A 1,153,433-nucleotide genomic window follows, 5' to 3' on the forward strand; every position below is an offset into this window, starting at 1 on the left:
TGGTTTGAGTTATAACTTCAAACGTCAGTAATTTCTCTGTTAAGCCACCTGCTTGAGTACAATTTTTAAAAATATAGTAAATTACCTTAAAAACAATATAATAATTATTTGTATATTACTTATGGTATTTAACCCCTTGCCACCCAGGCCAATTCTGACACTTCTCTCCTACATGTAATAATCATCATTTTTATGCTAGAAAATTACTCAGAACCCCCAAACATTATCTATATTGTTTTAGCAGACACCCTAGGGAATAAAATGGTAGTCATTGTAACTTTTTATGTAACAAGGTATTTGCGCAGCAGTTTTTCAAACACACTTAAAAAAACAAAAAACTTTCATGAATATAAAAGAAACACTAAAGATAACCCAATTTTTTTGAATAATGTGAAAGATGATGTTACGACAAGTAAATAGATACCTAACATGTCACGCTTTAAAATTGCGCACACTCGTGGAATAGCGCCAAACTTCAGTACTTAAAAATCTCCATAGGGGACGCTTTAATTTTTTTTTTTTTTTTTACAGATTTCATGTTTAGAATTACAGAGGAGGTCTAGAGCTAGAATTATTGCTCTCGCTCTAATGAACGTGGCGTATGTAATCTGTGTGTATCTGGCTCTGATACTAGCCAGTGCCTTACCAGCCACTGACCTCACCGCACGTCCCTAGTGTGAACTGCCTGCAAGTTGTATGCGATGGATCCGCACTGGATTCGCAAGGCTCCCGAATCGCTGCAGTGTGAACTGGCCCTTAATCAAGACCTAGAAAGAAAACATTAAACTGCGGCCCATGGAATTGGGAGTCTGTCCCACTCAGAGCTCTATCAGACTCCCAGTAAAACCAGCCCCGGGATGAACTTTACTAAAGGAGGGTAAAGAACTATCCTTCTTTATCATGAAGTCTTTGCGGGATTTTACCTTAGATTGTAAATCTAAGAATCCGTGGAGGAACATGTATCCCATCAATAACTTTTCCTGTCATTTTAAACTGTTTCACAGACACCCCACTACAGTACGCATGTGTAGTATCACACAATCATCCGAAGTAGGTGAATTTATTTTGTGGGTGTTTTTGGTGGTGGGTAATGGTAATGGCATAAAAATATATAGCTAAAGTTTAACCATTTTTTTCTTTGCTATTTTTGGCCAGTTTAGTTTAATAATAAAACAACACCAGGAGATATCCCATACCATTTACCATGAAATGAAAGCCCAATGTGACCTGAAAAAAACAAGATATACTCCACCTGGATATGCAAAGTAGTTTTGATGGTATGTGCAGTTTTACTAACACTAAAGCTGCAAAATTGGCTTTGGGCGTTAAAGTGGAACTAAACTTACCTTCGCTCCAACGGTCCTGTCCATCATTGGCGCAGGCATACTTACATAGTTAATCTGGCTGAAAAAAGACACTAGTCCACTGAGTTCAACCAACATAGAAAAAAAAAAAAAAACACACAAGTTGAAAACTTCCATATACACTATCCTATACCCACAGTTGATCCAGAGGAAGGCAACCCCCCCTCCCAAGAAACCATGAATCAATTTGCTCCAATCGGGGGGAGGGGATCTTTTCTGCTCCCAAAAGAAGCAATTGGCTATTCTTTGGATCGACTTTACCTATAAATATTAGTATCCAGTTATATTTTGTGCATTTAGGAAAGAATCCAGGCCTTTTTTAAAACAATCTACTGAGCTAGCCAGAACCAGGCTCTTAAGGGAGTCTATGCCCCATTTTCACAATTCTTACTGTCAAGAAACCTTTCTGTATTTGGAGCTTAAATCTCTTCCTCTAGACATTTATATTAGATATTTGGACGTTACATTTCTTTTCCTTTAGAGGATAGAGTCCCCTCTTGTGCTTTGTGATGACCTTAAAGCATATACCACTACCCCAGGTTCACTATATGGATGAGTTATGTATTTATGCACGGTGATCATATTCCCCCTTAGCCACTTGCCCACTGCGCTATAGCCGAATGACAGCTACGGCTACAAGTGGTCGCCCAATTGTGGGAGGGCGTCTATTGATGTCCTCCCAGAACCACGCCCCCTAAGCATCTGTAGCGGTGTGCATCCAGCGTGCTCTGTGATCGGGGGTAAAGGGCCAATCACAGCTGTATCCAATCACAGCTGATCACAATGTAAACACACTTGCCGATTATTGGCATTCCTCTCCTCGCACTATCACAGCGTGAAAAGAGAGCCAGTAACCGGTCAGTGTGAAAGGGAACATCCACGCTGATAATCAGGGCACTGATCTACAGTGCCAGCCATTAATACCCATCAGTGGTGCCTATCAGTGCCGCCTTATCAGTTCAGCCTATCAGTGCAGTCTCATTAGCGCACATCAATAAAGGAGAAAAATTACCTGTTTGCAAAAATTTTTTACATCAAACTACCAGGATGAGAGCCAAGAATGTTGTGTACTGTAGACAGAAGGGATTGCACTACAAGCAGAACTAACACACAAAGAGAAAGCAAGCATGGATTCCATTCAGTCACAGCTAATTTACAGTCCATCAGTTGGAAATATGAGGAAACTTCCTCTAGAAGATCCCACATCCATGGCTGAACGAGCTCTTATACAGGGAGGTTGCTGGGATTGTGAAAGACCTGGGGCATTCTTTTGCTACATTGCTCTGACAGAGAGAGGTCTTCTCAATTGACATGGCCCTGCAGACATATGGATCGCTCTGTATTATAATTTAAAATAATAAAAAAAAAAAAAACCCTTCATCTTCACTTTTTGGTTTTCAGCACAATAAATATAAACAGGTAGCCAGCAATTTGTTTGAACCTACCCTAAATTGAGAAACTTCATGAGATGCAGACTTATTGGCAAACAGCAAATGTTAAAACAATGCAGACGTTTGTCACGCGATTTAACAGTTTAAAATTGCACGCTATTTGTGCCTATGGGACCATTCAAATTGGTGCAAGTCTGACTTGCACTGATTTGAAAAGGGTTCATGCACTATTTTTAGAGATTTCATTTGTGACTTGAAGTTGCACAGATGTCGGCAAGCTGCACATGAATTCGTGCTCAAGTAGCGCAATTTCAAATCCGCATTCAGTGTGAATGGGGCCTTAGTGTACAATTGTCAAGGAAATGAGTCCGCCCCCCCACTAAGGGGCAGACTGTCTAACCAGGATTTGGTATTGGGTTGACTGACTAAAATAACTCATGTGGTATTTTTCCCAGGAGCAGGCAATTCACTAAAAAATATGCATTAAATATAATTAATAGTTTTTAAATTTTGCAGCAGCATGTAACACATTTTCTACACCTTGTTTTACCAGACCGGATCTCCGGGTGGAGCAGCTAGTCAATTAATTAGCAGTGGTATTCCTACTACTGCTAAATGTGGCAATTCCAGCTCAGAAATTCTGGTTTTCATGGAGATGTAACATGCTGGCATCCTAACAACCAGTGACTCATCTCTGCCCTGCGCATTCAGCTGTTAGCAAAGAATTCCCAGCTGACAGGCGAACATAAACAAAGAAGTCTGGACAGTGTTTAAAATAAAAATGACATGGTGGTTCCTCCACGATCCATATCAGGCCCTTTGGGTTTGGTATGAATTTTAGGAGGGACTAAAATAAATTTAAAAAATGGCATGGGGCTCCCTCCTCCCAAATTCCATACCAGACTTGTTTCCGAACATGCAACCTGGCAGGCCAGTAAAGGGTAGGGTGAGCTTGAGCGCACCCCCACCCCCTTTCCCAAATAAGATCAGACTCCATTCCCTTAACATGAGGGGTACCTTTCAAGGGGAGACAAAACCCCAAAGAAGCACCTTGTCTGCAGGCCAGGGGACAGGTTTGTGGGGGTTAGCAGGCGGGGGGCTTATTGAAATGAATGGTAGGAATACTGCTACTAAATTTTTCAACTCTTTAATTATTACATACAGTGCCTTGAAAAAGTATTCATACCCCTTGAAATTTTCCACATTTAGTCATGTTACAACCAAAAAGGTAAATTTATTTTATTGGGATTTTATGTGACAGATCAACACAAAGTGGCACATAATTGTGAAGTGGAAGGAAAATGATAAATGGTTTTCAAATTTTTTTTTACAAATAAATATGTGAAAAGTGTAGTGTGCATTTTTAATCAGCCCCCCTGTGTCAATACTTTGTAGAACCACTTTTCGCTGCACTAAGGTGCTCTAACAAAACCTCTGAGGGCTTCACAGAAAAGCTGTATTTATACTGAAAAATAAATTACATACAGGTCGACTCCATTTACTTATTAGGTGACTTTTGAAGGCAATGGGTTTCACTATATTAGTTAGGGGTATCAGAGTAAAGGGAGTTGAATACAAATGCACACCACACTTTTCACATATTTACAGTATTTGTAAACAATTCTGAAAACCATTTATCCTTTTCCTTCCACTTCACAATTATGTACTACTTTGTGTTGATCTATCATATAAAATCCCAATAAAATACATTTATGTTTTTGAATGTAACATTAAAAAATATGGAAAATCTCAAGGGGTATGAATACTTTTTCAAGGCACTATAAATAGCAAATGGCTAGACCACAACATAATTATTTTTTTCTTTAGTGAATTTACTTTAATGTAAAATTGAATTTTTTACTACAGTATATTTACACAAATAATTGCTGCAAATGTGGTATTTACCAGTAGTTAGTTGGCACTTTAGATATTGCATGGGATATTTTGTACAAAACACAAATATCCCATGCAATAAGTGAATTGATCCCATAGAGAGCACAGCAAGCCTGCTCCTTCAGCAAAGGTAAGAGGTCTTAAAAAGGTTAAAGCGGAGTTCCACCCAAAAGTGGAACTTCCACTTATCTGTTTCCTCCCCCCCTCCGGTGCCACAATTGGCACCTTTCAGGGGAGAGGGGGGTGCAGATACCTGTCTTCTACAGGTATTTGCACCCACTTCCTGGAATAGACTCCCGCGGGAGTCACGCCCCTTCCCGCACCCCCCCTGCTGTCTCCTGGGAAACACACCAGGAGATAGCTGGGACCACTTAGGAAGCGCAGAGCGACTCACATATGCGCAGTAGGGAACCAGGAAGTGAAGCCAATGCTTCACTTCTTGATTCCCTCACAGAGAATGGCGGCGGCAGCAGCCAAGAGCCAAGCGATTGATCCGCTTCGGCTGCCGACATCGCTGGACTCCAGGACAGGTAAGTGTCCAATCATTAATAGTCAGCAGCTGCAGTATTTGTAGCTGCTGGCTTTTAATATTTTTTTTTTTAGGTGGACTCCCTCTTTAAGTTTAATGAGGTGACTGGTCTTCACTAGAGCGTCTGATGGTGGAGATGGACTTTGTTGCTGATAGCTCTCAGGTTGAGGCCATCTGACTTATCGTAGCAGGCATTTATTTAGGACAGGTTAGGTATGCAGAAGTCTCGAAGTGTTGAGATGCTGGGATCACAGGTCAATAGAGAGTACAATCCAAGTGAATAGGGATGCACAGAATTACACAAAGACACTGGGAGCTGGTAGGTATGCACAGGGTCACAGGGGGTTACTGTGACCAGGTTGAAGCGCACAGGTAGACAGAGCATGAAGCTGGCTGGGAATGCACTAGGAAACACTAAGACCCCTTTCACACTGGATCGTTTTGCAGGCCCTATAGCTCTAAAAATAGCGCCTGCAAACCACCCTAAAACAGCTGCTCCATTCACTCCAGTGTGAAAGCCCGAGGGCTTTCACACTGGAGCGGTGCGTTGGCAGGGCGTCAGAAAAAGTCCTGCCAGCAGCTTCTTTGGAGTGGTGAACGCACCGCTCCTCCACCGCTGCTCCCCATTGAAATCAATGGGGCAGCGCTGTGATACCGGCGGTGTTTTGCGGGTGGATTTAACCCCTTTTCGGCCGCTAGTGGGGGGTTAAAACCGCCCCGCTATCGGCCGAATAGCACAGCTAAAACGACGGTAAAGCAGCGCTAAAAATAGCGCCGGTGGCGGCACAGTGTGAAAGGGGTCTAAAGTAGGTTGCAGACTTGGAGTGAGCAGGTGCTGGAAACAAGTTGCTGGCTGGAAGACCAAGGGAAACACACAGGTGCTTCCGTGCTTGAATGCAGATTGCAGGCTGGAATACAAATACAAAGGAAGTCACTGAGGTGAAGGAAAACTGGATGCTGGCTGAGGTATATGAGGAAGTCACAGGTACAGGTAAGCTGGAGTGCTCAGAAGATAAGATTGGTACTGGAATTTGGGCTGCAGGCAAGAACACACAGAGTCATTGGAATAGCTGAGAGAGGAACATTATAGATCACATGAGCAGGATGAACACACTTTATATACACTTTAGGTACCAGAGCAGATTTTTTGTTTCACAGATGCATCAGATCCTAACCTTTTAACTTTTGTATTTTAACATAACAAATTACACATCTTCATTCTCAGTACATACAAGGTTTCAAATTTGCTTTGGTTAGTAAGAAAAACAAAATTGTGACCAAATTGAAAATTCAGGGGGAATGACTTCAATACTGGGCACTTTCACCCCTTCCTTCCCAGACCAATTTTCAGCTTTCCATGCTCTCGCAATTTGAATGACTATTACTCAGTCATGCTACACTGTACCCAAATTAAATTTTTAATCATTTTGTTCACACAAATAGAGCTTTCTTTTGGTGTTATTTATTCACCACTGGGTTTTTTATTTTTTGCGATATAAGCGAAAAAAGAACGAACATTTTGAAAATAAAAACAATATTTTATACTTTCTGTTTTAAAAGAAATCCAATAAAAACGAATTTCATCATAAATTTAGGCCAGAATGTATTCTGCTATATATCTTTGGTAAAAAAAATTCTGATAAGTGTATGGTAATTAGTTTGTGTGAAAGTTATTGTGTCTACAAGCTATGCTACATATCACTGAAAATTGATCAATCCTGATGTACTGACTGCTTATCTCATTTCTTGAGGCCCTAAAATGTCAGGACAGTACAAATACCCCCAAATGACCCCTTTTTGTAAAGATCACAGTCCAAGGTATTTAGTAAGAGACATAATGAGTTTTTTGAGGTTGAAATTTTTTGCGATACCACGTGTGAGACTTTTCCACAGCCTCTGCCACATACAGAGGCCCAACATGCAGGGAGCACCGTCAGGTGTTCTAAAAGCATAAATTACACATTTAGTTTCCTGAGTACCTATCACATTTTTGAAGGCCCTGGAGCACCAGGACAATAGAAACACCCACAAAATAACCCCATTTTGCAAAACAAACACCCCAATGTATATTCTATGAATGTCATTTTTTTCCACTAGTTTTTGGAAAATTAAAAGCAAATGAAAACATATGTACAAAGCAAAATAAAAAAATACTAAATACATTCTGCTACTCCTCCTGAGTATGGCAATACCACATGTGTGAGACTTTTCCACAACCTGGCCACATACAGAGGCCCAACATTCAAGTAGCACCATCAGGCATTCTAAAGGCATAAATTACACATTTCATTTCCTATCGATCAAATTTTTGAAGGCTCCTGAGCCTCTTTGTTAGGATTCTGTCCTCCTCGATTTCCATTTCAGAGCCACTGCTTTCTACTGGCTCATACCCGCTATCTGAGTCTGATGGAGAGAACTCCCCGCTACTCTTGTCTGACATACTCTGGAGTATATGGAAAGCCTCCTCGCTGTTGAGTCATTTTTTAGCCATGTTGACAGATTACTGGGACAGATGTGGCAGATAACCACGGACAGATGATCACTGACAGATGTGCGCCAGATGATAACTGGGAAAGATGTGACACGTGTTTTTACTGTGTGGGGACAATGAGACGGGACACTGTTTTGGGGACACTAGCTGGGTGATCAGTGTGTAAAAAGCTGTAAAAAACAGCTCATACACACCGATCCCCAACTCGCAGCACAGATCCGCTCTCCTCCTCACTGCCAGGCTCCGTGTGAGGAGAAGGAGAGCCGATCACCTGGCAATGGCTCTCTATTTACATTATATGATGGCTGTGATTGGACACAGCCATCATGTGATCAGGAGGGCCAATTACAGAGCCCTCCTGCCAAACCGAGATGTGGCATGCCCGGGGGACACAAGTGCATCACACAATCCCACTCCTTCTGAGGGACGTTCAAGAACATCCACTCAGAAGAACAAAAAGCCCACAAATCCTCCCCCCGATCCCCCTGCGTATCACAAATGCTCCCACCCCCCAACCACTCTTCTAGCACAGCCTCCCCCGTACCCAAATTCTAGCACAAAATATCTCTGCCACAAGCCCCCTCCTAGCACAAATCCTCCCCCCGCCAAATCCTCTAACCCCCAGTATCAATTTTTGTACCCCCTCCCTCTAGGTCATTATGTCTCCCCTGAACTTATGAACCTCTGACACAGTGTAGCATTTGAAATTTTCTTCCCCCCAGGATCCTTCTCCTGTTCAGTCATGTGACACTTCAGAACTGAGGAGGAACCTAGGGGAAGCTTCCCTCATCTCTGAAGTTTGTGACAGGCAGTCAGCGGTCAAGATGCTGCAGTGTCTGGGGCTTGTCAAGGATGAGGGGCACGTCCTGGGTGCCCAGCATTAGCGACAGCACAGTTGTCTTCTAGATTAGGAGAGCTTTTTCCTTCTTTTAGGCTTCATTCACACTGAAGCGCTTTATAGATTCTAAAAATAGCACCTGCAAAGTGCCTCCACTCCAGTGTGAAAGCCCTCTCACACTGGTCCTGCAAGCAGCATCTTTGAGGAGCTTTAGGAGCGGTGTATACACCGCTCCTAAAACGCCCCTGCCCATTGACATCATTGGGCAGCGCTGCATTTTGCGGGCGCTTTTAACCCTTTTCGGCCGCTAGCGGGGGTTAAAAGCGCCCTGCTAGTGGCCAAAATAACGGCGCTTTACTGCCAACACCCAAGCGCCTCAGTGTAAAAGTGCCCTTAAAGTTAAATGGTGACATATACAAGAAAAAAATATGTTTGCATAAATTGTTAGTGACATTAACACATAAGATCAAATTTGGTTTTCATGGACAGAAATTCAGAGAACACAGGTTTGTGATTGCAAAAAATCTGAATGACATTGCATATGCTTTCCTTTTTTAATACATTTGTATTTTCTTTGAGCTTCATCAGATTAGCCCTCCCTATGTAACATATCACTTGAAGTGGAACTAAACCCCTCAATTTAAGTTACATTCAATACATGCCATGAATAACTGTCACAGTTGCTTTTGCTCTCAACTGAACTGTCAAGCCATCAAATGGCTGGGGTCTTTACTGAAGACGTGTGCAGCACCATGGCAACTGCAGATCAAACAGAGGATACAAGGGCATCTTCCTTGCTTGTAAAGAATAGGATGGTTTAGTTCTGCTTGCAATAAAATACAACTGTATTGAACAATTGCTGCAGGAGAATTAAGTGTAGAGCTTGATCAACTATTTCCTTCTTTAAAGTGCTTGTAAAGGCTGGACATTAAAGTGGTCTTAGGGTTTTTTTACCTTAATGCATTCTATACATTAAGGTAAAAACCCTTCTCTGCTACATGTATTTCCCCAGCCCCCCTTATACTTCTCTGAGCCTGATCCAGCAATATGCACGAGAGGAGCAGCTTTCCTGGCTCTGTTCAGCCTCACTGCCATTGGTGTCCGCTGCCGTCAATAAAATTCTGTGGCGAGCAAGCGTGGGGTGTGGCCGCCCTGTCTGTGTCAATGGATGCAGACAACGCAGCTCAAGAATGAGCCCGCATGCGTGCACCCATGGGAAGTGGCTTCTCATGGAGGCTCTCACCGAAAAGGAGGAGCATAGAGAGCCATTGGGGGACCCCAGAAGAGGAGGATTGGGGCTGCTCTGTGCAATACAATTGCACAGAGCAGGTAAGTATAACATGTTTGTTATTTTAAACAAAAAAATGTATAAGTTTAATGTCGCTTTAAGGTAAAAATAGGATTTTTATAACAACTTACCTGTAAAATCCTTTTCTTGGAGTACATCATGGGACACAGAGCCTTAAAGGGGTTGTAAAGGTAAAAATTTTTTCACCTTAATGCATTCTATGCATTAAGGTGAAAAAACTTTTGACAGTACCGCCGCCCCCAGCCCCCCCGTTTTACTTACCTGACGCCTCGAATCTTCGCTGCTCGTCCTCGTCATCTTCATTGCAGCTCAGCCTGGTCGCTGATTGGCTGCAGTGGATGGATTGAAAGCAGCGCAGCCATTGGCTCGCGCTGCTGTCAATCACATCCGATGACGCGGCGCGCCGGGGGGCGGGGCCGAGTGATGCAGCGAGCGGCTATAGCCGCCGGCTGTATCACGGGAGCGCGCCCGGAAGCACTCACCACCATGCGAGGGAGCTCGCATTAAGGTGGTAAATGCTTGCGGGGAGGAGCTGAAACAGCCGCCGAGGGACCCCAGAAGACCAGGTTCGGGGCCACTCTGTGCAGAACGAGCTGCACAGTGAAGGTAAGTATAACATGTTTGTTATTTAAAAAAAAAAAAAAAAATACCTTTACAACCCCTTTAAGTAATTACTTAATGGGTTTTAGCCCACTGTCAGGTGTTGACACTGGTAAACCCTAATTAAGGAAGTTTACTCCCCTATATAACCCCTCCTCCTTCCAGGAGCACATCAGTTTTTGTAACAAAGCAATATACTTGTATCCCAAAAAAGAAGGGAGGGACCCCTGTGTCCCATGATGTATTCCAAGAACCGGTAAGCTGTTATAAAAAATCCTATTTTCTCTATCGTACATCATAGGACACAGATCCTTAAGTAATTACTTAATGGGAGGTCCCATAGCAATACCACATGAGGGGTGGGAGAAAACAACCACTACAACCAGATCTGGCCATAGTGGGGGGGACCATGGGCCCTTCACTGCCATCTTTACGATTTCTGCATACGATGACCTTCTGGGTCATGCTGGTGCTACCAGAATTGTCGGCTTTCTTTCCAGCTTGATCCTGCAAATAAGTCAATGCAGCAACTGAATAGGGGGTAATGCATAGATCAGTGGAAACTGATCCCATGGGGTCACTAATGCATCCGTTCCGCATGCGAAAGGATCTCTTGTTCTAGCTACAAAGTTTACCAACTTTATGTTGAACCTAGATGCTAGAAGATCCACTTCCGGAGTCCCCCATCTTTGGCAAACAGCCCGAAATATGTCGGGGTGAAGAGACCATTCCCCTGGGAATAACTGCTGGCAACTTAAGTAGTCCGCCTGCCAATTCTCTACTCCCGGAATGAAGATTGCAGAAAGGCATGAAACATTCCTTTCTGCCCAAGTTAGAATATGGTTCACCTCTCTGAGCTGAGAGACTTTTGGTGCCCCCTTGGTGATTGATATAGGCCACAGCTGTGGCATTGTCGGATTGAATCCTAACAGGACAATCCTGTAACCTGAAAGTCCAGGCCTTTAGAGCCAGGCGTATTGCCCGAATCTCTAGGATATTGATGGGCAAGCTTCTTTCGGTTCTTGACCACTGCCATTCGACAGTTGTCTTTTCTAGTACTGCTCCCCAGCCTGAAAGGCTGGCATCCATCGTTACCACTTTCCAGATGACTGGTCTGAAGGACCTTCCCTTCAGCAGATTCTGGGTTAATAACCACCAAGTGAGGCTTTGGGACACTCTTGGGGACAGCCGCATTGGAAAGTCTAAAGCTTGAATTGCTTTGTTCCAAGCAGACAGAATACTGTTTTGCAACAGTCTTGAATGGAACTGGGCATAGGGAACTGCTTCGAATGAAGCTACCATGGTTCCTAGCAACCTCATGCAGAGGCGAATGGAGGGATTGCCATTTGACCTGACCCTCCACACCAGTTCTCCACACCAGTTCAACGGTGGAGGCCATCGCCACTGCCGGGAGAAAGAGTCAGTTTAAATGCAGGGTGTTTATATTTTTTTTTGACTGGTTAAAAGGTACTTTTCCCAGCAGAAATTGTCTTGATATATTTATCCAAGTCTTCTCCAAATAGTCGCTCTGCCTGAAAGGGGAACTCAGTTAGGAGGTTTTTACATGGTGTTTTCAACCACAGCATTCTGCGCATATGTACAAGAATTAGCCTGAGGCGGGATGCCTGGTGAATAGAGTCTTTGATGGCATCTATGGCAAAACATAATGCCTTAGGTAGTTCAGCCAAATCTTGAGCTTGTTGTGTAGGAAGCTCTCCAAGGGCCTGTTTGAATTGGTCCTTTAGGGATTGGCAGACGCCTATCGTGGTGACTGCGGGCTGGGTGATGGCACCTGCTATGGAAAAAGCAGACTTTAGCAGGGATTCCAACTTCTTATTTGTTGGATCTTTAAGCATCTGTCCATTGTCTACAGGACAAGTTAAGTCATTATTCACATTGGAAATCGCAGCATCAATTGCTGGTACTTTCCATTTTTTGGAGAATTTCTCCTCCAGAGGGTACGTATGCAGGTGCTGAGATGTGAGAGGCAGCTGCACCAACAATTTGCTCTAATGGCTCACTCTGAGTTGCCATGATTGGTAATTCGGGCGAGGAAGACAGCTTGGAAATACAGCTTGAAATCCCAATGCCTGGGGTGGAACCTTTACTCTTTAGGCTTTTGTGGTGTCTTTTTGGCAGGCATAGTCCAAAGTACAAAAACAGAGGCACGTACATCGGGACTATAAAAAGGGCAGTAGCCAATAGCTTTCGTTTCTTAATTTATTCTGAGCATGCGTGGCACTTTGTGCGTCGGATTTGTGTACACACGAACGGAATTTAACCGATCGGATTTTGTTGTCGGAAAATTTTATAGCCTGCTCTCAAACTTTGTGTGTCAGAAATTCCAACGGATCGCTCTTTTTCCTTTGGAAAATCCAACCGTGTGTACAGGGCATAAGAGAGGCATTACAGGCACAACCTCGTGCTTTGGATACGAGGTCCCAGGTATCATCCATTTTAGGCCTCAGTGGCACTTCTGGATGGATCTGGTTTGTTTTTATGGAGGAATTTAAATCCAGCATGGATCCCTCCTGGAGCTCCTCAGAGCACTTCTTCACTGACCAACACCTTAGACAGTGGCGAAAAAACTGATGTGCTCCTGGAAGGAGAAGGGGTTATATAGGGGAGAAAACTTCCTTAATTAGGGTTTACCAGTGTCAACACCTGACGGTAGGCTATAACCCATTAAGCAATTACTTAAGGCTCTGTGTCCCATGATGTATGAAAGAAAAAAATGTATTTCTATTGCTCCCTCCCCCAGATACTTTCCTGAGTCCTCACTCGATCCAGGGCTGTGCCTGTCTTTCGGGGAGCTCTCCTCTCTCCCTGCATTCACAGGAGAGAGGGGCAGCAGTGGGAGTCATTGGCTCCTGCTGCTGTCAATTAAATCCTGAGAGGAGGGAGTGGGGGGTGGGGCCAAGCTGCACTCTGTGTATCTATGGACACAGAGAGCCTGGGTTGAGAAGCGGCCCCACATATGTACCACCATAGGAGTCAGCTTCCTATGGGATTTGTTATGGGATTTCCTGCTAAGCCACAATGCAGGAGCAAGAAAATATTCAGCAAATTATGGGTGTGGCCAGATTGTGCCCAACAGTGGTATTGGCTTAAGGTGGTTGTAAACCCTTACAGACCACTTTTTACTACAGGTAAGCCTATAATAAGGTGACATCATCAGCATATGTGTACTGAAGCAATGGCACGTTCCTGCCGTTGATTCAGTTAGTAGACGTCATCTAGTGTGACGTCATGGTGTCATCTTGTGTGGCGTAATCGCGGCTCTGGCCAATCACAGCACTGGTGCCCGCGATACCCGGAAGTAACTTCGGGAGCGATGTCGCCGGCCAGAGCTGAGTACTGGGACCGCTGCGGGGGCTTCGATCCAAGGTGAGTATTTCATTATGGCTTTGTTTTTTTTTGTGGGTTTACAACCACTTTAAATAGAAACTAAGCCTTTTTGCTGTAAACTGCGCATACAGTATCTCACAGAAGTGAGTACACCCCTCACATTTTTGTAAACATTTTATTACACCTTTTCATGTGACAACACTGAAGAAATTATACTTTGCTACAATGTAAAGTAGTGAGTGTACAGCTTGTATAACAGTGTAAATTTGCTGTCCCCTCAAAATAACTCAACACACAGCCATTAATGTCTAAACCGCTGGCAACAAAAGTGAGTACACCCCTAAGTGAAACAGTCCAAATTGGGCCAAAAGTGTCAATATTTTGTGTGACCACCATTATTTTCAAATTGGGAAAATGCCCAAGTTGGGCCCAATTAGCCATTCTCCCTCCCCGGTGTTATGTGATTAGTTAGTGTTACAGGGTCTCAGGTGTGAATGGGGAGCAGGTGTGTAAAATTTGGTGTTATCACTCTCACTCTCTCATACTGGTCACTGGAAGTTCAACATGGCACCTCATGGCAAAGAACTCTCTGAGGATCTGAAAAAAAGAATTGTTGCTCTACATAAAGATGGCCTAGACTATAAAAAGACTGCCAAGACCATGAAACTGAGCTGCAACCCAGTGGCCAATACAGCGGTTTAACAGAACAGGTTGAAGGGGTTGGGGGTCAGCTTGTCAGTGCTCAGACCATACGCCACACAATGCAATACGGAGGAGAGATGGGTTTGCTTTAGGAGCATATTAAATAAGGGCATTAGCCAATGTATCCCATTGGGTAATACATTTAAAAAAGCTAACAAAAATCCTGGATGGCTTAACTCCAATGTAAAAATGCATATAAAAGCAAAGGAGAAGGCCTTCAAAAAATACAAGGTTGAGGGATCATCCTCAGCATTCAGACTTTATAAAGAATGCAATAAGAAATGTAAGGGTGCAATTAGGACGGCTAAGATAGAACATGAAAGACACATAGCGGAGGAGAGCAAAAAAAATCCCAAGAAATTCTTTAAGTATGTAAACAGTAAAAAAGGGAGGACAGACCATATTGGCCCCATAAAGAACGAGGAAGGACATCTGGTTACAAAGGATGGGGAGATGGCAAAGGTATTGAATTTATTCTTCTCCTCAGTCTTCACGAGTGAATCGGGGGGCTTCAGTAAACAAAACTGCAGTGTTTATCCTCATGACACAACACAGGAAGCACCTCCATGGTTAACAGAGGACGGAATTAAAATTAGACTTGAGAAACTTAACGTTAATAAATCACCGGGACCAGATGGCTTGCATCCGAGGGTACTTAGGGAACTCAGTCAGGTGATTGCCAGACCATTGTTCCTAATTTTTACAGACAGTCTATTGACTGGAATGGTACCAGCTGATTGGAGAAAAGCCAATGTAGCACCAATATTTAAAAAGGGCCCAAAAAACATCCCTGGGAATTACAGACCAGTTAGCCTAACATCAATAGTATGTAAAATCTTGGAGGGGATGATAAGGGACTATATACAAGATTTTAGTAATAAGAACGATATCATTAGCAGTAATCAGCATGGATTCATGAAGAATCGTTCTTGCCAAACCAATCTATTAACCTTCTATGAGGAGGTGAGTTGCCATCTAGATAAAGGAAGGCCCGTAGATGTAGTGTATCTGGATTTTGCAAAGGCATTTGACACAGTTCCCCATAAACGTTTACTGTACAAAATAGGGTCCGTTGGCATGGACCATAGGGTGAGTACCTGGATTGAAAACTGGCTACAAGGGCGTGTTCAGAGGGTGGTGATAAATGGGGAGTACTCAGAATGGTCAGGTGTGGGTAGTGGGGTTCCCCAGGGTTCTGTGCTGGGACCAATCCTATTTAATTTGTTTATAAACGATCTGGAGGATGGGATAAACAGTTCAATCTCTGTATTTGCAGACGATACTAAGCTAAGCAGGGCAATAACTTCTCCGCAGGATGTGGAAACCTTGCAAAAAGACCTGAACAAATTAATGGGGTGGGCGACTACATGGCAAATGAGGTTCAATGTAGAAAAATGTAAAATAATGCATTTGGGTGGCAAAAATATGAATGCAATCTATACACTGGGGGGAGAACCTTGGGGGAATCTAGGATGGAAAAGGACCTGGGGGTCCTAGTAGATGTTAGGCTCAGCAATGGCATGCAATGCCAAGCTGCTGCTAATAAGGCAAACAGAATATTGGCATGTATAAAAAGGGGGATCAACTCCAGAGATAAAACGATAATTCTCCCGCTCTACAAGACTCTGGTCCGGCCGCACCTGGAGTATGCTGTCCAGTTCTGGGCACCAGTCCTCAGGAAGGATGTACTGGAAATGGAGCGAGTACAAAGAAGGGCAACAAAGCTAATAAAGGGTCTGGAGGATCTTAGTTATGAGGAAAGGTTGCGAGCGTTGAACTTATTCTCTCTGGAGAAGAGACGCTTGAGAGGGGATATGATTTCAATTTACAAATACTGTACTGGTGACCCCACAATAGGGATAAAACTTTTTCGCAGAAGAGAGTTTAATAAGACTCGGGGCCACTCATTACAATTAGAAGAAAAGAGGTTTAACCTTAAACTACGTAGAGGGTTCTTTACTGTAAGAGCGGTAAGGATGTGGAATTCCCTTCCACAGGCGGTGGTTTCAGCGGGGAGCATTGATAGCTTCAAGAAACTATTAGATAATCACCTGAATGACCGCAACATACAGGGATATGTAAGGTAATACTGACACATAATCACACACATAGGTTGGACTTGATGGACGTGTGTCTTTTTTCAACCTCACCTACTATGTAACTATGTATCAAATTGGTCTGCATGGCTGTTGTCCCAGAAGGAAGCCTCTTCTAAAGATGGTGCACAAGAAAGCCAGCAAACAGTTTGCTGAAGACAAGCAGACTAAGGACATGGATTACTGGAACCATGTCCTGTGGTTTGATGAGGCCAAGATAAACTTATTTGGTTCAGATGGGGTCAAGCATGTGTGGCGGTAACCAGGTGAGGAGTACAAAGACAAGTCTGTCTTGCCTACAGTCAAGCATGGTGGTGGGAGTGTCATGGTCTGGGGCTGCCTGAGTGCTGCTGGCACTGGGGAGCTACAATTCATTGAGGGAACCATGAATGCCAACATGTACTGTGACAAACTGAAGCAGAGCATGATCCCCTCCCTTCAGAATCTGGGCCGCAGGGAAGTATTCCAACATGATAATGACCCCAAACACAAGTCCAAGACGACCACTACCTTGCTAAAGAAGCTGAGGGTAAAGGTGATGGACTGGCCAAGCATGTCTCCAGACCTAAACCCTATTGAGCATCTGTGGGGCATCCTCAAATAGAATTTGGAGGAGCGCAAGGTCTCTAACATTCACCAGCTCCGTTATGTCATCATGGAGGAGTGGAAGAGGACTCCAGTGGCAACCTGTGAAGCTCTGGTCAACTCCATGCCCAAGAGGGTTAAGGCAGTGCTGGAAAATAATGGTGGCCACACAAAATATTGACACTTTGGGTCCAATTTGGACATTTTCACTTAGGGGTGTACTCACTTTTGTTGCCAGCAGTTTAAACATTAATGGCTGTGTGTTGGGGACAGCAAATTTACACTGCTATCTGAAACTCATTGAGGATGTGGAGCCTTCAGCCAAAACAATGCCAAGCCGATGTAAAGGCTAAACAGTTTATTGAGAAACTCGGTACAGTACATACGATACCAGGCTGGTGTGGATGGATAAAGATGGGCTAATGTCCGCTGGGTCAGGTGGGCAGAAGAAAGGAAATAATCTGCCGTTACCATACAGCACACTGATGGTGTAAAGCCATGGATGCTGGGAGCCAAGCCCGAGGCCACCGGTGCACCTGTGTGATGTCACTGCGACATCAGGGCGAAAGGGCCATACACAAGGGACACTCTGCTCAGCACGGTTTCTTTGGGGCAATGTAACAAAAGTAACTTTTGACAGCAGTGACGTGGACACTCAAAGAAGGACCTTCTGCCTCTGTCCCTTTACTTGGATCAGAAATGGATGACGAGACTTATGTCTGTCCTCTCTGTAGCCTTTGATGATAAGGTTCTCTATGTGTCGACATCTTAGATGCAGCACCTACATGGTGTAAGTTGACCATAAAGAAGGGAAACAATTAGCACTTGATTGAACCAGTTCAATCAGGTGCCAATTGCTTCCCTTCTTTATGGACAACTTACACTATGTAGGTGCTGCACCTAAGATGTCGACACAAAGAATCCTATCTTTAAAAGCTACAGAGAGGCCAGACATAAGTCTCGCCATCCATTTCTGATCCAAGTAAGGGGACAGAGAAGGAAGGTCCTTCTTTGAGTGTCCACCTCACTGCTGACAAAAGTGACTTGCGTTGCCCCAAAGTAACAGTGCTAAGCAGAGTGTCCCTTGTGTCTGGCCCTTCCGCTCCGACTTCACATGGGAGTGCTGGCGGCCTCTGGCTTGGCTCTCAGCATCCACAGCTTTACACCATCAGTGGGCTGTATGGTAATGGCGGATTATTTACTTCATTTCGGCTTGGCATTGTTTTTACAGGAGGCTTCACATCCTCATTGAGTTTCGGATAATGCTGTCTGCATCTCTCTTACACTATTTATCCACTCCATGTGTTTTCATAACGGGCTGTATCAGACAGGTTCTGGGGCAGTGGACAGTGGGTTTTCTCAAAGGATCAGCGCCTGGAAGATTGTGTTGTTTTTGACTTATACAAGATGTACTTTACATTGTAGCAAAGTGTAATTTCTTCAATATTGTCACATGAATAGATATAATAAAATATCTACAAAAATATGAGGGGTGTACTCACTTTTGTGATATACTGTATATGCTGCAACAGGGCCGCAACTAGTGTGGGGCATGCGGGGCACGTGGACTGCACCTAGTGCTGGGTGCCATGGGTCCCAAAAATACTTTCACAATCCTAGTTACGCTCCTGTGCTACAGTCCTTGTACACACAAAATATTCCCTAATTGCAGTACCACAAGCAACACTTTGACAGACACAGAAGAAACGCTTCAATTACATGTGCTCTTCTGCACACAAAATATAAGCAGAAAACAAACTTACTGACTAATGCTTCGTACACACGATCGGACTTCTCGTCGGAAAAAGATATGACGGCTTTTCCGCTCAAGTTTACTTTGCATATACACGGTCACGCAAAAGTTCGCTGAAATTACGACCATCAAGAACGTGGTGACGTACAACACTATGATGAGCCGAGAAAATGAAGTTCAATGCTTCCGAGCATGCATCAAATTGTTTCCGAGCATGTGTAAGGATTTTGCTCATCGGAATTGCCACAGGCGATCGCATTTCCGGATAGGAACTTTTCAAGACCGAAAAATTGAGTACATGCTCTCAATCTTTTGCTGGCTGGAATTCGGCCAGCAAAAGTCAGATGGAGCATACACACGGTCGCATTGTCCGACGAAAAACTCTCATCGGTCTTTTGCGGGCCAAAATTCCGATCGTGTGTACACGGTATTACAGTCTGAACTTACTTTGACTATTTTGCATCCAGAGCAATTTTTTAATTTATGGGGCATCTTAAAATCTGCATTTGTTGGTAAAAAATGACTTGAGACCCGCCAAACAAGTATATATTTTATGAAAGCAGAGGCCTTGCAGAATAAAATAGTACAATATCTATGCAGACAAGGAAAGCCTTAAAGTTGTGTACTTCCTGAAAAGGCAAAAATCTATTGCTAACATTTTTATCACTTTTTAAAATGTTTTTTTCTTTTATCTTTATCGCTATCACAAGGGGGTTAGCAAATGGTTTAGCGTGGCAGGGCTGGCGCACCTTCACAGTCCTATAACAGTGATCCAGTGGCTCTGAGCTTGTTTTAACCTCTTGAGTTTATAAACAAAATTAAACCAATAGACTCAAAATGGACTATTTATTATACAAAAGAGTAAGGATTAAAAGAACAAAGTGAAGGTATAAAATTCCTAGCATCGAGGGCTAGTACAACTAACACATAAACATCAACATAACCATTCATAGTCTGAACTGTGACTTGACATAAGGTTTATACAGATGTGGTTATCAATGTAGTGATAGGCATGGTATAGGTTGATGTGAAGGGTTGAATACCTCGAAGCTCTACATGTTTCGCGTTGGCACGCGCTTCTTCATGAGCCTGAAGTACATATTCTATGTAAGGTAAGAAATCATAAATAAATACAATGCAATATATATAGTAGTTACATAAAAGTGTAGTTATTCTACCCTTCACATTAACCTATACCGGGCCTATCGCAATATTGAAGATCACATCTGTACAAACCTTATGTCAAGTCATAGTTCGGCCTATGAATGGTTATGGTGATGTTTATGTGGTAGTTGTACTAGCCCCCGATGCTAGGAATTCTTAACTTCACTTTGTTTTTTTAATCCTTATTCTTTTGTATATATAATAAAAATACATACTTTTAGATGACTGTGTGTGTTGTGGTGCCTATAAAGTCCATTTTGAGTCTATTGGTTCAATTTTGTCTATAATTTTGGATGTGGCACCCTTTTATTATATCAGCACCCACAGTACCACCCTGTGGGGATGCTTTCTTTTCTCACTGACTTTATAAACAGCTGTGGCTGTCAAATAGTAAAAAATCAACTGCATTTAAACAGTTGGAAATTATTTAGAAACCAACAAGAGATGAGACAATGAACACTTTGATCATGACTTTGTAACTTACAACATAGCAAACAAACTGCATTGGTCAGGGCATGGTTATAAATAGAGGGAGGTGGTAAGGGCAATTTAGTGTTGGGAATGAAGTGGTCAGGAGACTAGTGTATAGTGTGCAGTAATCAGGACTATGTGGTGTATAGAGCCAGCAGGACTATGTTATGTACAATTTAGCATATAGGTTGCAGTGGTCATTTCCGGGGTGATCTCCCTAAGGAGAGGATATTTTGTGTTATTTTATTGTGAATATCTTTATGAAATGATAATGGATATTATATATCTTAATAAAACATACAAAAAAATATATTAATATGATATTTAAATTTTTGAAGTCATGAGTAAATATAAGCACCTTAAAAGTCCCACAAAGCCATATGAATTTGTGAGACTGATCCCTATGTACAGTGCCTTGAAAAGGTATTCATACCCCTTGAAATGTTCCATATTTTGTCATGTTACAACCAAAAACATAAATGTGTTTTATTGGGATTTTATGTGACAGACCAACACAAAGTGGCACATAATTGTGAAGTGGAAGGAAATTGATAAATTGTTTTCAATTTTTTTTACAAATAAATATCTGAAAAGCGTGGTGTGCATTTGTATTAAACTCACTTTACTCTGATACCCCTAACTAAAATCTTGTGGAACCAATTGCCTTCAGAAGTCACCTAATTAGTAAATGAGTCCACCTGTGTGTAATTTAATGTCAGTACAAATACTGGCTGTTCTGTGAAGCCCTCAGAGAACCTTAGTGAGCAAACAGCATCATGAAGGAACACACCAGACAGGTCAGGGATAAACCTGAGACGTTTAAAGGGTAACTGCACTTTTGTGGGGAAAAGAAATAGCAAAGAAAGAAAACATAATATAGCATATATTATTGCAACACAAGTCATATTGTAATTGAATGTTATTAAAAATTACCTTTCCTTTTCAATCTGCAGCCACTGTAATTTTCTGTAAATGCAGTGCAATATGGCTACATGGAGTTGTTCTGTACACAGATTGTGTACTGACCACACCCTAAAAACAATTTCCTGCTTGTGTGATTGGCTCACCAATTTTCCCAGAAGTCTGCCTAAAATACAAGCCAGATTTCAGGCATCCTCTGCAACAAAAATGCAATTTTTGGTGAGATACTCCCTGTAGGGACACTTCTAAAGGGATGCAGGCCCAGCAGATTTTCCTCATTAGTGCTGTGCAAGTGCAGAGCTGATAAATAATTATGATAGCAGTATAGTCAGCAGTGGCATCGCTAGGGGTGGCTTTTGGGTCTCTAGCCCCGAATCTGGGGCCCATAGCCCCGAGTCTCTGCAGGGGTCCCCAAGGGGAGGGGAGGCACTATGGGGACCCTGATGTAAGTGGGGGGCTCTCTGGGGACCCTGATGCAAGGGGGAGGCTCTCTGGGGACTCTGATGTAAGGAGGAGGCTCTCTGGGGACCCTGATGTAATGGGGGGCTCTCTGGGGACCCTGATGTAAGGGGGAGCTCTCTGGGGACCCTGATGTAAGTGGGGGGCTCTCTAGGGATCTATACACACACACGTATATTACTGTATATACATGTGTATGCCCGCCCAAGCGTACAACTTTCTTTACTACGCTGCTATGGGCTCTAGCCCCAGATCTTTTGTAGATCTAGCAATGCCCCTGATAGTCAGTGTTTATCTGACACTCCAGATGGAGTAATCCTTAGGGGTATAGTCTGTGGCTGTAATAGCTAGATGTTGATGTATCCATAGAAAGGGGTATTAAGGGTTAAAAAGGAAGGCAGCCATCCTTCAGAGTGTGTACAGAACTCTGCAAGACATGTAAGGAAAAAACAGGGAGGGGGAGGCGCCGACCTGAGTGTAGTATTAAAATGATGACTTTAATAGGATAAGATTAAAAACACTTACAAGATGATAGAAGATGCATGCTCGTCAAAGTAAAGTGCAGTCCTGGCATTCCACATGGTTCTGTAGGTCCCACCACTGTTCAGGATAGCTGGAAAGGATTGCAGTGTTTCTCCAGGAGCAAAGGAACCAAGAAGCTCCACACTGACCAGTATGGACCGTGGAACAGTAAGTGATGTCACCGGCATCTGATTGGACCTAGGCAGGGCTGGAATCTTGTCAATCAGGACTGCAGTGGTGAAAGGCAACACGCTTGGAGCAGGCTGCTCCGAGCGTGTAGTATGGATACCAAGTGGGGTGCACGTAATGATGAACCATGCAATATGTATATATGTCTGTATATACACACACATATATGAAAATAATATATTTACTATACCACTCCCGACTGGTAGAGCAGAGACAGACCTATTTGTGGGGGGGGAGAGACAGGGGTAAATGGAAGGGAGGAAGGAGGGGGGAGAAACAAACCAGAAATGGGTGTGTGATCTGTTATAATAAGGTGTATGCGTCTAACTCCACATTGAGTCCCCCTGGCGAGAGGGAATTGAGGGAATATATCCAGAAAGTCTCCCACTGGCAGAGTCATTTGAAACGCTCCGCAGCAGGCAAACCTCCGAAGATGGCCTCTATGACCCACACCTTCAGGCCTTCGGTGGACTTTTGATGTTCAGTCAAAAAATGTCTTGGCATACTGTGTTCATCACATCACCCCCCAGCTCTCGTAGATGATGCTTTCCATCAGTATCAGGCCAAACTGACACCTAAACCAAACACGCCAGAAGGGCTCCAGCCAACAAGATTTACCACCCAGTTCCATGACCGCTACAGACAAATGGAAAAAATCTTCATCAAGAACTGGCCCATCCTGCTGGAAGATCCTTTTCTGGGTTCCACCTTAACATCCAAACCCAAAGTTTCCTACCGCAAGGCCAAAAATATCAAGAGCCGAATTGCGCCAAGTAAGATCCACAAACCTAAGCCAGATCCTACCACTCACACCCCCCTGGATCCCACTAGTGGGCATGTTTCAATGTAAGAAAAAATTATGCATGATGTGTAAATTTGTCCAGTATGGACAAAAAAAAACTTCTCTAAAAAGGAAAAACTTACCCTATAAAAGAGTTTCACAATTGCTCCAGTGATCATGTAGTATACTGTCTGACCTGTCCTCGTGGCCTCCTATATGTTGGCAGAACCATCCGTCCCCTCCGTCAATGGTTTGGCAAGCACAGGCGGTTCATCGAACAGGGATGTAATGAGCACAGTGTGCCAAGACATTGTTTGACTGAACATCAAAAGTCCACCAAAGGCCTGAAGGTGTGGGTCATAGAGGTCATCTCCGGAGGTTTGCCTGCTGTGGAGCGTTTCAAATGACTCTGCCAGTGGAGACTTTCTGGATATATTCCCTCAATTCCCTCTCACCAGGGGGACTCAATGAGGAGTTAGACGCATACACCTTATTATAACAGATCACACGCCCATTTCTGGTTTGTTTCTCCCCCCTCCTTCCTCCCTTCCCCTTACCCCTGTCTCCCTCCCACAAATAGGTATGTCTCTGCTCTACCGGTCGGGAGTGGTATAGTAAATATATTATTTTGATATTATATGATATTATCTATATATATATATATATATATATATATATATATATATATGTGTGTGTATGTATATATGTATATACAGACATATAAACATATTGCATGATCCATCATTAGGTGCACCCCACTTGGTATCCACACCATGAGGGGACACACACATATACATCCCTTGTATACCAATTAGGGGGAACACAGCACCAACTTTATCATTACCGTTCATTATTATTATTAATTCTTTACACTACAGCCTGTTCCCCCTCCATCACCTCTTCATGTTTACATGCATACTAAACCCCCTTTTTTCTGTTTTACTTGCCTGGCCCTTCATACATCGTTAACCTCTTCAATAGGCTTCTATACATAGAGAAGAGAATTATGCTTCAAATATTTCCATGTGTATCAGTTTTAAAAAAAAAATTTTTGCCCCTTGCTATAATTTATTTTTCCATAAATTGTTTACTGATTGGTCTGCTGGAAGCTCTAGTTCCACGGCCACACCCACATGCTCTCCATTGTGTATATAAAGCTGTCCTCTTCTAGAGGGCAGCAGGCCAATAGAAGGAGCAGCCTGCTCTATGCGCGTAGCCTTTCAGCACTGCAGCCCTGATTGACAAGATTCCAGCCCTGCCTAGGTCCAATCAGACACCGGTGACATCACTTTCTGTTCCACAGTCCATGCTGGTCAGTGTGGAGCTTCTTGGTTCCTTTGCTCCTAGAGAAGCACTGTAATCCATTCCAGCCAGCTGCTCAATCCTTTCCAGCTATCCGGAACAGCGGTGGGACCCAGAGCCATGTGGAATGCCAGGACTGCACTTTACTTTTACTTTGACGAGCATGACTCTTCTATCATTTTGTAAGTGTTTTTAATCTTATCCTATTAAAGTCATCATTTTAATACTACACTCAGGTCGGCGCCTCCCCTTCCCTGTTTTTTCCGATAGATAATTATGAAACCACTCCCATTAGACCCACTCGGCACAGAGGAACATACAGGGATTTCTTCAGAATAACAAAAGGTAGGAATCAGCAACAAAGGTTGTTATAATCCTTGCAATGTACATAGATAACCTAGAGAGGATTGTTTTTTTCTCAACAAAAGTGGAGTTACGCTTTAAAACAGGGTTAAGCTTTAAAAAAAATATTCTAAGCTTTGAACATCTCATGGAGCACTGTTCAATCCATCATCTGAAAATAAAAGAGTATGGCACAACTGCATACCTACCAAGACATGTCCATCCACCTAAACTGACAGGCCAAGCAAAGAGAGTATTAATCAGGGAAGCAGCCAACATCCACAGCTCGGGTGGGAGAATCTGTCCACAGGACAACTATTAGTTGTGCACTCCACAAATCTGGCCTTTATGGAAGAGTGGCAAAAGAAAGCCATAAGAAGTCCCGTTTGCAGTTTGCGAGAAGCCATGTGGGAGACACAGCAAAAAGTAAAAAGCTACGTGTGGCGGAAAACTAACACTGCACATCACCGTGAACACACTATTCCCACTGTGGAACATGGTGGTGGGAACATCATGTTGTGGGGATGCTTTTCTTCACTGTTGACAGAGAAGCTGGTCAGAGTTGATGGGAAGATGGATGGAGCCAAAAACAGGGCAATCTTAAAAGAAAACCTGATCTACAAAACACATGAGACTGGGGCTGAGGTTCACCTTCCAGCAGGACAACAATCCTAAACATACAGCCGGAGCTACAATGGAATGGTTTATCAAAGCATATTCATGTGTTTGAATGGCCCAGTCAAAATCCAGACCTACAGCAAAACCAATTGAGAATCTGTGGCAAGACTTGAAAATTGCTGTTCACAGACACTCTCCATCCAAACTGACAGAGCTTGAGCTATATTGCAGATAAGAAAGGGCAAAAAAATCACTCCTTAGATGTGCAAAGCTGGTAGAGACATACCCAAAAAAAACTTGCAGCTGTAATTGCAGCGAATGGTGGTTCTATTGACTCAGGGGGGCAGAATACAAATGCACGCCACACTTTTCACATATTTGTAAGAAAGAATTAAAACCATTTATCATTTTCTTTCCACTTCATAATTATGTGTCACTTTGTGATGGTCTATCACATAAAATACCATTAAAATACATTCACGTTTTTTGGTTGTAACATGACAAAATGTGGAAAATTTCTAGGGGTAGGAATACTTTTTCAAGGCACTGTAAAATTTTCAGCATCAAATTTAACCAATGCAATAGATTTCACTTTAAAACCATTTTATTTAAAATAGAATGTTTAACCAACCCACTTTAAAAATTCAGAATTACATGCCAAAATATGTATAATTTATTTTAGCCAGCCTTGTGATTATTTGCCCATCTGCCTGCCCATTAGGCTATGAATAAGTATCATCACATTTTCCTTTCCTTCCTTCACTCCATTTTTTTCTGTATTTTGACCAAACACTTCCCATTCCAGCTCCTAGTGCCTGAAAACATGACAGATCACTGCACTGTGCAACACAGTACAGCCTAAATGATTTTCGATGCATAACCTGTGATACTCAGACTGATTTCTGTTGAACAGGGGATTATGGGAACATGACAATGGTAGATTTTATGCAGCTGTACTTCCAATATGTTAAAATACATTTAATCATACTTTAATGGGCGCATAACTAGGCCAAAATATTAACCCATCAATGGATACTTTACAAGTTGAGTAATATAGAGCAGATTTAAATAAATTATTTCTGCTTACAACATTGAAAACCCAGTAGCAATTACTATTGAAAGTATAAAACATTTGCTGGAAATTTCAGTATGGCATTGTTTATACAGTATAAGATAGAGGGTTTAGTAATAAAGTTTTTACATTGATATATGTGCACACATTTCATAAACTTGCAGAAATATAAGAAATATATCATATGTATAAGGTTGGTCTACAGAAAGCAACAATTTATAACATACAGCTGTTTCCTGTCCTGTTATGCTATAACAGTATACAGACACCTAGTAATTTTAGGGTTAAGGAAACTTAAGCTGGCCATACACTAATAGATTTTTGAATGAAAACTTGTACCAAAAATTCTCAGTACATTCAATGACCTGACAAATGTCATTCAAAAGTACTTCAAAATTTTGTTTGCTTTCAACATTGAAACGAATAAACTTTCCCCGAAGAGACCCACATACACTGTTAGAAATTTGTTGGTTCAACAAATATTTTCCATCCTGCTCCTGAATTAAATTTTCTCATCACTGCGGTTGAAAACAAATGTCAAATTGACCTCATTAGCAATTAGAAAGTGTTCCTTGGAATGAAAAATTTCTAATGAAAGTCCACTAGTATATGACCAGCTATATACAAAAGTTAAACATTATGACTCAACCTAGGACATAAAAAACAGACATTAAGAATTGCCCACGAACTCCAATTTCAGTGTTTAGAGTTGAAATTTGCACATTGAGAGCCCTAAACAGAAAGGTTTCTGTGGTGCTGCAGAAGGTGAGTGAGGTATGTGCCAGCATCTTTCTGCTTGTCAGGGTCAGGTTTTAACATTTAACTTTAGTTACTATATTTACCCCCCCCCCCTTTTTTTTTTGCTGTAAAACCGCTTTGCAAAATTAAACAATGGGCTGAATACTATAGATACATGAATTTCCAATAATTCTCTGTGAACATATGTTATATCATTTATTTAATCCAAAACTCTGCAGCAGACATTGCTGCACTAGATTTCTTACTCCTGCTGACCTCTGCAGTGATGTCTCACTCATACACTATCAAATAAAAAACCATAACAGGCAAAGCACTACTTCCTTTTAATGACTGCGGCACCAATCGTGGACCTACAATACCCAAAGCATTTGGGAACAGAGTGAATGGTTCAAACTGACAGTAGCTACCCACAACTTGGAATAAGTGAAGGCCAGTAAATTCAACATAAAAAGTTACATGAAATGTTGGGACATATCTTTTTTTTTTTCTATCTATTCAAGTTCCTTTCTGAGTAGCCAACGTGATACAGGGATACCAGTGCAGGATTAGTGGGCTGGAACTGGGAGAGACAGGTAAAAACATCTAGGTGACTACTTTTAAACTATGACGTCAGGTTTACTATCTGTCAGATATAAAAGATTTGCCTTTAGTGTCCAATTATTTTGGCTAACCGTTAGAGGGAATGTGCACCTAAACTGCAAGGTCTGCTTACTTAGTGTGCCCTCTCTCATCTGGGGGAAAAAGTTAGTTATCTAATATACTTATTTTACCTCCGTTTTCACCCACTGTGCCTACGCGAGGCTGATGTCATGCAGTTCTTCCAGTGAGATCTTAGGGAATGCTGAGTAGTGCAAATCTCACAAGAAGAGGCTCTTCCATTGTGTCAGAGCATCATATTGCCAAATTTGGATTACTTAGTATTTCGGGATCTCAATATTACTTAACTTTTTTTACCCAGTTTTTTTTTTCTTCTTTTTCAAGTGGTTTAAAATGGGGTAGAGGGGCCATACTAAATAAGCAGACCTTTTATGGAGTGCTTTAGCACATCACATCTGGGATTAACAAAAGTTCCATAAACAAGAAAACAAATGCATATACCAGCAATTTAGAAACCAGGTAATTAAACACAGAAGAGAAAATATTAAGTCTTTATCATACCTTATATAACATACAACAAAGGAAACAGATTTTAATATTTTTTAAATAATGTTCAAGGATTTAATTCATCTTGTTTCAATATCATTACAGAAAATGTTATGGTACAGAGTTCTTCAATAATTCTTTGCTTCTTTATCTCCACATGAATGCTGGTACACTGTAATCTGTACAAGATCAGTTTTTGATTTTTTTTTTTCTGTACATTTTTTTTTAAATGTATTGGTTAAAAAGGCTGTCAGCACTTAAGGAAGCAATTTTTATTCAAATAAAAGGTATTCAGTTACTGCCCAATAGTACTGAGCGGAGTGATTGCCAGGACGTCCGTCCTCCTTGTTAAGAAGATGGGAGTCTTCATCCACACGCAACCACTTTGCTTTTGGCACTGTGCACATCAACACGTTATACAAGATAAAGAACAAGCAGAGCTCTCTTGTGAAGCAGTTATGAAGCATACTGATAAGGGAAACAGCAGTGTCATCTAAGCTAGTATAAAGTAAGCAGACAGCCTTGTTTAAGAGCTTAAGTATTTGTACTTTAGGGATGAGAGAAACACAACTTTTGCAGGCATCTACTGCTGTCTACTAAAAGCTACTGCTATTAGACCTAGCATTTTAACACACAAAGCAATTGCAATGAAGGAAAAGTTGCCTTGATATAATCAGAATAAGGTTTTATATGTTTTTTTTTTTTATTTTTTTGGAAAAAATGTTTTTTTTTTTCAGGGTTTTTTCCTCAAAGTCATTTTTCGAAATTTAGTTCAAGATGTTGACTACACTGATCAACTTTATCCAAATCATAAAAACTAACTGTGCCATTGCATATTACAGGATACAGTCAATGATATGTGGACATGCATCAAAGCTTTTCTCTTGCGGCTGTCATCATAGCCTTCCAATGACCATGACGTCCACCACTTCTCCCTTGTGAAGCTCCACATACTGCTCTGTCTTTGGAGGTAGCATCAACAGTCCATTGGCACTTCGCATACTCATGAGGCGACTGCTCATTTGATTACCTGTGTGGGAAGACAATGACAGTGTAAATACCAATTACTGTTTATGACAATGTACAGCGCTGTCAATCTAACCTCTATGACTAAGTTCAATCTGGGTAAGGGATTGTCCAGGGGTTGTGGCTAATGGGCAGGGACTGTAACTGAAGCCTTTACTTTCACTATGTGTCAAGATTGACACAGAGAGTGCAGCCTGAGTTTTATTTATTGTGGATGAATGGAGAGGGACATGCTTTTTGAGGGACCAGCACCTAGAATGGTGGGAGAGCCAACAAGACAACATACAGGAGGCTTTGAGTGGCTCTAGTTGCCTACATACTGTGTGTTTAATGTAAATGTTCTGAATGGAAGTTTCTCCCAAAAGAGATATTCAAATTAAAGTTGAAGTATAAAGAGCGCAGAAACCCACTAGCTTCTTTAATCTCCTGAAAACTCCTTTCAAGAGATTTCCCAGCTATAGTTACCAGCTCTGTTCCCACTCGCTTTGAAGCCCCATTTTTTTTAGTAAACCGCGGCAGTTAAAAAACACAAAAAACCTTTAAGGCAATATGCATCACATACTAGCACATTATGAAATTCTTACCTTAGAACAAAGCCCTCCAGCGGCATGCTGTCAGTGCTGAGAGGGCTGATATCTTCCCCCTGGTCTTTCTTCCGGGTTTGCGGTCTCAGGCAGTGTGAGTGGCCAGAGCCACGATGACATCACTCCCGCACATGCACATGGGAGCCCTTGGTTACTGCACGAAGCTCTGAAGGTCTGGCACGGTATGCTGGAACTTCAGAGTGCATGCGTTGGTGACGTCACCGGCTGCATCCAGAGTAAATATCTCCTAAACGGTGCACGTTTAGGAGATATTCATTTTACCTACAGTTAAGCCTTATTATAGGCTTACCTGTAGGTCAAAATCACAAAGCGGACTTTACTAACGCTTTAAACAGAGGTGTCCCTGATAGGTGTGCACAGCCCATTGCATTAGGGTGTGCACCCCAAAGCTCAAACACATATGCATGTGTGTGCATGTGTGTGCATGTGTATATATACTGACAGTGTCAGTAGAGCAATAGACGGTGTCAGTAGGGCAGTGGACGGAGTCAGTAGTTTTTATTTTTATTATTTTATTTATTATTTTTTACAGTTTTATTATTTTTATTTTACTATTTTTTTAGAAGCCCCATTAGGGGGCCTTAGTGAAATGTCAGGGGTCTAAATGGGGAATCTGCGCCACATGGGGTGATTAGGGTGTGCCCAGGCACACCTGGCACACCCTGTGTGCACGCCTATGGTCCCTGGATATTCCCACTCTGCATTTTCCTTAAAATTACATTTAAAAACTAGCAACTATGGCTAGTTGTATTAGAAAAATTATAATATATATAGATTTTAAAAGGCCATCTAGCATTAGGTTAGCTTTTTCCTTGTACCCCAATATATGAGTTTGGCAGAGCCTGGACCCGAATACAGGACCTTTGTGTATCTGGCAGTAATCCTTCTTGCTGAAACATCTTAAATGCTGGACAGCTACTTGCCTGATTGCTCAGACAACCTTGCCTTATGTCTTGCTTCTCGTGAACATTGAACTTTTCCCATGAACTTCCTGATTTAAGCCATGTCCCTATACTTCCTGTTTGCCAGATTATTATGCTCTCTCCAACCAATATCTTGCTCTTGTCACTCCTGCTGCTGTCCATATCTTCTCTACCACTTGTTATCAACCTTTGGCTTGTTCCTTGAGTGTACTTCTGCTTGATCCCAACCTGCAACCACTCGTTACCAACTTTTGGCTTGTTTACTGACTACATTCATGCTTGATCACTACCTGCTATATCTGCGACTGGACCCTGGCTTTCTCATCTCCTGGTGGGATGATCTGATGACTGCGGCCTGGTACTAACATGCATCAAGATCTGCACCATTAGGAGCTCTGGTGAACACAGCTTAGTACTTAGCCTTGGTGAGCCTGCGTCATCTGCCAGGGTGACCTGCTTTGTTCACTTATCCAGTTGGTTGTTGGGAGCCTCTCTAATGCTATAGCTACTGGCCTCAGAGCCTGACCGTGTTTTGCTGTATACCTATCTATTATTGAAAGTCACCTATGTTATTTATTATTTCTTACTAGTACTGTTTTTTATATTGTATATCACCTGATCCCACTCAACCCTATTGATTCCATTCAAACATTACCATCGCTCCCATATGTTGGATATAGACCCCTGCGTAGATCTCAGGGGGTACTCTTATTGTAAATAAATATTCTGAGCTATATCTTTAATTAATACCATCGTACATCCATCCGACTTTAACAAACAGTAACGCATTAAAGCCCTGTATGTATACTACTGATTATACACCATTTTGATAATTACCTAGGATTAGCGCAGCACTACTTATTTTCTAGATCTATTCACGAGGTCAGGTGCCTACCTTTTAACAGTGCATGCAGCTTTTCTATTTCTAGCCTATTCCATATATGATAGCGCGGGAATAATCCATCTCTTTTATTTGCTGTATGGCTTGCATGATTGGCTCGTTGCACTGGTAAGCTCAGAATAACACTTTTTCTCTTTAATAAAATATACATTTTCACTACGGTATTACACATTCTATACAGCGCAGCAAACTTGATGTGTTCATTGAGTTATAGAGAAACTACTTGGTAATTTCAGCTAGCATTATTTATTCCTTTTTTGCACAGTAATTTTTACATTTTCTTTTATTCATGCAGCATCACATTTTTATGATCAAGTTACATACGCACATGCTTGCTCTTAATTTCAGAAAATACAATTGGTATTTTTAATTCTTTAACCTGCTAAGAAACCAACCTACTTATGTACTGTCTGCAGCTATAATATTATTTGTCAAACCTACGTAAGCACATACGTAAGCATGGTTATAAAAAAAACTTACAATACAAAAATTAAACTGAACAGTTACTTGAAAAGATGCTCAGTGTATCTTTTTGTGTCTGTTCCCTACTGCAGTAGTTATTAATTTGGAACCACTGATCAATATTAGGATAGAAGTTGCCTATCTATAAAATTTCCAAGGCACCCAGTAAATGCACACTAGAGGTGGAAGTTCAGCCACCACTTCTGTGAAAAAAAATTAGCTATGGTGTGTAATTATATCCATGGGGATACAGGAGACTGATAATTAATGGGATTAGTCTTTAAATTGATGACTACTTTGATGTGAGGCCATCTGAAGTCCACGTACTTTTTTACATGGTGTGGCTAAAGATGCACAATACCCTTTTTGTATACTGGGCACCAAGGCGATCACCTAAAAGGCACTTACCAGGAGAGAAATATGGCAGCTGCTGATGTAAACCTGTTTTTAAAACTTCTTCAATAATCTTTTTTTAATCAGTGGGTACTTATCTTGATCCAGTATGCAGCCATTAAAGTAAGGACTCCTGACCTGCATACTTGCTTCCTCACTTGGCTATCCACAAAGCAGAGATGCAGGATCAAGCATTGTTGGAAGTCTTTTAAAGGAGAAGTCCAGCCTGAGCTTGTTTGGCTGGGCTTCTCCTATGGGTCACAGGAGTGCAATTCGTGTTGCACTCCTGTGACCCGTTTTCAGCAGAGAGCAGTCTGAAGTCCACTCTCTGCCGATGTCACTGGAATCAGTCCAGGCACTGCGTCATCACGACAATGAAGTCTGGATCCGCCAGGTGCCTGGACTGATGCCTGTTTCAGCCTCTCTGCGAGCCGCTGAGATGGCCGCTCCACACCCCTCCGCAGCTCAGCGCTCCAATGAGCGTGAAGGAGCAAAGAGGAGAGCTGCTGACTGACAGGCAGCAGCTCTCCACTCAGGGAGCTGAGAGAACCGACCCATTGGCGGTGTTTGGTGGCTCGGTTCTCAGTGCAGAGGCGGCGGGGGACAGTTGCAGCATCAGTCTGATGCTGCATCCACCTAGGTAAGTATAACGGGCAAATAAAAAACTAAAAACATACTTCTCTTTTAAGTATTTTCCAACCTTTCTGTAAACTATTACTCCCTAATATTAGTTGTGGACTTTCCCCTGTATACATGATCTTTGCCTCATAAGTACAGCTCTCTTCAACCATTTTTACATGCTTAATTTAGTTAAAGGTTTCAGTGAATGCCCCCCTTTCCCTCCTTTTCTCGTTGTACATTTAAATTTCAACAGTCTGTCCTGATATATTTTATCCCTAGACCTTAAAGCATGGATAGGTAACCTTAAAGCGGATTTCCATCCCACCCTCCTAAAATATAAATACTGTAGCTGCTGACTTTTAATATTAGGACACGTACCTGTCCAGGGATCCCGCGATATCGGCACCCCAGCCGATTCATCAGTCGGAACTCGGGTGCTGCTGCCGCAATTCCTCTTGAGGGAAACCGTCAGTGAAGCTTTGCGGCTTCACTGCCGGTTTCCTACTGTATAAGCGCGCTGTGCTTTCTGAATGGCAGTGGAAGGAGGAGGGGGGCCGAACTTCTGTGAGACCTTCCCATGACAGGGAAGGAGGAGGGAAGCCGCCGAGGAGGAAGCTGCTCGGAAGCCCCAGATGCAAAGGAGGAGATGCAGGAAGGAGCCGAAGCCGCCCGTGATCTAGATGGGGTAAGTGCGGGGCTGACCGACCAACCAACAAAGGTCTAAGTGCAGGGCCGACTGACCGATCCACCTGGGGGGGTTGGCGGCGGGATGTCTTGTTTGCCGCCTCCCCCAAAATATATAGCACCGGTCACCACTGCTGACAACCCAGCTTGTTGTTCAGTGAAATCGCAATGTTGTCAACTGTGGAGTAATTTCAGCTGCACATGTAGTTTTAAGTGGACTTTACATATGAGACAAACCAATTAGAGCACAACTCCAGTTAACACTTTTCAATCAATTACATGAAAAAATATTTAAAATATATACTATATTACCAAAAGTATTGGGTCACCTGTCTTTACACACACATGAACTTTAATGGCATCCCAATCTTAGTCCGTAGGGTTCAATATCGAGTTGGCTCACCCTTTGCAGCTATAACAGCTTCAACTCTTCTGGGAAATGTTTGACCATTCTTTCAGAAGCACATTTGTGAGGTCAGGCACTGATGTGGATGAAAAGACCTGGCTCGCGGTCTCCGCTCTAATTCATCCCAAAGGTGTTCTATCAGGTTGAGCTCAGGACTCTGTGCAGGCCAGTCAAGTTCCTCCACCCCAAATTAGCTCATCCATGTGTTTATGGACCTTGCTTTGTACACTGATGCAAATCATTTGGTGGGGGGGATTATGGTGTGGAGTTGTTTTTTAGGGGTTGGACTTGGCCCCTTAGTTCCAGTGAAGGGAACTCTTACGTTCAAAAATGTTTTATTGAACATTATATATTATTTCAAAGAGAGTAATACATCCAATAAGCCAATATCTGTATCATATCATATCATATAGCTGTCATGGTGCACGTTGGCACCAATGACAAAGTCAGAGGCAGATGGAGTGTCCTAAAGAACGATTTTAGGGACTTATTAGCTAAATTGAGGAAAAGGACCTCCAAGGTAGTATTCTCAGGAATACTACCGGTACATCGAGCCACACTAGAAAGGCAGAGGGAGATTAGGGAAGTAAACAAGTGGCTGAAGAGCTGGTGTATTAAGGAGGGGTTTGGGTTCCTGGAAAACTGGGCCGACTTCAATAACCAGTACTATAGAAGGGACGGACTGCACCTAAATGAGGAGGGTGCAGATCAGCTGGGAATGAAGATGGCCAAAAAGTTAGAGGGGTTTTTAAACTAGGTGATGGGGGGAGAGTCCAGAGGTAGAGATAGTCAGCGCAGAACATATTCCAGAGGGTAGTATTGGGGACATTAGTGGTAGGTTGACCAAAGCACATAAACCCAAGGTAAGTATAGTAGCAAGTCCTAGTTGCAATCTCGGAACACCCAATAAGAGGATAATATGCGACCGGTCTAAACTACATGGCATGTTCATCAATGCCAGGAGCTTTGCGGACAAGATGGGTGAACTAGAGATACTGTTGTACGAGGAGGATTTGGATTTTGTGGGAATTTCAGAGACCTGGTTCAACAGTTCTCATGATTGGCTGGCAAACATTCAAGGGTATATCCTTTATCGCAAGGATAGAGAGGGTAAAAAAGGGGGAGGGGTATGCCTATATATCAAGAATAATGTACAAGTGAATGTAAGAAATGACATCACTAAGGGAGCTAGGGAAGAGGTGGAATCCTTATGGGTAGAGCTCCAAAGGGATGAATTAAAGGGGAAAATAATACTGGGAGTATGCTATAGGCCCCCTAACCTGAGGGAGGAAGTGGAGACGGATCTCCTATCACAATTTGGATTACAGCAAGGATGGGAAGTGTTATCACAATGGGGGATTTTAATTATCCAGACATATACTTGGCGGAGGGAACCGCGCATTCATCTAAGGCTCGCCAGTTCCTAAATGTCTTACAGGACAATTTTATGGGTCAGATGGTAGACGCACTAACTAGAAATAAAGCGTTACTGGATCTACTGATTACCAACAATACAGACCTGATCATGGATGTGGAAATACGGGGCAATTTAGGTAACAGCGATCACAGGTCAATTGGCTTCAGTATAAATCACACAAATAGCAAACATAAGGGGAATAAAAAGACACTGAATTTCAAAAGAGCCAACTTCCCTAAACTATGAACCTTGCTAGAAGGCATAAATTGGGATAAAATCTTAGGAACAAAGAACACGGAGGAGAGATGGGTTTGCTTTAAGAGCATATAAAATAAGGGCATTAGCCAATACATCCCATTGGGTAATAAATTTAAAAGAGCGAACAAAAGTCCTGGATGGCTTAACTCCAATGTAAAAATGCATATAAAAGCAAAGGAGAAGGCCTTCAAAAAAATACAAGGTTGAGGGATCATCATCAGCATTCGGACTTTATAAAGAATGCAACAAGAAATGTAAGGGTGCAATAAGGACGGCTAAGACAGAACATGAAAGACACATAGCGGAGGAGAGTAAAAAAAATCCCAAGAAATTCTTTAAGTATGTAAACAGTAAAAAAGGGAGGACAGACCATATTGGCCCCATAAAGAATGAGGAAGGACATCTAGTTAAAAGGATGGGGAGATGGCGAAGGTATTGAGTTTATTCTTCTCCTCAGTCTTCACGAGGGAATCAGGGGGCTTCAGTAACCAAAACTGCAGTGTTTATCCTCATGACACATTACAGGAAGCACCTCCATGGTTAACAGAGGACAGAATTAAAATTAGACTTGAGAAACTTAACATTAATAAATCACCGGGACCAGATGGCTTGCACCCGAGGGTACTCAGGGAACTCAGTCAAGCAATTTCCGGACCATTGTTCCTAATTTTTACTGACATTCTACTGACTGGAATGGTACCAGCTGATTGGAGAAAAGCCAATGTAGCACCAATATTTAAAAAGGGCTAAAAATACATCCCTGGGAATTACAGACCAGTTAGCCTAACATCAATAGTATGTAAACTTTTGGAGGGGATGATAAGGGACTTTATACAAGATTTTAGTAAAGAGAATGGTATCATAAGCAGTAATCAGCATGGATTCATGAAGAACCATTCTTGCCAAACCAATCTACTAACCTTCTATGAGGAGGTGAGTTGCCAGCTAGATAAAGGAAGGCCCGTAGACGTGGTGTATCTGGATTTTGCAAAAGCATTTGACACAGTTCCGCATAAACGTTAACTGTACAAAATAAGGTCCGTTGGCATGGACCATAGGGTGAGTACGTGGATTGAAAACTGGCTACAAGGGCGCGTTCAGAGGGTGGTGATAAATGGTGAGTACTCAGAATGGTCAGGGGTGGGCAGTGGGGTCCCCCAGGGTTCTGTGCTGGGACCAATCCTATTTAATTTGTTCATAAACGACCTGGAGGATGGGGTAAACAGTTCAATCTCTGTATTTGCGGATGATACTAAGCTAAGCAGGGCAATAACTTCTCTGCAGGATATGGAAACCTTGCAAAAAGATCTGAACAAATTAATGGGGTCGGCAACTACATGGCAAATGAGGTTCAATGTAGAAAAATGTAAAATAATGCATTTAGGTGGCAAAAATATGAATGCAATCTATACACTGGGGGGGAGAACCTCTGGGGGAATCTAGGATGGAAAAGCACCTGGGGGACCTAGTAGATGATAGGCTCAGCAATGGCATGCGATGCCAAGCTGCTACTAACAAAGCAAACAGAATATTGGCATGCATTACAAAGGGGATCAACTCCAGAGATAAAACGATAATTCTCCCGCTCTACAAGACTCTGGTCCGGCTGCACCTAAATTATGCTGTCCAGTTCTGGGCACCTGTCCTCAGGAAGGATGTACTGGAAATGGAGCGAGTACAAAGAAGGGCAACAAAGCTAATAAAGGGTCTGGAGGATATTAGTTATGAGGAAAGGTGACCCCACAATAGGGATAAAACTTTTTCGCAGACGGGAGTTTAACAAGACTCGTGGCCACTCATTAAAATTAGAAGAAAAGAGGTTTAACCTTAAACTACATAGAGGGTCCTTTATGTAAGAACGACAAGGATGTGGAATTCCCTTCCACAGGCGGTGGTCTCAGTGGAGGGCAATGATAGTTTCAAGAAACTATTAGATAAGCACCTGAACGATTTCAATATACAGGGATATACAATGTAATACTGGTAATTTTAGCCGCAAACAGCATAAAATAAATTAATCTTTTCATAGGATGTGGTGTGCCCTCTGGAAGATCGTTCAGCAGAGCCACAGAAGGATTTTGATATACAGAGTATATAGTGTAGTGGTTAGCACTTTCACCAAGCAGCAAAAAGAGTCGCTGGTTCGAATCCCAACCACAACACTATCTGCCTGGAGTTTGCATGTTCTCCCTGTGCCTGCGTGGGTTTCCTCCGGGTACTCCGGTTTCCTCCCACACTCTAAAGACATGCTGGTAGGTTAATCGGATCCTGTCTAAAAATTGGCCCTAGTATATATATGAATGTGTGTTAGGGACCTTAGGTTGTAAGCTCCTTGAGGGTAGGGACTGATGTGAATGTACAATGTATATGTAAAGCGTTGTGTAAATCGACGGCGCTATATAAGTACACAAATTAACCCTGTGACCTTGTAAATCATAGAACATACTACGCCAGTAGCCCCTAATATGTGGGCATTCCCACCATATGTGAAGCATTGTACCTAGTAAGGTATATCCTCTAAAGCAGTCCACTGAAGTCGATGGGTACAATCTGGCAAGGTGAGCAGTTAGAACATTGATGTTTGCTTCAATTAAAGAGATGTGCAGTATACCCCTGAATGTGATCCTAAGCCTGGAACACCATATCTCAGGATCGAGTGAGAAATCCGGGTCCCTCTCCCAAGCCAGCATGTACGGGTGTTTCTTAGGAGCTGCAAGGAGTGATGTATAAGCTCAGGGCTCTAGAGGCGGCATCACCGTGGCTTATACATCACTCATTGCAGCTCCTAAAAACACCCATACATGCTGGCTTGAGAGAGGGACATGAAACATCAATTTTCATAAGCTGTTAACACAGGAGGTTCTGGTGACACATGGACAAAAAGTGAGCAATTTGGAGCGAAGGGAACTCTTAAAGGTTAAGTTCACCTTTGTTCACCTTTTATTTCATTAATTCCAGCTCCTCTATGTACCAATATAGTAATGTACTAAGCTCTCCATTTATTCTACACACCTCAATGTCCTCATGGCTGTTTGAAAACACTGCTCCATTACTTCTGCCTTACTTCCTGGACAAACTTTAGGTTATGACACAAGAAGGAGTTGACCAGCTGAGGGTAGATGATGTAGGGTTTGTGCTGAGGTCAGCTGGTCAACTTCCTGTGTCATGACTTAAAGTCTGTCCAGGAAGTAAGGCAGAAGTAATGGAGCAGTGTTTTCAAACAGCCATGAGGACAGTGAGGTGATGTGTGTAGAATAACACCTAAATTATAAATGCCACATTTATGGGACAGTTTGCCATGTTTCAGGACCAATAAATACAACAAATCTACTGCCAGGATCAACAGGTAATAAAATGTTGATTCTGGTGGCACAAGCTTTAACTCAATGTTTACTGGAAAGAGAATGTCTGTGACTTCCACCCACCTGTACTTTGTGCCCAAGGCAGTGGCTCTTGGTGATGCCATGTCAGTATGCAGCGATGGTACTCAGGGCGAGGATCCAACTTTACATCACATGATAACTGTAAAGGATATAGAAGAACAAAGAACAGTGTAAAGACAATAAATAGAAATAGTTACAACATTTTCACATTGGAGGAGGATCCTTATTAGCTTTCATTTGGATTCACAGAACATTATCAAGTAAACAGTGGTATTTTTTATTTAGCATTAAACCATTTCAGGAATCCCCTGAGAAACAAAGGAGTTCTAAAGCTGAACATTGGGGGAAAAAAACCCTTCTTTGCAGTAGGGCTCTCCCACTGCAAGTTTAACATTTTTGGTTTAGGTCTAGGGTACTGGAAGAAGCAATTTTACTTATCCAATTCTCAACCCCTGCAGGCTCCTCTCCACATTAGTAGACTGCTCCCTGCAGTCTCTTATCTCCTATGTTCTGGTGGTTGCAGGTCACCTGAGGTCATCAAGTACAATGCTGGGCATGAGGATGCCTAGGGACAGTCAATGCCGGAGTGGAGGAGAGCACAGGCTGTCTGGGGAGCAGATGATCACGTAAATAAGACTGCTTTTTCCGGTACCTAGATGGAAAGGACCAATTAACCTTTGGAGTGCAGAAGCAGCCACACCATAAAGGAGGAGTTTTCCTTTACTCGCAGAAAGTATAACCCAAACATTTAATGTCCCAATGTCCTACAGGAGGCTGGGACATTGGCAAGCCAAATACTGTATGCTAGCCCTGGGTATAACCCCTCCTACTTATCTTTGGGGTTATTAAAGGAAGGAGCGTCGTCCATTGATAGTGGTTGCCTAGTTAGGGTGGGAAATGGCCAGAATCACTGTGGGAACTAATTGCTTCGTGATAAGCTCCTCAGTAAGTAGCTACAGAGATATAAGTCATTTGGAAAGAACACAAACCATATTAGCGTGCTTCTGGTCTTCTCACAGAAACTGAAATAGTGGGTAATCTTTGAGACTTTAGGGGCCCTGTAAGACCCAAGTCCCAATACAGCACTGAAAGATGCAACAGGCTGATCCTCTAGCTCCAGAGTGCTGTGCATCAATCACAGGTGCTGAAACAGTCTCCTTTAACCTACCAGTGACAGATGACTGTGACTGTACAGAAAAAAACACACCAGTTAAAAGACTTGAGAGACTCAGTATCAAAAGAGTTCTCATTGCTAAAGTCTATGAAGTAGCTAAGGCTGCAGGCAGGTCAGACTCCAAGTGTCCTGGGGATGTGCAGTAGTAAATTTGTGGCCTATGAGATCAGTTCACCATGAGTCAGAAACCAGCTGGGTAATCTGGGACATAAAGTCTTGCATAGCCATAGTAAAGACCTTTTCTAAGAAGGAGGACTCAAAGGAGTGGATACATTCAATAGAAGAGGGACATCAGGATGCCTGCTTATACGTGTTACCACTCCTAGGGGCGCATTGCAAGAAGTCCCTGACCCTTTAATGAACATGGTGCAGGGGGAATCTGATATAGTGGGACTGTCTTCCCATCTAGAATTGCACATGTTTCAGCTGCTTTGTAGTAAGCAACATACAGGCTTATGTTAGTGGATAAGACATCCAGTAGTCATTGAGCCTGAGCAGTGGGTAGCTGGCAGAAATGCTCAAAACTAGAAGGTAAAGCTAGTTGGGGATAACCAAGATTCACTTCTGGCTAGCAGCAGGAACATGTCAAGAAACAAAGTTCCATGTGGCTCTTGGTTACTCCTGCTATCTTTGCAGGAAAGAGGGTGAAGTCTGCACACAGAACACTCCACCAAGCACAATGACATCATCGCTCTGTCCCACGGTGTTAACCCCCTCTGTAGAAAGTTGGTAGGAAAAATGGGGAATAAAGTTTGGAACCCAGCAACTAATAAAAGTCTGAGAGCTCCAAATGCCCATCCTGAATGGCCTACTCACAATAGTAAGTATTCAGAGACAGAGCAAGGCAATGCCAGTGGCTCTGGACCTGATAAGTGCTCCACAGCTAGCTAACCAGAACCAATCTAGAAAAGGCTCAACCCAAGGCCTGAGGGTCACTTCCAGGCTCACCCTGCAATGCCCAGTCCAGTGAGGTCCGGTCACAGTGAAGTGCAGAAGGAAAGGCTGGGGAAAACTGCAATGGATAGCTACAAAGGAGATCACCGGCAGCAAAAGGGTGTAGATTTTTTATTAAAAAAAAAAAGTTACTAGAAGAAATGACTGGTTAAGTCGTAACTTCAGCGGAACTGACTGGCAGTGGTAGGGGTTATACCAAAGGATGGTCTACATTTTTCTGTTTACAATTGTCCAAACCTTCTCTAAGCAACAGTGAAAAGTTTAAAGCCTGGTACACACTAGCAGTTTTTTTTGTTCAACCCAGTGGGCTGAACAAAAAAAAAAACATGAAGAGCTCAGGAGAGTTGCTGTACCAACTATTCGATTTTAGTACAGGGATCTCCCCCGCTAAGCTATTGTGTTCTGACAGGGGGACGCCCCCCGCCAGAAGACACCGGACAGCTCTCTCCATCATTGTCTGAGAGCACTGATCAGATGCCGATCGGCAGACCTATTTCGGTCATGCCCCTTCGACAGAAGCTGGCTTCTGTTGGACCGGCTGCAGTACACACGGGCTGAAATGTTCTTTTACAGGGCTGGTGTTTTTGTAAGTGACCCTGTTGATACAAGGTCACTTTATTATAACGCAACTCTTTTTTCATATTCTTATTTTCTTTGCTCATTATAACACCAAGGTTGGCTTTACATCTATACACTGTTAAAATTTTACTGCAATGCACAGTATCACAAAATCTGTGGTGCAGAGCATTGTGATACTATTCATTTCGAATGGCACCCTAATGTACATTGCAAACATGACTACAGTATTGTACATGCATTTTAGCTTACAACCACGCACAGATCGGGAACATCTTAGTAGTTACATAGTAGGCGAGGTTGAAAAAAGACATGTCCTTCAAGTCCAACCTATGTGTATGATTTTATGTTAGTATTACATTGTATATCCCTGTATGTTATAGTCGTTCAGGTGCTTATCTAATATGGTGTAACATCTGTATGTGGTGGTGCTCTGCTTTGAAATATAAAAACGTTGCGGTTCTAATTTTTTGTGCTTTGTTGTGTGTCAGCCCACTCAAAATCTTATTGCTACACAGCGTAGCATGTGAAATAACACTTGGTAATGTTCATGAGGTAACGCACTGCAATGCATCAGACAGTTGCGAATAGGGCTATATATATATATATATATATATATATATATATATATATATATATATATATATATATATATATATATATATATATATATACATATATATACATATATATACATATATCTCTTTTTGTATTCTTTCATGTATGTTTAAAGTAGAATTCCAGGCTGACTAACCTGTGCATAAAAGGTGACACATGATGGGACCGAAGCGGGCTGAAAATATGTAAGTACATGCATCTTTTTTACACAGATGAGTCAGTATAGGTATTTGGGTGGAGTTTTAGACTAGTACGTTTAGGCTGGAATTCTACTTTAATCCTATAATGTTTAACATCACATTTTTGCTTACATGAGAAATGCATGCGTGTTCTGCTCAGTATAACAACACAGAAACAATAAAAAACAAAAAAGGGACAAAACTAATACTTCTCTACAGCACATCAGTGACTAAGTACCCTGGCTTTGATGATTGTAGGTCTTGGATCCAGGATTCCCTGCATCTTTCTTAGTGCTGGTACAACAAAAAGGTTACAGGTAACTACTGCTGACACAGGGTTGCCTACAAGGAAACAAAAAAAAAACCCAAAACAGTTAATCAGTATTTATTGTTATTAATATTACTATTATTGAGAATCTATATAAAACCAACAATTTCCACAGCACTTTAAATACAAAGGAGACATCCTTTCTTCCATCCCCTTACATGTAAGCATTTTCGCAAACACATATTGGTCAATTATTAATCTACAATAGACATATCAATTATTGTCCACTTTTAAACAAGACACAGGTTTTAGGTTAACATTAACAAATCTGTAGAAACAGTTGACAATAAAATATCAGAACCCAATTTGCAAAATATTTTTCTTGCAGGCCATTCCTCCACTTTTTGCAGGCTGCTTTTGCAATGTATTTGGCAGTTTGGTATTCAGAAGTCACTACACTGGGATTGGGACATGCCAATATATTGGGTCTGGTAGAATAGAAATCATGTTGATGAAATGTCACATGTGGCATATTGTCAGGCAGGTGGGTGTAATAAGAGATATACAGGCACATCTTAGGGTGATCGTAGCCACCCTAGGACAAGCAGTGTGTTAGTAATAGGATCACCAGGTAAAAAGAAAAAAGCCAAAAAAAACCCCAAATACTGCACCACTACATCTAAGGACTGGTAAGCTACAATATATTTATATTTTTGTTTTGGGGTTTACCTACCCTTTAGGGTCATCATACACGTTACAATCTGACTGTAAAATGAACTTTAGATCTACCAAATATGAGTACCTACCTAAACTGTCCAATCAATGTACATCTTATTAGATAGGCCCTTGCACTACATACTGTAGTTGTTGGTACATCTAAAGAACATTGTACAATCAGACTGTAACGTGTGGTGAGCTTTAAAGTCAGCATTTCCATCCTTCCTAATCCAAAGAAAGACCCTTTGCTCTAATATTTACGGACCAATGTCACTTTAAAATGCTGCACTAAGGTTTGCCCATAACACCTTTAATCCTCCCAATTCATGCAGAAGCAGCAAGATTTTTTTCCTGGTCTCGAGGTCAGTTAAAATAATAACCCTATCCTCTTATATACAAAAGCATAAAGTTCCAACATGTCTATAATTGATTTAGGCAGAAAAGGCCTTCAATTGGGCCAGTTGGAACTTTCTGAAGATATCCTTAGAACGGCATGGGGCCCAACATAATCTCCACAAACATGATCATATATACCTCCCCTTCTTCCAAAATAACCACCAATGGTACCCTGGTGGAGGCAGTTTTATAAGCAAAAAAGGGTGCCCCATGTCCCTGTTAATCTACTTTATAGTCATCAAACATCTGACTGTCAGAATCAGGGTCAAATTATTTATTTATGGAATCTACACCTCCTTTTTCCATCAAAGTATTTTCACTTATACCGATGGCTTACGCTAGTATGTCAGCTAACCAGTTCTTTCTTTTAACTTTCTGTCATGAAAAAAGGTAAAGAAACTTAGTAACAAACAAAATGGTTTGGAAGGATTACCATCCTTAAGACACTCTCTCCAAACTACTATATATATTATAAATGATTCTAATAAATATCCTAAGTCTTTATCAACATTTTAAACAGTCAGCCATTTCAGTTTTAAGACTTGCAGATGAAAATGCTGAGGTGGCATGGGACTCCCTAACTTTCAATTGAATAACCTCTAACAATCTCCATAGGTTAGGTCACTTTAGTTATTCCACCAGGAAACCAGCCTCACCACCAGAACTATATATTTCCAAGTTTAAAATCATGTGCTCTAAAAGAATTCACAATAAAAAAGGTTCCAATAATTCTTCGTTAACCACTGGCACAACGTAGATCTGGGATTCAGCAAGGAAAACATTGAATTTCCTGAATCCCTGGACCCCTGGTTGCTCTGTGCAGTCCAACCTGTCTTCCAGTAGGGGTACACACCATCTGATTTGCAGACTTTGATAGGGAAACTTGGCCAGACAATCCGTAAATCCTATAAACGGCTCTTTTATTACTTATAGTTCCAGCCACCAGAAATTTAAGATTAACTGGTTAAAAAAAAGATGTAAATTGATAGATTCCTCCCAAACCTCCAGTCCTCTCCCCAAACGTGTAGAACTCTGTCTGATTTTAAACAACTGGATGTGCTCTGTTCCAGAACCATTATAATATCCACTCTTTTTTTACATACAGAGTGCTGTTGGCAAAATAAGACGACACTTTAAGTAATAAAAAAATGGAATGAATATTGAACAGAAGATCAGGAAAAAACTTTATTTTTACCCACAAAGTTTCAATTTTCAGTTATGCGGAGTAAGGGAATTTGAAAATCTCATTGAGCTGGTAAAAAGAGCTAGTCTCATTGCACAAAATGATTCCTGAAGCATCAAACATTTGCTGGGGGTGTGGCCTGGAGAAGGGAATGTATACCCACATATGGTGGGAATACTCTTTCCAACATCTACAACATTTATGTAAAACCTATTTCTCTATCTATGTACGTGGCCCTGCTATTTATTTTTTGTGGTTCAATATCCGGTCAGAAGAATACACTTCACTTTAATTTCTTTCCCAGTGGTATAACCCTTATTTTTCTCTAGGATGAACCCCCACTTGAGAAAAACAACTGTTTTTGGACCACTCAGAAAAAAGGAAGAAGCCTCAAACATGTAAGTAGTGGCATCTGTAGTAGCAGTCTTCTGAAGCTGCTTGGTTTGCTACTCTGTGGCCATACTCTAGCTATCATGAAGAGGTACCTTGGTAGTACTTTGAAACTCTGGGCAGTGCATTCTTTTAGAAGATGATTTTTAATAAAAGTTTCTATTATGAGGGATTTACTGGTCCTGTGCTATTTGTGTAATTTTTACATGCCTGCTGTTCATTTTGGTAAATGCTTATACAGTGAGGGAAAAAAGTATTTGATCCACTGCTGATTTTGTACGTTTGCCTACTGACAAAGAAATGATCAATCTATAATTTTAATATTGTATACTTTAACAGTGAGAGACAGAATAACAACAAAAATATCCAGAAAAATGCATTTCAAAAAAGTTTTAAATTGATTTGCCTTCTAATCAGTTAAATATGTATTTGATCCCCTATCAATCAGCAAGATTTATGGCTCCCGGGTGTCTTCTATACAGGTAACGAGCTGAGATTAGGAGCACTCTCTTAGGCTGCATTCACACCTAAGCATTTTCAGTTCATAAAACGCTCGTAAAACATCCAAAAAAACCCTGAAATATGCCCAACAAGCAAAATCCCATATATTTCAATGGCACCTGCTCATATCTAAATGTTTTGTCACCTGAAGCAAAATGTCTGAAAAATGTCTTAAGCTCAAAAAAGAACACAAGCTTCTTTGGGGCAGATTACAGGCATTTTCTCCTTTTTACATTGGTGACCTGTACAAAATCACGACAAAATCTGCAGTAAAAATCGTGGTAAAAACGCACGACTTTGAAATACGAAATAGGTGTGAATGCAGCCTTTAAGGGAGTGCTCCTAATCTCAGCTTGTCATCTGTATAAAAGACACCTGTCCACAGAAGCAATCAATCAGATTCCAATCTCTCCACCATGGCCGAGACCAAAGAGCTGTCCAAGGATGTTTGGGACAAGATTGTAGACCTACACAGGGCTGGAATAGGCTACAAGACCATCGCCAAGCAGCTTGGTGAGGGGGTAACAACAGTTGGTGTGATTATTCACAAATGGAAGAAACAAAAGCTGTCAAAATAATTTCCTCGGTCTGGGGCTCCATGCAGGATCTCACCTCGTGGAGTTTCAATGATCATGAGAATGGTGAGGAATCAGCCCAGAACTACACATGAGTATCTTTTCAATGATCTCAAGGCAGCTTGGACCATAGTCACCAAGAAAACAATTGGTAACACACTACGCCGTGAAGGACAGTTTCACCGCATCAAAGGGACGATGGACGGGGCCATGTAGCATCACATCTTGGGTGAGAACCTCCTTCCCTCAGCCAGGGCTCTGAAAATTGGTCGTGGATGGGTATTCCAGCATGACAATGTCCCAAAACACATGGCCAAGGCAACAAAGGAGTGGCTCAAGAAGAAGCACATTAAGGTCCTGGAGCAGCCTAGCCAGTCTCCAGACCATAATGCCATAGAAAATATGTGGAGGGAGCTGAAGGTTCCATTTACCAAACGTCAGTCTCAAACCTTAATGACTTAGAGAGGCTATGCAAAGAGGACTGGGACAAAATCCCTCCTGAGATGTGTGCAAACCTGGTGGCCAACTACAAGAAACATCTCACCTCTGTGATTTCCACCAAGTACCAAGTCATGTTTTGCAAAGGGGTTAAATACTTATTTCACTCTTTAACCGCTTAAGGACCAGCCACCACAGTTATACTGCGGCAATGTGGCTCAATGCTGCAAATCGCTGTAGGTATACGTTGGCTCAGACACGACCATTTGTGGTGCGCCCACTGGCTAGCTGGGGAGCCAATCAGCGGATGGGGCGGACTCCATGTCCACCGGCCACCCCGATCCTTCCCCGCAGAGATAGGACGGGGATCTGCCTGTGTAAACAAGGCAAATCTCCGTTCTGACACACAGATCCTGTCTTTCTGCTATGCAGGACAGATGTGTGTGTTTCACCAGTCACACAGTCCCCCATACAGTTAGAACACACAGTGAGGGAACACATCCAACCTCTTGATCTCCTGTGATGTTAACCCCTTCCCTGTCAGTGTCATTAGTACAATAATGCCGGTCGGATTTTCCGACAGAAAAAGTGTGATCGGATTGTGTTGTTGGAAATTACGATCGTGTGTGGGCTCCATCGGACTTTTTCCGTCTGAATTTCTGACACACAAAGTTTGAGAGTAGGCTATAACATTTTCCGACAACAAAATCCGATCTTTTAAATTTCGATCGTGTGTACACAAATCCGACACACAAAGTGCCACGCATGCTCAGAATAAATTAAGAGACAAAAGCAATTGGCTACTGCCCCGTTTATAGTCCCGACGTACGTGTTTTACGTCACCGCGTTCAGAACAATCTGATTTTCCGACAACTTTTGCGACCGTGTGTATGCAAGACAAGTTTGAGCCAACATCCGTCGGAAAAAATCCATGGATTTTGTTGTCAGAATGTCCAGTCAATGTCTGATCGTGTGTACAGGGCATAACAGTGCATATTTTTAGCACCGATTACTGTAATAATGTCACTGGTTCCCAAAAAAGCGTCAAAAATGTCAGGTGTCCGATCTGTCCGCCGCAATCCCGCTAAAAATTACTGATCACTGCCAATACTAGTAAAAAAAAATGCCATAAGTCTATCTCCTATTTTGTAGATGCTATAACTTTTGCGCAAACCAATCAATATATTTTTTTACCAAAAATATGTAAAAGAATACATATGGGCCTAAACTAATTTTATTTATAATTACATTTTTTTTTTTTTTTTACGTTTTTGTTGGATATTTATTATAGCAAAAATTAAAACATATTGTTTTTTCTTTCAAAATTGTGGCTCTTTTTTTGTTTATAGCGCAAAAAATAAAAACCGCAAAGGCGATCAAAAGAAAGCTCTATTTGTGGGAAAAAAAGGAAGTCGATTTTGTTTGGGTACAGTGTTGCACGACCGTGCAATTGTCAGTTAAAGCAAGGCAGTGCCATATCGAAAAAAAAAATGGCCTGGTCATTAAGGGGGATAATCTTCCCGGGCTGAAGTGATTAAAAAGCAAATCAATTTATATCTCTTTTTAAATGCGTTTTTCTGGATTTTTTTGTTGTTATTCTGTCTCTTTCTGTCAAAATAAATCTACCATTAAAATTATAGACTGATCATTTATTTGTCAGTGGGCAAACGTAAAAAATCAGCAGGGGATCAAATACTTTTTCCCCTCACTGTAGTGTATATCTTTTTCATCAACTCTTAGTAAATAGTTAAATCTTAACCACCTTCTGTGCTATGAGTTTATGTTTACATCATTCTTGAGTGCATGACTGTGGAACCCTAGACCAGTGTTTCTCAACTCCAGTCCTCAAGGTGTCCCAACAGGTAAAGTTTTCAGGCTCTCCCCTCAGATGTAATGGCTGTGGTAATTACTAAGGCAGTGAAACTGATCAAATCACCTGTGCAAAATAATGGTAAGCCTGAAAACATGACTTGTTGGGGCGCCTTGAGGACTGGAGTTGAGAAACACTGCCCTAGACTGAGACAATGTATGTCTACTTTTCCAACCAGTTTCTTTTTTGTCATTCTTTACTTTTTTCTGCTATGCAACAACTCCTGCTTCAAATAACACAAGAACGTTAGTTCAAAATTCGCACCATTAGTGGGCCGCAGCAACGGCCGATTTTCGTGCGGCCATTGATTTTGTGTGATCGGGCATGTTGGAAATTTTTTGTAAAACAAATGATTTTCTAATCAGTGATGGGAGAATCGTGTAAGAAATACAATCGAAAAAGAAATGTGCATTAGCACAAGAAAAGAAAATTCCCAGAAAGAAAAGAAAATTCCCAGAAAGAAAAGAAAATTCCCAGCCACGAAAATTATTTTCTGTAGCAAAATCTAATGAAATTGAAGGTTTGTTTGGTCGAATTTCGAAATCAACGGTGGCACCATTGGATCACAAAATTTCTGATTTTCGAATGAAAATTTGTTCAGAATTCGACCCATGTATGGCCTTGCAATGTCTAAGCTTCCCCCCAAGCATTTTATTTAGAGTATACATACCTGCATATTGCTAATAGATGATACAAATGTACATGATACAAATGTAATTAAGTGTTCTTGCATAGCAAGACCACTTACTGTTATCTCACATATATATTATTCTTATTATATATTATAGCCAAATTTACCACCCTAACTCCTCCCACAGTTTTTACACTACATAGACAAGTAATATACCGAAACGTGCGGATTGTTCCCGAATGGTGTGCTATTACTTTGTGGAACGTTTCGCCGAATGGTTCACGAAATATCGTAGTTTTTGCGGCGAAATTGGTCCCATAGGAATGAATGGGGAAACTAGAGTGGGAGATGGCAAAAGCTGGAAAATCAGAACATGATTTCTAAACTGCCGCCACTCCCTCATTTTCAAGCCCACCTACACAAATCTTATATCAAAACGTTCAGCTATCCCTGCTGCCACTAAACATGTCCACGGCTAAGCCATAGTCCTGATAGTTTTCACAATATGACCATTTGTTTGCAACTCACGCCGTCCATTGACATTCATTGAAACTACACTCTAGCCCCTTCAAATTTGAAGGGCAATTTCTAAACTGCGTCCGTGCCTTCATTTTTAATATTTCAGAGACATACTATGTATCAAAATCTAGGTCTGGGTCTTGTGATTCTCACAATATAAAGATCTTCGCTGTAGGATGTATAGTTTTTAAAATACAGCCATTTGTCTAGAGGTCATTTCAGGAAATTTTAGCCATTAATCAGCGTGTACTGTTAGTGTTTGTTTTGTTGCCATGGTTACCAAAGCTTCTGTTATACACGGGGGGGAGGTGGCTGGAGCATCTCAGCTCTGATTACAGAGCCCGGGGGAGGGGACAGACACACCATGTACTGATTTATAATAGAGGAATATGATGGGGCAGTTTTGATGGGGTAATTCTGATGGGGCAGTTTTGATGAAGTAGTATTTGGGAAGCATAAACAGGGCATGAGCGTTGCTAGGAAACAGTGGTTGTAAACACAAGATGCTGAGACACCCCAAATGCATGTGACTTCATCTGCTAGACTTGATAATGCTTGTAGACTCCTCCCACAGTTTTTACACTACAGAGACAAGTAATATACCGAAACGAGCGGATTGTTCCCGATTGGTGTGTTATTACTTTGTGGAATGTTTCGCCGAATGGTCCACGAAATGAAGTTTTTGCGGCGAAATTGGTCCCATAGGAATGAATGGCGAAATGTTCAAAACTAGAGTGGGAGGTGACAAAAGCTGACAACCCCATGATCAGCCAAAACATTATGACCACCCCATGATCAGCCAAAACATTATGACCGCCCCATGTAAAAAAAAAAATATTTTTGAAAAAAAAAAATAATTTTTGAAAAAAATAAAAAAATAATTTTTGAAAAAAAAAAAAAATCATTTTTAAAAAAAAAAATATTTTTGAAAAAAAAAAAAATTATTTTTGAAAAAAAAAAAATATTTTTGAAAAAAAAAAATTATTTTTGAAAAAAAAATTACTTTTAAAAAAAAATTATTTTTGAAAAAAAAAATATATTTGAAAAAAAAAAATATTTTTGAAAAAAAAAATTATTTTTGAAATAAAAAAATTCATTTTTGAAAAAAAAAATTACCTTTGAAAAAAAAAATTACTTTTGAAAAAAAAAATTCATTTTTGAAGAAAAAAAAATTCATTTTTGAAGAAAAAAAAATCATTTTTGAATAAAAAAAATTCATTTTTGAAAAAAAAAATTACTTTTGAAAAAAATGTTCAGCTCTTTCAGCGAATGATGGAACTTTTTTACTACTATTTATACTTTTTAAAATATTAAGCTTTTTAACACTTTTCACAGTTACTCAAGCCACTCCACCCCACCCAGTTACTCCGCCCACTCCAGTTGTAGAGGCAAGAACACTTTCACAATTTCCCCAGAAATTGTACCTTTTCTAGTTTAAAATGTATTTAAACATATTTATGGAAGCCAGTCAACGCTCATGCCTGTCAATCTGTACCTGTATACGTTTGTTACCTAATAAAAACAGACTTACCTAAAAAAGGAATCATGGAACTTATACAACCCAGTTGCTCTCCTTAGATATAAGAAAGTAAATACAATATGTTGGAAGTATTTACCTTAGCCCCTTACTTAAATAGGGCTTTGGTACCAATTTCTTCCCCTGGTACAAGCACTTTAAAAAAAAACAATTATTTATTTAAAACTAGGGCTTAAAGTGTCGTTAAACCCACATGTCAGTTTATGCTGTATTACATTCTGTTCATACTCAATCACTATGGGATTTGTTTTCTGTATTCTGCAATTAACCTGGTTGACTCTGCTGTTCACTATCCCTCCCTCCTTGTCTGTGTCCCTTCTTCAGGGTAGGATTGTGTACACCAGCCATTTCAACATCTACGGAGCATGGTCCAGTTTCAGTTACCTTCTAAGCTGTTAATTTCCTTCTTTTTCTCATCTTTGCAGCCCACATGACCATAGAGTCACACATGTGGGCATATATACAGTGATAAGTGACAGCCCACTCCCGACTCCTCCACACCCACTAAACAGCGAACACAATGGGGGCAGGATATTACATGTTGATTGATGGAGGCTTCACCTCTTCTAAGCACATACAAACAACAGACACAGGCAGCAGGGCAGGAAACAGGTCGTGTTTGTCAGAACATCCCCCTAGATAGCCCACACCCAGTTTTTACACAAAAACAATAAAGATTTGAGTTCAAATACATATTTGTATGATGGTTTAATACATTTGATATTAATTATGTATTTTTCACCTGTTTTCCAAAGCCTGTTTTTTTTTTTTTTTTAACATCTGACGGACAGCAGAAGACCAGAAGCTCCTCCTGCTGATGTTTCCCTGTAGATGGGCTGGAAAAAAGCTGGGTGACAGGATGTAGATCGATAAAAAAAAAAGGTGCTTAGATTTTTTATTTTTTTATTAAAATAAATACAGCACCATCATCCATAGACTTAACTACTTCCTGCCCAGGCCAATTCTGATATTTTTCCCCTACATGTAAAAATCATAATTCTTTTTGCTAGGAAATGACTTAGAACCCCCAACCATTATATATATATATTTTTGCAGAGGCCCTAGAGAATAAAACGGTGGGTTTTGCAATTTTATATGTCACACGGTATTTTTGCAGCGGTTTTTCAAATGCAAATTTTTGGGAAAAAAATTCAATTGAATGAATTTTGGTGCACACAAACACAATATAATACCTATTTTTTTGTAAAATATAAAAGATGATGTTACGTCAAGTAAATAGGTACCGAACATGTCATGGATTAAAATTGCGTAAAATGGTGCAAAACTACAGTACCTAAAAATCTCCACAGGTAAAAATGTATTTATTTTTTTTTCATTTTTACACACTCTCTATTTTTTTTTTGGATCACTTTTATTGCTATTAAAAGAAATGTAAACATCTATTGTGATCATAATAAGCAGTGACAGGTGCTCTTTACCCCAGATCTCTCCTCTGCCCTTAAAAGCACCTGATCACAAGATGGGTCTAATCAGATCCTTTTCTAAGCCAAAAATGGCTTTGTTTACATCTGTCAAAACCGGAAGTGACAACATACTCGTCACATACAGTTTCTAATACCATAGAGATGATCAGGGACGTTCTGGTCCCCATTCAGCTCTATGGTAAACCAGCAATAACGCCAGCTTTAGTCTGAGGCTTCCCATTTGGACGGTAAGGCACAGGAGAGTGGAGGGGTGGCACCACTCCTGCTGCTTGTAAAAGAGATCTGATGGCTAATTAGCTGCTAAGATTGCTTTTACATTACATAGCATCGCTGGCTTAAAAAATGCCTGCAGCTGCAGGCATTATCCTGGTATCTCCACTCAAAGTCCAAGACATCATATGACCTCCTAAGGGCGGGAAGTGGATAAAGAGAAGGGATAAATTAAATAGTGTGTGTTTAGTATTACTTTAAGATCCCATTTTTTCCAAATGCTTAAGAGGCACCTGCCAGAGCTACTCTCTATCTATCCTTTTATACTGATGATCTAGCCCCCAAGCTTACTGATCAAGAACAACCTACATATTACTGGCTTAGATACTGCAGGACATCACTACAAATACTGCCTGTTCACTAACAATATAATCTTATTTGTTACCAACCTGTCATCCTTTTCCTGAATCCTATTCTTTCTGCTCCGAAAATTCACCACTATATCAGAACTTAATTTTAACAGTCACAAATCCAAAGCTCTAGATATCTTTTTTCAACTCATGTCACCTGAAATATTAAATCATCATTTAGATTTTCAATGGATGTCCATCTAATAATCCTACTTGGGGATTTAGCTAACAAAATCCTTCGATACACTGTATCAGGCAAAACATTCAGCTATCTTTAGCTAAAACACTAAGCTTTCCAGTATTACGAAATATGGACTTGCAGTCAATGCTCAAAAAATAATTGGGTTTTAAAGCTTACCAGGCAGGAGTAGCAAGACGTTTAGATGGCTACATCTAGATTTTCAGCTAATGCCTCTGCAGTAGAGACAAATTATAACTTACTAACGAGCTGGTACTATGTTCCAGACCAGATCTCTACTTCATTTCCCTTCAAATGTTTACAGGGCAGCAACGCAGCAGCCACATTTTTACACATAGATTGTGATTGCTCCAAGATGAAAACATTTTGGACCCGTTCTTACCAAATTATTTATACTGTACTAGGCTGGCCAAAAAAACAAGAAACCACGAACCTACATCACTAACGGATACCGATTGCTTATACACATTTTCACTGCAACCAAACTAGTTATTGTGAAAGCTTTACAATGACCTACATTTTCTTTCAAAGCCCTAAAAACTAAAATAAACCCCTATATATGTTATATTTAAACAACAAACTGCCAACAAATTTTAATTTTCCAAAAGGCTCATGGAAAATGAAGATCTGCCGATCACCTTCCCCCTATATTTGTTCCCTTATCCCTTTTTCATTTTCTACTTTTTCCACCCCATACCTCCTCCTCAACCACACCACCATTGCCATATTCCCTCACCTAGGCACATCCCCCTACTCTCAAATGATTATGATAGAACATATCAACACCTATCTCTCACTCCTTCCCTTTCAACACATACTGTCTATCAACCTCTAGATAATCTCAGAACTTGACCTATATATTCTTCAGTTTTCTTCAAAGTTTATGTCAAGCAACAAACCGTTTTTTATGCTATTGGGGCTCTGTTAGAGAGATTTACTCTCAATTCCTGTACTATTTACAATGGTTTTACCAAACAGGAAGTAGGAGAAAATGTGCAACCATGCCACAGGGGTTCTAGCTTTTCCCTACTCTACTAAACAACAGTATTTTTTTCTGTCTCTGTTATCCTCACTTCCTGTCTGGTAAACATTGTCAGCAAGACAAGATGTGAGCATAAATCTCTCTAACAGGCCCCCTGATAACAGTAAAAAAAAAAACATCAGGGCTTCTAATTCTTTGCAACTCTATCCAAAAGTAAGAAAAAAAGTTTGGTTAGACATACACTTTAATGTCTTTTTGTGCATGTAAACTTTCTTGTACTGAACTGTTTGTTATAGTGTACACTTCAGATACAAAGCAAATTATACATTTTTGTTTTGAAAGAAAGGAATGCATTTAACAAGTTAAATGTTTATATTTTGCTAAATTTTTTTCAGTTTTTCTGCATCTTATAAAAAATACTATTTATTTATTTATTAGAATACTATACAAAAATAAAAACTTGACATGTCCTCTAAGAAATAGTGTGAATATAATTTTGGTATATCCAAATGGCCGTGGCTTTTGTAAAGTAAACTGACACATAGCAAAACTGATACATTTTGTCTAGTTATAAATATTTCAATTAACCTTGGACACAAGTTAATGACTCAGCGAATAATATATTATATGGAGAGTTAATATTTTTAGGCTGGCTTTAAAGACAATGTCTCCCTGGGAATAAAGGACAACCACTTACTTTGAAACACTTGCATGTCATTTACTGTTATGTTCATAGTGGTATTCTTCCCAATTTAAGATTCAAGATTAAAGAATGTGGAGTAATTGCAATAAAAGGTTCAAAGAAAAAAAGTAAGAGTTAGCTTTTGTTTGTTTAAAAATCACTTTGTGTGGTAACAGCAAAGGTGATGAAGTACTCTTTACTACATCTTTACAAAGTTGATCGCTGCAAGCGATGCCAGTTATTGATGACTAGGTTGTGTACAGCAAGCATTAAAGAGGCACAGATTGCATGCCCATGCAGGACAAAGTGTCTACAAAGAGTAACCCAACCCTCTCTTACTCACCTTGCCTACTCCCTCAGTCCTCCTCTGCAGCCAGTGTACATGACCCAGTGCTCTTGGGTATGGGTGGGCATGTGACCAAATTCCTTGTGATAGTTCTTGGACCTAGCAGCCAATCACTAGGCCCGGGCACTGTCACATGACCTGGGAACTAATGAAACCAATCCCTCGGGTCACTGACACTGATAATTTCAGCACCAGCTCAGACAAAGGAAAGAGGGAAGGACGCATTTTATCCTGCATGGGCAGTGGGCATGTGTGAATTTAGATTGTTAGCTTTAGAAGGTCATTTGCTAAATCTACAATTACAATAGATAAAACATCTGTCTATCCTCAGCTACACTGCGTCCATGATCCACTGTGATTTGCTCCATCTCTGACAAAGGGTGATTGTAGCACATGTACAGTGACAGTACTGAAAAAGGCAATGACTGGTACTCACTGACAGATCCTTAAGCAACTCAAAACAATTATGTATAATAACAGGCAATCCAATGAATAGAGGACCTCCCTATTACCATCTAGAGAATTCTTACATGGCCTAATTGTCAAGTTTACTTGAATTTATGGCATTAGACAAAATAAAAGCAAAGACACTGCTAAGGAGGCATTTCCAGACAGAAAACCTCACCTAAAGAAAATGTGCTTTATATGCTTCTTACCTGGGAGTGCAAATATAATTTTCCTAACGCCATCAATATCCAAGGTTGCAAAGGTGGTTGGCAGGCTGTAAGACAAAATGTGGCTTTTCTTTATTCTTATACTATACTGGGTCAGACTGTAAATAAGGAGAAATAAACATATTTGGGTAAAAGAAATACAAAGGTCCTTTAACCCCTTCCCCTTTTCCTGCATTTTTATAGCACTGATCGATGTATAAATGTGAATGGTCCCAAAATAGTCAAAAGTGTCAAAAGCAATGTCACAGTAATGATAAAAATCGCAGATTGCCGCCATTACTAGTAAAAAAAAATAAATAAATAAAAAGTGCCATAAATCTATCCCCTATTTTGTAGGCGCTATAACTTTTGCGCAAACCAATCAATATACGTTTATTGCATTTTTTTTTTACCAAAAATATGTAGAAGAATACATATCGGCCTAAACTGAAGACAATTTTTTTGGGATATTTATTACAGCAAAAAGTAAAAAATAATGTGTTTTTTCAAACTTGTCGCTCTTCTTTTGTTTATAGCGCAAAAAATAAAAACCACAGAGGTGATCAAATACCACCAAAAGAAAGCTCTATTTGTGGGGAAAAAATGATACAAATTTAATTTGGGTACAGTGTTGCATGACTGCGCAATTGTCATTCAAAATGTTACAGCGCTGAAAACTGAAAATTGGCCTGGGCAGGAAGGGGCTGAAAATGCCCTGTATTGAAGTGGTTAAAACAAAGCTGAACTCTTTGTGGAATTTCAACCATGTATAGTCCTTAAAGTGTTTGTTAACTCAAACATATAAATCACTGGCAGCCCCTCTATTAGAACTAGGCATACCACACTGTCTTATCAAAATGACACCTTTTTAGAACGAACTTCAGGCCTATTTATAGTAGAGGGGCTGGCAGTGACCATTTATAATTTTTACATTTTTTTTTAATAATAGCGGCGGGGAGGTGTTTGGAGACACCTCCTCTTAAAGTATATGTGAGCCCGTACATTGTAAAAAAACCCATTCAGTTCCAAATAGAAATGATGGCAAAACATTTGTGTCAGTGGTCAGTTTGAAATAGGAAAGCAGGGAACTGGTAGAATCACTTGGCATTTCACACAAACAAAGCAATACAAAGAGAACCAGATATTTTTTTTAACACAAATATATGGTACATATCCGGAATATGAAATATTGTTCTTTAACCCCTATCCTAAATGACAATGGTAAATGTGACATGAAGTCAGAGGAAATCACTTTTACTTGACAAAGGTTTAAACCCTTCTACACTCTGAAGTTTTACTTAGAACTTTTTATATAATGTAAAATGTTTTAATATATAGACTTTTTGTATTTTCTGCCTGTCACGTACAATGTATTTGCAGTGAACTATTTAAGTATTAATTTATAATATTGAACCCATATAGAAGGAAAAATGTGAATGAATAAGTAAGCATTCTATAAAGCACACTGACACGAAGTGTGCTGAACTGAATAATCAAAAAATGGACCTACTCAAAGAAGATTTTGCTTTGACCGTGGTTGAACAAACAGAATTAAGGCTTAGTGACCTCCTCAGAGAGAGCTCCGGCAGTGAAGGACTGTCAAATTACCCTTTTGACATAGAATCTTGTAACCCAAGGTGTCCCAATATTACTGGTTCAAGGCTCTCTTTAAAGAATATGTGATTGGCAAAAAAAGAAGCAATCTTGTATTGGATCTCAGCTTAACACCAATCTTTGGACATAGGACACGGGGGGGGGTTATTTACTAAAAGCAAATCCACTTTGCACTACAAGTGCACTGCAAATGCAGTTGCTCTAGATCTAAGGGGAAGATTGAAATGAGGGGAAGCTCTGCTGATTTCTATCATCCAATTATGTGCAAGTAAAAATGCTGTTTTTTATTTCCCTTGCATGTCCCTCTCAGATCTACAGCGATTGCATTTCCAAGTGCACTTGTAGCGCAAAGTGGATTTGCATTTAGTAAATAAACCCCAGAGTCCCAAATAGGATTTTTTAGAACTGACTGTGAATTTGCAAAGCCATGTGTCCAGTGAAAGTGCATGTACATTCATTCTGTGTGAAAAGGGCAAAAAAGTGGCCAAGCGAGGTATTTTCTGTTTAAAATCAATCACTTACATTTGAACAACACACGATATAATCTATTTATATATTTTTTGCCTTATTCACACAGAACAAATGTACACACTCTCACTATGTGAATAGCTGTGTAAATTAACACCTTAGTGAAAGTTAAAAAGAGTGTCCAATTCTCAATTCTGTGATCTACCTTGATCCCATACTTGAGCATTAACCTTACATTTTCTTACCACTCATTACAGGATGCCAGCTAACCTCCTCCCCTCCTTATTAGATCTCTTAACTGCTTAGTAGACATTTGGGACAAGTCTCACCTTTCCTGGATCAGTCGCATACACGAGATCAAATTTTTTTTTTCTTCTGAAGCTTTTGTATCCATTTAGAGTCCTATTAATCCATGTTCCACACCACATTCTGCTCTTTTACGTCGCCCCACAACATCTCACTCCTAAGTTCATCTGGAGCTCTACTAGGCCTAGGCTGAACAGACAATCGTTGTACAAGCCTATGAGCAAGGAAGGGTTTGGGGGTCCCCAACGTCTCTTGCTACAACAAAGCATCCCAGATAGCCCCCAAGTCTAACTATGCATCGGTAAAGGTGCACCTATATGGACTTTCCTTGATGTGTTCAATACCGACTTCATTCCACTCTCTTCTATGCTCTGGACACCCCCCCCTCACCGCTATGATCTAAACCTCTTAATCTAGTACTGACCCATGCCCCAACAGTCTGGGAAGTACTCAGCTCGTCTGCTGTCTCCACACTTCCCACTCTTATGCCCTGTACACACGGTCGGACATTGATCGGACATTCCGACAACAAAATCCATGGATTTTTTCTGACGGATGTTGGCTCAAACTTGTCTTGCAAACACATGGTCACACAAAGTTGTTGGAAAATCCGATCGTTCTAAACGCGGTGACGTAAAACACGTACGTCGGGACTATAAATGGGGCAGTAGCCAATAGCTTTCGTCTCTTAATTTATTCTGAGCATGCGTGGCACTTTGTGTGTCGGATTTGTGTACACGCGATCGGAATTTCCGACAACGGATTTTGTTGTCGGAAAATTTTATAGCAAGCTTTCAAACTTTGTGTGTTGGAAATTCCGATGGAAAATGTGTGATGGAGCCCACACACGGTCGTAATTTCCGACAACAAGGTCCTATCACACATTTTCCGTCAGAAAATCCGACCGTGTGTACAGGGCATTACAGATATTTAACTGTTCCCCTCAGAGCTACCGTTGGTGGTGCAATAAGGACCTCACAACAGTTCGTTACCTATTGACCACACAGGTCATTCACTCCTTCCAACAGCTAAGGGACTCCAATGACGTATCAGACTCTGAAAGATATCATTATCTTCAAATTTGCCACCTAGTGGAATCATTAACGTTAAGGACCGTACATATATCAGGCGGCTGCTGGGTTGAAGGAAAAAATACTTCTAGTGTGTACCAGGCTTCTACTGTATATTGGGCAACACTAATACACAAACCCCAACCTACTGTTTGAAATGTAAGTGCAATTTTGACACCACTTTACCACCCGAGGATTGGAATAATATGTGGAAAGCTCTGTGTAAGTCGGTTCGCAACATAAGTGTGCTGGAAAACTCATTCACAGTTATGTCTCCGTAGTGTATCACGCCTGCTAGGAGTGCAAAGTGCCTCCCCACTTACCACTCTTCATGTTTTCGGGGCTGCTCAGACCTGGAGACATGAAACATGTATGGTGGACGTGCCCCAGGGTCAAGAGGGTGTGGATATATACACTATGGTCAATATGGTCCTCCATGTCAACTTGCGTAAAGATCCCTGGGAAACGCTTCTACACAAACCAAAATTTACATCACTCGATGGGTGCATACGCTTATTATTCACATTTTTATGACCACAAAGTAGACAATACCAAGGGCATGGGGGTCACTGACCCTCAGCTTTGATGAGGTTAAAAGCGGTGTACATGGCACACTTATAAATGAAAAAATGAAAAACTCACAGTGATTCTTAACAACACATATATCAAATTTCTGTGCGTCTGGCAGCCTTGGCTTAATAATTTTCCATCTTCTCAGCTAACTGTAGCTTAAGTGCCGTTATGTCTGTTTTGGTTAATGTGAGCTTCTGGGTTAACCTCCTCTTCCCTTCTTCAGTACTCTTTTTCTACCCTTCCTTCTCTTTTTGCCAGCTCTTCACCCTCTTTCTTTTAACCCTCATGTTTCTCTTTTTTTTTATGCTGTCTCCCCTCCACTATGGGTAACCGTGAAAGGGAAGTTGTGGTATTTTTATGTTTGTGAACTAACCACCTCAAAGACAACTCAATTTGCTCAACTGAGATCTTCTTTTAATGAGTCTCTTTGTGACATAACTTTGAATATTGCTCTAGCTTATATTTTCCACATTGATAATGCTACAAATCCTGTAAAAGGCAACATAGTCTCTAAATGTTAAGATCCATCATCATAACAAAACCACAGGTAAAGCTATCCTACATATAGGAAGAAGGAACATGTGCTCTATGAATAGGAAGCAATCCTGTTCCCCTTGCAACCACATAACCTGCCATACAAAAGATGATAGCATGAATGATAATTAAAGTGGTATTAAACCCCAAATAAAAAATGTAATATATTGCAGCTTACCAATGATTAAATGTAGTGGCTGCAATTGTTTTCTTTTTTTAGGCTTTTCCCCCCTGTTTTCATCTGGAGATCTGGCCAGTAACATACCTCCTGTATTAGAGTGCCCCCAATCTGGATCATAGAGCACAGGGGGCACATTTGAACAGCAGCAGGGTCAGTCTTGGGGGAGGGGAGTGTCAGATGCACTAGCAGATTTAAATACAGTAACACATTGAGGTAAACTCCAGCTAATAGTTTATAAGCAGTTAAAGCGAAGTGATTTCTTTTCTGATGGGATAAAGGTTTTACATAAATAAAAGCTGATCATTGTAAGCACTCTCTGCCAGTGTTAAATTGTTTGTCTCATCCCTGTAACTAAAACATTTGCACGAAAGCTTGTTCTTTTAAAAGCAAAAGACTTACTGGTGAAAACAGCAGAAAGCAAGCTTAAAAAAGAAGACAAATGCAGCCACCACATATAAGAATTGGTAAGCTGCAAGGTAATAAAAGGGTTTGATTTTGGATTTAATAGGGCAATAAGTGACAGAAAACATGCAATCCATGAACAGGATGGCGCAGGTTCAAAAATTGAGCATTTGATTAAAGGAAACTTACAGTACAATGAAAAATGTGGAGGCTGAACATGTGGAGGCTGAACTGTTCTGAAAATGCTAGTTGCCTGGCAGATAGAACAGCTTTATTACGTTGTAAGGCAATGCAGACCAGCAATGAAGCTGGAAACATCCAAACAATTGGGATTTTTTGAAGGCGGTAACCAGCGAAAGCATATTAGACGTTTCACTTAAGAAAGTATTATTGTCTTAGTGGTGCCGATTATCTAGATGCAGACTATAAAGGCTATGCTGACTTACAAAAATGATGACCGATGATTACTGTGTAATGAAAGATGCAGTACACATATAGTTGCATCTACCATTGCATCAGTCCAACAAACATTCAAATCCCTGAAATGGGAAGAATTATCAGTTCATTGGAGCTAAATTTGCCTAATCCATCTTAATAATTGGCACATTTATGGGAATGCTTAGCCTCAAAACTACCTGTATTACATTACCTTGTAACATTATTTTTCTTTCATTAAGGTGATAATAAAGTCAAGCTTTTTTTTCTTTAAAAATATCAAAACATGTCGCACTTACCTGCTCTGTGCAGCGGTTTTGTACAGAGCCGCTCCAATCCTCCTCTTCTCGGGTCCCCCGTCGGCGCTCCTGGCTCCACCCTCCTGCTATTTGTTGAGCCACTGCTCTGTGTGTCCATTCACTCGCCCCTACCCTCTCTCTCTTCTCATTGGCTCATTGGAGTGTTTGACAGCAGTGGGAGCCAATAGCTCCTGCTGCAGTCTTAGCCATTGAGGAGCGAGAGTCCCTGGAGAGCCAAGACTTTCGTGCACATCGCTGGATCGCGATGGGACTTAGGTAAGTAATTAGGGGGCTTGGTGGGCTGCTGCATACAGAAGATTTTTTTACCTTCATACATAGAATGCATGAAGGTAAAAAACCTTGAGCCTTTAGAACCACTTTAAAGTGTGATTGTTGTACAATTCTGTTTTTGATTGTGTAGGGAAGAGTTAGAACCTCTGTTCTAGGAAATAACATAAGGGCAAATCTCACTAATGGAGCCTTGGATAGCAGAAAAAACACAACAGGGGTTTTGATCCTTCCCCACTCTATCCAGAACTAAGCAAAACATTTTTGGCTTGACATACACCTAAAAGATAATGTAAACTCTTAAAATGCACTTCTTATATTTGGTCTCTTTTGGTCTGCTGAGTATACCATTGAAAGTGTTTAGTCATAGTTAGTCTATAAGCGCAAAAACATTTGCTGATCCTTCCAGAAATCTTGTTAACTGCCAGCTATATCTTCGAACCACAGAGCCCCTTCTCTCTTTGTTATACAGAGGAATAGAGGGGGGGTGGGGGGGGGGGGGGGTAATGTTGTTCTGTTCTAGGGTGGCACAGCTACAATAAGTAATTGCTTTCACCCTAGGAGAAGAAATGTGTTACTGGCAGACTCACCAGGTGAAAATAAAGGGGAAAGAGCCAGAAAAATAAGTTATCAAGCACACTGACACTTAGCAGCTCTATTATTCTGAGGCATAACATTTCAGATCCTTTCTGGCATCCAGGAAGCTGCCAATACAAGTGAATTGCTGTATGTGGCCATGTTAAGATAAACACCAATGAGTTCTGCATCAGTGTTTGCCCTGGCATGTGTGTACATTGCTTCTCCTCAAACATGCCACTTTGACATTTGGGGAGAAGATCGATGCAGCGTTTAGCCAAGCATGGAAGTGTACTGCCCCTTACTTGAAATGGAGACTATACATAGTATGTCACATCTAAGCAATGGTAAGCTGAAAAGTATTACAGCTTTTTTTGGGTTTAGATATGCTTTATGGCAAAAATTTAAACATGAAAGACTTACCCTGGCTTCATAAAAACTCGACCAAAATGGATTTGTGCATGAAGATCTATATCCAGCACTTGCTTAAGATAGTCCTGTTATAAGAGAAAAATGATAAGAAAAACACTTCTCAAATCTGCTACCTTGGATTCTCTAATTTGCTATAAAATACACCACAATACAACTAGAAAGTTGATGAAATGCCAAGAGACTGGCTAAAAGTATATCAATTTCTTACATTAATTTTCTAACCTGCACTGCAAAAGAGACAGCTGGATATTCACTGGCCTCTACTGGGGATTCCCCTGCCACTATCCAGAAAGCTGCAGAGATGTATTTATGTAAGCACAAGACAAACTGAAAAGAAACCTTTTATTAAAAAATCTAAGGCGCATTGACTTGATCTGAAAAAAATAATCAACATATGACTAGCTATAAAGGTTATATGCCACTCCCATCTAAAGATGAGACAATGGAAAACCAAATGTAATTCTATTTATTTTATTTTAATTTCCTTCAATGCTCTTGAATCTGTACAAACAGCTTAAACTAATTATTTAATGCTTCCATTGCACACTTTATTTTGTTGTTTTCTAGAATGTTTTCTAGAATGGTGACAGGTAGTGAGACATTGTTATAAATGTGATAGGAAAGGAGGGAGCTCCAAATATCCTATGAAATGCAAAAAGTGTATAAGTTGTAATTGTTTATTGAAAGTAGAAAAAGATGGTTAAACCAATGCGTTTCGGGGGGAAAGACTCCCCCTTCCTCAGGGCTGCTACCGTTTGTAGATGTAAACAGAGAAAATCCCACACGGGTGTGTCTGTAGAATCAGAATTGCTCAATGAGCGCTGTGTTTGTAGCGGCAGCATTCATTAATATAAATGTGATATTAAACCCCTAGTTACTGGAACCTACATTCTAAAGACACAACAGTAGATAACAATATAGAGCAGTGATCTCCAAACTGCGGCCCATTGACCAGATGTGACCCTTGGTTTGTCTTTACCCAGCTGGTACAATTCCTTTTACTGACACCAATGATGTGGCATAATTCCTCCTACTGACACCAACAATGGGACATAATTCCTTCCAATGACACCAAGAATGGGGCATTATTCCTAACGCTGATACCAACAATGGGCCACTATTCCCCTTACTAATACCAATGATGGAGTACTCTTCTGCCTTTTACTGACCACAGGTCACTCCTACTGACCACCAAGCCCGAGGTATTGTTTACTACCCCCTACTGCCCCCATTTAAGGCTGAAGGATGGTAAAATAGCCATTTGTTTAGAAAACCTGGAGACCCCTTCTATAGAGTGTATGGATAGGTGACGAACTTGAAGTATTTGTAAGGTCAGGGGTCTCCAAACTTTTCAGTAGGAAGGCCACATCCTATATTTTACAAATATTTGCAGGCTGAAACAACTCAGATTCATTAATGAATGACCCCCTTACCCCCCCCTTACGTCAGATTTCCCTTTACTTCAGGGTCCTCCATCAGTGTCCCTGTTACATTAGGGTCCCCCCATCAGAGCCCCCCATACATCAGGGTCCCCATCAGAGCCCCCCATACATCAGAGTGCCCATCAGAGACCCCCTTACATCAGGGCCCCATCATAGTCACCCCTTACATCACAGTCTTCCTTCCCACTGTAAGGTAAGGAAGGCAGAGGTCTGGAAAGAGGAAAACTTGTCCTCCTGTGAATGCTGGGGCTAACACGTCATTGGATACAGAGCAACAAGTTGAAACAGGAGGGGCAGTTTATTGTAGGGAGTGGAGATCACAGGAAGCCTCTGCTGACCTGAATCCTCAGTCACACTTTGAGGGTACACCACTGACCAAGCTGTGGGCTGCTTAAAAACAGACCAGAGTTTGGAGATCTCTGTGTTAGATGAAAAATACAAGTATTTTAAATATATTACTGCTACATAATACACAGTCATGGCTGTATCCTAACTGGCTGCTTAAGGCAACAGCAACACTTTTGGTTTCTATATTATAAATAACCCTCATTGTAAGGGCATTAAATAAACCAGATCTTACATGAAATTCTTTATTTGACTTAGCATAAAATTGGTTGCTATGGGCTAATGCACTTTGTACACAGGTACTGCCCTTTGTATTGCAAATTATAATCACTTATAAATAATTGTATAAGCTGTATAGTTTTACCTTCTCTCCCATGGACACACCACCTGACGTGATGATAACATCAGCACGGCTGATACCTTCATTTAAGGCATTTAATAAGTCATCTGGGCTGTGAAGAGATTCAACCAAAAATGAAAATAGTTTTGCCTAAAATATCACTTTTCAAGCTAATTCATGTCTATTAAAGTCAAATAAATCATAAGCAGAAGTTCTGTTTAAAGTAGAACAATGAATCAACAACGAAACAATGAATCACCAACTAAGAGATAATATAACAAAACCGGCTTTTGCCACAATACAGTAAAACCTTGGTTTGAGAGTAACTTGGTTTGAGAGCATTTTGCAAGATAAGCAAAATGTTTTAATACATTTTGACTTGATATACAAGTAGCGTCAAGTCACAACTGAGTATAAAAGAGAAGAGAGGCGCCTCTAAGTGTGGCAATATGGTTACATTTAATGAAGGTACAACATTTAGCAACTCACATCCTCCCAACTCATCATCCTCCGCACCGCCATTGACGTCATCCCTTCCACGTTGCGCTCCACGAGCTCTTTAAGCCTCGCTTTCAGATTGCTCTACTGCAGGGTAGTCTTCCCGGTCACGATGGCTGATTAACAGTGGTGAGAGCCGGCGGTGTGGAGGATAGTCTATGTGGACAGCTTTACCCCAGATGCCTGCATACTTAGATGTGCCTGTTTTAATCATCAACCATGTGAGTGGCTAAATGTGGTACCTTTATTAAATGTGACACAGTGACATAGTAGGTGAGGTTGAAAAAAGACACAAGTCCAACCTATGTGTGATTACGTGTCAGTATTACATTGTATATCCCTGTATGTTGCGGTCATTCAGGTGCTTATCTAATAGTTTCTTGAAGCTATCGATGCTCCCCGCTGAGACCACCGCCTGTGGAAGGAAATTCCACATCCTTGCCACTCTTACAGTAAAGAACCCTCTACGTAGTTTAAGGTTAAACCTCTTTTCTTCTAAATGTAACCAAATTGCTACACTTAAAGGTGCCTCTCTTCTCTTTTATACTCTGTAGCGCCTGCTGGATTTTGCTTCTAATCCTCTTGTGGAGGCTGCCATTTGTAAATGGACATTTTATGGTTACACAACCTATCACATTGCTATGATCTTTTTATACGGACTATAAACTGAAAGACCTATGCATAAATGGTTGTGGAACTAATCATCTGAGTTTCCATTATTTCTTACGGGGAAATTCTCTTTGATATACAAGTGCTTTGGATTACAAGCATGTTTCCGGAACGAATTATGCTCGCAATTCAAGGTTTTACTGTGATAACCTTTGATTCTTGCAGTACTTTTTTTTGCTACTAGATGTTCGTAGGCAGATGGCCAGCATCATTCAACCCACTGCCTCTGACTCCAGGCCATCCTGGACCCTCCTAAGCCTGTGCCTGACAAGTCAAAGTAGAAGCAGCACAGTGACAAGCTCTGTTTCCAGTCATTCTGCTTTCTCTTCTTATCAGTATGCTTCATGTCAGCACATGAACCAATTGCTGCCTTGTATCGCATCTTCCTTTCACACTCCAGTGCTGCTATACTACAGGGACTGCTAGCAGAAGCTAGGGCTGGTTGATTTGGGGATATGACACTACCACAATTCCCATGAAACTTCAAATACAACTTAGGCCCTATTCAAACCTTAGCTCAAAGCTTCAAAATTCTCAACATAAAGCCTGAAGCTCCATGCCTGAAGCTCCAAAAGCTACATGAGCTACCTACTGATACAGTTTTGGGCATTTCTGGCCCACAGACTTCAAAGGGAACAACTGTAAACACATGTATCGATGATTTTTAAGAGTTGTTTTCAGGTGTATTTTACGCTTTCTTTTTTTTTTTTTACCTAGTACGTGATCCTGGACTTCTGGGTCTGGGGCATGCGTGCCGCCCGGGGGCCAGCTCCCGCTAGGATTATATATGGTGAGAGCTGATCAGCAGGTGCCGGCGAACATTGAGTCCTTCGGTACTGAGGGAGAACGGCGGTCTGCCTATGTAAACAAGACAGATCTCCGTTCTGTTAGTACAGAAAGCATGGATCCTGTGTTCCTGAAAAGCAGAGATCCACGTCTCCCCCTAGTGAAAGCACCTCCCATAGTACACAGAAACACAGGCTAGGCACACATTTAACCTTTTGATTGGCCCTGATGTTAACCCCTTCCCAGCCAGTGTGCTGCAATATTGCAGTGCCGCTATAAGTCACTGATCGCCACCATTACTAGTAAAAAAAAATAATATATATATATATCTCATAGTTTGTAGACGCTATAAGTTTTGCGCAAACCAATCAATATAGGCTTACTGGGATGTTTTTTTTAACAAAAATATGTAGCAGAATACATATTGGCCTAAACTGATGGAGAAATTTGATCTTTAAAATTTTTTTATTGGATGTGTTTTATAGCAGAAAGTAATATATATATATATATATATACACACACTGTATATATATATATATATTTTTTTTTTTTTTTCAAAATTGTCGTTCTTTTTTTGTCTATAGCGCAAAACATAAAAGCCGCAGAGGTGATCAAATACCACCAAAAGAAAGCTCTATTTGTGGGGAAAAAAGGACATAAATGTTTTTTTATTTGGGTACAGCTTCGCATGACCGTGCAACTGTCAGTAAAAGTAATGCAGTGCTGTATAGCAAAAAATGGCCTGGTCAGGAAGGAGGGTAAATCTGGAGAGCAAGTGGTAATGAACTGGCCTCTTCCCCCTAGAGATTTCCATTGGTTAAGGCTGAATTCATATACACGTTGTGTGAATGCATGTTTTTTGCAGGTTTTCAGACTACATGCATAGGGCAGCCCATTCATTTGAATGGGCTGCCCTATGTGTGACAAACATGCTCAAAAAACTCCTGCACCTCTTTGAGCGTTGACCTTTGCACGTTTTGACACGTGTGAAAACATGCGCCTGCTGGCCTCATTTGAGGTGTCATTGCCAATGAATGGCGCTGCAAGTGTGATCTGTGTTGTGCAAACCAATGCTGCAGCATGGGGGTGAGTATGTATGCGCATTTTTATCAACCCCATCCATCTCCTTTAAGGAAGAAAATTCATTTTAAAGAGGGAGTGGTGTAAATAATATTTATCTACTATCACAAATATTTAAATTTAAGATTCAACAGATATAATCCCGTTATGTTTTCATTAAAGGCTACGTTTTTTTTTTTTTTCAAAGGTGTACCATGGTGCATGGTCGCCTCCAGCCCTCACAGGATTATGGCGTTCTTCTTCCAATTGGCTCCTATGACTTTTTAAATTTACACAGATGTGCATGGCTCTGCCTGCAGAGCCAACATCACTCATTCAGGCCTGATTCAAACCTATGCATTTTTTGTGCTTTTTGCATTTTGCACTCAGTCCATTTAACATGGTTTCCAATGGAACATGTTTTGTAGTGAAAATGTGCAGGATGCAAAAAGCAGTAAAATGCATAGGTGTGAATCAGGCCTCAAAGAGGATGAATAAACTACAATTCAATGCGTCAGAGGCCCTAGTTACGAATGGAACTGCACTCGTAGTTTTATTGATACTTCCTCCAGCTCTGTAACTGTAACTAAGGACCTCAGTACGAACATGGAATGGGGGGGGGGGGGGGGGGGAGTCTGTAAGAGCCTGTGCATTGCACCCAGGATCCACTAATCTGTGATTGCAAAGCAAAGCATCTAATTCTCTCTTTATGTCCTACTCCAGATACAGTTATGTCCAAGCCAGAGTGGGAGAGGGAGTGGTAGTACTATCACCCGGCTGTAGGGCTGTACCTACCATTACGTATTACTGTCTATGTAATACAAATAGCTTGCTTATAGGAGAAGACAACACAGGGATGACCTTATCCGTGAGCGGTCATTCCTTTACTATCCTATTACTAGCTTGGGAAGGTCCCTGACTAAGTTGTACTGATTTAATCAGAGGGCAGCTTTAAAGAATTACTAAGCCTTTGGCAAGTATTATAGTTAAATCCCAATTTTAGACAAAATTTGTTATTTTGTTTCAAATAGTGTGGGGTAGAGCTAGGGCCTTTATCAAGTTTTTATGTCTGTTTTCCTGACAGGAAGTGATAGAAAATCTTTCCATTGGCGACAGACATGAACACATTTTTAGTGGAGTGAGAAAGGTTTATTGCTTCTGACAATGTTTTTATTGCTGTCTGTGCCTTCTTGTCGAGGAATATCTCTTAATATACAGCAATCATCTCATTTCTTTGAGCACCTTCATAATCTCAGTATTTTCCTCTTGTATTTCATACATGACATATAAAAGTAAAACGTGTCAGTGAAATATCTCAGTTAAGTGGAACTATAACTGAAATGACATATAGTAAGTCACAACTGCAGCACTGACCGTGAATGCAGAAATAATGTTCCTAAAATTATATATGCATTTAAAAAGTGACACTTACTTATCTCCTACAATACCCAAATTAATGGTAGGATAGCCATGTTCCTGAATTGTTGCAAGAAGAGTTGAGCGATTGCTATCACGTATTTTCCCTGGCATAAGATCGTCTTCGGGGTTTAAAAGCTGCAAAAGAATGTAGATATACATGGTAGGAAATCATTCTATGTATACAAAAAATAACTTGTTTTGAAAGCTCTTGCGTTTCTATATTCATCAATGTAAAAGAATAAATTCTTTGCTAAATTTACAAAATTGCTTTAAAATGGTTGTAAAGGCAGAAGGTTTTGTATCTTAATGCATTCTATGCATTAAAATAAAAAGCCTTCTGTATGCAGCAGCCCCCCTAATACTTACCTGAGCCCGATCTTCCTCCAGCGATGTCAACGAGTGCCTCGGCCATCCGGGACTCTCCCTCTAGATTGGCTCCTGCTGCTGTCAATCAAAGTCAGTTAGCCGATCAGGAAAGAAAGGGGGCAGGGCTGAACCGGGGCTTCATGTCTGAATGGACACAGGGAGCTGCAGCTCGACTCCGGTGCTCCCATAGAAAGCTGCTTGCTGTGGGGGCACCCGACAGGAGGGAGGGGCGAGGAGAGCCGAAGAGGGACTCGAGAAGAGGAGGATCTGGGCTGCCCTTTGCAAAACCACTGCACAGAGCAGGTAAGTATAACATGTTTGTTATTTCTATAGAAAAAAAACTTTACAATCACTATAAGTTCATTTCCAGATTCTCCTCTATTATTCACAGTCCCCCAGCAGAGTCCTTTAGGTGCTGTGAGTCTAGGTACTCTTGTCTGAGGCCCCTTAACATCCCTCCAATTTCCGTTCCACTGATAGGTAATTCATTATTGCATATGCAAGGATAAAAAGTAATAACAAAAAAAAGTGCAAGCATTATACAGTGACTCCCCCTATAGCTGGCTGTTGGCATATATTACGATTATACAGTAAATTAATTTAAAGAGTATTTAACCTAAACAAATATTATATTGCTGGCTATCAGTACTCGAGTGGTTTGTAGCTGAAGTTGCCCAAGCTGTTTTTAAAGGGCTCTTCCCCAGAGTTCAAAAAGAGGTGGATTTAAACATTTTCTTTTAAATCTCTACAGGCAGGCATAATTACCCAAGGGAAGTTTTAAGAGTTTCTTAAAGAGTGATGTCTGAATAATTCAGTCTGGGTCACAGATAATTTTTTACAATCAGGATATTTACCTAGTCTGATAAGTTTATACTGAGGTAAATTCTAAACAATGTCATGGTTCTGGGAGCTCTTCTGGCTATATGGCATTAGCAGAACTCCTTATATGAATACCTAGCTTTGAACATCTAGGACAAACAAATTAAGTTCAAAGTTCTTCGCATTGATACACCTTAAGTTGACTTTAGAGGGGTTACAGTGCTTTGAAAAAGTATTCATACCCCATTTAAATGGTGTGTTCCTTGGCCTTCATGATGCTGTTTGTTCACTGTGGTTCTCTATAACAAACCTCTGAGGGCTTCGCAGAACAGCTGCCATTATACTGAGATTAAATTACATGCAGAGGCAATCCATTTACTAATTAGGTGACTTCTAAAGGCAACTGGTTGCACTAGATTTTAGTTAGGGGTGTCAAAGTAAAGGGGGCTGAATAAAAATGAACAAAACACTTTTTAGATATTTATTTGTAAAAAAAAAATGCAAACCATTTATTATTGTTTTTCCACTTCACAATTATGTGCCACTTTGTGTTGGTCTATCACATAAAATCCCAGTAAAATACATTTAGGTTTTCGGTTGTAACATTATAAAAAGTGGAAAATTTTAAGGGGCATGAATACTTTTTCAAGGCACTGTATGTTTCCACTATCAGCATTTTGTAGTGGCTGTTTTCTTTGGAATGCAAAGTCCTTTTTGGCAACTTTAAAGAGGCCTGACACTCTCTAGGACATCTTATTTAAGGGCTCAGTAATCCAAGACCTCCCATTTAATGCATCCTAGACTAATTTTCTAAAGGTTGAAAATCTCCCCCCCAAATTATCCCCCACCAAAGCAACAAGAGATTCTTTTTCTGTGCAGTATTTCCCTGTACCTTTATCTATGCTTGTGACATCTATTATTCTATTCTATTCTATCAGACTAATACAGTACTTGGTGATGTTGTCCTCATTTTTCACCGTGGATACTTATCTTGTTCCTGCAATGCTTTTACATTTTTAACATTAGTAATTATGACACATTAGTTTTGCAGTCTCAGCCTTGGCAGGACGGTACCTACAGCCTGAGCATACACAGTTAAGTTAAATGGTTATCTCCCATGGCAACATAACTATACACCAGCTCATCTATTATAGGAAACTCTTGCAAGCATTTTTGACTAAGGCTGGCAAGTAGCACCAAAGTCTTGCATACTGTAGAAGAAACCCTTTTGGTAACACTGTTGTATGGAATGGCTTTAAACACTACTGCTTCCAAAGTTCAGTCCAGCATTCTTCTAAGTTGCCTTCCATACATCAAATCAACCACAATAATCCAGCCATGTGTCATGTGAGAACTTGTTTATTCTATTTACAAAGAGTGTTCCAAATGGTTTTGCATCTTTGCTCACAGCAAACAACATATTTTTAAAATCAGGAGCCTGTGGTTCTTCATATAACCCATGCACCCATATACTTTAGAGCGAGCCATTTTGCCAATTTTGGAAAGTTGTCTTGATAATCTCGAGATCTGGCACTCTGGGACCCTCAGAGGACTTCAGAAAAACCTTTGTTTCATCTGGTACCACTGCTAGAGGGAAACATACACTTCCTTCACATCACACAAGTTTACAGCAAAAGGTTTTTTTCATTAACAAAGCAGCATCATTTTCAAATTCACTATAAATTAAAAAATTACTATGCTGCGCTATCTCCTGATGTTATTCCCAACAATAAATCTAAAGTGCTAACATTGAAGCAAAAAATAAAAAAGTGATAAAAAAATAAATAAATATATATATATAGATCTATATATAGATATATATATAGATCTATATATATATCTATATATATATCAAAAAAAAATTTGTATATAAAGTCCTTTGTTGCTGTGATAATATAATCTGTGATGTGCGTTACACTCCACAGACAAAATGAAATAAGAATAATAAAACAAACTCTTTAAAGAATACATATATGGTGCCACAAATGTGAATCTTAAAGTGTTATAGTGCATAAACCATTGACATCTTGATCAAACAAAGGTCAGTCCAGCATAATAAATATATAGTCCTTGTTAGGTATATAATGGTGACTTCATAAAAACGTAGGAAGCAGCTAGTCTGCCTCACAGAGAACGGACATACGACCTCAACCTAAACCCAGTGTTTTAGACACATTACAGAGTGGTGCACTACAAGCACCTAAACCCATGTGAGTACCCTGTACTGGGGCTTTTTGTTTGTACAATAAACTGTGTTAAAACAGTATCACGCTATGGAGTTTCTTTTTAGTGTTTGTATATGAGGAAACAGCACCAGTGAGTGGTTTGGGACCATACAGCTAACTTAGAATCCCTAAGGTGATTCACATGCGTGGTTGACCGAACTTAATTGTGAGGTCACACGCTCTGAGGGGAGCACCTGAGTGTGGACACCACAACACGTTATTTTCACGTTTTTATGAAGTCACCATTTTATATCTAACAAGGATTATATATCTATCAATGTTGGACTGACCTTTGTTTGATCAAGATGTCAATGGTTTATGCACTATAGCACTTTATGATTCACATTTGTGGCACCATATATGTATTCTTTAAAGAGTTTGTTTTATTATTCTTATTTCATTTTGTCTGTGGAGTGTAACGCACATCACAGATTATATTATCACAGCAACAAAGGACTTTATGTACAATTTTTTTTGTTTATATATATATATATATATATATATATATATATTATCACGTTTTTATTTTTTGCTTCGATGTTGGCACTTTAGATTTATTGTTGGGAAGATCATCTGGAGAGAGCGCAGCATAGTAATTTTTTAATTTATATTGTCTTCACATGCCTTTATGATCAGTGCTAGCAGCTGTAGATTATCACCAAAGCACTAAATACATTTATTTATATATTTATAATAGGTAACTTGCAAGATCTTCACAGTTTATTCTCAAATTCACTTGCTATGAAGATCATTTCCTTTTATCGGCATACAGAGTTTCAGTCTTTCCAAGGACCAGCAAAACTCTTGAACCTGGGATTACTGGGGTTGCACTGACCTGCCAATCCACCCATGCACCCAGGCAGGCCCGGACTGGGATGAAAAGTAGGCCCGGGCATTTTAGACTAAGCAGTGGATTTCCACCCATTTAAGAGTCAGCAGCTACAAAAAGTGTAGCTGCTGACTTTTAATAATTGGACACTCGCCTGTCCCTCAGTCCAGCAATGCGGGTGCAGGAAGCCTCGCTCCTCTCCCCCTCCTCTCTGTGGCGCTGGCTTTCCAACTGTGGGAGCCCGACTGTGGGTTCACAGCTGGGCATGCACTACGCATGCGCAAGTCGTGCTGCATGGTGTGAATGGCTGGGCAATCTTCTGGGACCTGTGACGTGTTCCAGAAGATTGCAGGGAGGGGGGGGTGATCCTCCCTCCGGCGCCGCTGCACCAGGCGAGGACGTGGGAGCTGGGTGCTTGTAAAAATAGGGTACCCACTCCTCCCCCAAAAAAATTATATGCCAAATGTGGCATGTCAGGGGGTCACCAGCACTTAACGCAGAAGTTCCATTTTTGGGTGGAACTCCGCTTTAATGTGACAGATTGGGGCCAAAGCCAGATATAATGGAGTACTCACAAAGCCAGTTATTAAGAAAAACTCCTTTATAACAGGCTTTGTAATGTTTTATAACTGGCTCTGTGATTAATACATTACAACTGGCTTTGTTAGTACTGCAATGCCAGCTATAAAGCATTACTTATAGAGCCAATTATAAAGGAGTATTGCTTTATAACTGGCTTTTTGAGTATTACTTTTAGTAGTGCTTACAAAGCATGTTAAATATTTCATCCACAGTCAACTTTTCTGGGTAGAACGGTCTACCCTTCAACCTCAGCCAGGCATATCACTGCTGAGGGAGAGGAGTGCCCAGAGACAGTGGCATAGCATAGGTTGTCAGCTTCCGGGGTAAGGCAGGTAATTTGCGCCCCATCCGTGGACTTACCTATTCTTATCTTGCACCCAGAGAAATCTGCCGCGCTCCCGCTGCCATGGAACCTGACATGACATCAAGGGCAGCACACTCTGGACAGCGCCCCTCTAAATTTTGCTCCGGGGGCCATAGCCCGGCACCCTCCTCTCCCCCCCCCCCCCCACGCTATGCCACTGCCCAGACAGCAGGTGCACACTGATTAAAAAAGCCTGGCCATGCTCTGGCTGGTTAGAAGACTGCAGTCACATAAGAGGAAAAAAGAGCATAACTACCATTATCAAAGGAGCACTCTCTGGCCCTGGAGCATCAGATCCAAATCCCTTGACCATGAGGAAAAGAAGTGGGTGAGAAGAGAGGTGGGTGTACACCAGCTGCACTGCTTTCCCTATAAGCGGCGGCAGCTCCTAGCCAGCTTTCATGTGCAGGAAGCGGGTATGAGATCCTGCAGCTGCATATACAGAAGGTGGTGGTGTGGCAGTCCTCAGCCTCTTCGTCCCTCCTTCTCTCCTGGTTGCAGGTGACCGGCGGCTGCGAGGCGCATGCGCGAACTGGGACCTTCGCTTCAGCAGTGGCCTAGGTTGCTATGGAGCAGCTTGGTGGGCGGGGGAATGGTGAGACTCCTTCCACTCCTTCCGCATATGCAGCACATCGCCCGCAGCCGGCTCTGCATCCATACATCCACCCGCGGCCGGCCCTGCAATCCACCCATACACCCGCAGCCCGACCTGCATGTCATAGTCTTCCTAAGACATGTGGCCTGGCTGCCCCGGCCCACCAGGAAAATGCCCAGTGTGCCCTATGGCAAGTCCAGGCCTGCACCCAGGGTTCATTGCAAAACCATTCATATAAGAGACCAGGTGGGTTATATTCTGCTGTGTTCTGGGACAGTGGACATTTGGCAACTACATAGCCCTATTCACTGCACCTCAAACATTGCACTTGCCAAATGTGAAGCCCAAACAGGAATTCAAGGTATCGTTCTGATTGCCGAGGTCAGTCAAAATCTTTCTGTGACCTCTTTCTGTGAACTAGTCTCTTGGAGCATTTCAACAAACCAAGCTTACCTGTTGCAAAAAACAGGAGAGAAAGAGTTCTCTAAAGGGGGTCAACAAAGAACACTGATGTTAATACAAAACCAGCTTTATTATTTACCCAAATTATAAACCAAATTGAAATACAAAAAAGTGAAAAAGGCAGCAATAGAGACTGATGGTTACCACAAACCAATTAAAAAATGGACAACGTTGTCACAGGGGGTGATTAAAAACATATGTCACTTTTTTAGAGGAACCTCAGGGCAACATATCAGCAGATTGCCCCAAACAATCAGTGGACAAAAGTCATTTCAGGGAAACAGGAAACGTAAACGTAGAAGGAAGAGGAAGGGACCGAAACACAGTTCAGAATCGGCGCAGTGGGAGACTAAGGAGTCAGAAAAGACGCTAAGTGGAATCTCTAGCTCAGCCTTTACTGATATGAGCATTGTTAATTTATCTGATTTTCAATTGGATTCTAATCATATTAAACTTCTCCAAAAAGGACTATCTTTTTCCCCCACTGCGCCCATGAATGAATTTGAAGTGTTTAAAGACATACATTTATTCCTTAGAAAGGTCCTCTTCAAACTTTGGCATCATAATAATCCCGATAATAGATCTACCCCCGATCCTAATTTTGACAAGGAGGAAAATGAGGCCATTAACAACTTAATATCTTTATTAGGAGGAAAACGCTAATAGCGATTCTGAAACTGAAAGCAGCTACCCAATCAGAAGGAAATCTAATTTGAGAATCAAGTCCACCAAGATGCCAGCCCTATCAAAGCACAAATGGCTTCAATTATTCCTAGATCAGGTAAAACTTGATCTTGGGAGGATTAATTGGGAATGGTTGGGATCAAATAACTTAACCAGCTCTGAGAGAAAAGCATTAAAAGAACTACAGGAAGCTCCTAACTTGGTGATAAAAAGAAGTGATAAGGGCGGCAATGTGGTCCTACTCAGTGAAAAAATCTATGAGGACGAAGCTCTTAGATTACTAAATGATACCTCTACTTATCAAAAACTGACTGGTACCCCATTCCCAGCCCTAGACACTCTGAATACCAAGTTAAAATTAGCTATGGAAGCGGGTTTGCTTACTAAAAAGGAATATCTATACCTCAGAGCTGAAAATATTACTATCCCAACCTTCTACATAATCCCTAAATTACATAAATCACTAACCAACCCCCCAGGGAGACCGATTGTTTCAGCTATCAAGGGTCCCCTTGAGAGAGCCGGTAAATTTGTGGACTCGATGATCAAAGACATGGTAACCAAACTACGGTCCTTCGTCCGCGATAGCAGAGACATACTCTCTAAACTATCCCACTTTTCTTTGTCACCAAATGCCCTACTGGTGGGAATTGATGTTGAAAGTTTATATACATCGATTCCCCACCACTGGGGTATCCCAGCGACAAAAACCTTCCTTGACATCCACTACCCACTACTGGGAGCCCATAACGTATTCATTATCGATATACTTGAATTCATGTTGGGCAACAATTTCTTTCAATTCCTTGGGAGATTCTATCAACAGGTGAGAGGCACCAGTATGGGTGCCCCCTGGGCCCCTTCATACGCTTGTCTCCACCTCGGCCTCTGGGAGGAGGAGGTGGTATATAAGCTCTCGATGTACATCCTGCCTTGCTGGAATCGGGACATGGTTTGATTTGCAACTTGTTTAACAGCTGTTATATACACAACGTTAGTGTAAAGTTATCTCTTTAGGAGATTGATCCATCTGTGTGGAACATATTACATCTAACCTATAGCCAGATCATTCATCCACCCACATCCCAGATATATTGGTATAAGATCTGCCCTTGCTATACTGGACACTCCATTTCAGGTTAACTGTTACCTACAACTGCTACTCCAACTGGGCTGAACTTCCTTCCTGTTCATTATACCTTATCAATATACCAGAGGTGTGAATGATGTGTATGGGTGGATGTGTAACCGCGGCTCCCATATGTTTTTAATCACCCCCTGTGACAACGTTGTCCATTTTTTAATTGGTTTGTGGTAACCGTCAGTCTCTATTGCTGCCTTTTTCACTTTTTTGTATTTCAATTTGGTTTATAATTTGGGTAAATAATAAAGCTGGTTTTGTATTAACATCAGTGTTCTTTGTTGACCCCCTTTAGAGAACTCTTTCTCTCCTGTTTTTTGCTACTAGAAATTTAGGGCAACTGGAACTGCATGCAGGCTTAGCCTACATGATTGTTTTATACTCACCCGCTAAAATGGCCATTTACTTAATTAATTAATTGGTTGATCCAGGCAATACCTCTGTTTTTTTTTTTTTCAAGCTTACCTGTTGTTTGGGATATAGTCTTTCCTTAACTGAGCTGAAGTTAAAGTGATTGTAAGGTCTCAGTTTTTTTTTTAGTTAAAAATAACAAACATGGGGGGGCGTGGCCTAACGAGGCATGTGAACAGACCTGTTCCACGGAGCGCCCGCTAGCGATCCTGGAAACGATCCTTCCCTCGCCGCCGTAGACGCCCAAAAGTGAATGGTACCAGCACCTTCTGATCCACTGACACCCCAGGACCCTGTGGAGGCCGAAAAGACGGGCATGATGACCCGTGGGAACCGGGGAGAAGCCGCGGTCACAGCCTCTCAGGAATTCCAAGATGGCGCCGGCAGTCTTAGCCTCAGAGGACACCACGAGGCCCAGACAAGAAACCGGAGCCAGGGGGGTAAGTCTACAAAACCCTCTAAGGATAAAGACCAGCCCAGAGACATGTTATACTATACGCAGAAGCTGACAGGCCCTGCAGAACCCTCACAGGCTAATGCACAGCAACATGCAGTGTCCACAGCACAGGCAGACAGAGCGCAGACAGACAGGCTAGATGACACTGAACTTATGGAGTCTGTCCCTGATCCCATGCCTCATCTGTTTAAAATACAATCGGAGGATAGCCCCCAACACACACTAAGTGAAATATTACATGCTTTACACAGATGCACTGCCTCAGTGGATGATTTGAAAGAGAAATTTGGGGGGCTGAAGGAGACGGTGTCTCTCCTTCGTCAAGACATTCAGAAAATCAGAGAGAGGACCACTGCTGTGGAGGGTAGAGTGAGTGACATAGAGGACCAGATGCCCCATTTGAACCGGGGTGTGAGGGTGGCTACTTAGCAAGCGTGCCAGGGCTTTGATAAAACTGATGACATCCAGAACCGCCTGAGAAGCAACAATGTCCACATCGTGGGGCTCCCAGAGAAGGTGGAACCTAGGGACCCCACTGCATTCATTGAAGGATGGCTGCAGGAGGTGTTCGGTAAGGAGGCCTTTTCTCCTCTATATGCGGTGGAACGGGCATATAAGGTGCCACCACGTCCTCTACCACCCGGCAACCCCCCAAGATCGATGCTAGCAAGACTCCTCAACTATAGGGATCGTGAGATTGTGCTGCGACTGGCCAGAGAAAAAGGTGCTGTGCTGTACAACGGCACCAGAATATCCTTCTACCCCGACTTTTCGGCAGAAGTGCAACGCAGAAGGTCCAAATTTGCAGACGTCAAAAAGCAGCTATAAAGGCTACAGCTACACTACTCCATGTTGTTCCCAGCCAAGTTACGAATAACAGCCAGAGATCAGAATCACTTTTTTGAAAATGCACAGGATGCCGCAACAATTGGATGCCCCGATTATACTAGAGGAGCTGCAGGCGGTGGCCGGCTCTTTCCCCACCTGTAAGGCGCCTGGAGAGGACGGCCTCCCCATGGAGGTGTACACTCAATTCGGTGAGCAAACACTGCCAGAACTGTTAAAGGTTTTCAATGCATGTTTCGATGAAGGTAATCTCCCTGATTCTATGGCCAAAGCAAATGTAATTCTGTTACTTAAGCCGGGGAAGGATCCAGTTGCCCGGGCTCATACAGGCCTATCTCATTGCTCCAGCGATATAAAAATACTGGCTAAGGTTTTGGCACTCCTGGTCAATGGGATAGTAACCTCAATTATTCACCAGGGCCAGGCTGGCTTTATGCCACAAAAGTCCACGGCTACAAACCTAAGGAGGTTATTCCTAAACATGCAACTGCAAGCAGATAACGGGGGTCACATGGCTCTCCTGTCCCTAGACGCCAACAAGGCATTTGGCAGTATCGGCTGGAGGTACCTATGGGCAGTACTAGAAAAGTTTGGATTCGGGGATTGTATATATATATATATATATATATATATATATATATATATTATATTCTGTCCAAAGATATGAATAGAGTTGAACAAACAACACTGCTTTGCATTAGTACTCAATTATAATATCAATATAGACAATGACAGATTCCAAATACTCTATTATTAGTATCAATCTGCATTTAAGCAGCTTTCTACTTCACATATGTATAGCCACCCATTCTTTGCGGCCCAGGAAAACTTGTGGAATAATAAATTAATAAAAACAAAAGTTTCATAATATCCTAGCTGCACAAACCTCATTTCCTGTTGACATAACTGCAACTACTGGGAATTTGTGTACTTCAACTTCTGTGACACCAACAGTTGCCAGTAGACCAATTTCTGATGGTCCCATGTGCGTTCCCTTTGCCAATACACACTCGCCTCTTTTAATATCATGGCCAATTGGTCTGCAAAAAAAAAGGATAGAAAATATTTAAACAGCACAAAACACTGACATACAATGTTTACGACTGTAAAAAACACATTTTGTCTCTGCAACTGTGATGACTCTTTCATGCATAATTATGTATGCCCTGAATCACTAACAATTATTTAATTATAATAAATATCCTACCTCCCCTCCAAAGAACCTCCCCAAAGTTTCACCTGCCAGATATGCCAGATATGCAGCATGTGCAAAAGAATCTTCATTCATATTTGTTAAGATATGCTCTCCATAGAATTATATGGAGATTATTGCATGCATGCTCAAAAGAAGAAAAGCCCGGGTAGGAGTACTATGCATTGGCGGCTGTGCGGCTCTCAGTAGGCTGCAGGAAGAAACTTTCAGTGGAGTAAGCCTGGTGAGTATAAAGCCGTGTACACACGAGCGGAATGTCTGACAGAAAAAGTCAGATGGAAGCTTTTCATCGTCTATTCCGATCGTGTGTAGGCCTCATCGGACTTTTTTTTTTTCGAAAATTCTGACAGACCTAGAAATAGAACATGTTCTAAATATTTCCGACGGAACCAATTCCTATCAGGAAACCCGCTCGTCTGTATGCTGTTCTGACGGACCAAAAAATGATGCATGCTCTGAAGCAAGTACGAGACGGAAGCTATTGGCTACTGGCTATTGAACTTCCTTTTGCTAGTCCCGTCGTAAGTGTTGTACATCACCGCGTTCTTGACAGTCGGACTTTGGGTTGACCATGTGTAGACAAGACCACTTGAATGGAATTCCGTCAGAGAAACCTTCGGAGTTTATTCCGACGGCAAAACCGGTCGTGTGTACAGGGCATAAGACTTTAGGAAGGTTGCTGAGGAAAGGGTCAAGGGATAGGAAGCCATGGGAATTATATTTGTAAAATAATTAATATTTCAAGATCACCTTATATCTTGCCCTGGACGAGCCTGCACCAATATACGAACTTCCAGTTCTTCTGTTCCCTGTAAAATAAGATGTTTTTACTACAAGATAAGCAATGCAGACAAGCTGCAAGTGATGGCATGTACAGAATGGGTAGTTTTCGAAAAAAAAGATGAAAAAAATTTAGGCCAACTTGAACAAAAGAAATAATCAATCCTATCTCTTGACATGACCAAAATATGCTTGATATGTGGTATGATTTGTGTGGTGCTGTAAATGTGTCTATTGCACCAAAGACAAAATAATTTTGAGGAAAAGAATGAGATACACATTTACTTACGTCATCTGATTCTCTAATGAGCTCAGTATCCTCCACTTGTACTACTGCATCAGCACCACATGGAATTGGAGCACCAGTTGTTACTCTCATTACTTGACCTGGCATCACTGTTTGAGTTGGCTGAAGGAAAAATGAGAACACATCACCTTGTCATTAAGGTACAGCATACAAAAAAGAGCCAACAAAACTAGCATGTCATTTTCAGGTCATTTTGAATAAATCAGGCACGCACAACATCCCTGTTCAAAGATCTTTCCAAATAACATTTATAATGTTGGTATATTTGATAACAGTTTAACTCTATTTTTCAAATCAAAGTGTATCGATTAATGCCATAAAGGAAAAAATAGTCACTTGCTTAGTAAAGATTTCAAAGTAGATTGTATTTTTGCCCCAGTAGCAGGTTCAAGAGTTTAAGCACAAAAACACAGTATCTATTTGCTAGCTTCTGTTGCAACTGTGTTGAGGCCAGTGACTCAATGTAATAGCGTGATGGCTGTCATACCAGGCCTCCTTCTGAAAATGCTAGATGTCTGACGTAAGGGTTTAGTAACACTGTAAACATACTGAACAGTAAATTCTGTCTGTATATGCATTAAAACATGCCACTGTCCCCAATGCATCTCCTGATAGTACAGAGCCTTGGAGTCATTCTGCACGTGCTCAGTTTGGTGTGTATTGCTAGATATTTTTTTTTTTTTCTTGGGAGGGTACATGTGATTGGCACAGGGGCCAATCAGCACTCTCCAGACAGAGGTTTAGGGGTCCTGCAGCTTCATAGGACAGTCAGAGTAGAATGAAAACTCATCCTACAAGCTTTAACCTGACACTGATAGAAGTCATAAGACTGCTATATACTGCTGATGAGAAAAGGTGTTTAGCAGTTTATAGTTACTAAAATAATTATATTTCCATGTTCTGTGTACTGTGGGAGACCAGACATAGTGAATCAAACAAGCATGCTGTAAATGTTTGTCAGAAAATTGTAAGAACTATTTGTTTCTTTCTTTCTTCCTTTCTTCTAGGACAATGACTCAGACAGCATTGAAAGCAATGACAGCCTGGGAATTAGCATGTTCAAATAGTAGCTCAGTAATGCAGCTTTCCATAACCACTTGACATCTGGCCTTAGCCGAATGACGGCTACAGCGCGCGAATGACGGCTACAGCGCGAATCTCCATTCCCGGGAGGCCGTCATATGACGGCCTCCCCCTTTCCTCACTCCCCGTGCGTGAATCGGGAAATTCTGTGTTGGCCGTGTTCCTTGGACACAGCCAATCACAGATCACTGTAAATGGCCAATCACAGCGGCCATTTACAGCGCGATCGCCATGGCCAATGAGTGATGATCTCAAATGTAAACATATGAGATCATCTCATTGCCGGTGCTCTCTCCTCACACATATGACGGCCTCCCCCTTTCCTCGCTCCCCGTGCGCGAATCGGGGAAATTCTGTGTTGGCCGTGTCCCTTGGATACAGCCAATCACAGATCACTGTAAATGGCCAATCACAGCGGCCATTTACAGCGCGATCGCAATGGCCAATGAGTGATGATCTCAAATGTAAACATATGAGATCATCTCATTGCCGGCGCTCTCTCCTCACACAGAGACAGCGTGTTAGGAGAGAGAGAATCTGTCAGCGATCTGTGAGTTTTTGTCAGTTAAAAAAAAATGTTTACAGTGCCTACAGTGCCCATCAGTACAGTGCCCCATCAGTACAGTGCCCCCCTGTGCAAATTGGTGCCCACCTGTGCCAATTGGTGCCCACCTGTGCCAATCGGTGCCCACCTGTCTGCCCAGCGGTGATCAGTGTCCATCTGCACATCTTCACAATCAGTGCCCACCTGTGCCACCTCATCAGTGCCCACCTGTGCCAATCAGTGCCCATCTGTGCTGCCTCAGTGCACATCTGTGCCATCAGTGCACATCTGTGCCGCCTCATCAGTGCCCATATGTGCCGCTCCATCTGTGCCGCCCCATCTGTGCCGCCTCATCAGTGCCCAGCTGTGCCACCTCATCAGTGCCCATTTGTGCCACCTCATCAGTGCACAAATTTGGTGGCAGACTTAAAAATCAAACAATTTATTCCCATTAAACGGGCCCGCTATGGGGTGAAGGTATACAAATTAACAGGGTACATATATGCCTTCAAAGTGTACAAAGAGAAGGACACCCAGCTGCAACCCCCTAACTGCCCAGATTACTTGGGATCAAGTGGGAAAATTGTTTGGGACCTCATATACCCCCTACTGGAGAAAGGCTACAATTTATACGTAGACTTCTACACATCTCTGCCCCTGTTCCACAACCTTCACCAGAAGAAGACGCCAGCATGTGGTACCGTAAAAAAGAACCGGAAAGGCTTTCAAAGTCTTGTCAATAAGAAATTGAGAAAAGGAGAAATGGCAAGTCTACGAAACAAGGAGATTTTGGCAGTGAAGTGGAGGGACAAAAGGGATGTCTACATGTTGTCTTCAATCCACAATGATACCTTCGTGGAAATCCCCAGAAGGAATGGCCCCATACAAAAACCTAAATGTATCTATGATTATAATTTGTTTATGGGGGGTCGACTTCAATGACTAGATGCTGGAACCATACCTTGCCACAAGACGGACATACCATTGGTATAAAAAAGTCGCAATTTATTTTCTTGGCCATATACACTTCATATGTAATTTACCGCAACTCCACCCAAAACCCCAAACCTTTCCTTGGCTACCAGGAGGAAGTTTTCACTGCCCTTATATTCCAGAACGGCCCACCAGAAAATATCCGATCAGATGTTCTTAGTCGATTCTCCGAACGCCACTTTCCCGATAAAATCCCTCCCAAACCAACAGGCCAACAACGTCAAAAAAAATGTAAGGTGTGTACCAGAGCAGGATTCAGAAGAGACATCTTTTTATTGTGCACAATGTCCTTCCGAACCAGCCCTCTGCGTAGGTGAATGTTTTCGGCGTTATAATACTTCAGTAAATTATTAGTGAAGTATGGTAAACGCAAGCCTCAGTTCCAGCAATCTACCCTCACACCCCTTATGCTACTGCCTGCTCTGTAACTGACCCTGGCTTGTTATTAGACCACGCTTCTGTCTGCCGATTCTGTACACATCTCTGCCTGATCTGGAACTGACCCTGGACTGTTATTCGACCATGCTTCTGCCTAACGATTCTGTACATACATCTGCCTGATCTGGAACTGACCTTGGACTGTTTGACCATGTTTTTTGCCTGCCTCATGGACTGATCTTGTACCCTGCTACTGGACTAGTGAGATTCAACACAGGGGTCTAACATATGTGAGGGGCTCCAGAATTGTTTTTCTGGATGAAGAAAACAATTTTGTTTGTTTTCTCAATCCTAGATTAGGGTCTGGAGACTCGGAGGCTTCAAAGAGATTTGGGTGGGAGAAGCCTCTACCCCTGTCCCCATTCTGTCCTGAACGAGGCCCTACTTCTGCCTGTAGGACTTCCTGCCGTCATGCCTCTGCATGTCACACTGACCACACCACATGTGCCTGCCTACTACCAGGACCAATATTTTTGGCACTGCTGACAATATCTCTGCCTGCACTGACCCTGGACTTTATATGGACAGTAACCCTGCCTGCTGCCTGGACAATTGTGTTCGCCGTTGCTGACCAAGTCCCTGCCTGCTGCCTGGACCAGTGCTATCCTCCTGTGTACAACTGCGCTACTACAACCACAGGTAATCTTTTGTTTATGCTTTGCTCAGCATAATGTATTTTGGGGTGTAATTCTTGGTATGTGCATGCTATGTGTCCCTGATACACCTGACGGTGTTCCTTGCATGTTGGATCTCTGTATGTGGCCAGGCTGTGTAGAAGTCTCACACATGTGGTATCGCCATACTCAGGAGGAATAGCAGAATGTATTTTGTGGTGTCATTTTTGCTATCTAAATGCTATGTTTTGAAAAAAATGAACTGTTCAAAAGCCTCATTATGCCTCATAGATTATATGTTAGGGTATTAGCTTTCCAAAATGGGGTCATTTTGTGGGTGTTTCCATTGTCCTGGTGCTCCGGGGCCTTCAAAAGTGTAATAGGTGGTTGAGAAATGTGATGTGTAATTTATGCTCCTAGGACACCTGATGGTGCTCCCTGCATGTTGGGCCTCTGTATGTGGCCAGGCAGTGAAAAAGTCCCACACACATGGTATCGCTTTACTCAGGAGGAGTAGCAGAAAGTATTTTGAGGTGTTATTTGTGGTATACACATGCCATGTGAGAGAAATAAGCTATTACAATGACAATTTTGTGGGGGGAAAAAAAATCTCAATTTTGCAAAGAATTGTGGGAAAAAACTACAACTTCAAATAACTCATCATGCCTCTAACTAAATACCTTGAAATGTCTACTTTCCAAAAAGGGGTTATTTGGGGGGCATTTGTACTTTCCTGGCTTGTTAGGGTCTCAGGAAATGAGATAGGCCACCAGTACATCAGATGTGATCATTTTTTTATGATTTGCACCATAGCTTGTAGACTCTAAAACTTTCACACAGACCAAATAATTTCCACAAATTTTTGGATATTTTTACCAAAGATATGTAGCAGTATAAATTGTGGTCAAAATTTATGAAGAAATATTACTAATTTGCAAAATTTTATCACAGAAATTAAGAAAAATTCTTTTTTTTTTTCAAAATTTTCGGTCTTTTTTCATTTATAGCGCAAAAAATAAAAAACCCAGAGGTGATCAAGAACCACCAAAAGAAAGCTCTATTTGTATGAAAAAAGGACAAAAAAATAATTTGGGTACAGTGTTGCATGACTGAGTAATTGTCATTCAAAGTGTGAGAGCACTGAAAGCTGAAAATTGGTCTGGATAGGAGGGGGGTTTAAATTCCCAGTAAGCAAGTGGTTAATCTCCAATGGCACTGCCCCATAAAACAAAAGCAATGACTTTGCAGTTTTGAAAAAACTGCAACCCTTTGCTACTCTGCTAATTATAGGGCTCTTATACCTCTATATGTCAAAAAAGCATGCTAAAAATGAAATACAGCGGGTAAAATAAGTATTGAACACGTCACCATTTTTCTAGGTAAATATATTTCTAAAGGTGCTATTGACATGACATTTTCACCACTTGTCGGTAACAATTCATGCAATCCATACATGAAACTAAAACAAGTAATTTCAGAAATTAAGTTATGTGTAAAAAAAATGTAATGACACAATGAAAAGTATTGAACATGCTAACTAAAATTTATTTAACTAGTTAACCACTTGCCACCCGCCATATAGCAATATGACGGTGGCAAAGTGGTTTAGTTATCCTGATCAGACATGATCAGGATAGCAAGCGGGGGCGCGCAGCATGGCGATCGGAGGTGCGGTGTGTCATTCTGACACACCGCAACTCCGATCGTGGTATGGAGCCTCTGACAGAGGCTTCTTACCACGTGATCAGCTGTGAACAATCACAGCTGATCATCGCATGAACCAGGAAGTGCCGGTAAACAGCTTTCCTCGGTTCATGCTGACAGGGAGAGCCAATTGATGGCTCTCCCTGTCAGAGGGGGGTCTGTGTTGATAATCGGCACATTGATTATCAGTGCAGCCCACATCAGATGTGCCCATCCAGCTGCCAATAAGTGCCAATCACCTGCCAGCCTGTGCCCCATAATAAACACCTGCCAGTGCCCATAAAAGTGTCAAACAGTGCCCACAACAGTGCCCATGAAAGTGCCAATCAGTGCCCCATCAGTAATGCCTGTCAGTGCCCTTCAGATGCCACTCAGTAATGCCTGTCAGTAGCTCCTCATCAGTGCTGCCTATCCAGTGCCACCTATCTGTGGCCATCAGTGCCGCCTATCAGTGCCCATCGTTTTTTTTTTCAAAACTGTCGTTTTTTTTTTTGTTTATAGCGCAAAAAATAAAAACCGCAGAGGTGATCAAATAACACCAAAAAGAAAGCTCTATTTGTGGGAAAAAAAATGATAACAATTTTGTTTGGGTACAGTGTTGCATGACCGTGCAATTGTCATTCAAAGTGCGACAGCACTGAAAGCTTTTGTCCTGGGCAGGAAGGAGCGAACGTGCCTGGTATTGAAGTAGTTAAGGACCGAGCCTATTTTTCAGACTTGGTGTTTACAAGTTAAAAACGTTTTTTTTTTTGCTAGAAAATTACTTAGAACCCCCCAAACATTTTATATATATATATATATATATATATATATATATATATATATATATATATATATATATATATATATACTTTTCAGACACCCTAGAGAATAAAATGGCGGTCGTTGCAATACTTTCTGTCACACCGTATTTGCGCAGCGGTCTTACAAGCGCAATTTTTTTTGAAAAAAATAGGATTTTTTAAAACAGCTTACCTGTAAAATCCTTTTCTTTCGAAGGACATCACGGGACACAGAGCCACAGTAATTACTGATGGGTTATATAGGTATCACTGGTGATTGGACACTGGCACACCCTATCAGGAAGTTCAACCCCTTATATAATCACTCCCCCTTGCAGGGATACCTCAGTTTTGTAGCCAAGCAATATAGTGTATTAGAAGAGGGGCGGGACCTCTGTGTCCCGTGATGTCCTTCGAAAGAAAAGGATTTTACAGGTAAGCTGTTTTAAAAAATCCTATTTTCTTTCTCGAACATCACGGGACACAGAGCCACAGTAATTACTGATGGGATATCCCAGAGCAATGCTACCTGAGGGGGGGGAACCACGACCAAGTAGGGTGCAAACAGACCTGAGGACCCTGTACCGCTGCCTGCAGCACACTACGCCCAAAGGCGATATCCTCATGCCTTCTCACATCCACCTGATAGAATCTGGTGAATGTATGAACTGAAGACCAGGTTGCGGCCTTGCAGATTTGAGCCATAGAGGCCCGGTGATGCACTGCCCAAGAAGCACCAATAGCCCTTGTGGAATGTGCCTTGATCTGAAACGGAGGAATCTTCTGTTTCAAACCGTAAGCTTGAATGATCAACTATTGAATCCATTTAGAAATGGTAGCTTTTGACGCTGCCTGTCCTCTTTTGGGACCCTCTGGCAGCACAAACAAAACATCCGTCTTGCGGATCTGAGCAGTTGTCCCTAGATAGGCCTTAACTGCTCTTGCTACATCCAACGAATGTAGAGATCTCTCTTCCGGAGAACAGGGATCTGGAAAAAAGGAAGGCAGAACAATGTCTTGGTTTAAATGAAAATCAGAAACCACCTTCGGTAAAAAACTAGGATAAGGGCGCAGTACCACTCTATCCTTGTGTATAATCAAATAAGGCTCCTTACAGAAAAGAGCTGCTAATTCTGATACTCTTCTAGCAGAAGAGATGGCCACCAGAAAAATTAACTTCCTTGTCAACAAGACCAAAGGAATCTGACTTATTGGTTCAAAAGGCTGTTTTTGTAACACAGCCAGGACCAAGTTCAAGTCCCAGGGGTTTAGGAGCGCTTTAACCGGAGGATTAAGACGCATCACCCCCTGCATAAAATTTCGGACCAAAGAATGCGAAGCAAGTGGCCGCTGAAATAATACTGATAAAGCAGAGACCTGGCCCTTGATGGTACTCAAGGCCGGCTTCATCTCTAATCCTAATTGTAGAAAATCAAGAATTCTACCTATGACATATTTCCTGGGATGCCAACCTCTGGATTCACACCAGGTTATATAAGCTTTCCAGACTCTATGATAAATCATCCTGGAAGCTGGCTTCCTTGCATTAATCAAGGTAGATATGACAGGACCTGAGAGCCCACGACTCTTCAGAACGTGGGTCTCAATAGCCAAACCGTCAAATTTAGCGTTTGTAAGGCAGGATGGAACACCGGACCTTGGGATAACAGGTCTGGGCGTACCGGTAGGGTCCACGGGGAACCCACCGTCCTCCTTACTATTTCTGCATACCAAGTCCTTCTGGGCCAAGCGGGGGCCACCAGAAGTACCGACTTCCTTTCCTGCCTGATCCTGCGAAGGAGTCGTGGTAATAGCAGAATAGGCGGGAATGCGTAAATCAGTGAGAACCGATGCCACGGAATCACCAACGCATCCGTCCCGCATGCAAGAGGATCTTTTGTCCTTGCCACAAATCTGTCTATCTTTGTGTAGAACCGGGATGCAAAGAGATCTACATCTGGAACCCCCCATCTTTGGCATATGGCCCAAAAGACGTCGGGATGCAGAGACCATTCCCCTGGAAGTAACTGCTGGCGGCTTAGATAGTTCGCCTGCCCATTCTCTATTCCCGGGATGAAAACTGCCGATATGCATGGCACATGCATCTCTGCCCAGACTAAGATCTGGTTCACCTCCTTTTGAGCAGCTCGGCTCTGGGTGCCTCCCTGATGATTGACATAAGCCACTGCTGTGGCATTGTCGGACTGGATCCTGACCGGACAACCCTGTAGCCTGATAGTCCAGGCTTTTAGAGCTAAATGTATCGCCCGGATCTCCAGAATGTTGATGGGTAAAGTCCTCTCTGTCTTGGACCATACCCCTTGGACCGCAGCTTGTTCCAGAACTGCTCCCCAACCTGACAGACTGGCATCTGTTGTTACTACCGTCCAGGTAACCGGTAGAAAGGATTTCCCCTTCTGCAGGTTCTTGGGTTTGAGTCACCAATTGAGGCTCTGACGCACCGCATGCGACAGGTGCATCGGAAAGTCTAATGCCTGAACCTTCTTGTTCCAGGTCAACAGAATACTGTGTTGCAGCATTCTTGAGTGAAACTAAGCATAGGGAACTGCTTCGAATGAAGACACCATCTTCCCTAGTAGCCTCATACAAAGGCGGACTGAGGGACCCCTCTTGGTCCTTACTGTCAGAATCAGCTCTCTCAAAGCAGTGATCTTTGCCTGGGGTAGAAATATTTTCTCCTGGCTTGTATCTATAATCAGACCTAAATACTCCAGTCTTCTTACTGGTTTTAGGAAAGACTTTTCTAAGTTGAGGATCCAACCCAGGTGTTCTAGATACCTGACTGTGGTCCTCAAGTTTCCATTCAAAGAGGCTACCGACCAGTCTATCAAGAGCAGGTCGTCTAGGTATGCTATGACAGCTATACCCTGAGCCCTTAATCTGGCCAGAGGAGGAGCCAAGATCTTTGTGAACACTCGAGATGCAGTGGCTATCCCGAAAGGCAGAGCCACAAACTGGAAATGGCGCCCTCCTACCTCGAAGCGCAGAAACTTCTGATGAGCAGGAAAAATGGGCACATGCAGATATGCATCTCTGATGTCTATTGATGCCAGAAATTCTCCTCCCTGCAGGGTGGGAACTACTGTTCAAATTGATTCCATGCGGAAGGATTGAATCCTTAGGAATCGGTTCAGATCCCTTAAGTCCAGAATGGGCCTGACATCCCCATTTGGCTTCTGGACCATAAAAGGGTTGGAATAGAAGCCCAATCCCTGGTCCTTTGCGGGAACTATCATAATGACCTCCTGCGACAAAAGTAGCCCTAACGCTAGAAGGAGCGACTGGTACTTCTCTGGGTCTCTGGGAACACCTGATCTGAGGAACCGAGGAGAGGGGAATTCCTGAAACTCCAGCTTGTACCCTAAGGTTACCGTGGAGATTACCCATCTGTCCTGGAAGTCCTCCTGCCAGAGCTCTGAGAACTGTCGCAGTCTTCCCCCACTCAAGTGAGCGGGGGCGCCCCCTCATGCAGAGGTCTTAGTGTTTTGCCTAGTAGGCTTCTTTCCCCAGGACCTCTTTTGTCCCTGGGGTTGACTCTTGTCTCTGGACCCCGATGGAGGCGGCCGTCGAGACTGCCTGGAGGCTGAAGCCCCCGGCGCTGGGGAAAGAGTCCGTTTGAAAGAGGGACGCTTACTCTTCTTCTTGACAGGTAAGAGAGTGCTTTTCCCACAAGAGATTCTCTTGATATAGTTATCCAAGTCCTCTCCAAACAACCTTGCACCACGAAATGGAAACCCAGCCAGTAACTTCTTACATGGTGCTTCGGCTGACCAATTTTTCAACCATAGGATTCTACGTATATGCACCAACCCCAGTGAAAGACGGGAGGTTTGCACGATAGAATCTCTAATGGCGTCAACCACAAAGCATAAGGCCGCTGGAAGGTTAGCAAACCCCTGGGCCTGCTGTTCAGGTAATACTTTGATGACCTGCTTAACATGGTCTCTTAAGTATTGACAGACTCCAATCGCTGCTACTGCAGGTTGGGCCACTGATCTTGCTAAGGAGAAAACATCCTTCAATAGGGATTCCATCCTTTTATCTACAGGATACCTGAGCATCTGAGCATTGTCTACAGGACAAGTCAGGCTATTATTTACGGAGGAAATGGCGGCATCAATAACCGGTATTCCCCACATTTTAATAAACTTTTCTTCCATCGGATAAAGTGTTGAAAACTTTCTCGGTGAAAAAAAACGTTTGTCTGGGTGATCCCACTCAGAATAAATGAGCTTTTCAAGTAAAGTATGAACAGGAAAAGCATGTGCTGCTTGGAAAGGTTTCAGTGACCCCAAAACAGAAGAGGATTCTTTAGCAGTTTCAGGTATGGGCAACTTAAATGTGGAGCGGACCAATCCAGTGAGGATCTGCACTAAGACTTTCTCCTCTTGGGAAGTCACAGAGGGTCCCTCTCCACCTGAATCCTCCGAAGAGGAATCATCCATCCCATCCCGATCCTCTGAAAGGGATTCATCTCCTTTATCCCAGAGCTCCTCTGTCTGAGGGTCTTGGGGAACAGAGGAAAGCCTAGTGCGTTTTCTTCCACTGAGTGAAGACGTAATCACGGCCACTAATCTTTCCTCTAGACCATTAATGGTTGAGGAAAAAACCTCTTGTGTAATATGTACAGGGGCTGAAGTGCCAGAAGCAGGTGTAGCCCCTGACCCCGATGGCTCTCCCTGGCTAGCCGTCCCTGGCCCATCTTTTAGGGGGGAGGATGCTGCCGACAGGGGGCCCTCAGAACTCTTCTACCCATAGTGCAAAGCAACAAGGTGTGAGGTATACAAATGAACACTGCCCGCTGAGCGATGTAGTCTGGCTAAAAGCCTTGCTACCCAATGCTCAGTCTGGTGCTACTTCAGTAAATGCTGCCTAGGAGAATGCCTGTGTCCCGCCCCTCCCCCTCTACCACCCCCCCCCCCTCGAGTTTTGAAAAAAAAACAAGCGCTTCCCACGCTGGCCGACTCTCCTGTCATGCTTCTGGAGGAAGGCTGGGAGCGGGGGGGGGGGGAGGCTGGTACAAGATCTGCCTGAACGGCTATCTTCAGAGATGGTGGCCATTAGGCCGCAGAGTCCGGGTGGTATAACCACTTTCTAGACCCCTGTGGTCCCTCTAGCCTGGGGGGAACATTCAAACATGAGAAATCCCTCCTACATCTTACCTTCTTTGCAGCCAGCTTGAGACGCTGTGAGGAAAAAACACCAACGATGAACACTGAGACAGACAGTCAGCATGTGCAGGTTGTGCTCTTGGCAGCCCCCGGTGGTCACAATAGGCATAGCATGCATTTACCTTAAAGGAGAAAAGCCACTAGAACTCAAAAATTCTGTGGAATCTCCTCTTACCTTATCCAGCCGCAGGGTGCAGTTTACACAGACCCAATCTTCACCTCTCACGGTGGGCTCCGTTTGAAAAAACCATCAGAGACTGGGGCCCCCATCAGTAGGGGGATCCAACAGTTTTGGGACCGTAAAGCACCTCGCCAGAAATTAGGAAGTTTAAAGCCATTTTCTGATCTGCGGGGTCCAGCTCTCTAAAAAGAGAAGCGTTACGGGTAAAACCTCGTTTCTTCGGACACGAGGCCCGGGTACCATTCAATTCGGCCATGAAAAGACACTTTGAATGGATCCGGTTCGCCTGGCTTGCCCCAGTATAGGATATAGGATATTCCCTTTGGAGCTCAGCACAGGACATCTTTACACGTCCATCACCTAAGACACTGGCGTAAAAACTGAGGTATCCCTGCAAGGGGGAGGGATTATATAGGGGGTTGAACTTCCTGATAGGGCGTGCCAGTGTCCAATCACCAGTGATACCTATATAACCCATCAGTAATTACTGTGGCTCTGTGTCCCGTGATGTTCGAGAAAGAAATACACTTTGTTGAAATAAGCTACACGGTTTAGAAGCTATTTAACATATACGTTTGCGCCAATGTCATCCATGCTGTCTTCACTAGCAAATCCTGCGACTGATGGCTCCGACGTGCATGCGCGGGAGTGACATCACGTGACTCTGGCCAGTCACAGAGCCAGAGTCCGCAGCTCCAGAAGGAAGAGGGGCGAAGATGGATGCGGCCACCAGCAGGGACGGCGTGGGCTTCCATTGCAGGTAAGTAGCACATAATGGACTAGTATGCGATGCATACTAACCCATTATGCTTTTACTTTGCAGGGGAAAAAAAAAAAGAAGTAAAACCCATCAGGGATTACTTCCTCTTTAAATGTGAGATCTGGGGTCAAAAAGACCCCAGATCTCACATTTACACTTAAAGGAGAAGTCCAACCTGAGCTTTTTCGGCTAGGCTTCTAATGCTGCATACACACGATCAGAAATTTCATCAGAAAAAACTTGGATGTTTTTTCCAACGGAATTCCGCTCAAGCTTGCCTTGCATACACACGGTCACACAAAAGTTCTCTGAACTTTCGACCGTCAAGAACGCGGTGACGTACAACACTGCGACGAGTCGAGAAAATTAAGTTCAATGCTTCCTAGCATGCGTGATTTTTTGCGCGTCCGAGCTGCATACAGTCAAACACATTTTTGGATAGGAACTTTTCTGTCCGAAAAATAGAGAAGCTGCTCTGAATCTTTTGCTGGCTGGAATTCTGCCAGCAAAAGTCCGATGCAGCATACACACGGTCGGAATTTCTGACCAAAAGCTCACATCTGACTTTTGCTGGCATAATTTCTGATCGCGTGTATGGGGCATAAGGGTCACAGGAGTGCAATTAGTTTTGCACTCCTGTGAACCGTCACTACAATCAGTTGAGGTAGCGCATCATCCCGACTTAGGAAGTCTGGAACCGCCAGCTTCCTTGACTGATGGCAGTCTCAGAGAGCCACTGAGACGGCCGCTCCCTGCCCCTTCACAGCTCAGGGCTCCAGTGAGCGTGGAGGAGCTGTCCACTGGTCTCTCTGCACTGAGAACCGAGCCACCGAACACCGTCGATGGCTCAGTTCTCTCACCTCCCCGAGCAGAGAACTGCTGACTGTCAGCATCTCTCCTGCTCTGCTGTCCCCCTGTCAGTAGAGCAGGAGAGCTGCTGACTGACAGTCAGCAGCTCTCCGCTCGGGGAGGTGAGAGAACTGAGCCGTCAACGGTGTTCAGTGGCTCAGCTCTCAGTGCAGAGACACCAGGGGACAGCTGCAGCATCGGTCTGATGCTGCATCCACCTAGGTAAGTATGAATCTCAAAAAAAAAATCCATAATTTTCTTTTAACCCGTTGCCGACCGCCGCACGCCGATGTACGTTGGCAGAATAGCACGGGTGGGCAAATGAGCATACCTGTGTGTCCCTCTCTCCCTGGGTGGGGGCGCGTTCGAATTCGTTAGAGGACGATCAGTTCTCAGGTCCCGGCCAATGTTTTCTGGCCTGGACCTGCTGATCGATTTTAACGAATGGAAACCTTCCCCTGTCTGTGTAAGTGTAAACATGGACAGGAGGAAGTGATGTCTTCTCTCCTTGTGGAGTCTTTTTGATTCCAGTGAGAGGAAAGAAGACATCTAACAGTGAGTTGCACAACACTACACTAACACTAGTACATATAGGTACACTTGCCACCCCCCCCCAGTTAACCCCTTCACTCCCTGTCACTGTGTCATCAATTGCAGTTTTCAGATTTTTCACTGATCACTGCATTGGTGTAATTTGTGACTGAAATAAGTAAATAAGCATTAGGGCAGTTAGTAGTAGACCCCGTTAGGTCTAGGGTACCTCCCTAAACCCCCCTAATAAAGGTTTAACCCCTTGATCACCCCCAGTTAACCCTTTCACCCCCTGTCGCCAGTGTCACTAATCGATCGCCATATTTGCATCACGGATGACGCCAGTTACTTGATTCGTTTCACCGTCAGGTTTTTATAGCGTCAGGACCCCCATATATTACTTAATTAAGGTTTTAACCCCCTGATTGCCCCCTAGTTAACCCTTTCCCCCCCGTCACCAGTGATCACCATATTAGTGTTACGGGTGACGCTGGTTAGATTGTTTTTTTATAGCATCAGGGCACCCACCGTACATTACGCAATAAAGGTTTAACCCCCTGATCGCCTGGCGGGTGATATCAGTTAGGTTTTTAGCGCCAGTCAGGGTCTGCGTCGCCCCAGGCAGTGTCAGATTAGTGCCAGTAGCGCTAACACCCAGGCACGCACCATACACCTCCCTTAATAGTATAGTGTCTGAACGGATCGATATCTTTGATCTGATCAAAACTATATTAGCATCCCTAATAGTTTAGGGTTCCCAAAAATGCAGCGTTAGCGGAATCAGCCACAGATACCTATTAGCACCTGCGTTTAGCCCCTCCGTCCAGCCCACCTAAGTGCAGTATCAATCAATCACTGTCACTTACAAAAACACACATAACTGCAGCGTTCGCGGAGTCAGGCCTGATCTCTGTGAACACTAACAGTTTTTTTGGTAGCGTTTGAGTCAGTCGCTGACAGTCAGGAGCTCTTTTCCTGTCAGTCTCACTAGTGTACCAGTAAATTTAGAGACCAAAATGTCAAATCAAAGGTATACTAGTGAAGAGGCCTACATGTTTCTGAGCATGACAGATAATGAAGAGGAAGTCACTCATTTGTCAGATTCAGGCTCAGAATACTATCCTGTAGACAGCAGCGGCACCCAGACATATAGCTCTGATGACGGACTTGTAGCCCCTGCCAAGGTCAGGCATACCCGACTCCGTTCTTCTGCTGTTGTTGAGGTGCAAGAACCGCAGCGCTCTCGTATGGAGCAGAGAGCCAGTACTAGTGCCGCTCATCCTGGCCGCTTGTCTTTCAAACAGTATCTTCCTAGCAAACGTGCCAGATATAGGGTCAAGATGTATAAGCTCTGTGACAGGGCAACAGGCTATACATACAGTGGGGACGGATCAGAGCTGTTAGAACGGTCTGGCATGGGAGCTGAGGTAGAGACACGTGGACAAGAAGGGAGCACTGTGGATTCCCCAAGGTCAATGTGCAATATAGGTGACAGTGAGCCAACACTTCTGTGGATTGAGAACAGTAGGATACAGTGGGGACGGAAAGAATTCAGAACCCCTTAAATTTTTCACTCTTTGTTATATTGCAGCCATTTGCTAAAATCATTTAGGTTCATTTTTTTTCCTCATTAATGTACACACAGCACCCCATATTGACAGAAAAACACAGAATTGTTGACATTTTTGCAGATTTATTAAAAAAGAAAAACTGAAATATCACATGGTCCTAAGTATTCAGACCCTTTGCTCAGTTTTTAGTAGAAGCACCCTTTTAATCTAATACAGCCATGAGTCTTTTTGGGAAAGATGCAACAAGTTTTTCACACCTGGATTTGGGGATCCTCTGCCATTCCTTTTTGCAGATCCTCTCCAGTTCTGTCAGGTTGGATGGTAAATGTTGGTGGACAGCCATTTTTAGGTCTCTCCAGAGATGCTCAATTGAATTTAAGTCAGGGCTCTGGCTGGGCCATTCAACAGTCACGGAGTTGTTGTGAAGCCACTCCTTTGTTATTTTAGCTGTGTGCTTAGGGTCATTGTCTTGTTGGAAGGTAAACCTTAGGCCCAGTCTGAGGTCCTGAGCACTCTGGAGAAGGTTTTTGTCCAGGATATCCCTGTACTTGGCCGCATTCATCTTTTCCTCGATTGCAACCAGTCGTCCTGTCCCTGCAGCTGAAAAACACCCCCACAGCATGATGCTGCCACCACCATGCTTCACTGTTGGGACTGTATTGGACAGGTGATGAGCAGTGCCTGCTTTTCTCCACACATACCGCTTAGAATTAAGGCCAAAAAGTTCTATCTTGGTCTCATCAGACCAGAGAATCTTATTTCTCACCATCTTGGAGTCCTTTAGGTGTTTTTTTTAGCAAACTCCATGCAGGCTTTCATGTGTCTTGCACTGAGGAGAGGCTTCCGTCGGGCCACTCTGCCATAAAGCCCTGACTGGTGGAGGGCTGCAGTGATGGTTGACTTTCTACAACTTTCTCCCATCTCCCAACTGCATCTCTGGAGCTCAGCCACAGTGATCTTTGGGTGGTTCTTTACCTCTCTCACCAAGGCTCTTCTCCCCCGATAGCTCAGTTTGGCCGGACGGCCAGCTCTAGGAAGGGTTCTGGTCGTCCCAAACGTCTTCCATTTAAGGATTATGGAGGCCACTATGCTCTTAGGAACCTTAAGTGCAGGAGAATTTTTTTTGTAACCTTGGCCAGATCTGTGCCTTGCCACAATTCTGTCTCTGAGCTCTTCAGGTAGTTCCTTTGACCTCATGATTCTCATTTGCTCTGACATGCACTGTGAGCTGTAAGGTCTTATATAGACAGGTGTGTGGCTTTCCTAATCAAGTCCAATCAGTATAATCAAACACAGCTGGAAGCAAAGGAAGGTGTAGAACCATCTCAAGGGTGATCAGAAGAAATGGACAGCACCTGAGTTAAATATATGAGTGTCACAGCAAATGGTCTGAATACCATGTGATATTTCAGTTTTTCTTTTTTAATAAATCTGCAAAAATGTCAACAATTCTGTGTTTTTCTGTCAATATGGGGTGCTGTGTGTACATTAATGAGGAAAAAAAATGAACTTAAATGATTTTAGCAAATGGCTGCAAAATAACAAAGAGTGAAAAATTTAAGGGGGTCTGAATACTTTCCGTCCCCACTGTATAGTTTTATGGTTTACGAGGGAAGAGATAGTCACGTAGAGCCAGAGAACTGGCAAGATTACATAGGGAGCGCTGGTAAGATTGTGTGGGACTTGGTGTCCCCCTTATTCGAAAAGGGGTACCACATGTATGTGGACAATTATTACACGAGCGTGCCACTTTTTAGTCACTTGTTTGATCACGGAATTGGACCATGTGGCACCGTGCGATCTTATCGCCGGGGCTTACCCCAGCGGCTTGTAGATTCCCGTCTTAGGCTGGGGGAGAGCGCCTGCTTGAAGTGGAGGGATAATCGGAATGTTTTCGTTCTGTCCTCCCTTCACGCAGACAGGACAGTCCAAATTCCTATGGCAACTGGTGTTGTGGAGAAACCCCTCTGTGTCCACTAATATAACCTTAATATAGGAGGGGTGGACCTCAACGACCAGTTGTTGCGTCGTACCTAATTAACTGTAAGGCCAGATGCTGGTACAAAAAAAAGTGTCAGTATACTTATTTCAATTGGCTCTGCTGAATGCTTATATGCTATACAAAGCTTCAGGATGAACTGGATCCTTCCTTAAATTCCAGGAAGAGATCATCACAGCCCATCTGTTTACAGATGGTGCTGTGGCCCAACTTCCCAATCCAAATGCAGTAAGCCGGGTGCATGAGAGGCATTTTCCGTATGTCCTCCCTGAACCCCTACCCAATGAGCCCCCCAAAGAAAATGTTGTGTTTGTAGAAAGCGCAGATATAGGCGTGACACCCGCTATTATTGTCCCTCCTGTCCTGACCATCCTGGTCTTTGCATTGTTGAATGTTTTGAACGCTACCACACACTAGTGGAGCAAAGGGTACAACACTGCACAGACTAGGACACACTTTCATAGGGTCTCCAAAGATGCCATCGCATTTTGGGAGACCCGAACCTGGAACCGAACCGTTACAACTGTTAGTTACAAATAAAAGTGTAAAAAAAATATATATATGTATACCTAAAATAAAAAAAAAATAGTTGTCGTTTTATTGTTCTCTCTCTCTATTGTTCTGCTCTTTTTTACTGTATTCTACAATGCAATGTTTTATTGTTACTATGTTTTACCATGTTTGCTTTTCAGGTATGTAATTCTTTTATTTTATACTTTACTGTTTACTGTGTTTTATTGTTAAGTATTTTTTTGTTTTCTGGTATGCCCGTCCAGCTGCAGCACTGATTTATTTATCTTCACAGCAACAGCGTTTGCTCCCACGATACATAAATCAGTGACTCCAGTGCTGTAGAAGGTGATTCCATCACATTTAAAAAAAAAAAGAGCATATATGCCGAAGCATGGGGGCAGGGGTGGAGGGGTGATTTGCCCCTAACATTAGGGGTGGATTGCCCCCACATTTCGGCATATATTTTTTAGGCACAGATTGCATTAAAAAGTGTTTTATTTTTAATATGTTGTATTGTATTTGCTTTGCAGGTATGGTATGTCTAATGCCCTGTACACATGGTCGGACATTGATCGGACATTCCGACAACAAAATCCATGGATTTTTTCCGACGGATGTTGGCTCGAACTTGTCCTGCATACACACGGTCACACAAAGTTGTCTGAAAATCCGATTGTTCTGAACATGGTGACGTAAAACACTTACATCGGGACTATAAACGGGGCAGTAGCCCGTTTTCGTTTCTTAATTTATTCTGAGCATGCGTGGCACTTTTTGTGTCGGATTTGTGTACACACGATCGGAATTTCCGACAACGGATTTTGTTGTCAAAAAATTTTATAGCAAGCTCTCAATCTTTGTGTGTCGGAAATTCCTATGGAAAATGTGTGATGGAGCCTACACACAGTAGGCTCCATCCGCCTACACACGGTCGGAATTTCCAACAACAAGGTCCTATCACACATTTTCCATCGGAAAATCCTATCGTGTGTACAGGGCATTACTGTTATACTGCAATGTTACTTTGTTTTATTGTTAACCATCATTTGCTTAGCAGGTACCCCATTCAGCTGCAGCGCTGATTTATTTATCTTGACAGCAACAGCGTTTGCTCCCACGATATGTAAATCAGCGACTCCAGCGTTGTAGGAGGTGATTTCACCACCACAGTTAAAAAAACAAATGGTGCATGTATGCCCATCATTAGAAGTGGGTGGATGAAGGGCAGAATTCTAATGGTGAGCATACCCACCGATCAATCTCTTTTTTTCGTTCAGCCCACAGGCTGCATGAAAAAAAGAACATTACAATGTATGCCCAACAAAGACCAGCAACGTACTAGTATGTTGCTGGACTCTCAGTGGTTATACCAGAATGATACCTGCAGGTTTAGGTATCATCTTGGTATCATTCTTGTCAGCCAGCAGTCAGCTTTCATGTAAAAGCAGTCCTAGCAGCTAATTAGCCTCTAATTAGCCTCTAGAATGTCCCCCCCTCCCCCCACCATCTTCCATGGTTTTCTCGGGCTCTCCTGTCCCAACAGGGAACCTGAGAATGCAGCCATGGTTCCGCCAGCTGACCATAGAGCTGATCAGAGACCAGAATGGCTCCAATCATCTCTATGGCCTAAGAAACCGGAAGCTACGAGCATTTCATGACTTCGGTTTCGCCGGATATAAACATCACCATTGGGAAATTGGCAAAGCATTTTATCACACTGATCTTGGTGTGGTCAGATGCTTTGCGGGCAGAGGAGAGATCTAGGGTCTAATAGACCCCAATTTTTTCCAAAAAGACCTGCTATCATAGGGGATATTTACATTCCCTGAGATAACAATAAAAAATGATAAAAAAAAAAAAAAAAAAAAATTAAAGGAACAGTTTAAAACTATAATAAAAAAGCAAAATAAATAATAATAAAAAAAAAAGTCCCCCTGTCCCCCCTGTGCTGATGCTCAAAGGCGAATGCAAGCGTCAGTCTGGTGTCATATGTAAACAGTAATTGCACCATGCATGTGAGGTATCACCGCAAAGGTCAGATTCAGGGCAGTAATTTTAGCAGTAGACCTCCTCTGTAAATCTAAAGTGGTAACCTGTAAAGGCTTTTAAAAATGTAAGCAGTTTGTTGCCGCTGCACGTTTGTGCTCAATTTGAAAGTATGTTGTGTTTGGTATCTATGCACTTGGCATAAGATCATCTTTTTTATTCCATCAAACATATGGGCAATATAGTGTGTTGTAGTGCATTAAAATGAAAAAAGTGTGGTTTTTCCTCAAAAATTGCGTTTGAAAAATCGCTGCGCAAATACTATGTGAAAAAAAAATGCAACACCCATCATTTTAATCTGTAGGGCCTTTGCTTTAAAAAGATATATAATATTTGGGGGTTCAAAGTAATTTTCTTGCAAAAAAGTAATATTTTTTTCATGTAAACAAAAAGTGAAACTTAAAGGGCTTTGTCTTCAAGTGGTTAGAGTGGGTGATGTGTGACAACTTCTAAATGTTGTGCATAAAATGCCAGGATAGTTCAACCCCCCCCCCCACCCCCAAATGACCCCTTTTTGGAAAGTAGACATCCCAAGCTATTTGCTGATAGGCATGTTGAGTCCATGGAATATTTTATAATTTGCCAGTTTCTGGAAATTTACACTTTTTTTTTTTTTTTTTTTTGCACAAAGTTGTCACTAAATGATATATTGTTCAAGCATGGCATGGTTATATGTGGAATTACACCCAAAATACATTCTGCTGCTTCTCCTGAATACGGGGATACCTCATGTGTGAGACTTTTTGGAAGCCTAGCTGCGTACAGGACCCCGAAAACCAAGCACCGCCTTCAGGATTTCTAATTCCGCGTACACACTGTTGGAATTTCCGACAACAAATGTTCGATGGGAGCCTGATGTCGGAAATTCCGACCGTGTGCAGGCTCCATCGGACATTTTCCGTCAGAATTTCGGAAAAAAAACTTTGAACTCTGGATCTCAAATTCCGATTGTGTGTATACAATTCCGACGCACAAAATTCCATGCATGCTTGGAGTCAAGCAGAAGAGCCGCACTGGCTACTGAACTTCATTTTTCTCGGCTCGACGTACGTGTTTTACGTCACCGCGTTCTTGACGTTCGGAATTTCTGACAACATTTGTGTGACCATGTGTATGCAAGACAAGTTGGAGCCAATATCCGTCGGAAAAAAACATTGATTTTTGTTGTCGAATGTGCGATAGTGTGTACACGGCATAATACCCTGTACACACGATAGGATTTTCTGACAACAAAACCGTGGATTTTTTTCCAAAGGACATTGGCTCAAACTTGTCTTGAATACACATGGTCACACAAATGTTGTCGGAAATTCCGAACGTCAAGAACGCGGTGACATACAACATGTAAGACGAGCCAAGAAAAATTAAGTTCAATAGCCAGTGCGGCTCTTCTGCTTGATTCGGAGCATGCGTGGACTTTTGTGCGTCGGAATTTTGTACACACGCTCAGAATTTCCGACAACAAATTGCGGGAAAATTACAATTTTTTTTTTTTTTTTTGCACAAAGTTGTCACTAAATGATCTATTGCTCAAACATGCCATGGGCATATGTGAAATTATACCCCAAAATATATTCTGCTGCTTCTCCTGAGTACGGGGATACCACATGTGTGACACTTTTTGGGAGCCTAGCCTTGTACAGGACCCAGAAAACCAATCACCACCTTCAGGCTTTCTAAGGGCGTAAAATGGTGATTTCACTTCCTCACTACCTATCACAGTTTCGGAGGCCCTGAAATGTCAAGATAGCACAACTCCCCTCCCAAATTACCAAATTTTGGAAAGTAGACAACCCAAGGTATTTGCTAAGAGGCATGGTGAGTATTTTGCAGATGTCATTTATTTTTGAAAATGAAGAAAGAAAAGAAAACATTTTTTTTTCTTTATTCAATTTTCAAAACTTTGTGACAAAAAGTGAGATCTGCAAAATATTCAACATGCCTCTCAGCAAATAGCTTGGGGTGTCTACTTTCCAAAATGGGTTCATGGGGGGGGGGGGGTTGTGCTATCTGGGCAGTTCATGGCCTCTGAAACTGTGATAGGCAGCGAGGAGTGAAATAAAAAATGTACGACCTTAGAAATCCTGAAGGCGGTGATTGGTTTTCAGGGTCCTCTACGCGATTAGACTGCCAAAAAGTCACCCTTGCCCTCACCACACACTGGGACGACTTTAAAATTCATGCCCGTAGAATATTATCCTCCAGAATAGGTTAAAACGAGAGTCTAACACTGTACTTCAACTCACATCTGATAAACTACAAGACTTAGAAGAGGCCTACAGCTCTAACCCAATCCTTGAAAACCTGGACAGAGTGAAACTGCAGACCCGACTAGTCACGCAACTGCACACTGAGAAAGCTAAACAGCGTGTCAGAGGGTGTATGAGCAGGGTGAAAGGGCGGGGAGACTGCTGGCCTATTTGGCTCACATGGACGATAAGCCCCCAGTCGTGGTATCGCTTGTTGACCCAGACGGGTGTAATGTAACAAACCCTGCACAGGTGGCAGCTCAATTTAGACAATTCTATGGCAATCTATATAAATCTCAAAACACGTACACGCAAAGGGAAATTCAATCATATTTATCTTCCATACAGTTCCCCCAGCTGAATCGAGAACAAGTTGAACTTCTTGATGCACCTATTACTGAACACGACATCACGGAAGTGCTCGCACAGCTAGCTAAATCCAAAGCTCCAGGGATGGATGGATTGCCTCTGGAATTTTATGTCACTTACATGGATATATTGGTCCCCAAGCTGAAAGTTTTATACCAGTCTATATTTGATCAGAACTTACTCCCCGAGTCTATGCAGGAAGCCCAAATCATAGTTCTCCCCAAGCCAGGAAAAGACCCACATCTCCCTGAATCCTACAGGCCTATCTCACTCCTGCAGGTAGATATTAAAATCTTAGCTAAAATCCTGGCTTCTAGATTAAACAATGTTGTCCTAACTTTAATTCATGCGGACCAAACGGGGTTTATGCCGGGGAAAAATACAGCCATGAATATTAGGCGACTAAGGGTGGTGGTGGCGTTAGATACAGCTAAGGCCTTTGACTCCATGGAATGGCCATTTTTGTGGGAATGTCTGCATAATTATGGATTTGGGGCACGCTTTATAAAATGGGTACAGCTTCTATATCAGACACCCAGGGCGAGAATCTTTGTGAATGGATGGCTCTCTGAGCAGTTCCCACTTGAAAGGGGCACTCGACAAGGGTGTCCCCTCTCTCCCTTACTGTATGCGCTGGCAGCGGAGCCACTGGCCATTGTCATCAGAGCACACCCCGATATTCAAGGTCTGCGCCAGGGCCCTGCGGTCGATAAAATAGGAATGTATGCTGATGACACCATACTATACTTAGCAGATCAGGGACCATCACTCCAAGCAGCGTTAAGACTTATTGAACAAATGGGGGGGTACTCGGGATTGCGTATAAATTGGGACAAGTCTCAGATTCTTCCAATAGATGTATTCCCTCCCCCTTTCACAACTCCACAGCTACCACTTGCTAGAGTATCCAAGATTAAATACTTGGGGGTGGAGGTAACCAGGGACCTGGTAGACTATACACCCCTGAATGTAACCCCTTTGTATAACTTATTAAATCGTAAAACACAGACGTGGTCTAGATCGCCATTAGGGGTGATGGGGCGCATAAATTTAATTAAAATGAATATACTGCCCAAAATTCTTTATTTGATATGGCACGCCCCCCTATATATTCCCCTAAAAATCTTTAAGCAGATGGAAGCTATCCCAAATTCATTTGTCTGGGGTAATAGTAGACACAAGCTAGCTTGGCAAACCCTTAAAAACTCCACAGACATGGGGGGTGTATCTCTCCCGGACCTCCAGGACTATTATTTAGCCTCGCAGCTTTCCCACATGTACCATTACAACAGGGACGGAAATGCAACGCTATTAGTCTGTGACAAACCAGGACACCCGGCGCATACACCCATTCAGGCTATACTTCGGGGGAAAAAAACACAAGGTCCCTCTGCGCGGTACAACGCGGGCATGTTGCTGCATCACCAGAGGGTAAGGGAAATATCTATAAAGAAGTAGAATGTGGGGAAATTTCACTCCCACACCACACTGTGGCTTAACAGTCATATGCCGGAACTGGAAACAGTTCCAAACTCGATAGTTTGGGCTAGACATGGAATATTGTATCTCCATCAGGTTTTGTCCACCTCTGGGCTCCAGCAGTTTCAGACTCTTAAGGAGGAGTTTTCCCTTCCACACCAACTAGCGTTTAAATACCTGCAGCTCCGCCACGCACTTAGAACCCAACTTCCGGACTTGAATGTAGAGATGGAGCCTCCCCCTGTGCTAAATATAGTTATGGGAAATGACCCCTCCAAGCTTATATCACATTTATATTACACAATTAGACAACGAGGAGCAGCTGCTGTTTCACAAAAGGCCAAAACGGTATGGGAACAGGACGTAGGACTTATAGATGACAGTGACTGGGCCGAGATTTTAGAGGGAACCAAGATGGTGTCCCCTAAGCTGTCAGACAGACTGACACAACTGTATATAGTACACAAAGCTTATCTGACCCTGGTGAGAATGGCAAAGTTTCAACACACGCCAGACCCGACGTGTCGCCTGTGCAGAGCTGACTCAGGCTCGTTTTACCATCTCATATGGAGCTGCACACATGTTCAGACATATTGGATGCAGGTTGTCCGTTTCCTCCATGATAACATGGGATCCCCTGTGGTGCTGGACCCTAAGTTATGTATTTTGGGACTACTGCCAGATGTGGAGGTGGACAAATACCACACAATTTTCATTTTTGAAACATTATTCTTAGCACGCAAAGTGATAGCGCAAAGATAGATGCAGAATATGCCCCCCCCCCACTACAGTTGTGGAAAAAAGCAGTTAATGACACCCTGCCATTTAAGAAACTGTTCTACGCACAAAGGGGATCCGTACAAAAATATTCAAAGATCTGGGACAGATGGTTGGAGGATGGGGAGACCTGTGTATAATGGTTCCAAATCCAGTGCAGCGTTCCCCTACACCAAAAACATGGTATATTTATAAGTTGGACTAATCTGACGCATAACTTATGGCACGTGTGAATATGTGTATGCATGTACGGTAATATTCCTGCATATTTAATTTCGATGTTGCAATATGTATCTGACCTTCTGTGGCTATATGTACCCGATTGACTTGTAAAATGTGTTTTGTATTAATAAAGTTGTTTTTTTTCAAGTAAAAAAAAAAGACTGCCAAAAAGTCCCACAAATGAGGTATCCCATACTCAGGAGAAGCAGCAGAATGGATTTTGGGGTGTAATTCCACATATAACCATGGCATGTGTGAGCAATATATCATTTAGTGACAACTTTGTGTAATTTTTTTTATTTAATTTTTTTTTGTAATTTTTCAATCACTTGTGACAAAAAAAATAAAATATTCAATGGGCTCAACGTGCCTCTCAGCAATTTCCTTGGGGTGTCTACTTTCCATTTTAGCACCCCAAGAAATGAGATCGGTAGTCATAAACTAAAAGCTGTGTAAATTCCAGAAAATGTACCCTAGTTTGTAGACGCTATAACTTTTGCGCAAACCAATAAATATACGCTTATTGACATTTTTTTAACCAAAGACATGTGGCTGAATACATTTTGGCCTAAGTGTATGTAAAATTGAGTTTACTGAATTTTTTTTATAACAAAAAGTAGAAAATGTCATTTTTTTTTTTCAAAATTTTCTGTCTTTTTCTGTTTATATCGCAAAAAAAAAAAAAAAATTGCAGAGGCAATCAAATACCATAAAAAAAAACTCTATTTGTGGGAAAAAAAGGACGCAAATTTTGTTTGGGTACAGCATTGCATGACTGTGCAATTACCAGTTAAAGCAGCGCAGTGCCAAATTGCAAAAAGTACTCTGGTGATTGAGCAGCCAAATCCTCTAGGGCTGAAGTGGTTAAATGCAATAAAAAAAAAAATTCCCTTTAAGACCATTGGGCGGAAGTGACATTTGAGGTCGCTTCCGTCATTCAATGGTATAGAGCCGAGCGGGGGCCATCTTTCCCTCATTTGGCATCCAGCCTCACAGGGGAAAGGACGTGATAGTCTCCGCCGCTACCGATGGCCCCGGTAAGCGGCGGAGACGACCGTAGCATGGCGGGAGGGGCGCTCTCCCACCCCTGATAAAAGTGATCTTGTGGCGAATCCGCCATGGAGGCCACCTTTATCTGAAAGAGGGGTTATGGCTGCCATAACAATGGTATCCCCCTTCAAACAGCCACCGTATAATGACGGCTGGCGGTCCGCAAGTGGTTAATACTTTGCACAAAATCCTTTGTTGGTAATGACAGCTTTAGGACGCCTCCCGTATGGAGAAACTACTCGTGTGCATTGCTCAGGTGTGACTTTGGCCCATTCTTCCACACAGTCTTCAAATCTCAAAGGTTTCATGTGCCTCTTCTATAAACTCTGATCTTTAGTTCTTTTCATAGTTTTTCCCTTGGATTCAAGTCAGGTTATTGGCTGGGCCATTCTAGCAGCTTTTATTTTCTCTCTTTGAAACAAACTGAGAGTTTCCTTGGCCTTGTATTCGGGATCATTGTCTTGCTGAAATGTCCATCCTCGTTTCGTCTTCATCATCCTAGTAGATGGCAGCAGATTTTTATCAAGAATGCCTTGGTACATTTTTCCATTCATCTTTCCTTCAATGACATGAAGTTTGCCAGTAGCGTAAGCTGAAAAACAGCCCCACACCATGATGTTCCCGCCTCCAAACTTCACTGTTGGTTAAGGATGAACTCAGGCGTGTTCGCAAACCGCACGTGCAAAGCCCGCCAGAAAGTCAGCACTGCAGAGTGCTAACCACAAGCAGTGAGACATTGTCCCGATGCGCGGCTCCAGAGATCAGGAAATGTCTCGCTGCCTGTGATCAGAGCTGTGCAGTGCCGACTTCCTGGCGGGCTCTGCACATGCGGTTTGTGAACACTCCTGAGCTCATCCTTACTGTTGGTATTGTGTTTTTGCGGTGATGTGCAGTGCCAATTGACCTCCAAACATGGTGTGTATTATGGCATCCAAGAAGTTCAATTTTGGTCCCATCTGACCAGACTATATTCTCCCAGTAAAATATAGGAAACAGAGGGCTCACCAGCATAGCGCACTCATTTATTATAAAAAAGATTATGAATGTACATTTCTCTCACGCGCAGGAGATTTGGTCTTCTTTCTTTATTCTCCTAGTATTTCACAGGCTAGTCTAAATGTTGTGCAGCAAACTTGCTTTTTCTTCAGCAATGGAGTCTTGAGTGGTGAGCATGCATACAGGCCATGGCAGTTGAGTTCATAACTTATTGTTTTCTTTGAATTAATTGTACCTACTAAGTCTAGGTCTTTTTGAAGCTCTCCACAAGTGGTCCTTGGCTCTTGGACAACTCTTCTGATAATGCTTTTCACTCCTCTGTTAGAAATCTTGCGAGAAGCACCTGGTCGTGGCTCAAAAATCCACTATACTATCCTATACTTTTAGCACTCTGTTCATCTTTCTCTTTAGTTCCTTTACAGGACATCATTTTCTTTTCTTCCTCCTCTTTCATATTCAGTGTTTTTTTTGAGTATCTGTTTTTTCTTCTTTGCTCAGTTCTTCCCCTTATCTGACCTGGTGTATGGGCTCTTCACACTTCTTATCAATATTATACATTCGATATACAGTGGGGATGGAGAGTATTCAGACCCCCTTAAAATTTTTACTCTTTGCTATGTTGCAGCCATTTGCTAAAATCATTTAAGTTCATTTTTTTCCTCATTAATGTACACACAGCACCCCAAATTGACATAAAAACACAGAATTGTTGACATTTTTTCACATTTATTAAAAAAGAAAAACTGAAATATCACATGGTCCCAAGTATTCAGACCCTTTGCTGTGACACTCATATATTTAACTCAGGTGCTGTCCATTTCTTCTGATCATCCTTGAGATGGTTCTACACCTTCATTTGAGTCCAGCTGTGTTTGATTATACTGATTGGACTTGATTAGGAAAGCCACACACCTGTCTATATAAGACCTTACAGCTCACAGTTCATGTCAGAGCAAATGAGAATCATGAGGTCAAAGGAACCGCCTGAAGAGGTTACAAAAAACTTCTGCTGCACTTAAGGTTCCTAAGAGCACAGTGGCCTCCATAATCCTTAAATGGAAGACGTTTGGGACGACCAGAACCCTTCCTAGAGCTGGCCGTCCGGCCAAACTGAGCTATCAGGGGAGAAGAGCCTTGGTGAGAGAGGAAGATCACTGTGGCTGAGCTCCAGAGATGCAGTTGGGAGATGGGAGAAAGTTGTAGAAAGTCAACTATTACTGCACCCCTCCACCAGTCGGGGCCTTATGGCAGAGTGGCCCGACAGAAGCCTCTGCTCAGTGCAAGACACATGTAAGCCCGCATGGAGTTTGCTAAAAAACACCTGGAGGACTCCAAGATGGTGAGAAATAAGATTCTCTGGTCTGATGAGACCAAGATAGAACTTTTTGGCCTTAATTCTAAGCGATATGTGTGGAAAAAAGCAGGCACAGCTCATCACCTGTCCAATACAGTCCCAACAGTGAAGCATGGTGGTGACGGCATCATGCTGTGGGGGTGTTTTTCTGCTGCGGGGACACGACGACTGGTTGCAATCGAGGGAAAGATGAATGCAGCCAAGTACAGGGATATCCTGGACGAAAACCTTCTCCAGAGTGCTCAGGACCTCAGACTGGGCCAAAGGTTTACCTTCCAACAAGACAATGACCCTAAGCACACAGCTAAAATAACAAAGGAGTGGCCTCACAACAACTCTGTGACTGTTCTTGAATGGCCCAGCCAGAGCCCTGACTTAAACCCAATTGAGCATCTCTGGAGAGACCTAAAAATGGCTCTCCACCAATGTTTACTATCCAACCTGACAGAACTGGAGAGGACCTGCAAGGAGGAATGGCAGAGGATCCCCAAATCCAGGTGTGCTGTGTGTACATTAATGAGGAAAAAAATGAACTTAAATGATTTTAGCAAATGGCTGCAATATAACAAAGAGTGAAAAATTTAAGGGGGTCTGAATACTTTCCGTCCCCACTGTATCCTACTGATCTCAATCCACAGAAGTGTTTGCTCACTGTCACCTATATTGCACATCGACCTTGGGGAATCCACAGTGCTCCCTTCTTGTCCACGTGTCTCTACCTCAGCTCCCATGCCGGACCTTTCTAACAGCTCTGATCCTCTGTTCACATTTATGCAGTTGACGTGAGTATTTATAGGGATGTCCATCCTGTCCCTTATACCCATTACTTATTCCTATTATTCAGTTACAATGTCCATACCATTGCATTCGCCCCTGAAGAGTTGGTATACCCCAATGAAACACATCGGGCTTACATAGATGCATGATGTTCATACAGATGATTTTATGTCTCTTATATTGTTTTACTCTAGATTTTCCTACATCGTCCAGCCCTTCCAGTGGCCCATGTTGTGCAGGGCTTGTCTTTACCCCATGATATGCCAACTACTATGGCGTCAATATTTATATGTGGTTTCTAGCATGCCCTGCATTTATGCGATTTTGTGCATGCTTTTTTTGTGTCATTCAGTATGCTGTTCATGATTTCACAAGGTATAATAAAATGTTCTTTGCCAAGACTGCTCTTTGGTATACATCTCTCATTCAAAGTCCCTAAAAACTCCCCCCCTCCCTTTTTGTTGGAACCTATAAAAGCAATACTGTGTTTTATATCTCACATGGTTACTCTATACAGTGATTGGCCTCATTTAAAGTCCTGCCGACCAAACTTTATCTCTTTTTATGACTTAGAAGCAGGATGCAGAACTGGGAACAGCAGATCCAACTGATCCGATAGATGCAGTGGCGTATCATCCATGTGTGCAGAGTGTTCACTGCACATAGGCCCCGAGGGGGGGGGGGGGGTACTGTGATCTGACCCACCCTGCACCAATGGATGATGAAACATGGATGGTAAAATTTGATAATCCGGGATGATCTGTGCGGCGGGGGGGGCAACTCCAAACACCGATGTCCCTGTATGGCTTTCAATGAAACAGCTGAAAGCCGCTTTTCCTCCTCTCCCTCCCGTGGATTTCAGCTGTTTCATTGAAAGCCATACAGGGAGATCAGTGCTTGAAACTGCCACCACTGCTGCACCGATCATGGCTGACTGTCCCCCTGTGTGCTGCTCCGGCCCATCTCTGTGTTCCTCCGGACCCACCTTGACCTGGATCTATCAGGATGGAAATAGGAGGAAGGGGCCAGTAAACATGTAATTTACTGGCCTCTTCCTTTTCTGAATGAGCAGAGTCAGTGATTTGTAATCTGTGTTTCCTCTGCTTCAGTTTATGCACTCCTCTCTTGCTCATACCACCCACCACCAAACACTCGTGCGTCCATCTTTAATGAACAGGGATCCGACTTTGAACCCCGACAATACCAGGCACTGTGTGTGTCTGGTATGAATCTTTAGGGGGAATTCCACGCCAAATAAAAAAAAACGGCATGGGTTCCCCCTCCAAGAGCATACCAGTCCTTCGGTCTGGTATGGATTTTAAAACAGCGTGGGGGCCCCCCAAAATCCATGCCAGACCGTTATTTGAGCACACAGCCTGGCAGGTCAGGAAAGGGGGTGGGGACAAGCGAGCGCCACCCCCCCTGAACCATACCAGGCCGCATGCCCTGAACATGTCACCGGAGACCCGCCTCTTATGACGTTACCGCCCGGGCATGATGGGTGGTGATGTCATAAGGGAAGGGCCTCCGGCGACCCCGCCCCATACCAATATAAGTAGTGGCACACCGCGCACCCAGCATTAGAGCGGGCGAGAGCGGTTTAAAAGTTTAAAGGGGGCTTCCAGATTCCGCTAAGCTCTCCGCCCGCAGACCCCGAAACCAATGGCCAGGGTTGTTGGGCAGGGGCCCTTATCCTCATCAACATGGGGGGACAAGGTGCTTTGAGGTGGGGGTCACAGCACCCACCCCCCATGTTGAGGGAATGCGGCCTGGTACGGTTCAGGAGGGGAGGGGGGCGCTCACTCATCCCCACCCCTTTCCTGACCTGCCGGGCTGTGTACTCAGATAAGAGTCTGGTATGGATATTGGGGGGGGACCCCACACAATTTTTTTGGCGTAAGGGTTCCCATTAAAATCCATAGCAGACCGAAGGTCCTGGTATGCTCTTGGAGGGGGAACCCATGCGTTTTTTCTTTTTAAATTTGGCGTGGAGTTCCCCTTCAAGATCATCAGAGCACAAGTCGCATGCCAAAGTCGGATTGGTTAAGACTTCAGTGATATTCAGTGGCCTGTAGTAGGATCAAAGTTGGACCAAAGTAGTGCAGCGACTTCTTTGAAAAGTCGGCACGACTTAAAGTCGTACTAATATTAATGGATGTCATTGGAAATCATGGGGAACGATTTGCCATACGATTTTGCAGTCCCAAGATGCAGGACAAGTCGTACAAATGTGGAAAGGGCCTTAGTCAGTCTCTTAGTGGCAGGTTATTTCTTTGCTGTTTCTTAGTCATATTGTTTTAGACATAGGCTCTTTATCTTTACAATTGATGCCCAAAAGCAGTCAAACTGAGGGGTGGCTAACACAGCAAAAACACCAACATTTTCATGTAACAACGATGGACTTGCCAGAGAGCAGTCCATAGCATTTTACACCCAGAAAATGGCATCAGAAGAAGCCTGACCATTCACCTGGTAGAACTTAAAGTGAACCTTTTCCCTCTTTCCTTTAAAATTCACATTAGCATGCATCTGTGCATGCTGATGTGAAATCACCTAACCCAATACCTGGTTTTACTAAAAGCAGTAGTGACATAGCCACAGCCGCACACATGCCCCCTGGGAAGGCCACATCATCGTTGCCTTTTGGGAAATTGCGTACCTAAACTGCGAGATCTTGTAGAATTGTTGCCACAAGCCTCATATTGTGCATGTAGCACATAAAATTAGATTAAATTTAAAGGGCTCATGCACAAAGGACGTTTTAAAAAAGCCAGCGCTATTGCAGCGTTAAAATTTTTGTTTAGCCACATTTTTACATTAGCGTTATTCCGCGTTTTCCAATGTTCTTTGGCGTTTTTATTAAAAACACTCTTTATAATGTAAAAATGCCTAAAAACGTCAAACGGGGCTTGACATGTTTAGACGCGTTTTTCGTTATTACAGCTCATTTTTACTGCTCCTGGAAGTACAGGCTGTCTTTTTTTTTCTACTGCCCCTAAATACTAATGCCTCCAAATGCCTCTGACAGTTTTTGTGTGCATGAACACATAGGCTAACATGGAGGGGCTTTTAGAGGCAGTTAAAAAAAAGCATCAACTGCCCCTAACAGCAGCTGTAAACACATCCTGTGTGCATGAGCCCAAAAACTTAAAAAAGAGATGCTGCAAAGTTAGGTTTTGATAAGCCAAACACATGAACATTCACAGATTAACCCTCACCTGTTCTCCAGCCTGTGACTCGCCTATGATGAAGCGATCTCCTGGGCCATCCGCAGCTGTGAAAATATTTAGACTAATAACTCACAAGGAGAAAAAACTGCATGAAAGTTAAAGAAGACAATAGGATAAAGTTTGATGTAATCTTAAATTACTCTATTACAATATCGTAGCGTGCATAATTTCACATTACAATCTTGTCCATGCAATACAGTGATTTACCTCTTACTGCATATCCATCCTTCACTGATGCAGGGAATGGTGGTAAATTGTCTTTTGCATACACCTCTTGGGCAAGCACACGTCCCATTCCATCTAGGAGAAAAAAAAACAAAGTATTAAAAGTTCAGCTAAAATGTATTGATTACATTTTTTTTAGGTAACATGATCATCAAAAGGCTCCAAAACCAAGGGGCCTCCAATCTCACACAGTAAATGGGACTGACAAGCCCACTAAACTGTGAAAATAAGTGAATTAATCAAAAAACATTTAAACGTTTAAGGGAAATCAGTGCCTGTGTCTTGGTCTCCACATTTAGATCTGTTTGCACTGCCATGAAACTGTAGTGCCACTGGTCAATTTTTACTAAGGGCTGTAACTATAATTATTGTAGAAAAAAAGATGCCTCTGCATTTAGGCCTGTTTCCATTGTCTTCCAACTGTGTCTTCCAAATGTGGTGTCACGGACCATTTTCTAGCCAACCATGCCTGAGGAGCTGTAACTCTGTTTTTTTCCAGTTAACCACTTCCCGCCCGTGCTATAGTTAAAAGACGGCTACATTGCGAGCTTACTTCGCTGGGAGGACATTCCTGTACGCCCTCCTGGTAGAGTAAGCCCATACTGTAGCCATAGCTGACAGCGCGAGGAGAGAAGAGAGCCGATAACTGGCTTGTGTTAAAGGACATCTGCACTGATGATCAGTGTCCTGATTATCAGTGCAGTCCCAAAAGTTCCCACCAGTGCTACCAATCAGTGCCCATCAGTGCTGCCAATCAGTGCCCATCAGTTCCACATATCAGTGCAGCCTCATCAGTGCCGCCTCATCAGTGCCACCAATCACTGCCCATCAGTGCCACCTATCAGTGCAGCCTCATCAGCACACATCAGTGAAGATAAAGGAGAAAAATTACCTGTTTGCAAAATTTTATACCAAACTATGAAAAAAAAAAGTGTTCTTTTTTTTCTGTTTGTTTAGCAAAAAATAAAAAAAAAACAGTGGAGATTAAGTACCACCAAAAGAAAGCTCTTTTTGTGTGAAAACAATGATAAAAATGTCATATGGGTACAGTGTTGCATGACCGCACAACTGTGATTCAAAGCGTGACAGCGCTGAAAGCTGAAAACTGCCTGGGCAGGAATGGGGTAAAAGTGCCCAGTAGGCAAGTGTTTAAATTGGGAATGTCGGCTGCTGGTATGAAATGATTTTACTTTTTTTTCAATTTAAAAAGATGCAGTGTAGTGCTGCCGAAAAATAAGGGAAGCAAACTGCCATCAAACTGTCACTGTCTGATATTTAACAACCCATACTTAACCACTTGCTTACTGGGCACTTAAACCCCCCTCCAGCCCAGACCAATTTTCAGCTTTCAGCGCTGTCGCACTTTGAATGACAATTGCGCGGTCATACAACACTGTACCCAAATGAAATTTTTATCATTTTTTTCCCACAAATAGAGCTTTCTTTTGGTGGTATTTAATCACAGCTGGGATTTTTATTTTTTGCTAAACAAACAAAAAAAGATGGACAGTTTTAAGGCATCCACCAATTTTATTTAAAGCTGAATTTCAGGGATGACATTTTTTTACCCTTACATATAGTTACAGTACATATTCTGTGCATGTAACAATGCATACAGATCTTTTTCCACAGCTCTTACTGTGAAGAAAACTTTCTGTATGCGGAGGTTCCTCCTCCCCACTACAACTTATAATTTCATCTAGATAGATATAAATAAGGTGATATACTTAATTCTTCGGTTCAGAAGGCTTGCTTCTCTTCATGTGACCTGTCCCCTTAAGTTTTTCCACTTCACTGCCTAACCAGTCCCAGTTCCCTAATGTCATACCATTAAAGGCAGCACCACCAGTCCTGCATTGTACAGGAAGACACTGAGGAAGAGTGCGGGCTACTGGGGGAGTGAAGGATAATAAAAGTATATCACCTTGTTCATCATCCCCAAGACAAAGCAAGCAATCAAAGTGGTAGTAAACTCAGATAATGTTACCCCAAATCAGCAATTGCATGTTGCTCTTTAGCAGGTATGCGCCGCATACAGAAGGCAAAAAAACAATAGAATAGTGCCACAGCCAGTTGCCTGCAGTGCTGGTTGAATACAAATTTCCTAACAAGCCAGTTCAAGAAAAGACAATCATTAGATTGACTTCTCTGGAACAATAGGAATGGCCATAGATGGATCGAAATTCGTCTGGTCTCTGCTGAACTGGATGAATTTTGATTCATCTATTGCCAGATGAGGAATAAGGATGAGCCGAACACCCACCACTTCGGTTCGCACCAGAACAGGCAAAAAATTTGGAAGAACACACAAACACCGTTAAGTCTATGGGACACGAACATGAAAAAGTGCTCATTTTAAAGGCTTATATGCAAGTTAATGTCATAAAAAGTGTTTGGGGACCTGCCCCCCCTTGGAGTCCTGCTCAAGGGGACATGTATCAATGCAAAAAAAAGTTTAAAAAATGTCATTTTTTTCGGGAGCAGTGATTTTAATAATTCTTAAAGTGAAACAATAAAAATGAAATATTCCTTTAAATATTGTGCCGGGGGGTGTCTATAGTATGCCTGTAAAGTGGCGCAGTTTCCCCATGTTTAGAACAATACCACAGCAAAATTACATTTCCAAAGGAAAAAAGTAATTTAAAACTGATTGCGGCTGTAATGAATTGTCGGGTCTCGGCAATATAGATAAAACTAATTGAAAAAAACGGCATGGGTTCCCCCCCCAGTCCATTACCAGGCCCCTTGGGTCTGGTATGAATATTAAGGGGAACCCCAAGCCAAAATTTTTAAAAAATTGCTGGGGGTCCCCCCAAAATCCATACCAGGCCCTTTAGGTCTGATATGGAAATTAAGGGGAACCCTGCACCAAAGTAAAAAAAAATGGCATAGGGGTCCTCCCCAAAATCCATACCAGACCCTTCAGATCAGGATTTTAAGGGGAACACTGTGCCAAAATGTAAAAAAATGGCGTAGTGGTCCCCCAAAATCCATACCAGACCCTTATCCGAACACGCAACCTGGCAGGCCGCAGGAAAAGAGGGGGGGGGGGGATGAGAGAGCGCCCCCCCTCCTGAACTGTACCAGGCTACATGCCCTCAACATGGGAAAGGTGCTTTAGGGTCTGACCCCAAAGCACCTTGTCCCCATGTTGATGGGGACAAGGGTCTCATCCCTACAACCCTTGCCCGGTGGTTGTGGGGGGATGCGGGCAGGGGGGCTTATCGGAATCTGGAGGCCCCCTTTAACAAGGGGACCCCCAGATCCCAGCCTCCCCCCATGTGGATTGGTAACAGAGTACATAGTACCCCTACCGTTTCACATAAAAAAGTGTCAAAAATGGTAAAAAAGACAAGAGACAGCTTAGGACAAGCCATTTATTAAAAAATAAAAATGTCCCGCAATGTAAATCCACGCTGCCCGACGGATCGAAAAAAAAAAAAAAGCAGCAACAGTTCCGCCGCCCATGGGAGGCTCCCACCAAGTGACGCTTCTTCTGGGTGACAGCTGTTATATAGGTGAGGGTGGGGCCACCCAGTGATGTAAACGGGTGACCCCGCCCCCCTCTGATGCCACAGGGGCTTCTGATAAGCCCTCCACCCGCATACCCCCACAACCACCGGGCAAGGGTTGTGGGGATGAGACCCTTTGTCTCCATCAACATGGTGACAAGGTGCTTTGGGGGGACCCCAAACCACCCTCCCCGTGTTGAGGGCATGTGGCCTGGTATGGTTCAGGAAGGGGGCGCTCTCTTGCCCCCTCTTTTCATGCAGCCTGCCAGGTTGCTTGCTTAGATAAAGGTCTGGTATTGATTTTACGTCATTTTTTAAAACATTTTGGCGCTGAGTTCCCCTTAAAATCCACACCAGACCTGAAGGGTCTGGTATGGATTTTGGGGGGACCCCTACGCCATTTTTTTACATTTGGCGCAGGGTTCCCCTTAATTTCCATACCAGACCTGAAGGGATTTTGAGGGGAACCCCCAAGCAATTCTTTTTAAATTTTTGGTTCGGGGTTCCCCTTAATATTCATATCAAACCCAAAGGGCCTGGTAATGGACTGGGGGGGGACCCATGCAGTTTTTTTTCAATGAGTTTTATTTATATTGTCGAGACCCGACAATTCATTACAGCCGCAATCAGTTTTTTTTTTTTTTTTTTAAACTTTTATTTCCTTGACAAACACAAAACAATACAGAAGCACAGCAGCTCAGCCAACATCTGGCCTTCATCAGGGAAGGGACCCACGCAGGGGTCATAAAGTATTGTTATAATATCCAGGAACATTAAAATATCTACGGCTACCATAGGTATAACAACAGCAACAAGATGTCATGGCTCCTGCTCCAAGGGAGGACTAACAAAGGGCTGGCACACCTAGAGTAACTCTCGAACCCTGGTTGGTCTAATAGGAAGTTATGGAGGGCTGTCAGATATTAGGGAGGCCACTTAATTTGTTATAGCAATGGAGGGTTCCGCTAACCAATTACTCCAGACTCATGCTTTTTCAGACACCCTCTGTGTGTATAGGTGTCCCTGTATCACACTGTTAACAAGTAACTTCCATGAGCCCATAGAGGGAGGAGTCTTCTGCTTCCAGCCTAGGACAATGAATTTCTGGCATAGAACAGCAGGAGACCCAACAGGGTTCTCTCTGCCACTCTGGGCACCAAGTCCTCCACCAGCCCCAGCAGGCATATTTTTGGGGAAGGAGCAATAGAGATACTTAGCAACTCCTTCACCTCTGAAAGAATTTGTGACCAGAAACCTGCAATTACCGGGCAGGACCAGAAGATGTGGATATAGTCCCCGGGGGCATGATCACACCTCCAGCACTCCGGGGAGAGAGAAGACCTCATTTTGTGCACCCGAGCGGGAGTAAGATATGCCCTATGGACAATCTTGTATTGAATGAGGTGATCTCTCAAGGAAACCAGTATTTAAATGGGAAGTCCCACACATCCTCCCAATCCTCGGAGTCCAACTCCGGAACATCCCGGCCCCATTGCTGATGGAGCCTGGACAGTTCAGGAGAAGAGACACGAAGGAGATGTGCATATAGCACTGAGGTGGGTTTTTCAGTACAATCAAATCGCAAAATCCGCTCTAGGTCGGATTGCACCATCTGCCTTTCACCTGGCGGGAACTGGGCCCTGAAAGCATGGGACAACTGTAGATATCTGAATTTGTGCGAGAGTGGGGCGTGATGAGACATTAAGTGATCAAAGGAGATGTCCGAGAGAGCCTTGATATGGTACCTGGCCCATATCACAGGGTCTGGGATCTCGAGAATGTGCTGCAGGTTGGGAGTGGGGCGTTCGGGGATACAGCGGTCAGAGGATACTTTTCACAGATCAGACCTTCCGTCCAGGCCCTAAGGGTGGTACACGCATGAAAGGGGTTAGGTCGTATTGAGCCTTTGGACCCCGCAAAAGGAGATTCGACAACACCTCCACAGATCCCAATATCGCAGCCTCAGTGGCCCAAGCCGAGTTGGATCTATCTGGAACAATCCACCAAAATGCAGTGACCAATGGAGCCGCTATAAAGTATTTGTGACATTCCGGGAATGCCCTGCGAACAAGGGCGCATTAGGGTGGTTAGCTTAAAGTGGGGGGGACGTGGACCCCAAAGAAAGGAGAGAGAATTTTGTTAAGTTGGGAAAAGAATGATTTGGGGAACCATTGAGGGGAGTTACGAAACAAGTATGTAAACTTGGGAAGGATTTTCATCTTGATGAGATTAACACGGCCCAGTAAGGACAGGAGGAGGTTCTCCCATGCTTTCAATTTGGCTTTGACTGAGTTGATTACTGGAAACAAGTTCATTGAAATGAAGTCAGTCACGTTCCTTGAGATACACACCCCCAAGTAGGTAAACTCGTCCACCCATTGCAGCTGAAGAGAAGCCGAGGCCCCTTTTTTAGCCTCAGCATCAATAGCCAGCAGCTGCGACTTACCCCAATTAACCTTAAGTCCAGTCACTACAGAGAATTCTTCCAGGACTGAAAGTGCCCCCTGCAGGGAGGAGCTAGCGTCATTCATGAAGAGGAGGAGGTCGTCTGCATACAAGGCCACCCTCTCCTCCAGCCAGCCCAGCCGTAGACCTTTAATATGTGGCGAGACATGTAGTGCCTCCGCCACTGGTTCCATGGCAATGGCAAAAAGTGCCAGAGAGAGAGAAGGCAGCCCTGTCTTGTACCCCTAGAAAGTTCAAAAACAGGAGACAGATGACCCCCTAAGCGTATGGCAGCCGTAGGCGAACGATAGATAGTCTGTAACCATCGAATGAATACCAGTGGAAACCCCATTCTCAGCAGAATCTCCCACAGGAAAGGCCACTCAGTCGAGTCGAATGCCTTCTCAATGTCGAGAGAGGCAACCACTCTAGTACCCTGATTATCATGACTGGCATGGAGGTTAGTAAACAACCTACGAAGATTGATGTCTGTAGACTTATGGGACATGAACCCGGTCTGATCCGAGTCAACAAGAGAGGGAAGTAATGGATTAAGTCTAGTGATAAGAAGTTTAGTTAGGATTTTGAGGTCAGTATTAAGGAGTGCTATAGGTCTATAAGAGGCACATAGTTTGGGGTCTTTGCCCGCCTTAGGGATGAGGATAACATGTGCGTGTGCCATGGAAGGTGGGAGAGAGCCCTGTTCCAGCCAATGTGTAAATAGGGCGGCCAGCCGGGGGGCTAGCATGTTACCATGTGCTACATAGAAATCAGTCGGGAGACCATCTGAGCCAGGAGCTTTGCCAGTGGATAGGGAGTTAATTACAACTTGAACCGCTTCTGCGGTAATTGGAGCAACTAAATGAGTTCTTTCAGAATCAGAGAGCCAACCAAGGGCTATCGGATCCAGGAGAGATGCCAACCTCTCTGGGTCTAAACCTGAGGGTAGTGTGGTGGTATATAAAGATTGATAAAAATCATGAAAGGCTTGTAAAATAGTCTCTGGGGAGGAGATGGCCTCACCCGTGGGAGAGGTAAGTTCAGGGATCACGGTATTAGGGGTGTCATGATGAGACATCATCGCCAACAGTCTGCCATTCCTGTCCCCTTGTTCAAAAATAGTTTGTTTCGTGTTATACATTTCAAGTCTAGTAACCTCTGACAGGTGTAGATGAAGGCTGTGTTTAGATGCCTGCAGAGCTTCAAAGTTTGAGGCAGAGGGATCCAACCCATATTGATCAGAAGCCAACCCCACCTCGTTCTCCAAAGCTACTGTGGCAGCAGTTTGTTGCAACCTGACCGCCTTTATGGCCGATATGTAGTGGCCCCTTGTATATGCCTTGAAGGCGTCCCATACTATCTCAGGAGAGTATGACCCGTCATTGGAAGCCCAGTAATTGCGAAGAGTCAGTGGTGTTTGATCGACTATATCGGGTTGGGAAATCCATTGAGCCCCCAGACGCCACATAGAGCCACTATGAAAGTCAGAAGTGTGCAGGGTGATCTCAAGGGGGCTGTGGTCACACAAGCCGCTGAGCAAATAGGTAGCTTTTAGAACGTCTGTCAGCATAGAGGGGTTGGCAAACGCATAGTCAATTCTGGAGGCGGTTTTGTAGGAGGTGGAGAAACAAGAAAAGGTTTTGGTGGATGGGAATTTCCACCTCCAGACTTCCGTGACTCCTGCAGATACCGGCCAGTTTGACAACTCCCCAGTGAAAGACTTAGGTGGTGAGCGTCTGTCAAGGTCTGGGGAAAGAATGGCATTAAAATCACCCAGTATTAAAATTTTTGCAGGACAATAAGGGGCGATCCTCTCCAGTATGACACCTAGTACATCAGATTTAAAGGGCGGCGGCACATATATGCCAGCAAGAACATACCTGTGCTGCCAAAGCATGAGCACCAGTATCACGTACCTACCCAGCGGATCCGTGTGAACTGCCTCTATGACACACGGGAGAGATCTATGCACTAATATGGAAACTCCCCTCGCATATGTGGAGTAAGAGGCATGAAAAGCCTTTTGTACCCAGGGCCTGTTCAGAGTCCTTAGCTTACTGCCCACCAGGTGTGTCTCTGCAGAACCAGAACAGCTGGGTTATGCTGTTTGATATATTGAAAAAGAAGCGCCCTCTTAAATTTAGAGTTGAGGCCTCGTACGTTCCAGGACACCACAGAAAAGGAATCCTTATCACGTGATGCCATATTCGCAACAGCCATCATAAGTACAGGAGATTAATAGTAGTCGAGCAAGTGACACCAAGTGAGCAGCAGTGGAGCAAGAGCCATTGTACGTCAGACACAACAGAAACATATAGAATAACAATTCAACCAAATTGAACTTCCCCAAACATCTGGTGCCTATCCGACCAGGTCCCAATGCCCCCCCAGAGCAGCATGGGGGGGGGGGGTCGGGAAGCGGTCTATGCCTAAAAACAAAAAAAAATGTTGAACACCCTACTACTTCGCCAATACCCCAACATAACCGGGCTTGTAGTTTAATCCCTTAACTAGTGTAAGACAAAAAATCGCCTACGTGAGGCTCAAAAGTCCAGGGAAGGACCCTGGCAGTATCTGGCCTTTAACCGTAGGCGAGTGCGGGGGGACGTGGATCCCATCTGGTGGGGGACTGGATAGACCACCGATACTCTATGCGGGCATCCTATCTTCGGGAAGGTGTGTTGGAATCGTCTTGCTATAGCTCCGATCGTCAAGGATCAAGTAAAATTAGGAGGAAAGCATTGCCCCAAGTGGGGGGGTCACCCATTGCCATTGCCCGCCATGTAGGGGGGCCCACAGTGAGTCTCTGGGAACAACATGAACCAGCGGATGGGAGACCAGTTTACCCCCAGAAGGCCTTCATACAGTTCCATTAGGTGGGCACTAGGATAGGGGTGAGTGTCAAGTGACTAGTTAAAAGAGATCTGCTGCGTGCCCCATCCGCGGGAGAGCCGCATCGTTCCACCTACTGAAACACGCAGAAGTGGACTGGTCTCCATAAAATATGAATAAACGATCCCTGGAACAAAAACAAAAAGGGGAAAGCACAGCCAGGATTGTAAATTTGAGAGTAAGGATAAGGATCAGTGCAAAGACAGTAGCCAGGTATCTGTCTTTTCAGGGGATTCAAAGAACTTCAGCGACCCGCCGTGTTGAGCTCTCAGGCGACTTGGGTAGAGCATGGAGTATTTGATCTCTTGTTCCCGGAGTTGTCTCCTGACATCCATGAAGGTTTTGCAACGTCTTTGTAAATCTGCTAAGTCAGGATAGAGATGCACCTTTGTATTCTCATAGGGGAGGGTGGGATGCTTGCGGGCCTCACTGAGGATGCGGTCACAGTAGTTGAGAAACCGCACCAGGAAGGGTCTTGGCGGGGCCCCAGGGTTGCTCCAGCCAGTTGGGACCCTGCGGGCCCTTTCCACCACATATGTCGGGGGGCCCTCGGTCATATTCAGGAGTGTTTGAAAAAAGGCCTCCGCAAACTCGGCTGGACGATCCTCCTCTGCCCCCTCCGGGAGACCCAAGACCCTGACATTCGGTTTTCGGCATCGTCAGATTTGGCCACTAAGGATTGGACTGTGCGCTGCAATGTATGGAGGGCATCATCATGACGGGCAGCAAGATCCTCTGTGGCAGAGATCCGCGACTCGGACTCTGAAAGTCTGCCCTGGAATTTATCCAAGTCCGCCCTGATGAGGTTGCATTCCTCAGCCAGATGGTCGATGCAGACCAGTAAAGAGGTTCTACTTTGTTCTATGGCCGCGAGGATAACATTAGTATCATTCACTTGCTGTGATACCTGGGGGGCTGGAGCGGACGCCAGGCCTGCCGCCTGTTCCATGTCTGCAATTAACACTCTGAGCTGGTCCAAAATGGTGCTGGGACACTGGGCAGGTTGTGGTGGCGCCTTCTTGGTCGCTGTTTTGCTCTTTGAGGGCATGAGTGAGTGCTCTGAGGGGCTTTTTGGATACAATTGCAGGGAGGGGTGTATACCCCTTTAAGAGCTTGTGGTGCGCAGTGTGTGAGACTCCAAAATAGTAACAGCAGGCATCTGAGGCTGGAATAATGCTGATTGTCCGCACTGAAGATCAATGGGCCCCCTCCAGCTATAATACCTCAGGGCTAGGGGTGTGGAGCGGCCTCTGTCTCAGCTGCACACCCAGGCACCCGAGCAGGGAGGATGCTGCAGGCCATACAGGCCTCAAAATGGCGGCTGGCTGTGGGAGTGTGGAGCCGGCATTTGGGACCCTCCGGCAGCCCCCCGATCTATGGGCACAAACAGTCTCCTCAGGAGATTATGCTCCCGGTGGATGATGGAGTGATCGACCGCTCTTTCCACGGAATCCAGGCTCTGAGGGTGCCGGAGGCTCTGCAGGCCTCAAAATGGTGGTGGGCCGCAGGAGTGAAGAGCCGGCGTCTGGGACCCTCGGATCAATGCCCCCAAATAGTCCCCTCCGGAGGTGATGCCACAGGAAGATGAGGGGGTGGGATGCCTGCTCGTTCCGCGGATCGCGGGCCCCGAGCATGGAGGACGCTGGAAGCTCCTCAGGCCTCAAGATGGCGGCGGCCTTGGGTGTATGGAGCCGGCCACGGACCGGGTGGTGGGGCAGTAGGCCGGCCGGGCTCCGCAATTCCTGCTGGGATGGATACAGGGGATGACCAGGAGCAGGTAGGGCTGTTTTGAGGCTCACCAATGTGTGAGATTGTGCAGGATGGCGGTGGATTCTTTCAGAATCAGCGGAGCTCTTAGCACGTCCTTCCTGGTCTACATCCAGACACACAGCCGCAATCAGTTTTAAATGTCATTTTTGTTCTGGTACTGTTCTAAACATGAGAAAAATGCGCCACTTTACAGGCATACTATAGACACCCCCCAGGCATGATATTTAAAGGAATATTTCATTTTTATTGCTTCACTTTAAGCATTAAAAAAATCACTGCTCCCGAAAAAACAGATGTTTCTACAAAATTTTTTTGCATTGATACATGTCCCCTGGGGCAGGACCGAGTTACCTAAACACTTTTTATGACAATAACTTGCATATAAGCACTTTTAATTTTTCATGTTAGTGTCCCATTTGCCCTGAACACTGCATATTGTTCGGTGTTCACCGAACAACCAAAGTTTGGCCCGAACTTATGCTCGGGCCGAACCGTTCGCCCATCCCTACTTAGGAAGTTTTAATTACATAACAATGGGATGAATGAGATCTCACAATACAAAAAAAATAGGTGAGATGATAAAAGCAGAGTTCACTTTATAGCTGCTTTCTTAAAACAGGAAAAACTAAATGCCCAGAGTAGTCTCTGTCATTATCCTATGTCATTATTATTTTATAACATGTTTGTGTTTGTTGGCAGAAGACAGTGTATTGCAAATAAAAGTAACTTACCTCTATAATTTATGATTTCAGTCCCAAGAACTGGAGTCATTTCCAGGACAGTAATAAAGGCTTTATCCATGGATGTTAGTGGAAATGGAGACATGCGGTGTCTTCTTGCTACCTTGGTGATATCAACGGCACTATGACCTTTAGAATAAAGATACTGAGAATGAAAATTTGAAAAATATAAAACGATTTTCTATTTGAACATTAGAAATAATAGTTACTCTGTGTACACTTGCATTAGATAATGCTGTGATTGAAAATAAATTGCCATAGTTATGAAAAGATATATTATATGCATAAAGGCTCTACTTACTGAGGTTTTAGCTGCTGAACTGAAGCGTAAATCACACCAGATATTAGTTTCCTATCAATGTGCCAACAATTCTTATTATTCTTGCATTTAAGTGACTGCATACAGTTTGTTTTGGCAGCCAAATTACAACAAATGGCTTATTAGCACAGAAGTTATTTATACCGCTGTTGCTTTGCAAACCCAAAAGAAGAAGGAATTTTTCATCTCTTGAAAATAATGTAATAGACAGAAAACATTATTTCAGCTTATGACTGACAATGAGCATTAGTATACTGACATGCTTGGTCTTCTTCCCTTTGCTCTTGCTGCCCTTTGTCAGCTAACAGCAGACAATGGTGTGCACAGTAAAATATATCTAAAGCCAAAACTTTCTTCTTTACTTCTTCATTTTGGAAAACAATTGGTAATAGTTAAAACCACTGTATTTTTTTTTTGCCCTCTACTGCTTCTCATTAGGTAAATTAACCTTTACTTCCTGCCCTATAGACACACAAAAAGAGAAAAGAAATCTCTCCAAGTTGAGGGAAATCTCAGTTGGCCACTGATGGATCAAAAATCGTCCTGTTCAGCAAGGCGAGTCACAATATGCTTGGAAATTACAAGAAGCTTCTAGTCACTTTTAGAAATTCAAATTTTAAAACATGTGAGAACTCAAATATAGTTGCTCAGCTGGATCACATTCCAGTTACGTGTCTCTTTGAGGGCATCAATATCGTGCTTCTCTAAAACTAAGATCTATGTGGTCCTATATTTATCCCATTCTTATTCTTAGTATAACATTCATATACTGCACAATAAATGTATACAGAAAGAATTGTAATAAGATAACACAAATGGACACTGTCTTTCTTATTAGGGATTTCTTTGTACCTTTTTTGCCCAATGGACAGTTCTGTAACTGCCATCTTCTAGAGATGTTAGCATAACAAAAAAATATCTACTCAACTTCTGACCTTTTAGCTACATGGTGTCACCCTGCCTCAAAAAGTTGCAGAATTTGTGTCCAGTTTTGCTGACATTTTTTCAAACTTTACTTTATTTAAAACAAATAAAATAACACACACAGAAAACTTTCTACGCACACAAAGGTATTTTGTGATTTATTGGTATAATCTAATTGAGGACCTTAGTCATCTAAAGTGCATCATGTCAGAAGCAGCAAATTACAATGTAAAAAGGGCACACTCACTATGGCAGCAGTCAACCCTCATAAGACACAAATTGAAAGAAAGTATGAAAAAGCAGCCAAAAACTAGGTCAAAGATTCTGTGTTGCAAAACAAAGAGATATTAGCAGTGCCAACATGCACAAGACTGAATAAGTAGGTGCTGATTCTGGAGACTTGCAGGTTGTGCCAGGAACATTCTCACTTGGTTAGGGCCAAGCAATGACCCTTATTTGCTGTACAAAATATTGTATATTAGCAGCTGTGTGGGCTTATAGGCTTTGGATAAATTCACTTTTAAAAAAAAAAGTAATAAATGCACATATTTTTGCTGGTAAGTATATTTGCTTATCTCAGGCTAAAACCAGGCAAAGGCACATGATGCAAGTGGCAGAAGCACTGGTTGTCAGAATGGGTAGCCCAAATGAGGTATCCAAGGACAGAGGTGCTTCTCTTCAAAAAAAACTGCCTGCAGCCAGTCAAATCTGACTGTGCAAACCATTGCTCTTGCAGCAGCAGTTGTGGAGGATACATGTCCATGTTTAAACATGTCTTACCTGTAACAGCCAAGAGGCAATATTAAATGTAGTCTGAGCTATGCAAAAGTAAGCGATTGTCGAAAGGAAGACTTAGTCAATGAATGAGCATACTGGAGTCTCTGAGTAACAGACTCTGAGAGGACCAGTCAAGCAGACAAAATGGCATGACAAATAGCCAAGATGCTGGAAAATCTTTAATTTCTGCATCTTTGTTACATTTCATGGTCATATAAAAGTGGGAAGGAACACTCTGAATTTTGGGCAATTCCCTTACAAAAAAAAAAAAAAAAAAAAATCTGTACCCTTCTATTTTCAACCATTATACTCCATGCACTCTTCTTCTGCACATATTGCACCATTAACCTCCCTGGCGGTATGATTATTGCAGATTTTAGGTGCTGAAAGCAGGTACCATTATTTTGCATGGAAATTTGGCGTTTTATATTGTAGGCCTGTAATTCTTAGGAATAACTCACTTAAATCTGTCCAAACCAGAGTCTAGTAGATATCACGGGTATGCTAAAGTTTGAAACACAAAATCATAAATTATAATATAATAAATAACTATAAATAATAACAAATAATAATATAATAATAATATTTTTTATTCAATAAATTTTCGTAAATAATATAATCAAAAACACTGACATTTTGTTTGGCCAAACAAGGGTGGAATATTAGTAGTCATATTGTTTCAGTATACGTCCCGGGTATGGAAAATTTTAAAACATGGTACAGCACAAAGTCCGACGTCACAGTCAGGACAATAGAACCTGGTTTCTTTTCTGATTTTCCTTCCAGCGTCGTCACGCTTAGAGCAGCAAACCACACACATCCTTGTGGGTGCTGACTTCTTTTCCGTTGGTGGAATGTGGTCCATAAAGTGATGACCAGCCAGGCGTTCCGGGTTCACAAAGCCAGCAGCACTACGTCCAGATCCATTTACAGTCGTTGGTGTTTGGTGCTTGAGAAATATAAGTTTGGCAACTTTCCAAAGTCCACATGAACCACAGGCTTGTCACTCTTTTTTTTTTAAGGTACTGTTCAAGAAGATGCCTGAATATTTGTTTGTAATGCTTTTTTTTGTTGCTTTCTCATGGCTGGATAAAATGTCATGGCCTGGTCAGCTCTGTCAACACCTCCCATGGTGTTGTTGTAGTCCATCACGACTTGAGGTTTCATTATGTCTTTTACACCTTTTGTGTATACCATGACAGTAGAGGTGTTGTGAATAGTACTCATTAGGCACACATCTTTTTTGTCGCGCCATCTCAGTGCCATCATTTTGCCTTTCTGCCAGGCAACTATTTCTCCTGCCTTGAGCTTTTTATTGCCAAAGGTTGGCGTCATTTCACGCCAGTTAGCTCTAACGGTCCCATATGCATCCATCTTGTGCTGTAGAAGGAACTCGTAGAGTTCTGGAGAAGTGTAACTGTGGTTACACAGTAGCCCTGATTGAGCAATGGCTAAATCAAAGTAAGAACTGAAGCGGTTGCCACTCCATAATTACTGAATCTTTCGTTGAATTTGGTTGCTTTCCTGGTGTAAAGGACCGAATTCCATATGTAATCAGTGCTGGATTCACAGAGCATGAATGATTTTATGCCAAATTGTGCTCTCTTAGATGCGATATACTGTATCCAGCTGAGTCTTCCTTTGTAGGCCATTAGACTTTTGTCGATACTGATGACTCTATCTGGTACATAGGTCTGCTGGAAATTTTTCTGAATAATTTGATATACCTCCCAAATCTTTTTCGGTTTTGGTGCTGGATGAGAAGTCTCATCAAATTCTTCATTACTTTGAAAGTGCAAATACTTCATTATCAGAGAAAATTTGTACTCCGACATGACCGTGCTAAAAAAAGGAGTGGCTAGTAATTTGTTGGTTGTCCAATACCACTTCTGCAGTGGTTTCCCCACCACTCCCTGAAGAATTATTAGGCCCAGAAACTTCCAGATGTCTTCGGTCACTGGTTCCCACTTTCTGCTCCTTGCAAACCTCTGATGCATAGCAGCTTGTTGCTCATGGTACCAATTTGTCTCCGTAACAATTTTTTCTATAACCTCATCCGTCATACCAGGTGCTCCAGTAAACAGGAATCTTGGGGGCGCTGCGTGCTCTGTACCGCAGTCAATCGAGCACCAAGTCCACACATCACTGGGCACAGTGCAGGATCATTGCTAAAATCGCTTTCCGTGCCTGATGACGAACTTCCCCATGAATCACTATCACTCACTTCTGCAAGCAATTCTGTATCGCTATCGCTGTTTTCCAGCAGGTCATATGTCGCTTTTGAGCTAGAGGCACGCTTTTTTGATGCCATGGTCGTTCTGCAGTTTCCAGACAGAAAGTACAGTAAAACTGCAGGCAAGGGCACTGGTTTAAGCAATGGGGGGCAAACTAAGGTCAATTTTATTTGATTTAGTAATGTAATCCAATAGGATTACAATGTATCAGTGTGTTTGTGCTTTATGCTATTTGAATTTGCCGCCGGTTCCACCCACCTGCGTGGTGACGCTCACAGGGAACGGAAGCCAGGGCACACAGTGCATCGGGCAGAAGATCCGCCCACCATACACAGAGGGAGTACATCGCGGGATCCCGGGGACAAGGTAAGTAACCTCTTCCAGGATCCAGCGATGCGATCGGGGTTACCGCTAATGGTACTGAAATCTCACCCCGAGCCACACTCGGGAATATTGCCGGGGGGGTTAACATACCCTTAGGTACTTCTCTCCTTTGCATTGACTGCTCCTTCACACATTGCTCATTGTCACAATCTCTGCTACTCCACTCCTGCATCGCATTATATCCCGCTGCACTCCTCAAGCAGCTGTGCAAAAATGCTAATGCATGTTTCATGTCAGACGTCCTGAGTGAACAATACAAAAGAATAGGAATGCGGACACCTTCACTCACTTTAGTTATATTGTTTTTGATTCAGCACTGGGAAATACACAACAAAAGTCAGAAAATTGTGCAAAGGATTATCTTATAAACCTATAAAGCTTATATATTCATGTGTTCAGCTTTTAAAGTGAAAAGCAAAGGTGAGTAATACAATTTGTGTAAATTAAAAATTGACCCAGAATAGACTAATTAGGTTCATGTAGATGCTGATTTACACCTATAAGGTCTTCACTATTTTTAGTTCTGATGACTTTTGGCAGGATTTTTTGTACATGCCATTTCATCATCCCCTGTGCTCGCAGATATCTCAGACACAAATGCCATATAAAAACATTTCAAGAACACAGCAACTGACATTTTCTTAATGCGCTGGTTTTTCGGTGTGTCATTGTACTTAGGTACTTAGGGCAAGACAGTAAGCAGTATATACAGGAGAGGAGTGCAGAGGGTTTTAGAGCATAAAGTCGGTGCAGGAGAGAAGTGCAGAAAGTATGCCAGTGGGCAATATGTGCGGGAGAGGAGTGTTGAGGATATGACTACAGAAATAAAATTTAGGAAAGTTGCAAAAGTGTGGAAGGATATAGGATTGTATTGCTTCTTAAAACCTGTTATGATATGAAGTTTTCTTCATGAAACCATCTGTTATGCCCCGTACACACGGTCGGATTTTCCAACGGAAAATGTGTGATAGGACCTTGTTGTCGGAAATTCCGACCGTGTGTAGGCTCCATCACACATTTTCCATCGGATTTTCGGACACACAAAGTTTGAGAGCAGGATATAACACTTTCCGACAACAAAATCCGTTGTCGGAAATTCCGATAGTGTGTACACAAATCCGACGCACAAAGTGCCACGCATGCTCAGAATAAATAAAGAGATGAAAGCTATTGGCTACTGCCCCGTTTATAGCCCCGACGTACGTGTTTTACGTCACCGCGTTTAGAACGATCGGATTTTCCGACAACTTTGTGTGACCTTGTGTATGCAAGACAAGTTTGAGCCAACATCCGTCGGAAAAAATCCTAGGATTTTGTTGTCAGAATGTCCGAACAAAGTCCGACCGTGTGTACGCCCTATTAGGCTTCTCTTGCTCCCTCTGTGACCATCAGATACAGCTCAGGGACACTGAGTCCCCCATTAGCATCAGAGCCAGCTTACTGTAGTGGTACACTAAAGCTCTGAACCCAAACACGATGTCATTTACCTGGGTGTATTTGAACCGGGATGTTCCTGGTTCCACAGCTGCAGTCTTGCTTGTTGTGCCACAGAGGAGCTCTGGAGTTATAGCTATTTTCTCTTACTTTGATGCATTAACTTGGACTCACTAGCCCCACCTGCTGCCAGCTGTGGACAATCTAAAATCAAAGCAGCCCATAAATAGCAGCACTTCCTATATCTCAGTGCCGTTTTGTTTGGACTAGCTTCCTGGGTGTTTTGACTGCTTTTTGACTCTGAATACCGTATTTGAACTTCTGCCAGAATTCCTGACTACTCTCTAGCCTGCTGATTTTGTACATCACCACCAGCTTGTATATTACCTTTGCCTGCCTGACCAATCTCTGGGTTTCGATCGTGTACCGTTTTCCCTGATCTGTTGCCGTCTTGATCTGCCTGACTAAGTTTTCACCTGAATCCTCAGCACACAAGCTCCACTTCAGACACTACCTATCACAGGTACCTTACATTACAAACTGGCCACAATGGCAGTGGACCCTGCTGAGATTGTTAAGGCGATTTCATGTCAGGGACAATTGATTGGAGCTCATGAACAGCATCTTTCTTCCCTAGACGCCAAGTTAGATGAACTTTGTACTATGCTTAAATCTTGCTTGCCTGGTCCTTCTGCAACGGTCCAGACTCCTGCTCCAATCCAAGCCACCTCTTCTGTACCACCCAAGCTTCCCCTGCCTGAAAAATGTGGTGGCGATACTGAGGACTGCAGAGGCTTTTTAAATGTTTGTCGTTTGCATTTCCACTTTTAACACTTTGTATGCCAAAGTGACTTTTGTAATTTCCTTGTTAAAGGGGAAGGCCCTGGCCTTGGTCTCTCCTTACCTGGAACGCAATGATCCTGTGCTGCTAGACGCTGACAAATTTCTGGCTTCTCTCCAGACTGTATTTGGCAAGCCAGATAGAGCTTCTGCAGCTGAGTACTCAATTTTGGACATACAAGGTACCAGGTCTGTGGCACATTATGCTATTGAATTCCATACAGAATTCCATACACATACAATTCCATACGGTCATACAGATAGCGTCAAGGACGAATTAGTCTATAAGGATTCCCCAGAAGACCTTGAGAAATTCATGTTTTTAGGTGATTTTTGTACAGGATAATTTTGTATTGTTTATTACTACTTTTGTATCAATAAAATTTACATAATTTTTTATTTATAGGTATACCCTTATTTATTTCTCCCTGCATCTGCAATATCCTTGGGGCTTGCTTCTTTTCTCCAAACATTGTTGTTTAGGATGTGATACAGGGTGTTGGGTTCCCCATATATCCCTGGTTGGTCTACACTCCCCCCCCCCTCCCTTACTGTTCCATACTATATTGAGAAATTCATAGAGCTGTGTGTTCGGCTGGATGTCCGATATCATAAAAGGTGCAAAGAGAGACTTAGAACTCGCAAGTTTCCTAGGCCAGTTTACCGTTTGGCCCCTAACTTCCAAGCACCACCTCAGCCAGAACCTGAAATCTCAGTTGAACCCCAGGCACCTGTGGAACCCATGGAAGTAAGCCGTCTCCACCTGAGTCGGAGAGACAAAGGAGGCGTGCATTGGGCCTATGCCTGTACTGTGTACTTAAAGAACATTTGTTATCTGTCTGCCCTTCACGTCCAGTAACGGACATGGTCTAACCAGTGTTGGAGGAGCTGGGTTAGACCTTACAGGGTATACCCTCCAAGACCAAGATTACCGTTCCTGCAATTATCCATTTAACCTCTAAACTTGTCTCCTGTGAGGCTTTTGTGGATTCTGGAGCCGCTGGCATATTCTTGGACTACATTTCTGCTAAAGAAAATAAAATCCCGTACCAAAGTCTAGACCCCTGAACATCACCACCCTGAATGGACAACCCTTGGGAGATGGCATTGTAAAATTTTAGACTACAACTATCACCCTTCAGGTAGGTGTACTTCACAAAGAGGAAGTTGTCTTGTCTCTTATTGATTCCCCACTTCTGCCCTTTATCCTTGGTTACCCATGGTTACAACAACATAACCCTTCTTTTGATTGGGAAAATGGAGAACTAACCTCTTGGGGGTCGTTCTGTCATTTAAACTGTTTGTCTCAACCCAAAAGACTTTCTGGTTGTCTGTTGGCTTCCGTGGCCATCCCACCTACCTTGCCTCGTGAATACCATGAGTTTGCAGATGTATTTTGCAAGCAAAAGGCAGAGGTTTTACCTCCACAACGTTTTTTTGATTGCGCAATTAATTTGATTCCTGGAGCACCTCTTCCCAAAGGAAGGACCTATCTCCTGTCTTTGCCTGAACAAAAATCCATGGAGGATCCATTGAAAGACAACTTGGAAAGAGGTTTTATCTGACCATCTTCTTCTCCAGTAGGGGCAGGTTTTATCTTTGTTGAAAAAAAAGGTGGTGGTCTTCAACCATGATATAAAAGAAATTGCGTTGCGCTTGATTAAATGTCATACAGAGAAATATCCTAAAAAAATATATTTTTAAAAATCTCACTATTCACATCCATTATGCATAACTGTGCTAAAAAACAGTAATTTAAATATAACTAAAAAATAACAAAATACTCCTGTGAAAAAATGGTATCACTCCTGTGCAATGTGCATATGTATAAACCTGTGGACAATCAATAAAAAGTGCATATAGTGCCAAATATATATATACAATTGTGCATAAAAATATATATTAAAGGTGACTGCAAACATAAAAAAGCATGCAATACTTCATATATCGTGCAGCATGCAAAACATCAAAGAAACGCAAACTGCGTTTAAATGGCCTTGATACAAAGTTCTTATATAAGTGTCCCAAAAATGCAACTAAAAAGTGTTTCCGTGTCCATAAATCTCCATAGATGTCCAGGTAATCCAATGTGCCGAATTCCAGTGCTTACAAACTAATTTTGTGCCACAGTGCCCCCCCACAGTGGTTGCGCTCACCTTAGAGCGTGTGACACAGCTTTTACCTTGTGTCAAAACACGCTATGTAGCCACCCCCTGGGCTATGTGCGAACGCTAAATCGATCTCCACTCTGGGTCAGTTAGGCTCCATAGACATTAATCATAAAAACAAGAAGAGACTATATAGTGTAATTCCACTTTAAAAACGTTTATTCCAACGAGACAACTTTCCCACAAAGGGGTACTCACATATCATGGGTGCTGTTGTACACCAAACAATAAAAAAGCTCCAAAGGGTAAATTTGTGTGGTCTGCTGCGGGGTATGTGCTTCTCCCGGCTCAGCTGTTCGCTGTTCGCTATTCCGGCCCCTCCCCTACGCGTGTTCGACACAGGGAGTCACGTGTCTTCATCAGGGTGATCCCCCTGATGAAGACACGTGACTCCCTGTGTCGAACACGCGTAGGGGAGGGGCCAGGACGGAGCGAGCAGCGTACAGCGGAATAGCGAACAGCTGAGCCGGGAGAAGCACATACCCCGCAGCAGACCACACAAATTTACCCTTTGGAGCTTTTTTATTGTTTGGTGTACAACAGCACCCATGATATGTGAGTACCCCTTTGTGGGAAAGTTGTCTCGTTGGAATAAACGTTTTTAAAGTGGAATTACACTATATAGTCTCTTCTTGTTTTTATGATTAATGTCTATGGAGCCTAACTGACCCAGAGTGGAGATCGATTTAGCGTTCGCACATAGCCCAGGGGGTGGCTACATAGCGTGTTTTGACACAAGGTAAAAGCTGTGTCACACGCTCTAAGGTGAGCGCAACCACTGTGGGGGGGCACTGTGGCACAAAATTAGTTTGTAAGCACTGGAATTCGGCACATTGGATTACCTGGACATCTATGGAGATTTATGGACACGGAAACACTTTTTAGTTGCATTTTTGGGACACTTATATAAGAACTTTGTATCAAGGCCATTTAAACGCAGTTTGCGTTTCTTTGATGTTTTGCATGCTGCACGATATATGAAGTATTGCATGCTTTTTTATGTTTGCAGTCACCTTTAATATATATTTTTATGCACAATTGTATATATATATTTGGCACTATATGCACTTTTTATTGATTGTCCACAGGTTTATACATATGCACATTGCACAGGAGTGATACCATTTTTTCACAGGAGTATTTTGTTATTTTTTAGTTATATTTAAATTACTGTTTTTTAGCACAGTTATGCATAATGGATGTGAATAGTGAGATTTTTAAAAATATATTTTTTTAGGATATTTCTCTGTATGACATTTAATCAAGCGCAACGCAATTTCTTTTATATTATGGTTTGTGCACGGTTATGAGTACGTGAACTGCGTTTGCTGCTGGTTATTCTTCTTTGATATACCTGTGGTATATAACTACTTGTTGCTGCTGGTTTATTAAGCATAGGAACATTGTGGCTCGCAAGATTTTTTTCTTTGTTCTTGGTCTTCAACCATGCATAGATTATCAAAGGTTAAATCAAATTACTGTAAAAGACTCCTACCCTTTGCCTCTCATTCTTGAACTGTTTGATGTACTTAAGGGAGCCGTTATCTTCTCTAAGCTGGACCTACGAGGGGCTTATAATCTGATCCGAATTAAAGATGGGGACGAGTGGAAGACAGCATTTAACACTTGTAATGGACATTTTGAATATCTGGTTATTCCATTTGGGTTGTGTAATGCCCCTGCTGTCTTCCGTTTCATGAATTACAGTTTTCACGATTTCAGCAACAGTTTTGTGATCATATACTTGGACGACATTTTAATCTTTTCCAAGACTCATCTAGAGCACATCTCACATATAAAGCAGGTATTACAACGCCTGAGAGAAAACCATCTTTACACGAAGATTGAGAAATGCAGTTTCCATCAAAGCCGTATTCCTTTCCTTGGATACATTATAAGTGCTGTCGGTTTCCAAATGGACCCTCAAAAACTTTCCGCTGTCTTGCAATGGCCCCAACCGACCACTTTAAGAGGGCTCCAAAGCTTTCTAGGGTTTGCAAATTACTACAGACGCTTCATCAAAGGTTTTGCCTCCATTGCGGCCCCCCTTACTGCTATGACTAAGAAAGGTACAAATTGCAAGATGTGGTCCTCAGAAGCGGAATCGTCTTTTCAGCAATTAAAATACATGTTCAGCAAGGCTCCAATTCTTCAGCATCCAAATCCCGATCTCCAGTACATAGTTGAGGTTGATGCCTCCGAAGTAGGAGCAGGTGCCGTGTTGTCCCAGAGACAGCCTAATGCCCTGTACACACGATAGGATTTTCCGATGGAAAATGTGTGATAGGACCTTGTTGGAAATTCCTACCGTGTGTAGGCTCCATCACACATTTTCCATAGGAATTTCCAACACACAAAGTTTGAGAGCTTGCTATAAAATTTTCCGACAACAAAATCAGTTGTCGGAAAGTCTGATCGTGTGTACACAAATCCGATGCACAAAGTGCCACGCATGCTCAGAATAAATTAAGAGACGAAAGCTATTGGCTACTGCCCTGTTTATAGTCCCGACGTACGTGTTTTACGTCACCGCGTTCAGAACGATCAGATTTTCCGACAACTTTGTGTGACCATGTGTATGCAAGACAAGTTTGAGCCAACATCCGTCGGAAAAAATCCATGGATTTTGTTGTCGGAATGTCCGATCAATGTCCGACTGTGTGTACAGGGCATAGGTCTGGTAGAATCCATCCAGTAGCGTTTTTTTCCTAATAAGTTTTCTCCAGCAAATTACGACATTGGGAATCAAGAACTACAGGCCATAAAACTGGCATTGTCTGAATAGGGACATCTTCTGTAAGGGGCTCCCAAGCCTTTTTCTATCCTCACTGACCATCAAAACCTGCTGTATCTTCAGACTGCAAGATGTTTGAACTCACGTCAGGCTCGATGGGCTCTGTTTTTCTCCCACTTTAATTTTGTTCTTTCTTATGTTCCTGGGCATAAAAACAAGAAAGGCGATACTCTTTCCAGACAGTTCGCTACCTCTGAAGAAGATCAACCTACCGAGCAGTATATAATCCCACCTCCCAAAATTGTTGCACTGATCTCTACGGCTCTTTCCCAACAGTTACAAGAAACCCAGAATCATGTTCCCCAAGGCTTAAAGATACCACCAGGTCGCCTGTTCGTAGCCCCTAGCCTCAAAAAACCTGTACTCCTCTGGGCTCATGATAGTGTGTTATCTGGTCAACCTGCTGTCACCATCACTCTTAAGACCTTGCAACATCATGTCTGGTGGCCTCATATGAAAAGGGATGTTACTGACTATGTTGCTGCCTGTCCAACTTGTGCTGCTAATAAAGTACCTCGCACATTGTCTACTGGACTGTTACAACCACTTCCGGCACCTCACCAGCCTTGGACCCATTTGACTATGGACTTCATTACAGACTTACCCAAGTCCGAGGGCATGACTGCTTATATGGGTTATAGTGGATAGCTTTTCCAAAATGTCTCATTTTGTGCCGATCCCGGGATTACCTACAGTGGAAGCACTGTCTACCCTCTTCCTTTCCCATATTGTGAGATATCATGGCATACCTATCAATGTCGTCTCAGACCGCGGATCCCAGTTTGTTTCCCGATTCTGGAGAGCATTCTGCAAAAAACTATAACGCTCTCACTCTCTACCTCACATCACCCTCAAACAGATGGTCAAACCGAACGCATGAACCAGACCCTAGAAACCTATCTTCGACATTATGTCAATGCCTTACACTCCAACTGTTCTGAGTATTTGCCTTTGGCTGAGTTCGCCATTAATTCCCTTTGGCACAGTGCTCTTCATACCAAACCATTCTAAGCAGCCCTAGGCTATCACCCTCAGACTTTTCCCCTACTTTAGCCTTCTTCTGGTGTACCAGCAGCAGATCTGTGGGTGAAAAATATTCTGCTACATCGGAAAAAGATTTGCTTATTACTACAGAAGTCGGCAGGCAAGTATGCGCTTGTCTCCAACAAACGAAGACGCCATATACCTTCATATGTGGTGGGGGACAGAGTTTGGATATCAACCAAATACGTGAGACTGAAACAACCTTCTACCAAATACGTGAGACTGAAACAACCTTCTGCCAAATTGGGCCCTTGATTCATCGGTCATTACAGAATTATTGCTCGAGTCGGGCCAGTCTCCTATCGGTTGAAATTGCCCTCCTCTCTTCGGATTCACCCTGTTTTCCATGTTTCCCTCCTCAAAAAGGCCATTTTCAATCGCTACTCCAGAACGCAACAGCTACCTCCTCCTGTTCTTGTTGATGAACAAAATTAGTTTGAAGTCTTGAAGATTATTGATTCTAGAAGACAGGGCCGTGGCTTACGGTATGTGGTTCAATTGGAAGGGATATCCCATCACAGACCGTTCCTGGGTCCCAGCCAAAGATTTGCATGCTCCTGCTCTTATTCGAGACTTCCATGCCTCCTTTCCCACTAAACCCCGCTAGGCCCCAGGAGGGGTCCACTGGGGAGGGGGCCCTGTCATGTACCTGGGTGTATTTGTACCGGGATGTTCCTGGTGGTCCCACAGCTGCAGTCTTGTTTGTTTTGCTACAGAGGAGCTCTGGGGTTATAGCTATGTTACTTTGATGCATTACCTTGAACTCACTAGCCCCACCTGCTGCCAGCTGTGGACAATCTACAATCAAAGCAGCCCATAAATAGCAGTTCTTCCTATCTCTCAGTGCCCGTTTGTTTGGACTAGCTTCCTGGGTGTTTTGACTGCTTTTTGACTCTGAATACCGTATTTGAACTTCTGCCTGATTTCCTGAATACTCTCTAGCCTGCTCATTTTGTACTTCACCGCCAGCTCGTGTATGACCTTTGCCTGCCTGACCAATCTCTGGATTTCGATTGTGTACTGCTTTGCTTGATCTGTTGCCGTCCTAATCTGCCTGACTACGTTTTTGCCTAAATCCTCAGCACACAAGCTCCACTTTGGACACTACCTATCACAGGTACCTTACACGATAGGTTGCTGAGGGCAAAAACAAAAAAAAAAAACAGGTGGCCACACAAACACCATCATGTAGCTGTATTTCTGGTTTGTCACAGAACTACAGGTACAGCGTTTCCATTTCTCCCTTGGGTTACATTTTACTGCTTACAGTTCTGCTTTATTGATACTTATCCCGTTAAGGTATTAGAGTCTAGTGATATAGTTTTACCATTAGGCTACTGGGGATAAATCGTGTATACAACTTTGGTTTAAAAATTCCCCCCCCCCTCCCCCCCTGCACTGCTTGAGAATTGACTATATTTTTTTACAAAACTACCTGGGACCAGTCAACTATAGTTTAGTGAAGCTTTATGGGACTGATCCCAGGTAGGGTCATTAAGTATTTGAATTGTATTTTTCAATATGCATTTAACCCCTTTCTAAAGAGCATATACATATAGTATATGTGTCACGGTGCTAATGGTGTGAGCCCACAGGCGAGCAGGTGACGCGGGATCCCCCAGGGTGCAGAATCTAAGAGCCAGCCGGTATTCTGCCAGAGACCCCCTCACGAAGGTTTGGGCTTAGCTGCGTGCTGACTCCAGGTCACAACCCCCAGGTTCACCCTGCTCGCAAAGGAGAGTACCAGAAGACACTGTCAGACATGGATGGATGGATGAATGAATGAAGCAAAGGAGAGCCGGATAGCGAGCCAAGGTCAGGGCGGGCAGCAGACAACATAATCAGGAGAACTAGCCAAGTCGGTACACAAGAAATCAGTTCACGAGAGGTCAGGTTAAACAGGTTACATACAGGGTGCTCAGGAACAAGTGTTCCTCAAGCAACCAGAAACTGGTCTGAGTGGAATTTAAATAGAGAAGCAAATGGGAGGTTGGACAGGAAGTAGCAGGAAGGAAGGATATAAAAGGCAACAGGTAAGGCCGGCAACACCCATAGATGCTGAGTGCAGCAAGAGCTGAACACAAGCATGTGGAACCACAGGAACCAGCCGACCTACAGCAGTAAAAGGTAAGACACAGATCAGCACCGCAGATGATCTGTGACAGTATGCCAGTGATAGCGAACCTTGGCATCCCAGATGTTTTGGAACTACATTTGCCATGATGCTCATGCACTCTGCAGTGTAGTTGAGCATCATGGAAAACGTAGTTCCAAAACATCTGGAGTGTCAAGGTTCACCATCACTGGTACGCACGGCCTCATGGAAGTGGGTCTTGTTTTGTGAGGCTGTATATACAGTATCTCACAAAAGTGAGTACATCCCTCACATTTTTGTAAATATTTTATTTTTCATGTGACAACACTGAAGAAATGACACTTTGCTACAATGTAAAGTAGTGAGTGTAGAGCTTGTATAACAGTGTAAATTTGCTGTCCCCTCAAAATAACTCAAAATTAATGTCTAAAATGCTGGCAACAAAAGTGAGTACACCCCTAAATGAAAATGTCCAAATTGGGTCCAAAGTGTCAATATTTTGTGTGGCCACCATGTTTTCCAGCACTGCCTTAACCCTCTTGGGCATGGAGTTCACCAGAGCTTCACAGGTTGCCACTGGAGTACTCTCCACTCCTCCATGAGGACATCACGGAGCTGGTGGATGTTAGAGACCTTTCGCTCTTCCACCTTCCGTTTGAGGATGCTCAATAGGGTTTAGGTCTGGAGACATGCTTGGCCAGTCCATCACCTTTACCCTCAGCTTCTTTAGCAAGGCAGTGGTCATCTTGGAATTGTCTTTGGGATCGTTATCATGTTGGAATACTGCCCTGCAGCCCAGTCTCTGAAGGGAGGGGATCATGCTCTGCTTCAGTATGTCATAGTACATGTTGGCATTCATGGTTCCCTCAATGAACTGTAGCTCCCCAGTGCTAACAGCACTCATGCAGCCCCAGACCATGACACTCCCACCATCATGTTTGACTGTAGGCAAGACACACTTGTCTTTGTACGCCTCACCTGGTTGCCGCCACACACGCTTGACAGAAAACTGTTTAAAGGCTTTCTTGTGCATCATCTTTAGAAGAGACTTCCTTCTGGGACGACAGCCATGTAGACCAATTTGATGCAGTGTGCGGTGTATGGTCTGAGCACTGACAGGCTGACCCCCCCACCCCTTCAACCTCTGCAGCAATGCTGGCAGCACTGATACGTCTGTTTCCCAAAGACAACCTCTGGATATGATGCTGAGTATGTGCACTCAACTTCTTTGGTCGACCATGGCGAGGCCTGTTCTGAGTGCAACCTGTCCTGTTAAACCGCTGTATGGTCTTGGCCACCATGATGAAGCTCAGTTTCAGGGTCTTGGCAATCTTCTTATAGCCTAGGCCATCTTTATGTAGAGCAACAATTCTTTTTTTCAGATCCTCAGAGAGTTCTTTGCCATGCGGTGCCATATTGAACTTTCAGTGACCAGTATGAGAGAGTGAGAGCGATAACACCAAATTTAACACACCTGCTCCCCATTCACACCTGGGACCTTGTAACACTAACAAGTCACATGACACTGGGGAGGGAAAATGGCTAATTGAGCCCAATTTGGACATTTTCACTTAGGGGTGTACTCACTTTTGTTGCCAGTGGTTTAGACATTAATGGCTGTGTATTGAGTTATTTTGAGGGGACAGCAAATTTACACTGTTATACAAACTGTACAATCACTACTTTACATGCTAGCAAAGTGTCATTTCTTCAGTGTTATCACATGAAAAGATAAAATAAAATATTTACAAAAACGTGAAAGGTATACTCACTTTTGTGAGATCCTGTATGAACCACTGTGTTTGTGCTGAGAATGCACTGCCCAGTGTGCTCCCAGCCCAGAGTCAGTGACAGCTCTGGATCTTGTACTAATGATCAAGAAATGGGAGTTCATGATCACTTTGATAGCCTCTGGTTGGCACAGCCAGTGCAGTACAGTCTGCCACGGTTTTCTCCTCTTGAATTGAGAAAAAAGATACATTGTATATTTTTCTCCTTGCTAGAGGAGAACATTGTAAACAAAAAAAAGTGTGTAAAAAAATAAAAATAAATAAAAAATTATATAAAATAGCAAGATAAGGGTTTGATCTAGGTTAGTGTCAGGGGAAGAGCTAGTGTCAAAGGCTATGGTCAGTGTATTTTAGACAGGATTACAACAAAAGCATTTTTATATTTAGTATCCATGTCAGTGTATTTTAGGTAGGATTACAAAAGCAAAATAAGCACTATTTTCCTGTTTTTGGGCCCTACTGTGGGTATAAACACCAAATAGTATACACATGTGGTATTGCTGCAATCATGAGGAGCAGAATAATTTATTTTGGATTGTAGGTTATGATAATAGCAAGAAATTTTAAATTTTTACTATTTTGTGCCCGTTTTCCTTTGATAAAGAAAATCAGGATATATCTATTACTGTTTGCCACCAAATGAAAATCCAATTTGCCCTGAAAAAACAAGGTATAATTCACCTGTATATAAGTATTTGCTATATGTACAATTTCACTAACACCTATCAAAGATGCAAAACTGTTTGTACGTTAAAATTTGTTTTGCTCTCCATCACAAAGGGGTTAAACCAAGGCTCAAGTCCTGCGAGAACGAATGGGAATGACGTTCCTGTACTTTTTACACAGCAAGAACGCTGTTTCTGTTAGCAACTGTGTCCTGCAGGACTGGCCTCAAGTACAGTGGGGACAGAAAGTATTCAGACCCCCTTAAATTTTTCACTTTGTTATATTTCAGCCATTTGCTAAAATCATTTAAGTTCATTTTTTCCTCATGAATGTACACACAGCATCCCATATTGACAGAAAAACACAGAATTGTTGACATTTTTGCAGATTTATTAAAAAAGAAAAACTGAAATATCACATGGTCCTAAGTATTCAGACCCTTTGCTGGGACACTCATATATTTAACTCAGGTGCTGGCCATTTCTTCTGATCATCCTTGAGATGGTTCTACACCTTCAATTGAGTCCAGCTGTGTTTGATTATACTGATTGGACTTGATTAGGAAAGCCACACACCTGTCTATATAAGACCTTACAGCTCACAGTGCATGTCAGAGCAAATGAGAATCATGAGGTCAAAGGAACTGCCTGAAGAGCTCAGAGACAGAATTGTGGCAAGGCACAGATCTGGCCAAGGTTACAAAAAAATGTATGCTGCACTTAAGGTTCCTAAGAGCACAGTGGCCTCCATAATCCTTAAATGGAAGACGTTTTGGACGACCAGAACCCTTCCTAGAGCTGGCCGTCCGGCCAAACTGAGCTATCGGGGGAGAAGAGCCTTGGTGGGAGAGGTAAAGAAGAACCCAAAGATCACTGTGGCTGAGCTCCGGAGATACAGTCGGGAGATGGGAGAAGGTTGTAGAAGGTCAACCATCACTGCAGCCCTCCACCAGTCGGGGCTTTATGGCAGAGTGGCCCGATGGAAGCCTCTCCTCAGTGCAAGACACATGAAAGCCCGCATGGAGTTTGCTAAAAAAACACCTGAAGGACTCCAAGATGGTGAGAAATAAGATTCTTTGGTCTGATGAAACCAAGATAGAACTTTTTGGCCTTAATTCTAAGCTGTATGTGTGGAGAAACCAGGCACTGCTCATCACCTGTCCAATACAGTCCCAACAGTGAAGAATGGTAGTGGCAGCATCAAGCTGTGGGGGTGTTTTTCAGCTGCAGGGACAGGACGACTGGTTGCAATCGAGGGAAAGATGAATGCGGCCAAGTACAGGGATATCCTGGACGAAAACCTTCTCCAGAGTGCTCAGGACCTCAGACTGGGCCGAAGGTTTACCTTCCAACAAGACAATGACCCTAAGCACACAGCTAAAATAACAAAGGAGTGGCTTCACAACAACTCCGTGACTGTTCTTGAATGGCCCAGCCAGAGCCCTGACTTAAACCCAATTGAGCATCTCTGGAGAGACCTAAAAATGGCTGTCCACCAACGTTTACCATCCAACCTGACAGAACTGGAGAGGCTCTGCAAGGAGGAATGGCAAAGGATCCCCAAATCCAGGTGTGAAAAACTTGTTGCATCTTTCCCAAAAAGACTCATGGCTGTATTAGATCAAAAGGGTACTTCTACTAAATACTGAGCAAAGGGTCTGAATACTTAGGACCATGTGATCTTTTTTCTTTTTTAATAAATCTGCAAAAATGTCAACAATTCTGTTTTTCTGTCAATATGGGGTGCTGTGTGTACATTAATGAGGAAAAAAATGAACTTAAATGATTTTAGCAAATGGCTGCAATATAACAAAGAGTGAAAAATTTAAGGGGGTCTGAATACTTTCCGTCCCCACTGTATGTGAGCTTTGGCTGGCTGGCAGGCAGGCAGGCAGTGTGGGTGTGCGGGAAGGGGAGGGCGCCCGTGCTATCAGGGGGGGGCGGTCCACCCCGGGTGCCACACATTGGGGGGGTCATTCTGGTGCGCCGTCCTCCCCCCCTCGGTCCTCCTCCTCCAGTGGCTGCTATACTATAGAGACTCAGCAGCCTTAATTAAATGCCGGAACACGCCTGCCAATCTGCAGCGCTATATCCCCGCTGCAATACTGTCATTGGCTGCTAGAACCGCCATTGTCCTAGCAACCAATGACATCAACTATGCTCCCTGCCCTATTCAGCAAGTTCCTCCGCCCAGCTCCTGCCCCCTGCAGCACGCTCATTCTTCAAGCTCTGCACCTGCCCCCTGCCTGCAACGACTTATCTAGGTATATTTTTCTGCTTTGTGATGGTTCACACTGATGGGGACACACTAATGGGGGGCACTCTGATGGTGGGCACTCTGATGGGGATACATTTATGGGGTCACTCTGATCCAGGCACCTGCTCCCTGATGGGGCACTGTGATGGGGGACACCTGCTTTCTGATGGGGGTAGTCTGATGGGGACACTTTTATGGGGTCACTCTGATGAGGACACTCTGATCCGGACACCTGCTCTCTGATGGGGCACTCTGATGGGGATACTCTGATAAGGAACACCTGCTCTCTGATGGGGACACTTTTATGGGGTTACTCTGATGAGGACAATCTGATCCAGACACTTTCTCTCCGATGGGGCACCTTGATGGGGGATTCTGATAGGGACACTGATGGGGGTATTCTGATAGGGACACTGATGGGGGGACTCTAATGGGGGAATTCTGATGAGGACACTCTGATGGGGACACCTGTTCTCTGATGGGGCACTCTGATGGGGACACTCTGATGGGGACACCTGCTCTCTGATGGGGAAACTCTGATGGGGTCACTCTGATGGCGACACTTGCTCCATGATAGGGGCCTGGTAAGGCCTCATTGCACTGGTGAGGCTGCATTTATGGGCGCTGGTAAGGCTGCAGTGATGGGCACTGGTCAGGCTGCAGTGATGGGCACTGGTCAGGCTGCATTGATGGGCACTGGTGAGGCTGCACTGATGGGTACTGGTGAGGTTGCATTGATGGGTACTGGTGAGGCTGCATTGATGAGCACTGGTGAGGCTGCATTGCTGGGCACTGGTAAGGCTGCATTTGATGGGCACTGCTAAGCCTGCATTTAATGGGCACTGGTGAGGCTGCATTTGATGGGCACTGGCAAAGCTGTATTTGATGGGCACTGATCAGGCTGCATTTAAAGAGCAATGGTAAGGCTGCATTTGATGGGCACTGATCAGGCTGCATTTAATGGGCACTGATCAGGCTGCATTGATGGGCACTGATCAGGCTGCATTTGATGGGCACTGAGGAGTGAGCGGCCTGGGGACTGGGCCCCCCTTTGCATAATCAATACAGACAGCTTGAGGAGAGGGGCCCTGGGCTGGCACACTTAGCACTCCCGACCTCACTCCTCTGCACAGACCAACACATGTGTGAGGACACCTTGGGGTAGGAGGGGCCCCACATATTAGAAAATGCATAGAAACATAGTGCAGAAGGGGCTCTCAGACCTCAGAAAGACCCTGCATAGAGAAAGTGCAGATGGGTCCCCCAGTCATTGCAACTTGTTTTAGAAATTCCCTGCGAGAGAACCATTATCACAGATTGTGGTGTTTTTTTGTTAGTATAGCATATAGGTTAAATTATTTTGTTGTAACATCTGTTCTATATTTGTATAATGCATGTGAATTTTAGAGGTGTCCTCGTAAACTGCCACTTTACAATAAATGTTGCACTTTAATTGTTAAATAAGGAGTACGTATTATAATTATATATATATATATATATATATATATATGTATATATGTATATATATATATATATATATATAGATACACACACTTTATACACACACTTTTTTATTTTTGAGATGGGGGGGATCTTGTATAAGTTCCCACACTTTTTTCCCAGGACTTGACCCCTGGGTTAAACTAGTAGTCTACTTGAATAATTACTGAACAATTTCCTGATGAAATTATCAATGTCTGGCACATGTGTGAGGTGTTTATTCAACCTGTCTCCTGATTGTGTACCAGCTGTGGCGTAAAAAAGATGAAGGGGATTTAGTGGGAAGAGACAGCACTTTACATTACTGGAACTTCATAACTGATAAAAAGTCACCTGATAACATCTTTAAATGGGAAAGCCTTTCAGTACTGTAAATTGATTCAGATCTATATCTACTGAATTCAGCATGCAGAACTGCATTGATGCATAAACATTATTCATTTTTTTAAAAATAAGAGCATATTTTGCAAGATAGCAAGGTACAGTCACAAACAGACATGTGCTGACCTGCAATTGTATGAAGAATGTAGTAAAAAAATGCAAAAAGTTTTGAACTGAAAAGTACTGAAAAGAAGTACTAACTGCAACCTCAACAAATTCAAAGTCCTGACCTTAGTTGAGCACCACTTTATAAAAGTTAAATACTAGTTTATTTATTTTTTCATTAATTCATATTGCATATTCTGAAGAGAGTCAATTTTAAATGCAGTCAAGTAATGTTAGGATGATGCACCATGTTAGCTGACAAGTGGCTGTTATCTTGTTTAATAATTTATAATATAGGGTGAAGCAAGGCTGCAAAAAAAAAAAATCCCACTATTTTTCTAAAAAAGTAATTATCACAGTTTTTATAGTGTTCATTTTTTTTTTTTAAGTACAACATTTTTTAAAAGAACCTACACCTTTTGTAACATTTTACACCTATATATAATGTATAACATGTAATATGTTACTTTTTTTTAAGCCCCGCCACCCCCTGATCCCCTCTTATGACAGCGGGTGCAGGATCCTTTCCCTGCACCCGCTGTCCCAATTTAAACATAGCGCGTCTGTGCAGTGCTCCTCCTACACAGCCATGATCATTCATTCACACAGATCTGTGAATGAATGAACTACAAGTCCCACCTTCCACTGTCGCAGATGGCTTGAAGTTCTCAATGAACTGCGCAGGCGCTGATGAGCATTCTTAGTTCATTGATTCTTCAGTATGTTTATAGAGGAAAAACAGCGTATAGTACTGGTTGTGTCCGGTGTTATTAAAATATGTTGAATCTGAAATAGATCTGCAAATGGTGTTTTCCTTTTAACCCCTTGGCCTGGTCCTTAGTGCCGAGGGGCCGCAAAAAAATGCATAAAAAGTCAATCTCAAATGTAAATGTTATCTCTGCACTCCTTTTGATTTATTTCAGCAATATTATAGGATTTTCTTTTAAATAATAAAAATGTAGCTATTTATTTAATGTATGGCCAATACATTAAACTTTGCTCTTTAAACACATGGCAGACCTGCCAACATTTTAAAACAGTTTATAGGGACCCTAAAACAGTGTGCCTGTTATAACCACCCATAGTGCTGTTGGAATGAACCCCAGTGTGCTAAGTTTACAGAAAAATTGAATTCTAAAGTTTACTTCTTACATTTAATTTCTAAGAAGTTCAAAATTTTACTTATTAAATTGAAAAATTAAAGAAGTAGAAAACAGTTGAATACACACAATATTGCATCAAAAAAATAACTAATCTTTCACAAACAATATGATATAAATTGACAGCTAACTAGGCTGTTAATTACAAAGCCTGACTCAAGGCCCATCCACGCCCCTTATTGTTTGCTGAGAAAATTGCAAAAAAGGGTGCACTGGGGTATTTTATGGGCAAAGGATGTTAACCAGAAAAAGGAGTAACAAGCATATAAAAATATACAAAATTTATTAAATACAAAACAGTACTAAAGTAGGTACATAGGGTATATAAACCTAAAAACAAATTAGTCAGACTGGAGAGTTACATAACAGCTATATGCCAAAACACACAGTTAATCTCATGGTAGGAGGTCAAATGGAGTGCGTATGCATAGAAGTCCCAACATGTTTCGGAATACAGGTATGCGTAATAAATTCCTTCTTCAGGGGCTGATTAGAAACAAGCTGTTTTTTGTAATATAACTATCTTTAGCGAATTAAAGTGTACATCAGGATTCACATGAAGGAGGGGCTTCAAACCCTAGAATGCCCCATTGCATAAGAGAATGCTCTGGATATTGGCTGGGAGGCTGGGTATGCATCCCCACAGCACCAATGATGTACAGTTGCTGGTGCCAAAACAACTGAGTTGTGTGGTGTGAGTGAGATAAAAAGCATCCCTGCCGGCATAGAAAATACAAGGGCCCAGAAGGATTGACCACAGATGTGGGGACGAGTTCACAATGGCTGTTTGGTATAGGTATCTCAAGCGTGGATTGCCGTGTGGTCCTAGCTGAGCACAGCTAGGAATGCACGGCACTCTATGCTTGAGATACCTATACCCAACGGCCATTGTGAACTCTTCCGAGTATTGGGCATGAGTGCTCGCTGTCGCTGGCTTGCTCCCATTGTGACACTGCACAGTGGGTCTCAAGGACCCGATGTCCGCTGTCATCCCTGATCATTTGGTACACAGGCAGAACGGCGATTTGCCTATGTAAACAAGGCAGATCGCTGTTCTGTAAGGAAGGCATTGATCCTGTGTTCCTGCTAAGCAGAGACACAGATCTATGCCTTTCTCTAGTCAAAACCCCAGCTAGGTACACAGTTAACCCTTTGATTGCCCCTGCTGTTAACACCTTCCCAGCCAGTGTAATTAGTATAGTGACAGTGCATATTTTTAGCACTGATCACTGTAATAATGTCACTGGTTCCCAACAAAAATGTCAAAAGTGTCAGTTAGTGTCCAAATTTGTCTGCCACAATATTGTAGTCTTGTTATAAGTTGCTGATTGCCGCCATTACTAGTGAAATTTTATTCCATAAATATATCCCATAGTTTGTAGATGCTATAACTTTTGTGCAAACCAAGCAATATACGCTTATTGGGATTTTTTTTAACCATATGTAGCAGAATATATTCAAAATGCAGCGAAAATAAAGATTCTTTCAAGAAACTTGGGATTTTTTGGGGGAGATAATACGTCTATTTCCAGTAGGTATCAACAAAAGAAATTAGTTAAAATATTGTTTTTATTAAATTGCAGTAAAAAAGAAAGGGATATACAAAACAGATATCAAAATATATGTGCAAGACCAGTATGACCATCCGGTATTATATTCAAATTCCATTCATGCCTGTCAGCCAACATGTTTTGCAAACGTTTAATTGCTTCATCAGGGCATAGATCGGCATCATTGTTTCTTTAAACTATATAAACAACAGATAAGTACGCAGTTATGTAACGGTCATACACATTCGGGTACAGCAAAAATCATATGACATTTGGTCAAAATATTTAATCTAATAGTCTCACCTACTGGTACAAGTCTAAAACCAAAAAGCATACGCTGCCATTGCCAGATATCATCCGACGTACCCACTGCTGCAAAAAATCCGGGGGTGCCAGATCCCAACCGGATAGTGCCAATAGAAGAACTGGACTGCACACTAGCCGAACAGGAATCTAGTATGTAAGAGGCAAGATGGGGAGATAGATAAGCCACTAGGCTACCCAGTCCAAAAGGATCATATAAATACTTAATCTATTCAATAAGGTAGTCAGTATAACATATAGTCCAACTCACTTAGCCACAGGTAAGGTTAGTATTGATTAACACATTGTATAACACTAGCAAGCTTAGAAGTGGGGGTCTAATTTATTATGCACTTATACAGAGCTAGAGACTCTATGACATGGCGTAATTAATCATATCAAAAGATTAACAAGCAACCTGGTGACTGAAGAGCCCCCATATCTGAGCCTTACAGGTAAATTTTCAAACCTAATTCTCACCTCTTACTATTTCTGGGTGTTTCCCTGTGCTATCTCCGTCATTTACCTTTGGGAATGGAGAATGGATATTCGTTTATAATCAGAATCATGGGCAGGTTGCTTGTTAATCTTTTGATATGATTAATTACGCCATGTCATAGAGTCTCTAGCTCTGTATAAGTGCATAATAAATTAGACCCCCACTTCTAAGTTTGCTAGTGTTATACAATGTGTTAATCAAACTAACCTTACCTGTGGCTAAGTGAGTTGGACTATATGTTATACTGACTACCTTATTGAATAGATTAAGTATTTATATGATCCTTTTGGACTGGGTAGCCTAGTGGCTTATCTATCTCCCCATCTTGCCTCTTACATACTAGATTCCTGTTCGGCTAGTGTGCGGTCCAGTTCTTCTATTGGCACTATCCGGTTGGGATCTGGCACCCCCGGATTTTTTGCAGCAGTGGGTACGTCGGACGATATCTGGCAATGGCAGCGTATGCTTTTTGGTTTTAGACTTGTACCAGTAGGTGAGACTATTAGATTAAATATTTTGACCAAATGTCATATGATTTTTGCTGTACCCGAATGTGTATGACCGTTACATAACTGCGTACTTATCTGTTGTTTATATAGTTTAAAAGAAACAATGATGCCGATCTATGCCCTGATGAAGCAATTAAACGTTTGCGAAACATGTTGGCTGACAGGCATGAATGGAATTTGAATATAATACCGGATGGTCATACTGGTCTTGCACATATATTTTTATATCTGTTTTGTATATCCCTTTCTTTTTTACTGCAATTTAATAAAAACAATATTTTAACTAATTTCTTTTGTTGATACCTACTGGAAATAGACGTATTATCTCCCCCAAAAAATCCCAAGTTTCTTGAAAGAATCTTTATTTTCGCTGCATTTTGAATATATATAGGGATTGGGAGACTCGTCTCAGTGCCTGTGTATGTCCACAACTGCTCACCACTTCCTTTAACTGTAGCAGAATACATATTGGTGTAAATTGATGAAGAAATTAATTTTTTACCATTATTTTTATTGGATATGTTTTATAGCAGAAAGTAAAAAATATTGTTTTTTTCAAAATTTTAGTTTTTTTGTTTATAGCGCAAAAATATTTGGGTACAGCATCACATGACCGCGCAATTGTCAGTTAAAGTAACGCAGTGCCATATAGCAAAAAATGGCCTGGTCAGGAAAGGGGGGGGGATTCTTTCGGAGCTGAAGTGATTATAGTTATCACTAGATTATATACAAAGTCCTTCATGCACATTACACACACAGCCTGTGACTGAGGTCATCTATCATTACAACACCGAAGAAACAAAAAATGCATATATATTTTACAGCAGTGCGTATTATCCTGTTGAAAGAGGCCACTGCTATTATTTCCATGAAGGGGTGTACTTGGTCACCAACCTGTCTTCACATCATCTCACACAGGACTTATTCTTGAGAAGGGGCTTACTTTCTGCCCCACGACACAAATAAACAAATTTGAGGTTATAAAAGACATTAATTTATTTATACGCAATCTTTTGGTAAAGGGCCTTTTTGTGAAAAAACAATCAGATCCAGGTTCAACATATACACAACAAGAGCTTGATGCTATTGATCAACTAACTGCCCTCCTTGAGAAAAATGAACCTGATGATCTATTAGACTCTTTAGATCTAGAAACAATATTTGCTGAAGTGGATGGCGCTATGACGTCATCTCCACCTTCACAAACACCGATTGTAGGGCTTAAAAAGAAATCGAGCCTTTACCCAGCACTTAGCTCCAACTTAAATGCGGCCACCTTTTTGAAATCAGTGTCCAAAAAAATTCACGATATCAAAGTTCCACACAGAATTGAGGGTAATTTAACAATTCACATATAACGATTAAGCCAGCTGATAAGGGGGGTAATATCATAATTCAAGACAATACAGATTACATTCAAATGTGTAAAAACATTCTTGACAACTCAGAATGGTATTATCCTATACCAAAATCACTAATTGAAAACTTTGTTAGAGAATTATATATTCTAGTAGACGAGGCATATTACGGGAGGCCACTTTTTATGCTCTACCGAAAGTACATAAGAAATCTTAAAAATCTCCTGGGAGACCTATTGTCTCTGGCAGAGGCAGTCTCACTGACAATCTCAGTAAATTTGTGGATAACCAACTTAGACCTTTGGTTGAGGAATTGCCTTCTCATACCAGGGATAATATTCACCTTTTACAAATGCTGGACGGCCTCCACGTCGGGGGCCACATTACATTAGTAGCCGTCGACATGGAGGCCCTTTACAGCACGATACCACACGATAAGGGCCTCGCAGCCATTCAACAGACCCTTCTTAGGCAAAGCCAGTTTGATCACACAAGAACTGAATTTGTGTTGTCAGCTTTGGAGTTCATTCTCCGACTCAATTTTTTCTCCTTTTTCAATTCCCACTACCTCCAGGTGCAGGGTGTGGCTATGGGCACATCCTGTGCGCCCTCATATGCCAACTTGTACCTGGGGGAGTGGGAACGTTGTTTATTTTCTGATGAATCAGCATCTGTGTATACGAGCCATGCATTGGTATTGTATCGATACATAGATGACGTACTGATTTTATGGGATGGACCTATTGTACTTCTCGATCAATTTCTCAACTACATCAATGGTAACAATACATTCAATTAAAAATTTACAATGACCCACAATTCATCAGTTATAACTTCTTTAGACTTAACTATCCACAAACATCCTGATTGACATTTATACAGTGAATTATTTCCCAAACCAACAGCAGGGAATACGATCTAGGAAACATCCGGCCTAAACCCCTATTATCCACCATCCCGTATGGACAGTACATATGGGCAAGACGTAATTGTTCCAATAATGTATTGTTTGAAAATGAAGCCTCTATTTTAGGCACTAGACTATGGGCTCGAGGCTATTCAAACAATATTCTTAATAAAGCCTACATAAAGGCTAAAAATAAGACACATACCCAGTTACTGTTCTCTCAAGGAAAGAATCAGAAAGGTGAAATTACCAGAGTTATTACTAAATACTCTTGCCAACACAGAGAAATAAAGAACATCCTGAATAAACACTGGCATCTTTTACGTACAAATAATGGAAGGAATTTCGTGCAATATTTAAGTGAGTGAAAAGGATAACAACTAGGTAGAAGAGTGCATCAAGTGTACGCAGTAAAATTATAATGATGGAGTGTGTAATAAAAGTGTATTAATTATTAATAGTAATCATGGCATAAACAAGCAACACTGTAAGGACCAATTGTCTCCACACTACAGACTGTTTCCGTTGCCACTAGCACCTAGTGGTAAAGTAAAAACAAAATAAAGTGCATCAAGTGAATACAATATAATAGTATATAAAAATAGTAATAATATAGTGAGTAAACAATTAGAAATGGTGGTAATGGCCTGTACAGCATACGCTGTAAGGACCGATTGTCTCTATATCGCAGTTTAATGCCACGGCCACTAGTACCTGATAAGTGTTACTATGTGCAGATGGTGAAGTGAAAATGGTGTCACACAACTACAATAAAATTACACTGAATAGATAATAACATCAGTGCTAACCTCGGTGAAAAAATATTCAATGTATAAAAATCCACTGGAGAAACATAAATAGAAGTAAGATGTTTCTCCAGTGGATTTTTATACATTGAATACTTTATTATACTTTCAGGTACTGTAACTTTTCATGTATATCCTCTTTTTGTTGATGAAATTCAATGTTCTAATTTGTTGCTCAAGCAATTTGAGCAGCTTTATGGACACATAGATACCCTTATTGATTCCCATCTTTTTTTGGATTTAGAGTCATATAGCTTTTTCAGGCCCACCATTAGCATGAACTTTATGTTTCATAGCAAAGAGTGCTTGTAATGAAGCACTTGTTGCCATGTCATTTAGGCCCTCCAGAATCTTCCTGAGGGTCAAAGCTGTCCATGTTTCCTATATGAGGGATTTCCATCTTTGTACCATGTATAATTAGAACTGTTGATAACACATGTATGGTGCTCATTTTACTAAACCTTTGTACCTTTTTTTCATAGCAGTTACCTAAATACTAATATGGGATATTTTTTGCCATTTCTTGTATTATAGAAACCCTGTACCCAACTTGTTTTGTGTTTTTTTGTTTTTTTTTATCTCTGTTTTTATTGAAATCACCAATGTTCTTATCCTCTTTTGTTCATATGTATTTGTAATAAAATTTACTATTTTTACAATAAAACTTCGTCTGTCTATAATAGATCCAATAGGGGTTCTCTCCAGTGCTTCCGCACTGGATATTACTATTGGTCACCAACTAATGTTTAGGTACAGTAGGTGGTACGTGTCAAAGTAACATGCACATGAATGGCAGCAGGACCCAAGGTTTCCCAAGAGAACATTGCCCAAAGCATCACACTGGCTGGCTTGCCTTCTTCCCATAGTGTATCCTGGTGCCATCCCTTCCCCAGGTAAGAGATGCACACGCACCCAGTCATTCACACAATGAAAAAGAAAATGTGATTTATCAAACCAGGCCACCTTATTTCATTGCTCTGTGATACAGTTCTGATGCTCACGTGCCTATTGTATTGTGCTTTGGCTGTGGACACAGGTCATGATGGGCACCCTGACCGGTCTGCGGCTACACAGACCCACACATGACAAACTGCAATGCTCATTTTTTCTGCATTCAACACATCAACTTCAGGGACAACACAATTACTTGCTGCCTAATATATCCCACTGACTTTCAGATGCCATTTAACGAGATAATGGCCCTGGCCCAGTGGTTGTGGGAGTCTGTGGGCGGGGGAGGGGCTTATCAGAATCTGGAAGCCTCCTTTAAGGGCCCCCAAAGGGCCTGATATGGATTAATTTTTTATTGCCGGCAATTCTTTTTTTTACATTCAGTTGTAAGCGTAGAATCCCGCTGACAGCTGATGACTCATCAGTTGTTAAGGATGTGGCGGCCACCGGTGTCCTTAACAACCAGTAAACAACATGGTTAAGGACACTGCGGCCCGCTCCTTAACAATGAGCTATTTACGGTTTTGTTAAGGACGCCGGTTACCGCTGACTGTAAGTTACCGTAGGCTTTCACTACTAAAATACTGCATCACTTCATAGAATAGCACATGCAGTATTTTAGTAGTGTTTTTTCGTGAGTACCAAAACTATTTTTGAAAAACGCTGTGCAGTAGCTTACTGCATAATTGGATGCGGTAAGATATCGCTTTAAGAATGGAGCATACTGAAAATTTTTAGGAAAGTTTACAATTTCGTGTTGGGCCGCAGTCATAGCTGTCTGAGGCCACCCCTGCTGTAACAAATTATAAATTGTGAGCTGGAGTTTAGCTTCAATTTGTTTGTGTATTTAAATCTGGTAGTGTATTTACCACTACCCCCCACCCCACCCCACCCCCAGGCTGACAATGCTTGCTGCTGTCTGTCCTCGGTGCTCTTCCAAAGTGGGGGCATTCTAATACAGGTGGTCTGTTACTGGCCAGATGACACGGTGAAACAAGGGCAAAAAAGAAAGTGAATGCATCCGCCACAACTAATAATCGGTAAGCTGCATTTTATAACATTTTTGGTTTTGGGTTTAATACAGCTTTAAAAATTATTTAAGAGAGAAGGTTGGGATTTTAAAAAAATAAACATTTACACTTAACTAGGTGGATGCAGCATCGATCCAATGCTGCATCTGTTCTCTGTTGGCCCTTAAGTGAGAACAGCCAATTGCTCAGTTCTCCCCCTCTATGAGCAGAGGGCTGTGGCTGTGACTGTCAGTTCTCCCCTCCAGTGCTCACAGGGGCGCCGGGCTGTTGAGGCAGGTGCTGGTCCAAGTTTCTGGGCAGATACTGACTGATCTTTCCCGAACCTGGACCGGCTGATGTGACATCAGCCGACATCGGACTTTAGCCCACTGGAAGCTGAAAATGGATCACAGGAGTGAAGAACAAACTGCACTTCGCTATATGAGAAGTATGGCCAAAAAATGGATCCACCTGGACCAGGTAGGTTTCATTAACACACAACAAGAAGGAGACAATACTAAGCATACTACTGATTTGATTTACATAGTAAATTGTACCAAGGAGAAAACCCTACTTTTAGGTGCCCATGATGAAAAGGCGTTTGACAGCCTTAGTTGGTCCATTATGCTTACTACTCTCCAACATATTGGTTTTCGGGGAACTATTTTAACTGCAATCAGACGCCTATACCCCCATGGCATCTACTAAACCATCCCATGCCACTTCCTCTTAAATTCTGATCTGTAACGGAATAAGAAAGGGATGTCTCCTGTCGCTGTTACTTTTTGTACTCTGTATTTGAGCCTTTGACTGCTCAGGTTCAACTCTCCCCTAATATCATGGGTATTAAGGTACGAGACTGTCAATTTAACCACTTCAATACCATATACTTTTACACCATTCCTGCCCAGGCCAATTTTCAGCTTTCAGCGCTGTCACACTTTGAATGACAACTGCCCGGTCAAGCAACACCGTACCTATATGAATTTTTTATAATTTTTTCACACAAATAGAGCTTTCTTTCGGTGGTATTTAATCACTGCTGATTTTGGAAAAAAAAAAAGTTTGTCTTTGTTTCCGTTATAAAATTTTGCAAATAAATAATCTTTCTTCATAAATTTAGGCCACAATGTATACTATTACACTTCTTTAGTGGAAATATCCAAACCAGTGTATATTATTTAGTCTGTAGGAAAGATATGGAGTCCACAAATTATGGTATGTACACCGGGGATTATAATTATTTGATCTCCTGCAGATTTTGTAAGTTTTCACACTTACAAAGAAATGAAGGGTATATAATTGTCATCATAAGTGTATTTTAAATGATAGAGACAGAATATCAACCAAAATTCCATAAAAAAAGATGATACAAATGCTATAAATTGAATTGCAGTTCAGTGACTATAGTATGTGCTCATGTGGTACACAGATTAGTCCTGTCAATTTAAGAAGGTGCACCTAACGACAACTTGTTATATATATATATATATATATATATATACCGTATTTATCGGCGTATAACACGCGACGGTGTATAACACGCACCCCAAGTTTAGGAGGGATTTTTAAGGAAAAAACTTTTAGGAGGGAAGTTTAAGAAAAAAACTTACATTTAAATGCCCATCAATGCAGCCTTATCAGTGTCCATCTGCAGCCTCATCAGTGTCCATCTGTAGCCCTGTCCCCTATTGCAGCCTATTCCCCCATTGCAGCCTTGTCCCCCATTGCAGCCTTGTCAGTGTCCATCTGTAGCATTGTCCCCCATTGCAGCCTTGTCGCCCATTGCAGCCATGTCAGTGTCAAGCTGTACCTTGTCCCTGATTGCAGCCGTGTCCCTCATTGCAGTCTTGTCAGTGTCCATCTGCCTTGCCCTGTGTCGTTTGGCTTTTAAAAATGGTGCTGCCGTTCTCGGGCGCTCACGGCCATCCTCGGCGGCTCTCGGCCTCTCCTGTCGGCTTTCGGCCATTCTCGGCAGCTCTCGGCCGCCTTCGCGGGACTGCGAGAGCCGCCGAAAATGCCGAGAGCTGCCAAGAATGGCCGAAAGTGGCCGAAAGTGGCCAAAAGGCTCACAATCGGCGGGGGATCAGCGTATAACATGCACCCACGATTTTTCCCTGATTTTAAGGGGAAAAAAGTGCGTGTTATACGCCGATAAATACGGTGTATATATATATATATATATATATATACACACAGTATATGTATAGATGACACTTGTCCACAGAATCTTTCTTCCATTCAAACTTTACCATCATGGGCAAGACCAAAAAGCTGTCAAAGGACATCAGGGACAAGATTGTAAACCTGCACAAGGCTGAAATGGGCTACAAGACCATCAGCTAGAAGCTTGGTGAGAAGGAGACAATTGTTAAATCGATTATTCGCAAATAGAAGAAATACAAAATAACCATATATCGCCCTTGGTCTGTAGCTCGATGCAAGATTTTGCCTCATGGGGTTAGGATGATCATGAGAAAAGTGAGGGATCAGCTGAGAACTACAGGGGTGGAGCTTGTAGATGATCTCAAGGCAGTTGGGACCACAGTCAACAAACAAACCATTGGTAACACAATACGCCGCCATGGACTGAAATCCTGAAATGCTCGCAAGGTCCCCCCCTTCAAGAAGGCACACGTACAGACCTGTCTGAAGTTTGCCAGTGAACATCTAAACAATTCAGATAAGGATTAGGAGAAAGTGCTGTGGTCAGATGAAACCAAAATTGAGGTCTTTTGCATTAACTCGACTCGCCGTGTTTGAAGGAAGAAAAATGCTGACTATGACCCTAAGAACACCATCCCTACAGTAAAGCACGGAGGTGGAAACATTATGCTTTGGGGCGGTTTCTCTGCTAAAGTTACAGGCCGATTTTACAACATTGAGGGGCCAATGGACAGGGCCATGTATTGTAAAATATTGTATGAGAACCTTTTTCCCGCAGCCAGAACACTGAAGATGAGTCGTGGATGGGCCTTCCAGCATGACAATGACTCAAAACATACCTCCAAGGCAATAAAGGAGTGGCTCAAGAAGAAGCACATTAAGGTCACATTAAGCCAGTCTCTAGACCTTGATCCAATAGGAGCTGAAACTTCAAGCTGCCAAGCGACAGCCAAGAAACCTAAAGGATTTAGAGAAGATCTGTAAAGAAGAGTGGACCAACATCCTTCCTGAGATGTGTGCAAACTTGGTAACCAACTACAAGAAATGTATTACCTCTGTGCTTGCTAACAAGGGTTTTTCCACCAAGTACTAAGTCATCAAAGACTTATTTTACTCACTGAACTGCAACTCAATTTATAACATTTGTATCGAATGTTTTTCTGGAATCTTGGTTAATATTCTGACTCTATCATTTAAAAAACACATATGATAAAAAATTATAGACCCTTAATTTCTTTGTAAGTGGGCACCTTTTTGGAAAGTAGGCAGTCCAAGGTATTTAGTAGGAGGCATGGCAAGTTTTTTGAAGTTGTAATTTTTTGTCACTATTTTTTTTTGCGGCGGACACAGGGGATAGTAAACAGCCTCCCCAAGGTATTAATCTGTTACAGACGCATGAGCTGGGATGGATGAGGATAACATAACACAGGATCATAGAATAGGCAGGAAGAAATCACCAGCCACTGTTCGGTTGGCAATAGGGACCCCCCAGAAGGACTGGACAAATTGGTATGTGCAGAAAGAGGTCACAGCAACAACTGCTCGAGCCTACAGCCTCCTGACGCTGAGCCAGCTGAGGATCAATTATGCAGTTGTTGCTGTGACCTCTTTCTGCACATACCAATTTGTCCAGTCCTTCTGGGGGGTCCCTATTGCCAACCGAACAGTGGCTGGTGATTTCTTCCTGCCTATTCTATGATCCTGTGTTATGTTATCCTCATCCATCCCAGCTCATGCGTCTGTAACAGATTAATACCTTGGGGAGGCTGTTTACTGTCCCCTGTGTCTGCCGCAGGGGGATTTGCTTGGGGCTGTACACACCCACAGAGAACTACTGAACGGATATTGCTCTCCTGAGGAAGCGGTGAAAACCGCGAAACCGGTCGAGAACCCAAGCTGTATTTGTGCCCACCATCATTATGGGGTGTAATCCTCTTGGTTGTATTTACTGCTTCTGCTTTTAATTACAACTGTATGTGACACTGTTATAACTTTTTAACTATGTTTTCAATTAAAATGAAATTTTATTATATGATTATCTTCCTCTTTACTTATTCTTACTAAAAATTTTTGGCTATACCTAGTACCGCAATAGTCCCCTCCCCCTTTTTTGGGTTCCCTCCCCTGCATGGGGTATCGAGATACTGGCCGACAGAAGCAGCTAACTGCGGCCGTTCCCTACCCCCTGCCTTTCTTTGTACTAGACATTTGGGATGATGGTACTCCTATGTGGTAACTCAACTTTTTTGATCTAGGTGCTTTGTTCTTTGGATGGGTAGTATCACCTTTATTAAAATGACGCTACCCCCCAAATTAGTCAACCTCTATGAAGTACTCCCTATAAGGTTCCCCTACTCGACCCAAAAAAGGTACACAAAAGTTTCTTGTTTTTTTCCTTGGGAAGTGGTAGACAGAGTTGCTAGACAGGTCTTACTGGCATGCATATCACAAGGGGACTTACATTTTCCTGATGTTACAAAATATTATTTCGCTGCCCAAATACATCACCTGACTTCTTGTTCTACACTACACCCACACAATAGGTGGTCAGAGACCGAATATCTCTGGATAGTCCTTGTTCATATCAACTCTTTATTGTGGTCTAGTAAAACCTATATCAAAGACACCCAACTTTTAATCTATACATTGATTGAATACGCTGCGCTAAAAATTATATAGATTGTAGTGTATGCTAAAACTAAGTAAAATATATTTGATTGGAATTCCCCCCCCGAGGCAGATACGATATCCCTGTATCGACACTAGTTGGGGAGGGGTCAGGACGGCACAACAAGACATCTTGTAAGCTAAGGAGGACGCTCGTATCATCCCGACACCACCCTGGTATAATCTGCTACATGTTCATCAAAGAATGGTGCACTGACGCACTTGATCTATGTGAGTAACCCAGATGGAGATCTTTGCTTTAGTGAAATAAATTGTTTAAAACGTCATTGCACTATCGAGTTTTTCCTTTCACATATCCCGGATAACTATGCAGAGGAAGCTAGGAGCCTGACATTCTAAAGAGCCCAGAGGTGGTTCACATGCGTGCTTTGACTTAGCTTAATCGCAAAGTCGCACGCTCCAAGGTGAGCATTTACTACCTAAGGGGGGCACACTCCAGCACGTCTTGGATCACACTTTTTATTGTTCTTGAATTGCACAAACTTTTATCACGTTACTAGAGACGTAGTTGGATGTGATTTATATGCACATGAGCACTTTGTCTTATGATTTGAATCACATATCCTCTGCAGTGTTGTAAATATTCAACACGGCCATTCACAACCTATTTGAACACTATATATTGCACAGGATCACTTTTTTCTATATGTCTTTTGTTTATGTTTATGGTTTTAAACACAGTTATGCACAAGACACTTTAAATTGGTTTTGTGTGTATATTATATCCATTTATTAGTTATATTAATTTGATTAATTTTACTTAGTTTTAGTACACACTACAATCTATATAATTTTTAGCGCAGCGTATCCAATTAATGTGTTTATCTTTGCACGATATATGTGATGTGTTCAACGCTAGCAGCTTTTAGATAATTTATTGATCTTTTACGATACATGTGACAGACTTAATACCATTAGTCTTTTGGTTATTTAAACCACTTTAAGCATCTAGACAGTGGTGGCTGCAGGATTTCTTTCTATTTTTGTTAACTTTTAATCTCTACCGTACTAGAAATATTTGGTCATCAGTTTGCTAAACTATCTCCTTTTGAGAAAATTTGTTTGGAAGGCCCAACACATCAGCACCTCATCACTGACATCTATAGACTTCTCACTACTATTGACTTCCTTCTATTTTCCTAAAGTAATTATATGCTAAAGTGGGAAAAAGTATTTCACTGGTACCTCACACCTGAAACTCTGATCATACCTCCCACTTGTTGGAGATGTAATGACTCGGTGGGGACCCTACACATCTACTGGAAATGCCCCAAGATACTGTATGCCCTTTTTGGGAACACATTAAAATCCTATTAGAATCAATGTTCGACCCTACAATCCCTTTATATCTAGTACACTCATATTCCTTTAGATCTAGTTGCCCATGCCAAATACAGCCAAACTCACTACCAACTGATGAACCATGTTTTGACTACAGCAAGATGTCTCATAGCTTTAAAAGGCAAACAACCGCTACCACCCTCTTCAGCAGATCTTTACAAATGCATTCACAATGTCTACAACATAGAAAATTTGACAGCTCAGCTCAACACCATTTCTACATTTAATAAAATATGGCGCCCCTGGCATCTTATAAACTCCCAGAAAATATATATAGTAACACCTTGCACTAGATGGGATCTATTCAGACTGCTGCAGTTTTCTCAACCCTGAACACAGGATAAAACACAAAAAATATATAAAAGAAGAAAATTGTGCTGTCATAAGTGTCCTCAAAAGTGCCCATAAAAAATATGTGCAATACAATAACTTCTCTGTAAACATACAAAAAATGTATATAACTATAAATGTCAGTGCACATCACCTGATTAACCACTTAAAGACCAGGTCTTTTTCTGACATTCAGACACTTGTTGCTTACAAGTTAAAAATCAGTATTTATTGCTAGAAAATTACCTAGAATCCCAAACAATATATATATATATATTAAAATTGCGCACACTCGTGGAATGGTGACAAACTACGGTACTTTAAAATGTCCATAGGCGACGCTGTAGCCTCCCTGGCGGTTTTCCCGAGTGTGGCTCGGGGTTAAAATTCAGTACCATTAGCGGTAACCCCGAGCCACACTCGGGATCGCATTGCAGGATCCTGGGGCGGCGTTACTTACCTTGTCCCCGGGATCCTGCGATGTCCCCCGCAGTGTCCGAGGGCTCCGTCCTCCTCCGAAGCCTCTCCGTGCCAGGCTCCGTTCCCTGCGAGCGGCGCGACGCACGGGGGCGGAGCCTGGCGGCAAATTCAAAAAAATGTCAAAATCATAACACATACAGTACTGTAATCTTACAGATTACAGTACTGTATGAAATGATTTCACATCCCTTTTGTCCCCAGTGCTCTGGCCCATGCCCTGCATGCAGTTTTACATGATATACACTGTTCTTTCTGCCTGGAAACTGGAGATTGTCCATAGCAACCAAAAAGTGTCCCTTTACGTCAAAAGTGGCTTTAGACCAGCTAGAAAACAGCGATAGTAAATTAGAACACTTGCAGAATTGAGCGATAGCTCTGTCTAACAATTGCAGCAATACTTCACATGTGTGGTTTGAACACGGTTTACATTTGCGGGCAAGACTTACATATGCGTGCGCTTCTGTGTGCGAGTACGGAGGGAGGGGGCGCTTTAAATTTTTAAATTTTTTTTGTTTTTACGCTGTCCGTTTAATTTTTTTTTTTTATCACTTTTATTGCTGTCACAAGGGATGTAAACATCCCTTGTGACAGCAATAGTCACATGTCATGTTTTTTTTTTTTTTGGAGGGATCTTGGGTCTACAAGACCCCAAATTCCTCCTTTGCTTTTAAAAGCATTCAAAACGCCAAGTTTGGCTGTTTTGAATACTGATTTTTTTTTTTAAATCTGGCGCCTTTAAGGTTCCAGTAAAGCAGACGTGATGTCGTTTCCGGGTTAATTGATCTGAAACCCGATCAAAGCCGGTTCTGGTTTTGCTCAGGTCTCCGGCCAGCCAGCAGACATGCTGGCTGGTCGTTCAGGCCTCCCGGTGGGACGGGAAAGCCCGGGCGGAGCGGTGGGAGGTCTCCTCCTGCTGCTTGTAATACCAATCGAGCGGCTGCTTAGCAGCATGGGTTATTATTACAAGAAAACCGACTGTAGGCTCTAGAAACACGGTACTGGGTGATGCTTGGTACAGGTATGTGATTTTGCGGCAAGTGGTTAAATACATAAAAGTCTTTTATGTCCTACTGTTTGTAGATTAATGTTTTAAGGAATATACTCTATTCCTTCATGTAATCCATGATTTTTACCCTTTTCCTGTACAATTAGATAGCTTGATGTGTATTAGTCTAGGCCTACTTTACTATATACCAACCAATTTTTGTTATTGTATTAAAGCTTTCACTAATGGTTAAGAACTCTCATTTAACCCCAAATCATATCTGAGAGATATTAAATCTCAAATACAGAAAATGGCTAACATAATTGGCAACACATGAAGTTGAGGACCAGGACTGAAAGTATTTAATATAATACCGAGATTTGTGCAATGCAGATTTAGGTCATTGGGCTGGATTTTTGGTCAGTTTTTCTGGTAGTTTGGCGGTCACAACAAGTTTATCTAGGGAAAAATTTAGGTAAATGTTTTGTTTTTAGTGGGTATCAGAATAACGCTAAGGGGAGAGGATACACCACATATTGTTTTTTTTTTACATATCCCATAATTATAGTTGTAAAAGTACATTGGAAACACCATTATAACCGGTCAATGTAATAGGGAGGAAGTACTTAGCAGGAAAAAAATGTGTTTTTATTTATTTGTTTCTTTTGTGCTGACCAAGCTTCATTGCTCTCACTAACCATTGTTTGAGTGTGCTGTATGGTGAATACATGTATTTTATATTTCAACAGGTTTTTGTTTTTTATTTAAATAGTGTATCCACTAAAGGCATAGTATTTGTGTGTAGGACATTGAAACTGAGCTACAAGAGAGTTGTTTTTTTTTTTTTTTTTTTGCTGTGGGAATTTACAAGCAGTAATTTTCTCATTGTTTTCTGTTAAAATACCAAACCGTGAAGCTAATATCTGAGAACAATTAATTTTAGAGCATAAAATAAGGTGCATTTAGGTTAGTTTTAGTTTTTTTTGGTTAGGAGAAATCCTACCAATAATTTGATTAGCTCAATTTGTTGTATAGTATTTTTTTGTGTGTTTTTTTTTATAAACTGAATTGGGTGTAACAGCTATTGGTGTAAACACGGCTGTGTTTACCTTTCTATTGTCAGCCTAGGTTACCCTATTGTTCCTTGTGTGCTTATCTCAGCATTATTGTTTGTGGTGTGTATACTGTACATGCTGTATCTCCGTCTCTATTGTTCAGCATGTCTCCTCTATCTTTTGTTTCTTGGGTGTAGACTCTATTCTCTGAAGATACTAGTGTTATTTTAATGTTTGTGTCTCCACTTTTGTGCATATTCTAAGTGGTAGACTGCTGTGCCAGAAGTCTGTTTGGTGGTGGATTGCTGTATCATCACTGAACTTGTACATCATGGAGAAATTGATGGCTAGATTGCTAAAGTTAAAAATAGCTCTTAAATAATAAGAGCAATCTAAAAGCCCATGGCACCAGGCACAAGAGTATGTAAATATAAAGCTTACAGAGAAAAAAATACAGCAAATGTGAGGGTAAGACTGCACTATATTGCGGCTTGCTGGTTGGCTAACAATTACAGACAGTTATTGTTGCAAAATGTATCTCTCAAGGGGGATATAGAAATAGCCAAAATTAATATCAGTACCCTAAGAGTTTCTATGACAAATTTGAATAAATGTAAACAATTGCCTGCATCTTCCAGCCCAGGGCAGCTTGTGCAATCTCCACATACCATAGATCATAATGCAACCGGTTTGAGTATTTCTAGATGCAACAGGAAATTATCTCTGTGACAGACTCACCCAGGACAGAGGCTTTTGGAGGGGACTGGATGCCAGCCTCTTGCCCACCGATTATGGGCCCTGGCATTTGGGGGATTGGTGCTCTTTGTGAGCTGTATGCTTGGGGACCCTGGAGGAGGTATTACTTTGGGTTCAGGTCCATGTCCCCCCAAGACACACAGACTCTGGGAACCCTTTATTTGCCATATTAGAATAGTGACTGATTCATACTGTTGGGACTCATACTGTTAGATGCTAATGTCATCAACTCCACTCACCTGTCTGTTATCCTCTATAATGTAAATGATAGTCTGGCTTACAACAGCTTCTAAGAGTATCCCACCACTGCCACCAATGTAACGGAACGTCGCACACTCCTCTTGAGTGCTTCCATCAGTATACCGCTTCCTAAGTCCTGGAACATGAGTCCATTGGATCTGGTTATAGGAACCCCCAAAAACCAGACAACACCAGTCTTGGAGTACATCAGGAATAGCCTTTTATTTGAGATCTCACACAAATATATACAGCAGGATGACTAAAACCTAGCCTAATTAACATGAGCTAATTATCTAATCATTGACCCAGACTAGTTGACTGAGAGATAAGACTTTACGTCTCCTAGCTCACTGACTATTCAATACACATTACCATAAACATCAACACAGGGTTAATTAGCACAAACAATGGGTGGAATACTCTTAGAAGCTGTGGTAAGCCAGACTAGACTCATTTACATTATAGAGGATAACAGACAGGTGAGTGGAGTTGATGACATTAGCATCTAATAGTATGAGTCCCAACTATTCTAATATGGCAAATAAAGGGTTCACAGAGTCTGTGTGTCTTGGGGGGACATGGACCTGAATCCAAAGTAATATCTTCTCCATGGGTCCCCAGGCATACAGCTCACAAAGAGCACTGTTCTCCCAAATGCCAGGGCCCATAATCGGTGGGAAAGAAGCTGGCATTCAGTCCCCTCCAAAAGCCTCTGTCCTGGGTGAGTCTGTCACAATCTCCATCTAGAGTTTGTGTTAGTTTCAACAACTCACTGAAAGGTGGGAGCTCTTTTGAAAGTGCCCCTATATCTCGTATGAAGACAGAACAAGTTGTTAATCAGGTTTTAGCCATTGAATATTCTCAGCCTAAAACCACACCAGTTGTTAAGAGACGCTTTAATACTTTACAAAATGTAAAGTGCTACACCTGTGGGTTATTCGGTCACATTGCTAGGTTTTGTTTGTCTTCTGGTGAAAAGATATTAAAATAGAATCAATATACAACAAAGAGGCGTGACGTGTAAGTGTACTCACCATGCTGGGGTGAAGGGCCTAGGAGTAATAAATATGAAAATACGAGATCATACATCCCTTCCTCAACTATCAAGGCAGAGAATGAGGCTTTATAGTATGAGATTAGGCAAATGAAACAGGAACGGGATGAGTTTTTGAAAGAATTACAATCCTTCAAAAGAAACGTTACTGAATCTTTGAATTGGAAAAATGGAGGGAATAACTTGCCCACCGGGAACCAAGTCAGTACACTAAAACCGGGAATGAAGTACAAGTTATGTTTTAGAAGTCTATGGCATTTTAGTTTCACTAGATCAAAGTGGGAATGTCATTTACCAATGCACACGTAAGAATGTTGTATTGTTTGCTTTAAATAGGTTAAAGAAAAAAAAGGGGGATAGAATAATAACTGTTGTCTACAAGTTATCTTTTTTCAGATTAAGTCAGTTGCTGAAAGTATATTTACATATAAAGCAGCTGTATGTAGATAGCTGTATATGCATAAATACATACACCTAACAGAAGGTAAAGTATAATATTCCATTGTTTTTTTTTTCTCCCAGTGGCCAGAAATGCCTAGCAATTCATTTGCAATTACCAAAGGTCTCTCTATCCAGAATGTATGGGATTCAATCTAAATGAATATGTGTGTCTGAGTGGTGTAATGGATGTGCATGAACTGTCTATGTGTGAACAAAGATTTTTTTTTTTTTTTTTAGGTGTGTGTACACACCATTGTTGGATGGCCATCAATAAGAAATGTGATCCCATTAACCTATCATGCTTTTATTTTTGTTTCCGTTTGTAATGAGCTCAATACTGGTACCAGTTTACATTTATACTTTTTTTTTACAAGTTTAAATTTATTCAGGAATAAATAACCTGTGCACAGATATCAGATCTTGATCCTTATAACTCTGAGAAACTGTAGAGATTTTGTTTTGTTTCTTTCTCCTTTCCTGTGGCTTTTAGTTAAGTTTCATTCGCTCTGACACTCAAAGTACATAATAATACATTACTTTGCATCTTGTGGCATCTTATGGATTCAGTATGTCTTGTGTTTTGTTTTTCCTTCCAAATTGACGCAGGCATATGACAATGGAGGAAGAAATATGGGGGATGGAAATCAGACAACCTGGCTGAAGGGCGTAACCATTCAAATTGTTAAATGTGTCAATGGGAAAAGGTCTCATTATGATGTCGCAGTATATCTATAACAATTCTAATCAACAGTCCTTAATACTCAGAATGACAAGATTTTTATTATAGACTTATTATATCCAGAACAAGAGATGACTAACAATACTGGGATTCAGAATTCAGAGTTGCTGGACAGCAGCACTCGAGGTTTGCTTTGTTTATTCAACAGGTTCACATCAAATTCAAATGACAGCAGACAGGAAAAGAGCTGACGTTTCGCAGTAACGTTAGTGCTTACTCATAGCTTATCAGTAAGCACTAACGTTAGTGCGAAACATCAGCTCTTTTCCTGTCTGCTGTCATTTGAATTTGATATTAACCTGTTGAATAAACGAAGCAAACCTCGAGTGCGGCTGTCCAGCATTTATTTCTGTTTATTGTAAAATATTGTAATTATGAATATATTTCATTTAGCTTGTTATGTATGGAGGGCGTGCAACATCGCTTCACAGAAGTGTCTGTTAGACCAGACAATTTAATGCCTAGGCTTGTGTATCTAAAGAATGGGACCCAAACCTCATTGTGCTACACATATTCACTTCAAAGGATCCCATGTTTGGATATGCAATGAAGGGAGGCCAACCCGCAATCAATACTTAACTTCTCGGCAAAAGGTCAAGTTAATCTCCTGCTCAGAATAATCACAAGGATTTGCATTAAAGGGGGCTGACTTATGCAAAGTATAGGGATTGGAGATGTAGCCAGTCCTTAACCAGGAATAGGGAAGCCCACGAATCACCAACAAATGAGCATCAGCCTGTAATGATATACACAGATTAGATGGGAGGGAAACACACACTCTATGGCAGAGCAGTCACGTGAACGGAAACTCTATAGAATGGTAAATATGGGAAATCACCCTTGTACTTGTAACTAAATATATTGGTCTTAAGTTTTTTATGTCCTACTGTTTGTAAATGAATGTTTTAAGGAATATGCTCTGTATTACTTCATGTAATCCATGATTTTTACCCTTTTCCTGTACAATTAGATAGCTTAATCTGTATTAGTTTAGGCCTACATTAGTATATACCAATACATTTTTGCTATTGTGTTAAAGCTTTCACTCGTGGTCAAAGAACTCTTATTTAACCCCAAATCATATCTGAGAGATATTAAATCTCAAATATAGTATACGGGTAACAAAGTCCATATGCAATTAATTCTACTCCCAGTGCTGGGTGCTCCAATCTCATTAAGTGCTCCAAAGTGCTTTAAGGTATCTTATCCTTTTACCAGATTGCAGTGATCTCCATGTTATAAGGGATCAAACAAGCCTTGGGATTAAATATATCCTTCAGTGGATAATCTCGCCTTCAAGTGTTGCTGTTCTTAATACCTCAGCATCCAAGTCTCCACACACTCTCAGCCCTCCCGCTCTTCCAAGCAGTGGCAAGATATTATGAACAGAAAAGAAGAAGGCTCATTAGAACAATATTGTATGACTGAACTACTTATTAAAAAGTTAATATTGCACTTATAAGCTTAAAGTTTAAAAAGCATGGTAGTAATAACCCAGCCACGAGACACACCAGCCGGTCCGAGGCATAATTACGTCACAACTCCAACTCTACCCAGTTGACTTTTTATGATTAATGAGGATTATTCAACAATTCATGATTTATGTTTTTTACCAGACACCGCAATTTTTTTCTTTTATATATTTTCGGCATCTTATAAACTCGCTCTAACCGTATATGAACATTTGGTTCTCTATCATACTATATCAGGATATTTGGAGCAGTCTGGCAGAAGGGTTAAAACCACCCCCTTTCCCCCTCCGGCATTAAAAAAAAAAAAAAAAAATTTATGAAATACAAAGCTTCCTCTGATTGGCTGAGGTGGAGAGGCAGGTGGACGCCATCACAATCTCCACCTCAGCCAATGAGAGGAAGCTTTAAATTTATTCACTGATTTCACTGATCACATAGGGATATTCCAGCAATTGTGATGCAATTTCCAGGTTTATACTTTGTACTTGTATCTATAACGTATGTCACCTGAAGAAAGGTCTATCCAAAAACAATAATGCTCTTGACAAAGGTTTGTGTTAACAGTGTGCCTTCATTGTTTTGTGTATTGTTAAATCATTCCACCTGTCTGTCCCTGCTCTAGCCTCACTCTTCTCTCACAGATTTATTAACTGTCAGTTTTACAAACATAGGGTGGCATGAAACAGTTTTACCCCTATTATGTAACTGTGGTTGTTTCCTACCAGAAACATCACTGTAAAAAAGTGAAGGTGTAGTGGGAAGTGGACAGATATCACAAACGGAAGTGCTGTAAATATACTGTTTCATAATGTCCAAATGTCACAGAGTAAACTTCCATGTATGGTTGGGGACCGTGGACTCTCCATGCAGCATACTGGATGGCGGTGTGCTTGGAGAGTGCACCCATGCAGGCTACAGCTGACCTGGTACAGAAAAGCACAGAGACAAACATCTAGGAAAGCACTGGAAACTGAACTCACAGGAAGGGCATGAGTTTAGAACAGCTATAGATCATGTGCTGCAGATGATTCCAAGGCTGTGGTTCTTTGACTCACCTGAGCAGACAGGGAAATAGGGGTTGATAAGCAGGTAAGAGTTTCTTACAGCACTGAGGCACAGGGATCACAAGTCAGTAGCTAGAACAGCCCAAGCTGGCAGGTGTGTTTGGAAATGCACAGGGGCACTGGGAATTGAACTAGTGCAGAGAAAGACATGATCAGTAGAAGCGAGTAACACTGGTCAGAGACAAACAGGAATCATTGGTAGCAGTCAGAAGTGCATGGGGGCGTTGAGGAGGAGAGAAACTGCTCAGGAGTGGCATTACTGGAACAGAATACCTCCCATAGCTGCCAGGGGAACAACTTCTCCAGTAAGGGTGAAGGCAGGGGAAGTAAAAATAGAAAGATACGGGTAGTAGGGGACTCAATTATTAGAAGGACAGATGGGCCAATCTGTCTTATAGACAGTGATCACTGAACACTATGCTGTTTACTGGGTACGCGGGTTCGGCACATTGGGATTGGATGGACAGAATGCTGGGCAGGGCTGGGGAGGACCCAGCTGTCATGGTACATTTGGGTATAAATTACAAAGTTATAAGAAGATGAAACTTGCTTAAAAATGGTTTCAGGGACATATGTGCTATATTACAGAAAAGGACCTCCAAGGTAGTATTCTCAGAAATACTGTCTATACCACAAGCCACACCAGACAAGATAGCAGGAGATGCAAGATCTAAACAACTGGCTTAGAAACTGGTGCAAGGAGCACCTTATACTTGCATTTAAGGTGTGACACATATCTCTCTAGGCATGTCTATATCCCATCAGTGTCCCACTCAGTTTTATTAAATGTATTCAAATAAATGTATGTAACATGTGGAGTGTATGCTGTCATTTTTTCATTTAAAATGATTTTGTATTTTGGAAAGTGGACATAGGATTAGAATGCTACTGAATCATGGGTGCATTTTCACGCCTTCACAGTGGGCAATTCCTCAGCAGGGTTAATGTAGTCCTTGACTTTCCTAACACATACATACTGTACTTCTCATATTTAGGATAGAAATCCTAATCTCTTTTGAGTTTGTTGTTTCTTTTTTGTTTGAAAGGTGTATTATAGATTGTTTAATAACTAGTAGGATTATATAGGATGCAGGGAGTGTGTATGAGAGATTGAGACATTTTGCCAGGAAGGAAAGATGGCTACTAGTTATATATAAGTGACAGAAATTAGGTTTCTATATACAGTGGGGCAAAAAAGTATTTAGTCAGCCACCAATTGTGCAAGTTCTACCACTTAAAAAGATGAGAGAGGCCTGTAATTGTCATCATAGGTATACCTCAACTATGAGAGACAAAACGTGGAAACAAATCCAGACAATCACATTGTCTGATTTTTGAAAGAATTTATTTGCAAATTATGGTGGAAAATAAGTATTTTGTCACTATCAAAAGTTCATCTCAATACTTTGTTATATATCCTTTGTTGGCAATGACAGAGGTCAAATGTTTTCTGTAAGTCTTCACAAGGTTGTCACACACTGTTGCTGGTATGGTGGCCCATTCCTCCATGCAGATCTCCTCTAGAGCAGTGATGTTTTGGGGCTGTCGCTGGGCAACACGGACTTTCAACTCCCTCCAAAGGTTTTCTATGGGGTTGAGATCTGGAGACTGGCTAGGCCACTCCAGGACCTTGAAATGCTTCTTACGAAGCCACTCCTTCGTTGCCCGGGCAGTGTGTTTGGGATCATTGTCATGCTGAAAGACCCAGCCATGTTTCATCTTCAATGCCCTTGCTGATGGGAGGAGGTTTGCACTCAAAATCTTACGATACTTGGCCCCATTCATTGTTTCATGTACATCGATCAGTCGTCCTGTTCCCTTTGCAGAGAAACAGCCCCAAAGCATGATGTTACCACCCCCATGCTTCACAGTAGGTGTGGTGTTCTTTGGTTGCAACTCAGCATTCTCTCTCCTTCAAACACGACGAGTTGTGTTTCTACCAAACAGTTCTACTTTGGTTTCATCTGACTATATGCCATTCTCCCAATCCTCTTCTGGATCATCCAAATGCTCTCTAGAAAATCTCAGACGGGCCCGGACATGTACTGGCTTAAGCAGAGGGACACGTCTGGCACTGCAGGATCTGAGTCCCTGGCGGCGTAGTGTGTTACTGATGGTAGCCTTTGTTATATTGGTGGCAGCTCTCTGCAGGTCATTCACTAGGTCCCCCCGTGTGGTTCTGGGATTTCTGCTCACCGTTCTTGTAATCATTTTGACCCCATGGGGTGAGATCTTGCATGGAGCCCCAGATCGAGGGAGATTATCAGTGGTCTTGTATGTCTTCCATTTTCTAATTATTGTTCCCACAGTTGATTTCTTCACACCGAGCTGCTTGCCTATTGCAGATTCAGTCTTCCCAGCCTGGTGCAGGTCTACAATTTTTTTTCTGGTGTCCTTCGACAGCTCTTTGTTCTTTACCATAGTGGAGTTTAGAGTGTGACTGTTTGAGGTTGTGGACAGGTGTCTTTTATATTGATAACAAGTTCAAACAGGTGCCATTAATACAGGTAATGAGTGGAGGACAGAGGAGCCTCTTAAAGAAGAGGATACAGGTCTATGAGAGCCAGGAATCTTGCTTGTTTGTAGGTGACCAAATACTTATTTTCCACCATAATTTGCGAATAAATTCTTTCAAAAATCAGACAATGTGATTTGTTTCCACATTTTGTCTCTTATAGTTGAGGTATACCTATGATGACAATTACAGGCCTCTCTCATCTTTTTAAGTGGGAGAACTTGCACAATTGGTGGCTGACTAAATACTTTTTTGCCCCACTGTACTTGTATATAAATATATATATATATATGATAATATGTATTAACATGAAAATAATAATGGCAATATAATCACAGTGATTTCATATTGTGCATAAACACTTCCGTCGCCGCAGACAATTTTTGTTGATTAAAAAATGTACTTACTGCTTCTTAAAAAAAAAAAAAAACATATTTACATATATACAAAATAAATATATACCCATAAATATATATACACATACATCAGCTGATATCACAAACAGAAAATGGTATTTTGTCCCAAAAAACAAAATAAAAATATATATATACACAAAATTTATTGGCCTTACCTCTACCCCATATTCATGGAGAATTAATGAATCATTACTAACAGACCCCAACACACCAACAAGAGATCACATCAGAAATAAAAGAATATTTTTAATTGAATTCAACCCCAGATATTTCTCCAACTACATTATGGCTAGTCCATAAAAATCTCCACAACCTATGTAAAGATCATACCAATTCACACGACCCAGACACCCACAAAGTAATTATAATGGGAAAAATACCGCGCTATAGTGCACAAAAAAAATTCCTTACAAATCGTGCCTTAAGATACAGTGGTGTGAATAACCAAACACAAATTATCAAAACAGTGATTAAAAAATATGGGTAAAATAAAACTTACACAAGCAGCCGCTCTATGTGGGATACACACAATAACATAAACAATAGCAAAAGTAGCAGCTCTAATATTCCTGGTTGAATGAATAATATTAAATAGTGAAATTAACCTTGTTTATTAAGAAAATTAATATATAGCACCAAACTTAAAAAATGAACCAACATTCACTAATACAGCCCTGACACACCAAATAATAGTCCATATAAAGTGTTGTGAAGAGACCTAGGCTCGAATACCAGTCTTCAAGGAAAATAAATAGGATAAAAGATTCCTTCACCGCACCACCGTGATAGCTCAAATGAAATGCGCGCTTACCATAAGGCAAGCCCAAAGAAGCTTGCGACCTTAACCCGGTCGGGGCCTTTATCTGGATGGACTGGTAGGGACCAACACTCCACTTCCTATAGCCAGGGGGGGATGATGGTTATCGCTACTCCACCAAGCCACAGGGAATCGGTTACACCATGGAGGGAGGTATGTATAACTCCAAGTTAAGGGATGGTTCCCATTCAGAAGTTCCCCGGGAAAAGAAAGGGAGACACCATAGCGTAATCCTGGTACTAGCGTTTATTAAGAAGATTAAAAAAACACTTAGTAGATTCGTAACAGCATAAAAAACAGCCGGCCGGCTAAAACGATCACCCGTCCTGCAGACGGTACATGCAGCACGTCAGCTCCTCCTGACGCGCGTTTCATCACACTCTGACGTAGTCTGGGGCACGGGCGACGCACTGACGTTTTGCACATAAATAACATAACAGTAAAACCAAGCCTCATTGTGAGACGGGACCGGAAATCACCTTGCGCTTCACCAAATCATGACGGAATGTTAAGGAGCCATCTTGAGTGTGGGAAATTTGCCAGAACATGACATAAAAAGTTCCTAATAAAGGAACTCCATGAACTTAAAAGGTAAAATAAAAGGGCAAGGAAATAAACTCCAACAATCATACACCTTTCCTTGATTGGGATATCTATACAGTCCCAAGGAGAGTGTGATATACCAGCAGTACAATGCAAGGCATTAATAATTACTACCTCGCAATCTTTCAAAATTGTATGGAGTAATAAATGTCCTATCAGGGCCGTTTAGAGATAACTCTAGGGGAATATGGGGTGTAAAAAAATGCACTATTAAAATCCCACCCCTGCATGGGGATAAAAATAAATATCAAAAAAACAAATATAAAAAAAACACCTAGAATATTAATTTGGTGTAAATAAAATTAGTAATCAATGGATATATATAAAAAGGATAGGAAATTAATAAAAAAAACCTTATGTATAAATGTTGTGGACCAAAAAATATATAGCCTACCTCTACCCATGCCCATATAGTGGGTACATTTTATTAGTTACCCGACCTTCAAACAGTATATAAACAGAATATTAATAAATGAAAGGGTATAATTCCTGTAGGGGGAGCACAAGGTGATCTCCGCTAACCCACAAAGGGAAGTCAGTACAACATGAAAGTATATTGTACAAATCCTCATTGGGAGGCATCTTCTGGTATACAAGTATCAACTAAATACTTCAAAATAATTCAAATTATGCAATCCCCATCTGACATTAACTAGACCCAAATGAGATCACTGTAGGGGGAGGCAAAAAAATTTTGGTTTATACAACCTCACAGGAAAATTTTTTTTATATATTTACAGTGCACCATATTGATATATCATATGACCCTAATGAAGAACCCCCTGTATTGTAGTGAATACCAATTACATAATTCAAAATAGAGGGTCCTTTCAGAATATCCCAAATAAAATGTGTAAAGGGTAAAGCCTCTTAAAGACTCAGAGCCTAGTTGGATATTAGGAGTTGTCGATAAAGGCATTGGTGTCGGTGTCAACATTGAGCCCATAGGGGACATAGCATTTGATTTTATGTATCCAAAGCATTTCAAGTCTGGAGATACTCCTGACTAGAGAGCTTCCTCTCCAGTGGGGACAATACTTATCAATCCCCAAGAAAAGAGTTTTAGAGGGGTCCTTATTATGTGTGGTCAAATAATGCCTTGAAACTGAGTGTTTCGGGAAACCATTTTTAATGTTGGTGATATGTTCATTCAATCGAACAGAGAGAGGTCGTCTAGTCCTACCCACATACTGTAACCCGCATGGGCACTGTAGCAGGTAGACGACCCCCTCCGTTGAACAGGTAATAAAGGGTTCGATATCATGTTCACTCTGAGTACTATGAGAAATGAATTTCTGGGTCCGTTTACGTGTCCCAGTATTAATCGAGCAAACACGACACCTTCCACATTTGTAATACCCCTTCAGATTATCGAAAAGACCTTTAAAACCCCTTACGGGGGGATCAAGAACATTCGGGGCTAATCTGTCCTTAAGTGACGATGCTCCTCTAAAAATAACTTGTGGTTTCTCTGGTAGGACTGATCTCAAAATGGGATCATTACCCAATAAATGCCAATGCTTATTTAGTAGGCTCTTGATGTTATTATGCTGTATTGAATAGGTCGTAATAAAAGGGAGAGGAACAGGGTTATCCCTAGGGGGTGGCCTCTCAACCAGTAGCTGATTCCTATCAATACCTTTAACTACATCTAAAGTTTGAATTAATTACTCCAAAGGATACCCCTTTTCTAAAAACCGATCCACCAAAATTTTGGCCTGTTGTAAGAACTGGGAATTATCGGTGCAGTTGCGTTTAAGGCGCATGAATTGGCTCTTGGGAACCGACCGAAGCCATGATCCATGGTGACAGCTGTCCATAGGAATATAGGAATTCCGGTCCGTATTTTTAAAAAACGTGGAAGTAACGAACCGGTCATCTAGAATGGCAATATTCAGATCGAGATAATGAATATTGGACTGGCTTGCCTCAAAACTAAGCACAATACCCCTATTGTTTTTATTAAGATCCTCCATAAAGAGGTCCAAATCACTATGGGTGATCCATCCCATAGGAGGAGGATGTCGTCGATGTACCTAGCCCACAGCTTAAGCTGGGGCCTCTGGCAAACATGGACGACATCCTCCTCCCACAGGGCCATGAAAAAGTTCGCGAGGCTAGGGGCATACTTAGCCCCCATCGCAACTCCACGATCCTGTCGATAAAAATGTTTATCAAACCAAAAGTAGTTGTGTGACGCGGCATATCTTAGGAGTTCCATGATGAAATTGATTTGTTCATCATATAGGTCTGAGCCCCGTCTTAAGTAAGCTAAAGCTTTTTTCTTTTTTGCTCGTATGCGTTTGCCCCCTCGGGTACCTCTCCCTGATCTGCCAGGGCACCAAACGACTGGCAGATCAGGGAGAGGTACCCAAGGGGGCAGACGCATACGAGCAAAAAAGAAAAAGCTTTAGCTGGAACAGGGATCTTCAACCTCAGCACGGTTGTTCTTAGCCAGCAAGAAAAACAAGTATTAGATAAGGGCCTGAAGTTCGCACCCCCCCGTAAGCGAAATAAATTTGAAACGTATATGGATATCCATAAGTTCATTCGTAAAATCAATATTAAAAGATATATGCTTTCCAATCCCATACAGGAGAGGAGTGGGATGTCCAGTGATTATCAACACTCCGGACTCGCTAACGCCTCCCTATTCAATCTCCCAGGGGCAATTGCACCCTCCATTAAAGTTTTCAAAGATGTGATGTTGATAGATCTTGAAAAAATGCCTAATAAAAGGGTAAAATATGATCCTGAACTCCAGACTGGGCTTGACTCACTTTGTAATAACAAAGAGCTAGTCATTAGACCCGCTGACAAAGGGGGAGGGATTGTGGTTTTGAATAGAGGAGACTACCTCAGAGAAATGTATAGGATTCTTGATGATAGGGAGACCTATACCCCTCTGAAATCAGATCCCAAAATTCCTTATCTCAAGGAATTGAGAACTATAGTGGATTGTGGGTACACACAGGGGATTCTCAATAAAAAGGAGAAGGCTTACTTGATTCTGAGAGCCCCCCGTACCCCTATTATATACTATTTACCCAAAGTGCATAAACATCCGACCTGCCCCCCGGGACGTCCTATTGTTATTGGGATTGATTCCCTCACGTCCCGGGTGGGCAGGTATATCGATTTCTTTCTACAACCCTTAGTAAAGAAAATGCCTTCTCTTATTAAGGACTCCAAACATGTCATCAACCTACTAACTAACCTTACCCCTACCCCTACTATGTGGATGATTACGGCAGATGTAACATCCTTATACACGATTATTCCCCATAATTTGGGCCTCTTTGCGGTTGAGTACTACTTAAGACGGGGCTCAGACCTATATGATGAACAAATCAATTTCATCATGGAACTCCTAAGATATGCCGCATCACACAACTACTTTTGGTTTGATAAACATTTTTATCGACAGGATCGTGGAGTTGCGATGGGGGCTAAGTATGCCCCTAGCCTCGCGAACTTTTTCATGGCCCTGTGGGAGGAGGATGTCGTCCATGTTTGCCAGAGGCCCCAGCTTAAGCTGTGGGCTAGGTACATCGACGACATCCTCCTCCTATGGGATGGATCACCCATAGTGATTTGGACCTCTTTATGGAGGATCTTAATAAAAACAATAGGGGTATTGTGCTTAGTTTTGAGGCCAGCCAGTCCAATATTCATTTTCTCGATCTGAATATTGCCATTCTAGATGACCGGTTCGTTACTTCCACGTTTTTTAAAAATACGGACCGGAATTCCTATATTCCTATGGACAGCTGTCACCATGGATCATGGCTTCGGTCGGTTCCCAAGAGCCAATTCATGCGCCTTAAACGCAACTGCACCGATAATTCCCAGTTCTTACAACAAGCCAAAGTTTTGGTGGATCGGTTTTTAGAAAAGGGGTATACTTTGGAGTAATTAATTCAAACTTTAGATGTAGTTAAAGGTATTGATAGGAATCAGCTACTGGTTGAGAGGCCACCCCCTAGGGATAACCCTGTTCCTCTCCCTTTTATTACGACCTATTCAATACAGCATAATAACATCAAGAGCCTACTAAATAAGCATTGGCATTTATTGGGTAATGATCCCATTTTGAGATCAGTCCTACCAGAAAAACCATGAGTTATTTTTAGAGGAGCATCGTCACTTAAGGACAGATTAGCCTAGAATGTTCTTGATCCCCCCGTAAGGGGTTTTAAAGGTCTTTTCGATAATCTGAAGGGGTATTACAAATGTGGAAGGTGTCGTGTTTGCTCGATTAATACTGGGACACGTAAACAGACCCAGAAATTCATTTCTCATAGTACTCAGAGTGAACATGATATCGAACCCTTTATTACCTGTTCAACGGAGTGGGTCGTCTACCTGCTACAGTGCCCATGCGGGTTACAGTATGTGGGTAGGACTAGACGACCTCTCTCCGTTCGACTTAATGAACATATCACCAACATTAAAAATGGTTTCCCGAAACACTCAGTTTCAAGGCATTATTTGACCACACATAATAAGGACCCCTCTAAAACTCTATTCTTGGGGATTGATAAGTATAGTCCCCACTGGAGAGGAAGCTCTCTAGTCAGGAGTATCTTCAGACTTGAGATGCTTTGGATACATAAAATCAAATGCTATGTCCCCTATGGGCTCAATGTTGACACCGACACCAATGCCTTTATCGACAACTCCTAATATCCAACTAGGCTCTGAGTCTTTAAGAGGCTTTACCCTTTACACATTTTATTTGGGATATTCTGAAAGGACCCTCTATTTTGAATTATGTAATTGGTATTCACTACAATACAGGGGGTTCTTCATTAGGGTCATATGATGTATCAATATGGTGCACTGTATATATATATAATTTTTTTTTTCCTGTGAGGTTGTATAAACCAAAATTTTTCTCCCTCCCCCTACAGTGATCTCATTTGGGTCTAGTTAATGTCAGATGGGGATTGCGTAATTTGAATTATTTTGAAGTATTTAGTTGATACTTATATACCAGAGGATGCCTCCCAATGAGGATTTGTACAATATACTTTCATGTTGTACTGACTTCCCTTTGTGGGTTAGCGGAGATCACCTTGTGCTCCCCCTACAGGAATTATACCCTTTCATTTATTAATATTCTGTTTATATACTGTTTGAATGTCGGGTAACTAATACATGTACCCACTATATGGGCATGGGTAGAGGTAGGCTATATATTTTTTGGTCCACAACATTTATACATAAGGTTTTTTTTATTAATTTCCTATCCTTTTTAAATATATCCATTGATTACTAATTTTATTTACACCAAATTAATATTCTAGGTTTTTTTTTATATTTATTTTTATCCCCATGCAGGGGTGGGATTTCAATAGTGCATTTTTTTACACCCCATATTCCCCTAGAGTTATCTCTAAAGGGCCCTGATAGGACATTTATTACTCCATACAATTTTGAAAGATTGCGAGGTAGTAATTATTAATGCCTCGCATTGTACTGCTGGTATATCACACTCTCCTTGGGACTGTATAGATATCCCAATCAAGGAAAGGTGTATGGTTGTTTGGAATTTATTTCCTTGCCCTTTTATTTTACCTTTTAAGTTCATGGAGTTCCTTTATTAGGAACTTTTTATGTCATGTTCTGGCAAATTTCCAACACTCAAGATGGCTCCTTAACATTCCATCATGATTTGGTGAAGCGCAAGGTGATTTCCGGTCCCGTCTCACAATGAGGCTTGGTTTTACTGTTATGTTATTTATGTGCGACACGTCAGTGCGTCGCCCGTGCCCCAGACTACGTCAGAGTGTGACGAAACGCGCGTCGGGAAGAGCTGACGTGCTGCATGTACCGTCTGCAGGACGGGTGATCGTTTTAGCCGGCCGGCTGTTTTTTATGCTGTTATGAATCTACTACACTGTAAGTGTTTTTTTAATCTTCTTAATAAACGCTAGTACCAGGATTACGCTATGGTGTCTCCCTTTCTTTTCCCGGGGAACTTCTGAATGGGAACCATCCCTTAACTTGGAGTTATACATACCTCCCTCCATGGTGTGACCGATTCCCTGTGGCTTGGTGGAGTAGCGATAACCATCATCCCCCCCTGGCTATAGGAAGTGGAGTGTTGGTCCCTACCAGTCCATCCAGATAAAGGGCCCGACTGGGTTAAGGTCGCAAGCTTCTTTGGGCTTGCCTTATGGTAAGCGCGCATTTCATTTGAGCTATCACGGTGGTGCGGTGGAGGAATCTTTTATCCTATTTATTTTCCTTGAAGACTGGTATTCGAGCCTAGGTCTCTTCACAACACTTTATATGGACTATTATTTGGTGTGTCAGGGCTGTATTAGTGAATGTTGGTTCATTTTTTAAGTTTGGTGCAATTTATTAATTTTCTTGATAACCCACAAAGTAATATCTCAAAAACATAATGAATTAGACTCACTACTCACATTTAAAGCAGAAAAGGCACTCCACTGGTCAAAAACAAAAATTTTCCCATCTAGCAATACATATTCTACAATGTTTGCCTGCAAATTTAATCAATCAATAAAACCCACACATGTTTATAAACTCAAGAATAATACACATCAACTGATCACTCATCCCCAGGAGATCCTGTCTATATTCAAAAAATTCTATTCAGATCTCCTCTCAGCACCTACCTCATCAATTTCACCCTCTGCACTATCTTGGTTAGACAAACTCCCTATTCCAAAGCTAACCCAAATGCAAATAGACAAATTAAATGCACCATGCACGGAAGAGGAACTACTTATAATAATTAAATCCATTAAGAAAAACTCAGCTCCTGGCCCAGACAGATTCTCCTCCTTTTATTATAAACAATATCACCAACTTCTAATACCAAATTAAACAAAATTATACAACAGTCTTAAAGAAGGTCAGTTCCCAGAGGAAATTTTACTTGCCAACATGTCCCTTATCCCAAAACCAAATAAAGATCATACATTGCCCCAAAATTATAGACCAATCTCGGTAACAAACAATGACCTTAAGATATTTAGCAGATTTTTAGCCAATAGATTAGCATCAATAATCCATTCCCTGATTTCCCCTTATCAATAAGGTTTCATACCAGGCAGACAAATTACTGACAATATTAGATTAGTAAAAAACATAATTCAAGACACAAATATCAACTCCCAGTCCTTCCTATTACTAAGCCTCGATATTAATAAGGCATTTGATAGTGTATCCTGGAATTTCCTTGATATAGTGCTGAAAAGATGTGGTTTCAAAGGTGAATTTTTCCACGCCTTTCTAACTCTTTATCGCAACACATCCACTTGATAAAATTACCAGGATGTAATTCAGACAAGGTGGGCAGAGGTACACGTCAGGGATGTCCCCTTTCGCCCTTACTATTCGCTCTAGCGATTGAACCCTTAGCCACAGCAATACTACTACACCCAGACATCAAAGGTTTTAAGTCTAACACCTATAAATTGAGCATGTATGCAGACAATATGATTTTATTTCTCACACAATCCAATATAGCTTTATCAAACCTATTATATATATATATATATATATATATATATATATATATATATATATATATATATATATATATATATATCATTATCAGGCCTAACAGTGAATGTTTCCAAATCTATTGGTATGTCAATAAACATTCCAACATCGCATTTAGATTGCTTATGCTCCTCATTCAATTTCACCTGGTCGATGGAATCTCTCCCATACTTAGGCATCTTTCTCACCCCAAACATTAATAACCTATCCTTAAAAAAACTACTTACCCTTAATACAGAAATTAAGATCAATGCTCAAAATGTGGAAATCTTTCAAAATATCATTTCTAGGCAGGATCACAGCAATTAAAATGACAATTCCTCAAAAGATATTATACCTATTTAGAGCACTCCCAATTAGACTAAATAAAGTAATTATTACTAAATTCCAAACAGAGATTAACAAGTTTATATGGTTAGATTCTCACCCACGTCTATCAAGATTAGTATTCTATAAATCACAAAAGAACAGAGGACTGGGCCTCCCAGGTTTCTGGTTATACTATTTAGCTGCCAGATGGTCTCAAATTGCGCAATGGCAGTCTCAAAACCCAAGATCTCATGGGTTAGGTTTGAGAGAGACTCAATTCTACCATATTCTATCTCAGGTATATTATGAGGAAACAAGATTTCAAACCATACCCTAGACACTCTTAACCAACTAGTCTCACAATCATACCAATTATGGAAACTACACAATAAAAAATACAAACTTATATCTAACACACCCCACATGCTTCTTTTGTAGGAGACCCAAAATTCTCCCTAAATACGCACGAAGCTGGAGACTTCTCATGGTGAACAAAAACCTAACATCCCTTAATAATTTTATAGAAAACAACAACTTCATCTCATTCTCTTCACTAAAATCTAGACATCAGATTCCAAATACTGAGTTTAATAAATTCCTCCAGATCGGACAATTTTTTAATACATATTTACAAACAATAAATTCACATCCACCATCATTCTTCGAAAACATGTCTAAAGTCACCTAGAAGAACAGGACTGATATCAGAAATATACGCTAATCTAGTTAGTTAGTTAATCTAGTTTGTTAATGCAAAACAAACTCCCCTATATGCACAAATGGGAACAAGAATGTGATTTCTCGTTTTCTACTGAAAACTGGGACAACTGCATCAATAATTTACATAAATGCACAAGATCAGTCATGATTAATAAAATTATAAAACTGTAATAAAATTATTCTCAAGATGGTATTATACTCCGGTTAAAATTCATGCCATTTTCCCCACAACTCCTCAGACATGCTTCAGAGGTTGCAATTCTACAGGTTCTTTCTCACACATTTTTTGGAATTGTAAGAAGATTACACATATATGGAAGCAGTTAGAAAAATTTGCTTCCAAAATTTCAGATAATGGCATAAACCTGACTCTCCACAACTGTCTCCTATTTTCCGCTATCATTGGACTCTCCACCCATAATATGAGACTGATCCACACAATATGTGTAGCAATACACTGGTTGATGGCATTCCATGTGAAAGGACAGAAAGAAAAGTCACACATCCAAAGACTGACAGTCAGCAGCTACAAAGACCATTCCTCCATGCCTTTGTCCAGGGCTCCCACCACCACCTGTCCTCCGCAGGACCTTGAATTTTCCCAACCTTTCCCAGAATAATGTGCTTAACCACCTTAACAGTAAAGTGCAGTGGCTAAGTGGTTAGTGCTTCTGCCGAGAAGCACTAGGACCATCGGTTTAAATCCCAACCACAGCATTCCCTTCCTTGAGACACTCCAAAGACATGCTGGTAGGTTAACTGGCTCCTGTCAAAATTGTCCCTAGTACTGTATATGTATGGATGTGAGTTAGGGACCTTAGATTGTAAGCTCATTGAGGGCAGGGACTGATGTGAATGTACAATATACTGTATATGTAAAGTGCTGTGTAAATTAACTGTGTTATATTAGTACCAATTATAAATTAAAAAAAAACATATCAACCCTTTCCCTGTTGGGGCTTTGGGAAGACATCTGGAAGCTCAAAGCTTTCCCCCTACTCTCCTATCCAGAAACTCTCACTCTTTTTTTTGTTTCATCAATTTTAAAACTCTCACTCTTATCCTGATTGATCTTTGAGCCAGATGCTTTAGCATACTGCTTCATCACCAAGACCACCTCCTCCATCCCAGAGATGAAAACACACATCATCAGCATAGGCCATAACCCTCAGAGGAGGCTCATCAGAAATGCCCAAAGGCACTGCACACAATGGCCCACTCTCTAACCTTGTGATAAAGGATCGATTGTGAATGCATATAGCAGAGGACTCAAGGGACACCCTGAAATGCACACAAGCTAACCTCAAAGGGCAGTACAATACACCTATTCCCAAGCATGAAGCTTTCAGCCTATCTACACAAGGTCTTCAGCCAATCAACCCACCAGGCCATACTTGCCAAGAAGCAGCCACAGGTACATATGGATGCCCAATCAAAAGCTTGAGCCTGATTCAATGCAAGCAGGAACTTTCTCCAGCCTGCAGCCCTGCTCCAGAGCCTGTTAGGACCAGGATAACCTGCTGGTGAAACTGTGCTTTCCAGGGTGGATGGTTGTAGTTTGTATGTCCACCAGTGTGTCTCCCAGCAGATCCCAGTTAACAGTTTCCACCTGATGCTAACTGCTGGAAGGGTATTTTGTTTCTCCTCTCCATTTCCTTCTTGCTCCAGTGTTCTGGTTTGCCACCAGATACTGCTAGCCAATTATTCTGTTCCTTCTCTTGATTGTGTACTTTGCCTTGTACCTATACCCTGAAAACCCTCAGCAGCTCCAGAGTTAAGTGTCTGGTGTTAGTTCACCTTTCCATTTTTTCTCTAAAGGTGAACTATCAGTTTAAGTGTTAATATTGAGGGTGGAAACGTTAAACATCGCCAAGCTATTAGCATCCTTTCTCTGGAATGGCAATATATGTCATTGAGCAAATTGAGGGTTTTAGCATCCTATTTTTATTTTTCTGAAATTGAGGTCTTCTTTAGGTGAAACACAATATGAAAATGGTAAATAGTATAATTTAAGTATATTACTTACTTGCTCTGAGGATGTTTTCCTTGCTGCTACATCTGGACTGGACCTGAAAAGACAACAACAAGTATATCACCAATGACAGCAGAGTACACACACACATGTATGACCTTAAATGCCATAGTGACTTGTAACGCATTGCTCAGCAATGTGCTGCAACCCTTCTAGCAAATAAGGAAATTCATGGGCAGGCTCCTAGAAATTGTTTAGTGCTTAGGAGCTAAAAAAACAAGGTGATAGTTATGCAAATATAACCATTCAAATATATTCCGAATTAGAACTGCTTTGAATGTAAATCCAATAAAAAATATATTTTTTTATTTTAAGAAACATATATGCAAACTGGCAGTCATTTTTTTTTAAATAATACATAGTATCTTTTGAGGTCAAGCACCCCAAAATATAGCTTTGCGATTTGTAATATATTCCGCTGACTAAAATAAACTTTTGGGATTCCAGTGCATGCACATTGAAATCATACATTTTTAGATCAAGAAACAATCTGTGCTACAGAAGCCAGCCCATAAACCTAAATACATCATAACAACCACACAACATTTGAATTCTACCAAGCAATACAGCCTACTTGCTGTAATGGAACAAATTATGACAGTAATGTTGCAACTGATGGTGGTTTATGATTGTCCTTCCTGGAAAAACAAGGTTTAAAATAAAAACAAAAAAACATTTAATATACATGGCATCTTATTGGTTTGGTTCAGATTTGTTTTCCTTGAACTTACATATGGAGGTTTTCAAGGTAGGTTATGAAGAATGTCATAGCATATGACCAGAAATAATTAAAATATTTATTTTGCTTTAAAAGCAAAAATAGTAATTTAGAGAATGTGCCAATTGTGGAACAGGGCAACAATTTTCTTTTTAAATGGCTTTTTATTATTTTAACAAAGTTCAGGTACATCATGTCAGGATACAGGAATGGTAAAATGGAGGAAGCAATGCTTTTAGTAATATATTAGTGTAATAAAGGCAATTTCTGGCTCTCCTCCTTATTTAGATAGGTATTAATTTTCATACACAAGTTGTTTCATATTTACATACAACATTCACATCAACGTTTCAATATACTTTCCAGCAGATTGTTATAATTAAATTACTTGATCACAGATTGATCCCTGAATTATTTTAGTTATCATCCACCCCTTATAGTCTTTTAAATACCAGTACAAGTGTGACTCATAGCAACTTAATATAACCCAGTTTGCATTTTAGATTTAGTGAGTCATTTAAGAGAGCTGGAACCAACTTTAATTAAAGCCACTTGTTAACTACTCTAAAAAAAATGCAATGTTAATACATTAGCACATCCTTTAAGATGAAATATAAATAGTTAGGTATGTGCTATTGAAATTTTGAAACATAACCTGAACCAAAAATCAGGACGGACGACAGAAAATGTCAGTGAAGTGATGGTGGCATAAAGTTATGATATATGCAAGAGACTGCACCTACAAAATAACACCTTCTACAAACTATGGACATCCATGGCTGGACAAGTACATATGAATACAGAACATGTAGGTGTACTTAAATTAAACACATCTAGAAAATGTGAAATGAAACTAGAACAACACAAATGAGTCCTAAAAATAAACAAGTAGACTAGTAAAGAACTAGCGTGGAAAAACAGATATCCAAAGGACACAAGAGAAAAGCTAATAAGAGAAAAATGTTAGTGGAAAGACAGCGCTAAGGAAGAAAAATGGAAGTCAGGAATCTTCACGAAGTATAGTAAGGAGCTCAAACTCATAGCGCAAAGCATCTTTTTTGCGAATGGAAGCAGCTCCTTTGATCAGTAATAGTTACTCTGGTTTCGCAGCCTCTACTCCTCCTGAGTTCATCTTTAAGCCCTTCCAATTTATAGTGGAGCTATTGCATGGACAAAAACAAAAGATCAAAAATAAGCAGAGACACTTAAAATTTCTGAATCAAGTAGTTGATAAGTTGGGCAACAGTAAAGCTAACAATCCTGGCTTTTCGAAGTCGATGTTAAAGACTTTTTCTGATGGAGGCTGTTACTATGAGCTGGAATAGAATGAATACACTTAAATTGAATATGGCATTCAAATTTGATTTACTGATGAAAAATGGAATTTGTTGCATTACAACATAAACATAAAGAAAAAGAACAAAAACAATGGTGCAGTCTTTGAAAATCTAATTCTGCAGAAAATACTTTTGTATCAGTGAAATACGACATGGTGTAAATTTGCATATTACAGTTTCTTTTAGATGCATGGACATTGCATTTTCTGTACAGTTGTGTACAGGCACAACGGCCCAAGATGGCTGAACTGTCAGCCATTCAGTTGAACTGTAAGATAATTGCATGATTACATTGCAATCTGTGAACACAGTGCATTTTCAGTCACATTATTATACATCACCACAAGATTCTATGTTAAGATCACAGTAGGGATTCAACTATAAGAACCCAAAATAAACACCAGTCAAATTACTTACATATCCTGAATGTACAATACACAAAGTTAATTTTAAATGTCTAGTTAAACTTTCACAATTAGTAACTATGGCAGGTTGTGTTTATGTGAAAACACCAGCTAAAGCTGCTTATAACATAATGTATTAAAAAGTATTACAATCTATAGGAATAACATGTCTTAGCGCAAAAAATATTTTGGTTAGTAGTGTAAAAAACGAAAACATTTAGGCAAGCTAAAATGTTTACAGGAAACAGTCATTACTCTTGAGTCCTTTTAATATTAGGAGGCGTAAAAGTCAAGTTCACATTCATACAAAAACCCAACGGCCCACCCCCCCAGCCTCCTAACTTAACCCAATCATTACCCACCTGTTTTTTTTTCTCTCTGTCTGACAGTGGCTGCCTCCTCTGGTGTTTACACTTTGCATCCCTAGTGTATGAGTGCAGTTCTTTTGTATCTATAGGGACCCAATGTGCAGCACTGGGAAAGATTTCAGCCTGGAGGAGGGTAATCACTAGAGGAGATCACCGCTGTCAGGCAGCTTAGTATGTACCTGAAAGGAGGATGTCTGAGTTATATTAAATTACGGGGCAAGGGTAGCTGGGCTGGTAGGTAGGAGAGACCTGGAAAAAAAACTTGTAAGGCTACTAATGGCCGTAACTGCCACTTAATGCAAAAGGACACTCTTGAAAGCTGTAGATCCAACACTTGTACTAAATTATTGGTTCCAGCAGAAAGTTGACAAGATAGGCCATTAGCAGATTTCTCTTTGTGCCACCAGCACTTTTAGGTCCCAACCCAGCAAGCCACTGCAGTGTCTCAACTTCATCAGGGCCATAATAAGCATGTTCTTGTTCCCATCCATTGATGCTATATCTGGCACCCAAGTGGCCTAAAGGAAAGACCTGGGTATTACCACATGGAAGGCTGGGAAGCATGCCTGTGGTTGTGCATATATTGCAAAAGACAGCATCTAAATTGCAATTTTGGAAGGGTTACAGGCAATTGTGGATTAGATTATCCTAAAACAATGGATGCATATGCTATCACCTTTCTGCTAGAACCATAGTCTTAGTAGTGTGACTGTTCCTACAGGTTCACTATATTTAACCAGCTTTATCCACTACTATGAATTCCCCTTATCTGAATAAAGCACATGCTACAAGAAATCAAGTGTAAAAATCTTAGTACTAATTATCCAAAATTCTAAATACTATACTGACAGATAACTCGTGTATGCACAATACGTAGTTTTGCATATTTCAAAATGTTTTATGTTGTTATTTCATTTACATTCTGCACATTAAATCAAGAAAAAAATATCAGAGGTTAAGAAAAACAACAGCAGAAAAAAACAACACAAAAACATGCATAAAGATCTACGCAAAAAAAGTCAAGCATTAAGGGTCCACTCAGACTGTGCTGTGGTAAAGTGCTAAAAACACTCACATTACTACACCGCACAGTAGAGCACCTGCTCCTTGTGCAGAGTATAGCCATTCATTGTGAATAGTGCCCCAACACACTGTAAAGTTGAGGACAATGCACTGCAAGCACCACATTGCACATACTGTTTGTTGTTATGCACAGATTTTTTAACAAAAGCATTGTGCGTGGGGTTACACAACTGTGGTGTATTGGCAGCCCATTAATGCTGAGTACTCTACAATAACATCAAACAAAAATGCAAAGCTTCTAACAGAAGCTTCTATGGTGGCAACCAATATACCGGCGGTGAACCTGCTCAGCTTATTATGCTTTCCTCAATCTGGCTGTGCACAGTACTGGGCAAACACTAGTTAGCTCTATAGATTTCTGTGGGCTGCCCCTTCATTTACTACTGGATGGACCAACAGGCAGTCCATAGAAGTAATCCATGTACTGTTCAATCTACAAATATTTACATTTGATACAGCAATCAAAATAAAGAAGAGCAAGCATACAAACTGTGAAAGTCATAAAAATTATTTAAAGTAAAAGACTCCAGTAATAAATCAAAATATGTGTTCACTGAAAACTATGAGTAAGCACTCAGTCCTGAGTGCGAAACGCGTCAGTTATCTGTACTTTCTGCATGACAGTCTTGTTATTTTGATGATCCCATTTTTTCAATAAAGTGAAAATTTTTTGACTACATCCGGTGTGCGGCATCCGAATCTTCTCCTCCATTCAAGCCTTCACTGAAAACTAAACATACTTTTCTTTTAGGAGTTACAAAACTCTTTTGTAACCATGCAACACGGCCACAAGAATTGAAGTAAATTATCCTAAATCCTGTGATATTACACTCCTGCTGGATACAAATTGTTTTTCCTTTTCTTCTCTTAGAGATTTTTTAGCCTGAAATCAATATTTTTAATGTAGGTGGAGTGGAGGCTAGCAGACAAGCAAACCTTGCATTCTCATGCGTGTGTTTAACACATTTAGAACCAAATTAAGCTTAGTAGTTGATATATTGTGCTATAAACATGCTAGCTTCTTCCACACAAAAAGATTCAATTGAAGGTAAACTAACCACAATAAATAAAAGTGGCTTACATGCCACATTTGGGGCAGCTGTTTCGCCCTTTGAGAAAATATAAAATATCAGATAATTGTTTAAAAAACTATTTTGTGATTGAATGTTAATACTAATAACCCTTCCATCTCAATCTGCAGCCACCTTGATTCCCCATGATTCAAATATTCCTTTACAGCAATAAAGACAAAACAGGAGTCATGTACACTGCTTGTGAACAGAAATCCCAATTGGCTATATGAGATTGTTGATATTTGGACATTAAATGAAATGGTCTATAGTTCAGCCTCCTTACTGCAGTTTGCTAAAAATGTGGCAAAGGGTGCTGTATTTTCCAAGCAGAAAATATCAGTCTGTATGCATATAGTATATTGATAGCTATAGGTTTAGAAAGGAGTCCTCAAGGGAAAGGGAATGCTGTATGTGGCTGCAATGTGCATCATCACCTGATAACAACGACTTTCTCAAGCAAAGCAGTGCTGCGAGAACAACAGTCTGTGATGGGCTTTAAACATAAAAATAAAATAAACTGCATGTACAATGTGGATGTTCATCATAGTGTAAATCGGTGTCACTTCATCTTTACTTCATACAACAAAAGATTAGTATACATCTCTATATTGTTGTGATATACATATGCAGTATATCTTATATCATACAGTGGGTTCTCTCAGATAGTTATCACTACAGCAGGTGCACCCATTAGCTTTCCCCATCTACTTCCATTCTGGAGACTACTGTATATGCCCTTTACCCTTTGCCCTGGTACAAAACCTCAAGGCAAAAACTGCATTAGGATCTCCAGAATGGGTCTACAGGCATGAATAAAAACATGACAAATGTTTTAAACCATCCCCTTGAAAAAAAAAGTGAAAATCTGTTTTAACTGCTGAAAAAGCACATTACAAAAGATGTATATTTGTTTACAGAAAACTGGCCATTAACATGTGACAGGCAGAAAAAAAGCTTGAAATTGCATACTATACACAGACAGCATAATTTTATTGAAAAGCTGCTGTTGCTGGGTGCCTTGGGAGCTCCTTGAAACCCTGTAGTTGTTAGTACACAAATTCCTGAACTACAGTAAGCAATACCAGTGCTCAGGAAAGTTCTCAGTGGGATATCACGATGCAATGAAGGTTGCCTCTCAGTAGTCAGTTTAAGCCTGCATCGCACAGAAGAATGTGCTGTGAGCATCCATCAATTCTATACCTACTGGTACCTATCATACATGTTAAAGCTTTTTACTACCTGTCACATGTAGCACGTATAGTTTGAAAAGAAACTTTTCAGTGAGCAGACATTTTGAGTTATTTCAAATTAGCATAAAGTATTCTTTTAAACTATTTTTGTTCCGTTTCTTGTGCTTCTTAAGGTACCCATACACATTAATTTACAGATCAGATAAAAACGGCTATGGGGCAGCGCACAACAGCAGCAAACAAGTATACTTGGAGAACAAAACCTTTGGGCCAATTAAAATACTTTGCATGATCAGTGTAATTTTCTTTGGCACCAAAATAGTCTGAACATGGCTTCCCTTCTATCCTCCAATGCCCTACACAGGAGAGCTTGTGTGACTAGAGGAATCCTATTTACAGGTAAAACTGTCTATTGTGAACTTGTTGGATCGTGTATAAATCTCCAGCCATTCAGTAAAGTCTTTGGCCATCTTTAGTCTCTATCCAGCTCCCTACAGTCTGTCTTTAACTACTAGTGTAGGCTTAAGTCTTCTGTTTGATTAGTCTTTATACTCAGCATTCTCTGTGATACCTTCCTTCTGCTTTCCTGTTTGCTTGTACAGTTTCCCATGTGTATGTTCTGAAGTACACTGTGGTTTGTGTCAAACCGAGGTGTTTTCAGTCTGCCCTTGTAGCATATTTATCCTGTCTCTGTCTTTTGTCCATTCAGTATGTTCCCATTCCTGTGCCTGCTCCAGCATTCACCCAAAAAACAGCAAGTGGTTAAATCAAGCTGTAATAATGGCATTAAGCAGCAATTTTCATGCAATTCGAACCACTTAGGACCAGTTTTTGATTGCAAAAACATGCAAACAGATCAATGCATACTACAGAAAAAGTTTCAAACAAAACTGTGAAGTGATTAAAACTATCATGATGCTTTAATACCTTGTTCTTGGTAATGCAAACTGGTGGAAACTGTCAGGAATTGTGTGCATGGCAACAGAGGAGCGTGTCCAGTCTGTCCCCTTGTTCCAACTCTACCTACAACTGTCATTTCTGAGCCTGCCTCCAGCTTTAACAGTATGGTCTTATGGACTCTTTACCTTGACACAACCCTGGGTGTGTCCACTTTCCTTCTTCTGACCTCAAATAAAAATGTTAATGAAAGGAAAAGTGGAGATTTTGCCCATTACAATTGGTTAACATTCCAGTAGGGTTTTTCTAAGGAGGTTTAGAAGGTGAAACCACTCAATTATGCATTTTTCTAGTTTTAAACAGTAGGGCTTATAATCCAATATCACAAATTAGTTCCCCTCCACTGTTATTTTTGCTATCCATACACAGTGAAACCTTGAATTGCTAGCATAATTCGTTCCAGAAACATGCTTGTAATCCAAAGTACTTGTATATCAAAGCAAATTTCCCCATAAGAAATAATGGAAACTGAAATGATTTGTTCCACAACCATTTATTCACAGGTCCTTCAGTTTATAGTCCATATAAAAAGATTGTAGCAATGTGACCAGGTTGTGTAACCATAAAATGTCCATCCACAAATGGAAGCCTCCACAAGAGGATTAGAAGCAAAATCCATCAGGAGCCCCAGAGTATAAAAGAGAAGAGTTGCCTCTAAGTGTAGCAATATGGTTACATTTAATAAAGGTACAACATTTAGCAACTCACATAGTTGATGATTAAAAGAGGTACATCTAAGTATGCAGACATCCGGGGTAAAGCTGTCCACATAAACCATCTTCCGCACCGCTGGCTCTCACCGCTGTCAGTCTGCAATCGTGACCGGAAGGACTGCCCTGCCCAGTAGAGCGATCTGAAAGTGTGGTTTGAACAGCTTGTGGAGCGCAGAGTGGAAGGAATGACGTTGATGAGGATCGTTTATGTGGACAGCTTTACCCCAGATGCCTGCATACTTAGATGTGCCTCTTTTAATCATCAACTATGTGAGTTGCTAAATGTTGTATCGTCATTAATGTAACCATATTGCTACACTTAGAGGCGCCTCCCTTCTCTTTTATACTCAGTTGTGACATGACGCTACTTGTATATCAAGACATCACTCGTATATCAAGTCAAATTTTTTTTTTTAATTTTGCTAGTCTTGCAAAACGCTCTCAAACCAAGTTACCTTCAAACCAAGGTTTTACTGGATATCTAAAATTCCAGCATGCTATAATTTTTTTCGGCTGCATGCTGGAATTTTTGTATGCATATGGACAGTGAAGACAGAAGGTATAACATCTTAACAGGTGTAGATAAAGCAACTATCCTATGTGAGACTCTTGGGGTTTAACCACAGTAATAATATTATGATTTTTTACTTACCGTATTTCTTGAAGTTCATTAAGCAACACAGGATTCTGAGAGAATTGGTATACACTGTCACACACAAAAGAATTTGGACATTGGCAACAACAATAAAACAGTGGCCAGCCTGCTGTTCCCGCTCCCATTATCAGCATGCCTCAGTTTTTGAAGTTCTGAAAGGGCCAAATTCAAATCCCATGGCGTCACAGGTGGTTGCACAGAAGGCGTTACATGAGAGACACCCTGTACAAAAGTCTTAATCGATGGTTGAGAGATTTGCCTCTTTATGGTATTTGGAGCCAAGTGCTGTTCCCGACCTAATTATAAAATGATCAGGATTCAATCCATGAAGGGATTCATGGGGTAAAAACGATGTTACTCGCACAACGATAAGTAAGTCTTCCATGTGTGATGGTAGACCTTGCAGGTGGTAGACGTCCTAGCTTTTAACAGCATGGAAATACAAGAAAACAAGGGCTTCCAGATCAATGCAGTTAAAGCCAGTGACCATGAAGGAGACTTAGACCCGTCCTTCAGACAGAAGATCTGTTTGATCTGGAGGAGCCTATAGGGTTTTTGTCAGCAGTTTGATCAGATCAGTAATACATTCGCCAGAGCCAGTTTGAAGCTAAACATATCACCAGAATGCCCTTCACCTCAATCCTGCAGAGTAGACAAGGAAGGCGTTTCAGAGGAGGAGATCAGGATCCAGCTGAGACCGTTTAGTGTTTGTACTGTTGCATTACATGGTCATTCAAAATCTTTGCCGACTGTTCACTCAAATACAGAGGTAGTCCTGATGTGCTGGAAAGATGGGGGCATACAAGTAGCCATCCTTGATGTCCACAGTAAAGATGAGCTCATGTGCGTTTGGATACTCCAAATAGACGTAAATAGATGTGGCGGCGGGGTATGCCTCTGCCGCTTATGATTGGCAATCTGCAGCAAAAGCATCCTGGCGGAATAGCTCAGATGGGTTCAGACTAGTATCCAAAACACGTCTGAGCTCATCCCTGGTCCACAGAGGATATAAAGTCTCCCTCATGACGGTAAGTTATTAAGTTGATCCAGGGAAAATCTGACTGCCTCTCGGGGATCAGGAAGGAATTTTTTTCCCTGCTGTAGCAGGACCTCTGGATCAACTGGATACTAGATGGACTTGAGTCTTTTTTTAACCTATGTAACTATGTAAAACCTGGTGGATTCCATGCAACATTTTTAGATGCAAATAAAAGACATTTAATGCAGTATTAAACCCAAAAGCAAACATTTATTACACTGCAGCTAACCAATTCTTAGATGTGATGGCTGCATTCATTTTCTTTTTAGACTTTTTCTTTATTATACATGTAAAACCCTTGGGTACGTATGAAGCAGCTGATGAGAGCAGGAGTTCTTATGACTGGAGGTGACCAGGTCACTGTAGGTGGCAGCAAGGACTGAGGTGGAACTGTATGTCATTTGTGAATAAAAGCAATTGCAGTAAGATGCTACATCATGTTGAAAAGTTGAAAGGGTACAGAGCACAGAGTGCGTAACACTCTAACCAGTGACGCAGCACTTAGTTGCTCAGCGTATTAACGCTTTCCTTGGAAACCGAAAGGAAACACGTGTAATAATGGCGTCTGCCACTTCTAAAAAAATATATAGATGCCCCTGATGCTCAGCCCACATGTATGCTTATTGAGTCTTCATAGAATGTGTCACACCACAAAGGACTGGAAAGTGTGAAAGCAGAGCCCAGTGCTTGGAGGTCACATTTAAAGCAGGCCCTGGAATTGTCCAGTCCAGCGTCTTTCTGGCAAAAAGCCAATCTGGATATCTCTATAAAATGCATAACTATATCAGTCCAAGCAGTATGCAGTTGAAGTCTTGATTGAAGCAAAAACATAATGCTGAAGTTTAAATGGCTAGAAAAACAGGTAACTTTTTATTTGTAGAGAAAAGACATGCATCTTCCAAGGGCACTAGCAAAAACCTGAAGCATGCTGGGAGTATAAAGGGTTATCCTAGACTAGCCACTGGTATTTTGTTGGCAGTGTCCAAATCCTTCTGTAGGCAGCAGTATAACCCAATTGTCTCTGAATCCTGTCTCTCCTAATGAAGAAAGAAAAACTTTTACTGGATGAAAAACTGAAGTAAATGTAAAAGATGAATAAGAATAAAAAAAATACAAATTAAATAAATTACATAAATAAACCCACTTACCTGCAGCAAATATAATACACTATATTAAAGTTGATCTTCAGGTTTCATTTAACTTTAAATAGTTAGTTTGGACCAAGCTGGTTCAAACTAACTAGTTACCTCACTAACAGTTGCAGTGGCTGGGAGAACTGTGTACCCTGTATGTAGCCTCACTGACATATAGAATATGGTGCTGTGTTTTTGGCAGGGGGATGAGCACTTCCCCTCCTAGTATTGAAACAAAATCAAGTCAGGCTGAGTGCTGCTCAGCCATTCAGAGGAAGCTTTGTATTTTGTGAATGAATACAAAGCTTTCCCTCAGAGGAAGCATGGTCCAAACAAACTATTTAAAATTAAATGAAACCTAGAGATCACCTTTAATGCATGGGGAGCTGACTTTTATTACTCCCATAAAAAAATAATTCTTATATGATGGGTAAAGATGCCATTACTTGACAGAGCACAACATATATAGTTCCCCATATTATCCCAGCCAAGCAGTTTCTACACTTCTGCATTAGGCTATAGGCCAAACTACATTATCTGAAGGGATATCAAATATTTAATCACTGTGAGAAATTGCCCACAGTGAGTTATTTTCAAAGTAACATAAAATATACCCTAATTGGATTATTTTCATAAATAATGCAGCCTGAAGTTGAGAGTTGCCCACTTGTAAAATAAGCTCTAAGCTGCTCATTTTCATTTATGTTTATAACAACTGGTTAAATGGAAGGTCTGGTGCTGGTCTTCCCTGGTAGCTAGTCCATCTGAAATCCAGCAAAATGGTCAAGACCTTGCTTACGTTTTTGGCACCATACTGAAATCCTGACACAATAAAATCCTAACACTGTAGGCTACAATAGTTCACACAGTGTTCCACAAAAGTAATTTATCTCAGGAAAAAAGTATCCTAGATAAATACTATATAGTACCAGTCTTAATGCCTGTTTACCTTTACCTTGTTTTCTCCACTCTTCTTGTTGCATTCTTCAAAATATAAAATAAGAAATCCAACAAGGAGAGTTGGAATTCCTTTGAAAGGAACACCTGGTATACAAAACTGGGGACTCAAAGGCAAAGTCAGTAGTAGTTTACACTGGCTTATCCTTCAATGCAAAGTGTAAAATCTGGAATGCCTAAACTTCAGCTTTAATTTACTGATACAATTATAGTTCAGACATTCTTACTCAGAAGACAAGCTTGCCTTCTTTGTTACTGCAGTTCTCCTGTGTGTTTTCCATAACCATGAAACAGTGTGGTTGATTTACTGGATGAACAAAATCGGTACAGCTTTACGTCATTCACTAAGCAAAGTGAAAAGTCATTTTGAGGTCATATACTCTTTTTGTAAAACAGCCACACTGAATTTTTTTGTGGGCCTGGGGTATACACCCTTAAGACATGATATACTGTTTACACATACACACTGCGAAGCAATACAACATCATGCTTTTGGGGTCCTAATGAAGATTTGTGAAGGCACTGCCACAAGAATTAGGAGAAATGGGTTCCTCTATTGGGCAAATCTGCTTCTGCATTTAGTGTTAGAGCTCTAACATTAGAAATCTTACATTACACAAATATATGTATATATATAATGGCTGAGATTGTTCATACCCATGAGATGGGTTTTTTAAAAAAAAAATTTATGTGATACTATTAGACATTTTATTTAATAAGAAGTTTGCCCCAGCAGGGATGACTGAACCCACAAATCTTCATATCTCAATCCCTTCTTCACTGGAAGCAATGTTGGCACTTTGTGGGTGTAATTATATGCTTATATCAAAACCTGAAACAAAACATACATACTGTAACAGGTGTCACATTTCTTGGTCATGCCTATATCAACAAGTGCTAATTATAACATTGCTTAGCAAAATCGATTCAATACAGTAGTCACATGGGAGAGCATGGGCATGCTATGGGTACATGACAGAACACACACGACTATGGAAGGCAGGCTCAAGGTGACATTGACCTATGCATGTGCTTTATTTAGCTAATAAATATCCAAACACCTAAAACTAACTTTCCTATATATGTCCTCCAAGGAGGTTAATTACATGTTATCAGTTTTCTACATGGATTTATAAGTGAAAAAATTAGCACACAAATGATTATCTAATTTATAAAAATAATGGAAGCAAAGAGATAACAAAAGTGGACTAGTTATCAATAGCAATGATCACATTTTGTCTTTTATTTTCTGGGAAAATGAAAAAAAAACATTTGTTTGACTGCCATAACAAATGTACCATTTCACTACAATTTGAGAAAATTATTCTCATAGCAATTTAAAAACATTATAAAAACAGGATCTATCAGTATTCCCTGAAGAATTAAGTCAGCATGGGCCTATTTCTATACTTACCTTTGCAGAACTGGTTTATAGATCTTATTTTGTAAACTTTCCCAAGTGATTTCCCAGCACTACTACTGCTACTGTCTCTCCTAACTGACACCAACAGGATCAACACACATCGGATTATTTATGATGGCAAAAAACAAGGGGCAGTAAACTACTATAACCAAGTAAAATAATATTTCACTACTCTGATCTATAATTATTAAAGATTAAATCTGAATGATTGATATGGATTACACCCTGCTACTAAATATTAGTGCTGTGGAAATGTAGTCCTCTTTTATTAAATGTTACTTCCCCCTTATAGAATTTGCTATGAAACAAGAAATGTAATATTTTGTGTGACTCTGCAAATGTTATTTGTCCTAAAGCATTGAAAGATTTCTACATGTTACTTCAACTACTTCTACTTTCCTGGCTCTAAAAGAAAGACTGGGCACCCAGAAAGCCAAGAAATTTAAAGAACATATCTGGGTGAAATAAAAATAAAATATACAGTATGTAACAGCAATTATAAAGACGCATTGGGAAATATGATATATTTTATTGTATGTATTTTGCACAGCCATTCACGTTAAAATTATCCAAAATTATGTGCTAAAGAAAAATGCTAAAAGAAAATAAATGCTAGTAAGGCAGGAAAAAGGAATGATTGACCCCGTGTCCTACCCTACCTCCCTATTAGCCCATGAGGATGCCCACCACACTTTTGTGCCAATAAGGAATAATAAAAATTAGATGGAGAAGCTGAAGTCACTATTTGCATATTAAATCACTCAAGCTTTTGGATTTGCTGAAGTACTAAAGGATATATGTGAGAACACAGGCTGATGTGTTTTTAGCACTTTGTCACCTTACCACCTCCCTCCCAGCGTTTATGGTTTCAGCATGTTAACGGTGTCAGGGGCATGCCATTTCCAGCTTCCCTAAGGTAAGAATTTTAAATAACCAGCAATCACTGGTTTTACATTTTTATTTGGCATTTATTTAAAAAAGCCTGATAGTGCTTAAAATTGAACTCTACACAAAACTTTAAATTTGGATAAACTGGGGAGGGAGTCTGAACATCAGTCAGGTTTTTACTGCTGTCTATGTCCCCATTCTCATTTATATTTCATTTTTATTGCTGTTGGAGGATTTTACCTCACTTCGAGGTATTGTGACACAGCAGGCAATGAGAGCCACCATTCTATCCAAAAGAAAAACAAGTTTTGTCTGGAGTCCCCCTTTAAGGGCAGCATAAGCACCACTGTAATAAGGTCATTAGGGTAAATTTGAATTTGAAACTTTACAGCAGGAGTTCGAAAGTAACACACACACAACCATATGGTTGTACAAGATAATTTCCCCCTCATTAGCTTCAAAAACACTTTCTAATGTTTAGGTTGTGTTCTCTAGTTATACAGCAATGGCACAGTGATATCAATTAAAAAAATAAAAGTTACAAACATCAATATTCAATGAACACTACATGATGTATACAGTGAGTATAAATGCACGTGTAAATATACATAAAAAAAAAAAAAAAAAAACAACCATGCCGATGATTGCATTCCTTTCTACAACATGCAAGTTGTGTCATTCACCCTCACCTCATTTTTTAATGATATAATCAGGTTTGATAGTGTTCACTATGGATAATTTGCATAATTACTGGAGTTTCAAGTGGCACATTATCTGAGCAACCAATTCTTTGAAGCTTAAAAGGTAAGTTTATTGCTTTCAAATTTCCTTTTGCAAAACTGAAAATATGGACTTTGTTCTTTGAAGTAGTACCATTTTAAAGCTATTTTGTGGGATAGTCCTGACTCATGCTTAATTACTTAATTTTCAATACATAATGTATTAGTGAAAAAAAAAGTAGTGAACATTTAACATTTTTACTTACAAAAATGGAATACCTGATACTGATGATTTACCAAGTTTATCATTGGTTTAGTGCTAAACAACAGACTGCCAAGTCATTGTGAGATCATAAAACTATATGTCTTTGACATAAAAAAGCATATTCTTTTCTCATTCAGTAATCTTCATGACACAGGTAAACCAAACAGCAATGTTGCAAATAGAAGCTGAAATACCTTAGATTTAGAGCCATACCTATGCACTACATAAGATTTTTACCACAGTACATAGGGTTTACAGGGAACAAGCTAGATCTATTACACTGTTAGAAAGGTACACTAATGTGTGGAACTGGGAGTTCTTGGGGACCTAAAATAAGTAGTAAATCAGAGTTTTCCCAAGTGTCCCTAACATTTGACCATATTCTAACATTTTACCCTCCATATGCTTGAACCCCCAACACTAAACTTAAACTATAAAATTAAATCTTTTTAACCCAATCCACATTACGTATCCCAGGGTTGTAATTAGGCATTATGAGGCAAATTTTAAAATTCTGTTATTTAAGGATGCATATTTTCCATTCATAGATATTTTCAAATGTGCAGACCAATACACAATAGAAAGAAGAGGGGCTTTCATGTTTCTTGAATTATAATGACTCCTTTCTATAACCTTGGAACACACTTCCTGTACTATTTTACATTTTTTTAAATGTAGCCACGTTACCATATGCGGCCAGAAAAGGGAATCTAAATTAAAATAAATGACCAAATAAGTACTCTAAACCCTGACTCCAAAACTAATCTAACTCCTAAGTTAATCCCTTATATTAATTTAATCCTTACAGTAGCATACTTAGCATAATATCTGCACTATAAGCAGTGGCTGACAACACCCTCAGACTTGAATCCTTTAAAAACACTCTACTTATTCACTTCAATATTAAACACTTAACCAGACGTACAATTTAATTTTAATGCTATATGGCATTTCATACCACTCAGGACCTGCCAGAGGTATTGCCAAGTACTAGGTCCTCAGCGTAATTATACAATTTATATAAGGACATTATTTGTTTTTAAATTTGTATGTTCTTCCCATGTCCCTCTCAACTGCCTACAGGTATTCTTGCTTTCTCCACAATGCAAAAAATATATTTTTACTAAAATACATTTTAGACAAAAATGGTAGTCGGTTATACTCCTATAGTATAATATTTTCATGACAATGGCCTGCATTTTTTAGCCTGTTCATAAAACAAAGATTGTGGTACTGACTCTGTTGCACTCTGTGGAGTTCTCTCTGCTTAGCGTGATTAGAGCAGAACAGGTTGTGTGACTTTGACAGGTCACATGACTGAGCTTTCCTCTTTTTCCCCTTGTCATTCATTGCTACTGCACTCTGTTGGCTTCAGACAACCAAAGCCAGAGGAGCCCATTGTAAAGTACAGTACACGATTAGTTTTTTTTTTTTTTTTTCTTTAATGGATCCCTATCTGTACTTGGCTGTATTGAGGGCATTGCACTATAAGCACATCGTTTGATGCAAAGCAGTAACAGTCCACAAGCTAATTAACCTCATAATCTACATCCTTTTTTTATTTTTTCTTTAATTAAAAGACGTTAAATATAGCAAATATGGTAACTATGTTATATGCCTTATCATTTTTATGGGTGATTTTTTGGTGCACAATTGACAATTTACTTATTGCTTAAAATATAAGTAATTATTTGAAGATTGTGAAAAATCTGTTTTCAATTTAGGCTACACATTTTACTAAGAAAAACAGATAACATGTTACAAGAAATATTATATAAATAGATGAAGTCCAACTCAAGTAACACAGAATCCTGTGTTACTATTTTGTATAGTGTCTTGGTGTACCAACAATTGCAAAATAAATATTCCAGTGATCAATTATTGTGTAATCATGTAAGAAAATGCCAAAGACAGGAAAAAGGGCTATTATTGTTGCCAAATTAAAACCTTCTAACAAGATGCCAAACCATGTCAAGTATTATCTTGTAAGAGGATACTGCTAACCTACACACCCTTCCTTGTTTTGGATTATTTAAAAGTTACATGTACAGTGGCTCAAGACTGTGGAGAGTCAGCTCCCGCAGCCAGGGCACAAGAGAGACATATAACCTGGAGAAGAGCATGGTTTGTTTATAGTACACAAAAATATTACAAATCACACTCAGATACAGCAAATTCGTTTTCCAGGATATTATTCTATTTGATACTACTTGGTAATATAAATCAAATTATATTTCAACCTAAAAGGATGTCTCTGAATATCCTTAAGGCTGGGTTCACAGCAGGGGACCGGTGCATCCCTGTTCTCCATTTAAGGGACGAATCAGGCCCAAATTTTAGCCCGAATTCAGACCTGAAACGGAGCCAAAGTTGCACAGGATCTCTGTGCAATCTGCTCCACAGCTAACTCAGAGATGTGTGAACCGGGTCTATTGAGATCTGTGAGATCTGTGAGAAGCCTCACATAATAAATTATGCAAATATTTTAATAATCTATCCAATCAATGAAATAAGCAAACATGAATTCGATTTTCACATGACTGGATAAATGAAGTGAATATTCAAAAAATATATTGTGTGAGGACTGTCAACCCCTCTAGTAATTTAGGCTTTATTCATCTACTCTGGGTAGACTTGGTTTTTTTTTTTCCAAAAGAAAAAGATAACTCATTTACCATGGCACATTCCAAAACATGCCATGCAAACATATAGTTAACAGGTTTCCACACTTCCTGTGCAATATGTTCTTAAATGTTTTTAGTTTAAAATACACAGATATAAAAAATAAATAATACAAACATTTTTAAAACCACAATTTCTTAGACATACAGGTAAAGTGATGTATATTAGTGCTGGATACGCATGCACAATTAAAATACATAACTACGTATATACACAGCTAGATAGTATAAAAATGTATAAGTGAAGATGCTAAAGAAAATGCTCTGTTGAGATGTTTTATGAACACAGTTTTACTGTATGATTTATGACGATTTTGGCTTTGACAACGATTTCCAGACTCACAACAGCAAAGCAGACTATGGCAGCAGATGCCAGAAATTCGTTGTTCATATGACACAGACCACAAACACGCATACTGCTAGTGAAATACAAATGATTGTCAGGTCTTTGCTATATATAGCGTTTACTTGAACCTTTAACCAAAATATAGAATACTAGCAGCGAGTATGATGCTAAGACATTTGAAACATATATAAATAAACCTACTTGTACTCATAATCTTAAGGAAAATGCAAAATTTCCCTGAATGTTTAATAACCCCTAAAGTAAGATCTAAGGACAGGAGGCTCTCACTCAAAAACATGTATAAATATAGGCAAGATAGAAAGAATAGTCTAGTTAATGCACAACACCGTGTGGCAAGGCAGGAGCAAGTAAATATATTGGCAATGACAGACAAACAATTGTGCAGAATAATGCCTGGCAGATTGGCTGATGGTGGCGTTGATTTATGGGTAATGTGAATTTCTGTTCAGTAAACACAATGAAAGAATGTATACATAGTTCAGATTAGAAACGTGTAAAGTCATCATAGGAGCAGAATCAGAGAGTGCTAGATTCCAGACCAATGACACAATATACACACTATGACAATCAGTATGGAAGAGTGAGGAAAGTTGAAGCAGAGCAAACCACTGAATCTATGAAAAGGAAAATCAAAAATACAACCTGAGAAAAGGAGGGGGCAGCAATCCAAATGTCCTGGAAGAAAAATGTGTGATTTGTTTCAGCCTGTTTCTTTAGAAGAGATACAGCAATGTGATATATGAACAGAGCTGCTATGGCTCAAACACACAGCATCCTTTCATTACAATTAAAAATGTCATTGAATTTCACACAGTACACAGCAGTTATGGCGTGTTAAAAGCAATGGGCTGCAATTAACACAAAAAAAGCACATACACTAACTAATAGCATGGTCTGGTAGCATGGAAAAATAAGTTTAGATGGAGGTATGTTATGTGAAATAGATGTAACAAACACACCATTTTCTGTCCTATTGTGTTTATCTGTAATAAAGTAGTTCCACACTTCTCCTAATACTTATATGTTCCTTGCAGGTAATAGGTCACTGCTACACACAAGAAAACTGTGATTCACTTTGGGGGGGACATGATCATATTTATCACAACTAGGTCTTACTAACCCATCTTCACTCACTTACCCTATTGTGCAGCAACACCAAGCCCATACATTGCCATCTAATTGCAGTATTAAAATCCATACATCCATTTAAAATACTATTCTATTTAACCATAAGTAATTATGTACAGAAGACGAATTACGAACAAAAACAGCCTATTTTTGATCACATGATATACACTACACATTGCATCTGTGTGTTTTGGGTAGAAAAAAAAATACTTTTGCAATTCAGATCATTTTCTAGAGTGCAACAAATCTACTTCATAATTCTGTCTTCAGAATATGGTAAATTTACAGTGCCTTGAAAAAGTATTTATACCCCTTTAAATTTACCACATTTTGTCATGTTACAACCAAAAACATAAATGTATTTTATTGGGATTTTATGTGATAGATCAACACAAAGTGGCACATAATTGTGTGAAGTGGAAGATAAATGATTTTTACGTTTTTTTTATAAATAAATATGTGAAAAGTGTGGCGTGCATTTGTATTCAGCCCCCTTTACTCTGATACCCCTAATTAAAATCTAATGGAAACGATTGCCTTCAGAAGTCACCTAATTAGTAAACAGAGTCCAATCTCAGTATAAAGAGAGTTGTTCTGTGAAGTCCTCAGAGGTTTGTTAGAAAACCTTAGTGAATAAACAGTGTAATGAAGGCCAAGGAATACACTAGACAGGTCGGGGATAAAATTGTGGTGAAGTTTAAAGCAGGGTTAGGCTATAAAAAAATATCCCAAGCTTTGAACATCTCACGGAGCACTGTTCAATCCATCATCTGAAAATGGAAAGAGTATGGCACAACTACAAACCTACGAAGACATGGCTGTCCACCTAAAATGACAGGCTGGGAAAGGAGAGCATTAATCAGAGAAGCAGCCAAGAGGCCCATGGTAACTCTGGAGTAGCTGCAGAGATCCACAGCTCAGGTGGGAGAATCTGTCCACAGGAGAACTATTAGTCGTGCACTCCACAATTCCTGCCCTTATGGAGGAGTGGCAAGAAGAAAGCCATTGTTGAAAGAAAGCTGTAAGAAGTCTTATTTGCAGTTTGTGAGAAACCATGTGGGGGACACAGCAAACATGTGGTAGAAGGTGTTCTGGTCAGATGAGATGAAAATTTAACTTTTTTGGTCTAAAAGCAAAACACTATGTGTGCCGGAAAGCTAACACTGCATATCACCCTGAACACCCCATCCCTATTGTAAAACATGTTAGTGGCAGCATCATTTTGTGGGGATGATTTTATTCAGCAGGGACAGGGAAGCTGGTCAGAGTTGATGGATGGAGCCAAATACAGGGCAATCTTAAAAGAAAACTGGTTAGAGTCTACAAAAGACTTAACACTGGGCCAGAGGTTCACCTTCCAGCAGGACAATGACCCTAAATATACAGCCAGAGGTACAATGGAATGGTTTAGATCAAAGCATGTTCATGTGTTAAAATGGCCCAGTCAAAGTCCAGACCCAAATCCAATTGAGAATCAGTGGAAAAATTGCTGTTCACAAACACTCCCCATCCAATCTGACAGAGCTTGAGCTATTTTGCAAAGAAAAATAGGCAACGATGTCACTCCCTAGATGTGCAAAGCTGGTAGAGACATCCCCAAAAAGACTTGTAGTTGTAATTGCAGCGAAAGGTGGTTCTACAAAGTATTGACTCAGGGGAGCTTAATACAAATGCATGCCACACTTTTCATATTATTTATTTGTAAAAAAAATTTGAAAACCATTTATCATTTGCCTTCCACTTCACAATTATGTGCCACTTTGTGTTGGTCTATGAAATAAAATTCTAATAAAATACATTTACGTTTTTGGTTGTAACATGAAAAAATTTTGAAAATTTCAAGGGGTATGAATACTTTTTCAAGGCATTGTAACATTGTCACAATTTTTAAATAGCCGATGAGGCAATCTCTAGAATCTATTTATTTTCAATAATTTGGAAGTCAGTCGAAAAGATATCAATACCAGGGCATGGTTTATATGGCTTTAGACACACTATATGTGTATACTGCTTTAAGTGTTCAGACAAAACAAAACCAAGCATTTTCTGAGTGGTTGCCACTAGCAATATAGAAGTGTTAGGCTTCATGCACACTAGAAAGCTAAAAACTGCTTTGGAAACGCTGGACAAAAATGCTAATGTTTTGGGGGTTTTTTGTCGCTGTTTAGCAGTGTTTAACCTAAAGTGTAAGCTACGTTTAGAAGCTTCAGTGTTAAGGAGCGGGGCCCCGGTGTGCTTAACAACCGGTGAATGGCTGGTTGTTAAGGAGCGGGCCGGGAAGCTGCCACGTCCTTAATGGATGCCAGCTGGTTCCCCGCTGACAGCTAAATGTAAAAAAAAAAACTGAGTGGGGTCCCATGCCAAAATGAAAAACAAAAAAGGGGCGTAGGGTCTCCCCAAAAATGAAAATGGTGTGGGGTCCCCCACAAAATCCATACCAGACCCTTATCTAAGCATGCAGCCTGGCAGGCCAAGAAAGGGGGGGACGAGCGCCCCCCTCCTGAACCATACCAGGCCACATGTCCTCAACACATGGGGGTGCTCTGGGGCAGGGGGATCCACCAAAGCACCTTGACCCCATGTTGATGGGGACAAGGGCCTCTTCCCCACAACCCTGGCAGGTGGTTGTGGGGGTCCGTGGGCAGGGGGCTTATTGGAATAACGATGACTGCCGCCACCACCACCAACCCAAAAAAAGAAAAGAAAATTCCTCCGGTACCGATGAAGGCTCTCGCTGACAGCTCTTTAATAACCAAGGGGCAGGCCAACTGGTGATGTCACCGGGTGGCACTGCCCCTTGTGAAATCACCGTCCCAGCATGCCATTGATTGATGGCATCACAAGGGGCGGTTCACCCAAAGACATCACCGGGTGGCCCCGCCCCTTATTTAAAAGCTGTCAGAGGCAGGAGCCTTTGTTGGGACCATAGGTTTTTTTTGGGGGGGGTTGGCAGTGGGCGTCGTGATAAACGATGGATCTACACAGGGGGACATTTTTTTTTTTAAAGGACTTATTAAAAACTTGTGTTGTGTTTTTATCTACTTTTTTGGTGAATGAGTACTGGGGGCTCCCTTGGTTACAACTACCGGCCAGAGCTGTGGGAAAGAGGCCCTTGTCCCCATCAACATGTGGACAAGGTGCTTTTGGGGGGGAGCCCCCCTGCCCCACAGCACCCCCTCATGTTGAAGGCATGTGGCCTGATATGAATCAGGAGGGGGGATCACTCGCTTACCCCTCCTTTTCAAAAGTCAAGGTGGAAAAACTAGTAAAAAAAGGATAGAAACAATTTCTGATTTATTATTGGTGAAGACCATATAGGTTCAAATCCCGAGTCACACATTTTATTTGCCAAAATGGTTATAGAATACATCCGTATGTTGTTGTTTTATGGGTGTATTTTTTATCTTTCTAGATATTAATTAGTTCAAAGAACATGTGGCTCACTTCATTTTACTAAAGAAGTATAATTTTTTTAAATAACACAAAATAAAATAGGTCAAAAGTTAGGATTAGAAAAACGTGTGCTGTTTACAAGTTCAAAACAAACTTTAGTTTAGTAATAAAATATTTTTTTTCTATTCTTCAGTACCAGATTTTTTGTAGTTGTAATCTATGGAAAAATACTAAATAAACAATGCATAGAGATGTCCACGTCTGATGAAAACTGTTTAACCTCTTGCCACCCGCATAACACATATGTGCCATGGCAAAAGGGTGGGCTTTAAAGCCCATACACTGCACATATGCATTGTTGGGTGGCTGATAATTTTCTGCTGAGAGTATCCTCACTGCATGCTCCCAGGGGATCATGTGAGAACTGTGGCAGCCAATCACAGTGGTCAGATCATAGCTGATAATTCCAAACCCTGGCGTTCAGAACTTTTTAAAGGGACACCGGGGTGGAGAGAAGGGATTAGTAAACTAAAAAATAGGCAAAAATACTATGAAATTTGCAAAGAAAAGCTATATTGTTTTAAAATTTGTAAAAAAGGCAAAGTTATTTTTTAACCACTTCAGCCCCGTAAGATTTGGCTGCTCAATGACCAGGTCATTTTTTGCGAAATGGCACTGCGTCACTGAAAATTGCACGGTCGTGCGACATTGTACTCAAAACTGACTTCATTTTCCCCACAAATAGAGATTTATTTTGGTAGTATTTGATCACCTCTGCGGTTTTTATTTTTTGTGCTAAAGAAGCGCGACAATTTTGAAAAAAACACAATATCTTTAATTTTTTGCTATAATAAATATCCCACATTTTTTTCAAAAAAACTAAATTTTTCCTCAGTTGAGGCTGATATGTACTATTCTTCATATTTTTGGTAAAAAAAAAAAAATCGCAATAAGCGTATATTGATTGGTTTGCGCAAAAGTTATAGCGTCTAAAAAATAGGGGATAGAATTATGGCATTTTTACTATATATTTTTTTTTACTAGTAATGGCGGCGATCTGCAATTTTTTATTGGAACTGCGATATAGCTGCGGACAAATTGGAGACTTTTGACACATTTATGGGACCACTGACAATTATACAGCAATCAGTGCTATAAAAATGCACTGATTACTGCATAAATGTCATTGGCAGGGAAGGGGTTAACACTAGGGGCGATCAAGGGGTTAACTGTGTTCCCTCACTGTGTTTTAACTGTAGGGGGGATGGGACTGTCTAGGAGGAGTGAGAGATGGGGGGTGTTTATACATAGTATGAACATGCGATCTGTCTCCTCTCCCCTGAGAGAATCGGGATCTGTGTGTTTACACACACTGATCCCGATTCTCGCTCTGTCACGAACGATCACGGGTGCCCAGCGGTCATCGCGCCCTGCCGGGCACTCGCATTGGCTCTGGGCACACGCTGTGGGCGCGTGCCCCTAGTGGCCAAAAGGCGAAGCGACGTAAGGTAACGTTGTTTCGCCCAGCCATGCCATTCTGCCACAGTAAAACTGCGGCGGCTGGTCGGCAACCAGTTAAATAAACATTTAACAATGTTCAAACAATACAACATTTTTCCGTTTTGTTGTAAAGAACGGCATAAACTGTTGGCGCTATAAAAATCCTGTATAATAATAACAATTTAAGCAAACAAATTAACATTGCCAAAGGCTTAATGAATATATGCAAAGGAAATTTACATCAGTACAAGGCATACAAGATGCCTTTAAGGAAAAGCAATTTTTACAAAAAATCTGGAGCGTTTATAAAGAAAAAAATTCTGCATATACTATTTAAGTGATCTTTTTAATCAAAATGTTAGCCACTGTTTAAAAACAAAATTAGCAAGTGTCTGCTGCGATAAATTCCAAGCTGAGAGAGTGAAAGTCGAATAACAATCATTACAAAAATAATCAAGCTTATCAATTTCAATAAAAAAAAAATTCAGTCACGTTAACATATCTGTGACTTTAACAATTAAAATAAACATCAACAGCATATTTAAAAACTATTCAAAACTGTTTTAAATCTACAGACCATTTAGACATTCCAATTACTGCAGGATTTCTGCAAGGTCAAAAGGTCTACAAATAGCACTGGCATCACATGTGGCTCACTTGACCAGGACTGTTTGTCCCTGTCCCTTTGGACCGCATCATGCATCATTAGAAAAAATATGGGAGAACTATGCCAGCTGTGATAACTGATAAAGCAATTTAAAGCTGTGTATCAAGGACATAAGTACAAGACCTGTTCTGCATATTTAATATTGGCCACTGATCCATCTAAATCCCATGGTATATTCTGAAAGTGAATTTAAAGCCAAAACTATTTTTCATTTTGGATAGAGTAAAGGAGAGTTAAAACCAATGTCATTTGTTTTTGCCATCTGTGTTTCAATAGGGGCATTTTCCTTCAATTCCTGTCTTGTAAATTTAAATTTAATGTAAAAGACTATTTTTCCAATGTAAGGGAAGCAAATTGTCATTAGAGCAACTATGCTCATGCAAAGATTTCCCCTCTATTCCTGTTCTGGTGGCAGCTTAAAAATTGTGACTTACTCTTCCTGTTGTTTAGAAAAATTAGAGAGTAAATCTCCCTAACAGGGATGCAAAAAACAATGGAAACTTGACACTGGTTCTAACCCCCCCCAACATTCAAATCTAAAAAAAAAGTTTTGCCCTTAGTCTAACTTTAAGTTATCCATACACATATTCCATCTTGCTAGTTCCAACAACTGAAGCATTTGTTTCAGCACAATAAGCACAGTTGTATGTAATTCACATAAACTACCATAGCAGTGAATGCTACCAAGTCACTAAACAGCACTGCATATTATGGGAAACAAAGATGGGTGAGCTTACAGTTATGTAAGTGGCATAGTGACTTATAAAGACATTAACATTATCAACATGAACACTATTAATTTATCATTCAAAGCAAATAAACTAACTTTCCTATAATAACTTTAGATACAGAAATATAATGAATGTTATTCCTCTAGTTAATGACTTAAACGGTAGTCCCTCTCTGAACCAAAGCATCTACTGAAATGAGAACCAGTTGTAAATAACAATGATCTCACAATGACATTAAATTTTGTTGGCTTATCACGGCAGATATTTCCTTATCTTTTGTATGTTCAGAAATATCTAACAATTAAAGAACTTAAAAAACAGCTTCTGAATTGGGACCAATGAGAATAATATTTTTTCTTATTTGGTACTACTTTTAACTAGTATTTTAGATCAGCCACATGAAAAGGAGCTGAATGTTACCAGATAAATTTATTTAGTACAAAGAATATATATGTTTTTAATGTATAGATAGATACAATGATATTTATCTATCTATAGCTTCTTAACATTTGTGCAGTTAAGATAATGGTCTACATTGTAATAATTACACACAGCCACAGTGAATTCCAAACAATGTCAAACACAGGAGCAAGGTGAGCATGCAAATACATATTTTTATATGCCATTTGTTCCCCACTTGTGCACAATTTAAGGCAAAAAAATACATGGTGGAGGTGAGGGTGAGGATGTGAACTATGTGAAAGGGAAAAGAAATAGAAGAAAAAAAAAAAAAAAAGTCACGTGCAAGTATACCTCCGAAACACTATAGGTGGATGAGCAGGAAGGAAGCCGAGCCTGGTTGTGCAGTGAGGGAAAAGAAAACACGGTTAAATAAGGTATGGTGTTAACAGAAAAGTTTCAGAAGTAATTCTGTAAATATGGTTTCAGAACTAAAACAATAGCAGGGGGTTCATTTAGAATCAGAACTTCTTTTCCAAGATCATATATGTTTTCAGAGGGTAATATGAAATTTCAAAAGGTTCTTGTTTGCCATACAAGACTACATATAACATAAGGGAACAATCAAAAATGATGTTTCACATATGCATGCATTATTGTTGCAATACAGGCAGGTTATTCACAGAAAAAAACATGAATAAGTGACACATTTGAGATTTAAATGTACCACTGTAAAATTTTAAAATCATTGGGTAGTTCAATTGAAGAGACCAATAATAGCCATTACTTCTTTGGTCAAATGCAATAAAGGTTAGAAACTACCCAGAATTAGATTTATTTTTCATGCATTAGTACAAAGACACAAACCAGAGCTACAGAAATATTATTTCAATGTTATCACTATTTCAAAACCATCCAATAAACAATTTCCATACAACAAGCCTGCTGACATACTAGGAACATTTATGAAAATAAACACATAAGTATGGAGAAAAGTAAATCGACTTGTACTACCAGATAAAAAACAAAAAAAAAAAACAAAACAAAATTTTTCTGTCAAGTTATAAAATGCCCAGCATAGTGTAGTTATTTGAGCACATTAGTACAAACAAGAAAAGCACAAATTTAGTAACCTATATTTGCTTCTTATGGAAACAAAAATGTTTAGGTTGTCCTCAACTCAAAAAATGTAACTATGTAATTTCTAACTGCTCAAAACATCTACTCATAAAATTTTGGCAGCTTTGTCTTGACATGGAGAAAAAGAAAACTAAAATTACAGAATTTCTAACAGAAGACAAGGCTCAATTGTATTTGCTAAAAATACAGAATGTACTAATTATATTGAAGAATCTTCAAACATTTCTTGCTGAAAAAAGATGAAAATACATACATCACAATAATATAATGTTTATGAAGTAATGAACAAAAAGCCATTTTATAAAATATAGTATATAGTAAGTATATAATTTCAGAATTACCCCCCCCCCCATAAAGAAGCTCTACAGGAAACAATAACACATGTTCCCAGTGAATGGGGGTATTAATTTGTGGTCTACGGCTATTAGTCCATTAACTTTAATGGTGAGGGCTAAGTACAGTGCAAAGTATGAGCCCATCTATGGAAATCAACCACACAAATATGCTGGGTATTATGGAAGCACCGTCATAAAAATCTTTTAGTGCTAAACAGATATCTGAAAGTAGCATCAACTGAACTGCCATCCAATCTGCCACAGAAAGCAAAATTATGGAGAAGGTCTCATATCTTAGAGGATGTCTAACTTTTTCCTTGTAAACATCTTGAAAACACATCAAGAAAATTTTGTTTTTTTTTCACATTTTTACATAGAATAACAAAAGGATTTCCAAGAATTGGCATTAAAGTATTACTTAAATAAAGTCAGTAAGTCACCTTTTATTTTATCGAATTCACCATATTATAGGTTTTTTGCTAGAAATTGTTTTGTAAAAAATAATTTATGTTTTTTGCCCAATACACATCAAGCACTTCATCATACAACATGTCTTAATAGATGTGTATTTCAGAACTATAGTCTTCTAATTCCAACATCATTTTATTAGATATTTTTCTGATTGATTTCAAATAATTCTTCCATCCAGGCCATTTTAAATTGGTGTAAATAGATTTACAAAAGATATCTAGTCTCAAACCTCAACAAATCATAAGGCACCTAAGTTTTGCTAAGCTTTGCTTACAAATAGAATTGTGTTGCATAAGTGCATTTTTAAAAATGTTGTAATCTTAGCTATGATGTGGTTTTTGAGTCACACGACCTATGAAAAACACACCATAAGTACAGTAAAACCGTGGCAAAATTGCAGTAAAACCGCGGCAAAATCTTTTTTTTTATCTGCACCTTTTTCTTTATTGGCAAAATGCCAAAAACACAATTTTCGGCCAATATGTTTTGGCTGCTGAAATTTCAGTCCATCACTACTCTTAACCATCAGCAGCCATTGCATAGTCGCCGACATAAGCACTGCCCTTTTGTTTTGAAGGATGTCACTGCACCAAAAAGAAAAAACACAGCTGCACTATTTTTGGCAATGCAGCACACCACAATACAGAGTATTCATATTTTTGGTGCATTATATTGCAAATGGGTTTTTGCTTTGTGGTATCATTCAAAAAAGATGGCACCACAATTCACATATTCCCATAATACACAAGTGTGAATCCAGTATTAAAGTAGAAGCTCACAAATTGTTAAAAATCCCCCCCCCTCCCAGCTTCTAACACATCTTCTAGCTTGTACTGGGCATGCACTAACATCCCATAGACATAAATGGAGGTACAAAAACAAAAAGACATTTCCAATAACATATAACTTCCACACAATATACTGCTTGGACATTTTGCTTTAGCTAAAAAAAGTTATTTTTGTAAACACCTATAGAATATATTGGTTACTGTAGTTGGGTAATTTGATTTATAGGCACCGATGTAACTTTAAAATTAAAAAAAATCATATATTGGAGCCTAGGCACATAACTAATCATTATTTGTCTCATTCATGGGATGACAGAAATATATTGTCAACAATATATAAATATTTTATTTTTTTTTCCCTCATATTAGAGGAATGGGGGGAATATATCTGAAGATAAATTTACAAATGTGCTGTTTCCTTACAAATGGAAATGCACTAGAAAATGTACTTATAAGGTCTCTGCAAATTCAAATGAAACCCCTGCTAGATTCAAATATGCACATGTAAAACTTGAATGGAGGAACAGGAAAGGCTAAATAAGGGTGGTGATATGTTTGAATTCTGGTTCTACTGGCCATCAGACATTAAACAAAATATATAGATGCATGAAAAAAAAATCGCTGAGGTAAATCGTACATTTACTCGGAGCGAGTATCCTTTGTCATTGCCTTGAAGGTGATCTCTGAGATTCTCCAGTTTGCGGTGAAGCTATATGTGGACATCAGAAAATCAATTGAAAAAGCATCCTGTTTCTTAAAAAAAAGAATGAGTAAAAACTTTTGTTTCAAATAAAAACAGTTCCTGCCACCATTTAGAAAACAACTAAATATATAAGTTTATATTTTACCAAACATGTAGCATGCACTGGGGCACAAAAACTGCTGGGATATAAAACATTACTAACAATATGCATCTTTTTAAACAGCAATTGCCAACTTCTTCACTAAAATAAGCTTACTTGTGAAATATGTAACAACATATCTGAAAAAAATGATAAATTGTGTTTAAAATATGTATATCAAAAAACAAAAAAGCTCCTAAAAACTTGAAATGCAACATGTTACAACCGAAGGGTGGTTATGATTTTTGGCTGAAGAAATCATGAATGTAGTCAATGAATGTAGTTAATTAAATATTGATTGTGGAGCTTTTGAATAATCTTATGAGGAGTATATGCAGTAAAATGGTTGGTATATCTAACATTAAAAATGAGCATTCTAGTCTATGTAAAAAAAAAAAAGAAAAAGGAAAGTAATACAAAGCACAAAAAAGTAAACTGTGAGTATGAATTAAAAAACACTAACAAAATCAATGTTCAAGTATACTGTGAGGTGAACATAGTGGGGCTGTGGCTGATTTACTAAAGACGCCGAGACATCATCTCACAATAAATTCTGTGAATATTCACATAAATTATCCAGTCACGTGCAGATGAAATAAGCAAACGTGTTTACGATTTACATGACTGGATCATTTATTGTATGAATATTCTCAACTCCTTTAGTGAATCAGCCTCAATGTGTCAAATTAAAAAAAAAGAGTATAGCATAAAACCAAAGGTAGCCAAAATATTTTTCAACAAGAGAAATAAACGTTTTGCTGTTCTCCTATTTTACCCATCCTTTCAAATTCCTGGCAACGTCTTCAATAGGCAATTAAATATAACTCTAATAGCAGTCATAATAATTCCACACTAACACATCCCTAAATACAATGCCTGCAATACTTTAACACAAAATAAATTATATATTTTTTCTGATTAAGAGAAGGGGCATTCACACACCTACCAGGCATGTAAATCAATTCAATTCAATGACATGCAATCTGCCTTGGTAAGAGGTTGCACAAATTATCGTTCCCAGTTAGAGTGGTCAATTCTCTCTTCCTGTATTTTACAATGGCCACCTAAATGCTCCCTGCAAAATTCACAGAACAAAAGATGACTCTACACTCAATACTAATCTGACAGGGTAAGACTAATTTTGTAATAGCTTATCTACATTGTCTAACGAATATATAAAACTTCCAAATGGCTGAGACTTCTATACTTCCAATTTTCAATATTAATCCAATCTGATAGCACAAACCATGCTTTACAGAGTTGCAGTTGTTTAGATTTGTGACAGTAATCCTAGCACTATTAAAGTGTATGTAAAGCAAACTTTTTTCTTTTTTTACGGAGTAGGGATGGGTCATGGGTCCAAGTCCTGTCAGGTTTTTATTAATGTGTGTGCCCCTGCTGGGGAGGTTCACTACTATTTGTCTTGTGATCATTGTAAGACAGACAGAAAGTGATAAGAATAAACAAAATTTATGGAGAGAAAATCCTCCAATTGGGACACCTGATGATTGTTAAGATGTGAATTATATACACTTTGAAGGGATTAATCCTCATTTACTGTTGCATCTTCAAAACAGGAAGTGAGGGGAAATCTCCCGAGTGGGTCACAGGCACCAAAAGAGACACCTGAAATGGGTTTTAACCTAAAATGAAAACAAAAACTTCTGACTTCACATACACTTTGGAAAGGGATCTCCTTAGATATAAAAAAAACGAGTGAATGCAGATATGTATATTTATTAAAAATAATAAATCATATTTTTTAATAAATCTAGTGTAAGTACCTGTATTTGACTTGATACAAGCCTTTTGTTATCCACTATATATCAGCACAGATTGTGAGAAGGAGGGGCAGCTCAAGCAGCCAATCAAGTGTTTTACATGTACATACATTGACAATGAACATACTCAAAACAGAAGAGAACAGTGTGAACAGAGGGTGAACTGCTGATGCTCCTTCTTTGTCTAACCACAGTGTAGGGGTAGGTATGTAACTTAGATTTACTGCTCAACTGTTGTAGAGAAAAGTCCAACCACCAACCTGGCTGAGCAGTTTGGCAGAATATGTAAATCATAGGATTGGCTTAACAGAAATATAAATCCTTTAGCAGGTAAAGCAGCTACGTTTCCAAATGTGTATTTAGCCATTTGCCTGGAGTTCAGCTTTAACTGAAATCAAGACATAAAAACACTGATATACTACTTGATTTAGTTACAATTTACTAGTGACAAGATAAATCCACCCTCACTATACAACACTGGCTTAATAAATACTTGTAATAACACCTATCTGTCCCTGCTCCATTGATACATTCAATGATTAGGCTGCTCAGTGCTGCACTATCTCTTCTTCAAATTCTTCACTATTGGGTGTGGCTGCTCCCACATCCAACTGATGTCCCAACGTACTATGAACTCTGCAAAGGAATTAATGGAGAATGTAGAGTACAACTGTTGAAAGAGCTGGACTAGATGGCAAATATTTTAAAGAACAGGTTGTGCAGCACTAAACAGGCAACACAGTGAAAGTCTTGACTGAGGAAGTACAGGCAAGTATAAGACTTAGAGTGAGGCTTGTTTTTGCGTATCAATGCAGTTGCATTGTGCTATCTTTTAGAATACCTAAAATGTACAATCTCTTATTATGAAGCCCACAAATAAATCAGTTGTTAAGAACATTTGTTAGCCTTCAGGAATCTTCTAAATCAGTGGATTCTAAAATGTGATCTGATTTGCATGGATTTTAAATGTGGTGTGAGTCACACAGTAACTCCCTATGCAAGGTGTGAACGGGCCCTTGAGGTATAAGACAGTCTTATTTAACAAACAGCACACACAATATTTCTCGAAAATGAAATTATTATAGTTGTTAATTTGTTTTTGCATTAATTTTCCTTAATGGTCTTTTTATCTAATGTACGTTAGTAAGGCATCTGCCTGAAAAGGAGAAAGAGAGAGAGGAACAGAGAAATAATATAACAAAAAGGAAAGGAGGATAATAGGGGGTGAATTCTCTTCTCCTATGGGCCCCCTGAATATCCACATAGCCCAAGAGGACCATATCTTGAGGAATTTCTCATGGGCATCGGAGGAAATAGCTGAGAGATTTTCTTTAATCACAATCACATTCAGTGGAGAAATACTGTAACCTCAGAGAAGTTTATATTGGGAAATTCCAAGAGTGGGCTATTGTTTTTTTCCTGCTGAATATGAAGTGTCTGGAAGGGGCATGTTCAGTAAGGCTTTTACTGGATCCTTGTTTAGGTTACAGTCCAGAACAGTATATATTGAGGTAAAGACAAAAACTCATAACCTGCAAGCCCTGGGGCATAACCAACAGATATATAGCAATGTGCCTTCCTGTCCACAGGTGCAAAAACATAATGGTGAGTATTGGGGTATGAATTTAGCAATTCTGGAAGGTGTAAGCTATCAGCAGAAAAATACTTTATACAAGTTCCCCAAGGCTAAGATGTTAAATTAACTTTTGGCCATAGAAGTCCATATTCCCAACTAATTCTCTTCTGATAGAAATTTAGGAAGTACCTCCTCCCATCAGAGCATAAAATGCGTTTTGCAAAAAGATTTGGAGGGTCAAATAGAGACTTGTATTAAGGAAATAAGTCCTGGAGTGTAAGGAATAAGATGGCATTTCCTCTCGAAAGCTCTTAGGACAAGGGGAGTAGGAGTCCACTGCAACAAAGAAAGAAAGAAAATGTCTCAGTTGTAAATATTGATAAAACTGAGCCGGGGGGCTACATGTGTCTCTTATAAATATTTGTTTGGTTTGATGTCTTCAAAAGTGGGTAAATAATATACATCTTCGAACCCCTTGTGGTGCTATCGATAATATCTAGCTAGGGATTCCATTCAAGGGGGAATAGAGGGCATTATATTAGACTCAGTAGGTGGCATGTTGTTAGTTTTTATAAACAGAAAGCTTTATTTATACAGAAATATATATACAAAAATAATGCAAAATATACCACACTACAAAAACAATTAAACCAAAGTCTAATGTTGACTTGGCAAAATCACACATTAATAAATAATGTTTTATAGTACCAGTATGTTTAATGTCCAATAGTCCATGACTAACAAGTATTGACAATTGTTTTTTAACCAGATTTGTGAGATTACCGTATATACTCGAGTATAAGTCGATCCGAGTATAAGTCGAGGCCCTAATTTACCACAAAAAAATGGGAAAAACTTATTGACTCGAGTATAAGACTAGGGTGGGAAATGCAGCAGCTACTGGTAAATTTCAAAAATAAAAATAGATACCAATAATGTTTTTGAATATTTATTTCAAAGAAAAAACAGTAAACTAGCTCTGTAAGTGGAAAAGAGGGTCAATAAAAACTATATGGTATCAACAATAACTTTAAAAGTACAAGTACCTTAGCTCAATCAGCCACAAAGTTAAAACACAAGAGTTAAAATCCTTCAAAACTGGATTCCTCCTCATCATCTGTATGTCCAGAGCTTCAGCATTAGCTGGTGTGAGGTTATCAGCATAGACATTGTCATCATCACTGAGTTCACAGTCATCACCATCACTGCTGTCGTTCTCAAACAAAGTGTTGTCTTCACTGTCATCCATAGCATTACTAATGCCACATTTCTTGAAGGCGCGTTGCACCATGTCCTCCGGAATCTCTTCCCATGCATCCTGAACCCACATTGCTATCAATTCTATGTCGGGCTTCATCAGATTTCCACCTTTTGTCAGTCGGGCTTGACCAGATGACATCCATTCATGCCACATCTTTCGCACACGGTCTTTGAAAGGTTTATTTAAACACACATCTAGCGGCTGCAATACAGATGTAAGCCCACCTGGAATAACGGCCAAAGTAACTTGAGAAGATTTTGCCAATTTTTTTATGTCATCAGATGTGTGGGCTCTGAACATATCCCAAACTAGCAATGATGGTTTTTTCTTTAAGGCTGCTCCTGGTCGTCCGTTCCAAATTTCTTCCAGCCATTTTTTTGTTCCATCTTCATCCATTCAGCCTTCAATATGTGCGTGCACTGTAATTTGTGGTGGGAATTTGACCTTTTTAGGCAAGGTCTTTCTTTTAAAAATAATGACAGGCCGCAGCTTGGTTCCATTAGCCAAACATGACAGAACGACTGTGAAATGTTTTTTTTCATTTCCTGTGGTTCTGAGAAAAATAGTTTTGGCTCCCAAACTTGCCACAGTTCTGTTGCTTGGAAGATCAAAGGTCATAGGTGTTTCATCCATATTTCCAATATCTCCCAGGTCATAGTTATGGATCCTTGTTTTATGATGAATGAATGGAATGACATCACTTTTTCATCAAGGTCTTTTGGCAACTTTTGTGAAATCTTTGCTCTTTGCCGCAAACATAGGCCAAACCTATTCATGAAGCAGATACACCATCCTGCTGACACAACAAAATTTTCAATGCCTGGTGGTTTTAATTTGTCATCTTTAGCCATTTGAAGGACATGTAAGTGAATTCCGATGCATGTTACACAGTAACCATTTTCACAACACTCCATAACCCATTTATGCAATTCAGTCTCTAGAGCCCCATATGAAGTTGTTAAACCACATCGAGCTTTTTTATCCTTTGGAATCTTTTCCAAGTCAGCTTTCATTTTCTGCCAGTCCCTCACTAGTTTTTCACTAACACAAAATTCCCTACTTGCAATACAGTTATTGCTTTCTTCTGCTCTTGACACAACCTTAAGTTTGAAACCAGCTTCGTATGAACTGCGTTTTTGTTTTGGTCCAGGATTACCAGTAGAAGTATTGGGATCCATGTCTAACAGGATAAAAAAAAAAAAGACTTGTATAGTTTGAGGCCTAATGCAGGCTGATGATATTACAGAATGTGATGACATGACTGTTTGCATAGAGCAGCCTGTGTTAGGGCTCATAATATACATTCTACCAGTGCCCATGAAATGCAGCCTGCCAGTGCCCATGATATACAGCCTGCCAGTGCCCATGATATACAGCCTGCCAGTGCCCATGATATACAGCCTGCCAGTGCACATTATATACAGCCTGCCAGCGTCCATTATATACAGCCTGCCAGCGTCCATTATATACAGCCTGCCAGCGTCCATTATATACAGCCTGCCAGGGTCCATTATATACAGCCTGCCAGTGTCCATTATATACAGCCTGCCAGGGACCATAAAATTTGCCCATCAGAGTGCCCCTTAACGTAAAATTTGCCCATCAGAGTGCCCCTTAACAGAAAATTTGCCCATCAGAGTGCCCCTTAACAGAAAATTTGTCCATCAGAGTGCCCCTTAACAGAAAATTTGCCCATCAGAGTGCCCCTTAACAGAAAATATGTCCAACAGCGTGTCCCTTAACATAAAATTTGCCCATGGACACATTTTATATTAAGGGACACTCTGATGGGCACATTTTATATTAGGGGCACTCTGATGGGCACAACAAAACGTGCCCCCTAATGTAAAAACTGCCCATCAAAGTGCCCCTTAATACAAAATGTGCCCATCAGTGTTGCTCTTAAAATAAAATATGCCCATCAGAGTGCACCTTAACATAAAATGTGCCCATCAGCGTGACCCTTAACATAAAATAAGGGTCACGCTGATGGGCACCTTTTATGTTAAGGGGCACTCTGATGGGCACATTTTTTTTTAAGGGGCACGCTGATGGGTATATTTTAATGTGCATGCTGATGGGCACATTTTATGTTAAAGGGCACTCTGATGGGCACAACAAAATGTGTCCATCAGTGTGCCCCTTAAGAAAATATGCCCATCAGTGTGCACATTAAAAATATACCCATCAGCGTTCCCCCTAAAATAAAATTTGTCCATCAGAGTGCCCCTTAACATAAAAAAGGTGCCCATCAGCGTGACCTTTAACAAAATAAAATATGCCCAGCCATTAGTGATCACTACATACCTTGAATGCAGGAGGGGCGGATTGCGGAAGCTGCAAGAAAGCCTAAGCCAGGACCCGGGAACCACGAGTAGCAGGGGGGCGGGCGCGCACGTGATGTCACGCCCCTACTCGCGGCCTGTGAGTGCGAGCTCTCTTCGTCTCCGACACCTGCGGTGAGGAGCAGGGGGCCGGCGCACGCAGTGTCACTGGTTGCTGGGGAAACCCGCGGTCCCAGCAAACTAGTGACGGCATCGGCGAACCCAGCGGCATGATGCCGCCCCCTTTTCTCCTCCACTACTTGCGTTTTTAGTTAAATGACTCGAGTATAAGTTGAAGTGGCTTTTTTCAGCCCAAAAAATGGGCTGAAAAATTTGACTTATACTCGAGTATATACGGTAATGTTGTGTTGATGAATAAGATGTATAATAAAAACCTACCGTTAGCTTGCTAAAGAGGCCTGTTATTGTCACATTATGGTTTCCTTAAGTTATGGGAGTCCTTTATAAGAAATTGCTTAAAAAAAGGATATAATAATATTGAAGGGCAGTCTACTTTTTTTTGTATTTGCACAATACAGGGATAAAACATAGGGAAATGTGCATGTATTACAGATAATAAATATTCTTTTCCCAGGCATACGGGTACATTTTAAGAAGGAATGGATGAAACTGAGTACCAAAACACTTTGGAATTACATATCAGGAAATAGATTGTAAACTAAAAAAGCCAGCATCTTTCAACACTTTTTTAACACTTTTTTAAGTAATACCCACTGGCCAGTTCTTAGTAACCCAAATGAATTGTGCCAATGATGAGTGAACGTGGAAGCATTAACTGACAAATGTTGGACTTGGAGCTATGGCCACAAAATTTTGTAAAGGATTTCCAATTACAGACTATAAATTAGGAGTGGAAGGGAATAAAGCAACTATGTGAGACTTGTATGTTGAAAAGTTTTAGGGCATTTTGTCAAAACAGCTGTATTTACTTACCAATAATAGTTAAATAGTCAAACAAGTAATCCTGAAGAAATCCATCATTTACAAATTTCCAAAAAGAGGAGACTTTATTTCCAATTACAAAATGGGGCATTTAGTTTTACATTGCTGTATAAACATTACCTTTAAAAAGCTAGTGGTGCAATGCATTACTTGAGTGTGGTGTATACAAGTATCTTGAAGTGCTTTCCTAAAAGGCATTCATTCTTGATGGGAAATATGTTGGAGCTGCGGCCTCAGAAAATAGCAAAGGCAAAGGACTATTTACCGCTACTCTCTGTGGTGATCATGTTTCTGTTTGGTGGCAGTCATCTTAGTAGAGGCGGCACTTTGCTTTCTTATGTCAAAACTTGCCCCTGCTGTTTGGTGATGTGATGACTGGAGGAATGGAGGAACAAAAGCAGCAGCAGAAAGAAAAAGATTCAGAAAGTACAGATGCACAAAATGAATGAAGCAGCAGGAAGATTCTCCCACAATAGCAGAGTAAGTAGCAAAGTAATGACATCACCAAATCTCATTTGATCTCAGGCATATGGTGCCTTAGAATCTCATATTACAGATGTACAACTATAAGAGAGTAAACGAACATAAAGTATACTGCCATTAATCAAAGTACTGCTTATGCACAATTAACCTTTCTAGAGGTTCCTACTAAGATAGCAAATCTTAAGATTGGTGACTTCTGTAAACAATTACCTTTTCTGACAGGCTCCCTGCAGTCCTGTGTTCCACACTAGTTGGCCTGCCTCTAATTGCATGTCTGTTGATTTGAACGGAACTCTGCAATGTATCTATAAAACTTGCTGCCCTCTTCAGATAGGGGAGATCCTTAGACCAAATAGCTGAAACAAAGACAAAAAAAGGGCGCACCAGCCTAGTGCCTTGAAAATAAAGTAGCGGATCGCTAATATGTGAAGGTTTTGATAAACTAATAGTGATAAAAGAATTTGCTGCAGTTGTCACTAGTGTGCTCCTACAAGTGACAATATAAAATGAAAAAAGTGTGACAGCGCTGCAATGATAATGTGCCAACAAACCTTCTACTGATGCAATATACAAAATAAAATAAAATAATGCAATGTGAAATGAAAAAAGTCCAATAATCAATAAGTGGAGACTCCTTCATAGTGATATTTTTTCTAAGAACTCTTCATCCTGAGTGCTCCCGCCACCGCATGCAATGGCCGCTGGATGGAATTTATGTTGGCCATTGATCGTGTTGTTTGAGCAGAGTAAAGATTACAGAGGATTCCTTGAAGAGTTTATTGACACTAAGTGCAAAGGCGTATTTTTTTTTTTTTTTAACAGAAGGAATGTTTATTGAAGTATTAAGACATTATACATGAGATCAGTAGTAATCACATTAGTATATATTCACCCGACAAAACCAACAATGACTATCTTGTTACTCTGAGTTCATCAATCATAATCAAAGTACCCTTCATACAGTATATCCACCACAATCCTCCCCAAGCCCTCCCCCCACTAGGACAGTGCCCACAGTATGTTTAATAGGTATATCAGCTCCTGTATAGGATGTACCTGTCTGGCTTAGTTCCCATATCAACACTAAGGATAGGGGAGGGGGGGGGGAGGGGACGGAGAGAAGGGGACGCAGACATGTACACAAAGAAGAGTGAAGAAGGAAAACGCAGACGGGATGCGAAGAGAGTGCGTAGGAGGGGGGGAGAGAACACCATCTATTCACCAGGCTGAACCTTTCCTAGACCCCAGGAGGGGGTCGCGTCACGCTCCGCCACCATCCATAAACTCCAGCGTCCTCTATCTCCTGAGTCCATACTTTATGTATCCCAGTCTATCCATCTAGACTGTGATATGCCTGGCCTGAATCCAGGGCGCCCATATTTTTTCAAATTTTTGAGGGCAGTTCCTGCCCATGTACGTTAGTTTATACACGGGCAAGACCGTGTTTATAAGCGCCCTCCATGTTGACAGTTGGGGGGGATCTGGCACCTTCCACTTCAAGAGTAACGCTTTCCTGGCATAGTATGCCGCATAAAAGACAAATAATGCATTATGTTTGGTCGTTTTAAGGTTATCAGTGATACCCAGTAAGAATATCAGGGGATCACCCTCCAGATTGAGTCCTGCCACAGTGTTCACTTCAGCAATCACTGCCCGCCAGAATACCTGAATGAGGGGGCATTCCCACACCATATGTATAAAGGTACCCACCGACTGTCTGCATTTGGGGCACATGTCCATCGCCGCCGGGTATATTTTGGAAAGCCTAGCAGGGGTATAATATACTCTGTGTAAAAATTTTAATTGGACAAAGCGATCTCTGGCTGATATCATAAGCGGAATGCATTGCTGTAGGCCCTCCGTCCAATCCTCTTCCGTTAAGGCAGGTATATCTTTTTTCCAGGCCTCAAAGAGTTTAGCTGTGTTAGCATCTTTCCTGCACGTGAGCCTCATATATATATATATATATAGAGGATAATGTGCGATCTATCTCTTCCGCCATTAGGAGGGACTCAACCGAGTTGACAGCAATAGCAATCCCATCCGGGAACTGGGCCCTCACAGCGTGTCTAAGCTGGATATATCTAAAGTACATCCACGGCGGCAGATTAAACTGTCTCCTGAGTTCTGCCAAAGATAGAAGCCTTCCCCCTAATATAATGTGTTTTAATTTAGTTATCTGAAATCTTGCCCAAATTTGTGGATCCGGAACAGATCCAAGATGTCGCAGATTGGGATTACCCCAGAGCGGAGTGTGAGGGGACATAGCGCCCCCCTCTACTAAGCAATTGGTGGCTGTTTTCCAGGCTAATAGTGTAGTTCTTATGGGAGTAGTCACTTGTGAGCTATACTTGGGACCACGGTATACTAGGTCGGTAAGTTCGGAATAAGATCCCAAGATGGCCGCCTCCAAGTTTACCGCTGGGTTTGACTTGTCCTGAGTGAACCACCATCTTACAGTAACCAATTTTGCAGCCCAATAGTACTTTTTAAAATTTGGTAAGGACAGTCCTCCCTCTGTAAGGGAGAGCTGGAGTTTTGATTTCGCCACCCGGGGAACCGAACCCGCCCAAATAAATGTAGTGATTATGCGATCTAATTTAACAAAAAAGGCATTGGGAATAGGAATCGGGGTATGTCTAAACACATACAGAAATTTAGGGAGAAAGGTCATTTTGATAAGATTGACTCTACCAACCGGGGTAAGGGGAAGGTTCTTCCACACCCCGCATTTAAGTGATAACTGTTAGAGAACAGGGTATAAATTATCCTCTAGGTATTTTTTGAGATCACGTTGAACATATATGCCTAGATATTTAAATCTAGTCGTTACTTGTAAAGGAATCTGTGGGGCTACTATTTGTTCTCCCGAGGTCAACTGGAAGAGGAGTGATTTGTCCCAATTTATCCTTATCCTAGAGAAATATCCAAATCTGTCTATAATGGCTAAAGCTGCGGGCAGTGAGCGGTGGACATCCTGCAAATATAGCAGCATATCGTCCGCATATAGAGGTACCTTCTCGACCAGGGGGGGAAAGAAATGCCCCGGACCTCTCCAGCGGACCGCAGAAGCTCTGCCAATGGCTCAATCGCCAGCGCAAAAAGAGCCGGAGATAGAGGGCAGCCCTGTCTGATTCCTCGGTGGAGTGGGAAGGCCGGTGAGAGTATACCACCTGTACGGACTCTAGCCGAGGGGGCTGAATATAGCATCCTCAGCCAGGCTATGAATTTGGGCCCGAACCCAAATTTTTGAAGAACGAGCCATAGATATTCCCACTCCACCGAGTCGAAGGCCTTCTCCGCGTCTAACGAGGCGACCGCTGCAGTATCCTCCCCTGTCGGGACCCCCGCCAGCACAGTGTATAACCTTCTCAGATTAATATCTGTACCTTTCCCTGGCATGAAACCACTTTGGTCTCTGTGAACCAGGGCTAGGATAACTCTATTTAGACGATTGGCCAGCACCTTCGCGAGGATCTTTGCGTCCACATTGAGCAGCGAAATGGGTCTATATGAGGAACATAGCTCTGGGTCCTTTCCAGGCTTGTGGATGACCACTATAACTGCTGTCAACATCGAGGGGGGGAGAGAAGAGGCTTTAAATGAGGCCTCCAGCACTTCCAACAGTCTGCAGGCCAATGTATCTACATGGGCCTTATAGAACTCCGCCGGCAGACCATTGTCGCCCGGTGTTTTTCCGGCCTGCATAGAGCCAACGGCCCGCTGTATTTCTTTGAGAGTGAGCGGAGCGTCCAGACTCCCACGGGTCTCCTCCGTCAGCACAGGGAGTTCAACTCCCTCCAGATAAGTTTGAAGTTCGTCTATAGAATATCCGACCCTGGAGGTATATAGGTTCCTATAGAAGGAGGCAAAGCAGGCATTAATGCCTCCGGGGTCAGTGATTATTTGCCCTTGAGAGTTTTTAATGTTAGCAATACCTGGCATAGCCGAGTGCTCTTTAGACAACCACGCCAGAAGTCGGCCCGTCCGCTCACCCTGTTCAAACACTCTCTGTGATTGGTGTAGTAACATTTTCTTGGCTGACATAGTCCTTAAAAGCATTACCTCACGGAGGGCACACTGCAGGTCCCTCCGGGTCACCTCATCTTTGGTATTCACGTATGATTGCTCAAGTTCAACCGTCCTCCTTTCCGCGACCACCAGTTCCTCTCCTGCCTTATGTCTAACCTGCCCTATCTTCTGCTGATAATAACTGCGCACCTGCATTTTAAAAGCGTCCCAGCTAGATGGTGGGTCAGTGGCAGGGGGGTTCACATTCCACAGGTCTGCAATGTGTTCCTCCGCCTCCGGGGCCACTCTCTCATCGGATATCCAAAAGCGGGACAGACGCCACAGACAGTCGGCGGGGGCCTGGTAGACACCTATGCGGAGCAGGATAGGGGTGTGATCAGATATCCCCCTTGGTAGAATGGATACCTCTTGGACTTTTGGCAAAACCGATCCACTGACAAACACTAAGTCTATTCTGGACATAGCTGCATAGGTGGCGGACTGGCATGTATACCTTCTCAGGGAGGGGTGCTTCCACCGCCAAACATCAGTGAATCCGAATGTGTCTGCCCATCGAGACAGCGGGGAATCACTGGCCCCTCCTGGCGACATCCTATCTAATGCTGGGCATGGAGGCATATTGAAGTCCCCTGCTATCACCACATTATTCACTGACATGTTGGCTAGCCTTTGGGTAATTGTGTTTAAAATTGTTAAGGATGCTGGAGGGGGGATATACAATCCCACCACTGCCATAGGTGTATTTGCAATGACAGCGTTCATAATTACAAATTTTCCCCCGGGATCCAGGTGCAGATCAACCAATCTAAATGGGAGGGATTTGTGGATAAGCACACTCACCCCTCTGGCATAAGAGGAGTAGGTGGCATGGTAATAGTGCCCTACCCACGGCTTTTTAAGCCCAAGAATTCTGCTCCCTGTTAGGTGGGTTTCCTGAAAAATACATATGTCAGGGTGGTGTGTTTTCAGAAAGTTGAAAACCAGAGAGCGCTTTATCCGGGAATTAAGTCCCCGGACATTCCACGATATAATTGTTAAAGGGGCCATATTTGCAAGTAGAAATCAATATGCCATGGCACAGCCAGCCAACATAGTAGTGCACCTGGATCCCAGGATACAATCCACACCCCCCCCACCACACCCTCCCCACATGGTAAACAGAGACAACACAGTCAGCATCCATATTGGCACAGTTACTTCGTACACATTCCTTCATCAGAACTAAGAACATTTTTAACCCACTCCAACTCCCCCCCTCCCCGCACACCCCCCCAAACTGGGTTGTGCTAGTATCCCAAACCAAATCATAGTCAACGACTATCTGGGGTCATGACCAAAAGAAAAGAAAAAAGAACACACACAAAAAAGAAAAAAGCACAGTCGCTCCGTTGTAACAGGGAGCGTGTAGTTACAACTTGTCCGGAGGAGATGCCTCCAACGATGGGGAAAGAAAAAGAAGAAAAACTAAAAAATTATTATTATAGGGGGGACTCCAGAGTGCTATTTCGTGCATATCACAGGAGCTTTAGGGTACTGAAGTGTAACATGTCCCAGTCCAGCGAGGAGCAGATTTAAGGTGAAAGTAATATTAGCATTATATACTCCAGTCCTTCATTTATATACATCAGTACCCATAAAGGCGATCTCCTGTCCCCATGCTGGAAGTAAAAAGAGTCTTGCACATCTTAGTAAGCTATCAATGCACACAGGAGTATAGACAATCCCCTCCATTTCGTTCCAGGGAGCGGTAGGCCTTCAGGTGTTGATATCAGACAAAATGGAGGGGGAGTATAATCCAAAGGCTAGTGAAGGGCATATGCCGAGGTAATAGGGCATTCGCATACAGTTAATGCATGGGTGATACGGGACAGGGTTGAAAGCAGAAAGGGAAAGCAAGATGTTACTCACGGGATTGAAGCAGTAAGCAGTTGCAGACACAGGGAATTCGCAGTTCATCGAGGCGGGAGAGTATTCAGCCATTGCGATGCTTCTCCTGGCGAGGTGAAAAATCTCGTGGTCTCACCATCTTGCACCCTGAGGTATGTCGGGAATAACATACTATATTTAATAGCCTTTGCCCGGAGAGCCCTCTTCACATCATCGAATGACCTCCTTAGCTTTTGTGTATCCACCGAGAAGTCCGGGAAGAACATGAGGCGGGCTGATTCGTGTCTGATCTCCTGCATCTTCCTGGCTTCTCTGAGGATTAGGTCTCGATCACGAAAATTTAGGAGCCGGAATATGAATGTACGCGGCGGGGATCCCGGTGGCCCTCGCTGGGGGGGCATCCTGTGTGCTCTCTCCACCGCGAAGAAGGACGAGAAGGCCGCCTGTGGGAAAAGCGTGCGGAGGAGTCTCTCTATGTAGAGAACCGGGTCTTGACCTTCCGAACCCTCCGGGAGTCCCACGACCCGGAGGTTGTTCCGGCGGTTTCGGTTCTCTGCGTCTTTGGATCTGGCTTCCAGGGTTCTGACTCTTATCTGCAAGGTATGCAGGGAGGCTGTATGATCTCGGACCGTGTCCTCTGTATCACCGAGCCGACTCTCCGTCTCCGTAACTCTCTGGCGTATTTTATCAAAGTCCTGTCGAATCCGACCAACCTCCAGCTGGACCGTATCTATCTTGGTAGTTAGATCCGACAGAGATGACTGACATCCAGTGATCGCCCGCATGAGGGCATCGAAGTTGCTCTGTTCCAAGAGCGCTGGGGGAGCGGTCTCCGTTTGGGAAGCCATACTGTGTCTGCCTGTCACGTGCGGCGCCGTCTCTCCCTGAGATTTAGAGGATCTGGGAGCGTTCACCCTCTGTTGTGCCTTAGATTTGTGCCCCGTTCGTCTCATTCCCCAACATAAACAGTCTAAGGGTATATTAGCAGACCTCAGGGGTCTCAGGGCATATAAAACAGGATAAATTTCCCCCGCTGGAAACAGAGCTCCTCAACAGTGCGTCCTACTCCGCCGCCATCTTGGCCACGCCCCGTGCAAAGGCGTATTTGACCCCTTGGGGTTGCATACAGGAGTTGAGCGACCATTGCATGCGGTGGTGGGAGCACTCAAGATAAAGAGTTCTTAGAAGAAATATCACTGTGAAGGATTCTTCACTTATTGATTATTGGACTTTTTTCATTTCACATTGCATTATTTTATTTTATTTTGTATATTGCACTATATTGTGCTATTGCACATCAGCCTAGTGCCTTGCCATAAAAAATATTTATTATAAAATTTAAACGCCAATGTACTCAGAAAGGTGTACAACTTCAGGCATAAAAAAAGCCCATCAGCAAGTGTGTGGCTTACACCTTTCAAGGGCAGTGCCCTCTTCATCAGTGCTAAACCACGACACCCTAACTGCAGTATATAAATAGTAATTGTAGAAAACATAATTAAATGTAAGACCCACCCTTAAAAAGAGGAGGAGTCATGGTGCCCAACGCATCCAAACAGAAGCACAAAAAGCATTAAACCTTGTAAAGCAGCAATCTAACCATATTGCCCAACTGTCTGATAATCCATACACCAACATAATGGCAATATGCTATACACAATAAGCCATGAAAATATGAATATGTAATATTACATATAAAACTGAACCATTGAATGAGTGCATATAAAAATAGTTATACACCTTTGGAGTTTTAGTATAATAATAATTTTATGGTAATACAGTAGGCCATGCTCCCTCTATTTTTGTCTTTTCAAAGTTTTACCATGTGCTTAACTACCTGCCATTGCCTGTATCTGATCTTCTGTGAATCATCCCTTTGTCTGTTTTCTGACCATGTTTCTGCCTGCTGCCAGGACCAAACCTTTACCAGTTTACTAACCTCTCTGCCTACTGCCTGGACTGAGCCTTTGCTTGTTTGGTGACCATGCCCCTGCCATCTGGTTGTTTTGTGCTCTCTGTACTTCCTTCTGGTTACTCTCCTGTAAAGGTACCATCCCTGCCATCCTCTGTAGACAACTGCATTCTCTTGTGCCACAGAGACTTTTTGTCTTATCTTTGCTTGGTCACCTCTGCTACCAGCTCAGGAAACATAGCATCATATAGTAGGTCCTGGGGCAACCAAGCACTGGTAGGCCTGCTTGCTGTAAGGGAATGGGGGCTGCAATATGTGAAGTTACAATCACCAAACATTACAACTACAAACTGGTTCCTTATTGTTACAGCATGCTTCAAGCTGGATTCTCTTGTGACAGTAACAGTTGTGGTTACTTTAAAATACATTGCAATGTTACATGCACAACACTGATTATCATTTAACCATATGTGTCTATATATGTTTCATATATAATTTTTTTACAGAAGATGGTTGGAAAAGAAAGAGCTGGACATTTTTTGAAAATGAAATAGCAATAACAAAAGGAACACTGTATGGGCAGATGGGCCTGTTGATGACCAAATCAGCAGAGCAGTGTCCACAAAAACACAACCTTGGCCACCGACATGGGGATGGGATAGAGTGGACACACTTCAGATGGTAGAAACCGGTTTCACCGGCTTCCACAATCCTAGGACCACGATTCCTACCATCTGACGTGTCTCAGCTCTATTATCCCCATGCAGGTGGCAAAGGCTGGGGTTTGTGGACACTGCCCTGCTGATTCAGTTGTCAACATACCCAACCACCCATACAGTGCCACTTTTGTGAGTGCTATTTCATTTTCAATAAATATTTATATTTTATACATGCTACTCTATGGTGGATGGTAGTTTATGTAAATAGGACGTGCAATATCACAGATCTTTTTAATCTTTGAAACTTTCCTTGAGCTTCAATGGGATTTTTTTTAATATTATTGGTTCACAATCTGTTAATAACAAATATCGCCGCTGATGTTGTGCACTGTACATTTTGCTTATGTGGTAACAATTTTTTAAACAATGCTTTTTTTTATTTTACTTTTTTTGTTTTCCAGAACAGGGACACATTTTTAAACATAAGAATTGAAACTAGGCAAGGATAATAATAATATACTGAAGTGTATACTGTAATACTGGATAGAGAAATATTTAAAACTTCAGAAAAATATTAAGGACCTTTTCATACCTATGCACTATGATAACACGCTGCTCTGTGTGGTGAATTGCCATTCCTTGTCAATGTCACCCAGAACACTGTGCAGTAGCAGTAGCTGTCCACACAGTGCACCAGTGTATACCCATTAGATACTTATTTTGTTTAAACAGTGTTGTTAAAGACAAAATGTTTGATCCAGCTGACATTTAGAGCTTTCTCTTATGGAGTAGCAATGGGTGGTACTCCAAGCATTGCCAAAAAGTGTCTTCAAATTGCACTTCCCATGGTGTATTTTTAATTAGTAAAATCCTTTTAGGTCTGCTCACATAATTTGGTCACAGAGTGTTAGTGTGTGACATAGTAAAACATTACAGAAACTTGACACAAATTGAATTTTTTTTTTTAAAACAATATTTTTAAATGTGAAATAATTTTCTGACTTCATGGACATTTAAAAGCTTCATGAATGGTAGTGTGTAGCAAACCATATCACAATCTAAATTATATCTTTTTTGTGTTTAAAAATGTTTTAAAAAGCAAAAGAATTTGAATTTAAAACTTATAGAGCAGCAGTGTGATACTGCAAAACATCCCTGTAACTTGTTGAAAATGATTTTTTGGTGGACTGGGGTTAGCTCCTGCCTCCAGAAGGTTGGATTATAAGCAAAGCCAAAGTAACAGAACTCATATAGCAGCTATATCTCTATATATACTGTATATAATTGATCAAAGCTCAGTACACTGTAGCTACCTCTTGAGGGGGCAGTAAGTGTCTCTACTGCAATTAACAGCTGATGGTAATAGTACATCGCACTTACAAAACCTAGAGTTCACCTTAGCAGCAAAAGTTTTTGCTGAGTGTTCATACCTAAGACCCAACTCCCTGCTCTACATGTGTCAATCCAGACTCCCAACGCTGTAAATTCATTGTAACAGCATCACTCCACTTAGTGTCACACCACACCCACAATTTGCACAAAGCTACTTACTTCGAGGCCCACCTCCAGTCTTTTAGTAGATCAATCCAGTGTGGCTGTGTCTTGTGTTTATGGTTTGCAACAATTACCCCCTTGCTGGAGGGTTTACAGTCACAACTGACTACAGGTGTTAGACCAAATCTGAACTTGTCTCGGAAGCAATAAGGGATTCAGAAGGCGATTCCTTTTCCACAATCACCCTCTGGGTCTGATTCTAAGCATGTGTGGTCACACTTGCCTCACCAGATGCCTTGGCTGCTGTGCACTGTTCCTGTGTGAATTCCCTCTCCTCCCTAAATGAAGGGAGGAGAGGGAAATTAAACCATATTTTTAGCAGAGAGGAAATGGCTTGACACAATTTTGGCTTCCCTAGATACTACATAACTTCCTCTCTAGTCTGAATTTGTGAATTTGTAAAGCAGATGGCACCAGGAGGACCCAACTTTATCCTCCTTTAAAAAGTGTCAGTGATCTCTGTCACAGATTCTGCATCCTTTAACCACTTCAATACCAGGCACTTAGACACCTTCCCGCCCAGACCAATTTTCAGCTTTCAGCGCTGTCGCATTTTGAATGACAATTGCGCGGTCATGCTACACTGTACTCAAACAATTTTTTTATCATTTTGTTCCCACAAATAGAGCTTTCTTTTGGTTGTGTTTGATCACCTCTGCGTTTTTATTTTTTGCACAACAAATAAAAAAAGACCGTAAATTTTGAAAAAAAACTAGTTTTTCTTTGTTTCTGTTAAAATTTTTTGTAAATAAGTACGTTTTCTTCTTCAGTGAGGGGCACTAATATGGCTGCACTGACGGGCACTGATGGGCACCAATGAGGTGGCACTGATGGGCACCGATAGGTGGCACTGGTATGCGGCACCGATGGGCACTCATAGGTGGCACCGATGGGCACTCATAGGCAGCACTGATGGGCACTCGTAGGTGGCATTGATGGGTACTTATGGGTGGCACTGATGGGTACTTATGGGTGGCAAGGGATGGGCACTGACAGGTGGCACCAATGGACACTGATGGGTGGTACTGATGACACTGATTGGTTGCACTGATGCCACTAAGGGTGGCATTGCTGGGCATCACTGCAATATACTGGTGCCAATCAGTGCCCATTTGTGGGCACTGATTGGCATAGCCTGGGCACTGACTGGGCACATTGGGCACATGTGGATGGCCATGGGGTACATACCTGGCCATCCACATGTTGCCCCTCTCCCTGGTGGTCCTAGTGGCGATCTCTGGTGGTCCAGTGTGGTCATTTGAGGGGGGGGCTGCGCTGATAAACAATCAGCGCAGACCCCCCTGTCAGGAGAGCCGCCGATTGACTTTCCTCTACTCACGTCTGTCAGACGCGAGTGAGGAAAAGCCGATCAACGGCTCTTCCTATTGACATCGTGATCAGCTGTGATTGGACACGGCTGATCACGTGGTAAAGAGCCTCCGCCGGAGGCTGACACACCGCTCCACCGATCGCTGCGATGCGCGCCCCCGCGGCATGTTATCCTGCTGGACGTCATATGACGCCCAGTCAGGATAACTGAACCACTGTCAATCTGCTATAGGCTGGGCGGGAAGTGGTTAAAGATTTGACAGGCAAAAAACTGGAGTCCCTGTCCAGACTATTTTTTCTGATGCTGGCTCCGCTTTGAGGCCTGTCTTCACCTGGACAGTATGTGTGTTTCCCTTACTGTGACTAAATAGGCTAGTATACTGAAGGTTCTCCCCAACATCCAACTGGAATGACCAGAAAAGGAAATATACCATTGCACTCTAAGCAGCAACAACTTTTATTTATGTGATAGCATCAGGGGTCATTTCTGAACGTTTTTGACCTGGAAAGTACTTTTTCAGACTACTATCTATTCAAAAGTTGCTTAGATAGAAACATTTGCTACAGTCCAGAGTGAAGTGGTTCATTTCCTTTTGCTGTGGTGCAACCGGTGAGATTAGCACCCAGAGATTTTACAGTGGAGTCTATGATGGGACCTTCAAATAGAATGGTATACATATTTCTTATCCAATTGGACCAATTCTTGCAAATCTATCTGCGATTCCCCCCTAGAAACAATACATGTGGTATTTTGGATCAGCTTGGCAGCTGTGGCACATAGGAGGGTACTTTGGCTCAAACATTGGCCTGCCAACTTGACCTTGAAAAATCCCACTGCAACTTCATTTTACATGGCAAAGACTATATAGGGCTTCTCTGGATGCCATCCTCAAGGGAAACATGGGTGAGAAGCACACTCATCTTCTCCATATTACACTTGTTCACACAAACTAAGTCAGTCACTTTGTCAATAGAGCTGAACAATAAACTCCTCTTTACATTTTAACCATTTGAACTATAGTATTTATGTTACTGTGCTGCTATCTTGAGTTTTCAGGCAGAAATGCTTTTCTTAGAGATTATTGTAAGGACTAAGTAGGAGGGGCTACACAGTTCTCAATATAAGCCTGTAAAGACAGGACTCAGGTGGATTGTACAATGGGACTGACATACCAACCCAAGATCATGAGCCCATTCCTGTGATCACTGAATGCCTCGAGTCCTGTTTCCAAGGAAAGTAGTTTACTGGATCAAAAGAAAACTCAGTATGTGTGTGTCCCTATTGGATACATGCTATTATTAATGTTTATGCTCAAGGTAAGAAGACATAGCCTGTGCATGTGTGTCTAATCAGTGGTAATCTATAACCACTTGCCGACCGGCTCACGCTGATATACGTCGGCAAAGTGGAACAGGTGCGCAAAACAACGTACCCGTACATCGCTGCGTCATCGGCGGCTAGCATGTGCACCACCGATGCACGGCCGGCGCTGGAACGTGCCTGCGGGTTCTGCGGACTTGGTGTCCGCCGGTGGCCTGCGATTGTGACACAGAGGGGCAGAACAGGGAAATGTCTATGTAAACAAGGCATTTCCCTGTTCTGCCTAGCAACATGACAGGGATCTACTGCTCACAGTGATCGGGAGCAGTGAGCTGTCATGTTCTAGTGAGCCCATCCCCCAATACATGGCCTAAACTGAGGAAGACTGAATACAAGTGAATAATTGCGCTGATATTAACCTCTTAATAGCGCACCTTAGTGTCCTAAATTACCATAAATATGTGACTTTACAAAACATTATCTATAAATATATGACTGTGAATAATTAATAAGCAGTCCTCCTTAGAATTAACATACACTTAATAGATGAATAGACACAGATAAAACAACCATAAATTATGTACCAAAATTGTCCTTTGTAAAAGAGTATCAGGATCTTATAGGTAAGCCAAAATAAATGATAGGAGGTTCAATGATGAGTGTGCTTTAAAATAAATAGCAACAGGTTCAATACCAATTTCACAATTAAACTGCCGTTGGTTTATGGTGGGATATTTTCGTTTTTCAGCAAATTTCCACGATATGCAAAGCAAACACAGAAAACAAATCCATTGCGCAGAGATTTAAACCAGAGTGATGTTAAATGTAATAATACTAATCTCACTCACATATCCCCATTCGCATGATCGCATGAAAGAAAAATGATCAGCTGCATTCAGCTAAGCGCTGGAGGCTCCTCATCCATCGCCAGTGCAAACACACACAGACACTGCTGGAAAAGTCACAGGCTCCTCCTCCTTGGACTGAGGAAGATATTTGTTTTTTTAAATATTTTTGGGGGATATCTATTATAGCAAAAAGTAAAAAATATTGCTTTTTTTTGTTTATATAAAAACCGCAGAGGTGATCAAATACCACCAAAAGCAATCTCTATTTGTGGGAAAAAATTTTGTTAGGGCACAACATCGCAGGACCACGCAATTGTCAGTTAAAGTGATGCAGTGCCGTATCGCAAAAAAAGGGCTTGGTCAGGAAGGGGGTAAATCCTTCCGGGGCTGAAGTGGTTAAAGAGTGCTTTTCATGTTTTTTTTTCCTACAAATTCTTTAAAACCTCATTAAAATTAATCTTTGTGAAATTAGCAATGAATGGTCAATAACCAAGTCAAAAGCCACAAATACAGATGTTATCCAGTGCAAGAGAATATTAGCCTGAGTTTGTTATCTATTTCAGGACTTGCATAGTGTGCTCTCATATTCATTTTTGTAGGTTAGGGAGAGCAGACAAAATGATCAAAATTACCTGTCTTATTATAGATTGATGGCGGTTCAAATAATTTCAAAACCCCTTTAATAAGCCGTTTCAGTCTAATGAAAAAAACAATAGGTCATCTGAAGTTCTTTTTATCAGGCCATACTTTATTTCAGGAAAATTTGGTAAAGATCAACTTAGAATTTTTTTTATATATAGAAAGAGTGCAGTGCTAAAAAAATAAAATATATAATATAAAAGTGCATTCGTGTGAATACAAACAAATAGGCAGACAATCAATTATATTCAATTATATATAAACAATAATAACTGTGAACAAAGTTTGAAGACACATATGCAAAATTACATCATATGTGAATAAAGTACAACTGTGCAAACAAAAAGATCATATAAAGCTGGATTCCATCAAAGAACATCCCATGGGAGAAAAGAGTGTTTGGAAAGGATGATCATACACCTGACTGAGTGACACCCATCACCATAATCAAAAATGGAGGCTTACCGGAAAGCCAGCGACCCCTCTTACTCAGAGAGGTCACACAGCGCTTAGCTGGATCTCTGATCCACTGAGAAAGAAACCCGGACGTTCCACTCCTATGGCCGTGGATGGTATACACCAGGAGGTTCACAGGAACTCAGGATACAGGATGCAGTATTAGGAAGCCTCGATAGCAAAGTGTTTAGGAGACAAAAGGACTCCACATAGTGTAATACTGTCTCAACATCCGGTTTATTAAACAGTAAACTTACATAAAAGTCCAAGCTATGATCATGTCACAATCAACAGATCAGACAGATACGTTTCTCGTGAATTTCAAGTAGTGATTGCACAGACGCAGCAGCATGTGTATGTAACTATCCCGACAATCGTTTTGTCATAAATTACATCATCAGGGGTACCAGAATTTTTTTTGACTGAACAGGTGAAATATTGCGCAAGCCTTATATCAGCGGTATAGGTAAATGCAAAAACGTTTCAAGTTATCATTACCCTAAAGTTTCACATAAGTTTTACATTTCACTTTGCACTTGATTGAATAAACAACCATTTATTCAAAAAATGATGGCAACATAAAATGTGTGTGTTCTCTTTTAAGTAAGACTGTCTTTTTATACCATACAACATATTTCTAATTGTAAGGGCCGTTTACTATTTTGTGTTTCTTTCGTTTGACAAACAAGTATGTTTTTGCAGCATATCCATTTTACAACCAATTTTATTATGCCCCAACAGGCACACATTTTTTAGGTTATTATGGCTAAGTTAAAGGTCACATCACAGGAGTTAATCATGCAGAAATTCTGAAAAATTCTTAGGGTTCTGAAACGTGTTATCAGTAATTTATATCTCCCAACACATAAATGACCAGAAACAAATTACACTAGAAGGCTAATAAAGCAGAACTATATTAAAAAAAAAAAAAAAATTAATCCACTTATATATTCTTCAATAATCTTTACATGTATTTTTAAAAGCTACATCAATCTGTCGGTATACGAGTCTGTAATTCTCTGCAGGAGTCAAACAAAAAGATGAAGGGACAGATGGTGGATATAAAAATGGACAAAATCTGGCTAGCTAATACTACTTGTGATTAATCAGTCGCAATACATGTATGATGCCTATTAATTACATTTTGATAAAATGGGTGTTCAGGCCAAAATATTAATATGCATAATACACTTGTTCACACAGACTAAAGTACAGTCACTCTTAATTAGCATAATCAATAATTCCAAGGGATTCTTAAAATTTACCCTTAAAGGGGGTAAAAAAAAGTATTGCTCTTAAAAGAAGCCTTCTACATATAGGAGCTATTGCTCTTATCAATAAACAATGCGTGGAAAAAAAGGTTAAATATTAGGTGCAGTAACCCAAGGCAACCAATTGCAAGTCATTAAACAATGGTGTTGCTTCAGCAGAATGAATTCTTATGAGCTGCTATGAGTTCCTGCACTTACCATTTATCACTTTGCCCTTTGAATGGTTTAGAAAATAAGGCTCTATGTTAGTTGCATCTGCATTGTACTCTCATCAATGTGGGGTTGTTTTTGCAAAGAAACTAATAGTATATGGATGTGTTGCATTATGAGGAGTTGGTGAGTAATCTCCATTAGCAACTGGGAATATTTGTGTATATATATATATATATATATATATATATATATAAATATCTTAGAATAAGAAACAAGGTTAAGGCCCCTTTTACACTGGGGCGATGGGGGCGTCGGCGGTACAACAGCACTATTTTTAGCGCTGCTGTACCGTCGTTCTTGCAGCGGTATTCGGCTGCTAGCGGTGCGGTTTTAACCCCCGCTGGCAGCCGAAAAAGGGTTAAAATCCCTCGTACAGCGCGGCTATAGCCGCGGTATTGCCGCGCTGTCCCATTGATTTCAATGGGCAGGAGCGGTGAATACACTGCTCCTTCACCGCTCCAAAAAAACGGTTTGCAGGACTTTTTTCACCGTCCTGCCTGCGCACCGCTTCAGTGTGAAAGCCCTCGGGCTTTCACACTGAACAAACAGCGGAGGCTGTTTAGGGGCGGTTTGCAGGCGGTATTTTTAGCGCAATACCGCCTGCAAACCGCCCCAGTGTGAAAGGGGTCTTAGTGTGTATGAAATATTGTTGTTGGTAAGGGGTTACCATAGCTAGCTGTACACATATGACAGGCTTTAGATTGAGAACCTCATTCATTCAACAGTTCCTTCTGATCTGCAGGAATGTTAGGTGTGTGTGTGATATGGGAGATGCTCTGCTATTTACCTGTCGTAAATTCAAATGCAAGTAAGAGATACCATCAGAGTTAAATACTGTAGTGGAGACTTCACAGGGCCGAAATCATTAGCTAGATAAAGGCCTTGTAGCCCCCTGTGTTAACCAACCTTTATCCACTTCAAAGGGTGTTTGAAATACTGAAAATATTTCTTTGATCTGTTCAGGAATGGACAATTTGCCCCGGCTATGATCATGCATAGTAAAGTGCCCCATTCAAGAGAAGGTGATGACCTTCTCTTTAATTAATTTCTCTTCAAACTAATTATCTCCCCAAGAGAGGAGGTGCTAGTGAGGGGCAGAGCCATGCTAAATTAAGGGGAAGGGGAAATTGTCCAATCTTGGAGGAGATACGCCCGGAGGGAGGAGAGGGGTAACATCCTTCCACCAATCAGGGGAGCCCTGTTGAAGTCAATGAAAGATGGGCCTATAATATTGTAAGGTACACACAGGGAAGAGAAGGAGTCATGAGTCTGACGTGGGCACACACATCATTACTGGTAAATATCAGTCAGCTCCCAGCACTTAAGGTATACCTGCTTGTCATATGTTTGTTTGATGTTTGTATTTTGATCTATTGAGGGTTTTCTGAGTAATTACCAATGGGCTTTAGTAGTTAAGCTGAATGCTTACATACTTAAGTGTCTTTGACCCTGACTCATCAAATTTCAAGCAGCTTTTAAGGTATGCCAAAATGGCCTTTCAGTCAACAATACTGTATTTCATTAAAAAAAAAAGGAGGGGGTTTTGGGATTTTAAATGAGGCACATAACTACATGTGCCTCCATCCCTAACTATATAGGAAAAGAAGAGGTTTGGGACTTTGAATGAGGTGCTAACAACTAACAATTGGTAAATTGAAACCAGGGGCATAACTACCACCATAGCGACCCATGCGGGCCGAGTGGGGCCAGTGAGGATAAGAGCACCGCCGGCACAGTCTCCCAGCCAGGGGAAGAGAGAGGAAAGGAAGAGGCGAGCTGTCCGTTTCAGCAGAGAGCTGAATTGCCCGATGGAAGAGCTTTCATTAGAACTTCCTGTGTTCCCGGGGCTCAAGTCACATAGCTTCACCTTTTGGCCCGGTGCCTTTGATAGACAGAACACCGATCCAATGCGGGACATGTGACGTCATCAAAGGCGTCAGGCCAAGAGGTGGGGCTATGTGACGATGAGCCCCGGGAAGACAGGAAATTCAAATGAAAGCTATTACAGCGGGAAATCACGCTCTCTGCTGATCCGGGTGGCTTGCCTCTTCCTCGGCATAGGTGGGGCTGTATGGGGCACAGGCAGACCAGGCTGTATTGGGCACAGGTCACGCTGTATGGGGCACAGGTTACGCTGTATTGGGCACAGGTCACGCTGTATGTGGCACAGGTCACGCTGCATTGACACTAGGGGAGCTGTAAGGGGGGGTTGTTTGCAGGGGGGCCCCATACAACATTTTGCTATGGGACCCTGCTATTTCTAGTTACGCCCCTGATTGAAACATATGAACAGAGAGGTAGTGCATAAAAACCAGAAACAATATTAAAAAGTATTTATTAAATAGCCCCAACGGCAGATTGTAAAACATCATGTTTATACTTACAAAGATACATATGATAAGACATATACATCGCAATCATAGCACATGAACATGGGCATATAAAACTCAGAGCTGGTTGCATAAAAACTGGATATTACTATTACTGTAAAATCTACATGTACGGGTGCAGTTTGACACAAGAAATTGCAGCCTAATTTGCTTGATGTTCCTAAACCGGCCTTTGACCCCTAGCACCACATGCAACACTCTGCGCTAAGTAAACATATGTAGCAGAATGTATCAATTTGGTGGGAATTTTTCCTTTTCTCCCCCGCTCCCTTTCTTGTCATATAGAACATAAATACATATATCCTTTGTCAACCATTCAACCTTATTGTTTGCATACTTTTTGTACATATGTTTGATTGCACCTGATCCTGAGGAGGTGGAGCGTATTACCACAAAATGCGTCAAGCAAATTAGTTTGCAATTTCTCGCATAAAACTGCACCCTCACATGTGGGTTTTACAGGAATATTTGCTATCGTGTATCCAGTCTTCATAGTCATCCTAAATGTTCATGCAACCAGCTCTGAGTTTTATATTCCCATGCTCAGGTGCTATGATTGCTTTGTATATGTCTTATCATATGCATCTTTGTCATTTTTAAACATCATATATTACAACGATTTACAATCTGGCATTGGGGCTATTTACTAAATACTTTTTACTATTTCTGGTCTTTATGCACTACCACCCTGTTCATGTTTCAATTTACCAATTTATAGTTACACACCTCATTCAAAGTCCCAAACCTCTTCTTTTCTTGTATTTCTTTTAGCATGCTTAAACCCCATTGAAGTTTAATGCATTAGGGCTTATGTGTTTGTATAAGCACCTCTCTAATTTCCACCCTAGTGCCTGGAAAGCAGGCTGTTCTAGTGGGTGTTTACTTAATTCGTTTTTCCTATAAAGTCTGAAGAGTGACAGATATTTTTTTCAAAAGTGACTTAATAGCAGGAATCTCTTGACGTGACACATAAGTGAATAAAGTGCTTTAGGGTCTGTGTAGGCAGGCTTTTCACATTACTCCCCATGCAAAGTCAACAGGAGTGTATAAGCAGCTTGAAATAGGTTTAGTCAGATTAAAATGAGGTCAAATGTATGTTAGCAGTTCACTGCAGGCCAAACACATCTGCCAGTGAACTCTGAAAGATCTCAGAAATGTCTCAAACTGATCTGAAATGCAAAAAAAGCAAGCTGCATCTGTCCATTGACACAAGCCCAAAAAGCCTGCTGATACGGGGCTTTAGAGAGCTGCCTGAAGGTTTGTGCACACAGAGAGGCTGCAAATAATTTTGTCTTTTTTCAGATAATCCTACAATCTGTCTTTTCTCATTTTAACAGCTAGTACATGCAGTTGTTTTACTGTTAGGCTGACCTAAAATTGCAGATATGTACTGTTTATCACATTTGACCACTTGGATCATAAACCCCTATATACATCTAAATAAATAACCCCCTTTGTATTTTTATATTGTCCATGAGTGATCATAAGTCTCAATGACTTGATTCCAAATAAATCAACATTGTGGCCAATACACCAAACAGGAAGTTACCTCTTCACTGAGCACTATAAACAGACTAGGGTTGGCATTTTTTTGTTAATTAAATTAATTAAAATAAAAACAAATTAGACAAGTAAAACAAATAAGCTACAAACAAAACAACAATAAAATAAAAATAATAAGACAAAGGGCTTTAGTATATATTTTTACATAAGGTTTTAAAGTATATTTACTTTTAAGGATCCAACTCTATTAGTAACGGCTTTGTTTTCATCCGGCCTTCTAATTTGCTAAAGAACAGAGGTAATTGAAAAAAAAAGAATAAAGTGTACTTTGAATGAAGGTACCATATTGCTAGGCATGCAAATATTCAGCTAAGCAAGCTGTAGAGATGCTAAACTACAATAACATAATAGAGAAACAGAAGCAGTATAGAAAGGTGAGCAGAGAAGCAGTTACAACAGAAGCATTTTCATTTGAGAGCCATTCAAGAAGATGCTTGGTTTTTGCATAAGTCATCAAATGTTTCTTTACAGGTGCAAAATGTAAAAAAGTTGCCTGCAACCTAATTAGGCAGGAAATGAAAATCTTTGATACAAGTTTAATTTTTCATGTATATCAGGTATATCTTCTCCATGCCCGATAATTGTTTGATGTGAAAGTCCATTTAATACTCAATTTGGGCAGCAGAAATGAGAATGCACAGTGGTGCTTTAACACTTCTGAACCCTTTTGCGTTACTAAGATCTCTGCATAAATATGACTTAAGACGTAATCTGTTATTTGCCAAAGTCCTAAAATTAACTAATGTGATGTCATGCTTGTTACTAAGCTAGTGAAGCGTGGAGGTAAATTGTTTGAAAATGTAAGTAAAAAACATATCGCTTGGTCAATTACTGAAACTGAGGAAAATTAGTTAGTAGATATTGGTTTGTGGTAAAAGAGTGTGAACCTTTGCCATCAGTAACTGGTGCGTTTCCCTTGGGCAGCAGTAACTGCAACTAAATGCTTCTGGTAACTGTGACGATCAGCTTGGAGGAATTGTAGCCTATTACTTTTTACAAAACGGCTTCTACTCAGTGATACCGGTCTGCTTTTTTTAATGGAACTTCCTGCTTTAGGTCCTTCCACGACATTTCCATGGGATTAAAGTATATATATTTTTTGTAGTGGGACATTTTGATTCACTTCTTGTCCCATAAACACAACAGGAACTGAAAGAAAATATTGTAAGACTGAGTGTCATTTTCAGATAGTTACGGGACGACTAGAAAGGGTGAATCTTGTAAATGGATACACAGCCAGCAATAAAAAACATGACAGTGGTTCTAAGCAAACCTAAAGATAGTATGGGCTTTAAATTCCGGACTTTTGGACATTCCAAAACATTACCAATTAACTGTACCAAAAGAAGTACAAAGGAATGCATTTCATGGCACCGGCAAAAGCCCTGGCCAGGAAAACGTTTTGAAAAGTGGCTGGATAATCCAATTCTCACTGAAACAGAGACAGATGAGTATAAGACTAGAAGGGAGAGCTCATTGTCATAGGAGCTTTGCTATAAGTGTAACTGAACCTTTGTTGCAATAATACTTAACTTTATTGTTCTTTAACCACTTCCCGACCGGCTAACGTACATGTACTGCGACAGGTTGGTGTTGTAATGTTGTAATACGTTCGCCGATTTATGTGGGATATTATACTATTATATATATGTACACATACAGTAAAATATTGACCTAGCAGAAACTACGTCCCTGGGTACTAGTATATCAAAGGGGACTTGTTGATGTTAATATGGAAGAATACAGATTAGGAATGTAGGTGTTCAGGTGGTATATGTTAATCTAATTACACATATCAAAGAGGACTTGTTGATGTTGATATGCGGGAGTGCAGATTGGGGCGGTTTATGACTGCAGCTGTTCACGGCTGGGGGTTGTTGTCTTTCTAAAGCAAATCAAAGTCCTAAATGGAGACGGCCAATCAAATTGCTCAGCCATTCAATGTCTAGTGAATATTACATGGTGTTCAGTCTATAGTCAATAGTTAGGCTTATCTGTGTATGAAGACACAGACCTAGGAACATGGGGCTCTGAATGATATACTCTGCTGGATATTTTTGTCATCTGTGGACTTTGTTCTGTGTTGGAAGTCAATAAAGAGCATCTCTCTGGAAGAATTGGGTTGCTGCGGAAGAGTACTTACTAATTAATTATCATACCCACTCTCTACCTGCACTACATATTATTATATCACTACAGTTGGCAGCCCTGCGTGAACCACCGCATAGTTACGTCGGCTCCTTTAAGAGCCTTAGCAGGCACACGTGCCCCCAGCACGGTGGGGGACCCGATGCATGTGGCCACCCGCGTTTGCGGGCATGAGAGCCAGAACGGAGATCTGTGTGTGTAAACACACAAATCCCGGTTCTGTCAGGGGAGGAGAGACAGATCGTCTGCTCCTAGTAATTAGGAACAGCAATGATCCTCCTCCACCAGTGAGTCCCATCCCCACATAGTTATAAACACACGAGGGAACACATTTAACTCCTTGATCGCCCCTAGTGTTAACCCCTTCCCTGCCAGTGACATTTACACAGTAATCAGTGTATTTTTATAGCACTGGTCGCTGTATAAATGTCAATGGTCCCAAAAAAGTGTCAAAAGTGTCTGATCTGTCCTCCGCAATGTTGCAGTCCTGATAAAAATTGCTGATCACTGCCATTACTAGTAAAAAGAATAATAAATAAAAAAATGGCATAAATCTATCCCCTATAAGACGCTATAACTTTTGAGCAAACCAATCAATACACGCTTATTGCGATTTTTTCCCCATAAATATGTAGAATACATATTGGCATAAAACTGATGAAGAAATTTGTTTTTCAAAAATTTTTGGGGGATATTTATTTTAGCAAAAAGTTAAAAATATTGTTTTTTTAAAAAATTGTTGGTCTTTTTTGTTTATAGTGCAAAAAATAAAAACCGCAGAGGTGATCAAATACCAGCGAAAGAAAGCTCTATTTGTGGGAAAAAAACGTTGTTTGGGTACAGCATCGTACAACCGCGCAACTGTCAGTTAAAATGATGCAGTGCCGTATCGCAAAAAATGACCTGGTCATTAAGGGGCAAATCCTTCTGAGGTTGAAGTGGTTAACTGTGTTTTGTTAGATTAACTTATGTGTTTAGGATTGATGTCTAGCTGCATGACTCACTTTCTCTTAAGCTTCTGTTCTCAGACAATTCTTTGTGGAGTACATTGTTTCATAGTTCCATCAATGATAGCAACCTAACAAAAAGAAAAGCAGGCTCAGACTGTGAAAATATCACCACTGGTGTTTCACAGGTTCTTATGCTGGCTTGCAGTGTTTGCCTTTTGCCAAACCCAATGCTTTTTTATTCAAACCAAAACGTTTGTATGGTTTCATGTGTTCACAAAACATTTTTTCAATAGTCTTCTGACTTATCCATGTGGTCCTTCTCAAACTGAAGATGGGCAGTAATGTTATTTTTGGATACTAGTGGCTTTCCCCTTGCAACCCAGCCATGAACACCAATGTTGAGTGTTTTCTTGATGGTGGACGCATGAATACTGACATAACTAATGCAAGAGAAGCCTTTACTTTCCTAGACTTTGGTCTGAAGTTCCTTGGGACCTCTTGAAGTATTACATGCTGTGGTCTCGGTGGGGTCATTGTTGGTTGGTCACTCCTGGTGAGAGTAATAGATGTTGAATCGTTCCATTTTTATATGATTGACTTGACATTGGACTGGTTGAGTACAAAACTCTGAAGAAATAGCATTTTAGCATTTTTCAGCCCAGTGTTTTTCAGAGATCCTTAAAAATGCCTTCCTAGAGTCTAAGAACCTTGTTGTTAAGTTCAGACTGGAATGGTGAAGGCCCAGATTTCTGACGAATAAATAAGGCAGGTCTTCCAAACTCATACCTGATTATTAACCTATACCTAAAGCAAATTTCCTCTTTGAATTAACTGTTTTTAAAAGGTACATATATGCCTTAGAGCATACTTTTTCTTACAAAGGAAAGTTTAAGTGTTGACTCCCATATTTAATAAGGTTCTCATGGTGTAGTTTAGGACTTGGGTAAAAAACAGTTCACCTTTATGGTGATATAGAAATATTAAAAATTTCAAAGGGTTCACAAAAACGTTAAAGCACCTCTGTTACTGTTCATTGAAACACATATTTAGGCTGTGAGTGTTCAATGAAACAAAATAAAATATAGCAATAAAATCATAATAAACTAAACATTATAGTAGAAATCCAGACAAAATGCCTTTTCTTTTGTTTGGAGGGAAGTGAATTTTTTATTGCTCTTTATATTTTTTTAGTGGGCTCCATCTTTTTCAAATAAACAATATTCCCACAAATGGCTACATAAATGTTCAGACTACTACTCTTTTTATGTTAGGTCTTGTTTACATGAAAACACAACTTGCTGCATTGCAAGCATTTTGGTATGTTGAGGCACACTGCATTAGGCAGAGCATTCAAAATAATTAGTTGTCACGGAAACTCAACCTGAGCAAAAATAGGTCTTGCACAATTGTTTTCAGCCCAGAGCAATGCAAAGCACACAGAGCATATGCATCTGTGAGTTACAAAGCACTGTAGATTTGCATTGGGGGTGTGATTAACTTTGTACTGCAATGCACCACAGCACAAATGTACAGTGCATATGAGCTCTTAGACTCTACAATGTACAAAAGTGCAGAGTGTTTACAACCTGTGGGGGAAAACTTGGATAGATACAAAAGAGAACACATGGCACCAGAAGGCTATAGAAGGAATTTATGTGTATAAAGCAATAGCTGTCTTTTCCAAGTCATACTTTAGTTCAGTATCAAACTTGATAGACTCAATTTACAAAGCTTTCACAATTATAATGATAATACTCAGACATGTGACTCATTTTCAAATCTCACTGGACTCTGCTTAAATGAACAGTCTCTTTTTTACAATAAATATCCAAGTCCTGGGCTTATGATTTAAGTCATAAGAAATTATACAGTATACAATTTTTCTGCTTAATTTCCATTGATATTAGGGTTTAAATGTATAAAAAAAAATACAAATTTGAATTTGTATTATTTTTCTATTTTTTTAAAAACATTTTTTGATGAAGGGGCAAATGTGGCTTCTGAATTGCATTGGCTATTAAGTTTAATACATGTTTGGAATAAAATCTCTTTCATACACTTCAACATTTTGGTGTGGTACTCCAATTGTCTGGTCCAACTATTATAAAATAAATATATGGGCTGCCATTGCTGATATCTGGTAAAACGACAATAGACCCTCTGGTGTTAATGATTTATAAGTGCTAACTTTTCTTTGACTTCACTTGCTGTGCACTTGCTCTAGCTCTAGTCTGAAAGTACTGAATCTGAAGAATTTTCAGAAGGAGGTCAGATTTGGTAGCCTATGCGCCCCTCTTATGGCAAATATACTTTTAAGCACAAACAGGGTTTAAAGTGTATATTATTTATATATATAGTATTATTTTTGAGTATATTTGGCATCATGTCTCATTGTATACCGTTTTCTAAAGCATGTCCTTTTGTGAACCTTTTCCAAGTTTTTATTCTGGAGATACTGCCAGCAACAGCCCTTTGTGTGCAAGCTGACAACACTAAGTTACTGCACCACATTGTGAGTCTGCCATGTGCGCCCTTCAGTTGACTGTTGGGCTGCCTATCAGGTCTAATCAGATAGACAGCCCAATGGTCAACTGCAGAACAACAAAGCTGCTAATTGCAAAACAGTAGTTTAGTCTGCCAGCAATAGAAAGTCCTGTTAATGGCAGGATCTCAAGGTAAGAAACTACAGACAGATTCAAACAGATTCACAAAAATATTTGCCTTTCAAACCTTTATACAGTAATGAATGATGCCAAACAAACTCAAAAAAAGATTTTGGGTTTACATACACCTTAATGATAACAACTCCAATAAACCAATGGAACAAGAGCAACAGTAAAGGGGAACTCTTGAGAAAAAGCTGTACTGTGAGAAATATGTAGGCTACTGTTTCTGTCCTCTTAACTTTGTAAATAACTTGGCCATCATGCCATTGGCCCTAATAATGATTAGAACACGGATCACAGAAATATTACAAGCCAGACAACTATTACTTACAGAAGGGAGTCTGCAATAGCACCCTATATATATATCTTTTAGGACAAGTCAAATGTTATAGTTTAGTAACTGAATAAGAAAAAAAAAACATGTAGACACAATATGCCACAAGAAAATGGGCAGTTTCACAATCAAAGTGGGCTTTCTGTGACCATCTGTAGCTTCCTTTACTAGGCTTGCTGAAATTTTTAGTTTTATGGTAAACCTGTACTGACCTTTATTGCTTTGAAGAAACATGCAAAAATTGTTGAGTCATTCCTCACAAACAGTACATCAATTAGCAATGGATTGTTGGACTTGTTCTTCAGTCGCATCTGCTACAAAAACTAAACTGATATAAGGTTGCTGAAGCACAATTTTATTTATATAGCTTAGCTTCATATAAAAATTGCACCTGCACCCAGCACTGATAATATACTGCGAAAAGAGGCAGAGTAAGTACTGTGATACTACACAGAGCTTAAGTATCAGCTGTTGGATTTTAATTTACTTTTGGAATGTCATTAGAACGCGGACCGTGAACATGACCTGCAACCTTAAAAAGATAAATTTAAAAATTGCCTACGCGATTGGAACGGAAGTTTTTTTTTTGCTGCTGTGATCTGACCTCCTGTTAGAGCATGGCTAGGCTCATTTCCTATGGTCTGTTATATGTGGAAACGCTACTTTCTTGCTCACTTACGAGACGGAATAGAACTACTGACTATGGGATAGGTAGTGTGCATAAATCAGTGCACGTGACTGCAAATAACATGCACGGCTTGTTCCAAATGGAAATGAGGGAGAAAAGGAAAGGTTGGTGAGCTCACGAAGGATGTTACAGAAGGCTTATAAACACAGTAACTAAATTTTATGGAAAATAGACTACAGGGTCATTAAGTAATGGATTTATATGGATCCATTTTGGAAAATAAGCAAATTGTTTAGTGTCCCTTGAAAAATATGTTCATCCCTTAGGCCGGCCATACACGGTTGCAATCTTGGCAGGAACTGGCCAAGATTCGAACCACTAATGGGCAGGCTGAATGTACCAAGCTGATAGACTGATCAACTTGGGAACAAGCAGCCTGCCAGATTCTCTTGTGATTATTGCTAGGAGCCTGCTATAGTCACTAGCGATAATCACTGTCTTCCCTGCCGGGAGAAGAAGATTGCCAATTCCCCTGTCAACACTGCCTGTGTTGATGGGGGAATCATGCAAATTTTTTTCCTGCACCCAAAAGCACCGAAAAGGGTGTATGCACTCATTTTTGAAAAGCAGAAGTAGTGTGTTGCTGTGCACGGTTGTGAACTGCAACACAAGTACATTAATAAAGTGTGTAAAGGTGCCATTAAAGTTATACTAAAGCCTCAATTTTTTTTGTTTAAAAAAAACAGACAAGTTATATTAACCTGCTTCTGTGCAGTGGTTTTGCACAGAGCAACCTGGATCCTCCTCATCTCAGGTCCCTCTTCAGTGCTCCTGGCCACTCCCTCCTGATGAGTGCCCCCACAGCATGCAGCTTGCTATGAGGGCACTTGAGCCAAGCCGCAGCTCTGTGTGTCCATTCAGACACAGAACTACGGTTAGGTCCCACCCCCTCTCTCTCCTCCTTAGCTCACTGACTTTGATTGACTTTCTCAGCCAATGAGGAGGAAAAGTCCAGGGCAGCCAAGTCTCCCCTGCAAACATCGCTGGATAGAGATGGGGCTCAGGTAAGTATTAGGGGGGCTGCTGCACACAGAAGGTTTTTTTTTTCTATCTTAGATGATAAAAAACCTTCTGTCTTTACAATCACTTTAAGCATGAATGGCAATGCAGCACACTGAGACACAATGAACATTTTAATGCATTACGGCAGCCCAACAGTATAAACTCAGCCCTAATCACAGACTGGCGTATATAAATCATGGAATACCACTCGGTAGAGATAGAACACACTTTTAAATTACTAATTGCTAACCATGCCTCTGTATAATTGTTTTACATGAATATAACATAGGCCAGACTGTCAGCAACCCTAAGTAACAAGAAACTTGTACTTCAAGAGACAGGTAGGTAGGCATCCGTTTTCTAAATCACTGACCTGAAAGAAACTTGAAGCAAGTAAAATCAGCCATTAAACCACACAATATCTACATTTCAGATGAGTAACTAAAAGTACTGAAGTCAGAGATCAGCATTACAGCCAGAAAGCTAGCTTTTTTTAGACTGAGAAATCAGCAATGGCAGCTCATAGTCTCTTTTTCCTTAAAATATAGTTCCCCAGTTTTGAACGAAAAAATAAATACAAGTGGCAAGTATTAATAAAAAAAAAAAAAAAAAAAAAATTAGCTATTCATAAAACAATGAGCTAAGAGAAAATTTGATAAAATGTTTACACACATCAGTTATTTAGCGGAGTCGGTCTTTTAGATTTTCTTCTATGGAGAGTATAGTCATTATATGACTGTTGCTTTACGACATGAATACAAAGTGCTCAACATTCCAAGTTGCTAATTGAATGCAAAGAGCCATAGCCATCCCTCTGTTGGAAGAATTGGAGTTGAACAGCAAAGTAGAAAAGAGCTGGTTTGAAAGAAATATTGGTTGGTTGGTTGGTTTTGTTTCCTCTTGGAATAGCATTGTTAGTTTTCAACCCACTAATTAGCACTGATAAAGGATGTGCATCATCTCTGAAACAAGAAAGCTTTGGTTTTCATGTTTAAAGAAGAACTCCCACTTTTCCTCCACAAAACAGATGCATTGTGCATGTAAATCACAACCTGTCAGTTTGTGTGTAACTTACCTTCTTTAGCTGGATACAGCAGATATCTGTGTCTGTGATGTCATTCCTCCTCCTGGCTGAATTTTAAGCTCTCTGATTTCCAGTTTCCTTCCTTTTCCATTCCTGATACTACATGTCCTATGATCCTTTGAGCCTCTGTAGCTCCAGAACGGGTTATGGGAGTCACTTGTACCAGTTCTGGGAGTTGATGTGGGTGGGTCCTAGGGTTACTGTGTGTGTTTCTGGGCCTTGAAGTAGGTGGTGAAAGGTGTAAATGTGTCATACCTTCCTCCTGTGTCATTCCTGTCTTGCAGCATGGCAAAGAATAATTACATACTGCAAGACTATGGAGGAAGGGCTATGGGAGGTTATTATGAAGGTGTTTTCTTCATGTGTAAATTAATCACTTCACAGAAAGCAGGGCACCAGGGGGACGGGATCTGAAAGGTGGGACTCTCCCTGTTTACACTGGTTGGCATATTTAACGGGCAGGGTTCAATTCTAATTGCGATCCATTAAATCCTGCCCAGCAGCAGCACAGCTAGCTGTCAGAACAGGCTGTGTATGAAGGTGTTTCCTTCTTGAATAATGCTGTGATCTGTGAGGTGGGACTCTTCCGTAGGTGTGACTGGGCGGGATTTAATACTAATTAGTATGGATTTAATCCCACCCACCATCAGAGCTGTGAAGGGAGTTACATCATTTGCAGAGTCTGAAAGACTACAAAGGGGAATGTTACAGTCGCTAGCTACTGCAGGAAGAGGCTGTGGAAGAGACAGAGTCTATCAACAGGCTATATATAGTGTCACATGATACAAAGCCACAACTAAACCCAGAATATCAAGGGACCTGCAGACAACAGAGCAACATAGTACAGAGGTATGATCTATGCTGAGATTGATAATTCCATTCAGTTCTAGTGAAAAGAAAGTTGAAGTTCAGCTTTAAGCATAAGAGATCTTATCAGATATATCTCCTTCTTTTACCTTTACTTTTTTTTTTCTAAATTGGGATCTACTCCAAGTGCAGCAAGTGAGGGAAAATCCCCCTTACAGGGACATAAAGAGCAAAAACAACTTGACAGGGGAACTAACTTTTCCCCCCAATATCCAAAACTAAAAGCAAAAAAAAAATAATCTGGAGTTCAACTTTGAAATGAACAAATATTACAAAATATTTGTGTGCGTATATATCTATATCTATATATATGTAGCACGCTTGTTCTAAACAGGGCTGCTAATAAATTTAGCTGTGCTAGGTGGTAGCTAGCCTGGCTAATTTGCAGTCTTTTGATCAAATGGGTTTCTCCTAAGCCTGGTTTTAGCTGTGGTTTCTCCCTTTTTTCAATAGGTGGCACTGTTACCTTTGGCATTAGTATGATGAGTTGCAGTGAATTCAGGTTATGAGTGTGTATACTTTTCTCAGCCAATCAGTAAGAGTTTCTTTGGCCTCTGAGGATGCTTGATCGGAGGAGGTCAGTTGATCTGGGTCTTTCCACCGAGACCGGTGTGTGAGAAACAGCTGCTGCGGTGTAGGTCTGAAGGCTGAGGCCTAGCCATGTGTTCAGGGGCTCAGCTAGAGACAGCCTGGTCAATTCCTGGGTGCATGAAGAGGAATTTGCCGGACAGTCAATACCTTTTGTTGCCTGTGGCATGCTGAGAGGGATGGAGTTCTGAGGAAGTACCAGAAGAGACTCTTCATAAGCTGGGGACTATGAAGTGGCTGGGAAAGCTTCAGGAGAGAACTCATCCAAGGAAATTCAGTGAGAGTTGAGTTTGTTGCTATATGAGACAGCTGTTGCTACAAGGTACAGATCGCTGGATTCAGCTTAAAGGCACTTTTTCTGAACTGCTGTCTGCCTTTGTCTACATTTTTGTCTAAGGAGTCTACCGATCTGCTAATATGCTATTACATTTGACTATGGGGTGTCCTGTGCCCTACCCCTCTCTCCCACAGTTTTCCTGTTAAGAGAAATAAACTTCTCTTTGTTCATTTTTAAAAGTGACTGGTGCCCATCTTTATACCTTGCACCCACCATACTGAATAACCTGCATACTCAAGGTGGAAGGAAGGCCCTCCCTGTCTCTGGGAGTCACCACCCGGCCTCTGGAGGTTGGGGAGGGAGCTACACATATATATATGTGCACACACATATATACACTATATTGTCAAAATTATTGGGATGCCTGCCTTTACACGCACATGAACTTTAATGGCATCCCAGTCTTAGTCCGTAGGGTTGATAATTGAGTTGGCCCATCCTTTGCAGCTGCAGTGAGGGGAAAAAAGTATTTGATCCCCTGCTGATTTTGTACGTATGCCCACTGACAAAGAAATGATCCGTCTATAATTTTAATGGTAGGTTTATTTTATCAGTGGTAAAAAGAAGGAGGGGGGGTTGTAATTGCGCAGATGAAAGTAGTGATACATGATCAAAAAAGCTAATGAACACAGGGTGATTTACACATAGGAAGGGGTCGGGGCAGCTGGACATAGAGTTTCCAGAGCACTCCAAGGTAAGCTGAGTTGCACCAACCCTCTACCCAAAGTGACTCCCATCACAGAGTATTTCTGGGTTATTCTGTCTCCCACTGTTAAAATAAAGCAGCCATTAAAATTAGAGACTGATCATTTCTTTGTCTGTAGGCAAACGTACAAAATCAGCAGGGGATCAAATACTTTTTTCCCCTCACTGTAGCTGCAAAGGGTGGGCTAACTTAATATTGAACCCTATGGACTAAAACTGGCATGCCATTAAAGTTCATCTGCGTGAACTTCTTTGCTAGTACCTAAATTGACAGAAAAAAAAAGTTGAAGCCCCACAACACCTTTTTGTCCCTCTAATCCTTTTTTTAAGCTGGACTGAAGAAAAAGTAACCCTCACAGCTGGGCCCTTTCCACACTGCTCATTCTCTCTAGAGGGATAAGAAAAAGGTTAACACTTACCTTATTCATTGCTCCCGCAGGCTTTTTCCTTTGGTAGACCAATCCCCATAGCAGCTCCTCTTCACTGGGCAACTGGTTGTAATTAGTAAATCCACTCAGGCCCCTTTTACACTGGTGACATCTGTTTTGATTAGCAGGGAATCTATCCACTGACCAGAGTAGAATGGGTGGATTACAGGTCTGTGTCCACCCAGTTTATGCAGAGTGGATATGGACAGAGCCCATTCCGCTGTCTATTTACACCCAACTACCTCTGATTCAATCCATCTACGTGGAGGAAAACAGATTCCCTTCTGTTTGTTTTTAGCAGATCGATCAGACACAAGTCTGTTTACACTTGCCGGTTCATAGGGGTGAATGGACAGTCCGATCAGGTCCCCCTAAAAAACTGACAGGTGTACCTGACCAGAATGGTCATGTGAAAGGGGCCCTATTCATCTTCCTCTAGACATAATGAGTAAATGAGTGGAGAGGGCCCTACTGCAAGACTAACTCTTTCTCTAGCTCGAAGTTCAGCTTGTGAAAGAAAGAGCACAGGTTGTGAAGCTGCACTGCATAGGGTTTTAGAATATATCTTCTTCAGAAACAGAGGTATCTACATGGGTTTGGGCACTTGCAACTCCACAGAGAATTAAGTTCTCCCATGTGCAGTTTAGATGCTTTCTGCCTGTTTAATCCTCACAAAAAACATCAGGTGATGCACAGCATCAAAATAACTGTTCCATTTTGAAAGACAGATTGTGTATATTGGGCCCACCCCTGGCTTTTTAGTGCCTGTTGTTAGATGTCAATCAAGAGCTGGGGACAAGCCTAAGATACATAATTGACTTATGTAGTGCCAGATTGCCCTTGATGTGGTGGAGGGGGTCCAGGCTATGAAAATATTAACAGGAGGGGTGGGAAGGGAAAGCACCTCAAACTCTAGGTAAGCCCAGGTCCACAATCTGCTCATCCTCACTGGATAATTTCCCAAAGACACAGCAAAAGGTAGATGAGACTCATGAGCATGATTTCACTAATCTCCAATCAAAAGTCTTAAATGTAATACTGATTGAATATCTGCAATATATAGGCAATTTAAGGAAGACATGATGTGTACTTTAGCTTTTATAAAGGTATGAACTAAGCAACTGGTTTAGAAATTTTAAAGTGTTCTAAACTGAACAAGAGAAGGCCTAAATATTTTATATTTACATCTTGAAAAACAAAAAGTTAGATGTAGAATCTACTGGTTTAAAATTTGCATAATGATTGATTTACATATCAACGAAGTACTTAAATACAGTCATGCACGTAGTTATTGAAGCATGCAGTTAAACAGAAGCTTTTATACAAGAGTTGGATTTTAATTAACTTGTTATGGCCCATAGTGATAGTTTTAATGCCATACCACATCACTTGCTTCTACAGATAGCACAAATCAAGATTTAGCAGTAGTGCTGCTATGTTTTACTGGGTTACTAACTATTTCACTTACATTAATTAATGTGATAGAAATATATTTTATTAATGGTCAGGGAGCATATTCTAGAAAAAAATGTACAATGCTAAAGGTAAATATTGAGAATATTATGGTCGAGAAAAAAAAAACATTGCCTACATAGAATTAGTGGGAATATATATAATCTAAATATATAAACTCGCGCTGATGGTGTGAAAAAAAAATGGGTGGTAAAAACATGGGTGGTAAAAAAATGTTTGAATGAAGCTGCTATACACAAAGAGCTAGACACTTGAACATAGTGGAAAAATATATAAATACAGCGCTCACCAACAAAAACGCATAGTAAGTGATAACAAAAAACCTAAAGTCCATACAAAACAATGAAGGTGCTTCACAAATAGTGTGTAAAAATGCAGGGAATGCTTCACATCTGGTGTGCGGAAAGTGCAGAGAAAATGTTGCAGAAAAATTTTCAGGTGTACCAAGACACCCCCACGTGTCCCCACTCACCAAATCACGATGACACCCAGCCCTTCTCGGTCCTTTGATGACGCCCTGTGGGAGGGCGAAATGCATTGACGTGACACACTTCCGGTTCTGACGTCATTTCCGGTCTCGTGGGAACGCTGTTAATGGTGTTTGCTGCATCCTCTGATTGTTTCAATGCCTGATTTTAACTTACTCTTGTAAATATAACCTTTTACGCGCAATAAATTTTCAATCTTAGCATACTTCACTATTGGTCCCCCCCTTTTTCTTCCTTTTTGGGTACCTGTTTTTTGTTGGGCTGAGTATTAACGTTGAAGGATTGTTTATCATCTCATCAGTGAACCTGCCATCCTGCAACTTTCTTTGGATACGTTACAAGCCTTTACTGACTCCCAGACTGAAAAGCTGTGTGTCATTGTGATTTGGTGAGTGGGGGCACGTGGGGGTGTCTTGGCACACCTGAAAATTTCTCTGCAACATTTTCTCTGCACTTTCCGCACACCAGATGTGAAGCATTCCGTGCATTTTTACACACTATTTGTGAAGGACCTTTATAGTTTTGTATGGACTTTAGGTTTTTTGTTATCACTTACTATGGGTTTTTGTTTGTGAGCGCTGTATTTATATATTTTACTACATAGAATTAGTAGCTAGAAAGCGCATAGAACTCCGCCAGCAGCAATACCAGGTTTCAGCGGGCTATGCTATATCAGCTTGCATGAAAGCATCATAAGAAAGTATTAGGACATGCTTACTGCTAAATGTAACACCAAATGCAGAGAAAATACAATTTCTTTTAGAGGCCATCTTACTGAAATATAAACTCATCTCTTCCTGACAAGGTACTTACAAATAAACAAGTAACCACAAAAAAGAGAATACATTTTCAATATGTACAATATACACATCATTTATACATCATATCCGAACAAACTGTATTATAAAGTATGCAATCATTTTACTCACTGAAATCAGGCCTTTCCCTACCAAAAATCTCCTTACACAGGAGGGATGGGGGTTGGGGAGTTGGCATGTTCAATAGGAGAAGGAGATGTGACTAAGTAGATAAAGTGGTCAGAGTTTGGTGGTGTTGGAGCATGTCCTCGTACACGGATACTATGATACACAAATGGAAATGTTGTAACATGATATATATAGTCTACAGGTGCCCCAAAACTCAGATATTTTTAAATCTGTTTGTCTGTTATGAGTGAGTACCTTAAAAGTCCATGGTGTCAATAGATCAGCTTGTTATTTCTTTAAGGCTGCTGAACACTTTGATAAACTAAACCAATATTAAAAAGAATATAAGCAAGCTAATTGTATTTTTTAAATGACAATCCACTTCCTAAACCCCAAGTAAATAATCCTAGCATCCCTGGCTGTGGCCTGGCAGGAATTAGAGTTACAACTACAGAATTGCATACTTGCAAAATTAAGCATTGGGAGGGTTTTTCAATTTTGATACCTGCTCTCCATAATCTCATACACAATAATGCATTCTGAGAGAATTCTACAGCTGAAGGGAAAGTGACCAATTAATTACTGTAAAAAACAGACAAGTGAAAGAGCTTGTATTACCTTTCTCGTGCCCTTGATCTGTTCAGCAAACAATTACAAATACATGTTTTGATTTTTGACACAGAAGAATTGTAAGACATTATATATCCGTTTTATCTATGAAATGTTCATGTTAGGAAAGTCTTTGGGCTGGTGACTGAGCCAGTAGTACATCAATGGATTTGGTGAGCTGGTGCTGTGAAAGCTAGTAGAAATGTACCCCCAACAACAAAATTAACCTTAAGCATATTGTGTTTCGACCAACTGCTAACTGTACTGGTATTGTTTGGAATGTTAGGGACCCCTTAAAAACCTGCCCAGATTCAATGTGTAAAAATTTCAATACTTTGTAACATCAACAAAAAACAAATTTCACACCTGACTACAATATATTAATCAGCACAATTTTGATTCCTTGGCATTCCTTGGAATTAGTAGTTCTGCATTCGGACTAAAGCTGTAAATACCCTTTTCCAATTAAATCGATATACAGAAACTCTGTCACCAATGGAACAAACACTATATTTTGAAATGGTTTGCTGTTCTCACTCCCCTCCCCATCCTGGTCTTCCTTGCAGCCAGTAAGCTGCTGTTTGTGTCCTCCCCAAGCCATTTGTTCAGATTTACGATACACGTTCTACACATGCAGTAAGCATAGCTTCCCAGTGAGTGCCCTGCAATAATTTAGATGCTGATCAGCAACCTTTGAGCTTACAGGGAGCAAGAAAAGGAAAAGGCTGGGCCAGCACCAACACATTTAAACAAAGATCTGTTGATGGGGTACCGAGACCTGGTGATGTGAATAAATTGCAGGTAGATCCCCAGCATATAACCTCAGCTGTCATTATGCAGAGATGTAGGGGCCAAAGAATGAATAGCAGAGTGCTGGTTGAAAGTGAAGAATTCAATAAAGTCCAAAAACAAGCTGCACTCACCACAGTACTTGACCTTGTAATGATGGATGCTTTAAGTGTATGTTACAGGTGGTGTAATACCAGAACCACATCCAAAGATAGTCACCAGCACTCCAAACAGATGCATTTCACATGTTTAATGTGAAAACAGCGATAGATAAGGCATAAGAAAATGACATTTTGGGGTCTCGTAGGGTCTCTTGCTCAAGGCAACATAGTGATACTATTTCACTTGCAACACACCTATTTGGAGTGCTGGTGACTTTGAATCTTTGCAGTAAAGAATCCAACAAACTCACAAGCGCTACTCAGAGGGAGCATTATTCCTTTACAAATAAAGCACTCTTAAATTTCCACTTATAAACATGTTGTTTGCTCTGGTGACAGGGTTTCTTTAATTGATTATTAGAAAGTAATAATGAGAGTAAGGGTTTTAGGGCTACAACAGTAATTTTACAATTATAAGTCCCAAAAGTTATGGAATATGGAATTTGACAATGCAGGTCTGAAAGGAACTATTAAGGCAATCTTATATGATGACTGTTCGCTTTTTGGTTGAATTGGCAGGCCTCATAAGGCTTCATTCTTTACTAGGAAAAGGGGGAAAAGTTATTTGTATTTTGCTATTTTGCAAAGCCAACCTTGAACCTTGTAGCTCTTAATGGATAATAATTAAAACAATGTATTCACAAAAGAAAAAGGGAGTTTAGAGACATAGTACAGGTATTTAGAAAATATAATGAATTTAGTTCTGAAAAGAGTGGGGAAGGTTTAAACCCCTATCAAGTTACTTTTGCCAATCTGTATTCCGTAGGGGAGATTTCACTCAACCTTTTCTCAGAGAATCATAACAGCAAATAAGGGGCAATCTTCCCACAATGATGAGAGTTACCATCTTAGGCAACCGTCCCCTGAAAATTTGTCCCCATTGGAAAATTTCCCCTTGTTCTGTTGACAACTCTAACATTTTGGATTTTTCCTCACTTGGTCACCAGGACAAAGAGAGGGATGATTCTCCCCAGAGGGGACACAGAAAACAGTAGACATGGCAGACATACACATCATATAACATGTTTAAAACAAGTGAAAAAAAAAATCTATAAATTAGTTATACAGTTAAAAAAGATATGAGGGGAAAGCTCCTGATGGCCAGGGAAACCAGCATGCCAGACCACATCCCCAGACACAATTTGTGCCAATGAGGCCCTTCCTCAGAGGATATCAGGATTGCACAGTTTACTTTATTCTCTGAGCTGCTAAGGGTATTTATAACGAAAAAAATCTGGATCTGATATTCCCTCTGGAAAACCATCATTCCCCAACAGGAAAGCTTATTGGATCACTTTAAATGATTAAGAAACTTATAAGGGTAGTTGTTATTTGCTTTTTGATTTTATAATATGCATAGATCTGGGATGTTTTTGCTTAATACAACTGAATATTTGTAAAGTATTTATATTGCGGCTATTAAATATATGTGGGTTTCTGATATAGTGTTGTAGATAAAGAAACAGGCCATTGCCATGCGCTCATTTATATTAGAGTACAGTGCCCAGGTCTTGATTAAACAAAAAGCAATACAATAAAAACGTGATAGAGGGTCCAACCCTTTTCAACTCTATCTAAAATAAAACATGCCTTTACATACACTTAATGTCAGGTATCACCGAATAAATGGACCAATAAAAAATAATTCTTCATATCTGACTGATCTGTCCTTTCCCCTAAAATTTATCTGACTTGCCCCCATGGGAGCAAGTTTTAATACTGGAGCTAAAATGAACACAACACTCATGCAAATATTTAAATGCTATAGACTGTAGTTGGAAAAACACAAAGCAAAATATATCTCTGTAACTTACATTTTTCAAAAATTCTAATTTTCTGTCCAGCTACATCAAATACCAAATATGGGCCTTCTGAAACCCCACAAAATATCCAAAACCACTAGTAGACCATACCAAATCAAAACCAAAAACAAAACTACTATTTTAGGACAGCTATGGACAGACTTAAAATAAATGCAAATACAAAAAATATAGAACAAATACAAATGATAACACCAGCCATGTCCCTTTTATGAGCCTTCAGGCCCCTTTAACACAGGAGTCATCTGTTCAGTCAGGTTTATGCATAGAAACAACAGATTTAGTTTAGTTTATATATGTGATGTCAACGGGTGACCCTTCCCCCTTATGACATGATTGACCAAATATGGACATGTATGGTCAACGACGTCACTGGGTGACCCTGTCCCTTTAGGCTTTTTAAGCAAAGAGGGGAAGTGAAGTGTCAGTTTTCAGGAGGCAAGCGATGGAGTGGTCAGATGTTGGCATTTTTTTCCCCCCCTGTGCAGGTTGGCAGTAGTTGTTCATCGTGGCTGATGGATGGATGTACATCTGGGGACATTCATTTATTTTTTTTTAATAAAGGACTTGTGAAAAACTGTCTTTGTGTGTTTTTATTTACTACTGACTGTTTTTTGTACCCCATGCTCATTAGCATGGGTGGTGCTGGTATCTGGGGTCCCCCTTGTTAAAGTGGGCTTTCAGATTCAGATATGTCACCTCTTGCATCTCCACAACCACCAGGCCAGGATTGTGGGGATGAGGCTCTTGTCCTCATCAACATTCGGATAAGGTGCTTTGCCACATGCCCCCAATGTTGCGGGCATGTGGCCTGTATAATCAGGAGGAAGCGCATGCTTGTCCCCCCTCCCCCCCACCCCTTTCCTGGCCTGCCAGTCTGCATGCTTGGATAAGGGTCTGTTATGGATTTGGGGGGAACTTATTGCAATTTTTTTTTTGGAGTGACATACCCCAAAATGTAAACAAGGGCCTGGTATGGATTGGGGGGCACCCACACACCATTTTTTTTTATTGTTGGCTCTTTTACTGACAGCAGGGATTATGAAATGGCATGTAAAATGTTATACTAATTAAAAAAAAACAGTTAAATATGCAAACACCATATATTTTCAAATGTTATTCTGACAATCTGGGGATATTAGAAGGCTAAATAAGACTTTTGTTCATTAATACATTTTCACACACATACTGATAGCAATGACCATTCACTCAATGGAAAATTATAAATGAGCATATCTATAATTAATCACCAGTGATAAGATTTGCATGGCAAGGACACATAGAAGAAACACATCTTTTGAGATTCATGGCTTCTTGGTCTTCTCTTCTGAATGACATGATCTCGGCTTTCATATTTGACATTAATTCTAAGGGCTGGTTCACACCAGACGTTGCACTGCGGCTACTGTGCAGTGCAATCGGACTGAGCTCAGCACAGTGATGAAGTGCTGAGCTTGGCAGATTGAACTGCATCCTCTTTTTTTTTTAACAAACCTTAATGAGATGTCACACAGACATCCCATAAAGTTCAATTGCCCCCTGCATGGTGCAAGTCACATGCAGAAAAAAAGTACTGCATGTGAACCAGGCACCTAGGAGTCAAGGTATTTTGCCTTGTCCATGGAGTGGGACTGCACACTTTTTATGTCACATGGTATTTGTGCAAAATCATTTCAAACGCGTTTTTTTGGAAAATTAAAAACAACAAAAAACAGTAAAGTTAGTCCAATTTTTTTGTATAATGTGGAAGATGATGTTACACTGAGTAAATAGACACCTAGCATGTCACGTTTTAAAACTGTGCACTCTTGTGGAATTGCGTCAAACTTTGGTACTTAAAAATCTCCCTAGGCGATGTTTTAAAATGTTCTTCCAGGTTATCAGTTTAGAGTTACAGGGGAGGTCTAGTACTAGAATTGTTGCTCTCACTCTAACGCACACGGCGATACCTCACATGTGTGATTTGACCGGCATTTACATATGCGGGCGCAACTTATGTGTGCGCGAGCACACGTGGATGCTTTAATTTTTTTTTATTGTACTTTCTTTTTTTATTTGTACACTTTCTCTTTACATTTTTTTAAAGGAATATAAACATCTCTTGTAATAGGAATGGTGCGTGACAGGTCCTCTTTATGGAGAGATATGGGGTCTATAAGACATCACATCTTTCCTCCAAGCTGGAAAGATTGAGATAAAAAAAAAAAAAAAGAATGATCTCTTCCTTTCCAGCCAAGTTCTCAGCTTTGTTTACTTCCACCGGCTGGACGAGACATCATAACGTTGCGCTCAGGCCTCCTAAGGTCATGGAAATGACTGGGGACCAGTTGGTCACCGGAAATCTCTATGATCAACATCTAGCGGCGGCGGATTCTTTCTCAGGTTCGCTGATCGTACGGGCGAGCCCCTGAGAAGCACTGGAGGGCGGGGCCACTATGATTGTGCTTGCAGTGCACAGAATTGCCTGCTGAAAAAGATTATATTTGAATGATGCCTATAGCTGCAGGCATCATTCAGATATCCCCATTCAAAGTCAATGATGTCACATGACGTGATTGGGCTGGAATGATTAAACCAGCCCTTAGGGTTCAGTACTTAATACTGTGTTTAGATTAAGAACTAGCTACATGTCTGATAAAAATAGGATTTTTTACTTACCGTAAAATCCGTTTCTCTGAGTTCATTGACAGACACAGCCTTCTTTATTCAGAACCATAGGGTTATATCGTCCCCTACAGGAGTAGGACACTAGGCAGAAAAAAGACTTGGCTACGCCCATGGGCAGTCCTAGGTGATATACACCCCCCCCTCTCTGCTACAGGCCTTCAGTTATGTAACAAGCAGTACTAGAAGTATTAACAACTTCATAGAGGGGCGGGTGCTGTGTCTGTCAATGAACTCAGAGAAACGGATTTTACAGTAAGTAAAAAATCCTATTTTCTCATTCGTTCATTAACAGATACAGCCTTCTTTATTCAGAACCATAGGGATGTCCCAAAGCAGTGCCAAAAATGAGGGGTGGGGCAGCCAACAAAAAAAAGGCCAACCAGACAACCTGGAGCTCAGCGAGAACAACTGGAGCTCAACCCGAACAGCCAGAAAAACCCTTCACAAGGGAAAAAACCTCTAGACCTGTAGAACCTTGCGACCTTGTAACATTTTGTGAAAGTATGCACCGACGACCAGGTGGCCGTCTTGCAAACTTGTGTTATTGACTCCTAATGATGGAAGGCCCAAGAGGCACCCAGCGCCTGAGTCGAGTACGCCTTCACCGGGAAAGGAGGAACCCGACCCTTGATAGAATAGGCCCGAGTCTCGTCTGCCTGATCCATCTAGAAATGGTCGCCAAGGAAGCAGATAGCCCCTTCTTTGGCCCGTCCATGATCACAAACAGGGAGTCTGACTTTCAAAAAGACTCAATGGCCGCCAAATACACCCTGACAGCCCGTACCACATCTAATGTGTGCAAGGCAAATTCCCTCGGATGTTGCGGCCTGGGACATTGAGAAGGCAACACGATGTCTTCATTTAAATGGAAATTAGAGACAACCTTTGGAAGGAAAGAAGGACAAAGATGAAGCACCACCTTGTCCTTATGAATCTCCAAGTAAGGTGTGCAACAGGATAGCGCTGCCAACTCTGACACCCTGCGAGCAGAAGTAATAGCCACCAAGAAGGCCACCTTCTGTGATAGCTTGAGCAGGGGAATTTCTCGAATATTTTCAAATGGAGGCTTCTGTAGAACCGAAAGTACAAGATTAAAGTCTCACGGTGGCAAGAGAGATCACACCGTAGAAACCACATGTCACACTCCCTGAATGAAGGTATGCTCCAGGGAATGCAAAGCCAGGGAGCGCTGAAAGAAAACCACCAAGGCCGACACCTGGCCCTTGACAGTACTCAAGGCCAAATTCTTTACAACGTCCCTCTGAAGAAAAGTCAAAATCTGAGCCACCGAAAAGGAACGTGGGTGAAACCCCACTGACTCACACCATGAAATGCACGCCTTCCACGTCTGATAATAATATACCTTCCTGGAAGTAGACTTTCTAGCTTTGAGCAGCGTCGGAATCACCGACGCAGATAAGCCCCTATCATTCAACACCTGGCTTTCAATAGCCAGGCCGTTAAAGCCAGCAACGGTAAAGCAGGGTGCAAGATCGACCCTTGGAGTAGCAGATCCTCCCGAGAGGCAGCCGCCAGGAGGTGTCTGCGACCACTGGCACCAGGTCGGCATGCCAGGGCCGAAGAGGCCAGTCCGGGGCCACTAGAATGACCGGAATTCCCTCGGCCTCGATCCTGCACAACAGCCGCGGCAGAAGCCTGAGAGGAGGAAAGACGTAGATCAGACGATACTGGCCCCACGGAGCGACCAGAGCGTCTGAGGCGTTCACCAGAGGGTCCCGACACCTGGCCACAAACCTCTGCACCATCCTGTTGATTCGAGATGCCATCAGATCTACCTCCGGAGATCCCCAGAATAGACAGATCTGTTGAAATACCTCCTGATGGAGGGACCACTCCCCTTGGTCCAATACTTGCAAACTGAGGTAATCTGCCTGCCAGTTGTCCACCCCTGAAATGTGAATAGCAGAGATGGCCGGGACGAAACGCTCTGCCCACCATAGAATGCCGGATAATTTCAGGGCAGCTAACACACTCCTTGTAACTCCCTGGTGGTTGACATAGGCCACCACCGTGGCATTTTTCGACTGGATCCATATCGGAAGCCCCTAAAGTCGATCCGTCCAATGATCCAGACAGTCTCTGATCAATCGGAGTTCCAGGATGTTGATAGGTAGCCTGGATTCCTCCAGCGTCCAGTGACCCTGAGCCGAGCTCAGGCCCAGGACTCCTCCCCAGCTAGACAGACTGGCATCAGTGGTGACCACCTGTCAGACTTACCCGTACCAGACTGACGAAGCCGATGTAGCAGAGGATGACCTCCCGTACGTATCTGGTTCCCGGCCCCTGATAGAGTACACAGAAGGCACAGGAGCACAGAATGGTATGAGAGCATGGCGGGTGGTTTGCAGGAATAAGGCCCAGGATCCTGACACAAGCTGGCAGGTGGTAATAGGTAGGCTGGAGATCAGTTAACAGGTGCAGAGCAGGCAGATCCGGTCACTAGCAAAGTTGGCAGCAGGCGGTCAGCACGGTACAAAGGGAGCAGGCAGATACAAGGTCCAGGTCACAGGCAGGTTTTGGCAACAGGCAATCAGCACGGTACAAGGGGTCAGGCAGGTTCAACGTCAGAGGCAGGCCGGGGTCAATTTGCAGGCGGATAGCAGAGAGAGAGAATCCAGTAAACAAGCCGGGTCACAGGGAGATCAGAGCAATACACAGTTAACAGGAAGTTCGGAAACAGGAAGCTGATGATCAGACAGCACTGAGCACAGCATCCCATCAGCTTAAATAGGCAACCGGCGCCCTCTAGAGTGCCCAGCAAGTGTCCTGAACCGAGAACCTCTCTGACAATGCCCCCTCCTTAAGGGCAGCCTCCGGATGCCCAGCCGGGCCAGTCTATCCGCATGGGTGTTCCGAAAATCCCTCAAGAGTTCTTCAGCGTGTAAGTTACCCTCCGGCTCCCAAGAATTATCTTCTGGTCCGTACCCCCTCCACTTGATTAAATATTGGATTTGGTTTTGTCTCTTCCTGCAATCCAAAATTGCCTCCACCTCAAACTCTTCCTCGTTGTCGATAATTACGGGTTCAGGCGGGCCAGTATTGCGACCCAAGAAGGAATTGGGGGTAACGGGTTTAAGTAGAGACACATGAAAGACCAGATGGATCTTCAGTGAGTAAGGTAAGTCCAGCTCATAGGTCACATCATTGATCTTCCTCTTGACTGAAAAGGGACCCATGAACCTGGGACCTAACTTCCTCGAGGGACAGGCCATCCTTACATTACTGGTAGACAGCCAGACCTGGTTGCCAGGTTCCAACAACAATTGTCCTCGCTTCTTCTTGTCATACATCTTCTTATTGCACTCTTGGGTTTTAGCCATGGTTTCCTGCAATAATTTGTTGTTACTGATGAAGAAGTTCATAGTTTCAGATACTGCAGGAATCGCACATTCAGGTAAGGAGCTGGTTAAAAAGGATGGGTGAAAACCATAGTTTGCAAAAAATGGTGTTTGCTTGATGGCCGAATGCACAGAGTTATTGTAGGCAAACTCGGCAATAGGCAGAAGAGAGACCCAGTCATTTTGTGAGAAAGCAGAAAAACATCGGAGATACTGTTCTAGAGTCTTATTAGTTCTCTCCGTCTGCCCATTTGTCTGGGGGTGGTAGGCCGATGAGAATGCCAATTCTATCTCAAGAGATCTGCAGAGATCTTTCCAAAACCTGGAAGTAAACTGTACCCCCCGATCAGATACTATACTTGAGGGGACTCCGTGTAGACGTACAATTTCCTTAATGAATATTTTTGCAGTTTCCAAAGCTGATGGGGTACCCTTCATGGGTAGGAAGTGGGCCATTTTGGAGAGTCTGTCTACAATGACAAAGATGGTGGAGTAGCCTTCTGCCGGCGGGAGCTCAACGATGAAGTCCATCGCGATCATTTTCCATGGCCTTTCTGGCACGGGTAAGGGTCTTAATAGACCCCAGGCCTTCGCTCGACTGCTCTTGCTCCGAGCACAGGTGATACAAGACTCCACAAAACTCTTGCAGTCGCTTACCAGCTGGGGCCACCAAAAGGTACGTTGTACCAGCTCTGTTGTCTTCAACACACCGAAATGCCCAGCCAATTTGTGGTCGTGACAGAGTTCCAGTACAGCAATCCTCAGATCCTCTGGGACCATGATTTTGTCCTTGTATCGGAACAGGCCGTCTTGCGAGCTTACATCAACTTCCACGGGAGGGGACCAATTCCTTGAGGCCTGTTTAATTCGTGATATGAGATCTCCTTGAAGAAGCAGGAAGTTTCCAGCCGGAAGAATGGTGTCTGGAGGCAAAGGTTCCCTGGAGTCATGGAACATACGAGATAATGCATCTGGTTTGGTGTTTTTGGTACCTGGTCTGTACGTTATGTGGAATTGGAATCTAGAGAAGAACAGAGCCCACCTTGCCTGCCGTGGTCTCAATCTCTTGGCTGACCTCAAGTACTCTAGATTCTTATGGTCCGTGTAGACCAAAATGGGGTGAGCAGCCCCCTCCAATAAGTAGCGCCACTCTTCAAGTGCGGCTTTAATGGCCATCAACTCCCGATCTCCTACATCATAATTTTTCTCTGCATCGGAGAGTTTTCGCGAGAAGAAGGCCACGGGGTGAAGAAGAGCCTTGGCACCTTGCTGCTGAGAAAGCACTGCCCCCACCGCGACCTCCGATGCGTCCACTTCAAGGACAAACGGTAAAGCAGGGTCTGGGTGCTTCAGGATAGAAGCGGACATAAAGAGTTCCTTGAGCCTTCCAAAGGCCGATTGTGCCTGAGGGGACCAACAGAATTGATTTCCCTGTTTCGTCAGTTCCGTGATGGGGGCGATTATAGCAGAAAAGCCCCTTATAAATTTCCGATAAAAATTGGCGAAGCCGATAAAGCGTTGGACCCCTTTTCTATCGGAGGGAGCGGGCCAGTCCAGGATAGCTGCAACCTTTTGAGGGTCCATCTTAACACCATCGGTAGAGATGATTAAGCCGAGGAACTGAATGCTCTGGAGCTCAAATTCACATTTCTCCAATTTGGCATAAAGTCCATGCTGCCTGAGCCGGGTTAACACATTCCTGACATGCCTGCGGTGTTCATCAACTGAGGGGGAGAAGATCAGGATGTCGCCCAGGTATACTATAACGTATAAATCTAGAAGGTCACGAAAAATGTCATTGACAAAATGTTGAAAAGTCGCCGGTGCGTTGCACAGGCCAAAGGGCATGACGAGGTATTCGAAATGTCCGAACCTGGTACGGAAGGCCGTTTTCCACTCGTCTCCCTCTCTAATGCGAATTAAGTTGTAGGCCCCACGGAGATCGAGTTTGGTAAAGATTTTGGCTGAACCCAATCTTTGAAACAGCTCTGGCACGAGAGGTAAGGGATAGCGATTTTTGATGGTCACTTTATTGAGTTCCCTATAATCGATGCAGGGTCGTAGCGAGTGGTCTTTTTTTTTCAACAAAAAAGATGCCGGCTCCGGCTGGTGAGGTAGAAGGGCGGCTAAAGCCTCTCTCAAGATTTTCATCGATATACTTTTTGAGGGTAACCAACTCCTGCTCAGTTAAAGGGAATATTCTCCCAAAAGGAACTTCAGATCCCGGCAACAGCTCTATGGGACAGTCGTAGGGTCTATGGGGCGGAAGGGTTTCTGCCCCTTTCTTACTAAAAACATCGCCTGCTGCGATTCCATGTCGGTGTTCAGACACAAGAGTTGACTGGGTTCCGCAAGAGTTCTGTATAAACAGTGCTGTTGGCAGTAACTGGACGGGAACTTGATTTTTCCAGAAACCCAATCAATGCTGGGGTTATGAGCCTGCAACCAAGGCATTCCGAGAATAATAGGGAAGAGTGGTGAAGAAATGGTGTCCAGCCGGAGAAACTCCTGATGACAGTTGTTCAGGATAGCCAGCAGTGGGATGGTTTCCTGAGTGACCGGACCAGAGCTAAGGGTGGACCCATCAGCGAGGTGGACAGCAAGTCGCTGCGACTTTGATTGAAGAGGGATGCGATGATGGGCCGCAAAGGCGAGATCAATGAAGCAACTGCAGGCTCCTGAGTCAATGATGGCCGAGGTAAGCAGATCCTGTCCTGGAAGCTGGAGGATAATGGAGAGAGCCAGATGGTTAGCAAGGTTAGGCAAGGCAGGTGCAAACTTAGAAGTAGCTGAATGAGACTTACGTGTCTTATTTGGGCAAGACCTCACGTAATGACCTGGTTCTCCACAATACATACATAAGTTATTGACTCGTCGGCGCTGTCGTTCTTCAGAAGTGAGGGACTGGCGGAGAACCCCCAGTTGCATCGGTTCAGAAGTATCAAGGGCTGAGGCAGCTGGTGCATGAAGACTTTGGCTTACAGAGCTGGTAGCACTTGGGACCTTGGGGAGGACCCAAGTGGGACGGAACTGGCTAACAGACCTCTCGGAACGGCGCTCTCTCAAGCGCCGATCAATCTGCACCGACAGGTTAATGAGATCTTCCAGGGTTTGGGGTATGCCAACCCGTGCTAGTTCGTCCTTGAGTGCATTGGATAACCCCAAACGGAATTGGTAACGGAGGGCCGCGTCGTTCCATTCCGTGTCTGAACTCCACCGCCTAAATTCCAGAACGTAGTCTTCCGCGGGCCTGTGCCCTTGTTGTAGGTGGCTTGTTGCGGTGGCTTTTAACTGAGGGTCCTCATATAATTGAGACATGGCGGTAAAGAAAGTACCCAGGTTATCCAGACAGATTGATTTTTGCTCCAAAAGGCGGTGGGCCCAGGACTGTGGTTCTCCAGATAGCAGGGAGATGACAAAACCCACCTTGGTTGCTTCCAAAGAAAAGGTGCGTGGTTGCAATGCGAAGTACACTTCGCAAGCGTTGCGAAACGCTCGATACTTATTGCGCTCACCGGTAAATCTTTCGGGAGTAGGGACCCTGGGTTCAGGGGGTAACATAACCACTGAGGGTGCAGGTGAGAGTCCAGCAGAGGAAGCAACTTGTGGGTTCGCAGGTGAGGACAACACCTGAACTCGTTCCTCCAGTCTGGTATAGCCCTCTTGAAGGCTTTTTACTGCCTGTGTGAGACCCGCCAGGTGTCTGCATAATTCATCCATGGGAGAGGTCCCCTGCTCGGGCTCGGACATGGCTGTCTGATACTGTCAGACTTACCCGTACCAGACTGACGAACCCGATGTAGCAGAGGATGACCTCCCGTACGTATCTGGTTCCCGGCCCCTGATAGAGTACACAGAAGGCACAGGAGCACAGAATGGTATGAGAGCCTGGCGGGTGGTTTGCAGGAATAAGGCCCAGGATCCTGACACAAGCTGGCAGGTGGTAATAGGTGGGCTGGAGATCAGTTAACAGGTGCAGAGCAGGCAGATCCGGTCACTAGCAAAGTTGGCAGCAGGCGGTCAGCATCCCATCAGCTTAAATAGGCAACCGGCGCCCTCTAGAGTGCCCAGCAAGTGTCCTGAACCAAGAACCTCTCTGAGGTTTTTCCCTGCCGAAGAGCTGGGGAATGAAGCCACCAGATCAGGGCCCCCTTGGTTCCTTGACTCTGACTGTCTAGAGACTCGGAACATTTGTCCCATTTTAACAAGATCTCCTTTTGTAGGGGTCTTGTATGGAACTGAGCGAACGGGACCGCCTCAAACGTAGACACCATCAGACCCAGTACCCGCATGCAAGTCCTCAGGGAGACTCACCTGCAGGACAGCAGCAAGTGGGCTGCCACCTTTAATTTTTGGAGTTTGTCCTGCGGAAGGACCACTCTGGCCTGAGCGGAATCCAGAGTCAGACCTAGATAAACCAATTTCCGAACTGGAATCAACGCAGACATTTGGTAATTTATCAGCCATCCAAAATCTGCCAGAGTCTGAACAGTGATCTCCAGGTCGCCCTTCAGGGCCGCTGGGGACTCTGCTTGCATCAGAAGGTTGTCCAGGTAGCCCAGAACAGCAATTCCCCGCTGGCACAGCAGTGCCAGAACCTGGGCCAACATTTTGGTGAAGACCCGAGGAGTGGAGGCGAGACCAAAGGGTAACGCCGCAAACTGATAATGCTCCTCTCCCACAGCAAAGTGGAGGAACCGCTGGTGCTGTGCACAAATGGGAATGTGCAGGTAGGCATCCTTGATGTCGATAGAGGCAAGAAAGTCCCCCCTGATGAAGTGATGCCACCATGGAGCGAATAGACTCCATTCTGAACTTACGCACCCGCACATAGTGGTTCAGGGCCTTGAGGTCCAGAATCAGACGTACCGTAGCCTCTTTTTTGGTAATCGTAAATAGGTTTGAAACGTTCTGACACCGGATCTGGGACAATTACCCCTTGGAACAATAGGCCATGCACCGCGCCCCACAGGGCTAACAAGTGGTCTGGAGACAGATGCAGATTGGATGGAAAAAATTTGCTCGGGGGACAAGTCTGGAACTCAATCTTGTAACCAATCACTTCGTGGACCCACTTGTCCTTTATCAGAGAGGTCCACGGGCCTGGAAACCAGCAAAGACCCCCCCACCCGGACTGTGGGCGAGGGCACCTCTTCATGCCGAAGGAGCCTTATCTGGGGGTCTGGAGAAGCCTGCTCTTTGTTTGCCCAACCAGGGCCGCTTGGGACCTCCCGAGGGGGGCTTGAAAGAATTTGAGTCTTTGTCAGTGGACCCTGAGTGCCGAAAAAACTTATGGTGTGCTGAGAAGGAAGGGCCACGCTTGCGACTTGGCTCCTTCTCCTTCTTTGTCTGTGGAAGAAAAGTACTCTTCCCCCCTGTGACACTCTTAATGAAATCATCCAGAGTGGCCCCAAACAAACGATTGCCTTGAAAAGGCAGATCAGCTAGGGACTTTTTAGAGGCCTGGTCCGCAGTCCAACACTTCTGCCACAATACCCATCGAAGCACTACCACTGAAACAGATAGCTTAGAAAGCAAGGGAGCTGCATCCAAAGAGGCATCACAGACAAACTGCAGCCCCTGGACCAGTTGGTCCCCTAATTCCATGAAGGCAGGAGGAAACTGGACACCTTCCAGGTCACGGCACAACAGCTTCGCCCATTCTGTCAATGTTTGCGACACCAGAGCAATAGCCAAAACCGGCCAAAGCACCAAACCCGCAATAGAGAGATAGGCTCAAAGACTCTGCCTTCCTGTCAGCCGGGTCTTTAAAGGCCGGAGAGTCCTCAACCGGAATCATAGTGGTTTTGTTCAACCGAGAAACCGGGGGATCCACCACAGGTGGAGTTGTCCATTTTTTGAGCAGACTCTCCTCAAGGGGATAACGCACAGCGAAACACTTTGGGATCACAAAGGGGTGCTTTGGACGCTCCCATTCTTTATAGGCAGACTTGTCAAAAAAGGAGGGATAAGGGAACACTTTTGCTGCACGAGGCGGCTTATGAGTGCCAAAGGGGACCAGCACCTCCACTGCAGCCATGGCTGCATCCTCCATTTTTAAAGTTTCCCACACAGAAGCAATCAGTGTGCAGCCACTGGGGCAGAGGGCTGGGGTGACCATTGGACTGAATGTTCAGCCCGTCGCCCAGCCTGGCAGTTGATTGTAGATCTCACCAGAAAAATACAGGAAAAAAACAACAAATCAAAACAAATAAATAAATTGCCAGGACTAGAGATCGCAGCAGGGAACTAGGTCCTTACTCCTGACTAGGCAGAAGAAAAACTGAAGGCCTATAGCAGAGAGGGGGTTGTATATCACCTAGGACTGCCCATGGGCGTAGCCAAGTCTTTTTTCTGCCTAGTGTCCTACTCCTAGGGCGATATAACCCTATGGTTCTGAACAAAGAAGGCTGTGTCTGTCTATGAACGAATGAGAAATATGGTTCTACCCTATTGTGCATAAAGGTGGCCACAGGCCTAAGTGGACCATTGCACCACCAAAGTCCTTTGTAATAACCCTTATGTATATGTACACTAGTAGAATTTTGCCAGACACCACCAACCTTAGAATCCTCAGGGGAAACAAATCTCAATCCACATAATTTGATCTCTAGCTCTCTAATGTTTGATAAGTTGGTGACAAAAGAGTAAGGTTACTTTATGCACCAAGCTGTATAAAAAATATACTACATTTTTCCATATTTCACTATATATTTTTACATACTTTCTCCAAAGAATACTATTAAGCTTCGATACCATCTGACATTGATGCTGCTTTGCTCCAAATGTTAAAGATAAAGTGTATACATAGAAAAAAGTTTTTTTTTTTTTTTACAGTAGAAAGTATTAGAAATTCCCTTTTTTGGGGAAATTGCAATTTTAGAGTTGTCACTAGAACAATAGGTGAGGCTAAATGATGCCATAGGGACAACTGTTCCAGTGACTATAAAGGAGGGGAAATTCTCTCTCTTTTTGTCCGTGAAATGCATATTTGCTGTTGCATCTCATATTTGCTGTTGCATCTCACGGACAAAAATGAAAGCAAAATCTCCCCAATGGGACACAGACAGGAAAAATAATAAACTAACAGGTTTTTAACATTTCTGTATTTCATCCAAACCAATAAAAAAGTTTTGGCTATACATACTCTTTAGCAGGAATTGAAACGACTATAGGGTTATTGACACTCTGGAACCCCCAGAAATTATTTGCTATTAGCAGTTGATAAGCCAGCAAATGTCAGGCTTCAGGGCTCCTATCATCCCAATCTAGCAACTCAAGAGACACCCTCAAAACAAAGAAAGCAATGCTACACAAGTTTTTATAAGTAAACCTGAACAATAATATATGTTTAAGAATTATTATTTTGATTGTGCCCAAAGAGCAATCGTGACTTGTCTCTTTAATGTGGCATATTGAGTCCTCCAGTTTCATAAATACATTGTTAGGTATTAATCAGTGCCAGAAGGAAAGTAAAATTATGGCAGAGGTATGCAAAAGAATTCTACAGACTATAACACTTCAAGTAAGAGAGGTTTTATCAACATAAATGCAATGCTTGCAATGGAGGAGACTTATAGTATATATGTAGGTAGGTTGAATATAGGGTCTAGTGAGTAGATACTTAGTGCTTCTCCACCCCCTGCCCCCTTCCCTAATTTACCTAAACCCTCAGTATAAAATAACTTATTTCCTTCTCTATCAGAGTTTTTGATTATGTTGAGTAACTTTGGAACCATGAATTGTGCGCATGACTGCATATGTATATTTCTGTATGTATGTGTGATGTAGCAAATGACATCCATTTATTGCTTTTGCCCAAGAAACCAAAGATAATCATGCTACATAAAAATATAAATTCCTTATATACATTTATGCACATATGTCAACACAAGATCCAGAGAGAGCTTAACATTTCTGATTTTTCTGAACTTCAGACATAAAAAAATATGATTATGGCACAGTGACTTTTTTTATCACTGGTTAGTACACTTGCCATGTGAAAAGGCTGTAAAATATTTGGGGCATGGGGCAAAAATAACATTAAATGGGGGAACCAGTATGTGATTTTAATTTAATGATTCATTTGTTGTTTATACTGAATGTGGATTTGAAGATAACTCTACTAAGTTATTATCTCAACCAACCTAGTAACCATTTGAATTAATGTAAGCAAAGTATACAAAATCATGGTGATGTAGATGAATAGTTCAACATTACAGAAGTATGATGTTCCTAAGAAAATAAACAAGATTAACTAGCAATGTTCCTTTAGACATTTTGAAAAAAAAAAACAAAACAAATACAATTTTATGTGTATAATATAGAGAGAGGGAGAGAGGGAGAGAGGGAGGGAGAAAGAGAGAGAGAGAGAGAGAGAGAGAGAGAGAGAGAGAGAGAAAGAGAAAGAGAGAGAAAGAGAGAAGGAAAAGGTGATGGAAAAAATCATATAATTGTAATCAAGCACATAATAGTAGAAGGAGCAATTCACAAAAGGCACAAAGAAGCTGTTGCCATTTGCACTGCCATTCAGCAACATAAACTAATCATTTCAGGCACAGCATAACAATGCTGATTTTCCAAGATAACGGGTCTCATTTACAAATACAGGTTTCAAGAACTACACCAAAACAAGGCATTGCAGAAACTGTGCTCAGCTCAGCTGATAAGAACACAGCTATGAATGTTTAGTAGTCTCCCTGGGGAAGGACAGATGTTAGATTGTAAAAGGGTGCATGATACATTGTGCATAACAAGAACAGTGCGTTCCATAAATAACACTGAACAAAAGAAAGGTTGGATCACTGTTAATCAGGTCACTGCAATCTTATCAAGATGGGATCTCAATAAACAAATCGCTGAAGAAATGCATTTTATGCACAGCCCAGACCAATTCCGAGAAAAATATGCAACGCAGCAGAATCGTTCAACAGCAGTAATGAAAACAGCTGAGCCGATCCTATTCAATAGACATAAATATATGTATATGGGGAAAGGATTTCTCATACAGGCTGATGATGCAAATAGCTGACTTACCTGGCATTCTCTGCAAGGCTGTTTGTCCCTTTTTTTCTTCTTCATATTATATTACAGAATGCCTGTTTTGCTTTATTTTAAAGCCAACTGCTTCAGGGCACTAGCATTTTCATGATTTCAGCAACTAGGCTAACCCTGATGCACGGCTTAAATAGGAAAACTAGAGAGAGAGAAAACCTCCTTCCAATCACAGCTCAGATATTGACAGTGTTCCGGGGGTTAGTTAAAGCATTTTTCAAGAAATGACCAGTGGGAAGTGTGAACTAGAAAAGGGGGCTGCACAATGATGTGTTATTGTTCCTCTGCAAGATCAAAAGGAGAAATAAAATGTTTCTTCCTTCAGAAAAAATAAAAAAATAAAAAATCCGCCTTTGTTTCCTTACGGAAGCTTCTGTTAGTAGCTTAGATCATCGCATGCAGCCTCCCATTGCATACATGTCACTTGTCATGTGCATCAAGGGCAGACTGTTGATGTAAATCAAACAGCAGTTTTGATGTATTTCAATAGCAACAACATTAGGTTACAATATTGTAAAAAAAATAGGTATTTGGTATAAGTAAACATTTTACTGTGACCAAAGGATCACAGTGAAAAGCAAAGCTGTTGCCTCCTCCTCAAAGATGGAAAGCAAGCAGTCTGTTACAATCCAGGTTGCTTCACAAAAAAAAAAAAAAAAAAAAAACAGTTACCATTAAAGCTGCAGCAGCGCTTAAAAAGAGCAGTGACATACATTATACACTTGTTTAACAACTACTATTAAATATTTGTACGTTTTTTAATTTGTGTTCGATGTAAAGCTGGAAAGGCTGCAAATACTAGATCTTTGCTTTTTGTGAGATACTGTGAGAATAAATGCAGATATTCCCCTACCCACCCCCCAGTACTGTCCCCCTAGACCAGAGAATATAGAACCAGGTATCATTTTGTGACGCTATGTATTTTGTATGAAATTTGTTAATGATAACTTTGTCTGTGATAACAAGAAAAGCAGGAAAAGATATCTCCTGCAGCCAGCAATAATAGAGCAACCGTAGCAACAATAGATCAACCCCAGCAACAATAGAGCAACCCCAGCAACAATAGAGCAACCCCAGCAACAACAGACCCACACCAGAATCAACAGATATCCTAGCAGCCAGCAACATAAGCCCCCCACAACACTACATGTCCCAGCGACAATTCATCCTCAGGTAGTAACCACCAATAGACCCTTCAGTATCCCTTGCCAACACACACATTCAGTGCTGGAGGCGAGAGAACAGCTTACTACCGGGTTTCCACTGAAAAAAGTCCTGTACTTGACAATAGTAGGCATGCAGGTTCTGATCAGTCACCTCTAAGCCAGCATTGTATTTAGGTGTCTTTTCAAGAACATTAACAAGGGTATTGTCTGACGTTCCAACCATAACCCAACTCTGGGCTTGCTCCCCACCCCGTTGGAGCACCCCTATAGTAGTAAAAAAAAATAAAAATCTCTAGAATTACCTTTTCTCCTGGTGCTTTTAGTCCGGTCTGCTGCCAAAGGTCTACTAGTGGGTGAATCTTAAATACTACAGTGAGTAATAGCATGGTGCTTAATCAGGGGCAGACTGACAACTTATGGGGCCCCCAGGTTTAAGGATGTCCACCACACGGCAGCTATTTTTATGACACAACATTAATGTGGCAGGGCTGTGTGGAGGGGCACCAAGCTTTGATGAAGTATCAGGAGTCTAAATAAACCCCTGAAGTCTAATTTTTGAGACAAAGAAAGGGGCTGAGGACACATTCCCAGTCCCTTTCTATGTAGCCTTAGCTGCACTGCAGATGAATAAACAGGAGACATTTAACAGGCTCCTGCCCATTCATGAACTGAGGCATAGAAAACACAAAATACCTGCAGCTGCTGCTGGCGGGAGAGAAAAGGAGGGGGCACACTGGAGATTATAACCTACAGATAGTGGGCAGTATACAGTGATGGGGAGCGGTGGGCAGTATACAGTGGTGGGGAGCAGTATACAGGGGGAGCAGTATACAGGGGGAGGGGGGCGGTGAGCAGTATACAGCAGGGGGAGGGGAGTAGTATACAGGGGGATTAGGGCAGTATACAGGGGGAGGGGGCAGCGAGCAGTATACAGGGGGAGGGGGGCAGTATACAGTTTTGGGGAGCAGGAAGCAGTATACATGGAAGGGCAGTATACAGGGGGAGGGGCAGTATACAGAAGTAGGGGGGCAGTAGGCAGTATACAGGAAGAGGGCAGTGAGCAATATACAGGAGGAGGGGGAAAGTGAGCAGTATACGGGGGGAGGGGAGCAATACACAGGAGGAGGGGGGCAGTGAGCAGTATACAGGGGGAGGGAGGAAGTACACAGGAGGGGGGCAGTGAGCAGTATACAGGAGGAAGGGGCAGTGAGCAGTATACAGGGGGAGGGGAGCAGTGAGCAGTAAACGGGGTGAGGGGAGCAGTATATAGGAGGAGGGGTGCAATGAGCAGTGTACAGTGGGAGGGGAGCAGTATACAGGAGGAGGGGGGCAGTGAGCAGTATACAGGGAGAGGGGAGCAGAATACAGGAGGAGGGGGGCAGTGAGCAGTATACACGGGGAGGGGGACAGACTTCTGGGAATAGGTGGGCAGTGAGCAGTATACAGGAGGAGGTGGGCAGTGAGCAGTATACAGGGGGAGGGAAGCAGTGAGCAGTATACACGGGGAGGGGGACAGATTTCTGGGAATAGGTGGGCAGTGAGCAGTATACAGGAGGAGGTGGGCAGTGAGCAGTATACAGGGGGAGGGGAGCAGTATACAGGAGGAGGGGGAGCAGTATACAGCAGGAGGGGGGCAGTGAGCAGTATACAGGAGGAGGAGAGCAGTACACAGGAGGAGGGGCAGTGAGCAGTATACAGAGGGAGGGGGCAGTACACAGGAGGAGGGGGGCAGTGAGCAGTATACAGGGGGAGGGGGCAGTATACAGGAGGAGGTGAGCAGTATACAGGGGGAGGGGGTATAGAGTGTGCTAACCACAGTAGGAAGCTGAAGCATTTCAGATTGAGGGAATAGCTGTAGCAGTCACTTACCAGATGGATGATGGGGAAACTTTCTGTGGTCGCCAGTTATGCTCCTCCTCCCAGTTATCTATCACTTTCAACAGCCACCTGTGCATGTAAATGAAGGTGGCCCCACCCCCACAAGCTCGGTCAGCCAGTGTAGAAGCTGCTGACTGGGAGAGAGATCATCGGGTCTGCCGGCCACAAAGGCTGCACTGCACCTGGGGACCTGGTTGCATAGATAGACGTGCTCGCACGAGCCCCACTGCAATATGGCCGAGGTCACCTGGGTAGGAGGGGCAGCTAAGCAGCACAGAATAACCGGATCGTCCATTTATCTCCTGCCACCACTGAATACCTGCAGGAGGAGAAGCAAGCTTTCAGCGGTGGCAGGAGATAAATGGACGGTTTGGTTCCTCTATGTGCTGCCTAGCTGCCCCTCCTAACCAGGTGTCCCCATGTGTCTGCTCAGGATGTTTGGCATCAGTCAGGGGCAGGTCCCCTACTGCCCAGGGCCCTCGGGCAGCGCCCGATATGCCCGATTGGTCAGTCCGCCCCTGTGCTTAACTCTGCAGCATTCTCCTGTGACTCCAGAGTGGGGAGCAGAGCTTTAATGCACCCAGCTTACAGAAAGTGGGTTGTGCGACCCAGGGAAAAACGGCGCAGCACTGGAGAATAGAGTTTTTTAATTTTTGTGGACATGGGCTTTAAGGCCTTGTTTAAAAGAGAAGGAACGTATTTTTAGCAGTTTTGAGAATGCTTACCAGTGTATTCAGCAGTTTAGAGAGTGAGACGATACACATAGCAGCACATAGTGGATGTTTGCTCTCACCATTTACTAGATGCCAATGGTTTCCATATTTGTGCAAATGCAATACTTGAAGTCTAGTGAAATATCCTCCATACGCTTATCGAGTGGGCATATAGTACAAGCAATTGCAGAGATTTATAGGCACTTATAGCACATTCTATACCCCAGAGCTTTCTATGAAGATTCTGTCTCAGACAGCTACCAGGGATGATTGTAAGTAAATAGCAGCCATTTTCAAGCATGGTAAGCTGCTGTATGAACTTAATTTGGGAGAGTGCATTGCCCAGAGCTGTATTTTTCTGCCTAGCCCAGCTACAGTATCCCAGGGCAGGAAATCTGTCAACAAGTGCACAATGACCAATAGCTAAGCATCAAACCAAACAACCAACAATGTAAGCAAAAAACACCAAATTCTACCACAAAAAAAAAAACCCAAACAAAATAATCCATTCCTTTTTTTTGCTACATTACTTCCTATTTAAGTTACATTTCCTGTTTAGCAGGGTTAATTAGCTTTATCCCGGCTGTTGAGAGGTGTTTGCAAAGCTGTGTAAAAAACTCTGCAAACACTACATGAACATGTTGTAAATGCTTGCAAAACAGCAGCACATGGAGCCATTAAATAGCCTATACATTTAGCAATGGCATTCTAAAATGAGAATGGACTCCTGGCTCTTAAAGACCCTTTATAAGTTGAATTTTGCTTACTCAAATATAAAACAAAAAAACAACAAAAAAACAGCAGGCTACACCCCACCTTCCCCACCCCAGTGTATAGCAGACACACGCTGATGCATGAACTTACTTTTCTCTCTCTTTACCACCCCATTCCGTGTAGCTGCCTTATAAATCCCAGAATTTTCAAAAATGGAACACATAACCCTCTCAAAATGCAGTGTTTTTAGTGCCTGAGCAGCATTTTTTCCAGGCCCAAGCATTGTCATAGGATACAGGTACTGACTTTGAGAATTTGGTTGGTACTTGCATGGAGTCTTTGCTTAATTTGTAGCAAGAATTGGAACAGCAGAAAGAAGTGCACAATGTATCTTAAGGGTCTGTATGACGCAAACTATATGCTGTCTTTTTCAGAATACAGGTTTGCTTTAAAATATCTTTACTATATACCAAACGTGGAGCCTACAAACCTATTATCCATCTGAAGTCCCCAGTAGATTTTGTGTAAACAACACCAAAAAGAGATTAGTGTTAATTGATTACTAAAGATTGTTTAATTAATACAAAGATGAATAAAAAAACAAAAAACATTGCAAGCCATATCCCCTTGAAAAAACTTAATATACAAAATAAAAAATCATACATACCTATCACCATTAAAACCCGCCACGCCATACCTCCCCTAAATCCTAAAAATCCTTTCCAATGAAAACATTCGGGGAGGTACTGTAACATGCATTCACCAAAAGTACCTATATCATCTCTGTCCACTCAATATTTATGATCATAGCATGGTGCAACATTAGACAGTGAGTTACTGTATATACACAAGACATCTGCTCAATCCAATGATTTCTCAACATAGGCATTTAATATTTAAATATTCACTATGAAAGCCAAAAAACGGAATTCTCTACAGGACTCTGGTTGACCACACAGATTTCTAAAACTCTATTGCATATACAAATGGTTAGCACCAGCAAGAGGATTTCAAGTATTAATATTTGCATACAGATAATCACCTCTAAAGCTGGCCATAAATTATTTTTTTCTTTTTTGTTCAGCCATCTAATTCCTCCATTCACATAAGCAAGGTGGATGGAGGAATCCTCCATGCTGGGACATTGTATTCTGTCAGCGGGACTGGCTGCTGTCAGATAACTCTAATCAGGATTGCAGCCCGCTAACCAATAAAACATTTCCAACAAGTTTGTTCAAAAGAAGTCCATCTAACGACTGACTTCTGTCAAACATTCACAGCCACATATACTGTAGATTGAAATTTGGCCAGTCCTTGCAGTACCAGCTAAAAATTACCCATCTTTGGCCAGCTTCAGTGTGCTTATAACCTTGGTATGCCAAGGGTCCACCCATCTATTTAGGGATAACCATCCATTTTCCTTTGCCTATAACATCCGTGTTAGATTAAAACAAAAAAAGCATATGCTTTGGAGGAGAAGTAATGGTTCAAATCCCTGTTCAGGACCACAAGTAAAAAATGTCACAATTCTTATAACAAATTATTATGAGAAAGGAAAGAAAAAACTGCACTTGCATAAAAATCTTGAAGAATGTCAAAGCAGGAAACATACTATGAAACATTTACCATGGTGCCAAATATGTACAAGTTAAGGGCTCCGTTCCCAGAAACCAGACAGGGCATGTGATATAATATGTCCTGTTCGGATGTTCCTTGTTAGGGATGATCAAAAGCATATAAATGTCCTTCCAAATGGAGCCAAAATATTCCTAAGGTGCCGGTCATGGTTGTCAATATGTCCCCCACAACTGAGGTGAATGAGACATCTGTGGATGTAAATGTAATCAACTCATGTAGATTTATAGACTCACAGACATCCTGAATAGACTCTTCCCAACATTTTTCGTTCACTGGACTGTATCAAGGAAGAAGAGTCATCTTGGATATTTGCCTCATGCCACGTTCCAGGGCTTCTACACAGAAGAGCAGAGGGAAGCTGTTGTAATTGGTCTGCAACCGCATGATCCTGAAAGACAGGGTCATGCTGGTTGTAAATAGTTCTGGTCCAGTCAGTTGAGGTTTGACATACTGAAATACCAGAAAGAGCTGGTTGCAAGGCTGGATCTGCCAGGGTAAAGAGAGCTTTTAAGTGCATCCCAAATTTTCTGTCCACAGAATCTTTACAGTGAGATATTCGTTTAGAACAGAAATAGCAGGGTCAATCATAGGCATAGTCCACTTTTTTTAAACTCTTTTTCAACTGGATAGAGTTCAGAAAAGTTTTTTTTAATGGACTGAAAATTCTTTTAGGAGTGATCCAGTTGTCTTGACTGCACATTCTATCTGTTCGTCAACAGGGAATGTTTTACAAGGCTTAGTAGGTCTCTTTATGCCCAAAGGGGAGTGGAGAGCTGGAGGAGAGTCCACCTGCACATTGTCAAGTCTTTTACGTGCAGGGGCAATGAGCTTTTCAACATTAGCAAGCATACTGAGGAAGCTCCCTCTTCAATGTAGTTACAATGTGAAGGACAGAGATCTTCAGCAGCTTCCTTAAACACTACTTCTATGTCATCTTTATTCCCATGATTCAGCACCAGTATATTAGGGTCCGACTCCAGCTGATAGACATGAGTAGGAAGAGAGGCGGTCCACTTTTGAGCTCTGGACAAGGATGGCTGAATTACGGCTCTAATCTGTCCCAGAAAACGTGATATAGATGACGAAAATTCTGCTTTTGTCAAATAAGCTGCCTGTAATTTGTCTCTAGAGCTAGAATCAGATGTCAGGCTGGTGTTAAGACAGTGAATTTTTACCTGCTGCTTAGACTTAGCTCTCTTTTCGCTTGGTCTCCGTGATAGCTACAAGTGAGAAAATTCTCCTGTGGGATACTCATAAAGTAGAGTGGGAGATAGGGTAAATGTGTCTGGTATGAGTATGCAGTAATTCAGATGTGGATCATCCTGCAATGAATCCTACTGTTGAAAGGATGGGAGAAAGTGCATAAGTACCCTATAAGGGCTCTAAGATGGAAGTGGCATTAAAGTGTGTGACCAATGTTGTCACCTGGTCATACACCTAAGACTGAGCTCTGATTGTATGAATTTTAGCTCCAAGTTTCACTGTAAAGTGAATACTTTCCAAACATAGCCTTAGTTTACAGAGTAACGGTCAAATATACAGACTGCAATTAAAGCCCAGGCATCGCCCATCACAATGGGCATACCCCTGAAGGTGTCTTCAGGGACTGAGTTCCAGTTTGATGGGCAGCGGCCCTGAACCTGTATAACACCCTGTAGCTAACTGAAAACATTGCACCAAGGTGAGTGTCCTACACAGGATCCAATTCCCAATGCAACATTACAGGTCATCCCCATATCATGGGGTCTGGGTACTGCGCCCAAGGTTTTACTGATGTTGCACTGATCCAGATACATTGCTTCTGTAGACAGTGAGGATCATTAAAAAAAAAATTAAGTTAAGATAAGTTGTAAAGCTAGCTTCTCTGGGAAGAAGAAAACATTCACCACCTACAGACATCAGCAAAAAACAAAATCACGGAGTGGGGTAGGGTTATAAGGTAGGCGGCCTGGGGATGGAGCATTTCCTAAAAAGCTTTCCAGTGTCCAATCAACTGAAATTATGAAGCTATAACCCATGGTGTATGAATAAGTTGCTTGTGTCTTGTACTGTACAATTTAGATTGATAAGAAAAACTAAATAAAATAATCTAAATTTTCACCGGGGCACAGGGAAGAAGAAAAAGGGGGAATCACAGACACCACCCATATGTTGATTGGGCAGTGGATATAGGCACTTTTAGTGGAAGCATACAGTACCACTACAAATTATTACAATGGAGATCTTCGGGATATTGGGGAGGTACAGGTGGTTAAATTTTAATGGAGATATGTATACCTGTACAATTTTATATTTTGTATAATACATGTTTTATGAGAGGGCATGCTTTGCAATGTTTTATTTTTGTATTCTTCTTTGTATTATTTTGACATAGTATATTTTCCTTATACGTTTCATACAATAGCTGTCTGAAGTAGTCCATTAAGAGTAGTCTTGTTTAAATCATCTTTATAAATGCAGGCAAACCTCCTGCAGTATTAAAGTGTATGTCTGGGAACATAAAAGCAATACATATCTGCAATAAATGCATATTAACTCACTTTTACCCCTTTAGAAATGCTGAAAGTATAAAAAAAATACTTGATCTGCCAAAAATGCATAGTGCTTCTTTCTGTTTGGCTAACAACACAGTACCTCGATTGCACTGAAATTGCAAGCAGCATTGTCAACCCTACCTGTTGGGCTACCGAATCTGCCCAACTCCAAGCCCTTCCAGTTCCATTATAAATGTATACGTTGATTTCTTTCATTGCAAAACAATGCTTCTTCCTTGACTTCCAAGAGCCTGCCCATACATTGTGTGTTGGGAAGGCCTCTTGTTAGCTGTAGTTCTAGGGGGCATGATGACGTCAACAGGAACTGAGCTTCCAGCAGTTGCTCCTGTAAGAATTTTACAAGCCTGGTAATGAAGGCATAAGGAGTGTTAAAAGCTGTCTCTCTCTACAGAAACAAGGTAAATGGAAAAAAAGTGTTTTTTTTTGTACTTACTGCAACATTTTTTCCCAAGTTCATTGACAGACATAGCTTTCTCTATTCTTTATGACTGGGTTATACGGTCACTTGCCTGAGTAGAACATGTTACCCTGAAAAATCTATATTTAAGATTTTTCATATCTTATAGATATGATATGGGTTAAATAAGAGTTCTTTTCGATCAAGAGTGAAAGCTTAAAATATAATAACATTTATTAGGACACAGTTGAAAGTCTAGCTAATACACAATCGTCTATCTATCGCCTTACACCAAGGAAGAAAATATTAGGTTGAAATAAAGTATTTACATGAAGGAATACAGGGTATATTCCTCAATACAGTAATCTACACACATATTTAGTTACAAGTAAAAGGGCATTCCTTTCCCATAATTACCCATCCTTACCAAAGCTCCTTTCAGCTCGCTGGTCTATCAGAAAGAGAACGGTTACCTCCCCCTTGGCTCTGAGTATATCAAACCAAGCTGATGTCTCATTGGTTGGCCTAGCTTGGATCATGATTGGAGGGCTTACTCCATAAGTCGGCCCCCTTTCATGCAAATCCTTGTGACTATGTTGGCCAAGTGTGTTAATTGCATTTCCCCAGGAAGTTAGGTCCAATGCATATCCCAGCATGGCACCCTTTCAAAGGAGTAGGTGTAGAACAATGGAATTGGCTCTCCATTGTTTGCATATACAAGCCTTGGCCCACATTCTCTGCTTTTAGCAAAAGCTTAAATGAAACCCTTTTTGCCTGGCTTTCATAGATGCCAGCTAAATGAAATATATTCATTATTACAATATTTTACAGTTATTAATGGAGATTTCATATAAACTCATAAGGCAACAAACACTAGATACAAACAAAACAAAAGTTCAGCATAGGGGTGCCTTTAGAAGGCAAGGCAAAAATTGCAAATGACTGCAGCAAGAAATTTCTTCTCAAGGTCAGGACATAATATACAAATCTGGTGAATCTAATGAGAATTGGTGGCTGCCACCCAGACTTTCTGCGACCTAACAGTAACCACACAGAGGAAATCTGTCTAGCAGGAGGAGACAATAGCAATCAAATAAACATGAATAGTTTGGACCAATGTCCAGACATGTCCAGACAATGGAGCACTATCTTCTATGAGGAACTTGTTTGGCCAGTGTGATGGACAATAGCCTTATTTAGGTAAAAAGAGGACTCTAAATTAGAAAATAAAGAGGGCCTTGGACAAAGCAGCACGACTAGTCCGTATGCAGGACCAGATATGGAGGCTAGCAAGATAGGGCCAGATAGATGACAAAAGGAGACAGATTCCTATCTCTCCAGGGCAGACTTTCAAAAAACAGTCAGGCTGTTAAAAACAAGTCAATCTAAAGTAAATGGAAGATGGGTCTTTGAGTCAAAAAGTCTGGATGAAGATGAAGGTGCCATGTAAGGTACCACCAGACAAATTATGTACCAAGACCAACAATGCAATTATGGTACCACCAAAAGGACCAGGATTTTTTTGGCTAAGACCTGTTGAAGCAGCTGGGGTAAAAGTTTTATCAGAGGAAAAGCATAAATCAGAGTATTGGTCACATGAAGACCTTAATGCATTTTGTCACCCCAACTAGGGATCATTAGTTCCAATTACAGACCTGTTCACCTTGTGGTTTAGGCAGAATACCATCCATTTCCTGTACTGCAGCCAAAAGTGCTGAAAGGTTTCCCAGTGGAGACCACTTACTTTGATCCAGGCACTGGCAAATTTTACAGTCAGCCTGCCAATATTTCACACCTGAAATGTACACCATAGAGGAGACTGAACATGATTTTCAGTTTACTGCAAAACGTGGAAAATCTTCAGCCCTGCTACTGCCCACTTTGTTGGTTGACGTACACCACGTCTGTCAGAAACCATGAATCAGACTGAGACAGAAGTACAGTTAAATCTCACTTGTTTAATAATAATAAAAAAAGGTAAACAAAGTAAATGTAGTCAAAACATAGCCAGAGTTCAGGAACTGGAATGGATAGTCAGACAAGCCAAAACGTCAGGGAGCCAGAGATGAGGGTAGTAGAACAGCAAGCAGGATCTGGAGCCAGAAGGAATGTCAGCCAAGCAAGTCTTTAACAGGAACACAGGAGAGCTTCTCTACAGATGTGACCAAGGCGAAGGCAGAGATCATGTGGGCTGGACAGCTTAAGTAGGCAGGACTGGCGAGCAGGATATCATCAACAGGTGAGTCACTGTGAAGAGATAGGAGCAGGCAATTATCCGACAGCTGAGTGGCCAGCTCAGAGAAGGAAGGGCTGAGCCCAGCCCTGACAACATCATAGTCTTAAAAGGCTGCACTCTTACTAGATGGATGCCCTTCCAGCAAAAGTGTCCTGTGCAGGAGTGAGTCTGCTTGCCCAAAGTTTTAGCACAGTGATGGGTGAACGAGCCATCTCCTGGGACCAGAGACCATAAACTGTCAAGTGACCAGACACACCTTCCCAGCCCAGTGGGCAGGCATCATTTATCAGCACTCAACTGTGTTGAGTAAATCAATGAAAATAAAGACACCATTTACAGACTAAGATTGAGAACTTGCATACAACAAATTGATGCCCCCTGCGTAAGAAGAGGAACTGAAGCTTCTTGGATGGGAAAAACATTATGACCAGCATGGTGGGCAGGAGCAGACCAAGGTATTTCAGGTTGAAAACTGAGATGAGAACCAAATTCTTGAGGTTAAGAGGCCATCCAAATTTCTCCAGGTAGACAGAGTGTGGATTCAAAGGCCAAAATAGACTCTGCTCAAAGCAGCGGGTCATCTATGTACCAAACTTTCAAAATCGCTCATGGTCTCAGACAGACTAAAACAGGGGTGAATACGTTGCTGAATACTCTAGTGGTTGAGCTCTGCCAAAAACAAGGGCCACAAACTAGTAATCAGAATAAAGGAAAGAGATGGTCGGCCCTCAGGATGACATCGAAAATCGTCTTTCTTTAATAAATGCATATACAAAGCTGTAGAACAGCCTATGCGTTTCGGACGTTAGTCCTGAGCCATGACTAAGGACTAACGTCCGAAACGCGTAGGCTGTTTTACAGCTTTGTACATGAATTTATTAAAGAAATACTATTTTGGATGTCATCTTCAGTGCCGACCATCCCTTTCCTTTATTCTGGTACGTTGGAAATGTCAGCAGCCCCAAAGTCTGAGCACCGGGCGGAGATTTTGAGTGGGAAGGTTGTAGCGCCTATACACCTGTTTTCCTACAAACTAGTAATAATCCTCTCCATCCCAAAGCAAGGAAACACTGTTTACCTGGGCATATGTGAACATTGTATAGATAGTTTTTTTTTGCAAGCAGGGCACTGTGTGCTAAAAGTCCACAACTGTATAACAACATACATTATAAACAAAATTAGGTAGCCATGGACTTTTAGTGGACATAAATAATCAAACAATAACACTAATATAAAATCTTTTTTTTTTATTCAAATAAGTTAAACAAATAGAAACAAGCAAACAATTCGGATGCATATGTAAACATTTGAGTTAGCATCTTGAGGTTAACTGAGGTTAAATGATTCCCCCGATGGGGCGAGGCCACTATAGTTCGAACAGACTCCTTCCTGAGCCACCACACTCTCACAAAAGTGTTGGATCCCTATAGGTCTAGAATGGGCCAAACCTCATCCTTCCAGTTGCGGCTGGTGCTCAAAATTTTTTTTGGGGGGGCGCAAACAAACTGAAAAATTCTGAAAAGAACCCCATCAATTGCAGCCTCACTGTGCCCATCAAATGCAGTCATTGTGTCCATCAAATGCAGCCACTGTGCCATCAATTGCAGCCATTGTGCCCATCATATGCAGCCACTTGTGCCCGACATATGCAACCACCTGTGCCCATCAAATGCAGCCACTTGTGCCATCATATGCAGCCACTTGTGCCATCATATGCAGCCACTTGTGTCCATCAAAAACAGCCACTTGTGCCAGTCAAATGCAGCCACTTGTGCCCATAGTATGTAGCCACTTGTGCCCCATCAAATGCCACCACATGTGCCCCATCAAATGCCACCACATGTGCCCCATCAAATGCAGCCACTTGTGCCCGTCATATGCAGCCACTTGTGACCGTCATATGCAGCCACTTGTGCCCATCAAATGCATCAACTTGTGCCCATATGCAGCCATTTGTGCCCATCATATGCCACAACTGTAACCCCCACCTGCCGTCTGCCCGGCACTTTCCCCATCTTAGTGGAGGGTCAGTGGGTGACGGTGGTGAGCTGTGGGATGGCTCCTGAGTCCTCTATGCTTCCCCCTCCTCTTTTCTTCGGTCTGCTAGGCGTCCAATCAGGGCGCCTGTGCCTTCAGCCAATCAGGTGATGGGTATTAGACCCGCGCTACCTGACTGGCGGAGAGGTGGTTCAGTGTTAGAAAAGCAAATATTCACTTGCTTTTCTAACACTTCTGGGTGGACTGCGAGCGCAATGCTCTGCTCTCCAAGTCCACCTTTTTTTAAGCCTATGGCTCTAATCAGATGCTTCAAAAAAACACCCCCGCCACTGGTATTTGGGCACCCGGAATCTGAAAAGGTGCCGGATGCCTGAATAGGGGGTGGCAGCAGCGTCCAAGGATATGCATTAATCTATCCATTAGTCATAGAGGGGGGTGGTTGAAGAGAGGGGGTGGCACCTGTGTGCCCTTAATGGACGGGCTGCCCCTGCATCCTTTACTTGGACAGTGATAAGGTTTGAATCATTGCCTTGGAAACTTTTATGGGGAAGGAATCAGAGCATCGCCTCCTATTCCAGAAGGCTCTGCACTGAAAATGCAAATCTGCAAGGTGTTAAAAGGGAGAGATTGGAGGAGAACCACTCCAAGTGGAAGGGACAGAAATGTTTTATCTGTGGAATACCAGCTTGCAACCTATTTATCTAAAACTTGGATCACACAGAAGTTTGCAATTGAAACAGGACATCACCCACCTGGATAATTACAGGTGCGGACAAACCTTTATGCAGAGGAAGATTTACCAGCGGGCTTGGCAGGCTTAGACTGCTAAGGACGTATGGAATCTGAGGAGGCAGAGGAATTGAAGGCCTTGGCTCCCTTGTCAGAGGTCCTTTGTAAAACAAAAAGGTGTTTGTGAGTGGAGAAGGAAAGATTTGATATCAAAGAGTCAAAGACATGGAGCCTTTGACTTTTGAGGCAGGAAGGTACCTTTGCGCTCAGTGGGACCACTAATGATCTAATTCAGCAAGGTGCCCAGCAGTGAACTTAAGTTTAGCTAGTGTAATTTTGGAGGTTTGGTATGCAGTCCAATACTAAAGCCAGAGGGGGCCTATGATGAACTATCGCAAAGAACAAAGGTCTTAATACCAGACAGCTGAAGGGAACCACCTGCTTTCTGAGTGTGGATGGCCATCCCAGAAGCTGGAAAACACACAGTGCAGTGAAAAATGGCATAATGCTCCAAACCAAAATGGCTGTGTCAGCCCTCCAAAGAAGTGCATGGTAACCATGGCCGCAACCCAGAGAGTCCACAAAAGCTCCCCAAGGAATAAAATGATCCCCAGACGGACCCAGCACAGAGAAGCAAGAAAAGGTAGCACTCTTCATGCTTACAGTTTTCACTTGCAGTTGTCAGCAGGCCATGGCAAAGGGCTCCTTTTCAGTCTCCCAAAAGGGTAGCAGCAGTAACAGAAAGTCTGATGGGGACATACCTGTAATTACAATATCTCACAAAAGTGAGTACACCCCTCACATTTTTGTAAATATTTTATTATATCTTTTAATGTGACAACACTGAAGAAATTACACTTTGCTACAATGTAGTGAGTGTACAGCTTGTATAACAGTGTAAATTTGCTGTCCCCTCAAAATAACAACACACAGCCAATAATGTCTAAACCATTGGCAACAAAAGTGAGTACACCCCTAAATGAAAATGTCTAAATTGGGCCCAAAGTGTCAATATTTTGTGTGACCACTATTATTTTCCAGCACTGCCTTAACCCTCTTTGGGCATGGAGTTCACCAGAGCTTTACAGGTTGCCAGTGAAGTCCCCTTCTATTCCTCCATGATGACATCACAGATCTCGTGAATGTAAGAGAACATTGCGTTCCTCCACCTTCCATTTGAGGATGCCCCACAGAGGCTCATTTGGGATTTAGGTCTGGAGACATGCTTGGCCAGTCCATCACCTTTACCCTTAGCTTCCTTAGCAAGGCAGTGGTCATCTTGGAGTTGTGTTTGGGGTCGTTATGTTGGAATACTGCCCTGCGGCCCAGTCTCCGAAGGGAGGGAATCATGCTCTGCTTCAGTATGTCACAGTACATGTTGGCATTCATGGTACCCTCAATGAACTGTAGCACCCCAGCGTCGGCAGCACACAGGCAGCCCCAGACCATGACACGCCCACCACCATGCTTGACTGTAGGCAAGACACACTTGTCCCCTCCCCATTCACACCTGAGCCCTTGTAACAATAACAAGGCACGTAACACTGGGGAGGGAAAATGGCTAATTGTGCCTAATTTGGACATTTTTACTTAGGGGTGTACTCACTTTTGTTGCCAGTGGTTTAGACATTAATGACTGAGTGTTGAGTTATTTTGCAGGGACAGCAAATTTACAATGATCGCAATGTTGGCGCCACGAAAGTTAAAAGGCCCTTTTACCCAGGCTTTACGCATGAAGGAGTCTTTGACTGTACGAAAAAGTGCACTCTGCAGAGCCCATCTTTAGGATTGTTGGGATCAGGGATTCTTTTTGAGAGAACTCTTTATTCGATCAAGTTCAATCTCTGCAGTAGGCCATTTCCCTAGAAGGTTGATTAAGATGGCGATCACTGCTGGCCTTAGATCTTCAACCTGTGTGGTCTCAGAAATGCCTCTGATTTTAATACTGTTTCTCCTGTTAGGATTTTCAAATTTATTATGCAAAAGTTGTTGGCATGCTAACTGATGATTTCTGGAAGCCTGACCTTATCCCAGTTGAGAGATTTTTGCATATACAGAAATTTCACCCCGTTTTTAAAGACTGAACTCCCTGCTCTAGCTGAGAAACTGACTGCTGTACCTTAGCGATGTCTTGCTTCAGTGTTGTTATATGGTTGGTAACTCTTTCAGGTTCCATTTTGTGGGCAGAGCGTCCAGCAGGTTCTTCATCTTACTGATTGAAAGCAGCACAGCCGCAAATGGTTACCAAGGCTGAGACTGCGTTTCCTGCTCTGGCAGCGAAAAGCGGTGGAGATAATGTCGCTCAGGAGCATTCTCAACCAGCTCTCCAGTAAGCAAAGAACAGGTAGGAGGTTGGGAGTCACAACTTTCTGCCTGCAATAGAGATGTCTCATGCACTGACATTTTGCCAGGACTACAAAATGGCACCACCGCAGGTTTCCTGCCACTGTGGGTTTTGCCTGTCCACAATGTCAGGGCACCTAAAGCTTTCCCCTGGGCATCTAGTAAACAGCGAGTAAACCTGGATACTAGGGTAGCCTAGGTATGCTGGTGCAGAGCTCAGTGTCTTTATGCCAATATTGCTCAAGTCACATTTTTCATGTTTGAGAACTTACACTTTAAAGCTCAACATTACATAGTTATATAGTTAGTCAGGTTGAAAAAAAAACACAAGTCCATCTAGTTCAACAAATAAAAGGGAGAAAAAAAAAATCAAACAATCCCTTATACACAATCCTAAACCCACAGTTGATCCAGAGGAAGGCAAAAACCCCAGCAAAGCAATTTGCTCCAGCAGGGGAAAGAATCCTTCCTGATCCTCTGAGAGAAAGACATTCTTTATGATAAATCTGCCACTGTAAAGCAGGGAACCAAAATTATGCAATTTGTAAATAGTATTAATTAAATGACTTCACTTTCCACCTGGCATGAGTTAAAATGTATTAGAGTTGCTATGTAAATTTTCAATTGCTTTACATGCCATCCAGATACAGAAAAAAAGGATTGAATTCAAAATAAATAACTCAAGGTCAATCACTTCTAAATTTATATACTGTCTAGTTCATCAGTAAAAAAATTGGATTATTTTTAAAAGCAAACAAAAAAATTAGATCACGGCTTCCCAGAGGGTAATCAGTCTGATCCAAACAAGGCCTTACATGGCTTGAAGGGAAAAATGCAGATCAATTCTGGTTGGTAGCACATACATGCTAGGACAGCTTTGTTTTTCTGAGTACCCTATAAGCTACAATAGATGATGGAGAAAACAGGCAGGACAGAATCTACAGTCACAAAAGAAAATAGGCCAGTTATATACCAATCCAATAAAATATATTTAATACTCAATCGTAAAATTTACTGTAGATTCTCTGTTATGTGGACATGGTAACATGAATAATCTGTAAAATTTTTATTCTACTAACCATGTAAATGCTGTATTTTCAAAAATTCATAGCAATGTTTCCTAGATATGTCTATACATCAAAGAAAATATTATGGACAAATTGGTCTGAAACAGTCAACATGCAATAGCCGAGGATTGCTGGATCTTGCTGCTCCAGTCCAGTGGTTTCTGTGTGTTCTTTCACACCCACCAGCAACTAAGCGTATGTACTAATACAAAGAAAGTAAATGTAAAGGTGCTGTTTACAACACCTAGATTTCAGCTGTCAGCTTCTAATAACTGGTTGTTCTTAATTTTTCCTTTCTGCAATTTGCATTAAAAAAAACATCTAAAATTGTAGTGTTTCTTTGGATTTGGCATTTATACAGAGAAGGAGTAGAGGCTTCACTTTCAATATTCAGATGAAACAAAACTTGTATTAGGCTTTAGCCAGCAGTTTGCACAAATGGTAAATAATGCTGCTAGACTTGCTGAAAATATAAATATGTCCTTGAAATAAAATGTGAAATGGTTTATACTGGCCATTATGAGGTAAGCATTATACCTGTGATCATCTGAAACTACAAACCTTCAAAATCCAGCTAAAGAAAGGAATATGTGTGAAGTTAAAACACAAAACAATAATCCAGCCCTAGTGGTAGGCATTAAAACTTTCTAGAATAGGCCATACACTGCTATTGTTAGGATGTAATTAAACAGAAGCATGGTTGGAAATGCACAACACACTCACTAGCACACAAGAGCTATGATGGCTAATAAGAAAAAGAATTATAGCAAGTATTATTAAGTGTATTCTGAGCAAACACGAACTCGCAAATCTGGGGCAATCCTGGAACCAGAGTAAGTTTTTTCCTCTTTCAGATTATTATAGTTAATGAATGACATGTGCAAGAGCAAACCAGAAGAGTGATAAAGACGCGTCATATAACAAATATATCATAATATAATTTAGTATAAGCAATAACCTGCTTTAGGAAATCCATGCCATTTACAATGCATAACCATTACCACACCACACTTGCTCATGCACATGTTTCATTTTCCTGTGTAAGTTTGGGGGAATAAAAGCAGAGGTAGACTGCACAGGAAGTTAAGGAGCTCAATGGATTTTTGGCAGATTCATATTATTTGCAGCATTTTAAACACATAAAACACTGGGAAAAGTGCATGTAATTTACTATTATTGCACTATTATTAATTTTTTTGTCCTTGTTAAATATTTCAATTATTTTATACTATAGAGAATGCAACAGAGGAAGGGGGGGGGGGGGGGGTTCAGCAGTGGAACACCATAGTGTCTGAAAATAAAAAGAGGAACTATGGTGGGGGGATCTTACTGCTGGTCTCATGACAGAGATACAAGAAGCTAGCAGGTGGCTCAGGCCAGATCCTATCGCTGAAATATCACTTTTATGTGAGCTGATATATTAACTAGAAGCTGCAGTTCTAAACAGTGACCATTGCAATACAGGACTAGCAACAAGACTTTGAAAGGAAGCATCTGCAGATCAGAATCATTGATATGCATAAATTACTTAATAAATTATATGTACTGTAACTTAAAAAAGCAATTCATTGGGAATTCAATTTTAATACACATTAAGTTAGTGCTTGCTCAAGAGTTCGCAAGTTTACAGTCCATACACACATGCACACTATAACACAAAAAGAATCTCTTATTAAGCTGGTTATTTACACATAAAATAAACAGAACCATCATATAAATTAGAGGCTACTTACTTTTGGTGTTGGGCAGGATGCAGTGGAAAGTCTTGACGTAGCCTGCGCTCGTGGTGATTCAGAAGGTGTGGTGCTGAGCGATGCAGTGTCTCGTGGAAGTACTTGCACTCCACGAGAGATGATGGAATCTGGAATCTAAATTTTTTAAATAGATAATGTTAGACTTTGACATTCTAGACTGATAACAAAATATTGCAGTGCTCTTTTGGTGTAATGAGTATTAAAACATTTCTGTACAATCTTTTATGAAATTAAAGGGTTAGTTCACCAGTTACAAAAAACTACAGATGCAGGTAAAGGGGTGTTTTTAGATAAAAGCAAACTGCGCAGCTCTGACTGAAGTTGAATAATGCCCTTGCAATAGCAGTTGAAGGTCATTTATGTACCTCATGAAGCCTGACTAGAATGTTCCCAGGACATTGATAGGACGTTGGTAAGTGAGGCCTAGTTGTTACTGCTCACTTCCACATCACAGGAGTGAGGTTTTTCTCTTATTCAAACCCCCTCACATGCGTTCTCTCTCCCCTAATGCAGTAGCTCTGAGCTCAGCGATTGAGAGTTCACTACTGTGATGCAGGAGGTAACCTTAAAAATGACCAGCCCTTATTTAGCAACATCCTAGCAATGTCCTGGGAGCATTCGTTTAATACATAAAAAACAAAAAGAAAATTTCACAACCCTCTGGTTGCCTATGCAGGAGAGTTTCAACAGCAAAAACAATCAACAGAAAAAAAAAGCCAAGCCACTTTTAGCTCAGAAGCAATTCTGTGTCTCACTCTTGCCTTTGTTACACTCTCATACTGGTCACTGGAAGTTCAACATGGCACCTCATGGCAAAGAACTCTCTAAGGATCTGAAAAAAAGAATTGTTGATCTACATAAAAATGGCCTAGGCTGTAATAAAATTGCCAAGACCCTGAAAATGAGCTGCAGCACGGTGGCCAAGACCATACAGTGGTTTAACAGGACAGGTTCCACTCAAAACAGGCCTCGCCATGGTCAACCAAAGTAGTTGAGTTCACATGCTCAGCGTCATATCCAGAGGTTGTCTTTGGGAAATAGACGTATGAGTGCTCCCAGCATTGCTGCAGAGGTTGAAGGGGTCAGCCTGTCAGTGCTCAGACCATACGTAGCACACTGCATTAAATTGGTCTTTATGGCTGTCGTCCCAAAAGGAAGCCTCTTCTAAAGATGATGTACAAGAAAGCCCACAAACAAAATGCTGAAGACAAGCAGACTAGGGGTATGGATTACTGGAACCATGTCCTGTGGTCTGATGAGACCAAGATAAACTTGGTATTCCAACATGATAACAACCCCAAACACACCTCCAAGATGACCACTGCCTTGCTAAAATAACTGAGGGTAAAGATGATGGACTGGCCAAGCATGTCTCCAGACCTAAACCCTATTGAGCATCTATGGGGCATCCTCAAACGGAAGGAGGAGGAGCGCAAGGTCTCTAACATCCAACAGCTCTGTGATGTGGTCATGGAGGAGTGGAAGAGGACTCCAGTGGCACCCTGTGAAGCTCTGGTGAACTCCATGCCCGGTTAAGGCAGTGCTGGAAAATAATGGTGGCCACACATTGACACTTTGGGCCCAATTTGGACATTTTCACTAAGGGATGTACTCACTTTTGTTGCCAGCGGTTTAGACATTAACCACTTACCAATCGCCCACAGCCGAATGAGGGCTGCAGGGCGGTTGGATAACTCTGGGATCACGTCATATGACGTGATCCTGGAAAACCGCTCCCACGCGCCCCCCGGGCGCGCACACAAGAACATCCGTGTTCGCCGGGTCCACGGGACCCGGCGCAACACAGATCGCGGTAAAGGGCCAATGACAGCGGCCCTTTACCATGGGATCACTCCGTCCAATGATGGAGCGATCACAAATGTAAACAAAAAGGGAAAGCAGGGTCATCAGGAGGTTACAGCTCTCCTCTCCTCACACCGATGCAGTGTGAGAGGAGAGGAGAGCTTTACGGTGCCAATCAGTGAGTTTTTACACATTTATCAGTGCCCAACAGTGCCACAGCAGTGCCCAACAGTGCCACAGTAGTGCCCAACAGTGCCACAACAGTGCCCAACAGTGTCATCTGTTCCACAACTGTGCCACACCAGTGATAATACAGTGCACACCAGTGCCACACCTGTACCACACCAGTGCCACCTGTGCCCATCAGTGCCACTTGTGCTCATCAGCGCCACTGCAGTGCCACATCAGTGCCGCCTGAGCCCACCAGTGCCGCCTCTGTGCCACCAGAGCCACGCCAGTGCAACCAGAGCCACACCAGTGCAACCACAGTGCACACCAGTGCCCCATCAGTGCCACCTGTGCCCATCAGTGCCACCTGTGCCCATCAGTGCCACTTGTGCTCATCTGCGCCACTGCTGTGCCACATCAGTGCCGCCTGTGCCCACCAGTGCTGCCTGTGCCCACCAGTGCCGCCTGAGCCCAACAGTGCCAGCTCTGTGCCACCAGAGCCACACCAGTGCAACCAGAGCCACACCAGTGCAACCAGAGCCACACCAGTCCCACTACAGTGCAACCAGAGCCACACCAGTCCCACTCCAGTGCCACATCAGTGCCACCTGTGCCCATCAGTTCCACCTGTGCCCATCAGTGCTCATCTGTGCCACATCAACCTCACCAGCCACCAGTATGGCAAAAAAATTATTTACGGCCGAGGAGGCCTACCAGCGTCTCAGCATGACCGATGAGAGCAGCGGGGAACTCTCTGAGTATCTGTCCGATTCAGATTCAGCCTATGAACCCGTGACAAGCAGTGAGTCTGATACAGAATCGGAAGAGGAACGTGTGCCCGTGAAAAGAAGGCGTTCTGGCGTGGAGCAGCAGCCTACTACCACCTCGAGCGCAGTGCCGTCCACCTCAAGAGCTGTGCCATCCACCTCAAGTGCAGTGCCGTCCACCTAAAGTGCAGTGCCGTCCACCTCAAGCGCAGTGCCACCGCAACAAAGGCCAGGTACCAGTAGGGTGTCCTCTCAGCCACAAAAGGATAGAGGCCATGCCACCCTTCCCTATGCCCTTCAAAACCCCCTGTGGCTTCCCCCTCATTCCGGAGCAGCAAATATCCCTCCTTTTACCGCCCAGCCAGGTGTCCAGGTGAACACCGATGATTTTGTGATGCTTGATTTTTTTTATTTGATTTTTACCGAAGACTTACTATCGTCCATTGTGGCCCAGTGCAACCTCTATGCACAGCAGTACATAGTAAGCAACCCTGGCTCTAGTTATGCCCGTCCCTTTGAGTGGAGAGATCTTACCATAGAGGAATTTAAAATTTTCTTAGGCCTAACTTTTACAATGGGACTCACAAAAAAAACGAAATGTACTCATATTGGTCAACTAACGCCGTCCACCACATGCCACTCTTCTCTTCGAAAATGCCAAGATCAAGATACCTTATGATTTTGCGCTTCCTCCACTACAATGACAACACCCAGTGCCCTCCCCGAAATGACCCAGCATTTGACAAATTATTCCTCCTAAATTATTTCACTGAAAAATTTCCCCAATTATATACCCCCGAACAGAATATTTCCATGGATGAGTCCCTTGTAAAATTCTCTGGCAGGCTCGGCATCAAACAATTTATCCCCAGCAAAAGGGCCCGATATGGGGTAAAAATGTACAAACTTTGCGACCGAGCCACGGGGTACATTTACGCCTTCCGGGTGTACGAAGGGAAGGACACCCAACTGCATCCCCCTGAATGTCCAGAATATATTGAAGTCAGCGGCAAAGTTGTCTGGGAGCTTGTTTATTCACTCCTTGGAAAGGGGTACCCACCTTTATGTGGATAATTTTTATACTAGCTTGCCCCTCTTCCGCAATGTTCACCGGAGAGACACCCCAGCATGTGGTACCGTAAGAACGAAGAGAAAAGGCTTCCCGCAAAAACTGGTCAATGAAAGGCTACGCCGAGGGGAGACGGCGTCTTTGCGGAAGCAGGAGCTATTAGCTGTCAAGTGGAGGGACAGACGAAACGTCCACATGCTTACTACAATCCATAATGACACCTACGTGGAAGTCCCAAGAAGAAACGGCCCAGTCCAGAAACCTGCTTGTGTTTACGATTATAATTTGTTTATGGGGGGAGTGGACTTCAATGATCAGATGGTTGAACCCTACCTTCCCACAAGAAAATCCCGCCACTGGTATAAAAAAGTGTCCATTTATTTTTTCAGTTTGGCCATGTATAACACTTATGTTATTTACCAAAAATCTACAGAGAACCCCGTATCCTATCTGCACTACCAGGAACAAGTAATCTCTGCCCTTTTGTACCCTGAAAGTCCACCAGAAATTATTCGCTCTGATTCCGTGAGCAGACTCCACGAACGCCACTTTCCTGACAAGATCCCCCCCAGTGAAACAGGCCAGAGACGTCAGAAGAGATGCCGTGTGTGCTCCATAGGAGGAATTAGAAGAGACACCTCGTTTTATTGTCCCCAATGTCCTTCCCAACCAGGCCTCTGTATAGGTGAATGTTTCCACCGTTACCATACTTCTCTACATTATTAGGGAAGTATGGTAAACGTAATTCTCATTTCCTGTCATTTTCCTCCACACCCCTTATGCCACTGCGCTGAACTGTACATGCCTTCTCCGGAATCGACCCTGGCCTGTTATACGACCAAGCTTCTGCCTAACGATAAACATACCTCTGCCTTCTCCGGGAACTGACCGCGGCTTGTTATACGACCAAGCTTATGCCTAACGCTAAATTGTACCTACCTCTGCCTGCTCTGGAACTGACCCTGGACTGTTTGACCACGTTTTTTGACTGCCTCTTGGACTGATCATTTACCCTGCTATGCTAGTGGGAACACAGGGGTCTCACATATGTGAGAGTCTCCAGAAATGTTTTTCTGGATGAAGAAAACTAATTTTTTAGTTTTCTCATTCCCAGATTTAGGGTCTGGAGACTCGGAGGCTTCAAAGAGATTTGGGTGGGAGAAGCCTCTACCCCTGTCCCCATTCTTTCCTGGCCTACTACTTGGACCATGTTCCTGCTTACTACCAGGACCAATATTTTGGCACTGCTGGCAATGTCTTTACTTGCACTGACCCTGGACTGTATAAGGACATTACCCCTGCCTGTACTATGGACAATATTCCTGCCTGCTGCCTGGACAATTCCATTCACTGTCTCTGACCATGTCCCTGCCTGCTGCCTGGATCAGGGCTCTCCTCCTGTGGACAACTGCACTACTAAAACCACAGGTAATCTTTTGTTTACCCTTTGCTCAGCAGAATGTATTTTAGGGTGTAATTCTTGGTATGTTCATGCTATGTGTTAGAAATATGAAGAGCTTTCAAAAATGTGATAGATTGTAAGGAAATTAGATGTGTAATTTATGCTCCTAGAATGCCTGAATGTGCTACTTCAATGTTGCGCCTCTGTATGTAGCCAGGCTGTGTAAAAGTCTCACACATGTGGTATCGCCATACTCAGGAGGAGTAGCAGAATATATTTTGGGGTGTCATTTTTGCTATGTACATGCTATGTGTTGGAAATATCTTAGAAATGGACAACTTTGTGTAAAAAAAATGCGTTTTCATTTTTTTTCCACATTTTCCAAAAACTTCTGGAAAAAAATGAACCATTCAAAAGACTCATTATGCCTCATAGATTATACGTTGGGGTGTTTGCTTTCCAAAATGGGGTCACTTTGTGGGCGTTTCCATTGTCCTGGTGCTCCAGGGCCTTCAAAAGTGTAATAGGTGGTTGAGAGATTAGATGTGTAATTTATGCTCCTAGAACGCCTGAATGTGCTACTTCAATGTTGCGCCTCTGTATGTAGCCAGGCTGTGTAAAAGTCTCATACATGTGGTATCACCATACTCAGGAGGAGTAGCAGAATATATTTTGGGGTGTCATTTTTGCTATGTACATGCTATGTGTTGGAAATATCTTAGAAATGGACAACTTTGTGTAAAAAAAATGCGTTTTCATTTTTTTCCCACATTTTCCAAAAACTTCTGGAAAAAAATTAACCATTCAAAAGACTCATTATGCCTCATAGATTATACGTTGGGGTGTTTGCTTTCCAAAATAGGGTCACTTTGTGGGCGTTTCCATTGTCCTGGTGCTCCAGGGCCTTCACAAGTGTAATAGGTGGTTGAGAGATTAGATGTGTAATTTATGCTCCTAGAACGCCTGAATGTACTACTTCAATGTTGGAAACTCTCCAAACAAGTAAGGGGCAATGTTGTTGAGAAGTACAAGTCAGGGTTAGGTTATAAAAAAATATCCAAATCTTTGATGATCCCTAGGAGCACCATCAAATCTATCATAACCAAATGCAAAGAACATGGCACAACAGCAAACCTGCCAAGAGATGGCCGCACACCAAAACTCATGGACCGGGCAAGGAGGGCATTAATCAGAGAGGCAGCACAGAGACCTAAGGTAACCCTGGAGGAGCTGCAGAGTTCCACAGCAGAGACTGGAGTACCTGTACATAGGACGACAATAAGCCATACGCTCCATAGAGTTGGGCTTTATGGCAGAGTGGCCAGAAGAAAGCCATTACTTTCAGGAAAAAACAAAATGGCACGGTTTGAGTTTGCGAAAAGGCATGTGGGAGACTCCCAAAATGTATGAAGGAATGGCACAAAATGGCACGGTTTGAGTTTGCGAAAAGGCACGTGGGAGACTCCCAAAATGTATGGAGGAAGGTGCTCTGGTCTGAGACTAAAATTGAACTTTTTGGCCATCAAAGAAAATGCTATGTCTGGCGCAAAACCAACACATCACATCACCCAAAGAACACCATCCCCACAGTGAAACATGGTAGTGGCAGCATCATGCTGTGGGGATGTTTTTCAGCAGTCGGGACTGGGAAACTGGTCAGAGTTGAGGGAAAGATGGACGGTGCTAAATACAGGGATATTCTTGAGCAAAACCTGTACCACTCTGTGTGTGATTTGAGGCTAGGACGGAGGTTCACCTTCCAGCAGGACCCCAAACACACTGCTAAAACAACACTTGAGTGGTTTAAGGGGAAACATGTAAATGTGTTGAAATGGCCTAGTCAAAGCCCAGACCTCAATCCATAGAAAATCTGTGGTCAGACTTAAAGATTGCTGTTCACAAGTGCAAACCATCCAACTTGAAGGAGCTGGAGCAGTTTTGCAAGGAGGGATGGGCAAAAATCCCAGTGGTAAGATGTGGCAAGCTCATAGAGACTTATCCGAAGTGACTCAGAGCTGTGATAGCCGCAAAAGGCAGCTCTACAAAGTATTGACTTTAGAGGGGTGAATAGTTATGCACATTGACTTTTTCTGTTATTTTGTCCTATTTGTTGTTTGCTTCACAATAAAAAAAAAAATTAAAAAAATCAAAGTTGTGTGCATGATCTGTAAATTAAATGATGCAAATCCTCAAACAATCCATGTTAATTCCAGGTTGTGAGGCAACAAAACATGAAAAATGCCAAGGGGGTGAATATTTTTGCAAGGCACTGTATACACAGTGCTCAGCATAAATGAGTACACCCCTTTTTAAAAGTGAGATTTTAACCAATATCTCAATGAACACAAGAACAATTTTCAACATTTTGACAAAACCGAGTTTTATAGAACATTTGTTTAGCTCATTACATGAAAGTATCTTATGTAAAATCCAAAATCTTCAGTTTTACTCAAATTAGTTGATGCAAAACTGAATACACCCCACAAAAAATACTACATCTAATATTTTGTATGACCTCCATGATTTGTAAGGACAACACCAAGTCTTCTAGGCATAAAATAAACAAGTTGGCTACATATTGCAACATCTATCTTATTCCATTCTTTAACCCCTTGCTGACCAGTGCACATCGATATACGTTGGCACAATGGCACGGCTGGGCAAATGGGCCTACAAGTACGTCCCCTTTAAATCACGGCATAGTGGGCGCATACTCGATGTCCGCCGGGGGCCCGCGATCGTGTCATGGAGCAGAACGGGGAGATGCCTATGTAAACAAGGCATTTCCCTGTTCTGCCTAGCAACATGACAGAGATCTACTGCTCCCTGTCATTGGGAGCAGTGATCTCTGTCATGTTCTAGTGAGACAATCCCCCCTACAGTTAGAATCACTCCCTAGGACACACTTAACCCTCTGATCACCCCCTAGTGTGTAACCTTCCCTGCCAGTGTAACTTGCACAGTAACCAGTGCATTTTTATAGAACTGATCGCTGTATAAATGACAATGGTCCCAAAATAGTGTCAAAAGTGTCCAATGTGTCCGCCATAATGTCGCAGTCATGATAAAAATTGCAGATCACCGCCATTACTAATAAAAAAAAAAAATACTAATAAAAATGGCATAAATCTATCCCCTATTGTGTAGACGCTATAACTTTTGCGCAAACCAATCAATATTTTATGCTTATTGCAATTTTTTTACCAAAAATATGTAGAATACATATCGGCCTAAACTAAGAAATTTTTTTTTTCAATATTTTTTGGGGATATTTATTCTAGCAAAAAGTAAAAAATATTGCTTTTTTTCAAAATTGTTGCTCTTTTTTTGTTTATAGAGCAAAAAATAAAAACTGAAGAGATGATCAAATACCATCAAAAGAAGGCTCTATTTGTGGGAAAAAAAGGACATAAATTTTGTTTGAGTGCAACGTTGCACAACCGCGCAATTGTCAGTTAAAGCTACGCAGTGCTGTATCGCAAAAAGTGCTCTGGTCAGGAAGGGGGTAAATCCTTCCAGGGCTGAAGTGGTTAAGAACAACCTCTTTTAGAGCCTGGATGCTGGATGGAGAGTGATGCTCAACTTGCCTCTTCAGAATTCCCCAAAGGTGTTTGGGTTAAGATCAGGAGAGACGTACTTGGCCACTGAATCACTTTCACCCTGTCCTTCTTCCGAAATGCAACAGTGGCCATAGATGTGTGTTTTGAATCATTGTCATGTTGGAAAAGTGCACAATGACCAAGGGCATGGAGTGATGGTAGCATCTTCTCTTTTAATATAGAGCAGTACATCTGTGAATTCATTATATCATCAATGAAATGCAGCTTCCAAACAACAGCAGCACTCATGCAGCCCCACAGAAGGACACTGCCACCGCCATGTTTCAATGTAGGCACCATGCACTTTCCTTTGCACTCCTCACCTTTGCGACGCCATACAGTTTATGAGCCATCAGTTCCAAAAACATTTAATGTATCTTTGTCTCATCACTCCAAAGTACAGAGTCCCAGTGGTCTTCATTTTCAGCATGAGCCCTGGCAAATTCTAGGCAGGCTTTTTTGTGCATGGGCTTTGGAGAGGCTACCCTCTTGAATACCACCTATGCATGCCATTCCTCTGCAGTGTACGCTGTATTGTGTCATAGGAAACAATTACCCCAGTTTGGCTTTCTACTTCTTTAGCTAACTGCAGTGAACTTGCATGGCTATTTTTAATTTCCACAGACGGCCGTCAATGTCTCTGTGAGATGGTTGCAGTTCCATCTTAGTTACATTTTTATATCACTTTTGCTACAGTATTCTGACTGATAAGTAAAGCTTTGCTGATCTTCTTGTAGCCTTCACCTTTCTTGTGTAAAGAAATGATTGTCTTTCTCAGGTGTTGTGGTATTTCTCTTCCATGTGGTGCCACACGAAATTGGAAGGGGTTTTCTTTGTTAAGTAACGTCCTTTTATAATCAACTGTTTGCTGTTGTCTAAAATTTAGCTTTGCTCCTAAGACTTTCATTGAGGTGTATTTATTTTTACAATATGGTCTTGAATGAACTTGTTAGAAGAAATACTTTTTTGTCTGTGCAAATTAACAAATCTTGGTTGGCCCACATTTGTAGGAGTATTCTGTAGAAAAATATTGATTCTAAAAAGGAAAGTAAAGATTTTCTGACTAATCCAGTGTTTCTCAACCAGGGTTCCGCCATGATCCACCGTTCATCACAAGCAGATGAACGGTAGATCACATCCCTAAACATATGACAGGCTGCAGAGGAAAACTGACATCACTGTGCTGCGCCTGTCCCGGGCAGCCCTCCTCTCCCATCCATTCCAGGAGCATGTGTGGGTGTGACATTACTCGGTAGGGACAGAAGAGGAGGTAGGAATGAAAATAGACACGCAAGATACCATTGCGATCCAGCAGCTGCCAGCATCATACCCTCCAGGTTGCTCTTGCCCCCCCCCCCATACTATACCTTAATCTACAGGCCCCCCTGTATTAAAGGTTTTACCTCATAAACTTCTAATTTATTTTAAAAAAATAAGATTTCATATACGAACTGAAAGAAAGACACAAAACTTATAAATGTAAAATAAACGGACCCAAAATCCTTATAATTTCCTTTTGAAGTTTAGCATTCATTGTACACATTACCAAAGTTTAAAAAGGTGAGAAACTAACCAATGCTTCACTCGCCAAGTATGTTTAAAATACAAAAAAAAACCCTAAAAACTATTGGTTCCCCTAAAACTAATATTTCAGTGTTTGCCAAATGATACTGTATAATCAACCCATCCAACAATTAATTATAAGATTCTGGTGGTAAGATCTTTGCACTTGAGTACACACCTGTAGCAGCCATTAGAAGCTTGTTCCCAATGGATTTTTATATGGCTAACAAACTTCAAAGTGGATGAGAAAAAAAAACTAACTGGCAAGCAGAACAACCTGTAACTGAAATATTTAAAGTGTTTCTAAAGGCAGAAGTTTTTTTTTTTATCTTAATGAAGATTAAAAACCTTTTGTGTTCAGCCCATCTCTATACAGCAATGTGGCAGGAGAGACTCGGCTGCCCGGGACTGTCCCGCCTCTTGGCTGAAACAGCAGCAGAGCGCCATTGACTCCCACTGCTGTCAAAGTCAGTGAGCCAATGAGGAGAGAGAGAGGGAAGGGGCCTAGCGGCGGTTCCCTGTCTGAATGGACATGCGGAGTGACAGCTCAGCTGCTTGCTGTGGGGGCACTGCTGTCAGTGATAAATGGTTTGTCTCAACCCTCTAACTGCAACTTTTGCTGGACTGCTTGGTCTGCTAAGAGTAAGTTGAAAAATAACAGACTTAATGGCCAAAGTTCTAAGGCTCCATTCACACCTATGTTCAACACACATATTTAGGCATGTGGATGGGGTTGATTTACTAAAGGCAAAACTACAGTGCAAGTGCACTTGCTCCAGGGCTTAGTAAAACTTCACTTTGCAAAGAATACCCAATCACATACAAGGAAAAAAAACAGCATTTTCGTTTGTACATGACTGGATGATAGAAACCAGCAGAGCTTCCCCTCAGATCTATAGAAAAAGCACTTAAAGTGGAGCTCCACCCAAAAGGGGAAGCTTTGCATGTTTGCACCCCCCCTCCACTGCAACATATGGCACTTTTGGCGGGGGGGGGGGGTGGTTACCTGGTTTTGACAGGTACCAGTCCACGGGGTAAGATCGCAGATTGACAATCTACAACCTTTCCGGCCCCTCCTCCTTCCCCCGCTGCCTTCTGGGACACGCCGGGTCCCAGAAGAGGGCGGGACCATTCATAAAGTGCAGTACCACTCGCACATGCGCAATAGGAAACCGGGTGTTACTTAAAATGCCGGCACCTGCACCTGAAGCTGATCAACGAATTGGCTCAGGGTGGCGACATTGCAGCATCTCTGGACAGGTAAGTGCCCTTATATTAAAGGAGTAGTAAAGTCTCAAGGTTTTTCACCTTAATGCATTCTATGCATTAAGGTGAAAAACTTTGTGTGCTGCAGCAGCTCCCCAGAGCCCCCTTTTTCTTACCTGAGCCTGATCATTCCAGTATAGAGGTAGAGCCCAGCAGCTCCAGCTGCTGTCTTTGGTTCTCATTGGATAGATTGACTGTAGCAGGAGCCATTGGCTCCCACTGCTGTCAATCAAATCCAGTGACAAGGGAGACAGGGGGGCTGTCTGCGTCAATGGATGCAGCAGCAAAACTCGGGAGCACGCCCGCACAGGTGCCCCCAGGGAAAGTGCCTTTCCGAGGGGGCACACGATGAAGAGGAGGAACCAGGAGCGCCATCGGGGGACCCCAAAAAAGGAGGATTGGGGCCGCTCTGTGCAAAACCCTTGCATGGAGCAGGTAAGTATAACATTAAAAAAAAAAAAACCTTTACTTTTATTGTAGCTGCTGACTTTTAATTTTTTTTTACAGACTTGAGCACCTCTTTAAAGTGTACTTGAGGTGCACAGTATATTTGCCTTTAGAAAATCAATGTCGATGTGTCGTACAAAGCTTATGTCAATCCATGTTTTTATGCATTTTCTGCAAATGTTCATAAACAGAAAAGTTGCATGTAAATGCAGCCTTTAACTATACAAGTCAGACTGTCCCCTGTGTCCTGCAATGAACAATAAAAAACACTTTATAACCATTTTACAGTTGCACAAAGTTATACTATTATTTCTATTCCAAACAAGCAAGCTGATCATCAAAATGATCAATATTTTTTTCAGAAAAACGTGGCAGCACTGGTCACAGATTGAAAGGCAGTAACTGGGGCTGACCTGTATAATACATATAGTATCTCACAAAAGTGAGTACACCCCTCACATTTTTGTAAATATTTTATTAGAACTTTTCATGTGACAATACTGAAGAAAAGACACTTTGCTATAATGTAAAGTAGTGAGTGTACAGCTTGTATAACAGTGTGAATTTGCTGTCCCCTTAAAATAACTCAACACACAGCCATTAATGTCTAAACCGCTGGCAACAAAAGTGAGTACACCCCTAAGTGAAAATGTTCAAATTGGGACCAAAGTGTCAATATTTTGTGTGGCAATTTAGACATTAATGGCTGTGTGTTGAGTTATTTTGAGGGGACAGCAAATTTAATAATAAAAATATATATTAATATAAATAATAATAAGATATAATGAAATATTTACAAAAATGTGAGGGGTGTACTCACTTTTGTGAGATACTGTATGTATACTCAGCCAAGAACATAAAGGCTACTATACAGGCATTGGAGTTTACATGTTTTTTTTATTCATCGGCCAGCATCTTAGTCTAGAAGTAGAAGCTGACCCTGGAAGCAGAAGTAGGAGCTGATATCAGACTTTAAGAGAAAGAGTGTGGTGGCATTGTCAGAGGCAATATGATGATCTCTTTGAGAGGTAGTAAATACCTGTTATGTCGCGTACACATGGTCGGAATTACGGCCCGCAAAAGACCGATGAGATTTTTTTGTCGGAAAATGCGACCGTGTGTTAGCTCCATTGGTCTTTTGCTGGCGGAATTCCAGCCAGCAAAAGATTGAGAGCATGCTCTCAATTTTTCGGTCGGGAAAAGTTTCTATCCAAAAATGCGATCGTCTGTGGCAATTCCGACGCGCAAAATCCCTACGCATGCTCGGAAAACAATTCGATGCATGCTCGGAAGCATTGAACATTATTTTCTGGGCTTGTCGTAGTGTTGTATGTCACCGCATTCTTGACGGTTGTAATTTCAGCGAACTTTTGCGTGACTGTGTGTATGCGAGGCAAACTTCAGCAGAATCCCGTCGGAAAAGCCGTCATATCTTTTTCCGACGAGAAAAACGATCGTGTGTATCCGGCATTACACTTTACTTTGTATACTTGCAGTTGCAAGTCTAAAAATTTTCAGTGCCTCTTTTAGTATGTTATTCTAGACTTCATGATATTGCACTGACCTCCCAGCACACTAAATAAAGTAACATCCACTTTTCATATATTCTGCAAACTCCAATCCTACTGCAATACATTAACCATCTCTGCCATTAATGATCTCCTTTTTTACTTTCCTCATCTCTTTTTCCATAAAATATTACTCCTGCCTTTTCCATCATCGGCACTGCCTCTTTCTGCTTTTCTTTATCTCCTGTCTCATCTTACTCCCCAAAGATGCGCTCCCACTGCCTCCTTTTCCTTACTGCACTGCCATTACTAGTAAATGTGTTGCAATTACGTGGCAAACAAAAAGCATTAAATATTAAAATTCACCATGAAATAAATAAAAACCCACAGTGCATATACAAACAAATAGCTCCTGGAGTAAATAAAGTGCAATAGAGCCAGAATCTGTGCAAATAAACAAATATAGTGCAAATAGCAATTCCTATAAAATGGACATATTTAAATATATGAGTAATAGAGCAGTTGATTTAGTTGAAATTTTTAATCAAGAACATGTGGTTAATGATCAGGATATAGAAAGCCTGTTCAAACAACTCAAGCATAATATTGAGAAACAACTCAAGAGTCTGGTGGGATACTGCTACCCTTGAAATGTAAATTTCAGAAAAGATAACATAGAGAAGACTCAGGTGGGACATATCTCTCAATGATAGTATCTCCGAAAAAAAACTAATGGGGGATTGGTACAGATTTTTCAACCAAAAAGTGACAGATCCCTTAGAAATGACAGTAAAAAGGAGAAAGTTTAAACTTAAAAGCAGAAAATTTGATCTGACAGCTAAAGGATAAATACCTTATAGAGACATGAGGGAATATAAAGAAAGGGAGAAGACCCTTCAAGAAGGGGTACAAAATTATGATAGAGAGATCCGACTTAAAAAACAAAAGATATTTTGGAGAGATGTCCTGGACTATAAGAACCAGCAAGTATACAGTTGGCAGGCGGATGATGAATATGGAACAGAAGATACTCTCTATCTCTAGAGAAACTTCTATGGCTAGGGATGAAGCTGAGGAGGAATGGACTGTGGTGGGACCTTCCACCCAAAGGACATCCAGACCAGCTCAGAGGGAACCAACTAATAGGACCCCAACACAACCAAACCACATGCATTAAGGTAACAGATACCATAGTCCTAGGAGAGGACATCAGGGTTATACACCGAGGCCCCTGAGAACTCCTAGTGGACCTATTGACACCTATAACAGGTTCTCAACATTATGATACATAGGTATGTATCCAGCAAACCATAGAGAACATCAATATAGAGTTTTTTTTACCTAGGGGATACAGAGTAAGACCACCCAGGAATCGCGGTGGATATGGACCACCCAGAGCCTACCGAGGGTGAGGCCCCCAAGGAATTAAGGATGGCAGAACACCTGGCAACCCCATAGACCCCATTACCAAACACAAAGAGAAGTTACATGGGAGCAACGAGGAGGCAACTGGAGCAATGGACTGGAAATACCACCCAGACAGCATGGATTGGAAGAAAGAAACAGATCAGGGCAAACGAGGGGGGCAAAGAAAAAGAAGAGGAGAATACTAGGAACAGGTATTTTTAACCTGAGTAGTGTAACTTTTAGTCAGGAAGAAATTACCATTTTGGATCTGGGACTCAAGTATGCCCCAGACAAAAACCTAGAATAACTTGAAGCCTATATTGAGCTACAAAAATTTGTCAGAAATTTGTATATAAAGACATTTTTTGCACTGAAGAAAATGAATGCGGCCACCCCAGTTCAAGAAACATATGAGCATACTAGGTGAAGGAACACCTCTGTTTTCAATCCAAAAAACCCAGGAAATGATAGCCTAGAAGTGTTCAAGAAAATGGTAGAAGACATAAAAAAGTAAAAATTCACAAGTCAAAAGAGAATGATGTTTGGAATACCATTCAAGATTTAGAAAAAAGAAGTGATCATACGACCAGTGGATAAGGGTGGAGGACTGGTGGTCCTTAACAAAACTGAGTATGAGAATGAAATGATTAACTTATTAAGCAAAGAGGATATATACCAAAAATTGAATCACAATCCACGGAAGAAATATGAGAAAAAAGTAAAGGCGTATGTCAACAAGGGGAAAGAAAAGGGCATTTTGAATAAGAAGGGGGACAAATATTTGATACCTGAGGCAGTAAATACACCAGTCATATATTATCTACCAAAGGTCCATAAGGACCAAAATAAACCTCAGTGGAGACCGATCATGAGTGGTATCAATTCCATTTTCTCAAGACTGGGTAAATATTTGGACGAATACTTACAACCGCTGGTATCTAGAGGTAAATCATATCTAAGAGACAGTAAACAACTTATTTAAAAAATAAAGGACTTACAGACAACAGATGAAGATTTCCTAGTTACCATCAATGTGAACTCACTATATACAAATATAGCGCAGAAGGATGGCTTGAAAAGTACAGAATTTGCATTACATAAGTTCACAGATTTGAAACAAGAACAGGTAGAATTTTTAATAGAAGGCTTGGAAATGGCAATGAATAGTAATTATTTCTGGTATAAAAGTGACCACTATGTTCAAACAAAAGGAGTGGCGATGGGAGCCAAGTACGCCCCGAGCATAATTTATGAATAAATGGGAGGAGAAAAAATTTTACAGTAGAGAGAATCGAACCTCATTTTTTACAGACGCTACATTGATGATATTGTCATGATATGGAGAGGCACCGATACATTCTTGGAAAGATTTTTCGAGGCGATCAATTCCAATCATTATGGGATCTCCTGTTCAGGAAGCTGGAGACAAGATAGCATTGACTATCTAGATTTACAATTATTTAAATAAGTCAGCAGATTGGGTACAAGGACCTTCTTTAAACAGACTGAACGCAAGGGTATATCCCCACCAGAAGTTGCCACCATCCTAAGTGTTTAGGGAATGTCCCAAAAGGACAACTCATGAGGATTCAGAGGAATTGTAGCAAGGATAAAGATTTTGAAGAACAATCAGAAGTCTTAATTAAGAAGGTTATAGATAAAGGCTACAAAAGAAGGGAACTGGAAGGATTAAAGGAGAAAATTAATAATGCGAATAGGTAATCACTCCTAATGGATAAACAAGGAAAAGAATCAAAAAATAAGGAATTTGCATTCCTGACTGGTTTCAATAGAAAATATAAGAAAGTAGAGGGCACAGTGGGAAAATACTGGCCCATTTTGAAATCCGATAGGACATTAAAGAAATTACTCCACAGAGACCTAATTTTATCTACAGGAGGGCACCTACCCTGAGGAATAAATTGGTCCACAATGCCCTTGATCCACCAAGAACTATCAGTTTGTTCCCTAACATGTGAGGTTTCTATAGATGTCAGAAATGCCTACCATGTAGGAATAGTAAAAAACAACCTAGAAAAAAGGAATCATTTAGTTCCACTACAACAGGTAGGGAATAGAAGATAAAAGAACTGATAACGTGCACAAGTACTTATGTCACTTATGTAATTGAATGCCTGTGTCGGTATCAATATGTGGGGTGGACCACAAGACCTCTATATGTGAGAATTAGGGAACACATGAACAATATCAGAAAAGGTTTCATCAAGCACAGTCTATCAAGACATTTCAGAGAAGTTCCTAACAAAGATGCCTCCCTTATGACTTTTTTGTCATAGATCTAAAAAAAGGATATTGGCATGGAGACAATAAAAAGATAAGTTACCCAAAATGGATTTTTTTAACTGAATTCTCTCCAGCCAAAAGGTCTAAATATTGACATAGTCCTCAATTGTTTCATATCAAATCCTTAGTACCGTAGGTACCCTATTCCATCTGTCCAGAACACAGAAACAATTAGTGACCTCTATACTTACCCCTTTTTACATTTTATACTTTATTTTATTTTTATGCTTTAATATGGTTCATAATATGCTAATTTGTGTTGTACAATATAGGTCCCCAATTACCTCTCCTTTTTACCTAGTTTGACTAGTATTCATTTTGATTTTTGTTTTTCTTTTATATGATTTTATATAATGTTCTAAATGATGTCTATTAAAAGTTTTTAAATGTTTTATAAGCCGTTAGTATAAATGCAAACAGTTTGCGGTGACCTGAGATCCCCAAAACGTTTAATATTACAAAGGCAATTGGTGTATTGGAGTACCAAGGTGGCCACCGGGAATTTTGGCTCCATTGGAATTAGTTGAGTACTAAGATGGCCGTTGGTCACATGTCTCCAGGTTGATAGGTTATCGCACACTATAAAAACCAGATGATGTAGTAAGATGGTGTCGCTTCAGATGACGTCTTGATGATGAAACGAGTAAGGTGGAGCTAGACGTCATTACGCCACATCTGGTTTGGATCCGTGGAATGCAGCGAGCGCTGGACTTCTTGTTTTATCCCGTTTTTCATTGCCTGTCATCTTTAACCTGATGTAAGTGCAGTATTTACCTTTATTCATTAACCACTTACTGCCATAGCTGTACGCCAGTACATTGAAGTAGAAAACCGGGGTTATGGCAGCAGATAGCTGCCATAACCCCGGTGTTTTCTGCAACGGTGGGCGGTCCTCTTTAGGATAAAAGTGGTCAATGTGGCGGATTCGCCACAAGGTCACTTTTGTCGGCGGTGGGAGATGTGCCCGCCGCACTACGGTCTTCTCCGCTGCTTACCGAAGCCACTGGTAGTGGCGGAGATGATCCGACGCTGTCCCATCAGTAGCATGGAGCTGAGTGAGGGAAAGATGACCCCCCACACAGCTCCATAACATTGGATGACGGAAGCAATGTCAAACGTCACTTCCGCCCAATGGTCTTAAAAGGGAAAAATACATTTTTAACCACTTTCTGACCTGCTCACATACATTTACTTCGGCAGGTCAGCTCTCCTGCGCGAATCGACATACCCATACGTCGGTCCATCCGCCTCGTGCCATGAGGACTCGATGTCCGCCAGCGACCCGCGATCGCAGTGAAAAGAGGCAGAATGGGGAACTGCCTATGTAAACATGGCGATTCCCCATTCTGCCTAGTGACATGACAGATCTACTGTTCCTAGTGACCGGGAATAGTGATCTCTGTCATGTTCCTGGCAGCCCACCCCCCCCTACAGTTAGAACACACCCAGGGAACACACTTAACCCCTTCCCTGCCAGTGTAATTTTTACAATGATTAGTGCATTTTTATAGTACTGATCAATGTAATGTCACTGGTCCCCAAAAAGTGTCATTTGGGGTCAGATTTGTCCACCGCAGTTCCACTAAAAATCACAGATTGACGCCATTACCAGTAAAAACAATAAAAAAATAAAAGTCCCTAAAAATATCCCACAGTTTGTAGACGCAATAACTTTTGCGCAAACCAATCAATATATGCCTATTGCGATTTATTTTACCAAAAAAATATAGAAGAATATATATCGGCCTAAACTGATGAATACATTTATTTTTTTAGATTTTTTTTTGGGATATGTATTAAAACATAAAGTAAATTTTTAAATTGTTGGTCTTTTTTTGTTTATAGCGCAAAAAATAAAAACCCCAGTGGTGATCAAATACCACCAAAAAAGCTCTATTTGTGGGTAAAAAAAGACGTCAATTTTGTTTGGGTACAGCGTCGCACAACAGCGCAATTGTCAGTTAAAGCAACGCAGTGCCGCATCACAAAAATTGATTTTCTGATCACGGTTATTATTTGGTGGACTTTTTATTTATATGCTTATAATTTTATTTGTATATTTGCACATTGAGGAATTTTATAGGAATTAGTATTTGCACTATATTTGCAAAGATTCTGGCTCTACTGCACTTTATTTACACCAGGATCTATTTGTATATGCACTGTGGTTTTATTTATTTCATGGTATATGTTAATATTTAATGTTTTTTGTTTGCCACTTAATTGCAACACATTTACTCTACCTCATTAGCAGTGTCACACCCATTTATAATACTTGTTACACCACGTATTGACATCTGCTTTGGCAGTTGGCTTCTGTGGGTGCAGCAGCTTGTTATTCTTTTTTAATATCCAGTCCATAGCGCAGTACTACCTTTTATTCCTTTTTTTAATAATCCCCCCGCTGCTTCCTCTCTCCAACAGCTTCACTGTCAATAACTCCTTGCATTGCTTTCTCTCTTCTGCTCACCATCATTGAGCCTTGCTACCGGCTCACTCATGTGAGCAAGTGTTTTCACTTTTACAACAGAAATTATTCTATCTGAAAAGATAACCAGGTATAATAAGATTGTCAAAATGGTTCAAAAATAAAAAAAAATGGCCAGAGCAGTACAGAAGTGCAATGCCAACAACATATGAGGTTTAAAATGGTGGATTCACATACATTGCCTTGAAAAAGTATTTATACTCCTTGAAATTTTCCACATTTTATCATGTTACAACCAAAAATGTAAATGTATTTTATTGGGATTTTATGTGACAGACCAACACAAAGTGACACATAATTGTGAAGTGGAAGGAAAATGATAAATGGTTTTCAAAATATTTTACAAATAAAGATTTGGAAAGTGTGGCATGCATTTGTATTCAGCCCCCTTTACTCTGATACCTCTAACTAAAATCAAGTGGAGCCAATTGCCTTCAGAAGTCACCTAATTAGTAAATAATGTCCACCTGTGTGTAATTTAATATCAGTATAAATACAGTTGTTCTGTGAAGCCCTCAGAGGTTTGTTAGGAGAACCTTAGTGAACAAACAGCATTATCAAGGCCAAGGAACACACCAGACAGGTCAGGGATAAAGTTGTGGAGAAGTTTAAATCAGGGTTAGGTTATGAAAAAAATCCCAAGCTTTGAACATCTCATGGAGCATTCATTCGAAAATTGAAAGAGCATGGCAAAACTGCAAACTTACCAAGACATGGCTGTCCACCTAAACTGACAGGTCGGGCAAGGAGAGCATTAATCAGAGAAGCAGCCAAGAGGCCCATGGTAACTCTGAAGGAGCTGCAGAGATCCACAGCTCAGGTGGGAGAATCTGTCCACAGGACAACTATTAGTTGTGCATTCCACAAGTCTGGCAAGAAGAAAGCCATTGTTGAAAGAAAGCCATAAAAAGTCCAGTTTGCAGTTTGCGAGAAGCCATGTCGTGAACACAGCAAATATATGGAAGAAGGTGTTCCGCTCAGATGGGACTATAATTTAACTTTTTGTCCTAAAAGCAAAACACTATGGGTAGCGGAAAACTAACACTGCACATCACCCTGAACACACCATCCCCACCGTGAAACGTGTTGGTGACAGCATCATGTTGTGAGGATGCTTTTCTTCAGTAGGGACAGGGAAGCTGGTCAGAGTTGATGGGAAGATGGATGGAGCCAAATACAGGGCAATCTTAGAAGAAAAGAGTTAGAGTCTGCAAAAAGACTTGAGACTGGGGCAGAGGTTCACCTTCCAGCAGGACAACGACCCTAAAACATAAAGCCAGAGCTACAACGGAATGATTTAGATCAAAGCATATTCATGTGTTAGAATGGCCCAGTCAAAGTCCAGACCTAAATACAATTGAGAATCTGTGGCAAGACTTGAAAATTGCTGTTCAAAGATGCTCTCCATCCAATCTGACAGAGCTTGAGCTATTTTGCATAGAAGAATGTGCAATAATTTAACTCTCTAGATGTGCAAAGCTGGTAGAGACATACCCAAAAAGACTTGCAGCTGTAATTGCAGTAAAAGGTGGTTCTACAAAGCCTCAGGGGTGGCTGAATACAAATGCATTCCACACTTTTCACATATTTATTTGTAAAATATTTTGAAAACCATTTATCATTTTCCTTCCACTTCACAAATATGTGCCATTTTGTGCTGGTTTATCACATAAAATCCCAATAAAATACATTTACGTTTTTGGTTGTAACATGACAAAATGTGGAAAATTTCAAGGGGTATGAATACTTTTTCAAGGCACTGTATACTTCACTAACAACAAGCAGAACCTAAAGTCGCGTATTTACTCCACACTTATGGCCTGTACACACGGTCGGATTTTCCAAAATGTGTGATAGGACCTTGTTGTTGGAAATTCCGACCATGTGTGGGCTCCATCACACATTTTCCATCGGAATTTCCAACACACAAAGTTTGAGAGCTTGCTACAAAATTTTCCGACAACAAAATCCGCTGTTGGAAATTCCGATTGTGTGTACACAAATCCGACGCACAAAGTGCCACGCATGCTCAGAATAAATTAAGAGACGAAAGCTATTGGCTACTGCCCTGTTTATAGCCCCGACGTACGTGTTTTACGTCACTGCGTTCAGAACGAACGGATTTTCCGACAACTTTGTGTGACCGTGTGTATGCAAGACAAGTTTGAGCCAACATCCATCGGAAAAAATTAATGGATTTTGTTGTCGGAATATCTGATCAATGTCCGACCGTGTGTACAGGGCAATAGGGTTTGAGGTAGTTATGAAAATGTTCCATTAATAGAGGAGAAAATTTAAATGAGACGAGATTGGCATTTTGGTGTCAGGCATTAAGCACACTGGCTTAAATAAGTAGATGAAACTGACTAGATGTGTAAGCCTTGCAAGTCACTGAATGCTACACAGAGAGCTTTGTTGTATCTAGATTCTATTTGAAGTAAGCTGCAAGGCATATTCTTTAAGTAAAATGCACAAAGGAAAACATATTTGACACAAATAACACAGCTTTTTAAGATGGCTTACTCTGCATACCTTTTGTTTTTGTCCATATGGACTTTGTAAATGCAATATAGGATGCAGAAAGATGAAATGCTTGTGTTGTCAAAATATTTAATATCATAGCTCAGCAAATCTAGGATGTCATAAATTTTATTTGCGTTTCTTTGGTCTATGCTTCATCTCACATAATGGCTGAATACCTCTTGAATTTCATACTTCCTGGGATAACAGCATTAAAACAAGGCATCTACTTTACAAAATAATTTTAAAAAAGGCAAATCAAGCCAATGCAGCAGAGACAGGCTAAGTAGGTTATGTCAATCTGGACTTCTCCTGCATCCAGAGGGGATCACATCCGTGGAAAAGATTTTCTTTCAGATAGTCAGAAAAGACCTGTCCTTCCGCTGATGTGAAGAAAGCATTTGACAGGGTTGATTGGACAGTTTTGCAGGCCACGCTACAACACATAGGCTTGGGGGCTGGGATGCAATGCTGGCTCACGTGTTTGTACTCAACCTTGTCCACTCGTGTCAAGATTGATGACATAATGGGTGTATTTCCCAGACGCAATGGGATGCGCCAGGGTTGCCCACTGTCGCACATCATCTTTATTCTCAGGTTGGAACCTTTCGTAACCATTCGCGCCCATCCAGATATCAGGGGCATCTCAATTAAAGAAGGGGAACACAAACTTGTCGCTTACGTTGATGATCTGATATTTTTCATAACCTCCCCAGTCATGTTTTTTCCATCTTTTCTGTCAGAGTTGCGCATAGAGGTCGACCGATATATCAGCTGGCCGATATATCAGACGATTTTTGGATTTTTTAATTAATCGACATCGGACGATTGTGCAGATAAAAAAGGCCGATTTAAAACTTCAGAGCGACTTGCAAATGACTTCTGTAATAGAATGTCTCTCCTATCTGAGCAGCCTGCTAAGTCTGAGAAAAGAAGCAGATACAATGTTTATACTTATCAACAGACTGAACTCTGTGTGTAGGAGTTTTCAGTTTAACATTTAAAGACTAAATCTTTTCAGACACTTGTTGGTTACAAGTAAAAATCTTGTATTTTCTGCTAGAAAATCACTTAGAACCCCCAAACATTATATATAGATTTTTTTTAGCAGAGACCCTATGGAATAAAATATGATGCAATATTTTATGTCACACGGTATTTGCGCAGCAGTCTTTCAAACTCAATTTTTTTGAAAAAAATACACTTTAATGAATTAAAAAAAAACGAAACAGTAAAGTTAGCCCATTTTTTTTCATCCAAGAGTTTTGATTACCCGTTTTTGTGTATTTAATATTTAAGATATAGTTTTTTTTTAATCTAAATTATACATACAAGTGAACTGATTGGAGGTTTGTTTTGTTTAATAAATGTAAGACATTTTCTGTATCACTTATTACTTAAGGGTGCTTTCACACTGGAGCGGGCAGGCGTTGACGGTAAAACGCTGCTAGTTTTAGCAGTGCTTTACCGTCATTTTAGCGGCGCTATTTGGCGCTTATAACCCAGCTAGTGGCCGATGAAGGGGTTAAATGCGCCCGTGCAGCACCGCTGCCAAAGCACTTTGCAGGTGCTTCGGCAGCGGTGCCCATTCATTTCAATGGGCAGGAGTGGTGGAGGAGAGGTATACACCACCCCAAAGATGCTGCTTGCAGGATTTTTTTTTTAACATCCTGCCAGCGCATCACCTCAGTGTGAAAGCACTTGGGCTTTCACACTGAGACTGCAGGGGAGCCGTTTTGCAGGCATTTTACAGGCGCTATTTTTAGCCCAAAAGAGCCTGAGTGTGAAAGGGGTTTCTCAGTGTGAAAGGGGTTTAACTGTTAGATTTTATGAGGTGAAGGGAAAAAAAAAATTGGCCTAACATATCGGCCTCATATATCGGCCCTTGGCCGGAGAAAAACCCATATCGGTCGACCTCTGGTTGCACACATACAGAGCGATTTCAAATTTTACGGTGAACACCACCAAATCTGAGGCGATGGGGCCGAATTTAATATATGGATTCCCATAAACGATATTTGGGAACAAATATCCCAAACAAAGTAAACAGGGTCTTTGAACCTAATTTTGCCCGGCTATCTCAAAGGTTTGAACTTGACTTTCAGCTTTGCGATAGGGAGGTTTTTACGTGATTTGGTAAGACCAATATCATAAAAATTAATGTGATACCATGGCTTTTATATTTGTTTCAGGCCTTACCTATTAAACTTCCTCCAGGATTCCACTTCAGATTATTGAGATTTATTTGGACCAGGAAGCTAGCGAGAGTACACAGGGCTATCTTATCACTTCCTAAGGAAAGGGGAGGGATTGGATTTCCTGATCCGGTTAAATATCACAAAGCCTCATATTTAGCAAGAGTAGTCGACTGGTGTGTGCTCCAAAATAAAAAAAAAAAATAAAAAAAAGGGTCCACATGGAGAAGGCGACGGTTGCCCTGCCTTTGGAAGGACTTCCATGGCTATCAGACGCTAATATTCCGTAGGCTGTCAAAATGCACCCAATTGTTGGTGCCACTTTTTTAACACTGAAAACGGTCTTCAAAACCACCACTATTTTGCTCCACCCGACCCCTCTTAGCCCAGCCCTGGGCGCACACACTGGCTTTTCAGCCGGGCCTAACAGACCCTCACTTTGCTGCTTTGATACAGCGGGCTCTCTCAGGCTCCTACTTTCCTCGATTGGTAATGATGATGATGAACGGAGAGATTGAATGTAATTTCTCGCCAGATCTTGACTTTCTTCGCCATGCACAGCTGGATGTATATCTCCGCTCGTTGCCGGCGGCCTATGCTGTAGTACGCTCACCATCCTCGTTCAAACAAATCTGCTTAATGGGTGAACCATTGTGAAACACTATGTCATACTTCTATGCTTCAATGATTAGACTGGAAGCAACAAAAGAACTTTCTTTCCTACAATTATGGGAAAAAGTCACATTTTAAGACATGATCTTACTTTTTGCTCATAGGGAATCTCTGGCAAATAGGTATCAAGAAGGAGGGTATAAACTTCTTACTAGATGGTACAGAACACCGGCGGCACTGCATTGGCTGTTCCTGCAAGTATCCAATTTTTCCTAGCTCTGTCTGGAGTCTGAGGGCACCCTTTTTCACATATTGTGCGTCTTTTCACAACCCAGCAGCTTTCTTATTACATGATACCCCAAAAATGTACTACTAAAACATCCCTTAAATGCAGCGAAGGTGTGTATCCCAGCGCTATGGAAGAGCACCACCCCTCTAATCAGATCACATTGGCTAGCTAGGATAATGGAAATTCAACAAATAGAGAACCCTACCATGATGCTGAAAGAGCAAGGTGAGAAATATTGGAAAGCTTGGACCCTCCATTTCATTTACAAGGAACAGTCCCCCCTAGCCTCTCAGCAGTAGGTTTTCCACTAACTCGCCCCACAGAGCTCTTCCAACATGCCATGAGGGGTGACTGGCTCCCCCTTCCCTTTTTTGTCCACCAGCTCCCTCTTTTCAAACCCCCCTTTTTTTTTCTCCACTTCTCTCTTAATCATTAATTTCTACCTCCTGGACTTAACCAGGGTTCTGCTTGGTTAAGAAAATTATAACAAAATGAGAAACGGTGTTGCTTGCTGATGCTCACAGAGTACATTCAATACAACACTATAAAATTTAATAATACTACAACACATAAGTATTTCTAACAAGTCTTGTTAACAACGTGATTAGCTAGCTTCATATTGAATGTTAAGTCATGGTTGTAAACTGTTGATCTGTGCAATTGGCAAAGCTGTTTCTGTGAAAATAAAGAATTTCTAAAAAAAAAAAAAAAGACCTGCCTAGAATTGCCTCCCCCCTGGGGGGGAGGGGGCCCAAGGCTTGAGGGGAAAGCATCTATGATGGAGGAGGGCAGGGGCATGAACCTCAGAGGATGAGACCCACGAGCGTTCCTCCGGACCTCAACCCCTCCAGTGAACTAGATATTATATGCGCCCATGAAACCTACGGGAGCCAATGATAGACTGTAACTCATATTCCTCATGGTTGTCAACCTGAACTGGCTGAGGACGTGGTATCGAGGTGGTAAAACGGTTGCGCACCAAAGGTTTTAATAACGAAACATGGAATACAATAGAAAAACACGGAGTCGGAGGTTACGGGAAGACAGCCAGACCCTCTCCCCATTTTGGTAGGAGGGCGCAGGTAGGCTTCGATGGTCAGCATGGAGTCTGTACCTCTCACTGGAGAGTTGTAAGGATCCGTGGACCTGCACCCAAGTGAAACTGAATTCCCGAAGATGTTCCTCTAATGCAGGAATTCCCTGCGGAATGAATGTGTCACGCAACATGGATGGATGAAACCCATAGTTTGCCATAAACTGATTAATCCAGAGGGGGCATTGATGGTACTATTATGAGCAAACTGCGCCCAAGGTAACAGGTCCAACCAGTTGCTATGTTGGTCAGAATTATAGCGACGTAGGAACTAGTCCAAGGCTTGGTTGGCACGTTCTGCAGCCCCACTGGACTGTGGTTATGTCGAGGATGAGGACAGCTAAATTCCCAACTGTACACAAAAGGCTCACCAAAACCTGGACATAAATTGGCTACCTCTGTCTGAGATAACTTTAGGTAACCCATGTAACCGAAAGACCTCCTGAGCTAAAATTTATGCCAGTTCTTTGGAAGTAGGCGATTTCTGTAGTAGAATACAATGAGACATTTTCTCAAACCGGTCAACCACCATAAGAATAACTGTGTTGCCCTGGGAGTTGAGTAAATCCTAAATAAAATCAATAGACAAGTGGGTCCAAGGCCTCTCCCCACTTGATATGGGTTGTAGGAGGCCCACTGGAAGGTGTCGGGGTGTTTTACTCTGAGCACATATGGGACAAGTGGCTACAAAGGCGGTTACATCAGCGCAGAGACTAGGCCACCAGAATTACATAGTTACATAGTTAGTCAGGTTGAAAAAAGACACAAGTCCATATAGTTCAATCATAAAAAAAAGAAAGAACTAAAGTGAAAAATATCATACAATCCCATATACCCAATCCTATACCCACAGTTGATACAGAGGAAGGCTAAAAAAAACCCAGAAAAGCAGGATCCAATTTGCTACAGCAGGGGAAAAAATTACTTCCTGATCCCAGAGAGGCAATCAGATTTCCCCTGGATCAACTTTACCTATAAATGTTAGTACCTCAGTTATATTATGTACATTTAGGAATGAATCCAGGCCTTTCTTAATGCAATCTACTGAGCTGGCCAGAACCATTCCATTCTATTCCACATTTTCACAGCTCTTACTGTGAAGAAACCTTTCCGTATTTGCAGATGAAATCTCTTTTCCTCTAAATGTAAAGAGTGCCCCCTTCTCCTCAGTGTTGACCGTAAAGTGAATAACTCAACACCAAGTTCACTATATGGACCCCTTATATATTTATACATGGTGATCATATCTTCCCTTAATCTCCTCTTCTCAAGAGTGAATAAATTCAGTTCCTCTAATCTTTCCTCATAGCTGATGCCTCTTATCAGTTTGGTTGCCCTTTCTCTGCACTTTCTTCAGTTCCCTGATATCCTTTTTGAGAACTGGTGCCCAAAACTGAACTGCATATTCCAGATGAGGTCTTACTAATGATTTGTACAGGGGCAAAATGATATCTCCCTCTCTGGAGTCCATACCTCGCAATACAAGAAAGGACTTTGCTCATTTTGGAAACTGCAGCTTGGCATTGCATGCTATTATTGAGCTTATGATCTACAAAAACTCCCAGATGCTTCTCCATCATTGATTCCCCCAGTTTTACTCCCCCTAGTATGTATCCTAGGATTTTTTCCGACGAATGTTGGCTCAAACTTGTCTTGCATACACACGGTCACACAAAGTTGTCGGAAAATCCGATCGTTCTAAACGCGGTGACGTAAAACACGTACGTCGGGACTATAAACAGAGCAGTGGCCAATAGCTTTCATCTCTTTATTTATTCTGAGCATGCGTGGCACTTTGTCCGTCGGATTTGTGTACACACGATCGGAATTTCCGACAACGGATTTTGTTGTCAGAAAATTTTATATCCTGCTCTCAAACTTTGTGTGTCGGAAAATCAGATGGAAAATGTGTGATGGAGCCTACATACGGTCGGAATTTCCGACAACAAGGTCCTATCACACATTTTCCGTCAGAAAATCCGACCATGTGTACGGGGCATTAGCCCCGAAGTGCATAGCTTTACATTTATCAACATTAAACCTCATCTGCCACATCGCCCAATTAGACAGTGCATTGAGGTCGGCTTGTAAATTGGAGAAATCCTGAAAGGACGTTATTCCACTGCATAGCTTAGTGTCATCTGCAAAGACAGAAATGTTACTTTTAATCCCAGACCCAATATAATTTATTATTCTGCTTTGCCTCTCTAGTGCTCACTGGAGCGCTGGGCTGTAGAGGGGGCAGAAGCGGCTCTTGGCAGATTGCTGAGAGGCTGAGCCAGGAGCTGATTCAGGCTTCTGGGTAGATACCGATCATATGGTCAGGATCTTTTCAAAAACTGGACTGGCTCAGTGACATCAGCCAAAACCGGGCTTTAGCCTGCTGCCAACCAAAAATGGGTCACGGGAGTACAGAACAAACTGCAATCCTGTGATTAATAGAAGAAGTATAGCCAAAAAAGCTTTGGCCGTACTTCTCCTTTAAATTGGGTAATGCAAGCCAATATGTCAGATTGCAGGGGTCATCTCAATGACAATAACATGTCTTTCATAGTGGTATCTAGCCAGGTTGTGACAGTCTTGCCCTGAATTCTTCAGTGTTTCTGGAAGGTGGAAAGATGGTGAATACCCCCAAAGAGGGGGTGGGACCTCAAGAGCCCTGTGGAGCTGATCTTGGGCACATATTACAGCTGCCGGTCTGATTAGCGTGTTCAGCACCAGCCGCATTGAGAGAGCAGCTGCTAGAGCCATTTTGTTGTAGCCCACACTTGGCAGAAGGAAAGAAAGTGTAGAGCTCTTGCTGCTGAAGCCGCTATTTCCTTTTGCAGGTCATGCCACAGCTGGGTCAGGCCGGGGGATGAAAAGTGCAGCAAAGGCAAGAGGAAGCTGTGGGAAACCCTGTTAAAACTTGAATTCCCTGGTGCCTAGAGAGCCTTTTTCAAGATGTAGACATCTTCCAGCACAGTCAGCACGGGCCTGGTCCCCGACCCAGGGGTTGGTGACCCTGTATTAGTGCACTGTGGTGACCATGACAAAACCTTGGCACTAAGCCTATAAGAGGAGGGATTGTGCCTCTGTAACCAATGATAACCAATGACAACTGGGAAATTTGGTGAGGAAATTACTTGGAATTGGATTATCTCATGGTGAAGAGCCTCTAAAGCCAAAGTCAACAGAGTGGATTCATGCGTCATATGGGCAGGCTGTAGAGGTCTCCCATCAATAGTCTCAATGGCAAGTGGGGAGGCATGAGGCTGCAAGGGTATGGAGTGCTTCGACATGAAAGCACTATCTATGAACAAGCCTGCAGCCCCAGAATCTGCTTGGGTTTCGAGGAAAAACGCAGACCGGGAAAGGGTAACCGGAACTAGAGGCTTATCCTTCAGGATAGCTGGGGAGGCAAAGACACCACCTAAGGTCTGTCTCCTACAGGGCTTTGGGTGTGGTCGTTTCCTGGACAGGTTGGACAAGACTTCAATATGTGGCTGCCTGGTCACAGTAAAGGAAAAATCTCTCCCTCCTCCTAAAGGCCCTCTCTTCAGCAGAGAGACATGTGAAACCCAGCTGCATGGGCTCTATTTCACTGGAGCCAAATGTACAGGACATTTCCACAAGCGCTCCTTAAAGGAAGGTCTCTCTTGGAGTCTGGTATCAACTAGAATGGCAAACAAGATCAATTCTTCAAGATTCCTAGGCATATCTCAAGCTGCAATCTCATCTTTAATGTTATCAGAGAGACCATGGGAAAAAGCAGCTATAAGAGCCTCACTGTTCCAACCTCTGCTGCCAGAGTATGGAATTCACTGGCGTCGTCAGCAGCAGTTCTCGTACTTTGTTTAATGGACATGAGGCCCTTGGCAGCAGAGGTGGAGTGAGCAGGAATATCAAATACTTTTTTAAAAGAGGCCACAACTTCAGGGTAATTCTGGACAATGGGTTTTTGTGTCTACCATAGAGGGTCTGTCCAAGCCAAGGCTCTGTCAGAAAGCAAAAAGAAATAATGAAGCCTACTTTGCTTCTGTCTGTAGGAAACGCCTGAAGTAGCATCTCAAAATATATCCCAACCTAGTGGAGAAACCCTCTGCAGTGAGCTGAATCGCCCCCAATATGCTGGGGAAGCAAGGCAGAACCAGTCATACCTCTTACAAATTTAGTATTAGAGGCGGCTACCTGAATAGAGACAGGAGCAGCAGCAGCTGGGATGGCTTGCAACACTGGTTGTACTGGAGCAGCCGGCGTAAGAGGATCCAGATGAGCAGTTTGAACCAGGAGCGTTTGTAACGCTATGGAAAACTGATCCATGCACTGGTCCTGCTCGTCCAATCTGGAAAAAATATTACAACTAGGTGGATTGCCTGCATCTTCTGAATTCATGGCCCTTGTGTAATGTCAGGAATCATAAACCAGAGACAAAATCACACCTTAAAATAGCAAAATTAACACAAATCACGAATGTAGTCAAAAGCCAGAAGAAGCCAGGTTTTGGATGCCAGAGCGGGTAAATCAGACGAGGCGGGATTAGGAAGCCAGGAATCAAGGAAGTGAGGAGCAAAATCAGGAACAGGTAATGGAAAAGTCAGCCAGGCCAAGTCATACACATGAACACACACACAGGAGGTATTGACCACGCAAGGGACGAGGAGAGAATGAACTAAGCTGCTTAACCACTTGCCGACCAGCCGCCGTCGTTATATGGGGCAGGTCGGCACATTCTCGCAAATCGCCATAGGTATACGTCGGCTCTTTTAAAGGCACACGCCCGCTGTACGGCGGGGGACCCGATGTGCGTGGCTGGTGGCCGCGGTGTCCGCCTCCCACCCGCGATCGCGGGAACGAGAGCCAGAACAGGGATCTGTCAATGTAAACAGACAGATCCCCGTTCTGACAGGGGAGTTAAACAGATCTGCTGTTCCTAGTGATTAGGAACAGCGATATTTCTCCTTCTCCAGTCAGCCCAGCCCCTATACAGTTAGAAACACCTCCCAGGGAACACACTTAACCCCTTGATCGCCCCCTAGTGTTAACCCCTTCCCTGACAGTGACATCTATAGAGTAATCAGTGGCTATTTTTAGCTCTGATTACTGTATAAATGTCAAAGGTCCCAAAAAAGTGTCAAAACTGTCCGATCTGAAAAATGTAGTAGTAAACCCGCACAGTGGAAATGGGTAATAGTAAACTTCAAATAGACTGGAACTGCTCCCCCCAGAACGCAGTCACCACATGAAGTGAAAACAGCTAGATTAAAAAATTCAGGTATGGGTGTGGCGCTGTCCCTATTTAACTATAGTGCCCTGTGATATCTTATTGTGTTCACCTCTCCTTAGGTGAAAAAACGAATATTCGTGCTAAAAGTAAAAGTGTAAAACAAACAGAGTCACATTCAGTATATAGCTGGTCTAGCCGTGTATACTTGTAGCTAATCTTGCCATGTGTGACGTAGTCAAAGACGTATAAAATCAGGAAAGGGTAGGGGGAAAAATGGGGGGAAGGAAGGAGGGGGGGGAGGGGATATAGGTGAGGTATGATAGAAAAAGGTTGCTTAATTATACAACGTTATATGAAGATCATTGAGATAAAGTGCACATGTGCAAAAAATTATTAACATAACAGTCCTTTTATAACACAGTGATTTTCAGTGCAGTATTCGTTCTTTTGGTTCCCTTAGTGATAATATCCTTAGTCACATTAATAAAGGTGCTGTTTAGATCCTGTGCTCTTAATGCACACTATTTAAGGGGGGGAGGTACAGCAGAGGTCACGTTCCCGTAGACGTTCAATGACGAAACAGGTAGGGCGTGGCCTAATCTGTGTCTCCCAAACAACACAGGACTGCTGACGGTTAACCTGAAAACTTTCTTTTTTGCATATTATGCACTATTAAATTGTGAGTACCGCTCTGTTTACTTATAAACTCTTTTAAAACGGTTTTACGCTATGGGCATCCCTTCTCTTTTTATATGAAATGCCACGATCCTGAGACTGCCAGGAATTGCCGCACAGTGGCATAGACTGTGACCGCCTGATACCCCAGCAGGGGCGAAGATAGCTGGTGAGTGTTCGCACATTAAGAGCACAGGATCTAAACAGCACCTTTATTAATGTGACTAAGGATATTATCACTAAGGGAACCAAAAGAACGAATACTGCACTGAAAATCACTGTGTTATAAAAGGATTGTTATGTTAATAATTTTTTGCACATGTGCACTTTATCTCAATGATCTTCATATAATGTTGTATAATTAAGCAACCTTTTTCTATCATACCTCACCTATATCCCCCCCTCCCCTCTACTTCCCTCCCCCCATTTTCCCCCTACCGTTTCCTGATTTTATACGTCTCTGACTACGTCACACATGGCAAGATTAGCTACAAGTATACATGGCTAGACCAGCTATATACTGAATGTGACTCTGTTTGTTTTACACTTTTACTTTTAGCAGGAATATTAGTTTTTTCACCTAAGGAGAGGTGAACACAATAAGATATTACAGGGCACTATAGTTAAATAGGGACAGCGCCACAACCATACCTGGATTTTTTTAAAACTGCCTGATCTGTCTGCCATAATCCCGCTAAAAAAAAAAAAAAAAAAAAAATTGCAGACCACCGCCATTATTAGTAAAAAAAAAAAAAAATTGCCATAAATAAACCGAGCAATAGCGAGAGCTTCCAAAGGTATTATGAATGTCTCTCTTGCTGAAGCAAACTTAAAAGCAATTACCAGATGGTACCTGGTCCCCTCCAGATTAGCCACTATGTTTCCCTCTACCTCTCCACTATGCTTTAGGGAATGTCACGCCATTGGGTCTATGATCCACATCTGGTGGGAATGTCCAAATATCAGAGGATTCTGGAACAGAATTTTCAACCTCATCAGGAAAGTTACGGGAAACTCAGTTCCAAAATCAGTGGCCCTCCTGAATTTCCCTGTTCCAAGAACCTCCAAATACTCCCAGAAATTAACTCTCTTTATACTTTTGGGAGCGAAAACAACAATTGCAAAAGCATGGAAAAAATCCAAGGTCTCCTACCTAGCAGCGAAAAATAAAATATCTTGGATTATGACCCAAGAAAAAATGGTCAGCTCAATTTTGGACACTACCAAATCATTCCAAGCAACATGGGAACCCTGGGCCAAATATGTTGGAATCCCTCTCATCCCCGACACCTAAATTATCAGAAATAAGAGAAAGCACTGAACTATGGCCTCTACCCCCCACTTCCTCTCCCTTTCTCTTCTTCCCTCTTTCTCTCTCTTTTTCTCCTCTTTATTATGACCTATTTGATGACAATCACTAAGTTTACATTTACTTAGTTCTTACCTATCACTAGATCCTGAAGGGATGAAGGCGAAAGAATACCATAAGTTGTTCATTTAGATTAATACTGTTATCTTGGCATTATGCCATCTCTTTCGTTACCTTAAAATGTTTGTTTTTCTAGAAATCTGACTTATCAATTTCAGGTCCAAATTGCCCGGGAAAAAGCTGCTCCGCAGATAGCTCTGTTGCCTTATAAGTTTGTGTGAAATCTCCATTAATAACTGTAAAATATGGTAATAATGAATATATTTCAAAAAGGGTTTCATTTAAGTTTTTGCTAAGAGCAAAGGCCCAAGGCCCAAGGCTTGTATATGCAAACAAGGGAGAGCCAATTCCATTGTTCTACACCTACTCCTTTGAAAGAGTGCCATGCTGGGATATGCAATGGACCTAACTTCCTGGGGAAATACAATTGACACACTTGGCCAACATAGTCACAAGGATTTGCATGAAAGGGGGCCGACTTATGGAGTAAGCCCTCCAATCATGATCCAAGCTAGGCCAACCAATGAGACATCAGCTTGGTTTGATATACTCAGAGGCAAGGGGGAGCTAGGGTCTCTCTCTCTGATGACCAGCAAGCTGAAAGGAGCTTTGGTAAGGATGGGTAATTATGGGAAAGGAATGCCCTTTTACTTGTAACTAAATATGTGTGTAGATTACTGTATTGAGGAATATACCCTGTATTCCTTAATGTAAATACTTTATTTCAACCTAATATTTTCTTCCTTGGTGTAAGGCGATAGACAGATGATTGTGTATTAGCTAGACTTCCAACTGCTTCCTAATAAATGTTATTATATTTTAAGCTTTCACTCTTCGTCAAAAAGAACTCTTATTTAACCCACCTCATATCTATGAGATATGAAAAATCTTAAATATAGATTTTTCAGGGTAACAGATGGCGACCACTGGAGTAGATTACAAGACTGAAAGTATTTAATATAATACCGAGATTTGTGTAAGGCAGATTAAGGTTATTGGGGGGGAATTTAAACTGAGTCAGTTTGTCCCGGAAATTGGAGGTCAGAACAATTTTATCTAGGGAAAAATATAGGTAATTGGTTGTTTTATTAGTGGGTATTAGATGAACTCTAAAAAGGAGGGAGGATACACCACATATTTTGTTTTGCTTAATTTCCCGTAATTATACTTAAAAAAAGTACTTTGGATGTACCATTATAATCCGGATTAAATGTAATGGGGAGGAAGTACAGAGCGGGAAAAATTTTTTGTTTTTGTTTTGTTTTTGTTTCTTTTGGGCTCACCAAGCTTCATTGCTCTCTATCTAACCAGGGTTTGAGTGTGCTGTATGGTGAGTACATGTGTTTCATTGAAAAGACACCGATTAAGGGTGGTCTTAGTTTTGTTGAAAAGGTTCAACAGATGTTTGTTTTTAATTTAAATGGTGTGTCCACTAAAGGCATAGTATTGGGTGAAGGACATTGGAAATGAGCTACAAGAGAGTACTTTGGTTTATTTGTTTGGTTTTTTTAGCTGTGAGAATTTACAAGCAGTAATATTTTCATTGGCGGGAGTTAAAGTACAAAACGGTGGACGTCTTGTTACTGAAGCTAATATTTGATAAAGATTATTATTATTATAGGGTATAAGGTGCCTCTAGCATACTGTATCATACCGTGAAATTTTTTGTTAAGGATAAACCCTATCCAAAATAATTTGATAATCTGAGTTTGTGGTAGATTTTTTTTTTTTAAACTGAATTTGGTTTAACATTGGTGTAAACCCGGCTGTGTTTACCTTTCTATTGTAAACCTAGAGGGCTACCAACCCTATTTGATCCTGGTGGCTTTACTATTGTTCCCTTTATCCCCCGGGTCTATTGTTTTGCGGGTGTAGGCCCAGACAAGGTAAACTACAGTCTATTGTGTGTAGGCTACAGGCTAGTGAGTGTGTCTCCACTAAGCTGAAAGATTGTGTTATTGAGAACTGAAAAGATTTTTTATTTTCTACACTTTACTGTATTTTCAGAATTTTTATTCTATTTGAGTTTCTGTTTATTGTTTTGTCCCTCCTTCTATAGTGACTGTATAGTACAGGGGAACATTTAACTTAATCTAGCTTACAAATTGTGCATATTTGTTGATAATGGCATCCATGTCCTCTCTAGAAAAGTTTGTAGCAACGTATACTCTTAAATATAAGAGCAATGAATTTGCATGTGATGCTAGATTACAAAGCTCGCCTTGGGACTATGTCCAAGAGTTATTCGAAGAACAATGTAAAACAACCAAAAAGGATAAAAAGCTCAAAGGTTTAGCTGTAGCAGGCATGTATTCGGCTTGCATCGCTATGAATGCTAACATACAGCAATTAGAAGCTATAGTCTATAATAAAAATAGTACAATTTCTGAGAGGGAAAAGGAGAATACAGCTTTACATAACCAAGTACAAACCTTAACTACCCTTAATCAAATGGTTAATGTCTCACAGGAGGAAAATGTTAAAAAGTACGAATTGGCTCAAAAAGAAGTAGTACAATATAAAAACAGGCTAACCAAAGTGGAGACTGAACTGGACCACATAATTACTGCATATAAAGTGATCCAAAACCAGTTACATGAAACTAAGAAAGGAAAATTTATAGATCACACACAGTGCACACAAACAGAGTCACAGTTGCTACAAACCATTTCAATTCTCAAAGGACAGGTGGCTGGGGCTAGCAGATGTGAACATGCTAATGCAACGGCACCTACTTGTGCCTATAAAATAGGGGACACAGAGGAATATGAAAAGTACTGGGGAGGTGAAGATATGGGTCCTAATTCTACTTTTCCTGTGGCGATGGGAGAAATCGCTGAGCCACAGGAAAATCGAGAATGCACCATGGTCACAGACCCACTAAACAATGGGGGCCAGCTATCCACAAATGAGGAGCAAGACAAGTTCCCCATCATGGGTAGGATCCAGACCCTCTCCTCTCCTGAAGGAAATCAAACACGTTTGGGGTTTGATAGTAAAGGAAATGAGGGGATTTCAGAGGTATATCCAATTCAACCAGTAAAAACCCTCAGGAGTGTGGCTGCTTTCACTCACAAAATTAAAACTAATGAACACATTCCACACACAACCAATGTACAACAGAGCTGTGAGCTCTTAGATGGGCGAAGGCCTAGTGGCCAGGTTAAGGCATCTTCCAGCCCAGGGCAGCGTGTGCAATCTACACATACCATAGATTGTAATGCAACCAGGTTGAGTATTTCTAGAGACAACAGGAAGTTATCTCCTCCTGGAGAAGTTGTTAATTTCAACAACTCATTAAAAGGTGAGAGCTCTTTTGTAAATACCCCTAGACCTCCTAGGAAGACAGGAAATGTGGTTAATCAAGTTGGAGCCATGGAATATTCTCGGCCTAAAACCACACCAGTTGTTAAGAGATGCTTTAATACTTTACAAAAGGTAAAGTGCTACACGTGTGGGTTATGGGGCCATATTTCGCAGTTTTGTTTGTCTTCTGGGAAAAAGTTATTTAAACACAAGCAATATACAACCAAGAGGCGTGATGTGGAAGTATACTCACCGCGCTGGGGTGAAGGGCCTAGGAAATATGAAAATGCAAAATCATACATCCCTTCCTCAACTATTAAAGCCGAAAATGAGGCTTTACAGCAGGAGATTAGGCAAATTAGACAGGAACGGGATGAGTTTGTGAAAGAATTCCAATCCTTTAAAAGAAATGTTATTGACTCCTTGAATTGGAAAAATGGAGGGAGTAATTTGTCCATCGAGAAACAAACCACTACACTAAAGCCGGGGTGGCAATACAATATATAAGTTATGTTATAGAGTTCTATGGCATTTAAGTGTCACTATATCCAGACAGGAATGTTATGGACCATTTACCAATATACACGTATGAATGAGGTATTGTTTGCTTTAAATAAAGTTAAAGAGAAAAAAGAGGGGGATAGAGTTAATAACTGTTTTCTACAAGTTTTTTTCAGGTTAAGTGAGTTCCTGAAAATAAATGTACATATAAAGCAGCTGTATTGTAGGTTGCTGTACATATGCGTAAAATACGCGCCTAACAAAGGTAAGGTGTAACAGTCCATTGTGTTGGTTTTTCTTTCTCTCTCTTCTTTCCTTTGTATTCTCCCAGAGGCCTGAAACTCCTAGCTTTTCATTTGTAATTAACAAAGCTTTATCCACAATGTATGGGTTCAATCTAAATGAATGTGTGTGTCTGAGTGATGGAATGCATGGGTATGAACTGTCCATGTGTAAAGAAAGATTTTTTTTATGATTTTATGATTATTTTAATAATTTTTTTTCCCGTTTGTAATGAGTTCAATACTGGTACCAGTTTAAATTAATACTATTTTTTTTTACAAGTTTATTTGTATTCGCGAATAAATAACCTGTGCACAGATAAGAGATCTCGATCCCTATAACTCTGAGTAGGGATTTTGTTTTGATAATTTTTCCTTTCCTGTGGCTTAGAGTGAAGTTTCATTCACTCTGATACATGGAAAATACATAACAATGCATTGCTTTGCACCTTTGTGGCATCTTATGGATTCAGTAGGTCTGATGTTTTGTTTTTCCTTCCAAATTGACGCATGTGCTGTTAATATGTGTAAAGGTTTTATGTCTACAGGTTGTCTTCTTAAACTTTAAGTTCTTACAAACACACCAGGTTTTCCTATAACTTTTTGTTTGTCAGAGTACAGATATGTGGGTGTGTCTGTACATTTTCGACTGTACTTACTGTGGATGGACGCATTATCTCAGCTGAAAGTCTGTTCCAATCATCCACTACTAGTTTAGTCCATTATGAACCTCTCAGAGAGGTACAGTGAGATGTTATTAATTTTTGAGTTTTGTATTTTAGGAGACATACACAGACAAGGACAAATGATTGGACCCAGACTGGACAAAGTACTTTGAAACACAGAGGACCTTGAAACATAATTTTTATTTTTTTTTTGTTTTAAGGAGAAGCCTTGAATCCAATTAATTGCAGTCAGGCCCAACTAAATTCTAAAAAGAAAAACATTTAAACTTTTTTTTTAAACAGAGATCCTGCTCTCTGTAATACAAGTTCTTGTGGCCTGATTGAATTGCAAATAGATTTGCACTGAGAGTCAATTAATATGTTAATCACCACCGACAGAGGGGGTTGCCTTTTGAATAGCTACAATGTTTGAAGGCAGTTTCAATGTTTTTTTTTGACAGAATACAGATTCAATTTTTTTTTAATTTGTTACATTTTTTTTCTCTCATTTTTATTCTTTTTTTTTTTTCTCTTAACGGTAATTTTTTTTTTGTTTACAAAAAAAAAAACAAAGGGGGGAAGAAAGATTTTTAATTTTTTTTATTAATTCTTTTTTTTTAATGTTTACTATTTTTCTTTCTTTCCTATAGTACCTTTATTTTTATTTATTTATTTATTTTTTTATTTTTTTTATTGTGATTCTTGAGTTTGGTGTCACCAGGGTGAAATAAATGAATAAAATAAAGAAAAGAAAAAAAGAGGGGAGTAGGGGGAACATTAAATGGAGAACATTTAAAATGGTTAGAAATGTTGATATAGAATATTAAAGCTTCCCTATAGCATTTTGGGGATGGACCAAGTTCCAAAGTTTTTCTTCTCTCTTTCGACATTGGATAATTGTTATATAAATGTATGTGATTGTAGCTATTACCAAATATGACAGTAACAACTGGGTGTTAGCAACAGTCATGTGACTATTTTCTTTGTATATGTGACATACAACCCTCTCTACAGTTCTAATATTGGGCAGTCATCATATGTGGTCATGGATCAATTTTTTTTTTTGGTCAGTTTTCTTTTTGTGCCATAATCAAGTTCAAAGAGCATTGCGTGAATATCATATAGATATACTGGGACTGGTGAGACTCATAGTGATTGGCAAATAGCAGGGAGTATAGTACAATTGTACTTAAGAGTAATTTAGTTTGATTGTTCCTGAAGCCACTAGTGACTGATGACATCACACTTATCCGTATTCTGAAATCAAGTTATTTTTGTCTGCGTAGGCAACACTGCCTAATCTGCACGGAAAACTCTTAAGGTGATGACCTCTTCCGTAGCCTGCTAAAGGCAGGACTCATACAGTAGCTACACATGGTAGCCAAAGGTTTGGCACCAGCCAAGGTTGAATGGAACACAGTTCCAGTAAAAGGAGTTAGTGGTGAGTTGCGATGGCAACTAAACTCCCCGGAACACGTGAAGGGTCATACACGCACACGCAACGTGGTATTCCACAGAAGGTGGGGCAGAGGTACTTGCAGGCATATGACAATGGAGGAAGAAAGATGGGGGGATGAAAATCAGACACCTGGCTGAAGGGCGTAACCATTCAAATTGTTACACATGTCACTGGGAAAGGGGTCTCATTAGTATGTCGCAGTATATCTATGACAATTCTAATCAAAGTTGCTTACGGCTCAGACTTACCAGACAAGCATTCAGTTGAATGCATATGTTTTAAATGTACTTGTGTTTTTCTTTCTCTACCTTTGTCCACATTAATAAAGTATAATCTTAGAAAGCCAGGAAAAGCTGGTCCCCAGGCTATTATTGTATGCTGTATCCAATTGGAATCACCAGTGAAGGCCGTCCCAGAAGCAAGGGCAACAGGACCAGATTCGCCTTATGGACTTTCGTACTGCTATTATCGGACTATTGTTATTATTGGACTGTTGAGAACAAGGATCCTCATGTTGTTGTTTTTTTTTTTGTTTTTTTTTTGTTTTTTTTGTTTTTTTTTCCTTATTGTTTTGGTGCTGTTTCTCATGATTTCTATTTTGGACTTATGACATCCAGAACAAGTGATGACTACCAATACTGGGATCCAGAAGTGTGAACTGTAGAGATGGAGAGTTTAAAAGTTTTTTTTTTCTTCTCAAAGAGTTTTATTTCATTTCAGAGGGTAAAGCCGAAAGTGCCAAATATTAAAGGAGATTGCACATAAACCATTATTCTAGGTGTGGCCGAGTCTCATATTCTCAACTGGCCACAAGGGGCCATCTGTTGCCTTATAAGTTTGTGTGAAATCTCCATTAATAACTGTAAAATATGGTAATAATGAATATATTTCAAAAAGGGTTTCATTTAAGTTTTTGCTAAGAGCAAAGGCCCAAGGCCCAAGGCTTGTATATGCAAACAAGGGAGAGCCAATTCCATTGTTCTACACCTACTCCTTTGAAAGAGTGCCATGCTGGGATATGCAATGGACCTAACTTCCTGGGGAAATACAATTGACACACTTGGCCAACATAGTCACAAGGATTTGCATGAAAGGGGGCCGACTTATGGAGTAAGCCCTCCAATCATGATCCAAGCTAGGCCAACCAATGAGACATCAGCTTGGTTTGATATACTCAGAGGCAAGGGGGAGCTAGGGTCTCTCTCTCTGATGACCAGCAAGCTGAAAGGAGCTTTGGTAAGGATGGGTAATTATGGGAAAGGAATGCCCTTTTACTTGTAACTAAATATGTGTGTAGATTACTGTATTGAGGAATATACCCTGTATTCCTTAATGTAAATACTTTATTTCAACCTAATATTTTCTTCCTTGGTGTAAGGCGATAGACAGATGATTGTGTATTAGCTAGACTTCCAACTGCTTCCTAATAAATGTTATTATATTTTAAGCTTTCACTCTTCGTCAAAAAGAACTCTTATTTAACCCACCTCATATCTATGAGATATGAAAAATCTTAAATATAGATTTTTCAGGGTAACAGCTCCAACCCCTTATCCCTAGGGTAGCCATCTCATGTCACAGTTTGCTCCCGTTCGGGGTGTCATGAGCGGCAGTCCTACACATTACCTGATTAGCAACAGGGTTATCCTGCTCTACTATCACAATATGCCCACTTTCCCGGGACTGAATCATTTCTGTTCAATTGTTCTAAAATAGGCTCTGTGTACAATTTGACAACTTACATTTTTCAGTGGACAACAATGTAATTCACTCTGTTTTGTTGATGTCATCTTTTGTCATGCATTTTATTTTAAATAAACTTTTTTGAAATAAAAAAAAAAAAAAAAATTGCCATAAATATATCCCCTATTTTGTAGATGCTATAACTTTTGCGCAAACCAATCAATATATGCTTATTGCAATTTTTTTACCAAAAATATGTAGAAGAATATATATTGGCCTAAGTTAATCAACCAGGTGAGTCACTGTGGAATGCCTTGAATGATGTGAGCATACATTTAAGAATCCACATGCAGCTGCATAAGGAGGGCTTGAGTTATGCTCAAATATGCTAAGTATAGTTTTCTGCTTCTCTTCAGGCAATAAGACTCTTAGTAGGCATGTATTCAAGATTAGACACAAGTATTCACGCCATTGTTTTGATATTAGGGAGGGCTTCGGCAAATTTACAAGCCCAATGGAGATGCTCCAGGAATTACAAAGTGATCTGCAGGCTGGTCTGCGGTTCTTGAGCTGATGCCACCATAAGGATCAAACTGTTAAACCAAACATTCACCATGATCTATTTGATTCTCAGCATCACCAGGATCTTGGTGAACACTGGAGCACTACAGCAAACCCAAAGAGGAGTAGCACAAAATGAGATCCCTATGGCTCTACACATAAGCAAGGCACCCTGTAACTTCAACAGTGAAAGACTAATATGCAAAATTGCCATGCCAGCATGGATCAGATTCCATGTTTGGCGTGGCCAGATTGCCACAGCAAACAGAGGGACTGGCAGGATCATGAGGTATTTCAAAGAAAACTAAAAAATAAAAATATAACAGATTATAGTTGCATGCACGCCTATACAAGCACAGACACATATGAAATAATACATTTAGGGGTAACATACACTTTAATGTAACTGGAATGATAACACAGGAGGAATCCTGAGGGGAAATTCATATGATTGCTCCAGATGCCAAATAAGTGCTTAAATAAACAAAATGAGACTTGGACTTAGTACTGTATGTTCTTATCATGTTCTCCTTTTGGTTCTTTTCCTCTTACACATACCACCTGCCCTTTTGGAGACAGTCATTTGGCACTGCTTTTTGTATAAGTCAGGAGCCAGGGTAAGATGTTTGAGATGGGGAGATGAGGACTAAGCTAAAGAATTTTGAGAAAGTTCAAGTTTGTACATCAATTAGAGCACATTCTGGTCTGTTTACGTTGCATGTTTGGCAAAGGACTTTGTTCAGATCAGCTCATGAAGCTTATTATGAAGGTTTTAATATGTTTTCATATTCGAGAAATGGATTGATTAACTTTAACACAGATAATCAGACTTTACTTTCAGAACCTAGTGTAGCACTCTGATGTTTAGGCAGGGTTGCTCTTAAATTTACCTGCCAGGTATAGTTGCCTTGGCCAATTAATAGGAGATCAATTGATTCCACCCTAATTCTTGAATTGCTGCACTTCTCTCTTCTGTCACTAGATGGCCGGGTATCTGGTGGCATTAGATAAGATAAGGGCAACGCAAGGACAAATTAGGAATAGATGGGGTTTCTCAGCCAATGGGCAGGGATCTTTTTGCTGGGAGAGTCTATTTATTTTGGTGAGGTCAGGTGATCGGGGTTCTGTGCTACCCGGACGGCTGTCTGGGTGGATGTGTGTTGTGCTACCCTGGGCTGCTAGGACAGAGTCTGAGGCCTATCCTGGGGACATCTGGCTTCTAGGCTGTCTGAGGGCCTATCCAGAAGCAAGAGAACAGCGTAGGGTTGGGATTGCGGCTTGCAGTCCAACCAGAAGTGACGGTTCTGCCGGGCCGGAGAACCTATCATGGTCAGAGTTAGAGGGGAAGCTGTCGCCACTAAGGGACCAACCACCTTCTTACCAGGGACCACAGTGAGTAGGTGAAGCAAGCACCAGAGCAGTATTCTCACTAACCAGGGACGGTGAAGAATTTGGAAACTTCAGCAGGTGTCAAGCCAGGGACCCAGCCAGCAGAGGTGACGCTTGCAGAGCAGCCTTGTTTGCCAAGCCAGGGTCCAAGCAGGCCAGTGGGGTGCCACTTGAGGAGTATCTGCGAGTTCCAAGCTAGGGACCCAGCAGGGAAGCAGGGGTGATGCTTGAGGAAGATACTCAGTGAGAAGGCTGGAAGCGCTCAGAAGATCCAGTGGCAGTGGATCAGCAAGTCTAGTGAGAGAGACTGGGAGCTCAGTGGAGTGAAGATCTACAAGAAGTGCTTGTAGAGGAAGTACAGAAGTTTGTTACAGCTTGTGTTAGAAACTGTTATAAGACTGTTGCCATCGGAGACAGCAATCCTACATATGCAGACGTTGTGTCCTGCTCGGTGCCTTTCCCTGCATGGCTGTCTACCTATATCAGTCTCGGAGTCTGCTAATTATCATTACAACTACAAAAGGGTGTCCTGGCCCTAAACCCTCTCTTTCCCACAGTTCTGTTCAAGAGAAAATAAATCTCTTTGCATTCATGATGTGTCTGGCGCCCATAAATCTACTTTGCATTACGCCCACCATGCCTTGTAACCCACTCTACACAGAAGGATGTCAGCTGTCCCTAACTCTGTAGGTTCTCATTAGACCAAAGGGGACCTGGGACCTCGCTACACTAGTATTCCTAAACATCCAGCTATATTTTTTTTCGAATTAGGCTATACACCAAATATCTTTAGTCTACTTAAGAACACCTAAAATGATCCTTTTTGTGACCCTATATTTTCCTTTTAGATTTGACGAAGCTTGCTTTTAGGTTTACCAATCATTAGATGTGGTGGCTACATTAGTTTTCTTTTTGTATGTCTGAAATGTAACTGCGCTGATCCAAAAAGTGCTAGTGCAATATTACCACTAAAACGGTGTCTGTACCATGTGTACAAACCTTAAAACATATAAAGTGCAACGTATCAATAAGTCAATATATAGTGCAAATTACCAAAGCTCCAGAACATAGGTTTTTTACAATAGTCCCCAAAGTCCACTTTTATAGTCCACAAAGTCCACAATTAAAGTGCCTTTAGACCGGCACTGAGTCTTTCCAGCAGTGTGTTTTGGGGTATAGCTCCGCCTCTTCATTTTCCGGGATCGGCATGCCTTCCAAGCCTTGATCTGGTACGGGATTGGGACAGTAAGTGACGTCAGCGCTTACCCAGAAGCCTCTACATGTTTCGCATGCATACATGCGTCATCAGGAAGCAGAACCACTCTGGATTGGAAGCCCTTCAAGTGTGTGGACGTAAGCATGGCATAGCACTGGGAGATAAATTCCTTAAAATGAGAAACCTCTGTCATATAGTGAAAGATGGGGGCCGGAGATTGTACCCACAATTTCCCTCTGTGCCCTAAAAGCATGATGTAATTGGATATATGGGAAACACATTGATTGCGGGAGGCTGAATTTAGTCAGTAAAGATGTAAAGGAGTTCAGTTTGCCATTTGAAAAGATGTGTACCAGATGTGTAAAACCATACCGTTTCCATCTTGTACCACACTGCAAGGATTGAAGTTCCATATAGTGCCCATTGTCCCAAATAGGGCTATGACCAGTGAATCCAGTAATATCTTGTAGTTGTCTGATTTTATTCCACACCTTCTGCATCAACACATAAGTAGGAAAAAGCTTGTTAGATTTAGTGTAGGTCAGTGCCTCCAAACCCATAGCCACACTGTGCACCCCTGTGATGTGGTGCAGCAGAGCCATGGTCGGGTCCTACCTCCCCCCTTGTTGGCTGACTCTATGGGCAGAGCCTGAGCAATGTGTTGCAGCTGAACTGCCAAGTAGTATAGCCAAGGGCTGGTCAAAGCCAAACCCCCACTCTTTTTAGGTTTTTGCAATTGCTCGAGCTTGACCCTCGGAGGTTTATTAAGTCAAATAAATAAGCAGAACACTGAATTAATTATTCAAAAAGTTTAAAAGTGGGACAACCATGGCTGTACTATGCAGGATGTAGAGGAGCTGTGGCATAAAATACATTTTTATGAGATCCACTCTTCCCACTAGTGACATCTTAAGCTTTGACCATATTTTGGCTTTATCCCGTATACGGCCTAGTAGTGGTGAAAAGTTGAGGGTGACAAAATCTCGAGGTTGTGGGGTAACATACATCCCCAAATATTTGAAGGAGAAGGCCACAGGAATATTTTGGAGTGTGTTACCCTGACTGTCAACCAGAGGATGAAGGATTTATTCCAGTTGATCACCAAACCTGAGAATACTCCAAAGTTGGTAATAACCGCCATGGCTTCTCACAGGGTTTCTGTCATGTGCCCCAAAAGTAACATGGTGTCATCGGCATAGAGCATGAGTTTTGCATGAATAAGAAGGTGGGACCAAACCCAAATGTATGCATCGTGGCCAATAAGTATTGCCATTCTACGCTGTTGAAGGTCTTATGAGCGTCTAATGACAGCAGGGCTCTATTTCCCACATTATCTGCCTGGGACTGTATAGTCTACGCAAATAAAATTGCAGTAGACCGCTCATGTATAAATCCTGATTGGTCCAGATGGATAATTGATTATATGGCCTTGTTTAGCCTCAAGGCCAGGACTTTGGCCAGAATCTTAATATCCACCTGTAAGAGGGATATGGGTCTGTATGAGCTCAGATCCAACGGATATCTTCCTAGTTTAAGTAATAGAACAATGTTAGCTTTAGTCATGGATTCAGGAAAAGTCTGGGATTCCCTGGCTGCATTGAACACCTTGAGAAGGTGGGGTAATAATACCTCCCCGTACTGCTTAAACACCTCCACTGGGAGCCCATCGTCCCCGGGAGCCTTAGAGTTAGGAAAAGAATTAAACCGCACTTTGTAGCTCTTCCTCAGTTATGGGGGAATCTAATAGCTGCCTCTGGGATGCTAACAGACAGGGTAACTCAATCCCTTGCTAGAAATGCTGCAAGTCTACTGATGTGTAATCCTGCCTGGAACTATACAAATCTGAATAAAACTCCACCAGCTCCTGCATAAAGACAGTTGGGTCATTCACCATCCTTCCCATATGAGTGCATAGAGCCCCAATAGAAGGGGAAACCTGGTTTGATTGCACAATTTTGGCCAACAACCTGCCCGTCTGCACCCCCACCTCATAAAAGGCCAGCCTGCTGAAAAAGCGTTTCTTATCCTCCGATGTCGTCAATCAGTCTACTGCCGGCTGAGCGGCCATCCAGGCTTCTGTGACTAGGGGATCAGGGTGCTCAATATTGTTCTTCCAGTAGGTAGAGATCTCATCAGTAATCCTGTCATGAGAGGGAAAGAAGATTAGCCAAAAAGCGTTAAGCTTTCATTGAGCTCTTGGTAGGGTTGAGGCAGGCCTAACATTTAGGTAGATCACCAGAGGGGAGTGATCGGAGATGCCTCTTACTAAGTATTGTATGTCTTGGACTAAGAGTGAGGCAGCTGGGGTACAGAGGCACATGTCAATTCTAAACAGGGAGAGGTGGGACTTAGAGAACCATGAGAATTGTTTCTGGAGTGGGTTTTGGCACCGCCATGGATCTATCCATCCCACTTCCTCTATAAATTTCAGTAATGTAGTGCGAGGGTGTTTAGCCCCTGCTATAGGAGGGGGATGTTTGTCCAGCACGGGGTCTAAATAGCCATTAAGATCTCCAACTAGGATTAAAGGGATATCAGGGTTGCCCAGCTGGTATGTCAAGAGAGTTCTTAGCACTAAAGAGTTAAAAATATTCTATATAACAGAATTACATATCTCCCTTCAGGGTTAATCATTTTGTCATAAAAATGAAAATCCAAGGATCGATGCATCAGAACACTCACCCCCTGGAATAAGAGGTATGAATAGAGTGATATGCAAAGCTCACCGAGAACTGCAGACATGACAGTCTCCGGTACCAGATGGGTCTCCTGCAGAGCACATATTGCAGGCAAGTGCCTTAGAAGAGCAGTGGATACCGTGGTACACTTAAAGGGGTCCCGGATGCCTCTATAGTTCCAAGATACCAGAGGGACAGCCACCTTTCCAAATTAGTAGAACAGTAATTGTAGGCTGGATACAAGTCAAGTACATCAGAGTCATCCTATGCTCAGCTGAGCAAGTGTAGGATGAAGGCCTAGGTAGGCCTTGAGGGTAGGGCAATACTGGGTATTCAGTGTCTCTACATGGTGAGAACACGGTGGTGCAACTGCGGACAGAAAGTGCTGGAACTATAATTGTATAGAAACTGAATGTGAACCATTAATAATGTAAAAAGAACTTTGGTGCTTTCATCACTTCAAGGAAATATGGTTACCCCCAGAGTTCGGAAGTTCTCCCCTAGGGGCATGCAGGTAAGTGGTGCACCATCCTGGTAAGAAGCAACAGCCTTCACTTGAGATAAACTGGGGTTAGGTAAAATTCCCCATCTGACCAATTGTAAGAGAAGCAGACCAAGAACCATCAAACTTGCTTAGTTTGTAATCCAAAGATATACCAATCATATAGAGAATTCTTGCTCATTGTAGAAACAGGATAACAAAGTCTTCCAGCTGGATCCTCAGAATTCCTGATGGCTTTGTAGCAGTACAGTTCTTCGGCCTCATGGGCAACAACAAGTAAGTATCAGAACACGAAAATGTGCATCAGTCCTCCTCCGCTACATCTCTTCTAGCTTGGCAAAGCACTTGCTCATTGGCATCCAGTCAGTCAGAGGCCTCCATGGCTGAATCAAAGAAATGGGCTTGTTCCCTGGCCAAGACACAAAGCCTGGCAGGAAACAATATGGCATAAGTGGCCTGGAGGCACTGGAGCCTTTTCTTGACCTCTGTGAATTTAGCCCTGTGGCGCTGTACTTCTGTCGAAAAGTCAGGCTAGAAGGATATCCGGGTGCCATTAAACTGGATGTTACAGCTGTCTCTGGCCAAACGAAGTACAATTTCCTTATCTTTGAAACTGAGTAGTCTAGCCAATAAAGTTTGGGGTGGGTGACCAGGTGGAAGAGGCCTAGGTGGGACCCTGTGAGCCCGCTCCACAGAATACAATGGAGTGAATGCCTTCTTTCCAAATGTATCCAGCAGCCATTGTTCCACAAATTCTGTGGGGTCCCTTCCCTCAAACTTCCCCGGTAGCCCCACTATCTGGATATTGTTTCGCCGCAGGCGGTTTTCAATATCATCAGTTTTAAGTTCATTGGCTTTAACGATGCGCGCTGCAGATTGCACATTTCATGTCAACAGTGGTCTCCATGATTTTAATACACTTCTGGATACAGGCATTAAAAACCCATGTCTTCGTGGACTTTTAGGTCTATGCACCTGTGTGAATTAATCATATAGCTCCAACAGTTGGCTTCTAAGAAGAAAGCATTTATTTGTTTATTATAGGTACTTATATATATATTTTTTTATTTAGTGGTATGCGACATACAATGAAATGATAACTGTACAGAATATGTTGCGAACAAAGTAGCCTACATATGAACACCAGGTAATGGTATCTGAACAAAAGATGAGTAAACTCAAGATAATAAAACAGAAACAGCTCTGTAAGTATACAAGATACCTAGATATCTTGAAGGTATAAGACTAGGGCTTCGCCTTGACGGGGCAACTGATCACTTACAATACTCTAGTGCTTAGCCCCGGTATCCATGGAGAATTTGGGTATCCGTGCATAGGGGAAGAGTACTGCGGGGTGACCGACTGGAGTCGAAACATACCAAATTTTTGAGTTAAATGAGAGAAAGTGAATAAAGGAGAACAAAGAAAACAAGAAAGAGAGTGGGGCAAGATGGAGTAAAGGGAAAGAGGGGGGGAAGGAGGGGGTGTGATGGTAAAGTGGAGGGGGTAGAAGTCCACCTAGAGAGCAAGGACTGCCCTCAGCTCTCCAGGCCATCTGAAGGCCATGGTTTGGAACAAGAGCCTCTGGCATTCCACATGGCTCGACTATGTCTCGCTGAGGTATTCCTCTGAGAAGCGGAACTGGGTCAAATAAAACCACCTGGTCTTATGTTCCTCGGATTTATCTCGGATTGTGGCAGTCAGGTCTTCCATCCGTTCAATGTCATTAACCCTCAGGAACCATTGGGCCACAGTGGGAGCAGATTGTTGCTTCCATTGACTTGGGATGCAAGCTCTAGCAGCATTGAGGTGTTTAAGGAGCGATTTGTGGTATCGCTTTCTTGACATGGGGGTAAGGTTGAGGAGCACAGCAGCAGGGTCATTGGTTAAGGAAATGTCTGTGAATTTGTGGATGAGTCGGAAGACAGGTTGCCAGAAAGTTTGTCGTTTGGGGCACTCCCAAAATATGTGTAGAATAGTGCCAGCTTGTTGCTCGCAACGCCAGCAACGGTCAGATTGATTGGGAAATATTTTGGCCAAAAGGACCGGGGTGCGATACCAGCGTGTGGTCAACTTATAGGAAATTTCCTGATATTTGCTGCAAAGTGACGATTTATGAGTGAAGAAGAGTATGCGTTCCTTCTGTGGGGTGGTAAATGTGGTTTGTAGGTCTCTTTCCCACTTGGCTAAGAAGGGAGGGTCTGTGGTAGCTTGTATGTCCAACAGAGTTTTGTAAGACCTAGAAAGGAAACCTCGGATTGGGCCATCACTCAGGCATAGTTCTTCCAAGGAATGGAGTTGTCTAGAAAAGAGCGTATGTTTGGGCAGAGAGCCGAGGAAGTGGGAGAGCTGCCCCTCTCTCCAGCTATCCAACGAGATGGGTGCCTGTTCTGCTACCAGGGTCCCTGTAAGGATCCAGCCTGTGGATCCTAGGAATTGAGATGCGCATAAAAGCCTTTTTTGGGGCTCGCCCGGTAAAGGCCGGGTCTAATCTAGGATGTCCTATAACTGGAGTCATGGGAGAAGGGGAATTAGGCAAGGAGGAAAGACAAAAAAATCTTTCCATCTCGATGAGAGAAGGGCCAATCAAAGGGTGAGTGGTAAAGTGGGGGTCTAATTGCTTACCCACCCAAGGCAGACCAGCCAACAGGACCCAGGCCATCTCCTGCTCTAGCGTGACCCAGAGTTTCCATTCCCATGATGGCACCAGTCAATCACTCAAGTCATGTGCGTCGCTGTGTAATAGAGCAGGGTCTGGGAATCCAATGTCTCCCCTCAGCTTCGGCCTTAGCAGCAACGTCCTACCTATTCGTGGGTGTCTACCACGCCAGAGAAACATAATAAACCTCGAACGAACCTTGTGAAAGAAAGTTTGCAGTAATTTGACAGGTAAGGCTTGTAGCAAATATAGAAGCCGTGTCATTGCGTTCAGCTTCAGTACATTACATCTGTCGAACCAGGACAGAGCGAGGGGGTCCCATCTCCTAAGATCTGTAGTGAGCGTCGATAGGAAGGGTTGAAAATTCAGGGCGAAGATATCCTTTGGATTTGCAGGTATTCTGGTACCCAAGTATTGAATAGAACGGGTGGCCAATTTAAACGGGAAGAAGGGTCGTATACCTGTCAGTGTACGGTCCAGTACAGAAATGTTCAGAGCTTTCGACTTTTGGAGGTTAACTTTAAAGTTGGAGCAATTGTCATATCGTTTCAATTCTTGTAACAACAAAGGCAGGGACGTTATAGGTTTAGTGATAAAAAATAAAAGATCGTCCGCGTACGCCGCTACTTTTTGTTGATAGTGGTCAGAATGGACACCACTGATATTTGGGTTGTCTTTTACATGGCGAAGAAATGGCTCCAGGAAAAGGACAAATAGTACAGGGGAAAGCGGGCACCCCTGTCTAGTATCGTTGGAGATCGCAAAGATGTCAGAGTCCATCCCATTCACCTGTACCGTGGCTGTGGGGTTAGAATAGAGGGCAGAGATCCAGTCTAAGATAAACTTTGGCATTCCAAAAGAACAGAGTGCTTCCCAGAGAAACACCCAGTCCATCCTATCAAAAGCCTTTTCGGCATTGGTGGAAAAGAGTAAGAGAGGGCTGTTGGATTCCCTAACCTTCTCTATGACGTTTAATGTCCGGATAGTGTTATTTCTTGCTTCTTGTGTCTGTATGAAGCCCGCCTGGTCGGGTGCAACCAAGCGCTGCATTAGACTGTTGAGCCTGGAGGCTATGATTTTTGTGAGGAGTTTGATGTCACAATTTAGGAGAGAAATTGGCCTGTAGCTGGAGCACAGCAACGGGTCCTTTCTGGGCTTAGGTAGTACAGAGATAGAAGCTTGTAGCATGTCAGGGGGGACGTTATGTCCTTCCAGTATGGCATTGAAGGCCGTGATGAATTGGGGGGCTAGATGTGTCTTAAATGTCTTGTAATACAGAAGCGTAAAGCCATCAGGCCCGGGGGTCTTCCCCGGCTGTGTGTTTGCCATGGCATCTGCAAGCTCATCTATGTGGAGAGGTTGAGATAGTAGTTCCTGGTCGGTTTCCGTGAGAGAGGGAAGTTAGGCCTCCTGAAGGTATTCCTGTATGTTTGAGAGGGACGGGGGCCGAAGATCCAGCGGCCTGTGCCGCATCTAAATTATAAAGCTTTGAATAGAAATCTCGAAAGGCAGCTGCCAGGTCAGGAGAAGTATGAATTTTGGACCCTGATGGGGTCAAGAGAGCAGGGATGTATGATTGTGTGCATTTTGCTCTCATTGCATTGGCCAGCAAACGGCCACATTTATCTCCATACTCATAAAAGGAGTGGCGAGCCTTGAGCAGGACATGTTTGGCCTTGTAAAAGGAGTGCTCTCTGATTGTCTCTCTAGTCTGAAGCAGCTCTGCTTCTGAAGTGCGGTCAGGACGAACTTTGTGTTGCCTCCCAAAAACGTGAAGTTTTGTCAAAAGGTCCGTCAGAGTTTTTGCACCGCGTTGCTTGGCCGTATGACCAAGTTTTATGAAGATCCCCCTGATATACATTTGTGTGCTGACCACACCGAGAGAGGATTAGACACTGAACCAGTATTGTTTTCAAAATAGGAGCAAAGTTCTCTGCTGATCTCTGCCGCTGTTTCAGGGTCCCTGAGAAGTGTTTCATTCAGACGCCAAGATGGTGTCTTTGGGTGTGAGCGTGGGAGAGTGAGTTCCAGGAGAACTGGAGCATGGTCAGATAGTGTTATCTGGCCTATCTCTGTTTTGGAGGCTAAGGAAATCGCGGAATGTTGTATTAGGAAAAAATCGATCCTAGAGTAAACAAATTGTATGTTTTTTTTCAACTAATTCTACCAACATTTAAAATACTCTCAATTTTAATGTTACTGTAGATCTTTAACACTTCTCATAGAAAAGCTGTAACTGCAGCACCTAGTGGAAAACATTTGAAACTACATAAAAAAATGAAAAAGGAAGGAAAACTGCATTACGAATTTAGCTTTTGATAAGTGAATAGAATGCATTTAATAATTCAAGTCGTTTATGTAAAATGTATGTAGATTTATAAAAAGAACGGTGACTTGTATACTGTTTTTCTAGCTAGAGAAGCCCATCAGTAAAAGAACACTAATCAATATACTTATTTTCCAAAAACAATCTATACACATCTGGTCCTGCAATCATATTTTTTCATGAAACGGTTTCTTGGTGTGTTTTTCTGCCTCCTTGCAATGCCCCTCAAGATCACCGGTACATTTGCTTTTCCCCCTCGTTAGTTTGGAACGAGCAGTGCATGTTAGTTGGGAGACATGTGCACTGCTCTATGCACACTATCCTGTAGTCTATATCCATCTTGGAACTTGAAAGCAAGCAGGACAGGGTGGCTATGTTCTTACATTCAGTGGGACCACAGACAACAAACATAACCACCCTCTAACACAGTGGTTCTCAACCTGGGGTCGGGACCCCCTTGGGGGTCGAATGAGGATTTGCCAGGGGTCACCGAATCCTGGGCTGTTCCTGAAGCCCGCACCGCTATCCCAGCCTTTTCGCGGCTGCCCAGCAGGGCAGTCCCTGGAGCCTGTGAGCCGCCCATCTGGGCTGTTCCTGGAGGCTGTCCACTCAGCCTCTTCACAGCTGCCCATTCAGTTCATGGCATGGCTGGAGGGCAGAGACTAGAGGTCATCTAGATGGTGAGAAATGTAAAGTGGGAGGGGCTGAAGGAGACCCTATCTCCTGATGTTGGCATAGGTGTCACTGCTGCGAGACACCACAAAGTCAGAGACAGAGTGAGTAACACTACCTGTGATTATAGTTGCCATTAAAAGTCCCCACTACAGTTCTCAGATCAGCAGATGACCTTGATCAAGAGCACCTAAGTTGGCTGATCAGAACTCCCCCAGCACTGCCACTCATCCCAACCCCCACCAGCACTGCCACTGATCCCCCCCCCCCCCCCCCAACACTGCCACTCATAGCACCCCCCCCCCCCCCCACACCAAGGAGTAAGAGAAGGAATAAAAATAGAGAATACATGGAAGGGAGAGGAAAAGAGGGGAGGCACAAAGAAAAAGGGAGAGAAAGAATAAGAGAAAGAACAAGAAAGATGGCTTGAGAGAGGGATGGGAGGGGGAAAAAAAAGAAATTAGTATAGAAAGAGATAAAAGGGAAAGAAGGGAGAACAAAGAAAAAGAGTGGTGCATATTAAAATGTACCATAAGGGGTTTTAATAGTGTACAAGTGGAAGGGACTCAGGGAGCGCTAAATATCTGTGGGTTAGGAGCGCAAATCACTTGTCTTGCCTTGGGTGCTGACGACCCACGCTACGAAAATAATTTTACTGTTAGGGGTCCCCACAACTTGGGAAATTTTATCAAGGGGTCACGGCACTAGAACAGCAGCATAAAAAAAAAAGAATTTGGGCATTTAGAAGAGGCTAAGAGTATAAGAAGGGAGTTGAGAATATATATTTGCTTGAGGAGAATTTTTTAAAAATATATCAGAGTTTAGTGTCCACACAAGTAAAACAATGGTAGGAAAGACAACCTCAGCCTGGGGTCCCGCCACGCCCCCCCCCCCCCCCCCAACAAGAATAAGTTCATCACCCTTTCAAGCTACACATTCATAGAGAGATAATTTGGCAAGACTATTGTACACCAGAATAAAAACAAAGTTTGACTACAATTATATAACATTATATATGTGATATGCAGATTAATTAGAATAGTAAATGTATAGTGAGTTAGTGTTCACTACATATATAGGAGGGATGAGAGAACTTTATTACAGCTGAAATTAGAATTTTGTTTAAATATTACACAGACTATGACAAATATGAATATAAAAATCTTTATACATTCATGGCTGATTCATGGTAAGTAGTCACTGCCTGTACTGACATCTGATGAATTTGTTCCGAGAAAAGATGGAATGAATGATCCTAGAAACTGCTTCAGTTAGAGAGTGAAATGAAAGCTGCTGTGAGAAGTCAGTTCTTTTCCAGACTTAGAAAGTGTAACTATGACGGCCTGGGAAAGCTCTTTGGCAAAGGTGCCTACTAAGGCTGCTGTGTTAAAAAGCTACCTAAAGCAAGAGAGATGGGACTTTGGTAGAAATAGTTGAACAAAAACATTTACACTAGGTGACTTGTCTCCCGGTAGCAGTGGCATTGACTTAAGTACTTCATATTGCAAAAATGTGATAATGAGATACACCAAATTTTGAGCATTTGAAATTTGGTTGGTTAATTAACCTAAAATTTGAGATATCTCTTGTTTTCGCGGTTGAATTATTGCCATGTCTTTTGACAGGTTATATTCAGAAATGTAATAGTCATTGATATTTTTAGGGTATTTAGGATTTTTTGTCTTTGATTTTCATGTATAGAACTTTTTTTTGTTTTTCATTTTTCTCTGGTTTAGCTAAAATGACCCTAATGCCGCGTACACACGATCGGAATTTCGGCCTGCAAAAGACCAATGAGTTTTTTTGTCGGAAAATGCGACCGTGTGTATGCTCCATTGGACTTTTGCTGGCCAAATTCCAGCCAGCAAAAGATTGAGAGCATGTTCTCAATTTTTCGGTTGGGAAAAGTTCCTATCCGAAAATGCGATCGTCTGTGGCAATTCCGACACGCAAAATTCCTACGCATGCTCGGAAACAATTCGACGCATGCTCGGAAGCACTGAACTTCATTTTCTTGGCTCGTCGTAGTGTTGTACGTCACTACGTTCTTGACGGTTGTAAGTTCAGCAAACTTTTGCGTGACCGTGCGTATGCACGGCAAACTTGAGCGGAATCCAGTCGGAAGAGCGTCATATCTTTTTCAGACGAGAAGTCCGATCGTGTGTATGCGGCATTACTCTATTTCCTAGTGTGTAGTGGCTTATTTAAAGATATTTCAAATTTCTTTCACAGGTGTAGTGTACGTCTATCTGTATTTTTTGTGCATAGTTTCTCGTTCAACAGGCTTTGTCACATTTTTCCAGGTATGGGATTCCTATCAAGCAAGATGAAGATTTCACTATTCCTTACTTTATTTTACTCAATGCACTGTGTTTTATCAGCAATTCTCTTACATGGCGTGTGTGAGCTCCATAGTTGTAAAATGTTCTTTTCTGGGGTATCATTTATTTAAAGAAAAAAAAAACCCTCTGAAGCTTACTTCCACTGTAGAGCTTAGTTGTATGTAGGTTTGCCCATTACATAGGTGTTGTTATTCCGCAGACATACTTATGTATGAGTGTACCCTTTTGCTATGATATTAATTGGTTCATGGTCGCCTACTATGTTCAAAGCCGCTTGCTTTACTTTTCGAAAGTTTCTTGGCTAACTTAGTTTGAATGTAAAACTGTTTGTATTTGGTTTATAATGTTGGTTAATGTATACACAAGCTAAGTCTAGTGCAGAAAAGTAGAAATATACCTTTCAGTTGAGTCTAACTCAGATTATAATTCTTGAAAACTATAAGCCTATGGCCATATCATTTCAACAAAAACACTTCCTATAAGAATATATGTGAATTTAATGTATTATTGCATGGTACTTACTTGTAAATGCCCCCACACTGCAAGGATTAAATGTTTGTTTTGGTCTGGGGAACTGGAAAAAGCAGTTTTACTTACATGAACCTCCGTTTTCCACAGGCTTCCTTCAGTGCTGCTAGACTGGCTCCTGTAGCTTTTTATTTCCAATGCTTTGGCAGTCACATGTCCTCTGACATGAATAAGTAAAGTGTAGAGAACATAGCTCAAACATTATTATGCCAAGGGACAGTGCACCACCCGAGCGTAGGGAAGTTGAGGAGAGTTCCAGCTGCTGGGGGAGCAGAGAATCGAATGAGCAAAATAGCTTTTCCTTAAACTCACATTTAACCCCTGTAGTGTGTGGGCATCCCCATTGCCAAGGAGGATGTTTACTTTGCTTTAAAGCAAAATGAACTGCTAACTTTTTTGCAGTATGTACTTCCGGTATAAAGTCGTACTGTATTCCCTGTTGCTTCAGCCCTAAAAGTTTTGCTTTCCCTCGTTTCAGCTTGCTCCCCTCAGGGCTGGCCCAACCCTCCAGTTCTTGGGTGACTCCTTTCCCTTGCAGATTCCTATGGAGCCACCCCTGCATGACTTACAGGCTCCTGGCCAGTTGTGTGCATCCATGAACACATACATTCTCACAGCAAGCCACTTTGCTCCTCCAAACTCATTGAGGGACAGCTACTAGCATCTGCGCTGCCCTCTTGATATCAATGCTCAGTGCATGTGCTCATCAACAGGAAGGTCTGGGAAGCTGCACTGAGGGACCTGGAGCCAGTGGCAGTGTTTGATATAACACATTGAATTTTTGGTTTACCTGTAAAATCCTTTTCCTGGAGTACATCACAGGACACAGAGCATCTTAAAATCCATGATAATAGGACTATGCTGCCATCTTCTGTTGACTGTTCACGGACAAAAAAAATGACAGTAAAACCCCTCCTAGGCACCTCCCAGCTAAGCAAGGCTTTAATTTTTGTAGCACGCCATGAACCACAAAGAAAGGAGGGTGGGATCTCTGCATCCAGTGATGTACTCCAAGAAAAGGTTTTTACATATAAACCAAAACTTCCACTATATTTATTTTACAAAACGGGACACAGAGCATCGTAGTATCCACGAGGAAAGGGATGTTCCAAAGAACTGAATATGAGATGAGGGCAACACTTAAGACATTAGCAAATAAAAATAAAAAATAAAAAAAATAAAGCCTTGCCTAGCTGAGAGGGATTATGCATAGGAGGGGATTGCCTGTCATTTTTTGCCAGTGTCCAAATACTTGAAGGTGGCAGCATAACCCTATTGTCATGGAAATGCAGATGCTCTGTGTCCTGTGATTGTGCCCCAATATGAATTTAATTATGTGTTGAGGGATCTTGCTAAGGTGCTTAGGATCCATTATTTAACAAAAGTGAGAGCTAGTAATGCTACTTTAACTCTTCCCCAAACCCAGCACTCCTCATTTGCTCCCTGCAGGCTCCAGAAGCAAGGAAAACAATCCCTCTGTAATTTCCAAACCAACTTATACAGGGATGAGGACTTTTTCCCCATCCCCATCTCCATGTATCAGTGCTGGGCCAAACACCAGGCACCAGCACCATCATATGAGAAAAGAAAGAGTAAGTCACATGCTCCCTACATACCTGGAAGTGCCTAGTATTTTTCTTCAATCATCTATTAAAAGCTCTATAAAGGTTCACCCCAGCAAAAAATCCTGCACATGGCAGACCCCAACCTATACAACTGCAAAATCCTTATAAATGACCACTTAAAAAAATAGGTTGTGTGTGCTTATACCTACCTAAGCCTCTCATAAATGGCTTAAATTATGGTCATTCAGACCACAAGAGAAAAAGAAGAGAGAGAAAATAAATCAATGAATTCCCCCATCCACGCTAATAGCATGCATGAGGAACTCTCCACTGTAGGCTATTGTATTCAGGCTTTCATGGCATCTGCAGCTGCTGATACTGTGAAAAGTGAATGCATCTGATTGGATGCAGTCACTGTGCACCCGATAACTTTCCACGCGGCTCAGTCGATTTTTAAATAGAAATAATCAACATTCTTGGATGAGTGTGAAATAAAACTACATTAAAGTTGACGTAAACCCTCACATATACCCAGTGAAGTGAACAGCCTCAGATGATACACAGGGATGAAACAAATCTCCCTACATAAATTTTACATGTATATCTGCTGTCTTCTTCTTTCTATACTGGTTAGAAAGTGCACATTGTGTTAGGAGATTTTCTCTTCCTGGTTAGTGAAGCCTGGACATACAGCCAAGACAGCTCCTCATAGGTAGAGACTTTCATCTCTGTGTTTTGAATCGTTCAGAGCTCTGTTAATTTATAGCACCCTCCCCAACACAAAACTCAGGCTTCTTTTATCATGTGTGTGAGAACTTGTCAGGAGTTAGCAGGCTAATAACAGAAGAACGGAGCAGGAGACAGCTACAGGACATAGTGCTTTGAAGAGAGAGAACAAAACACTGCAGATATTTGTGCCTAGCTCAAATTTCATGAATTGGGTTTACACCCACTTAAATTTATTTTATTCACATTGATAAAGATGGTTACATAATCTGGCAGTGAGTAAACAGTTATTCTTAAAATGTATGCTACCCCCAATGTTTATTATTCCTGAAATGTGTCTGTTGCACCATGTACCTTTATGAAAAGGTAACCTGTTCTCTTAGCATTGCTTCCTTTGTGTGAAATACCTGGTGATCCTGCCAGTCTCCCTGCTTGAAACTGACCACTCCAGGTCATGGAAGCACATCCATCCCAGCATGGTAAGTATTATTCTTTGCATTCTACTTGGAAGCACAGCCTGCCTATACTCCAATGGTCAGACTTCTGCTGACAAGACCCCCCCCCCCCCCCCCTCGCATAGCTTTTTACTGGGAAGATCAGTGCACTGCCATTTCTCTGCCTCCTGCTAACATGCCCTCTGCAGTCTTCACCTCCATCCCTTTAAGCCCCTTATGCAGCTGTAAACAGAGGTCATGTGATCACTTTAAAAAAAGGGAATTCCTATTTTTATATATATATATATATATATATATATATATATATATATATATATATACACACAAATGCTTTGCCTTGCAGTTCTATTTTAAACTGAATGGGTTGTTTTACATTGTAAGGATTCACAAATAGTTTAAAGGCTATCAGTTTCTCACAACTGTATATCTTGATGTTTCTATTGCTTGGCAAAACATATGCAGGCATACCCAACGTTTAAGTACACAATGGGATGAGAGCATGTATGTAAAACGAAAATGTACTTAAAGTGAAGCAATACCTTTTTTCACTTCTCAATGCATATCCTGCATTGCAATAGTCATTTACAGGCATAACTACCTAGGCAAGCTGGTCGACCCCAAAATATGGATATGTTGTAGTCTTGGGTCCCCTCTCGGTGCTCCCCAAGTTTGGTGTCCCTGTCACTTTTGGTTTGGGAGCAGTGCCATGTCAAGCTGACACAATTTCCTATAGATGCCAATGTTAAAAACCGGGAGCAGTGCCATGTCAAGCTGACCAAGATTTCCCATAGATGCCAATGGTAAAAATCGGGAGCAATGCCATGTCAAGCTGACCAAGACTTCCCATAGACGCCAATGGTAAAAACTGGGAGCAGTGCCATGTCAGACGGACCAAGATTTCCCATAGACTGTCCTGTACTTACATTTTATATGCAGCAGCGTGAACGCTACTGTTTGCTATAAGAAAGAAAGATGTCTAACAAATAGCTATAACAAGACAACAGCTGTTATGCATTATTGAATACAAATACACATTTCTGTAAAAACTCACATACATTTGAAAATGTTACTGCAAGTTTTTGTTGACAAGCACTGGTTCTTACCAACTGTACTGTAACGGATGCACTCTGAAAGGAACCCGGGATAGGTGTATAACCCTTTGCCATGATTTCTGAAAGCCTGATGCGGGATGGATGAGTCTGATAAACAATACACAATGAACTATATATATGAACAAAACAGTAGATGGACAAAAAGAAAAAAACAATGATCAAAACATAAATTCAAATAAAAAATGGGGTATGTAGTGCATGCAAACACAGCTGAAAAAAAAGCACGTATTAAATTCAGGTACCTCCAAAACCTAGGAGGAAGCCCCAGTGTTAAAACAGGCACAAACCTTCTGGATTTATGGGGCTTGTTATTAGATTACTTAGATATATAGATTGTATCGTTATTGGATCACCAACCCTTTCTGATAGACAGAATATTGGTATTTTCATTGTGTTGCCTATATTTCCTACTTCACTTCACTTTTTTGTTTGGCAATATGCAACCCGTTTCTTGAACTTGTTTAAAAGGTTTCAATAAAGGGATATTTGACAAAAAAAACAGGGACCATCTCCAATCATTTATTATGAAAAGCTCATGTGTGGGGATATTTATTAGCATTCTTGCCAAGAAAACGCAGTCTTGTGTGCTAGATGGGCTTATCGTCTAATTATGAAACAATGACAACACAAATAAAGATCTGAATGGAGTGCCGGTGGGGGAAGCGAGAAGATCAGGTTTGGGGCTGCTCTGTGTAAAACCGCTGCACAGAGCAGGTAAGTAGAACATGTATGTTTTTTTTTTGTTTTTGTATAATGTTTTGTCTTTAATATCACTTTAACCCAAAACCAAAACTTTAGCCTAAAACCTAACCATAACCTTTTACCCAGTCCTCACTAAAAACGTTTAAAACAACACTAATTTAGGTCACAATTTCTTAGCCTGAATACTTAAAGCGGAGTTTCACCCATGAATGGAGCTTCCGCGGATCTGATTCTCCCCCCCCCCCCCCCTCCGGTGCCACATTTGGCTCCTTTCAGGGGGAAGGGGGAGCGGATACTTGTCAAAACCAGGAATCCGCTCCCACTTCCAGGGAAAGATCACCGCAATCTTTTGCGGCGATCTATGTAATGTCTGGCCCTCTCCCCCCGCTGACTTCTGGGAGACACACAGGTCCCAGAAGACAGCAGGAACCATTCAAAAAGCGCGCAGAAGGAAACAGGCTGTGCAACCGGAGCTGATGGATGGGTCAGCTTGGGGTGCCAAGATAGTGGGCTCCCTGGACAGGTATGTAACCTTATATTAAAAGTCAGGAGCTACAGTATTTGTAGCTGCTGACTTTTAATTGTATTTCACCCAGGCGGAACTCCGCTTTAACTTTTTGGCATCAAAAGTACCCGAGAAGTCACAGGGTGAACCAATGCAGAACTACTGCTGTTGCAGTAACAAAGAGAATGTGGTTCAATTCTTACAGAGGCCCTTTTTAAGACAGTAGATCATTTTAGTACAAAGGAAGGGCTCTGCGTGGGAAAGAGTACCAGAGGAGGGCCCCCGATCGCCCCCAAAATGCACCCCGCTCCATTTTTGCCCTGGTGATGAGAAGGAGATCAGAGGGCCCCACGCTGTGTGTCCAGCCTGCCTGAAATCAGGCGTCAGTCCTAAGCACCGCATATTACAACTTTGGATTAGCAGCATCGGTCGAAAGAACAGATGCTGGCTCACTCCCTGCTTGGGAATTTTGATCCAAAGGTCTGCACATCAGTGTGATTTGTCTGTGGCTTGTTTATGCACCTTTTTTGGGTACATTTCCAGCAGTGTTTTTATTGTTATCATTATGTATCTCTAGTTGAGAGTCTGTAAAGCAGTCACATAATTGAATATATTTGCTGAGATGGGTAGACATATGCTGAGGTATCTAAATGTGGAGGTTAACAAGCACATGGGGGTACTGAAAGCGGGGCAATGAAACATTTTCAAAGTACTGGGTCAGCATAGAAGTTGACTGGTGTCAAGGCTAATTCTTTTAAACAAGGGGCTGCCTGATCCAAATTGCATCCTCTAGAAAACGTGCTAGGGAAAAGAGGGTTTAGGATCTGTCCTCCCTTCTGATGGCCGCAGATGCTGCCTGGAAGGCGCACCCCACAAAAGCGACTAGAATGGACCTTCTCGCAATCATCCAAGCGGAGAAGACCCTACGTTGGACCAAACATACATTCTACACCAGTGCAAACAAACCTGGCCCCATGCTAGCCAGGAAACGTAACTCTGTGGGCCGCACGCATGGGCTGGTTCAGCTGAGGGTGCGGGGAGGCGGGCTCACTTCTGATCCCTCAAAGATCACTTCCACCTTTGCCAGTTTCCTCTCTTCCTTATACAGTAAACCTTCCCCATTTGACCTGAACAGGGCCGAGAACTTCTTCCAACCACTGAACCTCCCCCTGCTGTCAACAGCTCGAGGTGCCCTGAACGCATCTATTACTGCGAGCTATAAAATCGCTGAAGTCTTCAAAAGCCCAAGGTGCGGACGGCTTCACTGGACTTTATTATAAAAAAAATTGCTACCTCTCTCAGTCCACATTTAGCTTCCAACTTTAACTCCCTGCGTAGGGGTGAACAGCCTTCTCTGGACTCTCTCAAATCCCACATCACTATGATCCCAAAATCAGCCGAGGAGGCTTTTGACCCAATCTCCCTATTGAATGTGGATTTGAAGGTCTTGGGGAAAATCTTAAGCTCCCGAGTTAATAAATACCTTCAGGCCCTCATCCACAGGGACCAGGTGGGGTTCATGCCGGGCCACCAAGCGGGTGATAATGTACATAAAGTGATCCATCCTATCCACATTCTTTGTCAATGTAAAATCCCTGTTTTTTGCTTTCTTTGGATATTTATAAAGCGTTTGATTCGCTTTCCTGGGATTACCTTCAATTTGTTTTATACCACTGGGGCTTTGGCACCCACTTTTTATCCTGGATCCAGGCCCCTTATTCATCCCAATCAGCCTCTGTAAAATATGCAGGTTTCCTTTCCGATCCCTTCCCCATTTACCAGGATACCCCACAGGGATGTCCCCTGTCCCCAGCGCTTTTTATTCTGGCGCTGGAACCGCTTGCAGCAGCAATCCGGGCCAATGTGGACATCTCAGGAGTGTCCAACACAGGGACTTAATATAAGACTAACATTTTTGTTGATGATGCCCTCTTGGTACTGACCAACCCACTTATCTCCCTCCCCAATCTGCAGCTCACGCTTGATTGTTTATCGGCCTTTTCAGGTCTTCTGGTCAACCTCTCTAAGACGACAACACTGAATGTAACTCTCTCCATCGAAGTTGTGGAACAGCTTCAAGAGCACTTTCCATACCACTGGGCACTCCACTCGATTGACTATCTAGGGATCAAACTGACACCATCCTACTTTTCGTTGTCCTCTGTTGAGCACTTTAACCTCCCTTATGAAATCCTGGCAATATCCCTCTCTCTCCAGGATTCAGCGGATTTCTGCTGTCAAAATGACGATCCTACCCAAGGCCCTATACTACTTTCTCACGTTACCAGTGCGAGTGCCCCCCTTTTTTCTTTGCCTAGTACAGAATCGGATTCTCCGATTTATCTAGGCCCAGTAAAGCCCCAGAGTTTCTAGATCCACTCTATAAGTTCATAGGCTACAAGGGAGTTTGGGGGTCCCTAATGTTTCTAGATACTATGCAGCGGCGCAGATCTCCCTGCTGGCTATGCTGCACGCGGCCTTGGATGTCCCTTTTTGGGTGTTGCTTGAACTGCCCAACTGTGATCCATATTCAATACAGGCCTTGCTTTGGCTTCCCCATAAATCACAGCCCCCTTCCTTGAGCCCCATGATGTAGCATAGTCTAAGGGTATGGGACTCAGTCCACTACTCGGGTAATTTAATGTCTTCCTTTCTGCCACTGCTGCCTATCACGCATAACCCCCTCTTTCCCCCAGGTTTGACAGAAGCCCAGGCGCTCTCCTGGTGGCTCTCTGGAGGCTTCACGTGAGTCCAAGATTTTCTCTCTCCGCGCCTTCCCGTCTTGGGAGGCCATTTGTGAGACACATGGGGCTCCAGCCGGGGAGCATTTTCGCTATCTTCAACTAAAATATTGGATTGCAGCACTGCGCCACACATCCACCTACCCCTGGCTTTATCTCAGCCATCTACGCATCTTTGAACAGACACACGTCATCAGCATCCCTCTCCTACATGTCTCAATGGGAGCGGGACCTCCAGTCCCCAATAGATTTAGAGGACTGGAGTGAAGCTTGGCAAACAATTGCAAAATGTTCTTTCAATTCAAATATGCTCAAAGCCGCGTATAAGGTTCTTTTTAGGTGATACTGGGTCCCTGCACGGGTCGCCCATGCTTATCCGTGGAGTAGTGACGGATGCTTTTGTAACTGTGGGCAAAGGGGAGGAGTCCCGCATACCTGGTGGTCCTGCCCGAGACTGGTGGGGTTCTTGGTGGGGTTTTTGGCCTGCTCCAGACCCTCTTCCATATACCGGTCCGCAGGGACGCAAAGTTGGCCCTATTGCATTGCCCGATTCCCAGCATATACGCATCCCAGCAGAAGCTGGCTACTTATCTTTTTATATCTGCTAAACCGACCATAGCCAAGGCCTGGAAGATCCTGCACGTTGCCTTTCAGGGGGTGAAGTCACGTATGACTGCCTTGATGATCCATGAGCAGATGTCTAGCATTGTGAACGACTTACATGCCAAATATCTAAAAATCTGGGAACCTTGGATTTCCTATGAGTTTCCCTCACTCCAACTGGCTTGTTATGGCCTCCTCTGAATGCTTCCGGTGACGTATCTGAGTCTAAGTTCTTTTTCCTTCCTTTTTCTGCTTCCTTCTCTAGACTTTGCCCTTTCTTACGCCCTCCTACCTTCTTTCTGGTTCTTTTTTATTTTTGTTCTTACAGGCTCCATCCTTTGGGGTCAGTCTCAGAAATGGGACCACCCCTGGGAGGACTGTGAATAGGTTGTGGTGTATGGCCTTTTCCCTTCCACCTTAATTATTCTTCAATATCATCCCAATCACAAGAAGGTTTAACTATGATTGTTATGTTTGTATTCCTCTTGGATTCTTTTGAATTACAAAAGGTTGGTGACCGTTTCCAGAATACCTCTGAGCTGAAAGTTTCCCCTGCGAGAGCAATTTTCATAACCTTGCAGGGGGAGCAGGGCTGCCTCCAGTTCCCTTTTGAGGTTGGTGAGGTCATTGGTGTGGGATCTGAGTTCCTGGATGGTGAGGTGCATGGCGAGCTTGAAGCAGGCCAAGAGATCAGTGCCCGGAGAGTAGGCTGGGGTGGTAGCTGGAGATCTTGTTGGATGACGCTCACATCCGGAGAGTGCATTAAGTCCTCTGATGGAGGCGGGAAGAAGGGAGCTAAGCTCGAGGCCGGCACCTCCAAGAGGGCATGGGGCAAGAGGGTCTCATCTGGTTTGCGGCCCGTCTGTTTGGCACTAGAAGCCTGAGTCTCCAGGTGCTGAAGCTGGACAGTGGGGTGTGCAGGGACCCTCAGAGGGAATATCATGGTGGATGTGTCGGAGCAGCAAGGAGTGGACTTAGCACGTGGCCATCTTGCTATGCTGCTCGCGAGCACCCCCGTGGCTCCTGATTTTTCTAAGGAGTTTATGGTGAAGAAAAATGCCTCAATTGAGGGCTTAGGAGCGTTCCTTAAGTAGTCAATGGGAATAAGCACACCATAGCTTTTCTCAATAGGAAATTGACGGCAGTGGAGAAAAATTACGCTGTGGTGGAGCGAGTGTGTCTCACCATTAAATAGGCTCTGGACTCTCCGCAGTACTTTCTGATAGGCAGGAGGTTTCACCTAGTGTCAGACTGTGCTCCATTGACCTGGATGAGACAAAACAAGCAGGCTAATGCCAGAGTGATGAGATGGTTCCTTTCTCTACAGGAGTTCAACTTTGTATTGGAGCATAAACCCGGGAGACAGCATCAAAATGCTGATGTCCTCTCTCAGGTACATTGTATGGTTTAAAATTTTGCCTCCAACACCTCTGTGTTGAGGCAGAGGGGGAAAATGTACAGGACCGCCAAGGATGGGTCCTGGACAGGTGCTATGTGACACCAATAGGGTCAGACCTATTGGTGGGTGGAATGGGGAAAGATGGGGGGAGGGCTATGGAAGATGATATGAAGGTTCCCATATTACAAACAACCATTGGAAAAGATACATTTTCTACAAAAAAAAGATGCAACATACGTGTGCAAAATGTGACAATGAATTAAAGTGTTTGTTACATAGTTACATAGTAGGTGAGGTTGAAAAAAGGCACAAGTCCAACCTATGTGAGTGATATGTCAGTATTACATTGTATATCCCTGTATGTTGTGGTCGTTCAGGTGGTTATCTAATAATTTTTTGAAACTATCGATGCTCCCTGCTGAAACCACCGCCTGTGGAAGTGAATTCCACATCCTTGCCGCTCTTACAGTAAAGAACCCTTAGGCAGTCTAAGGTTAAACCTATTTTTTTCCAATCTTAATGAGTAGCCACGTGTCTTGATAAACTCCCTTCCACGGAAAAGTTTTATCCCTATTGTGGGGTCACCGGTATGGTATTTGTAAATTAAAATCATATCTCCTCTCAAGCGTCTCTTCTCCAGAGAGAATAAGTTCAGTGCTCGTAACATTTCTTCATAACTAATATCCTCCAGTCCCTTTATTAGCTTTTTTGCCCTTCTCTGTACTCGCTCCATTTCCAGTACATCCTTCCTGAGGACTGGTGCCCAGAACTGGACAGCATACTCCAGGTGAGGCCGGAGCAGAGAGTCTTGTAGAGTGGGAGAATTATCGCTTTATCTCTTGAGTTAATCCCCTTTTTAATGCATGCCAATATTCTGTTTGCTTTGTTATCAGCAGCTTGGCATTGTTCACCAATGCCAGGCAAAATAGGTGAATTGGAAGCTCTGGTGCACGAGGAGAACTATGATTTATTTGGTATTGCTGAATCTTGGCTTCACAAGACTGGGCTATTAATATTCCTGACTATGCTCTCTTTCGGAAAGACAGGGTAAAATGGAGGGGTGGTGGTGTCTGTCTCTATGTGAGAAGTGAGAAAGAGGACCTTGTTAATGGAGAATGTGATGAGTCTGAAGCATTATGGGTGGAACTGTACATTGGTGTGCTTATCACTAAGGTTACCATTGGAGTTTGTTATAGACCTCCTAGTGTTAAAGAGGATGTGGAGACTGAGCTGCTTGCACAGATGGAAAGGACTGCAAGGGCTGGGACAGTGATAATAATGGGGGATTTCAACTACCCCGGAATAAAAGAACAACTGGGTAGCAGTGATCATAACACGATTTCATTTAATGTTAGCTGTAAGCAACAAACACATACGGGAAAGATAAAAACACTTAACTTACACAAGTCCGTTGGACAAAAGTCCACACATGCTCGGAATCTAGTATGAGCCAGAAGCCCTCGGTCTTGTGAAACTAGCGTTCATAATGGAGATATCATGTACATCTTGTACGTCACTACGTTCGTAATTGTTGGCCAAAATTTGTGTGACCGTGTGTATGCAAGACAAGTTGGAGCCAACATCCTTCGAACAAAAATCCCCAGTTTTGTTGTCGGAAAGTCCGATTGTGTGTACTGGGCATTAGACTGGGAGGGAATATTGGCATCAATGAACACGGAACAGAAATGCGAATTCTTCAAAAAGACTGTACACGAACTGCAAAGTATATTGCCATAGGCAATAAGTTTAAAAGGCTAAAAATAAAACCTATGTGGCTCACAGCCAAAGATAAAAAGTTATAAATAATAAGAAAAGAGCTTTTAAAAAATATAAAAATGAAGCAACACTATCAATGTTTAAATGTTACAAAGAATGTAACAGAATATGTAAAAAGGAAATAATGGAAGCAAAAATTCAAAATGAACGACAGATTGCAAAAGACAGAAGGACAAACCCCCAAAAAATTTTCAAATATATTAATGGTAAAAAGGTCAGCTCTGAGAATGTAGGCCCTTTACAAAAAAAACCTAGGGTGGGTAACTGGGGACAGGAAGAGAAGGCAAATTTATTAAATACTTTCTTCAGCTCTGTGTAAATAAAGGAGCATGGGGGAGCACATGTCCATAATGGATTTGGGGTATTGGCTCCAAATGATCCACAATGGCTCAAAAGTGATATGGTCCAAAAATACTTAGACAGAATAAAGGTGGATAAAGTACCTGGATCAGATGGCATCCACCCCTGGATCCTAAAAGAATTGAGCTCTGTCATTTCAAAGCCATTGTTTCTAATTTTTAGGGACACGTTAATGACTGGAATGGTACCATTGGATTGGCACAGGGCCAATGTGGGGTCCATATTAAAAAGGGATCAAAGTCTTTATCAAGAAACTATAGACCTGTTAGTTTAACTTCTATAGTCAGGAAGATATTGGAGAGTTTAATAAAAGACCACATAGACGAGTTCTTGCTGGGAAAAAATATTTTAAAGCAACAGACAGCATAAATTCATGTAAGACAGAAGTTGTCAAACAAACCTGATTTCTTTTTATGAGGAGGCAAGTAAAACCTTGGACAGAGGGGTGGCTATGGACGTGCTATACTTGGATTTTGCAAAAGCATTTGACACAGTTCCCCACACATGGTTAATATGTAAGGTAAAGTCTACAGGCTTGGTAAGATCAGTTTGTAAATGGATAGAAAACTGGCTAAAAGACCAAATTCAGAGAGTAGTGGTAATGATTCTTACTCTGAATGGTCTAAGGTTATCAGTGGTGTACCCCAAGGTTCAGTGTTGGGACCCTTACTTTTCAATACCTTTATAAATTATGTGGGTCTGGGAATAAAAGTACAATTTCAGTCTTTGCAGATGACACCAGGCTATGCAGTGGAATAACATCCTTACAGGACTGGGCAACTATGTGGCAAATGAGGTGTAATGTTGATAAATGTAAAGTTATGCACTTGGGGGCTAAGAAAATGCATGCATCATACATACTAGGATGAGTACAACTGAGGGAATCCATAAAGGAGAAGGATGTAATTTTGCAGTCACGATAAAAATCGCAGATCGCCGCCATTACTAGTAAAAAAAAAATAATAAAAATGCTATAAATCTACCCCCTATTTTGTAGACGCTATAACTTTTGCGCAAGCCAATCAATATACGCTTATCGTGATTTTTTTTAACAAAAATATGTAGAAGAATACATATCGGCCTAAACTGAGAAAAAAAATTGCTTTTAAAAAAAAAAAATGGGGATATTTATTATAGCAAAAAGTACAAAATATTGTGTCTTTTTCAAAATTGTTGCACTTTTTTAGTTTATAGCACAAAAAATAAAAACCGCAATCAAATACCACCAAAAGAAAGCTCTATTTGTGGGGCAAAAAAGGACATCAGTTTTGTTTGGGTGCAGCGTCGCACAACCACGCAATTGTCAGTTAAATCTACGCAGCGTTGAATCGCAAAAAAATGGCCCGGTCATTCAGCAGCCAAATCTTCTGGGGCTAAAGTTGTTAAAGGATAAGTTCAGCTTTTAGGAAAAAATTATAAATGCACATTTTTTTGCAAAAATGTAAAAAAGGTAAAAAATAATGTGCATTTATTATTTTTTAAACAATAAACTAATCTTGTGGGTTTTTTTTTCAATTAAGGGGTCTTTGACCTTATACGATAGCAGCAGCTTCAACTATAATTGTTACAAAATTTGATTGAAATTTTTTAATGAATGTATACTATCACTTATAGTTAGGGAGATACACACTACCATAGCGCAGGGAACTCTCATTACATTCATTTATTATTTTTTGTTTGTAGAGCCTCTAAAGCATTGCACCAGTGATCAGAAGATTGCTGGTGTCATGCACGTCTCCTGCAGATCCTGTACAGGCAAGCAGATACAATCTGACAGAATGCACTACCACAGTGCTCCACAGCGCCGTGGTAGCTCATTTAAAACTACAAGCCGGCAGCCGCAAAGGACACTGTGAATGAGTGACCTGGGCGAGCGGAGTCCCGCTCAGCCACATTTTTATTAAATTGTGACAGCTATTTATTGTCTACTCTTGCTCTGGTCATACCCAAACATTATTGCTTACAGTTGTCTTTAATTTCCGTTGAAAACACCATATCATATGTGGGTGGGTAGTGAGGTCATGCAAACAAGTATGGCATGTTTTATTTCCCTTTAAAACACCAGACCACGTGCAGTTAGTTACTGAGGTCATGCAAACAAGTACGGGGAGGTGTTAAATACAAACCTATCGGGAAACTTTGTTGCTCCCTCCCCCATAATCATGCAGATTTCATTTATTTACATTAGACTAAAATCAATCCAATACATATGCACTATGGATCACACATGTTAAGTGTTATGAATATATTTGTTTTATAATAACCCCTTTGTACAAACTAATGCCAATCTTTACTATAGTGTTAAATCAATGATGAAAAAAAAATCACAAAAAATAAAACCTCTTCATTGTTCTTGTAAGATTAAAAACATGATGCAGGGAAGACAAAATAAAGACACCATTTGCACATATCATAGGGCAGGGGTAGGCAAACTTTTGAGCACAGTGTGCCGAAAAATGTTTTCAAAGAAATTGAGCGTCCTGATTTTACACTCAATCACAAAAATTATTTTTTTATAAAGTAAATGCTGTAAACTACTTTTGTAGTGAGAAATTAACATCCTGCACTCTCACACTTGAGATCAGCCCCAATTCCTGCAACTCCACATCTCAGATCAGATCACTGCCCCCCCCCTGCAAATCTGTATCACCACTGTACCCCCTGCTCATCTGCCCCACCTCTGTACCCCCCTGCACATCTGCCCCACCTCTGTACCCCCCTGCTCATCTGCCCCTCCTCTGTACCCCCCTGCTCATCTGCCCCACCTCTGTACCCCCTGCACATCTGCCCCACCTCTGTATCCCCCTGCTCATCTGCCCCACCTCTGTACCCCCTGCTCATCTGCCCCACCTCTGTACCCCCCCGCACATCTGCCCCACCTCTGTACCCCCCTGCACATCTGCCCTACCACTGTACCCCCCTACACATCTGCCCCACCACTGTACCCCTTGCTCATCTGCCCCACCTCTGTATCCCCCTGCTCATCTGCCCCACCTCTGTACCCCCCTGCTCATCTGCCCCACCTCTGTACCCCCTGCACATCTGCCCTACCACTGTCCCCCTACACATCTGCCCCGCCACTGTACCCCTTGCTCATCTGCCCCGCCACTGTACCCCTTGCTCATCTGCCCCACCTCTGTATCCCCCTGCTCATCTGCCCCACCTCTGTACCCCCCTGCTCATCTCCCCCAACTCTGTACCCCCCTGCTCATCTGCCCCACCTCTGTACCCCCCTGCTCATCTGCCCACCTCTGTACCCCCTGCATATCTGCCCCACCACTGTAATCCCCTGCACATCTGCCCCACACCTGTACTACTCTGCACATCTACCCCACCACTGTACTACCCTGCACATCTGCCCCACCATTGTACTACGCTGCAAATATGCCCCACCATTGTACTACCCTGCACATCTGCCCCACCACTGTACTCCCCTGCACATTTGCCCCACCACTGTACTCCCCTGCACATCTGCCCCACCACTGTAACCCCCTGCACATCTGCCCCACCACTGTACCCTCCTGCTCTTCTGTCCCACCACTGTACTCCCCTGCTCTTCTGTTTCACCACTGTACCACCCTGCTCTTCTGTCCCACCCTGCTCATCTGCCCCACCAATGTTTCCCCTTTCTCATGTGTCCCACCACTGTATCTCTGCACATCTGCTCCACCGCCGTACCCCCATGCGCTTCTGTCTTACCGCTGAACCATCTTCTCATCTGTCCTAACACTGAACTTATCTGTTCATCTGCCCAACCACTGTAACCCCCTTTCTCATCTGCCCCACCACTGTACCTCCTGCACATCTGCCCCACCACTGTAACCCCCTGCTCATCTGTCCGACTGCTGAACACTCTATTCATCTCTTCCACCACTGTACCCTCCTGCTCATCTGTCCCACCTCTGAAACCCTCCTTCTCATCTGCTCCACTGCTGTACCCTCATCTCATCTATGATATGCGTGATATGCAGAGTGGTGAAAGGAAGCAGAGATGAGACACATCTACCTGTCCTGGCACACTCATCCTGCGGATCCACCTCTCGCATCCAGCCCACGTGCTTGTATGTGATGTCACATACAAGTATCTGGAATGGATGCGCATTGATGAGCTCAGGTCAGGGGTATTTTCTGAAAGCAGTGGGTCTGTGTGCAGGATCATAAGTTGGGCCCACACATCTGAGAAAAAGTGTGGCGCTCTGCGCCACAGGAAAAGTTGGGTGTGATTTTTCATTGCGCTGAATACTGGCTGTGGCTTAAAGGGACACAGAGTGCAGGAGTTCAGTAGTAAGTGACGCAAAGTTTCAGGAATAATTATAACAAAGTTCCCAGAAGCGCAACAGTAATTCCACAAACTATCACCTGATTGTGGTTTTCTCAATCACAGTGAAATCCCTTCTTTCTGAGATTGGCAGTGGCAACCAAGCGAGTCATCTTCCTCCAGATGATGGGCGGGTCTAGAAGGACTGTGATTGGCTTTAGCAGTCCAATGACAGTCCTCCTCCTCCTCCTCCTGGAAACAGCGCCCCCCCCCCGAGCAGAACTGCACCTAATCTTTTCCTCATCACTAGAGCTGACGATCGCAGCTACAGCAAAGTTAGAGAACCAAACAATGTTTCCCATCTTATACAGTGTGTGGGGGTGCAGTGCCTCCCCCTCAGTGCAGGTGTGGTGTGAGGAGTTCTGAAATTGGAATGCATTTGTTTCTCACTGGCACTTCCCTGCGCTCCTCTGCTGATGGGGAGGGAGTCAAGTGCCAGCAAAAGAGGCTTCGTGTGCCACTTGTGGGACCAGTGCCGGGGGTTGCCTACCCCTGCCATACGGTAAACATTCCAGAATATAATAAAGCATGATAACAACTAATAAAATATAAATAATAGTAATGAATGCTGTAATTAACATAAGATTAGATTTACAGTAAAGATGGCATAATGACAGGCATAGGATAGCACAATAACAAGATGCTATTATGTACTGACAAAATGAATGGGTGGATTGGATGCACAGTGATCCTTACCACGGCCGATGCATTGATGGAAGGATGATGAGAACAGCTGTGTTCTGGTATCTTATGGACTTTATCATGGTGGAAGATGGATGGATGGTTCTAGAAGACAACACACAATGAGCTTTAAAATGATTTAAACATAAATAAATAGCACTTAAACCAGATTTGTATAACCCCACCCACTCCAAGCATGCCTTAAGCTGGCCATACATTGTCCAATTTTCTTATTCAATTTCCTTTAGATTTACCTTCAACTATGTAGTGCAAGGGCATGCCTTATTGTAAAGACATTGCAAATGTTTAGGTTTAACCTCATATTAGATGGTTTTGGTAAATCTAACGGAAAATTGAACAAGAAAATTGTATAATGTATAGCCAGTTTGTAGAAAAGCAACACTTAACCACTTTGGCTCTCACACCTGTTTACCCCCTATGGACCAGACCATATTTCACATTTCTGCTATGTGTCTGTTCATGAGTCTATAACTTTGTAATTACCTTTGGTAAAGAATTGATACATATATTGTTTTTTGGGGGACAAACAGGGCTTTCTCGTGACCCTAAGTTCTCTGAGAATTTTAAATTGATTAGCATTTTAAGGAGGGAAAAAAGTAAAAATCTTTAAAAAAAAAATTAAAAAAAAGATTTTTTTTCAAGTTTGATCAGTAATATTTTGATCAGAAGTACCGCTAACGTGAGGAAAAAATATACATTCTATTCTGCTGCTTGTTCTACTTTACTGCAACATTAAAATTACATTTTTGGTACAAAGCATGTTAAAGTTATTTACAAAAGAATTTGTTTTTTGCATACATTTAATTTTTCTCATAATGCATCAGTAATTTATAGTTCTCACTGATTTAATATAAAACAGATATACCCTAAACCACGTATTTTTAACAGTAAATCCTTAACGGCTTCCAGACCGCTTCACGTACATTTACCGTGGCGGCGGCAGGGAGGACCGGGTGCGCAAAGTCACGTACCTGTACGTGGAGAGGGTTTTAGCCCAGGTTCACACTGACAGCGGGAATGAACTTGCACAATTTCATTCCTGCATGTCAGTCCCGACTTCGGAGTCGATTTCAGAGACATCTGTGCAGGTTGCTGCACAGATGTCTATGGAAATCGCACCCCGAAGTCCCCAAAAGTAGTACAGAAATTACTTTTGGGAATGTGGCATTGCACGAATTCGGACGGTGCCATTACCGGCAATTGACGCTGATGGATAGAACCTGCTTTTTTTTTTCTTTTAATAAAATAAAATGTTCTATTACATATGCTTTTCTACACATGCCTTAACAAAGAATGTGGTGCACTTAGAGTTCAGTGGTTAGGCGTATGATAAGTAAAAAGCAGTGAGGGAAATTTATCAAAACTGGAGCACAAAGAATCTAGAGCAGCTGTTTCATGGCAGCCAATCAGCTCTATCTTCAGCTGATCCAGTTAAAGGAGTTGTAAAGGCAGAAGGTTTTTTTTTTCTTAATGCAACAAGATAAAAAACCTTCTGTGTGTAGCAGCCGCCCCAGCACCCCCTAATTACTTACCTGAGCCCAATCTCTCTCCAGTGATGTCCACAAATGTCTAAGCTGTTCGGTACACTCCTACTAAATGGCTGAGACACAGCAGCTGCGCCACTGGCTCCCGCGGCTGTCAATCAAAGGCAGTCAGCCAATCAGGGGAGAGAGGGGACGGGGCCAGGTCAGGGCTCCATGTCTGAATGGACACACAGAGCTGAGACTCAGCTCCAGTGCCCCCATAGGAAGCTGCTGACTGTGGGGGCACTTGAAAGGAGGGAGGGGCCAGGGGGCAGCAAAGAGGGACCCGAGAAGAGGAGGATCTGGGTTGCTCTGTGCAAATCCAACTGCACAGAGGAGGTAAGTAGAAAATGTTTGCTATTTTTTTTTTTAACTAGACTTTACAATCACTTTAAGCTTTCAGAATGAAAGCTACGAGCCAACTGGTTAACATGCACTACTGCTCCACCTTCTGATTCAATTTTGATAAATTAAATTCCCCTAAGGGTTCATTCAGATCCGAGCACCCACTTCTGCCTGCATTTCAAATTTTGGCATGCAAATGTGTCTGTGCAGCTGCTGTATGCACTTTTATTGGCTCCGAGAGGTGGATGCAGAAAAATGTGGTTCAGTGCAGAGGACCGGTCTCAGTGCCCATCTAAATAAACCCTATGCATCTACTGTACAGGGTTCAGAGTGTGTAATTCACAGGGCACTGTACATAGTACAACCAAAATTAACCCACCCCAAAGCCCATATCCCCACGCCAGCCTACCCCATTCAGTAGAGACTCCCCTCCAGAACAGACTGACCCCACCTCAAACGCAGACCCCTCAGTACAGAGTTTAGCTTATGTATGAGTTTAAGCAGCAAAAATATTTAATGAGTTTTCACCTTTATGGTAGAATTAGACGTGCATCCAAATTTTCCTTGCCTCTGAAGCCCGATCTGCTTCCGGATTATATTCCAGAGATTACTGACAGGTGGTGGAGAAATGATGCAACGTCTACTCAACACCTGTTTTAAACCCATTTTTAATCTAAAATATCACTGCAACTACAATGAACACAGTTGCAGGGTGTTTGTGGCGCTTCCCCATTGACTTGCATGTGTAGCGTTTCATGGGCTTGCTGCCCACCAATCGCTACACGCTGGGTAAATTTAGCTGTAGTCATAAAGCATCGTGGCTGTGGCATGTAACCATCTCCAACCATCAACCATCTTCCTACGCTACCTATTGTGGCTTAAAGGGGGGGGTCAGTTAGCAGGTGGCTAAAACTTGACCCAACCGCACATTTTTTCTGCCCACTAACTGCAGGTCTAAACAAGGCCAAAGGAAGTATGCAGAGCCAGTACCTTGGGTCTCCTTTTCATTAAGTAGCCACTGCCAGCACACTAAACTACACACTGTGATACTTGAACCATGCCTACATAATGACATTGTGTAGGCAGAGTTCAGTAAAGCGGAGTCTCGCTGTTCGATTGGCAGCAAGGTTTAGGAGGAGCACATTGGAACAATCCTGGAGATCCTGTTTTTATTCCCTGAATGTAGGACAAATTGGAGCAGGGGTGGCAGAAGCATATAGGTGCAGCAAGAGAGGAGATTTGTTCTATTTCTTAATCTAAAAGTAAGAGTAGTATAATGTATGATAGAGGTGACAGCTAATTGCAAAAGTGGAATTACCTGAACATGCCTTATGAAATGTATTTGTACTTTGTTTTCAGTTCTAAGTAGAAAAAAGTCACAAAATTTGTTAGGGGTGGAAACTTACATAAAAAATTGTTAGCACGTGAAGCATGGTGGATCCATACACCGAATACTTCACATGCCTCACGGATTATATCAAAGATAGGATATTAGTTTGTTTTTTGAGGTGAAGCCCCATCAGTCATTAAAGCGGAGTTGCACCCAAAAGTGGAACTTTCGCTCATTGTACTCGTTCCCACCCCCCCCATTGCCACATTTGGCACCTTTTGGGGGGGAGGGTGAACAGGATACCTGTCTTTCACAGGTATCCTGTCCCCACTTCTGGGAGCCTCAGCCACAGGTATTTGCGTCATTGCTGGGCTCCCTCCTCCTTCCCTGGCCGCCGGGCCGGTAGGAGAGAGAGGCGGAGCTTCGCGCATGCGCAGTAGGGTTCCCGGCGTGAAGCCGAAAGGAGTATTGTGATCCCACTAGCGTGTTCTGGTCTTCAGGTTCATAATGCCCTTTTTGATGCATGACAGTATTTTGCTAGCTTTGTCAGCTGTGGCTTGGCATTGCATGCTATTGGTAAGTCTGTGATTTAAAAGCACCTCCAGATCCTTTTCCATCATCACCTACTTTTGTGCAGGTTTTCCTGATATGATGCTATATCCTGTGCCAAAGTTATTTCTCTGCATAATTTGGTATTGTCAGCAAACACTGAAATTAAGCTCTTGATTCCAAACTCTATAAATCATTAATAAACAAACTGAACAGCACTGGCCCAAGATAGAGCGGGACACATCACTCATGACTTTAGACCATCCAGCGAATTAGTCAGTTATTACTACTCTCTGAACCTGTTCATGGAACCAGTTGCATATCAATATACATACAATCTCATCAACTCCAACAGACCTTGTTTTATAGATAATACATCTATGAAGCACAGTATCAAATGCCTTAGCAAAATCTTGATGCAACTTCATCTGTATCCCCCCCCCCCACAAAATGGGTAATATATTATGTGCACTAAAATAAACTTTAGTGTATTTAATGGGTTTGATAAACAGTTGCCCTAATATCCTGTGACAAAAAGTTGCAACTACCATCATTTTATTATCCAGAGTCTCTGATTTCAGTATATTTAAAATGCTATGGGGGGTTTTAACTACTCTTTAGGCCTAAAATGCAATTAACGTGTGCAAAAAAAGTTAAAAAGTCGCTGGCAGAGAAAATAGGATTTTTTCTACAGCTTACCTGTAAAATCCTTTTCTCGGAGTAAATCATGGGACACAGAGCAGGTTATTGTAATAATAGATCAATCAGAACAATCAAACAGGAAGTCCTCCCCTATATAACCCCTCCTACACAGGAAGCACATCCGTTTTGTAGCAAGCAATAAATTCCCAAAAAAGAGGGGATGTGTGTCCTGTGATGTACTCCAAGAAAACAATTTTACAGGTAAGCTGTAGAAAAAATCCTATTTTCTTTATCGTACATCACAGGACACAGAGCCGGTTATTGCAATAATAACTACTTGGGACGTCCCAAAGCAATATCCTTGAGGGGAGGGAGACACCATCATAGAAACTGCCACCAGAGAAGGACCTACTCTGCTATTTGTAATACGCTGAGGCCAAAGCAGTATCTTCTATGTTATTGACATCCACCTGGTAAAAATCCTGTAGATGTATAAACCAAAGACCAAATAGTGGTCTTGCACACCTGGGCCACTGACACCTGATGACGGATGGCCCAAGATACTCCCCCACACCTTGTAAAGAATCTCTCCCCAGAAAAAAAAATAGGTTTTTGCCATTTAAACCATAGGCATCATTGAAAAACTGGCAGATCCACTGCTAAATATGCAACCTGGATGCCGCCTGCCCTTCCTGGGCTCTTCAGGCAGCACAAACCTGGATTCCTGACCTGTGCTGACAACTCAAGTAGATCCTGAGGGCCTGAACAACCTCTAGAGTATGTAGCGATCTTTCTCCTGCCGACTGTGGATTAGGAGAAAAATAAAAGGCAAGACACTGTCCTGATTCAAGTGAAAACTAGAAACCACTTTAGGCAATAAAAATGGATGAGGACGCAATATCACCTTATGATGCGAGACCAAGATTGGCTCCTTGCATGAAAGAGCCACCAACTCTGACACTCCACTTTGTGAAGTGATAGCAACCAAATAAGCCACCTTCCGGGATAAAAAAATGAATCAAGGTGTGAGAAACAACAGCCTCTGGAAAAGAATCGATAGGCACGAACACTGACCCTTAACGGTCTCACTACACTACACAAACTATCTGTGCTGTCCCTACTCTACACTAATGTATGTATGAATGACACAGTCTCACTACAGTCAGTAGGGACATAGAATGCTGAGATACGGGACTCAAGACCATTGGGTCCCGCTGGACTGGGAGTGTCCAAGGAGCAACCCCTGCAAGATTCGCTATCTCAGTGTACCAAGTCCTCTTGGGCTATTTCGGCCAACACTAATATCAGTGTTACCACCTCCCGGATTCTTCGCGAAAGATGTGGCAGAAGTCCAAACAGAGGAAAAGTGTTGAATAAGGGAGAACTGGTCCCTAAGGTGTTACCAGTGCATCTAACCCTATTGCCAGTGCGACTCTTGTCCCAGACACACCTGTCCCAACTTGTTGTAGAACTTGGAATCTAGTAGATTCACCTGCAGAGTTCCCCCTGCCACTATTCTATACCTGGAATATGTATTGGCGATAGAGACAGCAATTGTACTGTCCCAGACAAAATGTGGTTCACCTCCGTGAGTCGCATGACCTCTGGTGCCGCTCTGGTGTTTGATATACTGTATATGCTTGCAGAGGCATATTTGAATAGAACCTACAACTGGTTTGTACCAAAATCCAGAGCAAGGTGTACTGGCCAAGAGCTCCAAGATATTGATGAACAGTATTCTCTCCTGTGGAGACCAAGTCCACTGAACTGTAGCCACCCTCAAATCAACTGGAGAGACTGGCATCAGTGGTTATTATCTTCCAAATTCCTGAAAAGGAAGAATATCAACCACCAATTGTTTGCTCTGCAACACCCCAGGAATAGAGCCCTCCGGCAATCCAATGTCTGGATCTTCAAGTTCCAGACATAGACAGAATGATCCTCTACCAAGACCTGGAGTAGAACTGTATTTGGAAATGTGCTTTGACTTAAAACACAGTTTCCCCCTGTAGAAATATATCAAAGGAACCCCTGGAATCGACTGCTTCCTGAGCAAATATTATTGAGGTTAAGAGTATTGAGGTGTCTTCAGCAAGCCTAGCACTGGCGCTAGACGCTTTGTGAACCCTCTAGAACTGTGGCCAGCCAAAAGGGAAAAGTCACAAAAAAAATGGCTTTTTACAGTTTTACAGGCAATTACAGAAATCTTTGATGAGCCTGGAAACAAACCACCACACAAAGACGTGCATTTACAGATGATTATGGACCCCAAAATCTACCTCTTGCAGAGAGGTTATCACTGAAAAGTTTAGCCCATCTGAAACAGAATGAGGTTCAGCGGATTGAGATCTTAGACCTCATGTCCCTATTTGGTTTTGGAACTGCTACCATTTAATTGTCTCACAATAATGAGTCCATAACTTCTGCTCCAAGAGCCAATGCAAGGCAAAAGACTGATGACTCTGTGGCAGACCCAGACAGTCCCAAGAGGTGCACTTAACATAACCTACCAGGTTTCTGCCGGCTAAAGATGGAACAAACCACCTCAGAGACTGCCCTAAGATCTTCTGGCCTGAGATACTCCCAAAACACAGCCAACTCAGATGCCTCCCTCACCCAGGTGGGGAAAAGCTTACAGCATCTGGTATTCCCGGGCAGTCTCCCATTCATATACTAACCAGGCTTCATCCTGCTTAGGCTTCAATCAACCGGGCTCAGACATGATCAAGGTGATGCGGCCGCAGTCTATCTGCTGAAAAATGTATGCGCCAGGAAACACTGCAATGCCAAACACCAGAGTGGCTCAGATACACCTGACACCACTGTCCATCGTGAGATGTGGACACTGCCAGATCCCTGAACCTGAGGGAGGTGCACCTGCCTCACCCGGCTGCCTCTCTTTTCTGGAACCATTTAACTGTTATAACAGGTAAAAAACGCAGCAACTATATTAGCCAACCTAATATACAGTCCTCCAAGGATGCAGGCCTATAACAATGTAGGTTTAGCTCTATGCAACCCCTTCGGTATGCAAGTACCCAGGTATGTTGTTATGTAAGTACCTAGGTATGCAAACATGCAGGCATACAAGTATTCTTGCCATTCATGCATTTATGTATGCAGTTCAAGGCAAATAAGCACACATGCATGTACCCCTAGGCAAATAAGCACATACGCATATACCCCCAGTAAACAAGCACATATGTATGTAGTCCCAGGCAAATAAGCACATATGCATGTAGTCCTAGGAAAATAAGCACATATGCATGTAGTCCTAGGCAAATAGGCACATATGTATGTAGTCCCCAGCAAATAAGCACATATGCATGTGGTCCTAGGCTAATAAGCACATATGCATGTAGTCCTAGACAAATAAGTACATATGTATACAGTTTAATGTAAATTAGCACATATGTATGCAGTTTAATGTAAATAAACATATATAGTTGTGCTCATAAGTTTACATACCCTGGCAGAATTTATGATTTCTTGGCCATTTTTCTGAGAATATGAATGATAACACAAAAACTTTTCTTTCACTCATGGTTAGTGTTTGGCTGAAGCCATTTATTATTAATCAACTGTGTTTACTCTTTTTAAATCATAATGGCAACAGAAACTACCCAAATGACCCTGATCAAAAGTTTACATACCCTGGTGATTTTGGCCTGATAACAAGTTGACACAAAGGGCTATTAAAAGGTAACCATCCTCACCTGGGATCTGTTTGCTTATAATTAGTGTGTGTGTCAATGAGTTTCTGGACTCCTGACAGACCGTTGCATCTTTGATCCAGTGCTGCACTAACATTTCTGGATTCTGAGTCATGGGGAAAACAATGAATTGTCAAAGGATCTGCAGGAAAAGGCAGTTGAACTGTATAAAACAGGAAAGGGATATAAAAAGATATCCAAGGAATTGAGAATGCCAATCAGCAGTGTTCAAACTCTAAATCAAGAAGTGGAAAATGAAGGGTTCTGTTAAAACCAAACCACAGTCAGGTAGACCAACAAAAATTTCAGCCACAACTGCCAGGAAAATTGTTCAGGATGCAAAGAAAAACCCACAACTAACTTCAGGTGAAATACAGGACTCTCTGAAAACATGTGGCGTGGCTGTTTCAAGATGCACAAAAAAGGAGGCACTTGAAGAAAGATGGGCTACATGGTCGAGTCGCCAGAAGAAAGCCATTACTACGCAAATGCCACAAAATATCCCGCTTATAATATGCCAAACAGCACAGAGACAAGCCTCAAACCTTTTGGCACAAAGTCATTTGGAGTGATGAAACCAAAATGTAGCTTTTTAGCCACAACCATAAACGCTACCTTTGGAGAGGAGTCAACAAGGCCTATGATGAAAGGTAGACCATTCCTACTTTGAAACGGAGGTGAATCACCAATGTTTTGGGGATGTGTGAGCTACAAAAGGCACAGGAAATTTGGTCAAAATTGATGGCAAGATGAATGCAGTGTGTTATCAAAAATTACTCGAGGAACATTTGCATTCATCAGCCAGGAAGCTGTGCATGGGACGTACTTGGACATTCCAACATGACAATGACCCAAAACATAAGGCCAAGTCAACCTGTCAATGACTACAGCAGAATAAAGTGAAGGTTTTGAAGTGGCCATCTTAGTCTCCTGACCTCAATATCATTGTGCCACTCTGGGGAAATCTCAAAATGTGAAGTTCATGCAAGACAGCCTAAGAATTTACAGGAACTGGAGGCCTTTTGCCAAGAGGAATGGGCAGCTTTACCATCTGAGAAGATAAAGAGCCTCATCAACAAATACCACAAAAGACTTCAAGCTGTCATTGATGTTAAAGGGGGGCAATACACGGTATTAAGAACTGGGGTATGTAAACTTTTGATCAGTTTCTGTTGTCATTACGATTTAAAAAGAGTTAACACAGTTGACTGATTATAAATGGCTTCAGCCAAACACTAACCATGAGTGAAAGAAAAGTTTTTGTGTTATTTATATTCTCAGAAAAATTGCCAAGAAATCAAATTCTGCCAGGGTATGTAAACTTGTGAGCACAACTGTATGTATGCAGTACAAACATGAAAACATGCCAGCATGTGTTTAAGAAACATGCATCTATGGAAGCATGCAATTATGTAAGCATGTGCTTATGCAACTATGCATTTAGTCAAAACCATGAAAGCGTGCATCCCTGTAAACACGCATTTATGTAATACATGCACATGGAAACATGCATTTACGCAATAAGCAAGCATGCGTTTATGAAACATGTTTATGCAACATTACGCAAAACACATCTTTGCAAACATGTATAACCATGTATATTTATGCAAATATGTATAAACATGCATCTTTGTGAAACTATGTATCTTTATGCAAACATGTATAAATATGTATCTTTATGTGAATATGTATAAACATGTATCTTTAGCAACCGTGCGTTTCAGCAACTGTGTGTTCCAGCAACCATGCGTTTTAGCTAGTTTGCAAGCATGCACCTGCTTAACTGCAGTTGGCCCCATACTAGTCTTGCAGGATTTAGCCAAGCACATAGGCATCCAATGCAGCCTCTCTGCTGTTTCAGAACAGCAAAAAAAGAATAAATAAGCTTCTGCAGACCAAGTGCACACTATACTGGAGACAAAATTCCTTAAAGAGCTCCCATGCCCATGTTTTTACAAACGTGTATATTTAAACATGCCTTTAAGCAACAAGTTTGCAAGCATGTATACTACGCTGCACCTGCCTTCCGAGCAGTAAAAAACACTTTAAAGTGAACTGCTATCTGTCCAGGAGTGTATTGACTTACAGTTGAACAGTCCCCCCGGATTAAGCAGTAAATATGCAGAATATAATCATGACTTGTCCACACAGTTCTCCCAAAGTACGTACTCACACTTTGTATTTCCATGGGCTGCTGTTATGTCTCCAGAGGCCCTGCTGAACCTGTCGACCACATGGCAACATGGCTGCCCTTCCACTACCTGCCTACCTAAAAATAGGCCATTGCATGCGCCCTCTAGCGGCTGGAGGAGAAACCACACTACTAAGAAGTACACGGCATGATTAAACAGCACACTGCCCCCAGTGGCCACCGTGAGAACAGACAGTCAGATCTCTTATTTTTTTTTAAGAGAAACTGAAAAAAATAGGATTTTTTTATCATACTTACCTGTAAAATACTTTATTTTGAGTACATCATGGGACACAGAGCCAAGCTAATATTCATTACCTGCTGGGTTATACTTCATCTCCAGGTGGATGGACACAGGTAGACCAAAGGTCTATAGACAGGAAGTGAACCTCTATATAACCCCTCCCATACAGGAAGCACTTCAGTTTTGTAGCAAGCGCTGAATCCTCAAAAAAGAGGAGAGGGATCTCTGTGTCCCATGATTTACTCAAAGAAAAGGATTTTACAGGTAAGTATGATGAAAAAAATCCTATTTTCTTTTTCATACCCCATGGGACACAGAGTCAGGCTAATATTCATTACCTGCTGGGACGTCCCAGAGAAATAGCCTTGAGGGGAGGGAGACATCCTGCCAAACAATAACCATCAGAGCTTATATGGCAGTCTGCAGTACACTGTGGCTGAAAGCCGAATCCTCGGCTGCTCAAACATCCATTTGATAACATTTTGTGAATGTACGCACTGAAGACCAGGTAGCAGCCTTACAAATGTGAGCCACAGATACCTAATGGTGATAAGCCCAGGAGGTTCCTACACCCCTGGTAGAATGAGCTATCACCCTAAAGGGAGGAGCTTTAGGTTTCAGACCGTAGGCCTGAATGACCAATTGACACACCCAATTGGCAATGGAAGTTTTGGAAGCTTTCTTGGGTCCTTTTGGTAGAACAAAAAAGGAGTCTGATCCTCAGATCTCCACAGATCTAGAAAAATAAACCTTGACTGCCCGGACAACGTCCAAGGAGTGCAGTCGTCTCTCTTCCGCCAAACGAGGCTGAGAGGAAAAAGAAGGCAAAATAATGTCCTGATTTAAATGAAAAGCCGACACCACTTTTGGCAAAAAGGGTGGACCAGGTCATAACACAACCCTGTCATGGTGAAGGCACAAGTACGTTTCCCTGCATGAAAGGGCCGCCAAATTCGACACCCTTCTAGCCGAGGTGATAGCCGTCAGGAAGGTTAGCTTGCGTGACAGCAAGTCTAATGGAATTTCCCTGATAGGTTCAAATGGTTGTGTCTGTAACACAGACAGCACCAAGTTCAAGTCCCAAAGACACATAGGTGACCTAATGGGGGGAAGCAAGTGAGTTGCCCCCTGCATAAAGATTTGGACCAGTGAATGGGAGGCTAAAAGGCCTTTGGAGGAATACAGATAGGGCTGAAACGTGACCGCTGATTGTACTCAAAGCCAATTTGATTTTCACAGCTGACTGTAGAAAAGAGAGAATTCTCCCATGTATTTCCGAGGATGCTATTTTTTAGCTTCACACCAAGCAATATACAGCAAGTCTTCCAGACCTTATGATAGAGCTTCCTAGTGACAGCTTTTCTAGCATTCACTAGGGTAGACACAACTGGTCCCGTGATGCCACAGTCCGTTAACACCCTGGCTTCAATAGCCATGCCGTCAAATTTAGAGATTGTAAATTGGGGTGGAATATAGGATCTTGAGACAGTAGATTGGGGCTCCATGGAAGTGTCCATGGCCCGTCTACTGTCAGTCTCACAATCTCCAGGAACCAGGGCCTTCTGGGCCAGGCTGGTGCCACCAGAATGACTGAAACTCCCTCTCCCTCTCCCTCTCTCGATTCCTGTGCAACAAATGTGGATGGAGAGGGATCGGAGGGAAATTTGCCATCCTCAACATTGACAAATTTCCTGGAACACCCCTGGATGTAGGAACCCTTCCCCCGGGCAGATCTGCTGGCGGCTGAGACGATCTGCCTTCCAGTTCTCTACTCCCAGGATATGGACTGACGATAGAATTGGCACATGTCTCTCTGCCCAGGCTAGTATGTGGTTCACCTCCTTCAGAGCGGAACGACTCCTGGTACCGCCTTGGTGGTTTATATAGGCCACTGCAGTGACATTGTTGGACTGAACCTTGATAGGGCAGTCCTGAGGCTCTATTATCCATGACGTAGGGCCAGTCGTACTGCACGTAATTCCAGGACGTTGATGGGAAAAATGTGTTTTGTCCTTGACCATTTCCCTTGAGCTGTGAGCCCCTCCTGGAGGGTCGCTCCCCAGCCTCAGAGACTGGCATCTGTAGTCAGTACTCTCCAAGTTACCAGGAGGAAGGATCTTCCCTTTCGCAGGTTCTGAACCTGGAACCACCAATTTAGGCTTAAGCGTGCAAAGAAAAATTGAATCCGGATGGCCACACTCCAACAATAATATCTTTATTGGTAAAAATCCATACAGCAAACAATGAAGTAGATTGCTAACATGTTTCACACTGTAACTACTGGTGCTTACTCATAGCTAAATCTTTGAACAAATGACAAATAAACAAATGACAATGGTTTATATGTACATACCAATACATACAAAGTGGGCTTGATTGAAAAATTGAACAATTGAAAGACTGACAAATTGAGACTCCTGTTACAAATCGCAACTTGATTAACACTGTGATAGATCTGCTGAAACCAAGGTCTTCAATTACTGCACTGTGCATATATGTTTTGTTCTAGAGACTGTAATGAGTGATCTCTGAGCAGGAGGTCGTCCAGATACCTGAGCATCCGGATCCCTTGGGGCCCTTAAAAGACCCAGTACTGGTGCTAGGACCTTCGTGAACACCCGGGGACCTGTAGCAAGCCCTAAGGGTAGAGCCACAACAGAAAATGACATTCCTCTACTTTAAATCGCTGGAACCTCTGATGAGGCTGAAAGATAGGTATGTGTAAATATGCGTCCTTTGTATCGATGGAGGCTAAAAAGTCTTCCATCTGGAACGAGGCTACAACTGAGTGCACAGACTCCATCCGAAAGGACTGGATTAGTAGATACTGGTTCAGGGATCTTAGGTCCAAAAATGGGCCCTGTGACCCCGTTTGGTTTTTAACCGTAAAACAGGTTCACTCCTTCGGATACAGGAACCTGTACAATCACTCCTTGATGCACTAAATGATATAGTGCCTGAAGCAATAAGTTTCTTTTTGGAGGATCCAAGGGAACGCTGGATCTTAAAAACCTCTGAGGGGGAACCCCCCGTAACTCCAGCTTGTAACGGTGGGATATAATTGAGGTGACTCACTCGTCTTGAATTATTGTTCTCCAAATGTCCGCAAAGTGCAGTAGCCTTCCCCCCACCAAATAGAGTGGTGGTGTCTCCTCAAAAGGAGGGCTTGGTACTGGATTTAGAAGAATTTTGGACCCAGGGCTTTTTCTGGCCCTGATGTTGCGGCTTGCCCCTGGCCCTAGCGCCCTGTTGGCGGCGGAACTGCCTTGGCGTTGAGACATTTGAGGAAGCAGTCTCTGAAGTTTTAAACTCTTCCCTCCGGAAATCTTTTGGATAAATTCGTCCAAATGATCACCAAATAAAATGTTCCCCATGAAAAGGCAAACCTGCCAATAACTTTTCACAAGGAAGCTCGGCTGACTAGTTCTTAAGCCATAAAAGTCTGTGCATATTTACAGACAAGAGAGCCAAACGAAAAACCTGCTGTATTGAATCCTTTTAAGGCGTCAACAGCAAAACACAACGCTCGAGGAATATCTGTCTTATTTTCAGGCAGATCATCCTCCTGGTTAGGCCTATCAGGCAGTTTGACCTGATCCTTTACGGACTGGCAGATACCAATTGCTGCAACAGCTGGCTGAATAGCTGAACTGGCCAAAGAAAAGGAAGCCTTTCCTTTGACTCCAATTTCTTGTCAACAGGGTCTTTCAAGCCCTGTGAGTTATCTACCTGGACAAGTTAAGTTCTCGTTTAAGAGACTGCTGCATCTATGGCTGGCATGCTCCCTTTTTTAACAAACCTTTCATCCATGGGGGTATAAAAAGGGAAAACCTCTTAAGAGGAATAAAATCCTGTCAGGATGTTCCCAATCAGCCTGTTCCAGCAGGGGGTGTAGGGGGAAAGCCTGTGCGGCCTGAAGAGGCCTCAGGGATCCCAAGAGGACCAGAGGGGCTCAGTCACCTTTGCTTTTTTAAGAGGCAACTTAAAGGCAGAACGAACCATTTCGGTCAGAGTCAGGATGAAAGCCTCTGCGACAGAGTATGACATCAACTGGATAGCTTTTGGTCCAGATTGCTCGGAAGCAGACTCGTCCACTGGGCCCTCCACAGAATCCTGAGCTTTCAGCTCTTTCCCATTCCTGCTCTAAACTAGGAGGCTCCAGGGAGAGGGATCTGTCATGCTTCTTGCCACCGTGCGGGAAGGAGGCAATCCTGTCAGCAATCCTGTGCTCTAATCCGGCTAGGGCCAAGGAAAATTCATCCTTGGTGATAAAAGTTGAAGCAGCAGCGTTGACTATAGACACAATACCAGATAGGTGCAGCGGCTCATATTGACCGGAAGCCTCTGATCCTTCAGGGGATACAACACTAGGGATACGACTAGGTTCATCAGGAACTACTAACAACATAGGTGTGCCCTTCCCTGTAGTGTTAGTCCCACTCATCTTTTTTGAAGACATTTACAAGCCACAAAAAGAGAGTACTTGGGTGTAGTATTAAAACACCTCAGAAGGGAGACCCTTTAATAGGGCTCACCAAGCCCCTATGCAACAGTCCTGCTAAGCACCTTAGCCTGCCAAGCAACACTTGGTGACTCACGTGACCCAGGTAAGGAGAAATGAACCGCTGCAAGTGCCTGTTCAGAGTCTGCTCTGTGTCCCATAACTGCCTTCTGGAAGCAACGCATGCTTTGCATATACAGCTTAAATAAGCTGGCTGTGTGCAGGAACGTTCTGTGCATGCGTGCGCATGTATGTGCATGGTCCCGGCGAACAGGCGTGGCTGTATTCGCATATGACGCAAATCTTTGTGCACCCAGATAAAGGCTACTGCGCATGTGCGGCAAAGTTGCATGTGCCATGGCCTCCAAACAAACTGCTAAGTCAAGCGGTGCTTTTGCGAATGCACGTGTGCCATGGCCGCCAAACAACAACTGCGGAGTACAGCGGCACTCTTGCGAATGCACGTGTGCCATGGTAAACCAAGGTGGAATGGCGCACCGTCATGCAGGTAAAAAACAACCAGACACAAGCAAAAAAGGTACACTTTGCAAACACCCACAGCTAGCCCAAAACTCCCCCATATGGTCACTGCACACAGGTGTTCAGCCTCTAGCTAGCTTGACTAATTGTTACAATCACTGGAACACCCCACAATCATAAGTAAAGGGTATTCACTTACCCGTTCAGGCGCAGGGCAGCTTAGAAACTAAGAGCCCAAACTTTACCCATCATGGTGGGTTCCTGTCACTTGAGGACCTTCAAGGACTGGCTACCCTTTTCATGTTTAGAGTCCACTCCCTTGGACCTGTACAGCACCCCGCAGGAATGCCTAGTGTCCAGGATTCCCCTTCGCAGGGTCCAGCACCCGGAGGCCGCATTACAGGCAAAACCTCGCAGTATCTTGAGTCTTCTTTGCGAGGCTCGGGTACCATTTATCTAAGCATATAAAGCCTGTGTCAAATGGATCTGATCGGTCAATCCCTTGATTCATTTAAGAACTGTTTGTGGGACTAGAGACCTGGAGCTCAGAGAACTCAAACAAACCGTGCCATCCACCTTGCAGACACTGGTAAAAAGTGTGCTTCCTGTATGGGAGGGGTTTATATAGGGGATCGCTTCCTGTCTAAAGACCTTTGGTCTACCAGCGTCCATTCACCTGGAGATGAAGTATAACCCAGCAGGCAATGAATATTAGCCTGACTGTGTGTCCCATGATGTATAAAAAAGAAATGCAGACTTACCATTCCTGCTGCAGGACTCTTAACATAACAGGAGTCCAATCTTCAACCATCAAGGCAAGCTTTATCATAAAAGACCTTCAGAGACTGGGTCCCCCCTAATGTGGGGTCCACTCCCCTGGACCTGTATAGCACCCTACAGGTAAGCACCTTGGTTAGAACAAACCCTGCACAGGGTTCCATTACACAGGGTCCAGCGCCGTAAGGCTGCATTACAGGCAAACCTTAAATGGATCCTCGCATTTGGCTGATAACTTTTTCGAATGGATCCGATTGAAGTCCATGATTCTTAATAGAATCGTCCAGACCTCCAAGTATGCTCCAAGAGCACATGTATCACTCACCACCACCTTATAAACACTGGCAAAAAAACTGATGTTCTTTCTGTGTAGGAGGGGTTATATAGGGGAGGACTTCCTGTTTGATTGTTCTGATTAATCTACCAGTGTCCATTCACCTATAGGCAGTGTATAACCCAAATAGTTATCATTAAAAAAAATGGCTCTGTGTCATGTGATGTACGATAAAGAAAGATGTGTAAAGGTTAAAAGGCACAGAGGAAGCCACTGAATCTAGCCATAGACATGCATACACAAGCTAGAAACCCTATTTTAAGCATATAACATTAATACACAATTGTTATTATGTCCACTTTTGCAGCCCAATTAGAGACAACCCCACTGTATGTTTGTTATGTGTTCCTATTCACACAGCAATATTTATTTTTTTAAACTTAAAAAACTTTTAAATTACTTACCTTTTAGATTTTTTTTAAGGAGAAGGTGTCATGGCTGACTGCAAGAATTTCTTGCAAGAACAGGATGAGTCTGTTCCAATAGAAAGGCTAAGGACATGCTCATATTTTTTTCATTAAAGCGGAGGTCAGCCTGGAAAAAAAAATAAAAGTAAGCAGCTACAAATAGCGTAGCTGCTGACTTTTAATATATGGACATTTACCTGTCCTGGGAGCCCGCAATGTCGGCACCCAAAGCCGATCTTCGGATCGACTCACAGGTGCTGCTGCTGCTGCGATTCCTGGTAAGGGAACCAGACAGTGAAAACTTTCGGCTTCACTCCTGGTTCCCTACTGCGCATGCGCGAGTCACGCTGCGTGCTCTGAATGGTCCCTGCTGTCTTCTGAGACCTGTGTGTCCCCTAGAAGACAGCGGGGGGGAGGAGGGGCCGGACATGGCATAGTTTGCCGCACAATGTGCCACACTCTTTCACCGGAAGTGGGAGCAAATACCTGGATTTGACCGGTATCTGCTCCCCCCTGAAAAGTGCCAAATGTGACACTGGAGGGGAGGAGGAATCCGATCAGCGCAGGTTCCATTTCTGGGTGGCACTCCGCTTTAATATACAATGAAGAAGTACAGCTACTTAATATTTAACCCTTCGTCAGGAGTTTGTTCAAATCTAGTTCATAACAGTTAATGATATCTGCAGGCACACTAGACTCAAGGTTAATTAAGGCAAATTAGGCTCTCTAGCTCCCTCAAACAAAAATAATTAAATAAGGCTTTATAGTGCTGGAATTATCAGAAATTAAAGCTTAAATGTAAGCAACTTTTTTAAAATATTTTTTTTTAAGTTATGCTTTGTGAATGGGAACATATAACAAATATAAAGTAGGTGTTATTTGAATTTGGCTGCAAAAGTAAAAAAAAAAAACAAAAAAAAACAAAACAAAAAAAAACACTTTAAGCTAGGGTAAATGGATAGTCTGGGGTGCATTTATTGTATATGCGTGTGTGGCTAGACTCACTCGTTTTCCTCTATGCCTTTTAACCTATTCAACTTTCTGTACACCTTTTTAAATCTTTAATCCAGTAAAGATACCCTTTTGTACCTTATTTTTGCTAAATGCCTATACTCCTTTGAAAATTGCTATACAATCTGAGAAAATGTTGGCCAAACCAAAACATTTGGAAGCTTGTAAACTGGGATTACACTGATTTGCAATTAAAATGGAATTATTTAGATGCTGATTAAAAACACTGTGAAGATTGTTGAATGGGAACGGGCATGCTGAGAAAATCAGTGGAGAGCAGAAGGTGTGCAACCTGCTAGCTTGGACTAAAGATGGCCAATGGATGACTTGTAAAGGAGCTTGCCAAGCACCAGAAGCAGAGCACAGTGTCATATTCATGGCAGGCCTCACTATTGACCTGTCCAGTGAGATTCAGGTACTTCCTCCAAAGCTACTGCTGAGGGTAAGCTGATCCAGATAACTGTATAAAGAAACCAGCTCAAGCAGCATGTAGATGAAGTCTTAACTGAAGCAGAAATAATCTTGGAAAATGAAAAAATGATGAAATGGCTAGTAAACTGGTTAAGCTTTTTTCAGTAGAGAAAAGACATCCATCATCCTAGGAAGCACCAAAAAGCTAAGGCTTGCTGCGAGTGGGAGGGGTTATGTTAGGCTGATCACGATTTTATGTTGCCAGTGTCAAAATCCCCCTGCAGGTGGCAGTATATCTGTGTATAAGCGAAAAATACATTTTTCCCTTTCTCTGAACACACCAAACAGTATTAGTAATAGGACTTAATTCATTGTTTTCCTCTTTAATTTAAGCCATCAAAATTATTATTTTACAGTTTTGCCAAACATCTAAAACCAGTTAAAAAAAGCAATCCTTCACTGTTCTTTTGAGGTTATAAGTTGTTAGTATTCAAGATAAAGAGTCAAGGTTTAACTACAAAAATAATTTATTCACATTTATTAGTCTTTATCCTTGCAAACGTTTATCAAATCTGTAACATTTGCATTTTCTTGACCTACATAGCAGTTCTTCTGGTTTTAAATAAACTGATCCAGCCCTAACTAGACTGTTTAATGTGATCATCCGAAATAAATGCAACAATGACCTCTACAGTTATTTTCACAATTTTCCATAAACCAACCAAGCAAGTCTAGGTTTGATAATATCAATCTTTTGCGAATAAAAAAATTGCTTATATAAAGTACTCAGAAAGAATTTGGGTGTCCAGATGGCAGATCTAATCAAACCCTAAGTGCACTGACTCATAAAAGGCAAGGAATTTAGGCATATTGACTAGACAAAAATTACTTAATGCCATGTAGGTAGCAAAATGCCCAAAAAGATTTGGGGGGTGGAGAGGGTCTTAACCTTAACCTGTTTTCAACATTTGTTACATCCTAATGCTACTGTTGCCCTGCAGCCGCTTTACAGTCTGTCCTTATCTACGTGCACTACAGTAATAACAGGCCGTGTTCCTTTTTTTCCTTACCTGTTGCTGGCTGCAATTGTTTGTTTTTTTTCACAGACCTTTTTTTTTTAATGGTGACAGTGGATTATGTCTAGGTAATGTGTATCAGCAGAGAGGCTTATAGTTTTCTTTCAGAGATCAAGTGACAGTGATTTACAGGCTTGAGATTATGGGAGCCAGAGCAGAGCAGAAGGGCATAGTGTTGTCACTCCATAATTCATTGCCCTAACAAGTTACTTTATAGTATCACCAAATGTTATTTTCATGAAAGCTAGCGATTAAAATAAAAATAGGCTTTTTCAAGGAATATTATCATATTATATTTGATATGAGATTTGGTTGGGTTAAAAATCTACTTGAACAAACTATTAAATTGTGGTGCTGGGGTACATTTTTTGAGTGCCCTTCCTGTGTGCAATGGCCTATACACTCAATCCTTTTAAGGACCAAAATCTGTGTGCAACAACCTATTGATAGCTAGATGTTCAATTGTCAGCATTTTTTTTTCTATTACGTTTTCTTTCCCCCTTTTGTTAAATGTAGGCTGGGTTCACACTTTTGCGATCACAGACATTGCATGTGATTTGCACTGAATTGCTGTGCAGATCACATGCAATGTCTGTGCAATGTAAATTCCGTAATAAAAACTGTATGGCTGAAATCGCATTGCATTCGCACCAAAGTGGTGTAGAACCCATTTTTTGGTCCGCACTGGAATCGATTGTGGCACCATTTCACAGTTCGCACTGTGAAAAAAATGTGTAAAAATTCTTCTAGCTTTTTTATCTATCAAGAGGTAGCATATGCGCTTAAAATACTGGCCAGCGGACAATACGCAACCGGTCCCTAGATGATCGAAGATATATTTCTCGACCATACAGTTAATGACTTGCATTTTTTCATATTGTATGGTCTCTTTTATCAGTATTCCCACCAAGCACATCTTATGTTGAGATTTCTATGTTTAATATTCAAAGGTCTTGTGCTTATGAACATTTTCAAGGAAAGGCACTTTGTGTTTGTGCTCAGTTTCACCTCTGTTTACATTATTATTATTTAAGGTACTTAAACAGCGCTGTCAATTTACGCAGCACTTTACATATACATTGTACATTCCCTACCCTCAAGGAGCTTACAATCTAAGGTCCCTAACTCACATTCATATACTAGGGCCAATTTTAGACAGAAGCCAATTAACCTACTAGCATGTCTTTGGAGTGTGGGAGGAAACCCACGCATGCACAGGGAGAACATGCATACTCCAGACAGGTAGTGTCATGGCTGGGATTCGAACCAGCGACCCTTTTTACTGCTAGGCGAGAGTGCTACCCACTACATCACTGTACCGCCCGATTATTGTTCATTGATTGTGCCTTACGTGACATTTCAATAAAAATATTGAAAAGTAAAACACTGGCCAGCAACACAGATTTTTTTTTTTTAAACACAGGGCATGTTTATGAGCCTGTGTGTACAGGCCCATTAAAAACAATGGGCTGCATTTACAACGTAGATTAATGAAAAAAAATGCCAGAATATCTACAAACAAGTTTGTTTTATGCATTCATGTGCAAGAGCACACTGGAGGGGAAGGTGAGTTCAAGGTACAAGTGTGACGATTCTAACCTTTCCATTTAAAGTCTGCAGAAAATTAGGCACCCCCTACAATATAAGTTTCAACTGGGTGACCCCTATAAACAGAGAAAATTTGAAATTGGTCATAGAGTTTGCAAATATTCGTACTTTAAATAGCTAAACACAAGGAAAGCTAGAGTATCATTTGTATGAGTTACCATAGCAAAATGTGTAATAAAAGGTGTTCATACCTTTGCTGCAATATTTGCTGCTGTTATATGTGAAGAAGAACTGTCCTCAGTTGATGCAACACCACTATCTTTCTTCTCTTCCTCTTCTTCTTCACACTGTACACCCTTATCTTCTGTTTGCTTGTGAGGACTCGTCGTTGGTGGAGGAGAGAGGGGAGGTGGTGGAGATGGCAAGTCTTCCAATTCATCGTGAACTTCTTTTACTTTTACAATAGCATCCCTCAAAAGGTCTATAGCATGAGGTAGGGCTGGCAGTATAAACTGAAAGCATTCCTGTACATAAATAAAGAAGACAAAGCATTACATCATTTTCTATTGTGGAATATTTAGCAACTTTTTCTGCTTTGGAAAATGTAATACAATGTAAACCTTTCATGCAATTTAGGGAGGTAACAAAAACTTTAAGTAAACCTGTGCCCAGATCATGCACACTAAAGTTCAGTATGTACATACCCTGAACAAGCAGGAAAAGCATTTAAAAAAAAACAAGCCCTTTTTTATCTTTGTGTCTATAAACTCTGTGGAGAGAATAATTTTCAAATTGAACAACACAAGCAGTGAAAGCTTCTTTATGGAAAAAAACATCTTGGCAACCTGCCAGCTCTCCGATATAAACACGCGGGTATTACCAATTTGTTGGAAATTACTGACTCTGTGAAGATCTTTGTAAACCTGAGACTGGAAATATGAACAAAGCACATCCTTCTATACTGTGTACTTGTCTTTATTCAAAGCAATGGAGAAGTAATTTCTGACAGCTTTTCCTGACTACAAGAGATAATTGGTGATAAGGAGCACTGACAGCTACAGCTGTGCATGTTCCCGTGTACTGTGAGGAGGGGGTGTGCCCCTTTCCTCCAAACAGAGAAAATAAACCACCAGAGGAAACCATAGGTTGTTGCTAACATCCCTACTAATTGGACATAAGCAAATAAGAACCCCCCTAAACTAATGAGATTTTAAGTGCTTGGCGTCCAGCCGCCATTCTTATACGGCAGCAAGTTTGCAGTGCTGCGTGAATCACCGTAGCTGTATGGCGAGCGCTTTAAAAACTATAGTGCGCGCGCCGCCGGGGCCGATGTGCGTGGGCGGCAGCTGCGATGTCTGCCGGTGACCCTCGATCACTCCTCAGAGAGGCAGAAGGGGGATCTGTCAACGTAAACAGACAGATCCCTGTTCTGTCAGGGAATACACTATTTTGTCAGCAGTCTTTTCATCATGTTCTGTTATGTTTTATAGCAGTGATGTATACACCTATTTTATGCATGTATCAAATAAAATGTTTAAATTTTATACATTAGTGGTTTAATATATGAGTTGCCTTAAAAGTCCCATTAGTATTGGGGGGTACTTTTTGCCTACTTTCCTCCAATCAGTGCTCAAAGATCTTCTAACTGAGCTCTGCAATGTGAGACTTCAGATCCCCACCCCCTGCTTTTCATAGTTGAGAGATGCCGTATAAAATGTGGGTTTTAGAAGGCTGTAGAGGGTAGAGTACTGCAGATTAACAGGCACAACTCATGTTGTTTATCACCTCTGTTTATCACCTGATGCTGGTCACTTCACTGGGTATATCTAAGGGTTTTCAACCACCTTAAAGATCTTTGAGAATGATTAATTTCATATTAAAGCGTTTGTTACCCCAACACATCATATTCCTGATATGTGCCTGCTGTACCATGTATTTGTATAAGAAAGCATCCTGTTCTCTTTGTATTGCTTCCTTTGTGTGAAATCCCTGGTGTCCCTGCCAGTTTCTCTGCTTTCCTATTAGAAACTGACCACATTAGGGAGGAGAGCACACTGTGGTCAGTTCTTTCAACTCTCCTCCAATGATCAAACTTGTCCGGACACGCCCCTGCTGCACAGCCATTCACTGGGAAGTTCAGTGAATGTGATCATTTATAAAAAAAAAGAAAAAAAAAAAGGTGTTTATAATGTTTTGTTAGGTCTATTAAAAAAGTTTTACTTTTCATTTCTATTTTAAACTGAATTTGTTTTTTGTACAAGGTGATCATTTACAATCACTTTAAAGTTTTTGATAGAGATGGGGCGACTTAAAACTTCTGTCATGTATTTTTTTTACTCGGATCTGGGTCTCATTAGGGAGATTGTACCTAGTGACAAGTCATTTCCTAATACGGAATTGCCATAATGAGGTAATGACATCACCACCACAGGAAATCCCCTGGGGGACAGGTGGAATGGGCTTGGGATAAAGTCCTGTTTGGGAGGCTGTCCCATACAAGACAGCTTCTCAGCACAGACATGCCCAACTCTGAGCACTGGCATATATTTGTAAGCCAGCTCAGAGCTGTTATTTAATTCCAAATCTGTGAGCTGGCAGTAATTCTTTAAGAATCTGTCAATGTCACAGCGACACGTTCTTATTATTACTAAACCCAGGACCCTGTATTTACTATATCTGATCTCTCACAGTACACAGGACATGGGAATGCAATTATTCTGGCAAGATGAAATGCTAAATACCTTTTATCATCAGTAGAATATAGAATTCTTATGACTTCTATAAGTGTCTGATTAAAGCTTGTAGGGGGAGTTTTCACTCTACCTGGACTGTCCTATGAGGCTGCAGGACTCCTGATCCTCTGTCTGAACAGTGCTTATTGGCCCTGTGCCGATCACATGCACCCTCCCAAGAAAAGAAAAAACTTTCTAGCAATACACACCAAACTGAGCATGTGCAGGATGTCCCCAAGGCTCTGTTCTATCAGCAGATGGATTGGGGACTGTGGAAGAAGGTGAGGATCAGAGAAGACAGGATCAAATTTTACACAATGCAGATGATTAACCCCTTAGGTTCCACGGTGAGTATAACAAGCATGCTTTACTGCATATACAGTCTGATTTTACTGTTGTGCATTTAGGAAAACTAACTTCTTGCCTACTAGGCCAATTCTGACACTTCATGCCTGCATGTAAAAATCTTAATTTTTTTCTATAAAATTACTCAGAACCCCCAAACATTATATATATATATATATATATATATATATATATATATATATATATATTTTTTTTTTAGCAGAGAACCTAGGGAACAAAATGGTGGTCATTGCAATGGTATTTGTGCAATTTTTCAAATGCGTTCCATGCATTAAAAAAAACAAAAAAACAGTAAAGTTAGCCCAATTTTCTTGCATAATGTGAAAGATGATGTTACACTGAGTAAATAGATGCCTAACATATCACGCTTTAAAATTGTGCACACTTGTGGAATGGTGCCAAACTTTGGTACTTGAAAATTCCCATCCCTCACATGTGTGATTTTAATGCCGTTTACATATGTGGGTACGACCTACGTATGTGTTTGCTTCTACGTGTGAGCACGCAAGGACGGGAGCGCTTTAAAAAAAAAATTGTTTCTTTTACTTATATTTTTCTATTTTGACGCTTACTTTTTACATTCTATTTTATTTTTTTTTTATCACTTTTATTCTCATTACAAGGAATGTAAACATCCCTTGTAATAGGAATAGGGCATGACAGGGGGTCCTCTTCACAGCGAGATCTGGGGTCTCTAAGTCACCAGATCTCGCCTCTTGGCTGGGGAGCCTGAGATAAATAAAAAAACGATCTCGGCTTCCCAGCCAAGGTGGCAGCATATTTTCAAATGCAGAGGCTGGGCGTGACGTAATAACATCATGCCCGGCCTCCGAAAGGTCATAGAGACTCCTGGGGACCATTTTGTAAATGTCACATTGGACTTACTCTGCACTGAACCAAAGATCAGGCAGACCCATTTTAAGTCATTTTCACTGTTAAAACCCTATTATTTTACTGTGGTTTATGTATGTTTTGTAATATTTTTTCTGTAAATATTTATTGCACAATTTTTCTTTTCATCAAGGCTCGGTTCACACCTAAATGAGCCGCGGTTCGCACAGCAACGCTGTGCGTTCCTGTTCTCCAGTTCAGCGACGAATCAGAGCCAAATCTTTGCCTGAATTTGGCCCTGCAACAGAGCCAAAGACGCACAGTGTTTCTGTGCAGTGCGCTCCGCAGCCCCCCCAGAGATATGTGCACCGGCTCCATAGAGAGCCAATCACATTCTCCTGCTATGCGAATTGGATGCGGGGGGGAAAACCCACAGCCTTAAGCAATATTAAAAACCACATGATCTACAACAGCTGCCCATTCAGGAGATTTCTGCCAGTAAAACAGGGAATGAAAAATACCAAGCCACCTGGCTCACTTTAGCAGCACCAATGCTCTTTTCACTGGTTCCTCAGATCATTTCACCTAGCCTTCCTGGCTCATTTGGCCTGTAGTCATAGCACTATGCTGTACAGGCCCACTCCTGGCCTTTCAATAGCTGTTCTCCTGGCCCCCCCAGGCTCCTTACTCCTCTGAGACACCAGATTCTCTCAGCCCCCTGTGGTTGCCTAGTTGCCCTGGCTCTGCCAGTCTCCTAGACTCTCCTAGCCACCTCAACTCTCTCAGACTCTCCTAGCCACCTCAACTGTCCCAGTCTCCCAGATGCTCCTAGCCACCTCAACTCTCCCAGTCTTATGGACATAATCTCTCCTCCTGCATGAAGTGTTGTCTTTTGAGTAAAGCACCTCTGTCTCCTAAGAAAAACACACACTGTCGTCAAAGGAGAGCAAACCTCCCTCCTGGCTAGAGCCCTGAGCTATGCCTAAGCCTTGCTTATAACTAGTGTGAACACCTGCACACTCCCACAACCTGTAGGTCTCCAATAAGATCTAGACACAGCATTGTAGGCTTTGCCCTACCCAAGACACTTTGAAACCTTCAAACTTCATGACCAGGGATTACAAAACCCAGAGAAAACCAAAAAGCCAGTTTTCTCCACTCATAATAAATACTCTTAAGCCACGCACCATGCAAACATGCGACCCCTGTGTCACTCCATTTCCACAGTGCAGGGCCTTGCACTGTCACAACTAACAAAACCTGAAGTAGCAACTCAGCACAAAGATACAATTATAGAGAGCTGCTGCATAGCAATAGTTCTGCTCTTGTATCAAATTAAGGCAGCAATATTTCAATAGAGACACCGTTTTAATTATTTTTACCTATATTGTTTAAAAGGTAATGTTTCTCTCTAGGCTTCACAATATACATGTAAATTTTAATTAGAAATGGTGAAATTTTAATGTTTGATATCACAAGGAACACTTTTTTTTACGTAAAAGATGTCTGGAATAAAACAGTATTTTTAAGTCATAAGGAATGCTTTGAAAAAACGTAATTAGTGTATTTCTTACTACAGGCAAAATCAGATATTTTGTATAACTGAGAGATGATTTATTGACTAGCAAGTCCTCATTTATATTTCAGCCCATAGGAAACAAAAGCTTCATTAATGTCACAGTTCTCCTATCAATCGTGTACGCTATGGGGAAAAATAGGTAAGGCATCAAAGGAAAATGTATGAAGTTTTAACATACTTTGTTAGCAATCATGTTTTTCATAACTCTGCCTATATTAAACAGAAATATAAAAATACAAAAAGTCTGCTTCATTAAAAAAAAAAAACTGAAAGATGACAATGTAACAAGTTGCAAGCAGATGAAAATAAAAAAACAAAAGCGAACATCATATGTGAACAGGAACCTCTTAAGGAAATGTGCGTTAATAAACATGTAAAATACGGTATATCAGCTTGCTCTAAATAACCTTACTGATGTGTGCTAAATTTTATAAATCAAGATGCTATATTCAGTATGTAATTATACAGGTACATAGGGCAAACGTATCTGCTCACTACATACACAGGCTCAACCTCCTGCTTTGCTGCGTTTTATCTTTTCCCACAGCCGGCGGTCAAAACGTTCCTATCCTGAACGCAATTGTTCCATGTTCAGGAGAGGAATGTTGAACCTTACATAACCGAAGCAGCTCTTAAACTCTGCTAAAAGCCTATGGCTTCATGTACACTACAGCTCCTAAACGCCAGTTTAGGAGCTTTTGGCATTTTTTTGCCAAAGATCCTAAACTCTACTCCATAAAAGCTTATGTGTCCATGTACGCATAGGCTTTTAGCAGGGTTTGGGAGCTGCTGCAGTTAGGGGAGCTTCAACTTCTCTCTCTTGAATGCAGAAGAATCGCATTCAGGATAGGAACACTTTGACCGCTGGCTGCAAAACGCGAAAAAAACACAGTAAAATCGCGGCGGCATTTTGCCATGTTTTCTGTTTTTCTGTGGCCGGCGGTCAAATTAGGCTATGTAAAGTAGGCTACGTAAAGCTTAGTGAATTGACCCCTAAGTGTCAAGCTTAGTCAAAGTAAAGCTTAGTGAATTGACCCTTTAGATTCAAGCCTAAGTGTGAGATTCCATATTCTATTAATAGAACCTATCACTTCGGTTCAATATCTTATCAACTTTGGGCACTTCCATAGCATGTGAAGGAAAGTACCATTGTCCACCTTACACCTGGGGCATAGTGGGCTATCTCTTCTCTGCCACTTATGCAAATTATAAGGAGTGCGATACATGTGAGGTATAATAAAAAGCTGAGTTTCTGAGCTGACGAAAGGGATACTTTGAGCATGTTATCGAGTATACTGGACTGTTGCTCATCAGAAATATGTCTTATGTTCTTTGACAAACCTGCTCTGCATTTGAGAGACATAGTATTGAAAACCTGGGGGGTCCTTACTAACTACCAATCTAAGGCAGCAATAATCCATGATGGTTTACACTGACTACTAATATAAAGGGATTCTGCACCGAAAATCAATGTAACAGGGTTATTTAGCCTAACCACTAATTCATGTAATTAGTCATTACAGTGTAAAATGTTCTTGCAACCTTATATATAAAATCGGCTTTAATGACACATTACAATATGATGTGCAGTGCTTTGTGATATAATTTGCCGTGCAATGATTATATGGCAGGACATATTAGATTCAGATTGACAAAAAGGAGTTGTTTAAATTCCCTTGTTTTATCCCCTGATCATTTTCTTCCAAAAATGTTCAATACACAAACATATTGTTTAGGGCATTTAAATGTTGAAAGTCTTAATTTCTCCCCATTTTTTATGTCACAAAAAATGCTCCAAATTAACATAATAAAAATGCATGCGTTATCTGCCAATAAAGTACTTATTTTAAGCCACGTAATGAGATTTTTTTCAGCTCTCATCGCCCTCTCTGCTGAAAACAATATATATTAGCACAAATAATGACCTTTCCTGTATAAGGTCTGTTGGCATAGACCATAGGGTGAGTACATGGATTGAAAACTGGCTACAAGGGCGAGTTCAGAGGTTCATGATAAATGGGGGAGTACTTGGAATGGTCAGAGGTGGGTAGTGGGGTCCCCCCAGGGTTCTGTGCTGGAACCAATCCTATTTAATTTGTTCATAAATGACTTGGAGGATGGGGTAAACAGTTCAATCGCCTGTATTTGTGGATGATACTAAGCTAAGCAGGGCAATAACTTCTCCGCAGGATGTGGAAACCTTGCAAAAAGATCTGAACAAATTAATGGGGTGGGCAACTACATGGCAAATGAGGGGGGGGAGAACCTCTGGGGGAATCTAGGATGGAAGAGGATCTGTGGGTCCTAGTAGATGATAGGCTCAGCAATAGCATGCAATGCCAAGCTGCTGTTAACAAAGAGAACAGAATATTGGCATGCATTAAAAAGGGTATCAACTCCAGAGATAAAACGATAATTCTCCCGCTCTACAAGACTCTGGTCCGGCTGCACCTAGAGTATGCTGTCCAGTTCTGGGCACCAGTCCTCAGGAGGGATGTACTGAAATAGAGCGAGTGCAAAGAAGGGCAACAAAGCTAATAAAGGGTCTGGAGGACATTAGTTATGAGAAAAGGTTGCCAGCACTGAACTTATTCTCTCTGGAGAAGAGACGCTTGAGAGGGGATATGATTTCAATTTATAAATACTGTACTGGTTACCCCACAATAGAGATAAAACTTTTTCGCGGAAGGGAGTTTAACAAGACATGTGGCCGCTCATTAAAATTAGAAGAAAAGAGGTTTAACCTTAAACTACGTAGAGGGTTCTTTACTGTATGAGTGGCAAGAATGTGGAATTCCCTTCCACAGGCGGTGGTCTCAGCGGGGAGCATCGATAGTTTCAAAAAACGAATAGATAAGCACCTGAACGACCACAACATACAGGGATATACAAGGTAATACTGACATATAATCACACACATAGGTTGGACTTGATGGACTTGTGTCTTTTTTCAACCTCACCTACTATGTAATGATCATTAATTAGTTTAGGGGGCAAGCATAATTTCTGCACAGGAGCCACTAGTTACCTTTTTTTGCACACATAAAATTATTATAGTAGGGCAAGCAGTGCAGAATCACATAAATAAAGGCTGGCCATACAGTTTTCTTGTGCAGTTTTTTCTTTAGATTTACTCTATAAAACTACACTATTTTACCAAAAGTATTGGGATGCCTGCCTTTACACGCACATGAACTTCAACTGCATCCCAGTCTTAATCCGTAGGGTTCAATATTGAGTTGGCCCACCCTTTGCAGCTATAACAGCTTCAATTCTTCTGGAAAGGCTGTCGACAAAGTTTAGTAGTGTGTCCATGGGAATGCTTGCCCATTCTACCAGAAGCACATTTGTGATGTCAGGCACTGATGTGGATGAGAAGGCCTGGCTCACAGTCTCCGCTCTAATTCATCCCAAAGGTGTCCTATCAGATTGAGGTCAGGATTCGCTAATTCAAGTCTTTATAGACCTTGCTTTGTGAACTGGTCCAAATCATTTGGTGGAGGGGGGATTATGGTGTGGGGTGGTTTTTCAGGGGTTGGGCTTGGCCCCTTAGTTCCACTGAAGGGAACTCTTAAGGCATCAGCATACCAAGACATATTGGACAATATCATGCTCCCAAGTTTGTGAGAACAGTTTGGGAATGGCCCCTTCCTGTTCCAACATGACTGCTCACCAGTGCACAAACAAGGTCCATAAAGGCATGGATGAGCAAGTGGTCAAGCATTCCCATAGACACACTCCTAAACCTTGTGGACAGCCTTCCCAGAAGAATTGAAGCAGTTAAAGCGGCAAAGGGCTGGCCAACTAAATATTGAACCTTACAGACTAAGACTGGTATGCCATTAAAGTTCATGTGCGTGTAAAGGCAGGCTCCCCAATGATTTTGGTAATATAGTGCAAGCATTTTCAATTTGTATGCAATCATGCAGACCACTGCACTACATTATTGATGTTAACTCTAAAGGAAATTGAACAAGAAAATTGCATAATTTATGGCCAGCTTTACACAAATCAGCCATAATATTATGACCACTGACAGGTAAAGTGAATAACATTGATTATCTTGTGACAATGGCACCTGGAAGTAGGTGGGATATATTAGGCAGTAAGATTTTGTCTCTGAAGTTAAGGCCTCATTCACACAAGGCGGATCCGCTCAGCAGAGTCCGCCAGCTCAGCAGGAGATCTCTCCGTTGATCTCTGCTGAGCCGGCAGATGACAGGTCCGTCTCGGCTCACTGAGCGGCGACGGGCCTGTCAGAGCGCCGCTGATTCCTATGGAGGGATCAAACGAAAGCGGACAGCATGTCCATTTTCATCAGATCTCATCCGATCCGCTAGGACGGATGCGAACGTATCGCCATACGTCTGACATGGCCACCGCTGACATCCGTTGCTCCATAGACCTGCATGGAGCGTCCGTTCAGGTCCACCTAAAAAACTGACAGGCGGACCTGAACGGTCCGTCCATGTGAAAGGGACCTAATGTGTTAAAAGCAAAACAAATTGGGCAAGTGTAAGGATTTGACAACAGCCAAATTGTAATGGCTAGACAACTGGGTCAGAGCAATGCCAAAACTCCAGCTCTTCCCGGCTAGCAGTGGTAGAGACCTACCAGAAGTGGTCCATGGAAGGAAAACCAGTGAACCAGTGACAGGCTCATGAATGGCCATGGCTCATTAATGCCCATGGGGAGAGAAGGCTGCCCAATGAAGTATGATCAAATAGTTACTGTAGCTCAAATTGCTGAAAAAGTGAATTCTGGATCTGACAGAAAGGTATCAGAACACACAGTGCATCTCAATTTGTTGTGTATGGATCTCAGTCCAATCAAGCATCTGTTGGACGTGCTGGGATGTCTCTTCTGCAATAAAGTAAACCCAACTGTTTGCTCGCAGTCTTCTTTAGAAGGTGCACTGAGCTGTGCAGTTTACATTCTTGCACAGAGCCTGTGTGTTTCAATGACACAACTCCTGTGCATGCGCAGGAGTGATTTCATCCTGTGCTGGCCAATGAAGAAGGCTGCAGCCTGCCACCAGGATGAAGTTGAGTAGAAGATGTTGGTAAGGGACGTCAGACTGTTGAAAGAGAGGCAAATATCGCGGACATTCCTTTTGCTTTAAGAAAAGTAACTAATAAAATGATTTTTCATTGTGCTCAAAGATTGCATTAGATAATTATACTTTTATAAGGCATCTGCTGTATTAAGAAACCACCTCCAGGCAATTTCACTGAACATGAACCATAAAACATTTTTAACACCAGTACTCATTTGAAAACCTAATAAAATGTATAATTTGGAAAACAAAATTATATACATCCATATAAATAGTAGTTTCTCTACATAAGCAACAATTCTAAAATATTAAATGATTCTAAGATGCACCTCAACCTGAATAAGAACAATAATTGTATTCAGTTTGCCCTTATAATGTGATTTTACAGCTGGGTAGAACAATGCGTTTTTAAAGAAAGATAGCAGTAGTGCATGAGTGTAGAGAAGGCTGGATTACAGTTTATGACTGTCCCAGAGAGTGAGAAAGTGCTTTGTGATTGGTTTGGCGATTGCCCTGCAGATTTAAGCCATAAAAGATTGGCTACCAGGAGCGAATCACAATCAATCAACTCAAGACCTACCAAAGAGGGGTTTCATAAATAGAGTAATATTTCAGCAGCTGCATAGTAATATTTTTTGAAGCTGTGGAGCTCAAGGTCACCCCCGGAGTTTAGGGGTTACCAGGCAGGTGAGTTTCACTTCACCCTAAATGGTTTGGGAAACACGGCGTTGCAAGATCCACGATAGGTAGTTTTTAGTCAAGGTAATAATTATAAGGCATTATACACGGTATCTGAAACATACAACTTTTTACAAGTTTTGATATTATTGAAAGAAAGATCTATTTCCACAGCCAGTGTCAATAAGTATACAAGAAGTCATAAAATGAAGAGAGCAAGATATTTCAATAGAATACAAAAGAATATATAAAGATCCCAAAAAAGGGACAGGAGTGTAGTCTTTAACCACAGCATTACATTTTGATATATTAAAAAACAGTGATACAAAACAAAGTTTTACATGTTAAGAAATATTTAGCATAGCTGCTGTTAGTATTTGACAAGGCACCACTCTTCAGAGTAAAAACACACAACAAGAAAATCGGGTGAACCTTTTTGTCCAAAGAATTTTCCTAAGATTTTCGTATAGTGTGTACAAAACTTTCAACAGCCGACTCTGAATTTTCATTTCAAATTTTCTGTAGGAACAAATGCCAAAATTCTTCTCTTACAGGAACAGAACGAGCGATTGTCGTTTAATGTGTACTGTTTTAGTACAAGAAAAATCAGAAAAGAAAGATTGCGCATGATCAGAAACAACAAAAGAAAAAGCCTTTGTCGTAAGAATTTTCATTCATCGGTTCTGATTTGCTGTGAAACAATAAGGAAAATCGGACGATCGTTCACCCGGTTTTCTTATAGTGTGTACCTCACTTTAGTCATACTGTACACATCAAACAAAGAGTAAACATTTACTGACCAACTGAAAACATAATTACCTGTGATCCTTTCTTGCTACCTGGTAAGTTGATAATGAGAGTTTTGCCTCTGATCCCACAAACCGGTCTAAAAAAATAAATAAAAATTATGCATACATATTATTACAGCGTTTTTGTGTGTGCGTTTAACATTAACATAGTTGTGTGACAATATGGACACCTTTTATTACAATACATTTCAAAGCACTAATCAAAGCTACAAATACTACACATTATTATGCAGTTTCACAATTTCTTTTTGATGCATATTGCACTACGGAAAGAGAGAATAAACAGCAAGAGCTATTAAAGCTCCCTCTGCTGTCATGTACACTTTTGAATAACTCTGCTCCCTACCTGATCTGACACAGATTATTTAAATCCTATCTGACACTGGCACACTCTCCTGACCAATTTACTCCCGTATACATTGCAAAGTGGGAATCAGATTTAGGGAGGTAGAAAGGGAAGACCCCCACACCATGCCAACATCCAGTAAGTATATGTAGGAATTGAGAGTATATACCAAAAAAAAAAAAAGGCGGACTTTGTGGGCATACCACAAGGCAAAATATTAAAAAAGGTTATTTTATTAACAAATCAATTAAAATGACATACAACACTAAAACAACACCCTATTGTTAGACAAGATCAACAGATACCCAATACAACAATTGTGAAGGTTAGGATCCTAAGTCAGTAAGGAATTCAGTGTATATATAATTTGTAAGACAGATTATGATCCAACCACTACTCCACACATTGCTTGTCAACGCATTTTGCAAATTTGTAGTGGTGCTTTGGCCAGCTGTGGCCCCTGCCTCCCCTCTGTCTGGTTCAGTGTCCAACTTACCTTCCCCCTCGGCCTGCTGGGGGAGTGGTATCATGATCCCTTGTATGACACCTTCGCAAAGACTAGTGGTTGTTATATTCATGTTAGATGTTGTGGTAAGCTCTTTACAGCATCAATTTTAAAGCGTTGCAAATTATTAGGGCCAATTTATGACAGTGTGCACTGTCAAAATCTTCTTTCAACTTTTCAGATATTCCTGCAGTGCCACTGATGAAACGGCTGAGGACTGCAAAACATGTCAGCTGCAATTACCAGCAGGATATACGAATATTCACACATCTGTATTAATCTTAATATTTGGTATGATTATATTTTGTAATGTTTGGTGTATAAATACATTTTGTAAAGTTTATATGGTGACTTAGGCCCCTTTCGCACGATAAGCCCACTCAGATCCGTTTTTCAGGCGGATCCGAGCGGGTCATCCATTGACATGGGCAGGCGGATGTCAGTGGAAATATGTCCACTCAAGACAGACTTATGGCAGATCCCATGTACATAAGTATTCACAGCCTTTGCTCAATACTTGTTGAAGCACATTTTGCACCAATTACAGCCTCAAGTCTTTTTGAGCATGATGCTACAAGCTTGGCACACATATTTTTGAGCAGTTTATCCCATTCTTCTTTGCAGGACTTCTCAAGCTCCATCAGATTGGATGGGGAGCGTTGGTGCACAGCCATTTTCAGGTCTCTCCAGAGATGTTCAATCAGGTTCAAGTCTGGGCCACTCAAGGAGTTTTCCCATAGCCACTCCTTTGTTATCTTGGCTGTGTGCTTAGGGTCATTGTCCTGTTGGAGTGCTCTGGAGCAGGTTTTCATTAAGGATGTCTCTGTACATTGCTGCATTCATCTTTCCCACAATCCTGACTAGTCTCACAGTTCCTGTGTCTGAAAAACATCCCCACAGCATGATGCCACCACCACTATGCTTTACTGTAAGGATACTATTGGCCAGGTGATGAGCGGTGCCTGGTTTCCTCCAGACATGACACTTGCCATTCAGGCCAAAGAGTTCAATCTTTGTTTCATCAGACCAGAGAATTTTGTTTCTCATGGTCTGAGAGTCCTTCAGGTGCCCTTTGGCAAACTCCAGGAGGGGTGTCATGTGCCTTTTACTGAGGAGTGGCTTCCGTCTAGCCACTCTACCATACAGACATGATAGGTGGAGTGCTGCAGAGATGGTTGTTCTTCTGGAAGGTTCTCCTCTCTCCACAGGGAAATGCTGGAGCTCTATCAGAGTGACCATCGGGTTCTTGGTCACATCCCTAAGGCCCTTTTCCCTCAATCGCTCAGTTTGGCCGGGCGGCCAGCTCTATTTAGAGTCTTGGTGGTTCCAAACTTCTTCCATTTATGGATGACAGAGGCCACGGTGCTCATTGGGATCTTCAATGCTGCAGAAATTTTTCTGTACCCTTCCCCAGATGTGTGTCTCGATATAATCCTATGTCGGAGGTCTGCAGACAATTCCTTGGACTCTATGGCTTGGTTTGTGCTCTGACATGCACTGTTAGGACCTTATATAGACAAGTGTGTGCCTTTCTAAATCATGTCCAATCAACTAAATTTACCACAGGTGGGCTCCAATCAAGTTGTAGTAACATCTCAAGGATGATCAGTGGAAACAGAATGCACCTGAGCTCAATTTTGAGTGTTATGGCAAAGGCTGTGAATACTTACGTACATGTGATTTTTTTCTTTTTAATAAATGTGAAAAGATTTCAAACAAACTTCTTTCAAGCTGTCATTATGGGGTATTGTTTGTAGAATTTTGAGGAAAATGATGAGTTTAATTCATTTTGGAATAAGGCTGTAACATAACAAAATGTGGAAAAATGAAGCGCTGTGAATACTTTCCAGATGCACTGTATATGCTTCTGGATCAGCATTTTCAATAACTGAAAATGCATATTGGCAGGAAGCTTTTACATTCTTATGAGGGAAAGGTGGGTACCTGGTCTCTTGTAAAGTTGAAATGTTCTTAATATATACTGTCCTTGTTATTGCATTTGTAAAAAAATATATAATTAAAAAAACAAGTTTAGTTTATTTAGTAAATAAGCTGTATTATTTTAAGCATAATACTTTTATATACATTGCATTTCACTTTCCCAGCGTAACAAAATTACTTTTAATGTGTAAGACTACTCCACGCTGAATTTTTTTTTTTTCTGACAATGTCCATTTGTTCTGGAAAATCATGGGGAAAAAATTGTTTTTTTCACATGGCTTTAACATTTCTGGAAATTTTACATCTCTAGTATTGGGTAATATTTAGAAGAGGAGGGTATAAAGGGACCAAAACTAAACAGGTGTCTATCTTGGGTTTACACTGGTGCGACAAACGCTCCGACATTGGGAGCTCATGCCGCATGACGTGTGAAAATCAATGTTTCCCTATGGGAGCCGTCTTCACTGGTCCAACACAAGTCGGTCCGACTTTGAAAATGCTTCCTTTACTACTTTGGTCCGACTTTGATCCTACTTCAGCCTATTGACTATCACTGAAGTTGGATAAAAGTCGGATCGCCGTCTTGCATGATCCAACTTTGGCATGCCACTTGTGCTCTGATGATCTTGAGGGGAACTTCGCGCCAAATTTTAAATGAAAAACCAGCATGGGTTCCCCCTCCAAGAGCATACTAGGCCCTTCGGTCTGATATGGATTTTAAGGGGAACCCCTTATGCCGAAAAAACGTCGTGGGGGTCCCCCCAAAATCCATATCAGACCCTTATCCGAACATGCAGCCCGGCTGGTCAGGAAAAGGGATGGGGACGAGCGAGTGAGCGCCCCCGAACCATACCAGGCCACATGCCCTCAATATGGGGGTGGGTCCTTTGGGGCAGGGGAGCGCCCTGCGGCCCCCCCACCCCAAAGCACCTTGTCCCCATGTTGATGAGGACAAGGGCCTCTTCCTGACAACCCTGGCCGTTCGTTATTGGGGTCTGCGGGCGGGGGCTTATCGGAATCTGGGAGCCGCCTTTAATAAGATCCGGGCCCCCCACCCTATGCGAATGAGTATGGGGTACATCGTACCCCTACCCATTCACCTGGGGAAAAAAAGTGTCATTAAAAAAACACACTAGACAGGTTTATAAGATTTTAGGTTTTTTTAAAGTAATTAGGCAGCTCCGGGGGTCTTCTTCCGACTTCGGGGGTCTCTTCCGACTTCTCCGTGCTCTCTGGCCTCTTCTCCGCACTCTCCGGTTCTTATGCCGGGTTCCTCCGCTATCTTCTGCTCTTTTGCCCGCTCTTTTGCTAGCGTTGGCCTGGTCTTCATCATCGTCTTCTTCCCTCTTCTCTTTGTCCGATGTTGACACGACGCTCTCTCCCGCTGTAATGCCGTGTGCACAACGACTTATATAGGCATGGGGTGTGGTCACCGGGTGATGTCACCCGGTGACCCTACCCCTTATGACGTCACAGCCTGGGGCATGATGTGGCGGTGAGGTCATAAGGGGTGGGGTCACTGGGTGACATCACCCAGAGACCACGCCCCATGCCTATATAAGCCGTTGCACACCACGCACACGGCATTACAGCGGGAGAGAGCGTCGTGTCAACATTGGAAGAAGAGACCAGGGAAGAAGACGACGGGGAAGACCGGGCCAACGCTAGCAAAACAGTGGGCAAAAGAGCAGACGATAGCGGAGGAGCCCGGCAGAAGACACCGGAGAGCAGGAGAAGAACCGGAGAGCACAGAGAAGAGGCCAGAGAGTGCGGAGAAGTCGGAAGAGACCCCCGAAGTCGGAAGAAGACCCCCGGACCTGCCTAACAAATTACTTTAAAAACTTGTCTAGTGTGTTTTTTTTTATTGACACTTTTTTCCCCAGGTGAATGGTTAGGGGTACGATGTACACCATACTCATTCACATAGGGTGGGGGGCCAGGATCTGGGGCTCCCTTATTAAGGGGGGCCCCCGGATTCCGATAAGCTCCCCGCCTGCAGACCCCGACAACCAACGGCCAGGGTTGTTGGGAAGAGGCCCTTGTCCTCATCAACATGGGGACAAGGTGCTTTGGGGGGTGGGGGGGCCGCAGGGTGCCCCCCTGCCCCAAAGCACTCACCCCCCATGTTGAGGGCATGTGGTCTGGTATGGTTCAGGAGGGGGGTGCTCACTCGTCCCCACCCCTTTTCCTGACTGGCCGGGCTGCGTGCTCGGATAAGGGTCTAGTATAGATTTTGGGGGGACCCCCACACCATTTTTTCGGCGTAGGGGGTTCCCCCTAAAATCCATATTAGACCGAAGGGCCTGGTATGCTCCTGGAGGGGGAACCCATGCCGGTTTTTTATTTAAAATTTGTCGCGGAGTTCCCCCTCAAGATTCATACCAAACACAGTGCCTGGTATTGGCGGGGATCAAAGTAGGATCCCTGTTCATTGAAAGACGGACGTATGTCGGCTTCAAGTCGCAGGGCAAAGTCGGATCCAAAGTAGGACGGCTGTCGTGTCACACCAGTGTAAACCCAGCCTTAGACATGATTTGCATTTGGGAGTATTTCACCATAAATGCATTTTTTTGTTGCAGGGAATGCCAAAAATCTGACTTGTATCTTGGTGCAGACTTCTTAGAAAATCAGTAACTGGACCAGATTCAAATTCTGTAGACTAGGCATGCTTTAACTGCAGATATAGAAACAGGTAATGATTTGATAAGTGAGGCCTCGCTGACACTATAGCAGAGAGCTACCTTTTTCTGCAGAAAAAAAAATGCAGCTCTCTGCAAGGACACACAGAAAACAATTTTTATATTTGCCCCATTCACATATCATTGCAGCTGTCACCTGCAGGGCAGAGCGATTCGGAAGACACTGCTGCAGTTTTCCTCATCACTTTGTGGGTCTTTATGCAAGCCTGTGTTTTTTTTATGCAGTCGATCAGCTCAGATAGGCGATCGAACATTGAAATGAATGGAATGTAACAAAGTGATATTCCATAAAGTTTAGTAAAAAACAGGAAACAATGCCTTGCCATGTAAAAAACACAAGGCACCACTCCCTCTCTGCCAGCAGCAGTGATTATCTGCAGAGAAAAACTGACCATTTGTAGTGTGAATGTGCCCTGAAAGTTTTGTTGTAATCGCTGATGGGACTTTAGTTTGTTGGCCTTTATAGTATGTCCTAAAATGTTTACAGTGCCTTGGAAAAGTATTTCCACATTTTTTTATGTTACAACCAAAAACGTAAATGTAATTTATTGTTTTTTTCTGTGATAGACCAACACAAAGTGGCACATAATTGTGAAGTGGAAGGAAAATGATAAATGGTTTTCATTTTTTTTTTACAAATAAATAACTGAAAAGTGTGGCATGCATTTGTATTCAGCTCCCTTTACTCTACTACCCCTAACTAAAATCTAGTGGAACCAATTGCCTTCTGACGTCACCTAACTAGTAAATAGAGTCCACCTGTGTGTAATTTAATCTCAGTATAAATACAGCTGTTCTTTGAAGCCCTTAGAGGTTTGTTAGAGAACCTTAGTAAACAAACAGCATCATGAAGGTCAAGGAACAAACCAGACAGGTCAGGGATAAAGTTGTAGAGATGTTTAAAGCAGGGTTAGGTTATAAAAAAAAATATCCCAAGCTTTGAACATCTTGGGGAGCACTGTTCAATCCATCGAAAATGGAAAGAGTATGACACAACTGCAAACCTACCAAGACATGGCCGTCCACCTAAACTGACAGGCCAGGTAAGGAGAGCATTCATCAGGGAAGCAGCCAAGAGGACCATGGTAACTCTGGAAGAGCTGCAGAGATGCACAGCTCAGGTGGGAGAATCTGTCCACATGACAACTATTAGTCGCTCACTTCACAAATCTGGCCTTTATGGAAGAGTGGCAAGAAGAAAGCCATTGTTGAAAGAGAGCCATAAGAAGTCCCATTTGCAGTTTGCGAGAAGCCATGTGGGGGACACAGCTAACATGTGGAAGAAGGTGCTCTGGTCAGATGAGACCAAAATTTTACTTTTTTGCCTAAAAGCAAAACACTATGTGTGGTGGAAAACTAAGACTGCACATCACTGTGAACACATTATCCCCACCCTGAACACATGGTGGTGGCAGCATCATGTTGTGGAGATGCTTTCCTTCAGCAGGGACAGGGAAGCTGGTCAGAGTAGATGGGAAGGTGGATGGAGTCAAATACAGGGCAAATTAGAAGAAAACTTGTTAGAGTCTGCAAAAGATTTGAGACTTGGTTGGAGGCTCACCTTCCAGCAGGAAGATGACCCTAAACATACAGCCAGAGCTACAATGGAATGGTTTAGAGAAAAGTATATACATGTGCTAGAATAGCCAGTCAAAGTCCAGACCTAAATCCAATTGAGAATCTGTGGCAAGACTTGAAAATTGAAATAGATGATTGTAGGGTATCACCACAGGGTGGCGGCTGTGGATACCAAAAAAAATTTATAACAAAGTGCCATGTCCCATTAATTGAATATAGTAGTGAAGGGATTGGTACTGGACTTTATAGGCCAGAGATACACAAAAAATTATGTATAAAAAAATAAATTTTATTAACAATTTGATTAAAACAAGCACAACTAGACAAAGATTAATTAAAAACTTTCCAAAGTAAAGATCGCCTACAGTGAATATAAAAAGTCTACACACCCCTGTTAAAATGTCAGGTTTCTGTGATGTAAAAAAAATGATACAAAGATAAATCTTTTCAGAACTTTTTCCACCTTTAATGTGACCTATAAACTGTACAACTCAGTTGAACAACAAACAAATCTTTTAGGTGGAGGGAAGTAAAAATAAAAAAATAAAATAATATGGTTGCATAAGTGTACACACCCTTAAACTAATACTTTGTTGACGTCCCTTTTGATTTTATTTCAGCACTCAGTCTTTTTGGGTATGAGTCTATCAGCATGGCACATCTTGACTTGGCAATATTTCTTCTTTGCAAAAACACTCCAAATCTGTCAGATTGCAATGGCATCTCCTGTGCACAGCCCTCTTCAGATCACCCCACAATGAATAATAGATAAATGGAACTGGCGCCAATAATGAAAGAAAAAGGAAAGAAGGGTTGCTGCACCTGAAATTAGTGAAGACTAATAAGGAGTGAATACTGTGATAAAGGGCGCTCCCAATACAATCATTAACTAGAAAAGCTACAATTTCTGGGGAAATTGTGTGAAGTGTTCTTGCCTCCACCAGTAGTCTACAAGCATTATCAAGCCTATCAGATGAAGGTATGACCACTTGCATTTGGGGGGTCTCAGCATCTTGAATGGAGGTGAAGGTGTGCTATCAATTTGATGATAATCAGTGTTTACATTCACTGTTTCCTGGCAACGCTCATGCCCTGTTTATGCTTCACAACCACTGCTCAATACACAATACACAGGATCATGATAGCTGTAATAACTGTGCAGTACTTCAAACGGTCGTATTTTAAAAACTATAAATCCTACAGTGAAGAGCTTTATATTGTGAGAATCACAAGACCCAGACCTAGATTTTGATGCATAGTATGTCTCTGAAATATTAAAAATGAAGGCGCAGTCGCAGTTTAGATATTGCCCTTCAAATTTGGAGGGGGCTAGAGTAGAGTTTCAATGAATGTCAATGGACGGCGTGAGTTACAAACAAATGGTCATATTGTGAAAACTATCAGGACTATGGCTTAGCCGTGGACATGTTTAGTGGTAGCAGGGATAGCTGAACGTTTTGATATAAGATTTGTGTAGGTGGGCTTGAAAATGAGGGAGTGGTGGCAGTTTAGAAATCATGTCCTGATTTTTCAGCTTTTGTCACCTCCCACTCTAGTTTTGAACATTTCGCCATTCATTCCTATGGGACCAATTTTGCCGCAAAAACGTCGATATTTTGTGAACCATTCGGCGAAACGTTCCACAAAGTAATAGCACACCAATTAAATGACATTGAACATTTCGCCATTCATTCCTATGGGACTAATTTTGCCGCAAAAACGTCGATATTTCGTGAACCATTCGGCGAACCGTTCCACAAAGCAATAGCACACCATTCGGGAACAATCCACACGTTTCGGTATATTACTTGTCTATGTAGTGTAAAAACTGTGGGAGGAGTTAGGGTGGTAAATTTGGCTATAATAAGAATAATAATATATATGTGAGATAACAGTAAGTGGTCTTGCTATGCAAGAACACTTAAATACAAAAGTGATTTATACAAATAGTGGGTATGCATGCAAAGCCGTGCATAAACGTATATTAGTGAATGACTTCACTTTATATACAGTATGTGGACAAATTATTAAAAAAGAAAGTCTTCCTGATGACGCGTGCTGTAACACAGAATGCATAGAAGCTAGGTCTGACACGCACTTCACATAATTTCTGCTGGGGGGTTGTCTAATGCATAGCATACACCGCTGGTCAGATAGCGCTGTCTGAACGGACTTCCACCGCACTAGGTGTTTCCGATATACTGATGCACTTCCCTGCTGGAAATATTGTAAGTGACATTTTTTAACAATAAACAAACAATACTACAATATATCTGCCTTCCCTGGCTCTTTTTGGCAGAGGTTCATTTTCAGATGTGGGAGATTGGAGCGGAGGATAGATAATTAAGATTTGATCTGGCTGTTCCCGGGGTAATTCGACCAAGTTCACTATACGTGTGAACGATTGATTGGAAAAAGATAATTGAAAGGTTTCCAGGATTCGAGGAGGTACTTCATGTCTTTTGGTCACTTGCTGGCAAGGGCCATCTGGTGAGCGCAATTTGTTATCACTTTGGGTGAAAAGTCACGAATATTATTTGGAACAAGGATTTTACTTCTCACATGCTGTTGAAGTGGAATCATCTATCAAGAATTGTCGAGCTGTTTTAAACTTTTTATGATATATTTGTTTGAGCAATCATAATTATATTAATATAAATTTTAAAAAAAATGTTTTGTTTTGTAATTATTTGTGCACATATATAAAGTGATATCACCCAAAAGATTTTCAATCAGATTCAGGTCTGGCTGGGCCATTCCAAAACTTCAATCTTCCTCTGCCTTTGTTGATTTGGATGTATGCTTTGGGTCATTGTCGTGCTGAAAGATGAAGTTCCTCTTCATGTTCAGCTTTCTAGCAGAATCCTGAAGGTTTTGTGCCAATATTGACTGGTATTTGAAACTGTTCCTAATTCCCTCTACCTTGACTAAGGCCCCTGCTCCAGCTGAAGAAAAACAGCCCCAAAGCATGATGCTGCCACCACCATGCTTCACTGTGGGTATGGTGTTCTTTTGGTGATGTGCAGTGTTGTTTTTGCGCCAAACATATCTTTTGGAATTATGGCCAAAAAGTTCAACCTTGGTTTCCTCAGACCATAACACATTTTCCCACATGCTTTTTGGAGATTTCTGATGCGTTTTTGTAATGTTTAGCTGGGCTTGGATGTTATTCTTCGTAAGAAAAGGCTTCCGTCTTGCCACTTTACCCCATGGCCCAGACATATGAAGATTACGGGAGATTGTTGTCACATGTACCACACAGCCAGTACTTGCCAGATATTCCTGCAGCTCCTTTAATGTTGCTGTAGGCCTCTTGGCAGCCTCCCTGACCAGTTTCCTTCTTGTCTTTTTATCAATTTTGGAGGGACGTCCAGTTCTTGGTAATGTCACTGTTGTGCCATATTTTCTCCACTTGATGATGACCGTGTTATATTGCAGCCATTTGCTAAAATCATTTAAGTTCATTTTTTTTCCTCATTATTGTACACACAGCACCCCATATTGACAGAAAAACATAGAATTGTTGACATCTTTGCACATTCATTAAAAAAGAAAAACTGAAATATCACATGGTCCTAAGTATTCCGACCCTTTGCTCAGTATTTAGTAGAAGCACCCTTTTGATCTAATACAGCCATGAGTCTTTTTGGGAAAGATGCAACAAGTTTTTCACACCTGGATTTGGGGATCCTCTGCCATTCCTCCTTGCAGAGCCTCTCCAGTTCTGTCAGGTTGGATGGTAAACGTTGGTGGACAGCCATTTTTAGGTCTCTCCGGAGATGCTCAATTGGGTTTAAGTCAGGGCTCTGGCTGGGCCATTCATGAACAGTCATGGAGTTGTTGTAAAGCCACTCCCTCATTATTTTAGCTGTGTGCTTAGGGTCATTGTCTTCTTGGAAGGTAAACCTCCGGCCCAGTCTGAGGTCCTGAGCACTCTGGAGAAGGCTTTCGTCCAGGATATCCCTGTACTTGGCCGCATTCATCTTTCCCTCGATTGCAACCAGTCGTCCTGTCCCTGCAGCTGAAAAAAAAACCCCACAGGATGATGCTGTCACCACCATGCTTCACTGTTGGGGCTGTATTGGACAGGTGATGAGCAGTGCCTGGTTTTCTCCACACATACCACTTAGAATTAAGACCAAAAAGTTCTATCTTGGTCTCATCAGACCAGAGAATCTTATTTCTCACCATCTTGGAGTACTTCAGGTGTTTTTTTGGCAAGCTCCATGCAGGCTTTCATGTGTCTTGCACTGAGGAGAGGCTTCCGTAGCTGCCATAAAGCCCCGACTGGTGGAGGGCTGCAGTAATAGTTGACTTTCTACAACTTTCTCCCATCTCCTGCCTGCATCTCTGGAGCTCAGCCACAGTGATCTTTGGGTTCTTCTTTACCTCTCTCACCAAGGCTCTTCTCCCCCGATAACTCAGTTTGGCCGGATGGCCAGCTCTAGGAAGGGTTCTGGTCATCCCAAATGTTTTCCATTTAAGGATTATGGAGGCCACTGTGCTCTTAGGAACCTTAAGTGCAGCAGAATTTTTTTGTAACCTTGGCCAGATCTGTGCCTTGCCACAATTCTGTCTCTGAGCTCTTCAGGCAGTGCCTTTGACATCATGATTCATGAGTGTCACAGTAAAGGGTCTGAATACTTAGGACCATGTGATATTTCAGTTTTTCTTTTTTTTTAAATCTGCAAAAATGTCAACAATTCTGTGTTTTTCTGTCAATATGGGGTGCTATGTGTACATTAATGAGGGGAAAAAATGAACTTAAATGATTTTAGCAAATGGCTGCAATATGACAAAGAGTGAAAAATTTAAGGGGGTCTGAATACTTTCCGTCCCCACTGTGTATATATATATATATGTATATATATATCTAATGCCTTGGAAATTCTTTAGTACCCTTCTTCTGACTGATACCTTTTAACAATGAGATCCCTCTGATGCTTTGGAAGCTCTCTGCGGACCATGACTTTTGCTGTAGGATGCGACTAAGAAAATGTCACTAAAGACCTACTAGAACAGTTGAACTTTATTTGGGGTTAATCAGAGGCACTTTAAATGATGTCAGGTATGTACTGACTCCTATTTAACACGAGTTTGAATGTATATGCTAATTCTCAACACAGCTACATCCCCAGTTATAAGAGGGTGTGCACACTTATGCAACCACATTATTTTATTTTTTCTCCCCCCTAAAAGATTTCAGTTTGTTTTTCAATTGAGTTGTACAGTTTATAGGTCACATTAAAAGGTGGAAAAGGTTCTGAAATGATTAATCTTTGTCTCATTTTTTTACACCACAGAAACCTGACATTTTAACAGGGGTGTATAGACTTTTTATATCCACTGTATATACTTTTAACAATACATAATCCAAAGGGATCATGCTGAGGGATCCTCGGAGCAGCGTCTATCATAATGCAGGCTCACACTATGATCAGGATATAATTGACTACTCCTGTGCTGTAACCACTACAGGCCTTTCCTATGCCTTCCTTCATCCAGTATGATACTTTATGCTATCTGTGTAATTATTGCTGAACCCGGGGCTCCATACTTTTTCCACCTATATGGACCAGTTATACATCCGAGGACTCCGCTTGCAACATCCACCGTATTTTGTACATCAGCCTACTTTATTATCCACTCCTGGGTGATGTGTATTTTAACCAGCTCAATACAGGGCCCTTACACCCCCCTTCCTGCCCAAGACCAATTTTCAGCTTTCAGCGCTCTCACACTTTGAATGACAATTACTCAGTCATGCAACATTGTACCATATGAAATTTGTGTCCTTTTTTTTCACAGAAATAGAGCTTTCTTTTGGTGGTATTTAATCACTAGTGGGTTTTTAAAATTTTTTGTGCTATAAATAAAAAAAAGACCGTAAATTTTGTGAAAAAATGTCTTTTTCTTTGTCATAAAATTTTGCAAATTAATAATTTTTCATCATAAATTTTTGCCAAAATGTATACTGCTATATAGCTTTGGTAAAAAATAACCCAAATTAGTGTATATTATTTGGTCTTTGTGAAAGTTATAAAGTCTACAAACTATGGTGCCAATCACTGAAAATTGATCACATCTGATAAGGCCTTCAGTACATCAGGTGTATCTCATTTCTTGAGACACTAACAAGTCAGAAAAGTACAAATACCCCCAAATGACCCCATTTTAGAAAGTAGACATTCCAAGGTATTAAGCAAGTAGCATGGTGAGTTTTTTTAAGTTGTAATTTTTTCCCACAATTCTCTGCAAAATGAAGATTTATTTATTTTTATTTTTTACAAAATTGTCATATTATCAGGTTATTTCTCACACACAGCATATGCATACAACAAATTACACCCCAAAATACATTCTGCTACTCTTTCCTAGTATGGCGATACCACATGTGTGAGATTTTTACACAGCCTGGCCACATACAAAGGCTAAACATTGAAGTAGCACCTTCAGGCGTTCCACGAGCATAAATGACACATCTCATTTCTCAACCACCTATTACAGTTTTGAAGGCCCTGGAGCACCAGGACAGTGTAATTGCCCACAAAATGACCCCATTTTGAAAAGCAAACACCCAAAGTATAATCTATGGGGCATAATGAGTCTTCTGAACGGTTCATTTTTTTCCAGAAGTTTTTAGAAAATGTGTAAAAAAAAAATGAAAACACAAGAAAGAAAGATATTTCTAACACATAGCATGTATATAGCAAAAATTACACCCCAAAATACATTCTGCTACTCTTTCCTAGTATGGCGATACCACATGTGTGAGACTTTTACACAGCCTGGCCACATACAGAGGCCCAACATTGAAGTAGTACCTTCAGGCGTTCTAGGAGCATAAATTACACATCTCATTTCATTCCTACCTATCACACTTTTGAAGGTCCTTGAGCACCAGGACAGTGGAATTACCCACAAAATTACCCATTTTGCAAAGCAAACACCCCAACGTATATTCCATGAGGCATGGGCTGCAGATAGGTACTCAGGTACTTTGATGGGCTGCAGATAGGTACTTGGATACTCTGATGGCCTGGTGACAGGTACTCAGGTACTCTGATGGGCTACAGATAGGTACTCAGGGACTCTGATGGGCTGGTGACTGGTATTCCAGGTACTCTGAAGGGCTGTGACAGGTACTCAGTACTCATATGAACTGTGACAGGTACTCAGGTACTCAGATGGACTGTGACAGGTACTCAGATGAACTGTGACAGGTACTCGGGTACTCAGATGGACTGTGACAGGTACTCAGATGAGCTGTGACATGTACTCAGGTACTCAGATGGACTGTGACAGGTACTCAGGTACTCATATGGACTGTGACAGGTACTCAGATGAACTGTGACAGGTACTCGGGTACTCAGATGAACTGTGGGGCGGTGAACTGTGGGGCGGTACCATCTGTGATCGAACTGATATGGCAAAGTACTAATGCGCTACCAAAAGTGTATCAATACAAATAAAGTGCTAATTAATAAAGTGCATACATATAAGTGCTAAATGAAAAAAGCAGCTACTTCTATAGTGTAACCAACACCTCTAAAAATGTATAACGTGACTTCATCATGGCCGATTATGTGGTAAACAGCCATGTCCAATGGCTGTTCACCCCCCTCGGTGGCGAGCAGTGTCTCCATAACACGCCGCCACTGAAGGTACAGGGCTGCGCACACACGATCGCACGTATGCCCTGTTTAAATGGATGGACGTCATGTGATGCCCACCCAGAACAAGAGCCACACCGCCTGGACGTCATATGACGGCCGGCGGGCGGCAAGCCGTTAATGCATGCCTAAGCTCCTGAAGAAGCGTTCACACACGTAACATGTAGAGCTGAGCTACTGTACACCTTGATCAACTCATACCAAGCCTGATAGAACATTTTGTTGTTTCAACAAGGACAGCGTCCCAATTACTCAGGAATATACCTCTTGGTATTTGGGTTATGTAGTGTTAAAAGCATATAGGCAATCTTTATTTTGCAACGTTTTTAATTAGTCTTTGTCTGGTTGTGCTTGTTTGAATCAAATTCTTAATAAAATTGATTTTTTTAAAATAATTTTTGTGTATCTCAGTGACTATAAAGTCCAGTACCAATCCTTTCACTACTATATACAAGACTTGAAAATTGCTGTTCACAGACACCCTCCATCCAATCTGACAGAGCTTGAGCTATTTTGCAAATAAGAATGGGCAAAAATTTAATTCTTTAGATGTGCAAAGCTGGTAGAGATATCCCCAAAAATACTTGTAGCTGTAATTGCAGTGAAAGGTGGTTCTATAAAATATTGACTCGGGGGGCTGAATACAAATGCACGCCACACTTTTCAGACATTTGTACAAAATTTTGAAAACCATTTCTCATTTTTCTTCAACTTCACAATTATGTGCCACTTTGTGCTGGTCTATCAGAAAAAATCCCAATAAAATACATTTACGTTTTTAGTTGTAACATGACAAGATGTGGAAAATTTTCAAGGCACTGTATACCATTAGTTGTACCATGCCACTTGTGCTGTCCTTTTGTGAATAGCATTGCAGCGTGGGCAGGGGATGAGAAACACAACACTGGAACTGGTGTCAATCATACATAACATTTTAGTGCAGCAGGGTACCAGAAGTTAAAGGAGTTTTAAAGTCAGAAGGTTTATTTTATCTTAATGCATTCAAGCTGCTTGCTGTGGGGGCACTTGACATGAGGGAGGGGCCTGAGAAGAGGAGGATCCGGGCTCCTCTGTGCAAACCACTGCAACAGAGCAGGTAAGTATAACATGTTTGTTATTTTTAGAGAAAAAAAAAAAGGAGACTGTACAATCAATTTAAGCTACCTGCTGTATATACTAAAATTCTTTGTTTATGCAAGAAATAAAGCAAAAAGTAAATAGATGTGCCTGGATTTAGGCATTAAGTCCTAAACATATCACAATATGCAGTGTGATTTAAAAGATTTTTAAAGAATAAGAATGTATGTGTTACTGTACTTTGTATATCATGTGCTAAGCCTTTGCAGACACCGCTTTAATGAGCTATGGTGTGTAGGCAATAAACAGTATCTGCACTTCAGTTGTAAGGGTTTTTTTTAGCAATCTAGGGGAAATACTATTTTTAGTATTCTATAACCAACAGATCCAAACTCTGACATTTTAAAGTGCAGATCTCAATCTGACTGGTTCCAGGTATACCTCTGAGAGACAAATAGGCTTGCTTTTCCTCCAAGGGATAATCTTCTTGAAGATAATATTGCAGAGTCATTTGAACTTCTTAGCAATGCTAGAAGGGAGAATTCCTCTCCCCTATGCTACAAATCATCCGTTTGTCTCTCAGCACTCTGTATAATACCTGCTTTCCCTGCTGTTTTTAGGGACAACTGCGAAGAAAAGCTGACACGCAGAATTATTAAACAGCAGCTTGTAAATGTGGATAACCAAAACAGCTGACTACTTTTGAACTGTTCATTACAATGGCCAAAAATGTCTTATCCTACATGTTTTACAGATCAAATGAAATAGAAAAGGCTTTTTGCATCCGTAAAGCTCCATGCACATTGGCTTAAAAATCGCTGTTTCTACAGGAGTTTTGTGTTTTGCCTGTAGAAGCAGCTCAGTGCTATCCTATGTGTCCATGCGCATTTGTACGATTTCAGGCATATTTTGAGCTCAGCGTTTAGAGGTAGGAAAAAAAAAAAACCCTTGTGTTTCTGATTGGGTTTTTTTTGCAGAAAAAAATGCTAAAGTCTCCTAAACTTGCCTAAACGGTGTACAAAAACTCTAAAGCGTTTTTTTTTTCTGCCAAGAGAAATGGTGTTTTTTTAAGCCCAGTGTGCATGGAGCCTAACAATGCAATACCATAGTGAAAACGTATTCGTATTATTACCTAGGTCAGATCAGAGAACAAGTATAAATGGTTGAGATACAGTATATGCAGCTCAAAGACATACCCACACGTACATACAGTACATAGATAGAAAAAGCCTATATGCAATCAAATTAATATTTTGCAGAGAGGATCTAAACTATAAGGTACTGCAACACAGCTGAAGGATGTTTCTCTGAAGGCCTTGTATGCAAATTTGGGTAAACTGTACATCAAGTGGGGATACCATGGTGGTGGTGTCCAGAGTAAGACCCAAGTACTCCAGGTTGGAATCAGTGCTGGAAGTTCAGTATTCAACCAAACTCCATCAGCATCTAAAAAATGATAATGATGTTGATCGTTAGGTCCAAAGATGACTGCTACCTCAGTAGATCATCCAGGTAACCTATAACTGGGATGCTCTACAGATGCAAAAGGGCAAGAACCAAGGGTTTACACTTGGTGTTGATAACAGACCAAAGGGAAAACCTGCAAATTGGTAACACAGTAAAGATAAGAAATCGCTGGCGGCCTCAATAGATGGGGATGTGTAAGTAGGGAACCTGAATCTTTATTGATTTCAAAAAATCTCTCTTGTGGAGGGAGTCTATCACAGATTGAATGAATTCCATTTTGAATTTTTTTCAGGCCAAGTAAAAGCTCTAGGAGCCTTTAGTGTTGAAATGGAGAATATAACTCCTTACTGTTTAGCCCAGGGGGAGAGAAGTACTCGGACCCCCAGTAACCTAATTATCTCGTCCAGTGGAGCATTGAAGAGTCATTTACTCAGAAAGGGTAGACAAAAAATCTGGCTTTTTTAAAAGGCTTTTCTGCTGACTAGCATTTTAGCATTTTGACAGAGAGCTTGATGGCTGACTGGAGTGACTGCTTAGATTTAACATTTAACCATATTCTACTAGCAGCTGTTGACCGAAAAAAATTTTAAACTGAGATGAGAAAGATGTGCATCCTGGCTAGAGGACGCGTCCACCTGCAATGCAGAGGAATGATCCTTGATTTACACTAGTAACCCCCCCCCCCCCACTGGTATGACCTGTGTATTCATTCTTATGATTCTCCCCCTTCCTCCTTCCTGTGGGCATTTACAACCACACAATATACGATGCACCATTTGGTGTTTTACCTAGAATGCACAGCACAGCATCTGATAATGTGCATTGTAAGATAGAACACGAAAGACACATAGCGAAGGAGAGCAAAAAAAAAAAATCCCAAGTAATTCTTTAAGTATATAAACAGTAAAAAAGGGAGGACAGATCATATTGGCCTCATAAGGAGTGAGGAAATAAATCTGGTTACAAAGGATGGGGAGATGGCGAGGTATTGAATTTATTCTTATTCTCAGTCTTCACAAGGGAATCGGGGGGCTTCAGTAACCAAAACTGCAGTGTTTATCCTCATGACACATCACAGGAAGCATCCTCGTGGCTAACAAAGGACAGAATTTGAAATAGACTTGGAAAACATTAATAAGTCACCTGGACCAGATGGTTTGCACCCGAGGGACCAATATTTAAAAAAGGGCCAAAATACATCCCTGGGAATTACAGACCAGTTAGCCTAACATCAATAGTATGTAAGCTCTTGGAGGGGATGATATGGGACTATATACAAGATTTTAATAATGAAAACGGTATCATTAGCAGTAATCAGCATGGATTTATGAAGATTTGTTCTTGCCAAACCAATCTATTAACATTCTATGAGGAGGCGAGCTGCCATCTAGATAAAGGAAGTCCCGTAGAAGTGGTGTATCTGGATTTTGCAAAAGCATTTGTCACAGTTCCCTATAAACTTTTACTGTACAAAGTAAGGTCTGTTGGCATGGACCATAGGGTGAGTACATGGTTTGAAAACTGGCTACAAGGGCGAGTTCAGATGGTGGAGATAAATGGGGAGTACTCGGAATGATCAGGGGTGGAAAGTGGGGTCCCCCAGGGTTCTGTGCTGGGACCAATCCTGTTTAATTTGTTCATAAACCACCTGGAGGATGGGGTAAAAAGTTCAATCTCTGTATTTGCAGACAATACTAAGCTAAGTAGGGCAATAACTTCTCTGCAAAATGTGGAAACATTGCAAGAAGATCTGAACAAATTAATAGGGTGGGCAACTACATGGCAAATGAGATTTAATGTGGAAACATGTAAAATAATGCATTGGGGTGGCAAAAATATGAATGTAATCTACTCACTGGGGGGAGAACCTCTGAGGGAATCTAGGATGGAAAAGGACCTGGGGGTCCTACTAGATGATAGGTTCAGCAATGGCATGAAATTCCAAGCTGCTGCTAACAAAGCAAACAGAATATTGGCATGCATTAAAGAGAGGATTAACTCAAGAGATGAAGTGATAATTTTCCAGCCTCTCCTGGCGTATGCTGTCCAGTTCTGGGCACCAGTCCTCAGCAAGGATGTACTGCAAATGGAGCGAATACAGAGAAGGGCAACTAAGTTAATAAGGGACTGGCGGATATAAGCTATGAAGAAAGGTTACAAGCGCTGAACTTATTCTCTCTGGAGAAGAGACGCTTGAGAGGGCATATGATTATAACACCATATACTGGTGACCCCACAATAGGGATAAATCTTTTCAGTGGAAGGTGTGGCCACTCATTAAGATTAGAAGAAAAGAGGTTTAAAATGTATTTACAATATTGTTTATGTCTCTACACAAATGTTTTGCTTTTCATTTTTATTTTAAAAAGAATGGGTTGTTTTAAGGTAAGGGTTTACAATCACTTTAAAATCAATGAGTGTGCAGGCTATAAAGTGTTATGTCCCTCAATGGATGATGGAGAAAAACTTTTGTCAGAAGAGACATACAAAATCTACGATAAAATAATTTCTGTACTTGTCATAAAGCTCTCTTGTTCTGAGTCCAATGAGGGAAAGAGCAATTTTGAAACATTTGTGTAATACTGCCACCTACAAGAGGATTGAACACTGGTTAACAAAAAGAAAAAAACTGTAGGCAAGCCCTGAGTATAACCCCTTCTTTCACCGGCATGCTTCAGGGTATTAGCAAAGCAGTACCAAGAACCTATAAACGTCAGTATCCAGTTATATTATGTACATTTAGGAAAAAATCCTGGCCTTTTTTAAAACAATCTACTGAGCTGGCCAGAACCAGCCCTTGAGGGAGTCTATTCCACATTTTCACAGCTCTTAGGCTAGGTTTCCACTATTGTGACCTGAAAGTCGCTCGATTTTTCTGCAATTTTGATGAGACTTGAAGCAATGCCTGTGTATTTTTGAGGTCTATGGAACTCAAGTCGCATCAAAGTTGGACCAAAGTAGTGTAGGGACTACTTTGACGTCGCTGCGACTTGAAGTCGCACAGATATGAATGGTACTCATTGGAAATCATGGGGTACGACTTGACATGCAGCTTTACAGTCCCAAGCCACACTAGTGGAAACATAGCCTTACTGTGAAGAAGCTCTTCCGTATTTGGAGATTAAATATATTTTCCTCCAGATGTAGAGTGGTGGGACCTGTGTCCTTTAAAGAATATGTAAACCCAACATTTCATATTCCTGATATGTGCCTGCTATGCCATGTACTTGTAAGAAAAAGTATCCTGTTCTCTTTGTATTGCTTCCTTTGGGTGAAATCCCTGGTGTTCCAGCCAGTCCCTATGCTCTGTTAAAAACTGACCACACTAGGCTTGTGAGCCCACCGTGTTCAGTTCTCCTCCCCCAGTTCCTATGCAGCTGAGAACAGATTATGTGATCACTTATAAAAAAAAAGTGAAAAAATGTGTATATAATGTTTTTTATAAGTATACACAAATATTTTGCCTTTAATTTCTATTTTAAATGGAATGGGTTGTTTTGCAAGGTGAGGGTTTACAATCACTTTAATGGAATCCAAGAACAGGAATTTATGAAAATCCTATTTTCTCTCTCCCATTGAAAGACCTAGGAATTCCTAAACCTTCAGTATGTTCAAAAGCAGCCTAACTGAGGGGTAGGCATCACTGCTAACACAACACTGTCTGAAACTCACACAGAGCCGGTGCAACCATAAATCTTCCTGCCTTACGGTGCCGAGATGGGTGGGGGAGGAGGAGGGATAAAATCTGAATCCCCAGCCACTTGCTGGGGATTCAGATTTTTAACTGCTGCAGACATGTGACTTTAACACACGCCCAGCCGCATGTGTATTTTTCTAAAGCCGAGATTCGGCTTTCAATGTGGAGGTGATACAAGCGGCAGTGGAGCCGCAGATAACTTCCACAACTGCCGGAAAGTGGTGCTGCAGCGCCGCCCTCTTGCGCATGACCCTCCCGCCATGTTCACCGAGCTCCGCTGTCCCTCCTGCGGGCCTGGTGCGGTCTTGGCGGGTGTCGCTTCGATGGATGGCAGGAGCTCAACGGACCTCCGTCCGCTGAGCCTTCTTTCTGTGCACAGACCAGGAAGTAATGCATATGATGTCACTTCCTGGTCCTGAGCTGTCAATCACCGGGATTAGTGCCCGGTGAAGCGGCTGCATTAGTGTACAAAGGAGACATCCAGGGTCTAAAAGACCCAGGGTATCTCATAAAGAGAACCTGTCACCTATATGCTATCACATATAGGGCTATTGGTCCCCTATGTGATAGCGATCAACTCATAAAAAAAATAATAAAAGTACATTTTTATTTTATATAGATACATTAAAAAAAATGTAAAAAAAAATTAGAGCCCTCCCCCCCATCCATCGCACACACACACACACAAAAACAAGTGTTAAGTCACCGCGCACGTTGGAGTGAGGGCAATAATTTTAGCACCAAAGCTCTTGCGTAACGCTAAACTGGTGACCTTTAGGGGCTTTTAAAGCGTTGTGTTGCCTTATGAGTTTATGTGAAATCTCCATTAATCACTGTAAAATATTGTAATTATGAATATATTTCTGTTAGAGGGAAATATATTTAAAGTATTGTTGTGTTGGTGTTACTGTAATTAGTTCAACTTCAAAGCTTGGCCTTTTGTTTTCCCTGATAACATCTCACCTGGGTAGTAAACAGCAGCCTTCTTTGACTCATCCAATCAAGCTGTGCCCAATATACATTTACTAGGTACAGTGACCAATTAGGGAGAATATTAGCCACACTACAGAAAGGAGGGGGGGGGGGGCGATATAATGCTTTGTGACCAAGCTAACTCACTCTTTGGTGTGGAACAGACAGCAGTCACCATGGGCTGACCTGAAGTTAACAGGTAATCTGTATATATTATGTAACCCTACTAATAAATGCGTATTGCGGATGGAACTACCTCTTTGTTGTAAGATCTCTCAGATCTAGATATGTATATGTCCATACTACTACAATGATTGAGGTGTATGCACAAAATACAGAACTAGTCAACAAATGGCGACCACGAAGGGACAGAAAAATTTGGTGGTCTCTTTCAGCAATATCTCAAGGGGTTGCAGTATATACAAAAGGCACACTTTGAAAGGGTTTTTCATTTGAATGCTAAAAATGAACATTGGGTGCTCTATGTGCTCAATATAGAAATGGGCTATACAAAATAGCGGTGTTGTACAGTGTGTAATTAATAGGGAGCCTACTGTTAGTATACTGAGGAACACATAACTTATACTAAAAGCTAAATATAATATAGAATTGGTACATGAAGAGTCCAGATGCATTAGAAGATGAAAAGAGCTGTTGCAAAATGTTTCTATGCATGAAGATTCAGTCTATTTAAACATTTTTGAAAGATGTTTCCTGCATGTATGCATATCAACAGGAATTGAGAGCACAGCACAAAATATGGATAGGGAGGACAGACAGTCTTTAGAAAATGTGCTACTTGTAGCTAACCATATTGGCAAACTATTGGCAGGAGTGCACATAACATTTCATGCAGATAATGCCTTGCAACAATGTAAATTGCTGGAAGTTGCCAACTCCAGAGATCAGGTTATAGTTTTACTATTAACAGTTAACTTAGACACATGGTCTTCCCCACCAGACCATGTTAAAGAAGGAAGAGCAGATTACAATGAAACTGTAGATGAATTGCTAAAAATAATATATCCCATTGACCTAGACTTAAGAGCAGCGTATAGAACAAAACAGGAAAATAATGAGAATCCATTTCTTTATGCAAACAGGCTATGGTCAGCTTACTATGTAGGCAAACGGAGAAACGGACACAGAGAGGACCCAGAGTACCAAACCCTCCTAATAGCTAATGCCCATCCAAAATTTAAAATTAAATGTGGATTTTTTATAAATCCTCTTAAAGATTCATATCAACGCATCATGGACTGCATGCACAATTATTTTCATGTAGCCAGAAGATCTAATTCTGTGAAACCAAAGATATATCACCAGAGTACAAACATCAATACCTGTTTAGCAAGTCACACTACAGGAGAATTGGCTACCTTTTCAAACAGAAAGAGGCACCATTACAATGCCTCCAAAGATAAGATCTATAAGCATGGCCCCGCAGTGACTAGTCAAAGGCAAATAGCCTCATGCTCCCCTTTGAATGTAAATTCCATAGAAAGCAATCTCAGATTACAGCACAGGAGATCAGTTCTGAAAGAACTTAAGTTAATTAGCACAAATACCTCTCTTGAAAATGAGATTGAACTACTGAAGTCGCATATTCATAATTGGAAAAATACAAATAAAATAATGGACTCATCTCAACATGTTCTTAAGGTAAAATATGAAGCATGCCACGCAGATGTGGTACAGTGTAGGAAAGAACTGAAAGAAATAAAACAATCTTTTGATGAAATTTTTAAGGTCCCACAGAAAACCATCTGTTCCATTCAAACAGAAAATACAGGAGGGAGGCCCAACCTATCTATGTTATCTGCTAGGACTTCACCTTACTGGGAACAAACCTTAAATATAAGCAATGTAGAAACAGCGAAAGAAATACCAGACCTAATGTGTCATTCAGATGTCTATGATCTGAGTCATTTATTTTCACCAGATCCAAGTGTGAATGTCAGTGAACATATACCAATGTAAATATGTAAATGTAACAATGTGGCAGCGTTTGCTTTCTTTGTGTCAAAGAAAGGGAAAAGGGTAATAACTTTTGTCTAAGTTATATTTTCCAGGTGCAGGGAGATCATGAAAAAGTATTTACATATTAAGCAGGTGTATCAATATAGATGTATATATACATAAATACATACACCTAATGTAATGTATATTAGGCTAGGTATTCAAACATGGTTATTAGTAATACAGGTGTTTATCTTCCCCAAAGGATCAGAAGACTGCCATAAATATTCAAAGGTACAGGGTACAAGTATTGCTTAGTACAGAAGCTTACTCTTGCTTCGGTTTATTTATTTTTTGTTTGTGGCTAGTGTTCTTGGTTTTTTTTCTTTTTTTTCTTTCTCCTGTTTGCGTAAACACATAACAAATAATTTGCAATTACCAAAAGCTCTATCCAGAAGGTATGGGATTCAATCTAAACGAATGTGTGTCTGAGTGATGAAATGGATGGGTATGAACTGTCCAGATGTAAACAAAGGTTTTTTTTAAGGGGTGTACTCACCATTGTTTTTATGGCCATCAATAAGTGTGATCACACTAATGCGCATGCTTTGTACTGTTTATGATTATTTTTTTTTTTTGTTTGTAATGAGCTCAATACTGGTACCAGTTTGAATTAATAAATTTTTTTAAAGTTTACAAGTATTCGCGAATAAATTACCTGCGCACAGATACGAGATCTCGATCCCTATAACTCAGAGAAACTGTAGCAATTTTTTTTTTTCCTTTCCTGTGGCTTATGCCCCGTACACACGGTCGGATTTTCCGACGGAAAATGTGTGATAGGACCCTGTTGTCGGAAATTCCGACCGTGTGTAGGCTCCATCACACATTTTCCATCGGATTTTCCGACACACAAAGTTTGAGAGCAGGATATAAAATTTTCCGACAACAAAATCCGTTGACGGAAATTCCGATCGTGTGTACACAAATCCAACGGACAAAGTGCCACGCATGCTCAGAATAAAGAGATGAAAGCTATTGGCCACTGTCCCGTTTATTGTCCTGACGTACGTGTTTTACGTCACCGCGTTTAGAACGATCGGATTTTCCGACAACTTTGTGTGACCGTGTGTATGCAAGACAAGTTTGAGCCAACATCTGTCGGAAAAAATCCTAGGATTTTGTTGTCGGAATGTCCAAACAAAATTCCGACCGTGTGTACGGGGCATTAGAGTGAAGTTTCATTAACTCTGACACTCTGAAAATACATAACAATACATTACTTTGCACCTTGTGGCATCTTATGGATTCAGTAGGTCTTGTGTTTTGTTTTTCCTTCCAAATTGACACATGTGCTGTTAATATGTGTAAAGGTTTTATGTCTACATGTTGTCTTCTTAGACTTTAAGTACTTTCAAACACACCATGTTTCCTATAACTTTTTGTTTGTCAAAGTACAGATATGTGGGTGTGTCTGTACATTTTTGACTGTACTTACTGTGGATAGACTCATTACCTCAGCTGGAAGTCTGTTCCAATCATACACTACCAGTTTAGTCCATTATGAATCTCTCAGAGAGGTACAGTGATGTGGTATTAATGGTTTTTGAGTTTTGTATTTTAGGAGAAATACACAGACAAGGAAAAATTAATTACTTGGAAACACAGAGGACATTAAAACATAATTTTTATGTTTGTTTTAAGGAGAAGCCTTGAAGTCAGGCCCAAAGCAATTCTAAAAAAAAAACAAAAAAAAAACATTTTTTGGGTGGTCTGTTTCATTAAACAGAGATCCTGCTCTCTCTAATACAACTTCTTGTGGCCCGCTTGACTTGCAAATGGATTTGCACTGAGAGTCAATTAATATGTTAATCACCACCGACAGAGGGTATTGCCTTTTGTATAGCTACAATGTTTGAAGGCAGTTTCAATTTTTTTTTGGTTTCACAAAATACAGATTCAATATCTTTTTTTTAATTTGTTTCATTTTTTTTTCTCTCATTTTTATTCTTATTTTTTTTTGTTTACAAAAAAAGGGGGAGAAAGATTTTTATTTTTTTTTTGTTTTTAATTTTTTCTTTTAATGCTTACTATTTTTCTTTCTTTCCTATATTACCTCTATTTTTTTTGGTGATTGAGTTTTTTCTCACTAGGGTGAAATAAAAAAAAAAAAAAAGAGGGGAGTAGGGGGAACATTATATGGAGAACATTTAAAACAGTTAGAAATGTTGATATAGAATATTAAAGCTTCCCTATAGCATTTTGAGGATGGGCCAAGTTCCAACAGTTTTTCTTCTCTCTTTCTACATTGGATAATTGTTTCATATAAATGTATATCATTGTAGCTATTACCAACTATGACAGTAACACCTGGGTGTTAGCAACAGTCATGTGACTATTTTCTTTGTATATGTGACATACAATCCTCTCTACAGTTCTAATATTTGGCAGTCATCATAAGTGTTTCATTGATCAACTTTTTTGTTGGTCAGTTTTCTTTTTTGTGCCATAACTAAGTTCAAAGAGCATTGCGTGAATATCATATAGATATACTGGGACTGGTGAGCCTCATAGTGATTGGCAAATAGCAGGGAGTATAGTACAATTGTACTTAAGAGTAATTTAGTTTGATTGTTCCTGAAGCCACTAGTGACTGGTGACATCACACTTATCCGTAATTCTGAAATCAAGTTATTTTTGTCTGCGTAGGCGACACTGCCTAATCTGCACTGAGAACTCTTAAAGTGATGACCTCTTCCGTAGCCTGCTAAAGGCAGGACTCACACAGTAGCTACACACAGTAGCCAAGGACGGAGCTATATGCACAAATGTTTGGCACCAGCCAAGGTTGAACTGAACAAAGTTTCAGTAAAAGGAGTTAGTGGTGAGTTGCGATGGCAACAAGATTCCCTTGAACACGTGAAGGGTCATACACACACACACAACGTGGTATTCCACAGAAGGTGGGGCAGAGGTACTTGCAGGCATATGACAATGGAGGAATAAAGATGGGGGGATGGAAATTAGACACCTGGCTGAAGGGAGTAACCATTCAAATTGTTACACATGTCACTGGGAAAGGGGTCTCGTTATTATGTCGCAGTATATCTATGGCAATTCTAATCAAAGGACCTTACTGCTCAGACTTACCAGACAAGCATTAATTTGAATGCATATGTCTTAAATGTACTTGTGTTTTTCTTTCTCTACCTCTGTCAACATTAATAAAGTATAATCTTAGAAATCCAGGAAAGCTGGTCCCCAGGCCGTTACTGTATGCTGTATTCAACTGGAATCAACAAGGAAGGCCGTCCCAGAAGCAAGGGCAACAGGATCAGATTCGCCTTATGGACTTTTGTACTGTTATTATTGGACTGTTGAGAACAAGGATCCTTATGGTTTTTTTTCCTTCTTGTTTTGTTGCTGTCTTTTTTGATTTTTATTATGGACTTATGACATCCAGAACAAGTAATGACTACCGATACTGATATATAGAAATATGGACTGTAGAGATGGAGAGTTTAAAAGTTTTTTTATCCCTAAGAGTTTTTTTTTTGTTTCAGAAGGCAAAGCCAAAAGTTCCAAATATTAAGGGAGATTACACATAAACCATTATTTGAGGTGTGGCCGAATCTCACATTCTCAACTGGCCACAAGGAGCCATCTATTGCCTTATGAGTTTATGTGAAAGCTCCATTAATCGCTGTAAAATATTGTAATTATGAATATATTTCTGTTAGAGGGAAATATATTTAAAGTATTGAGTGTTGTGTTGGTGTTACTGTAATTAGTTCAAGTTCAAATCTTGGCCTTTTGTTTTCCCTGATAACATCTCACCTGGGTAGTAAACAACAGCCTTTTTGACTCATCGAATCAGGCTGTGCCCAATATACATTTACTAGGTACAGTGACCAATTAGGGAGAATTATATTAGCCACACTACAGAAAGGGGGGGGGAGGGGCGATATAATGCTTTGTGACCAAGCTAACTCACTCTTTGGTGTGGGAACAGACAGCAGTCACCATGGGCTGACCTAAAGTTAACAGGTAATCTAATGTACTTGTATTTTATATTGTACTGTAAATATGGGCGTCGTGGGTAACTTGTAAATACCATGTAAGCCAGGGGACCTACACTGTACATTGTGTTGTAAATATGGTCTGGTGTGTAATTTGTATATATTATGTAACCCTATTAATAAATGTGTATTGCGGATGGAACTACCTCTTTGTTGTAAGATCTCTCAGATCTAGATATGTATATGTCCATACTACTACAACGATTGAGGTGTATGCACAAAATACAGAACCAATCAACAGTTGCCTATGAAAAATATAGGGTACTGAAGTATTTTACTATAAATTAGGTAATAACTTGCTTTTATGTGCCAAAAATTTACTTTAGTTTATTTTTTACTGAAATTTTAGGTTTCATAAACGGTTGCGCTAATATCCTGTAACCCAAAAATTTGTGCCTGTTTTCAGAAAATGTATGATTTTTTTTGTGAGTTTTAAGTAATCTTCAGGCTTAACATTTTAAAACATGCTAAAAAGGGCTTTGGGACTCCAATGGTTAAAATACCTGTCTTCCAAGCCCTAACACTGTGCTCTCTATACTACCCGGGTGCAGCAATAGGAGGTTTAGTTTGCCTTACCTGCCAGCTGCCCCTAGCTAATGAGGGTAAGCGGCAAATGCACATCGGGGGAGTCATTACACACTGCCATTGTGGAGTGGAGGGGGGTGGTGGAAAGACAGTGGAGGGGGCAGCAAAATGCAGCTTTGCCTAAGTAGACAAAAATCCTTGCACTAGCCCTGAACTCACAGAGATCCTATTGTAGGCAGAGGATTTGACTGGTGACAGAAGTCATAGTGGGATGCAAATGGTCTTTGAAACATAATTAATCTGGTTGAAAAAAAAGACAAGTCAATCCAGTTTAACCAACAGAAAAAACACACACACACACATAAAACCTCCATATACACCAGGGATATGCAATTAGCGGACCTCCAGCTGTTGCAGAACTACAAGTCCTATGAGGCATAGCAAGACTGACAGCCACAAGCATGACATCCAGAGGCAGAGGCATGATGGAACTTGTAGTTTTGCAACAGCTGGAGGTCCGCTAATTACATATCCCTGATATGCACTATCCTATATCCACAGTTGATCCAGAGGAAGGCAAAAAAAAACAACCAATAAAGCATGATCCAATTTGCTCCAGTGGGGGAAATTAATTCCTTGCTGATCCTCCAACAGGCAATTGGAAATTTCCTGGATCAACTTTACCTATAAAATATCAGTATCCAGTTATATTATGTACATTGTTTTAAAAAAGGCAAGGATTTTTTCCTAAATCTACTGAGCTGGCCAGAACCAGCTCTTGAGGGAGTCTATTCCACTCGATTTTTTCACAATTTTGATGAGCCTTGAAGCAATGCATGTGTATTCTTGAGGTGTATGGACCTCAAGTCCCATCAAAGTTGGACCAAAGTAGTGTAGGGACTACACTGAAGTCGCTGAGACTTGAAGTTGCACAGATATGAATGGTACTCATTGGAAATCATGGGGTACGACTTGACATGCGGTTTTGCAGTCCCAAGTCTCATGACAAGTTGCACTAGTGGAAACGTAGCCTTATCGTGAAGAAGCTCTTCCGTATTTGGAGAGTAAATATATTTTCCTCCAGACGTAGAGTGCCCCCTTGTCCTCTGTGATGACCTTAAAATGAATAAGTCTACACCGAGTTCACTATATGGACCACTTATGTATTTATACATATTTATCATATCCCCCTTAATCTCCTTTTCTCAAGAGAGAATAAATTCAGTTCAGCTAATCTTTCCTCATAGCTGAGCTCCTCCATGCCTCTTATGCGTTTGGTTGTTCTTCTGTACACTTTCTCCAGTTCTCCAATATTCTTTTTGTGAACTGGTGACCAAAACTAAACTGCGTATTTCAGATAAGGTCTTACGAATGATTTGTACAGGGGCAAAATTCTCTCTCTCTCTCTCTCTCTCTCTCTCTCTCTCTGCAGTCTATACCTCTTAATACAAGAAAGGATTTTGCCCACTTTGGAAACCGCAGCTTGGCATTGCATTCTGTTATTAAGCTTATGATCTACCAGAACATCCAGATCCTTCTCCACCATTGACTCCCCAGGTGTTCTTCTACTAGTATGTATGATCCATGCATATTTTTAGCCCCCAAGTGCAAAACTTTACATTTATCAACATTAAATCTAATGCGTCACACAGTTGCCCCATTAAACAATGCATTGAGGTTGGCTTGTAAGTTGAGGTAAGGACGTTATTTCCTGCATAGCCTGGTGTCATATGCAAAGACTGAAATGGTATTCCTAATCCCAGATTCTATATCATTTTTAAATATATTAAAAAATAAGGGTTCCAACAATAAACCTTAAGCTACACCGTTAATAACCTTAGACCATTCAACAGAATTGTTAATGCAGAGATCTGGCTCTTGATGGTACTATGGGTCAAACATTGGTCCAGACTCAGCCACAGGCAAAGAAAGGTGCATCCCATGGAGAATTCCTGGGGTGAAATACCCTGAACTCACACCCAGCGACATATAGATAACCATGTCTGATGGTAGATCTTGTAGGACTTCCTAGCCATGAGCATCAAAGAAAAACTATTCTTAGAGGTCCCCTGTCACTAAGCTTCAACAGCCATGCCAGGAAAGACAGTGATTGAGATCCGCGTGGTCTATCAGTCCTTGGAACAGAAGATCCAGATGATCTAGTAGAGCTCATGGTGAATCTGGGAGGTTTTACCAGGTCAATCTGGGTCTATGTGAACCAACAGAATGCCTTCTATCTTGATTGTGTGAAGCAGTCAAGGAAAAAGATACAGGGAAGTAAAGGCATTTATTGAATGATACAGGTTCCAAAAAGCCATTAATGCATTCACTGCTTTGGCAGTGGATCCTGAGACCTGAACTCAAACCTCTCCAGCTTGTTGTTAAATCTGGAGACCAGAAGGTCCATATCTTGCACCTCCCACCTTTCCTTTGACACAGATCGTGAAACATCCCTGGATGCAGAGATCACTCTTCTGGGACCAGGCCCTAAAGGCTGAGAAAATCTGTCTGCCAATTGTCCATGCAGGGGATATAAACAACTGAGAGAGCAAGAATTTGGTGTTCCCATGACAGGAATTGCTATACATTTGCCTTCTTCCTCCCTGATGATTAATGTATGAGACCACCATGGAGTTGTCTGATTGGATGGCCTGAAAAGATGTTGCTTGGTAGACAAGATTGTACTGACATGGTGCTCAGGACCCTCCCCCCCAGCCCGGCATCCGTTGTTGGGTTTTTTTCAGAATATGCAAAGGAATGACCTCTCCGATAACAGGTCCAGATCTCAAAGCAACACGACAGAGATAACCTGGTCCTTGGTGTTAAATGAATTGGTTTGTCCAGTGCAACATATATACAGGCAGGAAAGGACTTACCTTGTGGTAATAGAGACTAAAAAACGCCAAACCAAAATATTATATATAAAACATACAAAATGTATTTTTTTTTTTTCAGATAAAAAGACCAATCTATTTCTAAAGTGAGAATAAAGTGTCCACAAAATATGGTATACAACAGTTGTTGACTATACAAATAGCACATACACATCAAATGCATAAAGTACAGTAAAACCTCTGTCAAAGAGTTTTGTGGCATTATGCTTCCTCAAGACTGGGTTTTTGTATGTGTATATATATATATATATATATATAGCTATACTTGATCTCAAATTTCAGAAAGAAATATACAAAATGAACACATTTTCAAATACAATACCAAGAACAATTCTGAACATGTCCAATGTGCAAAGTTTATTATGTTATCCATGTATCCAGATAAAAAACAGATTTGCCAAATAATTACATATTTTGAATCAATTAGATAAGCTTACAATTAAGAAAGGCTGCCCTTCACAATTCTGCAAGGCCTGTACAATATATGCACTCTCATTCCAAGGTAAAAAAAAACATAGAGAAACCTATTGTTGGTTTGTCTAGAGTAGACAAGATTTATTTGTCCCAGGATAACAGAATACCATGCTGCAGATTTAGGAATGGAACTGGACAAATAGAACTGTCCTGAAGGAAGCTACCACTAGCTCAAAGACTCTCATGCAGAAACAGAGAATCAGATGGCTCCTGGACAGTTCACAAACTGAAATTTTACTATCTGGAAGTTTGGTACTCAAAAGTAAGAATTTAAAGCCTTGGGGGCTGTGATGGGGCAACTGGGAACAGTGGACACATTGGAGCTCAAAACCCTAAACTTTCTGCAGCAGGGACTGGGACAAAGACCCCTTGGTCCAAGAGTCCAGAGTGTCTGTTGGGGATTGGCAAGGAGCAGAGGGGACACATGGAGATTGTCCATTAAAAATATACAAGCATCCGCAAAGGCAAACAACTGTCCACTCTGGAATGTGGGAGTACACCATTACGCCGCTTGTCTGTGAATTCAGCAGTCTGAAAGGCTGCTCTTGCGGGTGGCTAGAGAACAAAGCTTAGGGGTTTTCGATTCGGAAGTGGAAGGTGTAGTAAAATGAAACAGACACTTCTGAGAAGTAAGGAATGAAGATGACTTAGGAGTCTGCTCCATTTTCATTAAGGTGTACACTGCCCAGGTAGCATCCTTGATGATAACATCCAGAGTTGATTTGGAGAGAGGTTTTCTCCTCGAAGACCATATTTATAATTATTGTAAGTGAGTTCTGCAGTCCAGCACTTTAGCCACAAAACCCTGAAAAAGATGTGAAGCCCATCACAGCTAAAGACCAGAGTCAAGGAGAGCCTGATCTAAGATCTAAGATTCTGCACTGAATCGAGAAAATGCTATGTTAAGATCACGAGGGGGGTAAAATCGTGATCTTGATTCTTTAATGATTAATCGTGTAGCTTTAGTCTAGAGGAAACCAGGCACTGCTCATCACCTGGCCAATACCATCCCTACAATAAATCATGGAGGTGGCAGCATCATGCCGTGGGGAGGTTTTTCAGTGGCAGGAACTGGGAGATTAGTCTGGACTTGATGAAAACCTGCTCCAGAGCGTTCTGGACCTCAGACTGGGGCGAAGGTTCATCTTCCAACAGGACAATGACCCTAAGCACAAAACTAAGATAACAAAAGAGTGGCTATGGGACAACTATGTGAATGTCCTTAAGTGGCCCAGCCAGAGCCCAGACTTGAACCCAATCTCTGGAGAGATCTAAAAATGGCTGTGCACCAACTCTCCCCGTCCAACCTGATGGCGTTTGAGAAGTCCTGCAAAGAGGAATGGGAGAAACTGCCCAAAAATAGGTGTGCCAAGCTTGTAGCATCATACTGTAATTGGTGCCAAAGGTGCTTTAACAAAGTATTAAGCAAAGGCTGTGAATACTTATATACATGTGAATTTTTTCATTTTTTATTTTTAATAAATTTGCAAAGGTTTCAAAAAACTTTTTTCATGTTGTCATTATGGGGTATTGTTTGCAGAATTTTGAGGAAGATAATGAATTTAATTCATTTTGGAATAAGGCTGTAACATAACAGAATGTGGAAAAAGTGAAGGGCTGTGAATACTTTCCGAATGCACTGTATCATTCACCAATACAGTGGTTGCCTTATTAAGGTGTAAAATTGCTAGATTCACAGTAGGGAAAGATCACTTGGGGACAAACGCCTCACTAAGCGGGTACAGAGACACCAAACTTTTTGGAAGAGCACAAAACCTGCTCATGATGCTTCAAATCTTTATACAAAAACAACTGAAAAACTGAGTGCAAAGGGAAGGTCTTTGAGGCCCTTAAAGACCCTCCAAGACAAGCAACAGGCGGATCTTCCTGCTTCACAGTGGTGAACACATCACTCAGGGCCGAGATAGTCTCCTTTAAGGGGTTATAAACCCTCAAGATTTGTCACCTTAATGCATTCTATACATTAAGGTGTAAAACCTTCTGTAGTGCAGAAGCCTCACAGAGCCCCCCTTTTACTTACCTGAACATGATCGTTCCATCGACGGGGATGAGCACAGCAGCTCCAGCCGCTGTCTCGGGTCCTCATTGGATAGACTGATAGCAGCGGGAGCCATTGGCTCCCGCTGCTGTCAATCAAGTCCAGTGACACGTGAACCAGGGGGCAGGGCTGAGTACTGCTGTCTGTGTCAATGGATGCAGCAGCAGGACTTGGGAGCGCACCCGCACGAGTGCCCCCATGGAAAGCGGCTCTATGTGGGGGCATTCGAGCAAAGGAGGAGCCAGGAGCGCCGCTGGGGGACCCCAGAAGAGGAGGTTCGGGCCTGCTCTGTGCAAAACCCTTGCACAGAGGTGGTAAGTATGACATGTGTGTTATATATTAAAAAAAAAACCTTAACAACCCCTTTACACTTAGGAATGATAATAGAAGACAGCAACTCAGGGAAAGCTCAATAGTCAGAAACCAGAGCAACTCCGTATCAGAGAGTCCTAATGGTTGAAGGCTTGGACACTGCTAAGGTTGCATGCAGATAAGATCCTGAGCCTGCTGAGGAGAGCATGGTAACAGCATCTAAGATCAAAGTCCTGCATGACTGTAATTATATTAATTACAGTCACTGTAATTACACTGTATTGCAGTCGCAGGTGTGGTAGGCAAGATACAAGCTTTAAGTAGGAGGCAAGGCCTTGAATACTTACAAACCCTTAGCAGTTGAAAGTCTGCAGAAATGTTTAGGACCAGAGTGTTGAGTAGTTGGAGGTGAATAAGCAGCACTGCAGGAACAGGTCAGGGATCAAAGTTTCATGTGGCCCTTGCAACAGGAGCAGCAGCGAAGAGATGCTTCCTCAATGCTGCATTGGCATACTCTGCCCCAAAGCATATACCCCTGAGGAAAGCTGGCCAAAATTACCTACTTACTAAGAGTAAGCCTTCAGAGATAAGATAAGTGCAAAGCAATGCCAGTGGCTCCTGACCTGGAAAAACACTCTGCAGCTAACATAACCAGAATCAGTGTGGAAAGCATTCAAGAGGAGGCCAGTGCCCGAGTATCCTCTCCAGGCTCACACTGCAAGGTACAGTTCAGTGGGCTCTAGTCGCAAGAAGCCCAGACACCAATACTGAGGAAAACTTCACCAGATAACTATAGAGAAGGCAGGGAGACCAACAGCGGCAACATGATGAAGATTTTGAGCGAAGAAAAAAAGTTGCTATAAGAAATTAAAGGTTAAAGTGGATGTAAACCTGATTCATTTAATTTAAGCACATATATCTGTAGTGTATACCTATCTCTCTCCAAAGCCCTAATTCCCGTGTCTTTCTGCTGCTCCATTCTTCTGTTATCAGCATGATAACGTCTGACAAGTTCTCTGACAACCAAGATAAAACCAGCCTGCAATTTGTGTCGGGTGGGTGCTATAAATAGATTAGTAGAGAGCTGGTCTATTCACAGCACATTCCCTCTTTTCACTGCCTATGTGGAGTGGGGGTGTGTGCAGTACTGTGTTTTGGCCTAGGCCGACACTTTGCGGGGGGGGCAGCAAAAAAGCCGCCACCGCACGAAAAAATCACCTGCACCATCTTCCCGGCTCCCGCATGCAGGGTCGCCATCAGGCAAGTACAGCTGAAGAGAGCAGTGGCGTTGCTATGGGGGTGACACCAGGAAGCAGTTTTAGTGGGTGCCGTCGACCCCCTCCTTCAGTAAAACGGTGACTTGAAAGCGGAGCTGTGACAGAGAGGAGACCTGTGGACTGTCTATGTATCGCCCTCCCCCGCTCGCCCCCACCCCTTTCTCCTGTCAGCCAAAGCGAGAAGAGAGCGGCTCTAATTGGGTTCGCCACAACGCTGCCTGGCTTCCTGCCCACTCTGTTTCCCTCCCTATTGGCCACAGCAGAGGGCACACGGGGGGCATAATGGGAAATGTAGTCCCTAAAGATTGTCGGGCGGCCCCAGTGTGTCCACAGACAGCATGTTACAGCCCCTAGTATGCATCCAGGGAGAGAGCCAGGAATCGGGCAAAAAGCAGAGGAATTGAATGCTACAGGAGAAGAAGAAAAGGGAGTACTGTGCTGGGGGAAGCAAGAGAGCCACGCTGTACCCGCACCACCAGAAAGCCACGCTGTACCCGCACCACCAGAGAGCCACGCTGTACCCGCACCACCAGAGAGCCACGCTGTACCCGCACCACCAGAGAGCCACGCTGTACCCGCACCACCAGAGAGCCACACTGTACCCCCACCACCAGACAGAGCCACACTGTACCCCCACCACCAGACAGAGCCACACTGTACCCGCACCACCAGAGAGAGAGCCACGCTGTACCTGCACCACCAGAGATCCATGCTGTACCCACACCACCAGAGAGAGAGCCACGCTGTACCTGCACCACCAGAGAGGGAGCCACGCTATAGCCACACCACCAGAGAGGGAGCCATGCTGTACCCGCACCACCAGAGAGGGAGCCACGCTGTACCCGCACCACCAGAGAGGGAGCCACGCTGTACCCACACCACCAGAGAGGGAGCCACGCTGTACCCGCACCACCAGAGAGGGAGCCACGCTGTACCCGCACCACCAGAGAGGGAGCCACGCTGTACCCGCACCAGCAGAGAGCCACGCTGTACCTACACCACCAGAGAGGTAGGCACGCTGTACCTGCACCACCAGAGAGGGAGCCACGCTGTACCCGCACCACCAGAGAGGGAGCCACGCTGTACCCACACCACCAGAGAGGTAGCCATGCTCTACCCTCACCACCAAAGGGGGAGAAAGATGAAGCCACTGCCAGGGTACAGACATGCTACACTACTGACTAGAGCCAACCTGGGCAACCCAGAGCGAGTGAACATCCAGCCAGAGGGATCACTGCGGCTATCAGCTTTCCGTAGCAGCCGACACTTCTCTCCCCGTTGACAGCCCCAAACACTATACGGCGGCTCTTCGGCTCCAATGTTCTAGTGTACCTGCCAGGAGGAGCCACAGAGGAGGGACATAACTTCAGTGCAAGAGCCGCGCTGCTGGTCTGAGGTCTGTGTATAGTTTACAGTGGAGGGGGACACTGTAACTGGGAAGGGGCAGATAACAGATGCACACATGGGATGAGGGGAGGGGTGGGGGGTAAGGGGATATGTGCTGGGTGCTTTGCGAGGGGGGAGGATATGTGCTAGTGGGGGGGTCTGATCCCCCCACCACTAGCACATGTCCCCTACCCTCCCAAAGGACCCAACACATAACCCCTTCCCCCCAAAATAAAGATGCCGTGTCTCCCTTTCGTTGCGTCCCCCCTCTCTGTCCTCCTCCCGCGGCGCACCCCCTCTGTCCTCCTCCCGCGGCGCACCCCCTCTGTCCTCCTCCCGCGGCGCACCCCCTCTGTCCTCCTCCCGCGGCGCACCCCCTCTGTCCTTCTCCCGCGGCACACCCCCTCTGTCCTTCTCCCGCGGCACACCCCCTCTGTCCTTCTCCCGCGGCACACCCCCTCTGTCCTCCTCCAGCGGCGTACCCCGTGTTCTCCACCTGCGGCGCGCCCCCTCTGTCCTCCTCCTGCAGCGCGCCCCCCTCTGTCCTCCTCCCATGAAGATGACAGGGCAGGTCATAAAAAGGAAGGGGTGTGGCATATTTAAATTAGAGCGTGCATGAGTTTAGTCAGGCACAGGGCAGCACAACATGATGTGCACTTTTTAAAGACTATAGCAAGCTGAAGACAGCAGATATATATGTAAAACTTATGTAGGGAGATTTGTTTTACCTCTGTGTATCATCTGGGGCTGTTACTTCACTGGGTAAATGTGAGGGTTTACATCCGCTTTAAGACTTAAACCCAGTGAACATGAAAAAGACACACCCGTCCTTGTAGGGCACTAGCAAAAAACTGAGACATGCTGATGGGGTGGGGGATGTTATACCCAAGACTTGTATAGAGTTTCCCAGATAGTAAGGATAATTTGCCAAATTTGCAGCAGACTTGCAGAATATTTGCAAAGAAAGTTAATCTGGAGTCATACAATGCGGACTTGCTGCAATTGTGCAACAAACTTGTGAAGCCTGGCAAGTCTAACAATAGCTTAGCAAGTCATTTTCAAACTTGCAGCTCAATTGCTTGCTATCTGGATTTTTTGCTTAACATGTATAACATGAAGGTTTCAAAATTCATATGTCCCTCAGTGGACAAAAGAGAATGATCTTTAGTTCTACTTTAAAGTGGAACTAAACCCAAAAAGCAAAAGATAAAGTTCTGCTATTGCTTCTCCTACCCCCTCATCTGCCACATTTGGAATTTTATTTTTTGGGGGGGAGGCACCTGGATTTGACAGGTACCTGCTCCTACTTCTGGTCAGAATGCCACAGTGGATCCACTGGAAGTACCACCCCCGCAACCTTCTGGGACACATCAAAGGTCCCAGAAGGCTGCAGGATTATTCACAAAGCGAAGCACAGCTTGCGCATGCGCAGTCGCCTGTGTCACTCATTGCCTCCGCAATGAGTCACAGCCTGCTGTTAACATATCAGCGCCACGGACCCAAAAAACAGTGAAGAACCGGCTCGAGTAAAGACGGCGCTGGATCCTTGAACAGTGTGAGTGTCTGTTTATTAAAAGTCAGCAGCTACAATTTTTGTAGCTGCTGAATTTTAATGTTTGCATTATTGACCGAAACTCCTCTTCAATACGCAAGGAATAAAACTATTCTCAGGGCCTAGGTGCATAACCTTACATTTTTTATGTTACATTTAATTTGCAATTTAACTGATCCTGTTGTCATTTTGTCAAGGTCCTTCTGTAATTTATTCCAAGCAATAGAGAGGGTTTATTTTAACAGCATCCTTCAAACAAACTTGGCAGTTAATGTCACAGCAATAATACTTGTAATTAATTTTGGATTTGACAAGACACTTGTGGATTCCGGAAGCTTAGTAGTTAGGGTAGCACCCAAATTGGGTGGAGTTAATACCATAATAACTGTCTGTGAGTTAACTTTGTCAGGAATTTTCATGAATGGTGGCAAGCAATTATAAACCATTCAAAGAAGTAGCGGTTTGTTACCTAGACAGCATTCCGAGAGGTGTAACATTTAGGGATCCCATTAGCATTGCTAAAGCCATTCCTGGAGCTTCCCGCTCTATTACTTCTTTAGTGGCCTAAGTAGAGATAGAGAAAATGGTCAAACTTAAATAATGTGGTTTATTATTTAATACTACAAAAACAAAAATCTAGTTCTATCAATTGATTCTGCAGCAGCTACAAATAAGTCAAATACGCTCATTATTTCTGAAAATACTGCATGTTGAAGAGGATTTGACCATCCTCTCATGTTGCACAGTTTCTATTACTAAACAGATTGCAAAGCAACAATACAGAGCAGCAGAATTGTAAATAATGATCTGTGAGGCTCCAGCTTTTTCTGTTGCAATCATTTTTATTGGTTTAAAGTGAGAAAAAAAATAACAGTGAGGATCATGCAGCAGATAGAACACCTTGTACGTTTGTCAAAAGAAGCAAGGATATTCAGAAGAACGTACATAAGCAGTCGGCCAAGACCTATACAAAAGTAATAAAAGTAGACTCTATAGGGCCACTCAACATGAGCAATCTTACTGGTCTGAAAACTAGAGAGTGTGGTGAGGGAAGAGAGGAAAGCAAAAGGAGAGAAGGAGGGAGAAGAGGAAAGGGATAGAAGAAAGGGAGGGAAGGTGGGATAGAGGAAGGAAGAAGGAACAGAAAAGAGCAACGAAAAAAGGGAGGTAGAGAGACAATGGTGGAAGCAAGGGCAAAGGTTAGGTTTTGAAAGCAAAGCAAAGGGCTATAGGTAACTCAGACTAGATGGGTTAAAATATGAGAAGTTACAAGTAAGCCATTAAGAAATTTAGCATGCTAATCCTAGATAATAATAGACAGTTTCTCATTAAATAGTACCATATTCATACTTACATAGTTACATAGAAGTTGAGGTCGAAAAAAGATACAAGTCCATCAAGTCCAACCTATGTGTGCGATTATATGTAAGTATTACATTGTATGTCCCTGTATGTTGTGGTCATTCAGGTGCTTATCTAATAGTTGCCCCCCCCCCCCCCCCCCCGCTGAGACCACTGCTTGTGGAAGGGAATTCCACATCCCCGCGGCTCTTACAGTAAAGAACCCTTTATGTAGTTTAAGGTTAAACCTCTTTTCTCATCATTTTAATGAGTGACGTGTTTTTTTTAAACCAAAAAAAAAAAAAAAAAAAGTTGTATCCCTATTGTGGGGTCACCAGTATGGTATTTTTACATTGAAATCATATCCCCTCTCAAGCGTCTCTTCTCCAGAGAGAATAAGTTCAGTGCTTGTAACCTTTCCTCATAACTAATATCCACCAGACCCTTTATTAGCTTTGTTGCCCTTCTTTGTACTCGCTCCATTTCCAGTACATCCTTCCTGAGGACTGGTGCCCAGAACTGGACAGCATACTCTAGGTGCGGCCGGACCAGAGTCTTGTAGAGCGGGAGAATTATCCGTTTATCTCTGGAATTAATCCCCTTTTTAATGCATGCCAATATTCTGTTTGCTTTGTTAGCAGCAGCTTGGCATTGCATGCCATTACTGAGCCTATCATTTACTAGGACCCCAGGTCCTTTTCCATCCTAGATTCCCCCAGAAGTTCTCCCCCCAGTGTATAGATTGCATTCATATTTTTGCCATCCAAATGTATTATTCTACATTGAACCTCATTTGCCATGTAATGCCCACCCCATTAATTTGTTCAGATCTTTTTGCAAGGTTTCCACATCCTGCGGAGAAGTTATTGCCCTGCTAAGCTTAGTATGATCCTGAAATACAGAGATTGAACCATTTACCCCATCCTCCAGGTCGTTTATGAACAAATTAAACAGGATTGGTCCCAGCACAGAATCCTGGGGGACCCCACTACCCACCCAGCTTCTTACAATTGAACATTAGGTTTCATCCAGGCTTTGGCTATTGTCTGCTTAGCCGCCAGAAACAATAAAGTGGCAAATTTCTGTCTAGAAAAAAGAGTCACGGAATCATATGGAGAAGGGCCACCAATGTGTCTAATAGGACTACTATAAGAAAAAAGGATTGGAGGAGGCCAAACATTCTGGACCAAAAGGAAAACAGCTTCAGCTAGGACCACCAATATGTCACAAAGTTGACTGCAGCCTCTGAAACACCTGTCACTGTAATTTGGGATGGTATGAGCTATTTGCACAGGAACCACCAAAAGAGTCATATTAAAGGAACATTTTGCTATCCTGGACCAGTGATGAGCTCAGGCAGGTTTGTCAAAACCCACCTTAGCTATCCTGCCAGAAAGCTGTCAAAGTCAACAGTCAATCATAGGTGGTGGAGACATTCGCCTACCTGCAGCCGGACATATACATGAAAAACAGAAATGGATGGCGCGCATACCTAGTGTATTACCAGAGATAATTTAACCCTTTCATGACTAAGCCTATTTTTGAAATTTGGTGTTTACAAGTTAAAATCCATATTTTTTGCTAGAAAATTACTTAGAACCCCCAAACATTATATATATTTTTTTAGCAGAGAATCTAGAGAATAAAATGGAGATTGTTGCAATATTTTATATCACATTTGTATTTGTGCAGCGGTGTTTTAAACGCAAATTTTTGGAACAGGGACAATTTCGTGAATTTTAAAAAATCCAAACAGTAAAGTTACCCCAATTTTTATGCATAATGTGAAAGATGATGTTACGCCGAGTAAATAGATACCAAACATGTCACGCTTTATAATTGCACACACTCGTGGAATGGCGACAAACTATGGTAGCTATGAATTTCCATAGGAGACGCTTTAAATTTTTTTTATGGTTACCAGGTTAGAGTTACAGATGAGGTCTAGGGCTAGAATTATTGCTCTCACTCTGACGATCGCGGCGATACCTCACATGTGTGATTTGAACACCGTTTACATATGCGTGACTTCCGTATGCGTTTTCTTCGCTGCGCGAGCTCGTGGGGACGGGGGCGCTTTAAAATTTTTTTTTTTAACATTTATTTTATTTATTTTTATACTTATAAATTGTGTTTAAAAAAAAATGTTTTTTTTTTTTACTTTTATTGCTGTCACAAGGAATGTAAACATCCCTTGTGACAGTAATAGGTGGTGACAGGTACTCTTTATGGAGGGATCTGGGGTCTAAAAGACCCCTGATCCCTCCTCTGCACTTCAAAGTATTCAGATCGCCGAAAACGGCGATTCTGAATACTGGGTATTTTTTTAAATTAGGCGCCATTGGCAGCCAAGTAAACGGGAAGTGACGTCATGACGTCGCTTCCACGTTTACAATTAGAAGGCTGGAACGAAGCCATTCATGGCTTCGTTCCAGCCCGCCCCCAGCCGCCGGAGGCAGCCAATTGGACACTGGGCCTCACTAACGCACGGGAGGCCCGGTAAGAGCGGCGGGAGGGGGGGCGTCCCCTCCCGCTCCTCCGGTATAACAACGGTATCGGGATGATGCCTGCAGCTGCGGGCATCATCCCGGTATAACCCCCGAAAGCCGAGCACGCACATCTGCGTACAGTCGGCGGGAAGGGGTTAATAAGACATTTTTGTATAAAAGTGGGTACTCACAAAACGCAACTGACAAAAGGTCAAAAAAACAGTGCATGGACACGCACAGAACACAGTGTACCACTAACGTGTTTTTGGGGCGCACCCCCTTCCTGAGAGCTAAGCTAGTCTCGTACACCACAGGCAAGCCCTTTTATAGGGAATGATGGAATTGAAAATTGTGTGTCAAAAAGAGCCACACCCTCAAAGGGGTGGGAAAGAGAAAAAAATAAAAGTGGTAATAAGTGGGTCAATCCATATTGCACCTCTACATGCCCGAAGTATCTGCGGCGGTTTTTGGACACCTCTGAGCGCCCAAATCCCCCCTCCCCCCGCAGCTACTGCAGGCATGTAGAGGTGAGGCATGGATTGACCCATTTATCAATCCTGCATCCTTTTTTGCTTATGTGTTTCTACACCTATATTTAAATGAATCATCATTATTTATTTATTTGTGCATTTATGATGAAGTTTTTTGTTATGTCCTGCTCATATTTCTCAACATAAGAAAGAGGGGAGCTGGACACCTGCGTATTCAGGGTGGAGTAGAGAAGAGATATAAGTCAGGAAGCTCCCTGAGAGTACAAGCAGACATGCTTATAAACCAATTTAAAAAACTCAACCTAGACCAGGTGGGTTTTATGCCTGGTAGAGAAGCCAGAGATAGTACGACTCAGGCTCCGAATGTTATCCACTCCGCTCTTTCGACAGCTGCAGACAGCTCACATCCAGTGGCGGCCCATCCATAGGGAACGCATGGGCGCTGCCCCCCCAAGCTATTCACAAAAAAGAAAGAAAAAGGTCACTTTAAAGAGTGACCAGGTGCCGGAAACTCGAGAGTATTTAGGAGGGGAGGGGTTAACCTGTCAGTGTGTTTGTACATGTCTACTGCCTGTGTGTGCGCTACACTGAGACACCTCCCCCACTGTATACACAACATGTCACAGTACACAGTCCCTGACCTGGACACCAGTCCATCTCCTTCACCCACTACTGTGTTTCGCATTGTCCAGGTCCCTGTTTAACCACTTCAGCTTTGGAAGATTTACCCCCCTTTCTGACCAGGCCATTTTTTTTGATATGGCACTGTGTCACTTTAACTAACAATTGCGCGGCCTTGCAATGCTGTACCCAAACAAAATTGATGCCCTTTTTCCCCCACAAATAGAGCTTTCTTTTGGTGGTATTTGATCATCTTTGCAGTTTTTATTTTTTGCACTATAAACAAAAAATGAGGGACGATTTTGAAAAAAAAAACAAACAATATTTTTTACTTTCTGGTATAAAACATCCAATAAAAAAATAGAAAAAAAATCAAATTTTATAAATTTAGGCCAATATGTATTCTGCCACATGTTTTTTGGTAAAAATAAATCTCAATTTTTTTTTTATTTTTTAGTGAATAGTTTGGGGGGGCAGCCCCCGTGGATGGGTCGCTACTGCCAGGGACACACCGCTTTATTCCAGGGACACAGGGACACTCCACTTCATTCCAGGGACATACCACTTCATTCCAAGGATACAGGGACACTCCACTTCATTCCAGGGACACTATACTACATTACAGGGACACGCCACTTTATTCCAGGGACACATCTCTTCAGGTGTGAATGGGCGTCACGCTAAAAGGTGCTTTTTGACATGTTTTTCATGCAACAAACATGCCCAAAAAATCAGGGTATCAGGGGAGCAGTGACAGCCCAGGCTGAAGGCTCCGTTTGCAGGTAAGGACCTGGAGAGGTTTGTTTTCGCCCCCCACCCAAAAAATTTTTATCACCAGCCGCCACTGCTCACATCGCTCTCTCTGCTCCTGTAGTAATTACAACGCATGAGCCTACAGTGTTAACAGCTATCCTCCTCCATTCTGCACTCAGACGAGCAGGGAGGGGAATCTGAGTATGCAGCTTCAGCTGATGCCCCTAATGTCAGGACGAAAAGCATAAGGAGGCACTTCGGAGCTTATATATCTGGGAGAGAGAGGGGGACACTGCCAGCTTGTGTCCTCATTAAAATTGTTAAAATACATTGAATAAGAGAACACTAATGTGTATGTATGTATGTATATATTAATAATTAGACAATATTTAATAAAGCAGTTATCTTTGTATGTGTAGATATGTGTATGTATATATATATAATACAATTTGTAAATAATATAGAACCTTTTTGTGAAACCAATATATGAATACATACATATAGGATTGTATAGTTAAAAACAGTAGGACGTATAACACATGGTGAGGTTATTGCAAGTTCATTTTCCCTAAGTCGTAAATCTGTTATCCTTGAGTTGGTGAAGTCTTATCAGGACAAGGAGGGTTTGATTTAACATGACTGGGTTCCATATTGTCTCTATACAAGTATTTTAAAGGGTAAAGCCATAGACAAAAACAGTTATAAATCATTTTAATAAACATGTAGGAATTTTGGGAATGAATAAGTTTGTCTGGTTGTATGACAAGTGTCAGATTTATGGTTAGTTACATTGACGTAGATATTAGTAACCAATCATGTTGTACCTAATATGCTTGCATTGTAAGAAACTATATAAATTAGACCTGCATCTTGTAATACTTTGAACATAAACAGGTATGTTCCCAGCTGTTGTTAATAAACCTGCATCACTGAGGTCCTGCCTGGTTCGATTCATCATTATTCCACTTCAGTTGGTGCCCTGTACAGGGACAGCATCACCTCAACTCCGATCTTGCCTAACTCCATGCTGGTGAGGCACTTACACACAATATTGTGCAATTTATATCAGGTTAGCAGAAACCTATTATTAAAAGTTCTGCATTGTGTTTATGGAGACATGAGCACAATGTGCTAATGTGTCAAAAGTAATTAAATAAATTGTAATAAACTGTAAACTGTAATGACATTATATTAATTTATAGCCCCTGTAAAGGACATATGATACATTTTAATCTTAAATTTAGTAAGTTTTACTGACAACAGAAACTGTGTCTTATAAAAATGTGAAGTTTTTTTGTGGTGGTATTTGTTGCTAGTGATGGTATACTCAAATATTTAGATATCTTAAATTTGTAGAATGTTGATCTAGGCATTGTTTCACCATTGATAATAACACTGATTAATGTTTTCAGGTTTTATTGTCTTCTTTCAGATAAGTAGGGACATAGTAATGCACATTTTCGTAACCTCTTTGGATTTACCAGACTTTACAAGTGACCGTGTAATTTTATTTGATTTCTTTTTATTTATGAACATTATCACAATGTAGTGCCATAAAATGTAGTTCTACAAAGTCTATTTTGTGTGCCTGCATATAGACTATATTGCAACAAAAGAACACAGCTGTAGATATAGATATAATTTAATAAATGTCTGCTCCTTTTTAAAGTAAATCAAAGTTTTTCATATGGTCATGCAAATGTACGAGACAACGGCTAAAGGTCTGATGTGGGAAGTTTTTCCCAGGATTGGGGTGTACACAACACTGATATTAGATAATTGTACCCATTTTTATGAAAAATCAGTTCCATTCTGTTCTATGCTTGGCATAGACGATAGAACCTTGTGTCCACACTCATATTCATTGGTGAACAGGATGTATGGGCTGTTGTAGACCAAATTAAAGACAATTTACTGGGCCATATGAATATTTGGATATATTTTGTCACTAATTTTAGGAATTCAAGAGGCAAATGATAGTTGCTTAGACCTAATGCTGTACAGTGGGAGATAAAATGTTCATGTGTTTAAAAGAATTAACTAAATTGGTGTAGTTTTGTTTCTAAACAGATCCTTGTTTTAGATGTGATCTCTTATTCCAATCAAAGCCACTAAAGGAATGTATATCAGTAACTCTTGAAGACTGTAAGTACATTAAAGGTCATAAAAGGAAGTGGAAGAATACACAATTCAAGTGTCCATTTAAATCCACACTTGTGACAGTGACATTTTAGGTTTCTTTAGTAGTCACACTCTGAGTGAGATTAGCAGGAGTGTTATTCAAATAAGTGCAAGTGGAATGCATACAAGAGACTGTTGCAGAAAAAGACATTAAAAGTATTTCAGTAATGGACAATTCTAAAGAATTGTCTGTGATATACTCTGTATGTAGAGAATTACCGTTGTTTTGATTGTTATGTATGTCATAAGTATTATTATTGTAAACACCTTAAAGTGGAACTTTGGTCAGAAAATTAATTCCTGCTGGATCACTTGAGGCTGACCTGAGGCTGAGGTATAGCTATGAAACAATTTTTTTTTTTTTTGAAGATCAATACTCACTATTTGTTATCACAACACTGGATAATGATCAAAGATGCCCATGTGGTGTCCCTATTATTCCCTTATTAAGCAGCTTGGTCCGCCTGTGTCTCTTCTCAGTGGGATCCTTTCCCCTGTAATCCTTTTTATAGCTATGAAGCACAGTAAAAAAAAATAAATGCCTATACTGTTTAAAATCCACTGTCTCACCCTGCTCTGCACATGCTCAGTTGTGCTCTATTTTTTTGCACTGATTAAAATCTAGAGGCCAGTCTGCTGACAGCCTGAAATTTTACTGCTGCTCAAAGGTTCTGGGCTTCAGTAAAATGGTCACATAATAATTAATGTGAAATGTGTTTTCCTTGCTAAAAAACTTTATTTTTATCACATTTTTATGAGTAGAGTTCGACTTTGAGAAAATATTCAAACATTATAAACAAATAGTTTTATCATTTTTTGAAAAAAAAGAAAAAAGTGGGGAGGTGCTATGTAATGAGTATGACATTTTGCTAAGAATGTAAGGTATTGATGCTTTATAAGATACGTTATGTTATTTATATCCTGATATTTGCATGATGTGGGCCAAGAACTCTCATTTATATGTTGGGGGATACTTATTTAAAAAAAAAAGCAAGATATATGTGTGTGTACAGATTTATTTAATATGATTTTTCTATGATGTTAAGACATAGGAGAGGTCAAAAAATAAACCAGAGTAATTAAAATTAGGCTACTGACTTAGACAGTATAGCAGTGACTGACAGAAGAGACCCATGCTGACTGTTATTGTATAATATTCTATAGTATAGTATGTGCAGGGATGGACAAAAAGTGAAATGGTTTTGGGTTTAGCAAACTTTGTGGGAAGACTACAGAATTAAAACTAATTAAATATCTGGACTGTAGGTGGAGTCAAGGTTAAGAAATTATAAGAATTTTAAACTTATTGTATGGGAAATAGTATTGGCTGGAAACTAGGAAATAAATGTAAAGGAATAATCTATATAAAATACTTTATACTGAAAACATGTACTAATAATGTTGAGGAATATTCTAATATTGTATTATGATAAAACTATATAGATACATGTATATTATTTTAGCGGATGTTGTAGAACAGGTATATGCAATTAGCGGACCTCCAGCTGTTTCAGAACTACAAGTTCCATGAGGCATAGCAAGAGTCTGACAGCCACAAGCATGACACCCAAAGGCAGAGGAATGATGGGACTTGTAGTTTTGCAACAGCTGGAGGTCCGCTAATTGCATACCCCTGATGTAGAAGTAAAAGGAATGCACTAAATTAAGTTATTAGATAAAATGATAGTGTAGGAGCCATTGGTTTGTAGGTTGCCCTGAAATGCTTGCCAAAGTCCTATTGTATCCTGACACTATTTTTTATTTTTTACAACTATAATTTTTAAGTGTATTTTATATCCAGACAAATATCGGGTGATTGCAGAAGACATGATGCAACTTGTTATAAATGTTAATTGCTACAAAGAAATATATAATATCATTTGTAAATAATATAGTACCTTTTTGTGAAACCAATATATGAATACATACATTGAGGATTATATAGTTAAAAACGGTAGGACATATAACACATAAGGTGGGGTTATTGCAAATTCATTTTCCCAAAGTCGTAAATCTGTTATCCTTGAGTTGGTGAAGTCTTATCAGGACAAGGAGGGTTTGATTTAACATGACTGGGTGCCATTTTGTCTCTATACAAGTATTTTAATGGGTAAAGCCATAGACAAAAACAGTTATAAAGCATTTTAATAAACATGTAGGAATTCTGGGAATAAATAAGTTTGTCTGGTTATATGACAAAGGTCAGATTTATGATTAGTTACATTGACGTAGATCTTAGCAACCAATCATGTTGTACCTAATATGCTTGCATTGTAAGAAGCTATATAAATTAGACCTGCATCTTGTAATACTTTGAACATAAACAGGTATGTTCTCAGCTGTTGTTAATAAACCTGCATCACTGAGGTCCTGCCGGGTTCGATTCGTCATTATTCTACTTCAGTATCCATCACCATTAACCAATGGCTTCCACTGGTGTCTCAGCCAATGAGGTAGAGTCCCTGGGGAGCTGAGGCACACAGTCACATCGCTGGATTGAGATGGAGCTCCGGTAAGCATTGGGGGGCTGCTGCACAGAGAAGGTTTTTTACCAATGCATGAAGGTAAAAACCCTTGAGCCTTTAGAACCACTTTAAGGTTCAATATTGAACCTATAGTAATAGAGTATATAACAACAGGTGCGATACACTGCTGTCCAACATTTGTTACCACTTTATATAAAGTCATATCACTTGTGTACATTTTTTATTTCTTCTGAGATATAATTTTATAATTATATACTGAAATAATACGCAAGAACATAAGTAATTTCTCTAAGCAGATGTTAATGTCTAATTACACCAGTCAATAAAGGCTCACTTATGTTTAGACAAGACAACAAAGGAGACGACACGAACATTTGTAATGCTTTAATTGCCTTTGCGTCATGTCATTTATCTTCCTTTCAAGTGTGTTTATAAACATATATATGTAATTATGTATAATTATAGAAGCAGGCACAGATCTCTATATTAACAATCTGGCATATTTAAAGATCTCCACATAAATTTACTAATACACATGACTTCGTATTTAGTGTACATTACATCAATGAAGAATCTTTACACATCTTTTATGTCAAAAATACAGTGCTGTATTTATAGATATTACCGATATGGGAACTGGTTTATCCCATCCCCTGCAGAAAATTATTGACTGGTAAAATTGTGAGTTTGATGCAAAAAAAACCCAAAAAACAAAGACAAAACAAACAGATATAAAATATACAGACAAAAGTTCACACTGTGCCCCACCCAGTGAACCAAAAGAAAGCCATGCTATGTGTACAAGGAAAGCAGCATTAGCAGTGCCTGGTATTTTAAACCCGCTAGGCTTCTGGCAGCCGGGATACTTATTCAGAAGTGCTTTTGACGCCGTATGTGTGGTCCAACATATTGAGTGAGTGTGGAAGCTTACGGGTTTTGTAAGGTGGCTTATATCTCAGCTTTCTGATTGAAATGATTTAAATCTATGTGGCCTAGAAATTGGCTTTTAAGCTGCAGTGCAGCAGTCAGGCATTGTGTTTTTGCATTGAAACTGATCCAAAAGAGAGCAGTGAGATGAACAGTATATGCCATGCATAGCCCTGACCCATTTGTTGCATAAAACTCAAGCCATGCCATTAATTTAAATTTCTTCCACCTGTAGGTAGGACGTTTTCATAGCATTAGCATAGCAGAATCAGCATAACACAGGCATTGGGGTATCTTCTGCATCCAGGACTTGTGAACTTATACAAAAATACTGATATTATCAACTAGGGACCAGGCTCAGGGTGCAGGAATGGCTGGGTTGAGGGTGCAGTGGAGACCACTTGGGGTGTACAGAGGCTAGGCGGCGCAGCAAAGACTAGGCTGGGGGTGTAGGTTAAGCTATCTCTGTAGCTCTGGGAGTGCAGACACTAAGACATGTGGACTAAGTGCCCTGCTCGAGATCTCTGCTGTACACCTACTCCTCTACTTAAAAATATTTATTGAGTCTGCCTATTTCTGTGTGCATGTGTTGAAATCTCTACTAATTCCAGTGGAGAATTCTTACACCACTGGGGTGAGTGGAGTACTGGCATTCCTTTGGAATTAATGGAATCAAGTGGCGCACATGTGCAGGAGGAATCAGACATGACAGTGACAGAGCGAAGCAAGTCACACAGAGAAGATCTCAGTGGTGTGGGGACAAGTACAACCCTTCCAAGGGCTTTTGAGGATATGCATTAAAATCTCAATACCTTACATTTTGTACCTCATTCTGTAAAGCCTCAAGACTAGCAGGTCTTCCAGTTCAGAGTCCTCTTGAGCTAATTCTGAGGTACACAATCACTACTTAACAAATGGAAAGCCTAGGAGGACTATTTCCCAGAAGCCACACTGGTCTTGAGGCCTGGCAGAGGCTGCTACGAGTCAGCATAACTGCTGTATAGAAGTTCCTGGAAAGCATCAGGAGGCACAACATGTGACTTTGCAGGGATCCCTACATGATAGGTTAAAGCAGATGTAAAGCTAAATCCAAACAATAGAGGACAATGCTCTCCAATACTTTAGGCAGTGAAGTGAGCACTGTCATTTAAGTAACATGAGTAAAACACAGCAATAACTGGTAGGATCACAAGGCAAATGCAAAATAAGCAACATTTTATACTGTAAATCTTTAAAGGACCATACCCTACAATTTAACAGATTTTCACTTCAGGGGTTTTGTGCACCTTTAGACACTACAGTGGAGGCACAGGCTCCCTGGCAAATGCCGCCTTATAATAAGTTGTCACGGTCTCCTCCACTCCATGGGCAGCCTAACCGCTGTCTCAGCTAGATTTCAATTGAGTGAAATGGCAATCTTTTCCAGATAATAAATGTCCAACTAAAGTATTGTCTGACTGCAGTAATGCATATCAATATGCTGAGCCACCAAGGGCCAAAAACCAAACAGCCTAAAATAACCCAGTTATGAATAGGCACACACTGTAAAACTATCAAAAAGCACCCAAAACCAAGTTTACAACGTTTTAACAACTGAATCCTATCTGTTTATAGCTAGTGTACATTTTTCAATGGCATTTAGAAATTATATATTTAACGTCTCTCTTTGCTTATCTTTAATTCTTCATTTCCCTTTGAACTTGGCAGAACACTGGGGTCTGAAAGTCACATTCCATTATCTGCATGGGTGTATTTCATGCTGCATAGATTAATCTGTGTGTGACATTTAAAAAAATAGAGATGTGGAAAAAAAAAAGAAGAAGGAAGCAGCCCACCAGCTTCTCATACTTCTGGTGGTAAAGGAGTCAGTACAATGATTTTGTGATGGTAAACTAAGACAGCAGTAATTAAACAGTCATATGGCATGATAGCCTTTACTACAAATGATCATGCGGCAAGGCCATATGTGTACTCTGCTAAAAGCCGAACTCTACTACAATCTGTCAGCCCACACTGAAGTCTCACGATTATGGACTTGTTTGCAATCCTAAAATAGCACAAACTCTGGTGATAAATGTAGACATGGAAAGAAGCAAAAAGTCTACAGAAAATTACATGCAATAAAGAAAAGCAGAGAGAGAGGATATTGGGACAGTTAGATTATATGCATAATAAATATTTTTTGTTTAGAATGGATTAAAACCCCTACCAGTTTTCTGTACAGTGCATCCGGAAAGTATTCACAGCATTTCATCTTTTTCCACATTTTGTTATGTTACAGCCTTATTCCAAAATAGTATAAATTTTCCTCAAAATTCTACAAACAATACCCCATAATGACAACATGAAAGAAGTCTGTTTGAAATCTTTGCAAATTTAGTAAAAATAAAAAACAAACAAAATCACATGTACATAAGTATTCACGGCCTTTGCCATGACACTCAAAAATTGAGCTCAGGTGCATCCTGTTTCCACTGATCATCCTTGAGATGTTTCTACAACCTATTTGGAGTCCACCTGTGGTAAATTCAGTTGATTGGACATGATTTGGAAAGGCACACACCTGTCTATATAAGGTCCCACAGTTAACAGTGCATGTCAGAGCACAAACCAAGCCATGAAGTCTGATAAATTGTCTGTAGACCTCCAAGACAAGATTGTATCGAGAAGGTGACAGAAAAATTTCTTCAGCATTCAAGATCCCAATGAGCACAGTGGTCTCCATCATCCGCAAATGGAAGAAGTTTTGGAACCACCAGGACTCTTCCTAGAGCGGGCCGTCCGGCCAAACCGGGGGGGAGAAGGGCCTTAGTCAGGGAGGTGAACAAGAACCCTACTGTCACTGTGACAGAGCTCCAGCGTTTATCTGTGGGGAGAGGAGAACCTTCCGGAAGAACAACAATCTCTGCAGCACTCCACCAATCAGGCCTGTATGGTAGAGTGGCCAGATGGAAGCCTTTCCTCAGTAAAAGGCCCGCCTGGAGTTTGCCAAAAGGCACCTGAAGGACTCTCAGATCATGAGAAACAAAATCCTATGGTCTGATGAACCAAAGACTGAACTTAACACCTCTGGAGAGATCTGAAAATAGCTGTGCACCGATGCTCCCCATCCAACCTGATGAAGCTTGAGAGGTCCTGCAAAGAAGAATGGAAGAAACTGACCAAAAATAGGTTTGCCAAGCTTGCAGCATCATACTCAAAAAGACTTGAGGCTCTAATTGGTGTCAAAGGTTCTTCAACAAAGTATTGAGTATTGAGCAAAGGCTATAAATACTTATGTACATGTGATTTTTTTTTTAGTTTTTTTTATTGTTAATAAATTTGCAAAGATTTCAAACAAACTTCTGTCACATTGTCATTATGGGGTATTGTTTGTAGAGTTGTGAGGAAAATAATGAATTGAATCCATTTTGCAATAAGGCTGTAACATAACAAAGTGTGGAAAAAGTGAAGCGCTGTGCTGAAATGTTTCCCAGTGAATACTCTCTGGATGCACTGTATGTCTGTATACTATTGGAGACATTTGCCTTCACTTCCTGTCCAAGAAATGCAACAGGAAGTTAGATGACATCTGTCAAAGTGAAGGGAAGTACCCCGTACTACTGTTGGATCTGCAAATGATGCCACCATTTGACAATTTCCTTTTACCATTTGATTTGGGGGCAACAGCAAATTTTGCCTCACAATGTATTCCAAAAGTAAAGCTTGTCATAAATGACTTTATGAAGAAAATAAAGAAATCCTCTGTATTGTGAGCATCCCCTGTCATTAGTTGGCCATACCTGGCTGATCCTTCACTCCCGATTGGTGAAACATGAAGGATCCAATATATCAGTTCTCAAAAAGGATATCGGGGAACTGGAGAAAGTGCAGAGAAGGGCAACCAAACTAATAAGAGGCATGGAGGAGCTCAGCTAGGAAAGATTAGAGGAACTGAATGTATTCCCTCTTGAGAGGAGGAGATTAAGGGGGGGATATGCTCAACATGCACAAATACATAATTGGTCCACTTCGTGTTGAGTTATTCAAGGTCATCACAGAGGACAAGGGGGCACTCTTTACATCTAGAGGAAAAAAGATTTCATCTCCAAATACAAAAAGGTTTCTTCACAGTAAGAGCTGTGAAAATATGGAATAGACTCCCTCCAGAGGTGGTTCTGGCAAGCTCAGTAGAATGCTTTAAAAAAGGCCTGGATTCTTTCCTAAATGTACAGAATATAACTGGGTACTGACATTTATAGGTAAAGTTGATCTAGGGAAAATCCAATTGCCTCTCAGGGGATCAGGAAGGAATTTTTTCCCCTGCTATAGCAAATTGGATCATGCTTTGCTGGGGTTTTTTCCTTCCTCTGGATCAACAGTGGGTATAGGACTACGTATACGGGATTGTATTTTTATTTATTTTTTAACTGGATGGACTTGTGTCTTTTTTCAACCTGACTAAATATATATAACCATATCATGCCTGAGGATGGGTAGAATCTGCCTTGAGGACCTACGTGGGAGTCAAACACAGTAATTTTGACAATCTGTCCCACAAATACCCCATGTGCTGGTTATAGGCACAAGAGTAGTAATTCAAGTTATTAAATGTCAAAGAATCAGTCTACAAAAACCCAGAAATGTCTGATGCTTCTTTAAAGCATCAGTAGAATCTGTTCGGTTACCACAAATGTAGCATGCCCAGTGGTGGTCTGGTACTTAAGGACACTGGCCACTGCTGGTATCACACAAAAAGAGAGAGGAACTGGCCAGTATAATTCTGAGAAGGTGCTATCTAATTAACCACTTGACTACTGGGCCATTTCTGACACTTCCCTCATAAATGTAAAAATCTATGTTTTTTTTGCTAGAAAATTACTTAGCAACCCCAAACATCGTATATATATATTTTTTAGCAGAGATCCGAGAGACTAAAACGGCAATTGCGCAACGAATTTTTAAATGCAATTTTTATGGAAAAAATACAATTTAAGAAAAACAAAGATGATGTTACAGTAAAAAGATACCCAACATGTCATGCTATAAAATTTCGCTCGCTCGTGGAATAGCAGCAAACTACAGTACCTAAAAATCTCCATAGGTGACAGTTTAAAAATATCTACAGGTTACCAATTTAGAGTTACAGAGGCCGTCTAGTGCTAGAAATGTTGCTCTTGCTCTGACGTTTGTGGCGATACCTCACATGTGTGGGTTGAACACCGTTTACATATGTGGGCATGACCTACATAGGCGTTCACACGGGGGCACTTAAAAATTTTACTTTTTTTATTATTATTTATTACTTTTTTTATTTTTATACTTTCCCTTAAAAAAAAAATGATCACTTTATTTCTATCACAAGGAATGTAAACATCCCTTAGCTAGAAATAAGCAGTGACAGGTTCTCTTTTTGGAGAGATCTGGGGTCAATAAGACTTCACATCTCTCCTCTACAATGTAAAGCATTAGATAAGAAAAAACAAAACAAAAAAACATTGATCAAGTAACCACTTCAGCCCTGGAAGATTTGGCTGCTCAATGACCAGGCCATTTTTTGTGATACAGCACTGCGTTGCTTTAATGGACAATTGCGCGGTCGTGCGACGCTGTACCCACACAAAATTGATGTCCTTTTTTTCCCACAAATAGAGCTTTCTTTTGGTGGTATTTGATCACCTCTGCGGTTTTTATTTTTTGTACTATAAACAAAAGAAGAGTGACAGTTTTGAAAAAAAAAAAAAGGGGCTCATTTACTATAGCGCCGCAGCACTAATTAGCGCTGATCGTGGTAATTAGCGCTAAAACAGTATTCACTATAGCGCTGGTGAAAAAATACTCCCAAAATCGAATTTACTATAGTTCCTTGAAACCAAATAGCGCCCAAACCCTTACTCTGCTAAAACCTGGAGAACTGCACATGGAAATATTGTTTAGAGCATGATATAATTGCCTAAATAGTACTGAAATATGTGACATATTATTTAAAGATAATCTGCTTTTAAACTGTGTGAAAAAGTGATTTCTACACTGATATATCTTTAAAAGTCCGAGAAGAGATAAATTCCCCATTTTTGTACAACCAGGTGCAAACACAACTGAGCATGCTCAGACCAGCAAATAGCTCTCATTTTAGCTCCAGTGTCTTTTTTATAAGACGCTATAGTAAATATGAAAATGAGCGCTGTGTTAAAGAGCATTTTTTGGGAGTAAAAATCTGCGCCATTATAGTCCAATGCAAGTTTTAGCCATTGATTCTAATGGTACAATTGTAACTTTCACAAATAAATCCTTTTAATGTTGAGATGAAATGTATCTTTCTCTGAAATAAATTTTCCTTTGCAACATTGTTGCTTCTACTTAAAAGATTTTGTTTTTAAGAATGCTAAAATGTGGAATGTTTTGATAAAACATACTTTTCTCTGTCACTTTCACTTGTTACTCTCCATCTCACAACAATCTTTACACAAACTCACACAGGTTTCTTTACAAACCACAAACAATACCATTACTGATGCAAATTTAAAATGAGTCACAATTTTTTGTGCTTTTTATTATTTCCAAATAATCATAATTTGAGCCAAAAAAAATGTGATGTGTACCAACATCAGTAATCAAAATGTAATTCCCAAAAATGTGAGAGTAATATCACTATTCTACACTCACCCGCAAAGAACCACCAAATATCACAAAATAAATCAAGAAGAATAACTCTTGTGTAATGTAATTCTATCACCTGTATGTCCAAAGAAATGCAGTATTTATGAGTATTTATGTGTAGGAAGTTTTCACTCACTGTGTCTGCTCTGTGGATTAGAGGTCAGAACTTCTGCTTAGCATCCCTGTGCATCTGTGTTCGATTCCCAAACATGCTGCTTCATGTAGAGAAGTTGTCTCATCTCCCAGGTCCTAAAACTAAATGTAGTATTTATGTGTAGGAGGGTTCCACCACCATTGTAATTCTTGCCAGATACACTATCCAATCAAAAGTATTGGCATGCCTGCCTGCGTTGACACACACACATGAACTTTAATGGCCAGCCCAGTCTTAGTCCATAGGGTTAAAATTTGATTTGGCCCACCCTTTGCAGCTAGAACAGATTCTGGGAAGGCTAGGAAAGCTGTCCATAAGGTTTAGTGTGTCTATGGAAATGTTTGACCATTCTTCCAGAAGTGCATTTGTGAGGCCAGGCACTGATGTTGGATGAGAAGGCCTGGCTTGCAATCTCTGCTCTAATTAAGCCAAAGGGTGTGCTATCAGGTTGAGGTCAGGACTGTGCAGCCAGTCGAGTTCCTCCACCCCAAACTCGCTCATCCATGTCTTTATGGTCCTTGCTTTGTGAAGTCATGTTGGAACAGGAAGGGGCTATCCCCAAACTGTTCCCACAAAGTTGGGAGCATGAAAGTGTCCAAAAAGTCTTGGTATGCTGATGTCTTAAGAGTTCCCTTCATTGGAACTAAGAGGCCAAGCTCAAACCCTGAAAAACAACCCCACATCATAATCCCCCCTCCACCAAATGATTTGGACCAGTGCACAAAGCAAGGTCCATAAAGATATGGGTGAGTTTGGGGTGGAGGAACATGACTGGCCTGGACAGAGTCCTGACCTCAACACATCAGAACACCTTGAGGATGAATTAGAGCAGAGACTGTAAGCCAGGCCTTCTCCTACAACATCAGTGCCTGACCTCACAAATGCACTTGAAAGAATGGTCAAACATTCCCATAGACACACCCCTAAACCTCGTGGACAGCCTTCCTAGAAGAGTTGAAGCTGTTAGAGCTGCAAAGGGTGGGCCAAATGAATTTTGAACCCTACGTACTAAAACTGGGATGCCATTACAGTTCATGTGCGTTTATAGGCAGGCGTCCCAATACTTAGGCCAATATATTGTATATTGCTTGTGACACTGAGCATGGCTATGGACTTAGGGCTGGTTCACACCACAGAGATGCAGAGAACATGTGTAAGGCTGCCTGCTGGTGAAGTGGGTAGCAATTATATCTAGCAGCACTGGAGTTGCTGGTTCAATTCCCCAACATGCTCATGCTTGTGTCAAAGTTTATATGCTCTCCCTCTATGGGGTTTTCACTACAATCCAAAAACATGCTGCCATTTTATTTGTCTGCTGTCGAAATAGTCTCTAATGTAAGAAAGTTAGTTTTGGACTTTATATTGGAGCTCATTGCAGCCAGGGACTGATGTTAATGTTTGTTAGCACTAACCATACCCAGGGACTTGGACATTTAAAATTGTAGAGTTTACACTGCACAGGTACATATGCTTAGAAAACTGTTAGTTTGTTTATGTGCATGCAAATGGACTTCGATCTTTGACCTGTAGTTGGAGATTTAATGCACATAGCCAAGGCTAACACAGTTGCAAATAGTATTATGTGCTCATCAGGTGCAATCACTTTAGACATACACGAAGAGACAGATTGAAAGATACTGGCGGGCGTGTACTTCTATTGGGCGTGTGTCAGTGTGCTAACAATACAACCTTTCTTTGTTTGGCCTGAGAAGGCCAGGGTTTTTGCTGTGATTTGTGGGGGCGAAGGAACGATATTGTGCCTATTGACAAACGCCCAACTAGGGGCTGTTTGCTAAAATTCTTGTGCATTTTTTCAATCAAAAGTGCATTTATGTGGCCATGCTGTCAATGTGTGTATATTGTTCCTGTCTGACCATGCAAACATGGTTTGGGAGCATGTGCTGACCTTCTACTCTTTGATCTCATTGCTTAATCATGTACACAGAAATGCAGCTTCCAGCAGAACATACTCACCAATGTATGTATATGTGTGGATTTGTGGGGTGGTGGCGGGTGTTATATTTTGAAAATTCGGCTTTTTTAATATTATGTTGGAATGCTTTGTAAGAATAATGACTGTTAAGTATGTTTCTATAATCTTGCAGATAAAAATGTGATGTGTTGCCCGTTATACACTGAAAGTAAAGCGGTGTTCACTCTAAGGTTTAGACAAATTTTAGATTGTAAGCTCCTATGAGAAGGGCCCTTAAAACCCAATTTCTAACTGTTTCGCTAAATGTAGCACCATATATCCTGTAGAATTTTTTTGAAGCTAGTAAATGAATGTACACAATTTTGTTTCTTGAATGGAGGAGAAGATTTGGATGCCGCACACCGGATGTAGTCAAAAAACTTCACTTTATTGAAAAAATGGGATCATCAAAATAACAAGACTGTCATGCAGAAAGTACAGGTAAGCTGACGCGTTTCGCACTCAGTCCTGAGTGCGAAACGCGTCAGCTTACCTGTACTTTCTGCATGACAGTCTTGTTATTTTGATGATCCCATTTTTTCAATAAAGTGAAGTTTTTTGACTACATCCGGTGTGCGGCATCCAAATCTTCTCCTCCATTCAAGCCTGCTTTGCCTAGCATTCAGCCAGCACCTGGAGCTCTTCTGCTCTGAAACTTCTACTTACACCTGGGTCAGTGTCAGCCTGAGCGGTGGAAACACTTTCTTTGCTTGTCTACAATTTTGTTTCTGCTGGCAAAATAAAAGTAAATTATTGAGCTTGTTTGTTGTTGTTTTTTTTTCACTCTTTTCTTTCTTCTTTTTAATTAGTTTTGGGGGTGGTGGTTTTGGGGGAGTGCAAGATCTTTTACATCTAGGCTGCTTTCACACTGGAGACGCTTTACAGATGCTAAAAATAGAACCTGCATAGCGCCTGTAAAGAGCCTCTCCTCTCACTCCAGTGTGAACTGGCCATGACCCTAGGTTCACAACTATGCATTTTTTAGTGCATTTTGCAGTTTTCAGAAACACTCTACGGTGCATTTAGCATGGTTTCCTATGGCACTAGTTCACATCTATGCGTTTTGCAGCCAGTGCATTTTTGGAAATGGTCGGGGACTTTTTTCACACGATTTGCGGGTAATAGATTTCAATGGAACTGCACCGGAAGCGCAACTGTTGCGTTTGTGATGTGATTTTTTATGTGTTTTGCGGTTATTTTTTTAACACTGTATATAGCTGGTTGCTAACCGGGGGGGGGGGGGGGGCGGGAGGCAAGCTGCCGCGTCCTTAACAACCAACGAATCTTCAGCTGTCAGCAACTTCCCCACTGACAGTACAAAAAAATGCCAGCCAAAAAAAAATTGCAAAAAAACTGCATGGGATCCTCCCCCCCAGGTCTACACCAGGCCCTTCGGGTCTAGTATGGATTCAGAGGGGACCCCCCATGCCAAAATTTAACAAAAATGGCGTGGAGTTCCCCCCATTACCAGGCCCTTTGGGTGTGGTATGAATATTAAGGGGAACCCCGCATCAAAAAAAAATGCGTGGGTGTCCCCTCAAAATCCATACCAGGCCTTTCAGGTCTGGTATGGATATTAGGGGAACCCCGCATCAAAAAAAAATGCGTGGGGTTCCCCCCAAAATCAATATCAGGCCCTTCAGGTCTGCTATGGATATTAAGGCGAACCCTGCGCTAAAATTAAAAAAAAAATGGCGTGGGCCCCCCCAAAACCTTATCCAAGCACGCAACCTGGCAGGCCGCAGGAATGGGGGGACAAGAGAGCGCCCCCCTCCCCTGAACCATACAAGGACACATGCCCTCAAGATGGGGAGGGTACTTTGGGTTCCCCCAAAACACGTTGTCCCCATGTTGATGGGGACAAGGGCCTCATCCCCACAACCCTTGCCCGGTGGTTGTGGGGGTCTGCGGGCGGGGGCTTATCGGAATCTGGAAGCCCCCTTTAAAAAGGGGACCCCCAAATCCCGGTCCCCCCTATGTGAATGGGTATTGGGTACATTGTACACACAATTGTCAACACAATTGACAATAAACAATAGCCGTTTTTTGACAATTCCTTTATTGTAAAATAGCTCTGAGTGGTCTTCTCCGCCGAACCCGCCGCCTTCTCCTGGGGCTGTCTCTCTTGCCGCCATCTTCGGTCGCCGTCTCTCCTGCCACCGCCTTCTTTTCCCACTGTCGTGTTCTTCCTCTCCTCCGTGTTCTTCTTTGCCGCCATCTTCTTACTCCCCCGTCGTCTTCCTTCGCTGTGTTGTCCCCACTGTCTGGTGTCTCTTACACAGCCATGGGGCGTGACCATCCGTTGATGTCACACGCAGAGCCCGCCCCTTTATTTTCTGGAAAAAAGGGGATGGGCTTTCAGTTTGACCTCAACTGATGGTCACGTCCCATGGTTGTGTAAAAGACACCAAACAACGGGTAGAACACAACGAAGGAAGACAGCGGGGAGGAAGAACAAGGCGGAGAGAAAGAACAAGGCGGAGAGGAATAACACGACGGAGAGGAAGAACACGGCGGAGAGGAAGAACACGGCGGAGAGGAAGAACACGGCGGAGAGGAAGAACACGGCGGAGAGGAAGAACATGGCGGAGAGAGATGGCGACAGAAGACGGAGGCAAGAGTGACAGCACCAGGAGAAGACGGCAGGAGACACGGCTCGGGGGAGAAGACCACTCAGAGCTATTTTACAATAAAGGAATTGTCAAAAAATGGCTATTGTTTTTTGTCACATTTCACACATTTTTTTTTGTGATTGTGTAGGGGTACAATGTACCCGATACCCATTCACATGGGGAGGCAGAATCTGGGGGCCCATTGTTAAAGGGGGTGTCCAGATTCCGATAAGCCCCCCGCCCGCAGACCCCCACAACCACCGGGCAAGAGTTGTGGGATGAGGCCTTTGTCCCCATCAACAAGGGCATCATACCCTCCCCATGTTGAGAGCATGTGGCCTGGTACTTTTCAGAAGGGGGGGTGCTCTCTCATCCCCCCCTCTATTCCTGTGGCCTGCAAGGTTTCGTGCTCGGATAAGGGTCTGGTATGGAATTAGGGGGGACCCCCACGCCATTTCTTTTTAAATTTTGGCAGAGGGTTCCCCTTAATATCCATAGCAGACCTGAAGGGCCTGGTGTGGATTTTTGGGGGGACCCCCACGCAATTTTTTTTAATGCAGGGTTCCCCTTAATGGACTGGGGGTAGAACTCACGCCGTTTTTTTCAATGGTTTTTATCTATATTGCCAGGATCCGACAATACATTACAGCTGGGGCAGTTTTAAATGACCTTTTTTCCATTAGAAATGTCATTTTGCTGTGGTACTGTTCTAAACATGGGAAACTTTACAGGCATACTAAGGACACCCCCCAGCCACGATATTAAAAGGAATATTTAATTTTTATTGTTTCCCTGTTCCTGAAAAAATTGCAGTTTTTCACTTTATTTTTGCATTGATACATGTCCCCTGGTGCAGGACCTGGGTCCTCATACACTTTTTATGGCAATAACTTGCAGTGATCCCCCTCCACCAACCCCCAAGGGGTATCCACCCACTTTTAAGATTGACCCTTACTAGAATGGTCATACACGCATGTTGTTTGAAGACTGTCTTCACAGATGGGCCCAATACAAGTCAATTTTCAGCAATTTCCAGCCAGCAATCAGCAAGATCGGCCATTCATGAACAATACCCAGTGATCAGGCTTAAATAAAAGCAAAAAGAAGGCATAGTGCTCACTGCAGCAAAACTTTATTAGATAAAGATAAAATCACATATACAGAGATTGTGACAAACAGCGCTCTCAGAAAACAATAACAGGAATACTACCGAGCACACAGGTCCCTGTAGCTCACAACCAGCTAGTTCACTCCCTGGTCGCTAAGCTCTCCCGAACACATTTTGTCACTATGACATCATCTGGGGTACGAAACACATCGATCAAGGAAGATGTATTTATGCAGGCACAGCAGAGCTCCGGTCGCAGATCCTCCCATGAGGAAAAATGAGAAAGCAGCACCATCTGGCACACAAACCACGACTCAGACAAACAAAAAGTAAATACATTACTCTGGCATTCACAAACTGGGGATGAACTTGGTATGTAATCTTACTGAAATAGGCATATTAAACAAGACCTTATAAATGGGATAGGAGGTTGATCCGCAGCTAGACACATGGATCCTCCTCCCCCATTCTATATAACCACTACTTCTCTGTCTGAAAAATTATGCAAGTGTCAGAAACCATGAATCAGACCGAGACAAAAGTACAGTTAAATCACACTTGTTTAATAATAAATGTAAATAGAACAAACATAGTCAAACCATAGCCAAAGTTCGGTAACCGGAAGGGATAGTTAGACAAGCCAGAAAGTTAGGAAGCCAGAGATCAGCATAGTTGAACAGCAGGCAGGATCTGGAGCCAGAAGGAATGTCAGCCAAGCAAGTCTTTAACAGGAATGCAGGAGATAGTCTCTGTGATGTTGACCAAGGCGAAGGCAGAGATCATCTGGGTTGGACGGCTTAAGTAGGCAGGACTGACGAGCAGGATATTATCAACAGGTGAGTCACTGTGGAGAGATAAAAGATGGAAATTAGCCGACAGATGAGCGGCCAGCTCAGATGAAGGAAGGGCTGAGCCCAGCCCTGATAGTACCCCCTCCTTAATGACCAATCCCTCTCGGAGGACCACCAGGCTTGAGGGGAAAACGTCTATGGAAATCACGGAGGAGGACAGGGGCATGTATGTCTGAGGATGAGACCCAAAAGTATTCCCCCGGACCATACCCTTTCCAATGCACTAGGTACCGTATGCGCCCATGGAACCTATGGCAGTCAACAATGGACTGTACTTCATACTCCTTATGGTTCTCAACCTGTACAGTGTGAGAATGTGGCACCGAGGTGGTAAAGCGGTTGCAGACCAAAAGTTTTAATAAAGAGACATGAAATACATTAGAGATATGCATATTAGAAGGAAGGTCTAATGCGTAAGCCACTGAGTTAATCCTGCAAAGAAAAGGGAAAGGCCCAATAAATCGAGGTGCGGACTTCAGTGAGGGAACACGAAGTCGGAGGTTGCGAGATGACAGCTAGACCCTGTCCCCAACCTGGTAGGAAGGCACAGGCTGACGTCTTTGGTCAGCATGAAGTCTGTATCTATCATTAGCATGACGCAAAGCCTCCTGAACTTGTGCCCAAGTTGAACGAAGACCACGGCGATGCTCCTCTAACGCAGGAATACTCTGCGGAACCAATGAGTCAGGCAACATGGAAGGTTGGAAACCATAGTTCGCCATAAACAGGGACAATCGGGAAGCTGAATTCAAGGCACTATAGTAAGCAAACTCCGTCCGCGGTAAGAGGTCTGACCAGTTGTTATGATAGTCAGAAATATAGCAAAGTAGGAATTGCTCCAAGGACTGACTGGCTCATTCCGTGGCCCTATTAGACTGCGGGTGATACGCAGAGGTGAAAGCAAGCTGAATTCCCAACTGTGCACAAAAGGCTCGCCAGAACCGGGACACAAACTGACTACCCCTGTCCGAGACAATCACTTTGGGTAGCCCATGTAAGCGAAAGATCTCCGGAGCAAAAATGGAAGCCAGATCCTTAGAAGTGGGCAACTTCTTAAGTGGAATACAATGGGACATTTTCAAGAACCGGTCAACCGCCATAAAGATAACTTTGTTGCCCTGGGAGTTGGGTAACTCCACAATGAACTCCATCGACAGGTGGGTCCAGGGCCTCTCTCCATTGGGTATGGGTTGTAGGAGGCCCACTGGAAGGTGTCGTGGAGTCCTAACTCTGAGCACACGCGGAACAGGCAGCTATGAAGGTGGTTACATCAGCACATAGACTAGGCCACCAGAATTGTTGGGAAATGGCCCAAAAGAGTTAATTCTTCCCAGGGTGGCCAGCAGCCTTGGGAGATTGGCAAGTCTGGAGCACAGCAGTACGGAGACTCTCTGGGACAAAGCAGCGGTCACAAGGTTTCTCAGGAGGAGCATGGACCTAAGCAGCAAGAATTTTGTCACCCAAAGGAGAAGTGAGACTGGTGTGAACCGTAGCCAGAATACGTTCAGGAGGAATCACAGGAACCAGAACCGACTCCATCTTGGAAGTGGAGGAAAATTGTCGTGACAAAGCGCCAGCCCTTACATTCTTAGTACCGGGTAACAATGAGACAATGTACTTGAAACTAGACAAGAAAAGAGCCCATCACACCCTTCTGGGAGAGAGGCGTTTAGCCTCAGACAAGAATGTGAGATTTTTATGGTCTGGAAGAATGAGAACCGGTACAGTGGTACCTTCAAGCTCTCTGTCACCAATCTCCTAATTGCACTCCGCAGGTGACAATTTCTTGGAAAAGTAGCCACAAGGATGCATAGCGATCTTAGAGGTAGGACGTTGAGACAGAAGGGTGCCAACTCCAGTCTCAGAAGCATCAACCCCAAGGATAAAAGGTAATGTAGGATCAGTATGTGCCAACACAGGAGCAGAAACAAAGGCAGCCTTGAGACTCTCAAAGGCATTCGGAGACCAACTCTGTGGGTTACCGTCCTTTCTGGTCATATCAGTCAGAGGCTTGACCAGAGACGAGAAGTTACAAATAAACTTAAGATAATAGTTGGCAAAGCCAAGAAAACGCTGCAGAGGACGTAAACCCACGGGTCGGGGCCACTGTAGGACTGCTGAAAGTTTCTCTGGGTCCATCGAAAAACCAGCAGTGGAAATTACATAACCCAAGAATTTAACCTGTTCACGATTGAATCTGCACATCTCCAATTTACAATAGAGATTGTTCTTTCTTAGTTTCTGAAGCACACGACAGACATCTTTGTGGTGGCTCTCCAGGGACTTGGAAAACATGAGGATATCGTCGAGATAAACCCCCACACATAACTGCAACAAATCTCAGAGGACATTGTAAATAAATTCCTGCAAAATTACCGTGGCGTTAAAAAGGCCAAAAGGCATTATGAGGTACTCATAATGGCCTGTTCTGGTATTAAACGCAGATTTTCCACTCGTCGCCCTCCTTAATCCTCACGAGAATGTATGCCCCTCTCAAATCAAGCTTCATGAAAACCGTTGCTCCCTTAAGGCGGTCGAATAACTCCGTAATCAACGGAATCACATAGGCATTCTTAATTGTGAAAAGATTGAAACCCCTATAATCAATACAAGGTTTTAGTTCACCACTCTTCTTCTTCACAAAGAAGAAACCAGCACCAGCAGGAGACGGGGATTTGCAGGTGAAACGAGAAAGTGCGTCTGCAACATACTCCTCCATGGTCTTATCCTCCAAGGCCGACAAAGGGTAAACCCGGCCACAAGGGGGTATGGCACCTGGTTGAAAGTCAATTGCGCAATCATATGACCGATGTGGAGGCAAACTACCAGCTTGACCTTTGTCAAAGACATCGCTAAAATCGCAGTACTCCTCCGGCAGGGAGGAGAGTGAAGAGGTGCACAGTACCTTGGCTACCTTCTGGAAGCATGTCTTACTGCATTGTGGCGACCAGAATAGAACCTCAGCACGGAGCCAATTAGAAGAGGGGTTGTGCCTCTGTAACCAAGGATAACCAATAACCAGCAGAAACTTAGGTGAGGGAATAACTTGGAATTGGATTGTCTCATGGTGAAGAGCCCCTACGGCCATGGACAACGGAGCTGTCTCATGAGTCACATGGGCAGGCTGTAGAGGTCTTCCGTCAAGAGCCTCAATGGCAAGTGGAGTGTCACGCAGCTGCAGCAAGATCGAGTGCTTCGATACAAAGGTAGCATCAATGAACAGGCCTGCAGCCCCAGAGTTGATTAGAGACTGTATCTCGACGGACGACTCAGCCCAAGAAAGGGTAACTGAAACCAGGGGCTTATCCTTCTGGATAACTGGGGATAAAACAACGCCACCTAAGGTCTGTCCGTTTCAAGACCTCAAGGTTCGGGCATTCCCTGGACAGGTAGGACAAGACTTCAAAAAGTGACCTGCCTGGCCCCAATAAAGGCACAATCTCTCCCTCCTCCTAAGGGTTCTCTCATCCGCAGAGAGACGCATGAAGCCCAAGTGCATGGGTTCATCTTCACAGACTGACTCTGTACCAGGAGGTGAGGGAGTCAAGGGTGGGACTGCAAAGTTCAGAGACAAATGTACAGGAGGCTTCCGCAAGCGCTATTTAAAAGAGAGTCTTTCTCTGAGTCTGGAGTCAAAGAGGATGGCAAACGTGATCCACCCCTCCAGCTCAGTGGGTATTGCTTGGGCTATCGCATCCTCAATGGTATCCGAGAGACCATGAGAAAAAGCAGCCACAAGGGCCTCATTGTTCCAAGCAACCTCTGCTGCCAGAGTACGGAACTCAATGGCATAGTCGGCAACAGTTCTCGTACTCTGATTGATGGACATTAGGCACCTGGCAGCAGAAGCGGAGCGTGCGGGAACATCAAATACCCTTTGAAAGGAGGTCACAAACTCAGGGTAACTCAAGACATCAGGTTTTTGCGTCTCCCATAGAGGGTTTGCCCAGGCCAAGGCTCTCTCAGAAAGCAAAGATATCACGAAAACTACTTTGCTTTTGTCTGTGGGAAATGCCTGGGGCAGCATCTCAAAGTATATCTCAACCTGGTTGAGAAACCCTCTGCATTGGACTGAATCATCCCCAAATCGCTGGGGAAGAGGAGCAGAACCAGACATACCTCTTAAAGAGGTAATACTTGAGGTGGGTGCCTGCACAGAGACTGGTGCAGCAGCAGGAATGGCCTGCAGCACAGGTTGTACCAGAGCAGCCACAGTGGGAGATTCCAGGTGAGCCGTGCGACTCAGAAGCATTTGTAATGTCATGGCAAACTGATCCATGCAGTGATCTTGCTCATCCAATCCGGAAAAAATATTACCAACAAGTGGATTGACTGCATCTTCTGAATGCATGGCCTTCGCCTACTGTACCGAGACAGAAGTATAGTTAAATCACACTTGTTTAAAAATAAAAGTAAATAGAACAAACGTAGTCAAAACATAGCCAAAGTTTGGTAACTGGAACAAATATTCAGACAAGCCAGAGAGTCAGGAAGCCAGAGATCAACGTAGTGGAACAAAAAGCAGGATCTGGAGCCAGAATGAATGTCAGCCAAGCAAGTATTTAACAAGAACACAGAGTCTCTGTGATGTTGACCAAGGCGAAGTCAGAGATCATCTGGGCTGGACAGCTTGAGTAGGCAGGACTGACGAGCAGGATATCATCAACAGGTGAGTCACTGTGGAAAGATAGGAGATGGCAATTATCCGGCAGCTGAGCAGCCAGCTCAGAGGAAGGAAGGGCTGAGCCCAGCCCTGACAGAAAGGTGCCAGCAATGCCTCACAAAAAATACATATATAAAACCATATTAGATACAGTGTAAAATACTATAATATTCAAAAATTAAATTTGTAAAATATCAAAGTAGGAATATCTCTTTAAAAAAAAACTCAAAACAAATTCCAAAAGACCTTGGAACACTGGACAGGGGGAAATTTTAAAATAGCCCTCTCTAGAATGGAAACTTGCTGGATGCATGAAGCTAACACGCTGGTTCCTAATGGTCTTAACATTGACACAGATCTGCTACAGCGATTTGTGAGACTGCATTCAAGAAGATATCAATCTGTTAGGACATCTGTAGTTGTTTTAATATTTATTATAATATGTGGAGGTGGATCACTTGCAAGTGCACATCATCACTTAATTTTAAGAAAGCACTTTGATAAAGATGTTGGATCATGTGGACTGATCACTGATGTGTTTTGTACTTGTACTTTGTACTCTGGTATTTGGCACTGCATTAACTACGTTATATATTTTTAATTTTATATGTTGCACACCATTTATTAACACAGCATGTATTGACATACACTTTGCAAGGTGGTTTTATCATACTGTGCTTGCAGTTTCAGTCAGGGCTGTTGTGCAGAATTGTTTCAAATACATAATCCTGAGCAGGAATCTTGGCATTGATCAGACTGGATACATTTAATAAGCTATACCACAGTGGACCAAGCATCAAATAATCAAAGTTATTTTGGAGTACAATACCCAATACATGTGCAAAAGAAAAAAAAAAGGATGTTTGTACTTGCTATAAAATCAGTTTAACTGAGTTTATTAAGGAACACGGGATTCAGTTATTCACAGACAGTTAAAGGTATACTGCTGCTCTACAAGAGAATTTGGACACTGGAGAATTATATTGTATATGGCGAATTTTCCCTATGTATGGTAATTGCTCTCTACCTCCTTATTCCCATCTCATCAAGTACCCCTTTCCCTTCCCTTTCCCTCTGTCCTATTATGGTGGAAGTATATAAAATGGATAACACATAGCCTATATACTTGTATAAACATATTAAACCAAGTATTAAGGTATAATCAATGTCTCTTTGTCAAACATAATGTATGTAGTTTTTGCAGATGCTTGTGTGGGTTGGTATGGTGATGACTGACACTCGGGGCCTCGATTGGTTCGGCTTCCCGGAACCTAGGATCATTAGTGGTGTTGTTTGGGCGCCCCTGGCGAAGGGTAGGGACCTTCTTTTCCCCTCCCTCCCTCCGCTCGCCTCGGCGGGTGGCGGTGTGCGTGCGCACGTGCGATACGGGCCGCGACTGGCCTCACAGCGCATGCGCTAGACAGGGGCTCCCGCTCCGGAAGTGTAGTCAGGGTTCATCACTGACCCTTCACTTCCGGAGGGATCACGTATTTTTAAGGACATACCGCTAGCATTCTCACTGTCACAGAGTGGAGACAGTGAACGCATAGCACAGCGGGCGGACGTATCTCCGCCGTGGAGTCGTGGGCTCTAGGACATCCCAGAGGTATTTGAGCTGTACTTTCTTTGACAGAGCGGGCTATCCATAATTCTGAATAACCAATATGCCTCCCTATTTAGTGAGCTTACTTGGTTTATTGGACATACTGACATGCATTACTAGTTCCCGTGTACTCTGTATATTAGAGACTACTATACAGCAATATATCCCTCTCCCTCTCACACTCTAGCTGTTCATTGTATCACTATATTTGATATATCTACATTGAACATATGCTGCTATATAACACTAGTATATAACATTAGGCGTTTTTTTTTCTCCCCACCCCCCTGTCCTCCTAATCAGGATTTTTTATAACATGCACATATATACAGGTCAGTTCTTTATGGATACAGTTTTTTCAAATAATTTACTAACGCTAACCTAAACAATACAATGTAAATAAATCCATGCATATTACTATCTTTGTTTCAATCCATATATATAGCCCAGTGTATGGATATGCCATCGCTGGCCCGTTATCGGGCCACCTCTGGGTTATTTATATCACATTTAGAGTCACCTCTAAACTAGTGTCAATATGCATGCATATCTGCTTAAATTATATGACCGCATTAGTACCTTATTGATTTATCTGGGTCTTTTCGATAAAATAGTCCCCTTTAAATTCAAACTTTCATTTTTAGAACAAAGGCACGGTTCATATTTTTTCCTGACATTGTGGTCTTTGCGTGATCTGACATCCCACTATCCAGCCCTTTATGGATCTGGCTTCCATTGGGCAATGGTCTTGGTTGGCTGAATTTGATAACCGGGGTTTTGACCTGAGTCTTTACCGCACGTGACCTCGCAGGCATTTGCAATCTCTGATTGGGTAAGCACTCATAAGGTCTCAATGAAATTTGTATTAAATCTGTATTAAATTAAAGTAAATTCTTAATGTTGTTTTGTGTAATTTAGATGAATATATAGATGCATGCGACGCCTTTGAAGAAGCAGGAACCTGCGAAACATGTCTGCTCTCAGCATATTCAAGCATCTTGTGCAAAAATACATCCAAGTATCACTTATCAATGTACTCTGTGATTTTATATTATTTATTATTTTTGTATCAATAAATTTTCTATTAATCTTTATGATTGTGTGCTTACCTCACTATACAGATATAATTGTCTCCTTCAAAAATCCTATTTCTTAGGGGTAATTCACATTTCCCCTGAATTTTATCAATAATTTTCCATATAATATTAGGGATTGGAGACACTCATCTGTATCTGCAAAGGATCCAACAACATTTATTTCTTTGGACACTGGAGAACAAAAAAAGCCATTGGCCAGACAGGTATAAACCCCCCTCTAACACACACTCCTTCCCCAGATCTCAGCATGCTTCAAATATACAAGCAATATTAGGAGTAGGTCACCAACACTGAGTGTGGGACCTGTGTTCCCTAAGGAAACACTAAGAAACATATTTTACATTATATACAAAAACCCTGTTTTCATTCTCATTTAATAAGGGACACAGGATGAAGTTTTTCATAGATAATTGGGATGTCCTAAAGCAGTCCAACAGAGGGGTGGGGCAACAGTAACAGAATTCTAACAAGACCACAAAACAAAACAGTAAAACTAGGGGAAGCTTGCAGCCCAATAAGCAACCTGAAGGACCCTAAGCCTGAAGCTGGCTTCAGAAAAGGCCTGATAACTCATCTGGTAAAACTTAGAGAACATGTCAACGAAGACCTGCTGGGAGCCTTGCAAATCTGGAAAACAGTTCCCTGATACCCAAGAGCCAAAGAAGCACTCACACACCTAGCAAAGTGTGCTTTAACAGTACAAGGTGGAACCTTGTACACTAGACTATAAGCTTGTATGATGATGTATTTGAGCCACTGAGAAATAGGGAGCATCAAATATGACAAATCGAGAGTCAGTTTTCTTTAAGGGAAACAGTGGCTGAGAGGTAGACCTGTATAGCATAAACTAGATCTAGACAGCTAATATTTTCTTTTTGTTTACTGGAGCAGGATGGACAGACAGAAGAATAATAACCAGAAAGATTTTTTTCCTTTTTAGTACAAGGTTCTCATTCCTGACAGGTTCCTCACAGGGGTGATGGCAACGAAGAAAGCAACCTTGTGAATAAAGGGTAGAAAGGGGAATATCCCTGATAGGTTCAAATGGTGTTTTTTTTAAAGTATCGACTTGATCAATTTAGAAATAATAATAATAAAAATATAACAATAAAGTCAGCTAAAATGACCCCCCACCTCCTCTCTACCTGTCACCCGATGCTTCCTTCCCTCCTGCACTGCCTAAAATGGCTGCTCTGTCCCCCCCCCCCGCACACACACACACACACACACACACACACACACACACACTGTCCTCTGCCCACTACATCTGTCCCTCCAGCACTATCTTTTACCCCCCCAGCTTCAGCGCCCCCCAAACCACCCCCCCCAGCATGGATCTTCGTGGATCCGTTGTAATTGCAGTGTAAAACATTTTTTTTTTCTTGTCTGATGTCCCCCTCCACTGGCACCCCCTTCATTGCCCCTCCCCTCCATGCAGCTCTGCAAGCCAGGGCATTCTCTGCAGCTTCTGCCTGCGAGATTGGCGAGTGCAGTGTGTCAGGATGGAGAGTCGGGGGGCTGGTAAGCATGTGTTTACCAGCCCCCTTCCTTTCCTAGGTGAACATAGTGAGTGTTCGGTACTGATCGCTAACTATGTTCAGCTGTCACTGTGGCATAGTAAAAAGTGTTTATTATGCCACAGTTTATGAATGAATGAGAGCCGCTATTCAGAGGCTTCCATCCATAAGTATTGCAGCTGAGCCTGCAGAGAAAGGGACTGAACTCTTCAGTCCCTTGCTCTGTCTAAAAAAAAAGAGACATTAGACGTTTGTTTAGACCCCTGATGTCTCTGCAAAGACCACCCACCCCAATTAAAAATAAAATAAAAATAAGTGTAAAAAAAAGAAAAATATGTGTAAAACAAAAAATGTGGGTGTAGGTGCAAGGCCCCTTTCACACAGGCACCTCCATGAGACAGAATCTGCTTGTTCAGCGGGGGATCGGTCTGCTAATCCCCCATGGATGACAGGTCCGTCTCCGTTCCACTGTGCAGAGCAGAGACAGACACAGTCCCACTCTCCTTTATGGGGAGATCAGATGAAAACAGACCGCTCGTCCATTTTCATCCGATCATATCGATTCGTCAGCCGGATGGAAAATAGGACCTCCATCCGTTTTTTTTTTCTTGAAGGCAGGATCGGATAGCGGCGGATGTCAACGGACTTATCACTGTTAACATCTGCCACTCCATATGAGAGACTGGAGGGTCTGATCAAGTCCACCTGAAAAACTGACAGGTGGACCTAATTGGACAGCCTGTGTGAAAGGGCCCCAAGGGTAAATCTAGACATGTGTCTAAATCACCCTCGCCTCTAAAGCCCAAGGCTACACTCCAGAGGCTAATGACAGGCGATGCCTCCTCACCACCTTCTTTAATCCCATTTTTCCCAACAATGGCGCCACAACTGCATGCCCCCCCCCAACCGTAAGTCTAAACAAAGCCTAACGCCTTGTTCAAGTAGGGCATACCAATACAGGGCCGTGTTTAGCTGTAGAAGGATGCAAAGGTGTTCTAAGAATCTCCATGCAGGCAGTCCCATTGATGTCAATTTGGACACAGCAGCTGAACAGGAATGCACGAAACACGTGAAAGTGTTTCGTGCATTCCTGTGCTGGCAGTCTCATTCATGTCAATTTGGATGCAGGAGCTACAAGGACACAGCCACTGCTCCTAACTTGACATCTGTGTGGGTGTATGTCCCTGAACTGACACTGTCTGCGTTTGGGTTCATGCACCTACACCCACATGGATGTCAGATCTGTCCTTGCAGCTGCTGTGTCCCATTTGACATGAATAGGACTGTCTGCACAGAGATGCAAAGAATACCTGTGTATCCCCATGCAGGTAAACATGGCCCTCCATGGGCGTACGCTTTAGCACACCAAATTTTAGTACACCAAAAATTTAGCAAACCAAACTTACTATTGTTACTCTGTATACTTTCTCTGTTTTTGATCTTGTTTCTATTTTGTATGGAATTATTTTTTTCCTTATATGTTATAGACGCTCTGACGTCTTTTTTAAAGTATATTAATAATAAAATACATTCTTTTACTCTAACGAGTTGGTGGTCTGTCAAAGTCCCAATCCTAGGGGGATTCTTTTTTCTATAGCACACCAAATTGAACGAGGCCTTAGTAGGAATTTAGAAGGAATTTTGCAAGTTATATTGTGTTTCTGTGTGCAAATAAGGATTTTAGTGGGGTTTTTTTTGTGAAAATAGTGGTTTGATAAACATTTGTGCTAAAATTGCGGGGCCTTAAAAATCAGTAGCACCTTCTTTTTAATCTACTGGTCAGGTGCTTTCAGAGAATATATGGTTTGGGGGGGGTCTTTCACAAATTCTGAATGCTGTTAGGGAAAAATAATTGTCAGTTAAAGCGGCGCAGTGTCGTATGGCAAAAAATGGTCTGGTCAGGAAGTGGGTAAAACCTTTCCGATGTGTAAGTGGTTAAAAAAATTTCATTTTAAGAACGTTCGTTCAATTTTCTAATCGTTAGTGAGGTCAAATCGACGTTCGTTTTTGACCACAGTGATGGGAAAATTTGAAGGAGTAGAATAGAAAACTTCTTGGTTAAAGGAATTTTCAGACAGTGTATGTGGTTTTCATTTTTTTCATACGTGAGAGATGCATGGACATGTGAGAGCGTCTTCTCTCTGGGCTCCCATGCTGTCTTCAGTCCTCTAAGCTGAGACCACTGTTAACGCTGCTAACGTAGTCGAGTTAGTTTGCTTTGCTGCTGATTCCAGTAATCAACTTCTCCTTGCTCTAATCGCTTTCCCTGCCTGGAGCCTTGGAACTGCCTTATACTAATGGCAAAACTATCTTGGATCTACATGCCATCTTCTGCTACAAGATTCACTGGATCCTTTGGAGCTGCTCAACATCACCTGGTATCTCCTGCTGTTATCAGATCCATAATCTCCTTGGAGCTGCCTGGTAAACATCCAAGTGACCACTGCAGCTGGCGTGGATCTCGACTAGACTTGTTTAGACTCCAAGGAGACAAGGAAACCTCTGAGCTTTCCGGAGCCGTTCGGCACTACCCGGAGCAGCTGGCGTGGCTGTTGTATCTGGCATGCTTGTCATACCTACCCATCAGACTCTCTGAGCCATTCAGCATTTCCCGGAGAGTTCGCTGCTGCTGGAGGAGGGTTTCTCTAGACTCTTTGGAAACGCTATCCAGAGTCGTTTGACACTACCAGACTTATCTACTAGACCTCTCGGAGCTGCATCCGAGACGGGAATATTGAGCAGGCACCAACAGGTACGCTTGCTGCTGCTGTTGAATCCTTTGGTTTCTTTAGAGCTGTTTGCTTTCATTGCAGCACCCATAGCAGCCACTATAGGTTTTTCAATCACTAATAAACTAGGCTATATGGTGCTGGAATTATACTACTCTGGAGCCTGGAATACTAGAGTGGGCTCCCCACTTTCTTGCTGCATCTCTCCCTGCATTTGTGGGAGCTCTTGCTGTTGTGGTCTGTCCACCCCATAGCAATATCCACTTAGTATTGCTCATATAAAGCAATTAGCTATATAAAGCTGCTGAGAGCTGTGTTCTGGGGCCCTCATTATATGATGATATATGCTATTATAAGATGAATAAAAGCACTAAGAGGAAACCCAATAAACCTGTAGTGTCTGACCTGCCAGACGAGAGGTCAGATATAGGGACTTATTTTCATAGTATCTCTCTTGTGAGCATATTAACCCCAATATGGTGTCAGGCAGAAGCAGTCGGAGTCCCCATGTTGCATCGCAATCACAGCGCTCTTCCCATAGCCCTAGCAATGCTATCCAGGCGCAAGACAGAGACAGTACAGAATCAGGAAGTGAAGATGAACACTCAGCCATTGATGCCCACTTAGAGAAATATCTAAGTCTGTCGCCTACTAAGAGAGATATGGAGTCCATGTTTCACCAGTTGGAGGACAGCCATAAAAGGGATATGGCTGAACTTAATAAGAGCCTCCAGAGTTTCCATGAAAGAGTGGATGCAGTGGAACAAATTATCCCCTCTGTGATCACTGGATACTCAGAGGTGCAAACAGCTCTTACTGATCATCATACTCAATTGCAAACCTCTGGTCCTATATGGACGACATGGAGGACAGTCAAAGATGATACAATATTCACCTTAGGGGTGGTCCCAGAGGCAATAGGCCAAGAAGCGCTTTTACCTTTTGTCAAAGAAGTCTTTAACTCTCTCTTAGGTAAACCAGCTACGGAACATATCGAAATCGACCAGGTTCATCGCATACCAGGCTCAGTAAATCCTGGTATTGCCCAACCTAGAGATGTGTTATGTAAGGTGCACTTCTATAAATGCAAGGAGGAACTTTTAAATAAAGCACAAAGTCACGGTCCTAAAGACTCAAACGGTGCCCAAATCACGCTTTACTTGGATCTTTCTCGTCAAACTCTCGCTAAATGGAAATCTTTATGTCCACTAACTAGAGCTCTTGTTGAGGCTGATATAACCTACAGTTGGAGGCACCGTTCCCATCTTTTGGCTCGTAAAAATGGCCACGCCTACATATTCCGATCACCAATGGATCTTTCAGTATTTTCCAAAAATTTGGGCATATCACAAGTGGAATCAGATCCTTGGTCTGATCACTCTATGGTACATTTCTCAGATCTACCGTTGTGGGAGCCGTGGATTCCAGCAAAATCTCCAAAACATTAGCAAAATAAATGAATTAGCTGCACAATCATGATAGTGAAGATATGGCCCTATCTATTGTTATCTATGGGTGCCTTTTTTTGGGGGGGCTCATTACTCCTAGATTCATTTTTGGTGATCTGTAAACAATGATATGAGAGACTTTGTGTTGAATATTAGAAACAATATACCTGGTAAAGCTATGAGTTATGGGAGACTTATTTTGGTAGGAAGGAGGGGGAGAGAAGGGAAGAAGCAGAGTATTGTGCTCCCCCCCTTTTTTTTCTGTGGCTGGTTCCACACTTTTGGGAATTGGAGGTGGGTTATCCTGTGCCTGGTTCAGATGTGTTCACTATGTGCCAGTCACACTCTACTATCTTACACATCTCCGGGGTGATTGCGGAGTATGTGCCAAGGGGGCACAGTGTGGCTTTGGTTCCACTCCGGCTCAGAGTTCAGGCAGACTGGACTCGACTCATCCCTAGTGGGTGGATGGGAACGCACTGGTCACCACGCTGCGAGGCACTCAGCAAATATTGTGAACCCAGCCTTAAATGTATTAATGATTGTAGAATATGCGGCCTTTGGTAAAATCTATTTATAAGAGGATAAATAGGACTAGGGACAATGGGAGCCCAGACAGGTTGCTGGACTCCTTTTTTCTCCTTTTTCTTTTTTTTTTTCTCCATTGGGAACACCCCCAACTAAGGTGTTTGGGGGTGTTGAATACTTTGGTTAATTCCTTGTTTTTTTTTCCCCCAATGGATTTGGTACTGTATTGCGGAACTACAGATCCTCCCGATACACATGTGACACATGGGTCTGCGGTGATATCCACTGTTCCTCTGCTTCTGATGGGAGGGCTATTTTTTTTTGAAGTTGTCTCTTTATATGTATTATGTTGTTTTTTGTTGTGTCTCTCTGGGGAGCAACCTCCGCGACCGGATACCATACGCCAGGTTTATTTAAGACTTATCTCCACCCACCATGAAGACTCTGAGATTTGGATCCTTGAATGTCAGAGGCTTGAATACGCTGCAAAAAAGATTGCAAATAATATATGATATGCATAAACAAAAGGTAAACATTCTTTTCTTGCAGGAAACCCACTTCAAATCTTCATCAGCTTCTTTAATGCCCACTAGGTACTATCCCTCATGGGTTTTGAGCCACAACCCAAGAGGTAAATCAAAAGGTGTGGCGATTGGTGTACACTCCTCTATCCCAGTCTCTGATGTGCAAGAGCTGATTGACCGTTGATTTGGTACATATTTACAGTGGGAACGGAAAGTATTTAGACCCCCTTAAATTTTTCACTCTTTGTTATATTGCAGCCATTTGCTAAAATCATTTAAGTTCATTTTTTTTCCTCTTTAATGTACACACAGTACTCCATATTGACAAAAAAACACAGAATTGTTGACATTTTTTCAGATTTATTAAAAAAGAAAAACTCAGTATTTAGTAGAAACACCCTTTTGACCTAATACAGCCATGAGTCTTTTTGGGAAAGATGCAACAAGTTTTTCACACCTGGATTTGGGGATCCTCTGCCATTCCTTCTTGCAGATCCTCTCCAGTTCTGTCAGGTTGGATGGTAAACGTTGGTGCACAGCCATTTTTAGGTCTCTCCAGAGATGCTCAATTGGGTTTAAGTCAGGGCTCTGGGTGGCCCATTTAAGAACAGTCACAGAGTTGTTGTGAAGCCACTCCTTTGTTATTTTAGCTGTGTGCTTAGGGTCATTGTCTTGTTGGAAGGTAAACCTTTGGCCCAGTCTGAGGTCCTGAGCACTCTGGAGAAGGTTTTCGTCCAGGATATCCCTGTACTTGGCCGCATTCCTCTTTCCCTTGATTGCAACCAGTCATCCTGTCCCTGCAGCTGAACCCCCCCCCCCACAGCATGATGCTACCACCACCATGCTTCACTGTTGGGACTGTATTGGACAGGTGATGAGCACCACCATGCTTCACTGTTGGGACTGTATTGGACAGGTGATGAGCAGTGCCAGGTTTTCTCCACACATACCACTTAGAATTAAGGCCAAAAAGTTCTCTCTCATCAGACCAGAGAATCTTGTTTCTCACCATTTTGGAGTCCTTCAAGTGTTTTTTTTAGCAAACTCCATGCGGGCTTTCATGTGTCTTGCACTGAGGAGAGGCTTCCGTCTGTCATAAAGCCCCGACTGGTGGAGGGCTGCAGTGATGGTTGACTTTCTACAACTGTCTCCCATCTCCCGACTGCATCTCTGGAGCTCAGCCACAGTGATGTTTGGGTTCTTCTTTACCTCTCTCACCAAGGCTCTTCTCCCCGATAACTCAGTTTGGTGGGACGGCCAGCTCTAGGAAGGGTTCTGGTCGTCCCAAACGTCTTCCATTTAAGGATTATGGAGGCCACTGTGCTCTTAGGAACCTTAAGCTTAAGTGCAGCAGAAATTTTTTTGTAACCTTGGCCAGATCTGTGCCTTGCCATAATTCTGTCTCTGAGCTCCTCAGGCAGTTCCTTTGACCTCATGATTCTCATTTGCTCTGACATGCACTGTGAGCTGTAAGGTCTTATATAGACAGGTGTGTGGCTTTCCTAATCAAGTTCAATCAGTATAATCAAACACAGCTGGACTCAAATGAAGGTGTAGAACCATCGCAAGGATGATCAGAAGAAATGGACAGCACCTGAGTTAAATATATGAGTGTCACAGCAAAGGGTCTTAATACTTAGGACCATGTGATATTTCAGTTTTTCTTTTTTAATAAATCTGCAAAAATGTCAACAGTTCTGTGTTTTTCTGTCAATATGGGGTGCTCTGTGTACATTAATGAGGAAAAAATTAACTTAAATGATTTTAGCAAATGGCTGCAATATGACAAAGAGTGAAAAATTTAAGGGGGTCTGAATACTTTCCATCCCCACTGTATGTGCCAAATCAAGGACAAGCTACCATGTTGACCTCGGTCTTAGGGAAACTCAGAGACTTCCAGGAGGTGACCTAAATTTAACTTTAGACCCTGCTGTGGACACTTCAACCGGGTAAACCACATATTTCTTATGTTCGTTTAAATAGGTTGAAGCGGCTGTTTCATTCTTACTGGTTAGTAGATGTTTGGCATGTTTTACATCAATTGGATAAAGATTTTACCTGCTAATCTGCTACCCATAACACATACAGCACAATAGATTATTTTTTATTCTCCCATCGCCTTTTGGTCTAGGAACCGTGGTGTGAGATAGGTATACAAAAGTGGTCAGATCATTTTCCACTATATTTCTCAGTGAAGTTCCCTATTATCATGAAACCTAAATTAACATGGAGATTTAATGAGAATCTTTTAAAGGGCACTTTGACAGCAGGGGCCATAGTGGAGATAATTTCAGCTTTTTTCAACGATCATAAAGATGATACAACAGCATTTCCCATAAAATGGGAGGCACCGAAATGGCACGAGACTGAAGAGAAAAGGCTTCTACTATGGCCTCCTTGTTGGAGGAGATCCACGATCTAGAACTGAAACAAACAAAACTTAGAGGCCTTTACCTTTCAATCTCTCCAACAAAAGCGATCTGAATTGTATTCTCTACTTGATCAGGCTTTTTTGAAACATAAGGAATGCACGCAACATGTTTTCTATGAATATGAAAATAAGTGTAGAAAAGCTCTAGCTTTCTCAATTTCTAAGAAACAGTCTAGATGTTACATTCCTAAGGTGCGCTGTCCTCAGCGTGGCCTTGTATGTGCTACTGAACAAATAGCCTCTACTTTTCATGATTACTACTCTTCATTATATAATTTAAAAGACTCAACCATATCAGAACAAGATAGATCTAGTTACCCCCAATGTTCTGATTACATCCATAACACTGGCTTACCCAGTGTGTCGGAGGAAAAGAGCCTTCTCACTCCTTTCTCATTGGCAGAAGTTACTCAGGTCTTAAAATCCCTGAAACTAGGTAAGAGTCCGGGGGCCTGATGGATTTCCAGGTATTTTTTTATATTTGGAGATATTCTTAATCCTGTCCTGTGTAATAGGGCGTACACACGGTCGGACTTTGTTCGGACATTCCGACAACAAAATCCTAGGATTTTTTCCGACGGATGTTGGCTCAAACTTGTTTTGCCTACACACGGTCGCACAAAGTTGTCGGAATTTCCGATCGACAACCACGCGGTCACGTACACCACGTACGACAAGACTAGAAAAGGCCGGTTCAGAACCAAGCGCGGCACCCTTTGGGCTCCTTTTGCTAATCTCGTGTTAGTAAAAGTTTGGTGAGAGATGATTCACGCTTTTTCAGACTCGTGGCTTTCAGATCGTTTTCTGCCGTTCAGTTTGTGCTTGTGGGTTTGTATCTGCTCTTCAGTGCGTGCAAGCAAGTTCCGCGTGACTTTAAGTAGTCATTGTATTCTTGTTCGTTCGTTACTGGTTTTCAGGTCGCTCTTCACAGGCCTTGCTGTTCTTCAGTGCGTTCTGTTACTTCGTTCTGAGCACCCGACCGTTTTCTAGCCATGTTTCGTATGCGTACTCCTCGTAGAGTTCGTGCTGTGCGGGGGCTTGGTGTTGGGGTCCTGACCGTGACACAAGTCCAGTCCATGAACAGGGTGGGGAGGAGTTCATGGACCAAGAATTGGTTGCTTCAGCGTGACCAGTTCTGTCATATGCCTTTGCTCCGTGAGATCCGTGAGAATAATCCTGATGATTTCAGGAACTTTCTCAGGATGACGGACCCCGTGTTTCACCGTTTGTTGGCTTCGCTGACCCCCTATATTAGCAGGCAGGATACCTGCATGAGGCAAGCCATCACTGTGGAGCAGAGGTTGGTCGCTACCTTGCGGTATTTGGCCACAGGGAGAAGCCTGCAGGACCTCAAGTTCTCGACAGGCATCTCCCCCCAGGCTCTGGGGATCATTATCCCAGAGACCTGTTCTGCCATCATCCAGGTCCTGCAGAAGGAATATATAAAGGTAAGATTTTTATCCTTTTATATCCCATTTTATTGTATTGAATGTTTAATAATATATTGTATTTCTTTCCTCATTCCCTAATTACCATGATTGTAATATGCTGTGAATGTCCCCTTTGTCCTCATGCATGCTGGATTTTTATGTAATTATTATTTTATGTCCTTCATACATATTTGCCCTTCAATAACCTCTCCAGCATGGTGTCTCCTGCCTTATATTCACCTCATGTAGTCACTTAACAATGTATTTTATCAGCTCTATAGTAGTGCTTTACCCCAAACACCCCCTAAAATGTTTGGAAATGTTATTTTTTATTTAAATTCAGGCAGAGTGGCAGAGGCTTTTTTTGTGGAGTCCCCAAATTTTTTGTACCCCTCTCTCCCCCAACTGCTAAGTCAGCTGATCCCAATTCTCTATCCTCAATCATCTATATGCTGACTTTGCCAATCCCATACACACTATACCCATCTCTTTACTGGTCAGATTTATGGACGAATTCCCCAAAGCATGTAGTGCAAGGGCCTGCCTGTATACTTTCCAATAGTACTGTTTAAAGTTCTTGTATCCTATTATTATCTTGATAGGTAATAGCAGAATGTTCAAATGTGCTCAAATGTGTACAGTGTGTATTTATATCTTTGTATTATGACACTTCTTACCTGTCCAGTGGTCTGCCAATAGTGTAACTAAGGAGGGTCTGTTCCAAGTAATACCCATTATTTAGGCATTCATCTCTCAATGAAGTGAAGAGGGTTACCTGTCCAAGAGTTCCCCCCCTATAATGTTAGAAATGGCCCATGAGGGGGGGAGGGGGAATATGATAGGTGTACCTTATACTTTGTTGTTGTTAAATTCCCCTTAATAAATGCTATCTGGAGGTTGCCCCATAATGTTTGTGTCTAATCTGCTTGCCATGTTTCTGTGAAAAAATTGTAATGTTTATTGTTTTTTCCTCAACAGTTTCCTTCCACGCCACAGGAATGGCAGACTGTGGCCTCCCACTTTGCCCAGCGGTGGGACTTTCCTAACTGCGGAGGGGCAATTGATGGGAAACACATCCACATCGTCCCACCACCCAACTCGGGGTCGTACTATTATAATTACAAGGGGTTTAATAGTATAGTGATGTTGGCGGTGGTGTCGGCTAATTACGAGTTCTTGTATGTGGACGTGGGGAAGAATGGCCGGATGTCCGATGGTGGAGTGATCGCCCAGACGGAGTTCTACAGGCGTCTCCAGAATGGCAGCTTGGACTTGCCACCTCCAGAGGACAATGTTGAAGGTCTCCCATTTGTGTTCGTTGCTGATGAAGCATTTGCGCTGGGGGACCACCTGATGCGGCCATTCCCGATGAGGACCCTCACCCCGGAACAGAGGGTTTTTAATTACCGGCTGGCTGGCCAGAGCCCGAAGAGTGGTGGAGAACACATTTGGAATCCTGGCCAGCCGGTTCCGATTATTTCTGACACCCATCCATATGGCGGAGTATAAACTGAACCATATAATACTTGCCTGCTGTGTTCTCCATAATTTTTTAAGAAAACATTCAGCCCACTATGCTGGCTCAGTTGGGCCTGAGGCCGGAATCCCAAATCCATCAACACTGACGGCGCTTGAAAGTGGCCGTCCTGGCTTGCCCTCCCTGAGTGCCCGTGATGTCCAGTTACGCTACCTGGAGTTCTTTGCGGGTAGGGGGGCTATCAATATGCCAGACAATCTGTGAAACCTTTTTCAAATAAAAAACAACCAAAAGAAATTCTTTGTGGACATTTACTGCTTGTGTTTGTTTTAGCTGACCCTGACAGAAATGTGTTGAGTGCAGAAAATGTCGTGATTGGGTAACCTTATAAAAAAAAGTCTTGGCTGGTACTTCCTAAATGCAAAAACATTTCACTACAAGTGCACTTGCAACTGCACTGAACCTGCACTTGTAGTGCAAAGTGTATTTGCCCTTAGGAAATAACCCACCATTTTTGCATAAAACAGCAATTACATCACCCCAAAAGTGTTGTAGTGTTGACACAATAATCCACACATTCTTGAGTAAGCCACTTTTTTATACCTGCACAATCACATGTGCATTTACGAAAGGTTTTTAAAACAAACCAACATGTTTGTTGTATAACAATTTTTGCAGTAGCATTATCAAAAATCGAAATATCCATTTCAGATAAAACAGGCCTGTGTAAAACCAACAAGAAAGCCAAAAAACTTGAACTTACAAAGTTCACATATGGTAAAACCTGAAGGCTATATCAGACATCAGTATTTAGGAACTGGGTTTGATATAGCGTTCAGATGGGGGGAAATCACCCCTGGAAAAGCCAAATTTGGAAGATGCACACCAATTTACGAATGTCAACATGTGCTATCTGCCATCAGGGGGGATCAAGGGACGTGTTTTGGGGGAGCAAGCCCTTCCTCAACGCGACTTTATAATTGAGGAAGGGGTTGCACCCCCAAAACGCGTCCATTGATCTCCCGTGATGGCAGATAGCACATGTTGGCACACTGTGTGCATCCTCCAAATTTGGCTTTTCTAAACATTGAAAAAATTTTTGCAAGATTGGACCACAAGAAAACAGGTGATTTTGTGGGGTTTAAATTCGCCCCAAAACATCAATGATGTTATTATTTTTTTTAATAACATCACTGATTTGTTGCTGTATGTTGTGCAATTCAAGATTACACCCCATGATCTCCCCGATCAGTATCTGGGCACTTTCAGATGTGAAACGCTCTCTCTCTCTCACATCACGATCACCTAAAAAGAGATAAAGAACAAAAAAAAGGTCTCAAAAATCTGCCACCATCCATCTCTTTTACCTGAGCCTGTGGTCGCAGACACTCACCTGTTGTGGTGCCAATCTCCACCACATCTTCTTCTTCCTCCTGCTCAGCTTCTTGGGTTTGCGGTATTTCCCCTTCTTCCAGAGGTGGGGGGTCTGTGTTCTCCTGGGATGAGGGGTGTCCTCCGAGTCTTTTCTCCCCTATGTAAAACAAAAATGGTATACTTAGCACACAGATATTTGATGGCAGAACTAGAAATAGGAAACATTGCTTGGAAGTGGGGTACAATTGTCTATTTTAGCAGAGTTCCAAGATGTATATTTTTTACTGGCCTTTGTCAAGCTGCAATACTTTACCTGTTTGGTACAAGCTTCACAGATGTAGCCCCCCCTATAGTATACACTGGAGCACCTGTGTGCCCCCCCCCTAATAAAAATGGTGTTCTGGGGTCCCACACTAGTGCTCCAGTGTCCAGATGTGAAAACAGCTGCTCAGTGTCCTCTCCTTACACACAATCTAGTTGGCATTTCATTCTAGTAACAAACCCATCTACACAAACAAATATTTGGCATCCAAGTAGGCCCCAAAAAATGTGTGAAAATGCATATGGCCTAAACAATGGTGTTCTAGAGGCCGAAAGAAAAAGGTTTGATACGAACGAATAATGGGCCCATGAACATTAAAGTTGCCCTTTTAAACGTTACAATTAATAAAAGCATATGGAGCAGAACGAACGGAATAAAGACAGAAAGAATAGGAACACAGCACAACTACTTACTTTTTTGCAGCACTCTCCGGATCTTTCGGTACTGCTCTGGCTCTCTCAACTTCAGGTCCGACCACCGCTTCCTGAGCTGATCTTTCGATCTTCGTACCCCGAAATTCCTCTCAAGACTCCTGACCACTTTCGCCATGATCTTGGCCTTTCGGATGTTGGGGTTGGGGTAAGGCCCATATTTTCCGTCATAGTCGGACTTCCTCATGATGTCGACCATCTCCAACATCTCCCCAAACGACATATTTGTGGCCTTAAAACGTCTCCTTCTGGATCGGGACGTGCCTGGATCCGGGCTTTCCTCCTCCTCCTCCTCGTTCCTGCAATTATCACGCACCTGCTGCGACTCCGCCATGTGCTCTTCCCCCACTGCGCCGAACGAAAAGGGGCGGGGAATAGACTAGAAAGAACGTCAGGGGCGGGCGGAGTTACACGCATGCGCAGTGTGTATAAAGCGTAACACGCGTGCGTATTACGTACGATCTGTGAGCGGAGGAAGGAGCATTGGACGCGCCGATCGTAAGAACGAAGGTAAGAGACAAACTTGTGCCTATACTGCTTCTAGATTGAGGCCTATATTGTAACAAGATTAGGAGAGTTTTGTCTGACATTAGGCTTTGTCTTGTGTTGTGTCTTGCAGTGAACATGGATATCTTAATGAAAGACAATGACTTCATGTCAGTATTCGTAGAGATGCTAAGTGAGCTGCCCTGTCTGTGGGAGATTATCCACCCCCATTTCAAGAACCAAGCAAAGAGGAAGGCAGCACTGGAGCAATTGTGTGAAATTGTGAAGCAGGTGATCCCCACGGCAGACATCACTTATTTAAAGATTTTCATTGGTGGCCTGAGGAGCACATATCTGAGGGAGCGCAAGAAAGTCCAGGATTCGCAGAGATCCGGAGCACCAGATGACATCTATGTCCCCAGGATGTTGTACTATGACAGGCTGCACTTTCTGGCAGGCCAGACTGAACCCAGGCCATCCCTCTCCAGTCTTCCTTCCACGCTTCCTTCCCCCCCGGCTGAGGCTTCTGACGCCCAACTTGGGCCTTCCAGGCGATATGTGGAGGAGCCCAGATTGAGCCAGGTATAGCATTCCTCTAAATATTTCTGCTTGTCCAATCAATGATGTTAACTAGATGTTAGTTGGGAGTACTAATTTAGGATTGTGATTGATGATGCAAAACATTACAACTATGTCCCTTTTTCATACACAGGGAAGTCTCAGCCAGGAGGTGGCCGGGCCGAGCCGGCTGGCTGATATCAAGGTCCCTCCACCCCCCCTGAAAACAGAAAGTGGCAGTAGGAGGAGTACCCTAGAGGAGGCTGCTATAGCATTCTTTTGGAGGGCTACAGAGGTCCTGGGAGCACCCCACACCATGCAGGAGAACATTGCTGCCTTCATAGCCTATAAAATGCAGAGGATGGAGGAGGGCCAAAAAGTCTTGTGTGAGGCCCTCATATCGGGGGCTCTGGAGAAAGGTATGAGGGGCCAAATTACACCTCATACACATCTTTGGGATGGTTCTCCTCCTCCTCCTGCAGGTCCTCCTCCTCCCTCTCCTCCAGGTCCTCCCAGTCCTCCTCCAGGTCCCCCCAGTCCTCCTCCTCCTCAAGGTCCTACTCCTCCTCCTGCCACATCTCCAACTGCACAGCCACAGCCCGGAAGGAAGCGTGGAAGGAAGACCAGACAGTGATTGCCCTGGGTTCAGTCTGGTCGGCCAAAAGATGCAGCCTCTTGTGGTACCACAGCCTGGGGACACAGATGTCATCTGCTGCTATCCGGATCTCTGTGAATTCTGGACCAGACTGCCCTCCCTTAGATACGGACTCCTCAGGCCACCAATTTTGATGTTGAAGAATTGATGTCTGCCGTGGGGGTCCCAGGCTTCGCTAATTTCTCATGTTGATCCAGTGTTGCCTTCCTCTTTGTTTGGTTCTTATCCCTTAATAAAGGATTTTTGTTTTGAATTATACTCTCCTATGTGTTTTACTTCAAAAATGACAGTTGGTTTGTGAGGATTCAGGTACATTTCAAATATACAATGTGAAATGAACAAGGGACACCAACAACAAACAATCTCCTTGAGATTAAATAATAAAAGATATCAATGGTGTTGGGGTAACTTGACACACAAAACACAGACAAAAATATTCTGGAGTAAAAATAAAAATAACATTGAACAAAGATCAGCCTTGGAAAAAATCCAAACATTAAAACAAAAAAAAAGGCTGAAAATCCAAAAAAAAAAAATAAAAATATAAAACTGTCAGATGTGACAACTAATAACAATATATTCAGGGAATCCCACTAAAAAAAACACAAATAAAACTTTTTGAGAAGTGTGTGTGAATATGAGCAGCAAAACTACTTAATTCTTGTCACATTATAAAGAAGAAGAGAGTGCGCTGTATTAAACCATTTTTAACATTGCAGCGTGACGAAAGTGCTGTATCCATTGCGAACGCTATGTTTACCAGAACGAGCTGTCCCGTGTCGGAATTTCTTCTGAGTATGCGTGGCACTTTGTGCGTCGGAACAGGCCACACACGGTCGGAATTGACGCGATCGGATTTTGTTGTCGGAAAATTTTATCTCCTGCTCTCCAACTTTGTGTGTCGGAAAATCCGATGGAAAATGTCCGATGGAGCCCACACACGGTCGGAACTTCCAACAACACGCTCCGATCGGACATTGTCCATCGGAAAATCTGACCGTGTGTACGGGGCATAACAGTCACAGGAGGCCTTTATTACTCTTATAGCAAAACCAGAAAAGGACCCTACTCATTGTTCCAGCTATAGGCCCATTTTTTTGATAAATGTGGACTTAAAAATCTTTGCTAAACTATTCATTACTATACAAACCGTGATTACCTCTTTAATAGGGTTAGACAAGGTGGGATTTGTACCAAACAGGGAAGCTTGGGATAACAACTTAAAGACAAGGCTTTTAATACACTATGCTAGGAGATCAAAGAGCCCACTCTGTTTTCTATCTTCAGATGCGGAAAAGGCCTTTGATCGGCTAGATTGGAAGTGTATGGTAGCATCATTGGAACAAACAGATCTCCCAGGAGAATTTATACAGAAAATAATGGCCTTATATACCGCTCCACCTGCAAGGCTAAAGGTTAATGGGACATTATCTTTACCTGTTCAAATCTCTAACGGGACACGCCAGGGTTGTCCGTTATCACCATATTTGTATATTGTGGCCATGGAACACCTGGCAGTTGCACTACGGTCTAATCCTTCACTTCAGGGGGTTTAGGTGGGCAATAATTTATATAAACTGAGTATTTTCGCAGATGATTTACTTATATATGTATCCAATCCAAGACTAGCCTTTCCAAACATTCTCCATGATTTAAAACAATTTGGTTTTTATAGCAACTTCAAAGTAAATGTCAAAAAATCTCAATGTCTTAATATCACTCTACCAATAATGGAAAAAGAAATGCTAGAAAATAACTTCCCATTTCAATGGGAATCGCAATCTCTTAAATATTTAGGGGTGAATATTGCCCCCTTAGAAGAAAAACGTATGAACTGAATGTTCTTCCCTTGCTTAATTTCACAATTGGTAGATTGTGGTCTAGGACCACAGGGAAATACTATTGGCTAGGGAGAATGGCAATATATAAGATGGTTATTTTACCTCGTTTTCTTGTACCTATATCGAACACTGCCTTCCACAGGCTTTCTTTGGCTAGACTTCGCTATGATATCTTAGTAAAGCGGAAGGTAGAGGGGGGAGCAGGTTTACCACATATGAAATTTTATTACATAGCCTCAGTATTGACCAGAATATTGGGCTGGTTCCATTGTAGGCGGGCAAAACAATAGGTAGCCATTGAACAACAAATAATAGCGGTTCCGCTGACCTCTCTTCCGTGGATGGTACCTAAATTTCATCCATCTAGTCACACACTTCCACCCCTGACCCAGTCTTTATTAAAAGTCTGGGACTGGACTGTTCGATGGTGGGATGTTTCCTTAGTACCAGGCCCAATAACCCCGTTTATGGGTAACCCAGAATTTTTGCCGGGATTGTCGTCAGATAGGTTCTCAAAATGGTTATTTTCGACTCCTTCCCTGATTTTACAAGCCCGTGCGCCAAAAGGTCTTCAGGCGCTTAATACAATAATGACTACTGAACGCAATTACGCGGGTCATTGGTTTCACTATCTTCAGCTTCAACATTTATTATAGACACCTAGCCAAAACGGAATCACTCCATATGGACTTAACTCCATTTGAGTCACTCTGTAGTGGGCATACAGTTTGCTCTAGTACTATTTCAAAGTTATATGGTATACTCTTATCCCATGCATTCCCTTTAAGCCCGTATTACATTGGAGACTGGGCGAGAGAATGGGGCCATATGATCCCCGCAGAAGAATGTAAGAAAACTTTCTTGCTAACTTTCAAATCTAGTTCCTCAACTTACAAGCAAGAAAAAAAACGAAGCATAAAATACTAACTAGATGGGTCAGATGCCCGGCCCGGCGAGGTTACATAGAATTTCTCAGATTTATCCTGAGGAGTGCTGGCGTCGTGGGAGAGATATAGGTACAATGATCCAAATATGGTGGACTTGCCCCCGGATCAAAGCATTTTGGGAGTCTGTATTTCAAATGTGTGCTGCCGTCTCTGGCATACCTTACCAGAAAACTCCAGAAATAGCTTTACTATCCATATTACCGTGTTCTGTGCGAGAGATTAAAAAAGGACTTCTCCCCTACCTAATCTCTGCAGCACGAGTACTCATTCCCAGACATTGGAGTACACGAGCTGTTTCCACTATTAAATAGTGGGTAGCTGAACTGAACCAATTAAAGAGAATGGAGGAAATAAAAGCAAGTATACAGGGATGCTACCATAAGTTTATGGATTTGTGGTCACCCTGGATTGAATTCTCAAACTCAGACATCCTGAGATCCTATCTGTGAAAAGTTACTGTCTATGTGTGAGGCGTGGACCTGGGTTGGTTAGTTTGGTGGTCGGGAGGGGCTTCCCAGAGATCTGTGTTGTTTGTTTGTATATATAGATATATATATAGATATATATCTATATATATTTTTTTTGTTTGTTTGTTTCTCTCTCTCTTCTTTTTTTTTCATTTCTTTCTTTTTCTTCTCTTTTATTTTCTTGGGGCAATTTTTTGCCCATGAGGAACAATAGCACAACATAGTCATTATGGAAGAACAGGTAAAAAATACCCACCTATATTGATCTAATTTTTAGCTTGCATGAATTGTTTTATAGGACTGATATAAGCCCTGTTCTAACAATAAGATAAGGATATATGGGAGTATGTTTTGCCTGACTATGTGCTGTGAGTGGAACTTTTACAAAATATTCAATAAAATGTAATAAAAAAAAAAATTAAAACTGAATGTTAAAAGCAAGTGAAATTTTCAAAATGACATTCATTCACTGAATGTACAAAGATTTTTCGTATGAATATTCTCATCCGAAAATCGATACGTGTATGGCCAGCATAAGGCTCAGTTTACACCTATGCATTTTGCTTTTGATCCATTTCTGCAGTGCTTTTTGCTGTGCATTTTGCGTTTTTGCACACGTGATTCTTTTGCATTTTTATGCTTTCTTTGGCCAATTTGTTGGGCAGATTAAAAAACACAAATCGTCTCAAAAACGCACTACATGCTTTTCTGCAGCTTCTCCATTGAAGTCTATTGAACCAAAAAAAGCACAGTTTAGCATTGAAAAAAGTCCTTGACCCTTTCCAACTATGCAGCAGCTGAAAAAAGCATAGATGTGAATGTTTTCCATAGAAAACCATGTTAAATGAACTTTAGTGCATTTTTGCAAAAGCACCAAAAAAAAAACGCACTGGTGTGAACCAGGCCTAAGACGTTTAGTAGCAGCAGCATGCTATTTTTTGTATCACCTGTCGTAATGGGGTTAAAAAAACTAAAAATAGCCCTTTATAGTACAAAAGGAGCAGATAAGCTCTACTATAAGGGGTTCATTTATACTGTGAAACAGTGAAAGTAATAATATATATTACTTATATCATATACAGCAGGGGTGTCCAAACTTTTTTCAAAGAGTGCCAGATTTGGTGAAGTGAACATACATGAGAGCCAAGCATTTTGCCTGACATTCTTTGAAACATTAAAATTCGGTCTAAATGTGTTCGTCCAAGCACTAATACACTGCCCAACAAGAATTTTCTTGCCTTTGTGGCTGTGTGTGAAGAGATGAGCTTGGGCGTGTTATTTGGATATATATATATATATATATATATATCTTTTGTGGCTCCCCAACGAATCCCCGAGGATGAGCTTGGGTGTGTTTTTTGGATATACCGTATTTATCTGCGAATAACACGCACGGGCATATAACACGCACCTTCACTTTAAGAGGGAAGTTTCAGGAAAAAACTTAAATTTTAAATAAAGAACTGTGAAGCAAAATAAGAGTCAATGCCCATTAATGCAGCCTAATCAGTGCCCATCTGCAGCCTCACCAGTGCCATGAATGCAGCCTCACTATTGCAATCAATGCAGCCTCATCATTGCAATCAATGCAGCCTAACCATTGCAATCAATGCAGCCTAACCATTGCAATCAATGCAGCCTAACCATTGCAATCAATGCAGCCTAACCATTGCAATCAATGCAGCCTAACCATTGCAATCAATGCAGCCTAACCATTGCAATCAATGCAGCCTAACCATTGCAATCAATGCAGCCTAACCATTGCAATCAATGCAGCCTAACCATTGCAACCAATGCAGCCTAACCATTGCAACCAATGCAGCCTAACCATTGCAACCAATGCAGCCTAACTATTGCAATCAATGCAGCTCTACCATTGCAATCAATGCAGCTCTACCATTGCAATCAAAGCAGCTCTACCATTGCAATCAAAGCAGCTCTACCATTGCAATCAAACAGCTCTACCATTACAATCAAAGCAGCTCTACCATTGCAATCAAAGCAGCTCTACCATTGCAATCAAAGCAGCCTTACCATTGCAATCAATGCAGCCTTACCATTGCAATCAACGCAGCCTCACCGTTGCAATAAATGCAGCCTTACCTTTGTAATCAATGCAGCCTCACCATTGCTATGAATGCAGCCTTACAATTGCAATCAATGCAGCCTTACCACTGCATCAATGAAACCTTACCATTGCCATGAATGCAACCTTACCATTGCCATGAATGCAGCCTCACCATTGCCATCAGTGCAGCCTGACTGATGCCCATCTGCAGCCTTGGAGGGGACAGGGAGGGGGGCGGGATGAGTGCCAACAGTTTAGATACAGGAGAATATCCTGTTTACTCAGTGGCCTCTTTAATACACAGTCCTGCCGCCTATGATAGACAGAACAGTCGTCCAATGGCAGCCCAGGAGACGGGACTTCCTATTACAAACACCGCCGAGTAAACAGGAGGTTCTCCTGTATATACTCTGACAACGCTCGTCCCGTCCCCTCCGAGGCAGCGCTGATAAATACGATATACACCTTTTGTGGCCCCCAGGGCCACAAAAGATATATATATCCAAATCACCAAGGGGGCCGTATTAAACCAGAAAGCGGGCCGGACTTTGGACATTGCTGATATACAGTTTTTCACAAAAGTGAGTACACCCCTCACATTTTTGTAAATATTTTATTATATCTTTTCATGTGATAACAGTGAAGAAATTACACTTTGCTACAATGTAAAGTAGTGAGTGTACAGCTTGTATAACAATATAAATTTGCTGTCCCCTCAAAATAAGAACACACAGCCATTAATGTCTAAACCACTGGCAACAAAAGTGAGTACACCCCTAAGTTAAATGTCCAAATTGGGCCAAATTAGCCATTTTCTCTCCCCGATGTCAGGTGACTCGTTAGTGTTACAAGGTCTCAGGTGTGAATGGGGAGCAGGTGTGTTCAAATTGGGGTTATTGCTCTCACTCTCTTATACTGGTCACTGGAAGTTCAACGTGGCACCTCATGGCAAAGAACTCTCTGAGGGTCTGAAAAAAAGAATTGTTGCTCTACATAAAGATAGCCTAGGCTATAGGAAGATTGCCAAGACCATGAAACTGAGCCGCAGCAAGGTGGCCATGACCATACAGCGGTTTAACAGGACAGGTTCCACTCAGAACAAGCCTCGCCATGGTCGACCAAAGTAGTTGATTACACATGCTCAGCGTCATATCCAGAGGTTGTCTTTGGAAAATAGATGTATGAGTGCTGCCAGCACTGCTGCAGAGGTTGGGGGGGGGGGGGGGGTCAGTCTGTCAGTGCTCAGACCATATGCTGCACAATGCATCACATTGGTCTGAATGGCTGTTGTCCCAGAAGGAAGCCACTTCTAAAGATGATGCACAAGAAAGCCTGCAAACAGTTTGCTGAAGACAAGCAGACTAGGGACATAGATTACTGGAACCATGTCCTGTGGTCTGATGAGACCAAGATAACCTTATTTGGTTCAGATGGTGTCAAGCGTGTGTGGTGGCAACCAGGTGAGGAGTACAAAGACAAGTGTGTCTTGCCTACACTCAAGCATGGTGGTGGGAGTGTCATGGGCTGGGGCTGCATGAGTGCTGCCGGCACGGGGGAACTACAGTTCATTGAGGGAACCATGAGTGCCAACATGTACTGTGACATACTGAAGCAGAGCATGATCCCCTCCTTTCAGAGACTGGGCCGCAGGGCCGTATTCCAACATGATAACGACCCCAAACACACCTCTCAGACAACCAATGTCTTGCTAAAGAAGCTGAGGGTGAAGGTGATGGACTGGCCAAGCATGTCTCCAGACCTAAACCCTATTGAGCATCTGTGAGGCATCCTCAAACGGAAGGTGGAGGAGTGCAAGGTCTCTAACATCCACCAGCTCCGTGATGTCGTTGTGGAGGAGTGGAAGAGGACTCCAGTGGCAACTTGTGAAGCTCTGGTGAACTCCATGACCAAGAGGGTTAAGGCAGTGCTGGAAAATAATGGTGGCCAGACAAAATATTGACACTTTGGGCCCAATTTGGACATTTTCACTTAGGGGTGTACTCACTTGTTGCCGGCGGTTTAGACAAAATGATGGCTGTGTGTTGAGTTATTTTGAGGGGACAGCAAATTTACACTGTTATACAAGCTGTAAACTCAGTACTTTACATTGAAGCAAAGTGTCATTTCTTCAGTGTTATCACATACAAAGGTATAATAAAATATTTACAAAAATGTGAGGGGAGTAATCACTTTTGTGAGATACTGTATACAATAATAAATACACACAGAAGTAGGATATATGGGCATTTTACCTAGGAATCAGGCATGAAGCTATATGAAGGGTGGAAGGAAGATATACGACTTTTATATTAAAGAAATACTAAAGGCTGAGACTTTTTTTTTCATGGATATGATCATTTTAAATATAATGCACAATATTGGTAAACTTTTACTTTAAATGTAATTGTAATGCCTTATATTACCTCCAGTCTATCAGCCTCCACATTCTCTGGGTTCAGATGCTGATCTTCCCTGCAGTCTTTCAAAGTGTTTTTTTTTTAAACAACAAAATGTTATACTTATCTGCTCTGTGTAACGGTTTTGCACAGAGTAGCCCTGATTCTCCTTTTCTGAGGTCCCCCACCGACACTTCTGGCTCCTCCAGCCTTCAGAGTGCCCCTATAGCAAGCTGCAAAGTATACGGACGGTGTACTGAGCTGTATGTTTTCTTCACTGTATTTGCCGATATGTAAATAAATAATGCATTCTGTATGCAGGCCAACTAATCGGCTGACCAACTAATCAATTATGAAAATAGTTGACAACTGTTTTCAAAATCAATTAGTTGTCGATTAGTTGTTTCGGCCCTAGTCAACAGTAAATGGCTTTAAACGTGCTTGGAACAAACATAGATCTATACTCAGACAAAAAAAAAGTAAACCAAAAAAAAAACCTTGAGGAAAGGATTAAATACCTGGAGGCAATCACGGTACTACAACCTCTGGCAAAAATTATGGCATCACCAGTCCCTGAGGATGTTCCTTCAGTTGTTTATTGTTGTAGAAAAAAAGCAGATCACAGACATGGCCAAAAACTAAAGGCATTTCAAATGGCAACTTTCTGGCTTTAAGAAACACTAAAAGAAATCAAGAAAAATAATTGTTGTGGCCAGTAACAGTTAGATTTATAGAACAATCACAGGGAATAAATTATGGAATCATTCAATTCTGAGGAAAAAATTATGGAATCACCCTGTAAATTTTCATTACAAACACTAAAACCTGCATCAGATTAAATCTGCTTGTTAGTATGTAGGTAAAGAGGGTAAATCATCACGCAGTCTTGCACAAGATGTTGGTTGTTCACAGTCGGCTGTGTCTAAAACATGGACCAAATACAAACAACATGGGAAGTTGGTCAAAGGCAAGCATACTGGTAGACCAAGGAAGACATCAAAGCGTCAAGACAGAAAACTTAAAGCAATATGCCTTGAAAACAGAAAATGTACAACAAAACAAATGAGGAACAAATGGGAGGAAACTGGAGTCAACATCTGTGACTGAACTGAAAGAAACCGCCTAAAGGAAATGGGATTTACATACAGAAAAGCTAAAAGAAAGCCATCTCTAACACCTAAACACAAAAAAACGAGGTGACAATGGGCTAAGGAAAGGCAATCGTGGACTGTGGATGATTGGATGAAAGTCATATTCAGTGATGAATCTCGAATCTGCATTGGGCAAGGTGAAGATGCTGGAACTTTTGTTTGGTGCCGTTCCAATGAGATTTATACAGACGACTGTCTGAAGAAAACATGCAAATTTCCACAGTCAATTATGATATGGGGCTGCATGTCAGGTAAAGGCACTGGGGAGATGGCTGTCATTAAATCTTCAATAAATGCACAGGTTTACATTGAAATTTTGGACACTTTTCTTATCCCATCTATTGAAAGGATGTTTGGGGATGATGAAATAATTTATCAAGATGATAATGCATCTTGCCATAGAGCAAAAACTGTGAAAAAATTCCTTGAAGAAAGACACATAAGGTCAATGTCTTGGCCTGCAAATAGTCCGGATCTCAATCCAATTGAAAATCTGTGGTGGAAGTTAAAGAAAATGGTCTATGACAAGGCTCCAACCTGCAAAGATGATTTGGCAACAGCAATCAGAGAAGGCTGCAGCCAGATTGATGAAGAGTACTGTTTATCACTCATTAAGCCAATGCCTCAGAGACTGCAAGCAGTTATAAAAGCCAGAGGTGGTGCAACAAAGTACTAGTAATGTGTTGGAGTGCTATTTTGTTTGTTTGTTTTTCATGATACCATCATTTTTTCCTCAGAATTGAGTGATTCCATAATTTATTCCCTGTGCTTGTTCTATAAATCTAACTCTAACTGTTACTGGCCACCACAATTATTTTTCTTGATTTCTTTTAGTGTTTCTTAAAGCCAGAAAGTTGCCATTTGAAATGTCTTTAGTTTTTGGCCATGTCTGTGATCTGCTTTTTTTCTACAACAATAAACAACTGAAGGAACATCCTCAGGGACTGGTGATTCCATAATTTTTGCCAGGCGTTGTATAGGAAGACAGGAAGCAGTAAATGATTAGAAAAAGTGAAACCACGGGTCTCTTACAAATATCAGAAATGGTGGTATGATGCTACCTCATATTGTAAAGGTGGAAACAGAACTTGGAACGCTCATGTGCAACACATCAGCTAGCCCAGTGGCCAAAAGTCACTCTCCAGGTAGGACTCAAATATCTGGTCCAGCAGGGTCCAGGTACGTTCACAAAAGCTATTGCTGAGTATATGTTGATCTGGATAGCCTGGCCCTTAAAGTGGATGTAAACCCTCACATATACCCAGTGAAGTGAACAGCCTCAGATGATACACAGAGATGAAACAAATCTCTCTACATAAGTTTTACATTAATATCTGCTGTCTTCAGGTTTCTAGACACTTTAGAACATGCACATCGTGTTAGAAACTTTTCTTCTTGTTTCAGCACTGGGAGGGGAGTCCGGGCATACACTGTGTGTGATCTGATTGGAGGAAAGGCACACCCCCCCCCCCTCCACATAGGCAGAGGAGCGAAGTTACCTCCTCAACACAAATTTCCAGCTGCTTTTATCTCCTGTGTTGGACAGCTTGTCAGAAGTTATCATGCTGATAACAGAGGAAGACACAGGACTTAGGGCTTTGGAGAGAGATAAGTGAAGACAAAAAGGGTTGACAGCGTTCAGGAACTGAGCTGAAATTGATGGGTAATGGCTGCAATACTGCAACCACATGTACAGTATATGTTAAAAAGTTGCTGGCAAGTTATTCCAAAGATTAAAACAGTACAAATCTGAATGACAACTTTACCACAAGGCTGTAAGGTTGGCTCAGGCGCTGATGGATCATTAGGACCAACTGGGACAACCAACCAAGGGACACTGACCAAGAAAAGCCGCAAGGGAAGATGGTGTCACTGACACTGGCAATATGGATAGAGCCAAGCAGCTGACTGCATCCAGAGGAGAAACTCCGTGGTGATCGGCAAAAGAGGGGGACGTCACCGAATGCAAGCTAGAACTGGGGTATCAGAGAAGGAACCAGTAGCGGCCAACATGGAGCAGGGCTCTGTTGTCGTGACTACCGGTTTAGCACACTTACGTGCTTTGTCAAGTCCAAGTTTACGTTGGCCGCGGCTGGTTCCTTCTCTGATACCCCAGGGGCTAGACAAAGCAAGTACAGTGCCTTGAAAAAGTATTCATATCCATTAATATTTTCCACATTTTGTCATGTTGCAACCAAAAACATAAATTGCTTTTATTGGCATTTTATATGATAAACCAACACAAAGGGGCACATAATTATGAAATGAAAGGAAAATGATAAATGGTTTTCAAATATTTTTACAAATAAATATCTGAAAAGCGTGGCATGCATTCGTATTCAGCTCCCTTTACTCTGATGCCCCTAACTAAAATCTAGTGGAACCAATTGCCTTCAGAAGCCACCTAATTAGTAAATAGAGTTCACCTGTGTGTAATTTATTCTCAGTATAAATACAGCTGTTCTGTGAAGTCCTCATAGATTTGTTAGAGAACCTTAGTGAACAAACAGAATCAAGAAGGCCAAGGAACACACCAGACATGTCAGGGATAAAGTTGTGGAGAAGTTTAAAGCAGGATTAGCTTATACAAAATAAACATCCCAAGCTTTGAACATCTCACGGAGCACTGTTCAATCCATCATCCGAAAATGGAAAGAGTATGTGACAACTGCAAACCTACCAAGACATGGCTGTCCACCTAAACTGACAGGTCGGGAAACAAGAGCATTTTTCAGAGAGGCAGCCAAAGAGGCCCATGGTAACTCTGGAGGAGCTGCAGAGATCCACAGTTTAGGTGGGAGAATCTGTCCACAGGACAACTATTAGCAGTGCACGCCACAAATCTGACCTTTATGAAAGAGTGGCAAGAAGAAAGCCATTATTGAAAGAAAGTCATAAGAAGTCCCGTTTGCAGTTTGTGAGAAGCCATGTGGGGGACACAGCAAACATGTGGAAGAAGGTGCTCTGGTCAGATGAGGCCAAAATTAAACTTTTTGGCCTAAAAGCAAAACGAAAATGTGTGGCGAAAAACTAACAATGCACATTACCATGAACACACCATGCCCACTGTGAAATATGGTGGTGGCAGCATCATGTTGGGATACTTTTTTTCAGCAGGGACAGGGAAGCTGGTCAGAGTTGATGGGAAGATGGAAGGAGCCAACTACGGGGCAATCTTAGAAGAAAACCTGTTAAAGTCTGCAAAAGACATGAGACTGAGGCGGAGGTTCCCTTCCAGCAGGACAACGACCCTAAACATACAGCCAGAGCTACAATGGAATCTTTTAGATCAAAGCATATTCATGTGTTAGAAGGGCCCAGTCAAAGTCCAGACCTAAATCCAATTGAGAATCTGTGGCAAGACTTGAAAATTGCCGTTCACAGACGCTCTCCATCCAATCTGACCGAGCTTGAGCTATTCTGCAAAGAAGAATGGGCAAAAAGGTAACTCTCTAGATGTACAAATCTGGTAGAGACATATCCAAAAAGACTTGCAGTTGTAATTGCACCAAAAGTGATTCTACAAAGTATTGACTCAGGGGGGCTTAATACAAATGTATGCCACACTTTCCACATGTTTATTTGTAAACAATTTTGAAAACCATTTATCATTTTCCTTCCATTTCACAATTATGTGCCACTTTGTGTTGGTCTATCACATAAAATTCCAATAAAATACATTTACATTTTTGGTTGTAACATAACAAAATGTGGAAAATTTCAAGGGGTATGAATACTTTTTCAAGGCACTGTAATTGTGGGAAACCGGTAGTCATGACAACAGAGACGTCCTGCTCCACATTGGCCATGGCTGGTTCCTTCTCTGATACTCCAGTTCTGGCTTGCCTTCGGTGACGCCCCCTCTTTTGCCGCTCACCATGGAGTTTCTCCTCTGGACACAGTCAGCTGCTTGGCTCTATCCACATCGCCAGTATCAGTGCACCATCTTCCCATGCCAGCAGGTCTGGATCTACATACTACACACTGCAGCTGGCATGTCTTGGCAGCTTTCCATGATCAGTGTCCCTTGGTTGGTTGTCCAGGCCGGTCCTAGTGATCCATCAGTGCCTGAGCAGCCTTACAGCCTTGTGGTATTGTTGTCATTCAGATTTGTACCATTTTAATCTTTGGAATAAATTGCCAGCAACTTTTTTGAGTATACATGCGATTCATCGCTGTCAACCCTTCTTGTCTTCAGTATTTCAGCATCTGATCTTTTGCCATTAGACAGCAGCAACATTCAGCTGAACATATATTACATTATGTGGTTTTTCCTGTGATTAGCACCTGTAACTCAACATTTATTTTTCTTTACGTAGAGAGATAAACACTGCAGATATATGTGCCCAGGTCAGATTTCATGAATGAGGTTTACATCCACTTTAATGATTTATTTTTCCAAAACAACTGGTTTTAGAAAAAATTAAATGAAAATACACACCTTTTAAATTTAAAGTTATCTTGTACATTTACAGAAACATAAGAAACGAGATGCAGTAAAAATTAAACAGACATATTAGTTTATTCACCCTTTGTTGTCCCAAAAGACCTCTAGTAGCTCTCTCAGTTTGCACATAGAAAATCACCAAACTGCAGAAGCAGCAGAAAAAGAGTATATGTTATTCGGAAAGTGACCCAAAGATCTGGAAAGAACAACGGGCGGCTCATTAGGACTTTAAGGGCTCATTCACACTGTCAAACTTTCGTTTATCTTCATTCAGGGCTGGTTCACACCAGAAAGCAGCGTTTCATACACATTTCCTGCACCGCACTCAAAATGCGCTGACTGTGCAATATATTCTTAAAGACATCCCAGACACAGCTTGAAATCATAAAGTGTTTGCCTGCACCAGATTGCATGGAATCGCAGTAGCATGTTATTGGTGCAGTGCGTTTTTGTAAAGTGGTGCATGCAGTACTTTTTTGCAATCCAGTGCGATTTCACATCATTCAAATTAATAGGCTGAAAATCACACCATACAGAATTGCACAGGAATGTGGAAGGCTTTCCAATGCGATTCAGATGTAAAGCGGCCTTTAGACGATGTTTCTAAACACTTATAAATGCATGTCATTTTTAATGGTGCCATTCATACTGAGCATTTCCCTGCATTAGCAGCAGTCAATTTAGCTACAATAAGACCCCTTTCACACTGGGGCGTTTTTCAGGGTTAGCGTTAAAAAAAGTGCCTGTAAAGTGCCTGAAAGAAGCCTCATCTGCAATCCCAATGTGAAAGCTCGAGCCTTTTCACACTGCCAGTGCCCGAAAAACACTGGTAAATCGTTTTTCAGGGCGTTGTGCTTTCACACTGGGGCGCTGCGCTGGCAGGGCATCAACAAAAAGTCCTGCAAGCAGATTCTTTGCAGCGCTTTCGTGTTTTTGCCACCGGGCTGGGTGCGCCAATGGCCCAAGCCCTTTCACACTGCCAACGCTTGAAAAATGCCCCAGTGTGAAAGGGGTCTTAGAGAAAAATAAAATTCTCTGCATCCAGGATCCGATTAGACAGTGCAAATTTTCAGGAAAAAATACACTTTAATGTTAATGCACACAAATCAAAAAAAAAAAAAAATGGTAAAATATAAAAGATGATGTTGTGTCAAGTAAATACAGTGCCCTGAAAAAGTATTCATACCCCTTGAAATTTTTTATGATCGATTGGCAGTGGGTTTAAGCCACTTCTTCACATCCCAGGCTTCGGGCACCCTCAGAATGCCGGAATCCAAGATGGCGCCTGCCTCGGTCAGCCACGAAGGGCGGCCTGACTCTCCTTCTCATGGGGGCCATGCATCCAGTGTGCCTAGCTGCTCTCCTGAGGTAAGGGGGGACTCCCCAATTGTCACCCTTGCCTGAGTGCCCTAGCCTCTTCTGCTAGGTCTGAAGACTTGGGCTCTGTTCAATCCAAGACAGGACAGCTAAAGGCCCTCAGATATTTTCAGCTAAGTTTAGCTTTGCTTCCCACTAAATCTGAACTGGAACACTGGGCCCTGCACATTGAATCCTCCTTAAAGAGAGAGGTGGAAGAAGTGAAAGCTCAGGTTACAGCTACAGATGCCCAAGTGTCAGCCCTAGAAACTTCTCAATCCACACAGGATGCCGTCTCATTGCCCTGGAAACAGCCCTGCAGATGCATTGTGACCATATCATACAGTTACATTTAAGGGCAGATGATTTGGAAAACTGAAGCTGCAGAAACAATATCAGACTTAAAGGGATTCCAGTTGCGACAGTTGTTGCAAACCCAGCATTTACTGCGATGGCGATCTTTAACCAATTTACTGCGGCAGGGTGGCCCTTAAGCGCAAAATCATATACCTGTACGTGATTCCTGTTTTGGCTCCGGGGCAGGCGCGTGCCACACTTTGATTGGACACAGCAGGAGCCAATCAGCAGGTCATGCCAATTGTTCGTAGGAGAGACAGAATATAAACAAGGCAGACCACTTTTCTGTCACAGAGGGAGAGAGAAATCTTGTGTTCCTGATTAGCAGGAACACAGATCGCTCTCTTCCTCCAGTCAGTCCATCCCCCACACAGTTAAAAAGCATTACCTAGGAGCAAACTTAACCCTTTGGTAGCCCCTGATGTTAACCTCTTTCTTGTCACTGTCATTTGTACAGTGAGAGTGCATTTTTTTAGCACTGATCTCTTTATAGGTGTCACTGGTCCACAAAAAGTGTCAGATTTGTCTGCCGCAATGACGCAGACCCGCTAAAAACCGTCATTACTAGTAGAAAGAATAAAAAAATTAAAAGTCCATAAATCTATCCCAGAGTTTGTAGACGCTATAACTTTTGCGCAAACCAATCAATATACACTTTTTGGGATTCTGCTTACCAAAAATATGTAGCAGAATACAAATTAGCCTAAATTGATGAAAAAATTATATTTTTTTTAAATTTTTTTATTGAATATGTTTTATAGCCGAAAGTAAAAAAATATTTTTTTTTCAAAATTGTCAGTCTTTTTTTGAGGTGATCAAATACCACCAAAAGAAAGCTCTATTTGTGGGGAAAAAGGACATCAATTTTATTTGGGTACAGTGTCGCACGACCGCGCAGTTGTCAGTTAAAATAACGCAGTGCCGTATCGTAAAAAATGGCCTGGTCAGGAAGGAGGTAAAACCTTCCGGAGCTAAAGTGGTAATAAGTATCTAGATCGTGTCCCTACTACCACAATTGACGTGGATCCGATGTACAGTCTCGAACCCCAGAGGAGCAGCCAGAGACCAACCCAGGTATGTGCTAGTACATAAAGTGCACTTTTTCTGAGATAAGTACCTGATCCTGCTTGAGGTACTTCGCACCATGGACGCCACATATAAATGGGGCTACCCTTTTCATGTCATCATCAGCAAGGGCAATTAACAGTTCACCTTGCACTCTCCGGCTCAACTTCTTGCACTTTTCCAATTTTTGGGAATTGACCCAATCTCGATTGCTGATTGGCTGGATGTGTTCCCGGCAGGTGCTCCCTTCATACCAACATCCAATCATTTGCCTCAAAGGAGGAGACTGCCACGATCAAGGAGCGCTAACTCCCTAAGGTCTCAAGGTCACCCATCAGACCCTGAACGTTAAGGGCTCGCCTTCCTGCTAGGACTTTGTTTTTCTACTACTAGAGTTCTACAGTTTCCGGTTACAAGATTGATATCACGCGTTTAGTCGATGGAGTAGGAATTTTTTCGTTATACCTGCCCAAGTGTCAATTATTATGCTTCCTGAATAAGAGGTCATACTCTGGTTTGGCCCCCACAGTCCCCCCCCCACTGCTCCCCTTGTTGCTGATCAGGAGCATGGCCAGGACATAAGTTGTCAAGTGAGTAAATAAAAACAGTCCAATGAACTGACAACGGTTATGGATATTTTTTGATCGATAATATTTTATGAGGTGACTGCTGTTATGTTGTATACCAGTGTGCCCGGAGGTTCTTTTTTTTTTTTGACACTGGTGACCAGGATGATTTACATTATACTATCTCTCTACGGGGATTTTCATCCTTTACATGGTTTGAACATTAATGTGTTGGACTGAATAGAGTCCTGTTCTAGACACGCACTTCCAGATGTATGTAGATTGATGTACCACTTGTGCCGGGCCATGGCTAGTTGCTATTACTTCTCCCTGGGATCCTGCATAGGCCTGGACAGGGCTCGACAGTGATATGGGTGGTCAACCCCCTCCAGTGTGTGAACCTACAGTCCCCATTATCAATTCCTGTACATGTTTATGCAATTTACAGCTGCTTAATCCTTGTGTTTGCAGTGATGTTGTTGGTTTCCAGTGGGCAGATAAAAATCATATTCTTGTCTGAATGCACTGCCATGCTGCTCATTTCGAGCCTTGGTAATTAACAAGTCAACTGACAAAAGCTGTGGGTATTTGCCCACACTGCCCTTTGCTGGGTGTCTTCAGCCGCTTGCCTTCTTGTGTTGGGTTGGGTGTGGCGGTTGTTCGGCCTTGGCTCTGACCTGCACTGCTTTAAAACGTATGCCTTATGGGAACCTGTGACATTGCGGGGTTGTGGTTCTGGTAAACCTTTTTGGGGATGTCTTTACATGTATGCACCCATGGTGGTGCTGGGTCCATGCCTGGGGCGACAATACAGGCCATAGTATGGGTAGGGATGGGCTGGGAACAGAGTCTCTGACTCTTCCATGTCTGATACCTTCTAAATGGCCAGGATCTCCTTTGACCTTCAGTGGTCCTTGATATTGCTTATAGAAACAGTTGTGTTGAGCTTAAATAAAGTGAATAAAAAATATAAATCAAAGAAATTTTAAAAAAATCAGTCCATGTGTCTTCAATATGACATTATAATGCTTTCTCATTAGTAAACAAGTGCAGAAGTTCTTATTCACTCAGCTTTTCCACCTTGTGAGAAACACCACCACCATAAGTATGGATGTACTCTTACCAGAGAGTGTTGACCACCTATTACGGGGGGTCAAAAGGGGCTCTTATCTCATATGCTCCACCCACGGTCACTCCTCAGCATCAGAAAGACGAGGGGGATCATTCAAATGTCATATGGAAACCAACACCCCACTTAGTCTTAAATAATGTTGCTCAGTGGGATATGTCAGCATAGAGATAAATGCCAAGATAGTGTAAAATCCTTAAAGTTGGGCTTTATTCAAGTAATGCACTGACATACCATTACATTAAAAACAAAAAATTTTCCACAGCAAGAACAATCGTTAACTCAATTCAAACACGATGACCGGAATCAATGCCTTAAACCAACCGGTTTCATTGCAAAAGGATTTCTTCCGGGGCGTATCTGTGGTCCTTGATATTGCTGTCTACCTCCGGTGTGGTCCTACCATGCACCTTGGGCACTGCCTGGATATGTCGTGGGATTGTCAGGGTGATTCCTACATGAATACAGGCTCACTGAGCCTCCCCTTCTATGACAGAAAGTGCTATTGAGGTGGTTCTCTTTCTTTTTCTCCACATGGGGGCTTGTGCTGACTATAGACCACTGTACTGGCGGGTGTTTCCAGCCACTGTAAATATATATATATATTTTTTTCATTTTGGAAGGTCCTTGTGAAACCTCCATGGCTTCTACTGTTTTTCCCCACATGGGCCCTGCTCTAACTCAAGAGCTAGTTGGTTGAGTTAGCGTTGACATATAGCTCAAGTATGTAGGTTTCTTGGCGAGTGCCCGGGGGTTTTTTCTCTTTCGGACCCTTGCCAACTCCCCTCAACTACCCAAATTTACACTACCTTCCTTTGTTCTCCCCCTTTTCCTTTTACCTCGCCACCCTTTCTATTTCTTTTTATCTTCTTTCTTTCTCTCCCCCCTCCCCTACCACCCCCTTTTCTTTTTTTTTCTCTTCTTCTTCTTTCCTCTCCATTTGTGCAGGGTCCAATGCTGCACCATTAGGTACGCCAGTATGCCGGAGGTTAAGTTGTGGTCTCTTAATGCTAAGGGCCTGAACACACCAGAGAAAAGACTCCACATTTTGAGTGAGCTATGGAGAAATTATGCACATATTGCCTTCTTTCAAGAGACCCATTTTAAGGAGTCAAAGCTACCTAAGTTCAGAAATGCTCGTTATCACATTGCATACCACTGTTGTTCTCCTTACTCCAAGTCACGAGGGGTCAGTACATTGATTTCTAAGTCGGTAGCATGGATATGCACTGACATTCTACGAGATGACCAGGGTAGGTATCTCTGTTAAGGTAACTATTTACGGTCGACCTGTTACCCTGGCAACTTTGTACGCCCCTAATGTGGATCAGGTGAGCTTTATTGAGCTCTGTCTCTGGAAATGATCAGACTTTGCTGAAGGTACTTGGATTTTTGGGCGTTGATCTAAACGTTGCCTTGGACCCATTATTAGATGTCTCTAGGGGTTCCACTCACATGTCGTATGCAGCCCTTCGGAGGATCAAAAGGGCCATCTCTGGGGAAAACCTGGTGGATGTCTGGCAGACTCTCGGGATTACACATTCTACTATGCTCCGCACAATTCTCATTCCCAACTGGACTATTTTTTCCTACATCAATTGGCATTACCCTTACCTAAGGCGGGTGAGATTGGTCTCCGGATGCTGACTGACCACGCTCCTGTCCTGCTGACCTTGACCTTAGAAGAGATAAGACGTCCATGGTTGAATGAAAGCCTGCTCCAACAGTGGCAATATGTGAGCTTCACAGAGCGTGATATTAAGGATTATTTCACCACCAACACTTCCCAGGAGGTCTCTTCATGGGTGGTGCGGAAGACACAAATTTGTAATTAGAGGCTCCCTTATTAAGCTGGGAGCACATATTAAAAGAGAGCACCAGCAAGAAATGACCATAATCTTGGAACGTATACGTATCCTGGAACAATTTCATAAAGGCTCCCTGGCAACTGAGACAGCAATTGACCTCAAAATTTTAGGAGACACCGTTTATTCTGTTCCGCTTACGAAGGCTAAAACATAACATGTATTCTCTGAGACACTACTATAAATTAAGGGGCAAGCCAGGGAGACTGTTGACCTGAGTTCTACAGGACACTAAACACAAGACACATATATCTACTGTAACATCCCCTCAGGGCTCTAAACTACACAAATCTCAGGATATTGCAAATTGTTTTCGCGACTATTATGAGAATTTACCCAACAATGGCGCATTGTCAGACCTCCTTGGCTTGGACATCAGTAATAGAGGACTACCTCCAAAACTTTGGCCTCCCTCAACCATCTGCCATGGATAGAGACGAAATGGAGAGCCCCATAAGTAATATGGAAGTTCTGAGGGCGATGCAAGGTATGGAGACATACCGGGCTCCTGGCCCAGATGTCTCCCTTTGCTTTACTATCAAACTTTTTCTGCTCTCCTAGTGCCCAGACTGGTACATTCCTGCATCACCTTGTTTGATGGAGAGGCCCTGCCCGCAGCCACTTTCTGCGCACATAACATTAATCCCCAAGGAGAACAGAAATGGTTCAGATTGTGCAAACTATTGTTCCATCTCCTTGTTAAATGTGGACCTTAAGATCTTCACAAAGGTTTTAGCCAATTGACTTCTTCAATTTCTGCCTTCCTTGTTTCATAACAACCAGATGGGATTCGTTCTGGACAGAGAGGCTAGGAACAATGCTTGTGGAGCCCTTAACTTGATCCACTTGGCTCATTCCCGGAACATCCCTATGCTGCTGAAGGCATTTGACAGGGTCAATTGGCTCCTTCTTAAACGGATCCTGAAACATATCAGTCTGGGAGCAAATATGTGCACTTGGTTAGATGCAATATATTCTCATCCAACAGCTGCAGCGAGAGCTAATGAGGCATTGTCATCTTTTTCGTTAAGCAACGGCACCAGACAAGGATGCCCCTTATTTTAGTATTAATCTTAGAGCCCCTTTTATGCGGAATTAGGGCCAATGTGGATACCAGAGGCCTTCAGAATGGAATTGCACATCATAAGGTGGCCGCTTATGCGGATGACCTGCTCTTCTTTATTACAAGCCTAGACATAACCATCCCCAACCTTCTACGGGAGTTACAACACTATGCAAAACTATAAAATCAATTTTCATAAGTCAGAGGCTGGAAATATTAATTTGACCCCTGCAGTTATTCACCAAATTCAGGGTAATTCTCCCTTTTCTTTGGCCCAGAAGAAAATTAACTATTTGGGCATATACCTTACACCATATTTGTCAGAGATAATTTAATAAAATTTTCTTCTGTGATTAATATCAAACAGGATAGATCTGAAACGCTGGCAACAGCAAACATTTACCTGGTTTGGATGTAACAGCATTCTCAAAATGACAGTTCTATCAAGACTTTTATACCTTTTACAAACCCTCCAAGTAGCCATTCCCCGCTCTTTCCTTCACGCAACTAAAGTGGAATTTCTGAACTTTTTATAGGGCCACATTAACCAAGCACATTTCCTACCGGCTTCTTGGTCCGCCGAAGGAGAGAGGGTGACTTGGCTTCCCGGATTCCTTTAAGTATTACTATGCAAGCCATATGTACCGCACATTAGACTGGATCAAACATAAGTCAGAAAAGGGATGGGTAGGCCTGAAACAAGATCTGTCACCACTTCCTTTACAGACTCTTCCATGGCCATCTAAACCTCTCCCGCTAGAGGTGAAACAGCATTCTACGTTAGGTACTACAGTGGCAGTATAGGCCAAAACAGACTGCCTAGGATCCGCTCCGCAGACTGTTAATCTAATGTCTCCTAAAACTGGTGTTCAAGAATTTATTCTAGGCTTGGAGGATTCAAACACTTTTTTTGACCAACCAATTCCAAGTTCACCATTTTTTGACGGGAGGCAGATGGAGGTCCTTTCGGAGATCCAGGCCATGATCTCTCCCCCTTTAGATTCGTGGCGAGCCATGCAAATATGCCATTTCTTAACCACCGTCAGATTAAGTAGCATGAACCATAGTAAGATTAGTCAGTTTGAGCAGCTTTGTTCACAGACTTCCCCTATGCGCCATACACTTTCAATGTCATATTCTCTGATTTCCAAACCATCTGAGGACTTTGTTCCTCCCTTCCTTCAGAAATGGGAGTGAGATTTAGACATGGCCCTAACCTCTGCATAGAGGGATGGGGTTCTTTGCTTTGCCCATCGGTCCTCCCTGTCCAGTAGATACCAGGAAGCAGGATATAAACTTCTGATCTGCTGGTATAGGACCCTGTACTACACAGGCTCTACCCCACTGTTTCTCCATTGTGTTGCAATACCAAAAAGAACCAGACACGTTGTTACATATATTTTGGTCTTACCCTAGCTTACAACCCTTTTGGTAAGCTGTCAGATGGCTGACTCATAAGCTTACTGATCTATCTCTGGAGATGCACCCAGAGAAATTTTTACTATATATTACCCCACTTTTGAGACATACAGTCAGGTCCATAAATATTGGGACATCGACACAATTCTAATCTTTTTGGCTCTATACACCACCACAATGGATTTGAAATTAAACAAACAAGATGTGCTTTAACTGAAGACTTTCATCTTTAATTTGAGGGTATTTACATCCAAATCAGGTGAACGGTGTAGGAATTACAACAGTTTGCATATGTGCCTCACACTTTTTAAGGGACCAAAAGTAATGGGACAATTGGCTGCTCAGCTGTTCCACGGCCAGGTGTGTGTTATTCCCTCATTATCCCATTTACAAGGAGCAGATAAAAGGTCCAGAGTTCATTTCAAGTGGCTATTTGCATTTGGAATCTGTTGCTGTCAACTCTCAATATGAGATCCAAAGAGCTGTCACTATCAGTGAAGCAAGCCATCATAAGGCTGAGAAAACAAAACAAACCCATCAGAGAGATAGCAAAAACATTAGGTGTGGCCAAATCAACTGTTTGGAACATCCTTAAAAGGAAAGAACGCACCAGTGAGCTCAGCAACACCAAAAGACCCAGAAGACCACGGAAAACAACTGTGGTGGATGACCGAAGAATTCTTTCCCTGGTGAAAAAAATCACCCTTCACAACAGTTGGCCAGATCAAGAACACTCTCCAGGAGGTAGGTGTATGTGTGTCAAAGTCAACAATCAAGAGAAGACTTCACCAGAGTGAATACAGAGGGTTCACCACAAGATGTAAACCATTGGTGACCCTCAAAAACAGGAAGGCCAGATTAGAGTTTGCCAAACAACATCTAAAAAAGCCTTCACAGTTCTGGAACAAAATCCTATGGACAGATGAGACCAAGATTAACTTGTACCAGAGTGATGGGGAGAGAACAGTAAGGAGAAGGAAAGGAACTGCTCATGATCCAAAGCATACCACCTCATCAGTGAAGCATGGTGGTGGTAGTGTCATGGCGTGGGCATGTATGGCTGCCAAAGGAACTGGTTCTCTTGTATTTATTGATGATATGACTGCTGATGAATTCTGAAGTGTTTCGGGCAATATTATCTGCTCATATTCAGCAAAATGCTTCAAAACTCATTAGGACGGCGCTTCACAGTGCAGATGGACAATGACCCGAAGCATACTGCGAAAGTAACCAAAGAGTTTTTTAAGGGAAAGAAATGGAATGTTATGCAATGGCCAAGTCAATCACCTGACCTGAATCCGATTGAGCATGCATTTCACTTGCTGAAGACAAAACTGAAGGGAAAATGCTCCAAGAACAAGCAGGAACTGAAGACAGTTGCACTAGAGGCCTGGCAGAGCATCACCAGGGATGAAACCCAGCGTCTGGTGATGTCTATGTGTTCCAGACTTCAGGCTGTAATTGACTGCAAAGGATTTGCAACCAAGTATTAAAAAGTGAAAGTTTGATGGATAATTGTTAATCTGTCCCATTACTTTTGGTCCCTTAAAAAGTAGGAGGCACATATACAAACTGTTGTAATTCCTACACCGTTCACCTGATTTGGATATAAATACCCTCAGATTAAAGCTGAAAGTCTGCAGTTAAAGCACATCTTGTTAGTTTCATTTCAAATCCATTGTGGTGGTGTATAGAGCCAAAAAGATTAGAATTCGGTCGATGTCCCAATATTTATGGACCTGACTGTAGATACAAGAGATCCCTCCTGATCCACCTGCTTAATGCGGCCAGGGCGTGCATCCCACAAAAAATGGAAACATGCTAACCCCCCATCGGTTGGTCACTGTATGGCTGTGGTTAATGAGATCAATGATATGGAATGCCAAACAGCGGCCATGAAATGTAAGGAGGAAAAATTCCGCAAAACGGTATTATTGGCATGACTCAGTGTCACGAGATTATGCTTTGTACCTGTCTCCTTGAATTGTACGGGCTCAGGCCCAGTAGTGATTGACTGCTTGGTAGTCTTTGGCTTCTTGGGCAAACACCAGCCCCTGTAAGAATTTCTTGCTTTTCCTCTTCCCTTTCCTTTTTTCTCACTCATTCCTCCATGATCCCCATCTATGTTCTAATTTAGGTTTTATAGAAAAGAAAAAAATAAACCATGCTCTTTTGGATTTAACCTGCGTGGGTCGAACCCCTGTTTACACACTAGTATTACATGTTCTTGTATTGTATGTTCTGGGGGCCTTGTTCGGAATGAACACTTTCCATATAATCGGATTCCTAATGGCAACGGAATTAAACAAGACGACACGGTTCCGAAAGTGCATTGACATATTTCATTGTTATTTCTGTTAAATGCTTTATGAAGGTTTCTGCCATGTTCGGCACACTATTTTCTTTGTAGAACTGTACTATGTGCTTTGCTGAAGAGTGAAATAAAAAATTATAAATGGAAAAAAAAAGATATGTGTTTCAGCACCTTAATTATGCGTGCATTTGCGCTTACGTTTCACTTATTCCCACAAATACCTGTTAAGCCTGCCACATAAGTTCACCTAATGCAGATTTAAGCTGGCCATACACAATTTTGCTTAAAATTGCTTGTCCTACAAACATTTGTTAAAGTTTCTAGTTGTTAGTGAGGTCAAATCAATGTTCATGTTCGACCTCAGTGACAAGAAAATTTGAATGAGCAGAATGGAATTTTTTTCTCAAACAAATCAATTTCCAACAGTGCTGTGTAGTTTCCGCTCAGGAAAGTCCGTTTGTTCCAAAATCAAATGCTAACAGAAAACAAAAATTTGAAGTACTTTTGAACAACATTTGTTGAGTCATAGGTTGTACTGAGATTTTTTTTTTTACAAGTGTTTGCATGAACGGTCATTAGAAACTACTAGTTTATGGCCAGCTTTAGTTAAACTTTAAGTATTCCTTTAACTACTTCAGCCCCAGAAGGATTTGCCCTCTTTCTGACCAGGTCATTTTTTGCCATATGGCACGCTATTGTCACAAGTGGGTGGGTTCGGGATGCAATGCTCGTGCCCCAAGCCCAATCTTTTTCAAGCCAATTAGAGCCTCAGGCTCTAATCATGTGGCTTGAAAAAAAAAATCATACAAACGCCCCTGCACCCCTAATGGACCGGCTGCTCCTGATAAGACCCCTTTCACATGGATTAGACTCCGTCAAGCAGATCCGCCTGCTCAGCGGGGGATCTGTCTGCTGATCCCCGCTGAGCAGGTGGATGACATGCCTGCTATTCTCTATGGGGCGGTCAAAATGCAACGGACCTCCTGTCCATTCCCTTCAGATACCATCCAATCTGCTAAATAGATGGGAAATGGAATCCCCATCCGTCTGTTTTTAACAGACTAGACTGGACTGGATCGGATGCAGGCAGGTGTAAACGGATACATGTCCATTTACATCAGCCTCTCCATAGAGAGCAATGGGTGGCCTGAAAAACGGACAGACAGACCAGATCTGCTTGTGTGAAAGGGGGCTAAGGCCTTGTTCACACAGGGCATACACAGCGTACCTTTACAGGGATGGACAGGTGTTCCGTGCATCTCTCTGCAGGCAGTCCCATTTTCATTTGGGATGCAGCAATTGCACGAACAGAGCCGTTGCTCCAAATTTTACATCCATGTAGGTCCGCATGCATGTCCCTGAGCTCACACTGCATTCGGAGTCATGTACCCACACCCGCACGGATATCAGATTGGGAACAGCAGCTATGCCTGTACAGCCATTGCATCCCAATAGACATAAATGGGACTGCCTGTACGGGTATGCATTAAACGGGTAAACATGGCCCCCCATGGCCCTCCATGGGCGTACACTTTAGTATGCCACATGTGAACGATGCTTTAGTAGCAATTTAGCAGGAATTTTGTTATGATGTGTTTATGTATACTATTAATGATTTTAGTGTATTTTTAGCAAAAATATTGTTTTAATAAACATTTGCGCAAATATCGCACTGCCTTAAAAATCAGTGGCACCTTTTTTTTATTCTATTGGCCATGTGCTTTCAGAAAATGTATGGCTTTGGGGGACTTTTACAAATTCTGAAAGGTGTAAGTGAAAAATGAAAACAAGATTTTTGGAGAACTTTTTTGGTATGTTCGTTTTTCACCATTTTGCAAAAAGGCGCAATTTAAAATTTACAAATATTTGTTATTAATTAACTCCTTTCAGGTTAAGCTTTTATATTTAGTATGGATTTAGCAGAAATTTTGTAAAATTAGCTGTGTTTTTTTTTCTGCTACTAATGGTTTTAGTGTATTTTTTGCGAATATATTGGTTTGATAAACATTTGCGCAAATACCGCGGGGTCTAAAAATCAGTAGCACCTTCTTTTGAATATAAAGGTCATATGCTTTCAGAAAATATATGGTTTTGGGGGTCTTTCACAAATTCTGAAAGCCGTAAGGGAAAAATGAAAACCTTCAGATTGTTAGAGAAATTTGGATATTTACATTTTTGCATACATTCGATTTTCACCATTTTGCAAAAAGGTAAAATGTAAAAATTACAAATATTTGTTATTTATTAACTCAATACAGGTTAAGCTTTTATATTTAGTAGAAATTTTGTAAAATGTGCTGTGTATTTATCTGCTAATCATGATTTTAGTGGATTCTTATTAAAAATATTGTTTTGATAAACATTTGCGCAAATTTCGTGGGACCTTAGAAATCAGTAACAACTTCTTTTTATTCTACTGGTCATGTGCTTTCAGAAAAGATATGCTTTGGGGGGCCTTTACAAGCTTTGAAAGCTATAAGTGAAAAATAAAAAGGATTAAGTTGGAGTACTATCATGGTGGAAGGGATCATGCAGCTGACCTTAAAGTGTTACTAAACCCAGGACCCTGCATTCACTATATCTGGTCTCCGACAGCACACAGAACATGGAAATGCAATGATTTAAGTCAATATAAACTGCTATAACCTTTTTTTCGTCAGCAGTATAAAGCAGTCTTATGACTTCTATGAGCATCTGGTTAAAAATTGTAAGAGGAGCTTTCACTCTATAATCTGACTGTCTTTTGAGGCTGCATGACCCCTGAACCTCTGTCTGGACAGTGTTGATTGGCTCTGTGCTGATTACATGCACCCTCCCACCCTCACTGCGGATGATAAAACCTCTTAGGTTCCACAGTGAGTATAACACGCTGTCAGGGCTGGCTCAGCCCTTCCTTCTCTGAACTGGCCACTCAGCTGTTGGCTAATTGCCAGCTCTCTTCTCTCTCCACAGTTAATCTGGGACTGCTCATCAGTCCCGCCTACTTAAAGACGTTGGCGAAGGCCATGAATTCAGAAGATACAGTCAATCCACTTGTTGGTAATATTTTTTCCAGACTGGGTGAGCAAGATGCATGGATCAGTTTGCCATTGCGCTGCAAACGCTCCTGAGTTGCACGGCTCACCTGGAATCCCCCACTGTGGCTGCTCCAGTACAACATGAGTTGCAGGCCTTCCCTGCTGCTGCGCCAGTCTCTGTGCAGGCACCCGCCTTGAGTGTTACCTCTATAAGAGGTATGTCTGGTTCCGCCCTGCTTCCCCAGCGATTTGGGGGCGATCCAGTTCAATGCAGAGGGTTTCTCAACCAAATTGAGATATACCTTGAGATGCTGCCCCAGGCGTTTCCCACGGGCAGAAGCAAAGTAGGGTTCATGATATCTTTGCTTTCTGAGAGAGCCTTGGCCTGGGCTAACCCTCTATGGGAGACGCAAAAACCTGTTGTCTTGAGTTGCCCTGAGTTTGTGGCCTCCTTTCAAAGGGTATTTGATGTTCCCGCACGCTCTGCTTCTGCTGCCAAGTGCCTCATGTCCATCAAACAGAGTACGAGAACTGCTGCCGACTACGCCATTGAGTTCCATACTCTGGCAGCAGAGGTTGCTTGGAACAATGAGGCCCTCGTGGCTGCTTTTTCTCATGGTCTCTCAGATTCAAGGATGAGATAGCAGCCCGAGATATACCCACTGAGCTGGAGAGCTTTTCGTTTGCCATCCTCATTGACTCCAGACTCAGAGAAAGACTTTCTTTTAAGGAGCACTTGCGGAAGCATCCTGTATGTATGTTTGCCTCCAAGCTCTGCAGTCCCACCCGTGCCTCCCTCACCTCTCATGCCTCCTGGTACCGAGTCGGTCAGTGAAGATGAACCCATGCACTTGGGCTTCACGCGTCTCTCTGCGGATGAGAGAGCCTTTAGGAGGAGGGAGAGATTGTGCCTTTATTGTGGCCAGGCAGGTCACTTTTTGAAGTTTTGTCCTACCCGTCCTGGGAACACCTGAACCTTGAGGTCCTTAGGCGGTCTCAAGGCTGCCTTTGTTTCTGCTCTTGTGTTGGCACATCCTGATCCCACGTTACCTTTTATCCTTGAGGTTGATGCTTCTGAGACTATTGTTGGTGCCCTTCTGTCTCAACGTCCTACCTCTGAGAGTGCTATGCATCTTTGTGGCTACTTTTCCAAGAAATTGTCACCTGCGGAGTGCAATTATGAGATTGGTGACAGAGAGCTGTTGGCAATCATTTTAGCCCTGACAGATTGGAGACATCTCCTCTAAGGTACCACTGTGCCGGTTCTCATTCTTACTGACCATAAGAAGCTCACATTCTTGTCTGAGGCTAAACGCCTCTCTCCCAGAAGGGCGTGATGGGCTCTTTTCTTGTCAAGTTTCAATTACATTGTCTCATTCTTACCCGGTACTAAGAATGTAAGGGCTGACGCCTTGTCACGACAATTTTCCTCCACTTCCAAGTTGGAGTCAGTTCTGGTTCCTATGATTCCTCCTGATCGTATTCTGGCTACAGTTCGCACCAGTCTTACTTCTCCTTTGGGTGACAAAATTCTTGCTGCTCAGGTCCATGCTACTCCTGAGAAACCTTGTGACTGCTGCTTTGTCCCAGAATGTTCCGTACTGCTGTGCTCCAGACTTACCATTCTCCCCAGGCTGCAGGCCACCCTGGGAAGAATCAACTCATTTGGGCCATTTCCCAACAATTCTGGTGGCCTAGTCTACGTGCTCATGTAACTGCCTTCGTAGCTGCCTGTTCCGTGTGTGCTCAGAGTAAGACTCCACGAGACCTTCCAGTGGGTCCCCTACAACCCATACCCAATGGAAAGAGGCCCTGGACCCACCTGTCTATGGATTTCATTGTGGAGTTGCCCAACTCCCAAGGCAACACGGTTATCCTTATGGTGGTTGACCGGTTCTCAAAGATGTGTCATTGTATTCCACTTAAAAAGTTGCCCACTTCTAAGGAACTGGCTTCCGTTTTTGCTCAGGAGATCTTTTGCTTACATGGGCTACCCAAGGTAATTGTCTCGGACAGGAGTAGTCAGTTTGTGTCCCGGTTCTGGCGAGCCTTTTGTGCACAGCTGGGAATTCAGCTTTCTTTCTCCTCTGCTTATCACCACAGTCTAATGGGGCCACAGAACGAGCCAATCAGTCCTTGGAGCAATTCCTACGTTGCTATACTTCTGACCATCACAACAACTGGTCTGACCCATTACCATGGGTGGAGTTTGCTCACAACAGTGCCTTGAATTCTGCTTCCCGGTTGTCTCCGTTTATGGCGAATCATAGTTTCCAACCTTCCATGTTGCCTGACTTGTTTGTTCCGCAGAGTACTCCTGCAATAGAGGAGCAGCTCCGTGGTCTTTGTTCAACTTGGGTACAAGTCCAGGAGGCTTTGCGTCATGCTAATGATAGGTACAGACTCCATGCTGACCGCAGACGCCTGCCCGCGCCTTCCTACCAGGTTGGGGACAGGATCTGGCTGTCATCTCGCAACCTCTGACTTTGTGTTCCCTCACTGAAGTTCGCACCTCAGGTTATTGGGCCTTTCCGTATCCTTCGCAGGATTAACCCAGGACCTTCCTCCTAGTATGCACATCTTAAATGTGTTTCATGTCTCCTTATTGAAACCATTGGTCTGCAACCGCTTTACCACCTCAGTGCCACGTCCTCACCCTATACAGGTTTAGAACCATGAGAATTATGAGGTATAATCCATTGTTGACTCCCGTAGGTTCCGTGGGCGCATACAGTACCTGGTGCATTGGAAGGGGTACGGTCCGTAGGAACACTCCTGGGTCTCAACCTCGGACGTACATGCCCCTGCCCTCCTCCGTGATTTCCATTGACGTTTTCCCCTCAAGCCCGGTGGTCCTTCGAGGGGGAGGGGTCGTTGAGGAGGGGGTACTGTCAGGGCTGGCTCAGCCCTTCCTTCTCTGAGCTGGCCGCTCAGCTGTCGGCTAATTGCCAGCTCTCTTCTCTCTCCACAGTTAACCAGCTGTTATGGATCTGCTCGTCAGTCACGCCTACTTAAAGACGTCCAGCTCACTTCCTTCCTGCCTTCGCCTTAGTCACATCACAAGAAACCATCTCCTGCGTTCCTGTTTAAAGACTGGCTTGCTGACATACCTTCTGGCTCCTTATCCTGCTTGCTGTTCCTCTACTTGGATCCCTGACTTCTGGCCTGGCTGATTACCAGATCTGGTTACTGAACTCTGGCTTGGCTGACTACCCCATCCAGTTACTGGACTCTGGCTATGCTTGACTACGCTTAATCTATTTACCTTTTTATTAATAAACAAGTGTGATTTAACTGTACTTCTGTCTCGGTCTGGTTCATGGTTTCTGACACACGCATGCTTTACTGCATATACAGACTTTATTTTACTGTTGGGGTTTGGTAAAACTTTAACCTCATAGCTGGAAGCAGCCATGGCTTTTTAAATACCCTAGGTTTATGGGCACTTTACTACTAAATTGTTCAGTCATTTGATTAGCTGAGTTGAAGTGTGCAAGAGAAGGTATCACACTAAATATATTTTCTAACCTTAAAAAAAAAAAAAAAGAAAAAAAAAATATAGAAAACGTAAAGCTGATTATAGTGAGTGCTATAACTCCATTAAATGCACCATAGTTACATAGTAGGTGAGGTTGAAAAAAGACACAAGTCCAACCTATGTGTGTGATTATATGTCAGTAAAGGCTAAACCTCTTGTCTTCTAATTTTAATGAGTGGCCACGAGTCTTGTTAAACTCCCTTCTTTTATCCCTATGGTGGGGTCACCAGTATAGTATTCGTATATCCCCTCTCAAGCGTATCTTCTCCAGCGAGGATAAGTTCAGTGCTCGAACTTACCAGTCCAAGGTTTTAGCACACATCAAAATACAGGATAAACATGTTTTATACTAGTGCAGTAAAACTTGTCAGAGTAAATTTGAAGCTGTCAAGCAGACCACCTTCTGAAAATGTAAGTTGATTTGGTGTCATGTTGACCTACTGGCTTCACACCAGTGCCTAAGTCTATGATCCAAAATAAATTTGCAGATCAGGAAAGGGAGAGTAAAGCCCATGGTCCGTGCTTCAAGTTACTGACTAAAAACAATAAAGAAAGCGGCACAGCATGACAACGGTCCAACTAGTATTTTTAAAGAAAAAGGTCAGCAATGGTAGCTTCCACTTTACTCTTTAGGCCACATGTTGAGAAACAAATACCAATACAAATAAAAGTTTAAACTTTTAAGTTTCTCACCTCTGGTGTAACATCTCTTGGAGCAAAGCCAGTTCCCCCTGTCGTTAGAATCAAGTTAAGTTCTTTTTCATCACACCAGTCTATTAACGACTCCTGGCATAAAAATAAATAAAATGTCAGTGAAATCATCTTCTTAAAAAATATAACATATAAATATAACAAAGCATTTCACTACAATCAATAGATTGAATGGAAAGTAATTTTAAGGACAAGTGTACTTTCGGACAAAGTACACTAACTGGCACGCTTGAAACCACACTAAAAAATCTTCTTCCAAATGCTTACTTATCTTAGTAGAACAGCAACCTTCTCAAAGATGTATCCTCTCTGGTAGAGCCTGTCCAATTTCCCATCAAAGACTTGTATAGAGTTATGTCCCAAAACTGGGGACACTCTGAAAATGGACCTATACAAACCTGTTATGGCTCAATGGGCATGCAAGGTCAAAGACAAAAAGGATTTTAGCAAGAACGGATAAAACAAAATAGAGGATCACAGCTGTTCTACTGAGGTAAGTAAGCATTTGGGAAAGGCAGTTTTATACCTCCCTAGAGTTCAGCTTTTACAATTTAGGGGAGCCATTCCTTCTTTACCGTAACACAGTATTCCTATTAAAAGGAGAAAGGATTCCTAAAATGTTAAAACCTTCATTACTGCTAGAGGTAGCAATGTAAGCTTACCAGCCTCCCATGGCTAAGGATGTTGCACTAAAGTTAAAGGATGACTAAGAGGAGAGTGGCCAGATGTAGCCAAGAGAACATGCCCCTTGTGAGAGTGCCAGTGCAAGCCTACAGATTTACTGCCACCTAGCCTGCACAAAATGGGCAAAAGAAAGAGCACTCAATGCCCACTCTCACTCAACCAGCGTTTTCATTGGGAATCAAGGCATACTTTAAAAATCCAAATGCGAATATTTCACATGGCCCTTCCAAGGTGGCAGCAACATGAGACTCAACAATTCTTATCAATAGAAATTTTCTTTCAACCTTACTGCCAGAAAAGATGGTAAACACTTTGGGTGATTGGAGAGGAGCGCCGATGTCCAAAAAGAGAAAGGTCTCACTTGATGAATTTTATAGTTATTTAATAAAGACAAAAGTAAATAAAGCCAACAAGTTTGGGGGGAATTGGCTCCCCCTGATTCAGGGAAATGAAAAGATGGTACATTCCACCATACTCTGGCCCACTTCCTACACCACCTCAAAAAGTAACACCACACAAACGTACCAGTACCTTGGAAACACAGTCAGCTGCAATTCTGTGAGGATCACAAACAATTTCCTAAAGTCACAATGCAGAGCACTCCTTAACTGGCCAATGACTACTTTGCCTTGGCCACAAGAATATTTCCTACATTTGCTTTAATCATTCATTCATATCCACTTCCTAGATCAGGTTTAGGGTTTCTTTTTACAGTTTTTACTTGGGTTGCAGTTTTTTTATTGTAAATAAAAAAATGTAAATAAAATAGAGATAACTCCCTATATCTGCAATTTGTGTGACTTTGAGGTGACATCCATAAAGTTAAAAAACATACCATTAAACACTGCACTTTTTTTTTTTTTTTTTACGCCCATCGTGAGTTGTGAGATACTATTGGGCAATTATCCCCATAACAAATAGAAAAGTTCCATACTATAAGACAACAATTACACCATGAAGTTAAAAATTCATGTGTACCTGCACCGATTTAAGCACTGGTAAATATAACATATATAACATAACATTGGTAAAAAGAACATCTAGGCTACTCAGCTGGATAAATCTGTGTCATCCTGAGCACCTCTCACCTGCACCTTATCTCATCCCTGCTCACATTGTTTCAGGAAATCTTTCCAATACGTGCCACGGCCACACCTTGATGCGTTTTGTCACATAGAACTTTGTATAAGTGATGAGACAATCTGGAGAGTCTGATGGTCACAGGGTGAGTGAGAAAAGAAACAAAATCCCCTTGTGGTGGACTTTTAAGGCACAGAAATTGTTTGAGAAAAATTAATCTAGTTTGAAAAATGTTTATTCAATGAAATAAGTACAAAATTTAAAAAACACATTAAGGGGGGCGTGGCTTGGCGCGGCAGAGATGGACGCTTAATACAGGAGCTCCGGTGGAACAGCAGCCTGAGCCCGTCTCTTAGCGCCGACAGCACTTCATAATGAACAGGAGGAACCTGGGAACACCCCGCACAAGATCTCGCCGTTCAGCGGCTGCATATAAAGGAAGGGACATATCGGATTTACTTAGAAATCTCCCGGCGGAGCGGATCAGCAAGTCGGGACCCAAGATGGCGACGCCGCATGTGGAGGATGAATTCAGCGAGGACTCTCAATCCACGGCGGATGACACTGGTAGGAACACTCCTCACCCTGATCTACCGCTCACCTACGCAGGCATGTCAGGCTTTGCAGCCGACATTAAAGCTACTTTCTCTGCAGCTATCACTGACTTAAAGTCCAGCATGATTGTACTCACAGACAAGATGGCCACTGCAGAAGCTGCAGGCAGAGGCAGAGACATAGCAATTCACCGCCTAGAGAAAGTTACCTCTACCCAAGCCCAACATCTTATTGAAATCAATAAGCATTTAGAAGATTTGGACAACAGGGGAAGGAGGAACAATATAAGGGTGAGGGGGATCCCCGAATCGGTGGAAGCTGAACAAATACTCCCAGCTCTGCAAAGAGTCTTTAACAGCCTGCTAGACAGACCAGAAGACACAGTCATAGAATTTGTGAGAGCCCACAGAGCACTCAGAGCTAGAGGCCCTGATACTATGCCGCCCCGGGATATCATTTGCTGTTTGCAAAACTTTTCTCTAAAAGAGGATATCATGCGCAGAGCACGCAGAAAATCATTTTTAATGGCGAGACTATTATGCTTTTTCATGACCTATCCCAGATAACTCTAAAGAACCGCAGAGCTCTGCGACCACTCCTTGACAAACTAAGAGAAAAGGACATTCGATACACGTGGCGCTTTCCATTTGCACTTCTGGTGAACCACAATGGCAGACAACATACACTAAGATCGCCTGAAGATCTACCGGATTTTTGTTAAGCACTTCAATTAGACCTCATAGAATTACCAGAATGGTATCAGGAGTTCTTATTACCTCCCCTGGAGAAGTCACAATCGAGATCACCACTTACTTCTCCAGATAAGCGGCATTCAAAGAAAATGAAATCTACACGCCCTGGTGGTCCTCAAGCCGGAACTCCAAACAACAGACCACACACTTCCAGGGGACTGGATGATGTCTGAAGACCCCTCTTCATAGATTCATTTCAGCAGACCAGTGAGTACGCAAATCTTATTCACGACAAAGATACCTTTGCCAGCTTTACAACACTTCACCATAATGATCTCGTCTTGTCAGTCGGGGTCGTTCGGATGGAAAAGACGCACCACCCACTTTGAACCCAATTCATCTATGGATCTGTCTTAGGGACCTACGTACTGAGGATCAAGACAAGTCATCATGGAGCGGTCAACACCAAGACTTCAAAAATTTATATTGACTATGCTCCTTATGAGGGAAGGATCAAGGAACTTTACAGTCATAAAGATGACAGAAATGGGTAAATCTAAGTTGTTAATGTTAGATAAATTGACAAACCCAAATAAAGGGTTAATATTGAAACTAAAGATGATGCGGGGGCAATGATAACAACAACGCTACGGAAATCCTTCCCTTGCACGTTTGTGCGTGGGGATGGCGGGAGACAGACCCCATTTAAAGGGGACCCCGCGGCCTCCACGTAACAGGGTGTCAATTCCCACAAGTTGCGGTTATTATTCTTTTAGTTCAGGTTTAACTCTTCATAAGTAGAGTCCACAGTTTCCTATATCAAGCATTTTAGGCACTAAGTTGACTAACACAACTACAGTTTTATTTACACAGGCTGCTACCGGTTTCAGCTCTAATAACTAGCGTTGTTTTATTACTACATTTAAATTTGTATTTCTAAAAGTCCGGGCAGTCATCCACTGCTCCCAACAAGTGCTCTCTAGCGGGAGGGATTTCTCCCGCTGAGTAGCACTAATTTAAACTACTTCCTTGGACCAACCTGGTAACCAGGGAGAAAACAGTATATCTTACTCCTTTTCCTAATTCTCTCTCTCTTACTCTCACTCCTACTTCTCTCTAAATATCTCACCCCCCCTTTTTTTTTTTTTTTTTCTTCTTCTTTAGGAATTGAAAAGTGTATTGATCATTAACAATTTATAGCTAAAATACTAACGGTCATTAAGCTTTGTTTCTAGATATTGTGCTGCCGGCTCTCTCTGAATCCACAAGATGGCGTACTCATCCCTGAGGCATTCTCCCACAGTGATTTCTCATAATACAAATGGTTTAAACATTCATGAAAAACGCACCGCTCTACTAAAAGAACTCAAAAAAGGTAGGCCCAAATTCGTATTTTTACAAGAGACACACTTCCAGACCGACAATGTCCCCAAACTGACTGACTCCTTTTTCACACAAACTTATCATGCAACTAATAGCATGGCTAAATCCAAGGGAGTGTCTATACTTATTAGTAGAGACGCTTCCTTTGAAGTCACAGATAAAATCGTGGACCCAGAGGGCAGGTTCCTATTCCTGAAGGGTAATTGTTCTGGCACTCCCATGACTCTAGCCAATGTTTATTTTCCCAACACAGCGCACGCAACATTTTGTAAACGCATTCTTGACAAACTCCGAGACTTCAGCTCAGGATGCCTTATTTTCGGAGGAGACTTCAATGTGCCGTTAAACCCTCTAACTGATACATCTACCGGTAAAACTTATATCACTTACAAAATTCTTAAAGATTAAAACACTACTCAACTCCCTACAATTAGTCGACTCATGGAGATTTTTGCATCCTAATGACAAAGATTATACCTTCTATTCAATTCCACACAACAGATACTCCAGAATAGACTATATCTTTATTACACAAAAAGACCTTGACAGGATCTCGGAAGCAAAAATAGGGATTCAAATTTTATCAGATCACGCCCCTACATCACTAACTTTAAATTTATCTGAATCTCCCTCAAAATCCAACCAATGGAGACTGAACTCAGCTTTACTGACAGACCCAATCTGGCTACCGCAAATTGCTAAGGCATTGAAAGATTACTTTGCGCACAACACCACACCTGAAGTAAACCCTCTGACAATATGGGAGGCCCATAAATGTACAATCAGAGGTGACCTCATTCGAGCTGGTTCCCAACGTAAAAAAGAAAGAGATAAACAAATTAAACATTTGACAGAGAAAATTCGTAGCCTGGAAACTTTACATAAACAATCACTGACAGAACAATCAGCAAGAGAACTTTTAGAAACCAGGAAGGCACTACAACAGATTTATGACACTAGGTCTAAAAGATTTTTATTCTTCAGGAAAAAAATCTATTAGGAACATGGTAACAAAACAGGCAAATTCTTAGCGAGAGCCCTGAAAGCCACAAGAACACAACACAATATCTCAGGCATTAGAACAAAAGAGGGAAAAATGGACATTACCACCAAACAAATCGCACGCAACTTTCACGAGTATTACACGGCCCTTTATAATCTACCTGCTTCACAAAAACCCAACGAGACGCAGGGAACAAGACAACAAAGTATTCAAAATTATCTTAAAGAATCCAAATTACCCACTCTGACAGCAGAAGACGTAACCTTACTAGAAAAACCCATTGAAGCTATAGAACTACAACAAACAATTAAAGACCTTAAACCAGGGAAAAGCCCAGGCCCTGATGGCTTCACAGCCATATATTATAAAACATTCCAGACCACTCTGCTTGGGCCGCTGCTGAGAGCACTGAACTACTTGTCACAACCCAGGGAGATCCCACCAAACTTTCTAGCAGCACACATTACAATTCTTCCCAAGCCACATAAAGACCCAGCAGAATGCGCCAGATACAGGCCAATTTCGCTTCTGAATTTAGACGTGAAACTGATGTCAAAAATAATAGCCAATAGGCTGAAACCTTTACTTCACAACCTAATAGGTGCTGAGCAAGCAGGTTTCATGCCTGGCAGAGAAACCAGAGACAATGTCATAAAAACGCTCAACTTGATTCATGCAACCAGGAGGGAGAACATCGAGGGCCTTCTCCTGTCGACCGATGCGGAGAAGGCCTTCGATAGAGTGGCCTGGGACTTTATGCTCGAGACTTGCAGGTATATTGGCTTGGGAAATCATATGACGACGTGGATCTCCTCTCTCTATTACAATCCCACGGCTCAACTCAAAATTAATGGTTCGCTTTCAGAAACAGTTAAAATTAAAAATGGTACGAGACAGGGATGTCCCCTCTCACCAATTTTATTTATTCTAACACTGGAACCATTCATTAGACGGATTGTAGCAGAGAAAGCAATAAACGGTTTTAAAATAGCCGGGAAAGAGTTCAAGGTAGAGGCTTACGCGGATGACCTGTTATTTTTTATATCTAACCCCCATATTTCTCTCCCTACTTTATTAAAAGAATTTTCTGCATATGGTCGTCTCTCCAACCTAAAAATTAACTATTCCAAGTCCGAAGCAATGAACATTAACATACCCACGAATAAAATAGAAGCTATCAAATCTAACTGCCCCTTCAAGTGGGAAAATTCAGCACTTAAATACTTAGGAGTGTGGCTGACTCCCCAGATTTCCCAAATTTATGAACGCAATTTTACCCCGCTATTAAAGTCAATCTGCTCGGATCTCCAAACTTGGCACGCGAAAGGTTTTTCGTGGTTTGGACGCATTGCTATATGTAAAATGACTATACTACCAAGAGTCCTGTACTTATTTAGAAACCCACCAATTAAGGTCCCCCAAAGTTTCTTTAAAGCCTTAAACACAACCCAAATGAAATTTGTTTGGGCCCACAAAAAACCCAGAATTCGCTGCACAGTACTCACACAACCTAAAGAGAAAGGAGGGATGGGAATCCCAGACTTCCGTGCGTATTACTTGGCAGCACACATCACAAGGATAGTTGACTGGCATTGTCATCACAAAATTAAAGATTGGGTAGAGCTGGAAGAAGCAGTGAGTCAAACCCCAATTAGGTTCTCGCCATCGATCCCATGGACTAGCCTTCCGGCAGATATGAAATCTCACCCTCTCATAGGCACCACGCTTGCAATTTTTCATAAACTAACCTCACAAATTTCTCTTCTCACTTAAGCCCACTCACACCACTACAAGACAACCCTGACTTTATACCAGGCATTAAAAACCGCCCCCTATGGTCTACAAGTGCAAACAGAACATTACTAGCCATGGACTGCTTTTGCAACCAAGACTTTAGAGACTTTACTGATTTAAAAGCAGTGAATAACATTCCAGACCTACCTTTATGGACCTACTTTCAATGCCGAAGCTACCTGAATCAAACAGGGAAAAAAACTAACTTTAATAGACCAATGACAGACATAGAAGAGGCCTGCAAGACAGGAGAACCGATTCACAAAACGACTTCCTTAGCTTACAAATGGATACAAAATGGAGCTGGTGCGGTTGACCATGGATTCAGGGAAAGCTGGTCGAAAGCATTAGAGATTTCATTGTCAGACGAACAATGGAGAAAAGCGTGCATTTTCGCCCATAAATGCTCACTGAGTACAAGCACTCAGGAAACAGCATACAAGTTGCTTACCCAATGGTATGCCACGCCGGCAAGGCTGCACTCTTGGTTGCCAGATTACCCTGACACATGTTGGCGCTGCCATAATGAAAAAGGAACTCTGCTACATATTTGGTGGCAGTGTCCTGTGCTAGAACCGTATTGGTCGGAAGTTAAGGAGATTATTCTCCAAATCACTGAGACATCATTAACATTAGACGCGGCGGGGTGCCTCCTCCATGTCACTGATTTCCCTATCAAAAAGTATAAACATTCACTTTCTAAACACTTGCTGAACGCTGCAAAAGCTCTGATTCCAATCCACTGGAAATCTACAAAAATAACAACTATTAGAGACTGGCTCAGTAAGATTTCAGAGATACGTGAGATGGAGGAGACTATAGCCCAGGCAGGAGAAAATGTTGAGCGCTTCCATAAAACATGGAACCCTTGGATAATCTTTAGATACTCTCAGAAATACTCAAACCCAGATTAGGGAGTTTAAACCTCACAGTAGGATCAAACACAGATCATTTACTTTCCCAACAAATATTGATGGTTACTATTTACTTTATAGGAATGTTTGTTATGAATGAACCAAATCTAGAAAAAGAATACTCGTTATAAGACATGGGGGTTTTTACCCATCTGATTAGGTATATGCTATAGATTGCTTTCTACTCTTTCCATTTCCTTACTACTTTTTATTCTTAACAACTGAATAACATTTGACAAAACTTTGAGACACTATTAAAAATGCACTTAACCAGGGGAGCAAGTCTCTACATTTGAAAACAATTGAATGGTACAAACTGTCAGAGTCAATGTTGACTCATAGATATATTCTATATATGTTTTTCTTCTTTCTGTTTTATAATGGAGCTGCGATTCCATAGTTGCACTATTTTCACTTCAATAAACTTTGATGTTAAAAAAAAACACATTAAAAAGATACAATAGAACAAATTTACAGTGTTGTCATCACTACATAGTACAAGTAGTAAACCAGTAATTCTTGCACCCGACGCGTTTCGGAGCACATATGTATCTCCTTCCTCAAGGGTATAATTAAGCGAGAATACTAAATGTTATATATATTGAGATGACAACCCTTTCAGACCATGCAGAATGCAAAAAGATGTTCCCAGTTTGCTTGAATCGGAGATCCAACACAAGTGGCGTGCCTCAAAAAGAGGGGTGCCTAGCATGAAACGCTGACCCAGTTCCCCCACACACAAACCAGACCAGGAGGAGAGGCCAGGGGACCCACTGGGGCCAAAAAGAGGAAAAAGACTCCGCCAATGGTGAGTAAGAACCACTTGAGTGTGCGAGAACGTTATTTGTTGTAGAGAGCACAGTCACCACAACTATTGAACTTGTGACCGTTCACTCCAGCATCCAGCACAGAACTGACCAACACAGTTCATCTTTGAAACACTTATATTTATTTTTATTCATTTTTGTTTTTTGACATCACAGATCCCACCACACAACTCACAATCCACCTCTCTCTCCTCTCCCTTTTATCCTGTTACTTGCTAGTATCCTTCTGCTATCCTATGTTTTCCACCATCTCCATGTCCCTACCATCCTTGACTCAGCTCTTTTACTTATGTATACATATCTTTATGCCAATACTCATTTGATTTTACTTTACTACTTTATATACCTGACAAACATACTCATGTCTATAGCCTATACTCTTTATGGACTAACGAGGTTTCTAGGGATACATCATTACACCACCATTGCACAATCACAGTTCACCTCTCTCCTTTCTTTTCTATCTTGTCACCTGTTAGTATCCCTCTGCTATCCTATGTTTCTTATCATCTCCATGTCCCCTACTATTTTCGGGCCCAGGCCTTTCATGCATGCTTACATATCTTTATGCCAGTACTTAATGATTCTACTTTACTACTTTAGAAGCCTCACAAACATACTTATGTTCAACAGCCTATACTCTTTAGGACGAACGAGGTCTCTTGGGATACATCACTACACCCATGCCATGCCTGCTCTCCATTTGGCCCCTGGCGGGGTCCCATCTGACTCCGCCCCCTCAGCTCCCTGGTGAGGCACCTGCTGCCGCCATCTTGGAGCTGCACACCTGTTAGCCATGGTCAAGCTCAGTGGTGAGTATGGGGACCCATAACCCCTCCTACCCTGTGCCTTCATATTTATAATCAATACTGTGCCATATTGCCAAATACATACTTTTTTCATCCTAGGTACATTGTTACACACATCCACCCCTGAAGAGCGAGCTGGATCTCGCAAAACTAGTCGGGTAGTATGATGCCCGGTATCTATGACTGCAATTACATCTATGTACCAATATCTCTTGTTTATGTACCTTTTTTAAATTGGCAACTGTTGGTGTTATCTATGCATGTAAACAATTTTACTTGAATAAACCTTATACTGTATTTACTACTGTTATGTTTACTGGCGGAAACGGTACCCACTTAATTTAAAGTCCCGGGCGAATCCTTTGTTTTATTATGTTACAGGGATGGAAGTATGTTACTGGGGACACCACACCTTTCCGCTTTCTTCACTGTGAAATATGAGTGCATTTGCCACTGGCATTAGACTTTTTTTTTTTAATAAATGTTTTTAAAAGGTATAGCACTATTTGGAGTAGTGTATTTTTTTAATTATATACTCTGGATATCATTAGATGTATGCAATACTCAGGAGTTGAATAGAACCCGCTTAGGAATTACAATTGCCACACAGCATACACGACCGGAAATTTTTGTATGGTCATAGAGTGTAGGTGTACGTGTGTCAGTGTTGATAATCCTATCCCATATCCCTGTATATTGTGTTCTTTAAGATGCACGTCCCAGAGTATTGTAAAGATATCAATACTCCCCGCTGACACCACCAATTGTGGAAGAGAGTTCCACATTCTTACCGCCCTGACAGTAAAAAACCCTCTGTGCAGGTTTAGGTTAAATCGCTTCTCCTCCAATCTCATTGTGTGGCCCTGCATCCTCTTAACCCCATGAGATTGAATAGCTTTTTTCCTATGCTGGGATCACCATTAAGGTATTTGTATATCGCTATCATGTCCCCTCTCAAGCATCTTTTCTCCAGCAAGAATAAATGTAGTGCTTGTAGTCATTTCTCATATTTGAGGTCCTCCAGTCCCTTTATTAATTTAGTTGCCCTTCTTGGGACTCTCTCCAGCTCCAGCTCATCCCTTCTGAGAACTGGTGACCAGAACTGGACGGAATACTCCAGATGTGGCCGGACCAGAGTTTTATAAAGGGGCAGGATTATAGTTTTATCTATGGCGTATATCCCCTTTTTTATGCATGCTAATATTCTGACGGCTTTGGTAGCTGCAGCTTGACACTGCATGCTATTGCAAGGTCTGTCTTCCACTAGAACCCCCAGATCTTTCTCCATCCTTGACTCCCCCAGAGGTTCTCCCTCCAGTGATTAGTTTGCGTTTATGTACTTAACCCCCAAGTGCATTATTTTACATTTCTCCACATTAAACCTCATTTGGCATGTAGTTGCCCACTCCATTATTTTGTTCAGGTATTTCAATAACATTTCTATATCCTGCTGTGAAGTTATTGCCCTGCTTATGTTTGTATCGTCCACAAAAACTGAGATTGAGCTATGTATCCCTTCCTCTATGTCATTTATATAATAAATTAAACAGAATTGGTCCAAGACAGAACCTTGTAGTACCCCACTTACCACTCCAGACCATTCTGAGTACACGTTATCACTACCCTTTGGATGCGCCCCTGTAACCAGTTTTCTATCCAAGAACAAACCTTATGGTCCATGCATGCAGACCTCAGCTTGTAGATTAACCACTTAAGGACCGCCTAACGCCGATTTACGTCGGCAAGGCGGCACGGGCAGGCAAAATCACGTACATGTACGTGATTTGCCTCTCGCGGGTGGGGGGTCCGATCGGACCCCCCCCCGGTGCCCGAAGCGGTCCCGTTCTGTTCCCCGGCGATCCGAGATGAGGGGGAGGCCATCCGTTCGTGGCCCCCCCCTCGCGATCGCCGCCGGCCAATGGGAACACTCCTTTGCTGCTGTATGCTAAACAGCAGCAAAGGAAATGATGTCATCTCCCCTCGGCTCGGTATTTTCCGTTCCAGCGCCGAGGGGAGAAGACATCAATGTGAGTGCACAACACACACACACACAGTAGAACATGCCAGGCATACAAAACACCCCGATCGCCCCCCGATCCCCCCCCAATCACCCCCCCCCCCTGTCACAAACTGACACCAGCAGGTTTTTTTTTTTTTTTTTTTTTTTTTTTTTCTGATTACTGCATAGTGTCAGTTTGTGACAGTTACAGTGTTGGGACAGTGAGTATTACCCCCCTTTAGGTCTAGGGTACCCCCCTAACCCCCCCTAATAAAGTTTTAACCCCTTGATCACCCCCTGTCACCAGTGTTGCTAAGCGATCATTTTTCTGATCGCTGTATTAGTGTCGCTGGTGACGCTAGTTAGTGAGGTAAATATTTAGGTTCGCCGTCAGCGTTTTATAGTGACAGGGACCCCCATATACTACCTAATAAATGTTTTAACCCCTTGATTGCCCCCTAGTTAACCCTTTCACCACTGATCACCGTATAACCGTTACGGGTGACGCAGGTTAGTTCGTTTATTTTTTATAGTGTCAGGGCACCCGCCGTTTATTACCTAATAAAGGTTTAGCCCCCTGATCGCCCGGCGGTGATATGCGTCGCCCCAGGCAGCGTCAGATTAGCGCCAGTACCGCTAACACCCACGCACGCAGCATGCGCCTCCCTTAGTGGTATAGTATCTGATCGGATCAATATCTGATCTGATCAGATCTATACTAGCATCCCCAGCAGTTTAGGGTTCCCAAAAACACAGTGTTAGCGGGATCAGCCCAGATACCCGCTAGCACCTGCGTTTTGCCCCTCCGCCCAGCCCACCCAAGTGCAGTATCGATCGATCACTGTCACTTACAAAACACTAAACGCATAACTGCAGCGTTCGCAGAGTCAGGCCTGATCCCTGCGATCGCTAACAGTTTTTTTGGTAGCATTTTGGTGAACTGGCAAGCAAGCACCAGGCAGCGTCAGGTTAGCGCCAGTACCGCTAACACCCACGCACGCACCGTACACCTCCCTTAGTGGTATAGTATCTGATCGGATCAATATCTGATCCGATCAGATCTATACTAGCGTCCCCAGCAGTTTAGGGTTCCCAAAAACGCAGTGTTAGCGGGATCAGCCCAGATACCTGCTAGCACCTGCGTTGTGCCCCTCCGCCCGGCCCAGCCCAGCCCACCCAAGTGCAGTATCGATCGATCACTGACACTTACAAGGCACTAAACGCATAACTGCAGCGTTCGCAGAGTCAGGCCTGATCCCTGCGATCGCTAACAGTTTTTTTGGTAGCATTTTGGTGAACTAGCAAGCACCGGCCCCAGGCAGCGTCAGGTTAGCGCCAGTACCGCTAACACCCACGCACGCAGCATACGCCTCCTTTAGTGGTATAGTATCTGAACGGATCAATATCTGATCCGATCAGATCTATACTAGCGTCCCCAGCAGTTTAGGGTTCCCAAAAACGCAGTGTTAGCGGGATCAACCCAGATACCTGCTAGCACCTGCGTTTTGCCCATCCGCCCGGCCCAGTCCAGCCCACCCAAGTGCAGTATCGATCGATCACTGTCACTTACAAAACACTAAACGCATAACTGCAGCGTTCGCAGAGTCAGGCCTGATCCCTGCGATCGCTAACAGTTTTTTTGGAAGCTTTTTATTGAACTGGCAAGCACCAGCGGCCTAGTACACCCCGGTCGTAGTCAAACCAGCACTGCAGTAACACTTGGTGACGTGGCGAGTCCCATAAGTGCAGTTCAAGCTGGTGAGGTGACAAGCACAAGTAGTGTCCCGCTGCCACCAAAAAGACAAACACAGGCCCGTCGTGCCCATAATGCCCTTCCTGCTGCATTCGCCAATCCTAATTGGGAACCCACCACTTCTGCAGCGCCCGTACTTCCCCCATTCACATCCCCCAACGAAATGCAGTCGGCTGCATGAGAGGCATTTTTATGTGCTCCCGAGTACCCCTACCCAACGAACCCCCCCCAAAAAGATGTTGTGTCTGCAGCAAACGCGGATATAGGCGTGACACCCGCTATTATTGTCCCTTCTGTCCTGACAATCCTGGTCTTTGCATTGGTGAATGTTTTGAACGCTACCATACACTAGTTGAGTATTAGCGTAGGGTACAGCATTGCACAGACTAGGCACACTTTCACAGGGTCTCCCAAGATGCCATCGCATTTTGAGAGACCCGAACCTGGAACCGGTTACAGTTATAAAAGTTAGTTACAAAAAAAGTGTAAAAAAAAAAAAAAATATATATAAAATAAAAAAAAATAGTTGTCGTTTTATTGTTCTCTCTCTCTCTCTATTGTTCTGCTCTTTTTTTACTGTATTCTATTCTGCAGTGTTTTATTGTTATTGTTATTGTTATTGTTATTATGTTTTATCATGTTTGTTTTTCAGGTATGTAATTATTTATACTTTATTGTTTACTGTGCTTTATTGTTAACCATTTTTTTGTCTTCAGGTACGCCATTCACAACTTTGAGTGGTTATACCAGAATGATGCCTGCAGGTTTAGGTATCATCTTGGTATCATTCTTTTCAGCCAGCGGTCGGCTTTCATGTAAAAGCAATCCTAGCGGCTAATTAGCCTCTAGACTGCCTTTACAAGCCGTGGGAGGGAATGCCCCCCCCACCGTCTTCCGTGTTTTTCTCTGGCTCTCCTGTCTCAACAGGGAACCTGAGAATGCAGCCGGTGATTCAGCCAGCTGACCATAGAGCTGATCAGAGACAAGAGTGGCTCCAAACATCTCTATGGCCTAAGAAACCGGAAGCTACGAGCATTTTATGACTTAGATTTCGCCGGATGTAAATAGCGCCATTGGGAAATTGGGGAAGCATTTTATCACACCGATCTTGGTGTGGTCAGATGCTTTGAGGGCAGAGGAGAGATCTAGGGTCTAATAGACCCCAATTTTTTCAAAAAAGAGTACCTGTCACTACCTATTGCTATCATAGGGGATATTTACATTCCCCGAGATAACAATAAAAATGATTTAAAAAAAAAAAAAATGAAAGGAACAGTTTAAAAATAAGATAAAAAAGCAAAAAAATAATAAAGAAAAAAAAAAAAAAAAAAAAAAGCACCCCTGTCGCCCCCTGCTCTTGCGCTAAGGCGAACGCAAGCGGCGGTCTGTCGTCAAACGTAAACAGCAATTGCACCATGCATGTGAGGTATCGCCGCGAAGGTCAGATCGAGGGCAGTAATTTTTGCAGTAGACCTCCTCTGTAGATCTAAAGTGGTAACCTGTAAAGGCTTTTAAAGGCTTTTAAAAATGTATTTATTTTGTTGCCACTGCACGTTTGTGCGCAATTGTAAAGCATGTCATGTTTGGTATCCATGTACTCGGTCTAAGATCATCTTTTTTATTTCATCAAACATTTGGGCAATATAGTGTGTTTTAGTGCATTAAAATTTAAAAAAGTGTGTTTTTTCCCCAAAAAATGCGTTTGAAAAATCGCTGCGCAAATACTGTGTGAAAAAAAAAAATGAAACACCCACCATTTTAATCTGTAGGGCATTTGCTTTAAAAAAATATATAATGTTTGGGGGTTCAAAGTAATTTTCTTGCAAAAAAAAAAAAACTTTTTCATGTAAAAAATAAGTGTCAGAAAGGGCTTTGTCTTCAAGTGGTTAGAAGAGTGGGTGATGTGTGACATAAGCTTCTAAATGTTGTGCATAAAATGCCAGGACAGTTCAAAACCCCCCCAAATGACCCCATTTTGGAAAGTAGACACCCCAAGCTATTTGCTGAGAGGCATGTCGAGTCCATGGAATATTTTATATTGCGACACAAGTTGCGGGAAAGAGACAAATTTTTTTTTTTTTTGCACAAAGTTGTCACTAAATGATATATTGCTCAAACATGCCATGGGAATATGTGAAATTACACCCCAAAATACATTCTGCTGCTTCTCCTGAGTACGGGGATACCACATGTGTGAGACTTTTTGGGAGCCTAGCCGTGTACGGGACCCCGAAAACCAAGCACCGCCTTCAGGCTTTCTAAGGGGCGTGAATTTTTGATTTCACTCTTCACTGCCTATCACAGTTTCGGAGGCCATGGAATGCCCAGGTGGCACAAAACCCCCCCAAATGACCCCATTTTGGAAAGTAGACACCCCAAGCTATTTGCTGAGAGGTATAGTGAGTATTTTGCAGACCTCACTTTTTGTCACAAAGTTTTGAAATTTGAAAAAAGAAAAAAAAAAAAAGTTTTTTCTTGTCTTTCTTCATTTTCAAAAACAAATGAGAGCTGCAAAATACTCACCATGCCTCTCAGCAAATAGCTTGGGGTGTCTACTTTCCAAAATGGGGTCATTTGGGGGGGGGTTTGTGCCACCTGGGCATTCCATGGCCTCCGAAACGGTGTTAGGCAGTGAAGAGTAAAATCAAAAATTCACGCCCTTAAAAACGCTGAAGGCGGTGATTGGTTTTCGGGGCCCCGTACGCGGCTAGGCTCCCAAAAAGTCCCACACATGTGGTATCCCCATACTCAGGAGAAGCAGCTAAATGTATTTTGGGGTGCAATTCCACATAGGCCCATGGCCTGTGTGAGCAATATATCATTTAGTGACAACTTTGTGCAAAAAAAAAAAAAAAAAAGTGTCACTTTCCCGCAACTTGTGTCAAAATATAAAATATTCCATGGACTCAATATGCCTCTCAGCAAATAGCTTGGGGTGTCTACTTTCCAAAATGGGGTCATTTGGGGGGGGGTTGTGCCACCTGGGCATTCCATGGCCTCCGAAACTGTGATAGGCAGTGAAGAGTGAAATCAAAAAGTTACACCCTTAGAAATCCTGAAGGCGGTGATTGGTTTTCGGGGTCCCATACGCGGCTAGGCTCCCAAAAAGTCCCACACATGTGGTATCCCCGTACTCAGGAGAAGTAGCTGAATATATTTTGGGGTGCAATTCCACATAGGCCCATGGCCTGTGTGAGCAATATATCATTTAGTGACAACTTTTTGTAAATATTTTTTTTTTTTTTTTTTTTTGTCATTATTCAATCACTTGGGACAAAAAAAATAAATATTCAATGGGTTCAACATGCCTATCAGCAATTTCCTTGGGGTGTCTACTTTCCAAAATGGGGTCATTTGGGGGGGTTTTGTACTGCCCTGCCATTTTAGCACCTCAAGAAATGACATAGGCAGTCATAAACTAAAAGCTGTGTAAATTCCAGAAAATGTACCCTAGTTTGTAGACGCTATAACTTTTGCGCAAACCAATAAATATACGCTTATTGACATTTTTTTTACCAAAGACATGTGGCCGAATACATTTTGGCCTAAATGTATGACTAAAATTGAGTTTATTGGATTTTTTTTTATAACAAAAAGTAGAAAATATCATTTTTTTTCAAAATTTTCGGTCTTTTTCCGTTTATAGCGCAAAAAATAAAAACTGCAGAAGTGATCAAATACCATCAAAAGAAAGCTCTATTTGTGGGAAGAAAAGGACGCAAATTTCGTTTGGGTACAGCATTGCATAACCGCGCAATTAGCAGTTAAAGCGACGCAGTGCCAAATTGGAAAAAGACCTCTGGTCCTTAGGCAGCATAATGGTCCGGGGCTCAAGTGGTTAAGTGTGGTGGGCACTTTGAATTTCGGTATATGTCATATTCACATAAGTGTGAAGATTGCAGATTTACAGACTTTTGGGCTATTTTGTTGGAGTGTATTAACAAATAATTTTCACTTAATGGGTTTAATATTTAGAAGGTTCAAATGTATAATGCATGGTATTCATTTAATTTTATTATTGTACTCATATTTGTTTATGCTGCACTGTCTGTTTTATATAAAACGATTTATTATTTTTGACAGTCGAGTTAACTCTTGGGGGTTAAATCATTCCAAAGAAACCATTCCTCAGTGGTATGTTTTACATAGTCAATAGGTGCTCTAGCTCGAATTCTGTTAAATTTACGTAAATCTCCAGTCAGTCTGGGGATTGGACTCAATAAGATAAGCTATTCTTTTATTACATGTACTGAAGAAACTACTTCTTACTCTTATTAAAACCTCTTCCGTCAACTCAAGAACTGCTACAACTTTTTCACTAAGTACCGCATCCCTATTCTGGCCTTTTTTTGTTACTTCCAATCTTCCTCACATCCTGTTTAGGAACCCCACCCTGTAGTTTCTTCTAACAAAGACTAGAAAAGTGTATCCAGTTTACTTTGATCAAAGATTGCAGTTTTTATCTTTATAGATATGTCTCTCCTACATTTAATTTATCATCCTATTACTGTGATCTTGCACCCCAAACCCCCTCCCTAGTATAATGGTTGTACCTTTTACATATTTAAAAGCAAGAACCAATTCTTTTTATCTAATGTATGATTTGTATGTTTAATGTTCTCACATCTGACCGGATGTGGAGGTGAGCGGAGGTGCGTGAGCTCTCTCCCTGCTCCAGCTCCTTGCTGCCACCCCTAATGAATTGACCCAGCGCTACACACTTTGCGGCCTCTCCCCATCTGCTCTTGCCCCTTCTTACTGGGATTGTCATCTCTCGGACTCCCGGTCTCTACCTGAAGTGTGTTGACTGGCTGCTGGAGACAGCGGAGTGTGTGTGGGAGATCAGCTCCGGCGGAGGCTGGATACTCGGCTGCTCGGCGACGGCGTCCTGGGCTGATCACGCCGGCTGGTTGCTCGGCAACGGCCCTGCACTCTCGCGAGAGCAGAGAGAACCTCGTAGGATTCAGAGTGTGAAGCGGTGACTGGCTCGACAGGCACTATTTGCGGAGAACGCCACAGGTCCAGAGGACCGGATCCAGGACTGGAGGGGGACCTGCTGGGTGGGCTCGACTACGCCGCCTGATAGCCCTGATACTGGGAAGAGTCAAGAGGTAATAGCGACAGAACTGTTATTTTTACACTGTGTGGCATTACGCTGTGGGGGTTATGTATGCTCTCTAGTGAAGCCAGGGGAGTGGAATAGCTGGACGATTAGTAACATCTTGCCTTACTAAAGGAACTTTTTTTATTTCCTCTGATACCCCCCTTTTTTTTTCTTTCACCTTTGCATAGCTAAATCATGACTAGAAAAAAGGGGGAGGAACAGTCTCAGCACCCCCAGGAAAGCTCATTGGCTCAGTCTACCCGCTCACTTAAAGAGAAGGGGAATCAAGCAGCATCCGCAATGGCAGCAGCGGCTAAACTAGAGAAATATGCGCGCACCCCCTCACACTCCCCAGCCAAAGGTAACCAGCCACCCAACGAGAAGACACAGTTAGGATGCACGGGGGACAGAAAAAGCATAAGTAAAACATCATTAACATCGCTAGCTACTGCTAAAATGGCGAATAAAACAAGTCCTGAGAGGGACCTCCTGGAAAAAATGCCCGAAGTTATCCCTGATACTAGTGTAACTGGTGAACCTGAGCCTACATTAAAAGAGGTACTGAATGCAGTTAACTCCTGCAGGGGATCACTGAGTAACTTATGTGACCAGTTAAGGGGTCTTAAGGAAGAGCTGCGCTCTATGAGCCAAGAATTACAAAAAGCTGTGGAAAGGACTTCCATTTTGGAGGAGAGGCTAAGTCAAGTCGAAGATGTTTTGTACCCAATGCGGCAAGAGTTTAAATTGATGCAAACCCAGCTAGATACATATAAGTTTAAAATGGATGAAATGGAAAACAGGTTACGTAGACACAATGTGAGGGTAATGGGCCTCCCAGAGAGAAGCGAGGGTTCCTGTCCTGAAGAATTTTTGGAAAAGTGGCTCAGGGAGGTTTTTGGAGCTGAGTCATTTTCACATTTCTTCGCTATTGAGAGGGCGCATAGAGTACCCACTAGGATTACCTGTACCCGCCCCAGACCAATGATTATGAAACTGTTCAGTTATAAAGACAAGGTGACATTGATGCAGAAATCCAGAGAGAAGGGTGATAGTTTCTACAATGGCGCCCGAATTTCATTATACCCAGACTACTCCCTGGACTTGCAGAAGAAAAGGGCAGGATTTGCGGAAATCAAGCGTAGCTTGCGGACACTCAAAATAACATACGCTTTGTTGTACCCGGCGCGCCTGCGCATAGAGGCCCTAGGGGCAATACAATTTTTTTGACTCTGCTGATGGGGCCACAAAGTGGCTCGAAGACAACAAAAAGAACTTTTAGAGCTGGAACATAATGAGTTAAAATTATTTTGACGCTAGATGGGGTTTTTTTTTTTTTTTTTTTGCAGCAAGGGCTGGAGGGGGATGGACGGATGGTGAAGGTGTTTAATGAGAGATGGTAAAAGATGGTGGGTTGATGTTTTTTTGATAACACTACTGTATGAAATTGGGGACAAGGGAGGAGAGGGAGGTAGGGGAGGGCAAGTAAGGATAAGCAAGGGAAAACACATTGATTGGGGGAAGGAGTGTTGGAAAGAGTGCGTTGCTGGGGTTAGAAGGGTCACAAGTATGTCCCCAGGGTTTGCCAAGTTAGGCATGGGGGGAGGAGGGTGGGGTTGTACAAGGGTAAAGAAATATATCAGTTTCAATTAATAAAAAAGGGTTACACTGCACTAGAACAAAAATTGGGGATAGAAAAGGTTAAAATGGCACACATATTTTTGAGATACTCATTCACATTTAAGAACAGTAAAGTAAGTTTAGCAATGGTGTTGAGTGTGGCAAGGGAAGATATACAAAGAGATAGGTATTTTAGACAGATTGGCTGTAACAGAGGGGTTATGGGTGTTTTTAGTCACTCAAGACAGTCTCTTTTTTCTCGGCCCTCTGTCTGCAGGGGTTGTAATTTCCTTTTATTTCTTATCATTTTGTTTCTCCGCTAATGCTGCCTAGAACAGTAGGAATAAGTTCATGGAATATCAGAGGAATGGGCGACCCTACTAAAAAGGCCACTGTATTCTCGGAGTTGGAGTCCCATGGCTCCGGACTGATGTGCCTGCAGGAAACACACCTGACCAATGAGTCTAAATTATTGATCAGGAATAAGAAATTTCAAGCCCAATTTCATTCAGTGTACTCCTCTTATTTAAGGGGAGTGAGTATACTGGTCAAAAAAGGTCTGGCGTTTTCCTGCAGGGATGTCAAGATTGACGCACTGGGTTGCTATGTTTTCTTACACTGTATTATAGAGGGTAATCCATTCATTATAGCAAATTTGTATATCCCTCCCCCCTTTAAGATGGAGATTCTGTATTGCCTGTTAGAGTATGTGGAGGATAAAGCTGATACCCCGATTATAGCGGTGGGCAACTTCAATACGGTCCTTAACAGCTGCCTGGACAGGTTTCCACCAGGGGCTAGGGTGGGAAGGGCAACTGGGGGACGGCTCGCCCAGTTTCTTGAGGAGATTGGGTGGTGCGACCTTTGGAGAACTCGAAACCCAAAGGACCGACAGTACTCCTGTTTCTCGGGGTCGCACCGTACACTCTCTCGTATTGATCTGGCTATAGGCAATGGAGTGGCACAGCCCCTTGTAAGCAAAATAGAATATCAGTCAAAGGGGATATCGGATCACTCGCCTCTGATGCAGGTGGTAAATATTCATGATAGACATACTCAGAGATTGTGGGCGTTAAACCCAGTGTGGTTGGAGATAATAGGGGGGACAGAAGATATATCCGCAAAATTAGAAGAGTTTATAGAAAATAACTTGGGCTCAGCATCAGAGGGGGTGGTCTGGGATTCCCTAAAAGCATTTCTTAGGGGGATCTTAATGCAGCAGGTAATAAGGGTTAAGAAACAATCAAGGGCGAGGGGGGAGCAGATTAAAAATGAGGTGTTGGAACTGGAGAGGCAATATGTGGAAGACCCAAGCCCAGGAAAACAGGAGTTATGGTTGAAAAAGCAGCAGGAGTACAAGACTGATATAAACCAGAAATGCTGAAAATAGGAGACTTTTTCAGAGGCAGAGGTACTTTGGAGAGGGGAAAAGAGTGGGTCAAATATTGGCATTATTAGTTAACACCAATTCCCCCTCCTCATTGATACCTATGATTAGGACTTCTAGTGGGGAAATCTCATCCGATCATTCGAAAATTAAGTCACAACATCGGTTAGAACTGAGAGAGATTGAAAGCTTCTTATCGGGCGTCAATCTGCCGACTCTCTCTGAAACAGACAGGATCGGATTAGAAGCCCCCATAACTCTTGAAGAATTAAAACAGGCAGTAGCAGACATGCCCAATCAAAAGTCCCCAGGCCCGGATGGACTGCCCTTGGAAACCTATAAGTATTTCGGGGAGGTGCTACTTCCATTACTTCTGAAGACATTGAACTGGGCGTCTACAGAGGGTAGGCTGCCCTCTTCGAAGTCAGAGACTAACATAACACTGATACAGAAAGAGGGGAAAGATCACCTCGACGCATCCTCATATAGACCAATCTCATTGCTATGCTCTGATATTAAAATTCTGGCAAAAGTAACGGCACTCAGGCTAAACAAATGTATTTCAGGATTAGTACATCCAGACCAGACAGGGTTTATCCCCAATAGGTCTGTTAGTGCAAATATTAGGCGGACATACTTGAATCTCCAGTCCCCGACGGGAAGTAAGGGCTCCACAGTGATTCTGTCCTTGGACATTGCCAAGGCATTTGATAGCCTGGAATGGGGACACCTCTGGTGGGTACTGGAGAGATTTGGGTTCGGCCTATGTTTATTAGATGGGTGAAAACTTTATATTCCCACTCAAGTGCCAGATTAAAGATCAATAATGAGTATTCAGAATGGCTGCCTCTTGAGAGAGGAACGAGACAGGGGTGCCCGTTGTCACCCCTACTATTTGCTCTAGCAATGGAGCCATTAGCAGAAGTAATGAGAACCTCGACTGGTGTGCAGGGATTTAGGAGGAAAAATGGGGAAAAAAGGATAACGTTATATGCAGACGACGTGCTGCTCTTTCTGGGTGATACGGGGCCATCCCTAGAGAAAGTAATACAGATTGTGGAGAGGTTTGGGAGACTATTGGGATTGATAGTTAATTGGGGAAAGTCTACACTTTTACCAATAGACTCAACCATTAACGTTCCTACTGGCGGCATATCTCGGTTAAGAGTAACAGAGAAATGAGGTACCTGGGCATAGTCATCTCAAATGACCCCTATCAACATATTGGAGATAATTTAGCTCCCCTCTTAGTAAAATTCAAAAGAAAAAGTGACATTTGGTGCCAACTCCCTTTGTCTATGGCAGGTAGAGCTAACCTAGTCAAGATGATATGGATGCCACAACTATTGTACGTGCTCCATAACTCTCCAGTCTGGATTGGGAAAAAATGGTTTCTAAAAATAAACACCTTATTTATAGAAATAATATGGAGGAAAAGGCAGGCAAGGAGTAGCCTACAAACCTTACAGTGACCCATTAGGGAAGCGGGAATGGCAGTACCCCAACCATATAGCTATTTCCTGGCTGCTCAGTTGCAGCATGTAGGGGGATGTGAGACTCAAGGAATGATGGATGCTAGCGGCAAAATCATGCTGCAGGGCAACCCACATAATTCCCTGGCGGAGGCACTAGAAGCTGGTTCACTACAGGACGGGCCCCCAACATATAAGTTAGTTACCAAAGTCTGGCAGTCTGTTAAGAGGATTATGGGTTATAGGGGCCTCACTGAATTCTCACCCTTGTGGCATAATAAATACTTGCAAGAACTGTCAGCCCTGGAAAAAAATATGATATGGGAACGTCATGGAATATGCAGGGTGGCTCAGCTATATGATGATAAGACCTTAAAATCCTTTACTGAGCTGAGACGGGAATATGGAATCCCAAATAAAACATTTTATTGTTACTTGCAGACTAGGCATGCTTTGGACAGTCAATTTAGGAACTGTCCACTGGAATGGTGCATAGCTCCACTTCTCAATAGAATAACTAGAACAAACAGCACTAAAGGCCTGATAGCAATGATATACGGGCAATTGGCTGAAAGGCTGCTTGCTCTGCAACTGGCCATGTGCATTAGGGCGAGATGGGAGGCAGATGTGGGAGGTGACGGATCACCAGTGGAAAAGGATATTGGAGTCTGGCCCGTTGGTGTCCGTTTCTCCGTCGCAGCAGGCCTTGCATCTCTTCCTGTTACATAGAGTTTATTATACTCCCAAGAGATTATTCAGATTTGGTAGCAGACTGGATGACAAATGTCCCAGGTGCCTGGAGACAGGAGACCTTATACATATGATGTGGAGATGCCCAAAATTAGTAAGATTTTGGTCAGAGATAGTAAAGATTATAGAAACTAGGTTTAAAACTAAACTGGCCCTATGTGTCCTTGGTCTGATAGGAGAGAATATAGGGAATAATAGTACTAATATTGCCATCATGAGGTGCCTTTATCAAGCAAGGAAACTGGTTGCACAGCCCTGGCTTTCTGCTACACCCCCAACCCCGGAAGAATGGGTCATTACAATGGATAAGTTGGTGTGGTCAGAAAAGACAGTCTATACTAGGAGGAGTAGCTCTGTTAAATTTATAAAGATATGGAGACCCTGGTTACATTGGGCGGGCATTTCCCTCTGAGTCGCACCTAAATCCAAGAGAAGGCTTAAGACGAAGAGAATTTAGGAGTATAGAGGGGTAGTGAAAGGAAAACAGGGCAGCCCTGCCCAGCAGTTGGAATCAGGATACTATATTAATCGGCCTAAAAGCATAGCCCTTCTCTAAGATCATTGATTGATCATCTGCTCTCTCTAAACTATCCCTCTGCACATCAAGACTGTCACTACTGTACAACCATTTTCCATTTAGTGCTGTCTGTAGAATGTAACAATATGAGAAATCCACTCTACACAATTATTGGGTAACTATACACAGTATGCTTTTCCCCATATAACACCTACCATGATGATTCATACCATACAAAAAATAGTCCCCCTTGATGCTAGAAGCCTAAACTGTACTATAAAGGAGAGGACTGCTCTCAAAAGAACTGAAAAAAAAAAAAAAGACTACAGCCTATATTAATGTTTTGTTGCATAAAATGCAATTGCCAAGGGCAAATTTAAATTCTTTAGAAACTATACCACAAAACATTCTCAGCTTCAGCAATGGCAAAAAAAAAAAAAAAAGTTTGATGTACTGTAGCTATATTAATAAATGATTCATGCCCCTTCATACTTACTAAACTGGTTATAGACCCTTGAGGCAGGTACATAATGTTAAATAGTAAATAGGACCCCACTGATATTACCTTATGCAATTTTTATGCTCCTAATGTCAATGACCTCTTACTAGAATACGGTATTCATCTAAATGTGCGACACTGAACCATACCCACCTCATCATAAGAAGAGCAGAACAAAATAAAAATGAATAGTTCATTAAAAAATAATATAGCTAAACCATTTTTGCTGAAAAAAATAGCTTTGATCCGAAGAGTTCCCCAGAAGTACTTTTTAATCAGTCTGATGGTCATCACAATTTTACCCACTTGCCCTTAGCCCAAGTCATCCTTGACCCTCCCCTGTCTATTTTTGGACAGTGAAAGTAGCACAGTGATGAGCTTATCTCTCTGTCACTCTGCGGTTTTCCTCCTGTCAGCATGCTCACACTCCAGCCTTGCTCTATAGGGACTGCAAGAGGTGGGTACCGGGTCATATTTGGGTACTTACACTGCTTTTCTTTTAAAAAAACACATTTAGTGAGGTATAATTAATTACAGAATTGTATTAATGTGTCTTATATCTGCCTTTAGTTCAGGTTTAATTTACCATTATTCCTTCCTTTAGACAAATATACACAGAATTATAAATCTTTACATACTGATTCAATTCCTTAAACATTATTCTCTATTTGACATATGCTTGATGATACATTCTTCAGATAAACAATACACCTTCTTTTCCCTAGCCCATAATACCCACCCATGAATAGATCATTTCTTAGTCAATATACCTAAACTGTAGAGCAGCCTTTTTTAACCAGAGTGCTCAGGCACCCTGGGGTGCCTTCATGTTTCTTCATGGGAGCCTTGCAAAAATGCCTAAAATTGTTTTAAAAATTGTGTACAAGCCAGTGGGTGGATCAAGCCTGCTTTTAGTTACACAAAGACACAGGGGGTTTTTTTGTACACCATCACAACCTTCTAGCCGCCAATGTCCTAACAATCAATGATATCATCGGTTGATAAGGAGGATGTTGGATGTAGTATACTTGTTTGCGCCACCCATTGGAAACAGTACTATTTGTACTGAAATAAAAATTTGCAACATACGTTTGCAAAATGAGACAATAAATTAAAGTGTTCACCGGTGCCAGAAGTCTGCCAAGCAAAATAGGTGAGTAGGAAGCTCTGGTGCACAAGAACTATGATCCAATTGGTATTGCTGAATCTTGGCTTCATTCTTCTCATGACTGAGCTATTAATATTCCTGGCTATGCTCTCTTTCGGAAAGACAGGGTAAATTGGAGGGGTGGTGGTGTCTGTCTCTGTGAGAAGTGATCTCAAAGTGAGTGTGAAAGAGGACCCAGCTGATGGAGAGTGTGATGAGTCTGAAGCATTATGGGTGGAACTGTACATGGGTGTGTGTACTACAAAGGTTGTCGTTGGAGTTTGTTATAGACCTCCCAGTGTTAGTGAGGAGTTGGAGACTCAGCTTCTTGCACAGATGGAAAGGGCTACAAGGGCTGGGAAAGTGATAATAATGGGGGATTTTAACTATCTGGAAATTGACTGGAGTAATGGCACTGCTGGGACAGTTAAAGGGCAAAAAATTATAAACCTATTACAAGACAATTTTATGGTCCAGTTTATTGAGGCCCCAACTAGGAATGAAGCTCTGCTGGACCTGGTAATCTCAAACCATGCAGAGCTTATTACCAATATTCATACACAGTAAAAGAGCATCTGGGTAGCAGTGACCATAACATGATTTCATTTAATGTTAGCTGTAAGCAACAAACTCATACGGGTAAGATAAAAAACACAATTTTAAAAGAGCTACATTTTCCAAGGATGAGGGCTGCTCTCCAGGATTTAGACTGGGAGTGAATATTGGCATCAATGGACATGGAACGGAAATGGAAATTCTTCAAAAAAACTGTATGTGAACTCACTGAAAATATATTCCCATGGGCAATAAGTTTAAAAGGCTAAAAATAAAATCTATGTGGCTCACGGCCAAAGTTAAAATGGCTATAAATAATAAGAAAAGAGCTTTTAAAAAATATAAAAATAAACGAACACCATCATAGTATAAATGTTGCAAAGAATATAACAGAATATGTCAAAAGGAAATCAAGGGCACAAAAATTCAAAAAGAACGACATTGCAAAGGATAGTAGGACAAACCCCAAAAAATTTCAAATATAATCTTCAAATATATTAACAGTAAAAAGGCCAGGTCTGAGCATGTTGGCCCTTTACAAAATAACCTAGAGTGGGTGACTGGGGACAAAGAGAAGGCAAATTTATTAAATACTTTCTTCAGCTCTGTGTATACAATGGAACATGGGGGAGTTCATGTCCATAATGGGGATAGTAGTGACACAGCCCTAAATGATCCACAATGGCTCAAAAGTGATATTTCCAGAAATATTTAGACAGAATAAAGGTGGATAAAGCACATGAACCAGATGGAATCCACCCATGGATCCTAAAAGAATTGAGCTCTTTCATTTCAAGGCCATTGTTTCTAATATCTAGGGACTCGTTATCGACTGGAATGGTACCACTGGATTGGCGCAGGGCCAATGTGGTGCCCATATTTAAAAAGGGATCAAAGTCTTTGCCAAGTAACTATAGACCTGTTAGTTTAATTTCTATAGTCGGGAAGATACTGGAGAATTTAATAAAAGACCACATAGACGAGTTCTTGCTGGAAAAAAATATTTTAAGCAACAGACAGCATGGATTAATGAAAGACAGAAGTTGTCAAACAAACCTGATTTCTTTTTATGAGGTGGTAAGTAAAGCCTTGGACAGAGGGTGGCTGTGGACGTGGTATACTTGGATTTTGCAAAAGCGTTTGACACAGTTCCCCACACACCACTAATGTGTAAGGTAAAGTCTACAGACTTGGAAAGATCGATTTGTAAATGGATTGAAAACTGGCTAAAAGACAGAATTCGGAGTAGTGGTTAATGACTCTAATGCCCTGTACACACGGTCGGATTTTCCGACGGAAAAAGTGCGATCGGATTGTGGTGTCGGAAATTCCGATCATGTGTGGGCTCCATCTGACTTTTTCCATCGGAATTTCCGACACACAAAGTTTGAGAGCAGGATATAAAATTTTCCGAAAACAAAATCCGATCGGTTAAATTTCGATCGTGTGTACACAAATCCGACTCACAAAGTGCCACGCATGCTCAGAATAAATTAAGAGACGAAAGCTATTGGCTACTGCCCCGTTTATAGTCCCAACGTACGTGTTTTACGTCACCGCGTTCAGAACGATCAGATTTTCCAACAACTTTGTGCGACCGTGTGTATGCAAGACAAGTTTGAGCCAACATCCGTCGGAAAAAATCCATGGATTTTGTTGTCGGAATGTCCGATCAATGTCCGATCGCGTGTACAGGGCACGGGTGCGCAAAAGGGCATACCTGTACGTCCCTCGCTCCCATTCCCCCGTGCCTGCGGCAGTCAGATTTGTTCCAGAAACGATCAATCTTCAGATCCAGGCAAATTATTTCTGGCCTGGACCTGCTGATCGGTTCGGGCGAATGAAAATTCTTGCCCTGCCTGCAAGTGTAAACACAGGCAGGGGAAGTGATGTCATCTCCCCTCATGAAATTATTTTCGGTTCTAGAGAGAGGACAGAGGACATCTAAACGCAAGTTGCACAAAAACTACACTAACACCAGTACACATAGGTACACTTGTCACCCACCCGATCGCACCCCCCCCCCCCCAGTTAACCCCTTCACTCCCTGTCACTGTATCACCAATTACAGTTGTCAGATTTTTCACTGATTGCTACATTGGTGTCATTTGTGACTGTAATAAGTGTTAGGGCAGTTAGTAGTAGGCCCAGGTAGGTCTAGGGTACCCCCCTAAACCCCCTAATAACGGTTTAACCCCTTGATCGCCCCTTAGTTAACCCTTTAACCTCCTGTCACCAGTGTCACTAATAGATCTTTTTTCTGACCGCCGTATTAGTGTCACTGGTTAGACAGTTAGTCGATTAGTTTCACCGTCAGGTTTTTATAGCGTCAGGTACCCCCATATACTACCTAATAAAGGTTTAACCTTCTGATTGCCCCCTAGTTAACCTTTTCACCCCCTGTCACCAGTGATCACCATATTAGTGTTACGGGTGACGCTGGTTAGTTTTTATAGCATCAGGGTACCCGCCGTATATTACCCAATAAAGATTTAACCCCCTGATCGGGCGACATCAGGTTTTAGCATCAGTTAGGGTCTGCGTCACCCTGGCCAGTGTCAGATTAATGCCAGTAGCACTAACACCCACGCACGCACCATACACTGCCCTTAGTAGTATAGTGTCTGAACGGATCAATATCTGATCAGATCTATACTAGCATCCCCAGTAGTTTAGGGTTCCCAAAAACAGAGCGCTAGCAGGATCAGCCCAGGAACCTGCTAGCAGCTGCGTTTAGCCTCTCCGCCCAGCCAACCCAAGTGCTGTATCAATTGATTACTGTCACTTACAAAACACATAACTGCAGTGTTCGCAGAGTCAGGCCTGATCCCTGCAAATGCTAACAGTTTTTTGGTAGTGTTTGAAGCAGTCGCTGACAGTCAGGTGATCTTTTTTCCTGTGAGTCTCACTAGTGTACCAGTAAATTTAGAGGCCAAAATGTCCAATTGAAGGTACACTAGTGAAGAGGCCTACACGTTTCTGAGCATGACAGATGAGAGTGAAGAGGAAGTCACCCATTTGTCAGATTCAGGCTCAGTATTCAAACCTGTAAACAGCAGCTGCACCCTGACAGATGGCTCTGCTGACGGAGTAGTGGTCCCTGCCAAGGTCAGGCGTACCCAACCCCGTTCTTCTGCTGTTATTGAGGTGCAAGAACCGCAGGGCTCTCGTATGGAGCAGAAAGCTAGTACTAGTGCCGCTCATCCTTCTAGTGAACTGGCAAGCACCAGCGGCCTAGTACACCCTGGTCGTAGTCAAACCTGCACTGCTGTATCACTTGGTGACTTGGCGAGTCATAAGTGCAGTTCAAGCTGGTGAGGTGGCTAGCACAAGTAGAGTCCTGCAGCCACCAAGAAGACTAAGATAGGCCTGTCGAGCCCATAGTGCCTTTCCTGCTGCATTTGCCAATCCGAATAGGGAACCCACCACTTCTGCAGCACCCATACTTCCCCCATTCACTGGCCAACCCAGAATTCAGGTGGAAACAGTTGATTTTACGTCACTTGATTTTTATTCACTGTTTTTCACTGAGGATCTCTATAGATCTATTGTGGACCAAAGCAATTTGTATTCTGGTCAATTCATCGCCGCTAATCCCCATTTGACCCTTGCCAGAAGATGGAAACCTATTACGGTTTCCGAATTTAAGACCTTTCTGGGCCTATCCCTCATGGGCATAACTAAAAAGAGTGAGTTGCGGTCATATTGGTCCATTGACCCAGTTTATCATATGCCCGTGTACCTTTGCCTCCATGGTCAGGGCATGATACAAGCAGATCTTGCGGTTCAAGCATTTTAATGGCAATGAACTCGGTCGCCCTCGGGGAGACCCTGAATACGATTGGCTCCACAAAATTCGGCCCCTCGTAAACCACTTCAAGCAACAGTTTGCAGCCTTGTTTACTCCTGAGTTGTCTGTGTTGATGATTACCTGATTACGTTTTCTGGCCGCTTGTCTTTCAAACAGTATCTTTCCAGCAAGCGTGCCAGATGTGGGGTCAAGATGTATAAGCTCTGTGACGGGGCCACAGGCTATACATATAGTTTTATGGTTTACGAGGGAAAAGATAGTCACGTGGAACCGGATAACTGCCCAGACTACATGGAGCGCTGGTAAGATTGTGTGGGATTTGTCACCCTTATTTGGAAAGTGGTACCACTTGTATGTGGACAATTATTACACGAGCGTGCCACTTTTAATCACTTGTTTGATCTTGGAATTGACACATGTGGCACCGTGCGATCTAATCGCCGGGGCTTACCCCAGCAGCTTGTAGATTCTCGTCTTAGGCTGGGGGAGAGAGCCTGCTTGAGAAGTAATAATTTGCTCGCAGTGAAGTGGAGGGATAATCGGAATGTTTTCGTTCTGTCCTCCCTTCACGCAGACACGACGGTCCAAATTCAAACGGCGACTGGTGTTGTGGAGAAACCCCTCTGTGTCCACGAATACAACCATAATATGGAATGGGTGGACCTCAACGACCAGTTGATGGCGCCGTATTTAATTGCCCGTAAGGCCAGACGGGGGTATAAAAAAGTGTCTGTATACTTATTCCAATTGGCTCTGCTGAACGCTTATGTGCTATACAAAGCATCAGGATGAACTGGATCCTTCCTTAAATTCCAGGAAGAGATCGTCACAGCCCTTCTTGCAGTAAGCCGACTGCATGAGAGGCATTTTCCGCATGTCCTCCCTTAGGGATGAATACCATTTTTTTACGAGTGCAGGTACCAATACTTTTTTTTTAGTATTCGCCAGTACCAATTACCGATACATACCGCAACTGTTTTGTTTTCACTTCAGCTATCAGCAATGGTACAAAGCATTGAAAAGTTATTTACAAATGAAATAAATAGTTTTTTTTTTAATTTTGTGCTTTTTCAATGTGAAATGTGTAAATATATGTTAATATGTGTAAAATATTCACTAACAAAGCAAACAAAAAAAAGTTTTAATTGTTTAGCATTTATAAAATAGACGTGAACAAAAAAAAAAAAAGGAAAATAATTAAATGGAAGAGAATAGGGAGTTAAGGCTGATTAGAGTAAATTAGGGGTTAATAAGGGCTTAAACAGAGGAACATTTATCCCTTTGATCTGCAGATGAAAAAACAGAAAGATTCAAAAAGAAACCATGTTTCTTTTTATTTTAGTGTTTCAGGGGCTGATTAATGTTGTTAATAAACATTGCCGGCTGCTTTTTTTACAGCTCCAATTACCGGACTTCTTTAACACCTCAGCTGTCAACAGGGGAGACCCACTGACAGCTCAAAGAACCAAGTCTAAAAGTATCGGTTTCAGGCATCGGTGCATTTGCAGGAGTACCGATACTTGTGCAAATACTTGGTATCGGCACTGATACTAGTATCGGTGCAACCCTATTCTCCCTGGTACCCCTACCCAACGATCACCCCAAAGAAAATGTGTCTGTAGGAAACACGGGCATAGGCGTGACACCTGCTACTATTGTCCTTCATGTCCTGACCATCCTGGTCTTTGCATCGGTGAATGTTTTGAACGCAATGTTTTATTGTTATGCTCTATCATGTTTGCTTTCCAGGTATGTAATTCTTTTATACTTTACTGTTTACTGCGTTTTATTGTTAACCATTTTTCTGTTTTCAGGTACGCCATTCAGCTGCAGCACTGATTTATTGATCTCGACAGCATCAGCGTTTGCTTCCATGATATGTAAATCAGCGACTCCAGCACTGTAGGAGGTGATTTCACCATTACAGTTAAAAAAAAAAAAAAAGAGCATATTTGCCGAATCATGGGGGCAGGGGTGGAGGTGCGATTTGCCCCTAACGTTAGGGGCGGAATGCCCCCATTCTTCAGCATATATTTTTTACTCTTATTTTTGGAACGGATAGTTGTTTTATTGAGTTAATGTTTTATTGTTACCATTATTTTCTTTTCAGGTACACCATTCAGCTGCAGCACTGATTTATTTATGTTGACAGCAACAGTGTTTGCTCTCACGATACGTAAATCAGCGACTCCAGCGCTGTAGGAGGTGATTTTACCAGCACAGTTAAAAAAAAAAAAAACGGTGCACGTATGCCCATCATTAGAAGTGGGTGGATGAAGGGTGGTATTCTAATGGTGGACATACCCATTGATCAATATCTTTTTTTCATGCAGCCTACAGGCTGCATGAAAAAAAAGAACATTACAGTATATGCCCAACAAGGACCAGCAACGTACTGGTATGTTTCTGGACTTTGAGTGGTTATACCAGAATGATGTCTGCAGGTTTAGGTATCATCTTGGTATCGTTCTTTTCAGCCAGCGGTCAGCTTTCATGTAAAAGCAATCCTAGCAGCTAATTAGTAACTAGACTGCTTTTACAAGCAGTGGGAGGGAACGTCCTCCCCTTCCCCACCCCCTTTTGTTGTCTTCCTTGGTTTTCTCGGGCTCTCTTGTTCCACCGGGAAACCTGATAATGCAGCCAGTGGTTCAGCCAGCTGACCATAGAGTTGATCAAAGATCAGAATGGCTCCAATCATCTCTATGGCCTAAGAAGCCAGAAGCTATGAGCATTCATGACTTCGATTTCACCGGATATAAACAGCGCCATTAGGAAATTGGGAAAGCATCTTATCACACCGATCTTGGTGTGGTCAGATGCTTTGAGGGCAGAGGAGAGATCTAGAGTCTAATAGACCCCAATTTTGTTAAAAAGAGTACCTGTCACTACCTATTTCTATCATAGGGGATATTTACATTCTCTGTGATAACAATAAAAATGATTAAAAAAATGAAAGGAAAAGTGTAAGAACAAAATAAAAAAGCAAAATAAATCATTTAAAAAAAAAAAAAGCATTACTGTCGGGGGACAGCGTCACAAGCGCCGGTCTTGTGTCATATGTAAACAGCAATCGCATCATGCATGTGAGGTATCAGCGCGAACGTCAGTTACGGGCAGTAATTTTAGCAGTAGACCTCTGTAAATCTAATGCGGTAACCTGTAAAGGCTTTTAAAAAAGGTATGTAGTTTGTCGCCGCTGCAAGGTTGTGCGCAATTTTAAAGCATGATGTGTTTGGTATCTATGTACTCGGCATAAGATCATCTTTTATACTATACCAAACATTTGGGAAATATAGCGTGTTTTAGTGCATTAAAATTAAAAAAAGTCTTTTTTTTCCCCCCAAAAAAAGCGTTCAAAAAAACGCTGCGCAAATACTGTGTGAAAATTTTTTTTTGCAACACCCACCATTTTAATCTGTAGGGCCTTTGCTTTAAAAGAATACTGTACTTATCGGCGTCTAACACACACTTTTTTCCCCTTAAAATCGGGGAAAATCGCGGGTCCGCGTTATACGCCGAGTGGGTGATGTGTGGCATAAGCTTCTAATGCTGTGCATAAAATACCAGGACAGGCCAAAACCCACCCAAATTACCCCTTTTTGGAAAGTAAACACCCCCCAAGCTATTTTCTGATAGGCATGGTGAGTCCGTGGAATATTTTATATTTTTCATGGCCTCTGAAACTGTGATAGGTAGTGAGGAGTGAAATCAAAGATTTACACCCTTAGAAATCCTGAAGGCGGTGCTTGGTTTTCGGGGTTCTGTATGTGGCTAGACTGCCAAAAAGTCCCACACATGTGGTATCCCTGTACTAAGGAGAAGCAAAAGAATGTATTTTGGGGTCTAATTTCACATAGCCCATGGCATGTTTGAGCAATATATAGTTTATTGACTACTTTCTAAAAAAATATATATATATATATTGTAATTTTCTCGAAACTTGTGGCAAAATATAAAATATTCCATGGACTCAACATGCCTATTAGCAAATAGCTTGGGGTGTCTACTTTCCAAAATGGGGTAATTTGGGGGGAGGGGTTGTGCCATCTGGGCATTTCATGGCTTCATGATTCCAAAAAAATGGAATCTAGAAGACAAAATTAAACACTTGGAACAAAAATTGTGACTACTAAACCAACCAGTGCCACATACACGGAAAATCTGAACATTAACAAATAATTAACAAATATCTTTGGACGCAGTAGAACAAACTTTGCTTAACCACTTGCCGCCCGCCGGCTGTCATATGATGGCCAGGCGGTGCGGCTCTCGTTCTGGGAGGTCGTCATATGATGCCCTCGCCTTTCCTGCCAACCAGGGGGCACACGCGCGCCACCGGCGGCAATCGTGCACGCCCGCCGTGTCACTGGGCACCCGATGCTTGTGCCCGACGGCCGCAATGTCCGCCAGGCACCCGCGATTGCCCGGTAACATGGCAGGACCGTGGATCTGTATGTGTAAACACACAGATCCACGTCCTGTCAAAAAGGAGAGGAGACCGATGTGTGTTCTCAGTATAGAGCAACACCGATCGGTCTCCCCCCTTGTGAGTCCCCTCCCCCTAGTGTTAACCCCTTCCCTGCCAGTCACATTTATACAGTAATCAATGCATTTTTATAGCATGGATCGCTGTATAAATATGAATGGTCCCAAAAATGTGTCAAAAGTGTCCGATATGTCCGCCACAATATCGCAGTGATGATAAAAATCGCAGATCGCCGCCACTACTAGTAAAAAAAAAAATATATAATAAAAATGCTATAAATCTATCCCTTATTTTGTAGACGCTATAACTTTTGCGCAAACCAATCAATATACGCTTATTGCGATTTTTTTAACAAAAATATGTAGAAGAATACATATCGGCTTAAACTGAGGAAAAAATTTGTTTTAAACAAAAATAAAATTGGATCTTTATTAGAGCAAAAAGTAAAAAATATTGTTTGTTTTAAAATTGTCGCTCTGCTTTTGTTTATAGCTCAAAAAAAAAAAAAAACACAGAGGTGATCAAATACCACTAAAAGAAAGCTCTATTTGTGGGAAAAAAAACGATAAAAATTTCATTTGGGTACAGTGTTGCATGACTGCGCAATTGTCATTCAAAGTGTGACAGTGCTGAAAGCTGAAAAATGGCTTGGGCAGGAAGGGGGTGAAAGTGCACTGTATTGAGATGGTTAATCTTCAAAGTTTACATGTGTCAAGATTACATGGCACTCTACAACCTCACAGAAACAGCATACAGAAATCAAAATACTTTGCTTCTAATGCATATCATTAGCTACCTGTTATGGCCCCCCTGGCAGTTTATGCAGGCTTATCAAAACAAATGAGCTTAAAGTGATTGTAAAGGCAGAAGGTTTTTTTATTGTAATGTATTCTACGCACTAGAGATCTGCACCGTGGATACCGACACTGTTCAACCCCACTGAAGAGGTACGTGGATTTACTGCTGTTTACTGCTGCAGCTTCATTGATACAAGACCCAGCTGAGATCAACCTCTGTCCATGTGTTTTATAACACAAGGCTCATCTTTATTCATCTTTTGGTGAGTGCATTATATACTGGTGGAGGGATATCATCGTGAAGAACCTACAGACCATATTTTTGGTAGAATGTCCTTTTCATGAGATGCTAGCTTCCAGCTGATGTCTGATAGACCTTGTGACTCTTTGTAGTTCTTTTCAACAGAGACGCCTTAATAGACTCAACAATTTGTTATCACCATGCACTTCATGTCTGATCATGAATTGATGTTTTTTACGTTTCACATGTGGGTTTTCATTTTGGTCAATCATTCCTTGTATTTATTTTTAGCTCTGCACTTATTTGATTGTATTAAGATAAAAAAGTGTTCTGTGTGCAGCAGCCGCCCCAGCACCCCCTAATATTTACCTGTGCCCCATCTCTGTCCAGCAATATCCACGAGTGCCTCGGTCCTCTGTGACTCGCCCTCCTGATTGGCTGAGACACAGCAGTGCCACCATTGGCTCCTGCTGCTGTCAATCAAAGTCATTTAGCCAATCAGGAGAGAGAGGGGAGGAACTGAACCGGGGCTCCGTATCTGAATGGACACACAGAGCTGCAGCTCGGCTGCCCCCATAGCAAGCTGCTTGTTGTGGGGGCACTCAACAGAAGGGAGTGGTCAGGAGAGCCAAAGAGAGACCTGAGAAGAGGAGGATCTGGGCTGCTCTGTGCAAAACCACTGCACAGAGCAGGTAAGTATAACATGTTTATTATTTTTATAGAAAAGAGAGACTTTACAATCACTTTAACTCTACCCCCTGGCTATTATCGTCATGCAGCAGGTTTTTAGTCTCACAGCTGGGCACCTGAGTCCATACAACATCTGCAGAGTTACTATATTAACTCCTGGCTTAATCTTGCAGTGCTGCTGCTCTGCTCGCTTCATACTTTCAGTCCCTGTCTGGTCCTCCAGACTGTCTTACATAATCAAGATTCTGCATCTTTCTTGAAGCTCCTTGCTGCACTGACCCACACCTTCACCTCTGGGCAGGGGACCTCATGTTTCCTGGGTGGAGCCCCATATCACCAACAGCCCCTTGATTACAAAGGCTGTGTACACCTGCAGAGTCAGGCTGCTGATCTCTGGTAAGACATGAACACATGGTCAGAGGTGTCATTCCCTTCAAGCCTCCTCAAAGCCTCTGGACTCCAGAACCCAATCCAAGATTTACCAGTCCTGCAGAACACAAATTTTCCCCAAATTCAATCTGGAGCCCCTCAATCCTAATCTGTGAGGACCCAGTGTGACCTCTACCTCTTCTACCACAGAGCAGGGCTCAACACTGTCACATACTGAGAGAAATAAGTAAGCTGCCACTGCTGTCCTCCTCTTGAAAATCGTGTTTGCTAGGCTATCTCTGCTTTCAATACTCTGAGTCAATGTCCTGCACATATATTGCAAAAAGGGAAATCAGAACTCCTGGTCAGCATGCTTGCTTGGGGTTACAGAGTAAAAAAAAAAAAAAATAGACCCTTCTGGCAGAACAGAGTCAGGGTAAGTCTGTCAGGACAGTGTGCTTCACAAGGAGAAAGAGTTTAGCAATGGACAGCTGGATGATTTGATGAGCTATGGAACAAGACCAGAGGTAAATTCTTCACATCTGTAATGTGACTATTGTTTGGAGATTGTAGTGCTTAATGACATAGGAGGTGAATTGCTGAAGCCTTGGTATATTACCATCTTTCATTACTACAAGCTTTTGGTGGAGCTACGTACACACGCTACTGCGCATGCACAACCGATGTTCGGCCATCTTATCTGTGGGAAACTGACCTGTCTTCAACATGACATGTGTTTCCGCTTGTTTATGCTGTTTTTAATGCAAGTGCACTACCTTTTTAATAAATATACGATTTGTACAGTGTTGCACTAAGTGGAGTTTTATATTTTACATATACTCAGGTCATTGAGCACGATTGAGGGTTTCCCAATGCTGCCTCCTGGATTGTCTGTGAATCTATCCTTTTACCTACCATCTGGGGCCATTTGAGAAGACACCTAAGCTCTTAACAGTGAATCTAAGGTCTGATTGAGCGTATACTGACCTCCCTGAGTAAGGGTGGTCGCTGGATTTCTGGTAAGCCTCCAGTGTGAACTTGCTGTGGGTGTCATGTTTGTGTTTTCTGGATTTCTCTATTCAACACGGATTTTCCTAGGGGACTTTCTCTCTATGGACTTTTTTGGAATTTACACAATTTTTTGTACAGTTTATTGATTATACACTTAATATATGTACAGTGCTGCACTTTGTTTCATATGCACTTAATATATGTATAGAGCTGCACTTTATTTATCGATTACTACAAGCTTGCCAGTTGCCAGCAGAAGTGTGTATATACCAGACTGTCTACACTACAGTTTTGGTCTGAGACAGCACAAATGTTTGTAACCGTCGGATTGCTTGTACTAAAAGCGTGGACTCTGAGTACTATTTTTAGTATTATATATAACATTAAAGCATCACTGTATCCTTGTATATTGGCTTCGGTATTGCGAAACTGTTTGGAAACAACTTTTGAAACTGTGACTGGATCCAAGGGATGGTATAGACTTGATATATTTATTGTTTTTTACTTGGAAGAGCATTTATAGGTAGGGTTGTCCCGATACCGATACTAGTATCGGTATCGGCACCGATACCGAGCATTTGCCCAAGTACTTGTACTCGGGCAAATGCTCCCGATGCTTCCCCTGATACCTTGACTGTCAGCTGTGATCGGCGCGTGGGGGAGTTACAAGATTCTCCCCCAGCAGCTTTCACTAGCTTTAATGACAGACAGCGGTGATCGCTCACAGCTGACTGTCACTGCATCCTCCTCCATGCCCCCTCCTTTCCTCTGTCCCTCTCAGCTGTCCCCTCCGTTCTGCTCTTATCTGTCCCCTCCGTTCTCCCCCTCAGTTCCTCCGTCCTCCCCCTCCTCCTTCCTTTGTGTATGGATAGAGTCAGCTGACTCTGTCTATTCACATAACTGAAACATTGTAATCTTCTGTGATTACGATGTGTCAGTTTATGAATGGAGAGAAGCTGCGGTCTTCTCTCCATTCATTGTCAGTGCAGCTGACGCTGCAGAGAAAGGGACTGGGGATTCTCTATCCTCTGTCTCTTTCTCTGTCTCAAGGGGGAGATATCAGAGGTCTGTTAAGACCCCTGATATCTCACCAAAGCCCCCCAAAAGGGCTGATTAAAAAAAAAAAAAAAAAAACAATAAAGAATAAAAGAAATATTATTGTAAAAAATAAAAATTGTAAAAAAAAAAAAATAACACACACATACAACGTTCACCCCCTCCCCCCCCCCCCCCCCCAAAAAAAAAGCAAGCACTGTTAAAAAAAAAAAAAAAAAATGAAAAAAAAAAACACTGTCACGTGACATAAAAAAAAAAGTATCAGTAATCGGTATCGGCGAGTACTTGAAAAAAAGTATCGGTACTTGTACTCGGTCCTAAAAAAGTGGTATCGGGACAACCCTATTTATAGGAATTAAAATTTTGAGGTAAGAAGTTTGCTCTGTGTACTCCAGAATTTGATGTAATGCAAAGAAATAGCACAAGTAATTTTCTTTTCACGTGATTTTAACAGCTGTTAGGATTGACACACACACGGTAACTGCTCTGAGAGTTCCATCTAGTGGCAAATAAACAAACCTATATAATTAAAGATAAAATATAATGATTTTAGGTCTTTTTTATTTCATTTTTTAGTTCATACTTTTACAATGGTTGCTGTATTTTATAAAATGTAATACATGTCAAAGGATCCCCAGTGCACTTTGGGTTAACTAAGCACAGCAGATTCTGCCTGCCTTTTGGCTTGCGTTGTCTTATTGAAATCCTGGACAAAGCAGTTCATATAGTACATATAGTAGGTGAGGTTGAAAAAAAGACAGAAGTCCATCAAGTCCAACTTATGTATGTGATTATATGTCAGTATTACCTAGTATACCCCTGTATGTTGTGGTCGTTCAGGTGCTTGGTGCTTATCTACTAGTACCAGGTAGTCCCCCTGAGACCACCGCCTGTGGAAGGGAATTCCACATCCTTGCCGCTCTTACAGTAAAGAACCCTCAGTTCTAGAAGTCATGAGTCATTCCTCTGCCTTATTCACATGTGAGTTCTATAAACAGGCTTTTTATAACAAAGCAAACACAGAAAAAACCATGAAAAGAAGTATAAACCTCACAAGCTATACAGATAGTAAATGACATAATGCTGGAAGGCAACATACAACTTTAATGTTTTTTACTCCTGACAATAATAAAAAAAAGAAAGAAAATATATACAAAACCACTATACATTCCTTATAAAAACAAAAATTGCAACCGAAATATGGAAGAGCAAGACTGTAAAAATGTGAAGGTCATATAAAGGAAAAACAGAGCAATTTTGGGCTCACAATATGTGCTCACTGACAATCCACTTTACTTTCCCTCTAAAAAAAACAAAAATAAACGTGCTCAGGATTCAATAGTACAAATATATCTCTGAAACGGAAACATGGACAAGAAAAAGAGACCTGACTTAGGATAAGAAAAAAGAGGGTGTTTGGATTATTATTTTATTTTATTTTTTATATTATTTTATAGAACAGAATGAAAGGTCTCAGCAATATGCTGGACCACCATGGGATAGCTCAAAGGAGATCCGCAGTCTCCTGTCTTGTTTTATTTTACAGGTTATGGAAAAACAATAAAATTTCCGCGCTTAAGACAGAACCAGTATGCAGCCTCCCCTAGGTCACACCTCCTATAGGAGGGTGAAATGTGATAATCGTAAAAAAAGGGGGTTGGGGTAAGTGGCGCTTCCTAAGACGGGGTATCCTGTAGGGTATATGTACTAAACACCTAAAGGTATAGTGCTGAGACCATGTGAAACCTGAACCTCATAATAAAAGTGAAACAGAACTGGTAAAAATATATGTGTCTCAATACCGATTCAGATAAAACATAATAACACTACACATAATAAAAAAGTGCATATAGGAATGACATAAAGGTCTAATTGCAGTGAGAGAAAATGTGACCATCAAAATCTTCCCCTGCTGACCCACAGTAAGTAAACAGAAAAATATATAAACAAAAAGATTTTGACAATATGGTATAAAAGCGTGTAGTAAAAAAAACATGTAATAAGTGTCCACTCCAGTGAAAATAAAAAGCAATATTAAATGGAAGATCAAATATAAAATATAAAAGTGAACAATCATCCCATAAAAAATATAAAAAATATATTAGGAACAAAAATAAAGATAAAAGTGAAGCTCCAGATTGGCAAAGTGTTCATAAAAATACGTGACTCGTGTGCTGAAATCAATATCAGGTGCCTTCCGTGATCCCCCTCAAGGATCCCCACTCAGCCAGTAGCTTTGCAGCTGGCCTCGGCAGGTGGGGAGTAGTCGTCCAGCATTGGCTGGATGGACACCGCTTATTTTTGTTTAAATGGATTTTAGCCAAGGTGGCTTTATATTTACTTAAATTTGTAATGTTCAATTTAGCCCCCCATGGATAACACTATGGCCATATAATTCCATTTAATAAATATGTTTAAATTGTGAATATTGTGTTGTCTCTTTTATTCGGAGTACCTTTGTGCCTGCCCATGAAAGGTCACAGCAATATGCTGGACCACCATGGGATAGCTCAAAGAAGATCCGCAGTCTCCTGTCTTGTTTTATTTTACAGGTTGCCAGGGGTTGCTGCAGTATCCCTGGGCAGCAACAGCCATGGGATTGGTGCAAAAGCGGAGTAGCTGATTGGTCAAATCTGGTGGTGTTAAAGCCCGTGCGGAGGAAGCCTATAAAAGGGCCTGGTGAGGTATTCTCACTGACCGCTGGACCAGACAGCAGTGCCCACCTGCCCTCCCTAGCTTCAGCAAGTCATGATGTTGTCCAAATGGGGGAGTAGTCGTCCAGCATTGGCTGGATGGTCACCACTTATTTTTGTCTAAATGTATTTTAGCCAAGGTGGCTTTATATTTATTTAAATTTGTAATGTTCGATTTAGCCCCCCATTGATAACACTGTGGCCATATAATTTCATTTAATAAATATGTTTAAATTGTGTTCTCTTTTAATTGGAGTGCCTTTGTGCTGGCCCATGTGGAGGGAGATATTTGTGTTTTGTAAAAAAAAAAGTAAAGTCTTGTTTTTTTTTTCTTAAAAATAACAAACATGTTATACTTACCTGCTCTGAGCAGTGGTTTTGCACAGAGCAGCCAGGATCCTCCTCTTCTCGGTTCCCTCTCTTGCTGTGGGGGCACCCAAGCCAAGCCGCAGCTCTGTGTCCATTCAGACACGGAGCCCCGGCTAGGCCTCACTTCCTCTCTCTCCTCATTGGCCCACTGACTTTGACTGACATCAGTGGGAACCAATGGCGCTCCGCTGCTGTCTCAGCCAATGAAGAGTAGAGTCCCAGGTAGCTGAGTCTTTCGTGTAACATCGCTGGATAGAGATGGAGCTCAGGTAAGTATTAGGGGGGGCTGCTGCACTTAGGTTTTTTTTTATCTCAATGCATTGAGAGATGGACTTGTACAGCTTTAGGGATTCAGCTGTAATCTTTGAGGTTTAACTACTGGAGCACTTGCAACTGAGGTCAATTAGGACTTATTTTAATGCTCATTCAATGTATTCTGGTTTTTAACAGAGTCACTGGTGGTCAACTTGATATATGAAGATTGCCTCAAGTACTGACCTGAATATCACTAAATGGCTAGACATTATATTCACCACCATTATGTAAAATTATTTTGTATCTAATCTGTGTGTCAGTGCTGGAGCGATGTATGGTCTGGTCTTGATGGAAGTGATGTGGACTATGTTGTCCTTCATGGGAGCTTGTAACCAATTAAGGTGTGGTGTAGGTGGGCCCTGTTAGGGTCTCAAGCTGCTGCCTTTCTGAAAGCGACACAAAAGGAGCTCTGCAAAACACGCTTGGATAGGTGTTGGTGTGCACTTGGCATAAAGGTTCATCACCCTTGGTCATATTAAGGAAGTTGACAGTTCACAGGTTCCCAGCATGTCATTGCTCTACAATTTGACAACACTCAAGGGACCATACTCTTAGCTGAGTATGGTCTGTTCCAAACATAACTACCATCAAAGACCTGATGAAGAGGGAGGCATTTCCCCCAAAATGTGTTGTCTTAACTCATCACCTGTGAATTGTCAATTTTAATAAACGTCTTACATATATCCTTTATACCGAGCGTACCTCTACACCCATCCAAGTATAAAAGAAATCTAGAAATTTTATTTTTAAAAAAGTATTTTTTCCCCAGTTTTCAACTATAATTCAAATATATGCCTTAAATCGGAACACTGGCAAATTGTTGTAGGTGAAAAGATCATTGAAATACTTCGTACTCTGCTTTTAAGTAGTTTTCCTGTAGTGTTTGGCAAGGAAATGCATAGGTTTAAGCTGTCGCTCATTTTGAGAGAATGCACCTCTTTTTAACCAAGTAAATCCCCTTGTCCCCATTTCCTCTTCATCCGACATCAAAATTATCACATTTTGTTAATATGATATAAAGCAAAAATAGTAGTACATTAATAGCATACATACTTTGTGCAAAAAGGTGTCCTCCTCTCAAAAAAATGTGAGGTATGGTAACTAGGATTTCTCTATGGGCTCTTTCACACGGGGCGGATCAATGATGATCCGCCCCGTGAACACCCACTTGCTCAGCGGGGATCGCTCCGCCGATCCCCGCTGAGCAGAAAGATGACAGGTCCGTCACTGCACAGGACCTGTCAGAGCGCCACTCTCCCCTATGGGGGATCGGATGATGACGGACCGTAGAGTCCGTCGTCACCCGATCCGATAACGGATGGAAAAGTAGGGTTTTCCTCCGTTACGCTTTTCGGATCGGAGCGGGTCGGATGTCAGCGGACATGTCACCGCTGACATCCGACGCTCCATAGGAATACATGTATGCCCATTTTTCATCCGGAAACGGAAGGATGAAAAACGGACATACGGATCGTCAGTGTGAAAGAGCCCTAACTGTTAAGATTATGTGATTAGACTTTGTCGTGAACTGCAAACTGTAATCCTGAATTGTACTTCAGAAATGTCAATACTACTCTAATGTCACAAATAAAACATATAAAGTACATAAAAGGTACGTCTTCATATTTCATAACACACAAATGTGGATAGTATTAATATAATTACTACTGTGATAATAGTTTGGTCACATTGCGATTTCTTTTTTTACCCCAATTCTAAGACAAGCAACTACACTGGAGCCAGCAAGCAGCCTGCTCCAAACTTTTAATCACATCATGTTGTCAGAAATTGAAAGCCTTTGGTGCAGGAACACTGGTGATCGAACAGGTCCAAGCAGTTTGAACAGTTTCACGATTAGAGCTCATAATTTGGAGTTCACCAACTAGTCCTCAAACCCCTTGAATGGCTAATATGCAAGCCATGGGAAACATGGTAAAAATTAAAGAAAATAAATAAAAACATTAGGGAGAGGGCCCTTTTATGTGGTTTTAAGGGCGGCACTGAAAACACACAAATTAACTAAACTCAGGTGCTTGGACACTGGCAAAAATTTTGAGGACATGCCCCCTGGGCGTCCCTGGGCGACCTCTCTTCGAGTCTTCAGTTTTTTCTTTTCTTGTCTTTTTCTTTTTTTAACAGGCAACGCAGAGTAACACAGGAACAGTTGGGAGGTTTAAGTTAAAAATTATTTTATCCAGTTTTGTACAGTACAAAAGGGTGGCACCAACAAGGCAAACAGAACTGCCAACAGGCCCAAGACTAACAAGGTTCCATGGACGCAAGAGTGCTGCTGCGACAGATGCATCCATAGGAAACTGGATTTCTATCTAGTATAAACAGAAGACCAGATGGAGGCCTTACAAAGATTGATTACAGAGCCTTGAGGCAGAATGTCCAGGAATCACCTACCAACCTGGTGGAGTGAGCAGGTATTAGTGTAGCAGGTGCTTTATACTTTAGGGTGTAAGCTCTTGAATTGAGTTGTCTTATCCATCTAGCAATGGTGGATCCTGAAGCAAGATATCCCTTGCGAGCTCCCGAGAGTGGGACAAACAGGAAGTCTGTCTTTCTGATAGAATCTGTAGCTTTTAGGTATGCTCTGATGGCTCTAGCAACCTCCATCCAGTAAAGAGCAATCTCCTTTGACTGCTTAGGAGCAGGGCAAACTGAAGGAAGACTAGGTCTTTTTTGATGTGAAGGGCCGACACCACCTTAGATATAAAGTAGGGTCTTGTGCATAAGACTACTTTGTCCTTGTAAAGAATGTGGAATGGCCCCTTTCAAGAGAGGACTGCTTACAAAGAGAAAAGTTTAAAGTGTGGTCTCTGCATAGCAAAGGGAACCAGAGTTCTCAGACAAGCTCAGGGTGCTGTAAGTGTGGTTTGATCCAAGAAACCCCTTGAATAAAGGTTTCCAAAAGGGAAAGTGCGGCCAGAGGTTTTTGGAAAGAGTACTTAAGGCCAAGCTCTGGTCACATCCCAATTACCAGATGGTCAGAATGCAAGGCGCAGAATAAAAAGGTTGAAGGAGTTGTGTTCACATCAGGCAAAGAAGGATTTTAAAGCACAATAGCAGATTTTTCTACAAGTGGCTTTCCTTGATGTTAAATCCAGTGACTGAGAAGCAGGATGAACAAGGGGCCTTGAAACAGCAGGTCCGGACTGTTCGGAAGAGGTAAAGGATCGCCTCCTAGACATCTGAGTACGATTGTAAACCAGGTTCTTTTGAGACAATAATAATCACTGCTTTTTCTCTTGTTTAAGTTGAAGCAGAATTTGCACTAGAGGATAATGGGAGCATCCGATGCCAGTGCTAGATGATCCTTGATCCTGGCTATAAACAGAGGTAACTTGTTGTTGAACCTGGGGGTCAGAATATCCACATCTGGAGTCTACCGTCACTGAAATATCAGGCTAAAGATGTAAGGGTGAAGGGCTCATTCCCCTCGGTTCAGGCGATGAAGACTGAGGTAATTTGACTTCAATTGTCCACTGAGATGTTAAAAGAGGTCACTGGACACGGTTTTCAGGCTTGTTTCCCTCAAAGCTGCATGACTTCTAGTACCCCCTTGGAATTAATGAAGGCCACAGCTGTTGCATTGTCTGTTTTCACCCTGACTGGGTATCCCTGAAGTAGGGGGGTGCAGTGGTGCAGAGCAATTTTTATCGCTCTAAACTCCAAGAAGACCCTGGGGAGTGGAATTTTGGAGCCTTCTAACATGGAAGCAGAACCTTTCCTCCAGTGACATTGTTGATGAATTTGTCAAGTGCCCCACCAAAGAGATGATGTTCTTCAAAGGGCATACATGTGAGGTCTCTTTTTTTAACCCCCTTCCTGACCAGAGCACTTTTTACAATTTGGCACTGCGTCGCTTTAACTGCTAATTGCGCGGTCATGCAATGCTATACCCAAATTTTTCTTCCCACAAATAGAGGTTTCTTCTGATGGTATTTGATCACCTCTGCGTTTTTTATTTTTTGCTCTATAAACGGAAAAAGACCGAAAATTTTGAAAAAAAATGATATTTTCTACTTTTTGTTATAAAAAAAATCCAATAAACTCAATTTTAGTCATACATTTAGGCCAAAATGTATTCGGACACAAGTCTTTGGTAAAAAAAAAAGTAAATAAGCATATATTTATTGGTTTGCGCAAAAGTTATAGCGTCTACAAACTAGGGTACATTTTCTGGAATTTACACAGCTTTTAGAAAGTAGTGACATTTAGTGACAACTTTGTGTAAAAAAAAAAAAAAAATGTGTCTTTTTCCCGCAACTTGTGTCACAATATAAAATATTCCATGGACTCGACATGCCTCTCAGCAAATAGCTTGAGGTGTCTACTTTCCAAAATGGGGTCCTTTGGGGGGGGTTTGAACCGTCCTGGCATTTTATGCACAACATTTAGAAGCTTATGTCACACATCACCCACTCTTCTAACCACTTGAAGACAATGCCCTTTCTGACACTTTTTGTTTACATGAAAAAATTATTTTTTTTTTGCAAGAAAATTACTTTGAACCTCTAAACATTAGATATGTTTTTAAAGCAAATGCCCTACAGATTAAAATGGTGGGTGTTTCATTTTTTTTTTCACACAGTATTTGCGCAGCGATTTTTCAAACGCATTTTTTTTTAGGAAAAAACACACTTTTTCAAATTTTAATGCACTAAAACACGCTATATTGCCCAAATGTTTGCTGGAATGTAAAAGATGATCTTAGGCCGAGTACATGGATACCAAACAAGACATGCTTTAAAATTGCGCACAAACGTGCAGTGGCGACAAACTAAATACATTTTTAAAAGCCTTTACAGGTTACCACTTTAGATTTACAGAGGAGGTCTACTGCTAAAATTACTGCCCTCAATCTGACCTTCGCGGTGATACCTCACATGCATGGTGCAATTGCTGTTTACATTTGATGCCAGACTGACGCTTGCGTTCGCCTTTGCGTGAGAGCAGGGGGGACAGGGGTGTTTTTTTTCCATTATTTTTTTGCTTTCTTATCTTATTTTTAAACTGTTCCGTTCATTTTTTAAAATCATTTTTATTGTTATCTCAGGGAATGTAAATATCCCCTATGATAGCAATAGGTAGTGACTCATTTTTAAAAAAATTGGGGCCTATTAGACCCTAGATCTCTCCTCTGCCCTCAAAGCATCTGACCACACCAAGATCGGTGTGATAAAATGCTTTCCCAATTTCCCAATGGCGCTGTTTACATCCGGTGAAATATAAGTCATGAAATGCTCATAGCTTCCGGTTTCTTAGGCCATAGAGAGGTTTGGAGCCATTCTGGTCTCTGATCAGCTCTATGGTCAGCTGGCTGAATCACCGGCTGCATTCTCAGGTTTCCTGTTGGGACAGGAGAGCCAGAGAAAAACATGGAAGACGTGGGGGGGGGGGGGCATCCCCTCCCACTGCTTGTAAAAGCAGTCTTTTAAAAGTATGTAACTGTGGTGGTGAAATCACCTCCGACAGCGCTGGAGTCACGGCTTTATGTATCGTAGGAGCAAACGCTGTTGCTGTCAAGATAAATAAATCCACTCTGCAGCTGAATGGCGTACCTGAAAACAAAAAAATGGTTAACAATAAAACACAGTAAACAGTAAAGTATAAAAAAATTGCATACCTATAAAGCAAACATGATAAAACATAATAACAATAAAACATTGCAGAATAGAATACAGTAAAAAAGAGCAGAACAATAGAGAGAGAAGAGAGAGAACAGTAAAACGACAACTATGGTTCGTTTTTTTATTCTATATATATTTTTTTTTTTTACACTTTTTTTTGTAACTGTAACTTTTGTAACTGTAACCGTTGCCAGGTTCGGGACTCTCAAAATGCGATGGCATCTTGGGAGACCCTGTGAAAGTGTGTCCTAGTCTGTGCAGTGCTGTAACCTAAGCTAATACTCAACTAGTGTATGGTAGCATTCAAAACATTCACCAATGCAAAGACCAGGATTGTCAGGACAGGAGGAACAATAATAGCGGGTGTCACGCCTATATCCGCGCTTGCTGCAGACATGACATCTTTTTGGGGGGGCTCGTTGGGTAGGGGTACTCGGGAGGACATAAAGAAAATGCCTCTCATGCAGCCAGCTTACTGCATTTGGTTGGGGAAGGTGAGGTGGAGCGCACCATCTGGAAACAGAAGGGCTCTGACGATCTCTTCCTGGAATTTAAGGAAGGATCCAGTCCGTCCTGAATCTCTGTATAGCACATAAGCGTTCAGCAAAGCCAATTGAAATAAATAAACAGACACTTTTTTGTACCAGTGTCTGGCCTTACGGGCAACTAGGTACGGTGCCAACTGGTCGTTGTATTTTGGTTATATTCGTGGACACAGAGGGGTTTCTCTACAACACCAGTCGCCGTAGTAATTTGGATCATCATGTCTGCATGAAGGGAGGTAAGAACAAAAACATTCTTATTACCCCTCCACTTCATAGCGAGCAAATTATTACACTGCAAGCAGGCTCTCTCCCCCAGCCTAAGACGGGAATCTATAAGCCGCTGGGGAAAGCCCCAGCGATTAGGTCGCACGGTGCCACATGCTCCAATCTGCTGATCAAACAAGTGACTAAAAAGTGGCACGCTCGTGTAATAATTGTCCACGTACAAGTGGTACCCCTTTCCGAATAAGGGTGACACCAAGTCCCACACTATCTTGCCAGCGCTTCCTATGTAGTCAGGGCAGTTTGTCGGCTCTACGTGACTATCTTTTCCCTCGTAAACCATAAAACTACATGTATAGCCTGTGGCCCTGTCACAGAGCTTATACATCTTGACCCCGTATCTGGCACGCTTGCTGGGAAGGTACTGTTTGAATGACAAGTGGCCAGAAAACTTAATCAGGGACTCATCAACGCAGACAACTTGATGGGGAGTAAATAAGTCTGCAAAACGTTGGTTGAATTGGTTTACGAGGGGTCGAATTTTGTAGAGCCGATCCTATCCAGGATCTCCACGAGGACGACAGAGTTCATTGTCATTGAAGTGCATGAACCACAAGATCTGCTCCTATTGTGCCCTGGTCATGGAGGCAGAGAATAAGGGCATATGGTGAATTGGGTCAGTGGACCAATATGACCGCAACTCACTCTTTTTGGTTATGCCCATGTTAATGGAAAGGCCCAGAAAGAGCTTGAATTCGGAGACCGTAATTGGTCTCCAAGCTCTGGCAAGGGAGGACTGGGGAATAGTGGCGATGTGTTGACCAGCGTACAAATTGCTTTGGTCCACAATAGATCTATAGAGATCTTCGGTGAAAAACAGCGAATAAAAATCAAGTGACGTAAAATCAACTGTTTCCACCCGAATGCCGGGTTGGCCAGTGAATGGGGGAAGTACGGGGGCTGCAGAAGTGGTGGGTTCCCAATTAGGATTGGCGAATGCAGCAGGAAGGGCACTATGGGCACAACGGGCCTGTATTCGTCTTCTTGGTGGCAGCGGGACACTACTTGTGCTTGCCACCTTGCCAGCTTGAACTGCACTTATGGGACTAACCATGTCACCACGTGATACTGCAGTGCTGGATGTACGACCAGGGTGTATTAGGCCGCTGGTGCTTGCCAGTTCACCAGAAGGAATAGCGGCGCTAGTACTGCTCTGCTCCATACGAGGGACCTGCGGTTCTTGCACATCGACAGAAGATGTTCGGGGTCTGGTACGCCTGACCTTGGCAGGGACCACAACTCCATCGTCAGAGCTATCTGTCATGGAGCCGCTGTCGTCTACAGGATCGTATTCTGAGCGAGTTCCTCTTCACTATCTGTCATGCTCAGAAACGTGTAGGCCTCTTCACTAGTGTACCTTCAATTTGCCATTTTGGGCTCTAAATTTAGTGGTACACTAGTGAGATTCACAGGTAAAAAAGCTCCTGTTTGTTAGCGACTGTATCAAAACTCTACCAAAAAAACTGTTAGCGATCGCAGGGATCAGGCCTGACTCTGTGAACGCTGTAGTTATGTGTGTTTAGTAAGTGACAGTGATCGATCGATACTGCACTTGGGTGGGCAGGGCAGGGCTGGGCGAGGGGCAAAACGCAGGTGCTAGCAGGTATCTGGGTTGATCCTGCTAACACTGCGTTTTTGGGAACCCTAAACTGCTGGGGACGCTAGTATAGATCTGATCGGATCATTATATTGATCCGTTCAGATACTATACCACTAAGGGAGGTGTATGCTGCGTGCGTGGGTGTTAGCGGTACTGGCGCTAACCTGACCCTGCCTGGGGCGACGAAGATCTTATCTGACCCTAAAACTTAACTTATATCACCGCCGGGCGATCAGGAGGCTAAACCTTTATTAGGTAATAAACGGCGGGTGCCCTAAAACTATAAAAAACAAACTAACTAACCAGTGTCACCCGTAACAGTTATTTGGTGATCACTGGTGAAAGGGTTAACTAGGGGGCAATCAGGGGGTTAAAATCTTTATTAGGTACTATATGGGGTCCCTGAGGCTATAAAACGCTGACGGCGAACCTATATACTTACCTCCCTAACTAGCGTCACCTGTGACACCAATACAGCGATCAGAAAAACGATCGCTTAGTGACACTGGCGACGGGGGTGATCAAGGGGTTAAAACTTTATTGGGGGGGTTAGGGGGGTATCCTAGACCTAAAGGGGGCTACCACTAACTGCCCTACCACTTATAACTGTTACAATTTGACACCAATGCAATAATCAGAAAAAAAAAACTGCTATTGGTGTCACTGTGACAGGGGGTACAGGGGGGTGATCGGGGGGTGAAAAGTGTGCCTAGAGTGTTCTACTGTTAGTGTAATGTTAGTGCAACTCACATTGATGTCTTCTCTCCTCGGTGCCGGAACGAAAAGACCGACTCGAGGAGAGATGACATCACTTCCTCTGCCGCTGTATACATTACAGCAGCAGAGGAAGATTGTCATTGGTTGGGAGCAATCGTGAGGGGGTGGCCATGAATGAGTGGCCTCCCCCTCACCTCGGATCTCTCCCCTAACAAAGTCGACCGCATCAGGCACCGGGGGGGCACGATGCCCCCCCCCCCGCCCGCGGGGGGCAGATCACGTACCAGGTACGTGATTTTGCCTGCCTGTGCCATTCTGCCACAGTATATCTGCTTTAGGCAGTCAGCAAGTGGTTAAGCCACTTTAGCTGTCCAAGCTTTTAGTCACAAGATCCTGCACACATGGACAGAAATCTGAGCAGTTCTGGAGAATTGCATCATGACTTGTTCTAAGACATCAACACAAAAGCACAGAGCAGAGGGTAATGAGTGCAAGTGCTAAAGCATAGTCCTGGAAGACAGGGTTTTTTGGTTGTTCATTGCTCTAGTCTAATTGGTTTGACAAACAGAAATAGCAGCAATAGTTGACTGCAGAGCTTGGCCAGCAAGAGTAAAGATAGCCTTTAAAGTCTAACTAAAGGTATGATTTCCCTAGGAATGGACAACAGCCCTGAACCTGTATAGCACCCTTCAGATAGCTACACACAATTTACCAAGTGCTGAGGTGAGCACCCAAGCAGGATCCAGTCCCTAAAACAACAATACAGGCCATCCCCATGGTGTGGGGTCCGAGTACAGCTTGTAAGGTTTCAATTAGGTTGAACCGATCTAAGAGCACTAATTCTATTGCTGTATCAGAAGACAGTAGGGAGTTGCATGAAGAGTTGATTGAAGAATCCAAAATGAAACAATAAACTAGTCAAGCTAAGAGTGATTTCTCCGTAAGCCAGAAGAGGTCCTTCGCCTTAGGACACTAGCAAAAGAAACTAAGGCGTCACAGAGTGGAATAGGGGTTATAAGGGGATTCCCGTAAGACACGTATTCAAAAGATTTGCCAGTGTCAGGTCACCTGAAGGTACCAGCGTATAATCCAGGGCCCATGAATATCAAGCCTGTGTCCTGTAATTATTTATAGATTGAAAAAAAAAAAACAGGTTTAAAACTGGTTTAGATTGCTGAATTGTAGAGCACTGTTCAAGTCTGTATCTCTGCTGAGGAATATCCCAAAAGCTCATAACATAAGGTGGCTCTGGCACAATTGCAACAGGCTCTGGCGCAGGCAGTCTTCAGCCTATCAAGCCAATACAAACTTGTTGAGAATCCCCACAAGCATAAGTATTTGCCTCAGAGGAGGTGTTGACATAAGCAAGTGGCTGTTGCCCCTAGTAACCAGGCAACTGTGAGTCACTACCTGCAAAAGGTGACTCGAACCGATGAGGTGGAAGCCCTGCTCATCATATTTGAGAAGACAGCGGACAGCAGAGAGAGGGGGTGGCCCAGAGAACAGGGGGCTGGCTTCATGACACCTTTTTTAATGGAGATCCACAAAAAGGCCTACTACAACATTCCACCTGATGAGGCCTATACTTAAGGTGACCATGGTTATCTGGGCACAGAGACTGCATGACTGCAGACACTGACCAGTAAAGCATATAAGAAATAGCAGCAGCTGGTGGAGGATCTACTCGATTCTGGAGGATGGGACCCCATGTTTTCACATTCACATTGAGGTCTTCTATAGCTTACAAGAAGAAAGCTCTGCAAAACCCTGGAACCAGCACCAAAGATGGCCAAGATTTGTCTCCCTCAGCTCCTCAGAAGTCTACTCTTACCCAGAGAACAGGGGTGTCCAGTTCTGGTGGAATCACTCTTGGGGGCATACTCTGTCCTAGTGTACTACAGGAGGGGCTGACGAAATGTGAAGCCATCCAGAGGGCATCCATTTATGTTAAAAAGTGTGTACTATGTACATTCATCAAAAATAGCGAATACCTTCAGGGACTTAAACGCCAGGCTCTACCACCTCCCTGACACCCTCCCTGGCTCCACAGGGAGACAGAAGACTGAAAGTATCTCACAATACTTAGAGGATGCTCAGTTCCCTCAGATCTTCACCCAAACTAAAAATCAGCTGGACGCCCCCATTTCACTGACAGAACCTGCGGCGGTTATTAAAGATCTACCGAAGGGGAAGAGTCGGGGCCAGACGGTTTTACAAATGCTTATTATTGTAAGTTTCACTCGCTCTTGTCAAACCAGATGTGTAAGTATTTTAACACGTTGGCGTCGGGTTCAGCTGCAACCAAGGAGGCCTTGTTGGCCCTTATTACGGTCATCCCTAAAGAGGGAAAGGACCATACCGCTCCTGCTAATTATAGGCCGATTTTGCTCCTCAATATTGACATAAAAATTTTGGCACAGATTTTGGCTAACCGTCTCAAATCCATCTTACCGACGATAGTCCATCCTGAAATAAACAGGGTTTATTGTTGGAAGGGAAGTAAGAGACAATTCTAACCGGGAGATACAACTGATTCATTGCCTGAACTGCTGACTGACCATCCACCCTGTCTACTGCCTTCCACTGATGCCGAAAAGGCGTTTGACATGGTGGATTGGACTTACCTGGGTCTAGGCTCCAACATGCTTTCATGGATAGCATCGCTGTACAGCTACCCGGAAGCTAGGGTTAAGGGCAAATGGCGTTCTTTCGGACCCGTTCCCTATCTGTTAGGGGTCAAGACAGGGGTGCCCCCTGTCCCCTCTCATATTTGCTTTCACCCTCAACCACTGCTCAATAAAGTACGCCTGAATCCAGACATTAAAGGGTTTACATTGGGACCGACGGAACATAAATTGTCCGCCTACGTAGATGATGTTTTATTTTATGTGTGTGACCCCTTGATTTCTCTCCCTATTATTATTGCGGAACTGCAGATTTTCAAATCACTCTCAAACTTTAAGATTAATTATAATAAATCAGAAATTTTGCTTTCGAGTGCGCACGCAGTTACAGGCCTCATTCTCCTTCACCTGGTGCCGCACCTCCCTAAAGTACTAGGTGTCCATCTTTCAGCTCACAGCAACCATTTATACATATGCAAATATGCCCCACTGCTCTCTACCACTAGAGCGATCTTGTAGAGTTGGGACCGCACAACTTTCTCTTGGATGGGCCTAGTCAGTGTTTTGAATATGAATATGTTACCCTGTATACTTTTTTACTTGCAAATGGTGTCTCTCTCTCTACCCAGGTCTTTCATCCCAACCCTCAACAGTATGTTTTTATATATAAATATAATATATAAATATATCTGGAATGGGAAATTCCCTCGTTTAGCCCTTGACACCATGCAGCGCCCTAACCGGGTGGGAGGTATGGGCGTACCCGCTCTTCATAAATACTATGAGGTAACTGCCCATCAACGGATATAGGATTGGTGCAGAAAAACAAAAAGGTTGTCAAGAAGTATCACCATAATGTATAGGCAAGGGCAGGGAAGAGTAATTAATTAATGAAAAATAAATAACAAAAATTCTTCAGCTGCCCAGGTACAAACAATTCACCTACATTGTATTATGAATAGAGCTAGGTGTGTTCCTCTGAATTAGGGTTAATGTATATAGAAAAAACATGGAGAGAAAAAGAGGGCAAACAGCCGGACAGGATTCTTCAAAGAAGAACAAAACAGTTTTTTTAGCAAAAAATAATCACTTTATTATAAATAATTCCACCATCTAGAAAAGATTTTTCAAAAGATAAAAAAGATACCTCCACAACATAATTATGTAGAATGATAACGTTATCAGAACATGGATAGCATCACCAACCACACATTCATTCAAACCCCAATCAAACCCCAATTCAAACAGATGTCAGCTGAGTAGCAGTTAGTACTTAGTACGTAAGAAAATATGTCCACTAGTAGTATAAGTATGTTGGAGCTCAAAAATTAAGCCTATTAATCATTTGGAATGCTCATGTATCTGCAGCTGGAAACTTCTGTATAGTATAAATAAATACCACTTTCAGAAAGTCTTGTAATGAAAACCACAGGACAAAGAGATATACACATAGTTTTGCCAAAACGTAGTTTGTGATAAAGTGAAAAAAGTGCTTTCAAAGGGGATTCGTTTCTCATATAGAGTTATCATAAAGTTATTTCTCTAAATGGAAAATGGCACCAACAACACTTGTATATTCACACACTGAAGCCAGAAAACCAGCAGTATAACAGGACATATAGGGATGAAGATGTACGGGAGTGAATTCCCTTTGCTTACCCTGACCGGTATGGATGTACACAGGGGAGAGATATAGGGTCAGAGAGACCAATAAACTGTGTCCTTACTGGTGGCTTGTGGTCCGTTGGAGAGAAATCCGGGTGTTAATCACCAGACCCCTGTAGAGTTATACATGGGGAGGGGGAGAAAACGAGGAGAGAAATCACCTTATTCAACTTATATATGGGGTCGAAAAGATCAGAAGATTATATCCTGAAAAGCATCCTGCTGTCCGTGGTATGAAGGAATGTCCGTTGCTGTTTGATAGAGATCAGCCTGTGAGTCTATCAGCTGATCCAAAGGAATGTCTGTTGCTGTATGATAGAGGTCAGCCAGTGAGTCTATCAGCTGATTCAATGGATGTTTAAGGAATTCCACAGCGGTCTCCACTCAATCCAAAGGTGCACAGGGGTCAGGGAGAGCTTTCCCACTTAGTTGGAGAGACCTATCTGTGTCCTGTGGTGTCCAAAAATGGAAAGTGGGGAGGGGGGGAGAGAAGGTGGGGGATTTTTCTTGTTGCTTTTAATCCATGTTCGGTTTAAAAGAAGCAGTTAGTGCAGAGGCATCATGCTGACGCGTTTCCTTCGATAAACAAAATTCTTCAGAGCCATCCCAGAGAGGATATTGGATTGGTGCCATAGTGTATCCTAAGGGTTCCCCTGAAAAAAAATTTGGGCTGATAGCAATCTCTCCCATGCCCCCTGGCTCCCCCAGGAAGGTAGAGGTTTGTCTAAGCTCACCTCTCCCACAGCTATTAATGCCTTGAAACGGTGGGATGCCATAAATAGTCAGGGTCATCTTGCCTCTCAATTCTCTCCTCTTACTCGCCTTGGGGGCTTCCCCTGGTTTGCGCCGGGGGAACACCTCTCCTTTTTCCGAAACTGGGCAGTTGACGGGGAGATGCGATATGGCAGATTTGTGCAAGACCACAGGTTACTGACTCTGGCTACTCAGAGCATAGTACGCCCATTTTCCTCTGGACGACTGGCGCTACAAGCAGATCCAGCATTTCCTTTGGAGCCTGCCCCAGGCAGTTCGATCTCCCACCTCAGCGTCCCCGTTCGAAAAATGATGCATGTCAACCTCAGCGATTTCTTATTCCATTTCTGTGCTGTATGAGATATTGCAGTCGCTGGAGACTAAGGGGAGGCCTGCTTATATCAGGGTGTGTGAGAGGGACCTGCGTTATTCACTGAGAGCCAACTTGACCACCTTTACCGCCTTACCCACTCTAGTTCTGTTGACACAAAAATGCAGGAGAGTGGTTAGAAGATACTTACCCGTTGGTATAGCTTTCCCTCCAAATTGGCTCAGATCCACCCAACTGTGTCAGATGCCTGCTGGAGGGAGTGCGGACATCGGAGTACATTCCTACACATTTGGTGGAAGTACCCCAGGCTGCGACCCTACTGGCAGGACATTAGATCCCAAGTCAAATAAATTCTAGACATTGAATTACCTATTTCCCCATCGGAACTCCTGCTTCATATCCTGACCATTTCTCTCAGTCATTATCATAAGTCCGTACTGCCCCACCTTTTAAATGCAGCGAGGAGGATAATTCTGTTTTTTCAGAAGAAACTCAGATTCCTAGTCGAGCAGAGTGGATCCGCCAAGTGAACGATATCATGGCTCCAGAGGAATGGATGGCGACATACAGGGATTGTTACGATAAATTTTACGGTATCTGGGCTACTTGGATACATCATGTCAATAAAACAGCGGCGGGCTCTCAGTCGGCTCAACCCCATTTGACTCTTACACCATGAACGGTCGGGTCTCCCCGAGACCTCTGCCCCTTAAGGGCCGCTAATTGTTTTGAGCAGACTGAGCCCTCATATTTCTTTAAAACTTGTCAAGCCTGTTATTGGTATGTTATATTATGTAGTGAAATGTGCTGCTCTGTTCCCCACACCTTCTTTTACCTGTCCCCACCTCTTTCTTCTTGTCCTTATCTCTTCGCTTCCCTTTAACCCATTTCTCCTTCTAAATATCTCTCGATTTATATCTAAGTTTAAGGTATTGAGTCTTCATAGGTTCCATTGTATGTAGGGGGATGCGAGAATTCACATTGTGATAGTGTTCATCAGGTGTAACATGGTTCTGATACTTCTTTTGTCTCAACACCCCTCATTTGGCTAATCTCATATTTTTGCTGTTACCTACTTGGACTTGTTTATTGTCTATATTGGTCTAAAGTCTGTGATTTTTTTTTTTTTTGTTTGAAAAATTTAAGTAAATAAAGATTACATAAAAAAAGTGTGCACCACAAGCCTTGGTGTATGCAGGGGGGGGGGGGGGGTCATGATGGACGCAAGGGCAGCATGGTAACGCTTGTGCATGCTAGACTGAATGGAAATCTAGCTTAACAGTAACGCAAGGCAGTTGTGGTACATACTTTTTTTATGTAATCTTTATTTACTTAAAAAAAAATTTTACCTGTGTAAAACCCCCTCCATGTCGTATGTATAAATGAGGACACTAGGGACTACAAACTCTTGCTAGTGTCAACTTCCACTGCCTGTGGCACCATTACCCAAGTGGTTGGGGTGGGGAAAATCTTGATACATGACATCAAAGTGGGACAGGACTCTTCTTTATTTTTCAAAATGGCGAGTATGAGAAGTGAGCTATACATACAGCCCGTAACTTGTGAAATGTGTAATTTTATATAATAAAAGGGGCAATACAAAAAGTAATGGACGGTGATGATAAAAATAATGTTGATGTAAATGTTCCAGATCTACAGTTGACCTCTGGGGGGACCTTCCCTATTACCACAGGTTGAGATCGGGGAAGATGATGAAGACTTCATCCAATCTGGAGTTATCCAGACTTGGATTTGTCAAGGGGAGCATCTGCCACTGCCTGAATGAGAGATCCCTCACTTATATAAAGTTACTATTGCTAATGGAGTTACACAAATGCCTCATGCTAAAAAGAGCTTTCCTCATTTTCCAGCTGATTGTGATTTGCCATATCGAGTTACACAATTCCATGGTCAGGTTTTAGAGCAGTTGCTAGCTCTCCTTCATATACCCAGATTGTACAAGATTTAGCTTAAAATGATGCATTGGGAGGACACTGGGGGACCTGAGAAAACAGAGGCACGGATAACCAATCAGTTTTACTAGCTGAGGTTGAGGGCTCGTTCACACCACAACATGTTCAAATCTGTGCGATTTGCTGTGGGTGTCAATATAATCCTAATGGCACCTTAAATGCAGATCACAAGCACAGTGAGTTTGCCTGCACCAGATCGCCTGGTATTGCAATGCGTTTTTGAAATGTCATGCACTACTTTTAGTACGATCCAGTGAGCTTTTAGCCCATTCAAATTTGAATGGGCTGAATCACACCACACTGAGTCGCATAGAAATTGCACAGGAATGCGGACTAAAAATTCATGTAAAACTGTATAGCATCCCAGAAGCTCATAGAAAGGCCATATCCAAATAAGTTAGAAGAATGCTAAAACTTAATGTCAATGAGGATCGCAGAGTAAATGGCCAAGCCCAGTTGTCAATGTCAAATGACACTCTGCAGTTCTGCAACGAATTTGGAAAACCTAAATCAAGTATCTAGGTTTGACCCCTAACCCATGCCCAGGGTGGATGAATTGACAGAGAGGTTGGGACTAGCCCAACATATCACCACACTTTAGCCTCACCATCTCACAGAAAGATCTGTGTATTCCTGAGAATAGTTGGATACAATCAGATGTTTGTGTCCCTATCTTTGCCACCATAGCCACATCACTAACCAGCCTAACACAGGGACGGAAGCCTGTGATGATACAGTGGAATGCTGATGCCAAGAAAGCTTTTTTAAAACGTAAAGTTGCATTAATCTACCATTCAGTGCTGGTTTCCTCAGATTTATTCATGGAGTTAAATAATCTAGACAGACAAGAGAGGTTTTAGGAGCAATCCTGTTCCAAGAGGTCATTTGGGAATGCAGCCCATGGTTTTTCTCTGCAGAAAGTGGAGAGCCTGTCAGAATATCCAAATTAAACACAATATTTAGGGATACTTTACGGGCCGGGTCATACCAGAAACTGCACTTGCAATTGTGCGATTCACACGCAGTTTAGTGCAGTGCGATTTGAGCCCATTTAGTTTAAATAGGCTGAATAGCACCAGACCAAAAGTAGTGCATGGGGTGTCATTAACTTAACATTGACACTCGCTGCAGATCGCAACTGTGGTGCATTTTAAATGCAGTGCGGGAAACAGGCACAGAATTTGGGTTTCCTGCATCGTGTTCTAGTGCGAACTGGCCCTAAAAATGACATTTTTATTGTTGTCTTTGATCTTCAAAGCAATGTTTTTACCCAAAATCTGTTTCGGAAACTGATAAAAGGTGCTTTTCTTATCTAAACACACTGGGTGAGGGGGGACATAAATCGACAGATCAGGCTGCCTGGTAGTCAGAAAAGTCTATAGAGTTTTTATGTTTATTTGCAACCCCTATGGTTGCAATTCTGGAGAGCCAATTGAGACAATTTTGTACAGGTCTCTGACAGAATTACCACTCAACACTCAAGAGAAGACTTTCGTCTTCCTTTTTCAAGACTGGAAAATTTTCAAGATAAAGCTCAATTTTACTCAAAACAAATCCACAATTAGGCTCTGCTAACATTATCACAATGCCGCAACACATGTTATCACAACACAAGCCAATGCATGCTACTTCCACATTTGTGGTGTCATGCAGGGCACCCACTTACTAACCTGTGTAAAAAAAGATGTATATACTTTTTTTAACAAATATGGTAAAGATGTATATACGTGCCTATTTTCAGCTCACTCCAGTCTGGTCACGTGTTCCCCTATGTCAGCCAGCGGCGGCTGCAGGGAAATGAAGAGAATACCTGACAATGGTTGTGAAAGCCTGGAGTGATGATGTCATGATAGGCTCTCATGGTACAGCCATTGTCGATGGTCCCTTCTATCTGCTGAACTGGTTGCTGGCTGAAACAGGGCAGCTGAATCACATAACCGGAAAAGGCTGAAAATAGGTAAGTATATACGACTTTTTTTACAGGTTAGGTAGTACAGGTGTTAGGAGGAGAAGAAACATCTTTAAGACTAGTTAAGCTTTAACTTGAATTCTACTTTAAAAGGTAACCAGTCAGAGGATGGCAAAAACATTTGACCTAAGTAAGTAAGCAGTAAGCATAAAACTGGCTTTGGACTCATCCAATAATAAGAGTTCAAGAAGCAAAGCACAAATACTGTTTGCAATTGCAAGCCCAAATTACTTCCTGACTATTGTTAGTGAAATGTCATCACCAAAATCAGATGGGTAGGAGAACTGTGGAAAAAATACAAAATGGTAGACGCAGAATCAGCCATTGTAGGAAAACAGTTATTTGCTGTCCAAGTCGATCATATCAAACTAATCATTTGCCTATTGGGAGAGAGCCACTGCAGATTTTTAATTCTCTACTTGTTCTCTACTTGAGGTGATTCAGTTCGCATTTGTAGCGCTATACAAACCATTCATTCATTTATGTAAGCTCCCTTTGTCTCATATTGGAAAAAAATTAAAAAGAGAGACAACTATTACAATGGTTTAAGATAATAATGCATATTATTAATTTAATCAGTAATAGTTATATCATACCTTAATATCTTCTATTTCATCTGGCACAATTTTATACGCAGATATAGTCCCGCCCAATCTAAAATTGGAGACATAAATCTCATTACTTTTCACATTCAGGAGAGGTGATAAATATTTTTGCATATATAATCACATGAAATATATTGTATGTTGAAAGTAGTATACTTTAGGCTTTTATTTAGTAGGTTATGTGAACCAGCTTGAAAACACCTTTCAGTAGTCTAACGACAATCAAATTCTAACATCTGACCAGATACAAATGATTATTGCAGAATATTGCTCTTTGAGATATGCTATTAAACAAAAGCCTAAGAAATAGTTTTCACCCTTTAAACTATTTTAATTTATTATCCAGAAATATTAGCACAACCTCAAGAAATAAATGCTTAGTCATAATTCGAAAAAAATTCTGAAAATAAAACAATTTTCAAAAAACAATATAACTCAGCATATGTATCTGAATTATAAAATGATCAGCCATAACATTATCACCTCCCACTATAACCCAGTGTTTCTCAACTCCAGTCCTCAGGCTTTCCATTATTTTGCACATGTGATTTGATCAGTTTCACTGCCTTAGTAATTACCACTGTTTCATCTGAGGGAAATCCTGAAAACATGACCTGTTGGGGAGCCTTATAATAGGCTTACCTGTAGGTTAAAGTGGTAGGTTAAAGTGGTAGTAATGGGTTTACAACCACTTTAAAGATATGCTACTTGCGGCTTGGTGCCAGATACCACAGCATACCTTCAGAGGTCTAGTGGAGTTTATTCCTCTACTGGTTATGGCAGTGTTTAACTCCAGTCCTCAAGGCGCCCCAACAGGTCATGTTTTCAGGATTTCCCTCAGATGAAACGGTACCGTGAATCTCCTAAACTATTCACTGAAGAAACAGCTCGCTCGTGTTGTGTCTTCAGCAGCTGTGCCGTGACCGGCGGCACCCAGGCATTCGCAGGAGCTTCGCCCAATCACAGCACCGGGGTCCGCAAACCCAGAAATAACTCCGGGAGACATGTCACCGATCACAGTGGTGTACAGGGACCGCTGCAACAGCTTCGTTCTAAGGTAAGTATTTCATAATGAGCTAGTATGCGATGCATACTAGCTTATTATGCCTTTGTCTTGCAGGTTGTTTTTTTTTTCTTTTCTTTTTTTTAGAGAGTTTACAACCACTTTAAGTCCTGTAATTTGCAAGGTGAGGGATCAATGGATTGGACCCCAATGGATTCGCTTTACTTGTCAGTGGTCATAATGTTATGGCTATCGGTGTACAAGGTACATTATAAAACATACAGAGCAATGGAGACTGTATGCATTAATAGATAGTACAGTAATTTAGTATGTCATAAAATGCATTATTACAATGAGCAGTGACACACAGATCAAAGCAGAGACACAATGTCCACAAGTAGCCACATATCACACTAGTCACACAAGCATTATACACACACACACATATATATATATATATATATATATATATATATATATATATATATATATATATATAGTAAATTCCTGATTTCCTTAAATTGTGCGATCAGCTATTAACGTGTAACTAATCCGACAATAGTAAAAAACACTCTGTATATGCAGTAAAGCATGCTTGTTATACTCACTGTGAAAATTAAGGGGTTCCTCTGCATTGTGTAAAAAAGGCTATTTGACCCTTTAACCACTTCAGCCCTGGAAGAATTTACCCCGTTCCTGACCGGGCCATTTTTTGTGATACGGCACTGCGTCGCTTTAACTGACAATTGCATGGTCATGTGACGTACCCAAACAAAATCTATGTCCTTTTTTTTCCCACAAAAAGAACTTTCTTTTGGTGGTATTTGATCACCTCTGCGGTTTTTATAAATAAAAAAGCCAGAGAATATTGAAAATACCAAATATTTTTTACTTTTTGGTTCAATAAATATCCCAAGTTCAAAAAAAAAAAAAAAAAAAATGTCTTCCTCAGTTTTATATTCTTCTACATATTTTTGGTAAAAAAAAAAAAAAAAATGCAATAGATGTATTGATTGATTGGTTTGCGCAAAAGTTATAGCCTCTACAAAATAGGGGAAAGATTTTTGGAATTTTTAAAATTTTTTTACTAGTATTGGCAGAGATCTGTATTGAGAATTTTATCGAGATTTTTATCGAGACTGCGACATTGCGGTGGACAGATTGGACAATTTTTTGGGACTAGTGACATTTATACAGCGATGAATAGCCACTGATTACTGTATAAATTTCACTGGCAGGGAAGGGGTTAACACTAGGGGGCAATCAAGGGGTTAAATGTGTTTCCTCAGTGTGTACTAACTGTAGGGGGGATGGGACTGCCTGGGGGAGGAGACCGATCATTGTGCCTATATATGAGGAACACACGATCAGTCTCCTCTCCCCTGCCAGAACAGGGATGTGTGTGTGTTTACACACATCCCCGTTCTGGCTCTGTCAGGAGCAATTGTGGGTGCCCGGCAGACATTGCAGCCGCCGGGCATGCGCATCGCTCCTCAGTGACACGAAGGCGTGTGCACGCCCCCTATACCCCTTAAAACTGCCACTGTACAGCTATGGCGATTCACGCAGGGGAGCCTTTCTGCCGCCGTCAAACGATGGCGGGCGGTCAACAAGAGGTTAATGCACAGATCCTCCCCCTCCTGCACTCTCCCCTTGGACAAGTCCGGATGTGACCCAGTGTGTGGAGTGAGTCTGCCCATGCTCAGATTGGTCTCTATTGCTGGAGAGAACATTTCCTGTGAGGCTTTTTTTTTTTACTGGTCATGTGCCAATCAGTGCTGGCCAGACAGAGGCTCAGATGTCAGTCAGCATCAGAAGACATGTCAGAGGAGAGTGAAACCTCCTCCTACAGGAACATTCAGCCCTCGGCCGGACACTTCTACACATCACGTGACCGATGTATACCGTTCGTCAAAAAAAATATATAGCGGTTTTATTTTAATGGAGAACACATTTTTAGGATGTGTGTACTGTGGGGGGTGCGGATGCATTATTGTTACATTCATCGGTTTAGTAACACTTTCGGTTACATGTGAGTAAAAAGGACAGCTATACAAAATCACAAAGCGTAAGAAAAAAATAAGCAGTAGATAAAACTAAAAAAGAAAAAAAAAGGAGTTTAACCATATCAAATATAGAAAAATATAGAAACATCTGGAAAAAATATACAGGTGGTTGGCAAAATAATGGGAAACAAAACAAAAAGCATTTTCGTTTTAAAGAAGATGTAAACACTAATTTTATATTTTTGCTCCTAAAAGCACCCTGTATCATAAACAATTGCGATATTACAAGTTAGTGTATGTAAAAAGAAGTAAAGCGCTGGATAAATAAATCATAAATAAACTTAATGTGAATATTTACCAAAAAAAAAATGAATAATAAATTAAGGTTGATAGTAAACTGTGATCAAAAATTGTGAATAAATGTATATCAAAAAACCTAATATCCATAAATTATAAAACAAATAAAGAATGATGAAAGTGACCTCGCTGCAGAAATATATGTGTGACTTCCACCACAGCAAACGCTTGAAACGATTCAAGGCTTAACAAACTTTTAAACACAATTAGCAAAATGTTAGTGTCCATAAATAAAGCAAAAATTAAGAAAGTGACTGCGCTGCAAAGGTATATGCGTGACTTCCACCGCAATAAAAGCCCACCACCTTAGAAAGATTAAAGGCTTACCAGATAGCCCTTAATAAAAGGCATGATGACACCAACTCTAAATCTTTGGGTACTTTTTCCTCTTAGTAGATGAGTCTCATCCAGAATGGTGGGTGCGTGTCAGCAAGAGACTACTTCATATAAGCCATATGCCTCCACTAGCGGTCCAATGAAAGGGAGACCGCTCTTCTGATTTCCTCCGCTCACTGCACAGAGATAGGGAAAGGAAGAAGCAGGTTCATCCCCCTCTCCAGTATGCACAACCCCTGTACCGTCTGATCCTCTGCAATCTGGACAGCAGCCACCGAGCCTCGCTCCCGGCTCCAATACACACTTATTTAATCCTCCTCCTCTGTACTTCCCTGCTTGGAAGTAGTGCTGTTGATATTATGATCTTTTTGAAATCACTTCCTGTCTCCATGCATGCACTCATAAAACAGTTGCATGTCACTTTTGGGGAGGAGTTTGCTTATGATAACGGTGGGCAATGTCTGCATAATTTGTGTTGAAACGATCACTTGTAGCCTCCTTCTTAAGCGCACGTGACAGGCTATGAATAAAGAAGCAAAACGGAGAGCCAGGGATGCCAAGAGTGTTGTCAGTCTAGAACAGTACAAGGACCTTCATGGCAGAATTACCAGTTATTATTTTAATGAAAGCTGCCTAATTAAATACACTGAAAATTATGTTTGAAATAACATTGACATGTTTATATACGGTTTTAGTGAGTTGGGTTTACTTAAACTTTAACAACTTGACGCACAATCCCATACCTGGTATGTCATTTTTTTTTAGAGAGATAGTCAGCTTTCTTGTAGATAACTAACGGCTTGATCGCTATTACAAGCAGTGAGAGGGGACATCCCCACCTTCCACCGCTCTCTTGGGATCTCCTGTCCCACTGGGAGACCCGAGCATCCAAGCCGACACATCCGTCAGCCGCTCGGACAGCCCAACCAAGCCGGGATCGGCTTTGATGGGTTGTTCATAATGGTAACCCGGAAGCGATGACATCACATCACTTCCAGTTTACCTGGATGATTCCAGTGCCCTTTTTACATAATGAAAAGCATTCAAACTATCGATCTCCGTGTTTATGCTTTCATGTGCAGAGGAGGGATTTGGTGTCTTATTGCCCCAGATCCCTCCATAAAGAGTACCTGTCACGTGCGTATTGCTGTCACAAGAGAAGTTTACATTCCTTGTGACAGCAATGAAATTGATTCCAAAAAATATTTAAAGAAACAGTGCAAAACTAAAAAAATAAAGAATAAAAAAAAAAATTAAAGTGCCCCTGTCCCCCCATGCAACGGTGAACGCATGTGTCGGTCCACACACACACAAACAGCGATCATCCTACACGTGTGAGCCATCACCGCGAATGTCAGATCATGGGCAGTAATTCTAATTGATCACCTGTAAAGCGTCACCTATGAAAAATAACATTTACGTACTTTGTTGTCGCTGCATGGGGGTATGCAACTTTAAAGCATGACATGTTTGACATTTACTTACTTGGCATATTATCATCTTTTATATTGTAAAAAAACAAAAAACGGGCTATGTATTGTGTTTTTTTGCATTCAAATTCAAAAAAGTGTATTTTTTTTTCAATAAATTGCGTTTAAAAAAAAAAAAAAATACTGTGGGACATAAAAAAAATGGCAAAACCCACCAATTTATTCTCTAGGGCCTCTGCTTTAAAACAATATATAATGTTTTGGGGTTCTAAGATATTTTCTAGCAAAAAAAAAAAAAAAAGATTGTTACATGTAAACAAAAAGAGCTAGAAAAGTCCTGGTCTTTAAGTGTTTTAAAGTATAACAAAAAATAACCTTTTTATCATCTTAGTTTTGGATAGAGTGGAGACAGATTAGAACACCTCTCAGGTATTTATCGCCATCTGTGTGCCAGTTAGGGAGATTCAGTCTATTTTTCCTATTTACAATTATCGCCAGGAGTGAAATTAAAATACCACATTTTGAGGTAGTACCAGAACAGGAATAGAGGACACAAGTTCTGGAGGCAACCAGGAATCCCTCACTTTGGAGAGATTTAATTTAACTTTCTATTTTATCTATGGGACAGGAAGTGAAGGGAAATCACCCCAACAGGATGCAGATAACAAAAAATAACCTGACCAGAGTTATAACCGTCTTATTCTAAGTAGCTAGTTCACAATATGAAACACTGTTGCAAAAGATGATGAAGATGATGTACCTCGATTAGTCATTCATATGAGATTAATTTATTTTGGCACTAAAATGTTTATGGTTTATTTCATTTTCTGGGTCAAAGCCTAAGTTTAGGTAATTTTTTTTTTAAATCAGCACAAGGGATTGTACTTACACTAAATGAGAAGTGTTCCTTGTGCTGGTGGCTGCTTTCTAAAACTGGCCATATATACGGATTGAAATCCAGCTGGTTCAGCAAGGACCAGCCAAGTTTCGATCCATGTATGGCCGTTCCAGCTCAAGATTACTAGACCGACTTCTCCTGAACGCGGCTGTTGTAAAATTTGTGTTCGATGAGCGCATGCAAGCAACCATCTGCGTCTTGATCAGTGTGTTCTGACAGCAGAGTCGTCCCGCTGTCAGAATACAAAAGCGCAGCGGGGAGTATGTGGATGAAGCAATCCGCTCCGGTTTTTTTTTCTTTGAGCAGTCCTCTTTAGTTGGCTTCAGCCTTCTCCCTCCATGGCATTAATCTTTCAGTGCTGGGAAGGTAAACACAGCACCTGAATCTATCAAAAAGCAATTGTCAAGAAATCAGACTACAGTGCCTTGAAAAAGTATTCATGCCCCTTTAAATTTTCCACATTGTCACGTTACAACCAAAAACGTAAATGTATTTCATTGGGATTTTATGTGATAGACCAACACAAAGTGGCACATAATTGTGAAGTGGAAGGAAAATGATAAATGGTTTTCAAACTTTGTTACAAATAAATATCTGAAAAGTGTGGCGTGCATTTGTATTCAGCCCCACTGAGTCAATACTTTGTGGAACCACCTTTCGCTGCAATTACAGCTGCAAGTCCTATTGGGTATGTCTCTACCAGCTCTGCACATCTAGAGGGTGACATTTTTGCCCATTCTTCTTTGCAAAATAGATCAAGCTCTGTCAGGTTGGACAGAGAGCGTCTGAACAGCAATTTTTAAGTCTTGCCACAGATTCTCAATTGGATTTAGGTCTGGACTTTGACTGGGCCCTTCTAACACATGAATATGCTTTGATCTAAAACATTCCAGCGTAACTCTGGCTGTATGTTTAGTGTCAATGTCCTGCTGGAAGGTGAACCTCCGCCCTAGTCTCAAGTCTTTTGCAGACTCTACGATTCTGCTAAGATTGCCCAGTATTTGGCTACATCCATCTTCCTATCAACTCTGACCAGCTTCCCTGTCCCTGCTGCAGAAAAGCATCCCCACAACAGGATGCTGCCACCACCACCATGTTTCACGGTGGGGATGGTGTGTTCAGGGTGATGTGCAGTGTTAGTTTTCCGCCACACATAGCGTTTTGCTTTTAGGCCAAAAAAGTTAAATTTTGGTCTCATCTGACCAGAGCACCTTATTCCACATGTTTGCTGTGTCCCCCCACATGGTTTCTTGCAAACTGCAAATGGGACTTCTTATGCCTTTTTTTCAACAATGGCTTTCTTCTTGCCACTTTTCCATAAAGGCCAGATTTGTGGAGTGCACCACTAATAGTTGTCCTGTGGACAGATTCTCCCACCTGAGCTGTGGATCTCTGCAGCTCCTCCAGAGCTACCATGGGCCTCTTGGCTGCTTCTTTGATTAATGCTCTCTTTTCCCAGCCTGTCAGTTTAGGTGGAAGGGCCATGTCTTGGTAGGTTTGCAGTTGTGCCATACACTTTCCATTTTCAGATGATGGATTGAACAGTGCTCCGTGAGATGTTCCAAGCTTGGGATATTTTTTTTATAACTTAACCCTGCTTTAAACTTCTCCACAGCTTTATCCCTAACCTGTCTAGTGTGTTCCTTGGCCTTCATGATGCGGTTTGATCACTAAGGTTCTCTAACAGACCTCTGAGGGCTTCACAGAACAGCTGTATTTATTCTGAGATTAAATTACATACAGGTAGACTCTTTTTACTAGTTAGGTGACTTCTGAAGGAAATCGGTTCCACTAAATGATGTACAAGTGAATGTGAGGGACGACATCACTAATAGAGCAAGGGAGGAGGTGGAATCCTTATGGGTAAAGCTACAAAGGGAGAAAACTAAGGGGAAAGTAATACTGGGAGTATGCTATAGGCCCCCCAACCAGAGGAAGGAGGGGGAGGCAGACCTCCTATCACTGTCTGGATTAGCGGAAAGGATGGGAAGTGTCATTATAATAGGGGATTTTAATTATCCAGACATAGACTGGGCGGAAGGAACCACACATTCATCTAAAGCTCACCATTTCCTAAATGTCTTAAAGGACAATTTCATGGGTCAGATGGTAATGGCACCAACAAGGAACAATGCGTTACTAGACCTACTGATTACTAACAATACAGACCTGATCACGGATGTGGAAAAACGGGGAAACGGCGATCACAGATCAATTTGTTTCAGTATAAATCACACAAATAGGAAACATAAGGGGAACACAATGACACTGGAATTCAAAAGAGCCAACTTCCCTAAACTACGATCCTTGCTAGAAGATACTAAATGGGATAAACCTTAGGAACAAAGAAGACGGAGGAAAAAATGGGTATGCTTTAAGAGCATATTAAATAAGGGTATTAGCCAGTGCATCCCAATGGGAAATAAATTTAAAAGAGCTAATAAAAGTCCTGGATGGCTTAACTCCAACGTAAAAATGCATATAAAAACAAAAGAGAAGGTCTTTAAGTATATAAATAGTAAGAAAGGGAGGCGGCCAGATCATATTGGTCACATAAAGAATGATGAAGGGAATCTGGTTAGTATGGATGGAGAGATGGCAAAGGTATTGAATTTATCAGTCTTCACGAGGGTAACCAAAACTGCAATGTTTATTATGACACGTCACAGGAAGCACCCTCATGACCAGAGGATAGAATTAGAAATTGACTTGAAAAACATAACATTATTAAGTCACCAGGACCAGATGGCTTGCACCTGAGGGTCCTTAAGGAACTCAGTAAAGTAATTGCCAGACCACTGTTCCTAATTTTTACAAACAGTGTACTGACTGGAATGGTAAATGGTACCAGCAGATTGGAGAAAAGCCAATGTAACACCGATATTTAAAAAAGGGCCAGGATACATCCCTGAAATTACAGACCAGCCTAACATCAATAGTATGCAAGCTCTTGGGGGGGGGGGGGGTGATAAGGGACCATATACAAGATTTTAGCAATGAAAATGGTATCATTAGCAGTAATCAGCATGGATTCATGAAGAATCGTTCTTGCCAAATCAATCTATTAACCTTCTATGGGGAGGTGAGCTGCCATCTAGATAAAGGAAGGCCTGTGGATGTGGAGTATCTGGATTTTGCAAAGGCATTTGATACAGTTCCCCTTAAAAGTTTACTGTACAAACTAAGGTCTGTCAGTATGGACCAAAGGGTGAGTACATGGATTGAAAACTGGCTACAGGGGGAGTTCAGAGGGTAGTGATAAATGGGGAGTACTTGGAATGGTCCAGTGTGGAAAGTGGGGTCCCTCAGGGTTCTGTCCTGGGACCAATCCTATTTAATTTATTCATAAATGGCATGGAGGATGGGATAAACCACTCAGTGTCTGTATTTGCGGATGATGCTAAACAGGGCAATAATTTCTCCGCAGGATATGGAAACCTTGCATGAAGATCTGAACATATTAATGGGGTGGGCAACTACATGGCAAATGAGGTTTAATGTAAAAAAATATAAAATAATGCATTTGGGTGGCAAAAATATGAATGCAATCTACTCACTAGGGGGAGAACCTCTGGGGGAATCTAGGATGGAAAAGGACCTGGGGGACCTAGTAGATGACAGGCTCAGCAATAGCATGCAATGCTGTGCTCCTGCAAGCAAAGCCAACAAAATATTGGCATGCAGTAAAAATGGATTAACTCCAGAGATAAAATGATAATTCTCGCACTCTACAAGACACTGGCCCTGCCGCACCTGGAGTATGCCATCCAGTTCTGGGCACTAGCCCTCAGGAAGGATGTGCTGGAACTGGAGAGAGTCCAGAGAAGGGCAACAAAGCTAATAAAGGGACTGGAGGACCTTAGTTATGAGGAAAGATTACGAGCACTGAACTTAATCTCTCTGGAGAAGAGACGCTTGAGAGGGGATATGATTTCAATGTACAAATACAGTACTGGTAACCCCACAATAGGGATAAAACATTTCCATCAAAGGGATTTTAAAAAGAGACGCGGCCATTCACTAAAATTATAAGAGAAGCAGTTTCTCATCCCATGAAAGGGGGGCAACTTTCAATTTTTAAACACAAACTATGCTTGTTATGTAAATCGGGAATCCTTATCTTATATGGTTAGAGATCAGTGGACCACCCCACCCCCTGCTTTTTTTTCTGTTCAAATTTTTTATTGGTAACAATCAACAAACATCAATATGTATTCATTTGAAGGCAATGAAAATTACAAAGAGTGTAACGATCAAGAAATACAAAGGGGAATGTCTTGGTTGTGAGGATACAGAGTAATGTAGGGTTACACAAGCATATATATGTTAACGTATTCCAAGGAGTTCTAGGACGTTGGAGGCGAGAGCCTATTTTTGCAGTAAATACAGAAGAGAAGAGTCACTCTGTGAGGTGGAAGCGAGGTGACTGTAAGAGATGTTACACCAATAGATTACGTTACCAATGATGTGCATTGGCTAGGGGAGTGAGTAAGAGAGAGGAGGAAAGAACAGGTGAGGAAAGGAAGAAAGAGAGGAGAAGCAGGAGCTGCAAGGGAGGGCGGTCAGGGGGAATGCACAGGCCTTCATCTCGTTGTGCAATAATCTTGGAAGGTCGGGGGGGGGCTAAGGTTCCAAGAGAGTTTTGTCAAAATCTGGAGGTAAGAAGTGCTCTATCCAGGGTCGCCAAATTTTGAGGTGGTGGGGGATTCTATCTAAAATTGTGGCCTCAATTTTGCTATGTATCAGAGCTTGGGTGATTCTATTTTTGACATCTGTATTTAGTTTCAGGGTTTTCCAAGCTCTAGCTATCGTTTGCTTGGCCGCAGTAGTGAGTTGGAGAAGGATGCAGAGCTGGGCTTTAGTACAGTCCAATGTGACATGGTTTAATAGTGCAAGGGATGGGTCTGGGTCTAAGGGAACTCTAAAGGAAGTAGAAGCCATATGAAAGATTGTCGTCCAAAAGTGTTGTGCGACAGGGCACGACCACCATATGTGAGCGTGTGTGCCTCTCTCACCACAACCACTGAAGCATACTGGGGGATAGTTTGGCAAAAATTTGGAGACACTTGCCGGAACTAGGTACCACCTCATGAGGACTTTGTAGCTTGCTTCGAGTGCAACAATATTTTTGGGAAGTGCGGTGCGGTGTGTAATCCTCTGCCTGTCTGTGTTTGGAAAGCTCTGTCCTGCCCCAGGAGGAGGATTACACACCGCACCGCACGCCATAGGATTCACCTGTTTTCCATTATTACACGCTTTGGATAGGATGGTGCACTGACGCACCTCAACATTGTGAGTACCCTCCTGGAGGGATTGTTTTTATGGCTTTTTAATTAAATCCCTGGCGGTATTATGCTATGTAGTCTCCTTTCTTTCATATATGTCACCATTTGAGCGAGGTACAGATCATCACCAGCAGACCCTGTATGAGCCCTGGAGTGGCTCTAATGCGTGTTTTGACACTGTTTAGCCACTGTGTCACACGCTCTAAGGTGAGCGCAATAACCATTGGGGGTCACTGGAGAGCACTGGAGCATGCCATAATTTGCACATCTTTTAAGAAGAGCATGAGGAATAATTAGCACTTTTTTAAAAAGAGCATGAGGAATGCCTACTATTTTTCTGGATACTATTGTGCACTTTGAATCATGTATTCTTATGAATTGATTTGGACTGAGATATTTTTATGAATTGATTTGGACTGAAATATTGGACACTTCATTTATTAAGTAGCACCAAAAAAATAATTTTTTGAAAAATTTTTTCTTTCACATTTTTGCATGTTGCATGCTGCTATTTATTTGAATATTTAGTTGTGGATTTTAGTCACTTTCGTCACAGGCGTTTGACACTGTTTATTACTTATCAATATTGTATATATTTATTATATTTTTCCATCACGTATTTACAGCTTTTAACGCATACACATATATCCATTTTATTTTGTCACATACACGGTATAAAACGTGGTTAGTGTGTGCAGCTGAATAAGGTTTAATAATTCACATTTGAGGCATTAATCCATCTGTGGCTCACAAGATCTTCGCACTATTTTTGGGTTGGGTTGCTAGTCAGCTTTATTCCAAGATATGGTATTGATGATGCGGACCAGGTGAAGGGAAAATTTTCCCGTAGATGATTGAACTACGTCTGTGGGAGGGACACGTTGAGGGCCCTGGATTTGGACTGATTGACCTCTACTGTTACTACTGAAAATTTGTCTAATGTATGAATAAGGTTTGGGAGTGTTGTGCGAGGAGAAGTTATAAATAGTAAAGCGCTGTCGGCGAACAGGCACATTTTATGGGTTGTGGAAGCAACTTCCGGACCTTTAATATTTGGGTTTGTTTTTATCAGGGCTACCAGGGGTTCAATTGCAAGGGTAAAAATTAGGGGGGAAAGAGGGCAGCCCTGCCCGATTCCCCGTTGAATAGGGAAGCAGTCTGAACAAAACCCAGAATACTTGACATATGCTTGGGGTTGGTTGTATAAAGAGTCTATCCACTGTAGAAAGTTTGGGCCAAAGCCCCAGCGCTGGAGTATAAAGCATAGGTAGGACCAGGAGACTGTGTCACACGCCTTCCTAATATCGAGGGACAGGAGATGCATGGGTATCTTACGGGATCTGGCTAGGTGTTGTAGTAGGATTACACGTCGGATGTTGTCGCTAGCCTGATGCCACGGTATGAAACCCACTTGATCTTTACGTATTAGTCCCCCAATGATCAGGTTAAATCTCAATGCCATTATTTTAGCTAGGATTTTAATATCCAAATTGAGTAGGCATATGGGCCTGTAATTGGACCAGATGGTATTATCTTTGTTAGGTTTGGGTATCATAGATATGATGGCTGTCAACGTGTCCCGGCCGAAGGAGTGGTGTTTGAGCAGAGCATTGAAGGAGTTCAAAAGGAGTGGAGTTAGTGTGTCAGCAAATTTTTTAAAGTATGCACTAGAAAGGCCATCAGGTCAAGGTCGTTTGTGAGGTTTAAGCGCTATGATGGCTAGTAGGACTTCGGTCATAATAGGGCATTCCATAGACTCACGATTGGTGTCTGATAGTTTAGTTAAAGGTATATTTTGGAATAGTGTCTCTGCCTGATTCAGAGGAAAAGAGGCCTTCGCTTCATATAGTTGGGTTAGTCTCTTAGGGAATTTGGAGAGCACTTTAACAGGATTGCTTGAGTGGACATCTTTAGCCAATCTGAGTCTAATGGGATTATGGACCAGTTCCGGTCGACGAAGACACAGAGCCAAGAATGTGTCTGGTTTGTTGGCCTTAGTGTATATAGTATGGTTGGGTCTGCGCATTCTGCTGATTAGGCTAATAGTAAGTCCAATTCAGCCTTAGTTTTTTCTAGGTTGATTCTGTTGGATTCAGTAGGGGAAGATTGGAATTGGAGGAAGTGGCGGTGGTAATCGGTTTCAAGTTGCTGTAGTTTAAGCTTTTTATCGTGTTTAAGGTGTGTGGGGACCGAGATACATGTACCTCGGATCACCGGTTTATGCGCTTCCCATAAAAGGACCGGAGAAATATCCGGTGTCGCATTATGTAAAAGATATTCCTTAAGGGTGAGCTGGATATCAAAGCAATAGGATTTGTTGGTTAGGTGTGCATCGTTTATGCACCAGGTGAAGTCCCTGACTTGGGGGATCAACGATAACACAGTAGTGATTACTGCACAGTGATCAGACCATGGGATAGGGTGTATGCAGGAGTGCAGCAAAATTGGTGAGGACGCTACTGGGACAAAAATATGTTCTATCCTAGAGAAGGATTTATGTGGGTAGGAATAAAATGTGTAGTTATTTCTATAGGGGTTACACTCTCTCCAGGTATCAAGTAAGGAGGCCTGTTGGAGCTGTCTGCAGAACTGTAGGGAGGGAGAATGTTGTTCCGGGGCATATGGGGATTTATCGAGATGTGGATGAAGTACTAGGTTGGAGTCGCCGCACATGAATAATGTTCCTCTATAGTGTGTATTTACAACCTGTAGGAGGCGAGAAAAAAATGGGTTTGGAATATTGTTAGGGGCGTAGTATGAGACGAATGTAGTTTCAATGTCCTGCAGCAAGCCTACGAGGACAATGTAGCGGCCCTCAGGGTCCTTGATCTCAGTAAGGGGGTAAATGGTAGGGTGTGATGGAAGGCTAATAGGAGCCCTCTTTGTTTTGTATCGACAAAAGCAGTACATACTCGGGGGTAACGGGAACTAAAGAATTTGGGAGTACAGAGCGTCATAGGGTGTGTTTCCTGAAGAGCTACTACTCCAGCTTTCAGAGACTCAAATGACTAGAAGGCTTTAACTCTTGTTTGGGGAGTTGAGCCCCTTAACAGTTAATGAAAGTATGTTTAGGGGGGCCATCTGGGGAATCAGGGTAAATCATTGTGGGGAGACATCGGCCCATGCGAACCGACCGACCACAGTGAGAAAGAAAGCGAATTAAGAGGAAACGGGAGAGAAGAAGAATTTTGAGGAACAGGGAGAATGTTCTGTAGGGCAAACAATTGAGTAACAAATACCTAAAAGGTGGAGCTTTTTTGCCCGACCAGGTAGTGCACCGATTCCTCCGCCAGCCGGGTAGCCAAAGAATGAGTGCACCGCAGAAAGGGGGAGCAGTGACAGCTCCCCGCTGCAAACGGGAAAAAACATTAACAGCATAACATTAAACTCAATTACTACTTGTGAGTTGGTATCTTATTTAAACAACCATTACTAACATAACAGACTACAACTGTGTCACCAGGCATCCAGTGGATGTAACTTTGGCAGGGGATAGGTAGGGGAAGGAGGGATAGGAAGGGGTGGGGCAATTATGGGGGGAATATAAGAGACGGGAGGGGTAGGGGGGAGGGAGGCAAGGAGGAAAGTGGGGAAGGGTGGGATAGTTAGGGGGACTGCAGGGTACAAAGGACAATTATTTGTGTGGACATTTAGTACTCCTGCAGCTAAATTGTACCGCCTGAGCATGGGAATGTCCATAACAGCAATCAGCAATACGATTCACACCGAACATTTAAACATTTTCAGTACAGGAAACTGAGTGGTATTAAACTAGGTATAAGACAGGTTAACAGATGAGTAGGATCTGAACCTGTGCAACCCAAATAGGGTTGTGGGGCCTGCACAGGCTTTCCTTCATGTAGAAAGTACGTACCAGGATGCGGTTCCCTGGGTCTCACTTGATTGGAAGCTTCAAATGATGTGAGAGGGTTAGGTTCCTAACGGTCAACCGAGAGCAAATCTCCAACAAGAGAGGTGGTGGTACTGTATGTTCAGCCAGGTAAGTAGGTCTTCTCATCATGAAAGCCATTATTGGGCGCCCGAGACGGAATTGCCTTCTGAATAGAGGATGGGTGCGGCTGGTTACGTTTCGGTGTTGTGGTGTATGGGTGGCCACAGAAAGAGCCGGTGTTCATGGTAGCATAGTCTCTGACTGTTGGACCGGGGGTGCCAGGTGGGGGGATTCCAGGAGGCGCTGCAGTGATTCAGGCGACGTGCAGGAGTGTTGCTGGCCTTGGTAGGAGAACTGTAGGGCGAATGGGAATCGCCAAGTTTACTTAAGCTGATGCTGCAGCAAGATTTGGAGCTGTGGCTTCATATCGCGTCGTTTGGCTATAGTGAGGGGAGCCAAATCAGAGAAGAGTTGTTATGCATGGCTCTGGAACAGGAGAGCATCTTTGTTGCGGGCAGCAGAGAGGAGTTCTTTTGTGCGGAAAAAATGCAGCTTAATGATTATGTCCCATGGTGGGACATCTGTCTGGTGGCAGGTAAGTGCTCTGTGAAATCTATCGAATTCCAAGCACTCGATAAGTATGAACAATGACAGTTGCTGAAACAGGGCAGTAGTAAAGGATTGTAAATCATCGATCGTTTCAGGGATCCCGCAGAGCCACAAGTTGGATCTGCATGAGCGGTTCTCCAGGTCTTCCAGAAGTGTACATTAATGAGGAAAAAAATGAACTTAAATGATTTTAGCAAATGGCTGCAATATAACAAAGAGTGAAAAATTTAAGGGGGTCTGAATACTTTCCGTCCCCGCTGTATGTTTTGCAAATGAGTAATTGTGTAAGGGATTTATTTGTATATTAAAGATTAAACAATAAATAAAAAGTTTGATGGTGGACTGCAGTGTTCAAGTCATTACACAGATTTTTAATTGGGTCTAAGTCTGGGCTCTGACTAAGCCATGCAAGGACATTCATCTTTTTCTCCTTCAACCACTGTGGTCATTTTTGCTGTGTGCTTTGGGTCACTGTCATATTGAAAGGTAAACCCTCATCCCACTGACATCTTTCTGGAAGAGGGCAGCAGATTTTACTCAAGAGTTTTTTTTGGTATTTTGAACCTCCATGCTTTACTGTGGGAATGGTGTTATCTGGATGGTAAGCTGTAGTGGATTTCTGCCAGACATATCATTTGGTGTTGAGGCCAAATAATTAAATTTTAATCACATCTGACCTTAACACCTTTTTTTCATGTGGTCTCACAATCTTCAAGGTGGTCAGATGAGACTAAAATTGGATTATTTGGCCTCAACGCCAAACAATATGTCTGGTGGAAATCCAATACAGCTCACTATTCAAATAACACCATTCCTACAATAAAGCATGGAGGTGGTAATATCCTGTTATTGGGGTGTTTCTCTGCAGCAGGGACTGGAGCACTTGTCAGGATAGAAGAAAAATGGATGGGGCAAAATTCCTTCAAATCCTTGAGAAAAATCTGCTGCTCTCTGCCAGAAATTTGTCAATGGGAAGAAACAGTGGCATCGCTACAGGGGGGCAAGGGGGACCCTTGCCCCTCCAGGTTATTTTTTGCCGCCCCACCGGGCCCACTGATAATTGGGTAGCCCCAGTCCTCCTGTAGGGGAGCTGGGCACACAGGGAGAGTGGATCGATGCAGAAGGATAACAGCAGCGATGCCTTGTGTCTATGTCTCTTCCTGCAGCAGCTGGAAGCCGGTTTCTACCTCTCTCCCTCCCGCGGGCCTTCAGCTGCCGGAGAGAGAGACATAGACACAAGGCATCGTTGCTGTGATTGCTCCCCTTGCCGCACCTAGGGTTGCCACATTTAGACTGGACTGAGAAGTTGTGGGGGTCTCTGTGATGAAGGTACCCCAGGTGTCCCATTACCCTGCTCTGCCCAGTGCTCTCTCCTGGGACTTGCACTCCCCTTCTCCTCTTCCCTGGCAGCAGCTTGCTGGGAACTCTGATGGCCATGTCTTGTTCCCTGGGACATGTTTCTCCTCTGCACACGGCCATCCCGCTGCTGTTTAGGGCCAATGTGAAGTTGCCCCTGCCAGAGATAGACGTGCTGAGCAAGACCTGGCCCCAGACCTTCAGTGTCAGAGCCCAGAATGTGGTGAGTGGAGGTTGGAGGCTGTCAGCTTTTGTGGAACCTAAACTCCCACGCCTGCCCTGACAGCTTCTGCTGGACTTCAGAGACTTGGGACATGGCACAAGGGAAGGTCAGAGACTGCATGTCCACAGACTCTGACCATCCCTTTTGCCATGTCGGCAGTCTCTGACCATTCCTTGTGCCATGTCTAAAGACTCTGGCCATCCCTTGTGTCATGTCCGCAGTCTATGATCATTTTGTGTGCCATGTCCGCAGTCTCTGATCATCTCGTGTGCCATGTCTGCAGTCTCTGATCATCTCGTGTGCCATGTCCGCAGTCTCTGATCATCTCGTGTGCCATGTCCGCAGTCTCTGATCATCTCGTGTGCCATGTCCGCAGTCTCTGATCATCTCTTATGGCATGTCCACAGTCTCTGATCATCTCTTGTGGCATGTCCACAGTCTCTGACCATTCCTTTGTGGCATGTCCACAGTCTCTGATCATCTCTCAGGGCATGTCCACAGTCTCTGACCATCCCTTGTGGCATGTCCACAGTCTGATCATCTCTTGTGGCATGTCTGCAGTCTCTGACTGCAGACATGCCACAAGAGATGGTCAGACTGTGGACGTGGCACAAGGGATGGTTAGTTAGTACAATAGGATAAAAAGGTATCATTGCATAATGTCTTACTCTCATATTTTGTAATCTTATTTATATATTATTTGTTTTTTTTCAATGGTGAAAATTATTAGTGGCTTTGGTCTCTTATGTGCCCCAGCCCTATATATTGGTCCTAGAGTCGACACTGGGAAGAAGGTTTACCTTCCAACATGACAACGACCCAAAGCACACAGCAAAAATGACCACACAGTGGTTAAGGAAGAAAAAGCTGAATGTCCTTGCATGGCTTAGTCAGAGCCCAAATCTGCAGAATGACTTGAAGACTGCAGTCCACAAACGGTCACCATCAAATTTAACTGAACTTGAGTAGTTCTGCCAAGAAGAGTGAGCAAATATTGCAAAATCTAGAGGTGCAAAGTTAGCAGAGACATATCCCAACAGACTAAAGGCTGTAATTTGAATTGTTTAAATTTTTTCCTGACATGTTGGTGTTATATCATTCACTTGGATGTTATAATTTGCACTAGTAAATACAGCTGGATAAAACAAAAACTGTGTCCGTCTTCAATTCAGGCTGCAAAGCAACAAAATTTTACTATTTTAAAGGGGTGATTCTTTTTTATACCCACTGTAAGTACCATCCCTTGTACAGACTTTTTTATTTAAAGGATAAGTTCACCTTTCATAACATGTTACACCCAAATTCAGAGTGTAACATGTTATGAACGGACAGACCTCTGCACCCCACCCCCATCACCCACTGTGACAGCTAGCAGGGATCTTCTCCTCCCAGCTAGCTGTCAAATTTTATAAAAACGTAGCCATGCAGGGCTCCGCCTACCCCGCCACGTCACTCATTCACAGTGCTCTGTGAAAGGAAAACTACAAGGTCCGGCAGCCTTTGCGGCTGTCGGCTTGTAGTTTTCAATGAACTATCACAATTCTGTGAGCTTTGCGGTAGTTCATTGAGTCTGGGTATGAGGTACAAGCAAGCCAATACACTCACAGATCTGCAGGAGACCTGCATGGCATTAGCAATCTGCTGATCGCTGGTGCAGTGATTTACAGGCTCCTGCAACAAAAAATAATAAATGCACATTTTTTTACCTTAAAAAAAAATGTGCATTTATTATTTTTTGTCAAAAGGTGAACTTATCCTTTAACTAAACTTAAATTTGATTAATGAAGCTTTAATTTTGTAACAAAGATTGCAAGAGCTCTTTCAGACTTTCTGTGCTCTCTGAAGAGCAATTTGTGTTCAGGTCACTTTTCAGGGGGCATTTGACAGGCAGTGAGGAAGTGTTATAATACCCCCTCACCTCCTGATTCAACCCTGTAAGGCTGCACAACCCTGTCAAACTCTGCACCCGAAGTTAAAAATGCTGCAGGTGCGGTATCTGTACAGCCTAGTTCGGCTGTATAGGGACAGTTCAGATGGGTGGGCCAGGGGCAGCAAAGCAACGGTTCAGGCAGAGTTTTTACCATCTCCAGCTGATCATCTGAAAGACTTAGGGAAATATTTAAAATGAGACAAACACTACTAAATACTTCGTTAACATGAACATACAGTATATTCTGTTTATTATGTAAAAGTGTCCAACACAGTTGCCTCTGAAGCAGTCGGCGTAACCGGTCATGCTTCCAGCTTGGTCCCATGCAGCCAGCTACTGGGATACCTCCTCCCCTACCTCCTCCATTCTTTTAAGGGGCTGAAATTCTCTCTGGATATGGACTCATAAACTTCCATTGCTACAAGCACAGCTTGGACTTTTCAAGAGCCACATGGATTTCTTTACTAGAGATAAAAATGGTTCAATTCCTCTTTGATTTACACTGATGGCTCCCACACTGGGCCATAACAAACCACATACCACACAGTTGGAGGAGTTCTCCTGTTTTTATTTAGTTGCCAAAAGAGGGAGGGTAGAAGATGCCTTGCTATTGACCAGGATGTTTTATAGATAGGCAACTCCTATCCTCATATTAATTAGTGGTTTCAAATTAATAACTATTGCAGTAGGGAACAGACACAAAAGATACACACAGCATCTTTCCAAATAACTGTTCTGCTTTATTATGACGCAATTGAAGGTTTTTATACAAATTATTACATAGGTATCACATTAATATTACAAATGTACATTTATGGTAACAAGGGGCGTTACATAGGCAGGCTAATTCTAATCAGGACTCGAAAGAATACAAACATGTACTGAAAACATTATTAATGCTGTGTGCAGCACAGTGAGGGCAGTGTGCAATACATACAAAATAGAATACAATTATATACAGAACTTACAAATTTCCATTAGTCTCCACTCTTTTGATCAATACTTTGATCACTAAGCACACCTGCTATCACCTTTTACCTGGAACCTCCACACGCTTAGGTGGAGGTAGTTCTGGCCAAAGAGGCAAAGAAACTCCTATGCATCCAATGTATTGCAATCCCATACTTCACATACTGTACCTTCTATGATTCTATTATCAGACGCTCATAGATTATCAGATTCAGTGCTCATCCCATCTTCCCTCTCTGACAACATATAAAGTATTCAGTTTTAACTCTCATTTCTCTGTTTCTGACTTTACTAGTTGTAGTGCCTGACTCCAAATTCATCCCACACCTTAACAGGAAAATGTCCCTTTCCCATGATCCATCCTGCTCACATAGATAGCTGTTTCTCTAGCTGTTTACTCTGCATGATTCTTAGTCCCTGTGGACTTGACTTTGGTAACCCGGTTACCCATTATGGATCCCTGTCCACTTTAACCATTAATCTAGGGGCTCAGTACAGGCGGAACCGCACCTTCGGTTCATAAATAGCACTCCTCTTGCACTGGGCATTTTTGAGGGTCTCTTACCATTCATTCCCTTACTTAATTTAATGCCCATAATGACTGGCCAGTCTTCTCTACTTGTGCCTCTACCCTCTTGCCTCTAAACTATTTTATCTAGCAGATGCACTACATATACCTGTGAACAGAACTATTCTTCCCTTTCTTATCTATAACACTCCGATGGACAGTAGACAGTGACAACATAACATATAACCACCAATCAATACAGTACGATTAAGGGGAGTAAAATAGGTACTCTTTGTCCCAAAAATGCCTTACCGATCAAGGAAGTCTGATAGCTCAAATGTAAGCAAAAGGCTTACCTCAGCCAGCTGATTATTCAGAAATTCCCGGATCGTCTCATGCTCCTCGTTTCGGATTCTCAGGGTCACCTGTAAAGCCCCTCCTGGCTGGCTCGCCACTTGACCAGGACATTTTATAGATAGGTAACTACTATCCTCATATTGATTAGTGGTTCCAAATTAATAACTACTGCAGTAGGGAACAGACACAAAAGATACGCTCAGCATCTTTCCAAATAACTGTTCTGCTTTATTATGATGCAATTGAAGGTTTTTATATCACATTAATATTACAATTGTATGTTTATGGTAACAAGGTGTGTTACATAGGCAGGCTAATTCTAACCAGGACTCGAAAGAATACAAACATGTACTGAAAACATTATTAGTGCCGTGTGCACAGTAACGGCAGTGTGAAATACATACAAAATAGAATACAATGATATACAGAACTTACAAATTTCCATTACACTATACACTACAAGAATACCATATGTGAGGACAAGGACATCTCTCACTGGGAGTTTTCAAGTTGTACCTGATGTAAGCCATAATTCCACTCTCATTCCAGGCTGTATATAGGAGGACTGATCCTACATAGGACACCCTCGTGGACTTTAAAAGTTATTAACCACATAAAGTGGCTCATTACATCATCCATAGGTGGGGTGATATATCAAAGAATCTCTAACATTGTTGGCCACACAGGGGCAATATTGTCCATGTGTGGTCTGGATTCCTGAATATCCATGAGAAGATTTCTTAAAGGACATTGAATAACACCTAACTTCAAACTAGCCCTGGAACATACCTTACCAAAGGATCCCCTTCAAGGAATCCTCAGTAATATCAAGCTATGAGCTATTAATTACCACTACAATATGGAGGAGACAACCTTATATGTTTTTTGATTCAGTTGATTCAGACTGCACCCCTCATTGGGGCACATATATTTACAAATACACGTTAATACTTCCCCCCCCCCTTTTTTTTTGGGAAGAGGGGGTTGTGTATACAACTTACCTGCAGCTGCCATGGTTGGATTTTATTCTTAATAATTGGACAATTATGGTCTTATTAGATGGATAGTGGTTTTTGTATTGTTTAGACAATGTGTGTTTAATAAAGCTCATTTCTATATTACTATAGGTGTCAGATCATGTCACTAGATCCTCTTACATTATATTTATTTATGGATACAGTATACTGTGTGCACATTTGAGGTTGAACTCAGTCAGGTTTTTACTTAGTTTTCTTCTGATTCGCATACATGAACGCACCGACAGCTCCCTCATAATTGAAATTAATTTAAGTTCACCCTTGATTAAGTAATTCATTTCTTTTTAACGTTTCTCCCATTCTGTCTTGAGGACATATTTTATCTTCCTTTGTTTCACGTTTTTAAGAGACATTTACTCAGCATTGTTAAAGCCTCATAACCGGCAGCATGTTGCTTTCAAGAGACACTTTCCTGTTTGTACAGAGCAGCCATGTGGTAACACCATTTTTTTCTGTGTGCAGGCAAAGGCAATCACGGCTGCCAGCAATACTAACAGTTCCAGGATGGAGCAAAGGTACTGAATATTATTGCCATTGGCAAAGCTTTTGTGTCAAAGTTAAGCTGGACCAAGCCAAGTGTCAAAGAGATCAACGTATACATATATCCATCTAGCAGAGAATTTACAAAAATGTCTGCTATCACAACACAACACAACAACCACACCTCAAAGTAGATCATTTCCTCTACATCACTTCCCCTTCAAGCACTTTCCCCTAGAAAAGTAACACTTTCATGGGCATTTATCAAGCATTCTTGAAGCTTTTTCACCTATTCAAAAACACAACAAAAACATCTCATAAATGCTATAGCCGTAGTAACGGCTTGCTGACCGTATAACTTACATTTACGGTGGCAAGGTGGCTCTGCTGTGCCGCATAACGTACCTAGTATGTGATCTGGCAGGCAGGGCTGTAATTCGATCCAGCACCAATCAGTCTTTAGGTCCAGGCAAATGATTTTTGGCCTGGACTTGCTGATCGCTTCTGATGAATCACAGATCATGCATGTGCCTGTCTTTACAAAACACAGGCACAGGAAAAGATAATCCCTTCTCTCCTGGAGCCTTTTCGGTTCCAGTTTGAGAACAGAACACATCACACAGTGAGTAAAAGCATCACACAGTCACACAAACACCTAGATAGGCACATTTAACCGCCAGACACCCCCCCCCCCCCCCCCCGGCTAACCCTTTCAACTACCCTATCTCAGTGTCATTAGTACAGTATACAGCTTTTTTTGCTGATTGCTGTATTAGTGTCACACTAGATAGCGTTTTTCAGTTAACAGTTTGCCTGCCACATATTCCCTAATAAATTTTAACTCCCTAATCGCCCCCCCAGTTAACAATTTCACTGCCCTGTCACAGTATTTTTTTTTTATAATCACTGTATTATTGTCAAGGGTGATGCCAGACAGCATTAGAATCAATCCTAGATAGCGTTAGATTGCCAACCACATATTCATTATCACATTTAAACCTCTGATTGCCAGTTACACACACACACTCTATAAACCTCCATTATTAGTATAATGTCTGAACAGATCAATATCTTTGATCAGATCAAAACTATACTAGTGTCCTCAAAAATGCAGCATTAGCAGAATCAGCCCCGACACCTGCCAGCACCAGCGTTTAGCCCCTCTGTACCCCCCAACAAGTGCAGTGTCAGTAGATAACTTTCACTTCTAAAACACATTACACAAAACCGCAGTGCTAGCAAGATCAGTCCAAATTGGTAAAGACATATATGGAAAATTCCAGATGCTTCAGCAGTCGAGATGAACTAGATATTCCTCACAGAACAATCATAAGAAATGCATGCTTACCAGAATGTAAGCCAAAATAGACGAGTGGCTAATAACCCAGCCTGGGTTGGTGGTTATACAGCATGAAGTGTAGACCTCGTGAACGCCTCAGCATGGGTTAGCATCAACTCCAAAGGTATTTATTATGTGTAAAACAAAAAAATGTGTACATAGCGTGATACCCTCAAGGTTATAAATTAAATGCGTAAAATAGATCTGGTGACACTCACATTATGAGCAACCAGACGTGAGCAGAAAAAAATTTGGTAGTCACCCAGTGAATGAAATAACAATAGATGTACCATCACCAGAGGGAGGACCTCCTTACCAGATTTAAATGGCAAAAGGGCATAGAAAATATAGGCAATAGAAAAATAAACATCCACCCAGTGGATAAATCGAATGGAATGGGACCGTCACCACATAGAGAGCCTCCTTACAAGTCGTCTGATCAAACTAAGCAAATAACTGCACCAACAGGAAGCAGAACCACGGCTTAATACAGGGAACGACTTGTGTGATAGATGGATCAATCGCTCAGCAGATAAGGGAAATGGTCTCACGGAGCCATAGTTGACAGTAGATAACCCAAAAAAATATATAATAGACCAATGGCGTGATATCATCAATACTAATTTATTAAAGATAAAAGAAATGCACTTACAAACAGACGATAAAAAACTTGCATGGAAATATGAAGCCGTCCGGCATAAGCAAACAAGTCCCGTCCTCCTCAACGAGACAGCGCGGTGATGTCAGCATGTACCTCCTCAGATGCGTTTTGTCATAGCTAACATTATCAATGGAGGTCAGGGAGGAAACTTTGTATCAACTTGTGAGAAACAGGAGAGAGGGAGGGGAAGGTGTGCACAACCAGGAGTTCTACCTGCTGGAGTACCTGAGCTTTTGATCATTTGGGAAGCTAGCAGCCACCATTGAAGACATCCTTGGGAACGAGGAAGGAGGGTAGATGACCATCAGCACATACCTCTTTGTGACCTCTTATGAGATCTACTAAGCCTGTACTGACCCCCCTGAGTAAGGGCGGTCGCAGGCTTTCTGGTAAGCCTCCATTTCCTTATACCTGGTGATGGGAAGCACTTTTCATCTGGAATACCACACAGGGTCTTTCTGAACAAGCTCTCTATATATGCAAGCAAGCGTTTTGATTTCCTTTGGACTTTTTTATTATTTTTGAATTATTTTTCACTTAATTGTTTAATTTTTTTTAGTTGGAGTATCCTAACTTATTCCATTGTATGTAGTGTGGTTTTTTCGCTTTATTTTATTTTCACTGTATTTATTTATTGTGTTTATAATTTATTCACTTTTGTCCAGCGCTGCACTCTTTTATATGTATTTACTGTCTTTTGCCCTTATGTCAGGGTTATAGTGTTTAGCGGCAGGACCTCCATCACAGTAGCTCTATTTCATAACATTTATTGAGTTTTATATCACATGCACCTAGCGCAAAATTTTTTTTCTTTTTTCTGTTTGCAATATTAAAAACGTACCTAGACCTCCTAGTCAGCAATCAGAAAGATGCAAATTAAATAGAACCCCTTGTGAATAGTAATCGCACATAAAAATAAATACATTTAAATAAGGAAAAAAAATATTTATAGAATGTGACCCACTTCTGTCAATAGACATATCAAGGTAAGTCTAGATCAGAGAAATGCCCCCTTAAATTGAATCCCAGTGAAAAAGCGTGAATTACTTTAATATATAATTTTATACATGTAGCTGACATCCACATACAAAAATATTAAAGTAATATAAAATAAAAAATGATGTGTTAAATAATAAAAAAATATATATTATAAATATTATAAATATTACTCAATAAATAAATTATTGACAAATAATGTGTTACTCTTGTGTCAATATAGGTGACTCAAAAATATAGGGATTGGAGTTTGTTGATCATCCCGGAGGTATAATTATGATCCCAGAATATAAACATCAAAAATTAATATAAAAAATTTAATAGATTAATCAATTGTTCAATCAATCTATATAAAAAATGAATATATATACAATAGTGTTATCAAAAAATGGTATTGGCAGGATTTTTCCTATTGTATATATACTATTGTATATTGTATATATATTAATTTTTTCACATCCGGGACTCAGACCAAGGTGTGGTACTATAAGAGGTGGTGACTCAGCACGCTGCCCGTTCCCCATTGATAATGTTAGCTATGACGAAACGCGTCTGAGGAGGTACGTGCTGACGTCACCACGCTGTCTCGTTAAGGACGGGACTTGTTTGCTTATGCCGACCGGCTTCATATTTCCATGCAAGTTTTTTATCGTCTGTAAGTGCATTTCTTTTATCTTTAATAAATTAGTGTTGGTGATATCACACCATTGGTCTGACTGGGTGACTACCAAATTTTTTTTCTGCTCACATCTGGTTGCTCATAATGTGAGTGTCACCAGATCTATTTTACACATTTAATTTATAACCTTGACGGTATCACGCTATGTACACATTTTTTTGTTTTACACATAATAAATAACTTTGGAGTTGATGCTAACCCATGCTGAGGAGTTTGCGAGGTCTACACTTCATGCTGTATAACCACCAACCCAGGCTGGGGTATTAGCCACTCGTCTACTTTGGCTTACATTCTGGTAAGCATGCATTTCTTATGATTTTTCTGTGAGGAATATCTAGTTCATCTCAACTGCTGAAGCATCTGGAATTTTCCACATATGTCTTTACCAATTTGGACTGATCTTGCTAGCACTGCGGTTTTGTGTACTGTGTTTTAGAAGTGAAAGTTATCTACTGACACTGCATTTGTTGGGGGTACAGAGGGGCTAAACGCAGGTGCTGGCAGGTGTCGGGGCTGATTCTGCTAACGCTGCATTTTCCATATATGTCTTTACCAATTTGGACTTTAATAGCGCAATTTCTTGTTTATTTGGTTTGGGTTTATCCCACTTTTATTGCAGCTTGGGGATTTGTCCACTGTATTGTTATATTGGATTAGCGCAGTTTTTTCTCTTTTTAGCTAGCAAGATCAGGCCTGATCTCTGATATCACTAGCAGGTACATTTTATTTGTAGCGGTTCAAACAGCCAGGTGCTTTTTTACCTGTGAGTCACACTAGGTACCTGTAAATTGGCCAAAATGTCCAACGAAAGGTACACTAGTGAAGATGACTACAGGATTCTTAGCATGTCAGATGAGAGTGATGGGGAGTCCTCACTAGCAGAAACAGGCTCAGAATACAAACCTGTAGAGAGCAGTGGCTCTCTAACAGATAGCTCAGACGATGGAGTAGAGGTAAAAAGAAAAAATAAACCACCAATGTGTAAACAATATTGTTATTTCCCTTTAAGCTCCTGTGAGATATACACAGTTTAAATTGGATAACCTTTGCTGAGTTGCGCTAACAAGGATTAGTGTCCACATTGAATCAAAAAAATATCAAAAATAAAATCCATGTGATGAAATAATAAATTCCTTGATTGAAAATCACCACCAACCGCGACCTTAAAAGTATGATTCTTAGTGACACCGCCACCACCAAAAGCAAAAATGCTCATCTACCAGCTCATATTGACCTCATATTACAGGAGGGAAATAGCTCTTGTGGTTTAATACCCAGCCGGGGCCTTTACGTGTCTAAGGATTCTCCTGTGACTCACACGTCGATCTTCCCAACAATGATGTCATAGGAGTATCCCAAAACACAAAAAGCTCCACATAGCGTAAAATCATTAACACTTTATTACATCAGCCAAAGGTTGCACTTACATGGTATTAGTATCAAAATCGCCTTAACCAGTTGACATCCGCGCTATAGCCGAATGACGGCTACAGTGCGGACCTGAATTCCCGGGAGTCTGTCATATGACGGCCTCCCGCGCTGTGATCACCGAGTCACTGAGACGCGGGTGATCACCGATCCAAAGGGGCTAGTCCCGGCCCCTTACCATGTGATCAAAACAAAAGCTCTGTGATCTTTTTTTTCTCCTCGCGCTGACAGCACGAGGAGGAAAAAAAAGCCGATCATCGGCTCATCAGCAAGGGAGATCGGTCCAGAAGAGGAGGAGGCAATAATGCCTCATACGTGCCACCAGTACCCCCTGCCAGTGCCACCTGCCATTGCCCACAGTGCCCACCAGTGCCACCTATCAATGCCCACAAGTGCCACCTATCAACGCCCACCAGTGGTGCCAATCAATCAAGAAGAAAAATTACCTTTTTAAAATTTTATAACAAAATATTTAAAAAAAATTTTTTTTTTTTTTAATTCGGTCTTTTTACATTTTTTTAACAAAAAATAAAAAACCGCAGAGGTGATCAAATACCACCAAAAGAAAGCTCTATTTGTGGGAAAAAAAAGATACAAATTTCATTTGGGTACAGTGTTGTATGTCCGCGCAATTGTCATTCAAAGTGCATCAGCGTTGAAAGCTGAAAATTGGTCTGGATAGGAGGGGGGTCTAAGTGCCCAGTAAGCAAGTGGTTAAAAACAGAAGCACCGGCCGCACAAACAGCAGCCCGTCCTTCTGGGATTACAGGATCACGGTGACGTTAGCACGGGTAGGGCGACGGGTGGAGAATAAAGCTGCATAAACTCCAGTATATACAGTGGCTTGCGAAAGTATTCGGCCCCCTTGAACTTTTCAACCTTTTGCCACATTTCAGGCTTCAAACATAAAGATATAAAATTTTTATTTTTTGTGAAAAATCACCAACAAGTGGGACACAATTGTGAAGTGGAACGAAATCTTTTGGATTTTTGAAACTTTTTTAACTAATAAAAAAATGAAAAGTGGGGCGTGCAAAATTATTCGGCCCCCTTGCGTTAATACTTTGTAGAGCCGCCTTTTGCTGCGATTACAGCTGCAAGTCGCTTGGGGTATGTCTCTATCAGTTTTGCACATCGAGAGATTGAAATTCTTGCCCATTCTTCCTTGCAAAACAGCTCGAGCTCAGTGAGGTTGGATGGAGAGCGTTTGTGAACAGCAGTTTTCAGCTCTTTCCACAGATTCTCGATTGGATTCAGGTCTGAACTTTGACTTGGCCATTCTAACACCTGGATACGTTTATTTGTGAACCATTCCTTTGTAGATTTTGCTGTATGTTTGGGATCATTGTCTTGTTGGAAGATAAATCTCCGTCCCAGTTTCAGGTCTTTTGCAGACTCCAACAGGTTTTCATCCAGAATGGTCCTGTATTTGGCTGCATCCATCTTCCCCTCAATTTTAACCATCTTCCCTGTCCCTGCTGAAGAAAAGCAGGCCCAAACCATGATGCTGCCACCACCATGTTTGACAGTGGGGATGGTGTGTTGAGTGTGATGAGCTGTGTTGCTTTTACGCCAAACATATCGTTTTGCATTGTGGCCAAAAAGTTCGATTTTGGTTTAATCGGACCAGAGCACCTTCTTCCACATGTTTGGTGTGTCTCCCAGGTGGCTTGTGGCAAACTTTAGACAAGACTTTTTATGGATATCTTTGAGAAATGGCTTTCTTCTTGCCACTCTTCCATAAAGGCCAGATTTGTGCAGTATATGACTGATTGTTGTCCTATGGACAGACTCTCCCACCTCAGCTGTAGTCCTCTGCAGTTCATCCAGAGTGATCATGGGCCTCTTGGCTGCATCTCTGATCAGTCTTCTCCTTGTCTGAGCTGAAAGTTTAGAGGGACAGCCAGGTCTTGGTAGATTTGCAGTGGTCTGATACTCCTTCCATTTCAAAATGATCGCTTGCACAGTGCTCCTTGGGATGTTTAAAGCTTGGGAAATCTTTTTGTATCCAAATCCGGCTTTAAACTTCTCCACAACAGTATTACGGACCTGCCTGGTGTGTTCCTTGGTCTTCATGATGCTCTCTGCGCTTTCAACAGAACCCTGAGACTATCACAGAGCAGGTGCATTTATACAGAGACTTGATTACACACAGGTGGATTCTATTTATCACCATCAGTCATTTAGGACAACATTGGATCATTCAGAGAAAGTACTGCACTGAAAGTAAAGGGGCCGAATAATTTTGCACGCACCACTTTTCAGTTTTTTAATTGCTAAAAAAGTTTAAAATATCCAATAGATTTCGTTCCACTTCACAATTGTGTCCCACTAGTTGGTGATTCTTCACAAAGAATTAAAATTTTATATCTTTATGTTTGAAGCCTGAAATGTGGCAAAAGGTTGAAAAGTTCAAGGGGGCCGAATACTTTCGCAAGCCACTGTATACCATAGTTTGTAGACACAAGTGGTTAAAAAGCATTGTTTCAGTCTTCATTATCAGCACACATGTGATCAAGCCTTTAGAGTAAGCATTAAAACCATCATCCAGTTTTTACTGATATCTGGGCTTTATTAGAGAGATTTTACCTCACTTACTGTCCCGGGACAATGGTTTTACAAGACAGGAAGTGAGAGAAAATTTGCAACAAACACAGACAAGAAAAAAGTAATTCAGAATGTTGGTCCAGGCCAAGGAGTACTTCCGGGAGTGAAAATCCTTTTTCGTCACAATGTGCAAAGTAAGCTACCCATGTACAATGTTAAACAGCACAAGAGTCAGACTTTCTAGATTTTAAAAAGGCACGTACCTCCCAAGACCTGGGCTTTAAAAGTCATGCCATTAAAACCTATATTTGAGAGAAAAAAAAATCTTGTCAATCTAGAGGAGGCCACAGAGAGACTGCCAAAAGCCTGACGAAGCTGGATTACATATAGAAAAAAATAAGTTTTGCATCAACTAGTGGTTCCCTGCATCTAGAGATAAACGTGCGCAGTTTGGTGTTGAACCTGGAGCCCAGGAGGTCCAACATCCGATGTCCCCACCTTCTGAAAGACCAGCACTGATTTTCGAAAGGTTCAGGATTTCCCCAAACCTTTAAAGAATCTAGACAGAATGCATCACATTACTGAGCAGAGTCTGTGTGAGACTATCCAGACAGGGCTCAGTTTTGGTTTTGAAACAGTAAGAAGGTTGGCGTAAAAACCTTAAACCTTTCTACAGTTGGAACAATGGCAAGGACTCCTTGATCCAGGAGAGCTGCAAGAGCAGCATGGAAATCAACTTGCCTGTTAGGGGCTAAAGTCTTCTTATAAGACTTTTATAACAGATAAAAGGTCTTCTAAATTAACTTTTTTTTTGCACCATGTGAACGAAAGCCAACACATACACATGGGTACCTAAGATATAACTGGCATCAGAAAAGCAGGTTACAAACAATATTATTTATTTTAATATTTCCAAAAGAAAAATTATAAAAATTATAGCATGTGAAAAACAATAGCAAACGGCACTTGCAAAGAGGAACAATGCTTGAAGGTGAAACTCACCAACAGATCTGGACACTGAGGAATGGTGCAAAATACCACTATACACATTTACAGCTAGTAGTAGTTAGAAGCATGCAATTGGACTTGTTTTGTAAAGTTGAAGATGATTTGAAACTTAGCAAAGCAGCTTCTTCGGTTCGAATGAGTGTCAAGAACAGACCACAGAACATGTCAAGGCAGATGTTGATTGTCCCAAGAACAGAATGAGATGTGTAAAAGTGTGTAAAACCACCCTGTCCTAATCACATAATCCAATCCCATGGTGCTGTGAAGCTTGGGATAGGTATTAATTATTTGGGTTACAAGGTGTTAATGTTATGAATCAAGTCAAGTTGAATGTGACTAATACTAACTATACCAAGACCTGGAATAATGAGAACCCTCACAGACAAACACACATTTTAGGACAGGAAATACCTAATCTGCTTTGATGACAAATTATGTTTTTGTTTCAAACTAGACTTATTAAAGATCTACGGTTTGGTGTGTTTCTTATGATATCTAACTTGAATATAAAATAAGAAAATCATACATACATTAGTAGTACACAAAATAAAAATCAACATGCATGAAGTTGTAGATATTTTTGAAGGTTAAAGCACAAATACTAAATAAAATTAAATAGGGCTGAAACGATTAATCGATATTATCGATAATAATTATCAATTAGTTGGTCCGCACCTTCCTTCTGTCCGTCCGTTTAAATAAATCCTCCCTCCTGTGTCCTCGGCGCCGCCGTTTGTGACCAGGCACGTCTGCGCCGCCGCACGTACACGGCACGCCTCTCCTCCTCCTGCTCGCTGACGTCATCCCCACTGATCTTCTCAGCCCCGCCCGCTGCCTCGAGGGAACAGAGAGGCGAGGGCGAGAAGCCGCGAGGAGAGCCGAGCTGCACATTCATTGTGAAAGGTAGCGGCTAAACACATTAAAAACATAGGAGGAGCCAGTGACCAGCTTTGCCATTAAAAGTTACGAGCAGCAGCAGCTCTGGGGGAGTCACGCTGTCAGTGTCTTGACTGTTTTCCATTTATGCCTAAATACTTGCGAGGCTATGCCAGTGTATCTTTTTGTGGTTATCTCTCTGCTGTATTCCTTATCTGATCATTGCGCAATGGTGTCTTTATTTTCTCTTCACATGAATCGTAAGCGCAAGCCATCATTTACTCTTAACTTGGAAAAGATACTTTAAAGCTATTTATGTTTGTGAGGTTAACTATCAGGCTGAATACCAACTTTACTGAGCTTAACCCTTTCAATGCATTTGCCATTGGACTAATGGGTGAATATTGATAGAGGAATATTCCTTTTTTTTTTATTGCTTTCCTCCTCTATCTCCCAGTCAGTTTTTTTCAAAAAATGTTTGCAACCTATCACATTTTATTTTTAAATTATTTAATATTATCATGCACTATTCACTAAAGTGGTAGTTGGCGATTATTGGAATTATCACGTTCTCACTAATCATATTTCTGGAAAACTAATTATATAATTTTTTTTTTATGTTTGGATTTGTGCATAGTATATTATAATTATAGTGGTTATCACACAAGTTAATAGTTTAAATTGGAGTGCATCAATATATTTTTTATTAACATTAAAAACAGTACATTTTTATGACCAGTGCCCCATCCTAACAGTATTCCTGGGGAGGGGAGGGGGGGGAGTGCCCCATCATTGGTGTTCCGGGGGGGTGGCTGCCTGGAATAGTAGTGCCCCATCATTGGTTTTCCTGGGAGGGAAAAGACATAGTGCCCCATTGGTGTTCCTGGCAGGGGGTGGGAAATAGTGCCCCATTGGTGTTCCTGGGATGGGGGGAATAGTGCCCCATTGGTGTTCCTGGGAGGGGCGGGGGGATAGTGCCCCGTCATTGGTGTTCCCGGGAGGAATAGCGCCCCGTCATTGGTGTTCCCGGGAGGAATAGCGCCAGTCATTGGTGTCCCCGGGAGGAATAGCGCCCCGTCATTGGTGTTCCCGGGTGGAATAGCGCCCCGTCATTGGTGTCCCCGGGTGGAATAGCAAAAATGGCACATTACGATTTTTTTTTTATGATTTTATCCGATTAATCGAAAAAATAATCGGCCGATTAATCGATTATGAAAATAATCGTTAGTTGCAGCCCTAAAATTAAATGCCCAGTATTTTTTGCCTCCAAAACACTTACTAGAAAAGGAGGATTGAAGACAGTAGAATTATGCAGGCAGTAAACACTGCCCACCTAATACATTTACTTTCAGTGCTGGAGACACATACCAGATAGTTTTCATTCAGAGGTCCTGGTGCTAAGAGCAATTTCCTACCGTCCCATGCATTCCTAACTCTATGCTGGGAGCCTCTGAAGCCTAACATCTCTAATTTCAGCATGGGAATCTATGCACTTGAATCAACTTTTACGCTACCCACCTATAGCATACATGAAAGAAAATTTCAGGCATTAATCTCAGCCAGCACCCTTTTAGAGATATCCAGTTCAGGAAACCCTGACTGTTGTTTGTCCATCTTTCATTATACAGGGCAAAGCAACAGGGGGCACTTTCCACTGCCCTGAAATCTTTTGTAAGCTCTGATTTAAACTAGCCATATTTATGAAAATCAGCTTTTTTCCACCATCCACACTAAAAAGCCTGGATGTAGGAATCTCCACTGCCAAGTAATGTATTCTGCATCTATTGCACCAAGGTTGCCTAAATACAGTGGTGCTGCCAAACAATGACTGCATTTGATAGGATGCCTTGACTGTTTGGCTGATAATTTTCTACCCAGCTTAGGGAATTCGTAAATTGAGTTTTGCCGAACCAGGTGGTGCTTGCAGAACAACCCACAGCTCCGTTTTTAGGTGATTCAGCCAGCCTTGGTCAGATTTGTAATAAGTGACTGAGAATAATAATATAAAAAAAAGGGTTGAAGCTAAAGTTACAGGCCAGAAAAAAAAGTAATGCAGTAAAAAAGTTAACAGACTATGTGGGGGTAGTTTGACACATTCATAAGTTATATATGATACAATGAATATTTAAAATATTTATCTTGATTTAGGTTGCAGCTTTAAGCTTTTTTTTTTTATAAATTTTTACACTGAGATTTTAACTTACACAACTAATTTAATGTGCAATGTTATGTGTTCTTAAAAAATGTGTTCACTTGCAAATAAATAGGTACATATACTAATACTGCTATTTATTCTTAAAAGAGCTCTCGCTTAAAAAATAAATGAATCGATTATTCCATGTGTTTTCTTGAAATGTATGCTATGAGACATTAATGTGGAAAATAACATTTAAATGATGTGCAAACTAATAAAGTGCTGTTAATAAAGCGCTCTCAGATTAGTGTTCATTATATGTAATGTCAAAATATCACTCCACCATGCTATTCATATGACTATAGCATTCACAATTTGATGCGCTTCATCTGGAATCCAGTGACCAGTGATGGGTACCCATCCACAATCACCAACTAGGTACTAGGTGGACTGTGGCCAGTTGGGACTACAACTCCCACAAACACTGCATGTTGGATTAATTTCAGCCAATCACAGCACACACTGTTTCCTTGGCCACCTGAAGGTTTCCTGATGCTGTCCTAGATCTGTGCAGGAAGAAGCATAACAACAGTCTACTTCAAAACAAATAGATAAATAAATAGACATAAATAGAGAAATCTATTTGAGTTTGTTGTTTCCTGACTCATAGTGCTGGCAGCTTTATATGATTATTTAGTTTGAGTGCAGTGTTTTTTTCCTTTATACTGCAAAACAAGGCCTACTTGAAAAGTGGAGGAAGTTGTTTTTGTGAAAAGGAGGTAGGAAGTTGAAGGCCGAGGAGCGCAGAAAGAATCCTAAAGGGGCATGGTTGCAATAAAAGAGTGCTTTGAGACATTCTTATAATTAAAGGATCACAGAAGAGCTGGTGATTGAGCTATTCACTAGGTGATTATTTATTTACTTTTTTTTCAAGTGAACCCATTTTTATTAAAAGTATAGCACTGCACCTTAAATTAGCTGTGCAATAGTCCTGCTCTGCATTTTGGAAAGCAGATTGGCATTCAGCAGCTTTACCAGTGATTTTAATGATTCACTTACCATAAGCACAGAGTTATTACCCACAATTTCATTTTATATTTTAAATAGTTTTTCTATTTTTAAACTATATACATACTGTACATATATATACACAGTACTGTGCAAACGTCTTGGGCCCTTGTGAAAAAAATGCAGTAAACTGAGGACGCTTTTACCAGTAATGCAATTAATATCTGTTATCAAATAATCTACAGTGCCTTGAAAAAGTATTCATACCCCTTGAAATGTTCCACATTTTGTCATGTTACAACCAAAAACGTAAACGTATTTTATTGGGATGTTATGTGATAGACCAACACAAAGTGGCACATAATTTTCAATTGGAAGGAAAATGACAAATGGGTTTCAATTTTTTTTTGCAAATAAATATGTGAAAAGTGTGGCATGCATTTGTATTAAGCCACCCTGAGTCAATACTTAGTAGAACCAACTTTCGCTGCAATTACAGCTGCAAGTCTTTTTGGGTATGTCTCTACCAGCTTTGCACATCTAGAGTGTGAAATTTTTTGCCCATTCTTCTTTGCAAAATAGCTGTCATGGTTATGCAATAGTTTTCTCTGTCAGCTTACCTGTCTCCATCTGTTCATCTCTAAAGACCAGCTGCCTCTCACCTGACTGGTTTTATAACCTCTCCTCTAAGCATGGCCCCACCCCAGGCCCCATCAGGGAACCCTATATTAACCTGTGCACTGCAACCAGCAGTGCTGATCAACCTTTGTGCGTTAGCCTCCGTGTGTACTTGCTGTGTTTCCTACGTCTGATTCCTGTTACCGACTTTGGCCTGTTCTCGACTCTCCCTGTCTGCTTGTTACCCTGACCTTTGTCGTGTTATGTTTATCCTTGTCTGCTAGTCACCCTGACCTTTGGCTTACCCTTTACTTCCCTGTCATTCCAGCCTGCTGCCTCCTTCCTCTTCTCCTGTAGTCTACAGTGAGCGTGAGCTGTGAGACCCTGGGGGCCGCGACCTGGAGCCAGAATGCAGCGCAGTACATCCTCACCACTAGAGGCTCTGGTGAACACCCGCTGGCTCTTAGACTCCGCGTCCTGGGGAATCTATGCTCTAGCTCCCACTGGGATCCATGTTAGTTATCCTGTAGACCTGCTTCCTGAACCTTCCAGGGTTCAATCCGCAGCAGTCAGTCCTAGGGTCCACTACCTTAGCGGTGCACTTCCGATGCCTACAGAGTGCATCTGTCACCTGGTCCCAGGTGACCTGACAAAAGCTCAAGTCTTGCCACAGAGTCTCCATTGGCTTTAGGTCTGGACTTTGACTGGGCAATTTTAACACATGATAAGGCTTTGCTCTAAACCAGGGGTCTCAAACTGGTGGCCCTCCAGCTACTGCAGAACTACAAGTCCCATCATGTCTCTGCCTCAGGGAGTCATGCTTGTAACTGTCAGTCTTGCAATGCCTCATGGGACTTGTAGTTTTGCAACAGCTAGAGGGCCGCCAGTTTGAGACCCCTGCTCTAAACCATTCCATTGTAGCTCTGGCTATATGTTTAGGCTCGTTATCCTGCTGAAAGGTGAACCTCCGCCCCAGTCTCAAGTCTTTTGCAGGCTAATGCCGCATACACACAATCGAGATTTTGGTCGGAAAAAGATATGATGGCTTTTCCAACGCTCAAGCTTGCCTTGCATACACACGGTCACACAAAAGTTCACTGACCTTTCGACCATTAAGAATGCGGTGACGTACAACACTATGATGAGCCGAGAAAATGAAGTTCAATGCGTGGAATTGTTTCCGAGCATGCGTAGGAATTTTGCGCGTCGGAATTGCTACAGACAGTCGCATTTTCGGATAGGAACTTTTTCCGACCGAAAAATTGAGAACATGCTCCCAATCTTTTGCTGGCTGGAATTCGGCCAGCAAAAGTCCGATGGAGCATAAACATGGTCGCATTTTCCGACCAAAAGCTCTCATAGGTCTTTTGTTGGCTGAATTTCCAATCGTGTGTGTGCAGCATAACAGGTTTTCTTCTAAGATTTCCCTGTGTTTGGCTCCATCCATCTGCCCATCAACTCTGACCAGCTTCCCTGTCCATGCTGAAGAAAAGGGACAGGGTGATGTGCAGTGTTAGCTTTCCACCACACGTAGCAGGCCAAAAAGTTCAACTTTAGTTTCATTTGACCAGAGCACCTTCTTCCACATGTTTGCTGTGTCCCCCACATGGCTTCTCACAAACTGCAAACGGGACTTCTTATGACTTTCTTTCAATAGCTTTCTTCTTGCCACTCTTCCATAAAGGCCAGATTTGTGGAGTGCACGACTAATAGTTATCCTGTGGACAGATTCTCCCACCTGAGCTGTGGATCTCTGCAGCTCCTCTACAGTTACCATGGGCCTCTTGACTGCTTCTTTGAATAATGCTCTCCTTGCCCGGACTGTCCATTTAGGTGGATGGCCATGTCTTGGTAGGTTTGTACCTTACACTAATATAGGCCTATCTCTCATTGACTTGAACAGGGCCCCCCTGATTGATGGAACGATGTTACCCCTCTCCTCCCTCCAGGCGTATCTCCTCCAAGATTGGACATTTTCCCCTTCCCCTTAATTTAGCATAGCTCAGCGCCTAACTAGCACCTCCTCTCTTGGGGAGATAATTAGAAGAGAAATTAATTAAAGAGAAGGTCATCACCTTCTCTTGAATGGGGCACTTAACTATGCATGGTCATAACTGGGGCAAATTGTCCATTGCTGAACAGAACAAAGAAATATTCTCAGGATATCAAACACCCTTTGAAGTGGATAAAGGGTTGGTTAACACATGGGACTACAAGGCCTTTATCTAGCTAATGAATTCGGCCCCACTATAGTATTTAACTCAGATGGTATCTCTTCCTTGCATTTGAATTTACGACAGGTAAATAGCGGAGCATCTCCCATAACACACACACCTAACATTCCTGCATGTCAAAAAGAAAAGAATGAATGATTTAGGTTCTCAATCTAAAGCCTGTCCTATGTGTACAGCTAATTAGGTTAACCCCTTACCAACAACACTATTTCATACACACTAATCCTTGTTTCCTATTCTAATATATATATATATATATATATATATATATATATATATATATATATATATATATATATATATATATATATATATACACACACAAATATTCCCAGTTGCTAATGGAGATTACTCAACCTCCTCATAAGGCAGCATAACCCTGCTTTAAACTTATCCGCAACTTTATCCCTGACCTGTCTGGTTTGTTCCTTTGTCTTCATGATGCTGTATGTTCACTAAGGTTCTCCAACAAACCTCTGAGGGCTTCACAGAACAGCTGCATTTATACTGAGATTAAATTACCCACAGGTGGACTCTTGTTACTAATTTGGTGACTTCTGAAGGCAACTGGTTCCATTATATTTTAGTTTAGGGTAAATATCAGGATAATATCAATGTAAATATCAGAGTAAAGGGAGCTGAATACACATACACACCACACTTTTCACATATTTGTAAACATTTTGAAAACCATTTATCATTTTCCCTCAATTTCACAATTATGTGCCACTTTGTGTTGGTCTATCACATAAAATCCCAATAAAATACATTTACGTTTTTAGCTGTAACATGACTAAATGTGGAAAATGTCAAGGGGTATGAATACTTTTTCAAGGCACTTTACAAAATGTGTAAAAAAATCAAATCAATATTTGGTGTGTCCACATTTTCCTGCAGGTCACATGACATGGAATTGTCCTCTTCTGCTCCAATGCTGGTTGTTCTTAAGAATGCACAGATAGTCACTGATGTGATTAATTCAAGGTCATTCTTGGCATTATTGTACTATGGCACTGTACATCCTCCCCCCCTCCCTTTTCCCTAAGACTAGATGGCAGAAATGGAAGCAGTCACTCTCAGCTCTCACAGCACACCTGCATACCTAACACAACCCCTTCCCTGCTCTCTCCACCACACCTGCATACATCACCCCACCTGCATATCTAAACCTACACTTCTACCATTCTCACCATCACACCTGCAAACTAATCCCGTCTATCCCCTGCTCTCTCCACCACACTTGCATGCCTAACTTTCCTCTTCCCCACCTGTTTTAACCCCATAAATGCCAAACCACCATGCCGCAACCACATGCAAAGCATGTGGTTGTGGTGCACCCCAATTCACGTAAATGGATCGCATTTAGTGGTGCTACTGCCCACTGACAGGGGCAATCATTTTTGCCATGGCATGTGAATATACTCTGTCCATTACCTTTGCAATTTAAGTGGGGTTGGTTGGAGGGCAGTAAAAAACACAGTTGAGGCGCCTTAATTTCCTGACTGGTAAAATGATTGTCCCTAGGATACCAATATAAAACAAATATCCCTAAAAGCAACACAGAGGAAAAAAATAGGGGAATGCTAAATTGTCTGTTAGCTTTTCATTGCAGTTCCCCTGTTGCAGATATTCTCTTACTTCCCGTGTGATAAAAAGGCCCCAAAAAAAAAAACAGTTGGGGGGGGGGGGATCTCTCTAATTTGCAGTAAAACCTGACAAAGAATCCAAAAAAATAGGTATAGTATTAGCATAAACATTCTGAAAAGTCACTTCTAAAAACCTCCATTGCTTTATTGGTGTCAGATAGCTTTCTAATAGATACTCTAATATAAGACATAATATTTGTTACCTCTTTATTCACAAGAGGAAATAAGGATAATTGGAATTACACAGAATCCTATTTAGACCAGGACCATCAAAATCTACATCTCACAGCCAGACCTTTCTAAAAATATATGTAGCCAAAAACCACCTCACTCAGCTCAAGATGAAAAAGATTATCTTCTAAGAGGTTAAATATAAATATAGAAAGGCTTTCACATCTTTACTTTGTACAGTGCAGTCTGAGGTTCAACAGAACTGTCTTTTGAAGAGCTTGATGCCTGCAAATTGAGACATACCACTGCAAATCTTCAAGTCTTTTAAATGCGAGCTGTAGTCCTTCTAATGGTGCCTTTTGATTTTATACATCATCTGCACTTTATAAATGAAAATATTACAATTTGTATGTATGCACATAAAGGGTATTCTGTACAAAGATGAATAAACTGTACCACTCAGAGTATTCAAGGTTTACATCTGTTTTAAGTCAGCATTCTAATACAGTGACAATTGGAATCTGATTTTTTTTTTTTTTTTTTTTTTTTTATGTTGGGCAATAGTTTCCCGTTCCCTGTGCACCATTGGGCTATACTAGCCTGCAGTGCCCGTGTAACACTGTGATGGCAGCTTTGCATGTTAAATAATGTGAATCTCTAGACAAAGTTTAATTTTATTGACTTACGGATTTCTTGACTAATCAGTAAGTGCCAAATTAAGAGAAGTCTCCTCTTAGACAATTGTCACCAGAAAAAGTGTCCCCATTGAAAAATTTCCACTTAATTCTTATTTTAGTGACCCAAAAATTTGGATTACCCCTCATTTTCAGTTTTACTGAAATTATCACCAGAGGATTAAATTACCCGATTGAGGACACAAACAAAAACAAAAATAACAATCTAAAAGAAGTTGTGGCGATTTCCCAATCAACAATTAAAAAAAAGTGTTTTTAACCGCTTCCATACCACGCAAATTCTGGCATGTAAAAAACAGAATTTGTTTTTGCTACAATATTACTCAGAACCCCCAATTATATATATTTTTATAGCAGAGACCCTAGGGAATGAAATGGCAATCATTGCAATTTTTATGTCACACGGTTTGTGCGCAGCAATTTATCAATTGTGATTTTTTTGGGAAAAAAAACGTTTCATGAATAAAAAAAAAACAAAACAATAAAGTTAGCCCATTTTTTTTTGTATAATGTGAAAGATGATGTTATGCCGAGTAAATAGATAACATGTCGCGCTTTACAATTGCTCACACTCGTGGAATGGCGCCAAACTTCCGTACCTAAAAATTTATATAGACTACGCTTTAAAATGTTTTACAGGTCACCAGTTTAGAGTTACAAAGGAGGTCTTGTGCTAGCAATTTTGCTCTTATTCTAACGTTCGCGGTGATACCTCACATGTGTGGTTTGAATGTCATTTACCTATGCAGACTCGGCCTACGTATGTGTTCGCTTCTGCATGCGAGCACAAAGGGGACAAAAGCGATTTCATTTTTTTTTTCTATTGTTTATTTTATTTAAAAAAAAAAAAATTACACTTTCCCTTTTATTTTTTTTTTTTATCACTTTTATTCCTGTTACAAGGAATGTAAACATCCTTTGTAATAGGAATACCGCATGACAGGTCCTCTTTATTGAGAGATCTTGGGTCTACAAGTCCCCAGATTTCTCCTCTGGGCTGTTAAGCCTGAGATCAAGAAAAAAAAGTGTTTACAACTGCTGGGGGTCGGACATGATGTCATAACATCATGCCTGGGCTCCTAGAATCATAGAGCTGACCGGGGACCAGACCTTGGCAGGCAGATTCTGAACTGCCACTATAATTGTTTTCACGGTGCAGGGAATCGCCTGCAGAAAAAAGTTATCTGGATGATGCCTGTAGCTGCAGGCATTATTCAGATACCTCCACTGAAAGCCCAGGACATCATATGATGCTCAGCGGTATGGAAGTGGTTAAATACACTTTAAAGTGGAATTCTAGTCTATAAATTAATTTCTGTTATATCACTTCAGGCTCGCCACTTTTGCAGGTATAGCTTTGTAAAACATTAAAAATAAGTGTTTAAAATCCAGTAATACACTGTCTCACCCTGCTCTGCACATGCTCAGTTGCTTTCCATTGTTAGGCACTGCTGAATTTAGAGAGGCAGATCTGCTGAAAGCCTTAAAAGCAGAATTAAACTCTCCTATCCTTTACAGTTAAGGGAGCTGATCTGCAACTGCCATGGTGTTGCACATGTGATCAGTTATGATACCAGATATTTAATGGTTTGACAGTTTGGTTGGGGACACAAGCAAATGAACTTGACTGTTTTTGAAATAGGTAAATCAATGGGTTTAGCTCTACTTTTTGATTTACTGCTGTTGAGGGACTTTGGGTTTCAGCAAAATGGCAGCCTCAGCAAGAAGAAACAGGAGCAATACTGAAAGCCAATTTATAGCACACACTAATCTTGGTAGCATAATTATTGGAATTTATATTCCTTGCTAAAGAAGATTATTTTTTATCAAGTTCTGCTTTAAGCTGTGTGCGGACAATTTAAAATTTAAACTGCTGAATGGAGTAATGATGCCTTTACAAACAGGGTTATTAGCAGGACCTGGATCACCTGCTGGTCGCTCTGTAGTTCCCAGACCAGAAGGTTGTAGTTCTGGTGTTAACCAGCGTGCATCTAAAAGCAGCCAGGAGATCCCTGTAATCAGTCTCCACCTGGTGGCTGTTAGGAGGGTATTTATTCCTTCCTCTACATTACCCTCTTGCTGCAGTGTTTTTCCTGGTAGCCAGATTATGCTGGCTGACTTATCCTCAGCCTAGATCCCGATTATGCCCTGTATCTTGTACCCTGCTGCCATGTATCTGCACCCCTTGTACCTGATTCCCGGTCCTGGTTCCCCTTCCTGACTGTTTCTTCTGCCTCCAGTCTTACCCTGTGCTCCCCTTTTGTCTGAATATATTATATTATAGTTGGCTTGCTAGCTCGATTTTCTGTCACTTAGGTTGCCAGTTAGGTATTTTGTTACTTGGCTTATGGTTCACTTATATCTTCATGCTGTGTATTCTGGTTGCTGGTGTTTGGATGTGTTTTGTTTCACTGTTAATAAACCTTATACACAGCAGCTACATAGACCTGGTCATCCCTGCTGCTGGATGCCTTCACGCGGTATCCCTGGCAGTTGTTTCAACTTGTCTGTAAATTCCATCTCTAGGAATCAGCCTACAATTGGTTAACATACACAGGAGTTCTGTGAAAAATGGTGTGAAGTATCGGCACATAATTCACTCAACTATATATTGATCATTATAGAAGAAGTGAAGGTGCAATTGTGCCAGGTGGACAGGGAGCTAGATGCTTTTAAGCACTCCATCCAGGGAAAGGTAAACCAAACCCTTACACTCCAGAAAATTGAGAATGGGTTATCAACCTACACTATAAGACATAACCAAGCCAAAAGTGACAGATTTAAAGAAGTTAATCAAGACTATAAAGAAGGAAGGGTATATCCCTAGCTCACTGGTTCTACTCAACCAAGGAGGAGACTCCGCACATGCACTTTGGGAAAAATATATAACAACCAACCAACATTGTCTGTCAACAGCCTACTAAAAATCCATCACTGGTCTTCCCCTTTTCCATTTGCCAAGAGCGACAATGACCCAGGAGGGGCAACAAGAAGCCGTGAGACTCTTCCTCCACACAGCAGTTGTAGATGGGGAAACAATAATGCCCAGAAATTAACTTGTCATCAAGACATACCACAGACAGTGCATTGGAACGTTTGTACAAAGGGACCTTTTGTTGTCCCACAGCAAGGTTTGATACGTTTGGCTTTGGCATAGGGATATTCAAGTTTGAAAGAAAGCCTAAAGCAGTATTAAAAACAAACATTTATTATATTGCAGCTTACAAATTTTTAGATATGATGGCTGCATTCATTTTTTTTTTTTTTTTTTTGTACTTTCTTCTGTTTTCATCTGGTGATCCAGCCCATAAGTTTGAAGTTTTTCAAGAAGGTAAGCTTTCTTGCAGATTTATCAATTACAGGGATAAGACAAACCATTCACCATTGACAGAGGTACTTGCAACGATCAGCTTTTATGTGAAACCTTCATCCCAAAAAGAAGAAAAAAAACTGTTTGGTGTAACTTATAAAGTACAAGCTGCAGTTTGGCCTTGGTCTGTTAGTATATCTAAATCTATCCCCCAGGTGTCCCCTGTGCTCCTTCACCAAGAGTGGGGACACTGTAATACAGGAGGTGTGTTAATGGCCAGATCACCAGGTGAAAACAGAGGGGAGGGGAAAAGCCTAAAAAGAGAAAACCAATGTAGCCACCACATCTAATGATTGATGAGCTGCAATATATTACATTTTTGGTTTGGGGTTTAATACCGCTTTAAGATCAAGCAGTATTTCCATACACAACCCCATACTATGTCTGCAACAAAGCTAGTTCCATTCAAATTCAAGAGTACATTTACTCTACCAGGGCAATTTCAGTCAATTGAGAGTTCAATACAAATTGTTAAAACACAATGTAACTAGTAGTGTCTCCAAAAATACCTATACTATACTACACTAACTACAGCCCAGAGGAATTTGCTGCATTGAAGTTACTTAGGGATGACAATAGCATTATTATCAAACCTGCTAATAAGGGCAGAGCCATTAGCGTTATAATCTATGCTGATTATAGAGATTGCATGCTTATTATGGTGGCTGACACCAAAAGCTATGTGTTGTTGAAAAATTACTCTTTACAGAGTGCAAAAATTAGATTGACCGCCCTAACATCAGTCGGTCCAATGGTTGAATAATCAATGAAGCTACTGATTTTTTTTTTTTAAATATATATATACATACACAAAGAACACCCCTGCCTTCCATTCCTCTATAACTTACTGAGAATTCACAATAGGACCAAGCCCTTAAAGTTTAGACCAACTGAATCTGGCATGGTGTCATTCACTCCACTCAACTCACTGACTTATCTACAGCCGCTGGTGAAGGACTTTCCGGCATACATTAAGGACCCTTATGGCTTTTTTAAAGAAACTCAGGACTAACTGTATTCAATGAAATTTGGACATTTTTACTTTGACGTTTCATTATTGTATACCTGTAAACCCAAATGCAGCAGGGCTGCAGGCTGTCAGGGACTTTTTATTTGGTTTAAACTTGCCAATTTTTTTTTAATGAATTTCTATTTCAATGTCTTCATTTTGTCCTTGTAAACAATTATTTTGCATTTGAAGAGACATTTGCAAAAATCCGTGGCACTGCCATGGGTAGTTGTGTGCCCCCCTTATTTGCAAATCTTTTTATGAGCTTATCTTTAGGAACAATACATCAACTCATCCACCATATTTTCTGATCATATCTGCTGGATGCACTGCATAGATGATAACTTCCTCATTTGGGCAGGTAATGATACTGAATTTTCAGTTCTCAGTTGTTATTTCTTAAACAGCATTTTTCCTGGCAGTGTTTAATCCAGAGGTCTCATCTCACAGTGTCCCTATTCTTGACATGAATTTCACCAACACACAAGGTACCCTGATTACATCTGCATACACTAAATCTACTGACAAGAAATGCTATTACACCACTGGATTGCACACCTTAAGCATCTGCTTAAGAGCCTACTCATTGCACAATTAAGGAGGGCCTCACACATTTGCTTTGATGAGGAAGATAGAAGATGGCAGAGAGAATGTATCATACATTTTGGAAAGTGGATACCCTGTCATCACAATAGACCAAGCCTTGGCACAAAATCCTCAATTAATCAACCATTATTCTTACACACATTTAAACATTAAACTGAACTCATTTTACAGTCAGCGGATGGCGCGCTGACACCAAATCTAAAGTCGATGTCCCTAGTGGCACAACAGATGTAATAAAATCCTGCATGATATTTAGGTTCAGACAGCCCTTAGACAAAAGCATGCCACAGTGCCACATAGTATATCACAGAGGATCGGCTGTTATAGGTGTCACAAATTGTAAAAAAATATAAGTAATATCGCGCTGTCAAAGGCAGCTGCTAGCACTGCAAATTACAGTTGCAAATAATGTATGTGAGAAAATAATGGTGTAGCACTAATATCAATTGGAAAATAAATCAAATAAAAATATAGGTATTTTGAACTGAATAAAAACCCATAATGATAATGAATATTAAATCACAATAATAATAATAAATGAATATTCAAGTGCAAAAATTCCAAAATTCCAAAAGGTGAAACTGTAAAAATACAATTATTGGAAAGTGCAAATGCAGTGAAACAACTAAGAGTAAACTATACAAAATCCAAAAACCAATAGTGTTGTGAAATGGAACAAACCCCTGCCCCCCAGACGATATCTTTGCGGATGAAACGTGTCAGGTCGAGCCTACTGTTCCCATTGCGTCACCTTATTGGATAGACAAGTGCTTGTTTTACTACTCAAAATGTGAGTGTAACCATTCATTTTTTACAAAGAAATGTCTTTTTTTATGTGGATTCACGCTATATATGCTTTTTATTCCTTTTTGGCCATTTATACATGAGTCCACACCACAATACATACCCTTGGAGCCTCCTTTGCCTTGTTGACTGTGGCAATTGTGAGGAGAGTGGGAATGTTATGTATCCAATTGTTCCATCGTCCATATCTGCAGAGGTGCTTCGATCATTGGTGTGTAACCACCGACAAGCCTGAATGATTCATGGGGCGTAGGTCCTATTGAATCCATACACTCCGGTAAGCCTCAGTGTTATCGGTGGTGGTGCTCTGTTTTCACTGTTCATGCACTTTTAGTGGCGGTCCAAAAATCAACGTTTTGACCAGCAAGATTTATATATACTTTTTTAAGATAGATTAATCTATCAACATTTGTCACAAAGTAGGTGTCACAAATTCACTCATTTGTGGAGAATGCTTTCCACATCCACTTGTGTAACACTGAAAATTAAGTCTAGATATTGAGAGACAATGAAGTGACATTAGGACAGCATTATCAAAAACAGAAGGGTGAACAAAATATTCTGAATAAAACCAGTAGCAATGAACTTTATTAGACATCAGACCCATGAACTTATGGGTATGTTGATTTAATATGTCAAGCAGCTCGTGAGAGGCGGGGACTATGCTTGTCTTCTTTTATGCCGTTTCATCCTTTCCTTGGCATGGTACAGCCAAGTGGACTGAATACCAGTTTATCTTTTGCATGCTTACTTGACAATAGATAACTCGTTTTGGCACTTTTTTCTTGCTCTCCCCTCCCTTTTCCCCCCTCTCAACACCCCCCTCCTTACTCCCACTCCCACCCCCCCCCCCCCATTTTTTTATTTTGCCCTATTTCTTTATATTTTTATCAGATTCCTCTTGCTTTCTTTTTTTTCCTTTCTCTACCTTTCATATTCTTTAGTATTTCTGCACATCTTTATTTGTCCTTTGGTGATGATGTTTTTCAACTACTCTGGGCTGTTTTGACTCTTTGCACTATTCATATTCCTGGCTCTTTGTTTTCAAAGCCCCCCACTCCAGCTATGCAGTCTATGCTCTCTGTGGCAGCAGGAGATGGCTGGGCACCCTAACATCATGGGTTTTAATAGTGTCGGAAGCTCCGCCAGCCAGCGTTCCTGGTTGCCTTGACACGGCCAATGCAGTACACAGGAATTGGTGAGAGGTCTGGCCACCTGGCAAAAGCCAATCGTATCTGCTTGATCAGGTGCATCTGACAAATGTACCTGATCGGCGATAAGTTTGATTCTGCACATTTGGGACACATGGCTACTACCCAGAGTGATAGTGGATTTCCTCCTACACTTGTTAACTCCTTATGTGACCATTTAATAGCATGTGTAGATTACCACTAGGTGGGATTATGTGTCTTTGTTTATAATGTGTTGGAAGGATGTCAGACATCAGAAGGCTGTGGGTAGCTACTTCTACATCGCTTTTGATTTGTTGTTGTTACTTTGAATGTCTGCACTATTGTATGCACATATCACATGCCTGAGGAAGGGGTCCTGTGTGGCCCTAAAACATTAGCATTCTTCCTCTTTAATGCGATCACTTTAAATAAAACCTTTAATTGTTATATGTGAAGATCTATGGTCTGCTGGCAAATATGTACATTGATCTGGTGGAATGGGCATTTAAAGTACAGGAGAATATTTCTCTTTCAGAATGCAAGCTCTTGCAATTAGATTTGGTAGCCATCATGCAATCGGTTCAATTAGAATCACTTTTTTCATCTCTTGCTCTATTTTTTTGAGCAGATGAGATAGGATTTGCACTGTAAGAAAAACAGAAGAGCAGATTTGTTTAATGTGATCACTCAGTTGAAGTTCTGAAGCATCTGAGTTGTCTTGCAGACACTATCTGATAGCTGTTGCTTTTAGCAAGGTAGGAATGAGACTCAGTGACCCTTCCGTTCTTAAGACCTGGGCTTCAACAGCCATGGCGTAAAGCTAGTGACTGAGAAGCAGGATGGAATAGAAAAGACAGCAGCTCCAGCGTGTTCGGCAGAGATCAGGGGTCGTCTTAGTAGTCTGTGTATATCTATGTAACATGTTCTTCTGGGCCGGTTTGGTGCCATGAGAATAACTGGCTTCTTCTCTTGCTCTATTTTGTGGAGCAGATGAGATAGAATTAACAGTTGAGAGAAGGCAAAGTTTATCCTGAAATGAGACCAGCGGATTATCAGGGCATGCAATGCCAGTGCTAGAGGATCCTTGGTCCTGGCCACAAACATCTATCAGTTTGAACATTTCTTGGTTAAGGACCAATTTCTCTTGGTCCAGGTGTAATCCGCCGTTTAGTTGTCCACTTCTGGGAAATGAACAGTAGAGATCGCTGGATAGGGAGCTTCTGCCCAGGAAATGATTTGGCTTGCTTCCTTTAGGGCTGCATGACTCCTGGTGTCCACCTTGGTGGTTAAGGTAGGCAAAAACCGTGGCATTGCTTGATTGCACCAATTGGGTTTCTTTGCGGAAGGAGGGATACTGTGTTGCAGAGCCTTCTTTACTGCTCTTACTGAATGGTACAGCCTCAAAAGAGGCCATCATGAGGCCAAGGACTCTCATAGTAAATCTCATTGTGGGATGTCTATTTGACCTCAATTTTTGAGCTTGAGCTCTGAGAAAAATAATTTTCTTCTCTGGAAGGAAAACCTTTGCTTATGATGTGTCCAGGGGTCCAGACTCGAGTGTCCCAGGCGAAGACAAAGGAGGAGAGCAGATTTTTGGAACTGATCACTCATCAGAAAGCTTGGAGCATCTGAAAATCTCTTAGAAGCCAGGGGGTCCTGAAGAAGGTGGCTTTGGGCCCACCCAACGTGTAAGTAAAACATTACCACCTGTTGGTCAAGTGCCCCACTGAGCAGATGTCTTACTTGGAAAGGCATACATGTGAGGTACCTTTTGCAGGCAGGTTCATCTGTCCAAATTTTAAGCCATGAAATTCTACAAATGTGAATGGAAATGTGTCTAATGTTCTAGGGCATGATTAGAGCAGAAGACAATTGTTGCAATGGCTGTGTAACAGCACAAACCTAAAATACAGGATCATGTTGGTTGTTCATTGTCCTAGTCCTGTTAGTTACAGTTTGACATACTGAAATTGCAGCATAAGCTGGTTTTAGGGCTTGCAAAACTAAAGGGAGCTTTTAGGAGTGTCAAACCTTCTATATGCAGAATATCTAAAAGAAGGAACATCTTCAAGAAGTACAATGAGATGTTTATACAGAAATTTTGTTGCTGTATCCCAGTCTACCTTGGCATCAGTCCCTTTGTTAAATGCAGAAACCCACAACGGGGAGAAATGGGGAAAGGGGGAAAACAGTCTAATAACCCATCTGATCTTTCCTCATCCTCACAGGTTCCTTTTGCTGGCAACAATCATCACGTAAAATAGGTCTTCACAATTCGAGTTCTTCCTCCAGTCACGAAAAGAGACATAATTTGGAATCTAATTCTTCACATTTCTCTGCACATGGGGTGACAGGTAACCTTGGTGACGTGCCTATGGACAATCTCTCCCAGACCCCGATTAGTGAGGTCATGGGGGCTTCTTCACCGGATTTAGGGGCTACCCCAAAACACTTTCCCTCTCACAGTGCAATGTCTTTACATTCTTCAACACTGGCTTTTTGTCCCCCTTTAGAGCACAATCACCCATCAAAAGAGCCAAAGAAAACAAACACCTACATGAAATATCCCTTTCCCAACAAACTGAATTAAACGTTTTCAATCCTTCATCACATTTACTTTCACACGATGAGACCGAAGTCCTCACTGGGCCTAAGCTTTTTTCCCTTCAAACAATCTGGACAAATTAATTAATGACCTCCACTTATTTGCATGAAAGATTTTTATGCAACTGTCCCATACGAAGCGGTCTGAAGCTTGAGCCCTTCACCCTGAGAGTGTAGGGCCTTGCATGATCTAACTCTTCTATCTTAAGAGGGTGAAAATCAAGACCTCATTGACCGGATTGAGTATGATAAACTTCTGGCAGAAACTGTTGGCCCTGGGGACGATGTGAACTCCACTACCCCTAATAACTTAAAGAAAAAAATTTCCAAAATTTCTCTCTGGTTATTCAAACCATCATGTACCTGCCTTCTTATAATGTACTACTAAAGCCATAGAATCTATTGACGCACCCCTTCGCTCTGTGTCCAATCTTACTCCCACCCAACACACTGCCCTTGAAGGTCTGGCTGGAAACAAGTCCATAGTCATTAAGCCCGTGGATAAGGGAGGAAATACAGTGGTGATTAACAACCAAGACTATAAACAGATACGGTATGTCTACAGATTCTCACCAGCTCTGACACTCCCCGGCATGGATCAATCGCACCTATGCATGTTATTATGCGTTTATAAGCACTGGCTTGCGCAGTGGGCTTGACCTGGGAATTCATCAATAACACACATCCACGAATTCCGGCATTCTACGCCCTCCCAAAGATACACAAGTTCATGACTGACCCTGCAGGTAGGCCCATTATTTCTGGCAACTCTAGCATTGCTGCGAATGCCAGTAAATGGGTCGATTGTTTTCTCAGACCCTTTGTTATCAGTCTACCTTCTTATATCAAAGATACTTCTCACTTCCTCCAATCTATTGAAGGTCTCATAATTTCTCCTCAAACTCTTTTGGTCACCATAGATGTGGATGCATTATATTGCTCCATTCTGCATGATTAAGGCCTGGCAGTTATTAATAATTTCTTTACACAGATTATGTCACACCCTAAGGAGCTCTTTGTAATTGTATTGGACTTGAGATTTATTTTGTGCAACACTGTTTTCATGTTTGATGGTTCCCACTTCCTCCAGGTACAGGGCATAAAGAAGTGCACTTGTTGTCCTATGCCAATCTGTACCTAGGGGAGTGGGAATGTAATTTCCTACTGTCAGAGAAATTCTCTGCTTTTTCGGAACATATTTCACTATAACTGCGCTATATAGACAATATTTTCCTGTTATGGGATGGTCATTTGACCTACTTCAGGAGTGTTTATCCACAATGAACTCCATCAATTACAATCTTACCTTCACCGTGTCCTTTGACAAGCACAAAGTGACATTCTTGGATGTTGAAAATGAAACTACAACAGAGGGAACATTAGTTAATCTATACCGCAAACTCTCTGCAGGTAACACCATACTTAGGGCGAATAGTTTCCACCCACAACCTTTGCTTCATTCTATGCCATACTCCCAATATCTAAGACTGCGACGTAACTGCCGTGATGATATGAAGTTCACCATTAGAAAAACAGTATATTTACCTAGAAAAATGGTGAAGTGTTCAATACTTATTTTACCCGCTGTTTTTTGTGTGTGGCATTTTGTATATTGCCTCCGTGTTTCTAAGGGGATATTTCAATGTTACTCCAATAAACAATGTATTTTAGTATCAATGTTGCACATATTTCTGATATCTTCTGGGCATCGCAAAGTCCCTCTTTCCCCATTTCTCCCCGTTGTGGGTTTCTACAATGAGAGGTTTGTTTAGGACAGAGACAGCAGGATCAGTATAGTAATAATTTGGGGAGGAGTGAAATTTCTTTCAGAAGTTACCCAGTCGGCATAAACACACATTACATTAATAGACTACAATTCTTTCAGTTCATGAACAAGGAATGTTTTCTAGGTTTTTTGTACCCATGGTAGGCATCATGAGACAGAGAAGAGTCAGCTTGCACATTGCCAATGCTTTTGAGGACAGAACTTTTCAATGTTAGCAAGCATGTTACCTGAAAGCTCTCTCGTCAATAAAGTGACAATCTGGGGGAGAACACTCATCCTCCAAAATTTCCTGAACATCCTCTTCATTTCCTTCTGTGTTTGCATCCTCTAGGACTGGCATATGAGGACCCAAGTCCAGTTGAGAAAAGGTTATAAGAGGCTTGGCAGTTTTGGTGTTTGGATGGAGATGGCTGAATTAAGGTAGTAATCTGTCTGAGGAAATTGACAAAGATACATAAAATTCTGCTTTAGTCAAATAGGCCACTTGTTTCATGCCTGAAATAAGAGCTGAAATTGGATGCTGAGCAGTTCTTGCTCTCATGCAAGGGACACGGATGGTTAAGTGTTATGTACAGTGCCTTGAAAAAGTATTCATACCCCTTGAAATTTTCCACATTTTGTCATGTTACAATCAAAAAGGGAAATGTATTTTATTGGGATTTTATGTGATAGAAAAAACACAAAGTGGCATGTAATTGTTAAGTAGAAGGAAAATGATAAATGGTTTTCAACATTTTTTTACAAATAAATATCTGAATCTGCCCACAGGACAACTATTAGTTGTGCACTCCACAAATCTGGCCTTTATGGAAGAGTGGCAAGAAGAAAGCCATTGTTGAAAGAAACCCATAAGAAGTCCCATTTGCAGTTTGCGAAAAGCCATGTGGGGGACACAGCAAACATGTGGAAGAAGGTGCTCTGGTCAGATGAGAACAAAATTGAACTTTTTGGCCTAAAAGCATAACACTATGTGTAGTGGAAAACAAACACCGCACGTCACCCTGAACACACCACCGCGAAACATGGTGGTGGCAGCATCATGTTGTGGGGATGCTTTTCTTCAGCGGGGACAGGAAAGCTGGTCAGAGTTGGAATGGTTTTGATCAAAGCATATTCATGTATTAGAATGGCGCAGCCAAAGCCCAGACCTAAATCCAATTGAGAATCTTGAAAATTGTTGTTCACAGGCGCTATTTCACAGGAAGGATCTTATCCCTGACATCCTTGGACAGCTCTTTGGTCTTGGCCAGGGTGGAGAAATCAGAATCTGATTGATTTCTTTTGTGGACACGTGTCTTTTATATAGGTAAAAAGCTGAGATTAGCAGCACTCCCTTTAAGGCCAACCCGGAATTCAGGTGGAAACAGTTGATTTTACGCCACTTGATTTTTGTTCACTGTTTTTCACCGAAGATCTCTATAGATCTATTGTGGACCAAAGCAATTTATACGCTGGTCAACACATCGCCACTATTCCCCAGTAAATTACGGTCTCCGAATTTAAGCTCTTTTTGGGCCTTTCCCTCAACATGGGCATAACTAAGAAGAGTGAGTTGCGGTCATATTGGTACACTGACCCAATTCACCATATGCCCTTGTTCTCTGCCTCCATGACCAGGGCACAATATGAGCAGATTTTACGGTTCATGCACTTCAACAACAATGAACTCTGTCGTCCTTGTGGAGACCCTGAATACGATCGGCTCTACAAAATTCGACCCCTCGTAAACCACTTCAACCAATGTTTTGCAGACTTGTTTACTCCCCATCAAGTTGTCTGCGTTGATGAGTCCCTGATTAAATTTTCTGGCCGCTTGTCATTCAAACAGTACCTTCCCTGCAAGCGTGCCAGATACGGGGTCAAGATGTATAAGCTCTGTGACAGGGCCACAGGCTATACATGTAGTTTTATGGTTTACAAGGGCAAAGATAGTCACGTAGAACCGACAAACTGCCCTGACTACATAAGAAGTGCTGGCAAGATAGTGAGACTTGGTGTCACCCTTATTCGGAAAGGGGTACCACTTGTACGTGGACAATTATTACACGAGCGTGCCACTTTTTAGTCACCTTTTTGATCATTAGATTGGAGCATGTGGCACCGTGTGACCTAATCGCCGGGGCTTTCCCCAGCGGCTTGTAGATTTCCGTCTTTGGCTGGGGGAGAGAGCCTGCTTGCAGTGTAATAATTTGCTCGCTATGAAGTGGAGGGGTAATAAGAATGTTTTTGTTCTTACCTCCCTTCATACAGACATGATGATCCAAATTACTACGGTGACTGGTGTGGAAGAGAAACCTCTCTGTGTCCACGAATATAACCAAAATGCAACGACCAGTTGGCGCCGTACCTAGTTGCCCGTAAGGCCAGACACTGGTACAAAAAAAGTGTCTGTATTTATTTCAATTGGCTTTGCTGAACGCTTATGTGCTATACAGAGATTCAGGACGGACTGGATCCTTCCTTAAATTCCAGGAAGAGATCGTCAGAGCCCTTCTGTTTCCAGACGGTGCTCCACCTCACCTTTCCCAACCAAATGCAGTAAGCCGGCTGCATGAGAGGCATTTTCTTTATGTCCTCCCGAGTACCCCTACCCAACGAGCCCCCCAAAAAAGATGTTGTGTCTGCAGCAAGCGCGGATTTAGGCATGACACCCGGTATTATTGTCCCTTCTGTCCTGACAATCCTGGTCTTTGCATGGTGAATGTTTTGAATGCTACCATACACTAGTTGAGTATTAGCGTAGGGTACAGCACTGCACAGACTAGGACACACTTTCACAGGGTCTCCCAAGATGCCATCGCATTTTGAGAGACCCAAACCTGGTACCAGTTACAAAAGTTAAAGTTACAAAAAAAAGTGTAAAAAAAAAAAAAAAAAAAAAACACAAAAACTCTATTCTCTCTCTATTGTTCTTCTCTTTTTACTGTATTCTATTCTGCAATGTTTTACTGTTGTTATGTTTTTATCATGTTTGGTAACCATTTTTTTGTTTTCAGGTACGCCATTCAGCTGCAGAGCGGATTTATTTATCTTGACAGCAACAGCGTTTGCTCCCACGATACATAAAGCCGTGACTCCAGCGCTGTCGGAGGTGATTTCACCACCACAGTTACATACTTCAGCATATATGCCGAAGCGTGGGGGCAGCAGTGGGTGGAGGAGCGGTTTGCTCCTGCCTTTTGCGGGAGGATGCCCCCATGCTTCGGCATATATAAACGGTGCATGTATGCCCATCATTAGAAGTGGGTGGATGAAGGGAGGTATTCTAATGGTGGGCATACCCACCGATCAATATCTTCTTTTCGTTCAGCCCACAGGCTGCATAAAAAAAAACTTACAATATATGCCCAACAAGGACCAGCAACATACTGGTATGTTGCTGGACTTTGAGTGGTTATACCAGAATGATGCCTGCAGGTTTAGGTATCATTCTTTTCAGCCAGCAGTCGGCTTTCATGTAAAAGCAATCCTAGCAGCTAATTAGCCTCTAGACTGCTTTTACAAGCAGTGGGAGGGAATGCCCCCCCCACCGTCTTCCATGTTTTTCTCTGGCTCTCATGTCCCAACAGGGAACCCGAGAATGCAGCCGGTGATTCGGCCAGCTGACCATAGAGCTGATCAGAGACCAGAATGGCTCCAATCATCTCTATGGCCTAAGAAACCTGAAGCTACGAGCATTTCATGACTTAGATTTCGCCGGATGTAAACAGCGCCATTGGGAAATTGGGAAAGCATTTTATCACACCAATCTTGGTGTGGTCAGATGCTTTGAGGGCAGAGGAGAGATCTAGGTTCTAATAGACCCCAATTTTTTCAAAAAAGAGTACCTGTCACTACCTATTGCTATCATAGGGGATATTTACATTCCCTGAGATAACAATAAAAATGATAAAAAAAAAAAAAAAAAAAAAAAAAAAATGAACGGAACAGTTTAAAAATAAGATAAAAAAAAAAAAAAAAAAAAGGACCCCTGTCCCCCCCTGCTCTCACGCAAAGGCGAACGCAACCGTCGGTCTGGCATCAAATGTAAACAGCAATTGCACCATGCATGTGAGGTATCACCGCGAAGGTCAGATCGGGGGGGCAGTCATTTTAGCAGTAGACCTCCTCTGTAAATCTAAAGTGGTAACCTGTAAAGGCTTTTAAAAATGTATTTAGTTTGTCACCACTGCACGTCTGTGCGCAATTTTAAAGCATGTCATGTTTGGTATCCATGTACTCGGCCTAAGATCATCTTTTTTATTTCATCAAACATTTGGGCAATATAGTGTGTTTTAGTGCAATCAAATTTTAAAAAGTGTGTTTTTTCCCAAAAAAATGCGTTTGAAAAATCGCTGCGCAAATACTGTGTGAAAAAAAAAAATTAAACACCCACCATTTTAATCTGTAGGGCATTTGCTTAAAAAAATATATATAATGTTTGGGGGTTCAAAGTAATTTTCTTGCAAAAAAAAAAAAATTTTTTTCATGTAAACAAAAAGTGTCAGAAAGGGCTTTGTCTTCAAGTGGTTAGAAGAGTGGGTGATGTGTGACATAAGCTTCTAAATGTTGTGCCTAAAATGCCAGGACAGTTCAAACCCCACCCAAATGACCCGATTTTGGAAAGTAGACACCCCAAGCTATTTGCTGAGAGGCATGTTGAGTCCATGGTATATTTTATATTGTGACACAAGTTGCGGGAAAAAGACAAATTTTATTTTTTTCACAAAGTTGTCACTAAATGATATATTGCTCAAACATGCCATGGGAATATGTGAAATTACACCCCAAAATACATTCTGTTGCTTCTCCTGAGTACGGGGATACCACGTGTGAGACTTTTTGGGAGCCTAGCCGCGTACGGGACCCCGAAAACCAAGCACCACCTTCAGGCTTTCTAAAGGTGTAAATTTTTGATTTCACTCTTCACTGCCTATCACAGTTTCAGAGGCCATGAAATGCCCAGGTGGCACAACCCCCCTCCCCCCTATTTTGGAAAGTAGACACCCCAAGCTATTTGCTGAGAGGTATAGTGAGTATTTTGCAGACCTCACTTTTTTTCACAAAGTTTTGAAAATTGAAGAAAGAAAAAAAAAAAATGTTTTCTTGTCTTTCTTCATTTTTAAAAACAAATGAGAGCTGCATAATACTCACCATGCCTCTCAGCAAATAGCTTGGGGTGTCCACTTTCCAAAATGGGGTCATTTGGGGGGGGGGGGTTGTGCTATCTTGGCATTTTATGGCCTTCGAAACTGTGATAGGTAGTGAGAAGTGAATCAAAAATTTACGCCCTTAGAAACCCTGAAGGCGGTGATTGGTTTTCGGGGCCCCGTATGAAGCTAGGCTCCCAAAAAGTCCCACACATGTGGTATCCCTGTACTCAGGAGAATCAGCAGAATGTATTTTGGGGTGTAATTCCACATATGCCCATGGCCTGTGTGAGCAATATATCATTTAGTGACAACTTTGTGCAAAAAAAAAAAAAGTTTGTCATTTTCCTGCAACTTGTGGCAAAATATAAAATATTCCATGGACTCAACATGCCTCTAAGCAAATAGCTTGGGGTGTCTACTTTCCAAAATGGGGTCATTTGGGGGGGGGGGTTTGTGCCATCTGGGCATTTTATGGCCTTTAAAACTGTGATAGGTAGTGAGGAGTGAAATAAAAAATGTACGCCCTTAGGAATCCTGAAGGCGGTGCTTGGTTTTAGGGGCCCCGTGCGCAGCTAGGCTCCCAAAAACTCCTACACATGTGGTATTCCCATACTCAGGAGAAGCAGCTAAATGTATTTTGGGGTGCGATTCCACATATGCCCATGGCCTGTGTGAGCAATATATCATTTAGTGACAACTTTTTGTAAATTTTTTTTTTTTTTTTTTTTGACATTATTCAATCACTTGGGACAAAAAAAATGAATTTTCAATGGGCTCAACATGCATCTCAGCAATTTCTTTGGGGTGTCTACTTTCCAAAATGGGGTCATTTGGGGGGTTTTGTACTGCCCTGCCATTTTAGCATCTCAAGAAATGAGATAGGCAGTCATAAACTAAAAGCTGTGTAAATTTCAGAAAATGTACCCTAGTTTGTAGACGCTATAACTTTTGCGCAAACCAATAAATATACGCTTATTGACATTTTTTTTACCAAAGACATGTGGCCGAATACATTTTGGCCTAAATGTATGACTAAAATTGAGTTATTGGATTTTTTTTTATAACAAAAAGTAGAAAATATCATTTTTTTTTTCAAAATTTTCGGTCTTTTTCCGTTTATAGCGCACAAAATAAAAACGGCAGAGGTGATCAAATACCATCAAAAGAATGCTCTATTTGTGGGAAGAAAAAGACGCAAATTTCGTTTGGGTACAGCATTGCGCAGTTAAAGCGCCGCAGTGCCAAATTGTAAAAAGTGCTCTGGTCAGGAAGGGGGTAAATCCTTCCGGGGCTGAAGTGGTTAAAGTAATTTTTTCCAAAAAAATTGCATTTGAAAGACCGCTGCGCAAATACAGTGTGACATTAAATATTGCAACAACCACCATTTTATTCCATAGGATATCTACTAATATATATATATATATATATATATATATATATATATATATATATATATATATATATATATATATATATATATAATGTTTGGGGGTTCTAAGTAATTTTCTAGCAAAAAAAAAAATGATTTTAACTTGAAATGAACAAATGTCAGAAAAAGGCTTAGTGTTTAAGTGGTTAAATTTTCCTCACTTACACACCAAGTGTATTCCATTGACAAACTGTTACAATGTTTAGACTTAGTTCAACTGATAAAGAATGTTGTGCTTCTTGGAGGACTGCCCAGATTTTTTTTTCCTTTCGTTTGATGACTGTGGCTTCAGAAGAGCAGAGAGAATTCTTTGCATAGCAAGAATCCTGAAACACTTTTATCAAGATCACAACGGGGAAAGAATCGCTATAACGATTCTTGATGATTAATCGTGCAGCTCTAATACTTATGAACCACAGTCCTGGATAATCTGCGTCATTGAGCAGCAGCTGCGGGGAGGAGGAAGGAGCACTGACAACAGCTGGGCTATGGAAGCCTATGTGTGACATCATTGCTCCCAGAATTTCCTGTCATTGTTGAGCACTTACTGACACAAGGAAGCCAGGGCTGCGGGACCATGTGACTGGATCGGAGCGGCTTAAAAAAAAAAAAGTGTACAGATCTTTTTTACACATGTCAGGTAGGATAGGTAGCAGGAGGGAAAGGGGAAGGGAACATTTCTGAGAATAGTTTGTGTTAGGCAGGAATTCCACTTTAAGTGCTGTTTAGCCAAAAATGCTCCAATAAATCTCTAATCTGCTTAGAGAAGTATGGTGATCATGCCTTAAACCAGTATCATTCAGTCTCTGGAATAATCATTGATAATAGGATGTTTTGTACACCAGTCATCCATCCATATTCATTAAAGGTCACACTGTCAAATGTTTTGCTTCTTTCTTGGTGTGGGGGTGTCATTAAAAACACCACAGAGATAAAGAGCTTGCCCTAAGGTTGGTGGTTAAAACATCATTGCCAAAAAGCACATTTCATTCACAAGGAACCTTGTCCAGCCTGCTTATTCCTCCAAATCAGCCTCCTTGGCTTGTGTCCCTGGCAGGCCAAAACTCCAAGATCCACCACTTTTGCATGAAGGCTTGGCCCAACCTATGAACAACAAGGAGGGAAGATATCTTTCAACCTTCATTGACTGGCTTCAAGCATTTCTGACTGAGTATTTTTTTCTTTAAATATACCCCAGTATGCTGCAGACATAAAAGATTGATATTGAATTGGTTTGCTTGATGGTTGCCTCTTAATATTCACCTTCATTTGCTCGTCTTTCTTGGCCACCAAAGCTTCTCAAGGATGTTCTGGCAGTCAATTCCTGGAACACCCTGAAGGACTTTTGGGTGTGCAAGATTTACCCCTAAAGTCCTTACTGACTCCATTCCTGCACCTGCAGTACTTAGGACTGTTCCAAAACACTGGTAAAATAAGAGTGCTTCTTTCTTTTAAAATAAAAAGATAAGAGTGCTTCTTCTAAAGTAAAAACTGCACTCTATATGCTTGAGCTTCAATACACACAGAGTCAGGAGACATTGGCCGGTTCAATAAAAAATGACCCACATTTGGCCCATGTGAATGCCAGCTGGTCTGACAGAAGAGCGTTAATCAGTGTTGTGGCAGAGGGGCCATCCCCCTGTCAGAACACAATAGGTCAATGGGGGAGATTGCTTTACTAACGTCAGACCGTTAGTACAGCGGCTTCGAATGGAGCTGACAGTCCTATTTTCGTTCAACCCGCTGGGTTGAACAAAAAAAAAAAAAAAAAAAAAAGCTCATAGTGTGTACCAGACTTAAGGTCCAACAAATACAGACACAGCACAGATCTCCTCTCTACAAAGCTGTAGGAGGCTACTGGGGATAATGAGTTTTGAGGTGGTTCTAATTGCGGTTGAATTATTTATGGGAAGGATGCTTATCTTTCAGTGCTTGCTACAACTAAACATTTGAGTAGATGTAGGGGTGTAGCTACTAGAAGGAGCTGGCCCTTTTGTATAGTGTCCAAACATTCTAAGGGCGGAAGTATACCGACACAAAGAAATTCTGTACTGTGACCTTTAATGAATCTGGATGACAAGATGGATGACTGGTGTACTAAAAAATCCCATTATCAATGGTTATTCTAGAGACTGAATGATTCTGGTTTAAGGCATGATCGCCATACTTCTGTAAATTTGGATTCTCTCTATAGATATATCTTACCATGCAAGTGCCTGACCAACTACCTTCAAATTCTCATTTCAGCGTAGATTAGCAGCTTTTACTATGGCATTTAATGGGGGGAAATTTGGAAACCGATCAGCTAACATTTCTCAAAAAAAGTAGATATACAGTCAGTTTTCGCTGAAATTGCATGATAGATTCAGCTCTGAACCAGTGAGGCATGGTCTCCACTCGATCTAATCTTTATATATAAATTCCTACTAAATTGCTTGCCCCTTACAAGGGATCAGTTCACATTAGTATTGTCTTGAGAAGGCCATGGAGCTGCTATGTTTGTGGGGTACGGCTGTAAAAGCACCACCTTCTGCGTTGTTTGTATCTCAACTATATTTTTAAAGCAACTGGGCCTGATGCTAAAGGGCTTTTGTTAGATGCTTTACTTTTTCTGTTTTACCTTTCAGTTTCAGGTAGTAAACAATGATTCACCAGAAGAGAGGGTCTGCATGTAGGAAGCTGGACTTTGGCTCACCCCTTGAGAAAATGTTGTAATTTACTTTTCTGTTGTTGTCAAGTTTTTGGTTAAAGGAGAAATGTAGCCAAAGCTTTTTTAGCTGTACTTCTCCTTTGGATCACAGGAGTGCAGTTCGTTTTGCACTCCTGTGACACGTTTTCAACTGACAGGAAGATAAAGTCTGCACTTAGCTAATGTCACAGAGCCAGCTCAGGCTCTGAAAAGATCCCGACCATATAATCAGGATCCACCCAGAAGCTTGGACTGGCAGCTGGCTCAGCGAGCCTCTCAGAGCCAGAGCCAGCCGCTCTCACCCCCTCCACAGCCCTGTGCTCTAGCGAGCACTTGAGGGGCAGAGCAGAGAGGCAGGGACTGAAAGTCACCAGCTCTCTGCAGCCTGAAGACCGAGAGCTGAGCGATCGGCAGTGTTTGGTCACTCATTTCTCAGTATGGAGCCAGCGGAGAACAGCTGCAGCATCAGACCAAAGCTGCATCCACCTAGGTAAGGGGGCTTCAGCTTACTGTTGGCTGAAAACGGGTCACAAGAGTGCAGAATGAACTGCACTCTGGCTGTACTTCTCCTTTAAAGACTCAATTTCTAAAAAAAAAAAAAAAAAATCAGGAAAACTCCCTTCTCTCGTCATACTTGTGGAATCCCAAAAATTCTAGAATCTCTTTGGCAACATTGCAGTTTCAGCCTACTTCTCAGGGTGGTTTAGCATTGCCAAATCTGAGACTTTATAATTATGCCTCTCAACTTGTTTATGTACATTGGTGGCTTTTCCCCCCAAATAAATAATGCAGCCACGGTGGTGGAAGCTACCTTAGTCTCTTCCTATGAGACCCTAACTAATCTAATTTATAGGAGAGCTATACCAGTCCCTGAGGGCACTGATATTTTAAGAGTTTCCTGAAAAATCTATGAGCATTGTCTTTCTATGGTTTCTGACTCCTTGCATTTAATTTCCACCAACCACCAGATCTGGTTCAACCCATCCCCAACATTTTTTTAATTCTCCGAATGCTTGCTTCTGGGCATTGAAATTGTTGAAATTTGTACACCACTTATATGATCACAGTCTGTTAAATCTTTTATCCAACTCAGGGAACAATATAGGGTCCCAATCTCCTGGCACTTTAGGTACCTACAACTGAGACATGCCACCTTGGCACAATTCGGAGATCTACAATTCGTAAATTCTACCCTAGAAAAACTCCTATTTATAGAACTCCTTCACAGAACAAATCTACTCATCTACAGGTTTTGAAAGATTAATGACATTAGATATCCCAGCTCTTTTGGAGGAATATTGGGAGGAGCTCCTTTATACCTATTTTTCCACTGCTATGTCAGCTAGAGACAGATTGATTCGGTTACACATTTTTCACAGGATAGATTATATTTCACTTAGATTATTTCGGATGCGCAAGAGAGATCCAGACATGCCATAGATACTCAAGGGATCTCCTCCATATGCTATGAACCTGTGAGAAAATAAGATCATTCTGGTCCAATATAACCCAGTTTGTTGCTACGAAATTCGACCTTCCTAATGTGTGCAATCCAAAATGGTGTTTGCTGGGGGTATTGGAGGAGATTGATCCAAGTTCCTATCAGAAGCAGTTTCTATGGTTTCTATTGTTTTATGCTAGGAAAACGGTTGTATTGCAGTGGATACATTCTACAGCAGTGCCCCTTAACCAATGGAAAATTGATTAACCAGGTCTTGCCTATTTATAAATTTACATGTAAGGCTAGGGGTTGGAGACCATGGATAGAGCTTTTTGATGCCTGTGCAACACATGAGACCTAATACCCATATTTGTTACAGGAATGGAGGCATGAGTTTCCTATGCCCTTTTGAGCGGAGAGCATTTACTTTGTTTCTGACTCCAGCTATGTTTCCTTTTTTATATAAAAGTGTGTATCTTCTACTTCTTTGAGTATAAGATCTAGGTTTGGTTTTGCAGGTTTGCTGATCTACGTTTTGTATTTAACCGATCTGGGAATGACAATATCTTGGTAAATCTCATTAACTCGGGCAAGGTACGCAGATCTTTTCTATAAGAAATGTTAAACCTTTTACTACACAAGAAATGTTCTATACCGCCTATATATACGTAACTTGGGTTTGTGTATTATGTGTAATTTGATCCTGATGTAATTCCTTTTCTTTGTTGAAAAGCCAATAAAAGTTAAAAAAAAAAAAAAATCTTAATTTCTACTCAAATACACCAGACTCTGTTGGAGGTCAATATAGAATTGTAGTAGATTAGAGTACTTCCATTTTAAATGAGCTCTTAACGCTCAAATTCAGGATGAAATGGAGGGATTCTTTCAGCAACATTCTACTTATGACATAAGTGATTATTTTTATTATGGAATACCCATAAAGTGTATATTAGGGGATTAATCAACAAATAAATATGTGGTGTGTCAATCCCATGCTACTCTTTACGTGTTAAATGTGCAAAAACAATATACAAAACACTACAAAAAGCTGTTATTATAGCAATGTGTTGGTGGCTGCTAGCTGTAATATGTGTTCTCACACCCTGCGTGTATACAGTTAGGATCAAAATGTAACACTGCTGTGCCTCCTAATACCTCTACAAATATAATTGTGCTAATTAGCACAGTGCATACTACAAATGTGATAAACACAATATAAAAAATAAAAATCAAAAACATATAATACAATATTACTACAATGTTCATCAATCACTTGAAATATAAATAAAGTTCTTTGTGTTCAAATACAGTATTTCTTGTCATCTTACACCTCTAGTGATCCAATAACATTATACACACTGTGAATCCCACCACCATTCACTTATGCGCTCACCTTATATAGTGGACCTGCCCAGTGTCAGGTCAAATAACACCTTTTCCCACTGTTGTAAATTCCACTTGGCTATAACCACACTTCAATTTTTCTCCTCCAATTTCCACTTTAGATACTGTGAAACACATCCAGTTTAAATAGGTGCATGGCCCTTTAAAAGATCGTAATTTCTTCCTGCAGTGGAATCATAAAGCAAAAGGGATCCCCATAGTGTAGCAAGCTTCTTAAAACAATTTTATTTAAAATATAGTGCACTTACATCAAGTAAAAACATAAATAGCATGTAAAAACAGCGGGGCTGCAGCTCCCACATCACTTACGAATTCAGCCGTCAGACCCCCCAATTCCGAAGGGTCTGATTATAACCAAGTGGAATTTACAACAACCCATAAGTGGGAAAGGTGTTATTGTGTATATGAGGGGTATTTTACTAAAATTGTCTCAAAAGAGGCAGCTTCAGCCAGTTGCTGAATTTACCCAAGAAATGGCCTCTCTACAGCACCTGAATGAGTCCAAAACTACTCCAACAACTAGTAGGCACCTCAAACTCTGCTGTCTCTGGTCTCACTGAGTGAGTATATTAATTAATATTAATATTAATATAATAACAACCCAGATAACAAAGTTGGAGCATACCTATCATGATTAACTAAAGATTAACTAAATATAAAGATAATGTATTTATGTAAAGATAAACTCTACCACCCTCCCTCCCCATTTATCAATTTTCATTTAACCCCCTCTTACCTTTTATGCAGAGTTGTTCCCAATTAACATACTCACACGCCCAGCAAACCCAGCATTGTTCTGTTGTAATACACCACAAGCTGGTCCTGTGCCACCATCTTCATTTTGGACGTAATCTTGAGCCAGCCCCCTTATGTCACCCGCCAGGACCACCTCCATCTAGCCTATTGGGAAATCTGGTGTGTAGATAATGCCTCCTATCTACACCCTTCTCCCGGTTCAGGTGGAAGAGGACCAAATGGGCTTTTATTTCAACAGACAGGCTCTTGATGAGATTTAGCAGTTTTCTGAACCTAGTTCTGTATGTGGATGCCAATCGACTGCCTTCTCTGCACCTAGGTTTGAATATTTTATGAAAAAATTCTGGTACCTCAGCCTGATATATACAGCAATCATGGCCCTTTATTCTACTCTAAGGTTTACACTTTGGGGTATCTACCCTAACTTTTTCAGATACCTAACAGAACAAGAAAGGGGTGCCCCCTCTCTCTCCACTTATTTTTGCTCTTGTTATGAAACAATCATCCAAGTTCACTGGAACGCATCCAAATATACATAGTACAGATAGCAAGGGAGGTTAATACCATAGGCCTGTATGTATGACTGGAATAGTACCACTTGATTGGTTTAAGGCCACTGTGGTGCCTTTATTTAAAAAAGGATAACAGTCTTGACCAAGTAACTACAGACCTGTTAGTTTAACTTCTATAGTTGGGAAGATACTGGAGCACAGTAGATAAATTCTTGATGGAAAAACATATTTTAAGCAACAGACAGCATGGATTCATGAAAGACAGAAGTGTAAGGTAAAGTCTACAGACTTGGAAAGATCAGTTTGTTAAATAGATAGAAAACTGGCTAAAAGACTGAATTCAGAGCATAGTGGTTAATCATTCTTACTCTGAATGGTATAAAGTTATCAGTGGTGTATCCCAAGGTTCATTGTTGGGACCCTTACTTTAATATATTCATAAAAGATACAGGGTGTGAAATTAAAAGTACCATTTCAGTCTTTGGAGATGACACCAAGCTATGCAGTGGAATAACATCCTTACGTGATGTCTCCAACTTACAAGCCGACCTTAATGCGCTGTTTAATTAGGCAACTATGTGGCAGATGAGGTGTAATGTTGACAAAGGAAAAGTTATGCATTTGGCAGCTAAGAATAGGCATGCATTATATATACTAGGGGGAGTATAACTGGGGGAAATCAATGGTGGAGAAGGCTCTGGGTGTTTTGGTAGATCATAGGCCTAATAATAGCATGCAATACCAAGCTGCTGTTTTCAAAGCAAGCAAAATCCTCTCTCGTAATAAGAGAGGTATGGACTCCAGAGAGAGAGATATAATTTTTCCCCTGTACAAATCATTAGAGGAAAAGAGATTTAATCTCCAAATACAGAAAGGTTTCTTCACAGTAAGAGCTGGATACTAACATTTATAGGTAAAATTGATCAAGGGAATATGTGATTAACTCTCAGGGGATCAGGATGGAATTTTTTCCCCCTGCTGGAGCAAATTGGATCATGCTTTGCTGTTTTTTTTTTTGCCTTCCTCTGGATCAACTGTGGGCATACGATTGTGTATATGGGGTTGTATGGTTTGTTTTTTGCCCTTTTATTGGTTGAACTAGATGGAATTGTGTCTTTTTTCAACCCAACTAACTATGTAGATGATGTTATCTTGGCCATGGGGAAATTGCAAATAACTGTCCAGGCTACACAACAGGCCCTTTCAAAGTTTGGCAGTATTTCCAATTATAAGGTTAATAACAAAATTCAGATACTAAATCTAGATATTACTGATACCTTTAAAGCCTAATTCCAGAGTTCAGTGAACCTTAAATAATTTGGACCAAGCTAGTCCAAACTATTTCCTTCACTAACAGGTGTGCTTGCTGTCAGCACTGTGTGAACTGTATGTAGCGTCAACTACATACAGTACACATCGTTGTGTTCCAGCAGAAGGAAAGGGACTTCTCCATCCAGGAACAAAATTGAGTTTGGGTGAGCTCTGCTCAGCCATTCAGAGAAGGCTTTACATTTTCTGAATGAATACAGGGCTTCCTCTAATTGGCTGAAGTGGAGGGGTGGAAGAATAATGTCACACTCTCCATCTTAGCCAATCAGAGGAAGCTATGTTTTTGTTAAAAAAAATATATATATATATATATATATATATATATATATATATATATATATATATATATATATAAAACTTCCTCTAAATTGGAACATGATGAGAAGTGTGTTCCCTACATGGGTATTAAAACTACATATCCACGTAAACGAACGTGTCCTTGTAACTATTTACCCTGATCTCTAAAATTCAACAGTGGTGAGTGGTGATAAGACTATACTCATCCCTTTGTATCTTGGCCAAGAAGGATTATGAATGTTAAGCTGCTTTTTATATCAAATATTCTATACAGTGGGGAAAACAATTATTTGATCCCCTGGAGATTTTGTAAGTTTGCCTAGTTAAAAAGAAATGAGGGGTCTATATTTTTTTCTCATAGGTGTATTTTAAATGATAGAGACAAAATATGAACCCAAAATCTAGAAAAAAACACATGATACAGATGTTATAAATTAAGTTGCAGTTCAGTGAGTAAGATAAGTATTTGATCCCCAAGCAAAATGTGACTTAGTACTTGGTGGAGAAACCCTTGTTGGCAAGCACAGAGGTAAGACTTTTCTAGTAGTTGGTGACCAGGTTTGCACACATCTCAGGAGGGATTTTGGTCCACTCTTTGCAGATCTTCTCTAAATCCTTAAGGTTGGGAGGAAGAAAAATGCAGACTGTGACCCTAAGAACACCATCCCTACAGTCAAGCATGGAGGTGGAAACATTATGCTTTGGGGCAGTTTCCCTGCTAAAGATACAGACCGACTTTGTCGCATTGAGGGGCCAATGGATGGGGCCATGTATTGTAAAATCTTAGATGAGAACCTTCTTACCCAGCCAGAATACTGAAGATAGGCCATGGATGGGTCTTTCAGGATGACAATGACCCACAACATACCGCCAAGAAAACAAAGGAGTGGCTCAAGAAGAAGCACATTAAGGTCATGAAGTGGCTTAGCAAGTCTCCAGACCTGAATCCTATAGAAACTTTTCGGAGGGAGCTGAAACTTTAAGTTGCCAAGTGACAGACAAGAAACCTAAAGGATTTAGAGAAGATCTGTAAAGAAGAGTGGATTAAAATCCCTCCTGAGATGTGTGCAAACCTGGTCACCAACTACAAGAGACGCCTTACCTCTGTGCTTGCCAACAAGGGTTTCTCCACCAAGTACTGACTTTCAAAAGAGCCAACTTGCCTAAACTGCGCTCCTTGCTAAAATATATTAAATGGGATCCTAGGAACAAAGAACACAGAGGAAAAATTGGAGTGCTTTAAGAGCATATTAAATAAAGATATTGGCCAGTGCATCTCAATGGGAAATAAATTTAAAAGCGCTAACAAAGGTCCTGGGTGGCTTAACTTCAAAGTAAAAATGCATATAAAAGCAAAGAAGGCCTTCAAAAAATACAAGGCGGGGGGTCATCATCAGCACTCCAACTTTACAAAGAACGCAATAAGAAATGTAAGGGTGCAATCAGGGCGGCTAAGATAGAACACAAAAGGCATAAAAAGGAGAGTAAAAAAAACAAGAAATTCTTTAAGTACATACATAGTAAGAAAGAGAGGTCAGAACATATTGGCACCATAAAGGATGATGAAGGGAATCTGGTTACAAAATACAGAGAGATTGCAAAGGTTTTGAATTTATTCTTCTCAGTCGTCACAAGGTAAACGGGGGGATTCAGCACCCTCATTGCTAACTGAGGACAGAATTAGAAATAGACTTGAGAAACTGAATATTAATAAGTCACCAGGATCAGATGGCTTGTACCTGAGGGTCCTCAAGGAACTCAAGTCAAGTGATTGCCAGACCATTGTTCCTAATTTTTATGGACAGTCTACTGACTAGAATGGTAACAGCTGATTGGAGAAAAGACAATGTTGCACCAATATTTAAAAAAGGGCCAAGATACATCCCTGGGAACTACAGGCCAGTTAGCCTAACATCAATAGTTTGCAAGCTCTTGGAGGAGATGATAAGGAACTATATACAAGATTTTAGTCATAAAAATGGTATTAGCAGTAATCAGCATGGATTCATGAAGAATCGTTCTTGCCAGACCAATCTATTAACCTTCAATGAGGAAGTGAGCTGCCATTTAGATAAAGGCCTGCAGATGTGGTGTATCTGGATTTTGCAAAGGCATTCGATACAGATCCCCATAAACGTTTACTGTGCAAACTAAGGTCTGTCGGCATGGACCAAAGGGTGAGTACATGGATTTAAAACTGGCTACGGGGTGAGCCCAGAGGGTGGTGATAAATGTGGAGTACTCGGAATGGTCTGGTGTGGAAAGTTGGGTCACCCAGGGTTCTGTCCTGGGACCAATCCTATTTAATTTATTTCTTAACGATCTGGAGGATGGGATAAACAGCTCAATCTCAGTATTTTCAGATGATGCTAAGCAGGGCAATAACTTCTAAGCAGGATGTGGAAACCTTGCAAGAAGATCTAAACAAATTAATTTGGTGGGCAACTGAAAAAAAAAAAAATGACAAATGAGGTTTAATGTTAAAAAATGTAAAATAATGCATTTGGGTACCAAAAATATGAATGCAATCCATTCACTAGGGGGAGAACCTCTGGGAGAATCTAGAATGGAAAAGGACCTGGGGGTCCTAGTAAATGACAGGCTCAGCAATGGCATCCAATGCCAGGCTGCTGCAAGCAAAGCCAACAGAATATTGGCATGCATTAAAAAGGGGATTAACGCCAGAGACAAAACGATAATTTTCCCACTCTACAAGACTCTGGTCCGACCGCATCTGGAGTATGCCGTCCAGTTCTGGTCACCAGTCCTTCCAGAGAAGGGCAACAAAGCTAATAAAGGGACTGGAGGATCTCAGCTATGGGAAAAGACTGCAAGCATTGAACTTATTCTCTCTGGAGAAGAGACGCTTGAGAGGGGATATGATTTCAATGCGCAAATACTGTACTGGTGACCCCACAATAGGGATAAAACTTTTCCGCGCAAGGGAATTTAAAAAGCCACGTGGCCATTCACTAAAATTAGAAGTGAAGCGGTTTAACAAACTGCGTAGAGGGTTCTTTACTGTAAGAGCGGTACGGATGTGGAATTCTCTTCCACAAGCATTGGTTTCAGTGGGGAGCATCGATAATTTAAAAAAAACTATTAGATGAGCACCTAAACAACCACAACATACAGGGGTATACAATGTACTATTAACATAAAAGCACACACGAGTTGGACCTGTGTCTTTTTTTTCAACCTCACCAATAACTATGCAAGTATGAAGTCATGTTTTGCTTGGGGATCGAACACTATATTACTCAATGAACAGCAACACAATTTATAACATTAGTATCGTGTTTTTTCTGGATCTCTGGTTGATATCCTGTCTCTATTTAAAATACACCTATGATAAAAATGAAAGACACTTCATTTATTTGTAAGTGGGCAAACTTACTTCCCCACTGTACCTATTTTGTTCAGTTTTTATCTATCTATCTACATCATTTTTACTTAACTACTTAAGGACCGGGCCTATTTTTCAAACTTGGTGTTTACAAGTTAAAATCTGTTTTCTTTTGCTAGAAAATTAGTTTAAAACCCCATACGTTATATATTTTTTTTCAGACACCCTAGAGAATAAAATGGAGGTCGTTGCAATACTTTATGTCACACCGTGGGTCTTACAAGCTCAAGACCAAAAAATAAGAAAACGGTAACGTTAGCCCAATTTTTTTTTTTTTTATATATTGTGAAAGATAATGTTACGCCAAGTAAATTGATACCCAACATGTCACACTTCAAAATTGCGCCCACTCATGGAATTGCAACAAATTTTGACCCTTAAAAATCTCTATAGATGACGTTTAAAAATTTCTACAGGTTACCAGTTTCGAGTTAGAGGAGTTCTAGCAATTATTGCTCTCGCTCTAACGATTGAGGCGATACCTCACGTGTGGTTTGAACATAGTTTTCATACGTGGTTGTGACTTACCTATGCGTTCGCTTCTGAGCGCGAGCTCGGCGGGACGGGGCGCTTTCAATTTATTTATTTTTTTTACTTTTTATTTTTACACTGTCCTTTAAAAAAAAAAGTTTGGTCACTTATTCCTATTACAAGGGATGTAAACAACCCTTGTAATAGAAAAAAAGCATGATAGGACCTCTTAAATTTGAGATCTGGGGTCAAAAAGACCTCAAATCTCACATTTACACTAAAATTCAATAAAAAAAAAAAAAATTCCTCTTTAACAACTTCAGCCCGGGAAGGATTTGCCCCCTTAATGACCAGGCCATTTTTTTGCGATACGGCACTGCATCGCTTTAACTGACAATTGCACGATCGTGCGACGCTGTACCCAAACAAAATTTACATCTTTTTTCATCCAAAATCGCAATAGGCGTATATTTATTGGTTTGCGCAAAAGTTATTGTGTCTACAAACTATATTAGGGACTTTATTTTTTTATTGTTTTTACTAGTAATGGCGGCGATCTGCGATTTTTTGCGGGACTGCGACATTGTGGCGGACAAATCTGATTCCCAATTGACACTTTTTGGGGACCAGACACATTATTACATTGATCAGAGCTATAAAAAATGCACTGATCAATGCAAAAATGACACAGGCAGGGAAGGGGCTAACACTAGGGGGCGAACAAGGGGTTAAATGTGTTCCCTAGGTGTGTTGGGGGGATGGGCTGCCAGGGACATGACAGATCACTGTTCCCGATGACTGGGAACAGTAGATCTCGATCATGTCATCTGGCAGAACGTGGATCTGTTGTTTACATCCACGTTCTGCCTCTGTACTAGGCGACAGAGTCCGCCCGACTCACGGGCACGCTCCTGCAGCTCACAGCAGGCACAAGCGCGTGTCCACCCGCAGCTGCGCGAGCCACCATACAGCTACGGTGATTCACGCAGGAGAGCCGACCTGCCACGTATGACACAGTCCAAGAACAAAAGTCCAGCCAAAACAGTTTTAAGTCTCCAGGTTAGTAAACAGACCTCACTGGGTCTGCTCCAGTCCTGCAGACATGTTCCATCATGGCCTGCTTGTCTCCTTTCTCAGCACCAACCCTGATTAACCCAGGAAAGACGAATTATACCCCAGGTGGGGGGCAAGGTGATGCCAGTGCTTAACCCTTTGTGCCCTGCTACAGACCTCTCACTGCCACCCATTTACCTCAAAATTCTAAGTGGCATATACGAACCATTAACAACTGACAGGGGCTGTCCGTCACAATATATACAATTTCACAGAAAGAGCCAGCAAGATATCACTCCACTGAAAGGAGCAAATCAATGAACCACTTTGTGCACAACATTGTATATAACAAGCATTGTTCTGGAGGGATGTACCCATACGTCCTCCCAGAAGTGTGCCTCATGGTCGAGCCTCCCAGGGCAGACAGTAGATCACCAATCTGATCATGTACAATGGCTGGCTGCTCTGATATCCCTGTATGTCAGTACCAGCAGCCACTGTCTCTAAGCACTGCCACAGCAGTACAATGTCACCAGACCAGTGCTGCCAGGTAATCTCCCTTATCACTGCTGTCTACTCACAGTGTACTTAATTTCCGCCACACCCCTCCCGCACCACTCGCAGTATCCTTGATCTAAGCGCCAAACAAGTCATATTATTCTTGATCTCCATCACACTAGTTAAAGGGTCACTGATCATGGCCACACTAGCCCAAGTGTCACCAGATCAGTGTTCTTTATCACCACCACACCAGCTGCAGCGTCGCCACACCAGTTTAAGCCAGCAGCAGTGTCCCCGATTGTCACCACACTAGCCCCAGTGTCACCAGACCAGTGTAAGCCAGCAACAGTGTTCCTGATCATCGGCATACCAGTGCAGTGTTGCCCCTACCTGCACGAACACTGGCTTGTTTATTGAGTATATTCCTGCCTGTTGCCTAGACTGATCTTTTTTTCCTGTTTGCTGATCAGGTCTCTGCCCTGAACTGAACTACCTGCATTTCCAACTGACTGTTCCTGTGAGACAGCAATCCCAGACATCTCCTGCAGCCAACTGCACTCTTGGAACCACAGGAACTCTTATGTTCTTCCTTTCTTTAGCCTCCTGTACTTCCTGGCCAGTGAACACGGCATTCCTGGGGCAGCCATGTACCAGTAGGCTAGGCTTGCTTTGCTTATAGGAAATGGGACTGCTATAAGTGACATTACACTAAGCTATATTCCCTGACAAATTGTATAAAAGGTGACCAATACAGATATTAATTTTGATATAATTGGTTGATTCGTGTGATACACAAGACACAATGTTTGGTATATAATCAGTCCAAACAGTGAAAAGTCTCAAAACGTGGTATCGCCATACTCATGAGTAGTAAACGGAATGCGTTTTGGGGTGTAATTCTAAGCATGCCTATAATGTGTGTTAGAAATATCTTATTGACAACTTTGTGTAAAAAATTTTCAATTGTATTTTTCCTGCATTTTCCAAAAAATTGTGGCAAAAAATTACATTTTTAAAAGACTCACTATGCCTTTCAGAAAATACCTTGTGTTTGCTTTCCAAAATGGGGTAATTTTGTAGGCATTTCAATTGTTCTGGTATTCTTATACTGTATGTGAGTAATAACTTAAATGACAACTCAGTAAAAAAAAATAAAATAATTTTCTCATTATCCAGAAAATTGTGACAGTAAATTACAACTTAAAAAATGAACCATGCCTCATACCAAATACCTCGGACTTTCAACTTTCCAAAAAGGGGTAATTTAAGGGGGAGGGGGTATTTGTACCATTCTGTCATTGTAGTCAGTATTATCAGGACTGATCTTTTTCAATTATAAATACCAAAGTTTTTAATCCCTATAACTTTCATACAAACTAAATAATATAGAATGATTTGGGTATTTTTACCTAACAAAGCAAAATAACCTCAATTCCAAAAAAGTTGGGAAACTGTAAAATCTACATAAAATCAGAATGCAATGATTTGCAAATCTCATAAACCCATCATTTATTCATAACAGAAAAAAAGAAATTGTTAAGAAATTGTTTAGGAAGAAGTAAGGTACTTTTAAAAAAAGTTGGGACAGGGCAACAAAAAGCTGGCAAAGTAAGTGGTACTAACAAGGAAGAGCTGGAAGAACATTTTTCAACCAATTAAGGTAATTGAAAACAAGTCAGTAAAATGATTGGGTATAAAAAGCATCTTAGAGAGTCAATGTCTCAGAAATAAAGATGGGCAGAGGTACACCACCAATCATTAAAAAGCTGCATCAAAAAATTGTCCAACAATTTCAGGATAGGGCTCCTCAACGTAAAATTGCAAATAGTTTAAATATCATCACCTATAGTACATAATATCATAAAAAGATTCTGAGAATCTGGAGAAGTCTGTGCACAAAGGACAAGGCCAAAAACACAATATTGGATGCCCATGATCTATTGGCCCTCAGATGGCACTGCAGTAAAAACAGGCATGATTCTGTGATGCACATCACTGCATGGGCTCAGGAATACTCCCAAAAATCACTGTGAACACAGTTCTCTGTGCTATCCAATAATGCAAGTTAAAGGAGAAGTCCAGCCTGAGCCCATTTGGCTGGTCTTCTCCTATGGGTCACAGGAGTTCAATTAGTTTTGCACTCCTGTGACCCGTTTTCAGCAGAGAGCAGTCTGAAGTCCGCTCTCTGCTGACGTTACCAGGATCAGTCCAGGCACCGCATCGTCCCAACTTCAGAAGTCTGGATCCGCCACGTGCTTGGACTGATAGGCGTCTCAGCCTCCTAGCGAGCCGATGAGACGGCCGCTCCCCTCCACAGCTCAGCGCTCCAATGAGCGTGGAGGAGCAGAGCAGGAGAGATGCTGACTGACAAGCAGCAGCTCTCCACTCGGGCAGATGAGAGAACCGAGCCATTGGCGGTGTTCGGTGACTCGGTTCTCTGTGAAGAGGCAGCGGGGGACAGATGCAGCATCCACCTAGGTAAGTATGAATATGGGATATAAAAAATCTCATGCTTTTCTTTCATTTCACTCAATCATGTAAAAAAGAAGCCATATCTGATCCAGAAATGCATCCACATTCTTTAAACTACCAGCCACATTATTGCTTTAATGCAACAGAAATTGAAACAATGGTCGAGACTACAGCATTCATAGGTTGGTACAGTGGTGTTTTTTAAAATGCATATCCTTCCAAGATTTCTGTATATATTTCAGACTAAACCAATACCAGGAGGAAGAAACAAGGAGAACTGAGATTACCAAATGTAGCACTTTACCATAAAGAAGTACTTATGGTCAGACTCATAAATAGAATATTTTGCTTCAGGGATAAGCAATGGGCCCAGATAGAAGTCCAGATGTCCCCACTTTCCCACGTCTTTGTCGTGGATACCCCCTAAAAAACATCATAAAACAACTGACTTACTCTTTTTACTGTCACCACTTTGGGATAATTTATTTAAACTATAACTATTTTGACCTACGAAGGCCCAATGCCCCTAATCTTGGGCAACCAAGAATTTTCACTAGGACAGCTTAGACAGAGACTGTATAAGTGGACCTCTTTCTCAATTTCACCAATATTTATTGCCCTCTCCAAGAGCAATTTAAAGTCATTAAAGAGAAAAAATAGCCTTTAAAAAATATAAAGCGGAAGGGGCATTGTCAGCATTCCAACACTACCAGAAATGCAATAATAAGTATAAGAACGTAATCAGGGTGGCAAAAAGACTACGAGAGACACAGCAGAGGAGAGTAAAAAAAAAATCCCAAGGAATTTTTTAGATATATTAACAGTAAAAAAACAACAATATCAGGGCACATTGCCCACATAAAAGACAGTGATGGGAGGATGGTTACAGATAACACAGAGAAGAACTGTGCTAAATACTTTCTACTCCTTAGTTCTTACACAGGAAAAAGAGGGGTATACCGACCACCACAATATTGTTAATAACACGTCCCATGATGTACTCTTGTGGCTAACAGAGGCCGGAGTCAAGGAAAGATGAGATAAGCTTAACACAAATAAATTCCTGGGACCAGATGGCTTACACCCGAGAGTCCTCAAAGAACTGTCGGGTTATAGCCAGACTCTTATTCCTAATCCTTGTGGACAGCATACTGACAGGATTGGTACCAGCTGATTCGAGAAAAGCCTACATGGTACCAATATTCAAAGAAGGGCAGAGACATATTCCTGGAAACTACAGGCCAGTCAGCCTAACATCAATGGTAAGTAAATTATTGGAGTGGATGATAAAGGACTATATCCAAGAATTTGCTAAGGAGAACAGTATAATTAGTAGTAACCAGCATCGGTTTATGAAGGGTCGTTCTTGCCAGACCAATCTGTTAACATTCTACAAGGAAGTGAGCTGCCATCTAAACAGGGGGAGGCCTTTGGATGTGGTGTATCTGGATTTTGCAAAAGCATTCAATACAGTAGACCACAGACGCTTAATCTACAAGCTGAAGTCTAGACCTCAAGGTTCGTTCTTGGATAAAAAAAAAATGGTTACAGGGGCACAACCAAAGGGTAGTGATAAATAACGTGTACTCAGACTGGTCTGGAGTGGTAAGTGGGGCAGCTCAAGGCTTCGTCTTGGGACCAATTCTGTTTAACCAGTTGCTGGCCACCCACTGTCAAATGATGGAGGGATGGTGCAGCTCTCGTTCTGGGTGGACGTCATATGACGCCCACACGAACGGCTGATCCCGTGCGCCCCCAGGGGCGCACAGCATGGCGATCGCAGCCGTGTCGTTTTGCTAGGACACAGCACAACCCCAATCCCTGTAAAGAGCTGTTGTCGCGGCTATTTAACCATGTGATCGGCCGTGTCCAATCACAGCCAGTCACATGTAAATACAGGAAGTGGCGGTAATCAGCTCTCCTTGCCTCACACAGAGTTTGTGGCGAGGAGAGCCGATCAGCGGCATCTTCTCGCAGGGGACAACAAGTTATATAATCAGGGCACTGATCATCAGTGTCCTGATTACACTAAAGCGCCACCAGTGCCAGCAAGCAGTGCCCATTAGTGATGCCAGTCAGTGCTGGCTTTCAGTGCCCATCAGTGTCACCTATCAGTACTGCCCATCAGTGCCCACCAGTGCCACCCATCAGTGCCGCCCATAAGTGCTCTGTGCCACCTATCATTGCCAATAAGTGCGGTATATTAGTCTCTCCTCATCAGTGCCACCTAATCAGTGCCCATCAGTGAAGGAGAAAAATTACTTATTTACAAAATTTACTGACAGAACTAAGAAAAACATTTCTTTTTCAAAATTTTCTGTTTTTTTTTAGTAAAAAATACCACCAAAATAAAGCTCTATTTATGTGAAGAAAATTATAAAAATTTCATATGGTTACAGTGTAACATGACTGCGCAATTGTCATTCAAAGTTCGACAGCGCTGAAAGCTGAAAAATGGCCTGGGCAGGAAGGGGGTGAAATTGCCCAGTATTGAGGTTGTTAATTTATTCATAAATTATATAGAGGATGGGATAAATAGCTCAATCTCAGTTTTTGCGCACGACACAAAAATAAGCAGGGCAATAACTTCACAGCAAGATATAGAAATTTTACAAAAAGACCTGAACAAAATAATGGAGTGGGCAACTAGATGGCAAATGAGATTTAATGTGCAGAAATGTAAGGTAATGCACTTGGGGACTAAAAACACAAACGTCAGGCTATACAGAATAAAAGATGTTAAAAGATATCAACAAATATTGGCCACTATTATTGGCAGACACTACAGTATGCAAGTACATTGGAACAAAACCACAAATTAACTACAAACGATCAAGATCCTCTCTATCACCAGGTACCTTTCCCTGTAGAAAATGTGATTATTGTCGATATATGCTAAATGGCTAAGAGGCCATACTTCCTAATAATCAAATTAATTTAATTAAACAGAATAATGTGCCAAACTCCTGGTATTGTAAAACTGATGAAATGCCTGTGTGTGTGCTACATTGGCAAAACAAAACAACCTTCCTTTAACCACTTCAGCCCCGGAAGGATTTACCCCCTTCCTGACCAGAGCACTTTTGCGCAGTCATGTGACGTTACACCAAAACAAAATTTACATCCTTTTCCAACAAATAGAGCTTTCTTTTGGTGGTATTTGATTACCTCTGCGGTTTTTATTTTTTGCGCTATAAACAAAAAAGAGCAACAATTTTGAAAGAAAAAGCACAATTTTTTACTTTTTGCTATAATAAATATCCCAAAAGAACATATAAAAAAACTAAATTTTTCATCAGTTTAGGCCGATATGTAGGTACAGTCACGCAGTACGCGGCATGCATGCGCATGCCCACTAGCCCGCAAATTAAAGGGGACGTACAGGTACTCCCATTTGCCCACCGCTGCCATTGTGCCTCCGTATATCGGCGTACGGCAGTCGGCAAGTGGTTAAACGAGTAAAAGACCATGTCTCCCTTATTAAAAAATGAATTAGCTGTAATATGGGGCTTTTTCACAACTTTGACCGCCACATGATTAAATTCATGGCACTAGAGCAAACACCCCCCCCATGTTCGAGGAGGTGGGATTGAGACTATTACAACTGGAATCCCATTGGATTCATTCCTTAAAGCCGCTACATTCCCAGGCCTAAATGAAACCGAGTTTCAAGCCATTCCTTTGAATTACTATCCTTCCCTACTCCTGACAAAGCAATATTGGTAACATCTACAATTGCAATCAATAAATGGGTCCTAACTTTATTGTCCCTTAGAAAGGATTTATGCATATGATTACAATGCAGTTTGTAAATTAGAATTCATAGGTTAATCTTTATTAACTTTATCTTTATAGTAGCATGCAAAAAATTAAATATAATTAATTCTGTGATTACTTGTATCTAGTCATGCAAGATTTTGAAGTAATGTTGATGTAAATGCATTTATGTTTTATTATGCTAACCCTGACACCACTGTCCTGTTTGTTCCTTAATTTGTATGGTAGTTTTTGACCATTGTGTGTTTTTTCTACACAAACATTAGAAAACATCTGATGCCAACCCTTCTGGGCATTTTTAGTAACCACACAGATGCCCGGGTCGTCTGGGGGGGGATCTTTTATACCCCCAGTAGCTCCTCATGGTAGAATCATAGCGTAAGCTTTTGGGACTGATACATGTATATATATTTTCTGTAACTGTATTCAATATTTTGGGTGATGTAATACTAATACTGTATATTCATTTAATAGAAGGCTTTGACCCTAAGCGGTTGGTTCTTCCCCAGAGGAAGCTCATTTCTGGGCGAAACATGTTGGGATCCATTATTACATCGCTATGAAATAAGGACGATAAGAACCAGGTCACATTGTGCATGTTTAATGGACATACTATTTTATCATATTGTTGAAATGCTAGGTTTTTAAAGAATACATTGTCTAATGAATATGTTGGACCCACTGAAATCCGTTTCTGATCTTCATTTCCTCAAAAGTCAAATATCTGCTGGGGGTGTCAAACAAATCTGGGTACATTGCTCCATTTGTGATGGACATGCCCAAGAATTACACCCTTTTGGGCAACTATATTCAATGTTTTAAAATTTATAACGAATAGAGAAGATGCTTGTACACCACAGACAGCTTTGCTGTTGATCCTTCCTCTGCTAGAGAGATCAAGGAGTGGGTAGAGTATATGCAATATTTGCAGAGAATAGAAGAACTGAGCGCAATGATAAATGACAATTGCGAGAAACTTCCCGCAGTATGGTTCTCATGGAAATCTTTCTTTGCATCCTCGAAAATTAGGGCGTTGTTGGAAGTGGGTTACATTGTAAATTAGTTAAGTGGGGCTGGGAGGTGTGGGTGGAGATGATGGGAGAGAGAATATGTCCTTTTTTTTATTCCTTTTTGCTTTTGTCTTGGCTTCTTTAGTATCACTTTAACAAGTCTGAAATTTCAAAAAGGAACTTTACTCCCTCAGTCAACATTAAAGCAGAGTTCTGCTTAAAAAAAAAAAAATTGAAAGTCAGCAGCTACAAATACTGCAGCTGCTGACTTTTAATAAATCGGACACTTACCTGTCCCAGGGTCCAGCGATGCCGGGGAACGAAGCCCCGCTCGTCACCCCCTCCTCTCTGCGGTGCCGGCATTGTAACTGTGGGCGCCCGGCTGTGGCTTCACAGCTGGGCACCCACTGCGCATATGCAAGCCGCGCCACGACTGGCCGGGCAATCATCTGGGACCTGTGACGTGTCCCAGATGAGTGCCGAGAGGGAGGGGGGAGAGGTGATCTCTCTTCCGGTGCCGCGGTGTGCCGGGAGGAAGTGGGAGCTGGGACCCACTAAAAATAGGGTATCCGCTTCCCCCCCAAAAAAATGACATGCCAAATGTGGCATGTCAAGGGGTCACCTCCCTTAAAGAGGAAGTTCCATTTTTTGGGTGGAACTCCGCTTGAACTCATTTTTATTTGTTATGCTGCTAGCCTTAGTAAATACACTTACCGGCCACTTTATTAGGTACACCTTGCTAGTACCGGTTTGGACCCCCTTTTGCCTTCAGAACTGCCTTAACTCCTCCGAGGCATGGAATTAACAAGGTGTTGGAAACATTCCTCAGATATTTTGGTCCATATTGACGCAATAGCATTACATAGTTGCAGATTTGTCGGCTGCACATCCATGATGAGAATCTCCCATTCCACCATATCCCAAAGGTGCTTTATTGGATTGAGATCTGGTGACTGTGGAGGCCATTGGGGTACAGTGAACGCGTTCACAGTGAACCAGTTTGAGATGATTTGAGCTTTGTGACATGGTGCCTTATCCTGCTGGAAGTAGCGATCAGAAGATGGATACACTGTAGTCATGAAGGGATGGACATGGTCAGCAACAATACTCAGGTAGGCCGTGGAATTTAACAATGCTTGATTGGGGCCCAAAGTGTGCCAAGAAAATACCCCCCATACCATTACACCACCACCGCCAGCCTGAACTGTTGATACAAGGCAGGATAGATTTATGCTTTCATGTTGTTTACGCCAAATTTTGACCCTACCATCTGAATGTCGCAGCTGAAATTGAGATTCATCAGACCAGGCAACGTTTTACCAATCTTCTATTGTCCAATTTTGGTGACCCTGTGCGAATTGTAGCCTCAGTTTCCTGTTCTTAGCTGACAGGAACAGCACCTGGTGTGGTCGTCTGCTGCTGTAGCCCATCTGCTTCGAGGTTCAATGTGTTGTGCATTCAGAGATGGTATTCTGCATACCTTGGTTGTGATGAGAGGTTATTTGCGTTACTGTTGCCTTTCTATCATCTCAAATCAGTCTGTCCATTCTCCTCAGACCTCAAGAAGGCATTTTCGTCCACACAACTTCCGCTCACTGGATATTTTCTCTTTTTCGGACCATTCTCTGTAAAGCCTACGTCTACATGCCTAAATGCATTGAGTTGCTGCCATGTGATTGGCTGATTAGCAATTTGTGTTACCAAGCAATTGAACAGGGGTACCAAATAAAGTGGCCAATGAGTGTAGATAGGAAAGTATGGTATATTATTTGTAGTTATTTTAAACTTTTTTTTTTTTTTCCTTCAGTTGCTTCCTGGTTTCTGGCTTAACGCAAAATGATGTCACACATTTCAGGAGTATGCAAGTGCATTTTTTTTTTCATCTGGAGGAGGTGATAATACCATACTACCTGCATGACAGAGCTTAAAGGCAGATGGATTACAGGAAGTAAATGCTACATAAATCACCTGCCCTTATGGCTGGGACTAGAAATGCTGGGGGGTGATTTCTCAACAAAATAATGCATGGAGACATGAGCGAATTATTTTTTCCTTGAGAAGTAAAAATGAATTTAATAGCGTTTTCAGTTTGTGATTAAAGTTCCACTTTAATGTTTAGTGGTTCAGAATAAAATGAACATCTCTGAAGAAAACAATAGCACAGTGGGAAGGAGACCCCCCCCCCCGGAGCCCCCCATTTACCTCACTGCTTCAAGAGGGAGGAGCCTCAGGATGTCCCTGGTAGGAGCTTCAGATGTCTCCACCCCCTGATGTAGCTAAAGAACCATAGCTTACATCCAGCCCCGCTATAAGTACCTTAGCACTACTGCTCCCCCTTACCCTGGTGGCTAGCGGGAACTGAGGAGGTGAAGACCGGCCATCTGGCAGTAGCAGTGGAGGAGAAGGAAGCTGTGGTCCCGCGGAATGAGTGGGAGATTTGGAGACTCGGCTGTGGCTTAATTCCCGGAAGGAGAGGAGCGGAGTAAGTGTCTGGTGACACTCAGCAGTGTCTGGAGGTACTCAGAGGTTCCAGAGTAGAAAGTGGAAGCGCCCACTGCCATTCAGTGGCGCTCAGGGACACCCGGCAGTACTCGGCAATTCCCGGCGAGGAAAGCAGAGCAGCAGGTGACAGTGAGAGGGATTGCGGCTGAAGTGATTGCAAGCAAGCAGAGCAGACAAGGAAGACCCTGCAAACTTGCCCTCACTGAGAAGCCCCTCAGAGGAGAGCCTTACCCCTTTCTTTTGGCTTCAATTTAGCCAACATGGACTGAAAGAGCTGGGAAAAAAAGTGGTGAGCGGTGAGTACCATCAATTTGTACACACATAGACTGCTATATGAACAGAGCACCACTGAATATTAAACCGTCAAGGGACAAATGGCTCACCACCATACACTAACAAAACAAGCAGAAAATAAAACAGTAATCCAGGAAATACAAAAAAGGGCAGTAAATAAGGAAAGGGTGTGAAGAACAGAGAAGTTAATATGAGGGGGAGAACAGCAAAAGGAGTCGCTGTGGCAAAATCACCTGAAACCAGCCTAAGCCCTGGTCCAATAAAAAGGTACATGACCCAAGAAGGTAGTGTTGTAAAACAAACAATAGAAAAGCAACAAGGAGCCCGTGGGAGACAGACAGAAGTGAAAGAAAAAAAAGCTCAAAGTAGAACATCACAGGAAAGGAGAATACTCAGCCAGTCAAGAATAGAACAGGATTTTGAAAAATAAACCTGGAGACGGGCCATAAAGAAGAACAGTTGAATGCCCAATTAACAACAAAAGTAGAAATGGCAGCCATGTTTGCTGCATTAAAAAGCCCCTTGAAAATAGAGATGGCAACAATACATAAGGATTTGGGACATATACTTGAAACAAAAGTAGAAGATATTGAAAAGAGATTGGACAGCCATACACAAACAATAAAAAAAAAAAAAAAAAAAAAGGAGAAATTAAAGTCCTAAAAACTGAACAAAGAGAACTGGCATATAAATTGGAAGATCAGGAGAATCAACAAAGAAAAAAAACTTGAGAATACATGGCCTACCAGAGCGGATACAAGGAGAGGATTTAATAGATAAAAAAAAGGCAGAAAATATTTAATCCAATATTGGGTAGGGAAGAAACAAATTCAATGAAAATATAAAGAGTACACAGGATTAGAAGACCTAAAGGTTTATCAATGGAGGCCCCAAGAGACATAATAGTAAGATTCCAGGAGTTTGAAGAAAAAAATATAATATGGGGCAACACGAGGGGTAAGCCACCAATAAAATATGATGACAAGAATCTCCAGATCTTTGTGGATCTGTCACAGGAAACACGAAGAAGAAGGAGGCTATTAAAATCTCTACTGGAACTGATGCAAAAACATGAGATACGATATAACTGGGTATTCCCTGCCTGTCTGGTAGGCCAGAAGGTCGGAAGTTCGGCAAAGCTTACATTTCTAGAAGAACTTCAAGATTTCTGTAAAAGATTGGAAACTCCCATTCCAGAAATCCCTGAATGGACCGCAGTGAGGAAAGATAACACAAGATGAAGACAGATGGCAATTGATACACAAGAAAAAATAACATAACAAATAAATAGAACAGACAAATTCAGTAACATAAGAATAGGACCAGGGGGGAGGGAGGGTCTGGGACGGGGCGGGGGAGAATAGAACAGAATAAGATATAGGGGACATCCGGCGGGCTGCAAGAGCTCCACCTCAGGGCAGAAAGAGCACATGGGCAGAGGAGACCCATAAAGAAAAGACACAGAGCTGCTCTATGAACACAAGAAGGTCAAAACGCCATCACACAAGATTTTTGGGGGCAAAGAGGGAGGGGTGGAAGGAGTGGTTGGGAGGAATGGTTGGGAGGGGGGGAGGGAGGAAGAGTAAGCTAGGGCGCAGACACCTTTCCATTACATATCCCTGCTTGGGCTCAGGTATGATCATATGCTGATGGTGTCGAGGGGCTCCCCTCTCCTCCACCCCCACTCTTAAAGGGGGGACGGGGGACGGAGTAGCAAGAAGAAGGAGGAGGAGGATGTGAAAAAATATTTAATAAAAGCAAATATGACAGAATTAAAATTATTGACATATAATGTCAGAGGGTTAAATACCCCGGTTAAGAGGCGAGGGAAATTAAACAATATTACGCAAGTATAGTATTTTTGCAAGAGACACACATACCACAGGCTACAATTGTAAGACTATATTCAAAATAACATACAATATGGCACTATGGGGATTCCTCAACAAAAAGAGTAAAAGGGGTGGCGATAGGAATCGCAAGAGAGGTTAAGTTTGGTGGATCCGGAGGGTCAGTTTATATTTGTAAGGGGGAAAATTCAAGAAACAGAGTATAGTCTTGCTAATTTATACTGCCTAAATAAAAATCTAATGGGCCGAAAGGAATTTTGGGAAAGTTGTTGGATTTTAAAAAGGGTAAACTAATCCTGGCAGGAGATCTGAATTTCTGCATGGACCCAAGAGTATATAGTATGTCGCATTCACTGGGGACCTGAAAACAGCAACTTAGGAGAGAAATAAAAAAATTACATCAATGTCAGCTAGTAGATGTTTGGAGGACTTAACATCCTGGGATAAAAGATTACACTTTCTACTCCCCAGTGCACGGGACATACTCAGGATTGGATTACATAATGGTGGAACATAGACTGTTAGAGTCAGTCATAGGTTCAGCTATAGAAATAGCAACAATATCTGATCATGTCTCAACGACCATGAAATTAAAAATAATAGGAAGTAGAAATCAGATGAACACCTGGAGGTTGAATGAAGAATTATTACAGAACAAAGAAGTAGAAGATAAAATAAAAGAAGAATTAGAGCAGTATTTCCAGCTTATTGAAACCCCAAGGGTAACTGAAGCTATGATTTGGGAGGCACCTAAAAAGGCATCATGATCTGTATAGGGTCTAAGAAAAAAAGGGCAAAGAGCAAGGAATATGTGTAGGTTAATAACAGAGATACAGAAGTTTGAACAACTGCATAAAAAGAATATGGATATAGCAATACAACAGGAGTTAATAATAATAAGAGCTGAAAGAACTAATGGAGCAAGAAACAAGAAGGGTATTCAATAGAGAAGCTAAAGAAAGATACCAATGGGGAAATAAACCCAAAAAATATTTAACAAGAAAATTAAAAATCAATAATTTTATAGGGAAAATGAAAAATGAAAAAGGGGTAATAGTAAATTGGACAACAGACATAGCCCGGGCATTTCAAGTTACTATAGCGCACTATATGCAGAGGGCACGCAAGAAGCGGAACAAAGAGGAACACCCATGGGAAATATTAAAACTCATAAAATAACCAATAGAAGAAATAAATTTAGCATTAAAAAATACACCAACAGGTGTAATAAAAAGTTTAAAGAGCAATTAGTACCAAAACTATGTAAGTATATAAATGGACTAGGAGAGGGGGGAAATAGGAGGGAATCACTGTTAGCCAATATTACAGCGATACCTAAAGAAAAGAAAGATGCAACTCTGTGCTCTAGCTATAGACCGATAGCACTTCTGAACATAGATACAAAAATATACGCTAAGGTCTTAGCTACCAGATTAAAAGAACTAATGACGGATTGGGTCCATGCAGATCAGACGGAGATTATCCCAAGAAGAGAGGGTAAAGACAATGGAATAAGAACATTACCCCTTCTAAATAAACTTAAAAGTGGAAAAGTCCCCGCAGTATTTCTGTCAACTGGCACTGAGAAGGCGTTTGACAGAGTAGATTGGGGATTTATGATACAAACAATAGAGAATATTGGAATAGGCACTAGGATGGTTGGGTGGATTAAAGCGCTATACAACCATCCTACGGCCTCAGTGAAAATAAATGGGAGCCTGTCGCCCCCCTTTGAAATGTTAAATGGTACAAGACAGGGATGTCCGCTCTCACCCTTCTTGTTTGTCTTGACATTGGAACCATTACTGGCAACTATACGAAACAATGTAGACATAAGAGGAGTGAAGATCGGGGAAGAGGAACATAAGGTAGCAGTATATGCAGATGATGTCCTGTGCTATGTAACTAATCCCAGAATTTCACTACCAAATCTATTAAACGGATTTAAAAAATATGGAGAACTCTCTAAACTGAAGATTAATCCGACAAAGTCAGAGACATTAAATATACAGTATTTCACAAAAGTGAGTACCACCCTTACATTTTTGTAAATATTTTATTATATCTTTCCATGCAACAAAACTGAAGGAATTACACTTTGCTGCAATGTAAAGTAGTGAGTGTACAGCTTGTATAACTGTAAATTTGCTGTCACCTCAAAATAACTCAACACAGCAATTAATGTCTAAACAGCTGGCAACAAAAGGGAGTATACCCCTAAATGAAGTGTCCAAATTGGGCCCAAAGTGTCAATATTTTGTGTGGCCACCATTATTTTAAGGCACTGTCTTAACCCTCTTGGGCATGGAGTTCACCAGAGCTTCACAGGTTGCCACTGGAGTCCTCTTCCACTCCTCCATGAAGGCATCACTGAGCTGGTGGATGTTAGAGACCTTGAACTCTTCCATCTTCTGTTTGAGGATGCCCCACAGATGCTCAATAGGGTTTAGGACTGGAGACATGCTTGGCCAGTCCATCATCTTTACAATCAGCTTCTTTAGCAAGGCAGTGGTTGTCTTGGAGGTGCGTTTGGGGTCAGTATGTTGAAATACTGCCATGTGGCCCAGTTTCCAAAGGGAGGGGATCATGCTCTGCTTCAGTATGTCACAGTACATGTTGGCACTCGTACGTCTATTTCCCAAAGACAACCACTGGATATGATGCTGAGCACGTGCACTTAAATTCTTTGGTCAACCATGGCGAAGCCTGTTCTGAGTGGAACCTGTCCTGTTAAATCGCTGTATGGTCTTGGCCACCATGCTGTAGCTCAGTTTCAGGGTCTTGGCAATGTTCTTATAGCCTAGGCCATCTTTATGTAACAGTTTTTTTTTTCAGATACTCAGAGAGTTCTTTGCCATGAGGTGCCATGTTGAACTTCCAGTGACCAGTATGCGAGAGTGAGAGTGATAACACCAAGGATGTTGTTGAATTAGAAAAAGTTCAGTGACAACAATAGATGGAGGAGCTCAGCTATCTATGAGGATTGATTTAATAGATTATAGTTATTCACTCTGGAGAAAAGATGACTAAGAAGGAATATGATTACAGTGTACAAATTTATCAAAAGGTGACTTCAGCAACTGTAATAAACTGTTCACTCTAAGTTTCCTGAAGAGGACGTGGCCATGATTTAAGGTTAGAAAAAAGGAGGTTTAACCTTAGATTGCAGAAAGGATTTGAAAGGTTATGTTAATGCCTCCATCTTGTTTCTGTCAGCCATCTTAATATTCACATATTTCCATTTCTGATAGGTACAGTTTGAACACCCCTTTAAAACTTCACAAATATCTGTCTAAGCATGAGATTCTTCTAAATGAATTGTTCTCATATACCTCTTATCTTCACTTTCTCACATTCTTCTAGCTACTGTGAGAAATCGAGAACTATGACTGTTTGTCTTAACCAACTGTAACCATCTCAATATCTACTGTGCATGTCTTATTAGGAATCTTCTGTGTGACTTGTAAATTTGCTATAAAAGATGCCAGGAGGCACACAAATGCAGCCATTTCCCAAGACATAATACTGTGTGCGACTCGTTTGTAATTTGGGACTTGGCTCCGGATATATCTGAAATGCACAATACATAGATCCGAGGTTAAAAAGGACCCCCCCCCCCCCGACACATGATTAACCCTTTCTGCACTGGGGGTTCGTACGGGATGGAAGTTGACCCTTAACGTATTAACCCTTCGGTAAGTTAATCTTATTCTTATTGAGTGAAACTGACACGCCAGGGGTCGGTGTGGCTTCCACCCCATAGAGATTGCTGCTGGGTTATAGAACCTCTCATAAGTAAAAGTTGACCGGTCATATAAATAGTGTATTGGGGACACTTGAAAAGGTTTTTGGTAACCTTAAAAGGTTTTGATGACCTTAAGAGAAGTTATAGAGTACTCTAGAGTTTTTTCTGTTGGTACAGAACAAGAGACAGACGATCGATGTATTGTGTAAACTGTGTATGATTGTATAACTGCTTTTAACTGCTTTAAAAGTATGACACTGGATGAATTGCGCTGAGTGTATATGTAGACTGCTGTTTTATTTCAAGAACCACAGGGCATATTTTGCGAGTAATGTCCCCGGGGGTTATACGAAGCAAGACAGCAGGTCCGTGAGCAAGGTTGTATATTTATTCTATGTCCAAAAACTTTTGAATTTGTTCCAAATTTATTCTGTTAAGGAAAATAAATTGGCGTAGTTGGCAAGATACTCTGAGGCTAACTCTTTATCAAAACATGCTATTTGAATAATTCTTTTTACTACTGACATCTCTTGTGCAGGGGAAGTCAGGTGCAAAATTTGGATATTTGGCTTTTTGCCAACAGGGTTCAAGTGCTAATATCTCCCTAATCATAATAGATAGTGAGGAATTGTTTGCGGCATTAGTACTACCGCAATTGAAGGCACTGTTTGAACCTGTTGGCATTCTGCCAAAAAATATGAAATATAAATACAAATTGTTTGGTTATAAAAATAAGAAAAGTAATAACGTACACAGCTTGCTTGTGATCAGAGGAACCTCAGACCATAAGAAGTGCTTATTGGCATTTTGCCAAAAAAAAAAAAAAAGACTCAGAGTATTTACAAGAACATAATCAGAATGTTTAGAAAGAAAAATAAAGACATAAATCTGCCACTCTCGCCTACCTAAAAAGAGCTTGTAAAGGCAGAAATTACACACAGGAAAATATGAGGTTGATTATTGAGGGTGTTGTAGTGACAGGTACAGGTTGGGACTGGACCAAGGTCGGAACTATATCTATTGTAGAACCGGCGGGTACAGCTGCAACCAATTACAAGCTTAACACAGAACAAGGGAGAGATGATATGTGGATTGAATTAAAAACGCACATGCTAGTTATTCAGCCAGATATGGATCCATTATTGATCCAGACTTTCCTGAGTAATCTCAAACCCCATTTAGTGGTCCCAGTCAAACAAATGATTACTGAATGGTCAACCCTTCCTAGAACTGACTTTGGCAAAGCACTTTCACAGAAAGATGCAGCAGGTTGTTTTGATATACCAAAGCCATCACCTGTCTTCACACAACATTTCCAAGGAAATATGAAAGAAAACTTTAGAGGAAGAGGTATAGGCAGGTTTAGAGGCAGAAATGGAAGAGGGATGAGTCGCCCTAGGAACAATGGATGTTTTAACTGCGGTGCCGAGGATCACTGGGTGAGTCAGTGTCCTCACCCCACCTCTCCACAGACTCCCGACTCCAGCTCTGCCCCTAACCAGACACAACCACAGGCATCCACCCAACAAGGTCCAACATTTCCAATCAAATGGGGAAATTAATTATGGGGCCCGGAGGGTAGTGTCCCAGCTTTTTCTTTTTTCTCAAATGATTTCACTGACAGTCCAATGGTTATTTCAGTAAATGGGAGACCCCTACCCTATCTCGTTGATAGCGGGGCTACTAGGAGTACTATTTGTGAAGATCATTTCAAATGCAAATGGGAACCAGCAGAACCTTCTTTGGGAATTAATGGGATACTGACAAAAACATATAGGACCCCACCCCTGCCAATAGAAGTTGATGAAGGTTACTCCATATGCACACACTCTTGGGATAACACCAGGGTGCCCTGTAAATTTGATGGGAAGAGACTTGTTTGGGCCACTATGAATCAAAATTAGAACCAATAGAACCAACTCAGAAGGAGGTCTAGACATTTCCTCAGATAAAAATCAATATAATAGCATGTAAACCAGGTTTATTGATGCTGTCACAACAAAGTAGTGAAGAAAATTTTGAGGATATAGACCCCCAGGTCTGGTCTACACCAAATCTGGATGTAGGACTTATTTCACGCACACCATACAAAGCCACTCTCAAAGAAGTTGCATTTCCTATCACAAACAATATCCACTCTCTAAGGAAAAGATGGATGGCATAGTGCCAATGGTGAAAAGGTTTCTGCAGGATGGGGTCCTGGAAGAAATTATTTCTCCATACAACAAACCTGCTAACCCTGTAAAGAAGCCGGATGACTCCTTCAGGTTTGTACAGGACTTAAGGGTCATAAATGACCTCATAGTCCCAATAGCACCCATTGTACCTGATGTTCCATCACTCCTGTCCTCCATTCCAGCAACAGCCAAATGTTTTACTGTGATTGATTTAAAGAATGTTTTTTGCTCTGTCCCTATAGACGAGGAGACATGGCCACTCTTTGCTTTTACTGTGTCGATTGACCAACACCTCGCCAGGAGGTTGGGTACCTAGGGTTTGAGCTGTCTCTGTGAGTTGGGAAAGTCAGTCACAAAAATGCTGCTGCTCTTGTGGGTCTGCCCCGCCCACTTACCAAGAAAGACATGCTTACCTTTCTTGGTATGATTGGTTACTGCCGCCAATGGATACCTGACTGTTCTTTCTATGACAATATATTGAGACAAGCAACCCTCTCTGAAATGTCTGATATTGTAAATATTGTAAATGCTCTGATGAAATGTAAAATGCTTTTGCCATGTTGAAATGTGCAATGATTACCAGCCCGAGCCTTGGCCTCCCTGAATTTGGCAAAATGTTTCACTTGTTTGCCAGGGAAAATTGCAGAACCATGGCGGGATTACTGGCCCAGGAACATGGTGCGAGACTACGCCCTGTAGCTTTTTTCTCAAAGGTGGTTCCAGTACAGGTGCAGGGCATGCCAGCGTGTCTCAGAACGCTGGCTTCTTGTGCAATGGTTTGGTTGTAGAGATGGCAACGTCTTTTACCTTGGGTCATGACACTACCTTACATACTACACACAATGTCACCACACTCCTCAAAACTTTACATGCTCAGCATATGTCAGCACAAAGATTGAGTGGGTATGAAGTCATCCTCCTGCCCAATCCAAACCTGAAAATAAAAAGTTCAAACAAACTCTGGCCCAGCTCCAATTTTGAATGCCTTATTAGGTATTAAAGGAGAACAGGATGACTTACCACCACCTCATGACTGTACACAATCAATACATCAGGACACTTCACCTAGAGCAGATATGCTTTCAGTACCAATCTCTACCGCACAGTTTTTGTTGATGGCTCTTGCAGCAGACCAAGTGATGCCTATCATGCGGGATATGCTGTGGTCCAACTGCCGGATATTGTCCTTGAGGCCAATCCAATACCCTATGAGTCTGCACAGGCTGCTGAATTGATAGCATTAACCTGTGCATGCCAGCTGTTTGCAGGGAAAGAGGTAAACATTTACACCGATTCCAGATATGCTCATGGTGTGGTCTGGGACCATGGTGTAATATGGCTTTGCAGAGGATATGTGGCAGCAGATGGAAAGAGCATCTCACATTCTGACTTAGTCACAGCATTACTAGATGCAATTCAGTTGCCTTCAAAACTAGCTATCATGCACTGTAAGGAACATACAGGACAAATGACTGATATAGCCAAAGGGAATGCACTAGCTGACGGAATTGCCAAGGAAGCTGCATCTACACAAAAGGCAGACATTCAAATGCCCATGCTGACACCTCAGCCATGTTCCCTGAAAAACACATTGGCTCACGGAACTGCAGGCTTTTGCCACCCCTGATGATATTGTGCAATGGAACTGTGATGGAACAGTGCAAAAGGATTCTAAAACAGGATTAATCTGCCAAGAGGGGAGACCGTGTATTCCTGTTGCTAGCGCCCCCCTGTTCATTGCACAGTATCATGGACTGGCAGGCCACATGTGAAATGCAGATTGTTTTCATTGCAGGACTACCTAATCTAGTCAAAGCTTTTGTACAGAGATGTGTCACTTGCATTAGGAACAATCCAACAAACCCAAAGAAATCAAAGCATGAACATCTTGAATACCCAACAACACAGTTTACCCATTTACAGATAGACTTTACACATATGCCCAAAGAAGGAAAGAAAACAACAATACCTTTTGGTCATAGTGGACATGATGTCACGCTGGCCAGAAATCTTTGTCACCAACAATGAAAACACACAAACTGTGGTGAATATCCTCACACAGGAAATTATTCCTAGATGGGGATGTCCATTACAAATAAATTCAGACAATGGCCCAGATTTCACAGCTAAAATCTGCCAAGATCTAGTAAAAGTACTAAAAATAGACTGGCAATCTCACCTCCCCTACCATCCACAGAGTTCAGGGATTGCAAAAAAGAATGAATAGAACAATTAAAGAAAGGATAAGGAAAGCTACGGGTGGGAATTTTGGCAAATGGAGAAAAGTTCTCCCAGCTGTATTAGCTGAAATCAGAATGCCCCCTCACAGTGTGACGGGTTATTCCCCCTTTGAGGTACTCATGGGTAGGCCACTCCCCACACCATGGGCTAGTCATCTTTTGATGGTGGAGGAAGGTGATTTGGAATAGATACAGGAGGAATATGTAAACGATTCAAACTCTTGATATTGTTGAAAGAAGAGTCGCTCGCACCTCTCCTCTTTCTTCACAGGTACCAACCCACCCGTTCCAGGTCGGTGATGAAGTTGTGGTCCAGAGGCTTCAGAAAGGTCAAAAGCCACATGAGGTTCCATTCGGACCATTGACCAAAGTGGTAGCCATCACCAGGACCGCCATCTTTACCGATGAAAATCCTACCTGGATCCATGCCAGCAGGATAAAGAAGGTTGATCTAAGCCCAGGAATTGAAGAAAGGCTGAAAAGAGGCGAAGCAGGTGTTTTAAGACCTCAAAGGCAAGCATAACTAACTGTATCTATCATCCTGATGACTTAGGAGTCTTGAAACTCATATGTGGTAAAAGCGAAGTACACACCAACCATAATGACTTTCACCCCAGAGATCGCAGTAAGAGAGCTGTCTCTAATGAATTGATCAAAGAAACTGTTTTTTTCTGGAAACATTTTACTGTTAAAATTTAAATATGCTTATGCTAGAAAGTCAGGATATGAAAAATGCTGGATTTGTAGTAAGTTACACCCAGAAACTGCTCATATCCCACTTTTAGCTGTCCCTCTAAACCTCAAGTCATTATTGAAAAATACTCTAGTCTTAAATATTAAGAATGTCTCAGAAGAATACAGCAGAGTATTATGTTTTACACTTTAGGAAGGACACATGAACTCGAGTGTTGTGTTCAGTTAGGCAATACATCCAAAGGAGTAAGTATGTGTTCCAAGTCAGTATTCAACATTTCAAAGGGTATTCCCATTTGCACTAGTAATTTTGCACACACAGGTCAGATGTATAGTTACAAAAATCAATCCCTTAACAACACCATTAGTAAACTTACTACATACAAGAATACAACCTCTGTGATACTTGTGTTTAAACTTGTTAGTGCTGCGCTTGAGGCTGGAGCTGAGCCCCCGCGTAGTTCTCTAAGAAGTTTTTCATTGGGAAACAATACATACATATGCTGTGGTAAAATTTGTTACCCATGGATCCCTGCAGGAGTGAAAGGATGGTGTTATTTAGCACAGTTAGTGCCAGTCATGTCAGCCCTAGGCCAGACTCAGGAGCATCACATACAAGTTACTTCAAGTCCAGTACATAGGTTAACTTATTGATAGGCTACCTGATTTCCAAGCTTATTTTGCTTCGTATTAGCAAATGCACTACACCAGACCAACCTTCTCATGCATATACACAATATCTGCAGCTTTATGTAAATTAATACAACAAACATAGAAAGAACCATAGATTTCAGGAGGCTGCGGACCTGTAGAAAGTCATATTCATGACTTAAGAGGGGGTTGAAAGGTTATGTTAATGCCTCCATCTTGTTTCTGTCAGCCATCTTAATATTCACATATTTCCATTTCTGATATGTACAGTTTGAACACCCCTTTAAAACTTCACAAATATCTGTCTAAGCATGAGATTCCTCTAAATGAATTGTTCTCATATACCTCTTATCTTCACTTTCTCACATTCTTCTAGCTACTGTGAGAAATAGAGAACAATGACTGTTTGTCTTAACCAGCTGTAACCATCTTAATATCTAATGCGCATGTCTTATTATGAATCTTCTGTGTGACTTGTAATTTTGCTATAAAAGATGCCAAGAGGCACACAAATGCAGCCATTTTCCAAGACACAATACCATGTGCGTCTCGTTTGTAATTTGGGACTTGGCTCCGGATATATCTGAAATGCACAATACATCGATCCGAGGTCTGAGAGGTTAAATGGACCCCACCCAGACACAGGATTAACCCTTTTAGGTTTCTTTATTGTTAGAGCAGTAAAAATGTGTAACCCCCTCCTCTCGGTGGTGGTACTAGCTGATGGTGTCAACTTCAAAAAACTTTTAGATGTCTTCCTCAGGGTGCAGAACACAAGGAGCTATGGCAATTGTTAGAGATTAATAATCACACACATAGGTTGAACTGGATAGACCTGTGTCTTTTTTTAACCTCAGTCTATAAGTTACCAACTTGGAAATGTATTATGGACTTTCCAAAGGGGAAGTAATAGCTATACATCAAGTGATTATTATTAAGATTTATTTAGCACCAACAGTTTGCACAGCACTTTACAATATAAAAAAAAAGACAGTACAGTTAGAATACATTTCAATACAAATGGGTTAGGAGGGCCATGTTTGTGAGAGCTTACAATCCAATAGGAAGGTGCAAGTAGTACAAAAAATAACAGAGGGATGGACTGATCAAAAATTGAACGTTCACTTTTTAGATGGAAGCAGAATAGGCTTTCCTGAAGAGATGGATTTTCAGGGATCACCTAAAAGTTGGACAGAGTAGGAGGCAGCCAGACAAATTGGAATAGGAAGTTACAGAGCATGGAAGAGGCTCTGGAGAGGTCCTAGCATGGGAAGTGGAGACAAGGTAGCTAAACAACAGAAGGTCTTGAGTGGAGAGGACGGTTTGGGTGATATGGTGAGAAAGGATTGGTGATGTAGCTTGGAACAGAGCTGTAAATGGCTTAGTTTTTGTTGTTAATATTCAGAATTTTATTTGTTGGGCAATCAGAAGCCAGTGGAGAAATTGGCAGAGAAGAGTGGCGTAGAGGTGGGTCCGTGAGACAGGACCTACAATATGATGCGAGGTAACAAAGGATGTTACAGAGGTGAAGTCTGCAAGATTTGCACAGTGAATGAATTTGAAGCTGAAAGGAAAAGTCAGAGTCCAGGATTACACATAGTGCCCTATTATGAGGGGAGGGCCTAATCATTTTATTATTTATCTTGATGAAAAAGTAAGACAGGAGGGCATGGGTGGGGAAGGGAGCTGTGGGGAATTAAGAGCTCAGTTTAAGAAAGATTTAGTTTGAGGAAGTGGTGTGACATCAATACTGCCTAGCCAGTTGTAAATTAGTAATGTGAGAGGAGCCAGAAAAGGTAAGGTTTGTAGAGAGATAGCTTTGTGTGTCATCAGCGTAGAAATGATAGTGGAAGCTATGGGAGGTTTTCAGATAACCGAGGAGGTGTAGATAGAAAAGTGAGGGGGTTTGAGGACAGATCATTGGGGGACCACTAAAGTAAGAGGAAGTAAGGAAACAGAGTTGTAGGTAATAATGAAGGAACATTGCAATAGATAGCAGGAGAACCAGAAAAAAGCAGAGTCTTGGAGGCCATGGGAGAGGAGTTTTTTTGGGGGGGGAGAAATTCTGTGGAAGGTTTCAAGTGAAACTGTAAGGGATCGAGAATGTTGTCAGTGAAGTAGCAGCTTAGACGGTTGTAGATTAGGCATTCTAGAAGTTTAGACGTAAATGAAAGCAAGAATATGGGTCTTAATTTGTTTAAGAGAGTACAGAATAGAGCAAGAGGGTGAACATAGTAGGTTGAGAGAGAAGACGGTCCAAGGGACAGGTGGTTAGGTGGGCATCTAAGTGGAGTTTGGTAACCTCTTCTGTAGTAACAGGGTAATAAGAGGAAAGTATTAAATGTGATATTAGGCAGGGTATGTTACGTGGGGAAGATATATGTATAGTAGAGATGTCCCAACAAATTGTTTTTGAACTTAATAGTCTTCTAGGCAGTGAGTGCGTGTTAGTGGTTGGGGACAAAGTAGAGGGTTAAAGGGAGAGAAGGGATAACAAGGACTGGATGAGATTAAAGTAATGAGTGGCAGCATGGAGGCAATAATTGTATTTTAGAAAGGCAGATTTGTATAAAACAAAATCTTGCAATGATTTGGTTTTACATCACAGTTGCTTAAGAGTATGTCTGTTGAAATATCTGGTGTCGTCATTTTGCAAAGGTTGCAGTGGTTGGGGCCTGATTCAAGTGCGTCCAGTGAGGATGAGAGAGTGTGCTGTTGTGCTGGTCAGTAGCAAAATAAAGAAAAGAAGGGTTAAAGTGTCAAAAGGTTGAAGACAGGGACACTGAAACTGACAAGGTTGTGATCAGAGAGAGAAAAGGGGGTGTTGGAAAAGCTGCAAAGAGTGCAGAGATGTGAGAATACAAGGTCAATTGTATTACCATCAGAGTTTGTAGAAACAAGTGTTTATTGTGTTTGGTAAAAAGAAGAGGTTACTTTGAGATGTATCCATGCTGTTGGCATTAGCAGGAATGTCAACGTCACCAAGAATAACTGGGTGTTTCAGAGGGGAAAGTACAGTAGCCAGGCAGAGAAGTCAACAAGGAAGCATGACACCATTCCAAGAGAGTGATAAATCACCACAATTCTCAGAGATACAGAAGAATACAGAGAGCCTCCAAAGAGGAGAGTAATAGAGAAGGAGGTGTAGGAAGGATTTGAGAATGACTCAGTCACGCAGAAGGAATCCAGCTCTACATCCTTTTTGTCCACTGGGTCTGGGTGCGTGAATCCAGTGGAGGCAACAATGGGAGAGGGCAGCGGGAGAGGCCGATTCACATTCTTGAAGCCAAGTTTCAGTAACGGCAAGTAGGTAAAAGGAGTTAAGGAGGTAAAAAGGTCATGGACAGAGGTGGGTGAACTGGTTGCAGACATTCCTTATTACAAGCATTCCAGAGGGCACTTGAAAAGGGGGGCTGGTTTTTGGAACAGGATGAAAATTAAACTGGGTGGATTGTAGCTGCTTTCAAGGGAGGGAGAGTGCTGGGTGTGGAGGTGGCAGTTGGATAGAGGAGGGCCAGGATTAGTGGAGATGTCTTCAGAGATTAGAAGCGAGGTGAAGAAAGTTACAAGGGAGTGGAATATATGGGCACACGTTTTAACCCCTTCCCGCCGACCGTACGCAGATATGCGTACTCGGCTTTCCGGGGTTATACCGGGATGATGCCCGCAGCTGCAGGCATCATCCCGGTACCGTTGATTACAGCGGGAGCGATCGGCTACCCGTGTATAACAACCGATGCGGCTAAAAGCCGCTCAGCTGTTATACCGGAGGAGCAGGAGGGGACATCCCCCCCCTCCCGCCGCCTCTCGCCGCTGTTACCGGGCCTCCCGTGCGATCAGGAGGCCCGGTGTCCATTCGGCTGCCTTCGGCGGCTGGAACGAAGCTGCGAGCGGCTTCGTTCCAGCCTTCTCGTTGTAAACGCGGAAGCGACATCATGACGTCACTTCCCATTTACTCGGCTGCTAATGGCGCCGAATTTAAAAAAGTACACAGTATTCAGAATCGCCGTTTTCGGCGATCTGAATACTTTGAAGTGTAAAGGAGGGACCCCCCATCCCTCCATAAAGAGTACCTGTCACCACCTATTACTGTCACAAGGGATGTTTACATTGCTTGTGACAGCAATAAAAGTAAAAAAAAAAAAAAATTTTTTTAAACACAATTTATAAAGTACAAAAATAAATAAAATAAAAAAAAAAAAATATGTAAACGGTGTTCAAACCACACATGTGAGGTATCGCCGCGATCGTCAGAGCGAGAGCAATAATTCTAGCCCTAGACCTCCTCTGTAGCTCAAACCTGGTAACCGTAAAAAAAATTTTTAAAGCGTCGCCTATGGAAATTCATAGGTACCGTAGTTCGTCGCCATTCCACGAGTGCGTGCAATTATAAAGGGTGACATGTTTGGTATCTATTTACTCGGCGTAACATCATCTTTCACATTATACAAAAAAATTGGGGTAACTTTACTGTTTGGATTTTTTAAAATTCATGAAAGTGTCACTTTTCCAAAAATTTTAAAACACCGCTGCACAAATACCGTGTGATAAAAAATATTGCAACAATCGCCATTTTATTCTCTAGATTCTCTGCTAAAAAAATATATATAATGTTTGGGGGTTCTAAGTCATTTTCTAGCAAAAAATACGGATTTTAACTTGTAAACACCAAATTTCAAAAATAGGCTTAGTCATGAAAGGGTTAATGTCCTGGAGTTTGGATCCACATGTGGGTTCAGTATTTGCAGGAAACACTGAGTGCAGTAACAGGGAGAGGGTAGTAGTGATAATAATATATATACGCTGTGGGGTGGAGAAGAGAGGTAAAGTAATAAGAATTTGAGGAAAGAAGACACTAATGTCAAAAGAAAGGGTGGGAGGGGAGCAAATTGCGGGGTATAGAGAATAGGAAACAGACAGAAAATAAGAGATGCTTTACAAAATGTTGGTTTGCTTGCAGTCTGTCCTGAGCGGGGCATAGTTGTTTCTTGTTGTAATTTCTTTCTGCTTTTGTTGAACTTCTGTGTTATACTTGGATACTTGTGCACAAATACTTAGGCAAAAAAAAGGTAACTGTGACTTTACCCACAAGCTGATCTAAATTTATAGCTGATAAAAGACACTTGAATGGAAGAGGGATTGTCAAAACCAGACCAGGCATAGGCCAAAGTCATTAAAATAAAATAGTTTCTTTGATCACAAAAAATTCAAATGGAAGTGAATCTCCAAAAATATAGTCCAGTTTAAACTTTTTTTGAGAGCATATACCATATGTACAGCATGGAAATGGTTAACATGGATATTCAAAAACAGTACCCTTGCTTTGAAGCATTGGTTGGCAAAGAGTTAGTTTTCATTCATACCCAGCATGGAGATGGTTAACATGGATATTTAAAAAAAAAACAGCAGTATCTGCCATGGAGCACTGGTTAGCAAAGTGTCAGTTTTCATTCATACACAGCATGGAGATGGTTAACATGGATATTCAAAAGCAGATGCATTTACCTGTGAAGGAGCAGAGAAGACACAATGAGAGGTGTTAAACTGTTTGATACTTGTGCAAAAAAAAAAAAAAAAAAAATACATCTGCATAAAATGGTAACTGTGTCTTTTCCCTGTCTGATGGTGATTATTCAAGTCTGCATAGACAAACTCATCCAGAGAATTAAGAAAGTGTGTCATAGCATTTGCAAAATGGCTTGTAACTGTTTGCAATTGAATGCGGAGCAGTTTAGCCATGTTCAAGCAATTTGCTTATGTTTTTTGTAGCACTACAGCATCTGAGTGTTTTTTACGAATTTGAGCATTTTAAATAACTGGCTACACTATGAGCGATCCTTGTTTATGGAGGCAACATATATAAGAGATATCTGCAGTTTACAAATGTGTATGAGAGACCAATATAGACTAAGGCTGGGTTCACACTTGTATGACAAACACTCCGACATTGGGAGCACAAGTCGCATGACATGTATAAATGAATGGTTCCCTATGAGAGCTATCTTAACTAGTCCGACACAAGTTGGCCTGACTGACTTTGAAAAAGGTTCCTGCACTACTTTGGTCCGACTTTGATCCTACTTCAGCCCACTGAATCTCATTGAAGTTGGATCAGAGTCAGATCACCGTCTCAACTAGGGATGAGCCGAACACCCCCCTGTTCGGTTCGCACCAGAACTTGCAAACAGGCAAAAAATTCGTTCGAACACCATTAAAGTCTATGGGACACGAACATGAATAATCAAAAGTGCTTATTTTAAAGGCTTATATGCAAGTTATTGTCATAAAAAGTGTTTGGGGACCTGGGTCCTGCCCCAGGGGACATGGATCAATGCAAAAAAAAAGTTTTAAAAATGGACGTTTTTTCGGGAGCAGCGATTTTAATAATGCTTAAAGTGAAACAATAAAAGTGTAATATCCCTTTAAATTTCGTACCTGGGGGTTGTCTATAGTAGGCCTGTAAAGGGGCGCGCATGTTTCCCATGTTTAGAACAGTCTGACAGCAAAATGGCATTTCAAAGAAAAAAAGTCATTTAAAACTACTCGCGGCTATTAATGCATTGCCGGTCCGACAATACACATAGAAGTTCATTGATAAAAACGGCATGGGAATTCCCCACAGGGGAACCCCGAACCAAAATTAAAAAAAAAAAAAAAAATGACGTGAGGGGTCCCCCTAAATTTTATGGATATTAAGGGGAACCCCGGCCAAAATTTAAAAAAAAAAAAATGGAGTGGGGTCTCCCTCAAAATCTATACCAGACCCTTATCCGAGCACGCAACCTGACAGGCCGCAGGAAAAGAGGGGGGGCGAGAGAGCGCCCCCCCCCCCCCCCGAACCGTACCAAGCCACATGCCCTCAACATTGGGAGAGTGCTTTGGGGTAGCCCCCCAAAACACCTTGTCCACATGTTGATGAGGACAAGGGCCTCATCCCCACAACCCTGGCTGGTGGTTGTGGTGGTCTGCGGGCGGGGGGCTTATCGGAATCTGGAAGCCCCCTTTAACAAGGGGACCCCCAGATCCCGCCCCCCCCCCCCCCCCCCGTGTGAAATGGTAAGGGCCTACCATTTCTCTACAAAACTGTCAAAAATGTTAAAAATGACAAGACAGTTTTTGACAATTCCTTTATTTAAATGCTTCTTCTTTCTTCTATCTTCCTTCGGTTTCTTCCTCCATCTTCTTCTGGTTCTTCCTCCGGAGTTCTCGTCTGGCATCTTCCTCCGCGGCGTCTTCTTCCCTTCTTCTCCTCGGCCCGCTCCGCATCCATGATGGAGGGAGGCTCCCGCTCTTCTTCTCATCTTCTTGTCTTCATCTTCTTGTCTTGCCGCTCCGCATCCATGATAGCATGGAGGGAGGCTCCCGCTGGGCGGAGCGGCACAAAAAGAAGATGAAGATAAGAAGATGAAGAAAAGAAGATGAAGAGAAGAAGATGAAGAGAAGAAGATGAAGAGAAGAAGATGAAGAGAAGAAGATGAAGAGAAGAAGATGAAGAGAAGAAGATGAAGAGAAGAAGATGAAGAGAAGAAGATGAAGAGAAGAGCGGGAGCCTCCCTCCATGCCATCATGGATGCGGAGCAGCCCAAGGAGAAGAAGGGAAGAAGACGCCGACGCCGTGGAGGAAGATGCCGGACGAGAACACCGGAGGAAGAACCAGAAGAATCAGAAGAAGAAGAAGATGGAGGAAGAAACCGAAGGATGATAGAAGATAGAAGAAAGAAGAAGCATTTAAATAAAGGAATTGTCAAAAACTGTCTCTTGTCATTTTTAACATTTTTGACACTTTTTTTGTGAAATGGTAGGGGTACTTTTGTACCCCCTTACCATTTCACACAGGGGGGAGGGCCGGGATCTGGGGGTCCCCTTGTTAAAGGGGGCTTCCAGATTCCGATAAGCCCCCCGCCTGCGACCCCCACAACCACCGGCCAGGGTTGTGGGGATGAGGCCCTTGTCCTCATTAACATGGGGACAAGGTGTTTTGGGGGGCTACCCCAAAGCATCCTCCCAATGTTGAGGGCATGTGGCCTGGTAAGGTTCAGGAGGGGGGGCGCTCTCTTGTCCCCCCTCTTTTCCTGCGGCCTGCCAGGTTGCGTGCTCGGAGAAGGGTCTGGTATGGATTTTTGGGGGGACCCCACGCCTTTTTTTTTTATTTTGGCGTGGGGTTCCCCTTAAAATCCATACCAGACCTGAAGGGTCTGGTATAGATTTTGAGGGGGACCCCACAACATTTTTTTTTTTAATTTTGGCCACGAGACCTGAAGGGGCTGGTATGGAATTTAGGGGGACCACCCACGTCTTTTTTTTTTTTTAATTTTGGTTCGGGGTTCCCCTGTGGGGAATTCCCATGCCGTTTTTATCAATTAACTTTTATGTGTATTGTCGGACCGGCAATTCATTAATAGCCGCGAGTAGTTTAAATTATTTTTTTTTCTTTTGAAATGTCATTTTGCTGTCAAACTGTTCTAAACACGGGAAACATGCGCCCCTTTACAGGCATACTATAGACACCCCCCAGGTACGAAATTTAAAGGGATATTACACTTTTATTGTTTCACTTTAAGCTTTATTAAAATCACTGGTCCTGAAAAAATGGACGTTTTTAAAACTTTTTTGCATTGATACATGTCCCCTGGGGCAGGACCCAGGTCCCCAAACACTTTTTATGACAATACCATGCATATTAACCTTTAAAATTAGCACTTTTGATTTCTCCCATAGACTTTTAAAGGGTGTTCCTCGGCATTCAAATTTGCCGTGAACACCCCAAATTGTTTGCTGTTCGGCGAACTTGCGAACAGCCGATGTTCGAGTCGAACATGAGTTGGACTCGAACTCGAAGCTCATCCCTAGTCTCAACTGATCTGACTTTGGCATGTGACTTATGTTCTGATGATCTTGAAGGGAAACCACATTATCCGAGCATGCAGCCCGGCAGGTCAGGAAAAGTGGGTGGGGATGAGCGAGCGCCCTCCCCCCTCCTGAACCATACCAGGCCCCCTTCCCTCAACGTGGGGGTGGGTGCTTTGGGGCATGGGGGCCCTGCACCCCCCCCACACTAAAGCACCTTATCCCCCATGTTGATAGGGACAAGGGCCTCTTCCCGACAACCCTGGCTGGTGGTTGTCGGGGTCTGCAGGCGAGGGTCTTATCTGAATCTGGAAGCCCCCCCAGATCCTGGCCGCCCCAACCTATGTGAGTATGGGGTACATTGTACCCCTGCCCATTCAAAAAAGAAAAAAAAAGTGTCAAAAATAAAAACAGCACACAGGTTTTTGACATTTAGTCATTTATTAAAGCAGCTCCGGCATCTCTTCTCCTTCCAGCGATGTCTTCATCATCCGGTTCTTCTCCCTCCGCTGATGACATCTTCCTCCGATTCTTCACCCTCCGCTGATGTCTTCTTCCGTTGCCGGTTCTCCTCTCTCCACTGTCTTCTCCCTCTGTTCTCCCTCCGTTGTTCACCCGAACACCCATTCACTCGCTCCCACTGTAATGCTAGGGCCGCCGTGTGCCATTACTTATATAGCCATGGGGGCATGGCCTCCTGGTGAGGCCACACCCCCTTGTGACATCACCGCCCATCATGCCACGGGTGGTGACGTCACAAGGGGGTGGTGCCTCCGTATGACGTCACTGGGAGGCCCTAGCATTATAGCGGGAGCGAGCGTCAGGTGAAGATCGGAGGGAGAACAGAGGGAGGAGAAGACAGCGGAAAGAGGAGAATTGACAGAGGGAGAAGAACCGGAGGATGAAGACATCGCCAGATAGAGAAGAAATTGGAAAGGAGAAGAGACGCTAGAGCTGCTTTAAAAAATCACTTTGTCAAAAACCTGTGTACTGTTTTTATTATTGACACTTTTTTTTAGGTGAATGGGTAGGGGTAAAAACTACCCACCCCTCCACATTGAGGGCATGTTACCTGGTATGGTTCAGAAAGGGGGGCGCTCAAAGGGTCTGGTATGGTCTTGGAGGGGCACTCGAAGGGTCTGGTATGATCTTGGAGGGGGAACCCTATGCCATTTTATTTTTAAATTTGGTGTGGAGTTTAGCCTAAAGATTCATGCCAGACTCAAAGGTCGGGATCCTGTCCATTGAAGTCGGACTTCAAGTCGCAGGGAAAAGTCAGATCCACAGTCATATGATTGTCGTGTTGTACCAGTGTGAACCCAGCCTAAAGGAGGAAATAAGTGTTGGAAGACGTACTATTCTTTGGCGAGTTTTCACTTTATATATTTTTTTTAATACAGGTTTGGAAAGATGAAAGTAAAAAAGATTTTAACATTTAGGTGTGAATTGATAGCATTTATCTAATATCTCATTTTGTGCAAAAAGTACATTACAATTATTGGGAATATAGGTATAAAAGAGGAGTTTTTACTTACCAATAAATTACAAATCTTAGCATACAGTAGAGGACAAAAGCTAAGTAGTATTCAAACACTGGGTTATTGAATCACAGGTGATTGGACACTCAAATCTTTTAAGGATATGCCCCCTGGGCATCTCCCTCATGACCCTACCTGACTTTGCGAGTCCTCAGTTTTGTAGCAATAATGCAGAGTAACCAAGGAAGAGAAGTGAGGGTGTCCCGTGTCTTGTACTGTACTGGTGACTGGGTGTAATTAGCCCAGAGCTTATATAACTCCATAATTGGGTGGTTGTAATATCCTGATGGGTTCGTTTGCGAAGGTGAAGTTATCTTTTCTCTTTGAAAAAATGGAGGTATGGCTAGAAAGGTTGCACTAGATACAGCACCTCATCCCGAAATAGTTATATAGAAATTTGGGGGTTTATGAGGGATTATAGCGGTGCCAGAAAAAAGAAGAATGAGTTCAGATAAAATTAACAAAGATACTTTATTAGCAAAAATTAGCACATACAAAAAGACAAATCATTAAAATGGGTGCAGTTCACACATTAATTGATACAGAGCAGTTACAGTGGAATAGGCCTGGTGAGGAGGGCCTTCAAAACAAGTGCTCAATTCCTACATGTTTCGCCAAGACATTGGCTTCTTCAGGGAATAGTATGAGCCTGTAGCAACATTAAAGATCTATACATAGAAACAAGAAGACAAAATAAGGAACAAGAAAAAGCAGGTAATGTTGAAGGTAAAATACATAAAAATCATAAAACATAGATTAGGGTGTGTGGCTGAGATCCCCAATAGGAGGCCATAAAAACCCCCCACCCCAAAAGACGTACCTGAAGGCCAGACACCCAAAGCGAGGCACGGCAAGGGGCACCCCAGCCGGAGGCCAGACAGGTTACACTGTATCTATGACTGCAGAGGGCATACAAAAGACCTGGCAATCAAATATTATACTATTAGGTAGTGTATATCAAGGAAACAAAAGAAAAGAAATAAGAACATAACCAGGTGAGTGGGATAATTATCGCCACATCAAATCAATAGGGCTAACATAGCCGCAGTAACTTACAATTTAAAATAAATATATTCCAAGGGGAACGCCTGAAGGAAGCTGGAGGGATGTACTCAGAAACGGAATGGAGAGTATAGATGTTTATCTGAAGAATCCAAAACCAGTACAAATTAACCATAGAAAAACGATAATTCAATTAAGAATAATTACATACACACGGTACGTAAAAGATAGGGACACTATTTAAAAGGAAGCTTACTAAGAAAGCAATTACAGGTGAATCAGAAAAGTGAAAGGCACCCGGCAGGTACCCTGCACGTATATAGAAGGCACGGGATGGGATTAGTTTAAGCAGCAGCAAAGGTAATTACTTCTGAAATCCTGAAATAAAACAAGTGGTGTAAGCTCGTGGCCAAGGGGGAAGAGAAGGTAGAATAATGAAGAGGGAGTGTAGAGTGGGTAGAGAGTACCATGAGAGTATTCCAACAATAGTGACAGGTGTTCTTCGTGTCCAGCTGACAATCAGGACAGGCCGGCTTAAGTACGCCTCCCACACTTGATCGGCCCAGCTGATCAAGTGTGCGGACGCAAGGAAGGGCTTCTGCGCATGCGCCCGCGGCAACATCCTCAGAGCCTACAAGGTCCAAGATGCACCGCGGCGAATGCCGAGTCGCGTGACCCGCGTAAAGGGCGGCCCGAGAGGCAAATGGAACACCGCTGTCAATCAAAAGAGGGACAGCGAATCCATGTACCTGGGCCAGATGGTGGACGCGGGGCAGAGCGGCACGAAGCATTAGCAGAGAAGCCTATTAGGCAGACACTGAAGTGCTGCCCTGGGCGTCCATACAGTCAACAACAGTGCAAAATGAGAGGTCAAGGCAGGGGGCCACAGCCACACCACACCGTCTAAACTTTCCAAAAGGGACAGTTTACTGTTTTTCAGACTTTAGGGGGGCCGAAGTGTGGCAAGTCGAAAATGCCCCAGTGTAAGCCGAAGTAAACAATGTCTTAGTAGTCAGAGGGAAAAAAATAATTACATGGCACCCTATCGTTGGCATTCGTGGGAGAAATAGTGCCCCTTCGTTGGTGTCAGTGGGAGGAGCGTTGCCCCTTCGTTGGTTTCAGTGGGAGGAATAGGGGCCCATCTTTGGTGCCAGAATAGGTCCCCATCGTTGGTGTCAATGGAAGGAATAGTGCCCCACTGTTGGGGTCAGTGTGAAGAACAGCATTTCATCATTAGTATAAGTGGAAGAAATTATGTCCTATTATTTGCTGTCATTGGAAGGAATAGTGCCCCATCCTTGATGTCAGTGGGAGGAAGGATCCTGGTGTCGGTAGGAAGAATAGGGTGTCATAGCAGTGGAAGGAATAGTGCCTCAAGGGCTGGATAAATGCAGGCAATCTGGCCCACGGGCTGCAGTTCGGAGACCATTGGGATAAGATTCTTCACATAGGCGGGCCAACCAAAAATGTAAATGTATTTTATTTGGATCCTATGTGATAGACCAACACGATAAAATACATTTATATTTTTGGTTGTAACATGACAAAATGTGGAAAATTCCAAGGGATATGAATACTTTTTCAAGGCACTGTATGTCTACTTGTTGATTTAGGGGGGTTATTTTAGGGGCTCACTCTTGGTTTCTTCCCCTTCTTTGCAGCCTTCCTGATTTGTGTGCCCCACATCTATTTCCAAGGTGGCAGGAGTGGGGGGGGGGGGGTTCATTAAAGTGTTAACTAGTTTTCCTGTATATGTACATATACCCCAATCAATGTAGGAGTGTTTACATATACGCAGCTAGATCTGAGAGTTCTTACACAAAAGAAGTAGATCCATCCGCAATACACATTTATTGATAGGGTTACATATTATATACAAATTATACGCTAAACAGTATTCACAACACAATGCACAGTATAGGTCCCCTGGCTTATATGATAGTTACAAATTACCCACAAAAAAACACATTTACAATACAATGTATGTATGAAGTTAGTTTACCTCTCAAGTTCAGGTCTGGTCACGGTGACTGCTGTGTGTCCCACCACACAGAGACCCCAGAGATTGGTGATAAAGCATTATCTTCCTCCCTCCTTTCTGTACTGTGGCTAATGTAATGCTCCCTAATTGGTCACTGTACCTAGCAAATGTATAACAGGTACAGTCTGATTGGATGATTCAAAGAAGGCTGCTGTTTACAACTCATGTGAGATGTGATAAGGGACAACAAAGGGCAAATCCTTTGAAGTGTAAAACTATTTACCTTTAACACCAATATGGAAGCTAGGAATAGTTTGGTGCTGCAGCCAGCACACTTGGTTTAAATACTGTACATTTCCATCCAACCAAAATATATTCACAGTTATATCATTATTTAAGTCTGTTAATGAAGATTTCACATAAACTCATTAACTAACACAGTGATTCTCAACCTTTTTACTGGCGGGGAACCCCTGGCAAAAAGTCTGAGATCTCGGGGAACACCTGAAATAATGTTCAGATCTACAGCTCATGGAACATCGGTGTGATCAGCGAGCTGTGATATAACAACAATTATTTTAAGAAATAGCATATAATAATAGAAAAAAGTATTAAAACTTACCTATTTTATGTGAAACTTGTACTGTTTTTTTTTTTTTTTTCTGCACAGATGCTTAATTCTGGGTTTAACTGGGGATAAGCAGTATCCGGAAGGACACAAGACGAGGCGGGGGGGGGGGGGGGGGGCAGCAGGGCACATTATGGGACACATTACATGGGGCAGCATGGCACATTATGGGGCACACAGCAGAACATGGGGCACATCATGGGGCATACAACAAAACATGGGGCACAAGGGGTATAGCAGAGTACAGGGAACATTACAGGACTCACAGCAGAGCATTGGGCACACCATGAGGCTCACAGCAGAGCATTGGGCACACAGCAGAACATGGGGCACATAAGGGTACATAGCAGAACATGGGGTACAAAGCAAAAAATGGGGATCATGGGGCACACAGCATAACATGGGACACACAGCAGAACATGAGGCACATAAATGGACACACACAACAGGGCACATTACAGGGCTCACAGCAGGGTATGGGGCACATTAAGGGACACACAGCAGGATAAGGGGCACACAGAAGGACACATCAAGGGACACACAGGAGAACATGGGGCACATCAAAGGGCACATAGCAGGACATGGGACACATCATGGGGTATACAGAACATGGGGCACACAGCAGAACATTGGGCACATCAAAGGGCACACAGCAGGACATGGGGCACATCACGGGGCATAAAGCAGAACATGGGGCACAAGGGGCATACAGCAGGGCACAATGCAGAAAATGGGGCTCATCAAAGGACACACAGCAGGGCACGTGCCACATTACAGAGCTCACAGCAGGGCATAGGACACATTAAGGGACACACAGCAGGACACAGGGCACATTATGGGACTCACAGCAGTACATGGGGCACACAGCAGAACATGGGGCATACAGCAGAAAATGGGGCACATCATGGAGCACACAGCAGAACATGGGGCACACAGCAGAAAATGGCAAACATCATGGGCCAAACAGCAGAAAATGGGACACACACACAGCAGGACACAGGGCACATTACGTGGCTCACAGCAGGACACAGGGCAAATTATGGGGCTCACAGCAGGACACAGGGCAGATTATGGGGCTCAGAGCAGGACACAGGGCAGATTATGGGGCTCACAGCAGGAAACAGGGCACTTCATGGGGCACACAGCAGGACACGGGGCACATTACGGGGCTCATAGCAGGACATGGGGCACATTACGGGGCTCATAGCAGGACATGGGGCACATTACGGGGCACATCACAGGCTCACAGCAGGGCATGGGGCACACAGCAGGGCATATCACAGGCTCACAGCAGGGCACTAAGCACACGGCAGGGCACATCACAGGCACATGGCAGGGCATGGGGCACATGGCAGAGCATATCACAGGCACACGGCAGGGCATGGGACACATCACAGGCACATGGCAGGGTATGGGTCACATCACAGGGCATGTGGCACATCGCAGGGCATGGGTCTAATCACAGGGCATATCACAGGGCACATGGCAGGGCATGGGGCACATCGCAGGGAATGGGGCAAATCGCAGGGCATAGGCACACCACAGGGCATGGGGTTAATCACAGGGCATATCACAGGGCACATGGCAGGGCATAGGGCACAGGGCAGGGTATGGGGCACATCACAGGGCACAGCAGGGCATGGGGCACATCGCAGAGCATGGGGCACATCACAAGCTCACAATCACAACAGGGCATGGGGAACATCGCAGGGCATGGGGCATATCACAGGGCAGAGCATGGGGCACATCACAAACTCACACTAACAGCAGGGCATGGGGCACACTGGTACACTGTTGTAGACATTTCAAATGCAGAGTAGCGCGGGACGCGGCTGGAATAAGTCTTCTCTCTCATATCGCGCTGCTCCCCGCCAGCCCCTCCTCGATTCTCGTTCATCCCAGGTGATGTCACAAGCTGTCGGGGTGGATGGGAGGAAAGGAGGGGCCAGCGGGGAACAGCGCGATATGAAAGAGAACTTGTTACAGATACTTCCTGCGATACTCTGCATGTGTTAATAGGGACTCGATCTACCCGTCATCTCTGTGTGATTGACGGGTAGATCGCTGTGAAACCCCTGGGGACTTGTTGCGGAAGCCTAGGGTTCCGCAGAACCCCGGTTGAAAAACACTGATCTAACACATGGGAGAAAAACAAGGTGCGCAAAAAACTAAGTGCAGCAGAAGATAGCCATCTAGCTCTGATGAAGAAGCGGATGCTTTGAAACATTAACATCCATATGCCACCACCCATTGGGGACCCGTTGAGTGACCACAGTATTATACTGTTATATGCCTATTGATTTTTATATTAATGTGAGTAATCATTTGGCTGATTTCAATTAAATATACCATTCGTTGCATCTTCTGCTGCACGTAGTTTTTGGCGCACCCTGTTTTTCTCCCATTGTTCTTCTAGAGACTGCTTCACTCTCAAGCGAGCTGCCAATAATGCTGCATAGATATACTTCCTGGACTTTATAGACTTTTAGTTGTGTTATCAGTGTGTTTTGGTACCCTCTCGTTTTTGCCGCGATTTGCGGGTTTTTTTTTTTTTACAGTCTTAAAAAAATGGAAAAAAAAAACGGCAAAAACGCATCAAAAACGCACCAAAAACGCTGCAAAAACGGTGCACTTGCGTTTTTGATGCTTGTCCATTGAATTCTATTACATGCAAAACGCTGCATTTTGCATGAAAAAAAGTCCCTGACCCTTTCCAAAAATGCAGAGAAACAAAAAGGCATTGATGTGAACATGTTCCATAGGAACCCATGTTAAAAAATTCCCGTGCATTTCTGCAAAATGCAAAATGCATCAAAAAAACGCGCTAGTGTGAATGGAGCCTTAGTGTATATTTCTAATCTCAAGTCAATATATTGTTGCATTATATCTCACTATTGATGTACATACAAACTTGTTTGTGCATGGGATATTCTAGGATGATTGATCTATGGGAGAATTTCATGTCACATCTGCTCCCAGCAGGGCATCTATCATTTTAATTGTTGCCGTTGGCTCTGTGTAAAGAACACTGACAGACAAAACCAGAAATATCTAGAGCCAACCTGGCGCTCAGGAAAGGCACAGTTGCGTTGCAGAAGTAACATCACACTAGGATGGTCCTGGTGGTAGAAGGGTATGGCTTTGCGTTTTGGAGTGTCCTGCTCCTTTCTCAGGCCAAATATAGTGAAGTGCTCCCCAAATATTAATTCCCAGCAAATATCACAACCAATGTGTAATGGTTTTATTTATATATATATATATATATATATATATATATATATATATATATATATATATATATATACACACACACACACACACACACACACACACACACTGTGATATTGGGGTGTTTAGCTCAGTGGTAGATGCATCTTCACGTAGTGAGTCCACAGCAGTTATCAGGTTTGAGGGCAAGGCAGCCCGTTTTTATTAACAGGAACAAAATAAGTTTATACACAGGATTTCCCACACAGGGGTTCTTCTCCAGTAAATTCATACAACCGAAAATACCAAGCCTCCTGGCTCCTAGGCTTACTTTGCCTTGCAGTTCCCTGCTGAACTGGCCTACTCCTGGCCTCAACAGGATTCTCCAGACCCCTGGGTTTGCCTACTGTCCCCCAGACTTCAAGACTGCCTTCAGTCCCCCTTAGACTTGCTAGTCGGCTCGGTTCTCCCAGCCTCCCAGACCCTTCTCTGGTCTCACAGGCCCTTGTAGCCATCCCAACCTTCCCAGTCCTTCAGACACGAAGTCCCCCCTTACCAGGAATGTAGTCTCACACAGGGCAGACAGCTTTTCAGACACAGGTCAGTCTTGATACAGCAAGCTGTACACACTCCACCTCTACTCTCTGCTCTCACTAGCCCCTCGTTATATGGGCTGTGTGCACCTGGGCACAAAACCAGCTGGCTATCCATAAGACCTGGACACAGGGTTGGAGATTCCGTCCCACCCAAGACTCTGAGGAATCTCCAAACTACAGAGCCCCATCTAAAGATAGTAAAATCCGGAGAAAGCTGCCAGAGTAGATTTCTCCTCTCAAAATAATTGCTCTGTAGCCTTGCAGTCACCTGACGTGCAAACTCTGTGTCCATTTTTCATCCCTTTTCACAGTGACAGGGACTCTATTACAACACATACACAGTGGGGACGGAAAGTATTCAGACCCTCTTAAATTTTTCACTCTTTGTTATATTGCAGCCAATTGCTAAAATCTTATATTTTTATTTCTTTTTTTCTCATTAATATACATATATATAATATTTTTTTTCCTCATTAATGTACACACAGCACCCCATATTGACAGAAAAACACAGAATTGTTGACATTTTTGCAGATTTATTAAAAAAGAAAAACTGAAATATCACATGGTATTCAGACCCTTTGCTGGGACACTCATATATTTAACTCAGGTGCTGTCCATTTCTTCTGATCATCCTTTGAGATGGTTCTACACCTTCATTTGAGTCCAGCTGTGTGTCATTATACTGATTGAACTTGATTAGGAAAGCCACACACCTGTCTATATAAGACCTTACAGCTCACAGTGCATGTCAGAGCAAATGAGAATCATGAGGTCAAAGTAACTGCCTGAAGAGCTCAGACACAGAATTGTGGCAAGGCACAGATCTAGCCAAGGTTACAAAAAAATTTCTGCTGCACTTAAGGTTCCTAAGAGCACAGTGGCCTCGATAATCCTTAAATGGAAGACGTTTGGGACGACCAGAGCCCTTCCCAGAGCTAGCCGTCCGGCCAAACTGAGCTATCGGGGAGAAGAGCCTTGGTGAGAGAGGTAAAAAAAAAAACAAAGATCACTGTGGCTGAGCTCCAGAGATGCAGTCGGGTGATGGGAGAAAGTTGTAGAAAGTCAACCATCACTGCAGCCCTCCACCAGTCAAGGCCTTTTGGCAGAGTGGCCCGACGGAAGCCTCTCCTCAGTGCAAGACACATGAAAGCCCGCATGTAGTTTGCTAAAAAAACACCCGAAGGACTCCAGGATGGTGAGAAATAAGATTCTCTGGTCTGATGAGACCAAGATAGAACTTTTTGGCCTTAATTCTAAGTGGTATGTGTGGAGAAAACCAGGCACTGCTCATCACCTGTCCAATACAGTCCTAACAGTGAAGCATGGTGGTGGCAGCACCATGCACCAACCGCTAAGTTTAACGGTTTGGCTATTTAGACCCACATTCTGAAAGACCGTGGGCTGTCAGGTTCAGTAGTTTCTACTTTGGTTAATGCTAGGAAGCCAGCCTCCAGAGTCATATATTATAGTGTCTGGAAGGCATATGTCTCCTGGTGTGACTCCAGGGGTTGGCACCCCAGGAAATATGTCATAGGTAAGATCCTTGAATTTCTACAGATGGGATTAGAAATTAAGCTGGCCTTGAGTACTATCAAAGGCCAGGTGTCGGCCTTATTGGTATTTTTTCAACGACCACTTGCTTCACACTCTCTGGTTCGTAGCTTTATTCAGGGGGTAACGCGGATTAATCCTCCAGTTAGGTCACCCCTGAACCCTTGGGACTTGAATTTAGTCCTGTCAGTGTTACAGAAACAGCCTTTTGAGCAGATAAGAGATATTCCCTTGGTCATTTTGACAAGAAAATTTGTTTTTCTGGTTGCCATATCTTCTGCAAGAAGAGTATCAGAGTCGGCTGCTCTTTCTTGTAAAGAGCCATATTTGATTATTCATAAGGATAAGGTTGTATTATGTTCTCATCTTAATTTCCTACCGAAGGTAGTGTCAGGTTTTCATTTAAACCAGGATATTGTTCTGCCTTCATTTTTTCCAGAACCTCCTTCTGCGAAAGAGAGGTCACTACATTCTCTTGATGTGGTGGGAGCAGTCAAGGTCTACTTGAAGGCGACTGCTCAGATTCGTAAAACAGATATTTTGTTTGTGTTGCCAGAAGGTCCTAATAGAGGACAGGCAGCATCGAAATCTACTATATCTTAATGGATTTGTCAAGTGATTGTTCAAGCTTATGGTTTAAAGAGGAAAACACCACCTTTTTCATATTAAAGCGCACTCCACCAGGGCTGTTAGTACTTCCTGGGCAGTGCATCACCAAGCCTCCTTGGATCAAATCTGCAAGGCCACAACTTGGTCTTCAGTCCATACATTTACCAGATTCTATCAAGTAGATGTAAAAGGTCATGAGGATATCACCTTTGGGCGCAGTGTACTGCAGGTGGCAGTATAAGTCCTCTAGACTATTAGTGCCCTATTTTTGTTGTGTCTCCCTCCCTTCAGTTGGCAATGCTATGGGACATCCTACATAGTAACTACTATGGCTCTGTGTCCCGTGATGTACAAGAAAATAGGATTTTTAAAACAGCTTACCTGTAAAAATCCTTTTCTTTGAAGTACATCACGGGACACAGAGGTCCCTCCCTTCTTTTTGGTATACACGTGTATTGCTTTGCTACAAAACTGAGGTACTCCCAGTAGTGGGAGGGGTTATATAGGGAGTGGACTTTTTGTCTTAGGGTGTGTCAGTGTCCATCACCTGAAGGTGGCCTATAACCCACATAGTAACTACTATGGCTCTGTGTCCCGTGATGTACTTCAAAGAAAAGGATTTTACAGGTACGCCATTTTAAAAATCCTATTTTTCCGAGCCTATAGAGGCATACGAAATATCGCTGTTATAGAGGCGAACCTCAGAGTGATTACCAGATGGTACTTTGTTTCAACTATATTAGCAAAAATGTTCCCCTCCTAGTCACCTCTCTGCTCCAGAGATTGTGCATCATTAGGATCAATGATCCACATCTGGTGGGAATGCCCGAAACTGAGGGGATTTTGGAACAGAATCTTCTATATGATCCGCAAGGTAACAGGATACCAGATCCCCTCTATATTCCTGCTCAATGAGCATTTACCCAACATCAATAGAGCTACCAGGGATAAATCTTCTTTATCTTTTTGGGTGCTAAATTGACCATAGCAAGAGCATGGAAACAGCCAAAGGTCTGTTTTTCGGCCAAAAGGAAAATTTCCTGGATAATGGCCCAGTAGAAAATGGTGAGCTCCCTGACTGACACGGTAGCTAGGTTCAATTCTATATGGGACCCCTGGGTGACCTATATAGGTATTCCTGGATGAAAAGGTATGCGTCAGAAGATGTGGAGAGCTCATGGAAGATTAGCTGAATTGCTTCCCGTTTTCCTTTTTCTTCTTCTCTTCTCCCTTCTTTCCCTTATAAAAATCTCCTTTGTACTCTCTTGTACTGCACTTCAGTAATCTTACATGCAAGATCAAAGAGCAATCTTACAGCAGCATTTCTAATGTAGCCCTATTACCATACAGGTTTTGTTCATTAATTTTCCCTTTCAGTTCTTCTTTATTATCGAGCAAGGAGATACTCTTTGCTTATTACAGCTAATCTAGGTTGATTACCTAACATGCGATAGTTAAGATGAGAAATGTTGACTGAAATGATCTGTATGTCCTGATCCTCTTTATTGTCATAAGTGACATGCAGGTAACATCTATAGTTTAACCTTGTTAGTATCACCTCTGTCGCAATTTTGCAAATTTTTATGTATGGAAAATTTTGCCTGCTCTGTTTGATATAATGCTCAATAAAAACTTATTGAAATAAATGTGAATAGGAGTTGGAGAGGTTTTATAATTATCAATCAGCTGCTGCAAGTGCAAGGTTCTAAAGAGGAAAGTGGCAGGGTCTGCATCCCATTAGACATGATTTCCCTTTATGGGTATTTCACCAAAAATCTCAATCTGTATCTTATTGCAGACTTCTGGGAAAATGACTGAGCCAATCAAACAAGCAGGAAATTACATATCTGGGGGGGCATTCTGTATCCACATTGCATTTTGCAGAAAATGACAGAGCTGCAGATTGAAAAGGAAAGATACATTTTCAGAACATGACAATATGACTTGTGTAGCAATCGTAAATGGTACATATATTTTTTTTTATTAACTATTTAATCCCACGAAAGTAGAGTTACCCTTTAAGTTCAAAAATCGTATTTTCTTTATCACCTATTGAGGAATACATAAATGTAGAATAGCCTATGACTATGACCAAAAGCAATTTAACTGAGAAGTGGGCAAACCACTAGTTAAAAAAAAAAAAAATTAAAAACTGTTAAATAACACCTTACTGAAATAAAATGCCTAAGTGGAGGCTTGATGTTAGAAAACTTTCTAAGAAAATGACAGCTCTAAGGACATACAGGAACAAGTTTGTGTTTCAAATACATGATTGAGAACTTCAGTATAAGTGAATTTAAAGGAGTCATGAGTATCATCTACTATAAGCAACAAACAGGTGGAACTAAAAGTAAACAAACAGAAAATGGCTTAGACCCAGAGATAATTGATGAAATTGAAACCCTTAAGGATAAGTTTACCTTAAAAAAGAAAATAAATGCACATCTTTTTGCAGGTACAAAATTGTGCTTTTTTTTCTCTTTAATTTGAAGTCTATAAAGCATTACGCCCATGATCAGCAAATCCCAGGTGCAATGCAGGTCTCTTACAGACTGTCTGAGTAAGCCGTCTTCTCATACCTCGTACATGCAGGCAGTTACACACTAACAGTAAACATTAATGAACTACCTAGAGTGCTCAATAGTGCCCTGGTAGTTCACTGAGAACTATAAGCCGACAGCCACAAAGGCTGTCGGTACTTGTAGTTTCCTATTCACATTACTGAATGAATGACGCGCCCCGGTAGCCGACGAGAAAAAAAGAAAGAAAATGAAAGAACCGCGTTCCAGAAGATGAGTTGGTATCAATGATACCACATTTTATTATACCTCCAGGGGAAGACAGTGTCTTGGTGTAAAGTAAAAGGCAGTCACAGCCCTTCCAAGTACAGGAAAATTAGTTGAGATTGTACCTTAACAGAAGGAAGGAGGAGGAAACCTCTTCAAAATAAAGGAGATAACTTTGCCAATTAATAAGGAATTATCAAGGATAATTTTCCAAAATACCCCCAATTTTTTTCCAGAACTGCTAGGGTGCATGACACCCATTATTCAGTACAATGCTTTGTGAACTGAAGAACTAGGCATCTTAATGGTAAAGGCAAATGGGAAAAAATATGTATTCCTGCAGATATAGGTATACAGTAAATTCATCAGGGAGCGACAGAGTTTGAAGGAGGTCAAGTAATCGCAGGTGTACATAACACTAGAATGGGAGAAAAACACTACAGTGAAGTGCATTATAGGACCAAATGGGATATCACTTCTGATGAAAGACATCCAATAAAATGCAGGCGTTTGCCAAGTGAACAACTTGGACTGTAAGAATAGGCTATACATTTTATTGTTAAAGATAGTCTACCAATAAAGGCAGAAAAAGGGAGCTACAGGAGAAGTCCTAAGCTCTCCAACTGCTAGAAAAAAAAAAATGTATCTTGCGGAAGCAAAAGCAGACTACTTCCCACATGGAAGTGGGGGTATATTGTTATACAGGAGACTAAGCAGCAAAGATGGAGACTGTGGTCCCAAGACATGTCACCTGAAAGAGGTTTTGTCAGTTAATGGCAGGCTGCCAAACAAGCTACTGACTAGGCCAGTGCTTTGAATTCATAGTAACATAGAAGTGAAGGTTGAATAAAGACAATAGTCCATCCAGTTCAAGTGTAGGTGCACGTGTGTCAGTGTCTATAATTATTTCCCATATCCCTGTATGTTGTGATATTTAACCACTTGCCGACCGCTGCACACCGATAGACATCGGCACAATGGCAGCGGTGGGCAAATGGGCGTGCCTGTAAGTCCCTTTTAATTGGCGGGGCTAGCAGGCCCCCGCCGCGTACAGCATGACCGTGCCCGTGGGACCGGCGGACTCGATGTCTGCCGGTCTCCCGCCGATCGGGTCTACGTAAACAAGGCATTTCCCCGTTATGCCTTGTGACACGACAGAGATCACTGCTCCCTGTCACCGGGAGCAGTGATCGCTGTCATGTGAGTTGAAGCCCACCCCCCTACAGTTAGAATCACTTCCTAGGACACACTTAACCCCTTCATCTCCCCCTAGTGTTAAACACCTTCCCTGCCAGTGTCATTTACACAGTGCACTGCCAGTGCATTTTTATAGTACTGATCGCTGTATAAATGACAATGGTCCCAAAATAGTGTCAAAAGTGTCCGATGTGTCCGCCATGTCGCAGTCACAATAAAAATCGCAGATTGCCGCCAATACTAATGAAAAAAAATTAATAATAAAAATGCCATAAAACTATTCTCTATTTTGTAGACGCTATAACTTTTGCATAAACCAATCAATATACGCTTATTACGATTTTTTTTAACAAAAATATGTAGAAGAATACATATCGGCCTAAACGGAGGAAAAAAATAGTTTTTTTATATATATTTTCGGGGGATATTTATTCTAGCAAAAAAGAAAAAAAAAATATTGCGTTTTTTTTCAAAATTGTCGCTCTTTTTTTGTGTATAGCGCAAAAAAAGAAAAAAAGCTCTATTTGTGAGGAAAAAAGGACGTCAATTTTGTCTGGGTGCAACGTCGCACAACCGCACAATTGTCAGTTAAAACGACGCAGTCCTGAATCGCAAAAAGTGCTCTGGCCAGGAAGGAGGTAAAATCTTCCAGGGCTGAAGCGGTTAAGATGTACATCCAAGAGTCTCTTAAAAATATCCATACTCCCTGCTGCCACCACCAATTGTGGAAGAGAGTTTCACATCCTTACAGCCCTGACAGTGAAGAACCCCCTGCACAGTTTAAGGTTAAACCGCTTCTCCTCCAATCTTATTGTGTGGCCCCGTGTCCTCTTACAATCCTTGAGACTGAATAGTTTGTTTGCTATGCTGGAAGCGCCATTGAGGTATTTGTAAAAAGCCATCTTATCTCCTCTCCAGCGTCATTTCTCCAGCGAGAATAAATCCAGTGCTTGCAGTCGTTCCCCGAGGTCCTCCAGCCCCCTTTTTCATTCTGTTCCCCTTCTTTGGACTCTCTCCAGTTCCAGCACATCCCTTCTGAGGACTGGTGACCAGAACTGGACAGAGTACTCCAGATGTGGTCTAACCAGAATTTTATAAAGTGGTAGGATTATCGTTTTATCTCTGGAGTACATCCCCTTTTTTATGCATGCTAATATTCTGCCAGCTTTGGTAGCTGCAGCTTGACATTGCATGCTATTACTCAATCTACTAGGACCCCCAGATCTTTCTCCATCCTTGATTCCCCCAGAGGTTCTCTCCCTAATGAGTAGTTTTCATGTATGTTTTTTGCCCCCAAATGCATTACCTTACATTTCTCTATATTAAACCTAATTTGCCATGTAGTAGCCCATTCCATTATTTTGTTCAGGTCTTTCTGAAAAATTTCTATATCCTGATGTGAAGTTATTGCTCTGCATAATTTTGTGTCGTCCGCAAAATCTGAAATTGAGCTATTCATCCCATCCTCTATATAATTTATGAATAGATTGAATAGAACTGGTCCCGAACCAGAACCTTGGGGTACCCCACTTACCACAACAGACCAGTCTTAGTACATGTTATTTATCACCACCCTTTGGACATGCCCATTACGTTTTTTTTTATCCTAGAACAAACCTTAGCGTACATGCCTGCAGACCTCAGCTTGTAAATTAATCGTTTACGGGGGACTGTATTGAATGCTTTTGCAAAATCCAGGTACACTAAATCCACAGGCCTTCCCGTGTCTAGATGGCAGCTCTCTTCCTCGTAGAATATTAACAGGTTGGTTTGGCGAGAACGACCCTTCGTAAACCCATGCTGATAACTACGGATATTTTTTCCTTCAGTAAATTTTTGGATATCGCCCCTTATCTTCCCCTCCAATAATTTACCCACTATTGATGTTGGGCTGACTGGCCTATAGTTTCCAGGGATTTGCCTCTGTCCTTTTTTGAATATTGGTACCACATAGGCCTTTCTCCAATCAGCTGGTACCAATCCTGTCAGTATGCTGTCCGCAAACATTAGGAACAATGGTCTGGCTATAATCTCACTGAGTTGTCTGAGGACCCTTGGGTATAAGCCATCTGGTCCTGGTGATTTATTTTTATTAAGTTTGTTAAGCCTTTCCTTCACTCTGGCCTCTGTTTGCCACGAGGTTATGTCCTGTGATGTGAAATTAACAGTACTGTCGCCAGAAAATATACCATTGTAGGTCCAGTTCACTTCTGGTTTGATCTCTTTGTTACCAGTCAAGCCCTGATGAAGAGGGCACTTAGACCCCCCCAAATGCATTGGATTCTTTCTGAATTGTACCCCTGACCTGTAATGGAATAAAGTTGTATCTGGACCTCTTAGCAATAGTGTGGTGCTTCAATTCAAACTCATTTTACTTCACAGTACAAGCCAAGGAGACTGTGGAGATCCTCTAGGGGCATAGAAGCCGCCTGCCCAGGAACCAGATCATTAACAGGGGTAGGCAACCTTAAAGAGGTGGAAATCTACCTGAACAACATTGGAGAAGTCAAAGAGGCACAGTGTCGCCTCCTCAGACCTGATTTAAACCTCTAATTGCCATACTACTGTGTCGCAATCACATGCATTGCCTCCTCACCGCCTGCTGCACCTGTGAATGAGCCCTTTGTTGCATTCAGCAGTGGCACCCTTAGGGCTCGTTTACACATAAAGTTGGGGGTTTTAAAACCCTGCAGTTTATTTGCGGATTTACCACCCCCAGTCCCCACCCCCTTTAGCTGCTCAGGCAGCAGCCAAAAGGTGTATACATGCCGCAGCAGGTATTAAACCCCTGGTTGCTTTTGGCAGGTGCTACCGCCTGCCAAACACGACCCATTCAACTAAAAGGGGCCACTCTGCAAGCACCCTGAAAACTGAATGCTTCTGTGGGTCCAAAAGGTTAAAGTAGGCAGTGAGAAAGCAACACAACGCTGCTTGCTTTAATCCTTTGTTTTCTGTACTGCACAAGGTTGCAGGGCATTTGCAGAGTATTGCTTCACACTGACCTGAAGATCTCTTCTTTCCTGCTGCTGGCATCACTCTGGAGACCACTAGCAGAGATAAGAGATGGAATGCAGTTGGTATTACTCCGCATGGGACAGAAGCCAGTGCTACAGAGAGGACATTGGCTTATGTGGCTCTTGCTCCCTACTACAGCTCCAACTTTACAAGTAGTCCCTCTGCATTGCACTCTGTTTAATGCTCTGGGATGGTGGGTCAGCAAGCCCAGACCGTGATCTACCAGTCACCTGGCTGCGATCTATTGGTTGCTAACCCCCGATTTACAACACTTATAAAATAGAATAAAATATATAATTCAATTATTTATTTTTATCAATATACAAAAAGTGAGCGAAGAGAAGAGAAATGGAAATCATTTGGCTTCAAACCAGCATCAATTCTTCTAGGTACGCTTGCGCACAATTTGTGAACAAACTTGGCAGGTAGGTTGTTCCAAACATCTTGGAGAACTAATCACAGATCTTCTGTGAATGTAGGCTGCCTCAAATTCTTCTGTCTCTTCTGTAATCCCAGACAGACTTTATGATGTTGAGATCAGGGCTCTCTGCGGGCAAACGATCACTTCCAGGACTCCTTGTTCTTCTTTGAGCTGAAGTTCTTGGTGACATTGGGGGCCATTGTCCTGCTGCAGAATACATTTGGAGCCAATCACATACCTCCCTGATGTTATGGCATGATGTATAAATATCTGTTTGTATTTCCCGTATATATGCCATTTTGCTGCACCCCAGTTCCTATGTTTTTGTGCGTTGGAAATAGAAATAAGGCTAAGTGACTCAACTATGCATAAAAAGTGGGGTGCAAAAAAAATGGCAGCAAGTGCTCTGGACTGATAAGTAAAAAATTGAAACATTTGGCTGTAGCAGGAGGCACTTTTGTCAGCATTCAGCAAACCTAATGGGCTCCTAGTGCTACCAATCCCTCTTCTATAATCTCATTTTTTATTTACAGGGGATTACAGTAGGCTAATACCAAGTCATACTCTAGTATTTGCACAAGTTGCATTTTAAAATGAATTCAGTAATTTTGTTTAACAGATTTTCTACCGCAATATATTTATGAACTGCAAAGTGGTGGACTGTCATTTTCCTAGTGCCATTTATATACAATAGAGAATATACACAGAGATGACTGTTGTGCCCATTAATGGTTGTGAACTGCCAGGCACAGTGTGCCGAGCAGATTCAAGTGGCTATATATGATGTGATTGTTGTGATGACTTTCCCCTACGCAATCCCCCTTTCAGCGATCCCTGAAACTCCATCTCTTTAGAGAAGCTTATCCTGCCTCTTCCTAACACCTAAGCTATTTTTTTTCTCCATCAGCTCTTAACCTAATTTTTTTTTTACCTTTTGTATCATTTGATACTCCTTTTTTGAATGAAAGCTCTAATGAGCAGGGCCCTCCAAGTTCTGTTGAATTGAATAGTATTGTATCTATACTATCTGCCTTCATTTTATAAAGCACTGCTTAAACTGCTGGAGCTGTATAATAATAATGACCAATCACAGTTATCCCTTCCCTTCCTAAAACAATGGAGGAATAACAGGAAGTAGTAAATCCCAATAAACTTTTATAAGGCACCTGAAGCTGCAGTAATAGTCAGGGATTTTCACGGACTGTGAGACCTTTTTTTTTTTTTTTTTCAATGATTACTTTCACCCACTTCTGCCTCTCTTGCACATCTGATCTCCAATCTGTCTATTGTGATCTGTATATTAACCCTTATGCACATCTGCACATTAACCCCTTCATCTTCATCCTCCCCAGTGTATGTGAAATGTACATTAACCCCTCACCTTCCTCCTCCTCCCTGTATATGACCCATACATTAACGTGTCTAGTGCACCATTACCAATTTCCATGTTTTAACTACCGTACTTCAATACCAGAATATTTGTTTATCTGCAAAAAATTAGATCCCTTTGTGGTGTCTTCTTTCCAAAAAGGGGTTATTTGGGGTTTTTTGTACTGTCCTTTATTTGATAAATTTTATTACAGAAATAGGGGGAACTTTATTATTTCAACATTTTTGATCTTTTTTTTTTTTTTTTTAAATCATATATAAAAGAAACAGTCATTATTAAATACCACTAAAAGAAAGTTCAAGCTGTCAAAAAAAATACAAAAAAAGATTTAAGATGAATCTGCATACAGTGTTGTAAGACTGAGTAATTGTCAGTCATACTACTGACACTAAACAATATCTTTATTCTCCAAAAACAATCTACACACAAACACTACTTAATGGCTCTGTAATCTATTTTTCATAACATCACTTACTGTGTCTTTCTGCCTCTGTGTAACTTCTTCCTTAAGTTCCTGAACTTTTTTTCCCTCTCAATTTTGTTTGTTTGGAATGCACAGTACACATTATTTGTGCTCATACGTACTGCTCTATGCACACTACAAATCCCATAGACAGTAGTCTATCTTACAAGCAAGCAAGAGAGAGTATTCACATTCCTACTTACAGTGAAGACCACGGAGAACAAACAGAGCCTCCTTCTAACAAATCAAATCACAGCAGCATAAAAAAATAAATTAATTAAAAAAAAAGAAATTTGCAAATTTGGAGGACAACATACTTGAATAGAGCCTATGCTTATGGGTAATGCTGGTGCTCCCCATTCACTGTAGCAAAAGCCCATCACAGGTTCCTGCAACATTCAGTAACGATGCAAGCTACGCAAGGGGCGGACACAAGGTCGGTCAGCTGAACCATGGAAAAGAAAAACGAGCAAGCAGAGCATCAAATGCGGTTACTGGTTACTGGAAGAGGCTGCTTAGAGATCAAATTTTTTTTAGGTGTAGGCTGTATTGAATCCCTACATTCCTTTAACTGGTGTATTTGAAATCTGCCTTTGCCCCCAAGACTTTACATTCCTTCAAACCCTTCACTCTGTTGGATTGGTAGGGTATTTTACCACATGCAACAGATGGAGTGTTAACCCACTGTATAAGAGAAAAACATCATGGAGTAAACATGAGAGAATGTTATGCAGAGACAATTCACTAGCGGGCTTTCCTAGAAATCTAAGAAATCAATGGGTGAGACAGCCTTTCATATCCTACACATAAATGAAAAAAAAAAAATTGGAAAATAATATACGTAACCCCTTCCCACCCGGCCACTGCATATGTACGGCCGGGTGGGCGTTCTCTCCTTCTGAGTGGACGTTCAGGAACGTCCCTCAGAAGGAGTTCGGATCGCGCGAGGGCCCGCGCAGCAGCGCGATTCCGATGCGCTCGTGTCACCCGGACACGGCACATCTCAGATCGGCAGGAGGGCTCTGTGATTGGCCCTCCTGATCACATGACGGCCAATCACAGCCATCATGTGATGTAAACAGAGAGCCGGTTGCTAGGCAATGGGCTCTCCTCTCCTTACACATTAGTTGTCGGTGAGGAGAAGAAAGCGGATCGCTGCAGCCGGTTGGTGATCAGTGTGTATGAGCTGTTTTTTACAGATTTTTACACACTGATCACCAGCATAGTAAAACACAATGTCCCAAAACACATGTCCCCAAATAGTAAAAACACCTGTCCTCCACATATATCCCAATAAAATCACATGTCCCAATGATTATCTGCACACATATGTCCGTGATCACCTGCGCACATCTGTACATGATCATTTGCGTACATCACACAAACCAATTATTATACACTTAACGGGATTTTTTTTTTTACCAAAGAATACATTTGGCTTAAATTTATGGCAAAATTCGATTTTGTTGGATTTCTTTTAAAACAGAAATAAGAATATTGTTTTTTTCCAAATTTCCGCACTTTTTTCGCTTATATTGCAAAAAATAAAAAACGGAATCGTGAATAAATACCACCAAAAGAAATCTCTATTTGTGCGAACAAAATTATAAAAATTTCATTTGGATACAGCGTAGCATGACCGCACAATTGTCATTGAAAATACCAGAGCGCTGAAAGCAGACAATTGGCCTGGGAAGGAAGGGGGCGAAAGTGCCCTGTATTGATGTGGTTAAAGAATAAGGTTACATTAACAGCAGCATTTAAATGGTACTTACAATGAAGGGTCCTGGACTAAATCCTTGAGATTTATGCCACTCCGATCTTCTGCTAGATTCCGAAAACAACTGTCACTTACTGCAGAAAAAAACAAACACACAGGAAAAATGGTCAGTTATCTGATTATTTTAATTAGACCACTCAGATAAAGATGTGCTGTAAAATACATTTTTCATTTACAAAGGATAAATCCTATCTTTTGTTTTTAAATTAAAATAGTAAGATCTTTAAATGGTCAACATATTAATATTTTAAAAGATTTTTGCATATGCATAACTTGTAATTATTGGACACAGTACTCCTCATATTTTCTTAATACATGTAAGCTCAGCTTTCTACTTGAAAGTGCTATACAATTGCTGTGCTGTTTTTCACAACAAAAGCCCATAGGTAGGAACTTTCTATGCTATCTTCATAGCAGTAATTGGAAAAAAAGAGTACTTCCAGTGTGACCCTAGATACCTACCTCTAGAGCTTAATCTAAACATCTCTATATTTAATACATTGTCAGGTTTATGGAAAAGCAAATATGTAAAATTGTGAATCACTAAAATTTACTCTAAGTCCCTGGTGCCCAACCTGCGGCTCGGAGTCCACATAAGGCCCTTTGGCACATTTTGTGCAGCCTCTGCAGATACCAATCTGTTTTCCCAATTGCCCTGTTATAGCGGGTTTATGTAATATGTCTCCAGTCTGACAATCTCCTGAAGCATGTCCCTAGTCTTCAACACTTCCAATAGCATGTCCACAATCTCTGACCATCACTTGCATCATACCCGCAGTCTGACCATCTCTGGTTTCATGTCCGCAGTCTCTGACCATCTTTAATATCCTGTTTGCAATTTCTCACACTCTTGCATTATGTCCAGAGTCTATAAAATCTCTTTGATCATGTCTGCAGTTTCTGAGCGTCTCCTGGATTATGTCCAAAAGTCTTGAACCATCTCCTGTATTATGTCCAAAGTATCGGACCATTACCTGTATTATAGCCACAGTCTGACCATCTCTTGTATCCATAGTCTTTGACTATATCCTGTTGTGTGTCTGCTGTCTCTGATATTTATGTGTGGCCATTTGGGGATGTCAGGGCTACACTTGAGGCCCATCATATGAAGTTGATCACCACTGCTCTAATTTAACCACCTCCCGCCCAGCCACTATAATATATATATATATATATATATATATATATATATATATACACACACATATATATATATATATATATATATATATATATACATATACATTAGGGATGTCCCGATACCGATACTAGTATCGGTATCGGCACCGATACCGAGCATTTGCCCAAGTACTTGTACTCGGGCAAATGCTCCCGATGCTTCCACCGATACCTGGAAGTCAGCTGTGATCGGCGCATGGGGGAGATACAAAGATTCTCCCCCAGCAGCTTTCAGCTGCTTTAGTGACATACAGCTGTGATTGGTCACAGCTGACTGTCACTGCATCTTCCTCCGTGCCCCCTCCGTTCCTCTGTGCCTCTCCGCTGTCCCCTGCATTCCTCTCTCCTTATCTGTCCCTCTCAGCTGTCCCCTCCGTTCTGCTCTTCTTATCTGTCCCCTCCGTTCTGCTCTCCTTATCTGTCCCCTCCGTTCTCCCCCTCCGTTCCTCCGTCCCCCTCCTCCTCCTTCCTTTGTGTATGGAGAGAGTCAGCTGACTCTGTCCATTCACATAACTGAAACATTGTAATCTCCTGTGATTACAATGTGTCAGTTTATGAATGGAGAGAAGCCGCTGTCTTCTCTCCATTCATTCTCAGTGCAGCTGACGCTGCAGAGAAAGGGACTGGGGAATCTCTATCCTCTATCTCTTTCTCTGTCTCAAGGGGGAGATATCAGAGGTCTGTTAAGACCCCTGATATCTCACCAAAGCCCCCCAAAAGGGCTGATTAAAAAAAAAAAAATAACACACACATACAACGTTCACCCCCCCCCCCCCCCAAAAAAAGCAAGCACTGTTAAAAAAAACTGTCACGTGACATTAAAAAAAAAGTATCGGTAATCGGTATCGGCGAGTACTTGAAAAAAAGTATCGGTACTTGTACTCGGTCCTAAAAAAGTGGTATCGGGACAACCCTAATATACATATATATACACACATACACAGCCAGGCAGGAGCATCCATGTTCGGACAGGATGTCCCGCTGTGGGTGCCAGAGTACGGCTCCCAGGCCGTTGTGTTTGACCCTGTACCATGTGATTGCTATGACCACTCACAGCGATCACAATGTAAACACAGGCTGCTAGTTGCAGCCTGTCAAGTCTCTCCTCTCAAAGCGATTGCCCGGTTTTAAAGTGGTTAACCACTTGCCTACTGAGCACTTTTACCCCCTTCCTGCCCAGACCAGACAGATAGAGCTTTCTTTTGGTGGTATTTATTTTAATCACCACTATGTTTTTTCTATTTTGCTAAAGAAAAAAAGACGGAAGATTTTGAGCAAATAAATAGGATTTTTATAACAGCTTACCTGTAAAATCATTTTCTTTGAAGTACATCATGGGACACAGAGCCATAGTAGTTACTATGTGTGGTTATAGGCCACCTTCAGGTGATGGACACTGGCACACCCTAAGACAGGAAGTCCACTTCCTATAGAACCCCTCCCACTACTGGGAGTACCTCAGTTTTTGTAGCAAAGCAATACACGTGTATACCAGAAAGAAGGTAGGGACCTCTGTGTCCCGTGATTAAGGAGGAGCAACAGCATGTTCGCAGAGCCCACCAGGAAGTCGGCACTGCTAATCACAGGCAGTGAGACATTGTTCCAATGCGCAGCTGCAGAGATCGGGAAATGTCTCACTGCCTGTGATTAGCGCAGCGCCGAATTCCTGGCGGGCTCTGCACGTGGGCAGTGCGAACACGCTAGAGCTCATCCTTACCCGTGATGTACTTCAAAAAAAAGGATTTCACAGGTAAGCCATTTTAAAAATGCTATTTTCTTATCGTACATCACGGGACACAGAGTAATAGTAGTTACTATTTGGGATGTCCCATAGCAATGCCAACTGGAGGGAGGGAGACACAACAAAAGTAGGGCACCATGAGACCAGAGGACTTATACTGCTGCCTGCAACACACTGCGCCCAAAGGCGATATCCTCATGACCTTTTACATCTACTTGATAGAATCTGGTAAATGTATGGCCTGAAGACCAAGTTGCGGCCTTGCAGATTTGAGCCATGGAGGCTGGTTGATGCACTGCCCAGGAAGTGCTAACAGCCCTGGTGGAGTGCGGTTTAATATGAAAAGGTGGAACTTTCCTCTTTAAACCATAAGCTTGAACAATCACTTGTCGAATCCATTTAGAGATAGTAGATTTCGATGCTGCCTGTCCTCTTTAAGGACCTTCAGGCAACACAAACAGCAGTTTTTCGAATTCGTCCTTAAATAGATTTTGACTGCTCTCATCACATCAAGAGAATGTAGTGACTTTTCTTCCGCAGAACGGAGTTCTGGGAAAAATGAAAGTTTAAATGAAAACCTGGCACTACCTTCAGTAGAAAATTAGGATGAGGACGCAATACAACCTTATCCTTGTGAATAATTAAATATGGCTCTTTATAAGAAAGAGCAGCCAACTCTGATACCATTCTTTCAGAAGATATGGCTATCAGAAAAAAAAACTAGTTTCCTTGTCAAAAGGACCAAGGGAATATGCCGTATCGGCTCAAAAGGCTGTTTCTGTAATGCCGACAGGACTAAATTCAAGTCCCAAGGGTTCAGGGGTGACCTAACGGAGGATTAAGCAGCGTTACCCCCTGGATAAAGCTACGAACCAAAGAGTGTAAAGAAAGTGGTCGCTGAAATAATACCGATAAGGCCAAAACCTGGTCCTTGATAGTACTCAAGACCAGCTTTATTTCTAATCCCATCTGTAGAAAGTCAAGGATTCTACCTATGATATACTTCCTGGGGTGCCAACCCCTGGATTCACACCAGGAGACATATGCCTTCCAGACTCTATAATATATGACTCTGGAGGCCGGGTTCCTTGCATTAACCAGAGCAGACACCACTGAACCTGACAGCCCACGCTTCTTCAGAATGTGGGTCTCAATAGCCAAACCGTTAAACTTAGCGTTTGTAAAGTAGGATGGAATACCGGACCTTGCAAGAGAAGGTCTGGCCGTGGCAGTAGGGTCCATGGGTCCCCTACCGCCATCTTTACGATCTCTGCATACCAAGATCTCCAGGGCCACAAGAATCACAGACTTCCCTTCCTGCTTGATCCTGCGAAGAAGTCGTGGACGCAGGCAGAATAAGAGGAAATGCATAAATCAGTGAGAACCGATTCCACGGGAATAGCAAGGCATCTGTTCCACATGCTAGCGGATCCTTTGTTCTTGACACAAAGTTGTCGATTTCTTTGTTGAACCTGGACGCAAACAGATCTACGTCTGGAATCCCCCATTCTTGACATATTGACAGGAAGATATCGTGGTGAAGGAACCAATCTCCCGGGAAAAACTGCTGGCGACTCAAGTAGTCCGCCTGACAATTTTCTATTCCGAAAATGAAGACTGCCGATAAGCAAAGTACATTGTTTTCTGCGCAAGATAGGATATGATTCACCTCTCTCTGGGCCGCACAACTTCTTGTTCCCCCTTGGTGATTAATATAGGCCATTGCTGTGGCATTGTCGAATTGAATCCTGGCAGGACAATTCCGTAAATTGAACGTTTGGCCAGGCATTTCTGTTCTGGGCCACTTCTCTTGGACAGTTGCCTCTTCCAGGACTGCTCCCCAACCTAAAAAAGGTTGGCGTATGTTGTTACCACTTCCCAGGTAACTGAAGGAAGGATTTTCCCCTTTGCAGATTTTTGGTTATTAACCATAAACTGAGGCTCCGGCGCACCTTTGGAGTCAGACACGGGAAATCTAGAGCTTGAACCCTTTTGTTCCAAGCCGATAGGATACTGTTTTGCAGCAGTCTCAAATGAAACTGAGCATAAGGAACAGCCGCGAATGAAGCCACCATCTTTCCCAAAAACCTCATGCAAAGCTGAATAGAAGAATTCATCTTGCTTCGACCACCTGAATCAGTTCCGTATGGCGCTGATCTTTGCCTGGGGTAAGAATACCCTTTTCTGGGGGTATCTATGATCAGACCCAAGTATTTTAGCCTTCTTCATGGTTTTAAGGAAGATTTCTTCTAGGTTGAGAATTCAACCTAGGTATTCCAGGTAGTAGCAGAGCTACACACTGAAAATGAAGATTTTCTACCTTCAAAAGTAGATATTACTGGTGAGCGAGGAAATAGGCACATGGAGGTATGCATCTTTGATGTCGATTAACGCCAGAAGTTCTCCTCATTGTAGGATGGAGACAACTGATTGGATTGACCTCATGCGAAAAAAGAGTGGTTATATCCAGGAATCAAATTAGGTTTTTTGAGATCCAGAATGTCCATTCTGTTTTGGAACCGTGAAAAAAAGTTTGAACCAAACCCCAACCCCTGCTCTTACATGGGGACCACCATGATCAATTTTTGCCAAAAGATGGTCCAATGCTTGAAAGAAAGACTTCTATTTCTCTGGATCCTCAGGAACATTTGATATGAGAAAATGAGGAGACAGGAACTCTTGGAACTCCAGCTTGTACCCAGGAGCTATTGAGGAAGTCCCCCATCTGTCTCGACACTCTTCCTTCCAGATCTTTGAGAACTGCAGAAGTATTCCCCCTACGCGAGCGTGCGTCGGCACCTCCCCATAAGGAGGCTTTAGTATTTTGTAGGTTTCCTCCCCCAAGACCTCTTTTGTCCCTGAGGTTGACCCTGGGGATTACTTTTTGAACTTGACGGCGGAGGCCGTCATGACTGCCTGGAGGCCAATGCCCCTGGCACAGGAGAAGGAACTTTAAAATGAAATACGTTTACTCCTTTTCTCAAATGGCAGAAGGGTACTTTCCACTAGTTTTCCACTAGAATTTCTTTGGATGTATTACCCAAATCATCCCCAAATAGCCGTTTCACAGCAAAAAGGAAGACTAGCCAGGAGCTTCTTGCATGTCGCTTAGCGAAGGGCGCAAGGCCTGAAGGATAGAATCTCTCATTGCAACTATTGCAAACATAAAGCTGCTAGAACCCCGACCAGATCCTGGGCCTGCTGAACAGGATAGCCTTGAGCACCTGTTTAAACTGGTCTCGATTAACTAATTACTGTCAGCGGAGGCTGAGACACTCAATCTGCCAGAGAAAAACGTGGGTTTTTTTTGTTTTTTTTATAGGAATTCCAACTTTTTATCTGTTGGATCCCTAAGCATTTGAGCATTGTCTGCTGGACAATTCCTATTCACAGAGGATATAGCAACGTTAATTGCTGGTATGCCCCACTTTTAGTGAATTTTCTCCTCCATAGGATAAAGTGTGAAAAAACCTTTTTTTTCCAATCCTATCATGGCTGAGACCTTTTTAGTAACATAAACGGGGCTGCAGTGTGGAAAACAGTTGCAAACATTTCATGGCCCCGATGCTCACTCTGACCAGCCACCCCCTCTCAGGGGAGGATGCCATTGAAGAGATGAGTAGGCTTTCCAGAGCTTGAGGGAGACCCTATTAGCCCTTTTTTGGGGGTGTTTCAACCCCCCTTCTGACCTTAGCCCGATGCAAAAAAGCAGAGGTACTATCAGAAGAAATTGCATCCACTGCTTGAGCAATAGTCCAGCCACTGCCGCTGCTATTAACGCTCAGCCTGATGCTTTTAGTAAATGTGTCAGTGAATGCCTGTGTCACCAACCTCTTACATGCCCCTTTTTGCTATTGTGTCCCTCCGACATCTGCAGCCAGCAAAAATTGAGCTTTTAAACATACTCCCGCACTAAGCCCCACCCCTTCCATCACATTGCGCCCCCCCCCCCCCCTATCTTTTCAATAATAGGACCGAAAATTTTGAGCAAAAAAATAGGATTTCTATAACAGCTTACCTGTAAAAATCCTTTTCTTGGAGTACATCATGGAACACAGAGCCCAAGTAATAACTTAATGGGTTATGGACCACCTTCAGGTGTTGACACTGGTATACCCAATACAGGAAGTTGACTCCCCTATATAACCCCTCCTCCTTCCAGGAGTAGCAAAGCAATATACTTAAACCCCATAAAAGAGGGGAGGGACCTGTGTCCCATGATGTACTCCAAGAAAAGGATTTTACAGGTAAGCTGGTATAAAAATCCTATTTTCTTTATCGTACATCTTGGGACAAAGAGCCTAATTTGAGGGGAGGGAGAAACAATCCGTAGGGCACCCCCAGACCTGAGGACTTATACTGCTGCCTTCAGGCGATATCCTCATACCTCCTCACATCCACTTGATAAAATTTTGTGAATGTATGTACTGAAGACCAAGTTGTGGCCTTGCATATCTGAGCCATGCAGGCCTCGTGATGCACTGCCCAAGAAGCACTAACCGACCTGGTAGAGCGTGCCTTAACTTGAAATGGGGGAATTTTACCCTTTAAATCATAAGCTTGAATTATCACTTGTCGAATCCACTTAGCAACAGTGGTTTTTGACGCTGCCTGTCCTTTCTTAGGACCCTCTGGCAGAATAAATAAGACATCTGTCTTACAAATCTGAGCAGTTGCCTTTAAATAGATTGTCACTGCTCTCACCACATCAAGACAAAGTAGTGACTTTTCTTCCCTGGAACATGTTTTTTGAAAATACGATGGCAGGACAATTTCTTGGTTCAGGTGAAATTCTGAAACTACTTTTGGCAAAAAGCCTGGACGAGGGCGTAACACCACTCTGTCCTCATGAATAATCAAAGTTGTCTCTTTACAAGATAGAGCAGCCAATTCCAAAACCCTCCTTGCTGAGGATATAGCAACCAAAAATACCAGCTGCCTTGTCAAAAGGACTAAGGGAATATGCTGTATTGGCTCAAATGGCTGTTTTTGTAACACTGACAAAACTAAGTTCAAGTCCCAAGGGCTTCTTAAAGGTGATTTAACTGGCAGATTAATCCGCATCACCCCTTGCATAAAACCCCGGACTAAAGAATGCGTAGCAAGCGGTCTTTGAAATAAAATTGATAAGGCTGAGACTTGGCCCTTAATAGTACTCAAGGCCAATTTCATCTCTACACCTAATTGTAGAAAGGCAAGAATTCTGCCCTTGGATTCACACAAGGAAACATAAGCCTTCCAGACTCTATAATATATAGTTTTGGAAGCTGGCTTCCTTGCATTAATCAAAGTAAAGATAACTGACCCGGAAAGCCCACGTTTCTTCAGAATATGGGTTTCAATAGCCAGGCCGTTAAAATTATCCTTCGTAAAGTAGGACGGCCACTGTGAGAGGGGTGAAGAGGCCATTCCCTTGGGAATAACTGCTGGCGACTTAAGTAGTCCGCCTGCCAATTCTCTACTCCTGGAATGAAGACTGCCGACAGGCACGGAATATTCTTTTCTGCCCAAGTTAGAATATGGTTCACCTCTCTCTGCGCTGAGAGACTCTTGGTGCCCCCTTGGTAACTGATATAGGCCACAGCCTTGGCATTGTCGGATTGGATCCTGACAGGACAATCCTTTAACCTGGAAGTCCATTGGTCTGAAGGATTTTCCTTTCAGCAGATTCTGGCTTCGTAACCAACGGAGACTTTGGGACACTCTTGGGGATAGCCGCATTGGCAAGTCCAAAGCTTAGATCATTTGTTCCAAGCAGACAGGATACTGTTTTGCAACAGTCTCGAATGGAAGTTGGCATAGGGGACTGCTTCGAATGAAGCCACCATCTTTCCTAACAACCTCATGCAAAGGCGAATTGAGGGATCTCTTTTCAAACTGACCATCTGCACCAGCTCTTGTATGGATCTGATCTTTGCCAGAGGTAAGAATGCCTTCTTCTGGGCTGTCTATATAATCAAGCTCAATTACCCCACATTTCTTAGTGGTTTTAAGGAAGACTTTTCTAGGTTGAGAATCCAACCCAGACTTTTCAGGTAACTGGTTGTAATGCGTACGCTTTGCTCCATGCGAGTCACTGTCTGGTCTATTAACAATAGATTGTCTAGGTACGCCAGAACTGGTATGCCCTGTGCCCTTAACCAGGCTAGAGGTGTGGTCAGTACCTGAGTAATAGTAGTAACTGCTACCATACAGATCAGCTTTTGATGCTGAATAACAATTGTATTTTCCTGTACTGGAAATACCAGGCACACCGCTTACCTGACCCAGTGCTCCTGTGTCCTGACAGACAGCCTCTACTCTTCAGCTGCTCTGATGGAGACAGTTTGTCCTAACGCCCCTTTCACACTGGGGCGGTGGGGGCGTCGGCGGTAAAACCGCTATTTTTAGCGCTGTTTTACCGTCGTTTTTGCGGCTGTATTCGGCCGCTAACGGTTGTTAAAAAACAAAACAAACATGTCATACTTACCTCCTCTGTGCAGTTGGTTTTGCACAGAGTGGCCCCTATCCTCCTCTTCTGAGGTCCCTCAGTGGTTCTCTTCTCGAGTGCCCCGTCGGAGAATCGGTCTCCATCGAGGCACCTGTGCGGGCATGCTCCAGTGTCCTGCAGCTGTGTCCATTGACACAGACAGCAGGACTTGGCTCTGCCCCCGACTCCCGCATCATTGGATTTGATTGACAGCAGCGGGAGCCAATGACTGCTCTGCTATCAATCTATCCAATCAGGACCCGAGGGTCTAGCTCCTGCAACCTGTCCTAGATCATGATCTGTGCAGTAGAGGCTCCTGCATGGCGGAAAGGCATGAGTAGATCAAAGGCTTGTCTTCTAATTGACACAAAGTCAGCTCTAAATCCACATACTGTATGAACAAAAACAGGGACTTTTCAGTTACTTAAGCATCAAACGTACTGCACAACTATAAAAATATGAATGTAAGTTATTTGCTAAAGGGAGAACCTCTGTGGTAATCAAAGGTGGAAAAGGATATAGGGTCCTAAAAGATCACAATAGCATGCTATGCCAAGCTGCAATAAGCTTGGTTAGATTAGCATGCAATGAGATATTTACTCAAGAGATAAAACTAATTTCACCGCTTTACAAAATTCTGCTTAGTCTACATCTTGAGTATGCTGTCTAGTTTTGGTCACGGATCCTTTTAAGCCACATAGACCGAATGTTGAGCTGCATCGGCTGGTTCAAAAGAAACCGTCCGACATTCGGCCCGTGTGTACTGCAGCCCAGCTGGCTTCTGTTGATGAGGTTTGACCGAAAAAGATCTGATGATCGACTCCCAATCAGTACTTTCAGCTGAGAGTGCTGACTGGAGTGTTCTGATACAGGGCCATCCCCCTGTCACAACACAACAGCACAGCAGGGGAGTTTCCTGTACTAACATCAGATAATCGGATGGTTAGTACAGCGGCTCCTCCTAAGCGGTCAGTTTTTTTTTTTTTGTTCAGCCCTGCTGGGTTGAATGAAGAAAAAAAAAAGACTGTGTACTAGGCTTTATACAGGATGTGTTTGAACTGGACAGAGTCCAGAGAAGGGCAACAAAGCTAATGAGAGGGCAGGAGGACTTTAGTTATGATGGACTAGAAACATTAAACTTATTTACCCTGGAAAAGAGGCGCTTAAGAGTGGATATGATCACATTAAACAAAATATTTGAATGGTGACCCCAGCACTGGGAGAAAACAATTTAATCCAGGTTTCAAAAAAAGGAATTTCACCCATAAGAGAAAGTTCCAAGAAGGCTGCAGGGGCCATTCACAAAGCACAGTGTGGCACAGACTGGTGATTAATCTTTTATTATCTTTAATTAAAAGTCAGCAGCTACAGTATTGTTTTGTATTAACAGACAATATATAGTTTGCTCACTTGTTCTTTGGAAACCCATTCCCCTTTCACATAAACAAATCCAAAATGTTCTTCTTGTGACCATAGGAGATATGGAAGGATTGCCTTCCCCTGAACTGTATCTGCCCTGATAAATATATACGTTAGGTTACAGTAGAACTGGAAGTAGACCCTCAGCAGATGGCAAGTGGTTGAATTCAGTGTGCTGTATACAATGCTGCTGAGGTGAAACAGCTGGACCTAATTCCCCAAGGCTCAATCTGTCCTACCCTACAAAACAAGCAGTGTTAATTTTCCATTAAGAAAAGTTAGCAATGGCTGCATGAATGTATTTATTTTTTTCTGAAGACAGGTATACTTTTTAAAAAGGTGTTTGTTTTGGATTTTTCCCAAATAATGAAAAGGACTTGCAAACATTTATGTGGCTGCATGTGACAATGCATTAACTGAAATAAAAAACTTCCATTTATAAAACACATTCGCGCACACACTCCTTTTCTCCCCTCTTGCTCTTTTCAAAAGGGGTTACAGACATATTAAGAGAGGTTTAAAGCAGAGCAATCATTTATCATTTATAGTGGCCACTACAACAAATATTAGCATCCTGGTCCACCATGGTTGCTACATCTTACACATACATAGATATTTTGAGGACAGACTCTACTATGTTAATTCTATATTTAGGTAAAATTTCATTTTTTGTCTTTAAGACTTGTGTGACATGAGGGGAATGTGATTTTATTTTTTCAAAACGACGGGATTATTTTTTTTCTGATAAAGAATTTACCAGTAGAGTGTTCTTGCATGAGTGGAGAAGACAGAGTTTCCAACCAGACTTAGGAGACAGACACTTCACAAGCATGAATCTGAATTATGTTTTTTTTGAATTATCGTCAGAGCTTAGTGAATGAGGTGAATGCAGTGAAGGTGAAAGAGGTGAAGGTCGGCTAACTTCCATCACCCAATCATGTCTAAGCAAAAATGCAGTTTTTTTGTTTTCTTTGCACATAATTTGGTATTCTTTGTAAAGTAAAATTTCACCACATTCACTAAACTCTAGAGAAAATCCCCTTTCAAAGTGTAACTTTGAAATCCCCTTTCAAAGTGTAACTTCTCTCGCAAAGTGAACAGCCTATTTGCCTTTAGTAATTCAACCCCAAGGAGTTGTAGAAAGGTATAGCCTCTGGTAAAGAATGCATTTGAAACCAGCAGGTATGGATAGGCGAACCGAACCCCTTTCACATCTGACAGGCTAGCCTGTATCCTATTGTTGCTGTTTTTTTGGTTTATATCTTTAATATCAAATAAAGATTTATTTTTATAAGTGGAATGCATTGAGGATGCTGATCTGTTGGTCTTCACCCTTCCCTAAGTAATGTATTGCTTTCAAATCTGTGATTTTCTAACAAATAATTAATATACTACGCCTATGCATCCATTAATGTTTTTAAGGGTTAATTTTAAGATGGGGTATTGTTGTGTCTAAGTACTTTGAGAGAACTTACACTTCTTCCCCTTCAGTAGTTACTATCCCCATGATTAAACCCTGCTGTGGGTGAAACATGTTGGGGAATGGCTACAGGAGGGAGTGAGCAGTGTACTGTCATTGCAAAAAAAAAAAAAAAAAAAAAAACTTGGTTGGAGTTGAATATCCTCAGTGTGTGGTCTGTTATTTTGATGGTGGACTACAGAGTAGGTATGGATACACAGACAAGTCTAGAAGAGATGAAAGAGTCAGAACAGCCAATATAAGTTGAGCTTTTTGTAAATTTGAGCCTCAACAACATGTACTGTATATTGTGTTGTATAATTGGTGTGAAAATTTGAAGTCAGTTTTTCTGCTGTCCTTTTAGTGAACACGAACCACAAGGCCAACACTTTTTCCCCAAGTTATTTTGTTAATTTATGTAAAGCATCACTGAGGGTTTGGGGGCCTGTGGTTTGCACGCAGTTGTAAAAATAAAGAGTTTGTTTTTTGGAAATTATTATCCAAAAGATGTTTTCTTGCGGGCATGAGGAAAGTTTGATATCGAGAGTGCCAAATTGGGTTGGCATTGCATATCTAAGATATTTATTGGTTATCAATATTTGTCATCAGCATTCATCGCATTCACATTCTCAAATATAAGAAATATTTCATCTTTATACACTTGAGATAAATATTTAAGTTATGCTTTTGCCCATCCAGCAGCTGCCATCTTGGTGGCCAAAGAATTTATTTGTTCTTTGGTTATTTCACAAATGTGTGATCTGTAAAAAAGGTTAGACAATGGTTTCTTCAGCTTTTACCCTAAGTTTTGCAGAAAAGGCTATTGTGGTGGCAGCCAGATAGAGTCAGTGGCCATGGGCGTTGGGGATTAACCAGTCAAATGAAGGGAAGCTTGGGGGCTAAATAGAGTTACAAAATTTACAGCTGGTCAATTCCTTAATAGACAACAAAGTCTGGATGGCGGACTTCTTAATATGGGGATGGGTCAGGTTCCAAATAAAACAGAATACTGCAGGCTCTGTTTCAGCGTGGGTTATAGCTGCACGATTAATCGTCAAGAATCGTTATCGCAATTTTTTCCCTGTTGCGATCTTGAAAAAAGTGTTTCAGGATTCTTGCTATGCAAAGAATTCTCTCTGCTCTTCTGAAGCCACAGCTGTCAAAAGAAAGGAAGAAAAAATCCAGGCATTGTAAAAATTTGTCAATGGAACAGACATGTGTGTAAGTGAGGAAGGTTTAACCACTTAAACACTAAACCTTTTTCTGACATTTGTTGGTTTCAAGTTAAATTTTTTTTTTTTTTTTCCTAGAAAATTACTTAGAATCCCCAAACATTATATATATATTTTTTTGTGTAGAGACCCTAGAGATAAAATTGTGGTTGTTGCAATATTTTATGTCACACTGTATTTGCGCAGCGGTCTTTCAAATGGAATTTTTTTTTAAAAAATGACTTTAATGAATTAAAAAAACTGACCAGTAAAGTTAGCCCAATTTTTTTTTTGTATAATGTGAAAGATTTTACGTCGCGAGAATCGTGACCTTTTTATTCTAGATCAAAAATAAAATCATGATTCTCATTTTGGCCAGAATCGTGCAGCTCTAGTGTGGGTAGGGGGGAAACTCAGAAAATAGAATAAAAAATCTAAGTAGGTAGACCATTTTTATTAGATTTATTCCTTATAAGGGAAGATTATAACCTGAAGACAGGATTTTATTTCTGATAACACTGGAGTGATACTCAATGACAACTTTTGCCAAGTCATTGACACCGAGATATTTTACATTGCCTGGTATTTGGAGATGTGAGATTTCAAATTAGGGCAGTTTAGGCACTATTGGAAATGCAGTACATTTTTCTCAGCCTACCATCATACTGGACACTTTAACAACCCTTTTCACTGCCCCTACCAAGCTCTGTAATTATTTGTTTGAGCTGTTGAAATAAACTGCATTGTTTGTATATAAAGTCATTTTTTCTTCTATGCAACCCCAATAAATATCCCCAATCCTGGGGAAATATGTGATGGAATTTGCTAAAGACTCAATAGCTTTAGGGGTTGTTCTTTTTTACCTGTATTATTTCCCATGGCTATGGTATGTTGCCTTTAGATAATTCCATCAAACATTTGCCCAGAATTAGGGATTTCAATTCTGTATTACATAACAGCAAATACTGACAAACATCAGTCCGTATCCCATACTACAAATGTTTACGTCATACTTTACATGTCAAAGAAAAAAAAAGCATTTTCCTAATGATTCAAAGTAATATGCTGAAATAACAGCATGGATGACTACTTAATTACATTTATATTTTAGTGTATAAACAAATCTAGTTTCCCATTAGATGCATTCACTTTTTTTTCTCATGGTTTGGACAGACATTTAAAACAACCTTTTACAACTGGATTTCATCTTGTTTTGGTATCCAAATGTCTACATGATATTATTGATTTTGCAAAGGTTAAGGTCTTAATTCCTGCAGGGAACACAACTTGCTGAGTTGTCATGCTCATTTTTTCTCTGATAAAATAAATACATCACTGCTTGTTACATGTAGCCAGTTTAAAGGGTAACTTCACATTCGTGGAAAAAAATGAATTAAAAAAAAATAACAGCAAATACAATTGCTACACACGACGTGGTAATTCAATGTCATTAAAATTACCTTTCTTTTTCAAACTGCAACACTATAATTTTCTGTAAAATTATCCAAAATGGCAACCCGAAGCATTCTGTACACAGCTGGTATACAGAACCACCCCAGAAATGTCATTTTCTGCTCAGATAACAAGAAAAAAAAATTGCACTAAGGTACAAGTCAGGTTTTAGGCATCCTCTGCAACAAAAAGGTCATCAGTTTAAAGCTGAACTCTGGCCAACGCTGAACCCTTGCTAAAAACTATTGTTTTTTATTTTACATGTGCACTGTAAAAACAAATCAGCGTTAGGGAAGTGTGTGTGCCCCATGAGTCAAGGCTGCAGGGTTATGTAGAACTTTTTCACACACCCCTGTGCAGTGATCGTCGGACAGTTCCAGCTGGAGTACTGAGATCACACGCACTTCAGCTCCTCCATTCACGAAACAACTTGCATTCTTCGCAATGAATGCAAGGTGCACTGTGATTGGAGGAAAAGCTGATGAAAAGCACAATTCTCCCCTCCTCCAATCACTTTTGACTTCTTGTTAACCCTTCCCGCCGACCGTACGCAGATATGCGTACTTGGCTTTCCGGGGTTATACCGGGATGATGCCCGCAGCTGCAGGCATCATCCCGGTACCATTGTTCACAGCGGGCGATTGGCTACCCGAGTAGAACAACTGATGCGGCTAAAAGCCGCTCGGCTGTTATACTGGAGGAGCGGGAGGGGACATCCCCCCTCCCGCCGCCTCCCGCCGCTCTTACCGGGCCTCCCGTGCGATCGGGAGGCCCGGTGTCCAATCGTGTGCCTTCGGCGGCTGACGGCGGGCTGGAACGAAGCTGTGAGCGGCTTTGTTCCAGCCTTCTCGTTGTAAACGCGGAAGCGACGTCATGACGTCACTTCCCGTTTACTCGGCTGTCAATGGCGCCGAATTTAAAAAAAAATACAGTATTCAGAATCGCCGTTTTCGGCGATCTGAATACTTTGAAGTGCAAAGGAGGGATCGGGGGTCTTTTAGACCCCCGATCCCTCCATAAAGAGTACCTGTTACGACCTATTACTGTCACAAGGGATGTTTACATTCCTTGTGACAGCAATAAAAGTAAAAAAAAAAAAAAAAAAATTTTTTAAACAATTTATAAAGTAAAAAAATAAATAAAATAAAAAAAAAATGTAAAAAATTTTAAAGCGCCCCCGTCCCCGCGAGCTCGCGCAACGAAGAAAACGCATACGGAAGTCGCGCCCGCATATGTAAACGGTGTTCAAATCACACATGTGAGGTATCGCCGCGATCGTCAGAGCGAGAGCAATAATTCTAGGCCTAGACCTCCTCTGTAACTCTAACCTGGTAACCGTAAAAAAAAATTTAAAGCGTCGCCTATGGAAATTCATAGGTACCGTAGTTTGTCGCCACTCCACGAGTGCGTGCAATTATAAAGGGTGACATGTTTGGTATCTATTTAACATCATCTCTCACATTATACAAAAAAATTGGGGTAACTTTACTGTTTGGATTTTTTAAAATTCATGAAAGTGTCCCTTTTCCAAAAATTTGCGTTTAAAACACCGCTGCACAAATACCGTGTGATATAAACTATTGCAACAATCGCCATTTTATTCTCTAGATTCTCTGCTAAAATATATATATATATATATATAATGTTTGGGAACTCTATGTAATTTTCTAGCAAAAAATACAGATTTTAACTTGTAAACACCAAATTTCAAAAATAGGCTTAGTCATGAAAGGCTTAAAATTACCTAATTAACTAATTGTTCTGCACTTGAGATCCTATTCTTTTAGGTATTGTATATAATGTTTCTGTAAATCTTTCAATTATGTATGTATTTTTCTTCTGTTATGTTACCCTATTGACTTATATGCCCTATATTTCCTATTATTTTACATATTACATTTTACATTATGTTTTAGTATAAATATCATTTCTCCTGTTTTAACCAATTATGGTCATGATTTACCGTTCCCAAATTTATCATGATTTATGATGTGTTTTGATATGTCCAGAAGATGTATTGCTGTAATAAGACAACTGGCTAACAATCCCCTTTCATTATGGGGGATGCAATCCTCTGTACCAAATCTCAGAGATTCACGATGGACAACAGCTCCCAGCAGACCCGAATGGATGTGTAAGCATGGACACATCTGCGGCTGATAAAATGGATTCCTCTATACCTTCATTGAAGGGCTCAAGTGGATCCCCGGTTAACAGCTCATGATGGATAATAAAAAAATTGGAGGAAGACTGATGCATTATCTTTTTGATAAAAAAATCTATTTATTTTAAAAGGCACTTAAAAATGTTACAGCAAAAAATTGTGTCACGGCCACCTGGAGTGCGGACCATGCTCTCCGGCATTAGAACTGTCTCCTTCCGACGCGTTTCCCCTAAGGAAATCTCCAATCCCAATTGATGCCTCCATAAGGCCATGCCACATTTAGGACTCACAAGATAATTGGATGCATTTTCAATTCAGCCCATTCACTCTGCTGAATTGTATTTGCTTTCATATAGACTTTTTGTAACCTTAGAGAGACTGCTGATATATATTTACTCTTGTCAGTTTTTTCTTCCTTTTCAGATTATACACACATGTTTGAATTGCATTATAATTTTTTGATTATGCACATACAGTTTTAAGATTTTTTGCCTATCCACATGAGTTATAGGTCAATCCAGACCACACAATTGTTTCCAATTTACCTATTGTGTTCACATTGGGCAACATTATTGTGCATTACATTTATACCACGGTGGGTTTTCCCACCCTTTACATAGAATCAGCACACCTTCACACTATCAATCACTATTCATGCCTGGTACTCAGGGTTTTTCAGGTGAAATGAATTGTCAGCGCTTCCCTTCACCTACACACAGAACATTACAATTAATGGGCTGTATTTTAGCTCAGTAAAAAAAAAAAAGCTGTACTGAGCTTTTTCAAGCTACAGTGTGTGCAAGAAGCCTTGGCGTGGATGGAGGATCCAGTTAGATTTTTTTGCTGAACGAAATAAATCTAATAGTGTATGGTTAGCTTTAACCCTTTCACTGCCAGGTCTGTACGGTGTACAGACCTTCAGCACTGCTTCCAGCTGACCAGGTCCATACACCATACGGACCTCATTCTTCCTCCTGCTATGAGCTCATGGTCACTTCAGTGACCATAAACTTATAACAGAATTGTTCAGCATCAAGGATCCTTGAAAAAAAACAGTGTAATCTGGTGAAACATGTTGACGTTAACATCACGACAGAGCGGTTTCATGCGTCACGGATGACGTATTACACCACGCCCGCGCATGCACAGTTGACCAGCTGAAGCTAGCAGGAACTATCTCGGCTGAGGAAATTTGACAGTGGCCTGAATGACCCTATAACGTTATAGCCTGACGGCAGCTATTCACTGGAGCTCCACAGAACCCCGTAAGGCGACAGGACATATTGGATGACACCATACAGCTTCTGGTTATCCAAAACCAACCCTTTGGAGTTACTGGTGTATATGCCCGAAGTTTGATACCACTGCCTCAAAATGGTCAGGTGAGCGGACCATTGGTCCTTAAAAAACTTGAATCCCTTTTTTCCTCAGCCTGCAATAGTCTACTCTGTATTAGAGTGACTATTCATGTACTGCTATCCAACAGTGGGATCCCCTGTGAACAAATTCACATAGCATTATCTACACAATTGTTTACTTGGGTTTCTGGACTGATTATTTACTGTGGATATATGCCACCTTTTTACATCTGATTAAACACCAGCTTAAATTAGTTCATTTACTCCAGATAACTATACCATCTCGGGGATTACCATTAAGTGTCAACCAAATCACTTCTTATCCAACTATCCCCCATTAAGGGGGTCCCTTAACCATTACAGTGACAGGATGGACATATTTTCTTATGGTGCTTGTCACCGGGACTTGTAGTTTAGTCCAGTATCAGGAACTGCACTTTAATCCTTAATCAATTTGTATAATTGGTGTGTCTATGTGTGTGAGAGTGACGCAGCTGCTCTTAAACGGACAACGTTGTCTTAATTTTAATATAATCCCGGTGTTGGTGATGGGTACCCAGTGTTAGTGTTGTTTGTATTTTGTACAATAAAATTATATCCTTTGTAAAGCACCTTGGTCCACCCGTGACTCCTATTTAGGGGTTTCTTTCCCTCTGTATTATATTTGGTTATAGTTCCAAAAAAATCAGTAGCACTTTTTTTATTCTATAGGTCATGTGCTTTCAGAAAATCTATGGTTTGAGTTTTTTTCTTTTTTACAAATTCTGAAAGCTGTAAGGGAAAAATGGTAACCTCCAGGTTTATAGCTTAAACTGTTATTTACTGTTTTGCGCACAGTTTTTACCATTGCACAAAAAAGATGCAATTTAAAATGTACAAATATTTATTTATTAACTCAATACAGTTCTAACTTTTATATTTAGTAGGAATTTTGTAAATTTTGCCATGTATGAATCCACTAATAATGATTTTAATGTATTCCCAGCGAAAATGTAGTTTTGATAAACAGCGCAAATATTGCGGGACCTTAAAAATCAGTAGCGCTTTCTTTTTATTCTACTGGCGATTTGCTTAAAAAAAATATATGGTTTCTGGGGTCTTTTACAAACTCTGAAAGCTGCAAGTGAAAAATTAAAAACTCCAGATTTTTTGAGAAATTTTGGCGTACGTCCGATTTTCACCATTTCTCAAAAAAGACGCAATTTAAAATAACAAATATTTGTTAACAGGTTTAGATTTTATATTTAGAAGAAATTTAGCAGGAATTTTGTAAAATTTGCTGTGTTTGTATCAGCCAACAATGATTTTAGTGCATTTTTAGAAAAAATATTGTGGGGTCTTAAAAATGAGTAGCATCTTCTTTTTATTCTATTTGTCCTATGCTTTCAGAAGATGTATAGTTTGGGTCTTTTACAAACTGTGAAAGCTGTAAGTGAAAAATTAAAACCTCCAGATTTGAGAAAATTGGTAATTTATAGTTTTGTGTACATTCAATTTTCACCATTTTGCAAAAATGTACAAATATTTGTTATTTATTATCTCAATACAGGTTAAGCTTTTATATTTAGCTGGAATTTTGTAAAATGTGCTGTGTTTATATCTGATAATAATGAGTTTAGTGTATTTTTAGCAAATATATGGGTTTGGTAAACATTTCCGCAAATCACACAGGGCCTTAAAAATCAACGGAACCTTCTTTTTATTCTAAAGATCATGTGCTTTCAGAAAATATATGCTTTAACAAACTCTGAAAGCTGTAAGTAAAAAATGAAAACCTCCAGAATTTTTGAGAAATTTGGATATTTACACTTTTGCATATGTTCTATTTTCACAATTTATAAATAAAAGGCACAATTTAAAATCTACAAATATTTGTTATTTGTTAACTCCATACAGGTCACCTTTTATATTTAGTATGAATTTTGTAAAATGCGCTGTGTTTTTATCTGCTAAAAATGATTTTAGTGTATTCTAAGTGAAAATAATGTTTGATAAACATTTGCACAATAAATCAGTAGCACCAAGTATTCTACTGGTTATGTGCTTTTAGAAAATATATGGTTGGGGGGTGGGGGGGGGGTCTTTTACAAACTCTGAAAGCTGTAAGGGAAAAATATAAAAGCAATGTAAAAATTGCAAAAATGGTCTGGCCAGCTGAGTTTATGACCCCTTTCACACGGAGGCAGTTTTCAGGTGTTTTAGCGCTAGAAATAGTGCCTGTAAAGTGCTTGAAAACTTCCACCCATGCCGCCCGAATGTGAAAGCCTGAGTGCTTTCACACTGGGGTGGTGCGCTTGCGGCACGTTAGAAAAAAGATCTGCAAGCAGCATCTTTGGGTCGGTTTGGTAGCTCTGTAAAAACAGCGCTCCCAAAATGCCCCTGCCCATTGCAATAAATAGGCAGCACTTTCAAAGTGCCTGAAAAGCACTTTGAAAGCGCTGCAACACGGGCGTGTTTAACCCCTTCTTCGGTCACTAGCGGGGGTTAAAAAGCGCCCCGCTAGCATATGAAAAGCAACGCTTAAACAGAGCTAAAGTGCCACTAAAATGAGCTGCACTTTAGCGATAACGCACGGGTGGCCCCAGTGTGAAAGGGGTCTTAAACTGTAGCACAGGGCCTAGCAGCGAAATGGTTAATCCAAGTTGGTACTGCCCGAAGGGAGAGGTCCCTGTTCTACTGATCTTGCACTACAATCTGTTTAGTCCAAACCCCCCCCCCTTTTTTTTTTTTGAGTGTATAAATCCATATCATACATGGAAACAGCAAGCCACGCTGAACTGCCAATTAAGCTGTCTAACATTTATCTCTGTTAAAGTTTATGGACAAAAACAAAAACCTTGTAATGCCACCTAAATTCAAATAGTGTTGCAGTTATATAATTAGTAACAGTCAAATGCATGTAATCACAAGGTTTATCATTGAAGTGAAGCCAAATTAAAAATGAGAGCTCAACATGAGGACTGAACAATTTAAATTAGCTATAACTACCTGAGTTTTTAATTAAACAAATAGAATATGCAAGGGGAAATCATGTCAGAAAGGAAAAAGAAAACAACAGCTATTGGATAGATAGATAGATAGATAGATAGATAGATAGATAGATAGATAGATGCAGAACTAAAGTCTTGCAATAAAGAAATACTCAAATCTCTTTAGCCAAACAACTGTTTGCCCTAGTTTTTTTAGCTTCTATGTACACGGCACATTCTACACAGTGTACATTTTTGGCTCATTCCTGACATCTGTAAGATGGTAGAAATAGAAGTAGGTGCCAGGCAAGATGTAGGTTGTGCACATGTGCCAGAATTATATCAGCAGTGTCCAACAATGGCCAAAGAGGCACAATGCAAGACACAAAAGCACATATCATTGCTGGAGGAGGACACTGTGTGAGGTAAGTGTGGCAAACATTAATCCCTCCAAAGATACAGTAGAGGAGTGAGCGTGGCCACCCAGGGACAGGAGCATGTTATTCACAGGTTAACCTAGTGAAGATAATCCAAAAAAACCTCATCTAACAATGGTTAAGCTGCAACATATTAAATGTTTGTTTTTAGGTTTAGAAAAAAGACCCTTACTTTGCACAATATCTGTCAAATACAAAGCAATACAAAGCAGACACCCTCTTAAAGTCATTTTAGGAGTTCCAAGAAATCCTTAAATTCAGTGTGATTAAATATGAAAATCTTGACTTGAAAATCGATATCAAAATCTTGAAACAGAGTCCATCATGTTTTAATGATCTATAGTGAGGTACTATATGTAGATGCACTATATATAAAGAGCTAAAATAGCGTCATCAGAGGTGCATTAAATGTGAAAATAAATTATAGCGGTTCTGGTTGCTGTACGGTCTGATATGTTGTTTATTGATGTACATTCCTTCAATAAAAATGACTGAAAGCAAAAAAAATATAGTGGCATAAGATTCCTATAATGGTGTTCATTACCATGTGGCTGCTATCACCACGTGGTCAAAATAACCAACAAAATGGCCAAGAAAACACATTAGCAGAAAAATATCCTAGTATAAGGGTATTTGAAAACATAGGAAAGAAAAGAGTCACCAGCTCTCTGCTCTGCCCCACCCCCGCGCGCTTACTGGGCTGTGGAGGGGGCGGCAGCGTCCGCCACAGGCTATCAGCGGCTCCCTAAAAGGCTGAGTCAGATGCAAGTCCAGGCATGTGGGTGGATCCAGACTTCATTGTCGCGATCTTGCCCCAGCCTGGACTGGCTCTGTGATGTCAGCCCGCTGTCTGCTGAAAACAGGTCACAGATGTGACGAACTGCACTACTGTGATCCACAGGAGAAGTACAGCCAAACGAGCATTGGTTGTACTTCTCCTTTAATCTTTTAGTACTTTGAGAATGGCCACACTGAACTCCATTTCTTAATGCTCCACTTTCATCTTACTCTCCACAAACCATACCCTCATGTATACTCTGCTTCCTTGGCAATGTTCGGCTGATTCTGTCTGCTCACTCACACACTATATTAGTTCACCCTGTCTGAATGTTTTGCAGTCATTTTCCCCAGTTTTTACCCACTCTGGCCATGTTACCTTCTGTATATTTTGTCCAATCTTTGAAACACTGCCTATCTTTGGACCATATCTGTCTACCTTGTGTTAAGAATCAATCAGAGATACTGACATTAGTTTTAAGCTCCTTAGGCACTAGGCTTGAACGAGACAGAGCTATCTTAACCACATGCCGACCAGCGCTCGACGATATACGTTGGCACAATGGCACGGCTGGGCAAATGGGCGTACAGGTACGTCCCCCTTAAATAGCAGCATTGTGGGCGCGCATGCGCTGCATACTCCGTGACCGTACTGGTGGGTTCGATGTTCGCCGGGGGCCTGCGATCGGGGGGGCCTGCGAACAAGGCATTTCCCTGTTCTACCTAGCAACATGACAGATCTACTGCTTCCTGTCATCGGAGCAGTGATCTGTGTCATGTTCTAGCAAGGCAATCCCCCCACAGTTATAATCACTCCCTAGGACATACTTAACCCCTTGATCACCCCCTAGTGTTTAATCCCCTCCCTGCCAGTGTAATTTACACAATAATCAGTGTATTTTTATAGCACTGATCGATGTATGAATGACAATGGTCCCAAAATGGTGTCAAAAGTGTCCGATGTGTCCGTCATAATGTCACAGTCACGTTAAAAATCGTAGATCGCCGCCATTACTAATAAAAAAAAATAATAAAAATGCCATAAATCTATCCCCTATTTTGTAGACTATAGCTTTTGCGCAAACCAATCAATATACGCTTATTGCGATTGTTTTTACCAAAGATATGTAGAAGAATACATATCGGCCTCAACTGAGAAAGAAATTTGTTTTTTATATATTTTTGGGGGATATTTATTATAGCTAAAAGTAAAAAATATTGCTTTTTTTTCCCCCAAAATTGTCGCTCCTTTTTTGTTTATAGCGCAAATAATAAAAACCGCAGAGGTGATCAAATACCACCAGAAGAAAGCTCTTTTTATGGGAAAAAAAGGAGGTCAATTTTGTTTGGGTGCTACATTGCACGATTGCGCAATTGTCAGTTAAAGCAACGTAGTGCCGTATCGCAAAAAGTGCTCTGGTCAGGAAGAGGGGCAAATCCTTCAGGGGCTGAACTGGTTAAGGAACAGGAGTTCTAAAAAATTATTTTTATGTTGCGTCATACTAATGTGAACACTGTAAAACACAAACCACCACCTCATATGATTTCAGTCAATTGTTGAAAATGCATTTCTACAGGGATGTCTCTCCTTGTTCCTAGTCCTGGTCTGTAAATGTGCTTTCTATGCTGTAGCTAAATGTATACAAAGTCTGCTTCTTTCTATAGCAGTCTGTGATCCCCAGTGGCTACATGACTCTGGCAGAACACATAAATAATCATGTTTAACGTTAGAAACTGAGGACATTGAATTCCGGCAGAGAAAAAGAAAAGAGGAAATAGTTATAATCAGCAAAGTTGCTGGTATTCCTGGATATATAAAAGAGCTAATCTGTTATCGTTTAGAATATGTTTTTACAATGGAACTTAAACCTTTTTTCCCCATTTTGAATAAAGTAAGGGATTCTTGCCATCTGTGTCTTATTGGGGAGGCACAAATGGCAAAAAAAGAGAACCTTACTTTATTGCCATGGCCAAAACAGGAAGTGAGAGGAAATCCCTCCAAAATGAGGGAATCCCGGTTGTCACTACGGTCACCAAAACTCCAGCTATTCCTGTTATGTTGACATCCCAAAATTTGGGATTGTCTTTCACTTTCACTCTCCATGATAACTGTAAACAGGTGAGTGAGAGAGTGTTAATCTCCTTAACAGGGGCACAGACAGCAATTAAAACAGGTTTTTTAAAAAAAAAAACATTTTGCCCTTAGCTATACTTTAATTTCCCTGGCAAAAAAAAAAAAAAAAAAAGACAAAAAACTACTTGACATAGGAAAACTTGCATTGCAAGACTTTTGTTCATTTGTTCTTCTAATATAATATCACAAACATCCCTTTTCAGTTCTACACACAGAACAAGTTGCATCAACTACTATGAAAGAACAAATAGATTCCAAATATATCACAGAAATAAAAAGCATTACTATGGAAAAAGAAAATCTTTGTATCTTAGCAACTCTAACGATGTGCTGAGCTATTTAATTGTGTCATAACGCCTACTCAACGCAGTGCAACTACAGCAGAGCTAGCCGTCCAGTTATCACCCCTTCAAAAAAAAAAAAAAAAAAGCTAGTTTTTGTTTTTCATTTCCTCTTCCTATTCACTTAAATTTAATGTGATGGCCTGTTCCAACATTTGTTTCTACTTTAGACTTTAAGGCTGGGTTCACACTATTGTGCATCCAATTTGCAATAGCAGGGGATTTTGACTGGCACTCTATGGAGTCGGTTCACACATCTCCGCTGTAGCCTTGCTGCAAATTTGCACAGGAGCCCTGTGCGTCTTTTGGTCTGTTTCAGGTCCGAATTCAGCCAAAAATTCGGGTTGAAACAGTGAACGGGGACGCACCGGACCCCTGCTGTGAGATGCATGTGAGGATAGTGTGAACCCAGCCTAAAACAGAGGTGTCACCTACACACAATAGCAAAATAAACCCCCAACTGAGCATTCAAATAATGCCTAAATTTCTACTAAATCATGACTGCAGAAAGTTTGGAGTTTAAGTGATAACCTTTAATTGATTCATTTAAAGTGACGCTAAAAAAAATATTCAAGCATGTATTCTCAGATGTAAGATACTGCTTTGTGAATGGAGCCCATAGTCACCAGTCAGTGTCCCTGATCATCACCACCACGCCAGTCATACGATGATGATGTACTTTCTCTAGTGACAGTATGTAAAAAAAATGTGGAAAAAAAAGAATTCTGTTTAAATTTACAAATTTTTCTAAAGAACTGTGCCAAAAAAATTGCAACTTCAAAAAATTCACTACGCCTCTTTCTAAAAACTTTGGACTGCCTAGCTTCCAAAAAAAGGGGTAATTTGGGGGCATTTGTACTGTCCTGCCATTTTAGGGCCTCAAGAAATTAGATAGGCCGCCAATACTTAAGATATGATCAATTTTCAAACATATATAGCATAGTTTGTAGAATCTATAACTTACACAGACTAAATAATTTATACTGATTGGGGTTGTTTTTAACAAAGAAATGTAGCAGAATACATTTTGGCCTACATTTATGAAGAAAGATTATTTGCAAAATTTTATTAGAGATGAAGAAAAACTTTTTTTTTTTGGTATTCTTTTGTGTATATATACACACACGCACACAGTATCTCACAAAAGTGAGTACACCCCTCACATTTTTGTAAATATTTTATTATATCTTTTAATTTCACAACACTGAAGAAATGACACTTTGCTACAATGTAAAGTAGTGAGTGTACAGCTTGTATAACAGTGTAAATTTGCTGTCCCTTCAAAATAACTCAACACACAGCCATTAATGTCTAAACCACTGGCAACAAAAGTGAGTACTGTATATATACAGGTCTTTGAATGCCAGTCAAAGCTCATGTCACTAAATAAAATGGTTAGCTTACAGTCCTGTTTACACCTTGCTTTTGCTTTGCTTCAAAAATGATACCTCATGTAGCTTTAGTGGTACTTCAAAGCCTCCATAGAAGTCTATAGCAAAGCTCGCTTGAAGCCCCACCGAAGCCTCATCTAAGGCCCAACCAAAAGCTCACCAAAGGCTCGCCGTAGCCCCATCGACCCTCCCTCAAAGGCTCACCGAAGCCCCACTGAAGCCTCATTGAAGCACAAAGCAAAAGCGAGGTGTAAACAGGACTGTAAGCCAACCATTTTATTTAGTTACAGGAGCTTTGTCTGGCGTTCAGCAAGCTTTAACAAAGCGTGTCTGAAGCCATGTTTTACAGCAAGTAAACTAGCCCTTAGCATTCCCAGCCTGCTTTTTTGGAAACTTAAATCTATAGATTTAGTTACACTTTAATGAAATACAGGGCCAATACAAGGCAGAGGTGGAAGGGGCAGATGCCCTGGGTGGTACAATTTGCTGGTGGGAGGGTGGGGCGCAGGTGACGTGTCGGCAGTGTGCTTCACAGTACACACTAGTCGGTGCCAATAATAGTCTCTGTACTGTCTGTACCTTTTACTGTAATGTGCCGAGTGCGCTCCCGCACTCGGCAAAAGCCTAGACAGATCATCACTGAACCAGCCCTTCCCTGTCAGTGATTCACTCCCCCTATGAAAGCGCTGCTTCATAGTCTCGGCAGCGCGACGTCCCTCACGACCAGAGGCAGGATGGGAGGAGCGTAGAGAGCTGCTGCCGAAGGTGCGCCAGCAACCTAGAGGAGCCGTCAACGAGAAAACAATGTGTATATGACACAAAAGTAAGAACTAAGCACTGCTAATGATTGCAAATGCCATGCCATCTGCAGATTCAAAAATTACCTGTCTAAATCCGATTGGGGAGGGGAGGAGGCTGAGGGGACATTAATTACCAATGCTACCTAATTTTAATTTCTGTAATATGCAGCATGGGGGGGGGGGTTAATGTACTGCCACTGATCAGCCACTAATGCATCAGTGACCAGCAGTGGCAGTACATTAACCTCCCCCCATGCTGCATATTACAGAAATAAAATTGGTAATTAATGTCTCCTCAGTCTCCTCCCTCCCTCAATCTGCAGCAGATTCATAAATGAACTGTCTGGCCCAGATTGGGGGAGGGGAGGAGGCTGAGGGGACATTACCAATGCTATTGTTAATTCTGTAAAATGCGGCATTGGGGGGATGGGGGTGTTAATGTACTGCCACTGATGGTCCCTGATGCATTAGTGGCTGACCAGTGGCAGTTAATTAACCCCTTTATGCTGCATTAGTGGCACTAGTGTCAGGGTTAATTAACCCCTTCATGCTGCAGCATGAAGGGGTTAATTAACACTGATGCCACTAATGCAGCCCAAAAGGTTAATTAACTGCCCCTTGTCAGCCACTAATGCATCAGTAACCATCAGTGGCAGTACATTAAACCCCCCCATGCTGCATATTACAAATACCATTGGTAATTAACCACTTGAAAAGACAACCCATCAGAGTACATAGACTGTTACGGGGTGGCAGCTACAAGCGTATGACGCTGCTTGTTGTAGGGTTTTGGCGCATGCTCCCACGGTCCCTCCCACCTACTCCCCTGTGATTTGACACAGCAGGAAACTGTCAGCAGATCCCAGCCAATGATTCATGGCTGGGACCTGCTGATTGGCTGTGTCAAATCCCAGCCCAGAGCTCTGTGTTGATAATCAATACAGGGCTCTTTACAGAGGGAATGATCGTTTTTTTCTTTTCCCTGCAAAGCAGGAAAAATAGCAAATCTATCTGCAGTGAAAAGCAGCATACACTGGAAACATAGTTGATTCCCACTATAAGCTGCTGATCGCCACCATTACTAGTATAAGAAAAATTGCATGTTTCCTATTTTTTGTGAATATTTGGGCACTACCTTACGCAAACAATAATGCAAAACTGAAAATTTTAGTATGTTAAGACGGGCCCTGACAGACCTTTCTACAAGCACATTTGCTGCATTATTATTTCAGAGCACTTTAAGTGCCTCTAATAAAAATGCATATAATTAAAATGTGTATATTGTTTTAAGTATTTTCTTGTTTTGAAATTACACTCTTTCTTCACACCCCGGGGGCAGTTTGTCATCTTCACCCTGGGCACTGTATAACCTTGTCCTGGCACTGATGAAATGCAACTATTCTTGACATACTTGAATAGTGATTATTATTGTAAATAGATTAAATATATCTATAGATATCAAATCTTAAAGTGTTTGTAAAATTTAACAATAAAGATTCTCATACTTGCACCTATTTTTTGTGGAAAAAAAGAAAACAAATGCAGCCACCACATCTAAGGACAGTTAAAGTGTTACTAAACCCAGTAATATGAAAATAGTTCATCCGCCCCCCCAAATCTTTTTACATAAACATAATGCCACTATATACATTTTTGGATGATCTGTATACCACGGTTACATGATAAACTGCACAGTGTCTCCAGTGCTGAGAGTTCAGGTAGGAGGAGATTTCCACTTCAGCCTGCATACACGCCCACATGTGCGATGTCAATATCATGTGACCTGGCTAGCTCTGAGAACAAGTAAATGTTCTCTCCAGCATAAAAGACACAACTGAGCATGTGCAGGTCGGCTACTCTGCCTGTGTTAGCCGGCCTTCCTCAGATAGACCTTGCAGGAGAGAAAGATCTATGCATACACGATCAAAGAGCCTTTTTAGACAATGCAGAAGATTAACCCCTTAAGTTCCACAGTGAGTATAACAAGCATGCTATGCTGCATATACTGACTGATTTTAGGGATGTGGGTTTAGTAACACTTTAAGCTGCAATACTATCAATTTTTTTTGTTCTTGGATAAGCTTTAAGAGTAATGTTGACATGGAGAGGGGAAAAAAAAGTCCAATCAAATGTGTTTTACCTCAGAGAAGTCCAGTTTAAATGTCATTACACCTTTGATCATAGGCTTGGGGGAAGAGAGGTTTTATTGTCAGAGGTCAAAACTGATTATAAATAAAATCATAGTGGCATATAACATTCCTGTTCATATCACTTTCTGTGATTTGATCAGTATTATAATCTTGAGATCATTTATGGTGTGGCCTCTGCTGCAGAAAAAGGCAACTACAGGAAATCTGGTTTGTTAGTTGTTAATCTATAAAGGTTTCTTAGTTCGCAGAGGGTTTGATTTGCCTTGCCAAAAGAGTGTCCCATAGGGAGTTTTGCAGGATGTTGATGTGAGGATTTGCAGCAAAATACCCCAGGTTCTTTACTCTATTGGTGATGCCACTACTGGTACACCTTTAGAGCTGTGGATATATATGCAAGTTTCACATCTTATTTGCATGCAAGGAGATGTTCCACTTAGTACAGGGATGTTTAGGGAAAGTCTCACAATAAGCTGTCCTAGACTGGGTGGTTGAGGATATGCTAGTAGTGGTTTCCAGGAAAATTTCTAAAAGTCTTATATATTTGGGCAGAAGAGCCTGGAACAGCTCACAATCTAAAGCACACAATGTCATCTGTAAAACATGGTGGAGGCAGTGTGATGGCTTGAGGATGCATGGCTTCCAGTGGCACTGGGTCATTGATGTTTATTGGTGATGTGACAGAAGACAGAAGCATGGATGAATTCTGCAGTGTTTAGAGATATACTGTCAGCTCAGATTGAGCCAAATGCAGCAAAGTTGATTGGACGGCGCTTCACAGTACAGATTGACAATGATCCAAAACATGCTACAAAAGCAACCCAAGAGCTTTTGAAGGAAGAGAAGTGGAATATTCTGCAATGGCCGAGTCAATCACCTGATCTCAACCCAATTAAGCATGCATTTCACTTGCCGAAGGCAGAACTAAAGGCAGAAAGACCCACAAAGTACAACTGAAGACAGCTGCAGTTAGAGCCTGGCAAAGCATCAGAAAGGATGAAACCCAGTCTTTGGTAATGTCCATAGGTTCCAAGCTTCAGGCAGTCATTGCCAGTAAAGCATTTAACAAAATATTAAAAATTAACATTTTATTTATGATTATATTAATTTGTCTAATTACATTTGAGCCCCTGTGTATAAAAATGGTTGCAGTTCCTAAAATTTGTACTTGATATTTATGTTCAACCTCAAGAATTAAAGCTGAAAGTCTTCACTTCAAATTCATTTGGATTGTTTAGTTTTAATTATATTCTGGTGGCACAAAGAGCCAAAAGTATGAAAATTGTGCCTGTGGCCAAATATATATGGACCTAACTGTATGTGAGTTTCAGGAAGCACAGAGATCAGATTTAATCTAGATCAATAATACGTCTAGAACTTGGCATGTTGTAAACAGTAACCGAACAGAAAACTGATGTTTAAGCTTTAACTAATCTCAAGTGCACAGAATTTCCCAATGGCTTCTTATGTTACAGAAACTTAAAGAAATTTTCCCACATTAAGTTTATATCCCTGCACCCCTCCATAGAACAAAACAGTGTCACTTTCTTGCAGATGGTCTTGGTAATTATTTGTTTATTCTGTATTAATGAGAATCTATCCAAAGAGTGCAGGATGTTATGAGCTTGTGGATTATCTGACAGGATCAATGAGTATTGAACACATACACATATAAAAAATGCTTTCAATGGTTATATTTAACATAGTAAAACAATGTAATAAGTATAGGGTTTATATACACCCTGAATTTGATTACAAGCAGGTGTGGTTAAGAAACAAAATGATCAAAAACGAAAAACTGTTCCAACACTGCAATTCCTCTGGAAATTTAGGAAATTCCATAACGTGAAAAAGCTTGTAGGCATTAAATTGTGGAATCTTAGAAGGGCTTACATGTACAGTATAAGAATTAAAATTTGAAAAAGAACCAATCTACTCCTGTCTTAAAACCACAGTCTTGTTTGTCCAAATACTTAAAAAAATGTCACGATTCTAAACTAACAACAAACATTGTGACAGAGCAGAACGCCACAACATCTAGTGCCATTGTAAAAGTTATTAAAACACAACTGTACAAAACTACCATTTCCTAATTTAAGCAATGATTTTATAGTAAACTACTGAGTTATGAGCAGCAGAAAAATAGGATTTTTTAATAGGTTACCTGTAAAATCCTTTTCTTGGAGTACATCACGGGACACAGAGTAGCATAGTCATTACTATGTGGGTTATAGGCCACCTTCAGGTGATGGACACTGGCACACCCTAAACAGGAAGTTGCCTCTCTATATAACCCCTCCCATACGGGGAGCACCTCAGTTTTTGTAGCAAAGCAATATACATATACCCCAGAAAGAGGGGAGGGACCTCTGTGTCCCGTGATGTAGTCCAAGAATGAAAAAGGGGGCGCAATATGGGTCCACTTTCTTGAGGTTGTGGCCTCCCCACCACATTTAGTTTATTTAAGTTAACAACTTTAGCTATAGGTAATTTAGGGCGGCTGCTCCTTTAAGGAAGCTAAGCTGAGGTATCCGGGAAGAACCAATCAGAGCACATGGAAAGTGCTGGAAATGGGGATAGGCTATAAAAGGTCAGCAGGAAAGAGGCTTTTCCTCTTTCCCACTGGACCAAGTAGGAATTTGAAGCTCACAAGTAAGGTTCTCTCTTACCCCCTTTATAATGGAGTCCCTGGTGATGCAGCTCCTTGAGAAAGCTGGCAGTGCAGGAGGGGAGACATGGCTGTGGCGCTGTCTGGCGCTGTCTTCACAGGAAGAAAACTTACAGCCTGAAGAGGGAGGTGGAGGCAGCACAGCGGTGGGCAGTGAGCAGGCGTATCCACAAGATGCGGGGCAGAGACAACAGGTGCCATCGCTGAGGGAGAGAGCGAGGAGTGCGCCTCTGGAGCGAAGCGTACAGGCTCCGGAGGTTACAGAAGAGGCTCGGGATCAGCTGAGAGGGACGGAGGAGGATGGCGGCGGCTTGTCGTCTCGGAGCCGCCGGAACACAAAGAAGAGGCGGACTTGCTCGCAGTCACCAGCAGGCAGAGGACGACAGCGGGGCCAGTCCCAGCAGCCCGCAAGTGACTCTAGGGGGAGGCAGCACACCATGCAGTCTCCTTGTCAGCAAGCAGCTGAAGCAATGCAGCAAGGGACTCGGGATGCAGAGGTGCCTGGGCAGTTACAGGTCGGGCAGGCTGCACAAGTCCCGGACCCTGGAGTGCTGCTGGAGGATGAAGTACAGCAAAATGTGGTACAACCTCCAGCAGCTGGTGAGTTAGAGCAATTAAATGTTTTATCTGGGTTAGTGGGATCTCTGTCCTCTCTTGTTCAATCCCTGTTTCATGTCTCAGTTCCTGCTGTTTCTCCTATTCTGTCTTCTATGCCTGTTAACCCTCAAACTGCTGTACTTTCTAATCCTCCTGTCAAGTTTAGCTCAGCACAGTTCTATGACTGATTTTAGCATTGGAATGCAGAATGCAAATGTAGTCCCTGAGCCATTGCACACAGCTGCGCCTGTCAGGGTTAATGTCCCTGAGTCCTATATGAAAGACGCTATGCCCTGCGAGATGTCTCCCCTGGGGTATCATTTGAGCATGGCAGTTAAAGAAAAAATTTGGAGGGGAGAGTACTTAGATATTCTTTCTCTCCTGCTGGCTCATAAAGAGTTTACGGTCAGAGCAGAAAAAAGGGGAGAAGAAAGGAGCGAGGATGACAGGCACAGGCCAGTGTCCAGGTCATGCAATAACTGGTTGCAAGCTTATTGCATCTATTCTGGCATAATGGCAGAGATGCACCCATATTTTAGAGGCTTACAAGAATTTTGGTGGCCTGGGCTGGTTTTATTATGATTAGTCATTCCATCAAAAATTGTCCATACACCCATCACTCAGGTAGGGAATGAAGGACGTGGGGCTTTGGCTCAATTTAATACTGCCCCAGAAGCAGGTAGCTCCTAAACAGCCCATGGTTAACCTTCCAATACAGCCTTTAGGAAAGGCTGTTTTGCATACAATGACGGCCAATGCCACTGGAATGCATCGTGTAGGTACAATCACAAATGTTCTTTTGTGCTGGAGCGCATCCAGCAGCAAAGTGTTTTAAGCAGAATGCGGCGGTGAGTTCTGGTCCAGCACAGAGGGATATTTTTTTCTAAAAGCCTGCACGCCTGTGAGGCTGGAAAGAATGCGCCCGGTTTTCCCTTACCTTCGTTTTTGGGCACTGGGTGTAAGATGGTTGAAAATTTGAAATCTGTTCAACTGTTTCCACAGGTGGTGAGGGATAAGTTAGCCAAGGAACTTGCGGATAGGGTGAATTGCGGGGCCTTTTGAACATCCGCCTTTCAGTAATTTCCGTATTTCCCCGTTAGGAGTGGTTCCTAAGCGGGAACGGATTCTGCATCATACACCATTTGTCCTTCCCAAAGGGGGAGTCATTGAATGATGATATTGATGGGAGTTTGTGTTCAGTTTCGTATGCAACATTTGAAGACGCAGTCAGAAAAATTAGATCGTTTGGCCCTGGAGCATTGTTGGCAAAAGCCGACATAAAATCAGCTTTTCGCCTCCTGCCCATTTCCCCATCAGCTTTTTATTCCTTAGGTTTTTTCTTTGATGGTCAATATTTTTTTTTTTTGACAAGTGTCTCCTGATGGGATGTTCGCTGTCATGTTCTTATTTTGAGGCGTTCTCCACGTTTTTGCATTGGGTTCTTTGTGTCCAATCTGGTTTGGATAGTGTAGTTCACTATCTTGATGACTTTTTTTTGTCAGGCCAGCTGACTCTTCAAGTTGCTTTGATTCGTTATTGTCATTTCAGACTATGTCTCGGGATTTTAGTGTTCCTTTAGCGGATGAAAAGACATGCTTGCCCAGCACAACGATGGAATTCCTGGGCATCGAAATTGACACCTGTATGATGGAGTTTCATTTGCCTGAGGTGAAATTGAAGAAATTGAAGTGGCTTGATTACTTGGGTATTGAAAAGGAAGAAAGTTCGGTTGAAAGAGATGCAAACGCTGTTGGGGATTTTGGTCTTTGCCTGTAGAATTATGCCGGTTGGCAGGATTTTTTCTTCTCTTCGCCTTTATCTGGCAATCTCTGGTATGAAATCCCCTCTGGATCACATTAGATTGACTAGCCCTCTTAAAGTAGATTTGATGGTTTGGGCTAGCTTCCTGGAATGTTATAATGGGAGGTCTTTTTTACAATCTGAGTTTGTGATGGCCTCAGATTTCCGTTTGTTTATGGATGCTGCAGGATCTAAAGGCTTTGGCATTATCTGGAGAACACATTGGTGCTGTGCAGTTTGGCCTAAGTTGTGGTTTCAGACAGGTGTCACCCGGAACGTTGTTTTGTTGGAGTTGTTCCCGATTCTGGTGGCTTTGGAACTATGGGGCCCGGATTTTGCAAATAGGCGTATTTTAGTGGAGACTGACAACAAGGGCGTGCTCTATGTGGTTAACTGTCTTTCGTCCAGTTCATGGCTAGTGATCAAAATGCTAAGACATGTGGTTTTTAGATGGCCCAAATTTAATGTTTGGTTAAAAGCTAGGTATACTCCTGGGATCCTGAATAACGTTGCTGATTCTTTGTCCCGGTTGCAGATGGACCGTTTCCGGAGTTTGCTTCCAGAGGCAGATGTGACAGGCATCCCGTGCTCAGACCACCTGTAGGATGTGATTTGAGTGCAGTAGCAGAAGCTATTCAAGGTTCCTTGGCTCCCAAGACTTGGTCCAGTTACTCAGTGGCCTGGGGAAGCTGGTTGTCCTTTGCAAGTGCTGAAGGTTTTAGTTTCAGACAACCATCTGAAGCAACTGTTTTGGCCTTCTTATTCCGGTTAATGCAGCAGCGCTTTTCCTGTAGTTATGTGCCAAAAACGCTGGCTGGCATTTCATTTTTCTTTCGGCTATTGGGTTTGCAACCTTGTACTTACTTTTCTGTTAAACAGGCACTGAAGGGATACAGGAGGTTGATTTTTGTTTCAGACAGTAGATGACCTATCTCCTTGGACATCCTTCGTGGCCTTTGCCGGGTTACTGCAATTGTTTGCTTCTCTACGTATGAAGCGCTACTTTTCAAGACGGCTTTCGTGTTTGCCTTTTTTGGTGCTTTCCGTATCTCGGAACTAGTACCAGCAAATAAACAAGGGACTTCGGGAATTCGTTTTGAGCAAGTGGTTGGTTGACCAATTGGGAGTGCATATTTGGCTGCAGCAGTCCAAAACTGATCAATGCGGCAAGGGCAGGTGGGTCAACCTGTGCGTACAAGAGGACGTATTTGTGTGCCCCTTAGCGGCAGTTAGACAATTTATGGGGATTAGACCTTCCGGAGGGGGGTTTTTTTTCTTATTCATGCTAATTCAATGCTGCTTACGAAATTCCAGTTTGATGCAGTTTTTAAGAAATGCTTGGTACAGATGGGATTAACCAACCTCAAATTTTCCTCCCACTCATTTAGGATAGGCGCAGCTTCTGAGGCGGCCCGGGTAGGGTTACCAAATTCTGACATTAAGGAAATGGGGAGGTGGAAGTCCCATTGTTTTCGTTTATATGTTAGGCCTAATTTGTTTATTTGAATTTCAGGTTTTCAGCACACAATTTTGATTCTGGGACATTCCTTTATATACTGGGCAGGATAGAGAGCTGCTCAAGGCAGTTACTCAACGAATTTGTCCCTGCAGCCGGACTCTTAAGTTATATTGGAAGGGCCTAAGAGGCCTTCAATGTCATCAACTTTATTTTCACCTAACAAGGTTGTGTCAATTATGGCCCATGCCATCCATTTTGGTTATTCACTTAGGTGGCAATGATTTGGGGAACGTTAGGACTCTAGATTTGTTGTTTATGATCAAACAGGATCTCCATCGCTTTTGTATCACTTCCCCAGGTACAACTTTAGTCTTTTCAGAGATAGTACCTAGGCTTTCGTGGCTCTCATCAGGACAGAGGAGGATCATGGAAAAAATGAGGAAGAGAGTCAATAGGGCTCTTGAGAAATGTATACCTCTGATTAATGGTTTATCCTATCGGCATGTGGACCTCGAAGGTGGTTACCCAGGTTTGTACAGGCCTGATGGAGTCCATCAGATGTGGGTCTTGATATATTCAATCTTGGTCTGCAGTACAGTATAGAGAGTGCCGTGGCCGTGTGGGGGGGGGGGGGATGGGCGGACTTGATGTTCAAGCCCGCCTTGTGGAGACTGTTGTTTTTATTTAAATTCTGCTGCTGCTCGAGTTCTAAGAACTGAGCAGATAGAAATATGTTTGGTGGATTTATGAAGTTTAGATATAATAAAAGAGTTTTGAATTATTACATTGTTTAAAACCAATAAAGGTGTCGCGGCCAATTTCTTGCCAAGAAAAGGATGTTTGTGTTATTATTTAGTTAAATTGTATCTGGGGAAAGTGTTTGTGGGTGGGTGTGGCCTACAATCTCAAAGGATTGTACAGGTAAGCTGGTAAAAATCCTATTTTGTTTATCGTACATCACGGGACACAGAGCAGCATAGTAATTACTATGTGGGACGTCCCATAGCAATGCTATTTGATGGGAGGGAGACACAACCCGTAGGGCACCAACAGACTTAAGGACCTATACTGCTGCCTGCAGCACACTGTGCCCAAAGACTATATCCTCATGCCCTTTTTTACATCCAGTTGATAAAATCTGGTGAATGTATGGACTGCAGACCAAGTTGCGGCCTTGCAGATCTGAGCCATGGAGGCTTGGTGATGCACTGCCCCAGAAGCACTGACTGCTCTAGTAAAGTGCGCTTTGACATGAAAAGGTGAAATCTTCCCTTTTAACCATTAGGCCTGACTTATAACTTGCTGGATCCACTTAATAGTGGATTTCAACGCTGCCTGTCCCTTCATAAGACCCTCTGGCAGCATAATAAGACATCAGTCTTTCAGACCTGAGCAGTCGTCTTTAAATAGATCTTGACCGTTCAACCTACATCAAGACAATGTAGTGAGTTCTCTGCCCTAGAACCTGGTTTTGGAAAAAACGACGGTAGGACAATATCTTGGTTTAGGTGAAAACCTAAAATCACCTTAGGCAGAAAACTTGGACGAGGACCCAACACGAACCCAGCTGTGGCATTGTCAGATTGGATCCTGACAGGACAATCCTGCAACCTGAATATTCAGGGCTTCAGAGCCAGACACGCTGCCCGAATCTCTAGGATGTTTAATGGACAAGGCTTTTTTGGTTCTGGACCACCGTCCCTGGACAGTTGTCTTTTCCAGGACTGCTCCCCAAACTGAAAGGTTGGCATCTGTCGTTACCACTTTCCAGGCAACTGGTATGAAGGATTTTTCCTTCTGCAGATTCCTGGATACCGAGCACCAACTGAGGCTCTGGGACACCCTTGGGGACAGCCGCATTGGCAAATCTAGAGCTTGAAAAATTTTGTTCTAAGCAGACAGGATACTGTTTTGCAACAGTCTGGAATGGAACTGGGCATAGGAAACCGCTTCAAATGAAGCCACCATCTTTCCTAACAACCTCATGCAAAGGCGAATGGAGGGATCTCTTTTCGACCTGACCAGCTCTCTTATGGCGTTGATCTTTGCCTGAGGCAAGAACATCTTTTTCTGGCCTGTGTCTATGATAAGACCCACGTACGCCAGCCTTTTTAGCGGTTTTAAGGAAGACTTCTCTAGGTTGAGAATTCAACCTAGATTTTTCAGGTATTTGGTTGTAATGCGCACACTTTGCTCCAAACGGGCCACCGACTGGTCTATTAGCAATAGATCGTCTAGGTACGCCAAGACTGTTATGCTCTGTGCTCTTAATCTGGCTAGAGGTGGAGCCAGAACTTTTGTAAACACCCGGGGTGCTGTAGCTAGCCCAAAGGGCAAGGCTACAAACTGAAAATGCTGCTGTTCTACTTCGAAATGCAGAAACCTTTGGTGAGTGGGAAATATAGGGACATGCAGATATGCATCCCTAATGTTGATAGACGCCAGATGTTCTCGTCCTGGTAGGATAGAAACCACTGACCTGATCGACTCCCTGCAAAAAGAGCGAATCTTCAGGAACTGATTTAGATTCTTTAGATCTAGAATGGGTCTGAAATCACCATTCAGTTTTGGTACCGTAAAGAGGTTTGAATAACACCCTAAACCTCGCTCATCTGTGGGGATTTGTATGATCACCCCCCGAGCCAGTAATCAGTCTAGTGCCCGAAACAGAGATTGCCTTTTCCCTGGATCTTTGGAAACGTTTGACCTCAGAAAACGAGACAGTGGAAAGTCCCGAAATTCTAGTTTGTACCCTAGAATCACCGTGGAGATAACCCATCTGTCCTGAATTTCCTCTTGCCAGACTTCTGAGAACTGCAGAAGTCTTCCCCCCGCCCTGGTGAAGAGCGGGGGGCGCCCTTTCATAATGCGGCTTTAGAAATCTGTTTTGCAGGTTTCCGCTCCCAGAACTTCTTTTGAACCTGGGCCTCACCCTGGGGCTTTCCTCTAGACTCTGACGGCAAAGACCATCGCCACTGTCTAGAGGCTGAAGCCCCTGGCGGAGGAGAAAGAGCCCACCTAAATGAAGGGCGTTTATTCCTTCTCTTGACATGCAAAAGAGTACTTATCCCACTTGAAATCTTTTGGATGTATTGTTCCAAATTATTGCCAAGGAGCCTTTTGCATGGTGCTTTGGCTGACCAATTTTTTAACCACAGGATCCTTCCTACACATGTGTACCAGCGCAAGGCGGGACGCCTGGTGAATAGAATCTTTTAATGGAGTCTATGGCAAAACATAATGCTCCCTAAGGGCCTGTCTAAACTGGTCTTTTAGGGACTGACAGATGCCTATTGCAGCGACTGCAGGCTGAGTAACTGCACCTGTCAAAGAAAAAGAGGATTTTAACAGGAATTCCAACCTTTTTTCTGTTGGATTCTTAAGCATTTGTGCATTGTCTACCGGACAAGTTAGACTTTTATTCACACTGGATATAGCAGCGTCAACTGCTGGTACAATCCATCTTTTCTCCCCCATGGGAGAGAGTCTGTGAATCTCTTTGGAGGGAGAAAATGCTTATCCGGGTGATTCCATTCAGCATAAATAAGCTGTTCTAGCAATGCATGGACAGGAAACGCATGCAAAGGCTGTGAAGGTTTTAAGGACCCAAAGAAGAAACAGAAACGTTTAGCCGACTCTGTTAGGGGTAGCTTGAAAGTGTAACGAATCAACTCCGTAAGAGATTGTACCAGCAATTTCTCAGATTGCGAGGCTGAAAAGGGATCATCCACCGTTGTTTCCTCTGCAGAGGAGTAATCGTTTGTCTTTCCTCCTGATCGCCTGAGGGTAACCCCTCATCCCCTACCCACTGTTCCCTTGTAAAGGGTCTAAGGTGGGGGAGGGGGATCTAGCATGCTTCTTATCCTTTAGGATCGAGGATGCGATTAAAGCCGCTAATCTTCCTTCTAGGCCTAGCAGGGTGGAGGAAAATGCATCTTCAGCCACGTATACAGTGGCTGAGATATGAGAAGCAGCTGCACCACCAATTGGTTCCAATGACTCACCCTGTGCCACATCTGGTATTTCAGGAGAGGATGACAGTGTGGTGGCATGACTGGAGTCCCCAGCACCTGGGGGTGAAATTTTTGGCACCTTCTTTGTGGTGTCTTTTTGGGAGCCATTGTGCTAAGCACAAAAGCAGAGGCACTGTTAAATGCACTGAGTAGAAGTTAATGCACTATTTGCTGAGCAATAGTCTAGCATACAATGTCGCTAATAAAGTTCAGCTTGGTTCTGGGTAAAATTAATTTCACTGGGTCCCGGGGTCCAGCCCTGCAAGGAGAGGCGTTACAGGCAAAACCTCGTGCTTCTTATACGAGGCCCTGGTACCATCCACCTTGGCCTCAGTGGCACTTTGGATGGATCCGGTCTATGGAGGCTGCTTAAATACAGTAAGAATCCTTCCAGCTTCACTCGTGACCAAAACTTTAGACACTGGCGAAAAAACGGAGGTGCTCCCGGTATGGGAGGGGTTATATAGGGAGGCAACTTTCTGTTTAGGGTGTGCCAGTGTCCATCACCTGAAGGTGGCCTATAACCCACATAGTAATTACTATGCTGCTCTGTGTCCCGTGATGTACGATATAGATATATAAAATACAGTGGAATGTCGGATTTTCCCTCTTCACCCACTTGGTGACTTTTCCAATCACACACTAACTTTCGGGAGTTTCTCCCCCATTTTAACAGTTGTGGAATTAGTCTATTTTTTATTTATTGATCTCCACAGATACCCCTGGAAATCGGTTATAATATGAACTATGCATATCACTAATTATAAACACAAATTGGATACCTTACCTCTAATCTTACCATTGGTTGTCGGTGCTTTTGCCGTGCCTCGAGTGTTTCCATCTCAGCTTCCGGGGTTAACGTTTTCTATACTGCCTTTTATCATTGATACCATCAACAGTCGTACCCATCAAATGTTCATCTTACTAAATTTGGCAAATCATTGAAACATATACATCTATGTTTACAGCTGATATCTATCAAGCTACATACTGAGAAAATAGGACCATTCACCTTCAATTTATGCCATGCCTGCCGCCTGGCATCCCCCCTGGGGGTACCTGTGTCCATCTTCTCCCCCTCAACTCCCGTGCCATATTCTGGCTGCTGCCGTCCATTTGTGGGTTCAGCGATGGAAATTCTGGTTTCGTTCATTGGTAAGTATTGGCCCGTTTTGCTCTGGCCCATTCTGTTATTGTTCTTACATTTACCACTGTGACACATCTTTTTGTTTATTCAGATACATCTCATCCGCATCCACCCCTGAGGAGCGAGCAATGATCTTGCAAAACACGCGTCAGGTTTTCTGATGCGTGCATTTGTATATACTGCATTGTATAACGTTTGTATCAACTTTATTTATTCTCTTTATTATGTGCAAATCCATTGGCTGAGCTAATATGCTATATTATCCATGTATGTACATTAATTTTAATAAACCTTTATACTGCTATTACTCTTGTTACTCAATGGCTAACTGTGACCACCTCATTTAAAGTCCCAGGGCGACTCTCTCTCTTTTTTTGCATATACCACAGATAGGCGAGAATGATTGGGACCTTTTATGTTCCCCCTCTCCCCTCTATGTTTGTACATCCTTCTTTTTATATAAAATCTTTTATTACTAGATCATTTTGGCATTTTTATTTTATTATCGATACCCCTGAATCCTGCATCTGCTCCTGATGAGTGGTAATTTAACCACGAAACGCGTAGAGATTTCCTATGATGCGATGTCACAGTATCCATGTTTAATATTTGTACTATGTTATAGCTTATTTTAATGAACCAATCCACATTGTTTATGCCCATATGCTGCTACTATTGCAATTTTGGTCTACAAACCCAAGGTCCATTTTAATGTATATTATGTTGAAACAATTATGTATTATCATGAAATGTTTAGACTTTATTAATTGAGACCTATCAGTATATTATTTTACTTTTTTACTACTTTACATGTGTATGTATGCCTTTTGTAACAATAAACATTGTGTACACTGATTGGCTCATTCAATTTAGTAATGCGCTTCATAAAAAGTCCCACTATTCATTCTCTTCGTTCAATGTATTGGGGATGGAGGTGCATATTTAATTTATTGCCTCAAATAAAGTCCCAACTTTAGGTCTAGTTATTTAAGCTTAACTAGATTACCAAGATCGAATGTGGATAGGCTGGCAGAACCCTACTGCAGCCTCAGAACAGACGAAGAGAAAATAACATGCACTTGTACAAAATTAAAAGGCATGTTCACTAAAGCTAGAAGTCTGGTTAATAAAATGAAATGGAACTGTTGATATATGAGGATTTTTACTCCATGGGATTGAGTATCAGAAACCTGGTTTGACAGCTCACATGACCGGCTTGTGACTGTCCAGGGATACTCCCTGTACCTGAGGGACAGGGTTGGCAGAAGAGGGGGAGGGGTGTGCCTGTATTTTAAGAGTGATTTGCTAGGAACACGAGAAATTATATTGTTAACAGGGTAAAGGAGGAGATGAAATGCTTGTGGCTGGTGCTTCAAAGGGAAGAAACGAAATGACAACTAATAGGGGGTGTATCTTACAGGCCACCTAACCCGAGGATGAAGAGGAGACTAATCTCTCCTCACAGTCAGTGATGGTGGTGAGGCGGGTCAATGTTACTTATCACTCATTTAAGGCTTGTAATTTCTTTAACCACTTCTGGACCAGCCATCGCAGTTTTACTGCAGCAGGTTGGCTCGGCTGGGCAAAACGATGTAACTTTACGGCGGCCGTGCTGATCGCATTCGCTTCAGAACCGATCAGTCTCCTCTGCCTGTGTAAGTGTAAACACAGACAGGGGAAGTGATGTCATCTCCCTCTCTGGAATTCTTTTAAATTCCAGAGAGAGGAGAGAGGACATCCAAACGCGAGTTGCACCAACACAGCACACATAGGTACATATTTCACCCCCCCCCCAGTTAACCCCTTCACTCCCTGTCACCCAGTGCAGTGTTCATATTTTTCTTTGATCACTGTACTGGTGTCATTTGTAACACTAATCAGTGTTAGGGTACTTAGTAGTAGCCCCAGATAGGTCAAGGGACCCCCCCAACAAAGGTTTAACCCCTTGATCACCCCGTCACCAGTGATCACCATATTAGTGTCATGGGTGACGCTGGTTAGCTAGTCATTTTTTTATAGCGTCAGGGCACCTAAAAAAGGTTTAACCCCCCTGATCACCTGGTGGGTGATATCAGTTAGGTTTTAGCGTCAATTAGGGTCGCGTCGCCCCAGGCAGCGTCAGATTAATGCCAGTAGCGCTAACACCCATGCACGCACCATACACCTCCCTTAGTAGTATAGTGTCTCAATGGATCAATATCTGATCAGATCTATACTAGCGTCCCCAGTAATTTAGGGTTCCCAAAAACGCAGTGTTAGCGGGATCAACCCAGATACCTGCTAGCACCTGCGTTTAGCCCTTTCGCTAAGCCCAACCCACCCAAGTGCAATATTAATCAATCACTGTCGCTTACAAAACACTAAACACTAAACACATAACTGCAGCATTCGCAGAGTTTTGGTAGCGTTTCAAGCATTCGGCGACTGTACCAGTAAATTTAGAACCAAAATGTCCAATCGAAGGTACACTAGTGAAGAGGCCTACATGTTTCTAAGCCTCACAGATGAGAGTTAAGAGAAAGTCATCCATCTGTCCGATTCTGGCTCAGAATACGAACCAGTAGACAGCAGCGGCACCCTGACCGATAGCTCTGACGACGCAGTAGTGGTCCCTGCCAAGGTCAGGCATACCCGACCCTGTTCTTCTGATGTTGTTGAGGTGCAAGAACTGCAGGGCTCTCGCATGGAGCAGAGAGCCAGAACTAGTGCCGCTCATCCTTCTGGTGTACTGGCAAGCACCAGCGGCCTAGGACATACTGGTCGTACATCCAGCACTACAGTAACACTTGGTGACGTGGCGAGTCCCATAAGTGCAGTTCAAGCTGGTGAGGTGGCTAGCACAACTAGTGTCCCGCAACCACCAAGAAGACAAAGACAGGCAGAGCTCATAGTGCCCTTCCTGCTGCAATTGCCAATCCGAATTGGGAGCTCACCACTTTCGCAGCACCCGTACTTCCCCCTTTCACTGGCCAACTCAGAATTCAGGTGGAAACCGTTGATTTTACACCACTTTATTTTTATTCGCTGTTTTTCACGGAAGATCTTTATAGATCTGTTGTGGATCAAAGCAATTTGTTTGCTGGTCAATTCATTGCCACTAATCCCCAGTTGCCAAAGATTGGAGACCTATTACGGTGTCTGAATTTAAGACCTTCCTAAGCTATCCCTCCTCATGGGTGTAGTTAAAAAAAAAAGTGAGTTGCAGTCATATTGGCCCACTGACCCAATTCACCATATGCCCGTGTTCTCTGCCTCCATGACCAGGACACGATACTAGCAGATCTTGCGGTTCATGCATTTCAATGACAATAAACTCTGTTGTCCTCGGGGTGACCCTGGATACGATCGGCTCCACAAAATACGGCACCTCATAAACCACTTCAACCCGCAGTTTGCAGCCTTGTTTACTCCCAATCAAGTTATCTGCGTTGTTGAGTCCCTGATTAACCACTTCAGCCCTGGAAGATTTGGCTGCTCAATGACCAGGCCATTTTTTGTGATGCGGCACTGTGTCGCTTTAACTGACAATTACGCGGTCATGAGACACTGTACCCAAATAAAATTGACGTCCTTTTGTTCCCACAAATAGAGCTGTCTTTTGGTGGCATTTGATCACCTCTGCGGTTTTATTTTTTGCACTATAAACAAAAGAAGAGCGACAGTTTTGAAAAAAAACACAATGGAGGTTATTTACTAAAGGCAAATCCACTTTGCACTACAAGTGCACTTGGAAGTGCAGTCGCTGTAAATCTGAGGGGTAGATCTGAAACGAGGGGAAGCTCTGCTGATTTTATCATGTGCAAGCTAAAATGCTGTATTTGATTTTCCTTGCATGTCCCCCTCGGATTTACAGTGACTGCACTTCCAAGTGCACTTGTAGTGCAAAGTGGATTTGCCTTTCGTAAATAACCCCCAATGTCTTTTACTTTTTGCTATAATAAATATCCCACTTTTTTTTTCAAAAAAACAATTTTTTTCCTCAGTTTAGGCCGATATGTATTCTACATATTTTTGGTAAAAAAAAAAAAAAAAATTGCAATAAGCGTATATTGATTGGTTTGCGCAAAAGTGATAGCGTCTATAAAATAGAGGATAGATTTATGGCATTTTTATTTTTTTTTATTTTTACCACTTGTATGTGGACAATTATTACACAAGTGTGCCACTTTTTAGTCAACTTTTTGATCGTGGAATTGGTGCATGTAGTACCATGCGATCTAATCGCCGGGGCTTCCCCCAACGGCTTGTAGAATCCAGACTTAGATGGGGGAAGAGAGCCTGCTTGAAATGTAATAATTTGTTAGCAGTAAAGTAGAGCGATACACCGAAAGTTTTCGTTCTGTCCTCCCTTCACGCAGATATGACAGTCCAAATTCCTACGGAATGTTGCGACTGGTGTTATGGAGAAACCCCTCTCTGCATACAACCTTAACATGGGAGGGGTGGACCTCAACGACCAGTTGCTGGCGCCGTACCTAATTGCCATAAGGCCAGACGCTGGTATAAAAAAAGTGTCTGTATATTTATTCCAATTGGCTCTGCTGAATGCTTTTGTGCCATACAAAGCTTCAGGACGAACTGGATCCTTCCTAAAATTCCAGGAAGAGATCATCACAGCCCTTCTGTTTCCAGACGGTGCTGTGGCCCACCTTCCCAATGCAAATGCAGTGAGCCGGTTGCAGCACGGGTTTATTTATTCTGACAGCAACAGCATTTGCTCCCACGATACGTAAAGCCGTGATTCCAGCGCTGTAGGAGGTGATTTCACCACCACAGTTAAAAAAAAGAGCATATATGCCAAAGCGGATTGCCCCCATGCTTTGGCATATATTTTTTAGGCAGATTGCGATAACAAAGTAAGTTGTTTTATTGAGTTAATGTTTTATTGTTACCATTGTTTGCTTTTCAGGTACGCCATTCAGCTCCAGCACGGAATTATTTATCTTGACAGCAACAGCATTTGCTCTCACGATACATAAATCAGCGACTCCAGAGCTGTAGGAGGTGATTTCACCACCACAGTTTAAAAAAAAAATGGTGCATGTATACCCATCATTAGAAGTGGATGGATGAAGGGCAGTATTCTAATGGTGGGCATACCCACCTATCAATCGCTATTTTTCATTCAGTCCACAGGCTGCATGAAAAAAAAAAACATTACAATATATGCCCAACAAGGACCAGCAACGTACTGGTATGTTGCTGGACTTTAAATGGTTATACAAGAATGAGGCCTGCAGGTTTAGGTATCATCTTGGTATCATTCTTTTCAGCCAGCAGTCGGCTTTCATGTAAAAGCAATCTTAGCACCTAATTAGCCTCTAGACTGCTTTTACAAGCAGTGGGAGGGAACACCCTGCCCCCCGCCGTCTTCAATGGTTTTCTCTGGCTCTCCTGTCCCACCAGGGAACCCGAGAATGCAGCCAGTGGTTCCGCCAGCTGATCATAGAGCTGATCGGAGCCCAGAACGGCTCCAATCATCTCTATGGCCTAAGAAGCCGGAAGCTATGAGCATTTCATGACTTGGGTTTTGCCGGATATAAACAGCGTTATTGGGAAATTGGGAAAGCATTTTATCACACCGATCTTGGTGTGGTCAGATGCTTTGAGGGCAGAGGGGAGATCTAGGGTCTAATAGAACCACATTTTTTTCAAAAAAAGAGTATCTGTCACTACCTATTGCAATCATAGGGGATATTTACATTCCCTGAGACAACAAAAATTAAAAAAAAAAAAAAAAATGAAAGGAACAGTTTAAAAATAAAATAAAAAGCAAAATAAATAATTAAAATAAAATAAAGCACCCCTGTCCTCCTGTGCTCATGTGCAAAGGCGAACGCGTCAGTCTCGTGTCGTATGTAAACAGCAACTTCACCATGTATGTAAGGTATCACCACGAACGTCAGATCATGGGCAGTAATTTTAGCAGTAGACCTCCTCTGTAAATCTAAAGTGGTAATCTGTAAAGGCTTTTAAAAGTGTAGGAAGTTTGTTGCTGCTGCACGTTTATGCACAATTTTAAAGCATGTCGTGTTTGGTATCCATGTACTCAGCATAAGATAATCTTTTTTATTTCATCAAACATTTGGGCAATATAGTGTGTTTTAGTGCATTAAAATTAAACAAAGGGTTTTTTTCCACAAAAAATTGCGTTTGAAAAATCGCTGTGCAAATACTGTGTGAAAAGACAAAAATTGCAACACCCTCCATTTTAATCTGTAGGGCCTGTGCTTTAAAAAATATATATAATGTTTGGGGGTTCAAAGTAATTTTCTAGTAAAAAAAATATATTTTTTCATGTAAACAAAAAGTGTCAGAAAGGGCTTTGTCTTCAAGTGGTTGGGAGAGTGGGTGATGTACGACATAAGCTTCTAATATTGTGCAGATAATGCCAGGACAGTTCAAACCCCCCTCCCCCAAATTACCCCTTTTTGGAAAGTAGACCCCAAGCTATTTGCTGATAGGAATATTTTGGAATATTTTATATTTTGCCACAAGTTTCGGGAAAATGACAAACTTTTTTTCTTTTTGCACAAAGTTGTCACTAAATGATATATTCTTCAAACATGCCATGGGCATATGTGAAATTACACCCCAAAATGCATTCTGCTGCTTCTCCTGAGTATGGGGATACCAACATGTGTGAGACTTTTTGGGAGCCTAACCGTGTACAGGATCCCGAAAACCAATCACCGCCTTCAGGCTTTCTAAGGACGTAAAAATAGGATTTTTATAACAGCTTACCTGTAAAATCCTTTTCTTGGAAGTACATCACGGGACACAGAGCACCAGTAATAACTGTAAGGGTTATATGCCACCTTCAGGTGATGGACACTTGCATAATTACAGACAGGAAGTCCCCCTCCCTATATAACCCCTCCCACACAAGGAGTACCTCAGTTTTTGTAGCAAAGCAATATATACATATCCCAAAAAAGAGGGGAGGGGACCTCTGTGTCCCGTGATGTACTTCCAAGTAAAGGATTTTACAGGTAAGTTGTTATAAAAAATCCTATTTTCTTTTTCATTCATCACAGGACACAGAGCACCAGTAATAACTGTATGGGATGTCCCAAAGCAATGCCATCTGAGGGGAGGGAGACACAAAAAAACAATGCAGACCGCCATCAGACGTGAGTACCTATACTGCTGCCTGCAGAACAGTGCGCCCGAAGGCGGCATCCTCTTGTAGACTTACATCCGCCTGACAGAATTTCGTGAATGTATGTACAGATGACCATGTTGCGGCCTTGCAAACCTGAACCATGAAGGCTCGGTGATAAACCGCCCAAGAAGCACTAACTGCCCTGGTAGAGTGTGCCCTAGGACGAAAAGGTGGAATTTTCCCTTTTAAATCATAGGCCTGAATAATGATCTCACTGATCCACCTAGAAATAGTATATTTTGACGCTGCTTGCCCCTTTCTAGGACCTTCTGGTAGCACAAACAAAGCGTCAGTTTTCCGTATCTGGGCTGTTGCATCCAGATAGAATTTAACCGCCCTTACTACATCAAGGGAGTGTAGTAAATTTTCCTCTGCAGAACATGGTTCTGGAAAAAAACAAAGGTAGAGAAATATCCCGGTTCACATGAAAACTGGATACTACCTTAGGTAAAAAGGATGGGCAAGGAAGCAAGACCACTTTATCTTTATGAATGATCAAGTATGGCTGTTTACAAGAGAAGGCTGCTAACTCAGAAACTCTCCTTGTAGAGGTTATTGCCACTAAAAATACCAATTTCTTTGTCACAAGGACCAATGGAGTATCACAAAAGGAGGTTCCTGAAGAGCCAAGACCAGGTTCAAATCCCATGGACACAGAGGTGATCTGACCGGAGGATTTATACGTGGTACTCCTTGAATAAAGGCCCTTACTAAAGAATGAGAAGCAAGAGGTTTTTGGAAAAAACTGACAAAACCAAGACTTGACCCTTGATGGTACTTTTGGCTAATTTCATCTCTACTCCTGATTGCAGGAAGGATAGAATTCTACTTATGACATACTTGCGAGGATTCCAACCCCTTACTCTCACACCAGGAGATGTAGGCCTTCCAAACCCTATAGTAAATAGCTCTAGAGGCTGGTTTTCTTGCATTAATCAAGGTAGTTATTACTGGAATAGAAAGCCCACGACGCTCTAGAACGAGGGTCTCAACAGCCAAACCATCAAATTTAGCGTTTGTAAGGCAGGATAGAACACTGGCCCTTGTGAAAGCAAATCTGGATGGGACGGTAGAGTCCAAGGATCCCCTACTGCCATCCTCACGATTTCCGCATACCAGGATCTCCTGGGCCACGCCGGAGCCACTAGGATTACAAGTTTCCGTTCCCCTTTTAATCTGCATAAAAGACGCGGGAGCAAGCGAACTGGAGGAAACGCATTGATCAGAGAAAACTGATCCCAAGGAGTTACCAAGGCATCTGTTCCGCAAGCCAGCGGATTCCTTGCTCTTGACACAAAATTGTCCAACTTTTTGTTGAATCTGGACGCCAACAGGTCTACGTCCGGGGTGCCCCACCTTTGGCATATGGCCCGAAAGATGTCGGGGTGCAGAGACTATTCTCCTAGGAGCAACTGTTGGTGACTTAGGAAGTCTGCCTGCCAATTTTCCACTCCTGGGATAAACACCGCAGATAGGCAGGGCATATGCTCTTCTGTCCAAGAAAGAATACGGTTTACCTCTCTGGGCAGCACGGCTCCTGGTGCCGCCTTGATGATTTATATAGGCTACTGCCGTGGCATTGTCAGACTAAATCCGGACAGGACAGTTTCATAGCCTGTCTGTCCAGGCCTTCAAGGCCAGGTGTGCCGCCCGAATTTCTAGAATGTTGATGGGAAGGAACCTTTCGGAACCCATCCATTTCCCATGGACCGTGTCTTTTTCCAAGACTGCTCCCCAGCCCAAGCGGCTGGCATCGGTCGTCACTATCTTCCTAGTGACGGGTATGAAAGTCTTCCCTTTTTACAAATTTTTGGCTGACGACCAGAGACTTTGACGAACACTTGGCGTCAAACCCATTGGACAATCCAAATCCTGGTTTTTCCTGCTCCAGGCAGCCTGGATACTGTTTTGCCGAAACCTTGAATGAAATTGGGCATAGGGAACCACTTCGAATGAGGCTACCATCTTCCCTAACAACCTCATGCAAAGGCGGACGGAAGGCCCCTCCTTTGTCCTGACCGAGAGTACCAGATCTCGTATGGTGCAAACCTTTGCCTGGGGTAAAAACACTTTTTGTGGGTAGTATCGATGACTAAACCCAAGTACTCCAATCTTTTTACTGGTCGTAAGGACGATTTTCCTAGGTTGAGAACCCAACCTAAATGTTCCAGATATCTGACCGTGCTTATTACATGCTGACCTAGCCCTGCCATGGACTGATCTTTCAGCAGCAGGTCATCCAGGTACGCCACCACTGTTGTACCCTGGGCTCTCAATCTTGCCAAAAGCGGAGCCAGGACCTTTGTAAACACCTGAGGTGCGGTGGCCAACCCGAAGGGCAAGGCCACAAACTGAAAATGCTGCTGTTCTACTGCAAATCGCAGGATTCTTTGATGAGTGAGAAATATTGGAACATGGAGCTATGAATCCTTGATGTCTATTGATGCTAGAAGTTCTCCTCCCCGAAGGGTGGATACCTCTGAGTGAATTGTTTCCATCCAAAACGAACTAATGTTTAGGAATTGGTTCAGACCCTTGAGATCTAAATTGGGTCTGACACTTCCATTTGGTTTTGGCACTGTAAAGAGAGTGGAATAAAACCCCAACCCCTGTTCTCTTAAGGGAGTCTCTATGATCATCCCCTGAGATAGCAGCCAGTCTAGTGCCTGAAATAAGGACTTTCTTTTTATTGGGTCTTTGGGAACACTCGATCTTAGAAAGCGAGACGGTGAAAACTCCCAAAACTCTAGTTTGTACCCCAGAGACACTGTGGAGATGACCCATTTGTCCTGAATTTCCTCCCGCCAGACTCCTTAGAACTGCCGGAGCTTTCCCCCCATTCGATCGAGCGGGGGCGCCTCCTCATAAGGAGGCCTTGGGACTCTGCTTTGTAGACTTCTGTCTCCAGGGCTTCTTCTAGCCCTGCGTTTGGTTCTGAGGCCTTCCTCCTGGAGTTGACGGCGGAGGCCGTCGTAACTGTCTGGAGGCCATTACCCCTGGCGATGGAGAGGCAGAAGGTTTGAAAGAAAAACGCTTACTATTCCTTTTTACTGGAAGAAGGGCACTTTTTCCATCAGATATCTTTTGGATATATTTATCCAAGTCATCCCCAAATGATCGTTCCCCATGAAAGGGAAAACCAGTCAGCAGCTTCTTACAAGGCAACTCTGCTGACCAATGCTTAAGCCACAAAATCCTGCGCATGTGAACAGAAGGGCCAGGCGAGACACCTGATGAATAAAATCTTTAATAGCGTCAACCGCAAAACAAAAGGCCCTGGGCAATTCTGCCAAATCCGGGACCTCTTCGCCTTTGATGACTTGTTTTACTTTGTCATTAAGAGATTGACAGACGCTGATTGCCGCTACTGCAGGCTGTGCAACTGCATTAGCCATGGAAAAGGAGGCTTTAAGCAATGTCTCCAGTCTCTTATCTGCTGGATCCTTAAACACCTGAACACTGTCTACTGGACAAGACTCTTATTCAGAGAAGAAAGAGCCGCATCTACTGCTGGCAAACTCCCCTTTTTTTTGTAAATTTCTCCTCCATAGGATAAATCTGAGAGAATCTTTTAGGAGGAATAAAATGCCTATCTGGATGATCCCAGTCAGCATAAATAAGCTGTTCCAGCAACGGGTGCATGGGAAAATCATCAGGCATTGTAGCTACCTCCAACATTCCAGCCTCTGCCCATGTCACTAAAGATGATTTGGCTACAGCTCTGGCTGGTTTGGAAGGAAAGATAGCTAGTTTGCTCCTCCTCCCAGGCTGGGAGGAAACATGAAAGATCCCCTTTCCCTGCCCTGGACTCAGCATCTGCTAAGGGTAATTTATAACAAAAACGCACTGTTTCAGTGAGTGACTGAACTAACAACCTTTGCGACTGTGAAGCTGAAACCGAATCCTCTGCGATAGAGTCCTCAAATGAGGAACCATCCTCCTGCCCCTCTAGTGGGCCCCAAGGGGCACATCCAAATCCTCTACCCACTCCTGATCCGCAGATGCTGAGTCCAGGGCAGGGGGAGGGGATCTTTCACATTTCCTCCCAGCCTGGGAGGAGGATGCGAGCAAACTAGCTATCTTTCCTTCCAAACCAGCCAGAGCTGTAGCCAAATCATCTTTAGTGACATAGGCAGAAGCTGGAATGTTGGAGGTAGCTACAATACCTGACGGCTCCAATGGCTTAGCCGCTTCAGGAATTTCAGGAGAGGGTGATACTGTGGAGGCATGACTAGGGTGCTCATACCCTGACCGCTGCGCTTTTGCGCTCCTTCTCCCTGGTTTTGTCCCTCTCTTTTGGGAATACATTGTCCTAAGCACACAGCCGAGGTACTATTACCATGCATCTATTGCTGAGCTCAGTCTTAGCAATGGTTATTATGCCGCTATAAATGTCAGCAAGATGCTAAGTAGATGTGTCTAAATTGCCTGTAGCCAATCACCCAGCGCTTACGTGCCCTTGGACCGTGCCTGTGTCCCTCCTTCAAACAGCACTCTGTACACGGCAATGGCTTATACAAGCCAGCGGTCCACGCCTGCGCCGTGAGAAAGTGTGCACGCCAATCCACATGCAAGCTGGTGGCGCCGAGTCCCGCCCCCTTGTGATGACCTCTCAATCCACAAACTGTGAAGGGCGGCACACAACGGCAATCCCGGCAAGAGAAGCGTTATGGGCAAAACCTTGTACTTCCGTAACGAGGCTCGGGTACCATTCACTGCGGGAGACTGCGAGAACCAGGGGACACATGCATGACTGTCTTCTTGATCCAGATACATCTTATCTGATGGCATGAAGTTGTATGGCCCCTGGCATTAGCCAGCTGCTGAACCTATTGTTCTGGTCTTTGTTTACCATCTACGGCCACTTTAGCGCATGGTTCCTTATAGCAGCAAACCAACAGTCATCCCGGCAGTTATTGGTTTCCCCCTTGTGTTTAGGAGATATAGAAGGCATTGTACGCTGCACATGACCAGCATCCCCTGAGGAAGCCCCCCTATGGGCGAAACATGTTGGGAATCCATCATTGCTGTATTGTCGCACATATACTATTGTACGAGCTAGTATTGCATTTCCTTTCTCCCTTGTTTCCCTTTCTTTTAAGCACACAAATTCTTATTTTGTTTATCAAAATAAAATAATTTTTTTTATACTATATTTGATATTGTGTCTAATCATTTGCACCTCTAAAGTCCCATTTTTGTGCTTTCTACTACCATTCACTTTAGCCTTAGATTGGATCCGATTGTGCAGCTCCTTGACCCTGCAGGCCTTTCCAGGGAGCTTCTTTAGCACACATCTTAACTGTGACCAACACCTTAGACACTGGTGAAAAAACTGAGGTACTCCCTGTGTGGGAGGGGTTATATAGGGAGGGGGACTTCATGTCTGTAATTATGCCAGTGTCCATCACCTGAAGGTTGCATATAACCCATACAGTTATTACTGGTGCTCTGTGTCCCATGATGTACAAAAAAAGAAATGGTGATTTCCCTTCCTCACTACCTATCACTGTTTCGGAGGCCATGAAATGTCAAGATAGCACAAACCCCCCCCGACCCCATTTTGGAAAGAAATATCATAATAATAAAGAAAATATCTTTTTTTTTCCCATTTATATCACAAAAAATACAAATTGCAGAGGCAATCTAGCAATCTAATACCATCAAAAGAAAGCTCTATTTGTGGAAAAAAAGGACACAAATTTTGTTTGTGTACAGCATTGCATGACCACGCAATTACCAGTTAAAGCAGCACAGTGCCAAATTGTAGAAAGTGCTCTGGTCATTGAGCAGCCAAATCTTCCAGGGCTGAAGTGGTTAATGTGTTGCAGGACAATCTAATGTGTCAATTGGTGGATACCCTAACTAGAAATAATGCTCTGCAAGACCTACTAATTACAAGTAACACAGAGCTTATTGCAGATGTGGAAGTAAGGGATAACGTAGAAAACAGCCATCACAGACTAATTACATTTAACATAAATCATAGGTAAAGGAGACACGAGGACATACTGCACGGCATTAAATGAAATACAAAGAACACTGAGGAAAAATGGAAGTGCTTTATGAACATATTAAATAATGGTATTAGCCAGTGCATTCTAATGGGCAACAAATATTAAAGGGTAAGTTCACCTTTACAGAAAAATCTGTAAGGGGAACTTACACAGGACCCCCTCCTCAACACCCCCCAGTCCTGCTGACCTGAATCACGGCGATCTCCTGTTCTGAGACCCGGTATAGCCATGTCAAGTGTCCAGGGCTTAGAAAATCCCACAGCTGAATCTCCAAAATGTACCCCATCAGGAGGGATGTTTCAGGGCATTCTAATGGGGCCAACCAATCAGAACCCGTGTAGTCCATCCTGTCAGCAGGGAAGACGACGCCTGAATGCCGAGGGGGTTTCTAAGCCCCGGACCTCTGACATGGCTATACCGGGGCTCAGAACAGGAGATTGCTGTGCAACAGGTCAGCAGGTCTGGGGGGTGGGCGAGGAGGGGGTCCTGTATAAGTTCACCTTATGCTGCGTACACACGACCAGACTTTCCGGCAGGTCAATCAGTCTGTCTGACATTCCGATCGTGTGTGGGCTAATCCGATCGTTTTTCATTTAAAAAATCTGATGGACCTAGAAATAGAACATGTTTAATATCTGTCCGACGGTCTCAATCCCTATCGGGAAAACCGACGGTCGTGTTTGGTCCGACCAAACACGACGCAAGGGCAGCTATTGGCTACTGACTATTGAACTTCCTTTTTTAGTCCCGTCTTACGTCTTCATGTTCAAAACGAACTGACTTTCGAACGGACATAGTCCATTGGTGTGTGGGCAAGTCCGTTCGTTCAGAAGTCCGTCGCAACTCCGCCGAAAGTCCGTCGGAAGACCGACGGACCTAGTCCGCCGGAAAGTCTGGTCGTGTGTACACGGCATAAGAGATTTTTCTGTAAGGGTGAACTTACACTTTAACGAACTAAAGTTAAATCTAGGGTGGCTAAATTAAGAGAGAAAAAATGGCCTTTAAAAATTATTAGTTTGTGGAGTCACAGTTGGCATTCCAACACTACAAAGAATGCAATAAGAAATGTAAAAGCACGATCAGGGCAGCTAAAGCTGACCACGAGGAAGACATAGGGGAAGTGAGGGAAAAAAAATAGGATTTTTATAACAGCTTACCAGTAAAATCCTTTTCTTTTGAAGTACATCACGGGACACAGAGCCATAGTAATCACTATGTGGGTTATAGGCCACCTTCAGGTGCCGGACACTGGCACACCCTAAACAGGAAGTTGCCTCCCTATATAACCCCTCCCATACCGGGAGTACCTCAGTTTTGTAGCAAAGCAATACACGTGTATACTAGAAAGAGGCGGGACCTCTGTGTCCCGTGATGTACTTCAAAAGAAAAGGATTTTACAGGTAAGCTGTTATAAAAATCCTATTTTCTTTAATCATACATCACGGGACACAGAGCCATAGTAATCACTATGTGGGATGTCTCATAGCAATGCCAACTGAGGGGAGGGAGACAACAGAATTAGGGCAACATGAGACTAGAGGTGTTATGCTGCCTGCAGCACACTACGCCCAAAGGTGATATCCTCATGCCTTTTTACATCCACCTGATAGAATCTGGTAAATGTATGGATTGAAGACCAAGTTGTGGCCTTGAGATATGGAGGCTTAGTGATACACTGCTAACAGAGCACTAACAGCCCTAGAGGAGTGCATTTTGATTTGAGAGGGTGGAATCTACCTCTTTAAACCATAAGCTTGAACGATTACTTGTCGAATCCATTTAGAAATAGTAGATTTCGGTACTGCATGTCCTCTTTTAGGACCTTCAGGCAATACGAACAAAACATCAGTTTTCCGAATCTGATCAGTCGCCTTTAAGTAGACTTTGACTGCTCTCACCACATCAAGAGAATGTGGTGATTTTTCTTCCACAGAACAGGGTTCTTGAAAAAATTAAGGTAAAAAGTTAGGATGAGGACGCAATACTACCATATCCTTGTGAATAATAATAATATGGCTCATTACAAAAAAGAGCAGCCAATTCTGATACCCTTCATGCAGCAGATATGGTTACCAGAAAAAATAGTTTGGTTGTCAAAAAGGACCAAGAGAAGCAAAAGCTTGTTTCTTTGGACACGAGGCCCGGGTACCATTCAATTCGGCCTAAAAGACACTTTGAATGGATCCGGTTGCATGGCTAGCTCCAGCAAGGATTGCTACAGTGGAGCTCAGCACAGCATACAGTTGCAATAAAAAGTATGTGAACCCTTTTGGAATGATATGGATTTCTGCACAAATTGGTCATAAAATGTGATCTGATCTTCACCTAAGTCACAACAATAGACAATCACAGTCTGCTTAAACTAATAACACACAAAGGATTAAATTTTACCATGTTTTTATTGAACACACCATGTAAACATTGACAGTGCAGGTGGAAAAGGTATGTGAACCCCTAGACTAATGAGATCTCCAAGAGCTAATTGGAGTGAGGTGTCAGCCAACTGAAGTCCAATCAATGAGATGAGATTGGAGGTGTCAGTTACAGCTGCCCTGCCCTATAAAAAACACCCACCAGTTCTGTGTTTGCTTTTCACAAGAGGCATTGCCTGATGTGAATGATGCCTTGCACAAAAAAGCTCTCAGAAGACCTACAATTAAGAATTGTTGACTTGCATAAAGCTGGAAAGGGTTATAAAAGTATCTCCAAAAGCTTTGTTGTTCATCAGTCCACGGTAAGACAAATTGTCTATAAATGGAGAAAGTTCAGCACTGCTGCTACTCTCCCTAGGAGTGGGCGTCCTGTAAAGATGACTGCAAGAGCACAGTGCAGACTGCTCAATGAGGTGAAGAAGAATCCTAGAGTGTCAGCTAAAGACTTACAAAAGTCTCTGGCATATGCTAACATCCCTGTTAGCGAATCTACGATACGTAAAACACTAAATAAGAATGGATTTCATGGGAGGATACCACAGAGGAAGCCACTGCTGTCCAAAAAAAACATTGCTGCACGTTTACAGTTTGCACAAGAGCACCCCGGATGTTCCACAGCAGTACTGGCAAAATATTCTGTGGACAGATGAAAGCAAAGTTGAGTTGTTTGGAAGAAACACACAACCATATGTGTGGAGAACAAGAGGCACAGCACACCAACATCAAAACCTCATCCCAACTGTGAAGTATGGTGGTGGGGGCATCATGGTTTGGGGCTGCGTCAGGCCCTGGACAGATTGCTATCATCAAAGGAAAAATGAATTCCCAAGTTTATCAAGACATTTTGCAGTCAGAGTTCTGACCTCAACCCGATTGAGATGCTGTGGCATGACCTCAAGAAAGCGATTTACGCCAGACATCCCAAGAATATTGCTGAACTGAAACAGTTCTGTAAAGAGGAATGGTCAAGAATTACTCCTGACCGTTGTGCATGTCTGATCTGCAACTATAGGAAACGTTTGGTTGAAGTTATTGCTGCCAAAAGGAGGTTCAACCAGATATTAAATTCAAGGGTTCACATACTTTTTCCACCTGCAATGTGAATGTTTACATGGTGTGTTCAATAAAAACGTGGTAACATTTAATTCTTTGTGTGTTATTAGTTTAGGCAGACTGTGATTGTCTATTGTTGTGACTTAGATGAAGATCAGATCACATTTTATGACCAATTTGTAGAAAAACAATTTCATTCCAAAAGGGTTCACATACTTTTTATTCCAACTGTATCTTTACTTCGTGACCAACACCTTAGACACTGGCGAAAAAACTGAGGTACTCCAGGTATGGGAGGGGTTATATAGGGAGGCAAGTTCCTGTTTAGGGTGTGCTAATATCCAGCACCTGAAGGTGGCCTATAACCCACATAGTGATTACTATGACTCTGTGTCCCGTGATGTACGATTAAAGAAAGAATTTTTTTTTAAAACATATTAATAGTAAAATGTCAAGGTCAGTGCATATTGGCCCCATAATGAATAATCAGGGGAAGTTGGTTACAAGTGACAAAGAAAAGGCAACTGTATTAAATACATTCTATTCCTCAGTTTTTAAACAGAAAAGGAGAGGTATAATAAAAAGGCATTTTTATTAGTAATACAACACAGAATGCACACTTGTGGCTAACAGAAGCCAGTGTTTACCAGCTTCATGCAAATCACGTACCTGTACCTCATTTTGCTTAAGTGGTTGTACAGGGTAATGCCTCACCCCGGTACTGTTTTTTCTGAGAGCTGACGGTCAGCTTTCTTGCAATAACAACTGATGCAGCTAAGCCGCTGCTCGTCTGTTATTACAAGCAGCGGGACGCCACCCCACCGCCACCCCCCAATCTGCCTGGGTCTCCCATCCCACCGGGCCTGAGGGCCTGAGTCCCGAACAACCAGGTCTCCGATGTAGAAACCTGGAAGAAAACAGCACCAGTTTTGAAAAATGTCAGCATTCAAAAACGCTTTGAATATTATGAAGTGCAGAGGAGAAGTTTGGGGATTTATATATGGTGATATATTTTCCAGTGGGGCGAATTCTATAGTGAATGCTTCACTGGAAAATGCTATATTCACTATGTTTTAGCAATAGGACTCTGAATATATCGCTTTGGTTCTAACATATTATGGTTTATGAAATTATATACACTATTTGTAATGTGCTTTAGCTAGTACATACTAATTTTTTGGCTGACAAGGAGGATGGTTGGTTTCATGCCCATGCACATAGTGGGCTGTGCAGGATGTGATCCCAAATCCATTTCCTGTGTCAACAATGCACTGAGGTATTTAAAAGTGTGGTGGGTGGCCTCTGGCCATAGCCTCCTCTCCCAGTCGATGCCTGTTTAGGAGAAATGTACGTTGGGTGGAGCCAGAGGACCTGACGTCACCACACTCTCAGCTGATCGGCGTCGGCTGTGTTTTCTAATTGCTACGGTGTTTTACCCTGCTTTGATGTCAGTTGTCCATTCATGGATTAAAGCATTTTAAACAACTGCACAATGAAACGCCTCTTTTGCTTTTAAAATATACTATTTCCTGCTACGAGTGGTCTTGCTGGAGCAGCTAATGGAGGAGAGCATTCCTGATTGCCGCCTCTGAAATTTCAACTACCAGGCATGGAGGGAAGTCTGTCTCTACTCAAAGACCAGCTGTTCCTGACCCCGAGAGGGGTTTGTTCAGGCTCGCATGATCTCTGTGGTGGGGATCCATCAAATCTGGTAAGCAGCCCCCTTTTCCTATTTCCGCACTGTCTTAGAAGATCCATAGAAGATTTACTGAAGATTTAAAGAGTAATCACACCTCCGGTTTATGATACCATCATTTTCCATATGAACTATATTTTCATTTCTTTATATTCACATTATTATTTGAGTAGCGCACTGAACTTTTTTCTTTACACTTTTAAAGTGATTGTAAAGTCCTGTTTTTTTTTTTTTAAATAAAAAAATAACAAACATGTCATACCTCTTCGGTGCAGTTGGTTTTGCCCAGAGCAGCCCAGATCCTCCTCTTCTCGGGTCCCTCTTCGGCGCTCCTGGCCCCTTCCCCCTGTTGAGTGCCCCCACAGCAAGCAGCTTGCTATGAGGGCACTTGAGCCAAGCCACAGACCCCTGTGTCAATTAAGACATGGAGCCATGACCCGGCTTCGCCCCTTCCTCTCCTCATTGGCTGACTGATTTTGATTGACAGCAGTGGGAGCAAATGGCGGTGTGCTGCTGTCTCAGCCTGCTGCTGTCTCGGCTGCCCGGGAGTCCCGGGCAGCCGAGTCATCACTAAATAATCACTGGATCTAGATGGGGCTCAGGTAAGTATTGGGGGCTGCCACACACAGATGGCTTTTTATCTTAATGCATAAAATGCATTAAAGTGGAGTTCCACCCAAAAGTGGAACTTCCACTCATCAGATTCCTCCCCCCCTCCGGTGTCACAGTTGGCACCTTTCAGGGGGGAGGGGAGTACAGATACCTGTATATTACAGGGATCTGTACTCACTTCCGGCATAGATAGCCGCAGAATCTGCGGTTATTTACGCCACTTCCTGCTCCCTCCCCGCTGCCTGCTGGGAAACACACGGGTCCCAGAGGCAGCAGGGACCATCCGTATTGTGCTGCGCGACTCGCGCATGCGCAGTAGGGAACCGGGAAGTGAAGCCGCACGGCTTCACTTCCTGATTCCCTTACCGAAGATGGAGGCGGCAGCACCCGAGGACGGAGAGACGGTTCCGCCTCGGGTGCCGACATCGCGGGCGCCCTGGACAGGTAAGTGTCCATGTTTTAAAAGTCAGCAGCTGCAGTATTTGTAGCTGCTGACTTTTAAAAAAAAAATTTTCGGCGGCGCTCCGCTTTAAGATAAAGAAAACCTTCTGTCTTTACGTGTACCTTTAAATTTGTCCTGTTTTATTTATGTGTGGTCCTATCAATGTATTGGAGATGCTTTGGACATTACAGTAAATATTACATACACTACGCTAAGTAATAACTGTCAAACTTTGAACTTTTCCCCATGGATATTAAAAAAAAAAAAAACTGTATCTTTCTAAAGCCCTACATTTCAAACATTCATCACTAGAAAAGTTACAAGAGAACACAACAAATATACATGCTTGTTGGCAAAACAATAAAAAGTAACTATTTTATCTAAAGGTTCTCTAGCTGTAGAAAAAAAATATTCCACATCTGTTCCACAGTGCATTCATAAACTATAATTAAAGAGTAAAGGCAAAAAAAGAAGTAAACTCTAGACCAGCAATTCTGATTCCCAGTAAGGGACAAACTCATCCGCATTTTAGTTGTTTTGCTGAATATATTCTCTCCAAGGTTTAATCAACAATAAAACCTTATTACTTTTGGGTGCACAATAAATTTTACTGCACTGGGCAGCCTCTCAAATTGTCATGAGCTCTAGCAACATATAAAACATGGAGTTGTGATCATGATGATAAAGCGTGGAGCCTTAAAACAAACTTCATGACGTGATTTATTTCCCCGATGCACAATTTCAGCAATTATCAAGGTCAAAACGAATAAAAAGAATAGTAAAAAAATAAAAAACAACTAACAAAGTAGCAAGGTTAATGCCAGCCCATTCTCTGAAAATATGTAGAGGATCGCTTTTCAGAGTGCAGCTAAGCAACTGCTGTTAGGTGTTCAGGAGAAGATTCTGCCACCTCCTGAATGTCGCTATTTTTTTTTGCCGAATGGCAATTTACCATGGGACCAATGAACCACAATTGCAAGCCAAGCGTTTTGTTTGCAGTTGCGGAGTGGCCCCTTTGACTTGAATGGTTAAGTTTGACAGGCAGTGGTGCCCATCAACTCAACATGAAGTGTATAATTTTCTGCAACATGTTAACAGCCCTCTCCAACTATTTTGGACTTTAGGTGGTAGCCGAGGGGGGGTGGGGGGGTGGGGGAGGGGCGCGGTAAAACAGCAGATAAACTGCTTGCCAAACCAAAGAGGAATTTGTTTCCAGCTGGTATATTCTAAATTTCAGTTATTATATAACTTTGTTATATAATAATTAAAGGTAAATCAAAAAGGAAAAAAGTACTGTTGCTGGCCTTGTATAAATAATGTCATATACAGTAAAAATCAGCAATTATCTTACATCACTAATATTCCTGAAGTCATGTATTATAGACTAAAAAATAAAATACAAAATTCATTGCGTCTTTCTCAAAATAACATATAGTTGATTCTTTCAGCAGTCCCCTAGCCTCAAATAAGGCCATAAAAATAAAGTAGATAAGAAAAATAAATGATGGCAAGCGCCCTTTAGGACTAATTTTTATGGAAATAAAAGTATACACGCTAAGGGCTCTTTCACACGGGGAGTCCGTATGTCCGTTTTTCATCCTTCCGTTTTCGGATGAAAAACGGACATACATGTATCCCTATGGAGCATCGGATGTCAGCGGTGACATGTCCGCTGACATCCAACCCGCTCCGATCCGAAAAGTGTAACGGAGAAAAACCCTACTTTTCCATCCGTTTTCGGATCGGATCGGATGACGACGGACACTACGGTCCGTCGTCATCCGATCCCCCATAGGGGAGAGCGGCGCTCTAGCAGGTCCGTCGCTGCACAGTGTGCAGCAATGGAACTGTCATCTTTCTGCTCAGCGGGGATCGGCGGAGCGATCCCCGCTGAGCAAGCGGGTGTTCACAGGGCGGATCATCGCTGATCCGCCCCGTGTGAAAGAGCCCTAAGATGTGCTAAAAGTTAACAAAGCAACCCTGTAATTGACTCTTCTCAGCTTCCCATTCCACACGACACTGACTCAATGGGGTTGATTTACTAAATGCAAACAAGCTGTTGACTTTACAAGGGAATATGCCCCAATTAAGCTGACCAAACACTAGTAGATTTTCAAATGAATGCCCGTATGAATATTTGTAAAAACATTTAGATTAGTACATTCTTAGTACATTCACTGACTTGATGAAGTTTGTTCGAAAGTACTTCAACATTTTGTGTTGCTTTTAATATCTGATTTTGGAATGAATGTAATTTCCAAAATGAAAACCAAATAGACTTAGAAATGTGATTCATTTGAGAAACATTAAATCTTGTTCCTAGACCATGGTCAAACACGAACATCACTCCACCCCTCACTAACGAATAAAGAATCAAACATTCTTGAAAAATTTTCCATGAAATTCTACTAGTGTATAGCCAGTTTTAGTGAATGGGGTTTACTTGCACTTTGCAAATAATACTCAATGAAGTGCAAGGAAAAACAGCACTTTTTCTTGCACATGATTGGATGATGTTAGTCAGTAGTGCTTCATCTCATGCAAATTTCCTTGCAGATTGAACAGCCTGTATGCCTTTAGTAAATCAACCCCAATGTATGAGAATACACATTAATTGTTACTGCTCTCATGCTTACACCAGCAGCCAAACTTGAAAGAAAAAAATGGAGACTTAAGGGAGAGTCCAATTTAGATGTTCATTGTGCACACACATGTACTTTAAAAAACAAATACCAAAAAATATAATAATGGGAAAAGTGACATTTCCTTTTAGACATTCAGGCCATTGCTTCACACGGTTGAAAAAAAGACAAAGTCCATCTAGTTCAACCAATAAAAGGAAAAAAACACATGAAACACACCGTGCACAAAGGTTTTAATCATGGAATGGGAGAATTAGAAGTCTTTTGAACATGATCAAAAGTGCTGAGATTTGCCATTTAATAGAACTCCAAATCCAGACCTCACTGCAGAAAGGTCAGAGTTCTTCCCATAAATTATTTCTTGAGGTGAAACCTTATCTTGAACCAAGTGAAGTAAACTTTCCATGTGCAATAGTAGACCTTGCAGGAGGTGGACATTCTAGCTGATAAAAGGATAGGAATTATGGAATCAGAGAGACCTCAGGCTCTCAGGGCTTGGGCTAGGACATCCATGCCGTTAAAGTCAGCTACCATGAAGCAGTGTGGTAAACTGGTCTCTAGAAAATGAGATTCTGAGGATCTGAAAGAGCCCATGGGGTCTCTGCCAGGAATCTAATCAAAGGAGCTAATGCACTGCTCCAGGCTACTACCCCCCTGTCTCTCTGGTCACTGCTCCAAAGCTCCACAAGGTGCCAGCCTGGTCCACCAAAAGTTACTGAACACAATAGAATCTGGATGGCTGCACTTCGTCATTGCTTTATTGATAAATAAAAGCACTACATGGACATCATGCACACAGTGGGGGACAAGAGAGGATAACGCGTTTAACGCCTACCCATCGTTTGGTGTAAAATATGTTTAATTAAAGTTTACTGAGATACACTGGTCTCGTGATCTACTCCTATGTTCACCTTTTCTACAAAACTGATACATGCAATTTCTTTTGCACAATTAAAGTAGAACTATAGACAAAACTTTATTTTTTTTTTCATTTCAGATAGAGTAAGGAAGGGTTATAACCCTTGTCAGTTTTTTTTTTCAACATCTGTGACCCATTGCAGAGATTTCTCTTCATTCTCTTCACTTCTTGTCCCATAGCCAAACAGGCTGAGACAAAAATTCCTGTAAACTAAAGGAATTCCTCTGGGACCCTAGGTCTCCAGAACTAGTGTCCCCATTGGAAGATTTTCCCTCTATTGCTTTTCTGGACACAAACCAAAATTTGGGGGGGGGGCAGAACAAATAGAGCCAATGGAGGTTATTTACGAAAGGCAAATCCACTTTGCACTACAAGTGCACTTGGAAATGTAGTCGCTGTAAATCCGAGGGGGACATGCAAGGAAAATAAAAAACAGCATTTTAGCTTGCACATGATTGGATGATAAAATCAGTAGAGCTTCCCCTCATTTCAGATCTACCCCTAAGATTTACAGCGACTGCACTCCCAAGTGCACTTGCAGTGCACACGGGATTTGACTTTCGTAAATAACCCCCAGTGAGTCTCCTTAATGGAGGCACAGACAGCAATAAAAACTGACAGGTGTTCTAATCCATCTCCACTCTATCCAAAACAAAAAAAAAGTTTTGTCTTTAGTCAGACTAAGATTTCTCCATACATTATCAGCCAATTCTGTGTCACCGAAACTTACAGAAGTGTGTCAATCAAACATTAGACACATTAAATGTAAAAAACAATCATCTTGAAAAACAAACTGACTTTCTAATTTTAACCACTTGCCGACTGTGCTATAGCTAAATGATGGCTACGGCGTGGTCATGCAGTTCTAAGAGGGCATCTATTGACGTCCTTCCAGAACAGTACCCCACCACCCACCGTCCTTCAGACACAGCTGTGTCCAATCACAGCTGATCAAGATGTAAACACACAGTTATCGGCATTACTTTCCTCACACTGTCTCACCTGCATGGTTCCTATTGATGTTAACTCCTTCCTGCTGCATGTTGCACAAGAGCCATACCACAGGATATATACATTTAGTTAATATTGTTATTCCCTATAGGTACATTATATGTATTGTGCTAGGCACTTACTTAGTAGGAACCGATCCCCGCTCACTGATGGAATGCCTGGAACACACGCCGCACAACCCTTTCATGTAGTTCTTCAGCTGTATACCAGAAGTACTTCATACAGGCAGCATGTCATCTTTCAGCTGGGCCTCTCGACTATCACCAAGGACACCAGACACTGTCCAGCCCTGTGAGACGTCACAGGACCAGCGTGAACTATTCCAATACTCCATACTCCCGGGACTAATTCTTTGCGTGTATATTTAGCCATCAAGATAAATGACATCAGTCTCTCGGCATCAAAACAATTTCAAAGGCATGTGCCAAAGGCTCCACGAGCACATGCAGCACATCAGTGATCATCATCACCTTACAGTCACTGGCAAAAAAAACTGAAGTGCTTCCTGTGCAGGAGGGGTTATATAGGAGAGGACTTCCTGTTTGATTGGTTGGCCATTGTCCATTCACCTATAGGTGGCATATAGTGATGACTACAGCCTGTTCTGTGTTCCATGATGTACTTTAAAGAAATAGCAGCAATTTAGGATATAGGCCAGGTCCAGTCAAGTCCTAAAGTGGATGTAAACCCGATTCATGAAATTTGAGCTGGGCACATATATCTGCATTGTTTTATTATCTCTCTTCAAAGCACTATGTCCCGTAGCTGTCTTCTGCTCCATTCTTCTGTTATCAGCCTGACAACTCCTGACAAGTTCTCCATCACATGTGATAAAAGCAGCCTGGTTTTTGTGTTAGGGAGGTTGCTATAAATAGATTAGCAGAGCCCTGAACTATTCAACTATCAGTATTGAAAGTCTCTACCTATGAGGAGAGGGGGTCTGTGCCTTTCCTCCAATCAGCACTCTTGGCTGTATGCCCGGGCTTCACTGCAGTGCTAACCAGGAAGAGAAAATCTCCCAACATGATGTGCACGTTCTAAACAGTATATAAAGTTGAAGACAGCAGATATACATGTAAAACTTAGAGAAGATTTCTTTCTTTTTTTTTTTTTCATCCCTGTGTATCATCTGAGGCTGTTCACTTCACTGGGCATATACAGAAGAGACACAGACACAGCGCGCTCTACTCTATGGGCCCCTTGATCCGATCCGCCCAGACAGTGAATTGGATTGGAGATAGGTGGGTGTAAAAGGACACATGTCTGTTTACATCTGATGCTCTATAGAGGTGAATGAGTCCAATTGGGTCTGCCTGAAAAACAGACAGGCAGACCCGATCGGACCGATCGTGGGAAAGGGGCCTAAGGCTGCTTTCACACTGATGCACTGCAGTTTACCAAAACCTCAACTGACCTCAATCGTCGCTTCTTCCCCAGGATTCCTGCAGGTATCACTGGCTGCTGCTGTGCCCCAGGGCTGGTACTGCTGGCTGGTATTGCTGACTGATTTTCGACCCGCCATCCGGAGCATCAGTGTGACAGGAGCCGGCGCTGAAGGAAGCATGCAGCTGCAGTAGAGGCAGAGCCCATGCTTCCTGTATAGCGCCGCTTCCTGTCACAGGTGAGGTACATTTGGTATCACTCCGCCTTTGACAGGAGCGGGCGCTATACAGGAAAAATTGGCTCGGTTTCCGCTAGTGCCGGCTCCATTCTTCACACTTATGCTCGGGGGGGGGGGGGTCGGGAATCCGCAATCTGGGCCTGCCGACATGCCATCCTAGAGCAGGAGCTGGCAGGCCACATCAGAGGGCCTCCATGTGGCCTGTGGGCAGTGCTTGGGCACCCCTGAGATAGGCCAATAAACATACATTTTACATTTGCAGCCTAAATTCCCAAGTATTCCAGGTCATTTAAAGTTCCCACTGGCTTTTTGATCATTGCTAGTGCAAGGTAGAGGAAAATATACTGAATGTCTACGGAGTAAACTATACGGATTTGACGGTCTTTAAAAATATAAACAAACTTAATGTCATAGCACGCGATTTTAAAAAAAAAGGCTTTGCTAAGTCATATCAAAAAAGAGGAAATCTAGACAACCATTTGTTCAATTTGTTTAGTAAACACAAAGTACAAACTTCCCCACACACACTAAGAGGAAATGCTAATGCACCAACTGTTTTCCCTGTTGATATGTTGCAAACCATGAAATTTGACTTTTGAGGTCTGTCCAAATAATTATGCAAAACATATGCATACACACTTTTGTGCATAACAGTAATTATTAATTTCCAGAGGCTGTTGCTTGGCTGCAAGTTACTGTAACAGTTGCGTATCATCTGTTGCTCTAATCAGTTCATCTAAAAATAAACACTATAGGGAACACCTAGGCATTCCTCAAATCGAATGAAAACATGGTATTTTGACCATTAATTAAAATCTGTTACCTGTCACGCTGCTAAATTTTGTAAGTCTTGAACATAATCATACACTGGAGATTTTTGTAATGATTTATTATTATCTTGTGTTTGACAATATATGCACACACAATTTATAGTTCTAAAAAAAAAAAAAGCATGAAATGAATTACAAATGTTCCAGTACAGTAATGACAGCAGCGTTTGTCCATCAATATAGTTTTGCGTCATGCTGTGTTCTTTAACACTGATCTAAATTCAAAGTGGAGGCCACCCAAGAGAAACCTCAAGGTACAGATATGTGGGTTCTTTCAAACCAAGGTATATTAAAGGGCAGTAACCCGTAGCATCCAACCAAAATTCACTTTATTCAAGTCACAGCAGTACAAGACAGATGCTTATTGGTTACTTATATACCTTTCCTTGGTGATCTGTTTTACAGAATAAGCTGTGGAAATACATATACTGTATTTAAAAAATAAAGATAATAAAAGCCTACCAAGGGAAAATTAAGTCAAACTTCAACAATGGCGTGTCCTTATATGTACGGACTGTACTAGCCAAGCTAACCTGGATATGAGCAAACAGAACTGACTTTTCCTATTTTAAAATAAGTCAAAATCAAAGGATGACGAAAAAAAAAAAAACAGCAAAGCTTAATGTGGTAAATGTCTCTTGCAAGAATAAATCCCATATATTATATCTCATGAATATATTGTTTTAAAACCAAACCATTTTGCAGATTACCAATTCTTAGATGTGGTGGCTAACGTTTGATACTTACCCACCCAGGGGATCCAGACAGGTTGACCTTATCTACTGTCATTCACTTTGCAAAGTAAACATTGACTTTGGCTAAATGGAACAGCTTGGTCTTTAAAAAAAAAACAATCCCAGTGTTACCCATTTTGGACATTTTCACTATTTTTCAGGTTTACAATGTGGAATGTAAACTCATTTAATTGGGCTTTACTCTCATTTGATTAGTACAAAAAAAAATACCCAACACTTTGAAGGCAGATTTTTTTTTTTTTACAACAGTACTCATTTCCCCCAGGTAACTTGACAAAACCACATTTGGCTTTCATCTAAACCATACCATTGTAGCTCTGGCTGTATCTTTAGGGTCATTGTCCTGCTGGAAGGTGAATCTCCACCCCAGTCTTTTGCAGACTAACAGGTTTTCTTCTAAGATTGCCCTGTATTTGGCTCCATCCATCTTCCCATCAATTCAGACCAGCTTCCCTGTGCCTGCTGAATAAAAGCATCCCCACAACATCATGCTGTTACTACCATGTTTCATGATGGGGATGATGTGTTCAAGGTTATATGCAGTGTTAGTTTTTCGCCACACATAGCGTTCTGCCTTTAGCCCAAAAAATTCAATTTTGGTCTCATCTGACCAGAGCACCTTCTTCCACATGTTTGTCTCCCCCACATGGCTTCTCGCAAACTGCAAACGGGACTTCTTTTGGCTTTCTTTCAAAAATGGCTTTCTTCTTGCCACTTTTCCATAAAGGACAGATTTGTGAAGTGCACAACTAATAGTTGTCCTGTGGACAGATTCTACCACCTGGGCTGTGGATCTCTGCAGCTCCTCCAGAGTTACCATGGGCCTCTTGGCTGCTTTTCTTATTAATGCTCTCCTTGCCTGGCCTGTCAGTTTAGGTGGACGGCCATGTCTTGGTAGATTTGCAGTTGTGCCATACTCTTTCCATTTTCAGATGATGGACTGAACAGTGCTCTGTAAGATGTTCAAAGCTTGGGATATTTTTTTTTATAACCTAAACCTTTTTTAAACTTCTCCAAAACTTTATCCCTGACCTGTCTGGTGTGCTCCTTGACCTTCATGATGTGGTTTGTTCACCAAGGCGCTCTAACAAACCTCTGAGGGCTTCACAAAACATGTAGATTAAATTACACACAGGTGGACTCTATTTACTAATTATGTGACTTCTGAAGGCAATTGGTTCCACTAGATTTTAGTTAGGGATATCAGGGTAAAGGGGTTTGAATACTAATGCACGGCATATTTTTTAAAATTTGTAAAGCATTTGGAAAACCATTTATAATTCTCCTTCCACTTCACAATTATGTGCCACTTTGTGTTGATCTATCCCATAAAATCCCAATAAACTACATTTACATTTTTGGTTGTAACATGACAAAATTTGGAAAATTTCAAGGAGTATGAATACCTTTTTAAGGCACTGTACTGTGCAGTGTCTGTTCTTTTTTAAATGTATGCAGCAAAATACCTTATTTTAGAGCGCGGCTGTGTGCTCATGTGACCCTGCCGCTGCTATCCTCCTTTCCTCCCAGCTGAAGTCGGAGGGGAATCTCAGCCCCTCCCACTGTAGTCCTCAGATCGGGGAAGGAGAGCGCCGGGAGGTCACATGCTGTAAATTAAGGTATTTTGCTGTAAAAATTTTTTAAAAACACATACACTGCACAGTATATCTTGATGTAACAGGGGGATTCCAGGAATTGTGACTTTACAATCAATGAAAAATTGTACGTACAATACCTCTTATTGGTCAGATGGTCTTTTCAGTTAATATTCAGTAACAGCAAATTACATATACTACAAACCTTGTTCTTTATATAATAAAATTAGACACTTTATAAATAATAATATTGCTAGATCTTGGGGAGAAAGTCTTTTTATAACCAACAAAATGAATGAATGTCGTACAACACATGTGTGACATGAGGAGCAGGATGTCATGCACTTCATTTCACATATGTGAAGTAAGACAATACTGCAAGATCTTGCAGGTTAGGTACAAAATTTCCCTGAAGGCACTAGTGACATATTTGTGCGGCCAGGGCTACGTCACTGGTACCTTTAATGAAACCAGGAAGTGGACACAAAAAAGGGAATTGAATAAAAGAACCTATTGTTAGAACGATTTTATGTCTGCATGCAGAGATGCAAGCTGATGTGAATCTTAGTGAAAGGGGGGAAAGGTCCACTTTGCATAATGCATTAGAGCTGCATGGTTAATCGTGATCTCGAGTCAACCCCCCTCACGATCTTAATCCGGCATTTCCATGATTCATGTAACAAGTGCAGAGCCGTTCTCTGCTCAGAGCTGTCGAAGAAAAAAAAAAAAAAGCAGCCGGCAAAGTTTATCACAACATTGCTCAGCCCTGAGAGATAAAAAGAAACATAGTATAATTTGGTTCTTTTAGCTCAAAGGGATGAACTTAGGTCTGCAAACGAGGTAGTTTAACCCCTTAAAGACTAAGCCTTTTTCTGACACAGGTACATGCAATTAAAAACAAATACTGTAGTATGCAACTGGACTCATACGTATAGTTATTTCATTAGCACATTAATAGCTGGCAGACAGCCAGCACGTTAAAGTGACTATAAGAAATATTACAACTGCAATGGGGAACTTAACTTTAACATATAGGACACTTGCCATTCCATTCTGTAGGATGTAATAAACAATGGCTGTCTAGAATGAGGGTAATAAGAGGGCCTAAAACAGTGATGGTGAACCTCGGCACCCCAGATGTTTTGGAACTACATCTCCCATGATGCTCAACTACACTGCAGAGTGCATGAGCATCATGGGAAATGAAGTTCCAAAACATCTGGGGTGCCAAGGTTCCCCATCACTGGCCTAAAACAAAAAAGTGTCCTTCTTGTCATATCAGGAGAGAGGAGGAGGAGAAAAATACAACCACTATAGGGAATTCTTGGAATCCCACCTAAAGATGGTTCTGACAATAGACCTGGAAACAATGAAGCAACTGCTGTTATAATCACGATACACACATTCCCAATGTATGTATTTGGAATAAATACTTGAGCATTAAAATAAAACGACCCATCACAGCAGTCCAAAAGTTAACACATTTCATTTCAATAAAAGAAAAAAGTTCCACATATTTCTGCTGATCAAGTAAAACTGAAGTACAAGCATGTTCCTTGCCCCAAAGTGTTATTTTAATGAGTCATTTTGTGCTCCTCTGATCTCATTGACTTGAGCTATTTCAACTTATATTATTTCAGCATAGACCATATCGGCAAAATGTCTGTTCTTGGGATGAGCCTATCAGTTGCCAACATTAATCAAGATTAAATGGAAAGCTCTATTATCTTTCCACTGAGATACATTTTGATTACTACAAGTTAATGAAATCGCACAAATCCTGGATAATTTAAAAAAAATCTTAATTAAACTGTGAAATAGAGTAGAAAAAATAACACAAGATAAATATAAGACCTATTTTTAAAGATGCGTGATGAGAAACTGCTTGATCACTTAAAGCATTCAAAAAAGACCATAGGAAAGTGAACTGTGTTTCTCTATTAACCAAATGGTGATATATGGACAAATACAGTTGCTGAATCCATGATCTACAAAATTACAGTATCAAACACAAAATGCTTACTCAGCAAAACATGAGTTAGGCACACATTTATCCCTTTGATCGCCCTAGATGTTTAATCCCTTCCCAGCCAGTGTCATTAGTACAGTGACAGTGCATATTTTTAGCACTTATCACTGTCACTGGTTCCCAAAAAATGTCAAAAGTGTCAGTTAGAATCCGATTGTCCGCTGCAATATTGCAGTCCCGCTATAAGTTGCTGATCGCCGCAATTACTAGGAAAAAGATAAATAAATAAAATAATAAATATATAAGACTATGTAAAACAATTTATAACTACAATTATTACAATTAAAACAATTCATTATTTCAGTTTCAAGTGGCTATTGTGTTGGAAATGCTACTCACTTATACCTTCCTTTACTTTGCCATTTTTGATAAGGGGAGACAAACACTTTTAAAGTATAACTAAAAGGCAATACTTTTTTTTAGTTTTGGATAGAATGGAAAGGGATTAGAAAACCTGTCAGTTTTTATTGCGGTCTTTACCCCGGTTAGGGAGATTCACCCTCTCTATTTGTCCTATTTACCATTATCATTGAAAGGGAAAGTAAAAGAAATTACCCAAATTATTGGCTGTCCCCAGAAAAGTAATAGAGGGGAAATCTTCCAATGGGTAAACTAGTTCTGATGACCTGGGGGTCCCCAATGAATTCTCTCGATTTACAGGGATTTCCTCTCACTTCCTGTTAGGCTACGGAACAGGAAATGAAGATGGCGAAAAAAAATCTGACAGGGTTTATAACCCCCCCCTTTCTCTATCCAAAATGAAAAAAAAAAAATTCCCTATACTTTAAAGTTCATAACATTTTTTGAAATTCAGTCTTTGGCGTTTTAAACTTTCCTCTGGTAAACTGCTTACCTGTGTACCATTACAGATTGTTTACTTGATATAAATCAACAATACAAGAAGGTAGCCTGGATGCATGGAAGTATAAAAGGAAAAAATAAGAGGACAACCTGTACAAGCTGCTAACAATTTCTAATGCAAAAATCTTGATACTGGCATTGATTCAAGTCCTGAGTAAGACATCTTGTTTGGAACATACCTAAATTCTTCCAGGCATAAGCTATATGCTTGCCAGATATAAAAACTGCACTTATCCAAGATCAGCCTAGATTATTTTTGAAATGTACATCTTCAAAAATCATAAATCATACTGTATACAAAAATTCTGATATTTACGACCTTGTATTTGTGGTATGATGGCAGCAATTTCTGCTCAAACTTTGCAAAATAAATACTGGATTTAGCTGCATTAGACTTTGTTCACTTGCATAATGCAGAATATGGAGCATGTTTCGATTTAAAGATAAAAGAATATCTGCACCTTAATGCAAAAGCATTTCAAGAGTGTGATGGTAATAAAAAGGGAAAGGGTACAAGAATGTTAGACTAAAAATAAAAAAAAGGCACCCTGGGTTCTTAGGAACTTCTTTTACATGTGCAAGTGTTACTTTAGTGTAAATGCTACTGACATTTCCCTATTATCAAGGCTTGAAATATGCACTCATCCAAAATGAGTGAAGTATTGAAGTTGACAAGTAAGGCTAGAACATTTATAGATGTGGAAGTACAGAATCTGAGGTAGAAAAGTTCAGAATCACTAATCTCAATGTGCAAATCATAATGCCAAAAACAGCAGAAAGGCCAAGGCTTCAAATCACCAAGGAGTGACATTTAAGATTAACATAAATATGCTCAGATTTTATAAAGACATGCTTACGTGTTCCCAGAAATCACTGAACAAAGTATATCAAACAAGTCATAACAACAGGCGCTATAGCCATTCATTACTATGGGTGGGAGTACACGCAGCAGTGTATCCCGAGTGCGGAAATATGCTCACTGTTGGGTTTGCTGCTTTTGCCAAAAGCTCCTCTGCTACTCAATATACTCCTGAACCCCGAGGAACAGTAACAAAAAAAATGAGTACCTCCTGGTATTGAAAAAAAGCATGATAAACATGCAATCTCCCACAAATCAGCTCTCTCTGAGAATTAAACTCCATTCACAGCGAGGCAATTTTAATTGTGGACGGAATTGCCACAATTCTGCATGCAATTTCAGAATCACAGCAAAACGCGTTTGTGTTTTATTTTTTTGTGTGGAGCGTTACAATTTATTTAAATGGTCCTCCTTCAGCTCCAAAAATGCCCCAAAGAAGCTCATGTACCAAATCTTGGCACAGAGCCAGAATTGTTCGGTGGTGCCATTTTGCCACGACTGTCGAGCGATAAAATGCGCTAAAATTGCTGCAAAAATCATACCACCGAACGCTTCTGGCTCTGTGCCAAGATTTGGTACATGAGCTTCTTTGGGGAGGGAGGACCATTCAAATGAATTGTAATGCTCCAAAAATGCTCCACAAAAAAAAAAACAACAAAAAAGCTTAAAAAATGCAGTGCTACACTCAGGTGTGAAAAGAACCTTAAAGTGAGAACAGGCATACCCTAATGCCGCGTACACATGGTTGGACTTTTCGACCGGACTTGTCCGGCGGACAATCCGATCGTGTGTGGGCTTCACCAGATCTTCAGCAGACTTTTCCAGTCGCAAATCTGACGGACTTTAGATTTGGAACATGCTTCAAATCTTTACGTCGTAACTCCGCTGGACCCAGAAATCCGCTCGTCTGTATGCTAGTCCGACGGACAAAAACCCACGCTACGGCAGCTATTGGCTACTGGCTATCAACTTTCTTATTTTTGTCCGATGTACATCATCACGTACAAATCCGTCGGACTTTGGTGTGATCGTGTGTAGGCAAGTCCGGTCGTTAGAAAGTCTGTTGAGAGTCCGCCAAAACTCTGTCGAAAGTCTGTCTGACGGGCTGTCAGACTTTTGTAGCTGAAAAGTCCGACCGTGTGTACGCGGCATTAGACTTGCAACGCCTTTCCTCCAAAGACCAGTTCTCGCACAGTCCTAACAGAATGCTTTTTTTTTCCTTGGATTATACTGTTCGAAAACAAAAAAGGATTGGAGAATGCCTTTTCATCCAAATAAGGAAGTCAGACACCAGACGCGGTGACGTAAAACACGTACGTCGGGACTATAAACGGGGCAGTAGCCAATAGCTTTCGTCTCTTAATTTATTCTGAGCATGCGTAGCACTTTGTGCGTCGGATTTGTGTACACATGATCGGAATTTCTGACAACGGATTTTGTTGTCGGAAAATTTTATAGCAAGCTCGGAAGCTCGCAAGCTTGTGTGTCGGAAATTTTGATGGAAAATGTGTGATGGAGCCCCCACACGGTCGGAATTTCCGACAACAAGGTCCTATCACACATTTTCCGTTGGAAAATCCGACCGTGTTTACAGGGCATTAGAGTTTGCCTGCAATGGACATTTGAATCTGCCATCAGAGAACTTAAAAGCCTGTGTGTGACCCACCCTGAAAAAAAACCATTATAAGCAGAAAAGGAGGGGTCTCTTTGGGATGAGCCTGGATGCACAAGTGCCTTGTCAACATCAGATCAGACACACAAAGACAATGACCAAACAGGTCAAAAGAATCAATACAGTGACTCTTTACAAGGATCGTGCAATGGATTCTGCCTTCTTGTTAGCTGGATCCTTAAAAAGGTGGGAGACTCCTCCACCAGGATCACTGTAGACTTATTCAGCCTGGACACAGGTGGGTCCAGAACAGGGTATATTTTAAGAAACTTTCTCGTTTCTCAATTTGTTATCCCTTCAAAATAAAGTTCTTAAGCTAGATTTCCTCCTAGGATCAAATGTTAGGCACCAAGGCAATTATTGCACACACATTACAAACATTAAAGGAATTATTTGTTTCACTTGCACAAATGTTGAGGCATTCAACAAGCTAGTTTTTGCATAGTACTGTAAGTGTGAATGCATGTACTATTAATTTCAGAGCATTTGCATTAAAACAAAAATAGTTTACATAAAAGACGTCATTAAACGTGGAAAATAAATGTTTCAACAAGTCAAATTGTCTCAGTTATTCTGTTAACTTCAGAAAACAGAATTATGAAGGACATCATAATTCTTTCTTTGCTTATCTTGAGAAATCACACAAAACATAGCAGCATTTATGCATCATTACAATGTCACAAACTTTATGCTGGTCTACAATGAATAGCAATCACAGATCCTATTTGTACTAAAATGGGCATTTAGTATAACCACACTATATATTTTAGGAAATCACAACCATCTCTCAAAAATCCAATACATTTATAACACATATCATTCTTGTTCTGGTCTGTGGTCACTCTGTTTTATTCTTTCATAAGTCAGCATTATTTAATCAAACACTGAGCACAGACATAAAGTTTGCATGGTTACTGGTACTGGACATTTGCTAAGCTGTGCTGTTATTACAAAGGTAGGTGGGTAAAACGTCACATTTAAAGCAGTATTACACCCAAAAGGAAACATTTATTATATTGCAGCTTACCAATTCTTAGATGTAATGGCTGCATTTGTTTAGTTTTTTAACCCTTTCACGCCTTGTTGCTTACAAGTTAAAATCCATATTTTTTGCTAGAAAATTACTTAGAATCTCCAAACATATATTTTTTTTAGCAGAGACCCTAGGGAATAAAATGGCAATCGTTGCAATATTTTTTGTCACACTGTATTCATGCAGCGATCTTTCAAATGCCTTTGTTTTGGGTAAAAAAGACACTTTCATGAATTAAAACAAAACGAAACAGTAAAGTTAGCCCAATTTTTTTGTATAATGTGAAAGATGATGTTGCGCTGAGTAAATAGATACCCAACATGTTACACATTGAAATTGCGCACACTTGTGGAATGGTGACAAACTACGGTACCTAAAAATCTCCATATGCGACGCTTTAAAAAATTTTAACAGTTACCAGGTTAGAGTTACAGAGGAGGTCTTTTGCTAGAATTATTGCTCTCACTCTGACAATTGCGGCGATACCTCACATGTGTGATTTGAACACCGTTTACATTTGCGGGCACACAGGGGTGCTTTAAAGTTTTTTGTTTTTTTTACATTGTGCGTTTAAAAAAAAAATCTGATCCCTCTTATTGCTGTCACAAGGAATGTAAACATCCCTTGTGACAGTAATAGGTGTTGACAGGTACTCTTTATAGAGGGATCGGGGGTCTAAAAGACACCAAATCCTTCCTTTGCACTTAAAGGTATTCAGATCGCCAAAAACTATGATTCTAAATACTGTCATTTTTTTTTAAATTGGTGCCATGGGCAGCCAAGAAAACAGGAAGTGACGTTGTGACGTTTCTTCCGGGATTTCCACATAGGAGACTCGATCAAAGCCGTTTCCGGCTTCGTTCCAGTCTCACCCTAGCCAACGGAAGTGCTGGATCATGGATTGGGTCTCCCGGTGGGACTTGAGGCCCGAGAAGAGCGGTGGAAGATGGCGATATCCCTTCCCACTCCTTTGGGATGACAGTCAAGAGACTTTTAGTTGCTATGGTTTTAACACTAAAGAGCCAACCACCTGCTCTAAAAACGGTAATGGGGGCATGTTTGCAGCTTTCACCCCAGTAAAACCCCTTCATGCCATGAATGCAAATTTGCATACGGTCAGCATGAAGGGGTTAAGCTTTCTTTATTTTATTTTCTGGTGATCTGGCCACTAAGTCTGTTTTTCAAAAGAACAAGCTCTTGATCTATCAGGTTACATGGATGAGACAAACCATTTAACACTAGCAGGGGTGCTAACAAAGTTCAGCTTTTATTTTTTCATGCAAAACGTTTATCCCAAAAGGGGAAAAAAATGGTTTGCTGTAACTGATTATAAAGACTGACAATACAGAAGGTGTGTTACTGGCCAGATCATAAGGGAAAAAGGACAGGGAAAAAAGCCAAAAAAAAAAAATCCTGCAGCGCCCTCAAGGCCCCCCTGCTCAAAAAAGCACATGTACAGTCCCGTCTGAAGCTTCTAATGAACATATGAATGATTCAGTGGTGACCTGGGTGAAAGTGTTGTGGTCGGATGAGACCAAAATCTCTTTGGCCTCAACTCAACTCTCCGTGTTTGGAGGAGAAGGAATGCTGCCTATTAGGGGTGCAACGGATCAAAAAACTCACGGTTCGGATCCGGAGTCACGGTTCGGATCATTTTCGGATCAACAAAAAAAAAATCTCCCCCACTGTAATATCCACAATCTCCCCCACTGTAATAATATATTAGCAGGGTATGGCAGAGTATTGCAGGGTATTGGCGGGTATATTGGCAGAGTATTGGCAGGGTATTGGAAGAGTATTGGCAGGGTATTGGAAGAGTATTGGGCAGGGTATGGCAGAGTATTGGCAGGGTATGGCAGAGTATTGGCAGGGTATGGCAGAGTATTGGCAGGGCATTGCAGAGTATTCTCAGGGCATTGCAGAGTATTGGCAGGGCATTGTAGAGTATTCTCAGGGGGGGGGGGGGGAACCAGCGTCATGACATGTCATTTGACGGAGCGATCAATTGGTAAACGTCCGTCGGGTGTACCAAGATGGCCGCCGCTCCGGAGCTAGGCGGGAGCTGCGGCCTTTCCTATGGCCGAGGCCACAGAGTGCTCCGCATGGATCACGGATCAATGACGATCCGTTGCACCCCTACTGCCTATGACCCCAAGAATATCATCCCCACCGTCAAACATGGAGGTAGAAACATTATGCTTTGGGGGGGGGGGGGGGTTTTGCTAAGGGGACAGGACAACTTCACTGCATCAAAGGGATGATGCACGGGGCCATGTACAAACAAATATTTTGTGAGAACCTCATTCCCTCAGCCAGATCATTGAAAGTGGGTAGTGGATGGGTATTCCAGCATGACAATGACCCTAAACACATGGCCAAGGCAACAAAGGAGTGGCTCCAGAAGAAGCACATTAAGTTCCAGGAGTAGTCTAGCCAGTCTCCAGACCTTAATCCCATATAAAATATTGATGGGCACAGGTAGGTTGCATTGATGGGCACAGGTAGCCTGCATTGTTAGATACAGGTGAAGTGGCATTGATGGACACAGGTAGGCTGCATTGTTGGGCACAGGTGAAGCAGCATTGATGGGACACTGATAAAGTTGATGTTAATATGTACCCTGTTTCCCCGAAAATAAGACCTAGCGTGATTGTCAGTGATGGCTGCAATATAAGCCCTACCCCCCCCAAATAAGCCCTACCTTGCCCTACCTTGTTTCCCCAAAAATAAGCCCTACCCTGAAAATAAGACCTACAAGGACTTTAACTAGGACTTATTTGGGGGGTAGGGCTTATATTGCAGCCATCACCGACAATCACGCTAGGTCTTTTCGGGGAAACAGGGTATTTTTGTAAACTAATTCTGCATAAAACATTTAAGTGTCACTTCATGAGATAATTTATGAGGGCGTGTTTAGGGGCAGAATTAGGGGCAGGGCAAAGTAGGGGTTGGGCAACTGGTGGCAAGTAACCCTTAAGGCCTGGCTAGTAACTCAGGACTTGAAATTTTGAGGGAATAAATTCCACCTCTTCCCCTAGTAAAAGCACCCACAGTATAGTAAAACACTGGCTAGATACACAGTTAACCCTTTGATCACCCCTGATGGTTACCCCTTCCCAGCCAGTGCAATTAGTACAGTGACCATGACCATACTTTTAGCACTGATCATTGTATTAGCGTCACTGGTCCCCAAAAATGTGTAAATTTTTTTCAGAATGTCTGCCGCAATATCACAGTCCCACTATAAGCCACTGATCGCCGCCATTACTAGTAAAATAAATAATAAGAAATATCCCATAGTTTTTAAATGCTATAACTTTTGAGCAAAGCAATCAAGAAACACTTATTGACATTTTTTTACCAAAAATATGTAGCAGACTACATATTGGCCTAAATTTATGAAAAAATGTGATTTGGTGATGTGATGTGATTGGATAGGTTTTACAGCAAAAAGTAAAAAACTTTTTTTTTTTTTTTCAAAATTGTCAGTATTTTTTTCTTTATAGCGCAAAAAAATAAAAATGCAGAGGTGATCAAAAAACACCAAAAGAAAGCTCTATTAGTGGGAAAAAGGACATACATTTTATTTGAGTACAGCGTTGCATGACTGTGCAACTGTCAGTTAAAGTAACGCAGTGCCGTATCCCAAAAAGTGGCCTGGTCATGAAGGGGGGGGGGGTAAATCTTCTGGAGATCAAGTGGTTAAAAAAACTTTGGGTAAATAGGATTCTAACATTTTATATAAGCTAAGAAAAATCAGGCATAAAAGAAACAAAAACAAACAAAAACAGAACCAAAAAGCATAAAAATACAGGAGCAGAAATTTTAAACTGTTTAACAGATCTGGATAGGAGGTGCTGGATCCAATACTGGTTTAGGTAAAAGTCCCATTTCACCTTATGAGCACCAAACGGCCCCCAGCATATTACAACGCCCTGTGCCTGTCTGCAAAATAAAGTGTAATATAATTGGCTAATCTGTAAGCTGTAAGGTTGCTAGCAGAGGCCTCCAGGTGTGCCAAACACATTACAGTGTATTTTGCAAAAAGGCACAGTGGGTCGTAATATATTGGAGCCCTTTGTCTACATGGACCAATTTTACTCATAAGGTGGACTGAGTATGATCTATGTTGCAGAGCACAATATATCTGGTTATTGTAAAATTAGTTTTCTTAAGAACGGTTCTTTATCATTTTAAGTAATGAAGAGATACCTTAAGAATGTCCTTTTGGAAAGAAAAACTGATGATGGCATTATCAGGGGAGTACTGTGATCTCTGTGAGAGATCATAACTACCCATGTTTATATACAGTGGGGATGGAAAGTTTTGAGACCCCCTTAATTTTTTCACTCTTTGTTATATTGCAGCCATTTGCTAAAATCATTTAAGTTCATTTTTTTCCTCAATGTACACACAGCACCGCATATTGACAGAAAAACACAGCATTGTTGACATTTTTGCAGAATTATTAAAAAAGAAAAACTGAAATATCACATGGTCCTAAGTATTCAGACCCTTTGCTCAGTATTTAGTAGAAGCACCCTTTTGATCTAATACAGCCATGAGTCTTTTTGGGAAAGATGCAACAAGTTTTTCACACCTGGATTTGGGGATCCTCTGCCATTCCTCCTTGGAGATCCTCTCCAGTTCTGTCAGGTTGGATGGTAAACTTTGGTGGACAGCCATTTTTAGGTCTCTCCAGAGATGCTCAATTGGGTTTAAGTCAGGGCTCTGGCTGGGCCATTCAAGAACAGTCATGGAGTTGTTGTGAAGCCACTCCTTCGTTATTTTAGCTGTGTGCTTAGGGTCATTGCCTTGTTGGAAGGTAAACCTTCGGCCCAGTCTGAGGTCCTGAGCACTCTGGAGAAGGTTTTCGTCCAGGATATCCCTGTACTTAGCCTCATTCATCTTTCCCTCGATTGCAATCAGTCATCCTGTCCCTGCAGCTAAAAAACACCCCCACAGCATGATGCTGCTACCAACAAGCTTCACTGTTGGGACTGTATTGGACAGGTGATGAGCAGTGCCTGGTTTTCTCCACACATACCACTTAGAATTAAGGCCAAAAAATTCTATCTTGGTCTCATCAGACCAGAGAATCTTATTTCTCACCATCTTGGAGTCCTTCAGGTGTTTTTTTTTAGCAAACTCCATGCAGGCTCTCATGTGCCTTGCACGGAGGAGAGGCTTCTGTCGGGCCACTCTGCCATAAAGCCCCGACTGGTGGAGGGCTGCAGTGATGGTTGACTTTCTACAACTTTCTCTCATCTTCCGACTGCTTCAATGGAGCTCAGCCACAGTGATCTTTGGGTTCTTCTTTACCTCTCTAACCAAGGCTCTTCTCCTCCGATAGCTCAGTTTGGCCGGACGGCCATCTCTAGGAAGAGTTCTGGTCGTTCCAAACGTCTTCCATTTAAGGATTATGGAGGCCACTGTGCTCTTAGGAACCTTAAGTGCAGCAGAAATTTTTTGTAACCTTGGCCAGATCTGTGCCTTGTCACAATTCTGTCTCTGAGCTCTTCAGGCAGTTCCTTTGACCTCATGATTCTCATTTGCTCTGACATGCACTGTGAGCTGTACGGTCTTATATAGACAGGTGTGTGGCTTTCCTAATCAAGTCCAATCAGTATAATCAAACACAGCTGGACTCAAATGAAGGTGTAGAACCATCTCAAGGATGATCAGAAGAAATGGACAGCACCTGAGTTAAATATATGAGTGTCCCAGCAAAGGGTCTGAATCCTTAGGACCATGTGATATTTCAGTTTTTCTTTTTTAATAAATCTGCAAAAATGTCAACAATTCTGTGTTTTTCTGTCAATATGGGGTGCTGTGTGTACATTAATGAAGAAAAAAAACAAAAATGTACAAAATGAAGAAAATGTGAGGTACATCCCTCACATTTTTGTAAATCTTTTCTTCTATCTTTTCATGTGACAACACTGAAGGAATGACACTTTACTACAATGTAAAGTAGTGAGTGTACAGCTTGTATAACTGTGTAAATTTGCTGCCCCCTCAAAATAACTCAACACACAGCCATTAATGTCTAAACCGAGTACAACCCTAAGAGTAAAAATGTGCAAATTGGGCTCAAAGTGTCAATATTTTGTGTGGCCCCCATTATTTTCCAGCACTGCCTTAACCCTCTTGGGCATTGAGTTCACCAGAACTTCACAGGTTGCCACTGGAGTCCTCTTCCACTCCTCCATGACATCACAGAGCTGGTGGATGTTAGAGATCTTGCACTCCTCCACCTTCCATTTAAGGATGCCCCACAGATGCTCAATAGGGTTTAGGTCTCGAGACATGCTTGGCCAGTCCATCACCTTTACCTTCAGCTTCTTTAGCAAGGCAGTGGTCATCTTGGAGTTGGGTTTGGGGTCGTTATGTTGAAATACTGCCCTGCGGCCCAGTCTCCGAAGGGAGGAGGGGATCATCCTCTGCTTTAGTATGTCACAGTACATGTTGGCATTCATGGTTCTCTCAAACTGTAGCTCCCCAGCGCCAGAAGCACTCATGCAGCCTCAGACCATAACACTCCCACCACCTTGCTCAACTGTAAGCAAGACACACTTGTCTTTGTCACCTGGTTGCCGCCACACACGCTTGACACCATCTGAACCAAATAAGTTTATCTTGGTCTCATCAGACCACAGGACATGGTTCCAGTAATCCATGTCCTTAGTCTGCTTGTCTTCAGCAAACTGTTTGCTGCCTTTCTTGTGCATCATTTTAGAAGAGGCTTTCTTCTGGGACAACAGCCAAGCAGACCTTTTTGATGCAGTGTGCGATGTATGGTCTGAGCCTTGACAGACTGACCCCACACCCCTTCAACCTCTGCAGCAATGCTGGTAGCACTCATATATCTATTTCCCAAAGACAACCTCTGGATATGACTGAGCACATGCACTCAACTTCCTTGGTCGACCATGGCGAGGCCTGTTCTGAGTGGAACCGCTGTATGGTCTTGACCACCGTGCTGCAGCTCAGTTTCAGGGTCTTGGCAGTCTTCTTATAGTATAGGCCATCTTTATGTAGAGCAACCATTGTTTTTTTCAGATCCTCAGAGAGTTCTTTGTCATGAGGTGCCATGTTTAACTTTCAGTGACCAGTATGAGAGAGTGAGAGCAATAACACCAAATTTATCACAATTGCTCCCCATTCACACCTGAGACCTTGTAACACTAACAAATCACATGACACCAGGGAGGGAAAATGGCTAATTGGGCCCAATTTGGACATTTTCACTTAGGGGTGGACTCACTTTTGTTGCTAGCGGTTTAGACATTAATGGCTGTGTATTGAGTTATTTTGAGGGGACAGCAAATTTACACTGTTATACAAGCTGTACACTCACTTCTTTACATTGTAGAAAAGTGTCATTTCTTCAGTGTTGTCACATGAAAAGATATAATAAAATATTTACAAATTTACAAAAACGTGAGGGGTCTACTAATTTTGTGAGATACTGTGTGTGTGTGTGTATATATATATATATATATATATATATATATATATATATATATATATATATATATATATATATATATATATATATATATATATATATATATATATATATATATTTATATATATTTATTCCACAGACACCAAACAAATCCAACTGCTGGCTTGTGCTCACTGGTTAGTAGAACATGAGATATGCATAGTTGCTCTTAACTATCCATTTTAAATCAGCCCCAATTCTAGTTACAAAAATAAAAAAATAAAAAACTGAATCAGTAATATAAATGTACCTGTATTAAAAAAAATTGATATGCTTGAATATTAAAAGCAACAGTTATCGGCAGAACAAGAACAGCTGACAACAGAAAGTAAGTGATTTCGGTTTTTGACACCTAGTAGTCTAAAATAAAAAAGTAAAAATTATATTCTGAATACAACAAAAAAAAGAAAGAACAGGCAAGGTGGTTTTGTGCATCAGTGACTAGTTGTAGAACAACTGCCAGCCCTCTGGATAGCAAGCATGATTCAATTCTCAGAGCCTGACAGTTGAGCAGAAAATCAATGAGGCAGACAGACTCGGCAGCCTTCCAGATCCTTTCTGCCAGGCCAAGGCTCATTTTCTTGCACATTAGTTTGCTCGGGCAGCCAAGAAGAAATGATTTCAATGGCCTACATCACAACACTGAATAATAAGGATGTACAGTAATATAGTTGTCATCGCGATTATAGAAATAAAAGCTGCAATGAAAAAGAAAGACATTTGAACGATGAACCAATATGGCCTCAGCATTTTCATGTACAAAGCCAGAATCAGTAATGGAAAACAGTTGTAACATTTGCCTCATGCAAAGGGGCTGATCGGTAAAAAGTTTGGTAAAGTGTATGTTGCATCAAATCAAAAACCTGATTTTGTCATTTTCAAATCGAAGAGCCACAAATAAAGCAAACATATCAATGACTAGACCAACAACAGATGACATTCTAAGTGCTGATACAACACATCTAACCGGTTGCTGCAAAACAAACATCTAAAGTAAGTTTTATTTATTTACACTGGAGTGGTCTAAGGCAGTCTATACACAATTAAACGGAAAAAAAAATAAGATGATTCCCACAGCCACAAATTTGATGTGGATGAGGGAGTCCTCCCACTATTTTATTCTGCTAACAGGAAGCCTTCTCCACCTGCAGAATACAATCATCAGTGTTGGCCGCTATCCCAAGTGGCACTGATCATTTGGGAAAAACCAGACAGGTTGGTTGTAGACAAGTCAATTGATAGATGGACATGTGCACAACCAGCTAGCCCATACATGGTTCGAAATTTGTCCGGTCCCCAGCTGAACTGGAGGAATTTCGATACATGTTTGGCCAGCTTAAGTATCATCTCCAAACTGTCCCTAAAATCTTATTGTGTTACAACTTAGGAAACGCGTAACTTTGATGGAGAGAGAAGAGACCCAATTTCCCTTTAGCAGCCAGTCATAAATTCCAGAGTCTCAGCACTGATCTCACGATTTCTGCTAAATGTTCTTTGAAATGCATTATCATACTACGGGCGTTTCTCCATTTCCTGCACAAGTGTATACCCACACAGCCGACCGACTTGTGGACTGCTCACTCCTCCCATCCCAGCCGTTATCCATCCACCTAACATCTCTCTCCCCCAGAAGATTCCTCAGACACCCATGCCCACTTCTCATCAGACTCTTCCACCTACCCATGTTCCCCGGTACCTTTCCTCCAGTCCTTCCAAACTCTTTTCCCATCCTCTGGAACCTCCCCAACCCTTCCCTTCTCACAACACATTTCCTTCTCTACCTCCAAACACCCCCCATGCCTCCCCCAAAGTGACCTTTCCCACTCCCCCTTTTCCTACTCTAGTCTCCCCCATCCACCCACTCCCTCCCACTTACCCCCCCCCCATCACCTACCTTCTCCACCTCTTTCCCCCCTCCTCCTCCCACGACGCCCATCTTTTCTTCCATCCGCCCCCACCTCTTCTCAAACACTTACAGCAGACTGATTCTTTTCCCACAGATCCCAGTGTCACAGACACACCATCTGGGGCACACCCCCAACCACCATAGCATAGCGCAGCAGGTCAGTTACCCTTTTTCTGCCAAAATATATTTATATAAATATATTGTTTAAAGCATCCTTAGGATGTATTTTAGACTACATTATCATTATTAGTGTTACCATGCTTAAAGAAGCTTGTCTTATCTAATTCAATATTTTGCTTTACTTTAGTTATTAGGTTTTAAATATGTGTACTGTTTGCTTCTCAAACACAGCTCTATCCTTGTATACAATGCTCCGACATATATGACATGTAAACAAGCTTTATAATCTTAACTGTTATTTCCACATATGTATATCATGCTGTATATATATTTTTCTGTACATTTTTATTTTTTCTCTGGTGGCCCTAAAGAAGGGGGAGCCTTTGTTCCCCCAAAACGCATTGGTTTTATCATGCTCTACCATTTCCAAAAAAACGACTACAGGAAGTCTCAGAGTTACGAACGCAATAGGGGCTGAAGGTTTGTTTGTAAGACGAAGTTGCTCGTAAGAAACACTGCATTTGTAAGTGTAACTTCCGGTCGGATCACTGCATTCGTAAGTGTAACGTCCGCCTGTGCATGGATGTGGGATGTTCCGGGCGCTTGTTATGTTATCTGGGGCTCTTCTGGCCATGTAGTACATGTAGTACTACAGTATGAGAGGTATCCAGGACCAGCGTGGAGCACAAGTGGCCGGCATTTGAGGCCGTTCGTAAGTAGGAATCGTTCGTAACTCGGGGACTGCCTGTATTCACCCTTATTTTACTTCCAATTGGATACTAGGTGCTCCTTTTACCTACTCTCACAACTTTGAAATGAGGTGGGATCGAGGAATGATGGACTTCTTGTAATTGTTGAATTCCTATCTAATTTGGTTTGTTAATGTACAAGTATTTCCAACATGGCAAACATGCTTCAGAGGCTCAAAGGGACCCCTTTCATCTGAGTTTTAGAGGTGCAAAAAATAGGATTTTTCTACTTACTGGAGGATTTGGACACTGGGGAAAAATAGTGATTAGCATGGAATAATCCTCTCATTCCCAGCATGCCTCCGTTTGTAGTAAAGTTTTTGACTAAGATCAAAAAAACTCCAAGAAATGGATGTTGTAGAAGTTCAAAAATCCTATTTTTTTTTCTGGTTCATTAAGGAACCCACGATTCTGAGATTGGAACATCTAAAAGCAATCCAATTGAGGGATTAACAACAGAAAAAATCTATATACATGCCCCTTAGTAAAAAAAATGAAACTGGAAGTTTCCCGCAACTTAAAGAGCTACCTGAAGAACCTTTATGCCCTTAGCTGGCATTAGAGGAGGCCTGAACATACATCTAGTAAAACATTTAAAAAGTGTGAACAGAAGACCAGGTAGTAACCATGCAAATCCAGGATACAGCTGCCTGATGCTGAAAAGACCAAGAGGCTTTCACATATCTAGTAGAGTGAACTTTTTTAAACATTTTTCATTAACGAATGTGCATTACAGTAACAAATTCGACAAAATGCTCAACATGAGCACCATAGCAGTACATTTGAACCGACAAGTATCAGGTTATTTGAAAATGTATATACAGCTTGTAGAGTGAACTTTAACGGAAAAAGGTGCCACTTGACACTTAAGCCTTTAAACTTGAACAATGATCTGTCTGAGCCACTGAGAAATGGTGGAAGGAGAAGCTAGCTTTCCATTATAGGGACAATTAGGGATGATAAAAAGAGAGAGTCAAGTCTTGAAGAAGTGGCTGCAAGGTAAACCTGCACAGCACGAACTAGGTAGGAAGGAAGGCTTCTTAGCTTTTAACAGCATGGAAATTACTGAGTCAGAGGCACTGGTCTTTGAAAACCTAGGCTTCAACAACCCTGACATTAAAGCCAGCGACAGTGAAGCAGGGTGGTAAACTGGACCTTAGGATCAAAGATCTAGTCAATTAATCCAGAATGGCCCACAGAGTGCTTGCCAAGAGTCTGATCAGGTAGAAGTACCACATCTGCCTGGCCAAGTTCAGAGCTATAAGCATCCCCTCCCATCTCGATTCTTGATCAGTTCAAAAGTGATCCCTATACACTGAAAGCCAGTGTAAAATAGACCCTTTAGCCCCGGTTCACACAGGGGCGGCATGACTTGCAGGTCGCCTCACTGCACATGACTTCCACGGCGACTTGCAAAACGACTTCTGTATAGAAGTCTATGTAAGTCGCCTGAAGTTGCCCCAGAAATGCTACAGGAACCTTTTTTCTAAGTCGGAGCGACTTGCATCGCTCCTATTAGAATGGTTCCGTAGTACAGAACGGGAGGCGACTTGTCAGGCGGCTAGGTCGCCTGACAAGTCACCCCTGTGTGAACCGGCACTCACATTGATAATCAGTGTAGGCAAGAGATCAAGAGTCACCGTTGCTCAAAAAAAAATTAACGCAACCTCTGGAAATATTCTAGGGTTCCATGGAAACCTGGTTGAGAATGGCTGGCCAAGACACCGATTGCCTGGTTGCTAGGAAAGCTTGAAATATAGGTCAGATTTAATAAAGTGACTCGATTAAAGAAAAAAAAAAATCCTGAAATGTGTGACGAATTGCATACTTGTATATGCTGACTGACGTGTACCCTTCCAGTAGTTCACAGTATATCAAACACCCAAATCCACTTGCCTTGCAAACTAAATGCAGGCACTGTCTGAAGATGTTTTATAACATATTTACCTGTTGATTTTTGTTTTTTGGATCTGGAACATGTACAGTGTTACCTGGAAAAATATGAAAAGCCAACTGTAGTAATTCTGTGTTCATTAGAATGCTCAATTTTTACCATCTCGGACCTAGCACACTTTCTTATTTGGAGTAAGATAGCCATACATCTATACAAAGTACATCGGAAAACACCATCGTAACATAAGATGAGTACACACTAGTAGAATTTTAGTTGTGAGAGCATTTTCAGAATGCTTGCTTGTATTTATAAAATAAATTAGTGGGGTCAAATCGATGTTCGTTTTTGACAGTGATGGGAAAATTTGAAGGAGCAGGATGGAAAATTTGTCTCCACGGTACAAATTTCTAGCAGTGCACGTGGTTTTCAGGCGGTACAGTCCATTCCTTACCAAATTGAATATTAAAAGCAAACTAAATCTTAGTTTCATAGTTGGTAAAGTTGAATAAAGACAACAGTCCATCCAGTTCAACCTGTGTAGGTGTACATGAGTCAGTGTCGATAATCATTTCCCATATCCCTGTATATTGTTCTCTTTAGGATGCACATCTAAGAGTCTTTTAAAAATATTAATACTCCCCCCGCTGACACCACCACTTGTGGAAGAGAGTTCCACATTCTTACTGCTCTGACAGTGAAAAAACCCCTGCAGCTTAAGGTTAAACTGCATCTCCACCAATCTCATTGTGTGGCTCCGTGTCCTTTCACACCCCCTGAGATTGAATAGCTTTTTTCCTATGCTGGGGTCACCATTGAGATATTTGTAAATCACTATCATCTCCCCTCTCAAGCGTCTTTTCTCCAGTGAGGACAAATTTAGTGCTTGTAGTCGCTCCTCGTATTTGAGGTCCTCTAGTCCCCTTACTAATTTAATTGCCTTTCTTTGGACTCTCTCCAGCACATCCCTTCTGAGGACTAGTGACCAGAACTGGATGGAATAATCCAGATGTGATCTTGAACTACTTTCGAAAGACATCTGAAAATAGTGAGAATTGTCATACAAATTTTCTCAATTTACCTTCCACATTAATTATTTTAAGGCTTCTTAAAACTAAACCTGCACCAATTTACATTTTAGAATCGTTAACTTAATTCTTTAAGCTTAGTGCTTAAGGCAGTATTAAAACGAAAACCAAAAATGTAATATATCCAAATTTACAACTCAGAAGATGTGGTGGCCGCATTGGTTTTCTATGTTTATGCTTATTACCCCTCTGTTTTCACCTGATGAGCTGGCCAGTAACACAGCTCCTGTATTAGAGTGCCCCCACTCTGGATATAAAACCACAGGGGCACCTTTGGACAGCAGCACTGGAGGGAGGGGAGTGCAAATTTAAGTGAGAGTAAATTGTTTGTCGCAACACTCTTAATTGATACATAACTGATACATTTTCAGGAGAGCTTGTTCTATAGTAAACCATCAGACCTCCTGGTTGGATCACCAAGTGAAAATAAAAGCAAGCAAACCTTAAAAAAGAAACAAATGAAGCCACAGGTAAGCTGCTATATACTCAATGCTTGTTTAATACTACTTTAAAGCTGCTGAAGGGACAAGTAGATGTTCAAGTCATTGGAAGCCAAGTGGTGACATCTCTTGATTTTCAATAAAGATTTCATATTTTCAAACCTACCAGCAAAGAAGATTTATCGCCTTTCAGTACAGAGGTAGCGAGAGAAAACAAGTGAGGTGGACTTTCAACATTCACATATTATAAGCAGTAGATAAGCTATAAAATAAAAGCCCTCAATGGCCTCTGCAGGTTTTGCAGAAAAACTCATCTACGTACACCATAGCAGAGGCACTGAATTGCAGCTCCAGCCTGTGGCCATCTAATGTAAAGGAATAACAGCTACTTTAAGTTAGAAACTGATTGAAATCCATCTTTAGTCTGTTGTTCTCAAAATACAAATTACTTTACAGTGCCTACAGCTACAGAGGTAAGTGTGGGCTTGTATTAAAAGGCACCCTCTTAGCCATTTAAAAAATAAATCCAAATGGGGGTTCATTGCAATTCTCACTACCAAGGAGTGTCGGATGCCTGTGTACGTCACTGTGGTTCTATCATCACATCACTAATGTGCCCTGTAGTGACACAGGGGTTGGTCATGGAACCATAGTATGCGACAGGATACACAGGCACCCAACATGCCTGAAAGTATGAAATGCTTTCAGTTAAAAAAAAATAATAATCCCACAATCAAAACCCCTCACCAAGAACCTGGTGCTGCCTACGACCTTAATACTCATTTATTGGTTCCTCTGTTGTTCCCTCCCCTTTGTAAGACACGGGGGGGGGGGGGATTTAGTAGAAAGTAGAACTGTTTGCACTAGACCAGGGGTAAGCAACCTTGGCACTCCAGCTGTGGTGAAACTTCAAATCCCATCATGCCTCTACCTCTAGGAGTCATGTCTGTGATTGTCAGGGTCTTCCAATGTCTCATGGGACTTGTAGTTTCACCAGAGCTGGAGGGCTGAGGTTGCCTACCCCTGCACTAGGCTATGTCTGATCTGAGCCATCTAAATCATGGTTCAGATCCAAGTTGTTAAAGAAGAACTATCAGAGCATAAAAAATACTGGTTGAATCCCCTCGTGTGACAAGGAGCATATAGCTCTTGGTCCCATTTTGATCTGTGGTCCAATTGTATATTTAAAAAAAAAAAACGGAATTGCTGCCTATAGCTCTGCCCAAGGTTAAAGCCCAATTTGTGAAAGGTATGCCTCCCCTTCTCTCAGTGAAAACTGATTTTGTGCAGTGTGCCAGCTTACCCCGACAGTGCTAACTAATCATTCGAAACGAAGACACTAGTAAAAGATCATTCAGAGCTGTCAGGGCTGTATGATCTGTCTGATGGTGTCGTGTGTTTACAAGCCACTAGCAGACATCACATAGCCCTGCCAGTACGGAATTATCTTTTGAATTTGTGCATCAACGGTCAGAGCTCTGGGGGCTGTGAGAGCTAAGATCTAAAGCTAGTAGTAAGCATACACAGCACCTTCAGATAGATCCTACAGCACCGACTGTTCATTCACAATAGTAAAAGATCACTTACCAATGAAACCTGCTCATGCCTAGCTGCCGACACCTAACCTTGTATAGTGTATTATGTTTATACTCGCATGCAATTTCCTTGCCAGGGTGCGTCTCTCCTCTTATTTACAGACAGCCTCTAAAAAACAAAAGGGGAGCACAGTGGAAGAGTATGGGGGAGAAAAGGAAACTATAAAGTTTTAGAGTGGTAAAAAGCTTCGGGGAAAAGTGGTGGCCCCAATCACACCACCAAGTGCACCAGATACAGCTAGCAGAGCAGAGGGCACCAGCAGGCCTTGAGAGATAAAGCAGAGTTTTAGGATGATACCAAGTATCCAGGTTCAGCAGTCTCCCAAAACCAATCATGATGCCCATCTGACAGCAGCCCCAATCACAAAGTTAACATATCACTAAGCCCTATAAGGCTGTGTGATCTATCAATTGGTACTGTGTATGTTTACTAGCAGCAATAGATAGATCATACAGCCTCAATGGTACTAACTGTTTATTCACAAAAATTAAAAACATATTTAGCACTGATGTGGCTTAGTGCTTTGCCAGCTGCCTGTAACCCTACACAGCACCAGTAGCTATAGATAAATCATACAGCCCTGCAGTACTTGATGATCTTTAACTAGTGCTTGTGTAATGAATGGAGCTGACCCTGCCCTGTGCTGGGCTGGGCTGTATGGCGGAGCCCATATCTAGGAAACCCCTAATACAAGTCAACACAGTCAAACAGATTAGCTTTTTATCTTCCTGCTAGCAGCGTGGTTGGTCAGAAGTAGGGGGATAGGGGAACAAGGGGTCAACCATGCTAGCTCTGCAACAAGGCTTTGGATCAGAAAAAGGAACAAGTGCTCAAAGCACTTGGTCCACTGAGGGATTTAATAAGTATTTATAATATATGTGGTGATACGCTTTTAAATGGGTGCACTGGCCACCTGGGAAGATTTCTGCAGTGCCTTTTATAAACCGCACTGGAGAAAAAAAAACACCCACCACTCAGCCTCTCTCAAATGTACGGCCGTAGTAAAGTTGACTGAGGACCTCAAATACGAGGAGTGACTACAAGCAAAGACTGGGCACAGGAGCTCTTTAATATAGTTTAGCCCAAATCACTGATATTACAGCAACAGCAATATTTTTTGGTTTGTATGTATAAATTCATAGTACATCTTTTAAACATGAAAAACCCTTAGGTTCTTTTACAAAAAAAAAAAAAAAACACTGAAGATTTGCTTGAAGAAAATAATATCATTTATTTATTAGCATTTGCCTGCCATCTTTTCCAAGTGGAAATATCTGGAAAGTCCTCTCACTGCAAACTAGATTTGTGAAAACTTGTCAAGAGACAGATTCAAAAAGAATTAGGACTAAACAAAACTACCTGCATTGTAGTAGCAAATTAATTTCCATACTTTTTTATATTTAATAGTCTGTTCTTTTGTTGTTTAAAAAAAAAAGGAAATGCATTCATATGAATGCATTTAAAGCAGTGTTCCAGCTGAATTTTTTTTTTTTAAAGTCAGCAGCTACAAACACTGTAGCTGCTGACTTTTAATAAGCATATTTACCTGTCCAGGGTGCCCACGATGTCAGCAGCCCAAGGCCGATACGTCCATCAGATCGGGTCCCTGCGCCGCCATTCGAACTAAGGGAAACGGGCAGTGGAGCCTTGCGGCTTCACTGCCCATTTCCTACTGCGCATGCATGAGTCGCGTGGCGCTTTGTGAATGGCCTGCTGTGTTCTGGGACACACACAGGTCCCAGAAGACAGCGCGCCCCATTCTCCAGAAGACAACGCAAGGAGGAGAAGAATGAAGACTAACGCAGAATAGGAAGTGGTAGATTAGGACGATCTGCCTAGCAACAGCCATTTCTGGTAAGTAAAATTTTTTTTTTTTTTAATTTTTAGGAGCCTGTTTATGTAATTTTTTTTTTTTTTTTTTTTTTAGGGTGGACCTCCGCTTTAAAAAAGGGACAGAAAAAGAGCTGTAACAGTATCTCTTAGGCATGCTGGAGAAACTATAAGCATACTGGATGAAATAAAAAATAATTAAAGTATAACTGATCAAAGGTGGCACATTTTACCAATATATCATATTATATCCAATGAATCAAGCGCCTTGCACTGGCAAACAAAGGGCTCAGTTCTTTTTGACATTCTTTAGCTAATGCGTAGCCTTGGTCTAGGGAGCTAAGACGCTTCTCTGTAGGTGTTAAACACATATGAAATCTTTGTGTGGGGCTTTTATGCATTACAATTAAGCCAGTGTATCAGCTTTCTCTTTATCCAAGTAAGCTGTCAGGTGTCAAGCACTATGAGATCAATTAGAGTGGCAAGTATCCAAAGAGATGGAGAATGGTCATGGCTGACAGCACAATTCAGCAAGAAGGGTTTCCCTAAGACTTCTGAAACCCATTTTAAATAAAACCTAACCTTTTTAAACCAGAAAATGTCCACATCCATGAACAAATGCGTTGTATACAAAAATAATTCCTTGAACAATAACCCCAGACATTTGTATAGCATTTTTTTATGATTATGTATAGATTTTATCCAATTTTCTGGTGGTACATGGAAGGGTTTGAAGCTGATTTTTAAATATATATATTTAGATAGATATAGATATATTATATTTCAAGAATTTCTTTTTTAATTTTGATGATTATGGCTTACAGCTAGTGAAAACCCAAAATTCAGTATCTCAGAAAATTAGATTATTACATAAGACCCATAAAAAAAAATATTTTTAATACAGAAATGTTGGCTCACTGAAAAGTATGGTCATGTATAGTATAGTATGCACTTAATACTTGGTCAGGGCTCCTTTTGCATGAATTACTGCATCAATGCAGCGTGGCATGGAGGCGATCAGCCTGTGGCACTGCTAAGGTGTTATGGAAGCCCAGGTTGCTTTGATAGCGGCCTTCAGTTCATCTGCATTGTTGGGTCTGGTGTCATGTTCTTCTTGACAATACCCCACAGATTCTCAATAGGGTTTAGGGCAGGTGAGTTTGCTGGCCAATCAAGCACAGGGATACCATGATCATCAAACCAGGTATTGGTACTTTTGGCAGTGTGGGCAGGTGCTAAGTCCTGCTAGAAAATGAAATCAGCATCTCCATAAAGCTGGTCAGCAGAGGGAAGCATTAGGTGATCTAGAATTTCCAGGTAGAGGGCTGTGCTGACCTTGGACTTGATAAAACACAGTGGACCAACACCAGCAGATAATAGGATTTTTATTACGGCTTACCCGTAAAATCCTTTTCTTGGAGTACATCATGGGACACAGAGCCTTAAGCAATAACTTAATGGGTTATAGCCACCTTCAGGTAATGGACACTGGCAGGCCCTAAACACTAAGTTTCCTTCCTATATAACCCCTCCTCCTACCAGGAGTAACTCAGTTTTTGTAGCAAAACAATATACGTATACATATACCCCAGAGAAGGGGGGTGGGACCTCTGTGTCCCATAATGTACTCCAAGAAAAGGATTTTACAGATAAACTGTTATGAAAATCCTATTTTCTTTATGGGATCATGGGACACAGAGCCTTAAGTAATAACTTAATAGGACGTCCCATATTTGAGGGGAAGGATGGACAACCCGTAGGGCGCCAACAGACTTGAGGACCTATACTGCTGCCTGCAGCACACTGAGCCAAAAGGCAATATCCTCATGCCCTTTTTTACATCCACTTGATAAAATCTGATGAATGTACGGACTGCAGACCAAGTTGCAGCCTTGTAGATCTGGCCATGGAGGCCTGGTGACGCATTGCTCAAGAAGCACTAACCGACCTGGTAGAGTGCGCTTTGACTTGAAAAGGGGAAATCTTATCCCTTAAATCACAGGTTTGAATTATAACTTGTCAAATCCACTTAGCGACAGTGGATTTCGACGCTGCCTGTCCTTTCTTAGGACCCTCTGGCAGAATGAATAAGACATCAGTCTTTCTAATCTGAGCAGTTGTCATTAAACAGATTTTCACTGCTCTCACCACATCAAGACAATATAGTGACTTTTCTTTCCTGGAACATGGTTTTGTAAAAAACGATGGCAGGACAATATCTTGGTTCAGGTGGAAACCTGAGACCACTTTTGGCAAAAAATCTGGACGAGGGCGTAACACCACTCTGTCCTCATGAATAATCAATTATGGTTCTTTACAAGAAAGAGCACCCAATTCCAAAACCCTCCTTGCTGAGGATATACCAACCATGAACACCAGCTTCCTTGTCAGAAGGACTAAGACCCCATTCACACAGGGGCAACACGACTTGCAGGTCGCCTCAGCGAGGCGACCTGCAAACGACTGCCCGGGCGACTTGCAAAACGACTTCTGTGTAGAAGTCTATGCAAGTCGCCCCAAGTCGCCCCCGAAGTCGTACAGGAACCTTTTTCTAAGTCGGAGCGACTTGCGTCGCTCCCCTTAGAACGGTTCCATAGCACAGAACGGGAGGCGACTTGTCAGGCGACTAGGTCGCCTGACAAGTCGTCCCTGTGTGAATGGGCTCTAAGGGAATAATACTGGACTAAACTACAAGTCCCGGTGACAAGCACCATAAGAAAATATGTCCATCCTGTCACTGTAATGGTTAAGGGACCCCCTTAATGGGGGATAGTTGGATAAGAAGTGATTTGGTTGACACTTAATGGTAATCCCCGAGATGGTATAGTTATCTGGAGTAAATGAACTAATTTAAGCTGGTGTTTAATCAGATGTAAAAAGGTGGCATATATCCACAGTAAATAATCAGTCCAGAAACCCAAGTAAACAATTGTATAGATAATGCTATGTGAATTTGTTCACAGGGGATCCCACTGTTGGATAGCAGTACATGAATAGTCACTATAATACAGAGTAGACTATTGCAGGCTGAGGAAAAAAGGGATTCAAGTTTTTTAAGGACCAATGGTCCGCTCACCTGACCATTTTGAGGCAGTGGTATCAAACTTCGGGCATATACACCAGTAACTCCAAAGGGTTGGTTTTGGATAACCAGAAGCTGTATGGTGTCATCCAATATGTTAACTAGAAGGGGGTGCTGCAGGGGTTAAGTGTGTCCTAGGGATGTGTTCTAACTGTGGGGGGGATGGGCTGTGTGTGACACAACACTGATCACCACTCCTGATTACAGGGAGCTGTGATCAGTGTCCTGTCACTAGGCAGAACGGGGAAATGCCTGTTTACTGCGATCACACTCACGGAGCTTGCGGCAGGGTCGCAACCACACGGGATTTAGAGGGACGTACCTGTACACCCATTTGCCTGTCCATGCCATTCTGTCAACGTATATGTACATGCGGCTGTCAGCAAGTGGTTAATAGTACTCAAGTACTCAGTTTTGGGCACCAGTTCCCAAAAAGGATATCTGGGAACTGGAGAAAGTGCAGAGAAGGGCAACCAAACTGATAAGAGACATGGAGGAGCTCAGCTATGAGGAAAGATTATAGGAACTGAATTTATTCACTCTTGAGAAGAGGAGAATAAGGGGGGATATGATCAACATGTTCAAATATATAAGGGGTCCATATAGTGAACTTGGTGTTGAGTTATTCTCTTTACGGTCAACCCAGAGGACACGGGGGCACTCTTTACGTCTAGTGGAAAAGAGATTTCATCTCCAAATACACAAAGGTTTCTTCACAGTAAGAGCTGTGAAAATGTGGAATAGACTCCCTCCAGAGGTGGTTATGGCCAGCTCAGTAGATTGCTTTAAGAAAGGCTTGGATACTTTCCTAAATGTACATAATATAACTGGGTACTAACATTTATAGGTAAAGTTGATCCAGGGAAAATCCAATTGCCTCTTGGGGGATCAGGAAGGAATTTTTTTCCCCTGCTGTAGCAAATTGGAGCATGCTCTGCTGGGGTTTTTTGCCTTCCTCTGGATCAACTGAGGGTATAAAATTGGACGATATTTTTTAGTTTAAAATTTAATAAGGTTCAACTAGATGGACTTGTGTCTTTTTTCAACCTAACTATGTAACTATGTAAGGCCAACTTCATCTCTACCCCTAATTGTAGAAAGGCAAGAATTCTGCCTATGATATATCTCCGAGGGTGCCAACCCTTAGATTCACACCAGGAAACATAAGCCCTCCAGACTCTATAATATATAGTTCTGGAAGCTGGCTTCCTTGCATTAGTTAACATAAAGATAACTGATCCAGAAATCTGGAGCGGTCCGCTCCAGATGACGTCACATTGACGAAACGCGTCCTGTTTTTAAACACGGTTTTCGCTTTTAATGATTTTTATTAAATGTGAGTACCCATCAGTATTATTAATAATTTTTGGATATTTGTACAGTATCACACTATGGAGTCTCTTTCCTCTCTACATGTGGGCAACATATTACGCCGCATACATACGGGTGGACTTTTCGACCGGACTGGTCCGACGGACTTTCCGGTGGACTTTCGACGGACTTCCGACTGACTTTTTAACAAACGGACTTGCCTACACACGATCACACCAAAGTCCGACGGATTAGTACGTGATGATGTACACCGGACTAAAATAAGGAAGTTGATAGTCAATAGCTGCCCTAGCATCGTTTTTTGTCTGTCGGACTAGCATACAGAAGAGCGGATTTCTGGGTCCGGCGGAGTTACGACGTAAAGATTTGAAGCATGTTCCAAATCTAAAGTCCGTCAGATTTTCGACTGGAAAAGTCGGCTGAAGGTCCAATGAAGCCCACACACGATTGGATTGTCCGCCGGACTCGGTCCGTTGGACCAGTCCGATAGAAAAGTCCACTCGTATGTACGCTGCATAAGAGGTTAACAGTGAGGAGACTACTTACATCGCAGACAAGGAGGCACTTGGAGAACACAGGACAGGAAGTTTCCTCCCACTCCACAGGCTACACAGTGGCTCATACTATGAAGGTGAAATACCTCCTTGTGGGGTGAATAATAGCAATGAGTACATTTCTTATGGGGCACTGTTTTCCCAAGAAGCACAAAACTATTTTAAGGAGCACATTGTCATTTTATTGGACTTTTTTTTTTATACACCACGGTTTAAGGATGGTATATACCAGTCATATACTGTATGTTGGATTTTTTTGCACAGAAATGTCACTTTGAATTGCAGGTTTTGCACAGGATTGTGTTTATTTTATTTTCGTTTGAACATAACAATAAGTATTATATATAAGCGGTTAGGAAGTTTACACAGTAGGATTTTTTGTGGATTTTTGTGAATATACAAATATTTATTTTCTGCACTTTTATTGTCACTTTTTGCACTAAATGCACCCGTGACACACACCCCTCAAGTATTTAGAGGTTGTAGGTCACCTCTTAATAAGAGCAGCGCCATACCTATCCCCTCTTTTTCACATATATAGGGAGGTAACTTCCTGTTTAGGGTGTGCCAGTGTCCATCACCTGAAGGTGGCCTATAACCCATTAAGTTATTACTTAAGGCTCTGTGTCCCATGATGTACGATAAAGAAAACATGGCTCCCCAAATCATAATGGACTGTGAAAAATTTTGCATTCCATTTGTAAATCAAGGTCCCAGAGTCCGGAGGAAGAGTGAAGAGGCACAGAATCCAAGTTGCATGAGGTCCAGTGTGAAGTTTCCACAGTCAGTGATGATTTGGGGAGCCATGTCATCTGCTGGTGTTGGTCCACTATGTTTTATCAAATCCAAAGTCAACGCATTTTCGGACATACTGAATTTTGGGTTTTCACTAGCTGTAAGCCATAATCATCAAAATCAAAAAAAAAGAAATGCCTGAAATATATCACTCCTTGTGTAACGCATCTAAATAAAATAGATGAGCTTCACTTTTTGAACTGAATTACTGAAATAAATGATTTTATTTTTTACTATATTCAAATTTTATGAGATGCACCTGTATATTTATTGTATGTATTAAAACGCTATGGTCCACTTTTAAACAACGGTAGCAAAAGTATCGAAAGGACTGTCCAGTATCCACTTCTCTCATCTTTTATTGAGCACATGGATAAATGGTGGAGGGGCGATGCGGCTCTTGTTCTGGGACAACGTCATGACGTCACCTCAGAATGGCCGCTCTTGCGCGCCTGTAAGGGCGTGCAGCGTGGCGGCCGCACCGTGTTGCTAGGACACAGCGCGACCCCAATCTCTGTAAAGAGCCATGGCCACGGCTCTTTAACCATGTGATCGGCTGTGTCCAATCATAGCTGGTCACATGTAAACAGGGAAATGCTGGTAATCGGCTCTCATCGCCTCACACCAACAGAGTGTGTGGCGAGGAGAGTCAATTAGCGGCATTTCCTCGCAGGGGACATCGAGACATGTAATCAGGGCACTGATCATCAGTGCCCTGATTACAATAAAGCGCCACCAGTGCCAGCAATCAGTACCAAAATGGACACCAATCAGTGCTTATTAGTGATGCCAGTCAGTGCTGGCTATCAGTGCCACCCATCATTTCTGCCTATCAGTGCCCACTAGTGCCCATCAGCGCAGCCTATCAGTGTCCATCAGCGCCGTCTCATCAGCGCACATCAGTGGAGAAAAACTACTTATTTACAAAATTAAGTAGCAAGTATCCAATGAAAGAGTTGAGGATTCATACAGCCAACAGCCAGTAAAGTCCTGATAAATAGGAGAAACGATTTATAAGGGAGCAGAAGTAACACACGCCATCCACATTGTCTACCCTAATCTACTGTTTAGAAAGACTGCCAGGCAGGTTCTAAGGATTTGCACTTTTTCAACAATTGGGAGCGTGTTTATGAGAAGGGCAGAGTATTGAGATGTCATCAGTCTTATTACCTTCTCTAAAAACCACAAATAACCACAGAAGCAACATTTCTGAATCCATTTTCTTCTTTAGTCACACGTCACATGAACGAGCACCATTACCACAGTTTATGGAGTATTGCAACTTTAACAATAAAAGATACATGTGTGGGAAAAATCCTAACATTATGCTGTTTTGATTTAACAGATAAGTGTCACTTTGTGTAAGGCTGGATACAGACGGATTGATATTCTGCCCATTCAGCAGGGACCCAACAAATTTCAATCGTTGTGAGGCCCTCCCTGTTCAACAGAAGTCAAACATTAGATCAACTTCAGTCGACTGTACACACTGGAAAACTTTATTCGATCAGCGGCTAACCCTGCCTAATTAATGCATGCGTCAAATTCCAAACAATTGTTCCAAAACTGTACCTTTGAATAATCATTTGATTTTCAACCATTAGTGGGGCCACAGCAATGGCCAATTTTTCATGCAGCCATCAAATCTGAGTGATCGGGCACATTGGAAATTTTTTAAAAGATAAAACTAAATTTCTAATCAATAAATGATGGGAGAACTGTGCGAGAAATATAATCAAAAATGAAATGCGCATGAGCTGTGACCTAGAAAGAAAAGAAGATTCCAGGCCACAAATTTTCTTTTCGTAACGAGGTGAATTTGAAGGCATGGTTGGTCAAAATTCGAAATCAACGGTCGCATCATCGGAGTACAAAATGCACACGAGTTTATGAGGCTTTAGGCTGCTCTCCTCCAAAGATCAGACTTGTCTTGACACCCCCCCCCCCCCCGGCACAGTCTTCACTGGGAAGATCAGTGTGCTGTTGCTTCTTCTCCCCCTCGCTCTTATACAACTGAGAACAGAATGATTGTGATCATTTATAAAAAAAGGGGGGAAAATGTATTTATAATGTTTTTTTATATCTATACAGAAATGTTTGCCTTTCAGCCTGTCATTTCAAATTTAAACGTATTGCTTTACAAGGTGATCATTTTGCAATCACTTTACTTACTGAATGGTTAGCAATCTAACATTCCAGCACTGGATTAGGCTCAGTTTACAGGCACATAATACATCCAACGTATTCCAGTCCACAATAACTATTATTATTTCTACACATTTTTAAAGCATATGAATTGTATAAAAATCCCCTGAACCACGTCAATATCTAGGCCAGAGAAGCACAAAAACCCCAAACAATTGCTCCCTTCAAAGAGTGGCAAGTGCAAATTTTGTTATCCTTATGCACTAAATGCTCCGGCCATGTCTTCATCATTTAAAAAGATATTAAACCCAAACTCAAACATTAATTATATTGCTAATTTACCAGTTCTTAAATGTGATGGCCACATCAGTTTTCTTATTTAGACGTTCTTTCTTCAATTTACATTTAGCGACCCAGCCAGTAAGTCTATTGTTTTTCAAAAACAAGTTTTCTTGTAGATGTGTCAGTTACAGGGATCAAGACAAACCATTTATCACTAGGAAGGGGCTTACGATGATCAGTTTTATATCCAGTTATACAAAACCTTATTCCAACTGCTCAAAGTATTGGCTTGAGTTTGGGTTCAATTTGTTAGTGTATTTAAATCTGCTAGTACATCTAAGACCCCTTTTCACACTGAGACGGCACCCCCCACCCCAAAGCACCTTGTCCCCATGTTGAGGATAAGGGCCTCTTCCCGACAACCCTGGCCATTGGTTGTCAGGGTCTGTGGGCGGGGGCTTATCGGAATCTAGAAGCTTCCTTTAACAAGGGGGCCCCCAGATCCCTACCCCCCACCCTATGTGAATAAGTATCGGGTACATTGTACCCCTACCCATTCACCTAAAAAAAGTGTCAAAAATAAAACACACTACACGTTTTTAAAGTAATTTATTAGGCAGCTCCAGGGTCTCTTCCAAATTCTTCTCCACTCTCTGGCTCTTCTCTCTCCTCCTCTGATGTCTTCTAGCCCTCTCCGGTTCTTCTCCCTCTGTCTTCTCCCAATGGTAACTCAACGCTCTCTCCCGCTCTAATGCTGGGTGCGCAGTGTGCCACTGCTTATATAGGCATGGGGCGAGGTCACCAGAGGCCCGCCTCTTATGACATCACCGCCCATCGTAAGGGGTGTGGCCTCCAGATGACATCACCCGGGGACCTCGCCCCATACCAATATAAGTAGTGGCACACCACGCACCCAGCATTAGAGCCGGAGAGAGCGTTGAGTCAACATCGGAAGAAGAAAAGAGGGAGAAGACAGTGGACAGAGGGAGAAGAACTGGAAAGGGCTAGAAGACATCAGCGGAGAAGAGCCGGAGAGGAGAGAAGTAATCAAAAGAGACGACGGAGCTACCTTAATAAATGACTTTAAAAACCTGTGTAATGTGTTTTGTTTTTGACTTTTATTTAGGTGAATGGGTAGGGCTACAATGTACTCCATACACATTCACATAGGGTGTAGGGCCGGAATCTGGGGCCCCCTTATTAAAAGGGGGCTTACAGATTCCAAAAAGCCCCCCATCCACAGACCCCGTCAACCAACGGCCAGGGTTGTCAGGAAGAGGCCCTTGTCCTCATCAACATGGGGAAAAGGTGCTTTGGGGTAGGGGGCGCTGCCCCAAAGCACCCATCCCCATGTTGAGGGCATTGCGGCCTGGTATGGTTCAGGAGGGGGGTGCTCGCTCATCCCCATCCCCTTTCCTGACCTGCCAGGCTGTGTGCTCGGATAAGGGTCTGGTATGGATTTTGGGGGGACCCAACGCAGTTTTTTCAGCGTGGGGGTTTCCCTGAAAATCCATACCGGACTGAAGGGCCTGGTATGCTCTTGGAGGGGGAACCCATGCAGTTTTTTTTTTTTTTTTTTCATTCGGCGTGGAGTTCCCCCTAAAGATTTATACCAGACACAGTGTAGAGTTGGGCGATTTTCTCCAAAAAACAAAAAAAAAAAAAAACTTGATTCATGATTCAAATCTAGTTCTTTTTTTTTTTTTTTGATGGGTACCGCGCCAGTCCTGAAGCTGCGGCCTCACCTAAGAACTCCTGCCCACAGCTCCTCAGAACCGGCGCGGTGTCAGAATGCATAGAATGCATTAAGATAAAAAACCTTTTGCCTTTACAAGCGTCAAGCGTTTCTTCTGCCAAAACTCTGCTTCTGGACGCATTAGCAGTGGGGTTTTTTTCCCTGCCTCAACTCTCCTGTCACTAAACGCTGCTAAAAGCATACGTGCGCATGGACACATTGGCTAACATGCAGGAGTTTTTAGAAAAAAAACGCCAGATGCCCCTAGGAGCAGCTGTAAAAAAAAGCCAGTGTGCATGAGGCCTAACACTCCCAAAACGTTAAATCTATATAGTGCAGCAGCTACAATCATATTTATCATGCAAACACATGAAAAACCAAACATACATCACAAATAAATATTTAACCAGAATATTAATCAAAAACAAACACCACAAAAAATAAACACCTTTGTGTCATAACAGAACACCAAAAAAAAGGAAGGATAAAAAACATATACTGTACATAAAATTATAACATTAAACTTGCTAAAAGTGTTCCATAGTCCCTTTAAATGTTTAATCACCCATGCTCTTTAATCCCCAAAATTCTTCAGTTAAAATTCCTCAGTCTTTTCCAAGGTTCACTTCTATGCCACTCAGCCCGTAGTGATAAAGTATTCCACCTCCACCTAAATTTGGAATCCTGCACATCTTTTATGTGGACCTTATGTTATCACTCAGTAGTAGAATTCCACCCTAAAACTAACTAGTCTTAAAAAATGTCCCCTACCCCTCCTGACACCTCTGCTGACTAACCTGTGTAAAAAAAAAAAAAATGTACAGAATATACTTATATTTTCAACTTGCTTCAGTCCAGTTATGTTATCCCCTGGGTCAGCCAGCAATGGCTGCAGGAAAAGGGAGAGAGTGCTCAACAACGGCTGGGTATTCCGGGAACGATGATATCACCCATAGGATCTCATGGCCCAGCCGTTGTCAGTGCTTCCTGCCCTCCCCTGTAGCCACAGCTGGCTGACAAATGGGAGCCAGATCACGCGACCGGACTTGGATAACATCAGGTAAGTATATGAGGTGTGGCAATTTAATTTTTGGAATTCCCACGGCATAGCAATATGTTGACGAGTCATTTGCTTTCGAACGTGCTCTAACCTAAACTCGCCTGGGTTGCACACCAGTTGATTTAGCCTTTACGGAGTAGTAGAAGATATAACGTGTGTGCTTTGTGCTGTTGGCAGAGAATGAGCAAAAGGAATCTGGAGCAGAAGACCAAATTGTGTGGGCCAATTGTCAAAAGTGCATGTGAAAATTTAGCTGTGGTACAACAGTCTTATGGTGAACATTCTGTAGACAGAGTGAGAACCCTCATACACTCATGCTGGTGTTTTTTTTGTTTTTGTTTTGTTTATCACAAGAGGATAGTTCACTACGTGTTCATAGTACACCAGTCAACCAACACGGTTTCTAAAAATCTCAACAGATTACGGGAATCTGTTCAGAGTTAAAGACCAGAACTCTGGCCTGAAAAGTGGATTCTCCACAACAATGCTGCTGCACAAACATTTATTTTTTCAATCCATTCCGGGAATTAAATTATCACACTTCATATATATATTTTTTTAAACAGGTTTGCCAGCATAGATGGGGGGGGGGAGGAAACATTATTAAGACTAGCCAAGTTTTGGGCAGGAATTCTATTTTAAAGTCAAAACATGTTTTCCCCAACCACTGGGATAAATCACTGTCATTGCCTCTGTCCTCTCCTCCGGGCACTAGCTCAAAATAAAGCAAATCAGACCATAACATACATCATAAAAGACAATGAAAGAACTAAAAAAGCACTGCAGGGTGCACCCACTTAAAAAAAAATTAAAATGAGGCTGCCCAGGCAATGCACTTCAGAAGCACAAACACCACTCACTGCTACCTGGTCCCAGGTCTTCAGGCATGATGACGACATCACCTAAATCTCTGCCCTATGCATTACAGCAAAAGACCTCAGAAGAGGCAGGGTGCTGTGGTGACTCCCAAATGTGTTCCATGCAAAAGACCTCACTGGAGAGTTTGGTGACTGAAGATAGCGGAGTTTAGATTTGAAGTCTCCCAAAGAGGTATTCAGAATCTTCAATTGCAGAGAGCAATTCTTTTTTCATTGTTTTTGGGGGGACACAACAGAGTTGCTTTAAAGAGTATGTGAATGTAAAATGAAAAAAACTACAACAAATAAAGTAGAAAACACTTCACATTTAAGTACTTTCCATTTTATTTTCCTGCTATTATACATGATCCTTCGGTTTCACAGCCACAAGGTCTCTTCTCAATGAAGGTTGACAAGGGGTCTTTTAAAATTTCCAACAGTATTGCTACCTTTTCCTGAAGGATTCCACCACTAGACGACAATGCTGCATAATGATGCAGCTTCTTCCCTGAGTGTAGTAGCACAGTGCCCTGAGAGAAAGAGGCTGTTCATTACCACATGCCCCGTACCTGCTCTCTTGACAAGTGAAAGCTTCCTTTCTTTCACTAAAATGCTATGCTCACTGGCCTGGTAGTAGCAATTACATCTCCAGAAAGATGGACTGTCATTGCCACTCACCGGCCAAAGTCCTTGGCTAGCACACAATATAGAGCAGTGGTTCTCAAGCTCAGTCCTCAAGTAACCCCAACGGGCCATGTTTTCAGGTTTCCTTTACTCTGCACAGCTGCTTTAACTGGTTCCCATCCGCGCTATAGCCGAATGATGGCTACAGCGCGGACCTACATTGCCGGGAGTACGTTTATCGACGTCCTCCCCTTTCCTTGCAAGCACGCATCGGGGAAAATCTGTGCTGGCCATATCCCTTGGACCCAGCCAACCACAGATCGCTGTAAATGGCCAATCACAGCGGCCATTTACCGCACGATTGGCGTGGCCAATGGGAGATGATCTCAAATGTAAACATATGAGATCATCTCTCATTGACAGCCCTACCTCCTCACACAGAGACCGCATGTGAGGAGAGAGAGGATCTGTGATTATTGTGAGAGTTTCCAGAGCATTTTACAGTAAAAAAAAAAAATCAATATACAGTGCCCAATCAGTACCACAGTGCCACGGAGCCAATTAGGATCGTGCCATCTAAAATTAGTGCCCATCTTTGCCATCAATGATCAGTGCCCGTCTGTGCCGCCTCATCAGTGCACATCTATGCAATCAGTGCCCATCTGTGCAATCAGTGCCCATCTGTGCAATCAGTGCCCATCTGTGCCACCTCATCAGTGCCCATCTTTGCCAGTGCCCATCTGTGCCGCCTCATCAGTGCACATCTGTGCAATCAATCAGTGTCCATCTGTGCCACCTCACCAGTGCCCATCTGTGCCACCTCACCAGTGCCCATCTGTGCCACCTCACCAGTGCCCATCTGTGCCACCTCACCAGTGCCCATCTGTGCGATCAGTGCCCATCTGTGTCGCCTTATCAGTGCACATCTGTGCCATCAATCAGGGCACATCTGTGCTTGTCAGTGCCACCTCATTTCCCATCAGTGTAGGCTTAGCACACATCTGTGCCACCTCATCAGTGCAGCTTATTAACACACATCTGTGCAGGCTCATCAGTGCCACCTCATCAATGCCCATCAGTGTAGGCTTAGCACATACCTGTGCAGTCTCATCACCACCAGCAACCAGTTTCAAAAGATGCTTTTCCGCCCAGGAGGCATACCAAATACTTTCCACGGCCAACAAGAGCAACAAGGAGCTCTCTTTTTCGGATTTCCTTTCAAATTCGGATTCTGAGTCTGACATAAATTATGAGCCAGTCCTCAGTAGTGGAACACTGAGACTCGGAGGAGGAAGATATTCTGCCCGCCAAATGAAGGCATTCTGGTGAGGAGGCAGTGGCATCCACCAGCACCGCAGTACCTCAGCAAGAAAGGCCAAGTACCACTGGGGTGCCACCTCAGCCCCAAAGAGTTAGGACCCATGCCAGCCTTACCTATGCTCTTCAGAACCCTTTGTGGCTTCCTCCTAATTCAGGAGAAGCTAACATCCCCCCTTTCACTGCCCAGCCAGGAGTCCAGGTGGACACGAAGAATTTTTCCCCAATCAATTTTTTTCATTTAATTTTTACAGAGGACATGTTAGAGTCAATTGTGGCCCAGTGCAACCTGTATGCACAACAATGTATTTTGAATAATCCAACATCCTATTATGCCCGTCCCTACGAGTGGAGAGACTGAACAGTGGAAGTTTTTTTGGGCCTCACATTTTGTATGGAACTCGCCAAAAAAAATGAATTGCGTTCCCATTGGTCAACCCACCCCATGCCAATCTTCTCCGCGGTAATGCCCAGAACCAGATATCTCATGATCAGGAGGTTCCTACATAATACCCAGTGCCCTCCCAGAAATTACCCAAATTATGACAGGCTTTATAAAATTCGGCCACTACTAAATTATTTTTCAGAAATATTCCCCCAGTTGTTTACCCCGGATCAACACATATGTGTGGATGAGTCCCTTGTTAAATTTAGCAGCAGGCTTAAAATTAAGCAATTTATCCCCAGCAAAAGGGCCCACTATGGGGTGAAGGTGTACAAATTATGTGACCGAAGCACAGGGTACACATATGCCTTCATAGTGTACGAAGGGAAGGACATCCAGCTGCAGCCCCCTTATTGCCCGGACTACTTGGGATCAAGCGGGAAAGTTGTTTGGGACCTCATATACCCCCTACTCGAGAAAAGATACCACTTGTATGTAGACAACTTCTACACAAGTCTGCCCCTGTTCCACAACCTTCACCAGAAGAAGACGCCAGCATGTGGCACCATAAGAAAGAACTGGAAGGGCTTTCCTCAAAGGCTAGTCAATATGAGGTTGAGAAGAGGAAAGACGGCAAGTCTGTGAAACAAGGAGATTCTGGCAGTGAAGTGAAGGGCCAGAAGGGATGTCTACAGGTTGTCTTTGATCAGCAATAACACCTACATGGAAATCTAGGAACACATAGCATAACTTTCCAGAGCCAACAGAAAAGATCATACCAACCATGGATTCATATCGGAATCACATTATCGACAGAGCGTTTTCATGTTTGTTTTCAAGAGTGAACCGCTAGGACACTATACCCAATCAGTACTGAACACTTGCTACCTATTTGCGGACTTAGCAATACTGAAATATGTAACAAAAAGGTACAATAATGGGAGTGATAGCAGTGTTTGCGTGAAACCATCTACCAGGAAATGAAGTGAAAGTGCTGCTTATGAATTGGTACATCATCCAACTGTACTGTGGTGTATAATGAGGGTTATCCCACTAGACCCCTACACACCTGATTACTTCAAACTACCATCAGGCCAGCAAGCTGTAAGGAAGAGAAGACTTTCCAAATGGAAATAGAAATGAATAAAGTCCTGGTACCTACAACCTGGTATATTGTTAGAGGCCATCTAAGATTGGAGAATGGTGTGAGTGGTCCGGACAAGAGTGGGTGTCATACTGACAACATTTACATTTTTAATTTAGTCAAGGGTTAAACCCTTCCTGGCCACCCTGGCATCCCTTTAAATTGTTCAGAACACCTAAGGGGAGTGGGGTGGGGCAAGATCAGCGATCTAGTGCCCACTCTCTTGCCACAGCACATATGTGTTGGAGGGTCGTAAAGGGGTTAAGGTATTTTTTCCAGTTGTTTATACTATTTTTTGGGGGCTATTTTTGATATCCAATAAAAAGATCACAAGCTAAATTGCACTAGTCCTAATAAATAACCTCCGGGCTGTGACCACTCTATGTGGTCATAAGTTTATACAGTGGAATTTTTTGCTTGATTACTAAGACTACATCCTAATCGGAATAATAAATTACAGCCTGTACTAGGATGGTTACTCCTAATAATTTTTTAGTGTCCCACAGCTCTAACGTATGTAGTGATGAATTATTCTTTTTCACTATAATAATATATATACACACACACTCTGATTTCTGACTCACCAGCACAGCATAATAAAAAGGAGACACCAAAGAAGGGAAAAGGTGTATTAAAGGGCAGGAGTGGGGGAAGGGTGACAGATGATGTCTGTAAGCATTCATGAGAGTGCTCAAAAATGCCACATACTTTCATAGGTTGCACTGCAAGCAGAGGGAGAATGCTTTATCATCATTCTTTTCTAAAATGTCACTGAGAGAGGTTGCTGGGATAATGCACAATATATCAATACAGATCCAGCAAGTAGAAGACAGAATCTTAATACAATTTTAGGACCTGTAACAGCATTTTGATACTGTGGCTACATATACAGTACGCACACATACATTTATAAAGCATGTGCTTTTGCTATCTGTTGGTATTTTTGGGTACTTTTTGCAGTTGTCAATTTGTCTTCTGCTTGTTATAAATAATGTGGGTACTAACAATACCAAAAAAATTGTATTCATTTGGTACATTTGTGTGATATTCATACACAAGAAGCCAGGAGGTCCAACTGGTTCTACTCATAATGAAATATCACTTTTGGATGGGCTGTTCCCTAAAAGCCGAGAGAACCCCAGGTGGTCTTCACTTAAGTATTCCAACCACTTTTTATCAATGAAATAAGAAAATTTATTACAACTGATTAAGTACCTTGAAAAAGTACATGTTGAATCTCTCAGCCCCTTACAATTTAAAAGAGGAAGTAAACCCTAATGGGTTTTACTTCCTCTTTTTTTTCCCCTGCAAAGTAAAAGCATAATGGGCTAGTATGCATCCCAGGTTTAGGAGATATTTCCAGTACCTACAGGTAAGCCTTATTATATAACCCGTAGGTTACCCATAGGTAAAAGTGGTGTAACTAGGTTTACAACCACTTTAAGGCATAACAAATTTAAATATTACAGCTCAAATCTTCCCCTAATTCTCTACCCAATCTCACAGAGTCACCAACACCTCCAGGACGACAAAATTTTCATACAGAATAATTATATACCAACATCTTAAAGCGGTATCACAAAAATTTTGAAATCTTCATGGAATCCACCAGGGGACCAAGTGCACAGAGCACCTGGATGTAATCTGAGCCTGGATTATAGAGCTAGCGTGTTCTACAGTGAGCACCCCACCCTCCTCCTCCAACTTCTGTCCGACCATGCTGCTCATGACGAGAAACATTTTTTAAAAAATCTCTGACTGCCAGTCACACAAACAAGAGCGGTTGGTGACATACAGCATGTACAGTGGGGCAAAAAAGTACTAGTCAGCCACCAATTGTACAAGTTCTCCCACTTAAACACACCACCCGGGCAACGAAGGAGTGGCTTTGTAAGAAGCATTTCAAGCTCCTGGAGTGGCCTAGCCAGTCTCCAGATCTCAACCCCATAGAAAACCTTTGGAGGGAGTTGAAAGTCTGCGTTGCCAAGTGACAGCCCCAAAACATCACTGGTCTAGAGGAGATCTGCATGGAAGAATGGGCCAACATACCAGCAACAGTGTGTGACAACCTTGTGAAGACTTACAGAAAACGTTTGACCTCTGTCATTGCCAACAAAAGATATATAACAAAGTATTGAGATGAACTTTTGATATTGACCAAATACTTATTTTCCCCCATAATTTCCAAATAAATTCTTTCAAAAATCAGACAGACAATGTGATTGTCTGGATTTGTTTCCACATTTTGTCTCTCATAGTTGAGGTATACCTATGATGACAATTACAGGCCTCTCTCATCTTTTTAAGTGGGAGAACTTGCACAATTGGTGGCTGACTAAATACTTTTTTGCCCCACTGTATGTGTGCATTGTGCACTTTCCATCACTGGCTCACAATGGAGAAAGGGATAACAATAAAGTAATCAAATAAAACTTAGGCAAATTAGGCAATTACACATTTCCAGCTGCTTGCACACACTTTCTAAATCAACACATAAATATGCAAAAAAATATGGAATGTGCACACTCTCCCTGTGGCTGCATGGGTTTTGTCTAGGCATTCCGGTTTCCTCCCACACTCCAAAGACGTGCTGGTAGGTTAATTGGCTCCTGTCTAAATTGGCCCTAGCATGTGTATGCATGAATGTGAGTTGGCGACCTTAGATTGTAAGGACAGGGACTTCTTTGAATGTATAATTTATATTCATGTATAAATGTTCCATATAGTCTTCAACAGTCCAATAAAACACTAGCAGTGTTCCAGTGAATAATATGTGCAACTCTTCTCAGTGCAGTTAGAGATTTCTCTCAAGACATATCCATAACACCCTCTTTCATCTTCCCCAGCAAGCAGAGAAGGTTTGCGAGTCTCTTACCAGAAAGAATAGACCATCTGTGCAAAAAATGGTCAACAGCACTTTAACCACTTCAGCCCCAGGAGGATTTACCCCCTTCCTGACCAGAGCACTTTCTACAATTTGGCACTGCGTCGCTTTAACTGCTAATTGCGCGGTCATGCAATGCTGTACCCAAACGAAATTTTCGAAATTGCGTCCTTTTCTTCCCACAAATAGAGCTCTTTTGATGGTATTTGATCACCTCTGCCGTTTTTATTTTTTGCGCTATAAACGGAAAAAGACCGAAAATTTTGAAAAAAAATGATTTTTTGTACTTTTTGTTATAAAAAAAATCCAATAAACTTAATTTTAGTCATACATTTAGGCCAAAATGTATTCGGCCACATGTCTTTGGTAAAAAAAATGTCAATAAGTGTATATTTATTGGTTTGCGCAAAAGTTATAGCGCCTACAAACTAGGGTACATTTTGTGGAATTTACACAGCCTTTAATTTATGACTGCCTATGTCATTTCTTGAGGTGCTAAAATGGCAGGGCAGTACAAAACCCCCACAAATGACCCCATTTTGGAAAGTAGACACCCCAAGGAAATTGCTGAGAGGCATGTTGAGCCCATTAAATATTAATTTTTTTTGTCCCAAGTGATTGAATAATGACAAAAAAAAAAAAAAAATTACAAAAAGTTGTCACTAAATGGTATATTGCTCACACAGGCCATGGGCATATGTGGAATTGCACCCCAAAATATATTCAGCTGCTTCTCCTGAGTACAGGGATACCACATGTGTGGGACTTTTTGGGAGCCTAGCCGCGTACGGGGCCCCCGAAAACCAATCACTGCCTTCAGGATTTCTAAGGGTGTAAATTTTTGATTTTACTCCTCACTACCCATCACAGTTTTGAAGGTCATAAAATGCCCAGATGGCATAAAACCCCCCCAAATGACCCCATTTTGGAAAGTAGACACCCCAAGCTATTTGCTTTGAGGCATGTTGAGTCCATGGAATATTTTATATTTTGACACAAGTTGCGGGAAAGTGACAATTTTTTTTTTTTTTGCACAAAGTTGTCACTAAATGATATATTGCTCACACAGGCCATGGGCATATGTGGAATCGCACCCCAAAATACATTTAGCTGCTTCTCCTGAGTATGGGGATACCACATGTGTGGGACTTTTTAGGAGCCTAGCCGCGTACGGGGCCCCGAAAACCAATCACCGCCTTCAGGATTTCTAAGAGTGTAAATTTTTGATTTCACTCTTCACTGCCTATCACAGTTTCGGAGGCCATGGAATGCCCAGGTGGCACAAACCCCCCCCCCCCAAATGACCCCATTTTGGAAAGTAGACACCCCTAGCTATTTGCTGAGAGGCATGGTGAGTATTTTGCAGCTCTCATTTGTTTTTGAAAATGAAGAAAGACAAGAAAAAAAAATTTTTTTTCTTTTTTCAATTTTTAAAACTTTGTGACAAAAAGTGAGGTCTGCAAAATACTCACTATACCTCTCAGCAAATAGCTTGGGGTGTCTACTTTCCAAAATGGGGTCATTTGGGGGAGTTTGTGCCACCTGGGCATTCCATGGCCTCCGAAACTGTGATAGGCAGTGAAGAGTGAAATCAAAAATTTACACCCTTAGAAATCCTGAAGGCGGTGATTGGTTTTCGGGGCCCCGTACGCGGCTAGGCTCCCAAAAAGTCTCACACATGTGGTATCCCCGTACTCAGGAGAAGCAACAGAATGTATTTTGGGGTGTAATTTCACATATTCCCATGGCATGTTTGAGCAATATATCATTTAGTGACAACTTTGTGCAAAAAAAAGAAAAAAAAAAATTTGTCTCTTTCCCGCAACTTGTTTCACAATATAAAATATTCCATGGACTCGACATGCCTCTCAGCAAATAGCTTGGGGTGTCTACTTTCCAAAATGGGGTCATTTGGGGGGGGGTTTTGAACTGTCCTGGCATTTTATGCACAACATTTAGAAGCTTATGTCACACATCACCCACTCTTCTAACCACTTGAAGACAAAGTCCTTTCTGACACTTTTTGTTTACATGAAAAATTTTTTTTTTTTTTGCAAGAAAATTACTTTGAACACCCAAACATTATATATTTTTTTAAAGCAAAGGCCCTACAGATTAAAATGGTGGGTGTTTCATTTTTTTTTCACACAGTATTTGCGCAGCGATTTTTCAAACACATTTTTTGGGGAAAAAAAACACACTTTTTTAAATTTTAATACACTAAAACACACTATATTGCCCAAATGTTTGATGAAATAAAAAAGATGATCTTAGGCCGAGTACATGGATACCAAACATGACATGCTTTAAAATTGCGTACAAACGTGCCGTGGCAGCAAAATAAATATATTTTTAAAAGCCTTTACAGGTTACCACTTTAGATTTACAGAGGAGGTCTACTGCTAAAATTACTGCCCTCGATCTGACCTTCGCGGTGATACCTCACGTGCATGGTGCAATTGCTGTTTACATTTGACGCCAGACGGACGCTTGCGTTCGCCTTTGCGTGAGAGCAGGGGGGACAGGGGTGCTTTTTTTTTTTTTTTTTTTTCTTTATTATTTTTTTGCTTTTTTATCTTATTTTTAAACTGTTCCTTTCATTTTTTTTTTTTAAATCATTTTTATTGTTATCTCAGGGAATGTAAATATCCCCTATGATAGCAATAGGTAGTGACAGGTACTCTTTTTTGAAAAAATTGGGGTCTATTAGACCCTAGATCTCTCCTCTGCCCTAAAAGCATCTGACCACACCAAGATCGGTGTGATAAAATGCTTCCCCAATTTCCCAATGGCGCTGTTTACATCCGGCGAAATCTAAGTCATAAAATGCTCGTAGCTTCCGGTTTCTTAGGCCATAGAGATGTTTGGAGCCACTCTGGTCTCTGATCAGCTCTATGGTCAGCTGGCTGAATCACCGGCTGCATTCTCAGGTTCCCTGTTGAGACAGGAGAGCCAGAGAAAAACACGGAAGACGGGGGGGGGCATTCCCTCCCACTGCTTGTAAAAGCAGTCTAGAGGCTAATTAGCCGCTAGGATTGCTTTTACATGAAAGCCGACCGCTGACTGAAAAGAATGATACCAAGATGATACCTAAACCTGCAGGCATCATTCTGGTATAACCACTCAAAGTCGTGAATGGCGTACCTGAAGACAAAAAAATGGTTAACAATAAAGCACAGTAAACGGTAAAGTATAAAAAAATTGCATAACTGAAAAGCAAACATGATAAAACATAATAACAATAAAACATTGCAGAATAGAATACAGTAAAAAAGAGCAAAACAATAGAGAGAGAATAGAGAGAGAGAACAATAAAACAACTATTTTTTTTTATTTTATATTTTTTTTGTGTTTTTTTTTTTTTTTTTTTTTTTTTTACACTTTTTTTTTGTAACTGTAACTTTTATAACTGTAACCAGTTCCAGGTTCAGGTCTCTCAAAATGCGATGGCATCTTGGGAGACCCTGTGAAAGTGTGCCTAGTCTGTGCAATGCTGTACCCTAGGCTAATACTCAACTAGTGTATGGTTGCGTTCAAAACATTCACCAATGCAAAGACCAGGATTGTCAGGACAGGAGGGACAATAATAGCGGGTGTCACGCCTATATCCGTGCTTGCTGCAGACACGACATCTTTTTTGGGGGGGGTTCGCTGGGTAGGGGTACTCGGGAGGCCATAAAGAAAATGCCTCTCATGCAGCTGACTGCATTTGGTTGGGGATGTGAATGGGGGAAGTACGGGCGCTGCAGAAGTGGTGGGTTCCCAATTAGGATTGGCGAATGCAGCAGGAAGGGCATTATGGGCACAACGGGCCTGTGTTTGTCTTCTTCTTGGTGGCAGCGGGACACTACTTGTGCTTGCCACCTCACCAGCTGCACTTATGGGACTCGCCACGTCACCAAGTGTTACTGTAGTGCTGGTTTGACTACAACCGGGGTGTACTAGCCTGCTGGCGCTTGCCAGTTCACCAAAACGCTACCAAAAAAACTGTTAGCGATCGCAGGGATCAGGCCTGACTCTGCAAACGCTGCAGTTATGCATTTAGTGTTTTGTAAGTGACAGTGATCGATCGATACTGCACTTGGGTGGGCTGGGCCGGGCCGGGCAGAGGGGCAAAACACAGGTGCTAGCAGGTATCGGGGCTGATCCCACTAACACTGCGTTTTTGGGAACCCTAAACTGCTGGGGACGCTAGTATAGATCTGATCGGATCAGATATTGATCCGTTCAGATACTATACCACTAAGGGAGGTGTACGGTGCGTGCGTGGGTGTTAGCGGTACTGGCGCTAACCTGACGCTGCCTGGGGCTAGTGTTTGCTAGTTCACCAAAATGCTGCCAAAAAAACTGTTAGCGATCGCAGGGATCAGGCCTGACTCTTCGAACGCTGCAGTTATGCGGTTAGTGTTTTGTAAGTGACAGTGATCGATCGATACTGCACTTGGGTGGGCTGGGCTGGGCCGGGCGGAGGGGCAAAATGCAGGTGCTAGCAGGTATCTGGGCTGATCCCGCTAACACTGCGTTTTTGGGAACCCTAAACTGCTTGGGACGCTAGTATAGATCTGATCGGATCAGATATTGATCCGTTCAGATACTGTACCACTAAGGGAGGCGTATGCTGCGTGCGTGGGTGTTAGCGGTACTGGCGCTAACCTGACGCTGCCTGGGGCGACGCATATCACTGCCGGGCGATCGAGGGGCTAAACCTTTATTAGGTAATAAACGGCGGGTGCCCTGACACTATAAAAAATAAACAAACTAACCAGCGTCAACCGTAACGGTTATACGGTGATCAGTGGTGAAAGGGTTAACTAGGGGGCAATCAAGGGGTTAAAACATTTATTAGGTAGTATATGGGGGCCCCTGTCGCTATAAAACGCTGACGGCGAACCTAAATATTTACCTCCCTAACTAGCGTCACCAGCGACACTAATACAGCGATCAGAAAAATGATCGCTTAGCGACACTGGTGACGGGGGTGATCAAGGGGTTAAAACTTTATTAGTGGGGGTTAGTGGGGTACCCTAGACCTAAAGGGGGCTAACACTTACTGCCCTACCACACTAACTGTCACAAACTGACACCATTCAGTAATCAGAAAAAAAAAAACTGCTTGGTGTCAGTGTGACGGGGGGGGGGATTGATTAGGGATTGATTGGGGGGTGATCGGGGGGGGGGGGGGATCGGGGGGTAAAGGGGGTGTAAAGTGTGCCTGGCATGTTCTACTGTGTGTGTTGTGCAACTCAGATGTCTTCTCTCCTCGGCGCCGGAACGGAAACTGCCGAGCTGAGGAGAGATGACATCACATCCCCTGCCTCTGTGTACTACACAGAGGCATTCTCATTGGCTGGGAGCGATCGCGGGGGGGGGGGGGGGCCACAAATGGATGGCCTCCCCCTCATCTCTGATCGCTGCCAGACCAAAGCCGACCGCCTCGGGCACAGGGGGGGATCCGGTCGGACCCCCAGCCTGCGGGAAAGGCAATCACGTACCAGGTACGTGATTTTGCCTGCCCGTGCCATTCTGCCGCAGTATATCAGCGTTAGGCGGTCGGCAAGTGGTTAAATATAGAAGCCATCATCCAGTGCGATACAGATCTCTGCAATAGTGCTACCACCATATGTGAAGACAAAAACACAAACTTCTTACTGGATGATGTGGAGGCTGTTACAGAATGCCAGAATGTCACCAGCAGCTGATGTCACCTCTAAGCCACACCCAATGCATTTCATCACCAAATGGCATTGTCGGGGGGATTGTCCAGATGGCACACATCACGCATAACAAAGATATAGGGCCAAGGAAGCGCTCACCATAGTAACAAAAACTGATGTCATATCCATCCTAACTTTTAAAGGCAGAATGAACAGTGCTCTACACAGCCAACCACAAAAAGAGCCATCTATTGGGCAAAACTTATATTGAACCCAAAATAAGAAAACCCAAAAAGCTTGTTTTCTAAGCAATACAAATTGCAGCTAAAAGACATTATCAACACATTTAACCACTTCGGACTGCCCAATGTCGTTATACGTCGGTAATTTGAAGGTGTATCGTTGTTAAGGCAGCAGCTAGCTGTCATAACCCCGGTATCCTCTTCTTCAGGGGGCGGTCCGCTTCAAGATAAAAGTGGTCTCTGCAGTGGATTCCCTGCTAGATCACTTTTAAATTGGCGGCGGGAGAGGGGCCCCTCTCCCGCCGTGCTCTGGTGCCCTCCACCGATTACCAGAGCCGTCAGTAGTGGCGGAGGTGATCGGATGTTGTCCCTTGTTTGACATGGAGACGAGTGAGCGGAAGATCTCATATTTAAGAGGTCCTGTCATGCTTTTTTTCTATTACAAGGAATGCTTACATTCCCTGTAATAGGAATAAAAGTGACACATTTTTGTTTTTTTAAAAGAACAGTGTAAAAATAAAAAGGTAAAATAAATAAGAAAAAAAAAAAATCTTTAAACGTGCCCAGTTCCAACGAGCTCACGTGCAGAAGCGAACGCATACGTGTGTTCAAACCACACATGTGAGGTAGCACTGTGATCAGTAGAGCAAGAGCAATAATTCTAGACCTCCTCTGTAACTCAAAACATGCAACCTATAGAATTTTTTAAAAGTCGCCTATGGAGATTTTTAAGCGTAAAAGCTTGTCGCCATTCCAAGAGCGGGCGCAATTTTGAAGCGTGACATGTTCGGTATCAATTACTCAGCCTAACATTGTCTTTCACAATACAAAAAAAATGGACTAACTTTACTGTTGTCTTATTTTTTTAATGTTTGGGGGTTCTAAGTAGTTTTCTAGCAAAAAAAAAAAAATGTTTTTAACGTGTAAACAACAAATCTCAGAAAGAGACTCGGTCCTTAAGTGGTTAAAACACAATTAAAATTGGCCTTTGAAATTAAAAATACCACTCTTTAAAATAAGAGGAGCAAAAATGTATGTACAGTATCTCAAAAAGTGAGTACACCCCTCACATTTTTGCAAATATTTTATTATATTCTTTCATGTGACAACACTGAAGAAATGACACTTTGCTACAATGTAAAGTAGTGAGTGTACAGCTTGTATAACAGTGTAAATTTGCTGCACCCTCAAAATAACTCAACACACAGCCATTAATGTCTAAACCGCTGGCAACAAAAGTGAGTACACACCTAAATGAAAATGTCCAAATTGGGCCCAAGTAGCCATTTTCCCTCCCCAGTGTTATGTGACTTGTTAGTGTTACAAGGTCTCGGGTGTGAATGGGCAGCAGGTGTGTTAAATTTGGTGTTACCACTCTCACTCTCTCATACTGGTCACTGGGAGTTCAACATGGCACCTCATGGCAAAAAACCCTATGAGGATCTGGAAAAAAGAATTGTTGTGGAAAACAGGGGTATGAATACTTTTTCAAGACATTATTGTTCTCAATAAAGGTGTATTAAAAAAATTTATATATATATGTTTATTTATATATACATTTTTTAATATACCTTTATTGATAACACATGAAGCTCTGCCATCTATCCTGAAATCCTTTAGCCCATAAGAAAGACTGAGCCCAGACCCACGTGCCCTCCCGTCAGCCAGCCAACAGCTATTGAGTGGAGGAAAGACTGAGACCAGACCCACTCACCAGCCTTCAGCTATTTCAGCTAGAGAGATTACAGTACTAGTTGTTGGCATTTGTGTTGTGAATGACGATGCATTGGAGGCAAACAGCATTAAATCACAACACAAGTCCACAACAACACACGCTGCTAGTCTCTCCCCAGAATAGTAGGTGGGTGGGTCTGGGCTCTGTTGTCTGCAAGAGACTAGAGTACTATTTTGTTTGTGTTGCTGTGGGCTTGTCTTGTTGTAAATGACGAGGCTCCTCTCCAGCATGTCGCCATTCACAAAACCACAAGCTGCCAGCTAGCACTCTAGGTTCACGTTTTGCTGGAAGAGATACCAGCTGGCAAGTGGGCTCCAAAATAAACATACTACATGAAAGGATGCTGGAGCTGTGCAAGCTGGGGGTCCACATACAATATATAGAATCCAGCTCAATAAAAATGTGTGTGGAGTGGACAGTGGCTGTAGTGCTGGCTGTAACTCCCCCATGAAAGCTCCCACAATTTGGGCTTCAGCCTAGGGTGGAGCAGACAGCTAGCATAAACTTTTAAAAAATGTACTTGGTCACCTGGGTTTCCAAAGGAATTTAAAAGCTCTAAAATTTTTTCTTTACCTGCATACATTGTGGACGAGTGGGTATACAGTTGTGCTCATAAGTTTACATACCCTGGCAAAATATAGGAGTTTCTTGGCCATTTTTCTCAGAGAATATGAATGATAACACAAAAACATTCCTTTCACTCATGGTTAGTGTTTGGCTGAAGCCATTTATTATCAATCAACTGTGTTTACTCTTTTTAAATCATAATGACAACAGAAACTACCCAAATGACCCTGATCAAAAGTTTACATACCCTGGTGATTTTGGCCTGATAACATGCACACAAGTTGACACAAAGGGGATTGAATGGCTATTAAAGGTAACAATCCTCACCTGTGATCTGTTTGCTTGTAATGTGTGTGTGCACGCATATATTTTATATATATATACATATACACACACACACACACACATTATATATATATATATATATATATATTGCATCTTTCATCCAGTGCTGCACTGACGTTTCTGGATTCTGAGTCATGGGGAAAGCAAAAGAATTGTCAAAGCATCTGCGGGAAAAAGTAGTTGAACTGTATAAAACAGGAAAGGGATATAAAAAGATATCCAAGGAACTGAGAATGCCAATCAGCAGTGTTCAAACTAATAAAGAAGTGGAAAATGAGGGGTTCTGTTGAAACCAAACCACAGACGGGTAGACCAACTAAAATTTCAGCCACAACTGCCGAGAAAATTGTTCGGGATGCAAAGAAAAACCCACAAGTAACTTCAGGTGAAATACAGGACTCTCTGAAAGTATGTGGTGTGGTCGTTTCAAGATGTACAATAAGGAGGCACTTGAAAAAAGATGGGCTGCAAGGTTGAGTCCCCAGAAGAAAGCCATTACTAGGCAAATGCCACAAAGTATCCCACTTACAATTCGCCAAACAGCACAGAGACAAGCCTCAGACCTTCTGGCACAAAGTTATTTGGAGTGATAAGACCAAAATTTTGGCCACAACCATAAAAGCTTCATTTGGAGAGGAGTTAACAGGGCCTATGATGAAGGGTACACCATTACTACTGTGAAACACAGAGGTGGATCGCTGATGTTTTGGGGATGTGTGAGCTACAAATGCACAGGAAATTTGGTCAAAATTGATGGTAAGATGCAATATGTTATCAAAAAATACTGGAGGAACATTTGCATTCATCAGCCAGGAAGCTGCGCATGGGACGTACATGGACATTCCAACATGACAATGATCCAAAACACAAGGCCAAGTTGACCTGTTATTGGCTACAGCAGAATAAAGTGAAGGTTCTGGAGTGGCCATCTCAGTCTCCTGACCTCAATATTATTGAGCCACTCTGGGGAGATCTCAAATGTGCAGTTCATGCAAGACAGCCCAAGAATTTACAGGAACTGGTGGCTTTTTGCCAAGAGGAATGGGCAGCTTTACCATCTGAGAAGATAAAGAGCCTCAGCCACAAATACCACAAAACCACTTCAAGCTGTCATTGATGTTAAAGGGGGTAATACACGGTATTAAGACCTGGGGTATGTAAACTTTTGATCAGGGTCATTTGGGTAGTTTCTGTTGTCATTATGATTTAAAAAGAGTAAACACAGTTGATTGATAATAAATGGCTTCAGCCAAACACTAACCATGAGTGAAAGAAAAGTATTTGTGTTTTCATTGATATTCTCTAAAAAGTGGCCAAGAAATCATAAATAAACTTATGAGCACAATTGTATAATATGGATATATATATATATATATATATATATATATCTATATATATATATAGATATATATATAGATATATATATATATAGATATATATATATATCTATATATATATATATATCTATAGATAGATATATATAATATATATATATCTATCTATAGATATATATATATATATATATAGCGCTGGTAGATTTTTAATCTACCGCTGATGGGTAAATTTTGTGGGTTGCTTGTTGGGTGAAGTTGGATTTGCCTCTGTTCCAGCTTGGTTGAGTTGCATGTAGTTCCACACTGTGCCGGTGGGTGTCGTTGTCACCAACTTTGGCTGAGGTTGGAAAGGCAACGTGTTGAAGCGTATGAGTGCTCCTCTGTCCCGGAGACAACTCGGTGGAGGTGGTCCTCCGAGTTGCATTCTAGGAGAGGGTATTTATGGGACAGATGTCATGTTCAGGGGTTCGTTTTCAGCCACCTGCTGGCCCTCCTGGCCGACAGGTATGTGTTAAGAGTACCACCTCGTGGTCCTCCGTTTCAGAAGCCCACGTCGATGCGGCATGTGGGTGGGCCCAGAAGCCTGTCTGGGGCCTACCACAGCAGCAAAGGAATGGTCCTGAGCTGTCTATCCTGAGTGAAGAAGCTGGACAACCGAGGAGATCCCAGGGGAGGACCCGTCATGGAAGGATCATGCAGAGTGCTGGTCTGGAGAGGGACCTGGTGACTCGGTTGGAGGACGTATCCTGAAGTAATCTTACTCTATAGTACTGCCGGGTTGGCTTAAAGGTTCAAGTACTATGTCTGACATTCATCGCAAACCAATACATCCTGTGGCAGAGGATCGTACGGGTTTTATTCCAAACAAGTCCGTGGCAGAGACTTTTGTTTGTGCTACGTACTGGCTGCTAGGCAATTGAGAGAGGCCTATCCAGGCGGGCAAAGATTGAATCCCACAAGGGGAGTGCATTCAACTACAAGTGCTCAGTTCCAAAGATTGTTCTAAAGAATACTAAGGAAAGGTATTTGAGCTTCCCTGCAACTTTCCTTCTGCCTCTTTCCTGCTACTTCCTTTATTAATTGTTCATTAAAGCATTGGAAAATATACTCAAGTGTTTGGTGTCTACATCGTCCAGAGGTAAACTCAACGGGACCCTAGACCCGGTGCAACAGAGGTATCAAGATATCGAAAGCAGCTCCACCGAGAGTTAGTGCTATATATATATATATATATATATATATATATATATATATATATATATATATATATATATATATATATATATATATATATATATATATATATATATATATATTTAAACCAGACTTTCGCAACATTTTAATCCCACGGGATTCTTAAACTAATACCCATGCTTTGGGAAACCTCTTTTGAAAAATTACCATACTCACATCTCATGTACACATGCGTATGTTGTAAAATATATTAAAGAGGAACTGCAGTCTGCTCACATAATTTGTAATATAAACATCTTTGTCATTCTGAAGCTTCCCTCCAAGCAATTTGCATATTATTTTATACATACTGTGATTCTGTACTTGCCAAATATGCTGCAGAAATCTCCCTCCACCGAGTCTGGCTGAATCCATTTGACTGTGGGAAGCTGAAGCTGCTGCCTGTTCACTTCCTAGATTTACACAGACACACAGAGTCACACTTCCAGCTCTGACGCTCTCATTGGCCCTCCTATGACTCATGCCCCCTTCCCTTCCTGGCAAACTCTCACGATAGTGAGAGAGAGCTGTGCATGTCGTCATAAGCCTAGGCTTTTTTCCAGACAAGAAACAGAAAAGGTATTTACTGGCAGAAAAATAAAAACATGTTTTACTATACAAAGTTAAAACAACAAGGTCAGAGGATTTAATAGATGGAAAGATAAAAAAAAAATTATCTTTCCATCTAATATGGAAATAGCTGGAAACCAGTTTCACATAGCCAGACACTGCTAAAAGCTTCTACCTGAAGTCAATGCTTCCACCATGGGTGTCAAGGCTGCACAGCTGCAGACTGCCTGAGGGAAAAAGTGCCCAGAGGCTCTCTTTTATTTAATAAAAGAAAAATACACAGGCAGAAAAGAATTAGGGTATTGTGGATCATGAGTTATGGTCATGAAGCTGTCCCTGGAGGAATGGTGGCATCTTTTTGAGGGTTCAGCACATCATCTCACCATATTTACCTACAGCAAAAATTACACGTTTTCAGTCTGTCTAATGCCTCAATCCAAAGCAAGCACATAGGTCCCTTTTCTTTTCCTAAATCTTTCATTACTGAATTACAGCCTGGGCTCTGCTGCAACCACAGCCCAGCCACTGCTGTCTCTGTAGTCTCTGCTGCACCCACATCCTCAGCCTCCGCTGCACCTTACCTTGGTTGCATCCTAAGTCTCAGCATCATCCACAATCTAGGCTTTGCTATCTCTAGAGCAGCATACTCACAGCCTCCACCTCACCATTACCAGAACTCACTCAATCAACATTGATTATTTTTAATCCTTCTGCTGCTAGCATTAGTAAATAGATAGAAAACTAGATCCTAAAACAATTAAAACTTTTTTTTATATTTGGTTTCCAGGTGTATGCAAATTATTTCATAAGTCCCAGGAGTCTTCAAGAGGGGAGGAAGGGTTTTTCTCTGCTAGGGACTCCCTCGTACCTTCATGCCTGAGCTAAAGTTAGATGGATTCCAGGAAGTAACTGCTACATGAATCGCCTGCCCTTACTCAAGATGGGCAAGGCCAGAAATGCTAGGGGTGTTATTCAAAGTGATTTCTTAGCAACATGGGACATGGATGAGTTTGCTTAAACAGCTCTTTTGGTTTGTGGTGCTCAGACAAAATGTACTTTCACTTTAAGAAAAGCCATGGGTCACACTAATGCCCTGTACACACGGTCGGATTTTCCGATGGAAAATGTGTGATAGGACCTTGTTGTCGGAAATTCTGACCGTGTGTAGGCTCCATCACACGTTTTCCATCGGATTTTCCGACACACAAAGTTTGAGAGCAGGATATAAAATTTTCCAACAACAAAATCCGTTGTCGGAAATTCCGATCGTGTGTACACAAATCCGACAGACAAAGTGCCACGCATGCTCAGAATAAAGAAAGAGATGAAAGCTATTGGCCACTGCCCCGTTTATAGTCCCGACGTACATGTTTTACGTCACCGTGTTTAGAACGATCGGATTTTCCGACAACTTTGTGTGACCATGTGTATGCAAGACAAGTTTGAGCCAACATCCGTCTTAAAAAATCCTAGGATTTCGTTGTCGGAATGTCTGAACAAAGTCCGACCGTGTGTACAGGGCATTAAAGTGCACAGTTTTCCTTGGATCAGCAAACCTACAGGCTTACACTGTAAGAAAGAACAATAAAACACAGCCATTGTATTGCACTGCAAAGCAGAAAACTGAATATACATTATAACCACCTCCAGACCACATAGTTACATAGTAGTTACATAGTAGGTGAGGTTGAAAAAAGACACAAGTCCATCAAGTCCATTCGTGGTCAGGACCTGCTGACAAAATCCCGCTGTACCTAATCACAGTAGGAGTTGGCTGGGGGGGGTGCATGTGTGCACCCTGTACCCGGAAAAGGCCAGAGATGTACCGGCTACCAGACGAGTACCTCTTCTGAGTACAGGGTGCAGTGGGATTTGCTGGCGAAATCCCGCTGTATCTAATCACAGCGGGAATTGACTGGGGGGGCATGTGTGCACCCTGTACTCGGAGAAGGTACTCGTCTGGGTAGCCCGTACATCTATGGCCTTTTCCAGGTACAGGGCGCACATATGCCCCCCCAGCCAACTCCCACTGTGATTAGATACAGAGGGATTTTGTCAGCAGGTCCTGGCCATGAATCATTGGCCAGGACCTGCTGATCGGCTGTGTCCAATCACAGCTCAGAGGCTCTGTGTTGGCTAACACCACAGAGGTCTGTACAGAGGGAATGATCTGTTTACAGATATTTAGTAAAAAAGCAGCACACATTACCCATTGTTAGGCAGACAGTTAACCCTTTGATCGCCTTCCCAGCCAGTGTCATTAGAACAGTGACAGTGTATATTATCACAGAGCACTCCATTAGTGTCACTGGTGATGTCAGTGTCAGTTGGCCAGTTAGTGTTCTTCCCAGCCAGCTTAAAGTGATTGTAAAGGGGTTTTTTTTGTTTTTTTGTAAAACAAACATGTTATACTTACCTGCTGTGTTTTGCACAGAATGGCCCCGATCCTCCTTTTCTGGTGTGTCCCGGAGGGGCTCCTGGCTCCTCCTCTTCATCGGGTGCCCCCACCTACAGACGCTTTCCATGGGGGCACCCATGCTGGCGTGCTCCCGAGTCCTGCTGCTGTGTCCATTGACACAGACAGCAGAACTCGGCCCCGCCCCCAGCTTCCTTGTCACATGATTTGATTGACAGCAGTGGGAGCCAATGGCTCATGCTATCAATCTAGCCAATGAGGACATCCGCTGGAGCTGCTGGGCTCGTGCTCATCGCTGGAACGATCAGGTGCAGGTAAGTAAGGGGGGGGGGGGGGGCTCTAGGGAGGAGCTGCAGCGCAGAAGGTTTTTCACCTTAATGCATGGAATGCATTAAGGTGAAAAACCTTGAAGTTTACAACTCTAAGTTGGTGTCAGTTTGCCCGCCGAACTTTCACAGTCCCATTATAAGTCAATGATCACCACCATTACTAGCATAGAAATAAGAAAAATAAAAATCCACTAATATATATATTACCCGCACACCATAGTTTGTAGATGTTGTAACTTTCACACAAACCAAAATTAATATACACTTAATGGAATTTTTTTTTTTTACCCAAGATATGTAGCAGAATTCATAGGGATGAATTGTGCCCCTTTGTTGGTGTTGGAGGGAAACATTATGCCCCATTGTTGGTGTTAATGAATTAAAAAAATGGTCAAACTGAGCAGGTATTCCAAGAAGAAAATACTGAAACCAGTAAAACAAACGAACGCAGTATTAAACCCCCAAATCAAAAATGTAATACATTTCCGTTAACCAATACTTAGATGTGGTGTCTGCATTAAGTTTTCTTTTATTCCGTTTTCCCCGGGTGATCTGGCCAGTAACACATTTCATGTATTAGAGTGCCCCACTGTGTATGAAGAAGCACAGGAGCATCTATGGACAGCAGCATTGTCAGTCTGGGAAGAGGGGAGTTTTAGATGTACTAGCAGTAACTAACACTAACAAATGGAAGCCAAACTTCAGTTAACACTGCAGGCACACAAGCAGTTACAGCAAACGTTTTTTCTTCTTTTGGGATGAAGGTTTTACATGAATAAATAAAAGCTGATCATTGTATGCACCCCTGTCAGTGGTAAATTGTTTGTCTCAACACTAATTCAAACATTTGTAGAAGACTATGTTCTGATAAAAAAAAAATAGACTTACTGGCTGAATCAACACATGAAAATAAAGGAAAGAGAAAGCCTAAAAAAAAAAAAAAAAAAAGCAAACGCAGCTATCATATCTAAGAATGTGTAAGCTGCAATATAATAAATGTTTGCTTTTGGATTTAATACCACTTTAGTATTAGTTTAACTATAGGGAAAAAGTAGTAAAATTATCTTTTAAAAACTGAGGGAAAGCAAAATGCTTTTATCATTCCATAGAAAACATCTTTATATTATTACAGAATTAAAATGATACATTTGTTACAGTAGACATCAAATGGATAATGGCTATTGGCAACATGCCAAAAATAGGATTTTTACATCATACTTACCTGTAAAATACTTTTCTTTGTGTAAATCATGAGACACAGTCAGGCTAATATTCATTACCTGCTGGGTTATACTCCATCATTAGGAGAATGGACACTGGTAGACCAAAGGTCTTCAGACAGGAAGTGATCCCCTATATAACCCCTCCAAATACAGGAAGTACTTTAGTTTTGTAGCAAGCACTGAATCCTCAAAAAAAAGGGGAGGGATCTCTGTGTCCCATGATGTACTCAAAGAAAAGGATTTTACAGGTAAGTATGACGTAAAAATTCTATTTTCTTTTTCATACCTCATGGGACACAGAGTCAGGCTAATATTCATTACCTGCTGGGACATCCCAGAGCAATAGCCTTGAGGGGAGGGAGACACCCTGCCAAACAATAGCCATCAGAATTTACATGGCAGCCCGCAGTACACTGCGGCCGAATTCTCGGCTGCTCAAACATCCACTTGATAAAATTTTGTTAACGTATGCACTGAAGACCAAATGGCAGCCTTACAAATCTGAGCCACAGATACCTGATGGCGAAAAGCCAAGGAGGTTCCTACACCCCTGGTACAATGAGCTCTCACCCTAAAGGGAGGAGCTTTACGTTTAAGACCGTAGGCCTGAATGACCAATTGATGGACCCAATTGGCAATGAAAGCATTGGAAGCTGCCTGCCCTTCTTGGGTCCATTTGATAAAACAAAAAAAAATAAAATAAAAAAGTCTGATATAGAAGTCTCCGCAGATATAGACAAATATACCTTGACTGCCCAGACAACATCCAAAGAATGCAGTCGTCTCTCTTCCGCCAAACGAGGCTGAGAGAAAAAAGAAGGCAAAATAATGTCCTGATTTAAATGAAAGGCTGACACCACTTTTGGCAAAAAGGATGGAACAGGTCGTAACACGACTCTGTCATGGTGAAGGATCAAGTACGGTTCCCTGCATGAAAGGGCCGCCAACTCCGCCAACCCTCTGGCCGAGGTGATGGAACTTCCTTAATAGGTGCAAACGGTTGTTTCTGTAACACAAACAGCACCAAGATCAAGTCCCAAGGACACATAGGTGACCTAATGGGGGGAAGCAAGCGAGTTGCCACTTGCATAAAGGTTCGGATCAGTGAATGGGAGGCTAAAGGCCTATGGAAGAATACTGATAGGGCCAAAACTTGACCTCTGATTGTACTCAAAGCTAATTTTTTTTATATAATCTTTATTTTTATTTTGTATTTTCAAAAATAACAGACATTAAAAAGGAGAATACAAAAAAGAAAAAAGGAAAAAACAATAGGGATATGCTGTATTACAACAAAAGAAGACAAGACAATACAAAATATGGGCAAAAAAAAGGGGGGGGGGGGGGTTGAGACATACGTACATAGAAATCGTTGATGTAGACAGGTAGTAAGCCTCATATGACTTCATTAACTTATGTCCCACATCCATGAAGGTGTGGATTTCGTGAGTTGAATAACCAGTACATCAAAACAGGATTATAGTTTCAGGTCTAGAGTAGAGCACCTTAGTGACTGTATGTAACTGAACCCAAAATTAAAAGATAGGGAAAGGGATAAGAAAGGGGGGGGGGGGTTGTACTCAAAAACCAAGAATAAGTTTGTACAGGAATTAGATGTCGAGCTGCATTTAAGAGGTGCGGGAGAATTGATTTGCGGTAATGGCTTAGAGGGGTGGACGGCACATGCAGTAAGAACTCCAAAGGGGAGTCCTGTAAATCAACATCCAGGATAACTTATCTGTGCCTTAATATCTTGCCAAAAAGGGTCGGAGCCTCAGGCATTCCCACCAAATATGCAGGAAAGTGCCCCGAAGACCGCAGCCCCTCCAGCATGCGGCGGAGGCTGTCAGATAAATCCTGGCCAATGTCGTTGGGACTCTATACCAGCGAGTCAACAGCTTAAAGCTATTTTCTTGCATTTTAGTGTCTACTGAGCTCTTGTGAGTAAGCTGGTATAGGTGGCCCAACTGGGCTTCAGTGAATGTATGCTGTAGGTCTCTCTCCCATTCCCATATATATATTGGTTTGCCCTGGGACTCCGTGGACTGCAACATCTCGTAGAGCAAAGAAATAGAGTGGGGGATGGGGCCCTCAGATTTGCATAGTTTATTCAAAGCTAATTTGATTTCCACAGCTGGCTGTAAAAAAGAGAATTCTCCCAATCACATATTTACGAGGATGCCATTTTCTGGCTTTACACCAAGCAATAGAAGTCTTCCAGACCTTATGATAAATCTTCCTAGCTATAGCTTTTCTAGCATTCACTAGAGTAGACACCACTGGTCCCAAGATGCCACAGTCCTTTAAGACTCTGGCTTCAATAACCATGCCGTCAAATCTAGAGACTGTAAATTGTGGTGGAATATAGGACCTTGAGACAGTAGATCGGGCGACGTGGAAGCATCCATGGCCCGTTTATTGTCAGTCTCACAATCTCCGGGAACTAGGGCCTTCTGGGCCAGGCTGGTGCCACCAGAATGACTGAAACCCCCTCTCTCCGAATCCTGCGCAATAAATGTGGAAGGAGAGGGATCGGAGGGAAAGGATAAACCAGGGAGTACTGGCTCCATGGAACTATCAGAGCATCTGCTCCAATTGCCAGTGGATATGTTGTTTAACACATAAACTGCTGTAGCTTGTTGTTGAACCTGGATGCCAGTAGGTTGACCTCTGGCCATCCCAAACATTGGCAAATTTCCTGTAACACCTCTGGGTGTAGGGACCATTCCCCCGGGCAGATCTGCTGGCGGCTGAGATAAACTGACTTCCAGTTTTCTACTCCCGGGATATAGACTGCCGATATCATTGGCACATGTCCCTCCGCCCAGGCTAGTAAGTAGTTCACCTCCTTCAGAGCTGAATGACTCCTGGTACCGCCTTGGTGGTTTATATAGGTCACTGCCGTGGCATTGTCGGACTGAACCCTGATGGGGCAGTCCTGAAGCTCCACCGTCCAGGATTGTAGAGCTAGACCTACTGCCTGTAATTCTAGGACGTTGACGGACAGGGTCTTGCTCTGTCCCTGACCATTTCCCCTGGGCTGTTAGCCCGTCTAGCGTTGCTCCCCAACCTGAGAGACTGGCATCTTTAGTCAGTACTGTCCAAGTTACCAGGAGAAAGGATTTTCCCTTTTGCAGGTTCTGATCCTGCAACCACCAGTTTAGGCTTAAGCATGCCTGAGGAGATAAGCACATTGGATAATCCAGGGCTTTTCTTCCTCTGTTCCAAGCCAACAAGATGTCTTGTTGTAAAGGCCTGGAATAGAACTGGGCATAGGGCACTGCCTGGAAGGAGGATACCATCCTCCCTAGAAGACTCATACAGAGCCGAATGGAGGATTGTCTGGTGCCCCTTATCTGACGCACCTGATCGTTCAGGGCACAGATCCTTACTCTTGCTTGGACCGTGTTTAGAATCAGACCTAAATATAATTTAGACCTTGAGCTGGTCTCAAAGCTAACTTTTCGATATTTATGATCCAGCGTAAGCTTTTCAAATACCTCACTGTGTATATTATGCTCTGTTCTAAAGCCTGTAATGAGTGATTTCTGAGCAGGAGGTTGTCAAGATACCAGAGCACCAGGATCCCTTGGGCCCTTAAAAGACCCATTAATGGTGCTAGGACCTTTGTGATCACCCGGGGAGCTGTAGCAAGCCCGAAGGGTAGAGCCACAAACTGAAAATGAGGTTCCTGTACTGCAAAATGTAGGAACCTCTGATGAGGCTGAAAGATCGGTACGTGTAAGTATGCATCCTTTATCGATGGAGGCTAAAAAGTCTCCCCTCTGGAGTGAGGTTACTACTGAGCGGACAGACTCCATTCAAAAGGATTGTATCAATTGATACTTGTCAGAGACCTTAGGTCCAAAATAGGCCTTGTTTGGTTTCTGACCCGTAAACAGGTTTGAGTAAAACCCTGTGCCCCTTTCGGATACCGGAACCTCTACAAATCACTCCTTGACGCACTAGATGATGTAGTGCCTGAAGCAATAAGTTTCTTTTTGGAGAATCCGAGGGAACGCTGGATCACAGAAACCTCTAAAGGGGGCACCCCCCGTAACTCTAGCTTGTAACCGCAAGATATAAATTGAGGTGACCCACTCGTCCTGAATTGTTGTTTTCCAAATGTCCACAAAGTGCAGCAGCCTTCTCACCACCCGATGGAGTGGGGGCGTGCCCTCAAAAGGAGGGCTTGGTGTTGGGTTTAGAAGAATTTTGGACCCGGGGCCTTTTCTGGCCCTGGCCTTGCGGCTTGGCCCTGGCCCTAACGCCCTGTTGGCGGCGGAACCGCCCTGACGCTGAGACATTTGAGGAAGCAGTCCCTGGGTTTTTAAACTAGGGACGTTTGGTGCTTTTCTTCACAGGAAGTAGAGAACTTTTCCCTCCGGAAATCTTTTGGATATATTTGTCCAAGTGATCACCAAATAAACGTTCCCCATGAAACGGGAATAACTCCTTACAAAGGAAGCTGGGCTGACCAGTTCTTAAGCCATAAAAGTCTGCGCATATGTACAGACAAGAGAGCCAGACGAGAAACTTGCTGTATTGATTTCTTTAAAGCATCAACAGCAAAACACAGTGCTCAAGGAATATCTGTCTAACTTTCAGGCAGATCATCCTCCTGGTTAGGCCTATCCAGCCGTTCGACTTGATCCTTTACGGACTGGCAAATACCAATTGCTGCAACAGCTGGCTGTATAGCTGAACTAGCCAAAGAAAAGAAAGCCTGTAATAATAACTCCAATTTCTTGTCAACAGGGTCTTTCAAGCCCTGTGCATTATCTACCAGACAAGTTAAGTTCTTGTTTAAGGAAGAGACTGCTGCATCTACGGCTGGCATACTCCATTTTTTAACAAACTTTTCATCCACGGTATATAAAAGGGAAAAAAGTCCTGTCAGGATGTTCCCAATCAGCATACACCGCCTGTTCCAACAGGGGGTGTAACGGGATAGTCTGTGCGATCTGAAAAGGTCTCAGAGATCCCAAAGAGGACCGGGGGGCTCAGTCACCTCTGCAAGAGGCAACTTAAAGGCAGAGCGAACCATTTCGGTCAGAGTCAGGATCAAAAACCTCTGCGACTGAGAGGCAGACATCAACTGGATATTAGAGCTGCATGATTAATCATTAAGAATCGAAATTGCTATCTTTTTCCCTTCCCGATCTTCAAAACAGCAGGTTACGATTCTTTTTAACAAGTGCAGAGAGTTCTCACAGCTGGAAAAAAAAATCCAGGCAGCCTGCCAAGATTAATCACAAATAAGTAGAAACAAAGTATCTTTTCATTCTTTTATCAAAGGAAAGGACTCTGGCATGTAAATGAAGAAAGTTTAACCATTTAAAGACCAAACCTTTTCTGACATTTATTGCTTTACAAGTAAAAATCATTATTTTCTGGTAGAAAATTACTTGGAACACCCAAACATGATATTTTTTTTTTTTTTTTTAGCAGAGACCCTAGGGATTAAATTGTTGTTTCTTGCAATATTTTATGTCACACCGTATTTGCACAGCGGTTTTTAAAACACAATTTAAAAAAAGAAAATACACTTTAATAAAAAAAAAAATAAAAAAAAAAAAAAAAAAAGCCCAATTTTTTTTGTATAATGTGAAAAAAGATGTTACACCGTGAGAATCTTGAGAGAATCGTGATCTTTATTCTAAGCAAAAAATTGTGATTCTTATTTTAGCCATAATCGTGCAGCTCTACTGGATATCTTCTTGTTCAGATTGCTCGGAAGCAGACTCATCTGCCGGGCATTCCACCGAATCCTGAGCTTTAAGCTCTTCCCCATCCTCAACCCATTCCTGCTCCAGACGAGGAGACTCCGGGGAGGGGGATCTGTCATGCTTCCTGTCACCCTGCGGGATGGAGGCAATCATGTCGACAATCCTGTGCTCTAACCCAGCTAGGGCTGAGGACAGTTCATCCTTAGTGATAAAGGGTGAAGCAGCAGCGTTGACTGGAGGCACAATAACAGATAGTCGCAGCGGCTCAGATAGCACGGGAGCCTCTGGCCTTTCAGGGGATACAACTAGGTTCATCAGGAACCACTGATGACGTAGGTGTGTCCTTCCCTGTGTTGTTAGTCCCACTCCTCTTTTTGGAAGACATTTAATGCCGCAAACAATCCTGCTAAGCACCTTTAGCCTGCCAAGCAACACCTGGTGACTCACTTGACCCAAGTAAGGAGAAATGAACCACTGCAAGTGTCCCTAAGCTGCCTTCTGGAAGCACCACATGCTTGGCCTACACAACTTAAATAAGCTGGGTGCGCGCCGGAACGTTCTATGCGTGCATGCGTGGTCCCGGCGAGTGGGCGTGACTGTATTCCCGTGCAACGCGAATATTCGTGCGCCCAGATAAAAACTACGGTGCATGTGCGACAAATCCGCGTGCGCCATGGCCGCCAAACAAACTGCTGAGGCCACGCACGTGCGCCATGGCGAACCAAGGCTAAATGGACAGGTAAAAACAGCCAGACAAGCAAAAAAAGGTACACTTTGCAAACACCCACAGCTAGCCCCGAACTCCCCCGTATGGTCACCGCACACAGGTGTCCAGCCTTTAGCTAGCTTGACTGATTGTTACAATCACTGGGAGACCCCATAATAATAAATAAAGGGGTTTCACTTACCCATCCAGGCACAGGGCTACTTAGGAACTAAGGGCCCAATCTTCATCCTTCAATGCGGGTTCCTGTCACTTGGACCTTCAAGGACTGGGTACCCTTCCATGTTTTAGGGTCCACTTCCTTGGATCTGTACAGCACCCTGCAGGCAATGCCTTAGCGCTGTAGTGTCCAGGACTTCCACTCCGCAGGGTCCAACGCCCGGAGGCCACATTACAGGCCAAACCTCGCAGGATCTTGAGTCTTCTTTGCGAGGCTCTGGTACCATTTATCTAAGCATAAAAGCCTGTGTCAAATGGATCCGATTGGTCAATCCCTTGATTCATTTTTGGAACCGTTTGTGGGACTAAAGACCTGGAGCTCAGAGAGCTCAAACAAACCGTGCCATCCAACTTGCAGACACTGGTAAAAAAACAAAGTACTTCCTGCATGGGAGGGCTTATATAGGGGATCACTTCCTGTCTGAAGACCTTTGGTCTACCAGTGTCGATTCACCTAATGATGGAGTATAACCCAACAGGTAACGAATATTAGTCTGACTCTGTCCCATGATGTATGAAAAAGAAAAAGGAATTTTATTTGAAGGCTAGAAATATTTTTTATATCAAATCCCCTCAAATGCTGAAGATCATTCAAGGATATTTTCAGTTACTTACATTTTCCCTTGTTTTTGCTTATAGGAGACCTGAGCTCAGAGAAATACTGGAGGCTGCCATTGCTGACCTCATGCTAAAATTCTAGCTGCCTGGATGCCTCTGGTGTCAGTACTTTGGGACCCTTACCTGAAATAAGAACAGCAATCAGCAAAGTATTGAAGCCACTGGATCACATTAACAGCTATAGAAATAGTAGAAAAGCTAAGGCAGCGTCCATACTTCTATATAGGTTCTCTATAGTAGCAGTCTCAAACCTTTTTTGGTACCAGTGACCAGTTTCGTGGCAGCCAATTTTTCCAGGAATTGTGAAGGGGGGAATGAACATTCATGGAGTCCTTAGGCCCCTTCACACCACAACCCACGTATACAGTGACCACAGTCTAGGGCTGCAACTAACGATTATTTTCATAATCGATTAGTTGGCTGATTATTGTTTCTATTAATCGGTTAATAACCTTAAAAAAAGTGTGGTGTATAATTTAATGTGTAAAGTTTAAAAAGAGGCAATTTATTCTTCAAAATCTATATGCAGTGGTAAATATAAATAATCAACTATAAGATTAGGGAGCAAAATCTCTAATCCACTCTGAGAATAACAGACAGAGGAGATATACTGTATATACTATTGGAGGTTGAATCTGGTAAATATCATCAGACTCAGAGATCACATTTTTTATTTAGACCCCATTCACACTGAGGCACATGTAATGTGCCCTGCTCCCGCGTAATGTGCCCTGCCTCCTTGAAATGTGCCCTGCCTCCTTGAAATGTGCCCTGCTCCCACATAATGTGCCCTGCTCCCACATAATGTGCCCTGCTCCCACATAATGTGCCCTGCTCCCACATAATGTGCCCTGCTCCCACATAATGTGCCCTGCTCCCACGTAATGTGCCCTGCTCCCACGTAATGTGCCCTGCTCCCACGTAATGTGCCCTGCTCCCACGTAATGTGCCCTGCCTCCACGTAATGTGCCCTGCTCCCACGTAATGTGCCCTGCCTCCACGTAATGTGCCCTGCTCCCACGTAATGTGCCCTGCCTCCTTGAAATGTGCCCTGCCTCCTTGAAATGTGCCCTGCCTCCTTGAAATGTGCCCTGCCTCCTTGAAATGTGCCCTGCTCCCACGTAATGTGGCTTGCCTCCATGTAAAAGTTTACTTTAAATGTAATAGTAATGCCTTCTATTACCTCCAGTCTATCAGCCTCCACCTTCTCTGGGTTCAGATGCTGATCTTCCCTGCAGTCTTTAAAGTCATTTTTTTTTTTAAACAACCATGGTATACTACCTGCTCTGTGTAATGGTTTTGCACAGAGCAGCCTCGATTCTTCTCTTCTGGGGTCCCCCACCGATGCCTCTGGCTCCTCCTGTCTTTAGAGTGCCCCAATAGCAAGCTGCAAATTATAATATAGAGTGCCCCTATAGCAAGGTAAAAAAACTTCTGCTTTTAGACCCACTCACTTCCTGCCCAGGACTACATGTTCCATGAGGCATTGCTCCTCACACATTCACAAATTCTCAGGCACTTCCTGACATATATGGATGGTGTACTGAGCCGTATGTGTGCTGCACTGTATTTCCTGATATGTAAACAAATAATGCATTCTGTATGCAGGCCAAATAATCGGCTGGCCGATTAATCGATTATGAAAATAGTTGACAACTATTTTCATAATCGGCTGGCCGATTAATCGATTATGAAAATAGTTGACAACTATTTTCATAATCGATTAGTTGTCGCATAATCGATTAGTTGTCGATTAATCGATTAGTTGTTTCAGCCCTACCACAGTCCCCCTTTACAACCCAGTTCCCACTTTAACCACTTGCGGACCACCCACCGTCATTTTATGTAATGATTTTGAAGGAGGCTATCGTTGTTATGGCAGCAGCTAGCTGCCATATAACCCCGGTATCATCTTCAGCAGGCGGTCTGCTACAAGATAAAAGTGGTCTCTGCAGCGGATTCGCCGTGAGATCACTTTTATCAGCAGCGGGAGAGGGGCACCCCCTTCTGCCGCGATCTGGTGCCCTCCGCTGCTTACCGGAGCCGTCAGCAGCGGCGGAGGCGATGTGCCTGTCCCATTGCTGGACATGGAGACAAGTGAGGGGAAGATGGCCCCCACCAGTCTCCATATCACTGCAGGGCAGAAGCAACGTCATAACATCACTTCCGCCCATAGCTCTTAAAGGGCCATTTTTTTTTTTTTTCCATTTTTTTAAATGATAAAAATTACTTATTTTTTTGCACTTTAATGTAAATATACCCCAGGTGCTTTTTTCTATTACATGGGATGTTTACATTCCTTGTAATAGGAATAAAAGTAACACAATTTTAACTTTTTTAAAACCTTAAAAACAGTGTGTAAAAAAGTAAAAGTAAAATAAGAAAAAAAAAGTTTAAACGTGCCCCGTCCAGACGAGCTCGCGCGCAGAAGCAAACACATACGTGACTGCATATGAAAACTGTGTTCAAACCACACAAGTGAGTTATCGCCGCAATCGGTAGAGCAAGAGCAATAATTCTAGCCCTAGACCTCCTCTGTAACTTAAAACATGCCACCTGTAGAATTTTTTAAACGTTGCCCAAGGAGATTTTTAAGGGTAAAAATTTGTCGCCATTCCACGAGCGGGCGCAATGTTGGGTATCAATTTACTCATTTACTTCACAATAAATAAATTTGGATAACTTTACTGTTCTTTTTTTAATTAAAAAAAGTGTATTTTTCCCCCAAAAAAAAGTGTCAGTGTATTTTTTCCAAAAAAGTGTGCTTGTAAGATCGCTGCGCAAATACGGTGTGACAGAAAGTATTGCAACGACTGCCATTTTATTCTCTAGGGTGTTAGAAAAAAAATGTATAAATGTTTGGGGGTTCTAAATAATTTTCTAGCAAAAAAAAATGTTTTTAACTTGTAAACAACAAAACTCAGAAAGAGGCTCAGTCTTTAAGTGGTTAAAGCAGTCCCACATTGTCCTACACTTCCTTTCACAGCCCCCCCTTTACAGTACTGTGCCATTTTACATTAATGTAACGAGGGTTGCACTGTAAAGGGGCACGTTGATGTAACAGGGGCTGCACTGTGATGTAATGGGGACTGCACAGTAAAGGGGGACTGCGCTGTAAAAGGGGGTACTGTGATGTAAAGGGACAGTGTGATGCTTGCAGTGTTCCTTTACAGTGCAGTCCCCTTTACATCACAGTACCCCTTGCAATTACAGTCCCCATGTCACGGTGCACCTTGCAATCACAGTGCCCCTTGCAAACATAGCCCCTGTCACAGTGCTCCTTGCAATCACAGTGCCCCTGTCACAGTGCTCCTTGCAAACATAGCCCCCTGTCACAGTTCCCCTTGCAGGCATGCTTCTGTCCCCCCTTTCCTCTCTCACTGCCCCATTCCAGTGTCTGCTTCCCCTGCACAGTCCTACCTGTGGCAGGGTAGAGGCAGTTTTCAGCCATATGTCTTCTCCCGGGGCTCCCCCCCATCCACCAATGTTAACCTGTCAGCAGGGCAGGGGGCAGGAAGAGCTGCAGATCTGGATGGAGGGCGGTAGCTGCCAAAACTTAACAAGCATGTGATTACAAGCTTGTTAATATGAAAGTCTCGCGCCCCCTGCCCTGCTGACAGGTTAACGGCGGCGGAGCGGTAGACGTGGGAGAAGACACACGAGCTCAGTGACACAGCTGCACAGGTGGTGAGCGGCAGCCACGGTCTGTGATAGTGATGTCAGACTGCAGTCACCGCTCATCTCTCATTGCGCGGCCCAGCCATCCACAGGCCCAGGGGAACTCGGCTCTATAAGGCTTCCCTTAAAATTAACCAGTTAGAACATGTAATATAGGAGACAGTAGCGTTGTACTGTGCAAGGGTTTATTCACACCAAAGTAAAAAAGCTGCGTTCAAATCTGTTACAGTGGGGCAAAAAAGTATTTAGTCAACCACCAATTGTGCAAGTTCTCCCACTTAAAAAGCCTGTAATTGTCATCATAGGTATACCTCAACTGAGACAAAATGTGGAAACAAATCCAGACAATCACATTGTCTGATTTTTGAAGGAATTTATTTGCAAATTATGGAGGAAAATAAGTATTTGGTCACCTACAAACAAGCAAAATTTCTGGCTCTCATAGACCTGTATCTGGCCTCTGTCCTCCACGCATTACTTGTATTAATGGCACCTGTTTGAACTTGTTATCAGTATAAAAGACACCTGTCCACAACCTCAAACAGTCCCACTCCAAACTCTACTATGGTGAAGACAAAAGAGCTGTCGAAGGACACCAGAAACAAAATTGTAGACCTGCACCAGGCTGGGAAGACTGAATCTGCAATAGGCAAGCAGCTTGGTGTGAAGAAATCAACTGTGGGAGCAACAATTAGAAAATGGAAGACATATAAGACTAGAGGTTAACCGATATGGGTTTTTCTCTGGCCGATGCTGCTACCGATATTTAGAAATTGGGGCGGCTGATGGCAGAGATATGATGCCGATTTTTGTGGCCGATATTTTAGGCCGATTTAAAAAAAAGAAAAAACCTCACCCACTCCTCCCTGCTTGCTCCTGTCACTCTACGACACACTTGATGTCCTTAGTACAAATGGCACTGGTTGGCTGTGGCAGGTGGCACTGTTTGGTACTGGCAGGTGGCACTGGTTTGGAACTGGCAGGTGGAACTGGTTGGCACTGGTTTGGAACTGACAGATGGCACTGGTTGGCACGTGGCACTGGTTTGGAGCTGACAGATGGCACTGGTTGGCACTGGCACGTGGCACTGATTGGCAGGTAGCACTGACAGATGACACTGGCAGGTGGCACTGATTGGCAGTGGCACTGGTTGGCACTGACAGGTGGCACTGGTTGGAGGAGGCACCAATTGGCGGTGGCACTGGCAGGTACTAGGTGGTACTGATTGGCAGTGGCACTGGAAGGTGGCACTGGCAGGCATTGGCAGGTGGCACTATTGGCACTGGCAGGTGGCACTGGCACTGACAAATGGCACTGATTGACACTGGCAGGTGGCACTGACAGGTTTCACACTGAGCCGAGTGTAAACTGTGTGTGAAACTAACAGAGAAGAGCTGTCAGAATTGAGCTTAATGTCGGGGTTGGCGGTACCCGGCTGGGGTGGGCGGGACCCAGCAGCTATCAAACAGCAGCCAATGATTGGGCTCCTTAAGAAAAGGGGCGGGGTCACATACTCATAGCGGCCCGCCCAGATCCCATCCTCTTGGCTGTGTTTGATAGCTGCTGGGTCACGCCCACCCCCGACATCAACCTCAATTCTGACAGATCCCCTCTCTCTGTCAGTTTCACATACTCAGCGGCTCTCGCAAGCATCAAGCGCCGCACTGAGTGTGGAGAGGGGAGGAGGAATGGCCACCAGTGTTAAATATCGGCCTAATTTAGATAATAATCATCCCATGCCGATTTATCAAAAATGGCCAAATATCGGCCGGCCGATATATCGGTCGACCTCTATATAAGACCACTGATAATCTCCCTCGATCTGGGGCTCCACGCAAGATCTCACCCTGTGGGGTCAAAATGATCACAAGAACGGTGAGCAAAAATCCTAGAACCACACAGGGGGACCTAGTGAATGACCTGCAGAGAGCTGGGACCAACGTAACAAAGGCTACCATCAGCAACGCACTACCCCGCCAGGGACTCAGATCCTGCAGTGCCAGACGTTGTCCCCCTGCTTAAGCCAGTACATGTCCGGGCCCATCTGAGGTTTGCTAGAGAGCATTTGGACGATCCAGAAGGGGATTGGGAGAATGTCATATGGTCAGATAAAACCAAAGTAGAACTGTTTGGTAGAAACACAACTCATCGTGTTTGGAGGAGAGAGAATGCTGAGTTGCAACCAAAGAACACCATACCTACTGTGAAGCATGGGGGTGTTTCTCTGCAAAGGGAACAGGACGACTGATCCGAGTACATGAAAGAATGAATGGGGCTATGTATCGTGAGATTTTGAATGAAAACATCCTCCCATCAGCAAGGGCATTGAAAATGAAACGTGGCTGGGTCTTTCAGCATGACAATGATCCCAAATACACCGCCTGGGCAATGAAGGAGTGGCTTCGTAAGAAGCATTTCAAGGTCCTGGAGTGGCCTAGCCAGTCTCCAGATCTCAACCCCATAGAAAACTTTTGGAGGGAGTTGAAAGTCCATGTTGCCCAGGGACAGCCTCAAAACATCACTGCTCTAGAGGAGATCTGCATGGAGGAATGGGCCAACATACCAGCAACAGTGTGTGACAACCTTGTGAAGACCCAACAGAAAACGTTTGACCTCTGTCATTGCCAACAAAGGATAAATAACAAAGTATTGAGATGAACTTTTGATAGACAAAATACTTATTTTCCACCATAATTTGCAAATAAATTCTTTCAAAAATCAGACAATGTGATTGTCTGGAATTGTTTCCACATTTTATCTCTCATAGTTGAGGTATACCTATGATGACAATTACAGGCCTCTCTCGTCTTTTTAAGTGGGAGAACTTGCACAATTGGTGGCTGACTAAGTACTTTTTTGTCCCTCTGCAAATGTACATTTTCTTCATGGTTAAGAAAGCATAAGTATTGTATAATATGGGCCCAGGCACAAAACTGTGCTTTGCCCAGTAATTGTATACTGTAATCTGCTAATTAAAATCCTAAATTGAAAATTCTGCATCCACAGTCAGCATTTCTGTGTAATTTATGCACGTTTGCATGTAATAACACCTATACATGCTGGGATTAAAATGTGTTAGAAAAATGAAAGATAATTTTTTTTTTATAGATGTGAATGTATTACGGACACAACTAAACAAGTGTAAGCTGAAGAACTTTATGGACCATTACAATATACTTGAGTAGGGTTAGGCTTAAAAAAGGCCACGTCTCTGGTTCAATCAATGCACTAATCTCAACTTGCACGTTTCTGTAGAAATGACTGTACATATAAACGGGTGCTGTAGCGACCAACGGCTGGAACCATGTCAAGTCAAGGAAAATAAATGTTACCAGCACACCAAGGATCTCCAGAGTGGGTCCAGAGCATTAATCAGTGTTCACATCGTTACAGCAGATTGCAACCTTTCGGAGCCACGCAGGACCCCTTCATCAGGCTTGTGATCAAGTTCAAAGGAAAAAAAAAAATTACCAAACAAAAAGTTGCATCCTCAGAACCCCAAGGTCAGCTATAGATGGTTCACATCTCAGCTGGTTCAGTACCAAATTAGATCCACTAGCAATAATCACTCTTCTCCCGGCCGGGATGGTGCCCGGGAGAACACAATAGCTCCGCGGGAGGAATTCCGTCATCAACACTGATTGTGTTGATGGGGGAAATCAAGCAAATTTTTTCCCTGCAAACCATGGTTGCACCATGTATGGCCTGCGAGAGCCTGCAGTTGATCAAAAGGAAGGTAAAAAGACATTATAAAGCATGAACCACTTTTTTCCTGTTCCCCAAAGGTAGACACACCCTGAACAACAATTTTCAGTGTTTTAGTTTATACAAATTAAAAACCAGTAATCTTTGGCACAGTTAAAAACACATGCAGCTAATTATGAAGCAATCTACTGAGTAGGCAGGCCAGAACTAGTTGTTATAGAAGACTACATTTTTTACTGTTCATACTGTACAAAAACAAAAAACAAAAACACATACCCCTTTCTGTATGTGGAGATTAAACCTCTTTTCCTCTAGAATAAAATAAGTTCAAACTGTTTTAATAACCCATTACTTCCATACCTTGCTTTACACTGTTATGTATATAAAATATTGATAGCACAGAAAAATTAAATAGAAGTTTCCTGGGTTTTTGGGACATTTTACTGGATCGATGTGGATGTATAAATGGACTTGAACTTTTTTTACATTGTGAATACAATACATTTCTATTGTTTACCATTTCTTCACAGTCTGCACTATCCATATTGTCATGGCCAAAAATATTGGCACCCCTGCATTTCTGTCAGATAATGCACCCATTCTCCCAGAAAATTGTTACAATTACAAATGTTTAGGCATTCTTATGTTTATTTCTTTTGTTTTTATTGGTATGATACAAAAAAGTGGAGAAACAAAAAAGCAAAATCTGACATATACAACGCAAAACTCCAAAAATGGGCTGGACAAAATCATTGGCACCTTCACAACATTGTAAGAAATAATTGCATTCCAAGTTTGTGATGCTCCTGTAATTTGTAATTAAGCCCTTGCTGACTAGTTCTGGGAGGCCGTCACATGACGGCCCCTGGGATCGCGCCCACTGCGGGGTACGGGCAGCTAGCTCTGTAATCACAGTGTCCAGAGGAAAGAGGAGGTACGCGGCCGCTCTTTGTAATTCCACTGCACAGAGCAGGTAAGTACAGACATGTTTGTTTGTTTTTTGTTTTGTTTTTTAATTTACCTTTACAATCACTTCAAGAAATTTCAAGTGCACGCTTTGAATATCACCTTAAGGATCATACACTGGGACTGTCTTGTCTTTTTGCACTCTCTTCATGCACTGATGTTATGAATTGTCATATAAACCCTTTATACAATTAGGAGTTATGAATCGCTATATGCACTTTAATATATGATTATTGACAGTGCAACACTTTTTTTTCCTATAGAAATGAAGGGGTGCCAATATTTTTGGCCATGACTGTAGGGAATTGAGCAGGCACTAAGATCATCAGGAAATATACAGCAACATCCACAAACTTATATAAAATTGTAGCACACATTCCATAGAAGAACAAAGTCAGGAAGGTCTTAATATCAGGATAAGTAGGAAGATGTAACACTCAGCTCTAAGGATGAGTGTTGCATATTCTTTAACCCCTTGGAGCCGGCACCTCCCAGGCCTTTAAGGTATTTAGGATGCCAGGAGGTAGGGCAGGGTTTAAGATCATGTGAATGAGCACTCTCGGTACAGCTGTATTTGTACTAATGCACACAAATATGAGCCTACTCTGTGCCAAGGCCCACCCCCGAGACGCCGCACATTTGCGCTTGTTTGGCACCAAGGGGTTCTAATCCCTTCCCTAAGCCAAGAGAGGATGATGAACAAATAATGCTAATTCTGTTGGTTCCTGATGACGCATTTCGATTTCATAAGAATATTACAAATCTCTACCCAAAGCAGCAATTTGAGGTTTAAAAGAAAATATTCAAACATAGAACAAGCAGCACACTTGAAGAGCAATTATAGGAGGATAAAATAACTCAACAATATAACGGTATTATAATACACAGCTATTGGACGATGTCTTGTTACTAGGCTTGCACCGCTACTAGTATTGGTGCCGATAACGAGCATTTGCACGAATACTTGTACTCGTGCAAATGCTCCAATGCTTAATCAGATACCTGGGCAGCCTCACATGTGATCAGTGCGGAGGTGGGAGTAGTTACAAGCACCAATCTTCCTGTATACAGTATCTCACAAAAGTGAGTACACCCCTCACATTTTTGTAAATATTTTTTATCTTTTCATGTGACAACACTGAAGAAATTACACTTTGCTACAATGTAAAGTACTGAGTGTACAGCTTGTATAACAGTGTAAATTTGCTGTCCCCTCAAAATAATTCAACACACAGCCATTAATGTCTAAACCGCTGGCAACAAAAGTGAGTACACCCCTAAGTGAAAATGTCCAAATTGGGCCCAATTAGCCATTATCCCTCCCCGATGTCATGTGACTCGTTAGTGTTACAAGGTCTGTGGTGTGAATGGGGAGCAGGTATGTTAAATTTGGTGTTATCGCTTTCACTCTATCATACTGGTCACTGGAAGTTCAATGTGGCACCTCATGGCAAAGAACTCTGAGGATCTGAAAAAAAGAATTGTTGCTCTACATAAAGATGACCTAGGCTATAAGAAGATTGCCAAGACCCCGAAACTGAGCTGCAGCACGGTGTCCAAGACCATACAGTTTAACAGGACAGGTTCCACTCAGAACAGGCCTCGCCATGGTCCACCAAAGAAGTTGAGTGCACATGCTCAGCGTCATATCCAGAGGTTGCCTTTGGGAAATAGATGTATGAGTGCTGCCAGCATTGCTGCAGAGGTTGAAGGGGTGGGGGGGTCAGCCTGTCAGTGCTCAGACCATACGCCGCACACTGCATCAAATTGGTCTGCATGGCTGTTGTCCCAGAAGGAAGCCTCTTCTAAAGAAGATGCACAAGAAAGCCCACAAACAGTTTGCTGAAGACAAGCAGACTAAGGACATGGATTACTGGAACCATGTCCTATGGTCTGATGAGATCAAAATAAACGTATTTGGTTCAGATGGTGTAAGGCGTGTGTGGCGGCAACCAGGTGAGGAGTACAAAGGCAAGTGTGTCTTGCCTACAGTCAAGCATAGTGGTGGGATTGTCATGGCCTGGGGCTTTATGAGTGCTGCTGGCACTGGGGAGCTACAGTTCATTGAGGGAACCATGAATACCAATATGTACTGTGACATACTGAAGCAGAGCATGATCCCCTCCCTTCAGAGACTGGGCCGCAGGGCAGTATTCCAACATGATAATGACCCCAAACACACCTCCAAGACGACCACTGCCTTGCTAAAGAAGCTGAGTGTAAAGGTGATGGACTGGCCAAGCATGTCTCCAGAACTAAACCCTGTTGAGCATCTATCTGTGGGACATCATCAAACGGAAGGTGAGGGAGCGCAAGGTCTCTAACATCCACCAGTTCTGTGATGTTATCATGGAGGAAGTGGCAACCTGTGAAGCTCTGGTGAACTCCATGCCCAAGAGGGTTAAAGCAGTGCTGAAAAAATAATGGTGGCCACACAAAATATTGACACTTTGGGCCCAATTTGGACATTTTCACTTAGGGGTGTACTCACTTTTGTTGCCAGCGGTTTAGACATTAATGGCTGTGTGTTGAGTTATTTTGAGGGGACAACAAATTTACACTGTTATACAAGCTGTACACTCACTACTTTACATTGTAGCAAAGTGTCATTCCTTCAGTGTTGTCACATGAAAAGAAAAGAAAAGATTTACAAAAATGTGGGGGGTGTACTCACTTTTGTGAGATACTGTAGCTTTCAATAAAGCAGCTGACAGACGCTTCTCCTCCCTCCCGCACCTTTCAGATGCTTTATTGAAAGCTATACAGGTAGATTAGTGCTTTTAACTGCCACCACCACACCGATCACCCCCAACTGTCCCGTATCCTCATCAGGTCCCCCCCCCCCGTCATCAGTGCTGCATATTAGTGCCATTGTCACAACATTAAAAAAAAAAAAAAAAAAAAAGTATCAGTAATTGGTATTGGCGAGTACTTAAAAAAAGTATTGCTACTTTTACTCGGTCTTAAAAAAGTGATATCGATGCAACCCTACTTGTTAGATACTGATTTTCTATTCTATGGTCATGGAACACAAACAATATAGATTATCTCCCAATGCTCCCACCAGATGGGATAGCGAGTAATTACATCCATATGTTCTCCAATATCCATTGACCATTCATGATCCTGTAAACTTGGGCATGAAACAGCATTCTCATATTTGGCAATACATAATTATATGAAATTCGATTTAACAGAGCTATAAACAAAAAAGTTACTGCCAAAAAAAATATTACATATAGGTCCATTCAAACCCACCATGTACAAAGTTACATGCAGACCTTACTACAGTATTACCTTGCAGAAGTCACATCACAGTGGAATGAGCAAGTTGAGGAACCCACCAAGAAATGCAATTGTAAATCAGATATTCAAAATACCTCCTTTGTTCTCTTGCACTGTATGGCAGATGTTCATGCATAGATTTATGCATCAAAAGCTGCCAGTGAGCACGGTTTCCATATTATAAGCTTGGTATTGGGAAATACAACTATATGGCAGACACTTACACAGTAACATATGTCTGTATAATTGTTATTCCAAGTCTTATCTAAAATACATAAACAATGTAACATTAAGCTATACACAAATCATCCGAGTTCCCATTTGGTACACAGAATAGTCAGACATTTCCAGCCATTTAACACAACATCGGCAATACCCAGACAGATCCTTTGGCAACACACGTGGACTGAGTTGTTTGTCTAATGTCTGTAAAGAACACAGCTCAAATCTTCAAAGGAGCCATGGATTTTTCTGAAAAAAATTATCCAAATACTCCCTATCTTGGGTGCCCTTGTCTAGTGGCTCATCCACACACGTGTGTGCGCACACACCCCAACACAGACTTTAGGAAGTAGACACTGCCATTGTCACCATAAGTGGAGAAAGAATGGTGTCACCGCTGGCTTGAGGCTTAGGGGATCCATTCATAAAGCAGTGGCATTGCCTTACTACTACTTTAAATAAATAAATACAAGAGCGCCACACATTTATAAATCACTATAGCGTACTTTACAAATTTGCATTGTAGATTTAGCAGTGTTTTTTTGGGAAATAATAGACTTTAATTAATTTAAAAAAATACAACACAATATATACCCCGATTTTTTGTAAAATATTAAAATGATAAATAGACACCTAACATGTCACACTTTTAAATTGCGCATGCCTTGTGGAATGGCGACAAACTACGGTACTTAAAAATCTCCATTGAAGACACTTTAAAAATGTTTACAGGTTACCTGCTTAGTTAGAGGCGGTCTAGTGCTAGAATCATTGCTCTTGTTCTAATGATACCTGACGTGTGGTGTAAACACAGTTTATATACAGTGGATAAAAAAAAAAGTCTACACACCCCCCGTAAAAATGTCAGGTTTCTGTGATATAAAAAAATTGGACAAAGATAAATAATTTTAGAACTTTTTCCACCTTTAATGTGACCTATGAACTGTATAACTCAAATGAAAAACAAACTGAAATCTTTTAGGAGGGCGAAGTAAAAATAAAAAAATAAAATAATGTGGTTACATAAGTGTGCACACCCTCTTATAACTGGGGAAGTAGCCATGTTCAGAATTAAGCAATTACATTCAATTACATTAATGTTAAAATAGGAGTCAGTACACACCTTCCATCATTTAAAGTGCCTCTGATTAACCCCAAATAAAGTTCTGCTGTTCTAGTAGGTCTTTCCTAACATTTTCTTATTTACCTCCTACAGCAAAAGCCATGGTCCCCAGAGAGCTTCCAAAGCGTCAGAGGGATCTCACTGTTAAAAGGTATCAGTTAGGAAAAGGGTACAAAAGAATTTCCAAGGCATTAGATATACCATGGAACACAGTGAAGACAGTCATCATCGAGTGGAGAAAATATGGCACAACATTGACATTTTGAATAACTGGACGTCCCTCCAAAATTGATGAATAGACGAGAAGAAAACTGGTCACGGAGGCTGCCAAGAGGCCTACAGCAAAATTAAAGGAGCTGCAGGAATATCTGGCAAGCAGGGGCGTACTGACCATTCGGGCACTTGGCGCTGCCCGAGGGCCCGGCCAGCGGGGGGCCCCACAGGGAGCTAAGAGCGGGATCAAACTGCAGCAGCGGTCCCTTTTGAAAGCGACTAGGAGAAGCAGGTCTTACAGATTTGGCTGTTATGAAAGAAATCTGAAGTAGCAGTGGATCGGCACAAGAAGATGAACGTCAAAGGATCGGGTGTGGTGAGCTACAGATGACTCCTTACACAGGCTTGTGTCTCAACTGAGTGACAGTCAGTGTATACATCTCCTCCTGACTCTGCTCCTTATCTGTGCACTCACTATCTCTGACCAGCCATGGTTTTCTCCCAGTACACTGATCTATTTAACCCTTGATACACCAACCAGTTTTACAATTTATGAGCTTGATGCTCCACGGATTTAAATACTGTACTGGCTCCAAAGCTCATACAGTGGCTGACAGACATACAGTATATCTATTCTCCCAGTCTCATGAAGGGAGATGAGCTGCTCAAACATGCATTTTCTGTTTACTAACCTGCTTACCTGCTAACTCCTTCAAACCCAGCAATATACTTCAGCTTTTATTTTATGTTGGTACTTTGGTACTCTGCCACAATCTGCTTCAATATTTCCCTGCTCACTCCTGCAAATGCTGTTAAATAGAACAGAACATGCACTTATTGCTTGCACCTCTGCATATTGCTGCGATTTCCTTATCTCTGTGATCCACAGTATATGACAGAATGCACTAAAATGCCAAGTCACATCTATTTTGATCATTTCTGCTTTCAATTCTCATTCAAAGGTGTTCACATAATGATTTCCTCATATAACTGGACATTAATGCTCTGTATAACATATATGCCACATCAGTCTTCAGTGAATGAACTTGATGACATCTTCAGTTTGAGTTTGTTATTACAGTCATTCAAAGAGAATTCCTATAGGCGCACTGTTATCAGGGAGCATTCGGTGCACAAATATTCTGAAGTAATAACAAGGAATTCCCTCTATTATCCATGCAGTAATTATCCATGATATGCATTGGTATAGCTTGTTACAGCGACCACACATACATTTTGAGTTGGTGCTTAAAGTCAATATTTGAACGCTACTTACTGTATCATTATTGTTTTTGTGTATGTATCCTCCTATAGGGGGCCTAGGCACACGAGGGGGCCCAGACAGCAAGGGAATCAGTGCAGCAGACAGGTGAGGGCCAATAACAGTACGATACCCTGTGCAGCAGCTAAAAGCAAGATTTTCACCCTCCCGCCAGCTTTCAGCTGCTGCAGGAAGACACATATTTAGGGCATTGTTCCTGTAACTGCCCCTCGCCACGCCACACTGATCGCCCTCTTTGTCCTGCCCACATCCAATTCCCCCTGCTGTATGCCCCCCTGTGTGCCCTGGCTCCCTTCCCCTTTCCTACATGCTTCCCTGTCCCGCTGGCTGCTGCAGGTAACATGGGGATGTTTAGGGTGGAGAGCAGTGAAAGGGGGCAGAATATATGTCATTTACCGGCCTATTCCTTTTCTGAATGGACACAGTGAGTGATCTGTACTGATCACTCTCTGTGTTCATTCATAACTGAGCATAATAAACTTTTGCTTTGCTTCAGTTTATGAATGAACAGAAGCCTCTGTTTCCTGTTCATTCATCTTCAGTGCATCTGAGGCTACAGAGAAAGGAATTAAAAAATCTGTCCTCAATTCCTTACCTTGTCTCAAAGGTGAGATGTCAGAATGCTGATATCTCATCAATGCCACCCCCTGCCAACAGAATTGTAGAAAGGGGAAAAAAAAAAAAAAAAACAGTAATTTTTAAAATTCATAAAAAATCATTCATCATCATTAAAAAACATAAAAGGACTCATTCACGTGAGTTCTCTTGCCCACACAGCGTGAATAAGTGGTTTTTGTGGCTGGAGCCATCTGCTACTCTGAGGATGCAGCATCTGTATGAACAAAGCCACAGGTCCTAATTTGGTAAGTGTGTGGGTGAGTGGCCCCAAATACACACTGCCAGTGTTTGGAGGCCATACACCTCCATCCACACACCGGTCAAATTATGACCTGTGGCTGTGTTCATACAGTTGCTGCATCCCCATAGTGTAACATAGGCTTCCTGCACACAGCAATAGCCACATAAAAACAAAAAACAAACCACTGATTCACACAGTACAGGCCGCAGCATGTACAGTGCCCTGCAAAAGTATTCACCCCCCTTAGTATTTTTCGTGTTTTGTTGCCTCACAACCTGGAAAGGTTTTGCATCATTTAATTTACAGAACATGCACACAACTTTGAAGATGTTGTTTTTTTATTGTGAAGCAAACAACAAATAGGACAAAATAACAGAAAAAGTCAATGTGCATAACTATTCACCCCCCTAAAGTTAATACTTTGTAGAGCCGCCTTTTGCGGCTATCACAGCTCTGAGTCACTTTGGATAAGTCTCTATGAGCTTGCCACATCTTACCACTGGGATTTTTGCCCATTCCTCCTTGCAAAAAACTACTCCAGCTCCTTCAAGTTGGATGGTTTGCGCTTGTGCTTGTCCTGCTGGAATGTGAACCCCCGTCCTAGCCTCAAATCACACACAGAGTGGTACAGGTTTTGCTCAAGAATATCCCTGTATTTAGCACCATCCATCTTTCCCTCAATTATGACCAGTTCCCCAGTCCCGACTGCTGAAAAACATCACCACAGCATGATGCTGCCACCACCATGTTTCACTGTGGGGATGGTGTTCTTTGGATGATGTGATGTGTTGGGTTTGCGCCAGACATACCGTTTTTTTGATGGCCGAAAAGTTAAAATTTAGTCTCATCAGACCAAAGCACCTTCCTCCATACATTTTGGGAGTCGCCACACAAACGTGCCATTTTGTTTTTTGCTGAAAGTAATAGCTTTATTCTGACCACTCTGCCATAAAGTCCAACTCTATGGAGAGTACGGCTTATTGTCGTCCTATGTACAGATACTCCAGTCTCTGCTGTGGAACTCTGCAGCTCCTCCAGGGTTACCTTAGGTCTCTGTGCTGCCTCTCTGATTAATGCCCTCCTTGCCAGGTCCGTGAGTTTTGGTGTGCGTACATCTCTTGGCAGATTTTCTGTTGTGCCATGTTCTTTCCATTTGGTTATGATAGATTTGATGGTGCTCCTAGGGATCATCAAAGATTTGGATATTTTTTTTATAACCTAACCCTGACTTGTACTTCTCAACAACATTGTCCCTTACTTGTTTGGAGAGTTCCTTGGTCTACATTGCAGCATTTGGTTAGTGGTGCCTCTTGGTTAGGTGTTGCAGCCTCTGGGGCCTTTCAAAAATGTATGTATATGTAATGACAGACCAAGTGACACTTAGATTGCACACAGGTGGACATCATTTCACTAATTATGTGACTTCTGAAGGTAATTGGTTGCACCAGAGCTTTTTATGGGCTTCATATCAAAGGGGGTAAGGTAAATACATACACATGCCAATTATTATATTCAGATTTTAAAAAAATATTGAACTAAAAGCTGTAATGTAACAAAAATAGGTAAGGGGGTGAATACTTCTGCAAGGCACTGTAAGTGAATGAGGCCCAATACCTCATTTACACACAGAACTGTATTAAGTTAAGGCTCCATGCACACAAGCATTTTTTAAGCTCCTAGAAGTGGTTATTATCAAGCTAAATAGTGTTATTCTATGTGTCCATGCAGGCTACTTTAGGCTATTAGCATTTTTTGAGCTTCAGCGTCTAGGAGCAAAGAAAACATTGTTTTTGTAGAGTTTCTTGGAGCACTTTTGCAGCAGAGGTGCTTCTACTAGCAATTTTTGAGCATTTTCCCCTTTAAGGAAACTGCAAAAACGCTAATAACACGTCAAGCCAAAGTGTAATCTCAATAACCAGTGTCCATTTCTCCTCTTTGCACAGGCAGAGCCTCGCACTACCACAATTGATATAATGTTACATATAACATTTGCATACCTATTAAAACCATATGGGCTTTTGACTGAGCCATCAATGATTTGGGGCTTATTCTTGCTTCCCCTGACAACAATGATGTGGTGCTTCTTTTACTCCCACTGACATTAAGCATGTTATATGCATGTCTTCCCCTGGTTTTATTACCATACATATGGCTATCAGCATCCTACAACCTTGGGTTCTAACTGCCATGCATGAGCTTTGAGCACTTCGTACAGCCTGGATGGAACAGTGTGTTGATTTAGATGCAGCCCCCAACTCAACTTGTGGATACTAATGTGGCCCTTGGACCCTTTTATATTGGACACCAGTGATCTATACAATAATAAGAAAAGAATATAAATGTGCACATTTGTTTGCTTGAACACATGGCTCCAGGGTAGAATCTCTAAAAATCCAGGTTTAAAGGGTTAACAGTTTGGTTAGGGGTGGTGCCAAGTTTTCCATGTTGAGTGGAAAAGAAGTATACTGAATTACTACTTTAGGTACCAGAATACCAAGAGAATAAGAAAACACTGCGCTCTAATAGCAAAAATAAAATATATGTGAGCCAGCAGCTGCATACATTGTGACAAACAATAATTGGTAAATGGGAAAAAAATGCAGCGCTAAGAAGTAATAAGAAGTTAGGGTGTAGTGAAACAATTAAGTAAGAGATGCTGTACTGAACAGTAAAGCATATGTGCAAAAACCATAAGTGAAATGAAATGAACCAACACAGTATAAAGTGTCCACATATGGTAAATGGATGATTCCAAACTCAAATTATTAAGAGGAACTGGTATGGACCAAAAAATGATGTGAAACTAGAAAATAAAGTCAATGGTGCACGGTGTGGATCTGTGACTGAGTCAACAACGGGGTACAGAACTTCCGTAGCTGTAAACCAACATTTCGCGTTTCGACCAAGGGGGTCTTCAACAGGGGCTGTTGACGACCCCCTTGGTCGAAACGCGTCGGGCGATCTCCCCTTCCTTACGCTGCTTAGATTTTATTTTAATTGTGATCACTTTTATCCATTTTTTGTATGGTATTTTTAGAAATAAAAATCCCTGGTTTACCTGCACTATGCAGAAGCTTTTTATTTTTTATTTGCATATTATCCCGATGCAAGAAACTGCCTTCCAGTAGCCCTACTTCCATCACGGGGTCTGGATCAAATCTGTCCCCGGCTTCTCCTTGGAACACATCCTTGAGGTCTATTGGCTGATATCCAGTTGGCGGCCCTTCCTGATGTTTCTTCACCCCACCAGAGAAGTCAAGAAGGGAGACAGAGGTTCCACCGTTCCGGATATCGTTTTCCAGCCTAGGTTTGGCTCCATGCACCATTGACTCCATGTCATATGACAGTGGAGTCCACGTCATCTGGTAAGAGTACCCATCTTATCTTACTTCCTGATGTTTTCATTCTGATGCCCCATATCGAGATGTTGGTTTACAGCTACGGAAGTTCTGTACCCCGTTGTTGACTCAGTCACAGATCCACACCGTGCACCATTGACTTTATTTTCTAGTTTCACATCATTTTTTGGTCCATACCAGTTCCTCTTAATAATTTGAGTTTGGAATCATCCATTTACCATATGTGGACACTTTATACTGTGTTGGTTCATTTCATTTCACTTATGGTTTTTGCACATATGCTTTACTGTTCAGTACAGCATCTCTTACTTAATTGTTTCACTACACCAGAATACCAAGACCTTTTTTATATTTATTAAAGGCACAACTCTTCTGTTCACATAGATATCTTTAATAGTGTGAATGCCTTTTGCCTGTTAAGTCTCCCATCTGGAAGATGTGAGGCCACTAGGGAACACGGTTATGAAAAAATGGGAATTGTTTGTCATTTAACAGCATTCTGAAACCAGAGATCTAGACTGTGAGCGATACATGGTGAAAGGATTTTTAAAAACAGGTTAAGCCTCCGATTTAACCCATTTAGTTGATGTATAGGCTTTTCTTTAAGCACTTCCCACCCGCCCACTGTACCTAAATGGCGAGGTGGGAGTTTCATCAATCTGAGTCGACGCACCATTATGTCATTTAGAAAGGGAGGCTGTTCTTCGAATACAGCCCATCACAGATCGGTATAGGATCACTGTGATTGGCCCTCCCGATCACATGATGGCTGTGCGCAATCACAGCCTCCACAGTGTAAACAAACATGTGTCTCTGTCAGTTCTCCCCGCTGAGCTCAGTGAGAGCTTTGTGGGGGGGAATACTGCAGCCTGTGCTGACAGCTCTCTGTGTAAGGGATGATTTTACACAGAGAGCTGTCACAGATCACACAGACTGCAGCCATCCCCACACAGTACACCAAGCACCACTGTCCCTGTCCCATGAACATCTGTCCAACACAAACATCTGCAATAGTGTTCCATGGCACCATCAACATCTGTCAGTGTCCGCCGGTGGACGATCAACATCTGTCAAAGTGTACAAGTGCACAAAAACATCTGCTAGTGGACCAGTGTCTCACCAATATGTAAATAAAAAATTAAGGGCACCCCCATCCCCCATGAAAAGGCGAACGCAAACGTAAATGACAATCGCACCACACAAGTGAGGTATCGCCACGAACGCCAGCATGAGAGCAATAATTCTAGCACCAGACATCCTCTGTAAGTCTAAACTGGGAACCAATACAGGCTTATAAAGGGTTGCCTAAAGAGATTTTTAAATCCCTGCGCTTGGCGCCATTTTACAAGCATGTGTATTTTTTAAAGCGCAGCATGCTTTGTATGCATCTACCCAGTGCAACACCATATTTTATATTTTACCAAAAATGTGGGTATTAATATTTTCTCTGTGTGCACTGAACTTCATTAACATTTATTTGTGCGTTAGTGTGTAAAACTGCATTTGAAAAACTGCTGCCCAAATACTGAGGGACATAAAAATTTGAAAAACTTAATTTTATTCTCTCCGCCCCCTGCTACAAAAATGTATAAATGTTTGGGGGTTCCAAGTAATTTTCTAGCAAAAATACTGATTTTTACTTGGCCTGGTCTTAAAGTGGATAAAGCCTGAAGGTACTTTTTGGATGTTGCGCCTCTATGTGGCTAGGCTGTAAAAAAGTCTCACACATGTGGCATCGCCATACTCAGGGGCAGTAGCAGAATGTATTTTAGGGTGTAGTTGCAAGTATGCCTATGCAGTGTATGAGAAATAAAAAAAATATTATTTCTTAATTTTCCAAAGAATTGTGGGATAAAAATAACTCCTAAAAACTCGCCATGTCTCTTACTAAATGGATGGTCTACTTTCCAAAAAGAGGTCATTTGGAGGATATTTGTGCTGTCTTGGCATCAAGAAATGAGATGAGGCCATCGGTACATCAGGTGTGATCAATTTTCAATGATTGGTACCTCAGCTTGTAGACTAACTTTCACAAATAAAAATACCCTAAATCAGTATATATTATGAAAGAAATGTAGCAGTATACATTTTTGCCAAAATTTATGAAAAAGAATTACTTATTTGTCAAATTTTATAACAGAAACAAAAAAAAGCAAAGCATTTTTTTTCTGTCTTTTTTTCATTTGTAGTGCAAACAATAAAAAAAGCAGCGGTGATTCAATACCATCATCAAAAGAAAGATCTATTTGTGTGAAAAAAAAATGATAAAAATTTCATTTGATTACAGTGCTGTATGACTGAGTAATTATCATTCAAAATGCGACAGCACTGTAAGCTGAAAATTGGCCTGGGCAGGAAGGGGGTAAAAGTGGCCAGTATTGAGGTGGTTAAAGAAATTGGGTGAATCACAACACTTTGCATCATTTTTGATGTATAGGTAGACAAAATCCCTTTCAATTTAGATCTACCTAAATAGATCTCCCTGTTTTAAGGGATTTTCTATGACACACAAAGCATGTAATGTGTGACTGAAATTTGTGGAGTTCCCTGGGGGGACAAGACTAGGTAGTGAATGGCACGAGTATCTCAGGAACGGCATCTCAGGAAACATGTGAATTTTATTGCATTTTTCCTGCCCATTAGAGATATTTTATAGGTGCTCCACTCCAGGAGCAGTTGATGGAGTTTGAAAGGAAAGACTTTTAGTTTTCCTGGAGTTCAGCTTTAAAGGAGAAGAATGGCCAAAGCTTTTTTTGGACATACTTATGTGGGTCACAGGAGTGCACTGTGACCCAGATTCAGCAGAGCCACTATAGGCTCAGGAAGGATCCCGATCATATTGTTGGGGTTTACCTAGATGCCTAAGCGGCAGCTGGCTCAACCTCTTGGTGCACTGCTGAAAGCCTGAGTGAGCAACTCCTGCCCCCTGCAAAGCCTGGCACTCCAGTGAGTGCAACAGGGGCAGAGCAGAGAGTTGGTTATTGACAGTCACCGCTCTCTGCTCTGTGAAGACTGAGAACTGAGCTATCAACATTCATGCAGGGGACAGCTGCAGCCGGAGAGCCTCTCAGTAACAGCACTTCCTGTTTCAGGCTGACAACACTAAGCTGCTGCCTTGCAATTAGCCCAAGCTTTGTTAGGCTTCATTCACACAGGTCATACTACAATGTACATCCATGCAACAGCTGTGTTTACCCCCAAGAGAATGCACAATTATTCTGTGCAACTCTGTGTAGGCAATCCCAATGATGTCATGCATGGACAAAGTCACTGCTCTCAATTTGACATCTGTTCCGGCGCAGTGCACCGCCCCAAATGCAGACAGTGGGAATGAGGCCTTAGTATGCCTTGCTTAGTCCTTCACTTGGGTGTTGGGCTGCCTGAAAAAACTGCCCTTATACCATATTGCAACTGCACACCATACACTTCTTGTTGTGCACGCTGTGAAGACTGATCTTTAGGATTCATAAGCAAACTAAATAAAATATGTTTTGTTTTAACACACCTAAAATGAAGTTCAAGAAAGAATGATTTTTACTGCATCAAATCACACAGCAAAGCTTGCCAAAAAATAAAATAAAAATGTGTGCATAACCTACTGATAAGCTGCCCAATGGTCAACTGAAGGAGCTGGCATAGCAAACCAAGAACAACGCTGCTGATTGTGAGGTAGCGGATTAATAATGTCAACCATCAGCATAAAATACTGTTATTGACAGAGTGTCAGTTTACACTACTTTGGGATGACTTCAGGGCAACTTGCATTGACTTCTATACAGAAGTCATTTTGCAAGCCGCCACTGAAGTCGTGTGCAGATCACCTTGCATAGTCGCGCTGTAAGTCGGTTGCCCCTGTGTGAACCGGCACGGACTCTCCAGGTAAGAAAATTTGATACATATACAGCAAGACATAATGCCAGACGTGTAAATTTTAAATTTACTTTAACCAAGTAAATGGATTTTCAAAAAGGTTCCATCCATAGGTGTGGGGGGGGACCAGAAAACAGTCCTTTCACGTAATGTAAAAAAACATGCAAATCATGGCAAAATAGTCTAAAAAACCTAAACAAATATTTTGGTGGTGAAGTCTTATCAGTGAAATTTAGGAGTAAGGCCTCATTCACATGGTCCACCAAGGTCATACACAGCTAAGGATCAGCATACAGTCACGAGGTGCTGTGGCTGTTTACACGTAAATGGACATCTGTCTGGAAGGATAAATGAAGAAGGACCGCTCATCTGTCTCTAATGGCCTTGGATGTTCATTTGGATGAGAAGAGCCGTGGTGCCTGTAAGGTCCGTCATTGATCTGTACAGACTTCCTGGCTGCGGCTGATAGCAAACACCTGTGATCCCAACCATGGCAGTATGCTAATTCTTGGGCGGTGAATGGACTTGATCAGCTATATAAATGAGGCCTAAAATGAAAAAGAACAAATTACAGTCATAACACATCAACAACCTTGGACATCCGTCCACCAATACTGCTCAGTTATATCATTACCAAATTTGTGTGACCTCCCAGTACAGGACTAAAGACAGTACAAGACTAAAGATAGCTTGTAAAGCTTATCATTGCCCTTGCAGTTGTCCAAATATGATAATCAGCCTCCACAGTGTATGCTCTGTCTGTTCTGGCAGAATTGTGCAGCGTGTCCTGTCCAGACAAAGTCACCAAAATATAAATATTCAAGCATGAACTTCGACTTCATACCACAAAATAAAAGCATTTTTTAATTTATAATACATTTTATTCACTTCAAAAGTATTACATATATAAATCCAGTTGCTTAGTTTTTGCATACAAGTTTTGTCATATAGATTTTGTAGAAGAAGAAAAAAAAAAAAAACACACTACTTTTTGTGCCCTTGGTTGCGATGCCTCTTGTAGCAACCTTTTCCCTCTCCGACCCCGAAAGTGTGGTATTTCCAAAATTAGGAACCTAATGAGAACCCACACAATATTCCCAATTATTTGCCTTCTACGAGACGATCCTTGCAGTAACATCTTTTGTCAATATGCAAGTAAACTAAGATTTCTTTTATTTTGGCCATTGGAGAACACAAAAATATAGTACTTCGTAGACATTTGGGTTATACTGCCACCTTCTGCGGGTTTGGATACTTTATCTTCCACCGAATGACCCAGGAATGAAGTAACCCTTAGACATTTGGGATGTCCAAAAGCAATCCAACTGAAAGATGTAATATATGTGGAAATGTGCTACAAAGAATATCTAAAAGAAAGAATGCCTAAACAAAGGTTAGATGAAAAAGGACCAAAGCAAGGAATGTTTAATAAGGTAAAAGGCTGAAGTCTAGGTTACCAAAGCCTGGAAAAGCCAGGGAAAAGCAGGCTTGACAAAGGTATGTCCATACCCAAAGACCAACCAGATCACAGCTAGAGGCATAGGCTAGGTTAACATTACTATTGAAACGCATGGCACTGCACGCTACTTGCATTGGTGCAATGAAGGCTCATCCATTTTGAATTGCACACCAATGCACCTTAACGTAGGTGAGCTGAAGCTCGTTTACATGCATTGCAGTTAAATGCGCTGCAAAAAAAACCCAAAGGTGCGGGTCCATTGTCTGAGCCAATGTTGTCTGCCCATTCATTTTAAATGGGCATTTAGTGCATATTAAAGTGTTAATGCACATGCATTACTGCAACTAGCCTTAAGTAGAACACCCTTAACTTTAGGGAAAAGGAGATCTATAAATATGTACGATGTTAAGTAATCTCTCAACCAGATATGCATAACATATAGCAAGTCCCCCTCAGCAGCAAATCTAAATGGAGAGATGGAAGGAAACATAAATGCTGGGAAAAAAAAAAGAATAAGTCTAGTATCCTAAATTCCTTTAACAAAAACATCACTTTAACAAAAGAGTGGGGTGATCTACAACATCCATAAAAAAGAGCAAGAAGAGTGAGGAGATATTGTAATGCAAATTGGCATACAAGGATACCAGGATGAGAAGGAGTCCTTTCCAAATCAAACTCAAAAGTGTCTTAGGGTTCAGTAGCTACACCACAACCAGTGAATCAGTAAACATATTCCTGTAAGGCGTAGAATCTTCCACAGAGGAGCTAGGGGTCAATGTACTAGCACTAGGAATAAATAAAGTAATACTAAAAAGTCTTGTTTTTTTTTTTTTTTCTTTAAAAATAACAAACATGTTATACTTATCTGTTTTGTGAAATGGTTTTGCACAGAGCAGCCCAGATCCTCCTCTTCTCTGGTCCCTCGCTGGCCCCTCCCTACCGCTGAGTGTCATTTTGCACTCCTGTGAGGACACTGTGTGAATTATCTGTGCACTTTGCACATCGGACATTGTGTGGAGAACTTTTTGTACATTGCACTTCTTAAGTAATCATTTATAATTGTATTTATCTTTGCACCTTATATCCTTAGTGGATACTATTATGATTTATTTTAGCTCTGCACTAATTTTGATATATCTTGTTTAGTCACATTATTAGAAAGTGGCTTCTGTGGATTAGCATAGCAGCTCACAAGGTTTTTACATATAGAACAAAAAGAGGCCTACCTAAGGGTAAATAAACCAACATCCTCAGTATGCCAGGTATGAAGCCAATGTGCCCTATGCATCTGGACAGGAATTGCACCCATGCACGAGACAGGCTTAGACGCTTGCAAGAGTACATCACAGCTGAACTAAGGGGGTTCAGTCATTTGATCTAAAAGATCCAAAACACAAGAGTGTGTGCTTGTGAAAGAGCATGGTAGATTTGATCTACCATAACATGGATTTACAAACCTGAGTCACTATCAATAGGGAAAAGAGTTACTGCAGGCAATGCAAACCGAGACCCAAGTAGGGAATCCATCTGTCATTGAAATCCCTAAGGGTAGTATTTTTTTAGGGGAAAAGGTATCTACAGTGGGCAGAGACCACTTATCAATAACTTTCCCTTTCAGATGGAAAAAGACAGTTTGTTTCCAGTCCTCATAAGAGGAATGCTTTACACACCAAGTATATTAGGAAAGTCCTTGCAGAGCAGGGTAAATGCACTGCATAAATTAGATAAATCGAGAAGTGTCATTTGGAACTTGGAAGGCTGTGACATCTCTGATTCTTAATCAGAAATGGTACTAGGGGCCTCAGGCACACTTAAAGATGGAGGGTCCAGTAGGGACAGAATCAGATTCAGTCATGGATGGGGCTGAAGACTCATTAACTTGAAACAAATAAATAAATAATAATGCGCCAACTAAAACGAGAGGAAGCTGCCAACACAACAATCAGACTAATTGTGAAGAGATAATGGGTACATAAGTGTGGCGCTAAATAATCATGTACATTAGTGGACAAGGCCTGACAGAATGGAAATCCGTGAGGAAAATAGTCCAATAAAGTGTATTAATGAAACACCAAAACAACTTGTGTGTTAGACTAGTGAAAATAATACATAAATACGTGGGTTAATCAGAAGGGACCAACCAACATTAAAGGCAGTACTGGTACGAACCCCTGACTATACCCAATGTGAAAAAGGGATCAAGAGGTACTCTCTCACTAATCCTCATTCAAAAAGTGATGAATTTGGAAACCTTAAAAGTGATGTGGTGACACATATGCAAATTATAAATAGTGAAATACCATAACAGCCTATGTAGCTGTCATAAAAACGTCCAGTCAATAATTAAATGAGAAAACTTCAGTGACCAACATTCAGAAATAAAGAATCAAAAGTCTGTAGTTGTCAAGATGATTGGTAGAAGACCTTCAGTCCAGGGATGGCATCCACAGGACAAGGGGCTCAGCATATATCAAGATGGAATAGGTAAAACATACTCTTACCGGAAATGGTGGACCCCTCGGCCAGCGGCCTGGGGGTCTAACAGGCTTAAGGATATGGGAGAAGACTTCCACGACAGTTGGAGGGGTTGGAGGGGACCCTCGACACTCACCAACCGACCTCTCAAGTAGTGATGACTCCCGGTCTGCAAGGGTTCAATCGGAGGATGTTCACAAAAAAGCCGCTTCAGAAGGCCAGGTATGGGTCCTCAAAATGGGGTTTTAAAAGAAGGAAACCACCCCATAGTGTAAATCCGCTTACTCAGAAGCATTTATTAATAAAGCGAAGGTTAAACAACACGCCTTAACCCGGACACTCACAGTCAGGTATAGACAATAAAAAGCGCTATAAGATAAAAGTGGCAAGACAGGCATAACCACCCAAAATTCTTATGACGCTGCTTTGTGAGATACAGTCGCCAAGCTTTGCAGCAAAGGCCCCAGCCTGTCTTGCCACTTTTATCTTATAGCGCTTTTTATTGTCTATACCTGACTGTGAGTGTCCGGGTTAAGGCGTGTTGTTTAACCTTCGCTTTATTAATAAATGCTTCTGAGTAAGCGGATTTACACTATGGGGTGGTTTCCTTCTTTTAAAACCCCATTTTGAGGACCCATACCTGGCCTTCTGAAGCGGCTTTTTTGTGAACATCCTCCGATTGAACCCTTGCAGACCGGGAGTCATCACTACTTGAGAGGTCGGTTGGTGAGTGTCGAGGGTCCCCTCCAACCCCTCCAACTGTCGTGGAAGTCTTCTCCCATATCCTTAAGCCTGTTAGACCCCCAGGCCGCTGGCCGAGGGGTCCACCATTTCCGGTAAGAGTATGTTTTACCTATTCCATCTTGATATATGCTGAGCCCCTTGTCCTGTGGATGCCATCCCTGGACTGAAGGTCTTCTACCAATCATCTTGACAACTACAGACTTTTGATTCTTTATTTCTGAATGTTGGTCACTGAAGTTTTCTCATTTAATTATTGACTGGACGTTTTTATGACAGCTACATAGGCTGTTATGGTATTTCACTATTTATAATTTGCATATGTGTCACCACATCACTTTTAAGGTTTCCAAATTCATCACTTTTTGAATGAGGATTAGTGAGAGAGTACCTCTTGATCCCTTTTTCACATTGGGTATAGTCAGGGGTTCGTACCAGTACTGCCTTTAATGTTGGTTGGTCCCTTCTGATTAACCCACGTATTTATGTATTATTTTCACTAGTCTAACACACAAGTTGTTTTGGTGTTTCATTAATACACTTTATTGGACTATTTTCCTCACGGATTTCCATTCTGTCAGGCCTTGTCCACTAATGTACATGATTATTTAGCGCCACACTTATGTACCCATGAAGACTCATTAACCCTAGAAACAATGGAGGAGTATGGGTTGAGGTCCCCTGCTGCAGAAGGACTGTGTTTCCTTTAAAAGACATGTTGCACAGCAAAGCAGACAAACTAGACCCAAAGTGAAGAAAGGCCTTGGGTACTCACAAACCAAAACATCTGATGCTGAAGAGGGTAGTGGATGGTCGAAAGTGACCAAAACAGGCAGTGGAGCAAGACTGGATAAATGGGTGGTCCACAAAGTACTTCAAGGCAGAAGCAGCAGCGAGAAGTTGCCTCCACCAGGTTTGATGGCAAAAGAAAGAGCCTTAACCATTAGCTCTGGTAAATGACAGTATGGGAACTTTTTTAACCCCTTCAGCGCCCCCCAGTGTTAACCCCTTCCCTGCCAGTCACAATTCTACAGTAAGCAGTGCATTTTTATAGCACTGGTCGCTTTATAAATGTCAAAAGTGTCTGATCTGTCCACTGCAATGTCATAGTCATGATAAAAATCACAGATTGCCGCCATTAGTAGTAAAAAAAAAAAAAATTAATAATAAAAATGACAAATCTATGCCCCTATTTTGTAGACGCTATAACTTTTGTGCAAACCAATCAATATACGCTTAGTGCGATTTATTTTTACCAAAAATATGTAGAAGAATACATATCGACTTAAACCGAGGAAAAAAATTGTTTTTTTTTTGTTTTTTTTTTTAAATGGGATATTTATTATAGCAAAAAAGTAATATTGTGTTTTTTTTTCAAAATTGTCACTCTTTTTTTTTTTTGTTTATAGCACAAAAAATACAAAAAACGCAGAGGTGATCAAATACCACCAAAAGAAAGCTCTATTTGTGGGGGGAAAAAAAAAACGATCAAGATTTAATTTGGGTACAACGTCGCATGACCGCGCAATTGTCAAAGTGTGACAGCGCTAAAGGCTGAAAATTGGCCTGGGTAGGAAGGGGTGAAAATGCACTGTATTGAAGTGGTTAAAAAAGGCGTTCAAGCTCCCACGCTAGTATAAAACTAGGCATAATTGTTGGAGGCAGGGTTATACAGGAGCTGCCAGTGTGTAAACCTCCCTGAAGGAGGCAGTATAACCTGAATGTCTAAGCAATACTGCATTCCTGTGTCCCTCAGTGGAATTTAACCTTTTTTGTGTTCTTTTGTTTTTTTTTTTACACATCCTTCAACCTCCTCAAATATACCTATATACTTTTACTAGTTTTATTTTTATCGTGTCATTCTGATAGAAATAATATCAATATTATTATTAGATCACTAGCAACCGCAGAAAGTATCTGAATCTTTTTATTGTCACACACCTCATATAAAACAAGGTGGGCTACAAACATATTTTTTTTTAAAAGGTGCCTTTGAAATGAACCTTGTAAACCACTCTCACAGGATTATTTATTAATCCTGTTGGGGGACTTTGCTCCTAAATCTACCTCTCAGATTGCTCTACAAATTGACTCACATCCTAACTCTGTCCCCCACAGCTTTTTTCTAACACAGCAGTATGAATTATATGAAAATTCTCTCACTCAAAATGATCACAATGGATACAAATTAAAAAAAAAAAAAACAACTAAAAAAGCCATTTGTTGATTCAACCAGTCTTTATCAGTAAAACTGACATATCAAAAACGAGACACAGTAATAATAATATTAGACAGTGCATAGTAAAATACAAATATTGACACTTTTTGGGGACCAGTGACAATAATATAAAGATCAGCACTAAAAAAATATGCACTGTCAGTGTACTAATGACACTGGCTGGGAAGGGGTTAACATCAGGGGCAATCAAAGGGTTACCTGTGTGCCTAGCTAGTGCTTGTGTACTGTGGGGGAGGTGCTTTTACTAGGGGGAAGGCACTGAGGCACTGATCCATGCTCCTGCTTTGCAAGAACACAGGGTCAATTGCCTTCCCTATTGACAGAATGGCGAACTGCCTTATATACATAGGCAGATCGCAGTTTTGGCTCTCTGCCTAATGATCGGTGGGTGCACATCAACTCCCACTGCATTAAACCACAGTGGGAGCGAGTTGCCGGTGGTGTGCATGCGCACCCCAGACCTGGAAGTGCAGGACCATGTACTAGGTACCTGATCCTGTGCAGGAGAGCCACCCTGCCGCCATGTATGTAAGCTATATGGTCAGCAAGCGTTTAATAGCTGGCATGTAGGCTCAGTTATAAAAGTTTATATAAGTTATATAAGCTTCACAAATGATGACACTGGCTGGTTTATTGTTGAGACTTCCTGCCTCATGCCATCTCCTTCTACACCTCAATGCTGTTTAATTAACAATTAGATTTACATAAACTGTACTATAAAATAAACTACTTTGGAACTCCAGGAATTATCTTTATTTTTTTTTAAACTAACATTGGTCCAGCTTGGCCTAATTAGACGAGGTGGCAATCGTGAAGTCATCCACCTCGCCTCTTTATTTTGTCAAATAAAAGAAAGCCTTGTATTCTAAGAAAAATACACAAGGTGTTCTCTCAATGGTAGCATTGCTGATCTAGCGACCCCCTGTAGTCAGTGTGTAGATGGAAAACTGCTGAAGCACCCAGAAGATCACCACTATCATTCTATTTAGCGTGGACTACTACAGTGATTTTCAACATCCCTCCAGATATCACACATGGATACTTTTATCAAGCTGGACATAGACAATTTCTCGATTACAATGGTTTTTGTAGCATATTACATTAAAAAACAGTGTTTGCTTAAGAAAGACAGGTGAGTGTTAAAGAGTGTACAAAAAAGGGGCCATCCGCATGCACACAGGAGTCACATCAACACGGCACAGATCAGGGCCATAAATGTTCACTGAGCTGTGCATGCGCGGCTCAGCATACATGATTGCTGACAGGCAGGAGGAAGCTTATAGGGTCTCTTCTGTCATAAATACCCTGCCTGTCAGCACATTTAAAAAAAAAAAAAACGAAGTTACTTACTGGTAACGATCTTTCCTGGAGTCTTTCAGGACAGCCACCTGAGAGAGTCTCTCATGAAGGGTCCTGAAATTGGCTGCATGGTTCTCAAGTGGTGGCCCCTAATTTACCTCACTGCAGATGAATATATGCAAGATCAGTTAAGGTGGAAGTAAAGGTAATTTTCCCTTAATCGTCTTTCAGGACAGCCACCTGAGAGACACTGGCTCCTCCCCTCTGCTGGGAATACCGCGCCAGCCATCTTTAAAATTTCCTCCCCCTCTGCTGGTTCCTCAGTTTTCATAGAACACCTCCAGTCTGCTGAGGAGACACAAGAACATGTGGTACACATAGTCAACAAAATACCACAGTTCCTGTTTCAGGAAATCTTAAGTAATTTAAATATTCGGGTGGGTACCGGTGCTGTCCTGAAAGACTCCAGGAAAGAACGTTACCAGTAATTTCGTTTTTCCGTTAATCGTCTTTCAGGACAGCCACCTGAGAGGATAAAGGAGCACTTACCCCTAGGGCGGGACTACAGCTTGTAAGACCTTGAGTCCAAAGGCTTGGTCCTTTGTCGACAAGAGATCCACTCTGTAGTGCTTGACAAAAGATACTGAAACTGGACCTTGTCGCCGCTTTGCAGATTTGCTCCGGCGTTGTTCCAGCCCTCTCTGCCTGTGATGTTAACATTGACTTCGTTGAATGTGCCCTAATACCATTTGGGATCTGCATAGCTCCCAAACTATAGGCCTGGCCAATCACCTCTCTAAGCCACCTGGCTATACTGCACTTTGAGGCTCTCTGACCTTTTTTAGCCCCTGAAATTAAAACAAAGATGGAATCGGACTTCCTGAAAGGTTTGGTTTCCTTTAAATAATGTAGGACGCACCTCCTTACATCTAACATATGGAACTTAAAGAGGAAGTAAACCCCGCAACATATTGCTTTTTTTTCTAATAAATACATTTTTTTAATCCTTGGCAAGCAACAGATATACAAAAGCAGTCCAATATGAGCGTTACATGTACCTTTTTTAGCAGTTAGATTCCTCTGTCTCTTCCGGGTATTGTCCGCGCCATTCTTCCGCCTGTATGCTGAAGCCGATGCGAACGTAATTTCTGCCCTTAGTTCACATCCCTGCCGAAATCTCGCGCATGCGCCATAGTGTCGTAACCAAGCCTCACAATGAGAACAGCAAATGAAGGAAGGAGGGTGTCATGCTGCAGCATCGCGTGGCTTCGCTCTGTGCCGTTCTGAGTGTCAGATAATGACACGGCAGGCAGAAGAAGCTGAAACGGCACACATTGTGTGCCGTTAGGGAAGAAGCCTAGTGCACAAGCGCGGGCAATGTCACAGGACCTATAATCACTATTCACATTGCAAAGAAAACTGTGAGTGCACTTTCACGATCAGCTGCCTGTGCTATGTAGATTAGATTGATGTAAAGCTGCAGAGGAGGGTTTACAACCACTTTAACCTCCTGTTCTCCAGAAGGATTTGTACAAAAGGAAGGTAAAATAATATCTTGACCTCTATGGAATTTTGAGGCAACTTTGGGTAGAAAGGCCGGATCCATCTTAAAAACTATACGATCCGGTAAAACTTGGAAAAAAAAAAAAAAAAAGGAGGAGGTCTGGTTGACAAGGCTTCTATTTCGCAAACTCTCCTGGCGGTTGTAACCGTCACCAAATAAAACAGCTTTAAGCGCCAGCAATTTTATTGTGGTTCAAATGGGTCCCCTGTCAGGATTTGTAGCATCAAATACAGGTCCCATTTGGGAAAAGGTGATCTCTGCACTGGTCTTTGTCTGCTCAGGACTTTAAAAAAAAAATCTAACTATCCATGGATTGGAAGCTAGTTTCTTTTCCTGGTAAACAAAGATTGCAGACACCTGGCTTTTTAATGTGCTGAGGCTCAAAGCCCTTGTCTGGTCCGCACTGTAGATATTCTAGGACCGCCTTTGAGCTCTGTGCCTTACAGGAGTTCTCTGTACACCAGTTGTTGAACCGTATCCATACTTTTTTATATATGGTGCAAGTCTAATTTTCTACTATTCAGCAGTGTATTGATCAGACAGTTTGAGAAACCCTTAGCTTGCAACAACTGCTCCTCAGAAACCAGGTAGCAAGGTTCTACCTTTCTACTTGGGGACAACACACTGGGCCCTAAAAGAGGAGATCCTCTCGGATTGGTAGTAACCATGGGGGTTCTACAGCAAGTTTTTTCAGAATAGAGAACCATGGTTTTCTGGGCCAGTGTGGTGCAATGAGAATCATCTAGGTATTCTCTGTTCTAAATTTTCTTAGCACAGCTGGTATGAGTACTGGCGAGGGGAAGGCATAACACTTGGTGAACCTCCATTTCTGTGCTAGGGCCTCCACCACGAGTGCTCCGTCCTTTTTGAGAAGAAAAAAAAAAAGGCTCGAGCTTTCGTGTTTTAATTTGAGGCGAATAGGTCCACTTGTGCATTCCCCATTTTTGTGTAATTATTTTGAACACCTCTTGATTTAAATCTCCAGTCACTTTCTCTTAATTTCTTCCTGCTGAGATAGTCGGCCACTTGATTCAGTTCTCCTTTTAGGTGTACTGCTGACAGGGAAGGGAAGCGTTTTTCCACCCAATTTAGGATTTCCTCTGCCAGGGACCACAAAGTTCCGCTCCTTGTCCCCCCTTGTTTGTTTACGTAGGCAACTACGGAAACGCTGTCGGACCGTGATGACCCTTCAGTTGTTCCTGGAAGTGTCTGAGTGCTAGAAGAACTGCCTTTAATTCCTTCCAATTCGATGATCTCTTCATTTCCTCGTTTTTCCACACTCCTTGTGTAATCCGTGGGCCTAGAGACGGGTTCCCTAGCCTACGCCACTAGTGTCTGTAATCATTATTCGGGTGACTGGTAGGGTCCACATCTGTCCCTTGGTTAAATTCTCCGGTTTTCTCCACCACCATAAAGACCTTTTCACTTGTGTTGGTATACGTACCTGTGTGTCTAGTGAGTCTTGTCTGATTCCATATTTTTAAGAGAAATATTTGTAGTGGTTGAAAATGTAATCGTCCATTGTACTGCCGGGACTGCCGAGGTTAGCAGTCCCAAAGCGGACATCGCCCATCTTATTGTGCATGGTTGGTTGTTTTGTAACATCTTCGTTGCTTCTTGAATTTTTTGTACTTTTTCTCTGGGCAAAAACACCTTTTGCTGTTTTGAATCTAGGACGTACCTCAAGTATGTAATCTGCTGGGAGGGAAGCAGATTGGACTTCTCTATATTTAGTAACCACCCCAGTTTTTGTAGGAAATCTTGGGTGTACCTCAGATCTTTGGTTAGCTTTTCTGGAGTGGTTGCAAAGAACAGCAAGTCATCTAGGTAGGCGATGACTGCGATGCCTCTGAGTAGGAGTGTCGCCAAGGGTTCTGCCAACACTTTCGTGAATATTCGAGGCAAAGAGAAAAGACCGAAAGGAAGAGCCTGAAACTGAAGGTGGAACGTCTCTTCCTTTGTTTCTATTGCCAGTCTTATATTTTTGGCAATTTTGATCTATTGGGATGTGTAAATATGCATCCTTTAGATCCAGGCAAGCCATGTAACAATTTGGGTGTAATAGTGTTTTTTACAAAAAAGATAGAGTCCATCCTGAACCATTTGTAGGTCACTGACCTAAAGGTTTTTAGTATTGGTCTGAATTTCCCTGCGGACTTACTTCTGAACCACAAACACGTGGGAGTAGAAGACCTTGCCGATTTCTTCTTGTGGTACATAGTTTACCACTTTTTGTTCTATTAATTCCCCTATGGCTTCCAATAGACCTCTGGCCTTTTCTCTGTTTCTTGGAAGTTCCGTGGCATAAAACCTGTTTGGGGGTAAGGTTGAAAATTACAAACGATAACCCTGTCGCACGATTTTTAGTATGAATCGGCTTGAGGATATCGCCTCCCATTGTGGAAGGAAGGCCCCCAATCTTCCCCCTACCATGACCAACTTTCACTGTTGGTTACGGGTTTGTTCAGGATGACGAAAAATTGCTGAAATCATAATTCCCTCTCTGATTCCAGGGTCTTTTTTGATACTCAGCCCTGGGTGGTCTAAAACGAGACCTTGTATCTGCACTTGGTCTTTTCTTTCCTTGTTTTGGTAGTGCCCAGGTTGGTTTGTGCTTCAGCGGAAATGCTTTTTTCTTATCCGCCATGCGATCCAGTACTTTTTCCAGCCCTGGTCCGAACAACAAATCCCATTAAGGGGATCCCACAAAGCTTGGTTTTAGAAGCGCCATCCCCCTGCCGAGTTTTTAACCACAAGGCTTGTGAAGTTTGACAAGGCTGAGGACCTTACAGCCATCCGTACTGACTCCGCGGATGCATCTGCTATATAGGCAATACCCTTGAGGAGTGTAGGAAAAGACGATATTTGTTCTTTTGGTGTTCCCTCCTCAATGTGGGCCTGTATCTGTGTAAGCCAGAACTCCACGTTTCTGGCCACCACAGTAACTGCCATAGCTGGTTTTATACTCAGTGGACTATGGTGCTCATCAGTGCCCTACAATGTCACTACAGTGCTCATCAGTGCACTAGAGTATTTATCAGTGCCCTAGAGTGGTCATCGGTGCCACTACAGTGCTCATCAGTGAATGCTCTTCAGTGCCACCCTATCAGTGGATCCCGTTAGGTCCTGTTGGACCTAAGAGATGAAGCTTTTTTGCAGCAGCAGCAGAATTTTTAGCATATATAGTATTGCTGTATCACTGTAAATAGGCACAAAGGATTTAATTTCAGAACATGTTCACCTTAATAGTATTTTTGCTTCTGGTACTATCGTTTTAGTATTTTTTTTTTTTACTCTTATAGCAAACACTTTGCTTGGAATAAAGAGGAATTTTAAGAGGAATAGTTGATTGTTAGGGTCATATAGAACAGTTGCCAGCAACCTAAGGCATGCGTGCCACAGTGGGCATACAGAGACATTTTCAGCGGCACCTGGAAGTTTGATGGTCACACAGTGAAAACAGTGCCATTACAGTGCTCATAGGTGCCACTACAGTGCTCATCAGTGCCCATCAGTGAGTGCTCATCAGTGCCACTACAGTGCCCTATTAGTGCTCATCTGTGTCACCCTATTAGTGGATCCTCGTGGATCCAGAAACCAGAGGCACATGTTGGACCTAAGACATGAGGAGAATTTTTATCACTTATAGTATCGCACTGTAAATAGGCACAAAGGTTTTAAATACAGATCATGTTCCCCTTGATAATATTTTTGCCTCTGGTACTATCATTTTAGTATTTTTTTATTACTCCTATAGCAAACATTTTACTTGGAATTATGAGGAATAGTTGATTGTTAGGGTCATATAGAACAGTTGTCAGCAATCTAAGGCATGCATGTCACAGTGGGCATACATAGGCATTTTTAGTGGCACCTGGAAGTTTGATGGTCACATGTCTATTTCTAATTAAAACATACCATTATTAAAGTTTGTAAAATATTAGTCTGTAGAATAGAAAATTCACCAGACAAATTCTTATGTTTGCAAAAGATGGCCTTTGCATTAATCTCTGCATTTCAATCAAAATATATGTGTAAACAGATCATTTTCATATCTGAAAACAGTGTTAGGCTTCATGTACACAGGACATTTGAAAACCTCTTCTGAACGCTGGAAACTTGACAGCTAGTAACCGGAGGTTAAAAACTTCCATGTTGCCACTTTTACATACCGCGTTTATTCGCGTTGAGCGTTTTTTTTTTTTTACAGATAACTTCAAGTAGACCCTCCCAAATGCCCACAATGCAGGAAAAACAATTCTCTCTCGATCTCTTTCAAAGGCTGTTTTTTCCACATTGTAAATGGTCACAAATTCTTCCCCTTTTAAAACGCTTATAAACTAAAGCACCCATAAACACAAGTTACCACGTTTACAACCATTTGGCGTTTGAAATGCCAGTAAACTACATTTCTGAACGAGATTTATCTGCTTTCAAAAAAATGTCTTTAACCTCAACTGCTTCTACCCTACTATAAACGGCTGAGTGTACATCATGTACACATAAGATAATAGATGAGAGTTCAGGGGCCGCTGAAAAAACGCCCCCATCAGTTTAGCAGCTGCAGTGAACATGAGGCCTTAAAGTGTAAGTAAAGCCCCCTATCAATTTCAGCCAAGGAAGCTGTCATCTTTGCCTCTGTTTAATCTACAACTGCCATGATGCTGCACATGATCATGACACCAGCCATTGTAGGGTTTGACAGTTTGGTTGAGAGCACAACCAATGGGAGTGTTACATTTCTGGCACGTGCCGGAAATGAAACTGTTTTATGGATGGGTTTACTTCCGCTTTAAGTGCATCTCGAAACTGACTTACAACAGATAAATTGTCTACAGTTTAAATTATATGCCTGACAAAGGGGTCTTGCGTGGCTCCAAACCATTGCACTTGTGCTTTTGGGATGTGATCTCTCTGCAATAAAAGCTTTGGACTGCATTTGAAGATCCATGGTGTGCTGGTGAATATGTGCATTAATACAGCTAAAATGAAACATCCTGCTGCTGCAGGATGCATTTTCAGTGCATCTGTAGGAAAAGGCTGGATGTTATAAATAAAAAAACTTGCAAAAACACATTAAAAAAGCATGTGTATGTAGATTATGTGTGCTCCCAATGAAGTCTATAGGGCAAAAAACGCAATGTAACTGCACCAAAGCACCTGCAGCTTTGCAAAAACATGCTGCACTGCATAGCTATGAACAAGCATCATAATAATCTAATTTTTATTGTTGTGTAGTGAAACATGACCGCAAATACAGGAGAAAACATACTAGTGTAAACCAGGCTTATATCTTTAATAATATAAGGAAAATTCCCTTCTCCTATTTTGCCAGTAGGTGAACAGAAACAGAGTAGAGCTGCACGAGTCTGGCCAAAATGAGAATCACGATTTTTTTGCTTAGAATAAAAAGATCACGATTCTCGTGACGTAAAATCTTTCACATTATCATTATGCAAAAAAAATTGGGGTAACTTTACTGTTTTTTTTTTTTTTTTTAATTCATTAAAGTAATTTTTTCCAAAAAAAATTGCATTTAAAAAAATCGCTGCGCAAATACAGTGTGACATAAAATATTGCAACAATCACTATTTTATTCTTTAGGGTCTCTACTAAAAAATATATGTTTGGGGGTTCTAAGTAATTTTCTAGCAAAAAAAATTTTAACTTGAAACCAACAAATGTCAGAAAAAGGTTTAGTGTGTAAAGTGGTTAAACTTTCCTCACTTACACAAGAAGTCTATTTCATTGACAAATTGTTACAAAGTTTAGACTTGGTTCCACTGTAGAATGTTGTGATTCTTGGCAGACTGCCCAGTTTTTCTCTTCCTTTCTTTTGATGGCTGTGGCTTCAGAAGAGCAGAGAGAATTCTTTGCATAGCAAGAATCGTGAAACACTTATCAAGATCGCAAGGGGAAAAAAATTGTGATAACGATTCTTGATGATTAATCTTGCAGCACCAACGTTTCGGTCAACTACTCCCCACCCCATGCTACTGTACCCCACTCCACATACCGCTTATACAGAGCTGCTGTCCTCTGCTCCTTGTCCCCCAAACACTGCAGCACCCCTCTTCTTATCTCTTATCCCACGCTACTGTACTCAACTCCACACAACTCCTGCATTATCCTACTGCTCAACCCCTCATTTGACACTGCTGTCCCAACCCCATTCTTTCATATAATGCTGCAGTCCCCCACCTTCCACTCTATGGTGCGGTCCCCTGCTCCTAGCTCCCCCAAATCAATAACCCTCTTTAGTCCCCTGCTCCTCACCCCTCCATCCAACACGGATGTCTCAACCTCCTCACCCATCCATCTAAAGCTTTATCATGCCATTAGAAATACAACTATGAGTGCAAAAATTGAACATAAAATCTATACGGCTATGGCACACTAATGTTTACTGGCACGTTAGCTGATATTTTACTGGCTGCTAGTCTGATACTTGTAAATTGACACAAAGGATTAATGAAGAAGATTTCAAATGTATAACTCATTTAAAAAGTGGCTCTTTTATAAAGTAGTACATAAGACATACACAGGCGATTAAACGTGCCTTTTTTAAATGAATTTATACTAAACTAAACAAATCATTCTCCACTACCTACTGTGCAGGATACGTGGGCACAAACGCAATAGTTCCTATTCAATGCCCCAGGCCCAGATGCCTTAATGTGCCTTAACGTGGCTTCCCGGAACTTCCTGTCCAGGAGAGCAGGTAATGGATCAGTTTGCATACGGCCATAGCACAGAGTGTTGCTGCATCCATAGGTGGCGTTTTTCCGCCTCTGAACACAGCAAACTATACATCCCTGGCTGCACGTGTGAATATGCATGCATCTTACATACTAGGAGGAGTACCACTGGCGGAATTAATGGTGGAGAAGGATCTGGGTGTTCTGGTAGACCATAAGCTTAATAATAGCATGCAATGCCAAGTTGCGAATTTCCAAAGCGAGGTTATCAGTGGTGTACCCCGAGGTAAAGCGTTAGGACCCTTACTTTTTAATATATTTATAAATGATATAGGGTCTGGGATTAAAAGTAACATTTCAGTGTTTGCCGATGACACTAAGCTATGCAGTGGAATAACGTCCTTACAGGATGTCTCTAACTTACAAACCGACCTCAATGCACTGTTTAATCGGGCAACTAAGTGGCAAATGAGGTTTAAATGTTGATAAATGTAAAGTTATGCACTTGGGGTCTAAGAATATGCATGCATCATAGATACTAGGGGGAGTACAACTGGAGGAATCCATAGTGGAGAAGGATCTGGGTGTTTGGGTAGTTACAAAGCTTAATAAATAGCATGCAATGCCAAGCTGCAGTTTCCAAAGCAAGCAAATTCCTTTCTTGTATTAAGAGAGGTACGGACGAGAGGGAGAGAGGGAGAGAGGGAGAGAGGGAGAGAGAGAGACATCATAGAGACATCATTTTGCCCCTGTCCAAATCTAATGATTTGGACAGGGGCAAAATGATGTCTCTCTCTCTCTCTCTCTCTCTGGAGTCCGTACCTCTCTTAATACAAGAAAGGAATTTTATTGAAGATAAATGAGCTACCTCATCTGGAATATGCTGTTAAGTTTTGGGCGCCAGTTCACAAAAAGGATATTAGGGAACTGGAGTGCAGAGAAGAGCAAACAAACTGATAACAGGCTAGTAGAAAGCAAAGCCAAGCCGCTCCAGGTGAGAGCAAACCCACGCTTCAACCTCATGGTGCAGGTGCAGTCCGCAATCTGGATAGGAGCCACTGGAACAGAAAAAGGTTTGACCGCACTCACAGGTTGGAAGCAAAAATGAAGACTTTATTGAAGATAAAAATCATCAGACAACATTGTAGACCTGGCAAAGATTAAGGTGTTTCACGAATTGGAATTTGCTTAGTCATGATTATGCCAGGTCTGCATTGATGTCATTAAGTCTACAATGTTGTCGGACGATTTTTATCTTCAATAAAGTCCCCATTTTTTCTTCAAACCTCTGAGTACGGTCAAACCTTTTCCTGTTCCAGAAACTCACAACAGGCATACTGACACATAATCACACAACATAGGTTGGACTTGATGGACTTGTGTCTTTTTTCAACCTCACCTACTATGTAACTATATGCATTGAGGAGCTCAGCTATGAGGAAAGTTCAGAGGAACTGAATTTATTCTCTATTGAGAATAGGAGATTAAGGGGGCGGGTGGGATATGATCAACATGTATAAATACATAAGTGGTGCATATAGTAAATTTGGTGTTGGGTTATTCACGTTAAGGTCATCACAAAGGACAAAAGGGGAACTCCTTATGTCTAGAGGAAAAGAGATTTCATCTCCAAATAAAGAAAGGTTTCTTCACAGTAAGAGCTGTGAAAATGTGGAATAGATTCCCTCAAGAGCTGGTTCTGGCCAGCTCAGTAGATTGTTTTAAAAGAGGCCTGGATTCTTTCCTAAATGTACATAATATAACTGGATACTAACATTTATAGGTAAAGTTGAGCCAGGGAAAATACGATTGCCTCTCAGATCATCAGGAAAGATTTTTTTTCCCCTGCTGGAGCAAATTAGTTCACGCTTTGCTGGAGTTTTTTGCCTTCCTCTGGATCAACTGTGGGTAAAGGATTGTGTATATAGGATTGTACGATTTGTTTTTCCTTATTATTGGTTGAACTAGGTGGACTTGTGTCTTTTTTCAACCAGACTAACTATGTAAATATAGCCAAAGTCTTCCCTTTAGCAGGTGACATTTTTTTTAAGTTTGAGAAGGGGAATTTGGGGGTGACAGGAGAATTGTTCTAGGAGGGGAAATTTGGGTAGGTATGCTAGGAGTGGTGATTTGCGTTGGGAGGAGGGGTGGGAAAGAGGATTTGTGCCAGGAGGGGGGAGATTTGGGGGGGGGGCTATAAAAGTTAATATGGTGGGGGGGGGATTTGTGCTAGGAGTAGACTTTTTTTTTTTTGGGGGGGGGGGGGGGGGTTGGGGGTAATTTGCGCTAGTAGGGATGTTTGGGGGCATGATTTTTGCTAGGAGGGGAAATGTATGCTAGGATGGAGGATAGGGTGAGGGAAGTTTGAATTGTGCTCGGGGGGGGGAAATTTGAGGGTAGAAGAATTGTGCTAAGAAGAGGGATTTTTTATTTTGGTTTTTTTTTTGGGGGGGGGGGTTGTGCTGGGAGGGGGAATTTCAGAAGGGGGGTAGATTTGAACTGGGAGGAGGGAGTATTTATGCTTAGGGGGTAAGCATGCAGATAAGTCCTCGATTTTTTTTTGGGAGAGGGAGGAAATTTTTGCTGACACATAATGCTTGTACATCTTGGGCGGGGGGGGGGCGCAATTTGGCATGTTCGCCCTGGGCTCTAGACGACCTTGTCCCAGCACTGGCTGCATATACACGTACAATGGCTGTAAAAGGGTTACTGAATATGTACACAAATGAGGTTGCAAGCAAATGTGTATTGTTTGATGTTCTATATGGTGCTTTTTTTGGAAAAAAAAAAAATTCAAAAATCGATAAACCAGTCTACAAAACAATCATCAACACTAGTTGGAATTTAGTCTGGTTTTTAAATGTCCCATGAACAACATTATATTAAAAAAAAAAAAAAAAAAAAAATCACATCTTCCTCTTCAACTGTGCGTACTTCTGACAGTTAGCCCCGGTTCACGCAAACTTTTACCCTTAAAAATCTCCATAGGCGACGTTTAAAAATTTCCACAGGTTACTCATTTAGAGTTACAGAGGAGGTCTAGTGCTATAATTATTGCTCTCACTCTAACAATCGCGGCAATACCTCATATGTGTGGTTTGAACAGTGTTTTCATATGCGGGCACGACTTACGTATGCGCCCACTTCTTCGCGTGAGCTCGACGCTTTACTTTTTTTTATATTTTACTTTTATTTTATTTTTTACACTGTCATTTAAAAAAAAAAATTGGGTCACTTTTATTCCTATTACAAGGAATGTAAACATCCCTTCTTATAGAAAAAAAAGCATGACAGGACCTCTTAAATGTGAGCTCTGAGGTCCAAAAGACCTCAGATCTAACATTTACACTAAAATGCAATAAAAAAAATAAATAAATTATTATTATAATGAAATGTCATTTTTGTTTTGCAAAAAAATAAATATAATAATCTCTCCTTTAAGACCATTAGGTACAAGTTACGTTTGACGTCGCTTCTGCCATTCAATGTTATGGAGCTGAGTGAGGGCCATCTTTCCCTCACTCGGCTACATAGCTGTCAGGGGGAAGGACGCGATCATCCCCACCACTAGCGACGGCTCCGGTAAGCGGCGGAGATGACCGAAACGCGGCGGGAGGGGCGCCCTCTCCCTCACCCAATAAAAGTGATCTCACAGTGAATCCACCGTGGAGACCACTTTTATCTGAAAGCCAACAGCTCGCCATTGTTGAAAATACCGGGGTTATGGCAGCTATCTGCTGCCATAACAATGGTATTTAGCGTTAAAATACAGACTACAATGATGGCGATTTGCACTAAGTGGTTAACAGGAATTAATGTATTACTAAACCCAGGACTCTGCATTCACTATATCTGGTCTCCCACAGTACACAGAACATGGAAATACAATTACTTAAGTAAATATAAACTGCTAACTACCTTTTCTCATTAGCAGTATACACAGTGGATATAAAAAGTCTACACACCCCTGTTAAAATGTCAAGTTTCTGTGATGGAAAAAAAATTAGATAAATCACTTCAGAACTTTTTCCACCTTTAATGTGACCTATAAACTGTACAACTCAATTGAAAAACAAAAACTGAAATCTTTTAGGGGGGGAGAAAAAAAAAAAATAATAATAATAATAATAATAATGTGGTTGCATAAGTGTGCACACCCACCCTCTTACAACTGGGGATGTAGCTGTGTTCAGAGTTAAGCAATCACATTCAAACTCATGTTAAATAGGAGTCAATACACAGCCGCCATCATTTAAAGTGCCTGATTAACCCCAAATAAAGTTAACCTCCCTGGCGGTATGATTATTTCGGATTTTAGGTGCTGAAAGCGGTACAATTATTTTGCATGGAAATTTGGCGTTTTATATTGTAGGTCTGTAAATCTTAACAATAACATACTTAAATCTGTCCATACAAGAGTCTAGTAGATATCCCGGGTATGATAAAGTTTGAAACACAAAAACATAAATTATAATATAATAAATAATTAAAAAAAAATAAAAATAAATAGTAATAAAATAAATTTCCCCACAATTCACTATCGCTCAATTCTGCAAGTGTTCTAATTTACTATCGCTGTTTTCTAGCTGGTCTAAAGCCACTTTTGATGTAAAGGGACACTTTTTGGTTGCTATGGACAATCTCCAGTTTCCAGGCAGAAAGAACAGTGTATATCATGTAAAACTGCATGCAGGGCATGGGCCAAAGCACTGGGGACAAAAGGGATGTGAAATAATTTCATACAGTACTGTAATCTGTAAGATTACAGTACTGTATGTGTTATGATTTTGACTTTTTTTTAATTTGCCGCCAGGCTCCGCCCCCGTGCGTCACGACGCTCGCAGGGAACGGAGCCTGGTACAGAGAGGCTTCAGAGGAGGACAGAGCCCTCGGACACTGCGGGGGACATCGCAGGATCCCGGGGACAAGGTAAGTAAGGAGGCACCAGGATTCTGCGATGTAATCCCGAGTGTGGCTCGGGGTTACCGCTAATGGTCCTGAATTTTAACCCCGAGCCACACTCGGGAAAACCGCCAGGGAGGTTAAGCTGTTCTAGTAGGTCTTTAGTGACATTTCCTTAGTCGCATCCTACAGCAAAAGCCATGGTCCGCAGAAAGTTTCCAAAGCATCAGAGGGATCCCATTGTTAAAATGTATCAGTCAGAAGAAGGGTACAAAAGAATTTCCAAGGCATTAGATATACCATGGAACACAGTGAAGACAGTCATCATCAAGTGGAGAAAATATGGCACAACAGTGACATTACCAAGAACTGGACGTCCCTCCAAAATTGATGAAATGACAAGAAGAAAACTGGTCAGGGAGGCTGCCAAGAGGCCTACAGCGACTTTAAAGAAGCTGCAGGAATATCTGGCAAGTACTGGCTGTGTGGTACATATGACAACAATCTCTCATATTCTTCATATGTCTGCGCTATGGGGTGGAGTGGCAAGACAGAAGCCCTTTCTTACAAAGATAAACATCCAAGCCTGGCTAAATTTTGCAAAAACACATCTGAAGTCTCCCAAAAGTATATGGAAAAATGTTATGGTCTGATAAAAACCAAGGTTGAACTTTTTGGCCATATTCCAAAAGATGTATTTGGCGCAAAAACAACACTGCATATCACCAAAAGAACACCATACCCACAGTAAAGCATGGTGGTGGCAGCATCATGCTTTTGGGCTGTTTTTCTTCATCTGGAACAGGGGCCTTAGTCAAGGCAGAGGCAATTATGAACAGTTCCAAATACCAGTCAATATTGGCACACAACCTTCAGGCTTCTGATATAAAGATGAACATGAAGAGGAACTTCACCTTTCAGCATGACAACGACCCAAAGCATACATCCAAATCAACAAAGGAACGACTTCACCAGAAGAAGATTCAAGTTTTAGAACGGCCCAGCCAGAGGCCAGACCTAAATCCAATTGAAAAACCGTGGAGTGACCTGAAGAGGACTGTGCACAGGAGATGTCCTCGGCAATCTGACAGATTTGGAGTGCTTTTGCAAAAAGTGGGCAAAAGTTGCCAAGTCAAGATGTGCCATGCTGAGAGACTCATACCCAAAAAGACTAAGTGCTGTAATAAAATCAAAAGGTGGTTCAACAAAGTATTAGTTTAAGGATGTGCACACTTATGCAATCATATTTTAGTTTTTTATTTTTACTTCCCTCCACCTAAAAGATTTCAATTTGTTGTTCAACTGAGTTGTACAGTTTATAGGTCACATTAAAAAGGTGGACAAAAAGTTCTGAAATGATTTATCTTGGTCTCATTTTTTTTTACATCACATAAACCTGACATTTTAACAGGGGATTTAGACTTTTTATATTCACTGTAGCAGTCTTATGACTTATTTCTGTGGCTGGGTAAAGCTTGTAGGAGGTGTTTTCATTCTTCTCTGACTGTCCTATGTGGCTGCATGACCCAAGACTGTCTGTCTGGATAGTGCTGTTTAGCCCTGTGCTTATCACATGCACCCCTATGTGTGTGTGTTTATATTTATAATTTTACACATAGCGCTACATTTATTATTTACTATCCATTTTGAAATTAGTGTGGTGTACCACTTGGAATGTTTAGCAGCTGTGCACCATTATTAGTTTATCTTATTTAAACATCACAATATTACTTACTTGTGGCGCTGATTGTTTCATCTTATAATATATCACATGCACCCTCCCGAGAAATTAAAAAAAAAACTCACAATACACACCAAACTCAGCATGTGCAGAGTGACTCCAAATGCTCTTTTCTATCAGCAGATAGTTTGGGGACAGTAAAATATGGAGAGGATCAGAGGAGACAGGATCAAACAGCTTTTTTTTTTTTTTTTTTTAAACACAATGCGGAGTATTAACGCCGGAGTTTTTTTGTTTTGTCTTTTTAATAACAGGGCTTTATGTTTGACGATGGAGAAGGCAGATCTTGAATTTGCACTTTTAGGGGACTGAAGCCGGGCATGCTGCTGGTGGATTGCGTGGTTGCGTATCTGTTTGGGGCTCTCGGAGAGTGGGGATTTGACACTTGAGGTTGTTGGGGCTGAGGTTTTTGATGTGTGTGTGTTGTGCTATGTGGGTGAGTGTGTGGCATGCCGTGTGGGCTGGACTCGCCTTCCTGTTTGTCTTCAGCGCTGCACACAGGGACTGGTGGGGAGGAGAAGAAGTGGGCCACGGTACACATTTTTCAGAGACTATGAATGATAACACAAAAACTTTTCTTTCAGACTTCCGGTTCCGGCGCCACATGAGGAGGAGGTGAGCAGCTCCAGCTCCCGCACAGCTCCTCACAAAACCGGCATTTAAGCCAGCCACAGCACCGGGGAAACCCCCCACAGCCTCCGCTCCATCCTTGGCAGGCATGGACCGCTTCGTGGAGCGATCATACGCTCGGGCGCTGTCATCGCCCCCCTCCACAGCTCCGCCGGCGGGAGACACCGCAGCCGAAACAGCCAAGATGGCGGCCGCTCCGGATTTAACAGAGCGGCCTCAGCAGCAGCCACAACCTCCCCCTGCCCCAGCTGTGACAGACACCGACCCCACGTCCCCTGCCAACATTGCCCAGGCTGTAGTTCAACTACTGGGGCCATCTCTTACAGCCACTGTGGACGCCGCGGTACACAGAGGGCTGGAACAGCTACATATAGAAATCCAGGCTCAGGCCCAGCGCATCACCCAGGCGGAGGAAAGGATTTCAATATTGGAAGATGATTGCACTGCCTCATCTGCAGCACTTGCACGCATTAATGCTTCACAGAGAGACATATGGGATAAACTGGACGATTTGGAAAATCGCTCAAGAAGAAACAATCTGCGTATCATTGGCTTACCAGAGTCGATCCCAGCCTCCCACCTTACAAATATCTGTGCGAAAACCATCCCAGAGCAACTTGGCCTCCGCATACCGTGCACGGTTGAACGAGCACACCGCATGGGTCAATACTCTGACACACGCGCTAAACCTCGACATGTGATAGTGAAGTACTTAAACTACGTCGACAAAAACGCCATAATGCAAAAATTTCGTCGCACGCGCTCACTGGTGGTAGATGGCGCGAAACTGCTACTTTTCGCGGACTATTCCATAGAGGTAATGAAACAACGCAAAACATTCTCCTCGGTATGCTCCACTCTGCACCACAATCAGATCCGATTCTCCCTAGCATATCCAGCCGTCCTCCGCGTTCAAACGCCTGAAGGGGAGCAACTCACCTTTCGTACACCTGAAGAGGCGGAGACCTACCTAACCAACAGAAGCTCCGAAATGGAACACAGTGCCGCGGCGGAGGGATCACCACCATCATCCTCACAGCGTGCATATGATCCCCCTAAGCACCCTCGAAGCCCAACTAAACCTCCATATAAACGCAGCCGCTTCACCAACCAAGAAGTTCGCTCTGGGAACCGTTGAAGGAACTGACGGAGGACTCCACAATATCACCCCTTTTTCACATCGCCATCTCAGGACGGGTAGTATCAATCCATCTTTTTTGTCTTGTTATTAAGATGAGGATACTTGTGATGTCTCTATAAACTGCCTTACATGCCCGTTATAGAACACTGCCCCTTCTAACCTGTAGCTGGAAGCTACGCAGTTAAGAATTCTACAGTTATGATGTTATAGTCATGTTATTTAACAACAGCTATAGTCCCTCACTACCTGGGAAACCTTCCTTTTCAAGGACACTTGCATTGTTATATTTACTGGTATTTTCTATTTTCTGGTATACTTAAAGCCTAATTTTAAGAGGGGGCTCTCCCCTGTGTTCAGCGTACCTCACCATTGATTAATTTAAACATGCACTACCTCCTCAGGGGATCCCCCCCAAACCACCCTCCCCTTCTTCCTGCACCCCCCCCCCCTCCCTACTTCCCCCTCCTCTCCCCTACCTTCCCTATCCCCACCCCCTGTTGCTACCACCCTGCCCCTAAGTGAGGAGCTGGCAATCAATGGGAGCTACGCTAACGAGATAGGTGAGACCTCATGTGGAAAAAAGAGAAGTCCACGACTCAAGTTATGTATTTCCTTATACGATATACTGCCTTATTAATGTTTATAATTTATTGTTGCTTAGAAAAGCTTAAGTTCATGTTTGCCATCCTAGTTCTTGTATCTTCAGGGGTTCTGAGGCGCTTTGGCGGCTCCCGGGAGGTAGATAACACATTCATTCAGGGGTTTCTATGCAAACTCCTGAACCAAACCACTTTCAAACACCAAATATGTCACAGTCTGCACCTGGGAGTCACCTAAAGTTTGTCTCGTGGAATGTCAAGGGACTGCGCTCCCCTAACAAACGTATGTCCATCCTCAGACACCTGCGGCGTCTCCGGGCAGATGTGGCTCTACTTCAGGAGACGCATCTGGCTGCAGACGATATGCAACGTCTTCGCAGATTGTGGGTGGGCTCTGTCTATGGCTCCCCAGCAGTGGGTCGTAAGGCAGGTGTTGTTATCCTTCTACATAAAAATCTACAACACACAGTCAGAGAAGTTAAGGTTGATTCGGAGGGAAGAAAAATGACGCTACATCTGACTATAGATGGCAAACACATAGCACTTACTAACATATATGCTCCCAATTCTCCTGACACCTCCTTCTTCCAGGATTTAGTGAAATGGGTGCTAACTACACCAGAGACGCTACACCTCTTGGGCGGGGACTTTAACTCAGTCATGTCTCCCCTGGCTGATCGCACAGGCCCCCCTTCACATAGAACACACACCCATACCCCCTCATCATCTGCATCCACCCTATTGTCACAAGCCGTCGCCTCCATGCAATTTGTGGATGTCTGGCGCTTAATGCACCCGACGGAACGGGAATACTCCTTCTTTTCACCCCCTCATAATACGTTTTCACGTATAGATTATTTTTTTGCCTCCCCAGCCCTAAGCTCTATAACTAGTACACCAGACATACAAGAGGCAGTGATTTCAGACCACAGCCCAATCGTGATTCATCTCACCCAAACAGCTCGCTCATCTCCCTCCCCCACTTGGCGCTTCCCTTCCTATTTAGCTGATAATGAGGACTTTCAACATACACTATACTGCGCCTGGGAGGAATACATCTCCACTAATAGAGCCCACATTACAGATCCTAACCTATTCTGGGAAGCAGGCAAGGCCTTCTTAAGAGGTAAAATAATCTCATACACGACCCAGTTTAAAAAAAAAGCCAAACAACAGTATAGTAAATCAAGCAAAACTCTACGCCTGGCTCATGAGCAGCTCACAATAAACCGCACCATAGAAAACATACAAAAATGGAGACAGGCCAAATCCACCTTTGACCTATGGGCAGAACAGCATGAAGCGGCCAAAACATCATACTCTCAGTTACATTTTCATAGATTTGGAAACAAGGCTGGTAGACTACTGGCCAAAATGTGCTCAGGCCCCAGACGTCCCACCCGTATCTCAGCTCTTAGAGCTAAGACAGGCTCTATGATCACCTCCCCAGCTGAAATTAGCAACCTACTCGTAGAATACTATACCAATTTATACAAAGCTGACCCGACTGACTTAACTACCACCGACTTACTGCTCGACAAAATACGTTTACCCAAACTCCACCACACACAATTAGAGTCGATCAACGCCCCCATCACCATTGACGATATTCTATCCACGATCAAAAACATGGCCTCGGCCAAAGCCCCGGGACCCGACGGATACACTGCTGAATTCTATAAAATGACCAAAGAATTCATCCCTGCTACTTTAAAACATGTTTACGCAGCTATGTGGGACGGAGGGCCCTATCTTCCTACGGGAACACAGGCCCACATCAAATTAATCTCTAAGAAAGGGAAAGACCCCCTACTGCCAGGCTCATACCGGCCGATATCATTAATAAATGTTGATGTCAAAATCCTATCCAAAATAATTGCTTCACGGCTAGCTCCTCTACTGACATCCCTATTACACCCAGCTCAATCTGGCTTTGTTCCGGGCAGATCGGCCACCTTAAACATTCGAAAAGTATTAATGGCTCTAGAATACGCCAAAACTCACCCTAACCACGACATTGCCATCATGTCCTTAGACGCGGAAAAGGCCTTTGACAACATCAGTTTCTCTTGGCTCTTTAGAGTGATGACACAATTTGGATTCTCAGGACCGATTATGCGATTTCTGTCACAAATGTATGCAGCCCCTACCGCACGTCTTGTCACCCCCGATTTTATTTCGGACACGATTCCACTAACAAAAGGAACGAGACAGGGGTGCCCCCTGTCTCCACTCCTGTTCAATCTAGCAATCGAACCCCTGTCCAGAATATTAAACTCAGCTGATGGAATCAGTGGCATCACTCTGGAGAACCACACTCTTCGTTCAGCACTATTTGCAGACGACATACTGCTATTTTCCACCGACCCTATAACAGACTTTGACAGACTCAAACGACTTTTTTCAGACTTCAGACTTTGCTCGGGATTCAGAATTAATTTCGATAAGAGTGAGATCTTACCATTACAACCCCATCTCTCCAGTAAATGGAAACACCTATCCCCCCTGGCCATAGCCAACCAACATATTACATACCTGGGCATTAAAATAGGACGTGAACCATCCTCTCTATATTCTTTGAACTACCCCCCTTTGATAACGAAAATTGTGAAGGAGTTGGAGGCTTGGGGGTCCCTGCCTCTCTCGCTCTTTGGGAGATGCCATCTTTTCAAAATGGTGTCCTTTGCGCGCCTACTCTACCCAATGCAGACCATACCTCTTCTAATTAAACATTCAGACATCCAAAAACTCCAAAAGGCCCTGACTGTTTTTGTATGGTCTCACAAAAAACCTCGCATAGCGCTACAGAAATTATGTCTCCCGAGGGGCGAGGGTGGGGCGGGACTGCCCAATATGCGTTTCTACAACCTGGCATGTTTACTCAGACAGGGCTTAGACTGGCTAACTGGTGGTTCTAAATATTCTAACATACATTTAGAAAAGGCTATGGTACACCCATATACCCTCTCGGCCATCCTCCATTCTAATCCCAATACATTACCCCCCCACCTCAAAACAAGTGTAATAATTAAGGATACGGTCGTTGCATGGAGGGAAGTAAGAAAATTGCTCAAAGTGCCATCCAACATTTCCAAATACCTCAAAATACAAGGCAACCCTATGTTCCTTCCATCTACCATCCACAAAGCTTTTGGCCAATGGAAACTTAAAGGCCTCACAGATGTCTCCTCTGTTTATCTTAATAAGCCGGGCAAATTCAAACCGTTTCATACCCTGATGCGGGAATATTCCCTACCACCAACACATGCTTTCTTTTACCATCAACTCATCAATTATCTCAAATCATGCTCTGGTCCTAACACTAACCCACTTGAAACATCCTGCATTGATACTCTCATCAAAACCAATAACTACTCCATCTCCAACATTTACTCCTATCTCATACAACATCAAACACGGAAATATGCCCTCAAACCCTTTCAAAAATGGTCACATGTCTTAGACGACGAATCCCTCCCAGAAAAAATCCTTGAGGGGTACAAAACAGTCCGCAACCTTACTGCCTCTGAATCCTGGAGGGAAACACAATTTAAGATTATCCACAGAGCTTATTTCCCTTTCCGCTACAATGAGAAGGACCCCACCCAAACCCAATGTCCCTGGTGCAAACTACCTCGCCCCACGCTACTACACAGACTCTGGGACTGTAACAAGGTTGATGCATACTGGACTAAGGTGATCTCCTACATCAACGAGGTCCACAAAATTCAGTGCACAAAGGACCGCCTACTATGCCTGTTCAGCATACCCCCTGCACCCTCATCGCCAACAAGGGTCTCACAAAATATTCCACATTGGGCTCACCTCTGCCTTCTAGTGGCTCGCAGAACTATCATGTCTCACTGGATATCAGCTACTCCTCCTACCCTGACAACGTTTAAAAAAGCCTTGGCATCACTTTTCAATCTAGAAAGACTAGACACTATCACCCTTAATTTCCGGTCAACTTCCCGTTTTTTCAAAAGATGGAGGAAGTACATTGAAGCTACATTCACTCCGCAGGCACTAATCGAAATAATGAACCCATTTCGTTACACGAAATGGTACTTGACAAAAGATGTCACCAATTCTCTAGGCCGACTCAAAATACCCCCCACCCCAGAATCCTTTGTCTTTAACCCACCGTAGGTTATCCATAAACTCATTGTGCCCCTTGACGTCCACCCTCTCAGGTTTTAAGTTTAATCAGACGCTGCCTCCACTCCTGAGGGTATTTAGATGTGAAGATTTTGTATATGTCGAGCAAATTTTCGCCCCATAGGGTCGATGACATGGCAAACATGAACTCCCCCCATCCTCCCTTCCCCAAATTTTTCTTTTTATTTTCTTTTTGTTTATCTCTCTGTTACTTCTCTTTTGATCCAACTGATATGACAAGATTGTATTTCAACTACCTTGAGAAGTCATTCAACTGTATAGATTGTAACGATCAATACTTTGTAACTTTTGTAACACTAAATCTTATACTTTTGTATGCCATAAAACCCAATAAATATTTTTCAAAAAAAAAAAAAAAAAAAACTTTTCTTTCACTCATGGTTAGTGTTTGGCTGAAGCCATTTATTATCAATCAACTGTGTTTACTCTTTTTAAATCATAATGACAACAGAAACTACCTAAATTACCCTGATAAAAATTTTACATACCCAAGTTCTTAATACCGTGTACTGCTTCCTTTAACATCAATGACAGCTTGAAGTCTTTTGTGGTATTTGTGGATGGGGCTCTGATGTTCTTAGATGGTAAAGCTGCCCATTCCTCTTGGCAAAAAGCCTCCAGTTCCTGTAAATTCTTGGGCTGTCTTGCATGAACTGTACATTTGAGATCTCCCCAGAGTGGCTCAATAATATTGAGGTCAGGAGACTGAGATGGCCACTCCAGAACCTTCACTTTATTCTGCTGTAGCCAATGACAGGTCAACTTGGCCTTGTGTTTTGGTTTATTGTCATGTTGGAATGTCTAAGTACGTCCCATGTGCAGCTTCCTGGCTGATGAATGCAAATGTTCCTCCAGTATTTTTTGATAACATACTGCATTCATCTTGCCATCAATTTTGACCAAATTTGCTGTGCCTTTGTAGCTCACACATCCCCAAAACATCAGCGATCCACCTCTGTGTTTCACAGTAGGAATGGTGTACCTTTCATCATAGGCCTTGTTGACGGCCTCTCCAAATGTAGCGTTTATGGTTGTGGCCAAAAATCTCAATTTTGGTCTCATCACGACAAATGACTTTGTGCCAGAAGGTTTGAGGCTTGTCTCTGTGCTCTTTGGCGTATTGTAAGCGGGATACTTTGTGGCATTTGCATAGTAATGGCTTTCTTCTGACGACTCGACCATGCAGCCCATTTTTCTTCAAATGCCTGCTTATTGTGCATCTTAAAACAGCCAGACCACATGTTTTCAGAGAGTCCTGTATTTCACCTGAAGTTATTTGTGGGTTTTTCTTTGCATCCCAAACAATTTTCCTGGCATTTGTGGCTGAAATCTTTAGTTGGTCTACCTAACCGTGGTTTCGTTTCAACAGAATCTCCCATTTTCCACTTCTTGATTAGAGTTTAAACACTGCTGATTGGCATTCTCAATTCCTTGGATATCTTTTTATATCCCTTTCCCGTTTTATACAGTTCAACTACCTTTTTACCGCAGATCCTTTGACAATTCGTTTGCTTTCCCCATGACTCAGAATCCAGAAACATCAGTGCAGCACTGAATGAAAGATGCAAGGGTCTATCAGGAGTCCAGAAACACATTGACCTTTTTTTACGCACATACACTAATTACAAGCAAACAGATGACAGGCGAGAATGGTTACCTTTAATAGCCATTCAAACCCCTTTGTGTCAACTTGTGTGCATGTGATCAGGCCAAAATCACCAGGGTATGTAAACTTTTCATAGGGGTCATTTGGGTAGTTTCTGTTGTCATTATGATTTAAAAAGAGTAAACACAGTTGATGGATAATAAATGGCTTTAGTCAAACATTAACCATGAGTGAAAGAAATGTTTTTGTGCCATCATTTATATTCTCTGAAAAATGGCCAAGAAGCCATAAATTCTGCCAGGGTATGTAAACTTATGATCACAGCTGTGATGCACTTTAGAATAGTCAAGCCCTGCCCCCCATATACACGACAGGGTCCTCCTTCTATACATCCCTCTTATGTATACACACTGTCTCTGTCCACTACTGCCCCAGCCCCTGTATACACCCCGGGTCCGGTTCTAAAATATATATTTTTTTTTTAACCCAGGAGTAGCCATTGCAGTTGATGCAGGAGCCCAGGCTTATACAGAAGTCTCAGATCCACCGTGTTCCTGTGGGAGAAGAGCAGAGTGTAGCGCCTCCCCGCCCCCCCCCCCCCCCCCCCCGGGGCACAGAAGACCAACATGCAGACCAAGCAGCTCTCCAGCTCCATCCTCTGCCGGAACACCTCCACCACATCCAACTCCCACTGAGAGCACTGCCAGTCCACCCACACCATCAGGTGGAGGCTACATTGAGGGGGCTCCAAGGGGAGGAAGACCAGCCTGTCGGTGATGCAGCTCGGGCACAGCCGGCAGCAGAAGAGCAAACACAGCTCCCCCATAGAGAAGCCATGCATCCGCGGACCCTGCTCGAGCATGGGGGGGGGGGGGGGAGAAGGAGGGAACAAAGGCTGCTTGAGAAGAGGTCACTCACACCAGGCATCGCACACCCACACGGCCTGCTACCTGCTTTAGGGCAGTGGATCTCAACCTCAGTCCTCAAGTACCCCCAACGGGCCATGTTTTCAGGGTTTCCTTTACTTTGCACAGCTGCTGTAAATCAATATCAATATCAATGACATGGTATTGGAGCTATTTTATCTAAGGGAAGTTCCCAAAACATGGCCTGTTGGGGGTACTTAAGGACTGAGGTTGAGAACCACCGCTTTAGGGGAAGCCATGGCGATCCAGCAGGGGGGAGAAAGAAGGATTGGCTGCCTGGCACATCGGGCAATGGGAGTTGCAGTGAGTGGGCTGGTGGAAGCCAAGGTGCCATGGCACCTGGGGTTTGTTGAGCCCTGCTTTACTGCATATACAGACTGCTTTTACTGTTGTGGGTTTAGTGACAATAACTAGGTAAGGTAGAGCTTTCCCTGAAGTATCTGTTACACATTCTAACCTGATATGAACATTTAAAACGGTCAGCAAGGACTCTTGAAACCAGGCAGGCTGAGTCTGTTCAGTGCAACTGCCAATGTATTTCTTTTCGCCAGGTAAATCCCAGATGCAGTGTAAAGCCTGCTATTCACATAAATGGTTGTGCACTGCTGTACTCATATAAAAAGCAGTGCTATCATAAACTCGCGTAGGATTACTAGGTAAAGATATAGGGGGGGGATCTGAAAAAAGAAAACTAATGCAGTCACAATAACTAAAGACTGGTAAACTGCAATACTCTCAATTTTTCTTTTTGGGTTAAGATACACATTAAGGCGGTATTAAATCCAAACCCAAAGATGTAGTATAATACAGATTACCAATCATTAGATGTCTATTTACTTGCATTACTTTTCTATTTTAGGGCTAGTTCACACAACAAAAAACATCCTCCAGATCCATTCCAGCTAGGTTTCTGCATGCGCGTTTTTGTTACATTACAGGTTCTTTTTTTCACTATACTGGGGTCCGGTGCCTTTTTTGATGCGTTTTACAACATTCCAATACAGTTCTGTGCAGGAAAAATATGGCATGTTCTACTTTTTTAATGGAGCTGCCAGCACTGGTGTGAACTATACCACTGAAAACCATGTAACCTACTTTCTATGTATTTTGGATGAAGAAAAAAAAAAAAAAAAAAAAAAGAGAAAGAGCACTGAAACGCATGTGGTGTGAACAAACCCGAATGCTGTGTACACACAAGCGGAAAGTCCGACAGGAGCTTTTCATCCTATATTCCGATCGTGTGTATGCCTCATCTGACTTTTTACGTCGAAAATTCTGACGGCCCTAGAAAGAGAACATGTTCTAAATTTTTCCGACGGAACCAATGCCTAATCGGGAAAACCGATTGTATGCTGTTCCGCTGTACCAAAAACGATGTATGCTCTGAAGCAAATACGAGACGGAAGCTATTGGCTATTGAACTTCCATTTTCTAGAATTTGGTGTGACCGTGTGTATGCAAGACAGCTTGAGCAGAATTCCATCGGAACGCTGTCTGAAAAAAAAAAAAAAAAGTTTATTCCGATGGGAAAACCGGTCGTGTGTACAGGGCATAAGGCTTTTTTCCCCCCTCTTCTTTTACCTGGAGAGCTGGCCAGTAAAACACCCCCTGTATTAGAGTGCCTCCACTCTGGATGAAGGAGTAACAGAGAGATCTTTGGGCAGCAGCATTGACAGTCTGGGGGGAGTGAAATGTTAGCTGGACTAGCAGATTTAGATACACTAAGAATTGAAGTCAAACTCCAGCTCACACTTTATAAGAAGTTGCAGCAAGAATTTTGTTCCTTTTGGGATAAAGGTTTTACATAAATAAAAGCTGATCATTGTAAACAACCCGTCAGTTTTAAATGGTTTGTCTTAACCCTTTAACTGCTACATCAGCAGGAGAGCTTGTTCTGTTGAAAAATAAACAGACTTACTAAAAGAATTACTAGTTAAAAAGGACTTTAAAGCAGCGTTTCACCCAAAAGTGGAACCTTCAACTTATCTGCTTTGCCACTTCCTGGAGACAGCGACGTGGCGCCGTCCCATGGAAGTTTGGTCCGCCTCCTCCTTCCTGCGCCACCGGGCCAATTAGAAAGTGCAGCGCGTTTCGCGCATTCGTAATAGGTAACTGGCTATGAAGCTGAAAGGCTTCACGGTCGGTTTCCCTTACGACAAATGGTGGTGGCAGCACCTGACAGCCGATCCAAAAATCGGCTGGGGTGCCGACATTGGGGGCTCCCTGGACAGGCAAGTGTCCATATATTAAAAGCCAGGTGGAATACCACTTTAAGCTTAAGCCCGCTGATGAGATTTCAGATGCGTTCCAGAATGCATGGAATCGCATGACAATCGAAACATTACTTTTCATGAAGGCCGTTCACATACAGTGGGGATGAAAGTATTCAGACCCCCCCTTAAATTTTCCACTCTTTGTTATATTGCAGCCATTTGCTAAAATAGTTTAGGTTCATCATTTTTTTCCTCATTAATTTACACAGCACCCCATATTGACAGAAAAACACAGAATTGTTGACATTTTTGCAGATTTATTAAAAAAGAAAAAAAAATGAAATAATCACATGGTCCCAAGTATTCAGACCCTTTGCTGTGACACTCATATATTTAACTCAGGTGCTATCCATTTCTTCTGATCATCCTTGAGATTGTTCTACACCTTCATTTGAGTCCAGCTGTGTTTGATTATACTGATTGGACTTGATTAGGAAAGCCAAACACCTGTCTATATACCCTGTTTCCCCGAAAATAAGACCTAGCGTGATTGTCAGTGATGGCTGCAATATAAGCCCTACCCCCCAAATAAGCCCTACCCTGAAAATAAGACCTACAAGGACTTTAACTAGGGCTTATTTGGGGGGGTAGGGCTTATATTGCAGCCATCACCGACAATCACGCTAGGTCTTATTTTCGGGGAAACAGGGTAAGACCTTACAGCTCACAGTGCATGTCAGAGCAAATGAGAATCATGAGGTCAAAAGGAACTGCCTGAAGAGTTCAGAGACAGAATTGTGGCAAGGCACAGATCTGGCCAAGGTTACAAAAAAAGTTCTGCTGCACTTAGAGCCCTTTCACACCGAGCCGCCCATAGCGTCAGCGGTAAAACGCCGCTATTTTTAGCAGCGTTTTACCGTCAGATTAGTGGCGCATTTCGGCCACTCGTGGGGTGCTTTTACCCCCTGCTAGCAGCCGAGAAAGGGTTAAAACCGCCCGTAATAGCGGCGTTTTGCCGGCGGTATCCCAGCGCTGCCCCACTGATTTCAATGGGGAGCAGCGGTGGAGGAGCGGTAAACACACCGCTCCTTTACCGCTCCAAAGAAGCTGCTGACAGGACTTTTCCTGACAGTGCAGCACTCCGGTGTGAAAGCCCTCAGGCTTTCACACTGGAGACAATGCTGCAGCTGTTTGAGGGCGGATTGCAGGGGCTATTTTTAACGCTATAGCGCCTGCAAAACGCCCTCGGTGTGAAAGGGGTCCTAAGGTTCCCAAGAGCACAGTGGCCTCCATAATCCTTAAATGGAAGACATTTGGGACGACCAGAACCCTTCCTAGAGCTGGCCGTCTGGCCAAACTGAGCTATCAGGGGAGAAGAGCCTTGGTGAGAGAGGTAAAGAAGAACCCAAAGATCACTGTGGCAGAGCTCCAGAGATGCAGTCGGGAGATGGGAGAAAGTTGTAGAAAGTCAACCATCACTGCAATCCTCCACCAGTCGGGACTTTATGGCAGAGTGGCCCGACGGAAGCCTCTCCTCAGTGCAAGACACATGAAAGCCTGCATGGAGTTTGCTAAAAAAAAAAAAAAAACACCTGAAGGACTCCAAGATGGTGAGAAATAAGATTCTCTGGTCTGATGAGACCAAGATAGAACTTTTTGGCCTTAATTCTAAGCGGTATGTGTGGAGAAAACCAGGCACTCCTAATCACCTATCCAATACAGTCCCAACAGTGAAGCATGGTGGTGGCAGCATCATGCTGTGGGAGTGTTTTTTAGCTGCAGGGACAGGACAACTGGTTGCAATCGAGGCAAAGATGAATGCGGCCAAGCACAGGGATATCCTGGAGGAAAACCTTCTCCAGAGTGCTCAGGAACTCAGACTGGGCCGAAGGTTTACCTTCCAACAAGACAATGACCCTAAGCACACAGCTAAAATAATGAAGGAGTGGCTTCACAACAACTCTGTGACTGTTCTTGAATGGCCCAGCCAGAGCCCTGACTTAAACCCAACTGAGCATCTCTGGAGAGACCTAAAAATGGCTGTCCACCAACGTTTACCATCCAACCCGACAGAACTGGAGAGGATCTGCAAGGAGGAATGGCAGAGGATCCCCAAATCCAGGTGTGAAAAACTTGTTACATCTTTCCCAAAAAGACTCATGGCTGTATTAGATCAAAAGGGTACTTCTACTAAATACTGAGCAAAAGGGTCTGAATACTTAGGACCATGTGATATTTCAGTTTTTCTTTTTTAATAAATCTGCAAAAATGTCAAAAATTCTGTGTTTTTCTGTCAATATGGGGTGCTGTGTGTACATTAATGAGGAAAAAAAATGAACTTAAATGATTTTAGCAAATGGCTGCAATATAACAAAGAGTGAAAATTTTAAGGGGGTCTGAATACTTTCCGTCCACACTGTATATGCAGTGCCAATTTCATGCAATGTTGAAAAGGGTCCTCTGCGGGTTTAGTGCAGCGCAATTTTTAATCTCGATAGACTTGAATGATAATCACATGCAAAACACATATCTGTCCTAAGATAACACGATTCCAGTACATTGCTCTGCTTTGGCTTATCTACCATCCCTGGATAGAGAGACAAAAAAACAACCCATAGCTGTATCCAAATCACAAGAAAATTGCTTTGGAATTGCCTCTGAATAGCATCAACAGGGTCTGATAAAATACAAAAAATAAAATTAAAAAAAAATTTAAATTGCACTGTGAAACAGAGTCAACTCACACTGCATCAGTGTGAACCTAACCTAAAAAGGAAAACTAACGCAGCCAACACATCTAAGTATTGGTAGGCAGCAATTTAATAAATGTTTGCTCTTGGGTTTAATACCGCTTTAACGTTACCTGTAAAAAAAAAAAAAAAAAAAAGAACAAACACATTCTGGGAATGTATTACTCATATAAAATTATATAACATCTACCATGCGCTAGGGCCATAAATCAGTATGTGGTCAAGTTAAATAAATAGCAGCTAGACGTGTATTCACCTTGAAAAAAAAAATCTGCACAGTAAAGAACATTACTTAAATAATGTATGTCGAAAGAAACATATGGGGCCCAAAGAACTAATTTATTAAATGTGTTATGTTCAATCAATACACCAAGTTTTAAGGCAGATTTACCTATAGGTTTCAAATCAATCAGGACAGAAAATAAATCAGTTTACGCTCCTTCTGTGCATACCAAAATTGTATAAAAAAAAAAAATAGAGTATATATAATGTGTGCGTGGTATGTTTTAATTGCTTGTTTATATGGTTCCCATTTAACCTGAGTATTAGAAAATTGCATTACCATTATATAACTTTTACACAGCCATAGGTTCTAGCATGGATGGTACATTAGAAGATACATTGTTTCATTGGCACTTCTATACTGAGATGGCTGGTGGGAGCCAAGTAGCTTGGATTCAGCACCACTACACAAGAACAGCTCCATGATAGGAATGGGGGGGGGGGGAGATTTGGGGAATTCCCAGAATACATTCTCTTTTCACCTGGATATCATTTCATAAAAATAAGATCACAGCAAGAAAAATTATAGCGGAGACATGCTCATTTATTTCACTAGACATATTATGAACAGATCATCTGTCAGCACAGAATCTAGGCTATCTCCACCAGAGGAAGTGCCCCCCATAAGAGAAGCATGGTCAGCTGCAATGTCTGCATTGTACTCCATAAAAAATCTGCATCTTAACGCCGGAAATCTGCCTTGTGCAATCATATCAGCGCCTGCAAATCCATTTCAGCTCACCGCTTGCTCCGGCAGATCACCCTCCCCCCCCCCTCCCCCCTTTTTCTCAGTGCCACACATAACAATAGCAATTCTTTTTTTTCTGTTTTGAATGGAATCCCCTTACATTGCAGATTTTTCTGTCATCATCCTCTAAATAATATATCCAGATCACTCAATTCAGGGCTCTCTCGCTTGCCTTTTTTACGTCACTGAGCTTGAAACTCCAATACCTCCCCGTTTGAAAAATAAATAAATAAATAAATCACGCTGAAGGGAAAAAAAAAAAAAAAAACACAGGGGGAACGAGATCTAGAGGAAGAGATGGAGGATGGGAAGCCTTTGCTTTAGATCTATATTAAAAAAAGGCAATCTGATAAAAAAATAAATTAAAAAAATACATAAAAACAGAACAGATCTTGTACTGTATGTAGTCAATAATAAGAGATTCTACAGATGATCATCCAAAGATATGATCATATTCTAAAGACGATCATATAAGATCAATAGTATTAAGAGGGATTCTACAGGAAGATCGTATTCCAAAGATATGATCATATTCTAAAGACGATCATATAAGATCAATAACATTAAGAGATTCTACAGGAAGATCGTATTCCAAAGATATGATCATATTCTAAAGATGATCATATAAGATCAATAATATTAAGAAAGATTCTGCAGGATGATCATATTCTAAAGACGATCATATAAGATCAATATTAATAATAAGAGATTCTAAAGATGATCATGGGTATTAAAAAATAAATAATAAAAGAAGAAGAAGAAGAAGATCTAGAGGAAGAGATGGAGGATGGGAAGCCTTTGCTTCAGATCTCTATTAGAGTGGCAAGCCGTTTGATAAAAAGGAAAAAAAAAAAAAAAAAACACACATACAACAGAACGCCACAGGATTACCGTGCATGGAAACACCGGATCTTGTACAACGAGAGAGATTCTAAAGAGGATCGTTTGTACATTCATTTTTTTTTTTTTTTAAATAGGGATGGAAGGGGATCTGCATGAAAGGAGAGTCGGAGGAGCCGATTATGCTGGCTGGGCCGCCGCGTCCCTGACCGTTCGTCAAAACAGCTTTGTTAGCATTGACAATAAAGATCGCCTACTGTATGTCCCCCCCGCCACTGCAGCGTCCACGGCGTGCTGGTGAGCGGAGAGGGATCAGGGCTTTCTAAATGACTGCAATCCTTATCTGGTCTCCATGGGTGGATTTCCCCCAATCTCCAACCATCAGCCTGTGTGCTAAATTCAGACACATCACAAAAAGGGATCTCCACCGGCAACCACCATTAACATCCATTAAAAAAAATCAGATGTGATTGAAATTGCCAACCCCAGTGCGGGCACCACCAAGGGGGGCATGTGATCACCTATACAATCACCTATACAAAGGAAGGTTCTAGGGGGGATTGTAGGACACACACACACACACACACACACACACACACACACACACACACACACACACTGCCTTATGGGATCCATACACATCTGATCACAGCAAGGACATCCATCTTTCCCCGTCCTATGGGCAGAGTTCTGCCAATGATAGAGAGGTGAGAGAAAATGGCACCTAATGCAATGGAAATAGGGGACAGCATAGGCAGGTGTCGGGTGCACGGAGCGATCATGGCCGGCCGCAGGGCCCCACACTGCCGGTGAGAGGAGAAGAGCCGCACACACTCCCCACACATATATATATATATATATATATACACACACACACATGTATACACACACGGCGGTAACAGAGAACATGGCAGGCCAGCCGCTGTCTTTACCTGTCAGCACCCCGACGCGTATTTGGTGGTCGTGATTAGTGAGGATCATGCCCTCGGTCGCCATCTTCCTTCCGCCGGAGCTGCGGTCACCGGCCGTTCACCGAGTAGGAGGAAAAACCTGGGCTAGAAGAGCGGAGAGCCAAGGCGAGCGAGCCGAGCGACGAGCACATCCACCCCGGCCGAAGGGAAAGACGGAGAACTCTGAACAGGGGGGGGAGGAGAAGGAGGCAACCAGGCGTGAGCAGCGCACGGCCGATAGTATAGAGCGAGGATACCTTCGCTGGCTCACCCTGGAGACAGACTGTGCTGTGTGTGGTAATGTGTGTGCTGACCCAGGTGTTAGGGCATGTGCTATCCGTACACCGCACTCCGGTCATTGTATGCAGACTGCAATTACCAGATAGTAGCAGTCAGATAGTTCACACTCTGTTGTATACAATGAAAGTTGTACTTCTCCCATTAGGTGCAAATATTGGGATTCATAGATTCTTTTACTAAGGGCCGGGTCACACCACATGCAGTCCAGTGCGTTTTTGAAATGCGTTTTTCAGGATATTTTTGTTGTTTGGTCTCTCACTGTTAAAGCGGAAGGGTCGCCAATTTTTTTTTTTCAATATGGACACTTACCTGTCCAGGGCGCTCGCGATGTTGGCACCCAAAGCCGATCTATCCCTCGGCTGTCGGGTGCTGCCACCGCCATCTTGGGTAAGGGAATCAGGAACTGAAGTCGTGCGCATGCGCGCACGACTGGTCCCTGCTGTCTTCTGGGACCTGTGTGTCTCCCAGAAGACAATGGGGGGGGGAAAGGCACCGGAAGTGGGGTAGATACCCGCGGGTGGCTCGGGTATCTATGCTCGGAGGTGGGAGCAAAATAGCTGTATTAGACAAGTATCTGCTCCCCCCCTCCCCACTGAAAGGTGCCAAATGTGACACGGGGGGGGGGGGGACCAGAAAAGCAGAAGTTCCATTTTTGGGTGGAACTCCACTTTAAAATAAACCTGACATTAACATTATAGACTGATCATTTCTTTGTCAGTGGGCAAACATACAAAATCAGCAGGGGATCAAATACAATTTTATATACAGTGAGGGGAAAAAAGTATCAAAATAAGTATAAAAATAAATATAGTATAGCATAAAAAAAATCAAAATAAAATCTTAGCAATAAAACAGGTTAAAAAAATACATAAAATAAAGTAAGGGGTAGTTCACACCACAAAAACGCACTCCAGATCTGTTTCGAATGTGTTTCTGCATACACGGTTTTTATGCATTTTGGTGCATTTTCAATGCATTTCTGGATGCATTCCAGATGCTTCTTTTTTCTTTTTTTTGGGCCAGTTCACACCACATGCAGCCCAGTGCGTTTTTGTTCTGCATCAAAAATGCATGGAAAGTAGGTTATATGGTTTCCAATGGCATAGTTCACACCAGTGCAGTCAGTTCCAGGGCTTTTCAGTTCCAGAAAAAAAAGTGGAGCATGCTGCATTTTTCCTGCACTGGACTGTACTGGAACGCAGTAGAGCGCATCAAAAACGCACTGGACCCTAGTATAGTGGGGGGAAAAAATCAGCGGTTCACACCACAAAAACGCACTCCAGATCTGTTCCGGATGTGTTTTTGCATGTGCGTTTTGAGGGTCAGTTCACACCAGATGCAGTTCCGTGCGCTTTTTTTCTGCACTAAAAATGCATGCACAGTGTTTTCCATGTATTCCAATGGTTCTAGTTCACACCAATGCAGTCAGTTCGAGACAGTTTCCGTGAAGTTTCTACACCGGAAACTGACTGGAACTGACTTCACTGGTGTGAACTAGAGCCATTGGAATACACGAAAAACACTGTGCATGCATTTTTAGGGCCAGTTCACACCACAAAAATGCACTCATATGTTCCGGATCAGTTTTTGCTTTCGGTTCACACCACACGTGGTTCCAGTGCGTTTTTGATACAATTTGCTAGGTTCTAGTACAGTTCTGTACAGAAAAAATGCAGCATGCTCGACTTTTTTCTGCACCGAAAACTGTCTGCACTGGTGTGACCTAGAGCCAATGGAATACAAGGAAAACACTGCATGCATTTTGCAGAAAAAAAGCGCACGAAACTGTATCTGGTATGAACTAGCACTTACCGTGTATTTTTGATGCATTTCCGGATGCATTCCTGGTGCTTTTTTTCTTTTTTTTTTTCCTGTTTTTTATATATATTTTATACTAGGGCCCAGTGCATTTTTGATATGTTCTAGTGCATTTCAGTGCATTTTAGGGCCAGTTCACACCACATGCAGTCCAGTGCATTTTTTATTATACATCAAATACGCATAGAAAGTAAGTTATATGGTTTTCAGTGGCATAGTTCCAGTGCATTCCAGTTCCAGAAAAAAAAAGTAGCACATGTTGCATTTTACCTGCACTGGACTGTACTGGAACACTGTAAAATGCTTTAAAAACACACTGGAACGCACATGTCCTTATTTATGGTTAAGGAAAAAAAAGGACTGCATTAAAAACGCACCAAAAATGCCTCAAAATGTGCATGCAGAAAAGCATCTGGAACGCATCCGGACTGCGTTTCTATGGTGTGAACTGGCCCTTAATGCATTCCAGTATAGTCCAATGCAGGAAAAATACAGCATGCTCTACTTTTTTTCTGGAACTGAAAAGCCCTGGAACTGACTGCACTGGTGTGAACTATGCCATTGGAAACCATATAACCTACTTTCCATGCGTTTTTTGATGCAGAACAAAAGTGCACTGGTCTGCATGTGGTGTAAACTGGCCCGAAAAAAGAAAAACAAAAGCAATGCATCCAGAAATGCATTGAAAATGCACCAGAACGCATAAAAACGTGCATGCAGAAACGCATCCGGAACGGATCTGGAGTGCGTTTTTGTGGTGTGAACCGCTTCTTACTTTGTGTATTTTTTACCTGTTTTATTGCTAAGATTTTATTTTGATATTTTTTATGCTATACCATTATTTTGATACATTTTTATATACAGTAAGGGAAAAAAGTATTTGATCCCCTGCTGATTTTGTATGTTTGCCCACTGACAAAGAAATAATCAATCTATAATTTTAATGGCAGGTTTATTTTAACAGTGAGAGACCAAACAACAAAAATATCCTGAAAAATGCATTTCAAAAAAGTTATAAATTGATTTGTATTTTAAAGGGGTTGTAAAGGTTGTTTTTTTTGTTTTTTGTTTTGTTTTTTAAATAACAAACATGTCATACTTACCTCCTCTGTGCAAGGGTTTTGCACAAAGTGTTCCCGATCCTCCTCTTCTGGGGTCTCCCAGTGGCTCTCCTGGCTACTCCTCTTCTTGAGAGCCCCCATGGAGAACCACATTTCATGGGGGCACCTGTGTGGGCACGCTCCCAAGTCCTGCTGCTGCTTCCATTGACACAGACAGCAGGACTCGGCCCCGCCTCCTGGCTCCCGTATCACCAGATTTGATTGACAGCGCTGCTATCAATCTATCCAATGAGGACCCGAGACAGTGGCTGGAGCCGCTGTGCTTGTCCCTGTCACTGGAACGATCGGGTTCAGGCAAGCAAAAGCGGGGCTCTGGGGGCTGCTGCACTACAGTAGGTTTTTCACCTTAATGCATAGAATGCACTAAGGTGAAAAACCTTGAGGGTTTACAACCCCTTTAATGAGTGAAATATGTATATGATCCCCTATCAATCAGCAAGATTTCTGGCTCCCAGGTGTCTTCTATACAGGTAAGGAGCTGAGATTAGGAGCACTCTCTTAAAGGGAGTGCTCCTAATCTCAGCTTCTTATCTTTATAATAGACACCTGTTCACAGAAGCAATCAATCAATCAGATTCCAATCTCTCCACCATGACCAAGACCAAAGAGCTGTCCAAGGATGTCAAGGACACGACTGTAGACCTACACAAGGCTGGAATAGGCTACAAGACCATCGCCAAGCAGCTTGGTGAGAGGGTAACAACAGTTGGTGCGATTATTCGCAAATGGAAGAAACACGTAATAACTGTCAATCTTCCTCAGTCTGGAAGTCCATGCAAGATCTCACCTCATGGAGTTTCAATGATCATGAGAACGGTGAGGAATCAGCCCAGAACTACAAAGGAGAATCTTGTCAATGATCTCAAGCAGCTGGGACCATAGTCACCAAGAAAACAATTGTTAACACACTACACTGCAAAGGACTGAAATCCTGCAGCGTCCACAAGGTCCCCCTGCTCAAGAAAGCACATGTGCAGGCCTGCCTGAAGTTTGCTAATGAACATCTGAATGATTCAGTGTAGAACTGGGTGAAAGTGTTGTGGTCAAATGAGACCAAAATCAAGCTCTTTGGCATCAACTTAACTCGCCGTGTTTGATGGAAGAGGAATCCTGCCTATGACTCCAAGAACACCATGCCCACCGTCAAACATGGAGGGGGAAACATTATGCTTGGTGTTTTTCTGCTAAGGGGACAGAACAACTTCACCGCATCAAAGGAATGATGGACTGGGCCATGTACCGTCAAATCTTGCGTGAGAATCTCCTTCCCTCAGCCAGGGCATGAAAATGGGTTGTGGATGGGTATTCCAGCATGACAATGACCCAAAACACACGGCCAAGGCAACAAAGGAGTGGCTCAAGAAGAAGAACATTAAGTCCTGGAGTGGCCTAGCCAGACCTTAATCCTATAGAAAATATATGAAGGGAGCTGAAGGTTCGAGTTACCGAACATCAGCCTTGAAACGTTAATGATTTGGAGAGGATCTGAAAAGAGGAGTGGGACAAAATCCCTCCTGATGGCCAACTACAAGAAACGTCTGACCTCTGTGATTGCCAACAAGGGTTTTGTCACCGAGTACCAAGTCATGTTTTGTGAAAGGGGTCAAATACTTATTTCACTCATTAAAATTAATTTCCAACGTTTTTGAAATGCATTTTTCTGGATTTGTTTATTTTTTTTGTTATTCTCTCTCTCTCAGTGTTAAAATAAACCTACCATTAAAATTATAGACTGATCATTTCTTTGTCAGTGGGCAATTGTACAAAATCAGCAGGGGATCAAATACTTTTTTCCCCTCACTGTAATACTTAATTTTTTTTGCTTATACTATTTTACATTTTTTATTTTATACTTTTTTTACTTATTTTATTGATACTATTTTATATTTACATTAAATATGTTTTTAAAATTAATAATGACAGAACTACAAGTGCATTTAGAAAAGAATAAATGCAAAAAAGTAAATAATGTTTTACATTCTACTACAGTATCAAAATATTTGTACACTTTGTACAAAAAAACACAACCAAAAATGAAAACTAGAAACCTATAAACTGCTGTCCTGTAATTTGCATCAATAAGTAATATGAGATTAGACATAGAATCTCTGTTTAAGCTAGAGCATTTGACAGTATTCTGTAGGGTAAGATAAACATTACCTCCTGTTGGGGCTCAGTGTTCACTCCAAGTTACAACATACATCACACATTTTGGGGTCTTTATGGGGACATCCCCTAGTGTGATAGATGATCATATAAGTATGATCATCTTTTTTTTTTTTTTTTTTTTTTTACTTATTTTATTTATATTTTTTATGTTAAAGAGGAAGTAAAGCGCTGCCTTTTTTTCTGACCTGCAAAGTAAAAGCATAATATGCTAGTATGCATCGCATACTAGCACATTATGTAAAACGTACCTGCAAACAAAGCCCTCCACCGATGCATTGTCACCGCTGGAGGCCGCATCCTCCTTCACCCGTCTTCCTTCTGGGTCCGCAGACCTCGGCTGTGTGACTGGCCGAAGCCACGTGACGTCACTCTCATCTCATGCATACGCATGGAAGCTGTCGGTTACGGCACAGGGCTCTGTGGTCCAGCTTCAGTGGTCACAGAGGAGATCAAGAAATGGATGTTCCTCCATCTCTTCTGTTGGTAGCTGACCTGACCGCATACAATGGTCTCGGGCTTCCCAGGTGGAACAGGAGTGCCCAGGAACTGGGGTGGTGGGAGGGGGTGGCTCCCATCTGAGCCCCGTAAAAGTGATTGGGCAGCTGTAAAGCCACCCGGATCACTTTTACGTTAAAGCTGATCCCAGTCTCTAAAAAAACAATAGTAGGACCGTGACGCCCTTAAACTGTTAACAGGTTATCAGTTTAGAGTTAACCATGTATTGTGTGTGGCGCAATTTATGTTTATATACACTTGCTCGCTCTATGCCGCACATTTGAATATGGGTGTGTACAGAGTTACTTTTATTTTTTATTATATATATATATATATATATATATATATATATATATATATATTTTTTTTTTTTTAATTAGAACAGGCAGATGACAGGTCCTCTTTATAGAGACTTAGGGACATATTGGACCTCTAATGCCCCCCCCCCCGCCCTCCAGTGCAGGTAATCAAGCACAGATCGTGCTTGATTAGCTATATCCTCAACTACAAAAGCCGAAGAATGACACTTGTGAACTCAGAATTGATGTAATATATCCTTCCGAGTTTATTTGATTAGTCGCAGGGCAAGTGGTCTGGTTGCAACAGCAGATAAAATGTTCTCCAGTACCGATATAAGCAACCCTAATAATATACAATCTCAGTGTTTACAGTATATGCTACTGGAGGATGGCTTCCATTATCAGGGGTAGGGTCCCTTCTTTGAATAGGCAGAGGAGGTTTCCGGAGTCTGTGCTGGCTCCACGCTTCTGCACTGCTTACAGGAGTGTATGAAGTGAAGAAGGAGCCTTCCCCAAGCTATCCCTCTTCGTCTGGAATCTAACCCTGTGCTAAGAACTGTGCCTCACATGTGGGTTCCTCTCCCTCCCACAAACTCATCAAAATGATGTGGGGTTCCTTATTCAAAAGGTACCCAAGATGACTGCTAAAAACTCCCAAGAGTTCAGTACCCAATCAGACTACCTTCCTCTCTCAAGGCACTGTATGAAATCACTAAGTGATCAATCCCCTTACGAGACTACCCTTCCCATGCAATAATGGCACAGTGCCACCTACAGGTGGGAGGGCTAACTGCACCTGGCTACAGGGAAACTAGTTTTGGTGACAACCACTTTGGAGGGATTTCCTCTTACTTCCTGTTTTGGCTATTGGACAGAAAGTGAAGGGATATCTTCACAATGGGACACAGATTGCAAAAAAAAAAAAAAAAATCCAGGGCTTATAACTCTCCCTTAACACTAAATTAAGAACTAAAAAAAAAAGCTTTGCCTTTAGTTCTACTTGCAATGCACTGCAATATAAATCACATTACAGTATACTCTATGGTGCCTGTTCACATCAATGCAACATGGTGCAGTGGAATTTTTGAAACATTGCAGCAGAATGTCTCTTTGGTCCCAAAGACTCCAATAGGAGTGTCTGACAAATGCCTGTACATGTGTTTTGACAGGGTATTGTGCTTAAAAAACAGTCTTTCCTGACAGACTCCATGGCAGCCTACGTGTGGGTTAACCCCGCCTCCTCTCCAATGCTATAGGACCCCATACCCTATAAGATTGAGCTCACCTGAATAGACTGTGTTCCTTTTTTGTCCTCCTCCAATGGACCTACACACACGATTGTTCCTGTTCACGTCTGGTTGGATATTTCCTGGATTTGGCATACCACTTCGCGGTGCAGCTCAGGACCCAGCCACGGGCAGGCGAGAAGCTTTTAAGGCACTAGATACCCCACTGGTGGAGGGGAGGTTGCCTCTGTATGCCTGAACATGGACGCATCAACGGCTGGCAAGGTCTGCGACTCTATTTTTCTTCCTATATTCATGGCAGTCGTTTCTATGTGTTTTTTGTTTGTAGCCCCTGTTTTCACTTTTACCAGTGCCTTTCCGTATCCCCAGCTACCCCTCATGGCGATTGGAACGCTTCTGCGTTCCAGCTCGCCGCAGCGCTTCCGAGTCATGGCCACCACCGTCATTGCGCAGGCGCCGGAGCCTTAGCGCGAGGCTTGGCTCGCGCATTCGCAGATTGACGGGCACCCCGGCGGCTGTGCGGGCGCCGTTCGGCTACCTCCCCACAGCGCAGGCGCGAGGTGGGGGGGCGGTGATGTCACAGGCGGGGGATTCGAAAACGGCTGCTAGCTCCTGTCAAATGGGATCTCCCCAGGCAGTGAGCAGTAGCAGCTCCAGCCCCTCCAGCCTTGGTCTGCCCTGATGAATGCCTCAGAGTGCCTAGTCCTTCTCCCTCAAGGGGAAACGTTTTTCTTAAAAAAAAAAAATAATAAATAATAAATAAAAATAATTAAATAAAAATAAAATAAGTGTATTTAAAAAAAAAATAAATAAAAAAGAGATGGAAGTAATGTATAAGTATATTTCTTTACTATTAAAAAAAAAAAAAAAAAAAAGGGGGTAAGCAAGATTATATAATCTTTTGCTCTTTTGGCTGGCTCTGGTACATTTTGGCATTTTCAGGTCTTTTGCAGACCGTCCGTCTCTTGACGTTTTGTCCAAAGGTTATGGACAAGTCTCCGCCTTCGTGTGGCCAGCCCTCACGCACATGGTACGTGCAGGTGAGGGGAGGGGTTGAGCTTACGGTTGCAAAGTATTGGCGTCTTAATTTCATGTCTCGCCTTCCCCCTCCCCACATTTTATTTTTCAGCCTTCTCAGGTCGTGATCCAGAACGACAGAGACCTTGCCAGGCCACAACATTATAACAGCAGGGGAGATGTTCCCATTCCTCTTCCAACTAGAGGAGATGTTACCATTCCTCCTCCAACTAACTAGAGGAGATGTTCCCATTCCTCCTCCATCTTGAGGAGATGTTCCCATTCCTCCTCCAACTAGAGGAGATGTTCCCATTCCTCCTCCAACTAGAGGAGATGTTCCCATTCCTCCTCCAACTAACTAGAGGAGATGTTCCCATTCCTCCTCCATCTTGAGGAGATGTTCCCATTCCTCCTCCATCTTGAGGAGATGTTCCCATTCCTCCTCCAACTAGAGGAGATGTTCCCATTCCTCCTCCAACTAGAGGAGATGTTCCCATTCCTCCTCCAACTAGAGGAGATGTTCCCATTCCTCCTCCAACTAGAGGAGATGTTCCCATTCCTCCTTCAACTAGAGGAGATGTTACCATTCTTCCTCCATCTAGAGGAGACGTTCCCATTCCTCCTCCAGTCACCGCACCCACCGCCATGACAGCTGCTCGGCTAACAGAGTCTGCTGGAGATATGGGACACGAGTTCCCGAGGGTAAGTCTTTATGTGACCGGTGTTATGCCTGGGCAGTTTTGGGAATAAGAGACAGATAACAATGATGTGGAGTCTCTTGTGAAATGTGTGATGCAGCAGTCCCTAAGGAAATGGGATACATCTCACACATTGAGCCAGTTGTATATTCTACCTGGCTCCTTGGCTGACGTGGCCCAAAGGATCTGGGTCCTTCCCAGCCTTACGCTGCTTCTCCAGATTCCTCGGTTGGCGATTTAGGGGGGGACGAATATGTCGGAAGCCTTGACATCTCTCGGGTTCCTCCACGAGTCAAAGCGATTATGGAAGCCCTTAAGTAGGTAGATCCTTCCACCCCCAGCTAAGCAAACCAATTCTTTAAGCGCCTGGAGAAAGAACACTCTCTCTCTCTCTGTTTTCTTTACGGAGTTAAAGAATGGGTAGTGGGGCAAGATGGACAAGAGAACTTCTATGTCATTCAAAACCTCCAGATTGTATCCCTTCAAGGTAAAAGAGCGAAGCATCTGGAAAACACTCCCCTCATTGATGCAGCATTGTTGCGTCTGGAAAAACAGGTTACTCTACCTTAAAAGATGCTGTGTCCTTTTGGACAGGCTTGAGAGAAATGTATCAAGACCTCAAGAAAGACGTATGAGTATGCCAACATGACTTGTAAACCTGCCCTGGCTCTAGCAGCTATGTCTAGGGCTACGGAAACCAGGACAGAGAACGTGGTTTTGTTCTCAAATGGAGTTTCAGAACACATAAGTGCAGCGGTTAGGGAGCTGGAGCTGGCGTCAATCCGATCCCCCTGTTGGCTTGGACTAAAGGGTCCTCAGTTGCGGTTCAACGGGCCTTATGGTTACGCCTTTCCCACGAGAGGCACCGGCTCGGTCTGAAGAGTCCCCAGTACAGGAGGTGCCGAACGCTTGAGAGAAGCTTGCTGTAAAGGCCTGCCGGGGCTTCTGTAAGAATTGGAGCAGAGGGCAAGTGCCCTTCTGAAAAACCCGCTAACAACCAGGCGTGCGGTAGTGGTGAACCGGCTAATTCTTTTAGGTTACGCCCGCCCAGACAGTTCGGGCAGGGGGGCTTGTCTGCTCCTCTTCCGGCACGCCTGGGTGGCCTCAATCACGACGGGTCGTCAAAATGGTTGTTCAAGCAACGTATGGTCCTTCACTGTTACTCCTCCACCCAGATTTATTCCACTCTGCTAAGCTCGGTCGGAAGAGAAGAAGCAGACGTTACTGTCCTACGTGGACTCACTATGGTCTCAGGGAGCAGTGGTACACGTCCCAAGGGACGAAAAACTCCAGGGGGTATACCTTCCCCTCTTCGTTATACAGTGCTAAACGATTTATGGCATCTAGTGCTAGATCTAAGTAACATCTAAGTAACAAGTATATAAATTCAGAAGATCCAAATATAGGCTCTGTCGACCATCTGTACGGACAGGCGATTGGCTAATCTCATTTGACTTAAAGATGCTTTCCTCCGTGTTCAGGTGGCGAAGGAGTTTCTCAATACCTCCGGCTCCAAGTTGTCAAGACCATCGACAGTTCTTCTACCTCCCTTTCGGGCTGATAACCTCACCCAAGTCTTCGCAAAATTCCTCTGGCCATAATGGCCCTCATCAGAAGGAGAGGGGTACATCTTTATCACTATTCCTAGGTCCTCCTGTTGCTGTCCTAAGACAAAGTCCAGCTGCTGGTTCACAGGAAACAGTTAATCTCCACCTTGACCAGCTTCGGTTGGCTCCTAAATCTAGGAAAAAGACACCTATCCAGCGCCAGATGTTCTTTGGGGCCCAGTTTGCTACAGGCTCCATCTCTCTCCCAGTGGGGAAGATCACTGTCATCCAGGAGAGAATTTTGTGGTCTCTAATCCCTTCAGGGCTGAGGGCCTTATAGTGCAAGAATCTATCAGCTCGTTGGTTTCCGCGACCTCATGGTAAAGTGGTCCTTGCGGAGATTATTCCCTTTCCAGTCAGGTTTTCTGCAGTAATAGAAATCAGGAGGCAACAGTCCACCTATTCATCAACGATGAGGAGCAGCCTCTTCTGGTGGCTTCAGCGCAAAACCTGCCCAATTGCCACTCTGTTGCCCCACCTTACGTGTCAAGGTCATGTCCGATGCCAGCGGTACCGGTTGGGGAGCCCTCTGCAGATCGGATCTTGCTCAAGGGTACGTGTTCTCTCAACCCGGGCCAGTACATTATGGAATTTCGGCAAGCCTAGTGTGCCCTTCAGTACTTCTCCCATCTCCAGAACGGAGAATCAGTATTATTAAGAATGGACGACACCCCAGTGCTGTGGTAGATGTACTGGTGTTTATCTGTTTGTATGTCTTATACTCGACAAAAGAGATTTAAAAAAAAAAAAAAAGATGAAGATGGAAAACACAATGGCAATCTCCTATGTGAGGAGTCATAGAGGCACTCAAAGCTCCACACTATTCTGGGAGGTCGAGCCCTTCAGGTTTTGGGCCTAGACAACATTTCATCGGCCTACTTCCCCAGGGTCCAGAGCGTCCGAGCGAATTTCTTATGGCGCATTCGGTTAAGACATTAACGAGTGGTCTCTTCGCAGGCAGGCATTGAAGTGGATTCTGTCCTTGGGAGTCAATCCTGAAGTGGATCTATTCTCTTCCCAGGTAACTTCAAGCTGGTGAAGTGTTACACTCGGGGTCTTGGCAGCTAGGCCTCCAGAATGGATGCCCTGACAGATCAATTGAGTTTCAAGAGGGCATACACCTTTCCACAGCTCCTAATAATCCTCAGGTCCTTTCGAGACCTCATGCGTAAGCAGTCAAAATGGTGGCAGTAGCCCCTTACTGGCGGAAACAAACCTTGGTTTCCCCTCTTGTGCCAGCTCAGCTTTCGGGACCCGTTGCATCTCCCTCTCGGGCCGGACTTTCCTTCTCAAGTGGCAGTCCTGCACCCTTGTCCGATTCGGGTGCAGGTCAAGGATGATTTCCACTCTCATGAGCTCTACGGGGATGAGCACGAGTTAGGTCTATAGAAGAAGATGGGCCAAATCGGTCAAGTTATCATATTCTTCGGGCAGATCAGGAAGAAATCCAAGGCTCAGGATATCTCCGTCTTTCTTTATTTGTCTCTATCCATCAGCTCTCTAAGAGTCCGAGTCTCAGCTTTGTCGGCCTTCTCCGGTACTTCGTGGACTGTTCACCCTTTTATCCAGCAGTGATTCCGTAGGGAGTTAAAACTCAGCCCTCAAACTAAACCAAGGCTCCCCAATTGGGATCTTCCTCTTGTCCACAACTCACTGACTGAACTCAGTAAATACGTGGCCTTCCCCGCTTTTCTATTTGGAGACCTTTTGGCTAAAATAACTTTCCTTGTAGCTGTTACCTTGGCCAAGAGGGTCTCGGAGGTCGCGCCACTAAATTACAAAGAACCTCTTCTGTCCTTCTTTCCGATCCGGATGGTCCTTATTCCTAGACTCAGCTCAAATACAAAAATTACCTCAAAGTTCCATAAAGACCAAGAGATCATCCTAACAACATTCAGGACCAGGAGTCCGCTGAAGTTCATCCTCTGGACATGGGCAAAATTCTGTCGGTATACCTGCAAGCTGCTTCTTCCCTTTTTAGACACTCAGCCAACCTGCACTTTGGCAGTAACAAACTGAATTGGGCTTCAGCTAGAACAATTGCGGCCTATATCATCTAGTTCATCCATCAGTCTTTTAGAACTAGGGGCCTGGATCTTCTGGAAGCAGTGATGGCACGTTCAACCAGGGGTATAGCGACTTCATGGGCAGCAGCCCGGCATGGGGCTCCAGACATGATCTACAAAGCGGCCTCATGGGCCTCTATTAAAACTTTATCGTCACATTACGATATTGAGCATGCTTTGCTATCTTCTGTGGACTTTGGTTATAATTCCTGTCGGTTGACGGGTCAAATTGAAATTTATTGCTGTTTAGCATGCCCACCCGTGTGGATTGGCTAGTTATTTCCCACACGTAGGCTGCCATGGAGTCTGTCAGGAAAAAGGAAAATTTATTATCAAATACTTACCGTAATTTTCCTTTCCTGATGGACTCCATGGCAGACGGAGTCCCCACCCATCGGTCAAAGAGTAGGCTAGTTACGGAACACAGTCTATTCAGGTGAGCTCAATCTTATAGGGTATGGGGTCCTTTAGCATTGGAGAGGAGGCGGGGTTAACCCACACGTAGGCTGCCATGGAGTCCATCAGGAAAGGAAAATTACGGTAAGTATTTGATAATAAATTTTCCTTTTTATCTCCTACAAAAATGCATTAAGCATGAAAATACTTTACAATCATGCTAGAAAAACACTGAAAAATGCATGATTATGCAGCAGCACTAGTGTAAACCTAGGCTCACATGCTGAGCACAATCAAATTGAAAAATTTCCCCCTGTAGACAAGTGAATAACCTAGTGCCATGTCCACTGCCCCTGATTTGTTTTGCAGCATATTATGGAGCCACTTTGGAGCCACCTTTGCATGTAGGGACTAGAATTGTGTGCATCAATAGAAACACACAGCCCCATAGCCTAGGATGGCAAGTTATACCCCTGCCCCCTCCCCCTTTCTCCTAACAAACTAACAGGCTGATTGAAGACTGCACTGTCTACTGTTATTTGTTTCCTGTGAAGGCTGGAAGTTCAGGAAAGCAGCACTAAGAGACCAGAAGCCAGCAGCATTAGAAGATGTATACTGCAAGTGCTGACTTGATACTTTTACAAGCAGTTTACTGGTGAGTGTTTCTTTTTCGCACACACATTAACCACTTGCCTACTGGGCACTTTCACCCCATTCCTGCCCAAGCCATTTTTCAGCTTTTAGCGCTGTCGCACTTTGAATGACAATTGCGCAGTCATGCAACACTGTACCTATATAACATTTTTATCATTTTTTTCACACAAATAGAGCTTTTTTTGGTGGTATGTAATCACTACTGGGTTTTTTATTTTTTTTTTTGCTAAACCAACGAAAAAAGACCAAAAACTTTGAAAAAAAAAGATTTTTCTTTGTTTCTGTTATAAAATTTAGCAAACAGATAATTTTTCCCCTTCACTGTTCTCCCCTGATGGGCACTAATAGGCAGCACTGATTACACGGTACTGATGGGCACTGATAGGCTGCACTGATATGAGGCACTGATGGGCACTATTAGGCAGCACTGATAGGTGGCACAGATGGGCACTGTTGGGGCTGCACTGATAATCAGAACAGTGATGATCAGTGCCCTGATTATCAGTGTAGATGTCCCCTTTCACACTTGCTACTTACTGGCTCGGCTCTCCTCTCCACACGTTGTGACACCATGAGGAAAGGAATACTGATATGCTGAATGCTGACTGGCAGGCATGGCGGCTGGTTTCCTCTGCGTTCCAGCCGCCGCTAGCTTCCGGGTTCGTCTCTCACATGCGCAAGTCCGGCGCAAGAACAAGGCTTGGGTCGCGCACACGCGCGTATCAGTTATCGAGCGTGCGCACTAGCGTAGCGGTAATCGCACATGAGCACTAGTGCCGAGATTGATGCGGCAGTGACGTCACAGGGGTGGCAGTTTTAAATTAAGAAAATAGCCTGCAAGCTTGGGAATGCTTGCAGGCTTATAGCAGTGACTTCCCCTGGCCCTTTATCTTCTCTATCAGGTAAGGGGCTTCTATGGGTGTGATATCCTGTTTTATTGCTTATTTTCTTCTGACTGGGTTGCTTGTGTTTTCAGCTCTGATGTATCCCTCCAGGACTATGGACTTGTCACCGCCTGCTAGTGGCCAGTCCTCTCGCAGCAGGTACATGGTAGGGGGTCCTCCCTGGGTGTTGCCTGCCGGGGGGGGGGGGTAGGTGGAGCATCAGTCTCTCTGTTGTCTCCATTAACACAGATGTACCTGGTTTTGTCTTTTTTGTCAGCCCTTCTAGGTCTATTCAGCAACACAGTTCACGCAGAGAAAGCGATTCTTCAAAATCTCATCGCCGGCATTCCTCTTCCAGATCTGGACACCACAGTTCTCCCTCAAGATCGAGACATTGTAGCCGGGAACCATCTCCCCCTTTAAAGGCTCACTCCAGTCATGCAGCTGAAGGAGGCTGCTGGGGGTGTAGGGCACATGTTCCTATGGGCAAATCCCTTTGTGATACCTGCTACGCAAAAGCAACAGGCGAAAGAGGTGGTACAGACCAGCATCTAAAGTCTCTGGTCGAAAGGATTGTTAAAGAGGGTCTGAAAGAGATGGAGTCCAGCCAACCCCACATATCTCCTACAGAGCCTCCACGCTCGCCAAGGAGGGATACTCAGGCTCAGGACTAGTCATCCATCTGCTGTTCCCTCAGATAGTGATTCCGAGGAAAAAGACCCCGGCACTGGATTTGACTTCACTCTTCTCCCTCCTTTGGTTAAAGTCATTAAGGAGACTTTAAATTGGGAAGAGCCAGTAACGTCCCCTGCAAAGCAGAGAAAATATTTCAAACAATTGAGGAAGGAATGGGTCAACTTTCCTTTTCTCTCCGAACTAGGTGAAGTCATCACAGATGAGTGGGGAAAAGTGGAGAAGAAGAACTCTCTTCTCTCTAAAATACAGAGGCTTTATCCCTTCAAAGAAGATGAAGTTAAGCAATTGGAATCAGCCCCTCTGATGGATGCAGCCATGATGAGGTTGGACAGACATGTGACCCTTCCTCTGGAAGATACAGACTCTTTCAGGGATGCCTTGGATAGACGGATAGACTCTGATTTGAAGCAGGTCTATCTCATGGCAGGCATGGCCTGTAAGCCAGCCTTGTCTCTGGCCGCCATGTCAAGAGCTATGGAGATTTGGTCAGATAATGTGGATGAGACACTCAGAAATGTCTCGGAGGAAGTGGCCAAGAGTTCACCCATCCAGGAATTGAGGTTGGCATCAGCTTTCTTGAGGCCTCGATTGATATCATCCACCTGGTAGCTTGGGTTATGTTGTCTGCAGTCACCGCCAAGCGTGCCCTGTGGCTTCGTCCTTGGCTGGCCGACCCAGCATCAAAACAGGTGTGGTGCCGTATTCCTTTTGATGGATCCTCTCCTTTTGGCAACAAATTGGATAATGCCATAACCCGGGCTACCGGAGATAAGTCTGGGTTCCTCCCTCAGGACAGGTGTCTGCAAGGCCAGAGAAGATCGTTTCCAAGGAAACAGAACCAAGATCGTACCAGGGAAGTTCGTAGTTATAGGCCTGGATGTGAGTTCTCCAGATCTTGGAAGACTAGACAGTCATCTTTCAAGAAAACCGCTAAGAGCGGTTCGACAGGTGAGAAGGAACCGACTAAGTCCTTTTGAGATTGGACCCGCCCAGACAGGCCGAGTGGGGGCTCGTCTTCTCCGCTTCCGGCATGTCTAGGCGGCCTCGATCCAGGACTTATGGACCGTCAGAACGGTCTCTTCAGGTCAAGCCTGGACTTTCAGCAGCGCTCCCAGGCTCAGGTGTGTTCCCACGTCCCTTCCAGCCTCAGGAGAAAAAAGGCAAATTCTATCAGCCTACGTAAAATCTTTATTGGATCAAGGCGCTGCTATTCCTGTCCCAGACGACCAGCGTGGCATGGGAATGTATTCTCCTCTTTTTATGGTCCAAAAGAAGAATGGTGCATGGAGACCTGTCATAGACCTGACACATCTGAACCGTTTCATCAAAAAAGAAAGGTTCAAAATGGAGACCCTGTCCACAATCCAGCAGTCGGTTCAACCAGGAGATTGTCTCGTCTCTATAGACCTCAAGGATACTTACTTCCACGTTCCAGTGGCAGCAGATTTCCAACAGTTTCTCCGGTTTTCCATAGGCCAACTTTACTTACAATTCACATGCCTTCCCTTCAGACTGTCGACTTCTCCAGGTGTCTTCTCAAAGATCTTGTTGGCTGTTGTGGCTCTGTTAAGGACCAGAGGGATCCGTCTCCATCATTGCGTAGACAATCTCCTCCTACTGGCTCAAGACAGAGATCGTCTCCTAGAACACAGAGATCAAGTAATTTCAACTCTCCGGGAATTCGGATGGCTCCTGAACATGGAAAAGAGCCAGTTAGAGCCTTCGCAGTCTCTTGTGTTCCTCGGAGCTCTCTTCGATACAGTGAGAGGCACCATCTCCCTGCCCGAGGAGAAAGTTACAATAGTTTGAGACAGGATACGTCTGCCTCTCCCCTCTTCTCATCTCCATGCCCTCCAGTGTCTGAGGATCATAGGTACCATGGTGTCCACAATACCAATGGTGAAGTGGGCACAGTGGAGGATGCGACCCTTCCAGAAGGGATTTCTTCATCAATGGTCGGGCGACAAAGCTCAACGCATTCACATCACTCAGGCCATGAGGGGTTCCCTCCTTTGGTGGCTTCAATGGCAAAATCTACGCAAATGTCACTCCATTTTTCCCATCACGTGGATCACAGTGACATCAGATGCCAGCAACAGAGGTTGGGGCACTCAAGGAAGTGGCTCAAGGCTCCTGGGATTTTCCCTCTCGGGGAATAGTGTTGAATATCCTAGAATTACGGGAAGCATTCCGGGCACTGTTGGTGTTTCGCCATCTGATAACTGGGGCATCTGTATTACTCAGATTGGACAACATGACGGCAGTAGCCTATGTAAGGAAACAAGGGGGTACCAGAAGCCTGTCTCTGCTACAGGAGGTGGAACCAATTATGATCTGGGCACAGAAGAATCTGGTCAACCTAACGGCAACATATGTTCCTGGGATTCTCAATGTCCAAGCGGACTTCCTGTCGCGAGTCCACTTGGACAACGAGTGGTCTCTCCACGAGGATGTGTTCAAATGGATCTTAACCTTGGGGATCTCTCTAGAAGTCGATCTCTTCGCCTCCCCGTGCAACAGAAAGCTAATGAGGTACTACTCAAGGTTCTGGGACCCACAGGTCTACGGGATAGATGCACTGACAGAGCGTTGGTGTTTTCACAGAGCATATGCCTTCCCTCCAACACCCATTATCTTTCAGTTCCTGCGGAGACTCAGGTGGGAGGAGGTGGAGATAATAGCCATAATTCCTTACTGGCCCAACAGGCCTTGGTTTCCTCTCTTAACACTTCTAAGCTTCCGAGAACCAGTTCCTCTCCCGATCAGAACGGATCTGCTATCCCAGGGCACGATTCTTCACCCGCGCCTGGCTCACCTACAGTTGAGGGCTTGGTTTTTGAGAGGGGAAGGTTGGTGGCACTAGGATGCCCCAAGGAAGTTATTCCCACACTCCTGAATGCGAGAAGACGAAGCACTAACAGAGTGTATGAACGAATTTGGGCTAAATTCTCAATTCATATGTCTTCCAGAGCTAATTCATGTGGCACACCTGCAATTCAAGACATCTTGAGTTTCCTGCAATCAGGCCTGGATTTATCCTTATCGGTCAGTTCTCTTCGTGTACAGGTTTCAGCGATCTCAGCCTTCACTGGGGTGTCATGGGCCAAACACGCCCTTATTCAGCAATTCTTCAAAGGAGCAGTTAGACTGAGGCCTCAAAGGAAGCCCAGGTTCCCTAAATGGGATCTTCCTCTAGTTCTTGAATTCTTCTCACATCTCAATAAACCACTGTCTATAAGAGAACTTACCATCAAAACCACCTTTTTGATTGACATCACCTTGGCGAAGAGGGTACCCGAAATTCAGGTCTTAGGGTCTAAAGAACCTTTTCTAACTTTTTTCTGGACAGAGTGGTTCTAATTCCGATGCTAGGGTCAAACCCTAAGGTCACCTCAATCTTTCATGAGAACCAAGAGATCTCACTTCCCACCTTTAGATCAGCTGGAAATCTGGATATACACCCTCTCAATGTTGGTGCCTCCTTGAAGCAATACCTGGAAGTAACGGCTCCTTTCCTTCAGTCGGATTTTCTTTTTGTTTTGTTCTACGGGAAGAACAAGGGGCTCCATCTCTATCCATTGCTGCATGAGTTGTACAGGCAATTCAATGGGCATATAGAGAGAAGGGCTTGGCTCCTCCTGAGGCGGTAACAGGCGGTAACAGCGCACTCAACTAGAAGTCTTTCGACCTCCTGGGCAGCTTCACGTCATGTTGTGCCTGAAGTGATCTGCAGGGCAGCTTCCTGGTCACCAGTGCATACCTTTATGTCTCATTATTGTGTTGAGCCAGCTGCTCTATCTTCAGTTGACTTTGGTGTTAAAGTACTGTCGGTTGACAGTGTTAAATAAATCTTTGTTTCAGCATTTTTCCCACCTGGGTGTGTACAGCGAGCTATTTCCCACATGTTGGCTGCCATGGAGTCTGTCAGGAAAACAGAAAATTCCTATCAAACTACTTACCGTAATTTTTCTTTCCTGATGGACTCCATGGCAGCAGGAGTTCCCTCCTAAATGGCTGGAGTAGGCTAGTTATCAAACACGGCGCTGGCAGGGAGATTTATGGGAGTACTGTCCTTTATTTAGCAACATTTTAGTAAGAAACTACACACAATGAAGACGTGCAGAACAAAACACATAATGATTATATATTGATACAGGTTATTGTAGATGACTAGTCCATGTTCAAGGTAATATCACATTTAGTGATCATTAGTCCTCATAATGAATTGGAATGACCACGGGGAGAGAGTTCAGTCCAGTGACAGACTCAACCCACCCTAGGTGCTGACTGCTCAGGAGGGCGGGGTGGCACCGACCCCGCCGGCAGTCCGAATAGAGGGGGGGCTATATGCCTCCATCAACCTCACTCAGACCACCATTCTGGCACGGAGCGCCTCCCCCTCAGTCCTCCATCTCAGGAGGAGAAAAATACAGTAAATATTTTGATAGGAATGTTCCGTTTTTCTGAAAGCAGAGACACTGGAGAATAAAATGTTGGAATTTGCATTTTTTTTTTTGCCAAACAATAATTGTGCAGCTATTTGCCAAATGCATATTTTTAGAAAAAAAATACACTAAAATTAATTGTGGTGAAAACACAATGTGGTACCCAATTTTTTTGGTAAAATATAAAAGATGGGGTTGCGTCAAGGAAGTATATATCAAACATGTCAAGCCTTAAAATCACACACGCCCATGAAGTTACAAAAAAACTATGGTAAGCAAAATTGTCCATAAGCGACGCTCTAAAAGTGTTTACAGGTTATCAGTTTAAAGTTTACCATGTATTATGTGTGGCGCAATTTATGTTTATAAACACTTGCTCACAAAAAATGCCCTGGTCCTGAAGGGGGTAAAACCTTCCAGGCCGCCCACCGTCGTTATACGTCGGTACTTTGAAGGAAGATATCATTGTTATGGCAGCAGCTAGCTGCCAAAACCCCGGTATCCTCCTTTTCAGCGGGCGGCCCGGTTTAAGATAAAAGTGGTCTCTGCGGCAGATTCACATAGCTCTTAAAGGGCCATTTTTTTCATTTTTTTAAATGACATTTTTTCTTTTATTGCATTTTAGTGTACATATGAGATCTAAGGTCTTTTTGACCCCAGATCTCATATTTAAGAGGTCCTGTCATGCTTTTTTCTATTACAAGGGATGTTTACATTCCTTGTAATAGGAATAAAAGTGACACAATTTTTTTTTAAAAGAGTGTAAAAATGTAAATAAAAAAGGTAAAATAAATATGAAAAAAAAAAAAAAAATTAAACGTGCCCCGTCCCGACGAGCTCGCATGCAGAAGCTAATGCATACATGACTAGCGCCCGCATATGAAAACGGTGTTCAAACCACACATGCAAGGTATTGCCGCGATTGGTAGAGTGAGAGCAATAATTCTAGCCCTAGACCTTCTCTGTAACTTAAAACATGCAACCTGTAGAATTTTTTAAACGTCACCTATGGAGATTTTTAAGGGTAAAAGTTTGTCGCCATTCCACGAGCGGGCGCAATTTTGAAGCATGACATGTTGGGTATCAATTTACTCGGCGTAACATTATCTTTCACAAATACGATGTGACAGAAAGTATTGCAACGACCACCATTTTATTCTCTAGGGTGTTAGAAAAAAAATGTATAATGTTTAAAAAAAACTGTTTTTAACTTGTAAATAACAAATCTCAGAAAGAGGCTCGGTCCTTAAGTGGTTAACAATTACTATTACATTAAAATTAAAACAAATTATTATTATCAGATGAACCGCACATGCTGTATTTACCATTCTTCCAGTATAAGTATTGACACATTCTGTATGATAACCTCTTGTTTGTACCAATTATCCAGAAAAAAAAAAAAGGAGACAGCCGCCAGCAATAAACAAAAAATAAATAAATAAATAAAAAAATAAATAAATAAATAAAAATAATAATTTCCCTTTGTGAATAATAAGGCTCCATTCACACCATGGCGTTCCATTTTGCGGGCAAAATCGCCACAATTCTACCAGCGATTCGGAAATGCCGCCAATCCCAGGACGCCCTTGGGATCCCCATTACTTTGAATGCCACCCATATCGCGGCACGATTTTGCCGTGACTGTCGCCCGACGAATCGCAGTAAAATCATGCAAACAGAATCGCGGGACATATGTCGCCCAAAAAAAGTACAAGAACTTCTTTTGGACGACAGGCGTCCCACGATTCTATTTGCGTAATTTTACAGCGATACGTCGGGCGACATTCGCGGCAAAATCGCACTGCGATTTGGGTGTCATGCAAAGTAATGGGGATCACAAGGGCGTCCCGCGATTTGTGGCGTTTCCAAATCGTGGGCAGAATCGTGGCGATCTCGCCCGCAGAACAGAACGCCATGGTGTGAATAGACCATACAGTATTCTGAATCTGTCATAACACAAAAGCACAGCAAATGGGTTGGGACGAATGAAAAAAAAACAACTAGTAGTGGGTAGGAGGCTTTACAAATTAAATCTAAACATCAGCTAGTACTTTTTAACCACTTCCATACCAGGCACTTTTACCCCCTTCCTGCCCAGGCCAATTTTCAGCTTTCAGCCCTGTCGCACTTTGAATGACAATTGCGTGGTCATGCAACACTGTACTCAAACTAAATTTTTATCATTCTGTACACACAAATAGAGCTTTCATTTTTCATTTTTATTTTCATTTTTTTTTAAAGTATAAGTTTTCTGAAAGCAGAGAATAAAATGTTGCAGTTTTATTAAGTTTTATTAAGATTATATTATTATTATATTATAATTTACCGGTATATTATATTAATATTATTTATTATTTTATTAAGACTATAGTCTAAAATCGGGTCTCCCCCGGCTGTCAGGCGAAGACCTAGCCATACTTCAGCTGAAGAATTGACCTTGACCATAGCCCATAAGATGACTGGAAAGTCCCCTGGACAGGAAGAATACTCCCTTCTCTACTATAAAACCTTTGGAGGTCTATTGACCCCTTATTTTCTTTCGGCATACAATTCGGCAGGCAATGGAGTCATGCTCCCGACAGACACGCTTTGGGTACATATTGCAATGTTGGCTAAAGAGGGGAAAGGTCCACTACCCTGTCAAAACTACCAACAGATCTCGCTCCTGAAAGTGGATCTCAAATTGTTCACTAAAATCCTTGCGATGCGTCTGATTGAGCTGATCCCACAACTGGTTCATTCCGACCAGGTGGGATTTGTATCTACGAGGGAAGCCAGTGATAATACCACCAAGTCTATCAACTTCTATGCTTCTCAAGCTCGGAAGATCCCCATGCTACTCCGACTGATGCAGAGAAGGCGTTTGATAGGGTGAACTGGACCTTCTTGACAGAAACCCTTATGCCCTGTACTCACGATAGGATTTTCCGATGGAAAATGTGTGATAGGACCTTGTTGTCAGAAATTCCGACCATGTGTGTGCTCCATCACACATTTTCCATAGGAATTTCCGACACACAAAGTTTGAGAGCTTGCTGTAACATTTTCTGACAACAAAATCCGTTGTCGGAAATTCCGATCGTGTGTACACAAATCCGACACATAAAGTGCCACGCATGCTCAGAATAAATTAAGAGATGAAAGTTATTGGCTACTGCCCCGTTTATAGTCCCGACTTACGTGTTTTATGTCACCGCGTTCAGAACAATCGGATTTTCCAACAACTTTGTGTGACCGTGTGTACACAAGACAAGTTTGAGCCAACATCCGTCGGAAAAAATCCATGGATTTTGTTGTCGGAATGTCCGATCAATGTCCGACTGTGTGTACAGGGCATTAAACACATTGGTTTAGGGCAGCGGATGATGCACTGGATCAATGCAATTTACTCTCATCCTTCCACTCAAGTGAAAGCGAATGGGCATCTTTCCTCCTCCGAGATGACAAAGGGGACCCAACAGGGGTGCCCCCTCCCACCCCTGATTTTTATTTTGACTCTTGAGCACTTTTTATGCTCAGTCAGAAACAATACCGATATTTCCAGCTTGTGTATTGGTCCAGACTTGTCTCCTAAAATTGCGGCATGCTCTGATGACTTGTTATTTTTTTCTGTCAAAACCCCTGGTCTCCCTTCCGAACCTGCTTTCTGAACTTAAGATTTACAGTGATTTCTCCTGTTTCCATGTTAACTATCAGAAGTCAGAAGCACTGAGTGTATCTATACCAAGCTCGGTGACTAATCTTCTCCAAACCGATTTTCCTTTCAAATAGGCTACCTCTCACATAAAATACTTGGGTATTTCTTTGCCGAGTACTGTGGACAATATCTTCTCTCTCAATTTTCCTCCTTTATTGGTGGCTCTTAAGAGGGACTTTTTGTCGTGGCAGAATGGCCTGTTCTAATGGTTCGGTCGTGTAACATTGTGAAGATGAACATCATGTCACCGATTCTTTACTATTTTCAGGCACTTCTAATTCGCATCCCAGGCTCCTTCCTGAGATTGGTCAGGTGCGCCCTTGTTAACTTCTTGTGGGCCCAGAAGCCTCCCTAGTCGACTACTAAAATTGATGGGAGGTATGGCTCTTCTGGATGCCAATCTTTACCTCGTGGTATGCCACCTGACTAGAGTTCTGGATTGGTACCACCACGGATCTCTTAAACAGTGGGTGCAGATAAAACAGGCCCATGTTGGGATCCTGATGGAATCCGTGCCATGGTGTGACCCAAACTTGCCTATCCAGGTTCATTCTCACCCTACAGTGGGGAAGACCTGGTGGATTGGTTCCAAGGCATTTAGGGCTTGGTTATCTCCCTGAACCTGTCCCTACTCACCCCTGTAGTGGGTAATCTGGCCTTCAGCCCTGGCCTGCACGATCCTGGCTTTCAAGATTTGAAAGCTGCTGGGTTGTTTCAGGCCCAGCACTTTATGATTAATGGCCAATGTATCACCACACAATGAATCATGGAAGACCCGAGGTTCGAGGGACTTTCTTTTTGGCAAAAACTTCAGCTGGCTCATTTCCTGGGCTCCTTACTTCCCCAAGGTAGCTACAACAGAAGCCTTACCACGTTTGAGCTTCTATGTGAGGAGCATTCTCCCTTGTGCCATGCAATTTCTCAGACCTACTGTCTATTGGTGGTCCCTCCACCAGGTTTCAAACTGCCTTATATTGACAAGTGAGAAAGAGACCTAGGACTGACTTTCACAGATAAACAGGTGGAGCGAATTCTGTTCTCATATAAAACCTCTATAAATGCACAAAGCATCAGGAATCCGGGTTTAAGGTGTTGACCCGTTGGTTTCACACACCTGAAAAAATTCATAGAATGTTCCCCCAATACTCGGATCTCTGTTGGAGGTGCGGAAAGGAGTCTGGTTCTCTTCTCCACATTTTCTGGTCTTGCCTCTTAATCCAGCTTTACTGGATAGAGATCCATAGAATAATCCAGAAATTCACAGATTGTGAGCTACCGACAGACCCGACGCTCTTCCTTCTACACCATCACAAGTTCTCGAGTAAGACCTACAGATGCTCCATTCTACTCCTCTTGATTACAGCGGGAAAGAGCTGTATTCCACTGTTCTGGAAGCAGATGTAGGCACCATCCATAACTGTTTGGCTCTAAAAAAATTTAAATGAATGAGATAGAAGACCTGGTGGCTACGGAGAAGGGCCACCAGGAAAAAATACCTTAAAAAGTGGTTTTATTGGCATGAATTTGTCTATTCTGAGGAATATAAAGCGTTGTTAATTTAAACCTCATTACCTGGCGTGGGCTACAGTGGGACTACTAGTTCTAACTGTTTGGTGACACGACTGGTTCCTTTCCCTAACCCCTCTCTCCCCCCCCCCCCCTTTTTTTTGCTCTTTTTCTTTTTTGGTTAAGTTGTCATTTTTTGGATTTTTACTTTAACTAAAATTCTGCGTGGGGTATACAGAATTCTTAGTACCTAGGTTTGTGGATCTCTATAGTGTCTCACTCATTGATCTGCATCCAATAAATGTACTGGTTTGTTATGTTGACCTTTACATGTACATATACCATGGTCGTTATATTCCTGTTGAGATGTCTGTACTATCTGTGTGTTCCTTAAAAATAAAGAAAAAAAAGGAAGTAGATATCAAACATGTCAAGCCTTAAAATTGTGCAAGCCCATGAAGTTGAAAAAAACTATGGTAACCAAAATTGTGCATGACCGACTCTCTACATGTGTTACAGGTTATCAGTTTAGAGTTAAATATGTAATATGTGTGGCCCAATTTATGTTTATATACACTTGCTCGCTCTATGCTGCATGTTTGAATTGTCGCTTTAACGTCTTCTTTTATATTCTTATATGTTTTAATTTTTTAGATTAGAACAGGCAGATGACATATATCTATAAACAGGGCCTGTCATCTGCCTGTTCTAATTAAAAAAAAAAGAAAAAATTATATATATATATATATATATAAGTTAAAGAAACTCTGTACACGCACAAAAAAACATGTTTTTCTTTGTTTCTGCTATAAAATTTTGCAAATAAATAATTGTTCTTCATTAATTTAGGCCAAAATTTATTCTGCTGCATTTCTTTGGTGAAATTAACCCAAATCAGTGTATGTTATTTAGTCTGTAGGAAAGTTATAGAGTCCACAAACCATGTTATATCTGAAAATCGATCAATCCTGACAGCCTATCTCATTTCCTGAGGCCCAAAAATGTCAGGACAATACAAATATTCCCCAAATGACCCCTTTTTTGGAAAAGTAGACAGTCCAAGGTATTTAGTAAGGGGCATGGAGAGTCTTTTTAAGTTGTAATTGTTTGTCATGATTTTTGGAAAATGAAGAAATTAAAAAAAAAAACATTCTCACAAATTTTTAATTTTTTTTCCAAATATGGAAAGGTTTCTTCACACTAAGAGCTGTGAAAATGTGGCATAAACTCCCTCCAGAGGTGGTTCTGACCAGCTCACTAGATTGCTTTTAAAAAGGCCTGGATTTTTTCCTTAACCACTTCAGCCCCGGAAGGTTTTACCCCCTTCCTGACCAGAGCACTTTTTACAATTCGGCACTGCGTCGCTTTAACTGCTAATTGCGCGGTCATGCAATGCTGTACCCAAACGAAATTTGCGTCCTTTTCTTCCCACAAATAGAGCTTTCTTTTGATGGTATTTGATCACCTCTGCCGTTTTTATTTTTTGCGCTATACACGGAAAAAGACCGAAAATTTTGAAAAAAAATTATATTTTCTACTTTTTGTTTTAAAAAAAATCCAATAAACTCAATTTTAGTCATACATTTAGGCCAAAATGTATTCGGCCACATGTCTTTGGTAGAAAAAATGTCAATAAGTGTATATTTATTGGTTTGCGCAAAAGTTATAGCGCCTACAAACTAGGGTACATTTTCTGGAATTTACACAGCCTTTAATTTATGACTGCCTATGTCGTTTCTTGAGGAGCTAAAATGGCAGGCCAGTACAAAACCCCCACAAATGACCCCATTTTGGAAAGTAGACACCCCAAGGAATTTGCTGAGGGGCATGTTGAGCCCATTGAATATTCATTTTTTTTGTCCCAAGTGATTGAATAATGACAAAAAAAAAAATTACAAAAAGTTGTCACTAAATGATATATTGCTCACACAGGCCATGGGCATATGTGGAATTGCACCCCAAAATACATTTAGCTGCTTCTCCTGAGTATGGGGATACCACATGTGTGGGACTTTTTGGGAGCCTAGCCACGTACGGGGCCCCGAAAACCAATCACTGCCTTCAGGATTTCTAAGGGCGTACATTTTTGATTTTACTCCTCACTACCTATCACAGTTTTGAAGGCCATAAAATGCCCAGATGGCATAAAACCCCCCCAAATTACCCCATTTTGGAAAGTAGACACCCCAAGCTATTTGCTTTGAGGCATGTTGAGTCCATGGAATGTTTTATATTTTGACACAAGTTGCGGGAAAGTGACAATTTTTTTTTTTTTTTTTTTGCACAAAGTTGTCACTAAATGATATATTGCTCACACAGGCCATGGGCATATGTGGAATTGCACCCCAAAATACATTTAGCTGCTTCTCCTCAGTACGGGGATACCACATGTGTGGGACTTTTTGAGAGCCTAGCCGCGTACGGGGCCCCGAAAACCAATCACTGCCTTCAGGATTTCTAAGGGCGTACATTTTTGATTTTACTCCTCACTACCTATCACAGTTTCGGAGGCCATGGAATGCCCAGGTGGCACAAACCCCCCCCAAATGACCCCATTTTGGAAAGTAGACACCCCAAGCTATTTGCTGAGAGGCATGGTGAGTATTTTGCAGCTCTCATTTGTTTTTGAAAATAAAGAAAGACGAGAAAAAAAAAATTTTTTTTTCTTTTTTCAATTTTCAAAACTTTGTGACAAAAAGTGAGGTCTGCAAAATACTCACTATACCTCTCATCAAATAGCTTGGGGTGTCTACTTTCCAAAATGGGGTCATTTGGGGGGTTTTTTTTGCCACCTGGGCATTCCATGGCCTCCGAAACTGTGATAGGCAGTGAAGAGTGAAATCAAAAATTTACGGCCTTAGAAAGCCTGAAGGCGGTGCTTGGTTTTCGGGGTCCCGTGCGCGGCTAGGCTCCCAAAAAGTCTCACACATGTGGTATCCCTGTACTCAGGAGAAGCAACAGAATGTATTTTGGGGTGTAATTTCACATATTCCCATGGCATGTTTGAGCAATATATCATTTAGTGACAACTTTGCGCAAAAAAAAATAAAAAAAATAAAAAATTGTCTCTTTCCCGCAACTTGTGTCACAATATAAAATATTCCATGGACTCGACATGCCTCTCAGCAAATAGCTTGGGGTGTCTACTTTCCAAAATGGGGTCATTTGGGGGGGGTTTTGAACTGTCCTGGCATTTTATGCACAACATCTAGAAGCTTATGTCACACATCACCCACTCTTCTAACCACTTGAAGACAAAGCCCTTTCTGACACTTTTTGATTACATAAAAAAATAATTTTTTTTTGCAAGAAAATTACTTTGAACCCCCAAACATTATATATTTTTTTAAAGCAAATGCCCTACAGATTAAAATGGTGGGTGTTTCATTTTTTTTTTTCACACAGTATTTGCGCAGCGATTTTTCAAACGCATTTTTTGGGGAAAAAACACACTTTTTAAAATTTTAATGCACTAAAACACACTATATTGCCCAAATGTTTGATGAAATAAAAAAGATGATCTTAGGCCGAGTACATGGATACCAAACATGACATGCTTTAAAATTGCGCACAAACGTGCAGTGGCGACAAACTAAATACATTTTTAAAAGCCTTTAAAAGCCTTTACAGGTTACCACTTTAGATTTACAGAGGAGGTCTACTGCTAAAATTACTGCCCTCGATCTGATGTTCGCGGTGATACCTCACATGCATGGTGCAATTGCTGTTTACATTTGATGCCAGACCGACGCTTGCGTTCGCCTTAGCGCGAGAGCAGGGGGGACAGGGGTGCTTTTTTTTTTTTTTTTTTTTTTTTTTTTTTTCTTTATTATTATTATTTTTTTATCTTATTTTTAAACTGTTCCTTTCATTTTTTTTTTTTTTTAAATCATTTTTATTGTTATCTCAGGGAATGTAAATATCCCCTATCATAGCAATAGGTAGTGACAGGTACTCTTTTTTGCAAAAATTGGGGTCTATTAGACCCTAGATTTCTCCTCTGCCCTCAAAGCATCTGATGACACCAAGATCGGTGTGATAAAATTTTCCCAATTTCCCAATGGCGCTGTTTACATCCGGCGAAATCTAAGTCATAAAATGCTCGTAGCTTCCGGTTTCTTAGGCCATAGAGATGTTTGGAGCCACTCTGGTCTCTGATCAGCTCTATGGTCAGCTGGCTGGATCACCGGCTGCATTCTCAGGTTCCCTGTTGAGACAGGAGAGCCAGAGAAAAACACGGAAGACGTTGGGGGGGGGGCATTCCCTCCCACTGCTTGTAAAAGCAGTCTAGAGGCTAATTAGCTGCTAGGATTGCTTTTACATGAAAGCCGATCGCTGGCTGAAAAGAATGATACCAAGATGATACCTAAACCTGCAGGCATCATTCTGGTATAACCACTCAAAGTCGTGAATGGCGTACCTGAAGACAAAAAAATGGTTAACAATAAAGCACAGTAAACGGTAAGGTATAAAAAATTGCATACCTGAAAAACAAACGTGATAAAACATAATAACAATAAAACATTGCAGAATAGAATACAGTAAAAAAGAGCAGAACAAGAGAGAGAGAATAGAGAGAGAGAGAACAATAAAACGACAACTATTTTTTTTTTATTTTATATTTTTGTGTTTTTTTTTTTTTTTTTACACTTTTTTTTGTAACTAACTTTTATAACTGTAACCGGTTCCAGGTTCGGGTCTCTCAAAATGCGATGGCATCTTGGGAGACCCTGTGAAAGTGTGCCTAGTCTGTGCAATGCTGTACCCTACGCTAATACTCAACTAGTGAATGGTAGCGTTCAAAACATTCACCAATGCAAAGACCAGGATTGTCAGGACAGGAGGGACAATAATAGCGGGTGTCACGCCTATATCCGCGCTTGCTGCAGACACGACATCTTTTTTGGGGGGGTTCGCTGGGTAGGGGTACTCGGGAGGACATAAAGAAAATGCCTCTCATGCAGCCGACTGCATTTGGTTGGGGATGTGAATGGGGGAAGTACGGGCGCTGCAGAAGCGGTGGGTTCCCAATTAGGATTGGCGAATGCAGCAGGAAGGGCACTATGGGCACGACGGGCCTGTGTTTGTCTTTTTGGTGGCAGCGGGACACTACTTGTGCTTGCCACCTCACCAGCTTGAACTGCACTTATGGGACTCGCCACGTCACCAAGTGTTACTGCAGTGCTGGTTTGACTACGACCGGGGTGTACTAGGCCACTGGTGCTTGCCAGTTCACCAAAACGCTACAAAAAAAACTGTTAGCGATCGCAGGGATCAGGCCTGACTCTGCGAACGCTGCAGTTATGCGTTTAGTGTTTTGTAAGTGTCAGTGATCGATCGATACTGCACTTGGGTAGGCTGGGCTGGGCCGGGCGGAGGGGCAAAACGCAGGTTCTAGCAGGTATCTGGGCTGATCCCGCTAACACTGCGTTTGTGGGAACCCTAAACTGCTGGGGACGCTAGTATAGATCTGATCAGATCAGATATTGATCCGATCAGATACTATACCACTAAGGGAGGTGTACGGTGCGTGCATGGGTGTTAGCGGTACTGGCGCTAACCTGACGCTGCCTGGGGCTGGTGCTTGCCAGTTCACCAAAACGCTACCAAAAAAACTGTTAGCGATCGCAGGGATCAGGCCTGACTCTGCGAACGCTGCAGTTATGCGTTTAGTGTTTTGTAAGTGACAGTGATCGATCGATACTGCACTTGGGTGGGCTGGGCCGGGCGGAGGGGCAAAACGCAGGTGCTAGCAGGTATCTGGGCTGATCCCGCTAACACTGCGTGTTTGGGAACCCTAAACTGCTGGGGACGCTAGTATAGATCTGATCGGATCAGATATTGATCCGTTCAGATACTATACCACTAAGGGAGGTGTACGCTGCGTGCGTGGGTGTTAGCGGTACTGGCGCTAATCTGACGCTGCCTGGGGCTGGTGCTTGCCAGTTCACCAAAACGCTACCAAGAAAACTGTTAGCAATCGCAGGGATCAGGCCTGACTCTGTGAACGCTGCAGTTATGCGTTTAGTGTTTTGTAAGTGACAGTGATCGATCGATACTGCACTTGGGTGGGCTGGGACGGGCAGAGGGGAAAAACGCAGGTGCTAGCGGGTATCTGGGCTGATCCCGCTAACACTGCGTTTTTGGGAACCCTAAACTGCTGGGGACACTAGTATAGATCTGATCGGATCAGATATTGATCCGTACAGATACTATACCACTAAGGGAGGCGTATGCTGCGTGCGTGGGTGTTAGCGGTACTGGCGCTAATCTGACGCTGCCTGGGGCGACGCATATCACCGCCGGGCGATCAGGGGGCTAAACCTTTATTCGGTAATAAACGGCGGGTGCCCTGACACTATAAAAAATAAACAAACTAACCAGCGTCACCCGTAACGGTTATACGGTGATCAGTGGTGAAAGGGTTAACTAGGGGGCAATCAAGGGGTTAAAACATTTATTAGATAGTATATGGGGGTCCCTGTCGCTATAAAACGCTGACGGCGAACCTAAATATTTACCTCCCTAACTAGCGTCACCAGCGACACTAATACAGCGATCAGAAAAATGATCGCTTAGTGACACTGGTGACAGGGGGTGATCAAGGGGTTAAAACTTTATTAGGGGGGGTTAGGGGGGTATCCTAGACCTAAAGGGGGCCTAACACTCACTGCCCTAACACTGTAACTGTCACAAACTGACACCATGCAGTAATCAGGAAAAAAAAAAAATACTGCTTGCTGTCAGTTTGTGACAGGGGGGGGGTGATTGGGGGGGGGATCGGGGGGCGATCGGGGGTGTAAAGTATGCCTGGCATGTTCTACTGTGTGTGTGTGTGTTGTGCACTTACATGTCTTCTCTCCTCGGCGCTGGAACGGAAACTGCCGAGCCGAGGAGAGATGACATCACATCCTGTGCCTGTGTGAAACTACACACAGGCAGGGGAGGATTCCGATTGGCTGGGAGCGATCGCGAGGGGGGGGCCACGATCGGATGGTCTCCCCCTCGCCTCCCGACGCTCCCAGTCAAATGCCGACCGCCGCTGGCACCGGGGGGGGGTCCGATCGGACCCCCTGCCCGCGGGAGGCAGATCACGTACAGGTACGTGATTCTGCCTGCCCGTGCCATTCTGCCGCCGTATATGTGCGTTAGGCGGTCGGCAAGTGGTTAATGTACATAATATAACAGGATACTAACATTTATAGGTAAAGTTGATCCAGGGAATATCCGATTGCCTCTTGGGGGATCCCCCCCCCCCCGGCTGGAGTAAATTGGATCATGCTTTGCTGGATCATGCTTTGCTGGGGTTTTTTGCCTTCCTCTGGATCAACTATGGGTATAGGATTGTGTATAAGGGATTGTATGATTTTTTATCCCATTTATAGGTTGAACTAGATGGACTTGTGTCTTTTTCCAACCTAACTATGTAACTACTGTCTCCACTGTTTTGCTGTTTGGACTGACTCACTTGATTTTACTTCAACAGGGCAAAATGGGGAGAACAACAAAAAGAGAGAAAAAATGAGGGCATAGGAGAATGAGAAGGAGGTAGGGAGTGGAAATGTGGGAGGGAAAGGGTAAGGTATGGTTTCACTGTAATTGGGGTGGGGCTAGTTGGCCTAATGCAGTACAGGTTTAAATAGTCAAAAGTGATCAGTCAAAGTTTGCCATCATGTAGTGTTAATGTGTAATCCAAGGATCACAATCTGTACAGAATTTGATAATGGAGGATAGTTGGTGGGCAGGAGAGAGCTAAGTGGGTATTCTGGAGACACGCCAACATAAATGGACCAAAACTGTCTAAAGGCTATAATTGGTTTAGGATTTAAAATGTTTTAGGTATATCACCCAAAATATTATACAACAGTTATAGGTCTGGGGTTTTAGGCGGAGAATAGGCAGAGAAGCAGGCAGGAAAGTCAGGGGGAGGAGATGAGAAGATGAAAAGAAAAAAGAGGGAGAAGGGTTATGCTTGTGGGTAAAAAGAAAGAAAAGAAGAGTGGAATGAGGGATAATGACCCCATGGTCAGGAAGGGAGAAGAGGGGGAGGTAGACAAGGAGGAAATTACCTTTCTAGTAGGAGGAGTTGGTTGTGTTTAGTAGCCTCCCAAATGTCAGGAATGGAACTTTTCAAGGGGCTTTCAAGAAGGGTCAAAGGGTGGGGTTAGCCTGGGAAATAGAAACAACTTGAGATGAACCTGTCCCGTGGAGGACATGTTAATGCAGAACTTCACTCTCTCAATCAACACTATTTTTATTCCTTATGCTGCTAGCATTAGTAAATATAAAGTATATTATATTTACTTGTTTTAAACTGTTCATTTATATTTCTTCGGTTATTTCCTGGTTTCTAGTCCTGGCCAAAATTATGTCATATATTCCAAGAGTCTTCAGGAGGGAAGAAGGTGTTTCCTCAGCTAAGCACAAACTCCTACATGCAGGCCTGCCTAGAGCAGATGGATTACAGGAAGTAAATACTATATCAATCATTTGCCCTTACTCAAGATGGCCACAAGATGGCCACGGTCCCAAAATGCTAGGGGGTGTTTTTCTCAGCAAAACAATGCATGGTGACATGGATGGATGTGTGCATTTCCTTTGAATATTAAAAATGTATTTAATAGCATTTTCAGTTTATGGTGCTCAGATGCAGTTTAGTTCCGATTTAAGGGGTTGTGAGTGTCATCTCAGAGGAAATGGGTTGTGGCTTGGGGCAAGAAAAGCAGCCTATGCAGTCATCTTCTATAAAATAATAGGGTCGCTCTGGTTTTTAAAAGTTAGATGAGAAAACATGGGTACGGGGTGGTGATACGTGGCTTATACTGCCCTAATTGCAGGGGTTAAACAGTGTAAATAAACCAGTTGTGGAAATTTAACTGGAAGATGAAAGAAAGCCCAGAGAGATCCCGAATTATGCCAAAGGAGACTGTAACAGATCACAACAATAGATAATTGAGCTCTTAATTTTTCCTACTCATGTGCCTATTTACTTTCACTATCAGCTCATCCCCCACAGTTATCACCTTTTGTATCACTTAACTCCCAATAGTCTAATAGACCCCAGATCACTCCAAGAGGACCTCTCAGGGTCCATACTTTCACAAGGGATGCTGTTCATCCCTTGTGATAGCAATAAAGTTAACCAAATTAATAAATAAAGAGACAGTGTAACCATGTTTTTTTTAAATAAAATAAATAAGAAAAAAATAATAAGGAAAATAAATAAGAAAAAAAAGTAAGGCACGCATATGTAAATGCCGATCACACCGCACATGTGAGGTATCACCGTGAACGTCAGAGTGAGAGCAATAATTCTAGCTCCAGATCTCCTGTGTAACCCTAAACACGTTACCTGTAAAGCCCTATGGCGGGCAGATGCAATTTTAAAGCGTGACATATTTGGTATCTATTTACTCATAACAGCATAACATCATCTTTTATATGTTATCAAATAATTGGGTATTATATTGTGTTTTTGTGCATTCAAATTTACTAAAGTGTATTTTTTCCAGAAAATTTGTGTTTGAAATACCTTTGTGCAAATACCATGTGACATAAAAATATGCAACATCCACCATTTTAATCTCTAGAGCCTCTGCTTAAAAAATATATAATCTTTGAGGATTTTAAAGTGGAGTTCCACTCAAGGGTGGAACTTCAGCTTATCCGTCACCTCCCCCACATTTACCACCTTTCAGGGGGAGGGGGGGACGGGTACCTGTTTTTTCTCTCCGGAAAAGTCATTTTTTAAGTAGTTTTCTAGTTTTTTACATGTAGGATAGGAATGTCAGAATTGGCCTGGACGTAATTAAGCTGCTTCATGGATGTCGGGCCCCTCTGTGTGGCTAGGCTGTGAAAAAGTCTCACACGTGGTATCCCCTTACTTGGGAGTGTAAAAGAAAATTATTTTCATTGTCCTTCTGCATTTTCCAAAATCTTGTAGCAAAAAAATATTCAAAAGACTCCCCATGCCTCATAAAATTACCTTGGGGTCATTTTGTGGGTGTTTGTACTGTCCTGGTGCTCCAGGACCTCAAAAATATGATAGGTAGTCAGGAAATTAGGTGCGTAATTTATGCCCCCAGAAAGCCTGAAGGTGCTCCTTGGACGTGCCTAGGCTGTGAAAAAGTCTCACATGTTGTATCGTCACACTTAGGAGAAGTAGCAGAATGTGTTTTGGGGTGTATTCCTAAGTATGCCTATGCTGTTTGTTAAAATATCTTATAAATGGTCCACTTTGTGTAAAAAAATACATTACCTTTCCTACATTTTCCAAAAACTTATGGCAAAAAGTTACAATTTCAGAATACTTATTATGTCTTTCAGAAAATACCTTGAAGTGTTTGCTTTCCAAAATGGGGTAATTTTGTGGGTATCTCCACTGTCCTGGTGTTCCAGGGCCTTCAAAAATGTAATGGGTAGTCAGCAAATGAGATGCGTAAATTATGCCCCTGGAACGCCTGAAGGTGCCCCTTGGATTTTGGAACCTTCTATGAATCTAGGATGTGAAAAAGTCTCACACATGTGGTATCCCTATGTTTAGGAGGCATAGCAGAATGTGTTTGGGGTTGTAATTGCAAGTATGCCTATGCTATGTGTGAGAAATAGCTTGTTAAAATGGCAAAAAAAGCTAATTTTCCATAATTTCTTCATTTTCCAAAAAACTGTGACAAAAAATTAAAACTTCAAAAAAACTCACCATGCCTCTTACTCTTACTATAAAACTTGGACTATCTACTTTCCAAAAAAAGGGGTTTATTTGTACTGTCCTGGCATTTTAGATAGGCAGTCACTACATTAGGACTGATCAATTTTCAAATTATATATCCCATATTTTGTGGACCCTTATAACTTTCACACAGACTAAATAATATACACTGTTTTGGGCTATCGTTTTGCACAGAGGGAGCTCGTGGGCGCTCATGGGCGCTTGTTTTGCGCCGAGCGTTGCCAATATTTTCATGGCACTCTGGGAGGAGGAGTTTGTCTTTGCTGGTCTGCTACCAAAGATGAATAGACGATCTGTTTCTGATCTGGGAGGGTGACCTGATCAGTCTCCAACTATTCATGTCCTGGATCAATGGGAATACTAAGAATATCTGTCTCACATGGAATGCTGATGCCTCAACCATAGCCTTCCTAGACATGGAGGTTTTTTCAGAACCAGGAACTACTGTAAACCAACAGATAGGAATGGGTACATTCCCTTGGACAGCTGCCATCACAATTCATGGTTGCTTAACATCCCCAGAGGGCAGTTTATTCGCCTTTGGCGTAACTGCTATCTGGACAATGATTATTTCTTACAAGCCAATAGTATGGCAGAAAAGTTTTTACAAAAGGGATATGATAGGGCTCTTATAACAGAGGAGGTACAAAAAGTGGGTAGTATGGACCGGCCCTCCTTAATAGCGGATTCCGATAAAAATAAAAATATTAATACTCAGCAGGACATGTTTCAATATCTGATTATTTTAGATTATAATATCCAACACAAGAAGGTGAAAAAGATTATTCTGAAGTATTGGGATATTTTGAAAAAAGATGTAATCCTAGGTCCCACTCTCCCTCCCCGCCCTAGATTTGTCTACAGGAGACCACCGACCTTAAGGGATATTATAGCCCCTAGTGTAGTTGATCCCCCTATATTCAAAGAAAATAGAATTTTTAATTTTATGTCAGGGTTCTATGCATGCGGAAAATGTCCAGCATGCAGGCAATGCAAATTTAACATTAAGAAAAGGAAAAATTTTCGAGCCACTGATAGAACTTATCAGATTAAGAATCTGATTACTTGTGACACTGTAGGAGTAGTGTACATGCTTCAGTGCGAATGTGGACTCCAATACGTGGGAAGGACTTCTAGACCCATGGGAGTCCGCATAGCTGAACATGTTAATAATATTAAAAAAGGTTTAAAGACACATTACGTATCCAAGCATCTTAGAATTTGTCATAATAGGGACCCTAAGAAATTGCAGTTTTGGGGCATAGAAAAAGTCACGAAACACTGGAGGGGTGGCAAATACATTAGGCAGCTTAGTCGCCAAGAATCTCTATGGATCCATGAAATGAGAGTAGCGGTCCCTAGGGGGTTAAACGTTGAGTTTGACCTCAATTGCTTCATTTCTGACAAATAAGTATAATGTTTTTTTTTTTTTCTGCTCGTCCTTGTACACTTATCCCTCTTTTTGCTTAAATGACAATATTTTTGGTGATTATTGCTTACGTATTTTATTTGGTGCATTTACTCTTTGTGTGCATCCATGTAGTTGCACTTTACATGTATTTTATATGTATCATATTTATGTATGAGATCGCCGCGGGTGTGATGATATATTCCAATGTTTTATTATATATTTTTTATTATATGTATATGCTTCATGAAGTTTATGTTAGACCTTTGAGCCATTGATAAACTATGAAGTTTTATTTGTATCCATTTTTTATTTAATTTTTGTAAAAAGCTTGGGGGTTCCCCCTCTTTTTTTACCAATTGCCATGGCTTCAGCAGGTGTCCCCATGGAAGAATCATGTCGATTCTCTAGCGTCTTCCATTTCCGGTCGCGGCGCTTTCCCTGCTGACAGTCAGTGTGTATTTAAGCTTGTGGGTGACAGCTAGACTCCACCCTCACTGACGAAGTCCTGTGGACGTAACACCACGTACGGGGGCGGAGTTTGTGCTCTGACGTCACCCGCTGCCATCTCACAGCTGTTCGGACGTGAACAGTCTGTTTTTTTAGCCTTGTATCATTTTTGCTTAGCGCTGTGTCAGCGCGATTTTTAAACAGTGGTTTTACTTTTTCAATAGATCGCCTATTTGGCTATACTCAACGGACCGCCCTTAGGTTTTTTTCCTCTGTTTTCTCGGGTGATTGCTGCATTTTGTAGTGCACTGGAAGCTCGCCTGTCACACTGCCGCACTGAAGAGATGTCCACCGGTAACCATTGAGGATAGCCAGAAGAGCCGTGCTGTGTCCATTCAGTTTGTATGGGATTCATGCTCGTATGACCTTCTGTAACATAAGAGGTCCACCCTTTCTGGTAAGCATTCTACATGTGTGTAAGTGAAGAGGATCGCTGTTCCATATAGAAGGATTGATTGTACCACTAAGGATTTTATTTTTCTATGGACTTTTTTCATTTATTTTTGCGCTGCACTTAAATTGTATTTTAGTTTGACTTATGGGCTTGGTGAAAACCTAAAGTGTTCAGCTTGCACTTATCTCACATTTATTTAGTTTGCGCTGATTGTTCCCCTTTTTATAGTATATTTTAAAAAAATACATACCACCAAAAGAAAGCTCTATCAGACTAAAAAGAAAAAAAAAAATTCATTTGGGTACAGTGTTGCATGCCTGTCATTTCACTCAAAGTGTGACAGTGCTGAAAGCTGAAAATAGGCCTGTATTGGAAGGGGTTGAAAGTTATTGCACGTTTTACTAAAATTGTCCAAACAGGGTCATCTTTTTTATTTTTTTTATTCAATACATTTCACAGGTCAAGGCTTTCTTCGTTCAGGAAGACCAACACTTTATGAGTATCTGTGAATATTCAAAGACAACAGTAGCCAATTTCCTATTTACAATGCAACAAATACAATAGTATGTTACTTCCTTCATATACTACTCGTGTAAAGGACAACACAATGTGCAACTCGTTAAAAACACATATGACATGAGAGGGGAAGCTCCATGGATAGATGGGCTCCAGAAAACTCCACCTCAATGAAAAGATGCAAGGCATATAGATTCTATAGTCAATGGAGATGTATCTATAAATTCTAATAGTTCTGTGACAAAGTATTATGGGTTTAAATGTATTATTTTCTTATTCATCAAACCCATCTAATACATTATTCTTAGGCCCCTTTCACATGATAAGCCCGCTCGGATCAGCCTGTCCATGTTTCAGGCGGATCCGAGCGGGCCACCCATTGAGATGTGTCCGCTGACACCCGTCTGCCTATCCTCTAAAAACAGACGTATGGCGATACGTTCAGCCATCCATCTGGCAGGTCAGATCAGATGAGATCTTATGAAAATGGACATGCTGTCTGTTTTCATCCAATCTCCCCATAGAAATCAGCAGGGCTCTAACAGGTCCCTTCCTGCTCAGTGAGCAGAGATGGACCTGTCATCTGCCGACTTAGCGGAGATCAACGGATTGATCTCCCACTGTGCTGGCAGACTCCGCTGAGTGGATCCGCCCCTTGTTAAAGGCACCTTGTACTTGATGTATTCTCATATAGATAGTATTAATATAGGCATATATAGTTCCCAGACTAATGGGCAAAGACAATATACAGCAGCAGTACTTTTCTCAAATTGCCTTTCAGGACAACCTCGGAGAGAGCGCATTTTCCAGGAAACACATTCAGCCTTTAAATCCCTCCTCTTCCACCATGGCTTCAGTTATTGTGTTTCCTCCGCCATGGTGGAAGCGCATGCTGGAACCAGGGAGCAGCGCTTTCTCCAAGGTGGAAGGAGAAGGCTTACCTTAGAGTGTGTCTGTACGGGCAGGGGGTGTTCCGGTTTCCCCAGCCTCTCCAGCTCAGGGGAAGCAATGGCCTGCAGGAGGTGTCAGTGTCTGTGTGCCCGGGGTCTGCAGGTATGGCTCAGGTGGCCGGGCGCTATGCCACTGCTGGTTGGCGTGTCCCGCATGGTGGTTCCGGGTCCTGGCTGGCCGATGACTTCATGTCCAGTGACGCGGCTTCCTGTAGGGACCGGCGCTTCTGGTTCTGGCCCCTGTGGTTGACGCTGGGACAAGGTAATTTAAAACCAGATGGGGTTTTTCTCAGTCTCCGCTACACTCTCTGCTAAAGATGGACAAGAGACCGACGGCTACGGCGAAAGCAGGCACCCCAGGCACCGGTCAGGCCCAGATAAGAGGGGTACAGTGGTACCTTAAATCTTCATATGGGCTCATGTGTTGGTTATTTGTGTGATCCTCCCTGCAGGGAGCCTGCGGCTGCACGATCAGAGGTAACTTCGCTCGGACCCTACAGTTTAGACATGGTGGTTGCTGCTCTCTGGGTCTTGGTCGGGGCAACTTTCCCTTCCGTCTGGTGGTGTTCTATTCTTGGCACTAAGGGCATGGAAGTGCTCAGGGACCCTTAGGTGAGTTTCATTTTTTCTCATTGCAGGAAAAAGTGTTAGGAAAAACCAAGCATTCAAACCCACCAAGTCAGAGGAAATGCCCTTCCTGCAAGAATCCCCTCAGAGATTTGTGGCAGAAAGCAATGTGCAGGTCCTGCATTAGGGCGTTGGTTGAAGAGGAAACATCCCAGCAATACAAGGACTTGTTCTCTTCAGTACAAGAACTTACAAACTAACTGAGTTTGGTCAAAAATAAGCTGGTACAGAGCTTGGTAGGTCAGGCTGAGCCCCAGCATCCACCGTCTAGCCCCAGGGCATCTACCTCTAGAACAGCAGAGGTCATTGACTCAGGGGATGAGGGGACAAGTACTCTTCCCTCCCTCAGGGACTCAGAAGAGGAAGATGATAGTTGAGCCTCTAGGTACAAACTATCACTGGGTGAAGTGGATGACCTTTTGAGAGCGACCTACACTACCCTCGAGATCCAGGAGGAAAAGGTGCTGTTGGTTCACGATAAAATGTACCAAGGACTAGATGACACATGTTGCCTAGTTTCTGTGATTATGTGCATACACCTCAATCATTGTAGTAGTATGGACATATACATATCTAGATCTGAGAGATCTTACACAAAAGAGGTAGTTCCATCTGCAATACACATTTATTGATAGGGTTACATAATATATACAAATTACACACCAGACAGTATTTACAACACAATGTACAGTGTAGGTCCCCTGGCTTACATAATATTTACAAATTACCAACAGCAACCATATTTACAATATAATATAAGATGCAAATATAGCGTTAGATTACCTGTTAACTTCAGGTCGGCCCATGGTGACTGCTGTCTGTTCTCATACCAAAGAGGGACTTAGCTTGGTCACAAAGCATTATATCCCCCCTCCTTTCTGTACTGTGGCTAATATAATTCTCCCTAATTGGTCACTGTACCTAGTAAATGTATATTGGGTACAGCCTGATTGGATGAGTCAAAGAAGGCTGTTGTTTACTACCCAGGTGAGATGTGATCAGGGAAAAAAAAGGCCAACCTTTGAAGTTGAACTAATTACCGTAACACCATATATTTCCTTCTAACTGAAATATATTTCTAATTTCAATATTATTTACAGCTGTTAATGGAGATTTCACATAAACCCATTATGTAGCACACTAAACATAGAGTGTTTCCAGTTCATAGAATCCTCTTGGACGCAGTAAAGAAAGAATGGAAGGACCCTGAGAAAGGCCCCTTCTTTTGCAAGACCCTTATACCGTGTACACATGGGTGGACTTTTCGACCGGACTGGTCCGATGGACCGAATCCGGCGGACAATCCGACCATGTGTGGGCTCCATGTGGGCTCCATCGGACCTGCAGTGGACTTTTTCGGTCAAAAATCTGACGGACTTTAGATTTGGAACATGTTTCAAATTTGTCCGACGGACTTGAGTCCGGTCGAAAAATCCACTCGTCTGTATTCTAGTCCGACGGACGAAAACCCACGCTAGGGCAGCTATTGGCTACCGGCTATCAACTTCCTTATTTTAGTCTGGTCGTACGTCATCACGTACGAATCCGGACTTTGGTGTGATCATGTGTAGGCAAGTCCGTTCGTTCAAAAGTCCATTGGAAGTCCGTCGAAAGTCCATCGGAAAGTCCGTCGGACCAGTCCGGTCGAAAAGCACGCCCAAGTGTACACGGCATTAGGAGAACGTTTCCCTTAGAAGATAAGGAGTCAGAGGTATGGAATAAGAAACCTTGTGTAGATTCTCACAGGTTTCCCGTTGCACAGACCTAGCATTCGAGGACATGGTGGTGCTGAAGGATGCGATGGATAAAAGAGCGGACTCCCTTTTGAAAAAAGCATGGGATTCCACATTGGCCAGCCTCAAACCCGCTATGGCTTCCATGGTTGTTGCAAGGAACCTAGAATGCTGGGTAGAGAAGCTGAAGAGCCACATAGAGGCGAGTACGTCTCGGAAAAAACTTCTGGAGTCCTTTCCACTGATACTGAAGGCAATAAAATACATGACTGATGTATCAGTCAAAATCAATAAAGATGTCAGCAAGGTCGTCAGCACTGGGGAACTCAGCAAACAGGCTGTCTGGCTAAAAACTTGGTCTGGTGACACAGCTTCCAAGATAAAATGATGTGGCCTACCTGTCAGGGTTGGGCTCAGCCCTTCCTTCTCTGAGCTGGCACTTAGCTGTCAGCTAATTGCCAGCTCCTATCTCTCCTCAGTTACTCACCTGTTGCTGATATCCTGCTTGTCAGTCCTGCCTACTTAAGCTGTCCAGCCCAGAGGATCTCTGCCTTTGCCTTGGTCAACATCATAGAGACTATCTCCTGCGTTTCTGTTAAAGACTTGCTTAGCTGACATCCATTCTGGCTCCAGATCCTGCTTGCTGTTCCACCACACTGTTCTAAACTACTCACAAAAGTTGAAGAAAAAATCGCATAGTGATCGCACAGAGGCAATTATTCCAGTGGTAGCAGTTTTCCAGGTCCCAGGAAGGAGGCATACGGACTACTGCTGGCTAACGCGTTTCGAAGGTTACCCTTCTTCATCAGAGCCTTAGTAGTGTTGGTCTCATGCTGGCTTTTTATACACATGCCAAACTAAACCAGACTGATCGGGTTGGTTCTAGGGCTCCTCCCTTAATTGATGGGCGGTCCTCTAGGGAGGGTGGGTCTTGGCTCGGTTAACATTATTAAAGGGCCATAGTATATTGATTAAATTATTTATTTAATTGATTGGCTTCCATTTTCATTATTATTATTATTGTTGATGAATTTTATCCAACCCATAACAAATAGGCTGAAAGGGTCATGCCAATGGTTATCAATAGACAAGCCAAGGCATCCCAGAGAATCTGCTCATCTCCCCTCTCATCAATAAATCACACAGATGACAGAGAGCGATGGACAATGTTCAGGGGTTTAAAAGTTTAAAATTAGGGATGTACCTTATTGTATGTGGATCAGATGGCATCTCCTCTGCTCGAGTGCGTTGTCTCTGTAGGGGCTGTGACTGTGTGGGCTAGCATTGCTGACAAGTCCTGGCTATTAGCACGTTCCTATGCCCTGTAGGGCCGGGTGGAACGCACGCCGCTATGTTACTTCCGGGTTGCGGTCCACAGGGCGGAAGTGCGGTCATGATGTCATATCCCGTGCGCCCTTCGGCGCACGAGATTGACTCAATATGATAAACAGAGGCCTCCATTTTGCCGTGGGCGCAGATAGAGGCCAAAGTCAGACAGAAAACGTCTGACTTTGGGCTAGAAGGAGATGGGCTGATTAAAATAAGTACATATATACAATACATGAAAATAATATGTAATAATGATAGGGGAATTTTGAAGAGGACCAGGGGAGGAGAGGATAGACTAGATGGCCCGATGCTTAACAGGATAGTCTAGAAAGGAACTAAACATATGTGTTTAGAAGCCAGTAGGAGATACACTAAAATTGATAATAAAAAGTAGTAATATAAAATACATACAATATACATTCTATACAAATATATCTATACATATATAGAAAGAGAAAACCTTATACACATCCATCGCATATACATATATGTGCATACAGTGATTATTTAAAAAACGATATTGTTAAAATTAAATCCGTATAAAAGTACAAAGATCTGTGTACTTTGCCAGTATGATATAAAAAGAGAGGGGGGGGGGGTTTGTTGTAACCTCATATATCTCCCCCCCCCCCCTCTCTTTTTATATCATACTGGCAAAGTACACAGATCTTTGTACTTTTATACGGATTGAATTTTAACAATATAGTTTTTTAAATAATCACTGTATGCACATATATGTATATGCGATGGATGTGTATAAGGTTTTCTCTTTCTATATATGTATAGATATATTTGTATAGAATGTATATTGTATGTATTTTATATTACTACTTTTTATTATCAATTTTAGTGTATCTCCTGCTGGCTTCTAAACACATATGTTTAGTTCTATCCTCTCCTCCCCTGGTCCTCTTCAAAATTCCCCTATCATTATTACATATTATTTTCATGTATTGTATATATGTACTTATTTTAATCAGCCCATCTCCTTCTAGCCCAAAGTCAGACGTTTTCTGTCTGACTTTGGCCTCTATCTGCGCCCACGGCAAAATGGAGGCCTCTGTTTATCATATTGAGTCAATCTCGTGCGCCGAAGGGCGCACGGGATATGACATCATGACCGCACTTCCGCCCTGTGGACCGCAACCCGGAAGTAACATAGCGGCATGCGTTCCACCCGGCCCTACAGGGCATAGGAACGTGCTAATAGCCAGGACTTGTCAGCAATGCTAGCCCACACAGTCACAGCCCCTACAGAGACAACGCACTCGAGCAGAGGAGATGCCATCTGATCCACATACAATAAGGTACATCCCTAATTTTAAACTTTTAAACCCCTGAACATTGTCCATCGCTCTCTGTCATCTGTGTGATTTATTGATGAGAGGGGAGATGAGCAGATTCTCTGGGATGCCTTGGCTTGTCTATTGATAACCATTGGCATGACCCTTTCAGCCTATTTGTTATGGGTTGGATAAAATTCATCAACAATAATAATAATAATGAAAATGGAAGCCAATCAATTAAATAAATAATTTAATCAATATACTATGGCCCTTTAATAATGTTAACCGAGCCAAGACCCACGCTCCCTAGAGGACCGCCCATCAATTAAGGGAGGAGCCCTAGAACCAACCCGATCAGTCTGGTTTAGTTTGGCATGTGTATAAAAAGCCAGCATGAGACCAACACTACTAAGGCTCTGATGAAGAAGGGTAACCTTCGAAACGCGTTAGCAGCAGTAGTCCGTATGCCTCCTTCCTGGGACCTGGAAAACTGCTACCACTGGAATAATTGCCTCTGTGCGATCACTATGCGATTTTTTCTTCAACTTTTGTGAGTAGTTTTTATCTTGTTTTTAATCAAATAAATCTGTCAAGGATAATGCACTAGGCTGGTGCGCTCTCTTTTTTTCTTTCTTTTCTTTTAACACTAGGACAATCCCATCCTTTGAGAGCAGCAAAGCCGAAATCCATAGTCCTTCTTGAACCCTTGGGACTTTTTGGCCAACACACCTGTGCGCAAGAGTATTTTTTGCTTTGTCTTTTTCCACCACACTGTTCCCTGACTTTCTGGCTTGGCTGACTATCTGTTCTGGTTACCGACCTTTGGCTATGTTTTGACTACGTTTGTTATATTTACTTTTATTATTAAACAAGTGTGATTTAACTGTACTTCTGTCTCGGTCTGATTTCATGGTTTCCGACAGTAGGCGAAAGCCATTGAATTACGTACTCTGGCAGCAGAGGTTGCGTGGAACAATGAGGCCCTCGTGGTTTCTTTTCTCATGGTCTCTTGGATACCATTAAGATAGCAGCCCAAGATATACCCACTGGGCTGGAGAAGTTGATCACGTTTGCCATCCTCATTGACTCCAGACTCAGAGAAAGACTCTCTTTTAAGGAGCGCTTCGGAAGCCTCCTGTACATTTGTCTCCGAGCTTTGCAGTCCCACCCGTGCCTCCCTCACCTCCCATGCCTCCTGGTACAGAGTCGGTCAGTGAGGGTGAACCCATGCACTTGGGTTTCACACGTCTCTGTGCGGATGAGAGAACCTTTAGGAGGAGGGAGAGATTGTGCCTTTATTGTGGCCAGGAAGGTCACCTTTTGGAGTCTTGTCCTACCCATCCAGGGAACGCCTGAACCTTGAGGTCCTGTCACGGACAGACCTTAGGTGGCATTGTTTCATCCCCAGTTATCCAGAAGGATAAGCCCCTGGTTTCGGTCACCCTTTCTTGGGCTGAGTCGTCCGTCGAGATACAGGCTCTAATCGACTCTGGAGCTGCAGGCCTGTTCATTGATGCTGCCTTTGTATCGAAGCACTCGATTCCGCTGCAGCTGCGTGACACTCTACTTGCCATTGAGGCTCTTGACGGGAGACCTCTACAGCCTGCCCATGTGACTTATGAGACGGTTCCGTTGTTCATGGCCGTAGGGACTCTTCACCATGAGATAATCCAATTCCAAGTTATTTCCTCACCTAAGTTTCCGCTGGTTATTGGTTATCCTTGGTTACAGAGGCACAACCCCTCTTTTGATTGGCTCTGTGCTGAGGTTCTCTCCTGGTCGCCACAGTGCAGTAAGACATGCTTCCAGAAGGTAGCCAAGGTCCTCTTCACTCTCCTCCCTGCTGGAGGAGTACCACGATTTTAGCGATGTCTTTGACAAAGGTCAAGCGGGTCGTATGATTGCGCAATTGACCTTCAACCTGGTGCCATACCCCCTTATGGCCGGGTTTACTTTGTCGGTCTTGGAGGATAAAGCCATGGAGGAGTATGTTGCAGACGCACTTTCTCAAGGTTTCATCCGCAAATCCTCATCTCCTGCTGGCGCTGGTTTCTTCTTTGTGGAGAAGAAGAGTGGTGAACTGAGACCTTGTATTGATTATAGGGGTCTCAATCATTTCACAATTAAGAATGCCTATCCGATTCAGTTGATTACGGAGTTATTTGACCGCCTCAAGGGAGCAACGGTTTTCATGAAGCTTGATTTGAGAGGGGCATACAATCTCGTGAGGATTAAGGAGGGCGACGAGTGGAAAATTGCATTTAATACCAGAACAAGTCATTATGAGTACCTTGTTATGCCTTTTGGCCTTTGTAACGCCCTGGCAGTTTTCCAGGAATTTATTAACGATATCCTCTGAGATTTGTTGCAGTTATGTGTGGTGGTTTATCTCGATGATATCCTCATATTTTCCAAGTCCCTGTAGAGCCACCACACAGATGTCTGTCATGTGCTTCAGAAACTAACAGTGAACAATATCTATTGTAAATTGGAGAAGTGCGAATTCCATCGTGAACAGGTTAAATTACTGGGTCATGTAATTTCCACTGCTGGTTTTTCGATGGACCCAGAGAAACTTTCTGCAGTCCTACAGTGGCCCAGACCCGTGGGTTTACATCCTCCACAGCGTTTTCTGGGCTTTGCCAACTATTATCGGAAGTTATTCGTAACTTCTTGTCTCTGGTCAAGCCCCTGACTGATATGACCATAAAGGATGGTAACCCACAGAGTTGGTCTCCGGAAGCCTCCCTACCAGAAGGGCGCGATGGGCTCTTTTATTGTCAAGTTTCAATTACATTGTCTCATTCTTACCAGGTACTAAGAATGTAAGGGCTGGCGCTCTGTCACAACAATTTTCCTCCACTTCCAAGATGGAGTCAGTTCCGGTTCCTGTGATTCCTCCTTATCGTATTCTGGCTGCAGTTCGCACCAGTCTCACTTTCTTCTTTGGGTGATAAAATTCTTGCTGCTCAGGTCCATGCTCCTCCTGAAAAACCTTGTGACCACTGCTTTGTCCCAGAGAGTCTCCATACTGCCGTGCTACAGACTTACCATTCTCCCAAGGCTGCTGACCACCCTGGGAAGAATCAACTCTTTTGGGCCATTTCCCAACAATTCTGGTGGAGTAAGACTCCACGACACCTTCCAGTGGGTCTCCTGCAACCCATACCCAATAGAGAGATGCCCTGGACCCACCTGTCTATGGACTTCATTGTGGAGTTGCCTAACTCCCAGGGCAACACAGTTATCCTTATGGTGGTTGACTGGTTCCCAAAAATGTCTCATTGTATTCCACTGAAGAAGTTGCCCACTTCTAAGGAACTGGCTTCCATTTTTGCTTGGGAGATCTTTCGCATACATGGGCTACCTAAGGTGATTGTCTCAGACAGGGTAGTCAGTTTGTGTCCTGGTTCTGGCGAGCCTTTTGTGCACAGTTGGAAATTCAGCATGCTTTTTCCTCTGCGTATCACCTGTAGGCTAATGGGGCCGCAGAACGAGCCAATCAGTCCTTGGAGCAATTCCTATGGTGCTATATTTCTGACCATCATAACAACTAGTCAGACCTATTACCATGGGCAGAGTTTGCTCACAATAGTGCCTTGAATCCTGCTTCTGGATTGTCCCCGTTTATGGTTCCCAACCTTGCATGTTGCCTGACAGTATTCCTGCATTAGAGGAAAATCTCCGTGTTCTTTGTTCCACTTGGGCACAAGTCCAGGAGGCCTTGTGACATGCTAATAATAAGTACAGACTCCATGCTGACCGCAGATGCCTGCCTGTGCCTTTCTAACATGTTGGGGACAGGGTTTGGCTGTCATCTCACAATCTCCGACTTTGTGTTCCCTCTCTGAAGTTCGCACCTCGGTTTATTGGGCCTTTCCGTATTCATCGCAGGATTAACCCAGTGGCTTAAGCATTAGACCTTCCTTCTAATATGCGTATCTCAAATGCATTTCATGTTTCCTTATTAAGACCTTTGGTCTGCAACCACTTTACCAACTCGGTGCTACATCCTCACCCTGTACAGGTTGAGAAACATGAGGAGTGTGAAGTATAGTCCATTGTTGACTCCCATAGGTTCCATGGGCGCATACAGTACCTGGTGCATTGGAAGGGGTACGGTCCGGAGGAACGCTCTTGGGTCTCATCCTTAGTACATACCCCTGTCCTCCTCCGTGATTTCCATAGACGTTTTCCCCTCAAGCCTGGTGCTCCTCCGAGGGGGAGGGGTCATTGAGGAGAGGGTACTGTCAGGGCTGGGCTCAGCCCTTCTTTCCCTGAGCTGGCCACTCAGCTGTCGGCTAATTGCCAGCTCCTATCTCTCCGCAGTTACTCACCTGTTGCTGATATCCTGCTTGTAAGTCCTGCCTAATTAAGCCGTTCAGCCCAGCGGATCTCTGCCTTTGCCTTGGTCAACATCACAGAGACTATCTCCTGCATTTCTGTTAAAGACTTGCTTGGCTAAGGGGAAGAGTGGGAGGAGGTGCTGGATGCCTGCAAAAAAGTATCCCAGAAGATTTCGGACCGTCTCACACAACATTTTTCATAGGTTTTACTGACCCCCTCACGATTAGCAAAAATTAGAGACATCTACAGCCCACTTTGCTCCAGATGTGAAGGGTCTACTGGCACTTTTTTCATATTATATGGTCTTGCCCGGTGATACAGGATTATTGGTCCCAAATAGTGAAATTCATACATGACAAGATGGGCTCTCCCCTTACACTATGCCCTAAGCAATGTTTACTGGGAGTATTCCCAGACCCTGAGTTTGACAAGTTCCACCACATATTTCTACAGGAAACACTGTTTATAGCCAGATTACTCATAGCACGGAAATGGCTCAGGGCATTGCCACCTACCATTCAGGAGTGGATCGCCACAATTAATGTTGTGTTACCCTACAAAAAGGAACTTTATGCTCATAGAGGATGCCCTGCTAAGTATGGAAAGATCTCGGATGCCTGGTTGGGAGAAGCCTCCACCTGTAATGAGCTGGATGAACCCCGCCTGATTGGAGTGAGGGTAGGGTGGGCACACTCTCCTCACATTACACCAGTAGAATCAAGAGGTGATATGTTTCTGTCAACACATATATGCATATGCACTGATGTCAAAGAATACTTTACTTGTTTCTTCACTTTTTTTTTTTCAATATTCCATCTGTATTCTCTTGTATTTTCTTGTAGATGTACAATATTTGCATCATGATTACTGTTATCTTGTAACCATGCATATTTTCCAAATAAAGAACGTTGTTTGTAAAAAAAAAAAAAAGACTTGCTTGGCTGACATCCCTTCTGGCTCCAGATCCTGCTTGCTATTCCACTACACTGTTCCCTGACTTTCTGGCTTGGCTGACTATCCGAACTTTGGCTATGTTTTGACTACGTTTGTTCTATTTACTTTTATTATTAAACAAGTGTGATTTAACTGTACTTCTGTCTCGGTCTGAATTCATGGTTTCTGACACTACCTTTTTCAGGTGATCTTCTTTTTGGCCCAGGTCTTGAAATGGTCTTGGACAGGACAGCTGACAAGAAAAAAGCTTTCCCTTCCAAAAAGAAACAACCAATCAAGAAGAATTTTCGTGCTGTTCAACAGCCCTACAAAATAGGGATCAAGACCAGAAGAACCGCTGGGTCTCCCAAAGGAGTAAGGGAAGAGGAGGGGTCCTCTTCAGATCCCCCCAGACCAGCTCCCTAAGAACAAATGATAATCTTACCCCAGTGGGGGGAAGATTGTCTGCCTTTCACCTACAGTGGGACAAAACAACTACAAGCCCGTACTTGAAAAACAATCTCCTAGGATACAGTCTGGAGTTTTCAGAGACCCCCCCGAGCAGATTTTATATCACAGCTCTTCCAAAGGACCAAGAAAAAGCTTCCGCAATGATGAACCTGCTGCAGGATCTGATTCAACAGGAAGTGATTATCAGGGTCCCAAAGCATCAGGAAGGCCAGGGTTTCTATTCCCACATCTTTTTGGTGAAAAAACTTTCGGGAAAGTATCGGTTAATCCTGAACTTAAAGATCCTGAACAAATTGATCCATTACAAACATTTTTGAATGGATACAGTCTATTCAATAACAAAATTACTGACTCCAGACTGTTTCATGGCATTCCTAGATCTAATGGATGCCTATTTACACATCCTGATAGCTCAGGCTTCCCAACGCTTTCTCCGTCTGGCCCTCAACCTGGGGACTTCAGTTTGGCATCTCCAATTCAGAGCTCTGCCGTTTGGGCTTTCATCCTCCCCCAGGATCTTTACAAAGATAATGGCGGAAGCCCTGGAGCCTCTGAAGCTAAGAGGGATTTCGTCATTTCGTACCTGGATGACCTATTATTTTTCACAGACTCCAAAGAACAGGTCTTGACAAATCTTCAGGTGTCTTAGGCTCATCTCAAGAACTTGGCTGGCTCCTGAATCTAGAAAAATCAAATGTAGAACCAACGCAGGAGAAGAAGTTCCTGGGCTATATAATAAACTCGGTGCTTCAAAAGGTTTTTCTGCCACAAGAGAAGATGGAGAAGATCCAATCTGTGGTGAGATAGATTCAAACCAATCTCTCAGTTTCAGTCCGATCAGCCATGGCAGTTTTAGGACTTCTCACAGCGTTGATCCCAGCCATACAGTGGGCCAGACTACATTCCAGACCTATAAAGAGACTAAAAGCAAGAAAATTGGACTTTAAAGGCACACGGGTAAACCATGTAAAAGTGATTAGGATTTTTTATTTGTAGAAAACTATTAAAAAATTATTTTTACACATATCTCCTGGTATCCAATTAGCATCTGCTTAGCTCTTTGTGCTCCTGAAGAAGCATATCCCTACGCAGAACATGTAGAGCGAATATCTTGTATTTGAATTCACACTCTGACTCAAACTATTCCATGTCTACATCCCTATTTGGTTACTACTATTGGAACTTCAACCATTGTACCATTGGGTGTATTACTGTAACTGTTTATTTTGGAAGTGGTGTCAGAATTTATGTGCGGGTCATACAATATTATGAATTTTATATATACCTATATGTAAAAATTATTTTTTAATAGTTTTCTACAATCAAAAAATCCTAATTATTTTTACATGGTTTACCCGTGTGCCTTTAAAGTCCAAATTTCTAGCTTTTAGTTTCTTTATATTTATTGTTGGGACTTTGGCACACTGTTACTTGTGTATCCACAGTGTCACCTTGTGAGGCTACACGTTAAATCCACAATCTTTTTCAATACATTCCAGACCTCTCCAGATGAATATCTTACAAAAATGGTCGCACCAGGAGTCATTAGAAAAACAGATCAGGCTCACCTCAAATGTAAAGCAGGCGCTCTGGTGGTGGAAGAATTCAACCAACCTGGCAAGAGGCCACTCCTGGGGTTTTTCCCCTAGACAAGCGTCTAACAACCAATGTGAGTTCTTGGGGTTGGGGAGCCTGGACGGCCAAACCGCTCAGGGGGCCTGGTCCGAAGCAGAAGCCCGAAAGTCCTCAAATTGGCGGGAACTGAAGGTAATTTTTCTTGGTCTCCTAGCCTTTAAACAAATAGTAAGAGGACAACATGTACAGGTTCTCTTGGACAATACGACTGCAGTAGCTTATGTATTGAAACGGGGCGGGGGCCAGGAGCAGGGGACTCCTGGAGCTGGACAGTCAGCTACTTACCTGGGCAGAACAAAATGTGGTCTCATTGTCAGTAGTCCATCTAAAGGGATTCCAGAATCTGCTAGCAGACCTACCAAGCAGAAGGAGAGTGGTGAAAGCGGAGTGGAGTCTGAACCAAGAAGTCTTCTTGATGATCTCCGAAGCATGGGGACAACCTCAATTAGATATGTTTGTGAGCCAACAGAACTCGAAAGTACAAAAGTTTTTCTCACACCACTGAGAAGACTGAGCCGTAGGCATAGATGCTTTCGCCCATCAGTGGCATTACTAACTGTGCCAACTACTCTTTCCCCCCCTGATACCGCTGGTCCTAAGGAAATTCAGAGAGGAAAATACCAAACTGATCCTGGTCACTCCCTTCTGGCCAAAGAGACCCTGGTTCACGACATTACTAAACCTGACCGCAGAACCTCCATGGAAGCTGCCGCCCAAAAAGGACCTGCTAACACAGGGGGCCGTGAACCATCTGGAAGCAGACCGGTTACATCTAACAGCTTGGTTTCTGAAGAAGACCTCCTAAAAGCCAAGGGACTGTCTGATAAATTAGTAAAGCACCCTACTCTCCAGTAGGAAGGAGGTAACTCGGGCCATATACCTGAAGGTTTGGAAAAAGTTCAATTCCTGGTGAACTTCTAAAGGCCTCCAGGTCAAAAATTTTGTGTCAGTCTTAGAATTTCTCCATGTCGGAATGAGGAAGGAGCTGGCAGCCACCACCCTGAAAACCCAGGTGGCGGCTCTACCAGTTTTTTTTCGAGAAGACTTTATCCAGTGAGGTTTTAATTGCAAGATTTTTTAGGGAACTTGCACAGAATAGGCCGGAAGCCCTTTAAAGTTTTCCCAGTTGGGATTTGTCTATTATTTTACAGAGTCTCACAGGAGCTCCGTTTGAACCCTTACAGGAAGTATCCTTAAAAACTTAGTTCTTGAAACTATTTTTCTGGTAGCCATTACGTTGGCAAGAGTCAGCGAGCTTCAGGCCCTGGTGGTCAGAGAACCTTTTCTTAAAGTTTTTTCAGACCGGGTAATCCTTCAAACAGATCCAGCTTTTCTACCTAAAGTTTCTTCAACTTTTCACCGTTCACAGGAAATAGTCCTACCCACTTTTTCCTCTGATCCTGCCAATCCAGAAGAAGAAGCTTTCCACACACTGGATGTGAGGAGATGCCTGCTACACTTTCTAACAGTCACCAAAAAATTTAGAAAATCAAATGCTCTCTTCGTGATATTCTCAGGTTCACGTAAAAAAAAGCTTCCAAAAGCACTTTAGGCAGGTGGCTTAAATCGGCAATCTCGGACGCCTACAAAGCTAAGGGAGAATTACCCCCCTCAGGTATTGCTGCTCATTCTACGAGATCAATGGCAGTTTCCTGGGTCAAAAGGGCCGGTGCTACGCCTGAACAAATATGCAAGGCTGCCACATGGTCCAACTTCGACATTTCTCTGACATTATAGATCGGACCTACTGTCTGCTACAGATCAAGCCTTCGGCAAGAAGGTACTGCAGGTAGTGGTCCCATCCTAGGGTAAGTTTCTCAGTTATCCTATCCAAGGTTGTCCTAAAAGGCGATTTGAGAAAGGCTTAGTTAGACTTACCGGTGACGGGATTTCTAAGACCCTTTCAGGACAATGGTTACTTCCCTCCCTTTTATCTTAGAAGTGGTTTAAATATCTATCATGGTTGTTTGGTGGTTTTCTGTGCTTTGCTTTCCAGTTTGTCGGAGACCACACAATAACTGAAGCCATGGTGGAAGAGGAGGGATTTAAAGGCTGCATGTGTTTCCTGGAAAATGGGCGGAGCTGCGCTCTCTCCAAGGTTGTTCTGAAAGGCTCTTAGAAATACAGTCACCGGTAAGTCTAACTAAGCCTTTTCAGTTTAGTCCAAATATAGGAGCCCATATATCATTATACCCAGTGGTGCCGAAAGGGTGTGTACCAATGGAATTGAGCACTGAACCCATGCTATCCCAACTACACCCCTACCTACCAACTTGGCCCATAAATGTAAGCCTCGTCTCCCACCCAATATTAGGTCTCCTAATGTTTCATAAAGTTGACTCAAGTGCTTGTCTAGAAAATACTACTGTCAAAAGCAGCATATTTAACATAGATGCAGATTACAAAAAAAATTTAAAAATATTCGTAATAGAGTTTATGGGGTTTATTTACTAAGGGCAAATCCACTTTGCACTACAAGTGCACTTGGAAGTGCAGTTGCTGTAGATCTGAGGGGGACATGCAAGGAAAATAAAAAACTGCATTTTTGCTTGTACATGATTGGATGATAAAATCAGCAGAGCTTCCGTTCATTTCACATCTTCCCCTCAGATCTACAGCGACTGCACTTCCAAGTGCACTTGCAGTGCAAAGTGGATTTGCCTTTAGTAGATCAACCCCTATATTCCTAACTGTATTCCATCTTTACATACTGTAGTTAATAAAACTTACAACCATTATCCCATGACAATATTTGGCAGTGCTTTCTTCTGTCAGCTTGGGCAATGTTCTCCCCCAAACTACCATCAAGCCAGCGGGCACAATTGTGGTCTACGGAAGGATTGAATGATAGGAAATCACAGGGTTAGAACGCCTTAGGCATCCACAGGAAGTCTTTGTTCCTTTCCTGTGAATGCCCAAGGCATTCTAATCCTATAGATTTATGTAAAATACGCTGTTTTTGATCAATGTAATTTTTTTCTAGATAAGCACATCTGTGTCATTAACATGAGACAACTTTAAGAAGCATTATAAGACTTAAAGTTAAGGCAAAAGCATCTCTGTGGAAACAACACATTTTTTGGTCTTGAGGAAGCCAATCATTTCTGCAAAATTCATAGACCCTTGTGTTGTAATCAACTATACTGTATAGTCTTTTGATGAGTTTTTGTAGTGTAATGGAGTGCAAGTAGTCTCATGCAAACTAATGTGACCCCTTACAAACAGAGAGCAATAATTCTAGGTCACTCATCTATGGTTAACTGTAAACTGATGAGTTTTAAAGGAATTTAAAGCTTTACCTATGTATAATTTTTGTACACTAGTTTGTCACCATTTTGTAGGCGCACACGATTCTTGTTCTTGACATATTTGGTATCTATTTAATCCCCCAAAATATGGGGGATTAAAATGTGTGCACTAAAATAAATTTTGGTGTATTTTTTCATTAAAAAATAGATTTGATAAACTGTTGCGCAAAAATCCTGTGACATAAGAAATTGCAACTACTATCTTTTTAAAGGGCCTCTATATCCAGAAAATATATACTATAATATTCTTCTGGTTTTAAAATGGTTGCAAACTCTTACATCTACTGACTGAATTGACTAGCCTCATGAGGTATACAGAGGTGAAACAAATCCTCCAACATAAGTTGTATTTGTTTATCTGCAGCACTCTCTTCTCTACAGCCTCCTAAAACATACAGATCAAAGGCTCATCGTCATAGTGAATCATGCACAGTTGAGGTTGTCAACCCCCTTCTGTGTACTGGGGGGCGTGTTATCCCACCAGGATTCTGAGGTGTCAGCATAGACTGTCAAGTGAATCATGCAGATAGCAGGGGGCAGAGAGATCAGATAGGGGCCACACTAGGTTCTTTGGATTGAGGCTAGTACACACTATAGAGGGATAAGCTCTGTTTTGACCTCAGAGGTTTACAACCGCTCTAATAATTATATAGTCAAAAATCGGAGTTTAGGATGTGTGCGAAAAATTAAAAAAAAAATTTCCATAGGGGGAGAGGTTACAAAAAAGAATTTGGGACTACGACTTCTACCTGTCTAGTACTGCTTAATGAAAATGCACATATTGCTGCTAAAACTTCCAGGGAGAAAATACTTTTTTTGGACTAAAATTAATCAATAAATAGGGGTTCTTCTCTTCTTTGAAACCAATTGTAAAAGTAAAAAATATTAACACCAATAGCCAAATATGCACTGTGAATGTATGCTATCGCTGAGCTGTCCCTGAAAACTATTGTAGTTTTCCCACATTTCCTCCCAATCTTAATTGTCTAAGTTAAGGAGTTTTGGTGCACATTTAGATTTAAAAGTCTCCAACCCCGAGTGGACAGGGGGAGACATAGGGGGTTATTTACTAAAGGCAAATCCACTTTGCACTACAAGTGCAAACTGCAAGTGCAAAGTGCACTTGAAATTACACTTGGAAGTGCAGTCGCTGTAGATCCGAGGGGGACATGCAAGGAACATAAAAAACAGCATTTTAGCTTGCACATGATTGGATAATAAAATCAGCAGAGCTTCCCCTCATTTCAGATCTACCCCTCAGATTTACAGCGACTGCACTTCCAAGTGCACTTTCAGTGCAATTTCAAGTGCACTTTGCACTTGTAGTTTGCTCTTGTAATGCAAAGTGGATTTGCCTTTCGTAAATAACCCCCATAGTCTTATATATATTTGAAAGGGGTTTGGTGAGGGTATCATCTCTAAGTACATGTTTGAGGGTAGAGGTATAAAAGGCTACTGGTTGCTGCCCGATTGTGTCTGAAAAGCGTGCCTCAATTGAAGGTATCTAAAAAGGTATACATTTGGAAGGTCAAACTGTGTTTTTAGAGTATCAAAAGTCTTCAATTCTCCACCTACACATATCTGTTCCAGATATTTAATGCCCTTTACCCCCAAATATAGGGGTCCGGTATAGAGATAAATTCTGGTAATAATGGATTAAGCCATAAAGGGGTATGTTGGGAAATGTGCCGGGGGGGGGGAGGGGAACGTAGCGCTTGGGCCATCGGCCATGCCTTTAAGACAGCTTTCATGGCAGCAGTCAGGGCAAGGGAGAAGGGGATAGTTCTAAACAACAAAACAGTAAGGCCTCATACACCCTGGCTGTTTAGACCATGTGTGCCAAATATCATCACCTTCCAGCCCCTGCGCCTCCCGGGTGCTTGAAAACACTGGGATGTGACCACATGGGTCAAATGGCCAGAGTGCATAAAGCCTAAATTCTTTCCAGCCTCCTGACAACCTGTTGAACAGGTCTGACTGTTTTCTCATCAAGAGTTACTTCAGCCCCAGCCTCTTTGCTAAACTGAGTCTATCAGTCTCCACACTGGACCTTCATTTTGCTCACAGATACTTAATAAGCTCAAACTCACCAATCTATTTACACAGAGATTGACCTTGTCCCTCAAAAGTCTCCAACTGTCATTCACATAAGATAATAGCCTGGTGCAGGTCAAGACAGGCAGGCCTGGACATGTACTCCTATTATGTCCTCAACAGCAACAGCTTTCACAGAAGAACCCTGACTGAGTGCAGACTCTTCCAATTTGTGGACACAACCATCCTGTCTCTAATCAGACTCCTCCACTGGGCTAGTTATTCTAAGCTCAAGCACCGTTTTATCTACAAAATCTAACCTCTTACACAGTACGTGGTTATGTGGGGAGAGTGCACACCAAAGGGAAAATCTATGCTCTTCAACCATGGTGACAGTAGGCAATGTCAGTCATGGGGTGGTGGCATGCATCTGTTCTTATAGTGCACATTTATCTTTAACTGAAAGGCAAAGCAGGGCAGACACAGGCAGATGGCCCTAAAATGTCTTATAACAAATGAGAAGTGGGTTTTTAGAGTGGTGCAGTCAAATCTGCGTATGTGCCAATTGCAAAATCAATTGATATGTGCACAATTATCTCCATAGCACGTAGCCAGAGTGATCTGACAATTAAACATTATACATATCTATTATTTGGCTCTAATTCCCAAACTGTCTGCTATCTGATAGTTGGCAACCATAAGACCGCAAGAAAAAAGACCTGAAAAAAAAATCTTATGACTCAGGCAGGATTCCCTAATCCATGAGACTGGTCCCCTACAGGCTCCTCTCTAAGGCACTACATGCTATGGTTGCATGCTTGCTTGCACCCATCATTACAATGCAAGGAAAAGCTCTGCATTGCAAATGATGACACCATGGGAGCTTTAGGGAGAGGAGGAGAGCCCTGGAGCTGGCTGGAGTGAGCAGTCAGGTAAGTAATGATGCCTGTTTAGCTTTCCCTACACTAGGGGGTCGCACCAGAAGGGTTGTATTTATCACATTGCTGGAGTCCAGCTTTATTCGTAGAGGTAAGGAGTAGCAGGTATAGAGAGAAATATATACCGTATATACTGTGTATATATATATATATATATATATATATATATATATATATATAGTCTCGTTTTTTTTTCGATAAAAATTACAAACTTGTTATACTTATCTGCCCTGTGTAGTGGATTTGTACAGAGCAGCTCTGATCTTCCTCTTCTTTGGTCCCTCTCCTATGCTCTTGGCCCCTCCCTCCCGTTGAGCGCCCCCTACAGCAAGCAGCTTGCTATGGGTGCTCCAGAGCCAAGTCACAGCTACCTGTGTCCACTCAGACACAGAGCTATGGCATGGCCCCGCCCTCTCTCTCCCCCGATTGGCTGACTGACTTTGATTGACAGCAGCGGGAGCCAATGGCGCCGCTGCTGTGTCTCAGCCAATCAGGAGGGAGAGTCTCGCACGGCTGAGACACTCGTGGACATCAATGGACAGAGATGGGGCCCAGGTAAGTATTAGAGGGGCTGAGGGTGGTTGCTGCACACAGAAGGTTTTTTAGAAGAAGAAAAATATCACACTGGAAATAAAAGGTCAAAGGTGGAATTAAAGTGTTACTAAACCCAGGACTCTGCATTCATTATATCTGGTCTCCCACAGCACACAGAACATGGAAATGCTAATTTTTAGCAAATATAAAATGCTAAATACCTGTTCTCATCAGCAGTATATAGCAGTCTTGTGACTTCTATCAGTGTCTGGTTAAAGCTTGTAGGAGGAGTATTCAATCTAATCTGACTGTGCTACGAGGCTGCAGGACCCCTGACCCTCTGTCTGGGCAGTGCTGATTGGCCCTGTGCCAATCACATGCACCCTCCCAAGAAAAAAAAAAGCAATACACACTAAACTGAACATGTGCAGAGTGCCCCGAATACTCTGTTCTATTGGCAGATGGAAGAAGGGGAGGATCAGAGAAGATAGGATCGAACAGTCTTTTTACACAATGTAGAGGATTAATCCCTTAAGTTCCACAGTGAGTATAACAAGCATGCTTTAGTGCATATACAGACTGATTTTATTGTTGTGGGTTTAGTAACACTTTAAGAAAATTGATAAACACAATGTAAAAATGATTCAGTGGAGTGGAAATATCTCTGGAGATGCTGGGAGGGATATGAGTGATACGATATAAGTTCATCAGATGGGTCCAGTTACTATACCAAAACCCAACAGCTAAAGTGGTGGCGAATGGATGGCCGTCTCCAGTGTTTGACCTCAGTAGAGGCATGAGACAGGGCTGCCCACTCTCCCCACTGCTATATGCATTGGCTGCAGAACCCCTTGCCGTGTCTATCCGCGCAAGTCCAGTGATCAGAGGACTGAGACTGGGGCCCCTGACTAAAAAAATCAGTATGTATGCTGATGACACCTTGTTGTATCTAGCTGACTCTGGCCCTTCCCTACGCAATGCTCTCCAAACGATTGAACAATTTGGAATATTCTCCAGACTTAAGATCAACTGGGGAAAGTCTCCTATTCTGCCAATTGATAGTTTCCCACCCTCATAGGGATACACCTCCAGAGCCCTGGCGGATTACATTGCTTTGAATATCGAGCCACTATTCTCCCTAGTCAAATCTAAAATACACACCTGGGCCCGTCTGCCCCTGGGGGGTATGGGGCCGTATTAACCTAATAAAAATGGTCCTCTTACCCAAAGTACTCTACGTTCTTTGGCACACTCCAATCTACCTACCCCTAAAATACTTTAAATCTTTTGAAGCCCTCCTTAAACCCTTTGTTTGGGGGAATAACAGACACAAACTCACACGGCAAATGCTTAAAAACCTGACGGATATAGGTGGCACGGCCCTCCCAGACTTCAACCACTATTACATCGCATCGAAGCTGTCCCAACTTTACCACATGGACAAGACAGACAGAGAACGATTCCTTACCCTATTGTGCCTGAGGTGGACACAACGCACCAAAGACTAGATATACGCCATATCAATAGGAACGGGGAGTGCAGAGTCGAGGAGGGACAGAAAGTCCTTGCTGTATCACTACAAGCGCATATGGGAGCTAGGCTCTGCCAATTTAGGGATACCACCGCATAATGACTACATACCACTTTGGCATAACAGGCATTTACAGGAATTCCTCCACATCCAGAACTCAGAGATCTGGACCACACAGGGTATCTACTACATGCACCACCTACTGTCTGATGCCTTAAGACCTTAAACGCATTCAGGGAAGAATTTACACTTCAAAATCACATGTTCTTTAGATTCCTACAGGTGCGACAACCGTCTCAAGCACAGTTCCCACAATCCCTTCCACAACCTACCCCTTGCCCTATCATAGCAATAATTAAGAACACAGATCCCAAAAGGCTAATATCTTTCTACAACATGCTTTCTACACCTGTCTCTGCCAAACTGGCATATGACCTGAAGCCACGCTGGGAGGGGGAGGTGGGACCGATGGAGGACGAGGAGTGGGAAGAGGCATTGGAGTCCTGCAAGGCAGTGTCCCCCAAGCTCTCGGACAGATTATCCCAGATATACATACTCCATCGGGCATATCTTACCCCTCTCAGGGTAGCCAGATACAAGAGAGATCAATCCACCACATGCCCAATGTGCGGCCTTGAAACGGGCACGTTCTTCCACCTCATATGGTCCTGCCCCAAAATACAGAGTCTTTGGAAACAAACCGTGACCTTCCTGCATGACACTATGGGCTCACCTTTAGCACTAGACCCAAAATAATGTCTCCTTGGGATCTTTCCCAACGTCCTAGACAAATACACTAAAATATTTCTCCATGAAACCCTCTTCTCAGTTAGGAAAACCATAGCCCGAAAATGGATGAGACCAGTGCCCCCAACCATCACAGGTTGGGAAGTGGACGTAAACGTGACCCTACCGTACAAGACATTCCGATACATTAAAAGAGGCTGCCCAGACAAATACGATAGAATATGGGACCGCTGGCTGCAGGAATCTGAAACCTGTACATGATCAATATAAGGACCCTTGACACAAATATACTAATCTATGCTAATATTGTATATCTTTATTATGTACTGAGTAGCACATGCACTCACATACAGTAAGTGCTCACCAACGCACAATGGTCGTATTATGTATTGTAACAATATTGCGCATCACATTCACCTCACAATGGAGGCCATACTTGTATGATTTCTGTGTTTGATATGTATACACTTTTGCTCAATAAAAACCTTTGTTCAACTGGAAAAAATACACAATCTAAAAATGAGTCCTTGCTTCTGTCTGTCAATAAACTATGATATAGTTTTAAACAAATTTGTCTCTGACTTACTGATATACCATGTCTAAGGCAAACATGTTAAAAATAAATTACTCTGACAAGGTCAACCTTAAATCCTTGTAACTAGTTACTTTATTCATTAGCTTCACTCTTTCATATAGTTTAAAAGACCATAAAATGGAGGAAATCATAAGACGATGTATCTGTCATGGCATGTGTCAGGTCATGTGTCATTAAATTAAATTCAATAACATTGTGATTGCCATGGGATGTGTAGATGTCACTGGTAGTCACAAAATGCTTGAGATTTTTAAAGGTGTCGGTAGTATCGCCCTTCCTGTAAATTTCTTGGCTGCATAATCATACTGTAATCCTCCCATTCCACCTCATATTAATGGATTTAGTAGTTATAGCAAAGTTTTATTGATTTTTATTTTATCGAGATAATATACCTTAGTTTCCATTGCTATTTTATGCACAGTTTCTTCAGACCACATATACCATGACCAATATGACTTGTTACAGTTAGAGTTTAGCCAAAGCAATCACTCATGATATTCATTAAATGCAGAACATTGTGATGTTACTTCTGTTTAACCTTTCACTGCCAAGAGCAGATTACAAACAGAATGGCTTTATGTGTCCAGTTAAGTAGATTATACATCATTGCAGAAGTAATGGTTGTAAAGTCACATGTTTAGTTCTAGCAATGTCAGATAGGAGTAGCCCCCTACTTGTCGGTAGCTGTGTTGTATAATATTTACTGTTTTGATGAATTTTGTTGTTTAATAGCTAAATATATATTGTAGATCCTCTGGACTTTTATTATTCTTAGTTGCCTTTCTTCGGTGAGACAAGTTAAATACAAATAATGGCAACAATGACATCACCTATTCATCATCTGTACAAAAAATTGAAGTCTTTTTTTTATAATTGTCATTTGGATTTAATGTTGTTATGTTTTATGAGATTTACAGAACTACATTGAAATACAAAAAAACAGTTATTGTTGGACTTTTTGTAGTCAACTTAACCAGCGTAAACTGATACTGCTAAACTTGGCTTGGGCATCCAGGCTTTAATGATTTTGGTGTACTTAAGGGTTAAGAATAATTTTAGGGGCATTAATGTTAGTATAATTCTAAAGAGACAAAGTAGCCAAGTTTTTAGCATAAGTTGCTCCGGTTTGACAAAGAATTTAAATGTACGTATAAATGTTATATATTTACTCGGTACAGTTTTTTAATATTTATCAGAAAAACTTAACTTATGTTGTGTTATTGTATGTCAATAACAATTGTAGTTTAATTTTATTAAAATAGTGTTTGATAAATAATTATGTAACTATTATGAAGTATATAAAAGAAAAATGCAGCGCATAAATGTCCATAAAAGAAAAGAAAAAGTCCATCAACCCTGGGAAGCACACGATAGGTGAGTAATCCTTTAGTTATAGATGAGCAAGAGTCTTGCATCAACACCACAGTAAGCCAAGCCTCTTATCCTTATGAATGGACCACTAGATTATACAGTATCTCACAAAAGTGAGTACACCCCTCACATTTCTATAAATATTTTATTATATCTTTTCATGTGACAACACTGAAGAAATTACACTTTGCTACAATGTAAAGTAGTGAGTGTACAGTTTGTATAACAGTGTAAATTTGTTGTCCCCTCAAAATAACACAACACACAGCCATTAATGTCTAAACTGCTGGCAACAAAAGTGAGTACACCCCTAAATGAAAATGTCCAAATTGGGCCCAAAGTGTCAATATTTTGTGTGGCCACCATTATTTTCCAGCATTGCCTTAACCCTCTTGGGCATAGAGTTCACCAGAGCTTCACAGGTTGCCATTGGAGTCCTCTTCCACTCCTCCATGATGACATCATGGAGCTGGTGGATGTTAGAGACCTTGCGTTGCTCCACCTTCCATTCGAGGTTGCCCCACAGATGCTCAATAGGGTTTAGGTCTGGAGACATGCTTGGCCAGGCCATCACCTTTACCCTCAGCTTCTTTAGCAAGGCAGTGGTTGTCTTGGAGGCGTGTTTGGGGTCGTTATCATGTTGGAATACTGCCCTGCAGCCCAGTCTCTGAAGGGAGGGGATCATGCGCTGCTTTAGTATGTCACAGTACATGTTTGCATTCATGGTTCCCTCAATGAACTGTAGCTCCCCAGTGCTGGCAGCACTCATGCAGCCCCAGACCATGACACTCCCACCACCATGCCTGACTGTAGGCAAGACAAACTTGTCTTTGTACTCCTCACCTGGTTGCCGCCACACACATGCTTGACACCATCTGAACCAAATAAGTTTATCTTGGTCTCATCAGACCACAGGATATGGTTCCAGTAATCCAAGTCCTTAGTCTGCTTGTCTTCAGCAAACTGTTTGCGGGCTTTCTTGTGCATCATCTTTAGAAGAAGCTTCCTTCTGGGACGACCACGCAGACCATTTTGATGCAGTGTGCAGCGTATAGTCTGAGCACTGACAGGCAGACCCCCCACCCCTTCAACCTCTGAAGCAATGTTGGCAGCACTCATACGTCTATTTTCCAAAGACATCCTCTGGATATGACCCTGAGCACGTGCACTCAACTTCTTTGATCGACCATGGCGAGGCCTGTTCTGAGTGGAACCTGTCCTGTTAAACCGCTGTATGGCCTTGGTAACCGTGCTGCAGCTCAGTTTCAGGGTTTTGGCAATCTTCTGTCTTATGTTGTAAACATGGGAAGGATTATGACTGAAATAAGGGGAGATAAACTAAAAAAGATGTAGTAAAAACGGCCCATATCGATTGTATACCGTAGTCATTTTGTATAATCATACTGTTCATATAAATTCAGGAAAGAATATTATATTGGGGTGCCCTAACACTGACTACGGTATACAGTCATAATCCTTCCCATGTTTACAACATAAGACAGGTTGAGCTATTTATAACATATTACATTTAATTTTTTTCCATTTTTTAATATATACCTACATTGAGTACAGTCGCCGTATATCTAACAAGAAATGGCCGCCATTGACATTAAACACCACCTAAAACATGGCAGCGCCGATAGATTTGAGCGGTCTACAAGAAAATGGCCGCTGTAAAATTTCCGGTTTTACCATATAAATAGAAGAATCCTCTGGCCAATCCGGTTCCCCATATAAGGTCACGAGCGGTGAAGTAATGCTTAGGGAGTGGCTGTGGAAAGACATAAACCGGAAGTCACGTGAGAAGGCGCCGCAGACGCCGCTGTTCTGCATTTCGCTGTATCTCGCTTGTTTTTATTGTGTTTATAGTAAGAGCACACCTTGAAATCTTAATAAAACTTTTACTTATCATCTAAACTACTACACTATTGGAGGCTTCTTTTCCTTTTCCCTCTTATGCCACCGGGCCGTCAGTGCCTCGGTGGTATATACTATGACAGGCCAGTGAGCTGTATTGGGATCTAAGAGGAAATCATCCAAGCCAGGCTAAAAAGATGAGGAACGTTTGAACTTCATTTTGTTGCTATACATCTATCTATCACTTGATGCCAACACACAAGGCTTGTTTTTACATATATGAAGGTGAGAGTTCTGGGAGACTGTTACTCACAGGAAAACATCTATGAAGATCTATATGAACTTTGATTCATCTACATTTTTATTCAATATTCTATCATTCACTTAGTCACTTTATGCAGTTTCACTATTTGATATAAGTATAAGGCTGACCGCAGGTCAGCCTGTTTTTGTAGGAGGAGTCAGGCTGCATAAATGCCTCCTTCCCTTGTAGTCGTAGGCTCTCGTATGGTAGGCGCGTCATTCCCGGGCGACTCTGACGTCACTTCCGGGTTCGGAGCAACAAGAAACTTGTGTGGTGCCTCGATTCTCAGCTTCCTCTTTGTCAGCGCTGTCCGGAGCCTCTGGCACGGCAGAGGTGCAGGTAAGGGGAGTCTTGGCTTCCCTACTCTGTCACCTCACTCGGGATTTAGTTTCACTTGTGGGGGGTGCGTGGGGAGGGCGGCGTGTATTGAGGGGTCTTAGGTGCTTCTGTCAGGGGACATCAGATTGTAATTTATGCCTACTGCAGCATATTTGTCATTCCCCGCTACAGGAATAGACAATATCACACATTATTTCAAATGACAACCATGCATAAATAGTCCTTGAATCCGCACTGAGGGCTCAGGAGCGGGCTGAAGGGGGGCTCTGGTGGATTGAGGGGCAGTTCAACAGGGACCCCCGGCCTCGGCTCAGCTCCATGGCTTCACAAACATTGTAGCCAGCCGCTATTTTCTGGTATCCTGGGCATGTCGTGTCAATTATTTCAGGTTAAAAGAAGGAAATTACTTTTTAAGAACCCTCACGTTCCTGTTTTTCCTTATATAGTGGTTTTCCACATTGCAGCAGGGTGCTCAGGATTCTGTTTGGTGGTTCCCAGGCTGTTCAGGTATGCATTGTAGGTTTAGTTAGATTTGACACTTTTCTCACGCATTGGGAACGTCCACATCCTTCCACTGCTGGTTACCCATCACGTCTATGGGTTTTCTACAGATTGAGGTTTCGTTTTAATTGGCTGGTTCTATGACTAGTCTCCTCTTCTGTTCTCACGCAGCATATCGTTTCTTAGGCAGTTCACGTTTTTTCTTATGCAAATTACGTTTCTCATACAATTAACGTTTCTCATGCAAGGTACGTTTTTCTCATGCAATTTACGTTTCTCATGTAATTTACATTTCTCCTGCTAGTTACGTTTCTCATGCTAGTTACGTTTCTCATGCTAGTTACGTTTCTCATGTTAGTTACGTTTCTCATGTTAGTTACGTTTCTCATGCTAGTTATGTTTCTCATGCTAGTTATGTTTCTCATGCTAGTTACGTTTCACTCATGCAATATACGTTTTTCTCATGCAAGGTACGTTTCTCATACAATTTACGTTTCTCGTGCAACTTATGTTTTCGCGTACAATTTACATTTTTCTCGTGCAATTTTGTTTCTAAATAGGATTTACGTTTTTCATGCATTTTTCACTTCTCATGCTTTTGGTGTTTTTCGGGTCATTCCTGTTTCTCTTGCTACTTATGTTTTCTCGTACAATGTACAATTTTCTCAATTACGTTTTCTCATGCTAATTATGTTTTCTCGTGACTTGCGTATTCGCGTGGGTTTCACGTTTTCTCATGCGAGTTGCATTTTCCCATAGGAGTTACGTTTTTCATGCGATTTGCGTTCACTCATGTTTTTGCGTTTTCTCATGCGATGTACACTTCTCATGCGATTTTATTTCTCATACGGTTTGTTTCTCGGGTGTATCATGTTCTCAGGCTATTTTACTTTTTTTTTTCAAGCTATTTACGTGTTCATGCAGGTTGTATTGTTCTTGCTGCCCACGTTCTCACATAACTCTCGTTTTTAAATCACTCACTCATATTAGATTTCATTCTTCACGCAGCTTGCGTTTCTCTAACAGCTCAAGTTGCTCACACAAGTCATGTGCTTCTTCCGGTTGCTGGGGTTCCTTTGTTTTATCTGGTTTGCCTTTCACTGTTTATGGTTCTATGGGTTTCTGTCACGTCTTCATGGTTAGTTTGGCATCTCCATTGCAGTTACCTGTTACGTTTTCAGGTTCACACGGATTGAGTTGATCGTTTCTAATCGGCTTGTACAGTGGCAAGTCTCCTCATCCGTATCACATACGTACACCTCAATTTTCATCTTTGTGTTACATGTTACCATGTCCATAACTGGCCTAATACGTTTTCAGGCTTCAAGGCCTGAGTTTACGTTTTTAATTTGCCTATGACCGGCATGCTCTGTCCTGTTTTTTACGATGTTTTGGGGGGGTGGGGTGGCGGCCATTATTCACAGGTAAGTCATGGGGTCAGTTGTTATAGTTCTTTGTTTTGTCAAGTTTTATTTGTTGGTTGCAGGTCATGTCACAAGCAGCAGATATTGGGGATTTCGCTTCCCTCTCACCTTCTTCAGCAAGAGGGTCGGAGCACGGTAGCTCACCCTCCCTCACAACCTGGACTGTTCCAAGACTGATAGCAGAACTCCAGCGCAGGGGGATTTCATACACGGCATCGGCTCGGAAAGCCCAGCTTTTTAGGTTGCTGTTCCCTCGTACGTGGGATACAAGTGCGGAGCAAGTTACCCTACAGACTGTGGCTGCTTCTTTGGCTGAAATCCACACTACCCTAAGTTCCCTGGCTACATCCTGCCAAGAGTTGTGTAATAGGGTGGATGTTTTGGAGAGTCAGCAGAGTTCAGCTACTGCAGCGGCTGCCTGCCCGGTGGCATTAGCAGATTCTGGGACCCCCTCAGTACCTGGGCCGGTACCGGTAGGCCCAGGTAATTTTTTGTGTGCTCCCCCTGTCACCCCAGCACATTTTATCCTGGGCAATATTAAGAAGGACATCCTGGAGGGGAAGGATGTTAACCTGGCATCCCTGTAAATTGCTGCCCATGACGTTGCGGACAACAGGTCCTACGCTTGCGGGGATGTTTCGGTGGTGGTGAAGACCAGGGATCACAGGCTTAATCGCAAGTTGTCCATCCCTGAGTTTGTCTTGGCCTTTAGTCTCTACAGAGACATAATTTGCTCTGTGAGTCCACTTAGGAGGGAGGAGTTGGACCTGTACCTATATACGGTGGTCGAGTTAGGCCACAAGTATGGGGGGTCCAACTTTTATGATTATCACCGGTCTTTTTCCGCTAAAGCTGCGCCCCATTTTGCTCAATTTCAGGTGGTGATGGTTTGGAGCAACATAGATACTGAATTATTTTGCCGGCATTTCTACGGGCTCAGGTCTCCAGTGTGTGCGACTTGTCAGTCGTCTACGCACACGGCATACTGGTGCCCCAATTCAGAGGTTCCTGCGCTACCTAGTACGTCCAGGGGGTCAGGTGTCATACTCCCTTCCTCAGGCCATCCGGCACCATTGGATAAGTTAGGCCGTCCTATTCATTTTCTAGGAAAATCCCAGATTTGTAATAACTACAACCTTGGGGTATGCAATTACAGTCAATGCCGGTTGCTGCATGTCTGTACCGGGTGTTTCAGGGCTCACCCTAAGTCAGCCTGTTCACTTAAGCAGAATAAAACTTCATGACTAAGCCGTATCAACGTGCCTTTTTTGCAGGAGTGATTAGCCACCCACCCGTCACCTTCTTGGAGCGTTTTTTTTGGCTAAGGGTTTTACTGAGGGTTTCCACGCGGGGTTTGTCTCCCTACCATCTGATAGTTTTGAGTGTGAGAATCTTAGGTCATCTTCCATAGATACTGAAGCGGTAGATTTGTTACTACAGTCAGAACTTGAAAAGGGGTTTGTCATCGGGCCATTCACGTCACCACCTTTTCGGGTATGGAGGGTCAACCCACTGGGGCTTGTTAGAGGGAAATTTTCCAATAAACCATGTTTAATCTATGACTTGTCTGCCCCTCATTGTTCACATATTGCTAGCCTCAACTCTTTGATCCCTTCGGAAGAATTTTCTCTTAAATATGCTTCGGTGGATCAAGCGATTCAGTCCATCATTGGGGTGGGCACAGGCGCTTGGTTGTCCAAAGCGGATATTGCGGATGCTTTTAAGCTTCTGCCTATTATACCGTCTCTCTGGCAGTGGCATGGTATCAAATGGAAAGGTGTTTACTATTTCGCCACCATGCTTACGTTTGGGTCCAAAAGTAGCCCTTGGTTGTTCAACTCTTTTGCTCAGACTCTTAGCTGGATCCTCACGTACAGGGGGAATTGTCACAAGGTGATTCATTATTTAGACGATTTTCTCCTCATCTCCGGCCTTTTAAAACTTACTTCACTTTTCTCTGCACTCAACATCCTGCTTGCAGTCAAAAAGATGGAGGGACCAGTTACCAGACTTACATTCCTAGGTATCACGCTTGATACGCAATCCATGCAGGCCAGTCTTCACACAGACAAGCTTGTGAGAATCAGAGATCGCATTCATGTATTTACAGTCTCCTGAGTCTGTACCAGGGTTGAATTACAATCACTTCTCGGCATGTTAAATTGTGCTATGAGGATCATTCCCCAGGGGAGAGCGTTCCGCGCTCTCTGATATTCAAATGTGGGATGAGTTCCTTCAGCATTAGAATGGGGTCGCTGTGTTTATCACGGCTGAGTCTAATTCCTCCCCCCAAATTTTCACAGACTCAGAAGCCACCAAAGGATATGCAGCCATTTTTGGCTCACATTGGATGGCAGGATCTTGGTCAGTCGAGGTTTCGGCAATTCCTCGGTTTACTGAGACTTCACCTTTGTTCAAAGTTTATCTCATAGTGGCAGCAGCTCAGGTGTGGGGGCATCTATGGGCAGGACAGACGGTGGTGTTTTCTACTGATAATCAAGCAATCTCCGAGATTATCAATAGTGGCAGATCCAGATCTTTGCTGATCATGAGATTTGTGCGTAGGCTCATTTGGTTATCCCTCCATTTCAACTTTCACATCCATTGTAGATTCATCAATGGTATAGATAATATAGCTGCCGATGCTTTGTCCCGGTTTAATTTCCCATTATTTTTTCAGCAGACGCAGATGGCTGCGCCACGCCTTCTCCACAGTTCCAGCAATTGGTGATGGATTAGACTCTCATTGGGTTGATGCGGCTAATTTAATCAATAAATCTTTTTCTTTGAATACCAGGAAGGCGTATGCCACAGCTTGGAGGGTCTTCCAAGCCTTCCAGGCAAGATTTCCTAGCCTTGACAGTTATAATATCCAGTACCTACTTGCTTTTAAGGCAACAAGTATATCAGCCTGTTTTTGTAGGCCCGCCTCTGCCTCCTTCCCTTGTGGTCGTAGGCTCTCGTATCCCACCCACACATTTCCTTTTTTCTTTTACTTTTCATTCCATGCTTTTCATTTCATTTTCATTTCATTTCATACTTGGGTATGCCCCCTTTTAGGCATACTGACCACGTGACCCCGGCACACCTCAGGTCAATGTTCTTTGTTGTCTCTTTGTTTTTTTCCATCACTGTCACAGATTGACTCCGAGTACAATAATTTTTTTGGTGTTTTCACTTTTATGACACTTACAGAGTACATCTTTTCTCTTTATTTATTGTTCCTTTATCGAGATGTCATTTATCAATAGGCACTTTACATATATTTAAGTCACTTTATTATGTGAGAATTGATGGGATTGCGCGAGATCACTTTTATTATATATTTCTTCAGTGTTGTCACATGAAAAGATATAATAAAATATTTACAAAAATGTGAGTGGTGTACTCACTTTTGTGAGATACAGTAGGTGGTCATTAAAGCCCAAACACCAATCTCCTCTCAGTCTTATCCACCACAGACTGCTCCAGCATGAATCCAGGCATCTCTCCTCATGTTAAAAGGTGTAAAAACAAATATCACTTTATGGTGTAGTATGTCAAACCACGTAAATTTATTGTAACCACATATATATACTCACACAGTATATGATAAAAATGAGCATGTCATGTAAAAAACTTCTGATGGTTTCAAACCTTCAAGATGGCCGTGGGCCACATGCACAGCAACGCCACACTTACAGAGCTCCACCCTACGTGCGTTTTGTCGTATTAGACATCATCAGGGGAATGCTATTAACGTGTATGGAATCATTAGTGCCATATTTTAATTGGCTTAATTCACAAAGCTAGCATATCAGGACAAGGAGCAATATTTTTCAAAGAGTATTGTCGCGTACACACGATCCGATTTTCCGACGGGAAATATTGGATGTGAGCTTGTTGGCGGTAAGTCCGACCGTGTGTATGCTCCATCGGACATTTGTTGTTGGACTTTCCGCTAACAAATGTTGGCTAGCATGTTCTCAAATTTTCCGCCAACAAATGTTTGTTGTCGGACTTTCCGATTGTGTGTACACAAGTCCCTTGGACAAAAGTCCAAAGTACAAAAACGCATGCTTGGAATTAAGGATGAGCCGGAAGTGCTCGGTCTTGTAAAACTAGCGTCCGTAATGGAGATATCACATTTGTGACGCGACAAAGTATGAAATCTCTCAATGCAGCGCATTCTCCTCTTCTTTATAATGGTATAATAATGAAGCTGCTTTGCTGCTGATATTCACAGGGTTCTGACAAACGTATTCTTTTTTTTTTCTAGTGATCTCCAGAATAATAATTTTTTTTTTGGGTTTTTTTTCTAGTGATCTCTAGAATAATATTTTTTTTCTAGTGATCTCCAGAATAATATATATATATTTTTTCTAGTGATCTCCAGAATATTTTTTTTTTTTTGTTTTGTGTGTCAAGTTACCACAACACCATTATTATCTTGTAATTTTTAACCTCAAAGATATAACTATGTTGGTGTCCCTTGTTAATTTGACATTGTATTTTAGAAATACTACTTACAAACAAACTGTCCTTTTTGAAGTAAAACACATAGCCAAGTATTTGAAAAAAAAATAAAATCTGGAGCTGTAAATTTATCAACCATTTTAACTGCAAAAAAAACACAAGACAAACCCTAATGTCAGGCTAAACTCTTCTAATCTTGTCCCAATGTAGGCCTCAATCTATAAGCAGTATAGACCAGGCCACTAACCACTGATGCCCCAAGTTACAATTTTACCTTCGTTTGAATGATTGGCGATAACGATCCTCCGTCCTCCACTCACAGATCGTACGTACGTCCGTTACATCCCCCGCGTGTTATGCTTTATATACACTGCGCATGTGTGAAACTCCGCCCCTGTCCTTCTTTCTAGTGTATTCCCCGCTTCTTCTCTTTCGGGGCAGTGGGAGAGCACATGGCGGAGACACAGCAGGTGTGAGCAGCAAGAACGAGAGCAAGGCAGTTCCACATCCAGGAGGAGATATAAGGCCTCAAATATGTCCTTTGAAGAAATGGTGGAGATGGTGGACATCTTAAAGAGGACAGACTATGATGGGAATCATGGACCTTACAGAAACCCTAATGTGAGAAAGGCCAAGATCATGGCTAAAGTTGTGAGAAGTCTGCACAGGAATTTTGGGGTACGACGATCCAAGGATCAGTTGAGGAAACGCTGGTCAGACCTGAAATTGAGGGAGCAAGATCAGTAATCAGTATAGAAAGATCAGGAAAGTGCTGCAAAAAAGTAAGCATTTGTCATGTGTTCCTATTATTATTATTACTTTTGTGCAGGTACATGTGCTTTTCTTTACTGTTGTACAGTTTAAAATGCCAAGTTTGAGGTTCGTGGACACAGGAATTGTTTGTATTAAACATCGTTCGTTCGACCACTAATACGTCGTTTTTGGCAGATACAGGTTAACTACATTTGTTCATGCCTATTTTGATTAAAATAAGTTTATTACATTGTTGTCTAGATGTGTTTGAAACCATAATGAAATTACAACTTTATTCATTGTCAGGAGAGGACACTCAGCAGCTGTTTACACATCTGGACGCAGGAGTGCAGGAGCACTATTGTGGGACACCATAACAACATTGTTATGGTGTCCCACGCAGGTGCTCCAGTGGATACTAGGGGTCTCTTCAGGTGTGAAACTTGCACAAAACAGGTAAGTATTCCAGCTTTTGAAAGTGAAAAGATCATGTCTTCAGCTTGGAACTCTGCCAAAACAGACAACTGGACGACACTTCCAAGCAAGGTTTCATATTACTATTTCTAGCCTAACATATCTGTCTGCTAAGTAAATCTTTTTTGTATTCACATAGGGGAGAAAAGAATAGGGACATCTGAGGATACCAGTAACCCCACACCGAATGAAGAAAGGGAACTCACCACACACCATGAAGATGTGGATGCAGAGGTTCATGAAGTGCTGGGTGAAGTGGTAGAAATGGTGTCATCAACAGGACAGTGTCTGAGACCACGGCTTCAGGTAATAGATGGATGCCTTCATATTTATAATACATAATGCATGTATAATACATGGTGTTTTTTTTTATTTTTTTATTTTTAGGTGAAGTGAATGCTGTGGAAGAAGAAACTACTCACTTTAGCAGTGCAAGTGCACAAATACTGATCAGTGAGATCATGGTGTGCAATCGTGATTTGGAAAACATGAAACAAAAGATCCACGATGTTCAAAAAAAAAAGACTGAGCAACATCATTGATATTTTAGGCGAAATCTAAACAAAAATTTTTTTTTAAAGATGTAGTTATGTTGTCCATGTTTTTCCAGTTTGAAATGAATTGCAAAGCCAAATTTTAACCATCTCAATACAGTGCACTTTCACCCCCTTCCTGGCCAAGCCATTTTTCAGCTTTCAGCACTCTCACACTTTGAATGAGAATTGCGTGGTCATGCAACACTGTACCCAATTTAAATTTTTATTATTTTTTTTCCCACAAATAGAGCTTTCGGTTAGTGGTATTTGATCACCTCTGTGGTTTTTATTTTTTGCGCTATAAACAAAAGAAGAGTGACAAGTTTGAAAAAAACACAGTATTTTTTACTTTTTGCTATAATAAATATCCAATTTTTTTTCAAACAAATTTTCTCCTCAGTTTAGGCTGATATGTATTCTTCTACATATTTTTGGTAAAAAAAATTGCAATAAGTGTATATTGATTGGTTTGCGCAAAAGTTATAGTGTCTACAAAATAGGGGATAGATTTATAGCATTTTTATTATTTATTTATTTATTTTTTACTAGTAATGGCGGCAATCTGCGATTTTTATCATGACTGCGATATTGCGGTGGACATATCAGACACTTTTGACACATTGTTGGGACCATTCACATTTATACAGCGATCCGTGCTATAAAAATGCACTGATTACTGTATAAATGTGACTAGCAGGGAAGGGGTTAACACTAGGGGGTAATCAAGGGGTTAACTGTGTTCCTAGGGAGTGTTTCTAACTGAAGGGGGAGGGGACTCACAAGGGGAGGAGACCGATCGGTGTTGCTCTATACTGAGAACACACATCGGTCTCCTCTCCTCTCTGACAGGACGTGGATCTGTGTGTTTACACACACAGATCCATGGTCCTGCCGTGTTACCGGGCAATTGCGGGTGCCCGGTGGACATCGCGGCCACCGGGCACAAGCATCGGGTGCCCAGTGACACGGCGGGCATGTGCGATTGCCGCCGGTGGCGTGCACCCCCTGGTGGGCAGGGAAGACGAGGGCATCATATGACGCCCTCACAGAACGAGAGCCGCACCACTATATGACAGCCGGCGGGCGGCAAGCGGTTAAAGATGTACACAGTGTGTCAACATGTGCTATCTCCCATCATGGGATATCAATGTACGTGTTTTGTGGGTGCAACATCTTCCTCCAAACTAAAGTAGGTGAGAGGAAGGGGTTGCACCCCAGAAACACGTTCATTGATCCCCCATGATGGGAGCTAGCACATGTTGACACACTGGGGCTTATTTCAAAAAGGCAAAACCACTTTGCCCTACAAGTGCAATGCAAGTGCAACTTGTTTCTTATCTGTCTCCTAAAATTAAAAGGCCATTTGAGAACATAGGAGACAGATAAGAAACACAAACAGTAATTCAAATGAAATATGAGTCTAGTTTTTCAAAAAAATTTTATTCAACATCTGCAAGATTTGCTTGTAAATCAATTGCCCCCTGCCCACGAAGTAATTGACATAGTTTTGTCTGATTCCGCGGGCACTTTGGGGGGGCAAGCCAGGACGGCCACTTTCGAGCGCCGTCATTGATGTAGGTTCTGCTGAAAAGTCAGCCTTCGCAACTGAGCCCAGATAGCTGGCTGCATTCATGGTAGTTGTGCAGAATGCAGCAGCTCAACACAATGTGATTAAGTTTGTATTCGGCCAGGTTGATGGACGTAAGGAAAAGCCTGAACCAGCTGGCCATTATGCCAAAGGCATTCTCAACCACTCTTCTGGCACGGGCCAGCCAGATGTTTTGGACAGGTAACCCTCTCCACTTCATTGAGAGCTGAATGCATAAATAATGTGTGATACTTTGCCCCTCCTTACACTATTGGCAGCCCACTGGACAGGTAAGAAGTGTCAATCCAAAAATATGAATAAACACTGTCTAAATTGAAGCACATTTTTACATTCTGCAATTAACTATCAAGATAATAGGAGAACAAAACTTTAAACAGTACAGTGTATGGGTTTGGCAAAGTCAGCAGATAGAGTATTGGTATCGGTTGACTTAGCAGCTGGGGGGGGGGGTTCAAAATGAGTTTGGGCCCCAAAAAAAAGCCTCTTGCACTCTGCCTGAATTTAAAGACAACAATAACATTTGGACACATTTTAGGGAGTGTTTAGGGTAAGCAGTACAATGGAGCTGACAAAATAAATTGTTAAGTGACTAGGCTAGGTGTGTATGGGCCCAGGATAGCATGCTGGAGAGGTTAGTGAAGGCAAATATGCATTAAGGACAAAAAAAGGAGCATTAAAAGCTTACAGCGTGCATGAGGAAAAAGAGGACATTCACAGCATATTACAATAATGGTAATTATGTAATGATGAAATGAATACAATACATTAGCAAACATTAAATACATAAAATGTGAAGTTAGAGGATAAAACTTACCCTAATATAGTCCTTCCGCAGGACTTGAATTATGGCAGAACAGGTCTCTGGAATAATGATTCCCAGAGCCTGGGGGAGAACTTCAGGTCGTGGAGACTTCTCCCCGTCGCCAAGTACAGCAAGGTGGCGACGAGGCTTTGCTCAGCAGAGATGGCTTGCCACATGCAGGTGTCCTGCTTCGTAATATAAGGGGACAGCAAAGCCAATAGACGGTGAAAGACGGGGTCCGTCATCCGGAGATAATTCCTGAAATCATCAGGATTATTCTTCTGGAGCTCCCGCAGCAAAGGCATATGACAGAATTTGTCACGATTAAGCAACCAATTCTTGGTCCAAGAACCCCTCCTCCCTCTGTTCATGGACTGGACTTGGGTCAAAGCAATAACACCAATGAGAGTAAGAGAGAAGTTGTATAACATGTTTCTCGAACAGAGCTGATATGTAATGCCGCGTACGCATGAGCGGACTTTCCAGCAGACTTGGTCCAGCGGACCGGACTCCGTCGGACAATTCGATCGTGTGTGGGCTCCAGCTGACTTTTTTTTACTCCCAAAAGTCCGATGTACCTAGAAATAAAACATGTTTCAAATCTTTCTGATGGACTCAAGTCCGGTCGAAAAATCCACTCGTCTGTATGCTAGTCCGACAGGCTCAAACCGACGCTAGGGCAGCTATTGGCTACTGGCTATCAACTTCCTTATTTTAGTCCGGTCGTACGTCATCACGTACGAATCCGTCGGACTTTGGTGTGATCGTGTGTAGGCAAGTCCGTTCATTCGGAAAGTCCGTTGGAAGTCCGTCGAAAGTCGGTCGGATAGTCCGTCGGACCAGTCCGGTTGAAAAGTCCGCTCGTGTGTACGCAGCATTAGACTCATAAGAACTGTGCGATGGGTCACAGAAGATGTCTATGGTGAGTTCCCTGATAGTGTAATAGGGTATTCTATCTATGTGCTTATAATGTGGTAGAAAGTTTAAATTACATAACCCAAATTATCACATCGAAAATTTCAAACCTAGGGGTTCAATACAATAACTGGGAAATGGCAATAATGTCATTTGTACAAACCTGGTGAACTCTGCACATGAGGTTGATACATTGGTGAGGTTAACCACTTAAAGACCGAGCCTCTTTCTGAGATTTGTTTACAAGTTAAAAAACTGTTTTTTTTGCTAGAAAATTACTTAGAAATTCCAAACATCATACATTTTTTTTTCTAAAATCCTAGAGAATAAAATGGCGGTCGTTGCAATACTTTCTGTCACACCATATTTGCGCAGCGGTCTAACAAGTGCACTTTTTTTGGAATAAATATACTTTTTTGAATTAAAAAATAAGACAACAGTAAAGTTAGCCCAATTTTCTTTATATTGTGAAAGATAATGTTATGCTGAGTAAATCGATACCCAACATTCACGCTTCAAAATTGCGCCTGCTCATGGAATGGCGACAAACTTTTACACTTAAAAATCTCCATAGGCGACATTTAAAAAATTCTACAGGTTGCATGTTTTGTGTTACAGAGGAGGTCTAGGGCTTGAATAATTGCTCTCGCTCTACCGATAGCAGCGATACCTCACATGTGTGGTTTGAACACTGTTTTCATATGCGGCCGCTACTCACGTAGGCATTTGTTTCTGCACCTGAGCTCGTCGGGAGGGGGCGCGTTTTAAAAAATTTTCTTATTTATTTTACCTTTATTTTTTGTTTTTACACTGTTTTTTTTTTTGTTTTTTTTTTTTAAATGTTGTCACTTTTATTCCTATTACAAGGAATGTAAACATCCCTTGTAATAGAAAAAAAGCATGACAGGCCCTCTTAAATATGAGATCTGGAGTCAAAAAGACCTCAGATCTCATATGTACACTAAAATGCAAAAAAAAAAAAAAAAACTTGTCATTTAAAATTTTTTTTTAAAAAAATGGCTCTTTAAGAGCTGTGGGCGGAAGTGACGTTTTGATGTCGCTTCCACCCTGCATTGTTATGGAGACGGGTGGGGTTCCCCTCACTCGTCTCCATGCCCAGCAAGGGTGAAGATCCGATCGCCTCCGCCACTGCTGATGGCTCAGTTAAGCGGCGGAGGGCACCGGAGCACTGCAGGAGTGGGGGCCCGTCTACCGCCGCCGATAAAAGTGATCTTGCGGTGAATCCACCGCAGAGACCACTTTTATCTTAAATCAGACCGCACACTGAAGAAGAGGATACCGGGGTTATGCTAGCTAGATGCTGCCATAACAACGATATTCCTCTTCAAACAGCTGACGTATAACGTCGGTGGGTGGTCCGGAAGAATAAAATACTGGTACCGTAAGGCCCGTTGATGTCTCTCAGATCCATGTAAATTTAGAGTTCTAAAAGTAACTGTTTTCAAAATCCAGTTGTAAATCTTTAAGAAAGTTACCACAGGGTAAGTTGTTATCTGTATTTTTAAGGGAATGTTTAATAGCCATAGGGCCTACTACATTTACTATAGATATAAGAAGGTAATTAAATATTAGCAGCAGCTAAAGACCATCTGGGCTAAAGTTTTGTCATGTTAGAACTTGCAAAGAAAGTCATTAAAATAAAATTAAAATAAGATTGATACAATTCATGAGGAGATCTCCAACGCGCAGAAACCTCCCCCATGCAACACCCTTGTCAGATAAGGGTACTCACCGAGGCCAAGATACTGAGAACGGTAACCTCTTGCGACTAAGCGCACTCCACTCCTGGAGATGGTACAGGGGGTGAAGGGCACAAAGAGGCACGAGTCACCAGCAGGCTGGGCAGGTCTTGTGTGAAGGTCACCGGCAGGGAGACAGCTATGCAGGACTGGAAGATGCTGAAGCTCAAGAAGGAGGATGAACAGCTGATCCAACAACAGGCTGGGGGTCAAACACCGTTGACTAGTAAGAGTCTCTAGATAGGCAAAAACAGTCTAGTGCAAAGGACTGTTAGCAGGTCTGTCAGCAGGCTGATGACTTAGTACTGAAGATTGATAGCAAAGTCTGTAAAACAGGCCGAGGGTCAAACACAGGTAACTGGAAGCAAAGTCTGTAAGCAAGCCAGGGGTCGAGCACTGAAGACAGTAGCAGAGTCCAGGAGCAGGCTGAGGGTCAATCACTGGAGACAGGAAGCAATATCAGTAGACAGGCCGAGGGTCAAACACAGTAAGCAAGTGGAGAAGTCCGGAAGGCAAGCCGAGGGTCAGATGCAGGTAGAGATCAGAGCAGTAATAAAAAACAATGCAGCGCTAAGAATAACCAATGTGTAAAAAACGTGTGGACAAAATAACAGAAAGACTTATAAAGCCAAATGAATATAAATACAACACAATATATCATGAAAACACACCGTGTAAAAATATTTTGTGATCACCAAAAGAAAAAAAAAAAACACAATGAGTGATGTCCGAACAAAAAACAATCAGGTGATAGTAATCATATATAAAGGAAAAAAAAGTTCATGCAGAAAGTCCCATCACATTTAATTTAGTGCATATCAAAAAAAATCAAAAGTTCATAAACATAGCAAAAAAACTGATCCAGAATCCGTGATAAAAAGAGAATCCAATCTCCCAAAAGGTGAGTGCACCCAAGTGAATATGAGGCTCCTTACCGACTCAAAAGACCACAGCGGTCTGACCAAGCGTATGGGATATTTAAAGGTTTCCCAACAACCTATATCGGCATCTGGGTCTGCGGCTAAAGCTGTATGGCTCGGGGAATAAGAACAAGAAAGGCTCCCATAGTGTAATCGTTCCAACCATTAAGATTTATTAAGTAAAAGAATGCACTTACAAGAGACTCCAATAAGAGAGTGTAAAAGCAATCGAGATGTTAACGGCGTCTCCGCAGGCTTCCCGCTGTGCACACACTTCCCATCAGATTCGGCAGAGAGGAACAGTGTAGTGACGTCAGCGTCATAGGCCACACCCTATGCGTTTTGTCACGATAGGACGTCGTCTGGGGGTTGGGCCAAGTAACGCACGTCACTACGCTCTGAGTATAAATAGACCTGCGGCGCCATCTTAAGTGCTGGCCGCTATAGAGATGAGATGGGAAACATGAAAAACGGCGCCAACTTAACGGCACGCCACCCGAGTAGATGAGGCAAACATTCAAAAAGGGAAGCCAAAGGGAGATAATACAATTACCGCCATCTAGAGGCCGAAAATGATGCCAACTTGATGAGGAATGAGTGCAACAGCCAGGACGACAGAGGAAGTGCCGTATAGTAGATACACCAATATCATAGTAGTAGTGAAATATTAAAAATATTTATTAAAAAGCCTATAAAAAATAATGGGTACCTAAACGCCAAAAAAATCAATTATAAAATTAAAATTAATTTAAACAATAATAAAAAACACAGTAAATAATAAAATTAATTGTAAACATGTTAGTTAGGAGTTGTTAATAAAAGAATTAATGTCCCAATCTACATTAAGCCCAAAGGGCACATAACTCTTCATGTCAATTATCCCACTTGAGTAATAATGTTATTGATCTCTTCCTCAGGATATCCCTTATCCAAAAATCTAAGATTAAGAATTTGGTCCTGCTGTTGATAGTCAGAAAAATTAGTACAGTTACGCCTAATCCTCTGAAACTGGCCTTTGGGGACCGCCTTGAGCCAGGGGGTATGATGGCAACTGCTCATTGGGTTATAGGCATTGCGATCCGTCTCTTTAAAATATGTAGTTGTAACTAGTTGGCCATCCTTAACTATAATGTTTAGATCTAAAAAGTGAATCTGAGATTTACTGGCCTTAATTGCAAGCAAATACCCCTATCGTTTAAATTAAGTCTATGAAAGAAGGCCTCAAGGGAGGGAAAATCACCCTCCCACACAAGGAGCACATCATCGATGTATCTTTTCCAGAGTCGTAGCTCCTTGGGTGGGTTGGCGTCAATGACCTCACTTTCCCAATGAGCCATAAAGAGGTTCGCTAGGCTAGGTGCGAATTTCGCACCCATAGCTACTCCAACAGCTTGCAAAAAGAAATCACCTCCAAACCAAAAATAATTGTGGCTTGTGGCGAAAATCAAAAGTTTCAAAATAAATTCTCTCTGTATAGATGGCATGGAGATGTCTTGCTCCAAATAAAACCTAACAGCCTCATATCCATGTTGATGGGATATAACGGTATAGAGAGAGGCAACATCAGCGGTTGCCAGAATGCAGCCCTCTCTCCAACTGCAATCCACCAAGAGGTTAATAACTTGCGCTGTATCCCTCAAGAAGGCAGGAGTGTTAGCCACATGGGGTTGTAAAAAATTATCCACATATCTACCAATTCTGGCTGTGATAGAATCAATGCCACCAATAATCGGGCGGCCAGGAGGTTTGGAAAGATACTTGTGGATTTTCGGCAAATAATATATCACTGGTACCCTCGGGGCAGAGGGCACCAGATATGCCTTTTCTTTTTTATTCAAAATACCCAATTGGTACCCATTATTGATAAGAGAAAGAAGCTCCTTCTTGTATTTAAAGGTGGGATTTACTTCCAACTTTGTGTATGTGACACTATCTGACAAGAGCCTATTGATCTCCTCCAGATAGTCACTTTTATTCGGAATAACGACACCACCCCCTTGTCCGCAGGGCGTATGATGATGTCGTTACGCGCACAAATTTGTTTTAAATTATGTTGGAGGTTATGGTTATTCCCAAATCGCGGTATTTTGAGAGCAACCAAATCCTTCACTACCATCTCTTTAAAGACTTGAATAGACGGAGCTACAAGACCAGGGGGGTTAAATAGTGAAGCGTTAGAAAAGTTGGTGTGCCTAATCTGAACTCTACCAATTTCCCCGGGACAAGGTACCCCAGAGACTACTCCCAAATTTGAGTCATGGGAGCCACCACCAGGTATACCACTCTGATAGACATTAGCAGAGGTCAATTGATTCCGATTACCTATTGGATTCAGGAGAAAATGACGTTTAATATTCATTTTTTGAATAAATTTGTGGACATCTATAAATGTCTCAAACTTATTTAATGTACGAGGGGGTGCAAACTTGAGACCTTGACTGAGAACAGCTTGTTCCCCTACAGATAATTGAGCAGAACTCAGATTAAAGACTCCATCAATTTTTAGTGTCTTCTTTTCTTTGGATCTGATCCTCCTCCCCCCTCTGATGCCTCTTTTTCTTTGTGTCCCCTTTTTGGTCTGATGTTGCCCTGGGGAAAAAAACGACAGGTTTGTTCTACATTAACATAATGAGAGGGAGACTCTGGAAATTCATCTCTCTGTCTAAGAGGATAGTCATAAGGGTGTCTCATAATGGCAGGATCAGCTCCACAATCCTCTTGATAGTAGGAAAGAGGAGCGAATCTGTTATGAAGGGGAATATTGCTATTTCTAGGGGTCTGTCTAGCTGGTCCATCCCTGTGTTGATTAAACAAGTCCCTAGGATACCTTCTGGACACCCTTGGATTATGATTGTTGAAACCATTTCTATGTGGAGTCCTTAAATATTTAAATAAATTTCTATTCCTCTGAGCTGGGTGATTATTTTTTTGTGGGGTCCCATAAGGCAGGTAGCGATCATCCTGAGAGGCCCATGGGTCGCTGCCGCCATGGGGGACCCTATGTGAACTACCAGTATAATTACCATTCTGTCGATCCCTTATAGGTATTTCGGAATGTTGATATCGGTGACCTTCATTTTTATTTCCATTATTCGGTCTGGGTCTGGTAGAATTCCTATGACCACCCTGGGAAGCATATCCCCTTTGCTCATTCTGATAATCACCTCTAGCTAGTGACAGTGGAGGATTGGCCAAACCTGATGATGAAGGGGAGGCACTTGTGATGAAGAAGTGGGTCCCTCGGTTACCATAGATTCATCAGGTTTGATCTGCCACTTAAAAACCACTTTATTGGAATAATCAGCCAAATCACGATTATACTTTTTTTCTTTTTTATCTTCTGTTCACTGTCTTCTTTCTCAAGAAACAGTTTTAATTGGTCTGATTTCTGTTTATATATCTCATGGTCTCTAAGTGAAGACAATTTCTCCCTGACTTGCCCAATTTCATTATTGAGAAATTTCAACTTGTCACGCTTTTTATCCTATAGGAACTGGAGAAATGAGATATCTTTGTCATTAAAATAGGTGAACCACCCCTCCAAGTCAGTTTCACCTTTTTGTGGACTCACTTCCCACCTGAGGCTTCGTGGTACCATTTTTTGTGCAACATATTGTTCAAGATATGCTATATCCCAATTGGTGTGCAATTCTGAAACCAGAAGGTTTTTCAATCTAAGGAACATACCGCCTATCTCATCGGTCTGCTCCATATTCCCATCAAAAACACCTTCCGTATTGATGTTATATTGAGATCTAAATTCAAAAATATCCTTATCCTAGGTCTCAGCAGCAACGTGTCAGTATCAAAAATTCAAAAATGCAGCGCAGCATTAACCTTTACTTTTTTATGCAGAGATCAGAGCAGATCAAGGTCATTCCAGGTCACAACAGGTAATCAAGAATCAGGATACAAGCAGGAAACACACGGGGACCCAAAAGAAAGACATACCAGCAATCTGGTCATGGCACAGAGTGGCTTTTATAGGCCAGTGGGATGCTCATGTTGTGCGTGCTATTGCGTACGCGCGTTCGCTGTTCCGCTGAATCACACACGTGCATTAGCCGTTTCGCTGAAGTGCACACAAACATTAGCTGTTTCGCTGTTTTGTGCCCAGGAATGCACCGGAGTGCCGCTCTACCGCGCATGTGCGAAGGAAGGCAGCGATATTGGCGAGACTGGTACTTGCCTCTTTCCTGACAACCCTATGTCCACGGATACAATCATTACTTCCCTCATTCAACCCTACAAGTATTAATGAGTTTGCTAAACTTTTATCTAACACTCATCTAACCACCTGCCCCCTGGATCCCGTTCCCTCGCAAATGCTACGCTGACCCTCTGACTCGATTCTACATTCTCTAATTCACATTTTCAACCTCTCCCTCTGTTGTGGCATCTTCCCAAACTCTCTAAAACATGCACTAGTCACCCCAATACTTAAAAAGCCCTCACAGGACCCCACCAATCTTAACAACCTATGTTCCATCTCCTTACTCGCCTTCTCCTCCAAACTTTTTGAAAGACTGGTCTACAACCGACAAAGCGACTATCTGACCATGAACAAACTTCTTGATCCCCTTCAGTCCGGATTCCACCCTCAACACTCCACAGAAACTGCTCTCCTTAAACTCTCAAATGACCTGCTAATGGCTAAAACCAACGGACACTATTCTGTACTACTTCTCCTGGACCTCTCTGCTGCCTTTGACACAGTGGACCACCCCCTGCTCCTCAATAAACTCCACTCCTTTGGTCTCCGTGACTGTACTCTTTGCTGGTTCTCATCCTACCTATCCCACCGCTCCTTCAGTGTCACTTACAACTCTACTTCCTCCTCTCCTCTTCCTTTCTTCGTGTGGGTCCCCCAAGGTCTGTTCTTGGACCTCTCCTTTTCTCAATCTACACCACCTCCCTGGGTCAGTTGATTGCCTCCCATGGCTTTCAATATCATCTCTACGCTGATGACACCCAAATCTATCTCTCCACCCCCCAGCTCTCTCCATCTGTCTTCTCACTCATCACCAACTTACTAGCAGACATAGCCTGGATGTCACATCACTTCCTCAAACCCAACCTATCATAACCGAGCTACCGATATTTCCTCCCCCAGGTTACATCCACTTTTACATTACCTCCACTTTTCTTTACAAAAACATTCCCCCTTCAAATCACAGACCCTTCTTTTCATTACAGTCCCCCTTCACATCACAGAACCCACCTATACATACAGCCCAACCTTCATGTCACAGCCGCTATCACATTACAGCCCCCCTTCACATCACAGTCCCCCATTTACATGAATGTCCTCAGTCCCCTTTTTACATCATAGTCACCCCTTTACATCAGCCCCCTCACATCACAGTCACTCCTTAGATCACAGCTCCCCTCCCCTTACATCACAGTCTCCCTTCACATCACAGGGCCCATTTACATCAAAGTCCTCTCCATACATCACAGCCCCCTGTGCAGTGTTGCCAACCGCCCGTAGATTTACGGGCAGCCCGTAAAAACAACCCATTTTTCGGGGCGCCCGTGAATGCCCGTTACGGGCACCGGTGCCCGTAAAAATGATGGCCGCGAGCCGGCCACGCAACTGCGCATGCGCCGTTCCGAAGCCGGCCGGGCTCGGGAAAGCTCGTACGCGCTCGGCCGGGCGGCGCATGCGCAGTAACGTAATACCGCCGCCCGGCGCCATTTTCGAATCCATCGAGCGCGGCGGCAAGGCAAGCTGACAGCTGAGCTGAGCCAGGCGACGAGGCGACTCTGTCCTGTCATGCAGTGCATGACTTGGCTGGCTGCACACACAGACAGGAGGTACGGAGAGTGAAGCTGTGGGGGGGATGGGATTGGGATCTAAAGGAGGACATTACTGGGACTGGAGCCGGGAGAAGTAATATGATGGTGAATAGAGCACATCAGTCTCTGTCCCTGGGCCCTGGCTGCATGGCATATGCAGGGGACAGAGACTGATGTACTCTATTCACCATCATATTACTTCTCCAGTCCACATCAGATTCATCAGTGTGCTGTGTCCTCCTCCTGTACCCCTTTCACCTCTCCACAGGTCAGGGCAGAGGTGAAAGGGGTACAGGAGGAGGACACAGCACACTGATGAATCTTATGTGGACTGGAGAAGTAATATGATGGTGGACAGGGGAGGAGGCTGCTGTGAGGATGTGTCCTGTCCGCAGTCTTTGTCCACCTCCTGTATCATGTCCGCAGCCTCTGTCCCCCTCCTGTAGTATGTCCGCAACCTCTGTCCCCCTCCTGTAGTATGTCCGCAACCTCTGTCCCCCTCCTGTAGTATGTCCGCAGCCTCTGTCCCCCTCCTGTAGTATGTCCGCAGCCTCTGTCCCCCTCCTGTAGTATGTCCGCAGCCTCTGTCCCCCTCCTGCAGTATGTCCGCAGCCTCTGTCCACCTCCTGTAGTATGTCCGCAGCCTCTGTCCACCTCTTGTAGTATGCCCGCAACCTCTGTCCACCTCTTGTAGTATGTCCGCAGCCTCTGTCCACCTCTTGTAGCATGTCCGCAGCCTCTGTCCACCTCCTGTAGTATGTCCGCAGCCTCTGTCCACCTCTTGTAGTATGCCCGCAACCTCTGTCCACCTCTTGTAGTATGTCCGCAGCCTCTGTCCACCTCTTGTAGCATGTCCGCAGCCTCTGTCCACCTCCTGTAGCATGTCCGCAGCCTCTGTCCACCTCCTGTAGTATGTCCGCAGCCTCTGTCCACCTCCTGTAGTATGTCCGCAGCCTCTGTCCACCTCTTGTAGTATGCCCGCAACCTCTGTCCACCTCTTGTAGTATGTCCGCAGCCTCTGTCCACCTCTTGTAGCATGTCCGCAGCCTCTGTCCACCTCCTGTAGTATGTCCGCAACCTCTGTCCACCTCTTGTAGTATGTCCGCAGCCTCTGTCCACCTCCTGTAGTATGTCCACAGCCTCTGTCCACCTCCTGTAGTATGTCCGCAGCCTCTGTCCACCTCCTGTAGTATGTCCGCAGCCTCTGTCCACCTCCTGTAGTATGTCCGCAGCCTCTGTCCTTCTCCTGTAGTATGTCCGCAGTCTCTGACCATCTCTTGTCTCTTATCATGTCTGCAGTCTTTGAGGGGATCCTAGAAAGGATTCAAGAGTGGGAGTGCTGCCGGGATGGGGGTTACGGGAAGAGACAGACACGTGTGGACTGTGGAGAGGAGACTATAGAATAGCCACCAAGCTGGAGCCATCTGACTGAGCCCTGCTGGGTGCACCTGAGAGGAGGTCAGTGACAGTGCCGCCAGGCCAGTCTGGGGGGGTCACTGATGTAAGGCGGAAGTGAATACAATAATGTAAGGGGGCACTGATATAAAGGTTCCCCCCCTTACCTTAGTGTATTCACACTGCGGAAGGTGGTCTCTGGTGGTCTCTGGTCACCATCCTGCAGACTCTGATGTAAGGGAGAACTCTCTGCTGGCCGGGTTATAGTAACCTGACCTTCATGTAAATTGAGAAATATGTTTTTTGACTTTTCTTTAACTTAAACACATTGCTAATAGCACTAGCTATGTGTTTATAGTTCAAATATTAATATTTGCAATGTTTAGCACTAAAAACAGTAATTTTAGGTACATTTTTTGCAGTGTCAGTAAAAAATGTGGATCTGCCAGTAAATTTCATGTTTTTGTTTTTGCCAGTAAAAAATGGGCACCGTTTGTAAATTTTGATGTTCTGCCAGTAAATTTCACTTCGGGGGGTTGGCAACACTGCCCCTGTGTTACATCACATTCCCCCATATACATCACAGTTCTGAGTTTGTGTTCTCAGTCCCCATTCACATTACAGCCCCCTGTGCATCATAGTCCCATCTTACATCACAGCTCCCTCTGTACATCACCACCCCTCCGTTACATCACATTCACCCCTTTATGTCAATGTTCCCCTTTACATTACAGGCCTCCCCTTTGCAATAAAGTTTCCCCTTTACATCACAGTGCCCCTTCACATAGCAGCCTGCTTTACATTACAGCTCCTTCACATAACAGTTCCCCATCACATCTCAGAACCCCCTTTACATCACAGTCCCCTCCCCACATCTCATCACAGTCCCCTCTTTACATCTCTTTAAGTCCCTTTTACATCAGTTTCCTCAGCCCCCCCCTTCACATCACAGCGCCCCTTCACATCACAGTCCCCCTTTCATCAAAGACCCATGTTTACATCACAAATTACTAAATTGTTTTTTTAAGGGGAAGGGGGGCAGAGAGGGTGTAGGGTAGAGGGGGCTTGTCAACAATGTAAATATTCATTAGAAAATCTATTCTGTTCCCATCAGAATCACCTAGCTGTGTGTTCTTTAGCTGCTCCAAGCATTTAATATTGTTCATCCTTGCAAACCACTGTGCTACTGTGGGTGGAGACTGTTGTTTCCACATACTTGAGATACAGGCTCTTGCAGCATTCAAGAGATGTAAAAGTAGTGATTTGTGGTAATGTTTGCTAGATAGTCGTATTTAAGAGGGCAATTTTTGTGATGCCCTAGGTGGGTCATTTGCCTGTTACATGCCTTTATTACCAACAACATTGTCAATAACTCCACATACAATACTTATACCACATGGCACGTAACACTGTGAAAAAAGCTCAGTTTTTTAAAAATATTTTTCTCTCAGTATTTATCCTGTAAGTCACTGTTTTTTATTCTTTGCTGATAAGATATTTGTCAACAACCAGTCAAACCTTTTTACGTAGGGCAATTACCATAGCGAAGGCATCTTTAAAGAAATTATGTTATCCTAAGCCCGATTTAGGCAGTTTGTTCTTGTAAATTCCCAAGAGAGATTAAGCGGTTTATGTTGATTTGCACTAACATGGCATTTAGGTTGTTACATTGCTCTAATTTAATTAACTAAATAGGTCACTTGTCACCTGGTTTTTCTGCAAGCACTTTCCTTTCCAACCGGACTGTTAGATTCTGTATGAGCTGTGCTTACACCACATGGCAAGTGACACTTTGGAACAACGGTTGCAGTGGTTGGTTATGAGACTTGTGAATATGGAAATGTAAAAATAAATTGTTGGGAGATGCAGTGCTATGTGCAGCTTAACATACTGGAAGGTGGTTCTTTTTTCAAGTTATTATGTAATGCTGGTTGCAATGCCTTGGGTCACTGGCCACCTCATGCTTTATTGACCCTAATCAATTCTCTCCATTTACACTGTCATGCATTTTTGTTAGTTTCTTTTTTCATGCATTTTACATGCATTTTCATGCATTGTGCATTTTTGTTGTTAACCAATGAGGATGCTTCTCCTGCAGTGACTTCATGAGGGAAAGTGTTTCCTGTTTATTTGTGTATACAGTTGAGGAAGCATGGCTGATTTTACATCCCTGTTTGCAACTCCCTTAGCAACTGGTGGAGTCACTGTGGCTGATGCACATGGCAGGTATCATGGCAGATGAATTGCAGCTGAGCACATATTATAACAGGTAAGGGAAGATACTTGTACCAATGAGAAGACAAGCTCAACCACAACAATCCAGCTATTCAACGATGATCTAATAATTAGGCTGGTATTCGGAATGAACATTGGTGAACAATTGGATTTTATTCTGTTCCCTATTTACGTGGAAATGTAAATGACGTGGATTTTTTCTTTTGTGTTAAAGGGGTTGTAAACCTTCATGTTTTTTCACCTTAATGCATCCTATGCATTAAGGTGAAAAAACACCTGGCAGTGACCGCCCCCCCAGCCCACGTTTTACATACCTGGGCCCCGCAATTCTGTTGGCGGTGACGCGCTCTCCCTCTCCCCACGAGGTCCCGACTCTTGATTGGATAGATTGATAGCAGTGCAGCCATTGGCTCCCACTGCTGTCAATCAAATCCAATGACGCGGGCGTCGGGGGGCAGGGCCGAGTCCAGCATTCGACGGCTATGGATGCAATTGCTGGACTCGGGAGCGCGCCCGCAAGGTAATATCCCGGGAGAGCGCTTCCCCTAAATCAACATTTCCTAACCTTTTTTGAGACAATCTACTTGAAATTGAACTTTAGTCAGGAAATTGAGTCCATGCTGAACCCTTTTGCAGGCATAGCTATGTAAAACAATAAAAACAGGGGCCTATACTGTTTAAAATCCAGTAATACACTGTAGGCTCTAGGCATGCTCATTTGCTCTCTATTTTTTGGCACTGTGCCGAAAATGTAGAGGCCAATCTGCTGACAGCCTAAAGATTAATTGCAGCTCAGGGCAGCCTCCAGCAAGAAGAAATAGGAACAATGCTTGAGGCAATTTACAGCACCCACTAATTTTGGCAGCATAATTATTTATGTGGAATGTATGTTCCTTGCTAAAGAACCATATCTTTTTATCAAGTTGTTATGGGTAAAGTTCCACTTTGAATTAGTTCTTGTAAATCTACCCTACATTTTCATTGTTTATAGTATCCTTATTTTGTAGGTGGGGATTTATTCTCTTTTTTTCAGGTAATTTTACACCCTTTATTGCCTCTTCTCAAAGGTGAATAAACGGTCTGTTTTCAGATTTTCGTATCGTCTGTACACAAGTCCGTCACACAAAAGTCCAATACACGCATGCTCGGAATCAATGCTCACCAAACACGACATTAGCAGAAGGTACCCAAAGGGTGGCACTCAAGAGCTGAAATTCCACATAGTACGTCACTACGTTCATGTTTGTTGGCCGACAGTTGTGTGCCGTTAGTATGCAAGACAAGATCCAGGCACACACCCTTTTGACAAAAGTCCGACGCTCTGTTCGCCAACAATCTGATCGTGTGTACGAGGCTTTAGACACTTCGAACATCATTGAGAAATCACTAATGCCTTTTATAGAAGTAAGAAAGTGGTCGCACACTGGAACGAGAAGTTTGCTTGACAGGAATCTTTATTGTCGCATGCCAGTCACATGATACAGGACCAAATTTAACGTTTCACACGGCTATACTGTTGCGTTATGTTGTGAACAAGCACGGTATATCCGTGTGAAACGTTAACTTTGGTCCTGTATCATCTGTCCGGCATGCGACAATAAAGATTCCTGTCAAGCAAACTTCTCATTCCAGTGTGCGTCCAATTTCTTTCTTCTACACAATCCAGTTACGGCGGTGAGCCGGGGCGAGCACCTGGAGGGATATTACACCTTGTTGGCCTGAGTGGTGCATGCTTTGTGTTGTGGACTTTAGATGCATTTTACCTGAATATGGCCTCCTTCTGACCTGCTTACCTGTATGTGAATGCAAAACCTGTTTGTAGCAGACAGAAACTCATCAACACAGGCCCTGAAACTGTTTTTGCTTTTTTAGCATCTACATGTTTTTTTTTAATCTTGGATTAAACAAAACTTTGTTACTTTGAAAATCTCTTTCCTTTAGATCAGGGGTCTCCAAACTTTCTAAAGAAAGGACCACTTTACTGCCCTTCAGACTTTAGTGGGGCCGGACTGTGCCCAGTGGGAGTAAACCATGCCCGATCTTTGGTATTAGGGGAAGAAATAGTTGATGTCAATGGGAGAATAGTGCCAAATTTATGTTGTCAGTGGAAGGAATTATGCCCCATTGTTGGCGTCAATAGAGGGAATAGTGCCACATAGTAGGTGAATAATGCCTCAAGGGCTGGATAAAGGTAAGAAAAGGGCCGCATCTGGCTCCAGGGCCACAGTTTGGAGACCACTGCTTTAGAATAACAGACTCAGCATTGCATAGTTGCAGCTTTTATAAACTGTTATAAAATAGCTTGGAGTAAGCGAACATTTACTTCTGTGCACTTGATAACAAGTGATTTAACATACAGTATATTTGAACTGCATTTTACGTGTATTTTAATGCAATGTGGTGTGTCCTTAATGCATTTCTTATTGTGTTACAGATTTTGGATTCATTTTACATGCATTTTTGATGTACTTTGCTTAAGAAAGAACATTTATTCCTACTTTTATGAAGTAATTTTTGGCTACTATTTATTTTGGATTCTATCATATTATTTACAACGCACACATTCTTGTAGAAATGGCTGTGTATGTAGACGGGTGCTGCAGCTGGAACCGAAGACCACATGCCTGATGCTGTTCTTGTCTTCTTTCTTGAAGTAAGCTATTTTGTTTTGGACTGTTTACATATTCTAATAAAAACTGTCACTTTTTTTTTTTTTTTTATAAGGGGTTGGTGGTGATCATTGCCATTCATTTCTATGTAACATGCATTTTTTGTTAAAAAAAATAACAACACACTTTTAAGGCTGTAAACAAATTTTTTAAAACCGGAATAGCACTAAAACTGGAAGATAATACTACTTGTATTTAGAAGAATTAGAAACATTGTACCAAACCTTTTTTTTTTTATGTAAACTTACTGTCAATGCATGAAAACTCACGAGTGGGAATGCAGCCCAAGGGTTCATTCACGCCTGCTGCTGAATTACAATGCATCAGTTGGTGTGTATTGTGGGGGGGCAGCGCTGATGCACTAATCCCAGCACATTGCACTGTTCACTTTTTTTAAACAAAATTTTTTGAAAAGTCACACGGTGACATATCATAAAGTTCTTTCAGCTGGTATGCAGTTATTGTGCTGTGCTGGAAAAAAGTACTGCATGCAGTACCTTTTTTTTCAGTGCACATTGCCTGCATACCACCACAACACAGGGGTATAATTTGGCCACAATGGAGACAAGGCTGTTTACGGTGGGGCGGTGGGGGTGTGGTAAGAATGCGCTGGATTCGGAATAGCCACCCAATGCAGTCGCACCGAACCTGGTGTGAATAGACCCTTTAAGTACCAATATTCATGATATAAATGTAGCCAGGTGCAGCTGCTACTAAATAATGGAGAGGAAAGGACATCTCTAGAATGTACAACAGACTGATTGTTTCTCCACTTATGCTCAAGCTAGCACATTACATCATTTCCAGCCTCTAGAGGGAGACTACCTTTTCTGACTTGCAGCAAGGAATTTTGGGACTGAGCCAAGCCTGTTTTGGACTTCAAATGATGGAGGCAACAGAGGATTCTGAGGGAAGCTATAAGTTCAATTTGTTGTTGGCAGGCTCAGGGCTCTTTACAAGGGACACCAGAAGGTTCACACAGTGCTGTGGCACTCCTCGAGACCAGACATTCAGTGTCACAACTGATCTCAGCAGCCAGAGACACAGCGGCACTGCCCCTTTCTGCAACGGATACCCAGAGACACAGTCTGTCTCTGTGATCAGAGATACAGCGACACGGCTCCTCTCAGTGTCAGTCATTGATTACCACAACTCTGCAGTAGCCAAAGGCATAGTGACACCATGCTCCACAGCAATAGGCACTCAACATTGCAACAGTCAGAGGTCCAAAAGTATCTGCACAGATTAAAGATTTTTGGTAAATACTGCGCTGTTAGTGTAATAAACAACAGCTGCCAGCACCACAAATGACAATTGCAAATAACAGTAATATAATAATGTGTGCAAAATATACTTGGATAAGTAGAAACATATATATATATATATATATATATATATATATATATATATATATATATATACATACATACATATTATATATATATATATATAGTGCAAAGTTGACCACGTTAAAAGTCCACACTAAGAAGAGTGGTTAGAAGTCCACACTAAAAAGAGTGGTTAAAACCATAAACTATAGTCCAGGACAATAAAAGAATAGGTGACAAAAAAGGTGTTGTTGAAGTATTGATCTCGATGAACTGGAAATCAACATGCAGATATGGACATAATAGTGCGTGAAGAGTGATAAAGGAAGCCACCACCGATAAAGCTGAGGCTTACCAGAATGTGTGGACTCAATAAGGCATATGCCAAATGAGTCATCAGAGCTTTGCGGCGATGATACACCAATGGTTGGAAACGTCAGCGTGTGTGGATGTTGAGGCACCGGAAGTTAATAATCCCATTTTCCTCCAGGGAACACAGGTCTTGAGAAACGGAACTTCAGAAATGTAGTCCGTAGCATGGGTTCACAGATATATGACCATGAATGAGATAAAAATCTCACATAGTGTGAATCCGCAGGAAATTTATTAAAAAAGGTAAATGGAAACACTTACATTTAAGTAGAACAACAAGCGCTTGTGTAACAGAACTGATAACGCAATGGGAACAGTAGGCTCGATCCAACGCGTTTCAACTAAGAAGACATCATCTGGGGTGTCAACCAACTGTAACCATTGCACTTATATAAACAAAGACCCCCAATAATTATGAGACAAATGTGCTGGTGATTAGCCGAATGGTAATGAAATGAATTCACAAAAACATGGCGGCAGAGCATGCCATTCAAGCCTCGCTATAGACAGCGAAAGGCTCAACAGGAAGAGAGGCGTCACCTGAAAAGCCGGAAATGACGCATGCCAATTCAAGCCTCGCTGTGAACATATATTATCTGCACAGTTTGCCACCCATGGATTCCCATCATCTACATTGCAATCATTACACCGCCTCATCCTGCTACAGTCCTCGAGCCTGATCTCTGCCATTACTACCACAGAGTTTCATCTACAGCCGGGATCAGTGAAAGGGCAGTTGCACAGCCTTTATTCCACTTTATCACATGGACACTGCTAGCAGACACCTGTACCCTCCCTTAGCTTTCATACACAGACACTGCTAGTAGACATCTTTAATCTACTTTAGTTAAAAGAGTCCATTGCCTCTTTATTTCTGCAAGCAATACTAACTTAAAAACACCGCTCAATTACTTCTGTCTTTCTTCCCGAACATAATTTAGGTCATGACACAGAAAGGAGTTTCTCAGCTGAGGGTGGATGGTGCAGGGTGTGTGCGAAGGAGATCAGATCAGCTAGTCAACTCCTTCCTAAAGTCAATCCAGGGAGTAAGTCAGAAGTAATCGAGTAGTGTTTTTAACCACTTCCGGACCACTCACCGCAGATATACTACGGCAGGGTGGCCCGGCTGCGTGAACCGACATACCTGTACGTCGCTCCATACACAAGATACAGTGGGCGCACACGAGTGCGCCGTGGGAGGGCACCTGCAGGTCTGGCAGAGTCGATACAGAGAGGTGGTACAGAGAGGCAGAAAGACGATCTGCCTATGTAAACAAGGCGGAGTGGATCCCCGTTATAAAAGGGGACAATACTGAGATCTGCTGTTCCTAGTGATCAGGAACAGTGATCTCTGTGTTGTCCCAGTAAGCCCATCCCCCACAGTTAGAGCACACCCAAGGGAACACAGTTATCCCCTTGATCACCCCCTAGTGTTAACCCCTTCCCTGCCAGTGTAATTTAAACATTGATCAGTGCTTTTTTTTGGGCCAGTGAACCCCTGATTGGCTCACTGGCTGTGTTCGACAGCAGTGGGAGCCAATGGCTCCCACTGCTGCCAAAAGTGAATCAGGAGGGTGAATCCCCGGAGAGGCAAGGCTCTCGTGGCCATTGCTGGATCGAGAGGGGGTGAAGTAAGTCTTAGGGGGGGGGGAGTGCTGCACACAGTTTTTTTATCCTAACGCATTGAATGCATGAAAATAAAAAAACCTTGTGTCTTTATAACCACTTTAAGAAAACTTGTCCCGATCACAACTTCTTCCTTGCCAGTAAGCTGGCTTGAGCTCCAGGTCTTTGTTCTGCCCCCTACCATCTCTAAAACCTAATTATAAGCTCAGCCTAGCCTGTGTTACAAGTTCTCTTTTGAGTGCACAGAAGGAACTCCAGCCACATTCTACAGGGTAAACAGACTTTTTTTTTCATTGGGTGCTGTAGTTAATAAAAATGATGGTACTGTTTCATAGGTAAAGAATACAAAAGGGCTGGTTTATGAAAGTAAAATGGGCTGTTCACTTTGCCAGAGAATTTTCCATTAGCTTACTGAATGTGGTAAATAAAAAAACCTGTTTATTTACTTGCACATGATTAGATGATAGAAGTCAATAGAGCATCACTTAATTTACTAAATTAAAGGAAAATTTCCTTGTAAAGTTAATAACCTATTTGCCTTTATTAAATCAACCCAAAAGTGTTTCTAGCACACCAGGGGTTTTCATTATGAGCTTTTATGTATTCATAGCAAAAGGCCTATGTGTTCAAAGTCAGATTAATGGCTCTCATGCCTGTAAAATATTCACCAAATGTCTGAGAATCAGTTAATGGCAAATGTGGCAGTGAATGTTTTATCAATATACCCAATAGTATTTTTGTATATAGTCAATGTATATCTTATTCTTTATTGTTTATTCATTAAATAACATTAGGCTGCATTCCCACCTGTGAGTTTGAATGCATTTATAGTAAGTTTATAAGAAATAGAGTGTTGAGTCAAAAAAAAAAAAAAAAAAATCACATTTTTTAAAGCGTAACTCTCAACTCGTTGAGAAAAAAACATTCCCCTCTGGGGGATCTATGTACATTGCAAGGATTATAACAACCTTTGTTGCAGATTCCTACCCTTTGTTATTCTGAAGTAATCCATGTGTGTTTGTCTGTGCCTCTGTACTAAGTGGGTCTAATGGGGGTGGTTTCATAAGTAACTGTCAGGTGTGCAGCTGCAGGGCGCTAATGAGGAAATCTGCTGGGTCTGCATCCCTTTAGACGTGCTGCTATTGAAAGTATCTCTCCAAAAATGACATTTTTGTTGCAGGGGATGCCAGAAATCTGACTTGTATCTTAGGCAGACTTCAGGCAAAATTGGTGAGCCAATCACACAAGCAGGAAATTATGTTTCCGGGGAGTGGTCAGTACACACTCTGTGTACAGAACAACTCCATGTAGCCATATTGCAATGCATTCTCAGAACATTACAGTGGCTGCAGATTGAAAAGGAAAGGTAATTTTTAATAACATCCAATTGCAATATGATTAGTGTCACAATTATATGTGCTATATTATTTTTTCTTTATTTGCTATTTTTTCCCTACGAAAGTGGAGTTACCCTTTAAGTTTGGGAAATTTGAGTATTACTTATTTTTAGCCAGCAGATGGGATGTTAGGCTAAGTTTAACATGCTTATTAGACACATTAACTGCTTTGCTGGAAAAAAGCCTGTTCTTACATAGCTCAGTAGCTTAAGCTCAGTTTATACATATAGCCAATAAGAGCCTTTGTCGATGGGCTTTGCACTTGTGTTGATGGCATTTGAGATTGGTTTGAGATGCTTCTGAGATAATTATGTATCAATTGACAGATGCATTTGACCTGTAGTTGACCTTCCTCTAACTTGCATTCCCATAAACATTTATTGGAATCCAAAACACGAAAAAAAACTCATCAACATGAACATGACCGCTAAGTCAAAGGGTGGAATCATCCTTTCTCTCTTGCCTCTGTTGGGATCAGAAGGGTAAACAGGCTATTTGCAGACAGTTCAATAAACTTAAAATCTACCTAATATATCCGCAAACAAAAGTCTTACGTGAATAACTTTCAGCGTCCCAGTCACAGTGTACACAGTATTTCAAAAGTCTCTGGTCAAGGCAAGCTCACCCAGCAGGTCAAAGTCAGATTATGGAGACTTCCAGGCAGCATCCAGGTCTCATCACTACAGAAAGGAAAATTGCCATCAATCAGCCTCTCTGATCAGCTGCTTAAAAAACAGGCCTGAACGGGAGTACCTGCCCTCTTCAGTTAACCTTCTCTTAACCTTGCCCAGGCTAACTATCTAAACTTCTTTCTACTCTGTACACCTCTGAGCTTTAGATAGAGAGGCAATTAAAAAAATAACTATTGTTAGGGTTTCTTTTAACTAAACTAAAGCACTATGAAACCAGTGCCATGGGTGCACAAAATAAAGATTAGATATAAATAGAAAAATAAAAATATAAAAATTGTTTGGCAACCTATAAACCTTGGAAAAATAGAAATGCAATTGCTCCTTGAGAATTTTTTCCTTTGCTTTCCTTGAAAACCAATTTCAACAATTATGTAATAACTGAGGACTTTTCTCATTTACTACTTTATAGACCGAGATATACAATGTGATGGGAGTCACTTTGGGCAGAGGGCTTGTGGAACCCAGCTTACCTTAGAGAGATCAAGAAACTCCTTGTCCAGCTCCCCCGGCCCCTCCTATGTGTAAGTAACCATTTGTTTATTAGGGACACAGGGTGACTGAGAAGCCCAGCCTGGTCTGTGCTAACCAGACTCCCAGTACAACCACACCGGACTCAACATTTCATTTTACCCCTGTTATCCAGGGTTCTATATGTGTAGTGTGTGCTGAATGAATAAAGGGGTTCTTTCACTTGGGACAGTAATATTTCTGAACAATATCCCTCAAGGAATATATGAAGATAAATAATTTCACCTTTCAGACTGCTAGATCATTTGAGGTGGGGTGGGGGTTGTTATGTGTTTGTTAAGTGCCTGTATTCCATTGTTCTATGGTTTCTGTATGCCTTGGGAGCAAAGTACTGTGTATGTAGATTGGCTTACATATTACTGGAGGAGGTAAAGTCTACCCCGCCCTGTGTCATTATGCAGAGGAGGGGGGATTGTCCTCTGAGTGTCTATCTCTTTGTGCCTGGGTTCAAATAAACAGTTCTTATTCTGGTTTACTCCAAAACTGGTGTTGCCTTGTTCTTGAGGTAACTATAGCCATATTCACTGATCTAGTGTTCCAGAGCATTGGGAAGCAGCTTCTTGGCGGAGATACACAGTCAGGGTGTCTGGATTCCGTCACATACAATATGTTAACATTTTAGTCATACAGAAATTAGGTACTTGTTTAAGTATGTGAGTGGTTAGGAACAAATGAAATATGCATTAAATGCATTAATGCAATAGGTGACTGAAATAAGCTGATTGCAACTAATTTCTGATATTAAATAGATAAATACTGCAAGTGAACATCCTAACCAGGGGAAATTAAAACAATAAACACATTTCTTGGCTTTATTTGGTAACGAGAGAACTATTATATCCTAATACAAATTAAACCATTGAGACACATGCCTACATTAAAACATAATAACAACTATTTTTTGCTTTTAACTTCTACTAGTTAAAATGTTTAACTCTAACAATTAATGATTTATGATTATTAACCACTTACAGACCAGAAGATTTGGCTGCTTAAAGTGGTTGTGGAAAAAAAAACTAACACCTGCAAGACAAAGGCATAATGAGCTAGTATGCATAACATACTAGCTCATTATGTAATATCCACCTGAAATCGAAGCCCTCGCTGCGGTGCCCGCGCACAGCATCGGTCGCGAGATCACTCCCGGGGGTTACTTCTGGATATCGTGGCTCTGGCGCTGTGATTAGCCGGAACCGCGATTACCTCACTCCTGCGCAGTTAGACACAGTCTAACTGAAGCAAAGGCATGTAGGTACCATTGCTTCAGTGCGCATGTGCCAATGATGTCGGCACATGCAAATACAGGGAATATCTCCTAAACCGTGCAGGTTTAGGAGATATCCTGTTTAGCTACAGGTAAGCCTTATTATAGGCTTACCTGTAGCAAAAAGTGGTCTGTAAGGGTTTACAACCACTTTAACCGCTTGCCGACCAGCCGCTGTCATTATACTGCGGCAGGTCGACACGATCCCGCGAGCCGTTGTAGCTATACATCGACTCGGGGAATCAAGATAGCAGGCGCGTGCCCGCTGCACTGCAGGGGTGCCGATGCTGATGGCCGACGGTCGCGATGACCGCCGGCCATGAGCAATCGTGGCCACGAGAGACAGAACAGGGACGTGTGTGTGTAAACACAAAAATCCCTGTTCTGTTTTGTGAGGAGTGACAGATCGTGAGTTCCCAATAGCTAGGAACCCACGATCTGTCATTTCCTCTACGTCAGTCCCCTCCCCCTGCAGTTAGAAACACACACACAGGGAACACAGTTAACCCCTTGATCGCTCCCTAGTGTTAACCCCTTCCCTGCCAGTGACATTTTTACAGTAATCAGTAAATTTTTATAGCACTGATCACTGTATAAATGCCAATGGTCCCAAAAAAGTGTCCGATGTGTCCGCCATAATGTCGCAGTACTGATAAAAATCGCAGATCGCCGCCATTACTAGTAAAAATAATAATAATAATAAAAATGCTATAAATCTATCCCGTTTTGTAGATGCTATAACTTTTGCACAAACCAATCAATATACGCTTATTGTGATTTTCTTTACCAAAAATATGTAGAAGAATACATAACGGCCTAAACTGAGAAAAAATTTGCTTTTTTTAAAAAAAAATGGGGATATTTATTATAGCAAAAAGTACAAAATATTGTGTTTTTTTAAAAAATGGCGCTCTTTTTTTGTTTATAGCGCAAAAAATAAAAACCGCAGAAGTAATCAAATACCACCAAAAGAGAGCTCTATTTGTGGGAAAAAAAGGACGTCATTTTTGTTTGGGTGCAACGTCGCACGACTGCGCAATTGTCAGTTAAAACGACGCAGTGCCGAATCGCAAAAAATGGCCTGGTCATTCAGCAGCCAAATCTTCCGGGGCTGAAGTGGTTAATGACCAGGCCATTTTTTGCGATACGGTGCTGCGTCGCTTTAATTGACAATTGCGTGGTCGTGCGACGCTGTACCCAAACAAAGTTGACATCCTTTTTTCCCACAAATAGAGCTTTCTTTTGTAATTACCTCTGTGTTTTTTATTGTTTGCGCTATAAACAAAAAAAGGTGACAATTTTGAAAAAAAGCAACATTTTTTACTTTTTGCTATAATAAATATCCCCAAAATGTTTTTAAAAAACAAATTTCTTCCTCAGTTTAGGCCAATATATATTCTTCTACATATGTTTGGTAAAAAAAAAAAATCACAATAAGCATATATTGATTGGTTTGCGCAAAAGTTATAGCGTCTACAAACTATGGGAAAGAGTTATGGGTTTTTTTTATTCTTTTACTAGTAATGGCGGTGATCTGCGATTTTTAGCGGTACTGCGACATTGCGGTGGACAGATCGGACACTTTTGACACATTTTTGGGACCATTGACATTCATACAGCGATCAGTGCTATAAAAATGCACTGATTACTGTATAAGTGTCACTGGCAGGGTAGGGGTTAACACTAGGGGGCGATCAAGGGGTTAAATGTGTTCCCTAGTTAGTGTTTCTAACTCTATGGGATAGGACTGACTGGGGGAGGAGACATATGGTTGTTCCTACTTAGTAGGAACAAACTATATGTCTCCTTTTCTCTGGCAGAACAGGGATTTGTGTGTTTACACACACAAATCCCTGTTCCTGCTTTCCTGCACGTGATCGCAGGTGGCCAGCGGCGATCGAACCCGCTGGCTACACGCATTGGGTTCCCCATGGTGCAGCAGGTGCACACGTGGCCCTCCGGCGGCACGCGCGCCTGCTATCACCCTTAAAGGTACAGATGTACCCATACAACGATTTGCGGGAACAAACCCATTTGCTGACGTATATTGGCATGAGCCAGTCAGCAAGTGGTTAATATGTACAGGATCTCACAAAAGTGAGTACACCCCTCACACTTTTGTAAATATTTTATTATATCTTTTAAGGTGACAACACTGAAGAAATGACACTTTGCTACAGTGTAAAGTAGTGAGTGTACAGCTTGTACAACAGTGTCAATTTGCTGTTCCTTCAAAATAACTCACCACACAGCTATTAATGTATAAACCACTGGCAACAAATGTGAGTACACCCCTAAGTGAAAATATCCAATTTGGGCCCAAAGTGTCAATGTTTTTTGTGGCCACCATTATTTTCCAGCACTGCCTTAACCCTCTTGGGCATGGAGTTCACCAGAGCTTCACAGGTTGCCACTGGAGTCCTCTTCCACTCCTCCATGACAACATCATGGAGCTGGTGGATGTTAGAGACCTTGCGCTCCTCCACCTTCATTTGAGGATGCCCCACAGATGCTCAAAAGAGTTTAGGTCTGGTGACATGCTTGGCCAGGCCATCACCTTTACCCTCAGCTTCTTTAGCAAAGCAGTGGTCATCTTGAAGGCGTGTTTGGGGTCGTTATCATGTTGGAATACTGCCCTGCGGCCCAGTCTCTGAAGGGAGGGGATCATGCTCAGGTTCAGTATGTCACAGTACATATTGGCATTCATGGTTCCCTCAGTGAACTGTAGCTCCCCAGTGCTGGCAGCACTCATGTAACCCCAGGCCATGACACTCCCACCACCATGCTTGACTGTAGGCAAGACACACTTGTCTTTGTACTCCTCACCTGGTTGCCACCACACACGCTTGACACCATCTGGACACCATCTGAACCAAATAAGTTTATCTTGGACTCATCAGACCACAGGACATAGTTCCAGTAATCCATGTCCTTAGTCTGCTTGTCTTCAGCAAACTGTTTGCGGGCTTTCTTGTGCATTATCTTTAGAAGAGGCTGGGATGACAGCCATGCAGACCAATTTGATGCAGTGTGCGGTGAATGGTCTGAGCACTGACAGGCTGACCCTTTTCAACCTCTGCAGCAATGCTGGCAGCACTCATACGTCTATTTCCCAAAGACAACCTCTGGATATGACGCTGAGCATGTGCACTCAACTTCTTTGGTCGACCATGGCTAGGCCTGTTCTGAGTGGAACCTGTCCTGTTAAACAGCTGTATGGTCTTGGCCACCGTGCTGCAGTTCAGTTTCAGGGTCTTGGCAATCTTCTTATAGCCTAGGTCATCTTTATGTAGAACAACAATTCTTTTTTTCAGATCCTCAGAGAGTTCTTTGCCATAGGTGCCATGTGAAACTTCCAGTGACCAGTATGAGAGAGTGAAAACGATAACACCAAATTTAACACACCTGCTCCCCATAACACCTGAGACCTTGTAACACTAATGAGTCTCATGACACTGGGGAGGGAAAATGACTAATTGGGCCCAATTTGGACATTTTTACTTAGGGGTGTACTCACTTTTGTTGCCAGCGAATTAGACATTAATGGCTGTGTGTTGAGTTATTTTGAGGGGACAGTAAATTTACACTGTTATACAAGCTGTACACTCACTACTTTACATTGTAGCAAAGTGTCATTTCTTCAGTGTTGTCACATGAAAAGATATAATAAAATATTTACAAAAATGTGAGGGGTGTACTCACTTTTGTGAGATACTGTATCTCTGTAGCGCCACCTCCAAAGGAGCCACTGATTAAGATGGTCCTAGGTTGACTGCCACAACCACCTCAAGGGCCTCAGCCCCTCTGACTCACTGGGTTGAGTGTAAAAGCAAGTAAACAGTGAAACACAGCAAATACGGTAATTCCTATGACCCAATAATAGCAAAGACAAAGATAATGTATTATTATGCAGTAATGTTGATACCCAAGCAAATACAAACAAGTTGGTAATTGTGATAACACAGTTTAGCATACAGAATGACTAACATTGAGAACTAAGCATAAATGGCATGGAACGCCCAAATAAGCATTAACAGTAGCAATGCCACCTAAAATGCAACAGTGAGCAGTAATACAAATTGATCTAACAATGCTGGAGCTATGCTGCCAGTGTGCAATAATGGCAGCTATGCTAAGCCTAAACCAAATTACCACCAGATACTCCAGGTGGTACTTAAGGTGCTGACCTAGGGTTTACTTGCTGAAAATGATTCTGTTGCTTATAATGATTGTTTGTTGATGATTTATATTTTACATATTTTGATAAACTAGTGTTGTGTAACTGTCCTTCCATTATATATTATCAGTGTTTTAAGTGGACGTCTGGTTTGCATTATATGGTGATACTTGTGCTGTGACTGCTCAATTCTCTTTTTGTTTTTGTCTTTGTTTTCTATGTATATGTGTATGTTTTTTTTATACTGTATAATAAAAGTTACCTTTAAAAAAAGAAGCCTAAACCAACTTAGGAATTCTTTTTTTTTTTTTTAATTCAATTACTTTTTATTGCCATTTCAAACAGAAATACAAAAAGAACAGAAACATATAATCAGGCATTTTAGCTCTTACAGAAAAAAAAAGGAAAAAAGGAAACAATTCAAACAAACAACAAATATATTATTTAAATATTAATATCTCTGCTTATAGAGCAATTTTTTATTTTTACCAAAACAACAAAAGCAAAAACAAAAAGAAGAAGGGGGAGGAATAGGGAAGGAGGGCAGGAGGATGAAAAAAACCCCAAAAAACTGGGAAGTCACGGTCGGAACAGAGCGACGCAAACAGTGAAGAGGAATGAGGGAAACTTGCAAAATGGATGATAGAGGGAATCCTTAAATTTAATCTTCTGCTGGCTAACGTTGGGGCCCTTTAAGTAAACATTGGTGCACTTATGATAATCCTCTAAACCTGAATGCAGTGAGATAGCAAAGGGTGCAGTACAATTAAGTGCAAGGTGGAGTAGAAGTGGGCCAGAGACTGTAACGATGCGGTACAACCACTGCTCAGGATTGGTAATAGTGCAGTAGGAACTTGAGAGTAATAAGATACTGAATTGCTATGAGGGGTATGGATTAATTGCTCTAATTGTTCTGCTCTCAGCGTGTGGGTAGGTGCAGCGTGGTGCAGTGGCAGTAACACACACACAGTCAAGTTGCAATAGAAAGAGCTTGTAGTCAGAGTATAACAATTCACAACAAGCCTGGTGGGAAAGCAGCCAGACAGGGAACACACAGATGGATTAACAGCAGATCGTAGCAGTGCAGATCTTAGCCAAACTGACAGAGCTTATCTTGAGGGGCAGATTGAAGCCTGGCCAGTCTGTGCCCAAGTGGGGAGATTTCCAAGAAGAGTGTCTGGTTGAGCGCCACCTGCAGTGGAGAAAATATACTGCACCTGCTTACACTCTACCCCTCTCTGACAGATGCTGTCCTTGGCATTGCAACACAGTAAGGAGAAACAAGAAAAATGCAATGAACATAATTAAAGCATAACAGATACAAGTTCAAACAACATAATCAGAGTATCTTGCAGGAACCTGGCTGCGGTTAGACCGCAAAGGCCAACGGGCCACAGTGTCCTCTGGGGAGTGAGGCTGCAAGTAATCAGCTTCTGGTCGAGGTTCTGGGAGGAGGGAGAGAACTGTCTGCATCCACCATGCAGAAATGATTCCTCAGACAGATCTAGACAGTCTATGGTATTCTCTGGGGTAGCTAGACTGTTAGCAATCACTGGGCTGGGGCTCTTTGCCTTTGGAGTGTCAGGAGCCGGAGGCTCAAGGAGAAGGGACAGGTGCCATTCATCAGGCACCTCCTGTATTGGGGAAATATTTGTGGAGTTGAATGACTCCCTGTCTTAAGCCAGTCTAGTAGAGTAGTCGCCACTCAGCACACAAGGACTCAGCAAGTTGTGGTGGCGACTTCTGTTGATGGGATTAGGCCCTTCTGAGATTACATCAAACACCGGAGTTGGAGGGAAGGGCTGCTTCTCCATCCGATAGGGGGTACGCTCCTATTTAGGTTCCAATTTACTGCCTCTCTCATTCTTGGTATTTTTCACCAACACCCAGTCCAAGTGTTGGACATGGACCTCAAAAGTTTTGATATTGTCCAGATAAACTAGCACAGTCTTGAAATTAAAGTCTCTCAAGCACCTTTCCATTAAGCATTGAAAAGTGCTGGGGGCGTTGCTCCGCCCAAAGGGCATGCGATTAAACTCGAACAGTCCCAAGGGTGTGATAAAGGCAGTGAGTTCACGATCCTGATCTCTTACCTGGACTTGCCAATAGCCACTCACAAAGTCAAGGGTAGAGAAGTACTTGGCCTGCTCCAAGCCATTAGTGATTCCTCCACCCGGGGTAACAGATAGGCGTACTGGTGGGTACAGGCGTACAACTTGCAATAATACACACAAAACTGCAGGCTTCCATCTTTCTTCCTCACCAGGACCACGGAAGAAGCCCAGGGGCTGCCATTCACTGAAAATTACCCCACTTTGTAGCATGTTGTGGATAAAGTCCCTGACCCCTTGGCACAGGGCTGGGGAAATGTTGCGGTACCGCTCCTGGATTGATGGTACATCCCCAGTATGTATTGGGTGGCCAGTGCCCTCTGTGTACCCTTAGTCCTCCAGGCTGGTGGCAAAGACCAAATGGTGCTTCTCTAGCAGTTGGTGTAGCAATCTTTGATGTGGTAGGGGATAGTCCTGGAAAGAACAGAATAAGTGTAGCGCTAATATGACAAATAACCATATATTATGTAGTGTGAAGACCATTAGATTCCTCAAATCAGCACATCAAAATGTGTGGGGGGGACATAAAAAGTGTATCAATAAATAATCAAGTCCTCAAAGTCCTCAAGAAATATATCATGTAAAATAATGGGATAAGAGTCCTCAATAAATATGCGACTTCTTATTAAAGTATATCAAAAATGCAGAAAACATCTGGATTGAAGAGACACCACAGCCGACAGGCTTACTGGAACGTTTGAACCCAATAAAACATACGTTCAAATGGGTCAAACAAGCTTGAATCATTCAAAGGCATGCCTTGTGTCTTCTGTTAGCTTTTTTGCTAACTCAGAACTGTCTGTGTTTATGCAGCATGCACTCAAATTCCTTGCACAGTAATCAACATAGAAGCCGGTAACATGGAGACACCAATTTTGAACCATGCAGCCAGCTGTTCTCCAGGTGCCACTTGGAGTCCCTGTGGGGTTCTATCATCATTGTCTGGACAACCCTGAACTGTTAGGGCTGTCTCCTGGCCGCCCTCTGGCAAGCTTTGCAGGCCCAGATGATGTTCAGTTACACAGCTCGCAGACCGCAGCTCTGTGCCCGCTGGCCAGAACGCTTAAACTTGGACAGCAAGTGGGGCAAGTCCAAGTCTTTTAACAAGTTCATGCCCAAAACAATGAGTACTGAAGAGCTGACTGGGCCATGAGTAACACCACTCCTACCTGTTCCACCACTTGGTTGTCTATGTGGATCTTCACCCAGACACCTTCCACCAGGATTGGCAAGTTATTGGCTACTTTAAGGGAGGGGCCCAGTTGGTCTTGCATTGCAAACCGATGGACATAGAAGTCATACTTCATGACTGTGACTTCAGCCCCGGTGTTAGGCATGTCCCAGTCCATTGACAATGGCGCCACTGGGCTTGGGGCAACTATAGACTGTGGTTTGCTGGGACTTTGTGTTCCCGAGGGTTGTTTCTCTGCCCGGGAGCTGCACAAGGCCTGCGTGTGCTTTTAATTTTAGGCGTACCAGAGTTCTTGCTTACATGCCCAAAAGACCATGACGCCAGCACTTACCTCGCCCTTAGAGGGAGGGGCCAAATCCTGTTTGAGTGTGGACACCTGCTGTTTCAGAAAAGCCATGTCCAAGGAGAGTTCCCTTAGTGTTGTTTGTATGGTGGACAGAGGTGAGGGGGCCAAGGCCTCTTCTTTCATATGGAGTGGATCATACTTTTTGCCCACTGCCACAGTTGACTCCACCATCTTCCTGTTCACACGCAATCGCATCCACCACCACATCATGGAAAGAGATGGCAGGTTGCACTCTGATTCTCTCCAGCAGGGCCCTGCTGACTGGGCCAGCCTTTATTCTTGCCACGTACTGCTCCCTCAGTATGTGGCCCTGAGTCCATTATTTCTGCACAGCAGCTGTTTTCAGAGGTGCTAGAGCACCAAGCGCATAAGACTCTCATCCTCCTGCTGCCTCTGGACAACGAATCTGCACCTTAGCTTCGGGCCCGTAACATTTTCTCTGAACAGGTCCTATAGGTGTGTCATTGACTTGCTCCAGCGTGGCCCGTTCCTCTGCTGGCAGAGCCATTACCGCTTTCAAGGAGTTAATGGCAGTTTGACCTGGAACACGCAAAGATGAACAGCAATTTGTAGCAGAGCAGATCTCAGCCAAACTGACAGCGTCTGTCTTAAGGGGCGGAATGTGGCCTGGCCAGTCTGTTCTCAAGGGGGGGGTTTCCAGGAAGACTGGAACACAACACAAGGAAGTGTGTAGTCATATGCCCTGTACACACGGTCGGACATTGATCGGACATTCCGACAACAAAAATCCATGGATTTTTTCTGACGGATGTTGGCTCAAACTTGTCTTGCATACACACGGTCACACAAAGTTGTCGGATCGTTCTGAACGCGGTGACGTAAAACACGTACGTCGGGACTATAAACAGGGCAGTAGCCAATAGCTTTCCTGTCTTAATTTATTCTGAGCTTGCATGGCACTTTGTGCATCGGATTTGTGTACACATGATCGGAATTTCCGCCAACGGATTTTGTTGTCGGAAAATTTTATAGCAAGCTCTCAAACTTTGTGTGTCGGAAATTCCTATGGAAAATGTGTGATGGATCCTACACACGGTCGGAATTTCTGACAACAAGGTCCTATCACACATTTTCCATCGGAAAATCCTATCGTGTGTACAGGGCATTATATAGATACCTACTTTGCAGAAGTGTTTGGGATCCTGCTGTGCTTATTTGTATGACATTTTTTTTTTTAAACCATTTTTTACTGGTTTCTGGTAGGGTGGGCGAATTCGCCTTTAAATCAATAGTTTGTATACTTGCTACAATAAAGTTTTTTATCACAAAATATACCATAGTCGGTTCTCCGCATACAACTCTTTTCTTTGCTTTTATAACATAGTACAATGTGGCCCAGCGGCCTTCTACCTGACTCACAGAGGTGGCGATAGGCTCTTGGGGTGGAAGGGGCCCCTTTGGTCCTGTTCTGGCTGCAACTCAACAGCTAGAGTGAGGAAGCTGAAGAACACTCTTGTCTCTTGGCGGCAGTCCCACAATGCTGACAGTGCTTCTGGATCTCCAGTGATCTCATTCTGAACCTCAAGCTCTTTAGGGCTGGCTCTGTCATCTGCTAACACAGACAGTTCTGTGTGCGTGGACTCCTGCGGGGCCAAGAGTGTGGGTTTTTCCCGGGCAATTGAATAAAAAGCTCCTCAAGATTCCTCCTGTTTACACAGTCTATTGAGGCCTGTAGATCAGAGAGACAGTTTTACAAATACATGGCTGCCGTCTTGGACTACACCGCCAGATTGCCAGGTGCTCTGCATTGAAGTCTATAGCCTCGTACACATGATCGGACTTTCCGACAACAAAACCGTGGAATTTTGTTTGAAGGGTGTTGGCTCCAACTTGTCTTGCATACACACGGTGTAAGGTAAATTGGACCTCCACCACCAAAAGGCTAGTGCGGATACCTGCTCATGCTCGTACACATTGCACCTGTGCTAATATTCATAAGCAAAGGACCAACAGAATGCCTGCAATGCCACTTTGTCGCGCATGGGTATGTGTATGTGCGCACATTGGTGCACGAACGAGTGTGCGGGTGCAGGTGCAAGCGCGTGTATATAACCTGGTAAGAATTCGGAAAGGGGATGAATGGAAAACGGCCTTCTGTACCCATTTGGGCACTTTGAGTATTTAGTTATGCCATTTGGGCTATGTAATACTGAGAATGAGAAAGAAACGATCACACTTTGAGACCTTGTGTGGACTATAGAGAACCAAACAAAATAACCATTAAAAACAGATACCCCCTTCCACTTGTCCCAGAACTTTTCCAGTGCTTCAGAGCAGCAAAAGTATTCACAAAACTTGACCTACGGGGTGCATATAATCTGGTAAGAATTCGGAAAGGGGATGAATGGAAAAGGGCCTTCCGTACACCAGTTATACGTAAAAGCAGAAAAATGCGAGTTTGAGAAAGAAATGATCCAGTTCTTGGGGATTATTATCTCAACATCAGGCATGGCAATGGACCCACAAAAATTTAGTGCCATCCTTGAGTGGCCAGAGCCAACTGATCGAAAGGGAACCCAGAGATTTATTGGATTCGCTAACTTTTACTGTAAATTCATCAAAAACTTTTCAGCCATTATCAGGCCCATCACTCAGCTTACTAAGCAGAACATCCAATTTCAGTGGACTGCAGCAGAGCAACTCGCCTTTGATACATTGAAACTTCTCTTCACCTCAGCACCAATTTTACACCATCCTGATCCTGCATTATCCTATGTTCTTGAGGTGAATGCTTCTGAGAACGCAGTGGGCGCCATCTTATCCCAACGACAAGGCGCTAAATCTCTCCTGCACCCCTTGGCCTTCTTCTCTAGGAAACTCAGCGTTTTAGAGATAAATTACGAAGTAAGAGATCCTGAGTTACTTGCCATCAAGGCCGCTCTGGAGGAATGGTGCTATCTGCTGGAGGGAGCAAGTCACCCAATCCTTATTTTTACTGCCCATAAAAATTTGGAATATCTCCGTACAGCCAGACGCCTAAAGCCTCGTCAGGCCAGGTGGGCCTTGTTTTTCTCATGATTTACATTCCATATAACCTACAGACCAGGCTCTAAAAATGGGAAACCTGACGCCTTGTCACGTATGTTTCCGGAAGAAAAAGAGATTACCCAACCTGATACCATCCTTTCTCCACAAAATTTTCTGTTACTGCAAGGAAATTTGGTGTCGCAGCTTAAACAAGCTTCTAGGGAGGAGGGGCCACCACAGGACTACCATTTGTAAGAACAGGATGGATTGTCCTTCCATGAGCAAAGCGTTTTTGTACCTTCAAGTTTGCGCCAATCAACCTTAAATCTATGTCATGACCACCCCTTGCCGGCATAAAGGGGTTAATGCATAATTCACATAGTTCTAACCATTAAATACTTTATTAAAATATTTGTTATTGTTTCAAATACTAAAATGCATCTAAAAGTTGTGATATTTAAGGTTTAGTTAATATAAAATAACTAAATGAGCGTTTTAAGGTTTTCTTTTTACGATCAGCATATACAATCTTTTGGATAATTCTCATCTTTATCATATTTGTTTGTGACAACATCAACTGATATTCTGTTTGACTATCTTGGATGTAGTTCGTCTTTTAGGTATAAGCAAACTACCACATTTTAAAGTAATATAATTTATATGCTAAGTACCAAATGTTTATTAAATAATTATTTAATTTATTGTATGTGTAGCAAGGAGCTGACCCTGCAGTATCAAAAGACACTCTGCAACATTGTTGCAATAAGACTGTTTCCCTCTAGTGCCAGCTAAGACTCTGTGTCATCACATCCTGTCAGCAGAGTGATTACCACCAAGGAGCAAAGCATAAACGGAATTGTAGTTCAAGGACTCAAGATTCACATTCAGATTGAACTGTATTGAACTGCAAGAGCCAGCATGCTCTGGAAAAGAGGAACTAAAGACTCCATCTTGCTCTGCTGAGGGATTTTCAGACAGCACGAGGCAGAGGAAGAGATCAGACCTAAGGGAGAGGTACTGCCTCCTAGGTAATTTCGCTGTGCGATTTAGGCCTCCGCCACCAGTCAGGACATCCAGCTTGAGAGAGGGGGATCCCAGGTGCACGTCCAGGCACACATGCACTGACGGTGAAGTGTTCCAGTGTGGGGTGACCAGTCGGGTCGCCAGGAGGTCCTGCTTGTTCCAGGACGTTCGTTTGGGCCTTGAGCGCAGAATTGGGTGAATGGACTTTTGCCCATTTGCAGGAAACAGGGACACTGCACCACAGAAGAAGTTAAATGGACACTATATACAGACATCATCGCTGTTAGTCATCTTGCTTACACTTGTAGGGCCACAGGGCTAAAGAATAAGTTGTGTGTTGTTTGGCCCTGCTATTCAGGAGTTTAAGTGCACCAACGAAAGTGGCTAGCTGAAGACACAATGTTTTATCTGTTCTTCAAAGGACTGAAGCTACTAGTACCATACAGACCCACACACACATATTCAGGGCTCTGTATATGCAGTGGGTGTGTGGGACAGTTTATCTAGGAAGCTAAGCCATTACATGTTGATTTGAATAAAGTGTTTAAAGTTGGTCCTGTGGCGTCAGGGGACAGAAGAGAGAGGCCTGACATAAGAGGGTCATTCTTCTGCTCTCCTCCTGCCTGGTCTCATAGAGCCAACCTGAGCAAAGGTAACCAATCTGATACAGATTGCCATATTGTGATTTTTTTGCCATGTAAGTTTGCTGTTGCTTTTGGGGTTATTCTTAGGTTTTGAATCCCCTGAAAGCAACCTGAATATAGTATTGAGCTATATTGCTCATAACCTCAGTTATTGCTCTCCCATTGCATTCCTTGAACAAATATATTGTTACTGTTTCTTACTTTTCCACAGAAATATTGCAGTAAAGAAAATTTCAGTTTTATCATAACGTGTGTGTTTCACATTGGTTATTGCACTTACACTATTGCCAGCTGTGCCAGAGGGGGCTGAGACTGTTACTGGGGTTGAGAGGCAGGGTAACGGACTGAACAAACTTAAGCGGATCCTCTGGGGGTAGCGCTGCATATGCTAATTATTTTTATTCTTCTAGCTATTTGACTTAGATGTGTATGGTTTTAAATAATTTAATTAACAGCACATTTTAACAAAGTGTTACTGCTTTATTTCTTCGCTGTTTAAATCTATCATTCTATTGTTACTTCAATAACGCCCGGCTTCTGGAAAACCAGCATAGCCCCTGCAGCCATTGGCTGCAGCTTTGATATGTGTATTCTGACAAGAGAGGAGCCCCCGCTGTCAGAATACAATAGTGCAGCAGGAGAAATCCCTGCATCCATATCGCTTGTGTGGGTGCAGGGACCCGTGAGTTGTTTTTTTTTCTTTTTTTTAACTGGTTGACCAAAAAAAAAACTTTATATGTGTACCAAGCTTTACACGCACTCTTTAACCTTTGAATATCTAGATATAGTTCTGATGGGTCATATAAACAGGAGCATTACCACCAAACTTTTTTCAAAAGTGTTGACAGAAACAGTTTTTTTAAACTTCAACAGCTGTCATTTCAAACCACGGCTAAGAAAGATTTTGAACAGTCAATTCAGGTGATTAAGAAGAAATCGCTCACAACATATATTTTTGGAACAGGCCAATATATTCAAAAGACGATGATCATGAAACCATGAAGAGAGCATGTCATTTAACCCAGCCAACTTCAAAACAACCAACAATTGGAGCCACTCAAGGCCCAGGTTTCACCACCAAATACAACAGACAACGCAAGAAGACTACAGATATTTTATTCAGACACTGAAACTTAGTGAAAATGTGACTCCGCACACCAGTAGTAAACTAAACTAAAGCTGCAAGCATGAAAGTGAAAAATAACTTAACATATGTGTGTAAAAATATGCTGATTCATATACCAAAAAAAATACCATATAATACCAAATTAACATAAATCAGAATTGTGCCAGCTATAGACATGTATATAATTATGTTCCAACATCACCACATAACAGTCCTTCAAAAAAATGTCTGTGAATAAAACTGTGATACAATCTACCAATCATGATTGTCCACGTAGACAGTTCAATTTGATGAGCTCATATTGTGTAACAGTAGACACCTCCACCAAACCCCTTTTGGGCACATGCTCACTTTATGGACTGACCCTCAATACAAAAGTCTTTTTTTGCTTTTAATAAAATCTGCATACCTCATAAACCCAGCTGAACTCTCCCAGGGCTTAAGCAACACTCCCCAGTCTCCCCTCCCCCACTCTCACTTGGTAAATCCAGCAATCCTTTAAGTGCTCAGTGCACGGATCAGTGCTCAAAAGATAAAAAAAACTGATGTAGTGCTCACTGAGGTATTTTTATTAAGAAAATAAAGAAAAAAAATGCATGCACATCATAACTAAATAAAATCACCAATATCAATTTAAAACCATTCCAAAGCTGCTTGGGGTACAAAAAAGGATAAATGGCGCTAGAACATACAAACATGCATATAAAGAGTCCAAAGTAAATGTGAAAAAACATCCAGGGTGTGATAGTCAATAAAATTATATATATATAGAAAAATTGTATGTATATATATATATATATAAAAAAAGTCACTGAAATTAAAGATCTGATAAAAAGCACCAGCGGCAGCTCACTTGAGAGTGGAAGCTGGCAACTCTGAAAAAACAATGTAAAAAACAGCAAGAAGCGCCAATCTAAGTGCAGTATCATGAAACTTTAATGAGATAATTATAAACGGACAAACAGCCAAATGGCTACTCACAAAGATGAAATAGGTTAAGGCAAGGACAAGTAATGGGTCCAGGGACGTCCTCCTCAGATGTGGGCAAAGTGCATGGTGCAGGTTCTCCTGGAAGCGCTGTCCACGTTAGGATGTGCAAGTAGTCACCGGGGTCATCGCTGGGTGCTGGGCTGCAAAACGATGGAGGTGTCCGCAAAGACAACCAGCGTCTAAGTGGACATGGAGAGCCAGAGCCGTCGCAGTAGACAGGAACCGGAAGACAAGCGTGGAACGCAAGGCACTTAGTCCAGGAACCAACAAAGCGGAAGTGACGTATGGACGTGTTGGATGACGCGTTTCAATGCTTCCGCATTTTCTTCAGATCCGATAGGCTAATACAACAGGTGTCCTTTTATGGGAGCTATGGAGTCAGTAACTAGGCAACAGCTAAAAACAAAACATGATATACTAAATACAATAACAATGAGATGAAGAAAATGAGTTCAAAAACACCAGAAAAATGTGAAAGTGAGATATAAAAAAAGGGTAGAAAGAAAAGAAAAGAAAAAGAAAAAGAAAAACGGAAAAGGATGAATAAATAAAATAAAATAAGGAAAATTCAAAAGTAAATAAAATTCAAAAAAATATATTAAAAATATACAAAAATATATAAAAAATATATGAAATAAAATATAAAGTAAAAATAATAAATAATAAATAATGAATAATATAAGAAAATTATAAAAAATTGTTGTTGGAAGAAATAAAGAAAAACCTTGGTAATAAAAAAGAGAGAAGAAAAAAATATATACATATAGAAACATATATATATATATATATATATATATATATATATATAAAAAATTATTATAATAGAAATAATAAAATAATAATAATAAGTGGAAAAAGAAGAAAGAGAAAAAATGGGAAAAAGATCTGAGCGAGAAATATATATAAAAAAATATATATATAAAAATATATATATAAAAAAAGTGAAACCTAAAAGGGGAGCAGTTGATTAAAAACTGTATATGGGTTATAATAGTCACACATGTGTAAATGTAGGAAACATACATATTGACTACACCTAAAAAAAGGGGACATCTACATACAAATGGAGGAATATAGTAACCTTAAAAAATAAGAAATTATGAAAACCTAAAAACCTGTCGATGAACTTGTGTGTTTGTATGTATACACCCCCATGTACACACACAACACACATGATGGAAATATTATTGTTAATGAATTCAGAACAGAGTAGGAGAAAAATACCCAAAGGTAGCAGAAACTGAATATGGCTATAGACTGGAAGGGTATGGCCAAAGTGAGAGGAAAGTAATAATAGTAGGTAGCAGTAAGGAAGGGAATGACATGAAATGAAGTAATGATAAATGAGAAAATGATGATAAGAGGGGAAATAGGAACTTGCATAAGTCCTAAAACTAGGTCATACTGAACTAAATGACTGTATTGATCTCTATATCTTCGTTGAGACCATTAGGTGCCAAACTGTTTAAAGTAAAGATCCAGAAAGTTTCTTGCCTGCAGAGGCGCTGGAATCTTTCTGCAGGAGTGAATTGATCTGGTATAGATTCGATAACCCACACATTTAGGTCTGCAATATTTTGTTGATGATGGGTGGTAAAATGACGAGCGGTACTATATAGGGGATTATTGGCCTGTACTGCTCTTCTGTGTTCCCCAAACCTGGCCCGTAGGGTCCTGATGGTTCTGCCTACATACAACAGCCCGCAGGGACAGGAAATGCAATATATGACATAGGTGGTGGAACAATTGAAAAATGATTTTAGGATATATTGGTTCCCATTGGTGTAGAAAGATTTCTGACCATGTGTGACATGGGGGCAAGTAAGACATAATGCTTTCTTGCATCGGTACATGCCTAACAATGGAATAAGAGTAAGTTGTTTAGATGTAGATGATATTTTCTGAACTGGGATTTTGCTGGGAGCAATCTTAGTCTTGACATTGGGGGCACTCCGATAAGCAAACTGAGGAACAGCGGGTAAGGAAGGTGCTAGGTGAGGATCTTGAGCTAGAATCGACCAATGTTTTTTAATGATCCGTTCCATTCTTTTATGACTAGAATGGAACTGGGTGATAAATCTAGCGGTAGGTTCTGTTTTCTGGGCCTTGGGGTTGGGTAAAGTGTCAGTCAGATAGAAGGAGGCTGCTTCGTTGATGGTACAAAGCTGCTCGGGGGAATGACTTTAACATTGGCAATATACAATGCATGGAAACCATTCTCTCTCTTACAGACCACTACTAAGCCATTTATAGACACTGGAACATACTCATCTCTGATCTCATTTTAAAATTAATTCAACAACAAATCCCATAATCTCATTTTGCAGAACCAATACCCTGAGAAACACTTCAGCACCCAAAAAAAAGAAAAAAAAATGAAACAGAGTAATATCCACCTTTCAAATGTAGTATTCCCAAACCCCTCAGTTGTCAAGCTCTCGACTATGACCAACATCTCTACTAGTACAGGGTCCAGTTGGCCCATCAAATAATTATTTAATTGTTCATTGCAGTACATGTATACTGTATATGTTTTAACCTTCCCTCACCACCTACAATGCAGTAAGTATGAACAAAAATGGGGAGTTTGGGACTTTAAATGAGACATATGGGTCACATGTCTCCATCCCTAAATCTGTGTAAAGAAAGGGGGGGGAGACTTTAAATGAGGTGAGTACACAGAAGATGAGTAGATATCAAAAACATGTATTTTATTGGTGAAAGAAAGAACATGGCAAAAGGACATGATACATGCAGCAATTCATAAAATTGTCAATCACATATTACAGACCATATATACCTTTTTGTGCACACTGCACACTACTTGGAATTCACCTTTCTACGTCAGTAACAGGTAATTACATGGTTATTCTTTTCCTGTTCATGCTCACAGAGGCTCACTCTTATATTTGTCATCCATACCTGTTTCACTGTTTTCTTTTTTGCTTTTTTATCTCTGATCTGCTCTTTCCTCCTCACACACTTTTTTCCCTTTACACTCACTTGTTCACCTGCACCTTGGTGTTGGGCTCTAGCAACTTCCCACAATATAGAGTATTTACAGTATACTGAATATATATTTTTAGATATGAAGCCCACTCACAACACTCATAACACCACTCCTCGTCCCTCATTTTCCAGACTTATTACGATGTAAGTACTCATAGGAATGGGTAACTCTCTCCCTTTCTTTTTGTACATATCCTCCCCATTGAGGGGTACAACATTGGATCATACTGGTCTACTCATGTTTTGTTTTTTATAGATTTGTGTGCACCTGCCCCTAAAGAGTGGTATTATCCACAAAATGAATCAGGGTAATTTGGATGCACTTATTCTCATGTAGATGACCCTACTCAATACATTATCTTGAGTTCTCCATCTACCATGTAATTTTAAGTGTTTTTACTACATCCAGGATTCATTCCATACAACGCATTGGTTGGCTGGTTGCTACTAATGTTTGTTTCTATATATGGTCTGTAATATGTGATTGGCAAATGTATCATGTCATTTTGCCATGTTCCTTGTTTCACCAATAAAAACATGTTTTTGATATCAACTCATCTTCTAGCCATGTGTTCTCACCTCATTTAAAGTCCCAAACCCCCCGAAAACTGGTTCAATATTAGACTAGGATTGCAAGACCACGGTAGTTTAGGGATTTTTTTTTCTTATCTCATAATAAGAATGTAGCACCCTGGAGTTTAGTCAGGGAGCTCTTCACCAAATTCCTTGTCAGGAGTAGCTACTGTAGATAGTTGTTAGAGATCCATTGATTTCTCCCTAAGTTTGGCCTTGTTGCACTTTTCTCTTCTACGACTAGGTGGCCGGGAACTCGGTGGTACTAGATATGAGAAGGGCAACCCAAGGTCAGGTTATGGGTATATGGGGTATCTCAGCCAATGGACAGGGGTTTCATTGAATCCTCTGGCCTGCTGGGAGAACCTATATATTTGGGTGAGGTCAGGTGATCTATGTTTTGTGCCACCCGGACTGCCGTCTGGGTGGATGTGTGTTGTCTGCCCCCGGCTGCTAGGGCAGAGATTGGGCCTATCCTGGGGGCATCTGGCTGCAAGGCTGTGTGAGAGCCTATCCAGAATTAAGAGGGCAGCGCGGGGTTGGGACTGCGGCTTGCAGTCCAACCAACAGTGATGGTTCTGCCGAGAACCTGTCGTGGTCGGAGGTAGAAGGGAAGCTGTCACCACTAAGGGACCAACCACCTTTACCAGGGACCACAGTGAGTAACTGAAGCAAGTACCAGAGCAGTATTCTCACCAAACGGGCACAGTGGAGAATCAGGAAACTTTAGACGGTGATGAAGTCAGGGACCCAACCAGTGAAGGTGACACTTGCAGAGCAGCCTTGTATGTCAAGCCAGGGACCGAGCCGGTTAGCAGGGGTGAAACTTGAAAGGTGTCTATAGTGCCAATCTAGGTACCCAGCAGGGAAGCGTGGGTGACGCTTGAGGGAGATACCACTGCAAGAGCCTTGAGGAGCTCACGGGATTCAGAGTCAGTGAATCAGAGAGTCCCGTAAGAGACTAGGAGCTCAAATGGCTGAGGAGCTACAAGTGGACATTATAGTGAAGCTAAGAGAACTATTGAACTTTGTGTTAGGAACTGTTAGATACTGTTGCCTTAGGAGACAGCAAACCTGCATGTGCAGGAGTGGCACATTGCTGGGGCCTTTTCCTGTGCTGTCCTCCTATTGAAGTCTCGAAGTCCGCCAATTAAAATTGTAAATACTAAAGGGTGTCCTGGCCCTAACCCTCTTTCCCTTGCAAAATATAGAAAGGACTGTTAAAAGAAATAAAATCTCTTTTGCATCCAAGAAGTGTCTGGCACCCAATGACTTTCACCATCTTTGAATCCGCTATGCCTCACAACCCACTGCATATTGAAGGATATCAGCTGTCTTTGGCCTTGAAGGTTCTCATTAGACCAGGAGAGGTAAGAGATTCTGCTATAAGAACTACAATCTCTATAAAGACACCATCACTGATATTTGAACGCTAGCTTTTTAACAGGTTCAGCACAATTTGTAAAGTAGATTCCATTTTGGTCTAAGGGTGAATACCCTTATTTTAGATGACCTAGATGAGGCCATCAATACTTTTTAAACCTTCCTCAGCCTAAGTAAAGGTTCACTCATAATCACACTCACATATATAAGCATCCTTCCCCCTTATTCCCCAACGATTATACCTTCAGTTGCCAAATTCCAAGTCTAAACACAGTTTACATCCTCATTAACCACCTATACTCAGTATATCCACTCATCTCTTACACCCTAATTTAGATCACTGCACTTTAAGACACACACACCCTCCCCCCCCCAAGAATACATATGTTTTCTGATTTGCTCATCTTTCCTTCAGTCCCCCACAACTTAAACCCTTATGCTGCAAAGGCACTGCCACTATCACATTACACGTACTACAGTGGTGGTGGCAGGGGGTTTTACACGCACTCCCAGCAGCTGCAACCACAGGGAGTGTGTGTAAAAAAAACACTGCCTCCACCGCTGTATATGATAGTGGTAGTGCCTTTGCAGCAAAGAAAAGGGACATTTTGTCCCCTATGTGGTGGTAAGCTTACTTTAAGAAATGTAAAAAAAGTATTTTAATTGATTTAAATTACACCCAAGCAATTAAAATCCCCCCCAAGTTTTTTTTATCCACTCCCACATACACACCAGTACAAATGTGAATGCATGCATTGGGGCAAACGTTGATTGCGCTATATACAATTGTTACATATCACTGCACACTCCAGAGTGATATCATTAATTCTATGGACATTATTCATGGTTACCTCTAAACTAATGTCCTGTAAGAGCTTTTAAACTAATGGAAAACATACAGTAAGCTGCACACAATTTTAAGGCTTGCCATGTTTGGTATTTATTCAGCTCAACCTCATATTTTATATTTGACCAAAAATTGGGTGATATATTGTATAGTGTTTATATGCCCTAAAATTAACTGTAGTATATTTTTTACTGAAATTTTGCATTTGATAAATATTGGCTAATATGATGTCACATCAAAAAATTAAACTACCGCCATTTTATTCTCTAGGGTATCAGTTTTCAGAAAATATATTATGCTTTGGGTTTTTTACGAAATCTTCAGGGCTAAAATGATTTGTTTTGTTGGGAGCAAAACAGCACAATAGATGTACCTTAAGGCTCATGAAATGTCTATTACTCAGTTTCTGCCAAGAAGCTGTCATTTCACACTGACAATCATAAGCAGCCGAGGCATTCCCTGTCCAGTAGCCGCACATATGCACACCACTTGTATATGTGCGACTGCAGAGCAAGGGCTGCCTCAGATGCTTTTCCGACCACGTTTTGTGAGCCGCAGGTCACTATATCCCTGAAATGTCCCTCATTCTCAAGCAGTGGTGGCCCGTCCGGACGCATTAATTTTTTGTTTTTTTGAAGCACATGATTAGAGCCAGAGGCTCTAATAGGCTACAAAAAAGAATAGATGGGGTATGTTTGCCCCCCTCCCCCCCCCCAAAAAAAAACACACCAGCCGCCGCTGTTCTCAAGTTCAAAAGTTGGGAGGTATGGTTTACCCCTTGTTTTGCTGTCTGTCAACCTCAGTCTCTACTCCCGATTTCCAAAACACAACTATGGTTCTACCCAAATTCCTTCTCTAGCTCTTCCTTTTGTCAACCATGCCCTGGTTTTTCATTTTCTTTTCCTCAAGCATTGCAGTCTGGGTGCTTCAGTAAAAAGCTGGTATACCTTTCCTGAGACCTTCTACTACCCCCACTAGTTACACCAATGCAGGGCCTCACCTGATCTTCCTGAGTCTTTTCTCCTCCTTTACGGTAACTATAGTAACTGTTGGGCATTAGATTTCTCTCAAGGTTGTCCATTTCCCTCAGTGGTGTGTGTTACTCGCCAAGATGCCTAAAGTACATCCAAAGGGGCAAAGTGTCATCATTTGCTGTAAAGGTCATCAGATCAGAACTCGTGCTTTAGTCTTACATAAATATAGCAAACAGTGTACTGAACACAAACTTTAACTATGTTATCAAGCATTTTCCTAATCACAAATTGCAATGGAATAAAATGCCTATGTGCATTTGTAAATACTAATAAGAATTGCAATGTAGTCCTTAAACTATACTTTCATTTCACTCTACAAATAATTTAAAGCCTCTTGCAGAAATTATACAAATATCCTGTAGGTGGCGGCATATATCCAGTTATTTTCACAAAATGATCGTGGAATCTAATTGGAAAAATATATTTCTCTGCCTTTCTATTCGGACAAGCTGTAGTCTGCAAATGAAATATTACTTAAAATTTTAAACATAGTTCACAACATAAATCTAAAATATTTCATTTTTAATAGGACATCTACAATGACTTTAAAAATGGTTCTATATTTTGGATCTTATTCAGCAAGGAAGTGCATGGATAACATGCAAAATGCTTAACGCATACCAACTAGTTAATGATAAAATGCTTGACTAATGTATAACCTATTTGCTTTCTGCTATAAACCTATACTCCAACCTTACCCCTTATTTATTAATGAAAACCAAACAACTTCTGGAGTAAAATAGGCTGTAGCAGCCTTAATTTATTAAACCAAAAATATATATCAATATAAATATATTTTAAATAACGTAAACATTAACATTATCAAAACAACTGTTACGACAAAACCTTCAGCTCCTCCTAGTGTTGGTCTTTGCAGGTCCACCAATAACCACCCCTCTGTATCCAAAAATCCGACACTGAGGTCCCTCTGCCGTGGGTTTTTTAGGCCTCAAGCTGACAGGCTGATTCAGAGACACCCACTTACCGCAGTGCCCCATAACCAATTTCCAGATAACCTCCGTTATCTGGTTACCACCGTCAGGACCCATACCACCAGCAGATCCTGACTCTCCGTTCCCAAATCTCATCCTCACCTGCAAAGACCAAACACCAGCCACAGCAACCAAGGGGAATCCCCTTACCCTTGGGAGCCCCTCCACACCCTCCATGCTCGCTGTGCACCATCCTGGATCCCCAGGGCCCACAGGTCAATACCTATATCATTTAGGTGCACTCCGTCTCCCCTTAAGTACCGCCATGTCTCTACCTTCAGCTCCAAATGCCTGATTCCTAAACCCCCGTTCCTCACAACAAACCTGCTGATGTCCCTGTTAATCTTGCGTCGGGCCCTATTCACTCCCTCCAGTGATCTGGCCATCCTCCACGATGTACGAGCCACCATGTCCGACCACACTATGATCATGTCTGGATAAGACATGCGCAGCTGCAACAAGTCAAATTTAATATCTCTCATAATATCCAGCATAGACCTGACCCCCAAATCATTGCCACCCACGTGTAAAATTAGTACATTGGGCGGTTTATCCATATGTGCAAAACCTCCGAGACCACTCTGCTCCATAACATGACCGAAAATCCCAGCCAACGGACACACGCTTCCTGTCTGAAAAAGTCAAGCTGGCACCCCTTTGGTCTGACATCCGCCCCTCTCGCCCCCCCAGCACACATATGAGTGGCCCAAAATCCATATTAAGCACGGCTCAGCAGCTGCAATAGAAGAAACAAACGCACTAATCACCCCAACTTACATCACAACCCCCAATACCCCTGACCTGGCCATACCCGATTCTACAATAGCTGGGGGTGGACATATAGCCTAAACCTCCCAGACTCCCAATGCGCTTCATGTCCTCATCGTCCAACCCACACCTAGCCGTTTCCGTCACCACCCCTATTCGGAACGAATGAGAAATCCCCGTCTGCTAAACCCAAAAACCTCAAACAGTAACAGTAACAGTAACCCCTTCTTCCTTGTAATGAACATCCCGACACCCAATGCCCCCTTGAACCTTCTTGCCCTAAAGAAGGCCAGTAGAAAAGCCACCTTGAACAACTCAGCCTCATAGTCCGAGGAGCATACACCACCCAATGGCTCGAGCATGCCCCCCAGAATATCAAACGACACCGGACGCCCGACGTCTTTTCGCCCCACTGTCCTCCTATATCCTTTTAGAGCTTGGCGCACCCAGAAATCTTTCGTAAAATCCGGCAGCCCTTGCCATTTAAACAAAAATGCCAAACCCGCCATTTTTTTACTTAGGACAGACCCCGAGGCTCCATCCTCCATGTGTCTAGCTAAATAATAAAGCACCATGCACTTCACTTCGGGGCCCAGTGGATCTTCCCCTACCCCTTGAACGAAGGCCCACTATTCCTGCCATACCTTACCATACGCAGCCCACATTGACTCGCTCACTGACTTCCTGATCCATCGAGCGACTCGTCCAATGCAATCATCCACAAGCAGTCGGGACAAGGAACTCTGTGTTGCTCCGCTGCTGGCGCCAACTCTTGGAACCTGTCCCACTGAAAGCGAGATAATGCATCAGCAATCAAGTTTTCAATACCTGGCAAGTGCACTGCCTGAATAAACACATTCAGTTGCAGGCAGGGCAAAACAAGGTTCTGCAACAGCCTTATAACCGGTGGGGATGATGCAGATACTCTGTTGATCACCTGCACTACCCCCAGGTTATCACCGTGGAAACGCACCTTCCTATCTGAGAACGATGCACCCCACAGCTCCACTGCCAGTACCACTGGAAATAATTCCAGTAGCACTAAATTCTTTGTGAACCCCGTGGATATTCAAAACTGCAGCCACGGACCCGCACTCTATTGACCCTGGAAGAAAGCCCCAAACCCTGATGCTCCAGCCGCATCGGTGAACAACTCCAGATCGAAATTGCTCACCGGGCCCGACATCCACAATGCTCTTCCGTTAAAGGATTCTAGGAAGTGATGCCAGACTCTTAAATCCTCCCTATGCACCTTCAGCAGCCGTACAAAGTGTTTAGGTGATCGCACTCCAGCCGTGCTTGCAGACAGCCGTCTGCAAAACGCTCTACCCATCGGCAGTATCCGGCAAGCAAAGTTGAGCTTCCCCAACAAAGTCTGAAGTACCCTAAGTTGAACCTTGCGCTTGCCTAGCATATCTTGTATCCCTTTTTTGAGATCCTCCAACTTATCCTCCGGCAACCTGCATTTCATGGCCTCTGAGTCCAGCACTATCCCCAGGAAGGTAATAACCTTCCTGGGCCCCTCAGTCTTTTCAGTTGCTAGTGGTATGCCAAAACACTGCGCAATGTGTTCTAGCGTCGCTAACAAAATCCCGCATATCCTGGAATCTGGCGGTCCCACACAGAGAAAATCATTGAGATAATGTATAATGGAGTTCACTCCAGCTACATCTCTCATCACCCATTCCACGAATGAGATAAATGTCTCAAATAGGGCACACGATATGGAGCAACCCATAGGGAGGCATTGGTCCACGTAAAATTTGTTGTTCCAATGACACCCCAACAGCCGGAAACTTTCCGGATGAACTGGGAGCAGCCGAAAAGCCGACTCAATGTTGGTTTTTGCCATCAACGCCCCCCTCCCATAACGGCAGACCCAGCCCACCGCTGCATCAAAGGACGTGTAATTCACCGTACACTTCCCCGGGTCAATAGCATCATTCACCGACCCCCCCTTTTGGAAAAGACAGGTGGTGAATTAGCCTAAACTTATTTGGGTCCTTCTTAGGAACCACTCCCAAAGGGGAAACCACCAATGGCGCTTCCGTGAAAGGTCCTCCCATGCGCCCCAACTCTACCTCCTTACGTAGTTTTGCCAAAACTACGTCTGGATGTAGCAAAGACGGTTTTAGGTTCCATGGTATCGGGGGAACCACCTCCAGTGCACCCGGTATCTTGAAGCCTTCCCTAAAACCCTTCTCCAATAGTCTCGCCGCTTTTCCGTCTGGATACCTACCGAGAAATGGCCGCATCCTTTCCACCATCACCGGCGTCCTCCCTCTTGTGTGCAGAGTCTCCAGTCCTACCTTTTCCTTGTTTGAAACATCAAGACAGAGGGTGTGTTCCCCACAGCCGGAACACTCGTGTTTGTACCGACAGGACCCCCCGAACCTACAAGATCCCTCGTTGTACTGCCAACACGTCCCCTTTTTCTTACTGGCGGTTGTCCTGGGGAAGAGGATCTACCGCCCCCCCCTGAAAAAACTGACCAGGGGACCTCGCTGACGTCATTAGCCTCATCCACAGGCTGATGTCCTTGTGGTTCCATCTCAGCGACGGCCAAACTGCTCTCCGCTGACGAAACTGCTTGTCATACCTCAGCCACGCGGTGCCCCCATATACTCGGTATGCCTCCCCTACGGAATCCATGTAACAAAAGAGAGCTGAACTATGTTCAGCGTTCTTTTCTCCAATCACACTCGCCATGATGGCGAAGGCTTGCAGCCAATTGGCAAACGTCCTCGGGATCAGTCTGTACCTTCTCTTTTCCTCGTCCTCTTTCTTGGAGTCGTCGGGTTTCACTCTATCGAGGTTGAACTTCTCTAGCGGCAGTAGTGAAAATATTTCCACATACTCACCCTTCCATATTTTTTCTCGCACTTTCGGTTTCAAGCCCCAAGCGGCCCCTCAAGACAAACATACACCTCGCATTTTGATGAATCCACCAAACAGACAATATCTTGTCTGTTCGTGGACTCGCCCTCCCCTGCAGCCTTAGGTGGTGTCTGCATCACCGGCACCCCGGACCCCGCCACTGTCGTAGCAATGGCAGCCGTTATGGTGCTCGCCTCCTCCCTGTGTCCCGGAGCCCCCTCAGTCCCCCCAACCGCGGGGACACAGGCGGCCGCCAGGCCATTAGTGGACCTCCCCTGGTTTTTGAACCTGCCCACCAATTCCTTGATACCTGCCAGAAATCCCAGCAGGCCACTCTCGGCCCTTCCTGCCGAACTTCAGAGGCAGGGCCCACCTGTGTCCATCCCCCCTGCGTTGTAGGCCCAGCTGCATCTCCTGAGCCTCCCTCTTGAGTTCTACCCAGTCTATGCCTAGCGGGGGAAGTGCTGTTCTGCCGCCCCTCGCTCCTTCTGGCCGCACGTTTCACCAGGGGGCCCGATGGAGCCCGCCCTGGGCTTCTCTGGGGTGCTGTAACCCTGGGTGGGGGGTCTGGTGAAAAACAGGACGGTGGCCGGGACCTCCGTGCTCGCGCCCCCCCATTCATGGGTGGCTCTGCAGGCTCTCCCAGTATCTGTCCCAGTGTTTTAGCAAGCCAGGTTGGTCCCTGGGTGACCACTTCATTCCTAAAACGGGCCAGCATCTCCTCCATGGCCACCATGCTGCTACCTACACTTGGTGCACACAGAAACTTGCTGCCTGCTCCAAACTTTCCTTGGACCTTCTGCTGCCGAATGGGGGAGGAGTCTACCCCTACATTTGTTAACTGATCCCTCCCCACAGCCTAACCTGCTAATCCTATCCTCTGACACACCCCACCAATCACTGCAAGGTTAACAATGTCATGTAAGCCCTCTGCTTACTTCGTTCTTAACTCATGCAGCGCCGGGCTTGTCTATACTAATGCCCCGTAACCACAATAGGACTTTCCGACAACAAAACCGTGGAATTTTGTTCAAAGGTTGTTGGCTCCAACTTGTCTTGTATACACACGGTCACACAAATGTTGGTCACCAATTACGAACGCGTGAACATGGTGACGTACAAGATGTACGACGAGCCGAGAAAAAGGAAGTTCAATAGCCAGTGCGGCTCCTTCTGCTTGATTCCGAGCATGAGTGAACTTTTGTGCGTTGGACTTGTGTACACACGATCGGAAATTCCGACAACAAAGTTTTGTTGATGGAAAATTTGAGAACCCGACAACAAATGTTCGATGGAGCATACACACGGACTTTCAGCCAACAAGCTGAATCCAACATTTGTTGTCGGAAAATCTGATCGTGTGTATGGGGCATTAGAGTCTTGGTTTCTTTCACCTATTGACAAATTGACAATTTTTTTTTTTTAATGGCATGGGCATTTATTAGGTTTTTCCATTTCTCTCAATGTGTATTGTGCCTTTCACTAAGCAAGACAACTACAAAAGCTTTCTTTTGGTAGCATTTAATCACCACTGTGTTTTTTTTAATTTTTTGCTGTATAATTCCAGTTATTGAAAATTCCAAAATTTTGAACAACAACACATTTTCCTTTTTTTCTATCATTTTGCAAACAAATAATCTTTCTTCATAAATTTAGGCCAAAATGTAGTATGCTACATTTCTTTGGTAAAAATAATCCAAATCAGTGTATATTATTTAGTCTGTGTGAAAGTTATAGAGTCTACAAGCTATGGTATAAATATTTGAAAATAGATCATTCCTGATGTACTGACAGCCTATCTCACTTCTTGATGCCCTGAAATGCCAGGGCATCAAGGTATACAAATACCACTAATTTTTATTTGATTTTATATACGTGTTGTAAACATTTTTTTTACATCAGAGTAGTTCAGTAGTTCACCATAGTGACACCGAACTACTCTGAGGGAGTGATCAGGGTATTTTTTTTTTTTTTACACGGTTGTTGCTTACAACAGTGATCAGCACTGTTATAAGCAATAGTTTTAAAGGTCATGAATAGCTTTCATTCATGACAGCTTGCTTACTATTGTGATATTGTGCTTGGCTACAGTTATTCACCTGGTACAGGGCTGGTCAGAACGCTGGCTCCACCTGGCCTAGTGAGACGCGGCTACTACAGATAGCCTGGGCGGTGATAGTGCAGTTCATTGGACCCTATTGTGCCTATATACAGATACCTCAAATGTGAGTTTTTAATGCACCTTTTCCTATAAATGCTACAGTCCTTACTCAGAGGCACCTGTGTCTTTCTCTCTCTTTTACATGTTTGGAGTGTTGCTTCAACTTCCCCTGCAAGGCTTACCCTGACACAGTGGACTGTTTCACAATATAGAGCTGGTTAGCTCAAAGGACTTCCTATGGACTTTTATTACATTTAAATATATCACAGGCTGCGCCACTACCCCATGTATTTTCACAATAGTAAGCAAGTACGTTTTGCTTACATGAAATCATGTGATCGCTATGATTGGTAATAGCGATCACATGCTATACCAGCTGCTCAAATCGGTCGGGTACTGAGCATCATAATCCCCTGTGTCTGGCCATGAGATCGTGCCGCTGCGCACCACAGTACGTCGTTTAATCTCTTTGCATGGCCTAGTCATAGCCCAGGCTTAAAACCTATTGAAAATCTGTGGAATGACTTGAAGATTGCAGTTCACAAATGGCCACCATCAAATTGAACTGAACTTGAGCAGTTCTGCAAAGAAGAGTGGGCAAATATTGCAAAGTCTATTTGTGCAAAGGTAGTAGAGACATATCCCAACAGACTAAAGGCTGTAATTAAAGCAAAAGGTAGTTCAACAAAATACTGACACATGGGTGTGATCCCTTTTCCAACTCAGTAATTCCGTTTTAAAAAATAATTCTGACATGTAAGTAAATACAACTGGATAAATAAAAACTGTGTCTTTATTTATCAGGCTGCAAAGCAACAAAATGTTACTATTTTAAAGGGGGGTGATTGCTTTCCATACCCACTGTATGCAGCTTGGTTAGGCCTGAAAGGGAGAAAGAAAGAGGAAAGGCCTGTTTTATAATAAACATTAGATTGTATTGCCTAAGAGACAATAGCCACAAGTATTGTATAGTAGCTGGACAGCATGTAAGCACCTTAATTAAGGACACAATGTAAGATGAAGAGACAATAAAGGTTTCATCTTCAAATAAACATTATAATGTATTATTTTAGAGACTATAGCCATACATATTGTACATCACAGAGCTGCTACAACAATGTTGATATCCACTCAGATTCCTGACCATCAGCTGGCTCAGTCTCTCAACGTGGTGCTCCCACAAAGTGGGGAGCATAAAATTGTCCAAAATGTCTTGGTATACTGACGCCTTAAGTGTTCCCCTCACTGGAACTAAGGGGCCAGGCCCAACCCCTGGAGAAAACAACCCCACACCACAATCCCCCCTCCACCAAATGATTTGGACCAGTGCACAAAGCAAGGTCCATAAAGACATAGATGAGTGAGTTTGGTGTGGAGGAACTTGACTGGCCTGCACAGAGCCCTGACCTGATACCGATAGAACACCTTTGGGATGAATTAGAGCATACACTGTGAGCCAGGCCTTCTCATTCAACATCAGTGCCTGACCTCACAAATGCACTTCTGGAAGAATGGTCAAACATTCCCATAGACACACTCCTAAACTTTGTGGACAGCCTTCCCAGAAGAGTTGAAGCGGTTATAGCTGCAAAGGGTGGGCCAACTCAATATTGAACCCTACGGACTAAGATTGGGATGCCAATTAAAGTTCATGTGCGTGTAAAGGTAGGCATCCCAATAATTTTGATAATATAGTGTAGGTGAGTATCTATGTTACATAGTTACATAGTAGGTGAGGTTGAGAAAAAGACACAAGTCCATCAAGTCCAACCTATGTGTGTGATTATAGATTATATTTTTATTTTTTTGATTCTGCACTTTTCCTTTAAAGGAGAACTAAAAGCAAAAGTTATTTTTTGCATTTTGTGAGGGTAAGCTGATAACCCCTGTCAACTTTTTTTCCCTCTGTGTCCAATTTGAAATTGAGATTTCCCTTCACTTCCCATCCCAAAGCCAAAACAGAAAGTAAGAGGAAATTCCTCCAAATGAGGGAATCCTGGTTATCACCAAGGTCACCAGAACTAGTGTTCCCATTAGAAGATTCCCCCTCTATTCCTCTCAAAATGTGGGAAGTTTCTTTTATTCTCACTCTTTATGATAACGATAAACAGGACAACCAGTAAACTGGGCTAAATTGGTTTTATTTCCCATAGATGAAGGAGCCTTCTCTCCTCTGCGCTGGGTTGAGGAGTTCCGATATCTTGGGGTTCAAGTGACCAAACATCCCTCTAATTATCTTGAAAAAAATCTTCTCCCTGTATTGGCTACTCTGCGAACAAAGTGTGCCGCATGGGCGAGCTTACACCTCAACCTACTGTGTCGTATCAATCTCTTAAAAATGGTGATGTTGCCTAAATTTAATTACTTGTTTAGGAACTGTCAAATATCGGTTCCTGGCTCATTTTTTAAGGAGATTGATAGATGTGTGGGCTCTTTCATCTGGAGAGGAGCGGTCCGCAGGTTGGCATGCTCCACCCAGTAGCTTCCTGCTCAGCTGGGTGGATTTGTCCTTCCTAATTTTCAAGTATACTACTGGGCTGCAATACTAATGAAAGTGGACTAGTGGTTCATGGGCTCCAAATTTAATGCTGCAACCTGTTTAGAGGCGGTCTGTTTGGGCTCGTTGGCTGACCTCCGTAATTTCACCTACAGGGGCCCAAGGAGGTATGCTATGATTCTGGGGCCTACACGGGCGACATGGAGGGTGTGGCTAACAGCTAGGAGACGATTTACGTGGCCCATCCAATGGTCTCCAGAGCAACCACTATGGGGGAACCCCACCTTACTACCAGGGCTGTCTTAATGAGTGGACACACCTGGGCACTGCCCAGGGGCCCCAGCTGCATGGGGGCCCCTGCACTTTTCCCAAAGCATCTGGTCCTTGAGCCCATGCTGCCCCAAAATTGGGGGCTCCATGATGGCACTGAGAGTGATGGATACACAGGGGAGGCAGGCTGGCAGCGGTGCGCCATGCTGTGCAGAACGATACCTATTATTTCACAGCCAGCAGGGAGGGGCAGGGCCGGAGCACCAGTGATGCTCTGACCCCGCCCCATGCAGCTTGAATGCTCGGGACTCGAAGACTGTGGGGTAGGAGCTGGAGTGGGAGCTGCTGAGTCGGCAGCACTGAGGAAGTAGCATTGTGGATGGTGTCATGGTGAGCCCAGCTGTCCAGCACTGTGAGCCCACTGGTGAGCCCAGCTGGCCCAAAGGGATGCCCAAAGGGATGCTCTCTCCTCCACCCCTCCTTCTGCCTTCTTGATTGGTATAGGTGAGTCCAGTGCTAGAGGTGGGCACATAGCCAAAAGTTTACATGCACTGTATCTCCACTTAAAAGGGGGTACTACATGGATGGATACATGACTAATGGTGCTGGGGGATATCAAGGGTGTATGAGGGAACACAATGCTGAGGGGGGATCTGGAGTGTATAGGGGGTAGTAATGCTTGGGGTCAGAGTGCTGGGGGATTTCTGGGGTGTAGAGGGGTCAGAGTGCTGGGGGGATATCTGGGGTGTAGAGGGGTCAGAGTGCTGGGGGGATATCGGGGGTGTAGAGAGGTCAGAGTGCTGAGGGGGATATCTGGGATGTAGAGGGGTCAGAGTGCTGGGGGATATCTGGGATGTAGAGGGCCCAAAGAGATGCCCAAAGGGATGCTTCCTCCTCCGCCCCTCCTTCTGCCTTCTTGATTGATATAGGTGAGTCCAGTGCTGGAGGTGGGCACATAGCCAAAAGTTTACATGCACTATATCTCCACTGAAAAGGGGGTACTACATGGATGGATACATGACTAATGGTGCTGGGGGATATCAAGGGTGTATGAGGGAACACAATGCTGAGGGGGGATCTGGGGTGTATAGGGGGTAGTAATGCTTGGGGTAGCTTGGGTGGCTATAGTGCTAGAGGTATCAGGGATGTAGAGAGTCTACAGTGTAGGGGGTATCAGGGATGTAGTGGGGTCACAATACAAGGGGTATCTTATGGTATATGGTAACAGTGCTGAAGGGTCATCTAGGGTGTAGAGGGGTCAGAGTGCTGGGGGATATCTGGGATGTAGAGGGGTCAGAGTGCTGGGGGGATATCTGGGGTGTAGAGGGGTCAGAGTGCTGGGGGATATCTGGGATGTAGAAGGGTCAGAGTGCTGGGGGGATATCTGGGGTGTAGAGGGGTCAGAGTGTTGGGGGGATATCTGGGGTGTAGAGAGGTCAGAGTGCTGGGGGAATATCTGGGATGTAGAGGGGGTCACAGTGCAGGGGGGGATATTTGACATGTAGATGGGTCAGAGTGCTGGGGGGATATCTGGGGTGTAGAGGGATCAGAGTGCTGGTTGGATATCTGGGGTGTAGAGGGGTCACAGTGCTGGGGGGATATCTGTGGTGTAGAGGGATCAGAGTGCTAGGGGATATCTGGGATGTAGAGGGGTCAGAGTGCTGGGGGATTTCTGGGGTGTAGAGGGGTCAGAGTGCTGGGGGGATATCTGGGGTGTAGAGGGGTCAGAGTGCTGGGAGGATATCGGGGGTGTAGAGAGGTCAGAGTGCTGAGGGGGATATCTGGGATGTAGAGGGGTCAGAGTGCTGGGGGATAACTGGGACGTAGAGGGGTCAGAGTGCTGGGGGGATATCTGGAGTGTAGAGGGGTCAGAGTGCTGGGGGGATATCTAGGGTGTAGAGGGGCCATAGTGCTGGGGAGGCATCAATCTAGCAGATATATTATATGCACAGGACAGCTTTGTTACTTTATGTATGTAGTATTTTCCCACTGTTTCTTTGCTGTACAGAATGATTGTTCATGTAGTTAATGCGGAGCTCCACTCAAAAGGGGAAGCTCTGCATGTCTGCCTCTACCTACTTGATGTCTGTTTATCTGCACTGTCTCCATTGTAGGGGCCCCAGAGCATTACTTTGCCCAGGGGCCCATGATGCTATAAAGATAGCCCTGCTTACCACAGTTCGGTACCATCCCGGACCCCCACATATGGGCCAGATAAGATATTACAACTTTGAGCCATATTATGCCCCAGGGTGTGTTAATGTCGCTTCAAGACTTACTGACGAAATACAAACTACCCCATTGGATGCGATTTAGGTACTTACAACTACGCCACGCTGCTAGGGCCCAGTTTCCCCGGTTGCCTCTCCTCCAGGCTGACTCCATTGAACAACTTTTGTCACCGGGAAGCCTTTGTAAACCCCTCTCCTTTCTGTATGGGGCACTCCTGGGCACCGACTCCCCCAAGATAGAACGACTATGGGAAATTTTGCACAGGGACATACCTTCACTGGACAGAGATTATTGGGAGGACTGCCTTGAACTCGGCCCCAAACTGGTCATCTTCTCCAATGACAAGCTCATCCAGGTGAAATTCCTACACAGAATCTATTATACACCCCAGAAACTCCATCAAATTTTCTGGACAGAGATCCCATATGCTCCAGATGTAAAACTCATGTGGGTACATTTTTTCCATATGTTCTGGGAATGCCCAATTATATCGACCTACTGGTCTGCGGTATTCAGCAAAATAAATTTGAGGCTACAACTGTCCCTTCCGGTTTTACAGGAACTGGCCCTGCTGGGGGTTGATGCTCAGCGCTCTCATCATTCTAAATTATTAATTTCCTACCTCTTATTTTTGCAAAGAAGGAGATTCTCCTGAAGTGGATATCGGCCTCCCCTTCCGGCCCTCTTTTTTTTGGGAGGCACAGATAGATGCGGCCCTGCATCAATAGAGGTTGTCAGTGGAAATACGATAAAATGTAGGCACCTTGGACCTCTAACTATGTTTCCATTGATGTTTTGCTTTCATCATGGTTACTAAGTTATATAAGCCAGAAATGTTCCTGCTGGTAACCCTGCTCTCTCTACACTGTACTATGGGTACTTGACAAATCACTGCATGTAATGTTCACAATACCTCTATTCCCTTACTTGAAGTGTTTCCTTGGCATGATGTGTTCTGTACTATGTCAACTGGTACACTGTATTTACTCTGTATGACAATAAAGCACCTTTGTATTTCAAAGACAAAAACAAGACAAACAGAGAGGGTGAATCCCCCTAACAAGGACACAGACAGCAATAAAAAAAAACAGACATGGGTTCTAATCTCTCTCCACTCTCCACTATCTAAACCAGTGGTTCTCAACCTTGCTAGTGCCGTGACCCTTTAATAAAATTTCCCAAGTTGCGGGGATCCCTAATAGTAAAATTATTTTCATAGCGTGGGTTGTCAGCACCCAAGGCAAGACAAGTTTTTTGCGCCCTTAACCCATGGACATTTAGCGACCCCTGAGTCCACTCATACAGTATTGAGACCCCTTATGGTACATTTTAGGACGGACCACTTAATTTTGCCTTTAAGGGAGAAAAAAAATCATCCTTTTAGGCCCGAGAGGTGGAAGTGATATCCGATGTCGCTCCAGTCCTCCACGGGCATATAGCTGAGTGGAAACTATCTTGACACTGGGACCACTTTTATATGAAAGACAGCCACCTACTGTGAATAACGATACTGGGGTTATGGCAGCTAGTTGCTGCCATAACCCCCGTTTATAACTTCAAAGTAATGACGTATATTTACAGTTAGGCGGTCGGCAAGTGGTTAAGCCATGGCATGAAATGAAAGAAAACATTCCCAAATTAACCTTCCAACACTCTCAGAAACCCACTGTGAATGACTTGAGTGCCCCATCTCTGCAACAGAAGTCATCGCGGCTAATAAGGCTTTAAAACTTAATAAATATCCCGGCCCAGATGGATTTTCTGCTTCCTACTACAAGAAATTTTCTGATATACTATCTCCTATCCTAACTGACACCTTCAATACGTTGTTGAGGAGACAGTCTTTTCGTTCGGAATCCTTAATGGCCATAATTTCCATGCTTCCCAAATCTAAATCCGATACAACTTCTTGGACAAATTACCATTCTATTTCGCTTCTAAATATTGACATTAAACTTTTAGCTACAATTCTTGCGACCTGCTTGAATCAAGTAATAGGTGAACTTGTTCATCGAGATCAAGTTGAGTTTATCCCCTCGCACCAAGCAAGTGATAATATTCATAGAGCTTCTTTACTCGCCTATGTTGCTAAATCCAGACTACCTGCGTGTTTTTTATCGCTTGATAGAAGAAAAACATTTGACACTATCTCATGGCCATACTCACAATATATTCTTCAAAAATAGGGGTTTGGACCACATTTTTTTCATCCTTATATGACAAGCTGAATGCATTTATCAAATATGCTGGTTTTAAATCCGACCCTTTCCCTATTGGAAGAGGCACTCGTCAAGGATGTCCTCTATCCCACCTCCTATTTGCACTCCTCGTTGAACCCTTGGCCTATTCAATTAGATCTGATCCAAACATAAAAGGTATTAAATTAGATGGATGTCATCATAAAGTATGTCTTTTTGCAGATGACATCTTACTCTTCATGTCATCTCCCCATACCTAACCTCCTCTCTGTCCTTAACCATTTTGCACACATTTCGTGCTTAACAGTTAACTGTCAAAAATCGACTGCACTCAACATTTCCTTGCCTCCTTCAGACCTTCAGCTTGCTAAAGATTCACTTCCCTTCTCTTGGACACCTCATAGACTTCCATATCTAGTAAAACATCTCAATCCTAAGATAACTGACTTGTACTCAGCTAACTTCCCTCCATTACTAAAACTGGTTACTGAATTATTATCACAACGGTCCTTTATCCCTCTATCCTGGATAGGAAAAATGTATGTAATTAAAATGGCTATATTACCCAAGTTTTTATATCTTTTTAGAGTCTTGCCCATCCCCATTCAGTCTAATTTTGTATGGCTTATACAGAGCAGAATTATCTCCTTTATCTGGAGTAAAACAAAACCTCAAATCTCTAAATCCACTCTGTCTCCCACAATGCTGCGGAAGTTTAGGTCTCCCAAATATTTCTGCTTACTATCATGCTGCACACCTTGCACATTTACCAAAATACCATGCAATAAAAGGAATGGGTAACAATTGAGTCTATTGACTGTGACCCTATTGCATATTTGGTGGGATTTCCCAATTGCCCAAAAATTCTGGAAGGCAATTTTTGACTTAGCCTCCAAATTCTTTGATACACCTATACAGCCCAATCCTGCTACAGCCCTATTAAAAATGAAACCTGATGGAATCACACAGAATCAATTTTGCCTTCTATTACAGCTCCTAACAGCCACAAAACAAACCATTGCTAAGGCATGGAAAATGAAATATTTAATTCTAGCTAAATACATACACAGAACTTAAAAGCTCTTATTCATGCTAAAATGGAAGCAATCGAAAGATCGAACTGGTCGATTTGAGAAACTCTGTCTGGCTTCCTTGGTTAAGCATCTTTTACCTCCAGACTTTGATGACACACTATTATTGCCTTGGTAATTTTACTTTATTTGCCTTGACTATAATTTCTATTAATTTGAGATTGCATCACCACTTGTACCCCCCCCCCCCTTCATTCCCTTCCCCGTTTTTTCTACCCTCTTCTCTCTATCTACTCCTATTTTTTGTTTTCTACTTTTCTTTTAATACTGTGTGGTACTTATATACACATTATCTCTTCTGTTTTTAATATATACCTATTAGATTGATCTCCTTATTACTGCTCTTGAAAAATGAACCATTAGTCACAAGCTTACTTTTTTCCTTCTGATGGAATTTTCTGATGCTTTCGATGTAATACTTAATTGGTTTATTTGTTGCTCTACTCGTTACATTTTTACATTGTTATGTATGTACTCATCCTGTTCATAAATGGATATGTTTAGCTTTATTGCCATTTGAATATTGTACCACCATCCTTGTACAGTATGTACTCAATTTGTCAATCTTTGTTATATTTTAAAAATAATAAACATATCTGACGAAAAAGAAAATATTTCCCTTCTTGGACTGTTGTCACCGGGACAAGTGTCCCCATTGGAATATATCCCTCTATTTCTGTTTTTGGTCACCAAGACATATAGAGAGGAATAATCTGCTCAACAGCGACAAAAACATCAACAAATACCTGACAAACCTGACAAACACTTCCATACGCTATCCAAAATGAAAAAAAAAAAAAAAATCTTTGGATGTAGAATCACTTCAATAAAAGCAGTCAAAGGAACCCCACTAAAGTATGTGGTTGAAGGCGTCATAGCTACTGGGTTTCTAAACCATTAAAAATGCAGAACGCATTGCTGAAAATGCTGAGTACATTGTTCAAAGAATTGTAATTGCTTTGTTTATAAAGTTAAATTATTCCCAAAATTTGGAAGAGGAACTGTAATTTTTAGCAAGCACTAAACTTTTACTAACTGAAATATGAACCTCTTATAAAACATACAAATCATTGGCTTAAAATCATTCATTTATAGTCCTAATTACTATACTTTGTTTTCACCAAACATTTTAAATTAACACAAAAATAAAAACAGAGAATGGGAATGGAATGGAACTTGGTTTTTAATGATTATGGAAATGTTTTAAAGTTTTTGAATATGCTTAAAAGATTCCAACACAGAATGAGGTCAGAGCATTTAAAAATTAGCATTAAATCTAATGAACTTGAACAAAAACATTATCAGCTGCTAACTTATCTATAATTATATTGTACTTGTCTTTATAACAATATTCTGGGAATGTTAGGCGCTACATCTTGGCAATTACAAGAAATACGAAGACCTCTATACATTTTGTATTGATGTTGAATCTTAATGTAACTAGGATTTACAGAACATTACAGCTTTAATGGGGATTTACAGATCCTTTATATATATATGCTTTTGCATGCCTAAAAATCTTCTTCTCCATTGGTTTCAATGCCTCGATGCTTGTTTTTTTTATATTTTCATGGCATGCTTTTCTGATTGTACTAGCTTGCATTGTTCAGAGTGTCAGTCTTTAGCAGATATTATTGAGCTAGTTGTCAGTTTGATTGACCAAACTATCATTATGGGGAAAAGAAGAAGGTTTGAGGGAGTTGGAGAAGAGAAAGTGTTGCTACTGGGCACATCCATTGGTGTCACAGCATCTGGCACATGGATTCTTCACTAGTAGGTATGGAAACCTTTGAAGTTTCCTGAGAACTTCTTCAATTTTACAATCATGTTAATCTCCACACACACTGCTCCCGCAGCTCCCCTGGATTGATACAAACATGTGAAGGACTGTGTTAGCAGAGGAGCAAGTATTGGTCACACTCAGGTACTATATGTTATAAATTAAACATAACCTATATGTATTTATCTGCAATCTCTTAATAGTGTATAGTGCACTATATAGTACAGTGCAGCCTCAAGTTATAGGGGCTGCTGCAGGTCAAAGGATGATTGCAGCCACGAGCAATGTGTACAATGAAGGAGTACACAGTGGCCCATCACCGTTGAGGTCCATGTGCACTGAACACACTGCACACATTAAAGGATATGCCACTGGTGCATATTCTATAGATAAAGGGTGGAATTAAGTATATATTTATAAAATAAATCTTCTTGTTGCCTATGTGATCAGCTCATCATTATTTCTCTAAGCTGTTATGGAAAAAGGAAAAGTAGTTGTTAGGAGTGTGTATAATGCTCCTTTGCCTGTCACAGCTGCTCCTATGCTCATTGTTCAGCCAATGTAACCCCCGCCTGTCTCTGCGGCTTGCGTCCTTTTGCTGGAAAAAATAGTACAGCATTCCCAGTTCCTCCTGGTGGTTATTTGCTGCAGCTACGATGAGGGTCAACCCTTAGCCCCCCTCCACCCAGCACCCTTTCCAGAACTTTGTCAGCTGTTGGTCTAACAAGCCTGGCCACACAACCTACAGATTTACACTTTATTTTTTAAATCACAGTCCCAGGGCTTGGGGCATGTAATGGTGCTTGTTACCTGGCTCCTTTATCCTTTCTGTGTCTGTTCCTGTAAGCCTTGCCCTCCTCTGAAATGCTCTGTCTGCTGCCCACTCTGATTGCAGCTTATCCCTGTATACTCTCTGCGTGTCACCAGCCCTGACCTCACCCCTGGAAAACTGTGTCTGATGCCTGCCCTAACCTTGGCCTGTCCCTGGAGTATTTATACTGACAATAGCCTGCCCTGTCTGCCTAAAATTATGCTGCTCTCTGGGCTCCAGTCTTCACTATCCACTCTGCTTGTCTGACACTCCCGTCTACCATAGGTTTCCCTTTAATTTCTCCACGTGACATCTCTCTTCAGATATGCAGCGCCTTGCTCCACCCCTCTTTTTGGCAATAACTTCTCTCCCGCTCTGTAGACAAACTCCTCCACCAGAAGTTAACTCTCTGCTGCCCGCATGAAAATGCCCTTGTACATAAACCAGACAGCCCATACAATGTCCCAGTTCTTGATCCTCTGCCATTTGCTATTGGTAACGGCAGCTGGAAAATCCCAAACCGAGCACCCACATGTGGTCTTACCCCTGCAGTAGCCACTGTATTTAACTAATTCTTTGCCGAACAGTGCAAAGGCTACCAGTCACACAAGCAACAGTCCATTCAATCCAGCCCCATTAAACAGTCAAGGGAATGTCTTTTTTTTTTTTTTAATTCCTTTATTATTTATGGCAAAGTTTCTTAAATAGAGCAAGTCAAGTTATTTTCGTATGTATGGATATATTTGCTCGACATAGTTCAAGAGGCCAAAAACAAAACAAGACTTGAAGGAATCGTAGTTGACAGTTTTAGAATTGCTTTGCCTATACGGTAGCATTTATAAACATAGAGACCAGAAGTGCCTCTAAAAACATTTACCATATTAACCCAAACATTGAATGTACATCGTTTAAGTGAGTGAATCAGATACAATCATCTTACTAACAAAAACTGAATGATCTTTAAGTTTCTTATGGTCGCTACACTTATATTACAGCCGTGGCAATGGCTGCGGTGCTGAGACATAGATTTGAGGAGAGAGAAAGAGTAAAGAGGAGAGAGGGGGAGAGGGGGAAGGGGGGAGGGGAGAAAGAGAGAGAGAGAAAAAAGGGGGGGTAGGAGGTATCCTACTCCCGCACGGTTAACAAATGTCACAGTATAATGCTCAGTGCGTTGGTATAATTAATTCTATAAGGTTTTGGAGTGAGCCACCTCCTGCAAGTACGCATTTGTGCAAGTGAAGTGTCTCCAGGGCCTCCACCTGTCTCGGAATTGTCCTTCCGTGTTATGTAGAGTAGCTGTCAATTCCTCCATACGGAGAATACAATTGACTTTGGAATACCACAGGACCCTGGTTGGTGGTTGAAGTTGCCTCCACAATGCAGGGATACACGCCCTTGCTGCATTGAGGAGTTGCATCGTCAGTTTCTTTTTATATTCCTGAATGGGTCTCTCGGTCAGGTGTAGGAGAAATGCGGCCGGGTTACCTTTCAATTCCACTGAGGTCAAGCTTTTGATGGTTGTTGTTACCTCCTCCCAGAAAGATCCCAGTGCAGGGCAGGCCCAAAAAATGTGAAGGATAGTGCCAACTTCCACATTACACCGCCAGCACTTATCAGGAGTAGCTCCATCCATTTTGTGGAGTATATAAGGGACTCTGTACCAACGGGAAACAACTTTGTACCCGATTTCCTGGTATTGGTTCGCAATAGAGGACTTGTGTGCGGGAATGTCTTTTTAGGATTTCTGCTTGCAGAATTTTCACAGGAGAAGGAAAAGAAGCAAGGGATACTCCAAAATGCTTAATAACAGTTAGCAGAGGACACTATTCTCTTGGTAAAGGTAGCACAGTCTAACTCTCACAGCTGGTAACAATAAGCTAGTTTAGAGAGGGAGGTGGGAGCATTGCAGGATGAAGAATGGAGTGAGGCTCTAGACTAGTAGTGTAGCTAGATTTCAGAAAGGACGGTCTACCTTTTGTTTGATATGTCATCAAGAAGTAGGTATGTTCTTTCATTTAATATGGGCCTGCCCACTACTATAGGGTTTCTGGAAGCAGATTGTGGATTTTCTACATGGCACTATGGGCTTTCCCCTCACCTTAGACCCAAGACAATGCCTACTAGGGATATTCTCTGACTTAATAAACAATAAGCTCAGCTACAGAACAGTCTATTTACCTATGGCTGGGGACCATGAGATACCTCCAGAATAGTTCAGGTCTCAAAGCTGGGGACCATGAGGCAGGTCTCTCTGATTATGCTATTTTAGGGAGTCAGTCAGGGTTTCTACGCACAAGTCCTAGAGCAGTTACATCCTCAGACTTGATCCCTTGATGTAGAGGTCCAGCATTCAGTCCAGAGGTGCTTCAGGAGTAAGCAGCTCACAGATCCATCCCTGGCAGGGTAAATACAATCTTTTCAGGGCTTCAATTTACCCCTTCAATACTACCTTCTGGGCACAGCTCCCCAGGGATTGGCCAGGACATAGTAAATATTCAGCCCAATCATCAGTCACACCCCCCAGCTCTGGAAGCTTTTTCAAGAGGCAAATGGAAGCAATCAAGTTCCTAGTCTGTGAAACCATAAGCAGGCAAATGATCACTGCCTAGCCTATAATAGGAGGGTGCTACAAATATACACAAACAAATGGATTAACAGGTAGTGCAGGGAACAGTCAGGAAGGGGGGAACCAGGACTGAAATCAGGAACAAGGGAAGCAGATATGAGGTAGCAGGGTACAAGATGTAGGTACTGTACAGGAACGTGAACAGGATCATTGCAAGAATCAGGGTCAGGATAAACCAAAGTAGGAAGGTGGTGAACAGGCAAAACACTGAAGCACTCATGAACGTCAAGGGAGGGATTTTATATATTTATAGCAGCCAGCATCAGTTGTAGCTTAATTACTGGGGCCTGCTGGCAGACACCTGCTGGTGGCCACCGGACTACTCCCTGAAGCTCTAGGAATCACAAGTGCCACCAGCAGGTGATCCAGGTCCTGAGAGATAAAATGACTTTGCAAAAGATTGTATTGTTCCACCAAAATACAATATTTCCTATAGCTAACTGCTTGATATTTGTTGCCTGCCATCTGCCATCACTGTGCTTTTGTACCATTGATGCATCCATTGACTGCTAGGTGTTTTAAGGTTCTCATTTACAATAACTGGGACCCTATGGCCCCTTTCACACTGGGGCGGTTTGCAGGCGCTATTGCGCTAAAAATAGTGCCTGCAAACCGACCTAAAACTGCCGGTGCCGCAGCGGTGCACTGGCAGGAGAGGAAAAAAACTCCTGCAAACAGTATCTTTGGAGCGGTGAAGGAGCGGTGTATTCACCGCTCCTTCACTGCTCCTGCCCATTGAAATCAATGGGGCAGCGCGGCTATACCACCGGCATAGCGCCACTGTAGCGGTGCTTTGCAGGCGGTTTTAACCCTTTTTCGGCCACTAGCGGGGGTTAAAACTGCCCTGCTAGCAGCCGAATACTGTCGCTAAAATGACGGTAAAGCGGCGTTAAAAATAGCGCCGTTTTACTGCCGACGCCCCCACCGTCCCAGTGTGAAAGGGGCCATACACTGCATGCTACCCAATGCCTCCTGGTGAGTATATGGGGTAAGGCTCCTATTCAAATGGAATTCAAACCCCTGCATGATCATCAGTAGCCAGTCACTGGCCATTGGGTGGAAGTTTGTCCCCACAATTCTTCAAATAGCTGAGGCAGGCACATATACTGTTCCTAGATTTGTGCTGACCCACTCAACAGATCAAATCAAACATAACCTATAATTTAAATAACACAAAAGACAGTATTTTCCAGTTTAAAGAAAAAGTTCTTATAAGAATCAAAGATTGTGGTCTTAATGACACCTGAGGGATCATAGAGCAGGGAAAGGTAAAAAAAGACCTGTGTCACAGAGGGTGTCAGATAAGGGTACTCAACGAGGCCGAGATGCTGAGAGTGGTAACCTCTTGCGACTAAGCACACTCCACTCCTGGAGATGGTACAGGGGGTGAAGGGCACAGAAAGGCACGAGTCACCAGCAGGCAGGGCAGGTCTTGCGTGAAGGTCACCATCAGGGAGACAGCTGTGCAGGACTGGAAGATGCTGAAGCTCAAGAAGGAAGATGAACAGCTAATCCAACAACAGGCCGGGGGTCAAACACTGATGACTGGTAAGAGTCTCTTAGATAGGCAAAACGGTCTGGTGCAAAGGACTGTTAGCAGGTCTGTCAGCAAGCTGATGACTTAGTACTGAAGATAGATAGCAAAGTCCGTAAACAGGCAGAGGGTCAAACAAAGGTAAATGGAGGCAAAGTCTGTGAGCAAGCCAGGGGTCAAGCACTGAAGACAATAGCAAAGTCCGGGAGCAGGCTGAGGGTCAATCACTGGAGACAGGAAGCAATATAAAAAAAAAATCTCAATCCATTGACCACATACTATGAATAATCTTAAAAACAGATTGCAATGAATGACATTCTCTTAAAAAAGTTAGATACTTTGATAAAAGCAAGCAAAAGAGGGTGCCACCATCCAAGCGTGGGATGTTTATTAAAATGAAGAGGTAATAAAATAATGCAAAACAAAAAGGAACAAGAAGCACCACCAAGTATATATTTAATTAAGACCAATAAAAATGTCCTCGCATCAGTAAGCCAATAAAAGCAATAAAAGCATGTAGCATCTTCTAATATCAACTGCAGAGCTCAGCATAAAATAATGCACTCACTGCATTAAACATAGAAGTAACATAGAAGTAAATTGAAAACCAATACCAAGAAAAATTCCACAGGTACCTTTCATTTTTATTGCAGTTGGGTTCCAATGTTGCAAACTAAAGTTCTTGACATGCCCATTTGTTCACCATGGGCAAAAATCCTTTACAGCAAATGGTAAATCCTATTCGATTCCAACCACGTTTTTCAATTGTTCTACTGAATATGCAATTTACTTTTTGCAATGCCCATGTACCCTACTATATATTGGGTGGACAATCAGAGTCCTCAGGGCCAGTTTCAGGGTGTGGGTAATTGAGAGCATTCCAGATGATCGTACCAAAGCAGAGGTTTCAAAGGCGTTATGAAAGGGAAACCTACTTTATATGTCTCCTGAATACTCTGACTTGTCCTGGCTAAACACAGTTATCTGAATTTATTAGGAAGACAAATATTAATAATACCCCCCCCCCCCTTTTCTTCAATTTATACAGTTTGACATAAGATGTGAAAACAGAATTTATATTTTACAATATGTAATTTTCATATACATCAAGCCCATCACTTTTAATTTTATTCCATTTGTTTAAAGTGACACTAAACGTTCGGTTTTTATTTTTTAAAAATAACAAACATGTCATACTTACCTCCACTTTGCGGCTTGTTTTGCACAGAGTGGCCCCGAATGGCATTTTCTGGGGTCCCCCGGCGGCTCTCCTAGCTCCTCCCCGTCTCAGATAACCCCCTGGGAGAAGCACTCTCCTGGGGGGTTACCTTGCGGGCGCACTCCCTTCTCATACACGCTGCGTCCATAGACACAGAGTGTATGTCTCGGTCCTGCCCCCCCAGCGGCCGCGTCATTTGGATTTGATTGACAGCAGCACGAGCCAATGGCTGCGCTGCTATCAATCTATCCAATGAAGAGCCGAGAAGACCCCGGGCAATGATTGAGTGCGGGATTTTCGAGGGCTCAGGTAAGTAAACTGGGGGGCTGGAGGCCGGTAATCATCAGATGTTTTTTCACCTTAATGCATAGCATTTTTTTTGTGAAAAAACATAAACCTTTACAACCCCTTTAATTTATTAATTTATACTCACTTACCTTTTTACATTTTAAGCAATACATGTACTGTATAATGAACGTCTTATCTTTAATAATAATATAATAGTGGAATTTTTCACATAGGTTAGTTGCCTTTGGGGCAAACCTGTTTCATGTCCCTGTAGGATTTTTTATAATTGATGTTCCATAATTTCTTTAAAAATGAATGAGCAATACCAGCGTTATGCAATACCCCCCTGACGTAGTGATGTCATCCTCGGGCTTTATTGGAGTGGAGCTGATCTGATCCAGGCCAGCGGATGATACCCGGAAGCTGCTGAGCTGACAGTTGGCATTCCATCTTGCAGCCTTGACAGCGTTTTTTTCCATCTCACCAGCAGCTTCCTTGTTGGACTGTGCATCAACCAGCCACTTGCCTGCTGATCTCTACACATTCCAGTTGCCCCAATGATACACTTAATGCAATGAGTGCATTATTTTATTACCAGCTTACGCTTAGTTGTTGGTACCCTCTTTTGCTTGCTTTTATATGTGCATTAGGTATACTCAGGACCTGGTATAGGGGAACAGCAATCTTTAGCAGGAATTTTAGTTATTGAGTGAACTCCTTTTATTTATGTGTGGTCAGCCACACCATAAGTATAATAATATTACATAGATTGATAGCCTGTACCAATACTTTCATCATAAAGGTCATCAATATAAGTGTAGACCGTGTAATTACCTCATGTAAGAGGCAAAAGCTGCAGAGCAAGTTTGTTTTGCACAGAAAATATGATTTACTATCTTTGTTAATTACTTAATAAATATAAATTAGAGTAAACTGAAGGTTCAAAACTGATTTTGAAATATATAATTTAATAAGTCCATAATTAGACTAGGTTTCTAGGGCAAGGAAACAATGAGGTGTTATGAGTCCTTGAAAAGGCAGCACACTCTAAAGCATAGACTTTAGTTAATTATGCATCATATCTTGGCTGAAACATTAAAGAAATGAGGGAATGCATAAAAAATGCAATTTCTGAATTCTCCTTTTGAGAATTCTAGCTGTGTGTCTGATATGCTGGTCTAAAAAATTCATTACAAATCTAAAGTAACAATACAAAAAATACTAACTACAAAAACATCTTCTTTTATTTATGATCTGATTATTATTATATTACTGGATTACAGTTTGCACCACGCTTTACAATATAAAGGGAGACAGTACAACTGTAACAGAGTTCAGTACAGAAGGAACTCGAGGGCCCTGCTCATGGAACTTACAATCTAAAGGTATTCAATAATCCATATAGTTAAATTTCTTTTTCACAGGGAGGTCTACACCCTTTTTCTTGGATGTATCCCTTGTGATTGAAGGACTGTGCTGTGTCAAGTTTTCCAGAAAAGGTCTTACTTCCTTTTGACCACCCCCCTGACCACTATTGGATACCTTTACCATCTTTTATTTATTTTTTAATAAATGGGAATGGGGCTGGGGAGGGCCTAGCTGTCATAGTATACATTGAAACCAATGACAAAGTTAGAAGATGGAGAATTCTAAAAAATTATTTCCGGGACTTAGGAACTGTATTAAAGAAAAAGATCCCCAAAGGCAGTATTCTCAGATATACCGCCTGTACCTTGAGCCACACTAGAGAGGCAACAGGAGCTTAGGGAACTTAACAAGAGGCTGAGGAACTGGTGTAGGGAGGAGGATTTGGGGTATCTGGAGAACAGCAGGGACAGTGTCAGGGAATCCCTGTGAGACGTCTGGCACATAGATGTGCGCAAGTGCATAGAGTTTCCCATAGAACGGCTAACAGGTGCTGCTTCTGTCTATGATCCTGGCTTCTGTTAACCCTCGGGTGCCTGCCTGGCTGTCTCCTGCTCAAGCTCTGCACACCGCTGCATACTCCAGTCTCTAGAACCCTGACAAGCTGCCGGCCCGGGATCATCCACATCAGGCACTCGTGTCCCTCTTGTCCTTTGGCTTCCTCTGTCGCATAGTGGGGCCAGGACAGGCGATATAAGAGAGGCCGACCTCATCAACTCATCCTATCAGGTACATGACAGTATCAGTCACGCAATGATGGAGTCTGAAAGGGAGGCCTCTCCACTGGAGGACATTTGTTGTTTGACCTCTGCACCATCTTACATCATGCAAAGTCTGCAAGGAAAATGTAATCCCATGGAAGATCGATTGTCAGCTGGCACTGAGATTTTGCCATCTTCGGGTCCTCCTGCTATCACAGATGAATCTACCAAGACGGAGACCAGCACATCCAGTGGGACCTTCCTCCCTCCTGAACCCCGAGTGCCTATCCCTGAATGCTTCTCTGGAGATCGCAGGAAATTTCGGACATTCCGCAACTCTTGTGAACTATACTTCTCCCTCCTGCCACAAACTTTCTCTACACAAGATGTTAAGGTGGGATTCATTATGTCTCTTCTTCTGGATGAGCCCCAATCCTGGGCTTATCACCTTCATGAGCAACATGACCCAACCCTGGAATCTATGGACTCTTTTTTCTCTGCCATGTCTCAGCTATACGCTGACCCCTTCCGTTGTCAGACTGCCGAACTGATCCTCAGAAAATTGTAGCAGGGTCAAAGGCCTACGGAAAATTACGTGACTGACTTCCATCTCTGGAGTACTAATACTGAGTGGAATGAATCAGCTCTCCATTACTAGTTTTGCCTGGGTTTATCTGACGCCCTAAAAGATGAGCTTGCCAGAGTGGGGGTACCAACAGCTTTGGAGGACCTGGTTAATCTAGTCATCCATATTGACCGAAGGTTATGGGAGCGCCAGTCTGAGAAAACCAGCAGAGGCTCTTTTGTCCACCCCAGACCCAAGAATACAGTTATTTTGCTTGTGTCTATCTAGCAAGGTTACTCTGTGGTATAAGCAAGGAAGCTGAGATTTCTGCAGTGTGTAAATGTGTTTTACTATACAAAGATGCTGTACATACAAAAACTATTACAATATTAGGAATACAATACAAGACTGACAGATATCTATAACAAGCAAAATGCCTAGCAAACTGAACAGCCTATGGTCTATAATATAACAAATACACTTAAAGGTTACTTATCTTCTGTTACTGTATGTTCATGATCTCCATTGGCAACGATTCTCCTGGAGCATCAGGCAAGTTTCTTCTATCATGAGTGGCATCAGATGTTACAGCATGATGGTGTGTGTGTGTGTGTCCCTGCTCACCCCCTTTTATGTGTCAGGCTGTTTGCCATAGTTACCAAACAACAGAAAACATGCCTGTTTACTGTAGCTGTAGAAACAATGGACTGTTGAAAACTGCATCTACGTACCCATTGTCTAATCAAGCCAACACCTGACAGTAATCCAACAGTCATTCTTTCAGTTTGAAAGCTGAAAGAACCTCAGAAAAGTACATTTTTTACTTGTTTACTGTAGTTATAGAGACAATAGCCTGTTAATTGAACTGTCAATCGAATACAACAATGATAATTACCCACATTGTATAAAACAGCATTTGTTTGAGAAATCTACTCAAGCCAAAAACTGACAATATCGCTATGAGCAACCACTATTGTGTAATGTTATGTCCCATGTATCGTAAGTCTGATTATTAAAAAAAATCATATTGTAACAAACGCAACCCATTCCGCCCTAGATTTTTTTTTTTCTCAGACTACACACAAAATCTCTTCATTACTAAACTCATTCTAAACATTAATTTTCCTTGAATGCAACACCTTTCTATTTCTGTCACTGAGAAGGTGTTTCAGTCTTTAACTAAAAAGTTTATTAGAAAGTCCATTCTAAAGTTCTTTAGAAATAAGTCCAGGCTTGTTATACATCAAAGGCCTTGCTCTCCACAGCTCTTGCGATCTTCCGTCATTCTTTCCATCATGTAACCACTTTTCTCTGCTCTTCCTATGGATCAAATTGGAGACAGCCTGTGGAGTGGAAAACAAAGTGGATTATCTGTTCCTTCCAATAATACATAAACAGTAGATCCAGGCCCTTCAGCTAAAATCTCTCCTCTAAATGGCTTCTTACCTGAATATCTGACTAACACTTTGCCCCCTGCCTGTACCCACTTCTGACTCTCCCAAAGAACATCAGTAGGGAGGAGAGGAAATATACTGATATTTCCCAGAAGATCACTGCTGTTTATTTTGGAAGGTTTGCTGTTATGTATCCTCACTTTCCACTCTTGCTGAGAAGTATCCACTAACCAGTCAGAGTTCCAGCCACTGTCTTGAAGCTCATCTGTCAATGCAAATGTAACTTCAAACCTTCCTGCCAGATTCCCTCTAATTCCTAGATAGGCCTCAGCTTCAGATACGTCACTCTTGGTTTCTATGTCATGGGAAGCAGTAACATGGTATCTGTTAAGCCCTGTTCTTTCAGGAACCTTACATAAATACTGAACTCTGCACTCCAGCTGTGGAATCTGTGCCCCAGTCCCTACCATCCTCTCATATGGTGTGCTTTTGGCTATTGGCCTAGAATTTAACAACATGACTGCCTGTGTGAGGACCCGATCCCACCCCCTTAGTGTATGTGTGGGTGTAAGTTTGCGTATCTGGTCCTTCAATAGCCCGTTGTATCTTTCAATCAAACCAGCTGCCTGTGGATGGTATGGGATGTGGCACAACCAGTACACTCAAGAATCTTTGGCCCACTGCTGTACTGTTGATCCGGTAAAGTGTGAGCCGTTATCACCCTTGGACTTGTTTGGGACAACCATACGCAACAACAAGTTTCTGGAGCAGTTGAAGCGTTGCGGCTTGATCTGTACGTTTGCAATGATGAACAAGCATAAGTCCTGAATATGTGTCCACTGCAGTGCAACAATATCTCAGTCCATTGTTTCCCCGGGGCAGGGGACCGATGAAGTCAATCTACCAGATCTCTGCAGGCCTCTCATCCCTCTTAATCGACCCGGTGGAGTACTTTTGCAATGGCCATTGTCGCACTTCTCCACACACTGTACAGTTTTCGATTACAGTCTTTATCATGTCCATGAATATAGGCAATCCTCTCTGCTGTGCCCATTCATATTATTCATATTGCTTTCTGCCCCAAATGTCCAGATTGCTTGTGGGCCCAGTTGGCCAATTTCATCAAGACAGGATCAATTGGCACAACTGCCTTCACTTTGGCGATTTCATCTGCAACTCTGTTATAGTTCTCAAAGTCTGGGACTAGGGGCACGTGTGCATCAACATGCCCCACTTTTATGGTGCGGGAGTGAGCTTCCTTCCAGATGTAGTCCAAGACTTCCTTGCCTCCCCACACCACCTTTCCATGAATCATCCATTTATTGGACTTCCACCTGGGCATCCAAGTTGTCAGTCCTTTAAAACCCACCCAGCTGTCAGTGTAGATAGTGACATGGGAAGAAGGATCCTCCTGAACAGTCATCACCACAGCTTTCAACTCTGCATACTGACTGGACCCTCCAATTCCGGTCTCCTGCAGGACTGTGTCTGTACTTGGGTTGTAGGCTGCTGCTGTCCATTTATGTCCAGACGAGGTGATGAACCACGCTGACTCCTTCAAGTCTTCTGACAGAGACGCAAAGGGTGGAGCCTCTTGAATGAGGGATGACTGCAGCACAGGAATTTCTTCTTCTGGCTAGGTGCTGGTAAAAGTAACAAGCCCTGACAACTGTTTTGAAATGTCTCTAACATCCCCAGCTGCAATACCCCCTCTTTCTTGAAGGTACCATTTCCATTTCATCAGTGTTTGGTTCTGGGCTACAACTGCCCTAGTGGTCAGTCCATTATCTCTCACCCATCCTGCTATTGGCAATGCAGTATGGATGGTGACTGTGTCCTTTCATGTAATGGTCTCTACATGTTGAAGTGCTGTGTAGGCCCCAAACAGGTACTTCTCTAGGGGCGTGTATCTTTTCTGTGCCCCTGTCAGTTGTTTGGACCAAAATCCAATGGGTATTGCTCTCAGTCCTTTCTTTTCATTTGGCTGCCACAGACTCCAAGATATGGTACCATTCTGCTCCACTACATCCAGCTGAAATGGTACTCCTTGTCTCACGGGTCCTAATCCCTGATGCTGCAAAATAGCTTCTTTAGCAGCCAGGAATGCAGTCCGCTGCTCTGAACCCCATGAGAACTCAGTCTTTTTTCTGGTGACATAATATATAGGCCTCAGAATCAGTCCAAGATGTGGGATGAACGATCTCCAGAACCCCACAACTCCAATGAACTTCTGTGTCTCCTTTTTGGTAGTAGGGGGCGACAGCGCCTGGATAGTTTGCACAACTGTCTCTGGAATTTTCCTCTGCGGCCCAGTCCACATCATTCCCAGGAATTTCACTTCTGTGGCAGGTCCTTGGACTTTGTCTCTGTTGATAGCCCACCCTCTGTTCTCCAAGTGCTCTGTCAGCAGGTGCAGTGCTTCAGTTACATCTTGTTTGTCCCAGAGATCATGATGTCATCAATGTAGTGAAACACAGCGACTTTCAAATTCAGGGTACTTAAATCTCGGGCAATCAGTCCATGACAAATCGTTGGAGAATGAACATAGTCTTCAGGAAGCACGGTGAAAGTGTACTGGCGGCCGTCACACACCATAGCAAACTGGTCTTGACACTCTGGGTCTATCAAAATTGAAAAGAAAGCATTAGCCAGGTCTATCACAGCATGATATTCTCCTGCATCTTTAGCAATTTTCTCAACAATTGAGATCATATCTGGTACAGCTGACTTCAATGGAGGTGCCACTTTGTTTAGACCTCTGTAATCCACAGTCATTCTATATGTCCCATCAGTTTGCTTTACTGAGAACACTGGAGACGAGAAAGGACTTACAGCAGGTCTTAGGATCCCTACTCTCAACAGTTCTTGAATAGTCTCCCCAATTTCTTTGTGGCCTCCAGGAAGTCTGTACTGCTTGAGACAGACTGGCTTCTCTGGTGGAGGAATGTAGACAGGGGTCCATTTCACATGACCTCTGACCACAGCCTTCACCACCCTAACCAAATACGCTTTATCAGGATACCCGAATGTGAATGTACCTCTTTCAGTCTGAATTGACTGACCTTGAAGTACATCCATCCCAAGAATATTTTCGGGTAACTCTGATACCAAAACACTTGTCATAAATCCTGATCCCTTGCCAATAGCCAATTTCACCCGTATCCTAACTGCTGGTGTGGTTTGCCCTCCCAAACCTTCTACATAAATCAATTCTCCTTTGTGATGGGAAGGATTACCTTGCAAAGGTGTAACTTCAGCTCCGCTATCAACTAAAGTCAACTAAAGCCATTACACGGGTAGGAGAAGATCACTTCCCCCACCATACAGTGACAGGAGCATATGGGCGTCAGTCTCCTGCTGTCACTGCCCTCACGGCTATTACAGGAGACTCACCTTCCCTTCATAAAGGATAAGGAACCTCCCAATCCCCTTTTCTGATTCTCTTTAATTCCTCCCCAGGATAAAGGGATTTGGGTTTGGGTTCGGGTCCGGGCTGATGTTATCTTCACTAGGAGTAGTGTTTCTAACCCTGACAGTTTTCCCTACTAAATGTTTCCACCTCTTCAGCATTTCTGCAGTAGGAATGCCATCTATCTCATCTTTAGGTACTCCTGCCTTTAATAGGTCCACCCACATTTGTTTCCTAGAAATATCCAGCCTGGTTTTCTCTTCACCTCTTGTCTTCTCTACCCCATTCCCTTTCTTCTCTGTTTTTTTCTGCTTGTATTCTTCCTGTCTGACCTTGACCTTATCTACTGCCCTGACAGGTTTTGTTTTAGTCTCCTCTAGCTCCCCCAACTGGCTTAAAAGGGTTGTGGCTTCATGAATCTTTCTGTTTAATCCCAGGCCTCCCAACAAGGACAATAATGGAGCCCTGAGATTAAATGGCGCAGACTTCATCAGCTTAGAGCGCAGAGCAGATGTAAAGGGTTCCATATCTGGACCCATCCATTCTGGAAACGTATTTAATCCGGTTATATAACCCATCTCACGTAACCTGGAAATACCCTCTCCTATTGCTCTCCATGAGTAGGTATTTTCCATCTCTCACAAGGTCTAACAGTTAAAAACTCACGCTAAACTCTCAGGCTTTTCGCATTGCCTGACGCAATTGTGGATCATGGGTTAACACTCCCATAGTCACTGCTTCCTTACCTGACAAAACAACACTGTCCGCCCCTTCATTCCATAAGCATAGGAGCCAGGTCAATAGGGGCTCCCCAGACCTTTGTTTGTATTGTTTTGCCAGCTCATGGAGTTCAGTTTGTGTAAACTCCCGTACTTCTTCAAATTCAACATCTCTGGGGTTGCGATAATGCACCTCCCCATCTGCCATATCCTCTCTATCATGTTGCCGTTTCTTATGCTTAGTAATGAGAGGTCTGGTATACTTTTTCTTTCGCACTAGCAGATCATCATGCGAAATATCAAACTCTATCTCCTCATCCTCACTATCATTTGAGGAGAGCACATCCTCACAATCCCAATTTTGGGATGTGACAATGGCACGTACCCTGGCTTTACTAACAGGTTTACGGCCCTTCCTTTTCCTTAAGGCATTAATTGATTTGGTCATGCGAGCTGCACATCGCTCTTGCAAATCATCAGCCCAACTAGCAGTTGAACGCACACGCTCTGTAGCAACTGCTAGCTGGTCTTTTAATACCTTAACTTCTGCCTCTGCATTCTCCCTTCTCTGTGATTCAGTGTAAATAGCATTTAGGAAATACCAGCCCACTGTGGACACTGTCTTCTTCTCTTTTTTACTTAAATCCAACCCCTTAAGGCTAAAATCTACAAAATAATCTGAGACTTTATCACCCCAAGTCAGCTTCAAGGGAGAAGCATACTTCACAAATTCTTTAGCAAGAGGCTCCCACTCATTGTCTTTGGCCCAGATAGGTAAGCTGCACACTTCCTTCTGGCCACCAGAACGCTCTGCAGCCTTGCATTTCCTATACAGCTTATGCAGCATTTTACCTAGCACAAGCTACACAACACACTACAGAAAAACAGGTCTGCTTCAGTTGAATTATAGCACAGATCGCGGCACGAGCCCCCAAATATTTTGCTTGCGTCTACTTGCATCAGGCAAGTTTCTTCTATCATGAGTGGTGTCAGATGTTACAGCATGATGGTGTGTGTGTGTGTGTGTCCCTGCTCACCCCCTTTTATGTGTCAGGCTGTTTGCCATAGTTACCAAACAACAGAAAACATGCCTGTTTACTGTAGCTGTAGAAACAATGGACTGTTGAAAACTGCATCTACGTACCCATTGTCTAATCAAGCCAACACCTGACAGTAATCCAACAGTCATTCTTTCAGTTTGAAAGCTGAAAGAACCTCAGAAAAGTACATTTTTTACTTGTTTACTGTAGTTATAGAGACAATAGCCTGTTAATTGAACTGTCAATCGAATACAACAATGATAATTACCCACATTGTATAAAACAGCATTTGTTTGAGAAATCTACTCAAGCCAAAAACTGACAATATCGCTATGACCAACCACTATTGTGTAATGTTATGTCCCATGTATCGTAAGTCTGATTAATAAAAAAATCATATTGTAACAAACGCAAGACAACAGTTTCCTGCATCACTAGTGACACGACAAAGGCACCTTGAGGCCCTTCACAGAGAAGTTTCTGGAGACCCTCTCTGTCAGCAGCTGAACGTCTCTGATGTCATTGTTCTAACCTCTGCTTCTACTGTGGCAATGCCGGTCATTATCTACAAACCTGTCCAGTAAGACCATGCAAGTTCCCTACTAATTGGATCCACACGATGCATCCACCTGGGACTGATCTAGTACACCTACCCCTCCTTTGTCTGTTCCTGCAAATATAGACTCTGGTGCCTGTAGCTGCTTTGTGGACTCTAATTTTGAAGCCCAGCACAATCTCCCCCTCTGTACCAAGAAACAAGGATTTATGGTTCATCTTGCTGATGGTTACGGTATTAAGTTGGGCCCAGTAACACAAGAGACGGCTCCAATCCTTTGCCTTTCTTCTTCTGGCCACCAACAACTTCTACGCCTAGATGTCATCATGTCACCCATGTTCCCCATCATTCTGGGTATGCCCTGGCTGAGGGCACATAACCCTAGCATTAATTGGCTTACGTGGGAGGTCCTCTTCCCTTCTCCATACTGCCAGGTACATTGTGTTCTACAGGAATTACACACTGCTACCCCTCTCCTGGCTATCCAGCCTGATCCTGAAGTGTCAAAACTAGTCCCTGCAGTTTACCACGAATATATTGAAGTCTTCAATAAAAAAGAATGCGCATACCCTTCCTCCTCATCGGGCCTATGATTGTCCCATTGAGTTGCTGCCTGGGGCTTAAATACCTTTTGACTCTATTTACCCTCTTTCTGAACTTGAACTAGAAACCCTCCGTCATTACATCGATGAAAGCTTAGAGAAAGTATTCATTCAACCTTCCACATCCCCTGCAGGAGCTGGCATCTTCTTTGTCGAGAAGATCATACTCTCAGGCCCTGCGTAGACTACCGAGACCTTAACAAGATAACGGTCAAAAATCGCTACCTGCTTCCTCTGATTCCTGAACTATTCCAGAGATTGCGAGGGGAGCAAGTATTCTCTAAATTTGATTTGAGAGGTGCATACAACCTAGTCAGAATTTGTGAAGGAGACGAATGGAAGACAACATTCCGAACCCACTTTGGACATTACGAATATCTGGTTATGTCTGGGCTCTGTAATGCCCCTGCCACATTTCAACATGTTGTCAATTATATATTTTGAGACTATCTTGATTTATTCATTATTGTCAATCTAGATGACATCCTTATATTCTCCAAATCACTTGACCTTTTTCAGGGGGCATGTAAAGAAGGTACTGGATAGACTTCGGCAGCACAATCTCTACGCAAAAGCTGAAAAATACGAATTCGAAAGACTGACTATCCAATTCCTGGGACTTGTCATTTCTGCAGAAGGCATTTCTATGGATCCGCAAAAGGTTGCTGCTGTACTAGAATGGCCTGCTCCAGAGGACAAGATAGCCATACAACGCTTTGTGGGGTTTGCCAGCTTTTATAGAAAGTTTATAAAGAACTTTTCCGGTATCATTGCACCAGTTACTCAGTTGACCAAGCAACATGTCCCATTCAAGTGGACTCCAGAGGCTCAAATCGCTTTTGAACAACTAAAGACTTTGTTCATCTCTGCCCCTATTCTAAAACATCCTGACCCTGCTCTGGCCTACGTGCTCAAAGTACACGCTTCTGAAAGTACAGTTGGGGCTATACTATCTCAATGACAAGGAGCCTAGTTCTTACTCCATCCTATTGCTTTTTTTCTCCATGAAACTAAATTCTTCCAAAAGGAATTGTGGGGGATCAAGAACTGCTAGCAATTAAGGTTGCCCTGGTTGAATGGTGCTATCTGTTGAAAGGGGCTGTTCACCCTATTCTTATTTTCACAGACCATAAGAACTTGGAATACTTAAGAACTGCTGGATGACTGAGACCCCAATAGGCCAGATGGGCACTGTTCTTTTCACGTTTTGTTTTCCATTTATCCTTTCGCCTGGATCCAAGAATAGTAAACCTGATGCGCTCTCACGCATGTCCCCCAAACAGCTCTGCCTTCTGAAACTGACATTATTTTGCCTGCCAAGAACTTCCTACTTCTACAAGCAGATGTGATGGCCCAAATCAAAGAGGTGGTCGCTAACCACCCTCCTCCTCTGGATTTACATCTTCAATGAAAGGATGAATTCTTCTTCCACAAGGAACAAGTCTTTATTCCTGAACAATTTCCCATTCTCAAGAAGTTGCCATGACCATCCTCTTGCCGGGCACTTTGGGATCCATAAGACCTCAGATCTGGTTTCCCGTTCCTTTTGGTGGCCATATTTATTAAAGGACTGTAGAGAATATGTCAGATCCTGCTCTGTATGCCTCAGAAACAAGTCTGATCGTGCCAAGACCTGGGGCATGTTGCAATCCCTTCCAGTACCTGAAAAGTCATGGAATATGATTTCCATGGTCTTTATTGTGGAACTTCCCCATCTGAAGGATTCACCACCATCTTCGTCATAGTTGACCGTTTCTCTAAGATGGCACATTTCATACCTTTAAAAGGAACCCCCTCTGCCACTGAAACAGCTTCTGCATTCATCAAAGAGGTCGTAAGGTTACATGGCATTCCAGCCAGTATTATTTCAGACCGTGGGGTCCAGTTTACCTCCAAATTTTGGAAAGCCCTGTGTGAAGCTTTGAATATTGAACTTTGTCCTTCCTCTGCTTACCATCCACAGACAAATGGACAGATCGAGAGGACAAATCAGACTCTTGAACAATATTTAAGATGTTTCTCGTCTTTCTCGCAAAATGATTGGGTGTCCCTCCTTCCTTTGGCAGAATTTGCATATAACAACTCGGTTCATTCTGCCATCAAACAGTCACCCTTTTATGCCAGTTACGGTTATCATCCTTCCTCCCTAGCTGATGTACCCATGGAATCTACTGTACCAGCTGTACAAGAGAGACTGAACTTTCTTAATACTAATAATCAACTCTTGTGAGAAATCTTGAAGACACAGGCAGGTAATAAAAAAAAAAATGATAAAAGGAGGAGAGGGAATTTGAATTTGAAACCAGGAGATAGGGTCTTGTTGTCCACAGCTAGTTTAAAATTGTAGTGTCCCTCGAAGTATCTTGGTCCAAGATTCCTGGGTCCTTTTTCAATTAATAAACAGATCAACTCTGTGGCTTTCGAATTATCTTTACTGAGTAATCTGAAGATTCATCTTGTATTTCATGTTTCTCTGCTCAAACCAACGGTTGCTAATCCCGTTACGTGCAAAAAGTCAGAGGAAATTTTATGACTTTTTTGACTTTTTGATACTGACTGCGTAGATGGAATAGCTCACTCATCTAAGAATCTCCATTTCTTGCTCAAATTGTGCTTGCTGTAATCCTGACAATGTGGAAATTTGACCAAGTGGTGAGTTAAAAAAAGCAGGAGTTGTGCTTTTGACTGCTGGCGATTGAGTGTGGTTGTAGGTGCAAGTGTATTCTTCTTCTTTGGAAACTTTTCTAGCAGCTTTTTGCATTTCTTCCTTCCTTTAGTCTTTTAATTGAGAGAAGTGGTTAACTATTCACAGATGCTACAAGTGCTATATAACTTTTTGTAGAGCTCATGTTTTGCTTTCAGGAACGTTGACAAAGTGGAAATATGACCAAGTGGCAAGTTAAAAACCGGAGTTGCAAAGAGGAGAGTAAAACATGAATCTTCTAACTAGTAACATCTTAAATTTCCTACAAGTAATATCAATATTCTAACTGGGAAAATGAGTGCTAGCAAGGTTGAAGATTTTGGAAGTGCACAGTGTACTGCATGTATAGAGTAATGGGGAAACAGCTTTAGGATGGATACCGCTGCAACAGATGTGAGCAGGTTGCCCTTCTGGAAGCTCACATTAGAGTTATTGAGGAGCAAATTGCAACACTGAATGGAACAAACTACCTTGAAAGATGTCTTCTTCTCTGAGCATGCGATTACTAGGATTGTTGTGGAGAGTAGAGAGGTACGTCAGGATTATCAGGTAGGAAGATATGTAATGTAGTTAGAGGGAGTGGTTGGGGCTTACAGAAAAGGGAAGCCAGTCCTGAAGGTGGCAAACTCCTAGGTGGCAGCCCTAGATGTCACTGCTACCCCTAGAAGTTAGGAGAGAAGCCCATCTAGTAGGGGTAGTGGTGGTGGTAGTGCTGGTAAGCCTAGAGAGTTGTTAGTAATAGGAAATTCTATAATCAGAAGGACTGATAGAATAATTTGTTGTCAGGATACCCTCAACCCAATGGTTTGCTATTTCCATGGTGCCAGGGTTCAGCATGTTGTGAACCAGGTTGATAAATTACTGGGAGGTGCTGGGCATGACCCTGCTGTCTTGGTCCATGTTGGGACCAATGACAGAATACATGAAAGATGGATGCTCCTTAAGAATAAATTACTAGGCTGCAAGTTGAAAGGATTATTTTCTCTGGAATATTGCCTGTGCCGTAGACCTAGTGTAAGAGGGAAAGATTTTGGTTTCTAGGTCACTGGGCTTACTTTTTAATAGGGTACAACCTATATGCTATAGCTGGTTTGCACCTAATGGAAGGGGTTCTGCTGTGTTGGGGGAGACGAAGGCTGGAGGAGTATTTCATTTAGGACTGAAGGGGGAAGGATGAATTAGAATATAATGATGCAGACAGGTTAGTCAGGAGTCAGACCCTAATGGTGGGTGGAATGGGGGAAGATGGGGAGAGTGCTATGGCAGGTGATAAGAAGGTATGACAATGATATGACAATGATAATAATGGGAGATTTTAACTACCCTAAAATTGACTGGAGTAATGGCACTGCTGGAACAGGAAAAGTGCAAGGATTCATAAACCTATTACAAGACAATTTTATGGTACAGTTCGTAAAGGCATCAACTAGAAACAATGCTCTGCTAGACCTTTTAATCTTAAACAATGTTGAGATTATTACTAATATTCATATAAAAGGAACATCTAGGTAGCAGTGACCATAACATGATTTAATTTAATGTAAGCTGTAAACAACTAACACTTACTGCAAAAATAAAAACACTTAACTTTAAGAGAGCAAACTTTCCAAGGCTGAGGAATGCTCTTCAAAATTTAGAGACTGGGGGAGAATGTTGCCATCAAAGAACACAGAACAGAAATGGGAATGCTTCAAATCAACTGTGTGCAAAACACTGCAAAATATATTACTATAGGCTAAAGGCTTAAAAGGCTAAAAATAAGGGGGGCGCTTGCGAGCAGTGAACCAACATGGTCATTCAGTAATCTCGCTCCTCACCACCCAGACACGTCGGCCATAAGCACTTCTCAGAGGGCATTCCTGGCTTCCCTCATACCACCCCTACCCTCCGAAGCTAGGCTAGGTTCTTCTCTGGGGAGAAGAACCATGTCTGCCAGAGCATCCAGATGCCATATTTGAAGCCCCAGCCTCAAGCCCAGATCCCTTTTCGCTCTCCCCCTCAGGGGAACTGGAGTGGTCTCCCGTGGTGAATGATACCTCTGAAGTAGCCCTTCACCAGCAATCCGTGACTCTGATCTTTTGGCCCGCTTCAAATCCATGCTCCAAACGGAGCTATCGACGGCAAGCACCAAGCTAGCCATTCACCTCATTAAGGAGATAGGGGAGCTCGGCTCCCGCACTAACAAGCTTGAGAACAAGATAAACAGGGCTGCCACGGTTCTGGAGAACCACGAGCAGTACATTACAGACCCTAAAAAAGAACTAGAAGCTTATTCCTCCCAGCCTTCTGGGCTGCACATGGGAAATGGTGCAAGGGCGTAAGCACATCCCTCCCACGCACCTGATCCGCAGTTGGCTCCCCGCTCTACAACCCAGGATGAGCCTCGGATCTGTGAGTCTTGTTTTGTCTCATCAAGGCCTCTGGACTTTTTGGTTTGTCTGACTACCATCCACCGTGAGTGATGGTAGGATTTGACTACTTTGTGCTGGTTTTCAATATTTGGTTCTCTCCACTCACTGACTGGCACCAGCATTTTTCACCATCTTTACATTGCACCCCATCAGACGGTGTGTTTCTACCCCGATCTCTGTACATCATCCTGTGCTAGATTGTCTATTCCTGCCACCGCAAGCACCTATGTTACAACAGCCAGAGATTAACTGTTACCTCCCAGTGCCACCACTGACACTGTCTACTGGCCTTCCATAGACTTTCTGCCTCTGAACATTCAGAACCCCAAAAAAACACTTTTTGTCTTTTGGTGTTACTTTTCGCCTTTCCCCTAGTCCTCCCCTCCGCATTTAGACTATCCTGAGGTCATGAAACCTTTAGAGCTACTCACAGTATTCTTCCTGCAACCTCTAGACCCCTGCCCCCCTTCTCTTAATCCCTGACACCGCAGGTTGTGGGAGGTGTTAAGGATATAGTGCATCAAATAAGTGCAGCGCAATCAAAATCAAATAAATAACAAAATCCAAATCAGATTAAATCATTATTGTGATGACAAAAAAATGTCTATATCAAAGTCCCATTTATAAAATTCCACCGTAGTGTAAATATAGTTACAGTCACTAGTTGTATCCAACGTGTTCTGTGCCCACCACCTTCAGGCAAAATTCCTGCTCACCTCCAATATCTGACCCCACAACAGAGTCAAATCAGCCTTTGTGTCCTCCACTTAAGATGATACTGGATGGTACTGGGACACTCCCTCTGGTAGCACCCCTGAATCTTAGTCTTCCACCTCTCACTCTCGATGATCATGTAGTATATCATGAAAACAGACATGGAGAAACCATAGTGCTCTCTGCTACATATGTATTTATTAAAATGAACTAGGGAAAAAACACTCACAAAAATAAAGGTAAAAAACTCATATCATCAGCTCACCCCACTGATACAAATTGGTGAAATGACATCAAATGGCAATGGCTCCTCCCTCCCGTACATGTTACGCCCACCTCATGAGCTTCTTCATCACAATAATGATTTAACCTGATTTGGATTTTGCCATTGATTTTGATTGTGCTGCACTTATTTGATGCACTTTAATATTGTTTGTTGAGTGGACACACTTTGATAGTGTTAGCAGCAGTCATAGCTTTGTCTGATTAAGTACAAAATATTAATTAGAAGGATATCCACTACAGTTTAGAAATTGTTTGTATTATATTTTTTATACACAGGTGTTATGGATATGGGTGCACCGAGTACAGTGGTCTGAAACTCCCCCCCCCCATGCATGCCGGGTATGGGAGGAATGGTTGAGAAGAGGCCCACATGCAGGGCTCCCCTCACCCTCTGCTCCCCTTCCTCATCTACACCCCCTATCTCTTACCCCCTCTTCCCTTTCTTTCCCCAATTTATTACTAGCCTGACCACTGCTTGCAGGCCACTCAATCTATTGTTATAAATCAATTATTCTGTATGTGTCTCCTTTGGGCTCCCTGGGTCACCTGCCCTCCCCTGCATTAACCAGTGGGGGTTCACCCGATGGACTCTCACATTGGGCCCACCTGATCGCTTGGTCCAGGGCTTTGCGTGAATTTCACCCTCACTAGCTCATGTTAGAACTCTAGGGTGATTTAACCCCTTCTCTTATTAATGAGCTGGTATGCCTTACATTGTTATGTATTTTTTATGGTATAGTGTGATTTGGTTTGCACTAGCCTTTACATTGACTGTTGTAGCCTGATCTGTTAGCCCTGTCTGTAAAGGGCCCTCCTTAAAGCTTCATTGTTGACCCCCTACTGAGCTATAGACTGTCCCCCCCCCGTACATCCTATTCCCCTCTATCCCCTCCCCTTTCTTTTTTTTTTTCTCTTTTTATGCCATGTCTCTATCTCCCCCTATATACATCCTTGGCTAATATAGCCCTAAATAGCCATGTGTTTGGTGGCAGAGCCCCCCTGCGTTGCTCGTGTTTTCATAAGATGTGGTTTACAGTCGGCGAGGTGTACTCCATACAATTCCTCCCTCACCACTATTTTTACTTTTTTTGGTACCCCCACCCTAGTCCCTCCTTCCTCTTTCTTCTTTCTCTCGATTTCTGTTATTTTTCATTCCCCCCAGGTTGGTACTCCCCTATGATTGCAGATTCAGGACCTTGACCTTCGTTACAGGATTCCCTCAGCTCAGCTCAATTTCGCCTCCTTGCCATTGCTCCTTATTCGCTGAAGTTCTACTCACACAACATTTATGGGTTCAATTCACCGGTGAAGCACGCAAAGGTATTTCACTACCTAAAATCTAGTCATGTTGATGTGGTGTGCTTACAAGAGTCCAGGTTCTCCTCCTCTGCCCCGAAATACCTGTCTGTCCATTTTCCTACATTTCATGTAGCTTCTGCACTTGAGAAACAGAGGGGTCCTAATTGGCTTTCGGTGCAACCTCTTGTTCTCCTATAAAAGAGATTACAGACCGACTGGTAGATACCTCCTGCTCCAGGGCATCTTAAACAGTCAGAACATAACCCTGGTCACCTAATATGCCCCCAACTGCTTCCAGAACAAATTCTTCTTCCATCTTCTCAAAGTGGTCTCCCAGTACTGCTCTGGAAACCTTATCCTCATGGGCAACGTGAACGTGGCCCTGGATTCCTCGGTGGATAGGAAATATGCCCCAGGGGCCTTTCCCTCCCACGGCCCTGTTGCGGAAGAACAAATAAGATCCCTTTTACAATCCCATGGCTTGGAGGGAACATCATCCTCGCAACCGCGACTTCACCTTTTACTCTTATCCGCATGACAGCTTTTGTAGAATCGACCATGTCTTCATTCCTTTGCGTACCATCTCCAATATACACAAAATCACGATTCCTGTTTCTCCATGGTCTGACCACGATCCCATTGTCTTCCTGTTTGCGCTCACGGGTCTGTCTCTCTCAACTTTCCACTAGCAACTTAACAATTCTCTTCTTACGTCCCATGATGCATTCCTTGACATCCACTCTTTATTATCAATAATAAATTAATAAAATATAATATATATATATATATATATATATATATATATATATATATATATATATATATATATATATATATATATATTTTTTTTTTTTAACTAAAAATAAAGATTATTGAAATTTTTTTATTGCAATGAATTTTGTACAATGATAATAATGATTCCCCAATGTGTTAATGAAGAGCGTTGAGCCCTGGAGTACATGAAAGCCAACCCTTGAATAAAATCTATAAAAGTTTGTTGCTATAGTAATTGGTAATCAATAGCAACTAGTCGTTAAGAACAATGGAAGATTGAAGTAAAAATTGTAATAATAATAATATATAAATATGAATATGAAAATAAAAATATAAATAAAGATAAAAATGTACACAAATACTTGGATGAAAAAAAAAAAAAGAAACCAAACCAAAGAGACAGGACATGTTGGTATATTGAGCTCCTGGAGGTACACCCACATTAAGGCAAAAAACACATAACAGAATAAACAAGGTGGGAGAGAACTGGGGGGTCACATAAGAGTCTGAACATCCAACCCCACATTCAGGCCCCTAGGCGATAAGGCTCCTACATGATGTATCCAAAAGGTTTCTGTTCTACAAAGTCTCCAAAAGCGCCTGCCAGTATCGGCATCCTCACCCATAACTTCCAAGCCAAGTAGCCTAAGACCCCATGGATTATGATCATGTTGATGCAAAAAAGGTCATGGTAATGAATGGTTGTCAACACTTTCGAGTATATTCCTTTTATGCTCCCCAAACCATGTGCGTAAAGAAGGCCACAGGGGCATATCAGGCAATATACTACAAATTGTGAACCACAATTGATGAATTGCCGAATGGCATGGGTTTGGCCATCACTACCCGTAACCGCCTTCTTCCTATGCCACATGTATTGGCATGCTTCACAGTTGGGGACACCACACTTAAAGCTACCCTTTTGGTCACATAAACTGCTCCAACATTGGTTGGCCACAGTTTTGGGTTTACGGACTCTGCTTGGGGCAATATGTCCCCTTAAGTTCTTGGTCCTATGGAAAATGACATTTGGGCGTTCTGGAATAACATTGGTCAAACAAGGGTCTCGGTGGAGAATACCCCAATATTTTTCTATGATATGCTTAATAGGGAAGGCCTTGTTTGTGTACCGAGTGTTAAAAGTCACATCAGAATGGCTGCAAGTACCAGTATTTTCCTTGACTGAGCCATTCCCATCATATTTGGTACGCCCCACTTCATGCTGGGAATTCACCTTCCCGGCAAACTCAGGGTATTTCAGCCTATATTTGGTGTGTGCATCTTCAATGGTGGCTGGATCATAGCCCTTTCCAAAAATGTTTTACTCAGTACACTGCTCTGTTCATCATAATCTTTTACATGAGAGCAGGTCCTTTGGAGCCAGCAAAACTGACCAAGAGGTACGTTTTTGATCCATTGGGGTGGTAATTGCTGTGGGCATGAAGGTATGAATTTCCTGCTGATGGTTTGAAATGGGTACGAGAAAAAATACACGATTCTTCATCCACCATCAGTTCAAGATCTAAAAATACCAACTTCTGGCTATCAAGAACATGAGTGAATTCTATCCCAAAGGGATTGTTCTGACAGTGGGCCAAGAATGCTTCCAACTGGCTATCATCACCATCCCAGATGATCAGGATATCATAAATATAGTGAGCATAAAGGACCAGGTTCACCCGAATGGATTATTGGACCATATGTGGAACTGCTCCCAATACCCCATAAAGATGATGGCATAACTTGGGGGAAACCTGGCCCCCATAGCTATGCTCTTGGTTTGTCTGTAATACACATCCTGAAACACAAAGTAATTGTGTGTGAGGGTGTATTCAATGGAACGCACAATGAAGGAAGCCTGCCTGGGATGTAGATGATTTTCACAAGACAAAAAATATTGTACAGCATGCAGTCCAAATTGGTGCTGTATAGACGTGTACAAGGAGGCCACGTCCAGTGACAGCCAATGATAACCTGTTTACCAGGGATAGTGGGACAAAATATCCAACATATGCCCTGAATCGTGAACATACGATGGAAGCTGGACCACCAAATCTTGGAGAAAATGATCAATATAGCTTCCCATAGGGTTAGTGAGGCTGTCTATGCCTGAAATGATGGGCCGACCAGGGGGGTTGGTTTCGTCCTTATTGATTTTTGGGATGTGCTACAGAAATGGTGTAAGTGGATAGAGACGAAATAAGAAATGCCATTCAGACTTCGAAATGACCCCATCATTGTATGCTTCATCCACTAATAATTTCAGGGCTTCTTTATCTGGACCAACCGAATCACCATCCAACTTCTCGTAGGTATTGGTGTCCCCAAGGGGTCTGAATGCTTCAGCTAAGTAGTCAAGTCTATCTTGTATGACAAGACTACCCCCCTTATCTGCCTGTCTAATGATCACTTCATCATTGTTCTTTAAAGACTCCAAAACTCTTTTGTCAGACAAGGACATGGAGGAAGAATAATCCTTTTTGGCCCCATGACAAAGTTGTACTAATTTGGAGTAAACCACATCATAAAAAGTAGGAATGTACTTGCCTTTGGCCCAGTGGGGATGGAAAACAGATCTTGGCCTGAAATGAGTATAGGCCATGGGAGTCAAACTGGCACAACTGGATGGAATTTCAGCTGCCGACAAGTCAGTACACTGAGCTCCTTCAGACCACAACTCCTCTAGCATTTGCAATGCCTCATAGTCATGGTCAACGCTGATATGCTCTGGGATGACTGAGAGATAAGTAGTATTTCCACACTCCTTTTTATCCTTTTTGATAGAGAAAAAACGTTTGATGGTAAGGTTGCGTATGAATCTATTTAAATCTATAAATAACTCAAACAGGTCTGGGGGGGTTAGGCCTTTATGTAGTAACCCAAGTTCTCATTCACTAAACGTCACTGAGGAGAAATTGAAGATTTTTATGGTATCATAGTTGGATCTTATTTCTTTCCTTTTTTTGGTTTTCTTTCCTCCACGCTTGCCTCATCTTGTTTTTCTACCGACCTTTTTCTCCAATTGACCCCCCCATGGGTGTACCCTTCAATAAAAAAGAAGGGGAAAGAGGTAATGGTAAAGAGGAGTTGGCAGAAATGAGTGGATCAGATGAATGGATGGGCACCGGGCCATGTCTGTACTACCCCCTACAATGCTAGAGCCCTCAAATGGGAGATTCTCCTTTGGCTCAGCAAAAATGACACCGTTGGGAGACTGATGGACTGGAAAATCATAAGGCACTGTTGTTGGCCTTACGTTAGATAGACCTAGCTCACTGTCTTTCTTCTGAGTCCCTCCTATTTTCTGTTGGCCACCAGATGCATCACTGCAATCAGATGCTGAGATTTTAGACTTACTATTATACTTATTACTCTTATAATGTCTGCCTCTAGGCCACTGCGACCCATTGGAACCCCTGGTGGGTGCTGGTCCAGGACCACGGGTAGATGAGTGAGCAGGAGGATATTGGGAACTAATTGGTGGAGGTCTGATCCTAGAGTGTGAATGGTTGATGCCCCTATATTGCTGCTGTGGGCGATCCCTAGGGGTGGCAAAAGCTGGACCATTATTAGGGCGTGGTGGCCTGTCGTGAAATGATGGCCCATCTGGAGCCCCTGGTTGTCTTGTTCTTTTCCACCAATGTTCACGACCCTGCAAAAAATCTTCCCTATCCCTTTTGAATTTGCCCGACTTTTTACCAATGAGGTCGGCCTCAAATTCGATGATTTGGTCATTGATACGATCATCCCATAAGATAAATGCAGCCAAATGGGTAAAGGTATTGAGCTCGTCATTGGCAGCCTCAATCTCAGAGCAAATGTGGGCAATGTTCCTCTCATGTTGGGAAATGATGAGGTTCTCAAAGACAATGGGCCCAGATGGCTTTTCGGGCCTGTACTACCGCAAGTTCTCTTCTCTCTTGCACCCCCCACTTGACGGCATACTTTAACAGTATGAAGCAGGGCGCACTGCCTTTTCCCGATTCTTTAAGCGCACATTTCTATAATCCCTAAAACTAATGATGAAGTCCATGATCGGCAGGACCTCCGCCCCATTTCTCTATTGAATGAGGATATTACATTTTTGGGGAAGATCTTAAGCTCTCGAATCAATAAGTACATTTGCTCCCTGATCCACAGGGATCAGGTCAGCTTTGTGCCAGGCCGTCAGGTGGGGGACAATGTCCGGAAAGTAATCCACTTGATAACCTTGCTACATCACCGCAAAATTCCTGGATTCCTCCTCTGTCTTGACATATACAAGGCGCACAACTCCCTCTCGTGGGACAACTTACAATACATCTTAAAGCAAAGGGGCTTCAGGGACTCCCTCCTTCAATGGTTGGCCGCACTTTACTCTTCCCCCTCTGAAGTCATCTATTATGCAGGATGCCTATCACCTTCATTCCCTATCTTTAGAGGAACGTGGCAGGGGTGCCCTCTATCCCCTGTTTTTTTATCCTCAAACCCAGGGGCTGCCCATCCATTAAGGGCGCACGGGCGCCTCCCTCTCTGTCACGCCGTCCCCTATATGAGTAATGGATATTCATGCATTGCATGAATCTAATCATGGCTGCCGCGACCACCCCCTATTCAGGTGTCTGTCCCCTTTTCAGCCAGATTCAGGCCATATTCAGGTGTCCGGCCCCAGCAGCAGGGGTGTTTTTTGAAGCACCTGATTAGAGCCATAGGCTCTAATAGGCTTCAAAAAAGGTGGACTTGGAGCGCAGAGCATTGTGCTCACAGTCCACCCAGGTGTGTTAGAAAAGCAAATTAATATTTGCTTTTCTAACACTAAACCACCTCTCTGCCAATCAGGAAGCATGGGTTTAATACCCGTTACCTGATGCTGAAGGCACAGGTGCTCTGATTGGATGCCTAGCAGAATGGAAGAACAGAGGAGGGGGAAGCATGGAGGACACAGGAGCCAACCCATAACTCGCCTGACCCGCCACTAACATGGGTTAAGTGCCGGGCAGACAGCGGGCGAGCATCACAGTGGTGGCATTTGATGGGCACAAGTGGCTGCATATGACGGGCACAGGTGGTGGCATTTGATGGGCACAAGCGGCTGCATATGATGGGCACAGGTGGTGGCATTGATGGGCACAGGTGGAGGCATTTGATGGGCACAAGTGGTGTCATATGATGGGCACCAGTGGGTGCATTTGATGGGCACAAGTGGCTGCATATGATGGGGCACAAGTGGCGGCATATGATGGGCACAGGTGGCTGCATATGATGGGCACAAGTGGCTGCATATGATGGGGCACAGGTGGCTGCATATGATGGGGCACAGGTGGCTGCATTTGATGGGCACAAGTGGTAGCATATGATGGGGCACAGGTGGCTGCATATGATGGGCACAAGTGGTGGCATATGATGGGCACAGGTGGTTGCATTTGATGGCCCAAGTGACTGCATTTAATGGGCACAAGTGGAGGCATTTGATGGGCACAAGTGGCGGCATTTGATGGGCACAGGTGGTGGCATATGAGCACAAGTGGCTGCATTTGATGGGCACAAGTGGCTGCATATGATGGGGCACAAGTGGCTGCATTTGATGGGCACAAGTGGCGGTATATGATGGGCACAAGTAGCTGAATTTGATGGGCACAAATGGCTGCATATGATGGGGCACAAGTGGCTGCATTTGATGGGGCACAAGTGGCTGCATATGATGGGCACAATTAGCTGCATTTGATGGGGCACAAGTGGCTGCATTTGATGGGGCACAAGTGGCTGCATATGATGGGCACAATGGCCGCAACTGATGGCCACAAGTGGCTGCATTTAATGGGTACAATTGCTGCAATTGATGCGCACAAGTGGCTGCATTTGATGGGTACAATGGCTGCAATTGGTGAGCACAAGTGGCTGCATTTGATGGGTACAATGGCTGCAACTGATGGGCACAAGTAGCTGCATTTGATGTTTTTTTTCAGTATTTTTCAGTTTGTTTGCGCCCCCCCAAAAAAATTTTGAGCACCAGCCGCCACTGCTCGAACCCTTAACAATAGCTCTCAGAGCTGACCCAAACATTAATGGAATCCCATATGCAGGTGAGTGTTATAAGGTGAATAGGTTTGCGGACGATGCTCTCCTAACCCTAAGTAACCCAATTGCTTCCTTGCTTAACTTGCAGTCCCTTTTGACTTGCTTTGCTACCATTTCTGGGCAACTGTGCTGAACATTTCTTACCCAGAATACCTGGTCTCGCACCTCCAATCTACCTTCCCATATGGTTGGGCTGGTTCCTCAAATGGACTACCTAGGTAATAAGCTGACTCCTTCTTAATCGTCCCTTTTTCCCTCCAACTTCTACCCTCTGTTACGTTCCATCACAGCTCTTATGGAATCCTGGAGATTTCTCACCCTATCCTGGATTGGCCGCATTCACGCAGTCAAAGTGACTGTCCACCCAAAGATCTTATATTTTGTGTCCTGCCAGTTAGAATCCCTGCATTTTACCTGCACCTCCTTCAGAATAGAATCCTCTCTCCTTTATTTGGACCCACAAGCGCCCCAGGGTCTCGCACTCTACCCTATATGCCCATAGGTTGCGAGGAGAGCTTGGAGTTCCAAACAATATTAAATATTACCAAGCAGCACAAATTCCCCAGCTCAACCAGCTCCAGGCTACATCTGTCTTAGCTCTCTGGGTTCTTCTGGAGATTCCTAACTGCAGCGGTCTCCGTCTCTGCCCTGCTTTGGCTTTCCCCCAAACTTGCCCCCCCGCTATTAGCCCCTTAATGGCTCTGGCAGGCTTATGTCCCCATTTCTTCCACTCCTCCCCCTCTTGAACAACCCTGTGTTTCCTCTTGGCCTAGAACAACTGCATGTCTTCTCATGGTGGCCCACTCAGGGGTTCTCACAGGTCTGGCACTTTCCTGGATCTTGCACGTTTCCCTCATGGCCCTCGATCCAATAGATTGATGAAGCTCCTTCAGTTGAGTTTTATCGCTATCTCCAATTGCGACACTGGATAACTTCACTCAGATGCAATGCTACTTACCATACCAGAAAACAGCCTTTGAACATATTTGCCTGAATTCCCCAGGAGCTCCTAGCACCATTTCCTTGATATACTTTTCCCTCAGTTCTAGCAGTACCCCAGCCTCACTATCCTATGTACCTAAATGGGAACAAGACCTATCCTCCATTGACTTGGCGGATTGGAGTAAAGCCTGGTCCAGTATTGCAAAGTGCTCCATTAATATGACCACTTTAGAGGCAGCCTAAAAAGGTACTGCTTGGCTAGTATTGGGTCCCAGCCCGCATCGCCAAATCAAACCCATCCTACAATGATAGATGTTTCTGGGGATGCGGCCAACGAGGAGAACAACCTCATATCCAGTGGTCCTGCCCCTGTCTGGTGGGATTTTGTTCAAGGGTCTTTGGACTGGTGTTCACCCTTTTCCATGTATCTATTTGCAAAGATGCAGACATGCAGTAGCCAGGGCCTGGAAAAAAACCCAGCTATTTCATTTGCAGAGGTGAAGAGCATCCTAACGACTCTCATGATCCACTTATACATTTCTCAAGGTGTGGGCCCCGTGGTGGTCTTACGCTCCCCCTTCCTGCATCCGACCAGCCTGGACCTGTGTAATGGACCCCACTCATCTCCCTGCCTCTTTCTTCTCTTTCATCTTCGTTGTCTTCCCTTTCATCTTTATCTTCCTCCTCTGTTCCTTGGACCCCCCCCTCCTCTTTTATATCATTAATCTAGCAAACCCCCCCCCCCCCAACTTCACTATATGTCCAGTCTAGTCATTTTCATAAATGTCCAGTCTAGTCGTTTTCATACATTTTTGTGGATTGCTCCACACCTCAGTCCTTGTGTCCTAAGGCTCAGGCACCCTGTGTTGACCCCCCCCCCCCCCGGATTTGGTCGCAGGGTTGATCAACAGTATATCCTTTAAAACACATTCCATATGTGTACTTGTTCACGCAGTTTTGTTTTGAGCCTGCTGTTGGTATCCCCTGCGTGGGAATGTCACATTTGTAGTCTTTTTATATTTCAATAAAGATATTACCAGAAAAGGCTAAAAATAAAACCTGTGTGACCTATATCCTATGTCCAAAGTTAAAAAAAGCTATAAATAATAGGAAAAATGCATTTAAAAAGTAATAAAAATTAAGGAACATGATCATCATTTAAACTGCAAAGAATATAACAGAATATGTATAAAGGCAAAAATTGGAAATGAATGACAGGTTTTAAAAGAGAGTAGGACAAACCTTACAAATATATTAACAGTATTTGAGCATGGTCAGGTTTGAGCATGTAGACCCTTTACCAGATAAATTTGAGTTTGTTATTGGGGACATACAGAAAGCAAATTTATTAAAAGAGAAGTATATTTTTTTTGTTGTTTTTTGCCTATTCATACTTACCTCGGTCTGATGCTGCATCTGTGCCCTGCCGCTTCTTCACTGAGAACTGAGCCACCAAACATCGCCGATGGCTCGGTTCTCTCACCTCCCCGAGCGAAGAGCTGCTGCCTGTCAGTCAGCATCTCTCCTGCTCTGCTCCTCCACGCTCATTGGAGCGCTGAGCTGTGGAGGGGTGGTGACCGGATGTTGGAGTGAGAGGCGGTGTTAGCGGTCTCCCCCTGGCCTGATGCCTCCGTGACCATCCGCATCAGCCTGGCGGATTAAACCCAGCTGGAAGCACTCTCTCCTGCCACAGAGTTTGGGGCTTGTTTGGCTGCCTGGCTCCCTTCAATCCTGCCTGTGTCTGCATATGCCGCCGGAACATCGTCGCTGCTGTTTGGACAGCGGCGCCAGCGACCCCCTCCTTGGAACGGCGAGGAGCGGCGAGGAGAGACGCCAGCCGTGTTTGAGAGGGTTCGCGGGGCGATGGCTCCGACGCTAGCGGCGGAGACGGCGTTCACTGAAGGAGTGACCAGTGGGGAACGTCCCTGCACTGCCCAGACAGCCCGGCAGTACTAAGGTATTGAGTACTCTGATCATATATGAGGTGGACTGTTTTTTTTTTTCTCTCTCTCTGGGGGCTGAATTGCTGCCTGAAGTAGAGGGGTTGAGGTTCAGGCAGCCTATCTTGGGATCGAAAAGTGGCTTATCCCTGTGGGGGAGAGGGACACCCTGCTGGCTGGAGCTGGGACGTATAATCAAAGCAAACGTTTATTCATGGTAGAGAAAACAACGGCTTGATAATACTGAATTATCTGTCACATTAGGCTGGGTGCTAGCCCTGCTGGTAACCGAACACTAGAAAGATATAATTGGGACTGTGTTAATATTTTGACCTGAGAAAAGGAAGGGAAAGGTTAATTTGACGAGCCGTTAAAACCCCATAATTGTTCTCCTTTGGATTATATAATAAGCCATGACTAGAAAAAAGGGAGAGGAGCTGCAGCAGCAGGAGAACACTAGCTCTCAAACTACTCGTACATCAAAAGAAAAGGGGAACCAGGCAGCAGCAGCAGCAGCAGCGGCCAAGTTAGAAAAATTTGCGCACCCCTCTACCTCATCACCATCCAAAAGCACCCTCCAACAGCAGGAGAAATCTCATGTGGGGGGATCTGGGGATAGGAAGAGTCTAGGAAAAGGGCAGACGGTAGCACACACAACAAAAACCGCGAGCAGTAAAGGCTCTGCGGGCGAACCCTCAGGAATGGCAACTAGCAATGTCGCCGAGCAAAATATATCTTTAACAGCGGAGCCTACATTGAAAGATGTTCTATGCGCTGTTAATTCCTGTAAAGCCTCCCTAAGTGAATTGTGCGACCAGCTGAAGGGGTTAAAGGAAGAGCTAAGTACAGTAAGCCAAGAACTACAAAGGACTGCTGCTAGAACAACGACACTAGAGGAGAGGATGAGTCAGGTTGAGGATGATCTGGCCCCATTGAAGCAAGAGCTTAAAGCAATGAAAACGCAGATTGACCTGCACAAAGTTAAGATGGAGGAAATGGAAAATAGGTCTCGCAGGAACAACGTGCGGGTGGTGGGCCTACCGGAGCGGTGTGAGGGTCCCCACCCCGAAGAGTTCATGGAGAAGTGGCTTAGGGGAACATTCGGGACGGAAACCTTTTCTCACCTTTTTTCTATTGAAAGAGCCCACAGAGTGCCAACTAGGCCCCCGCCACCAGGAGGATATCCCAGACCAATAATTATTAAATTCTTGAATTACAGAGATAAGGTTACATTGATGCGCAGGGCTAGAGAGAAAGGGGATATTCTACATAACGGGGCAAAAATTTTATTTTTCCCCGACTACTCCCCAGACCTACAGAAACGAAGGGCCGAATTTAGGGACATTAAGCACAAACTACGGGACTATAAAATTGAATATGCCCTGTTGTACCCGGCACGCTTGCGCATCACTGCCCTAGGGGCTACTCATTTCTTTGACACAACGACAGGGGCAACAAAATGGCTCGAAGATAACAAAATGACCCTGCAGAGCTAGGGGTTATATAAGGCTGGTTGAATCATTATGCTCTATTCTATTTAGTTTCCCTTTTTTTTTCTTTTTGTGGCATCATATAGCGGATGGCACGGGGAGGGGGGGGGCAAGGGGGGGCGTGTTGGATGGAAGCACGGATGAAGGATGTGGTTTCACTAGGTTTATATACTTTAAGTATTGTCTTGGCGTTTTGGAATTGGGCTGGGGGAAGGGGAGAGGGGGGGGGAGTTTGGAAGTGTGTCACGAAGCACTTGGTCAGTATATGAGTGAGGAGTCCTTTTTTGAATGGTTGGAAGGGAGTAAAAAGGTCACATGCATAGCCCCTAGGGCTAGCCTAGCTAGGCAGGAGGGGGAGACACGAAAAGGGGTGGGGAAAAGGGGGATGGGTCAGGTAAAAGTTGGGGGGGGGCAGCTTAAATAGAGGGAGGGGAGGGGGGCTCACAATAAATTATGGGGTCAGATACTGGGGTGAACGAAAGGCACATGTACTCAGGAGGAGAGGGCTTACAAAAATAAAGCACACTTGCACATGTTGTTTACGCTCGCAATTAAATAACACTAGAGGAGGGGGTGGAGTGGTCCCTGGACGTGGGGGCCCTTGTCCCCTCACCTTATTTTTCTTTCTCATTTTTAATACAACCACAGAGATTACGACAAGTCTTGTAGACACAATTGCACAAATGAATTGCTTACTTTTTGGGGGGTCAGTTATTTTCTTTTTTTTTCTTTTTTCTTCGTAGATGCCTTTTAAAACTTTAAAAATAGGTTTGTGGAACATTAGGGGTATGAGTGACCCTGTTAAGAGGGCAGCTGTATTTTCGGTGATGGAAAATTATGGTGTTGAACTGGCTTGCCTGCAGGAAACTCACCTCACTAATGAGACTAAATTATATGTTCGGAGTAACAAATTCCAAGAACAGTATCACTCGGTTCATACCTCTTATTCAAGAGGGGTGAGTATCTTGGTGAGGAGAGGTATCTCATTTTCCTGCAGGGAAGCTAGGATAGACACGTTGGGAAGGTATGTCTTTCTGAGTTGTGTTGTTGAAAATAAATCTCTGGTGATAGCAAATGTTTATATCCCTCCTCCATTTAAAACAGAGATCATGCTGGATTTGTTGGAGTTTGTGGATGGTATGGTGGATATTCCTATAATAGCGGTGGGCGATTTCAATGCAGTTCTAGATAGCAGCATGGACCGATTTCCGCCCGTGACCCGCGCGGAAAGAGTACCAGAGGGGCGATTAGCCCAACTGCTTGTAGAGATTGGATGGCGCGATCTGTGGAGATCTTATAATCCAGATACTTGGCCATGGAACCATTGGCGGGAGCAGTGAGATCATCAACGGAAATACAGGGATTTCAAAGAAAAGGGAGAGAAGAGAGAGCTGTGGAGGGGTGGTGAGCGGCCGTTTCAGCGGCTCGCTGAGAGGCTGAGACTGCCATCAGTCCATGCAGCTGGTGGATCCAGACTTTCTAAACCTGGACTAATTCCGGTGATGTCAGCGGAGAGCGGACTACAGACCGTTCTCCGATGAAAACGGGTCACAGGAGTGCAAAACAAATTGCACTCTTGTGACCCATAGGAGAAGCCCAGTCTAAAAGCTGGACTTCTCCTTTAAATACCTTCTTCAGTTCTGTGTATGCAAAGAAAAATGGGAAAGCTCACGTCCTTAATTGGGATGGTATAGACAAACGATCTACAATTGCTCAAAATTGGCATGCTCCAGAAACATTTAGACAAAATAAAGGTGAATAAAGCACCTGCAGCAGATGGCTTACACTCAAGGGTCCTCAAAGAGCTGAGCTCTGCCATATTTAAGCCATGGAAGGAAACAAAAAAGTGTAGCGCTAATATGAAAGGTGAAACATCCGCATCATATGTGCAAAAATGACTGGTGCATCATCAAACTTCCAAATGAAAAGACATCAAAATTAAGTGGTATGAGTCCCATATATGTGAGCATCTTCATATGAAGATCATGACATTGTACACATAAAATCTTGAAGTGAAGAAAACACCACCACCCAACGCGTTTTGTCTCCTTGGTCATCGTCTGGGGGTGACCAAGGAGACGAAACACGTCGGGTAGGACCCCACTGCCGCCATTTCATTTACACAGTGCTGTTTTATCTACTTAAATGTGAGTTTATCTCTTTTTAATAAATTCGGTACGTTTTTATAGGGAATCACACTATGTGGCCTTTTTTTTGTTCCTTTCCATTTAACCCAACTGTTACGCACGTATTTGGAGCATCACTTATGAAGGAGATACCGGTTCATGGATTATCGCACGTCTTCCTTGCAACTCTCACAGAATTCCACCTTTCCATTGGCTGTTTTACAACACATGCTTGTTTGACTCATTGAACATACGTTCCTTTGGGTTCAAACGTTCCGGTAAGCCTTCCTATTGTTGGTGGTGGTGTTTTCTTCACTGCAAGATTTTACATGTACACTGTCATGAACTTCATATGAAGTTACTCACATATATGGGACTCATACCACTTACTTTTGATGTCTTTTCATTTGGAAGTTTGATGATGCACCAGTCATTATTGCACATATGATGCGGATGTTTCACCTTTCACATTAGCGCTCCACTTTTTTGTTTCCTTTCTAGTGCAAATATCCTATTAGCTGTGTTAGCTGCTCTCCTTTTTGGGAAGCACAGAATTATTCATTACACTATATTTAAGCCATGGTTTCTAATTTTTAGAGACTATTTAATGACTGGCATGGTACCACTAGATTGGTGTAAAGCCAAGGGGCATATCTACCGCAAGGCAAACAAGGCATTTGCCTTGGGTGGCATTTTCAGGGGGGGTGGCGCCACCCCCAGCCAGAAGTGCAGAGGCAGCTCTTTAATTAGTCGGCAGAAGGACCGCCAGACAGATCACCATGTTCCGGAGGATCCCAGAGCCTTCTGTAGTGTTTTGACAAATGAGCTGTGGGAGCCTCAGAATTGTGCTAGCCAAACCCCCTTCCTGCTTCAGGCACAGACGTCACCCCCAGCTACCGATGTTCGGCGTGCCACGACTACAGGAGGCACCGGGCTTCCCGGAACACAGTGATCTGTCTGGCAGCCCTTCTCCTGATTAGCTTATGCTCTGGAATCTACAGATCTTTTCCGTGCTGTGATACTCCCAACCCATGATGGGTCTGACAAGCACAATCCTTTTCTTTACATGTAAGTTGCCATTTGTCTAATAAACTGGTTGTTTCTTTTTGATGCTGTACTTAGAGTGGCGCTCTGTGTTTTGTTTTTGATCCATGCAGAGATTCCTTCACATCTCCTACTGACACTGTCCTTTGCCCCGCTGACCCCATTCCCTGCCCTGCTGACCCCGTCCTTTGCCCTATTAACTTCATACACTCACTGGCAACTTTATTAGATACACCTTGCTAGTACTGGGTTGGACCTCCTTTTGCCTTCAGAACTGCCTTAATTCTTCATGGCATAGATTCAACAAGGTGTTGGAAACATTCCTCAAAAATTTTGGTCCATATTGACATGATAGCATCATGCAGTTGCTGCAGATTTGTTCGGTTCCACCACATCCCAAAGGTGCTCTATTGGACTGAGATGATTTAAGCTTTGTGACATAGTGCATTATCCATGTAGCCACCACAAGAAGGGTACACTGTAGGCATAAAGGGATGGACATGGTCAGTAACAACATTCAGGTAGGCTGTGGTGTTTAAACAAAGCTCAATTGGTACTAAGGGGCACAAAGTGTGGCAAGAAATTATCCCCCACACAATTACACCACCACCACCTGCCTGAACCGTTGATACAAGTGAGGATGGATCCATGCTCTCATGTTGTTTATGCCAAATCCTGGCCCTACCATCTGAATATCACAGCCAAAATTGAGACTCATCAGACCAGGCAACATTTTTCTAATCTTCTATTGTCCAATTTTGGTGAGCCTGTGGGAATTGTGGGCTCAGTTTCCTGTTCTTAGCTGACAAGAGTGGCACCCGGTGTGGACTTCTGGTGCTGTAGCCCATCGGCTTCAAGGCTCAATATGTTGTGCGTTCAGAGATGGTATTCTGCATACCTTGGTTGTAACAAGTGGTTATATGAGTTACTGTTGCCTTTCTATCATCTCGAAGTTTGCCCACTCTCCTCTGACATCAACAAGGCATTTTCGTCCACACAACTGCTGCTTACTGGATATTTTCTCATTTTTGGACCATTCTCTGTAAACCATAGAGATGGTTTGCGTGAAAATCCCATTAGATCAGCAGTTTTTGAAATACTCAGACCAGCCCGTATGGCACCAACAACCATGCCATGTTCAAAGTCACTTAAATTCCCTTTGTACCCCATTCTGATGCTCAGTTTAAACTTCAGCAAGTCATCTTCACTACATCTAGATGTCTAAATGCATTGAGTTGCTGCCATGTGATTGACTGATTAGCAATTTGTTTTACCAAGCAAATGAACAGGTGTACCTAATAAAGTGTCCGGTGAGTGTATGTGGCACTTGGACGAATCATGTCTCAGCATCTGGTGAGGAAGCCGCAGCTGTTCACTGCGAAAGACTGCAGCTTCCTCATCAGACGCTGAGACAAGAACAGTATACTGTTGCTGGGGTGGGACAAATTTAGATGGGGAGGCACCGGATTTTAGTCTTGCCTAGGGCAGCACAAAAACAAAATACACCACTGGTAAAGCCACTGTGGTGCCTATATTTAAAAAGGGATCAAAGTCTTTACCAAGTAAGTACAGACGAGTTAGTTTAACTTCTATAGTCGGGAAGATACTTGAGAGTTTAATAAGGAGTTAGAAGAGTTTTTTTTCAGCGTGAATTCATGAAAGACCAAGGTTTTCAAACAAATGCGAATTCTTTTTATGAGGTGGTAAGCAAAAACATAGACAAAGGAGCGTCTGTGGACGTATTATATTTGGATTTTTCCAAAGATTTTGACACAGTTCCCCACACGCGACTAATATATAAATTAGAGTCTACAGGCTTAGAAAATTCTGTTTGTAAATGGATAGAAAACGGTCTAAAAGACAGTTTTCAGAGCATAGTGTTAAATGATTCATACTCTGAATGGTCTAAGGTTATTGGTGTTGTAACCCAAGGCTCTGTGCTGGGACCTGTTCTTTTTAACATATTTATAAATGATATAGGGTCTTGAATTAAGAGTACAATTTCAGTGTTTGCAAATGACAACAAGCTATGCAGTAAATCTATGTCTTTACAGGGGGTCTCCAACTTACAAGCTGACTTCAATGCATGGGCAACCTCAGTGGAAAATGAGGTTAATGCTGATAAATGTAAAGATATGCACTTGGGGGCTAAAAACATGGATGCGTCAAACACTAGGAGGAGAGCAGCTGGGAGAGTCAGTGGAGAAGGATCTGGGTGTTCTGGTATATCAGACTTAGGCTCCATGTACACTACAGCTCCTAAAATTGAGTTTAGGAGCTTTTGGCATTTTTTTTTGCCAAAGCTCCGAAACTCAACTCTATAAAAGCCTATGTGTCAATGTACACATAGGCTTCTAGGCTTGTTTGAGAGATGCTGTGGTTAGGGGAGGTTCAACCTCCCTCTCCTGAACGTGGAAGAATCGCGTTCAGTATGGGAACGTTTTGACCACCAGCTGCAAATCGCAGCAAAATCACTCCACGATTTTGCCACTTTTTGCTTTTTCCCACGGCTGGTGGTCAAAGTAGGCTATGTGTATATGAAGCCTTAAAGTGGTTGTAAATATTAATTAGCTTGATCCTCTCTGTTTTAGGTCACTGTTCAGTACAGTGTGTGTTTTCCTAAAATTATAATGCTAAATACCTTCTTTGCAGAGCCCTACTGTGCTGTCATGTGACCTTCCTCTGCTTTCCTTCCGTTTGAGTACAGTGGGAGGGGCTGAGATTTCCCGCTGATGAATGCAAGCCAGCAGAGGAAGGTCACATATCTGCACAGCAGGGCACTGCAAAGAAGGTATTTAGTATTATAATTTCAGGAACACACACACACATTGTACTGAACAGGGACCTAAAACAGATAGGATCAAAGTAAATAATACATGTGACTATTTTACAAGCACTGGGGCAGCTGCAGGTAATACACAGGCATGAGAGGAGAGGGGCATGGGGGTTGGGGGAATCGGGTCTCACACAGACTACTGAACTGATTGGCATAGAGGGAAATGTGAAACAAAAAATACCCTGAAGCGCTACAAAGGACTGTAGGGTCATGTATGATTGGATGTAGCTGTGACGTAAACAATCCGTGGTTAATAATGATCAAACTCAGTGCAACTGGCACAACACTGGAATAATGTGGAACAAACAAAAAGAACTATAAGCAGTGCTCTATGAGTAAGATCCAAAGTGTAGTAGTCATAAAAACAGCCACTTTTAACCATGGAATGATGATCCAACAATGTTTATTCCATCATAGATATGATGTGCTGATGCAAAGTCTAAAATTAAAGTCTAAAAAATCAGCTGGGAAACAGGTATAAAAACAATGATGTAATGGAAAGATAAAATGTATTCATTGTTACCTTACATAGTTGGTGAGGTTGAAAAAAGACACAAGTCCATCAAGTCCACCCTTTAGGTTTCCCCCCCCTCCCTCCCCCCCTTCTCCTCTCCCGTCCCCGCTCTCTCTCTTTGTTCCACTATTCTTTCCCTCCCCCTCTGCACTCATCAGTCCTTCCTTCTTTCCCCCTCCCCCCCTTTTCCTTTCCCTCCTTTCCCTCTCCCTCCCCCCTACTTTCCTCCACGATCATCCCCACTTTATTCACGGAGGTGGCTTTCACTCCTTGAATTATAGATGATTTTCTGATTTTTTACTCATAATTATTTTTATTTTTACATCAGTATATTTTGGCAAACTACCCCCCTTGCCTGCCCCTGGGGGAACGCCCGGCGAGGGCGTCTCACAAGTGTCGTTCCAGCCCCCAGAGGCAGTGGTTGGTGAGTGCAAATACAAACCATTGATTAATTACTCCAATGCTATGCCTTTCCATCTTCTTTACATATATTATATATCTTGTAGCTGTATTTGTAATGCTGATTATTTCACCCTGTAGAAAGTGTACTAGGACGCCTTCTGAAGAAGCAGCTTGACCGCGAAACTGTCGCGGTCACGTTCACAAGTACTTACAAACCTGCCTTCACTTACCCTTGCGGGCACTGTAAATTGCTATCCCTATCAACATTACTGTAAACATGATTGTATTATATTATTGCTTATACATACTTATGTCCATATATGGACTTTTTAATACGTCTATTTTTTGAATAAACTGAAATTTTATTTATCCTGTTTGTGTTTATGAGGTACCGTAATAGTCCATAACCACTCCTCTGGAGAAGGCAGGACTGAATTGGAGAAGTCCTGGTTGTTTCCTCTCCAAATCCTTCTCTTAGGTGACCTCAGATGGGGAAGAGGGAGATGTAGAGACAATGAGGTGTGAGCTGGATGATGGAGGCATGTAAACTGACCACAGTATCATGGATCAGCAGCCATGAGAAACGTGGTCAGCTTAAACAGGGGAAGACAGGAACAGGCAGGATCAACCAGGTATTGTACAACAGAGAGGGACAATTGACATGGCAAAAGCACTGCGCTATATCTCATGCCTTAAAGGGACAGTTACATGTGTTTTTTTTAGGGTTACCACCACTTTAATAAAAGCATGCAATTCCAAGCTGCAGTTTCTAAAGCTAACAAAATACTTTCTTGTATTAAAAGAGGTATAGACGAGAGAGAGAGAGAGAGAGAGAGAGAGAGAGAGAGAGAGAGAGCTGAAAAAGGAAACCAAGCTAATAAGAGGCATGGAGGGGCTCAGCTATGAGGAAAGATTTGCTGAACTGAATTTATTTTTTCTAGAGAAGGGGCTACAGTGGATATAAGAAGTCTACACACCCATGTTAAAATGTCAGGTTTCTGTGATGTAAAAAAAATGAGATAAAGGTAAATAATTTCAAAACTTTTTCCACCATTAATGTGACCTATAAACTGTACAACTCAGTTGAACAACAAACTGAAATCTTTTAGGTGGAGGGAAGTAAAAATAAAAAATAAAATAATGTGTTTGCATAAGTGTGCACACCCTTAAACAAATACTTTTTTGAAGCACCTTTTGGTTTTATTAAAGTACCCAGTCTTTTTTGGGTATTATTCTATCAGCATGGCACATCTTGGCAATATTTGCCCACTCTACATTGCAAAAACACTCCAAATCTGTCAGATTGCGAGGGCATCTCCTGTGCACAGTCCTCTTCAGATCACCCCACGGATTTTCAATTGAATTCAGGTCTGGGCTCTGGCTGGGCCATTCCAAAACTTTAATCTTCTTCTGGTGAAGCCATTCCTTTGTTGGTTTGATTTGGATGTATGCTTTGGATCATTGTTATGCTGAAAGATGAAGTTCCTCTTCATGTTCAGCTTTCTAGCAGAAGTCTGAAGATTTTTTGCCAATATTGACTGGTATTTCGAACTGTTCATAATTCCCTCTACTTTGACTAAGGCCCCTGTTCCAGCTAAAGAAAAACAGCCCCAAAGCTCAATGCTTCCACCACCATGCTTCACGGTGGGTATGGTGTTCTTTTGGTGATGTTTCCTTATGAGTTTATGTGAAATCTCCATTAATAGCTGTAAAATATTGTAATCATGAATATATTTCATTTAGATTTGTATCAATGTGGGTGGGTTAGATAGCTTCACAGAAGACTCTGTTAGACAGACAATGCGGTGCCTGAGTTTGTGTATCTAAACAATGGGACCCAAACCTCTTTGTTCTACACATATTCACTTCAAAGGATCCCATGTTTAGATATGCAATGAAGGTGGCCAACCCATCATCAATACTTAACTTCCCTGAAAAAGGTCAAGTTAAATCTCCCGCTCAGAATAGTAACAAGGATTTGCATTAAAGGGGGCTGGCTTATGCAAAGTATAGAGATTGGAGTTGTAGCCAATTCTTGACCAGGAATAGGGAGGCTCACCAATCAGAGCCACATCATTTCAACCAATGGGGCATCAGCCTGTAATGATATACACAGACTAGATGGGAGGGAAGCACACACTCTATTGTAGAGCAACCACCTGAATGGAACCTGTGTGGGCTGTAGCCTGGTAACTATGAAATGTCTGCCTTTTAACTAAATATGTTTGTCTTATGTCTTTTCTGTCCTACTGTTTGTAGATGTAATCCGTGATTTTTACCCTTTTCCTGTACAAATAGATTGCTGTGTATTAGTTTAGACCTGCTTACTACTTACCAAAAAATTGTTGTTATTGTGTTAAAGCTTTCACTCATGGTCAAAGAACTCTCATTTAACCCAAATCATATCTGAGAGATATTAAATCTCAATTATAATAAATCAAATATAATAAACGGGTAACAGTGATGTGCAGTGTTGTTTTTGCGCCAAACATCTCTTTTGGAATTATGGCCAAAAAGTTAGACCATAACGCATGCTTTTGGGAGACTTCAGATGTGCTTTTGCAAAATTGGATGTTTTTCTTCGTAAGAAAAGGCTTCTGTCTTGCCATTCTACCCCATAGCCCAGACTTATGAAGAATACAGGAGATTTGTCAGGAAAAGCCTTCCCGCAAATGTTTCTGCAATTTGAGGTGTAAAAGAGTGCCTGTGCACAGAAGCGCCATCCGGTGCACGTGCATGCGCAACAGCGCCAATAGCGGTGCACGGGCGCGCACGCTCCCTGTGACAGCACTTGGCGCCAAGATGTGCTATTTAAAGGGGACTGTTCCATTGCTGCCTTGCTGTCCGGTCTACAGCGTTCCTGAAGACCCCTACTGCCTCGTTACCCTGTATTTGCTATTTGATACCCGTTGGACTGTTCCTGACTACCCTGTTTGCTGCTTGCCCTGATCTCGGCTTTTGACTTTGACTATTCTCCTGGATTTACCTTCTGTACCTGATCTGCCCGCCTGTGTTTGACCCGGCCTGCCTGTACCCTGCTGTCTCCATCCTGCTGCTGGACTACAAGACACCTCCCTGCTGTCTACATCCTGCTGCTGGACTACAAGACACTTCCCTGCTGTCTGCATCCTGCTGTCGGACTACAGGACACCTTCTTGCTGACTACCAGATCCAGCCCTCTGCTCCAGCCTTCCAGTCAGGCACTTGTGCCCCTTCGCACTCCCGAGCTCCTGTCATCACTACCAGGGGTTCCCGGAGGTATACGAGAGGCCGTTCCCTGCATTCCGGGCTCTACCTACCAGGTACGTGACAGTACCGGACAGCCATGTCCGAGCCTACGTAGGGGACGTCGCGCATGGAGGACTTATGCCGTCATCTAGCTGGACTCACGCAAGCTGTCAAAGACTTACAAGACGGTTATAAGCAACTAGAAGAACGTGTTCAAGTTCTCTCCACCCCAGCTCCGGGTCCACCTACTGCTCCCTCAGTGGTCATGTTACCTCCTGAACCCAAAGTACCCACACCAGAAAGGTTCTCCGGGGATCGCAGCAAGTTTAGGGCATTCCGTAATGCCTGTGAACTTTTTTTCACATTACAGCCCAGAACTTTTTCCTTAGAAACCACTAAAGTGGGGTTTGTCATTTCCCTCCTACTGGGCGAAACCCAGGCATGGGCCAATCGTCTTCTGGAGCAGAAGAATAACTGCCTCGACCACCTGGATACCTTCTTCCTAGCCATGGCTCTCCTATATGAAGATCCACAACAGGCAGCTACCGCGGAAGCAGCACTGTTCTCACTTCAGCAGGGCCGTAGGGCGGCGGAGGACTATGCATCTGAATTCAGACGTTGGAGTCCCGACACAAACTGGAACGACGCCGCCCCTACGCTACCAGTTTCGCATGGGACTTTCTGAACCATTAAAAGATGAATTAGCCCGGGTGGGCATTCCGGCCGCACTTGAAGACCTCATCAACCTGTCGATCCAAATTGACAGACGCCTAAGGGAACGCAGGGCGGAACGTGCAGCTGGTCCCTCTCGCCCGGTATGGATGTTGCCACGTGTGCCAAATCCTCCTGCACACACCCCTACTGATACTTTTTAACCGATGCAACTTGGCTTGATTCGTCCTTCACTCACCCCTGAAGAACGACAACACCGGCGGGCTAACAACCTCTGCCTGTATTGCGGGGAATCTGGACATTACGTGAGTACTTGTCCTACAAAGACCTGTAAGCACACTACCTTCTCTTCTACCTCTTTGTCTGCTGTGTTTAACAATACCACTCACCTGGCTGTTCCCATTTCTCTGCAGCTTCCAGGAGGGAACATCCGGGCAACCGCTATAATTGACTCCGGAGCCTGTAGCGGATTTATGGACTTATCTTTTGCTCACAAGTTCCAGATCCCTCTACCACCCAGAACACAGGGAATGTCTGTACACCTGGCCGACAGATCGGCTATTAAATCTGGGCCTGTAACATAAGAGACAGTTCTTTTAGACACCATCATTTCCGGCAACCACTGGGAACTACTCCGTCTTGATATCATTGAGTCACCCCTGTTTCCCATCATACTGGGCATGCCCTGGCTCAAAGCTCACAACCCACGAATTGACTGGTCCACTGGAAAAATCAGTTTTCCCTCTCCCTACTGCCGTCAGCATCGTCTACAGGGATCTACTACCATTCCATCTTCCCTGCTTTGTCTGGAGACCGATGCTGAAACCTGCCAAACCATTCCAGATGCATACCGTGATTTCCTGAATGTATTCAGTCGGAAGGGGGCAGAAACACTTCCCCCACACAGACCCTATGACTGCCCAATTGAACTTCTTCCCGGGGCAGAGGTCCCCTTTGGGCGAATTTTTCCCTTAACTGAACGTGAGCTTGGTATGCTTAAAAAGTACATTGATGAGAATCTGGAAAAGGGGTTCATACGGCCTTCCACGTCTCCGGCAGGAGCAGGAATCTTCTTCGTGGAGAAAAAAGACCATTCTCTATGCCCTTGCGTAGATTACCGGGACCTTAATAAAATTACAATCAAAAACCGGTACCCCTTACCCTTGGTACCCGAACTGGTTCAGAGGCTGGGAAGTGCCGCTATATTCACCAAACTTGATCTTTGGGGAGCATACAACTTAGACCGGATCCGGATCGGGGACGAATGGAAGACTGCCTTCCGCACCCGCTTCGGACACTTTGAATACCTGGTGATGCCCTTTGGGTTATGTAATGCTCCTGCCACTTTCCAACACTTCGTGAATGACATCTTTAGAGACTACCTTGATCTGTTCGTCATAGTATATCTGGATGACATCCTGATCTTCTCCTCCTCCCTGTCTATCCACCAAGAGCATGTCAAGAAAGTTCTAGCCCGGCTCCGCCAACATGGCCTGTACGTCAAACCCGAGAAGTGCGAATTCGAACGCCAAAGCATTCAGTTTCTGGGTCTGATCATCTCCATAGATGGTATCAAGATGGATCCACAGAAGGTCTCTGCCATCTTGAATTGGCTGGCCCCGACGGACAAGAAGGGAGTACAGCGCTTTGTGGGATTTGCAAATTTCTATCGTAAATTCATCAAGGGATTTTCTTCCATCATCACTCCCATCACAAGACTGACTCGGCAAGGCACCCGGTTCCAATGGTCTCCTGAGGCTCAAGCTGCTTTTACTTCCTTGAAAGATCAATTTGTGTCTGCCTCCAAACACCCCGATCCAGCTTTACCCTACATATTGGAGGTAGATGCTTCCGAGATAGCAGTAGGAGCGGTACTTTCACAGAGACAGGGCTCCAAGGCTTTATTACACCCAGTGGCGTTCTTCTCCCGCAGGTTAACCGAAGCCGAAAGGAATTATGATGTTGGGGACAGGGAGCTACTAGCAATCAAGGCCGCACTTGAGGAATGGCGCTATCTTCTGGAGGGAGCGGCCCACCCTATTCTGGTGTACACCGACCACAAGAACCTGGAATACCTGAAGGTTGCCAAAAGATTGAAACCACGCCAGGCCAGATGGGCACTTTTCTTCACGAGGTTCACTTACCACATCACTTACAGACCGGGATCAAAAAATACCAAACCTGATGCACTGTCCCGGATGTTCAGTGAGCCTGAAGCTCCTTCTTCCCCAGATACCATTCTTGCTCCTGGGAACTTTCTGATGCTTCAGGGAGATCTGCTGTCCCAAATCAGACAGGCATCTTCAGCAACTCCCCTTCCAGCAGATGTCCCTCTACAGTCCAGAGACGAATTACTAAGGCACAAGGATAAAATCTTAGTGCCTCAACAAACACGGGTTGCTGTTCTCAAATCCTGCCATGATCACAAGTTAGCTGGCCACTTCGGGATACACAAGACCTCCGAACTGCTCCAATGCACATTCTGGTGGCCTCAGTTGGGAGAGGATTGTAAACACTATGTGGAATCATGCATTACCTGCATCCAAAACAAGGGCAGCAAGACCAAGACTTGGGGGTTGCTAAGACCTCTTCCTGTTCCAGAAAGACCATGGAGGATGATCTCCATGGATTTTATCGTTGAATTACCACCATCCGAGGGCTACACCACTATTTTCGTAGTGGTTGACAGACTTTCCAAGATGGTCCACTTCTTGCCCATGAAGGGTACCCCTTCTGCTTCAGAGACTGCGAGGATCTTTATTAAAGAAATTGTAAGGCTCCATGGTATACCTGCAAATATTGTGTCTGATCGAGGGGTGCAATTTACCTCCAAATTACTGGAGAGCTCTATGTGGATCCCTGGAGATTGACCTCTCCTTCTCTTCTGCTTACCATCCTCAGACTAATGGTCAGACTGAACGAACTAACCAGACCTTGGAACAATACTTATGGTGCTATTCCTGTTTTTCCCAAGATGACTGGGTTCCCCTATTACTTCTGGCTGAGTTCGCCTACAATAATTCTGTTCACTCTGCAACTAATCAGTCTCCATTTTTTGCGAACTATGGTTTTCATCCCTTGTTTTTGTCCAACAACGTTCCGGAATGTTCGGTACCAGCTGTCCAGGAAACCTTGAGTTTTTTCAGTGCTAACAACAGGCTACTCCAAGAGACCATGTCAAAGACTCAGGAACGAAACAAGGCGACATTTGATAAGAAAAGGAGAGGGGAGCTTAATCTGAAGATAGGAGATCATGTCTGGCTGTCTACCCTGAATCTGCAGTTGGCGTGCCCTTCCAAGAAACTGGGCCCTAAGTTTGTGGGTCCCTTCTCAGTGATAAGGAAGATCAACGATGTGGCCTATGAATTAAAATTACCGGAGTCATTTCGTTTTCATCCAGTCTTTCATGTGGCCCCCCTTAAACCTTCAGTTCCGGATCCCTTCCTTAACCGAAACACTGGTCCTCCTGAACTTGTACTCATTGACGGTGAGGAGGAATTTGAAGTGGAATCAATCATAGATTGCCGGAAAAGACACAACCAAATTCAATATCTGGTCAAATGGAAAGGGTACGGTCCTGAGGATAACTCTTGGGAACCAGAGACTAACATCCACGCCAAAAGACTAATTCTAGCCTTTAAGAAAGCTCATCCTAGTAAAATGGCCCAGTTGGGCATTCAGAGGCTGCCCATTGGAGGGGGGCAATGTCAGGAAAAGCCTTCCTGCAAACGTTTCTGCAATTTGAGGTGTAAAAGAGTGCCTGTGCACAGAAGCGCCATCCGGCGCATGCGCAATAGCCCCAACAGCATTCTTGAAGACCCCTACTGCCTCGTTACCCTGTATTTGCTATCTGATACCCTTTGGACTGTTCCTGACTACCCTGTTTGCTGCCTGCCCTGATCTCGGCTTTGGCTATTCTCCTGGATTTACCTTCTGTACCTGATCTGCCCGTCTGTGTTTGACCTGGCCTGCCTGTAACCTGCTGTCTCCATCCTGCTGCTGGACTACAAGACACCTCCCTGCTGTCTACATCCTGCTGCTGGACTACAAGACACCTTCCTGCTGTCTACATCCTGCTGCTGGACTACAAGACACCTCCCAGCTGTCTACATCCTGCTGCTGGACTACAAGACACCTCCCTGTTGTCTACATCCTGCTGCTGGACTACAAGACCCCTCCCTGCTGTCTGCATCCTGCTGTCGGACTACAGGACACTTTCTTGCTGACTACCAGATCCAGCCCTATGCTCCAGCCTTCCAGTCAGGCACTTGTGCCCCTTCGCACTCCCAAGCTCCTGTCATCACTATCAGGGGTTCCCGAGTTGGAGGTATACGAGAGGCCGTTCCCTGCATTCCGGGCTCTACCTACCAGGTACGTGACAAGATTGTTATCACGTGTACCACACAGCAAGTACTTGCCAGATATTCCTGCAGCTCCTTTAATGTTGCTGTAGGCCTCTTGGCAGCCTCCCTGACCAGTTTTTTTTGTCTTTTCATCAGTTTTGGATGGACGCCCAGTTCTTGGTAATTAATGTCACTGTTGTGCCATATTTTCTCCACTTGATGACTGTCTTCACTGTGTTCCATGGTATATCTAATGCCTTTAAAAAACTTTTGGATCCTTCTCCTGACTAATACCTTTTAACAATAAGAGCCCTCTGATGCTTTGGAAGCTCTCTACGGACCATGGCTGTAGGATGCGACTAGGAAAATGCCAGGAAAGACATACTAGAACAGCTGAACTTTATTTAGGGATAATAAGAGGCAGTATAAATGATGACAGGTGTGTACTGACTCCTATTTAACATGAGTTTGAATGTGATTGCTTAATTCTAAACACAGCTTCATCCCCCAGTTATAACAGGGTGTGCACACTTATGCAACCACATTATTTTATTTTCTTATTTTTACTCCCCCCCTAAAAGATTTCAGTTTGTTTTTCAATTGAGTTGTACAGTTTATAGGTCACATTAAAAGGTGGAAAAGGTTCTGAAATGATTTATCTTTGTCTCATTTTTTTACATCACAGAAACCTGACATTTTTATATCCACTGTATATGATCAACATGCATAAATACATAAGTGGTCCATGGAGTGACCTTGGTGTAGAGTTATTTAGCTGGAGCCACATGGGTGTTAATCAACTGCCTACCGCTGCACTTCTGTAATTTAGATTCTGTTGCGCTCCAAGCTGCAAGGGATCTGCCACCCGCGTGTAGTTGTTTTGTATGTCGTTTAACTTGGTCCTTTTGGGTCTCCTGTGATCCCACTGAACTCCAATACTAGGTTGGATGATAGCAAACTAATCTCAAGCTATTTCTTGAAGTAGTATATTGAGCACTAGGGAAATGGCATGACCTACAGCGGACAAACACATCCCCCAAGGAAGCCCAACTGGGAGAAACACGTCGGAATTTTACCAAACAGGAACTGTATAAGATGACTTTAAGTGTAAACATATGTATCTTCTTTGTTTTTCAACTGATACATATCAAATTAACATTTTAATAATGTTTAAAATAAATGACAGATTTTTATTGTATCCAGTGTCCTTGTGATGTATTTGCACCCTAAAAGTCTCAAATATCTTTCCGCTTTCTTTCTACAACATATGGGATGTGGTGCATGAAGTGATTGGCAATCCACCCACACCAACCTCTCTAGTATATATGGACATTTTGTAGGTGTGTGTGTGCGTTTTTTTTTCTTTTTTTTTTTATTGGTTGAACACATACACACACAAACAAAATGTCCATATATACTAGAGAGGTAGGTGTAGGTGGATAGTCAATCACTTCATGCACCACATCCCATATGTTGTAGGAAGAAAGCAGAAAGATATTTGAAACTTTTAGGTGCAATTACATAACAAGGACACTGGATACAACAAAAATCCACCATTGGTTTTAAACATCATTGCAAACATGGAAATAAGGTATAACTTGGGTAACAGGGATAGGCGAACGGTTCGGCTCAAAGCACGAGTTCGGGCTGAACATTGGCTGTTCTCATGTTCACCGATCACCCGAATTATCGGGGTGTTCGACCATTTGTTTGGCCCGCCGAACGGCCACAATGCATTGCGCCGCCGCACAGTGCATTGAACACCCCGATTGGCTGAAGCAATTAAAGCTTTGCCCAATCAGGGCACAGAGCACTTTTAGAGCCATGATTGGATGCTGTCATGATGACTCTATCCAATCATGGCTCATTGCTCTTAGTCCTGCCCCACACTATAAAAGTATTCTTTCAATAGCGGCCTTTTTAGTGCGATATCAGCGTGGAGATAGATAGAACAGGGCTCTGTTCAGTGCTACTGGGCAGTTAGTGTGCTATTGCGATTCTATTGTTAGTGTAGAATATCAGTTTAGTGCGCATCTAGGATTAGTTCAGTCAGTGTGAGTAAAGTGTGACCACCATTCACCTTTACATTAGTGTGAATCCAGGGATAGTTCAGTCAGTGTGAGTGTAGTGACCATTTAACACAGTATATTTCATTGCGTTACTGCAAGTTTAACGCCGTATATTTCAGTGCTTTACATGTCATTTAACGCAGTACATCTCTGCGTTAGTGCACGCTTAACACAGTATATGTCAGTGCGTTACCTCCCGTTAAACAAAGTATAGTTCAGTGCGTTACGTGCCATTTAACGTAGTACATGTCTGTGCGTTAGTGCACGCTTAACACAGTATATTTCAGTGCGTTAGTGCACGTTTGATGCAGTATGTTTCAGTGCATCAGTGCAGTTTTATTGCAGTATATTATCAGTGGAGTTTGTCTGTGTAATGAGTACTCAAGTTAAAATGCACCAAACACCACTTTCCATTGATTAAAGTGTATCCACGTACACATTTCCACATCTTTATTACATTTAATTAAGTTAATACGCAGCTCCCCCCATCATGTCTAGGAGTACAACAAAGAGAGGCAGACGTCCCCATGGCACTGTGAGGTGGCCAGCAATGTATGTGTTCACAGGCAAAGGTGGACATGGTCAGTCCTCAGGCAGGGCATCATTTCATCTGTTTAGTGATGTTGCCCATGCTATCCAGCCACAGCATGCAGAGGAGGTGGTGGACTGGCTTACTAAACCATCCTCATCCTCCGTCACCCAAGCAGAGACTAGTGTGCAGTCCACTGCAGCTGCAAGAGTGGCTAAACCTGCCTCCTTGTTCACAGCTATTCCTAGCATAGCCCCAGCATTAGGCATGGAGGAGTCAGCTGAGTTATTTGAACACAGCATCAGCCACTTGCACCTTGACGATGCACAGGTATTACTTGATCCAGATGTTGGTTCTGAGGTTGAGGAAGGCAGGAACACGAGCCTACAGAGAGGGGAGAACACTGGTACACAAATTGGCAGTCATGTTCCTCCAGCCATAGCATATTGCCAAGTTGTCTCCAGTGGTAATGAGGATGGAGGAGATGATGATGAGGTCACTGACGTGACTTTGGTGCCAGATAGAGCAGAGGAGGAAAGTGAGGATGAGGCACAACCCCAACGAGGCAATCATCATGGAAGAGTAGAGAGCAGCCACCCTGTTCCATCACTGTGGAGCTGTTATCTCCCGGCCCACTTCACACAGCTCTGCTGTCTGGGCTTTTTTAGCACATGTGCAGCCGATTGCACTCCTCCTCCTCAGCAGTTTTGGAGGCTTACAAACAGTAAGAGATGGTTTTCCATCCCCAGAACCCTTGGGAGTAGTACATGGCTGGGAGGAGGCAGTTCCAGATACTGTAATCCTTAGTGACCCAGAGGAGTCTGCTTCTCATGCCTCCGCAAATTTGCAGTGCATGAGCTCCCTCATGCTTCAAAGCCTGCAAAAGGACACAAGAATTCATGGCGTAAAGGAGAAGGATCAATATTAGTTGTCAACCCTTCTTGACCACCATTACACGGGGAAAGTCTCAGAACTCATCTTGTCCCCATAGAGAGTGCAGAAGATTAAATCTCTTGAGGACACATTAAAGAGGAGTTTATCTAACACTCTTCCAGATTCTGGCAGGTTATAGTGTCGTGAAAAACGTAGTTCTGACGATTCTGTTGGTCAAGAGAGGAGCGGATGAGAAAGCGGCCGCCTAAGTGATGCATTTCACAATTTTTTTAGTCCTCGCCACCCAGGCCTGTCAGCTTCCACATCCCATTGGCAGCCTCTGCATTAAATGGTGGACGATTATCTAGGGGCGAAAACAGATGGAAAGCTTTCAGTCGACGATCCACTGGCTTACTGGATCATGAGACTAGACTACTTGCCAGAACTTGCCCAGTATGCAATTGAGCTGCTGGGCTGCCCTGCATCCAGCATGCTTTCCAAACAGACATTCAGTGCTGCTGTAGTTTTTCGTTACTGATAATAGAAGGCTATATATGTGAAAACCTTGCGCCAAAAAAACTTTTTTTGTGAGAATTTTTTTACAAAAAGCTGCTATCCCCCAAACTGGGTTAGAGAGCCAGTGTGAATATGAAAATGTGTATAGCGGGGGGCGCTGAATAAATTTACTGTTAGCTACAATGTATAAAGATATGAAAACCCAACAGTAATGATTTAAATATGCATCAATGTGCTATACAAAAAACCTATATAATAGCGTGTAAATACAACGTGCTAGAAAGAAATAACATCTATTTTAACATGTATAAAATAAATAAATAAATAAATAAATGTCCTTTGTGAGAGAATATTAAGAAAACGTCCATAAACAATTTATATAGAGAAAAAATAGGTGATTCTTCCGCTGATTTGATGAACACCTTCACCACCAGTGTTAAACACCCAAAGTGCTCTGTGTAAGGATGTCCGCTTACCGAAAGTTGTTGACCTTTTTAGTTAAAAAAAGATCAAATGGGCTTTTAGCAAGAAATGGCTTGCTGTAATGATATGGATAAGTTATGCTGTGTAGCCTTTGCCTCTCCCTCGGTATGGCATCAGGATATATGCATAAGGATACAGAAAAGACTACAATAGTGTAATCCAATTTATTGATAAAAAAAACAGGTAAAAACAAAAAGCCAAATGGCTGCTTACATCTCAGGGTGCCTTCTCCCGACACTGAGGCTGAACCGCTCATAGGAGGCTGAGAGCTCCACTCGGCGTGTGGTTACTGGCATGTGTTCCAGCATGAGTCATGAGTCCTTTCTCTCACAAAGGACATTTATTTTTTTTTTATACATGTTAAAATAGATGTTATTTCTTTCTAGCATGTTGTATTTACACGCCATTATATAGGTTTTTTGTATAGCACATTGATGCATATTTAAATCATTGCTGTTGGGTTTTCATATCTTTATACATTGTAGCTAACAGTAAATTTATTCAGCGCCCCTCGCTATACACATTTTGATAATAGAAGGTGTCTGTCCACAGACTCCATGGACTGTCTGACAATTATCAAAATGAATCAGTCATGGATTACCAGCAGCTATGTAGCACCTGATGCCGATGATTAAGTGTTTTTGGAATGTGGAATCTCTGCAGGACTTCTAGGCTGCCTAGCATTGTGGGTGTTGATTTCATCTGGAACAATGTTTTTGGTGTAGGTTTCATGGGCACAATTAACACCTAAATACCAATTTTTCCACAACTGTTTGACAGGTGCATATCATTGCAATTTTGGACAGCAATGCCAATTCTTGCTTTCATCAAGAGTAACTCTTATAAGGTTACGGTGTGAAGGCGCCAACACCCAAAGACCAATTTTTCCGCACCCATTACTTCTATCCATAGTCTGTGTAAGAGACACCAGAATGTATCCAATCTCTAATCTTGTTCCCAGTGCACTACAAGAACTAAATTAAACCTGGGTGATCAAATGTAAGCATAAAATAGCATATTAACCACTTACCCACTGGGCACTTAAATCCCCTTCCTAACCAGACCAATTTTCAGCTTTCGGTGCTCTCACATTTTGAACGACAATTACGCAGTTATGCAACACTGTACCTATACGAAATTTTTTTCCTTTTTTTTCACACAAATAGAGCTTTCTTTTGGTGGTATTTATTCATCGCTGGGTTTTTTTTTTATTTTTTGTGCTATAAAAGAAAAAAAGACTGTAAAAAAATGCATTTTCTTTGTTTCTGTTATACAATTTTGCAAATTAGTAATTTTTCTTCATACATTTTTGCCAAAATTTATACTGCTACATATCTTTGGTAAAAATAACCCAAATCAGTGTATTTTATTTGGTCTTTGTGAAAGTTATAGAGTCTACAAGGTATGGTTCCAATCTCTGAAAATTGATCACACCTGAAGTACTGACGCGCTCTCATTTCTTGAGACCCTAACAAGCCAGGAAAGTACAAATACCCCCCAAATGACCTATTTTTGGAAAGTAGACATTCTAAGGTATTTAGTAAGAGGCATGGTGAGTTTTTTGAAGTTGTAATTTTTTCCCACAAATCTTTGCAAAATCAATATTTTTTTTCTTCTTGGTTTTTTTTTTTACAAAATTCTTATATTAGCAGGTTATTCCTTACATACACAGCATATGAATAGCACAAATTACACCCCAAAATGCATTCTACTACCTCTCCCGAGTATGGCAATACCACATGTGTGAGATGTTTTACACTGTGTGGACACAAGATGCAGGGAGCACCATCAGGTGTTCTAGGAGCATAAATTACACATATACTGTAATTTCTTGACTACCTCTTGCACTTTCGAATGCCCTGGAGCATCAGAATAATGGAAATGCCCCAAAAATGACCCCATTTTGGAAAGAAAACACCCTAACTTATAATCTATGAGACATAATGAGTCTTTTGAACATGTAATTTTTTTCTACAAGTTTTTGGAAAATGTAGAAAGAAAATGAAAATGCATTTTATTTTTACACAAAGTTGTCCATTTATACAATGTTTCTAACACATAGCATGTACACACCAAAAATTACACCCCAAAATAGATTCTCCTGCTCCTCCTGAGTATAACGATACTACGTGTGAGACTTTTCCACAGCCTGGCCACATAGAGCGGCCCAGCATGCAGGGAGCATCATCAGGTGTTCTAGGAGCATAAATTTCAAATCTAATTTGACTACCTATTACACTTTTGTGAGACACTGTAGTGGCATGGATGAGAACTGATGTGGCATGGATGAGCATGAATGGGGATGGCTGAGTACGGCTGAGTATGTCTGGATACAGCTGGGTATGGCTGAGTACGGCTGAGTATGGATGGATGGGATGGCTGAGCATGGATGGATGGATGAGTATTGCTGAGTATGGATGGATGGCTGAGCATGGATGGAAGGATGAGTATTGCTGAGTATGGATGAATGGCTGAGTATGGCTGGATATGGCTGAGCATGGATGGATAGATGAGTATTGCTGACCATGGATGGATGGCTGAGTATTGCTGATTATAAATGGGATGGTTGAGCAAGGATGGATGAGTCCTCTGAATTGTCACAGAGCAGCACTGTGGGCACTATAGATCCAGCCCACATTGCTGCTACACCCGATCTCTCCCCTCTCGGCTCACATTGTACCGATCGGTACAGAGAGGGGAGAGAGGAACCGGACATGAGGCCAGTTTGTTTACCATTGATCGCTCCATCATTTGACTGAGTGATCACGTGGTAAATGGCCACTGTCAGTGTCCATTTACTGTGATGCTCGGCGGTCACGGATACTTCCGTGTGCACGCCCCAGGGGGTCATGTGTTCTAGAGGCACAAATTTAAAATCTAATTTTACTACCTATTACACTTTTGTGAGGCACTGTAGTGGCATGGATGTGGCATGGATGAGAACTGATGTGGCATGGATGAGCCATGGATGGGGATGGCTGAGTATGGATGGGATGGCTGGGTACGGCTGAGTATGGCTGAGGAAGGCTGGGGGTGGATGGGATGGCTGAGCATGATGGATGGATGGATGAGTATTGCTGAGTATGGAAGGATGGCTGAGCATGGATGGATGAGTATTGCTGAGCATGGATGGATGGCTGGGTATGGCTGAGTATTGATGAATGAGTATGGCTGATTATGGATGGATGGCTGAGCATGGATAGATGAATATTGCTGACCATGGATGGATGGCTGAGCACAGATGGATGGATGAGTATTGCTGAGTATGGATGGATGGCTGAGCATGGATGGATGAGTATTGCTGAGCATGGATGGATGGCTGAGCATGGATGGATGGCTGGGTATGGCTGAGTATGGATGAATGAGTATGGCTGATTATGGATGGATGGCTGAGCATGGATAGATGAATATTGCTGACCATGGATGGATGGCTGAGCATGGATGGATGGATGAGTATTGCTGAGTATGGATGGATGGCTGAGCATGGATGGAGGGATGAGTATTGCTGAGCATGGATGGATTGATGGCTGAGCATGGATGGATTGATGGCTGAGCATGGATGGATGGCTGAGTATTGCTGATTATAAATGGGATGGCTGAGCATGGATGGATGAGTATTGCTGAGCATGGATGGATGGCTGAGCATGGATGGATGGCTGGGTATGGCTGAGTATGGATGAATGATTATGGCTGATTATGGATGGATGGCTGAGCATGGATAGATGAATATTGCTGACCATGGATGGATGGCTGAGCACAGATGGATGGATGAGTATTGCTGAGTATGGATGGATGGCTGAGCATGGATGGATGGCTGAGTATTGCTGAGCATGGATGGATGGCTGAGTATTGCTGATTATAAATGTGATGGCTGAGCATGGATGGATGGATGAGTCCCCGAATTGTCACAGAGCAGCGCTGTGGGCACTACAGATCTAGCCCACAGCACTGCTGCACCCGATCTCTCCCCTCTCCGCTCACACTGTACCGATCAGTACAAAGAGGGGAGAGAGGTACCGGACATGACGCCGGTTTGTTTACAAGTGATAGCTCCATCATTTGACGAAGCGATCATGTGGTAAACGGCCGCTGTAAGTGGATACTCCCATGTGCATGCCCCAGGGGGAGTGCGATTTTGGGATGACATCATAGTACACCCTCCCAGAGTTATCAAGCCCCACTGTAGCCATCATTCGGCTATGGCATGGTCGTTATATTTTTTAAAGAACCGCTTTTCTTTAATCACTTAAGGCCAAAGGGTCATCGTCAGCATTCCAACAATACAAAGAATGCAATAAATAAAAATGTAAAAGCGCGATCAGAGCAGTGAAAATAGGTCACAAGAGACACAGAGGAGAGAAAAAAGAATTCCTCCACAATGATTACATTTTAGTGAAAAGTAAATGTTTAAATAGTGAAAAGGCAAAGACAGAGCATATTGGCCCTATTAAGGATAGTCAGAATTCAGTTACAAGTGACAGAGGAGAGGGCAACTATGTTAAACGCATTCTTCTCCTTGTTTATTTTTGCAAAGGAAAAGCAGTGGCATAATAGGGGCATGTAGACAAGACAGTTTTGTTATTAAAGCAACAGGGAATGTACCCTTGGGGCTAACAGAAGCCAGTGTTCAAAAAAGACTTGAAAAACTTAATGTGAATAAATCACCAGGACCAGATGGCTGATACCTGAGAGTCCTCAAAGAACTTAGCAAGGTTTTTACTAGATTATTCCTTTAAGGACAACTTATAGATCAGAGTGTAATCAGCTGACTGGTGAAAAGCTAATGTGGTACCAATATTTTAAAAAAGAGCCAAGGTATATACCTGAGAACTACAGATCAGTCAGCCTAACATCATGTGTTGCTATGGCTATTAATAGTGACTTTAAGAATAATATAGAGTTATATTTTGTAAGAACATATGTTTTTTCAGGGAAGCCAGGCTCCCCCCTATTGATTGTAAATAAACCAGTTGGGTAGGTTGGGAGCAGAGCAGAGCACAGGACGTTGGTGTATACAGAAAGTTAGTGGGAGGGGCTTGGAGTCTTTTGAAAGAAACAAGTAGTCGGACAAAGGGGAGTGGTGCTTGGAAGGACGAAGAGGAAGACATGGTTGCCAGAAGCTGGAGTGTTTTGGAGACGTTTTGAGTTGGATTGAGCAAGGAACCATGAACGACATTACATCTTAAACCCTAAGTTGAGTAACTTGTTTAGTTTACTTATTGCTTATATTTGTAGGCATATTTTTGTAAGCTATATTGTGTATCCTACAGTTGTATGTGCAGTTTTTCTGTTTATTAAAGCATTGATACACTACAGAAGTCTAAGCTTCCTTGGTTTTACCACAAGAACCTTTAATAGATAGATGAAAGCAAAACATTGGGGGCTCGTCCGGGATTTGCGCTGAAAGCTCAACTGAAGCAGACCTGTTTTCTGTGGTGTGTTTTGTAGGTTGTGCTGAAGAAAATGCTGCATACACTGTTTAGGAAGAGTAAGGCTGCAAAGGTTTCTGGTGTTCAGGAGGAGAAGGCGTGTACCCTTCCTACCTGGGCCAGAGATAGTCAGTTGATGTCTGTTGCAAAGGAGCTGGCTAGATATGCTTCTCCTTTGAACAGAGCTTGGGGGGATGGAGTGTCTGATCTTTCCTCAGATTTTAGTCTCAAAGGTTTTGGGTTCAGTAAGGGAGAGATTGCTGTGTTTGGTTTGCACTACCTGCATGCTCTACATATTAATTCTAAAAAGAGGGAAAAGGCAGAATTAGAAAGATATTTACTGAAGGAGCAGCTTGCAGTGGAATCCAAGTGTTTGGAAGAAACTGCAAGCAAGGCAAAAGATTTAGAAAGTAGGGTAATCAAAGTTAAACCTGCAGTGGCTTTGAAGTGTGTTCAAACCCCTGTAGGCAGAGCTAAAGATTTGAATGAGCAGTGTGCAGCCCTCATAAACAAGTCTAATGATGCCCTAACAAAGGACAAAGGCCCTGAGCTTGTAAGCAGAAGTAGGACATGTGCCACTGTTATTTCCCATAAGCGGGAAGCTGAGGATTTGATCAGCCTATGATCTCCAGGAGACACGTGTGGACTGAATTACTTAAGGTGGGGTCCCTAAAGAAATAGATGGGATTCCTACACCAGCATTGCTTAAGAAGTGGAAGAAAGTGGTTGGGAATGGTAGATTCAGTCACATTAAAGCGTTTGTTAACCCCCCAAAAAATAAAGATCCTGTTCACTTAAAGCATGTTATACAGCACAGTGCTTTCTGTGCTATATGGACCCTCATATCACCTGAAATACCTGTCTGATCCTGTCTGACTATGCCCTCCCCTCTGCAAACAGACCACAATAATCATGGCTGCTGAGCCCTGACATTGTGGACCGTTTGCGTGATTATGTCAGCCGCAGCCTGCTATCTGTCTCCTGCGCCCTTCTCCCCCCTCCACTCTCTTCTCTACCAGTGCCAACCCCCCCACACCGCTCCTGCTTCTCTCATTTCACATATTAAATGCTGCCATCCTCTCTGCACCATTATAAGAAGTTTCCCTGTGCCTGTGTTCTGTAAAAAAAACTGCACGATTGTATCTGTATGAGCTCCTCTTCTGCCGCTCAGCTGATTTCAGCGGCTTGGCGCTCAGTCTCTCCTCTCTCCCCTTCCTCCCCGGCTGACGTCAGCCAGAGGGCTCGGCCCCGCCCACTGCGGCTGTGAGCCGGAGAGACAAGGCAGGACAGAAATCAGCTGAGCACCGGGAGTGGCGCTCATGTAGGTACAATTGGGCAGTTTTTTTACAGAACACAGACACGAGGACAATTATTATAATGGTGCAGAGAGGATGGCAACATTTAACAAAAGTGGGTTAACAACCACTTTAAGTGTTGCTGTTGCCATAAAATGGGGCATTTTGCTATGTGCCAAGCTGTGAAGACTGGACAACACCAGGCCTGTGTTATTCCCAGCACAGAGAAACATGCAAGTTTATTCGTTATGTTGGAAATCAATGCCTTTCTGTGAAAGTGTTTCAAGGCAACATTGACCCTACAATAGTATTGCAGTTAGAAATAAGCAGATATAGAAGTGTGAGCAGTGAGTTATGTTTTTGGCACAGTTGGAAGGAACATAGAATCTACTTTGTCTCTCTCTTACTCTTTTCAGGTACTGAGCATTGAGAGGTGTAGCAGGCAGAGCAGATAACCATGCTAGATGGGAGGAGGCAGACTAGAAGAGAGCTTGAGAAAGATACAGATTTCCCAATGGTGGCTGAATTGGAGTGGACTTTCATCTGAGCATTTCCTTATGACCAAGAGAACAAGAGAACAAGAGACTTTCATCTGAGACTTTCTTTCCACAAACTGCCCAAGACATTGTTAACCCTGCTCAAAAGAATATTGAAAAAGTCTGACCGTCCAGAAGATACAGGGGTCGAAAGGGATTTTTTTCCTCCCATTAACAATACAAGGGTTTATTTCACCCTTTCCTGGAAAAAAGGCTTTAATAGATGTTGAAGTTTCATACTTTCCTATATTATGCTATAAAGTCAAGAGGTGGTATGTGTTGCTATGGCTATTATTGACTTTAAGAATAATAGAGTTAGATTTTTTAAAGTGGAGTTCCACCCAAAAATGGAACTTCCATTTTAAGTGCAGGTGACCCCCTGACATGCCACATTTGGCATGTCATTTTTTTTTTGGGGGGGGGGGGAGCGGATACCCTCTTTTTAGAGGCATCTAGCTCCCACTTCCTCCCAGGGCTCCGTGGCACAGAAGCCACAGCCGGGCAAGCACAGTAAGAATGCCAGCGCCGTGGAGAGGAGGGGGAGAGGAGCGGGGCTACGTACGTCTGCATCGCTGGATCGTGGGACAGGTGCGTGTCAGATTATTAAAAGTCAGCATCTACACTTTTTTGTAGCTGCTGACTTTTTTTTTCAGTGGAACTCCGCTTTAAGAGAATTTGTTTTCAGGGAAGCCAGGCCCCCCCCCCCCATTGATATGTAAATAAACTAGTTGGATAGGTTTTGGTGCTGAGTAGAGGACAGGAAGTGAGTTTATACAGGAAGTTGTGGGAGGGGCTTGGGGTCTTTTGAATGAAACATGTGGTCGGACAAAGGGGAGTGGTGTTTGGAAGGACAAAGAGGAAGACACAGCTCCCAGAAGCTGGAGCATTTTGGAGACGTTTTGAGTTGGACTGAGCAAGGAACCATGAAGGACATTACATCTTAAACCCCAAGTTGAGTAACTTGTTTAGTTTAATTATTGCTTATATTTGTAGGCATATTTTTGTAAGCTAGGAGTTGTGTTGTATTGTGTATCCCACAGTTGTATGTGCAGCTTTTCTGTTTAGTAAAGCATTAATACACTACAGAAATCTAAGCTTCCTTGGTTTTACCACAAGGACCTTCAATAGATAGGCGAAAGCAAAACATACACATCAATAGCTGTAAACTATTGGAAGGGATAAGGGACTAGAACCAAAAATTTGCAGATGAAAATAGTATCATTAGTAGTAACCAGCATGGCTTTATGAAGGATTGCTTTTGCCAAGCCAACTTTTTAACATACTTTGAAGAGGTAAGCTGTAATTTAGATAGAGGAAGGGCTGAGGACATGATGTATCTGGATTTCTCCAAAGAATGTGATACGGCACTCCAAAAATGCTTTTGGCATTGAGGATAGTGTATGTACCTGGATAGGAAACGGATTACATAAACACGTCCAAAGGGTGGTGATACATAGCGTATCTTCAGAATGGTCTTAAGTTGTGAACAGGGTGTATGGGTCAATGTATTCATACTTAGGTCATGTTCACTGCATCGATCTTTGGGCACACACCTCATCTAAAAGTCCCAACCTTTTTCCTTTTTGCCATATGTATGAATTCTTTTTCAGGTCTAAGAAACATATGACAATCTTTAAGACCCTTTTCAAACACATGTAATAATTTACTGATGTTTATACACAGGATGTTGCTGGCAGAAAGTTACGGAGTTAAAAAACACATTATGTGTGTTTTATTATCTCCTATACACACACAAAATCCTTTTTCATCCTCTTATAGCCAGTAATGCTGCACTTTACACATACATGTTCTTATACAGTGGGGATGGAAAGTATTCAGACCCCCTTACATTTTTCACTCTTTGTTATATTGCAGCCCTTTGCTAAAATCATTTAAGTTCATTTTTTGACATTTTTGCAGATTTATTAAAAAAGAAAAACTGAAATATCACATGGTCCTAAGTATTCAGACCCTTTGCTCAGTATTTAGTAGAAGTACCCTTTTAATCTAATACAGCCATGAGTCTTTTTGGGAAAGATGCAACAAGTTTTTCACACCTGGATTTGGGGATCCTCTGCCATTCCTCATTGCAGATCCCCTCCAGTTCTGTCAGGTTGGATGGTAAAGGTTGGTGGACAGCCATTTTTAGGTCTCTCCACAGATGCTCAGTTGGGTTTAAGTCAGGGCTCTGGCTGGGCCATTCAAGAACAGTCATGGATTTGTTGTGAAGCCACTCCTTCGTTATTTTAGCTGTGTGCTTAGGGTCATTGTCTTGTTGGAAGGTAAACCTTCGGCCCAGTCTGAGGTCTTAAAATTAAAATGAACTTAAATGATTTTAGCAAATGGCTGCAATATGACAAAGAGTGAAAAATTTAAGGGGGTCTGAATACTTTCCGTCCCCACTGTATACTTGCATATACATTTGTAAGCATGTAAATTAATAAAATCCAAACAGGGGCAGCCAGTCCATTAACCACTTGAGCCCCGGACCATTATGCTGCCTAAGGACCAGAGGTCTTTTTCCAATTTGGCACTGCGTCGCTTTAACTGCTAATTGCGCGGTCATGCAATGCTGTACCCAAACGAAATTTGCGTCCTTTTCTTCCCACAAATAGAGCTTTCTTTTGATGGTATTTGATCACCTCTGCGGTTTTTATTTTTTGCGCTATAAACGGAAAAAGACCGAAAATTTTGAAAAAAAATGATATTTTCTACTTTTTGTTATAAAAAAAATCCAATAAACTAAATTTTAGTCATACATTTAGGCCAAAATGTATTCGGCCACATGTCTTTGGTAAAAAAAATGTCAATAAGCGTATATTTATTGGTTTGCGCAAAAGTTATAGCGTCTACAAACTAGGGTACATTTTCTGGAATTTACACAGCTTTTAGTTTATGACTGCCTATGTCATTTCTTGAGGTGCTAAAATGGCAGGGCAGTACAAAACCCCCCCAAATGACCCCATTTTGGAAAGTAGACACCCCAAGGAAATTGCTGAGAGGCATGTTGAACCCATTGAATATTTATTTTTTTTGTCCCAAGTGATTGAAAAATGACAAAAAAAAAAAAAAAAAAAAATATTTACAAAAAGTCGTCACTAAATGATATATTGCTCACACAGGCCATGGGCCTATGTGGAATTGCACCCCAAAATACATTTAGCTGCTTCTCCTGAGTATGGGGATACCACATGTGTGGGACTTTTTGGGAGCCTAGCCGCGTACGGGGCCCCGAAAACCAATCACCGCCTTCAGGATTTCTAAGGGTGTAAATTTTTGCTTTCACTCTTCACTGCCTATCACAGTTTCGGAGGCCATGGAATGCCCAGGTGGCACAAAACCCCCCAAAATGACCCCATTTTGGAAAGTAGACACCCCAAGCTATTTGCTGAGAGGCATATTGAGTCCATGGAATATTTTATATTTTGACACAAGTTGCGGGAAAGTGACACTTTTTTTTTTTTTTTTTTTTTTTTTTCATAAAGTTGTCACTAAATGATATATTGCTCACACAGGCCATGGGCATATGTGGAATTGCACCCCAAAATACATTTAGCTGCTTCTCCTGAGTATGGGGATACCACATGTGTGGGACTTTTTGGGAGCCTAGCCGCGTACGGGGCCCCGAAAACCAATCACTGCCTTCAGGATTTCTAAGGGTGAAAATTTTTGATTTCACTCTTTACTGCCTATCACAGTTTCGGAGGCCATGGAATGCCCAGGTGGCACAAAACCCCCCCAAATGACCCCATTTTGGAAAGTAGACACCCCAAGCTATTTGCTGAAAGGCATGGTGAGTATTTTGCAGCTCTCATTTGTTTTTGAAAATGAAGAAAGACAAGAAAAAACATTTTTTTTTTTTCTTTTTTCAATTTTCAAAACTTTGTGACAAAAAGTGAGGTCTGCAAAATACTCACTATACCTCTCAGCAAATAGCTTGGGGTGTCTACTTTCCAAAATGGGGTCATTTGGGGGGGTTTTGTGCCACCTGGGCATTCCATGGCCTCCGAAACTGTGATAGGCAGTGAAGAGTGAAATCAAAAATTCACGCCCTTAGAAAGCCTGAAGGCGGTGCTTGGTTTTCGGGGTCCTGTACGCGGCTAGGCTCCCAAAAAGTCTCACACATGTGGTATCCCCGTACTCAGGAGAAGCAGCAGAATGTATTTTGGGGTGTAATTTCACATATTTCCATGGCATGTTTGAGCAATATATCATTTAGTGACAACTTTGTGCAAAAAAAAAAAAAAAAAAAAAAAAATTTGTCTCTTTCCCGCAACTTGTGTCGCAATATAAAATATTCCATGGACTCGACATGCCTCTCAGCAAATAGCTTGGGGTGTCTACTTTCCAAAATGGGGTCATTTGGGGGGGTTTTGAACTGTCCTGGCATTTTATGCACAACATTTAGAAGCTTATGTCACACATCACCCACTCTTCTAACCACTTGAAGACAAAGCCCTTTCTGACACTTATTGTTTACATGAAAAAGTTTTTTTTTTTTGCAAAAAAATTACTTTGAACCCCCAAACATTATATATTTTTTTAAAGCAAATGCCCTACAGATTAAAATGGTGGGTGTTTCATTTTTTTTTTTCACACAGTAATTGCGCAGCGATTTTTCAAACGCATTTTTTGGGGAAAAAACACACTTTTTTTAATTTTAATGCACTAAAACACGCTATATTGCCCAAATGTTTGATGAAATAAAAAAGATGATCTTAGGCCGAGTACATGGATACCAAACATGACATGCTTTAAAATTGCGCACAAACGTGCAGTGGCAACAAAATAAATACATGTTTAAAAGCCTTCAAAAGCCTTTACAGGTTACCACTTTAGATTTACAGAGGAGGTCTACTGGAAAAATTACTGCCCTCGATCTGGCCTTCGCGGTGATACCTCACATGCATGGTGCAATTGCTGTTTATGTTTGACGACAGACCGCCGCTTGCGTTCGCCTTAGCGCGAGAGCAGGGGGCGACAGGGGTGTTTTTTTTTTTTTTTTTTTTTTTCTTTATTATTTTTTTGCTTTTTTAATCTTACTTTTAAACTGTTCCTTTCATATTTTTTTTTTTAATCATTTTTATTGTTATCTCGGGGAATGTAAATATCCCCTATGATAGCAATAGGTAGTGACAGGTACTCTTTTTTGAAAAAATTGTGGTCTATTAGACCCTAGATCTCTCCTCTGCCCTCAAAGCATCTGACCACACCAAGATCGGTGTGATAAAATGCTTCCCCAATTTCCCAATGGCGCTATTTACATCCGGCGAAATCTAAGTCATGAAATACTCGTAGCTTCCGGTTTCTTAGGCCATAGAGATGTTTGGAGCCACTCTGGTCTCTGATCAGCTCTATGGTCAGCTGGCTGAATCACCGGCTGCATTCTCAGGTTCCCTGTTGAGACAGGAGAGCCAGAGAAAAACACGGAAGACGGTGGGGGGGGGGGGGCATTCCCTCCCACGGCTTGTAAAAGCAGTCTAGAGGCTAATTAGCCGCTAGGATTGCTTTTACATGAAAGCCGACCGCTGGCTGAAAAGAATGATACCAAGATGATACCTAAACCTGCAGGCATCATTCTGGTATAACCACTCAAAGTCGTGAATGGCGTACCTGAAGACAAAAAAATGGTTAACAATAAAGCACAGTAAAGTGTAAATAATTACACACCTGAAAAACAAACATGATAAAACATAATAACAATAACAATAACAATAAAACATTGCAGAATAGAATACAGTAAAAAAGAGCAGAACAATAGAGAGAGAGAATAGAGAGAGAGAGAACAATAAAACAACAACTATTTTTTTTTATTTCATATTTTTTTTTTTTTTTTACACTTTTTTTGTAACTAACTTTTATAACGGTAACCGGTTCCAGGTTCGGGTCTCTCAAAATGCAATGGCATCTTGGGAGACCCTGTGAAAGTGTGCCTAGTCTGTGCAATGCTGTACCCTACGCTAATACTCAACTAGTGAATGGTAGCGTTCAAAACATTCACCAATGCAAAGACCAGGATTGTCAGGACAGGAGGGACAATAATAGCGGGTGTCACGCCTATATCCGCGCTTGCTGCAGACACGACATCTTTTTTGGGGGTTCGTTGGGTAGGGGTACTCGGGAGGACATAAAAATGCCTCTCATGCAGCCGACTGCATTTGGTTGGGGATGTGAATGGGGGAAGTACGGGTGCTGCAGAAGCGGTGGGTTCCCAATTAGGATTGGCGAATGCAGCAGGAAGGGCACTATGGGCACGATGGGCCTGTGTTTGTCTTTTTGGTGGCAGCGGGACACTACTTGTGCTTGCCACCTCACCAGCTTCAACTGCACTTATGGGACTCGCCACGTCACCAAGTGTTACTGCAGTGCTGGTTTGACTACGACCGGGGTGTACTAGGCCGCTGGCGCTTGCCAGTTCACCAAAACGCTACCAAAAAACGTTAGCGATCGCAGGGATCAGGCCTGACTCTGCGAACGCTGCAGTTATGCGTTTAGTGTTTTGTAAGTGACAGTGATCGATCGATACTGCACTTGGGTGGGCTGGGCCGGGCCGGGCGGAGGGGCAAAACGCAGGTGCTAGCAGGTATCTGGGCTGATCCCGCTAACACTGCGTTTTTGGGAACCCTAAACTGCTGGTGACGCTAGTATAGATCTGATCGGATCAGATATTGATGCGATCAGATACTATACCACTAAGGGAGGTGTACGGTGCGTGCGTGGGTGTTAGCGGTACTGGCGCTAATCTGACGCTGCCTGGGGCTGGTGCTTGCCAGTTCACCAAAACGCTACAAAAAAAACTGTTAGCGATCGCAGGGATCAGGCCTGACTCTGCGAACGCTGCAGTTATGCGTTTAGTGTTTTGTAAGTGTCAGTGATCGATCGATACTGCACTTGGGTGGGCTGGGCTGGGCCGGGCGGAGGGGCAAAACGCAGGTGCTAGCAGGTATCTGGGCTGATTCCGCTAACACTGCGTTTTTGGGAACCCTAAACTGCTGGGGACGCTAGTATAGATCTGATCGGATCAGATATTGATCCGTTCAGATACTATACCACTAAGGGAGGCGTATGCTGCGTGCGTGGGTGTTAGCGGTACTGGCGCTAATCTGACGCCTGGGGCTGGTGCTTGCTAGTTCACCAAAATGCTACCAAAAAAACTGTTAGCGATCGCAGGGATCAGGCCTGACTCTGCGAACGCTGCAGTTATGCGTTTAGTGTTTTGTAAGTGACAGTGATCGATCGATACTGCACTTGGGTGGGCTGGGCTGGGCCGGGCGGAGGCACAAAACGCAGGTGCTAGCAGGTATCTGGGCTGATCCCGCTAACACTGCGTTTTTGGGAACCCTAAACTGCTGGGGACGCTAGTATAGATCTGATCAGATCAGATATTGATCCGTACAGATACTATACCACTAAGGGAGGCGTATGCTGCGTGCGTGGGTGTTAGCGGTACTGGCGCTAATCTGACGCTGCCTGGGGCGACGCATATCACCGCCGGGCGATCGGGGGGCTAAACCTTTATTTGGTAATAAACGGCGGGTGCCCTGACACTATAAAAAATAAACAAACTAACCAGCATCAACCGTAACAGTTATACGGTGATCAGTGGTGAAAGGGTTAACTAGGGGGCAATCAAGGGGTTAAAACATTTATTCGGTAGTATATGGGGGTCCCTGACGCTATAAAACGCTGACGGCGAACCTAAATATTTACCTCACTAACTAGCATCACCAGCGACACTAATACAGCGATCAGAAAAATGATCGCTTAGTGACACTGGTGACAGGGGGTGATCAAGGGGTTAAAACTTTATTAGGGGGGGTTAGGGGGGTACCCTAGACCTAAAGGGGGGTAGTACTCACTGTCCCAACACTGTAACTGTCACAAACTGACACTATGCAGTAATCAGAAAAAAAAAAAAAAAAAAACTGCTGGTGTCAGTTTGTGACAGGGGGGGGGGGGGGTGATTGGGGGGGGATCGGGGGGGGATCGGGGGGGGGATCGGGGTGTTTTGTATGCCTGGCATGTTCTACTGTGTGTGTGTGTGTTGGTGCACTTACATAGATGTCTTCTCTCCTCGGGCCGGAACGGAAAATACCGACCCGAGGGGAGATGACATCACTTCCTTTGCTGCTGTTTAGCATACAGCAGCAAAGGAGTGTTTTCATTGGCCGGCGGCGATCGCGAGGGGGGGGCCACGAACGGATGGTCTCCCCCTCATCACCGATCGCCGCTGGACAAAAGACGACCGCCTCGGGCACCGGGGGGGGGTCCGATCGGACCCCCCACCCGCGGAAGGCAAATCACGTACCCTGTACGTGATTTTGCCTGTCCGTGCCACTTTGCCGACGTACATCGGCGTGAGGCGGTCGTCAAGTGGTTAAGGGCGCATGGGCGCCGCTTCCCCTTTCCATCTACCACTCCCTATTCACGCGTCCGGCCCCTTTCAGGACGCTGGGCACATGAATTACAGCAGCGAGGGTGTTTTTTTTCAAGCACCCGATTATAGCCAGAGGCTTTAAAAGGCTTCATAATAGGGTGGGCTTGTGGGGCAAAGCATTGTGCTCAGAGTCCATCCAGGTGTGTTAGAAAAGCAAATTAATATTCGTTTTTCTAACACTGAATCGCCTCTCCGTCAGGCAGGAAGCACGTTTCCCGATTGGCTGAAAGGACAGGAGATCCTATTGGATGTCTAGGAGGCGGCGGAGGGAGATGCATGGCAGAAGCCGCCATGATCCACAGGAGTAAGAAAGAAAGCTGCTGCTTGCCCTCCTGCTCACTTCCTAGATGGGGCAAGTGCGGGGCTTAAATGTCCTGAGCGTCCTACCGGGGGGGGGGGGTTGCCGGCCGGCCGACTAACCGGGGTAGGTGTGTGTCCCCCCCCCCCCCCCCAAAAGAAAAAAACAGCAGCTGCCACTGAACCCAAAGTAGTAATTTTATTTTTATTTTTTTACAGCTCAGAACATATGGCTGCATCTGCATTACAGATCTTAACCCATCTGTGTGCATTGTCCCATAGACAACAGTGCACCTGGACCCATAAAAAAAAAAACCCTACATGGCCTGTGTGCAAGAGTCTGTAATCATATTCATTTTTCTCTAAGTATGTACATGGTATTGATGGATTTCTATACAGGACTTAATGTTGAGCTTTGGTCAAACATTTTTCTTTTTCCCCCCGATTTGACTATACTTTGTCTCTTAATCCCTGTACACACGATCGGATTTTCCGACGGAAAATGTGTGATAAGACCTTGTTGTCGGAAATTCCGACTGTGTGTGGGCTCCATCACACATTTTCCATTGGAATTTCCAACACACAAAGTTTGAGAGCTTTCTATAAAATTTTCCGACAACAAAATCCGTTGTCGGAAATTCCGATCGTGTATACACAAATCCGACGCACAAAGTGCCACGCATGCTCAGAATAAATTAAGAGACGAAAGCTATTGGCTACTGCCCCGTTTATAGTCCCGACGTACGTGTTTTACGTCACCGCGTTTAGAACGATCAGATTTTCCGACAACTTTGTGTGACCGTGTGTATGCAAGACAAGTTTGAGCCAACATCCGTCGGAAAAAATCCATGGATTTTGTTGTTGGAATGTCCGATCAATGTCCAACCGTGTGTACAGGGCATAAGAGTTTGAATTCCCTGAATTCTGGTCTAAGGCTCAACCAATTCCCTACTCCCTATCCAATAAATATGTCCTTAATAGTTACTGAAGTGCTTTTATGGGATATCTGTATATCTCAGATGTCAAGCCCTGTATTGCTAGGGTCATTGTCTGTTTGAAAGTTGTTCCATGATTTCTAGATAATTAGTTTCCAGCACATAAAAAGAGGTCTTTACTGATTTTTATGTTAAAGGGGTTGTAAAGGTAATTTTATTTATTTTTTTTTAAATAACTAACATGTCATACTTACCTTCACTGTGCAGCTCGTTCTGCACAGAGTGGCCCCGAACCTGTTCTTCTGGGGTCCCTCGGCGGCTGTTTCAGCTCCTCCCCGCAAGAACTAACCACCTTAATGCGAGCTCCCTCGCATGGTGGTTAGTTATTGCGGGCGCGCTCCCGTGATACAGCCGGCGGCTATAGCCGCTCACTGTATCACTCGGCCGCGCCGCGTCATCGGATGTGATTGACAGCAGCGTGAGCCAATGGCTGCGCTGCTTTCAATCCATCCACTGCAGCCAATCAGCGACCAGGCTGAGCTGCAATAGAGATGACGGGAACGAGCAGCGGAGATTCGAGGTGTCAGGTAAGTAAAACGGGGGGGCTGGGGGCGGCGGTATTGTCAAAAGTTTTTTCACCTTAATGCATATAATGCATTAAGGTGAAAAAATTTTTACCTTTACAACCCCTTTAAATATGCTTAGTACATTAAAAATAAAACTATTATTGTGTATAAAGTAAAAAAATATTTTACACCACACACACAAAATGAATTATATCCCTCACTATGACCTTACAAAGCAATTCTTCCATTTCTTGTCCTTAATCAAAAATGATAACCTGGAACTTTGTCAGCAGAAATGGCTATTAGGAACAGAGTAAGCAGATTCCTTTTCTTTCGGTTTCCAGACTACTTCAAGTGCATTCACAAATGCATAAAAACCATCAGCTCCTGGTTTTATTTTATTGGAACATTTACATTTTTTTTATAGGCCTCTGCCTTTGGAGGGTAGATCCTTATTTAAATACAACAAATGTCAACAAAAATCACTAAAAATGTTAGCAAAGCCACAAATTCCACCTCTTGATACTGCGATATGAAAATGTAGCACCCTCCTAGATAGGCTGTTCTGGGTTTCACAGTCTACAAGTTTGATTGCACTCCCCTGGCCTGCAGAAAGATCTGGAGCATAGTAGCGGAGCAAGGCAAATGGGCAGCATGAATATTTATGGCGCTGAATCCAATCCCTGGGGTGGTGTGCCCAGAAGGTGGCTGAGTAGTACATAAAGTCTGGGCTGCAGAACAGCCGGGTTTCCTGTTACAGGCTTAGGTGGGGGATGGCTGCCCCCTACCTCCAGTCATCCTGCTGTTTAAAGTGACTGTTTATAGAGGTCCTGGCTGTGGCAGAGCCAGAGGGCCTACATCTGAGTGGGTACCGGACATCCTGAGGCTTCACGTATGGAACTGACCAACATGACCTCACTGGCAGGCATCTGGAAGAAGCTGAATGGGCACAGCTACTCCTCTGGCCTCGTGAGTACTGCTCTGTTGCAAGAGCCCAGTGACTGAGTACTATTGGGATTGCTGGGAGAGATATATGCCAACCAGTTCCCTTTAGTTTTGAGGAAAATTTTTGAGCTAAGTAGTTACTCTCCTGAGAGGTACATACATTAGACTCCTCTAAATTTTTCCTAGGAGGAATGTCCTGGAAAGCTGTGAGGAATGCCTGGGGCAGCATCTCAAAATATATCCCAACCTGGTTGAGAAACCCTATGCATTGAACTGGATCGCCCCCAAATCGCTGGGAAGCAGAGTGGAACCAGACATACCTCTTACAGAGGTAATATTCGAGGCAGGTGCCTGCACAGAGATTGGAGCAGCAGCAGGGATGGCCTGCAACACAGGTTGTACCGGAACAGCCAAAGTGGGAGGATCCAGGTGAGCAGTGTGAATCAGGAGCGTCTAACACTATGGCAAACTGATCCACGTGGTGGCCCTGCTCATTCAACCTAGAAAAAATATTACCACTAGGTGGACTGCCTGCATCTTCTGAAATCATGGCCTTCGCCTACTGTTAGGAACTATGAAACAGACAGAGACAGAAACTGCAGTAAAAATCACACCTTTTAATAAAATGGTAAAAATGGTACAACTGGTAAACGTAGTGAAAACATAGCCAGGGTTCAGTAGCCAAATTGAGTAGTCAGAACAAGCCAGGAAATCAGGAAGCCAGATATCAGTGTAGTGAGAGGCAGTGGACAAGATCAGGAACCAGAAGGGACATGAGCCAGGTAAGTCTTCAACATGAATACAGCAGAGAGTCTCTAGATATGTTGACCAAGGTGAAGGCATTGACAAAATGAACGAGGCAGTTTAAAAAGCCAGAAGGGGCTGGCTGTGGGCTTGACTGACGAGCAGGAGATGATCATCAGGTGAGCCACTGTGGAATTATGAGTACTGGCAATTAACCAACAGCTGAGCAACCTCAGCACAGAGAAGGAAGGGCTGAGAGTCCAGCCCCTGGTTTTGGATGTTATTAAGTTGGTTTTGTTTGCTACTTGCATTTGTTTTTCACAATTATTTTGGTATACCCAATATTTTGGTATATTCATCTCAGTGTGGAGACAGAGCACACAACCCAATCTACACAATAACACCTTAATGTTTATGATGGCATATTTTTAAATATCCCAGCTATGAATAAAGCAAATCTTCTCTTTACTCAGACCAACCTCAACTGAAATGCTACAGAAGACAGATTTTACTGCTGAGAATACCACTTCTCTTCTCCTTAAACCATAAATATAATGGTATTGGCATTGCCGTGCATTTTCTTTGTTCAGTTGTTGCAGCCGTCATAGATTAGGCACACAATTCTAACCTACCAATATCCATTCACCATTTAAGTGTCATCCTTGTGTCCAAGGGCCCTAAAGATCTCCACACTGTACTCCCAAACAGAATTCACAATCACTGGCAACTGTTACATAGTTAATTCCCACATTAAGATGACTACAATGGCATTTGTTTATTTCAATCATCAATGTCACCAGTGAACAATATTAAAAAATATTCAATTGCATATTATTTACCAAACTTACCTAACCCTATATGTTCACAAAAAAACAAAGAATACAATCATCTGCATGCCTACACTGTCAATACCAAAAAGTTGATTTTATCACTATGTGACAATGCCCTCCATTAGGATGAGCTTGATGTTCGACTTGAACATTGGATGTTCGCACATTCGCCGAATATCGAACACTATGGGGCGTTAGTGGGAAATTCGAGCTCCCGCAGAATGCCCAATAATGCACTGCGAGATTGCAGTATGATGATTGGCCAAAGCATGGTTTGGCCAATCCCAGCACCCTCTGCTAAGAGAGCCATAATTGGCCAAAGGCAGGGTGCCTTTGGCCAATCAAGGCTCAGGGGGACTAAGTCCACGCCCCACACTATATAACGCTGCCTGCATGACGGCCCCGTGTAGTGTTGTTTGCGTGGACGGCAACATAGCTCTATTTAGATTAAGCAGGCAATTCAGTTAGTGGTAGTTTAATATATATATATATATATATATATATATATATACACACACACACATACATACATAGATATGTATATATATATATATATATATATATATATATATATATATATATATATATCTCTATCTCAAATACACTGCCTGAAGTAGATTAGAAATAGTACACCATGGAATGCACGGTAGACTGTAGATCTCTAGGCTACACTGACTGGATGCAGAGTATATACTGTATATATATATATATATATATATATATATATATATATATATATACACACACACACACATAAAACTTAAGTAGGGGGATTTGTTTCATCACTGTGTATCACTTAGGGCTATTCAGTCCAGTGGGTTTATGTAAGGATTTACAACCACTTCAACTGTGTGTTTGGCTTATGCCGCGTACACACGGGCGGACTTTGACGGACTTTCTGAATGCACGGACTTGCCTACACACGATCAACCAAAGTCCGACGGATTCGTACGTGATGACGTATGACCGGACTAAAACAAGGAAGTTGATAGCCAGTAGCCAATAGCTGCCCTAGCGTTGGTTTTTGTCCGTCGGACTAGCATACAGACGAGCGGACTTTTTGACCGGACTCGAGTCCGTCAGAAAGATTTGAAACATGTTTCATTTCTAGGTCCGTCGAAATTTTGGGGAAAAAAAGTCCGCTGGAGCCCACACACGATCGAATTATCCGATGGACTCTGGTCCTCCGGACCAAGTCTGCCGTAAAGTCCGCTCGTGTGTACGCGGCATTAGGGATGTACTGGGAAAATGAAAAGGTGAGAGAAGAAGGTGTTTGGTAAAACTGATGATTCATAATCACATGTTATCACTGTTATTTGACTCTATACTTGTAGCCCTCAAATAGATTAATACCTCCAATTCGTAGCACCAAGTTTATATTTATGACCCAGACAAAAATACTTTGTACACTTTACTGATTTACTCATGCAAAACTTTATTAAGACTTTACAACGGTAGTTCTCAATAAAAAGTAAAAAAAAAAAAAAAACCCCAAAAAAAATAAAAACACCACACAGAAAACTCCATCAACCTTATAAAAAAAAAAAAAATTTACAGTTTAGTTTCATTGCTCTTGCAGCCAACTGAGGTTATGGCAGTCTGTCTAAAACAGATGTAAAGATGTGGAGAAAAGTGTATTGTCCACAACTCAAAGAAAATTTTAGATTCTCATCCCAGTCATCTACTTCACCTCTGAGTGTTTACCAGGTGCCAGAGGTCACTGCTATAGGGGAAAGGGCGGTAGAGGACATCACTGTGTGTATGTATACGGGGGGGGGGTTGATGTGAAGGGGGCAGAGGACACTGTTATGGGCAGGGCCACCCTCATAGCCGTGTCCTCTACCACCCTTCACATAACCTCCCCACCCCCCGATTCATGCGTTCTGAGCCTAACGCACTCCTGAGCCATGCGTTCTGAGCCCAACTCACTCCTGATCATAGGCGTACACACAGGGTGTGCCAGGTGTGCCTGGGCACACCCTAATCACCCCGTGTGGTGCATATTTCCAATGTTTAGTCCACTGATATTTCACCAAATAAAAAAAAAAAATCTTTTTTTCTCCAAAAAAATTATTAAAATAATATTGTAACTGCCCTACTGACACCACCAATATCTGCCCTTATGACACCATTCACTGCTCCACTGACACCTTCCGTTTATATACACATGCACACACATATATGTTTGAGATTTGGGGTGCACACCCCAATGCAATAGGCTGCGTACACCTATGCTCCTGATCCATGCATTCTGAGCCTAACTCACCCCTGATCCCTGCATTCTGAGCCTAGCTCACCCCTGATCCCTGCGTTCTGAGCTCAACTCACTCCTGATCCATGCGTTCTGAGCCTAACTCACTCCTGATCCATGCATTCTGAGCCCAACTCACTCCTCATCCATGCATTCTGAGCCCAACTCATTCCTGATCCATGCATTCTGAGCCCAACTCACTCCTGATCCATGCATTTTGAGCCCAACTCACTCCTGATCCATGCATTCTGAGCCTAACTCACGCCTGATTAGGGATGAGCTTCATGTTCGACTCGAACATCACATGTTCGACCGTTCGTCGAATTGCAAACGTTATGGGCCGTTCGCGCCAAATTTGAGTGGTGTGTCACGGCCCATAATTCACCATGGCATTGCAGTGCATTGCTGGCTGATGATTGGCCAAGCATTCACTATGACCTGCATGCTTGGCCAATCACAGCGCCGTCTGTACAGAGAGCTGTAATTGGCCAAAGCCAGGGTGGCTTTGACCAACTATAGCTCAGGGGGGTTAGTACATGCCCCACACTATATAAGGCCACCTGCGTGGCAGCCTTGTGAAGTGTGTTGCGACGGTGGAGAGATAGACAGAGAGACAGTGTCATTTGATTTAAGATAGAGTAGGCAGGCAAGTCAGTTAGCTGTATATATATATATATATGCATCCTAGGTGTTGTGTGTATTATATATATATATATATATATATATATATATATATATATATATATATATATATACACACACACACACACACACACACACACACACACTGTATTCAGTTTAGCTAGATCCGTTCCTGTTATTCTCTTCCTGACAGGCAGACAGGTGTTTTTACAGTATTTACAGCTACCTGAAGAAAATTGCTGGTGTTCTTCTGATCCTATTAACACCACAGGCAGGCAGCTGCAGTATTTACAGTTGGTGTACTCTGTCCTCTGCACAGTGTGCACCTAAAGCTACCTGAAGACAATTGCTGTTCTTCTGATCCTATTAATACCACAGGCAGGCAGCTGCAGTATTTACAGTTAGTGTACTGTGTCCTCTGCACAGTGTGCACCTAAAGCTACCTGAAGAAAATTGGTGGTGTTCTTCTGATCCTATTAGTACCACAGGCAGGCAACTGCAGTATTTACAGTTAGTGTACTGTGTCCTTTGCACAGTGTGTACCTAAAGCTACCTGAAGACAATTGCTGTTGTACTGATCCTATTAATACCACAAGCAGGAAGCTGCAGTATTTACAGTTAGTGTACTATGTCCTCTGCACAGTGTGCACCTAAAGTTACCTGAAGTAAATTGGTGGTGTTCTTCTGATCCTATTAGTACCACAGGCAGGCAGCTGCAGTATTTACAGTTAATGTACTGTGCACTCTGCACAGTGTGCACCTAAAGCTACCTGAAGACAATTGCTGGTGTTCTCATACTGATAATACTACAGGCAGGCAGTTGATTCTGCTAGCTGCAGTATCAGTATATATATATATATATATATATATATATACACACACACACATCCCAGCTTTGTGCAGCTACATCTCACTGCAGGACATTAGTATGTCTGGAAGGCCAACAAAGGAGAGGCAGACAGTCACAAGCCAATAAAAGAGGGCAAGCAGGCTCTGTGTCTAGGGGCAACAGTGCTGGTCGTGGACACGGTGCATACTCATCAGCACGTGGTCGTGGGACACGCTTGTCCTTTTTTTTTGGCAGCTGGTCGTGTTGAGCTGCAACATGCCGAAGACTTGGTAGAGTGGATGACCAAGCTGTCCTCATCCTCTCTCACTCATGCAGTTAGTTGGCAAGCGTACCTAAAAGACCCACACCAAAGAACAAAGAGGACCTCTCCTTGCTCCTCATCAGCTGGTATCTCAGACCCCACTATACCTTCAGTCCTCTCTGAAACCTGCACTGAGAGGAATGAAGGTGTAGAATTAGGTGTGTCACAGCCAAGTACTTGCGAGCAATCTGCTATCGGTACACCGACGTCAGATTGTACCAGGCAAATTTCCTGCACCACTGAAAGAAGTTCGCTCCCAGCCATCCACATGCCCAGCGGTTGAATGTTAGCTTGGCTAAATTGCTAGCACTTCAACTGCTGCCTTTTCAGTTGGTAGACTCTGCCCCCTTCCGTGAGATTGTGGAATGTGCGCTTCCCCAGTGACAGTTCCCAAATGCCACTTTTTCTCACGAAAGGCGATTCCGGCTCTCTACCGGCACATGGAAGGCAATATCTTGGCCTCGCTGGACAGGGCGGTCAGCGGTAAGGTGCATATTACCGCTGACTCATGGTCCAGCAGGCATGGACAGGGACGTTACCCATCTTTCACCGCGCACTGGGTGACTCTTCTGGCAGCTGGGAAGGATGCAGGACAGGGTGCAGTACTGTTGGAGGTTGTTGTGCCACCACGCCTCCAAAATTCTACTAGTGGTGATTCTGCCACACCTCTCTCCTCCACCCCCTCCTACTCTTCTTCCTCCATGGCCTCTTCCTGTGCCGATTTGTCCTCGGAACCAGCGGTGCTCCGTAGGCGTTCAAGGGGCTACGCAAGCATGCAGGCAAAAAGATGCAATGTGGTACTTGAGCTGGTGTGCTTGGGGGACAGGAGCCACACTGGGGCAGAGATGCTGTCAGCTCTGCAGGGGCAGGTTCAGAGGTGGTTGACGACACGCCAGCTTAAGCCAGGTATGATGGTTTGCGACAATGGCACCAACCTCTTCTCCGCCCTCCAACAGGGACAACTGACCCATGTGCCCTGTTTGGCTCACGTCCCTAACTTGGTGGTGCAGTGGTTCTTGGGCAGGTACCCTGGCTTACAGGATGTCCTGAGGCAGGCCAGGAAATTCTGTGTGCATTTCCGCAGGTCATATAATGCCAGTGCTCGGCTGGCTGACCGCCAAAAGGAATTTAACCTGCCCAAGAACCGCCTAATCTGTGACATGCTCACCAGGTGGAACTTAAGGTTAGCCATGCTGCAGCGGCTGCACATGTAGCAGAGGGCCATCAATGAGTACTTATGTGACTATGGCACCAGGACAAGGTCAGGAGACCTTGGATTTTTTTCCCCATGCCAGTGGGCTATGATCAGGGATGCATGCACTGTCCTGTCACCATTTGAGGAGGCCATGAGGATGGTGAGCAGTGACAGTGCATGCATCAGTGACACTGTCCCTCTTGTCCACCTGTTGGAGCACACGCTGCGTAGAATAATGGACAGGGCACTTGGGGCAGAACAGAGGGAGGAAGAGGAGGACTTCCTTACCTCTCAAGGCCCCCTTTATCCAGACAGTGGTCCTGCGTGCCCGCCGATCACACAGAAAGAGGATGAGGAGGATTGTGTCAGCATGGAGGTGGAGCCTGGCACTCAGCAGCAGTCTTCAAGGGATCATTTACAGTCCTAACAAACCCATGGATTTGTATGTGGCTGGGAGGAGGTGGCTGCGGATCATGTCGTCCTTAGTGACCCAGAGGACTCTGGACCAAATGCCTCAGCAAACCTACGCTGCATGGCCTCCCTGATCCTGCAAAGCCTGCGGAAGGATCCTCCTATTTGTGGTATCAAGGGGAGGGATGATTACTGGCTGGCAACCCTCCTTGATCCACAATACAAGGGTAAGGTTGTGGACCTTATCTTGCCATCGCAGAGGGAGCAGAGGATGAAACATCGTCGGGAGGCCTTGCAGAAAGGTTTTTGCGAAGCGTTTTCAGAGCCTGGGAGGTTACAATTTCCTGGTCCTCCTGGACAACGTGTTGCTGAGGCTTCGGTCAGTCACAGCGGTGGAGAAGGTGGCCGTCTGACCGATGCGTTCAGAAAATTTTTTAGTCCGCAGCCCCAAGGTCTGATCGGTTCCAGCAACCATCGCCAGTGTCGGATTCACATGGTGCAGGATTACCTAGGGGCAAGATCAGACTTGGACACCTTTCCCACCGAAAATCCTCTGGGTTACTGGGTCTTGAGGATGGATCACTGGCCAGAGCTTGCACAGTATGCAATTGAGCTACTGGCCTGTCCTGCATCCAGTGTTCTTTTGGAACGCACATTCAGTGCTGCTGGAGGCTTTGTACCCGATCACAGGGTGCGCCTGTCCACCGAATCGGTCGATCGGCTGACCTTCATAAAAATGAATCAGTCTTGGATCACCAGCTACCAAGCACCTGATGCTGATGTAACCGATTGATTTTTTTTTAAATATGAGATCCCTTCAAGACTGCCTATGCTGATGTTGAATGACTATCCTGTTATGCTGAGTGACAATCCTCTTCCTACTCAATTTTCATGCTGATAGCTTGTAAGAACATTTTTGGTTCTGGGCACCGCCACCAGTGGCCAAGGCCCAATTTTTCTGCCCCTGCTTAACAGGGGCGTGTAATTACAATTTTTGATGCAATACTTTGCAACAGGGCTCATTCCTATGCTCCAACTAGAGTATCTGTGAGGGGTTGCAGTGTTGTGGCACCAGCACCAGTGCCCAAGGCCCAAATTTTTAGCACCTGTTTAACTGGGGCATATAATAACAATTTTTGATGCAATACTTTGCAGCAGGGCTCATTCCAGCATCTGTGAGGGGTTGCAGTGTTGTGGCACCAGTGCCTAAGGCCCAATTTTTTTGCCCCTGTTCAACAGGGACATGTAATTATAATACTTGATCTAATATTTCACAGCAGGGCCCATTCCTGCGCCCACCAGGAGTAACTGTGAGGGCTTACAGTGTTGTGGCAACACCACCACCAAAGGCCCAATTTTTCTGCCCCTGTTCAACAGGTGCATGTAATTACAATTCTTGATATATTCCACAGCAGGGCGCGTTCCAGCGCCCACCAAGAGTAACTGTGATGCCCCAATTTCTGCAGAGTATATAGGGCAGGCCCCTACTTTCAAACATCCAACTTACAAACGACTCCTACTTGCAAACGGAAGGAGACAACAGGAAGCGAGATGAAATCTACCCCTAGGAAGGGAAATCCTCTCCTGTAAGAGTTAATATGGGAAAAATGTGCCTCCTCTTCACTGATGCTTTATTACCAATCCTTGTTTCACTAAAAACCCCAAATTGTCAAAAAACATTTGTCATTGGGACAGAATGTGAGGTGAAATCTTATGAAGAGGTGCACAGACAGCAAAACAAATGTTACAGGGGTGATAACCCTTCCCTATGTTTTCCAAAAAGCTTACAGATTTTTTGGCTGGAGCTACACTTTAAAAATGTACCAGTTCATAATTACAAACAGATTCTACTTAACAACAAACCTATAGTCCCTGTCTTGTTTGCACCTCCTGTATACTGGTGTTCAGAGTATATAGGGCCTGAGGGCCCCACGCCTTTCCTTTTTTTAATTTGGGTGCCGGGTTCCCCTTAATATCCATACAAGACCCAAAGGGCCTGGTAATGGACTGGGGGGGTACCCATGCCGTTTGTATCACTGATTTTCATCCGTATTTCCGGGACCCGACATTACATTAAAGCCACAAGCAGTTTTAAAATGACGTATTCCTTTAAAAATGTAATTTTGTGCAGGGACTGTTCTAAGCACGGGAAACACGCGCCACTTTACAGGCATACTATAGACAACCCCAGGTATGATATTTAAAGGAATATTTCACTTTTATTTTTTCACTTTAAGCATCATTAAAATCACTGCTTCTGAAAAAATTGCAGTTTTTAAAACTTTTTTTCATTGATACATGTCCCCTGGGGCAGGACCCGGGTTCCCAAACCCTTTTTAGGACAATAACTTGCATATTAGCCTTTAAAATTAGCACTTTTGATTTCAAATGTTCGAGTCCCATAGACTTTAATGGGGATCTAAAGTTTGTGCAAACTTTCGGTCCATACGCAGGTTCTGGTGCAAACCGAACCGGGGGTGTTTGGCTCATCCCTACTCCTGATCCATGCATTCCGAGCCCAACTCACTCCTGATCCATGCGTTCTGAGCCTAACGCACTACTGAGCCATGCGTTGTGCGCCTAACTCACCCCTAATCCCTGCGTTCTGAGCCTAACTCACTCCTGATCTCTGCGTTCTGAGCCTCACTCCTGATCCATGCGTTCTGAGCCTAACTCACCATTGATTCCTGCGTTCTGAGCCTAATGCACTCCTGATCCATGCGTTCTGAGCCTAACTCACTCCTGATCCCTCTGTTCTGAGCCTAACTCACTCCTGATCCCTGCGTTCTGAGCCTAACTCACTCCTGATCCCTGCGTTCTGAGCCTAACCCACCCCTGATCCCTGTGTTCTGAGCCTAACTCACCACTGATCCCTGCGTTCTGAGCCTAATGCACTCCTGATCCATGCGTTCTGAGCCTAACTCACGCCTGATCCATGCGTTCTGAGCCTCACTCCTGATCCATGCGCTCTGAGCCTAACTCACCATTGATCCCTGCGTTCTGAGCCTAATGCACTCCTGATCCATGCGTTCTGAGCCTAACTCACTCCTGATCCATGCGTTCTGAGTCTAACTCACTCCTGATCTCTGTGTTCTGAGCCTCACTCCTGATCCATGCATTCTGAGCCTAACTCACCATTGATCCCTGCGTTCTGAGCCTAATGCACTCCTGATCCATGCATTCTGAGCCTAACCCACCCCTGATCCATGCGTTCTGAGCCTAACTCACCACTGATCCCTGCGTTCCTAGCCTAATGCACTTCTGATCCATGCATTCTGAGCCTAACTCACTCCTGATCCATGCATTCTGAGCCTAACTCACTCCTGATCCCTGCATTCTCAAGCTAACGCACTCCTAAACCCTGTGTTCTGAGCCCAACTCACTCCTGACCCATGCATTCTTAACTCAACACACTCCTGAACCCTGATTCTGCATAATAAGATATGTGCAGTGTGCACAGGAATGCGTTCATATTTTTTTCAAACTATAGTCTGGCCCCCCAACAGTCTGAGGGACAGTGAACTGGCCCCTTATTTTAAAAGTCTGAGGACCCCTGGTTTACACAGTTTATAGTGATCACAAAGCAGATGACATGTTCATTCTAACATTACACACATACATACAGTGAGGGGAAAAAAGTATTTGATCTCTGCTGATTTTGTATGTTTGCCCACTGACAAAGAAATTATCAGTTTATAATTTTAATGGTAGGTTTATTTTAACAGCGGGAGACAGAATAACAAAAAAATCCAGAAAAACGCATTTCAAAAAAGTTATAAAATTGATTTGCATTTTAATGAGTGAAATTAGTATTTGACCCCTTTGCAAAACATGACTTAGTACTTGGTGACAAAATCCTTGTTGGCAATCACATAGGTCAGACATTTCTTGTAGTTAACTACCAGGTTTGCACACATCTCAGGAGAGATTTTGTCCCAGTCCTCTTTGCAGATCCTCTCCAAGTCATTAAGGTTTCGAGGCTGACATTTGGCAACTTGAAACTTCAGCTCCCTCCACATATTTTCTGTGGGATTTAGGTCTGGAGACTGGCTAGGCCACAGCAGGACCGTAATGCGTGTCTTCCTGAGCCACTTCTTTGTTGACTTGGCCATGCATTTTGGGTCATTGTCATGCTGAAATACCCATTCACGACCCATTTCCAATGCCCTGGCTGAGGGAAGGAGGTTCTCACCCAAGATTTGACGGTACATGGTCTCGTCCATCATCCCTTTTAGACATTCCGAAACGAAATTCGGACAAATTTTTCATTATTCGGGAATTTGGATGCATACGAATTACCATAGTTAAAAATTTTAATGAATCCGAAAATAACGTTCTAAATCGAAAAAAACTGATTAAATTAGTTCTGAATTTGAAAAACTAATTTGAAACGACTTAGAAAACAATTCAAATGGAATTTGAAAACAATTCAAACCGAATTCAGAAACAAATTTGAATCGGACGAAATTCAATTCGAAAACAAATTTGAATCGAAATCGGAAAAATAGAAATCGATTTTCTGAAAAGTAATTAAATAAAATATAAGATTAAAAAAAGGAATAGAATACAAATAAAAGAATAGTAAATAATAGAATTTAATATAATAAAATAAAATAGAACATGACTGTCTTCCAAAAATTTCGAATAGTATAAGTTTAAATTCGAATTGGATAGATTGGAATAGAATCCAACATAATAATAGAAAAGAATAGAACAGAAAACAATTGAATAGAATAGAAAAGCAATAGAATAAAATAGAAAGAATATGACCGTCTTCCGAAATTTGATTTTCAAATAGAATTAATGCAAATAGAATAGATTAGAATAGAATCCAAAACAATGAAATCCAAAATAGAGAATAATAGAATAGAAAATAGAATAAAAAAAAAAAAAAGAACAGAATAGAATGAGATAGAAAGAATATATAACCATTTTCCAAAATTCGAATTTCAAATAGAATGAATTTGAATAGAAAAATGAGAAAAGAATATAATAGAACAATAGAACAGAATAGAATAAACATAAAAATATATAATCATCTTCTAAAATTTGAATTTCAAATAGAATGAACTTTAATAGAAAAGATTAGAATAGAATAGAAAAACACTAGAACAGAATAGGAAAAAAAATACTATATATAACCATCTTCCGAAATTCCAGTTTTTTATAGAATAAATTTGAATAGAAAAGAATTAGAATAGAAAATAAGAGAATACTATAGAATAGAAAAACAATAGAAAATAATAAAATAAAATAGAATATAATATATAACCATCTTTCGCAATTCGAATTTAGAATAGAATGAATTTGAATTTCGAAAATAATAAATTTGAATACAAAATATTATAATAGAATAGAGAAACAATGGAAGAGAATATTATAAAATAGAAAAAATACATCTTCTAAAATTTGACTTTCAAATAGAATGAATTTGAATAGGAAATACAGTAATAGAAAATAGTAGAAAAGAATAGAATAGAAAACGAGAATAGAACAGAATACAAAATAATAGAATAGAAAAACAATAGAACAGAAAAGAATAGCGTAGAATAGATATTATATAACCATCTTCCGAAATTCGAATTTCATATATAATGAATTTGAATTATTATAGAAAAGATTAGAATAGAAGACATTAGAATAAAACAGAAAAGAATAGAATACAAAATAAAAAAAAGAATACAATAGAAAAGAATAGAATAAAATGGAAAGAATATAATATATAACCATCTTCTGAAATTCGAATAGAATTAATTTGAATAGAAAATATTAGAATAGAAAGAATAGAATAGAAAAACAATAGAATAGAATACAATAGAAAAACAATTTTATTCTATTCTTTTCTATCCTATTCTTATTTTCTATACTTTACTGTTATTTTCTATTCTAATCTTTTCAAATCTTTTCTATTCAAATTTGATCTATTCGAAATTCTAATTTTGGAAGATGGTTATATAGTATATTCTTTTTATTTTAATCTATTCTTTCCAATGTTTTTCTATTGTGTTCTTTTCTATTCTAATCTTTTCTATTCGAATTATATTCGAATTTCGGGAGATGGTTATTTTTTATATTATTCCAATTTCTCTTATTCTTTTCTATTGATTTTCCATTGTCTTCTTTATTCTATTCTCTTATTTTCTATTCTAATCTTTTTTTATTCAAATTCGTTCTATTCGGAATTCGAGAGATGGTTATATATGAATATTTTTTTTTTTTTTTAAATCTATTCTTTTCCATTTTTTTTTATTGTATTCTTTCATATTCTTTTATAATCTTTTCTATTCTAATCTTTTCGATTCAAATTCATTCTATTCGAAATTTGAAAGATGGTTATATATATTCTTTTATTTGAATCTATTCTTCTCCATTGTTTTTCTATTGTATTCTTTCCTATTCAAATCTTTTCTATTCAAATTCGTTCTATTCGAAATTAGAATTTCGGAAGATGGTTAAATATTATATATTTTTTTTAACATATTATTTTCCATTATTTGTCTATTGTATTCCTTACTATTCTAATCTTCTCTAATTTACATTTTTTTGAATTTGGGTGATTTTTTAAAAATTCGGACAAATTGTTTTGAATGCCACCGAATTTTATCGAAACCAGACGTTTTTTTTAGAATTTGGTTGAATTTGTTCGAATGCGGTCCAATTTTTTCGAATGCAGCTGACTTTGAATACGAAACGAATTCCAAAAACTAAATAAACAAATGTAACAAATTGAGTTTATGTCAAAGAGCTTAATTTTGGTCTCATCTGACCAAAACACTTTCACTTAGTTCTCCTCTGAATCATTCTGTTTAATAATCTGTTCATTAGCAAACTTCAGACGGGCCTGTACATGTGCTTTCTTAAACAGGGGGACCTTGCGATTGCTGCAGGATTTCAGTCCTTCATGGTGTAGAAAACCAATTGTTTTCTTGGTGACTATGGTCCCAGCTGCTTTGAGATCATTGAAAAGATTCTCCCATGTAGTTCTGTGCTGATTCCTCACCGTTCGTATGATCATTGAAACTCCACGAGGTGAAATCTTGCATGGAGCCCCAGGCTGACAGGGATTGACCGTTATTTTGTGTTTCTTCTTCTGCTTAACTAACTTTTTTTGAAATTCGTTTTTCTGGATATTTTTGTTGTTATTCTATCTCTCACTGACAGAGAGGGAGAGATTGAGCAACAGCAGCACTAGACGCCAATCTTTTGTGTTCTATTACTAACATGGAATGTACTGATGAGCTCAATAGTGAGCCGCTTCTCATTTTACTGCCCAGTCACACCTTGGGGGGGGATGGACAAGACCTCTAATGCCCTGTACACACGATTGGACTTTCCGACGGAAAATGTGCGATCGGAGCTTGTTGTCGGAAATTCTGACCGTGTCTAGGCTCCAGCTGACTTTTTCCATCGGAATTTACGACACACAAAGTTTGGGAGCTGGATCTAAAATTTTACCACAACAAAATCCGTTTGCGTGAATTCCGATCGTGTGTAGACAATTCTGACGCACAAAGTGCCACGCATGCTCAGAATCAAGCAGAAGAGCCGCACTGGCTATTGAACGTCATTTTTCTCAGCTCGTCGTACGTGTTATACATCACCGCATTCTTGATGTTCGGAATTTTCAACCAACTTTGTGTGACCGTGTGTATGCAAGACAAGTTTGAGCCAACATCCGTCGGAAAAAATCAGATTGATCATGTGTACAGGGCATTAGTGTTATTTAACTGTAGTAGAGAAAATCCAGGTCTCCCAAATCTGAGCTGCAATGTGTCACAGGGCTGTGTAAATCTCAGAAGTGAATACAAATTGTTTGGCAAGTAAAACAGCTCCCATATACAGTATGCATTTCATCTTTGTACTTATAGTGCTGTGAAAAAGTATTTACCCCTTCCCGATTTTTCTTTACATATATTTGTCACACCTAAATGTTTCAGATCAAACACATTTTAAAATTACACAACGATATCCATAATATATACAAAATGCAGTTTTTAAATTATTTAATTTATTAAGAGAAAAAAAGCTGTCCAAACCTGCCTAACCCTATGTGAAAAAGTAATTGTTAAATCATGAATGAACTGTGATTAACTAAATTTTCTGGAAAGCTGAGTTAAACGTTATTTGCCACCCCCAGGCGTGATTACTGCCAGACCGGTTGAATCCATTAATCACTTAAATAGAAGTTGTCTGACAAAGTGAAGCATGTTAAAATTTCTAAAAAAGAAAAACATCATGCCACGATCTAAAGAAATTCAAGAACAGATGAGAAACAAAGTAATTGACATGTATCAGTCTGGAAAGGGTTACAAAGCCATTTCTAAGCCTTTTGGACTCCAGTGAAGCACAGTGAGAGCCATTATCCACAAATGGAGAAAACTTGGAACAGTTTAGTGGCTGGCCTACTAAAATTACTCCAAGAGCACGATGAGGACTCACTCAGGAGGTCATAAAAGAACCCAGAACAACATCTAAAAGAACTGTAGGCCTCACTTGCCTCAGATAAGATCAGTGTTCATGATTCAACAATAATGCCCTGTACACATGATCGGACTTTCCGACAACAAAACTGTGGACTTTTGTTCGAAGGGTGTTGACTCCAACTTGTCTTGCATACACACGGCCACACAAATGTTGGCCAACAATTACGAACGTAGTGATGTACAAGACGTATGTGATATCTCCATTACGATCGCTAGTTTTACAAGACTCCTTGCTTCCGAGCATGTGTGTTTGTACTTTGGACTTTTGTCTGACTGACTTGTGTACACACGAATGGAAAGTCCGACAACAAACATTTGTTGGTGGAAAATTTGAGAACATGCTAGCCAACATTTGTTGGCGGAAAGTCCGCCAACAAATGTCCGATGGAGCATACACACGGTCGGACTTTCAGCCAACAAGCTGAATCCAACATTTGTTGTCGGAAAATCCAATTGTGTGTACACGGCATTAGAAAGACTGGGCAAAAATGGCATCCATGGGAGAGTTCCAAGGCGAAAGCCCCTGCTGACCAAAAAGATCACAAAGCCTTGTCTGACATTTGCCCAAAAACATCTTGATTATCCCCAAGACTTTTGGGCAAATATTCTGTGGACTGATGAGAAAAGTGTGAACTTTATGAAAGTTGTGCATCTCGTAACATCTGGCATAAAACAAACACAGCATTACATAAAAAGATCATCATACCAACATTCAAAGATGGTGGTGGTAGTGTGATGGGTCTTGGCAGCTTCAGGACCTGGACGACTTGTCATAATTGATGGAACCATGAATTTTGCAATGTACCAGAAAATCCTGAAGGAGAATATCCAGCCATCAGGTCATGACCTCAAGCGCACTTGGATTATGCAGCAGGAAAATGATCCTTAACACTCCAGCAAGTCCACCTGTGAATGGTTACGTAAGTCCAATTGAGCTGCTGTTGCATGACCTTAAACAGGCCATTCATGCTGGAAAACACCTGTACAACTGTAGCTGTTTGCCTGGAATTCAGCTTTCAAGTTCTACAGTAGTTTAAGGAAATCGCTTCAAACATACAAAAGTATGCAAAAATGGAAATCTTAAGTAATATCAAATTGTGCTGCTCTTGAAAAGTACTATTAAAGGGTTGACAGGTTTTCTTTTATTACAGAAAACCCATTTCATAAAGTAAAAGCATCTCACCTAGAAACAATGTGGTTCCAATTTCAAAATCGTGGTTGCTTTTTTAAATAACCTGGTCTGTAATTTTTTAATAGATGGTGTAGGAGATTGTGGTAAAAGAAGCCAATGATTTAATTGTTCTCTAAGGATCTATACTAAATTATTCTGTGTCAGCAGCTTTTGTAATAATAAAAGAATGTAGACACTGAAGTGTAACTATATTTGGTCCCATGAGGCTGAAATAAACTCAGAATACAGCTTATCTCACTGCACCAGCTTTGCAGATCCTAAATGGATGTTGAATTCCTAGGTACCAATATAACATATGAACAATTCAAATTATTATTTTTTTTATTATATATTTGCAAGGAAATTATGAATCTGAAATTCAAACTCATAGCTTGCTAAACAAAAACATTTCATGAATGATTGAGGCTTGCTGAGCGATAAGAGAATAGTTCTAGCCTGACAGATATTTCATTTTTTTTTAAGTTTGAGCAGATGGAAGGTTTACATCTATATCATAATGGATATTTTAGCCAGACTACTTCAGTATCATAGTAGGTAAGAGGAATGGGAGAGCATGCTCCGCTTGCAATATATCCTAATTCTTCTAATATGTACTGTATTTGAATTGTCTCCATATTAGCTTCCTGTATTCAGTGATTAAGCAATTTTCTTTCCTTCAACCATGGGTACAGTATATACAATACAGTGTTGATGAGGGAAATCGCTCCTGCTGCAATATTGTATTCTGACAGGGGGAGGTTTCCCCACCATCAGAATAGGATTACTGCTGGTGGTTATAGCTGCTGGCAGTGTTCGTATGAAAACAAAAGAAAACCCTGGGCCTCCATCATTTAACTGTACCCCATGCACCCATCACCATGCACCCTCTGGTAGCAGCCGCAATCAACACAATTTAGTTCCCATTTCTATTCTTCCTAAGACCAGACTCTCTGTCTCTTGTGCCCTTTGGAACTCCCGCTCTGTTTGCAAAATACTCACCTCTCTCCATAACCTCTTTATTGTCAACTTATTTAACCTACTCGCGATTACCGAAACCTGACTCCACAAATCCGACACTGCGTCTTCTGCTGCCCTATCCCATGGTGGTCTTCTCTGGACTTACTCCCCCAGATCCAGTGGACGTAAGGGAGGAGGTGTCAGAATCCTTCTTGCCCAACATAGCACCTTTCAGGTACTACACCCACCTCCCTCTCTGTCACTCTCCTCTTTCGAAGCACACTGTATTCGTCTTTTCACTCCAGTTTCTCTAAGGATAGCTGTGATCTACAGGCCCCCTGGACCAGTATCAACCTTTCTTGATGACTTCTCTGCCTGGCTACCCTACTTTCTTTCTTCTGAAATTCCCACAATTATTCTCGGGGACTTCAACATCCCTATTAATACACTTCCAAACTTCTCAGCCTAACATCCACCTTTGACCTGAAGCAGTGGATACATGCTCCTACTCACTCCGAAGGCAATACCCCTGACCTCGTTTTCTCTCACCTTTGCACTCCATGCAACCTCTCTAACTATCCATTCCCTCTCTCTGATCACCACCTTATTAGTTTCACTCTCTCCCTCTCCTCCACCTCCTCTCCCTCCAACCGCCTAAAAGTTACCCGCAGAAACCTACTTTATCTCAACTCTTCTCTTCTCTACTCTATCGACAAGCTCTGACAAAATCTCACCCCTATCCTGCACCAACCTAGCCACTTCTGTCTACAACACCTCACTTCTAGCCTCACTGGACTCAATGGACCCCCTCACTACACACAGAATCAGGTCCCGACCCCTTCAACCTTGGCAAACAAACAGATGATACTAGAAGTCTGAAAAAATGTAGTCGTGCTCACAAGCGCCAGTGGCGTAAGACTAAGTCTCAGAGAGATTTCAACCAATATAAATCTGCCCTCCAAAAATACAATTCCAGCCTCCTCACTGCCAAGCAGACCTACTTTATCACTCTCATTAGCAACTTATCATCCCGTCCCCGTCAACTCTTCTCTGCCTTCAACTCTCTACTTCGTCCTCCACTGCCTCCACCCACCAACTCACTTACTGCCCAGGAGATCGCCTATCACTTCAAACAGAAGATTGATGCAATTTGTGAGGAAATCTCTACTGTTCCGATACCCTCCACACTTCATGCCCACAGGCACAATCATTACTTCCCTCTTTCAACTCCATCACTATAGACGAGGTTGCTAAACTACTTGCTAATGTACACCTTACCACCTGCCCTCTGGATCCTGTTCCCTCACAAATACTACGTACACCCTCTGGCTCTATGATACACTCTCTAACCCACATCTTCAATCTCTCCCTCTCTTCTGGCATCTTCCCCAACTCTCTAAAACATGCACTTGTCAGACCCATACTTAAAAAGCCCTCACTGGACCCATCCAATCTTAACAACCTATGCCCCATCTCCTTGCTCCCCTTCTTATCCAAACTCCTTGAACATCTGGTCTACAACTGACTGAGCGTCCACTTCGCTAATAGCAGCCTTCTTGATCCCCTTCAGTCTGGATTTCGTCCTCAACACTCCACAGAAACGGCTCTCCTAAAACTAACAAACGATCTACTAACGGCCAAAACCAATCAACACTATTCTGTACTCCTACTCCTGGACCTCTCTGCTGCCTTTGATACGGTTGACCACCCCCTCCTCCTCAAAATACTCCACGCCTTTGGTCTCCGTGAGTGTACTCTTCGCTGGTTCTCTTCCTACTTATCCAACCGCACCTTTAGCGTTTCCTACAACTCTACTATTTTCTCCTATTTTATCCTATTTTCTCCTATTTTCAATCTACACCTCCTCCCTGGGTCAGCTAATAGCATCCCATGGCTTCCAATACCACCTCTACGCTGATGACACCCAAATCTATTTCTCTACAACTCAGCCTACTCCCTCGGTCTCCTCACGTATCACTAATTTACTATCAGATATATCAGTCTGGATGTCACACCACTTCCTCAAACTCAATCTATCCAAAACCGAACTTATAATTTTTCCTCCCCATATGCCCCTGCCCCGATCTCTCGGTCAAAATCGATGGCACAACTATAAGCCCATCCCCACATGCCAAGGTTCTAGGTGTCATCCTGGACTCTGAACTTTCCTTCAAGCACCACGTCCAATCACTGTCCAAATCCTGCCGCCTCAACCTCCACAACATCTCCAAAATATGCCCCTTTCTAACCAATGACACAACAAAGCTCTTAATTCACTCGCTGGTCATCTCTCGCCTTAACTACTGCAACTCCCTTCTCATTGGCTTACCTCTACATAGTCAATCACCTCTTCAATCCATCATGAATGCTGCTGCCAGACTCATCCACCTTACCAATCGCTCTGTCTCTGCTACCCCTCTGTCAATCCCTCCACTGGCTTCCGGTCGGCCAAAGAATTTAATTCAAAATACTAACAACTAAGTACAAAACCATCCACAATTTAGCCCCCAGCTACATCACTAGCCTAGTCTCTAAATACCAACCTACTTGTTCTCTTTGTTCCTCTCAAGACCTTCTGCTCTCTAGCTCCCTCATCACCTCCTCCCATGCTCGCCTCCAGGACTTTTCCAAAGCCTCTCCAATCCTAGGGAATGCCTTACCCCAATCTGTCCGCTTATCTCCTACTCTTTTAGCTTTTAGACGATCCCTGAAAACCCTTCTCTTCAGAGAAGCCTACCCTACCCACACCTAACAACTGTTTTTTAATTTTCTCCATCAGCTCACCCCCCACAGTTATTACCTTTTGTTTCCACTTGACCCTCCCTTCTAGATTGTAAGCTCTAACGAGCAGGGCCCTCTGATTCCTCCTGTATTGATTTGTATTGTAAGTGTACGGTCTGCCCTCATGTTGTAAAGCGCTGCGTAAACTGTTGGCGCTATATAAATTCTGTTTAATAATAATAATAAAACAGGCTGGTTGTACTAAAGTTGATCTATCAACCTGCCCATAGAGGGATTGAATTTCAATCCCTCTATGGCAAGATGACAGGAATTAATAAAGAACATGAAGACAGAGTGAGACAAACAGAGGACCTTCTCTGTGTACTGATGCTCCTGTCCTAGAGTTTAAAAGTCCATTCATATGATTAGTTAAAATTTAACATGGGAATTAAGGCTTACCTATGCTTATTTGGGAAATGGTTAAGGTGGTTCCACTAATCTTACAGTTGAACCTCTATAGGCACGAAAATCCCCAAAGTAACTTAAAAAGTAAATCCAGCATTTTACCTAAACCCCCCAAAAAAAGTGTAGGAAAACTGATCTAACTATATTACCAAGATATATCAATATAAACAGAAGAAAAAAAACAGATGTAAAAAAATGAATAAAACCATATGTAGGTAGTGTTTGTTTTTGATGGGAAAATGTATGTGCCACACTGTAGTCAGGGTGGCTGTGGTTTTGGTTGAGTATAGTTCGATTCACTGTACTCAGTGAGCTGCAATTGTTTAGTTAGGCCTGATCTGCATGCTCCGCTGCTAGTCTGCTGGATAGCTTCCTCTGCATCCAGCCAACTTGAGAATATTCTGAATAATAGGTGTGGAGCTATGCAGATATGGCATGAATATGATCCAGCCTCGGTCTATTACACAGAGGCAGGTTCTAAAGGGGGGCTGAGAGACTGTATTTATTCTTGGAGCACACAGAGTTCTGGGTCTTGTCCGAGAGTGGAGGAGTCCAGCCAGAGGGGAGCACACTGACCTCTCAGGCACAGGTTGCCATGTGGAGGCCTCAGGTGGGCTACCTGAAGGAGACCCGACTACTCAGAGGAAGCTGAGGGGGGACTGTCTGCCACAGATCTATTTGGTATCACTGGAAGGCATCACATGGAAGAATGGAAGGAGCCATCCATCTGTCCTTAGGCCTTGTGAGTACAGACAGTGGAACAATCTTGGGTACTTTGTGCTCTAGCTACCCCTAGATGTGGGGTCTATTAGACCCCATATTTCTCCTCTGCCCTCCAAAGCATCTAATCAAACTAAGATTGGTTTGATCAGATGCTTCACAAGCCGGTAACGGCTTGTAAACCAACAAACAAGATGGAAGTGACAAAATCCTTGTTTTTTTGGTTTCTGTCACAGAGGGGGAGGAACAATGAAAGTTGCTCCAGCTCTGTCTGGTGCATTTGATGCGACAGGTAGCATATGTACAGGGCTCCTCAGTGGGACAGGCAGCAACAGGAGGGAGGGGCCCTCTTCTGCACCTGTAAAAGGTAATTGGGTGGCTGTAAAGCCACTTGGATCACTTTTACCTTGTAGAGTACCGACAGAGACTCTTTACCACGTGATCAGCCGTGTCCAATCACGGCTGATCACAGTGTAAACAGGAAGCGCTGTTGATCAGCTTTTCCTCACTCGCGTCTGTCAGAGTAGAGGGGAACCGATCGGCTGCTCCTCTGACAGGGGGGTTTGTGCTGATTATCAGCGCAGCCCCCCGACGGGGCCGGACTGGGAATAAAAACCAGCCCTGGAAATAATTTCATACCAGCTGTCACGTACCTGGTAGGTGGAGCCTGGAGTGCAGAGAACGGCCTCTCGTATACCTCTGACTTAGGAACCCCTGAAGGTGAGAACAGGGGCTCAGAAGTACAGAGGGGCACAAGTGCCTGGCTGGAACATTGGAGAAGAGAGCTGGATCCTGTAGTCAGCAGGGAGGTGCACTGTAGTCCCGCAGCAGGTTGCAGACAGCAGGGAGGTGCACTGTAGTCCAGTAGCAGGTAGCAGACAGCAGGGAGGTGCACTGTAGTCCCGCAGCAGGTTGCAGACAGCAGGGAGGTGCTCTGTAGTCCCGCAGCAGGTTGCAGACAGCAGGGAGGTGCACTGTAGTCCAGTAGCAGGTAGCAGGAAGGTGCAGACAAGCCGGGTCAAGGTACTGGCGGGCAGATCAGGTACAGGAGGGCAAACCAAGAGAATAGTCAGAGTCCAAGCCGAGATCGGGGCAGGCAGCAAACAGGTAAGTCAGGATCAAGCCAAGTAGGTACTGGATGCAGAGAAACTGGTAACAAGGGAGCAGAGGTCTCAGGAAACGCTGTAGACCGGACAGCAAGGCAGCATTGGAACAGTCTCCTTTAAATAGCCCATCTTGGCGCCAAGAGTGTTACAGGGGGCGCGTGCGCGCACCCGCGCGCACCCCCGCACGCCCGTGCGCTGTTATTGGTGCTATTGCGCACGCGCGTTCGCCATTAGCACTACTGGCGCTATTGCGCGCGCGCGAGCGCCGGATGGCGCTTACAGGCATTCTTTTAATCTTCTGTTTGCTGGAATGACTACAAGAGGGCTTTTCCTGACATTGCCCCCCTCCAAAGGGCAGCCTCTGGATGCCCAACTGGGCCATTTTACTGGGATGAGTTCTTTTAAAGGCTAGAATTAGTCTTTTGGCATGGATGTTAGTCTCTGGTTCCCAGGAGTTCTCTTCGGGGCCGTAACCCTTCCATTTCACCAGGTACTGAACCTGATTAAGTCTCCTCCGGCAATCTATGATGGATTCTATCTCGAATTCTTCTTCGCCGTTAATAAGTACAGGCTCAGGAGGACCGGTGTTCCGGTTAAGAAAGGGATCCGGGACTGACGGTTTGAGTAAAGCCACGTGAAAGACTGGATGAATACGGAAAGATTCCGGTAGCTTCAACTCATACGCCACACTGTTAATTTTTCTCAACACTGGGAAGGGACCCACAAACTTAGGGCCCAATTTCTTGGATGGGCATGCCAGTTTCAGGTTCTGTGTGGACAACCAGACTTGATCTCCAGGTTTTAGGTCAAGCTCCCCCTTCTCTTTTTGTCAAACGTTTCCTTGTTATAGTCCTGGGTCCTTGCCATTGTTTCTTGAAGTAGCTTGTTGTTGGTGCTGAAGAAGTTCAAGGTTTCTTGAGCCGCCGGTACTGCACACTCTGGCATGTTATTGGACAGAAACAAGGGATGGAACCCGTAGTTCGCAAAAAACGGGGATTGGTTGGTTGCAGAATGCACAGAATTTTTGTAGGCGAACTCAGCAAGGGGTAGCAGAGGCACCCAGTCATCTTGAGAAAAGCAAGAATAGCATCGCAAATATTGTTCAAGGGTCTGGTTGGTTCGTTCAGTTTGACCATTCGTCTGAGGATGGTAGGCAGAAGAGAAGGAGAGGTCAATCTTCAAGGCCCCACACAGGGCTTTCCAGAATTTGGATGTAAATTGTACCCCCCGATCAGATACAATATTAGCGGGTACACCATGGAGTCTTACAATGTCTTTAATAAAAATCTTCGCAGTCTCTGAAGCAGATGGGGTACCCTTCATAGGCAGGAAGTGAGCCATTTTAGAAAGTCTGCCAACCACTACGAAGATGGTGGTGAAATCTTCTGAAGGTGGTAATTCCACAATGAAATCCATGAAGATCATCCTCCATGGTCTTTCTGGTACGGGTAGAGGCCTCAACAGTCCCCAAGCCCTGGTCTTGCTGCCCTTGTTCTGGATGCAAGTAGTACATGCCTCAATATATTGTCTGCAGTCCTTTTGTAACTGAGGCCACCAAAACATGCGCTGCAGGAGTTCAGAAGTTTTGCGTACCCCGAAGTGGCCAGCTAGTTCATGGTCATGACAAGACTTGAGGATGGCAACCCGTGTCTGTGGTGGCACAAAAATTCTGTCCTTGTACCAAAGTAGATCATCTTTCCACTGTAAAGTGACATCTGTTGGATGGGGAGCCAGTGAAGAAGCTTGTTTAATTTGGGAAAGCAGATCTCCCTGAAGCATGAGAAAATTCCCAGGAGCAAGGATGGTATCAGGAGGAGAAGAAACTTCAGGTTCGCTGAACATCCGGGAAAGCGCGTCTGGTTTAGTATTCTTAGATCCCGGCCTGTAAGTGATGTGAAAGGCAAATCTAGTGAAAAAAAGTGCCCATCTGGCTTGTCGTGGTTTCAATCTCTTGGCAACTTTCAAGTACTCTAATTTCTTGTGATCAGTGTACACCAGAATAGGATGGGCTGCTCCTTCCAAGAGGTAACGCCATTCTTCTAGCGCAGCCTTGATTGCAAGTAGTTCTCTGTCCCCGACATCATAATTTCTTTCAGCTTCGGTTAGCCTGCGAGAGAAGAATGCCACTGGGTGTAACAGAGCCTTGGATCCTTGTCTCTGTGAAAGAACTGCCCCTACTGCTATCTCAGAAGCATCTACTTCCAGTATATAAGGTAAGGCTGGGTCAGGATGTTTTAAGACGGAGGCTGAAACAAACTGTTCTTTCAAGGAAGTAAAGGCTGCTTGAGCTTCAGGAGACCATTGGAAATGGGTGCCTTGCCGGGTAAGACTTGTGATGGGGGAGATGATAGAAGAAAATCCCTTGATGAATTTACGATAAAAATTCGCAAACCCCACAAATCGCTGGACTCCCCTTTTATCAGTCGGAGCTGGCCAATCCAAGATGGCAGAGACCTTCTGTGGATCCATCTTGACACCATCTGTCGAAATGATCAGGCCCAGAAACTGGATGCTTTGGCGTTCAAACTCGCACTTCTCAGGTTTTGCATACAAGCCATGCTGGCGAAGGCGGGTTAGAACTTTTCTGACATGTTCCCGATGAGTAGCCAGTGAGGAGGAAAAGATCAAGATGTCATCCAGGTATACAATGATAAACAAGTCAAGGTAGTCTCTGAAAATATCATTAACAAAATGCTGGAAGTTGGCGGGAGCATTGCATAACCCGAAAGGCATGACAAGATACTCAAAATGTCCGAAGCGGGTACGGAAGGCTGTTTTCCATTCATCTCCGCTTTGGATCCGGACTAAATTGTAGGCTCCACGAAGGTCTAATTTGGTAAAGATGGATGCGGTTCCGAGTCGCTGGAAAAGTTCAGGTACCAAGGGTAGAGGATACCGATTCTTGATTGTGATTTTATTAAGGTCTCGATAATCTACGCAAGGGTGTAGAGAGTGGTCTTTCTTCTCTACAAAGAAAATCCCTGCTCCTGCTGGAGAGGTAGAAGGGCGTATGAACCCTTTCCTCAAGTTGTCATCAATGTATTCTTTAAGGGTTCCAAGTTCAAGTTCGGTCAAGGGAAAAATTCTCCCAAAGGGAATTTCTGCTCCGGGAAGCAACTCAATCGGGCAGTCGCAGGGTCTATGGGGTGGCAGAGTCTCTGCCCCTTTCTTACTGAATACATCCAGAAGATCATGATAAGCCTTAGGAACTGCTTGGCAGGCTTCAGCATCGGTCTCCAGACATAGCAAAGAAGATGGAATGTTGGGAGTCTCCTGTAAACAATGTTGCTGGCAGTAAGAGGAATGAAAACTGATTTTTCCAGTGGACCAGTCTATTTGTGGATTATGTGCCTTGAGCCAGGGCATTCCTAGTATGATGGGAAACAAGGGAGATTCGATGATATCAAGACAGAGTAGTTCTTGGTGATTGCCGGAAATGGTGGTTTTAAGAGGAACTGTTTCTTGTGTTACAGGCCCAGATTTAATAGCCGATCCGTCGGCCAGATGTACGGACAGTCCCTGTGCTCTGGGTCGTAGAGGTATACGGAGTCTACAGGCAAAAGACAAGTCCATGAACCCGCTGCAGGCCCCGGAGTCAATGATGGCGGTTGCCAGCGTATTCCCTTCTGGAAGCTGCAGAGAGATGGGGATAGCCAAATGAGTGGTATTATCTAACACAGCAGGTGAAGAGGTAGAGGAAAGAGAAAAGTGCTTACGAGTCTTTGCGGGACAAGTCCTCACATAATGGCCAGATTCTCCGCAATACAGGCAAAGGTTATTCGCTCGCCGGCGTTGGCGTTCCTCCGGAGTCAGAGAGGGACGGATCAGGCCTAGCTGCATTGGTTCAGTGGAATCAGCAGGAGTGTGGACAGAAGGCTGTGGCACTCGTGGAAGCATCCAGACTGGACGAGTGGACCCAGCAGTCCGTTCAGCTCTTCGCTCTCTTAGGCGCCTGTCGATCTGGATGGCAAGATTGATAAGGGCTTCAAGTGTCGCAGGGATGCCAACCCGGGCCAACTCATCTTTTAGTGGCTCGGAGAGTCCCATGCGGAACTGGTGGCGTAGGGCGGCGTCGTTCCAGCTTGTGTCGGAACTCCAACGCCTGAACTCAGATGCATAGTCCTCCGCCGCCCTACGGCCTTGCTGGAGAGAGAACAGAGCTGCTTCTGCGGTAGCTGCTAGTTGCGGGTCCTCATAGAGAAGGGCCATGGCTTGGAAGAAAGTGTCCAGTTGGTTAAGGCAGCTGTTCTTTTGCTCCAGGAGTCGATGAGCCCATGCCTGGGGTTCCCCCAGCAGGAGGGAGATAACGAACCCCACCTTGGTGGTTTCTAAAGAAAAAGTCCTGGGCTGTAGTGCAAAGAAAAGTTCACAGGCGTTACGGAATGCTCTAAACTTGCTGCAGTCCCCGGAGAACCTTTCTGGTGTGGGAACTTTAGGTTCTGGAGGCAACATTACTACAGAAGGACCCGGGGAAGGACCTGGAGCGGAGGTGGAGAGCCCTTGAACACGTTCTTCCAGACGTTTATAACCATCTTGCAGGTCTTTAACAGCCTGTGTAAGTCCAGCCAGATGATGGCATAAGTCCTCCATAGGCGACGTTATCTGCGTGGGCTCAGACATGGCTGTCCGGTACTGTCACGTACCTGGTAGGTGGAGCCCGGAGTGCCGAGAACGGCCTCTCGTATACCTCTGACTTAGGAACCCCTGAAGGTGAGAACAGGGGCTCAGAAGTACAGAGGGGCACAAGTGCCTGGCTGGAACAGTGGAGAAGAGAGCTGGATCCTGTAGTCAGCAGGGAGGTGCTCTGTAGTCCCGAAGCAGGTTGCAGACAGCAGGGAGGTGCACTGTAGTCCCGCAGCAGGTTGCAGACAGCAGGGAGGTGCACTGTAGTCCAGTAGCAGGTAGAAGACAGCAGGGAGGTGCACTGTAGTCCCGCAGCAGGTTGCAGACAGCAGGGAGGTGCACTGTAGTCCAGTAGCAGGTAGCAGACAGCAGGGAGGTGCACTGTAGTCCCGCAGCAGGTTGCAGACAGCAGGGAGGTGCACTGTAGTCCCGCAGCAGGTTGCAGACAGCAGGGAGGTGCACTGTAGTCCAGTAGCAGGTAGCAGACAGCAGGAAGGTGCAGACAAGCCGGGTCAAGGTACTGGCGGGCAGATCAGGTACAGGAGGGCAAACCAAGAGAATAGTCAGAGTCCAAGCCGAGATCGGGGCAGGCAGCAAACAGGTAAGTCAGGATCAAGCCAAGTAGGTACTGGATGCAGAGAAACTGGTAACAAGGGAGCAGAGGTCTCAGGAAACGCTGTAGACCGGACAGCAAGGCAGCATTGGAACAGTCTCCTTTAAATAGCCCATCTTGGCGCCAAGAGTGTAACAGGGGGCGCGTGCGCGCGCCGTTATTGGCGCTATTGCGCACGCGCGTTCGCCCATTAGCACTATTGGCGCTATTGCGTGTGCCGGATGCCGCTTACAGGCATTCTTTTAATCTTCTGTTTGCTGGAATGACTACAAGAGGGCTTTTCCTGACACCAGCCCAACAGCATAACGTAATTTTTTGTTCATAAAAGGGAAAACCATGCATTTTAAAGCACATTTGAAGAGAGTATTATACATAGATAAGACAGATATGAAAGCACATATGGCTAGGGATATATAGATATATATAAAACCGCAAATTTCAGTTAAAAGTCGTAAAAGTGAAGCAATCTTCAAGGGGGACACCTGGGACTCTGGGAATGCGAGGGGGGGAGGGGGACTCTGGTGACCAGAGACCACCTTCCGCAGAAAATACACCAAGGTAAGAGGGGGGGTACTGATATAAGGGGAAAACCTTTATATCAGTGCCCCCTTACATTATTGTATTCACTCCCCCCTTACATTAGTGACCCCCCCCTCAGACTTGCCTGGCGGCGCTGTCACTGACCTCCTCTCAGGTGCACCATGCAGGGATCAGTCGGCTCTAGCTTGGTGGCTCTGGTTTTCCTATAGTCTCCTCTCCACAGTCCACACATGTCTGACTTCTCCCATGACCCCCATCCCGGCAGCGCTCCCACTCTTGACTGCTCTCCAGACTCCCTCAGAGACTGCAGACATGATATAAGACAAGAGATGGTCAGAGACTGCAGGCATAGTACAGGAGATGGTCAGAGGCTGCGGGCTTAGTACAGGAGATGGTCAGAGGCTGCGGGCATAGTACAGGAGATGGTCAGAGGCTGCGGGCATAGTACAAGAGATGGTCAGAGGCTGCGGGCATAGTACAGGAGATGGTCAGAGGCTGCGGGCATAGTACAGGAGATGGTCAGAGGCTGCGGGCATAGTACAGGAGATGGTCAGAGGCTGCGGGCATAGTACAGGAGATGGTCAGAGGCTGCGGGCATAGTACAGGAGATGGTCAGAGGCTGCGGGCATAGTACAGGAGATGGTCAGAGGCTGCGGGCATAGTACAGGAGATGGTCAGAGGCTGCGGGCATAGTACAGGAGATGGTCAGAGGCTGCGGGCATAGTACAGGAGATGGTCAGAGGCTGCGGGCATAGTACAGGAGATGGTCAGAGGCTGAGGATATGATACTAAAGATGTTAAGAGAATGTAGACATGATACAGGAGATGGTCAGAGACTGCGGACATGATACAAGAGATCAATGCAGCCTCACCAGTGCCCATCAAATGCAGCCTCACTGTGCCAGTACATGCACCTCACTGTGCCCATCATTGCTGCCTTACTGTGCCCATCATTGTCGCCTCACTGTGCCCATCATTGCCGCCTCACCGTGCCCGTCATTGCTGCCTCACCGTGCCCGTCATTGCCGCCTCACCGTGCCCGTCATTGCCGCCTCACCGTGCCCGTCATTGCCGCCTCACCGTGCCCATCATTGCCGCCTCACCGTGCCCATCATTGCCGCCTCACCGTGCCCATCATTGCCGCCTCACCGTGCCCTCATGGCAGCCTCACTGTGCCCTCATGGCAGCCTCACTGTGCCCTCATGGCAGCCTGTGTCCATCATTGCCACCTTACCGTGCCCTCATTGCAGCTTTACCATGCCCATCATTGCAGCCTCACTGTGCCCATCATTGCCACCTTACTGTGCCCTCATTGCAGTGTGCCCATCATTGCCGCCTTACTTTGCCCATCATTGCCTCCTTACCGTGCTCTCATTGCAACCTCACCATCGTTGCAGCCTTACTGTGCCCGTCATTGCAGCCTCACATGCTCATCATTGCAGCCTCACCGTGCTCATCATTGATGCTTTACTGTGCCCATCATTGCCATCTTACCGTGTCCTCATTGCAGCCTTACCATAGTTGCAGCCTTACTGTGCCCTCATTGCAGCCTTACTGTACCCATCATTGCCGCCTTACCATGCTCTCATTGCAGCCTGACCATCATTGCAGCCTTACTGTGCCCGTCATTGCAGCCTCACATGCCCATCATTGCAATCTTACCGTGCCCTCATTGCAGCCTCACCATCGTTGCAGCCTTAGTGCCTGGATTACGCACAGCAGTCAGTAGGCATCTCCTGCGGTGTCACGGAGCTCAGTGTTAAATGGTTGGTCGCACTGTGATAAAAGTCCCGTCCTCCTCCTAGACCAGCTCGTGTGATAGACAGAACACTGCATCTATCACACGAGCTGGTCTATGAGGAGGGCGGGACTTTTATCACAGCATGGCCAAACAATTAACACTGAGCTCCGTGACACAGCGGTCTCCCGCTGTCTGTGACAAGTAGGGAGGAGGGAGGGGAGCGCTGCGCTGCAGCCACAGCATAGATAAAAGCGGCCCCAGGGTAGGCAGCCTACCGGGAAATGTCCCGGTATCCCAGTAGGCCAGTCCGGCCCTGCCCCCCGTGCCGCCTATCAGTGCCTATCCGTGCCACCTATCAGTGCCGCATTTCAGTACCACCGCCTTATTAGTGCTCGTCAGTGTAGACCCATCAGTGAAGGAGAAAACGTACTTATTTACAAAGTTTTGCCACAGAAACAAAAAACTTTTTTTTCGAAATTTTTGTTTTTTCTTATATTTGTTTAGCAGAAAATAAAAATCCCAGAGGTCATCAAATACCACCAAAAGAAAGCTCTATTTGTGGGAACAAAATAATAAAAATTTAGTTTGGGTACAGTGTAGCATGACCGCGCAATTGTCATTCAAAGTGCGACAGCGCTGAAAGATGAAAATTGGTCTGGGCAGGAAGGTGTAAGTGCCCTGTAATGAAATGGTTAAAAGCAGGTGCATCCTAAACCTGAAAAGTAGTTGCCTTGTAAAGGGAAGGCCGAATTAACAGAAGTAATAGACCACTTACTAATGAAATCTCCACTAAATGGATACAAGGCCAGTAAATGCTTAGGGAAGCAAACAAGCTTTCTGGGTTCTTCCAACCTTTGGAAAGGAAAAGGTCTCAAAAGCTGCAAAAAGCACTGGTAGAAGCAAAAGGCTTATTTTCTAGTTTCAGAGTGGCGCACAGTGCTTCAATAGGAGCCAAAAAGGTCTTGGGAGTAATAGTAGTAGACTGAATCCCCAAGGTCAATGCTCATTTGACAGGGATTAGAGCAACTCAGAATAAGAGTTTATGCAGCCAATGGTTCTGAAGCAGTAAAGGCTGGAGCAGTTAGGTAAGAGAGAGCACACTTCTGGCCTATGTAGTGAAAATCCGAAAGGGCAGAGAATCCAGCTGCACCTGACAGAGAAGGAAGTCTCTAAAGTTGGGAGTGATTCCATTCTGCAGTGGGCTTGCTCCAAGCATTTTTTGACCTGTTAGTAGAGTTGAAGTGGTCACCTGACTGCCAGACTGCCCTCCAATTGTCCCAGCCTGTGTCTAAAATCAGACTTGTTGTGATCACAAAGCAGATAGCTAATGTACAGGCTCAGAGTAACTGGCAAGGCCTCAAGTACACATGAAACACGAACAGCTGGTCGCTAGTAGGGGTCAATGACAGAATGGTTGAATTGTTGGAGAGGACAGCAGGAATAGGTTGAAGCTCCACATGACTCTTTGCAACAGGAGCAGCAGCAGAGAGATGCGTCCTCCTATTGGCTGGTTTTAAAGAAACAGAGCAAGGAGCGCATACAATTCACACAGCGAATTATATCAGCACTTAGTCCCATAGCATTAACCCTTTCCTATGGCAAGGCCTGCAGGAAAAAAGAAACAGCGCTCAGCGATCAACAAAAATGAGGAAGCTCTCAATGCTCGGCCCAATCAGCCTAATCAGTCAGTTCTCAGAGACAGAGGGGATGCCAGTAGCTCTGGATCTGAAAAGCCCTCAGTAGCTAACAGAACAGAGTCTTGAAAGATAGCTTTAAAGTAAATAGGAAACCTCCAGTCTATGTGCTATTGATAAACTAACCCAATTGTTTTGTGCAAGAAGGTAAACAGTGCCTTTAGGGTATGTGGGTCTTATTGAAGAAAATTCCACTACAAGCTTTCACCACTCATCTCACTCCTTGCTACTACAGCCGCCAACCTTAATATTTATTTTTTGTTACCTTCATAACCCCAAGGAGGCCAGAAGAGTCCCACTAAGACAATTCTCCTGGCCAGATCAATACATTTAGTATTAGATGGGAAATGGCTGGACACAAATATTTAAGTTTTATGACATATGAGAAAGCAAGATTGACTAAACAATAAGGTGGGAAAGGACACAAGGCCGGGGGAGGCCCTAAGGATAAATCTAGCTTGTTCCAGAATTGTAAATCTTTTTATATCTTCTAATTTACTTGCATATAATGGCCCACTTAACACCTAGGGGTTGCCCTCCTCACACAACAGGTCTAGACTCCAGCTGACATTAGATGTTGATGTCATACCCCTGCCACTTCACAGGATACCGGTAAAGCTTCTCTTCAGCCATTGATGATCTAATTCCCAACATAATCCCTGGCACCACATTCTATTTTTGTCATTCTAAGAGTGAGCCAGAATGTACATTGCAGTATACATAAAAAAAAGACAAAATTGTGGGAAACAGATATTTTGTTTACTGTGGGACTACAGTTTAGGTTTCCCTGCTTTCTATGCGTTAAAATCCTTTATTTGCTGATAATCTTCACTTAGCTGCTTATGAGAAGCCCACAGCTAGTTTTTAAGCCCAACAGTTGGGACGGGTCAACTGGAGGTGGAACAAACATGAGAAACAAACTGATATTTACTAAATATTTGTAAAAATACAGTATATAAAGCTGAGACTGTGGTAGTTACTTCTCATTAAAAAAAAAAAAAAAAAAAAAGTGTACTTTTACAAGCGGTTCCTAAACTTTTTCCATCAACCGTATTTAGGGTAGCAGTAGGTAACACACAGAACTAAATGAAATACCAGTTACCCACATGAATAGGAATACACACACTTTTCCCCTAGCAATTTATAGTTTGTACACTGCCAAATAAATCCGTTCTTAGAAATAGAACACAGAGAGGAAGACTTAGAGGGTCACCTACAGAGGATTTGTTATAATTATAGAACTATATAATTCTCAAGCAATTCAGGGTTTCTGGTTTTATGTGAGCTGGGCAAGATAAGGAAGGGGGTTCAGGGGGATTTTATCAGGATATAGGTCCAGTGTACACATAGCTGTTATGCAATCACAAAAGGTACATAGTCAACAGCAAAATAAATAAAATACATAAAAGCTAGAGTACTTGTAAAGCATCAACTCTATACAATAGGTGTCTTATAATTGGGTCCATCAGTGTTTACAGTGTATACAAAATTATGTATACAACCTCATACATGCACAGTTCATTCATTCATTATAAAACTTAGTATATCCCACCAATGTCCATTAAAGGTTATAAATAAAATTTATAAACAAACTGATCAGCAACAATTTGTTTTAATGGGCCTTCTTAGGACACTGTTTAATGCCAGTTTAAAAAAATAGAATCATTTTTCTAAAAGGTCGAGTGTTTTTGGCCATTGTAATTTTTCTATTAAATGATGGTACTATTTTCTAATTAGGACAGCATTTCTAACTAGGAAAGCATTGCTGTAACAATCCCTGAGAAATCTATTCAATTGTTCTCTAAAATCATAAAAAATATAAAATGAAATATATGTAGATATCTAAATGTTACTTCATTTCTACCTAGCTTGGATACATAAAACAATGTTTTTTGAATAGTGGGAAAAAAACCCCAATACATTCAGAACAAATGACCAAAACATACATCACTTGTTCTAGGTGGTTAAAAAGTTCACTTGTCAAACCTGAAAATCTTTACCTTCCTTCTTTGTAAATAAGGCTCACACTGGCGTTTGAAGGGCGTTAAAAAATGCCCCTAAAACGCCTATGCAAAAGATGCAATGGACAGCACACAGTGCCGTTCACATTATCAAAACATGAAGCGTCAGTGTTGCTTCAAAATTAAAGCCTCGTGTCGAGTCAGGAAGCGTTTGATGCCTCCCTTTCAAGTCTATAGATAACGCAAATGCTCTGGCAGGCGTTTGCGGTGCATTAGAATTCGTTCATTTCCTGTATTGTCCCATTTAAAAATAGGCATTTGTGGAGCCTTAATGCTCATCAAGTGCTTCAAAACTGTGCATAGGGCATTTGGGAAGCGTTTTTTAACTCTTCATTAATGCTTGCAAAATGCCAGTCTACTAAAGCTCACTGACACCAGTCTTACCCCCATACTAAAGCTAATTAACATGAACCTAATGCCTATAACTAACGCTATAGGAGTGTTTGTCAAGCGTTAGAAATTTAGTCAAGTGTGAACGAGTCCCTAAACTTGGGCTTGTGTCCTCTATTCTAAAGTGGAGTACGATAGATCCATAATGGGGCCAGAGATACCAGTATGTTTTTCTTGCAAAGGCTGCAAGGCGTTGGGCAGTGAAGATTGCAGGAACAGGGAGGAAGGTATTTTACCAAGCAGACTGCTCTCAAGTGGATAGGGGTTTACCTAAAGAACAATTAGCAAAAGCAAACTTGTCATTGAAAGTGGTAGATAAAACAAACTAGACACAGTTAACCACATTAGCCCCGGAAGGATTTACCCCCTTCCTGACCAGAGCACTTTTTACAATTTGGCACTGCGTCGCTTTAACTGCTAATTGCGCAGTCATGCAATGCTGTACCCAAACGAAATTTGCGTCCTTTTCTTCCCACAAATAGAGCTTTCTTTTAATGGTATTTGATCACCTCTGCGGTTTTTATTTTTTGCGCTATAAATGGAAATAGACCGAAAATTTTGAAAAAAAAATATTTTCTACTTTTTGTTATAAAAAAAATCCAATAAACTCAATTTTAGTCAAACATTTAGGCCAAAATGTATTCGGCCACATGTCTTTGGTAAAAAAAATGTCAATAAGCGTATATTTATTGGTTTGCGCAAAAGTTATAGCCTCTACAAACTAAGGTACATTTTCTGGAATTTACACAGCTTTCAGTTTATGACTGCCTATGTCATTTCTTGAGGTGCTAAAATGGCAGGGCAGTACAAAACCCCCCCAAATGACCCCATTTTGGAAAGTAGACACCCCAAGGAAATTGCTGAGAGGCATGTTGAGCCCATTGAATATTCATTTTTTTGTCCCAAGTGATTGAATAATAACAACAAAAAATTTACAAAAACTTGTCACTAAATGATATATTGCTCACACAGGCCATGGCCATATGTGGAATTGCACCCCAAAATACATTTAGCTGCTTCTCCTGAGTATGGGGATACCACATGTGTGGGACTTTTTGGGAGCCTAGCCGCGTACGGGGCCCCGAAAACCAATCACCGCCTTCAGGATTTCTAAGGGCGTAAATTTTTTATTTCACTCTTCACTACCTATCACAGTTTTTAAGGCCATAAAATGCCAAGATGGCACAACCCCCCCCCCCCAAATGACCCCATTTTGGAAAGTAGACACCCCAAGCTATTTGCTGAGAGGCATATTGTGTCCATGGAATATTTTATATTTTGACACAAGTTGCAGGAAAATTACAAACTTTTTTTTTTGCACAAAGTTGTCACTAAATGATATATTGCTCAAACATGTCATGGGCATATGTGAAATTACACCCCAAAATAAATACATTCTGCTGCTTCTCCTGAGTATGGGGATACCACATGTGTGGGATTTTTTGGGAGCCTAGCCGCGTACGGGGCCCCGAAAACCAAGCACCGCCTTTAGGATTTCTAAGGGCGTAAAGTTTTGATTTCACTCCTCACTACCTATCACAGTTTTGAAGGCCATAAAATGCTCAGATGGCACAACCCCCCCCAAATGGCCCCATTTTGGAAAGTAGACACCCCAAGCTATTTGCTGAGAGGCATGTCGAGTATTTTGCAGCTCTCATTTGTTTTTGAAAATGAAGAAAGACAAGAAAAAAATTTTTTTTTTCTTTTTTCAATTTTCAAAACTTTGTGACAAAAAGTGAGGTCTGCAAAATTAGCTTGGGGTGTCTACGTTCCAAAATAGGGTCATTTGGCGGGGGGGGGGGGTTGTGCCACCTGGGCATTCCATGGCCTCCGAAACTGTGATAGGCAGTGCAGAGTGAAATCAAAATTTTACACCCTTACAAAGCCTGAAGGCTGTGCTTGGTTTACGGGGTCCCGTACGCGGCTAGGCTCCCAAAAATTCTCACACATGTGGTATCCCCATACTCAGGAAAAGCAACAGAATGTATTTTGGGGTGTAATTTCACATATTCCAATGGCATGTTTGAGCAATATATCATTTAGTGACAACTTTGTGTAAAAAAAAAAAAAAAATTGTCTTTTTCCCGTAACTTGTGTCACAATATCAAATATTCCATGGACTCGACATGCCTCTCAGCAAATAGCTTGGGGTGTCTACTTTCCAAAATGGGGTCATTTGGGGGAGGGTTTGAACTGTCCTGGCATTTTATGCACAACATTTAGAAGCTTATGTCACACATTACCCACTCTTCTAACCACTTGAAGACAAAGCCCTTTCTGACACTTTTTGTTTACATGACAAAATTATTTTTTTTTGCAAGAAAATTACTTTGAACCCCCAAACATTATATATATATTTTTTTAAAGCAAATGCCCTACAGATTAAAGCGGTGGGTGTTTCTTTTTTTTTTTCAGACAGTATTTGCGCAGCGATTTTTCAAATGCATTTTTTGGGGAAAAAACACACTTATTGCCCAAATGTTTGATGAAATAAAAAAGATGATCTTAGGCCGAGTACATGGATACCAAACATGACATGCTTTAAAATTGCGCACAAACGTGCAGTGGCGACAAACTAA

General features: G+C 42.3%; 1 protein-coding gene across 27 annotated transcripts; it reads right to left on the reverse strand.

The window, feature by feature from the left end:
• Positions 1–28,686: 28,686 nt before the first annotated feature.
• GPHN (gephyrin) lies at positions 28,687–905,739 on the reverse strand. Of its 27 annotated transcripts, none has more exons than XM_073610658.1 (29): positions 905,484–905,739; positions 708,313–708,391; positions 583,397–583,454; positions 522,306–522,398; positions 443,178–443,272; positions 404,247–404,313; positions 392,437–392,709; positions 371,098–371,187; positions 357,989–358,084; positions 297,541–297,675; positions 245,399–245,455; positions 216,564–216,635; positions 213,547–213,588; positions 206,017–206,049; positions 189,220–189,282; positions 187,399–187,441; positions 126,870–127,007; positions 115,502–115,594; positions 115,283–115,338; positions 82,974–83,093; positions 82,655–82,713; positions 81,578–81,731; positions 70,924–71,045; positions 66,504–66,591; positions 64,344–64,417; positions 57,178–57,242; positions 43,461–43,564; positions 39,764–39,860; positions 28,687–29,672 (listed from the first exon to the last, which is right to left on the reverse strand). In XM_073610658.1, the coding sequence occupies exons 1-29, from the start codon at positions 905,545–905,547 to the stop codon at positions 29,539–29,541; spliced, it is 2,664 nt and encodes an 887-aa protein (XP_073466759.1). In that variant the 5' UTR covers positions 905,548–905,739; the 3' UTR covers positions 28,687–29,538. The 27 variants fall into 27 exon arrangements, with proteins under 27 accessions (XP_073466759.1, XP_073466762.1, XP_073466760.1 ...); XM_073610661.1 differs by lacking the exon at positions 905,484–905,739 and adding an exon at positions 904,603–904,729; XM_073610659.1 differs by lacking the exon at positions 206,017–206,049 and having other exon boundaries at positions 905,484–905,738.
• Positions 905,740–1,153,433: the final 247,694 nt, after the last annotated feature.

Source organism: Aquarana catesbeiana, linkage group LG13 (assembly GCF_042186555.1).
Source record: "Aquarana catesbeiana isolate 2022-GZ linkage group LG13, ASM4218655v1, whole genome shotgun sequence".
NCBI classification, from domain to species: domain Eukaryota; kingdom Metazoa; phylum Chordata; class Amphibia; order Anura; family Ranidae; genus Aquarana; species Aquarana catesbeiana.

Coding starts and splice junctions, on each gene's coding strand:
- GPHN (XM_073610658.1), bottom strand. CDS start 905,547: ATGGCGACCGAGGGCATGATCCTCACTAATCACGACCACCAAATACGC. Junction 187,442..189,219: donor GTAGAGGCTGCGAAACCAGA/GTAACTATTACT, acceptor TTGTCTTTTCAG/GTCCAGTCCAGATGTAGCAG. Junction 43,565..57,177: donor AATTATATTTGCACTCCCAG/GTAAGAAGCATA, acceptor GTTTCCTTGTAG/GCAACCCTGTGTCAGCAGTA.